The 1,153,433-nt window shown below is 39.3% G+C and overlaps 23 protein-coding genes, 4 long non-coding RNA genes and 5 pseudogenes across 65 annotated transcripts; 18 read left to right on the forward strand and 14 right to left on the reverse strand.

Moving 5' to 3' along the window:
* The first annotated feature begins 44,911 nt into the window (after positions 1 to 44,911).
* Positions 44,912 to 170,822, forward strand: GOLM2 (golgi membrane protein 2). Of its 2 annotated transcripts, XM_079127790.1 has the most exons (10): positions 44,912 to 45,546; positions 76,248 to 76,302; positions 81,835 to 81,937; positions 84,246 to 84,336; positions 93,697 to 93,841; positions 94,155 to 94,235; positions 116,361 to 116,459; positions 122,295 to 122,465; positions 161,562 to 161,729; positions 169,386 to 170,822. In XM_079127790.1, exons 1-10 carry the CDS (start codon positions 45,220 to 45,222, stop codon positions 169,454 to 169,456), a joined length of 1,311 nt encoding a protein of 436 aa, XP_078983916.1. In that variant the 5' UTR covers positions 44,912 to 45,219; the 3' UTR covers positions 169,457 to 170,822. The 2 variants fall into 2 exon arrangements, with proteins under 2 accessions (XP_078983916.1, XP_078983917.1); XM_079127791.1 differs by lacking the exon at positions 161,562 to 161,729.
* An 11,502-nt stretch (positions 170,823 to 182,324) lies between these two features.
* On the forward strand, positions 182,325 to 208,921 carry LOC306654185. 2 transcript variants are annotated; one of them, XR_013761900.1, is made up of 3 exons: positions 182,325 to 183,703; positions 190,258 to 190,348; positions 208,253 to 208,921. It is a non-coding gene; the product is annotated as an uncharacterized lncRNA (long non-coding RNA). The 2 variants fall into 2 exon arrangements; XR_013761901.1 differs by lacking the exon at positions 208,253 to 208,921 and adding an exon at positions 192,867 to 197,108 and having other exon boundaries at positions 190,258 to 190,856.
* A 2,762-nt stretch (positions 208,922 to 211,683) lies between these two features.
* Positions 211,684 to 262,002, forward strand: CTDSPL2 (CTD small phosphatase like 2). Its single transcript, XM_079127815.1, is given in 13 exon segments — positions 211,684 to 212,449; positions 226,330 to 226,468; positions 228,939 to 229,088; positions 231,683 to 231,898; positions 235,646 to 235,724; positions 236,500 to 236,597; positions 236,600 to 236,610; positions 239,270 to 239,359; positions 250,532 to 250,594; positions 250,697 to 250,776; positions 253,767 to 253,893; positions 255,519 to 255,614; positions 257,755 to 262,002. Coding segments are annotated over 13 exon segments (1,401 nt in total). The 5' UTR covers positions 211,684 to 212,263; the 3' UTR covers positions 257,821 to 262,002.
* LOC306654354 lies at positions 229,096 to 273,881 on the reverse strand. Of its 3 annotated transcripts, none has more exons than XR_013761939.1 (4): positions 273,692 to 273,881; positions 237,184 to 237,265; positions 232,772 to 232,915; positions 229,096 to 231,721 (listed from the first exon to the last, which is right to left on the reverse strand). It is a non-coding gene; the product is annotated as an uncharacterized lncRNA (long non-coding RNA). The 3 variants fall into 3 exon arrangements; XR_013761941.1 differs by lacking the exon at positions 273,692 to 273,881 and adding an exon at positions 232,296 to 232,351 and having other exon boundaries at positions 237,184 to 239,337; XR_013761940.1 differs by lacking the exon at positions 273,692 to 273,881 and having other exon boundaries at positions 237,184 to 239,337.
* A 189-nt stretch (positions 273,882 to 274,070) lies between these two features.
* On the forward strand, positions 274,071 to 296,037 carry EIF3J (eukaryotic translation initiation factor 3 subunit J). 2 transcript variants are annotated; one of them, XM_079127811.1, is made up of 8 exons: positions 274,071 to 274,253; positions 274,339 to 274,442; positions 284,702 to 284,756; positions 285,394 to 285,485; positions 289,910 to 290,024; positions 292,324 to 292,485; positions 293,765 to 293,838; positions 294,308 to 296,037. In XM_079127811.1, the coding sequence occupies exons 1-8, from the start codon at positions 274,196 to 274,198 to the stop codon at positions 294,437 to 294,439; spliced, it is 792 nt and encodes a 263-aa protein (XP_078983937.1). In that variant the 5' UTR covers positions 274,071 to 274,195; the 3' UTR covers positions 294,440 to 296,037. The 2 variants fall into 2 exon arrangements, with proteins under 2 accessions (XP_078983937.1, XP_078983938.1); XM_079127812.1 differs by lacking the exon at positions 292,324 to 292,485 and having other exon boundaries at positions 274,074 to 274,253.
* Positions 286,687 to 376,584, reverse strand: SPG11 (SPG11 vesicle trafficking associated, spatacsin). 11 transcript variants are annotated; one of them, XM_079127728.1, is made up of 41 exons: positions 376,303 to 376,583; positions 373,220 to 373,398; positions 371,954 to 372,178; positions 370,953 to 371,154; positions 366,098 to 366,235; positions 365,373 to 365,821; positions 363,832 to 363,977; positions 352,055 to 352,187; positions 349,165 to 349,320; positions 348,412 to 348,587; positions 346,857 to 347,033; positions 344,379 to 344,450; positions 343,774 to 343,901; positions 343,332 to 343,507; positions 341,837 to 342,029; positions 340,706 to 340,909; positions 338,944 to 339,050; positions 338,011 to 338,156; positions 336,527 to 336,688; positions 332,411 to 332,477; positions 322,634 to 322,799; positions 320,705 to 320,910; positions 319,994 to 320,102; positions 319,389 to 319,548; positions 318,753 to 319,025; positions 318,020 to 318,220; positions 316,978 to 317,085; positions 313,734 to 313,893; positions 310,982 to 311,196; positions 309,803 to 310,550; positions 305,998 to 306,137; positions 304,782 to 304,980; positions 304,271 to 304,408; positions 301,922 to 302,055; positions 300,727 to 300,834; positions 298,871 to 299,039; positions 298,311 to 298,399; positions 297,940 to 298,095; positions 297,073 to 297,224; positions 296,338 to 296,513; positions 286,688 to 289,046 (listed from the first exon to the last, which is right to left on the reverse strand). In XM_079127728.1, the coding sequence occupies exons 1-41, from the start codon at positions 376,557 to 376,559 to the stop codon at positions 288,934 to 288,936; spliced, it is 7,413 nt and encodes a 2,470-aa protein (XP_078983854.1). In that variant the 5' UTR covers positions 376,560 to 376,583; the 3' UTR covers positions 286,688 to 288,933. The 11 variants fall into 11 exon arrangements, with proteins under 11 accessions (XP_078983857.1, XP_078983856.1, XP_078983859.1 ...); XM_079127725.1 differs by having other exon boundaries at positions 286,689 to 289,046; positions 373,214 to 373,398; XM_079127729.1 differs by lacking the exon at positions 286,688 to 289,046 and adding an exon at positions 289,640 to 290,802 and having other exon boundaries at positions 373,214 to 373,398.
* Positions 322,957 to 324,099, reverse strand: LOC306654350 (large ribosomal subunit protein eL43-like). Its single transcript, XM_079127814.1, has one exon. The coding sequence runs from the start codon at positions 323,312 to 323,314 to the stop codon at positions 323,036 to 323,038; it is 279 nt and encodes a 92-aa protein (XP_078983940.1). The 5' UTR covers positions 323,315 to 324,099; the 3' UTR covers positions 322,957 to 323,035.
* Positions 376,585 to 376,698: 114 nt separating the features above from the next.
* PATL2 (PAT1 homolog 2) lies at positions 376,699 to 384,270 on the reverse strand. Of its 3 annotated transcripts, XM_079127796.1 has the most exons (10): positions 383,934 to 384,270; positions 382,546 to 382,666; positions 382,363 to 382,460; positions 382,104 to 382,157; positions 381,874 to 382,007; positions 381,558 to 381,717; positions 380,938 to 381,078; positions 379,612 to 379,709; positions 378,926 to 379,075; positions 376,699 to 378,332 (listed from the first exon to the last, which is right to left on the reverse strand). In XM_079127796.1, exons 1-10 carry the CDS (start codon positions 384,021 to 384,023, stop codon positions 378,314 to 378,316), a joined length of 1,065 nt encoding a protein of 354 aa, XP_078983922.1. In that variant the 5' UTR covers positions 384,024 to 384,270; the 3' UTR covers positions 376,699 to 378,313. The 3 variants fall into 3 exon arrangements, with proteins under 3 accessions (XP_078983922.1, XP_078983923.1, XP_078983921.1); XM_079127797.1 differs by having other exon boundaries at positions 376,699 to 379,075; XM_079127795.1 differs by having other exon boundaries at positions 378,905 to 379,075; positions 381,874 to 382,157.
* Positions 384,271 to 408,013: 23,743 nt separating this feature from the next.
* B2M (beta-2-microglobulin) lies at positions 408,014 to 415,984 on the forward strand. The gene is made up of 4 exons (XM_079126768.1): positions 408,014 to 408,171; positions 413,044 to 413,322; positions 413,830 to 413,875; positions 414,985 to 415,984. Exons 1-3 carry the CDS (start codon positions 408,105 to 408,107, stop codon positions 413,841 to 413,843), a joined length of 360 nt encoding a protein of 119 aa, XP_078982894.1. The 5' UTR covers positions 408,014 to 408,104; the 3' UTR covers positions 413,844 to 413,875; positions 414,985 to 415,984.
* Positions 415,046 to 418,386, reverse strand: LOC306653786. Its single transcript, XR_013761793.1, has 2 exons — positions 416,416 to 418,386; positions 415,046 to 416,299 (listed from the first exon to the last, which is right to left on the reverse strand). It is a non-coding gene; the product is annotated as an uncharacterized lncRNA (long non-coding RNA).
* Positions 418,387 to 427,392: 9,006 nt separating this feature from the next.
* Positions 427,393 to 458,395, forward strand: TRIM69 (tripartite motif containing 69). Its single transcript, XM_079126769.1, has 7 exons — positions 427,393 to 427,705; positions 442,106 to 442,582; positions 443,711 to 443,806; positions 446,221 to 446,499; positions 447,293 to 447,315; positions 447,400 to 447,524; positions 457,486 to 458,395. The coding sequence occupies exons 1-7, from the start codon at positions 427,700 to 427,702 to the stop codon at positions 458,028 to 458,030; spliced, it is 1,551 nt and encodes a 516-aa protein (XP_078982895.1). The 5' UTR covers positions 427,393 to 427,699; the 3' UTR covers positions 458,031 to 458,395.
* LOC306655574 (myelin-associated neurite-outgrowth inhibitor-like) lies at positions 437,840 to 438,562 on the reverse strand (annotated as a pseudogene). The gene has a single exon. The product of its transcript is annotated as a myelin-associated neurite-outgrowth inhibitor-like (transcript).
* Positions 458,396 to 465,488: 7,093 nt separating the features above from the next.
* TERB2 (telomere repeat binding bouquet formation protein 2) lies at positions 465,489 to 480,730 on the forward strand. The gene is made up of 7 exons (XM_079129654.1): positions 465,489 to 465,557; positions 465,669 to 465,750; positions 466,895 to 467,034; positions 469,447 to 469,508; positions 473,442 to 473,515; positions 478,505 to 478,593; positions 480,377 to 480,730. Exons 1-7 carry the CDS (start codon positions 465,494 to 465,496, stop codon positions 480,517 to 480,519), a joined length of 654 nt encoding a protein of 217 aa, XP_078985780.1. The 5' UTR covers positions 465,489 to 465,493; the 3' UTR covers positions 480,520 to 480,730.
* A 12,167-nt stretch (positions 480,731 to 492,897) lies between these two features.
* LOC306655258 (small ribosomal subunit protein uS2-like) lies at positions 492,898 to 493,761 on the reverse strand (annotated as a pseudogene). Its single transcript has one exon. The product of its transcript is annotated as a small ribosomal subunit protein uS2-like (transcript).
* A 13,110-nt stretch (positions 493,762 to 506,871) lies between these two features.
* LOC306649653 (glycine cleavage system H protein, mitochondrial-like) lies at positions 506,872 to 507,901 on the reverse strand (the record flags this gene model as incomplete). Its single annotated transcript, XM_079120794.1, is given in 2 exon segments — positions 506,872 to 507,879; positions 507,881 to 507,901. Coding segments are annotated over 2 exon segments (528 nt in total). The 3' UTR covers positions 506,872 to 507,372.
* Positions 507,902 to 510,381: 2,480 nt separating this feature from the next.
* Positions 510,382 to 541,075, forward strand: SORD (sorbitol dehydrogenase). The gene is made up of 9 exons (XM_079127798.1): positions 510,382 to 510,553; positions 521,255 to 521,288; positions 525,398 to 525,562; positions 528,338 to 528,497; positions 532,599 to 532,717; positions 533,898 to 533,963; positions 535,357 to 535,532; positions 538,578 to 538,699; positions 539,592 to 541,075. The coding sequence occupies exons 1-9, from the start codon at positions 510,488 to 510,490 to the stop codon at positions 539,755 to 539,757; spliced, it is 1,074 nt and encodes a 357-aa protein (XP_078983924.1). The 5' UTR covers positions 510,382 to 510,487; the 3' UTR covers positions 539,758 to 541,075.
* Positions 541,076 to 555,134: 14,059 nt separating this feature from the next.
* On the reverse strand, positions 555,135 to 575,621 carry DUOX2 (dual oxidase 2). Of its 2 annotated transcripts, XM_079128076.1 has the most exons (33): positions 575,542 to 575,621; positions 575,182 to 575,271; positions 574,775 to 574,939; positions 574,003 to 574,190; positions 573,670 to 573,871; positions 573,352 to 573,518; positions 572,888 to 572,948; positions 572,671 to 572,767; positions 572,138 to 572,228; positions 571,566 to 571,668; positions 570,871 to 571,034; positions 570,137 to 570,312; positions 569,819 to 569,937; positions 569,350 to 569,487; positions 569,027 to 569,140; positions 568,652 to 568,854; positions 568,167 to 568,352; positions 566,989 to 567,214; positions 566,810 to 566,903; positions 565,011 to 565,198; positions 564,407 to 564,476; positions 563,963 to 564,046; positions 563,306 to 563,484; positions 562,894 to 563,124; positions 562,619 to 562,718; positions 561,862 to 561,911; positions 561,462 to 561,589; positions 561,077 to 561,230; positions 559,746 to 559,978; positions 559,352 to 559,510; positions 558,875 to 559,030; positions 558,639 to 558,767; positions 555,135 to 558,363 (listed from the first exon to the last, which is right to left on the reverse strand). In XM_079128076.1, the coding sequence occupies exons 1-33, from the start codon at positions 575,609 to 575,611 to the stop codon at positions 558,241 to 558,243; spliced, it is 4,638 nt and encodes a 1,545-aa protein (XP_078984202.1). In that variant the 5' UTR covers positions 575,612 to 575,621; the 3' UTR covers positions 555,135 to 558,240. The 2 variants fall into 2 exon arrangements, with proteins under 2 accessions (XP_078984202.1, XP_078984201.1); XM_079128075.1 differs by lacking the exon at positions 575,542 to 575,621 and having other exon boundaries at positions 575,182 to 575,525.
* Positions 575,622 to 576,042: 421 nt separating this feature from the next.
* Positions 576,043 to 579,868, forward strand: DUOXA2 (dual oxidase maturation factor 2). Its single transcript, XM_079128079.1, has 5 exons — positions 576,043 to 576,787; positions 577,802 to 577,859; positions 578,108 to 578,714; positions 579,037 to 579,251; positions 579,651 to 579,868. Exons 1-5 carry the CDS (start codon positions 576,641 to 576,643, stop codon positions 579,842 to 579,844), a joined length of 1,221 nt encoding a protein of 406 aa, XP_078984205.1. The 5' UTR covers positions 576,043 to 576,640; the 3' UTR covers positions 579,845 to 579,868.
* A 168-nt stretch (positions 579,869 to 580,036) lies between these two features.
* DUOXA1 (dual oxidase maturation factor 1) lies at positions 580,037 to 590,858 on the reverse strand. Of its 2 annotated transcripts, none has more exons than XM_079128078.1 (7): positions 590,796 to 590,858; positions 584,061 to 584,236; positions 583,778 to 583,835; positions 582,992 to 583,126; positions 582,510 to 582,723; positions 582,021 to 582,238; positions 580,037 to 581,273 (listed from the first exon to the last, which is right to left on the reverse strand). In XM_079128078.1, the coding sequence occupies exons 2-7, from the start codon at positions 584,205 to 584,207 to the stop codon at positions 581,017 to 581,019; spliced, it is 1,029 nt and encodes a 342-aa protein (XP_078984204.1). In that variant the 5' UTR covers positions 584,208 to 584,236; positions 590,796 to 590,858; the 3' UTR covers positions 580,037 to 581,016. The 2 variants fall into 2 exon arrangements, with proteins under 2 accessions (XP_078984204.1, XP_078984203.1); XM_079128077.1 differs by lacking the exon at positions 590,796 to 590,858 and adding an exon at positions 590,022 to 590,263.
* A 72-nt stretch (positions 590,859 to 590,930) lies between these two features.
* DUOX1 (dual oxidase 1) lies at positions 590,931 to 624,977 on the forward strand. Of its 3 annotated transcripts, XM_079126770.1 has the most exons (34): positions 590,932 to 591,035; positions 592,800 to 592,909; positions 595,186 to 595,269; positions 595,451 to 595,615; positions 596,468 to 596,655; positions 596,787 to 596,988; positions 597,140 to 597,306; positions 597,710 to 597,770; positions 598,019 to 598,115; positions 599,530 to 599,620; positions 600,676 to 600,778; positions 601,035 to 601,207; positions 602,330 to 602,505; positions 602,702 to 602,820; positions 603,437 to 603,574; positions 604,236 to 604,349; positions 605,059 to 605,258; positions 605,876 to 606,061; positions 608,303 to 608,528; positions 608,784 to 608,877; positions 609,131 to 609,306; positions 611,185 to 611,254; positions 611,679 to 611,804; positions 612,396 to 612,574; positions 612,816 to 613,046; positions 613,575 to 613,674; positions 613,921 to 613,970; positions 615,443 to 615,570; positions 619,480 to 619,633; positions 620,003 to 620,235; positions 620,450 to 620,608; positions 621,765 to 621,920; positions 622,028 to 622,156; positions 622,848 to 624,977. In XM_079126770.1, exons 2-34 carry the CDS (start codon positions 592,852 to 592,854, stop codon positions 622,968 to 622,970), a joined length of 4,656 nt encoding a protein of 1,551 aa, XP_078982896.1. In that variant the 5' UTR covers positions 590,932 to 591,035; positions 592,800 to 592,851; the 3' UTR covers positions 622,971 to 624,977. The 3 variants fall into 3 exon arrangements, with proteins under 3 accessions (XP_078982897.1, XP_078982896.1, XP_078982898.1); XM_079126771.1 differs by lacking the exon at positions 592,800 to 592,909 and having other exon boundaries at positions 590,931 to 591,035; XM_079126772.1 differs by lacking the exons at positions 620,450 to 620,608; positions 621,765 to 621,920; positions 622,028 to 622,156; positions 622,848 to 624,977 and having other exon boundaries at positions 619,480 to 619,572; positions 620,003 to 620,138.
* A 182-nt stretch (positions 624,978 to 625,159) lies between these two features.
* On the reverse strand, positions 625,160 to 644,979 carry SHF (Src homology 2 domain containing F). 4 transcript variants are annotated; one of them, XM_079126773.1, is made up of 7 exons: positions 644,439 to 644,975; positions 635,376 to 635,517; positions 632,685 to 632,891; positions 631,076 to 631,216; positions 629,701 to 629,872; positions 629,437 to 629,556; positions 625,160 to 625,937 (listed from the first exon to the last, which is right to left on the reverse strand). In XM_079126773.1, the coding sequence occupies exons 1-7, from the start codon at positions 644,934 to 644,936 to the stop codon at positions 625,751 to 625,753; spliced, it is 1,467 nt and encodes a 488-aa protein (XP_078982899.1). In that variant the 5' UTR covers positions 644,937 to 644,975; the 3' UTR covers positions 625,160 to 625,750. The 4 variants fall into 4 exon arrangements, with proteins under 4 accessions (XP_078982899.1, XP_078982902.1, XP_078982900.1 ...); XM_079126776.1 differs by lacking the exon at positions 644,439 to 644,975 and adding an exon at positions 636,017 to 636,911; XM_079126774.1 differs by lacking the exon at positions 631,076 to 631,216.
* A 39,173-nt stretch (positions 644,980 to 684,152) lies between these two features.
* On the forward strand, positions 684,153 to 720,501 carry SLC28A2 (solute carrier family 28 member 2). Of its 3 annotated transcripts, none has more exons than XM_079129330.1 (18): positions 684,153 to 684,226; positions 685,093 to 685,186; positions 685,315 to 685,400; positions 701,406 to 701,497; positions 702,795 to 702,978; positions 704,496 to 704,637; positions 705,231 to 705,344; positions 705,677 to 705,754; positions 706,166 to 706,246; positions 707,019 to 707,099; positions 708,361 to 708,486; positions 708,569 to 708,699; positions 709,102 to 709,270; positions 709,461 to 709,658; positions 710,284 to 710,365; positions 711,652 to 711,750; positions 711,955 to 712,066; positions 714,373 to 715,077. In XM_079129330.1, exons 2-18 carry the CDS (start codon positions 685,106 to 685,108, stop codon positions 714,488 to 714,490), a joined length of 1,974 nt encoding a protein of 657 aa, XP_078985456.1. In that variant the 5' UTR covers positions 684,153 to 684,226; positions 685,093 to 685,105; the 3' UTR covers positions 714,491 to 715,077. The 3 variants fall into 3 exon arrangements, with proteins under 3 accessions (XP_078985456.1, XP_078985457.1, XP_078985458.1); XM_079129331.1 differs by having other exon boundaries at positions 684,159 to 684,226; positions 685,081 to 685,186; XM_079129332.1 differs by lacking the exon at positions 684,153 to 684,226 and adding an exon at positions 720,309 to 720,501 and having other exon boundaries at positions 684,237 to 685,186; positions 714,373 to 714,495.
* A 49,309-nt stretch (positions 720,502 to 769,810) lies between these two features.
* Positions 769,811 to 785,665, reverse strand: GATM (glycine amidinotransferase). Its single transcript, XM_079130212.1, has 9 exons — positions 785,504 to 785,665; positions 783,792 to 784,010; positions 777,343 to 777,538; positions 776,385 to 776,575; positions 774,949 to 775,086; positions 774,644 to 774,808; positions 773,416 to 773,479; positions 772,854 to 772,970; positions 769,811 to 770,860 (listed from the first exon to the last, which is right to left on the reverse strand). Exons 1-9 carry the CDS (start codon positions 785,570 to 785,572, stop codon positions 770,748 to 770,750), a joined length of 1,272 nt encoding a protein of 423 aa, XP_078986338.1. The 5' UTR covers positions 785,573 to 785,665; the 3' UTR covers positions 769,811 to 770,747.
* Positions 785,666 to 809,561: 23,896 nt separating this feature from the next.
* On the forward strand, positions 809,562 to 827,658 carry AFG2B (AFG2 AAA ATPase homolog B). 3 transcript variants are annotated; one of them, XM_079129336.1, is made up of 8 exons: positions 809,563 to 810,907; positions 813,073 to 813,258; positions 816,663 to 816,821; positions 820,122 to 820,331; positions 820,921 to 821,144; positions 822,107 to 822,242; positions 823,826 to 823,951; positions 826,673 to 827,658. In XM_079129336.1, the coding sequence occupies exons 1-8, from the start codon at positions 809,813 to 809,815 to the stop codon at positions 826,838 to 826,840; spliced, it is 2,304 nt and encodes a 767-aa protein (XP_078985462.1). In that variant the 5' UTR covers positions 809,563 to 809,812; the 3' UTR covers positions 826,841 to 827,658. The 3 variants fall into 3 exon arrangements, 2 of the variants coding, with proteins under 2 accessions (XP_078985462.1, XP_078985461.1); XM_079129335.1 differs by having other exon boundaries at positions 809,566 to 810,907; positions 820,921 to 821,113; positions 822,112 to 822,242; positions 826,673 to 827,656; XR_013762194.1 differs by lacking the exon at positions 826,673 to 827,658 and having other exon boundaries at positions 809,562 to 810,907; positions 822,112 to 822,242.
* LOC306653686 (large ribosomal subunit protein eL21-like) lies at positions 822,345 to 823,720 on the forward strand (annotated as a pseudogene). Its single transcript has 2 exons — positions 822,345 to 822,348; positions 823,216 to 823,720. The product of its transcript is annotated as a large ribosomal subunit protein eL21-like (transcript).
* A 4,497-nt stretch (positions 827,659 to 832,155) lies between the features above and the next one.
* On the forward strand, positions 832,156 to 835,313 carry LOC306653532 (normal mucosa of esophagus-specific gene 1 protein). Its single transcript, XM_079126545.1, has 5 exons — positions 832,156 to 832,221; positions 832,375 to 832,436; positions 832,596 to 832,681; positions 833,657 to 833,717; positions 834,874 to 835,313. Exons 2-5 carry the CDS (start codon positions 832,401 to 832,403, stop codon positions 834,940 to 834,942), a joined length of 252 nt encoding a protein of 83 aa, XP_078982671.1. The 5' UTR covers positions 832,156 to 832,221; positions 832,375 to 832,400; the 3' UTR covers positions 834,943 to 835,313.
* Positions 835,314 to 859,271: 23,958 nt separating this feature from the next.
* On the forward strand, positions 859,272 to 865,575 carry LOC306654190. The gene is made up of 2 exons (XR_013761903.1): positions 859,272 to 859,479; positions 861,197 to 865,575. It is a non-coding gene; the product is annotated as an uncharacterized lncRNA (long non-coding RNA).
* A 321-nt stretch (positions 865,576 to 865,896) lies between these two features.
* SLC30A4 (solute carrier family 30 member 4) lies at positions 865,897 to 897,038 on the reverse strand. Of its 3 annotated transcripts, XM_079127491.1 has the most exons (8): positions 896,250 to 896,619; positions 895,624 to 896,117; positions 888,783 to 888,929; positions 873,490 to 873,643; positions 872,205 to 872,403; positions 870,980 to 871,085; positions 869,614 to 869,748; positions 865,897 to 869,009 (listed from the first exon to the last, which is right to left on the reverse strand). In XM_079127491.1, exons 2-8 carry the CDS (start codon positions 896,012 to 896,014, stop codon positions 868,855 to 868,857), a joined length of 1,287 nt encoding a protein of 428 aa, XP_078983617.1. In that variant the 5' UTR covers positions 896,015 to 896,117; positions 896,250 to 896,619; the 3' UTR covers positions 865,897 to 868,854. The 3 variants fall into 3 exon arrangements, 2 of the variants coding, with proteins under 2 accessions (XP_078983617.1, XP_078983618.1); XR_013761902.1 differs by lacking the exons at positions 865,897 to 869,009; positions 869,614 to 869,748 and having other exon boundaries at positions 872,205 to 872,326; positions 896,250 to 896,657; XM_079127492.1 differs by lacking the exons at positions 865,897 to 869,009; positions 869,614 to 869,748; positions 870,980 to 871,085; positions 872,205 to 872,403; positions 873,490 to 873,643 and adding an exon at positions 881,164 to 882,062 and having other exon boundaries at positions 896,250 to 897,038.
* On the forward strand, positions 876,359 to 878,176 carry LOC306654189 (thymosin beta-15C-like; annotated as a pseudogene). Its single transcript has one exon. The product of its transcript is annotated as a thymosin beta-15C-like (transcript).
* A 53,773-nt stretch (positions 897,039 to 950,811) lies between the features above and the next one.
* BLOC1S6 (biogenesis of lysosomal organelles complex 1 subunit 6) lies at positions 950,812 to 966,830 on the forward strand. 2 transcript variants are annotated; one of them, XM_079127493.1, is made up of 5 exons: positions 950,812 to 950,992; positions 953,979 to 954,120; positions 959,075 to 959,162; positions 964,456 to 964,542; positions 964,937 to 966,830. In XM_079127493.1, the coding sequence occupies exons 1-5, from the start codon at positions 950,911 to 950,913 to the stop codon at positions 965,054 to 965,056; spliced, it is 519 nt and encodes a 172-aa protein (XP_078983619.1). In that variant the 5' UTR covers positions 950,812 to 950,910; the 3' UTR covers positions 965,057 to 966,830. The 2 variants fall into 2 exon arrangements, with proteins under 2 accessions (XP_078983619.1, XP_078983620.1); XM_079127494.1 differs by lacking the exon at positions 950,812 to 950,992 and adding an exon at positions 951,015 to 951,166.
* A 20,785-nt stretch (positions 966,831 to 987,615) lies between these two features.
* On the forward strand, positions 987,616 to 1,035,980 carry SQOR (sulfide quinone oxidoreductase). Of its 3 annotated transcripts, XM_079125204.1 has the most exons (11): positions 988,065 to 988,156; positions 994,364 to 994,440; positions 1,009,437 to 1,009,687; positions 1,012,071 to 1,012,241; positions 1,017,576 to 1,017,629; positions 1,020,746 to 1,020,940; positions 1,022,554 to 1,022,763; positions 1,029,227 to 1,029,410; positions 1,033,899 to 1,033,966; positions 1,034,264 to 1,034,442; positions 1,035,695 to 1,035,980. In XM_079125204.1, the coding sequence occupies exons 3-11, from the start codon at positions 1,009,451 to 1,009,453 to the stop codon at positions 1,035,750 to 1,035,752; spliced, it is 1,356 nt and encodes a 451-aa protein (XP_078981330.1). In that variant the 5' UTR covers positions 988,065 to 988,156; positions 994,364 to 994,440; positions 1,009,437 to 1,009,450; the 3' UTR covers positions 1,035,753 to 1,035,980. The 3 variants fall into 3 exon arrangements, with proteins under 3 accessions (XP_078981331.1, XP_078981329.1, XP_078981330.1); XM_079125205.1 differs by lacking the exons at positions 988,065 to 988,156; positions 994,364 to 994,440 and adding an exon at positions 987,616 to 987,675; XM_079125203.1 differs by lacking the exon at positions 994,364 to 994,440 and having other exon boundaries at positions 987,787 to 988,156.
* A 104,124-nt stretch (positions 1,035,981 to 1,140,104) lies between these two features.
* On the reverse strand, positions 1,140,105 to 1,144,985 carry LOC306655320 (serine/threonine-protein phosphatase 2A regulatory subunit B'' subunit gamma-like; annotated as a pseudogene). Its single transcript has 2 exons — positions 1,144,926 to 1,144,985; positions 1,140,105 to 1,141,370 (listed from the first exon to the last, which is right to left on the reverse strand). The product of its transcript is annotated as a serine/threonine-protein phosphatase 2A regulatory subunit B'' subunit gamma-like (transcript).
* Between the last annotated feature and the right edge of the window lie 8,448 nt (positions 1,144,986 to 1,153,433).

Genomic DNA, 1,153,433 nt, shown 5'->3' on the forward strand with positions numbered 1-1,153,433 from the left:
AGTGTTCTAATCTAGAATGAAGTTTTGATTCAGTGTATAAAAAAGTGTAGTTTTGTGTGGAAATCAAACATATCATTTAAAAATAGCCAAAGGGCATTAAAAGAAATAATGCTTATGGAAAGTAAGCATTTTAGTTTAAATTGACGAAATGACTCAAAGTACTTAAAATGACGCCTCTCTTGATTCTTGCAATTAGACACAGCAACTCCCTTGATTACCAAGACAAAACTACCAAATTGGCCTAAGTGCTTAGAAGTTTTAGAAAGCCTTTTGATTGGGGACGGGAATTGGAGTCTTAGTCTTGTGCTCAACCTTCAGAATGGAAGAATAAACCCTTTACTCCAAAGACTCCTGAATTGTAGACCACATTCCAATGGATTGATGGTTGTTCCATCTTCCTCTTGGAAATTCCATAATGTTTCCCATGTATTTTTAACACTGTGCTTTGTCTGTTCATCTTGAGGACAGAGCTTCACTCTTAATAATTGACCCTCCCATAAACCCTTTTCTCTTACAGTTCATTCCTGTGCCTGCTGCAACAATCTCAACACTTTGAAGAGATTAAAAAGAAATTTTCTTCCTAGGATTCCATCACTTAGTACTTTCTTCAGTTCTGCCCCTCCTAAGTATGGGAAAGCCTATTCGTGAATGTCACACAGAAGGGTCATTCTCTTAGGATCCTAAAGGTGTCAGCAGTGACAAACTTTTCTTAGTAGATATGTGATAACAAAGTCTAAACATCTTTCTCCTCACACCATATGTCTCTAGAATTTAATGGTGAAAACAGGAACATGTGTACATGTGGGCTCTTTATCATCTGTTTCAACTGGAGATCTAAATGATAGGGGGAGCCCAAACATGAGCTCCCCAACTCTTTTTGGTGAAGGGTGCTATCTAAAGATCCGAGCCTGGGGCTGCATTGTAAGCTCAGTGGTAGAGTATGTACTCAGTACGTGCAAGGCCTGGGTTCAATTCCTTTCTCTAGTGGCCTTTCTCTAGTGGCCCATTCCTGGAGTCATCAGGAACACCATCGAAGCCCTTGTGACAGGGTCCAATTTGTTGTGAAGATTTTACCATATGACAGAATTGGATGCACATGTTCACAAAACTGGATCTCAGCTTTCACAGTAACTCTATGGAGAGAGGAAATTGATAGGTTTCCAAGTAGCATGCTGCTCTAGGCTTCCCTCTTTCTCAATCCCTGAACTCTTTCCTGCTGTTTGTCTTTATAGTTACAGTTCTGTCTGATGTAGTTCTTTCTCAATTTTTCCCCCCCTCATGAATTAGGAATCTGGCTTTGACCTGACATACCAGGGATTGGTTATGTCACTAGGATGACAACTAGAATCTTCACAACCTACCCTGAACAATCAGGGAAATATTGGTCCTTAGAGAAAAGACTGTTGAAGAGTAAGCAATACTGCCGCCTTGTGGAAGACAATAATTATATACTTTTTGTGGCAGAAATGGCTAAGAAAAAAAATAAGTAACCTCTGAAAGTATAATTACAATGGGGCCAGAAATTCACTTTTCATTTTATACCTTATATTTATATTGTTTGAATTTGTTATTTGCATTAGCGAATCTTGTTTTAAAATGTAGCCTACTAGTAAATTTCAAAAAGTTAAAAAAAATCCACTTAGGATATTTTAAAATACCCTCTTATTTAAATTATTTAATTTTTGTCCTGGCTCCACCTCTAACTATATAATTTTAATCACTTAAGTTTTATTCCTTGTTAGTAAAATGTAGGATCTAATGACATTTAAAGTATAGTTATTGCTCTATTATCTTTCCATTAAAATTTTCCCAACCTTCTTTTTCCAGAAATAGAAATTACTGTATATATAACTCACATAACAGAAAAAATGGAATTTCAATGGTGAAATATCAGTCAAGACAGGGTCATTCTAACCTGGGCTTGGTGTTGCACTCCTGTATTCCCAACTATTTTGGAGGTTGAAGCAGAAGGATCACAAGTTTGAGACCAGGCTCAATAAATTAGTGAGACTGACTATTTCTCTCTCTCTCTCTCTCTCTCTCTCTCTCTCTCTCTCTCTCTCTCTCTCTCTCTTTCCCACACCCCCCACCCCTCTCTCTCTCTCACACACACACACACACACACACACACACCCCTCTCTTTCTCTCTCTCTCTCTCTCTCTCTCTCACACACACACACACACACACAAACCCAAAGACGGTCTTTCTCATCCAATGGTTCTCTAACTGTGCATTAGAATCCACCTGGGGAGCTTTAAGAATTCCAATTCCTGGGCCTGACCCCAGCACAATTATATTAGAATCTTCAAGGGTGAAGGAGAGGTACATCCCAGTCATAGACACCTTTTAAAACCTTCTCAAATGATTTCAGTATGCAGCTAAGATTAAGAACTACTGCTAGTTAAATTGTTGCCTGGCTTAAAAAGCATCTCCTTCATAGAGCTTAAAATTCTACTACCAAAATCATTGTCATGGGCTGGGGATGAAGCTCAAGGGTGGAAGAACTTGCCTATTATGCACCTGGCCCTCGGTTCCAACCCGAGCACTGAAAAACAAAGCAAAACAAAATCATTCTCACTTGGGTTAATGACTGTCTTCTTTTCAAAAATAAATACACTCAGAACCAAATTATTTTATTGAAATTAGTTTAGTAAGAGCATTTCCTTTCTTACATCTAGCTAAGGTCAACCCCCCACCTCCAGAAGAGGCTTACAGTTTGAATAGGATTAGAGAGAAAGACAACTTACTTTGTTGTACATCATGAAATTTTGGAAGAGTTTAGATCTGAAGAGGCTGCAGAAAGGGAAGTAATGAGCCACCAGAACTATCTGGACACCAGGAATGTAAATATGGAAGAAGATAAGCCAGAACTGAAAAGGTAAGCCAAAGGCTAACTGCAGCTATACTTCAAAATTTGTCTAAAAATTTTCTTCCTCCAATCCATAATGTACTCATTCTTAATAAGATTGAAACTCTCAGAGGAAGAGACTAGATATGCAGAGCATCTGATTGTGATTTCTGTGTATTATTTTACTAATTAAAATTTCCTGTACTTATTTATTTTATGTAATATTGTTTTATTTAATCCTTATCACTTCATGAAGTAGATATTATTTTCTCCATTTTACAGGTAAGAAAAATTCCTTGGTTTGAAGGAAGTAGGATCAACTCTCTTTTGGCTTTGTCACAAAAGTAATTTAATCAAAAGGTATTTATATTTTAATGAATCTATAAAAGATATATATTTATATATCTATATATTTTTTTAGATATCAGATACCTTTACACACACACACACACACACACACACACACACACACACACACACACATACACATATATATATCTCAGCTTCCTGAATAATTATGCCTCAGATAACTAACTATCATCCTAGGATATCTGCTCATTTCTTTTCTTCTTTGTAAAAAATATTTTAATATTATTTTCTAATATGTTATAGTTACATTCATTTTAAGGTGAAAACATGACAAAGAAGAATGTGGTCTCTTCTTTTTTAATGATGCTTATGCATACCCACAAACACTTCCCTTTTTATGATAAATGGTTATCTTGACATTTTAAAAACTACTGAGCATAAAAAAAAATGGTCTGACACAGATTACCAAATATGACACCTGGATTGAGTTTCTAACCCTCACAAAAAATTAAAAGCACAAGCTGTTGTTTTTATGCAGTAAGCTAAGAGAGAGATATTATTCGCATATTTTGAAATATTAGCAGCTAAAGCAGAACTCAACTAATGAAAAAGAATGAGCTTCCTCCCTGGAAGCTTAAAGGAATGTCATTTCCACCAATGTTTAAACAAGTGACCTTTACACAGAGGTTTCCCATAAAATGAGGCTGGCAATGGTTTGTTATAGCACTTTCTTCCTGAAACAAAATCTTTTTCTTTTTAAATTTTTTTTGATTATAGATGGACACAACACCTTTATTTTACTTATTTCTTTTTATGTGGTGTTGAGGATTGAACCCACTGCCTCACTCATGCTAGGCAAGTGCTTTACCACTGGGCTACAATTACAGCCCCATGATACAAAATCTTTGTGGGGACCACCAGAGATGGAATGGTTTGTTTTGGACTAAGTGAAACCTAGTTTCAGGTTATAGGAACTCACCTTGAGAAGGGTGCCTAAGTGATCATAATGCTTTGTTAGGTTTTTTTTTTTTTTTTTTTTGTAGTACTGGGGATTTATCCCAGGACCTCTCACATGCTAAGCAAGTGGTCTATCACTGAACTAAGTTGTGGTGTCTTGAAGTTTATACATGATAAGCTAATTAAGTTACTTCAGTTCAAAGAATATTTATTAATGATACTGGAAGCAAACACTAGTACTCAACCTTGTGGGGAATGTAGAGGTCTAAACATCTAAATCATCATTGTCTCTTGCCTGAATGATTGCAAAAAACAAATAAAACCACCCCCTACAAAACAAACAAATACACAAATAAAGCTGGCCTCATATCTGCTCATGTCTCCAATCTATTCATATTGTAGCCACTGTGCACTTCTTTTTTTTGTTGTTGTTGTTTTGTTTTTCAGTGCTGAAGATTAAACCTAGGATCTCACACGATAGGCAAGTGCTCTACCAGTAAGCTACATCCCAGCCCTTTTTAGTTTTATTTGGAGGGAGGGTCTTGCTAAATTGTTCATGCTGGTCTCAAAATTGTGATACTCCTGCCTCAGCCTCCCAAGTAGCTAAGATTACAGGCATGCACTACTACACCCAGCTACCAATGTGTACTTTAAAAAATATATTTCTGGTGTCCTCATTCCTCTTATTAGAACTTCCAAATGCTTCCAACTGTCCTTAGGATAAAAATCATAAACTATGTACATTTGTAATCCCAGTTACTTAGGAGACTGAGGAGGATTACAAATTCAAGGTCAGACTTGGCTATTTAGTGAGACCACCTGTCTTGAAATAGAAAATAAAAATGGCTGGCAATGAAGGTCAATGGTAGAGTGCCTCTGGATTCAATCCTTAGTACTGAAAAAAAAAAAAAAATCACTGACTCAGGACTGTGAGATTCAAATTCTCATTGCTTCTGTAGGCTAACATGATGCCACACATACTCTGATTCATTGATTTCCCAAGCTCTAACTTTTTCCACTACTGAGAATTGTAAAGAGACAAAATTTAACAAATTTAAAGACTTAATTGGCTTTGTGTGTATGTGGTACCAGGGATTGAACTCAGGGCCCCTATCCCCTAATTGACTTTTATTATGATTCATAAATGTATATTCATAAATATACAAAACAGAAAAGGCTTTTTGAGCTGAGTAGAGGAGGTGGGCTTTATAAGCAGAAAAAGTAGAAAAAGAACAAAAAGCATATTGGTCATTTCAAAGTTGTTTTCCTCATGGGGTTAAAGCAGAGGGGACCTCCTTATATGCCAGCTCAGATTGACTGGTCCTCTTCTGATTAGTTGATATGAATCTTTGGTGTTATGGAAGACTGGCCCATTTTATTTTTTATTTTTTTATTGTTTGTTCTATTTAGTTATACATGACAGCAAAATGCATTTTGATTCATTGTACACAAATGGAGTACAACTTTTCATTTCTCTGTACACGATGTAGAGTCGCACCATTCATGTAATCATACATGTGCTTAGGGTAATGAAATCTGTCTCATTCCACCAAATTTCCTTCCCCCTTCTCCTTCCTCTCCCCTCATTTCCCTCTATACGATCCAAAGTTCCTCCATTCTTCCCTTACCTTCTGCCCACCCCACCCCCCCTTTAGGTATCAGCATCCACTTATCCGAGAAAAAATTTGGCCTTTGGTTTTTTGAGATTGGCTTATCTCACTTAGTATGATTTAAAAAGTTTAGTTCGATTTCATGACACCTGGATGAGTGACTCCATTGTGTGTTGTTCTGGTCTCTTGGGACCCAGTACAAAAACGCTTTCCAAAATAACATCCTCTCATAAATATCATTTAACCAAACACATTGTTATTGAGTTACTTTATCACTAAATTACATCCTCAGCCCTTTATTTTTTCTGAGGTCTGAGATTTCTTAGATATCATTCCCATTTTCTTTCAGTTCCCTTCCCATTTTTACCTGTCTACTTCCAACTATCCTTTAGAATTCAATTTAGATATTACTTCTTCCAGGAAGTTTTCTCCAATTTACCTGATTAAATTTTGTTCTCTTTCTGTTCCTGTTAAGACTTGCCTTTCTGTATCATAATATTCAACACCCTTTAATAATTTGTTAATGTCTGACTTCCCTGACTTATTAGAAGTTTCAATTAGTATATTAAGACAGTGGTTATCCCCATTCATTACAGAATGAATAAAGTTAATAAAAATTTTGGTGACTGCCCTCAAGAGTCCATAGACTAGTAGGACAAGGATGCACACAAATAACTCTTAATTTTAATACAAGATGAACCAATTAAGTAGTGACACAATATGAAATGAGAGTAACAGGAAAATAAGGAAGAAAGACACTAACTTTCATAAGGAGATGTAAAATAGCGCTCTTTAACCTGGGCCATGCAGAATGGGAAGGACTTCAACAGGCAGAGCTTGTGGGAAAGGATTTCATGAGGAGGAACTAGCATAAGTGTGGAGATAAAGGCTACAGACAGGTTGGGGCAAAGGCAAATACTCCAACATGGTTGAGGTATAGAACATGTGAAGGTGTGTGGTACAAGATAAAGGCAGAAAAGTTGACTGGCGTGATTAAACCGAATTTTCAGCCTGAGAAGTTTATGTGTTATTCTGCAGGCAATGGGATCAGATCTGGCTTTCGAATGAACACTCTGGGATATATACAATTAAATAAAGGAGAAGGGGCAGAGAGATCATTTAGGGACTGTTTTGAAAAGAAGATCTATTTATAGAAAACAGTTTTTCTGCTCTTTAAATATGTCTGTAAACATTTAAAACACACAAGGGAGCTGGGGATGTAGCTCAGTAGTAGAGGGCTTGCCTCCTATAAATGAGGTGCTGAATTTGATCCCTAGAGCCACAGGAAAAAAACAAACAAAATAAAATAAAATAAAGAAATCTCTATCCTACTACACATTCCACCTCCAGAGGAATGTATGTTAACCTACAGACATTCCTGATGCAGAATCCACACAAAGAAAGTATTCACTAGCTTTCTTTATGCCAAGAGGTGTGTGCAGGTTCCAAAGTTAAGAGTGATTTTTTTTTTTTTTTTTTTTTTTTTTTTTTTTTTGTGCTGGGGATTGAACCCAGGGCCTTGTGCATGTGAGGCAAGCACTCTACCAACTGAGCTATTTCCCCAGGCCAAGAGTGATTTTTGTTTTTAGTGGTTTTTTTTTTTTTTTTTTTTTTTTTTTTTTTTTGATACTGAGAATTGAACCCAGGATATCCCCAGCCCTTTATTTTTTTGTTTCAAGAAAGGGTCTCGTTAAGTTGCTTAGAACCTCACTAAGTTGCTGAGGCTGACTTTGAACTTGAAATCCTCCTACTCTTGCCTCCTGAGTTGCTGGGATTACAGACTAGAATGGTTTTCTTTCTGAAACAGACTTTTATTTTAATCAGGGCTAAGAAACTACTATTGCTCTAACACTAGTACTGATAATTTCTCTTAAAGAACAAAATGCTTCAATTATGTGAAGAAGCTGATCTGCACACTCTACTGTCATGTATACCTAAAAAGAACAAATAAATAAGGAAAAATAAATTTTAAAAATGAAGTTCATATGGCCTTTGAAGACAAAAAGAATAGTTAAGAATCATAATATTGGTGATTCCTCCCCTATTTCAGGAAAATGAATTCTCATACACAGCTGGTGTGATCACAATCTACTTAAAAGACCAATTCAGCAATTAGTTTCCTACAAGCAAAATACAGTTGATTTCACTTTCTGTGGTACAATGTTTTAATGACAGTCTTGTATGATGCATGTATCCATAACACAAACCTATCCTGACTTTGAAATTTTTTGTACCAAGTGATACTTCTTGTATCAATTATTCTGAAATGTAACCATTTTTTTTTTTTTATTGCTTTCAAGTAAGTTGTTTGGTGTGTAATAGGTATTCCTTTTACTTGCATATCAGTAACAGAATGTAACAGTTTCATATACTTGTGGCTATCTTCCTTTCCCAGGTCTTTAATAACATTTTTTGCAAGAAGCTTGGTGTGGTGGTACGTGACTGTAGTCCCAGCTACTATGGAGGCTGAGGTAGGAGAATCGCTGGAGGCCAGGAGATTGAGAACAGCCTAGGCAGCATAGTAAGACTCCATCTAAAACACAAAACTGGGTCGGGATTGTGGCTCAGTGGCAGGGTGTTTGCCTAACACGTGTGAGGCACTGGTTTCAAATCTAAGCACCACATAAAAATAAAGAAATGAAGTAAAGGCATTTTCTCCTGCTACAACTACAAAAAATACATGTTTTTTTTTTTTTTTAAAAACCCACAAAACCGAAGTATATGCAAAAAAAACAAACAAACAAACAAACAAAAAAAAACTATGGAATTTTGGTCCTTTCTCCAAAATGAGTGTTCCATTTATATCAAAGTTATGGTTTATCACTCTTTCTAAGCTTTTCTGAACACAGAATAAGCTTTTTATTTGAATTCTGAATCAGATGCAATCATGATTAGATTCAAATGGCAATTAAACTTAATACCAGTATTTAAAACAATACTTATAACTTAATTAAAGCAACAGCAATATGAACAATATGAGTCCTGTCATATACACATGCACAAGCATTGTCAACTATGATATGGCTACTCCTTGGCTGAGGACAATTTTGTGACACAATACCCTGACTTCAGAGAGTTAAAATATGGGAAAATGGAAGTACATCACAGAGCCATGAAATATGGTTAGTCCTGCCTCTCTAACTAGATAATAAGTCTTTGAAAGTTGGAACCTGCCTCCAGTAGGATGTTGACAGTAAATAACATACATAAGAAAGTGTATTGGTTCATAAAACCAAAAAACCAGAGTGATATGGGTAAAATTCAGTTTTGGTTAATTCAGTGGAAAAATGATGTGATTAAGAACTCAGATTTTGATCCAGCAATCTTACTTCTAGGTATTTACTAAAAAGATTTGAAATCAGTTTGTCAAAGAGCTATCTGTGCTCCCATGTTCATTGTTGCCAAGTTCACAATAACTAAGCTATGGAATTAACCTGAGCATCTGTCAATAGATAAATGGAAAAAGAAAATATGGTACATATACACAAGGGAACACAATTCAGCCTTTAAAAAGAAGGAAATTCTGAGTGCTTGCCTCACAAAGGTCTGGGTTCAATCCCCAGCACTGCAAAAAAAAAAAAAAAGGAAGGGAATTTTGTCATTTGTGGCAACATGGATGGAATTGGAGAATGTTTTGCTATGTGAAATATACTCCAGGTATAGAAAGACAAATACTGCAAGTTCTCAATTATGTGAGGATTCTGTATCAACTGAACTTATAGAAGCAGAGCAGAGAGTAAAATGGTGACTACAAAGGCTAGGGAGTGAAGCAATGGGAAAACGCTGGTCAAAGGACATAAAATCTCAGAAGAGGAAATATCTTATTTTTTATTTTTGAGGCCTATTGTACAATGCAGTTAAAATAATTAATAATTATATGTTCTACATTTCAAAATTTCTAAGGAGGTTCATTTCAAATGTTCTCCACAAAAATAGTAAGTATTTGAGGTGATGAACTTGTTAATTGACTCTATTTAATTATTCCACATTGTCTTTATTAATCACAACATCACTTTGTACCCTGTAAATATATTCCTATAAATTGTCAGTAATTTTTTTTTTTTTTTGTAACTGGGATTAAAAACAGGGGCACTTAAGCACTGAGCCACATCCCCAGTTCTTTTTTTATATATTAGTCAGCCATAGGTCTCATTGAGTTGCTTAGGGCCTCACTAAGTTGCTGAGGCTGACTCTGAACTTGCAATCCTCCTGCCTCAGCCTCCCAAATCGCTGGGATTACAGATGTGTGCCACCACACCTAGCCTGCTATGGGCCAGGCTAGATGGGCAATGACCAAACAGACTTCATTCTACCCTGAGACTCCATGTCATGTAAGAATGCTTCTCCCATGGGAAAACCCCTGCCTCTGTACCCATCAACAGTTGCTTAGCATATCGTATTTGGCAACACAAAATGGTAAGTCTTATACAATGTAAAATTGTTCTTTTTTTGGTTCCCATTTTTCTTGTGCAACCTACCCTAACTGCATAGAATGTTAACGTTTGTCTAGACATTAGTAACCATTCTTTAAATTGTACTCAACTAGTGTCGTTTTGACCCACTTTCCCTTCTGCTTATGATATTAGATCTCATGTTTTTTGTTTATGGTTTTGGATCATAGTAACAGCCACTATGATTAATGTACAGACATGCTTTAAAATGTGTGCTCTAACCTCTGACTTGGGTGGAGGAGTGTAGACTTGCAGCCTTCTCCTCCCACCAGCTGATGCCCCACCAGATGGTAAATAAAGATAGTTCCATCTTCAGCTTTAAGATCCACTAGGTGATTTATTGCAACCTTGCCATTACAAGCCTATATTTTACAGATTTTTCCGTTTCTCTGCCTACTTTCCATAAGATAAGCTTCATTCTAGGGCCATCTACTTCCTCTGCTATTATCCTGAGATGGTTGTCGGTAGCTATTAAGGTTATGTTCTAACTCTTAAAGTTCAGCAAGGTCAATGGACTTCCTTTCCAGAATCAAGCCTCTCCTTATGACTTCTTGGTCAGAATTGATTCATATGCTTCTTCTTAAGGCAATTACATGACAACGAGGAAGGGTTATTAAGACTGACTTAGATTAATTACATCTTCAGAGGCATAGAATTGAATCAGTTTCATTTGAGTCATATGATTTGTTCAATAGAAGAGTGAATTCCTGGTCAAAATCAGAGTTCTGATAGTAAGAAAGAGTAAGATAATAATTTGTCTACTCCAGAACAACTGTCTCTTGATTACTTCTTTTACATTAGTACTTGTAACCTAGCACTTAACACACTAAATAATAATTCCTTTAAGGCCAATGACTATACCTTACATATTTTTTTGGTTTTCTTTCATTTTATTCACATAATTGATGCTCAATAAATATCTGCTAACTCTTAATAGTAGACATTATTGTTTTTAACATTGGTTGTATTACTTGACAAGCAAATTTAAAAATACCTAGTTTCCTTTTCTTTTTTAGACCCTGAACCAATGTAAAGAACACAAAGATTTTGCTTGAAAAATCTAGCCCAGTTGCATTCTTGGGTTAAATTCTTGACATTCTAAAGAATTTCATAGGCATGGCAACTTATCCATGAAAGTAAAGTTTGAAGGTATTATACAACAGCTAGGTAGTAAACCATTATCATTAAAAGATATATTAACTGAGGGTTGGGATTGTGGCTCAGTGGTAGAGCACTTGCCTAACACGGGTGAGGCACTGGGTTCAATTCTCAGCACCACATTATAAATAAAGAAAATAAAGATCCATCAACAACTAAGACATATATTTTAAAAAATGTATATTAACTGAAACTGTTTACCAAGAACTTTAGAAAAGGTTCAGAGACAGGAAGAAGTAACCCTATATCTATATCAAAAGATTTCTTTTGTAGAATCTAAGGAAGACAGAAACAGTAGGAGTTCTAATTTTTTATTTTCTCCTTATTCTTATTATTTTTCAGTGAGTTGTTCCTTGTTTTCAACCATTCTGTTTCCTATTATTTGATCCCAAAAGTCAGAAAACTTAAGATAGGCAAGTAGATGACTGGTGAAAACCATTACCTTCTAACTCTGCTGACTTGTTTTCCTTCAGTTTGCTTTAGACTTACAAGTCAGGGTTGTTTCGGAACTGGGGATTGAATCCAGGACCACTCTATCACTGACCTACATTCTCAGCCCTCTTTATTTTTTATTTTGAGACAGGGTCTCACAAAGTTGTGGAAGCTGGCCTCCAACTTGTGATCCTCCTATCTCAAATTTCTCAGATGCTGGAATTATAGGCGTGCACCACTGTACCCAGCAAAGTTTTTGTTTTTGACACTGCATATGCATTATATTTGTTAGGTTCTAAATAGGCCAATGGCCTCCATTAATTTTATTAGTGTGAATAAATAGCGCACCATAAAAGGGAACACAGATGCATTGAAAGGCCTTTTTTTTTTTTTTTTTTTTTAATTATCCTTAACCCTTTTATGTGGGTTATTAGAATAAAAGTGAAAACTAACAATATTATGTTTTACAGATTTGAAAGCACAGGCATTTGACAGTCTTTGATGGCATAAGTATTCCTCTGTTTTTGCAATTCTTCCTCATTTCCTCATTTTTTTTTTAGATGACTCAATCCCACTTTCTCCCACTAGTGTATCCCACAATACTACATATATTCCACTAGGATGCAAGGAATAATTTTAGGTGATATACACAAGTGAAATTAATTAACTTGAACAATAAGAAAATTATTTTCCTTTCAATTATTTTTTAATAGCATGGACTATGACAAGAAGAAAGTTTCACTTTAATGCTAATATGTCTTAATACTCTTTAACATCTATAATTTTCTTTATAACAAAGAGTGAGTCAAGCTTTGGGCTCAGAATCTAAGAGTGTCTAGATAGAATTTGATGAAAATGCTTTATATTCTTATGGTTGTATTCTGCTTCTGATAACAGAAGCTGATTTCTTATTTATGGGAGTGATATAAACATATATTCTTTTTAAGTAAATATATGTAAATAAGAATATCTAAGGGAAATATTTGGCATATGTTACTGAAGCATAGAAACTCATATCGAGGCTATTTTTCACTTACTGAGGTGGAATAGAGAATAGCCTAGAAGAGAATTTTTAAGTCTTCTCTGTTCCCAAACACATACATGCAACTATTTCCCTGAAAAGTAAAAGATGTAATAAACTATGTCAAATCACCCAACCTCGGCTGTGGTTGTGGCTCAGTGGTAGAGCACTCACCTAGCATGGGTTCTATTCTCAACACCACATATAAATTAATGGATTAAATAAAGGTCCATTGACAGCCAAAAAGAAAAAAAAAAAAAAAAAAAAAAAAAACACCCAATCTTAAATTCATAAGATAAATGATATTTTTTCAGTACTGGGAATTGAAACCAGGGCCTTACATAAGCTCTGCAAGCACTCTACCACTGAGGTACATCCCTTGCCCCTGACCTTAAATTTTGTTAGAAATTTAAAAGAAAATAGTCTCTGTCCTTCTCTCATGACACACTACCCTTCCTAACATTCAATAACTACCACCATCTTGTTTTATTTTTGTAATATTTCATTCCTTTTATGAAACTGTTTTTAGGCATCAAATTTAGATTAAAAAGACAAATCTAGGAGAGTGCTTTCATCAATAGCAACCTTTTTGTTTTTATTAAAATAAATGGTATGCTTAACATTTTATCTTCTAGTCAATATAAGACAGATAGTGTGGTGTAGTATTCAATCAAATTATTTGGAAACATCATAGAGCTTATCTTGGATCAATATTTGAGAAATCACTGTTTCCTAAAACATCAACTGTATCAGATTACCTTCCACAATATCACTCAATTATTGTTGAGCTTCTACTATGTACTCAGTTCACTTAGATACTGAACAGCACGAAGAATTAAAACTCATGGACTGTCCTCCTAGTTTGTGATATGAGAGAGAAAGAGAGAGAGAGAAAGAGAGAGAGAGAGAGAGAGAGAGAGAGAGAGAGAGAGAGAGAGAGATACTACACTAATGAACCCACATGAAATAATCAGACACAATAACTGAAGTAAATACCTACATACTAAAAAAATGGTAAAGATTCCATATGCAAAGGAAGTTATATAAAGATTTGAAAGAAGATAGCTGAAGGTTACAACAGTCTAAGAAGTCTTCATGGTGGGATTCTATATTATTCTTCGACAGATGGGTTAACTCTGAAGTAAAATAAAGAAGATAAGGGAACTTCATGATTTAGACCAGGATTTAGTAAGATTTGAGATGAGGTCAGAAATGGGTTAAAAGAAAATGTGTAGGACAGTTTGAGTGGAATGTGGAGTATGTGAAGAATACTGGTGACAGGAAATTCTGGATAGGCAGAGACCAAACTGAAAGATCTTGAAAAGTAGCCTCAGGTTCTGTATCAATAGAGAGATTGTCTCATAGACTTATTGTAAGGTTTAAACAAGTTAATGTATGTGAATAGAAATGGTATTTTTGGAAATATATGTCTAACAGTAATAGGCAAGATAGATTAAAATAAAAAAGACATTAGGGAGCCTAACAGATAACTATTTCAATATTGTAAACAAGAGCCAATGAGGGTCTGGGCTAGTATGGTGGCATCAGGGATAAAGAAAAGAGGCAAGCCAGGCACAGTGGCACATGCCTTTAATTCCAGTAACTCAGGAGGCTGAGGCAGTGGTATTGCAAGTTCAAGATCAGCCTTAGCAATTTAGCAAGGCCCGAAGAAACTTAGTGAGAGCCTGTGTCAAAATAAAAAGTAAAAAGAGACGGGGATGTGGCTCAATTGTAAGACACCCCTGGGTTCAATCCCTAGTACCAAAAATAAATAAATAAATAGATAGATAAATGCAAATCTGAAACATTTTATTTAAAAACATTTTTTTCTGGTAATGTTGATTGAACCCAGGGGTGCCTTACAACTGAGCTATAGCTATATCCCTATTTCTTTTCAGATGTATTTTTATCAGGATCTCACTAAGTTGCTTTAGGGCCTTGCTTATTTGCTGAGGCTGTCCTTGAACTTGTGATCCTCCTGCCTCAGCCTCCTGAGTCACTAAGATTACAGGTAGGTGCCACTATGCCTGGATGAAACATTTTAAGATAAGAATTGGACTGGAGCTAGTTCAGTGGTAGAGCTCTTGCCTCGCCTATATAAGGCCCTAGATTGGATCCTCAGTATCACAAAAATAAATTTAGAAAAGATAAATAAATAATCTAATTTTGTATGTGTGTGATGTTGTGAATTGAACCCATGGCCACATATATGCTAAGCACATGCCCTATGCACTGAGTTACAACCTCAGTCCATCATTCATTTTGATTCATTCATCATTTAATATTTATTGAGCAATAATTGTTATAAGATAAGTACTGAGCCACGGCCATGCAGAATTGCTAGAACTCAGTGAGACTGTACGTAAGAAATTCATGAAAAGTCAGTCATGGTGGCACATGCTGGTAATCCCAGCAGCAGAGGAGGCTGAGACAGGAGGATTGAGAGTTCAAAGCCATCCTCAGCAAAAGTGAGACATTAAGCAACTCAGTGAGACCCTATCTCTAAATAATATACAAAAAAAGAGCTAGGGATGTGGCTCAGTGGTCGAGTGCCCCTGTGTTCAATCCCCAGTAACACCACCCCCCAAAAAAAGAAATTCATGAAAAAATATTCAAAGAATTTTGAACCAGGAGGTTAGAAATAAATGTAGTATCCTTCAAAGACAGAGTCAGGGGTGTTGAGGAATGTACTTTGTGGGAAAATTTAATCAACTCTAACTTAGACATAGGAAGTTTAAGAAGATGGATTGTCTACTACCATTTATTTATCAAACACCCAGTCGCATACTAAGGCTACAAGGAGGTGTAAGAAAGGGTCCCTACCATTAAAGAATTTAGTGACATATGGGAAATTATAATACTCAGTGACATGTTAACTGTCAAGTGAGTGGTACAAATGTAACAAGTGCTACAGAAGTTCGGAAGAGGATAGGGACATATAGTAGGAGAAGTCCAGGAGTTTGTATAAAAGATGTAGTGCTCTTCTGAATATAAAAGACTAGGAGTAGCAGCAGTGGAAAAATTACTATTTGTTAACTGTTTGCCATATGTTTATCATCTCATCTCATTAGCATAGGTTACCTCCTTTAATCTTCACAAAAATTCTAGGATATAAACACAGAAGAGATAAAGGCTAGCCAGAACAGTGATTCATACTTGTAATCGCAGCGGCTTGGGGAGACTGAGGCAGGAGGAGTATGAGTTCAAAGCCAGTCTCAGCAACTCAGCCAGGTCCTAAACAAGTCAGTGAGACCCTATCTCTAAATAAAATATTTTTTAAAAAGGGCTGGGAATGTGACTCAGTAGTTAAGTGCTCCTCAGTCAATCCCTGGTACAAAAAGAAAAAAAAAGAGAGAGAGAGAGAGAGAGAGATGAAGTATGTTATATAAAATTATGTGGTTGTGTTAGTCAGCTTTTCATCGCTGTGATAAAATATTTGAGAAAAACAACTTAAAAGGAGGAAAGATTTATTTTACCTTATAGTTTTAGAGGTTTCAGACCAAGGTTACTTGGTTCTGTTGATTCTGGGCTTGTGGTGAAGCAGAACATTATGGTGGAAAGGATATGACAGAGCAATCTGCTCACCTTATGGTGGCCAGGACTCAGAGAAAGAGAGGAAGGGGCTAGGGACAAGATTTGGTCCCCAGGGGTATTCCCCCAAGGACCCACCCCCTTCAGCTAGACCCCCCCACCTCCTACAGTTTTCCTCACCTCCCAATCGTCCATTCAGCTATGTATCCATCAATGGATCCATTGATGAGGTTAGGGCCCTCACAAGTTAATCACTTTTCAAAAGCCCCAACTCTCAATATTGCTGTATTGGGGACCAAACCTTCAACATATGATGGGTGATATTCCAGATCCAAACCATAATAGGATGATAAGAAATAGAACTGAAATATCAATCCAGATTTCACTCTAAAGACTTTTTCCCCCCTGATGTGTGGATCAAACCCAGGGCCCTGTAAACTCTAGGTAAGTGTTCTACCACTGAGCTACATACACCTCTAATCCCAAAAGACCATATTTTTAATTACTTTTCTAGAGGGAGGAGAAAGAAGTTATGGGAATTGAAAGTAAAGGATGGGGCTGGGGAGATAGTTCAGTTGGTAGAGTGATTGGCTTACAGGCACCAGGCCCTGGGTTCAATCCCCAGCACTGCAAAATAAAAAGAAAGAAAAAGATGAATTCAAGGGGCATGCAAGTGGAGATGCACTAAGAGCAGATTAAAAATATTAATCTTTTTTTTTTTTTTTTTTTTCCTTTCCTGTAATTGCCAAGGACCTGGAACAGCCGCTCGCTAGCTCTCCTGGGAGAGCAGAGCCATGGCAGCCACACATGATAAAGGTTAGGAACGAGCGTTAGACCAAGTAGGCCAGCCAGTCAGGAGAGCCGCAGGCCACAGACATCCCAGAGCTGTCCTGGGAACTGGGGCCTAATTGGCTGGAACAGGCTGGGGCCAGGCAATCACTCATAATGCATTTATTAAGCACCAATGGCATACAGAGCATTGCCTTAGGCAAGGTGAGGGAAAGTATTGAGGTGCCAAACATGGTCCTAGCCCTCTGGGCATGCCTCGTATGGAGGGGGCTCACCAGGGCCTCAGGACACGGGTGTTACTTAGCTGTATCTTTAAAGGTGCCATCAAAGCCCGAGGGGTGGGCAGGTGGAAGGCCTGTGCAGAGGAGGCAGGTGAAGTCTGGGGCGAGTGCGGGCACCTGTGCCCGCCTGAGATAAAAAAATTAATCTAAACAGGGCATTATGGCACACACCTGTAATCCCAACTCCTCAGGAGCCTGAGGCAGGAGAATAACAAGTTTGAGGCCACCTTGTTTCAAAATAAAAATAAAAAGGAATGGGGATGTAACTTGCTAGTAGACCATTTGCCTAGCATGCGTGAAGCTCTGGGTTCAATTCTCAGGACTGAAAAAAAATTAAGTAATCTAGCATAATAATACTATTAGTAATTACATAAATCTACATGATTCCCCCAAAATCCAACCAATCCAAGTATTATTATCCTTCCTTTTATAGATGGGAAAATTAAGTGACACTGTTAGGAAATGGCAGAGTGGAGATTTGAATTCCATTTTGACACCACAGTCCATGCTCTTAACTTGCACAATATCTTGCCTTTTGAGTTAAGCACAAGTTAAAGGTTAAGTGGGAATATGGAAGGAATATGTAAAGAGAAATGAGAGGGCATGAAAATGAACAAGAAAATGAGACAAAGCTAAGCCAAGGATTCACTTTATTGATATACACAATTAAGACAAAAGAGGGAAGAAATGTTGACAAAGGATATAGAGGGGTTGTCTGGTCCACAGCCCTATTGTCCCAGGGCAGCAGGATAGGTTGCCGAGAGACCAAGAAGAAAACTCCTCGAGACAGTGTGTAGATGTAGGGTTTATTTAAAAATGCTTTACAGGGAAGATCCAGTGGTGCTGGGCTGGACAGATGCACCTACATTTCATGTTTCCTCCAGAACTTCACCAGAAAGTCCAGTGGCAATGGGCTAGGCTGTGCCTCCAAACTTCGCCAGAAAATAGCACCTCCTATCCTTCTCAATACTTTGTCTAGGGGCATTTGCCATCTGGTTGAGCACCTCCCTCTCCATGGTGCTCTGATCCACATCAGTTACCAAAGAGAGATTTTATAAGTTAGGATACAGAAGCAGTGACATCATTAATGTGCTTAGTTTGATTCGTTCCTTGTGTGTTCAGTATCCCAAAGAGAAGATATCCTGGCGGGCATGTAAGAAATCTGCTTTCTATAGATAATACTAACTTGTCCTAGTTCCCAGCATACATGAGAAAAAGTCGGTGTCCTTCTAGATAATATTTATCTAGGCATTCCAGCCTGGGCCAGCTCTCATAGTTCCCTGGACTTGGCTAGGTCCTTATAAACTAAAAGAGGTATTTCAGGGACATGATGTTACTTTCCTCCTTTTCTTTAAAGATGAGAGAGTGGTAAACCACCAAAAGACACTAATGAGAGGTTCTTCCATCAGTGAGAGTGATCAGCATAATAAATGTTGTGAAGCAGATAATATGAATTAAATAAAACTGGCTGAAAAGAGAATATTGGTTATCTTACAGAAGATAGCCTAAGGGATGGAAGTCAAAGTTCAAGAAATAGAGAGCGAGGGATCTCTTTCTTGCAACCCCTTGGGGATAAATCTGTCTTCTACTATTCCATCTAGTCCTAATATATTGTTGCCTGTTGTAGCTTATCAGTAGACATTACTGCAAGTAGGAGGTTTCATGCTGCAGCATTTCCACTTGGTTGTCTCTTCCTGTTCTCCAATGTTCGATTCAATGCCACCTCCTTTTGAGGCTTTCTTTGACCCCACTTTGAGTGACAGTCTCTATTCTGTCACAGAACCCCATTCAGACTCTATCTTAGCACCTGCTGCACTCTCCCATGACTGATTGCATCCTGACTGTTCTCACATAAACCACATTCTCTTGTGGGAAGAGTGGGACTTTTATTTATTTAGGTACTGGGGATTTAACCCAGGGTTAAATCACCCAGCTACATTACCAGTCCTTTCCATTTTTTATTTGAGACAGGGTTTTGCTAAGTTGCAAAACTTAGTGAGGCTCTCACTAAGTTGCTGAGAGTGGCCTCAAAATCTGTGATTCTCCTGTCTCAGCCTCCTGAGTCACTGGGATTACAGACATGCAACACCACACCTGGCCGAGAGAGGGGCTTTCACTGCTGGCTTCCCAATGTTAAACACAGCACTTGAAAATGGTTAATGAATAAAGGAGTAAATAAAGGTAAGCAATTATAATCCATTTGAGAAATTGAAGTTCAAATCCCATAGTTCTTATGGTGAGAAAAAAACCAGGGGAAGAACCATGAGCCAGGGAGAAGAAAAGTTCTGGCCCCTATGTAGTAAATCAGTTTGGGTTCCTGGTCCATGTTCTTTGCTTTCTAGATAATGTTGCAGATTCTTTTTAAATCAAGTTTCCTGATAGCACTCTAGATTGCATGGAGGAGGGAAGACCTACAGTGGGGCTAGAATCAGAAGTTGGGGTTTTAGGTAACATGATTGTATTGGTCCAAATTTTGAGTTTACTATATACAAAAAAATTAATGATAAATTACTGGGTTAGTTTAGATTTGCCAAACCATAGAAGGGGGCCTGTAAATCTCTGATAAACATTTTTTAAATTATTTAAAAGAAAGGTATATATTGCATAAAGTTTAAATCAGGTTAGATAAATCTTCTCAAACATTTATCATTCTTATGGTGAAAACATTCAAATTCCTTTCTTCTAGCCTTATAAAATGCGTACATGCTATCACCGTGCAAGAGCACACTAGAGTTTTTTTACTTCTATCTGTAACTTAGTACCCATTGATCAACCTTCCCCCATTCCTCTCCCCAGCCTCTGGTAACCACCATTCTACTGTCAACTTCTATGAAATCAATTTTTTTTTAGTGTCCACATAGGAGAGAGATAACATGATACGTTTCTTTCTGTGCTCAGCTTATTTCACTTAGCATAATGATCTCCAGTCCCATTCATGTTGTTGCAAATGACAGGATTTCATTCTTTTTTATGACTGAATAGTATTCTATCATATGCACATACCACTTTTCCTTTATTCATTCATCAGTTGATAAACATTTAGTTATTTCCCTCTTTTCTATTATGATTACTGCTACATTGAACATGGTAGTGTAGATGTCTCTTCAACATACTGATTTGATTTCTTTTGAAGGTGTAATCAGTAGTAAGATTACTAGATTATATGGCAGTTCTATGTTATTTTTAACTTTTTAACTTTTTATTTTTATTTATTTTTTAAATTTTTTGCAGTGCCGAGGAGTCAACACAGGGCCTCACATGTGCTAGGCAAGTGCTCTATCACTAAGCTACACTCCCCAGTCCATTAGTTCTATTTTTAATTTTTTAAAGAACCTTCATACTGTTTTCCATAGTGGTTGTTCTAGTTTACATTTCTCACCTTTTTCCCCTGCATCCTCATCAATACTCGTTATCTTTTGTCTCTTATTATACCATTCTTTAGCCATAAAAAGGGATTAATGATCTTCCATATAAAATTTATTTCAAACATTGCACTCTAAAACACATATTTGGTCTCCTCTGCCAGTCTCTGTCCATCAAGAATTGGATCAAGCTGGGCATAGATGCCTACACCAGTGACTCGGGAAGCTGAAGCAGGAGAATGGAAAGTTCCAGAAAACCTTAGCAAATTAGCCTGGTCACTTAGCAAGACCCTGTCTCCAGATAAAAAATAAAAAGACCTGGGGATGTAGCTCAGTGGTAAAGCACTCCTGGGTTCAGTCTCTAGTATCAAAGCCAAAACAAAACAAAACAAAAAACAAATTGGATCAAGTCAAATACTGAACTTTGACGTGGACAAATATTAGAGAGAGAGAGAGGGAGAAGGAAATGACATTTAAAAAAGAAGAAAGAGAAAGCAAATCACTTCTCTGTTATCTTGGTTAACAGATAACAGTGTTTGCACTTTGTCCTTTCCTGGCTCCTACGTACATTCATTTCTCTGTAGTAACATTTAATGTTTTCACTTAAACTTTAAGATTACAACTTAAGAAATTCATTCAAAACCTATTTCTTTGTTTAGCTCTGGGTTTCTGAAATGATAGGCTAGGTTTCATACTGCTCAAGGGCAGGTATCAGGTACTAAGTCTGCTACTTCCGGGGTGTTGCCTGACACATTTACTTCTTGTCTGTAATGAATACGTCATTAATCTCACTGACGAACAAGGTAAATAACCCCTGTGAACAAACCACCCCCTTTCCCAGCTTAAATTATTGCCATGTAATAATTCATATTGGTTTAGGAAACACATTATGTGGTTTTGGAGAAAAAAATAATTTGATCCTGCCACATTTTAATATTAAAAGAGACAAAGCTTTCATTTTATGTCAGAATGAGGGGTCATCCTTATTACCAACATAATCTGTGGGTTTTTCTGAATGAACAGTTATAGAAATAAGATTGTGTCTGAGTAAATACATTAATCTTGTTCTAGGCTCAGTTTTTTGGCTAGTATGATTTCAACTGTTCACTCTTCTTCCTTGAATAGTTTTCTCTGTGTAGTCATAAAAACATTTTTGTAGCAGTTATTACCAAATAAAAGGACAGGATACTGTGCTTTTGTGTAACGATGCAGATAACACTATTACACTCACATAAAAATTATTAACAAGTGCCTTTTTATCATGACACATAACTCATCTAATCTTTATGACTACATGAGGTAAATATTATTACTATTATTACCATTTTCAGATGAGTAAAATGAGATTTAGAGAGGTCGAGAAACTTACCCAAAACCATAAATAAAAGAAGGAGCTGGAAAACAAGCTCTATTCACTCTCTTTCCCTTCTCTGTGTATTTGTCATGCTTAAATCTTTTGGTGTTATTTGGGACAATCATAATGTTTGAGTAATAAGAATAAGGAAAGAAAAAAAGTTAAAATGTCAACTGAAGAAGAAAATAACATTTAACTAACAGTCTCTTTGATGATAGAAGCTATGTCATATAAAAATTATATGAGCAGTGTCAAAAACTAAGAAAGTACTAAAAAAAAAATGAGGGAAACAGAACATCACCTTCACAGCACCACAGTAACAATTGCTGCAGGCAAGACCAACCAGATATTCAAATGAGTTGGTGCAGTGAAATCCAAATATAGAGTTTAGTTAACAGTAATATATCGATGTTGTAACAAATGTACATGCAAGACATTAATAGTAGGGGGAAATGGGAAGGCATATGGGATTTCCCTGTACTCTCTTTGCACCTTTCTGTAAATCTAAAACTATTCTAAAGATAAAAGTTTATTTAAAAATAAAAAATTAGTGGGTGAAGTTTTAAGGAGAAACCAGAGGGGTTGGAGGTGTAGCTTAGTAGTAGAACACATGTCTAGCATGCTCGAGGTCGTAGGTTTGCATTTTTTTTTTTTTTGGTATATATATATATATATATATATATATATATATATATATATATACCCACACACATATACATACATACACACATGCATAGCTTCAGAATATATTTGTTGATGAGAAAAACAACAATCTTACAGTGGAGAAACTCAACACATACCACCTCAATCAAATGATCAATGTTAATAACCACCAGAAATTAAACATGTCAATATCATGTATTCCTGACAGGATGCAGCAAGGAGGACACATTGTCACTGTAACACTTTTACCCCAAATCTACAACATTCATAATGAAAGCATCAGACGAAACCAAATTGAGGGACTTTCTATCAAATCCTGATCAGTACAGTTCAAAAGTGTCAAGGTCACAAAAGACAAGAAAAGATGGAGGAACTCTCAGAGATTGGAGAAGGCCAAGAAGAAATGACAACTGAATGAATTCTGGGATCCTAGCTCAGATCCTGCAACATGAAAAGGCTACAGTGACAACTGATGTTACCCAAATTAAGTCTGTGTTTTAGTAATACTATTTTACCAATGTTAATTTCCTAGGTTTAATACATTTTTTTTTTCAATGTTAACATTGGAGGAAACTGGGTGAAGGGTATATTGAAACTCTCTGGTGTTTTTTTCTTTTTTCCTGTGTGGGGGATTGAACCCAGGGCCTCATGCTTGCAAGGCAAGCACTCTACCAACTGAGCTATATTCCCAACCCTCTTTGTATTATCTTTGTAACCTTTCTCTAAGTCTAAAATTATTTCAAAAATTTTTAATTAATTAAAATTCCATGTAAATAATACAAAAACCTGTTCTCTTCTGCTTCCTATGGCTGAACTATGCTTTCTGGAAAGTCCTATTGGGCTTTAATATTCTAGGTAGTATAACTTAACAAATATGGTCCCTATGTATAAAATTGTCACTTCAGAAAGACAAATACCAGTCAGGTTTATTGGAAGGTTAAGGCAGGAGGATCTTAAGTTTGAGGTCAGCCTGGTCAACTTAGTGAAACCATGTTTCAAAATAAAATTTTAAAAAGGGCTGGATTGTGGCTCAGTGGTAAAAGTACTTGCTTCACACATATGAGGAACTGGGTTTGATCTTCAGTACCACATAAATATGAATAAATAAAATAAAGGTATTGTCTCCATCTACAACTAAAAATATTTTTTAAAAACCCAATACTACAAAAAAAAAAAAAAAAAAAAAAAAAAGACAAACACCATTAGACTGCAAGCTCCTTGACAGCAGAATTCGTATCTTATTCATCTTTGTGTCCTTGACGCAGGGCACATCAATATCTAACAATTGCCTATTTAACTAAACTATGCTAACAGATACATATTATGCATACACATATGTACATAAATACATGGGCATTTATGGGAGGGAACAAAAGATTACAATCATAAAGACAAAAGTGTTCCTAAAACTGAAGAACTAAATACAAAAATGAAATGTCTCATGAATTAAACGAGCATGTTTTATAAGCTCAGATACTATGAACCCTTCAATCTTTTCCTCTCTGATGAGCTTCCAGGCCATTTGACAGAGCACATTTGCCTTTGCCACCTGGTGACAGGATTGCAGTAATAGCAGTAGCTGATAGACTATTCCTGTGAGGAACCTTCCACAAAGTGTTCAATCATAGTTCTCCACATATCTATAAAAGAGCATCTCTGTGATGGCTTGTGTGAACTGACAGCAGCCATGGAACCACTAAAAAGGGAAATCATGCAGCAGGAAATAGCAGACTGGCTTTTTGCACACCCACTTTGTCTCCAACCCAGCATGAATAAGGGAATAGGAAGAGAAATGAATATAAGAGAGAACATTTTGCCCAAATTTGCAGAGTGATGGATAGGACAGTACAAATCAAGATGAATCAGATGGGACCTGTTTTTATCTTTTCTTTTTTTACATACTTTTTGTTATGTGTATGTCTGAATATGTATGTATGTGAGAGAAAGAAAGAGATACAGGGGAGAAAGAGACTAAAATTCATTTCTGAATGTGTGTAAGAGGCCATATGCAGTCACAGTTACACACAGACACTTAGAGGTGTAGCTAGAATTGGAGACAAAACTTCCCTGCTTGCCAATTTTTCTAAATAAATATGTTCACAGATTTCATAGCATTAATGAGCTGCAAAATAACCACATATTGAAGCTAGAAGCAGTTGTCTATACTAAGGATATTTTAAGTGAATATTAAACAAATAATTTAAATTAGACCAAATTTTTAAATATGAAGCCAGTGTGAAAAGAGGAGGAGCACATGATTTGGACATCAGATGTTAAATTCATGGATATTTATTATAATATATAATATATATATGGTGAGTTTAAAAATATATGTTCCAGGGTGGGTGTGTACCTCAATGGTAAAGTATTTACTTATCATGTAAGTGAGCTCCAAAAAGAAAAAAAAAATCTAAATTTTTCATACTAACTTTATGCCATACTTCCAGATTCTTGTTCCATTTGTTGTTCTTTTTCTCTTTCTCTCTTTCTTTCTTTCTTTTCTTTTTTTTTTTTTTTTTTTTTTTGGTGGTGCTAGGGATTGAACCCAGGACTTTGCAGGTAAGACTAGTGCTCTACCATTGAACTACCCCATCTCTGGAAAATATTCTAAATTGGTTTATAGGCAAGTACAAATCTTTAAAATTGAAAAGATGAGGCACAAGTTGTAGTTATGATAAGTGGGCGATGACTCTCAGAGCTGACTGATACTTTGTCTGCTTCATGTCATGATAACTTTGACACATTTCTATAGTGGACCAAAAACTATTTATCATGATGCCAACACACATGTGTAGCGCTGAATTTGAACGGTCTAGGCACAGTCTGATTTTTATTGCCTTGAGCATTATAAAAATAAAACCGATACACTTGGTATGATTTATAACGAATATTAGAGCAGAAAGAGAAAAATTATGGCATGAAATTAAAAGTGTACATCATAATTTATAAAACATTCACAAGGAGTATATCTATATACTGGGGCTGGAGATGTGTGGCTCAGTGATAGAGCACTTATCTAGCACAAGTAAGACACTGGGTTCGATTCTCAGCACCACACAAAAATGAATAAATAAAACAAAGGTATTGTGTCCATCTGCAACTAAAAAAATAAAATTAAAAAAGGTATATCTACATACTAATTTTTACACAAACCTCTAACTTCTGCCAGGTTAAATAACATGAACTTCTGGAAGTCAAGCTTTTATTATGCAAAATCTTCTAGCATCTTTGACCTGCCATTGCTCCCAGTTAGTTGAGAAAGGTATGGTGAACAAGTCAAGAGAAAATAGGCGTAGGTGTATGGATTACCATTAAATTTCTTCTTTCCTTCCCTTTCTCCCTCCTTCTCCCTCCCTTTCTCTCTTTCCTTCTTTCTTCTTTTTGTTCTTTTTTTGTTTTTTTTTTATTACTGGGGATTGAACCCAGGGGTGCTCTCTACTATTGAGTCACAAGTCCAACTTTTGTAAAATGTGTTTACTTTGAGACAGTCTCACTAAGTTGCCCAGACCAGTCTAGAACTTGCCATTCTGCTGCTTCACCTTCCTGAGTCATTGGGATTAGGGACTTGAGCCACTGTTCCCAGCTGCATTAAGTTTCTTTTCTATACTAAGGACTTTTGTTGTTGTTGTTGCAGTGCTGGGGATTGAACCCAGGGCCTTGTGCTTGCAAGGCAAGCATTCTACCAACTGAGCTATCTCCTCAGCTCTTATACTAAGGACATTTATACAATTTATTCCTCATAAAGAAGATATTTTAATCCCCATTTTACAACTGATGAACTTGAATTTAGCTAAGTTAATTAATTTGTGTTTATAGTCTCAATGAGAAGGATGAGGTCTCATATTTGCAATAACAAAGTTATTTCTCTTCAGTAATTTTAGAAATAAATATGTTTTGTTATTTTGGCCTAAATATAACATCTGGTTGATCAAAATGGATAAAAACAAGGCTGAACCCTTCTCAGGGCCTACGTTAATAGAGTGGTGGCAGGGATAAATTCAAATTCAAGTATGACATCAACAACCCATGATTTTTATCCACAATATCACGTGTTTTCAAAGCGCTATTGCCATTCAAGTTCTAAGTAAACATGATCCAATAGAAACAGATTCTGACAGTCAGCCCTAGGAGAGAAAATCAAAGAGCCACTTGACACTAATTTTAAGTTATATAGAAATCAAGTAGCAAAACAGCCAAGACTCTTTTGAAGAACAGGCAGGGTGAACTTGTTCTCCAGGACATAAAGACATAGTATAAAGGTATAGGAATTAAGTCAGCGTGATACTGGCACAAGGGTAGACAAAAAGAATTTTGGAATAGAAAGCTCATGCATTAATCAACATTGGATTTTTAGCAAAGACGGTACTGCAGAACAGTGGAGAGAAAGACAGTCTTTTCCACAAATGATGTTAGGATATTTTAACAAGAAATTTGGAGAGAAAAAACAAAAACAATTCTTAACTCACACAACAATCTGAGGTGGATTGTAGATTTATATTTGAAAAGTAAAATTAATAAGGTTTTTAGAGGTTAATATAGAATATCTTCATGATCTTAGTGTAGAAAAAGAGTTCTAAAACAGGACACATATATTAAAAAGTTGATAAATTTGACTCTAATTAAGAATATCTTTTCTTTGAAAGACCACAATGTATTTAAAGAGAATGAAAAGGAAAGCCACAAAAAGGAGAAGAAATTTACAACATATGTACTAAATAACAGAAAGAGCTTGTATCCAGAGTATGGCAATAACTACTAGATATCAACAAGGAAAAGATGAACAACTCAGCTGACAGGTAGGCAAGAAATGTGAACATGCATTTCACAAAAGGGTATACCAAATATCTAATAAACATGTAAAAATTGCTCAGTGTCTTTAGTAATCAGGAAAGTGAAAATTAAAACCACAATTGCAACCAGGCATGGTGGGCATGCCTATAATCCCAGCGACTCGAGAGGTTGAAGCAGGATGATAAAAAGTTCAGAGCCAGCCTCAGTAACATAGCAAGACCCTAAGTAAATTAGCAAGACCCTGTCTCAAAAAATTAGAAAGACTGGGGAGAAAGTACAGTGCTTAAGCATCCCTGGGTTCAATCCCCAGTACCACAACAAAGAGACAAACAAACAAAAAAACCCAAACAACCCCCTCCCCCAATTCCATAATACTATATATATCCATCAGAAGAGCTAAAATTAAACAGACTGACAATAACAACAGTTGCCACTGGGAACTCATGTACACCACTGGCAAGAATGATACAACAATAGTTTAGCTTTCTTTATTTAAAATTGAAGATTTACATACCTGATGATCCAACAATTCCACGTCAGTTATAGAAACGTATGCATGAATTTATCAAGAGACACATACATGAATGTTCAAGAAAGTATTACATGTGATCTCTCCAAACTTGAAAAAAACTCAATTATGGCATCAGTAGTGGAAGGAGTAAATATGTAGTGTGATGTATTCATACAACAGAATGATATACAGAAAGAATAATTAACAAACTACATCTGCATACAACATTGCGAATGAATCTCATAAACATAATTCTGAATAAAAGAAGTTATGTACAAAATGATACCTAATGTGTTATTTAAATAACAGAAAATTTTAAGAAACGGGCAAGACCAATCTACAGTGTAGAAGAATAAGTGCTTAGAAAAGTCAAGAGAATAGCTATCTAAGAAGAAACAAAAAGGATAGTGATCAAGAGAGATTTGCTGGTTCTTTTTGTGTGTGTGTGGTACTGGGGATTGGACCCAGGGGCGCTTACCGCTGAACTATATCCCCAGACCTTTTCTTATTTTTTATTTTAAAACGGGGTCTATCTCTATGTTACCCAGTCTGGCCTAGATCTTGTGATCCTCCTGTCCCAGTCTCCCAAGGAGCTGGGATTACAGGCATGTAACGTCACATGAGGCTAGGAATTTCTTTTTTTTTATTGTACACAAATGGGATACGTGTTGTTTCTCTGTTTGTACATGGAGTGAAGGCATACCATTTGTGTAATCATAAATTTACATAGGGTAATGTTTGATTCATTCTGTTATTTTTTTCCCTTCCCCCCACCCCTCCCACCCCTCTTTTCTCTATATACAGTCCTTCCTTCCTCCATTCTTGCCTCCCTCCCTAACCCTAACTCTAACCCTAACACTAACCCCAACTCTAACCCTAACTCTAACCCTAACACTAACCCCTCTCACCCCCCATTATGTGTCATCATCCACTTATCAGCGAGATCATTTGTCTTTTGGTTTTTTGAGATTGGCTTATCTCACATAGCATGATATTCTCCAATTTCATCCATTTGCCTGCAAATGCCATAATTTTATCATTCTTTATGGCTGAGTAATATTCCATTGTATAGATATACCACAGTTTCTTTATCCATTCATCAATTGAAGGACATCTAGGTTGGTTCCACAATCTGGCTATTGTGAATTGAGCAGCTATGAACATTGATGTGGCTGTATCTCTGTAGTATGCTGATTTTAAGTCCTTTGGGTATAGGCCAAGGAGTGGGATAGCTGGGTCAAATGGTGGGTCCATTCCAAGTTTTCTAAGGAATCTCCACACTGCTTTCCAGAGTGCCTGCACTAATTTGCAACCCCACCAGCAATGTATGAGTGTACCTTTCTCCCCACATCCTTGCCAACACCTGTTGTTGCTCGTATTCTTGATAATCGCCATTCTAATTGGGGTGAGATGGAATCTTAGGGTGGTTTTGATTTGCATTTCTCTTATTACTAGAGATTTTGAACATCTTTCCATATGTTTGTTGATTGCTTGTAGATCTTCTTCTAGGCTAGGAGTTTTTTGTTTGGTTTGGTTTGTTTTTTTTTTGAGATGAGTGATAGTTACAGGGATATTTGTTTTGTGATAGTTCATTAGGCTATACATTTTTCCAATTGGAAGTTATATTTCATAACAAAAGAGATTTTAAAAATAAAAAATTCAGAATTTAAAAATTCCTATTCAGTATTACCCAGGTGGGAAAAAAGTATTCAGCGCTAATGTGTTTGGGTTGGTATTCACTTTCTGAAGCCAAGGAGAATGTGGGATACGAAGATAAAGGTCATGGTTCCTGCCCTCAAGAAGCTTACCATTTTGGGATAGGGATGTAGCTCAGTGGTAGAGTGCTTGCCTAGTCCGTATGAGAACCTGGGTTTGATTACCAGAGCCACTGAGGAGCGGGGGGGAGCTGGGCTCAGTAGTGCTTGCTTGTAATCCCAGCAGTTCAGGAGGCTGAGGCTGGAGAATCAAGAGTTCAAAGTCAGTCTCAGCAAAAGTGAGGCTCTAAACAACTCAGTGAGACCCTGTCTCTAAATAAAATACAAAATAGCGCTGAGGATGTGGTTCAGTTGGCTGAGTACTCCTGAGTTCATTCCCTGGTACCCTCCCCCTCAAAGAAAAGAAAGAAAAGGTTGCCTCTTATGGCAATGAATGATACATAAAGTATTACTATTACAAGATAGAATTTAATAAGTGGCAAGTAAAGATACTATTTGGCTATTTGTAGTATTTGGGTTCCTATAAAATATCACATTATTAAAACAATTGGTTTTAAAAGTGATGGTATCAATAGGAAGAACTAAGGTATAACAAAGAAAAATATTAGAGTTTTTTTCCTCAATAATTTCAGGAAAAAAGATATTTTTGTTATTGTGTCCTGAATACAACAGACTGGCTGATCAAAACAGACCAGGAAAAAAAAAAAAAGTCCAAGCTAAGTCCTTGTCACGACCCTTTAACTTCATACTCTGGAGCTTTTCTATTACTGTTTTCATCTTTGGCCTCAAATTTTCCCATAAACTTTTGTTCCAGTAAGATAATTTTTAAAATCTTATTAACATTGACTCTAATGATATAAAATCTAACAGCTCTAATGATATTGCATGTCTTTTTGAAGAATGTATTACTATTGCCTTTTACATAAGTCATGGGCTTTATTTTCCTAGCTCTACTCAGTACTGTCATTAAACACTACATATGCTATCATCACTTTTATTACTCATTTTAATAGTCAATATCACACAGAAGTGATACCTGAGCAAAACAAACCCCAGTCCATTTTGTAAATACCAAGCATGAAGAAAAAGCCAATTGAGCTCCCAGTCACTCACTCAGGCAACAGCAGTTCCAAATCATGGTCATAATATAGAATCTGTGGCCATTCAACGCCCCACATATTATTTGATTATACTTAGCTTGCAATATGAAAATCTGTAGGTAAAATGTCTGTACATGTAAGTTGCTATGGAAACAGTAAAAGAAATGTTTAATTCCTTCTTTGAGGTATAAGGGGGTTGAAGTGCAAGGAAGGTTTCACATTCAATCTGAGTTTTGAGTAAGGATATGAATTCTGCAGGTGTAAAAGAAAGGGAAGGCAACTCCAGGTGAGGACTTTGAGAACAAAGACAGGAAACAAACTGAACTGTCATGGCGCAACAAGGTTTTTGAAAGCTAACTTTTAAAACTCATTTAAAATAATGAATCTGTATACCCATTTCATTGTGTAGAACTAGTATATCTTATTTCCTGAGAATAGGTGCTACTCCTTGGTCACCTCTCAGTGACATATTTATTTAGATGATTTCAGTCCTATTAATCTGCATTTATTTCCTTCCCATTTGCCATTTTTTCCTTTATAATAATGACTGTAATTCATACAAGGTATTGGCAGTTACTGCTAAAGATGAATGTTTATGAAGAGGCATTAGTGTGGTTTGGCAGCATGAATACAACCCCAAGCAGAATATCTGTGTGCTTATCCTGGCACATCTGTCAAGAAACTCTATGACCCAGGTGCAGTGGTCCACAGCTTTAATCTCAGTGACTCTGGAGGCTGAAGCAGGGAGATCACAAAGTTCAAAACCAGTCTTAGCAACTTAGGGAGGCCCTAAGCAATTTAGTGAGACCCTGTCTCAAAATAAAAAATATAAAAAGGACTGGAGATGTGGCTCAGAGGATAAACACACCTGGTTTCAATCCCTAGTACAAAAAATAAAAAAAGAAAAAGAAGAAATGCCATGAACCTGAGTAAGTGACTCAACCTTTTTTGACCTCAACTTTTAAAATTTGTAAAACAAGATGATCCCCAAGATCCTTTCTAATAAAATGGTCCTTTCAGATGGTCAACAGTGAGCTAATGAGTAGCTTAAGGTCCTGTCTGGCAAGAATATTTGCCTCATCTACTTGGAACAAAACAGAAATGAAAAATATTTACACCCTAAGATGAGGGCTCATAAGTAAAGATCCCCTAGACAATGATGAAGCAAGGGGAAGAATCTCAAACTAGGGATGTGATAGATATTACTAGTGACAATAATTGACCATCAAAATTTAGTTAAATTAGAATTAGGAAATCTATATACTTGAACGATGCTATATCTTTTTAAAAATTGTAGCAAAATATATATAACATTAGCTTTAGCCTTTTAATCATTTGTAAATGTATGATTTGGTGGCATTATGAACATTCATGATGTTGAGAAATTCTCAACTATACCCATAAATATTATGCTTTCATGTTTTGCTTTTTTCTACTTAGTTTCCTTAGAAAATACTATTTTTAACAAATTGTTTCCTCTCTAAGCTGAATGAAAAGAAAAAGGATTTTTTATACCTCTAAAAGAGTTGTTCTCAACCTGGGGACATTCCTTGCTCAGGGATATATGGGAATGCCCAGCAACTATTGACAGATAGTGAATATATGCTAGGAATGCTGCTAAACATCCATGATGCACAGGACAGTCTCCCCATACCCTAACAAAAAATTATGCTACTTTTATATGACCTGTTTTTGGAATTCACATCACTGTTCTTGCTTTGAAAAGATCTATTCTACAAGAAACCAATCTGTGGATTTTGGAGCTTTACTTTGGTCACCATAACTGCTTTGTCTATATTTTCATGTAAGATTGATTTGTTAGATCGGTTGTTATATTTCAGGACATTGTCTACTTATTTAAGGATTGTAGAGCTTTCGACTCCAGGCCTACACTGGAAATAAAATGAACCAAGCCCCAAATGTGGGAAAATGACTGGTTATTAGATTTTTGCTTTTGATATTTTATGAAATTTTAAATAATTATTGTCAAAAGAAGATCACAATTCTTCGCTGGCACAGAAATAATATGGTAACTAGCTGGGCACAGTCACACATGTCTATAATCCCAGCAACTCAGAAAACTGAGGCAGGAGGAGGGCAAGTTTCAAGCCAGCTTTGGAAACTTAACGAGAACTTGTCTTGAAATAAAAAATAAAAAAATAAAAAGGGCTGGGGATGAGGCTCAATGGTAGAGTGTCCAATATGGGGGAGGGGGGAGGAAAAGAAAAGAAAAAGAAAAAGAGATAACTAAAGCAGTCTTTCCCAGGGTATGCTCTGTGAGACATGAATGACAAGGAATTCAATAAGTATTAAGGAAAAAATTTTTTTTTAATTTTAGGAAGGAGTAGTTTAAAAACCAGGACCTGAATTAATTAGTTTACCTAGTGAAAATATCAGTGCTCTAAGAGGCAGAATTAAATTAGAATTTTTTAAACATTGTTTCCTTATTTTTTACCTAAGATAACATTAATTACTTGGTATTACCTGCACTGGTTTATCAACCATCTGCTCCTGATGATATTGCTTCCAAAATTTTATCAAAGTTCCAAGCAGAACTGGATTAAGCATGCCCTTCTCCATAAGACATGACTTGGTTACTCCTCCCTGCTCCCCACGTGAACTGTTGCTTACTCTTTTAATAAAGAAGATTGATATGAAGATATTAAATCATAACTCTTTCCTTCTCATTTGAAGCACAAAAAGGTAGATATCTCTACTAGAAATATTATAAAGTAGTAAGCATATAAACATTTTTTTGTAGGATTTTTATAAACATTTTTAAATACTCCTTCATTTTCTTTGATTTAATCTATATGCACCATTTTGTATAAGAACAAGCTAAACCTTAAATCTCAAACAGTATTTTCCTAGTCAGCTTAACTCTTCAAGTGACATTGTATGGTATACACATATTCACAGGCATGCCACAGTCTCAGTCTGCTATTCAACACACACAAAATTAACAAGTTTCTTTGTAGGTAAATGCTCATGGCAACATTATTCATAATAGTAAAAAAAGTGGAAATAAACTAAATGTCCATCAACTAATAACCTAAACAAAATGTGATCCAACCATACATTGGAATATTATTCAGCAATTAGAGTAATAAAGTGCTGATACATACAACAAACATTGATGAAGCTCAAACACAGTATACTTAAGCAAATCAGAAAAGACCACATGTTGTATGATAACTATTTATATAAAATGTTCAGAATGAGTAAATCCATGGAGATCAAAAGAAGATCTAGGGACTGGAGTTGTGGCTCACTGGTAGAGCACTTACCTGGCATGTGTGAGGCCCTGGGTTCCAAACTCAACACCACATATAAATAAATAAATAAATAATAAATAATAACTAAAGGCCCATTGACAACTAAAAAATATTTTTAAATTTTTATTTAAATTTTCATTTTTACAGACTGCATTTTGATTCACTGTACACAAATAGGGTACAACTTTCCATTTCTATGGTTGTACACAATGTAGATTCACAGCATTCATGTAATCATATATCTACATAGGGCAATACTGTCTGTCTCGTTCTACTATCTTTCCTTCTCCCACCCTCTCCTGCCCCATTTTCCTCTACACCATCCAAAGTTCCTTCATTCTTATCTTCTCCCCCCCCCCCCCCCCCCCCCCCCTTATAATGTATCATCATCCACTTAGCAGAGAAAACGTTTGGTCTTTGGTTTTTTGGGCTTGTCCTATTTCACTTAGCATTTTTTCCAACCAGCAAATGCATAATTTTATTCTTTTTTATGGCTGAGCCCATTGTGTATATATACCACAGTTTCTTTATCCATTCATCAACTGAAGGGCATCTTGGTTGGTTCCACAATCTAGCTATTGTGAATTGAGCAGCTATGAACATTGATGTGGCTGCATCACTGTAATATGCTGATTTTAAGTCCTTTGCGTATAAACCAAGCAGTGGGATAGCTGGGTCAAATGGTGGGTCCATTCTAAGTTTTCTGAGGAATCTCCATACTGCTTTCCAGAGTGGCTGCACTGCTTTCCAGAGTGGTTGCACTAATTTTCAACTCCACTAGGTATGTATGAGTGTGCCTTTTTCCCCACATTCATGCCAACACTTATTATTGTTTGTGTTCTTGATAATAGTCATTCTAATTGGAGTTAGATGAAATCTTAGGGTGGTTTTAATTTGCCTTTCTCTAATTATTAGAGATGATGAGCACTTTTTCATCTATTTGTTGATCACCTGTATATCTTCTTCTGTGAAGTGTCTGCCTATTTCCTTAGCCCATTTATTGATTGGGTCCTTTGTATTTTTGGTGTAAAGTTTTTTAAGTTCTTTATAAATTTATTAGCTAAATAATACTATAGCTAAGGCATTTTTATCCCCAAGTAGAAGAGGAAAAGAAGGAAAGGCAGTGGAGAACGGTCTTCTTCTCCAAGCACACTCAGGAGAGTTGGCCATGAGTCTTACTAGCCATGTGTCCTTCTTGGGGAACAAAACACAAGTTCCGAATGGGGGATTAGGAATACCAGGTATAATGAATCTTTCCAGGACCCGCCTGCTATTCTACTGCTAGATCAAGAGAATTATCTGTGTCTTGTTACAAACCTAACTGATTAAATACCAAGACTATTTCCTTTACCTATGGAATACGTCTTTCTGAAGCATCAGTCAACAAATTAGAAGTGAGAAACAGTCTGGATAGAAGACTGTTCCTCCAAAACAACTTCCCAGAGAAGAAGGAGTAAGAAGAGGAACAGCAGGAAGAGGAGGAACAAGGAAGAAAGAAGAAAAAGGCACAGGGAAGTATCACACTCTGTGAATTGATTATCAAAAGAACATTTTAGAAAAAAATAGTTCTTATTTAGCTCTCATCGTACTTTAGAAGGAGGAGGTGAAAGGCATGACATGGTATTCCACTAAGAAAATGTATTTCATTATGATGGGATAAAGCTACAGGAGTAATGCATGACATTAAGGCTCAAGACAATTACACCCCCACAGAACTCTTGCATAGCACTTGAGAGAGTGGAAAGATTTGAGGTTGTCAGGTGAAGAATTCATGAAGAAACTTGCAATTTTCCTCTAAAAGCAGAAAAGCTTCTGCAGTTATAGAAACAAATGTAAATTCATTGGCAAAGAAACTTCTGATCAGTTCTCCAGAGTTCCTGATTTTAGTGAATAGTTCTAGCATTGATAGAGTTGTCCAAGTTAAAAACTGCTTCCCTGACTTCTTGACTCTCTGATTTCTCCCCTGAATTGAAATTCTCCTGACTAAACTTCCTGTCATCCTCTCTGCAGGTACAATTTTGCAGGTACAATCACATTTAGCCAGAATAACCTTTCTAAAGCATAAATCTGACTATATTATTCTCTTCTTAAAATCTTATAGTGACTTCCTATTTCTTACTCTGGGATAAAAATCCAGACTATTTAATATGATATGAACCTCACCATCATCTGGGCCTCACTTTTCATCCTTGTTTCTTTCTGTTTTTTTTTTTTTTTTTTTTTTTTTTTTTGGTTTGGTTTTTTGTACTGGGGACTGAATGCAGAGGTGCTTTACCACTCAGCTATATCCCCAGTCCTTTTTTATTTTTTATTTTGAGACAGGGTCTCACTAAATTGCTGAAGTTGATCTTGAACTTGTGATCCTTCTGCCTTAGCCTCCCAACCTGCTAGTATAACAGTTGTGTGCCACCATACCTGGCTTTGTATAAGATCTTAAAAGACTTAGAGAATGAATATGGAATACATTCTAAAGAAGAGAAGTAGCCTACCAAGGCATGGAGGTATTGAGATATCATACTATGTATACAGTGTGATCTAGTCATACTTTTTTTTCACAGAAGTTACTTTGCTTGGAAATTAATAGATTTTTTTAAACAATACTTTAAAAATAGATTTTAATTAATCCTAATATTGTCCAGATGCCAAAAGAAAGAACATTGTGCACAACAACATAATTTTAGTAAGGATCAATATTTCAAAGTTACTGAACCACCCTGTTACAAAATCTCTGGCTTCTGGTCTGTCTTAGGATGCAACATGCTGCTTTTCTAGGGTACTGACAAAATCAAAACATAGCACCTGAACAGAAGTAGTGAAGTGGGTTCAATCCATCATCATGTTTACTTGATATCATGGAATTGTACTACTGAAAACAACACAAAGGACATGCTGAGATCAACAAATTTAGCGAAAAACTATGTAGATTTTAAAAAAGCGTTAGCTTCTACTTACAGCTCAGACAACAGATACACAAGGATCTGCTTAAAGGGCAGATCCTTACATATTACACATGATTAACTCTGCTCACAGCTGTGTCTTATGCTTGAAAGTCAGTGTAGGAGGATTTATTGTGATGCCGTGCTAGCATCTGCAATAGGTAACTTACCAGGAAATGAAGGAAAAAAGTAAATAAGTAAGGTTTGAAAAATGATAGCATAATCATTTGAAACCAGCTCCTCATAGAGTCTCACTGCATTAAATGGGGCCATCTTTAATTGGGTCACTTTACTGAACAATGTCAAGCAGAGAAAGCTACCATGAGAAGATTATATGAACTGCAGTGCAAAGAACAAAAAATAGGGCAGAAACTTTGGGTTTTCTGCCAAGTTCAGAAAAAAATACATTGCAGCAGACTGTGCATGACTATCTTTTCATTAGTTGCCAAGAATCTAAGTCTGGTTTTTAAAAATTGTAAAGGAAATAGAAGCAAAATGTTAAGAAATAAGAAACTATTATGTTTAAAAGATAGATGAGTAGTACTAATCAGTCAAAAATATATATTGAATCCCTATAATGTGCCCAATACATATATATATATGTATATGTATATATATATATATATATATATTTAATATAGCTGGCTTCTGTGCTACTTGCTAAGAGGTGAAGAAATCTCTGCTTTCTGGGGTTAACAAGACACCAATGTGAAAGAGTTGAGTAACAAAATAAGGTAGTACCATGTGATTATTGCCCAAATGATGCTGTTTGTAGGCAGTAAATGCAACATTCAGAAGAGAAAAGTACAAGCTGAGCTAGAACTTAGAGGAAGTTCCCAGAGAAGCTTCTTGAAGAATCTTGGATTCTAACACTGTGCCTGCTTTTGACTGGTAAAATAATTTTGAACAAGTTATATTACTTCTCTGGATCTTCATCTTCATCTACAAAATGGAAGTTTTCGAGTAAGTCATCTTTAAATTCCCTTCTTGTTCAAAAATTCCATAATTCAAGGACATGAGAAGTAATTTGAATGAAATGGAAGAAGAGCATTTAAAAAATATTTCAGATAAATCCAAAGAACATGGAGAGAAGTGAGCTGTCCCTGGAGAAGGAGAAGGCCTAATGGTGTGAGTCAAAACAAAATCACAGCCTACATCATAATATGTGGTAATGTGGTTCTGCAGAAAACATCTGTGAAAAGTCTAGTAGGTGTCTAATGTCACGAGAAAATAAATTCCTATGATAGAAACCAAGAGGACATCATGGAGGCACAGTAAGATAGAGGTCACTTCCATTTGAGAGTAGCATGGGTGAGAGGTGTCAAAAATGTTTTTGAGGAAGGAAAATGCTTCCCAGGTTGGTTGACAGTGAAGAAGGGAGATGGTGCACACGTGTAATCCCAGCAACTTGGGAGACTGAGGCAGGAGAATTGAGAGTTCAAAGCCAGCCTCAATAACTTAGCAAGACCCTTAGCAACTCAGCGAGACCCTGTCTCTAATAAAATATTAAAAAGGACCGGGGATGTGGCTCAATGGTTAAGCACCCCTGGGTTCAATCCCTGGTACCAAAACAAATAAATAAATAAATACATACATAGAAGGAAGAGATTGGCAGCCTCAGTAGAACTTTTCTGTCTCTGCTGTTTTCTTAACATCTCCCTCCATCTACAGTACTGTCTGGCACATATCAGGCACTCAATGGACATTTGTTCAATTAATTCATTTGTTAATTAATTAACACTCCATGATATAAAGCCTGGCATAAAATAGGTTTCCAATAAAAATGACGTAATTTTAAAATTTTTCATTTAAAAGCATTACTCAATTCATAAAAACTCATTCAATTAAATATTTTTCAGTACTATATTAACATTATAATGGCCATTGCATGGGTATGTGAAAAATTTGTATCATCATTAAGAATGAAAAAATTGGGGCTGGGGAGATAGCTCAGTCGGTAGAGTGCTTGCCTTGTAAGCACAAGGTCCTGTGCTTTGGGTTCGGTCCCCAGCACCCAAAAAAAAAAAAAAAAAAAAAAAGAATGAAAAAATTCAGGGGCTGGTGTTGTAGCTCAGTTTGCCTAGCATGCGTGAGACACTGGATTCAATGTTCAGCACCACATATAAATGAATAAAGTAAAGGTCCATTGATAACTAAAAAAAAAAAAAAGAAAAAATTCATAAAATGGTAGTGAAAGAAAGAAGTTCAGGAGGCATTCCAATATGATGGAATAGCCAAACAAAGGTCAGAGACATAATAGTCTAGGAAATAAGAATCCTTAGAGCAAGGGTTGTAGGGACATGAAGAAAAACAGGGCTGTGCATTTCAGTAGAGACAGGGAATAGTTCTGTCAAATATGTGGTCTTTGCCAGGTGTGGTGGCACACACCTGTAATCCCAGTAATACTGGAGTCTGAAGCAAGTTCAAGACTAGCTTCAGGAAATTAGTGAGTCCTTAAGCAACTGTTTCAACAACAACAAAAAAAAAGTGTGGGGGGTGCTGCTGGGGATGTAACTCAGTAATAAAGCACCCCTAGGTTCAATTTGAAGTATCCACCCCCTCAAAAAATGTGGTCATATAGGCCAGAGATCACTAATTTTTTTTTTTTCTGGGATTGAACCTAGGGACCCTTTACCACTGAATATCTCCATTCCTTTTTATTTATTATTTTGAGACAGGGTGTCCCTAAGTTGCCAAGTCTGACCTCAAACTTGGGATTCTTCTCATCCTCCTGAGTTGCTGGAATGACAGGCATACTCCACATGCCAAGTTTAAAAACCTTATTTTTAAATGTCAAACTGGACAGATGTTCATATGATAGTCATATTTTATATAATCCTATTTTTAGTATCTGTTGACTTACATTATATAATGAAAAACTTTATGATGAATTTACCAGTCATTTCAATTTTTTATTTTATTCATTATAAATTTTGGACATTTTTTAAAGTAGTGAGATATTATAGACATTATTTTTCTATATGTGTTTTATTGCTGGGCTACACCCTGAACCCTGCTCTTAGTTTTATGTGACAGAAAAGAAAATTCTATCTTATACCCATTACTTTTATTTTTTCCCATTATATGGAGTCAAAATTAAACCCAATATGCCATTTTGAAAATGAGAAAACTGGGATACTAAGATTCAATACTTTGATGTTACGAAATTTAAAAAGGGGGTCTGGAGATATGGCTCAGTTGGTAGAGTGTTTGCCTTGCATGCACAAGGCCCTGGGTTCAATCCCCAGCACCCCCCGCAAAATTAAAAAGAGGCAGAGATGAGTTTTTGTTCACACATTCTTACTCTAGAGTCCACCTTACTCTTAGAGCTTCTTGCTTCTTGCTACATAGCTGTGGAAAATGGGTCTGACACAGGGAACTTAACAAATGTGTGTTCTATTGACTAGTATTGCATATGACTAGTCATATAGTATTGACTAGTATTGCATGAGCTGCCTTCATGAAGTAGCCCTCTTAAGCTGAGGCAATTCTGAAGGTGACTGATCACTGAGAGTTGTCCACCCGCAGCAATCCCAGAAGCTGGCAGAGGTGTAAGGAATACGTCCTTCATTTGTGAAGGGGATCTAGGTGGCACAGCATAACAACCACTATCTGTGCATGGCATTATATTCCCTTCCTGTGCCTGTTGCCAAGTTACTAATTGATCATAGCTTTTTTTCTCATTTAGCCCTGATGCACCTTCCTAATCTTTTTTAATCCAGCAATTCAGGCATGTTACTATAGCCTATAGTCTATAGTATATAGTCTATAGTATAGAGCATATAGTCTATTTGCTCTTATCCCCCTAGTTATTCTAATCAGGTCAATGTGGGGATATAGAAGCCTGAGTCCCTCCAAAGCAGGACAATTCTGAAGGATCATTCTGGCTTCAGAGCTCTACAAGGAGTTTGCTAAAACTCATTGACACTGCAGAGCATCCGGACTTCTCTCTCTGCCCATCCTGTTTTCTTCCCTTCCCTTTTCTTCTTCAGGTGATGATCCCAAGAACATGCTCTAAAAATCTTGCTTTTACTAATCTCCATTTTAGAGTCTGTTTCCTGGGGGACCCAACCTATGACACCACAGAATCATTGGATCATTAACTGTTCCTAATCAGAAGAGAGGTAATTAATATATCTGAAGAAAAAATTCAGTTATTGTTTTTGTCTACCCCATACTCTGTTTCTTGGTAACGGATTGCCCATGGACTACATAGGAGTGTCATATACTGGACCAATCATAATATCTCGTCCCTGGCCATAGTGATGGTGTACAATGAAGGGTTCGCAATCAGACTTGGACAATCAGGATCCTTCTTTGGTAATTTTTGTACTGAGAGCTGAGAGACAACCTCCCTTGTCTCTCAAATCATAAAAAGTCAGGAATGCTATGGCCTTATTTCCTGTCTACAAGGAAAAGGATCATCTGAATTAGGAGAGAATTAAGTCAAGTAGAAGGAAGAAAGAAAAACTGAGAGAACTGGAAGCATCAAATCTCTGGTAGGTCCCTGGTTCCTGATGCTCTTCCAATAGTATTGTGAATTATCCTAGTATCGTAAAAATATCTTTATTTTTTAATCTAGTGCAGGTTTAGGGTATTTTCATTTATACTAGAAAGAACCTTGTATAATACATGTGTATTTGGTATTTCTGTGAATTGCCACATTCTCTAACCTAGTCCTAAATATTGAGGAATAATCTAGAAAGTAATTCACTCCTCTGCCCAGCTCCATGATATCAAACTTTTCACAAATCAAATACATTGGAGATAATATATGCCAAATAGTGTTTCTGACTGGAGAAAGGATGAGAAAGATTACAGAAAAGAAACAAATGACATGATTTTTGCCTTTAAAAAAGACTCCACCCAAATACAAGTTTCCCACATTTCAAACTCACTTGCTACTCTATAATAGATTCTTAGCCTCTAATTAAATCTTAAAACTTTATCTATGGTTATACTGCCTTTCCAGTTAATTATATTAACATCTATACTTGGTATCTTAAAAGATAGGAATTAACTTTTAAAAATGGTTTCAAATTGTTTAAAATTTTAGGATAATTATAGATCTACAGAAAAATTATGAAAATGACACACAGAATTTCTTTATACCTCACCTGCAATTTCCCTCTTTATTAACTTTCTATATTACTGTGGTACATTTGTGACAATGAACTAATACTGATATATTAAAGTATATATTTTATTCAAACTATTTTAGTTTTTATCTAATGTCCTTATTGTGTTCCAGGATCTCACCCAGAATACAATATTGCATTTAGTCATGTCTCTTGAGGCTTCTTTTGGTTTGTCACAGTTTTTCAGATTTTCTTTGTTTTTGATGATCTTGACAGTTTTTGCTTTTTGGTTTGTTTTGCTGGGCTGGGAATTAAACTCAGGGCCTTATGCATGCTAAACAAATGCTCCAACACTGAGCTACATCTCCAGCCCACCTTAACAATTTTGAGGAGTATTGGTCAGGTACTTTGTACAATATCCCTCAAGTTGAATTTGTTTGATGATTTTCTCATGATCAGACTGGGGCTTATGAGGTTTTGAGAGGAAGACCACAGAGTGTTATCATCATCATGTCATATCAGGGATATACTGTCAATGAGATATATCACTATTAATTTTGATTACCTGGCTTAAGGAATTGACTTTTACCTTAATTTATTTAATACCTAATCCATAACTGCTTATATGAAAACACTTATATACTGTCTTGGTGATATTTGGATTGGACTCATTACTAGGGGGAAAAAGTTGGTGAGGTAACCATCAAAAAAGGGAAAAAAAAAAAAAAGCTGGACACCAGGCGATGTATGCCAGGTATTCAGGAAACTGAGGCAAGATGATCGCTAGTTTGTGGCCTGGGCAACTTAGGGAAACATTGCCTCAAAATTAAAAAAAACTAAAAGGGCTGGGGATGTAGCTCAGGGGTAAAGCACCCTTGGGTTCAATCCCTAATACCTACCAAAAAACAAACAAAAAATCTTTCTGGAAGAGTGAAAAGAGGATTGACTTTTAAACTTTGGCTTTGCCATTTATTAGATGTATAACATTGGACAAATTATTTCTGCATCTGTAAATAGAATAATAGTACCAAATAGTGCTTTTAAATACCTGTCGAAGAAATGTTTGAACATATGTTTTGTAAAATATACTTTTAGTACTGTTAGGATCCCACATTAAAAAAAATTCTTGGGGGCTGGGGATGTGGTTCAGTGGTAGAGTGCTTGCCTAGCATGTGTGAGGCACTGGGTTTGAGTCTCAGCACCACATATAAATAAATGAATAAAATAAAGTTCCGTCAACATCTAAAAAATATTTTAAAAAAATTCTTGGAGTTAACATTTAAAAAAGTTAACATTACTTAATGGATTAATTTTCAACTCTTAGATGAGCAAAGTAAGGTCAATGTGAGTTGAGAAAAGTATGGGTGAGAGGGTTTCTGAGTTCCCACTTTTGCCTTGCTTCTTTTTGCCAGTCTGCTTGCTTTCTCATAGTGGAGAGGATTCTTTAGATATTAGGAAGCCAGAGCAAAAAGCTCAACTTTGACATGAATTAACTATTAATAATTTTGATGTTACTTATTTTTCTCTACAGTATTTGAGAGAAAGCATTCCTCTTTCAAGGTTCAATAATTTTTGTAAGCTGCAAGACAAGTAACTATTTTAGCAATGAACTGGAAGCACAGAAGAATTATTCAAAGATAAAAAGTCTTTTTGCTTCAGAATTGTGCCACTTGATTTGAATGAAAATACCAGTTTTTGTGTTCTTGAGGTTTTATGCTGGTGGCAGTTACTGATAAAGCAACTCCATCCTCTTTTTAAAACAGGCGAGAGCCAGCAACTTTTAATTTTTAATACACATACAAAGGAAATATGCAGGGCTTTCTCTGCATCAATGAAATTAACACTGCACATATAACAACAGCTAGCCTGATATAATGCAGAGTCTAGTGATATGAATTCAAGACTAACTTTCAAACAAGATATAGGACTTTTGAGAAAGTTTTTGAACGTCTTCGTTTTTTTGGATTTCTGAGCTGCAAAACTGTGTTGTTGAGAGGGTGAGACGAGGCGTGCAGAAACATCTCGTAAGACAGCTATTGTTCGTAACCCAGAACGTGTTCCCTGTCATTAACGGTGCATTAGTTACTATTCATTGAGGGCAGCTTTTGGACTGTGTATTTGGAAACCCTGTTGAGGCAAAAAAAAAAAAAAAAAAAAAAAAAAAAAAAAAAGTAGTGCGTTTAAAAATAGGATCTCACTACTCTTAAATTTTTTCGGATCATGAAAGCTGTAACCTTGGAAACCAGACTGGCACCACCTTTCAATCCTAAAGCTTATGATCTCCTGCTTTTCCCCGTAATGTCTTCGGGGCATCGTATTTTATAGTCCTTCCTCTGCAACAAAACCCTTCTAGTCACCTGTTTCTGGCTGCAGCTCACCTACTGCTTTACCTACTTCGCGGTCGCACCCCTAGATGTCCTCAAAGACAAAAACCCTCACGAGGACCAGTCGAAGTCAGGAATTCCCTAGACACTGGAACAAGGAAATCGAGCAGGGAACTGCACTCGACACTCCCACCCAGGTACAAGACGGCCCCCAGATCGCCAAATTTAACATCGCACGTTATCTACCAGAGATAACCCTCGCGAGATAAAACTGCAAGGGGGACGAGAGGAAGCCCACTTTCTCGCGAGAAGAGGGGGCGTCGGCGGAAACTAGCAAATGGCCCCCTAGGCGACCCAGCCCCAGTCGGTGGGCGGGGCCAGAGTACATCCGCCTCCTTCCGGCTCTTTCCCCCGCCCCCCAATCCTGAGGTGTTGGGCCCGGGCGCGGGCATTTGGGTCCTCCTGGTTTCCTGCGACTGGTGCTGGGTTGGGTTCAAAACCTCCGGCACGCGCTTTGGCCTGCTTTGAGGAGGGGGGGCGGGGAAGGGACCTGCAGCTTGCGGCCCCGCCCCCTTCTCCAGCTAGCCCGCGAGCGGATCAGACCGCCTCCTGCTTCTGCCGGCCCTGGGGCCGCGTCCGGGGTGCAACCCCGTAGCCAAGGCCTGAGCTTTTGCTCGCAGGTGCGGGTGGCGAGTCCCCCAGGCAGAGCCCTGTTCGGCCTCATGGTGGGCTTTGGGGCCAACCGGCGGGCTGGCCGCCTGCCCTCCTTCGTGCTGGTGGTGCTGCTAGTAGTGATCATCGTCCTCGCCTTCAATTACTGGAGCATCTCCTCCCGCCACGTACTGCTTCAGGAGGAGGTGGCCGAGCTGCAGGGCCAGGTCCAGCGCACTGAGGTGGCCCGCGGGCGTCTGGAGAAGCGCAATTCGGACCTCTTGCTCTTAGTGGACACACACAAGAAACAGATTGACCAGAAGGAGGCCGACTACGGCCGTCTCAGTAGCCGGCTGCAGGCCAAGGAGGGCCTGGGTAAGAGATGTGAGGATGACAAGGTAAGGACGAGCTTTTTCCCCTCAATCCCCATCGTTTTTCTTTCAGTTCCTGTGGGGGTTTAAGCCCACCAGCGGTAACCTTATCACTTCTAGGACTGCAGCCCTGGAAAGCTCCTTTTGCCTCGCAAACCCTGCTTCTGTCAGACCTATCCTGGTTTATTAATGCCACAGTCTCTAGTCCCTGCCAGAGACTGACTGTAGGTTCTGGTTCTCAAAAAACAGAACTTGACCTGTGTATGGTTGCCGCCTTTTCTCCAGGCTCAACTGCTGAGCTGGCAATGGTAATCATCTGGCCTGTGTGGCCGCCTTATGTTCACAGACACACATCTGGAGACTGCCAGGTTTGGTGGGTATTGTTGTCTCATCCTTATTCTGTGCACACAGATCAATAATAATTTCTTATTTTAAGAAAGGTGCCTCCTTTTACTCCTTACTGTGTGTGAGACACACACACGCACACACACAAATTTTTTTAAGCAACATGACTTCTTAATTCTCTATAGGTTTGTGTATCAACGAAAGAATCAGCTATTACTGCCTTTTTGTGATCACAATTTTTTTGATAAATGGGTCCTGGAGCCATGTCTGAGCCACATTTGTGACTTAGACTTGGTTAATCTGTTATTATATACTCAATTTGAATTGTTAACGAAATTAGCCAAAATGGTAAAATCTAAAACTAAGTCCTAAGCAACATAATCTCATGTCTGTTTCCTCATTGTTCTTGAAATAAAATAAAAAGAAATTGTGTATGCTTCAGAATTGTAATTGGTGTTTATGTAGAATACCAAAAAACTTTGTATTAAAACAAGTTTTAAGTTTAAAAAGTTTAAAACTGGACTTACCATGCCTGCTACTAAATAAATAGTCTTTGTCTTTGTCATCATTATATTACTAGATGTACTAAGAATTTGTGATTTACACAACTTCTTTTGGTATAGCAGAGTTGTGCATATTTCTGATGGGATAGTAGATACCTCTTTTTCTGAACTCTTTAGTAATCTTCCCCTTTTTTGTTTCCATTATACATTTTTACTTTGTGTATCAAAATCTTTCATAGTAAATCAGTAAAAATCTCTGTGAGTTCCCAACTTTCCTCTTGTCATTGGTCTCTACCTCCTCTTTATTTAATAAGCTTGATGCCCTTGGGTGTTTCCCTATTTCTCCCTCCTCTTCACTATAAGATAAGATATCCTCTGAAAACGACAAAGGATCAGCAAATGTATGTACTTATTACACTTCAAATTCTAAAGACTGAATAACTGTCTTGGGTAGAGAAGGCAGAAAACTGTGCAGTTTCAGAGCATTAAATGAGGTCTTCAGACTTGGAATGTTTAAGCATTATTTAAATTCTTATCTCTAAACTTGGGGAAAGATGAGTTTTTTTTTTTTTTTTTTTTTTTCCTTCCTAGTATATACCCTGGATTCCATTTCTTTTATCTATTAGACTGTTGCAGTCTCTTTCAGTCGATTTTCATGTTTTACCTTCAACCAGGTGCAGGTGTCCCCATTTCTAAATTTTAAAATTTCTATATATACTCCCTTTTCTCTAACAACTAATTTCTTTTTTTTACCTTAACTACTTACTCAAGTTATTGGTGGTCTATTTGTGTACTTCTTCCTCTTTTTTCATCTCCATCCTACTCTTTTAAAATATTATTTGCCACTTCTTTTTTTCCCTTTTCTGAAGCTATTCATGGAAGGTCACAAGTGACAGTAATCCTTGTCAAAGTCAAAGAATATTATGATTCTCAGTTTATTTACTATTTTGTTTGGTCCTCTTATTGTTAGCTTTTTGAAAACTCTCTTCTCTTGCTTCTGTAATATTGCTGTCTTCAGATTCTCTTCCTGTTTTTTTCTTCACTGTATTCTTTGCTGTTTTTTTGTATTTTTTTTCTTTTTCCCCAACCACTCCAATCTTGGACCGTTGTTTTCCCCTTACAGCAGTATTTCCCAAAGTGGTATTAAACAGAATACTGTTCTTGGAATTGTTTCTGGGTGGTCAAGAGAAAAAAGGAAAACATTTTTGGAAATCCTAAGTAGTGTATCTACCTCTTAAAGTTCATAATGCTTGTAGATTATAAAGGCTCTGAGAAATCTACTAGTAAAGAAGTCTATTTAATTTTGTTTAGCCCAGTCTTTCTTAGTTTATTTGAGCACAGTTTACTATTTTCGTGGCCTACTATAACCATGATATAGAATAATGTAGCAAAGCACACTAATATGGGGAATGTTGCCCTAGGTATCTTAACTACTTTTAAGGTTTGGCCAATATTCTATGCAGTTGGAGCACAAACCTCTTATCTCCTGCTGATAGGCCAATTACATATTTTGAGCTAACTATGACATTTTTGTTGGAGTGCTTATGAATGTTCTTGGGGAGGCTATGAGCTACCCCAAAAAGAATAGTCTTGGTCTGTTTTTTTTTTTTTTTTTTTTTTTTTAATAAAAGTTTTAGATCTAGAAAATTGTGAAGATAGCACAAGGTATTTCCTTATTTTCCATACCCAGTTTCCCTTATTGTTATTATTAATATCTTACATTAGAGTGGCACATTTGTTAAAATTAATAGACCAGTATTGGTATGTTGTGACTAACTCAGGACTATTACTTTATCCAGATTTCATGTCCTTTTTCTGTTCTAGGATCCCAATCATGGTACCTATTACTTTTAGTCATCCTGACTTCTTAAGTTGCTTTTAGTTGTGACTCTTTTCCAGATTTTCTTTGTTTTTAATGACCTTGACAGTTTTGAGGATTACCGATCAGGTATTTTGTACAATTTCCCTCAACTGGAATTTGTCTGATTCTTTTCTCAGGTTTAGACTCAAGTTATGATTTTTGGAAAAAAAGACCGTAAAGTATCAATCTTATCACATTATATCACAGTTACATCTTTCATGACTTATATCACAATTGATATTAACCATTATCACCTGGCTTGAGGTAGTGCTTATCAGCCTTCTTCATTGTGAAGTTACTTTTTTTCCTCCCTTCCCTGTCTTTATACTTTAGAAGAAATTCATTATGTCCAGCCACACTTAATGATTAAAGAATAGTGAGTTATGTTTGTATTTAAGGGCAGGATATCTACATAAACTATTTGGAATTCTCCCCTAGAGATTTGTCTCTTCTCTTTGACATGTTAATTTATTCATTCATTTATTTGTATCACTGTGGACTTGTGGATATTTATTTTATACTTTGGACTATAATCCAGTGCTACTTTATTTTTTTGTTGTTGCCCACATTGTTCCAGCTCTGACTGTAGAAGAGCTCCTTCAGTTGGCTCCTATTTCCTTTCCTTACTTTTATATGCCAGAAAGTAGAGTTTGCACACACACCATACCCAGTTGCCTTGTCACATACCCCTTCCCTACTTTTTGACACTCTAACATTCTCTAGGTTCATCTGGTATACTTTCTACTTTATTCCTAGGTCAGCCATTTCTCCAGGGAGTTCTAGGTCCCTTTACTGGAGAATGGCATTAGAAACTCAGATCTGGGTGCTAGATATCCCCACTGCTACTGTCACGCTATCTTTGGAAATCTAGGAATCCCTGCTCCACAGGAAGCAGAAAGATATTTGTTTCTTCCAATTTATTATGTTATACTGCCGTTTTCAATCTGTTACTAGTCTACTAAACACAGAATAAGGGAGCTTGAAATTGTTTCTATTGTTGTCCAGGAAAGTAAGAAACAAAATCCATTTCTCTGGGTTCCTTCAAATTTTTTATTTGCCTTTCCTATAAAGGGTTTCAGCATGTAGGGGCATAGAAGTTTGCTAGGGCTGCCATTACAAAATACCACAGACTAGTTGCCTAAACAACAGAACTTGGTTTTCTCATAGTTGTGGAGGTTAGGTGCTGGCAAAGTTGGTTTCCTCTGAGATCTCTCTCCTTGGCTTGCAGATGGCTGCCTTTTTGCTACTTTGTCCTTATAGAGTGCTCCCTCTGTGCATTTACATCCCTGGTGTCTCTTTGTCTTCTTAGACAGGGGTCTAAAGGTCCTATACTAATGGCCTCATTTTAATTTGATTACCTCTTTAAAGATCTTGTCTCTAATATGGTTACATTCTGAAGTTCTGGGCTTTGGGACTTCAACATGTGAAATTGGGGCAACTCAGTTTAGCTTAAAAGAAAAAAAAAAAGTCCTATGGGAAACAAACACACATATGAAAGTTAAGTTTTGATGTCTGAAGCTGATAACAATAAATGACCTCTTTTCTCTTTAACTACCACAATTCTCCTTGAGTTAGAGTATACCTTTAGTTGAGTGGAGAAAAGGTCATGTCCCAGAAAAGAGAATAAGAAGCATATTACATTTTTTCCCCAAAAAGTCTTTATTGTGTGTGTGTGTGGGTGTGTGTATACATGTGTACAACACTTATTCACATGCCAAATATGTATGTGTAAAAATCCTCGCATATAGTAGATACTCACCTAGGTTCAAATCCTGACTGCTATTTAATGTATGTATGACCTCTGGCACATTACTTCTCAGTGCCTCAGTATCCTCATCTCTAGAATGAGATAATAATAATAACCTTTCCCATTCTCGTGAAGTTTAAATGAGTAAATTAATTAGAATTCTTAAAATAGTACCTACTGCATAGTGAATAAAAAAGGTTCAGTAAATACTGTAAGTTATTATATTATTCTACAGATACTTCCTTATTTCTGTCCTGCCTTCTTTCCAGGATGGGGCTCTGTATTCTTGCCCAAGATCTGGTTCCAGCTCTAGTACCTGCGTCACCCTTTGCTCTTGGCATCTGACTCCCACCCCCAAGCCCCATTTCCGGGTCCATTTTTAGACAGGCTTAGTTGGCTTCACCCCTGGTTGTTTTAGCTAACTCCCTGGAACCTACCAGTTCCTCTGTACTGTAATTTGAGGATCAGGTATCACAGTTCTTTGAATATGTCACACGTAATGGTTTGAACCTTTACCTCTACCTCACCAGACATAATCTGGTCCAGTTCTAGGTGTAATTTAATTGCTACTTCACGTTATTCATAAATCATACTTAACTGATACCTTCCTTCTTCCCAAACTCCTTTTCCTGCCTTCTTGGTTTCTTTTTTTTTTTTTTTTTTTGCGATGCTGGGGATTGAACCCAGGGCCTTATGCTTGCAAGGCAAGCACTCTACCCACTGAGCTATATCCCCATCCCCCCTTCTTGGTTTCTATAAGTGGTATTTATGCTGCAACCATTATTAAGATTGAGGTTAGAAATTTTGGTATTATTTTTGGTTTCTTCACCATGTCATATCAAATGATTATTTTTTAAAAAAATAGTTTTTAAATTGTAAATGGACACAATGCCTATATTTTATTTATTTATTTTTATGTGGTGCTAAGTGCCTTACATGTGCTAAGCAAGCATTCTGCCACTGAGCTACAACCTCAGCCCTTGGTCTCCATTTCTTGGAGCTAACCTGCAGGAAAATCGGATTTTAAGCAAACCTGATTTTCCTCAAATCTTACTTTCAGAGAGACTGTATCAGAGGCTGGGAATATAGCTTAGTGGTAGAGCACTTGTCTAGTTTGTCCAAGGCTCTGGGTTTAATCCCCAGTACCCTGCCACTCCCACCAAAAGAAGATAAGGGTTTTATGTAGATAGAGTGGCTGCATCGTCAAAGTTCTGCTATGTAATCTTTGATATCTTCCATAGAATGACTTCAGCTAGTGTTGTCTTCTATTAGCTCCTGACCTAGACTGTTCCAGACAAGTTGCTTTGCTTGCTTTTGTCTCCCCTCCTGTCTTTTCGTGTCATATTATTTTGTGTTTTTGTGCCTTTGTTTCTGCCTCTTGCCTCTTTTTTATGTATCTATTCTATTAATGTTTTATCTATCCTCTGATCCATGTATATATGCCACAAAGCCCCTGGGACTTCTGACCCAGAGCATACTTTTCCTTCTTTTTCTTTCTTTTGGTACTGGGGATTGAACCCAGAGGTACTATACAACTGAGCTACATCCCCAGTCCTTTTTATTTTTCATTTTCAGTAAGAGTAAGTTCCCGAGGCTACTCTCAAACTTGAAGTCTACCTGCTTTGACCTACAAAGCACCTGGGATTACAGGCATGCACACATGCCTGTCAGCTTTTCCTGCTTTATATACAATTTAAGTTTATTGTTTGAACTGTCTAATATGTTTTGTTCATTTTTTTAATAACAGTTTCTTGTGTGTTGACCTTGTCCTAACAAAATTTCAAGTTTCTTGAGGAACTTTAAATGCTTTAAATTTTTTCCTTTGTGTTTCTGATAGTTCTTAGTCCTAAGGCAAAATGTCATGAGTTGATTTGTGTCTTTCCCAAAAATTATGTTGAAGTCCTATTCCCTGATACCTGTGAATGTTAACTTATTTGGAAATAGGTCTTTGCACTTTTAATCAAGTTAAAATGGGGTTATGTTGAGTCAGGGTAGGAACCAATCCAATATGACTGGTGTCCGTATAAGAAGATAAAACAATTTGAGAGGAGAATGTCAGGTAAAGACACAGAGACACGCAGACATGTCACGGAAGATGGAAGCAGAGATTGAAATTGTTGCCAAGGAATGCCCTGGACTGGAAGAATCCTTTTTACTAGAGTCCACAGTGAGAGCAAAGCTCTTGTCAATACCTTGATTTTAGACTTTCAGCTTCCAGATCTGTGAGATAATTTCTGTTGTTCTCAGCTATCCAGTTTATGATGCTTTATGACAGCATTCATAGGAAATGAAAACATATAATGAATACTCAAGTTTTTTGATTTGTTGGTTAGGTAACTTCTCTAATAGGATAATATACTGTGTGGCAATATAATTTAGTGGAAAGAGCAAGATCTTCTAGATTTAAATAGAACTGAGTTAACAATTGTGCCATTGTATTATCTCTTTTAAACCTGTTTCTTCACTCATGAGGATTTGTGGAATAAAATATATAGAGAACTGTCTGCTACAAACTTGACATTTAATAATGTTAGTTTCTTTCTCTTCTGTATACACTGTTATAGTTAATCTTGACCATATTTCATCTGTACTGTTCTCAGGAAACCCAAATATTATTAATTCAGTTGACAAAATATATTGAGCTTGCTCTTTACTAAAATAATCTAAAAACATGTCCCTGCTGTTGTTTTTCTCTCCCATTCTTATTTTCATATTGTCTCTTTTCTCTTGCTTCCATGATAAGGGATTGGAGGTTCTATGGATAATCTCAGGAGGTTCTATGGAGCTCATAAAACAAACTGCTTCTCCAAAAACAGTGACTGAGGGCTGGGGTTGTAGAACAGTGGTAGAGCACTTGCCTAGCATGTGTGAGGCACTAGGTTCAAGCCTCAGCACCACATAAAAATTTTAAAAAATAAATAAAGGTTAAAGAAAAAAACAACAATGACTAGGATGTAGTTATGCAGAGAAAAGGTAAAAAGATATTCAAGGAGCTCCCTTCCACCTATTCCATAGAGGAAATGAAATATAGTGTGACATGTGACCTTTGTCCACTAAAGTGATAAGAGAGTGATAAGAGAATACTTTTTGAAATATGACTTCATTAAGCAGGAAAAACCATTCCTTATAATTTTTGAATGAAGATTTAAGATTCTACCATTTTAGTTTCTTCCTCAAAAGAGTTAAAAGTTTCCTTGGATTAAAAGTCTAGGTTTCCTATTAGGTTCAGTCTGGGTATGTGTTAATTTTAGTTTCTCACAATGCTTCAAGTCTCTTTCTTATTTCTAACTGACATTACTTAACTTTCTTACACTGTTTCTGGCTAGGTAGATCCTTCTTCGAACAGTGCTGTCTCAGAGCTTTTGCTTACTTGCCTTCCTTATCTGATTCTTCCTCTCTGCTAAACTAGATCGTTTTCTAAAAATGACTTCAAAACTTACTTCCATAAGTTTAACATTAGAAACAGAATATTTTTACTATCCCCCAAAGTTCCTTCTTGTTCAGTTTGTCTTTCTTCACTCTGCCTCTGGCCTCAGGCAACAGCTCTTCTGCTTTCTACCATATAGATTAGTTGTCTTTCTCTACAATATTTTGTAAGTGGAATCATAAGATATATACCTATTTAACATAAAATGATTTATTTTCCCCTTACAATTTCAGTTCTTTATATCTAAATTTATCTTTTCTCATTTGATGATTAAGCAAAGATCTGATAGACTGACATTTTCACCATTAAACTTGAATTTTCTAGCATTTTGTATTGCTCATCTCTCCTGAAAACTTTTGTCCCTTAACTTCAATTACACCTATTATCTTGAATATTCAATCCCTCTCCCACTCAATGTTGATATGTCTTGTGCTTTCATTTTTAATCCTATTTTCATGTCTTTCTTTTTTAAAAAAGTTTTAGTCATAGATGGACATAGTATCTTTATTTATTTTTATGTGGTCTGAGGATCGAACCTAGTGCCCCATGTGCGAGGGGGCAGAACCATGTGTGAGGCAATTGCTCTACCACTGAGCCCCAGCCCCACCTACTCTCCTTTCTTTATTTATCATATATATTCAAGTTTCTGTTGTAGGTCAGTTTCTGTGCTGTGTGCAGTGGATACTGCAGTGAATGACAGCATCATGTCACTGTTTATCATTAGGGTACTTACACTTGAGCAGGGGATACAGGAGGGTCTAACTAATTTATGGTTTCGGAGAAGACAAAGAATTTAATTGAGTCCTAAAAAAGTTTAGTCTTTAATGAGGTGAAGCATGAGAAGCTTGTGAGAGAGGAGAAAAGCATTCCAAATGTAGGGTGTTAAATGTTCCAAAGAACAGTATAGGGGAAAGTGTGGAGTTTTTGAATATCTAAAAGTTTAGCATGTAGAGTGTGGGAGCTAGAATAAAATTGATAGCTGGGCGTGGTGGTGCACACCTTAATCCCAGCAGTTTAGGAGGCTGAGGCAGGAGGATCATGAGTTCAAAGCCAGCCTCAGCAACTTATTGAGGCTCTAAACAACTTAGAAGATCCTGTCTCTAAATAAAATACAAAAAGGGCTGGCGATACGGCTTAGTAGTTAAGTGTTCCTGAGTTCAATCCTCTGTACTCTCTACCAGGAAAAAAAAAAAAAATTGATGCTAGACTGGAAGACTGGAGTCAGATTATCAAAAGGGATTTGTGAACTACATTAAGGGCAATAGGAGGTAAGTAGCTAGGATTGCAGGTGTATGCTACTATGCCTGGCTTGTTATTTATTTAACCTATTTATTTATTTATTGTGGTGCTGGGGATTGAACCCAGGGCCTGTACATGTCTTCTAGTTATTTTGAAATATATAATAAGTTGTCGTAGACCATAGTTATCTTAATGTGCTATGGGACACTACAATTAATTCCTAATATTTAACTGTATTTTGGTATCTGTCATCCAGCATCCCTTTATCCTTCCTGCCTTATTACCCTTCCTAACTTCTAGTGACCACTATTCTACTATACCTCTATGAGGTGCATTCCCTGCATTTTTAATATTTGATCATCTTTCGATGTATCTGTTTTGTGCTTTCATGCCTCTACCTCAGTCACTTTCCCTCTTTTCCTTATTGTTCACTTGGCAAACTCTTAGTTATCTTTTAAAATTCTGTTAGAACAGTACCTCCTGTATATGCCCTTGCTGACCTCCCCAGGCTTCTTCTGTATTTATCTTGGATCTTGTACATTTTTAAAGCACTTACCATATTGCTGTAATTATTTATTTATAATTACTTCTCCATAACTAGATTGTAAGCGAGGCAGGACTATGTTTTATTTATCTTTGTAATTTGACAATACTTGAAATAACATTAGTTAATAAATAAATATATCTCCCCCCCCCAATGCAGGGATTGAACCAAGGCCCTTGTGGATGATAAACCACTAAGTTGCAACTCCAGCCCTTTAAGATTCTTGAGGATAGAGTCCATATCTCTTAATATACATATGTATTGAGTACCCAGTTCATACAGAGTTAATAACAGTAGTTCCCCCTTATTCACAGGGGATATTTTTCAAGAACTCAATGTATGCCTGAGACTACGGACAGCTAGTACAAAATTCTCTATATACTATGTTTTCTTCCTGTAAATGCCTGTGATAGAATTTTATTTATGAATTAGACATGGTCAGAGATTAACAATAATAACTACTAATAAAATAGAATATTTATAATATAAAAGTTGTGGGGTTTTATTTTCTGTGCTGGGATACAACCAGGACCATGCATTCTAGGCAAGTACTCTGCCATCAATCCATTCCACCATCCAAATAATGAAAATTAGGTGAATGTGGTTTCTCTCTCTCTCTCTCTCTGTCCGCCTCCTCATCCTCCCTTCCTCACTCTTAAAATATCTTATTATACCTTACCATTCTTGGGATGATATGATACAGTGCTTTTGTGATGAGATGAAACAAGACAAATGACATAGGCATTGTGACATAATGTTAGGATACTCTGTAAGGGTTACTTGAATACAAGCACTGCAGTACTATGACAGTCAATCTGATAACTCAGATAGCTACTGAGTAGTGACTAGGTAGTATGTATAGCATGGATACACTGGATTCATGTCCTAGGTGGCATGGAGTGGGACCTTGTGAAATTTCATCATACTACTCAGAATGACTTACAGTTTAAAACTTATGAACTAGTTTTCTAGAATTTTTCATTTAATATTTTTGGATTAAGGTGGACTGTTGGTAATTGAAACTATGCAAAGTGAAACCCTGAGTAAAGGAGGAGTACTATAAATAATTGTTGAGCAGGTGACCATAGCTGTATATTATATTGGACCTACTTTTTTCTTGTCTTCCAAATATACATTGTGAATCTTTTGCATATAAAAATCTAGTGTAGAGGAGCTGGGGGTAAAGCTCAGTGGTACAGTGCTTACCTGGACTTCTTGAGGCCTGGGTTTTGATCCTCAACACTGCTGGAGGGAAAAAATCTAGCCTAGAGAGTAAGAGGAGATTAGGAGTGGTTGGTCAACAGATACAAAGTTACAGTTGGATATAAGGAATAAATTTTGACATTCTATTGCATAGAACAATGATTGTAGTTAATAATAATGTACTGTATATATTTTTGGTACTGGTGATTGAACTCAGGGGCACTTTACCACTGAGCTACATGCTTAGCCCTTTAAAAAAATTTTTTTTGAGACAGGGTCTCACTGAGTTGCCCAGATTGGCCTCCAACTTGCAATTTTCCTGCTTCAACCTCCTGAGTTACTGGGATTATAGACATATACCATGGTGCCCAGCTGTACTATATATTTTTAGGTAGCTAAAGAGAGGATTTTTAATGTCTCCCCACCTAAAATGTTAGATGTGCTGATTACTCTGAATTGATCATTACACAGTGTATATATGTATCAAACATGACATTGTACTTCATAAATTTGTACAACTATTATCTATCAATTAAAATAAAACTTTAAAAATCTTGTCTAAATGTTGTAAAAACTTATGTATTTGGCATTATCCGATAGGTGTGGACTTAGTAAATTTTTATTTGGCTGTTTGCATTGGTTCTTGGAACAAAGCCTGCAGAAATATGTGCTGAGGCTACTGCAGGTATTATCTACATATCTGATTATGCTACCTTTTCTGGAAGACATGATCAAAATATTCTGGTGTAAAAGCCATCCATAATCAAGTCATTATCTTTCTATCATATGTAGAATTCCTTCCTTCCTTCTAATGGGGTTTGTAATGTTTCCAAGTCTGGCCTTGCTGGGACTGCTGGCATGTTCCACCATGCCTGGCTTTAGATTATATCATTTCCTTGAAACATGTCATGTTAGATCTAGAATGATATTTTGTTCATTTAAGATCTCAAAAATGCTTTTCTGCTTTGATTTAGCATTTAAATGAAGAGAATAATTTAGGCCCTCTTCATGGGCCTAAATTTAAAACAAGAAAAATAAAGAGTAGACTTGAAGGTTGGTTAATTTGATATGTATAATTGAATTGTTCCATAAATAGACTTGCAATTCCAATTTTATAGACAAGAAGACAAAAACTTTTAAAAGTGATTCGCATTCAGGTATGGTGGTATACACCTTTAATTCCAGCTACCCTGAAGGCTGAAGCAGGAAGATCCCAAATTCAAGGCCAGCCTGGGCAACTTAATGAGACCTTGTCTCAAAATAAAAAAGGGCTGGGATTGTAGCTCAGTGATAGAGTGCTTGCCTAGCATAGACAAGGCCCTGGGTTCAATCCCCAGTACTGGAGGAAAATAAATTTGCCTTTAGTATCATGACTAGTCAGAATTTGCCTTTGAAAGTAAAACCTAAGTCTTGATTTCTAATCCTGCATTTTTTTCCAGCATATCATAATTCATGATTACTTTTTCAGGTGGAGAATTATAGATAGTGGAAAATAGAGGGATCAGTCAATATATTTTTTTAACCATCCCTGTTTTATTCATTCATTTATTTATTTATTTATTTATTTATTTATTTTTATTGTAAATAAATGGGATACATGTTGTTTCTCTGTACATGGCATAAAGGCATACCATTTGTGTAATCATAAATTTATTTAGGGTAATATTGTTTGATTCATTCTGTTATTTTTTTCCCCTTCCCCCGGACCCCTTCCACCCCTCTTTTCCCTCTATACAGTCCTTTCTTCCTCCATTCTTACCACCCTCCTTATCCCTAACCCTAAACCTAACCCTAACCCTAACGCTAACCCCTCCCACCCCCCCATTGTATGTCCTCATCCACTTATCAGCGAGATCATTCGTCCTTTAGTTTTTTGAGATTGGCTTATCTCGCTTAGCATGATATTCTCCAATTTCATCCATTTGCCTGCAAATGCCATAATTTTATCATTCTTCATAGCGGAGTAATATTCCATTGTATATATATGCCATAGTTTCTTTATCCATTCATCAACTGAAGGGCATCTAGGTTGGTTCCACAATCTGGCTATGGTGAATTGAGCAGCTGTGAACATTGATGTGGCTGTATCTCTGTAGTATGCTGATTTTAAGTCCTTTGGGTATAGGCCAAGGAGTGGGATAGCTGGGTCAAATGGTGGTTCCATTCCAAGCTTTCTGAGGAATCTCCACACTGCTTTCCAGAGTGGCTGCACTAATTTGCAACCCCACCAGCAGTGTATGAGTGTACCTTTTTCCCCACATCCTCACCAACACCTATTGTTGCTTGTGTTCTTGATAATCACCATTCTAATTGGGGTGAGATGGAATCTTAGGGTAGTTTTGATTTGCATTTCTCTTATTACTAGAGATGTTGAACATTTTTTCATATATCTGTTGATTGCTTGTAGATCTTCTTCTGTGAAGTGTCTGTTCATTTCCTTAGCCCATTCGTTCATTGGATTATTTGTATTCTTGGTGTAGAGTTTTTGAGTTCTTTATAGATTCTGGAAATTAGCACTCTATCTGAAGTATGAGTGGCAAAGATATTCTCCCACTCTGTAGGCTCTCTCTTCACATTACTGATAGTTTCCTTTGCTGAGAGAAAGCTTTTTAGTTTGAATCTATCCCAGTTGTTCATTCTTGCTTTTATTTCTTGTGCTATGGGAGTCCTGTTAAGGAAGTCTGGTCCTAAGCCAACAAGTTGAAGATTTGGACCTACTTTTTCTTCTATAAGATGCAGGGTCTCTGGTCTGATTCCGAGGTCCTTGATCCATTTTGAGTTGAGTTTTGTGCAGGGTGAGAGATAGGGGTTTAATTTCATTCTGTTGCATATGGTTTTCCAGTTTTCCCAGCACCATTTGTTGAAGAGGCTATCTTTTCTCCATTGCATATTTTTGGCCCCTTTCTCTAGTATGAGAAAATTGTATTTATTTGGGTTTGTGTCCATGTCCTCTATTCTGTACCACTGATCTACCTTTCTATTTTGGTACCAATACCATGCCGTTTTTGTTACTATTGCTTTGTAGTAGAGTTGAAGATCTGGCATTGCGATACCCCCTGCTTCACTCTTTCTACTGAGGATTGCTTTAGCTATTTTGAGTTTTTTATTCTTCCAGATGAATTTCATAATTGCTTGCTCTATTTCTGTAAGGTACATCATTGGGATTTTAATTTTAATTGCATTGAATCTGTATAGCACTTTAGGTAGTGTGGCCATTTTGACAATATTAATTCTGCCTATCCAAGAACATGGGAGATCTTTCCATCTTCTAAGGTTTTCTTTAATTTTTTTCTTTAGTGTTCTGTAGTTCTCATTGCAGAGTTCTTTCACCTCTTTTGTGAGATTAATTCCCAAGTATTTTATTTTTTTTGAGGCTATTGTGAATGGGGTAGTTTTCCTAATTTCTCTTTCTGAGGATTCATCACTTATGTATAAAAGTGCATTGGATTTATGAGCATTGATCTTGTAACCTGCAACTTTACTGAATTCACTTATGAGTTCTGAAAGTTTTCTGGTGGAATTTCCAGGTTCCTCTAAATATATAATCATGTCATCAGCGAACAGGGATAGTTTGAGTTCTTCTTTTCCAATTCGTATCCCTTTAATTTCTTTGGCTTGTCTAATTGCTTTGGCTAGAGTTTCAAGGACGATGTTGAATAGCAGTGGTGAAAGAGGGCATCCCTGCCTTGTTCCAGTTTTTAGGGGGAATGCTTTCAGTTTTTCACCATTTAGAATGATATTGGCCATGGGCTTAGCATAGGTAGCCTTTACAATGTTAAGAAATGTTCCTACTACCCCAATTTTTTCTAGTGTTTTGAGCATGAAGGGATGCTGTATTTTATCAAATGCTTTTTCTGCATCTATCGAAATAATCATGTGATTCTTAACTTTAAGTCTGTTGATATGGTGAATTACGTTTATTGATTTCCAGATGTTGAACCAACCTTGCATCCCTGGGATAAAACCCACCTGATCGTGGTGCACTATCTTTTTCATATATTTTTGTATGCGATTTGCTAAAATTTTGTTGAGAATTTTTGCGTCGATGTTCATTAAGGATATTGGTCTGAAATTTTCTTTCCTCGATGTGTCTCTGTCTGGTTTAGGTATCAGGGTGTTATTGGCTTCATAGAATGAGTTTGGGAGGGTTCCCTCCTCTTCTATTTCATGGAATACTTTGGGGAGTATTGGAATGAGCTCTTCTTTAAAGGTTTTGTAGAACTCAGCTGAGAACCCATCTGGTCCCGGACTTTTCTTTGTTGGTAGGCTTTTGATGACCTCTTCTATTTCATTGCTTGAAATTGATTTATTTAAGTTATGTATGTCCTCCTCGTTCAGTTTAGGTAATTCGTATGTCTCTAGAAACTTGTTGATGTCTTCGAGGTTTTCTGTTTTGTTGGAGTATAGATTTTCAAAATAGCTTCTAATTATGTTTTGTATTTCACTCGTGTCTGTTGTGATATTTCCTTGTTCATTCCAAATTTTAGTAATTTGAGTGTTCTCCCTCTTTCTCTTTGTTAGTGTGGCTAAGTATTTATCAATTTTGTTTATTTTTTCAAAGAACCAACTATTTATTTTGTTAATTTTTCTGATTGTTTCTTTTGTTTCAATTTCGTTGATTTCCGCTCTGATTTTAACTATTTCCTGTCTTCTACTACTTTTGGTGTTGGTCTGCTCTTCTTTTTCTAGGGCTTTGAGCTGTAGTGTTAAGTCGTTTATTTGTTGATTTCTACTTCTTTTGTTGAATGTGCCCCATGAAATTAATCTTCCTCTAAGTACTGCTTTCATAGTGTCCCAGAGATTTTGATATGATGTGTCTTTGTTCTTGTTTACTTCTAAGAATTTTTTTTGTTTCCCTCCTGATGTCTTATGTTATCCATTCATCATATAATAGTGTATTATTTAATCTCCAGGTATTGGAGAAGTTTCTGTTTTTTATTCTGTCATTTATTTCTAATTTCAATCCATTATGATCTGATAGAGTACAAGGTAGTATCTCTATCTTCTTGTATTTGCTAACAGTAGCTTTGTGGCATAAAACATGGTCTATTTTAGAGAAGGATCCATGTGCTGCTGAGAAGAAAGTGTATTCGTTCTTTGTTGGATGGTATATTCTATATAAGTCGGTTAAGTCTAAATTGTTGATTGTGTTATTGAGATCTGTGGTTTCTTTATTAAATTTTTGTTTGGAAGATCTATCCAGTGGTGAGAGAGGTGTGTTAAAATCGCCTAGTATTATTGTATTGTGGTCTATTTGATTTCTGGAATTGAGAAGGATTTGTTTGATGTACATGGATGAGCCAATGTTCGGGGCATAGATATTTATGACTGTTATGTCTTGCTGATTTATGCTTCCCTTAAGCAGTATGTAATGTCCTTCTTTATCCCTTCTGACTAGTTTTGGCTTGAAGTCCACATTATCTGAAATGAGGATGGATACTCCAGCTTTTTTGCTGTGTCCATGTGCATGGTATGTTTTTTCCCATCCTTTTACCTTTAGTCTATGGGTGTCTCTTTCTATGAGATGAGTCTCTTGCAGGCAGCATATTGTTGGATTTTTTCTTTTTAATCCATTCGGCCAGTCTATGTCTTTTGATTGATGAGTTCAGGCCATTAACATTCAGGGTTATTATTGTGATATGATTAGTATTCCCAGTCATTTGACTCATTTTTGTTTTTTGATGTGACTTGGTTTCTCCTTTATTTGGCTATTCCTTTAGGCTAGTTCCTCCCATTGCTGATTTGCATCGTTGTTTTTCATCTCTTCCTCATGGAATATTTTGCTGAGAATGTTCTGTAATGCTGGCTTTTTGTAAATTCCTTTAGCTTTTTTTTATCATGGATGGATCTTATTTCATCGTCAAATCTGAAAGTAAGTTTTGCTGGGTATAAGATTCTTGGTTGGCATCTGTTTTCTTTCAGGACTTGGTAAATGTTGTTTCAGGCCCTTCTAGCTTTTAGGGTCTGGATTGAAAAATCTGCTGATATTCTTATTGGTTTCCCCGAGTGTAATTTGATTCTTTTCTCTCACGGCCTTTAAAATTCTGTATTTTTTTTGTATGTTAGGTTTGATTTTCCATTTCATTCTTCAGATTTGGGAAATTTTCTGATATTATTTCATTGAATAGATTGTTCATTCCTTTGGTTTGTTTCTCTAAGCCTTCCTCAATCCCAATAATTCTTAAATTTGGCCTTTTCATGATATCCCATAATTCTTGTAGAGTCTGTTCATGCTTTCTTACCATCTTCTCTGTTTGGTCATCTTTGTTTTCAAGATTAAATATTTTGTCTTCAATGTCTGAGGTTCTGTCTTCCAGGTGTTCTATCCTATTGGTTATGCTTTCTATGGAGTTTTTAACTTGGTTTATTGTTTCCTTCATTTCAAGGATTTCTGGTTTTTTTTTTTTTTTTTTTTTCAGTATCTCTAACTCTTTATTGAAATGATCTCTTGCTTCATGTATTTGGTCTTTTAACTGTTGATTGGTGCGATCATTTAATGCCTGCATTTGCTCTTTCATCTCCTCCTTCAATTCCTGTATTTCATCTGTCATCTCCCGTTTGCTTCCCTGATTATTTTAATTATGTACATTCTGAACTCCCTTTCTGACATTTCTTCTGCTGTGCTGTCATTGGGTTTTATTGATATAGTATCTAAGTTTGTTTGGGACATTTTCTTCCCTTGTTTTCTCATATTGGTCAGATGTCAGTGGGACTCTGAGATACTGCAGATTTCCTCTATTGGCTTATAGTGCCCCTGTAGATTTCCAGTGTATCACCTCCCAGCCTTCAGTAGCCTGAAATCTTGGAGGAACTTGATAATGCAGTGCTTCCAAAGAAAGCTGCCCCTAGCCCGCTACTGGTGCCAGGGCTTGGAGCTGGCTCCGTATAGAAAGGCTGGCTGTCACTGGGCTGTCTGCTCCGAGAAGCTGACCGTGAAAGGAGCCTGCCGCTAGAGTGAGCAGGGCTGCTTGGGCAAGTCCCTGGCCGCCCTGTCCTGGTTCCTGAAGCTGCCTGCAGGCCAGAGCTCGCTGCTGGCTCCAGAACTTGGAGCTGGTTCTGTGCAGAAAGGCTCCGAGAAGCTGGCTGTGTGTGAGGAGTCCACCGCCAGAGTGAGTAGGGCTACCTGGGGAAGACTCTAGCTGCCCTGCCCTGCTCTGATGAGCCACCCGTATCCGGGCCTGCCGCCCAGGCCAAGCTTCACCCGGTGGGGGAGACTCACTCCGTGGCTCTATTTTAGTCCGAGTCTATCAGTGCCTCCCCTTCTTGAATCCTGGGTTCTGGAGCAACTGGAGATGCAGTCACCCTCTAGCCTGCCATCTTGGATCGCATCCATATTTAATATTTTTATGAATGATTTAGAAAGTTTATAACTGTTTTTTTTCTTTGTACCAGGAATTGAACGGGGGTGGCCGGGGGCATTCAACCACTGATCCATCTCCTCAGCCATTTTTTATTTATTTAGACACAGGGTCTCACTGAGTTGCTTAGAGCCTCACTGAGTTGCTGAGACTGGCTTTGAAGTTTGCAATTCTCCTGCCTCAGCATCCTGAGCTGCTGGGATTACAGATGTGTGCCACCATGCCTGGCACAAATAAATAACATTCTTGAAGGAGATAAACCACAGGAAAATCATAACTATGTGTTGGGGAAATTGAAGTTTTAATGGAAGCATTTAGGAGAAAATAATTCAAACTGTACTAACAGTATAATTGCTACCAAAAAGGAATTGGGAGCCAACCAAGAAATATATTAGAGCTAATTAAACAAAGTCAGTACATTTGCAGAATATAAAACCAAGACACAAAAATCATTTGTTTCTGTTCACAAGCAATGAATTATTAGAAAAAAAATCAAGAAAACACTTCCATGGGCTGAGGTTGTAGCTCAGTGGCAGAGTTCTTGCCTAGCATGTGTGAGGCACTGGGTTCCATTCTCAGCACCACATATAAATAAATAAAACACAGGTTCATCAACAAGTAAAAAAATATTAAAAAGAAAAGAAGAAGAAAAACTTCCATTCACAATAATAACAAAAAGTAAAATAGTTGGGAATATATATAACCAAAAAGCTAAAAATATCTTTTACACTGAAAATTATAAAACACTGATGAGGGAAATTAAAGAAGACATAGATAATCCATGTTCATGGATTGGAATAGTTAATATTATTCAAATGTTCATACTTCCCAATATAGTCTACAGATTCAGGACAATTTTTATCAAAAATCCAAATGACATCCTTTACAGACATAGAAAAAAACTTTTAAAATTCATTTGGAAACAAACAAGAAAAAAAACAGTAAGCAAAGAAATCTTGAAAAAGAAGAAGGGTGGACTATTTACACTTCCTGATTTTAAAACTTAACCACAAAGCTACAGTAGTACAACTGTAGTCAAGCTCCTCCAATCTGCTTGCTGTACTCTACTGTGGATCTAATGTGTTCTTAGCTACACGCATGCATGTACACACACACACACACACACACACACACTCACACACTTACACAAAGTGGTAACCCTCTGCGGCAATTATTTCACAGTGAATTTTTATATCAAATTGTCAAATCATGTACCTTAAATATATATGACCTTTAATTGTCAGATATACCTCAATTTTAAAAGAAAGTAATAGAAATAAAGTACTACATTAGGAAATTCTGTGAGATTCCCTATGCATTACTTTCACCAAAAAAGCTAAATTTTAGAGACTGCCATGCTAAGTATTGGAAACAGGAAAAAACATTCTATCCTTTTTACATAACAATAAAAATAGTTAACATTTATTGAGCACTTACTATGTGCTGGCCAGTGTTATAAACACTTGGTTTATATCAGAAGTAATCCCTTGAACAGCCAATCCTAAGGCACAATTTCTTCATCTGTGAAATGGAGAAATAACTGTGCCTACCTTGTAGGATGGTGGTATGATTGAAATAAGGTAAGACTTATAAAGCACTTGGCACAGGATCTGACACAGAACAAGCACTCAGTATTCATTAGTTATGCTATAGTGTGGATCTTGAATGTTCCCTAAAAACCCATGTGTTGAAGGCTTGATCCCCAGCCCATGGGAGGTAGTAGAATCTTTAGAAGGTAGGGCCTATTGGAAGGAAGTTAGTTCATTGAAAGCATGCCCTTGAATGGATTTTTGGGACCCCAACCCCTCCTCATCTCTCTTTTCTTACCAGCCATCATGAGATAAACAGGCCACATGTTCCCTTCCGTGTTGCATGCCTTACCACAGGCTCAAAGGCAAAGAGGCCAAGCAACCATGGACTGAAACCTCTGAAATCATGAGCCAAAGAAGACTTTTTCTCCATAAAAGTTGATAATTCCAGGTATTTTATCACAGTAACAGTAAACTAACAACTATTAATGGTGCTCCATTTTTATTCAGTTGTTATAGGTTTTAGTCAAAAATATACTATAAATCATTGCTACATCTGCCTATTTATCAGAATCATTTGTACTTTTTTAAAAACAAGATTCCTGTGCCATATCCATGTTTATTGCAGCTCAGTTTACAATAGCAAAACTATGGAACCTACCTAGGTACCCTTCAACAGATGAATGGATAAAGAAATGTGGTATATGTACACAATGGAATATTACCCAGCCATAAAGAAAAATGAAATTATGGCATTTGCTGGTAAATGGGTGGATCTGGAGACTATCGTGCTAAATGAAATAAGCCAATCCCCCCAAAACTGAAGGCTGAACGTTCTCTCTGATATGTGATGCTAACACATAATAGGGATGGGGAGGGAAGAATAGCAGTTCATTGGATTAGACAAAGGGAAATGAAGGGAAGGAAAAAGGGATGGGAACAAAACAGTAGAATTAATTGGATATGACTTTCCTATGTTTATGAATACATGACTGCTGAAAATCCATGTCATGTACAACCACAAGAATGGGCTTCTCATAAGTTATACTCCATGTATATATATTATGTCAAAATATACTCTGTTGTCATGTATATCTAAAAAGAATAAATAAAAAATTTGCATTTAAAAAAATTAAAAAGATTCTTGTACCATCCCCAGACTACTAAATCACATTGGAGGGTGAGGAAAAAAGAATATGTATTTTTAAAAGCTCCCCAGGTGATTTCTGAGTGTCAGCTAAGTTTGGTGGTTATGTTAATGAAGATAGAGTTGTCTCTAGAAACCATCTGAACATGAGACAGTCAATAAAAATGTTTCTAGTGTGGAGAGAAAGGAGAGAAATGATATCTTATAAAAAGCCAAGTATATACAACTTTTGGAATGAATGGTCATAGTTGTGCTGATTGCCTCAAAACAGGCCATGATGAAAGTGAGGCAGACAAAGCTGAGCCATCTTCAAGGACGCCCACTGAAAAAAGAACAACAATGTGAGCTGGTTATAGATGCCAGAATCAGAGAAGCCACATGTGATCCAAAAGGCATTAAAAGAACTTCAGAAAAAGCTGGTGAAAATATAAAAATTTTAGTTATTGGAGAATGAAAGATTAGACGGAAATGGATGGAGTAGCTGAAGATGAACAAGAAGTGATATAGGATAGTATCTGAAGAAGGGAAGACAATTCTTGCTGGGAAAAAGAGACAAAGAACTTACCCTCAAAAACAAAAAGAAAGAAAGGAAACTTCAGGAGAAAGAAGTAGAGAAGTCTCAGGAAGGATAGTAAATGCATTTTAATCCATTAACATAGAAAAGACTAAACAGCAAGCAGAACAAGGATAATTGGCCTATGGTACTCCAAAGCTCAGAAAAAGAAGTACTACAGAAAGGGAGAGGTGAAACAACCCAAGGCAGTTACGTCGATGACAAGGCGAAATAAATGAGGGAGTTCAAAAGACAACTTGAAGGATAATTAGAATTATACAAATACAGGTGAAGTTTAACTTAAGGTAGGGGAGAATATGTAGTACAAAGAGCAAGGGATGGGAAAGTCTAGGGAGTCACTCAGCAAACATTTACCTCAACATTATAAAGGCTATATGTGATAAACCCAAAGTCAATACCATGTTGAATAGAGAACAACTGGAAGCATTTCCTTTAAAATCAGGAACAAGACAAGACTGTCTACTCTCACCACTTCTATTCAATATAGTGCTTGAAACTAGCTAGAGCAATCAGGCAGGAGAATGAAATTAGGGATACAAATAGGAAAAGAAGTCAAATCATCTGTCTGCTGATGTCATGATTCTGTATCTAGAAGACCCAACAAATTCCACTAGAAGACTTTTACAGCTGATAAATGAGTTGAACAAAGTAGCAGGATACGAGATCAACATTCATAAATCAATAGCTTTCCTATACTCCAGCGGTGATTCTGCTGAGAAAGAAATGAGGAAGCTGAAGAAAGAAATTGAAGAAGACCTTAAAAGATGGAAAGACTTCAAAAGATGGAAAGACCTCCCATGTTCTTGGATAGGCAGAGTTAATATTGTCAAAATGACCCTACTAGGGTTGGGGTTGTAGCTCAGTGGTAGATCACTTGCCTAGCATGTGTGAGGCACTGGGCTTGATTCTCAGCATCACATATAAATAAATAAAGGTCCTTCAGCAACTAAAAAAAATCTTTTTTTAAATGACCATACTACCAAAAGTAACATATAGTTTTGATACAATTCCTATCAAAATACCAAAAATTCCAAAATTCCAAAAATTCCAAAATTCTTCCCAGAATTAGAAAAAAAAAAAAAAAGTCCTAAAATTCATTTGGAAGAGATACAAAATAGCCAAATAATCCTGAGCAAGAAGAGTGATGCAGGAGGCATCATAATACCTGATCTCATAGAGTAGAATAACAAAAATAGGATGGAATTGGCATCAAAATAGAAATGAGGGGCTGGGGTTGTGGCTCAGTGGTACTGCGCTTGCCTAGCATGTGTGAGGCACTGGGTTTGATCCTCAGCACCACATAAAAATAAATAAATAAAGGCATTGTGTTCATCTATAACTAAAAAATAGTTAAAAAAATAGACATGGAGATCAATGAAATAGAAGACACAAGAGACAAACCCACATAATTAAAATCATCTGATATTTGACAAAGGTTCCAAAAAATATGTTGGAGATAGCCTTTTAAACAAATGGTGCTGGGAAAACTAGATCTCTCCCTCTTTCCCTGCACAAAAGGTCAAAGACTTAGAAATTAGACCAGAGGCCTGGGGGTGTGGTTCAGCAGTAGAGCCTTGGCTAGCATATGAGGTCCCTGGATTCTATCCCCAGCACTGAAAGAAAACAAACAAACAAACAAACAAACAAAAAAAAGGAATTAGACCCAGAAACTCAGGGTCAACACTCCAGCATATTGGTACAGGCACCAACTCTATTAACAAGATCCCTAAAGCTCAAGAAATAAAACCAAAAATCAACAAGTGGGATGCCATCAAACTAAAAAGCTTCTGTGCAGCAAAGGAAGTGCTTTAAGCATGAAGAGAGAGCCTACAGAATGGGATAAAATCTTTGCCAGCTATTCCTCTGACAGGGGATTAATATCCAGCATATATAAAGAACTCAAAAAGCTTAACACCAAAAACCCAAATAGCTTAATCAATAAATGGGCAAAAGAACTAAACTGACACTTCTCAAAAGAAGAAACAGATGACCAACAAACATTTGAAAAAAATTTCAACATCTCTAGCAATCAGGGAAATGTAAATCAAAACTACACTAAGATTTCATCTCACTCTACTCAGAAATGGCAATTTTTAAGAATACAAACAAATGTTGGGGAGGATATTGGGGAAGAGGTATATTTGCACATTGTTGATGGGACTGTGACTAAGTATAACCACTTTGAAAAGCAGTTTGGAGATTGCTCAAGAAACTAAGGATGGAACCACTATATGACCCATCTATCCCACTCTTTGGTATTTTCCCAAAAGATCTAACATTGGCATATTTAAGTGATACAGCCACATCAGTGTTTATAGCAGCACAATTCACAATAGCCAAATTATGAAACCAGCCCAGATGCCCATCAATAGATGAATAATGGATTAAGAGAATGTGGTATTTATAGACAATGGAGTTTTACTCAGTCATAAAGAAGAATGACATTATGACATTTGCTGGTAAATGGATGGAAATGGAGAAAATCTTGCTAAATAAACCAGACTCAGAAAATCAAGGGTTGAATATTTTCTCTCATATGTCTAAGGTAGAGCAAAATAAGGGGAAAAGAGATTGGGTTGGAATATCATAAGATACGGGGAAGATCAGTGGAATAGAAGTTCAAGAGGAAGGGAAGAGGGACAGAAAAGGGGAGGAAATGTGGAATAAATTTAACAAAATCACACTATGTGCATATATAAATATGGAACAGTGAATTTCACCTTTATGTATATGTGGAAAGCACCAATGAAAAATAAATGAGGGATGGGTTGGAGTTTGGCTCAGTGGAAGCATGCTCACCTAGCATGTGTAAGGCCCTGGATTCAATCCTCAGCATCACATAAAAATAAAATAAAGGTATTGTGTCCACCTATAGCTAATAAATGTGTGTGTGTGTGTGTGTATGCACATATATATATGTATATATATAATTTAAAAATGAAGGGTTTAAAAATGAGTGAAAAGAAGATCAGTAGGGTTGAGGAAGAACAGGGAAAGAGGAGGGGAGAGAAAGCAGAGAAAGGGAACTGGGACTGACAATGGAGGAAATCAATTTCCATGCATGTATGGATTTGTCAAAACGAACCCAACTACTACGTATAACTAATGCTCTAATTTAAAAAAAAAGAATGTATGTGATTTAAAAAATTACATTTTTTAAAAGAACTAATTATGGAGTTCTTCGTAGTAGATTTGGGCTAGGCAAGGTGTTTTGAACATTGAAAATTATTTTTCCTTAAGGGATCTCACTGTGTTTCCCAGAGTGTCCTTGAACTTTTGGAATGAAGTGACACTCCTCCTTTAACCTCCGGAGTAGAGGGCTGTGACTACAGGCATATTGAAATTTGGATTATAGTCTGTCTGGCCATAGATGAAAATTAGGCAAGGGGTGGTTTGTGAATGTCTATTTGTCTATCTAGCCAACCATCCATTATCCATGTCTGTCTCTCATCTGCAAGTAAATTTGAAAGAAAAAAATTATTTGGTATCATTCTTTCATATTGTGAGTAAAAAATCTGAAGATAATAATTTTTGAAAAACCCAATGAATCCAGATAATTAGCATTCTTTCATAAAATGAGGATTAAATTATACTTTTTAGAGTTTATGTGTTATTACCTGTCTGGAATGTATTTAGGAAAAAAAAGAAAGTATTCCTATAGTATTGTCAGTTCAACCAAAGAATATGTGTGGCAAAGTGAAAATAATTTCTTTTTCAATCAGGCAATAGTAAGAACTCATATTAATTTCTCAACAGCTGGGAAGTTTTGGCAGACTCAGAAGATAAGCAAATTACTTTTGGGACATAAGGAAACTCAAACTAATAGGAGGAATAATTAGAAGAGAAGTTAAGCTTTCTTTTGGAAGTGATGGAATGGTGCAGGTATCAGAAGTGAAGGCTCTGAGAAAGGGGTAAAGCCAAAGGAGTTAAAGAGATAAACAGCCTTTTCAGTATGCAGAAATGATTAATGAGAAGCATAAAAGGAAAAAGAGTTAAAGAAATTGGAACAAATATTAAAAATCAAAAACCAAATGGGAGAAGTCTTTATAAACAGACTTAAGATGAGATTAAGCATAAGTTTAAAGCCAAAATTTAAGTCATTGATTCCCAATTCTTAGATTTTGCAAGATTTGGTAGGTGAAAACATTTAGATTACCTTAAGTCAATAATAAATGAGGAATTCTTCAACTTGTTTGGGCAAGATAAGAATTTGAGGGGTGGGGATTTTAGGTGAAGAAATGGGGGCTCAGATGACTGTAATGTGTCAAAAAGAGGAGCAAATAATACAACAATAGACACCTAGGTTCTGTAAGTGAGCAAAATAATAAAATTACTGAAGAGGGAAGGAAACTTCTGGGTTTAATGGTGAGGGCAGCTGGAGTCTGTATTAATCATTGAGCACATTTTTAGCAGCTCTTTGGAAAGACGAGATGATAAGCACAATGAAACTGGTATTAATAAGAGGTAGGAGAAACTGGGAACTATTACCTGCTATAAATATTAAACACTGAATATAAGATTTTTTAAAAATCTTGCTGGAAAGATTGACAGAAATAATAGATAAAATGAGATGCTGAGGGAACAATTTGCCACAAATGAGATGTGAAGAAGCTAACTGAAAAAAAAAAAAAAAAAATCACTGTATATGGTGAAGGAATGAGGTGGGAAATAAATTTATTATGCTTAGATTAAGAAAAGATTTTATTATGACAAGCTGTGATTTTCTCTTTAATATCATGCAAAATACATTGTTCCAGAGCAGTTTTTAAAATGTGAGAACTTTCTATATGATCCATTGAGATCAACATCTCCATATATATATATAAATAAATATATATATAAATAAAATATATATATAAATAAAATATATATATATTTATATATATATAAATATATATATATATGTATATATATTTTTTTTTTTTGCAGTGCTGGGGATTTGAAGCCTGGGCCTTGTGCTTGTGAGACAAGCACTCTACCAACTGAGCTATATCCCCAGCCCTAACATCTCCATTTTTTTGGTGGGGGGTAATGGGAATTGAACTCAGGGGCACTCAACCACTGAGCCACATCACCAGTCGTATTGTGTATTTTATTTACAGACAGGGTCTCACTGCGTTGCTTGGTGCCTCACTTTTGCTGAGGCTGGCTTTGAATTCATTATCCTCCAGCCTCAGCCTCCCAAGCTGCTGGGATTACAGACATGAGCCACCACACCCAGCTAACATCTCTATTCTTAATAAGGAATTTTGAAGAGAAAATTGAAATGATAACAATAAAGCAATATTGCCCATATTATAATCTACTATTTTTGTAGTTTATAGATTGACTTTTTTCTCCTTTATTAAATTTTATTTAAGTGTATAAGGGAGTAAAGGAGATAGTCCAGGGAAGCTAAGGCTATTCATAACCTCTATTAAAAAAATATTTTTATTTGTTCTTTATAGTTATACTTTTTTTTTTTTTTGGTGGTGCTGGGGTTTGAACCCAGGGCCGTGTGCTTGCTAGGCAAGCACTCTACCAATTGATCTATATCCCCAACCCCACTAGAATGTATTTTGACATTTCATACGTATATGGAGTATAACTTCCCATTTTTGTGGTTATACGTGATGTGGAGTTACACTGGTTATGTATTCATACATGAATGTATGAAAGTTATGTCCAATTCATTTTACTGCCTTCCCTATTCTACTCTCCTCCCACCTCAAATCTGGTGCATTCGTAGCCTCTTATTCAAGAATAGCATCCCTCTAGCAATTTCAAAAGCAGATTTAAAGTAGAGTACTGAGAAGCTGACATAATATTATAAATTATGTTAAAAAACAAGTAATGCATACTGCTTGAAAACAAGACTACACAATGGTTATATTCTTTGGAGGGGCAACAAATACAAAAAGAAATTGAATCATGAGTACAAAGAGAGCGAGCAGTAAAGACTGAACAGTCTAATTGAGAGTTAATAGACAATAGTTCTTAATGATAAAGTGATCAGATAGTTTTTTCTGCTGCCCATGCAGTTTTCCCTTACTGATCTCATTCCAATGGCTTTGATTATCTTTCGCATGCTCATATCTCTGCAGTTATCCCCAAGTTCCAGACCCATGTACACAACTGTGTACTGAAGATCTCTTCTTGGGTTATGTCAAAAATTCCTAAAATTCAATAGGTCCAGACCTGAAAAAATAATTTCCCTGCTTCATTCCTCCACCCCAAGTCTGTTTCTTTTTCCATTTTACAGAGATTATTATTCTGACTCATCTCATCTTTCTATTTTTTTCTTCTTCCCAGTACTAAGCTATATATCCATTCATTTTTATTTTTCGTTCTGAGTCATGGTTTCTCTTAAGTTGCCCAGGCTGGCCTCCAACTTGCAATCCTTCTGTCTTAGCCTCCTGGTAGTTGGGATTTCAGACCTGTGCCACCACATCTGGCTAGAAATCTTAACATAATCCTTGATGTTTCTTTTGTTGAATCTCTTTCTTTGCTGATCTAATTAATCTGCAGGATGATTCATTGTTCCCCTTTAATGTCTCTCACTTATTTATCTCTTTTTATTCTATTAGCTTAGACCAGGGGTTGGCAGACTTTTTCTATAAAAGTACAGATATTATATACTTTAGGTTGGGGCTGGGGATATAGCTCAGTTCATAGAGTGCTTGCCTGTCAAGCACAAGGCCCTGGGTTCAATCCCCAGCACCACAAAAAGAACTTTACACTTTGCAGACCATATAGTCTGCCCCAACCAGTATGTCTGGAAAAGTAGCCATAGACAATATGTAAATGATTGTTGTGATTAAAATTTCCTATGAAATCTTCATTGAAATTTGAATTTCATTTATATATTTACATATATCACGAAGTCTTTTCCCCCTTACACATTTAAAAATTAACAACTGGGCCAAAGGTGGTTGGTGGCACGTGCCAGTGATCCCAGCTATTTGGGAGGCTAATGCTGGCAAGTTTTAAGGCCAACCTGGGCAACTTAATTAAAATAAAAAAGGACTGGCAATACAGGTCACTGGTAGAGAATTTTCCTAGCGTGCAAGATGCCCTGGGTTCAATTGTCAATACTACAAAACAAAAACCCACACAAAACAAAACTATAAACAACTGGGGTTGGGGTATAGCACAGTAGCAGAGCACCTAAGGTCCTGGCTTTTCTGTCTCCAGCTCTAAAACAACAACAGCAATACACTAAACCAGGCATGGTGGCACATGCCTGTAATCCCAGCTGCTCAAGAGCCCGAAACAGGAGGATCTCAAGTTTGAGGCCAGCTTGAATAGTTTAGCAAGACCCTGTCTTAAAAACTAAAAAGAGCTGGGAATGTAGCTTGGTTATAAAGCACCTTGGATTTAGTCCTTAGTAATGCAAAAACAAACAAACAAACAAAAAAACAACAAAAACTGTAACAACCATCCTTAGTTTGTTATCCTTACATAAAGGGTTCACAGGCCATAGTTTGCACACCCTTGGCTTAACCAACATTTTCTTACACCTCTACTGTGGCCATGGTCTCTGTCCTGGTCTTCCTCTAATCTTGCTCCCTCTGGTCTTCTCTTCAGACTGGAGCAAGACTGACGTCAGAATTGCAAATTGGATTTCACTTCCTTGTTTAAAAGGACTTAAAAGGTTGACCAAGTTCTATGGGATGTATCCACATTCTTTATCAGATCCTTTATAATATGAACCTTGCTTACCTTTCTATATGTCTTACCATATTCCCCTAAATTTTCTGTTCCAGATACTTGGAACTGTTTGTAGTTCCTAGAATATTCAGTGTTTTTTGCTTCAGGTTTTGACATGCTTTGAATATCTTTCCTTCTTACTTCTCCTGCTTCCATTTGTCTAATCACTGTTCTTTCGACAGGAATCAGTCTTTTCAGCCATGGTTATCATCTCCAAGATATCTCCTCTTTTCTCCCAAGATTAAAGTGCTTCCCCAACTTAAGTTCTCCTATCATTCCGTAGAACCCAATGATATACTTTATTTTTCTACATTGTAATAACCCATTTACCTAACTTCCTCTCCAAAATAATGAGAGTACATAGAGTTTGTTCCTTCAGTACATAGAGTTTGTTCATTATTTTATCCCATTTCCTGTTTGGTCCCCCATAGTACATTCAGTGGCATTTTCTTTCATTCTTTTCTTTTTTTTCTTCATTAAAAAAATTGAGATACAACTCATACCATAAAATTTAACCCTTTAAAGTGTAATTCATAATGTGTAGTCATCACTACTGTCTAATTGTAGAGCATTTTCATCCCCACAAAACAAATCCTATACCCATTAAGAAGTCACTCCTTAGGGCACAGCATATAGCTCAGTAGCATAGAATGTATCCTTACTATGCACAAGACCCTGGGTTTGATTCCTAGCTCTGCAAAATTAAAAAAAAAAAAAAAAAAAAAAAAAAAAAAGACATTCCTCATTCCTTCCTACCCCCAGGCCTTAGCAACCATTAATCTACTTTCTGTCTTCATGGATTTGTCTATTCTGTATAATTCATATAGATGGAATCAGGGAGTATTTGTCCTTTGTGACTCACTTCTTTCACTCTGCATATATGATGTTTTCAAATGTTGTATCATGTTCTAAGACTTCATTTTATATGACCGTATATCAACATTTTATTTTAAACTTCATTCTTCAAATCCCTTAAGACTCTAGGGTGGGAAAATGGGACTCCTGGAGTCCGACACTTGCTTCAACTAGAACAGTTCTGCTCTCTCTGTTGTTTGTTTATGGATAAACTTTCATTTTGAATTTGAAAATCACTAGCTCTCAGACTGAAGAATAGGCTCTACCTCATTCTAAAGGGGATGCTTTGCCACTGAGCCACATCTCCAGTCCTTTTTGGGTTTTATTTTAATTTTTTTGAGACAGTTTTTTTACTAAGCTACTTAGGACCTTGCTAAGTTGCTGAGGCTGGCCTCAAGTTGCCATCCTTCTGCCTCAGCCTCCCAAATTGCTGGGATTATACTCATGTGTCATATAGTACCTGGTATACTCTAGAACTTTTGAAAGTTATTATACTGTATATCAAGCAAAGTGAATATTTTCATACAAATTTAAAATAAGCATTATAAAATCAGAATTTCTATAAATTCTTTTTGAAAAGAGGTAGGGTATAAATAATCAGTTTTTGTGTGCATTTATGATCAAGCTCAAATGAATATGATGAGCAAAAGAAGATATATATGAAGAAAATTGCATATTTAGTAAAATTAAAACTTAATTTTTTTCAGGTTAAACTACAGAACAACATATCATATCAGATGGCAGACATACATCATTTAAAGGGTAAGAAAGTTATATATTAAAGATAGAGGTTATTAAAAATCTATTTAAGAATTAAGAAATAGTAGTTAGGTAAATGAGAGGATTTTCAGAACAAAACTCTAATGACAAAACATTTATCCCTTTGTCTTAAGATATAATAAAAAATTATTTAATGTTGCTTTTTATGTTGTAAATGTAAGTTAAAATTTAAAATCTGTTTCTTAATCTTATATGTAGACAGAGTTCATGCAATAAAATGTTATTATAAGAATCCTGAAAGAAAATTGAACTGTAGCTTTAGGGATCATCAAATTTCTGTAGAAATGATAAGGAGGGTTTTCTCTGCATTGTGTCTAATCTGATAAAATAACCCATTCAGATTTAGGGATATTTTGGACAGGTCCTCCAAGCTTAATGTTTTGGGTACCCTGGGACCAGAAAAAAACCTTGGTGATAGATAAATAAATAAAAATACTAATTTTAGCAATACCCACTCATATATATTTTCTCTTATGTGAAGTAATAGGAAGTGACATAAGTTTTTATGAGAAAAATACATAAGGTAAAGAAGCACTACACTTTGCTTCTGTTGTTTCATATCATCTGCCAGCCTTTCAGAGTTTGGGGTCTGAGGACCAACTCAACCCTTCGGTTAATAGAGCTGTGTATTTTAAAACCTTGTAAACATTGGCTCAAAGTATATGTTTGTGGGTAGTATATGCTCTCTAATTTTGTAAATATCCCCTTTTTCTTTTATCATTTTGAACCTCTTTTAGGTAGAATTAATGATCTACTTTTATTCTCTTTAAAGTAACCACTGTGGGCTGACTTTGTAATGTAGTAAAGTTCTCCTCATCTACCAAAACCATTAGGAAGTGTTATTTGTGTGTTGTAACCCTAATATAAATATCATTTTTTTTTTTGCTATCTATGATTTAGAACAACTTTGACTTTGTATCAGAAATGTTTCTTACTTGTTACATTTGTTTGTCATATTCATGTCTTTGTTCTCTTTTTGACTTCAAGAGTAAGTAGTGGGGCTGGGGAGATAGCTCAGTCAGTAGAGTGCTTGCCTTGCAAGCACAAGGTCCTGTGTTAGATCCCCAGCCCCCCCCCCCCCAAAAAAAAAAAAAGTACATTAGTATGACAAGAAGATGTGTCACTGTCAGTGCTGCTTGCAGTTTGCAGTTTTCACAAATGAGTCCACTTGTCATCAAAGTATATTTCTTGTGCTGGGCTTGGTGGCACATGCCTTTAATCTCATCTGCTCTGGAGGGCCAGACAAGAGGATTGTGAGTTCAAAGACAGTTTCAGTAATTTAGCAAGGCCCTAAGCAACTCAGCGATACCCTGTCTCTAAAGAAAATATTTTAAGAAAGGCGCCTGGGGATATGGCTCTGTGATTAACCACCCCTGGGTTTAATCCCCAGTACAAAAAATATATATATATTTCTTATTAAATAGTAATAAGTCAGTTCTCTAAGAAGTCCTGTGGCTTCTGTTGATGTATGGGAAGGAAAGTGACAACCTATATATTGAGTAAAAATCTTTATGGTACTGAATGTGTTGAGGTAGATCTTAAAATATTTTAAAAAGACTGATTTGAATGTAAGCCTGTATGACTTTTGATTTTAGTGCACTTACTGAAGCTTAGACTTTTTTTTTGTTTTCTTTTTTTTTAGCAATGGGGATTGAACCTCCAGGGCCTTGCATATACCAGGCAAGCACTTTTCCGTTGAAGTGCATTCTCAGCACCCCCGCCCCCCCGCCTTTCTTTTAATATCTTTAAAATTTAATTTAACTTATTTATTTTGTGGTTCTGGGGATTGAACCCCGGGACATTGTGCCACTGAGCTACATCCCTGGCTCTTTTTATTTTGTATTTTGAGGCAAGTTCTCACTGTTGCCCGGTTGGCCTCAAATTTATAATCCTTTTGCCTCAGTCTCTCTAATTGCTGGGGTTATAGACATGTGCTGTCATACCTGACATGAAACTTGGATTTGTAAGATTGAATTTCATTAGTGTGACTTTTACAACTTGAATGGTTTCTACTGAAACAAACTTCTTGACAAGTTGATTATAAGATCCAGACTTTTTTTTTAAATTAATAATTGGTATATTGGAATTAATAGATACTGAGACCCTTAAAAAACTTATGGTGATAAATATTTCTTGAAAATGAAAGGAATGAGAATTATTTTTTAAATTCTTGAAATAATACATTAACTAGTTTACATGAATTAGTATGCATTTATTTATTTTTGAATGCTTCACCTTCTTTTTGTGCCTGTTATGGAAAGAAAATTGGAAGTCAAAATTTTCCAGAAGTAAATATCTTTTTTGCTTTAAAAATTCCCAGTCTTAAGGGCTGGGAATATAGCTCAGTGGTAGAATATTTGTCTAGCATATAAGGGGTCCTGGATTCAATCCCTAGTATGACAAGGGGGGGGGGTAGTCCTAAATAACCCCTTTCATACCTACCCCTCATTAGACATTAAATTAAGGAAGTATAGCCAAGCTTTTCTATTACATACTCTGATGTTACTTTCAGAGATAAAATGTCCTGCACCATCAGCTGTGGACCTATTTATAGTCAAATCTTCCCAGAGAATCTTGACCAGGAGCAGCCACAATAGACACAATAGTATGTCGGGTTATATAAAGAAAACATGTACCAATTAGTTGGAAGTAAAATTATGGTAAAGAAAAATTTTGTCTTTACTTTCTGGTCTCCTTATTTTTTCTGTTTCAAGTCTTTGTTTTGACCTATTTAAAGCAGCAGTTGAATCCCTGCTTTTGTTTGTGGTGCTAGGGACTGAACTAAGGCCATGTACATTCTAGGCAAACAATATTACTGAGCCACATCCCCATCTTTAAATTCCTGCTTTATAATCCTTTTCCTGTATCCAAACAGGAAAGAATCTGATGTTTTACATGGACTAAAACTCATTCATATTGTTTGATTTTTCTTTGTCAATTGTATTTTAGGCTTTTTCTCTTAAATTATAAATGAAAATTTTGTTTCCTGATAAGGAATTTCAATAGTAGGAAGTTTTATGGGGAGAAAGAGAAGCCACTCTATCCCTTGAAATGATACTGAGCCTCAGGTTCATCCTGAAACTGCCTCAGGTTCATTCTGAAGCTACTTCAGGTATCTTACAGACTAGGAAAAGAAAGCCTAAATTTTTTCTTAGAAGTCTTTACCCTAAAGATCACCAATTTTAGTTCATTCTTCATGGTTACTGGTTTTTTTTTTTTTTTTTTTTTTTCTCTCTTTTTTAAATTGCAGTAGCCTTAAGTTATAGAACCTATCTAGCCTGAACACAGGTTTAATGAACTGGCTAGCTACAAGGCTTTTAGTCTCTGCTTTCTGCAGGACTCTCCTTGTTTCTCTAGAATCAATATTCATAGCTGGGGCCAGGCAAAGTTTCTTGTACTTCTAGCCTGCTAAATCTTAGGAAGTGGGAATAGAGATCAGGTAACAAACTGAATATATTATTTCTGGTTACCTGGTCACAGATTAATCACATTTGTTTGAGGTTCGGGTAGATCAACCATGTTTACATATTGGAGAATAGAATAAAAGAGAAATTTTAAAATGGCCTAAATATGTAAAGATTATTAACTACAAACATTTTGTGCAAATATATATATATATATATATATATATATATATATATATATATATATATTTCTTTTGCTGTGTTTGTTAGCCTTGGACTTCACTATGCAAGTGCTGTACAACTGAGCTACCTCCCCAACCCGGCACAAGTCATTGCTTTTTCATATCATTTATATACAGCAGCAAATGTTCATGTGACTTAAAGTTTTATTTATTTTTATTGCCACAGGTTTAATGCCACCAGACATAATCACTGATCACTTTGATGTATTTTTATTCTTTTTTTTAACATGGATGCATTTATATGTTTACATCTGTGTGTTTTTTTGGGGGGGGGGGTGCTGAGGATTGAAACTAGGACCTTACACATGCTAAGCAACTTGCTCTGCCATTAATCTAGCTATCCATAGCCCCTACATCTGTTTTTTAATACTACACACCCTGCTAGGTGCATAGGATGCAAATCTGAGGCCAACCTAGGCAATTTGGTGAGACTCTGTCTCAAAATAAAAATTTTAAAAGGGCTGGGAATTCAGTAAGCATGTGTGAGGCCCTGGGTTCCTTCTCCAGTACTGGGGGAGGGGGGAGTGTATGTTTGTGTGCATGTGTGCACACATACATGCACCCACACACACACCCTGAGTGTTTTTAGAGAACCTTAAGAGTAATAAGACTGGGCTGGGGTTGTAGCTCAGTGGTAGAGCGCTTGCCTAGCATGCATGAGGCACTGGGTTTGATTCTCAGCACCACATACAAATAAAATAAAGATCCATTGACACATTGACAACTAAAAAAAAAATTTTAAAAAAAGAGTAATAAGACTAATTTTATAAGCCTTCCATGAAAAACAGGTGTTGTATAGTTCATAGTATTGCTACAGTAATAGCTATTTTAATATAATATAGACCTTTATTCCCACTTTATTAATTTGGTTTAACTGCTAAGGTTAACTAATTTTTTAATCATCTATCCAAGAAATCAACATTTACTCTTCTTTTCCTGACTTTTTCCCTCTGGAGACTCATATGATAAAGGAATGAAATCTAGAAAATTTGTGGCCAGTGGTTATGAATTAAATGTTTACAAAAGATTATCTGGGGGCTGGGGATATGGCTCAGTTGGTAGAGTGCTTGCCTTATTTTAATTTGTTACTGAGCTTGGAGTTTCATGTTATTCATTAGAGTTAAGAATGTTAAGCCCTGCTGGGCGTGGTGGCACATGCCTATAATACCAGCAACTTGGGAGGCTTAGGCAGGAGAATTGCAAGTTCTAGGCCAACCTCAGCAATTTAGCAAGACCTTGACTCAAAATAAAAAAGAAAAAGGACTGGGGATGTGGCTCAGTGGTAAAGCACCTTGGGCTCAATCCCCAGTACCAAAAACCAAAATAAAACAAACAATATAAAAATGTTAAGCCCTAGATCAGAAATAATGAGCTTTAAAAGTGAAATTTTGAGTAAGTGGAGTAGTAGAATTAGAAACGAGATTTAAAGTGATTGGTACCTAAATTGGTAGACAGGTGTGATTTAGAATTAAAAAGAAGGCTTGAATTCTGTATCCATGGTGGTCATATCCATATGGTTTTTTTTTTCCCCTACTTCTTTTAAAACAGATAGGTTTAGAGAAAGAGGTGGTATTTTTGGTACTGTTACCACAGCATAGTGTTCATCTATATAATATGCAAAGGTATATAATTTTACAAATATTTCAGATTGAAATATTTGAAAGAAGTTGAAGTTCTATTATTTTAAAAATAAATCTTCCCATATGTATGTTATAAAAGATAATTAAATATGCTATAATTTAATTTCCTGAGAATATGAATAAAGAAATAGAGAAGTGTATATAATTTGAAAACATTCCATAGTTTCTCAGTAGGAAACATTACAATCAGTAAACTTAATTCCTTTGGTTCTTACCTTGTGTGGATAGAACAACTTGCTGAACTTCGTCAGGAATTTCTTCGACAAGAAGATCAGCTTCAGGACTATAGGAAGAATAATACTTACCTTGTGAAGAGGTTAGAATATGAAAGGTAAGATGATTCATGCAACAGATAATTATGAAACTGAAATATTGTTCAACTTTGGACTTAATTCATTTCTTCCTTTGTAGATTGTTTTTCTTGTTTTATATTCTTAGTTCTTTTAAATTTGTTTTATTTTGTCTTTTGATGGCTCTTTTCTTTTGATATGCTAAACACCACGAAAATATCTCTTACAGGACAAGTTGAATTTGTCTGTTTTGTAGTGTTCATTGTGAGATATAATATCTTAAATCTCTGAGTTTTATCAAATTGGATATAGCCAAGACTGAATGAAAATTCTGTGATTCTTTTTAAGGGGCATCCTAAAGATGAAGCTGTCACTGGGAGATGGCCCAAGAATAGCTGAGGGACTAAGAGTGCTGGCTGCTTCTCTTGCTCTGCACTTCAGTCCCCTTTCTTACACTTCTACACTTGGTGATGAGGATGGGAAACCTTTTAGAGACTTTTCTAGCAATCATTCTTTAAAAACTTTTATGATATTTTTGATCAATTTTATGGTAAAAGTTAATTTTTAGATATATACTATAAAAATTAGAAGGACTTGCCATATTTTAAAAGCTTATCCATTTCTAACTTCTTACAGCTATAGATTATCAGTATGCATCTGCACTTACATACATGTATTTTAACCTAATAGTATTTAGTACTTTTCTGTATAGCTATAGGTTAAAGATTTAACATATTAAATCTTTAATATGGGTATGATAGTATGTGCCTATAATCCCAGCTACTCAGGATACTGAGGCAGGAGGATTGCAAGTATGAGGCCCACCTAGGCAACTTAGTGAGACCTGTCTTAAAAAAAAAAAAAAAAAAAAAAAAAGGTTAACTAAGAATTGTAGCTCTTAGAGAACCAGAACCAGAGTGTTCAATCCCCAGTACCACAAAAAGAAAAAAGGAAAAAAAGAAAAAAATTTAACATATTGAGGGGCAATATATTATTCAGCATATTAGTATACCAAAACTTGTTTCATTTCCCAGTTGTGGGAACACTATAGTAATTTCCCTTTTCTCCCTATTAGGACTATTATAGCTTTAAAAATTTTTATGCAAAAAAGATTTCTCTCCTTATTTTACCAGTGTGTCTTCTCAAATGTAGAATTCCTGGGAAAGAATGTTTTACCAATTTTGTAGCTCTTTTAGCATAGATGAAAGATTGCTTTCTAAAATGATTATACTAGCCAGGCACAGTGGCACACTTCTGTAATGCAGGCAACTCAAGAGACTGAGGCAGGAAGATTGTATGTTTGAGGCCTGCCTGGGCAACTTAGACCCTGTCTCAAATATACAAAAAAGACTGGGAATGTAATCCAAGGTGAAACACCCCTGGATTCTATCCCTAGTACTGCAAAAAAACAAAAACAAAAACAAAAAAACAAAAAAAAAAGATTGTTCTAATTTTCTAATTTGTAATATCAATATTTACCCTAATATAAGAATAAGGTACTACCATATATGCATATAGAAAGTTTAATTTGCATTTTATAATTATGAAAGTTAACATTTTTCTGTGTACTTACTAACTACATATTTTTGCATGAATGATATATGTATTCTTTGACTATTTGTCCAGCAGAAAGTTACCATCTTTATCTGTTTTGATTTCCTTCATTTTTTCTTGATGATACACTCATCATTTTATTGGTTTCTTCCATTCCCCTTATCCTGTGGTTTAAAATTTTAGTGTTGTGTTTAAAGTACTATTGGACAAAACAATAGCTGCCATTCTTTATCCACTCTAATCATTCTAGTCTTTCTTATCTATTACTATAAATTGGTCTCACAGTTTTCTAAGTATTTTTCTCTTCTGTGATTGAAGTTGACTTTGACAATTGTCTCTTTATAAATGCAGTATAAAATAATACAGTCAGATTTGTTTTCTTTTTCCTTTTTTAGTACCAGGAATTAAACCCAGGGGCATTTAACCACTGAGCCACTTCCCCAGCTCTTTTTTATATTTTATTGAGAGACAGGGTCTCGCTGAGTTGCTTAGGGCCTTGCTAAGTTGTCGAGGCAGGCTTTGAACTCATGATCCTCCTGCCTCAGCCTCCCAAGCCGCTGAGAGTTTTCATCTTTTTCATGTCTATTTTTTTCAATTAACTTCATTGGTATTTCATATTCCCTATTAATAGTTCAAATACTTAAAATTTTTTTACTGTGTTGTCTGTTATTTGTTATTTTCTGTTCATTCTTCTGCTGACTGAATGTTTAGTCTTTCTGAATGTGTCAACTTCTAGACAACTTTGAGAATTCAACCCAACATTATATAATCTAAAAGAATACTTTTGTAATTTAGTTTTCAGTGTGGACAGCAGATCAAGGAATTAAGAGCACAGCATGAAGAAAATATTAGAAAGTTAGCAGACCAGTTTTTGCAGGAACAAAAGGTAAACTTTAAAAAATATTTAAATCAAAATGTTTTTGTTATAAATCATGTAATTTAGGAATTAAAATTCTACTTTTGTCATAAAACATTGTACTTTTGTGGTTGGGGTTGTGACTCAGTGGTAGAGCACTTGCCTGGCATGTGTGATACCCTGGGTTTGATCCTCAGCACCGCATATAAATAAATAAAATAAAAGTCCATTCATAACTAAAAAAGATTAAAAAAAACAAACAAACATTATACTTTGGGGTATTCTAGTCTGCCTAATTAAAAAAAAAATGACTTTACTGCTAAGTTAGACATTTGCAAAAAATATCATCTTAACTTTCTTTATTTTTGCAGTGCTGGGGATAGAACCCATGACTTTGTACATACTAGGCAAGGCCTTTATCACTGACCTGCAGCCTCAGAACAATCTTAACTCTTAAAACTAATTTTTAGCTAAAACATCTTGTATCTTACTTTTTTTAAAAATTAGAGCTTTATAGTTATATGTAGTAGGTGGGTTCATCCTGACAAACACACATGCATGGAACTCAATTTCAGTTCATGATCCTGCTTTTTCTCTCCCTTTTTTCCCTCCAGTCCTCCCTCCCCTCTCCCATTCTCCTTCCTCTACTCTACTAGACTTCCTTTCTCTTATCAATTAATTTATATTTGATTGATTCTTCATGTTATCCTATCCTTCCTTCCCAGTTTCCTTAACTTCTGCATAGGAGAAAGAACATTCGACCCTTGAGTTTGAGTTTAGCTTATTTCACTTAGTATGATATTCTTCATTTCCATCCATTTACTGACAAATGCCATAATCGAATTCTTTTTTATGACTGAGAACTCCCATTGTGTGTATGTGTGTGTGTTTATTTCTTAATCCATTCTTCTATTGACAGGCATCTGGTTTGATTTCATAACTTAATTATTTGAACTATGCTGCTATAAACATTGAGGTGGCTGTATCATTATAATATGCTGATTTTAGATCTTTTACGAAAATACTAAGTAATGAGATGACTGGGTCATGTGGTGGTTCTGTCCCTAGTTTTTTTTGGGAATCTCCATACTGCTTTTCAGAGTGGTTGTACTCATCTGTAGTCCCACCAACAATGCACCAATGTACCTTTTTCCCCTCAACCATGCAGCATTTATTGTCATTCATATTCTTGATTGCTGTCATTCCGACTGGAGTGAAATGAAATCTTAGTATGGTTTTCATTTGCATTTCCCTTATTGCTAGAGATGTTGAACATTTTTTCATTTATTTGTTGGCAATTTGTGTTTCTTTTGAGAAGATTCTGTTTCGGTCTTTTGCCCATTTATTGATTGGGTATTTGTCTTTTTGGTGTTGTTTTTTGAGTTCTTTATATATTCTGGATATTAGCTCCCTATTGGAGGAGTAACTAGCCAAGATTTTCTCCCATTCTGTAGGCTCTCTTTTCATGCTCTTAATCACTGCCTGTGCAAAAGCTTAAGTTGATGGCATCCCACTTATTGATTTTTGATTTTATTTCTTATGCTGTGGGGAGTCTTGTTAAGGAGGTCAGTGCCAGGACCTATATGATGGAGTGTTGACCCTATGTTTTCTTTTAGCAGTTGTTAAGTTTCTGGTCTAATTTCTACATCTTTGATCCATTTCAATTTGAGTTTGGGGTAGGGTGAAAGAAAGGGGTCTAGTTTGATTTTTCTATATATAGCTATCCAATTTTCCCAGCACCATTTGTTAAAAATACTGTCTTTAATCCAAAATATATTTTTGGCACTTTTGTCAAATATCAGATGACTGTAGATATGTGGATTTGTCTCTGTGTCTTCTATTCTGTTCCATTGGTCTTCATGTCTGTTTTGATGCTAGCACCATGCTGTTTCTGTATAATTTCAGATCAAGTATTGTGATGCCTCCTGCTTTGCTTGCTTGGTATTGCTTTGCCTATTCTGGGTCTCTCGTTCTTCCAAATGCATTTAAGATTTTTTTTTCTAATTCTATGGAGAATGTCATTGATATTTTGGTAGGAATTGCATTGAATTCGTATGTTACTTTTGGTAGTATGGCCATTTTGACAATATTGATTCTGACTATTCAAGAAAATTGAACATCTTTCCATCTTCTCAGTTCTTCTTCAGTCTCTTTCTTCAGTGTTCTATAACTCTTTTATAGAGCTCTTTGACCTTCTTCATTAGATTAATTCACAAGTATTTTATTTTATTTATTTGAGGTTATCGTGAATGGGATGTTTTTCCTGATTTCTTCCTCAGCTGAATCACTGTTGGAGTGTAGGAAAGTAATTGATTTATGGGTGTTGATTTTGTATCCTGCTGCTTTGCTAAACTCCTTTGTAAGCTCTAGAAGTCTTCTGCTGGAATTTTCTGAGTTCTTCTAGATATAGGATTATATTGTCAGCAAACAGTTTGACTTCTTTTCCTATTTTTATCCCTTTGATTTCCTTTTCTTGCCTGATTGTTCTGACTAATGTTTTGAGAACTCTATTGAATAGGAATAGTTAGAGTGGACAGCCTTGTCTTGTTCCTGAATTTAAAGGAAATGCTCTTAGTTTTTCTCCGTTTAGTACAATTTTGTTTCTGGCTTTGTCATAAATGGCCTTCATGATGTTCAGGTAAGTTTCTTAGATCCCTATCTTCCCCAGTGTTTGTAAAATGAATGATCATTAGATTTTATCAAAGGCCTTTTCTGCATCTATTGAGATGATCGTGTGATTTTTGTTCTTAATTCTGTTTCAGTGGTGAATTACATTTGTTGATTTGCATAAGTCAAACCAGTCTTGCATTCCTGGAATGAAACCTACTCGATCTTGGTTTATTACCTTTTTGATGTGTGTTTGAATGCAGTTTGCTAATATTTTATTTAAATAAAATTTTTGCATCTGTGTTCATCAGGAATGTAGATGTAGTTTTCTTTCCTTATGCATCTTTGTCTGATTTTTGATATCAGGGTTATACTGGATTTATAAAATGTATTTGGAAGTGTTTCCTACCTTTCAATTTCATGGAACAATTTGAGAAATACTGGTGTTAGTTCTTCAGTAAAGGTCTGGTAAAACTCACCTGAGAATCTGTCAGGTCCAGGGCTTTTCTTTTTGGAAGATTTTTAATTGCTGTTTCAGTTTCATTACTTGATATTGATCTGTTTAGATTTTCTATATCTTTCTGATTTAATTTGGGCAGGACATGTGTCTAGACATTTTTCAGTGTGTTCCAGATTTTCCAGTTTATTGGAGTGTGAATTTTCAAAATTGGTTTTGATAATCCTCTGGATTTTAGAAGGCTCTGTGATGATATCTCCTTTTTCACATCTGATCTTGTTGATTTGTGTCTTCTCACTCCTTCTTTTGATTAGTTTGGCTAAAGTTTTCCTCAATCTTATTTATCTTTGCAAAGTTGTATCTGACATTTAAAAATAAATTTTTCCTGCTACAGTCATGCATCCCTATAGTCACACCTACTTGGGAGACTGAGATAGAAGGATCACTTGAACCCAGGAGTTCAGAATCAACCTGGGCAACATAGCAAGATCTAGTCTTCAAAAAGATCTAGTCATGATGATGATGATGATGATAATTTTTTATTTTTTTAGTTGTCAATGGACCTTTATTTTATTTATTTATATGTGGTGCTGAGAATTGAATCCAGTGCCTCACACATGCTAGGCAGGTAGGTACTCTACCACTGAGCTAAAACCCCAGCTCAATAATAATTTTTGTTGTTAATATATTTCTCAGATTTAAAATGGATGACATTTTATTGAGGTTTATCGATTCCTTCCATTTAAAGAAAAAAAATTTAAGAGAATTTTTTAAATCAATCTTTGCTATTTGATACTGTTTCTTTTTTTTAATATTTTTATTAGTTGTTGATGGACCTTTATTTCATTTACTTATTTATATGTGGTGCTGAGAATTGAACCCAAAGCCTCACCCATGCTAGGCAAGTGCTCTACCACTGAGCCACAAACCCAACCCTTGATACTGTTTCTTAAAACACAAAAATGAAACACTAGTCACTATAACCAATTTTGATTTATACTTTTTTTTTTCCTTGGGGTGCTGGCGGTTAAACCTAGGGCCTTATGCATGCTGAACACATGGTGTATCACTGAACTATGCCCCCAGCCCTGATTTATACTTTTAAGAAAATGTGTTTTTAGTTGTAGATGGACAAAATACCTTTATTTTATTTATTCATTTTTATATGGTGCAGAGGATTGAACCCAGTGCTTCACACATGCTAATTAGAACTGCTGAACTACAACCCCAGCCCCAATTTATACTTTTTTTAACTTTATTTTATTTTTTATGTAGTTCTTTTTAAGATAGCAAATTCTTTTATTAATTTATCTACTTCATAAAGGTTTTTTAGAAGTAGAGGGGATTTTTCTGAAGATTACTAGCCATCACAACCTGAGTCATTTTTATGACTCACTTCTAATCTCACCTGATGAGGCTTGGTTTTTGTAAAGTCTTATGATTTAAAGTGAAGAGAGATTTAATAGTGAAATAATTTGTTTTATTCTTTGGTAATGTCTCACCTAAAGGACTAGAAGGTAAGAACATAGGGTTTTGTTTTTTTTTTTTTTTTTTTTTTTTTTTTTTTTTGGTACCAGGGATTGAACCCAATGGTGCTTAACCACAGAACCACATCCCAGCCCCTTTTATGTTTTATTTCAAGATGGGGTCTCACTAGGTTGCTTAGGTCCTCACTAAATTGCTGAGGTTATCTTCAAACCTGTGATCCTCCTGCCTTAGCCTCCCCAGCTGCCGAATTATAGGAGTGCCCCACCACACCCAGTTTACAGCAGGATAGTGAGGGTGTCATTTCTCTTTCATTTTCTGAATCTACCAAGTGGAATAGCTGCTGCCTATGTGCAGTTTACTCTGAAGAGACATGAGGATGGATTGGTGGTGGAGGAAGGCAGACCTGAGTAAGTGACCGTGGTAGAGGCATTGAGGGCAGCTAGAAGGTAGTACTGAGACTGGGAAGGTTGAAGAACATGGCAGAATACGTCAGGAAGGGGAAAAGAGGCTTGCTGTGCAATCATGCCCTTCTAAGCCTAGTATATAATTAATGGGGTAGATTTGCTCTCTTCTTTTCTCCCAAGGAGGACAGATAAGAGCGTCCCCCCCGCCTTTTTTTAACAAGTGTACTTCTCCTTCTGCATTTTTTTTTCTTTTCTAGTTCTTTTGGGGTGTGTGTGTATGGTACTGGGACTTGAACACAAGAATGCTTTGCCACTGAGCTATCTGTCTATTCCCCCTCCTTTTTTTTTTTTTTTTTTTTTAATTAAGACTGGGTCTCTCTAAGTTGTCCAGGCTGGCCTCAAACTTGTAATCATCATGCCTCAACCTCCCAAATCACTGGGATTACAGGTATGCACCGCCATGCCCTGCTCACTTTCTGGTCTTTTATACTAGACCATTTTAATAATTAATGGTTACCTCTTTAGTTCTTCCTTACCTGATCCTGCCCTAATTTGGACAAGGCAGGGTACAGATAAAGGTCCCTGGGAAACTTCTTTGTCAGGTAGCACACCAGTCCTTACACTCTTAAGTCAACTGACTAATTCTGTTCCCTACGCTTTACTTCCTGTTCCTCACGCTTTACTTCCTGTTCCTCAACTACATAACAAATTCGTTCTGTGAAATTTGAGTTATTTTTTCACAGGGACAAATTCAGTTTTCACCATATGAAACCAACATAAATTATATTCAAGGATCCATTTATTTATTTATTTATTAGCTAAGTTTCTGTTTATCTTAGAAATTACTCTAGGAAAGGAGTCAGTAAACTATGTGTAACCTTCAGGCCAAATCAACTTGCTGCCTGTTTTTGTACTGCTCACAAGCTAAAATTGTTGTTACATTTTTTGAATGGATAAAGAACTCAAAAAAATTTCGACAAGGAATATAAGGAGACAAGGGAATATTATGAGAAATACACATTTTAGTATCCATAAGTAAAACCGTTTACTGCTTCCATGCTACAAAATTAGAGGGACTGTTATAGACCAGAGGAAACTAAAGAGATTTGAGGATTCAGTGCAGTATAGTTGTCCTGAGACAGATCTTGAAACAAAGACCTAGTATAAAAATCATTGAAATCTAAATGAAGTCTGGGGTTTAGTTAATAAGAACTTACTGATATTGGTTTCTTAATTTTATAAAGGTATCATGGTAATGTAAGCTGTTAATTAGGGGAAACTAGGTAAGGAGTAATTATTTTTTGTAAATCTAAAACTATTTCAGAATAAAAAGTTTATTAAAAAAATTAGATGGAATTAGAGAATATCATGCTAAGTGAAATAAGCCAAACCCAAAAAACCAAAGACTGAATGTTTCTCTGATATATGGATGCTAATTCACAGTAAGGGGTGGGGGAGGGAAGAATAGAATTACTTTATATTAGGTAGAGAGGAGTGAAAGGAGGGGAAGGGGTATGGGGAAAGGAATGATAGTAGAATGAAACAGACATTATTATGTCTTTTGCATTTTGACTGTATGCCTGATGTGATCCTGTAATATGTATAATCAGAAGAATGGGAGATTACACTCTATGTATGATCTGTCAAAATTTACAAATGCATTCTACTATCATACAACTAATTAAAACAAATAAAATAAGATAAATTTTTTAAACATTAGAAGGTTCCTTCACCAAGTCATAAACATTGCATTTAGAAAGCCATCTTGTTTTATTAAGAAAAAATTTTTTTTAAATTTTTTTTTTTTTTACGGTGCTGGGGATGGAACCCAGGGCTTTGTGCTTGCGAGGCAAGCACTCTACCAACTGAGCTATCTCCCCAGCCCATGGAAATTTATCTATTTACATATAGGTAATATCATTAATAACCTTAAAAGGACATCTCTGTTAACTGTTTTCATGAAAATGTATTTTTGAATGGTAGCTTGTTGACTTTCAATTTTTTTTTTTTTAATTTAAACAAGTGGGATACATGTTGTTTCTCTATTTGTACATGGAGTCAAGGCATACCATTTGTGTAATCATAAATTTACATAGGGTAATGTTGTTTGATTCATTCTGTTATTTTTTCCTTCCCCCCCACCCCTTCCACCCCTCTTTTCCCTCTATACAGTCCTTTCTTCCTCCATTCTTACCACCCTCCTTATCCCTAACCCTAAACCTAACCCTAACCCTAACGCTAACCCCTCCCACCCCCCCATTGTATGTCCTCATCCACTTATCAGCGAGATCATTCGTCCTTTAGTTTTTTGAGATTGGCTTATCTCGCTTAGCATGATATTCTCCAATTTCATCCATTTGCCTGCAAATGCCATAATTTTATCATTCTTCATAGCGGAGTAATATTCCATTGTATATATATGCCATAGTTTCTTTATCCATTCATCAACTGAAGGGCATCTAGGTTGGTTCCACAATCTGGCTATGGTGAATTGAGCAGCTATGAACATTGATGTGGCTGTATCTCTGTAGTATGCTGATTTTAAGTCCTTTGGGTATAGGCCAAGGAGTGGGATAGCTGGGTCAAATGGTGGTTCCATTCCAAGCTTTCTGAGGAATCTCCACACTGCTTTCCAGAGTGGCTGCACTAATTTGCAACCCCACCAGCACTTTCAGTTTTTAATATTGTTTGTTTTATCCACACCTGCACAACAGTGAGGGTACTGAATAGCCTTAGAATTTGCCATTGTGATAAAAATGCACAGAGATGTGGAATGGCTGTTCAGGTTGTGTTTCATGGTTTTTCTCACTCTTGGCTTTCAAATTGATGTATTCGAGAATTTCATTCTGTTCTTTCACTAATCAGTGATTAAGCTCTTAAAGTTGGATTTAGGGTTATAACTTACCAAGTTGCCAGAATACGTGGAATTTGTAGTCAGAAAGACTGTTTGAATATTTTCTCCACAATTCTCTAGCTGAATGACGTAGAATAAGCTACTTAACTTTTCCAAGTCTTAGTCTTATATTATTTTGCTTTTTTCCAAACTATATATCTCTTTTAGAGGGTTGATATGAACACAGTTTATAAACTATGAAATAACACCTAGCAAATGTTTGTTGTTGATTTTATCTGACAGGACACTGGAATACTGCACCCAATTATCAAAGCACCCTTTCTTCCTATTTATTTGTTTATTTATTTATTTGGAACTGGGGATTGAACCCAGGGGCACCTTACCATTGAATTACATCCCCAGTTCTTTTCATTTTTTATTTTGAGACAGTGTTTCACTATATTGCCAAGGGTCTCTCTAGATTGCTGGGTTGAGCCTTGAACTTACCATCCTCCTGCTTCAGCCTCCTGAATTGCTGGGATTATAGGTTGTACCCACCATGGCTGACCCTTTTCTTTATTATGACACAGTCATAACATTTGGCTTTTGTTTTTCTAGATTTTTTTTTTTTTTTTTTTTTTCCAGTACTGGGATTCCTTGATCCTTGCACATGCCAGGCAGGCATTCTACTACTAAGCCACATCCCCAGCCCAGTACTTCTTTTTTTGTTCTACTGGTACTTGAACTCAGAGCATATGCTAGGCATGTGATCTACCACATGGCTACACCCCAAACCCCCCTTAGTAATGTTTTCTTCTGGGATTACCAGAATTAGATTGTATAATGCTTTAGGGTTTACAGAACATTTATATATGTATTAAATATTAACTAGAGGGTTCTACCTATATGGCAACCCAAGCATATGTACTTTATTCCTTGCTTTTAGAATTTCCCACTGAGGCATTTCAAACCTGGCCCATCAGTAGAAATGAATGAGTTCTACCATATACCTGAAGATTTAAGTTTCCAAGAAGATGATATGGTTAGGAACAGATTGGAGGGAGCACTGACTTGTGTGTCCTAACTTACTTGCTGTCCTTGTGTGGCTAGTGCATCACGTAGTTTGCCTGCGTTGCTATTTCCATGTGGGGAAAAGCATGACAATCTCAATTGCCATCTGTCATACTTGCTGGGGCACCCATGTGCCAACCTCCTCCTGTTCTACCCTGTTTGATTCTTGTATATGCCAACAGAGAACCCACTCTGCCCATAGTACTCATGACAATTCCCAACTATAGGCCACCACAGCCTACTATTCAGGAGGCTGTTTTGGAGAATTCCTCCCTAAGCATAACTGAAGAGAATTCCCTCTGCTTAATGTTTTAAGCCATTTACTATAAAGAGAAACTTTAAAAAGTGTTAGTCATTTGATTTCACATCAACTATAAAATTTTAACAGAAAATAATAGCATATCCCACATCTCTAATTTGGATTGTATATGTTTTAAAAGATGAACTGTTTCAGAACATTCAGTTAATAGTTGTACCAATGGTTCAAAAATTTGAGAAATATTTATTGTAACCAAATCTTTATCTAACAGCAAGAGGCCCACAAAATTCAATCAAATGATGGAAAAGAATTGGGTATCAATGATCATGTAGTACCTAAAAATATTCCAAAAGTAGCTGAGAATGCTGCAGAGAAGAATGAAGAACCCTCCAGCAATCATATTCCTCATGGAAAAGGTATTATTATCTTGTTTTGTGTTAATAGGATGTTGACATTTTCATCCCATGTCTAAGTAAATGTTTTTAATCACAAAGAAAATTGTTTGATTTTAGTTCATATATAATTAGGTGTTTTTGTTATTTAAAATTTGGATCCTTTGATAAAAAAGTAAAAGTTATTTTAGAGTTGAAACAGTGTCCAAAGCAAGAAGTAAGACATTCAATCAATGTAGCCTATTACTTCAAGAACTAATTATACTTTCCTTCAAAACCCTTTCAATTTCTATAAGAAAAAGGTACAAAAATCATATCTTTTTTGTTACTTGGGCAGAACAAATTAAACGAAGTGGTGATGCAGGGATGCCTGGAATAGAAGAGAATGACCTAGCAAAAGTTGATGATCTTCCCACTGGTAAGTAAAAGTTATTAGAGAATTCAACTAAGGTTTTTATTTTTCATGTTACTATATTCTCTTTTAGGGTAAAACATGGAAAACTACACTTATCTACATGATTGTTATTTCAGATAATTATCCATTAATTATCCAGACTTTTTTTAATATATAAAATTTATTAAATTTTTTTGCTCAATATATAAAATCCTTGTTTTGCTATTATCATCCAGTTTTTAACCTTTTCCTGGTGACTTCATGTTATTGTTCATGAAAGTTATGCTATGTTGGAGTCTCATATTGTTTACTAAAAGTATATCAGGCTCTTTTCTTTCATACTCAGTGGTCCCAGATTGCTGTGTTGGTGTGCTAATGTGGAATAGTAATACCCTTACATGAGTTATTTACATTTTAGGGCTTGTCTTGTCTTTTCATTGACTTTATCCAACACATTTTTGGGGGGAATTGTGTAGTGGATTAAACCCAGGGCTACTCTACTGTTGTGCTACATAGCCTTTTTTATTTTTTATTTCGAGATAAGGTCTTGCTAAGTTGCTGAGGGTCTACCCTTCCACTTTGCTTTCTCTACACTTTTTATTCACTTTTTTTTCCTTTTTCTTCCTTTATGGCTACTTCTTTTTAGTGTATATTTCTTCATTAAAGTGTTTGCTTCTTATCCATTTTCATAGGAAATCCTAATCCCACTTGCTGTCTTTTTTTTTTTTTTTTTTTGGTGGGGGTGTACTGGGGTTTGAACTCAGGGCACTGGACCACTGAGTCACATCCCCAGCCTTATTTTGTATTTTATTTAGATTCAGGGTCTCACTGAGTTGCTTAGGGCCTTGCTATTGCTGAGGCTGGCTTTGAACTCTCCATCCTCCTACCTCAGGCTCCTGAGCCTCTGGGATTACAGGTATGTGCTGCTACACCCTGTACTTGCCGTCATCTTAATCCCATTCATTTTTTTTTTCCCCCTTTCATGTCTCATTGTTTTTATATCCTTCTCTCTGTTTCTTGGCTTAATTATAGATAACTTCTCTGCCAACTTCAATTTATTATGGTGGAAAATCAGAAGTAACAGCACGTTTTTGCCACTTCTTAGCTGTTTTTATTCCTTCTCAGTTTCAGCAGTTATTTCTGTGATTATGGCTAAAATTACTGAGTACATGTCTGAAATTACTGTGTCTGAGACCCAAATGAATGAAGTGTTGTTCTTTTATTTGTATAGTTTTGTTATCTTCTAAAATTTTTTCATGTCTAATTCATATTATATTCCCCTAAAATTAAGGAAGGACAAAAGTAATAACATGAATTTGAAAATACTAAGTTAGCCTCAAGGTCCTGGGTTTTATCTTCAGTGTGACAAAAGAAAGAAAAAACAGTCATGGTGGTGCATGTCTTATAATTCCAGGAAGCAGATGCAGGAGCATAAAAAATTTGAGGACAGCCCTGGCAACTTAGTGAGACCCTGTCTCAAAAATAAACTTTTTACTGGGTTGGGGATATAGCTCAGTTAGTAGAGTGCTTGCCTTGCAAGCACAAGGCCCTGGGTTCAATCCCCAGTGCTGCAAAAAATTCAAAAAGAAAGAAAGAAAAATAAACTTTTTATTTAAAAAAAGTGAGGGATATAGCTTGATAGTAGAGCACATAACTAGCATGCATGAAGCCCTGTGTTCAATCCATAGTACTGCCATCCCCCCACAAAAAAAAAAAAAAGAAAAAAGAAGAAAATACTGAGTTAGAATGAGCAAGATCTTGTTGTAAGGCAATGAAGTAATTAAATGATTCGTAATGTGACATCTCTGGACCAATGGTATCACCAATATTCAGGGACTTTACTAGAAATGCAGATTCTTAGGTGTGCTCCATCTGTTTTAACAAGCTCCCTGAGTGATTTTCATCTATGTTAAAGTTTGAGAAATACTGACTTAACATTAATTTTAAAAAGTACTGAGAGCAGAAACCATGTATTTTTCTTTTCTTTTTCTTTTTTTGGTACTAGGGTTAAATCCAGGGGCACTCTACCACTGGGTTACATTCCTAGTCCTTTTTTATTTTTATTTCAAGATAGGGTCTCACTCAATTAAAGACTGGTCTTGAATTTGCCATCCTCCTGCTTTAGTCTTCTAGTTGCTGGGATTACAGGTGTATACCCATGTGCCCATCTACCATGTATTTTTCTTCTGAACTTTTGTAGCACTACTATAACCCAAAATTCAAGTGAGTTTTAGGTTGGTCAATCTCTTTTACCTTGCCTATTTTATTTTTCAAGCTATTTCCAAAGTTTTGCCAGAGATAAATTGGCCTATGAAATGTCCTATTCAGATATAGGAGCAAGGACTGGTTATCTGCTTATATGCATTTATTTCTCATGTCATATGTCTATAACATGGCACAGTGGCACACACCTGTAATTCCAACTACTTAGGAGTCTGAGGCAGAAGGATTGCACATTTGAGGCCAGTCTGGGCAACTTGGTGAGACCCCTTTATGAGAATGAACACTGTTTAAAAAAGCTTAGGATCTACCTCAGTGGGAGAACATTAATATTCATGAGGCCCTGGGTTCAATCCCCCAAAACAAAAACAAAAAAGGCAAATGCTACAACCATTTTATTAGAAATAATAGGAATGAATGCTACTGATGAGATACCAACAAATTTATATTTGCTTTTTTTTAATATGAGCTTGTCCTGTTAACTCACACAGTGGTTGTAGCACTATAACTTGGACCTGGAAATAACACCAAAAATGTATATATATTTTCTATAAATTTAGCATTCATACACAAAACATCTGTACATGTAGTCACTCTCAACATTTTTGTGGCGTATTAGGGGACTTCCTTCATATTAATTTTTGTGTATGTCTTTTTGTGTGTATGAGAGTTTCTAGATGCTTCTGATAATTGATTAGGATGTTGAGATTTAAAAATTTAAAAGTAAAAAAGAGGCTGCTGTTGACTGGAGGACAGACTTAGGTCTCTAAGTATGTGAGGTCCTATTGAAAGCTAAAGAAATAAAAGCTCAGCACATTGGTAACCCATAAACAATTCCCATTACAATGTTGTGAAGCTATATACAAGGATGTGAAATTAAAAGTACAATACTGAATATAGAATATCTTCAGCATCACTATTTGTATTAGTTTACACTTCCACTAGTAATATATGACATTTTTTTGTTTATCTACATCCTCACCAAAATTTGAGTTTGCCAGAGTTAATTTTTTGCCAATCTGATGGTTATGAATGGATGCTTTTAATTCAGAAACTGGACAAGGGCAGTGGGAGATGAAGAAAAGACAAACCGACACACATAGAGAAAAAGCTTGGACCAAGTGGGCAGACAAACCCACTGACACAGAGCTTCACTGACACAGAGCTAGGGTAGCATGTTTATTATGTAGGTTTTCTCATCAAAAGATTATTTATGAGAAAGTTAAAAAAAAAAAAAAAACAGACAAACTTGAAGGTTGCAGTGAAACTTGATGAGACATCAAGATCATCTTGTTATGCCTAAAATTCTCTATTCCTGGTAGTTGGTGACTCAGCTCAAGGTTCCCACTGATAAAGCTGCACACCTTGGCATGTAGCCTCCTCTGGCCAGGTGTCACCATAGCAACTGGGCCATCTTGATCTGCACCTTGCACAGGCAGTTCCCAGCACAAATGCAGCCATAAGGGAATCAGAAAGACCATGATCCAAATCACCACTCTCCACAAATGGGTATCTTCCTTGATACTAAGTGACATTAAGCATCTCTTCTTATGTTTATTGGCCAATCATTTTTGCCTATTTTTCTATCTGATTGTTAGTACTTTTCTTTCTTTTTTTTTTTTTTTTTTTTTTTAGTACTTTTCTTTCTGAATTTAGGAATCTTCTTAAAATAATATGTAATACAAATATCTTTTTATACTGTGCATATAAACAAAGAGGAAAATCTTATTGCATACTTGGAAACTCCTTTCTAGTTTTCAGGTCCAGTCAATCTCACAGTAAAAATTACCCCTAATAGAAGGTGGGGGGGACTCATTTCTCCCTTTCTTTGTGTTTGTCTGCAGGAACTGATTCAGGATTTTTTTTGTTTTGTAATTTTTGTTTTAATTGTAAACAGATAATCTTTTATAAGCAGTAAATAGAAGCATTATTTGTCCCGACCCGCAGGACTTCAGCGGGAACCTGGAGGGGGGAGCAGGGATTGGGAGAGACAAGAGACACGAGAAATGGAGACAAGACAAAAGCCTGATCAAGTCTCATTTATTAGGGGAATAAACACAGTAATATAAAGTACAAAAACCAATCAGGGGAAAGCGCGTGAAGGCAAGACTAGTCCGCGCGCCAGAACTCGAATAAGGAAGTGTAGTTGGCCAGTCGTGAAGCACCACGCAATCTAGTCTGACGCACCTGGTATAGTCTGACAGTTGTGTGTGCAGGTAGAGGCACGCCCTGCCAGCATCCGGCAGGCGCCATCTTAGCTCAGCATGAGGCGAGGCAGGGGGCATGACCATGAGACAAGGTAGGGCGCGTGACCTGCCAGCTCCGGACAGGTCCCCTATTTTTATTTTATAGAGCTGGAGTGACAATCCCTCGGGAACTGCGCCTGTCTTAGGTTGTCCGTGCCAGAGCAACATCCTTACCCGTCATTGGATAATGAGGCTCTAGCCCTCATTTCCTGTCTTAGGTTGGTATGCGCTCCCATGAATCTTATCTGTCACTGGCTGACCAGTTCAGCACACAGGGGTGATGGTCTATTACGATCTAATATTGATCAAATGTTGCACCATCACAATCCATCATCTCCAGCCGATGGTAATGAACCTGAATAGGTTTTGCCTGTATAGCCTCAATTTGAGCTTTGATGAACGCCATAATCTTGTTGAATATCAAAGGACCTATAGATACAACTAGCAGCAAGCAAAGGAGGGAACCTAAGAAAGGAAGGAGATAGGGAAGGAGTCCACTGAATCCAGTCCATAGTGGATTATCAGCCAGTGCTCGTCGGCGTTTTTCTAGGTCTTCTTGCAGCTGTTTGATCTTGTCCTTAACGATTCCTGACTTGTTGGCATAGAAACAGCACTTCTTGAGCCTTAGCAGGGTCCTCAAACCCTGCATGGCTGTAGGAGATCAGTGAACAGGCAGCCATCATCCAGAGAAGCAATGTTTTGTTCATTCCTGTGGAAGGAAAAGAAAAGACTCTCAGGGATGATTTTTATTCCTGGAGGAGGTAACTTCATTAACTTGGCGCACAAGGCGCTCTGGCAGCCACCTGGCTGCATCAGCTTTTTGAGAGAAGATGCAGACTGAACCTCGACCCCAGATCAAGACTGGGTCTGGACCATGCCATGAACCATCCAATGGATCTTTCCATTTTACCATGGCAAAATGCTTTTGAGATTCCGCGTGCCAGAAACGATCAGCGGCAGATTTCCCATGATCATCCATTTTTTAAAAATTGAGAATGAGTAAAGCATGATTGAGTATATTACGGGGAGAACCCTTGATTGGGTACCATTCCCCCTTTTTTATTTTATCAATAGTAGTTTTAAGAGAGAGATGTGCCCTCTCAACCATCCCTTGGCCTTGAGGATTATAAGGAATTCCGGTGACATGTTGAATTTGTAAATTTTCACAAAATTTTTGGAGGGTTTTTGCTGTATATCCAGGGCCGTTATCTGTTTTAATTTGTTTAGGTATGCCCAAGACTGAGAAACAATGTAATAGATGGGCAATTACGTGTTTCGTTGCTTCTCCAGCCTGAAGTGTAGCCATTATAAATCCACTAAATGTATCTATGCAAACATGAATATATTTTAGATTACCAAACTCTAAAAAATGGGTAACGTCCATTTGCCACACCATGTTAGGAACAAGGCCTTTTGGATTAACTCCTAGATGTGGAACTGGTAGATGAGTAGCACATGTGGTACAGCCTTTTACTATTTGCCTTGCTTGTTCCCTAGTGATTTTATAGAGTAACCTAAGAGAGCGGGCATTTAAATGATGTAGGTTATGAGTGTCTTGAGCTTGCTTAATATTATCTGAAAAAGCTACTGCAACCATTTTGGTAGCTGTGTCAGCAATTCTGTTGCCCTTAACTAATGGCCCCAGAAGGCCAGAGTGAGCTCTGATGTGTCCAATAAACAAAGGCTCCCCTCTATTATGGATGAATGTCTGACATTGAAGGGACAGTGATGCTGTTTTAGAAACATGTCTGATCTGAGAGACAGTTTCGAGGAGTGGCACCGAGTGCGCTAAGTAGGCACTGTCCGTGTAGATATTAAGGGGTTGATTGGGAAAGGCAGATAAAACTGCAATAAGAGCCTGTAATTCAACAAGTTGGGCAGATGTACATTTTGTGTGGAAAGTGACAGTTCTATCAAGGAAGGTGTAAGCAGCTGTTCCTGTGGATGACCCATCAGTAAAGCCAACAAGAGCGTTGTGTAAGGGCTCCCTTCTAATAATACGAGGGAACACAAAAGGATGTAGTTTGCAAAACTGAACCAATTTATTTGGTGGATAATGATTATCTATATCACCTGTGAATGAGGCACAAGCTATAGGCCAGGTGTTAGTATTTTGTAACAGCCAATTGACCTGAGATCGGGTGTAGGGTTGAACAATCTTATATGGTTCTATTCCAAAATATTTTCTAGAATCTTCTCTCCCCATGATAATCAGATCAGCTACTGCATCATAATAAGGCAATAGCACTTTTTTGGGTGAGGAAGGAAGATGAATCCACATAATAGGATTATCTTGCCAGAAAAGACCCCTTGGAGTGATGGAAGTATTAAATATAATGAGTGTTAAGGGACGAGAATAATCAATATTGGTAACAAATTGACCTGCAATAGCATCCTCCACCTTTTTAAGAGCAGCTAATGCGTCAGGAGATATAGTCCTGGATGATTGTGGATTAGGGTCTCCTTTTAATATTTCAAACAATGGTTTTAACTCCCCTGTGGTTAATTTAAGATATGGTCGAAGCCAATTTATATCACCTAGAAGCTTCTGGAAGTCATTAAGTGTATTTAAATGATCTCTTCTGATTGTTGCCTTTTGATTAATAATCGTAGGCCCATTGAGCAGGAAACCTAGGTAAGTATAAGGGTCTTGTAACTGAACTTTTTCTGGAGCAATTTGTAATCCTACTGCAGTCAGCTGCTGTTTAAGCTGTGTGAGACATAGTAATACTTGTTCTCCTGATTGTCCTGCTATGAGTATATCATCCATATAATGAATAATATACTTTTGTTTCCAAGAATCTCTAATAGGCTGTAAGGCACGAGCGACAAATTTTTGGCATAAGGTTGGAGTATTAACCATTCCTTGTGGCAATACTTTCCACTGATATCTTTTCATAGGTTCTCTAAAATTTATTGATGGTAGACTGAAAGCAAATCTTTTTTGATCATCTACATGTAGAGGGATAGTAAAAAAACAGTTTTTGAGGTCAATAATTACCTTAAAATATCCTTGAGGGATGGCTACAGGAGATGGCAGCCCTGGTTGTAGGGCTCCCATGAGCACCACAGTGACATTGACAGCCCTTAAGTCCTGTAGTAATCTCCATTTACCAGATTTTTTCTTAATTACAAATATAGGAGTATTCCAAGGAGAATTACTCTCTATGATATGTCCGGCTGTTAGCTGTTCCTTCTCTAACATTCAAGCAGCTTCAAGTTTTTCAGAAGTTAGAGGCCATTGATCAACCCAAACTGTTTCATCTGATTTCCAAGTTATTGGATCTGCACACAGTTGGGGTGCAGGCTCCGGACAATTATTGGGTGCCTTTGTTTGTAAACCAAAAAGTAATAAATGATTCCCTCTATTTCCAAAAAAAAAAAAAAAAATTACCCCTAATAGTTTACTTTGGGTAAAACTTTGTAAGGATGCATTCATCAGCTTCCCAACACTATAACAAAATGCCTGAGATAATTAACTTAAAGGTTTATTCTGAATCATGGTTTTAGAGATTCCAGTCCATGAGCAGATGAACTCATTGCTTCAGGACTTTGGTGGGATTGCTAGGTGGCAATGCTAGATGACATTTTTACCTCATAGCAAGAAGTGAAAGAGGAAGGGACTGGGGTTACAGTACCTCTTAGTAAGTGCCACCCTGGGGGCCATCTCACACCTGGGTCTTTGGGGGGCATTCATCATCCAAACTAAGGCAAAGGGTAAAAAAATAATAATGTACCTAAACAACTTAAAGTTCTTTTCGAATTAGAAATGTAGAGAAAATTACTGCTTTGGATTTTTTAGTATTAGGTAGATCTAACATATATAAAATAATTAACTTTCTATAACAGATTTCAACCTTGTTTGCCTAATTTTTTATATTTCTTTTTTAAAAATTCTTTAGTTGTAGGTGGACATAATACTTTATTTTTATGTGGTGCTGAGGATCGAACCCAGTGCCTCACATGTGCTAGGCAAGTGTTCTAACACTGAGCTACAACCCCAGGCCCCTTGTTTGCCTATTGGAATCATGGGTGAGCTTAAAAAATATGTTAACACTGGGTCCCACTCTAGATATTTTGGTATATTTGGTCAGGGGTACAACTTGGACATTGAATGATTGAATTCAGTATATAAGGTAGAAAGACACTACTCTAGGAAGATCTCAAAATCTTCACTAATAGAGTCTTTAGTTACACATAGCTAAATTTAAAGTCATTACATTTAAATAAAATTAAAAATTCAGTTCTTCAGTCAGACTAGCCCTGCTTCAGTGCTTAATGGTCACCTGCAGCTAGTGGCTACTATGTTGGGTGGCATAGATATAGAATGTTTCCATAATTGCAGAAGGTTAATTGGATAGTACTTCTCTAGATTGAAACTGGTAACAGTGGTCTTCTAGGAATGAAGACTGGGGACAGGGATGAAAATGTTACTTACTTTCACTATACAACCTTCTGAACCTTTTAAATTTTATATAATATTTGTAAATTACATATTCAAAAAGATATATTAATGAGATGAAAATGCCATTAATCAACTAGACATAACCAATATCTATCAACTGCTTATCCAACTACAGTAAAACATACATTTTTTTCAACCTCACATGGAACACTCATCAAATATGCCACATCTTTGATCATAAAACACATCTCAAGCAATTTCAGAGTAGAAATCATTCATCTGTTCTCAGATCTTAGTAGAATTAATCTACACACAGCAATCAAAAAATAACTGGAAAATTCCAAAATATGTGGAGTTTAAATAACACACTTATAGATAACACATGGGACGAAAAGGAAATATCAAGAGAAATTTAAAAAATATTTTGAACTAAATGAAAACAAAAACACAACTTATAAAACTTTGTGGGATGCAACAAAAGCTATGCTTAGAGGGAAATTTATAGCATTAGATGCACATATTGGAAAAGAAGAAAGGTCTAACATTAGAAATTTCCCATCTTGAGAATCTAGAAAAAGAAGAGTGGACTAAATCCCAAGTAAACAGAAGAAAAGGTATTATAAAAATTAGAGACGAAATTGAAAGCAGAAAAAAAAATCAATGAAACCGAAAGTTGGTTCTTTGGGGAAAAAAATCAATAAAATTAGTAACTCTCTAAGGTTAAGGTAAGAATAGAGGGTATAAATTACTGCTATAGAAATGAGAGAAGGGGGGTGTGGCCCCACAGGCTGGTTTTTTGGGGGTCTAGGTTGCACCCTGGAGCAGAGTTGAGGCAGGCCAGGCAGAGTGGGTATGGAGGTTCTGCTGGTCTGGCCTCTGTACACTCCTGGGGCACCAGTGCTTCTGCTGTTCTGTGTGTAGTGAGTCTGGCCAAACCAGTGGTATAGCAGGCTGTGTCAAGGTCCTGTACCTACCAGGGTGTACCATGCCTCACATTCAGACTGCCTTCCCTTCCTTGGAACCTTCTCGGGCCAAGGAGGTGAGTGGGAAACTGAGAACGTGGTACTGACTCTGCCACCTGCACAACCGAAAGCCAGGTCTCACCCGCTGAATCTTGCCATCTTGCATGTCTCTGTGCTTCCAGCTGCCCAGGACTGCCCCAGTCCCTGCTGGCCCACGTTCCCTGCCATCACTGCTCGCCTTGCTGAGGCTGGAGTGGCTCTGGAACCCAAATTCACTGGTTAGCACCAGATACTCTGGAAATCAGGCTGTGCCCTGTTCTGAGTTACTTCATATGGTGAGGACTTGAGACTGACACTTTGAAACTGCCTGCCTTCCATATCTATGCCTAGAGTAAGTCCTGACCGCTCTGGCCCATGACAGATCTGACCACCTGCAGTGATGCTTTTGCATTTGCATCTGTTCTCTGCCCATTTGCTCAGTGCAGCCTCCTGAAACTCGGTAGCTGCCTTAATCTTAGTCTTTCTATATTTGTTTAAAGTGTGATGTGTGACTTGTGCCTTATAGATACTAAGAATTAAGATTGGAATAAAATAACCTGTGATCACCTGGCTCATGACTAAAACAAAAACAAAAAAGAAATGAAAGAAGGGTATCACTACAGATCTCAAGGACATTATGGTAGAGGAATACTGTGAACAACTTATACCCTCAAATTTGATAGCCTAGATGAAATGTACTAATTCCTTCAAAGAGACAGTTTGCCAGACTCCACAAAAAGAAGTAGACAGTCTGAGTAGATTTACTTGTGAAAGAAATTGGATCAATAATTAATAACCTTCCAAACACAGAAGTACCAAATCCAGTTGGGTTCACAGGTGAACCAAACATTGAAGGAAAAAATTATACCAATTCTCTATAATTTCCAGGACAGAGGGAGTGCTTTCTGACTTATTTTTTGATGCCATTAATACCTTATACAAAAACCAAAGATATTATAAGCAAACTATAGACCAGTATCTCATATGAACATATGTGGGAGGTTTCCACATCCTTTGTGGATGAGGGACAGTTTCTGTTGGAGGATGGTGCAGTCTATAAATCAGTTACTAATAAACTTATCTTATGAATAAACACAAGAGCCAATACTCTTTTCAAATGGAAAGGGTGTGTGGTGGTCCATCCATACCAGATCTGGCCTCCAACAACATGGAGGACCCCATCTTCACCTTTACTTATAGTCGCATTGGTAAAGGGGCCCTGACTGGGAGGGGCTTCTTCTGTAAGGAACAGGATGGGGTGGAGTTAAGGAAGCCATTTGCTTAGGGAATCAGCATGTCCTCAGATGGTGAGCCACTCTATACAGGGCTACTTACTCCCCAGAGGTCTGAAACAGTCTCCCATGACTGCCAGTTCCTGGGAGTCAGATCTCTGTATCGCATGGCCCAGCCAAGTCTGATTCTGCTAGACATGGATGGCTCCCCACAAACATAGATGTAAAAACCCTCAACACAGTATTAGCAAATTGAATCTAATAATGTATAAAAAGAATTACACAGATGAACCAAGTGAGAATTTATCCCAGGTATGCAAGACTTGTTCAACATGAAAAAATGTTAGTCTATCGTATCAATAGACGAATGAAGAAAAATTCACATGAATAGGTCAGTATCTACACTGACACTTCACAAGTCCAATTGCTGTTCATAATAAAAACTCTTAAGTAAATTAAGAATAGAGGAAAATTTCCTTGTCTTGATACAGAATATTTAGAAAAAAATCTAGAGCTAACGTCATACTTAATGGTGAGAAAATAGAAGCTTTCCCACTAAACAAAGCAAGGATGTGGCTTATCACTTCTTTTCAACATTGCACTACAAGCCTTAGCTAACGTAATAAGAGGAAGTAAAGGTTATACAGATTGGGAAAGAATAAATAAAATTATCTTATTTGGTAGATGGTATGATCTTCTCCTTAGAAAATCCAAAAGAACCAAAAACAGCTCCTGGCCAGGTGTGGTGGTACACACCTGTAATCCCAGCAGCTCAGGAGGCTGAGGCAGGAGGATCTCAAGTCCAAAGCCAGCCTCAGCAATGTAGTAAGGCCCTAAGCAATTTAGCAAGACCCTGTCTGGAAAAAAAAAAAGAAAAAAAAAGAAAGTCTAGGAATGTGACTCAGTGGTTGAGTGCCCCTGGGTTCAGTCCCCAGTATCATAAAACAAACAAACAAACAAAACCCTCCTGTAACTAATAAACAATTATGAAAATGTTGCAAGATACAAGGTTAAGGTACAAAGGTTAATTGCTTTCCTATATACTAGCAACAAAAAGGTGGATTTGAAATTTAAAACATGATACATTTACATTAGTACCCCCCCCCAAAAAATGAAATACTTAGGTATAAATTTAACAAAATATATACAAATCTCTGTGAGTAAACCTACAAAACTTAGATGAAAACAATCAAAAGATAATGAAATAAATGGAGAGATATTCCAGGTTTGTGGATAGGAATTGTCAAGATGTCTGTTCTTCATCTTGATTATCTCAATGCAATCCCAATCAAAATCCCAACAGGGATTATATGGATACTGACAGACTGATTCTAAAGTTTATGGAGAGAATCATTAGACCCAGAATGGTCAATATAATATGAAAGGAGAAAAACAAAGTTGGAGAACTGGCACTACTTAACTTCAAAACTTACTATAAAGCCACAGTAATCTAGACACTGTGGTGTTGGCAGAAGAATAGACATTGACATCAATAGAATAGAACAGAAAGCTCAGAGACAGATCCACAAAAATATAGTAAATTGATCTTTGACAAAGAAGCAAAGTCAATACAATGAAACACATAGTCTTCAAGAAATGGTACTGAAATAGTGAGGCATGGTGGTACCTGCCCATAATCCCAATAATTCCTGAGGCTGAGGCAGGAAGATTGCAAGTTTGAGGACAACCTCAGCAACATAGAGACCCTTGCACAAAATAAAAAAAAAAAGGAGTGGACTCAGTGAGAAATCACCCCTGGGTTCAATTCCCAGTACCAACAAAAAAAGAAAAGAATAGAAAAAAAAAAAATCTAGATACAGATCTTCATTAAAATTAATTGAGTTGGATGTGGTGGTATATACACCAGAAGTTTGGGAGCATAAGGCTGCAGGATTGTTGGAGGCCAGCCTGGGCATCTTAGTGAGCCCCTATCTCAAAATTAAAAAAAAAAAAAAAAAAAAGGACTGGGAATGTGACTCAATGATAGAGCACCCCTGGGTTCAGTCTCCATTATTGAAAAAAAAAAAAAAAAAAAAATTGAAATGAATTACAGCCCTAAATGTAAAAAGTATAGAGTTAGGAGAGAAAACCAAGATAACTTTAGATGTTGTGATGACTTTTTAAATACCACACCAAAATCATGATTCATATAAGAAATGATGAAATGATTGGTATGTTGTACTTCATTAGTATTTTATGAGGCTACTGCAACCATGGTCCCAGGAAGCTTTGCTGCTGCTCAAGATGGTGGCAGACCTTGTCATCAACCACATGATACTGGTTCTGTAGGATTGCAAAATTCTGGAGTTAGTGGATCATGGAGTCTTCCTCTGAGATTTCAAAAGGAAATCCTGGGAGACCAAGCAAAGTTTTAGTAGAGTCAGAGTCCCTGCATGTTTCACCTAAGAGGGGATGCAAGAAGATGTGAGAAGGAAGTTGAAGCTACAGTAGAGATCCCTGAAATTAAGAGATGCCAGTAACATTGGGTGTCTACCAAGGAAAGCTTCAGGAATCTAGCAGAAATAAGACAAGAGAAGCCATGTGGGCTGCATCCAAGGCCAGAGAGGCAGAGCTAAACAAGCCCTTTGGAGAGAACATCATGATGCCATGTGCCTCTGATGCTGGACATGGATCTATAGAACTTGTTTGCCCAGCTGGATTTTGGTCTTGCTTTGGTCCCATCTTTTTTTCTATGTCCCTGTATCTCCCTTGTGGAATGGAAATGTTTATTCTGTGCCATTATATTGGATATATATAACTTGCTTTTGATCTTTACCCTCACCACTAAGAGTTTGCCTTGAATCTGAGATGAAATTTTGGTCTTAGACTCTTGGACAGTGCTAAAACTGTTAATACTAAGGAAACTCTTGAAATGGACTAAATGTATTTTGCATTGTGAGATCAGTATGAGCTTTTGTAGGCCAGAGAAAGAATGTTATGGTTTAGATATGAGGTATCCCCCAAAAGCTCATGTGTGAGACAATGTAAGACCTTTTTGAGGTGGACTGATTAGATTATAAAAGTTGTTGCCTAATCTGTGGATTAATCCACTTATATGGATTAACTCGGTGATAATTATAGGAAGGTAGGGTGTAGCTAGAGGAGATAGGTCACTGGGGTTTATATTTGGGGTTTATATTTATTTTTTCCTGGTGAAGGAAGCACTCTCTCTCTCTCTGCTTCCTTGTTGCCATGTCTTGAGCTGCTTTTCTCTACAAAGTCTTCCTGCCATAATGTTTCTGCATCATCTTGGGTCCGGAGCTATAGGTTTGGTCCACCATGCCCTGAACCTCTGTAACTGTGAGCCAACACAAACTTTTCTTCCTTTTTCTTGTCAGGTCTTTTGTTCACAGTGACTCAAAAGCTGACTCAAACAACTTTGTTGATACTTTTTTTCTCCCCCTGCTGGGGATTGAACCTAGGGCCTCATGCATGCTAGGCAAGTGCTTTACCACTGTGCTAATTCTCCAGCCCTGTTCATAGTTGTTTTTAAGGAACTTTGTAAGTTAGGGATTGAATGAATTCACTTTTCAATATTTCTTTTTTGATTAACTTTCTTCCATTACATGTAAAGAAATTTTTATTCAGCAGTAAGAAAAGGGCTACCATTTAAAAAAAAAAAAAGATTTAAAAACATCTGAATATAATGGCAAGGAGTGAGAACACAAGTCAGACTAGGAAAAAATATTTACAAAAGCACATGTGATAAAGGTCTCTTATCTATAATGATAAACCTGATTTAAAAATAGGCCAAATACCTGAACAGGTACCTCACCAAAGAAAATATACAGATGCAAATAAAATATGAAAAGGTGCTCCATATCATGTGTTATCAGAGATACAAAGTAAAGCAACAGCAAAATAACTCTTAGAATAAGACTTACAGTATGCATCCTTTAATAATCATGCTCTATTTAAAAATAATATTGTACCACTTTATGTAAAATGTTATATCTTTACATAAATATAATTCCATTTGCTTTGCCTCATCCTTCATGCTGCTGTCATTTTATTTCTATGTTTATGTTAAAACACCCAGCATTTTCATTGTTATTGATTTTCCTTTAAATTATCTAAAAAAAAAAAAATGGGTAGAAAAAAATGTTTAATGTTTCTGATTGTCTTCAAGTTCATTGACCCCTTTTTTGTAGTGTTTAGTCTGCTGTTAAGCCCATCTAGTGTAAACCTCATGTATTTTTGTTTGTGTTTTGTTTCTTTGTGTGTGTTTGTGTGTGTGTGTGTGTGTGTGTGTGTAATTGTAGTACTGGGATTGAACCCAGGGGTGTTCTACCACTGAGTTACATCCCCAGCGCTTTTTATTTTTATTTCAAGACAGGGTCTTGCTGAGTTGCTGAGGCTGGCCTTGAACTTGCTGTCCTCCTGTCTCAGGCTCTTGAGTTGCAGGGATTATAGATGTGTGCCACCATGCCTGACTTAATTCTTATCTTTAATATTGTATTTTTAGTCTTAGGATTTCTATATGGTTCTTCTTTTAGTTTCCATTTCTTTATTAGTTGTTCCTTTCTTTTCCTTTAAATCCTTGAAAACACACACATCAGTTGTTTATAAATCCATCTGGTAATTTTAACAAATATATCATATATATTTTTGTTGACTATTTTTTCTAGATTATGGATCATATTTGTATATTCCTTGTATATTCTTATATTCAGACACAGTCTTTGTCATAATTTTATTGTATGCTGGATGAATGATAAATTAAGGAAATTTAATTTTGTTACCTTTTTTTTTAAATGGGGTTTCACTTGCCCAGGCTAGCTGTGAACTCTTGATCCTCTTGTTTAAGCCTCCTTTATGGGCTTATTCCACCACATCCAGGCTGTTGTCTTCTTTCAAAAGGGGTCTAATTTTTTTCTGCAGGCATTTAAATTACTAGAGGATCTCTTAATTCTTTCAGACTTATTTATGCTTTGTTTTTTTGTTATTGTTTTTTATTTTATTTATTTATTTATTTATTTTGCTTTGTTATTTTGTTTTTAGTTTTAGGGCATGGTTTTTAACTCTAGAGTGTGGTCCCTATACTTAAAAATATTGATTTGTAACATCTCATGTGAATACTCAGATACTCAGTGAAGCTTCCCTAGTGTGGCTAGGCAGAGATCCAGTGTCTCCTAGTGCTGCATGACCCATGATTTTAGTTCAGCTCTCAGTCCTACAGCAGGTACAGGGTGTTCTTTGTTATACAGACTGAACCTTGGCCAAAGACCTGAGGGGAAATCCCCCTGCAAGTTTCTGTCCCCATTTCCCCCTACATACCTCCTCCTTCTGTGATATTCTGTCTTACAATTTTAGTCACCTTAGCAGCCCAAACTTTGATGATTTTTGCCTCTCTGCTCACCAAGATTGTCCATTCATGTATACCCCTTCTTTAAAAAATTATAGTCTTGGGCTGGCGTTGTGGCTCAGTGGTAGCGTGCTCACCTAGTACACGTGAGGCCCTGAGTTTGATCCTCAGCACCACGTAAAAATAAAATTAAGCTATTGTGTCCATCTACAACTTAAAAAAAAATTGTGTGTGTGTGTGTGTGTGTGTGTGTGTAGAGAAAGAGAACTAAAAAACATCATAGTCTTGTACTGCTACTTGTCCAGTGCTTATAAACTGTTGCCTCATATAATTTGTCCATATTTATAATTGCTTAAAGGGAGTAACTTCAATACTCATTATTATGTTATTGCTAGCAGAAGTCCATGTAATTTTAAAATTATTATTAAATAATTGGATCTCTTAGTTCAGAGATCCTCACTTCATGGACTAGGTCTCAGAAGCCATACAAGAATATTGTTTTAATAGTCTCTGTAAGCCAGGCATGATGGAGCATGCCTGTAATTCCAGCTGCTCTGGAGGCTGAGACAGGAGGATTGTAAGCTTGAGTCCAGCCTCAGCAACTTAGTGAGACTCTAAGCAACTTAACAAGACACTATGTCTCGAAATAAAAAATAAAAAGGACTAGAACTGTAGCTCAATGGTAAAGTGCCCTTGAGTTAAATCCCCAGTACCAGAAAAATAATACGTCTCTGTAGACACATACCAATGTTTCTTAGCTGAAATGGTCCCACCAACCAATATTTAAACAATTGCAAGCACTTTATATCTATTCATCTTCACAGAGCAAAGAAATAAGAATGTTGCATCATTGTTTTGTATTGAATGTTCAGACTTCAGGATGATTGTTAATACTATTTCATCTCTTGTTGGTTATTTCCACAATCCCACAGTGCTGGGGACGCGAACCCAGGCCTCGAGCTTGCAAGGCAGGCACTCTACGAGATGAGCTATATGGCCTGCACCCTATTTCATCTCTTTCTGGGAGATTTTTATTTTATGGTCAACTGTTGATCAGAGTTTCATGAACTTCTCAAAACTTTACTATAAATAGTCATCAGGACTTCCACATGTGAGTCAACTATGTAATCCATAGGCTCAATTAATTTGATGAAGGCCAGGTGTTTTGTATCTAAATGCTTTTGTTTCCTTAACCTGAATCTTGTATTCTTTTTTCATTCTAATGATAAATACCTAACTTTGACAACTCTAACTATTGCAGCATATATTGAGCACTTTCTATTTGCTAGGCTTGTGTCATAGGCAAGTATTCTCACGTAGTATGTGTCATTTCTACTGTTGGAGCTTCAGTTTCCTCATCTGTGAAAAAGAGGTAGCTATCTCAGATGTCAAGGTAACATGAAATTAGTGCCTAGTTATTGCCTCCTTAAGGATGAAACAGATGCATTACCAACTCCCAGTACCCTAACCACTGTACTATTGATTTCTAACATTTTTCACTATTATGTCTCTAACATGGTCCATTCTTTCTTCTCTGACCTCATTTCCAACACTCTCTTCTTTTTTAAAAAAAAAATTTTAGGTGTTGATAGACCTTTATTTTATTCTTTATTTATATGCAGTGCTAAAAATCGAATACAGTGCCTCACACATGCTAGGCAAGTGCTATACCACTGAGCCCCAACCCCAGCCCCTCTCCTTTCTTTACTGATCCTCAAATATTCTGTGCATGCTTCTGTCCCAAGTCCTTTATGTTTGCTATCCTCTGCCTGAATAGTCTTCCCTCAGGTTTTATTCACATCTCAGCTCAAAAGTATCCTCTTCAAAAAGGCCTTTCCAGAACTGTCTTCCACTCTCTGTCACATATCCTTATTTTAATTTATACATAGCACTTTTCACTTTGATATCCATATTGTACCATTTACTTTTCTTGTTTACTTATTTTCTATCTAACAAAAATATAAACTTCACAGAGTAATAACCAGGTCTGTTTTGTTCACTGATAATTCTTCACCTTTTTAGAACCGTGTATAGCGTATATAAGATACTGAGTAAATGTTGTTGAATAATTGAGTTTCTACACCAATAACTTTCTTTTATAAAGAATATAAAAACTGGGCTGGGGAGATAACTCAGTCAGTAGAGTGCTTGCCTTGCAAGCACAGAGCCCTGGGTTCAATCCCCAGCACCGCAAAACAAACAAACAAACAAACAAAAAACAAAAAAACAATGATAGGATAAAAACTATACACTTGGGGTTGGGGATATAATTCAGTTGGTAGAATGCTTGCCTTGTAAGCACAAGGCCCTGGATTCAATCCCCAGCACTGGGGGCAGGGGGAAATACACACACACACATTTGGATCCAGGCACGAGGGCACATACCTATAATCCCTACTACTTGGGGGACTGAGACAGGAAGTTCACAAGTTCAAGGCCATCCTTGGCAACTTAGCAAGACCCTGCCTCAAAATCAAAAATAAAGAGGGCTACTATATGTAGCTTGGTAGCTTGCCTCTACAAGCATGTGTGAGACACTAGGTTCAATCCCCAGCACCACAAAAATGACAAAATCAAAAATGTGGATGCCCTAGTAGTTTTTATATATTGTGTTTTATTCTTGTGATAGATATGTTTTATTATTTTATCTTTGGTACTTTTCCTTAATAATGACTTTATCAATGATAATAAGTCAGCAACTTAGTTATTAATCATATTTTCTGATAGTAGCATGCTGTTCTCATTGACTTGTATATTTTTCCTGGCTCAATGATTCCCAACAAAGAGGGCAAGGATAAAATAAAAAGAGATAGAACTGCTTCAATATCATAAATCATGTGATTTTTTTTGCAGTCTCTTCAATATCTAATTTTCCCCCACACTTTTATTATCTTTGATCTTACATTTATTCCTGGGTTTCTCTTAATTTGTTTGAGAAGTATCCATAGCCATTGACTTTCTATCTGTCTTAGAATTTACCCAGTTATATTCATGTACAGAAATGCTCATCAGAAACCTGACCCAGTGGCACATGCCTGTAATCCCAGCAGCTCAGGAGACTGAGGCAAGAATACTACAAGTTCAAAGCCAGCCTCAGCAACTTAGGGAGGCCCTGTGTCAAAATAAAAAAATTAAAAGGACTGGGGATGTGGCTTATTGTTTAAGTGCCCTTGGTTGAATCTCTGATACCAAAAAAATTAAAATTAAAAAAAAGAAAAAAAGGAAAAAGGAAAAAGTACTTGGGATGTAGCTCAGTGAAAGAGTACTACTGGGTTCAATCCCCTGTGTCACAAAAAGGAAAAAAAAATGCACATCATAAAATTGTTTATAATGACAAATTAAAAACCACATAAATATACAGGAAGTTTTGTTACATCCAAAAATGTGATATTTTTTCATTAAAAATGGTGATGTTGAAGCTGAGTAATGTGGCACACACCGATGATCCCAGCAACCTGGAAGGCTGAGGCTGATCATGAGTTAGAGAGCAGCCTCAACAATTTAGCCAGACCCTGTCTTAAAATAAAATCAAAAGGGCTGGTGTTGCGACTCAATGGTGGAGGTCTTTTGGGTTCAACCCCCAGTACCACCCCTAAGGGAAAAAAAGGTGATGTTGAGCCATATTTTTTGGCATACAAAGATAGTTCTGATTTTTTAAAAATATTTTTTAGTTGTAGGTGAACACAATACCTTTATTTTATTTATTTTTATGTGGTACTGAGGATCGAACCCAGTGCCTCACATGTACTAAGTAAGTGCTCTACCACTGAGCCACAACCCCAGCCCTAGTTCTGATTTTTGAAATGAAAAAGCAAGTTTCAAGAGAACGAGTATAATATAATCTCATTTTTATGGCAGAAAAATTACGTATTTGCATATACATAGAAAAAAGTCAGACAACCCTTATATAAAATTGGAGTGATAAGGTTAGCACTCTTAGTTGTCTCCAAATCCACTATCATTTTTCTACATCTTCATTTATTTTTGTACCATTAACTATTACTATTACTTCTGGCTACTGGGAAATCTATCCTATTCTAGGTATAAATAACCTCTTTAGTTCAACAAAAACAAATCCAGAGGTTTTTAAAAGGGACTTTTAAAGGAAACTGAAAAGGAAAGCAAACAAAAAGCAAAGTAAAAACATAGAAATAAAGTTTTTACAGGACACAAATTACATTTACATTTTCCTAGAAGAATAAGTCTATTGGCCAACTGACTTAACTGATGCAGTTAATGAGGCCATAAAGTCCTTGTGGTAGCCTCTCTAATCAGTCCTATAAAAGTGGGATTTTTTGATTCAGCACTAACATTTGGGAATATTTAGAAGAAGTGGAAGGACATGGAAAGTACATATAAAATGAGAATTTAAAATAAGATTACAAAACAGTAATATATACAACTGGGTGTGGTGGCACATGCCCATAATTTCAGCTGCTCAGGAGAGTGAAGCAGGAGGATCACAATTGCAAGACCAGCCTGGGCAACATGATAAGACCCTGTCTCAAAAAGAAAACCACCAAGTAATATAGAGAAGATCCTAATTTTCTTTAAGGTATAGGATAGTATAAAGTATAGAAAACAGAAAAAAACACACCAGGGAGACACACTCCAAATGATAGTAGTGATTATTTAAACAGAGGAATTACAGTTACATTTCTTTGCAGAGCTAGGTATATATCTCTGTGGTAGGATACTTGCCCAGCATATGCAAGGTCCTGGGTTACATTCTTAGCACTGCCCAAAAAAAAAAAAAAAAAAAAAAAAAAAAAAAAAAAAAATCATTTGTGCTTATCTACATTTCTAAATTTTCTATAGGAACATTTACAAATTCAAATCATTTTGACATAGGGCTTCTCAAACTTGCTGAGACTGGCTTTGAACTTGTAATCCTTCTGCCTCTGCCTCCCAAATAGCTAGGATGAGAGGCGTGTATTATCTACACCCAGCAAGTTTTATTTAAAATCTTAGCAACTGCAGATAGCATGTTCTTAATGTTTTGCCTAATCTATAAATCCTTATTTTATTTGTACCACCTATATTAAAGTTCTCACTGTTGAAATTCCCTATATCTGAGGAGATTTATGTATTTATTCATTCAAATCTTCATTGAGTTTCTGTTATGTCCCAGACACTATTTAAATAGTTGGGATATAGTAATCAACAAGACAGAGTTTATACTCTTAGGAGTTTATATTCTGGTCATATTTGTTAATCATCAAAATTCTATTGTGGGTGGTATAATGTATCAATTAGTAACCATAAATGATTTAGTATACCAGCTATAAGGATTAAAAAATTAGAATAAGCATCATAAGATTAGTGTAGTATACATGGTGGTTGGGGTTTTTGTTTGTTTCTTTGTTTTTTCTTATTGGTTATTGAATACCTGGGGGTGCTTTACCACTGAGCTATATCCCCATCCCTTTTTTATTTTTTGTTTTGAGATAGGGTCTCCTTAGGTTGTCAAGGCTAGCCTCAGACTTGTAATCTTCCTGAACCACTGGGATTCCAGCTCCCCAGCCTTTTATATTTTTTTATTTTGAGATAAGGTCTGGCTAAGTTGCTGAGGGTTCTCCTAAATTGTTGAGGTTGGCCTCAAACTTGTGATACTCCTGTCTCAAGCTCCCGAGTCACTGGGATTATAGGGATTTACCACCATGCCCAGCTGTAGTAGTTGGTTTATTTAGAAAACATGTCAGTTAGGAATAATGTGGATTTTTTTTTTTTTTTTTTTTAGTTTTAAAGAAGCCTCCTGTTTTAGTTTCTCAGCATGAAAGTCATCAAGCAATCTCCCATCTTCCAACTGGACAACCTCTCTCCCAAAATATGGCTCCAGGTATGAAGTTTTATTTTTGGCATTCCATTTAAAAACTATTTTATTGGTCAGGTATTGTTATATAGTGAATGACTGGTAAAAGGTCAGGGAGAAATAATGATCTAAAACTGCACTTTAATGAATCATTAGAGTCTTTTTTTTTTTTTTGGTGGTGCTGGGGATTGAACCCAGGGCCTTGTGCTTGTAAGATAAGCACTCTATCAACTCAGCTATATCCTCAGCCCTAGAGTCTTTTCTTAAGAGCAGAAGAATTATTTGTTGTTCCACTCAGAACTGCATTCCCTTTCATCTCTTTCCAGGCTATGTAGTTTTCTTTTTATTTTGTTTTGTTTTACAGACAGGGTCTTGCTGTGTTGCCTATGTTGCTCAGGCTGGCCTTAAATTCTCAATTCCCCTGCCTTAGCCTCCTGAATAGTTGGGACTTCAGGCGGGCAACACCACGCCTGACCTTCAGGCTGTATAAATTTACCTTCCTTCAGAATGTGTTCATAGAGCTAGTTGTGTTGCTCAGTTGTAAAAACTGTATTCATAGTTATCTTACAGAGGCCTTCTACAAATTATTACTGTGTAGAAGGCCTTACTGTATACTTATGAATATGTTTGTTTTCTGTTGAACACCTATTTGATTTTATAGAAGTGTTCTAAAATGAGAATGATTGAAAGGAGGTACTTTGGGGAGATCGTGGAAAGGAAAGATATAGACATCAGTGGCACAGAAGGTTTATGATTCCAAAATTAATAGTAATACAGATCTAATCACACTTTGATAAGGGGAAAAAATTAGAGGTTATCTCAAGGAGATACTGGTAAGAAAAAAATCAAGTGTTAATTGTGAGTCATTGTATAGATGAAGGCAATAAACTAGAAATTTCAAAAACCTTACTGGATTTTAGAGAATTCTGACAGCAATATGGAATTTGGAGGGAAGAAAAGAAATGGATATCATTGCTATATTAATCTTTGGAATTTTACTGTGTATATATCCCTTTGGTGAATAGGTTTATAATTGGTAATGAACATACTCATTTGAGAATGATTGGCAAACTTCCCATAGCTTAAACCACATTGGTAATTAAAGTAGAGCTTAAAAAACAAACAACAAAAAAAAACTTAAATGAATAACATGAAAAGACCAAATTTAAGATTTACTGGGATAGATGAAGGCATGAAGACAAAGGAATACACAATCTTTTCAATGACATAATATCAGAAAATTTCCCAGATCTAAAGAATAAAATGGAAAATCAACTATAAGAGGCTAACAGGACTCCAAATGTATAAAATTACAGCGGACCCACACCAACGCACATTATAATGAGAATGACTAACATACAGAATAAAGATAGAATTTTAAAGACTATGAGATAAAAATATCAAATTCCATATAGGGGGAAACCAATTTAGATCTCAGCTGATTTCTCAACCCAGATCCTCAATGCCAGGAGGTCCTAGAATAATACATATCAAGCTCTGAAGGAAAATGGATGTCAACCAAGATTTTATATTTACCAAAACTAAACTTCAGATTTGAAGATGAAATAAAAACCTTCCATGATAAACAAAAGTTAAAAGAATTCACACCTAGAAAGCCTGCACTACAGAACATTCTTAGCAAAATATTCCATGAGGAAGAAATGAAAAAACAGCAAAGGGAGAAACTACACTAAAGGAAAAGTCAATCAAAGAAGAAATTAAGTTAAATTAAAAACCAAAAATAAAATGACCAGAAATACAAATCATGTCTCAATAATAATCCTGAACATTAATGATCTAAACTTATCAATCAAAAGACATAGACCGGCAGATTGGATAAGAAAACAAGATCCAACAATGCACTGTTTTCAAGAGATTCACCTCCTCGGAAAAGACATCCACAAACTGAAGGTGAAATGTTGGGAAAAAACATATAACTCACATGGACTGCATAAACAAGCAGGGGTTTCCATCCTCATATGAAATACAGTGAACTTCAAGCCAGAGTTAGAAGAGATAAAGAAGGACGTTTTATACTGCATAAGGGAATCGTACATCAATAAGACCTTACGATCATAAATATTTATGCCCCAAACAACTGAGCATCTATGTACATCAAACAAACCCCTCTCAATTTCAAAAATGAAATAGACCGCAACACAATAATACTAGATGACTTTAACACACCTTGCTCACCATTGGATGTATCTACCAAATAAAAACTAAACAAACAAACTATAGAACTAAATAACACAATCAATACTTTAGACTTAATGGACCTAGAGTGTTTCATCTATCAACAAGCAAATAAGCTTTCTTCTCAGCATCACATGAATCCTTCTCTAAAATAGATTATATGGTATGCACAAAGCAACTCTTAGCAAATAGAAATACTACCCTACATTCTATCAGATCATAATGGAATGAACCTGGAAATCAATGATGAAATAAAAAATAGAAGCTACTACAACACCTGGAATCTAAATAATACAGTATTGAATGATGAATGGGTAGCAGAAGAAATCAAGGAGGAAATAAAAAAATTACTTAGAGGTAAATGAGAACACCAATACAACATACCAAAATTTTTGTGACACTATGAAGGCAGTGCTAAAAGGAAAGTTCATTGCATTGAACTTGTTCATTAAAAGAATAAAAAGTCAACAAATAAATGGCCTAACATTCCATCTCAAAGCCCTAGAAAAAGAAGAAGAAATCAACACCAAAAGCAATAGAAGACAGGAAATAATTAAATTCAGAGCTGAAATCAATGAAATTTAAACAAAAGAAACAATTCAAAAAAATTGACAAAATGAAAAGTTGGTTCTTTGTGAAAAATAAATTGATAAATGCATAGCTACGCTAATGAAGAGAATGAGAGAGAAAACTCAAATTACTAAAATTTGTGATGACAAAGGAAATAGCATGACGGATACTACTGAAATACAGAAGATAATCAAACTATTTTGAAAATTTATACTCCAATAAAATAGAAAATCTCAAAGACATCAACAAATTTCTAGAGACATATGATCTACCCAAACTGAATCAGGAGGACATACACAATTTAAACAGATCAATTTCAAGCAATAAAGTAGAAGACGCCATCAAAAGCCTACCAACCAAAAAGCTCAGGACTGGACAGATTCTCAGCCGAGTTCTACAAGACCTTCAAAGAAGAATTAACATTCATACTCCTCAAATTATTCCATGAAATAAAAAAGGAGAGAACCCTTCCAAACCCTTATACCAGAACCAGACAAGGACTGCATCAAGGAAGGAAAACTTCAGACCAATATCCCTCATGAACATAGATGCAAAAATTCTCAATAAAATTCTGGCAAATCACATACAAAAACATATTAAAAAGATAGTGCACCATGATCAAGTAGTGTTTATCCCAGGGATGCAAGGTTGGTTTAACATATGAAAATCAATAAACATAATTCATCACATCCATAGACTTAAAGACAAGAATCATGATTATCTCAATCGATGCAGAAAAAACATTTGACAAAATATAGCACCCCTTCATGTTTAAAACACTAGGAAAACTAGGGATAGTAGAAACATACCTCAACATTGTAAAAGCTACATATGCTAAACCCAAGACGAACATCATTCTAAATGGAGAAAAACTGAACGCATTCCTTCTAAAAACTGAAACAAGACAGGGATGCCCTCTTTTACCACTTGTTTAACATAGTCCTTGAAACTCTAGCTAGAGCAATTAGATGAAAGAAATTCAAGAGAGATGAATAGGAAAAGAAGAACTCAAACTATCACTGTTTGCCAAAAACATGATTCTATTTTGAGAAGATCCAAAATATTCCACCAGAAAACTTCTAGAACTAATAAATGAATTCAGCAAAGTAGCAGGATATAAAATCAATAACCATAAATCAAAAGCATTTCTATATATCAGTGATGAATCCACTGAAAGAGAAATTAGGAAAACCACTCCTTTCACAATAGCCTCAAAAAAAAAAAAAAAAATCAATCTAACAGAAGAGGCATAAGACCTTTACAATGAAAACTACAGAACACTAAAGAAAGAAATTGAAGAAGACCTAAGAAGATGGAAAGATCTCCCGTGTTCTTAGACAGAATTAATATTGTCAAAATGACCATACTACTGAAAGCATTTACAGATTTAATGAAATTCCTATTAAAATCCCAATAACATTCTTCATAGAACTAGAAAAAGCAATCATGAAATCCATTTGTAAAAATAAGAGACCTAGAATAGCTGAAGCAATCCTTAGCAAGCAGAAGGCATCACAATACCAGACCTTAAACTATTCTACAGAACAATAGTAACAAAAATGGCATGGTATTGGCACAAAAATAGACATGTAGACCAGTGGTGCAGAATAGAAGACACAGAGACAAACCCACATAAATATGGTTATCTCATACTAGACAAAGGCCAAAAACATACATTGGGGAAAAGATAGCCTCTTCAACAAATGGTGCAAGGAAAACTAAAAATTCATACATAGCAAAATGAAATTAAATCTCTCACCCTTCACAGAACCCAATTCAAAGTGAACCAAAGACTTAGGCACTAGAACAGACCCTGTGCCTAATAGAAGAAAAAGTAGGCCCAAGTCTTCATCATATCGACTTAAGACTTGACTTACTTAACAAGAAGACTCCTATAGCACAAGAAGTAAAATCAAGAATCAGTAAATGGAATGGATTCAAACTAAAAAGTTGCTTCTCAGCAAAGGAAACAATCAATAATGTGGAGAGAGAGCCTATAGAGTGGAAGAAAATCTTTACCACATGCACCTCAGAAAGAGCACTAATCTCCAGGATTTATAAAGAACTCAAAAAACTTAACACCAAAAAACAAGTAACCCTATCAATAAATGGGCTATGGAACTGAACAGATACTTCACAGAAGAAATTCGGTTGATCAACAAATAGATGAAAAAATGTTCAGCATCTCTAGCAATTAGAGAAATGCAAATCAAAACGACTCTTAAGATTTCATCTCTAGTAGAATGGCAATTATCAAGAATACAAACAATAATAAGTTTGGTGAGGATGTAGGTAAAAATGTACACTCATACATTGCTGGTGGGACTGAAAATTGGTGCAACCACTGTGGAAAGCAGTATGTAGAGTCCTTAGAAAACTTGAAATGGAACCACCATTTGACCCAGCTATCCCACTCCTCAGTTTAAAACCAAAGGACTTAAAATCAGCATACTACAGTAATGCAACCACATCAGTGTTCATAGCTGCTCAATTCACAATAGCTAGATTGTGGAACCAACTGAGATACCCTTCAGTTGATGAATGAATAAAGAAATTGTGGTATATATACACAGTGGAATATTACTTAGCCATAGAGAAGAATAAAATTATGGCATTTGCAGGTAAATGGATGGAACTGTAGAATATCATGTTAAGCAAAATAAGCCAAACCCCAAAATCCAAAGGCCTAATGTTTTCTCTGATATGTGGATGCTGATCCATAAGGGGGGGGAGGCGAAAATGGAGGAGCTTTGGATTAGGCAGAGGGGAGTGAGGAGAGGGGAGAGGGTGTGGGAGTGGGAAGGATGGTGGAATGAGACAGACATTCTTACCCTGTATACATAGATGATTGCACAACTGGTGTGCCTGTATCATGTACAGCCAAAGGAATGAGAAATTGTGCTCCATTTGTGTACATATGTCAAACTGCATTCTGCTGTCATGTATAAATAATTAGAACAAATTTAAAAAAGAAAAAAAGACTGACTACCCAATGTCAAATAGAAGGGTTTCTTAACTTTTCTAAAAGAGTGGGTCTGATGAAATTCTTCTGTAAAAGAATTAACACTTCTTTAATTTGATGTTTTTATCCCATAGGTTCCCGTGTAAACCACAATGGAAACCCTGGTACTTCAAAACAGAACCCCTCCAACCCTCTTCAGCGTTTAATTCCAGGCTCAAACTTGGAGAGTGAACACAAAATTCAAACAGATACATTAAAGCAGGCCACTAAGGATAGAGTCAATGATTTCCACAAATTGAAGCAAAGTAAGAATCAATTGATGAATAATACTATGTTAAAAAGACTTCTTTGAATATAATGTTTGTTTACAAGACTATATCAAGGTCTACATTATTATACTCTAATGATTGTGTAGTGAAGTTACATGTACATAAAACATAATAGTGTTAAAATTTAAAAGAAAAGCAGGGTTTTTTTGTTGAAAAGCAGGGTTTAAATAGATAGAAACTCAAAGAAAGTTTTTAAAGCTGTTCATATTTACTGTTAAATAATAAATTTCAGGTGAGTTGATTTTTTTAAAAATACTATTCTTAAGAATTTAAGCTTATTTAGAGAAATGAGAAAAGATATACTTTGTTAGGTTAATGAACAGAAACTTTAAGAGGGAGGGTAAACAGTTTTGAGAAATGGAACATTCTAGGGGAAACATACAGCTTGTGAAGAATTGCCATAGTGGAAGGTCAATACTACTTCCTCCTCTCCTTCCAATTGCAGTTTGCTTCATTTAGGTGTTAGGAGAGATGTGAAACAGATTGAGCAAATTCATAGCACTGTGTAGTAAAATATGACTGCTTAATTGTTTCAGAGGTATTGATTTTGATAAATGGACAATCCCTGTTAATCTATATAACTCTGTGTTTGGCGGATTCTCAGGAAATATAAGAAAAACTTATGGTAGCAGAGAAAATTTGAAGCAAGAGGGTATGGCTTTAGGTCAGCTCCCTTAAACTGTGCTTTTCATTCCTACTTTTCCTGTCTTCTTTCTACCTTCAGTTCCAAAAAGATGGAATATCTAAAAGGTCTAGTCTTTTGGTTTTTTTATTTGTTTGTTTGTTTTTTGGGGTACCAGGAATTGAACTCAGGGGCACTCGACCACTGAGCCACATCCCCAGCCCTATTTTATATTTTATTTAGAAGCAGGATCTCAGAGTTGTATAGTACCTCACTTTTTCTGAGGCTGGCTTTGAATTGGAGATCCTCCTGCCTCAGCCTCCCAAGTCACTGTGCCCTGCTGTTTTTTTGTTTGTTGTTTTGTTTTTCCTCATTTTTTTTTTAGCCGTTGAAGGGCCTTTATTTATTTATCTGTATGTGGTTTTGAGAATCGAACCCAAGTGCCTCACACATGCTAGGCAAGTGCTGTACCACTGAGCCACAACCCCAGCCCCTACTTTTCAGAGTAACATATAGGCAGTTATTTGTACATAGGTTGAAAACTGGACAGTGTTACTATTTTTGAATTTATTCAAGATATTTTTGTTGGTCTCTTTAACAGGTATTCATGTTTCTACATATATATATATATATATATGAATATATAGTTTGCATACATTGACTTACTTGGTGTGTATGTGTGTGTGTGTGTGTGTGTGTGTGTGTGTGAGAGAGAGAGAGAGAGAGAGAGAGAGAGATACTGGAAATTGAACTCAGGGGCACTCTATCAATGAGCCACATTCCTAACCCAGTTATTATTTTTATATTTTGAGAGAGGGTCTCACTAAGTTGCCCTTGCTGTTCCTCCAGCGTGTGTTCTCCTGCCTCAACCTTCCAAACTGCTGGGATTGAACGTGTGCACCATCGTGCCTGGCAAAACCTATTGACTTTTAAACTTTTAACCCCAAATTCTTTTCCATGAAGCATAATCAATGCACATACTATTTTTTATTTACTTTAATTGAAATTGTTTCTTATATGCTTTTTATCAAGTAGTTACATATTTGTCATCATGTGTGCACTGGGGTTGAATGCAGGGCCTCCAGTGTGCTAGCCAAGTTCTCTACTACAGAGCTCTATCCCTACCCATTTTACTTTATTTTGAGAAGCTGTCCTTGAACTTGTGTTCCTCTTGCCTCAGCCTAATAGCTATGATTACAAGCATGCAGCTTATGCGTGCGCACACATATATATTTACATTTATTCAGTTCTATTTAAGGAATGATAATAGTTCATAATAATAGTTCATTTAGTTCTACTCTCTGTTTCTTTTTTTTTTTTTTTGGTAGCACCCAGGGACACTTTAACACTGAGCTATATCCCCAGCCCTTTTTGTTTTTTAATTTTGAGACAGGGTCTTGCTAAGTTATTGAAGCTGGCCTTCAACTTGGAATCCTCCTGCCTCGGCCTCCTCAGAAGCTAGAAGAGGTTATACTGGTCTCTACTTTTACTGATTATTACTCTCTTGCTGATTATTTAGATTTCTTTGTGTTTTCTCATTTTAGCTTTCTCATTTTGTGACTTTTTTAAAAATTATTTTCTGTTTCTAGGTATATTTTGGGTATACCTTTAAAAGTACACTCCTTGGGGGCTGGGGATATAGCTCAGTTGGTAGCGTGCTTGCCTCATAAGCACAAGGCCCTGGGTTCAATCCCCAGCACCGCAAAAAAAAAAAAAAAAGTACACTCCTGGACTGGGGTTGTGGCTCAGTGGTAGAGCACTTGCCTAGCTTGTGTGAGGCACTAGGTTTGATTCTCAGCACTACATATAAATAAATTAATTAAATAAAGGCTTATCAACAACTAATAAAAATATTTTTAAAAAGTATAATCCTAAGAATGAAATTACTGGATCAAAGCACTTAACAAGCTTATAGCTCCTTTTACATATTATCAGATTATTATTATTTAAAAAAAATTTTTTCAGTAGTTGATGGACCTTTATTTTATTTATTTATATGCAGTACTGAGAATTGAACCCAGTGCCTCACACCTTCTTGGCAAGCACTCTACCACTGAGCTACAACCCCAGCCCCTATCAGATTATTTTTTAGAACATGTTATAGTGTCACTGGAGATACCTATCTGTTTCCTGTGGTCTATCCTGACCACATTGACTTTTTAAATCTCTTTTACAAGGTATTTAGAATATAATGAATCCAGATGTGGCATACATCTATAGGTACTAATGAGACTGACAGAGGATCTCTAGAGTATAGGAGCTCCAGGACAACCTGGGCAACATGGTGAGACACTGTTGGGGGAAAAAAAAAAAACAGAATATAATAATTTTCTTTATATACATATATATAGGTGGGGGGAGTAGATAGTTGTAGTTGCATGCTATCTTTATTTTATTTTTTTGTTTTTATGTAGTGTTGAGTATTGAACCCAGTGCCTCATTCGTGCTAGGCAAGTGTTCTACCACTGAGCCCCATGATTTTCTTAATGATATTTTAGTAGGCATATCCTTCCTGGTGTAGCCTGCTTATTTGATTATTTCATTTTATTTTAGTTTTAGAGGGATTTTTGTTTGTCTTTTTTGTTCATTTTGAGATAGCATCTTGCTTTGTTGCCTAGACTGACTTCGAAGTCCTGGACTTAAGTGATTCTCCCACCTCAGCCTCCTGAGTAGTAAGTGGGATTACAGACTTGAGTCTTCAGACCTATTTGGCATGTTTTTGTTTTCTTTTGTTTGTTTTTGTTGCTGAGGTTTGAACCCAGGACCTCACATGTGCTACAACCCCAATTGGCATTTTTTTTTTTTCAATTAAAAAAAATTTTTTTTAGTTGTAGATGGATACAGTACCTTTATTTTGTTTATTTCTATGTGGTCCTGAGGATCAAATTCAGTGCCTCACACGTGCCAGGCCAGTGTTCTACAACCCGAGCCTGACATGTATTTTTATGTGAGGAGTCTTCTTGGAATTATTTCCTCGTATATAATGTGTATATCAGGTTTGACCACTTGGCTTAAGAATTTTGTAGGTTAGTACTATATATTTGTATAAAATCTTTTTAAATAAGATACTAATCTTTTATATGTTACTTTAAAAACAGTTTTCTTTTTCGTCTGTTGACTTCCTGACACAAGACTTATTTTTATGCTTTACCATGTAAAAGGGTTTTGTTTTATTTTGTTTTTCCAATATTGGGGATGGAACCTAGGGCCTCTTGTATGTTAGCAAGCATTCTATCACTTGGCTACATTCCCAGTCTTTTTGAGACATGGTGGCTACATTCCCAGTCTTTTTGAGACATGGTCATCCCCCACTGTCCATAATGACCTTGAACTTTTGATCCTCCTGCTTCAGCCTCCCCAGCAGCTAGGATTACAGTTGTGTATTGTCACTCCTGGCCAGTGTTTTTTTGTTTTGTTTTGGTTTTTAATTTAAAATAATTTTTGTTGTGATAATAAAATTTACCAAATACATTTCAGTGGCATGCGATGCATTTGCAGTATTGTCAATCATCATCATTATCTAGTTCCAAAACATTTTTATCACCCCAAAAGAAAAGTCATACTCATTAAATAGTCACTCCCTGGTCTCTCATGCCCACAGTCCCTGGCAGCCATTAACATGCTTTCTGTCTCTGTGGATTCATGTATTGTGGATTGTTTATATAAACATAATCATAAAATAGGTGACCTTTAGTGTCTGGCTTCATTGATTTAGCTTAATGTCTTTAAAATGCAACCATGATTGTTTAGCATGTGTCAGTGCTTTATTCCTTTTTTTATAACTGGATAATATTCCCTTGTATGCATACATTTGTTTATCCATTAATCTGTTGATGGACATTTGGATTTTTTCTACTCTCCCGCTATTAAAAGTATCACTTTTTTGATGGTGTACACATATACTTGCTTCTGTGCAGTGCTGTATGTGTGTGCATGTGGAAATGTGTGATGCACACATCTGTTTGGCAGGGTTAAAGTGGCTTTTAATTACTGCGTGGGCATTGTTGGACACATCTCTTTTAAAAAGTCTGATACTTAACCATGCCACACTTGATTAACTGTTTTGAGCATTAAATTTTTTCTATTATTGATTTAGACTATCAGAATTCTATATCATCACTGACTTAAGAAAGATTCACTTATGCTGCTGAAAGATGTCTTTTCTTGGCTGATTTTCCTTTGAAATGAATGTGTGAAATTGAAAATATACCCCAGTTGTAAATTAATAAATGTGGAAAGAGCATTGTTTCTAAAACAATTTCAAGTACATAAAACTTTCAGGATCTTCAGGACTTTTTAAAGCATATATGCATTTATTTTAGTAAGAATTTCTTTCTATTAGTACATGTTAAATCCTGGTTTTTAATTAAACACAAAGCTTAGATTTCAGAAAGATGGAGGGATACTGGCTGGTGGTCCTAGAGTGTGCTGCTGTTGGTTAATTAACAAAGGGGAAAATGTATATAAACAGATATAAAAGTCACCATAAATTCCGTGAACTTAAATCTGTGATTCGTTGCCTTAAAACTTTCTTTTAGAATTTCCATACTGCATGCCAAACCAGTAAAATGGCTTTTAAAGATGTGTAATAAACCAATGTCCATTTGTATAAATGTGAAAATATTTATTACATGCATTGGGGAAAAAAAAATTATTTACCTGGGGCTGGGGTTGTGGCTCAGAGGTAGAGCACTTGCCTATTACACCTAGTATGCATAGCACGTGTGAGGCACTGGTTTGATCCTGTGCACCACATTAAATGAATGAATGAATGAATGAATGAATGAAAGAGGTTGTGTCCATTCACATCTTTAAAAAAAACAATCATTTACCTATTGAATGTTACCAGTTTATGAAGAGCTCTTTAGATGTAATAAAAGAAAAGCCTTCAGTTAAAAAAAAGAGTAGCACTGCTATGAAGATACCCATACAAGTTTTTATTGATTCCTGTTTTTAATGCTTTTGGGTATATACCTAGATGTAGAATTACTGAGTCATATGGTAATTCTGAGTTTAGCTTTTTGAGGAATTGCCAAACTCTTCTATAATAGCTGTACAATTTCACATTCCCACCAGCAATATACAGGAGTTACAATTTCTCCACCTCATCAACACTTAATATTTTCTTTTCCCTCTCCTTCCCTCTTTCCTTCTTCTCTCCCTGTTCCTGCTTTCCTCTCTTTCTGTTGCCATCCTAGTAGATGTGAAGTGGTTATTCATTGTTTTGTTTTGTTTTGTTTTTTGTTTGTTTGCTTATTTTGCGGTGCTGGGGACTTAACCCAGGGCGTAGAGCATCCTGGGCAGGCTCATTGTGGTTTTGATTTACATAGCCATAATGACTAATGATGGTGAACATCTTTTCATGTACTTCTTGGCCATTTGTTTATCCTCTTTGGAGAAATGTCTGCTACCATTTGCCCTTTTTTAAAATTGTATTGTTTAGCTGAGCATTATGGTGTAGGCCTGTAATCCCAGTGGCTCAAGAGACTGTCTCAGAATAAAAAATATAAAGCGCTGGGGAATGTGGCTTAGTGGTTCACTACCCTTGAGTTCAATCTCTGGTACCAAAAAAATAAAATAAAATGGATTGTTTGTCTTTATTGTTGAGCTGTAAGAATTCTTTATATACTGTGGATATTAAACCTTCATTGTATACATGGTTCACAAATATATTTGTCTATTTTATGAGTCGTCTTTTCACTTTCTTGATAGTGGCCTTTGATGCACAAAAGTTTTTAATTTTGATGAAGTATCATTTAATTAATCTGTTTTTTCTTTCGTTGCTCATGGCTAGGATATCATATCTAAGAGACTTCTAACAAAATCACAGATATGAAGATTTACCCCTTTGTTTTCTTTCTTCTAAGAATTTTAGAGGTTTAGCTCTTTATAGTTAGATCTTTGACCCATTTTAAATTAATTTTTGTATATGGTAGGAAAGAGTAACTTCATTTTATATGTGAATAGCCATTTTTTCTAGCACCATTTATTTAGAAGAGTCTTCTTTCCCCATTGCACAGTTTTTTAAAAAATTAATTGACCACAAGAGCCAGGGTGGTGCATGCTTGTAATGCCAGCAACTTAGGAGGCTGAGGCAGGATTACAAGTTCAAAGCCAGCCACCACACCTGGCATATTTAGGCTATCTTTAATTTCTTTTTATTATTTTTTTCAGGTTTGTTTCTTTTGGGTGGTACTGTGGAACCCATCCTTTTTAGTTTTTATTTTGAGACAGGGTCTTGCCAAGTTGCTCAGAGTCTCTTTAAGTTGCTGAAGCTTGTGATCTTCCTGCCTCAGACCCCCTAGTCTCTGGTATTATAGTTGTTCATCATCCTACCTGACTAGGTTATCTTTAATTTCTTTCAGCAATATTTTATAGTTTTCAGAGTATGATTCTTGGATTGACTTGATTAAATTTATTCCTAAACATATTATCCTTTTTTAAACTATATATATTTTTTAGTTGTTGATGGACCTTTATTTTATTTATTTATTTATATGTGTACTGAGGACCAAATCCAGGGCATCACACATACCAGGCAAGTGCTTTACCACTGAGCCACAACCCCAGCCCCCATTTTATTCTTTTGATGTTATTATAAATCAAATTGTTTTTATAATTTCTTTTTATGTTATACATTATTTGCACACAAGAATTAGACTGATTTTTGTATATCTATCTTGTACGTTGATGCAAAAGCTTTATATTTGTTGGTAGTCAAACATATCACTCTTGGGTTGTGGTTGTAGCTCAGTGGCAGAGCACTTGCCTAGCATGTGTGAAACACTGGGTTTGATCCTCAGCACCACATAAAAATAAATAAAATAAAGGTATTAAAAATTATAAAAGAAAAAACATTGATTCATCTGATAGTATTTCTTTCACAGGCATAAATATCTTGTATAATTTTCTTTGATGGTTTTTTCTAATTGATTATTTAACTTGCCATGAATTTATACTGATCTAAATTAACTTCTTTCTATACTAATGCTGTTTTGTTTCAGGATTCTCATTAATTTGTTATTTTCCCTTTAGGGCTATTACTTCTGGTTTATTTTACAAAAATTAAGTTATTTTATTATAAGTTTTTAACCTACCTCCAGAGTATATATTTTTTGACAATTTTTGTTTTTATCATCAGCATGTGGGTTTTTTGTTTTTGTATCAGGGATTGAACCCAGGGGCATTCAACCACTGGGCCACATCCCCAGCCTGTTATTTATTTATTTTTTAATTTTGAGATAGGGTCTTGATAAATTGCTTAGGGCCTCACTAAGTTGCTGAGCCTGATCCCTTTCCTCAACACCACTGGTCTCTCTTCTATTTTCACAAGACCCCCTGCTCCCCACTTTCGTTTCCTTTTTCCTCTGTAGTTTCCATATATGAGAGAAAACATATGATCCTTACCTTTCTGAGTTTGCCTTATTTCATTTAAAATAATATTCTCTAGTTTCATACATTTTCCTGCAAATGACATAATTTCTTTCATTAAAGATGGACACCTAAGAGGCTGGGGAGATAGCTCAGTTGGTAGAGTGCTTGCCTCGCAAGCACAAGGCCCTGGGTTCAATCCCCAGCACTGCAAAAAAAAAAAGATGGACACCTAGGCTGGTTTGGCTATTGGAAATTGTGCTGTTATAATCATGGGTAGGCATATATCACTATAGTATGCTGACTTTAATTCTGGAGAATAAATACCAAGGTGTGATGTAGCTGAGTCATATGGTGATTCCATTGGTAGTCTTTTGAAGAACCTCCATACTGATTTCCAGAGTGATTGTTCTAATTACAGTCACATTAACAGTGCAGAAATGTTCTTTTTTCCCCCTACATTCTCCATTATTTATTATTATTTGTATTCTTGATGACTAGCATTCTTGCTGGAATAATATGAAATCTCAGTGTAGTTTTGATTTGCATTTTCCTAATTGCTAAAGATGTTGAACATTTTTCATATATTTGTTGGCCATTTGTGTTTCTTCTTTTGAAAAGTTCTATTTAGGTCATTTGTCCACTTATTAATTGGGTTGTTTGTCTTTTTGGTGATAATTTTTTTCAGTTTTTTAAAAATATTTTAGATATTAATCCTCTGTCAGAAGATTAGCTAGCAAAGATTTTCCTCCCATTGTGTAGATTCTTAATTGTTTTGCTGTGCAGAAGATTTTTAGTTTGATACCATTCCATTTATTAATCCTTGGTATTCTTTTCCAAGCTTTAGGGGTCTTCTTGAGAAAGTGATTGCCTATGCCTGTGTGCTGCATTTTCTTCTAGTAGTTGTACAGTTTCTGGTCTGTTCCTAGGTTTTTGATCCATTTTGAAATGACTTTTATGAAGGGTGAGAGATAAGGATCTAATCTTATTCTTCTACATGTGAATAACTAGTTTTCCCAGCATTATTTATTCAAAAGGCTATCTTTTGTCTGACTTGTTTTTGGCACCTTTGTCAAGGATCAGATGACTGTATCTGTGTGGGGTTATCTCTGTGTCTTCTATTTTGTTCCTTTGGTCTATGTGTCTGTTTTTATGCTAGTGCCCTGAAGTTTTTGTTCCTATATCTCTGTAGTATAACGTGAAGTCAGGTATTGTGATGCCTCCAGTAGATTTTTTGGCTAAGAATTGCGTTTGCTATTATGGGTCTTTTGTTCTTCCATATAAATTTTAGGACTATTTTCTGGTTCTATGAAGCATGTTATTTGATGGGGGTTACATTGAATCTGTTTATTGCTTTTGGTAAGATGGCCATTTTAATAATATTCTACCTTATCCATGAACATGGGAGGTCTTTCCATCTCATGTCTTCACTTTCTTTCTCAATGTTATATAGTTTTCATTGTTGAGGTCTTTCACCTCCTTGGTCAGATTTATTCCTAAGTTTTTGTTTTTGTGTTTGTTTTTGTTGAGGCTATTGTGAATGGGATTGGTTTCCTGATTTCTTTCTCAACAGATTCATTTTTGGTGTGTAGGAATGCTATTAATTTTGTGTGCTAATTTCATATCTTGCTACTGTGCTGAATTTGTTAGTTCTAGCAGTCTTCTGGTGAAGCTTTTTGGATCTTTTTATTATAGAATCATATCATTTGCAAACAGTGATAGTTTGACTTCTTTACTACTTTTATCCCTTTTATTTCCTTCTCTTGCCTAATTGCTCTGGCTGGAATTTCTAGTATTCTATTGAATAGGATTGGTGAGAGTGTACAACCTTGTCTTGTTCCAGATTTTAAAAGGATTGGCTTTTAAATCATTCATTATGATGTTGGTTTTGGGTTTGTGGTATACAGCCTTTATGATGTTGATGTAAGTTCCTTCTGTCCCTAGTTTCTTTAGTGTTTTTATAAATGGGTGCTGAATTTTTCAAAGACTTTCTCTGCATCTATTGAGATGACTGTGAGTTTTGTCCTTAATTCTTTTGATGTGGTGAATTACATTTATTGATTTGCCTATGTTAAACTGAATTTGATATTATATTTTATTTATCTAGATTTTCTTCTCTTTTTTAATATATATTTTTTAGTTGTAGATGGACACAATACCTTTGTTTTATTTATTTATTTTTATGTGGTGCTGAGGTTCGAACCCAGTGCCCCACATGTGCTAGGCAAGCACTTTATTTACCATGGAGCTACAACTCCAGCCCTAGATTTTTTTCTTTTTTTTAGCTTTGAATGTGTGGTTTTTAAAAAAATTTTTTTATTAAACTTTTTATATTTATAGACTACATTTTGATCCATTGTACACAAATGGCGTACAACTTTTCATTTCTATGGTTGTACACAATGTAGAGTCATACCATTCATGTAATCATACATATACATAGGGTAGTACTGTCTGTTTCATACTACTATCTTTCTGTCCCCCACCCCCTCCCACCCCATTTTCCTCTACACCATCCACAGTTCTTTCATTCTTCTCTTCCCCCTGCCACCCCCTCTCCCTTTGGGATTTTCTTTTTTGGAACTGGGGATGGAACCCAGAGCTTCATGTATGCAAGGCAAGCACTTTGCCACTGAGCTACTTCCCAGTCCTTATTTATCTAGATTTTTATATTGGTGCATAACAATTATGCAGAATAGTGGGTTTCATTGTGTCATATTTGCACATGTACATAACATACTTTGATCAATTTCATTCCCCAGTGTCTCCCCTCTTCTCTGCCTTCTGCCTGATTTCTTTACCCTGCTGGTCTCCCTTCTGTTGTCATGAGTCTTTCACCTTTTTTTTTTTTTTTTTCTTTTTCTTTTTTTTTTCTTTCTAGCTTCCACATATGAGGGAAAACATTTAACCCTTAACTTTCTGAACCTGGCTTATTTTGCTTAACATGATGTTCTTCAGTTCTATCCATTATCCTGCAAATGACAAAATTTTATTCTTCTTTATAGCTGAATCAAACTCTAATGTGTGTAGATATGCTACATTTTTCTTTAGCCACTCAATTGTTGACAGATACCTAGACTAGTTTCATAACTTGACTATTGTGAATTGCACTGCTGTTATGTTGAGTGGCATTTTTGGATCATATGGTAGTTCCATTCCTAGTCTTTTGAGGAACCTCCATTGTGATTTCCATAGTGGCTATAATAATTTACACTTCCACCAACAGGGTATGATTCCTCTCCTTGCCATATTCTCACAACATTTATTATTCTTCGTATTCTTGATAATGGCCATTCTAATTGGAATGAGATGAAATCTCAGTGTAGTTTTGATTTGCATTTCTCTGATGGCTATAAATGTTGAACATTTTTTCATGTAATTTTTGGCCATTTGTACTGTGTGTTTGTTCATTAGCCCACTTATTGAATGGGTTAGTTGGGGGTTTGGTGATAATTTTTTGAGTTCTTTATTCTAGATATTAATTCTTTATGGAAGAGATTAATTCTTATGGAAAAGGTTTTCTCCCATTCTGTGAGATTTTCTCCCATTCTGTGTGTTCTCTCTTAATGCTATTGTTTCCTTTGCTGTATAGAAGCTTTTTAGTTTATGTCTTCTCATTATTGATTCTTGGTATTGTTTCCTGAGCTAAAGGAATTCTGCTGAGAAAATTGCCTACAACGATATGTTGGAGTTGTTGACTCTACATTGTCTTCTAGGAGTTGCATAGTTCCTGGTCTGATTTCAAGGCCTTCGATCCATTTTGAGTTGACTTTTGTGTAGGGTGAAAATAGGGATCTGTTTTTAATCTTTTAAGTATGGATGTCTCGTTTTCCCAGCACCATTTGTTAAAGAAGCTGTCTTTTTCAACAAAAATTTTTGGCACCTTTGTTAAGAATCAGATGACTATATGTATGTGGGTTTGCTCTATGTTTTCTGTTATATTAGTCTATTTGTCTATTTTTATGTCAAAACCAAGCTGTTTTGTTAATATGGCTTTGTAGTATAATTTAAAGCTGGATATTGTTATACCTCCAGCTTTATACTTTGCTCAGAATTGCTTTAGGTATTTGGTTCTTCCATTGAAATTTTAGGATTGCTTTTTTTCCCCTTATTTTTTAAATTATTTTTAGATACACATGACAGTCGAGTGTATTTTGACATCATACATACATGGAGTATAACTTTATTCTAATTCTAGTTCTGAGAAGAACATCATTGGTATTTTGATGGAATTACATTGAAGCTATAGTTAACTTTTGATATTAATTCTGGGGGTGGGGGTGTGACTCAATAATAGAGTGTTCCTGGGTTCAATCCTCAGTACTGCAAAAAAAAAAATAAATAAAAGGCTATTGATATGTGTATGTTGATTTTGTATCTTGCTACTTTGCTGAATTTATCAACTCTAGAAATCTTCTGGTGGAGATTTTAGGATTTGCTAAGTATGGGATCATATCATCTGCATACGGGGACAATTGAGTATGATGTTGGCTATGGGTTTATCATCTGTAGTTTTTATGATGTTAAAGTAAGTTCATACTATCCTTATTTTCTTCAGAGATTTTTATCATGAATTATTGAATTTTGTTGAAGGCTTCTTTATTTATTGAGAAGATTATGTGATTTTTGTCCTAGATTCTATTTAAGGTGGTATATTGGATTAATTGATTTGGATATGTAGAGCCATCCTTGCATCCCTGGAACAAACTGAATTTATCATGATGTACAGTCTTCTTTTTTTGTACGGGGGATTGAACCCAGGGACACTTTACCACTGAACTACATCCTTAGCCACCACCTGCCTGTGTTGTTTTGTTTTGTTTTGAGACAGGTTCTAAGTTGCTTAGAGCCTTGCTAATTACTGAGGTTAGTGTCAAACTTGTGATCCTCCTGTTTCAGCTTCCCAACATGCTGGGATTACAGGTATGTGCCATTGCTCCTTGTTATACAGTGTTTTTAATGTGGTATTGCATACAATTTGGTAGTATCTTATTAAGCATTTTTTTTGTTTTTGTTTTTGTTTTTGTGGTGCTGGGGATTGAATCCAGGGCCTTGTGCTTGTGAGGCAGGCACTCTACCAACTGAGCTACATCCCCAGCCCCAAGCATTTTTACATCTATGTTTATCAAGGATGTTGGCCTCTAGTTTCCTTTCCTTAAAGTGTCCTTTTCTGATTTTGTTATCAGGGTTATACTGGCTTCATAGAATAAATTTGGAAGTGTTCCTCCATATTTCCTGAAATAATTTATGGAACATTGGTATAAGTGTTGTTGTTTTTTGTTGTTGTTTTTAATTAGGGATTGAACCCAGAGTGTTCTATCACTGAGTTACATCTCCAGCCCTTATTATTTTTTTACTTTTTAGTAATATCTTACTAAGTTGCTGAGGCTGTCCTTGAATTTGCAATTCTCCCGCCTCAACCTCCCAAGTCTCTGGGATTGCAGGCACATGCCACTTTGCCAACAGCATTAGTTCTTTTTTAAAGGTCTGATAGAATTCAGCTGTGAATCTGTCTGGTCCTGGTCTTTTCTTTTCTGGGTGGCTTTTTATTACTGCTTCAAATCTCATTGCTTGTATTGGTCTGTTTAGGTTGTTTATATCCTTCTTAGTTTAATCTTGGTAGGTCATATATGGCTTGAAATTGATCCATTTTTTTCTAGATTTTTCCAATTTATTGGAATATTCGTTTTTGCAACATTCCCTAATGAAAGTGGGCATGATGGCTCATGCTGGTAATCCCAGTAATTTGGGAGGCTGAAGCAGGAGAATTTTAAGTTTGAAGCTTGCTTGAGCAATTTGGTGAGGTACCGTCTCAAAATAAAAAATAAAGCTGTGCGCCACTGCCTGTAATCCCAGCAGCTTGGGAGGCTGAGGTAGGAGGATTGTGAATTCAAAGCCAGCCTCAGCAACTCAGCAAGACCCTGTCTCTAAATAAAATAAAAAAAGTGGGTTGGGGAATGTGGCTCAAAGGTTAAGCACCTATAAAGAATAATAAAATTATGGCATTTGCAGGCACATGGATGAAATTGGAGAATATCATGCTAAGTGAGATAAGCCAATCTCAAAAAAGAAAAGGACGAATGATCTCACTGATAAGTGGATGACGACACCTAATAGGGGGATGGGAGGGGGGCAAGAATGGAGGAAGGAGGGACTGTATAGAGGGAAAAGGGGTGGGAGGGGTGGGGGGAAGGAAAAAATAACAGAATGAATCAAACATCATTACCCTATGTAAATGTATGATTACGCAAATGGTGTACTGTTACTCCATGTATAAACAGAAACAACATGTGTCCCATTTGTTTACAATAAAAAGAAATTAAAAAAAAAAAAGTTAAGCACCTCTGGGTTTAGCCCCTGGTACCCAAAAATAAATAAATAGATAAATAGGGCTAGGGATGTAGCTCAGTGGTAAAGTGACGCTGGGTTCAACACCCAATACCAAAAAACAAAAACAAAAATAAAAAACCAAAAGAAACTCTTTCTTGATCCTTTTTGTTGTTCTCTTAGTATCTATTTTGTTAATTTCAGCTCTGATCTTTATTTTTTTCTTTCCTTTTGCTGGTTTTGAGAATGGTTTGTAATTATGGGCTTTTTTTTTTTGACAATTTTTTTAGATGTTGATAGACCTTTTAGTTTATTCATTTATTTATATGTGGTGCTGAGAATTGAACCTGGTGCCTCACACATGCCAGGCAAGCTTCACTGATCTACAACCCCAGCCCTTGTTTATGTTCTTGAGATGCATCATTAAGTTATTTATTTGGGATCTTTCTGATTTGGGGAGGGGGGTTAGGTACGTAGGCACTCACAGCTACAATCTTTCCTTTTAGAACTGCCTTCACTATGTCCCAGAGATTTTGGTATGTTCTATTTCTATTCTTGTTTGATTTTAAGAACCTTTTAAAATTTCTTCTCTGATTTCTTTGATGACCCACTCATCATTCAAAAGTATATTGTTCAGTCTGCATGTATATAGTTTCTATAGTTTTATTTGTTGATTTATAATTCCATTCCATTATTATATGATAAAATGCAGGGAATTATTTCAACTTTTTTCTATTTGCTAAGACTTGCTTTATGGTGTAAACTATGATCTATTTTGGAGAAAGTTCTATGAATAATTGAAAAGAAAGTCTGTTCATCTGCCTTTGAATGAAATATTTTGTAGTGTAAGTTCATTTGTTTTATAGTCTGAATTAGTTCTGTCATATCTTTGATGGTTTTATTTGAATGACATATCTATTAGTGAGAGAGAGGTACTGAATTCACCTCATATTATTGTATTGGGGCCGATCTGACCCTTTATATTGAGGAGGGTTTTTTGTTGTTCTTGTTGTTTTTGTTGTTGTTTAACGTAGTTAGGTACACCAACATTTGAGGACTCCCTTTTTATTTTATTTTGAGAAGGGTCTCATTAAATTGCTGAGACTGGTCTCAAACTTGTAGTCCTCTTGCCTTAGCCTCCTTAGTTCCTGGGATTACAGGTGTGCATCACTAGTCCTGGGTGACTTTTTGAATTCCTGTCTGGGATTTCATCCACTTCAAAAATCTGCAGATTCAGTTATTGTGAAAGTATAAACTTTTGGAGGTATCTGTTAGCTTGTTTCTTCATGTTTTCAAAGGTTCTGTTTCCTGTATTGTCACAGATTCTTGTTTTTCTGTTGTGTGAGAATACTTTATTGAGTGCTTTTCTCTTTACAATCTACCCTGACCTGGGATATATCTTAACATCAAAACATCCAATCAGGGCTGGGGATATAGCTCATTTGGTAGAGTGTGTGCCTCACATGCACAAGGCCCTGGGTTCAATCCCCAGCACCACAAAAAAAAAAAAAAAAAAAAAAAAAAAAGGACCATCATTGTAATCAAGATTCAAAGTTTAACTACCTGTACTGCTTTGAGAGGAGAGTGTTTCACTGTCAATAACAGTTATAACTTAATAGCAAAGCATATAACAACCTATATTTAAAAATTACTAATGATCTCTACAGTTCTATTAACCAATGAGAAAAGTGATGAGAAATAATATAGATGAGGCTCAAATGTTAAACATTAACAATAGTATACTTGATACCAAATTGTATTGAAAAAGGGTCAGAGAGAAAAGGAAGACAGAAGAGAAAATGAGGAGAGAAGGAAGGATGAAGGAGAATGGAAAGGCATAGAGATGAGAAAGAAGAAAATAGGTACAGAGGCAAAAATCCAAGTAATTGAAAAATACATAAAGTTAGAATCTCAATAAAACAAATAATGAGGAAAGACAGTATAAAACACTGTACACAAAACAGCTAATACAACAACAATCCTAGAATGATTTTATTTTCTCCTTGCTGAGATTTTAAAAATGAAGACAATGCCTCCCTGGGATTCCATTTTGGAGTCCCCCAGCTATGAGAATATTTGTGAGACACATTTATTTTACTATTTGTTGGTTCTGTCTCTGACCCCCAAACTGGCCAAACTTGTTAGGGAAGTCTGGATATACCCACTTCTTGCCTGCCATCGTGTATCGGGGTAGTTTATCCACTTCAAAGCAGAATTCACACTCAATATGGTGTATCTGGGGATGGGAGTGCAACCCTAGCCAGCCCTCTCATCTGGAGAACCTATCGGTCAATCTAGATTATGCCTTAACACTTGTTCAGAAAGCCTCACTCCAAGTGCTGGGGGGAGGTATATGGGACATGCCCAAGTCAAGTCAGTAGCTCTTCCAGACACTTCTGAGTGTGGGCGATGTAGTGGAGTCCTTTGGGTAGTAGCTTTCTACCCAGTCCTGTTCTACCCAGTTCTGGTCTCTGTGGGCCTTGCTCCTTATCACATAGTTCAGACCACCAGTTTTAAATGAAAATGTCCTTCCCTCTTCTCCACTGTGCAGACCTGGACTGTTAGCCTTGATTCCATTTGCTACCCAGAGGTTTTCCTAAATCCATGTTACACTCTTGCTCCTGAGCCCAGATTAACTCATGGTTTGGGTGCCCACTAGTCTGGTGAAAAGTAAAGCATAAATTGCTGTTGGGTCTGGGGTACACAAAAAAGAAAGTCAACTAAGAATAAGAGAAACAAAAATTTTTAAAATACAAAAAAAAAAGGGGGGGGGCTGGGGATACAGCTCAGTTGGTAGAGTATGTGCCTCATATGTACAAGGCCCTGGGGTTCACTCCCCAGCAACACACACACACACACACACACACACACACACACACACACACACACACAAAGAAAAACTTCAAGGATTTCTAACTTCCTGCTTAGAAAGTCCAGTCTTTTAAGTTGGCTCTACTTTCCCACTTTCACTAAATCCCACTTTTACTAAATCCCACTTTCACTAAGTATCAGGACTCTTTCCTGTTCCAGCTTACTTCACAGAATCTGAGTATTTTTCCTACTCAGATTGTGAATTTTTTGGACAGTGGAGCCTGCTTTTCTTACTGAGAAACTTACTTTCAGGTTGTTGGAGAGGAGCTTGGCCTCTCACAGTGAGTCACTACTTGCTTGGACTGCTACAATGTATTCCTTTTATTCTATTCTAACAACCAATATTTCTTGGACTGGGGTTGTAGCTTAGTGGTAAAACGCTTGCCTAGCATACATGAGGCACTGGGTTCAATTATCAGTACCACATACAAACAAATAAAATAAAGATCCATTGACAACTAAAAAATAAATAAATAAATACATGCATACCAATATTTCTGGGTTTTGCCTGGGTGCTAACTCTTTGAGTTTCTTTCCCACAACTTTTCTCCCTTATCATGCTGCCACAGAACTGTAGTTTTGATTCAGTCATGGAGAATAGCTTCTATATAGTGGGTTCCTCTAGTCTGCCATTTTTCAGCTGTGACCTTTTTCATTTTATTTTCAAGATGTATATCATTTTGATATAGATCATAATTCAATTTTTCTCATTTCTTACAACTTTGTACTACTTGTTCACATAGCCAGTACATCTTTTTTCCCCGGATTTGTCAAGGTATTCCATTTTGTCAATTGTAGAAGTGACTCTGTAGAATTTTTTTCATAATATTTAATTCAAATTACTCTCACCAGCATTTTTAGAAGTGTTTAAAATTTTATGTTCCAGTGCTTTCCCATGAAGCATAAAATTGACTGCTGATATTAAGTGTGTATTCCTTTTCTTTAAAAGGTATTTATGTAGGCTGAATATGGTGGTGCACACCTGTAATTCCAGCTACTTGGGAGACTGACACAGGAGGACCACAAGCTCCAGGCGAGTCTGGGCGACATAGGGAAAACCCTTTCTCAAAAAAAAAAAAAAAAAAAAAAAAATTAAGAAAATAAGGACTAGAGAATAGGGTCCTAGGTTCAATACCAGGACTGCCAAAAATAAAAAAAATAAATAAAAATGAAGGATTCATGTCAAAGTATTCTAAGGTTTAAATAGGAAAATATGTTCAATGTTATTAAAGGCCCTTTAAGAAACTATGGATCCATAATTTTTACTGTCATTCCTATTAATATGCAAGAATACAAAAAATCTTCAATGTACTGTGTTTATTCAGTCCTCCTTTCCAGAGGGTAAATATTATTTAGTTACAACTAAAATTTATTTTTAAAAAGTTTTGCCTCATAATTTTTACCCTTTTGCCTTATAATTTTCTTTTTTTGGTTTTATCATTGTTAAATTTTTCTATCAAAATTATTTGCCTCAAAAAATTCAATATAACAGAATTATTTGAAATGAACTTTTGATATAAAAAGAACCCTAAGGGATATGTAATTCCCTGTTACTACTGAGAGAATAAGTTAGTGGACCAGTAGCATCTCTATCTTCTGTAATGAGATTTCAGGCCCTGGGGGCTGGAGTTGTGGCTCAGTGGTATAGGATTTTCCTGGCACATGTGAGACACTGGGTTCAATTTGCAGTACCACATAAAAAAATGAATAGAGGCATTATGTCCATCTCCAACTAAAAATATTAAAAAACAAAACAAAATGATTTCAGGCCCTGCCTTGACTTTATTTACATGTACATTGAAATTTGAGACTGTAATAGGGACCTCTCATTTTACAGTCAAGGGAATGAGATCCACAGAGATTAATTAGCTTGAAGTAAATCATAGAACAATGTTATCTGGGTCCCTTGTTTTCTAAATCACTGTTTTTGTTAATTGTCACACTACCTCTTCAATTCTTGAAAGTTTTAGGGGAAATTCTTTAATATAACCTTGTTCCATTTATAGCAAACTCCTAATTATATTTTCAAAAAAATTTTTTTTAGTTGTAGATGGTCATTTATTTATATGTGGTGCTAAGGATTGAACCCAGTGCCTCACACACGCCAGGCAAGTGCTCTACTGCTGAGTCACAACTGCAGCCCCTCCTAATTATATTTTAAAACACTGCTCTGCTATTATTTATTTGATAAAGCTCTTCCTCTTATCCATACTATCCCTCTTATGCTACTTCAGTCCATACAACTGGCTTTCATTAGAGTATACAGTATTCACACTGTTCTGTAATTAGCTGTTATGTATGTCTTGTCTGTTAAAGTAGTAACTTCAGGAGGGTGGGAATGATGTCTTACTCTTTTTCCCCCCAGCCTCGTATGTACATGGTAAGCAGTTGTTTAATATTAAACTTATTCGATCAGTTTAGACATTTTGAATTTCTTTTGTTAGTCTAGTAATCAAATTGTTTAATTGGTCACTAATTATTACTAACATAATTATTATGAGACTTTTTCAATTTTAGATTTCTTCATTTTAAAATTGTTAGTACTGAAACTTTTATAATCTTTTTTGAAATTGTAGTTAATCAGTTTGAAGTTTGTACTTTTCAAAAACCCAGTTTTACTAATTTTGCTACTTTTTAAATTCCAGTGTGTCTTATCCTTTTAAAATTTTTTTCTATTTGTGAATTGTTACTTTATTCCCTTTTTAAGTTTTTAGGTAGATCCTTAATTCATGACATTTTTCTTTTTTACTAACATATTCATCTAAAAGAACTTTTTTTTTCTAGGCAAGACATTGTGCATTTATAAACAACAGTTTTTCCTTTGTCATTTGTTAGTATGCCTAATTTGTGTGTGTGTGTGTGTGTGTGTGTGTGTGTGTGTGTGTGTGTGTGTATGTTCCTGGGGATTGAAACCAGGGCCTTGTGTATGTGAGGCAAGCACCCTACCAACTGAGTTATATCCCCAGACCTGCCTTATGTTTTTATATATGTCTTTTTTTTTTTTAATTGTAAACAAATGGGATACATGTTTTTTTTTTTTTGTTTTTTTGTTTTTAACCAGGAATTGAACCCAGGGTGCTTAACCACTGAGCCATATCCTCAGCACCCCTCCCCCACCATTTTAAAATTTTTTTATTTTGAGACAGGGTCTCGCTGTGTTGCTTAGAGCCTTGTTAAGTTGCTGAAGCTGATCTGAATTTGCAATCTTCTTGCCTCACCCTCCGGAGTTGATGGGATTAGAGGCATATGCCACCATGCATGGCTATGTATGTCTTTTAAAAATATCTTGGGACTGTGATATAGCTCAGTGATACAGGGCTTACCTAGAATGTGCAAGGCCCTAGGGTTTGATCCAAAAAAAATTTGTCCATTTTGTTCTTCATTGGAAGCATTAATGACATTTTTTCTATGATTTTAATTTTTAATTTTATTTCTGTATAATCAAAATAGGTAAAAGAGAATATTTGGAATAGAAGGTAAAGGATAAGTCTCCTTCACTAGGGAGATTAAGATTTATAGGAATGGTCAGTCTTTTGTTGAATTTGAAAATGTGTACTTTTGTTAAGCTAGAATTGTATATTTCTAAAACTTTGTTAAATAACACAAATAATATTTTAAAGAGGTAGAAAACTGATGATCCATGGCCATGTTCATGTAGCATGAATTTTGGGGGTCTAAACAGTGATTTTTTTAAAAAAAGCAAAATAACTTTTGGTATCTAAAAATCAAGAGATTTGGGCTGGGGAGATAGCTCAGTTGGTAGAGTGCTTGCCTTGCAAGCACAAGGCACTGGGTTCAATCCCCGGTACTGCAAAAAAAAAAAAAAAAAAAAAAAAAAAATCAAGAGATTTCACATAAACATCTTAATATCTGAATTCTGTTAAACCAGAATATTTGACACAGTCCACTGAAACTGACTCTTCCCTTTAGAATGAGACATGGTTCCTTGTCTAGTTTCTTATAAACTTATTCTGTAGCACATCCATGTATTTGTCTGATTCCTGTAAACATTAGAGTTTGTGATCCCTTTCTACACCATGAGAATATAAAAAAAAAATATTGGGCTGGTGTTGCAGCTCAGTGGCAAAGCTCTTGCCTAGCACATGTGAGGCACTGGGTTTGATCCTCAGCACCATATAAAAATAAAATAATAAAGGTATTGTGTCCATTTATAACTAAAAATAAAAAGAAAGAAGAAGAAGAAATCTTAAGAGTTGATCAAGGCAGGGGCTTAGCTCTTTGGAACCCATAGCAGTATAGAAAGGTAGGAGATTAGACCAAACTTGAGAGGCAATCATCAACTGAAATTTATCATAATAAGAAATGACACTGAGAAATGGTAAATGAAGAGACTGTGATCTTGAGAGAAGATACTACATTGAAAATGTCAAAAACAGAATAGTGTTGTCATAATGACACCTTGTTGAAGAATATGAAGTGGGAATGGGAAGAAAGAGTCTGATTCTGATTGTGTAAAGAACTCTCTTGTCCTATCCTCCTTGACTGTTTTTATATCATGGGGAACAGGATATATATATATAATCTCAGTTTAGACCTTTGTCTGACTACTTCTAGATTCTAAAGGTAATATGGCAAGAGATCAACAAATGCAAATTAGAAGTTTAAAGTTTATAACTTATAAAAGCACTTAAATCTAAGTACAAAGTGACATGCAATTAGAACCAGTTGAATATTTTATTGAAAACACACCATTAGACAGAGTATGGCTTAGTTATGTAATGATAACCACAATATTTTTGGCAATTTTAAATTTAGTGTTTTTGTTTTATAGTCTAATATATCATATTTACATTGATATATTTATAAAGTTGTGCATATATTTATAAATTTAATTTGTATAACCACATCATGCAAAATGACTGGAATGTTTTTGGTGTGTTTTACCATATTGGGAAGATATAGTTGGATTGGTTTAATTTAAAATGAAGAGGGCTAGGGATATAGTTCAGTGATAGAATGCCTGTCTAGTGTGCTTAAGGCCCTGGGTTCAATCCCCAACACTACAAAAATACAAAAATAAATAAATAAATAAAGTGGGAAATGTAGTCTGTATAGCAACACAAAATACCGTTTCGGGAATACTTCAAATACATAGTCATTCTCCAAAACAACTGAGACTCCAATGGGAGGCCACATATTTGCCAGTTAGGAGGAATATACCATATGTATTTAGATGTTCAGAACTGAGAAAAGTTTGCTTCAGATATCAGTCCCATACTGAAAGTCACAAGGGTAGTTACTCCAAACAATAGGTAATGAGTTTTGGTTAATTAAGCCACATCTCATTGGGGCTTTTCTGTAGAGCAGTCAGGATTCACTTAATTGGTAATGGCTAACAATTTTTTTAAAGCATTTTTCATCCTGTGGTCCAGGCTTAATGAGTTTGACATATCCACTCTGCTCATACAGGTAACACTAGACAATATATATAGGTTGAGGCTATATCTCAGTGGTAGAGAGCCCTTGCCTAGCATGTATAAGACTCAACACTGCAAAATAGAAAACTAAAAATATTGATAGGCTTTAAAACATCGTAAACATTTCTGTAGAAGAAGACCAGGTAGATAGCTCAGTGGAAGACCACTTGGCCTAGAATGGACAAGGCACTGGGGCATGCCAATAATTCCATCTACTCAGGAGGCAAAGGCAGGAGGATTACAAGTTTCAGGCAAGCCTCACAACTTAGCAAGACCCTGTCTCAAAATAAAATAAAAGGGCTAGGAATGGATCTCAGTGGCAAGAGCACCCCTGAGTTCAATTGTCAATATCTTCCCTGCAACAAAAAAGAAGAAAGAAAACAAAAATGCCAAATGAGCAAAGGGACTAAACAATTGTTGATGTGTTGGATTCCAGATCTGAAAATGCAGGTTTCCAGGAATTTGACTCTTAAAAACAAAAATAAAATGGTACCACTTAAAATGAGAGCCCAAATTGGGAGCTGTGGTATACAACTGTAATCCCATTGACTCAGGAGGTTGAAACAGGAGGATCACAAGTTCTGTGGCAATTTAGTGAGACCCTACCTCAAAATAAAAAGGACTGTGGATGTGACTCAGTGGAAAAGAAACTCTGGTTTCAATCCCCAGTACTGCAAAATAATTTAAAAAAAATAAAATGAGAACCAGGCTTATTGGTCACAGCTGAGATCTAATTATTGTCTCATCTTTCTTGGCAAAGGAAGCAGAAAATAAAATTGTTGATGACTACCATCAAAGACTATATAGCCTTTAGCAACCTGAAGCCTGTGGAAATAGAAGGTTGTAGACACAGCCTTGTGACCATTAATTAAAAAATATCATCATTGGTTCTGTACCCGTCTTTGCTGTCCTTAGTAGCACCATAGAGTGGAAGCTCTAAAATGCAATTATAAAATTTAATACTAGACTGAGGAACTGGAGAAAGCAACTTGAAAAATTATTAGGTGATACAAGCAATCAAAAAGGGTAAAAAGAGGAAAAACCCATGAATAGCCCCCACACACCCCACAATGAGAATTAGTAAATTATGCTGGACTTGGTAGTATGCACCTATAGTCCTGTAGTTCCAACTACTCAGGAGGCTGAGGTGAGAGGATTGCTTTAGCCCATGAGTCTGAGACCATTCTGGGCAAAATAGCAAGACCCCAGCTCAAAACAATAACAAAAAAAGCAGGGGGAGTGGAGAAGAAGAAAATTTGTAAAGCAAAATTCTAAAAACATGAAAAAGTTAATAAGAGAGGCACTTGAGTAATTGGAATATAAAAATGATTTTATGTAACAGTCAGCTAAAGACTTAGAGTTTTGGGGTTTTTTATTTGTTTTGTTTTGGATTTTTGGTGTGTTTTTTGGTACTGGGGATTAAACCCAGGGACACTTAACTACTGAACCATATCCCCAGCCAGTTCAAAGGCTGGCTTTGAACTTGTGATCCTCCTACCTCAGCTTTTGGAGCCACTGGAATTATAGGTGTGTGCCATCACACCCAGCCAAGACTTAAAGCATTTTTAAGGGTTCTCAAAGAGATAAATGAGGGAATAACTTAGAAATTAAGAAACAGACAGAAATCAAAATAGATGTATATGTAACATGATTATTTAGAAAATAATCATTAAACTAAAAACTCAATGTATGAGAAAGTAGATCATGGAAATAGTTGACCAAAAGAAATTATTCTGAAGTTTGTACCAAGATATTCACCCAGAATGCAGCAGAGTGGCAAAGAGATAGTTAGACATTATAAATACAAATATTTTATGTGTCATGTATATGACAGAAAAATTAAAGAGAGACAAATTATGTACAATAGAAGCTTTGAGAGGAGAGTGGAAGAAAAGGCAGGTAATTTGTACCTGAAAGCAACTTGGGAGACTGAAACAGGAGGATCACAAGTTCCAGGCCAGACTCAGCAACTTAGCAAGACAGTGTCTCAAAATTAAAAAAATAAAATAAAATAAAAAGAACTGGAAATATAACTCAGTGTTATAACACCACTGGTTTCAGTCCCTAGTACAAAAGCAAACAACATTAAATACATATATACATACCAAAAAATCTAGGGGCCTGGAGAAAAAAAATGCAGCCATCTATGATTTATAACTCGATGTCAAATACACACACATAAAATGTGAACATAAAAGGACTATAAAAGATAATCCTTCTGAGCCTGGTGGCCTGTAATCCCAGCTCCTCAGGAAACTCAGGCAGGAGGATTGCAAATTCAAATCCAGCATTGACAATTTATAAGACCTTGTCTTAAAACAAAAAATAAGAAGGATTAGGGATGTGATAACAGAAAAACAACCCTGGGTTCAGTCTCCAGTACACACACACACAAAGATATTCCTCACTTCTTGGTATACACTTAAGAATCAAAAGCAGGGACTTGACCTGATATTTGTACATCTATGTTCATAGCAACATAAGTTGCAATACCCCAAAAGTAGAAGCAACCTAAATGCTGATTGATAAATGGATAAACAAAATATGATGTATACCTTCAGCCTTAAAAGGGAAGAAAATTCTGACAAATGCCACAATGTTGATGAGCCTTGAAGATATTCTGCTAAGTGTGAAGGACAAGTCCGTATGATTCCACTTATATGAAGTACCTATAGTAGTCAAATTCATAGAAACAGTTGAATGATGGTTGCCAGGATCCAAGATGGGGAGAAGAACTTACTGCCTAATGGATAGAGAGTTCCAATTTTGAAAGTTAAATTTTGTCTGGACATGGACAGTAGTGATGGTTACACAATCATGTGAATGTCTTTAATGCCACTGAACTATGTACTTTAAAATGGTTGAGATCGTTGGGCACAGTAGTACACTCATAATCCCAGTGACTCTAGAGCTAGAGGCAGGAGGATTGTGGTTTGAGGCCAGGCTGGGAAATTCAGTGAGACTTCAAGATTTAAAAAAAAAAAAAAAAAAAAAAAAAAAAAAGTTTGGGAATATAGCTTGTAATAGAGTACCTCTAGGTTCAATCCCCAGTGTCAGGACTAGGGGATTTTGAGGTGAAAATTAAGATAGAAAATTCTGTGTAATGTACATTTTACCATAAATTAAAAGAAAAATATTCCTTTGTAGAAACTAAAAGAAAGGTGATGTACACTATTAAAAATGACAAATTAGGAATCAATATTATAGTATTAAAAAGCTATTTTTAGAAATTAAAAAAAAGCAATTCTAAATGACCTATGTGGGTCTTTTTTTTTTTTTTTATTGTAAACAAATGGGATACATGTTGTTTCTCTGTTTGTACATGGCGTAAGGCATACCATTTGTGTAATCCTAAATTTACATAGGGTAATGTTGTTTGATTCATTCTGGTTTTTTTCCCCTTCCTCCCACCCCTCCCACCTCTCTTTTCCCTCTATACAGTCCTTCTTTCCTTCATTCTTGCTGCCCTCCCTAACCCTAACTCTAACCCTAACACTAACCCCTCCCTCCCCCCATTATGTGTCATCATCATCCACTTATTAGTGATATCATTCGTCCTTTGGTTTTTTGAGATTGGCTTATCTCACTTAGCATGATATTCTCCAGTTTCATCCATTTGCCTGCAAATGCCATAATTTTATCATTCTTTATGGCTGAATAATATTCCATTGTATAGATATACCACAGTTTCTTTATCCATTCATCAACTGAAGGGCATCTAGGTTGGTTCCACAATCTGGCTATTGTGAATTGAGCAGCTACGAACATTGATGTGGCTGTATCTCTGTAGTATGCTGATTTATGCTGGTATAGGCCAAGGAGTGTGATAGCTGGGTCAAATGGTGGGTCCATTCCAAGTTTTCTAAGGAATCTCCACACTGCTTTCCAGAGTGGCTGCACTAATTTGCAGCCCCACCAGCAATGTATGAGTGTACCTTTCTCCCCACATCCTCGCCAACACCTGTTGTTGCTTGTATTCTTGATAATCGCCATTCTAATTGGGGTGAGATGGAATCTTAGGGTGGTTTTGATTTGCATTTCTCTTATTACTAGAGACGTTGAACATTTTTCCATATGGTTGTTGATTGCTTGTAGATCTTCTTCTGTGAAGTGTCTATTCATTTCCTTAGCCCATTCGTTCATTGGATTATTTGTATTCTTGGTGTAGAGTTTTTGAGTTCTTTATAGATTCTGGAAATTAGCACTCTATCTGAAGTATGAGTGGCAAAGATATTCTCCCACTCTGTAGGCTCTTTCTTCGCATTGCTGATAGTTTCCTTTGCTGAGGGAAAGCTTTTTAGTTTGAATCTATCCCAGTGGTTGATTCTTGCTTTTATTTCTTGTGCTATGGGAGTCCTGTTAAGGAAGTCTGATCCTAGACCAACAAGGTGAAGATTTGGACCTACTTTTTCTTCTATAATCTGCAGGGTGTCTGGTCTGATTCCGAGGTCCTTAATCCATTTTGAGTTTAGTTTCGTGCATGGTGAGAGATATGGGTTTAGTTTCATTCTGTTGCATATGGATTTCCAATTCTCCCAGCACCATTTGTTGAAGAGGCTATCTTTTCTCCATTGCATATTTTTGGCACCTTTGTCTAGTATGAGAAAATTGTATTTATTTGGGGTTATGTCCGTGTCCTCTATTCTGTACCATTGATCTACCTTTCTATTTTGGTACCAATACCATGCCGTTTTTGTTACTATTGCTTTGTAGTAGAGTTGAAGATCTGGTATTGCGATACCCCCTGTTTCACTCTTCCTGCTAAGGATTGCTTTAGCTATTCTGGGTTTCTTATTCTTCCAGATGAATTTCATAATTGCCTGCTCTATTTCTGTAAGGTACGTCATTGGGATTTTAATTGGAATTGCATTGAATTTGTATAGCACTTTAGGTAGTATGGCCATTTTGACAATATTAATTCTTCCTATCCAAGAACATGGAAGATCTTTCCATCTTCTAAGGTGTTCTTTAATTTCTTTCTTTAGTGTTCTGTAGTTCTCATTGTAGAGGTCTTTCACCTCTTTTGTGAGATTGATTCCCAAGTATTTTATTTTTTTCAAGGCTATTTTGAATGGGGTAGTTTTCCTAATTTCTCTTTCTGAAGATTTATCACTTATGTATAAAAATGCGTTGGATTTATGGGCATTGATCTTGTAACCTGCTACTTTACTGAATTCACTTATGAGTTCTAAGAGTTTTCTGGTGGAATTTCCAGGTTCCTCTAAATATATAATCATGTCATCAGCGAACAGGGATAGTTTGAGTTCTTCTTTTCCAATTCGTATCCCTTTAATTTCTTTGGTTTGTCTAATTGCTCTGGCCAGAGTCTCAAGAACGATGTTGAATAGAAGTGGTGAAAGAGGGCATCCCTGCCTTGTTCCAGTTTTTAGGGGGAATGCTTTCAGTTTTTCACCATTTAGAATGATATTAGCCATGGGCTTAGCATAAATGGCCTTTACAATGTTAAGGAATGTTCCCACTATCCCTATTTTTTCTAGTGTTTTGAGCATGAAGGGGTGCTGTATTTTATCAAATGCTTTTTCTGCATCTATTGAAATAATCATGTGATTCTTGACTTTAAGTCTATTAATATGGTGAATTACGTTTATTGATTTCCTGATGTTGAACCAACCTTGCATCCCTGGGATGAAACCCACTTGATCATGGTGCACTATCTTTTTAATATGTTTTTTGTATGCGATTTGCTAAAATTTTGTTGAGAATTTTTGCATCGATGTTCATTAAGGATATTGGTCTGAAATTTTCTTTCCTTGATGAGTCTCTGTCTGGTTTAGGTATCAGTGTGATATTGGCTTCATAGAATGAGTTTGGGAGGGTTCCCTCCTCTTCTATTTTATGGAATACTTTGAGAAGTATTGGAATGAGCTCTTTAAAGGTTTTGTAGAACTCGGCTGAGAACCCATCTGGTCCTGGACTTTTCTTTGTTGGTAGGCTTTTGATGACTTCTTCTATTTCAGTACTTGAAATTGGTCTATTTAAATTGTTTATGTCCTCCTCGTTCAGTTTAGGCAATTCATATGTCTCTAGAAACCTGTTGATGTCTTCGAAATTTTCTATTTTGTTGGAGTATAGATTTTCAAAATAGCTTCTAATTATGTTGTGTATTTCAATTGTGTCTGTTGTGATACTTCCTGTTCATTTCGAATTTTAGTGATTTGGGTTTTCTCTCGTCTTCTCTTTGTTAGTGTGGCTAAAGGTTTATCAATTTTGTTTATTTTTTCGAAGAACCAACTATTTATTTTGTCAATTTTTTGTATTGTTTCTTTTGTTTCAATTTCATTGATTTCAGCTCTGAGTTTAACTATTTCCTGTCTTCTACTACTTTTGGTGCTGTTCTGTTCTTCTTTTTCTAGGGCTTTGAGCTGTAGTGTTAGGTCGTTTATTTGTTGAGTTTTACTTCTTTTATTAAATGCGCTCCATGAAATAAATTTCCCTCTAAGTACTGCTTTCATAGTGTCCCAGAGATTTTGATATGATGTTTCTTTGTTCTCATTTACCTCTAAGAATTTTTTTATTTCCTTCCTATTATCTTCTGTTATCCATTCATCATATAATAGCATATTGTTTAATCTCCAGATGTTGGAATAGTTTCTGTGTTTTACTCTTTCATTTATTTCTATCTTCAATCCATTATGATCTGATAGAATACATGGTAGTGTCTCTACTTGTATTTGCTAACATTAGCTTTGTGGCATAATATATGGTCTATTTTAGAGAAGGATCTATGTGCTGCTGAGAAGAAAGTGTATTCGCTCTTGGTTGGATGGTATATTCTATAAATGTCCGTTAAGTCTAAATTATTGATTGTGTTATTGAGATCTATGGTTTCTTTGTTCAATTTTTGTCTGGAAGATCTGTCCAGTGGTGAGAGAGGCGTGTTAAAATCACCTAGTATTATTGTGTTATGGTCTATTTGGTTTCTGAAATTGAGAAGGATTTGTTTGACATACATGGATGAGCCACTGTTTGGGGCATAGATGTTTATGATTGTTATATCTTGCTGATTTATGCTTCCCTTAAGCAGTATGAAATATCCTTCTTTATCCCTTCTGACTAACTTTGGCTTGAAGTCCACATTATCGGAAATGAGGATGGATACTCCAGCTTTTTTGCTGAGTCCATGTGCATGGTATGTTTTTCCCCATCCTTTCACCTTTAGTCTATGGGTATCTTTTTCTATGAGGTGAGTCTCTTGCAGGCAACATATTGTTGGATCTTTCTTTTTAATCCAGTCGGCCAGTCTATGTCTTTTGATTGATGAATTCAGGCCGTTAACATTCAGGGTTATTATAGAGAAATGATTTGGTTTCCCGGTCATTTGGTTCATTTTTAAAATTTTATTTATTTGTTTGACACAACTTGTTTCCTCCTTTATTTGACAATTCCTTTAGGATAATTCCTCCCTTTGCTGATTTGCTTCTTTGTTTTTCATCTCTTCCTCATGGAATATTTTGCTGAGAATGTTCTGTAATGCTGGCTTTCTTCTTGTAAATTCTTTTAGCTTTTGTTTATCATGGAAGGATTTTATTTCATCGTCAAATTTGAAGGTAAGTTTTGCTGGGTATAAGATTCTCGGTTGGCATCCATTTTCTTTCAGGGCTTGAAAAATGTTGTTCCAGGCCCTTCTAGCTTTTAGGGTCTGGATTGAAAAATCTGCTGATATGCGTATTGGTTTCCCCCTGAATGTAATTTGGTTCTTTTCTCTCACAGCCCTTAAAATTCTGTCTTTATTTTGTATGTTAGGTATTTTCATTATAATGTGCCTTGGTGTGGGTCTGTTGTAATTTTGTGTATTTGGAGTCCTATAAGCCTCTTGAACTTGATTTTCCATTTCATTCTTCAGATTTGGGAAATTTTCTGATATTATTTCATTGAATAGGTTGTTCATTCCTTTGGCTTGTTTCTCTAGGCCTTCCTCAATCCCAATAATTCTTAAATTTGGCCTTTTCATGATATCCCATAGTTCTGGTAGATTCTGTTCATGATTTCTTACCATCTTCTCTGTTTGTTCAACTTTGTTTTCAAGGTTAAATATTTTGTCTTCAATGTCTGAGGTTCTGTCTTCCAGGTGTTCTATCCTATTGGATATGCTTTCTATGGAGTTCTTAATTTGGTTTATTGTTTCCTTCATGTCAAGGATTTCTGTTTGGTTTTTTTTCAATATCTCTAACTCTTTATTGAAATGATCTTTTGCTTCCTATATTTGCTCTTTTAACTGTCGATTGGTGCAATCATTCAATGCTTACATTTGCTCTTTCATCTCATCATTTGCTTCTCTGATCATTTTAATTATGTACATTCTGAACTCCTTTTCTGTCATTTCTTCTGCCATGCTGTCATTGGGTTTTATTGATGTAACATCTAGATTTGTTTGCAGCATTTTCTTTCCTTGTTTTCTCATATTGTTCAGGTATCAGTGGACCGCTGAGATATTGCAGATTTCCTCTATTGACTTACAATGTCCCTGAAGATTTCTATATATATCCCCCCTTAGCCTTCAGTAGGCTGAAGTCTTGGAGGAAGTTGATAATGCGGTGCTCCACAAGGAAGCTGCCTCTCTAGGAGTGGTGGCCTTCAGGTGGGGTATAATCCCTGCTAGTGGGCAGAGGTGCCTCCACTTGTTGACCAATGGTCATCCAAAGGGGACCTAGGCTGCGGGCTGAGGCAAGGCCTGTTTGGGCCTGAGTCTCTGGTTTTACCGTCCTTGTGGGGAAACCTCACCCAGCAGGGAAGACTCACCCAGTGGGGAGGTCTCGCTGGTCAGTTTCCTCCTAGAGGTTCCCCTCAATTTACACTACCGCCTGGGCTGGGCTGCCTTCCTCTGCAAAGTTCCCAGGGGCCCGGCCCTACCTCCTGGGCCTGGGAGCCTCACCCTTCGCAGAAGAATCTCCTTAGGCTGCCCCTCCTCATAGAATCTGCCCGCAGGCCTGGAACCTTCGCTCGGCCCTAAGCCTGTCTCTGTGCGGCTCTTCCACCCAGAAGCCTCCTAGATCCTGGGACCCTGCTCTGCACCTAATCGCCTGGCTATGCGGGCCCTCCTCTGTGCAGCCACCTGGGGCCCCGAACAATCGCTCTGAGTCCCAGAGACCCGCCACAGGCCTCTTCCTCCAGACAGCCGCCCAGTATTCCGGTGCGGTCACTAGGAGTCCAAGAAACTCACTTCGTGCCTCCTCCTCCCACCAACCACCGGTAGCCCTGGGCAATCAATCACTCCAAGTCGAAGTGACCCTCCCCGTTCCTCCTACTTCTCCAGATAACCCCCCGGGTATTCAGGAGCGGTCGCTCTGAGTGGCTCTGAATCCACTTGACCCGCTGCACGGGTCCTCTGGGCAACCGCCCGGAGCTCTGGTGCGGCCACTCAAGACCAAGCGACCCACCACACTTCTCCAGGCAGCCCCCCTGTGTTCAGGAGCTGTCACTTTAAGTCCAAACAACTCACCACTCGCCTTCTCCTCTGAGCAGCCGCCTGGAGTGCTCATGCAGTCACTGCGAGTCCAAACAACCCGCCGCGCTCCTCCTCCTCCTCCTCCTACTCCTCCGGGCAGGCCCCGGTGTTCAGAAGTGGTCTGAGTCCAAACAGCTCGCCACGCAGCCCCTCCTCTGGCAACCGCCTGTAGCTCTGGTGTAGTCACCCCGAATCCAAGCGGCCACGGTCCTCTTCCTCCTCCTCGTCCTCAGGGCAGGCTCCGGTGTTCAGAAGCAGTCGCCCTGAGTCCAAACAGCTCGCCGCGGAGCTTCTCCTCTGGCAACCGCCTGTAGCTCTGGTGCAGTCACTCTGAATCCACGCGGCCATGCTCCTCCTCCTCCTCCTCAGGGCAGGCCCCAGTGTTCTGAGTCCACACAGCTCTCCTCGCCACTCCTCCCCTGGGCAGCCGCGGGAGCCCCAGTGGTTGCTCCGAGTCCCAGCGCTGTGCCGACTGGCCTCCTTTACGGTGCTCCCAGTTGTCCGAGTTCACTGCTCCAGCGGGGGGAGGGGTATCTCGCCGGCAGCTCTACTTCACAAAGTTTCCTGCGTTTCGGGACCACCGGGCCATCCGGGATGCCTTCCCAACGGGTGAGAGTCACCCGGCTGCTTTGAGTTGGTCCCAAGTGTCTCAATATCTCCTCTTTTGAATCCTGAGTCCTAGAGCAACATGAAATGCAGCCACCCTCTAGGCCGCCATCTTGAAACCCCCACTTTAATGTATTAACTGCCAAATGAATAAATGAGTAAAATGAAAATACACTACCCATAGATGAAGACTATAAAAAGAGGTTGCTTCCTAAGAATACACATTGCCAATAAAAAAAAAAAATAAAAAAAAACAAACAAACAAAAAAAAAAAACAAAGAATACACATTGCTTTTTTTCTTTCTTACTAGACTTATAACCAACTCACCTCAATTCATTTTGCTTATAATAATGGTAATATATTTCAAAATGACATGAAAAGTATAAACTTTTTAATAGAGTAGCTGAGAAATTAAAGCCCATAAATGAACCTTGAACTAATGAAGTAAAGCCATTATTTATCTTGGTGTTTCATTTGATTTATAGTACAAACTTAAAAAAAAAAACAGTTTTGCTTTCCCTTATTCTAATTTATTTTATTTATTTATTTATTTGCTTGTTTGTTTGTTTATTTATTTATTTATTTATTTATTTTTGTGGTACTGAGGATTACACTCACATCCAAAGGCAAGTGCTGTACCACTGAGCTACATCTCTAGCTCTATAGTTTCTCTTGATTAAAATGTTCTTTTGCAATTGAAGAATGTTATTGTTACTATATAATCCTTTGATTTTCTTTTTTTTATTAAAGTGTGTCGTCTGATATTTGGGTTGTTTTAAAGAATATCATTCCATATGAAGTTCTATTGTATTGCTTAAGACAAGCTGAAAAAAATGTGTTAGCTTAATACTTTAGATGATGTAGAATATATGAATTTAGTTTACATGGTATAAAAATTAAAAGAAGATATATGAAAAAGTATTTCAAACATGCCATGTGTTTATTTAGTAAACTTCTTTTACTAGTTTGACTCAAAAAGGAATTTAAATATTGAAAACAAATCTCTTTATTGTTATATCATGTACATGTACAAATATGTAATGATGAACCCTACCATTATGTATAATTATAATGCACCAATAAAAATATAGAAGAAAAAATAAGTATATAAAAAGGAAAACAATCTCTTAGTGGTTAGTTTTTCAAACTTGGTGTTGCTTTCCCCTGCCCCCAGTACTGGGGATAGAATTCAGGGGTGATCCATCCCTAAGCTGTATATCTCAACCCTTTTTATTTTATATTTGAGACAGAGTTTGCTGAGTTGCTCAAAGACTGAATAACTAGTGAGCATGTTGCTTCTTTCTTTGTGTTCTCATGTTTAAACTGTTGGGATGAAGCTGTTTTGTGGCTAATATACTTGAAGGTAATCATTTTTAGCCAGGTAATCATTTCAAGTGTTCAGCTGAATTTTGCCACAATATAAGGAAATTTGGGTATCTAAACTAAAATATAATTATGGTTATTATTCTGCTTGGTGGGCACAGCTTTAACAAACATTGTGGTCACTGAGGGACAGTACTGAATTAAAGGTCATGAAATAGATGAAAAGCTTCAGAGATGAAGTCTAATACTTAATTCCAAACAAAGTACATCATAGACATATGCCATCATGTGATAAATTTGCCCTTGTTACTTCGTATTACCCTTCTTAAGTATAGTTATTCCCCAAAATTGCTCCTCTGACTTAGCCATTCTTTTAAATATTTATTTGCTAAGATAAATTATCTTCTCATAGCTTAATATCTTGAAATTTATCAGTCTTAAAACTATGTAATCCTAACCATTATTTTGCATCTAGATTCTGGATTCATATTTCCATGTGTCTATAAAACATTTTTATTTGGATATCTTACTGTAACCTTAGCTCGGTATATCTAAAGCAACATTTACTTTCCTATACATTCCCAATTATTCCACTTGGGGTGTAGGTACCAAAATTTTTACTTTCCATCCTAGGATTGTGGAATCATCCTTTGACTCTTTCCACTCCATTATGCAATATATTCAGTTTGTCATTTTCAAAGGAATTTGATTTACTTGGTTCTAACATTTCTTCTATTTTATAGTCCAGTGTTCTCAAAGCTTCTCACTTGAGTGAATTCTATTAGGTATAAGGCAGATTAGATTCCTGTTCTCAGGATGCTTAAAAGAAATAATGATAGCTATTACTCCTACATAAAGTTCAGATTCATGCTATCATATGGAAACCAACTGTAGTAACTGTCTTTATCGTTATATGACACTTTCTAGGTCATCTAGCACACGTGGCATCACTAATTATTTGTTTATGATCTGTTTCCCTTACCACATACACTGAGTTATTGGTAACAGAAATGGTTACTTCATTTTTGTATCACAGTGCTCAGTAGAGTACCTTTCACATATATGACTGAATCTTCGTTGGATGGATGGAGGAAAGAATATTATAGATACTTTGTCATTTGCTTCAAATAGTGAAATGAAAGACCTTTTAAAATCTCTTAGTTTGAAGATCTTCCGTAATTATCCCTAATTTGCTTGTCCAAATATCCTCTTTCTTATAGTCAAATAAATATTTTCACTATCTCCTAAATACTCCATCTTCACTCTCACCTGTTTGAATGCTGCTGCCGCTGCTGCCACTGCCACCTTCTCCACCTTCTCCACCTGCCCCCTATTGAGGGTCTCACTGAGTTGCCCTACTTGAATTCCTGGGCTTCAGTGATCCTCCCACCTCAGTCTCCCAAGTAGCTGGGACTATATATAAGTGCTTGCCACCACACCTGGCTAGACACTTCCTTTCTTTTCTTGTGTCGTAGTCTAATATATTTGCCTTTTTGGGAGCTGGGGGGTTTGTTTCTTTGTTTTGATGCTGGGTTTCTTTGTTTTGAATCCAGGGCCTTGTGGTACTACCATTGACACCCTAGCCCATATTTATCTTTTTGAAACCTTCCCTTCTAACTCTAACCCACATTGATATGTTGCCTGGCAACTGTATAATATAGCAGTCTGTGGTATTGATCAGTATTTTATGTATTTTTCATCTGTACTATCAAACTTCATTGTTTCATATGAAGTTTGTCAGATATCTCCTACTTGACTAACAACTGTGTAGTTGGCTCTGTTCTTTCATCTATGTTAGAAATCCAATATTAGAGGCTAGGTCTCCAAACATGACAGTTCTATATAGGAAATAACACAGATTACTGTTTAATAGAGGGTAGTCGTGTGGTCATTTCTTTTTGTCATTGATTTTAAAAGCTTATCTCTGAGTGTCAGCATAATTACATTATATTAAAATTTTATGACCGAATTTAGGCTAGTCAGATAATTAGCATACTCTTTAAAAAAAAAAATAAAAACTTTAGCCTGGCATGGTGGGACATGCCTGTAATCTCAGTGGCTCAGGAGGCTGAGGCAGAAGGATCACAAGTTCAAAGCCAGCTTCAGCAACTTAGTGAGGCACTAAACACCTTAGTGAGACACTGTCTCAAAATAAAAAAAAAAAAAAAGAACTGGTAATGTGGCTTGGTGGTTAAGTACTCCTTGATTCAGTCCCTAGTATCAAATAAAACAGCAAATAGTTGTTCTGTTGGAAAATTATAATAAATACAGATGGGCCATTTCTGTAATTAAATTTTCCATGTCTGATGATATTAGTAAATTAAGTATTTTTCAGTAATTTCTCTTATACTAATTTCTTTAGTCTTCTATATTTCCTATCTGATAAAAATGAAGATGTTTTATTTGAGAAAATAGCATACTTTGAAAAAGTACTCACTAGTGACTACCATATTTAAGTGTTCATAATTTTTTAATGCAGTACTGCAAATCGAACCCAGCGGTGCTCTACCACTGAGCTCTAACCACAAAATCTTTGGCCCTTGTTATTTTTCATTTGAGACAAGGTTTTACTAAGCTGCCAATGTTGCTTGAGTTTGCCATCCTCCTAAGTAGCTGGGATTAATAGGCAAGTGCCAAGTGTTTGTATGTTTAAAACAGCAGTTTATACTGCATAAAGATGTTTTAACTTCAGCAACTGTTTTGTCCATAAGTAAATATTACATATTGAAGAAAAGAACATACAGATTTCTATAAATCTCCCCTTTTCCTGTTTATGTTGGCATCATGTATTTTTGTCACTAAGGAAAGAGATAATTTAAAAAGCTACCCAAAGTGTGTGTTTATTTGGTACCAGGGATTGGTACCCCGCCCCGCCCCACCTTTTTAAATTTAAATTTTTTATTTTGAGACAAGGTCTTTCTAAGTTGCTCAGGGTCTTGCTAGTTTGCTGAGGATGGCTTTGAACCTGAGATCCTCTTGCCTCAGCATCCAGAGTTGCTGGGGTTGTAGGCAGACATTACCACACCCAGCCCAAAGTGTTTATTTTATATTACTATAGTTAGGAAATGGTGTTCTTCTAACAAATAACCTGTCTTTTCTTCTCTTTTTACTGTTTCTCCTTTTTAACTCTTGTACATCCATTTCTTTTATGTAATTCTTTTTTTCTTTTTTAAATATTTCTTTAGATGTTGATAGACCTTTATTTTATTCATTTATTTGTATGCGGTGCTGAGAATTAAACCCAGTGCCTCATATATGCTAGGCAAGTGCTCTACTACTGAGCCACAACTCCAGCCCCATAATTCTTTTTCTCCCCCTTACCCCTGTGATATATCCAAGGCTTTGTACATGCCAACCAAACGCTGAACTACATTCTCAACCCTTTTTCAGTTTTATTTTGAAATAGGGTCTTACTAAATCACCGAGGCTGGCCCTGAATTTGTGATCTTCCTGCCTCAGCTTCCAAAATAGCTGGGATTTCAGGCATGTGCCTCTGCATCCACCTGTAACTTTTATTTGGTCAACTTTTCCATTTATTTATTACTTATTTACATACCCTTATTTTATTCTAGAATAGATTTAATATAAATTCACACTTTTTAATGACTCCATTTACTTCAATCTCATCCCCACACATTTCCCCTTTCACCCATGTAAGTGGGATTTATTCTTTAACTGTTTTCCTGATTAGCTATTTACCCTGCAAGTAGAAAGGTTTTGGCTTCATGATGTGGTAAGTCCTTTATAGAGCTGACCAATACTTTCATAGTTCTTTGTAAGCAAAGGAAGTTAAGTTGTTAACTTTTTTCTTGAGTTTTACATTGCAATGTAAATTTTTGAAATACATTAGACTTATTAGAGAAAGTTGTTGAATTTTTAAGCCTTCAATTCCTACAACTTTTTAAAGTTACATTTATTCATATTTTAGGGATTAGAATAACATTTACTTTTATGCTAGTTAAATGTACTGTCAGAGTAGAGTTTTATTCACATTTGTGAGTTAGAACTTAGTGTGCTTAACATTTTTATTTAATTTTATTTCTTTAAATTTTATTTATGTGGTTTTTTTGTTTTAGGGTGTTTTTTTTTTGGCGGGGGGGGCGGCAGTTCTGGGGATTGATCCTAGGAGTGGTCTACCACAAGCTACATTACCAACCCTTTTTTTGAAACAGGGTCTAGCCAAGTTATTGAGGCTGGGCCCAAACTTGGGATCCTCTTACCTCAGCCTCTCAAGTTGCTGGGATTATAGGCAGGTGCCAACAGGCCTGGCTGATATTTTTAATGTCTAGTGTTGAACAGCTTCCTACAGTAGGTGTTAATTGCTCTTCTTGATTTCTGATTATCATAAATGTATACAATATAATGACCTCATGTAGGTCAACTTTCTTAAACTTTCACTGACTTTTTTATTTAATCTGCTTTAGGTAAAGTGGAAGAGATAAGTCAGAATGACTTGGGATGCTTTTTCAAAGCATGTACCACTAGGAATTCTGATTCTCATTCTGTGCCATCCTTCTTTGGAAGTCTATGATTATAGTGTATCAATATTACTAAAGGAATTGTGTGTGCCCTCAAATGTGTTTGTCTTTGTATACAAAAAGAACTTAGCCTGTATCATTCTTATTTATTTTTTAAAGTTTTCAAAATTATTCGTGGAAAATATTTCATAAAACAGTAAATGACTGCAGATTTCAAATATGTATTGCATCTAGTAATAAAATGATTTATTTTTCTCCTAAAGCATAAAACAAATATTTATATTAGGAAAAAAATGGTTGTTAGCAAAATAGTCCTGAAACTGGTGCCCTTTTAAGACAACATTCAGACCTTAAGTAGCAAGTACTAAACACTCAAAAGAATTCTTTTTAAGTTATTTTCAGTCTTCACTCCTATTTGTCTTGGATAATCAGATCAAATGTATTCTTTTTATAGCTACTACTCTGAAAGTTGCAAGGTTTCACTTGTCTGCTTTCTGATCTGCCTTCAGTATAGGTCCCTTCTTTTCTTCTCTCTGTACTCTTGAATTAATCTTCTACCTACTTCACAGGCCGATTCTTTGATGAGAATGAATCCCCTGTTGATCCGCAGCATGGCTCTAAACTGGCGGATTATAATGGGGATGATGGTAACGTAGGTGAGTATGAGGCAGACAAGCAGGCTGAACTGGCTTACAATGAGGAAGAAGATGGTGATGGTGGAGAGGAAGACGTCCAAGGTGAGCGTGGGCCTGGCCTCCATGCTGTGACCGTGAAACCCACCTCTAAGTTTTTTGGTTGAATTTGTGTAAATTTCCCCCATTTATTAGCAGCAAAGTCTTAAAATTAATTCAAAGAGGTTCTGGGAAGTTTTTCAGTTTTACTTTTAAAAGTATCTTATGATAGAAGTTGTAGATTTGTCAATAATTTTAATTTTTTCAGTTTTAGTTATTCTATGTATTATTGACAGTTACAATTTGAAACTCAAAATTCTCAAATTATGGAATTAAATTGTTAAAATGACTCTAGACTTTGCATAATTCTTGCTTTCAGAAAAAATTATTATTTTCCATTATCTCATCTGAAAACATTTCAATTTTCTAGGCAAGTATTGCCCAGGCAGCCTTTTTGTTATAAGGGAACTACGAAGGGAACAGTCTTCTTCATATTGAAATAAAAAATTATTTCATCACTGATAAAGCATAGGAAAATTATTTTTAATTTTTTTATGAGAGGCTTATGAAGGTTTATCTTATGTTCAATACACAGATTCAACATATTTTTGTTAACTGTGTTACTTCTGAACTTTTAACTTAGTAAAGTTCAGAATCTACCTGTGTGCATGCAGCCCTACCCATGCATGCATATCAGAGTACATTGTTGTATTGTAAGTTTTTAGGCTTATTTTTTGCCTGCTTATATTGTTTAGTACAATTTGTGGAGTTTTAAAATCTTCTATAAAAGTCAATTATGACCCTTATGATGTGATATATAAGATTTCCATAAGATGATGCATGAAATATTTTTCACTGTAACGTGTTTTGATTTCTTCCATAGCTCTTTGTACAGTAAATAAATTTTTACTGAGGTTCATGACAAGAATTATTTTTAAAAACTCAGAAGAAAATATAATTATCATAGGATACTGTGTAGTTAGTATTAAAAGAAAAAAAAACTAGAGATTCTGACTTTTGTGTAGGTATCATTTTGGTAGTACATTTTAGTTTTGGAAAAACATGTTTATAGAAATAGAAGCGAGATTAGTGTTAGAAGTTGTTTAAGGATATATTAATGAGAATTTCTCATTTTTGGTTATATAAAATTTTACTCGGTTTTTCCATAATTTCATCCCCTTTTCATAAATTTTACTTTCTTTTCTCATTGTTTTTGTGGTTTGTTTGGATTAGTCTTACTTTCAATTACATACAACACTTTAAGGCTTTTCATCACATGTATATCTTATTACCAATTAGATTGTAAGGTCTTGGAGAGCAGGAATTTTCATTTTATTTTTCCTTCTATTTTGTTTGTGTCCTTTTCTGCCTTCATACACTTTCTTACAGGGCCCTCAATAAATGTCATTAACTGATAAAAATTTATTCTTTTCATATTGAGCTTTTATTCTTATAACCATGACTAGGGTAATGACCTTCAACTTCTGAACTTATGAGTTTGCTTGGTTTGTACTTTAAATATTCTCTTCAGTTTTTTTTGTTTGTTTGTTTTGTTTGTTTTTTCTTAAGTGTTTTTCTATCATCTCATGGATGATTTTGAGGTTTTTATTAGAGCAGTTAATTTCAACCATTATTGACAATCATTTCGTGTGTGTGTGTGTGTGTGTGTGTGTATGTAATTGGTTTTTGCTCTTTTAAAGACAATGAGTTTTATCAAAAAATTTCAGTTTAGTTTTTTTATGGGTTTTCTCCACAGTAGGTAAATTTATTTTCATTGCCTTCTTTTTCCCTTATTTGTACCCTTTTCCCTTCCCACTCCTATTTCTCATTGCCGCTTCAGGTCCCCAGTACTTATATGCTGCCCTTCTTTTCCTTTCACAAGAAAATAAATTCATTGAATTCTAATTAATATAAAGAAATAGCCTAATAAACCTGGCATGGTGGTGCACGCCTGTAATCCCAGAGACTTGGGAAGCTGAGGCAGGAGGATTGCAAGTTCCAAGCCAGCCTCAGCAAGTTAGCAAGGTCCTAAGCAACCAGCAAGACCCTGTGTCTAAATAAAATAAAAGGACAGTAAAAGGACTGGGATATGGCTCAGTGGTTAGGTGCCCCTGGGTTCAATCCCTGGTACCTGGAAAAAAAAAAAAAAAAGAAATAGACTAATACAATATCTTTGATGAAATAGGTCAGAGGTTGTTAAGTTTTTTCATTTACTTATTTGCAAGTGAGTCTTACTTGAGCCAAGGGCTGCCATTTAATATTTCTTATTTCATTATAGAATTCTAGGTAATAGTGGCAGGAAGATAGGGCAGCTACATAAAGGGAACTTCCTTATCACAGAGAACAGAAAAATGCAAGAACATCAACTCAAGCAAATAAAGAAGATAAATTCTGGTAAACTAACTAAAAAGGATTACTTAAGAGACCTAAAGCTGCGTGCTGTGGCACTCCTCTGTAATCCCAGTAGCTCTGGAGGCTGAGGCAAGAGGATCTCGAGTTAAAAGCCAACCTTAACAACTTAGTGAGACCCTAAGCAACTCAGTGAGACCCTGTCTCCATATAAAATATAAAAAAGGGCGGGGATGTGGCTTAGTGGTTGAGCACCTCTAGGTTCAATCCCCGGTACCAAAAATAAAAATCAAAAAACTAAAATTAAATAAATTTAAATATATTTTCAGAGATTCTTCAGGGATTTCATTCTTTAGGTGTAGCATTAACTGTTCAAAAAGTAAGGAGGGGGATTATGGCTGTTCCCTAACTTATTAAGTTGGTTTTCAACTGTAATAAGTCAGAATATGTAGAATTTAAAAACATTTCTTCTTTGTGTCAACATAGATATAATGTTTGAATTCCCAGTACAGTTTGCTCTTGTAAACAAAACAGGCAATAGAATAGAAAAAGCCACTGAGCTGAAAGTTGAGAGACAGGCTGTGTATTGCTTTTCAAGTCACTTAAACTCTCTGGACCATGATTTCTTCATCTATATTTGAGAGCATTGGACTAGAATAGATTGTCCTTCTGAGTTCTAAAATTCTGTGCCCACGTTTACAGTGGAATTACTGTATATAACACAAATATTATGGGAAAATGTGTTTCAGATTGCAGGATGTTTGAAACACATCTAGTCCCAAACTTAGAAAAGAAAGTAAAAACTTAACTGCTACCATTGAAACTTGGAAGCCAAAGATGCCAAAAATTGAAGCATTATTGATCTGAGTAGGTGCTCTTCTCTGTTTTCTCTGATAGTGGAAGGAGGTTTTACTCACTGTGTGAAGTCTATAGCACTAGAAATTCCAGCTGCAGGTTAAGATTCTTTGGCTTTGGTCTCCAAAATTCTGGACTATGAAATTGAGGCTTTGACAGCATTTCTGCCAGTAGGAAACTAAAGGATTCCAGCCTTACCTCTGATACCTGTTCATATACATTCATTATTGGGGTGAATACTACCTGCAGAATATTTTCTTGCAGATTAAGTCAGGCCTGTTTTTCCTGTGTTTACAATCAGCTTTTTTAATTCCAATTCCTGAAACATTCTAATGGGAATTATTTATGTTGCTATAAATTTTTTGAAAAGAATAAATTTGGGAATACTACACATCTGATGTATCTTTTAGTTCATTCTTTACTGTTATAAGAAATGGTACAAATTTCCTGTTACTCTTTAATCCCATAAAAGTTGTTAATTTGTTTCATAAAATATGAAACACATGAATTTTACCTGTCTGGGGTTGTAGCTCAGTGCTAGAGTGCTTATGTAGCATGCAAGAGGTCCTGGGTTTTGCAGTGGAAAAAAAAAAAAAGTATTATGTAGTATATCTGTAGAAAGAAGCTTAAGCCTGTGCTTAACTGCCTACATTCTGGAGCTTGACTGCGTGGATTTGAATCCATTACTACCTTTGTGAGCCTGTGAAATACTAGCCCCTATGCTTTAATTTTTTTCAACTGTAAAATAGAAATATAGTTACTTAATAGTTGTTTTATGGATTAAATGATTTAATATTTGTTCAGCACTTAAAACAGTCTTTTACACTGTAAGTAATGTTTAAGTGTTCACTGAATACAATCATTTTTGAAAGTAAAAGCAGCCAGGCATGGTAGTGCATGCCTGTAATCCTAGCAGCTCAGGAGACTGAGGTAAGAGGAGTTCGAGTTCAAAACCAGCCTCAGCAACTTAGTGAGGCCTAAGCAACTCAGCAAGGCCCTGTCTTTAAATGAAATATAAAAAAGGATGGGGATGTGACTCAGTGGTTAAGTGCCCCTGGGTTCAATACCTGGTACAAAAAAAAAAAAAGTAAAAGTAAATCTAAAATTTTTTCTCTGGATTGCCTGCTTTAGAGAATAATTGCACTTTGGCCTATAGACTAGTACTTTTTTTATGGAGCCTCACTAGCTTAAGTTCTTGCTTGGTATAACTTTATTTTTTAAAAATATTTTTTTGTTGTAGATGGACACAATACCTTTATTTTATTCATTTATTTTTATGTGGTGCTGAGAATCGAACCCAGTGCCTCACACTAGGCAAACCATCTACCCTGAGCCTCAATACCAGCCCTTTTGTATAACTTTCTTTATGGAAATAGTCCTTTCTCAACTTCAAAACTTAGGAATTATGTAACAAATTATGAATGTCTTTATAATTATATTTCCTTTAACAGTCATTTTTCCTTGACTAGCTATTATAGATTTTGCCACTTTCTTAAATTGACAATTTTAGTCTGTATAGTTATTTAGTGTTTATCTGTTATATCAGATTTGGTCAGGTAATTTCATAATACTTTACAGATAAATGCAAACAGGTTGTTGATAGAAACTTGACATCTGGATAGAATAGCTATACTGATAAAGGACTCTAGTTAAAGGTAAATGATAGAAAGTACAATGCAGTATTCCAAAAGTCCTATGGAATTCTGAAAAAGTGTGAAAGATCATATTAAAATTTAGCTAGAAAGAGCATAAATTAATTTTTAAACTCCTTATATATAGAGAGGATGCTGCAAGTAAAGACTGCCTTTATGTATTTTTAATTTATTTTTTAATTTTTTAAATCAATTAATTAATTATCTTTGGTACTAAGAATTAAATCCAAGGGGCACTTTACTACTGAGCTACATCTCCAAGTCCTTTTTATTTTTATTTTGAGCAGGGCATCACTTAGTTGCTCAGGGCCTCACTAAATTGTTGTGACTGGCCTTGAACTTATAATCTTTCTTCCTCAGCCTCCCAAGACACTGGGATTACAGGCATGTACCACCATGCTGGGCTACCTTCTTTTATTTTGAGGTAGGAAGAACAGTTATCCTGTTCTACTAAAAAGATAATTAGAGGTCCAAAGAAGTTCAGGGACTAGGTCACGTTTGCTAAGTAGCTGAGTCAAGGGACTGGGGATGTAGCTCAATGGTAGAGCACTTGCCTAGCACATGTGAGGCACTGAGTTCCATCCTCAACCCCCCATAAAAATAAATAAATAAAATGAAGGTATTGTGTCTATCTACAACTAAAAAATATATTTTAAAAAAAGTATCTGAGTCAAGAGCAGATTTAAGTTTTTCTATTCCTATACCTTTGCTCTAAGACCTCATTTTCCCTTTACATTTATTCATTTAAAAAGCCAAAAATTAGTTAATTTTTTTCCTTCAGTGACTTTTCTGTTAAATCTAGGAATTTTCCACTGCTCCAAGGTGATTAAGTCTTCATTTAATTACTAATGTCTTGAAAGATGTATATATATATAGTCATAGGTAAGGTCCCATAACATGAATTCTGAAGAGAACTTTCTGGAAATGGGCCAGTGCTTATTTTACCTTTTAAAACCACTTTTTTTTTTTTTTTTTTTTTTAAGTACAGAGTTTTTTGACAAGAAATTGATCAGCGTGTTTACAAAATACAAATGTAAATATAAATTTAATTTCAGCCACTGCACATGTTAAAACATATTTGGGGTTATCATGCCTAGTGGATTATACTGTTAATGTGCATGATAAGTTTAAGAATGTGGTACAAAATTTTTCTTGCAGTTTCAAATGAGAATTTCTGTAAGTTTAACAGGAAAGTTGTGGAAAAGAAAAGAAAATTGGATTGTTTGCCATTTGTGGAAGAACAAAATTTTAGAGTAAAAAAATCTATCAAGGGGGCTGGGATTGTGACTTAGTGGTGGAGCACTTGCCTGGCATCTGTGGGGCCCTGGGTTTGATTCTCAGCACCACATAAAGATAAATAAATAGATAAATAAATGAATTAATTAATTAAATAAAATAAAGATACTCTGTCCATCTACAACAACAACAAAACACTTATCAAGGCTGGGCTCAGTGGTGCAGGCCCGTAAATCCCAGTGATTTAGGAGATTGAGGCAAGAGGTTTGCAAGTTTGACATCAACCTGGGTGAATTAGCAAGACTCTATCTCAAAATAAAAAGGACAGGGGATATAGCTAAGAGGTAGAGTGCAAGTCTCCGAGTTCAATCCCCCAAAACAAAAAACAAAACCAAAAAACTGTCATACCTAATATAAGGATGTCATAAAAAGCCATGTTCTAAATGGAGATTCTTAGGTTCATTCTAACATAATACTAATTTTTTCTTGAGCAGTCTTATTTAGAATCTATAGTCTGCAGCAAAAATTAGAAAAGAAACAGTGGCACACATCTGTAATCCCAGCAATGCAGGAGGCAAAAGGATAACAAGTTGGAGGCCAGCCCCAGCAATTTAGTGAGACCCTACCTCAAAATAAAAAATAAAAAGAAATGGGAATGTAACTCAGTGGTTAAGTGCCCCTGGGTTCAATCCACAGTCAAACAGCAACAAAGTTAGAAAAGAAGCATTGTTTTTGTCAGTTAAACTAACAACAGTGCTGTGACAGTTAATAGCCAAGAAGGAAGCAGGAAAACCTGTCAATAGCCAAATCAATCAAACTCCAAAGCACCATTTGAAGTAATTCAATAGCTACTCAAAGAGGCTTTGAGGATCTTACTAACAATATAACATATATTTTTTTTTCTTTTTGGTACATAAAAAGTTAATTTGTTCAATATATTCCATACAGGACTTTAAGGGTAAGCTATTCCCAAATAAGTAGAGAAATTCACTAGAAAGTTAAATATTGGGATCAAAAGTGACTTTTATTTTTCTCATTTATTTTCTAATTTTTATATTACCAGCATGAATTACTTTTATAATTAGACAAGATTTTGGTTTTTTAAAGGCAATAAAATATACAGAGAAATGTTTCTACCAGAGCTTTAATTTTAACCTTCACCTATATAGTAGAAATAATATATGTATAAAAAAGAACTGAATCCTCAATATTGAGGGTTCCTAAAGTTTTGTTAGCTATATTTATCGAACTCTACATCTATCTTCAAAGTGCTTTAGAAATAATCTAAAGAATGAGAAGTCTGTTTTGGAAGATTATTTCACTTTTCACTCTTTAGCTAAGCCAATAGGAAATAGAGTACTGTATGCATTAGGTGAGAAATAACAAGAGAAAATGACCTTAAGACTGAAGAAAAAAAATTGAGACAGGTTTTTAAATTTTTTTTTTTAATTAGTTGTAGATGGACACAATATCTTGTTTATGTGGTGCTGAGGATCGAACCCAGTGCCCCTTGCATGCAAGGCAAGTGCTCTGCCACTGAGCCACAACCCCAGCCTGAGACAGTTTTAAATTGGGTTTCTACTATGATTTTTAAGAAACTATTCTTAATATATAATTATTTTACTTACAGATGATGAAGAAAGAGAGCTTCAAATGGATCCTGCAGACTATGGAAAGCAACGTTTCAATGATGTTCTTTAACTCCTAAAAGAAAACGTCAGAAAGCCTAAAGTGCTGTAAAATGGAATCATTTCTACTTTGTCATTTTTGACTTCTGTTGTAAAGATCAGTTGTATCAGTTGTAAAGATACATTGAGATAGATTTAAGGAAAAACTTTAATGAAGGAATGTACCCATGTACATATGTGAACTTTGTCATATTATATTATCAAAGCAGACTTTTGGTTATGATACAGTTGAGCCAAAAACCGATAATCTTTGCATTTAAAGCAAACTAATGTATATTTCACATTTTATTGAGCCTAATTATTTTCCACAAATAGACAAATGGGAGAAAATGGTTGTATAGGTTTTATGTTGCACATCGCATAACCACAGTGAGAACAGTTATTCAACTGAGAATTTTTTATACACTAATATCTTCTTGTTAGCCGAACAGGTGTTCTGTTCTATCAGCCCCTCATTTCATGCTCTTCAGGAGTTATGGCTAGAATAGTTATGTAAAAGAGGGGAAACTTGATGCCAAACACTAAGTAATGTGTACAGAAATCACCTTCCTACTCAAGTGCTGATGTGTTTTGGCATATTAACTTTCAGCTGAGGCCTGATGGAATTTGAGATAAGCTTCAAAGACATAACAATATATATGAGTTATTCTTTACTTTAGTTCTTGAAATTGTGGAATGCATGATGGATGATATATTTTTGATTTTTACTTTCTCAAGTAATACCAGTACTGTTTAGCTATAATCAGCACTGGCTAAAAAAAAAATTGTTTTCACAGTTCAGGTCAGTGAAGATGATTTAAATGCCAGATCCTGGAAGGCGCTAAATCTACTTTGAAATGAATCTACAATCAACATTTCAAAGCTTTTTTGGTAATTTTAATTATCTTATTTGACTAGACTTTTTCAGAACTACTAAATAAGAAATTTTAACGGGTTTTTATTAATGCACAGAAAAATAGATATGCAGTGAGGTCTACAGCTGTTTTATTAAAATAGCTTAAAAGTTTGTAATAAAAATGACTCTTTGTAATTACTTAATGTTAGTTGAGAACCCAACAACTTCATATTTGCTAGACTTACAAAATTGTTTTAAATGCATTTTGTCTTTTTTTACACTATTCAGTCAAGTGTGTAAGCTAGCTAACCCTTATTTTCTGATACAAAGCACTTTTAAATATTATCTTTCTTCCCCCAAAACAAAAGATTTTGATCATACCAAGATGTTTAAGGTTGTTAACCCTGTTTTTCAAAAGGGCTACCATTAATTCCATATAAACATGAAATATTGGGCTGGGGATATAACTTAGTGATGGAGTGCTTGTCTAGTATGTGTTAAGTTCTGGGTTTGCTCCCCAGTACCACAAAACAAAAAATAAAAATATAACCACTCCCCCATATTAGTTCCCTGTCATAATTCAAACTTATAGAAGTAAAGAAATATATTAGTCACTTGTTGAAGTGCAAAAATTCTTAGCTTTCAGTTAGAAATTATTTAATGACCAGGAAAAGATGCAGTAATTTACTAAAATAGTTTTTTCTACCATATCAAAGTAAATAGTGTTCAAGCCTTTGTTAACAGTAGGGTCAGGCCTACAGTGAATAGGTGTGATGGTTCACAGAATTTTTAAAGGAGAGTTAAAGGGAAGTGATATACATCCTTTGGGCATTAATATGGAGAGGTAAATCTAAAAATATTCCTAGTAACATTTTATGTTTAATATTATAAAATCTTTACAAATGAAATTACCTGTCTTAGTTCCTTTGTCATAAGAATGATCATTTGGTTATATGGTAGCTATTACATACATAACAAAATTTCCTCAATTGGCAGCCTAGACATTTTGTAAACTAAGAAATCTTGGACCAGTTGATAATATTTCTGACTGTATTAACATTTTGCTGTTATAAAATACTATGTAGATGTCTTAAAATTCTGACATTCTACAGTCTATATTAGATATTCTATTTCTATGTTTTATTTCTGCCTTAAAATTTAGGTTTTTTAAATGTATTTTTGCCCTGAATTGTTAATTTGATGAAAGTTCTGCTTTTAAAATCATCACTTACTGGGTTCTAATAAATAAAAAATTAAACTTGTTTCACTGTTCTGCTGTTTCTAACACCTTAAATACTTGACAATCACATGATAAAGTCACATTTTAACACAGATTTGAGTAAATTGTTGCTTATTTAAGTTAAGCTAAACTAAAAGTAGAAATATTTATAGGAAGACTATTACAGGGCTAGTTTATCCATAAACATTCAGTATCTTTTTAAAAATTTTTTTTTAGTTGTCAGTGGACCTTTATTTATATGTGGTGCTGAGAATCAAACCTGGTGCCTCACACATACTAGACAAGTGCTCTACACTGAGCTACAACCCTAGCCCTTGAATATCTTTGTGTGCCATGTTGTTCTAGGTAGTAAGATGAATGGATAAGATAGACAAAGTTTGTTCTGGAACTTACATGCAGGTGGGACAGACAATACAAGTAAACAAATGAACCAGATAACTTTAGTGAAAAAGAACTGTTCAAAATAAAGTTTTGAGGCCTCCAGAGTTCCAAATAATCATGGTTTTATTCAATAGAAACATTTTAGTTGTGTAGCTGGAAGATAAATGAGCAAGGAGAAGAGAAAGGAAGCTGAACAGATAGAGGTGACAAGACTGGGAAAGCTATTAAGTTCAGGTCACTGCTACTGACTCAAAAAGGGGCTGGGGATGTAGCTCAATTGGTAGAGTGCTTGCCTTCACATGCACAAGGCCCTGGGTTCAATACCCAGCACCATGGGAGGGCTGGGGGATAAAAATGTACAGAGTATAAAATATGCATGGTGGGGCTGGGGTGTAGCTGAGATAGAGCACTTTCCTTGCATGCCTGAGGCATTGATTTTGATCCCCAGTAACGCCTACTCGGAAAAAAAAAAAAAGGAATGATGATTGCAAGGAAAATATGAGTGTCTTCAAAATCATTTCTAAAATGTCACTAGTTTAAAAAATGTGTATCTTTTATTTGTATAATCATGTAACAAGAAAATTTGCTCGAGTATGAAGTCAGAGAATCTGTTTATAAAAGAAATTGTGAGGGCTGGGCACAGTAGCACATGCATGTAATCACATGTGACTCAGGAGGCTGAAGTAGGAGGACGGCAAGTTTGAAGCCAGCCTCAGCAACTTAGCGAGACCCTGTCTCGAAAAATTAAAAGGCCTGGGGATATGACCCAATGGAAAAGCATCCCTGGGTTCAATTCCCAGGAAACAACAACAAAACAAAATAATTGTGAGGAAGTCATTTCCATAATGGCTGACCCTGGAAATTTCTATTCCCTTATGTCTAACACTATGGCTCCAATCAGACAAACAGTATGATATTAATATATATCCAAGTCTAGCTTATTATTTATACCACATGTGGACCATTGACATTCAGTTCTAATTAGGCCACAACAAGCCTAATCCAGTTCCATTTTAGATTCTCTTCTCTATGGATTTCAAATGAAAATTCATCCAAGTAACCAAGGTAATTGGAAATGTAATGGTCCATGTAAGAAAACTGTATCAAGAGCAGAAGTCTCCTGGACTTGAAGACAATTCAAACAAGAACTTGAATGCTACCAGGACTTTGTTTCACCAAACTCCCATTTCTGCTTTTCTCTATTACCTTCATTTTCTCAGACCAGTTCTCTCTTCAAAGCTTTATGACATCTTTTATTTATTTATTTTTGTGTGGTGCTGAGGATAGAACCCAGTGCCTCACACATGCTAGGCAAGCACTCTACCACTGAACCCCAGCCCCAGGCCCTAACTATGACATCTACAAGATTTCTTAATTTATCTACCTAATGGACTACTCTTCCCTTAGTTTTACTTTAAAAATCTGAGGGAAGAGAGACTTATGCTTCTGACTATAATGGAGTAACTTAACTAGCCTTCTTGGATTAGTGGCAACTATAGGACAAGATATATTAGGCAGCTGTTTTCAGATAGTACAAGTCTATCATCTTTGAGAGAAGGGAAATTTAGGCAGTGAGTTCCACAATCACCAAGCTTCCTGTGGTATATAAAAGGACATGTCTGAGCAGAGTCTGGTTCTGCTGAGCTGAAGAGATGGAGAACATAGTTGGAGATAACTCAAACAGTTGGGATCTAGTGAGTGGGACACCGGAGAATCCAGAAATACACATAGGGATCCCCATAAGTACATGGCTGAGGTTTGGGCTATTCCTGCTCAGATCAAGACTACCTGATGTGTAGTAGAGTATTTGCCTAGCATGTGTGAAGCTGGGGGTCAATCTCCAACACAAAAAAAGGGAAGAAGTGAAGAACTGCCCTAACAAATCTAACATTAAGCCCTGAAAAGATTGATAGAGGAAACAATATGGAAATTTAATTCTGCCAAGTTAGAACTTGAAAACTTCATGAGCTTTCTACAATATAAGCTAACAAAGTAAGAAATAAGTATATTTAAGTTTAGGAAATCACTCAGTAACTGGAATATCTGCTAAAACAAGAATCAGCAAGTTTCAGAGAAGATAACAGAATCCAGTTGGGCCCACACCTGTAATCCCAATGACTTGGGAGACTGAGGCAGAAGAATCCAGCTTTAAGGACAGCCTTGGCAATTTAGTGAGACCTGTCTCAAAATAAAATGGAAAGAGATTGTGGTAGAGCACCCCTCTGTTTGGTCCCCAGTATTGGGGGAAAAAAAAAAAAAAATGGATGTGGTAGTGCATGCCTGGAATCCCAACGGCTTGGGAGGCTGAGGTGCAATAAGCAACTCAGTGAGACCTTGTCTCTAAATAAAATACAAAATAGGACTGGGGATGTGGCTCAGTGGTTGAGTGCCCCTGAGTTCAATCCCTGGTACACTCCCCCCAATAAAAAGAAAAGAAAGAAAAGAAAATAATAGAATCCAGAGTTTCTACAAGGTATTACATTTATCCAGTGTTCAATGGAAAATGACTAGATAAACATACAAAGAAACAAAATTCAATCCATGGTTTAATAAAAATGATGGCCCACAACTCTAATCCCCCAACTACTTGGGAGGATAGGCAAGGAGAATCATGAATCTGAGATCAGTTTGGGCAACAAAGTGAGACCCTGTTTCAAAAAAGTAAGATAAAAATAAAAATCAATTGATGGCCTTTGTAATTTATTTGTTATATTGTTTGTCATTATTCCCATTTCTGCTTTTCTCTATTACCTTCATTTTCTCAGACCAGTTCTCTCTTCAAAGCTTTATGACATCTTTTATTTATTTATTTTTATGTGGTGCTGAGGATAGAACCCAGTGCCTCACACATGCTAGGCAAGCACTCTACCACTGAACCCCAGCCCCAGGCCCTAACTATGACATCTACAAGATTTCTTAATTTATCTACCTAATGGGCTACTCTTCCCTTAGTTTTACTTTAAAAATCTGAGGGAAGAGAGACTTATGCTTCTGACTATAATGGAGTAACTTAACTAGCCTTCTTGGATTAGTAGCAACTATAGGACAAGATATATTGTCCTAGCAGCTATTATTAAATATTTTCAAAGAATTAAATGGGACTGGGAGGAGTTGCACAAGGCCCTGGCTTCAATCCCCCTCTCCCCAGGACCAAACAAAGGATAATTAAATGAAAATATGTTATTTTTTATTTCCTCTCTTGTAAATACCTTTATTTATTTATTTTTAATGTGGTGCTGAGAATAGAACCCAGTGCAAGGCAAGTGCTCTGCTACTGAGCCACAACCCCAACCCTGAAAATTTGTTCTTAATGAGGTAGTGAACAGAGGGAATCTCTGCACAGATATGGAGTTATAGAGATCTAATGGAAACTCTAGAACTGCAAAGTATAATAAATGAAAAATTCATTGGGCTTAACAACATATCGTAGATGGCAGGAGATGAACTTGAATACATACAAATGCAACTGTGTAAGTATTTGAAAATACAGGGTGGACAATCCCCAGTACTAAAAACAAAGGAAAAGAAAATATAGGGTGGACCTAGAAATGTGAATTTGGGATTTTTTCATCAAAATTAATGGACATAGGCCTGAAGAAACTCAGTGGTAGAGGTTCAGCCTTCAGTGCCCGCCACCCGATTAACTACTTATCTAATATGTGTAGAAAACTGTTCAGAGTACTGGAGATACTGCAGTGGAAAAATTCCTGCTTCGTGAAATTTATATGCTGGAGAAAGAGGTAAAACATTATTTTCTATATTTATTCTATGCCAGACAGTGGTAAATGTTGAGAAAAAATAGAATATTGATGCAGTGGTGCTGTTTAGTTCTTTTTCATATTTTTTTTCTTCGAAGTACTAGGGATTAGACCCAGAGCCTTGCATATGCTAGGTAAATGTTTTATACTGAGCTACATCCCCCATCCATTTTAAAATTTTTGAGACAGGGTCTCGCTATGTTGCCCAGGCAGGTCTTGAACTTGTGATCCTCCTGCTTCAATCTCCCAAGTTGCTTGAATTATAGGTATGTGAACTGTGTCATTTTATTTTTGTTTTTTGCAATGCTTGCGTTCACACCCAGGGCCTCACTTCTGCTAGGCAAGCATTCCACATTGAGCTACATCCTCAGCCCTGGAATGGTATTTTAGATAGGACAATCAGGGAAGGCTTTTCTGAAGTAGTGTGAAAATATGTAATATGAATATCCTGTGCAGCACTAGCCAATAGAAATATGATGCAACACCTATGTAGTTTTAAATTTTCTAGTAGTCACATTTCAAAAATAGGTGAAATTTTGATATTTTATTTAACTAGTATATCCAAAATGTTATCATTTGAATAGTATATGACTGGGCTGGAGTTGTGGCTCCTTGGTAGAGTGCTTGCCTAGCATGTGTAAGGCACTGGGTTTGATTCTCAGCACTGAATATAAATAAATAAAAGAAAGGTTCATCAACAACTAAAATGACATTTTTAAAAAAATAGTATATGACTGAGATACTTCATATTATTTTCTTTTGTACTAAATCTGACATTTAGTATATATATTTACATTTATAGCACATTTCAAGTTGAACACTAAGTTGTCACTGGAAATATAGACATTTAGAATTCATAAGTTTATAATTGAATAGAGTACATTATTTATATTCCAAGCACACTTAAAGTTTTTCCAGTAACTTATCAAGTACTAATTTTTTGCTTTACTTTTTAGGGCAGTTTAAGGTTCATGGGAAATTCAGTCAAAAGTACAGGTGTGCAGTGGCACACACGTGTAATCCCATTGGCTCAGGAGTCTGAGACAGGAGGATGGCAAGTTCAAAGCCAGCTTCAGCAACAGTGAGATACTAAGCAACTCAGCAAGACCCTGTCTCTAAATAAAATACAAAACAGGGCTGGGAATGTGGCTCAGTGGTTAAATGCCTCTGAGTTCAATCCCTGGTATTAAAAAAAAAAAAAAAAAATGTACAGAGTTCCCATATATCCCCTTCCTATACACACACATAAAATCTTCCTCACCATCAATATTCTGCACCAGTATAGAATGTTTGTTGCAATCAATGAATCAACACTGAAACATTCTCAAAAGTTTTTGTGTTGGACACTCCTTGGGTTTGGACAAATATATCAAGTTATATACACAGGGTGTTTCGCTTCCATAAAAATCCCTGTGCTTCACCTGTTCTCCCTTCCTTATCCCTAAACTCTTGGCAACTGCTTGCTTTTTTATTTTCTTCAAGTTTTGCACAAGAAGTAGCCTTTTTAGATTGGCTTCTTTCACTTAGTTATAGGCATTCAACATTTTCCCATGTCTTTTTTCATTTCCTGATAACTCTTTTTTAAAATTTTAATTTAATTTTTTTTTCTTTTAAATACCTTTTTTATTCTGGTCTCTGAGTGTACCTGTGGAAGAGGCAACCTGACAAAAATTTGTTACAGAGAAGGAAGGATATGAGCTAGACACATATTCAACAAATATCAATTCTTCAATTTGTCTATATAATGAAGTAATTTTACATAGGATTAAAGAATAATAATTTCATGCAAATATTTTACTATGGAAGTCTTTGTTTTTTGTTTTTTGCTTTTTTAAACTTATTTATTATTGTAAACAAATGGGATATATGTTTCTCTATTTGTACATGGAGTCAAGGCATACCATTTGTGTAATCATAAATTTACATAGGGTAATGTTGTTTGATTCATTCTGTTATTTTTTCCCTTCCCCCACCCCTCCCACCCCTCTTTTCCCTCTATTCAGACCTTCCTTCCTCCATTCTTACCACCCTCCTTATCCCTAACCCTAAACCTAACCCTAACCCTAATGCTAACCCATCCCACCCCCCATTATATGTCCTCATCCGCTTATCAGCGAGATCATTCGCCCTTTGGTTTTTTGAGATTGGCTTATCTCACTAGCATGATATTCTCCAATTTTATCCATTTGCCTGCAAATGCCATAATTTTATCATTCTTCATGGCGGAGTAATATTCCATTGTATATATATATGCCACAATTTCTTTATCCATTCATCAACTGAAGGGCATCTAGGTTGGTTCCACAATCTGGCTATGGTGAATTGGGCAGCTATGAACATTGATGTGGCTGTATCTCTGTAGTATGCTGATTTTAAGTCCTTTGGGTATAGGCCAAGGAGTGGGGTAGCTGGGTCAAATGGTGGTTCCATTTCAAGCTTTCTGAGGAATCTCCACACTGTTTTCCAGAGTGGCTGCACTAATTTGCAACCCCACCAGCAATGTATGAATGTACCTTTTGCCTGATAACTCTTATTTTTAGCTAAACGACATTCCATTACATGCATCATTCAAGGCCATCTTCATTGTTCAAAGTTTTGGTGATCATGAACAAAACTGCCATAAATATTCATGTGTAGTTTTTTGTGTGGACATAAATTTTCAGCTCATTTGGATAAATACGAAGGAGAAATATATTAATGCAGTAAAATATACATAAAAATTTCCATTGTACATTTACTAACAAAACATACAATTATGTGAAGTTTTTGAGATAGGGTCTCACTGTCACCATGGCTGGCCTTAAATTCCTGGACTCAAGTGATCTTCTCACCTCAGCCTCCCAAGTGTTTTGAAGTACAGGTTATGCACCAGCATATCCCATGCTTTCCAGTATACTTTTAGTCATCTCTAGACTATCTATAATACTTGATACACTATAAATGATGCTATATAAATAGTTGATATGCTGTATCATTTCGGGGACAATGACAAAAAGCCTGTACATGTTCAGTATGGGCATTTTTTTAATAAATTGTTGAATCCATTGGACATGGGTTATGTACATATGGAGCGCTAAGTGTATTTTGAAAGTTGTTTACTATATTTTATAATGGATTATACATGGTTATGAAAAGGAAAGAAACTGCATTTATTTATTTAGTTCAGTAATAGGGATTCAACCCATGGGTGATGTATCACCAAGTTACATCCCCTTTTCCTCTTTTATTTTGAGAGGGTCTAGGTAAGGTGCTGAGGCTGGCCTTGAACTTGAGGTCTGGTCCTCCTGCCTTACATCCTGAGTCACTGGGTTTACAGGTGCACACTACCACACCTGGCAAAACTGCATTTTAAGGTGGGAAATACAAAGGGAGAAGCAAGTTTAAGGGAAAGTTAAGAGTTTATGAAATTTCATACTTTTATTGTCCTAATAGTTTTTATGATCCTTCACTCATTTGACCTTTAGCTTTCTTTACAAGTATAATAGTTTTCAAATATATGCAATATACATATGTTCTTTATTTACTTTACTTATTATTTTTATGATATTGGGGTTTGAACCTAGGGTTTTTTCCCACCAAATCATATTCCCAGCCTTTTCTTTTTTTATTTTGAGACAATGTCTCGCTAAATTGTCCAGACTGGACTTGAACTGGTGCTCCTCCTGCCTCAGCTTTCTGAGTGGCTGGGATTATAAATGTGTTTCTCTGCACTTGACCACATATGCTCTTTAAGCAAGTTATCTTTTATACTTTTATTATGTGTCAGATGATGTAGATTTTAAGGTGAAAACATGGTTTTAAAAAAGTAGTGGGCTGGGGAGCTAGCTCAGCTGGTAGAGTGCTTGCCTTGCAAGCACAAGGCCCTGAGTTCGATCCCCAGTGCTGCAAAAAAAAAAAGTATTTATGAAATTTCAGATGGCCACTGCTATCAAATAATTAAATTAAAGCAAAATAACAGTTTTGATATTTTTATATTTAATATATTTTCCTTAGTTGAATAAAAGCATACATAATAAAGAGAATATTTTTGAATTATGATGTATGTATTCCTTGTATTTCAAATAAAAGATTAATATATTCTAGTATTAGGATTCTCTAGAGGAACATAACCAACAGGATATACATGATTATAAAAGGGGATTTATTAGATTGGTTTACAGGATCAGACGCTGGACAGGCCCACAATGGCCCTCTGTATACCAGCGTGTCAGCATAAGTCAGCATAATCAGTTGCTCAGTCCTAGAAGATGATGGTTTAGGAAATAATGGCAAACAAGAGGGATGAATGACACAACCCCAGTCTAAGTCTGAAGGTCTGGAAGCCTCTGGAGAATCACTAGTCACAGTACATGTTGGAAGAGTGAAGAAGCTGGAGTCTGATGTGCTCAATGGCCATAGTAATCAGGGTACCTGATGGAAACTACAGTTCACACATGCAGGGCTTCTTCCCCCTTCTGTCTTTGGTTCCATATGGGCCCCCAGTCATTTGGACAGTGCTGCCCATGTTCTGGGGAGGGTGTCTCAACCTTCCCTCTCTATTTGTGGTCTCACATGACAATTATCTCTGGCAACACCCTCATGGATTCACTCAGAAGCCTCTCAATCCTAGGCAAATCTTAATTCAATCAGGTTGATAATGAAGGTTAATCATCACACATATACAGGTGAAATACCTGGGACCAAAAGTGTGTTGGATTTCACATTTGGGGGGGTTCTGGAATACTTGCATATATACAGTTGAGATGTGTCTTGGAGATGGGACCCAAGTCTAAACACAACTTTGTTTTCCACATTTTTATTGGTGCATAACTATACATAATGGTGGGATTTGTTACGTATTTGTACATGTACACGATATAACAATGTAATTTGACCAATATCATTCCCTAGTGATTCCCATTTTCCTCCCTGTCTCCACCCCACTGATCCCTTTCTTCTTCTAAGTTGTCAAGGTTGCCCTTGAACTGTGATACTCCTGCCTCAGCCTCTGGAGTTGCTGGTATTATAGGAATGTGCCACTGTATCTGGCCTTCATATACCTCTTATACACATATTCTGTAGGTAATTTAATACAATATCTTTACCATGCCTGCAATTTGTGATGCCTGTATTTTGACTGTGTCCCATTATATGAGATCAGATGTGGAATTTTCCATTTTTGGTGTCATGTGGCACTCAAAAGCTTTTGGATTTTGGAGCATTTCTTATTTTGGATTAGGGATGCTCAAGTTGTATCCTGGAATAAAGGACCTACCGAAAAACAAAGACCTGAGATAATTGTAGTACATTACTTTGTGAATATCCTATTTTCACACAATAGTAGTTTTGAATAGTTTAAAAAGCTGCATGCTAGTTTTTTTTTCATTACATTTTTTCCTCTTGTCACTGTTTTGAATCTAAATAAACTCATACTTTAAAAACTCGAATTTTTTAAACTATTAGTCTAAATTCTTGGACAGTTATTATCAACAACTACCATTTAAGAATCAAGGAAAGAAACTTGCTAAGTGTTATTTATTTATTTTTGTGGCGCTGGGGATTGAAGCAGGGTCTTGTACATGGCAAGGCAAGCACTCTACCAACTGAGCTATATCCCCAGCCTGCTAAGTGTTTTTATAATCTCATTTGAGTTTCACAACAATGCACTTACATTTTGGAGGAAAAAGACTACTAGAGACCAATGAAGTAAATGACAGCTAAGATGAAAAACAGAAATAATGGAGTTATTATTTGGGAAAATGGGTTTAAAATGTTAAGCAAGCTGGGTACCATGGGGGCAAGCATGTAATCCCAGACTTGGGAGGTTAAGGAAGGAGGACTGCAAATTCAAAGTCAGCCTGGACATCTTACTTAGCAAGACTGGATCTCAAAATAAAAAAAGAAAAAGGCTAGGGGTATGGCTCAGTGGTAGAGGGCTAAGAACCACAATAAACAAATTAACTGCCTTAACAAACCTAATAATGGTAACAACATTGTCAGAGGTGGTGTAAAGAGCAGAATGGGGATTTGAGTCCCAGTTATCTTTCTTACTAGTTGGTAGTGATTGTCTTTGGATGAGGTATGCTTCTCTCTCTCCCTTCATTTCTCTTTCCTTTCAGTGTCTTCAATTGAAAGGAAGACAAATAGCACCTATTCCACCTATCTCACATAGTTTTAGGGAAGAATAAAATGCATATAAAAGTGTTTTGTTAATGGTATATTCTATTTAAGTTTTAGGAGTGTGAAGATTTGAAATACTGCTTCTTGGAGACACCCCCCAAATTTTTAATTTTTACTTCATTTAAAAATAACTTAAGTAATCAATGGGGGTGATTGTTTAATTTCCATACTATTGCCTTCCAGGATACACACTGGATAGCCAGTCATTATTTGATTTTAGGTATCAATTACTTTGTGGAGTTTTACTAGTTCTATGAGCAGTATATCATTAGCTCTCAATCAAGGTACATTCAAAACATTTTTGTACTGGCAATATTTAGGGGGCAAATGGACTCTGAACTGACAGGATCTGTAGTATATAAGGTTTTCAAAAGACAACCATCTACCTCAATTCACATTTTGAAATAAAAGCAATCATTTTAACAAGGGTATGCTAAGCTTATCTCTGTCTCCTCTGCTGTTACCATCTCCCCCCACCGCCTGCCCGAATCCTCTTTTCTAGGAGCACAACTACTTCCCCAATTGCTCTATACAATCTCTTTGGACTTTTCCGTCAGTTGTTTTCTTGCAACACGAACTTTTCCTTTATGTATTACTCAGATGTCATCCTACAAAAGCCCTTACAGACCCCCTCCTGGACTCCCTAAGGTGCCCCTACAAGCCTGGCATTGCAGTCCTTGTAGTTACTTTATCACACTTTCTAAATTGTCTTCTTCAATAGACTGTTAATTCTGGAAAGGCAGTGTCCATGTTTGCCTTGCTCCCTGTTTTATCCCTCGTACCGAGTATTTTTTCAATAAATATTTCTTGACTGAATAATGAGTGTAGTTTGGAGTTTTAGACCGAAGATAGTGCTCTCCAGGCAATAGGCTTCGTTTTCTGATATTCCACTATGATTGGATACTCCAGACTGGTACCTTTTCACTTTTTTGGAGCAACCCAGGGTTGCAAGTGGAAGCCCATTTGTCTGAAGGATTCGAGTTCTCGGCCTGCAGAACTACCGCCCACAATGTATGGAATCGAAGGACATGAACTTAATGACTGATCCAGAAGCAACTGTTATGCCCTCTAGGCAGTGAGCTGGAAAGGACGGTCAGGAGTCACCAAGATCCCAGGAAAGGAATAATACTAGCTTTCTCCTGGCCTCGCGGAGAGCTCCTAACAAACTACCTCCTCTAGCGCGCCAAGCCGTTAGTCCCGGCCGGTCCAACTCCGCTCCACCCATCTGACGCCCCCACCGTTACTAAACCCTAGCCGCCAGAGTGCGCGACGCGTTCCTAAGCCCCGCCTCCTGGGCGAGGGCGCGTTCCCCCTCCCAGTTCGGCCCTAAGCAGTTCCGTTAGCAGCGGGAGGAAAAACCGTCCTTCGCGTCCCCGCCTCTCCGCTCCTAACGCTTTACTCCCTACTCCCCCTGCGACCACTACATAGCCGGCTACGGAGGCCCCTAAAGTACAAATATCCCCCTGACCCTGGCGTATCCTCATAGGTTTTGTCCTTTCTTATTCCATTCGGTCCTAAGGTACTGTATTCATTTTTTGTCAAGAATCCAGACTCACGAGTTTCTTCTGGTGTCAAGAACTTAACCTCTTCACGGAACTAAAAGTCGAACCCCCCAACCCCCTCAGCTGTGCCCGCCTGCATTCCTTCCCTCCCACCTCGCGGAATTGTGGCGGGAGGGGGAGGAGGAAGTCAAAGCGCCTGCGCGGGGAGGCCGCTTTTCATCCGGGTCCCCGTCCGTGCGGTGCAGCAGGTCGGTAGGCGGGAAATGGCGACTGGCTGAAGGAGCTGGTTCTGTTGCTGCTGTGGGCTAAGCGGGAAAGACACCGCACACTGCGCATTCGGGACCATCGCCGGAGCCTGAGGACACTTCTCTGTCGTCACAGTTAGGTAATCCCCTTCGTCCAGACGTTGCCGCTGCTCCCATTAGTCCTCCTCTTCCAGGGCCGTCTGCCGGGATCTCCTCCCCTTCTCAATCCGGTCCTTCAGTGGTTCTAGCGCGTTGGTATGCATGCACTATTGGCGCCTCGTACGTCCACTGTGTGGAACCGCTCTTCCCTGGACTTTCCCCTGGGAACGGGAAGGGAGCTCACTTCCCGCCAGCTTCAGCTCTTAGGCTGCGGCCTGTGTTGTGATTTCTGGGGTTAGATTTCACTTCGTTACCCACCCCCACCCCGATCTCACGTTCCTAGCCTCCAACCCTGTGGTTCCTTTGAGTAATTAAGTTCGAAGATCACCTTTTCTAATCTTCCTGGTCCACCTTATGTTTTCGGTATTTAATTGTTTAGTAGGGTGCTTTTAGGGGGGCGTTGCTCTATCTCACTTCTTATAAACATCATTTGAGAATCTGGAAGAAGGGATTTCATTAAGTTCTGTTTATCTTGTGTACTGTTAAAATGTTGACATTCTTTTTCATATCGAGTGGTAGTAAATAACAGCTCATGTGGGAGGCCTCTGGTTTTCATAGTGTCAGTTAAGGGCGAATCTTACTATACTTGATATTTTGTTTTCTTTGGGTATTAAATACCTTTTTGAGTGTTTGCTTTTGCATCTTGAACAGAATTCTGTGGTAAATAATTGCATAAGTAAATCGTGTTTATTTACTTCTCATCCTAGTGGTAGCTGGATGTGTGAATGATGTTAAGCACTTTAGAGTACCTTAGGGAATCCTGAAGAGATACTGCTCATAAACTTCCCTAAGATCCTGAAATGAAATGTATTTAGTAGATATTCCTCCAAGGCAGGGATTTATCTTTATAGTACTAGTAAAGCAATACCAAGATTACTGCTCTACGTGTGTATACAAATTAGTGACTTCAAATGATAGATTTATCTGCATAATTTTCAGATTGTAGATTGCTTAATATTCCAACTCACCCTTCTTTGCCAAGTTTTACATATTCATCTGTAGTCCAGCTGTTATCTTTATAAAACCAGGGAAATGGCAAGTTAATGATAGTTTTATCCATCCTTTCTTCTTTTTTTAATGTACGGGAACTCTTTTTTTAAATCATGTTGAATCTGGGGCGTTTGTAGGTTTTTATTCCATGAATCAAACTAAGATTAAGAATAGCTCATATTATGGGCTGGGGTTGTGGCTCCGTGGTAAAGTGCTTGCCTAGCATGTGTGAGGCACTGGGTTCGATTTTTAGTGCCACATATAAATAAATGAATAAAATAAAGTCTATCAACATCTTTACAAAAGTTGATAAATGGAAAGGAGGACATCAGGACTTAAAAAAAAAAAGAATAACTCATATTTCATATTGGTTGACATTTACAACTCAAAAAGCTCTCAGCTCCCTAGGTTCCACTTAAAGAACTTCATTACAGTTAGCATGATGTTAGGATTAAAAGTCAGTAACAAGCAGGAATATACAAACATCATTATAGCCTTCATTTGGTAGACTTTGCCCAAGGTCAGAAAGAAAGTCAAGGAAAAAATGCAGCTTTTTTATGAGTGAAGCAGTCTTTTACAACATTGAGTAGAACCTCTTAACTTTTCTAGGATCAGCTGAATAGAAGGTGGGAAGTGGAGGTGCAGGCTTGTTGAATACTTGTCAGATCAATTTGTTTAAAAAAAAAAATGGAGCCAAATATGTGAATTAAAAGGATCTAAAATAAGGTACTGGTCTAGTGTTGGCTTTGTGTGTATTTTAATGACCTTTTGGATTAGTTTTCAATAAAATTTTTTTACAGATAGTATAGTGAGCGTTACACACTATGCCTTCAAGAATTTTTCCAAATTGTTGAGTACTACATTCGTTCAGTACTTATACCTTTTTTTGTTTGTGTGGTGCCAAGGATGAAACTTGTCCTCTTGCATGCTAGGCAGTGCTCTGCCTCTGACCTACACTCCCCAGCTTTTTTGTGTGTGTGTGTGGGGGGGGGGATAACCAGGAATTGAGCTTAAGAGACACATTCCCAGCCCTATTTTGTATTTTATTTAGAGACCGGGTCTCACTAAGTTCCTTGGTGTCCTGCTTTTGCTGAGACTGGCTTTGAACCTGTGATCCTCCTGCCTTAGCCTCCCATGCTGCTGGGAGAACAGGTGTGCGCCACTGTGCCCTGCTGCCCAGCCCTTTTAAAATTTTTATTTTGAGACAGTCACCCTAAATTGGCCACCCTGACCTTGATTTTGTAACTTTGCCTCAGCTTCCCAAGTGGCTGCAATAACAGGCATACATGCTTCTATGCTCTTTTTAAAAAAAAATTTTTTTTTAGTCGTAGATGGACACAATACTTCCAATTTATTTGTTTATTTTTTTGTGGTGCTGAGACTTAAACCCAGTGCCTCATGCATGCTAGGCAAGCACTCAGCCACTGAGCTACAACCCCAGTGTCCCTTCTATGCTCTTTTAATACTTTTTTTCAGCATGAATTGAAAGAATATAAAAGTTAAATGGTATAGCCCTTAACCTTTATGGACTTGTAGCTATACACAAATTCCAAATAGCATTGATACGTTTTACAATACTTCATTCTGCTCAGCATCTCTTGGACATTTTATTTCAGCTAGTAATGTTATTTTAAGAAATAAAAAATTAAGACTGGGTGGGATGGTGTGTGACTAATTCCAGCAATTTGGGAGACTGAGGCATGAGGATCACAGGTTGGAGTCCAGCCTTAGCAACTTATCAAAGCCCTAAGCAATCTCAAAATAAAAAAGGACTAGGGATGTGGGTCAATGATAGAGCACTCCTGGGTTCAATTCCCAGTACTAAATAAATAATAATGGTGAAGTTTTATCTTTTCCCCGTTAATCTAGCTGATTCCAAGTTTGTGATTTTGGTCAAATGACTTCTTCATGAGAAATTGATACATATAATCCATCTAATTCTTGTTAAAGAAACTTGGACCTATCTGGGGTTGGTGGTGCATAACTGTATTCCCAGGAACAAGTGGGAGGCTGAGGCAGAAGGATCACAAGTTCAGGGCCGGGTTCAGCAATTTAGTGAGGCCCTAAGCAACTTTGCAATCCTGTCTCTAAATAAAAAATAAAAAGAACTGGAATGTGGCTCAGTAGTAAAATACCCAGTACAAAAAAAAAAAAGGGAATAAAAAGAAACTTGGACCTGTTGTTCAAGAAAGGATATACTGCTGGGGATCTGTCTTAGTTGGTAGAGTGCCTCACATGCCTAAGGCCCTGGGTTCAATCCCCAGCACGCAAAAAAAAAGAAAAAAAGAAAGAAAGGATATACTACACTGGAAGGAAACTCATAAATATAGAATTAATTGCTGGATGAATAAAATCACATTGAATTATCTTAGTCATAGGAGACTGCTTTGGATTCATGCAATAAAGAATAAAGTGATTTGCCAGAATTTGAAAAAAGCAATATCTAATTCTATAGGTAATTTACCAAGTTTTTTTGAAAGCATAAATTAGTAAAGACTACTTTAAGTCATGTATATCAAAAATGCTGAGAGAACCTTGTATATGGTGTGCCTTTGTATAATTTGTCTAAGCAGTTTAAAAAGTTACCTAACCATTTTAAACTGGATTGGCTCTGGGGGATCGATCATATGCTCTACTTTGAGGACAAGGGTATTTAATAAGTATGAAACCTATTTTAAAACCAGACAATTGCAATTTTAGTTTTCACTTACCTGACACTTGCCCTGGGGCATATTTCTAAGCCAGGACATAAATTTGCTACTAGCTATATAACTACATTAACTTTTAATTTAAACTCTACTAAATTATAATTGGAACGACATTACAAATAAGTAGACTAACTGGTTGAGGCATGGTATAACTTGGAAATTGCCAGTGCCCAATTTTTTTTTTTTTTTATCTTATCTAGTGTCTATTAGAATTCTTTCAAAAATGCCCTGTTCAAAATAAAAAAAAATTGCAGGAAAAATTTTGTTTCAGTAATCTTATGGCCTATCATAAAATGCCTTTTTTTTTTTTGGTGGTACTGGGTATTAACCCAGGGGCATTTTACTACCAAGCTATATCCTAGCCCTTTTTATTTTTAATTTCCAGGCAGGGTCTTGCTAAGTTGCTGCAGCTGGTCTGAACTTGTGATCCTCCTGCCTCAGCCTCTATGGTCACTGGGATTACAGGTGTGTGCCACTGCCTAGCACTTATATAAACTTGATGTCACACACAGGTGAGGGTTCAGAGACAATAGAACATAGTTAAATTAATGTACTGGCTGTGACTAGGAGAGTTGTGGAATATAGCAGTGTTTTCTAGGAAAGACAGACGTGATGGGGGTAGAATCACAGTGAGAAACTTGGGCCTCTTGGTGTCCTTTGGGAATTTTGTAAATCTGGCAGTAAGGAATAGTGTAACTTAGTGTGGCCCCTATGTGAATCACAAGACATTACAAACATATATAATTTTTTTTTTTTTTGGTACTGGGGATTGAACCCAGAAGTGTTTAACTGCTGAGCCACATCCCCAGTCCGTTTTTTATTTTTAATTTTAAGACAGTGTCTCACTAAGTTGCTTAGGGCTGCAACCTCCTGAGCTGCTGGGATTACAGGCATGCACCATCCCCCCGGCACAAACATATAAATTTTTTTTTTTTTTTTTTTTTTTTTTTTTTTGCGGTGCTGGGGATTGAACCTAGGGCCTCGTGCTTGCAAGGCAAGCACTCTACCAACTGAGCTATATCCCCAGCCTACAAACATATAGTTTTAATATAAGGTCACAGTAAATCATTTGACTCTGTTAGGGACCTCATGTGTTAAGGTATTCTGTTTTATAGAGATTGAAGAAAAGGAATTGTGTCTAGATTAAACATCAGTCATGCTTTGACATGGAGTCCTAGCAGTCAGGCTTTCATAATAGTTATCATATTTTTAGGACAAGGAAATGTGTTTATTGCTTTGGTTAAAGAAATGTAAAACACTATACTAGTAAAAAGTCATTTGACTACTTCAGAAATAATTGGGATTAAAGTTTTTTAACAGCAGTTTGTATAGTTTAGGAAATTTTCTTCCTTAAGATGAAAACAATGTATTAAGAAATTGGGAAACAAAAAAAGCAGATAAGTTGTTAAAAATAAATCTCAAGACCCAAGGGCTGTGGTTATAGCTCAGTAGTAGTGTTTGCCTAGCTTGTGTGAGGCACTGGGTTCGATTCTCAGCACCACCTTTAAAAAAATAAAGATCCAAAAAATATAATAATATTAAGTTTTTAAAAAAAGAGACCCTGCTAGCAGCATAACCTGATACTTTAAGTTTCTCATGTTGACCAGTGAATGTAATCTTTTGGTAGGAATTTGAAGTATGTTTTATTAAAAGAGAATATACTACTTGTTAAATATCCAGGACACATAAAAAAATGTTTTTAGTTAAGAGGTAAATGTGATTATTTGCTATAATAATAATTTTATTCCTGGTTATTCCCAAATATGTGTGATTAACCTATTGAATTAAGTTAACTACCTCTTATTGACCTTATAAATACCTACTTTGGTGTATTTTGTTAAATTAAAATAATTATCCTTTGATTTTTAAAATTTTTTTCTCTTTTCTTTTGTTCTTTCTTTTTTTTGGTATTGGGGATTGAAACCAGGGCACTTATATTTTGAGACAGGGCCTCACTAAGTTGACTGACCTTGAACTTGCCATCCTTGTGCTTCAGCATTCTGAGCTTCTGGGATTACAGGCGTTTGCCACTGGGCCCAGAAATCCTTCAGTTTGCTGATGTGCAGATAAAATTACTTTTAAACTATTTACAAGCACATTTCAAATAGATGATAGCCCCTCCCCGTTCCACACCACCATCAGGGATATGCTTTTTAATTTTCTCATACATTTTCTTTTTGTGGAGAGGTGTCATACTGGGGATTGAATATAGAGCTTCACATGTGCTGGGCAAGTGCTCTGCCATTGAGCTACATCCCCAGCCCCTTATTTTTCCTTTAGTAATAGTAAACGAGAGATCTTCTGTTACAGGATTATGATTATATTAAATCTTAGATAGTAATTCAAGTGAAAATTCACTCTTTATAAACGTTGTCTTCCTTTATCTTGTCCTGGTACTCCCCTTTTTCTCAAGCCAGTACTGGCGATTGAGCCCAGTGGTACTCTACCACTGAGCTACATCCCCAGCCCTTTTATTTATTTTGAGACAGGGTCTTGCTATGTTGCTCAGGCTGGCTCCCCTTGCCCAATTTTAGTGAGAATTACTTAAGTAAAAAACATTAGGAAAATTCTGTCAAAATTAAGTTTGATTTTTTTTTTTTTTTTTTTTGTCAATACATCCAGTAAGTATATTGAAACTTGTATGTATATTGGTGAGCCCAGTTAAGAAAAAATAGTTGGCACATTCTGTAGAAAAGATAATAATATAGTTAGGAATGATAACCTGTGTCAAGTTGCTGTCATCTTATTGAGAAAAAGAATGAACTGTAGTACTCAGTTCTTATGAATTATGACCTATAGTCTTGCTAAAATAATGTTTTTCTTTTTTCTTTTTTGAGATGGGGTCTTGCTCTGTTGCCCAGGCTGGCCTTGAACTCCTGAGCTCAAGCGATTCTCCTGCCTGAGCCTATTGAGTAACTGGGATCACAGGTGGGATTGTACCTGGCTAACATTTTATTTTGTTTTGTTTATTTTTTGCAGTATTGGGGATTGAACCCAGAGACACTCTACCACTGATCTGCACTCTCAGCCCTTATCGTTTATTTTGAGACAGGGTCTCCTTATATTACCCAGGCTAAGCATGTACTTGAAATCCTCTGGCTTCAGCCTCCTGAGTAGTCCTATACTACTGTGCCAGGCCTATAATTTTGTTTTAAAATTTTATTGGAATGAATTTTCTTACATGTGACAGTTCTTTTTTGTAAAATGTTATGTTTGTTTTTATAAAATTATGTTCAGTGGAGATAATTAAAAGTCTCCAAATTATTGCTCTACTAAAACTTAGGTTAAAGAAATACAAATATCTCTTTCTGTCCATAATAAATACTTTTTCCCAGATGGTATTTTTGATAAGGACATATATGATTTTAAATTGGGGTGCTACTAGTAGTACTTAAAAACAGGGACTGGGTCTGTTGCTCAGTGGTAGAGCACTCGTGTAGCATGCAAAAGGTCCTGATTTTTGATCCCTAGTATTGCAAAAAAGAAGAAAAGAAAAACCTATCTGAATGACTACCTTAACAAGTATTTTTGGTGATCAGACTGAATAATGTAATCTTTTAATAAAAACATCATATTTACATTGAGTTTTTTAGTCATCAGCAATCTAATAGCCCACATATTGTTTTTCTAGAGAAAATGGATTGATCATGGTTTTAGAAAAAGCATTCTTTTTGTTCTTTATTGAAAAAAACTTTGAGGGGAAACCCTCTCATAATGTTTTCAGCCTAACTTACCAGCTTTTTATTCATGGTATAGTTTCTACATTTTGCCAAATGTTTTTGATTTATTTAGTAGTTTCTGAAGAATTCTATAATACTAACTGATAAGATAAACAAAATCATAGAAAAAAAAAGATCCACCTGCCTACTCAGGTGACTAAGGCAGGAGGATCAGAATTTCAAGGTCAGCCTGGGCAATTTACTGAGACCCTGTCTCAAAATGAAATTTTAAAAAAAGGATGGGAATGTAGGTCAGTGGTGGAGCAGCACTTGCCTAAAGTGTGGCTGGGGAAAAAAAAAATACAAAAAGTCTACCTATCTTTATCACATATTATATTGTGAAGGAAAGGAAAAGACACTCCTTTCTAGGAGTTGGTACTCTATATATATGTTACTGTACTTATTCCTTTTGCCCTAATTCATTTGGTTTTTATTGGGTGACAGAAATTTCTTCCTTCTCAGAATCCATTTAGTGACTTAGGGAAGTAATGAACAATAAAAACGAACAACGCTCGATAACTGACTGTTGATTTTTTTTTTAGCATAGAAACACAGACTTAAGTGGAAATAGTTGCTACCACTTTTAAAAATATCATTTTGTGATGAGTTTGAGCTTTTTCTCTTGAATGTCAGTGTTAATATGAATTTAGGGGTGATACCTTTTTTTTTTTTTTGTACTGGGGATTGAATCGAGGGGCAGATAACCATTGAGCCACATTCTCACCTCTCTCTTTTTTTTTTTTAATATATTTTATTTACAGACAGGGTCTTGCTGAGTTGCTTAGGGCCTTGCTGAGTTGCCAAGGCTGGCTTTGAACTCACCATCCTCCTACCTCAGCCTCCTGAGCCACTGGGAGTACAGGCATGTGCTACCATGCCTGGCTAGGAGTCATACCATTTTTAAAGATAAAGTGTAAGTTTATGGACCCTTAGAATTTAAGAGCTAGTAAAGACCAGAGTTGTCACCTAGTCCAGTAACACCTGTGTTTTAATTTTAGGAGATAGTGGAGACCAGAGGGTTATTTAGTCCAATAACCTGTTTTATTAGTGCTGAACTATTCTGAAGGCTTTGTGTGTGTGTGGCCATGGGGATTGAGCCCAGGGCCTTACATGCTATACAGACATACTACCACTGAGCTCCATCCCCACCCCTTTTTATTTTGAGGGTCTTGCACAGCTCTGCCCAGACTGGTATCCAGCACTGATTTCTTCTTCCTCAGTCTCCCAAGTAGCTGGGATTACTGGTGTATGCCACCACACCTAGCTATTCTGAAGATTTTTTAACATGGTAACATTTATCTTTTTTTTTCTTGATGCTGGTGATGGAACTCTGGTCCTTGTCCATGCCAGGCAGGTCCTCTACCATTGAATCACAGCCCCAACTCCATATGTGTTTATCTTTACTAAGGTGTTGCATATGTGTGTTGTACATGATAAAAGGATGAAAACTAATACCTGTTTTTTTGTTCAAAAATGTATGCTGATCAAGCACTCTACCACTGAATTACATCCCCAGCACTTTTTAAATTTTTTAAAAATTTTGGAATAGGTTCTCATTTATTTGCCCCAGCTTGCCTCAAAGTTGTGAACCTCTTGTGTCAGCCTTCTGAGTAGCTAGAATTACATGTGTGTACTAATGTCCAGTAGCTTCTGCTTGAGGAAAGGAAGTGCTAAAATGATTGAAATATTTAATCAGTATCACACAACTAATTAATGATAGATTCAAGACTAAAATCTGTGTTCCCACCTCTTATCTGGAGGTCATTCTTCTAGTAACTCCCATCACCAGCTTGATCTAGAATCTTGTATACATGTATTATTCTTATATAGACAGCCGTAATTTGTGTATACCTAAGTTGTATGGCAAACCTTGACTCTTGCCTTTAACGTTTGATGTGTTTTTTAGTTTGTTTTTGGATATTGGGGTTGAACCCAGTACCAATTGGCAATTTATCATTGAGCTACGTCCCCAGCCCTTTTTAATTTTATTTTTGTTTTGAGAATCTCACTGTGTTGCTTAGGGCTTCATTGAGATGCTGAGACTGAACTTGTGATCCTCCTGCTTCAGCCTCCCAAGCCACTGTGATTACAGGCGTATGCCACCACTCCCAGCCTAACATTTGATTTGTAATCTTTTTATAATTTTCATATTTTCTTATTTCCCTTTTAATGTGTGATATATAAGTATACTGTTACTATCCTTTATTCAGCAAATATACTTGTTTGAAAGATGGCATATTAGTTAGTCCTAGGTAATTTGTTAAGAATATTTAGTACGCGGTGTACTGTTTTCTCTTCGTGTTGTTTAGGAACAAATTTGTGCACTCAAGATCTCAGTAGCAACCTCAGTAGCAACTGAGTTTATCATTATTGTAATCTTGTTAACACAAGACAAATTGAAACCATAATTTTCTGCCTCAAAGATGGTTTAGTATCAGAAATTTTGTGAAGAGGAAGGAAATCTTATGAGGAAGAACATTTAAAAAAATTTTTTTAAAAATTTTTTTGTAGTTGTAGATGGAGAGCATGCCTTTATTTTATGTTAGTTTTTATGTGGTGCTAAGGATTGAACCCAGTGCCTCACATATGCTAGGCAAGCGCTCTGCCACTGAGCTAAGGACCCAGCCCCACATTTTTAGTTTTATTTATATTCTCATTCCCTTTTTTGTGAGCAAGAATTGATTAGTGAGGATTGTTTGTTTCAGTGATACAGTTTTCTTCCCATTCTCCCCACTACCTTTTTTTTGGGGGGCGGGGTGGTGGTACTGGTGATTGAACCCAGGGGTACTGTACCACTGAGCTACATCTCCAGCTCTTTTTATTTTCTATTTTGAAAAAGGGGCTTGTTGCCAGGCACTATGGCCCACTCCTGTAATCCCAGCAGCTCACAAGGCTGAGGAGGAGTATCACGGAGTTCAAAGCTAGCCTCAGCAATTTAGTGAGGTCCTAAGCAGCTTAGTGAGACCCTGTCTCTAAATAAAAAAATAAAAAAGGCTCGGGATATGGTTATCTGTCCCTGGGTTCAATGCCTGGTACAAAAAACAAACAAAAGCTCTAATAACAAGATTAGGAACTTGTTAAATTACCAGAGTTGTCCTCAAACTTGTGATCCTCCTGCCTCAGCTTTCTGAGTAGTTGGAATTACAAGTGTATGCCACCAGGCCCAGCCATTTTCTGGTCTTTTTGAGAAAAAAGGAAAAAAAAATTTTTTTGATTCAGTTCAACCAAGATTAAGTTTTATGTTTGTCAGGCGATTGGAGTTATAGATCAGCTCTCTGCCTTCAAGACTGTTTCAATCTAGTACAATTAAATATATAAAAAGATTATTTCAATAGAAACATATTATTTCAATGTGATTTATTGAAACGTTAAAGTAGAGATAATTACAGGGTTTATATTATGAATTTGGGGATGTGGAGTTTGTTATTGGTATAATGATACTTGGACTGAATTTTATTTATTTATTTATTTTTTTGCAGTACTGGGGATCAAACCCAGGGCCTTGTGCTTGCAAGGCAAGCACTCTACCAACTGAGCTATCTCCCCAGCCCTGGACTGAATTTTAAATAATGAAGATAAGAATTAGTTGAAAGAATGAAGAGTAGAAGCATGTAGAGTGGATAGGAAACTATTATTATTGCAGCCTAAAGAATGAGACAACTGCTGACCGTGGTGTCGCACGCCTGTAACCCCAGGGATTCACAAGACTGAGGCAGGATCATAACTTTGAGACCAGCCTCGCAATTTAGCAAGGTCCTAAGCAACCTAATGAGACCCTGTCTCAAAATAAAAAATAAAAAGACTGGGGATGTGTCTCAGTGATAAAGCACCCCTGGGTTCAATACCTGGTACCTAAATAAAGAAAGAAAGAATGAATGAGGCAGCTAATAGAAATGTAAAAAATAAAATCTGTAAAGTAGATCTTGTAAGGTTATATAAACCCATAGAGTTTAGTTTTTTATTTGGAAGGCAGTTTGATGGGAAATCTGGTGATAGAACTAGGCAAATTTGTGTAGTGTGGAGGATGGATTTAAAGGGCCAAGACAAAAAAATTTTTGGAGTTAAAATCATCAGAATTTGATGATTGACTATAGGGAGTAAGAAAGGAGTAGTAACTAGAATGTCTAGGATGACAAGTGACTGACTTGGTTCATAGCATTAGTTGTGATGAAGAATATAATGGGGGGGATAGGGGGAAGCTGTAGGCCACTGTTCTGAACAATAAGTCACTGGAGATGACCTCAAATGCACAGGCAACAAAAGTAAAAATAGGGAAATGGTATTAAATGCCATACTAGAATCTTCTTCAAGACAAAGGAAACAATTCATAGAGAGAAGGGATCACCTATAGAGGGGGAAAAATACTTGCAAACTATACATTTGATAGGGAATTAACATCAAATATATGTAAGGAACACAAACAACTCAGAATAAAAAGAAAAAAATGGACAAATGCTCTGTATCGTAATCTTGAAATACAAATGATGGACAAGTATATGAAATACCCTCAACAGATTATGATTATGAAAATGGACAGCACAGTACCATGTTGCCCCAGTAAAAATGGCTATAATTAAAAAACAAAACTTCATTAGTGTTGACAAGGATAGAGAGAAGCCCTTTCACTCTACTGAAGGCAATGTATGTTAGTACAGCCACTAAAAAAAAAGTATAGAGAGAGATTCCTCAAAATATCAAAAATGAACTGTGTCTTGATCCATCAATCTCACTTCTGGGTTCAGATATTTAAAATAAATCAGTATATCCAGAGACACTGATACCGCCATGTTTGTTGCAGCCTTATTCCCATTAGCCAAGATGTAGAATCACCTTCCCTGTCCATCAGTGAAGGCATGTCTGGAGAGAATGTGTCATACACACAAGGACAGCATTGATCTATAGTATAACAAGCCCACCAGTGGCCTCGGCATGAATGAATCAGGAGCTATTATGCTGAATGAAATATATAAGAAGCAGAAAGAAAGATACTTCGTGATCTCACATATATGCAGCATCCAAACAGTTGATATCATAGATGTAAAGAGTAAACTGGTAATAAACAGTGGTTAGGATATTTTGGGGTGAGAGCAGTAGAGATTTTGGTCAGAGGCTACAGAATTTCACATTGACAAGAGGGAAGAAAATAAAAAGAATATAATAGGTAAAATACAGTAGAAGAATAGATTTTGGTATAGAGTGGAATGGGAAAAGTGAATTCACTTTTGAGTGCCAAGTCAAAGTATTGAGGACGTACTTGGATATGAGTCTGAAATTTCAGGTGGTGGTTAAAGAACTAACAGAATCAATGTTGTAGTTTAAAATGAACATTTGGAAGTCCAACTCCCATCCCTTACCTTTAATCTTTTTGCCTGAGTTGCAGATAAATTTAAAGCAAGCTTCATGTCTAGTTTTAGATTGTTGGGCAGTCACCTTTTTATAATCCTAAAATGAGAATGTTCTACATTATATATACTTTTTCCCAGTGTCTTGATTCCTTAAGTTTGAAATATTGTTCCCATTGCTGTTTATTTTGTGATGTCTAAAATTGTATCATTTTCATTCAGTAGTAGATTTATTTCCTAGACATACTCATTTCCCAATCTTTACTTGTTTATTCTGTTTTTTACTCATAGTAGAACTTACCTAGTAATAGAGTTCTAAAGAACTGAGGTGTGTTAAATTCTAACATAAATAGGATTATATACATGTTCAAACTTTTCCCATTATATTTTAAGTATATGTAATAAAGTTAGCTTATAGTAGATGTTGGATAGGTAATCTCTAGCTTCTAATGACTAAACTGATATATATTATGTCTGTGTTTATGTTGGTATCAGGGTAATCTAGCCTTGTAAAATGAGTTGGGAAATGTTTCTTCCATTTTCTTTAAGAGTTTGTATAGATTTGGTTTTCTGTTTATATTTTGGTTTGTTTAGTACCAGGGATTGAACCTAGGGGTGCTGGGGTGCTTAACCCACTGAGTTAGGTTGGGAGCAGCATTCTTTCCAGCTTTTTATAACCTAAGTATAATCCAATTAATTTATAACAATAACAATAGATCTTTAGGCAAAATTCCAGTTGGTCATAGCAGTCCCTTTTCTGGGACTGTGCCTGATCATCCCATGACTTTACCTTCAGGTTGTCTTGTCTTCGGCAAGAGACCAAAGGAAAGGGTTCAAATTGGTTATATATGTAGTGGAGAAAGAGAATTGTTCCTCACTTGGCCCTAGATTGTCTTGTCCTCTTCCTTAAACACTGTGGTTCCCCAAAACCTGTGTTGTGGTCAGCTTCTGCTCTACACTCTTTGTATCTTCCCAGTCCTTCTCCCAACCTTCTTATCTTTCCATTCTGTTACCTGTTGTGAAATTCCTAGAAAAATCAGGTTGTAGATTTTAAAATCCAGAATCAAGATGAAATATTATAATAGTTTGTATGCCTGATAATTTGTGGGGTTTTTTTTTTTTTTGGTCTGCAGTTTGTTTGTTTACTTATGGCACTAGAGATTGAAACCAGGGGCTCTGTACTGAGCTTTGTTATACCCAGCTCTTTTTAATTCTGAGACAAAGACTTATTGAGTTGCTGAGACTGATTTTGAACTTGAAATTCTCCTATCTGATTCAGTAGCTGGGATTATAGGCTTTTTTTTTTTTTTTTAAGGAAGTAAATATTAGCCGGATGTGGTGGCCCACACCTATAATCCCAGGGGCTTGGGAGGCTGAGGCAGGAGGATCATGAGTTCAGAATCAGTCACAGCAAAAGCGAGGGGCTAATCAACTCAGTGAGACCCTGTCTCTAAATAAAATACAAAACAGGGCTGGAGATGTGGCTAAGTGGTCAAGTGCCTCTGAGTGGTCAATCCCTAGTGGCCCCCCCCCCCCCCCCAATTTAAACCAGGAGGACAAATATTCCTTGGTCTCTTTTCCTTTTTTTCCCTGTTTCCTGGTCTCATTATGTCTTACCCCTTGCTCATAATTGTTTTAAATATAATGACCATTGAAGATTTGTTTTCTCCACTCCGATTACTCTCTTGGAAAGCTTTACTTATAGTACCATCAGTGGCTTGGAAAAAGGGATTAGATAAAGATCTATGGGTTTGTTAAAAATGTGATAAAAACAGATATAACAAAATTTACTATTTTAGTCATTTTAAAGTATATAGTTGTATCTTTAAGTACCTTGTATAAACATTCCTACCATCCATCTCCAGAACTTTTTTCATCTTCTCTAACAAACTGCAGTCATTAAACAGTCTTCAGGGTTCATCTGTATTGTAGTATGTATCAGAATTTCCTTCCTTTTAAAAACTGAATACTATTTTTAATTGTATGTGCCACGTTTTGTTTATGTACTCATCCATTTATGGACACTTGAGCTGTTTTTACTTTTAGGCTATTGTGGATAATGTCGCTTTGAATATGATAATGCTGCTGTCAAAATTCCTGCTTTGGATTCTTTTGGGTGTATAGCTAGAAGTAGAATCATATGGCAGTTTTTGTAAATACTTTTTGAGGAACCACCATACTGTTTTCCACAGCAGCTGTACCATTTTAAATTTTCACCATCATTGCAAAAGGATTCCATTTTCTCAACATCTTTGTTAACACTTCTTGTTTCTTGTTTTTAAATAATATATGTTTATAAGTATTTTCTCCCATTCTGTAGGTTGCCTTTTCACTCTGTTGGTTCCTTTGATACACAAGTGTTTTAATTTTTTTTTTAGTTTTCAATGGACATTTATTTATTTACTTATATGTGGTGCTGAGAATCAAACCCAGTGCCTCACACATGCTAGGCAAGTGTTCTGCCACTGAGCCACAAGCCCAGCCCCACAAGTGTTTTTAATTTTGATGTAGTCCCATTTATCTGTTTTTTTTTTCTTTTATTTCTGTGCTTTTGAGGTCATAATCCAATAAACCATTGCACAAGTGTCTTGAGCCCCCCCCACCCCTATAAGGGTTTTGTAGCTTTAATTCTTATATTTAGGCCTTTGATCCATTTCGATATTATTTTGTGTATGGTGTAAGTTAAGTGTCCAAACCTTTTCATTTTATGTCCTGTTTTACCATATTAAAATTATAGTTTTAATATGAGTGCAGAGAGGCCTGGTATTGAGATATAGAATATAGCTTTTCACATTATTTGTATAATGAATTAGATTCTGGGTTTTTCTATTCAGTTATATCATGGGTTAACTGTGCCTATAAATGCTGCCCATTTGTAACATTGTTTCTATAAGAAATTTAAGTTTGGCCAGTTATGGTGGCACATGACTAAGACTGTAATCCAGTGACTGGTGGCTGAGGCAGGAGGATTACAAGTTAGAGGCTAGCCTTGGCGATTTAAATATAATAAAGGGACAGGGGGCTGGGGATGGGAATTAGTGGTAGAATACCCCTTGGTTCAGTTTCTGGTGAAAAAAAAAAATTAATAAGCTTAATTTTGAGCTCCTAGCAGCCTATTTGTAAACAAATCTTTCACAAGTTAACTTTCACAAGTTTTCGCACAACCAGGGGTTCCACAGAAAAATTACCCATTCCAACAAATTATTTAGACAAAAAATAGACTTTAGAGAATAATAGAAAATTGGAATTTTTGGTAACTTTTTAATTTGTTAAAAAAATAGTTTTGGTGAGGAATATACTTAATTTCACATTGCAGGTTATTTCTGTTGAAATTATTCAGAAATTGTTGCTTAAAACACTTCTGCCATCTTCACCTCCATTTTCTTTTATAAAATGGAAATAATGGGGCTGGGGAGATAGCTCAGCTGGTAGAGTGCTTGCCTTGCAAGCACAAGGCCCTGAGTTCGATCCCCAGTACTGCAAAAAAATAAAATAAATAAATAAATAAATAAATAAAATGGAAATAATGTACATTTTGTGATTGAGAAGATTAAATGAAATAATGTATGGTATTACAAAGCATGTAGGGGACTGGGGATATAGCTCAGGTTTAAAGCACTTGCCTAGTGTATGCAGGCCTTAGATTCCATCCTTGGCAACACCAAAAAAAAAAAAAAGATGTGGGAAAGCATTTAAGACCAGGTTTTGCATATAGCACTTAATAAATGACAACAATGTTAATATCATCTTTAACCTTTTCTATATTCAGATAAATGTAGTTAAAATAGCTACTTTTAGTTTTTTCAAAAGACAAGGTTTATAGGGACTGGGAATATAGCTCAGTTGGTAGAGTGCTTACCTTAGAAACACAAGGCCCTGGGTTTAATCCCCAGTACCACAAAAAAAAAAAAAAAAAAAAAGACAAGGTTTCGTTTTTTTGAAGTCGACAGATAGTTAACAACTGTGTTAGAAAACCATCACAGTACTTTTTACTCAGTGCTTTGGTATTGTGATTCGATTATGTTCCAGTAGTCAAGTAAACGTGAACATTTAACCCTTTATTTTAGGATTTTAGTAATTTTCAAGAAAAGCCAACAACTTAGACCCTGTCTAAAAATAGAACAAATTAAAAAATGGGCTGGAGATGTAGTTCAGTGTTGAGTGCCCCTAGGTTGTATCCAAAGTGTCGATAAATAAATAAATACGTAAATATTTTAGGCTAGGATTTATTTTTCTTCATTTTAAATGTTCACATTATAAAGTAGTGAACTGCTTCTCTCCTTACGCATTCAAGCAGATTCTAGGGTGCTTGAATGTGTAAGAAAAGCTGGGGTATTTCTACTTTGGTTGGGGAGGATAGTTTTTTATCCTTGGTATTTTAGGGGTTTAAAAATTTTTTTTTTTGGTAGATGGACAGAATACTTTTATTTATTTATTTTTCTGTGGTGCTGAGGTTCAAACCCAGTGCCTCACCCGTGCTTGGCAAGCGCTCTACCACTGAGCTACACCTCCAGCTCAGTATTTTAGAGTTTTACAAAAGATGGGAAAATGGCATGCCTAGACCCTTTTTAAAAAAATTCTTTAGTTGTAGGTGGACACAATACCTTTATTTTTATGTGGTGCTGAGGCTTGAACCAGGGCCTCGCGCATGCTAGGCGAGCGTGCTACCTGAGTCAGAACCCCAGCCCAACATAGACCCTTAATCAACATGGAAACTAGAAATTAGCTTATAAATTATAATTGCAATATAGTTTCACTGGTTATCAAAATTTATAATTTAAAATAATTTTTATCTTCAGTTAGCAAAATATTTAAAAAATAATAGTACAATCTCATTTGTAAGATTCAGTCACATAGGAACTCCTGTACACAACTGATTGAAATGACTTTTCAGAGTTACTACCAAATGTTAACAATCTGACCTAATAAATTCTCTTCTAAGAAACTACTTTTTCTTCTTCTCTCTTTTTTTTTTTTAAATTTTATATTTATTATTATACATAACAGTTGGGTTCACCCAACAAACTCATACATGCATGGAATTTGATTTCGGTTCATAAATCCCTCTTTTTCCCTCCCTTGCTCCCTCCCGTCCCCCAGTCTCCTTCCTCTACTCTACTAGACTTCCTTTGGCTCATCTATTTATTTACATTTGATTGGTTCTTTTTACTTCTAGGTGAAACTTCCTGGGGTATATTTATATATGGAAATAACATGGTTCTTAAAAGAATTTATTCTGCATTGCCTTCCCTTTATCATCTCTCCACTCTGTCTCAGTCTCCTTCTACATTAATATACTATCCTTCCCTCCCTTTCCTGTCTTTCACTCTAGCTTATGCATATGAGAGAAAACATTTGACCTTGGAGTTTCTGAGTTTGACTTATTTCACTCAGCATGATATCTTCCATTTCTATCCATTTACTGGTAAATGCCATAACTTCATTCTTCTTTATGTCTGAGATAGAATTTCATTGTGTATAGATACCACAATTTCTTAATCCATTCATCTATTGATGGTTACCTGGGTTGCTTCCATAATTTAACTATCATAAATTGTGTTGTTATAAACATCGAGGTGACTGTATTGCTGTAGTATGCCGCTTTTAGATCTTTTGGGAAAATACCAAGGAGTGGAATATCTGGGTCATATGGTGGTTTTGTCCCTATTTTATTTAAATAAATATTTTTTATGTGGGGTTGAGGATCAAACCCATCGCCTCACACATGTGAGACAAGTGCTCTACCACTGAGCTACAGCCCCATCCCCATCCCTAGTTTTTTGAGGAATCTTCATACTGCTTTTCAGAGTGATTGTACTTAGTTGAAGTTCCACTAACGATGTGCAGGTGTACCTTTTCCCCAACATTTTTATTTTTGATCACCAGCATTTTTATTCTTGATCATTGCCATTCTGATTAGAGTGAGATGAAATCTTAGTGTGGTTTTGATTTGCATTTTCCTGATTGCTAGAGATGTTGAACTTTTTTTCTTCGTATAATTAATGGTCATTTGTGTTTCTTTTTTTAAAATATTTTTAGCTGTAGATGGATACAGTACCTTTATTTTGTTTATTTAGTTTTTTTTATGTGGTGCTGGGAATCAAACCCACTGCCTCACTAGGCAAGTGCTCTACCACTGAGTCAAAACCCCAACCCCATTTGTATTTCTTCTTGTAAGAAGTTTCTGTTTAGTTCTTTTGCCCATGTATTGGTGCTGGTTTTTTTTTTGTTTGTTTGTTTGGTTGGTTTTTGGTGTGTGTGTGTGTGTGTGTGTTGCATTCTTTATATCTTCTGTGTATTCATCCCCTAGAAACTTTTCCTTTCCTTTCCTTTCTCTCCCTCCTTCCTTTCCTCATTACCTTCCTTTGAAAGAATGGACATTTTTTTTAAGCTGTCTGTTTTATCTCAACTCCCTAAGGTCTCCCTCCCAGTAATGGGAACAAAGCCCTTAAAGCTGTTCCAGGAAACAGCCCCAAACAGAGAGTAAAAGAGTAAATTGAGCCTGATAGCCAGATAGCCAGATAGTGCTCAAACAGTAGGATTACCAGAAACTATTGACCAGAATCTACACCCTGTTGTAAAACATTGTGAAACATGTTGTCAGCAAACCCAGACCCCCTTTGAAATTTCCTGGCAGCTTTGTTCCCCATTTTTCCTTTTTTTTTTTTCCCCCCCCTTTTCCCCCTTTCATGTGCGACCCCTCCCGACGTGTGGTTTCTGCCTTTATAAACCTACAAGATTTTCTGCTAGGGACTCACTCCTCGAGTTGGGTCCCAGCGCGCTGGAATAAACGCCTCTTGCAGTTTGCATCAAGTGACGCCTCCTGTGGTTGATTGGGGTTGCCGTCGATCCATGGGACAGAGTTGGGGTTTCCTTTTTGGGGGCCTTACACTTTTTCCTTTTCCCTTTCCCCTTCTCCCTTTTCTTCTTCTTCCCCTCCCCTCCCTGGAGTCTGTATTGCCGAGACTGACCTTGAATTACTTAGCTCCCAACAATCCTGCTTTAGATAATGTGCTATTTCACCTGGTTTAAGAAATTAGGAGACTGTTAAGAATCAGAAATGTATGTAGCTGCTCCATTTGAGGTGATATTAGTAGTTATGAACAATTTAATTTCTCTACAAGTCAATGTTCAAATAAATTATGGAGTTGGTACCAGCAGTCCGGGAGGCTGAGGCAGAAGGATCATGAGTTCAAACCCAGCCTCAACATCTTAGGCCCTAAGCAATTTAGGGAGACCATCTCTAAATAAAGTATAAGAGAAGGCAGGGGATGTGACTCTGGTTAGCACGTGTGTGGCACTGGGTTCGATCCTTAGCACCACATATAAATAAATAAAATAAAGATATTGTACACATCTACAGCAAAACAAAACAAAACCCTCAAAATTTTACCATATGTAGAAAGGGGAAAACAGATAATACATGTAGTATAAATCTAATTATTGAGTATAGTACTTACACATATTAAAATAAACTGATATACTCAGTTTATTCATGTCTGGGTTGAGGAATTATGTAATCTTTTTGTTTTAATGCGCTATTAAAGTTTTTAAACACAATTTTTTATAATCAGAGGAAGGGTTCCAGTAAGTCCATCTAAAATAAGAAATTCCCAGATTCTTAGGGGATCAAGAGTGAATTTTGTCTTATGCAGACTAAATAGTTATATATGTGTGTCTTAGTGGATTCTTGTAAGCCTGACACGTCATTGACACATATTCATTGCATTTTTTTCCTCTTGACTTTGGATCAGGCTTGCCCTGTTCTATTATGCCTCATCTTTTTTGTTGAAAACTGTTTTAGATAATGTATTGTTGTCACTCTAGATTTACAGTTTTATCCTCTGCTGAAGGTTGTTTGTAACTTCTGTAGGCATAATGTGTGAAATCTCCCTGTACTGATGTTTCTACTTAATTATTATTATTATTTTTTAAAGCTCTTCCTTTGATTTTTAAGTCTGACTTACTATGGAATACCTGTATATCTACCTTGCCCAGTGGTTATCAAATGATTAGGTTGCACACAAATATCTTGAGTTGTAAAATTTTAACAAATAGACTTCACTACCCCTATATAGCACTTCCTTTCTCCAAGGCAACTTCTATTCTGATTTTTGGTCTGATAAAATTTTTTAATAGTGTCATCAAATATGTATTCTTTTGTATCTACTATTGGTCATCATTATGTTTGTGAGATTCTTTCTTGTTATGATGATACTAGTAATTGTTCCTTTCTGATGCAGATTAGTATTCCATTCTATGAAAACACCACAATATCCATCTTTCTGTTGAGCTTTTTTTTTTCCCCTTCTCAAAGCACAGAGGTTTTTTTTTTTTTTTAAGGAAAGTAGATACTTATTCAAGGGGGAATGGAGCAGAGACGTAGGGAGAGAGAAAGAGGTACCTTTGGTGGTAAAGCAAGGAATATGCATGCATTCAAAAGAGAACACTGAGTGGAGTGTTTATTGCTAGAGGGAGAAACAGCAATCTCTTGGTTGGGAGAGGAATGGTTGCTAAGAGATTGGACTAGAGGTGGGGTCAGGGTGGAGTTATGCAATTTTGCACCAGTTTTCCTTGTGCTCTTTTGTCTTCAAGTTACATTTTTTACTGGCAAGGGCATGGGTCAAGGGAGCATGCCAAAGGGCAGGCTGAGTTTCTCAGGATTTGCTACTGTTGTTGTGAGCTTTTTGCTTTTCAGTGATTCATGGGTGTTTACTGTATTTCTGTGGTTCAGGGATACTTCCTTTGAGACTCAGTAGATGTCTCCCTTTTCTGTATCCAAATTCCTGTTTCACACCCGCCACACACCAGACTTTGATGCCTTAATCTTAAAGTTTAGTGAGAGGTGAAGCTCCATCTTCTATGGTTGCTTTAGGCTGGCAAGGGGCAATGACCCTGCTTACTTAGGGATCTAAAGTCTCACCCTGACTGACCGAAAGAAGATAGACACCGGTCTCATCTGTGAGGATAGGTTGGAATTCTTGTGTTGCCAGCGTCTTAACATGGAATTGTAATCAAAGAGAGAAGAGAGATCTCCAGAGAAGGTTCCAAGGAATTCCCAGAGAGAAGGGCGAATTTGACTCAGTACCAGCAGAGTTCTTGATATACATCATGGAAAAGAATTTTAGCGTACTAGTTGTTATAGTGAGCTTTTTTGTTGCTGTGACTCAAAGGATCTGACTAGCACAATTATAGAGGAGGAAAGGTTTATTTGTGGGCTCACAATTTCAGAGGTCTTAGTCCATAGAAGACCAGCTCCATTCCTCAGGACTTGAGGTGAGGCTAAACATCTTTGCGGAGAAGGTGGCAGAGGAAAGCAGCTCACATCATGGTGATCAGGAAGCAAAGAGAGACACCACTCTCCAGATACAAAATATGTACCCCATAGCCACGCCCCAATTCCTACCTTTCGACATCCACACCCTACCCACTTCAATTAATCCTTTTAGGGATTAATTCACTGATTAAGACTCTTACAACCCAATCATTTCTCTTCCTGAACCTTCCGGCATTGTCTCACATGTGAGCTTTTAGGGGACATCTCACATCCAAACCCTAACACCAGTCAAAGGCTTAAACATAGATTTATTTAGGAAAGTAGATACATATTCAAGGAGAATGGGTGTAGTCTCCAGAGAGAGGCCTGTGGGGATTAAGGGAGGAACATGCATTTAAGGGAAAATATAGGTTAGGGCAACCTCTTGAGAACATTTTTGTAGTTTCCAGTTTAGAAGTAAAAAGAGCCTTATTCTGAATAAGTGAGTGAGTGAGTGTGTGTGTGTGTGTGTGTGTGTGTGTGTGTGTGTGTGTGTAGACATGTTTATATTTTTCTTGGATAAAAACTTAGAAGTGAGGTAAGCACAATGGTTCACAACTGTAAACTTTCAGCTACCTGGAAGGTTCAGGCAGGAGAATCACAAATTCAAGACCAGCTGGGCAACATAGAGAGATCCTGTCTCAAAATAAATTTTTTAAAAAGAGTTTGGGATGTAGTTCAATGATAGAGTACTTTTTCTACCATACACAAGACCCTGGATTCAATCCCCACTATGGTAAATTAAACAAGAACTCTCAAACACCTTAGAAGTGAGATTACTGCATCAAAAGAGTTAGATGTGTATATATTAGAAATAACTGAACTTTGCCAATAATTTTATATTCCTACTAGCAGAATATGAGAGATTTCACTGTTCCATATCCTTTACCACTTTTGTCAGTTTTTTAAATTTTTGCCATTCTAGATGTGAATTTGTATGCCTTTGTGATTTTAATTTATACTTTTTATGAAATATTTAATGAGTACATTTTCCTATGTTTTTACCAATTATCTAGGGATGTGTATGTGTGTGTGTGTGTGTGTGTGTGTGTGTGTTACTAGGGATTGAACCCAGGGCCTTATGCATGCTAGGCAAGCACTCAACCAGTGAGCTGTATCCCCCAACCCCATCTTTCTCCCACCCCCCAATACTCTGAATTAAACACCGGGATGTTTTACAACTGAGCTATATCCCCAGCCCTTTTTATTTATTTACCTTTTCCTGTTTTGGTACTGAGGATTGAACCCAAAGATGCTTTATCACTGAGTCATATTTCTAACTCCTTTTATTGAGTCAGGGTCTCATTAAGTTGCTTAAAGCCTTGCTGGTTTCCCAGGCTGGCCTTGAACAAGTGATGTTCCTGCTTCAGCTTCCCAAGTAGCTGGGATTACAGGTGTATGCCACCATGCGCAGCTCAGTCATCTAGTTTTTTTTGAGTGCCTTCTCAAAGCTTTTGCCCCTTCCCCCCACCCCCAGTTGACTTTTTTGTCTTGTGTATTGTATTTTAGGATGTCTCTATGTTCTAGATAGAATTTCTTTGTGAAACATGTATTTGGTGAATATTCTGCCAGTTTGCCTTTTGATATTCCTAATGGTGTCTTTTGGGGGACATAAAATTTTTCATTTTTACTAGTAGTTTATTCATTTTTTCCTTGTTATTCTTCGTACAAGATCATGTCATCTGTAAAGAAAGAATTTTTGTTCTTTCTAACATAAATTTCGTGTGTATGTGTGTGTATGCATGTGCACCTGCTAAACGTCCAGTAAGATGTTGAGTAGAAGTGTGGATGTCTTTTATCTTGTGGGGAGTTCATTGAGTCTTGGACCATGTGTGATGTGCTGTGTATTTTTCACAGTTGATTTTTGTCAGGTTGAGGAAGTTCTATTTTATTCCTTATTTTTTGAAATTGTTTTTATCACAAAAGGATTTAATCAAATACTTTATCTGCTTCAGTAGAGATGATATGTGGATATTTTTCTTTATTCACTTAATATCATGTGTGATATTGATTGACGTTTGTGTGTGTGTGTGTGGTACATGGGATTGAATCCATGAGCATTCTGCCTCTGAGCTGAATTTTGAGCATTTTTGTTTGTTTGTTTTTGTTTTTGTTTGTTTTTATAGAGATAAGGTCTAAGTTGCTGAGGCTAGCTTCAGATTTGCAATCCTATTATCTCAGCCTCCTGAGTTGCTGGGATTATAGATATGTACTACAAGACCTTTTTATTTTGAGACAGTGTCTTGCTAAGTAACTTAGGTTGGCTTTGAATTTTATGATTTTTCCTGCCTCCTGATTTGCTGAGATTACAGGGGTACACCACCAGATTTGGCTATATATTTTAAAATTTCCAAGTATTTGATATTTTCAGGGTTGTTGTTGTTATTGATTTGTAATTTGATTTATGATTGTTGTCAGATAACTTTTTTTTTTTTTTTTTTTTTTGCTGTGCTAGGGATTGAACCCAGGCTCTTGTACATGCTAGGCAAGCCAAACACTCTGCCACTGAGCCACATCCCCAGCCCTCCAGAGAACATTTTTACAAGCGTTTAGACTTGATAAGTTTCAAGACTCAGCATATTGTCTATCATGGTAAGGATTCCATGTGCCATTGAAAAATATTTTCTTAGCTGAATGTAGTGGCATGGACCTGTAATCCCAGTTATTTAGAAGACTGAGGCAGAAGGATAGCAAGTTCATTACCAGTTTCAAAAGAAGACCTGTTTGTTTTTAGACTGTTTAAAAAAAGAGGGGCTGGTGATGTAGCCCAGTGGTATGGTGTCCCTGTATCCCCTACCCCTATACACACAGAATGAAGCCAGCCTGGGCAGTTTATAAAGAGCCACTCTCGAAATAAAATTTAAAATAGGGTGTTGATGTAGTTCACTAGTAGAGCTGTTGCCTAGTATGTTTTAAGGCTCTGGGAGAAATTCTCAGTCTCTTGTTTAAAAAAAAAAAAAAAAAAGTGGTTAGTTTTGAAAATTCCTAATGGTTTGACTGCTCCAACCCTTTCCAACCTATTTAACACTGTTTACAACCTGCAGTCCATACTTCAGCTTCCTTTTTTAAGTGTTCTTGTCTTTCATTCTGGTGAATACGTGTTCAGTTGTTTTTTTTGTTTTTTGTTTTTGTGGTGCTGGGGATCCAACCCGGGGCCTTGTGCATGCAAGGCAAGCACTCTACCAACTGAGCTATCTCCCCAGCCCCAGTATTTTTTTTAAAGGATCTTTTTCTTAAAATTTCACAGAATCCTCTTTACTTTTATCAAATTACATGATTTTGTATTTTATAGATATAAAAATATATTCTATACTTAAAACTTGCTAAACTTTTTGCTTCTCTGCTAAACTTTTTGCTTCTCATGCGCAGAGATTATCATCTCATCCTTTCATTTGCATTCTGGAGACAGGTATTTAAATTTTAATGAGTTGAACTCCTTAAGACTGGATTCCTTTATGTCATGTCTTTTTAGACCACTTTACATCAATATATTGTTTTATGGTTTTTTGTAATTTCCACCTAATGATTCTGGGCTTGAAATAGATTTACTCTTAGGTATTTTGGGAAAGAATATTTATTTATTTAATATTTTTTTTAATTGTCAATGGACCTTTATTTTATTTGTTTATATATGGTGCTGAGAATCTAACCCAGTGCCTCACATATGCTAGGCAAGTGTTCTACCACTGAGCTACAACCCAGCCCTGGAAAAAATATTAAAATTTAAAAATTTTCCTATGAATTTGCTATTTAAACATTTTTCTTTTCTAGGGAATTCTGTACTGAACAACAGGAATTTAGATCAAATTTGTGTACTATAGACAGGTTAAGTAAATAACAGATATCTTTGATAATCTTTTTATAAATTGACACTGACTCCTTAGGAAAAGGGGCAAATAAAATAAGGCAATTTAAAGCTAAGTGTCATTTGGTTATGGAAAAACATTATTTGGAAAAAAAAAATTTTGGGGGGCGGTGCTGGGGATTGAACCCAGGGCCTTGTGCTTGCAAGGCAAGCATTCCACCAACTGTGCTATATCCCCAGCCCTGGAAAGATGTTTTGAAACTTCTGTGGTAAGTCTTTTGAGTTTAGAGGTATCTTAGTCTTTTCCAGCTGCCATAAGAAAAATACAAACAACTGGGTAGTGGCTGAAGAACAAAAATTTATTTCTCACAGTTCTGTAGACTCAGAAGTTCAAAACCGTATTTCCCTCCCTCCCTCCCTCCCTCCCTCCCTCCCTCCCTCCCTCCCTCCCTCCCTCCCTCACTCCCTCCTTATTTTATTTATTTATTTTTGTACTTGTAGATGAACAAAATGCCTTTATTTTATTTATTTATTTATTTCTCTCTCTCTCTCTTTTTTTTTTTTTTTTTTTTTTGCGGTGCTGGGGATTTGAACCCAGGACCATGTGCTTGCAAGGCAAGCACTCTACCATCTGAGCTATATCCCCAGCCCTATTTTATTTATTTTTATGTGGTGCTAAGGATCGAACCCTTGGCCGTGCATGTGCTAGGCCAAGTGCTCTGCCACTGAGCTACGACCCCAGCCCAAGATCACATTTCTTAATCCTTGTTTTAGTCTTTGTATTCTGTTTCACAGATTGTAATTCAGGGGTGTGTTTTTAACTATTTTTCTAAGTGTCATGACTGTTTTGCTGATCACTGATTTTCTCATCTGTAAAATGAGATTAAATAGAAAGCCTCATGTGTCCTCTTCCTCTGCCTCTTCTGCTGCTTCTTTCTTTGTAAAAGGGTAGAATTTATTCAAGTAAGAAGAAAAGAGACAGAACTTCTGCAGGGTGAGAGGGGACCTGACCTGATAGGGGTTGCCACTTAAATGTACTGGTCTTAGGGCTCATACAGCTACTGGGTGGAGACATATCTGTGCCAATTAGGTATTGGGACAGTGTGAAGGCTATTGATTTAGCCTGCAAAATTCTGATTGGTTAGCCCTCTAGTCTGTAGTCTTCATTCAAGTTTGTCTTGCCTTCCTTTTCCCATTGCCCTGGGACAGAGGAGTTGGCTGGAATATTGGGAATATTTCTACAAGTTAATCTCATGGAGTGGCCTTTACATCTCCAGAAGCCATTATGGGGTCTTCTATTTCCTTTACTGTCTCTTTCATTATATCTATCCTGTCCTATTCTTTTCCCCCTCTCTGAAGAAGGACCCCTAACTTCCCTTAAGGGAAAGGGGCAATGATTGTTCTGGCTTCTTCAAACTGAAAAGGGGAGGTGAAAGGGGACAGCAGTCAGGGTCCTAGAGAGGCCTAGGTTCCCCAGTAGACGGGGATTTCATTTTGAATTCTGTTTGCATGGCTATTTGTAGCTTGGGTGTCTTGTGCATGAGAGTAGTTCAGAGGTCCCTTGTAGCAGTTGGTGGGGGAATACACAAGGTGTTAATAAGGGCTGGACAAATGCCCAAAATGAAACCAGATTTTTAGCCTCTGCTGCTGTAGTTTTGCAGCAGACCCCAGTTGCCTGCCAATGCCTCCTTTCCAGGTTCTTATCTTGTGAATTTGAAGAATGAAATCGATGGGGGAGAGCGCGTAAGCATAAAAGGGTGTAGTATTTATTCAATGAGAAGAAGAGAGACAGAGCTCCTGCAGGGTGAGAAGAGACTTGATGCCCTTCTTTTTTTAGTGTGAGTGGGTTAGGGGTGGTACTGGGGATTGAACCCAGGGACGCTTAACCATTGAGCTGTTACATCCCCAACTCTTTTTATTTATTTATTTATTTTTAAAACAGGTTCTTACCAAATTGCTCAGGCTAGCCTTGAACTTGGGATTTTCCCAATTTGCTGGTATTAGATTTTTTTGTTGTTGTGTTAGGGTCTCATTTAGTGCTAGGCAAGTGCTCTGCAACCGAGCCACACCCCTAGCTCAGGACCACAGTTTTTAAAGTATTGTTATATATGTTAAGACTAGAATCTTAAAACGATCCAACTGCTCCTATTACATTTGTATGATTGTTGATTATTAGAATTGTGTTCATGGAATTAACTCATTCATTGAATAATGGTTTTCCCACCACCTTGTAAGTTAAGGGCAAAACCCTACTTTGTCTTGTTTACTATTTTATCAGTGTTTACCTAGCCCAGTGCCTCAAGTGTGTTTAAGTGCTCAATAAACATTTGTAGAATAAATGAATGATTAAACAAATGACAATGTTGGCATGAGCAGACGTAGCACAGTGTTGTAGAAAGAACATGCACACTCTTTGATGTTACTCATGTTAGCTCATAGGATATAGAGGTTGTAGAGAAGGTTACTTGATATATATAAAGTATAAGCCCATTGCCTTTCACTTAAAATGTTGACTTTTTATTAAATCTGCTTAGAGAACTGGACTTTTTTTAAATCAAGAGATTTATATTATGTAAGTTGGGCATATTTGCGTACACTAGGTTGAATTTTAATAACCTTTGTTATTTTTTTCTTATAGTTTATATGTGGCACCCATAAAAGATGAGGCTGAGAACACGGAAAGCTTCTCAGCAGTCAAATCAAATCCAAACACAACGCACTGCCAGAGCAAAAAGGAAATATTCAGAGGTTGATGATGGGCTGCCATCAGGAGGAGAAAAACCACCGAAGAATGAAACTGGCCTATTGTCTTCTATTAAAAAATTCATTAAAGGAAGCACACCCAAGGTAATGGTTTTGCCTCATACTTACATTTAAGAAAAGGTAATGTTCAGGTTGTTTCTTCTTAGCATGTATAGATGAGAAATTGGTACTAATTGAGTCCGTTTTAAGGGGATGTCTACATTTTGGTGTTATTTTACTTTTAGGATTATCCCATACAGAATATTTAATGGAAGTTCAAGGTGGACATTATTTATTCCATTTATCTAGTCATCCACTTTGCCTTTGACATTATGGAAAGCAAAAAGAAATTTTTCCTTATTCTTTTACTCCCTCCCTCCCTCCCTCTTTCCTTCCTTTTTCTTTACTTTTTCTCTCTCTCCTCCCTCTCTACCCCTCTCAGTTAGAGATTGAATCCGGGGGTGCTCTACCACTGAGCTACATCCCCAACCCTTATTTTTCAATGTTGAGGCAGGGTCTGGCTAAGTTGGCCAGGGTGACCTTTGAATTTATAATCTTCCTGCCTTAGCCTCCCCAGTAGCTGAGATTACAAACCTATGTCATGAGGCCTGGCTTAAATTATTTCCTTTACTTCTGTTGTCTTTCATTTCAGAGAAAAGTTAGTTTCTTGTTAATATTATTCACTAACTAGGAAGTTGATTTATCTACCTGAATTCTAACATTTGCACTATGTTGATGACAAAATAAAATTATTTTTAAAAGGAATGGTACCAACCAGAGATCATGCTCCAGATTCATACTGTGAGCCAATTCGAGTGACCTAAGCAGAGTAATTTTTCCTTCTGGGCTTCAGGAAGATAGTCAAATGGGAATAACATTAACTACTTTATTTTAGAAGTATTTTAGGTTAGTTGGGTGCAGTGGCACACACCAGTAAATTCCAGTGACTCAGGAGACTGAAGTAGGAGGATTGCAAGTCCAAGGCCAGCCTCAGCAGTTTAGTGAGACCCTATCTCAAAAAGCAAAAGAGGGGACTCAATGAGAGAGCACTGAGTTCAATCTCCGATATCACAATCAGTCAATCGATGAGTCAGTCACTATTATTTTCAGGTTAGATTTTACAAGGCAGAAAAGCAGTTTGACAGACTTTAATGTACAATAAAGGTACAGTGTTATCATTCATTATATGTAGATTACGTGCTACTTTTGTGTTCTTTCTTGGTACAGTTATTTGTATGATAAGATGTTTTATTATGAACTGGTCATGGGTGGCACACATTTGTAATCCCAGTAACTCCGGGGGCTGAGGCAGGATTGCAAGTTTGAGGCCAACTATTTATCAATGCCCTAAGCCTTAGCGAGACCCTGTCTCAAAATAAAAAATAAAATGGGTTGGGAAGGTGGCTCAGTGGTTAAGTACCCCTGGGTTCAATCCCTGACCCCCCCCCCCACCAAAAAGGTTTTATTATAATGTAAGATGCTTATTTTGAGCAGTAGAAAATGAATCACTGTGTTGACTTATTCATAGTGGTAGATTTTGTTGTAATAGAATTAATAAAGCTTAATAACTGAACCATTGGTTAAGATTTATAAATATTCTATATTCGTATAAGATTTTCATTTTTGTTGTAAAAGTTTTGTCTTTCTAAGACTATAAATTCTTTTGTTAGTTTCAAGTAATGGTGTTACTTAGCTTTAGGTGGCAATGCTGGAAACTAATTAGCTCTGTTTCAGAGCCTGTATTCTTTAAGCATTATGCATTACTGCACCTCCAGTTAAGTAACTACTAGTATTTTATTTGTTTGTTTGCTTATTTCCAGTTACCTTTAATGACCCAGGTCTGAACAAAAGCATGCATAGCTTTCCCAAACCCCTGCCATGCACACACAGCTCTCCAACCCAGGAAGGCATGAATCCACTGTGGATTTAGAGAAGCCTGTGGGAGGCTCCCAGTGTTTTCTACCCCTACCACTACCAACACCCTTGCCCCCTGTAGAAATTTATAACCTTATGGCTTAGGAAGATCTTTATACAATTATAATTTAATTGAGCACCTGCTGTGTACCTAGCTCTTGATAGGCAATTCACATTTGTTAGGAAGAAGGGACAAGTGCCACAGGGCTCTGGGTAGGAACCTCCCTTACAAATTCTGACCCCGGTTACTGTCAGGGAAGACATTGGAGAGATCATTCAGAGACCCAGGGTCTGTTTAACAAGTATGTTAGAAGAGAATGCATAATGTAGGAGAAATGAAGGTATGGTCTTAAAAACTCAGGACCTCCACTTTAGGTTGCCAGGATAAGGAGCTAAGAGACATCAAAGGCAAAGGGGTCCTTCCTTCGGTAGCCTGCATTCTTGCACAGGGTTCAGATTGCCCCTAGGTGGGTAAAAATTGATTCTTGGCAGTAGAGGAAACTTAAGATATTACAATTGTTTGTGGTGCTGTAAAGAGCCTACCATATTTAAACAACATGGTATATCCATTGCACTCAAATTTCATGAGGGAGCTGGGCGTAGTGGAGTGTTCCTATAATCCCAGCAATTCTGCAGTCTGAGGCAGGAGGATCCCAAGTTCAAGGCCAACCTGGGCAACTCAGAGAGACCCTGTCCCAAATTTAAGAAATTAAAGCTAGGGGTAGTGGTACACACCTAAAATCCCAATAACTTGGAAGACTGAGGCAGGAAGATCTTGTGTTCAAGGCCAGTCTCAGCATCTTAGTGAGACCTTTTTTCAAAATAAAAAATAAAAAGGATTGGGGGTATAGCTCAGTGGCAAAACATACCTGTGTTCAATCCCCTTGTACTAGTATTTTAAATACAGATGATATTTGATTCTACCTGTACTTTTTTTTTTTAACCATTCTGTCTGAAAATAGCTAGATATTGTATTTATGGCACAAAACCTAATTTATGAAAGGACAGTAAATGTCTAGTGTGAAAATTATTCTTGGTGAGTGTAAATAAGAGTTGGGTCTTATGCTGCCCACTTTGTCATTTATTTATATTGTTATCAGCTCAACGCTTGAATCTTGTTCTTTTCATAGGAAATTTTTCCTGCAATGTTTTGTACATATATCACCATTTACCAGCCCCTTAATCTTTTTCAGTAAATGATGGACTACTGCTCTTATTTCTACAAGTGTCCCTTTCAAACCCAAAGTGAGACAGTTTCCTATGCTGCCACTTTTGTTTTCTTGGTACCTTTCCTTTTCCTTTCTTTTTTTCTTTCTTTTTTTGTTCCTTTGTTTCTCGATACTGGGAATTGAACCCAGGGGCACATAACCACTGAGCCACATCCCTAGCCCCTTTTTATTTTATTTTTATTTTGAGACAGGGTCTTGCTAAATTTCTTAGGACCTTGCTAAGCTGCTGAGGCTAGTCTCAAACTTGAACTACTCCTATCTCAGCCTCCTGAGTTGCTGGAATTACAACTGTGGGCCATTGTTTTCTTTGCTTTTGGACTTTCACAACAATGTGAGTAGACTTAAGATTTAGATAAACTTCTTTGCTTTCTCTTTTGAGCTGTGGTCCTTTCTGAGATATTTTACTTGCTTTCATGCCTCTCATAAATCTGATGTTTAGAAACTTGCTTATCTATGTTAGTAGCCTATGTTGTTATTCTTTACTGTTATGATTTCTAGAATCACATGGCTATTGGTATACTTGTTCTTTTCCTGTTTTTATATTATCAACCAGTTTATATCTGTACTCTAGTCCTAACTTGGCCATAAATTAGCTATGAGAGTATTCAGGTAATCTGAACATGAGGTGTTATTTTTTTTTAATTTAATTTAATTTTTTTTTTTTTTTTTTTTTTTTTTTTTTTTGCGGTACTGGGGATCGAACTCAGGGCCTTGTGCTTGCAAGGCAAGCACTCTACCAGCTGAGCTATCTCCCCAGCCTGAGGTGTTGTTTATTTATGAATATGAGGAGAATATATTAGTTTGCATCACTGCAATAACAAAATATCACACACTATATGTAACTTAAAGAACAGAAGTGTAAGACAGGGCATGGTGGTGCATCCTGTAATACCAGCATCTTTGGAGGCTAAGGCAGGAGGATCACAAGTTCAAAGCTAGCCTTAGTAATTTAGTGGGCCCCCACCCCAAAATAAAAAAGAAAAAGGGCTGGGGATATGACTTAGTTGTTAAGCACCCCTGGTTTCAGTCCCTGGTGCCAAAAAAAAAAAAAAAAGCATTTGCTTTTCTGGCACAAAGAAGTCCAAGATCAAGGTGTTGGCAAGTTTGGTTTTTTTCTTTCCCTGGGATCTCTTTCCTTGACTGGCAGATAGCCATTTTTTCTGTGTCTTCACATAGTCACCCATTGTCTGTGTCCTAATCTTCTTTTCTTAATAAGGACACCAGTCACATTGCTTTAGGGACCAACCTAACAAACCCCTTTTAACTTAATTACCTTTTTAAAGTCTCTGTCTTCAAATATAATCACATTCTAAGACAGTCAGGCTTATTTAAGGCCTCATCATATCAATATAACAGAATTGGAATACAATCTGGTCTTTAAGAGCCTGAAGGAAATCTTTGGTCTCTATCAAAGATTTTGATTCAAAGACTTAACTGCTTATCTGACTTCAGAATTTGTCAGCAACAAAGCTCAGGAATTATTTACAATATAGCCTTTCTGGTTTTAGCACAGTGAGATACCTGCTCCCTCATCTCCTCAGTACTGAGGTTGAATTCAGGATCTTGCACATACTAGGCAAGTACTGTACCACTGAGCTACCTTCTCAGCTCATTTTATTTTGAGACAAGGTATCTGTAAATTGCTCAGACAGGCCACAAATAGACCTTTCTCTTGCCTCAGACTCTCCAGTAGCTGAGATTAGAGGTGCATACCACCAAGCCTAGCAGCACAAAGATATTTCTAATATATATTTGAAATTAAAGACTCACAACTAAAATAGTTGTTTTCTATCAATATTCTCTATATTCTACCAATATTTATTTCTTAACAGGTGGTTTCTAGAGTTCTTCATATCAAAACCACTTTTTGTTCTATTTTTCCTCTATTCTAAGTCTTACCAAAATACTGCTAAGCTCTCACAGTTAAGGATCATTAATTTCTATATGGGTGTAATTCTAATGAAATAGTGACATATTCTTACCACTTACATTAAATTTATATTTTTAGATCTTTTTAACTAATGATGTACAGAAAGTAATGCAACTTATACTTCATTTTACATATGAAACACTTCTATTTTTTTTTTTTTTATTTTCAAAGTAATCATAAGCTTAGTGTGGTGGCTATACCTGTAATCCCAGCTATTGGGGAGGCTGAGGCAAGAGAATCACAAGTTGAATTCAGTGAGACTGAGTCTTCAAATAAAAATTAAAAAAGGTTTGGGGCAAGTGTGGAAGCCCAGGTCTACAATCCCAGTGACTTGGGAGCCTAAGGCAGGAGGATCAAAAGTTTGAGACCCACCTGGGCAATTTAATGAGACTCTGTGTCAAAATTAAACAAACAAAATACCACACAAAACAAAATGCTCTGGTAGAATGCTTGCCTAGCATATGTTTAAGGCCCTGGGTTCTATTTCCAGGATGGGATATGGGGAGGTAAGGGATGTGGTGTCATCATAATACTTTAAATTGGAAATTGGTTTCATGATCCACTAATAGATTGTGTTCCTCATTTTGAGAAACATGATTAGGTGAAAACTTTCGTTCTACTCTTTAACCTGTATGTTGCCAAACATGATAGTTTCATTTTTTTTTTCTCAGTACCAAAGATAAATTCCACTTGTTCTTTTAAGCAATTCTCTCTTTTTAAAAACTGATGAATTTTTTCCCCTTTATCAGAGATTGATAAGTGCCAGGGGCACTTAACTACTGAGCCACATCCCCAGCCCCCTTTAAAAAAAAAAAAATTATTTAGAGAAAGAATCTCACTGAGTTGCTAAGTGCCTCACTAAGTTGCCGAGGCTGGCTTTGAACTTGCTATCTCCTGCCTTAGCCTCCTGAGCTGCTGGGATTACAGGCATGCGATACTGTACCCAGCAATAGATGGATTTTTTTAAATAACTGAATTAGTGAAGTAATTAACTACTATGGAATGAAGAAAAGTAAGCTCAGACTGACTAATTTATTAATGGAAGAAACATTTTTATTTTAGAATTCATTCTTATTATTCTCCCCCATACACAAACACCCCTGAATTGTATGCATCTAGCACCTTGTTTTTGGTTTCTACTACATTAAAAAGAATTAAGGTTTTAGAGACTGGGGTTGTCCCTCAGTAGTAGATGCTTTGCCTGGCATGTGTGAGGCACTGGGTATGATTCTCAGCACTGCATATAAATAAAGGAATGAAATAAAGGTCCATCAGCAACTAAAAAAAAAAAAAAAAAAATACTTAAAGAACTAAGGTTTCAGCCTTTTTTAAAAAATATTTTTTTTAGTTGTAGATGAACACAATACCTTTATTTACCGTTATTTATTTCTTATTTTTATGTAGCGCTGAAGATCAAACCCAGTGCCTCACAAGTGCTAGACAAGCACTACCACTGAGCTATAGGTTTCAGGCTTCTTGAAGAAAGGTCTCATTCTAGGACTTGGGTAGTATCCCAATGAAATAACCCACAGGACTGTTATACATCATAGATAAGTAAGTTAATAAATGGAGAAGGAAATGTAGATTTATAATTAGTGAAACAATATTTATTGAAGAGACTTGCCTTTCCACATTAGATCGATACCTTTTTAATTTTTTTTTTTTTTTAGTTGTCAATGGACCTTTATTTTATTTATTTATGTGCCATGTTAAGAATCGAACCCAGTGTCTCACCCATGCTAGGCAAGCACTCTACCACTGACCCACAACTCCAGCCCAGATTGATACCTTTCTTGAAAGTTAAAAGCTATATATGTAGATCTCTTTCTGAAATGTATTCTTAACTATATCCATCTTTATACCTATATTACTGTTTTGTTTTGTTTTTTTTTTTCTTTTTCTGGTACCCAGTGGCTTCAGTCCCTACTTTGCTACACTACCTATCAATTTACCACTGAGCTACATCCCAAGCCCTTTTCATTTTTAAATTTTGAATGGAGTCTAAGTTGCCATGACAGGTTGTACATTTGTGATTGTCCTGTCTTAGTCCCCTGTGTAGCTGGCAATACAGGCATACACCACCATACCCAGTTTACACTTGTTTTTTTTTGTACCAAGGATTGAACCCAGTGGTGCTTAACCACAGAGCCACATCTCCAGCCCTTTTCATTTTTCTTACTTTGAGATACAGTCTTCCTAAGTTGCTAAGGGTCTTTCTAAGTTGCTGAGGCTAGCTTTGAACTTGTGATCCTCCTGCCACAGCCTCCTGAGTTGCTGGGACTATAGATATGTGCCTCCATGCCCAGCTGTGAGGAGTTTTTATCATATTTTGTCATAGCCTTTTAAGACTTTTCCTCCTTCATTTTTTTAATTTTGAGTAGTACATTAAGTTTTTTTTGAACAGAAATCATAGCTTGTATTGTTGGTATTGATTCAGTGGGATTCCTCGCTCCCCTGGATTTTTATGTCTGTGTTCAAGGGGATTTTGATCTGTAATCATCTTGATTTGTAATATTTTTAGTTTGCGGGATCAGGATTATGTTGCTTATAAAAAAGTTGAACACTGTTTGAGGTAGGGTCTCACTGTGTTGCCCAGGCTAGCCTCAAACACCTGAACTTCACCCCACTCCCAAGTAGTCTTCAGTGTCACCATGCCAGCTCACGACCTGTTTTTGCATGTTAATAATAATGCCTTTATGTTTACAAATCATTTTTGCCTAAGAAAAAATCCTTGGCTCACATTTTATTCTCTTATTTTAAATTCCATTCCATTTTCTTCTGATGTGAAAAGCATTTTTTTCATTTTTGATAATTGAATTTTTCCCCTTTATAAGTGTTGAATTTATGTTTTTCTTTAAATTCTGTTAATTCTAGATTTTTTTTGTAAATAGTGTGTTCTTTCAATGTGTATTTTTAAATCTTTTTATTTGTGGTTTTGGTCAAAGAATGCAAACACATTCAGTAGTAAAAAAATAGACAAAGAACAGAAATCTCTGAAGGTGTGCAAATGGCTAACTAGTGTATGTAAAGATGTATGATGTCATATTATTTGGGAAACGTATATCGAAACTACAGTGAAGCCAGATTGGGGAAACTTAGTGAAGCCATCTCAAAACACACAAATGGCTGAGGGTAGAGCTTAGTGGCATAGTACTCCTGGTTTCAGTCCCCAGTATCTCACACACACACACACACACACACACACACACACAGCCCCAAACCAAAAACCCTACAAGGAGACACATCTTCATATACACCAGATGGCTTATAAACAGTCTTTTAGTTAGCTAGAAGGAATAGTAATTTCAAGACCTCTCTTGTCTAGCATAATGATCATAGTTAGTAACAATGTAAATAAGCACCCCCCCCCCCCCCCCCCCCCAGTACTGGGCATAGGCACTTCATCCCTGAGCTACATTCCCAGCCCTTATTATTTATTTTGAGATGGTCTCACTAAGTTGTTGAAGCTGGTCTCAAATTTGGGATCTTCCTGCCTCAGCTCTCAAGTTGCTTGGATTATAGACTTGTTCCACTGTGCCTGGCATTGTATTGTATTCTTGAAAATTGCAGTGTAGATTTTAAGTGTTCTCACCACCACAGGGGAAAAAAGAAAAAGGTATGTGAGGTACAGCATAAGTAAGTTAATTTGATTTAATCATTTCACAGTGTATACATATTTCAAACATGTTGTGCATGTTACTTTTTTGTCAAAAACTTAAGTGAAAAATTTTGAATTACAAAATCTTTTTTGTTTGAATAAAAAATCTTTTTATTTCCCTGCTTTTGCTTTGGTTCCCTGCTTTAGGAACTGCTATTTTCTGTCTGTTGTATATTTTTTGTATTTTCTCCCACTTTACCTTCTGTTTTTTTCTTCAAGGAGTAATATTTATTCACTCTTGTGCCCCTTCTAGTTTATTCTTTATATCCACAGTGGTTTTTGTCTTACTTCTAATTTTGTTTTGGTTGGTGCTGCTGCTTTGGTTCTGTTTTCCTGATTATGTTTCAAATTATTTACTTAATGTCTTTTCTGTTGCTTTGAAAAAGGTTATATTTTAGTTTTTAATTTTTATTTTTAGTACTGGGGATTGAATCCAGGGGCCTTCAGACAAGGTCTTGCTAAGTTGCTGAGTCTGACCTCAAAATTGTAATCTTCCTGACTCAGTCTCCCAAATCGCTGGAATTAGAGGCATGTTCCTTTGTGCCTGACTTGAAATGGGTTATAATTTTTTGTTGTTTTTTGGTACTGGGTATTGAACACAGGAGTACTTTACCACTGAGTGACACATTTTTTATTGTTTTGAAACAGTTGTCTCAGTAAGTTGTTAAACTGGTCTTAAACTTAGAATACTCCTGTCACAGTTTCCCTAGTCTTTGGGATTACAGGCATACACCACTGCATCTGGCTAGGTTATAATTTTGATATACTGTGTATGTTTTTCTGACATGCTTTCTTTATGTGTAGAGGTACTTCTCTGCTCCATGTGTGTTTCATTATAATAGTTTGAACAAATGAAACACACAGTCATATACACACAGTTTTGTGTGGGATTTGACATGCTTTTTTGTTATTTATTTAATTTTGTCTTATTTTTTTTTGAGGTACTGGTGATTGAACCAAGGTACATTTACCAATGAGATACATTCTCCAATCCCTTATTTTTTTCATTTTTGAGACAGGGACTGGTTAACTTGTCTAGGCAGGCCTCAAACTTGTGATCCTTCTGTTTCAGCCTGTGGAGTAGTTGTAATGTTGCATCAGGATTTGTTGTTCATTTTTATGCAAAATTAGTTTTCCTGAGTTTTTAAAAGGTCATATAGTTTGGATATCTTTTTGAACTAGTTTTGTTGTTTTTAATGTAGTGTTAAAAAGAAACACTTATGATTATTTTTGAGTTTTTCTGTCACTTTGTTCCTACGCTTATCTCTGTTGTACCTGCCCTACTCAAATTTTTATTCCACTTCTTGTACTTTCCCCTCAGTGTGGAGTTCTGTTCTAGAAGGAAGCCATAGTCAGTCATTGTCAAGAGTTCACAGGAGCAAAACTTTCTGTCATTTCGTTTCTAATAATGGAACTCCTTTGCTATTGAATTGGGCAGCAGTTCCTTTTCCCTGGTTTCATTTGTTATTTTTAAATTGGCTAGCCATGCTTTCCAATGAATATTCATCTACCATGAGGCTTCTCCTCATGAAGAGGCTTCTCCTCTTCTGAGATGTGCACCCACCTTATTTCATTCCTCTGCTTTCTCCTGCATTGGTATTTATAAGCATTCAGGTATCGTTGCTGTTGGTTTGTCCTCACCTGCTAATGTCAGTTCCTTCCTCAGACTTAGAATTGAACCCAGGGCCTCATGCATGTTAGCAAGCACTCTACCACTAAGTTATATCCCCAGGCCTTTTTAAAAATTTTGAAACAGGATCTCACTAAGTTGGGCCCAGCCTTGGGAGTCACTGGGATTATAGGAATGTGCCACCATGGGAAACCAGGATTTTCCTTTTTAACAGTTTGTCTTAGAAACAAGTTTGAAGAATGTGAAATTCTTAAATTTAGCTTTAAAATCTACAGAGTAATATAGAAATCTCCTCTTGGGAATATGTCCCCTAATTATATACAGGCACTTGTTGAGTTTTTAGAAGGTTGTGTAGTTGTAAAAATTGTATTGTGAACCAGGTTTTCATGTGAACATCAAGAGTACACTTATACAACTCTACATAAACACTTGTCACTTGACATGTCTTCTTGATGTAGTCAAGAGATATGGTAAGGAACTGGGAGGGTGTAGATCAGTGATTAGAATGCTTGCCTATTACCCAGCACTGCAAAAAAAAAAAAAAAAGAGAGAGAGAGAGAGAGAGAGAGAGATACATGAGCCAGCTGCTGGTGCAGTAGGGCATATTATTTTATAGTAATCTTTGTGTGTGTGTGTGTGTGTGTGTGTGTGTGCGCGCGCGTGGGTTTCAGGGAATTGAGCCCAGGGCCTTGTGCTTGCAAGGCAAGCACCCTACCAACTGAGCTACATCCCCAGCCCACAGTAATCCTTTTTATAAGTAGAAGGAGTATACTCTAAAATGATATAAAATATAGCATAATAAATAAGGAAACCAACAGTTATTTATTGTCCTTAACAAGTATTACACACTTACATACAATTGTATGTCCTGTACTATTATGAGTGGCAGTTCTGTGGTTTCATATAATGGCGTCAGCATAAATGTGTGAGTAAAGGGTTGGACTACTACATCAATAGGCAATAGGAAATTTTCATCCGTTATAATCTTCTGGAACCACTGTCATATATGCAGTTTATCACTGACTCAAATGCAATCTATGACTAGTTGAATGTTTTTAAAAAGGCTAGATTTGGCTGAGAAATGATCTTTCAGAATTGTATAATCAGACATTGTTATGAAGAGTAGGACTATCAGACTATAGAACTTTAGTCTTAACTTTCTGCTTCTTTTTAGACGTGTAAGCTGAAGTATTCAAATGTGTTCTCAGTTGATTTCAGTGGAGTCTCTTCTTCTATAATATGTGGAACCTCCACAACATCAGTTAGCTTATACAGTATTATTAAATAGAACTCTGTCAAGACTATGTTGGTTTACACACACAATTCTCCTTTAAACTAGACAAAGGGTTCTAAATAATGATAATTTTATAATTCATCAGGAAATAAGAAACTTTCAGTTCAGCTACTGCATAAGCAAATACCCTTTTACCATTTTTTTTTTTTTTGCTTTGCTTTATTAAAATTAAAACAATAACCTACAATTGGGTGCTCCCTCCCCAGAAGTGTACAAGAACTCTTCCAAAATGGCAATTTGTATTTCCCTTTGTGCCCATCCTAATAGTAGCCCATTTGACTTAAAGCTTTACTTTTCAGGTCCCATAAGCTTTTGTTTCCACTTCATAATTTTTTAATTTATACCCTGAGGTTACATTCCAACTACTCTTAGCTACCTGAAGAGGTGCACAGTGTCCAGGTTATCTCTAGAGGTCCCAATCATTGTTTTTGTTAGTATTGTGGTTACAAATGTACAGGAGCATTAAGTCTGCCCCAAAATACTCTATCCCCTGCAGGACCCATTTTTTCCACAAGTCTTGTTATTTTTAGCGTTGTAGAATGCAGGATTTTCAAGAGTATGTGTAACACTCGTGTTATAGCAGCTGTAGTGAGAAACTACTTCATGGGGAAGTTAGAACTGAGTGTAATTTAAACTTTAGTACATTATTTCTGTTCTTAAAGGACTTTATAAAGAGAACCCTTATATTTTTTGGTAATGGAAATCCCATGTTTGAGATATAAGATTTCTTGTTCATAAATTTTAAATACAGTGAAAGAACAAATTGTAAAAAACAGAAAATTTTGTTGTGGATAACTAAGACTACCTTTTTTTGGGGGGGAGAGGAGTAATGCCATATTATTTTGATTGAGTGACCCAAAATTAAGATAAATTGCTGAGTAAAAGAACAATTCTAGGGGTGGGAGGGGTGGGGGGAAGGGAAAAAATAACAGAATGAATCAAACAACATTACTCTATGTAAATTTATGATTACACAAATGGTATGCCTTTGTGCCATGTACAAACAGAGAAACAACATGTATCCCATTTGTTTACAATAAAAAAATAAATTAATTAAAAAAAAAAAAAAAAAAGAACAATTCTATATTGAATGATATTTGCCATAATATCTTTTTTCAATTTTGATCCCAAAAGGAAATTGTAATTTTTGCAATTAACAATACCAAGCTTATTTCAAAAATAATTCAACAATATTCAGCCTTTAGAAAAAGCATAATAGGCTGGGCTTGGTGGCACACATCTGTGATCCTAGTGACTTGGGAGCCAGAGGCAAGAGAATGACAAGTTGAAGGCCAGCCTCAGCAATTTATTGAGACCTTATCTTAGGATATATCTCAGTAACAGAGGGTCTCTGGGATCAATCTCCAGTACTGCAAAAAGAAAAGAAAATGCGTAGTAGTGTATTTTATTAGTTGCTGTGGTATAAAACAAGTAGAGAAGTTCCTCCAGTTAAGAATGTTGATATGTACAAATTATATAGAGTGTGTAAATTTGAAATAATCCTCATCAAATGACTTTAGGTAGTTAACTAAGTCAACATATTACAATAAAATGGGCAATATTACAATAAAATGATTTGTTTAGTAGATTACTAGAAAAATTCACAACAGAAAAAGATGTATAAATGGAGAAAAATAGGAATGGGGTGTGATTTAGCTGTAGATGCTTGTTTAGCAAGTGTGCAACCCTGGGTTTGATCCCTAGTATGGCAAAACTAATAAATGGAGAAAAATAAACCAGGCTAATGCTCAGAAGTATATTATTTGAGTCCATCATACTGCAAGGATAGTATAAATTGGTCACGTGGGCTTGCCCTAAATAAAGCAACTGACATAGAGTTTGCTAAGAAGTAGACTCCTTGGTGTTAATTTGTCCATTTAAATAATTGAGGTTAGCTGTGGGAATGTGACAGTGACAAGCCCTGTGCTTTGGTGTTACTGAGTGCCAGCAAGTTCAGTGAGGCTCCCTCTCCTATCCTCCTATCCTTTGTGAGTGCTTAAGGAAATGATCCATGTTCTTTTAAACAGTTCTAAAAATAAGGGGAAATTGGCTGAAAATTCAGAGCACATTGTACCAACAGTTCAGTATTTCCTTAGCATGGAAAATTTAGGGGAAACCTAAGAATAAGAAAGATTTTTATGTTTGTATACTCTGACTGCATTAATATTCTTAAAACACACAAACTTTTCCTGTTTTTTAATATTCTGCTATTAATTGCATTTTGTTCTCCAGGATAAAGTATATTAAACCATATTTTATCATTTTATAAATATAACCTATGAGACAGAATAATTGTGCTCAGTGCATATTTTTTCCTCTTATGTCTTAAGGAAGAGAGAGAAAATCCTTCGAAGAGGAGTAGAATTGAACGTGATATAGATAATAATTTGATCACATCATCACCAAGAACAGGAGAAAAGCCTAACAAACAGATATCTCGAGTAAGACGGAAAAGTCAAGTAAATGGAGGTTTGTTAATATTTAGATACTGTTTAATTTAGGCATAAGCAGAGATCTTATTTGACATGTTGTCTTTTTAAAAATCTACTTCGAGTAAATTTTTCCTTATTTTTGTAATCTTTTGTATTAAATGTTAACATGAAGTGAAATGAAAATGTATCTTCCCAAAATATTTTACTTTGATGAATTAAATAACGGCAGGGTAATCAGCTTTATACTATTTAGCATAACAAATGTATATGGATTGGAATTGGGAATGTATCTTAGTGCTGGAGTGCTTGCCTACCATGTGAGAGGCCCTGGGTTCAAGTCCCTGCATTGAAAAAAAAAAAAAAAAGTGTGTAAGAATCAACTTTTTTTTTTTATTTCTAATAAGCTAATTTCTTAAAGCAGTAATAATTGTGACTTAATTAAACTGAAATGTATATAAAACATTTGTTTCTGGATCATGCTGCTTACAAGCTCAGAGGATACTTAGATCATTCAGACCAGTATTTCTCAACTAAGGTTGGTTTTGCTCCTATGGGGCATTTGTCACCATCTGGAGTCCTTTATAATTGTCACAAAATGTGGAGGGGTTGCAACCATCATTAGCAGGTAGATGTCAGATATGTTACTAAACATTCTACAGTGTAGTAAAGCCCTTCACAATAAAGAATTATCAGGCCCAAATGTCAGTAATACAGCTGTTGATAAATCCTGTCAGTACTTTATTGTATAACTGAGAAGTTCTTCACAGTCAAAAAGGAAGAGAAAAATAATAAGGACAAGCAGAGAAAGCTATCAAGAACGGTATTTTAGAGCAAGAGTTACTCTTTAAAGCTTTCTTGTTCCCTAGTACTGGGAACTGAATCTAGGGGTGCCTTACCACTGAGCTACATCCCCAGTCCTTTGCATTTTTTATTTCGAAATAGAGTCCCTCTAAATTGCTGAGGCTGTCCTTGAATGTATGATCCTCCTGCCTCAGAACTTCCTCGCTGCCAGTACCTGGGTTACAGGCACCCATCACCACATCATGCTAACTAAAACTATCTTACAAGAGCAATAACAATTCTTTCCTCATTCCTTCAGTGTAGTAATGTGCCTTTATTGTTTAAAGTTGACCAATATGGAGAAAAGGACACTTCAGAGGGAAGAAAAGAGAGGAATAAACAAGTTAAGCTGGGTGTGGTGGTGTACACATGTAATCCCAGTGACTTGGGAGACAGAAGCAGGAGGGCCACAAATTCAAGACCAACCTGAGCAACAGAGCAAGACCTCCATTTTTAATAGAAAAAAATTAGAAAGGAGTAGTGATGTAACTCAGTATTAGAGCGCCACTGGGTTCAATCCTTAGTACTAATGAATGAATGAACGGGAGTGTAGCTCAGTATTAGATTACCCCTGGATTAAATCCCCAGTACCACCTAAATGAATATGTACATACATACATAAAATTTTTTAAAAAAATAATGAATGAAATACGCCAGGCACAGTGGCAGGTGCCTATAATCCCCACAGCTTGGGAGGCTGATGTAGGAGGATCATGAGTTCAAAGTCAACCTCAGCACGAGCAAGGCGCTAAGCAACTCAGTGAGACCCTGTCTCTAAATTAAAAAAATACAAAATAGGGCTAGGAATGTGACTCAGTGGTCGAGTGCCCCTGAGTTCAATCTCTGGTACCCCTGCCTCCCAAATAATAATGATGAATTGAAGGGAGAAACAAGGTTTTTTGTTTTGTTTTTAAAGCTGTATCAAAAAGGGAAGAAATGTGGTAAATCAAAGCTAAAACATTTCATTTTAATTTTGCTTTATATTTAAAAAAAAAAAAAACAGTGAAAATTTTTACTTATCAGAAACTTGAAAACAATTTATTATTCTTCCTAACCACCCTGAAATGTCTCAGTATTCACGTTTTGTTTTTCTTTTTCCTATTGGGAATTGAACCCCAAGGCCTTGTACTTGCTAGGCTAGTGCTTTACTACCACTGAACTACCTCTCCAGCCCTAATAAGTAACTTTTGACACCTACTGTATTTGGTCTTCTGCTTCAGTAGGGTTATGTTGCTTCTACTCTTCTTAAATGCCTTTCATTAGAAAGATATGAAGTAAGAGTTTATGAAGTAGGCAGCATTCCCAAATGTAAACAAAAACAGAATCTTGTCTTTGTACTTTTGATACTGGTAACTTGTTTACTTTCTTACAAAGAATTTCCTTCATTTTCTGTTACACTATATTGATTTGAAGCCTTTTGATCAGTATAATTTTGCATTTAAATTTACTTTGAAAAAATTCAGTAAATGTTAACAGTTATAATGTATTATATGTTGTGATTATTTGATTTGTGAATGATTTATCTCAGTATTTCTTTAGGAAGCACTCCTGAACATTAACATTAATTTGTTTTCACAAGTATTTTGAGGGGAAAAAAGTTATCTTTAAAATGATTTATTTATAACTTCCAAATAACTTTATAACTTTTTTTCCTATTTCTTTCTTAGAAGCTGGTAGTTATGAAATGACAAATCAACATGTAAAACAAAATGGGAAATTAGAAGAGAATCCTTCCTCTGGCAGTCCTCCAAGGACTACATTGTTGGGGACCATATTTTCTCCTGTCTTCAACTTTTTTTCACCAGCAAATAAAAATGGTATGTATAAACCATTTTCATATGGTTAAGTATTAATGTTAATTTGAGTTTAAAAATTCATAGTTTTTAAAAAGATGTTTCTAATTTTGCTGTCATATTTGTCAGCATCTTATATTTGTTTTATGAACTTATTAAAAATATACAGTTCCTTGAAAACATCTGTAATTTACTGAAATAAGCAGTATGTTTGATTCTGTGCTTTCATTATCTGAAAATCTGGATGATAAGATTTTGGGCTAGGGGGAAAACTTTTATTTTTACTATTGTTGAAATGACTTCTAAATTCTTAAAGAATGTGGAGGAGAGAATCCAGAAACATTTTCAGTATTCTATGACATTAATTACATATTTATTAAATACCTTTAAATTGAAACTATATAATTTTTTATAATGCAGTTTATTTTAATTATCTTTTTTTTCCTTCTAGGGATTTTCAACCTAGGTAAATAGTAATTTGTTTTATTTGAATTAGGGTAGTAAGTAGTAAAACTAATTCAAATGAATTAAAGGTTTTATTTTATGATGTCTTTGCAAAAGAATCAAATTTGCTTCTTTCCCCTTTTGGGGATGGGGATACTGGAGATTTAACCCAGGGTCTCATTCCTCATTTATTTTATTTGAGACAGTCTCTCTAAATTACCCAGGCTGGCCTCAAATTTGAGATTCTCAGGCCACAGCCTGCTGAGTAGCTGGGATTACACACTTGAACCACCCTACTTAGCCCCTTCATTTTTTTTTTTTTTTTTTTTAACAGCTTGTCTAGTACACTGTGTTTTCATTCATGATAGTTTAGTCTCTAGGTTAGTTGAGGGCAAGAGATAATGTCTTTATTTTTGCCTCTACCATAGTGTTTGATAGGTTTGATACAGTATTATGCAAATGGAAGATGTATGTTGCCTAATTACTTAAATTCTAGTCTTAATTATTTTGCTGGGTAATTGTTTGTGTGTGTGTGTGTTTTATTTTCCTGGTGGTTCTGGTGATTTAACCCAAAGTCTCACACATGCTAGGCAATTGCTTTACCTTTGAGTTACAACCCAGCCCTTTTAATTTTGTTTGAGGCAGAATCTCACACTATATCACCCCTGTTGACCTTATGTCTTGTCCTCAGTGTCCTTAATAGCTGAAAGAAATAGAGTGGGATCCGTTCATAGTGGAAGAAAAATTGGATGATTTTGTTATTGAGATGGAACTTTGTTGGGCAATTTTTTTGTGTCTTAATAAAAAAGTTCTATGGTTAGAGGAACATTTAGCTTATTCTTGGATAAGTACCAGGGGTTGAGAAATTACAGTTCCCTATAATGGCTAAGATGCTTAGTATTTGAATTAGAAGAATTTGGAGCTGTTTGGGAATAATGAACATATATTAAATGCCTGTCATAGTTATGTTCTTAAGAAATGACATATGCTTTAATGAGAAGTTTTAAATTGTGGCTGTTACTCAGGTATAAATAGGTGTTTCTAAACTATTTGAAACTTTAAAAAATGTGTTCATTGGGTGTGGTGCACATGTCTATAATCTCAATGACTTTGGAGGCTGAGGCAAGAGGATCACAAGTTACAGTCCAGCCTAAGCAACTTATCAATGCACTGTCTCAAAGTTAAAAGGGCTGGGGATGTGGCTTAGTGGTTAAGCACACTTGGGTTCAATTCCCACCACCCTCTCCCACCAATTTTTTTTCTTTTTAATTTTTTTAAATTAGGGCATTATAATTATATATACTGTTTGGGTTCATTTTGACAAAATCACATATGCAAGGAATTTTATTTCAATCACCTTTCCCCAACTTCCTTCTCTCCTCCCTGTTCTTCCTCCTCTCCTCCCTGTTCTTCCTCCTCTATTCTACTGATCTTCCTTTTGTTCCATTATTTATTTGTTTTTGATTGGTACTTTATACATGTACATAAAGGTGAGATTCCCTTTAGCACATTTATATGTGCTGAATTTGTTAAAATCATTCCTTATTTCTTTCCTTTTCCTTTCCCTCCTCCCGCCTTCTCATTCTTCTACTACTTCACTGAGCTTTCCTGTATATTTATTATATCCAACACCCCCTCACCCTCCAACTGCCTTCTTTCCCTTATTTTGCTCTAGCTTCCATATATGAGAGAAAACATCCAACCCTTTATTTTCTGGGTTATTTCACTTGGCATGATTTTCTCCATTTTCATCCATTTACCAGCAAATGCCATTATTTCATTCTTCTTTATGACTGAGTAAAACTCCATTGTTGTATAGACCACATATTCTTGATCCATTCATCTATTGACAAGCATCTGAGTTGATTCCATAATTTGGCTATTTTGAATTGTGCTGTTATAAACATTGAAGTAACTATTGCTAAAGTATGCTGGTTTTAGTTCTTTTGGATAAATAGCAGGGAATGGGATAGCTGGGTTATATGGTAGTTCATAAACATTCTTGAGCCTCATTTTTTGAAAAGTCTATAGAAGACTCACTGAAGGCTGTATCTTCAGCTTTGTTCCTGTATAAAGTATTAGTTCAGACAAATAAAATTTAATGATAATTGTGTTTAGTTTTTCTAAATATTTGAGTTCTTCTATGATGAAAGTCCACTGAATCTTGATTGCAGGAACATCAGGATCAGATTCCCCAGGACAGGCTGTGGAAGCTGAAGAGATAGTAAAGCAACTTGATATGGAACAGGTGGATGAGATCACTACCAGTACTACTACATCAACTAATGGAGCAGCTTATTCAAATCAAGCAGTACAAGTGAGGCCATCGATAAATAATGGTTTAGAAGAAGCAGAAGAAACAGTTAATCGTGATATCCCACCCCTTACAGGTGAAGAGAATTCCTTTTTTTAATGTGTCTTCATGAATAGTTTTTAGAAATATAGTATTTAATATTTTTTCTTAAATGAGCAGATTAAATGCATAAATACTTCTTCCTTGAAGTTTAAAAAAAAAAAATTAAAACTGGAAACAAAATTTTATCCCAGAAATCCAAAGTCATTATTTGCACTAGTCTTAGACCCTTAGGTCTGCAGTCCCTGCCACCATCGGCAATCTCATAAATTTAGATTTGTTGCATACATAAATGATGCACCCCATCCCCAAGGGGATGTTTCTATATCTCTCCCTATACCCAAATTTTGCTGTCTTACTGATCTTTACAAACTTCATTAACATTATTGTTTTGTTTCTCAGCCAATATCCATTGAAATGCAGAAACTTATTACCTCTGAGAGGTAGAGTAGATATTCCTAGTATAAGATGAAATTGTGTTCCACCATTCCTGAAAGTGGAGTAAAATTGAGGATGGTCTTCTTCCCTCTGGGGTAGAGATTTTATCTTAGATTTATTTTCTGTTCCTTATGGTGCCAGATATTTGAAAGATCCAGTAAATGGATATTGGTTAAGAATGGTTTGGCAATAAGGAAGCAAATAATGTACTTATCTCATATATAAAGTAGAAACTTTAAAAAATAAAAAAACAAAAAAACGTGGTAAAACAGCAGAAAACATTTTTTAAAAATGGATAGAATTGTGAAACTTCTGTATAGTAAAACTCATTAATTCTAATGTAAAGAGAAAAGCACCAAAGTAGACACAAGGTTTAATTTCATCAAACCAAAGATTTATATTTATAATGTTAAGCCCAAAACTTAAGAAGGATAATAAATCTAATAAGCAGATCAACAAGAGATTAACTTACCTTTAACCAGTATTTTCATGCTGATTACGTTTCCCAGGGTTATAAATCTAATGAATAGTAAAGGATAAAGTCCAGGCCTCTTGGCATTTATTTTTTATGACCACTGTGAAGGTGGATAAAGGATTTCTGCAATCTTAGTGGTTTCTAGATGGGAAAAATAAGACTTGTTACAGTTGTCACCTTCATTATATCCCTCACATTTGTGAGCATCTATTTTTTGTGATGGGAACTATTGATAAATAAGATTCACTTCTTGACCCTGAGGAGTTCATGATCAAATTGAAGAGCCAGATACACAGAAAAATTACTGTACCATGTAGTGAGTGCTATTATAAATTAGTAAACAAAATGACATGGTGACACATTGCAGTTACTCCTGGATGATGTTGATAAGAGAATAGAGCCAAAGAAGACAAGACGGTAGCATATTACCATTTTGAAGCTAACGTCTTAATATGTGGTTAGTAACAAATTTCAAAGCAAACTTAACATACAGATCTAACTCTACATTCAAAGGGGAAGAGTTACTGCAGCTAAATGGAGCCCAAAGTCTCCTGAGACAGTTTGAAACACAGTTTTCTTAGCTTTAAAATAATAGAGTATGTGTGTAGCACCTCCCTTATACTCTGGAGGCTAACGTGGGAGGATCACTTAAGCCCTGGAATTCTGAACCAACTTAGGCCACATAGACTTCATCTCAAAAATAAATATATAAATGATAATACAAGATTTTAAAGGCTAAATGGGAGTGAAATGAAAAATAAACAATATGTTGGAACTCAGTATATGTTCTGTACTTTCTCTGAGGTCAATAGGAATTTGAAATAGTGAAGTAGTTGGAAGACATATTTTCATTATCCCCTTGTGTTTGTGAACTATTATAGGCATAAATTGTCCAGATAATAAAAATTCTGCTTTACATCTGATGTCATTTAATATACACATCATGGTGACCTTGTCAAAGAAAGTGTAAATACATAATTATAAAAAGGTTAGTTTTTGTCCTGAAACTCAACCACCACTGTTCCATTTTTAAGGATTACAGCCATTTTTATTGGGTTCCAGCTAAAATTTTTGCCTTTGAGACATTACTTATTTAACTGTAAGGAGCAGTCTTACTTTCTTTCAGTGTTAATAATTATTGTCTTTGAAAATTCCTCAGCATAATGTTTCTGTATCATAGTCTTTCTTAGTTGATATAGTCTTAGTTCAAACAGAATGAATTATGGGCATAGAATATAATTATTCCTTGATTACTATTAAGTTGTAAGTTAGAAATAAATATGAAGCTGTTTTCTACATAGAGGAACATTTCTTAACTTTATTTATTTATTTTTTTTCCCCAGTATTTGGGATTGAATCCATGACTTTACACATGCTAGGCATGCACTCCACCACTGACCTACATTCCCAACCTCATCACTTACAGCTTTTTTTTTTTCTTTTTTCTTTTTTTTTTTTTTTATTGTAACAAATGGGATACATGTTGTTTCTCTGTTTGTACATGGCGTAAAGGCATACCATTTGTGTAATCATAAGTTTACATAGAGTAATGTTGTTTGATTCATTCTGTCACTTATAGCTTTTTAAGATCATAGATACAGCCTTGAGATTCCTGGAAAAGTGTACATACTTTTTTTCATTAAGTCTTCATGGAGTTCACAGGCTTTTTAAAAAAATGATTTTTGAGGGCTGGGGTTGTGGTTCAGTGATAGAGCACTTGCCTAGCATGTGTAAGGCACTGGGTTCAATCTTTAGTGCCACATAAAAAGTAAATAAAATAAAGGTATTGCATCTGTCTACAACTAAAAAATATATTAGAAAAATTATTTTGACACATGAAAATTGTAAAAACTGATGCAGTACTATGTAATGTTTCAATACATGTATATATCATGTATACATGCTCGAAAACATTTATTATTTCTTGATGGTAAAAACATTCAAAATCCTTTTTTCTAGCTTTTGGAAATTGACAGTACTTATTGCTATCTATAGTAACCCTACTGTGCAGTAGCACACCAGAACCTCTCACTCTTCTCTAACTATAACTTAGTACTCATTGATCAACTTCTGCCCAACCCCTGTATACACTGGTCTCTGGTAACCACCATTCTACTATCAACTTCTATGAGGTCAACTTTTTTAGATTACACATATGAATGAGATCATGTGTTACTTTCTGTACCTGCCTTATTTCAGTTAATGATCTGCAGTTCCATTCATGTTGTCATAAATAAATGAACTTCTTAAAGACTGTTCATGGATCTCAAGATTTTAAAAGTGTGTTTGGGGCTGGGGGTGTAGCTCAGCATTTGCCTAGCATGCATGAGGTCCTAGGTTAAATCCCCACTGTCACCAAAAATAAAAGTAAATTGAAACAAGTGGAAAATTCTGAATACAATTAGATAACGTCTATCACCTGAAACTTAAAAATAAAATAAAAACTATGTTTAGGTCTGTTGTCAGCATCTATTTATTGACTGCCTATGTACAAGGCACTTTGTGATGTATTATTGCTACAAGAACACCATAAAAACTTGATGGTTATCACATGTAATCACTATTCAGTTAGAAACTGAATTTTTGTGGTGTATTATTTTTTAACAAGTAGTAAATTTTCTCTTAGCCAATAGGAATCTTTTTCAACTAGTCATGATATTTGTTATTTTGTCTGTAGTGATAAGTTTTCCCCTTTGGATGTAGTTAGATCTGTGTTACTAAGTTTGCTTTTAAATGCTAGTTACAAGTTACTTTTGTTTTTGACCTTGTATACTCAGGGCCTCAGGAAGATCTTATATAGGAATAATAAAAATACATACTTAAAGGAACCATGGAGTGAGTAAAAGTAGTGTTTTCTTTTTTATTAAATAGCACCAGTAACTCCAGAGAGTGGTTATTCATCAGCCCATGCCGAGGCCACCTATGAAGAAGACTGGGAAGTATTTGACCCGTGAGTTATCTGGTTTAAAAATTTTTTTTCCTCTTTACCTAATAATTTTTCAAGTTTATGATGGTACACAAAAAAGTGGCACATTCAGTCGAAACCTTAATTTGAATTTTGATTTTATCCTGGGCTAGTTATTAATACATTATATGATACTCTCTCGTGATGCTGGGCAGCAAACTGTAGCTCCCAATCAGCCATGCGATCATGAGAGTAAATAACCAGTATTCTGTATTGTACTTTGTTGCTAAACATTGATATTTGGTAGTTTAGCTATAGTAAATTATTTTCAACTTAAGGTAGATTTATTGGGATGGGTATAATGGCACTCTCCTGTAATCCGGGCTATGTAGGAAGCCAAGACAGGAGGATGGCAAGTTCAAGGTCAACCTGGACAACTGAGACCCTTTATCCAAATAAAAGATTTTTTTTAAAAAGCTGGGAATGTAGCTCAGTGGTAGAGGACTTGGCCTAGTATGCTCAAGGTCCTGGGTTCAACCCCCAGTACCAATATACACAATGGGTTGTGGGGAGGGAATTCAATAGTAAGCAAGGAGCATCTGTTTTAGGAAGAACACGTGACCTCTAGGTATTAATAACCTTTACTGAGACATGGAGATACTAATTTGTAAATTTTCACTTTTCTTAACATGTTTTATAAAGTTTGGTTCACTGGATTAGATGTGCATTATTAAAGATTTTTAAAAGGACTGAATTTAGTAATATGCTTTATTTTTATAAAAGTAGAGCTATTGAAATTTTCTTAAACTTTGATTTATAGCTATTATTTCATCAAACATGTTCCACCACTGACAGAAGAACAACTAAATAGGAAACCTGCTCTTCCATTGAAAACAAGAAGCACACCAGAATTCTCCTTAGTTTAGACCTGGTAAGTGTATTTGTAGAGGTAGAAAGAATAAAGGAGTTAAATTCTTTTTTAAACTAAAAACACTGAAAAGAATACCAACGAATAACATTAAGTAGCCATCACACTTAAAATAAGGATGTCCTGGGTGTTCTTATATTTTAAGTATACTCTAATGCAGTTTGGTTGGGATCATGTATCCTTTGAGAATAAATTAGATTTTAAATGTTTGTATTTAAACGAGTTTCTCCCCCATATTCCTGAGACCCTTGTGATTTGTTATTTGTTTTTCTGGTGCTGGGGAATGGAACCCAGGGCCAGCCTCAGTTGTACTAGGAAAGTACGTTACCACTGAGCTACATACTCAGACCCATGATTTGTTTTTCTATCTTTCAAGAAGTTCTAATTTCATTTTATTAGAATTGCGCCTAGATTTAGATTCCCTCTTTCTTGTCAGCCTCTCAAGTTTCCCCAAATGACCAGAAATAATTTACATCTCATTGAGTTAATGGCAACACCATATTCCTTTTCCTGTTTTTGTTTTTGCATATTATATGATACCATTAAACTTTTCACCATGGGATTGGTGGCACATACCTGTGATCCCAGAAACTCAGAAGACTATGGCAAGAGGATCACAAGTTCAAGACCAGCCTTCGCAACCTTAGCAAGATCCTGTCTTTAAATAAAAATTTTTTAAAGGGATGGGGATGTGACTCAGTGGTTAAAAAAAAAAAGTTCTCATAAATAGTGTCAAAAGCATAATCTCTTAATGCTGATTATTAAAGCCTTAATATGTTCTAAATATGATTTAAAATTTGTATTTTAAGAGCCAGGCATGGGTTGTGGTCTCAGGTACTAGGGAGGCTGAGTCAGGAGGATCACTTTAGCTTAGGAGTTTCAGGCTAGCCTGGGCAACAGAACAAGACCACTGTCTAAAAAACAAAAACAAACAAATGAACCAAAAAAACCCAAAACCTATCTATTTTAGAGTACTAGAGGAGCTTTAAAATAGAATAGTTCATTTATTTTGCTAATACAGTTTAATATGTAGCCATCACATTTAACCATCTGCTTATATACAGTTTCATGATAGTAGATGATTAACAGAGAAAGATATTTTGAACTATCATTAGTTAGATTTGATATGCAATTAGAGGTGAAAAATGAAAAAGATTTTACTATTAGGAACATTAATGTAGTTATGATATTATGTTTTGCCACATTATTTGACTCCAGTGTAAAAGATAGATTGAGCATAAATAATCTTAGAGAACTAGGTGGAGATGATAGATTTTAATAGGCTATAGTTGAAGTAGTAAAATTAGTTAGGATTCATTTGTAGGAAAGAGAATACATTTTCTTAAGATGCTAGCAGAATACCTTGAAATGAGTAGTATGATAAGCATATACTGTTTGCCGCCTCATTGTTAACTTAAGGTTAAAAGAAACACACAAGTTAATAAGATGTGGAATCACAAAATTTTGATTATTGGTGTTTAATTTTAATTGATGTTAACCCGTTTTGGCCTTTGGCCCAGGTATGGAACACCTATAAAAACTTAAATTGAGCAACAAATATATCACTTGTGGTAACTTTGAAATAATATTTAAATATTTGTTATGTTCTCAGAAATGAAAACCTGGGACTTGATGGGTTAATAAAACATATTGAAAATTTGGAGGATGGTAGTCACTAGCAGCTTTAAAAAAAAAAAAATGTTGTCATTAATACTAATGGAAGGCTTGGGGTTTTTTGTTTGTTTTAAGCATTCATATTTAAGGATAGAAACATTTGCACCTATCTTACATTGAACAATCCTTACTTTCTTATTCTTTTAATGAGAAACAGGATTTGGGAATAAAAGATGACAAGTTTTCATTGCCTGCTATTTAGTTACATAATGTGGATGAAATGTATTCCTAATAAAAACATCTATTCCTGAAGTAAGATTCTTTATAAAGTTTGAAGATAAGGAGCTGTATGAGATATATATGTATTTATATATATATATGTGTGTATGTAGAGAGATCTCTATATAGATACATGTATGGATATGAATATACACGCATATTTAATAGGTTCTAAACTTGCATTTGCTAATGGTAAAAAAAAAAAAAAAAGCATGTATTTCTAACAGTTGGCAGCTACAGAACTCAGAGCAGTGGTTCTGAAACTTAAGCTACATCAGAATCCCCCAAATAGCTGTTTTTATTTGTTTGTTTTAATATACTTTAGTTGTAGGTGGACACCATTATTTTATTTTTATGTGGTACTGAAGATTGAACCAGGGCCTCACACATGCTAGTAGGCAAGTGCTCTACCACTGAGCCACAACTCCAGCCCCCGAATAGCTTTTTAAAACAAAGATTACTGGAGTCCCCCTCCCATCCCCCATTTATGAACCTTTAGTAGTAGAGCTGGAGAATTTTGTTTCCTTTTGTTACTGGTTTCCAGATGTTGCTGATGCTGTTTATTGGCCTGGGAACTGCACTCGAAAACCATTGACTTTAGAAAATCTTTAAATTGCTATGCCACATATAATAATATACAGAAAATTCCACATACAAATGGATACTTTAATAAATGTTTTTGGTGATCATGACTACATAAAATTGTCATTTGAAGTGTTTTAAAAAAAAAATCTTGTTTCATTCATTCAACGTGTTTTTTTATTTTAAGGATGAAACACTAGTGCATTGTAGCCTAAATGAGCTAGAAGATGCAGCACTTACTTTTCCAGGTCCTTTTCCAGAGATGTCATTTATACAGGTAATTTTTAAAAATTTTAACTTGATTTTTTGGTCTGTTAGGGTAACATTGTGAGTAAAAAACAAAACAAAACAAAAAAATTTGTGTGTGTGTGGTGTGATGTTCAACATGTTTTTCTATAGACTTCCTAATTGATGTTCATCAATATTTAGTGGCCTGTTAACACAAAGTAGCATCATGTCAGATAGTTACATAAAACAACATTAATTTGTTACAAAAAAATTACTAACTTTTCTTACCCAGTGATAATCTGCTAGTTTGTATTTATTTGCCAGCAGGTGGAGGCAGGAGCACTGACATAGTTCCCCAAGAGGACTTTGCTAGGTTAACACCTGGTGTTTTTTCAAAAATTCAATTAATAAAAAGAAAACTCATTCCTTGTTGGTCGTTTTTATTTCCTATAGTAATGTGTGCAAAATAGTAGTTTGATAGATCTGCTTTATATTAATCAGAATTTTAGGACACTTTTCTAGTATGGGTATAAACATCTCTTTCATCTGAGCTGATGGACAAGTAACAGTGCAAAGTATATGTATCATTAAGATTTCACCATGGATTATGTGTGTTGGCAGAGCTTTTTTAAGATTCTCCCTATTTTGAGCATGAATTAATAAGCAAATAACACTTGGAAAACTACAAAGTGCCTTTTTATGTTGGCAGTTGTATTATTAATTAGCATTAACTTCATATATATGATATGTTGAAAGATTGGGAAAGTATCAGAGTTTGTAGTCTTTCAAGAGGAAGCTAACCTGGATTAACTAAATTCACAGATCATTTACCATGCGGATAATTAAAAAGGTCTTTATGGTTGTTTATGTGCTCTAATATAGGCAGTTATATGTGGTTATAGTTTTCTTGGCAGATTTTAGTTGCTATCTCATAGGAATCCTGAAATTTCACAGCTGTATAGGAGTTTGTGCTTCAGGGCTACTTTGCCAAATCATCTAGTAATGATTCGGCATAAGAGGATTTTTTTGCAGTAATTGTCAGTTCTAATTTAACCTAGAGAGGTGTTACAGGTATGATAATACCTGAATACCATATTAACCTTCCTTTTATGTAAACTGATGTTAGTCCTGGTACATAAGCAGATGATGAGCAAAATATGCTTAAAAATGGATTTTTAAGATTTTTCTATTCCTTTTGAATTGGTTATTAGTTGGTTTCAGGCAAATCTTTTTCTTAAGACATTATACATTGCTTTTGTGTAGTGGACTTCAAGGACAGTAGTCACGTTGCAAATGTAAATATTATAGTACAACTTGGTTTCTCTTCTTAGCTTAATACTTTGTTGGTGTTTTGTTGTTTTGTTATTTTTGGGTAGATTGCATTTGAAAACAGTGGCTTTAGTGCTTTGAGTCTGAAAGGAAAGTGATTTGAAAATATAATAATGATTTTGAGATGACTTATTACACTTCCAGATTTGAAATTTATTTCGTACAGAAAGATGGCTTTTGGTCTGTTTCGGTAGTTTTTGATAGTGAAATAAGAAACCTGGAAAGGAGATAAATTTGGTTCTTTTCAGAATGACCATAAAATTGAATTTTTCTTATTTCCATCATTTCTGCTTTACCTCTTCTTTTTAAAAGTTCTTATTTCATGTGGGTCTGGATAGTTGGTCTTAGTTTGAATAGAAGGCTTATAGCAGTACATATGACTAGTACTTATAAAAATTATATATGTACTGAATGTTCCTTTGTGGAATTCTGAGAAATCTTTTTCGATACATATTTTGAGTTATATCTTCTGAAATTGAAAAATAAACACTAAATAGCAATGAGCAGGAAATTTGAATCTTAGAAGTTATAGAGAAAATTGCATTTTAATATTACAACTAATTTACTACATCAAGGACAGGGTTTAGTTCCCCTTTAGTAAATTTTTGAGGATGTCCATAGTTAAAATTGGGTACATTCCTTTGGATTTCTGGTGTTGGTATAGCCATTCTGTCTGCTTTTAACAATTAACTGAAGAAATCTTTGGGTTAGAGTTTCCCCCAGTTTTTTCAGACCAGCAAGCTCCCTTTAAACAGGGAATGATGTCTTTTAAACTTTCAGTGGTGTTGTCTCCATCTACTGGCAAAGAAGAAATATACACAAGGGTCTGAGATGATCTAAGAGATTTTGGAGAAACCACATTATTAGGTAAGATGTAACTTACATATTTAACCACTATACTGTAATGTGGCCCACTTAAAGGTAGAAACCTGTAAAGTACTGTATATACTCTTATTTAAAGAATACCTTATCGAGGTGAAATTTACACGACATAAAATTAATCATTTTTAGGTGAATATTTACATGCATGACATCTGTATCCTCTTTAATATGTCAGTTCCATAGCATTTACACCCACACACAGGCACATGCACATACACACACTGAAACATACACTCTGAGTTAAAATAGGATCAATTTATTTTATCTGAATCTAGGCCAGATAAAGTGTCCTCTTCAGACTTTTATTTTCTTTTGTGGTAAGTTTGTTATGGTTACCTATATCTATTTTAATTCTACATTTCCTCTTTTATTTCAAAACAAGTTCAATTATATTAAATATCTTATTAATTGTCGATATCAGGAGTTGGCAAAACTTTCTATAAGGGCAGTTATAAATAGTTTAGGTTTCGTGTGTCTGTTTATAGCTACTGTTGCTGCCATTACAACAGGAAAGCAGCCAGAATAAAAAGTAGGGCTGTATCCAGTAAAACTTTTTTATAAAAACAAGTGGTGGACTGGATTGGCCAGTTGGCCATTATGCTGACCCACGGTATAGATAATTATGAGAGTATATACAGTAAATTTACATATTGAGATTCTGAGTGAAGCAAGTAATCAAATGTTCAGTAAATTTCTTGTTACAGAGTATGTAAAAAATTTTAAATAGATCCACAGAAATCTGGTTGTGGGCTTTTCTAGTTGGATTTTCTTTTCAGATCTGAGCTTGAGGGAAGTTTTGAGGTGTCACTACTCAACATTTAAAGATTTCCTGACTCATGATACTTTTCTTTTGATTGATAAGTTTATTCACCTTGATTAATGCAAGTCTTAGAATTTTTAAAGCAGGTAATTATTTAGTATTAATTTTATTCCATTTATCAGGGATAAAAATATAAAAGATCCATCTCAAAGTAAAAGTTGATATGTGTTTACTACTGACACTATACAAAGTAGACAGATTATAGTTTTGTATACATGGAGAAAAATTCACTTGAAAGAACTGACTTTTTTGAAATGAGGACATGGGACTCACAAAGGCAAAGTGTACAGAATTTTGTTTGAATTGGTATTTTTTAAAATCTTTTTCCTGAAAATTTGTTTTATAATTATTGGAAAACATTTATTCATAAAATGGTTCAAATACATTTGATATCTGGAAAAACAAGTGCCTAATCACTTCCAGTGCACATGTTTAGTCTTTATATTTTGTTTATATTGACACATTGTCAGAAATCCATCTCTGTGTTACTTAGTTAGAGGTCTCCACTGTATTTAGTTTCTGTTCCTGCAGATCCACCATTCAAGACTCTAGGTCATCTCACTCCCTCTTCCATCCAGAAGATGACTTCTATCCACAAGCAGGACTGAATCAAAAGACATTTTTCACTTAGCTCTTGAGCTGAACACCTCCTCAATGACCTTCCCTCTGTCTCCATCAAGACTGGAGCTCAGTTTTTTGAAGATCTAATAGAGCTACTCAGCCCCAAACGTGGCTGATTGAAGACAAAAAGAAGATACAGCATATGTTTCACCACAGTGCAGACAAACGTAACTGTGTTTCCAACTTCTCTTTGTGTAAAGTATGGCAGGGGCATCTTGATTTTTGACTCTCTGTTCCCCAGTATGACTTTAGCCGTCAGTGGCTTTCTGAAGATCAGTAAAATCACCAAAACTTTGGGTCAGCTGTCCAGAAATCCGATTGTGTAAGCACCAAGGAGAGATAGAGGGCCCCTGTAGGAGCTTACTTATAAAGGATGGCTTTGTTTTAATGGTAGAGGTGTGCGTTTTAAGGGAAAAAGTATGGTGGGGGGACAGGTGGGGTGGGGAACCTCTTAATTAGCAAAGCTTAGCCTTTTTCTTATTAGTTTCTTGGAATGTTAGAGTTTAGGGTGATTTTATTACCACAGAACAAGAGAATTAGAGCTTCAGTGGCTTCTGTCTCATCTCTACAGCCTTTCCTAGAAAAGTAAGATTTGTTTTGCTCACACAAAGGAAAAAAAAAAAATCATTTAAATTGAAGAACTTTGGAGTACTTAGTTTGAATTTTTCCTTCTTCTAATTTGACTTGAGGCATTTTGTTGTTGAGTTTAATAAAGCATAATTTTGTTAAATATAGTAGTATATCACTGGGCACAATGGTGCATGCCTTAATCCCAGTAACTCAGGAGGTTGAGGCATGATTACAAATTGTGAGGCTAGCCTTGGCAATTTAGTGAGACTCCACCTCAAAATGAAATAAAAGGGGCTGAGGATATATCAAGTTCAACCTCGCTTGTTGAAACATCAAAAGTGTACATGTATTTGTGCTTTAAATAAACTTCTGGAGCCATGGACACTTATTATTTGAGTATAATATTTTAGCTGATGAGGCACAGTATTTCAGTAATCAATTACAAATAAATATTAGAAATACTACTTTCAGAATAATTTTAAAGCAACTTTCCCATCCTTATTAGTATGGTTAAGCATTTGGTACTAATTTTTCTATCCTAATTATTATTAATTTACAGGTATAAAAAAGATACAGATAAAACTTCAGTTTTCCTACTTTCTTGGTTTTGTTTTTGTGTCCCATCTCCCCCCAACAATGCTGAGGATTGAACTCAGTGTGCTGTTCTACTGAGCTACATTCCCAGCCCTTTATTTGAGACAGGGTCTTACTAAGTAGCCATGGTTGGCCTAAACTTGGGAGTCCTTCTGCATCAGACTCCTGAATTGCTGGAATTATCATGACCTGCTTGGACAGTTCTTGTTGAATAGCTGAAAAACGTCTAAAAATTTAGAAGTGATGACAGTTGAATACTAAGCATATTAAATTAGAGGCTTCATTCCCTATCAATTTAGAGTTCAATTTTTTTTTTTTTTTTTTTTTTTTTGGGTGCTGGGGACGAACCAGGCCTTGTGCTTATAAGGCAAGCATTCTACCGACTGAGCTATCTCCCCAGCCCCTAGAGTTCAAATTTTTTTGAGTAAATGTTTTTTGTTTTAAAATACTAATCTTAAACACATGAAAAATTTCTATATGCGGATACATATTTAAATGTATAGAAATAAAAATGGCCAAGTTTTTACTTGAGCATGCTTCATTAAAGTTTCAGTATTTACCTGTTCATTCGTAGAGTCACCCAGCTACACATTTGCCCCATGTATCCATTTACCTCTTATTTTTGGAACTTTGTGAAGCAAAAGATGACTAAACTAACTCAGTGGTTATGAAGTTGAGGTCTCCACAGGACCTACCTGAGCAACATTTGCTTGGAGAAGGTGTGAGGTTTTATCTCTATGCTCTGATTTGATGCTAAGAAAATGTTAACTAAGTTAAATAGGTAAATTGTCAACTCACAGTCATTACTTCCCTCTTCCACAAGTACAGATTACAGTTGTAGGGCTTTCTCTTTGAAATTGCAGGTTGTCCAGTTCTGCCCATAAAATCACATCATTCCAGCTATTTTAGTGACTGATGACTTAAATAATGAGTAGATAATATTAATAACTAATAGCTGTTGGCACTTTAAATATTCTGAGCAGTATTCCAATGCTTTACATTATTACATTTATTTTCCTAATCCTAATTTAAAATATTTCTTATTTAATATGAGGTAGGTACTGTTACTGTATGCGTTTCATATGAGTAAACAGGTGTATTGATGGGTAAAAATTGGCGAGCCATATGTTTCTCTGTGTATTCTACTACTTTTCAGTTAATTATAACATTTCATTCTAAATAATACCCACATTATGCCATTCTGCTTTAATGCTTCCTTATTTATTTTAGTCATAGATGGCACAATACACTTAGTTACTTTATTTATGTGGTGCTAGGGAGCAAACCCAGTGCCTCACACGATAGGCAAGTGCTCTAACACTGATCCTCACCACAGCCCTTCTGCTTTAATTCTTAGTGCTGATTAAATACACTCATTGAGTGCCTCTTTTAAAGGAGAACAGATGCCATTTTTTTTTTTTTTGGTGTGCTGGGAATTGACCCAGGGCCTTCAAGGCAAGCACGCACCAATTGAGCTATATCCCCATCCCCAGATGCCATATTTTTAAGTGGATGAATTCTACCAAATTTTCTTTTTGGTGCTAGGGATAGAACCCAGGGCCTGTGCATGCTAAACACCACACTCTATCCAGAGCTATAATCGTCAGCCCCTGAATTTACTGTTTTTTAAACCTGTTGCTATAAGCAGCAAATAAGTTCAAAGTATATCATGGGAAAAGGTATCATAGAATTTCCTTTTAGATATTGGGTCATATTGTCCAGGCTTCAGTGTCGTTAGAAAATATTTTCCTAAAGGACCCACACACAAAAATATTTTAAACCATTTTGCTAACAGTTTTGAAATTGCTTATGTTTGGGTAGGGTTTTTTTGGTTTTGCTTTTTGATCATACTATTATGATAAAAGATTATAGTTTGACAAAATCATAGAAATAACTTGACTGAATTTTAGCATTTTACCACACAATACTTATAACCAATTATTTATTTAGCATTTCTGACATTTCTTTAAAATATAATTAAATATATAGCTATATCACAATAAAGGACTAAAAATTATAAATTAACATTTGGGGTTATTTTTATCCATTTTAAAACAACTTAGCAGATTTCTTGAGGTTTAATTTATAAACCATTGGGTTTCTATTTAAATGACTGCTTTTTATTAAATCTAGCTCTGTTAACCTAATGTTTAGTACTGTATACTTGGGAAATTCTCATTGTCTTACTACCAAGTAAAGTGCAGGGCTGTGAAGTATTGTTCATAGCAAGTAGTGTTAATGAACTGTTAATGTAATGTTCTTTTTTATATATTCATTGCTTTTAAAGTTCTGACATTAAAAAAAATCTTGGTATGTGAGAAAGATTTAAACTATTCATAGTAAAGATAGAATACTGAACTGTAGTCTTTGAAGAACATGTACACTACATTGAAATGATCTTTTGATCTTTGGGAGACTACATAGTTAAGAATCAACAAGTTTGAAGAAAGATGGTTTGGTGGAAAATGGGAATGGATAGCTCGGGACAGGAATCTTTGTATGAGAGTAAAGTTAGAAGAAAAATAGATCTAAAGGCACTTGTGGAATAGATATTGAAGCATTTAGAAGCATTTGCTTATGTGTGTGTATATATATATATATATGTTTGTGTATCTCTGTGACCTGACACACTTAGTAATTATATTCTGAAGAATTAAACTCTTTTGCTGGGTGCCTGGTGCAGGCCTGTAATCCCACAGCTTGGGAGGCTGAGGCAGGAGGATCGAAAAGTCAAGAGCTATCTTAGCGACTTAGCAAGGCCCTAAGCAACTTAGTGAGATCCTGTCTTAAAAATAAACAAAGGGGACTGGGGATATAGCTCAGTTGGTAGAGTGCTTGCAAGGCCTTGGGTTCAAATCCCAGAGCACTGCAAACAAATAAATAAATAAAAATAAATAAACAAAAGGCCTAGGGATGTGGCTCAGTGGTAAAGTGCTTCTGGGTTCAGTTCCAGGTACCCAAAAAAACAAAACAAATCAAATTAATCTCTTTATATTATACATACTGCTTCAACTGGACAATACTTTGTGCTTCTTGTATGTATTTCTGCTCACATTTATCTTTTTGTTCAGATGTTGATAGACCTTTATTTTATTCTTTATGTTATATGCGGTGCTTAGAATCGAACCCAGTGCCTCACACGTGCTAAGCACGCACTCTACCACTGAGCCACAACCCCAGCCGTCATATTTATCTTTAATATATTCAAAAGATGTAGGCCCTGCTGGTCTTGTATCTTTATCTCTACTTCAGTTTTTGAGATTTCACCTTTGTATCACATGGCCCTAACTTCAGACCTACTCATTGTTATTTTGACCTTTCTACATTCTTTTTTCATTACCCACTCAGTCTTTCCTGAACACCTTTCTGTTCAAATGGTGAATCTGTTTGTGATAGGAACTTTAATAGTCAACAGTTACTCTTCTCATGTTAAAGAAACACTCTAGCAATTTGTTCCTCTATGTTTAGTGCTTCCTTTCATTCCAGTAAACAAACACATTTGAAAGCAATGTTAAATTTACTTATTTTGCAATCCTGGAGTACTCTACTACTGGGTTATATCTTCAACTTCCCTTCCACCCTCCTAGGACACAGGGTCTCTCTAAGTTGCTAAGGCTGGACTTGAACTTGCCATCCTCCTACCTTAGCCTCCTGAGTCACTGGGATTAGAGATGTGTGGCTGCTCAGCAAGCACTGTGAAATTTTAAGTTGTATGTTGGGCTGGAGGTGCATTCATGGCCGGTATGCATGAATCCCTGGGTTCTCTCCACAGCACCACAGAAGGGTGTTTTTTTAAAAAAAAAAAAAAAAAGTGTGTTTTATATATAAATATAGTGAAAGTAGTAGGATGCATAATGAAGAATGAGTTCTTGAGCTAATCATTAAGTTGTTGGAATTTGGAAATATCACTTAATTTGGTTTGTTTTGGTTTGGAGGGAGTCGGGGGAGTTTTTCTCTGCAACGGAAGTGTGTTGTGTATAGAGGAAACAAATCCCAAATGTCAGAGCCCTGGTTTTCTTACTTTACTATATAGAGCAAGTGATAATGAGGATGTTAGATAAATGAAACATTCTATGTACAAATGAAATCCTTTTGACTTTTGCAAATCAATTTGAAAAGACCCATAGTTATAAAAAAAAAAAAATTGCCAGTAAAATGTAATTTTGTGCCTTAATTAAAACAAGTAAGATTATTTGATTTTCAATCCACACTCCAAACCTGGATATTCAGAATATACCAAATAATTTTGAAATGTTAATATTGTTTAGAAAGCAAGTGTATCCAGGCAGTGGTGCATGCCTCCTAATCCAGCAACTTAGGAGGCAGGATGATTGCAAGTTCAAAGTCAGCCATAGCAACTCAGTGAGCACCTTAAGCAACTTGGTGAGACACTGTCTCAAAATAAAAAGGGGTGGGGACGTGGCTCAGTGGCTAAGTGCCTCTGGGTTCAATCCCTGGTATCAAAAAAGAAAGGAGGAGCAAGTACAGTTAACTTTTTTTAAAATGCCTTATCACAAATAAGTAATTGGATACTGAGAATTTGGTTATTTTTATTTGCTTGCAGAAGGGGGCAGTATATGGCTTACTTTGGTTTGATTAATCTTGAAATTTAGATAACATGCCTAACTAGCAGGATTAAAAATAAATATTTCATTCTGGAGATTAGGACAGTGATACTGGTATATAATAACATTCAGAATTTTCTTTCTACAAAGAGTTAAGGAAATTCAATAGTATAGTCATGTAGGCTTGCTTCTATTTGTCTATAAATAGTTGCATTTCACTTGATTTTTGTCATGTGCCTACTATATATTTCACATTGTTTTATGCCCTTTTGACTTTATAAATTACAAAGATTGGTAGCCCAGAGCAGTGGTACATGATTGTAATACCAGAGACTCAGAAGATTGAGACAGGAGGATCACAAGTTGAGGCCAGCCTCAGATATTTAGCAAGCCTCTAAGCAACTTAATAGCAAGACTCTGTTTCTATAATTAAGAATAAAAAGGGCTAAGAATGTGACTCACTAGTTAAGCATCTCTGAGTTCAATCCCTGGTACAGAGATTGGTAAAACATCATCCCTACCTTTGAGAGTCCTTTGCATGCTTCCTATTTCCAGAACTGGGATATTTGTTGTCTGGGAGCATTTTTTGTGTCGATGCCAGAACTAAACTCCACTAAACCTAAATTTGATTTGTAGCCATGATAGGCCTTTTTAAGGGGTAAAAAAAAAAATCTGAATGCATTGAATCTGGTTCAATAAATATTCATCATTTATGGTATATGAAGTTAATGGCACCTTTCAGGAGAGTACAAAATTTTTCTTTTATAAACATCACAAAATGAATACAATTTAGAGAAAATCAGTCTTTTGTAAGTAGTTTTTAGTGGTTGTTCATATCTTTATATTTTTTTACTTTTTAAGTATTGAAGAATGTTACAAGAGCCACGTTAAAGTTAGTCAAGAAGCCAGACACAGAAATAAGAAAATAGCTGGGTTTGGTGGTGCACACCTGTAATCCCAACAGCTCAGGAGCCTGAGGCAGGAGGATCATGAGTTCAGTTAGCCTCAGCAGCTTAATGAGCCCTAAGCAACTCAGCAAGACTGTGTCTCTAAATAAAATATTCAAAAGGCTGGGGTTATGGTTCAGTGGTTAAAGCCCCTGGGTTCATCCCAGTACAAAAAAAAAAAAAAAAAAAAAAAAGAAAGAGGAGAAAATAATACATATAAGGTAGCTATTTGGGTACTATAGTCTTTTCTGATAGTGAGCAGTAGGTTTTGAAAATTGGTGTTTTTATCTTAAATAGCCAGTCCAGTGGTGCTAATTTAGATGATACATCTGAATCATTAAATGTAGAAAAGCAATTTTGATTTCCAAAAAAAAAAAAAATGATTATTTAAGCCCACCGTCAGATAGTTCCTTCTTGAATATTATTTACCTTAATAAAAATTTAAATAGGGTATTTTAACAGGTGATTGTTGAGAAGAAATTCTGAATAATTATTGAGGAAGGTCATTGAGACAGGTCAGCTAGAGATGGACACACATTGGATGGATGCTACCTGGCTGGAAGATGGAGCGGATTGGTGGATCAATCTCAGAGGGGAGCCCTCGACTTTTAGTTTAAATGTTGTTAAAATTATATTCTGATGAAGTACTATTCATTGTATGCTTTTATGTAACTATCAAAAATGAATGATCACCATTTATTATTATCCCACTAAAAGATAAAGTGATTTCTTATACATGAAATACATTTGGTTTGAGTGGTACTTAGTAAATATTTCTACTTCAAATATGAAACATATATAAAATTACATTAAAGTTAGAACACAAACATATATTAAAATAAGTGGTTTTTATTTTGTTTATTTGCTGAAAACTTATCTTTGCATTTCTTTAGGTTTATGTGAGATTAAGACCATTCTTCAGGGAATTCCTGGAACGAATGTCTCAGATGTATGAGGTAAATGTGCTTAGGCTAATACATATGTATTTTCATTTATTCAATATAATACCCATATTTAGATCATGTATAATGATTACTTCTTTTCCCCTGAATTTGTAGATCATTCTTTTTACTGCTTCTAAGAAGGTGTATGCAGACAAGTTACTGAACATACTAGACCCTAAAAAGCAACTGGTCAGGTAAATTTAATTAAGAAATAGTGGAAATGTCTGTCACACTGATCTATGAAATTATGATGATTCTATTTAAATTTTAATAGCCATTTTCAGTTGGCTACATAGAGATTTACTATGTTGAATGGCAAAAAGAAATGAATTTTTCTTAAGCCCAGAAAAACTCTTTACAGAGTTCCTAACCATAAACTCCAGACAGACGTTCTTTTTAAAGAATATGAAGACCCAAATGTATTTATTCAATGTGACATCTATATCCTCATTTCTTTTGGATGCGGGGGAGATGGGAGGTTGTGTTGAATTTTCCACTGTGCGCATGATGTTTGACTTTATTTTTCTGAGATAATGCATGTTTCTATTCCTTTTTTAATGGCATAGAGAAACAAGTTAACTTTGACAGAAAGGATCAAATTGAACTCTTGCTTTTTTTAAGAGCAAATTTATCTTCCATGAAAGAAATGATACATAAATTTAATTGGAAATGAAATTGGTTTAGTCAGGGCTGGGGATGTGGCTCCTGCAATCTAACAAACAAAAAAATTGATTAAGTCACTCAGATTTAGGAAAACCTTGATTAGTTCCTTATTTGTGCCCTGAACCAGCAGATGGCATGTGTTCCTGGTTAGGCCAGGGGAATGTTGGGTGATTTTAAAGCATTTTTGAAAATCAGTTTATTTCTGTCATCTGAAGTGAGACTTTAGTTAAGACTGCAACAATCTTGTTGCATCCTCAAGACATAGGAGTAAGTCTTTTGAGTTTTTTACAGAGCAGAGATATGACACAAAAGGCTCATCAAATCTTTAATAGCCAAGTATTATAATTCATGAACACTTTGTCCCATATTTTTTCATGAAAAAACCTAACTTAATTTCTGCTGTTAATGATACCTTTATTATTGAGCAGTTACAACTATACAGAAAGGTTTTTCTAATGTCCCCATTTCAGGTTTTTTCTTCTAAATAAAATTGTTATCTCTTTTATTTTTTAATCTAAAGGATCAGCTACAGACAATACATGAGAAATGTATTTTCTATTCACAAAAGTATACTGTAATTTATGCTCATTTTACCTGATTTTAATAAATGTATAAAAATTATTTTGTTTTGATGACTTCATTCATTCTAAAGATTTCTGTTTAGCACCTACTGTTCTAGGGTACAATAGTGAGCAACATAAACCCTTGGAGCTTTCATTATGCTATTAAATGTGTTACAAATTATCATCCTTTTTAAAAAATTAGCTTTAAAAAATCTACACATTAGGGAGTATAAATTTGTTTCCTCTCATTGTAATTCTGACAGATTTGAAACAAAACTTTTTGAATATAGATTTGTTTTGATTTTGTTAGAGTGCTGTAGGGACTCTTTAGAGACAGGGTAGACTGAAAAATTCCTGTAAATTCTGAGTCATGAATTCAAATGCAGATTTGTTGACATGGAAGATCTTCTATTAGATGAATGGCACAAGTAGATTTTTTTTTAAACTGGAAATTCCTACTCTTGGCCCTCAGATTCCTGAATAACTGTAGAGTTTTTAGTGTAATTTAATTAAATTAACTATAGTGTCCATATACATATTAGTCTTTTGTATTAGTGCATTGCCACTCTTGGTATAAGAGGCATCAATAGTGACTTGTGATTATGGGTTGTGCCTGACCTCTCTAATTTCTGCTATTTGAATGTTTATAGAAGTCATTTTTCTGAAGTAGAACTGTCTTTAAACCTTTTAGAGACAAATGAAGATTTGAGTAAAAGTATTCTTTATAACAAAGGAAGAAAAATCTTTATACATTCTGTTTGTAAAAAGTCTTCCCTCTTTGCCATCACCACTGGTATTGATATTTTTAAGGTGTGGTGTGTGTGTGTAAGTTTTGAATTTTTAATTCAATTTTATTTTTGTTAAGCTATGGCAGATTTTGTGGGTAAAAGATACTTTTTTTTTTAAATCGCATAATTAAAAACACAGGTATGAATAGTCCCTATTTCCTGAGAAATTGTTTACAGGGGTTAAGAAACAAGAAAAGACAAACTATCAGTTATTAAGGTATATACGATGGAGTATTTCATGGTGAACAAGTCAATATCTGTATTGATTATACTAATAATCTTAACAGACGTATTTTGAAGGTTAATGAGATTGCATAATTAGTATATAAATATTATTGTAAAACCTTTACTAGCTTGTTAAAATATGGCATTAAAGTATCTAAAATTGGTGAAACATCAATTTATAATACTTAAATCTGAACCTGTCATTTAATTCAGTCCCCTATTAAATAACCATGCATACACTCACACTAAAAGAAATAGGTTTGTTTAGGAAAAGCTGAAATGATGGAATGTTTTGGCCTCAACAGCACCTTTTCTCAGAACTATAAGGAAACTAAAAAACATTTTTTAAAATGCCAACACAAAAACATTCCTTCTTATATTTTCTATTCTGGCATGTACAGGGATAGGGAGGCTGTGTGGTCTACTGGTTAGAGCAGAGGACTGGGAGCCAGGAGGATCCTGGGTTCCAATGCGGGGCTAACCACTGACTTACTGTGTGACCTTGGGCAAGTCACTTGACCTCCTTGTGCCTCAGTCAACCATCTGGAAAATTGGTTAAAAAGCAGGACCTCGCTGACAACCAGATGCTGCATCTGAACTGAGCTTTCCTGGGTAAATAAATTACAAAACATTTAGAATTTTAATTCCCCTTTTAATTTAATATAATGTTGGACAACCCAAAGTTCTTTAAGGCATGGTATTATTTGGTTGTAGGGTTTCAATAATTGGAAAGATTTTTTTTTTTTTGGCTAAGAATTTTTTTAGTAAAACTAGCCCAAAGTGTAGCCCCCGATATTTATATTTGAATTTCCTTAGTGAAAGAAAATAATAAGGTTTATTCTGTAAGCCTATGGTATATGTATGTGTACATGTTTCAATACATGCACTGCTTTTAGAGGTTTTTTTTGTTTTTGTTTTTTAATTCGTTTTTATTTTTATGTCTAGGCACCGGCTTTTCCGTGAACATTGTGTTTGTGTACAAGGAAACTATATAAATGACTTAAATATCCTTGGAAGGGATCTTTCTAAAACTATAATAATTGACAACTCACCACAAGCCTTTGCATATCAGGTAGGAAGAGGATTGCTAAACAAACTTAGGTTGGAAAAAATAAATGAAGAAAAATTGCTGCCAAAAAGAATATGATGGGGGGGGACAATTTTCACTGGTACAGTTTTCCTATTCAGTGTCATCTTTAGAATTATGAAAAATTTGAGTAGTAAATCTGAATAAGGAAGTGCTATAAGATATTACATCATTTAATAACACTTAACAGTAATTAAATCAATAATTATAAGTATACTGAGAATTATAATTGGCCTAACAACCTTGCTCTTATAGACTACTTGATTTAACATTCTGAACTATTTTCTTAAGACTATTTTGTCAATGTAATTGTATCCTTTGTTAATGTTTCTTAGAAATGTAACCACAAGTAAACATGAATCATCCTTGCAAGATATATTTTATACTATGGATGTGTCCATGTGATGTGATTTCTGAGGTTCAATTGCATTATAAATCAGTGCAGAATACCAATCAGGTGTAGTTGGAACAAGATTGTCCTTTAATTTCTATTTCACAATGTCCGTGATAAGAAAAGGGGGCAAATTATATGGCATTGAAATGTCTTCATTTTTGGTCCCTGTCTTTTTGGGGTGGGGGGTGCACAAGCTCAGCACAAACCACTGAGTTGCATCTCAAGCCCTAGGTCCCTACCTTTTTACTTGCTTATATTTTAACATATGTCTTTAAACTGGGCTTTGTGGTACATGCCTATAATCCCAGCAGCTTGGGAGGCTAGGCAGGATGATTGCAACTTCCAGCCCAATCTGGGTAAACTTAAGCACTGTCTCAAAATTTAAAAAAAAAAAAAAGCAAGGGTAGGAAGGACTGGGGTGTATCTTAGTGGAAAAGCACCCCTGGGTTCAATCTCAAGTACCACAGAAAGATAAATTCTTAAGAATTTCAGCCAAGTGCAGTAGTACATACCTGTAGTCCCAGCTAATCAGGTGCCTGAGGTGGGAGGATTGCTTGAACCCAGTAGTTTGAAAACAGCCTGAGCAACAGAGCAAGACATCATCTCAACAAAATGAGCTAAAGATGTAGCTCTAATAGCTCCCTGATAGAACTTACGTGGAGAATAATAGAAAAATAGTACCCAGGCATGATGGCATGTGCCTATAGTCACAGCTACTCAGTAGGCTGAGACGTGACTCTGAAAAGAATAGAAAATGAATGGGACATATTCTCTTGTCAAAAAAAAAAAAAAAAAAAAAAAAAAGTGTACACACACATGAACACACTCTTTTGGATAATGTTCTCTTTTTAGATTGGCATTATACCTTTATCACAATGCCTACCACTACTGATAAACTTTGCTTAAATGAATAAAGGAATGTTTTTACTTATGTTAATAGTCTTTTAAAAACTTGATTTAATGGAACTTGTTTAGATACATATTCACTGAGAAAAAAAAATTCTGAAAAACTTAAGGCTTCAGTTTATTCCTTTTATCTCTTGCACTATTGATTTGTCAAAGAAAACTCTGGTAGCATTCCTTTCAAAAGAAAAGGAATTTAAATTGCTGTTTACTTCAACCTGTTATTTCTTCTTAAAAAAACAAACAAACAAAACTTCCAAACTAGGCAAAATATAAGTAAAAAGAGGATTTACTTACTTATTTATCATTTTAGCTTTCTAATGGAATCCCTATAGAAAGCTGGTTTATGGATAAAAATGACAATGAACTCCTAAAATTGATTCCATTTCTGGAGAAGCTTGTAGAACTGGTAAGTATAATTTATTGTGCTTTGTCAACTATATGGAATTCTCTGCTTTGTGTGTACTGGTTTTTTAAAAGTTAACTGGTGAGAGGTTAGGAGAAAGGTTAAAAAGATTGAGGATTTTTAAATGTTTTCTAATAAAACTTAAAAACATTGCAGAGGGCCTGGGTTGTGGCTCAGTGGTAGAGCACTTTCCTAGCGTGTGTGAGGCACTGGCTTGATTCTCAGCACTGCATATAAATAAATGAATAAAATATAGATCCATCAACATCTAAAAATTATTTTAAAAAATCTACAGCAGAAATCAGATAGGCTAATTATAAGCAAACAAAAGACACTATATTACCTAGCATGCACAAGGCCCTGGCCCTAAAAAACAAACCACACACCATATTCTATATTACAGTTTACATTTGCATACTGAAGAGGTAAAGTGTCTATGTGGCACTTTTTACTCCTTTCTAATAAGTGTACAAAAACAAACAGATACCAAGAATACTGTTCAGAGGTCTTGATGACAAAAAAGAACAGAATTGACTTTGGTCTGTGAATCAGGACTCCAGGCTACAGGTAATCAAGTAGATCAGGATTAGCCTCAGAGAGATCAAAATATGGTTTTGATTTATCCTCAAATCTGTTGATGTTAAGAGTAGCAGGTATGGGCATCAGAACCTCCCCAAAACCTATTTTGTTTCCCAGAGTTGGAGGCGCTTTCACTGGAGAAATGAGGACAGAGGGGACACCTTTGGAGTGGGTTAGTGGCTTGAGAGTCACAGGGTAAACACATGTTGACAGATCCCAGAGGCTAATTGTGAGTCAGGGAAGAGGTCTTACATTCTATCACCACCTGTAACAGTCAGGGTTCTGCTTCATGGCAAATGTATGATAGCTCAACAGGGATGGGTGAAGAAAGTCCCCTCTGGACACAATTGGTATTCAAGGAAAATTAATCAGTGACCAATAAATTGGTCTAAAGGATTCGGGGAAGATCTTTAATGGAAGGAAAGAGAGAAGTGATATATCAGAAAAACAAATGAGGGCTGGTGTTCTGGCTCGGTGGTGGAGTGCTTGCCTAGCATGTGTGAGGCACTGGGTTCAATTCTCAGCACCACATAAAAATAAATGAATAAAATAAAGATCCATCAACAAATAAAACTATATATAAAAATAATTTTTAAAAAAGAAAGAAAAACAAATGAAAAATCCCAGAGCACTGAGGAGATCAATGTCAGGGAGAGGGCTCTCCTCCTCAGAAAGTTTTGGCAAAGAATTGTGGGCCTGGAGTCAGAGATGCCCTTCAGCTATAAAAATTAATGTGTCTTCTCTGGGGAAAGGAAGGAGGCAGAATGCAGTGATGTAGAGTCTCACCTGGAGTTCTCAACCCATCTTCACTGCACCATTGGTCTCTATGAGCATTTTCCCCCGCCCCAGCAGTGGGGGGATTGAACCCAGGGGAATTCTGCCACTGGGCTATACTGCCAATCCTTTTGAGACAGTCTTATTGAGTTGCCCAGCTGGCCTCTAGCCTCTAATCCTCCTCCTCAGCCTCCCAAGTTCTACGTCAAGTCAATTTTAAGACAAAAGTAAAATTTAGTGGCTTAACCCTCTCATTTATCTTACAAGTTAATTTGTCTATTATAGTAATCCCTTGATATCCATCCTGAATTCCAGGATGCCCTGTTGATACCAAAATCTGCAGATGTTCAAGTAGTAGTTGCATGTAATCTGTATACATGCTCCAATAAACTTTATCTCTTGGGCTTGGGATATAGCTGAGTTGGTAGAGTGCTTGCAAGGCAAACACAAGGCCCTGGGTTCTAATCCTCAGCACCACCAAAAAAAAAAACTGTCTCTTGATTACTTAAAAGACTTAATACAATATAAATATTTGTTATACTTTATTATTTAGTGATTAATACAAGGAAAAAAGTCTATAAATCTCAGCACACATGTATTTTTTTTCCTGATGGTTGAGTCTACGGCTGTGGAACCAGTGGCTATAGAAGGCTGTATTTGGCAAGCAAAATGATATAAATCATAAAATAGTATATTTTCTCTGTAGAGTAAAATGGTTTTAATGGTATAAGGATCATATCTATGAAATTATGTAGCTTTTTAAAAAAGTTGTCCTTTTTTCCCCATACAGAATGAAGATGTCCGACCTCACATCAGAGACAGATTTCGCTTGCATGATTTGCTGCCCCCAGATTAAGTACAAAGACTTGTCAAATCATTGAAGGGGGAGAGAATGCAGGACCCTTTTGGACTAAAACAAAAACATTGCCATTACTGTTGAAATTTTGCATTTTTGTACCCCGTCTTGCTTTTCTTATCTTTGGTGCCCAATAATAATCAAGGGTTACAGAAAGAGACTATCTATCTCAGATTGAATACATACAGTAGGTAGGCTAAAACAGAAGAGTCTTTAGAACTAGTGCAACTCCAGTGAAATTTTTTTATGTACAGGACATCTGCAGTTTATAAAGAATTCTGTTTCTGCCACCAGCAGTTTGACCTGTAGTTACACAGGATTTTATGATAATAACAGAGATGAAAATGGACTTTTATTTTCTCTCTGTTTGGTGCTCTAAGTGGGTTTGTAGCCACTTTTCTGTTACTTTATGATTCTCATTTCAACAGGAATGGCCAGTAAAAGTTGTTTTTATTTTTCCTGTTAAGGTTTATAACCTTTTTACATTTTTGACCTGTATTAGATTAGAATTTCATTATGCATTCCTTTTAGTTGAGGCGCTTCATAGTTTTCTGGAAATAGTCAATTTTTAGTTTTTTATGATACATTTGAATGGCCGTTTTCCTGCTTTGTCTGCCTGCATATTGTATATTTGTTTAAAAATATTCTCTACTTTTAGTCTATGTAAGTTTCATTTAAAAAGACATGCATTTATATTTTGTTTCTGTAATATTCTACTGTAGGTGAAATCTTTTCTAAAATCAAAAGACTGGGTAGATAAGAATATATGATGACTAATAATTCAAAAGATTTAAACCATTGTGATGGCGTGTATTCCCAAATGGTAATATCTTGCAGCGGCACACAGATTTAGTGGATAAAGGTATACCTCAGACTTCACTGTGCTCACCAATCTTTGAGGAGAACGAATTCAGTCACCTGTTGGGCTTGATTTAGTTACTGCTGCCTTTGGTTTTCTCCAGGAATGAAGTATTCAGCACAGTGACTCAGTATTTTTAGTTACTTTGCATGGGCTGGTAGTAGTACCTCTGTTATGCTCTCAGTTACAATCAATTTAAAACTCTTGTGTAACAGTCTTGGTACCTAACAGTAGCTATGCATAATCCTGTGGCACAGTATACTCCCAAGCCACCAATGCAGTTAATAGGCTCTCATAGTGGTTTTCTATGCTATATGAAAATAGTCTTCAAGCCTTGGTTCTCTAATGCAGCTACCACAAGAGGTTGATATTTTTATAGTGGTGTGTAATCTCCTTTTCGGGAGGCTTTTTATGGAAGGTAGAATTTGTAAAAGTTAGTATGCTTTGCCTCTCAACTGCATTAACATGCCACAGGCTCAGACTGTTTTTGTGTAAAGGATGTCAAAGAACGGCACTTTTTCTAAAGAGAAGTTTGATATTTTGTATGCTTGTTAAGAAAGTACAGTATTGGAAATTAAAGGTGGACAACTGATAATTGAGGAGTATGTCAGTTAATTTTTTATGTATATTACCTGTTTACTTGTACAACTTATTGTACAAATTACATGCAGCTTCATTTTCAAATGAATCCTTAAAATAAGGAAATCTTTTTAGGAAAACATTTAATTTTTTGTATTTTTGATTTTAAAAGGCATGAGTTATGTCAGTTTTCAGTGTATTAATGAAGATTTTAACTTTTCATCAGGTTGAGTGTTTTTCTTACTATATTATCTGTTGTGGATGTAGTTAGCATATTGTGTCACTGAACTGTTTAAAAATCTAGCATGTAGAGCAAGCCTGTTTTGTGGAAAATCCTTATTCATTAAAAAAAATAATCATGGCAGATTTTCTGCAAAAAAAAAAAAACAAAAGCATTTGCAATTCAGAATACTGATTTTTTTTTTAATTTAAAGAAAGGTATTTTGCTTGTAGGAAAAAATACTACAGATTCATTTTAATGAGAATCTTTGAAATGTATTATCTTTAGGGCATCTGGGCATCTTTATGCTGTTTGTCTTATGTCTTTCTTGAAATAAAATGTACATACGTTACCTTTACATATGCTCTTGCTCAAAATTGTGAACCTAGTTACATTTCTCCCTGCTCCCCTCTTTTTTATGATCAAACAGCAAAACCCAAAACATAAAATAAGATACAAACTTTCAGCCTACATCATATTTGCTGAAAGATGTTCTGATTAAATACAGTCCCAAAGGGCCTTCCCATAACTGAAAGGGAAATGTAAGCACCTATACCACTGTGCCTCTGTGCACTTTAAAAACAAAAAGCAACTTTTAAATTATCTTTTATTAATGGTAAAGTCATTTTCAATCCCATGCTAGGAATGTTCTTTTAAATCAGTTGATAAACAAATCAAGCATAACAAGCTTCTGTAAAGATAAATAAGGAAAATTTTATGTGGCCAGAGAACATTTCTTTAGATCAAATTAATATATTATTTCTTCATCACTTTATTTGGGTAAATTTAAAGTTGTGAGTACAAAATTTGAAATATATTGAAATAACTTACCCAGATTCCTTTCATCTTAATTTTTTTTTTAATCTCCCCAGTCCCCCTTTTACCTGTTAATAGATATTGAACACTTCCATTTAGTTAATTGGAGGTGTGTATTTTTTTAATAGAGATGTGCCAGCCCATCAGCTCACACAGAAAACATTAAGTCTTAAAAAACTAATTGTGGTGAATGCAGGAGAGAGATGGGTCCATGACGACACACAGCAAAAGTGACCTGTGCACACATTACAACTCTGAAGTACATATTAAAATTGTGCTATTTTCAGTGATAAATATCTGACTTTTAAGACATTCTTTTAAATATTTGTTGTAATTGTTAGGCTGTTTTAATCAATTGTTTTTAAAATTCCATGTAATATATGTATCCCAATCAGATTTATCACCGAATTTCTCCTTGGATCCTAAAAGAGAACTAATGACAATTCGTAACCATAAATTGTTTTATATTAGCTAGTCTGAATATTTATTTACCCAGTGGCTTTATCTGCTTCCCAAAATTGGTTTGGGATTTGTTGGAAGCATTGTATAACTTCTATAAACAGCTATTTTCTTGTAACTGTTGGTGAAATGGATGTGTACATTGTTTATACATATATATATATCGTTTATACATAAACGATATATATAAATATATTTCTCTGGTTTTCTTTTTTTTAAAAAAAAATAGGATTAACAGAATTTTTTTTTTTTTAAGTTATCTTTGGTCAATGACTTTTTCAGTTAGATATTACTTCCATTCAACCTTCTAAACTAAAGAAGTTTGTTACTCATTGTTTTGTCATTTTGCCTGAAAAACAGAAGACTTCATCTCATCAGTGAAGAAAACATTTCACTATGCCTACAACTCTTTCCAGCGGGCACAGAATTCTTCATAAGGACCAGATCTCTTCCACATCTGTGTCAGTCACACAAAATCTGAAATGTAAAGGACACTGAAGCCTTCATTTACTTGTACTAATATGATGGTGTTATATACTACATCGTTAGCTAGTTAAGGTTTTCCAGCCTGACTTCGCTTTGTCTTCCTAGATATTTATTTGTTATCTTTTAATCTTGTGTGTCTAAATTAACTTAGTTAATAGTTACCACCGAATAACTATGCCAAGCAACTAGGAAAGAATGTTTATTTTATTTCCCCTTATAGGGGAAGAGTGGACTGGGAACAAAAATGTATGGGCCAAAAGGCCTTAGGTTGTCATTCATTTACTTTCTTATTCCTCTCATGAGTTATATTTGAGTATAGTATGGTTTTAGTGCTGATATACTTGATTGTGTCATTTTCCGTGTCTTCCTATGAGTTGAAAGCCTGCTTGGAATTTGTATAAAATACACTTAAAAATTTCAGAGTAAGAACCACAAAACTCAGTATGTCATATTCAAATGCTACTTAAATTATTGTTGGAATCCAAATATCACTGATTAGGATACATTTTTATAAAATGTTTCTCTGTATCTTGAATTGAAATTACTTGCCAAGAGGCAAAAGTTCTGAGGCTAAAGTGATTTGAGATATTTTTTAAAAGGATAAGAACAAAACAGGTTTATACAAATTTATGGTTTTGAGATACTAGTATTTTAAGATACATTGGTGATTCCCAAACCTCACATTTCATTAGCATTACCCTAAGAAAGGAGCTGGGTCCTGTAATCCCACAACTCTAGAGGCTGAGGTAGAAAGATCAAAGTTCACTTGAGGCAACATGGTAAGACTGTGCCTCAAATTAAAAAAAAATAATAATTAAAAAGGCTGGGGATACAGGTCAATGTAGAGTACCCCTGGGGTCAATCTCCTGTGCTGCCCTCCCCCACCACAAAGAAGTTGTTTTGAGGAGCTTTTCAAATAGATTTTCAAAGCCTATCTCCAGAAAACTGTCTCACTGTCTAAAATGGGGCCAGAGAGGTTTTTTCCCCCCACTGTAGAGTTGTATGTAATGATGGGATCTGTTGTTACAGATTCATACATGTACACACTATAATTTGGAGAGTTTGGAGTTTTTGCTTGTTTATTTTTTTTGCAGAGGTAGGGGGTACTGGGGTACTTGATCACTGAGCCACATCCCCAGCCCTGTTTTGTATTTTAATTAGAGATAGGGTCTGAGTTGCTTAGTGCCTCACTGTTGTGGAGGCTGGCTTCTAACTTGCAATACTCCTGCCTCAGCTTCCCAAGCTGCTGGGATTACAGGTGTGCACCATTGCGCCTGGTGAGAGTTTGGTATTTTTAAAAGCTCTTCCTGGCGATTCTAAAAGCCAGGTTTGGGAAATCCCTGTTTTAAATGATGAGACAGTGATTTCAGAGTAGGCAACAAAATGAAAGTTTATCAGAAATATCTGTGGAAGTTAAAAAAATTTTAAATTTTTCCCTTTTTAAAAACTAGGACCAGATTTCACAGAACTTATTCAAGATACATGGAGGAATAATAAAGATTGAGGCTATTGCTCATTATCATTTTTGTCTTTCATACTTTTTTAAGAGTTTGCATTTCTAGGACTTGGAATAGTTGATCCTATACACAGCTGAAGGACGTGTCCCTGAATGAGACCATTATATATATATATATATATATATATATAAAAACTGTAAAATATTTCACTATTTTTTTATTTTATAAATCTTTGTAGAAATAAGCAATGAAATACTTTCATCTTTTGAATGGGATTTTTCAAGGCAGTGTCCTTTTGGCATTAAGGTAGGGGGGAGTTAATATTCTCTCTACCTGTTTCCACATAAATCAGTATAAAGTCATGGACATTTAAAAATCTTAATTTCTACTTAATTACTATGCAGTATAGCCGTGAAAAGTAATGTAGATTTAGTTTTCTCATCTTCAAATGCCCTGATCACCCTACCTCACAGGGTTGTTGTGGGGATAAATAAAACTTTTATGGAAACACTTTTCTCTGATGAGTTTTATCAGCTCTCAGAAACAATATAATTTCTAACAACTTATATTGGTATAGTGCTTTTTTTGTTGTTGTTGTTCACAAATACAGTATTTTTCACCTTTCTTTCCCTTCTGATACTGATCTTCAGGACAAACCTGTAAGAACCACAAGGGGTTGTGGATCAGGAAAAAGCAATAAAGTAAACAGGCTCAGTGAGGGCTGTGACCAAAGACCATGAAGTTACTCTGAGACTTGAATTCAGTTATCACTATAACATAGTATATCCCATACCTTGTATTGTTGTGTGATCATGCTTATATGTGAATACAAAGCTTCTTCAAGTTTCTAGATCAATATAGCCAACAAATGGTTGTTAAAAGGGCTGGTGATGTATTTCAGTAGTGACTGCCTGGCATGCATGAGTTTAATCCCCAGTAAACCCCCTCCCCCACAAAAGTTGTTATAAAAGACAATGAATATAGAATGGTACAAATTAGGCCTAAGAGAACAATCTTAAACGAAGTAAATTCTACCTTCTAAATATACATGTAAAGGAAGTGGGTCTAGAAAAAATATGTTCTCACAATCACAGCTGGGACTAAAATCCAGATCTCTCAATTACCATTATTCAAAGTAATGGTTGTAGAAGGGTGGACAATCTTAGTTTCTAGAACTACAATTGAAATAAAACACTTGAGGCCAACCTGAACATAGAATGAGTTGGTTTGAGAAAGATAAGATAGTAAAGAATCAAATTATAAGATGAATTCATGTTCATGTATAGACTAATAAGCCAATATCACCATAAAGTAGCACTCTGTTCCTATCCCAACCTTTGTGATGAGACTTGTGATAACTTTTCTCTATACTTTGAAGGAATTTGATGCAGATAGGTTTGGAAGTCACCAGCCCTTTAGAAATAAATGTTTGTACTTTGGGCAAATAGTTGACTTGGGACCATGGTTGATGAAGTAGCATAAATCAAACAAATTTGCATCTCCTAAAAAATCCATTTAGTAAGTAAGGCAATTGTTACTTAAGTCTTAGTTCATCTGTAAAATGTGTGCACTAAAACCTACCATTTAGAATTTTATGAAAGAAGAAACATCAGTATCTTATAAACTAAAGCAACATACAGATAACTTACCAGTATGGAGATGTTTACTGTGCAAGGAAAATGACAGCTGTACACATGGGTTTTGGGAGATGCCTGTCTGTGGTCAGAGGCAGAGTGTACAGTAGGCTAAGGGCATTACAATACCACAGAAGTTAAAGAGTTAAGAAAGACCTGAGCAATGGGGTACATTTGAGCAAATGAAAATGCCAAGTGATAAGGAAGCCATCCATGACAAACATTCAGTGAAAATACGTTGATTATTGAGGAAAAAATGGATGAGTAACTGAAAAGTAGTGATGGCTTAAGAAGTTTAGTAAGACCAGGCACAGTGGTGACAGTGGTGCACACCTGTAATCCCAGCAACAGGAGGCTGAGGGATGCAAGTTTTAGGCCAGGTTCAGCAACTTGGGAGGCTCTAAGCAACGTAGACCCTAACTCAAAATCTTAAAAAGGGGGGCTGTTGGGGATGTGGCTCAGTGGTAAAGCACAGAAAAAACCCCAACAACAAAAAGTCAGTCTAGTAAGTAGTTGGGGTAGCAAGCTTATATAAAGGATTTGCTAAATTGGAAGTACTTTAGTATCAGATAAATAAACCAGAACTTTTAGTGGTATAAGTTTTTAATGTGTTGATACTTGACTTATTTCTTGAAGATAACTATCAGTAGCCTTCCTAATGAGATATACTTTTAAAAATACTGCCTAGATGGGCTGGGGATATAGCTCAGTTGGTAGAGTGCTTGCCTTGCAAGCATAAGGCCCTGGATTCAATCCCCAGCATTGCAAAAAAAAAAAAAAAAGAAAAAAGAAAATACTGCCTAGAGCTGGGTGTGGTGATGCACCCCTGTAATCTCAGCAACTTGGGAGGTGGAGGCAGAAGGATTCAAGTTCAAGGTTAGCCTCAGCAACTTAGTGAGCCTGTCTCAAAAAACAAAGGACTAGGGATGAACTCAGTGGGAAAAGCACCTTGGGTTCAATCTACAGTGACACGCCCCCCCCCCAAAAAAAAAAAAGAAGCTGTGGGTGCTGGGGATATAGATTAGTGGTATACTCTTGCCTAGAATGCACAAAGTCCTAGGTTCAAACTCCAATAATGGGGGTAGGGTGGGTAACTACCTGGGCTGGGGATGCCAGTAGAACACTGGCCTGGCATGTGTGAGGCTGTGTTCAATCCCCGACACCACACCAGAGAAAACCCCCCAAAATGACCTTAATATGTGTTAGGCACTACTAGCTGGGCACAATGGCACCTGTAATCCCAAGCAACTTGGGAGGCTGAGGCAGGAGATTCCAAGTTTGAGATCAGCCTTAGCAATTTAGCAAGGCATGCCCCTAAGCGACTTAGTGAGAGCCTGTTTCAAAAAATTATTTGAAAGGGCGGCTGGGAATTAGCTCAGTAGTAAAGTGCCCCTGGATTCAATCCCCAGTACCCAAACAATATGTGGTACTACTAAACAAGGCTCTCTGAAAGGCAGAAGAAAGCAAAACTCAACTGCCCTCAAGCTTACAATCTAGAAGTAGAGATTGACATTGCTGGGATAAGGGTCATGAAGAATGGTTTGAGAGTTTTAGTAACAATTAAAATGAGAGCCTTAGAATATTAAAGGACTAAAGACAGGCTTGGTTGGGCAGGGAGGTTCAAGCAGAGGAATAAGTCATCATATTGTCTTAAAAAGATCACTTTGGTGGTTATAGAAGGAATAGCAGGGTGGGGTTGGGGGGGCTCTTAGAGGTTCTGTAACTCTCCACATAAAAGTATTTCCTTTCTCTAAGACAACAAATGGTTAATGCATTGAGTGCTAGTGTCACAGTAGACAGATTGGTAAGATTCTGGGGAGAACATGGTTTTTAAGTACTGAGAGTTTACTAACTGGATTTTGGAGTCTCCCTGAACAAAGACATATTTTTTTCCACTGGCCAAATGGGAATGGGAAAGTAGTCTTGGATTTTATGGCACTCTATAAAATTAAGTTTGGAAAGATGTATGGTAGACAGATCTGTCATTTTTGTGTTTTGTTTTTGGTACTCAGGATTGAACCCAGGGTTGTGAACCGAGACACATCCCCAGCCCTTTTTATTTTTTGAGACAGGGTCTCACTAAATTGTTTAATGCTTAAATTGCTAATGCTGGCCTCGAACTTGCAAATCCTTGTACCTCAGTTTCCCAAGTCACTGGGATTACAGGCTGTACTCCCATGCCCACACAGATGTTTCAATTTTATGTCAAGATTCTTGGGTAAGTTTTTTGTTTGGGTTTAAAAAGGGAAAAGTGGTTCAACTAGCTATTGTATCAGATCACATAATTTTTTAAAAATGTGATGATTCATTAATTTTAGAAGTTTTTAAATCCCCTCCTCCCCCCAGACAGGGTCTTGGCTATGTTGCTCAGGCTGGACCCAAACTCCTAGGTTTAAGCAATTCTTCTGCTTTGGCTTCTCAAATAGCTGGGTCTACAAGTGTGCCCAGCAAATGGATCATGCTGTCACACATAAAAAAAAATCATGAATTTATATACACACACATACATATGTATAAATACATATGATACACTGTGTATCACACACACACACACTTTTTTTTTTTTTTTTTTTTTCTTTTTTTGCAGTTGGCACTGGGATCAAACCCAGGGCCTTGCACATGCTAGGAAAGTACTATACCACTGAGCTACATCCCCAGTGTGAGATTTTTTTTTGGGGGGGTAGGGGAGTACTGGGAATTAAACCTAGGTGTGCTTAACCACTGATCCACATCACCAGTTCCATTTATTTTGTTCTTGTTGATTTGGGGCTTTTTTTTTTTTTTTTTTTTTTTTTTTTGAGACAGGGTCTCACTAAGTTGCTGAGGCAGGCTTGGAACTTGTGATCCTCCTGCCTCAGGCTCTCCAATAGCTGGGATTATAGGAGTGCACCACCATGCATGATGAGGCCAGAAGTTTTGATGTTAATTTTTTTCAACAAACGTATTGATATATTCTACTAATCTGTAAAATAGGGATACATTGACTTTCTATATCTGTGGGTTTTGCATCTGTAGATTCAACCACCTGGGCATTAAAAATATTTAAAAAGTTCTGCATCAGAACTGAAGATGTACAGACATTTCCTTGTCTTTATTCTACATAACTACTTAAAATATTAGGTAGTATAAGTAATCTAAATATGATTTAAAATATATTGGAGGATATGTGTAGGTTATATGCAAATTCTATGCCATTTGATATAAGGGACTTAGCATCTGCAGATTTTGGTATCCATGGAGTGTGTGTCCCAGACCAATCCTCCACTGGCACAAATGGAGGACTGTATTTCATGACAATTCCACTAAGATGTTTAAAATAACTTACTGTGATTTTTAAGGTTCCCCTAGAGACTAAAATGAGTAATAGATTAGTCTTAAGAACTAAATGAAGTTATTACATGGTTCTAGATATTTGTTTCCCTGCTTCCTCATTTGATAAAGCAGAATAATACGATGAATTATCAATTTCTGCATCAAAATCTTTATCCATCCTGCATACACTTGGTGCATATATTTTTTCCATAGTACCTTAAACCCCCACATTTTTTGTTGTGTGTGGTTCAACACCTTGACATTAATATCCTCAGAATCCAGAATATTACTTGTTGCAGCATAGGCACTAAAGTATTTATTTGATAAATAAAGGAATGAAATGAACCCACATTTCAAAGTTTGGACTTCTAACTCCAGAAAGTTGACTTGGTGCATGGAGAATTGCTGAAACTTGGTAATTGGTTCACATTAAACAAAGTCATAAAACACTGATATATTTTTTTCCCTAGCACTGGATATTGAACCCAGAGGTGCTCTACCACTGAGCAACATCCCCAGACCTTTTATTTTTGAGACTGGACCTCCTGAAGTTGCCCAGTCTGCTTTTTTTGTTTTTTTGGTGGTGCTGGGGATTGAACCCAGGACCTTGTGCTTGCTAGGCAAGCACTCTACCAACTGAGCTATCTCCCCAGCCCCCCTAGTCTGCTTTTGAACTTGTGATCCTCCTGCCTCAGCCTCTTGAGTCACTGAGATTATAGGCATATTTAGCACAAAACACTAATTTTTAGGTCAGATTTCAATTTTATTTGTCACCAATTTTTTTCTTTAAGAAACTAAATCACAATCAGAAGCCTGCTTAGTATGAGTAGAACCAGAGTTAAGTCTAATGAAAGAATGTTAATGGCAAATATTAGATTGACAGGATACTTTCATTCGTACATGTTAAAAGTGTATACAGATCTGGGGTTAGGGAAATAGTTCAGTAGTAGGGTACTTGCCTAGCGTGCACGAGGTTTTAGGCTCAATTTTCAGGACCAAAGGAAGGGGTGGGGGAAAGTCTATAGGTCAGTTTTTTCCTCTGGAGACAAAATTTTGTTCTTTGATTTTACCTTTCCTGTATTTCACCTTCTTTCTGTCGACATATTCACATGATACATCTTCTTAAAACATTCAGCTGGATGTAGCACATGCCTATTAGCTACTCAGGAGGCCGAGACAGGAGGATTGGAAGTTTGAGAACAGCCTCTGCAAATTAGTAGCAAGACTCTGAGCAACTCAGCAAGACACTGCCCAAAATAATGTGGTAAAGCAAAACTGAGCTCAATCCTCAGTATTTAAAAAAAAAAAAAAAAAAAAGGCTTGCTGTTCTAGGATCCAAGAATATTAATTTTCCTTTGAGACTACATTTCATCAAGAGAAAGCCTGGTGGACACATTTTCTTGGAAAAGAACCCAGTTCTGCACAAAGTTATTCATGCAGTTACTAAGTGACTATATCCAAACACAGACTTTAGTAAAGCATTAGCCTCTCAAGATTTTTTTACTGCAATTACACTGTACTATGATGTTGATATTTTTAACTGTGGTCAGGAACGGAACTGACTGGAAAGATACTGGGGTACCTCACAGCATTTAAGGCATGCAAAACAGAACCTTAGGGAAGGCAGCAAAGTAAGGTGGCTTGGAAAATTACCCCTTCAGCAGGATTTTCAGTCCTACCTGCAGGAGATTGTCATCCGCCACTAACTCCCAGGCTCTAGGAGTCTCAAGTTCCAAATTCTAATGGTCTGAGAGAAAGAATCTTTCAGTTATCTATTACTTCATAACAATTCCACATAGGTGTTTTTTGTTTGTTTTTGGGTACTGGGGATTTAATCCAGGAGCAATTTACCACTGAGCTACATCTCTAATCCTTTTTATTATTATTTTTTGAGACAGGGTCCTGCTAAATTGCTGAGGCTGACCTCAAACTCATGATTCTCCTGCCTTAGCCTCCAGAGCTGCTGGAATTGTAGGCATGCTCCACCACACTTCAGCCCCAGTCCCCCACCTTTTTTTGGCACTAGGGATTGAACCCATGGGTTCTTTGCCCCTGAGCTAAGTTCCCAGATCTTTTATTTTTTTACAATGAGACAGGGTCTCATCAGGTTGCTTAGGGCCTCACTAAATTGCTGAGATTGGTCTTGAATTTGTGATCCTTCTGCCTTAGGCTTCCAAATTGTTGGGATTACAGGCCTAAGCCACCATGCCTGGCTTTATTTCTTTCTTTTTTTTTTTTGCGGTACTGGGGATCGAACTCAGGGCCTTGTGCTTGCGCAGGAACCACTCTACCAGCTGAGCTATCTCCCCAGCCCTTTTATTTCTTATTTTGAATCAGGGTCTTACTAAGTTGTCAAGGCTGGCCTTGACCGTACAATCCTCCTGCTGGGATTACAGCACCTGGCTAGACACCTCAAAACTTAATGATACTTAAAAAAATTAATGATTCTAGTGTCCCATGTAGGGACATACCCAGATTATATAACTTGAAGCACATACAATTTGGAGGGCTTTCTTTGAAAATAATAATGGGCCACACAATGAGAGGTCCTGAAACTAAATGTTCATTAGCTTAATAGTTAATCTGCTTCTCACCCCTCTAGATCAGCTGTGGTAAGTCACTATGGTAAGTCACCAGACATGGCTTTGGAGAGCACACCCGCTCTTGTATACTAGTGCAATTCCAGAAAAAGAGGAAAAGATTGTTAAGCCCCTCCCCACCACACACATGCTAGAAGTGTCCAGTGTTCAGCTCAATAAACTCTTATCATTTGAATGACTAGAACCAGATCTTCTGACTTCCATACAGTGAATTTTTAAATATACCATGTTCCACGGTATTTTAAAATGCACATACGCACATTTTACACACATAATACACATGATGGTATCAGAAGAATACAAGAATATTTTTAAAATATTTACAGTCCTATTTCTTTTTCTTCTGTTCATTAAATTCTTTTTAACTTATAACTCTTATTTATTCATTTTTTAAAGTGGTGCTGAGGATCAAACCCAGTGTCTCACACATGCTAGGCAAGCGCTCTACCACTGAGCCACAACCCCAGGCCCTGTTCCTTAAATGTTGATGTCCTTCAAGGTTTTTTCTCATTCTATGCCATATTTAGATAACCTCTATTTTCACATTATTTCAGCCACCACCATAACCATATGACTCCAAATTCTGTGTCTGTGGTCCAGCTCTCTTGAGCTCCAAAGTGTATCCAACATTTTCATTTGGATGTCCTACAGGACTATCAAGATCTGTGTGGTCAAAATTAATCCTGTATTCCTTACTATGAAGGGAGGTACTATTCATCCATTTTCAAAAAAATTTATCAATACTTAACTATGTGCCAAGCACTGGTAATTACAGTAGTTAAAAAATACAGCCAAGGTACCTGTGCTCCAAACAGATATTGAATAAACAAGATCTTTACAAATTAGGATAAGTGCTATAATAAAAACAGTGATGAGTTAGAGAATAACTGGGGAGGTCCTTTAAAGGAGGGAAAAAGGAACAGCTTTCTGAAAAGGTCTTTTCTGTAAAGAGACCCCCTGCAAAGCATGGGGGAAAAAAAAAAAAACTGTAAGCAGAAAGAACAGTATGTATAAAGCCCTTAAGCTGGAAAAAGCTTAGCAGCATTTAAATGAAATTAATGAAAGAGAATGGCAGTGGTGGGTGTGTAGTGGTTGGGGAATTGTAGGAAACGGGTTGGCAAAACGTGGAAGTCAGTCTATGTAGGGTCTTCAAAAGAAGTTGGACTTTAGGGCTGGGGATATAGCTGGGTTGGTAGAGTGCTTGCCTTGCAAGTATGAGGCCCTGGGTTCAATCCCCAGCCCTGCAGGGGGGAAAAAAAAAAAAATCAAAGAAAGAAAAAAAAGCTGGACTGTAAAGTAGGAGAAATCATTAAAGGGATATCAGTTAGAGGGAAGTGGTGCTGTTTGATTTACATTTTAAATAAACTGCCTGGAGTGTAGGGAATGGATTGTGGAGGGTAAAGAGTGAAAACAGGATGACCAAACTTTGGAGTAAGGCAGTAGCAAGAGACATGGGGATGAATACTTCCAAGATTAATATTGGAAACAGATTCAGACTTGATGATGAATGGAATTTAGGGATGAGAGAGGGGAAGAAATCAAGAATAGCTCTCAGGTTTCTGACTTGAGCAACTAGACGACTGTCCCCATCATTTAATTTTCAAATTCATTTAATTTTCCTTCTCTCTCTCACTCCTCCATATTCAGTTAGTCACTATATTAGTCAGGGTTCTCCAGAGAAACAAATCAATAGGATGTGCATAGGTATTGGTTCACATGGTTGTGGGTGCTAGCAATTTAATTTGGAATGATTGGATGGACCCATATTTGCTTTACTCAAAGTCTACTGATTTAAATATTAATCACATCTAACAGATACTTTCATAACAACCAGTGTTTGACTAAAGACTGGGTAACATATGTATCATGGCCTAGTCAAGTAGAAACATAAAAATAACCATTACAGTCACTAAGTTCTCTTGACTCTTTTAAATATTTCTGATTGGTTTCTTTTTTCCATTGCCACTGTCTTAATTTAGGCTTACAATCTTCTCATTTAATTCATTCAGGCTGGGGTGTAGCTCAGGAGTAGAGCCACTGCCTAGCACACTGGAGACCGTGGGTTTGATCCTGAGAAGCAAAAGCAAGGGAGGTACACACACACACATTCATTCAGAAAATATTTTTATGTTAGGCACTATGCCAAAAGTTGAAGATAAAATTGTGAATAGACTGTGCCCTCAGATTTACATTTAGCATATTCATGCTTTCAGTCTTGCCTCCTTTCAATTCACCTTTACAAATGGATGCATAATAAACAGGTAATTGCCTCTTGTACTTTAACTGGGCAATAGTAAATCTCTTGAAAGACCATCTTCATAAGGTGCTTATTTGAAGACTGGAAAAACAAGAAATGGGGTACAGTTTGCCACTAGAAGAATACAGTGGCTGATCGCTATGTCTACTTTTTTGAAATTTGAATGTATGTATTACATATCCAAACACAAAAAAAAAATCTTTTTTTTTTTTTTTTTTTGATGCTGGGGATCGAACCCAGGGCTCTGTACTTGTAAGGCAAGCACTTTACCAACTGAGCTATATCCCCAGCCCCCAAAAAATCAAAATAGATAAAGCAGCTGTTTGCCTCTTAAAACCCTACAGGGAGCCAGGTGAAGTGGTAGGCTTGTAATCCCAGCGGCTCCAGAGAATAAGGGAAGAGGATCACAAGTTGGAAGCTAGCCCGGGCAATTTATGGAGACACTGAAATTTTAAAAAAGGGCGGGGGATGTAGCTCAGGGTAGAGAACCCCCGAGTTCAATCCCCAGTACCAAACCCCACGACAACAACAACAACAAAACCCCCTAAAAACAAAACAAAAAAAAGTCAAACTTGCAGGGAAGCTCAATGGCTCAAAGGGACAGGGAGTTTGGCTCATCTTATGTTCTTCATGATGAGTTTACCTGTTCAGTTTACCTCCAATTATGCTATTCAGTCAGGTGAGCGACTGACTACACGCATTCTTTCTACTGGAAATGCACTCTGGCACCTTTCATTTAGTCTCTCAAACTCCAGTTTCGCCAGCTCTTACCTCAGAAGGCTTTTCCTACAACCTCCCTCGTAATTAATGTTACCCTTTTGCATTTAACCTCATAATGCTTCTTTTTGTTGCAGTCATCACACTGTGTCGAAATTTGTTTACATGTCTTATCTTTGCTACTTGGTGGATAAAGCTGGAGTTTACCCCTAGCACAGACCGAGAATTTCCGAAATTGTTGTGCCAAAGAATGTGCTGGCTTCTAAGGACTCAGAGGAAGGGGAAAGCTTCGAGGCTGGGGATGTTTTCGATCCCTTCGTGACTAAATCCACTCAAATGAGCCCCGAGTGGGCTCCACGCACCTGGCTGGAAGGTTGCCAGGAATTCGCCCCTCGCCACTCGCTCTTTCTCCGGTACCCTACGCACGCCGGTTCCCAAGGGCCCACTTCCCCCACTAGCCCGCGACCGCGCTCACCCGGAGCCGAGGAAGTCAGGCGACCACCCACAAAGGCGAGAGTGGAGTTTAGAGCCCTTTCCAGGCGTAGTACGGAGAGGATAGGGAGCAGCCCCAGCCGCCAGGAGCCAAGACCAGAGCGCACCCTTGGGGCGGGGCTGGGGTTGGCGGAAGAAGCGCGAGGGCCAAGCGCCAGACAAGGGACCGCCCTACTAACCTTCCCGCTCTTACTTCTCCCCGCGACCCAGGATGGTGATGCCGTCGCCCTGCCCCACTAGTGTCCAGTACTGCCCCTCGCCGCAAGAAACAGCGCACACAGCCCCACCCTGCACCGCGACCCACGCCCACTCCCTGCCGCGCGCGTCGCCGGCGCTGCCAAAGGGGGCGGGGCCTCGGCCCGGCGCACAGTCAGCCACGGTCCCAGCTTGCCCCGCGCGGGCCAACGAGAGCAAGCCCAGTGACTCACCTCCGCCGCGCTAACTCTTCGCAGCTCTCTCCCTCACACACGCTCACACCCGGTTCGAGATGGCGGCAGCGGCAGCGGCAGCGGCAGCGGCAGCGGCGGGGGACTCCGATTCTTGGGGTAAGCAGAAGTTCCCCAGGCAGGGCCCGGGCCGGTGCCGGCACACGCCGAGGCAGGCACTAACGCGGTTCGCTCTTCTCCGTAGACGCGGACACATTCTCCGTGGAAGACCCGGTGCGGAAGGTGGGGGGCGGCGGCACTGCCGGCGGGGACCGCTGGGAAGGCGAGGACGAGGACGAGGACGTCAAGGTGGGTGCGGGCTGGGGCTCCGGGCAGCATTGGAGAGGACTGGCGCTGCCGCGAGTGGAGTTGCTGCCGGCGGGCGGGCAGGCGGGCCGACTCCCGGCCCAGGGCCGCCGCCCGGGCCTGCGGGCCGTGTGTCCGGGCGCGAGCGTAGGGCCAGGCAGTGATCTCTTCCCCTTCGCATGCCGGCCATGTGGGCTGTAGACGGCAGCGTGTCCTCCCGGACTCACTCGTCGAGGGCTGTGGCGGCCTGCGCGCCAGCCCTCCTTTGGGGGTCCGCGCACCGGCCTGGGTCCCACCCGCCAACTGGCGACGAGAGGTGACAGCACCAGTCGGATCGGCCCACGTGCAAACTTCGCAATCCACAACCGGAATGGGACTAGCAAATTGGGGATTTTGAACTCCAAGCCTTATTCCATATGGAAAGTATTGAAACCCTTCTTTCTGCCTTTTCAAGCTCACGTCTCCCCAGGGTCAGCAACTCACTTATGATCTTAATGGCCCAATATACAGTTTGTTCAAGCGATTAGATGAGTGAAATATTATGGTTTAATTTCAGCTTTTCTTTCTACAGCAGACAAATAGAAACAGTGAAGTAAAATAACTTTTAGCTCTCCCTTCCCCCACCCTGTGGTAAAAAGGATGAACTGAGCCCAGAGATAGCAGCATTTGGTGGACAGAAACCTAGGTAGTCCCTCCAGCAACATGAGTAATGGAGAGTTGACAGATATTCTTTCATCTACATATGAACGAGGCCTAGGGAAATATTGAAGATTTGGTGGTTGTAGTAGAACAGGGACCAGCGTTTATTTTTTTCCTATGCCTTGTAAATCTATACCATATTCATTATGGTTTGTATGAAAACTTCCAGGGGATTATCATATGGGTTTAGATCATACTGTCTTATGCACTTCTCTAATTTTTAAATTTTTTTAAGTAGCAGTGAGTCTCAAGTTCAGAATCCTTTTTTTTTTTTTTTTTTTTTTTTTTTTTTGAGACAAGGTCTTGCTAAGTTTTTGAGGGTGGTCTCAAACTTGTGATCCTCCTGCCTCAATCTCCCCAGTTGCTAGGATTACAGGCCTGCACCATTGTGCTGGACAAGTTCAGAATTTTAAGATTATTGTTAACTTCAAAAATCATTTGTGCGGATAAAGTTTTGTGTGAAAGGGAAAATGATTTTTTTGTTTTGATTAATCTAGTGAATGTTTTACTCTCCTAATGCTCTTTTGTCATAAACTGAGAGCCCTATAAAATCCTTCTGCTTGTGTTGGACATTTTAAGCCAGATAAATCACTGTGAACTTGATAGAGAGCTGTTTGGATTTTTTCCTTTTCTTCTGACTCTTTTGGGATAGATGACCTATTTATCAAACAGTCTGACTTTCAGGTATGATGTGAGCTATGTGCACAAATGAGTTAGTAAATGAATAGTAGTTTTTTGTTGTTGTTGTTTTTTTGATACCAGAATTGAACCAGGGGCACTTAATCACTGTACCAGTACCACATCCCAACCCGTTTTCTATTTTTCATTTGAGAGAGGGTCTTGCCAAGTTGCTTAGGACCTCACTGAATTCCTGAGGCTGGCTTTGATTCTTCTTCCTCAGCCTCCTGAACTGCTGGAATTACAGGTGTATGCCACTATGCTCAGCAAATAGTACTGTTTTTGACTTAGGATACTTAAATGTGTCCTTTACATGTTGTATAGACATGAAACTGGATTGTGTTTTCAGCTTTATTACAGGATACTAGTTACTTCATTGTAGCAGATTTTCTGTTTTCAGTCTTGAGGTCAGATTTGACCTTTCACTTTTTCTGTGTGGAAGTAGTAGTTAATACATCTGCTGTGAAAATTGGGAGTAAGTTAATAAATGCAAAGAAAAAAAATGAGCAAAATTGGGAAAGGAGATCCAGAAAATTAAATTTGAATGGAGTGGTCTGGACTGATAGCTTTAAATATTCTTCCTGGGGTTATGGAATCTAAGTGTTGGCAATCTTGATGAATATAATTTTGATGACAGTTTTGGAGATTTACAAGTTGTAAGCGTCCAGTTTTTCAGTCCAGAATCTCTTTTATATAAATGACCTTTTTTTAAAAAGAAACAAACAAACAAAAAAAACTCCAAAGTTTGAAATTGATCTTGGAAGTTGAAAACTGAATTTATTTATTATATTCCTACACTGAAATGTTGGTTTAAATTTGCTCTCATTTCATGTTGTGGTCTTAATTTTTCCCCCCTTTCACATTACTGGGGATTGAACCCAGGGACACTTGACCACTGAGCCACATCCCTAGCCCTTTGGCAGGGTCTTGCCAAATTGCCAAGGTTAGCCTCAAACTTGTGATTCTCTTGCGTCATTCTCCCGAGATGGTGGGATTGCAGTTGTGTGCCATGGCACCTGGCTTATAGTTTGTCGTTTAATTTTTTTTGGCTAATGGAAAATGTGTTTAGACTGTTAAGCTCTAGTATCTGGGGTTTATTTTTTGCCACATTTTATGATTTGCTAAGGAAAGAGCAATTATGTATTCTCCATAGTGTCTTAACTATGAATTTTATGTTTTAAATGAAAGAACATAGTTATCAAGCATGTTTTTGCTTGCTCAGAGGTTATTGGTCTAGAATTGAATTTTTTCACTTTGGATAGTAGTAACATCACCAGATTTTTGAATTCTCATGTTTTAGTTCGTAAGGTTTAGTTTATATAAGGTTGAATAATTATAGACCTTAAACAGCATCTAAATTTTTTAAAATGTCCTCAAAAGAAAAGTACATAGAAACAGTTAATTCTTCAGATGATGTCAGCCTCTAGTGCTTGACCTTTATAATGTCATTTGTAATATCCTGGAAAATTAAAGGAAAACCAAGGTCTTCATTATAATAATTTGCTAGTAATTTACTGTCTTTCAGTAGACTTAGTATTTTATTCTCTGACTTTTCAAATCCTTCTGTAGTTGGCAGAAATGAACTTATAGGTGAAACTGCAGAACTGTTAGTATGTATTGAGGAAATGGGCTGTGGTTTTTCTCCAGTTAAAAAGTTAGGAACTAGATGGGCATGGTGGCACATGCCTGTAATCCCTTGCAACTCAGGAGGCTGAGACAGGAGGATCATAAGTTCAAGGCCAGCGTTGGCAATTTAGCAAGGCCCTGTTCCAAAATTAAAAAAAAAAAAAAAAAAAAAAAAAAAAAAAAAAGACTGGGGATGTAGCTAAGTGGTAATTAAGCAAGACCCTCAGCAATTAAACAGAACCCTTCTCAAAAAATAAAAAGGACCGGGGGTCTAGCTCAGTGGTAAATTATCCTTGGATTTAATACCTAGTAACCCCTTACCCACAGAAGAGAGAGATCCTTAAGAACTGACTCAGTTCACAACTGCCTGTCTTACTTGTTCACCTTCTGTTAGGATCCCTTCTGGGTTGATAATTTACACCTACCAGAGTAAGGACATTTTTTTCTTGCATTGGAAACAGCATTTCTGAAGAATGGGATCTGTATTTTAGAGAAATGTACGATTGTTGGGAAAAACTCAAAAGTGTCTGTCAGAAAATTCATATCTTAAAGAGAGGGTGTGTTTAATGTGTGTGACTTTTTTTTTCCTGTCGTGGGGATTGAACCCAGGGACACTTAACCACTGAGCCACATTCCCAGCCCTTTTTATTTTTTATTTTGAGACGGGTTTCACTCAGTTGCTGAGGGTAACCTTAAACTTGAGGTCCTCCTGCCACAGTCTCCCAAATTCCTGGGATTATAAAATGTGCCAGAACATCCACCCTGCAGGAAAGATTTTTTTATTGAAAAATATTTACTTGTTGTATATGTCATGCTGGACCATTGAAAATAAATAAGCAATTTGTTTAATGTTTAGTGTCTTAATCTTGATTTTGCTTAGCCAGGAATTTAAAGTAGAATTAATCGATAAACCACTCTGAATGTGAGACAGGTAGACATTGAAATGGGACATAGCTGAGTACTGATCCAAGTTTAATGAATTGAATTAAATGAAGTAAGAGTTTACTAAGGCAGATACCGTGGCTTGAGAGACCAGCATAGTTCTGAGATGTTGGAAGAGGATGTGACCTTTTTTAAAAAACTGAACTTTGCTGGAATGTTTAGCCTTGCCAGACTCCCACTACAGAGTTTTGAGGTTTCTCAGAGCAGAATCCATAAGGCTTACAGAACACCAAGAAAAGGACTTTTTCTTCTTTTTTTAACCCCCAACAAGATATTATGCCATACCTATAACAGTTATTTAAAGAAAAAAGGAAGAGTATGTTACCTCCTGGGCTGTTGCTGTGAGGCAAACAATTTTACTACTCTTTTAAAGCTACTCTTATTTGACAATCTATAAATATATCTTGCTTAAGTTGGAAAACATTTTCAGTCCTAAATGTGTTCTCTCATTGCATGTGACATTCTGTAGTTGCATATTATAAAAATGGCAGAACCAGCAGCTGTTGGCTGCATTGTTAGAAATAAAAAGAAAGCAGTGTTTAATATTTTCCTGTTTTGTTTTTAATAGTCATGTTCAATTGGAAGAAGATTTTAAACTTGAAAAGCAGCCATTTCTGTTGGAGAAAAAGTCCAAATGATGTTAGGTATCTATCTGCAGGGCAAGAGTATAGATAAGCAAGTAATTTATAAACAGCCTCTATTCTAAAGAAGCTAACCATTTTAGGAGAGCAGCCTAGATGACTCCCCTGCCCCAGTACTGGGGATTGAACCAGGGATGCTCTAATCCCGAACTACATCCCCAGCCCGTTTTAAATTTTTTAAAAATTTACTTATGTTTTGGTGCTAGAAATGCTTTATCACTGAACTACACCACCAGTCCTTTTGCTTTCTTTTCTGTTCTTTTTATTTTTCGGTACTGGGGATTGAACCCAGGGGCACTTAATCACTGAGCCACATCCCCAGCTCTTTTTCTTTTTTATTTTGAGACAGGTTCTCATCAAGTTGCTTAGGGCGTTGCTAAGTTACTGAGGCTGGGTTTGAACTTGTGATCCTTCTGCCTCAGACTCCCAAGCTGCTGGGATTATAGGTGTGCACCACCACATCTGGTTCCCCATCCTTTTTATTTTGAGACAAGTTCTCACTAAGGTACTAACACTGACCTCAAACTTGTCATTCTTCTGCCTCAACTTCCATAGTCACTGTGATTATAAACGGGTACCACCACACCACTCTCTGGATAATTCTTTTGAAAATAAATTGGATATCATAGATGGGAAATATGTTGTTTACCAAAAATATTTGGAAAGAGACTTCTTTTTTTTTTTTTGTGGTATTCAGAATTGAATCTAGGGCCTAACTAGGATAAGTGTTCTACTACCAAGCTACATCCCTAGCCCAGGGAAGAGATTTTTACCAGATAACCATTTAGGGCTCTTTTGAGGTGAGTTGTAGAGTTACTCCCAATTTTAAGTGTTAATTTCAGGTCTTGCTCTAGGAACCCTTTTTTGCATTGTATTTTTTTTTTTTTTTTTTTTTTTTTCTTTTTTGCCAGCATTTACAGGGTTCTGATAGTCACAGAAAATTGGGCAGAATTTTCTGAAGCATTGAGGCAAACATTCTGCCATAAGTTTTTAGGTACTTGCTAATGTTGTAATTAAGGAAATAAAACTTTTAAGTTCTTGGGGAACTTAACCTGAATCTTCTTTTATGATTACAACTATTTGCAGGTTTGTAACCTGTCTCTTTTTGCTGAGATTACTGTGCTCCCTTCTTTAGATACTTGGTGCTCATTTGGTAGTAATTTTAGGGCAGACTTGTTGCAAGGACTTTGGGGTGAGGGTGACACTCGAGGCTTGATTTTCCTGGTCTTTTAAAGAACTTGAGGAGCAGTTGTCATGACTTCCCAGGATTTGTGATAGGACTTACTCTTTTTGCTACTAAAATCCATTCTGTGATGGAATGAGGAGTTTCCAGGTAGCCTCATTATGTCTACATTGATGAGTGTCTAGGGTAGGGTTTATGCTTTGATGGGGAAACCAGGGGTATGATAGAGATGGGACATAGAGTTAGTAGGAATGAGAACTGAGGAGCAGTGATAGGAATGGGCTAGGAGTGATGTTTTGCTGGGAAGGGGAACTGAGGAGCATCAGCATTGAACAGAAAAGTTCCTCTGTTGGATTATTTATCTGTGTTGAAGTGTTGAAGGTATTGTGATGGAACCCCTTATTTTCACATGTACTTCTCCCTTTGGCTTCTTCCTACCAGAAGCTTCTAGAGCAGTTTCTTAAAATTCACAGAAAAACACTTTGAGGTTTGAAGGTTGGTAATTGATATAGCTGTAACTTAGTATGAATTGTAATGCTCCTTTTTGGGGGTAGGGGGTACTGGAGATTTAACCAAGGGGGTTATTTACCACTGAGCTTATCTCTAACACCCCCCCCCCCTTTTTTTTTTATTTCAAGACAGGGTCTCACTAAGTTGCTTGGGACCTTGCTAAGTTGTAAGTTGCTGAGGCTGGTCTTAAACTTGTGATCCTCCTGGGTCAGCCTTCCAAGCTGCTGAGGATAATAGGTGTGTACCACCATGCCTGACTATGACCTCCAGCCCTTTTTTTAAAAAATGAGATTCACTGTGATTCCATGGGAGTTCATTCTAGAACTAATTGAAGGAAATGGATTTTGGTGGGGAGGGACTTAATTCCCAGATTGGCATTTTGTATTTCACGACTCAAAGAAGCAATTATGTTTACTGTGATACTTAAGGGAACTTTGGTCCATTCAGAACAGGTCCCTTCATTGCTTTTCACTGAGACTGGGATGGCTGTACCTGGGCCTCAGTTTATTAATCTGCCAAATGGAGATGATGCCACTTTGCTTTCAAAATGTTGAGGATTAACCATGTTACTGCATATAAAGCTCTGTGTCCAGGGTCTGATGCAAAGTGAGCACTCATAAATGCTTTCTTTTATTATTATCACTATTATTAGAAAGTTGTAAATATGCACTCCCTGGAAGTGAACTTACGGTCCTTTTGTCTGAAGCACTGCCTAAGCAGCATATCACAGATTCAGTCTCTCTTCTGTGAAGATTAAACCAACAACAAAAACACCTGATAGTTAACTTCTAGCTCATAGGTTCCTTTTACATTGCAGTGTTTTTTGATATAGGTAATTAAGCAAACCAGCAGGTAACACAGACATTTGATCTCTAATTTCGAACTCTAGTATCTTCCTTATCCAAATAATAACTAGTTGGTTTGTTTTCAGTCTGTTAAAACTGCAAACTGTTCTTTAAATTACCAAGGTAAGGTGACTATAAAAATTTTGCTTTATATAAGATTATTCCCACTCAGCTTGTACCCCCTCATGACAGTCTTACCAGGATGTTGGATTTTTTATTTCTTTGTTGGACTTACAGAATGTTATTAAAAATTAAGATTCAGTTTGTCAATATACCTGGACTGATAAAGATTTATGATCTGTCTTGCTTATAAAACCAGAAGCTTGGTGGCATAGTTGTTGCACATTAGTCAGCCTTTGCATCTTCTGGTAGCATCAGGGCCTCCTGCTTTGCATCTGCTGTCCTGTAGCTCAGCTTCAAATGACATTTCATTGTGCCTTGATAGTTGCTGGGAGTGTCTAGGTTACATATAGATTAAAGCCCTTTTTAAAGACGGGGCTGTGTCTATTTTAAATTAGAATCATCTAAATTCTGTGGCACCTTTAGAAAATTGTGGGTCCTTTTTTTTTTTTTTGCAGTTGTGGGGATTGACCCCTGCCTCTCCACAAGAGATTCATACTTGTTAGGCAAGTGCTCTACCACTGAGCTGTATATCCCCAGCCCAGAAAAATATATTTGATAATTTGTTTCTGTTTAACTGAGTGATTGAATTAGGCATAGAGAAGACAGAATATAGATCTATCTCAGAGTGCCCTGCCCAAGTTTGGGAGTAGAATACATAAATGTTTAAACTGCTTATAACTCTTTGTTAAACCCAGGCAAGAAGTATCAAGTTCTTTCAAACTTCTATTTAAGTCATATCACTTTTTTTTTTTTTTTTTGGATACTGGGGGTTGAACCCAGGGTTGCTCTACCACTGAGCCACATTCAAGCCCTTTATGTCTTTGTTTTATATTTTTGAGACAGGGTCTTGCTGTTACTGAAGTCTTGTTAAATGACTAAGGCTGGCCTTGAACTTGTGATCCTCCTGCCTCAGCTTCCTGAGTCTCTGAGAGTTGCTGTGATTACAGGCACATACCACCGTGCCTGGTGCAAGTCACTTTTTAAAGCTATTAGTTTTGGTTTGTTTGTCTTATATTTTAATTACTAGCGAAGAAGCTTTTTATATGGAGTTAGATAAATAGATATAAAGGTCCATATGAAAAACAAACATGCAAGAATCGTCAGGAAAGCATTAAAAACCTAAAAACCTACAAGGGAGAACTAGCACTAGAGGATATTAAAGCATACCATAAAGTCTCTAATTTAAAACAACGTGCTGATATATGAAGGGACTATAACAGTAGCATAAGATAGAAAGCCCAGAAGTATTTCAAGTACACAAGGAAATTTAGTATATGATAAATCATGGGGCAAAGAAGGACTTTTTAGTAAATGATGCTGTAACAACTGACTAGCTGTTTGGAGAAAAATAAAATTAGATCTATGTTTTATATCAGACACAAATAAAAAACTCCAAATGGATCAGAATCTTAAGTGAAAAACTAATGAAACCCTATATATTTAGAAGAAAATGAGTGAATTCTTCAGTATAAGACTTCTTAGCAGTCCGAAATTCAGAGACAATAAGTAAAATGAATGATAAACTTACTGTGTAAACTTGGTGGGATGTATAGCATAGGGCTTCATGGGGAAACACTATAGAGACAGTTTTATTAAGAGGGGAAAGAGAAGGTGGCAAGAATTCTCATCTATACAGCATTGTATTTAGATGTTTAGCTGTTACCATTAGATAAATCAATTGTGGAGGTTGAAGAATTGGTATAAAAAGTAGTACAGATGTCTTGTTTATAGATGATATGGTTGTACAGGTTGGGTATCCTTACCTGAAATACTTGGGACCAAAAGTGTTTTGGTTTTTGGATTTATTTCAGATTTTGAAATCTTTGCATATATATAATGAGTTTAACATGAAATTCTTTTATGTTTTATGTATACCTTTTACACATAGCCTGACGTTAATTTTATACAATAGTTTTAGTGTGCCTGTTTTGATGTGATCCATCAGTGAGGATAGATGTGAATTTCTACTTGTGGCATCATGTGAACACATGAAAAAGTTTTGAATTTTGGAGCATTGCAGATTTCAGATATTCAGAGTGCTCAACCTATCTCAGAAAAACCTTAAGAACCTACTATAAATCTAACTTTTTTTTTTTTTTAATAGTAATTGGTTTCCATCCCAGAGCCACATGCTACACAAGGACTTTACTACTGAGCTATATCCCCAGCCCTTATTTCATTTTGAGATAGGATCTAGCTACATTGCTGAAGCTAGCCTTGAACTTGGAATTGTCCTGCTTCAGCCTCACAAGTAGCTGGTATTATAGGTGTGTGCTACCACACCTATTATCTTGGCCCTTTTTAAAAATTTTATTTCAAGACACAGTTTTGCTAAATTGCCCAGGCTGGCCTTGAATTTAGATCCTCCTGCCGTAGCCTCCAAAGTTAATTTTAAAACTAATGTAGAAAGTAAAATTTAGAACCTCCTGAGTAGCTAGAATTACAGGAGTGTGTCACCCAGTGATAAATATAATTTAAGTGATAAATGAATTCAGTAAGATAATAAGATATAAAATTAACATAAAAATCAATAGCTTTGTTTTTAAAAATACATGCATTTTTTTTTTTTTAGTTGTAGGTGGATACAATACCTTTATTTTAAGTGGTGCTGAAGATCGAACCCAGGGCCTCACACATGCTAGGTGGGCATTCTACCACTGAGCTTTTCTATATACAAATAACAAGTTAGAGGTTATGACAGGAGGAAATAACTATTTATAAAAGCAGTTTAGGACCTTATGAAATACTTAGGAAAAACCTACAGAGAGATATAAAAAACCTCTTAGAGGGAAACTTTCCAACACTCCTGAAAAATAAAAAAATGGACTCATACAAATGAAAAGAGCCCTTTAAGGGACTCAGGTATTTAAAGGTGTCAATTCTTCCTACATTAATTTATTATTTAATGCATTAACAAAACACTATAAGCTTGACTGCATAGAGTAAGGCAAGTTGATAAAAGGTCACATGGAAAAGCAAACATGCAAGAATGACTAATGACATCCTTTTCTTTAGGATAACTGGGATGATGATGATGATGAAAAGAAAGAGGAAGCAGAAGTAAAACCAGGTGAGCCACTGATGCTCTTCCATGTTTGGTTTTATATCTTGGTAGGTATTTAATGCTTAAGTTAAATAATAAAATGCTCACAAAATTGAAAATGTTGGTATTTTGAAACAGCATTCTTCCATTTCCTCTTTATTGTCTTTTTCTTGCATCTCTTCTTTATTTAAAAATGTAATCAGACATCTGCTTTTTTTGAGTGCTGGGCTAGGAGGAGAGAGCAGAGGATGCTACATTATAGTTATTTGAATGATGTTGGTCTTCTTTAAAGGATGGTGGGACTATATGAAGAGAGATGTCTGGATCTTTTTTAAAAAATATTTTTAGTTGTAAATGGACACAATACCTTTATTTTTATTTATTTATATGTGTGCTGAGGATCAAACCCAGTGCCTCACACATGCTAGGCAAGTGCTCTACCACTGAGCTACAGTTCCAGCCCAGATGTTTGGATCTTATGGGTCAGATTAGAGAGGAAAAGCAAAGAGTTCTGGAGCTTTACCATTTTAATTTTCTAGAATATTATCATATGAATCTGAAAGCTTGGAAAAGTTTGGTTTCTTAAAGTATTTAAATATCACATCTGTCTCATCCATGAACTGCAAAGAACTTAATTATGAATAAAATATTTCTTTACTTTCAGAAATAAAAATTTCAGAAAAGAAAAAAATAGCAGAGAAGATAAAAGAGAAAGAACGGCAACAAAAGAAAAGGCAAGAAGAAATTAAAAAGAGGGTTAGTACTGTTCATTTTCTAAAATGCATGCACAATTCTTACATCAGTAGTGGTACAATGTTTAACAGACAATTTGATTTGAAGGGCCCTGTGAAGGATGTAAATAAATGGATATTATAAGCTAGATAAATCCCAAAACAATTTGATTTGTGGTTTTTGCAAAAACAGAATCCAGACACTATATGTATTAGAAAACTTTTTTAACATTCAGGAATAGTCACAATTGCATAGTAACCACATACAGTGATTTTTGCCAGTGCCTGCAGTTTTTTCTAGTCATGATTATTTGTGGTATACATTCTGAGTGAGATAGAGAAAGTGTTCATTTCTGTGTCATATACTACATAAATATTTTTGTTCTTTTTTAAAAAGTATTTTTTAGTTGTAGATGGTCTTTTTTTTAAATTTATTTTTACGTGGTGCTGAGGATTGAATCCAGTGCCTCACACATGCTAGGCAAGTACTCTGCCACTGAGTGCTGCAGCCCCAGCCCATATTTTTTGTTCTTGATTATTTGGAGCAGGATCAATAATATTGTATTAATTTGCTTTTGAACAGAAAGCACATTTACAGAATTCAAAAATCAAAAGTATTAAAAAGCATTCTCTACCCTTTACTCATTTATACTGTATCTTCCTCTATCCTGAAGTAAGGCTTTTTTATCTCTTCAAGGTGTCTTTATGTACTTTATGGGTCTGGATATAACTACTTTTTTTTTTTACACTGGGGATGGAACCCAGTAGCACATAACCACTGAGCCACTTTTTTCTTTCTTTCTCCACTCCCCTCTACTGGTGATTGAGCCCAGGGGTGCTCTACCACTGAGCTACATCCCCAGTTCTATTTTGTATTTTATTTAGAGACAGAGGGTCTCACCAAGTTGCTTAGCACCTTGCTTTTGCTGAGTCTGGCTTTGAACTCTCTATCTTCCTGTCTCAGCCTCATAAGCTACTGGGATTATAGGCATGTACCACTGTGCCCAGCCCCTACCCCCATTTTTATTTTTTTGTTTTGAGACAGGGTCTCACTAAGTTGCTGAGGCTGCACTCGAACTTGTAGTCCTCCTGCTCAGTGCCCGCCTCCCACCTCCACTGGAGTTGCTGGGAGTACAAGTGTGTACTGCCATGTCCAGACACGTTTTTATTTAATATACCATAGAGATCTTTCATACAGGTCACAGTAAACTTTATTTTTCTTCTTGACCTTTTTATTAAGAATATTTTCAAACATAAAAGTAAATAGAATAATGAATAATACATAGCATCTGAATTTGTTATTACATTGTCAAGTTTGCTTCAATTATTTTTGTTTTGCTGAAATACAATAATAAACTATGTATTTTATCTCAGTTCAGTATGCATTTCTGAAAAAGGATATTTCCTCACATGATTACAATAATACCTCACTAAGAAATGAACAATAATTTTTAAACATAATCTAGTATTCTATTTACATACAAATTTCTGGTTATCACAAGATGTCTTTTAGGTGTAGTCTGCTCAAACAAGGACCATGCATTACATTTGGTTGTTAATGTATCATAAATCTCCTGGAGTATCTCTTTTTTTCTGTCCCTCTCCCTCCTCCACTTCCTTTCTCTTTCTCTTCATTGATGTGTCGAAGAGACCAAGCTAATTGTCTTATTGAACATCCCACCTTCTGTATTTTTCTGATTACTTTCTCATTATTGGAGTTTCTTTTAACTTGGTAGTTAAGTATAAATTTTTGGTTAGATTTAGGTTTGACATTTTAAGCTGGAATAATTTGGAAATAATGCTGTGTGTTTCATACTATATCACATCAGGAATCATGTGGCATCTCCTGTTGTTACTGTTGCTAAAATTGGCACTGGGTTAAAATGCTGATATCCTGATTCTTCTATTATAAAATCACATCTTTCCTTTTACAAGCAATCCAAAATCACATCAACCTCTCACCCAGTTATAATATCTTTGATGATCGTTGCGTAATTATTTTATTAGGGATTGCAGAATGATGCTTCTCATGATGATGATTTTTCTGTTTATTAGCTGGCTCTTTTTTCTTGTTATTTGGCTACTTTGAATATGGTTTGTATTAGAAAGGCAGGGTAAAATTTTAATCCTTTAATTATGGGTTTTCAGAGTAAGGAGAGGGTGTAATGACAGTGAAAGATGAGAGGCAGTAACAAGTTTTTGTAAACTCATTTGTAGTTCATTGTGTTTTAATCAAATACAGTGACATGACCCCTTATCTCCCCATTACTGGGAACCAAACCCTAGGGTCACCAACCACTGGGATACAACTCTAGTAGCCCTTTTTATTTTTTGTTTTGAGACAGTCTCAAACGGCTGAGGAGTAGCTGGGATTAGGGCCATGTGCTACTGGGTCCCACTTTTCTCTTTTGTGTTTAACTTTTCTTAACATGAAAAGTGTTCAGAAATTAAAGCTATACAAAAAAATGGCATACTTAAGAAACATTTCAAATTGATGAAAGTAGATCTTAATTTTTTTAATTAATTAATTTTTTGTAGTACTGGGGATTGAATTCAGGGCCTCATGCATGGTGCTACCACTACTGAGCTACATCCCTAGCCCTTGAAATGTTTTCATCGTACAAAAATATTAGTATGTAAAGTGACAAATATACTGACCAACTTGATCTATTCATTTCACAATGTATATATCAGGTCATATAATGACAATATATACAGTGGAGGAAGGTCTCAAACATCCATTCCTCCCTTCTCCCTGTTCCCTAGAACTGCCTGTGAAAACTGTTTTCATTAATTTTTGGTTTATTATAAATCACTTTTTTGGTAGCTATATAACATTCTATTGCCTAGATGTACAATAATTTATTTCACTAGTTTCCGATTGATGGTCAGTTAGATTTTTCAGTCCTATGATAAATAATACTTTAGTGAATAACCATATACGTTTTTTTCTAATAGGTGTATCCTTGTTTGTAGAATAAATTTCCAAAGATGGGAATGCTGAGTAAAGGGCACATTTATTCTTACAAATATTCCTAAGTTGCCTCCCATGTAGGGTTGTATAACTTTTTATTTTTGGTGGTGCTGGGAATTAAACTCTGGGCCCTGTACCTGCTAGCCTAGTACAATATGACCGAGCTACATCCCCAACCCAGAGTGTATGAATTTGTATTTGCCTGAGAAATAAGAGCTGCCCTTCTCCTTCCATACTGAGAACATTTTAGATACTTTTTAATAATTTGTATATTTAAAAATACCTGTATATGTTTCTCTGATTAGTATAAGCAATAGAATTTTATAACTCAGTCTAAGAAGATGTGATTGGATCTTTTCTGGTCATCTAAGTTAGGATGAAACTGAGTTATATTTTTATATTATTCTCCAATATGAAGAAACTTTAAAACAATGTGTGCATGATACTTGAAATTGAACCCAAGGATGCTCTACCACTGAGCTATATCCCCAACCCTTTTTTATTTTTCATTTTCAGACAATCTTGCCAAATTGTCAAGGCTGGCTTCAAACTTGAGATCTTCCTGCCTCAGCCTTCTTGAGTTGCTGGGATTACAGGCATATGCCACTACACCTGGCAAAAAGAATGTTTTCTGATGAGTCAAAGAAAATGTGTTCTTAATGTCTACTAGTATTGTTGTTGGACATTTAGGTTGTCTCTAAATTGACTTGTAATTATAAATAATAATTCCAGTGGACATCCTGTGCTTAAATATATATGTGCAGCTTATCTAAGGGGTCTATAGCAATCTCAAGTGTGGCTAAGATAATCTTAAGATAATCAAATACCTGGAAGTGGAACTACTTGATTAAAGCGTATTAAAGAATTTTAAGACATGATAAATATTTCCAAGTTGCCCTTGAAAAGTTGTTCTAATATAGTCTTAGTAGTAGCAGTATGTGAGAGTGCATTTTTCTCTTACCTACAATTTTAATTGCTTATTTTTACAAGAGTCTGTAGAAATAATCCAATCTTCCTGAGTTTTTAAGACTTTTTTTTGGAGGGGTGGGGTACCAGGGATTGAACTCAGGGGCACTTAGCCACATTCCCAGCCCTATTTTTATTTTTGTTTAGAGTTGCTTAGTGCCTCACTTTTGCTGAAGCTGGCTTTGAACTCCTAAACCACTAGGATTATAGGCATGCACCATCGACCTCGGCTTCCTGGGTTCAAATCTCACCTTGGTTACATTACTAGCTGTGTTACCATCTGTTACTTTGAGCAAGTTGTTTATCTCTGTGCTTTTGTTTTTTTTTTCCTTCCCTATGTAACTGGGATAGTAATATCTAAAGTGTTTGGAAGAATGCCTGAAATACAGTAATCATTTTATAAATGTTTGCTTATTTATAATCATATGTGCTTATAAAAAATTCATACAGTATAGAATTGTACTGGGTCTGTCATAATCACAGCCCTTTTAAAACTTGTTTCATTTTAGTTAGAAGAACCTGAAGAACCTAAAGTGCTAACGCCAGAAGAACAATTAGCAGATAAACTGCGGCTTAAGAAATTACAGGAAGAGTCAGACCTTGAATTAGCAAAAGAAACTTTTGGTAAGATGGGTGTGTGATTGCAGTGCAGTATTGAACTATTGTAGCTTAAAACTCTAGGAGTCTTTTAAGTTGTGAAGGTTTTTTTGTTTTTGTGGTGTTGGAGATCAAACCCAGGGCCTTGTACATGCTAGGGAAAGCCCCACAGCTGAGCTATCTTCAGAAAACTTTTTTTGCAGCGGGTACTGGGGATTAAACCCAGGGGCACTTAACCACTGACCCACATCCCCAGCCCTTTTTTATTTTGAGACACAGTCTTCCTAAGTTGCTGAGGCTGGTTTGAATGTTCTCTTCTCCTACAGCCTCCTGAGCTGTTGGGATTACAGGTGTGTGCCACTATTCCTAGCAAACATTGTTTTTCAAGTCTTCAGAAAACTTCTTTTTGGAAACATAATCCTTTCAAATTTAGATATTTGAAAGCAGTTTTGAGATTTCATTACTTGAAGGTAAACATGAAGTACATGTTCAGATTTTTGAGTAACTGCAGTATTAAAAGATGATTAAAATAAGTCACTGGATCCAAATAAAGTAACATCATTGACTAGCATGTATTTGTTAGCTGGATGAAACTTGAGTGAAGTCTGAGGTCTGTAACTCTGTAATTTAAATACTAAACTTACTCTATAGTGCTCTCCTGGGCCATCTAAGTCAAGACTTGTTAGGCAGTAGGATGACAGTCCAGGTTGCATTCATCTTTCTGCCTTCTTGTACTGAGTTATTTCTCCTTGGCCTTCACCATGCCGTTTCTTTCAAGGGCCATTTCTGTGTGCCATGCCTGCATCTGTGGTTAGTGGATGAAATAATTGTGCAAAGATACATTTGGTGTGTTTCAGGGGAGAGTCACATGAAAGAGGGTACAGCAAGAGACATGGCAGAGAATTAAAGCCTTTATTTCATTAAACCAAGTTTGTTGTTAGGTATTGAGTACTTTTTAGACTGGAAGATCATGTTAAATCAGTTAAATAACTTTGAAACTGAAATCTATAACCAAGAAGGCTCTAGATATCTGGATTTTTGCCAACCCTTCCTTTTTTCTAACGTGCATCGGGACTGATTATAGTGATCATTCCCTTTAGCAAGAAGTATGACCTCATTTCTCAGTGGGTCTATAGCAATCTCAAGTGTGGCTATAGGCTGGGCTAGGCTGGGGACATAGCTCAGTGGTAGAGTACTTGCCTAGTGTGTGAAAGAAAGGCCCTTAGTTTTATCCCCAGCATCACCCCCGCCCCCCAAAAAAAAAAAAAAAAAAAAAAAAAAAAAAGTGGCTGCAGATGCTTCTGTGTTTGGCAAGTCCTAAAAGTACTCATCTAATTACAGAGGGCACTGGGCCCTTATTTCATGTATTCATAGGATGGTAAAAGCTCCCCATGTGCTTATTAAAGAGGTGGGTTTATGCATTATGCTCTTATGAAGCCCGGTATTGGATATCAGTTGCAGATTGAAACATAAAATTATATGCATCCATACAGCCATTGTTTAATTAATAGAATTTTACTGTTGTGTTTCTCATACTAAAATATTCAATACATGATTTTAACAACTGATTTACTTTTGCCCTTGAGAAGAATACAGAAGCATGCTGTCATTTAGCCTATAATTCTTTTAGGCCAAAATAATTTTTCTGTTGGGATTTAATACATGGCATACCTCTGCTTAGCTTCTGGATTTGCTTGGATATTTTTATGGGATCCATCTTTGTTTTTTATGCCCCCCCCCCCCCCACTTTGCTGTGGCTGTACTTTAAGAACAGCACAGAATCATATATTTTTATAATTATTATAGAATCATATATATTTTATAAGACTTTTTTTTATTATTACTACTACTACTCAGTATATCCTCCTCGGCCCCCCCCCACCGCCCCGTACTGGGGATTGAACCTAGGGCCTCATGCCTGTTAGGCCTTCTACCACTGAGTTGCACTCCCAGTCCATATATGCTTTTTTTACTAATGTATTAAATAAGATCCAGTGGCAAGTCTAATAAAAAAAGGTTTTTTGAAAGTAATGACTGTACAATATTGCAAGATATCTGCAACAACTATAATGTGACATGAAAGTATCTATGATCTCTATTAGAATTTGCTAATGCCATTATGATTTTTGCCTTGTAATAAAACTGAATGAAATGCTAAATAAGAGATTAGCAAAAACCAAGATGTATTTTTTTCAAAATAATAGGGCATGTCCCCCACTCCCCAGCCCCAGATTCTGTCCAAGGACTCCAATGTGTCTTGATTAGGAATCCATTTTAGAATGAAACAAAACTTTCTAATATTCTCAGTGTTTCTTCTGTTCTACAGGTGTTAACAATACAGTTTATGGAATAGATGCTATGAATCCATCTTCAAGAGATGATTTCACAGAGTTTGGAAAGTTACTAAAAGATAAAATTACACAATATGAAAAGTCACTATATTATGCCAGTTTTTTGGAAGCCTTAGTTCGAGATGTGTGTATTTCATGTAAGTAATTCTCATCTCTAGCCCATGTGGATAGATTTTAGTGACATTATACTCAGGGGAATGGAGGGTTTTGAGGACTTTTTCTTCTTTTTCTTTAATGCTGTAATAGAGACTCAGGATTTGCTCCTTAGCAGTTACCTTGGGAATGTGTTCTACATGTACAGTTAGTGTGAGTGTTGCATTTTTGGGCGTTGGGGGGCAGGATTCCTCATTTTACAGTGGTGTCCAAAGAGACATCTGGGCTTGTCAGCAAAGCAACTGATAATTAGAGTAAAAGTCAGTGTTTTATCTCTTGAAAGGGAGGTATCTTTGGGGGAAAATGGTCTCTGGGCTTGCAGGATTTTTGAGTGGGTGAGACTTCCAATGATTGGAGGCTTAAGACAAAGTACTCAAAAGAACTAGCACCCATCCTCTGGGGTACAGCTGTGGTGCCACACCCCAAGGAGTCATACCTTTCAGGGTGTATCAGAGTGACAGCTGTGGGTGGGGCAGCACTAATGTGGAAGGGACTGGTTTTGCTAGTACTTGCTGTTTGAGAGAAAGGAGTCCTACATAATGAATTATAAATTGGGATTTCTTTGAGAAATGATCACTAAGCTGGGGCTTCTAAAATTAATCAGTAATATAACCAGAATTGGTATTTCATTCTGCTGTACTAATTTTCCTATTTAGAGAGGTGCTATATCCCAAACTGAACATTTTCTGATTGCTAAAAGCTAGATATCGTTCTAGCTTCATGTTTTTATAAGGATGGGAAGATATGTTCTCCACTAAACAGGCCTGTCACCTTGTAGCACAGAGATAAAAAAGTTTTCATTCTAGTTCTGATAGAAAATGGAGTCAGCAGGGGGTAGGGTGTTTCCTTTTTCAGGTTTAAGAAATGTAACTGCTCATTGAGCATCAAGGATGTGTTAGGGAAGAGCATGGTTATTCTCCTGTCTGTTCAGACTGAAGAAAGATAGGGAGTCCTGTGTACTATTAAGTCACTTTCAATTTCTGTATGATTGAGCTAAATAGTGTGTTGTTGTAAGTCATTATAAAGTTGAATTTTTATTCCTAAGTTTACCATTTTAAATAAAATAGTTCTACTTTTGAGCCTAGCCATAGACTCTTGATTCCTTACCACCTTATGTTTTAAGAAGTTCAGTCATTTCAAGATAACTTGATGGACAAATTACGCTTCTCAAAACATTTTTGGAAGGATATCTATTTTTTATTTTTCAAAATGCTTAAAACTTGAAGTTTAGTGGCTTTTTTTGTTTTGTTTTGTTTTAAATAGTGGAAATTGATGACTTGAAAAAGATTACCAATTCATTGACTGTGCTTTGCAGTGAAAAACAGAAGCAAGAAAAGGTAAGAGCAAGCTGTGTGGGAAAATAAGTATTAATATTAGGATGGGGTTGTGAGCAGAATGTTCTTAAACGTAAAAAGTCAAGCACTACCAATACCATTTAAGTTGGAACAGGAATGTAGGTGCCATTACTGTCCTTTTGTTTACATACGTGCTTGCATTTCTCTTTTCTATGTTAATAGAAATTGCTATAGATTAGGCTCGAGTTCTCCCTTAAAGTAGTAAGGTTTCAGGCTGGGGATGTGGCTCAGTGGTAAGAGTGCTGAGGCATTGGGTTCAAGCCTCAGCACCACATAAAGATTGGTATTGTGGTATTGTGTTCATCTACAACTAAAATAATAATAATAATAATAAAAAGAATTAAGGTTTCTTCTGGGACCAGATGCTTTGGTATTTCTATGAGGGTTGCTATATCAGATAAAGTGCCCGTAGCACATAAAGTCTCTTGAAATAACTCTCTCTCATCTTTAGCAAAGCAAAGCCAAAAAGAAGAAGAAAGGCGTGGTTCCTGGAGGGGGATTAAAGGCCACCATGAAAGATGATCTGGCAGATTATGGTGGTTATGATGGAGGCTATGTACAAGACTATGAAGACTTCATGTGACATTTTATCTTCTCCTGGTGTCTTCTTTCTGTTGCCCACAATCCCTTCAACATGTAGCACAACTTCCTTTCCTTTCAGTTCTGCCAAATGCTACAATCAGAAGTGCAGTATCTTTTGTGCTGGTTATTTTACCCCTTGACACTTAGGTGCTAATGTGCAAATGAGGGAACCTGGATCTTGCTGCCAAGGGGTTAAAATTGGGGAACCTCAATTGCTACTAAATCATAGTTTAAAAAAACAAACCTAATAATGTTGTCATTGTTGCTATTTGATTCCATAGCAGCAGTCACTAAATTGGAAACAAAGGTTGCAACATGACAAAAAATTATGTAGTATTTACCAGCACCATTCAGTAATACAGCCTTAACCATACCTCCTTGAACTACTTCATAACTTGTCAAGAAAAGCAGTTTGCAGCAAGGGCATGTGGTGTGCACCTAGTATTAAAATTGCTTTGTCTTAAAATTGAGCGTGAGGATGTTAAAAATACATTGTGAAGAAGACTGCTTATCTCAGACTGAAGATACTGCAGCTGAAAAGTACTAGTGTGATACTTAAAAATTAAATGACCAAAACCCTCCAACTTTGAAGCTGAAGAAGGTAAACTACTCCATTTTTGCAGTACAAGTTGTGGAATCTCTTATTTATCAGACTATTTCTACTGATGAAGTACTTCAGATTGGGGAGGGAAACTTTTATTTGCCTGATTCAGGTGTCTGAGAAACAGATCTCTTTGTTCTCCTTGGCTGCAGTGGAACAACTTTAACAGGGTTTTGGCATTTCCTTTCCTTTATAAAACATGCTCAGCAAACTGCACCAGTTAACTACAGTTTGGTAAATTGTTATGTTAACAATTATGACATCTGCAATGTTTTATAAAGCAACTAATTTAATAAAAATCACTATTGTGAGGACTATAAATTTTGTGTTACCTCCCAAGAGATATTTTTGGAGAGTACAGAACGCACCTCTTGGGACTAGAGTTCTTTATATACTTAATAAAGCTTAATCAGTGCTTGATGTAGTTAACAGCTTTATAACAGTGATTTACCAGGTCTTTAATAGTGTCACCTTAGAGCAACAAAGGTGTAGGGGCTGTCTTCCTCTTACTTGGGAAGTTATTTTGTTTAGATACTAAAGCCTAATGAAGTACCTAGAACAACTATTTATTTGGAATTATAGAGTCTACAACTCAGGATATGGCTATAAGCATAAATTGAGGGATCTTGTTTATTATATTTTAAGTGATTTGACCAAATTTGTGGTTTGAGTCTTTTTTTATTTCCCTAATTGTCATAACCAAAATAAGAAATATTCCTCATTTCCATAGGAAATACAAACCTCAAAGCTCTGTAGACTACTAAGTGGAAAACATGACCATATAAATGACTTAATAGAAGGCCATGCTTACACAGCAATAATTGTAGTAAATGTTGTTTTAAGGCAGACAAGGGCTAAGATTTCCTTAGCATAATAATGACATACACTGAATTTTAAATCTATTTTATTATAGAAAGATCAGTTTCTAACAAATGAAAATGTATCACCTGTTCCTTAATTGTGTAAATAATATTAAATATCTTTGAAACTGGAATCTACAGGCATAGGTATTCTTTAATCATTACTGTATCACCTCCTAATACAGAAGCCATCCTGAGGAAGAGGAATACCAGTATCCATATAAAACGGGATAGATGAACAGTCACTTCAAAGTAGAAATTTTCCTGGTGAAGTCTCGCCTTCATTACCTACTACCTACAAAGAGTGATATGGTACAGTCCTGAGCTTTTTCAATTCAGACAACAAAGATCCCCAGTGCATTTTTCTACTCTGATCATGAACATCTGTCAGAACCTCACAACAGTACAAGAAAACAGGCACCTTTGAGATCATCTAACCTGAAAGCATATCCTTTAGACAGCAACTTGTTTGAGGGTCCTTCAGAAGTACATTTATAATTTCATAAAATTTGTGTTCATATGCCAACTTGTAATACAGGTAGATATCTTCACAATATGAAAGTAACTTCTTCAAGTTTTCTGTGACCACACTGGTAGGCTGATGTTGTTTATATCTAGACAAAAGAAACAAGAATGTAAAGGGTAAGACACTATCTTAAGGGCCGTCAGCTCTGAGTACCACTACTTATAAGAGACAGTGCTGTAGCCTTGGAAATTATCAAACACCCCCTGATATGAGTTTGAGATAAATTATTTTATTAAAGTATGTATGTTAATGCTTACCTTAATAATTAGAGTAAGTTTAGTACTCCAAAAAGCATCTCAGGCAAGCTGAATAGCTATCCTCCCATTTTAAGTACAAAACACCATAAGCAAACATCTCATTCATCCATCTTCTAAATGATCACTTCTGGAAATTGACATTTTGCCATTTTAAGCTGAAGGGGAGCTAAAGGGATGTTGTACCTAGCTATAAATTTTTTACTCTCATTTCACTTCAGAGCTGAGGAAATGATTATCGTCAAAAACACCCCCCAATAGACAGGGTCTCAACTTGTTTTCCATGCTTGTCTTGGCTTCAGTGATCTTCCTGCCTTAAGCCTCCTGAGTAGCTCTAGCTGAGACTATAGGCTCGTGCCACAGCACTTAGCACAGAAAACTTTTAATACTTACTTTTTTGAAATTTCTTCAATTATACTAGGTCTTAATAACCTTTGTTGCTTAAATTCTTCCAAGTAAGTAAAATCTCCTTTAAGAATTACTTGTTGGTATAGAATTTCAGCCCAATCTGGAATGAAGTCATAGGCCTCAGCCACAATAGAAGCCTTTTTTGAAAGAACAGAAGCGAATACCATTAGAGCCAATTTGATGTTAAAGTTTAAGGCAAACTGTTATAGAAAACAACAGTGAATTATCATTTCTCAATTATGTTAAAAGGATCTATGTATCAGAGTCAATGAAAAGTCATATGTTAATCTGGCATTTCCTCTCCCATAAACACCCCAAATATCTTTTTTTCACTTTTTTCTTTTTGAAGGGGGGGTGGTTGCCAGGGATTGAACTCGGGGGCACTCAACTACTGAGCCACATCCTCAGCCCTATTTTTTAATATTTTATTTAGAGAAAGGGTCTCAATGAGTTGCTTAGCACCTCCCTGTTGCTGAGGCTGGCTTTGAACTCATGATCCTCCTGGCTCAGTGTGTTTAGTGCTCCACAAAATGGACTAATAAAACTGAGAAAGAATACCATATTCCCACTAACTCAACTGTATAAGTAACAATGAAAGGGCTGATTCCCTGACATCAAACCCTGTTCATTAAAGGGTTACACCCAATCTCCTGGCAGTCCTAGATTTCTGATGCTGACCTGGGGTTCGCTGCACTGTAAATGTTGGGGTAAGATTATCTGACAGCTAAACCAGGCTGGGCTGCTGTAGTTCTGTTCCTGGTACTGAGACCTCTGGCAATTCATTCAACCTCTGGTCCCACAAGTGGTATAATAAAAGGGATGCTGACAGTTCTGGCTAGTTTTCTTGTTCACCTGGTAGAACCGAGGTAGGGCCATGATACAGTCCATCAGCTTCTGGTGGCTCAAATTGATGAGCATCGTGTTCTGGCCAGTGTTCAGAAAGTGAATCTGTAGTGTTATTAACCTGGTGAGCCGGTGACAGTGCAGAGCCTGTCGCACACAGGAGTCCTGAGAGATGAGGACAGAGGGAGGCATAGGCAGAGATGTTTGACTAACATCTTTTATGTGAACCCTCCAACTGTAGTCACCCATTATACTCTTGCTTAATTAAACCCATGACACCCTCTCCACTTCACTTGGAAAATCCCAGCACTAAAAAAGAAAAAATTATACTACAAACACCAATTCCCAAGGCCAATCTGGAGTTACTACTTTGTAGCTACCTTGGCATAACTCTCTGCTGCATCCAACATCAGGGTCAGGGCCTTCAGCAATAGCTGCTTCAGCTGGTGTCCATCCTTGAGGTTGTCCTCTGCAGAGGGATAAAAGACAATTGCTGAGTCTGACTTACTCTAAGGCAGGCTATTCTTGCCCACCCACAGTGATGATGGGGACTAGAAAAGAAACATCCCAGCTGTGTTCATAGGGAGGCAAGTGTATCTCATTCAGGTAAAGGGTATTGGGCCAAAAGTATATATATTCTGACTACAACTTCACTCTGGAGGATTTAGTGCCCCTGTAGTTCTTCACTTCTTTCTGGAACATCCAGGTAGGCTTATGTGGCATCACCATGCACAGTAGTTCCTGATGGATGCTACCTGGGTCCCAAGAGTGCACAGGCCTTGAACGTGCCCCTCTACCTCTTATCTGCCCGACTGGGTCCCCATAGTGACAAATACCCACTGCAATTTCTAACAGCCAGTCTCACGAGCTCTTGCCCTTGGCCCTAAAAACTCCCTGGTTAGTAGCTTTGCTTTGGGGAGTGCTCTGTGACCTTGCTCACCCCAAGGCTGAGACTCAATCAATTTCAGTTGAATGCAGGCAGCTGCTTCATGGTTCTCCCCAATCTCTCGGCACATACTGAAGCACAGGGCAATCATGTTGTGCTTTTCACTGTCCCCAGGGCGGCAGCGTTTGATGTAATCCAGCAGGGCTGTCTTCAGGGTACCACTCTGCCCAAGGGAGGAAAAGGGAATACCAAGGTCTCAACAAGAGAGTACAAGGCAGGCAGAAATGGCTGAATCCCTTGGTTCCTAAAGTTCCTTAAAAACCTCGGAGGAGGAGGAGAGAGAGGAGAGGTACTGGGGGATGATATTGACCTAAATTACATTATTATATTGTGTGTATGTACAAATATGTAACACTGAATTCCACTTCTATGTATAATTACAATGCACCAATAAAAATAAGGGAAAAAACTCCCAAGAAAATAAGATTTTAAAAAAATGAATACAAAAGTTTAAACTATTCTCAGTGTAAGGAAACAGCATGCACATGTTGCTCCTGGGAATGTAGCACTAAAACCTTTAAGAAGGGAAAAGCCTTAAAATTTAAAATATATGCATTCAAATACTGATAATTTGATTTCTAGACATCTATCCTAAAGAAATAAGCAGAGGAAAAGTGCTAAAATGAATGTAATGAAGATACTTCATAGCAATTAATTAGAACTACTCCAAATACCCAAAATAAGGGCTAAGAGAATACCTTGTAATCATTAAAAAGTGATATCGAAGATTATCTGCTGATTTGGAAGACAGTCGTGGTTATGCTTAGTGTTAGGGGGAAAGCAGGCTGTTTCATATCTTTAAGCTTGATATGTTTTTTTTAAAATATGTACATATGTTTTGGGGTACATGTCCAAACAAAGGGCATATACCAAATTGTCAACAGTGGCTGTCTGCAGATAGTAGGTAGACACCGAGGACTTTTTCCCTGTTGTCATTTTTCAAGTGTCTTACGTGGAGTATGCATTACTTTTGTAATCAGAAAAAAGTTATTAAAAGAATATTTAAATACAGAAACTGCTTCAAAAACCATTTTAAAAAATCCTCTGGGGGAATCCTGAAGATGTACCTGTGTCTACTAGTACTTGTTCCTCTCCTGATGGCTGAACTGGTCTGTTGGTCTGTCCTGAAACTGGCCCAATATTGGATTTTTTTTTTTTTTTTTTTTTTTGTCTCTTAATCTTATTTGGCTGGTCTAGGTTCCCAGCAGCCAAAAGTATACTCTTTTGGGTTTTAACTCTTTAGAGGTGTAATAAGCAGAGGCAATGTATCAGCCAAATGTATGATTTGCAGAGGCTGTGTGAGTACTATACCAGGTGTAACAGCATGCTGGCAACAGACAGGTTCCTAAGCCCAAAGACAACACCTGACTCAGGTCTTTACTTCCAAGCCTCCCTTTTCTGGTAGTTATAAATGGCTTCGCAGCTATTCTGGCCCAGGCCTTTGTATTCACTTCCTCCTTTGACTCTCAGCAACATACTTTTTCATGATCCCCTGAAAATCCTCCACGTAAAAACTTCAGACATAGCCTGAGAGCTGGACACTCCACTTTTAGCATGGTTCTCAGAAAGGATTTTTTTCCCTGCCAGGGTAGGCACTTTTATTTAAACGTAGAGGCAGGTGACAGAGGCAGGCGGAGAACAAACTTTTTCTTCAGTATTTGGTATAAGCATTATCACTACCTCGTCCAAACTATTTTAAGCCACTGGTTATAGTGAATGTCCAAGTGAAGTCCCTGATCCCAACCCCTGCATATTCTAGGGTCAATGCTGATTGGGATTATTCCAGAGAAAACCTGACTCCTGAATGTTGGCGGTACATGTCATCCTGGAGCTCATGACTTCACATTTACCGGATCCAGCTTCTTCCTCATCAGCACTTCGAAGTAGTGCTTTTCATGCAGCAAATCAAATATGTATGTCATCTCATTGTACCTTCCAATGCCAGTGAGGAGACGTACCTGAGAGGGAGGCGCTTGTATCAGCATCACCTGGAGTTTTTTTTTTTTTTTTTTTTTGTACCAGGGATTGAACCCAGAGACCCTACATTTCAAGTCCTTTTCATTTTTTGAGACAAAAATTGCTTAGGGTCTCGCTGAGTTGCCAAGGCTGGCTTTGAACTTCAAATTCTCCTGCTTCAAACTCCAAATCACTGGGATTACAGGTGTGTGCCACCGAACCCAGCTCACCTGGAGTTCTGAGCCAGACCACTACCCCCATCTGTTTGGCTTCTTTCTTTAAGGGGACAAGTTCCATAGCAAGAAGGGTTCTAACAGCCAGGCTGCCATGCCTAGCTCCCTCCCATGCACCCAACAAGGGTCTTCTCTGTTGTCTCTGATTATGATTAATCCTTTATGTCCCACCACTGTATGTAGAGTACACCTATAAAAACTTAAATTGAGCAATTTTATAGGTGTCCTATAAAATTTTATAGGTTTTCAAGCACATGCCTATAATCCCAGCTACTCAGGAAGCTAAAGTAGGAGGACTGCAAGTTTAAGGTCTGCCTCAGCAACTTAGACTCTGTCTCAAAATAAGAGCTGGGGATATAGCTCTGTGGTAGAGCACCTAAGATTTCAATTCCCAGTACCACTTTTTTAAATATTAAGGGTTTTTTATCAGTAGAACGTAAGTTAAATGCTGTGGTACTATTCTCCTGGGCAGGTTCTTCCTGTTCACTCTTCATCACAGTGGCCTACAGGCTTCCTCAGTTACCTGGGTCAGATAATTACATGAAGCTGAAACTGTTAACTCATTTCAATTCATAGATAAGAGAAGGTCTAAACCTTGTTTTGGGGGAGAAATGCTGCTGTTAGACCTCTAGAAAAGTTAACTGCCCTAAGTGTTCATGCAGCAGCTCTGGAACATGGCAGGGATCCTCACTTTGCTTCTCCAGAGCAATCTGATTTTGGCAGAAATCAACCTGGGTTAGAGGGTGGGGCTGAGTTAGTAGGCAGTAGGATCCAGAGAGGATCCTCAGCCCATTTCAGCTCTGAGCTGGCCCCTAGTTGCCTCAAGACTGAGGATGAGATTGAGGGTGCCACTCACCACCAGTCCATACTCTTCACTGGGAGCCAAGTGGTTATCTGTGAGCATCCGGGCAGCCTGAAGGACTCGGATAATGCCCTCCATGTGGCATGTCAGGGTGAAGCAGTGGTGGGCCAGGATCAGGAGCTCTGTGGCTGGGTGAGTGAGACAATGCCAAGACTAAGACATGATTATGAGCCCTGACAACCCACTGTTGACCTCTGCCTGGTGTGACTGAAAGGACCTGGTAGACAAGAGGCCTGTTACTAGTCTTGTGAGGGCCCCGACCTCACCAGCTATAGCTCTGGAAGAACCCTCTGATACCTAGATTTTATTCTCAGTAATAGCACAGGGATTACCCCTATCTTCAAGGTAGTCACATAGTGGCCATATCTCCAAAGGCACAACACGTGAGAAAAATGGACCCTCACCTTCTAAAGACTGAGAGACTCTGCAGACAAACTGATGGAGTTTCTGCCATCATAAATCCAAGGGCATTCTCTGTATCTCAGGTATCCTAGCTTTCTAGATTAGTGAAAGTCTGTGAGCACAATTAAAAGGCAAAATGGGGAAATATTTGCAATGTTGAGGATTCCCAGCCTTAATACATTCTGTGCATTCTGGATTTCTGTATCTACAGAACCTTTCCAAAACCTATCGACTGCTGGGCACCTCTGATAGCTCAGCCTTGACCCCACAAATTCCAGAGATGAACCTGCTCACCATATCCCAGGTCCTTCCAGTACCTGGCATACAGTTGGTACTTAGTAAGTAGTCCTGGACTGGCTGAGAAGAATGATAGGAGGCTATTTTCCAAAAAGTGAAACTGTGCAACCTTTGATAAATCTCCTGTATTTCAGAAGCCTTAAAATAGTTTGAATCAAGCTGGGCACAGTGCACACCTATAATCCCAGTGACTTGGGAGATTGTGGTAGGAGGAATGAAAGTTTAAGACCAATCTCTGCAACTTAGGCCCTAAGGACTTAGTGAGACCCTATCTCAAAATAAAACAAAAAAAAAAGGGCTGGGGATGTGACTCAGTGGTTAAGCAGCCCTGGGTTCAAATCCCAGTTCAAAAAAAAAAAAAAAAAAAATTTGAATCAGGATCTTAGGGAAATAATCATATATATGCACAGAAATATGCCGCCTATAAGAATGTTCATGAGAATGTTTAAAATAACAAACACTGGATGTAATCTAAAGGTCTCCTAAAATATAAAAAATCTAGTTACATGAGCTGTATTGTATAAATATTAAAAATTGTATAGACTTTTCAATATCATGAAGAATGTTAATGATAGCATATGCATAAAGTAAAAAAAAAAAATTATAACCATTATACACAGTACAAGGCCATTTTTTAATTTTTGGTACCAGGGTTTGAACCAAAGGGCATTTAACTGAGCTACATTCCCAGCCCTTTTTATTTTTTAAAATTTTTTAAATTAAAAAAAAATTTTTTTAGTTGATGAACCTTTATTCATTTATTTATATGTGGTGCTGAGAATTGAACCCAGTACCTCACACATGGTAGGCAGTACTCTACCAGTGAGCCACAACCCCAGCCCCCGTTTTGTTTTATTTTGAGATGGTCTCACTAACTTGCTCAGGCTGGCTTTGAACTCATGATCCTCTTGCCTCAGCCTCCCAAGTTCCAGAGATTATAGGCATGCACCACCATGCCCAGCCAGTGTAAGGCCATTAAAAATAAATAAATAGGGCTGGGGAGATAGCTCAGCTGGTAGAGTGCTTGCCTCGCAAGCACAAGGCCTTGAGTTCGATCCCCAGTACCGCAAAAAAAAAAAAAAAAAAAAAAAAAAAGGAAAAAATAAATAAAACATCTAGTCTTACATAGAAAAAGATCAAAGAGACCATATTACTCAGTTATATAATGAACTAGACACATAATGAGCTAGACATTGTTGAAACCATATTACTCAGTTATATAATGAACTAGACACATAATGAGCTAGACATTGTTGAAAATGAGCAGACTTTGGAATCATAAACGATTCATATAGCAGCTCTGCCACTTAGCTATAAATTAATCAGAAAATTTCTCTAAGCTTCAGTTTCCTCCCTTCTAAAGTGGGGACAATAACATCCACTATGCAGGGTAATAATAGAAGTGATTAAAGGTTACCTTTTTGTGTGTGATTATTTTAAATTTTAGAGTACTCTTCTGTATCTTCTAAATTTTCTTCAATGAACCTATGATTTTCTACCAAGAATTTTTGCTGATGCATCAGGTACTAGGTATCCAGAACAGGAACAAGGACCCAAATCAAGTTTTGGAGAGACTGACCCTGGGAGGACTTTTAGAAACCTGTTTAGGACCTGAAACATGAAAGAAAAAGGCCAGGAACTTACTGCAGGACAGTTTCCCATGGGGAACAGAGGAAATCTTATCCAACAACTTCATGCCTAATAAGGTGCGGTCTTGACACAACATGGTCAGCTGAAGAAATGTCTGGCTTTCCTCTGCTGGGCTGAACACCTGCTTATGTCCTGCATGGAAAGATAGACAGGCACTGGGTTGGGAGAGGAACAAGAGTGTAGCCCCCGAAGACCCACACTGTCCAGGCCTAGGCACCAGGAGGTTAATCCGGACATGGCTCCCTGGGTAGTTTTCCCACTGCTGGGCTCAAAAACCTTTACCTAGTGGTCGTTTTACAGGACAGAAGGAGTACGTTAGTTCAGAAGAGGCAGAGCTACGCTAAATGTCATCAGAAAACAACACAAAGCATAATTTATTCTCCTACAAGTATAATTTAGAAACTTGAGAGATAACATATAGGATGTATATGAGCATAGCATCTAAATCCTTAATGCTGGGAACCTCAGAATGCTAAGAGGCTGGGAGGCCTGAAAGGCAGGGCACCTGTTCCCTCTGATGGTGTCAGCAGCTCCCGTGTCACCTCTTCAGCCACAAGTTCAGCCACAGTGTCTGGCTTGAGGCCTTGGGTGCTGATGAAGGCCTGGGCTCGTTTACACCGGTCAGGCTGCTGAGAGGTCAAGATTGCCTGGAGAACAGCCTCACCATCTTGGGCAGCAACATCTGTGTAGGAACAGCCCAACTCCTGAGAGGAAGGCAAAGCTGAAGTCACTTTTAGGAGCCAGGAAAAGATAACTTCTTATGTAATATGATGTAGATAGTCTCCATTATTTTCCTGAGCTTAAAAATCCCTCACTATGAACAAGAATCTTAGAAGAAACAAGTACTGTTTTCTAATCCTATCTTTTTACCAAAGCAAAAAAAGGTTTATCATCAGAAAGTGTTCTGGTTGAACACTGATCTTTTCAAACATTATGACATGAACTGTGTGTTGTGATACATGCCTGTAATCCCAGCTACTTGGGAGGCCAAGGCAGGACGATCCAAGTTCAAGGCCAGCCTCAGCAATTTAGCAAGACCCTATCTCAAAATTAACAGGGGCTGGGGATGGAACTTGTTGGTAGAGCACCCCTGGGTTAAATCCCCAGTATTGCAAAACAAAACAAAACAAAATTATGAAAGTGTAATAAAATGCAAGAGCACCTTTCTTGTTCCCACAGCAGCAGCAAAGCCACAATTTCCAAAGAAGTCTCAGTCTTCTTTGAGGCAAAGGGTTTTAATGCTCAGCTTTATTTCTCTCATGCTCTTCTACTTTCTATTTTTTTCCTCAAACCAACACAGAGCCAGACAATTCCTGGCCACTCTGGCTCCTGTCTTTATAGTTCTTTATACTACATATGGAATGCTTCAAACAGTTATGAAGCAAAACCAAAGACATGAGGTCTAGAAGGGACACTTCATGTTCAAATGATATTTATAGATGAAAAGCAAGAAACTCATACGAGTAAAATGCCTTGCCCTAGCTTTCTGGTTGGCTGAGTCAGCTAGGACTCAAATTGCCCTGGCACCTGGCCTGATGTCTTTCCCATTACAACCCAACAATGGGCTCACAGGGGTCAACAGCTGACAAGGGCTCTACTCCAAGTTATGATAATCATCTGAAGGGCTGATGTGGCAATGTCCAAAAATCTACCTACTACTTCCCACTTCTCTTCCTCTTAGAGGGTTTCCTATGCCCTTCCCACCCGTCTTTGGCACATACCTTGGCAAGTTCATACAGACAGAGGACCTGCCGACAGTAGTTCTTCCCATAGAGGCATTTGCTTGTCAAAGTTTCCAGATTTGTCACCACTTCATCACTTGAAGGCACCATCACAAATGACTGACTATCCAAACTTGAAGCTGGAAGCAAATACAAGATGGAGGGGGCTCTCGCCTGGTGGGTCAAGGCCTCTCCCAGCTCCCTATGACTGCCTGTGTGTGTGCAGATCTCTGCACTGCACTATGACTCTCCTCAGTCTGGGACCACTTCTGACAGGGCCCCACTTAAACTTATCATTGCTGCCTTCTAGAAAATGCTAGCCCGGGTTACTCCAAAGACTTTATGCTACAAGACTCAAAGCCACCTATAGAATGGTCCAGAGATCAGCACCAAGATGCCTATCAGACTCCTCTACACTTATTCCCAATTTCCCCTCATGTCAAATAGGTCACCAGGCCCCCTGACTACCTTTAAAACATCACTCCAGTCACTGCCTAGTTCCTACCTTTATCACCCTGCATCTGAAAGACTGTTACCTTCCTTCTGCTGCCAGCCACCCTTCTCCCACATCAATCTTCCACATATTCATTTCTAAAAGGCAATGATATTTTAAAAGTATAATAAAATTAAAATCCATTTCTGATGGGGGAAAAAAAAATCCTGGTACTGGGGGTGTGACTCAATGCCCAGCACTTCAGGGGGAAAAAAAAAATGCTTAGCTTAAAATAGAACTTTCTTAATTTGGTAAAAGATATCTATTAGGAAAAAAAAAAGAATATTTATGCAATTTTCAAATGACAAAAACAAACAAAAATATAAATGTATAATAAAGCAAGCACTGTTAAATAAATCATGGTAAATCCATATAGTAGAATACTCTGCAGTCATTAGGAAGGGGTCAGTCCATATGTACTGACAGAAAAACAGGCAGATTAATGACATAATTTCATTTTTGTAAAAAATAAGTATTGTATGTGCACTTGGTACTTGCACACTAAGCAAGTAAAAATTGTTATTCTGGGGAATTAAATGGGCATGGCTTCGAATCCACTTTTTACTTTATATACTTTATATTATTTGTTACACTAAGCATGTTAAACTTTTGCATTTAAAATATTAAGCATTATAAGAATAGGCTTTGAAGACAAATAAAATGCAACTCAGACAGTATTATTGCTATTCATCCTTCACTGCAGGGTCCAGTTCTAGGCAAGAAGGAATAATTGTTCACCCTGTCTCTCCTACTGAATTAAATAAAAAAACCTGGACACAATCAATGCATGCAGTGGCTATATGAGAACCCTGAAAGTAAAATGTAACAAATCAAAGACAACCAGAATTAACATCTTCCCCTCTAGTAGCCTCAATGCAGAGCAGCCTGATACCTAGAACTAACCACCTGAGGTAGAAGGACAGAGGAATGGGGAGAGAAAGAGCCAATGCACAAGTGCACTCAATCTCTAGAAAAAGTCCTTTAGCACCAGCCACAGGTCCAAGGGACAGAAAAAGGAACTCCTCATTTCCATCTTTCCTTACCCTGGGCCTCCCAAGCAACCTCTTGGCAGTGGTGACAGAGGCTACAGTGGTAGCTGAAATAAACCAAAACTCAGAGAGAGGAGGACCTTCTTTTCTAAGCAGAGGTGCCCTGGACTCAAGAGGGTAGAGAAAACTGTTGTTTTTGCATTACCCTTCTGTCACTTGGCTCTGAATTCAGAGAAGTCAGGAAGTGCATGATAGAATAGGGCAACTACACATTCAGTTTTTGATCACAAACCTGAAAAAGAGAGGCCTCAAGGAACAAGAAAATATCTGGGCGAAGCCCAGGAAAGGAACTCATCATGTTTTATAAATGATAGGGTTCACTCCTAGCCTGTATGTGTATGCTTCTGATCCCAACTAACATACCAAAGCCACTGAGAGTTAATTTGCATATCACCACCCAGGTCCCACACTACCCACTGGGTGGCATGCACACACAGGATGGATCTGAAGAGCACTGCTAAGGATACAGATCTGATGTTGGAACTGCAGCCCTCAGAACTCAGCCTTAATCTAACCAGGTCTGCAAAAATATATGGACATTGTTGATAGGATCTGTACAAAACCCAACATCTTAAACAGTATGTATATCTGAATAATAAACTAGTCAAAATGTCTAGGATACAACCCCCAAAATTGCTCAAGTATTTAAAAAACAGGAAAATCTCAATTTACATGAAAAAAGACAAGAAATACCAGCTAGCATTAAAATGACACACACTGAAATTATCTGACAAAGACTTCAAAACAGCTATTACATGAATATTCCAATAAGCAACCAATTATATATGCTTGAGACAAAATGAAATACTGAATTCTCAAAAAAGAAATAGAAAATATAAAGAACAGAAATTTTAGAACTGAAAAACAATTGAAATTTTAAAACCACAGAAGAATAGACAACTCAATTACAGAATGGAAATGACAGAGGAAAGGGTTAGTGAAATGCAAGACAGAAGTGAGGTATGGTGGCACATGCCTACAACCCCACGTACTCAGGAGGCTGAGGTAGGGACTGCAAGTTTGAGGCCAGCCTGGGTGATTTTGAGAGATCCTGTCTCAAAATAAAATAAAAATGGCTGGAGGTATAGCTCAGAGGTAGAGCACATTTGAGTTCCCCTTTCTGGGAAAGGAAAAAAAAAAAAAGGGCAGGGGGATACTTTATACCTCATGAAATCAGCATTATCCCAATACAAAAAAAGGACAAAAATATTATAAAGAAAATTACAGATCAATATTCTTCATGAACATAGATGCAAAGAGCCTCAATAAATCAGCAAACCAATCCCAACAATATATCATAAAAGATCACACACCAGGCAGGACCACATGGGGTTTATCCTGAAAATGCAAGACTGATTCAACAATCAAAATCATTTAATGTATTCCACCATATTAATAGTCTAATAAAAACTCCACATGATCAGATCAACAGATGCAGAAGAAAAAAGACAAAATTCAACACTGACTCATGACAAAAACTCTTACCAAACTAGGAAAAGAAAGGCTTTTAACATAAAGCATATCTTAGATATGCTTTCTTCCTAAGACAAGAGAAGGCAAGAATGTTCACTCTTACCCTTCTTATCCACTTACTTTATTGCACTGAAAGGCCTATCAAGTGCAATAAAGCAAAAATAAGAATCCAAAGGCATAGAGACTAGAAAAGAAGAAATAAAACTGTCTCTACGTGCAGATGACATGATTATGTAGAAAATTCCAGGAAAGCTATAAGAAAATTCCTAGAAAAAGCAACTTTAACAAGGTCATATCATACACGTTAACCTGAGAAATCTACCCTTTTCTATATACTATCAATGTACAATTAAAATATATTTATTTGTATAGAATAAATTTCAGTGAATTGTAAGTCAGATGAATTCCAATGCTGACATATAGCTAGTTAAAAGATAGGTGTTTCTATTTTATTGAGTTGTTAATTACCTAGTTTATATATACATATATATTTATATACAGTTAAAATATTTTTAGTTGTAGATGGACATAATACCTTCATTTATTTTATTTTGTTTATTTAGTTTTTTTTATGTGGTGCTGGGGTTGAACCCAGTACCTCACATATGCTAGCCAAGTGCTCTACCACTGAGCCACAACCCCAACCCTACCTAGTTTATATATTAACTGGAAAAAACCTCCTGTCCCCTTAACTTAGTGTAACTATTGTGTCACAGGGGTCCCTTCCTTCTTGGAGAGAGTGTCAGCAGCATCACTGAGAATTCAGGTAAGTTTGATCTCCTGTACTTACTGCTTTGGACTTTCCTTAAAGGAATGCAAGGCTCCTCTTCTTCCTTGGGCAGCTCAGCACCTTGTAGGAAAGCATAGATCTCAGGGTGCAGGTCATCCATGCCGGCTTCCCCTGAGGCCAGGGCTCTGCAGTGCAATACCAAGGCAACATCTTGGTTATAGAAATGAAAATATCGGCATACTCTACTTGCTTCATGCACACAGCCATCATCCAGGAGGTGCCCGATCAATAAGTTTAGTGACTCCTGCTCCTTCCAACCAAGTCTAGTCTCACATGTCTCTCTGGATGGAAGGCCATGAAGTTCTAAGTACTTTGATGTGTTCAGAGCAGCCAACCTGGAAAAGGAAAACTCACTGGCTAAGCTATCAAAGGAAAGTTCACCACTAGATGAGATCTGTCGAGAAAATCTGGGCTCTATTTCCTCCTGATTCCCTGTGAGGGTGTGCCGGGTAATGCGGCAGATCCAGATCTGCTTCTCCAGTTCCTCCAGCTTGTCCAAGGGCACCGGCTCCTCCTGGGCCAGCCAGTGCCCTGCCAGGGTGAGCAGCAAATGACGTTCCTCAACACTGCTTTGTCCAACTGGATGCTCGCAGGCCACAAGGGCCTGGTCAGAGAAAAAGGAAGCAGCTGCTTTATTTGAAATGGAATTTTTCTTAAAATTCTCATGGCATTTTTTCCAGAAATCAATTCTTGCTTGTTTCAGGGACCATTGTTCAATGTGTTTTAGGGTCTGCATTTCTTGTGTGATCTGTAAAATTTCAAAAGTAAATTTTAGCCTTTCCTGAATAAAGATGCTTCATAAACATTAGTGCTCCCTAAATATACCATACTTGCTAAACTCAAATCAAATCAGAGAAAATAGAACTTTATTACAGACGACCCTGGAGGTGTTATCTTGAAAGTTGATATGAAAAACAATTGTCAACTTATGTAACCAAATGAACTTCAAGAAGCTATCTTACATTTTATTCTATTCAAAGGAAAATAGTTGCAGTGTATCAGGCCTCACATTTTAAAGCATACTTTCTTCAGTAATGGACATCCCAGGCTAATCCATTTCTGAAAGTTATGTTTGTGTCATGAAGGCCCCACCACCTATAAGCTGCCATTGCTTTTGGTCCTCTGTTTAACACTGGTTTAAAAAGCTAATATCTGAATAACTTAAAGGACTAGTGATACCTCTTTAATAACCAAGTTGTCCACAGGTAATTCAGCTAATTCTGCTACCCTTCTGGCCAAAGCAAACTGTCCATCCATCTGCAGTCTTTCCAAAATAGATCTACATTCATGCTGAAAATTATCAGTGCTGTAGCTGGTAATAATTATATGATTAATGGCTATGGATGTATCCTTCAAAATTTGGCTAAGGACACACAGCTTCTTCATATCTGGACCTGTGCCAAAGAGAAGAAGATACAATTACTTGAAATGCTGCTATGGCATTTCAAAAGTTATGAAAAATCAGAAAATATATATTTAAAGGAAAAGTTAAAATATATTTTTTACTCCGGTTATAAGGTAGTTCCTAGATGCCAAAAAAAAAAAAAAACTGGGCCTGCAAAATTTAAATAGTAAAGTCTGGCTTAAATTGCTTGCTCACAGTAAGAACCTTAAAGATTGGTATATGAACTCAAATCTATACATCTGGCTTTATATACTGGGCAGAGGCAGGGGATCTTGGATGTAGTAGCAATGCAGTAACCTTGAAAATATTTTAGCCATTCACTTAGGGTAGTCCCATCTCTGAATTTTTCTCTTACCGTGATCAAATTTGTTTGATCAATCATTTTTAAAATTCACTTGATCATGGGGATCAAGACAAAGAATGTGTAGAACAGTGAAAATTGCAGCTGACCAGGAGCCCAGGTTTGAATTTGGCACACTGTGTTCAGAATAGAACATCATTTGCTCCTCCTGACATCTGTCTACTTAACAAGGGAGACCCAGCTGAGCTCTTCCTGATCTCCCTGGAAATTATTATCCTAGTAAAACCAAGATGTCTCTGAAGGGCCAGGGGTGTAACTTAGTGGAAGAACACTTGCCTGGTATATATGAGGCCCTGAGTTTGATCCCCAGAGATTCAAAAACAACCCAACAATCAATTCTCTGCCAATAATTTATGTGAGGGCTGGGGATATAGCTCAATTGGTAGAGTGCTTGCCTAGCAAGCACAAGGCCCTGGGTTCAATCCCCAGCACCACCAAAAAAAAAAAAAAAAAAAAAAAAAAAAAAAAATTATGTGGCTGGGTTTGTTTTCACTCCCAGATACTCTCTGTTGTGCTTAATTGTGTCCTAACATAGAGAGGGGAATGAGAAACATGCCATGTAGGCTATGCCAGTTGCTGGCAGTGGTCTGACATAGTTGCAGGGACAGTGAGTCACCCTACACAATAAACAAATGTACAGTATGGGCTTGCTGGCTTTCTTTGCTGCCATCATGTAATACACAGGCTTTCAAAGAACATATTTCTTTCTTTCTTTCTTTTTTTTTTTTTTTCGTTTTGCGGTGCTGGGGAGGATCAAACCCAGGGCCTTGTGCTTGCAAGGCAAGCACTCTACTGACTGAGCTATCTCCCCAGCCCAAAAGAACATATTTCTATTCTCTTAAGCACATTCACATTACATATATATATATATATATACACACACACACCCCTACATATACATATATACACATATACACGACAAAAATATTCTATAAAAATAGAATATGAATAAAAGTATAGTAATGGTTAACAATGTAGTCAATTCTTATAATTATTAAAAGAAATTAATCATCACAAATAACAAAATTCATTTCTGAAAAAAATTAAAATCACTACAGATCAATGAACACCTATCTGTTCATCTGGTCTGAACAGTACTTACAAGTACTATTTTGTATGTACTGCATTTTGGAAACACCCCTTTCAGTCATCAAACCAGCAGCCTACATACAACACTTGGCACTGAGCCCAGCATTCTGTCAGTGTTCTGTACTGATTTTAGCTTTTCAGCCAAACATCCACGAGTTTAAATGTGAAAATATAATGCTAGTAGTGAAACATTAGAATCTAGTGTAAAAGAGTAATATCATTAAGCAAAAATTCGAAATAAACAAGTTGCAGAGAGAGTAAGGTCACATTTGTTTAGTCAGCAACAAAAGTGCAAAATCTGGAGGAATTTGCAATAAAAATAAACATAATGTGTCTTTGCAGTGTTAAAAATGAACTCCTAGCCTCCATACTGAGGATTAAACCTAAGGGTGCTCTACCACTGAGCTATATCCCCAGTTCCTTTTATGTTTTATTTTGAGATAGGGTCTCACTAAGTTACCCAGGATGGCCTCAAACTTGCCTTAGCCTCCTGAGTTGCTAGGACTACCAGTGGGCACCACCATGTGTGACCTTCAAAATGAATTATGCATTCCTGAAATAGTGTTTGTAACCTTGAGCAATGATGACATGTTAAGGTTACTTGCCAGAGAGAAGGGCACTGACACTTTGGTGTAAAGGTATACCAGGGGAATATGTGGCTATTTGACGACAGCTTAGAATAAGATGATTGGTTATATTATTTACTTTAGATGACACTGTACTGAAACTTGAAGTTACCTGTAACCTGTTCATACTCAGTTATGAATTGTAAATATAATGTTATACATTTTCATTTCCTGATTACCCTCCTAAAATAACTTCAAGATTAAGGAAAATAACTTTTTTCCTTTTTATTTATTTACTTATTTTTAGTTTTTTAAAAATTTTTTAAAATTTTGATTCATTATACACAAATGGGGTACGACTCTCATTTCTCTGGTTGTATACGAAGTAGTCACACCATCTGCATAATCATATATGTACACAGGGTAATGGTTTTTGTCTCATTCTATTATGTTTCCTTCCCCCAACCCCCAAAATAACTTCTTAACAGCAACTTCAGGGTAAGGACTTACCATCAGAGAAGAGATGCTCTACTCCAACCAACAGTTCTAAGAGCTTCCCCAACTCATACTGCGTCTTACACTGCTGTGGCATAAGCTTCAAAAGGAAACATACCTGATCCTTCAGCCATGTGGCAGGAATGATAGCAGGGACCCTGGCTGTCGTATGAAGCTATGGGGAAAAAAGGAGAGGAGGGCTCAGGGAGACTGGTTCACAGGAATAACAAATCAAATCCTCCAAATTTGGAAACAAGAAAGCCAAGACACCCTTAAAAGTGACTTTCTATCACAATGGGAGATACTTGCACCAGGTTTTTCCAAATGGCAGGAATTGGTAATGGGGCTCAGAGGACAGGCAAAAACAAGCCCTCCTCAGCAGCTCTGCACTTTCCTGTGTAGAGTTGTGTATATGAAAGTCAAGAGTCATACAGTCGTACTTACTATGGGGTTCAGTCCTGGAAGTTTCCCCCCGTTAGTGATTGCCCTGTGAGTTGCTATAACCAGACATGTTTCCCTTGGCAGCTTCTTTAGAAAAGGATCTAGGCTTGCCCTTAATAAGTTCAAAAGATTTTGAATTCATATAATGAAGACCTCTTAGACTTGCTAACCATTGTTGAGCTGGTTCTACTACATATTTTGCCAGTAGATTACATTCTTATTAAAGAATTTCAGTTAAGATACCTGGTTTTATATTATTTCAATCACATGGTAAAAATATTAATAAGTCCAAGTAGTAGGCTGCATTTGTACAAGAAAGTGTGGCAAAGATATCTAAGAAAGTGCACCTGAGATTAAGTGGAGTGGTACTTTCCCATATAAAGTTTCTTTTGTCATTTCATTCCTGATATTCATTTGGCTCCTTGGTTTGTATTATTTCTGGAAGACTAATATTTAATCCTTAGTCTAGCATCATAATTCATTCTAGATTTCATACAACATAATCAAAAAATCCTGGAACTTTTGTATAGTAAAAACTTAATTCTCTGGTTCCAAAAAATATATAGTATATGTAGATAAGCACCAAAACTTATAATTCATTAGCTCTGGGTTAGGCCCTATTCTTGGTTGGAGACTTCCGCATACCTCTGATCAGACTATAAGTCACTCTAAAACATGCAGAGACAGATCATTTTTGGTTATGCTGTAGAAGCATGTTATTCCCCTCAATGGAATGTCAAAGAATGCTAAGATCTTAAGGAATGACATAAAATCCTATATCTCATTACTGCTATCCGCTACTTAGAATTTTCTTCTCCACTAGTAGGTATCCCTATGTCCTATGTGGTCTTATCTATTTCTCATTCTCCTTTCTTTAAAAAAAAAAAAAAACAAAAAAAAAACATTTTTTTTGGTGCAGTTTGGTACCAGGGATTGAACCCAGGAGCACTTACCACTGAGCCACATCCCCTGCTCTATTTATGTTTTCTTTTGAGACAAAGTCTCCCTAAGTTGCTTAGGGCCTTGCTAAGTTGCTGAAGCTATCTTTAAACTTGTGATCCTCCTGCTTCAGCCTCCCAAGCCACTGGGATAACAAATGTGTGCCATCATGCCCAACTCTTCCTCTCTTAAATTTTAATAGCACTTATATCCTTTATTACTTTTTGGGAGATAGGGTTTTGCCCAGGTGGGCTTCAAATGGTCCTCCTGCCTCACTCTCACAAGTAGCTGGGACTATAGGTTACACTACTGAGCTTGGCTTACCTTCTACCTTTAAGTAAGATCATTCTACTCCTCGAGTCTCTCCTTCACTGCAAACTGAGATGACTATGAGATGACAGAACACTGGAGTTGGCTCATTATTAGCTACTATTCCTGCTTAGATATTTTTAATGCGTGTTTTCTACAACCCTTCTGATGGGACTTTGATTCTTAGAAGAATCAAGTTATATGACACAAATATTCTCGATTATCCTCTTGAGTGTCCTTATTTTTCTAGATTTTGTTTAGTTTTGGGTATGAGGGATTGAACTCAGGGGCACTCAACCACTGAGCCACATCCCCAACCCTATTTTGTATTTTATTTAGAGATAGGGTCTCACTGAGTTGCTTAGGGCCTTGCTAAGTTGCCGAGGCTGGTTTTGAACTTGCAATCATCCTGCCTCAGTCTCCCAAGCTGCTGGTATTACAGGCATGCGCCACCGTGCCCGTTTGAGTGTCCTTATTAAAATCAGTTGGGATTAGGGCAGTAGTCCTTAACCTTTACTTAATTACTTGTTTACCTAACTCTGTTGCAGACAGAATTGTTTGAAGGAAAAAATTAATGGAAGGAAAGGGCTGAGGCAAAGATGGGAGCATTATACTGCTTCTCCAGAGGATGCAGGAGTAGGGGTAGTTAGGTGAGAACAGAAGATAACTAAGAGGACCCTGGCCACAGAGAGTAATAGGTTGAGGAAATTCACATGTCTATTTCCTCTGATCTAAGAGCTCTAACCTTAGTCAAATAACTGATTCAGTATTTTCAAATATATAACCTTTATATTTTCATTAGTTTAAGACCAATGTGACTCAGAAGAAAAACCTGTAGTGAGGTTCTACCTGATATATTTGTTGAGTAGAAGAGATATATACTTTTGTCTCATTTATCATAGAGCTCTTTTGAGTATAAAAGGCAAAAGTGCTGAAAGTCTCCAACTAGGACTAAGACATATTCCCTCTCCTTTCTTTTAATTTTACAAGGTTAATAAGCTTGGCATGATAAACAGGCCCAAGGGCTGGGGAGATGGCTCAGTTGGTAGAGTGCTTGCCTTGCAAGCACAAGGCCCTGGGTTCAATACCCAGCACCGCAAAAAAAAAAAAAAAAAAAAGATAAACAGGCCCAAGACAAGCATCTGAAGAGGTAAATCCTGAAACTGACCAAATGGTTCAGAATCATTTAGATAGTGACTTCCAGGAGTACTGGAAAAAACATTTTCTGTCACAGTGAATAAAGCAGTATTGAGTACTCAACACTCAATACTCAATACTCTGGAGCAAAAGGCAGCCCACATATCTTTTGTGTACAGAGACCATTAATCCTTTTCCCATTGTGCTTGGATCACAGTAGTGCATTACATGAAACCTCCCTTTATGTCTTGTAAGAGAGGACACTACAACTCCTGCCCTGGTTTCCCCATCTCTGGAATAGTGCACACGATATAATTTGAATTACACTACATAACCACTATCATCCTGCCACTCCATCACAACTACCAGTAGACAACAGGTTATGCCAACCAGTTTCAGATCAGTGAGAAAAAGCACTATAATTCCAACTTACAGTTTCAAGGCTCTTCTGGAACTCCAGAAGTTTGGCTTTGGCTTCCTTATAATTCTTGAAGAATAAACATAGTTCATACATCTCCATCATCAGTAGTAATGGGGAATCCTTTGAGGAAGAGTTTGAAATTATAAAATCCTGAACTTGATATTTTCTCAATGAATAATGCTAAGAAGATGTTATGTGCTATTAGTAATAGCTTCATAGTAGAATTAAGTCATGGGTGTGTGGGTGTAGGGGTGTGTGTGTGTATTTTTTTCCCCCACCAGGGACTGAATCCAGGGGCACTTAATCAATGAGACACACCCCCAGCCTTTTAAAATATTTTATTTTGAGACAGGATCTAAGTTACTTAGGGCCTTGCTAAGTTGCTAAGGCTGGCCTCAAACTTGTGATCCTCCTGCTTCAGCCCCCCTCTAAACTGCTGGGATTACAGGTACGCACCACCATGCCCAGCAAGTCATATATGTGAAGAAGGGAAGTTAATTTCCTTTTCCTTTTGGATAACAGATTTTAAGTGTGGGCACAATTACTTAACAAATCCATTTTCTGTCTATTCTATACTTGAACCAAAGCACATGGCAGCAGACACTCTACTAGGTGATGCCACAGTGTCTCTAACACACACTCCTCGATGAAAGGCTCCAGGACCTGCCCCCCTCCTGACTCCATCACTTTCAACGAGAGTTGATGGGTCAGAGGACAGGAGTTTGGGTGGGATTAGAAAGTATGAGTTTGAACTATATATATATGCCACATAAAGTACTATAAGTTTTTGGGTAGGTTACTTAAGTTCTATGAGCATTAATTTATTAGTTTATAAAATGAGGACAATACTGCTTCATAATATCCTCACATTTTATCTTTATATCAGAAGGTATAGAATTTACTAAGATAATGTATACAAAGTACTCTGCTAAATAAATGTTAGGGCAGGGGGTGCACATCAGTGATAGAGGGCTTGTCTACCATATGCGCGGTCCTGGGTTCAATCCCCAATTCCACAAAAAAAGTAATGAAACAATAAAGTAACTCTTACTACCTTAAAGAAAAGCTGGAAAGCTCTGATGAGAATTTTGCTCTTCTGCCTTGTTAATAATGTTCTCCATATGAGAGAAAGGTCCTCAAGGTCCCAGGTATGGTCCTCTATTGAGCCCTGAATGTGTCCTACTACTTCCGCTGCAACACTGTCCTCCACAGAAGTAATGATCCAAACACAGAGACAAGGAATAGCATTGGCATCCTGCCATTGGGAAGAAATTTTCAAAATAAAATAACTGGGCCTGCGTTATCTAACAAATGTACAAATGTTACAGATGGATGTTTCCTATTTGGCAAAAGTCACCTAATTAGCTTGAAAAGTTTACAAATGTAACAAACTCTAATGAATAACCAAGGGACTATTATAAAATATCATGCAAAGTGAAGACAGTCAAAAGGCCAAGAAGACAGAAAAGGATCTATGTGGAAGAGAACTGTAATGCCCTTCACTGATATGCCAATAACTATGAGCCATGTCCTCCGTCACTGCTATAGGTGCTAAAGAAGCAACTTCCAACCAGGAATCAAGGCTGGCAGTTCACTGAATGTTGAGGTACAAGGAAGTGAACAAATGGCACAGAGCCCCAGCTGCAGAAGCACAAAAAGTCTCAGTGACCTTGGAAGTATACCAGAGACTGTCATCATCATCCTACATTGATTACCAGCCTTCCCTGTCCCTCATTGCTTTTTCTATTGTTCTCTAGGTCTTAATTTAAGCTTCTCATGATCTTCACCTGAATACATGAAGCCAGGACACTGAGGATAGGGGCCTGCTGTTTCACTGCCTCAGCTAAGAGCCAGCACCAGGAGTCTGGCTCCTCTGAGCACTGGAGCAGAGTTTCAAAGAAATCAGTCATCTCTTCTTTATTTCTCTGGAGTTCCTGGAGGGACTCAGTGCAGATGTGATCACTGTCCACTATAGAGTTGGACACTGAGGGCAAGTTCTCAAAAGCCAACTTTAAGTGGTCCTGAAGAATTGGGCTGAAGTACTGGAGAAGGGATTTCACCTGGAAAGCATATTAGATGATTAAAATAAGAAAACCAACCTTCAGTTTCAGCTGGAGCTGAACACCTTATAGAAAAGCATAGGAAAAATTATTCTTTCTCAGTTTCTTAAACTGTGTCAGAGGTAATCATATAATTTTACAAAGCCGTCTGTTGCCTTTTGAGTAAAATTCCATATTCGATCTGGAGTCAAACACTCTTCAGCATTAATAACTAATCCACTCTCTGACACCAACCCACTGAACTCTTAAGAAAAACAAGTGTCATATCAAACAAAAGTCAATGTCTACACAATACAAAGAATACTATCTTCTAAAAAATGTTCCAATTTCCTCTTGAGTTAATGGCCAACAATCAAGACTCACCTCCTCTGGGTGGTAGTTATGGAGTTGGCTGTGAGTAATGAATTGCAGCCAATCATTTGCTTGGGCACATTCTCGAAGGTAAGATGTGCTCAGTTTCATATTGTGGAGCCTGCAGAACTGTACTACTAATGCCCACTGACTGCTAGATTCACTGGATAACCTATAATCAGAATGAGGAATGGGATGGTAGAGGGAAAAAAAATCTTATTAAAATATATCATTAGTTTGAAACTGGAAAATTAGTAAAAATTAAATAAATGCAACCACAGTGTACTGTCTAAAAAGTTTTTCAATAGGGAGTGGAGATGTAACCTAGTGGAAGAGTTCATGTTTAGCATGTGTGCATCCCTGGGTTCAATCCCTAAGGCCACAAAAAAAGAAATACCCAATATTTTTTGGGTATAAAGCTCCTCTTCATCTCTAAAGAGGAAATCAACATTACTAAGTTAAAACCACTTTCCATTTAGTGTATGCTATATGCTGAATGAGTAAGAAGATCAGGTATAAGGGGATTTAGTGAAAATACCAGACGTACTGAATGATTAGGTCAACAAAGGTTGGTGCAGTAAGTTTACTAGAAAAGAGGCTGGGATTGCAACACATACCTCTTTATTTCCTGCTGCTGAATGCTATTCCATGTACCTTCTTCTAAGAGAACAAGCAATTCTTCTATGGTGGCCTTTTCATCATCTGCCAGTTTAGATAGCTTTTCAGCTATAAGAAATATACAACAAAAAGTTTGAGCTAGGCGTGGTAGCATATGCCTGTAGTCCCTACTGCTCAGGAGGCTGAAGTAAGAGGATCACTTGAGCCCAGAAGTTTCAGACCAGCCTGGACAACATAGTGAGACCCTGTCTCAAAAAAAAAAAAAAAAAAAAAAAAGGAAAAAAAATACACACACACATGTACATATACTGTACAGATTTCTGTTTGAATAATATGGCCCAGGGCCATTTCAGAACCCAATTAAAGTGCCAAAGAAATTAAAATAAGAAAGAACACACCCTCTTTAGGAAATAAGAAAATAACTGTTTCTTCCTCAACTGTTCACAATTCAATGCTTTAGATCTGTTTGCCCCTTCTCTAAACAAGCTACACTGCTGGGCATGCTGGCACATGCATATAATTCCATGGGAAGGCTGAGACAGGAGGATCAAAAGTTCAAGGCCAGCCTTAGCCATCTGGCTTAGTGAGACCCTGTCTCCAAAACAAAAAAAAAAAAAACAGCTGGGGATATGTCTCAGTGGTAAAACACCCCTGGTATGAATAAACAAACAAATAAATAAAACAAGCCACATAAAGAAAAAGTGCTATACCTAGAGACTCTCTGATAAAGCGGTACTGAGCATCTTCATTTCTACACTTGTAGCTTAAAATTATATTGGCCACTTTCATATCAACTCTGAGCTTGAGGCTGTCAAGGCCAAGCAATTCTAAGAAACACACACAGGCAGCTCCTATTGAAGGTATGTGGAAGGATGAGAGCCCTAAGACATAGGCCTCCTTGCCTACTTGCTGGATCCTGAAAAAGAAAGGAATCAAAATCACGTAAGTACAAAAAAACTGTATCTCACCAGGAAAAGCAAATGCAATTACATTGGTGACACATGGAGTGCCAGACATGTGATTTTTTGCTTCCTCCCCTTTCTCTTTTTATACCCCTTGCACACATTCATTTGGATATTGGGTAGCTTTTTAGTTGTCTTCTTGCTTCATAGCCCCCCACATCCTTAGATTTATCTTTTCCAAAAGCACCTACTCAGTTCACATAACTTGTGTCCAACTTCATCCAGTAAACAGCAGAACTTCAAAAAACTACCAACGTGCGATCTTACTGATGTAAGAGCATATAACCAAACTACCAAAATTAATACCACTTGAAGTTTGACATCCTGAAGCATCTTTCAGAAGACTCAAATACATATACTATGTGTACAGAAAATGTTCTGGAAAGATGCACATTATCCACCATGTTTACTCATGGAATGGGAGACTTGAGGGACTTTCATCTTTCATTTTCACTTTTCTGAATTACTTAACTTGCCATAAAAAATGCATTCCTTTGTTAAGCATAAAACAAACCAGAAAAATAATCTGTATTTAGCTGATTATAACATTGAATACATCACCCAATTCTGTACTTAATAAAATGAATTATACAAGATCTTAAGATATAAACTTCATCTCATTACAGAATTCTTCTAGAATAACTGCTAACATTTGACAAGCTCACATATAATTTTAAAATAAATCTATCCTTTAAGATATATTTTTATCATTTTCCCCATTAACAAAAATCATAGACACTAAATGCCAAAAACTTGGGACACCAAGAAAAGCAGTGAGTCAGGTACAATGCTGTAAACCTGTAATCCCAGCTACTCAGGAAGTTGAGGCAGGAGGAGCACAAGTTCAAGGCCCATCTCAGCAATATGAGACCTTGTATCAAAATTAAAATTCTTAAAAAATAATAAAAAAGGGCTGGCAATGTAGCTTGGTGGTAAAGCATCACCCCTCGGGGTCAATCACCAGTAATGCAAACAAACAGACAAACAAAAAAACACAACAAACCAAATCACCATCCAAAAATAGTCACTGTTGCTAGGTGCAATGGCACATGCCTGTAATCCTAGTAACTTGGGAGAGTGAGATAGGAGGACTACAAGTTTGAGACCAGCCTCAGCAACTTAGTGAGACTGTGTATCAAAATAAAAAATAAAAAGGGGGGGATGTGGTTCAGTGGTTAAGCACCCCTAGGTCTAATCACTGGTACCAAAACAAAAAAATAATCATTGTTAACTGTAGTATATGTTTCTAGTATTTTAAAAAATCTACCCATAAAATACATATATATGCCTCTTTTTTTTTGTTTTACAGTATTGGGGATAGAAACCAGGGCTGTTCAACCATGAAGCCACATCCCAGTCCTTTTTTGTTTTTTTAACTTTAAAAAAAAATATTTTAGTTGTAGATCGACACAATACCTTTATTTTATTAATTTTATTTATTATGTGGTGCTGGATCAAACCCAGTGCCCCACACATGTGAGGCAAGTACTCTACCACTGAGCCACAATCCCAGCCCCCCAAGTCCTTTTATGAGATAGGATCTCAGTAGGTAGACCAGGCTGGCCTCGAACTTGATGATCTTCTTGCCTCAGCCTCCTGAATCACTGGGATTATAGGCATGGGCTGCTACAATCCAGATATGCCTTTTAGAGTACAAATTAAGTTTTAAATACTCACAGCTGCTTGGGAGTCTTGCTCTTGATTAACTCCTGGACCAGAAAGGTACCAAATGCAAAAGATGGGCGTCCATTAAGTAAATAATAAGTAAAATTCAGATGTTCCACTACGGCATATTTATTCACCAGGTCAGGGCTAGAAAAATGTGGGAGATGACTTGATGCATCTAGGGGAGAAAGTGAAACAATATTAATTCTTTGTATCTCATCATGATTAATTTCAAATTTGCATGGAAAGCTTAATTCTTTTTCTTTTTTGCAGGTCCTAGGAATTGAACCCACATGCTACACAAGTGATCGACCACTGAGCAACATCCCAGTTCAGTTTATCTGTTTGTTTGTTTGTTTTTACATAAATTATCCCATTTATTATAGGCTAGGGATGTCTCAAATGGTAGAGCTTTTACTGGTCTTTCAACTCCTTAAGCCTTCTGATGGCAGACTTGACTGTGATTGTAGAAGTAGTGTTGTAGATCCAGGCACCAACATTCACTGTTTCCGTGCAGGAATCATAGTACCAGAACCCCACGGTCTGTCTTTTCGTCTTGGTTTTGACACAGAAGGAACAAGTGTACTTCAAGCGCTGGCTGATTTCAGTTTTCACCATTATTTTCCAGAGGAGGGCACCATAGCGAATCCTATACTTACCAATGATTCCAACCTTCTTGGTGCATTTAGTCATGTTGCTGTGACTTAAGTCAAGTGCAGAGAGCCCAGTTCCTTTTGAGACAGGGTCTTGCTAAGTTACCCAGGTGGGTCTTAAACCTGGGATCCTCCTGCCTCAACCTCTGGAGTAGCTGGAGTTATAGACACACACCACCAAGCCTGGTTTTGACAGCTTACCTCTTCAACAATAAAAGAAAAATGATTGCTATAATCACTGTGCCACTGTATACTTCATATCACTTTGTTTGCTATTTCCGCAATCCCACAGTGCTGGGGACTTGAACCCAGGCCTTGGGTATGGGAGGCAGGCATTCTACATGACAGGCTATATCGTCAGCCTTCATATCACTTTGAATCCACCAAAATACAGTAGTTTTATTTTATCTCAATGTACAAAACCATCATTTTATACAAAGATATTTACCTGAGAAACTGCATCAAAACTGTCCAACCTGAACTTCTACTCCCCTTAAGTAAAATGAGCAGCTTTGCTTAGATGACCTCTGAGGTCCATGCAGCTGAGGTGCTTCATGATTTATTGTTAAAGGACTATTCCTTTCATAGTTGTGGTTACTATCTACAACCTTGGCCATGGCCTGGGAAGTCCTGGCTGCCAGTGGAATGAGGTTCAATAACTACTGAGCATTTACAGGAAATTCTGGACCTCATGGCTGCACATGGTCACAGGTATTGTTCCAGCTATTCATGTATGATTGTGAGGAAAATTCCTGGTGTCTGGAATATCCCTAAACCAACTAAGGAGCACTTACTGGAGACAGGAGAATCCATGAATGACTCTTTAGAAGGGCCTTAAGATCATAAAAGCCTGGCCTAGATTCTTGCCCTTCATTCCACTAGCTGTATGACTTTAAACAACTTAACTTTTTAAAAAAAAACTATAGATGTTTAAGGTATACAACATTCTGATACACTTGACACATAACAAAGTAAAGTGATTACTACAAACAAGCAAGCCCAACACCTCATATTTATCTTTCTCCTCCTGTGCCTGCCTGTTTCAGGCAGATCTAAAAATCTATTCTTTTGGCAGACAACCAGTATACAACTTAATTATTTTTATTTATTTATTATTTTAGTTGTAGATGGACACAATACATTTATTTATCTAAATATGGTGCTGAGACTTGAACCCAGTGCCTCACATATACTAGGCAAGTGCTCTGCCACTGAGCTACACCACCAGCCCTATATAATTATTATCCTCATGTTATACATTATTTCTCTACACTTACTCATCCTATAAGACTGCAACTGAGTACCTTTTGACCTATATCTTTCCATTCCCCATTCCCAGTAACCAACATTTTACTGTTTTTATATATTTGGTGTTTTTGTTGTTGACTTTTTTTCCCCTGGGTTTTTAATATTTTTTTCCTTCAGATGCTACATATAAGTGAGATCATGCAGTATTTATCTTTCTGTGTCTGGTTTATTTCACTTAGCATAATGTCCTCTAGGTTCACCCATGTTGTTGGAAATGACAGGATCTCTTTTTTTAGGACCAAATAGTGTGTGTGTGCGTGTGTATACACTGCAATTTATTCATTCATCTACCAATGGATATTTCAGTTTTGTTTCCATAACTAGGATGTACTGAATAACACTGCATTGAAAACAGGAATGCATATGTCTTTATGAAGTGGTGATTACATTTCTTTTGGGTACATACCCAGAAGCAGGATTACTAGGTCATATGAAGTTTTAACTTCTTTAACAACCTCAAAACTGTGGCCCACACAACTCAGGAGGTTGAGGAATGAGGGTTACAGCTTCAAGGCCAGCATCAAGCAATTCAACCATACCTTCAGTAACTTAGTGAGACCCTATCTCAAAATATAAAAAGGGCTGGGGATATAACAGTGGTAAAGCATCCCAGGTTCAATTCCTACTACCAAAACAAAACAAAAAAAAAAAAAAAAAAAAACAAGCAAAAACAAACAAAAAATCCCCCTCCAGGGCTGGGGATATAGCTCAGTTGGAAGAGTGCTTGCCTTGCAAGCACAAGGCCCTGGGTTCAATCCCTAGCACCGCAAAAAAAAAATCCCCCTCCAAACTGTTTTCCACAGTGGATGCCATCAATCCATAGCCCCACCAACAATGGACAAGGGTTCTCTTTTCTCTGTACCACTGCTAATACTTGTAATCTCTCACCTTTTTGATTAAAAAAAAAAAAAAAAAAAAAATCCTGGGCTCGGGTCATAGTGCAGTGGTAGAGCACTTGCCTAGCATGTCTCAGCACCACATATAAATGAAAAAAAAAAAAAAAAAAAAGTCTATTGACAACTAAAAAAAAATTAAAAAAAAAAATCCTAACAGGTGTGGTATGGTATCTCATTGTAGGTTAGATTTGCATTTCCCTCATGATTAGTGATAGTGAGAACATTTTCATGTACATTTGGCCCTTTATGTTTTCTTCAAAACAATGTTCTCATCCTTTGCCCATGTATTAACTGATTTATGGTTTTGCTATGGGGTTGTGTGAGCTCCTTATCTCTTTTGGATATTAACCCCTTATCAGATATATGAGGACTGGAAGCAAATATTTTCTTCCAAGCTGCAGAATGACATTTCATTTTACTGATTGTTTCCTTGGCTGTGCAGAAGCTTTTTTTTTTCTTGTACCAGCAATTGAACTCAGGGGCACATAAACATTGATGTGCATTCCCAGTCCTTTTCACTATTTATTTCGAGACAAAGTATTGCTAATTTCCTGAGAGTGGCTTTGAACTTGCAATTCTCCCGCCTCAGCCTCCTGAGCCACTGGGATTATAGGTGTGTGCCACAGTACCCAACTTAGTTTCAGGTCTTAATACGTAGACCTTTAATCCATTTTGAATTTATTTTTGTATATGCTTGAAGATAAAGGTCCAATTTCATTCCTTTGCACATGAATATTCAGCATTTCCAACACCATTTTTTGAAAAGACAATCCTTTCCTGAGGATGTTAACCATATAGCCTTATTTCTGGGCTTTCTATTCTGTCCCATTTTCCTATGTGTCTGTTTTTAATGCCAGTAGTATAATGTTTTGATTACTATAACTCTGCACATTTTGAGATCAAGTATTGTGATAATTCAGCTCTGTTCTTTTTGCTTAAGCTTGCTATGGCTCTTCAGAGGTCTTTTGAGATTCTATATGAATCATAGATTGTGAAAAATGTCAGTGGAATTTGAGTAGGAATTTCAGTGAATTTACAGATTGCTTTGGGTAATGTGAACATTTTAACAATATTTTTTCAATCCATGAACACAGGATACCTCCACTTACTTGAATCTTCAATTTCTTTCACCAGTGTTATAGTCTAACATGTACAGATCTTCCACTTCTTTGGTTGAGCTTAGTCCCAACTTGGTGCTGTTTTTAATGCTATCATTAATGGAACTCTTGCATTTCTTTTTCAGATACTTTGTCATTAGTATATCAAAATATTACTGATTTCTGTACACTGATTTTGTACTCTGCACCTTTAATGGATTTATTAGTTCTAACATTTTTGGTGGAGTATTTAGGGTTTTCTATATACAAAAGCATGTCATATACAAACACTGACAATTTAATTTCTTCTTTTTGAGTGGTACTAGTGATTAAACCCAAGGACACTCTACCATTGAGCTATACTCCAGCCCTTTTTTATTGAGACAGGGTCTTACTTAGTTACCAAGGCTGGCCTCAAATTTGAAATCCTCTTGCCTACACCTCCCAAGTTGCTGGGATTACAGGTGTGTACCACTGCACCTGGCCTAAATACTTCTTTTCTGTTTTGGGTACCTCTTGTTTTTCTTTGCTCTAGATAGGATTTCTAGCACTATGCTGAACAGAGATGGTGAGAGAAAGCATCCTTGTTCTCTTCATGATCTTAGATGGAAAACTTCCAACTGTTTCTGTTGATGTTGGCTGTGTGCTTATCATACATGGCCTTTATTATATCATATAGGGCCTCTTTCTATGCTTAATTTGATGAGAGTTGTATCATGAAAAGATGTTGAATCTTATCAAATGCTTTTTCTGCATTATTGATAATCATATAATTTTTATTCTTCATATAAATTTTATTCTATTAATGTGGTCTATCACATTTATTGATTTGTAGATGTTAAACCATCCTTGTAGATGCTTTCTGATCCTTTAGTTTCACGATGGCAATTCCTTTATCTCCTCTGTTCTGCTCTAGTACTGAGTAGAATATATCAATATCCCAGAGGAGATTAAGATACCAGCTAAGTGATAGAGTTAGCGTCATTATAATAGGACAGGGGATTCTATCTATTCTCTAGAAAATTAAGGTACTTTTATTTCATAACAGTAATTGCTACTTTCTTCAGCATTCAACGAATGCTGCTTATCAAGCATCTATTGTAGGCTTGGCACTGCAGTAGACTCTGGGTACAGGTAAATTAAATATATCAAGATTTGAATTTATACCTTATAAATTCTGATACGTGTCAAATATTTATGAGGTGCTTCCATGTGCAGAGCACTAATCTAACATTAGAGTAATACAGAGGCATCACATATTAAAAGTTAACCCTAAATGCAAAAGTAAAAGAAATAGAAAAAACTGAGTTTAAGAACAGCACAAAACTCAAATTCTCATGGTTTACAGAGGATGGCAATGTGATGCAACTGGTACTTACTATGTGAGATCTTTATAAATGCTTTGTTTCCCTTGATTCTGACAGTAACATGAGGTAGGCACTGGTATTTTATATGGAACTAAAGAAAGGTTAAATCATTTGCTTAAGGTCATATAGCTATTACAGAGCTAGAATTTACTAACTGCCAGAACCGAGGCTACTTAGGTTTATGATACTATATTGCAAACAAGAAGGAGTTTTTGGAAGTGGATAAATATATACAAATAGGTACATATTACATTTCCCAACAAATACACTGCTAGTTGCCTAATAAACTGACTTTCAACTCACAATATATTATTATTATTTATTTATTTATTTTTTTTTGCAGTGCTGGGGATCGAACCCCGGGCCTTGTGCTTGTAAGGGAAGTACTCTACCGACTGAGCTATCTCCCCAGCCTGCAATATATTATTAATTAGTCTCCTGGAAAGTGTTTTCCATTGAAATGTGCCTTTTTTTTTTTTTTTTCTTCTTTTTGGTGCTGGGGTTTAAACCCATGGCCTTGCGCATACAAGGCAAGTACTCTACCAACTGAGCTATATCCCCAGCCCTATGCCTTTGTTTTTTGTTTTTTTGGTAGTGCTGGGGATTGAACCCAGGGCCTTGTGCATGCAAGGCAGGCGCTCTTATCAACTGAGTTATATCCCCAGTACTACAACACTTGTGTGTGTGTGTGTTGCTGGGGATTGAACCCAGGGCCTCATGCATGCGAGGCAAGCACTCTACCAACTGAGCTATATCACCAGCTCCACTAAAAGGATTCTGATTCTGCACTACCTCTATATTCCCATGAGACCCACTCAAAAATTAGTGTTTTCTGGCTGAAGTAACTTCATGGAGAACTACAAAAGCACATGACAGTCCAGAAAGTATCATTCCCAAGGTGAAGCACTGTAAGTACCAACTGCTGAGTGATTTTTTTCCTGTATGTGGGCTGCCAGGTTTAACAACCATTTCTTAAGGGAAGGCTATCAGACACTATACTAAATATACAGATATTTAGCAACCTTGTCTCTTCAATAGCTGCATCCTATTAGGTCTCAATAATCTAATTTCTTTTTCTTTCTCTCTCTCTCTTTTTTTTTTTTTTTTTTTTGTGGTGCTGCGGATTAAACCCAGGGCCTTGTGCTTGCAAGGCAGGCACTCTACCAACTGAGCTATATCCCCAGCCCTCTTTTTTTTTTTTTTTTTTTTTTTTTAAACTGGGGATTGAAACCAGGGACACTCTACCACTAAACTACATCCCTGGTCTTTTTTGAGATAGGGTCTTGCTAAGTTGCTTGACTGGTCTCGAACTTGTAATCTTCCTGCTTCAGTCTTCTAAGCTGCTGGACTTCGAGGCATGTGCCACCATGTGGCTCAATAGTATAATTTCTTAAATTCAGAATAATCAACAAAACTTGGAGAAACCATTAATAACACTAGGTATCATTTATTGAAAGGTACAGCCTGTTGTCTGAGGTAACAGACTAGGTGGGGTTCTATTATCAATTCAACTTTCACGTGAGGGAAAAGGAAATTTATACAAGGGACATGACTTGCCAGAGTTCTCTGGGATCTTTCACTTGAACCCCAAAGCAATTATTTATTGGTAAGTAGATAAGATGCAGGGCTTCCCCATTCACACAATGGCAAAGTGAAGAGAGCCTGAGAATGCGAGGCTGCCCTTGTAGCTAGAGTTCAATTATAACCAAGTTTTTCTTTATTAAGAGCTGAGCGTCAGGCACGATACGAAAACGTAACATAAAACATTCTTTGTGAAACAATGACTACATTTTACAGAGAAGGAAAATGAGGATCAAAGAGGTGAGTGGGCTCTCTACATAAAGTCACAGAGCAAGCGAATAGGATTCGAAGGCCAATTTAGGTGACCCTGAGGCCCGGCATGTTTCCTTAATACCAACCATCACATTTTTCACGCAGAATTAGTCCCTTTATAAAAGTCAATCGCCTCAATAATGAGAAATAGAAAGAGCCGTGAGAAAAAAAACAAAACAACACCCTGGAGCCCCCAAACCAGCCCGAAGAACAGCCCCTCTGACCTGTCCGAGCACAGACTTGGCCCCAGAACACCTCCCCCAAAGTCCCGGGCCCCACCGTCCAGAGAAACAACGACCCTGGTCCTACTCGCTACCCGCAGGTCGTAGACCTTTATCCGCTCGAGGCCCAAGTGCTCTGAGTGCTGGCCACAGCTGCTGCTGCCTCAACCCAACACCCCAGAGTTCTGCCGGACCCTGATGCCTTTGTTTTTAAAACAAAGTAGTACAGCATTTTTATACGCAAGCAACGAAACAGCTGAAAGGGAAATGAGGAAAACAACTCCATTTGCAATAGCCTCAAAAAAAATAAAATACTTGGGCATCAATCTAACCAAAGAGGTAAAAGATTTCTACAAGGAAAACTACAAAACATTGAAGAAAGAAATTAAAGAAGACCTTAGAAGATGGAAAGATCTCCCATGTTCTTGGATAGGCAGAATTAATATTGTCAAAATGGCCATACTACCAAAAGTGCTATACAGATTCAATGCAATTCCAATTAAAATCCCAATGATGTACCTCACAGAAATAGAGCAAGCAATCATGAACTTCATCTGGAAGAATAAGAAACCCAGAATAGCTACAGCAATCCTTAGCAGGAAGAATGAAACAGGGGGTATCGCAATACCAGAACTTCAACTATACTACAAAGCAATAGTAACAAAAACAGCATGGTATTGGCACCAAAATAGACAGGTAGATCAATGGTACAGAATAGAGGACACGGACACAATCCCAAATAAATACAATTTTCTCATACTAGACAAAGGTGCCAAAAATATGCAATGGAGAAAAGATAGCCTCTTCAACAAATGGTGCTGGGAAAACTGGAAATCCATATGCAACAGAATGAAACTAAACCCCTATCTCTCACCCTGCACAAAACTCAACTCACAATGGATCAAGGACTTTGAAATCAGACCAGAGACCCTGCATCTTATAGAAGAAAAAATAGGTCCAAATCTTCACCTGTTGGCTTAGGATCAGACTTCCTTAACAGGACTCCCATAGCACAAGAAATAAAAGCAAGAATCAATAACTGGGATAGATTCAAACTAAATAGCTTTCTCTCAGCAAACTATCAGCAATGCGAAGAGAGAGCCTACAGAGTGGGAGAATATCTTTGCCTCTCATACTTCAGATAGAGCGCTAATTTCCAGAATATATAAAGAACTCAAAAAACTCTACACCAAGAATACAAATAACCCAATCAACAAATGGGCTAAGGAAATGAACAGACACTTCACAGAAGAAGATCTACAAGCAATCAACAGATATATGAAAAAATGTTCAACATCTTTAGTAATAAGAGAAATGCAAATCAAAACTACACTAAGATTCCATCTCACCCCAATTAGAATGGCGATTATCAAGAACACAAGCAACAATAGGTGTTGGAGAGGATGTGGGGAAAAAGGTACACTCATACATTGCTGGTGGGACTGCAAACTAGTGCAGCCACTCTGGAAAGCAGTGTGGAGATTCCTCAGAAAACTTGGAATGGACCTACCATTTGACCCAGCTATCCCACTCCTCGGCCTATACCCAAAGGACTTAAAATCAGCATACTACAGAGATACAGCCACATCAATGTTCATAGCTGCTCAATTCACAATAGCCAGACTATGGAACTAACCTAGATGCCCTTCAATTGATGAATGGATAAAGAAATTGTGGTATATATATATATATATATATATATATATATATATATATATATATACACAATGGAATATTACTCAGCTATAAAGAATGATAAAATTATGGCATTTGCAGGCAAATGGATGAAATTGGAGAATATCATGTTAAGTGAGATAAGCCAATCTCAAAAATCCAAAAGAGGAATGATTTCACTGATAAGCGGATGATGACACTTAATGGGGGGTGGGAGTGGAACAAGAATGGAGGAAGGAGGGACTGTATAGAGGGAAAAGAGAGGTGGGAGGGGTTGGGGGGAAGAAAAAAAAAACGGAATGAATCAAACATCATTACTCTATGTAAATATATGAATATGCAAATGTATGTTGTTACTCCATGTACAAACTGAAACAACATGTATCCCATGTTTACAATAAAAATAAAATAAAAAAAAGAAATATTATCCAGTAATCTTTCAAAGAATACTGAATGATGCATATCTTCCGAGCACACATTTTACTTAACAACAAAACACAGAAACAAATTTGTTATTATCACCATCAATCTTATCAGAAAGTCCCAAGAAGTTGCCAAGTTCACAGTGGTAGATGTAAGTTTTCCAAAATGTGATATTTGCTTCAAAAAATAAACTTTGTCTTGGCAAAAAAAAAAAAAAAAAAAAGTAGTACAGAAATGGTTTGGTCTTACATATATTAACTTCTACCAACGACACTGTTAAAATGCTTCTAAAGGAAGAAGTATTCATAATGACTTACCTCCTATGGCTAGTGTGTTGGCTGACTGCCAGCCAAACAATCTGCTAGGATCAAAGGGTGACAATGACTGAAAAAGAAGAAAAATAATTCAAATTAAAAGTACACTGATTCTGAAATAAGTAAGCAAGCTAGGTATGATCGCACACACCTATAATCCCAGCAATTCAAGAGGCTCAGACAGGAATATTGCAAGTTCGAGACTTGCCTCAGCAACTTAGCAAGATCCTGTCTCAAAATAAAAAGTGCAGCAAATGTAGCTCTGTGTAAAGCATCCCTGGGTTCAATCCCCAATACCAAAAAGTAAGTAAATAAAATTAAGTAAGCATAATGATATATGCAAGGCTTTCAGAGGTAATCTGCTTCCTTTCTCCAGGGAAATTTAAAAACTTATAACTCAACGGTAAAGCACTTGCCCTGGGTTTGATCCCTAGTACCAACGGACAAAGAAACAAACAAACAACAAAAAACTATCTCTCTGAACGGAATTTAAATTGTCTGGAAATGGCTAAAAAGAATATGAGACAGTTTTCTATTTTAACAAAAATACTAGCTATGCTCCTTTTAAAAGATTCCTCTTGGTTGAAGACACATTTCCAAAATCTACTCTCTTGGCAGAAGCGGCTTCAATTATAATGTAATATGGATTTTAGAAATGTTTTTGGAATCAAAAGGCAAAAGGCGGGGCTTGGTGGTTCAGGAGGCTGAGACAGGAGGATCTGCATTCCAGGTCAGTCTCAGCAACTTGGCAAGACCCTGTCTCAAAATAAAAAGGACTGGAAATGTAGCTCAATAGTAAAGCACCCATAAGTTAAATCCTCAAAAAAAGGCAAGAGGACTTCAGGCTAGAAAATGTTACCATATAAACATGATGAGATACATTAAGGATAGGGAAGGAAAGAAGGAAGTAAGATGACCAGTGTGGCTGGTTCTTTGTGGTTCCAAAATCCGTGGATATTTGTCACCGCCTGCAGCAACAACTTGCACGGATCTTATGGGTGGTGGAGTGGAATCTGAGGCACTTCTATCTTTCTCTTTAGTGCACTGCCTTCTTGCTCGTTTATAGAGGATAGAGGAAATGAGGTTTACTTGCTTTGAGAGGAGAGAGACTTTGCTTAAGAGAGACTTTGAGAAGGACAGACTTTGCTTAGAGGAAGACAGACTTGCTACGCCTTGCTTAAGGTCTACTGCTCACTGGTGCGTCCTGCATCCTGTGAACTAAGGGTGTGTCTACCTAAGGTGCCCTAGTGATGCGTCTCAGTTCTCTGTTCTGCGATCTGCCTTCTGCCGCTTCCCCTACTCGCTGCTGCCGCGCGTGTCTAGCTGCTTCCGTGTGTTTTCTTCTAGCTGCTGCGTGTGTCTTCTTCTCTGGCTACTGCCGCGCCTGTGTCTTCTGCTACTGCTTTTCTGCTAATGGCTGCTGTGTTCTTTCTTCTGGCTTTTCTGCTAATGGCTGCTGTCGCTGTCTCTGTCTCGCTCCGCCTATGCTTATATCACCTCCAGGAGGCGGAGAGCAGGTCCACGCCTCTTACGCAAAGATTAGGTGAGACGCTCAGAGCAGGCAATTAGTGCTTGAGAACACATGTGCATACATTGTGTGCGTGGACGAGAAAATCACCTGAGTGTGCTTATGTCAATTAACCTCCTCGCTGCCGACGTGATCAGGCGCCATCCCGGCGCCGCCAACATGGCACAGCCCCCAACAGACCAGATCAATGGTTGAAGGAATATGAAGACCAACATCATCAACAAAGAAAAAGTGATAGACTAAGGTCAAGAAAAGGAATGGCAAAAAGAGACTAATGGGTGGAACCTGTCAGGTCAAAGATTTAGTAGTTTATGAACAGATGGTGGGAAGGATATAGAAAAACTAAGCTAACGAATCAGGATTTGATGGCTAAGGAAAGCGCAACTTAGGAAGGAATATTACACTCTTCTAATCCTGTACCACCTCAAGTGACCTAGATGAATTTTTACCCACTCTAATCTTGTTATCTGCAAGGATAGAATGGCCTAAGTTCCTTTTCAAGTGAGCCAGATAAAACTGGATGGATCTAAGATGGCTGCCAGACAACCTCTGACTTCATTATAATCCCATCTGCATACTCAGTAACACATTCCCCCAGTACTATGACAGTTGACAATTATGATAACCAAAAAGAATTCTAAAGGAAGTGAAAGAGGAAAATTTTCACCCATTTCCCTTTATTAGCCTATCCCTCCTCCTCATTTCTTTTATCCCATATCTATAATCTTCAGATGCCCAATGAGTTGAGAAGCTGATCTGTGGGCCTCTCTGCTCCTCCTATTATTGGTCAAGAATAAATCTTTCTTTACTGCTCAGTAGCATTCAGTCTTATTATTGATTACACAATTCCAAGAAGGGAAAAAGGACCTAGTTTGGGGTCAAAATTGGTAACCATAATTTTTCTAAAATAGTACTAAAGAATTACCTCAGTCTACCCAGGAATGGTAGCATATGCTTGTTATCCCAGCAGCTCAGAAGATGGAAGCGGAAGGATTGCAAGTTCAAAGTCAGCATCAGCAATTTAGTGAGGCCCTAAGCAACTTAGTGAGACCCTGTCTCAAAAAAAAAAAAAAAAAGAAAAAAAGAGCTGGGGATGTGGTTCTGATTAAGCAGCCCTGAGTTCAATTCCTGGTACCTGCCTCCGCCTCCACTCTCCGCAAAAAAGAAAGCTTAATTTGACAACAAAGAACCACGTGAAGCCATTTATGTTTGAAACTGATTCAAACCACTATAGGTAGTGAAACTATGCTTTTATATAATTCACTTATAGTTTATAATCAGTGCTATTCAAAAGTGCTGGACTGCTATAAAACCCTTGCACCAGAATGTAAATCCAGCATACCGCTTCTTTCTTCAGGGAAGTCTTGTCACAGCCTATTGAACTAGACATTGTGTAGATAGTGTTGGTGACATAATAGACTTATGTTCTGGCACAAGATCCAACTTTCGTCACACTCCAACAAAAAGCAAATCTCTTGAACTAACTCCAGTCTATGAACACACTTTTGACCAGCACCAGTTCATCTCCTGAGAATTCTTCGCATTACAGTAACAGATATTTTGTACCTTTATAGAAGTATAAAGCTTATGTTGGATTGAAGACCAACATAATTGAGAATATGAGTATCAGAGAAAAAAAAAGGAAAAGCTTTTTAAACTGAGAAATGAGCAAAAGATGTTCTTAACTGAGATTCCAGTATGTGAATCCCTTATATAAACTAAATTATGTCTTATGTTTAATTTTTCTGGGTATAGGTGTCACAACTCTTTCACATTCTGAAAAAGCTTAAGAAGTTCAAAGAGCCCTGATTCATTGGGAAGAAAATAGATAGTTAACACTGGTAGAATGGAGTGGTCCCACCCATCTGGTACTGGGAATTGAACCCAGGGGCAACCTACCACTTAACTGCACCCCCAACCCTCTTACGTTTGTGAGACAGGATCTCAATTACTAAAGCTGGCCTCAGATTTGTGAATTTCCTACTTCAGGTTTCCAAGTAGCTTGGGATTACAAGCTTGAGCCACCATGGCAGGCTAATGGAGCAGCTTTTGATGAAAGCAGTGGTGGGTATGATAGTCAGTTGTTTGCTCTCTGATCCATTTCCATGGCTCTCCTGCTCTGCTTTGTATTGCAAGAAACTGCATTTCCCAAGCATTACCATTTGGCTACCAGGGTAAGTATAACCAGAAGAGATACTGTGGGAGACTGAAGGTAGGATGAGGGAAGAAACCAAGATGTTTTCACCCTGCTTTGTTTTCTATCAGCATCTCCAAGTTTCTAGTTTTACCCTCTATGTTCCCAGCTCCCATTAGCAATCTAGTTGTGAGTTTAGATCTCAGAGATGACTTCAGATTCTGAGTTTTGACAAAACCACTTTCTTGCACTGTTCTATCAGTCTTCGAGATGCTGGTTGCTTCCTCACTTGCTGATTTTTGAGTTGTCTTAACTATTACATTTGGTTTCTCCCTCCTGCTTCAACATGTTAAGTTTGTTCTTAGTCTGAATGCCCTACACCTGAAAGTAGTGTTTTCTCTTTTCCTGGCTGAACTATGACTGATGCACGTAAACAAGGGTTCCCTAAATATCATACCTGAATGAGGTGATAGAGTGTAATATCAGGTGGCAGGAGACTAGGAGAAGTGCATTGTGGGAAAAGAGCAGTTTTTAGCTTGGGATAAGGAGTTAAGGCCATCTTTAGTAGCTGGGGATCCACTTTCTTCAAACTGTTTTCATTTTCTTCATTCTGAACAACCTAAATAAAAAGATAGCAGTTACATTCCTTTCTCAAAACTTTAGTCCCTTTTTCATAAGAACCCTATAAAACAAAACCAGCTTAAGAAGATATGTAGTAGTGAAAAATAACTTTGGTAAACAAGTCATAGGTTAACAGTTCTAATTCTGGTTCCAAGACAAACTAGCTATGTGATGTTGAAATAGATATTTAATATCAGGTGTCAGTTTCCTCATCAGCAAAATTATGAAGCTGAGCTAAATTAGTTATTTTCAAACTATATGTTGTGTAAAATATTTAAATTCAGCCAAGTATGGAGATGTACACTGGTAATCCCAGCAATGAAGGAGCTGGGGGTAGGAGGATTGCCAAATTCAATGCCAGTCTGAGCAACTTAGTGAGATCCTGTCTTAAAATAAAAAACAAAAAGAGCTGGCAGTGTAGCTTAGGGGTAGAGTACTCTTGGGCTTAATCTTCAGTACAACACACACAAAAATTAAATATTTAAATTCATTATTAAGTAGTAAACATTTTTAAAGTCTTAAAGACTATTAGAGTAGATGATTCCCAGGTCTTTCCTCCTCAGCTCTGAAGTTATTTACGACTAGTGTTTGACAGGTAATTAAAAATAGGCATAAATAACTTAGCCATATAAGTTGAGTATATTACCATAATCTAAGAGAGGTGGTATTAAATTAAACCATTATCAGTAAGAAACTCCTAAAGATCAGATGTTTAATAGCGTTCTTAAGTTCCCCCTAACTAGGTACACTTTAATGTCAAAAAGCAAAAGATGAGCAAATTTCTTCTGTGTACTCTAAAAAATTTTATATGGGTAACTAAGGATTATAATTTTTCTACTTTGCTAAGAGGGCAAATAGAGAATAATTTCCAAGCCACAAATCTAAAATATACTTATTCTTAGAAGCAATCAGACCCTGATTCTATTCTGAAAATAAACCTGGAGTTATACAAAACATATTAAATGGAGGCTAGAGATGTAGCTCAGTCATAGAGCACTTGCTTAGCATATGCAAGACCCTAGGTTCAATCCCTGGTATCACCAAAACAAAAAAAAAAACCAAAAAAAACAACAACAAAAAACCACTAAAGGAAAAAAAAAAAAAAAAAAAAAAAAACAATCTCTACAACACATTAGTTCCAAGGTATTTTAAGCTATTATATAAAAATTTTTAAATTTACCCATTTTATGTTCTTTAATGTAACACCTGAAAGTGGTTGTATTTCAGTATCAACTGAGATCAAGACAATTCACAGATATTTCTGAATTTAAAATCAGTACAATTTTTGTCATAAACAGGAAAACAATAGGCTGTCCATACCTGGCTGACGCCCCCAGGAGCATACATCATAGTAGCAAGGGCCAGGAGAGTATGTCCTTCCAATAGCATACTGCTTACACCAGCCCGATTGGTGGGAATCAAAATTTGAGCATTTGCAAGGCTAGCCTGGAAGATCAGTTTGGGATCTGAAAAATAAAAGGGTTTCTTGTTGTATCCCTAATATTACCATAAAGTTAGGAGCTCAACAAATATTTCTTGGATGAATGAAATACAATCTAGACTAGGTATGAAAAAAAGTGCAAACAAAACAACTGGAATAAAATACATTAAAACACTATCAGTGCTTATCTATGTGTGGTTACCTTTCTATGTACCTAGGCCACCTACTTATGGAAGAGATGTTACCTTCTTGAAAGCTGTCTTACAACTTATTTATTTACTTATTCATTTATTTTGGTACTTGGAATTAAACCCAGGGTGCTTAACCACTGAGCCACATCCCCAACCCTTTTTATTTTTTGAGACAGGATCTTGCTAAATTGCTAAGGCTGACTTTGAACTTGTGGTCCTCTTGCCTCAGCCTCCAGAGAGGCTGGTATTATTATAGGCAAGCACCACCACGCCTGGCTTTTTATTTTTTAATTTTACAACGAACATATATATTACTTTATAAATCTGCACCAAAACCCAAAATCAAAAATCTACAATAGAGTTAGGGTTAGGGAGGGGGGCAAGAATGGAGGAAGGAAGGACTGTATAGAGGGAAAAGAGGGGTGGGAGGGGTGGGGGGAATGGAAAAAACAGAATGAATCAAACGACATTACCCTATGTAAATTTATGATTACACAAATGGTATGCCTTTACGCCATGTACAAACAGAGAAACAACATGTATCCCATTTGTTTACAATAAAAAAAAAATCTACAATAGACCAGTTATTTATCTAAAGAAAATAATACAATATATACACACCTGTTAAATTACTGGAAACTTGTCGACACTGAACTAAAAATTCAAACCAAGGGTGCGCTTCATATAATTCTTTCTTTTCCAAAAAAGAACAATTTTCAGGACTAAGTCTGTATTAAGGGGGGAAAAAAAAATCAACTCTGATTATCATGCAGCCTAAGACAGTTATAACACTGTTTGCTCAGAAGATAACTAGTATTAGAAAAGAGAATCCTGGAATTACAAAGTAAGAATTAACAAAGTAAACTACAAAATAAATACTTCCACTGTTACATCATATTTTATGTATTTTTTATGATCTGAAAGTAGAAAATATTTTAGAGATAATATTTACTACCATAATCAAATTTTACCAACTCTGCAAAAAATTAAAAATAAAAAACAAAAACAAAAAACCTGGAGACCTTTACTTTAAAATACTTAATATTCTACTGGTTTTTACTTAAAAAAAAAAACACTTTAAAAAACTTTTCAGTTTTTTTTTTCTCCCTCCCACCCCCAAAATGGGGATGAAATCCAGGGACACTACCTCTAAACCACATCCCCAGTCCATTTTATTTATTTAAAATTTTGAGGCAGGGTCTCATGAAGTTTCCAAGGCTGGCCTCGAACTTTGCCTTCTGGGTACAAAGTTGCATGCCTATAATCCTCCTGCTTCATCCTCCCAAGGTGCTGGGATTATAGGCATGCACAACTGTGTTCAGCCTTTTCTGCATTTTTAAAACTTAAGAGGTTTTTAAAATCTTTACACAAGTATAGAGATGCTAAAACTGAGGAGTTAAGAATAGGTATTTTGAAAACATAGCCCTTGGCAAAGCACAGAGGCACTTGCCTGTAATCTCAGTGATTCAGGAGGTTGAGGCCAGCCTCAGCAATTTGGCAAGACCCTGTCTCAAAATAAAAAAATAAAAAGCACTGAGGATGTGGCCCAATGTTGTGGAGCACCCCTGAGAACAATTCCCAGGATGAAAAAAAGCAAGAAAATATGGCTTTCAAATATGTTCTTTTGTCGTAGCAGTTTTGGAGGAACACTTCAGTGTTGAGGAAGCCTCAATGATATCAACCTGGAGTACATTCTTTGCTCAAACTTCTAGTCTTTTCTACACACACAAAAACAAAAACAAAACAATTAGAGTAGAAGTGTGAACTCTAGAATCAAAAGTAAGCAGAATTAAATCTGGGTCTGCCACTTACTAGTTGTGTGCCTTAGGTAAAATACTTAGTTTCAAAGCCCCCATTTCCTTAGGTAAAATGGAGATGGGGGTAACTACCTCAGAGTTTTTGTGAAGATGAAATGACTTAAACCACGTAAAGCACTTAGCCTAGTGCCAAGAACATTGTAAGCAATCGTATTACAATCAACTTTTATTGCTGTTGTTCTTACCGACCTTAAAACACTAGCCACAGACATGATTTTGCAGGTTGAACTTAGGTAGATATATACTGATGGGCATCTATCTATATAAATGTAAGTTTTAGAGTTTATCTAATATACTTTGCAGAGGCTACAAAATCAAAGTTGCTTAGCATTCTTCTGGCAATGAAAGTATCAAAGAATTAGAAGTGAAACTTTAGAATCTTCCTCCGTTTTCAAAACACGTATCTAGTGGAATGTGGCACTGAACTAAAATATGTAACAAGTGTTGGCGTGCAAGAAACTACTTCAAACAGATCAGTATCCCTCATGTAAATGCTTACAGTTTTCCTAAAAGTTCAGAAGTAGTATGTAAAGAGGAAATGTGAAAAGTCAATTCTCAGTACTCACTTGTAATAGTCAAGATAGACATAAAGAAGATACTGTAGACCATGTTCCAAACAGTAGAGAATGAAGTGAGAATGAAAATCCCAACCTTCTTTGGTCCTATAGTTTTGAACAGGGAGAGTATCTTGCATCACACCCCCAATACGGCTCAGCCTTAGAAGGAAGAGTTCAAAATCTTCTAGTTCAGATCCAAGAAAAATTCCATTCCTATGGGGCAGGTTTAAGGGATAAGAAAGTGAAAAGATGATAGGTTCAGAGCAGACTGAATCACCTCCATTGGTTAAGTCTCAACTACTTGAAACAATAAGCATTTACAATATAAGAGTGCCAATTCCTACTCTATAAATATATTCTAAGGCATACATTTTGCTTGTTTCCTATGTAGGTTCTGTAATATTACAGTATTTAAAGGTACTAATTAAAGTCTCAAGTTATCTTTGGGCCTGGGGCTGTAGCTCAGTGGCAGAGCACTCACCTAGCATGTGCGAGACCCTGGGTTTGATCCTCAGCACCACATGAAAATAAATAAAATAAAGGCATACTGTCCACCTACAACTATAAAAAGAAGTTTTTGTTTTGTTTTGTTTTAAGTCTAACTAATCTATCTCTCCATTTTTAAAATTTTTGGTTGGAACTACACAACCCAATGCAATAACAGTGGCTAGCTCTTGAAGTAGATGCTCTGTGCACTAAGAAAAATACCTCACTAAGAAGCTAAAACAATAAATAAGACTACTAAACCAGAGAAACTTACCTTTGGATATTACTTTTAACAAATTTACTGTTAAACACATTATATCTACCATACAAAGGAGTACAGAAAAATATACATGGAGTTTAAAGACACACCATGTAACTACCACCCAGATTATACAACATTGTATTGTGGGACTGTTGGTATATTCCTAATACATGCTCTTTGCCATCTCCATAGCTATTTCCTCAGCCCTTTTTACTTTTTATTTTGAGACAGGGTCATGCCAAGCTGCTGAGGGCCTTGAACTTGTGATCCTCCTGCCTCAGCCTCCCTAACTGCTGGGATTTACAGGTATGCACCACTATGCTTGGTCCTCACCATTTTTCTTATTGCTCTTTTATTTTGCCTAATGGGGATTAATTCAACAGTTATAATACCTGGCCAATTTATCTAAAACTTCATTCCTCATGTAGTTGTTGCAACAAGTATTCCGATCAATAACATCAACAGTCAGAGAGGGCCATTTGCTCTGCTGGGTCTGAAACTCTCCAATCCACAAGATAATGTTTAACCAATCATGGTGAGCTGTAAGGTATCTCCACAGGGCTTCTGGGGAATATGATTTATATTCTACACAAAGAACAAAACACATTTTAAAGTACAATGAATTATGATGATTAACAGGTAACTCAATACTGAATTAAATATTTAGTAAATATAATCTGGACATGAATATTCATATAATATATGAATTATTCAGGTCATCTGCTTCTTTTAACTTTTCCTCTTGTATTGTTCATTTTACAATCAATAACATCTGACAGAAGAGTTAAATGTTTCTTGTTACTAGTGGCTAAAATGAAATGGGTATTTTAAGCTGCACATTTAACTCAACTGTTCAACCCTCTTTTTTCTGTAGTACTAAGACTTGAAACCAGTAATGCTCTACCACTGAGCTACACTCCCAATCCCCTTTTTAATTTTATTTTGAGACAAGGTCTCACTAAATTGCTGAGGCTGGCTCAACCTTACAATCCTCCTGCCTCCAGTGTCCAGAGTCACCAGGATTTCAGGTGTGTACAACAAACAATTCCTGGCCTCTTTCCATTACTATAAAAAAACTCTGCCAGTTGCAGTGGTGCCTGTCATCCCAGCAACTCAGGAGAATGAGGAGGATCACAAGTTCAAAGCCAGTCTCAGCAACTTAGCAAGGCCCTAAGCAACTTAGTGAGACCCTGTTTCAAAATAAACAAAAAGGGCTGGGAATGTGGCTCAGTGGTAGTTAAATCCCTGGTACCAAAAACAAATGAAACTTTGGGTAATAGTAAAAATACATTTTATTCCCTGATATACCACTTTTCATCACTATTAATCCTCTAGAGTCCTCAAAAACTATTTGGAAAAGCAAAAAATGTCACTCTGAAGCTGGAATGAAAACTTGGTCTTTTCTATTTTTCCCAATGGGGATTAATTCGACAGTTATAGTACAAGGCCAACTTATCTAAAACTTCATTCCACATGACACTTTTTTTTCTGCTTATCACATTGTAAATTCATCACAAAAACACTGGGATAAACAAAAGGTCTTAAGGTCTTAACACATTTTGTCCCATTGTTCCAGACATGGAACATCTATAAAAATTTAAATATAGTACATAATTGGAATATAACAATTATAATATCATAATATATAAGCTCTAGATTACGATTTCCAACCTATTATAATGCACCTGTGTCAATTGTGTTGAAATATTCACAGAAGAGAAAACTTGGGACTCAATGGATTAAGGCAAGGTCTTGCATTTTAGAGAAACTGACTATTTCCCCTCTCACAAGAGAATTCTATAATGGAGACACCAAAGAAATTAAAATGCCAGTACTTAATTTAATCCTCATTTAATATGCATATATTTAGTGCAATCTCACACTTGCCTTCTGGACTTATCCTGGGGAGAAGGACATATTCTTGTGTTGGTTGATCCCACCACTGAGCCCAATTTAATGCAATCATGTGGTCCAGTTTGTTAAATTCATCTTTACAATCATATTGGAGGAGTGAGTCCAAAACAGATTTGTGCTTGAAAAAATCTTGTTCTTTTATCCAATACCTAAAAAGAGGGGCTTATCATTATTTTTTACTTTGGAAGAAAAAACATCCTTTTTATCTACTCAAGAACTTCTACTCTTTGGGGAGTTCATAATTCTGACTATGCAAATAATGAAATGATAGGAAATTCCTTCTACACAATACAAATATTATCTTTCTGGGAAGGTTGACTCAGTTTCATGTTAAGAAACTTGTGTTCATAATTATTACAAACTAAACACTATCTACAATATTCTTCCAATACCAAAAGGAGACTGATGAAACTACCTGGGAAAGGAACTTATCTGCATATTTCCTTGGAGATGTCCCGAATAAAACTTCTCAACTTGATGTACGACATCTATAGTTCTTTTTTCTTTTTCAGAAAAATAATTTTTTTCTTTTAAAATTTCAACCTTGAATAAAAGGTAATTAAAACATTGACCTCACAAAAATCAAGCACAAATGCAAAACAAAAATTATGAGATTAAATGCCATTTAAAAAACGTACTCTTAATTCTTGAATTAATGTATGTTCACACAAATTTTTCTTGGCCACAAATGTGAAATAATCATTTAAAAAGAACTGTCACATATTTACTTATTAGCTATTAGCTGAATATTAAATTTATATTTTAAAGTTTTTCTTCCAAGTTTTTCACCAAGGTTTTCTTAAAAAAAAAAAAAAAATGTAAACTACACAGTCTCATCTTTAGATGAGACAGAATAATTAAAAGGCAGGGCTATCATACATCTAAGAAAGACTATACAACAACCTGCCATGATGATGCACTCGAAAACAAAGGTCAATGTAAACAATTACACTCTGAAGCTGGGTTTTCTATGGAAAAAAAAAAAAAAAAATTGTAAACTACAGTCTCATCTTTACCTACCAAAAAGTCTCGTATGTTTCTTTCAGTTGTATAGAAGCATATCTTGAGCAACTGGTCCTTTACATCAAAGCCCTATAATAAACACAGAATATCAAAAAAACCTTATATTTTGTAACGGAATTGTTTTGAACGTAAACATATTAGATGCAGAAGTATTCTATTATAGACATGTATTCTATTAGAATACCACATCTTTTCTTCTCTTGCAAATATTCATTTTTCTAATATGTATTTACTGCTTATTCCTAAAGTCCTTAAGCATTTTGTCAGAGCAAAGACAACATACAGAATAATTTAAAGTAAGGTCAGGTTACCATACATCTAAGACTGACCATACAACAACCTGAAGATGATTCACTTGAAAACAAAAGGTCAATGTAAACAATTAACCCTTACATAGTTTCACTCCTCTACACTTCCAGGAAGTTACCATGGGCAAGACCCCACCAATGCAGATTAGGGCCAGATCTCAGTTTAGTTTGGGAACACTACTTCTAGGATTTTCCTTCTCAGATGAAGTAAAATCATGGAACACAAAGCCCTTAAGCAAAGGCACTACAAAGTGCAAAAAAAAGATGTAAGGGGTCACATGAACAATATGGAAGATCCTCCAACAAATCATTAGTCCGACCAAAAGGGAGATGATGGAAACTCTATTTTATTTATTAATTTTTGAGACCAGAATTGAACTCAGGAGCACTTAACGACTGAATTATACCCCTAGCCCTTTTTATTTTAAGACAGGGTCCCACTAAATTGGTTAGGGCCTCATTAAGTTGCTGAGGCCAGCTTTGAACTTGAGATCCTCCTACCTCATTCTCCTAAGTCACTGGGATCATAGGCATGTGCCGCTGTGCCCCGCAGGAACTACATTTAAAAATAATCTTCAAACTTGGTGCAGTGATTCACACCTTTAATCCCAATGACTCAGGAGGCTGAAGCAGGAGGACTGCAAATCTCAGCATCTTAGAGAGATGCTGTTTACAAATAAAATATAGAGAGACCGTGTTTACAAATAAAATAGAGACCCTGTTTACAAATAAAATATTTAAAAAAGTCTGGGGATGTGGCCTGGTGGTTAAGCACCCCTGGGTTCAATTCCCAGTACCAAAATAAATACACACACCTTCAAGAAACCACTGTAATCCCAGTGGCTTGGAGGGCTGAGGCAGGAGGATCAGAAGCTCAAAACCAGCCTCAGCAACTTAGTGAGTCCCTAAGGAACTTAGCAAGAACCTGTCTCTAAATATTTTAAAAGGATTGGGGCAATCCTAAAGAACCAAAGGCTGAATGTTTTCTCTGATATGCAGATGTTAACTCACAATTGGGGGTGAATAGAGGTACTTTGGGTTAGACTGAAGGGAGGGGAAGGGGCAAAGGGCGAGGAATGATAGAAGAATGAATAGGACATTATTTTCCTATGTGCATATGTGATCATACAACCTGTGTAACTCTACATCATGTATAACCAGAAGAATGAGATATTATACTCCACTTATGTATGATGTGTCAAAATGCATTCTACTATCATATATAACTAATTAGAACAAATTTTAAAATTAAAAAAAAAGTAAATAAATACAAAGGGCTGGGGATGTGGCTCAGTGGTTAAGTGCCCTGCATTCAATTCCCAGTACCAGAAAAATCCAGTAGATATATTTACATATACGTGGTGTTTGTGTGTGTGAGATATATATTTACATATACATATATATATATATATATCTTCAAGAGATGTGGTGATAACTTATGTCCATTAATAGCTGTATAGATAAAGAAAATGTGATGTGTATACATTCAATGGAATATTATTCTGACCAAGAAAGAAGGCAACTCTGCCATTTACAAGCCAGTCACAGAAAGAGAAATGCTACATGATTTCATCTACATGTGAAATCTTAAAAAAAAATTTAATTTGTATTATCAGAGTAGAATGGAAGTCACCAGTGGGCAGCAAGTATGGAAAAGGAGGAGACTGGCTAAAGGATACAAACTTTCAATTATAAGACAAATTAAGTTCTGGAGATTTATATATAGCATAAGCTAAAAACTATATGGTATACTCGATATTTGCTAGGAGAATAATAATATATTGTAGACTTGAAATTTCTTAAGAGTTCAAGTATTCTCACCATACACATACAACTATGTAAGGTAACATTAATGTGGTAATCTTTTTCACACTGTATACACACAAAGCATCACATTGTACACCTTAAATATATGTTTTTTTCATTAATCATACTTCAATAAATCTTGGGGGGGGGGGGTCTCTTCTGGAAAGTTCTCAGTACCAAAAAACATTTCTCAGTGTAATTAATGTGATCTTTTTTTCTAGTAAGGACTGTATCAATTTCTTCATTTATGATGCAACTATGAAACTCAGTTTTTATAGTAACCAGAAATTATATTAAGTGACTAGAGATCTTCTCTTACATCAGGGACTTTAAGACCTGACGAATGGATAATACCACTCACCATGTTCTTCAGAAGTTCAGAGGCTTCCTTTATATTGTTCTTTCTTAAACTGTCAAAGGCCAAACTTAGGCCTATCCTAATAAGTTCCTCAAGTTTTTGAGCAAAATGACTGTTACTCCTAAAGAAGGTTTGTGCCTCTGGTATTTTGTTGTTTAAAATGGCATTGGCAATAACTTCCTAGGAAAAGGAAGAAAAACATTTACTTTTTAAGTTCTTTTTAATTTTCTTATTATAATTATCAACATGGGATTTATACATTTACTGAACACCTACTAAGGGACTTCATGAAAATCTACTACTACATCTGGATCTAGGCATAGGAGATATGAAGCTGACTAATATAGACCCTGCTCTCCAAGAAATCAGTGTCTAGAGAAAGACACACAAATAAAGCACTTATTATGGTGCTGTGATAAAAAGTATCCCAGGATGTTACAAACAAGGGGTCAGAACAGGTGTACCTAAATAAGAAGAGTATCAAATAAAACCCAAAAAATGCAGGGGCTTCTTAGTTGAGGTAACTGATGAGATAAAAAATTAAAGACCAATGACATGTTCCACCCATATATTGAGAAAAGAAGATAGGTATTCCAGGAAGAGAGATTATCAAGTGTAGAGGCAAAAGGAAAAATTGCATCAAGCCTTTAGGGACTTGATAGTCCTTCAATCCCAGTAGTGCCACGAAAAAAAAAGTTTCAGAACCTGGCAGCATCTCAACCTTATACTTTCATTCCCCACCAATTTTTTTTTGGTAGTACTAGGGGTTGAACCCAGGGCCTTGCATGTGCTAGGCAAGCTCTCGACCACTAAGCTACGCCTACCAGCTTTTTATTTTTTATTTTGAAACAAGGTCTCCCTAAGTTATTCAGGCTGGCCTCAAACTTGGGATCCTCCTGCCTCAGTCTCCCAAACAGCTGGGATTATAGGCAGATACCACTATGCCTGGTCCTACTGATTCTCATCATCTGTGTTAAATCATTCTGGCTCTTGTCTTTCTAATACCAGGACTCTTCATGTGGGTGGAGGGATTCTTCCAGTCTCTTAAGTCATACAGAGGGCAGCACATTTTGGCTGCATTCACATCTACTGTATAAAGAAAGGCAAACAGATGGATACAAGAAATTTAACTGATAAAATGTAGAATCAGAATTGCAGACATGACTCAAATTGACTATATTCCAAATAATGATGCCATAAAGTAAAATTTTCCTAGATCTAATTACCAGTAGATCTAATAACTCAATTTATTCAGAGGACAAGCAGAATGCATAAGTCTAAAGTGCTAGGCCCAAGACAGTGAGGAGTATTATTAGTAGAGGGCTACTTCAGATGGGCTTGGGGTCAGGTGTGTGTTTGTTATTGGATCCAAGTGGGCAAGCTTGGCATTAAGAGGGAGCCTGTGTTCTGAATTAAATAAACAAGTCTCTTGTAGACATAAATTTAAAATCATGTCCAGAGATCCCAAAACCTATGAAACCTAAAACCCTTGCCAAAGATTCTGAATCACATGGGTATAGATGCAAATAAAAGAAATACAATAATTGTTCATATTTACCTCAAAGCTGAGTTTGTCCCATATATCACTCTCCTTTACTGTAATGACACTTTTACTGACATCACATTCATCTATAGTATCTGTTAGCTTCCAAGGAAACTTTATCATGAAAGTTCTAAGTTCATTAATGTAGCTGGTCAAAATATCCACTCCTTTCTGTAGATGTTCATCTATTTCTGTGGAAAATACCAATGTGCCAATTCATATTGAGAGTGGGAGGGAGAGGGGACATATCATGACTAGTTAGAAAGAATTCTAGAGAATGCCAAAATTGAAAACTGGTATCTTCAAATTTTAAAAGAATATGTTTGAATAACAGGGTGGGGCAAGGGAAGAATGGAGGAATGTTGGATTTGTGTAGAGGGAAATGAGGGGGGAATGGTGGAACAAGACAAACATCATTACCCTATGTACGTGCATGATTACTCGAATGGTGTGACTCTACATTTGTACAAAGAAAAGCTGTACTCCATTTGTGTACAATGATTTGAAATGCATTCTGCTGTCATGTATAACTAAATAGAGCAAACAATAAAATATATATATATATATATATATTTGAGACCTTTTTCTATATACAAGTACTGTGCTTTAATGTAGTCCTTTTTACACTCTTCGCAATGATTAGTGCAAGGTCTTTTTGCCAACTTTCCCAGTATCAAAACTCATTTCACTCAACTACATGTCAACTTTATTCAACTTTAGCAAATAGCACACAAGGAATGCTGCCCGCTTCTTTGCTGTTATTTTTACCTTCAGTGTGAATAAAAAGTTCCTTTATCTGTTTGTTAAGGAAAGACAATGTAAGACTAAGCAACTGCTCTGAAAAGTGTTTGCTTTGGGTTTCAGAATCACTTTCTCTAATTGCTGAGCAAAGTAAGTCCAATGCTGGTGTCAGTTCTTCGACATCTGAGAAAGAAGCAAACAAACTGGTTAGAAGAAAATAAGACTACTCCCCACAAAATTAACATATCCAAAAATACCATGTTGTAATATTTAAAATACAAACAAGGACCAATGTCCTATTTTCACAAAACTTTTCTGAAGGCTAATAATCTAACTTTAATGATTCTCATTACTAATAATTATTATTTACTGGTATTAACTACCATCTTGCTGACTACCTACATCTTAAGTACTAGACTTAGTAAATTCTTTCTCATTTATTCCAGTAGCCTAAGAGGTAGATGTTACCCTTTCCATGATGAGAAAACAGGTTCAGAAAGGATAAGTAATTTGCCCAAGCTAAGCTGGAAAGTAGCACAGGCAAAATTTGAACCTAAGCCTGTGTGATGCCAAAGCTACTTTCTCTAACATACAGGAATGTAAGCCGCTGAATTCTCTACTTGCTGTTGAAGGCCCTAATGAAGTGACTCCTGTTTACCTACCTTTATGACTGTATCATGTGAGAATTATGGGAAACACGGGCTTTTCTCCCAGGAAATAGATAAAACATTCCTATGCTTTTTCTTCTTTTTCTCTTTTTTGGGGGGGGGGGGTGGTTAGGGGGAGTGGTACTGGGAATTGAACCCAGGTTCTTAATGCAAGTGTTCTTTTGCCCAAATGTTCTTCTATGGAGCTATATTCTAGCCCTTTCCATGCTTCTTATTCCACACCTACTGCTGCCCTTTAGAGCAGAGAAGTACAAGTAAGAGCAGAAGATAAATCATTGACCACCAAATAGGAGAAATGAACAATGACTATATAATTCATTATATAGTCATATTATATATTCATGGAGCATCACTCAATATCACAAACCAGGCTTTTGTCTATAAATTCAAGTGGATTAAAAACAAAAGGTGGGGGGAGTATAAAAAAGAGTCAGCAATTCAGGAGGGAGGAGACCAAACTCTGCAATCAAAATGAAAGAGAGCTGGGAATATAAGCTCAGTGGTATGCTTGCCTAGCAAGTCCAAGGCCTATAGGTTTAATGCCCAGCACCAAAAAAACAATGCCCCCAACCCTTTTTTAAAAAGAAAAGTTCTAATTCATATTCTCAGTGAGAACTAACACTGGGCAGATTGTCATTTTCTCTAAGAAACTAGGGTAGAAATTGACAGAAGTTCTTTGAAGGACAATTTATCAAGTCAATTAAGAATGCACATTATGGCCAGGTGTGGTAGTGCACACCTGTAAGCACAGCAGTTCAGGAGGCTAAGGCAGGAGGATGGAAAGTGCTAAGCAACTCAGTGAGTCCCTGTCTCTAAATGAAATACAAAAAAAAAAAGGGCAGGGGATGTGGTTCAGTGGTTAAGTGCCCCTGAGTTCAATCCCCAGTACACCAAAATAAATAAATAAATAAATAAATAAGTGCATTATGTACACTGAAAATTTCACATCTAGAGTTTATCCCAAGTAAACTAATTATACATACATGAAATTTCACACACACAGCATTTATGGTATACTGCCAATAGTTAAAAACTGGAATCAATCTAAATGTCTACTAGAAGTTTGGATGGGTAAATTATGGCATAGTCCATACAATGAAATTCATGCCATCATAATTAGTGTCATATATAGAAATATGTTTACAAATAATATATTATCAAGTATGGACAAAAAAGCAGATTATAATACCACATCTATGAGGTAGTCAGGGACCACCATGGGGACATTAAAAATATGGTGTGTATTCTTTCCCACCCTCCTCACTCTTTCAATTCATCTTATCAACCACAAAAACCAGGTGCATCATAAAGCTAGGATGCCTTCAACATAATATCTCCAAGTATAAACCAGATGAGAGAATGAGACTGTCAGGAACCACCACAAAATTTGTGCAGGATGGTGATACTGATTAAAAAATACAGGACTTGAGTACAGCACCCCCACCCCCAATAAAAATAAAAATAAAAGTATACATCTCCCTTTGCTCAGGGTGCAGCCTGGTCCACTTCTCCATCAGTGCTCTCTCTCTGCAGGAGAAGTCCCAATTAAAACCCTGCCTATGGCTGGGGAGATAGCTCAGTCCGTAGAGTGCTTGCCTTGCAAGCACAAAGCCATGGGTTCCCCAGCACCAAAAAAAAAAAAAAAAAAAAAAAAAACCCAAAACCTTGCCTATATGTTAATGCTCACTTGATTCAATTTAATTTCTACTGTCACCAAGTCAGAGCTTTCATCTCAGGTTTTACCTGTCCCTATAAACAGAGGATCTACATGGCTATCTGATCCAAGAATAAAAAGTTTACGCTTCTTATTTTTTAAGGAAGGAAAGTCAAAATTTAAGAATTAATAAAGTAGAAAAAAGTAAATCTGTAAAAATTCTTATAACAAATTCCAATCCTAAACTCCACAACTCAGAAAGCAAGCAGTATTGTTCATATACATCTCAGACAGTTGCAAGTATCAGCAATTTTCCGAATGAATTTTATTCTTTCTTCTACAAAATTCTCTTGAATTTGAAAGATCATCTACTCCTTGCATATTAAAAATATCAAGCACAGCATCAAATATGAACAATATCCCACTTAGAATGACAACATCTACGGAGTCTGAAAACTCAAGTTTCCACAATGTATATACATCCTGTACATGAGTTCTGGCAAGTAGAGAAGTCAAAAAGTCATCAGAATACACAATAATTTCTAAGTAATTTAAAATGATCAGTACAAATGGAAAAGTCTTTATTTTTACTTACTTCTTAAATATAAATGGGATGAAAAGTGATCAAGTTGATCAGGTACAGAAGATTTTGATGATAGGGTAAAAAGATTTTCCTTGCTCTTCAAGAAGAAATCCACTGTGTCCAGCTGACGATTTTCTATTCCAGCCTAAAATGGAGGGGGGAGAAATAATCAGAAGGGAAAAAAAAAAAATCAGTAGGGGGAAAAAAAAAAAATCAGGATGCAGATTTTTTTAAACTTTAGAGCTTAATGTGCCAAGACTAATGGAGATGTTACTGGGTGGCTCTAATAACCACCTGGAAGGAAAAAGATTAGACCATAACGCTCACTGCTCCAGAAATATTCAGAGTCAAACTTGTAGGAAAATAGGTTTTATCAGCCTGGAAGGGAGATAAAACTTTTGAAATAAGATAAAGATGCCCACCCTTACTTCTGGATATTTTACTAGAGGTTCTAATAAAAAATAGGACCAGAAGTTTAAAAGCAGAAGTATTTGAAGGGAAGAAACAAAGTTCTATTATTTTGATGTTAAATGCAGATTAACTATATAACAACTACTATAGAACAGATCAATTATTAGAATGAATTAACAAATCTGCTAAATACAAAAAATCAAGATATAAAAATTTAATTGTATTTCTTTATACCGAAAGGAATGATGTAATTTTAAAAATGTACTGTTTAGAACAAATAGGTAAAACAAGATTGACAATGGAGTAAGACCTTCTAGAAATGATTGTCTTTTCACAGAAGTATCAATTTGAGCAGCTATTAATGCATAAAATTAGCTTCAAAAGAAATAAGAAACCAGGTGAGAGATCACAGTATCTAGTTTTGACACAAATATAAAAAAACGATTGCAGAAGGCAGAAAAGAGTTACCCAGGTCACCTCTCATCCAACTCAAAGCAAACAATGTGGAGAGAGATGCCTTCTTGCTTGGAGGAAAGAGAGGGAATTCGATCCAGGTCTTAGACTTGGAACTGAGTACTAGGTCTACCACAGTGAAACCCAGTGCTACCAACAGACTATCTCCACCACCCCTCCCTTTTACCACATTGTGGAGAAAGATTCCATTTGCTAGAGGTAGGTAAGCCCAAGAACTGCTAAAAATCTATGACTGGTGTGCTGTCATCAATTTCAGCGCTGAAGGGCAGAAAAATCCTCTGCTGGGCCAGTAAAACCTAACCCTGAGCAGCTTCTAATGGCTTCTGTTCTTGGGCTGGTGCCCCTAGACAAAGCCTCTGGACCTGCCCTTTGCCAGACAAAAACCCAAGGCACTGGTTGGACACACTTGTATTTCAGTGAGCATCACATCTAGCTAGCTGTACATGAGTACAACACAGCAGCGGAAAAGCCACAGCAGCATGAACCTTGACCCCGCCCATGCTGTGCTGATTTGAGCAGGCTGTGGGTTCCAGGTGTAACCCAGCATTGAAGCATCAGTGGTCGTAAGACTGCCCACTCTATCCTAACCCAAACCCCAAGCAACACAGCACAAAACGTCGTTATCCACTTGGGAAAAGAGTGAGGAAAGTGTGAAGTCACTGCTTAGGATCCTAGGGCCACTTTCACAGTAAGGCCCTGTGACAGGCAGAAACCTGAAGCAACCATACACAGTGACTATAGAAGAGGTGTCTGGGCCCAGCCTGGCCCTAGGCAGAGACTTCCAAAGACTGATTACATTTTTTAAGCACTTCCCCAATCCATCCTGAAGAACTGACCATTGTGAATTTGTGACAAATTTGGGATTGGGGGGCCCTCTCATACTGAAACAGTGACAACACATCAATCATGGACTTGAAAATCTGGGATTGGGATACCATTCAGTCTGAATATCAGCAGAGACAACAGGCTCAGAGAAAATAAGCAGCCTGCTTAGAATTTCTGCAAGGACAGGTACAAACAAAGCCAGATTATGAAGAATGGAATAAATACCCAATCCTCAAGGTGGAAATGCTCTCATATACCAACAAGCATCAAGAACTTCCAAGAAACCTCGACTTCACCTCATATATAAAACAAGACACCAGAAATGGATCATAAAGCAACTAACGTGAATGAGTTCTCAATTTTTATTTTATTTTTTTGGTGCCAGGGATTGAACCCAAGGGCACTTAACCACTGAGCTGCATGCCCAGCAAAACTCTGTCCCCCTTTTTTTTTTTAAATTTAGAGAGAGGATCTCACTGAGTTGCTTAGGACCTCGCTAAGGCTGGCTTCAAATTCACCATCCTCCTGCCTCAGCCTCCTGAGTTGCTGGGATTACAGGTGTGTACCACCATGCCCAGTTCAAAGAATTTAAAATGGGTATTTAAAGGAAACTTAATATCTCTTACCCAGTATTGTCTACAGAGTTGGAAGCCATTTTCTATTCAGTGAATCTTAATCATTGGCCATTCATACGTCTACATTTTACCTATTCCTACTGTCTCCTGGCATTAGGATTGCCTTCAGACCTCTTGTGAAAACCAATATCAAAAAGAAGAAAGCTGGCTAGGCGCGATGGCATATACCTGTAATCCCAGCAGCTTGGAAGGCAAAGGCAGAAGGACTGTGACTTCAAAGCCAGTATCAGGAACTTAGCAAGGGCCTAAGCAACTCAGTAAGATCCTGTTTCTAAATAAAATACAAAAAAGGGCTAGGGATGTGGCTCAATGGTTGAATGCCCCTGGGTTCAATACCCAGTACAAAAAAAAAAAAAAAAAATGATGAAGAAATCATCCAGTAACAGGCAGACTGATATGCCAGAATTAAGATAAGTGGCAGGGACCCAAATATTCTGACAATAAGGTGTGGAGAAAATTCAAGGGTTGATCTTGATGCCCAACATTAAGTTACAGGAGCAAAAAAAAAAAAAAAAAAAAAAAAAAAAAACAAAACCAAAAAAAAACAAAGAACATGCTGCCCAATGGCTTCTAGAGGTCCTGGTCCACAATGTTAAAGATCAGGAAGTCCTCCTGATGTGCAACTTTTTTTTTTTTTTTTTTTTTTAAATACTGGGGATTGAACCCAGGGGGTGCTAAGCCACATGCTCAGCCCCCCCCCCCTTTTTTTTCTCATCTTGAAATAGTGTCTCACTGAGTTACTTAGGGCCTTGCTAAATTGCTGAAGCTGGCCTCAAACTTGTGATCCTCCCGAGTCATGGTTAGTGTTAGGGTTAGGGTTGGGATTGGGATTGGGGTTGGAGTTAGGGCATGTGCCAACACACCAGCTCAACAAATCTTGTGCAGAGACTGATCACAATGTTTCCCCCAAGAACTGGAAAGTCATGCTGGAAAGAGTGGCTCAGCTGGCTATCACTGTCACCAATTCCAATGCCAGGCTGTATAGCAAAGAAAAGAGTTGGTTTGTGCACATTTTATTTGTGCTGAAATAGAACCATAAAAGCTCCAAAAATGTAACCACTAAAGCTCAGGAAATAACGCCACATTAATAATGTCATGGCATCAAATTAAAAAGATTCTATACAACAAAGGAAACAATTAGGAATGTGAAAACAATCTCTAGAATGGGATAAAATCTTTGTTTTCTACTCTTCTGACAGAGAACTAATTTCTAGAATATATAAAGAACTAAAAAAAACCACAAAACCTAATTATTAAATTAAACAGACACTTCTCAAAAGAAGAAATACAAATGGTCACAAATATATGGAAAAATTTTCAACATGATTAGCAATTAGAGAAATGCAAATCAAAACCACATTGAGATTTCATCTCACACCAGTCAGAACAGCAGTCATCAAGAATACAAACAATAATAAATGCTGGAATGTGGAGAAAAAGGAAGACTTTTCCATTGTTGGCAGGATTATAAATTACTATAACCACTATGGAAATCAGTATGGAGGTTCCTCAAAAGATTAAGCATGAGCCAGGTGTGGTGGCCCACACCTGTAATTCCAGCAGCTCAAGAGGCTGAGGCTGGAGGATTTCGAGTTCAAAACCAGCCTCAGTAATTTAGCAAGGCCTTAAGCAACTCAGTGAGGCCCTGTCTCTAAATATAACATAAAGAAGAGCTGAGAATGTGGCTCAGTGGTTAAGTGCTCCTGGGTTCAATCTCTGGTATTAAAAAAAAAAAAAAAAAGACTGGGCATGGAACTGCTATATAACCTAGCTATACCACTTCTTGGTATTTTTCCTAAAGAATTAAAGTCATCATTCTATAGTGATACATGTACACAACAACCAAACTATGGAACCAGTCAAGGTGCCAATGAAGGATAAAGAAAATGTGGTATATACAGACAATGACAATTTATTCAGCCATAAAGAAAAATGAAATTATGTCATTTGCTGGGAAATGGATGGAACTTGAGTCCATTATGTTTAAGGGAAATAAGACAAACTTAGAAGGTCAAGGGTAGTATGTTTTCTGTCATGTGGAGGCTAAAAAGGAAAAAGGAAAAGAAGGCAGGGTGAGCTAATGAATAACAAAGGGAGATCAGTGGAAGAAAGGGGTGAGTGTGGGAGAAGGAAAGGGAGGGCTGAAATGTTGGGGAGTGACACTGGACAAATTATATTGTTACATTGTGTGCATGTATGAATATGTACATCATTATATACTACTATAAGGTACCAATAAAAAATGTAGAAAAAAACTGCCAAAAATTTTTTTTTAAAAAAGGAAACTCAAATCGGATCCAAGATGGCGGACTAGAGGGAGGCTGCGTTCCTTGTCGCTCGGTAACTCTGGTTTCAAGCAGAGGATATCTGTTTCTTGGTGAGGCAGTTTTTACTGCTTATCGATTCTCTGGTGTTTACCCCATTTGTCTGCTGTGATGACCTGCAGTCTGCCAGCATATCAACACCTTTTTTGAGTGCAGATTGCTCACTGTCAGGCGCCTATCATCCACCATTTGCCTGTCTCTGGCCGGTCCATCACCTGCCTTACACCTATCCATCACCCAACGCATGAGTTTCACCTCCTGATTGTCCGACAACAGTCAGCAAACTGATTGCGGACCACCAGTGAAGCACCAGCTGCCTGCTGTTGCCTGGAAGTTCTCTGTCACAGTACCTGCCGCCATTTTGAGACAACAGCCAGGCCCTGTAGGACCCCTGGCCGGACTGACTGAGCCCCATCTCCAGGATCCCTCAGCCTGACCGACCACTCCCTGCCTCTGGGGCCCTCACATCAACTGACTGCTCCCTGCTGCCAGGACTCCCAGACCAACTGACTGAGCCCTATCACAGGGAACCCAGACCAACTGATTGCACCCGGCCTCCAGGATCCCACAACCACACCAAACACACCTGACCTCCAGGACCCCTGCCTGACCAAACCTGGCATCCCGCCTCCAGGACCTCCAGCTGACCACGTCCACACCCTGAGCTGCAGCTCCCCATTTGCTAACCATTTCGAAGCCAGAGCAGCCATCTTAGATAATCCTGGAAGCCGTAGCTCCGATATTTAGGTGGGGCAAATCCCATCCTGAGACGTCTGTTGGAGGCTTGAAGCTCATTGTCAGGTACCTCTCATGCATCAGGCTACTGAACACTGGGAGGTTTCATTACTAAATGACTGTTATACTGTAGATTTTCTTTTTTCTCCTTATTGAAAAAATTTAAGTTTTTATTTACTTTTCTTGCTCTCTTTTCCTTTTGTTTACCTGTTCCCTCAGAGTCTCTTTCTCTCTTTTTTGCATGCTAACATCCAATTTCTTTTGATTACACTCTCATCCTTTCTATTATCTAGAACTTCTGTACATTCTTTTCTTATCCCATTAACAGCCACATTCTACATCCCTCTGCATCCTCTTTGTCCTCCATTAAAAAAGGAAACTCAAGAAACTTTAAGGAAACAAATAATTCATTACTTTATCAGAGAAACTTAAAAGATTGAATTAAAAAAAAAAAAAACAGAAATCCTTAAACTAAAAAGTATACTAAATGAAATGAAATGCAACAGAAGGCATCAATATAGGATGGATTAAACAGAAGAATCAGTGAGCTTAAAAACAAGGCATTTGAAAATACACAGAAAGGAGAAAAAAAAGAGAAGGAATAAAACAAAGCTCTCAGGAACTTTGGGTCAGCTTTAAGAGAGCAAATAATATTTGGGGTTTAAGAGGGACTTGACCACACACACACACACACAAAGAGGGACTTAAGAATAAAGCTTATACAAAGGAATAATATGGAAAACTTCTTAAACCTAGAGAAGAAAACGAATATCCTAGTATAGGAAAGTCAAAGGTGACCCATCAGATTCAACTCAACAAAATCTATTCTAAGACTAAAATCAAAATCTCAAAGGTTAAAGACAAAGAGAAGAGTCTCACAGCAGCAAAAGAAACAGCAGACCTCTCAGCAAAACCTTTATAGGTCAGAGGGAGGAAGATTCATAGCACTGAAGGAAAAGAACTGGCAACCAAGAAAACTGTACCAAAGTTAGTTTTTAGAAATGAAGGAGACAAAAGATAATCCCCACAAAAGCACAGAGACTTTATTACCACCAGATGTGTCCTAGAAGAAATTCTAAGAGAAGTTATTCAAACTAAAAGAAAGAGATGCTAACAAGTAAGAAGAAAACATTGGAAGGTATAAAACTCACTGGGAAGAGTATTCAAATACAGAATGCTTTAATTTTGTAAACATGGTTTTGTGAACCACTTATGTCTTTGGTTTTAGAACAAAAAAATACAAAAATAATGACTACATTAATATGTTAAGAGACAGACAATATAAAAAGGTGGAAGATGGGACATCAAAAATTCAAAATGGGAGGAGGAATAGAGTTTAAGTGCAGAGTTTTTTAAATTAGTATTTTTCCCTTTCTTTTCTATATTTATAATTATTAAGTTACTATCATTTCAAAAGTGTATTATAATCAAAAGAAGTTTTTTTGTAAACCTCAAGGCAGCAAAACAAAAACCTATAATATGCCAAAAATAATAAGGAATAAAAATACACTGCAAGATAAAAATCACTTAACCACCAAGGAAGAACATAAGAGAGAAATAAAGAAACTAAAAATAAATAAGTAACAACAACAACAAACCTAGAAGTTGTGCATCGTGGTGTACTCCTATAATCCCAGCTATTAGGAAGGCTGAGGCAGAAGGATCACATGTTCAAGAATAGTCATGAAAAAAAATAAAAAGTAAAAAATAAAATAAAATATAAAAAATAAAAAGGACTGAGGATATAGCTCAGTGGTAGAGCACCTTTAGGTTCAATCCCCAGTACTGAAAAAGGTAAAAAAAATAAATAATTAACAAAATGATGGTAAGACTTTATCTATTGATAATTAACTTAAATGTGAATGGATTTAATCCACCCATTAAGAGACAGTGACTGAATGGATAAAAAAGAAGACTCAACTACATGCTGCTTACAAGAAAATTCAGTCAGGAGTGGTGTAATCCATGCCTGTAATCCCAGTAACTCAGAGGCTGAGGCAGGAAGATCACAAGCTCAAGGCCATCCTCAAAAAGTAAAAAGAAGTGAGAATGAACACCCCTGGGTTCAATTTCCAGTAGAGGGGTTAAAAAAAAAAAAAAAAAAAAAAAATCACTTAACATCTAGGAACATGCACAGATTGAAAAATGAAAGTCTGGATAAAAGATATTCTATGTAAGTGGAATCCAAAAGAAAGGAGAAACCATACCTTTATCAGATAAAGTAGACATTAAATCAAAGCATTAAAAAGAAACAAAGAAGATCATTATATAATGATAAAAGGATCAATTCAGCAAGAGGAAATAACCTGTGTAAATATATGTGCATTGAATATTGGACCACTGAAATACATAAAGCAAAAAACCCAGGTCCTCATGCATGCTAGAGAAGTGTTATGCCACTGAACGATATCCCCAGTCCATTTTTTTGTTTTGTTTTAAGAAAGGGTATCACTAAGTTGCCCAGGCTGGCCTCAAACTTGGGGGCCTCTGACTTCAATCTCTCAAGTAACTGGGATTCTAAGCATGCACCAGTGTCCATAAAGCAAATATACAGAGACTTAAAAGGAGAGATAACTACATATTAATGTAGTCATTATTTTTCATTTATTTTTAGTTTTCATACCAAAGATATAAATGATTTATATGCCATGTTTACAATATGAGAACATTCTGAATTTGTAAAATTAATCTTACCAGGGAGTTTTATACTTTCTGATTTTTTACTTATTAGCCTCTTTCTTTCTAATAAAATAATAGGGGACTTTCATACTTTTATCAACAGATCATCCAGACAGAAAAACACACATACACACACATAAAATAGAATTAAACTGAACCCTAGGACCAAATGAACCTATCAGATTTCTACAGGACTTTCCATCCAATAGCTGCAGAATATACATTCTTCTTAACAGCATATGAAGACGTCATATGGTAGGTACAAAACAAATCTCAATGCCCAGAAAACTGTAATTGGGTCAAGTATCTTTTACATCTACAAAGCAATAAAGTAAAAATCAATAACAAAAATACTTCAGAAACTATATAAACACATGGAAATTAAACATCCTTCTGAACAATTTATGGATTAAGGAAGAAATTAAGAAATTTTAGACAGGCATACTGCCGCATGCTAGTAATCACAGATATTTGGCAGGATGAGTCTGAAGGGTTGTGATTTCAAGGCTAGCCTACACAACATAATGAGACCATGTTTCAAAATAAAAAAAAGCAGGGGGCAGGGTGAAGAAAGATCTCAAACTATAATTTTGCTTCAAGGAATCAGAAAAATAAGAACAAACCAAATCCCAAATCAGTAGAAGAAATAATAAACATCAGAAGTAAATGAAGTTAAGTATGGCGGCACATGCCTGTAATCCCAGAGGCTCAGGAGGCTGAGGCAGGAGGATCCAGAGTTCAAAGCCAGTCTCAGCAACTTAATGAGAAGCTAAGCAACTCAGTGAGACCCTGTCTCTAAATAAAATAGAAAAAAGGGTGGGGATGTGGCTCCATGGTTAAGTGCCCATGAGTTCAATCCCTGGGGGGGTGGGGGGAAGGGAGTAAATGAAATAGAAACAATATAAAAGATGAAGGAAATGAAGAGGTGATTTTTCAAATGGGTAAACAAAACTGATAAACTCTCAGCTACAGCATGTTTCTTCATCTATAACACAAAGAATAAAAACTACCATCCATCCATCTCATGTGATTGTTATAGGACAAAATTAAATAATGCATATAAAAGATTAGGTGAACTGTAAAATGCTCTATAAATTCAAGATGTAGCCCCTAAAAGCTGGATAGGAAGGGTAGAAAGTATAAAGTAGAAATGAAGACCATTCCTGTTCAGGTTTACCATAGCTTGCTTCCACTTCATTTAGTCTTTCTTCTTTTTCAGTATTGGGGATTGAACCCAAGGGAGTTTTACCACTGAGCTCTATTCCCAGTCCTTTTTACATTTTGAGACAGGGCCTTGCTAAGTTGCTGAGGCTGGACTCCAACTTGCAATCTTCCTGCTCAACCTCCTGAGTTTCTGGGAGCATGCACTACCATGCCCAGTTCATTTAGTCTTCCTGCTTACTGTGGTCTCCATTTCCTATAACACTGTCTTTCTTAAACAATGTTTATTGTAATCTCAAAGCCAAAAAGGGGTAAACTGCTAAACAGAGTTAGGGCAAATTGCTAAACAGTTAGGGCAATGAAAGAGACCTGAGTAAATAAATGCATAAAGACTATATAGTTCTAGGCTGGGGAGATAGCTCAGTTGGTAGAGTGCTTGCCTTGCAAGCACAAGGCCCTGGGTTCAATTCCCAGCACCACAAAAAAAAAAAAAAAAAAAAAAAAAGACTATAGTTCTTTTTGCTTCTAAGTTGAATGAATTCTCAGGTTTCAAACAGAGGATATCTGTTTCTTGGTGAGGCAGTTTTTCTGCTTATCGATCCCATGCTGTTTACCCCATTTGTCTACTGCGATCACCTGCAGTCTGCCAGCATATCGACTACTTTTTGAGTGCAGATTGCTCACTGTCTGGTACCTACCATCTGCCATTTGCCTGCCTCTTGCCTGTCCATTGCCTGCCTTTCACCTACCCATCACCCACTGCCCGAGGTTCACCTGCTGATCGTCGGACAGCAACCAGCAGACTGACTGCAGGCTGCCAGTGGAGCGTCAGCTGCCTGCTGTTGCCTGGAAGTTCACTGTCACAATACCCGCAGGTTTGATTACATATGGCTGCCGCCATTTTGAGAAAACAGCCAGGACCTATAGGACCCCTGGCCGGATTGACTAAGCCCCATCTCCAGGACCCCTCAGCCCGACTGACCACTCCCTGCCTCTGGGGCCCTCAGCCCGACTGACCACTCCCTGCCTCTGGGGCCCTCAGACCGACTGACTGCTCCCCACCACCAGTACCCCCAGACCAACTGACTGCACCCTACCCTCAGGATCCCACAACCAGATCAACTACACCCCACCTCCAGGACTTGCAGCAGACTACACCCACACCTCTGCTGCAGCTCCCCATTCGCCAACACATTTGGAAGCCACAGCGGCCAACTTGGATAATCCTGGAAGGCATATCTCCCATCTTTAGGTGGGGCAGATCTCATCCTGAGACGCCTGCTGGAGACTGGAAGCTTATTTTCGGTACCTCTCATACTTCAGGCTACTGAAGACTGGGAGGTTTGAATATCATATAACTGTTATAGGTGTAGATCTTTTTTTCCTCCTTATTGAAAAATTTTAAGTTTTTATTTCTTTACTTTTATCGCTCCATTTTCCTTTTGTTTACCTGTTCCCTCAGAGTCTCTTTCTCCCTTTTCACATGCTAACAACCAACTTCTTTTGATTATACTTTCATTCTTTCTATGATCTAGAACTTCTATATATTCTTTTCTTATCCCATTAACAGGTATATCCTACACCCCTTCCCATCCTCTTTGTCCTTCATTAGAAACTACAGACCTTATTGCAAATCTATTTGTTACACTGTAGATAATAACTAAACTCATTCTGTTTATTATGACAATACTATTAACGTCCTCATAGGGGCTACTTGGTTTAGGACTGCATATTGTCTGTACTGGGCACTGCTAATATTGATCTCCCCCTAAAGAAAAGAATTTGGAAACCTATAGGGTCACTATAAGCCTATAAGGGGGGGGAACTGTAATACCTCAGATCTGTACTGCTAGAGGGGAAGATACATGAACAACATGAAAAAACAAGGGAAGAAAGTGATCCAAACAAACCTAGATTCTATATTAATAAAATCCAGTGACAGTACGGTAGAAGAAATGTCAGAAAAGAAGTTCAGAATATACGTAATTAAAATGATTCATGAAGCAAAGAATGAGATAAGAGAACAAATGCAGACAATGAATGATCACACCAATAAGCAGTTGAAAGAGCAACTGCAGGAACCAAAAGATCATTTCAACAGAGAGATTCTCAAAAAAAAAAAACAAACAAACAAACAAACCAGAAATCCTTGAAATGAAGGAAACAATAAACCAAATAAAAAACTCAATGGAAAGCATCACCAACAGACTAGACCACTTGGAAGACAGTACCTCAGTCAATGAAGACAAAAGAGTATGACAGTACCTGGCATGGTGGCACACACTTGTAATCCCAGTGTCTTGGAAGGCTGAGGCAGGAGTACTGCAACTGCAAGACCAGCCTCAGCAAATCAGTGAGGCCCTAAGGACTTAGTGAGACCATGTCTCAAAAAAAAAAAAAAAGGGCTGGGGATATGGTTCACTGGGTAAGCAGCCCTGGGTTCACTCCTCAGTACCAAAAAAAAAAAAAAAAAAAAAAAAAAAAAAAAAAGGTCATGTAACAGCAAAACAGCAAGTAAAGTTTTACAGATGTTTAATTCTCTTACTTCCAGTGCATGTATGGGAATTGAGCACCTTCCCCAACCATTGAGATGACAAAGCGAGTCCACAGTGCTGGCACTTCCATGGATCATTAGTCTGTTTAAAAACTCCTCTTGAGTCAACCCGAAAAAAATCAGAGAAAGTCCATTTTCTATAGGAAAATAAAAGTTTTAATAAATTACTGAGACTTAGATCTTAATTAATTTATAATTACCCAATACTTCAGTACCATAATTACAAATATTTATTGGATGCCATCTATTGCTTCCACTTCATTTCTATTCTGACCTTAATACCCCATGGTTTTTCTATTTTTTAAAAGTTTTATTTTTAAAATATTGCCCACAAGGCAAATTCTTTTTTTTAAACATTTTTAAAGATGTTATTAGACTTTTACTGTATTCATTTATTTATATGTGGTGCTGAGAATCAAACCCAGTGTCTCACAAATACTAGGCAAGTGCTCTACCACTGAGCTACAACCCTAGCCCCTGCCCACAAGGCAAATTCTGAGGAGAACAATACACTGGGACTAAGATGTAGGTCAGTGGCAAAGAGCCTGCCTCCAAGGTGTGAAACCCTAGGTTCAATTCCCAGCACCACACAAAAAAAAAAAAAAAAAAAAAAAAAAAAAAGATACAACCTATTAAATAGCACTACACTTCTCATTTCTAGTCCTACTATTATATTACACAATCAAAAATTAGAACATGACAGGCATGGTGGCTTGTGCCTACATTCCCAGCACTTGGAAGGTTCACTCAAGACCAAGAGTTCAAGATCAGCCCAGGCACCACAGCAAAACTCCATCTCAAAATAAAACAAATACAAGAACAATGGATTTAAAAACAAACAAACAAAACCCCCAGAAGTCAGGTGTGGCAGCTGGAGAAGCAGAGGCAAGAGGATCACAAGTTTAAAGCCAGCTTCAGCAACTTAGCAATGTCCTAAGAAACTTAGACACTGCCTCAAAGTAAAAAAAAGGCTGGGGATGTTGCTCAGTGGTTAAGTGCTCCTGGGTTCAATCCCAGTAAAAAAAAGAAAAGAAATGGCCCTTCTGAGAACAATCGAAACTTGGTTCCAACCCTCAGGTTAGTATGCATGAATGCAGGTCCAGCACTGCTAGATTGGAAACAGCTAGAAATCCAGATGTTGTGTAAAATCCACTAATTTTTCATGTTTATAATAGATGTCTTTCTCCTATTATTTTAGAATTTAGCTAAACAGAAATGATGTTAATTAAAAATCAAATAAGGTTGTGGCTCAGTGGCAGAGCACTTGCCTAGCATGTGCGAGGCACTGGGTTTGATTCCCGGCACCGCATACAAAAAAGTGAATAAAATAAAGGTCCATTACCAACTAAAAGAAAATTTAAAAAAAAATCAAATACATGAGACCAATGTTACCAAGAGCAATACCAAATTTCTTCTGTGAATAGTTACCATTACAAGGAGAGCAAGCACACATAGACATAAAGGCAACAGAAGTAAAATACATCAAGAAAGCATATATCTTAGCAATGTCTTTCAGTCTAAGACCTTCTCACCTGTCAAAAGAAGGCACAGTTGCTGGTCTCCATTACTCTCTACAGGAATACATTTCTCGCCAAGGGAAAAACGCTGCATGCCCTGGGTCTCCAAATCCCAGAGGACAATGGTGCATCCCATCATTCCCACTACCCATGTAAACAGTGCAGAGAATCCTGTCACAGATATACATGTGAGTTCTACTGGTTCCTCTTGTTCACTGAGGTACATTAACTTCCATGCTCTTCCTGTATCATTGGTCTGGATATAAGCTTTCTGTGGAAAATTATACTGGTCACACATTACGTCCTGTGGAAGGAAAGCCCAGCTTGGCACATTGGTACTATGGTTACCAGATTCAGGGAACTCCAAATGTAAAATATCCTGGAACCATGGAGTACAACAGGAAACCTCCAGTTTAGAGCTCTTTACTGTTTCATTCAATGATGACAGTTGGGCATTCCAAGACCTAGAAGACAGGGTGGCACTTATACCAGTTATAGTGAAAGGCACTAAGTGAAACACTAAACCAGAACAAAGATGCTCTTAAAAAATAAGTATCTAGGGGCTGGGGATATGGCTCAGTTGGTAGAGTGCTTGCCTAGCAAGCACTAAGGCCCTGGGTTCAATTCCCAGCACCCAAAAAAAAAAAAAAAGTATCTACCAAGTAAAGACCTTTAGTTAAAAGTCAGTCAACATGACAAAAAAAGGAAATGAACAAAATCCTAAAAAGAAGTTTCTGTACCTATCAACCTGGAAGGAAAACTTGGTCAGTTTCATGTTGTGGACAGAGTTAACAGGATCATCTTCATCTATCCCCTTAGGTCCTTGAATAGGAAGGTCTTCTAGTGTTCTTTCACATAGTAGGTGTCCTGGGTATTGCCTATATTTAAAAATAATGATAGCCAGAGTAAAAAATAATGACCAAACCCAAATTTCTGTTATAATTGCTCCTGTAAAAGTGAGGGGGTCACAGAGAAGGAAAAATAAACTTCCTTGAATGAAACTCCTTATCCCCTTGCCTTGCAACACAGTGATAACTTCAAGAATTTGATTTGTGGCTGGGCATAGTGAAGTATGCCTGTAATCCCAGCAGCTCAACAGGCTAAGACAGGAGGATGGCAAGTTGAAGAACAGCCTCAGCAATTTAGCTAGGCCCTAAGCAACCAAGCGAAATCCTGTCTCAAAAAAAAAAAAAAAAAGGCGGGGGGTGGGGGCGGGAATGTGGCTCAGAGGTTAAGCACTCCTGGGTTAAATTCCCAGTACCAAAAAAACAAAATAAAGCAGTAAGAGCATTTTTCGTCTACTGTATTGCAGATGTTGTACTCAATACTTATGTAAACTCTTGAGTCTTTAAACAACCTTATTAAAATAAATAGTCCTACTTTATGGATATGAAAACTAAGGTTCAGAGAAACTTTGAACCAAGTTAAATTAAGGTCCAGAGTTTTAATCACTCACTGTACTTCCATCACAAAGTAAGATTTAGGCTGAGACCAGGCAAATGCATACAAACTAGAAGGCAAAGTATTATGTTTAAATATAGGCAGGAGAGTATATATGGAAAGAGGGCTGTCACACTGAAAAAACAAAAGGATATTGGTGGTTAAAGAACAGTAAATAAGAAGAAGGTGGAGTGAAATAAAGCTGGAAAGGTTGGCAAAGGACAGATGGCTCAGGGCCATGTGAGCTATTAAGGATTTTTAACTTTTATTTGGGGTGGGGAGAGGTAACGAACAATTTTCAAGCAGAAATGAGATATGATCAGATGCAGAAGAGAGCTAGGGTAAGGGAAAGCAAGAGCACTTGGTTAAATAAGTACTAATCCTTTCAATGATTTAAAGGTAATATATTCGTATAATACACGATGAAAAGAGGATAGGATGAAATGAAAACAAAGGATTATGAAAAAGTAGTTCCTTAAAAAGAAAAGATAGATATTCTGCCCTGAGACGGTGTTAATACCTGGCTATAACTCTGATAAATTCATTTTTAACAATGTCACTGTACAAAGGATGGATGTGAGGAGTAAGAGCAAACATGAGTCTAAGTGGTTGTTCAGGTAGTTCAGATAAAAGAAGCTAGTGACATGGATTAGGAGTTAAGAAGTAGACAGATTCAAGAAACATTCAGGAATAAAATAGAACTGGTGATTAACTTGATGTGGATCTAATACTGAAGAAAGACTGGAGACAGAAAAAATGGAAAAAGATCCCTGAGAAGGAGGGAAGGGGTGGGCCTACACAGGAGGAAAGAAACTACTAAGAAACTGCGGGAGTCCAGGAAATGGGTTTCAATTCCTTTAAAAGGAGGAGACAAGGTCAGCCAAAAAAAAGTTGGATGTAGAGATATGTGGGTTTGAAAAAAATAGAGGTTTAAAAACAATGTTGACTTATTTAACTTAGAGAATATCATGCTAAGTGAACCTAAGCCAAGCCCAAAAAACCAAAGGCTGAATGTTTTCTCTGATAAGTGGATGATGATACATAATGGGGGAGGTGGGGAGAAGAATGGAGGAACCTTGAATGGTGTAGAAGAAAATGGGGTAGGAGGGGGTGGGGGAAGGAACGATAGTACACTGAGACAGACAGTATTATCCTATGTATATGTATGATTACATGAATGGTGTGAATCTACACTGTGTACAACCATAAGAATGAAAAAGTTGTAACCCATTTGTGTATAATGAATCAAAATGTAGTCTGTAAAAATAAAAATTAAAAAAACAACATTGTAAAGAATGAGTTCACGAAAAAAAAAAAACTGTAAAATTCCCATGCAATACTATGAAACCAACTGAAAATGGTGAATTCGAACTTAAGAGTGGCATTAAATTTTCCTCTATTGATTTCTCACAAGTTCAACTGCTTGAGTGTAGGCACTAAAAGGGCAGAATAAAGGTTTCACTTAGGATAGACATTTTCCAGACCAAATGTTATCACAGGCAGGAGCAAGAGTTTAGAGAGTAAGCAAGAAAGTCACTAAAATGACAATTCACAAAATCTACACTGGAAAGGAAGGGAAGTGAAGACAGGAGGGGAATAAAAAGTAGAAGGTCAATGAATTGGAAATTCCAATGAAGTCAGATGACTGATGAGGTGGGAGTACTTGAGAAAGTTAGCCAGAAAATTTGTGAAGTTGTGGTCAGAGTGAAGTTATGTAGAGAAGTGATCTAGAAGAGAAGTAATTTCAAATATTGACAAAACTCAGGATGTGAATATGAGATTAAGACAGCTAAAGTGGATTAGAAGAGGAAGACAATGAAGTAAAAGAACAAACCCCAGCTACTGAGGAGACTGAGGCAGGAGGTTCACTTGAGCCCAAAAGCTCAAAACCAGCTCGTGCTGGGTTGGGGTTGTGGCTCAGTGGTAGAGCACTTGCCTAGCACATGTGAGGTACTGAGTTCAATCCTCAGCACCACATAAATAAAGCTATCGTGACTGTCTACAACTAAAAAAAAAAAAAAAATATGAAGGAATAAACCTGAGTTTGGGTTCTCAAGGAGGTTACATGAACTCTGGGGGGGGGGGGGGGGGGGGGATGGAACAATTTGGGAAATACTGTACTACACAATTAAATACTAAACTCTGGATCAAAGTAGAAGGGCCACAAAAGTTCAAAGAGGAGAAAAATCAGTTTTAGTAAGTAAAAGGCTTCAAGAAAGGTAGATTTCAATTAGGTCTCAAAAGAGGAGCAGGACTTATCAAATCGAAAAGGAAGCCTAATATTCTATATCAGGGAAAGAGGAGCTATTATAAGGAAGGAAAAATGACAAAAACAACTTGAGACTTCAGAGCCTGCTCAGAAAATAAAATAAGGAATCAACTCCAGAGAAATTACACTATTAGCTGGGTATAATGGCACATAGCTATAGTCCTAGCTACTCAGGAGGCTGAGGCAGCACGATGACTTGAGCTTAAGAATTTAAGGTCAGTCTAGATAACAGAGTGAGAGCCTGTCCCAAAAATAAATAAATACTAAAGGGTATGTAAGTAATAAACACAGAATACTCGTTTAATTTGACAGGATAGATCCTTAAATTTGCTGAGCAACTCTTCCTCCTTTTTAAATAAATTATTTTCCAAATATATGATCAGATGATAATTCTACATATACAGGAAGGTTGTGGTTAATCAGTAAAAATAGCCTTCTGATAAATACAAGAAAACAATCTGAGAATGTATTAATCATCCCTGCTCAAAGATTAAAATAAATAAAAAGCTATTTAAAACAAATAAGGGGTTGAGAATGTAGCTCTGTGGCCCAACACTACAAAAAAAAAAAAAAATTTTTTTTTTTTTCACAGTTGTTAAGACATCTGGTAGATAGGTAAAGATGAATTTATCCTTTCTTGTGATCCAAACAATTAGCAATAAAACTTATCAAAAAGCATTACCATTCAAGGATTTCTCTCATTCATATTAGGATAGAACCAAGGTCCTAATGGTTTTGAATGGCCCTAAATATTGGAAGTGATAAATGTTGATGGGCCTATTTTAAGATAAGCAAGCTACAATAAATAGGCTGTTGTATTGACATACACATACTCTCAAACATCAAAGTTAGAAGCAACTAGAATACCTAAAAGAACAGCACGAACAAGCACTCGGTTATTATTAATACATTTAGACAGTACAAGTTTAGGTCCTCCAAGGTAAACACTTTAGGGAATCCTCAGCTAGAAAAAACAAGAGGATTACATCTTGTCAAAGTCCTTTAAGAGGAACAAGAACCCCAAGGTAGTCAGAACCACAAAACCACAAAAGTAATTCTAACACAATAAGATAAATCCCGTTTCTCTTCTGTTCTAATGTGGGACAAGAGGTGAGCGGACAATATATAATAAGCAGGAGCTTTTAAAATTGTGTAATCTTGGGCGGGGGAGATAGCTCAGTTGGTAAAGTGCTTGCCTTACAAGCACAGGGCCCTGGGTTCGATCCCTAGCACCGCGGAAAAAAAAAAAAAATTGTGTAATCTTGATTGTTTTAAAATTCATGATGTAATCCGTACACAGTAACACCACATGTCAAAATCAAAACTGATGTGCACACAAAAATCAAATATACAAAGGAGGCCAGTAGTCATTTGTACAAGCTAACTATACACTAAAAACTTTTCTGTTTAGTAGCTAGAACTTAACCTAACTGCAGAGAAAAAGAAAATTGGTTTAAAAAAAACTAATGAGTACATTTTGTTGTTGGTGGTGTGGTGTGGTACTGGGGATTGAACCCAGGGGTGCTCTACCCCTGAGCTATATCTCCAGTCCTTTTTTTTTAAGTTGCAGATGGACACGATACATTTTATGTATTCATTTTATGTATTTATTTTTATGTGGTACTGAGGATTGAACCCAGTGCATTCTAGGCAGGTGCTCTACCACTGAGCTACAACCCTAGCCCTCTCCAGTCCTTTTTTTTATTTTGAGACAGGATCTTGCTAAGTTGCCCAGGCTGGCCTTGAATTTGTCATTCTCCTGCCTCAGCCTCCTACACTGCTGGGATTTTAAGTGCATGCCATCATGCCCACCTAAAAAATACATTTTTAACCTTTTATTGGTTCTGATAATTTACCTCAAAATAGAAATTGCAATATCTGCATACCTGAAATACAAATTTAAGTTAAGAGCAATTGCAGAGTTGGAGGAAGTGACAATCACTACAACATCTAGATCCTGAGATACTTTCAGTGAAGTAAAAGAAGAAATCTTGGCTGGTCCCTGTTGCTGCTTTTTGTATACATCTTCTTGGTAAAGTTCTAATTCCACATGAGCTACATTGCTGCCATTCAAAGTATCAAAAATATCTGAGTTAGAGTTAAAGGAAACATCAGTTTATAAGTACACCATGCCATTTAAAACACTGGATGGTATAGAGCTAAAGATTTCTTTGCTGCAAACTTGCAGGTATTGCAACAGAAGACTGGAAACCAAGGCAGACCCTATGATAGTAACCAAGGAACTATGAAGTTGGTGGCACAACATAGAGCCTGATACAAGATTTATTCAATAGTGCTCACTGAATAACCTCTCTGAGCCAGGCCCTGAGATACTGCTAATGTTTTCCACTAGGGTTCTATAATAGTGTTATACAAGAGATCAGGTGAAACTCATTTTAACATTTTACTTAAGCCAACTGATCCAAAATATCATTTGGACATGTAACCAATATTAAAAATTGAAATGTTTTATATTCTTTTTCTTGGTAGAATGCTTGCCCAGCATGCATGAAGCCCTGGGTTCAATCCCAGCATGCATACGTGCACAAAGAATTCAGAACCCAAATTATGCCACCAATTCTGAATGCTCAGTAGCCACAAATACCCAGTGCCTGTGTTAAGTAACATAGTTCTATAACCCAAAAACAAAAATTAAGTTAAATCTAACACTTTATCACATTTTTGCACTTCATAAAAAATTATCTAAATCCTTCCTGGAACAAGCACATAATAGGTGCTCAAGAAGTATATTTTGAGTAAATAGGTAATGTAGAACACATACAATTTTAAAAGAACACAAATATGGATAATTATGACTAAAAAATACTAAAAGCCTAGATAGTCTCCTTCCCTGTATATGAATTAACACCTTTACTGCCAAGGATACAGATCCAGCCTAAACTACTCAAAACAAAAAGAATTCCTCTGCAGAGCTGTGTGTCAATAATCGTGTCTACAGTCTGTGCAGGCAAGGATAGTGTGAAGCAGCCGAGTACTCTGATTTCAGCATCTCTTTCAGGAAACATGATATGTAGGATGATACATTTGTTGATGAACAATAATGATCTATTATTGTGAAATGAGAGAATCCTCAAAGACAGTAAGGAAATACCTATGAAATAAAAGAATGTTATTTCAAACTCATTGCTCACAATTTTACAATTGATAAATTAGATCTTATAAACAAAAACAGGTAAAACAAAAAAACTACACTTACTCCAACTCAAAATAGTTATTGTTCATACTCACCAAAGCAAGTAGTCATTGGGAGGTGGGGAAAAGAATAAATAAAGATGGCCTACAATGTCCCTCGTTTCTTCTGTTTATGGCCAGAGTCTCACAGCACAACAAAGGGAAGATTTTAAAAAAGTCAATTTACCCACTGAACCACACAGATCAAAAAAGCTTTTTAAGGAAAAAAAATATGAAACCTTACAATCAAGGGCAGAGAGTATGTTACTGCTCTAAAAATAGAAACCTGAGTGATTTAACTTCTGCTTCTGTAGTCATCAGGACAAGACATAGTCGATAGCGCCATAAGCAGTCTAGATCAGCACCATCCAATAAAAATATGTGAGTCACAATGTATGAGACATAGCCACATTGAAAAGAGATGAAATTCATCTTAATATGCATTATTTAGCCCATTATATCCAAAATTATCATTTCAACAGGTACTTAAAAAGTAAAATATTAGCCAGGCACAGTGGCACACACCTGTAATCCCAGCAGTTTGGGAAGCAGAGAAAGGAGGAATACAAATTCAAAGCCAGTCTCAGCAATTTAGCGACATCCTGTCTCAAAATAAAAATTTAAAAGGGCTGGAGATTGACTCAGTAATTAAGTGCCCCTGGGTACAATCCCAAGTACCAAAAAAAAAAAAAAAAAAAAAAGAGGAGAACATTAAACAATTTTTGTAGTAAGTACTAAATCTTCAAAATATGGTACATAAATGACATTTAAAGTACACCTTTATTTTTATTAACCACATTTCAGAGCTCAATACCCAAGTGGTTAGTGGTTACTATAGTACACAATGTAGACCTCCCTCCCTGATTTCACCTGAGACATTTTCATGAAATATCTAAGAGTACGAGGTTAACATCACAAATTTAAACATGCTGGAAGACCACGTATATGTACTTACTGATACCTTGCTCTTCAATAAGCTTTTTCAGTGTCTTCCCACTACAGCTGTACAATATGGTTGCATCACATCTTCCATCTTTCAAATTAAATTCATAGATGAATAGTTCATAATTTTCACAAACAGCAAGCAGTTTGGGTTTGTCTGTTGATGTGCTATTGTTATGAGTGTCTTCCCATACAAAGCTAAGGAAAAAGTTTAGATTACACTCTATATCCAATTATATTCATCCTCAATAGTAGGGACAGAACAGCAGAATGAGAATAGTTAGTTCACTTGGTAGCATCAACTCTAAATTCAAACTTAGAGAATATAAATTATTCCAGGATTTCCCACCCTAGCTCCCTCCTTTCACTTCTCTACTCCTTCATACTAATACAAGAATATGGGACTGGGTGATAAAAAGTGGACATGGAGCAAGAAATGCTGCCTCATTTTATTCCTTCATCTTAAATCCTGATGTTTAAAGAAACTGTTATGATCAAGGATAAGTATCAGTAATCAAGTATGTGTATTATTTATGAGGTGTTGCTTAATAGACTTTGGCTGGGTTAAATGTTTTTTGGGTTTTTGTTTTTTTGGGTACTGGGGATTGAACCCAGGAGGCACTTTACCACTGAGCCATATCCAAGTTCTTTTTGACATAGGGTCTTGCTAAATTGCTGAGGCTAGCCTTGAATTTATGATCCTCCTGCCTGCCTCCCAAGTCACAGGGATTACAGGTATGCACCACTACACCCAGCAGGTTAAACGTTTTTTAAAGATGTTAAAAATAAGGGTGATTTTTTATATCCACAGACTTTAACAACTCCAAAATGGTATATAACTGTTCAATACAATTTTCTGTGAAAATGGAATATAAATTGCTGCCCAAGATAGTACTCAGCAATGACTACAGATCACTTGAAATGTGGGTAGTGCAACTGAGGAACTGAATTTTTAACAGCCCCATGTAGCTAATGACTACCATACTAGGCAGCAGTTATAGAATTCTTAAAGTACTGTGACATGAAAATATCAACATGGTTAACAAGGTTAGAAACTAATGATGCTACATCATCAAATATTAAATTACATTTAAAAAGTAAAAATAAAAGGGCCCAAGCTACCTGCAGTGATGTGCACCTATAATCCTAGCTACTCAGAAGGCTGATGGAGGAGGGTTTTCTGAGCTCAAGAGGTGGAGGCCAGTCTGGGCAACAAAGCAAGACCCTATCTCAAAAAGACAGGAGCACCCAACACAATGCAATAGAAAATAAGGCTACCATGCTAATTTTTTTTTTTTTTTTTTTTTTTTTTTTTTGGTGGTGCTGGGGATTGAACCCAAGGCCTTGTGCATGCTAGGCAAGCACTCTACCAACTGAGCTATATCCCCAGCCCCCTACTTTCACCTTTGCTTCCTTTTTCTATAAAAGTTTTATATTAAGTAGGGGTGGTGCTATTATGTCTTTATTAAAGAAAATTAACAATGTTTCCATTTGTCTTTATAACCAAACTGATGGGTTTTTTTGTGAATACTCAGTTTACTTACACTGAAAATTTGGAAAATATCAGTGGAAAAGGTTAATCAATTTCATATTTTAAACAGACAATACTGTAACATTAAAATTATTAGCACAGGGGCTGACTATGTGGAGAAAGGAAATTTTTGATGAAGACATAATTTCAACAATACAAAAAAAATCTACATATTTAAAGTAGGAAGTAAACACTACAAACCTGATTTTATTGTTTTTGTTTTTACCCTATAAAATATTTTAACTGAATTAAAATTCAATTCAAATAAACTTGAAAAGCAGTCCTTCTTGGTCCTCCTCACCTCTCAATTTCATGAGCTGGTATATGAATACCCACATTATTATTTATGTCTTATTCCTCTCATAGGCTCTCATAACACCTATAGAGTTCTGCTTTTCTCTCCACCCACTTTTCTTACTCTGCTTCATTCACAGGTACTTGATACTGTTGAATAAACTATCTTTCCCTATGGAGATTCTTCTTCCTTGCAACCAGAGGCAGAATAAGGCAGGCAGACAGAACAGGTTAAAGCATTTACTGATTTCACAAACTGCTCTCTAAGTGTCAGGTGTTGTTAGAGGATCTGGAGTTTTCAAGATGAGACATCCCTTTGCTACTCTAGGTCTTAAAGACTTATTTATTTTTTTTTTTCCTTTTTGGTACTGGGGATTTAACCCAGGGGCAATGTTACCACTAAGCTACATCCCTAGTCCTTTTTAGTTAGACCCTTTACTTAGGGTCTAAATTGCTGAGGCTGGCCTTGAACTTGCGATGCTCCTGTCTCAGCCTCCCTAGCCACTGGGATTACAGGCGTGTGCCACCGCAGCCAGCATCAGAGATCACTTCTAAAATATTTTCCGTTATTAAAAAGTGCAAATACTCAAAGCACACTCTCAAACTTTATGATGTAAACTGTATAATCCTGGACCAAAAAGAAGTGGAAAGAATCCATTTTTTTCATGTGTCTTCCCAAGTCACAGGGGCACCTCAAAAGTAAGAATTGTGTCTTATTCAAATTTATAGGAACTGTTTTTGGTAGCTACATAACTATTAAATTAGTAAGTGAATGGACAAAGTGGGTTCTCCCTGAAAGTGTGTGTGTGTGTGATGGTAGGGCGGAGGGGGTATCTGTGAAGGAAACTGCAGCTTCAGTGACAAAAAAATTATGATTTAAATCAGAGATGATCCCTGACTAGAATCTTTAACGGAAGGAAATTTGGCTTAATACCTGGCATTGTGACAAATAATTAACTTGTGTTGAATCAATGAAAGTAATCAGCGCCTAAACCAGGACCCATTCCGGGTTCCAGAGTTAGCAGAGGAGTTGGATACCCTCTCCGCCCACCCAGAACCGGAAAGCCAGGCGGGGAGATGCAATAAGGTGAGGACTTCGCCTCAGGTCGGTAATGTTCCTAAAAGGAACAGAGCTCGCCTAAGGCGTTTACCCCAACTATCACGTCTCTTCCACCACCCCCATCCTAAGAGAGGACCTCGCAGTAACCCCGCGGCGTGCGACCACTGGAGTTAAGGCTTCGGTTTCCCACCCTGCCCCGCTGTGCCGCAGCACTTACTGGCCGAAAGGGCCCTGGAGGCAGCAGCCACCCCCACCCTGACCGCCGGGTGCCAAGGAAAGCACTTGGAGGCTGCCCGTGGCCGTCAAGCTCCCTAGAACCTCCTGCTCTCTGTGCATCTGCGCTCGGGATCCCAGCCGCGCCGTCGCCTCGGAGCAGACTGGCACCAATAGCATAGGTAAGACTGGCTCCATGGACTCGGCGCGGCAGCTACTGCCAGCGAAAGCAGCACTTCCGGCCTCTTCCCTCGCAGCCATCTTTGTCAGGCCGTTCCTTCCGGTCACCTGTGCCAGACCTTCCCGGAACCTAACTGCGTCTCAGGCATGCGCAGTGTTCCTCGCCGCTCACGCGCTGCCTCTTGACACCCTCCAGAATTGCTGGGCTGTCTCCAGTTTACTGTCCTTGCTTCTTGGAGGCGGTACCCATCTCCGGCGAGATTACAGCTGCCTTTCACTTACTCTAATTACTCAAATGCACGAAAAGCCTGCTTCAGCAGTTTAAGGCAGGCTATTACAGCTGTTCTTACTGTAGCATTACTCTTCGCTACTTGTCTAGCTGCCTCCCCCTTCTGCAGTCCTTTCTCTTAGGCCAATATTTGTTTACAGGCTCCGGGGTGGTGCCATTTTCTTGGTAGCAAAAACCGAGTCTTAAAGTCCAGATCCATCATGAAGGTGTAGACCTGAATGTTCAGGTCAAATAACCATTGTAACTGGCAGAGAAACAAGGTGGGTAAAGGGTAGAGGTGGTGGAACTCCTGTTTCATTATTTCTGCTTTTCTCAGGAAGAATGATCCAAGATCGTCGGAAGGAGGAGGAGTTGAGGACTTTAAGAAGGCATTTGGGGCCAGGTGGAATGACACACGCCTGTAATCGTAGCGGCTTGGGAGGCTGAGGCAGGAGGATTTCTTGTTCAAAGCCAGCCTCAGCCAAAGCGAGGTGCTAAGCAACTCAGTGAGACCCTGTCTGTAAATAAAATATAAAATAGGACTGGGGATGTGGCTCAATGGTTGAGTGCCCCAGAGTTCAGTCCCCAGCACCCAAAAAACAAAAACAAAAAAAGGCGTTTGCGGATGGTCTCTTACTTGCAGTACTTTCAACACAATCTTTTCCATATTCAGAACATTTAACTATAAACTTATATTGAGGGACCTTTCTGGACCATTCAACCTAAAGACCCCTCCATTCCACTTACTTTCTAATCACCCAATTTTATTTCCTCATGATATTTATCACTATTTGATATTTTTCATCAGTTCTTATCCAACCAATATGTAAACGTCAAAAGAGCAGAAACGCTGTATTGCTCATTCTGGTACCCTCCTGCCTAAAATCGTGCCTGGTTCATAAAAGGCACTCCAGTGTTTGTTGATGAATGCATAATTTTGTCAAAATGAAACCAGTGTGGGGTAGGGGAGATTGAACTCAGGGCTGCTTAACCACTGAGCCACATCCCCAACCCTTTTTGCGAGAGGGTCCCGCTAAGTTGTTTAGGGCCTCACTAAGTAGCTGAGGCTGGTAGATGGCTTTGAACTTGCAGTCCTCCTGCCTCAGCCTCCCAGAGTGCTGAGATTAGAGCCGTGGGCCACTGCACTGGACTATGAAATAAAACATTTCTTATCCAAAAGGAAGATGCTTATATCTAATCCTTTTAGCTCAGTTTGGGTCATTTTCTTCAAATAAAAATGGGCAACATTGAAGCAACTTCGAGATTATACCTTTGTTAGCTATAGCAAGGACTTACCCCTTATAGTCAGAACTTTCTTGGAACATTCATACATAAGATGCCCTTCATCATAGCTCCTAAAGTAGAAACAATTAACACATCATTCAATTACCTCTTTAATTATATCTTAAGCCATGCCTTATTTTTAGGTACATCATTTAGATTCTAAGAAAGGATATGAAAATATTTGGGGCAGGGTCCTCCAGTACACGAATGCATAAGAAATGTCTTCAGACTCTGGGTCACTGTATGATTAAATTTCCCACAGAAGTAGTCCAGAACAAACAGATCAGTAGATGCAGGCAAGCCTACAAAGAGAACAGATGTTAACCATAAGCATAATTCCATTTTACAATTATTTGTGTGATTTAATTAATTCCTGACTTTCTAACAAATGGCCATTTTGAGGGCAAAGATGACCTCTATATATTTCATGCTTTTATCCTGGAATAGTTATCCATTTCTTTTTTTAATCTTTAAATATTTTTAGTTGTAGATGGACAATACCTTCATTTTTTTTTTTTTTACTTATTTTTATGTGGTGGTGAGGATCAAACCCAGTGCTTTACATGTGCTAGACAAGTGCTCTACCACTGAGCTACAAACCCAGCTCCCCTCTTTTCTTGAATGAATTGATAATTCATTTTTCAAATCATTCTTGCCCCTAAATAACACTATAATGACCAAAAACCTAGAAATAAATTATAAAGTTTGACTGACAACAAACCATCGGGCCCAAACTTGGGCCAGACTATTTACCCAGTAAATGCCAGAATACCTGAAACTACTTCTAAAGCACTTTATCTTCCATGCTCCTAGTTTATAAGATAGTAGGGAGGTGAAAGAGAATATAGATTGGGCTTGAGCAAAGAACTGAAACCTTGTTTCTGCTATCACTTACTCCATCCTGGCCTCTAGCTGGTGAACTAGTTTTTTATCCACATGGTGACAGAACAGAGGAAGTAGATTGCTGGGGAAGGCCAGGGGTTCTGCTAGAGAGGCTGTAGGCATTTGGGCTATCTCCCAGGCAATCAGAACCACCATATCTGTCCTGGAACACAACAGAAATAATCAGAGTCTATATTTATGCAGGAAATAGACTCTAGAACAAGGTTTATCCTCCTTCCACCAGTACTATCACTATCCTTGCCCCCAGATAGCAATTTGGTACATGGTATGCGAAACTTAAGCCTTACAAATCTTTCTTCCTATTTAATCTTAATAACTCTAAAAGGTTAGAATCATTATCCTTCATTTATAGGTGAAGGTACAGACTAAGAAGTGAAATAACTTTCCCCACAGTGAAAATTACTGACAGATGACACAGCCATGAGTCAAACCTGGGTTTGACTTTAAAGCTTGTTCCCTTAATTACTACATTACATTGCCTTCCATGGAAAACCAACACTCTAGGGCATTATAAGAAAGGGGCGGGGGGAGCACAACAACTATAACCCTGCTATTTCTCCTATCTCTGACCAGTCTCCTTTTTAATATTTGAATATGCCACTCAGGAAATCTCTTACCTGGCTCAGCCTACACATCCTTAGGGTACTGAAATAACATCGATGTGCCTTTAGATCTTACCAGGCTGTATGATCACTGTTGCATTCCTCTAGGGAAGAGTCCAGAGATACCAACTGTTCCCCATGACTCAGCAGGGCATAGAGCAAAGATATTCCAAACTGCAAGTGAGTACACACAGTTGAGGGCAAAATGAGTTCATGGTAGGCATTTAGTGCTTCTTTAGCTCTGCTTTCTTCCCAACTAAAGGGTAGGTTCGCACTTCCAGGTAGAGACCAATATCCACAAGATATACTGGTTAGCCAAGGATCTTTGACTCTCCCAATGAATCTGAACTGCTCTAAATTTCAACAAGCCTCTCTTTAAGAGCTAACTAAACGCACCCTCCTAATCGCCAACCCAGGAATTAGTCTACAGATCAGGAATGGATTCAGAAATCTGATACAGGTGGTCTGTGAACTCCACTTCAAGAAGAATTACTTTACGCAAAGGTCTTTAGAGGGGAGTACACAAAATAATCCACTGGTGTGTTGGAAGACAGTATCAGAACTTTCACATCTAAAGTCTCATCCTTTAAAACTTTCCATCTTATATTTCTTATTTACCTAATATTATAGTGTTACGTGTGATTTATAAACACATGTATAAATGGCTTAGAAGTTCTTACTAAATGTCACACAAGGCTGGGTGTGGTGGTCCACGCCTGTAATCCCAGCAACTTGGGAGGCTGAGGCAAGAGGATGGCAAGTCCAAAGCCAGCCTCACCAACTTAGGAAGGCCGTGAGCAACTTAACTAGACCCTGTCTTGAAATAAAAGAAAAAGGGCTGGGAATGTGGCTCAGTGGTTAAGCACCCCTGGGTCCAATCTCTGGTACCAAAATAATAAACACACATGAGTTTAGAGACTTGCTATAGAAACTCACACCAGCAGTAACAGAGGGATCTTGTTAGAGAAACAGATGTTTACCCATCCATTCATCTCCAACCTTCTGATTGACCTTTGTGTGGTGGAGCCAAGGAGCTGGTATTTTAGTAAGCTCCCCAGGTTACTCTGTGCTCAACAGAAGTTAAGAAGTGCTGCAGAAGATAAGACTTATGGAGAGAGAGGAAAACATTCCCTCATTTATTCCTTACCAGTGATACTACTTGGAAGGTTTTTTTGTTGTTTGTTTTGGGGTTATTTGTTTGGTTTTTGGTACCAGGGGTGCTTACCTACTGAGTCACAACCCCAGTCCTTTTTTGTTTTGAGATAGGGCCTTGCTAAGTTGTCCAGGCTGGCTTTGAACTTGTCGGTCCTCCTGCTTCAGCCACCCTAGATGCTAGGACTACAGGTGTGCTTTACCAAACCCAGGTAGAAACTGTTCATGGAAAGACACCCAGATGTGTTACCTGGTTCTGAAGCACTGCAGTGATGGGCCGTTCCGAGGAGCCAGGTGGTAGCAATGTTAGCCCCTGAAGTCCTTGGAGGAGCTCAGGGAAAGTCAAGTGACTGATACATTTGCCCAGAGGCTTGAATAACATTTGTAGGGCCTGCAAGAAGTTCATTAAGCACCTCTCTCAAACTTTAGTACAACTTCAACCTGGTCTTATCTTGCCTCTGGCACCTCTCCCTTGCTGGCCTGCTCTAGGTACCTTCCTGGCTAGGTTACTTACTAACCCTGTCACCTTTTATGCATCTCCATCCCTAACACTGTGTCCTGCAGTACCACCTGTTCCCTAATGGAAGAAAATATGGAGCTTGACATTTATCAGGGGCCCTTCTTTCAAAACACCACAGCACACATCTGGAACCATATACCTATTTTCTTATGCACATTGTACCAGAAAGATGATCTGCAGTTCTTATAGTAGTTCATACTGTCACCTGAGAGTAATGGGGACAGCCCCCACCCCCACCCCTTCACTGCCCAGCACCTTGCTGGCATCCCTGGGGGCTGGGGCAGGAATGGAGGAATGGATCCCTAAATCATTCAGGAAATCATCCTATTCTCCACTGAATGCCTTAGTACCTGGTCAGTCACATCCCTCCGGACAAGGAGGGGCAGATTGTGGGTGATGGTCAGAAGAAGGGTAAAGGCCTGATTATGGGGCAGGAAGGGGAGCAGCCGGGCTACCAAGGTTTTCCCCTTCCTCACGGAGAGCACCTGCAGGAAGCTATCAGCTACCTCCCTGCGGGGAAAGGAAAGCATTTTCAGAGCTCAGCTCAGCACAAAAAAAGGAACTACATGCCAGGAAGGAGGGGCAGCAGCAAACCCGATGTCTTTGCTGCTCCAAGAAGGAAAGTATTTTCCTTCTTGGGCTGAGGTGGGGCCCTCCCACACTCACTCTAGATTGTTCTGCTCCTGGGTCTTCAAGGCTTGGAAGAGCTTCTCAACCTGGTTCCTCTGTTGCCCAGAGTAACAGGACGGTGGAAGCCCATCCTTATGGCCTTCCTCTATTTCTAGTAACTGAAGGAACATCTGGGAATTTGTGGGTGAGGAAAGAGGAAGTAACTGAGAAATATCCTGTTCTTGAAGGTAAGTAAGGAGCTCCTCCCCAAGGAACTGCTGTCTCACCTTCTCAATCCGGGATAATACCCGAAGCCTCTGACTGCTTGTATCTCCTGTATCCTAGAAAGGAGTCCCTGGCAATCAACCACACACCACAACAGCAACCCAGGCCTCCGATTAGCTAGAAACTGAACTGGAAAGGCTGGACACAAAGTCTGAGCACACTGCTTTCTCACTCTTAGGTCACAATCGGAATTCAAACATGAGGGTGTCCTAGACCTTTTAATTGGAGATGAAAAAGGCTCTGGGAAGATGATGCTCCTACCTGTTCTTGAGTTCCATGAGATACAGCATCGATAGCTCGACGAGGGGTAAAACATGTCGATACAGCTACCTGACCCAGAGAACCCTCAATTCGAACCACTGTAAGAAAGGAGTTATGAGAGGTACATCCCACCCTCCTCCATTCAGATATCCAGTCCAAGCCAGCAGGTCAACCTGGTCTTACCTGACTCATAAGCCTCTGCTTTCTGAATGTAAGGCGTCATCAACTTAAGAGACTCGACCTTTTTCCTTTGTCCAAGTAGCTCTTCATCTGCCTGCTTCTTTTCTAGCTTCTGATAATATTCCTGAGTGTCCAGGGAATAGGAAAAACAACAACAAAAAAAAACTCATTCATCTATCTTTTCAACTCCTCTTTTACAGCAATCCCTCTTCTATAGCTTTTTTTTTTTTTCCTCCCTGAAATGATTCTGGCACCTAGCAGTTTTCTGTTTTGTTTTGAGGTGGGGTCTTGCTAAGTTTTCAAGGCAGGCGTCAAACTTGTGATCCTTCTGCCTCAGCCTCCCCAGTAGCTGCAAAAATAGGTTTGTGCCACCATGCCCACATTTCCTAGCAGTTATTCTCAAGTGCCTTAAGCCCCATGTCACCTGTCTTGCCAAACACTTAACAAACTAGGTAAGGCTACCAGATCTCAAGACAGGGTAGAGAGCAAAGAGGAGGTAGAAAGCAGAACTGTTTCAGCATCTGCCGAATTCATACATTCTTCAATACAAGTACCTGCATCACCTGTCCTCCCCCTCATTTTAATCTTGTGATCCCACTTGCGTTTTCCTAAATCAGAGTTATCTGATGGTATGAAGTCCAGAACTGGCACTAGGGATGTATTTGTTGGCCTCTGGAACAGTTTTATACACCTGTGGTTTTCTAATCAGCTCTCACATCTTCTTAAAAGTGAGAAATCCTAAACTAAAAGCCACTAACTGGGGTTTGAATAAGGATTTTTCATTTAGGAGCAATGCCAAAAAAGGACCGTTTTTGAAGCTCAATAAAAAAAGGAAGAAACTTAAACTAATATAAATGAAAAGGAAGTGGAGGTGGGAATATTGGTAGGGAGCTCATGGATGTTGAGAAAGTAAAAACAACCTAGATAGTCCCAAAACCTGTGAACAATGTGCACAAAGATTTGCAGCACAAATAGAGGGGGGGTAGGAAGGAGGAAATAAAGTGTCCACAAGCATTTGTTCAATTCAACAAACTGAATTGCACTATCGACAAGATTTTGCGTTTTAAACCTAAAAAGTATATGTTTATAACAAGATTCACATAAGGATGCAAAAGGTAGGAAAGTGCATGTTTTCAGGGCAAAAAGGGAAAATTCTCAGCAAAATATGGAGACAAAACCTGAGTGTGTTTGGGAAATTGTAAATAATCCCATTTGGCTGAAGTGTGGATCAGAAGGGAAAGAACTACATGTGTCAACATAAAATAGGACTTCTGCCCTGAAGTGATCATCTCTCCCATCCCAATTGCATGGCTATGAGCTAAAGAGAGGAGTGAAGTCCTGGCTCCTTTGGGTCCAAAGTCAAAAGCTAGGGCCTATGCCCTGGGACTCACCTGGTAGTAATAATCATCCAGGCGGGGGTTGTCACTCTGCAGTTGAACCATCTGTACTTTTATCACCCAGTCCTTCTCTTTTCTGCTCATGAGGTTAGCATAGGGGTCTGGCTGCTGAGACCAAGGCTTCTTGACTGGGGGACTTCAAGCCAGGAGAAATAACTCTTCAGGCCTACCCACCCTTGCCACAGTGAACTTCCCATAGCATTCCACTGCCTGCTCACCACTCTTTGAAAAGGATGGGACAGGGTGCAGTGGTGGGCAATAATTCAAGAGTCCCAACTGTGCAGGGACTTTGGGGGAAATACTTGACCACAAGGGAATACCCAGCATGCAGATAGGCTTCCCTCAACCTTATTTCTCATCTAGGTTTTACCTTGGTGTTTGACGCTGCTGCTGCTGCTGCTGCAAGATTCGTTGATGCTGAGGGTGGAGTTGGGTCAGATGACTGTGGAGACTTAAAATGAAACTTGAGCTGGGTGGAAGTAAAGTCTTTTTTCCCCTACCCCTTCCATTCACTTAGCCCAGGGCAAGTTCAGATGAACATCAAAGGGAACCCTATTTATTCATGTACCTTCCCCAAATAAGCCAACAAGAAACATCACAATCCTCACACCCCCAAGATATATTTTCCTGCAATTTAGGTGCAGAAAATCTTAGCACAGTAGGAAATCTTTTGCCCTGGTGGTCAGACTTGTTCTAGTCTTAGTTCTGTCATACTAGGTGACCTCAAATTTTTTACCTCATTGGAGGTCCATTTCCTCATCTGTGGGGAGGAGATTCGAACTTTATTTCCTCTTTCCTACCTCCCCTATTTGTGCTTCAAACTTGTAATTAAATTTGTGAGTACTTTTTGTGTGGCAACTGATAGAGTGGCACCCACCCCTCCTCAGCCACCATCTCCAGAGATTTCTAGGAGGAACTCTGCTTGTCCTGACACTGGGGGCCTGGGCACCATGAACCAGTACCTGAGCCTAGGAGGGCATGAAGTCAGTGGGCTGCAGAAGAGAGGTGGATCTGGTGAGGGCTGTTGAGGTCCGAAGGGCCGGGCTGGAGAGCTTGTGCTGGGAAATGTAGGCTGGAAAGGAATAGGCAGCAGATGATCTGGCCACCAAGAGGAATTAGGAGGTCTGGGAGAGGGACCTCTCCACTGAGACAATGCTTCTCAGCTCCAGTTCCTTTTCCACCTCACCTGCCTTTTTCCCCCCTTGAGAATTTCACCTGACATTTTGCTGTGTTGAGGATCCCTCAAGCCAAACTGGATCCTGCCCTAGTTTCAAAAGAGTTCATTACCTCCTAGGAAGCTTTCAGCCCCTGACAATGTGAGGGGCATGTGCCTTTCAGTGCCTCACATTCTCTGTAGTAGTCCTCTTTCAGGTTGTTTTCAGTGAGTGGGGCAAAGCTTATCTTTTTTTTTTTTTTTTGTGTGTGTGTGTGTGTGGTGCTGGGGATCGAACCCAGGGCCTTGTGCTTACAAGGCAAGCACTCTACCAACTGAGCTATCTCCCCAGCCGCTTATCTGTCTTTTTTGACAACCTCATGAGAGCTGTAATTCCATTCTAGATCTCCCTGAAGGATATCCTGATCTTTAGATTCCTCCCTCCCAAGCCATGTTCCCATTGTGCAGTTAATTGAGGCAGGACTCTTTCCAGCCCTAAGCTCAGTGCTGCTTATCTGATAAGATGTTTCATAATGTAGAAGTGGAGATCTAGTTTGTTCTTATTTGAATGCCTGGTTCAGCTGTGCCCCCGACTGGGCATACCTTGTCATTTACCATGGCATCCTACATGGAGCTGCTCCTATGTTTCCATATGTACATCACTTGGGGTTTTTTTTTTTCTTAATATATTTTTTAGTTGCCAATGGACCTTTATTTTATTCATTTATTTATATGTGGTGCTGAGAATCGAACCCAGTGCCTCATACATGTCAGGTAAGCACTCTACCACTGAGCCACAACCCTAGCCCATCACTTGGGGTTTTTATCTTGAGATAGAGAAAGGTAGAGTGAACATAATAAATGTAACAGCATGCAGGCTGGGAATATAGCTCAGTTGGTAGAGTGCTTACCTTGCAAGCACAAGGCCCTGGGTTCAATCCCTAGCACCACAGGGAAAAAAAAAAAAAAAAAAGTAACAGTATGCAGTGGTGGACAAGTCCACCACTGTGCAGGGGGACTCTCAACACACTCCGGGACGAAATACCCCTCGCTACCCAGTCACCACCTCGTGGGGTGAAGACTGGAGGAGACACCTTCCACAGAAAGTGCAAGGAACTGGGTGACATCCCCAAGGCCTTGACTCCAGGGGAGCTGATCAAACCTCTCTGGGACAAGGAGGAAAACTTGGATTCAGAAGGACATTTGTGGTGTCATGTCTTCAACATTCACTTGTGTCCATAGAGATGTGAGAGGGGACAGCAAAGCCAGCCATCTCAACACCCAGGACAGTGATAACCTAGTCATCCTTCATATTTGAATTCAACTGTGCCAAGATCCCTCTTTTGGGACTGGGGTTGTGGTTCAGTGGTAGAGTGCTTGTCTAGCACACATGAGGCACTGGGTTTGATTCTCAGTTACCACATTAAAAAAAAAAAAAAAAAAAAGAAAAAAAAAAAAAGGATATTGTGCCCATCTACAACTTAAAAAAAGATCCTTCTTTCCACTAAAAAGGAAGAGTGTTAGGAGTGAGTTGGAGGAGGGTCTGAATTACCTCATTTTTACATGAGAGTCCTTGTCAGTCTTCCCCGATTGTGGGAACAAATATTAGGAATGGACTATTAAGACAAAGGGACTCAGGTAAAGGTGACTCATCAGTAGCAGGGGCACCACCTATGGTGATGCACAGCCCTGGTAGGACCTGGTTTTAAGTTTGAGGACAGATCAGAAACTTCAGTAGCAGACAGAAAGAAAGAGGAAAGGAGAGAGTCCCTAACTCAGGTTCAAGGTTGAAATAAAAAATGTTAATTCCGGATTTGTCTTAGGAATGGAGAAGAGGAGAGGTATGTTTAATCACAGTCTGAACTGCACACTATTCAGGGCAACCCTTTCCCCTCCTCTTACTGCCATGGTACCTGGGTATTGTGGACGGCACTGAGTACAGCTGGATCCCGAAGGTTATTTTCTTCCTCCTCTGGGTCTGGGGCCAGATCTGGATCTGGATCCAGACCCCCCTCCTCCTCATTTCCCTCCTCTTCTTCAGGAGCCAAGGGGTCACAGAACTTGCCAGGCCCTTGGGATAAGTGTGAGTCTGTGGAAGATGGGGCCTCAGGTGTGAGGAGTCTTATTTAAGGGGCTGCTACTCAATAGCACTTCTGTTCATAAGCCATTTCCCGAATTACCTTCAACCAACACCTCTATTCTATGGGTTCTCAGCCTCTCTACCCCAGAGTGCCTCAAATGTTCCCCCACTAAAGCAAACAGAACTTGGCAGGTGCCAGACACCTTCACTTCCCACAGCCCATCTTCAATGGCCTCACTGAGTACCTCCACAGGCTTCTTTCTCCACCTGTTCTCCCCCACCTAACAGCTCCTTCTGTTGCCTCTTTAACTGAAGTGCCAGCTGCCCTAACTCCCTGTAATTTAACCCTGTCTGCCAGATATTTTACACGTATATGTTCTTACGAGTCTGTCAATGGATCTGTTGATAAATTTACTATGTAGATGAGGAAAATAAGACCCAGAAAAGTTATCGTAGACCCAGTGAGATGTCACTAGCATGTGGAAGAGTTTGGAATCACTACCAGTCGTTCTGGATGCCCAAACCCGTAGGGAGCAGATCAGCAAGCCTCTGCACCCTCGGAATTTTTATGTAGATACCATAGTCCACTTGGTGATACCTTCAAGGCATTTCATCTTGGCAGGCTGGGAGGCTTCCTCTATGACTGTGTCGTCCACTGAGAGAGCATCGTCAGCCTCTAGAAGGTAAACCTGGGACAAGGAAGAGACCCGAGACACCCTCCTCCCCTGGTCAGTAAGGATGGCATGGTTCTCTAAAACAGCCAGAGTCTACTCGCAGCAAGGTGGTCAGAGAATTATTGGCCTCAGGTCTCAAGGGGTGAGACTCTGGGTTCTCAGACTGCCATAAGCCCCCACCCTTAAATATCACCATCCCAGCTCTGCAAAGGGAGATAAATAAGGAAAAGGGCCAGGAGTTGGGAAAAAAAAGCAGTTCCCACTTGACCACCACTGGCTACCACGTGTATAAGATGACACCTTGCTGCTGACACTCACCACCTGACTGTCGCTGTCCTTTCTGCTTAGGTTAGCCATGGCAGTCTGGGCCAGAACCTGCTTGCTGCTCTTGGCTTTAAGAGCCCCAGCCCCTCCCCTGCTCACCTGTTAAAGGGCCAACATTCCCCAATCCTGGGACTTGGAAGAAGGTTGAGAACATAAACTAATAACAGAAAACTCTGGATCAGGAAAGAGAAGTAAATTGCCCTTTTACCCATCCAAGTAGTTTATTGGAATCTGGGGGCAGATATTTACTTTGTTCAGGTTTCCCACATCCTTCATTGAACTTTGGGAGATTGCATTCCATTTAATCCCACCCAGGTTTAGCTCCTAGAAAATTGGATAGACTAGCTCCGAGTGCACCCTGAGGAAGTTTCTTGACAACTAAATTTGCAGAGCTTCAGGGCAGTGCACTTGAGGCTCTCTCAAGGCCACCTGGGGATGCTTGCCTTTCCCTGGGTCACATGAGTTTAAGTCTGCTACCCAGCTGAAACTAATGAAAAGACGCCTGTGAATTTAGAAGCCAGATCTTTTAAGATAAAAACACTTTTGCATAAGACACCACAATCTTATATCTTCTTGACTGTTCTATGAAAAAGTGATCCAGAAACTCAGGAGAAAAAAACAAATCATCAACGACAAAAAGTATGCCACTATTGCTTGGAGGCAAAACTTAAGACACATCTAAGCCTCATCTAACCTCTTAGTGTTCCTGGGGTCTGCGCCCACATCCTGTGTTCAGCTGAAACCCACATGACTTTATAGAATTTCTGAATAAAATAAAAACAAAGCTAATTTCTCTATACCAGAAATGTGAGTTATAGCCCTATTATCATGGTTAGAAGACCCCGAATTATTGATGCTTTTGAAGGAAAATATTTGTTTCAGAAGTTCTACAGCAGGTCAGAACTGTATGGATGGAGGAACACATATAAGTAGCTTGATAATTGATGAAAAATGTTTCAGATATCTGAATTGGGTTCAGGCCATTTTGGAAATGTTATTCAGTTGCTTATCCCCAAAATTTTCTAATACTTTCTAATTTTCTAATACTTTGGCTTTATTAACAAAAGGATCAAAGGGTGAATTTCAGTGATTCAGAAATAATTTATTTAGGCTGTTTGAGAGACAAAGTCATAGGGAGAAACATTTTCTGCAAGCAGATTTTTCATTCAAAGTGTCTTCCTATACCTGCTAATAACAAAGAAAATTGACTAGTGCAAGTTTAATTTATGCCAGGACTGTGCTAGGCTTGGGACAATAGTGAATGAAATAGATGCTTCCTGCGGCCTCTTAGAGCTTCCCATAGAATAAGAAGTACCAACCAGGAGTGGTGTTGGAAGTCTCACTGAGGTGGGAAGATCCCTTGAGCCCATGAGTTCAAAAACAAAGGAAAAGGGCTGGGTTTGTGGCTCCGTGGTAGAGCGCTGGCATGTGTGAGGCCCTGGGTTCGATCACCAGCACTGCATATAAATAAATAAAATCAAGATCCATTAACAACTAAAATGGAAAAAAAAAAAAAAAAAAGAAATATAGGCAGGCAGACATGATTGTTGAATCTGATTTTTTAAAAATACATTCAAAATGCTAAGAACTGTCCCACTTTTATGAAGAGAACTTTATTCCATTGTTTCAATTTCTTTAATGGTTGTAGATCTATTCTGGTTTTTAATTTCTTTCTGAAGCATTTTGTGTATGTGCTGGGAATTGAATCTAAGGTCTTACACATGCTAAGTATGAGAAGTACTACTGAACCCTCCTCTTTTTAATAAAGTTACACTTGATCAAAGGACAAAAATTGCAACAATTTAAAGCTCTTAACTGGCTTTATTTTATACTCCAGCTTTGGACAACACTTTTTTAGTAAAGAATAAACATCCCATTAAGCCAAGCAGAGGAAACTGATTTTACAGACAGAGAAAGGCTCAGCAACAAAAGACTGGCACCCGTTTCTCCTCAGGAACTTCTCAGTTACCAGTGATTTCTTAACCATAATTGCAAGGGAGTGGTTTTAGTCTTGGATTTAGCTAACTCTCTATGCCTTTCAATGTTGTTGATGCACCCTCCTTGAACCTTTTTTTTTTTTTTTTTTTTTTTTGTGGTGCTGGGGGTTTGAACTCAGGGTCTTGTGCTTGCGAGGCAAGTACTCTAACCAACCAAGCTATGTCCCCAGCCCCCTCCTTGAATCTTTACTCTCCCATATCTTCCTGACAGTTTAGGCTCAGGTCTCTTTTTTTCTGGAAATACTGGGAATTGAACCCAGGGTTTCTATCACTGAGTTACATCCCAGCCCTTATTATTTTATTTTTAGGTAGTAAGGATTGAACCTAGGGGTGCTTAACCACTGAGCCACACCCTTAGTCCTTTTCCTCAGCCTTCCAAACCTCTGGGATTAAAGGCATGCACCACCATGCCCAGTCCTTTTTATTTTTTGAGACAGCATCTCACTAAACTGCTGAGGCTGGCCTTGAATTTGGCAGTCCTCCTGCCTCAGCCTCCTGAGTCACTCTGGGAGTACAGGTGAGTGCCACTGGCGCTCAGTTCATTTTGTATCTCTTGGGTCATCTTTGTTTCACTCCTTACCTACTGTTGTTATCCTCTCTTCTAATCCCTTTAAAATCTTCTTCCTCAGGTTATTTCTCTTTCCCCTCTATATCTAAGATTCCTAATCTGAGGATATCCTGAAAATTGTGTGCATGTTTTTGTGATTTTTAACATCCATTGTTCTGGAGAGTTATACCTTTCATCACATTCTCAAAGAGATCACAGATCCCTAAAAGGTTAAATCCTCGGCAGCCTATGATCCCTGGGCAATCTCATCCACTCACATGTTTTACTGCTCACATGCAGATGATTCAAGTCCTCTTGTCAAATCAGCTATTTCCCAACTTAAAGTATCTCATGGTTTCTCATTTGCTGTCCTTTATGTGAGGCATAGGGCACTTTAAGATCTGACCTTGACTGCCTCTTCAAACTCTTGTCTTAAACTTCCCTATTAGTTTGGGTTTCAGAAATAGCTATTTTTAGCCTTGTGGAGAGTTTGGGGGTTCACAGGAGCTGTCTCTTTTCGTCATTCTGCACTACAGTGCTTATTCCCTGGGGACCATTCCCTTGGTCTAGGAGATTGTTAATTAAAGCAGATTTCCATCCCATTCTTTCTTTCCTTCCCTGTCCCTTTCTTCCTTCCTTCTTTCCTGTTACAGGGCTGGGGACTTCCAGAAAACTCAGGCAATGTGAAGGTCTCCCTTCAAACCCATATTCTTGCAATCAAGTCGGAAAGATTCCGGACATGTCACTCAGAGTAAAAGGCATGAGTTTATTAGAAGGGATAGGAGTCAGACATGATGGTGCAGGAGAAGTACAAGTTCTTTGAAGAACCAGTACCAGTCTTTGCAACTTAGTGAAGCCCTGAGCAACTGAGTGGAAACCTGTCTCAAAATAAAAAAATTGAAAGGCCTGGGGGTGTGGCCCAGTGGTTAAGTGCTCCTAGGTTAATTCCCAGTACGGACTTAAAAAAAAAAAAAAAAAAATAGGAAGGGAAAAGGGGGGACTCTCAAGGGAGAAAGTGGGTCTTCTCAGAGAAGAGAGAGAGGCATGCCTCTCCTGCTCTCTAACTTTACTGGACCTCCCAGGGAAGTTTCCAGAGAGTCCTGCCCAGGTTCATTTCTTGACTTTTGACTAACAGTAGTTCGACATCAGACTTTCAAGTCTCCACTACCATAACAACTCTAGATCACTTTGGCCCGTGCTGACTAGTTTAATTAGAACCTTTTCTTACAGATTTTCTGGTTAGGGGAAATTATCCTTATTTCCCTGAGTCCTGGGATCTGATCTGTGTAAGGGTCACAAAAGTCCACCCCCAACCCCTTCAGGGTAACTTGTGTTCTTATCAGCATTTCAGGGCCTGCATTTCTCCAGGTAGTTTGCTGAGGAATTTAACATATTCAACTTAAATCAGGCAGGGATGCAGGTAAATTGCTTTTTAAAAGATAAACCATGTGGAGGTCAGCACAGTGGACCCATTTTATAGAATTATCCCCTTAAACTCATGTTTCCACCACTCACATTTCTCTGTCCCCTATCACTTTCTTCCTTCCATCTTCCCTTCCTTCTTTCCTTCCCTCCTTCCCTTCCTTTTTTTCCCAGTGAGGTCTGGACACGTTGCCCAGGCTAATTCAAGAGGCCTTCTAGGCTCAAGTGATCCTCCTGCCTTAGCCTCCTGAGTGCTGGGACTAGGAACGAGCAACTGATACTGACTTTTCTTTCTTTTCAATGATATTTAAAGTATTTTAGTTGACTGGGTAGAGTGACACATCTGCCTATAATCCTAGCTACTTAGGAGTCTGAGGCAAAAGGGTTGCAAGTTCAAGGCCAGCCTGGGCCACTTAGTGAGACCCTGTCTCAATATAAAATTTTTTGAAAAGGGCTGGGACCAGGTGTGATGGCACATGCCTGTGATCCCAGCAGCTCAGAGACTGAGGCAGGAGGATCCCGAGATCAAAACTAGCGCCAGCAACTTAGTAAGACCCTAGGTAACTTAGCAAGACCTTGTATCTAAATAAAATTATAAAAAAGGACTGGGGATGTGGCTTAGTGGTTAAGTGCCCCTGGGTTCAATCCATAGTACCAAAATAAGTAAACAAATAAATAGATAATGATAATAAAAATAATAATGAAGGACTAGGGATGTAGACCCAGTAGTAGAGTGCTTGCCTAGCATGCTTGAGACTTTGGGTTTAATCTCTGAAACAAAAAAAAAAAAAAAAAGGGGGGGGGCATTTTAGCAGATAATATGCTGTTCATTGTGTCAACAGGCAAAGCTAAGTTACAAAGGAAGAGTGGTTTTTAATTGGAAGGTGATTTCAGATGCTTTGCTGAATTATTTTATTCTAATATCATAATTATTCAAATGGGAAAATAAACTCAGCTGAAGCTTCACTTCTTCTAGGAAGCTTTTTTGGATACTCTCCTCCCTTCCAGCTAGAGTAGGTACCCTTCTTATGTGAGCTCAGCTCATTGGTCCTACACCTTTTTCTTATTGTGCCCCCAACGTTGAGCTATAACTGAGCTGTAATTTCTTCTTTTTTTTTTTTTTTTTCTTTTTTTTGGTAGTGCTGGGGATGGAGCCCAGGGCCTTACACATGTGAGGTAAGGTAAGCTCTCTACCACAGAGTCACACTTCTCATCCTAAGTAGTAATTGTTTCTGTATTTGTCACCTCCACAGGGAAATAGCAAGTATCTTCTTCATCTTTGTGCCTCTATCACTTACCATAGTATCTGGAACAGAGCAGTTTCTCAATAAATGTTGATTGAGCCAAACTGGAATAAAAAATAGTAGTGCTTCCTCTCAAAGACTTCTTCAGAGGAGGTTTCTTGCCAGTGCAAAAGTTATCAGAATCAAAATGGAATCACAAATAATGACAATAAAACTGGGAGGTTCAAAAGGAGGGGATCTCATACCCCATAACAAGAACTATCATGAAGACTGCCAGATCCACAACATTGCACAAAGGCCACCACAGCCTTACACAGAAAATACTTCTGCAAGGATGTCTGTCCAACAGTTACCTATCTAACCTTGGACTGGTGCCATGCTTGTTATTGATCCTTGTAGAAGAATATAATTTCACAATCAGTAAGTAATCCTTTTCGTTTTACCTTCCCCTTGCCTCAACCTCCTTGAATACGCACATAGTTTATTATGGCATGCATATTCTCATTGCAACCTACTCCCGAATGAATTCATTATCTTTGGAGAATCTCTCTTTGTTTTCTAGGTTAACACCTGTCACCTGTGTATGTCCTACTTGCCCACTCTCCACATTGTTTCCAAGGACATTTCTAAGAAAACAAACTTCATGATACCTTAGGAGGAATCATAAAAAGAAAAAAAAAAGTAAGATTTTATTTTAAAAAGCAAAACTACATTGAAGCCATTCATGCTGAAGTAAAGTATAGATAAATCAAAGATTTAAACAATTAAAATAAATGAAACCTCAAAATACTTAAAAAAATAGGTGTGAAAATTCTTTTATTGTGTTTGAAGATTTGGGGAGCTCAGAGAAGGAGACATGTTAAGTGCAGATCCTTTTAATGTGTTCTTTATAACTGCTAGTATATATTACTATATATTACCCAGTAGCCATGTCAACAACACTGTTGATAGGCACTACAAAAATAGGATCACTATTTTCTCTCACATTTACTTCAAAATCCTGTAAAAAATAAACAATAAAAAAAAAAGAGGTTTGAAAAATACTATGCTTTTTTTTTCTTTTTCTCCTTTTGGTACCAGGAACTGAACCCAGGGGCATTTAACCACTGAGCCACATCCCCAGCCCTTTTTATATATTTTATGTAGAGACAGGATCTTGCTGAATTGCTTAGGGCTTCATTAAATTGCTGAGGCTGGCTTTGAACTTGCAATCCTCCTGCCTCAGCCTCCAGAGCCACTGGGATTACAGGATGTCACAAGCAGTGAGTAAGAGAAGAATCAAGTTTGGTTCCAACAGGTGGATTTTATTCATGCAATGCACACTCAACTTTTCTAATAATAGCAAGTCACAAATACATTGAAGATTCACTCCTTTATTCACCTAGAGTCCAATCCCCATGGACCTACTCAATGCAACGTCTCTTAGCCAAGAAGTCAGTCAGCAAGACTGAGGGGATTCTTCTCAGCCGTAGCTTCTCTCAGCTCCTTGGATGTCTTTGGATGTCCTCAGGTGTCTGATAAGCTGGAGACTGGATGGCAGTCATCATCTTGTGAGAGGTGCTCAGTCGTCTGGACTCGGTGACAATGGTGGATCGGCAATCAGGGATAGTGTGGACAGCAGCTGGGGAAGTCAAGAGAGAGAGACATGGAGTCCTGTGGTTATGGTGCTGCTGACAGTTTGCTCCAAAAGTCCAGGGGTTTAAGTAGTGATTTTCAGCCCAGTCATGCTCTGGTCTTCATTGATAAAGACCAGAACACGACTATACTAGGAGCCACCACTCAAATCATAGATAAAGGTTCATATTGGCATTGTTCAGGAATGTTATCCTGCTGCACAGCAAGTTTGTCACCAGGCTTACACGTCCAGGCAAATACCAAATACAGTTTATTATTAGTACATAACACACAACTATAACAATTCCTGTTATTTCCGTATCTCATTACACAGGAGCCTGCCACTATGCCTGGCAGAAGCTATAGTCTTTTCCCATGAAATCTATAGCTAAAGCTGATTTCAAGATTTCTGTGATAAAAATAATATTGAAAAAATTGTTCCTTCAAAAAACTCAAGACTATCAGTTTCGGTGTAACACACACACACACACACACATACATACACACACACACACATATATATGTACATATATATTTTAACAAAATAAGTTACAATATTTGTTGATGAATGGCCACTCCCCAAGAAATGATTCTTAGAAATTGTTTTAAAAAATCAAAGTTGGTTACAAAATTCTATTTGGGGATGAGGAAAGCAACTTGTTCCATGTCAAGTAGAGTATCAAAGCACTTCAATATCAATTTGCTTCAAAAGCCAATCATCAGCCAGGTGGGGTGGTACAGGCCTATAATCCCAGCAGCTCCGGAGGTTGAGGCAGGAGGATTGCAAGTTCAAAGCCAGCTTCAGCAATTTAGCAAGACCCTAAGCAACTCAGCAAGATCCTGTCTTTAAATAAAATATATAAAAAGGGCTAGGGATGTGACTCAGTGGTTAAGTGTCCCTGGCTAAAAAAAAAAAAAAAAAAAAAAAGCCAATCACATAGCAATAATCTACTCTATGGGGGCATTCCACCATATCATGGTTACATATTGACCATAGTGTGCAGCTGAAGGTTGAAGGAATCAGTGGCAATACTGTTGCCAATTTTTTTAAAATATATTTTTTATTTGTAAGTGGACACAATACCTTCATTCTATTTTCATGTGGTGCTGAGGATCAAACCCAGAGCCTCACAAGTGCTAGGTAAGCATGCTACCACTGAGCCACAACTCCAGCACTACTGTTGCCAACTTTAAAAGACAAAGGTTGGGGCTAGGGTTGGGGCTCACTGATAGAGTGCTTGCCTGGAACATGTGAGGCTCTGGGTTCGATCCTTGGCACCACATAAAAATAAAATAAATGTATTGTGTCCACCTACAACTAAAAAAAAAAAAAAAAAAAAAATACATAAGGCTTGTTGAAAAAGCTTACAGGGGAGGTCCAGGTACAACAAACTGGACAAATAGTTCTTCAAAGTGCTTTGCCAGAAAATAGTGCCTCTTGGGGGCTGTGGATATAGCTCAGTTGGTAGAGTGCTTGCTTTGTATGCAAAAGGTCTTGGGTTCAATTCCCATGCACCCCTTAAAAAAAAAGAAAAAAAAGAGGGGTGAGGGGGAAAGGGAAAAAAATAACAGAATGAATCAAACATTACCCTATGAGGGCTGGGGAGTTGGCTCAGTTGGTAGAGTGCTCGCCTCGCAAGCACAAGGCCCTGGGTTCAATCCCCAGCACTGCAAAAAAAAAAAAAAAATTACCCTATGAAAATGTATGATTACACAAATGGTATGCCTTTACTCCATGGACAGAGAAACAACATGTATCCCATTTGTTTATAATAAAAATAAATTTAAAAAAATAGTGCCTCCACCCCTAATGGTGACTTTCTTGTCCAGTGGCAGCTAGCTGGATGAGTAGCACTTATTCTGCCACAGTGTCCTCAATTCCTTACCAGTTACCACAGAGAAAGGAGTTTTAAAAGGTAGGCTACACAAGCAGTGACATCCTAGTTTGCATAGTTTGCTTTGTTCCTTGTATGACCAACATTCCAAAGTGCAGCTGTCCTGGCAAGCCAGCAAAAAAAAAATGATTCCCTACTGGTTGACTTTAGTTGCAATATACATGAGAAAGAAAGAGCCAAGGTCTTTCAGTAGAGTATTTATCTGGACATTCCACTCTAGACCCACACTTATTGTTCCCTTAACATGATGAGGCTTTTGGGAATGGAAAGGGGTATTTCAAGGATTTACTGTCCTTTTCTTCAAGGATGTACATATGTTTTATCGCCTTTCTCCTTCTCTTTTTTTTCCATGTGAAATAGATCTATTTTTAAACATATTTTTTCTACTTATCCTCAAATGAATGGTTTAGCATAAAACATGGACACCATAACCATGACCATGAATTTTTTTTTTTTTTTTTTTTTTTTTTTTAGTACCAGGGATGCACTCAACCACTGAGCCACATCCCCAGTGTAAGGAAATCCCACGAAACCACGCCGGACACGGGAAATCACATAAGGGAATTTATTAAGCAAACAGAGTGTCTCCCTGCAGGGTAAGAGAGAAAATGAGAGGAAAATGGAAAGGAAAAGAAAGGGCGCACGCTAGAGAGAGTGGAAAGCCAGGAGGATAGAGAAAAGTGAGTAGGACAGACAGAAGAAGAATGGGAAAAGATGGTGGGGAAGCTATAGTAAAACAGTTGAATTCCGCCGGGCTAACGGGGACCACTATCGGAGAAGGATACTTGCAAGCTGACTGATGAACCAATAGCTAGCCAGGATGTTCACAGATTGACAAGTGGTTGGGAGGCGGGCAAAATGGCTGTACCTGATGGGCGGGGGAGCAGCTTTATACATTACACCCAGCCCTTTTTTATAATTTTATTTAGAGACAAGATCTCACTGAATTGCTTAGTACCCTGCTGTTCCTGAGACTAGCTTTGAACTCACAGTCCTCCTGTCTTAGCCTCCAGAGCCACCATGAAATTTTTCATGGTCCAGAAATGGATTCTATCAAAGTTGTTTAATTAAGTATTTTGATCATGAGCTTCAAATGCTCTAAGCAGAGTTTGAATATGACTACATTTGCTTAATGGGGATTTGATGCTGATGATGGATTCCAAGATATCTTCCAGCCAAATATCCAATACAACTGTACCTGCAATATATTCCTTTCTATTCTTGCTCTTTTTTTCTCCCCTATTATCCAGGATAAATCCAAGGAAAGTCATCTTTCAGAAGCAATACTGAATTTATTATCAAAGCAGAACATACAGTCACCAATTTCAGACTCCTGAGTGTATTCCTCTTGATTTCCTGTTTAAAAACTGAGGTTTTTCCAGCTAAGGTTAATGTTTTCAAGTTAACTATTCTTCCATCTTATCAAGACCTCCAATCCATTAACCTCTGGTAAATTAAAGGTGGCCATGAAACTTTTGCTTTCTACCTATTGAAAGGTGAGGCCTAATCCTTCCTTTCCTTTATCAATGCTGGCCTTAGTTCAATGCTGAACTGGGTGTTCTGGTATTTCTAAGACTTTGATCACAAGAAGGCTTGTAGCTTCTATTCCAGCTTTTTGAAACACACTCTTGTAATCTATCTGCAATGCCATGAGGAAGCCTAAGCAGATCTGTGGACAGACCCATGTGGAAGAAACCAAGGTCCCCCTTACCAGTAGCTCCAACTGAAAGTTTGTAGCAAATTGCCAAGGTTTGAAGAAGTGGAGTCAGTATAGAAAGTCTGCCAGTGGGTGAGTGGACTGTAACACAAAGGTATTTTGTCAACTATGTGAATGAGTCATCTTGGACATAGATCTTCCAAGCTACTGTCAAGTCACCCCAGTTAATGTCAGTGGAGCAGAGGTGTGGAGCAGAGTAGAGCCATCCAGCTGGGTCCCTCACAAATTTCTGACCTGCAAAATGATGAATTAAAAAAAAATCTTTAAAGCCTTTTTAAAATTGACAGAGAAATTTGTTTTCATTGTGTACAACGTTTTATAATACATATATATTCACATATATATATGAGTATATATATTTATGAAAGAAAACAAACAAAAAACTCTGAGGTTTTGCTTTCTGGGGAGGCAAGATAGCCTGGTCTATCTCAAACTTGGTAGCCTATCTCCAGTGAGGCTATCAGGGACTAGGCTGGTGGAAGTCACTGTCCAGGAGCACCACAGTGGGTAAACTGGTAGTACTGCAGATCCAGGGACAGTTTGGTCCCAGGCAGCATTGGCAATCGTCTTCAGAGCTGAAATCATGGTCCTCAGAAAGAAGACATTTAGACCTTCCTCAGTCTCTGCCCCTTCAGGGCCCTCTTCCTCCTAATGTTTTATTTTGAAAACAAAAACAGCAAAAAATTTCAATCCTACAGAAAAATTGAAAGAATGATCAAATAAATCTCTCTCTATATATATATATATTTAAATTTTTCTAGTTGCAGATGGACACCATACCTTTATTTATTTATTTTTAGGTGGTGCTGAGGATTGAACCCAGTGCTTCACTTGTGCAAGGAAAGAGCTCTCTACCACTGAGCCCCAGCCCCAGCCCAATTTTTAACCTAGCAACTGAGTATTGGTTCTTAGAATTAGTAACTGATTTTGATTCTAACAGCTAATAAATACTTTTTAAGTAAACAGCTATTTTTCTACATCAGGCAGTGTCTGCTCATAGTGACCAAAGACTGACCAATAGTAACATAAATAGGGCATTCACAGGAGAAGAAACAAAAATAGCAAAAATGAAAAACTGCTCAAACTATTTGCCTTTTAAAAATACAAAGTAAAACAAGGAAATACAATTTTGCAATGATAATAACCAGCTTAGGGAAGGGTATGGGAAGATGAGTAGGTCTCTTATTTTACAGTGGAAAAGTGACTTCGTGAAAAAACTCTAGAGGGCAGTTTCATGCTATGTAGGATAGATTATAAAACAAAACAAAACAAAAATCTAGAAAAATCCCAAATTCAGGATTGGGTGCAAAAGTATGGTATATCCATGAAATGAAATACTATGAAATCATGAAAAAACAGTATAGATCTCTGTTGTTACAGAAATAGATACATTGTCCATGATATGTGGTTAAATAAAAAGCAGTTTGCAAAGAAACATATGCAAGAAGATTGTATCTTTGTGTGTGTGTGTGTGTGTGTGTGTGTGTATAAACAAATATAGATAGATCTCCACATTCACATCTGTATATAAATAGACAAAGTCTGGGTATAAACATACCAATGCACTAGCAGTTGTTATCTGTTATCTGGGTGGGTAGAATAACAGATAATCATAATTCTCATATTTATTCTTTTCTAAATCATCTGAAGTTTGCATAATGGCCATGAATTTTATAATTAGAAAAAGGCAAAGCTATGTAGAAAAGCTTTTTAAAATGTTCAACAAAAAGAAAAGCCCAAAGGGGCCAGGGGTGTAGTCAGTAGCAGAGTGCTTGCCTAGCATGCACAAGGGCCTGTGTTCAATCACCAAAACAAAACAAAACAAAACAAAACAAAAAACACCAAAGAGCACACAGCTTTGTTGGCACTGCATCACAGTATAATGGACAAAGTTCACATTCTTTCCCTTGGTGCCAAAGTCCACTACTGGCTCCTCTTTAATGCCTTAATAGCATTACTCAAAGTTCTGGTATCATCATCTATTTACTGGTCTATAAACTACAGACTTTGAGTTCCTCAGGGGAGGGACTTCCCTATGCCATCCCAGTGCCTAGCAGCTAGTAGGTATTCAGTAACAAATTGTCAAATGATTGAATGATCATTGTGAACTCTGAGACCAGATGAACACTTTGGGGACCAGATTGTGGAAGCATTTAGGCCAGGCTAAGAATGAAGCCATAGCTTTGGGGCGCCTTTATTCTGGGCCCCTCTTGTTAGTCTAACTTCCTTTTTGACACTGGCAACAGCAGGTAGGGAACTAGTGGTCTGACCTGTTTGGAGTGTATTATCTGTAAAATAGCCCAGATACAGCAATGCCAGCAGGGCTGAGGTCTACTATTCTTACATGAAATGGTGGATCCACATCACCAGGGTTGAACCAGCTCCATTGCGGGCAGTGAGAGGAAGTGAGGACTTGACTCCTGACTAAGCCAAACTTCTGCAAAATTCCAACTCTTCTCAGCTACACAGTAGAGGATATGCTGCCTGCATATGTGTGTGCCCAGATTCTTTGTGAGGCCAGAGTTTGGTTAACTGAAAGATAAACTCAATTTTAGAAAGGCAAATATTTATACTAAACTAAGCTTTTGGCAACCAAACCAAATGTGCATAGTTCTGGAAAAAGGGTTTTCTATTGGTTCTTTATTGTTGCTATAACAGTTCTCCACAAACGCAGTGGCTTAAAACCACATAATTTTGTCATCTTATATTTCTGTAGATTTGAAGTCCAAGTTTCATGGAGCTAAAGTCAAGGAATTGGCAGAATGACCTTCCTTTTGGAGATTCTAGAGGGATCTGTCCTCGCTTTTTTCAGCTTTTAGAGGCCAGCCTCATTCCTTGATTCATGGCCTCTTCCTACCTCTTCATATAGTGCATTGCATCACTCTGACCATTCTTCTGTAACCATATTTCCCTCTGACCACAATCATAAAAAGTCCCCTGCTCTTCAGGACCCAGATAATTACATAAGATTTACTTGAATAATCCCTGGTAATCTCCTCTCAAAGTCCTTAAGCTTAATTAAGCAATCCCTTATGTCATGAAAGGTAATTAATTTATAGGTTTTAAGGATGAGGACCTGGACATCTTTGAAGGCGGGGCCATTATTCTGTCTATTGCCAAGGTATGATACAGAGAAAAATCTAAAAATGTTAATAATTAGAAGCCAGTTCTAAATATGACATAGAAATATCGATATTTTATTAAATGAAGATAACCAAACTCAATGCACATCCCAATGTTGTGGAACCTTCTGTTCCCCCTACTAGTCTCTGAGTACATGGTCACTAAGTCCACTTTCCAACTGCCATGGCCTGGCTTCTGAGGACAGATGGTGGAAGTTACCTCACCCACACTTGCAGAGCATTGAATGAGCAGAATGTGCAGTCCCATCTCAGGTTTTACTGTCATTGGTCATTAGAATAATAGATTTTTGGCTAATTTGACTTATAATAAATTATCTTTCAGAAGACTCATTTGTGGCAAGTTGGTCTATAAACAGTAGTAGTACTGAAGATAATAATAAATAATGAAATAAAGAACAATTATTACAGACCCACCAACTTTATGTTTACTGGCTACCTCCTTGGTACCTTGACTGGTCCTTCTGAGTGTATGAGTGGATTTTGTGGACATCCCTTGATTTTGTGCTGTTTATTTTGTTTTAAATTTCTGATTATTTACTAAATAATTATCCCTGATTTCTTCATAGACCTCTTTTAAAGGAAAAGTTTAGAGCTGGGTAGAGTGTTGCATGTCTGCAAACTCAGTGACTCAGGAGACTGAGGAAGGAGAATAGCAAGTTTGAGGCCAGCCTTGCAACTCAAAATAAAAATAAAAAAGACTGTGGATATAGCTCAGTAGCAAAGCACTCCTGGGTTCAATTCTCAGTACCAAAAAAAATTTTTTTTAAATGAAAAAGACATTCGTTTGGAGGAGAGTTATCTTTGTGTGTGTGGTACTGGGGGTTGAACCCAGGGCCCTATGCATTCTAGGGAAGGGCTCTACCACTGAACTACATCCCAGACCTTTTTATCTTGAGACAGAGTCTCAATAAGTTGCCCAGGTTGACCTTGAACTTCCATTCCTCTTGCCTTAGCCTCCTGAGTTCCTGGAATTACCTGTGTGCCATGGCACCCAGTTGTAAGTCTTGATTTTTATTAGCTCTACACAGAATCCAAAGCAAGCTAGAAAATATCCAAGTTTGAATTTCACCATTTTAGGTAGGAACTGAGATGAAGACCCAAGTACAAGAGAGAGGCTTTGCCAACAATTTATAAACTGGGTAAGATTTCCCCAGGGACTATGCCCAATTCTTGGCATCTGGGCTGTCCTGTTGCCTCCATGCAGTTAAGGGGGATTGGCTCTGGCATTTATTCAATTCCTCTCTCCATGCAAGGTGACAACTGATGTGTTCAGTTTTGTGTTTTTAGTGGGTGTTGTGTCATAAACAAACTATAATAATAATCTTTGCAATTATAAATTTAAAATTCTAGGACTGAAGGCATAGTTTACTAGTTAGAATGCCTGCTTAGCATTGATGAGGCTCTGGGTTATCTCCACCCTCATCAAAAATAAAAATAAAATTCCTCATCTTCCATATTATATACACTATACATTCATGGATGGGTATGGGAGGAGCTGAGGGCAAATTTCACTTTTACTGGGTAGACCTCTAATAGTATGCATTTTTACAATGGTAAAATACACTCATGAATCAGGCTTGTAATTAAAAATGAAAAATAATTTAAAAACTGTGGTTATTACTGAGAGAATATGGGAGAAATAAGGATTTTATACTTTTGTATTGCTAAATATACATATTTCAACCAGGGATTGAATCCAGGGGCACTTAACCACTGAACCATATCCCCAGCCCTTTTTTTATATTTTTTTTAGAGACAGGGTCTTGCTGAGTTGCTTAGGACCTTGCTAAATTGCTGAGGCTGTTTTGGAATTTACGATCCTCCTTCCTCAGCTTCCTGAGTTGCTGGGAATACAGGCATGGCAGCACCTGGCAATTTTTTTTTTTTTTTTAACAGCAAGTTTGTATGATTTTTCTAGTGAAAAATATGAAACTTTGTAATCAGATGGACCAGTGTTTCAATCCCCAGCTCAGTGCCAGTTTGGGCAAGTATCTTATCTACCTGAGTTTTCATCTTATCTGTAAATGTAAATGTAGAAATGTAGGTTGTTGTGTAGTTTGGGTTAGCAGCTTCCTACACTTTAGTGTGTATATGAATCACCAGGGATGTTGTTAAAAGGTGATTCTGATTAAGTGGGTCTGGGATGGGCCCAAGATTCTGCATTTCTAGGAGATCCTAGGTGTTACTGATGTTGTTGATACTTGGATCACACTTTGAATAGCCAGACTTTAACAACATAAAATTTGAAAGAGCCCACCATAAATGTCCTATGAATACTTGTACTTCTTGTCTTAGGAGGCCTGCTTTTCTGACTGTTTAGATGAATCTGTCTTAGAAAACTGCTGATAGAGCTGGATGTGGTAGCACATGCCTGTAATCCCAGTGGCTTGGGTGACTGAGGTAGGAGGATCACAAATTTCAAAGCCAGCCTCAGAAACTTAGTGAGACCCTGTCTCAAAATAAACATTTGCAAAAGAACTGGGGATGTGACTCAGTGGTAAGTGCCTCTGGGTTCAATCCCCAGTACCCAAAACAACAACACCTGCTGACAGAGATCCACCCAGGACCTTTTTTTTTTTTTTAAATCTAACAAAATATAGGTAACTGTGCTTTCAGGGTTTGTCCTTTTTTTGGAGGGAAGTGGGGGTGGGTACTGGGGATTGAACCCAGAAACACTTTACCACTGAGATATAGCCCCGCCCCTTTTAATTTTTTATTTTGAGACAGGGTCTTGCTAAGTTGCTATGGCTGGTCTTGGACTGAACTTGAAATCCTCCTCTCTCAGCCTCCTGAGTTGATATTACAGATGTGTGCCACGGTACCCAGCAGGGTTTAACACTTTAAACAGTTATATTTGACATACAATAAAATATAAAATGAGTAGGGTACAGTGGTGCATGTGTTTAATCCCAGCTACTCTTGAGACTGAGGCAGAAGGATTGCAAGTTTGAGACTATCCTGGGCAACTTAGTGAGACCCTGTCTCAAAAACAAACAAACAAACAATAAACAAACAACAAACAAAAATGGCTCTGTGGTAGCGCACTTGTCTACTGTAAGGTCCTATATTCAATTCCCAACACTGCAAAAAAAAAAAAAAAAAGAGTATACAATAAATTACAACATATATGCACGCTTCTGAAACCATTATCAAACACCACATAATGAATAAATCCATCATCCCCAAAGTCTCTTCGTGCTTTTGCTGCTTTTGGTGCTCCCCTCCTGCCCACTGGAAACCACTCAGCTGCTTTCTCTCACTATAGATTGGCTGGCTTATATTTTCTAGAGTTTCATTTAAACAGAATCATACAGTATGACTCGTCTGTTTCTTTTACTCGGCATCATTTCATTTGTGTTGTTGTCTCAATGGTTCATTCCTCGTTTATTGCTGGTAGTATTCCATTATATACATCTACACTACAATGTGTTTATCCATTCACCTGTTGATACATGTTTGGATTACTTCTAGTTTATGGCTATTAAAAATAAAGCTACTGTGAACATGCATGTGCAAGTCATTGTATGGACATATGCTTTCATTTTCTGTTTGGCAGATACCTTAAACAGAGGGACAGGGTCTAAAGTGTACATTTAACTTTTTAAAAAACTATCAAACTGCTTTCCAAGTGTTTATACCATTCTACTTCCTACTAGGAGTGCATGAAAATTCTGATTCTTCTGCATTATTGCCAACACTTAACTATTTTGCATAAATGTTCACTGCAAAAAATTTTAAAGAAAGTCATATAGGCAAAAATTTAAAAACAAACAAACAAAAAAGCCATCTGTTAGTCTTCCAGGCAATAACACTATTAAGTTGTCATGTTTGTAGATTTCCAAAGTTTGCTTCCCACCAGGCAAACAGTACTCTTGTTTTTTAAAAATAGTTTTATTCTCTATTCAAAGAATGTCATAAATAAAAATCCAAGAAAAATACAGTTTCATAAAACACACAGAAAAATACACATTCATAAAATTGAAAAACAAACTTTTCTCTGTCTTCCCTGTGGCTCTTAGTTTTTGTTTTAAGATAGGGTCTCACTGTGTTGCCCAGGCTGGCTTTAAACTCTGGGGCTCAAGTGACCTCAGCCTCCCGAGTAGCTGTGACTATAGTCATGTTCCATAGCACCAGTCTTTTTTGAAGTTTTTTTTTTTTTAATTGACTTTTAAATTGGCTTCCTAAGTGAATAGGACAGAATCTACCTTTAATGAATTTCAAGTTTAGTATTTTTCTGTGATATAGTAAACAGAAACTGGAGGCAAAAACCCAAACAAACAAACCCTGTCTTTTTCTATAGTCCTAAAGCACTTTATAGTACAATTCAACACTAACATTTCAGTTTTTAAGCATGTTAAATGAGTTTTTTAAAGGGTGGTGAGGGGAAATATCTGAACTCATAACTTTATACATAACAATTATTCTTATATTACAAGGTCACAAAAAGGACTGAGAGGGAAACTAGCAAAATAACATTAGCAATTATAGTACTTATTAAACATTATCCAACACTACTATGTGCTAGGCCACTGTTAAGAGGCTTTCTCTGTGCATTATCTCATTACATTAAGTCTGGAGAATATTCCACTTTCTCTAGTTTAGACATAACCGCTACAAGAGGGATTATTTAAAGTTAAAGAATATATAAAAGAAATCCAGAAGTTATTTGTTGTGCTCCTTGGGGAAGCCCGTGCACTCCCTTCAAACTGAAACTATGGGAATTTCCAAGACATGGGCCACTCCTGGTGCCCACCATCCATTTCCTCTTCTCAGTGTTCCACTCTGTAAACACTAGTAGACTTGGCCCCTGTGTAGTGGCATGGCCTTATTTATTTTATTTCATTTTATTTTTTTGGTACTGGGAGTTGAACCCAGGGGTGCTTAACCACTGAGTCACATCCCCATATTTTAAAATTTTTTTATTTTGAGACAGGTTCTCACCAAGTTGCTGGGGGCCTCGCTAAATTGCTGAGGCCGGCCTTGAATTTGCAATCCTCCTGCCTGAGCTTCCTGAGTCACTGAGATTACAGGTATGTGACACTACTCCTTGCTCGCCTTATTTATACTCTAGTAGAGTGTAGGTTTTCTTAGTTTGCCCATCATTGTCATGCTCTTACCATCAGGGGTTTAACTTTCTTACCGGGGCCATGGCAGATGCAATTCAAACGCACTAAAATTGCCCAGGCTCCTGTCTTCTAAGTTTATAAAATATGAAGCCAAGGGAATCTGAATATCCTCTTAGTTTTTATTTTCCCTGTCCATAAAATGAGTAGGGATAATTCTACCTCCTAGAGTTTATTCATGGATTCAGTTTACAGAATTCCTACTATGGCCCTAGCACTGTTCTAGGGTGGTAATGCCAAGGGAATAAAATACCTGAAGAAGTCTGGAAACTACAGCTCTAAGCAATTATTACTTTTACTCTCCGTGGTCACAGCCCCCAACCCCCATACACACAAATCAATGGAACAAAGAAAGTTACCTAAACAGTAGTGGAGATACAAGGAGGAAAGTCTTAGCACAAAACTTTTCAAAACCAAACTTTTCCCAGGTGGGGAGCACGTGGTGCGGCAATAAGAAGGCTGAGGTAGAAGGACCTCAAATTCAATGCCAGTCTTAGCAGTTTAGCGAGGCCCAAAACCCTGTCTCAATTTAAAAAATAAAAAGGGCTGGGGATGTAACTCAGTGGTAAAGATCCCCAGGGTTCAATCCCCAGTAAAACAAACAAACAAACAAAACCTTTTCCCTACATGGATGCAAGAAGTAAGAAAGGTCCTAGCTCTGGGCCATTTCTCCACCTTCTGAGCAACTTTAGGTTCCTGGATCCCGCCCTCACGTCCGTGAGCAGAGGATCCTGAAACCTTCCAGCGTATTCCAGGGCTGTAGTTATCCACCAAAATTTGAGTTCTGCCGGTCACTGTTTAGCGCTCTTAATCTTTCTGGGTTTCATTTTTCAAGAATGAAAACAGCAGGTTCTAGGTTTTTCACTGACTGGGGCAGTTAGTCAACCATTTAGCATCTCGGGCTAATTCACAAAGGGAGGGCACTGGATAAAGGTCTTCCAGTCAGAATCAAGGATGGGTGTGACCCGGCGCCCCAAACTCTGGCGCGTACCCCAGATCAGAAGACGTCTACGTACAGTCCAACCCCTTGACATTCTAAACATCACGAGATTTTATGAGAAATTGAAACTGAAAACGGGAAAGTCCCTCTCTCTAACCTAGACCAGCGTTGCGAGCTAGGAGACTGGTGACGGCCCCCGCGGGCCTGGTCCTGATTGGCTGTGTGCTCTTCGTATTTAAGAGGAAGCGCCCGGCGGGGCTGGCATTTTGAGTTTGACTTTGCTCGAGTCGCAATGTCTCGCTCAGTGGCTGTGGCCTTCCTCGCGCTACTCACTCTGACCGGCCTGGACGCGGTCCCGCGTAAGTGTCTCTTCCTAATCCCACCCTCTTTGACCCGTTTGGTACTCTCTTAACTCTGTGACCTCCTTCCCCAAGTTCTTCCCGGAGTGGGGACTAGCCCAGGGCTGGGTCTCGCCGTAAATCGTGGGATGGTCTGGATTAGGAAGGGAGTGAAATCCCAGAACGCACACTTCTTGTTCCTTTGCGTGAAGAGCGGGAGAGACCTCTGCTGCGGGGCAAGGTGGATTTGACAGAGTTTGCGGGTGTTGGTAAATTTCAGAGCGGCGGAGGTGGAGGTTTTCCCTCCACTCCTTGCCCCGCCTCTGGCTCCGGGAGCGCAGCGGTAGGACGGAGCGGGTAGGCTAGTACGCGGAGTTGGGGGCTGTGAATGAGTGGAAACAGGTGTTTGGGGTACGGGGAAGACACTACCCACGGGAAGTCAAACCGCGACAGCTCTGCTTCCTTGGGACTGGGAGCGCGCCGGCTAGGTACAGTTTCTTCTCCTGATCCAGTGGCACCAAACCCAGGCGCGCAAACACTGTTCTCATTCCTCGTTGCTTTATTAATAATCCTAAAAGCTACCCGTTATTACAGCTGACTGTGACGAGGACGGTAAATACTTTATATCAGTTTTTATGGTTGTTGTTGCTGCTGTAGTTTTGTTTTTTTACGGTGCTCGAAGCGCTCAACCACGGAGTCACACTCCCAACCAAGTGTCTTTATTTGGAAAATGGATGTAAATACTATGATTACCCGAATCTCGCAGATGAGGAAACTGGGCACCAAGATTTATTTATTTAAAACTGGAGATTGAAAGTAGGAGCACTTTACCACTGATCTTACTTCCCCGGGCCTTTGTTATTATTTTAATTTAGAGACAGGGTCTCCCTAAATTGCTTAGGGTATCACTAAGTTGCTGGGGCACCGAGATTTTAAACAACAATCACACAGGTGATAAATAATAATCAGGATTGAAATTGAGCCTGACCAGTGGTAGATAGGTAGGCATTTTGATTGTAACTCCATCTTTTTCTTCTTCTCTTTCTCCTCCTTCTTCTCTGGGGATTGAACCCAGGGGCGCTTTACAACACTGAGCTACGTACCCTGCCCTTTTTATTTTGTATTTTAAGACAGAGTCTGGCTAAATTGTTTAGAGTGTCACCAAATGCTGAGGCTGGTTTCCATTTTGTGATCCTCCTCCTTCAACCTCCCCAGTGACTGGGATTACAGACATGCACCCGTGTGGGTTTGGGTGTGACCTTTTTTTTTTTTCTTTCAGAAACTTGCTTCCTCATCTTCCTGTGTTGTTCTCTGAAGCAAGGTGGGAGACCATGGGCCCTCCTTGCCTTTTCTTCATACAGGGCTTCCTCTTTGGCACATCGCCTGGTTCTTTCCAAGATATCTGAAGCCTCTACTTTCAGTTTTGAAAAAGTGACAATTTGTCAAAGTCCAGAACATTGCAAAACAGCGATAAGGATAATCCAAAATGGTTACCAAGACCCCTGAGGACACCCAGGATCTTGGGTGCTTTTTAAATACCCCGCATCTCAACTCTTTCCTTTGAAAACCCTCTGTGAAACAGTGTTTTGATCATAAGAAAATGGTATTTAATTTGAATAAAATTTATTTGCAAAATAAAGAATAATGTATCTAGCGATGATAGACCTCATTTAAAAAATTAGCAACCTGACATTTAAAAAATTATTTTGAATATATAAAGGAACTCAAAAAACTTTAACGCCAAAAGATCAAAACACAAACTAATAACCCAATTAATAAATGGGTAAAGAACCTACATAGATGTTTCTCAAAAGAATACAAATGGCTAACAAATATATGAAAAATTGTTCAACATACTTAGCAATTAGGGAAATACAAATCAAAAGTACACCAAGAGTTCATTTCATCCCAGTTAGAATGGCAATCACCAAGAATACACAGAACAGCTGGGTATGGTGGGCCAGTGACTCAGGAGGCTAAAGCAGGAGAATCAGAAATTTAAGGCCAGGCCCAGCAATTTTCCAAGGCTCTCAGCAACTTAAAAAGAGCTGGGATGTAATTCATTGGTAAAGTGCCCCTGGGTTCTATCTCCAGTACCAAAAAATTTAAAAAGAAACAAAAATTGCTGGTGATGTGGAGGAAAATACACAATTAAACATTGTTGGTGGGAATGCAAATTAGTACATCCACTTTAGAAAGCAGTGTGGAGATTTCTTGAAAAACTAGGAATGAAAAAAAAAAAAAAGACTAGGAATGGGGCAGGGCAGGTGGTGCATACCTGTAATCCTAGTGACTCTGGAGGCTGAGGCAGGAGGACCACAAGTTCAAAGCCAGCCTCAACAATTTAGCAAGACCCTGAGCAACTTAGTGAGACCCTGTCTCAAAAAGAAAAAAGAAACACACACACACACACACACACACACACACAGAGCACAATTTCTGGTATACCATACATACATACATACATACATACACACACAATAGAGACATAAGGAAGAATGAAATTGTTATTTGTGGGAAAATGGATGGAATTTGGAGAACATCATGCTAACTAAAATAAGCCTGACTCAGAAAAGTTAAGGGTCAAATCTTTTCTCTCATATGTAGAAGAGAGAAAGAGAGAAATATGGAATCTCGTGAAAATAGAAGGAAGAATGCCAGGCGGGGTGGCACATGCCTGTAATCCCACTACCTTAAGAATCTGAGGCAAGAGGATCAAGAGTTCAAAGCCAGCCTCAGCAATTTAGTGAGGCCCTAAGCAACTTAGTGAGACCCCGTCTCTAAAAAAAATTATATATATATATGTATATAAATATATATGTATATATATGAAGGGGACTCGGAGGGAAAAGGGGAAGTTACTGGGGAATGAGATGGATCAAAAAAAGAATTTTTTTTTGAGTGTTGAAGAGTAGGATTTATTCAAATGAGAAGAAAAGAGACATGAGAGGGGACCTGATAAGGGTTGCCTCTTAAGTGTACTAGTCAAGGGGTAGAGGCAATGATCAATATCTATCTCTGTGGGTAGGGGCACTGATTTAATATCTATGCTAATCAGGTATTGGAAAAGTGCTAAGGCTATTGGTTAGCCCTTGAGTCTTTGGCCTTCACTCAGGTCTGTTCCATCTCCCTTTTCCCACTGCCCTGGAACAAAGGAGTTGGCTGAAATGCTTGGAATTTTCCCATAGGTTAATTCCATGGAGTTGCCTGTTCATTTAGAGAAACCTCTTTCTCAGGGGCCCATTTCCTTAATTGTGTGCCTGTTTTTCTATGTATGTATGTATCTATCTATCTATCCATTCATTCTATCTATCCATTCTATCTTATTCATTTTTCCTTCTGAAAAAGTGCCCCTGCTATTAGGAAAAGGGGTGATGACCACTCTGGTTACTTTCTACAGAAGCCCCTGGTTAGATGGAGATTTCATTTTGGATTCCATCTGTACAGCCATTTGTAGCTTGGTATCTTGTGTATCAAGGCAGTCCAGAGGTCCAGGGTGGCATTGGTGGGTGACTGAATAGGTATACATTAGGCAAGGATCATGCCTTCCAAAGGATCCTGGACAAACCCACAAAAGATGAAATCAGATTTTCAGCCTCTGCTGCTGTAGTGTTGCTGCAGATCCCAGCTCCTGGCCAGTGACTTCTTTCTAGGTTCTTGTCTCATGATTTTGAGGAATGAAATCCATAGACCAGGAAGAATGAATGTAAAAGAGTAGGATTTATTCAAATGTGAAGAAGAGAGACAGACAGCTCACGTAAGGTGTGAGGGAACCCAATAGGGATTGCCCAAGATTGATCGAATTATGTTATGTGCATGTACCAATATAGCATAATGAATCTCTGTTATGTATAATTATAAAGTACCAATAAACTTTCATCTTCTTTTGGTTGTAATGGAGAATATGTTCTCTTCCATTTGTCACAATCCACTCCTTTCCTTGATGTAATTTATCCAGCCCAATTATTTTAGGTATTTTCCAACTCCTGTAGGCATTTAATTTTTTTAAAAAACTGGAAATTAAACCCAGGAGCACTTTACCACTAAGCTACATCACCAGTCCTTCGTATTTTTAAATTTTGAAGAAAGGTCTTGCTAAATTTCTTAGGGACTTAGGTATTTAAAGTTTTGTTTCTTTGCTTTCTATTTCATTAAATCAGATAGAGATTTGGCATATAGACTCTGAGAAGGAATAAACAGGTTGTGTTTGTTCGGAACATACCTTGGGTTGACTTGCATAGGAACCTGAGCAAGGAGGTAATGATAATAACTTCTGTCATTTACAGAGCAATTGCTATGTGCTAGACACTGTGTTAGACCCTTAGTATACTTAGGAAGTCAGATGGGTATAGATGTAGGCAGAAACAGGAACCAAAAAGGAAATGGGTGTACATAAGAAAGAAAATGGAAGCAGTTGAAGTAGTATACAGCAACATGAACAATTTGATATAGCTACTACGGAGGATGTGTTAAATGAGAAATGATGTTTGAAAAGTAGTTTGGGACCCTTGAGTGATGTATTAAGAAATTCAATAGGTGCTGAGAAGACATTAAAGATTCTTGAGACCTGCCAAACAAAGTTTCTGTAAAATTCAGCAGTTTCCAGTAACTGAAAATACTGATAGAAATCAGCTAGAAAATAAAACAAAAACAAACCAACAAACCAAAACCCAAAAGGCATGTAGAGAACAATTATGTGGAAAACATACTAAGTCATGGTTTATTTCATGAAATAGAGTAGCCTATTGGAGAGTAGAAATTCATTTGACCAGAGTGGAAATGGAATCTGGACAAATAGGTCAAAGTTAACCCTTGGTGCCTAACTTGAGACCAAGTTAGCTCCAAGTAAAATACCCTGACAAATTTCTTTTGTCTTTTCCTGATGTTTCTCAGGTTCTCCGAAAGTCCAAGTGTATACGCGGCACCCAGCAGAGAATGGAAAACCAAACTTTCTGAATTGCTACGTATCTGGCTTTCATCCACCACAGATTCAAATAGATCTATTGAAGAATGGACAGAAAATAGAAAAAGTAGAGCAATCAGACCTGTCTTTCAGCAAAGACTGGTCCTTCTATCTTTTGGTCCACACGGAATTCACCCCCAATGATAAAGATCAATATGCCTGCAGAGTTATACATGAAACTCTGAAGGAGCCCAAGATAGTCAAGTGGGGTAAGTTTTCAAGTGTTTTCCTTGGCTGTTGAAAGTTGTATCTAAGTAAAGTCACAGCTAAGAGCTGTTTCAATATTTTAAAAATTTGTATGCTGGGGTTGTCAGGGAATGTTCCTACAGCACCGATGAGTGGCACCTTCTGAGAGACCTCTGCATAGCATGCTCCCTGAGCCAGTGGGGTCCTTGCAGAGAGCAGGAAGGGCAGCAGAACTCCCACAGTGCACACGCTCTCCCAGTACTGACTACTACTGGCTTCCTCCAGCTTTCCTGGCAGCCTCATGGACACTTAGCACCAAGAAACATATCCGGGAGGCACAGGTCTTTGCCTGTAAGTCCCACTGTCCTGACACCTAGAAACCTGGACTCCTTTACCCTTTGGCTAGGTTTGACTCTGAGGCCAGTAGGCAGGATTGAGTCTACAAGTGTTCAAGGCTACACGGTTTTGAACATTTGTTAGTACATAGTATCTTAAGTACATCTTAATGTTTCCCATTTTCTTTTTCATAGATCGAGACAACTAACCAGCATCATGGGACTAACCAGCATCATGGAGGTGGGTTTTTGACTCTAAGAAATGTTTTTGTTTATTATTCTAGGGACTATTTAGAGACAACTCTAACATGATAATTCTCACTGTATGGAGGACATTAATTAAAGTAGCATGTCAGCAGGTAAAGAATTTTTTGAGTCACATTCCTTTCTCCTGTGGAACAACATGAGGAAGGCATGTGGTTCCAGGTGTCCCTCTGCCAGCATCACTGACCCTGTAACAGGAAGACAGGGGAGCTGCCAGTGAGGTGGCAGGATAGAGGCAGCTGATTACCCACATCACCTGCAAGGGTTTGATCTTTCTTCTTTCATTTCCACATTGGGTATTTCCGCATAGAGAAACACCTAAAAAATGAATTATTCTCACACCAGGCATGGTGGTGTATGCCTATAAAACTCAGCTACTCAGGAGGCTAAGATAAGAAGATTGCAAGTTTGAGGCCAGCCTCAGCAACTTAATGAACGACCCTGTCGCAAAAGAAAAAAACAAAACACATAGCAGTTGTTTTGTTCTTCATCCAGAAGACAGGGGTGACACAGTTGTGCAGACGACCTATTCTTTTAGTCTCTTGTTCAGTCTCAGTGTGTGGGTACTCTGCGTTCTAGAAGCTCCCAGGTCACTTGAGGGAAGAAATGGAAACAGACTGTTTTAACTGTATGTAAAGATCTGTAATAGATGTAATTACAAGGAGCTCTAGAAGCATGAAAGAGAGGGGAACTTGAACTTCTTGGTACCCTCAGCTGCAGTCCAGCTTTTCAATGAAACTTTACTGCCCAGGGAACCTTGATGCTGAAAACCCATTCAAATCTGCTACATTTAGAACACAGCAATTAATTTGAGAGAACATCAGAGAGGTTGGATTATCTGCAGTCATATGGTTTTTAAGTGCCAGGACCCAAACTCTAATATCAGAATTCTTTCCTCCAAGGTTTTGGGAGCACCAATGGGATAAACTACTGGGATATGTTCTTTGTAGTGGGTTTTGAAAATTGTAGCCACTTCTTCGAAAAAGGTGATGTACATAGCGGAAGTTAGATAAATTTGGTAGTGAGATCTATAATCCAAATAAAGTAAATGCATTCACAAATTTTTTCCTTTTTTTTTTCTTTCAGGGTTGAAGATGCTTTATTTGTACTGGACTAATTTCTAATTGTTTTCTCTTTTTCAAAATGATATGCTTGTATACTTTATGCACTTAGGAAGTTACAATAATGTAAATCATATACTTTGGGCACTATTTGCATATTTTTTCCCCTGGTGTCTAGAAAAAATTTCAGAAATTGTAGACTAACACTTGGGATCTACATATCTTAAAAGAAATAATAAAGTATCTATGAGTACTTGATTTGGAAACCTTATGTATAGAAGCTATTTTGATATTTTTGAGTGCCAAAAAAAGGGTCAGTAGAAAAAAACAAACTAGTAAATATAATTAAAAGTAAGAGTTGATCATCAAGTCCTAATCCTGTAGTAAACTCTATACATCTCTCATTAGCTGGATGTAGTTATTCACCTTTCGTCCTCCACAATATAGATGATTAAAAAGACCTAAGAAACTGAGGTGATAGTTATATCTTATTGGTAAGCACACAGGCACAATTGAAGCGTGTACATCACTGTCGTAGGCTTCATTCATGGACTACTTCCTCTTTTTATTGTTTTCACTCTAGAAAAAAACAAAAGACATGCCACACAATGCCATAGTGTTATTCGAAGTGGTTTTCTAGGTATCCTTATCTATCTGCAAGTATCCAGGACATTTTCATGATCCAAAGAATGAGTGAGTGTCTTAGGTCAAATTCTTCCAGAAGCAGGACCTGAGCCACAGATCTGGATGCCAGTGACTTAATAAGAAGGGCTTTTATGGGAGAAGAAAAACAATAATGTAGTGGATAATCAAGGACAGGGAATGGGAAGAAGCCAAGTGAGGGTATGATATCAGAAGTTCCTACACAGTCTTTTCCCACAGGGACCTCTATAACAACACACCTTAGTGTTTGTCCTGCCTCAAAGCAAAGGATCTTGCTTTTGGTAATTCACAACAGTCTATCTTTGGCTATTTAAGGCTGTGGTTTTCTTACCTGTAAATAAAAATAAAGGATTCTTACTGGTGATGGTGCAGTAGTCACTTGTGTAATAGAGTCTTATTGCTATATTTCTAGGATAGAGACTTAGTACCTAAGCTCAAGTTCAGCAGAACGAGGTGGGCATAGTCTCAGGACCCCAGTGTACACTAGAGTTTTCAACTCAATCAGACCCAACCCTCCCCCCTTTTAAGTTTCAATTAATAATTAATTTTGAGACATGGTCTCGCTATTTTGCCCAGGTGGGTTTAAATTTGAGCTCCTCATGTCTTAGCTTCTCAAGTAGCTGAATTACAGACATGCACCACGACACCCAGTTTCCTCCCCTCCCCCTTTTCAAACCCTTCTTTTTATTTATTTTTTTTTATTTTTATTTTTTCGGTGCTAGGGATCGAACTCACGGCCTTGTGCTTGCAAGGAAAGCACTCTACCAGCTGAGCTATCTCCGCAACCCCAAACCCTTCTTTTTAAAGTAAAAAGTGTTTTGTGTTGACTCTTTTACTAATATGAATGTAAAATCATGTAATTTAGCATATGACTGCTCTTGCCTGGCTGCAGTGGCTGTCAAGAAGTGTTAGACCCTTGTAACTGGCCCAGGCTCTCTGTGAACAGTGGCATTTAAGAATGGAAGGTAGACTGTATTGGTGGTACCAGAGCAGAAAAGGGAGTGATCTCTTTGCTGCACATCATAAAGATTCATGGATGACACCTTTACAGCAAAAGTCAAGTTAATAAGAGAAAAGCATAACAAATTTATTATGGGAGCTATACAAAATATGAAAACTCGTAAGAAAAGCTAGATGGTTGAGGTTTAATTGCCTTCTTCATAGCGGAGAGGGAAATGGAGGGTGATGTAGGCAATTCAGAATAGTAGATGATTTTAAGACGAACAGATCCAAAAGAAAAGACAAGGAGGCCTGGGACAAAATCTTTGGGGCTCTAGGTTTAGTGTTTCATTTTTAATCTTTTCCTCTGTGAAATGAGTTTAGTCTTCTTTGATTAGTGAAGTTTTAGTAAAAAGATTGAAAACAATCATGCTCCTCTTTGGTGGTTTTAGGTGAATAAGGGAACTTCAGGGAAACATTTTCCTTTTCTTTGAGAAGAAAGATCAAGAGAAGGGAAAGGAGAAAGTTTGAGAGACCTTGAAGCTACTTCCTTTCTTCAGAATGTCAAAGCCCCAACAGTGCTTCAGATTCACAAATGGTATTGATGGTTCTGGCATAATTCTCTGAAGTGGTGAGACTTTTTAGGTAAAATTCCCCAAACAAACCCAAAATAATGTCTTTTGAGTCGCCTGGTAGTTACATTCCTGAAAAAACTCCGTGTACGTGAGCCAGGAGTGAGGGATGGTCAGTGTATGTTCAAGAAATAAAAACAAAAATAAAACACATTTTTTACATGTGATTTTGAGCCCACATTATAAACAGATTTTTAATGTATGTGCACTTGCGCGCGCACACACACGTAGGCTGGAACTTCTGGCTCTCAGCCCCTAAATACTCTTCATAATTGGAATAACCAAATATTGCCCTATTAATTTCCAAAATGCCCTATACGTATTGCCCCCTAGAGAGTGGGAAGTTTCTGAGGTAATCACGCGGGAAGGGCAGCAGGCGGTACCAATCCCTCCCTTCCCTTCATTTTTCTCGGAAAGCCTAGCCTTTGGAGAAAAAGGAAACTAAGTGTGGGGAAGTCCCGTTCTCTAATCTGAAGCAGCTCTTTTTGCCCAGAGGTTGATGACGAGACACCCTGGCCTGTGTTTCGATTGGTCAATAGAGAAACAATGAAAGATTAAAAGTGGGGGAGGGCAATGCTTTTCGCCATCCAGTTGTTGCACCACACCGCCTGCTTGGTGACTGGCTCTGCTCATTGGACTCGTCCACCGACAGTATGCTGTCCCGGGCCGCACCCTTCCTTTCCCTCTCTTAGCTATTCAACGGTTCCCCCTGGCCTATGGCCCCAACAACCCAGCACCGTCCCCTTTCCCAGCCTATTGTAGCCTGGCACCCAGGTTCTAAGAAGTAGCCGAGAGCCGGCGAAGTAGTGCGCTGCTGCTGGAGCGCACGATTTTTTGTTCTCTTATCGCTGAATTGCTGCCTGGATAAGTCTGGGCAGGACTAGGCTGGGCAGGGCAAAATGTCTAGGTCATTGATGGACCGCCGGGTGCACGGAAGGGAAGAGTAGGAAGAAGGAGGATGGGTTGGGCGATCACGAAACATATTTGAGGGTGTTGATCCATTCCGAGGCAGGTAACTCAGGATATACGTTGTATTTCCTCCGTAAATAGGTTGGTGCTTACGATGGAGCTCAGGGTGCTGCACCTACCTCTGGTTTGAGCTCAATCCATTTTTCTCTTGGGTTTTCACTTCCCCATTAGGTTCTAGGGCTTTCTCTAAATCCAGATCATGTCAGGGTATTGTGTAACATTTCTGTCAATTTGCACTTCTGTTTGGTATTTGCACAATCACACAGGGCTGGGGACTCGAACCTGGGTCTCTAGCATGAGAGTCAGGCCCTCTGCGAGAGGAGCTACACGGCCAGCCAATTTGCACTTCTGTACGTGCAATTAACACATTTAAAGTATACGTATAATTCAGTCTGGCAGCAGGCCTCATGCCTGTGATCCCAGCTACTCCAGAGGTTGAGGCAGGAGGATCTCAAATTCTAGGCCAGTATGGATAATTTAGCAAGACCCTGTCTCGAAATAAATTTTAATAGGCTGGTGCCATGGTACACGTCTCTTAATTCTAACCTTAATCCCAGTCTGTAATTCCTATTTGGGATGCTGAGGCAGGATTGGAAGTTAGAAGCCAGCCTTAGCAATTTAATGAGACAATTCCTCAAAATAAAAATTTAAAAAGGCTGGGAGTGTAGCTTAATAGTTGAGTGCCCCTGGGTTAAATTCCTAGTACCCCCACCCCCCAAAGTATTTATGCTCTGGTAACATGGTGAATCCCAGACAAGCCTGAGAATTCCTTACATCTGAAGGAGGCTACACTGAACTGAGGCAGGAGGACCAGAAGTTCAAGACCAGCCTCAGCAACTTAGTGAGATCCTGTCTTAAAATGAAAAATAAAATGACTGGGGACTCCCCTAGGTTCAATTCCCCACTACAAACAAAACAAAACAAAAACAAAAACAAACCAAAAAAAAAAGAGGTAACTTCTGTCTTGGATGCAAACCCTTGGATGCAGCATTAATAATAGAACTTGGGGAAAGTGAAGTAGTTGACCTCACCTGTGAACCTCTAGAACCTGTAGTGATTGAACTAATACCGTGACTTTGTTGTGATTATTGAATAAAAGGGAAGCGTCAAGTCCAAACTGGCAGCTTATGTGTTGAGCAGTGAGGAGTGCCAGAGATGTGTATGTAACTAACAGTGCCCATCATAGATCCTTGGGAGAAGTCACATAGTACCTGGTTATATCCAGTGCTGAATTTGCATGAATGGCTACTCAGAGATTGAACTGAGCAGACATCACTGTGAATGTGGTCATAGGATTGAGGGATGTAACTCAGTGCTAGAGCACTTGCCAGCATTGGTCAAGATTTGGGTTTGATTTTCAGCACAAACAACAACAGCAACAACAAAACAACCACATCAATTTCTGTGTATGTCCCTTCAATATACTAAAATTTGCCCAGTGTGTTTAAAAAAATTATCCCCCATCATTAACACTTTATTTATATATGGTATGTGCCTTGTTGCTCAGGACAGACCCTCTGACTGGATTTCAATGTCACTGTGCAGAAACTATAGGTTGTTAGCATCCATGCTATTTTATTTTAATGTTTTAGTTGTAGATGGACACAATACCTTTATTTTATTTATTTTATGTGGTGCTGAGGATTGAATCCAGTGCCTCACCCGTGCTAGGCAAGTGCTCTACTACTGAGCCACAATCACAGCCCCCATGCTATTTTAGTTACTAATTGGAACTGGGGATTGAACTCAGGGGTGTTTTATGACTGAGCTATAGCCTCAGCCTTTTTATTTTTTATTTTGAGACAGAGGCTCACTGAATTGCTTAGGTCCTTGCTAAATTGCTGAGGCTGGCCTTGAACTTTCAATCCTCCTGCCTCAGCCTCCTGAGTCACTGGTATTACAGGTGTACACCACAGTGCCTGGTTCTATTTTAGCAATTTAACAAATTACGATCTGGAGTATATAAAACACCTCTGATTTCTTATATGCTCTGAGACTTTTTCTTTCCTTTGGTTTTATACTTCACAACTGGACTTTTGTTGTCATAGTGGGCCAGATGCTGATAGTTATCCTCAATGCAGTGTTGCCTTGTGTGTCCCCCAAGGCTTCACATCGTGAAATTTAATCCCCACTATGAGGTATTAAGAGGATGAAAATTTAATCCAACAACTATGGTTTTTGGACGTAGGGCCTTTGAAAAGTGATTAGGATTAGATAAAGTCATTAGGATTAGACAAGGCCATGATTGAATCCTGATGACTTTACCAGAGGAAGAAAAACTGGCCACACACACATATACACATGCGTGCATGCTCCCTGTCTCTTGCTATGTGAAGCCCTGTACTACGTTGGGACTCTGGCAGTAAGATGATCATTATCAGATGTGGCCCCCTTCACCTGGCACTTCCAGAACTGTCATCTGTGAGTCAAAATAAACTTTTATTTTTCTTTTTTTGGTATTGGGGATTGAACCCAAGGCCTTGAGCATGCTAAGGACACATAGTACCACTGAGCTATACACCCAACCCTAAACCTTTTTTTCTTTATAATGTAGCCACTCTGTGATATTGTGTTATTAGTAACAGAAAATGGACTAGTACCCCTTGTTTTCTCATAATTATCAATTTTTAATTGACCATATGGGGGCATATGGTGCCACATGAATGCAACATCCTAGAGACGGTGGAACAAGTAGACAAGAAAGAATTTGGGAGACCAACCACATTGCAAACCAGAGACACAAAACGGTTTTGGTGTCACATCTATTTCCTACCACTCCGACACTTGACAGGGTTCTGTTGATCATCCTCCCTCTTGGGGCCATAGGCATGGCATGTCTCCATGTGTAGTTGCTTTTTAATATTAATGATCAATACATCATTAGAAACTTATTGGAAAAACATTGGGAAGGTTTTACTGTATTGGGACACAAAATAGTACACAATAAAAATTTAGTAGTAATGCATATATAAAATATATAAAAATAAACAATTGTAGCTATGCTCGAGTTAAAAGGAGCCTGTGATTGCTTTAGTATAATAATTTCTAAATATAGATGGATAAAGAGGCATTCCTCTGAGCTTGGATGTGCTGTTTAGCCTTTGTTGCTTTCCTAGTTTTAACAGTTGATTCTAGAGATTCTTAATAAAAATATTTAGGTTAGTCATAAATATAATTTGTGTTTTTCCTATGTTTAGTCTAATTCTTTGAGAATCAAAATAAGATTGTAGTCTGCCATTATGTGAAATAGAATAGACTAAATATTAACTATAAGTTGATTTCTTTGCCCTTTGTTAATAATAGTAAAAGCTTTTCACGGTTAAACACTGGAGTTCATGGTGCAGGTGGTTTCTCAGAAAATCTAGTGACGTGTTTGTTCTGGAGGTTGAAGGTCAGCAGATCATGGTGCCCTCAGTTTAGCTGGAGACAAGGTTGTTTTAATTTAGGTGGGGGACAAAGTTGTTTTAATCTAGCTGGGAAATAAGGTTGTTTTGGTCTGGGCTGTCATACAGAGGGAATGTGTACTTTGAGAAGACGCAGAGATTGTACTTTTTAAGGTTTTTCTTATTTTAAACTAATCACAAAATGATATAATCATTACTAAAGAAAAATATGTATTAAAAGGCTGGCAGAGGCTGGGGAGCTAGCTCAGTCGGTAGAGTGCTTGCCTTGCAAGCACAAGGCCCTGGGTTCCATCCCCAGCACTGCAAAAAAAAAAAAAAAAAAAAAAAAAAAGGCTGGCAGAAAAATAAAGATAGAGATTCAGCCTCAGAACACTTGGTGTCTCTGTCTGCTGTTTCTCCACTGCACCGACACCGCCTATCCACGTAGGACCCCCAACCACTGCTAGGGCTGGACCCCAGCATTTTGGGTTTTTGCTTAAGAGAGAAATAAATTTCACTGTTGCTTAAGCAACCATTATACTGGGTTTATTAGGTTGACACATAAAATTAAGCATCATACTGGCTCTCATTTAGAACAATGGAATCTTTTAGTTGATAGACTGGGGTGCTACCCTTGGGTTTCCTGATTCCATTGGTATAGAAAGAAGTCAGTTCTTTCTGATCACCTCTCCTTATCAGTACATTTAAGGGAATATGCAGACATGCACCATGTCAAATGACCTGCAAGTCCAGACTATTAGAACCTAGAATTGTGGTTCTGTGCTCTCTGACCTGCTGGGGCAGAGGGGCTACCTCTTTCACCTTGGCAGGCATGCTTGTCTTCCAACACATTTTTCAGTTAATCAAATTGGCATGCTTCTCTGTGAACAAAACATCCTCCTCCCTGGGTCACAGGCCTTGGAAAGCACTCTGATCATTTTTCTTTTGCAGAGAATCTCATAGAACTCACATATCAGTCTGCATTTTATAATGGGAGAGGATATAACTTAAAATGCTTTCCCCCTCTGCCTGAGAATGACACGTACAGCAAAACTTGTTCCTTTCTTTCAGTGATTGCAGGGGTGTTATCTACCCTGTGGAGACACAGTTGTACCTGAAGCAGCACCCATCCCTGCATCATGTCTGTCTATCCACTGTATTCTTTGGAATATTGTCCATACCCTGGACATTGGTTGCTTGACTTTGTACAGGATACACAATATAAATATGGCATACATATTTACTTATTAATTGGCACTGGGAATTGGGAAACCAGAGCTTTACACAGGCTACCCAAGTGCTCTACCACTGACCTCTATTCCCAGCTTGAGTGGTTTGAAAATGAAATGAGAAAGAAAAAGAATATGAGAATTTAAAAAAACCCAAAACATTTCTAAATATTATTTTCTCACATTTAATATTCATCTTGTGCATGCCACTTTGGAGACTATTATTTGCTGACATAATGCAGTGTGTCATAAATTTGAATACTGATCAAAACACCTGAGGTGTCTATTAAATATAGGTTTTATTTTTGCATGTATTATCCATGTGATTTTTTTTTCAGTACTGAGGATTGAACATTTTACCACTAAGCAACACCCCAAGTCCTTTTTAAAAAAAATATTTTTTATTTTGAAACAGTGTCTTGCTAGGTTGTTTGGACTGGCCTCAAACTTGCAATCTTCCTGCCTCAACCTCTGGAGTTGCTGGGATTATAGGCATGCACCAGTAGACCCATCATTCATATCATCATGATGAAGATACTCTCTCCAGTTTTCTGGCAACTCTTAGTCCTCCCTATTATATGCTACTCACACATTTAACTTACCTGCCGAGCTCCTATAAACATTTGAGTTTTTGGTCTCTGCTTTACGGGAAAAAATAAAGGGGATTCTGACTTTTTAAAAATCCAAGGTAAACTTTTACAGACAAAGAAATGCACTGATCTTAAGTGTATAATTAGATCAATCTGGGCAAATGACCAACATCCCAATCAAAATATACAATTCCTTCACCCTAAAGAATTCCTTTATACTCCCATCATTCCCCATAGACAAACATTATTCTGATTACTATCACTATAGATTTGTTTGGAGACACTGGATTTGGTTACTTCATTGTCTTGTGCAGTTCATCAGGAAGGAAATTTGGTAGGAACTTGAGTATAAACATTAGGCAGGAATCAAGGGTTTGTTTTAGTGAGAACATGATTACATTGCCCCTCTTAAGAATTGAGGCAAGATGTTTTTAATACCTGCTCTTTATTAAGTGACAACTCTGTTCCAGACACACTGCTGGGCACTTCATACATCACGGGCAGTTAAGGTAAACACCTAGACAAGAGCAGGATCCCAGTAGACTGTAAGAACTGGGCACATTAACATGAATAATTCGGTGTGACTATTTTATGTGACTCTGTGAAGAAATAAGAACTAAAGATAGAAGAGTAAATTAGTACTATATCATGAGTAGAGCATGGCACATTGTTATGGAGCTTAGTCTTATTCTACAGATGCTAAGGAGCCATAAAAGATTCTGGTGAGAGCCTGTAGGGAAAGATTCTCAAGGATTCAGCATGATCTTCATGAAGGCTGAAGAAACTATTTGAAAATTGTGTTGGGATGTAACATGGAGGTGGAATTAGGAAAGATTCAGGTGTTGATTTTCCTCTCAGAATAGATGTGTATTTTATGAAGTGTATTAAACAGGATTAACCTCCATCTGAGGAATTTGGTACCACACTGGTGGTCTCTTGTCATTTTGATGGATGTTTAACAGTTTCATTTCAGCACATCTGAAAACCTTTTAAGCTGTGGCAACTTTTGGGAAATGGTTTTGGTGTGAAGTGGCAACAGTATAAATCCAGAAAGGCAGCTGGGGCAGTTATAAGTTCGCTTTTAGATACTTTTCTTGGAAAAGTGGAAGCTTATCTGGCCAGAATGAAAATGGGATTATCAACTTGACACCTGATCTAGCTTTAGACTGTGTAAGTCACACTGTGAAATAATCTGGTAGTTTTTGTTTGTCTTTTCATAATGTTCACTGGGGCTGCACAGCAGAGAATAAGTCAAAAATCTCAAGCTGCAACAAGTCTGGATTCTATCTAGTTCAAGAATGGAGATAAGAGAGAGTGGAGGAATTGTACCCATCTTTCAGCAAAGACTGATCTTTCTATTGCTTGTTCCACACTGAATTCATTTCTACTGCAAATTTTGAGAAACAGCTTATTCTCCAAGAACCTAAAATTGTTAAGCAGGATAATCTTTTGGGGTCTTGCTTACTACATCAATTAGTTCTCATTATTAAAGTATGCCTACTGGAAGAAGTCAATGAGTGTTAATAAAGTAGATGGGGTTTGGATGACATTATCAGCCGCCTAGCTGTCTCTAACTACTGCAGTAGTTTCCCTGCAGTGTGAGCAGGCAGAAGCAGTGGCACTCCCACAGGGCGCATGCACCTCCAGTCCTTCTTACCTACTGACTTCCTCCAGCTTTCTTGGCAGCCTCATGGATACTTAGCAGTAAGACATGTCTTCAGGTGGCATAGGCCTTTGCCTTTGAGTCCTGTCACCTTACAAACCTAGGCTCCTCTAGTACTCTCTGGCTGCCTTTGGCTTAGACTAGTAGGCAGGGTTGGGTCCTACAGGACAGTATTCAAGTTAGGAAAACAGCCTATTCTGCCAGGCTTATTGTTAACAGTTTTGTACATTTGTTAGTACATAACTTATTTCAGAAGTAAAACTTGCGCTTTCTTTTTCTTTCTTCTTCAGTTTCACGGTTCAGTTTCATATCATCATGCAGGTAGATTCTCGACTTTGAGAAAATCTTTTTTTGTTTTGTTCAGGGGCTATGTACAGATAGCTCTGATGGGTTAGCTCTCATTTTATGGGGCCATTAATCAGGGTGGCATTTGAGATGAGTCCTTCTGTTCCCTGTTAGCTTTCAGCAGGCAAAATAAATCCTATGGCTTATATTCCCTTCTGTGGAATGGTATGATGAAGGCCTGGAGCCAGCATCACCGACCCTCTAAAATGAAGGCAAGGGGCTGTCATTGTGGTGTGACAGGACAGAAATAACCAATTATCCACACCATTTGGGTTGTCTTCCTTTCTTTTGGAGAAGCACAAGCCACAGAAACAGTAGTTATTCTATTTTCCAAGCTCAAAAGAAGGCTGGGGATGTAGCTCAGTAGTAGAGCACTTGCTGAGTATGTGCAAGGCCCTGGGTTCAATCCCTAGCACTGAAAGAAAGAAAGAAAAAAAAAAAAGGTGCCAGGTGCTGCCCTTCATTAATTCACTCATTCATTTAGCTAACATTTATTAAGTTTTTATAGTGCGCTAGGCCTCTTTTAGCTAAGATTAATAAAATCGTCCTTTTCTCCAAGAAGTGCATAGTTTCTTGGAGAAGAGATAGGAAAACAAATAGTTCTAATGAAAGAAATAATGCAGTGTAATAAAAGTTATGATAGAAATATCTTCAAGGTGTTGCCAAAGCATAAAAGAGGAAATAATTCTGACTTCTTAAGAACTTTCTTGGATGAAGGAAAGCCCCCTGGAAGAAGGGACAGCATGTGCAAAACCATAGGAGTATATCATATTTGGACAATCCCAAACTCCAGGGCAAGAGTTGTGGATGTTAAGGCTGGACGGATGGACAGGAGATAGACATTTAAGAAAATACTGACTTAGAGAAATTACTTTAAAAAAGCTTGTTAGCTCTGTGAATACTCCTTATAGGTCAACCAGCTCACAGTCAAGGTATGAATCTCTGTGAGCTAAAACTGCTAAAAAAAGCTGTATGAAATGTTTTTCATCCTGCTTCCTTGACCTTTGCTACTTTCCCAGGGCTGTTTCAGTGGAATGGCAGAGGTGAAAACTCCTAGTTAAAGCCTTTTGGTTGGTGCCTTGATGCTGTCTGTGATGGGATCACTTCAAATCACAATCACAAAAAGAAAGAAAGAAAGAAAGAGAGAGAGAAAGAAAGGAAGAAAGAAAGGAAGGAAGAAAAAGAAAGAAAGAGAAAGAAAGAAAGAAAGAAAGAAAGAAAGAAAGAAAAAGAAAGAAAGGAAGGAAGGAAGGAAGAAAGAGAAAGAAAGAAAGAAAAAGAAAGAAAGAAAAAGAGAAAGAAAGAAAGGAGGGAAGGAAGGAAGGAAGAGAAAGAAAGAAAGAGAGAAAGAAAGAAAGAAAGAAAAAGAAAGAAAGAAAAAGAGAAAGAAAGAAAGGAGGGAAGGAAGGAAGGAAGAGAAAGAAAGAAAGAGAGAAAGAAAGAAAGAAAGAAAAAGAAAGAAAGAAAAAGAGAAAGAAAGAAAGAAAGGAGGGAAGGAAGGAAGGAAGAGAAAGAAAGAAAGAAAAAGAAAGAGAAAGAAAGAAAGAGAAAGAAAGAAAAAAGAGAAAGAAAGAGAAAGAAAGAAAGAAAGGAAGGAAGGAAGGAAGAGAAAGAAAGAAAGAGAAAGAGAGAAAGAAAGAGAAAGAAAGAAAGAAAGGAAGGAAGGAAGGAAGGAAGGAAGGAAGGAAGGAAGAGAAAGAAAGAAAGAGAAAGAGAAAGAAAGAAAGGAAGGAAGGAAGGAAGAGAAAGAAAGAAAGAAAGAAAGAAAGAAAGAAAGAAAGAAAGAAAGAGAAAGAAAGAAAGAGAAAGAGGAAGAAAGAGAAAGAAAAAAAGAAAGAAGGAAAGAAAGAAAGAAGGAAGGAAAGAAAGAAAGAAAGAAAGGAAGGAAGGAAGGAAGAGAAAGAAAGAAAAAGAGAAAGAAAGAGAAAGAGAAAGAAAGAAAGGGAAAGAAGGAAAGAAAGAAAGAAGGAAGGAAAGAAAGAAAGAAAGAAAGAAAGAAAGAAAGAAAGAAAGAAAGGAGGGAAGGAAGGAAGGAAGAGAAAGAAAGAAAGAAAAAAAGGTGGGTTGGTAGGTCATTCCAATCAGGGTTTCTCTTTCTTTTAAGCAGATGATGATCAAAGCAACTGACAAACTGTCACGGAATCTGCCAGACCTCACACTGGCCTGTGCCTTCTCTCTAGCTCTTGAACTTTTCCTCTTCCCTTCATGGGCTCTGAGCCTATTCCTAGTAAACAGGTCCCAGTCTTCTGGTCTGCAGCCATCCTGGTCCTGCTGAGCTGATCCAAGTGTCCTGCTTCTGCTCCCTGGTGACCTGATAATCCAGCTTCATGGAGGTGAGTTATTCTTCCAACACAGCTGGTTTTCTGGGTATTACGTGGAAAACAAGATCATGGAATGGGATATGGATTTTAGACCATGATAGAAAATATAGGGAAATATTTAACTTACGGCAGCTTGTAGTTTCTATATTCTCTGAAGTCCTTGGAAAAACTGAGAATTTAGATTAAAGAGGCTGGTAAGAAAGTAGTGAAATCCACCACAGCTTTTTGAGAAAAATTAAAGTGCTATACAAAACTACTCCCTTACTAATGTAATCACCTTATTAATTTTTGATTAAAATTATTAAATATGTTTTTATTGTTATACTATCATATTTGACATTTTGTATTTAAAACAGAGCTGACTCTTGCAGGAGTTAAACATTTTTTAATTGAATTTCTTGTTTTAAGATTCCTTCAGAAGAATTAAGGTCATCATACTACAGTGATACATGCATACTCATATTTATAGCAGCACAATTTACATTAACCAAACTATGGAACCAGCCTAGGTGTCCCTCAGTGGATGAAGGATAAAGAAAATGTGATATATATATATATATATATATATATATATATATGCACATACACACAATGGAGTTTTATTCAGTCATAAATAAAAATGAAATTATGTCTTTTGCAGAAAAATGGATGAACTAGAGACCATCATGTTAAGAGAAGTGTCAAACTCAGAAGGTCAAGGGTCATAGGTTTTCTCTCATATGTGGAAGCTAGAGAGAAAAATGAAAAAGACGGTGGGGGTGGCTCTCAAGAAAATCTAAGGGAAATGAGTAGAGGAAAGGGACAAGGGGTGGGAGGTGGGAAGGAATGGGGAAATGCTGGGGAGTGATATTGGTCAAATTATATTGTTATATTTTATGAATGTATGAATATGTGACAACAAATCCCATTATCATGTACAATTATAATGCACCAATAAAAATGTGGGAAATAATCCCTTCAGAGCTAAAATAAGGAAGTTATATTCTTCTGAACTTAGTGTTTTTTTCATTGTTAGACAAAAGGGAAAGTTTATTTACCACAAGAAAGCTGAGGGGCTGGGAATATAGCTCAGTTGGTAGAGTGCTTGCCTTGCAAGCATAAGGTCCTGGGTTCGATCCTCAGTACCGCCAAAAAAAAAAAAAAAAAAAAAAAAAAAAAAAAAAAACCCACCCTTGTAGTTGACCAATTTCCTTGTCTTCTGATTTGGGCTGGGGAGATAGCTCAGCTGGTAGGGTGCTTGCCTCCCAAGCACAAGGCCCTGAGTTCGATCCCCAGTACCAAAAAAAAAAAAAAAAAAAAAAAGAAAGCTGAAAAAACTCACTAAAATTGATAAGAAATCTTAACACATGAGTTATCATTTCCACCAGTTTCCTCTTCTTATGATGTTGAATTTCATTATATATACATTAATTATTAAGATAAGGTTCTTTCTGGTGCAGTGGCATACTCCTGTAATCCCAGCAACTTGGGAGACTGAGGCAGAAGGATCACAAATTCAAGTCCAGCCTTGCAGTTTAGTGAGACCCTCAGCAACTTAAAGAGACTTTTAATGAGACCCTGTCTTGAAATAAAAAAATAAAGAGGACTGGGAATGTAGCTTAGTGGTAAAGCACCCTTGAGTTTGATCCCCAGTAAAAAAAATCAGGTTCTAATTTTCTCTATCACAGGAACTTTAGGTTTGTTTTTACTCTACTTAGTTCTTAGATGTTGAAGGAAACAGGGCTATCAGCATTTTGTTTATAATTTCTAAAGGAAAAAAATTAAACACTATTGCCTCTACTTTTTATACTCTCATCCCTTTAAGGCCAAGTCAGCAAAAATAGATACTTTTCTCTAACAGTAAGAAAATTTGGTCCTGTGATAGTGTTTGGTTTCAAATGTTCAGAGGCTGAAAGTTGTGAACTAAATGACCTAACATCTTTTTAAACTCTCAGAAACTGAAAAATCAACACGTTCAGAATCTTTCTTTCCTTCTTATGTGAAAAAGGCAAAACTCATGAAACAAGGGTGTGTCTTGCTCTTGAGTGGGAGTTGGTTGTGCCATAGAGCTTACCTCTAGATGAATTGTATTTCTCTGCTCTTAGGTTAATTCTTCAGAAATTTGCCCGTTAAAATTTTAAAAAATTACTTTGGAGGAATCAAGGCTGAAAAGTAAATAAAGAATGCTCCTTAAATATTTTATTAACCTTAATTTCAAAAATTCGCAATCCAAAAACTTCTCAGGAAAACAAAATCTTTGGGAAAAAATTGTTCTTGGAAATTTCTTCTTTTTTTAAAAAATATTTGTTCTTTTTAGTTATACATGACAGTAGAATGTATTTTGACATATCATACATACATGGAGTATAACTTCCCATTCATGTGGTTGTACATGACAAGGAGTTACACTGGTCATGTATTCATATATGAACATAGGAAAAGTTATGATTGATTCATTCTACTGTCTTTCCCATTTCTATCCTCCCTCCCTTCCCCTGGTCTTTGGTTTTTTGGGATTGACTTATTTCACTTAGCATGATAGCCTCCAATTCCATCCATTTGCCAGCAAATGCCATTAATTTCATTTTTCTTTATGGCTGAGTAATATTCCATGGTGTATATGTACCACATTTTCTTTATTCATTCATCTGTTAAAGAGCATCTAGGTTGGTTCCATAGTTTAGCTATTGTGAACTGAGTTACTATAAACATTGATGTGACTGCGGTGTCACTGTAGTATGCTGATTTTAAGTCCTTTGGAATAAACTGAGGAGTGGGATAGCTAGGTCAAATGGTGGTTCCATTCCAACTTTTCTGAGGAATCTCCATACTGCTTTCCTGAGTGGTTGCACCAATTTTAGCCTACTGGCAACGCATGAATGTACCTTTTCCCCCACATCCTCACCAACATTTATTGTTGCTTGTATTCTTGATAATTGCCATTCTGATTGGAGTGAGATAAAATATCAGTTTAGTTTTAATTTACATTTCTCTAATTGCTAGTGATGTTGAACATTTTTTTCATATATTTGTTGACCATTTGTATTTCTTCTGTGAAGTGTCTGTTCAGTTCTTTTGCCCATTTATTGATTGGGTTATTTGGTTTTTTTGGTGTTAAATTTTTTGGGTTCTTTATATATCCTGGAAATTAATGCTCTATCTGAGATTCTTCTGCAAATTTCTAATGACATCATAGTTCTCTATTCCTTGTTTTTTCTCTGTTCTGAGAATGTGTGCAGTAAATGGATGCGCTTTCTTAGGAAATGATTCCTGCCAGCCAGAGATTTATAAAGATGAGAATTGTTCCCTGACTTTAGTTTCTCTCCTTCTGACTTAAGGTTATACTTCCCTAAAGGGAGGTCTGGCAGGGAATGTGATTTCCTAAGAGATTTCCAGATACTCAAATTTCAGAATCTCTTTTGGTTCCATTTTTTTTTTTTTTACCTCCCTTTAGTGCAGTAGAAAGTTGTTCCAAGTATTTTGCCTCACTTATTTTGATCTACTTAATAAATTCAGTTTCATAAAGTATATTGATTGACCTTCTACTGACTTAGTGATTAAGATAAAAGGTTTTGGGGGCAGATAAGGAATTCAAATATGGGTTCCACCACTTAATGACTGTGATTTTGGCAAATTACTTAAACTCTTTAAGCTTTAGTTTCCTTAAAAGTGGGGCAATAATACGTATCTCATAGGGCTTTTATAAAGATTAAATGAGATAATGTCCATAAATAATTTTGCACAGTGAATGCTCACTAAATATTATATGATCGTATATTCATCTGTTAAAGAGTATCTAGGTTGGTTCCATAGTTTAGAGGATGTGGGTTTTTCCTTTTTTTTTTTTTTTTTTTGGTGGGGGCTACCAAGGATTGAACCCAGGGAAACCATTGAGTCACATCTCCAGCCCTTTTTAGTTTTTTTTTTTTTTTTTTTTTTTAAATTTTGAGATAGGTCTTGCTAAGTTGATTAGGATCTTGCTAAGTTGCTAAGGCTGACTTTGAACTTGAGATATTTTGCCTTAGCCTCCCTAGTTGCTGGGATTATAGGTATGTGCCATCACACCCAGCTAGAGGATGTATTCTTTTTTTTTTTTTTTTTTTTTTTTTTTTTTAGTATTTTTAGTTGTAGATGGACACAATATATTTTATTTTCAAGTAGTTCTGAGAATCTAACCCAGTGCCTCATGTGTGCTAGGAAAGCACTCTACCACTGAGCCACAACCCCAGCCTGAGGATGTATTCTTGAGAGACAAGTTAACTGGAGAAACCTCCACTGGCAAGATGAATTAACCATAAAACCCCCAACCAATCATATTGTATCAACAACTGATAGCATTAAATATATTTTTTATATCATAATTTCATTCTTTTAAAATGTACAATTCAGTAGTTCTTGGCATATTCTCAAAATTATATAACCATCGCCACTATCTAATTCCAAAACATTTTCACAATCCCCAAAAGAAATCCCAAGCCCCTTACCATCACTCCCCAATCCCCTTTGACCCAGCCTTGGCCACTATTATCTACTTCAAATATATTTTAAAAACACATTGAATAAAATTCCTAAACTGTATTCACCTTCAAAGAAAGCTAAGGGGCTGGGGTTGTGACTCAGTGGTAGAGCACTTGCCTAGCACATGTGAGATACTGGGTTAGATCCTAGCACCACATAAAAATAAATAAATAAAACAAAGGTATTGTGTCCATCTACAACTAAAAATATGAAGAAGAAGAAGAAGAAGAAGAAGAAGAAGAAGAAGAAGAAGAAGAAGAAGAAGAAGCAGCAGCAGCAGCAGCAGCAGCTGGATTTACCAGCACAAACCAGTTCTGGTAGGTACCCTTTCTTCTAGATCATTCCCAACTGTGTATGTTCTCCCACAAGTTTTATATTATTCAGAATACATCTATTTTTAAAGTTTTCAAGACAGCTCTGGCTGGCTTAAAATGCATATTTTTTTTTTTTTCTGTAATGGAAATTCTACCCAGGGCCTTGTGTGTGCTAGACAAGTGCTTTGTTGCTAAGCTACATCCCCATCTCTTTTTAAATTTTTGAGACAGCTTCTAAGTTGCTCAGGCTGATCCTGAACTTGTGATCCTCCTACCTTAGCCTCCCAAGTAAAAATGCAATTTTTTTGGACTTGCATGTTCTCCAATGGGCATATTTTGTCCTGGGTTTGGTCTTTTGACACATTTTGAGAGGATGAAGAATAAACAGATTTTGTTCTCTTCACTTTCACACAATTTCTCACTCAGCCTGGAACAAAAAATGAAGTACTGTTTTTGAATATTTTGTTACATTTGGTTAATGAAATTTAAATGAATTATTTATATGTAAAAGGGCAGTAAGTGAAAAATTTTCAATATATAATAGAACCATGGAAAATAAGACTAGAAATATGAATTTTCGATATATTGAAGAGAATTCTGAATTCTGGGGTCTTTAAAAAAAAACTCACAAAAACTTATTTCGGTAGGCTACAAAGAACAACAAGATTTTGGAGGGTTAGTAATCATTATTAACTAGAACTTGCAACTGATTAGATGACAGGGCAGGAAGAAGATAATAAAAAGAGATTATTCAGATTTCGAAACTGGAAGACTTGTGCAATTAATAGATATAGGGAAGTCAAAAGAAGGAAGAGAGCTGGGTGTGGTGGCACAAGCCCAACTACTTTGGGAGTCTGGGACTAGAGGATCACTTGAGCCCACACATTTAAGACCAGCATGGGCAACATATTGAGACAATGTTTAAAAAAGAAAGCTAAGAAAGAATAAAAAGAAAAGCAACAGAAGGAACTGATTTGGGGGAAAATATGATTTCTGTTTCAGTAATGTTGGTTTTGAAGGACCCAAACATGGGCTCCGAGATTTGGATTTGATAGTTATTTACATAGAGGTTGTATATGAAATCATGTAATGAATGGCTAATTTGGTAAGAAGAAAGTGGAGAGCTAGAAGAGGGCTGAAGATAGACCATGGCCATCATTCATACTTAGAATGAGAAGAGAAAGGGAAACTAGCCAAGGCAGAAGAGTGGTGAAAGGACGGAGAACAGGACAGTATCACATCATAAAGGGCCAAAGGATAGACTAAATAAGTCAAGAAAGATGAAGATGAGAGTTTCATTAAATGAGTGTTTAGCATGGTCTATTAAAAGGGCAGAGATTTAGACAAGCTACCTTAAGCAAAGAGAAAACCTCACTTACGAGTGTTAGCACAAAAGGACTGAGCTGAGTGCAAATCATGGATCAGCGCAGCCTTTATTCAGCAATGAAATCACACATCTAATGGACCGACTTTCCTGGTGGAAAATGAGCCCCTGGTCAAAGGAGGAATCTGTGCTTATATAGGTTACACTGAGAGGTGACTTAATTAATAAATAAGTCAGGATGGGCAGTCAGGAGTTTGAGATCTGTCTTTACTGGGTCAGATGGAGGGTCTGGGGTCAACGGTCAGTATCTGGCAAAGGAACTGTTTTGGGAAGGATCAATGCTTTGGCCTCCTCCCAGAGACTGTCACTCTAGGCTTGAGGGATAACTCCTCCCGGGGGCTTGTGTCACCACTGGGAAAGAATGTATTGGGAAAGGATCAATGTTTTCAGTGTGCTGCCTTCTCCCTCACTCCCTTTTCCCAGGTCACACTATTTTGGGGTTTGTCATTTTCCATATCTAACAAAGAGAATAAATGTTTATTCTTCCAACACATGTTTTGAGCCCCTACAATGACAAGGAATCTTGCTAGGCATAGGAATCCTGGAGGAATCAAAGGACAGTGCAGTGGTTAATGTAACAGCCACTCCCCACATAATTCTTGTCTCTACCTACTAGCTGACTTTACCCTGCATCTCTGCATAAGTAGAGGCAAATGTAAACTCCATCTGGGAATGTAGAGTCAGGAATGAGGAGTAGAGTAGTTTTGGTTAAATTTTCAAGGAGATGTATAGCAGATGGGGATAGCTCTGACCTTCAGGCTAGAATTTCTTGAATTCCCTTGGTTCTACCACTGAATTGAGTGTCAGAGCTAGTTCATCCTTCTATGAGCTCCAGTTTCTCCTAAGAGAAACTTAGGAGAAACTGGAGCTCAAAGGAGTAACCCATAGACCAATCCTCAAGGATTTTGCCCCAGAATAAATTTTCTGTCAGTACTTAAGTTTTTCATCCCTTTATACAGAGAAGATATACAAATTGAAAATTAGTATATGTACATTTAACATTTATTTTTTTCCCCTGTATAAATCTTCCTTGCTTTTGCCTGCCCAAGATTTGATCTTCAAGTCCCCTTTTAGTTCTCCCTTCTAGATGTTTCTCTTGACCATATCCCCTGGTCAAGAGTTGGGAACCCAACTATTATGGAACCTACTAATCTACATCATAAAAATTATTCTCTTACGTTGAGAAAGCCTAATCTCAGCATTTTAGATCACAGCCTGTCACCTTTAGCATTTAGTAAAAGTTAAGAGCAGTGAATTCTGGCATTTGAAAATCTTAGGATGGAAAGGGTCATTCCAGGAATTGTGGCAGAGAACTTAGTAAGAAGCAGAGCCTAGAATCATAGAATTTGGGTAGTCAGTGGTGACAACAATTTCTTCCATACAGCTAAGCCAGGATCCCTGAGATGCCAGGAATTCAGGAATTCAATTCTGGTAAAGGGGTAGTCCATGAGATAAAACAGACTTGATTTCAGGCCATTCTCTCCCTGGTGGTTCCAGAAGAGAGACAGACTCAACCTGTCCTAGATAGGTTAGGATAAGGGTGAGTGGGATGGGACAGAGGCTAGTACCACCCTGAGAACTGGGAAGTGACCCACCCTTCCCTGGACACAGGCTTTGAGGCTTCCACTCAGGTTCTCCTTCAGCTATGTTTCTATGATTTTCTAGATCATACTCCAGGTATCTAGCACCTTATAATATTCTGCCCAAAAGATTTTTAGCCTGATGCTAGGGCCTCCATCGCTCTTCTCCCAGTACTAGTCACCACCCCCTAGGTCATGTAACTTCCAGTAGGTACACCTGCTAAGACCCAAGGATGTGTGTGTGTGTGTGTGTGTGTGTGTGTATACATAAAGCTTGGTTGTGTGGGCTGGGTTTTCTACACATAAGCTTATGCAGTACAGGGCAGGGTGACAGAATAGGGAAGTGAAAAGGACAGAGCACTAGGGGCCTCTAGTTATGTTTTGCTCTGACACACAAAAGTAGTGAAGGTCTCACAGGCAGAGCTCTGATGCTCTTCATTTCTGTGCCCCAGAAAGTATGGGCACTAGAACAGAGCTGGCATCTCTGAATGTCTACTTATATCATCAGATCCCTAGATATTGAGATCGAAACCATTTCTGGAGCATAGTCATCAAATAGTAACATGTCCTGGAAGGCTCTATAAGAGCATTCTGTAAAGCAGAATATTGTTCAGAATAACATTCTGGCTCTGAATTAAATGGCTTCAATTTTTAAAAATTATTTTATTTTATTTGTTCTAATTAGTTGTACATGACAGTAGAATGCATTTATACATTTTTATAGATCATACATAAATAGAGTGTAATCTCTCATTTTTCTGATTATACATATTGCAGGATCACAGCGGTCATGCAGTCATACATGTACATGAGGTAATGATGTCTGTTTCACTCTACTATCATTCCTTCCCCCATACACCTTCCCTCCCTTCACTCCCCTCTACCTAACATAAAGTAACTCTATTCTTCCCTATCCCCCAACCCCCTTATTGTGAATTAGTTTCTGCATATCAGCCTTTGGTTTGGGGGTTCGGCTTACTTCACTTAGCATGGTATTCTCTAACTCCATTCATTTACCAGCAAATCAAATGGCTTCAATTTTTTTAAAACTATGATAACATTCATACAGCATAAAATCAATAATTTTATAGTATATAATTCAGTGGAATTTAGTAAATTCCTAGTGCTGTACAACTATCATCTCTATCTAGTTTCAAAATATATTTGTCACCCTATATCCATTAAGTAGTCACTCCTCATTTCACCTTCCCCACAGTGGAAAGCAAACACTAAGTTTTCTGTCTATGGATTTACCTATGCTGAATATTTCATATAAATGGAATCATACCACACGACCTTTTATGTCTGGCTTCTTCCATTTAGCATAGTGGTTTCGATGTTCATCAGTGTTGAGATACTTCATTCCTTTTTATGATGGAATAATCATCCATTGAATGGATATGCCACATTTTAATATTTTTTTGTTTCATTCATCAGTTGATAGACATTGTATTGCTTCTACTTGTGGCTCTTGTAACCAGTGATATTAACATTTGTATAGAGGTTTTTGTTTGAATGCCTGTTTTCAACTCTTTGGGGTATATACCTAGGAGTGGAACTGTTAGGTCGTATGGCAATTCTATGTTTAACTTTTTGAAGAACCTCCAAACTTTCCCACAGTAGCGACACCATTTTACACTCTCATTAGCAATGTATGAGAGTTCCAATTTCTTCATACCCTGGTTATTTTCTAATTTTTAAAAATTGTAACAGTCTTAGAGTGAATTTATATGTCATTGTGGCTTTGATTTGGATTTTCCTAATGACTAAGGATATTGAGCATATTTTCAATATATGCTTACCATCTGTCTTATCTTCTTTGGACAAAATATATATTGAAGTACTTTGTTCATTTTTCAGAATTGTTATCCCATTTCTTTTATGACTCTCTTAAGAGAGAAAATTCATATCTTAATAATGAAGAGGCTTCTTGCTTACAGCACTTTCCAGAGTATTCAAATACATTTATTTGAAATAGTTTTATTCTAGTCCATTTGTATTTTTTATTATTTTTATTTTGGGGGCAAAGGGGATTTCACTCAAGGGCAATTTACCATTGAGCTATATCCCCAGCCTTTTTTCTTTTCTTTTTTATTTTACTTTGCATACAACAGTGCATTAGTGATACAGTTGTAAAATACCTTTCCATTCCTTTGGGTTTTGCATAAGATGGTTTTGCATCATGTAGATTGAGCAAGCTTTGTTTTTTTGTGTGTGTTTTTTAAACATGCATTCAACTACATATGATTCAGAATAGATACTCCTTTATGTCATTACAGTTAGCTGAAAAATTGCCAGGCAGTCCACAAAACAGAATTTGCTTTAAGAGCAACCCATGGAATTGCCTGGAGATTAACAGCACCAAGACCTGCTGGGTGGGGACAGTCCTGTTTAGCTAAGTGTGGAAGGCTTTCAGAAGAAAGTCCTGGTTGGAGGCACAAGACCTGCAGCACCAGCTGTGGAACCTCAATGATGTGACTGCACAGCTCCATCCACAAACATTTACTTGCAGAGTGATCACTATTGAGGGGGTACATGGCTGTAGGTGGGTGTTCCTGGGGCCTGGTATGTGGGCACAGTGACTGGGTAAGGGGCAACATGAGTTGGGGAGTGGGCAATCAGCAGGGTACCTGCTGACATGGCCATCGTGATCCCAGCAACCATGCCCATGGTGACCCCCCTGCCTTTAGGAGAAGGAATGGGAGCAGGGTGCACTGTTGCTGGCATGCTGTTGGGCTGCACCACTGGGGTGTGATGGATGACTTGAGAAGGTGCTGCACACAGTGGCTGTGTGTAGCACGTGCCTTGCTGTGCGTAAGGGTTCTGCTGGGCGTAGGCACTTCTCACAGGGCACACAGCAGTCTGGTAGGGGTCAGAGGAAGAAGAGTATGGCATGGCCCCGCTGGTGGGGGAACATGACACTTTGTAAGGTGTGCCAGGAGTGTAACTTGTTTGGAAGGAAGGATTCCCTCGAAGGTAGAGAACAGGCAGGAGCTGCAGCTGCATAGCCCATGGGGAAATCAGCTGGATAACCAATTTCTTTGGCATTTGCATAAGGAACCCCAGAAGATCCAGGGCTATAAATAGGATTCATGATTTCAAGAACTCTTAGAGCCGTACCCCTTGTTTCTCCTTTTCCGGATTCAGCCCCTGCCCCTAGTGGCTGCCACCCTGCCCCTTCTTCCATCCCCAGCCCTTTTTATTAATTGAGACAAGATCTCACTAAATTGTTTGGGTCCCCACTAAGCTGCTGAGGCTGGCCTTGAACTTGCAGTCCTCCTGCCTCACCCTCTGGAGTCATTGGGATTATAGGTGTGTGCCACCATGCCTGGTCATTTGTGTTTTTTAAAAATTTGAGATGGGGATCTTGCTGTGTTGCCCAGGCTGGCCTCAAACTTGTGACCCTCTGAACTGTATTCCCTTCTCTATCTCTAATCCAATCTCACGGCATATAATCTTCTCTGTGCCTACTGCAATGGCATTCCACTGGGGCCACACTGGGCTACCAGGTACACACCAGCAGGGACAGTATGGCAATATTTGCAACAATGTCCAGAATTCCCAAGGCAACAAACTCAGGCATGACTTAACAAAATGACTCCCTACTACAACTCTCTGTTTATAGATTGAGAAATGCAAAGCACTTCTCAAGCAACAGTCTGCTGTGCTGCTCCTGGAGCATGAAGTTCCAGGAGACTGAAGGAACCTTTCTGTTCTGCAGCTGTTTCCATGCTAAATTTGTTCACCATGGTCTCTTTCCCTTTGTGTTACCTCTCCCTTCTGTTACCACCACCACAGATTCAGCACTGCTCCAAAGACAGAATTTCTGGGTCTCTCCAAGTCTCTGATTATCTAATAATAAGCTTCAGTGAAAAAAAAAAAAAAAAAAAAAAAAAGCTTCAGTGAATCTGCTCAGTCATCCACCTCACTGAGTAGCTGTTCTCCAGTTTCTTTGATTCTGAGCAACTTCATCATTAAAATTTTTTTCTTCTTCTTTCCGTCTTCCTTTCCTCTTTCCCTCTCTCTCTCTCTCTCTCTCTCTCTCTTTCCCTCTTTTTCCCTCTTTCCCTCCGTCTCTCTCTCTCTCTCTCTCTCTCTCTCTCTCTGTGTGTGTGTGTGTGTGTGTGTGTGTGTGGTAGGGTGTACATTTTCCAGGTTGGGCTTGAACTCTCTCTTTCCTTCCTCCTTGGCCGAGTAGCTGGGTTAAAAATGTGAGCCACCTTGCCTGGTTCTGTATTTTTGAACTCTTAATATATTCTGGATACTAGATCTTTATCAGGTATAGGATTTACAAAAAAAAAAAAAAATTATCTCATTCTATGAGTTATCTGTTCACACTTTTGTGAAAAGAAAACTAGTTTGTCATCTTGTGGTGAAAATTATCTAGCTTTAGTATCAGGATAATGCTAGTCTCATAGAACAAGTTGGGAAGTATTCCCTCCTATTTTTTAGAAGAGTCTGAAATGGATCAGTATTAAATTATTAAATGTTTAGTAGGATTTATCAGTGAAGCCATTCTGATCCTGGACTACTTTTGTTGTTGGAAGATTTTTTTTTTTTTTTTTTAATTACTGATCCAATCTCTTTACTTCTAGTCTGTTGAGATTTTCTTTCTTATTGAGTCAGTCCTGGTAGTTGCTGTGTTTCCAGAAACTTTTCCATTTCATCTAGATTATTTAACTTGTTGGTATACAACGGTTCATAATAACTCTAATAATCCTTTTTTATTTCTGTAAGATTTGTAAGCAAAATCATTTTAGATTTTAGTGATTGGATTCTTCTCTTTTTTTCTTCGTCAGTCTAGTTCCTTAATTTTGTGGAGCCCTCTACCACTGAGCTACATTCCTAGACCTTTTTATTTTGAGACAGGGTCTTGCTAAATTGTGTATGGCCTTCTAAATTGCTCAGGCTGGCCTTGAACTCGTAATCCTCCTGCCTCAACCTCCTGAGTTGCTGGGATTATAGGCATACACCATCATGCTTGGCTACTAGTCAGCAAGATTCTTTCTCCTTTCATATTTTCTATTAATAGTTCAATAAGTTATGTATATCTTTTATATTGCTTTCTGTAATTGTGTTACACTTAAAAAATAAAGTTTTAGAAGAATTAAGAACTTTGTTCAATAAAAGGTATAAATAACAAAGCAAAAAAGCAACTCAGAGTGGAAATAGATATCTGCATTTCATGCATTTGAGAAAGAATTCAAATCTAGAACTGTGAAGACTTTCTGTGAATAAATAAAAAGATAGCTTGACAATAAAATAGGTCCTTTAACAGGTACTTCATAAAAAGAGCAGAATTCAAATGGACAATAAACACAGGAAAATAGACTCAACATACAGTTATCAGCAAAGAGAGTAAAGTAACATTCATAGCTAAAATGAATATCATCTATAACAGTTTCAATATTTACTAAGCTGAACATATGCCAATCCTATAAATTACTCCCAGGAATACACTCAAGAGAAATATATACAGATATTCATCAAAGTGCATGAACAAGATTGTTATTAAGAACACTTTTTATATTAGCCCAAACTGGTAACTACTCCAAGTCTCATCAACAACAGAATGGAGAAGTAAATTATGGCATATTCATTACAGTGGAATACTATACAGCAATGAGAATGAGTTAAAATTATATATAATGGGGATAAATCTCACAAATGTAATGCTGAGCAAAAGAATCCAGAAACAAAAAAGTATGTAATCTGTAGTTGCATTTAGGTCAAGTACAAGGCAAAATTAATGGGTAACATTGGAAGTCTGGAAAGGTGTTAACCTTGGTGAGGAGGAGAAGGTGAATAGGAGAGTATATAGGAGCTCTTGTGATACTGATAATGTTCTATTTCTTAATCTATATAATGGTTACAGAGACGTGTTCATTTTGTGAAAAGTCAATAATCTATACATTTATGGGTTTGCATTTTTCTGTACTTATATTTATGTATTGTGTTTTAAAAAAGGAGTGTGGGAGGGCCTGGATTGTTGATGATATCATGCCATTGACTGAGGAATCAAATTGACCTTCCAATTCTTTCTATGTGATTTCTAGAAAACAAAACCAAGGGGAATAACTAATAGAAGTTGACAGAGGGATGTATAATGAAATACAAGAGAATGTATAAGGAAACACATTTCTTTAATTGAGTACTCTTTCTTCCTCTCTCTTGTTTCTCTATTAAAACTTAATTAAGTCCCAAGTAAATATTTCAACAAAATTGACACAGGTGCATTAAAATACATTGGAAATCACAATCTAGAGCTTATACATGTTATAATATTAATATTATTTTATTGTAATAATTATAATTGTATTCTTATTGTAATGATCATATTGTATATTATTTACTATATTTAAGTTATATGTTATATAATTATATTGTGTATTACACTATACTTAAGTTTTCGTAGGTGTTCCATATCTGGGGATGATGGGACAAAATGGGTTAAACAGTGCTATAAAATATGTTAGAAAACATTGAGTTTGTTAGATAATTTTTCAAAGGACAGATTGTGGTGCTTTTACTCTAGTTGTAACAATTCTTAGCTCCTTTTGGAATGGAGCCCACCATCCTGGAGTGCTGAAGTGAGCAACAAGAAAGAGAAACTAATTTAAACTGTTCTTTTCCAAAGGTATCCTCCAGACCTTCTTCTAACATTGATCCAGGCAACTATGTTGAAGTGCATGATTCAATCACCCACCTACCCTCTAAAGTGGTGATACAAGACATTACGATGGAGCTACACTGTCCACTGTGTAACGATTGGTTCCGTGATCCATTGATGCTAAGCTGTGGCCACAACTTCTGCCAAGTCTGTATCCAAAACTTTTGGAAGCTGCAAGCAAAGGAAACATTCTGTCCTGAGTGTAAGATGCTATGTCAATATAGCAACTGTACATTTAACCTTGTGCTGGAGAAGTTGGTAGAAAAGATTAAGAAGCTTCCACTACTCAAGGGCCATCCACAGTGCCCAGAGCATGGAGAGAACCTGAAGCTGTTCAGTAAGCCAGATGGGAAATTGATCTGCTTTCAATGCAAGGATGCACGGTTGTCTCCGGAGCAGTCTAAGGAGTTCCTACAAATCTCTGATGCTGTCCGTTACTTTACGGTGTGTGAGCCTGGGCCTTGACCAATCTCTTAGAAAAAGCTAGGAAAAATCTTTTGTAGGGCTGCTGCTCTCTTCCAACTTCATCTCTTTATTTAAATAATAATGAGAACTTTTCATGTCTTGAAAAGTTCTTTCTGTAAAATTACTGCTTTTATAGGAAAGGAACAGTGGAGGACTTCTGACTGACTGCCTCAGTCACATACTGTATAGAATGTGTATATATCAGGTACTACTCTTATAGAAGGCTTGAAATTTGGTCAATTTCAAAATGAATATAACAAACATGGTCCACGATTGAGGTTAAATTTTGTCACATTTGTAATTCTTTTTTTTTTTTTTTTTTTTCCTTTGGAGGTGCTGGGGATTGAACTCAGGGCCTCATACATGCTAGACAAGTGTTTTATCACTAAGCCACATCACCAGCCCCATCCCCAGCTCCACATTTGTAATTCTTAAGTGTTTAGAATTTCTGAAAGAATTATAGAAAGTTGAAATAGGGGATGTACTGTGAAATAAAAGGATAGGACTTGTTGCATTTTGTACCTGATGAGAGAATCAAATAAACCCCTTAAAAAAAAAAAAAAAAAAAAAAAAAAAAAGGATAGGACTTGAATTGGGAAATAATTTGGTTTTGGATGGGCAGAAGGAATAAACAAGTGTTCTAACAATGTAAGTAAAAATATAGATGGTGAGAACAGTGTAAATGAAAAATGTAGAGTTCTATTACCTACTTCAAACCCCCATGACTAGCTAAACTAAGGTTTTCTGTTACTTGGAATTTTATCCACAATTCTTGAAAGAGACAGGAACTATAATACAGGTGAATGGAAAGAGATTTGCAGCAAGAGGTTGCTTTTCCTCAGCACCGTGAGGCTTTGGCAATGTTCTTATGGCCTTTCTTTCTTTCTTTCTTTCTTTCTTTCTTTTTTAGAATAGACAATTGTGAAATAGCCTTCTAAAGTCTGCCCAAAATACAGAACGCTTCACAAATTTGTGTGTCATCCTTGCACAAGGGCCATGATAATCTCTGTTTTGTTCCAATTTTAGTATATGTGCTGCTGAAGTGAGCACTCTTATGGCCTTTCATCTCTCAAGCTGGTATAAGTTAATTCTGTTTGGTGTTCCTAGGATGAGCTTGCCATCCATCAAGGTCAACTGGAAACAACCCTGAAGGAGCTTCAGTCTATGAAGGCCATGCAGAAGGATGCTATTGCTGCTTACAAGGTGAGGAGCAGGGTAGAGGGTTATGAGAGATCTGGAATATACCCTGGTAACTTCAGCTACATAAGTGCAAAGGTGCACTTATCAATACACTAAATGGCACCTGGGGTATAAAGTTGGAAAACTGACACTGTGGGGTGGAAAGAAATACATTAACTGAATGGTTTTCCAATAGTCGATCAACAGAGCAGATTGACTTTTCCCCTAATATGCTGATCCTTTTGATGTTTTGGTAACAAGGTGATTATTGTGGGGTTGAGCTCTGCGTGGTCTGTCTCTTCAATCTATGGTAAAATAAGGCATTTACTAGGAAAATCCACTGAAAATTGTTATATCAAAAGAAAACCTTTTATTTCCTCTGGGTTTATAACCAGGAACTTCTGAGCCAATTTCTTTCATGTCTCATGTTTCCCATCTGATTTGGTCTTCTTGGCTGTCCCCCAACTAAAGTTATTGCCTTTGCTTTCAACTTCACAGGAGTTCTAGGATGACATTAATGGTTGGAGATTTGGCAAATTCTTCCCTTGGTTAGGGGGCTAAGTTGGGAATTCTGCTTCTTCGTTAATTATTCTATGAGGGGAGCCTTCTCTGACACTTGGTGTCTGAAAGAAGAAGGTTCTAGGAAGAGGAAAGAATGTATGGAATATTCCTGATATGGGAAGGTAGTTGCTATGTTAAATGGAATAAAACTGGAACATCCTAGGGCTGGGGCTATAGTTCAGCAGTACAGCACTTGCTTAGCATATGTGAGGCTGGGTTCAATCCCCAGCTCTGGGGTATAAAAAAAATACTAAGCAAGATGATATTTGAAGAGGCAGATATGGACCCAATCATGTAGGTCTTTGTGTAGATAATGTTAAGCATTTTGAACTTCATCTTGTGAATAATTAGAGAACATTAAAGGCTTTTAAACAGGACATGGTTCCATCTTATTTTGAAACATCTCTGAGAGCTGCATGGAGAATGGATTGGAAAGGGGAAGTGGCAAAGACAATGGCTAGAAGAAGGCCGTGGTCCCAGAGAATGATGGAAGTGGCTTGGACTACAAAGGCGGTGCAGATGCAGAGAAACAAACAGCTTGAGTATGTTTATTTGGGGACAGAAGTACCTATGGTGATTGATTAGATGTGAGGGTGAATGGAGATATCAAATAGGCAGTTGGATATAGGAATATAGAGCTCAGAAGTTGGTTTGTGGTGGGGATAAGATGTCAGCATTAGATATCAGCATTTAAGGCCATGGATGGGAAAGTAGATTGCCTAGAAAGGAAGTGTAGAATGGGAAGGTGAATGAACCATGGACAAAATATCACGTAATTCTAATATTTAGACTTGGTTAGAGGAAGTGGAATCAATAAGTAAGACTGAAAAAGGTGATGAGAAAGGTAAAAGGGAAACTTGGAAAAGTATGAGCTAAAAGAGAAAGGGAGTTAAGACTATTTTAAGAGTGCAATAATGATAGCCAGATGCAGTGGCATGCTCCTCTAATCCCAATTAATCAGGAGGTTGAGGCAGGATTCCAAGTTTAAGGCTAGTCTCAGCAACTTAGTAAGACTTGTCTCAAATATATTAAAAAGGGTTGGGGACATAGCTTGGTGGTAGAGTACACTTGGGTTCAATCCCAGTGCCACAAAAAAGAGTGCAATAATGGTAGATCAGAGAGTCTAAGTTGGATAAGAAGGCACAAGAGGATAGAAGTTTATGAATAGTAATGGAGGTGTTGATGAATACAAAGTTTTAATGAGATCCATTAACTGTTGCAATAGGGATATCTGAATAAGTGAATTTGGAGTATAAAAAGTTATTTTGGAGACAGTACAATTTCTGGGGATAAAAAAATTCTAGGTGTGACTATGGGAATAAGTGGATAAAGCTGTAAATCATTAGAAATGAGGAGGGTGAGGAACTGAGAAACCAGTATGTCAGATGGTTGTCATCTGTGAAGATGTTGCGATCACCCAACAAAAGAAGTACAAGTGTAGTGGTTATTAATTTCAGTGCTTCAGACACTGCTTATATCCTGTTTCTTCTATATTGTCTTGGCAGCAGGAGTGGCATCTCCCCAGTTCTGGTTTCTAGATGAGGACAGTTCTTACAGGCTTCTTATGGGTCCCAGTCTAACAGTACTACTTGGTAGATATTGGTTTACCAATATAGGAGGTATTCTTATTCATTCTATAATGTTTGATTAATTCCGAAATATTCATCATCCCCATCACCGCAACAAGAACCTAGAGACCACTTTTGGTTATTTCATCCTGAGCTATTAAATTAGCTGGGAAAAAAAGGAGTAAGTCTCCTAAAAGGCTCCTTTTAGTAGGGCTGAACTGTTGATTCTCAGCAGTCATTTATGTGCATTTTCCTGCAGTGGTATTTCCCAAGTTGTGCTAGTGTTAGCGAGGGTCCCCATCCCCAAGTGCTAGTCTCAGTAATAACCGTGGTGATGATAATGGAGGTTTCCAGGAAAACAAGATACATCTGCAGCAACATGTGTCCTTGGAGTTTCTAAAGCTGCATCAGTTCCTGCACAGCAAAGAAAAGGACATCCTAAGTGACCTCCGAGAAGAGGGGAAAGCCTTGAGTGAGGAAATGGAGTTGAATCTGAACCAGCTTCAGGAGCAATGTCTCCTTGCCAAAGATATGTTGGTGAGCATTCAGACACGGATGGAACAGCGGAACTCCTTCGATTTCCTTAAAGTGAGACTCCATACCAACCTGATTATGGGCACATTTAAGAGGGTGGAAGACGTTGTGAAGGATGTAGTGGTGGCTTTTCACAATCAAGGGAAAACAAAACAAAACAAAATAAAACAAAACGGACTGCTGTAGTGCTTTTAAGATTCTCTGGGAGAAAAGCAGGAGGCTACTTTTGCTTTATGCTCAGCAGAAAGTTTTACTTTCATGCTCCAAAACAAGGTAACAAAATCCAATTAATAACCCTTCATGTTGATATTTCCATAAAGAATTTTGATACTTTATTTCTCAAAAAATAAGAATGTTGTAGCCTCTGTTCAATCTTTGACTCTGAGCCACAATAAACTGACCTATCCAAAAAGTTATTTACCAAACCTTGCTACCTGCAGTTATACCTCTAAAATGATATGGGTCATCACCTCAGTACTCAAAAGCTTAATTAGTCAGAGTAAGGAAAAGTGTCTTTGGGACTGGAATATCTACTGTGCTTTTTTTTCTGAGACTATTTGGAAGTATCAGCAAAAAATACCCTATCCTTAATTATTGTGCTATGGTTCCTTTCTTGTTCCCCACAAAAGGGAATTCTAGAAAATTAGAGCAAGGAAAGGGCAGTTCATCCTGGGTCAAATTGGGAATGCAGATCAGAAAAAGCATTGGAGGATGAAAGAAATTGTTGGAGATGAGTTGGGGAATCCCCATATTGATGATCAAATTTTGGTGGTAGTCAGAATCATTAGAGAAATTTTTGAAGGTGATGAACAAGCATTTGACTTCTCTTTATCCTTTCTTCTTTTAGGACATCACGAATCTCTTGGATAGGTGAGTGTTTCCCTATGGTACTCTTTCTACCTTTCTTTAGTCTTTAGAGAGTGTCTAAGAACAAATTATTTATATCCTTTGCAGTTTGGAGCAAGGAACGAGGGCGTTGGCACCAAGAGAACTTATCTCCAGAAAGCTGAACCCAGGCCATTTCAAAGGTCCTCTCCAGTATATGATGTGGAAGGAAATGCAGTCCACTATTTCTCCAGGTATCAGTGGATAGGAACCATTGGTTCCTAGGGTTCCTAATCTACATTTCAACTGTGGAATCTCTTTGGCTGTAATTAGTTCTTTAATCTGAGACAGAAGGAAGTGTGGAATTTAGCCAAAAGGAGGCTAGCAGGTATTGACTGAATTTCTTCTGTTGCTATGATATAAAAATATATGATTTTGAACTGGTAAATAGATGAGAGGTCTATCAAATGTGGCAAGAGACAAAATTTTATCCTGTTTTGCTAAATCAGGGTTTCTTTGCTCTAAAGGAGGATGTTTCTTTACATATTTGTTGTATATACATAGGGTCTTTACAAGTCCTCTTGTGTTTGATGTTCATAATATAGAGTATAACATTTTAGAAGATTGTATAGAGATCTTCAGTGCTTCAGAAGAAAGCAAATAATTTTAATAAATGTGTCTGAGGACATTAGGTTTTTTTTTCCTGAAGATATCAAAGGATTGAGTAGGATAAAAATAAACAAATGGCACTTCAAGCACATTAAATAATGTTCCAAATAAAAATCTTTATAGAAATGAAGTTTTAAATGTTTTAAATAGAATTAATATAGAGTCTTCATTATTATTGTTTTTAGTTACTGATTTCATTAAAATCACAAATCTATCCCTGTCATTTCTTTCCAGGTAATTGACATTGAAAAAAAAAAAAAACTCTATTGCAGTAAAATTAACATGGAGAAAGTTCACCAATTCTACTTATATTACACCTAGAGTACAATTTGATGAGTTTTGACAAACATATGCACTTATGTAAATATCGCCATAATCAAAATATATAAAATTTCTCTCACCCCCCAAAAAGTTTCCACACGCTATTTTGCAATCAATTTCTTCCTTACACCATCAACCCCAACACTCACCTGCTTTATTTACCTAAAATATATCTTTTCTAAATTTTCATGTAAGTGAAATCACTTTTGTATCTGATTTTTTGCACTTAGCATAATGCTTTCTGACATTTACTTATGTTCTTACATGTGTCAATAATTGTGTTTTATGGATACATCACAATTTGCTTATTTATTCATTAACTGATAGACATTTGAGTAGTTTCTAGTTTGGGGTTACTATGAATAAATGTGTGAATATATGTTTACAAATCTTTGTATTTTAATTTATTTAGGGTAAATACCTTGTTGTGAGATTGCTGGGTGTGTGTTAGGTGTATGTTTAATTTTATAAGAAGCTATTAAAATTTTTTTCTAAAATGAGAGCATCATTTCATATTACCACTTGCAGTAGATGACAGTTCCAGTTTCTCTACATCCTTGCCGAAACTTGATATTGTCAATCTTTTCATTTTAAATATTTTATTGGAAGTACAGTAGTATTTCTTTGTGTTTTAAATGTGTATATCTCTAATGAGCAATCCTATTTAGCATGTTTTCATGTGCTTCTTTGTCATTCCTGTGTCTTTTTGGTTAAGTATGTTCCAGCATATATATATATATATATATATGTATGCACTTAACCAGGGGTGTTTAACCCCAGCCCTTTTTTTATTTAGATTTATTTATTTTATTTCTTTTTCCATCCTTACATTTAACTTATTTTTTTACATTCTTAATTATGTTTTATGTAGCTGCCTGTAGTTAAATTTGCTTTTTAAATTCAATTTGACAATCTCTCTTTTAATTAAAGTGTTTTGACTATTTACATTTGATGTCATCAATATAATTTTGGATGGAATCTATCATCTTGATGTTTGTTTTTTATTCATATCACCTATCTTTGTTCTTTTCTTCTCTAGGCCTGCCTTCTTTGGGATGGAGTGCCTTTTATTTTTCCTTTTCATCACCTTATTGATTTATTATTTGTACTTCTTTGTTTTTAAATATACTTTAAATCTCTTTAGAATTTTTACATCTTTAACTTATTCCATTATATCTTTGAATAATACATTCACATATAGTATACAAATTTAACAACATTCTTTTGCATGCATTGCATTCTACTTCTATATTCTTCATCCTTTCCGCTATTATTTTCATGTATTTTCTTTCTATATGTTCCAGATTCCACCTACATTGACATTGTTTTTTAACTAAACAGTCAACTATTTTTTTTTTTTTTTTCTTTTTTGTAGCACTGGGGATCAAACTCAGAACTTTGGGCATGCTAGGGAAGTACTTTAACTGGGCTATACCTTCAGCCCCAATTATATTTTAAAAAGATAAACAAATGAAGAAATGTCTTTATATTTACATATTTATAATTTCTGATACTCTTCATTTCTTTGTGTAGAGACAAATTTATATCTGATACATTTTTATTTCTGCTTGAAGACATTCAAGCATTAAAAAAATTAATAATTTTTATACTGCAAGTATGCTGCACTGTAAAGTTGAATTATCTCAGCTTGTCTGAAAAAGTTCTTATTTTACTGTGTTTATAAAAATATTTTACCTGAAATGAATTTGATGATTATTTTTCAATACTTTAAAGATGTCACTCTGTTTTTGTCTAGTTGTCATTCTTATCTTCATTTTTTGGTATGTACTGTGTCTTTTTTTTTCTACTTTTATGATTTTCTTTTTGTCTCCTGCTTCCACCAATTTGATTATTCAAGGTGTGATTTCCTTTGTATTTATTCTGCTTGTGGTTCATTGAACTTCTTGGAACTATGTGTTTATAGTTTTCATCAAATTTGAATAATGTCCACTATTATTTTTTTCTCTTCCTCCTCCTTTTTTGAAATGGGGCTTCACTATGTTGCCCCAGCTGGCCTCAAACCCTTTGGGATCAAATGATTCTCCTGGCTCAGCCTTCCAAATAGCTGGGAATATAGGTGCACACCATGCCCAGCTTCTTCAGATATTTTTTTTACCACACCGCTTTTCTCCTAATGAGATTATAATTTTACCTATATTAGAAATTTAATATTGTCAAGTTGTCTCATGTCATCAATGCTCATTATTTTTTAGGCCTTTTTCTTCTTATACTTCATTTTGAATGGTTTTATTCCTATTCAAGTTCTTTTGTCCTTTCTTCTGCATGTCTAATTAGTTTATACTGAAAAGGATATTTCCATTTTATATATATTTCATGTAATTGCTAGAAATTTCATTTGGGTCTTTCAATTCCTCCTTTTTTCTCTCCTCACCATGTTCATGCTTTCCTCTACATTCTCAAGCAAATGGAGTGCTGGGCATATAGCCCGTCTCATAGAGTGCCTGACTCTCATGCCGGAGGCCCGGGTTCGCGTCAGCAGCACTCTGGCATTGTGGAAATAACAAAAGAACGAACCCAACCCTCCCTTGTCTCAAGCAAATGGAAGATATTTATAACATTTTAATGTCCTTGTCTACTAATTCTATCATTGTCAACAATTCTGGGCCTGTTTTAATTGCTTGATTTTTCTCCTGACTGCGGGTGATATTTTCCTGTGGCTTTGCATGGCCACTAATTATTTTTCTTTTTAATGGGGTTTAGTTTTAGAACACTTTTAGATTTATAAATTTTACAGAAAAAAATTGAGAGGATAGTAGAGTTCTCACATATTCCTTCCCTCTTTCCTGTATTATTAACCCCTTACATTTAATGATATGTATTTTATAACTAATGAACCAAAATCAATACATTATTACTAATTAAAATCCGTAATTCCTTTAGATTTCCTTAGTTTTTACCTAATGTCATTTTTGTTTCAAGTTCTCATCTAAGATGCTACATTATACTTAGGTATTTTGTTTCTTTAGGCTTCTCTTGGCAGTGACGGTTTCTCAGACTTTGTTTCTGTTGACTTTGACAGTTTTGAGGAGTACTGGATTATATTTTGTAGGATGCCACACTGTTGCATTTGTGTGATAGTCTTTTCCTCATGAAAAATCAGACAGGTTCTGAGTTATTGAGAAAAAGACAACAACAGTAAAAGTGTCATTTTTCTCACTTCATATCTAGCCTGCGCACTGTCAACATGATTTATAACTGTACATGACTGAGTGAGTGTTTGCCAGATTTCTTCACTGTAAAGTTACTTTTTCCCCCTTTCCATACTGTATACAATGGAAGGCAGTCACCATGTGTAGCCCACACTTAAGGAGTGAAAAGTTAGGCTTTCCCCTCCTTGAGAGTGAAGCATCTACATAAATTATTTGGAATTATGCTGAATGGAAGTCTTATCTCTTCTGGATGCTTTGGATTCCAAATATTATGAATTTTATATAAGTTTTTAAAGTTATATTGGGTTTAATTCTGGCATGCAGTCAAGTTACATGAAATCATTTTGTTCCTTTTAAGGCTTTATTTAAACTTGGTTAGAATGGTTCAAGAACAGCCTTTAATCTAGGGCTAATGTAGCTCATTTTCTAAGGTAATTCTCCTCTGAGTACTCTGTCTGCTCTTCACATAACATTTTCCCATTCTGGCTTGCAAGATTGAAAACCATTCTCAGTCTTGTGGAGCTTTAGAAATTGTTCAGTCTACTGATTTTGAGAGGTTCTTTCTCTGACCCTAATGAATTATATACCCCATGCATGTGCAGACCAGTACTCAGTTGTATCTTTGAGGGATGTTCAAAAGTCTGTGCAGTTCCCTCTTCTATGTTACTCTGTCTAGTAAATTCTAGCTGCCTTGATATCACAGTGAGTTCTTCTTGTATGCTTTGCCCTGTGAAGTCAAACCTCACTTTTAGCAATCTTTTAAAGTGAAAACTGATTTTTATTTTTTCATCTAAGAAAATAAAATGGGATTTATTTAAAGCATGACTATTTCTTTATTTATTTCTAGGGAACTCAGAGCCTCGCCCTTTTAAATTTTATTTTGAGACAGGAACTTGCCAAATTGCTGAGACTGGCTTCAAACTTGGGATTCTCCTTCCTCAGCCTACCAAGTGACTGGGATTACAAGCATGGGTCATCATGCCCAGCTTATTAGAATTTTGTTAATAATGTTTTATTCATTTATATAGTCTTCCTCTATAGAGAGTGGGAAATATTTTCCCTCTGGTAACTGTGGTCAGGCCTTGGTAAAATATACTTTATACAAGGAAAGCAAGAATATATAGTCAAGAATGGACTTTGTAGAAAACAGTAACAAATAAAGGGCAATGAAATCCCTCAAAGACACTGAGGAATTCTAGCAGGAGAAATAAGAGGAAAATCAGGAAACAAAGTTAACATGAAATCTATGGAAAGAGTGTTAAGGAGAAGTGAGTGGTCATTCCTGTCAAATTCAGAGAAGATAATTAAGAAAGTAATTAGAAAATAGATGTTTCAATCAACTATTGGTGACTTGGATATGGATAATTTCAAGAGTGGAAATGGGTAGAAATTATGTTATTAAGTATTAAGTAGTGATTTGGAAACAAACAGTAGTGAATTGAATAGATCACTCATGAGAAGTTTGATTAAGGGAAGGTGAGTATAGCAGTGTCAAAGAGTTTGTGTGTGTATGTGTGTGTGTGTGTGGTGTGTATAGGGGCATGCTTGGGATTGATCCCAGGGTATCACACATGCTTTATTTTAATTTTTTTTTGTGTGTGTGGTGCTGGGGATTGAACCCAGGGCCTTGTGCATGAGAGACAAGCACTCTACCAACTGAGCTATATCCCCAGCCCTCACATGCTTTAGAAACATTCTATCACTGAGCTACCTCCCCAGCTCCAAAGAGTATTTTAAAAACATGTTGAGGGGAAGTATCCTTGTAGAAAGGCAGAAATCAAGGCTATAAGAAAGGACATAATTGATGGAAATAAGGAATATTGAGTGAGAGTTAAGGCAGGGAGAGGTATTGACTTTCCTCAGTTTCCTTTGGGATAGGAGAAGAGATGAAGATGGTAGAGGCAGACAATTTTGTCAAAGGGACTTTTCAGTCTGAGTGGGAAAGACAGAGGAATTTCTATTAAGATATACTTTATTTCCTCTGTGAAACAGAAGATGAAGACTGTGCCTGGAAGTGAGGGGATAAATGGCAGAATAGAAGGTTCGAGGATGGAGTTAAAGATTTGAAATTGCTTTTGTAAAGAATCAGAGAGGATTTGATTTGAGAAATAAAGGATTTCTAGGCAGTACTGATGGTCAAACTTGGAGTTAAAATAATGAATCTGTAGTAGTTTCTGTATGCACACTTTTGTGATTTTTCTCCTGCAGTAGTCAGAGCTGGAATGTGAATTTAATGGCATGATAGATACAGGGTTGGAGAGTTGAAGATGATAAAAGTATTAAGGTTATAGACAACAAAGGATCTAAAGCTGAACTGTTGAAAGAGGATTTTATGCCAGAAAGCATAGTTTAGGATGCTAAGGAGAAAGCAGGAACTAGAGTTGTTCATGAATTAAGTGATGGTTGTAGGGAGAGATGAGAGTGAGAATCTCAAGAAATAAAATAATAGAATATCTGAGTTTAAGATTTAGAAAGGAACTGATTTCAATGACTACACAATATGGAATCTGATCAATGACATGGGAAGCTGATGTGAAATGGAGTGAGTCATTAGCAGTTAAGTCAAGGACTTTTAAATATGGAAGAGTGGTGGCTATATCCAAGAGAAATAGGTTGGATTTGGGGTAGAGAAGTCAAGTTAACCCAAAGTTCAGTGGGTTCCAGGAAGCTTGTTTATAATAGCATCAAACAGAGGGTTGTAAAAATAGACAATGAAGAGTGATTTTTACATGAGGATGAACAGTAAAGTAGTGGTCTAGAAGTGGCCATGGTGGCTACTGGATCTGTGGCACCTGATTTAGAGAATGAGTAGTGCTTTAGAAGCTGTATTTTTTGGGGGGAAGAACCATCAAGTTTCTGTTAAAGCAAGGAGATAATGAGAGAATTCTATAAATCGAGTTTATAAGAGAGTTAGTTAAGGAAAGGGTTCCAAAAGACAGAGTAGAAAGGGTTGGGTGAGAGCAGGGAGAAGAGTAGTGAGTGTGTGAAGGGAGGGGAAGCAAAGAACTGCATAACGGGAGAAGAGACAGGAGAAGATAAATCATCAGAGGCAGGTTTACATTCTGGATGTTAGATGACTATACTATAAAGACATGGTAGAATCATTTGGTTTCAAGGTTCCAAATGGAATTTTGATCAAAGTTTATTTATTCATTTGACGAATAGTTACTTGAACACCTAAGAACAGTGCAAAATTTAAAGGTAAATGAAGAAGTAGAACAGATGAAGTCTCTGCCTTCCCAGAGATTAAATTCTAGTGAAAGAGATGGACAATGAGTAAGTAAATAATTTCACACAGTAATAACCATCGTGAAGAAAATAAACCAGGGTACACTCAATAAATAACTTCTTCATGAGAAAATATAAAGCAGGATAAGCGCACAAACAATAATGGATAGATGAATGCCCCGTTTTAGAATGGCCAGAGAAAACATTTCTGGGAAGGTGGTTCCCTTCTCCCTACATTTTTTGTTTTTAGTTGTAGGTGGACACAATACTTTTATTTTTATGCGCTGGTAAGGATCAAACCCAGGGCCTCACGCATGCTAGGTGAATGCTCTACTACTGAGCCACAACCCCAGCCCCTTCTCCCTACATTTTACTGTGAACATTTCCAAATGTACAGAAAATTTTATTCAGATTTATAAGGAACACCCCTATCTCTACCATAACACCTATGATAGATTATCATCAATGTTTTATTGACTTTTTGTGAACAGAGGGCTGAATAATGTGAAGTGAATCACTCAGGGACAAAGTATACTGGGACAAAGGAAGGAGGTGTAAAGACCCTAAAGTAGAAATGAATTTGAAACATTCAAGAACAGTCAAAAGGCAAGGGTGGTAGGATCATAGTAAACGAGAGGGAACATGGTGGAGATGAAGACGGAGATGTGGGTAAATCATGTGGCTTTTGTCCTCTTTGTAAGGACTATGGATTTCATCTCGGGTATGACAGGAAGCCTAGGAGTATGTTAAATATAACAGCATTCATGTTGTGAGCAACATAAGTTGCAGATGGGCAAGAATGGAACCAGAAGAGTAAAAAGCTATTGAAGTAGTTCTAGGTTAGTGTGTTTATGGAAGTAGTTAGAAGTGTTTAGGCTCAAAATATATTTTGAAGGTGGAGCTGACAGAACTTGCTATTAGACTGAATATGGCATGAGAAAGAAAGAGGACACTGAGCTGACTCCCAGCAGTCTTCAGAGTCAGTGCAGGCTGAGCTAGCAGGAAGTGTCAGAGGCTTAGTGATGAGCAGGTAGGGATTTTTAAAGTTTGGTAAGAGGTCTTTCTGGTAACTTCCAAAGAAATTCTAGTCCTCTATTAGAAAGATTAATAACCCAAAGTGCTTGGGAATGTGTGAAGGGAAGGGGAATAAGCCTGTATGGAAAAATTCAGGATTCTTAATCCTTTTTTTCTTTTCTTTTTTTTAATCTTTATTATTTTTATGTGGTGCTGAGGATCGAACCCACTGCCTCACATGTGCCAGGCAAGCGCTCCACCACTGAGCCAGGACCCCAGCCCTCTTAACTCTTTTTAAAGTCTCTTATCCGAGAGAGAAGTCCTTGAGATAATGGAAAAGACTCAGGGTATTTTCAGTAAGGGAGGGTTGCACTTCACTGACTCACTTCTAAGGACAAACAAATCCAATAACAACAAATATGTACGTAATATATCTATGTCTATTATGTTTTTTTTTTATCAAATTTCATGCCAAAGTCCAATTGTCACACACCTAGAATTCTTGTCACTTTCTTACTGGTCTGTTTCCAATCCCTCTTCATTTAGAAATTCTTTTTTATAAAAACTGCTGTCCTGTGATTTGTCTAAACCAATGCTTGTTAAGCCATCAGTGATGAAAAGCTAGCTTTTAAAAATTATTTTAAAAAATTTAATTGACATTTAATTTTAATTGTACATATATAGGAGGTACAGTATGATAATTCAATACATGTATACAATGTTTATGATCAAATCAGGGTAATTAGCATTTCTATCTCCTCAGACATTTACAATTTCTGTGTAGTAACCTTCAAACTCTTCTAGTTATTTTGAAATATATAATAAATTGTTGTAGATTATAGTTACTCTACCATGCTGTGGAACAGTAGGATGAATTCCTCCTCTCTAATGGTACTTTGGTACTTGTTATCCAGCCTTACTCTACCTAGTCTCTAGTGACCATTATTCAACACTACTATGAGATTAACTTTTTTACCTTTCATACATTTAAAAAATCTCAATCTCTCATGGAGTGATATTTATATAGGATACAATATAAATTAACTACTTAAAATAGTGAAATTAAAAAAGTAGAAGTAGAAGATCAATTTTGTAATAACTAGCTTCAGCTGACATAAAATTACTGTCAGCTTGCTAATGAAAGTTTCTAAAAACTCACTCTCAATATATTTATTACTTTGTCTCAGACTGGTAACCACACAATTTGTGGCCCACATTCTGAGTAGCAGTGGCATAAACCATTCCAGATATCAGATGTTTCATTATATGTTAAGTCAAATATAAATTTTCCACCATTGACCTCTAAACTCGTTGACAACTCAGTTTTACCTATCTCTCACTTACGGGTAAGTTCTTACCTTCTCTGTCCCATGAACAACTGTATTTAACCCCCTTTTTTTCTGCCTTTGCTTACTCAAAATGTCCTACATACATTTCATGTACATTGTATCAGAATTGAAATACTTATTCTCCTTACAAAGCTTTCCTACTGACAACTGTATCAAAATTTTACCCACTTGACATTTGAAGTTTTTGCATTTATTAGTACAGATTTACATTATTTGTATTGTTTTCTATAGTAAAGCATAAATTACTTCAGAGTAAAGCTTGATTTTTACCCTAAATATAAAAATGTATACAAATAGCAATATGATACCCAAACAATAAGGAGTATGGAAAAATTTCCTGCCTAGGAGTTTACAGATATGGGGAAATAAGATTCTGGTGTCTATGTAAACACTGTCTTTTACTATGGGAATTTGCATTCACTCCCTTTTTCCCCATACCCTGCTTTGTCTTATTTTCTTACTAGGCCTATCTCCATTAACTCTGGACCCTAAAACAGCTCACCCAAATCTGGTGCTATCCAAAAACAGGACCAGTGTGTGGCATGGTGACATTAAGCAGGTAATGCCTGATGATCCAGAGAGATTTGACTCAAGTGTGGCTGTACTTGGCTCAAAAGGCTTTACAACTGGAAAATGGTACTGGGAAGTAGAAGTGGCAAAGAAGACAAAATGGACAGTTGGAGTCGCAAGAGAATCCATCATTCGGAAGGGCAGCTGTCCTCTAACTCCTGAGCAAGGATTCTGGCTTTTGAGACTAAGGAATCAAACTGATCTAAAGGCTTTGGATTTGCCTTCTTGCAGTCTGAAACTTACTGACAATCTCAACAAGGTGGGCATTTATCTAGATTACGAGGGAGGGCAGGTGTCCTTCTACAATGCTAAGACCTCGACCCATATTTACACCTTCAGTAGCATTTTCACAGAGAAACTTTATCCCTACTTTTGCCCCTGTCTTAATGATGGTGGAGAGAATAAAGAACCATTGCATATCTTACATCCACAGAATTAGTCATACTATTGTATAAATTCAGAGCATATTAAAGAAGTATTGAAATAGTTAACCAGTCTCACTGGATTCTCTTCCCAATTTATGGGGAACTCTGTAATAATGAAAAGTAGGGTTCACAAACTGAATTCCATTCTCAGTGTCCTAAATGGATTTTACCAGAGTCTTTCAAGATGACCTTCTACTTTACTGGAATCTTCTACAATACAAAAGTCACTCTCTTCTAGTGATCACCATGCTATTGGTACTGGAGCAAAATGCAACTTGAGTTTGTGATGCTTAGTAACCCTTTTCAAATATGCCCAGAAATTCTATCATGCTATCATTATTTTCCAGCATAATGACTCTAAGTAGATTAATTTTCACAATGTGCCTCTTATTCTTCTAATTATCTTTTAATAAAAATTTTTCATTTCATTTCCTTTCTAGAAAATTTTCTGTAATCTTAAAAACTTGCTCCAGAGACTTAAAGAAAAAAGAAGGAAATGATCTGAGATGATCTGAGTTTATGAACTTTATTAAAGTCTCTCAACATAGTTTTTAGTCTAGTAAATTTGATTTGTTTCCTTCCTTTCAGTCCCTTTTCCTGTTTTATGTATGTATGAGAGACACTTGTTTTTCTGTGTTGAAATATATTTCAGTATTTCCATCTGCTTTTGACTACATCATTTTTCATCAGTCTTGCCTATAATTTTAATACCAGTACTTTTTATCTTGGTCTCCAATATACTCATCCTTCAAATTTGTTCCTTCCAAGTCTAAAGTTCTTAGTATCATTGATCTCAGTAGTACTCTTAATGAAATGTCCTTATTTTTCTTTCCTTAGAAATCCCCATCTAAATTTGTTTTATCCTCTACTGCTGAAAGTTTTGGGGAGACTTCTCAGGACCTGTATCATCATCCCTCTAAAATTACAATGAGATTTTTTTTTTCCCTTGGGGGCAAGGCAAAAGCTGGCAGTTCCATTTGTCTAATGGGAAAAATAATATTATAGATAATATTTATAAAGCATTGTTATATATAACATGCATACATTAAAAAAAAATTTTTTTTTTTTGCTAGTGTGGATTGATTGAACCCAGGGGAGATTTACCACTGAGCCATATCCCCAGCCTGAGACTGAGTCTAGCTAAATTGCTAAAGTTGGCTTTGAACTTGCAATCCTCCTGTCGTAGCCTCCCAAGTCACTGGGATTATAGGCATGTGCCACCACACCCAGTGAGGCAGTTATAGTTTCTAAAAGCTCCCAGGTGATTCTAATGTGTGGCTAGGGAAGAAAACCACTGAACTAAAATAATATGCTTTATTTTAAAAATCTTTTTATTTTAAAAATAATTCAAATTTAGGACTGGGGATATACCTTAGTGATAGAGCACTTACCTAACATGTGTGAGGCCTTGGTTTTAATTTCTAGCACACACCACACACACACACACACATTCAAACCTAAAAGAAAGTTGCAAATGTGAATAATATATTCCCATATATTTTCCATCTAGACTCATCAATTATTAAGATTTTGCCACAGTTTCTTGCTTTCTCTCCTCTACACCCATCCCATATGATTTTGTGCAAGTATATATGTAATTATTATTCATATTCTTTTTACTGAAGCACTTTAGATTAAATTGCAGATACTGTAATTCTTATTCCTAAATACACCAGCGAGTATCTCCTAAGAACCAGGTATTCTCTTATATAATCACAGTACTAAATTATCAAATTCAGAAAATTGAACATTGACCCAATACTAGTAACTAACATATAGTCCATATTGAATAAGTATTTTTAATGGCAGAATTTTAGGCTCTTGGTAAAGAACTTCAAGTACCATGACAAAGAGTTTGGGGGACATAGAGGGTCTAGTGCTACTTCTTAGAATTCTAAATAATGGATATCTAAAGTCTGTTTTGAAGACAGACAAGTGCTACAGAGTTTAGAGAAAAATATACCACAGTGACTCTTACCATTATGTACATCTATGAGACATTAAATAAAAAAAAAAAAAACTATAAGTAAATAGCAGAAAAGATCAGTAGAGGGAAGAGAATGGGGTAGGAGGGAGGGGAAGGGGAAACATGGGGACTGAATTACACTCATAATTTTTATAATTATGTCATAATTATATAGAATAGAAAAAAATTCCATGGAAAAGTTGAGTAAGTTGGAGATAGTAAAGGATGAATAAAATTTGGAAAATAACTTCTGAGAAATGAATATTTATATGATAATGGTTGCATAATGATATTAACCAGAAATTAACAAACATACTTACAATGAGAAAATTTTATGATAGGAATTATACCACAATAAAACTTATTTAAAAAAATTTTTTTTTAGTTGTCAAAGAATACTTATTTATTTATATGTGGTGCTGAGGATAGAACCCAGGGTCTTACACATGCCAGGCAAGCGTTCTACCACTGAGCCACAACAACCCTGGTACCCTGGTTTGTTTTAAAGAAAAAAAAAGAATTTTTTTTTTTTTTCTCAAATGACTAGGGGAATAATGACAGACTGTAGGCAAACATATATTTTCCACTATTTGTAGGTATTTACCTCAATATTTTCTCTGACATACAGCCTCAGCTCTCTAGCATTTGTCTTAATATAGATGACCCAAATTTATTTTCCCACAGTTTTCTACATGATTGGTTATTCTGTACTGAATAATTTGAACAATCCCTTTACAAAGAACCCAGAATATAACTAAAGGCATAAAACACCAATATGGGACTTCCTTGCTGGAAATAGACCCTGTTTTACTTTTGATAGTACTCACAAGAAGCATAACCAAGGCTATGTTATATATTGTATCTCAGACTACAAGAGATGAGGCTGAGCGCAATGATAACTTCAAAAGAGAATGGCATGGGCCTATGGTTGTGGCTCAGTGGTAGTTCGATTTCCTACCATGTGTGAGGCTCTAGGTTGGATTCTCAGCACCCCGTAAAAAGAAAAAAATAAACAACAATAAAATAAAAATTAAAAAAAAAAAAAAAAAGAGGGGCTGGGGAGATAGCTCAGTTGGTAAAGTGCTTGCCTTACAAGCACAGGTCCTGGGTTTGATCCCCAGCACGGCAAAAAAAAAAAAAAAAAAAAAAAGAGAGAGAGAATGCTTCACACTTTTCTTGAAATAACTGGGCTTTTAGGAAAATAGTAATGATGTACAGTTGCATAACATAGTTGAGATACAGAAGAAGAAAAAGCCAATGAAAGTGCATTACTAGATAATTCCAGGGAAAGAGAGGCTCTGAATAAATTAATTTTCAAAATAGGTAATAATGGTTTATTTAAGGTCAAATATTTAACCACTTTAGATAAAATCCTCCAAAGTTGCTGTGTTTTCTTATCTTAAAAAATTACAATTTAAAATACATACTGAAGAGTGCAGGTGATGTAAATGTATAGCTTTTAGAAATTAATACAAATATATTCAATAACTGATGATGGAAAAAGAACAGTAACAAAACCTTTGAAGGCCCCTTTATGTGTTTTTTAGCCCTGAGGTATCCACTGTTTTGTGTCAGGTTTTTTTTGTTTTTTGTTTTTTTTGTTTTTAAAAACAAGTTTATTATAATCTCAAAGGAGAGAGAAAAAAAAAAAAACCTAGTAAAAAAAGCAAAACCAACAAAAAAAATCTTATTCAGGGCATTCTAGTAAATTTTTTGTGTGTATGTACTTTAGCTGTTACTCTAAGTAGTTGGTTTGTACAAGATGGTTAAAAAGGCCAACAACGAAAAGGTTTCTGTTTTTTCCCTTTTTTTGTCTATGAAGTTGCTGTTTATTCTTTTCCTGTTTGATGTGTGTGTGAAACAATGTTGTCCAACAATAAACCAGAATTTTATTTTGCTGAGTTGTTCTAACAAAACAAAAACAAAAACAAAACAAAACAATTCATAGAACGTAGCTCAGTGGCAGAACACCTGCTTAGCATGTCCAAGGCCCTTTCAATCCCCAGCACCACAAAAAATAAATAAAAATAATTTGCAGGTATATTTTTATCTAACAACTACACTATTGAATTTTTTCTATACTTAATGTGCAGATAGCCTTTAAAATATTGTTTCATTTCGCTTCTTTTTTGAACTTGAAAATGAATGGAATCAAGCTGTATGTCTTCCTTGACTTTTATGAAACTTGAAATTATGTTGCATAATTTCAACATAATTTCATTCTCACCTCTCATTCGTGGTTTCACGTCCCATGGTTTTAGTTACCCGTGATCAACTGTGGTCTGAAAATATTAAAGAAAAATAGCAGACATATGCAATACTTTTTAATTTTTATTTGTTTTTTTAAAGCTATACAAATGGTAGAGTGTATTCTGACATATTATACATGCATGGAGTACAACCCATTCCAATTAGGATCCCATTCTTATGGTTGTACATAATGTGAAGTTACACTGGTTGTGTATTCATTTATGAGCATAGGAAAGTTATGTCTGATTCATTCTACTATTTTTCCTATTCCCATCCCTCCTTCCTTCCATTCATTACCCTTTGTCTAATCCAATAAACTTTCCCCCCTTCCTATCCTCCTTTGTTGTGAGTTAGCATCAACATATCAGAACATTCGACCTAAATTCATTCTTCTTAATGGCTGGGTAATATTCCATTGTGTGCATATTCCACATGTTCTTTATCCATTGTCTGTTGAAGGGCACCTAGGTTGGTTTCATAGCTTGGCTATTGTGAATTGAGGTGCTATAAACATTGATGTGGCTACATAGCAATTCTTAAGTATAAAATTGCAGCTGAATAGTGATGAATCTTGTGTCCTCCTTTTCTGTCAGAGCAGCATATCCATACTGTATATACTTACCCACCCCATACCAGTTCATATGATTTAATTACAGTATGTTTTTATAATTATTCTATTTTATTATTGGTTGTTGTTAATCACTTACCTTGCCTAATTTGTAAATTAAACAATACCACAGGCATGTATGTATAGAAAAAACAGTATACATAGGGTTCAGTACTATCTATGATTTTCTGGTATCCAATGATGATGTTGGAAAGTATCTCCTTGTTGATAAGGGGGGATTACTCTATTTCACTGTATGAAAATGCAGCAATTTAAATATCTAATCTACTGTTGATGGATAAGTAGTTGTTTCCATTTTTTCCTTTTGTTACAGTTGCCATAAATATTCTGGTATAAGAGTACTGGTATATATGAGCATTAGTGCAAGAGTTTCTCTAGGTATATATCTGATGAAGGCTGGATCATAGGGTGAATATATCAGTAATGCTGAATTGTTAAAGTGCTTGTGCTGATTTACATTTTCACTAGCAGTGGGAATTTCTATGAATCTATGTCTTTGCCAATTCAGTTTTACTAAAAAGGTGGGTAATTATCTCATCGTGGTTATAGAACACACTTCCCTAAATAGCATTGTGGTTTGAGCATTTTTTCAGGTGTTTGCCCATTTTTCTACTGGGTTGTTAATCTTTCTTTTTGAATATCATAGTTTTTTACATATTCCGGATACTAATTCTTTGCACTGCAGGTATCTTCCCCCATTTATTCTGTTATATATTCATTAATTATGATGACTTCATTATGTATCTTTATGTAATTATGGTGACTTCCATTATGCATCTTTTCTCTTATGGTTAATACTTTTTGCGTCTTGTTTTAAAAATTCTCCTCTAACCTGGGGCCAGAAAGATCTCCCCTATTCCATTCTACATGTTTTAAAGTGTGCCCTTCACATTTAAGTGCTTAATTGTTCAACACATTAAAAAATAATAAGTATATATTTGCATGTACCTAACAACATAACTTCAAAATACATAAGGCAAAAATTTACAGACAGTACAAGAAGAAATTGATAAATCCACACTAAAGTACAAGATTTTTGCATGGATTTCTCAGTAATTAACAAAAAATCAGACAATAAAATTAACAAACTTGATCCAACAGGTATACATAGAACATTATAATCAATACTCTAGAACATCTGACAACTTCAGAAGGTTCTTTCTAAACATACACAGGACACTGATCATATAATTATAAAGAAAATGTAAACAAATTTCAAAGGATTAATTCACACAGAACCAAACCTGGCACTGAAGCACACACCTGTAATTCCAGCTACTTGGGAGGATGAAGCAGGATTGTAAATTTGAGGGAAGTTTGGGTAACTTAGTGAGATCCTGCCTCAAAACAAAAAATAAAAAGAGCTGCAGATGTAGCTCAGTTTGCTTATCATATTTGAAGCCCTGGGTACAAATCCCCAGTACTGAAAAACAACATCAAACAAAACAATAACCCACCATACACAGACCATATTTTTTTATTTTAATGCATTTAAGTCATAAATCAACAACAATATAACTAGAAAATGAATTTGGAAATTTTAAAATATTTCAAATAATCCGTGAGTCAAAAAAATTTCATAATGGAAATCTGAAAATACTTTGAACTGAGCAAAACAAGAGATGACACCTCAAAAATGTGTGGCTCACGTTTATAGTTTAAAAGGAAATTTGTAGTCTTACATGCACATATTAGAAAAACGAAGGATAAAAACCAACCATCTATTTCAAGAAATTGGAAAAAGAACAGCAATTTAAAATCAAGGAAAGTAAATAATTATATAGAACTGAAATTGATATAGAAATGAAATATGTAAGAAGTGTCAATCAAACCAGAAGTTTGTTCTTAGAAAAAACTAATAAAATTGACAAACCTTTGATGTGACTTGGAAATAAAATGAAGACGCAACTAATATAAAAAAAGAACAAAAAATCATGCCTACAGAACCTGCAGCCATTAAAAAAGATGAAAAGAGGTTTCAGGATAATTTTATATGAACGATTTTGAAAATTTTTTTATTAAAGGGACTCAACATCAGAAAACCGAAACTGACATAACGGGTGGTGGGAGAACTAACTGTAAGTGGAAAAACACCAAATTTTCAGAAGCCTGGAAATTTGAACACTGGAGCTATTTGACTATATTAAAGAATTTTTTTTTTTTTTTTTTTTTTTTAAGTAGTGGTGGGGTTGGGGATTTAGCTCAGGGGCAGAGCGCATGCCTAGCACGCACAAGGCCCTGAGTTCGGTCCTCAGCCCTGAAAATAAAAGTAGTGGTTATAGTATTATGGCTTTTTTTTTTTTTTTTTTTAAGTCTTCATCTTTTAGAGATTCAAAGTGAAACAATTATAGATCAGATGATACAGTTTTGTTTCAAAATAATAATGAATGCTTCAGAACTTGAGCCTGTGCTTGTACGAATACTTGGTCAACATTTAGTGTTTAAAACTCACCAGGGTCAGCTACGTTCCTCCTCCTCCAGTATCTCAGCTGTAGGGTACTGACTGCGCTCACCTCAGGCCTGTCCCGCCCTTTGTTCTTGGGAACCAATCATCGAGCTCGGCTTCGAACCTGGGACCAATCAGCGATCTCAGCTCCCCCGTCCCCCACGGTCCTCGAGGGTGAGGCGGCGCCATGTTTCAAGGGCAGCGCGGTTGGTTCAGCGGTAGCGTCAGCCGAGAGCTGAGGCAGTTCTGGGGTAGGAAGATGGGCACAAGAGGTGCATGAGGCAGGGAGAGGAGTACCTCTCTTTCTGATGCCTCGGTCCTAGCGTGCCTGCTGGGCTCACCCTGTGCTCTTGCCTCCACAGTGGCCGAAGGGGGGACAGTCAGCGACTCGCAGGCCGCCGATTTCTTGTTCAGCTGTGACGCCTCGCACCCAGACACGCTGAGGTACCTGAGAGCCACCTGGCGGTGCCTCGTGTGTCATGACGAGCCTGGAGTCGGGGATCTAAGTTGCAACCCACTAATCAATATTGATGATAGAGGGAGACTGGAAACATTTTTAGTTCTAGATGTCGGGGGTCGGGGTAGTCTTTCTTCAGTCCTTTTCACCACAGTGTGAACCTAATACAGGTCCTCGAATCTTCCCGAATTCCAGTCGTGTGTTTCCAGCCGTCTCTTCTCCCACAACTCGTGCCACCTTGAACACTCCACTCCCTGTATTTAATAAGTCCAAACCAAATCTGATTACCCCCAACCTGTATTCTCCAGACCTGAAACTCATGCAAACCCTTTTGAATAACCAGTAGATTGCTCAGTGGCCAAATACCACGCATCCCATCCGGCAATTGTTTTTTCATCCTCAAGGCCATTATCTTTGGAGCTCCTCGATTACCTGATCCATTTGCCTGGACCTTCACAGTAGCTTTCCAAGAGCTTACTCTGCTTGGGATCTGGCCTCCAAGATCTTTCACGTTGCTGCCACGTTATTTTTGTGAAGCAGAGATATGCTCGCGGGTCTCCCCACCTCTATTCCCCTTCTACCCTCCTGATTACCTACAGATTTAGATTTTGGCTAGAGCCCACCTCGTTTATTTTCCCCTTTTTCTCATACCCTTCCATAAATCCAATCTGAACTGTCATTGTGCCTTGTGTATGTCTTTTTTTTTTTTTTTTTTTCCTTTAATGCCCTTCCTCTTATCTCCACCTTTTTACAGACTTAGGAAGGATGTTGCTTTCTATATGTGAAGCCTCCCCTGCTCCCCTGACTGCATGCCCACACCCTACCTCGGAATTAATTAATCTCTTAACAACAAAGGCTATGGTTAAAATTTGTAGGCTGCTGAGTTTCCATCCACTGTTGATGTCCAGTTAAACAGTATCGTTTTAGTTCAAGTTTCTAAATTCATATTATCATTTATCTCGTCTAAAGCTGAGATTTGCCTAGATGTAGACCCCCAAATAAGTAATATGATATGTTTTTCTTCCTTGTCAGGAGAAAAATATGTCAGTCTCCTGTTTTATTCTTTCTTTTGAAAGGTTGAATACATTCTTGTTTATTTCATAACCTAAATGATTTCCTTTTTTCTCTTAGAATATATGAAAGCCTTGATTACATAGAAGATAATGCTACAGTTTTTCATGCCTACTATCTCTCTGCAGTAGCCAATGCTGAAATTAAAAACTCGGTGGCTTTAGGTCATTTCATTCTTCCTCCTGCATGCCTGCAAAAAGGTCAGCAATGATTATTTAACCTATCTCTGTTGGCCACATCCAGCTAATTCCTACTGGACAGCCAAATCCAACATATCTTTGTTCTCAGTCAGACATTTTTCTTTTGTATCACTTAATATAAATGGGAAAACCATGGATTTCAGATGAGATTGCCTTAAGTATCTTTCCTGGCTTCATTTATTTTCATACATTCATTGATCATCTCCTATATGCCAGGTTCTAATGCAGGAAGGAACAAGGGATTCAGTGGTGAATAAGACAGATATAGGTCTTGTTCTCAAAGTTCTCATTGACTAGAATCCAATGTTTACTAGTTTTGTGATCCTTAGCAAGTTATTAAATTTTTCCCAAGTTGTTTTGAGGATAAAATGAGATAATATATTAAGGTATATGATGTGGTAAGCATTTGATAATGTGTTCTTTGATAGTTTTGAATCTTTTCATTATGTTTCTGAATTTTTAAAAGATTGGTTATGATAATAAACTCATATTTGTATTTTTCTTTATACTTTTTTGGAAATACTTTCACATCAATTGTTTCAATACCCTATGGAGTAGGAAGGGCAAATAAATAATGTACTTCTGAAATTGGTTCTTTCAGGTTTTCCTGCTCAGAACACCCTTTTTAATTTTTTTTCAGCTATCTTTAATATCCCATTTTTTGTAGGTCTTAAATTATCACCAACTCTTGACCTGTATATTACCCAGTAGATATGTGTCCATCACCAGAAAGATAAATTGAAAACTGGGTGCAAATTTCCAATGAGGACAGTATTAAAACAAAAGGAAGGACGGGGTTGTGGCTTGGTGGAACAGTGCTTGTCTAATACGTGTGAGGTGCTGGGTTCGATCCTCAGTACCACATTTAAAAAGTAATAAATAAAGTTATTATGTCCATCTACAACTAAAATATTAAAAAGCAAAAAACAAAAGCAAAGCAAATCAAAAAAGTTGATGAGACATCTGCTTAGAACAGCATTTAGAAATTCCAAAGATTGATTTCTCCTATACTTGGTGTCCTGTTTAGACCTAATTATAACTATAAATGGTTATGCAAATAATGACTCAATAGACTTATTCAAAAACTATTTGTGCCAATTAGTGAATGCCCACCTTCAAAGAATTTATATTGTAGAATGACTGTCTAATTTGATATAAACTATTCTGTTTATATTCTCTTTGAGATTAGTATCTTATATTAACATGTTTTTAAATTAAAAAATATTTTCAGTTGTAGACGGACTCGATTTATTTATTTATTTATTTATTTATTTATTTATTTATTTATTTATTTATTTATGTGGTGTTGATAATCAAACCCAGTGTCTCACACATGCTAGGCAAGTGCTCTACCACTGAGCCACAACCCCAGTGACAAAATTTTTAAAAATCTGTTTAAAAAAAAAGTTCCACTTTAAAAAAATTAAAAGTATACATATTTATCTACTTAGTAGAGTATGGTCTAGTAGAAGTGTGAGATGTGAATGTGAACCATGTATAAATTTTAAGTTTTCTAGTAGCCACATTTAAAAGAATAAAAATAAATAGGTGAAATTAATTTTAAGAATATATTTTGGGCTGGGGAGATAGCTCAACTGGTAGAGTGCTTGCCTCCTTGCAAGCGCAAAGCCCTGAGTTTGATCCCCAGTACCGCAAAAAAAAAAAAAAAAAAAAAAAAAAAAAAAGAATATATTTTATTTAACCTAATATATCCAAAATGATGTTGTCTCAATATATAATCAATATAAAATTATTGACAATTTATTCTTTTTTGATATTTCAGAAATTTAATCTTCAAAATCCAGTGTTACTTTATACTTACAGCACATCTCAATTTGTTCTAGTCACATAAATTTAAGTACTCATTTCCTATATTTAGCAAGTTGATACCATACCGGACAACAAAGGTCTACCTTTTTCAGTTCTCCAGTGGGCTACCGTGGAAGCTTTTGAGATCAGAGTTAGGATGATGACAGGGTCCTTTGACATATTGAGTACTGTAAATTTCTGCCTATTAGATATATTTTTATCTTTTCCTTTAATAAATTAATTCTTGGAATCTCTGTTCTAAAAACTCAGCAATTTTATACTTTTAATTTTGACTAGACAATTATCCTCTTTAATAATGTTTGACCTGATAGAGATGCTAACATCTAATGAAGAAATATATTCTAGTAGAAAAAAAATCTACAACAATGATTCTCAAAATGTATTGAAATCATTTGGGGAGTTTGTTAGAAATGCACATTTCTGAGCTGCTCCTTAATGATCTGATTCAATATGAATCACAATAGAAGTATTTTAGGTGAGTTTGATTCCAATGAAATAAGTCTGACCTAAAAATTTCAGACTTCATGCAAAATTCAGAAGTTATTTGAAAAAATAGTATTGGACTTGTTTTTCTCACCACAGAAATAAGAAGAAAAATTGGTAGTTTTATTTGGGAACAAGACCAGCATTTTCTGATAGAAAAGGTAAGATATATTAAAGTAGTCGATTAGAATCTGCATATCAAAAATTTCTGAAAGCAATGTAATCTTAAAAATGTTTACTTGTGATGTGTTAGCACTAATGAGCCAGATTAGGGAATTAAAAGGTTTGATTAAATATTATGTGGTTTGACTTTTTTTTATTATAGCACATTGTTAAACTTAAGGTATTTTGTAGAAATTAAACTATTCACATAAGAAGTTTGAAATTTTTCTTCAATTAGTAATATCAAGAGAATAGTACGTGTATAGTATTTACCAGTTATTTACTACTAGTATTGATTCTGATTAATTGCTGTGTTATATCATTTATTAAATGTTTTGAGTACTGCTCTTAAATAAATGGGCACGATCCTGCTTTTTAATTTTTGCCATCCTGCCCTAAATTGACCTGTGCTTTTGACTTCAAAATCTTTATGCAGTTGCTAAATTTGGATAATCTGAGTATCAAAAAGAATAATGACAATAATAGATTATGATACATTGTTAAAAAAGAATCCATTAGTCCATAATGATACTCCAAAAGCAGAAAGAGAAAAAGAAAAGGATAAAAGGAAGGGAAGGGAGGAAAAAGGAAAGAAAGAAAGGATAGGATAAGGAAAATTTCCATTACAGAATAATAATAGCTAATAAATACAGGAGGGATGACAGAATGGAAAAATCTTCATTTTACAGCCCCAACCTGCAAGGGTCATTAAATGATGTTAAAACCATGTTCTCAAATTGTCATCCACAGATTACCTATTAATTACAAAGGCAAGTGATGAATCTTTTCAATGGACAGATCTGGAAGATAACACCTTAAGTGATCAAATTTAGCATCATCAATATTGGAATTACTTCTCATTGTGTTCAGTCTAGCGTAATATAAATATACAACATTAGCTATGTAGCATTCTTTTTCAAAGTGTTTAAACTGAATTTAATTCAGGGTTAATCAGAGAAATCCAGAATATAGACTGTACCACGAGTCAATGAATTGTCCTGGACACTCTACATAGTCATGAAAAACAAAAAAGACAAGAAGACTGTTGTAGATTGACCTAACAACCAAATGTGATACATAAACCTTGATTGGATTTTGTATTTTAAAAAACAACAGAAAAGTTGTAAAAGGCATCTTGAGAAAAATTGGAAAAATTTATTGATGGGCTAAATAATAAGTGATATTGAATTAATATTAATTTTCTTAAGTATGATAATATTACAAAAATAAAATAATGCATTTTAAAAGAAAATTAATTTTAGGTCCTAAGGAATGTAAATGTCATGATATCTACCAATGGTTTCAAATGGTCCAGCTAAAATATAAAAAAGAGGGTACTCAGTGTGGCAAAAATGTAAATCTAAATGAAAGGTATGTTTTATTTATTATACTATTTTTTAAAGTTTTTGGTAAGTTTAAATTTTTTTACAATAAAATGTTAGGAATAAATCTTTACAATATGTCCAAAGTCAAGCAGTTGACATATATTTTGTATTCCTTTTATTAATTTGTTTTTGTCTCAAAGTGTCATCATCTGAAAATAATAGTTCTTTCAGTCTCCTTGGCTAGGAAGTAAATAGTATGTTGTACGAAAGATGAAAATGCCTACTCTTTGACTTGTCACAGTGTTTCCAAGGAGATGAGTGAGGACGGAATGGTTATTAGTTGACAAATTATTGCACAACAGACCCAGAAAGCTTAAAATGAACTTAAAGATCATTAATTTAATTGTTTAGTTTTACAAATAAGAAAACTAAGGTAAACAGAAGAAAAAGACCTGTTTTAGTTCACATAACCATATGTTAGCAAAGTGGAACCAAATTTTCTTAGCTCCAACCCAATCCAATGTTTTTATTGCTAAAAACATAACATGCTTGCATTGACTATTGACTGGAAATTATTATAGAGGATTTTGTCAATTCTTTGAAAATATTGATCAATATTGCTAATTAAAATGATGTAATCAGAGAACATGTAAGTAAAAGGTATTTTATCAAATAGAAACAACAAGGATAAATCTGGAAAGTAATTTGGGGAGTAGTATTATTGTTTGGATTAGATTTATGACCTAAATATAGAAATTTCCTAATGACATATTAGGTAAATATGTTATATAATAGATATCAGTGTCTGAGTCACTTTCACACAATCTTTTGGAAAACCTTTTATAACACACACATATATATATCTCATATATATATATAATTTTAGTTCTTTTACAACTTCAAAACTGAATACTTTACTGTCACTTTGAAGTGAAACATAATTTGTTCAGCATTCTTCTTTTGGTTTATAGCTCACAGGAAGTCTAGGATTAAGTCAAGATTTTAAGAAAAATTAGTAACACTTTTATTTCCTTATTTTTAAAATTTCTTTTTTAGATGTTGATAGACCTTTATTTTATTTATTTATATGTGGTGCTGATAATGGAACCCAGTGCTTCATACATGCTAGGCAAGCCCTCTACCACTGAGCCACAACCCCAGCCCCTATTTCCTTATTTTTATGACTAAAAACTAATAAGACCATATTAGAGAAAATTTCAAAAATTAAAAAGAAAATAAAAAGTTTTACTCATTTAAAAAACTACAGCTAGCATTTTAAAAATTCTGGTTTTCTTGTATCTCTAAATATATAGTTGTATACATGTGTGTACAAAATTTTGTTAAATTTCCCTGCCAAACTAGATTGAATGGACCTAAAAGTATATTTTATGACTCTTGAAATATATATCTGGTGGACTGCAGAAATGTGGCCAAATGTTGTAAAAATAGGAGGATACAGAATAGAGGAATTGGTAAGCGATACAGGATAGGGCCGCATCTTCACTATCCCCCAGAGTTCACACGAGTCTCCTCCATTAACTTGGTGAGAATTTGCCAGCACCATCAGTGGGAGAAGCCTCCTCATCTTCTTCCTGTTTTTGGGTCTCTGTTGAGGCCTTGACCAATCTCTCCGGGACCCAAATCGGCGATTGTGCGTCCTGTGGGAAAACACAAACAGACCCTCGGGTCCAGATTAATACCAGATCTGGGCCTTTCCATTGTCCTGATAGAATGTCCTTCCAGAGCACTTGAGGTAGTAGATGCTTTTTATTAGGCTCTGAATGACAGTCAGCAGCTGATCAGCCCTCAGAATCAAAAAAATTAAAATGAACAAGATTTAAAAAAAATTAAAATGAACAAGACAACAGACAATTTGTCTTTTGGGAATCTGTATGATACCCCTATTCCCCCTTTTTGTTTATAAAGCATGTTTTTAAGCGTTAAATGGGCACACTCAATAATGCTTTGTCCAGTAGGATTATAGGGAATTCCTGTGATGTGTTGAATACCAAAGGTGGAACAAAATTGTTTAAAGGCCTGGGACGTATATCCAGGACCATTATCTGTTTTAATTTGTTTGGGAACTCCTAGGATGGAGAAAGAGTGTAAACAGTGTGTTATTACATCTTTGTTTTTTTCTCCAGTAAGAGCAGAGGCCATAATAAATCCTGAAAATGTATCAATAGACACATGAATGAATTGTAGTTTTCCAAATTCTGAATGATGAGTTACAGCCATTTGCCAAATATGATTGGGCTGAAGCCCTTTTGGATTTACTCCTAACGAGGGGTTAGGAATAAGTGTAACACATTTAGCACAAGACTTGAGTATGTACCGAGCTGTTGCCTTAGTAATTTTATAGCCTGTGCGTAGAGTGGAAGCATTTATGTGAAATTTGGAATTAAAAGTTTTTGTATTTTCAAAAAAAAAAAAAGAAATATATATCTGTGTGTGTGTGTATTCAAGAGTATATATAGCTGTATGTGTGTATATATATGTACATAAATATATATATATAATTGATTTTTTCCCCATTTTTTAAAAAAAGAATTGGTTGGATCATTGGTGTGCTGAATTTTAAAAATATGATTTCTTTGCTATCCACAGCCTGATGATATAGCATCAAATAAAATAAAAAGCAGTGAACTAGCAATAGAGCACAAAAAAGAATTATCCAAAAGGTATTGAATTTATGTACTTCAACTCCGTTCAGTCTTTAAGCACTAATTGTGTACCTATTTTATTTAATTTTTATAGTCTTCCTATGAGATTGATATTATTACCAACATTCCCATTTACAAAAAAGAGATTTAGGATTAAAAAGATTAGGTAATTTGCCCCAAAGTATACAAACTTTTATTAAGTGGGGTAGAAGTAGGATTTGCACTGGGTCAGTCTGATTCCACAACCCCTGAATTTAAGTACTCTTTTATACTATTCTTGCAGAAAGGAAACAAGGATTTTATGGAAGTTATTATAAGTTACATTAATATTATTTTTGAGGTACTAGGACTGGAACCCTGGGCATCATGTATGCTATGCAGTTGATGTAAGCTACTTCCCCAGCAATTTTTATATTTTCTATTGAGATAGGGTCTTCCTAAATTGCTCAGGTTGGCCTTGAACTCACAGTTCTCCCACCTTAGCTGCCTCAGCCTTCCTATTTTAGCTGGGATTATGTATACACCACCATGTCCGGCAGTTACATTATTATTTAAATGAAAATACACTAAACATTAGCAGCACTTTGAAAGTTGTGAGTGATTCCCCACCCCTTTCCAAATTGTTTATAAAGTGGTGACTTTGGCTTAAGAAATCAAATTTAAGGGGCTGGGGATATAGCTCAGTTGGTAGAGTGCTTGCAAGCACAAGGCCCTGGGTTCAATCCCCAGCACTGGAAAAAAAAAAAAAAAAATTAGAAAAACAATCAAACACACATTAAGACAATCAATCTAGGACAAATCTGAGAGACCCCATCAATGCACTTATTCATGATCTAGTCCTAATTCAATGTTTTCCAATTCTGTGGTTTTTCAAATATTCATGGGGAATATTACTTATTCAAAAATCTGATATCTTCTGAAATAAAAATGATCAAATAGTAGCTTCTTTACGTGCAACTTAATGGCTTAATTTATATATTTTTTTCAATTTTAAGTTTTTTCCCATTAGGGTTAATTTCCTTAATATGCAGAGAGGTCTTATAAATCTGGGAAAAATATGTCCAATTCAATAACAAAAACGAAGAAAGGACATGAATGTATCTTAGGTGTCTGCCTAGAGCCTTTTCTTTGTGGAACCACCAGAGGGTGCAGTATGAACATAAATAAAATATACCCTGTTCCTACTGTGAAGCATTTATTTTATTGGAAAACTATTAGTAATATTGAACACTTACTATAATAAATGATAAACTCTTATTTAACATTTGCTAAGTACAAGGTACTGGTGAGCTATGCAGATCACAGAATTTTGATTCTCACAACTTTATGAGTGACATAAATACTATTAGCCCCATTTTACAATTGAGGAAATGCATTGAGCTTATTGTTCCTATTTTATTCAAGGAATGCAACTGAAAGGGAGACCAAGCCTAGCTGATCCAGAGTCCGTACTCTTAACCACAATGCTGTTTTCCCTTCCCAAAATGTTTCCCAAATCTGAAAATTGCATGAGCTTTTATTTACTGTTTTTTTTAGTTGTTTTGTTATTATAAATGTAATGCATATAATTTGTCAAAATAGGAAATATGGAAAAAAATAGAGAAAAGTTGAATTACAAACAATGCCACCATTCATTAGTACCTTTCTTGCCAATTTTAGACAAATATACACAGTTAACAGAGTTGAAGTCATTCTGGGTGCATATGTAGCTTGTCTCTTGACTTTACATTTAATATTCTATAGGCAGTTCCCATGTTGAATATCCTTATTTGATATTATGATTTTGTTGTGGCTGCATATGGTATTTCATATTGTTTAACCATCTTTTTGTTATTTACTTTAATTATTCACAATGTCTTTTATGACTTCACAAACATCTTTTGAAAAATAAATCTTGCTTTGTCAATTTGTATACCACAAATATATATATTTATTTTTTAATTTAAATAAGGCTATAATAAGTTTTGCTTTACTTTTTAGATAATTTTATTCTTGTAAATTCTTACATATGAAATATATGATATAGAGATATGAATATTTTTATTTTTAATTTTTATGGTTTTTTTGGTACTGGGGATTTAACCCAGGAGTGCTGTACCACTGAGCCACATCCCTATCCCTTTTTATTTTTTATTTTGAGACAGGGTCTGAGGCTGGCCTTAAACTTGTGATCTTCTTGCCTCATCCTCCCAAGTTGCTCGGAATATAAGCATGCACCACTATGCCTGCCTGAGATATAATTATTTTTAAAGGCCATGATGAATATTGCCAGTTGCTTCCACAAAAGTACAATTTAAACTATCACCATTGTTGGTCTAACCACATCTTTATCAGTATTGAGTGTCAATAAGAAGCCTTGAGCTAATTTAACAAAAGAAAAATGACATCTTGTTTTAATTCACATCTTTCTTTGATTACTTACTAATTAGTTTGAACCTCTTTGTAATTTGTTTTTTAGCATTTTGTATTTCCTTTTGTGTGGCTTATTTTTATTCTTTCTCCATTTTTCTATTGAGGATATTATTGTTTTTCTTATCAACTTGTCTTACATTATTTATTTATTTGGTACTGAGGATTGAACTCTGGGGCACTCAACCACTGAGCCACATATCCAGTCCCATTTTGTATTTTATTTAGAGACAGGTTTTCAATGAGTTGCATAGTGCCTCACTTTTGCTGAGGCTGGCTGGCTTTGAACTCTCAATCCTCCTGCCTCAGCCTCCTGAGCCGCTGGGATTATAGGAATGTGCCACCGTTCCCAGCTTACATCTTTTATAATAGCTATATTATTCTTTTGCCAACTGGACAAATTGTATCTTCGGTTTATTGTCTGACTTGTACTTTTTTGGAGATGCTCATTTTTAGTTTTTATATCATTAATTACTTTTCCTATCTTCTGTTGCTACTATATTCAGAAAAGCCTTTTCAAGTCAGAGATTGAATAGGTTTTAATGTCTGCAGATATTTATTTTGGTTTATAGTATGAGATGAAGATCAAATTTTATGTTTGTTTTGCAAATAAATTTTTCTCCAATTGTGATCTTCCTGTCTCAGCTATCACCTGAGTAGCTGGGATTACAGGCATGAGCTACCAGGTCTGGCCTCCTCTAGTTTTTTTTTTTTTTTTTTTTAATCTATTTCCTACTTAAGTATGATTTCCTTTTGTCTTTTTTTTTTTTTTTAATATGAAGATCTAATTTATTTATTTATTTTTTGTGGTGTTGGGAATTAAACCCAGGGACTTACATAAGCTAGGCAAGTGCTCTACCATTGAGCTATACCCAGAGGCATGAAGATCTATATTTAGACTGTTTCATTCCATTAATACAATATGTGCTAAATTAGATAACTTCATTTTTGTATTTTGATACTTGATGAAGCAAAACTAAGACTCATTATTCCTTTTAAAAATAATTTCCTTAGCTATGTATATCTACTTATTAATATTCTTTTTCCTTTTTTAGTGGGTAATATATTTACATGGTTTGAAATCCAAGATCATGTAAAAAGGGATACTAGGGAAGAATACTGGCTTCTAGAGAAGCAATCAATGTTAGATACACACACACACAACAAATTCATCTAAATTTTTCTTTTTTTCTCTGTAAACACTGTTTTGCACCTACATTTTTTCATTCAATAATGTACATTGGATATGATTCCATATTACAGCATAAAATTTTTTTTCACTTTGTACAGTGTAATAATTCATTATATGATTTCACTATACTTCAACTAGTCTTCTATTTTAATAACTTCTAGGTAAGTTCTAATCTGCTATTAAAAACAGTGCTTTGGCAAATTATCTTATAAAGTCATTATGCATGTGTGCAAGTATCTATAGGATAATTTCTTAGAAGGGAAATTACTAGGTCAAAAGACATGTACATTTGTGTTTTTGATAGTTCTTACCAAATTGCCTTCAATAGAGGTTAAACCCAATTTACATTTCTACTTTTGTATACATGGAGGTTTAGTCTCAGACTTTTCTGAGAACACAATTTTGCTTTATTTGCAGGATCTCATCTAAGTGATGCATAGTTTCTATTGGAAGAATTTAAGTGTAATCTATATTTAAAAAAAGTGAAAACAATGCCTTTACTATTACTTAATATAATTTTAGATTTTGTGGAAATTAATTAGTAAATTTAGGGCTAGCTCCATTTATTAATTATCCTTAATTATTGAGGTTTTAATTTTCATTAAAACAAAACCTCAACTTCATTTCATTTGTTATCGATTGGATATATAGAGTCTAAGTATGATAAATGCTGTTATTTGTACAGTTAGGAAATAGCATATTTGCTGGTGTGTACCAGTAGTCCTAGAGGCTTAGAAGGCTCAGGCAGGAGGATTACTTGATCCTAAAAGTTTGAGGTTAGACTAGCTAAGATAGCCAGACCTTATCTCCAAAAAAAGAAAAAAAAAAGATATTTTAATTGAAAACATTTTAGCTTTTAAAAAATTAAAATTAATTATACAACACAACCACTCTAAACATGGCTTAATTTTTTTTTTTTGTTTTGGTACTGGAAATTGAACCCAGGGGCATTTAATCACTGAGCCACATCCCCAGCCCTCTTCCCTTTTTCTTTGTATTTTATTTAGAGACAGGGTCTTGCTAGTTGCTTAGGTTTTGCTAATTTGCTGAGGCTGGCTTTGAACAACTGAAATCTCCTGCATCAGGCTCCTGAGCCAGATTTAATTTTTTTAAACTGAAATATCATTTGAAGCATTTTATTGTACCTCATGATCTTCCCATTTTTTTAAATTTGGTATTTTGAAGTATGAAAGTACTAGTGAATAGAGTCTAGATTACTTGAATGCTAAATAACAAAAGTGCTGTAATAATTTAAAATAGAGTCTACCATGTTTTCTTTTGGTATATTTAAGATTGCATAGCTATACATGTATTTTATTTAATTATAGAGAATTGTTGAATGATTGTGCTTTCAGGGATGTTTTAAAAAGTCATATATATGACTTTCTGTATGTTTCATTTTACAGCACAGAAAAAATTTTTATAAGGACTCCAGTTGTAGAAAAGCAAATGTACTTCCCTCTTCAGAATTATCCAGTGAACAACATGGTAACAGGTGACTTAAAACTTAGAGTAAACCAAGCTAGGAAAGAAACAAGGAAATAGTGTTTAGAATAAAACTGCTGTTGTACTTCAAATGCCTAGTAAGTAGAGCTCCATATTGTATGTGGTAATGGAAGAGACATCGTTTACATACTAAATAAATTAATCTGCAAAATTAACCCACAGCTAGGCCTAACATTTTCTGTGCTAAAATAGTGATCTATAGGCAGGGTGAATACAGTCCCAACTTATGCCTGTTTTCAGGAATCAGGGTTTTTTTTGTTTGTTTGGTTTGGTTTTTGTTTTGTTTTATTTGCAGTCTGGTGATCTGTGCCTGCCTGGTGTCAGTTTGCACTCTCGAGTGTTCCAATTTGGAATTATGTAGACAACCCCTATAATAATTTTCTTTCAGGATCTGATGAAACATAGGCTCCTTTCTTTAGCAAGAACACACAAGCGCATACACACACACACACACACACACCACAAACTTTACACAAAATTTAAAGAGACTCACAGATGCCCAGAATTATATTCATGGGTCTCCTTCCTGAGTGTTACACATGAAGAAAAGACAGCTAATACATTGAACTTGAGAAGGTGGATGAGAGGATAGAACTAAGGAAACCAGTTGAAAAGTGACCACTGGTATGTGGATGGTTTTGAGTGAGGTGGATATTTTTTTCTACATTTTTAATTGGTGCATTAGAGGTAGATATTTGTATGCTTTTATCTGGGTAGAATTCAATGAGGTTGTTAACAATTTAAAAAAATAGAAAATTTTTTAAAAATTATTTTAAAGCAACAATTTCATATGGTTGTTATTAAAAACAATTGAAAAAATATATAAATATCCTATTGATCTGAATTGTAATGGTTTTCTAAATTCAATCATATCAGAATTTTTTTCACTTTTTAAAGTGTTTACTTTTAAGTTAGATTTTGATTTTAGTATAAATTACAAAATTTGCATCATACATAATCATTCAAATAGCAATTGCTATCAAGTTTTGTTTAAAATCATTGAGTCCTTAAGCTCTCTTTGTTTGGGCAGGATTTATTTGTTGATTTTGATACTCATATGTTTTTCAGATTATGACATCAAATTGCTCACACCCGTAACTTTTGTTGGCTGAGCAATAATATCAATTTTCCCATTAAATTTTCATTGAAGAATGTTGTCCCAATATTAGCAGTGCAGGAAAAGTTGCCTGCTCTAACAGGGAAGATGTGCTGCTTGTGCTGTTGGTAGATAATCACTTAGAAAGTGATTATCCTCTAACTCAGTTATTCCCAGCTATTTTGGTGTAGGTGCTTTTATGGTCCAGTTCCAATCTGTACATGATACTGTGAGTAGTCAAAGTGACTTATCAAGTATCTATGTTTTAAAAGATGGTAGGAGAGCTGGGCTCCATGGTGTAAACCTATAATCCCAGTGGCTCAGTAGGTGAGACAGGAGTTCAAAGCCAGCCTCAGCAAAAGTGAAGTACAAAGCAATTCATTGAGACCCTGTCTCTGAATAAAATATAAATTGGGGCTGGGTATGTGACTCAGTGGTCGAGTGCTCCTGAGTTCAATTCCTGGTACTACCCCTCCAAGATGGTAGGAAGTTGGGGTGGGGGTAATATTTCTGATAATGATAAGATTTTGTGGAGAATCTTCTCACTGGCATTATTTCTTCCTTTTAGTTCTTTCCTCAAGTCACTTTTTAAAAATTTTAATTTTAATAAAGACAGTGAAAAGCAGATAATATAAGATTTCAAATACACGTATGTATGTATTTTCTTATTTTGTAGGTTATATATCAATTGATGCCATGAAGAAATTCCTTGGGGAGTTACATGACTTCATTCCTGGAAGCTCAGGATATTTGGCATATCATGTTCAAAATGAAATTAACATGTCTGCTATAAAAAACAAATTGAAAAGGAAAATTTGAGTTAAAATTTCCCTTGTAAACTGGGTATTTATTTTCTATAAAATATTACCAAAGATGTGCATAATTTAAATATTCCCCTTTGGGTCTGAGGGATAGGGAAATGGCAATAGTTCATCTTTTCCACGACATGTGTCTTTAGGAAATCCAGAATCCTTTTGATGCTGTGTTTTGACATTTGGGTTGAATTTTTCCCCCTTATATATGTTCACATATTAAGTTCACAGGTTGTTATGGAGTGATTGTCATTAAAACAAACTTCTTCATAAGAAGCTTCTCTCTCTCAAATGTCCTTTTGATTTTCACATTTTAATTTTTTTTTCTAGGTTCAATACTGTGAATGCTAAGTTTTATGATTCTGATTCTGATTATGAAGCCAGAATTGAGGACAGGCAGTTAATATAGAATAAGAAATCTGGTCGAATTGAGGAATGAAGGACTGGGAAGTTGGTGACCACCCCTGGGAGACTGGAATGTCAGTGTCTCCAGTTTTGATCACCAAGGTTACCTGCCTAACTACCCCTTCCCAAAAAAGCTGCAGGCAAGAAATTTCTAATTAATGTCCCTTGGATCCTTACATGCCTGAATCCTCCCTGTGACCCTTCCCCCTGCCATCTGCTTCTCACCTTTTTTGCATCTCCTGGCATGTCCAGGCATCTCCTGGGCCTAGTCACTTGGGCAGGAAGGAATAATATGCGGGGAGAGAACAAAAGAGACCCTAATCTACAAAAGATGCAGGACGCACTCACTTCTTGGGATTCTAGAACATCAGTCATGGCCGGCCTCCTTCTCCCTCTTGGAAGAAATCTGTATTTACTATTTTCAAATAAAATCTGCTTTATATATGCTTGCCTTGGCGTGCTTCTCTGATGTTATACTTCAACATCTGAGGAAGCAAGATTCATCACCGATAAACAGTGGTATCAGATTATACTGATTTTTTTTTGATACATTGATTAAAAAAATCAGACTGCTATAGTTGAGTTCTGAATTTGTTTTTCACTTGAAACATATGGAATAAAACATTTTAATGCATTCTTATGTGTGAATGTCTTCTGATAATAAATGCATCAGAATTTATTAATATAGGCCATGAGATGAGCCTTCACAGTCACTTAAAACCACTGTTATGGAAAGGACGTTAGAAAATATCAGATCTAACTCCTTTTTATGAGATCCATTTTTAGGAGAAAATGAAGACCTTGAAAGCATATCTTGCCAGGGTGACTAAATGGGGGCGGGGGGGCTCACCCAAAATGGAACATGACTTTCTTGATTTTCCAGGCTAGTGCTTCCCAGTCTTCCACATGGCACATGCTGTAGCCTCTGCGTTAGTTATTTCTGTGTCTTTTTTGAGACACAGTTTCACTGTATTGCCCAGGATAGCCTGGAACTTCTGGGCTCAAGCAATCCTTCTGACTCAGTCTTCCAAGTAACTGAGATTATAGGGGTGTGCTACCACGTCTAGCTTGTCTTTGTCTTTTAAATAAGTATTGAAATGTAATAATTTCAAGAAGGCAACTTCTCTTTACTCACAGGATCATGCTAAATAGAATCTGGTGGGATTATTACATTTTGGAAACAACATTATTTTTGAAAACTTTTCATTTTGTTAGCACTGTTCGTCCTGGAGATGCATGTTATCTAAAGAAAATGTACCCTTTTTAAAGTACTTGGATCATTTGTGTAAACTCATGGCCCAAAAATGATGGAGGCAGGAGATGGGAAGCAAACCTCGAGTCAGCAAGCTTTCCTTTATTCTGCAGGGAGACCCATCCATCACTCAAAGGAGGGCCCATTTTCTGGGTATGGAGATGGCCCCCAGTTACGGAAGTGTTAGGGGTAGTTGTGGTTCCTCGATAGCTCCCAGAAAAACGCTCCGCAGACACGAGATCTCACACAAGGGACTTTATTTTATGTGGACGATTTATTTATGCCGCTCGGGGGAAAAAGAAAAAAAAGAACATGGTGCATGGCTTCTCCCAGATATTGGAATTTTGCGGGCTGGGAGGAACCAATTGCGGAGGAGAATTCTTGCAGACTGACTGATGGACCGATAACATGTTAGAACATAACCTGGGAGGCAGGAGGATGTCGGCAGCGTAAGCCGGAAATTCCTGTAATTTAAGAGCTGGGAAGAACGCAGACTGACAGGTGATGGGGAGGCCGGAAATTCCTATAACGGAGGAGGCGGGCAGAAGGCAGATTGACAGGTGGTTGGGAGGCGGGAAATTCCTGCAATGGGAGAGAAAGGTGGCTTTATACCTTACAAGAAGGAGTCTGGGTTTTACAGTTTCATTGTAGACTGTGGATGTGCACTTTGGACAGTCAGGGGCTAGTTGTGCAGGTTAAAACTTTAATTTAAGAAGGTAGCTATAAGAAGGTTGAAACATTGTTATCTGGAGAGATACAGGAGTCCAGATGCCAAGGGATGAGTATTCAAATCTTGTCCATTGCTTTTCTTTCTCTGGGATCCATTGTTTCTCAGAGTTTGCATATTTACTGAGCCTCCAATTAGGACTAATTTGCAATGGGGAAAGGTCAAAATCCAGAGTACAGCATTCAGTATCCGCCCCTTTCCTTCAAGATTCACTGGGGTTGGGATGGGGTAAATGTTCGCTTCCTGGGAATTGAACCCAGCAAGGAATGAAACTTTGCTTTTTCTCCTTAAGGCCCATTGTTCTTGGGAAAGGCTGTATTGGGAGAGGTTTAATGTTTGGCTAATTTCCCTCCCTCCTCCCCAGGCCACACTGTCCCTCTGTATTTCTTGGGGAGCTGTCTTGTAGGAATATTATTTTCCATAACCCTTCAACTTGGATGTATGTGGGCCCTAGCCCTGGCTTTCACCCATGTTTCAAATTTCATAATACAAAATTCTAACACTACTGTTGGCATCAAATTTGATAACTTTGATAACTTTTCCATTTGATAACTTTTCCTCATTTGTATTCATATCTATGGTTAAGTCCTTCTGAACTTGTAAATTTAAAACACCACTAAATCCTATCTTTATCTTTTCCTGAAACATACTAAACATTATCTCTCCTGAACAATCTTAGTCACATTCTGTCTAATAAGCTTAGACACAAGAGTCTAAGCTTGTGTCTAGATTTTAAATTAATTATTGAGAAGATTACATAAATTTACCCCAAGTTGTGTGCATTGGGATTTCTTGGAAGAGAGTACTAAGCATTTTTTTTAATATATGCATGTGTTAAATAAAAACCTGGGGATGGGGCTGGGGTTGTGGCTCAGTGGTAGAGTACTCACCTGCCAGGTGAGGCACTGGATTCTCGGCACCATATAAAAATAAAGTTATTGTATCCATCTACAACTAAAAAAAATTAAAAAAATAAAAACCTATAACAAAACAGAAGTGTTTCCCAAATAAAAGTGATTATATTTTTAGAGGTACATAGAAAAGTCAAATACAATATATATTCTTGAAATACTGACAGAAGAATAAAATTAGTTGATATGCCTTTCAGGAATTGGAAGCACATGAAGAAATAAGACAGGTGAAGATAAACTATTTTCTTTGTTAAAAGTTTTTTGTCTTAATGAGAAGTGAAAAAGCAGTATGATTTTAGTTGTTGCTCATGTAAACTATTTCTCCTAGTATATCTGATGGATATTGTCTCTGACTCCTATCTTATAAAAAAATGACCTTCCACTTCTTTTTCAGAACTTAGGGTTATTTTGCCAGTCGTACATATGTGTCTCCTCTATGCTTTCAAGTGTTATTCATGGTCATTTCTTATACTGTTTAACTTACCATGTAGTTCTCATTTCATCTTATTTCTTTGATCCTTTGTGATCAGATTTTCCTTCTATCTTTCGGAAGGGTTTTATGCAGTTAGGTATGAGTGATTGGCGTAGTCTGCGAGTTATTTCTGAATGTGTGTTTTCCTTTTTCCCATGATGCTAGAACCCCTCACTTCTACCTGATCACATAGTACCTAGAATAAAGACCATATTCTCGATCTTGAAATTAAGTATGGCTGTAGCAACATATTTTGGCCAATGGATATACAGTAGAAATGACATTTGGGAACTTAAGAATAGTTGGCACCTACATTTTGTACCCCTTTCTTTCCACTCCCACTCTTTCTGTCTTCTTGCAGCCTATTGCCTGTAATGAGGTTACAATAGTTACCACTTTGAACCATAAGAACAACAACTATTCTGTAGGTTTGGTAAAGCAGTGACTGAAAAGGAGTCTGAAGTCCCAAGGACATTCTGGAGAAATCTGCCATCCCAGCCCTGAGTCACCTGCCTTTAGAATTTGATGTGAATATATTTTGGGTCAATTACTGCCAAACTATTCATTATAGAGGTGTAAAAGCAGGCTATTGATGCTGTTTAATTGGAGAGAAAAATTGTGTGGAAGATTCCAGTTATTTACATCTGTAAAGTATTGATCAGTTTATGACCTTAAAGTTATGTATGTTACCTTAGTGACATCACGTCTTTGTTGGTTTATAGCAGCTTTAGTAAAACATAGTTCTTTGAAATGGACTGCTTGGTCATGGGGGATCTTCTTAGCATTCTGTAATCAAAAGGATTAGAGATGGGAGGAAAGCTTTAGAAGAGGTAATTTGCTATTCTTTTCACAGTATGACTACAGAGGACAAGAAACAAATTCTGTATTTGATGGAGAGAAACAACTATTTAGTCAAACAATCTCACAGTCCACTTTGCCCACCAGGAACTTGAAATTGACCTGTTTCCTCCCTAACATGATATTCTACTCCACATACCTGTGTCCTCAGTGAAAGTGGTGATGTATAGAGCAAGGGTCCACCATGGAGCCAAGGCAGCTGCAAAGGTTCTCCGTTACCCATTCTTGCAATTAAGCTGGAAAGATTTTAGACATGTTGCTCGGAGTAGAAGGCATGAATTTAAGGATAGGAAAAAAGAAATAGGGGGATGCTCTTGAGGAAGAGAGAGTGTCCTCTCAGAGAGGGAAAGGATTGTGGACTCCTCCTTCCCTCCAGTTTTATTGGGGCCCCAGAGAAATTTTCAGGGTCCTTTCCAGGACCTCTTGACTTTTGACTGACAGCAGTATTGCATCAGACTTCCAACTACCCACTGCACATGGTAAAGGTCTAAGGCAACTCTGGGTCACTTTGACCCACACTGACCAGTTCTAACTGGAACTTGTCCTTATAGATTTTTTTGGTTAGGGGGAATTATCTGTAGCCACCTGAGTTCTGGAATCTGGTCTGTGTAAGGGTCACAAAAACCCTCTACTTTAGGGTAACTTGGCAGGGAGGACCCTTTCAGGTCTGCGTTTCTCCAACAGATAACAGATTGTTTGCTGAGGAATGTAGCATATGATATTGATTTAAGCCAGACAGGACTCAGATAAATTGCTTTTCAAAAGAAAACATGTTGGGGTTGCACAGTAGGACCAGTTTATAGAATTATTCCCTTAACCTCATGTTCCCACCACTCACTCACATCTTTCTCCTACCTATCATTGATAGTCCTTACTTTTTTTTTTTTTTTTTTTTTTGGTACTGGAGACTTAACTGAAGGACACTTAGCCATTGATTCACATCTCCAGCCCTTTTTTTTTTTTTAGACAAAGTCTTGCTAAGTTGCTTAGGGCCTAGTTAAGTTGCTGAGGCTGGTCTCGAATTTTTTTTTTTTTAATAATTAAAACAAAAATTTTATAAGATATTTACCCTAAGTGTGTTGCTCATGTACATTTTCCATTCTACCCTCTTTTATCTCATTTTTTTAAATTTTTATTTTTACAGACTGCATTTTGATTCGTTGTACACAAATGGGGTACAACTTTTATTTCTATGGTTGTACATTCTGTAGATTCACACCATTTGTGTAATCATACATGTACATAGGGTAATGATGTCTGTCTCAGTCCACTATCTGTTGGGGGCTGTGCCATGCGGACGGTGCCTGATCACATTGGCAGCGAGGAGGTTAATTGACATAAGCACACTCAGGTGATTTATCGTCCATGCACACAATGCATGCACATGTGTTCTCGACCACGTGCCTGCTCAGACATATAGCGTCTTGCCTAATCTTTGCATAAGAGGCGTGGCCCTACCCTCTGCTTCCTGGAGGGAATATAAGCGGGCAGTAGGCGACAGCAAAGAGCAGCAGCTAGCAGCAAGAGGCGGAGAGAAGCCACTAGCAGAAAGGAAGAAGAAAAGGCAGCAAGCAGATAGAAGCAGCTAGCAGAGAGAAGCAGCAGGCAGCGGTGGAAGGCAGATCACAGAGCGGAGAACTGAGAACACACCTCTAGATCATGGATAGGCAGATCGTGGTACGCGGGATGAATCACTAAGAAGCACCTCAGATAGACACACCCTTGGTTCGCAGGATGCAGGACACACCTTTAAGAAGCAGCAGAATTGGGAAGATATAGTTCTCTGAAAGTGTAGTCTCTCTCAAGCAAAGCCTCTCTCTCTCTCTCCTCTCAAAGCAAGTAAGCCTCATTTTCTCTATCCTCTACAAGCAAGCAAGTAAGGAAGCAGCACAGAAATGGAAGTAGCTCAGTTTCCAGTCCACCACCCATAGAGACCCGCGCAAATTGTTGCTGCAGGCGGTGACAAATATCCGCGGATTTGGTACCGCAAAGAGCCAGCAAAAACTATCTTTCCTTCCCCCACCCACTCCCGCCTCATTTCCCCTCTACACAATCCAGTTTCTTCATTATTCTCTTAATAACCCACCCTCCACACCCCGTGTATCGTCCACTTGGTCTCCAACTTTCTGTCCTACTGTTTCAGCCTCCCGAGTTGCTGGGATTACAGGCATGCCCCACAATGCCAGTTGATAGTCCTTACTTCTAGAAGTAAGGACTTCTTGTAAGTGAACTGTAGTTTGATCACCTTGAGCCAACATCCCTGTGATAATGTGGAGACTGCTTGCTTCCTTGGCTGCCATGTCTCACTGGAGGTGAGTAGCTCATTTGATAAACAGGAAGAAATTTTGTTACCAAGAGGCTACCTGATCAGCCAGGGCTGTACTGGGTGGCTTACTCTGGCTTTCACAATAGCAAAGACTTTGCCTGAGACTCGTGAATTTTAGCATCATTAAAGTATTTGAATCCCTGAGTGGGAGCTGGAGGAGGGCAAATGCCAACCAGGGGATCTGAGAGTAGAAAGGGAATGCTCAGGAGAATAGTCCTGCCCCAGGCTCAAGAGAGTCCACTACTCAAATGAATCTCCAAGGAGGTAAGATGTGGTAAACAGAGTAGTGACCCTGGAGTTGGGAGATGGTGTTCTGTTCCTGGGATCCATTAGCTATGCATCACTAGTGAATCATCTAACCAAGCTAGCCTCACTCATAAAATGAGGGTAGTGAACTCTTGGAAGTAGCCAAGATGGCAAGCTAATGTGTAACGGTAGAATATCTTATAACTTAAATGCCTATAGCAAGTTTATTCAGAACATTATTTAGTGTAGCCAGTGCTTAATGTTTAACCCCTCTGGCCTCATTTCATTTAACAAGAGTTTATATAACACCTACTGATACTGCTGTTTACTGTGACGAGTTCTGCTTCCTCAGGTATTAAAGTATAACATCAGAAAAGCATGCCAAGGCAGGCATATATTAAGCAGATTTTATTTAAAAGTAGTAATAATACAGACTTCTCCTGGGAGGGAGAAGGGACCATACTTGATGTTCTAGAATTCCTGAGAAGTAAGCACGCTGTACATCTTTTATAGGCTAGGGTCTCTTTTGTTCTCCAGAGTTCCCCCCTCTTCTCTCTCTTCTTCCTGCCTACAGTGACTAGGCCCCCAGGAAATGCTGGTGACATAGCAAAGAAGGTGAGAAGCAGATGGCAGGGTGAGGGCCAAAGTGACTCAGGCAGTAAGGGTCCAAGGGGTATTAATTAGCAGCTCCCTGCCTGTAGTCCTTGACAAAGGGAAGGTAAATTTGGTAATCAATGGACTTCAGAGATCCTTGATATTCCATTCTACCACTGAGCTACACTCCCAGCTCTAACTTCCAGATGCAGATGGCCTTCATGGCCTCCATTTCCTCAATTTGACCCCGATCCCCTATTTCTACACTAACTGCCTGTTCCCAATTCTGGCTTCACTACTACTTACAAACATATGTTAGAGTTTGCAAATGATAAAAAGTTGGAAGGAACACGGTCTTTCAGGTCCCAGGAAGAAGAGATACCTTTCACACAAAGCAGAAAGTAATGAGAATAGAACACAAGTAAAAAAGAAGAAAAGGCCAGAGCTGGGGGTGTAGCTCAGTGGTAGAATGCTTGCCTACCATGCTGGAGGCTTTATGTTTGATCAGCATAAATAAATAAATAAATAAATAAATAAATAAATAAATAAATAAATAAAATGAAGTGTGCTTGGTTATTTAGCAGAATAAAAAATTGAAATCAAAATGCAGTCTGTAAAAATAAAAAAGATTTTAATAAAAAAAATTGAAAATAACCTCAATGTTTAATAATGAATGGAGAGACTGAGGTTGTAGCTCAGTGGCTGAGCACTTGCCTAACACATGTGAGGCACTGGGTTTGATATTTAGCACCACATAAAAATGAACAAAATAAAGGCATGCTGCCCATCTACAACTACAAGAAAGAAAATTTTTAAAATGGAGTGACACCTTAAATTATATTGCATCAATTTAATGGAATAACTTTATTATGATATAATTTACATACCATATAATTCACCCATATAAACTATACAATTCAATGGTTTTTAGTATATTGACAATTATACAACCATCAACATCACTATATAATTTTATGTTTGTTTTTGATGTCGAGGATTGAAGGGCCTTGCATATGCCACAATATAATTTTAGAACATTTTCATCATCCCCCAAAAGAAACCCCTTGTCTATTAGCAGTCATTCTCGGTACTCCAACACACATCTACATCTCCAGCTCTATACAACTACTTTCTGTTTCTTTAGATTTCCTATTCTACACATTTTATACAAATTGAAAAAAATATGCTCTTTTGTATCTGGCTTCTTTCACTTAGCATAATGTATCCAAGATTCATCTATATTATAGCATGTATCAATACTTCATTTCTTTTTATGGTCAAGTAATACACCATTGGTATGGATATACCACTTTTTTTTGTTCTTTTTAGTTGTACATGACAGTTGAATGTATTTTGACATATCATATATACATGGAGTATGGATATACACTTTTTATTAATCTCTTCATCAATTGATGGACATGGAGTTGTTTCTACTCTAGCTATTATGATAATGCTGGTATAATCATTTCTTGTACAAAAGTTCGTGTAGATTTATACTTTGGGTTTTTTAAAGTTTATATCTAAGAGTGAAATTGCTTGGTCATATAATGATTATGTTTAACCTTTTGAGGAACTGCTAAACTGTTTTCCAAATAAGCTGCGTCATTTTTAGACCTACCAGCAATATACAAAGGGTTTCCATAAACTTCTCTTAAATATAGCCTGTATAAACCCTATATAGTAGGTTTGAAGTGATATCTCTTTTTTTTTTTTTGATAGTGCTGAGGATTGAACCCAGGGCCTTGTGCTTTTGAGGAAAGTATTCTACCAACTGAGCTATATCCCCAGGCCCCTATCTCATGGTTTTGGCCTGCATTTTCCTAATGGTTAATGATATTGAACACTTTTTACATCCTTATTGGCTAATTTTTCATCTTTTTTCAATTTTAGTCTGTGCAAGTTTTGCCCATTTTTAATATGGGTTATTTGTCTTTATTATTGAATGTTAAGTGTTCTTTATATACTCTAGTTACAAGTCCCTTGTTGTATATATACTTTGCAAATACTTTCTTCTATAGGTTGTTTTTCCCTTTCTTGATTATATTTTTTGAACCACAAAGTTTTTTAATTCAAATATACACATATTGCTGCTTGTACTTTTGGCTTTGTATATAAGAAAACTGCCTAACCCAACATCATTTAGATTTATTCCTACATTTTCTCCTAAGAGTTTTCTAGTTTTAATACTTACATTTAGGTGTTTGGTTCATTTTGAGTTAATTTTTGTATATAGTATGAAGTAGGAGTCAAAATTCATTCTTTGGCATGCGGATACTCAGTTTTCCAGCACCATTAATTGACAAGACTATTATTTCCCCTATTTAAAGGTCTTATCAGTAATAATAATTTTAAAATTTATTGTTTTGGGGCCTGGAGGTACAACTCAGTGGTAAAGTGTGTGTTCAGCATGTGCAAGGCCCTGGGTTCAATCCCCAACAACCACAGAAATGTATTTTTCTTTGTATGGCATGTTCTTATAAAAAATTAAGCATCATATACATATTAAAATAAAAAGGTATCAGATTCTTAGACTGTTCCTGCAAAGATAATTGCTAATACTATAAATGACCTCTGAGGGAACTTCTAGGCTTATGAATGTATAAAATTTTACTAGGGAAAAATAATTCCCAGAAATGTTATTGAGCATAAAATCCCATTTAGTGTGATTCTCTGAAGTACTGGAATGAAAGACCTTGAGGCCCAGTGATAGATCTATTGCTATTGCATAGTAGGAAAAAATACCTGAAACTATTAATAATTTTATTTAAATCTACAGATCTTTCTTGGAATACCTATCTGGCTTTTTTTGTTTATTTGTTTGCTTTGCATTCTGTATTATGCCTAATCGAGCATGCTCATAAATGACATTGAATTTATACACTTTGCATCAGAGAGAGCATTACATTTCAGTGGCAGTGTAAGGGAGTAATTAAGAGAAAGGAGACAGACTATCTTGGTTTAAATTCCTACTATAGCACTTATCTAGTTGTGACCTTGTACCAGTTACTTAATCTATCTGTGGCTCAGGTTTTTGGTAAATGGGAGCCATAATAGGCAATTATAGATAAATTATGAGAATTTAGTGAGGTGTTACATGTGTAAGTCTTCGAACAATAACTAGCACTAGCACTCAGTAGGTGCTCAATGAAAAAACTATAGAGTTTCATTACCATTATTACTAGCATGTTCTGGTTTCTGTCATAAAGTGGGTGATGAATGATATCAAGCTAGTTCTTTTTAAACTCATATTGAGATTACTGGGTTTGGGGCAATGAGAGTTAGGGAACTTCGTACTCCGTAAGACACGAGGAGTTCACGACAGCTCTATTTTTTCCCTGCAGTGTTGCAAGAGACAGGAGTTATTGGTAGTCAAAGATAAAAGAATGTATTTTCCAAGACAATTACATAATTGAAACTTGGAATAAAAGCTTTTAAAAGCTTGATTAACTGAAAAATTATTTGGAGTAGTTTTTTCAGTGAACAGCATTAACATAATATCCCTCATTTCTTTTTAGGGAAAATACTTTACCTCGTTAGGGAAAAATCTGTAGTAGAAATGTTAAGTTTTTAGCCTAACTGCATATTTTTTTTTTTTTGTGGTACCAGGATTGAACTCAGGGGCACTTGACCACTGAGCCCTATTTTGTATTTTTCTTAGAGACAGGGTCTCAATGAATTGTTTAGAACCTCAATTCCTGCCCTGCCCCTGCCCTCCACCTCCAGCCCACCAAGTTTGAACTCCTGATCCTCGTGCCTCAGCCTCCCAAGCTGCTGGGATTACAGGAGTATGCCACAGTGCCTGGCTTCTCTTAATTACATTTATCCTAGTACAAATAATTATCTTAAAGGTAAGTGCACTAAACAATTTAATTAAAAGACTGCAAATGACTGTATGAATTTTAAAAATAATCACATGCTGTTTATAAACTAGAAGGAGGTAGAAATATTGAATGTAAAAGAATGGAAAATGATATGCCATGTAAAAACTTACCAAAATAAAGCTGACTTTGCTGTATTAATATCAGACAAAGTAAACTGTAAGACAATAAAGAATTACTAATGGCCATGTGTAGTGGCTCATGCCTGTAAACTCAGCAGACTGGGAGGCTGAGGGAGGAGTATTGAAAGTTCAAAGCCAGTCTCAGCAATTTAGGGAGGCCCTGAGTGACTTAGTGAGACCCTGTCTCAAAATAAAAAATAAAAAGGACTGGGGATGTGGCTCAGTAGTTAAGCACCCTTGGGTACAAAAAAAAAAAAAAAAAAAAAAAGGATTATTAGTGATAAGGAAGAATACTTGACAATGAGAAAAGGTTGTGCTTATCAGGTAGATGTACAAGTAAGTTTGTCTTCACCTAATATCATAGCCTCAAAATATGTAAAACAAAAAAATTACAGATCAGGACCTGGGGGTGTAGCTCAGTGGTTGAATGCTTGCTCAGCATGTAAGAGACCATGGGTTTGAGCCCCAGCACAGGGAAAAGGGGAACATGCAAAGCAAATCCAGAATCATATGAGAGATTCATTTTTTTTTTTAAAGAAACTGGTGTTTGTTTTCTGTAATCTTATTTCCATTTTACTTAATAAGTGTAGAACAGCTCAAGACTACTCAGTGGTTGTTCCTACCCACTCAGTAGCCTGAGCAGTGGGAGCTGCAGACCAGTCTTCAGTGGCCAGCTGGGCACTCCAGTCTTCAGTAGGGAACTGCTGGATAGGCACAGAGGGCACCTGCACACCTTCAGACCAGTCTGCAACCTCAGGTTGAGCAGCAGTGAACTCAGGAGCTGGAGCAGTCCATTCACCCTGAAATTCCTCCTTGGTCACAGCTTTTTCAGCAGCAGCCTGCTCTGCCTTTTCAATCTCTTCTGGATTTCTGTAGAAGTAGAGATCAGGCATGACCTCTCACTGGTGTTCACGGGAAATGGTGCCATACACGCACAGAACTTCTTGGCCAGCATCCACATCAGACCCACAGAATGAGCTCCCTTATTGTTGCATGGAATGGCGATGTCCACATAGCACAGAGGAGAGTGTGTTAGTTACACAGAGCAATGGTGGGCAGATTGACATAATATACTTCTGTAAGAGGCGGGTGGTCAGCCCTGGGATCAGTAATCACCAGAAGACGTGGCTCCCAGAAGGCTGTCTGGATCTGGTTAGTGAAGGTTCCAGGAGTGAAGCAGCCAGCAATAGGAGTGGCTCTGGTGGTAGCAGCAAACTTCACAGGCCATTGGCCAGTATTCCTAGAGGATATGACACTGACATTGGCAGGGTTTTCGATGGCAACAATGGCATGAACTGCCAGCAGAAGCTCCTCCCAGGTTCTCTTCAGATTTATGATGTATATGCCATCACTTTTCCTTTTGTAGATATATTGTTCCATCTGGAAATCAAGGTTGGTGCCACCTAACTGGGTTCCGGCTGCAAGGAATTTGAGGACATCCTCTTCCTTCATTTGCAGGATGTTAAGACTCCAGACATTGTGATCGTTTCCCTTTAAGTTATGACAGAAACAAAGAACAACGCCATATGGACCCCTCTGTGGGTAGCATGGAAAGCTCATATGAGAGATTCTTAACACACCTCTCAGTAATTCATGAACACAAACCAAGTCATTAAGGATGTAGATTAGGATACACAAACTAAAAAACTTGACTTACTTGACACATATAGAACATCACTCTCAACAATTATAGTTAATTTTTAAAAAATATGCATAGAACATTTACATAAATTTATCATGTTCTGGATAACTATTAATGCATTACAAATTATCCTATTTAAGGATAATTTGTAGTGTTCGAAATAGCAATTTATTACTATTTCTTAGGGTTCTATGGGTTGCCTGGGCTCATGGGTGGTTCTTACTTGGGGTCTCAAGTGTGAGCTCAAACAGTAACACCTGGGACTAGAGTCATTTGAAGGCTTGAGTGAACTAAATGTCAAAGGTGGTTCCTTCAGTCACATGTCCTGGCACAGTGGTGCTCACTGGCTTCTCTTTCTTAAGTATTTCATTCTTCAGGGTTTTTCCACCTGGCTTAAGTCTCATGGCATGGTGATTTCAGGGTAGTCACATTTCTTCCATGGTGGTCATTTTCTAAGAAGCTGGGAACAATAACTACGAGGCTAGCTATTTTACTCTGGGTCAGTTACAGGACGTGTTTTCTCTCAGTCAGTAAAGTGGCAAGTAATGTTGCAGAAGAACATGTGACATGGGTATTGTTAATGGCCATACAGACAGCATGCTGGGCCATAAAGCAGCTCCCAGCAAATTTAATTTCCTTTATTTTATTTATTTATTTTTATGTGGCGCTGAGCATCAAACCCAGTGCCTCACATGTGCAAGGCAAGTGCTCTACCACTGAACCACAGCCCTACCCCAAAACAAAATTCAAAGAATTGAAATCATTCAAAGTATTTTTCCTGATTTCAGTGCAATTAAGCAAGAAATCATTTAAAAACAACTAGAAAAATGATCATATTTAAATATTAAAAAATACTTCTATATAACCCATGCATCAAAAAAGAAATCACAATGAAAATTATAAAATATTTAAAACTAAATGATGATACAATACAAAAGTTGTGGAATGCAGATAAAGCCACACTTTAGGAAATTTTGTAGTCTTAGATACATAGTTTATTTATTTATTTATTCATTTATGGTTCTGGGGATTAAACCCAGGGGTGCTTAACCACTGAGCCATATCCCCAGTTCTTTATATTATTGAAGACAGGGTCTCCTTAAGTTGCTCAGGGCCTCACCAAGTTGCTGAGACTGACTTTGAACTTGTGATCCTCCTGCCTCAGCCTCCTGTGGTGCTCCACCACACCTGGCTAGAGATATAGTATAGACATGAATACAGGCTAAAAATCAGTGAGCTAAAAATTCACCTCAAGGGCTGGGGAGATAGCTCAGTTGGTAGAGTGCCTGCCTTGCAAGCACAAGACCATGGTTTCAATCTCAACACCGCAAAAAAAAAAAAAAAAAAAAAAAAAAAAAAAAAAAAAAAATTCACCTCAAGAAATTAGAAAAAAGTCACAAACTAACCAGCCTACCAAACAAACAAAAAATCCAAAGAAAATAAAAGGAAGGAAATAACAGATAAGAGAATAAATTAATGAAATAGGAAACAAACTTTTAATATATAGGATTATCAAACCAAGAAGTTATTTCTTTAGAAAGACTAATAAAAATTGATATATCCCTGACAAGACTAGGAAAAAAATGAAAAAGACTGGAAGAAAAAAGGTAAGAAAAAGGACATTACAAATAATTGATTTCAGGAGTGAAAATGGGAATAGGTCTCAGTCATAGATATTTAAAAAATTAGAAAAGGAAGTTATGATCAAATTTATGCCATTTTTTTTTCAGTACTAAGTATTGAACCAGGGCCTTATGCATGCTAGGCAAGTGATACATATACCATATTAAACTCCGACCTCAACATTTACTGTCTGTTTTCCTTCCATCTTCTCAGTCTGAGTGGATTTCCCAGCTGGTGTTTCATTTCCTGTTCTGGCTGCTGCTTTGATCTCTGAAGCACACTGTACTTACAAGCCAGAACACTGCCCACATCTCCTGTGTCACATAAAATTCTTTTCAGCATATCTGATCTTTTCTTATGTTTTCTCTTTTACACTAGGGTTTTGTTCAAATCTGATGTGGTACATGCTTTAGGAGATTCCCCTCCCCCCCTTTTTTCCCCCCTTCAAGAATTTAGCCTTTACTTTATTTGTTTTTATGTGGTGCTGAGGATTGAACCCAGGGCCTCACCCACGCTAGGCAAGCGCTTCACCACTGAGCTACAACCCCAGCCCAATTGCCCCTTTCTTGATCAGGATGTTCATTTCTCCAGTCCTTACTTCTGTCGCCATGAGCCTGTGACTTGGGGCTATCTCACCTCCTTCTTGATTCCCAAATTCAAGAGCTCTTCTTGGAGGTGTTGCTGAGTACAAGGGTGTCTGCCAGCTATGGAACTCTCACCTCTGTTAATGGGGTTTGCTCCCCTTTCCCTCTTGTGATTTCTTCCAGTCTGTTCTTTAGAGTTGAATTCATTTCCTTGTTATCTCACCACACCTATTCTGTATTGTTTCCTCCTCATTTGTCAGATTCTTAAAAGCTGTTTATTTTTCTCCCTCAATTTCTACTTACATAAATCCTGTTCCTCCTTCAGGTATCATCTCAAAGGATACCCCTGATTAAAGCCTCTTCTGCACCCCCTCTTCTTGTTCCTCTCCCTAAAGAACTCTTTATTTCCCTTACAACACTTAGGTTATGCAACCTAAAATTATAATTGTTTGCATATACTCATCAAAGACTCTCTCCTGCATTGTTTGGGACTTGGGGATAAGAATTACTTATAACTCATTCTGAAACTCCCACAGCACCCAACATAGTCCTGGGAGCTTGAGAATTGAATTCATGAACATGAGGACCCAGAGGATGAAGACAAGTATTTCTTTCAGTTTCCAGGATGGATTCCAACAGTTCCTTGACTGACTTCACTGTTTATTAGGAAGCAGCTTGTATACACCTGTAGGTACTAGATGAAGAAAAATTCTCCACAATACATACTTATCATCCTTGTAAGGAGGGGAGTCTTATTCATTTACTCATTCATTTGACATACACTCATTGATGACTAAGTGGTAATCCCTCAGCTTTCTATTTTTTCCTATAAAGAAAGATGACAGGGAGTGGGACTCTGCCATTAAGGCATTTATGTTTGGGGAGTCTGAAACATAAACAAGTGACTGTAGACAAAGTGAAGTAGGTGCTATAATAAAGTGTAAGTCAAATTCCCTGGGAGCACTTGTTATTGATTTCAAGAGAGAGAGAAGAACGATAATAGAATAAAGATGTTTCAGAAGAAAACAATTTGCTTTTACCAGTGGACTCATAATATCATCATGACAAAAACAAAGCTCTCCAATTTTTCTGGCCCACCCCTCAAATCCCTGGCATCGTCTCTATGCCTAATGGGAGTGACAGGTAGATTGGGAAGGAGAAGGTAAATCAAGTTATTCTAGAAGTGCACTATTTATTATAATAGCCAGATGTAGCTATTGGGCACTTGAAATGTGGCTTATATATAAGTATAAATTGGGCATGGGGCATACACCTATAATCCCAGCTACTTGGGAGGCTGAGTCACAGGGATCACAAATTCAAGGCCACCTGGAAAACTTAAGACTGTTGAAAAAAAAAAAAAAAGGATGTCTATACATATAAAATACACACTGGATCGCACTGGATTGTGAAGAAAGTACAAAAAACAATTAGTATAATAATTTTATATTGATCACATACTAAGACAATATTTTGTTGGATATATTAGGTTAAATAAAAAAGATACTGTTGAAATTAATTTCACCTGTTTCTTGTTTCAGTTTTTTTTTTTTTTTTTTTTTTTTTCCTCTTCTCTTCTCTTCTTTCTGGTACCAGGGATTGAACCCAAGGGCACGAACCCACTGAGCCACATCACCAGCCCTTTTTATTTTTTATTTTGGGCCAGGGTCTTGTTAAGTTGCTTAGGACTTTGCTAAATTATTGAGACTGGCTTTGAACTTGCCTCAGCCTCCTGAGATGCTGGAATTGCAGGCATGTGCCACTGCCTTGGGTTACCTATTTCTTCTTACCTTTTTAATGAGGATATTTAAAAAATCATGATTAGGTTTGGGACTCATGTTTTATTTCTGTTACCCAGTGCTGTTCTAAAGGCTATTCCACAGGGTCAGGCAGCGCAGAATATTTGGCAAACTCTTGAGGCAAACAGACAGATCTTGATTCTGACTCAGGACCCAGACCCAGTCCTGACCTGAACCCAAATGGCATGGACTTCAGAAGTGCTGTAAACCACCATTTGGGTCTGAGTTGGGGCAGAGTCAGGTCAGAGACAGAAAACTTGATTTTCTTCCTTCTGCATTTCCCTGTGACTCTGACCACAGGAATAAATATGACAGAATTTCGATTTGCTATTTATTTCTTTTAAGCAGCTTCCTTAGAGAAACAATAGTTTCTGAATGCAGCTGTAGAGCCGATCTGGTGAAATCTTCAACGACAGCAAGTAGGCTTTTGATTTGTTTTGTTGTTGCTTTTTTTGCATTGCTGAGAGTAGAACCCAGGGCAAGTGCCCCATCACTTAACTACATCTCCAAACCCCTGCAACAAGACTTTTGATCAATAATCAGCTAGTATATTGCTTGCCTGGGTGACATTTTTATCAAGCTGTTGGCTGATCTTTATTTTATTTTCTGAGTGTTTATTACAAATACTTTATTGTATTTATTTTTTATTTGTTCTTTTAAGATATACATAACAGTAGAATGTATTTTGACATATTATACACACATGGAGTACAACTTATTCCAATTAGGATCCCATTCTTGTGGATGAACATGACATGGAGTTACACTGGTCGTGTATTCATATATGAACACAGTAAAGTTATGTCCAATTCATTCTACTGTCTTTCTTATTCCTGTCCCCACTTCCTTCCCTTCATTCCCCTTTGTCTAATCCAATGAACTTCTATCCTCCCCACCCACGACCCTTATTGTGTGTTAGAATCTGCATATCAGTGAGAACATCCGGCCTTTAGATTGGCTTATTTTTGCTTAGCATGATATTTTCCAGTTCCATCCTTACCAGAAAATGCCATAATTCCATTCTTCTTTATGGCTGAGTAACAGCCATATACACATTCCATTGTGTATATATACATTATCTTTATCCATTCATCTATTGAAAGACACCTAGGTTGGTTCCATAGCTTAGCTATTGTGAATTGAGCTGCTATAAACATTGATGTGACTGCATCACTGTAGTATGCTGATTTTAAGTGTCGACTGATCTTTAAGAGAAATTATGTATTACTAGAATACAACCTTGAGGTGTGAGAATATCAGTCTTGGTGGAGAAGTTCAAGCCCTTGATTACTCATTAAAGGTGCCCCATCTTTGGGTATCCATATTCCTCATTGGCTCTACTCCATTGCGCTTCCTCTTTGGCTCTGGTCTCTCACAACCTTATGACTAATGCTCTCAGATTCTACCCACCCACTTGATACCCTAACCCCTCCCACCTCTAAGCCTTAACTCCTAATATCCCCCTTGCTAGGAATATTCCTCTGCTTCCCTTATGCCACATTGTTTCATGATCCTGTTTAACAATGTGTCTTAATTAAGTTCTTTTGTAAGAATGAAGATTTAACAGACTACTTTTAAACAATGGGTGGGTATTTTAAGACAGCATTGGCCATTAGGGGTATAGGCAAACCATCCAAATATAGGAATTGGAACTCTTCTGGATCTAAGGTGGCTCTGAGTTGCAGTGGCACAAGTTCATGGATCTTCACTATACTGTTCTGCCATTTATATGCCTCAACTACTTAGACTGGGATTTTGAGGGGAGTTCCTCACCTTTCCTGGCTTTCTCAACATCTATATTTTTTCTTATCCTCACCACTTCAGCTTATTCATAGCTTTTCCTTCCTCATAATTTAGCCCTACTCAGTAATGACAACTTGCTTTTGGTCCCACCTCTTCCTCTCTTTTTACATCATTTTTAGCATCAGCTTATACTCTTAATTGCCCAATTCCCTCCTTATTTTCCATTTCATATTCTAGAGAGTAGTATATTGCTACCTTACTTTTTATGTAGAACTTTCTCCAATAAGCTGCATCATTATTTATTGATCAGCTTATGGATTGAGTGACTTTGGGGTATCAGGTACCCATATATGGTTCAATCAACTGTGAACCAACATGGTGCCCAAGCTCCCTCTAAGAAGGGGTTGTGGACATGCTTTGTATATGAAGTCATGTGCACATTCATTTAAATTATCACAACAATCCTGATAGCAGTTATCATCCTATTTTCTACAGATGAAGAAACTGGGGAAAAGAGGGACTACTTAGTATACAATTCCAAATCTGCCATCAAAAATCACTATGGATGACTGGGGACACAACTCAGTGGTAGAACCCTTGCCTATCATATATGAGGTCCTGGGTTTAGTCCCCAGTACCACAAGAAGGAAAAAAAGAAAAAAAAAAGAAAAAAAAATCCCTATACAGCAGCCTGGATAGTACTTAGATGGGAGAAATCATCATGCAGGCACTTCTGTGAAGCATTTTAAGTGAATTCTTTTGAAAAAAAAAATTATGAGGCATAGAACTGTCAAGAAAGGAGAGCACTAATGCTGCCAATATTCCTTTCCCAACTGCATACAAGATAGGTAGGTGTTCCTAGGAGAGCTTACTCTTGTTGATGAAGGTGTGTACATGTTACTGTCCCATGGGTTCATATTATTTACAATAGAGTCTGATGGATCAAATCTAGTACAGGTGCATCTTTTACCATGACCACCTTAAGGTAAATATAGGTGCATCATCCTAACCTAATGTAAAAATTCAGATTTACAAAACAAGTCAATGGAAAGAAAAAATTTTCCCCATTGCAACTTCTTTCACCTTAGACCCTAGGCTATAAAATTGGTGGGACTATAGTTTTACAAAAAAACATGGCTTAGGGCTCTTCAGATTCTTTCCTGGGCCAGAAAAGTAGTTTCCACATGTGGGTACAGGCACATGAGGTGGGGGCCAACCAAGGATGATAAATTAATAAGTATGATCCATGAATACACCTCACAATCAATGAGAAGACAGGAAAAGGTGAGAGATGAAATAATAGGAAGGAAGCCTTTAAAATAGTGCCTACCTGTATTAGTTTCCTCTGGCTGTTGTAACAAATTACCAAAGCCCTGATGGCTTAAAACAATACACATTGATTCTCTTGTAGTTCTGGAGGTCAGAAGTCTGAAATTAGTTTCACTGGGCCAAAATCAAATTGTCTGTAAGACTGAACTCACTCAGTGGATTCAGGGAATATTTCTTTTTCTTTTCCAGCATCTTGAGTTGCATTCTTAGGTGGAATTATCTTCCATCTTGAATACCAGTGGCATAGCATCTTGTTCCTCTTGTCACATTGCTGTCTTTTATAGTAATATCTTCCTCTACCTCCCTCTTCAAAGAACACTTGTGATTACTATTAGTGTCTACCCAGATAATCCAGGATAATCTCCCTATCTCAAGATCCTTAACTTAATCACACCTAAAAAAGACCCTTTTTCCATATAAGGGAACATTTCCAGGTTCCAGAGATTAGTATCTGTATATTTTTGGGACTGTTATTCAGTCAGCCTTACTGGCATAAAATAAATGCTCAAGAAATGCTAGCTATTATTATTAATGTTCTAGGCACTTTATGCTGCTGTTTAATTCCCACTACAGTCCTATAAAGTTGAGGCTACCTCACAGAGGTAGAGGTAGCCATCCCTATATTACAGAGAAGAGGCTTAGAGAGGTTAAGCAGTTACCTCAAATCAGTTGGTAGGTGGACTTCCAACACAGGAGACTAACTCCAGAGCTCACACTCTCAGTCTCTATCACAGGATGACTTTGGGGAGCATGATTATGACTACACTTGCAGTAAAGATGACACTCATCCTACTTTTCTATTTGAGTCATTTGGGTTGCTATATGAATTCTTGGAGGGAGGGGAGGTCCTTCCCCAGAGAGTGTCATCTCTTTCAGTACTATCAGCCAAACCTCAGATCTTACTCAGGTTTTACCAGTTACCTTAATGATATTTTTTATAGCAAAAGAATCCAATTCAGAATCATGTGTTGCATTTAGTTGTCATTCTTTTTAGTTTCCTTCAATCTGAAACAGTTCCTCAGGATATCTTGCACTTACATTTAAAGATTACAGACCAATAATTGTGGGAGATTCTTTAATTTGAACTTATTTAATGTTTTCTCACCATTAGATTCATTTATGCATGTTTGGCATGAATATCACTGTAGTTATGCTGTTTTCTTCTCAGTGCATCCTGGAAAGTAGTACATAATTTCAATTTGATCACAGTGATTAACTCTGATCACTTAATTAAGGAGGTGTATGCCAGACACCCCCACTATAAAGTTACTCTTTTCCCTGTATAATAGTACATATTTTGTGGTTAGGTGCTTTTAGTTTATATAATATCCATTCTTTGTGGAACTTTCAATTTACTAAGTAAATTGCTTTTATCAGTATGGATTTGTGTTATCTATTTTATTCAATAGATTATGATCTCTGACAATCATTTAAAAACATTTTTTAAACATTTTTTTTTCTGTGCTGAAGATCAAACCCAGGCCCTCTCACATGCTAAGCAAGTGCTCTACTGCTGAGCTATATCTCTAGCCCCACTATCATTATTTTTATGCTCTAATTTCTCTGATTTGGCCAGTACTCTTCAAACTGTTTCCTGTGTCCTTTAATATGTCCCATAATTCTTGATATATTTCCTTACTTTCTTATACGAAGTGTTCTTGATTCATCTTGTACTAGCTTCAGTCATTTTTTCAAGGAGACCTGTTCCTTTTAGTAGAGAATGCTATTTGGCATTAAACTAAGATCTGGTTCTAGATGTGCTGTTTGCTCTCAGAGTCACTGTTCCCAAGCTTATTAGGTAGACAGAATTATGGAGAGGGAGAGGGAAAGAGAGAGTTTTCAGGCTGCTTTTACAAGTATTTATTTCTCTGGGAAGTCCAAGATCAAGGCATTGGCTGATGTGGGCCAGTTCCTCATAGGTAGTGGTTTCTCCCTGCATTCTTACATGGCAGAAAGAGCAAACAAGCTCCTTAGGCCTCTTTTTGTAAGGGTATTAATCTTATTTATGAGGGTTCTGCCATCAAGATCTCATACTCTTCCAAAAGTCTCACTTCCAAATACTATCACCTTGGGGGTTAATATTTTAGCACATGAATTTTTCAGGGACACAAACATTCAGACTACAATGGTTTGTGTACACGTGTGTATCTGTGTGTGTGTGTGCGTGCGTGTGTACACATAAGGATGTTTAGTTCAATGTCTACTTATCTAAAATGAAAACCGCATGTTCACACTATACAGGGTTCATTCTGTTTTCTCTTTCCATATTCATTTCTCCCTTCTTTGACAATGAGAAACTTTACTCCCATTATTCTGGATATATTTACTTGTTAGGTCCCCTGTATGTGCCAATTTCTCCTCTCTGTGGCTGCCTCCCCACCTGAGAAAACAACAACAAACCTACTTAGACTCTGATACTCTACACTGGTAACCCCTATAGTCATCCTCTTCACACTTAGCATCCTTCACCCCACACTGAACTATGACTCACCTCAGTGTGGACTCCTCATTCTTCTAAGCTTTGACATGCTGTGTTGTAACCAGTCCCCTGTAAGGATGACCTTCTGATCCTACTCAGGCTTTTACACCTGTGTTGTCCCACCTTTACTGTCACTTAGACTCCCTTACTGGACTTCCTCCAAACTTGTATGCTCACTTCAGTTTTATGGCAAACTATTCCATCACAAAAAAATTTTTTTTTGACAGAATGTCCTTTGTTTGCATTTCCTTTTCCTCTTCCTTTGTACCCCCTGTAGCATGTTTATAGTCGCTATTCTTGTTCTTTACTAATTTTTGAATGGGTGTCATGGTTTGGATATGAGGGTCTAAGTTAATGCAGGAATGTTCGAAGGCGAAATGACTGAATTGTGAGAGTAACCTAATCAATCCATTCTGGTTCGAATGAACTAACTGGATAATAACATTATGCAGGTGGGTTGTAGCTGGAAAAGGTGGGTCACTGAGGGAGTGCCCTGGAAGGGTTCATCTTCCTGAGGCCTCTTCTCTCTTTGTTTCCAGGCTGCCATATATGAAGCAGCGCTCTTCCACTATACCCTCCCACCACGCTGTTCTACCTTACTTTAGGCCCAGAGCAATGGAGTTGGTTCACCATGAACTGAATCTCTAAAACTGTGGGTCCAAATAAACTTTCCCTTCCAAGCTATCCTTGTCAATATTTTGGTCACAGCAAATGAAAGCTGACTAATACAATAGGGTTAGTTATTTCTGAAATAGCTATTTGCAGAGATGGAAAGGAAGGGAAGAGGACAAGTCTTAGTTCTAACTAAAAGGAATTGCCTCTGTGACCCAAGATTTTTTATAAAAGATCTTTTAGTTTATGTTTCTCCTACCCACAAAGATAGCAAGCTCTAGGGCTGTTTATAGCATAGCCCACAGGTATCTCTTCATTAAACAGATCATCACAGAAGATAATCAATTCTGTAATAATTTGCTTAATGGCTTCCACTCTCTGAAGTGGGGATTGTATCTGTCTTATTCACTCTGTTCCCTGCACCTTGTATCTGGCATTTCATGAATTGAATACTTATTACTTACATGCTGAGTGAATGGATGATCCCATTCCAATATGGCTCCCACTCCATCTTTCCACCAAACTCTTTGTCCATGATCACCAATTACCTCCTTGTATTAGTCATATCTATGTCACTGTAAGGGAATATCTGAAGCAATTAACTTATAAAAAGAGAAACTTTATTTTAGCTCCTGGTTCTCAGGGTTCTAGTCCAAGATTGGGTGGTCCCATTGCTGTGAGTCACTGGCAAGAGCAGCACGTCATGGCAGCACTCTGTGGCAGAGCAAACTGCTTACCTAATGAGTCAGAAAGCAGAGAAAGATGTCAGGGTCTGACATAATCCCCTTCAGGGGCACATTCCTAGTGACCCAAGGACCTCCCACCAGTCCCCATCTTTCCAAAATACACAGCACTTCCCATTAGCTCCACCCTGGGGACCAAGCCTCTAGCACATGAACCCTCAAGGGATACTACCCACATCTAAACAATAGCACTTCTTGTGCTAAATCCCTTTGATACTTTTTGGTTTTTATCTTGACTTCTTGTCAGGATTAAAAAGTTGGCCATTTTCTTCTTAAAACACTGACTTTTCTTATTATGGCTTCATGTATCCTCAGGATCCTTTCCTGGTCCATCTTCAGTTACCTAGTCTCTCGATGTTGGATATTCAGTGGTTGGACCTGAGCTGTCTTCTTTTTTCATTCTACACTCTCTCCCTAGATTGTCTCATTCTCTCTTACTGCTTCATGAAGACTACACACCAATGACTCAAATTTAGTCTAGACCTTTCAAGCCTACACTTTCCAAGACTCTTATCAAATATCCCCTTAAATTACCAGGTCATTTCACCTGGACCTCTCTCTCATAGGCATCTCAAATTTGGCCTATTCAAAATAACATGCATCATTTCCCGCTCCGATCTATTTTTCTTTTTCCTGTATTGCCTATATCAGATATTAGTATCTTCAACTATCCTGTTAGTAATGTCAGCAAGCTAGGAGTCACCCTTTCTACTACCTTCTCCTCATTTCCCATAAGTGAATGCCTTACTAAGTCCCATGGAACCTATTTTAAAAATAAATCTTGTATTTGTCTACTTCACTCCATCTCTGTTTCTATGACTTATGCAAGTTCAAGTTGCTATACTTATCTGGTCTCTTTGCTTGCATTTTTCCTGTGCCACCAGCATTGCCCCACTACCACCAAGCACCTCTCTCCCCTGGATGTTTCTAGACCAAATTCCTGCTCTCTTATTCTTTTTTCCCATTTAAAATTTTTGTTTTAATTAGCTATACATGACAGTAGAATGCATTTTGACACATCTTACATAAATGGAGTATAACTTCTCATTCTTCTGGTTGTACATGATGTACAGTTACATCGGTTGTGTAATCATATATACACATAGGGTAATATTGTCCAATTCATTCTACTATCATTCCTACCCCTAAAACCCCTCCCCTTTGTCCAATCCAAAGTATCTCTATTCTTACTTAGTCCTCTCCTCCCCTTATTGTCGATTAGTGTCAGCGTATCAGAGAAAACATTTGGCCTTTGGTTCTTTGGGACTGGCTTATTTCCCTTCCTGCTCTCTTATTCTATTTTCCTAACTTTTTCTAAGGGTTTCTTTAGATTTGTTAATGAAAGATATGTTAATAATTCCTCAGGATGACCTCTGTTAATCTTATTCCATCGCATAGAGATTTTTACTAATTTAACTTTCATTGATAACTTTATTTTCAAGTTCTGCAAGAAACCTCCTGGGTTTCTGTTGTCACTTTTGTTGCTTCTTTCATTCTATTGTAAATAACTGGGTTTCAGTAATTACACAGTTGATGACCCTATGGAAAAAGCCAGAAATTAAGATTTTACAACTGGTCTTTCTCACAAATCTGATCCTTTTACCTCAGTCTTGCCCACATCAGATAATAGCATCTTTATCCATCCTGTTAGTCATCTCAGAAATCTGGGAGTCAACCTTGCTACTTTGGAATACCTAGGATCTGGTTTTTCTTGTTAGTACACTATGTAATCCAGACGTATAATAGCCCAGTATTTGTGGTGGCAAGTTAGTCTCCCTTCTTCTTGATATGTGGCCCCAGAGAATAGAATCATATGATTTAATTTTTGCATTCCAAATAAGATTTCACAGCAGAAATTTATGGACAACTTGTTAAAGCTGTATTTAGTAGAAAGTGTTTCAAAGTACTGTGATGTTTGGGAAAGTGAAGTAGGGGTCCAGAAAAGCTGTCCAAGCAGGCTACCAACAAAGGCAAAGACAGCATTCTTTTTTTTTTTTTTTTTTTTGTTAACGAAGTTGAATATTTTATTACTTTGTTGCAAGGTGTTGTTTCCACGTATAAAAATACCACCAGCAAATGCGGTATATTATAAAATTAAGACAGTATTGTTCTGCTGTCACCATACAACACACACTTTCCTCTGTGCCCAGTTTTTTCCAATGAAAGATCATTAAGTATATGATCCATCCCAAATGCAGGGATGGATATAAGCAAGTTACAATATTATATTAGGCTCATAACAAGATTACCCTTGAATTACATATTTTTATAAGTAGTTTTTACCAGACATAATTTCATGAATTCTGATATCAGAGCCTAAAGCCTACTCTAAAAATTGTAAAAAAAAAAAAAAAAAAAAAAATGATGTATATTGTGTTTATCTGCAGTCATTGGGAAATTAAGGGATATCTTCTAGTAGCGGTGTTGAAAGTAATTTTGTAAGTCTTCTGTCCACCACTAATTTAAGACAACTGCTGTGTTATTCCATACTAGTTTATTTAGGGTGCCGTTTTCACTCCTCAATAGATTTTACATATTTCTCATATGCTTCTTCACTCATTAGGTCATCTAGTTCTGAAGGGTCACTCAGTGTCATCTTTACCAGCCAACCGTCTTCATAACAAGATTTGTTCACAAGCCCTGGGTTTTCTGCAAGTGCCTCATTAATTTCAGTTACTTCTCCTGATAAAGGAGAATAGAGTTCACTGGCAGCTTTCACACTTTCCAAAGCACCAAACTCATCTTGTTTTTTCAATTTTGTCCTAACTTCTGGCAGACTACAGTAAACAACATCTCCCAGAGCTTCCTGTGCAAAATTGCTGATTCCCACTGTTCCAATACCATTTTCTGTAGTTATCCATTCATGTTTCTCTGTGAATTTACGCACGGAGAGCAGAGCGGGTCCGGTGCGCAGCGCCCGAACGGCGCCCGCCCTCACCCGCCAGGGCCACGGCCGCGGCGGGCAGGGCACAGCGAGCACCGGGGTTGCACGTAGGCTGCAGGCCGCGGCTAACACGCTCCCGCGCCATTCGCAGCGCCATGTTCTCAAGGTACTCAGGGTCTCTCAAAGACAGCATTTTAAGGCTTATTTAGTAAAATGCCTAGAAAGGTCTATTCCTCAGCACTATCAATACAGTCCTCTGATAAGAAAATGTCATAAGTTGTTTAAATACTATGACAACTTGCTTTTTTATTTTAAAAATATCAGATTCTTAAATTCACTTAGAATGAAATATTCCTTTTTTTTTTTTTTTGTACCAGGGATTGAACCCAGAGGCACTTTACCCCTTACCACTGAGCAACATCCCCAGCCCCTTTTATTTTTTATTTTGGGACAGGGTCTTACTAAGTTACTTAGAGCCTTGATAAATTGCTGACGCTGACCTTGAACTTGCAATCCTCCTGCCTCAGCCTCCCACATTACTGGGATTATAGGTGTGCACCACTGCTCCTGACCTTTATTATTATTTTTTTAAAGAAAGGGTGGCATTCTTATGACTTCTTTAAATGCCCTTAGATATTCCCAGAGGTTTCTTTCTTTCTTTTTCTTTGCTTTTCTCATTTGAGTCTTAGCACCCACTTAAGTTATGCTTCTAACCTTGTATGATATGTAAGTTTGCCTAGAATTAAGATCACCACTGAACTACCACAAAAGTAATAGTGCCGTTTATTGGTGATGAGTTCTGCTTCCTCAGATGTTGAAGTATAAAGTCAGAGAAGCAACTGGGTACATTTTTGTCTTTTTCTTGCAATTGGTATATATAACTTTTAGAGCTCTTACACTTGTAAGGCTTGAAGGGTTCAGACTTTGAAACAGTATCTTGGCTTCAATGTTTTTGTTTTAAACTAACACTATGTAAAGTTTGTGGGTTGAATAAATTTCTAAATTTAAAAGTGAAAAAAAGTCAGTTTCTTAATCCTTATCAATTCACCCTTGTACCTTTCTTATAAAGAGCTCTAGTCATATAATATTTGTCTCTTGGCCCTCCAAATCTCTTACTCCAGTAGGGCACAAAACTTTAAGACAGTTTCAAAGTGTTACTGCTCAGGAGAAAACAAACACTACTCTAAGTATGGCATTGTGTTCTTATTCTAGAGAACATTGCTTTGATTCTGGTTGTTTTGTTTTATAATTTAATTCAAGAAATGTCTACTTCAAGTGGCCCTGAGTTCTTAAGTCATTCCTGGGGCCTTCTCCTTTAGTTTCACCCATCAGAAGACATGCTTGGGAGATTGCAAGGGAACCCTACAAGGCAAGTAGGGGAAGCTGGGTTTTGAATTCAGTGAAGGAATGAAGGCATGCACCTCATCTCTCCAAGCAAGACCTGTTTAGTTGCTAAGTGCAAGAGTTGCTGGCGGCCCCAGTCAAGCACAGTTAAGGAGGTGTCTCAAATCAAGGAACCTGACTGACTCTGTAAGTAGTTCCCTGCAAACCAAACAAAATAAAACTGCCATGTTAAACCTTGTAACACTCTCTATCCTGCATCCTCTCCCCTGAGCCCCACATTTCCCTTTTCTTCATTATTGGAGCTCTAGAACTTGATCTATTATCATCATCATCATCAAATACTTTTTAAATACTTTTCTGCACAGTACAGAACAATTTCCTAGGTCCTGGTTAAGAAATGAAGTCTTGCCCTCAGTGAACTTTCAGTGCATCTGGGGAAGGGTTGATAACCAGTAAAAGTACAAGCTGCATCCCACAGGCTGGGCATGCAGTCAGTGCCACAGGGAGACCGCTTCAAAGGTTGCAGGTCTGGGGAAAGTCCTTTGGAGGAGATAAGAAACTTAGCAGCATGGCTGAAAGGGGGAATGGCTGTAGGGAATGAAATCCTGTCACTGCCCTCAAAGGAGGGAGGAGTCTTTTACAGACGCCTGCCAGGAAGGCAGCTCCCTTCCCGAGAGTAAGCTCTTTTTCCCTGAGAGGGGAGAGCTTGAAGGAGCTTCAGTTTGTGCCTAAACTCTTCTTCAAATAGAAGCAGCAGAGCCGTTAAAAAGAAACGTTCTCACAATTTCTACTTCACACCTTCTTTATACCGATGTATCAGGTCCCTGGAACCTGATAAATCAGTCCATGGAATGATGCAAGAATTCGTTCGCTAATGCCTACTGGTGATAGACTCTGTGCTGGGCACCGAGGACAAGGCGCCAAACATGGATACTGCCATCAGTGTAGCGCCTGTTTCTCTAGACTTACTGTATCAGAATCTCGGTACTGGTTCAGAGAATCTGCATTCTCAACAGCTCCCTAAATTCCTGGTGCCCATTTTTTCGCAGCTCGAGTTTGAGCACAACAGTTTGCTGGCATTGTCTCCGCAGGTCGCTTTCGGGGCAGTAAAGTCTGCGCCAAGCAGAGGAACAGCGCAGACCGGAGGCGTGGGGCCTCGCGGATCTCCAGCTGGTGGTTCAGAGAGAGCCCGCAGCTCCGCCCCTGCACGCCAGCCCCGCCCCGGCTGTCAAGGACGAGAAGGCCCCGCCCCCGGCCGGCGCGCGCCGCCGAGCCCAGGCCCCGCCTCCCACTCCTAACCCCGGACCCTCGGCCGGGCAAAGACCAGAGCCATCCACACGACCCGCACCGCCACAAGGCTCCGCAGACTCCAGTATCCAACCGGGAGCTAGAGACCGACATGGCGACGGAGGCCAAGCCCGAGAACCTCTCCCTGGTCGTGCACGGACCTGGGGACATTCGCTTGGTAAAAGAGGAAGGAGGGTGGGGCGCCTACCCGACCCTGCCTCATTCCCCTCAGAGCCCAGCAACGGTCCCACCTACCCAGTTCCAACCCAGCAAGGGTCCCGCACCTTGCGCGTCTGTCGTACTGCTTACCACAGGAGTGGGGGTGGGGGTGGGGGTGAGGGTGGGGGTGGGGTGCAGGTAGCGATTAGTGGTTAACGGTTATCGATTATCATTAAGGGAGGAATCTTGTCGTGTGCCTCTCTGAACTCAGGCCCATAACTGGCACGTGACCTATATCCAGGACTGTTGCAAACGAATTGAAGCCTTTTTCCTCTTGCCAGCTGCAGATTCATAGTCCAGCCTCTTGTCATTGCACTTTTCAGAAGAGATACAAGAAAGCTGCCTGGATTAGGACTTGCCCTGAACTCCTCTGGGCAGAGTACAGGGCAGAAAGAGAGGATAAACAACACTTCAAAGGAGTGAAACTTCTATTTACTCTCCTTTGCATGGGACTGATAAAAAGCTCCCATGCAAGATTATTATGATCTTGAGAGTAATCAGCACTTACTAGTGTTCAGAAAGTGATAGCTTTGGCTGGCATGTAGATAATCACCCTTAGTTTGCTTTCCAGTCATTTGCCCCTCTGATCTGGTTCCCTTGAACCTTTAGGGACTTTCTGTATATGTCTCTGCCTTACACCCTGACTTCTGTCCCCTGCCTAAGGGTACCAAAGTTCAGGGAGCTGCTGAATCAGCCCTATGGTCATACCATAGTTCCCTTGACAAAGTCCATCTCAAATGAGACTAGGATGGCAATGGTATGTAGGACAGGTACCAGCCATCTTTACTGCTCCTAAGCACCTCCTTCCCCCTCAAAGAACATGCACCAGGATCTAAATGGAGAGACTCAGAAGATTATCCATATTAACAGTTATTGACAGTTTAAGAATCTGTGATGGTCTCTCTCTCTCTATAGAATGCAAACAGACTGAGTTTGGCAACAATATTATTCAGGACTCCCTTTCATCCCCTGTGTATCTCCCTTCTATCTGTCTAAGAACCCTTACCTGAAGCCAACTTTCCATTCTCTCAGTTGAAGAAAGTGCCATCCCCAAGATGATAGGCTTGATCAGTTAATAGAGCCAAGACAAGAACTCAGAAGGTCAAAATCCCATTCTAGTGCTGTTTCCTCTCATTTTGGAGCCTCCATCCAAGGTCCTGAATCAAAGTGACACTGTTACTGTTTATTGCACTAAATGCCTGATGGTATTATGAGGAAAGGAAAGTGGTACTACTTTATTTAGCTTACAGAGTGATATCAAACTCAGTCCTTCATTCCACAAACATTGACAAGATGAGAGGTTACCTTTCATGTGCTGGCACTGGACCAGGGGCCCAGAGGAAAAGGGAAGTTCCCAAGCTTCCTGAGGGAGACAGACCAATGAAGTAAACAATTGTAGCAATGTGAGGGGCTTTGATGGAGGCCACAGAGAGTAAAGATCTCACTGGGAGTGGCTTTTGGCCCTCTATCTGTTCAGAGCCTGCTTGAGGCTATGCTCCTAATAAGTAGAAGCCCTAGAATTACAACCCCAGGTTCTGCTTTGCCTTCACTCCTAAGCTCATGCTCTTCTACTGCTCAGACAGACTACCTCTCTTTACGGGGGAGCTCACCTTAAGTTTCCTCCATTGGTTTTGCATTAGGACTCACTCTGATTGGATCAGGGATTGGGTTGAGGTGACTGTCCTACAGGCTCTAAAAAACACGAGAATTTTATGTGCAGTTGTGGAGCTGGTACACAGAAAAAGTGTTCAGGGGCATGACCAGAAGAACTCCCAGCTTTAGTTTAAGACTTGGAGGTGGGTGAGTCATTTGCTAGACAGAAGAATAGATTAAAATGATGAGATTAGCTTGGAAAATTTGAGCTTAAGATGTTTCTGTGACAGGATATGGGTAACTTATGGGTAACTGTGACAGGATATGAGTGATTCCCTTGGTACAGGAATGCTTGTTGGGCTAGTGATGTAGACTTAGAAGTTATTTGTTTCTCTACTAAGCACTACTGCACCCATTCCCCAGGGGACATTTGGAAATGTAGGGGGACGGGTGTTTGGTTGTCACAGTGACTGAGGACAACAGCTGATAGACTTTATTGGATTCACAGCACTGTCCTACACAACAAAGAACTGTCTTGTTCTAAATAGTACTCTATTGGGAAATAGTGGATAACGGAACTTGCCTATGTTGAGCAGAACATGTAGAGGGAGAAGTAAAGAATCAGAAGAGAAATATGCAACGCTGAAGGGAAAGGTGCCTAAGAGCTGTCAGCAGAGACTGAACAGAGGCCCCTGCCTCCTCAGGGGTGTCTGCAACCCAGCACAGACCTTCTGAGCCCTTGTACTCCTCCCCAGGCATGGTTTCCCCCATTACCTCCATAAGGCTTCTTCCCCCCAGTACAGTATTTCTGCCTACCCACCCTCTTTCTTGAGGTAGGCTCAATGATTTGGAATTGAGTTGGTGGTGTCAGTAATGAACCAGAGATAGCAACAGAAAGGAACATCTTGGGGAAGCTTTAAGAGCAAGAGACCTGTTCTACCTATAGGAGAACTGAAATGAAATTCAGGTTTCCTGAGCCTAATGGAGTAAGTCATTAGTGGCGTTTGAAAAGCCATAGGCTAGGTTGGATATGAATTACAAAAGTGAAGACTGGGAAGGGGGAAGAATTGGAATGTCCCCCAACCCCAGCCCTCCACCCCCAGTACTGGGGATTAAACTCAGGGCCACTGCATGTGTACTAGGGCAGCTGAGTTACATCCCCAACCCCTTTTTAAAAAAATATATACTTTGAGAGAAATTCTGAGTTGCCCAAGCCAGTCTTGAATTTGGGATGATTCAGAAAGTATCCCAAAAGTCTTCTCAGTAACTGGGATAATAGGTATGCACCAACATGCCCAGCTGTTTTGCCCTTTTGATTTAAGACCACCAGACTACAGATTTAAAACTCTTGCACTCTGGGGGAATTGAGGCCCAGTGCCCATTTGGGTGATCAGGGATAATAATGATAAAAATGATCTATGCCTCAAGAACTCATGTGAAGGGAGTTGTTTGGGGAAATGTCCATTCCTAAAATCTGAAACAGGATTCTGCAGGATTCTGAAGCAGGAAGGAGGGCTCAGCTCTTGCCAGTGCTGCTTTCCTGCTTCATTTAAAACCAGGAACCTGCCACGTGTCTAGGCAGTGATTCTGTGGGAAGTGTAACCTGGGCCATTTCACTCTATCTAGCAGAAACAAAACCTTAACCCAGCATTCCTCTTGCCTGTGGAGAAGACATGATTCCCTTTTCTTTCTTGATGCAGTCAATAGCTGCAGGAAACAAAAATTAAATTCCCCTGTTAGGTGGTTATTTGTCACAGCAAGGAGGGAGCATTGTAAGTTGGGTGATAAATCAGAGATGGCAGTGGCACATAAACATACTGAGAGAATGGCCATAATCTTTCATAATGTGGAAAACAAAACAAAAATCTGAGATTTGAAAACTTCTGCTCCCCCTCCCCATTTTAAATAGAGAAAGTTTGGGGCTTCCAAAGAGTAAGAGGGAGACATGTGGAAACTGATGCATAAAGAAGCAAATAGCCAATCAGCAAACAGTATCAGTTTTCTGAGGTCTTTAAATAGAAACAGTAGTGAGGTCAAAGGCAAGTTGAGGGGCCAGAGTGGGGTTTAGTTCCAGCTCTACTGGGACTAAAGTTGTGTTTGGACAAATTATTTTCTGCTTCAATTTCCTCATCTTGAAAAGGGGATAATAGTAGTATTCATCTTTTGTTTGTGTGAGAATTCAGTGGCATCCTGCATGTAAAAGGCCTAGCACAGCATCTAGCACACTGTCAAGGGTATGTGCTAACTGTGGAGTTAGGCAGCAGGCTACGGATGAATAAAGACCCAGACATTCAAACACAGATAATTTTTAACCAAATTATTTTAATGTGGGACAGGCAATTACTTTGTATTCAACTGCTAATAGTTTATGATTCTTCAGTCAGTCTAGAGAGATTCAGAAATTGCTTTTTGCCGGCAATGGTGGCCAGTAATCCCAGCCACTTAGGAGGCTGAGGCAGGAAGATCAAGAGTTCAAAGCCAGCCTCAGCAAAAATGAGGTGAAACCCTCTCTCTAAATAAAATGCAAAATAGAACTGGGGATATGGCTCAGTGGTTGAGTGTTCCTGAGTTCAATCCCTGCCCCTGCCACCCCCACAAAAAGAAATTGTTTTTTATTGGGAAGCAAATTACTGATTCATGAAGATGGGATATAACAGTCAAATTAGTTATTCTGTGCAGAAGCTTTGGTGGTGTAGGTGGGGAATGGCTATTTTTGTTTGTTTGCTTTTGGTATTGGGGATTGAACCCAAAGATGCTTTTGAGTCAAGGTCAAACTGAGTTGCTGAGGCTGGCCTCAAATTTGTAATCCTTCCATTTCAGCCTCTCAAGTTGCTGGGATTACCGTGTGTGCCACCATGCCCATCAGTGGGTTGTACTTTTAATTCGCTATAATGTAAGGAAACTAACAAAGAAAATTAACATGTTGAGTGCCTACTACATTCCATGCATGTGCTGGGACTTTAATACAATTCTTCATAAATTTCTGTGATGAAAGACCAGAATCTATTTATATTTCCAGTTGACCATGGACTGATGCATGCATTGTCTGCACTTGGATGTAGTGCAATGTCAGACTGCTATAACCATTTTTAAATGTATCTCTCCATTTTTAAATGTATCTGTGCATAAATAAATGACAGTTCATCATAAGTAACAGTTCATGGACCACTTCTGAGTGTGTGTTATGTCCTTTCTTCCTGAAAATCAGCTTTTCCCCCATTTCAGGCATGAATATCTTGACAGGGAGAAAAATGGGAATAAAATAGCTTCCCCATTCCAGGGATCTGAGCACCCTGGAGAGGAAATAGTCTGACTTTTGTTTTATGATTATTTATGTGAGTAGACAGCAGAGTAAAGGAAAAATGGTGATTTTAGAATTATGAGCTGATATTGTTTAATTATAAAGGACAGAGAAAATAATGCATCAACATCAAGTTTAAACATTAGTCAGAGTTTTGGGAAGATATTTCTTGAGATTTTGCTCTTTGAGGAATTGTAATATACTCCATGTCAAAAGAATTGCTTTGATAATGATATTTTTAAAAAACAAGACAATTGTATATCTAATATAACACATTTAAAGTGTCCTGTCCTTGGCACTTATGCTTTACTGTTAAGATTTTTGGATGAGGAGAGGGGAATTGTATAATGAGGTGTCATGAACCCAGCAGCTCAAATGGTCCTAGGCATCATGCATCATGTGTCTTTTTTTTTTTTTTTTTCCCTTGCCGTGCTGAGGATCAAACACAGGCCCTTCATACATGCGAGGCAAGTGCTCTACCACTGAGCTATGTCCCTGATCGCCACATCACGTTCTCCTTTCCTGATTAGTTTTGCAGCTAATTGACAGAGCCAGCTGTCAATTATATGAACAGATTAAGGGGCACTGATAGTCATTAATAAGCAGCTGGATTAAAGGGCACTGATATTCTTAATGAGCAGCTGAGAGATCACCTGGAAAGAGAAGAAGCAGGCTGAACTAGTCTTATCAGTTAGAGGTAACTTCCAGCGAAAACATAATCCCAAACTCCTTCAGAAAAAAGGGAGTTAAATAGTACCAAATAGCTCAAAGAAATCTCTCCCCTCTCTTTATCTAAATTGTTCCAACAATAAGACAAAACCCAAACTAGATAAACCACTTCAAATTCAAAACAGAAAATTAAGTCCAGCAAATTGCCATCTCTGCCAGCTGCTCTGAAAAGGCAATGCCTCTTTGTCTGTGAAAGGCCAAGAGGCACAAAGCTAACATTTTCCCCTCAAAGCAGAAGGAACAATAGACAAAATCATCAATAGGATTTTAACATTCTGTAAAAGTAGCTCTATTCTGAGGGGAGAAACTAGAATTCTGGGTGTAGGGGAGGTTTCTAAAATTGTGTGACAGAAATTAAGAAGGAGAAATAGGTACACATATATAGTGTTGGCATCCAGTTTAGAAGTCTCTGAGCACGGATATTAAAGCTTTTCCCCAAATCAGATTTACACTAAGAGCATTAATTACTGGGGAAAAGATGTTCAAATTTTGCAAAGTGATATTCATCTCAACAACTTAAAAAACATGTAAATATTTGATTACAAAGACCTGAGCACCGTGAGTACTTAATAAATATTTTTAATAGACTAGAGCATCCAACAGAACTCAGAGACTTCATATCTTTGCTTAATATAAAGATTCTCCTGATAAATTAATGGTTATGTTCTTATATTTGTAGTTAGGAGGAAATTTTTATGTATTTATCTTTGCTGAGAAGTAAATAGTTCCTTAACTATCCTGTGTGGATTCAGTGCTAGGTGGCAGGAAATTTCAAGAAGTAGTCACCTTACCAGTCTGGTCATGACAGGGAAGGTTTCTTGCAGGAGATGATGACTGAGCACCAGTTCTAGGAATATAACTGCCTATTGGACAGATTCATTTGGATGTCCCTAGACTTCTCATTTCAACACATACAAACCTAAGTCTCCCTGAGTTCCCAAAAGAATTAGGATGCCTCACTTCCAGTTGCTTCACTTCCCATGTCTTGTGAGATCTTGAAGGAGAGGGAGAAAAGGCCCCCTGTGAGGGTGAACAAGTGCAGGGTGTTTGGCAGGACTGGAGGTGAGGTGGAGACATAGTGGCTGCCATGTGAGGGGTATAGGGCCACTGGGGACTGCAAGCAGATTTGCATTTTATAAAGATTGTGATCAGCAGAACAAACACTGTATGGAACTGGGAGAGCCTGGGCAGGGAACCAGCTCAGTGGACTTTGGAGAGTGTCCAACCTGCTATTTTGACCTCGAGTCTGCCAGGACCAGCGGCTAGAACAAAACCTCTTAGGACAAAATGACCAATTGGGAAATCTTTGGATTTTCCTCCCACCCTCAAAACACCCTTCAATTACTCACGGAAAAGGGAATATGGAGGGAGAAGGGAAGCAAAAACAGGTCTCCTGTTTCCTGTTAGCATGCAGAGCAGCCCCCACAAGGCTCACAGGAAGCCTGGCCTATGGAAGCAGGTGTCAGAGATGCTGCTGAGGACCTGGGACCAGGCTGCTGTCTTCCTCACACACTGTCCTGCCATTTGTCCCTCAGTGGGAGGTGGCTTTATCCTTTCTACAACTGTCAGAAGAAAGACTGAAAATACTGCGGGCATGTTAACTTCTTTTTCTTTCTTTTTCTTCTTTCTTTTTCTTCTTTCTTTTTCTTCTTTCTTTCTTTCTTTCTTTCTTTCTTTCTTTCTTTCTTTCTTTCTTCTTTTCTTCCTTTCTTCCTTTCTTCCTCTCTTTTTCTCTTCCTCTCTTTCTTGGATTGAACCCAGGGCTTAGTGCATGCTACCCAAGCGCTCTGCCACGTATTACTTTTGCAATAAGAGCAAACTTATGTACTAAGAGTTGGCTCTTCTTTTTATGGTCATCCTTGTTATACAGAAGAGTAAATTGAGGGCACAACAAGGTTACATAACTGCAAAAGGAACAAGCAGGTGGCAGGGAGCCTGCATTGCACGTGAACAGATGATTCCAGAGTCTGATTCTTCATGGTACTACTCAGGTTGACTGAAGTAGGGAAAAGGCATCTTCCCCTGATTTCTCCTGGTATTGAGGCAGTGGCTGCAACCCACACAAGACTTTGAGAGCAAAAATGCAGGTGTGCAGGAAGAAGTGGAAAAATTGGGACCAATGAGGATACATTTAGGATCATTTGCAAACATGAATTTAGGGAAGGCAAGATAACATTTAGGATGAGAGGAGCACCTGGTGTGATTCCATGTACCCAGAGAATTCTTTCTGGAGTTTTTCCATGAGTTGCTGGGTAATGTGGGGGATGAATGACCTTAAGGGGAAGAACAGAAGGGAGAATATGTATATGATTCAGACAGGATTTTTTTTGTTGTTTCTTTGTCCTGGAAATTGAACCTAGGGGCACTTATCACTGAGCTACATACCTAGTCTTTTTTTTAGGTTGCTTAAGGCCTCACTAAGATGCTGGGGCTGTTTTCAAACTTGCAATCTTCCTGTGTCAGTCTCCAGGTCACTCCAATTATACGCAAGTCCTACCATGTCTGGCTTCAGATAGGTATTTCTAAGTTGAATGGAAAAGTGCGGAATGGATGTAGCTCAGTGGTAAAGTGTTTGCCTCATATGTACAAAGTCATGGGTTTGATCCCCAGCTCCAAAAAAGAAAAGACAAAAAGAAAGAAAAAGAAGTGTCGCAACACTGACATAACTACAGTAGTTACTCGGTTCCTTTTCGCCTTCTCATTTCTGTCATTCACAGAAAGGTAAGAAATCCCATTTAGGAAACCTTGAATGTGTCTGATACTACAAAATGTTTTTTTCTTGCAGTGCTGGGGTTTATACCCAGGCCTTGTACATGCTGGGCAAGCACTCTACCACTGAGTCACGCCCTTAAGAATCCTTGGGAGACAAGAAATTGGGTAAATGAAAGCGTGTCACCTCTGAAATGTAAAACTGAAAAGGAGAGTAAGTAAATAGAAATTTAGCCAATTATCATGCCAAGGAACCACAATCAAAAAGCAAGGATTTTTAGAAACCATGTTTTGACAACAGTGGGCTCCACAGTGGTGCTTAGGACAATATTTACACGTTTATGGGCTGATCTTAACATGGACTTGTGCTCAGGTAGCATGTCTCTTGAGGATGGGAGGCAGGAACCAAGCCTGAATTGTAAAGGTGAATAGAGTTAGCAAGAAAGAAAACGGAAAAGAAAGGGTGGCAGTGCAGGGAAAGGTATTTGAAGTTCTCCATGTGTTTCTGCTACCAAGGAAAAACCCAGATTGGGACAGCACCATCTAGTGTCTGGAAAAGTTACTGCAGGTTTGTCAGTGTGGTAAGAGCAAAGGACTTTTTGAGAAAGTAGTGGTCATCTCCAGTGACCCAGGGCTTACTTGGTGTACCCAACTGCTTCTCTGAGTTTGAATCTCACATTTCCCCACCCCCAAATTGGGTATTCAGACTTAATACAGCTAGAGGCAAGGATATGAAGAACAGGCTATGGAATAATCAATTGTCTCACAGTTTTGCCTAATAATACCATTGCAGAAAGGGGGAATACTGTTCCATGTTTGAAATAAAAGGCTTTGTTTTTAGTTTAGAAATTTAACTTGTAGTTTAAAATTTCACCCAATATATCAGAAACATAACTTTACACAATAGTCCCTAATATATAATGTCAGATATGAAGTGGGTGTGGTGGCACAAGCCTGTGATCTCAGCAATTTTGGGGAGGCTGAAGTGAGAGGATCATAAGTTCAAGGTCAGCCTCAGAAACTTAGTGAGACCCTGTCTCAAAATAAAAAATAAAAAGGGCTGGAGATATAGTTCAGTGGTAGAGTGTCCCTGGGTTCAATCTCCAGTATCACAAGAAAAAAATTAAGATTTGAGATCATCGACTTCATTGGGGAAGGTTTAGGTGACAGCCCTCCTAAAATGACCATTTCTAGAGTCCTTTCTTGCCTGCCTGCCTTCTTTCCTTCCCTTCTTCTGTCTCTTCCTCTCTCTTTCCTCCTTCCCTTACCTCCTTTAAATTGAGATAAAAACAAAGGAAACAACCAAAACCTGCAGTACCCACTTCCCCCCTACATCAGACTATATTTTGTTTGTTTTTTGGTGGTGCTGGAGATTGAACCCAGGGATGCTCTACCACTGAACTACAGTGGATTCCTTTTAAAAATTTTTAAATTTTGAGACAGGATCTTGCTAAATTGCTCAGGTTGGCATGAATTTGTCAATCCTCCTACCTCAACCTCCTGAATAGCTGGGATTATAGGTATAATCCCACTTCTAGTTCAGATTACATTTTGAACCTGTGAGTTCCCAAGAGGCCTCTAAAACTCTACCTGGGATGTTTGGAAGAGAAAGGACCAGATATCAGTCTGTGTGCTGATATAAAGGGAAAGGGATGGCAGCACAGACACTCTCCCACCTGTCTTGAGATGACAGTCCTCATATGCACCTGCCAAAAAATGCCCTCATCCTTTCCTGGTAGGAGTTTGCTAGAAACGAATCTGTATCTTGTGTTTTTCCAGGATAGAAGATTCTGTTATGGAAGGCAGATCTAGAGACCCAGAAGCAGCCCAGATTTTGTTTCTGCCTGCGGGCGCATCTAGCAGACTTTTTTCTTAGTCTTGGGAAAGTTGCCCCAGTGGGTGGACGAGGTCAGCAATTAAAGTCAGCTCTTCCTGGGCCTGAAGTTCTGACTAGGATTGGGCCTTTGGCTTTAGGGCAGTTGGCAGTTTCCCTGGGAGGGAGCCCAGCATCAGAACATTATCCCATTCTGTGACATGACAGTGTGGTTCTCTGTAAGGTTGTGAGCATGTTGTGTATGACCTTGTTTGGATCATTTGCTCTGTTAGAAAAGTGGTGAAGAGCTGGATAGGCTTTTCTAGCATGCCATTCGATGAGCCCCTTCAGCATACCCCCACAGCCTGGCAGCAGTATGGTCTGAACTTACGTTAGTTCTAAAAGACATACTTAAATGAAATTCCACCTTAACTTTTTAAAAATGGAAAATGTTTGTAAGGCAAAGTTATTATTCATGCTAAATGACTTTTTTTTTTTTTTTTTTTTTTTTTTAGGAGAACTATCCTATTCCTGAACCAGGCCCGAATGGTAGGTCCTTGCAGAACTGAACTGGTATTTTTTTTATTCTATTGTTTACCTTGGAGACATGTGCCTTATTCTCCTGCCTCCCTTTTTCCTACCATTTATTACTTTTGCCTTCATTAAAAACAAACAAATAGGGCTGGGAATGTAGCTCAGTTGATAGAGTGCCTGCCTCGCAAGCACAAGGCCCTGGATTCAATCCTCAGTACCGCAAAACAAACAAACAAACAAACAAACAAAAGACTATGCTTTTGTTAGACTGAGAACCTAGTCTGTTCTCCACAACATGACTAGGTGGGTAGGTTTATCTTGACTGCTACATTAAATAAAAGAAAATTGCTGGGCATGGTGGCACACACCTGTAGTCCCTGCAACTTGGGAGGCTGAGACAGAAGAATCACAAGTTCCAGGCCAGCCTCATCAACCTAGGGAGGCCTCCAGGCCAGCCTCATCAACCTAAGGGGGCCCTGAGCAATTTAGCAAGACCTTGTCTCAAAATAAAAAATAAAAAGATCTAGGGATGTAACTTGGTGGTAAAGTGCCCCTGGGTTCAATCCCCAGTATCAAAAACTAAATAAAGGGCTGGGGAGATAGCTCAGTTGGTAGAGTGCTTGCCTTACAAGCACAAGGCCCTGGGTTTAATCCCAGCACTGGAAAAAACAAACAAAACTAAACTAAATAAAGAAAGAAAAGAAAAAAATTTACTGTCAGACTACTGGCTTGTCTCAGAGTTTTTGATGCAAAGTGCATAAGACCAAGGCAGAATTGTTCCTCTTTTGAGGAATGACCACGTACCCTATCTACCACATTGAGATTGCCAAATCATGTCCTAACCCTAACCCAAACATTGAAAAGGAGTCCCCAGAACTTAATCTTTTAATTAGCAAAGGGAGCATCTCGCTAGCACTCCCATGAAGGCCAGTAGAACAGCCCAGGCCTTTCTCTCCAGTGGGTAGGAAGTGTTGCAGGGAGCCCTGCCCCCTGCCTAAATCAACCAAGTACAGAAAGTGAGCACACTGGGACAGGGCTCCTGCACCTTTGCTCCACTCCTTGCAGGCTTCTCATTGGGCGAGCCTGCAGGGTGAGCTGACATGTTTCCTGGTGTGGCATCTACCTGGGTGGTCATGCCACCCTGTTGCTTAGGGATTTTCCCTAATAGTTAATAGTTAATAGTTTCCCTAATAGTTAATAGTTTTCTAATCTCTCCCATCCCCAGAATCCCACTTCTTCATAATCCTCAGGACCCTGAAGTGAGGCTGGGAGGAGTGGGCTAGAGTATCTATAGATGGCCCCTTTCTGTGATGTGTTGGATTGTCCCCCCGCCCTCACCACACCTCATCCCAGAACCACAGCCTCTGTGGTTTGAAGATTGAAGGCAGATTTCCTCATGGCTCTGGAGGTTTACCATTCAAAGGTTGGTTGAGCTTATTGACTTTTAGTGATAAGATATAGACAACAGTTCTTTCTGTCAGTGTTTAGCAAGTGATATATATTTAGGGTTTAAAGAGTCATACCAAGATATCATGTTCAGAGAAGTGAAGGAGTCACCTCACTGTGTCCTGATATGTTGGTATTGGTTCCAGAGGTGGCCAAACAAGGGCCGCGTTACATTCAGAAGGATCCCAGTATAGCTTCTCTCTGAATCTCCTCATTTTCTTATCTCTTGTTATGCTTAACTTGGAAGGGGGAAAGGGGGAAAGAATATTTCAGCGAGGCCCCTAGCAAATCAGATCTTGCTTGAAGTCTTAGTGACTTCAAGTGAGAAAACTCCAAGATTGTTATTTTAATTCAAATACTTCCCTTTTTTTTTTTTTTTTGGTATTGGGGATTGAATCAAGAGACTCTTAACCACTGAGACACATTCCTAGTCCTTCCTTCCTTCCTTCCTTCCTTCCTTCCTTCCTTCCTTCCTTCCTTCCTTCCTTCCTTCCTTCCTTCCTTCCTTCCTTCCTTCCTTCCTTCTTTCTTTGTTTTGTACCAGGATTGAACCCAGGGGTACTTAACCACTGAGCCATATCCTCAGCCCCTTTTTTATGTTTTATTTTGAGACAGGGTCTTGCTAAATTGCTCAGGGCCTCTCTAAGTTGCTGAGGCTGGCTTTGAACTTGTGATCCTTCCAAGCTGCTGGGATCACAGGCATGCACCACCATACCCAGCTCATTTTTAAAATTTTGAGATTAGGGTTTTGCTAAGTTGCTCAGGGCCTCTCTAAATTGCTGAGGGTGGCTTTGAATTTATGATCCTTCTGCCTCAGCTGGGATTACAGGTGTGCACCACCACATCTGGTTTCCCTACCTTTGATCTCAGAATTTACCCTGCTGTTTCTTTCTCTGTTCATCAAAACTACAGACAAAGAATGTTTTTGAACCACATCTGCTGGATTTTGCCAGTGGTTTATGGCAAAGGCAATGTGCAAAATGTCTGAAAGTATGGTAGAAGTTTTGGGTCTCTGTCTTTCTAAGGTGGAATTTTCTCTCAGGGAGATTTTTGTAATGTAGTCAGCTCATTCAGACTAAGTCTGTAATCCTTCAGTGCTTATTTCAGCAGAGAGGCTCAGTAGTATCATTATTTTAAACTTGGAAAACTGATAACAACAATATCACCAAATCCCACTTTATTCAACCCTTGGAGAGGAAATGCCACTTGAAATCTTTGGATAATTTAAGTAAAGTTGCACCTTTTTAGAAAGCAAGGAGGACGAAGAACTCAGCCGAGTAGCTCACCATGGATTGCCAAGCTGAAATTCTGTCAGGCTTGTTCTTTTGGACAAATAAGAATCAGGTACAGTGTAGTAATTGTCTAGAAACAGTTACCTCCTGAAAAACAGTTTGTTCTTTTAAGCAGTTGATACATTTCTTCCTCCTAATAATATCTTATTTACACTGTGATTGGTTGGAATTCTCCTGACAAACAGAACAAATGAGATATGTATTTATGTATAGAGCTGGGGGAGAGGGAGTAGAAGAGGGAAATTTATTTTAAAAGAACTGGCTCATGTGATTGTGGAGGTGTGGGGACTGGCAAGTTTGAAGTTGGCAGGGTAGGGCAGCAGACTACAAATTCACGCAGATTTCTTCTTCCTCTTCCCCTTTTTCCTCCTCTTCCTTCTTCTTCTCTTCCTCCCCCTTATCCTTCTCCTCCCACTTATCCTCCTCCTCCCCCTTATCCTCCTCTTCTTCTTCCTCCTACCCTCCTCTCTCCTCCTCCCTCCTCCTTCCTTCTGTCTTCTTCCTTTGCAGTACTGGAGGCTGCTCTCAAGGCCTTGCACATGTAAGGGAAGTGCTCTACCATGAGCTATAGTCCTATCTCTTCTATTTTTGAGACAGAGTCCTACTAAGTTGTCCAGGCTGCCCAGCTCGGGCAGGTTCCTGTGTTCAGGAGAATTCTTTCTCCTTTAAGAAATAAAGGCTCAGTGGTAGAGTGCTCACCTAGCATGTGTGAGGCCCTGGGTTCAATCCTCAGCATCACATAAAAATAAAATAAAGGTTTTGTGTCCACCTACAACTAAAACAAAATATTAAGAAAAAAAAGAGAAATGAATAGTATATAAAGGAAACATAAAATAAATAAATAAATAAATAAATAAATAAAAACCCCAGTCTTTATTCTTTTTTTTCTTAATTGTAGATGGACACAATGCCTTTATTTTATTTATTTTTATGTGGTGCTGAGGATCAAACCCAGTGCCTCACATGTGCTAGGCAGGTGCTCCACCACTGAACCCCAGCCCTGAATCTTTATGCCTGAGTGAATGAGGCCCACCCACATTGTGGGGGACAATCTGGTCTTCTCAAAGTCTACTGATGTTAAGTAAACCTAAAAAATACTTCACAGCAACATCTGGATTCGAGTTTGACCAAACAACTGGGCACCATACCCTAGCCAAGTTGATACATAAAATCACCCATTACCAACAGTATATTTGCTCAGTGGAAACTTTTCTGCCTTGCTGGACTTAATCAGTCTTGTTGTTCAACTTGTTTTCCTCTGTGATCTAAATTTTGTACCTGAACCCAGCCTGTCTTTTATCCAGAGAGAAGTCACTAGGGCTCTTCAAAATGATAGAGGGGTTATTTTTTTCCCTCACTTTTTCTCTTTCACCTTTCTCTTGTCAGAGGCATTGTTGAAGATGCATTCTGTGGGAATCTGCGGCTCAGATGTCCACTACTGGCAGCATGGTCGAATTGGGGATTTTATTGTGAAAAAGCCAATGGTGCTGGGGCATGAAGCTTCAGGAACGGTCGTAAAAGTGGGATCATTGGTAAAGCATCTAAAACCAGGTCAGCAAAGTCATTAAGCTAACTAGTACATGTATTCATCCCACAGAATATTTGTGTGTGCTTTCTCTGGACAGGTTCTTTGTTAAGCACTGGGCACAGCAGTGAACAAGACAGTGTTGGTCTCTACACATATGAACCTTATCTTCCACAGCAGGAGACATACTTGGACAGACAAACAGGTCCTTTGTGGCAGTTTGTTCAGGGCAGTGGAAGAGAATGCAGGGTGTGATCAGCTTATTTTACCTAGACTTCTGGCTCCTTTGAAAAAGAGTCAATTTACCCAATACCTGAAGCTAAGTGAGAAATAAGTCATGTAAAGGGGTAGAGAAAATTTTCCAGGCATAGAAGCCACAAACTACCTCCATATGCTGAGAACCAAGGCTTTATATGGAATCTTCACTTTTTATTGGTTGGTTGGGAAATCACCAATATTTTCCCTAGATTTGCTTAATTCATTCTGCCCGAGGGGAGGAATTCTTAGCTGTGGCAGACTATGTTGTTCCCTTACCAATGATTTAAACCCAAACTCTCTTGGCATACCTAGCTGTTAGCTTTAACTTTCCTTTGCTAACGATGTCATTGCATGGCCTGGAGATGATTTCAGATCACTTGGAGGAAAGCAGCGGTTAGCAGTAGGTGCCATCTTGTATTAGTCATAAGTGCCTCTGAGCCTGGCCACATGGAGAGGGTTTGGTAACATCAAAAAAATTATGCATGTGTCTCATTTAGCATTCTTAAGTCAGGGCCTCCCTTTATCATTAGTGAAAACCGAGAAAGCTCCTGTGGTGTTACAGGGTTTTCTCAGTTGAAAGTTCATAGCTTCCAACAACCACTGATGACTGATTCTTATGGGACCAGGTTTCTAAATGTAAGTTACAGCATGGAATGTGGTTCATAATATAAGTTCTAAAAAGTGTTTAGTCCATGTCTGTTACAGGTCCAGTCTTGTGCCAGGTGCTTTGAGAGAGATAAGAAAAGAAAATATATGATCCCTGGATGCTTAGATCTAGTTAGGGAGACCAGACCTTGGAACTTATACCAATACCAACAAATAGAAAACAAGACTGGTGCTAGGAAGTCAAAGGCATTTGCCATGAGCAGAGGAGGCTGAAGAAGGTGCATGGAGAAGATAGGTCTTGTAGCTAGACATGTGATAGTAATAATAAGAAGGTGGTCAGTATTTGTTGGTTTGCTATTCATTAGTCTCCATGTTAAACATTAACATATAATTATTTATTTTATTCTTGAAACAAGTCTGCGAGGTAGGCATTATTATCCTCATTAGTATATTAAGAAATTGGAGCTTGGTTTTTATCTCAGGATCACACACTGGTTAGTGTCAGAACTGGAATGCCCATCCTGTTCTTTTTGACCCTTGACATGAGATGTTGTTCCTTGACATGAGATTAGCTAAGCTGTCTGTGTATATTCATTTAATGGAATGCCATTCAGCCACAAAATGGATCAAACTATTGACAGCACAACAACATAGATCATTCTGAAAAGTGAAAAAAGCCAGATGCAAAAAGTACATTCTGACATTTTTATGATATTCTAGATAGGCAATACTAATCTATGGTAAACAAAATCAAAACTTTGGTTGCTTTTGGGGGTAGTATGGAGATTGACTGGGAAGGAATCAAACTTCTAAAGTAGTGGCAATATTTTGTATCTTGATGGTGGGGTTTTCATTACATAGGTGAATGTATTTATCAAAATTCATCTCATGGTCCACTTGTGCATCTCATTATATCTCAATTTTAATTTACAAAAGATCTATATGCAAATATTGGGCTTGTAAATGATATTCAAGCTGAAGTTCTCAGAGTGAACTGTACTGACCTCTGCAGCTTACTTTGAAATGCATTCAGAAGGAAGATTGGCTGGAGAAGAGATGGATAGATGCTATGGAAGGGTGAATGGACAGATACATGACAAAGTGAACATAGCTAAATGCTTCTTGAAGAACCTAGGTGGAAGGTATCTGGGTATTCACTTGTGCAATTCTTTGAACTTTGTTGTATGTATGAAAATGTTCATAATCAAAAGATACGGAAGAAAAACAATTGAAGAGCAGTTCTTGGGCTGGGTTTCCAAGCAGGGTAATGAGACATATGAATATGATAGACCAGCTATTCACAAGCCTTGAATGTATTACCCTATTGTAACAGAGTCTGGGGCCTCCACAGGTCCTTGGCCTTCCCAGTTCTGCCAAGCAGGAATCAGTTGACTCCTACTTATTGTCTAAACACAACCAAACTAAACATAAAACAGGCTATAATTATAACTCTTGTCTTTGTAGAGGTCTTGTCCTGTGTTTTCAAAACAGGTGAAGAAAAAATGTCTGCATGCTCCATGCACTAGCTGCCCCTTTCACAGTGATTTGAGGTGGAAGCCAGACCTGGTTTGCCTTAGACATAGGACTGGTTCTGTGTTTCCCAAGCTGGGAAGTGGCTTATGGAGCTGCAGGTTGATTTATCAGAAGGCAGGCCAAACCAGTCTGTGGAAAAGTGGGCTGACCTTTTTCTCCCAGAATCTGAGCCTTTGCTGCATCCTGTGTTCCTTTTGAAAATACTAGCAGGCTGGGCCTGTCTAGGACACCCTGGGTCCCCAGGGAGGAGGATACCTTCTTAGGCTGATTCTTGCATCTGGCATCAGCCCAGGAGCTGATATGCCTTCACAGTATCTCTGCCCCTGTTCTTGTTTTCAAAGATTGGAAAACAAGAGGCCAAGGAGGGGTCAGGTGACATTTTGCCACCATTTTTTCCTCTCCAGGTGATCGTGTTGCTATTGAGCCTGGTGCTCCCCGAGAAAATGATGAGTTCTGCAAGATTGGCCGATACAATCTGTCACCATCCATCTTTTTCTGTGCCACACCCCCTGATGATGGGAACCTCTGCCGGTTCTACAAGCACAATGCTGACTTCTGCTACAAGTTAGTGCTCACCATCCTGCTGTGCCATTTGGAACCTCTTTCCCTCTGTTTTTTAGTGATCTTTCTTCTAGTTTCCTTTGCTGATTTCAGCTCATAATTCTAAACATGAGGCATTTCCCTTGCAGGCATGCCCTTCTTGGTGGCATTGAGGAAGGATAACTTCCCTGGAATGGAAATTGACTCACAGTAATTGGTTTATCATATTTTAGTTTAGAGCAACAGTAGAAAATTGCAACTCAAATCACTTGAGCCCTATAAGCATCTTGGAGAGAACATGTCATCATTCATCCTTCATTTTGGTTTCCACTGCAACCCCAGAAAGGGAAATTATGACAGTGACCTTGACATAAACAGCAAACAGTGACAGCAACTGAGGCTTACTGAGGAGGCTTGAGTCTTGGCATCCTGGATTTAGTCCCTCCTTGTGAGTGACTTTGGGGAGATGCTTTAATCTTCCCCTGCTTCACTTTTTAATCATCAGAAGACTAAATAGGATAATGCATTTAAAGCCACAGTTGCTATTACCACATACCTACCCTTGTGCTAATAAGTGCTTTATATGCCATATCTTATTTAACCTTCCAGAGAATAATGGTGAGGTGGGCACTTTTTTATGCAAGGGTTTATGAGGCTGAAGAAGGCTAATGGACTCAGATACAGAGCAGAGCCAGAAGGCAGACTGCCCCTGCCCTGTGTCTACTGCCCTACTACAACTCATGCTTGAATGGTCTTGAGTTAAGAAGCTGTGTTGGAGAGAAACAAGGTGTTGCAAAGCCTGCGTGGGTTTCTGCTATGGAGTTCTGGGGTGCTGATGGCCTCCTCTTCTTTGACCCAACCTAAATGTGTTTTCCTTCTATCCCGGCCTGGCCCCAGTGGTGACTGTCAGCTAGTTTAGAGCTTATCCAATGGAGACTGGGTGCCAGTCCCAGGGCTAGTCTGAAAGATCTGAGTTTTTTAGTGTCCACTGGGAACTTGAGAAGAGTCGTAGGCCAGAGACCTTGTGATGAGTTTAAGTCAACACCTGACCTACTCCAGAGGATAACAGGTTGTGTGGGCTGAGTTTACCTATCAGCAAGTGGTTCCTGAATCAGCCTGTCTTTTCCTGGGCCCTTTCCAAATCAAGGTGCACACAATGTTTTCATGGAAGGAGGAAGAACATAGTGGTAACGCTCAAGACTAACCACTGGTCTCTGCCATTTATTCACTGTGTGACCTTGAGAAGGTTCCTTAAATTTCATAACCTCAATATCTTTGGTGTAAATTAGACTTAATAGTATCTCTCTCACAGAACAGTTGATGAGAGTCAATGAGAAAGAAATATGAGATACACAGCACAAATCTGGTGCTCAATAAATGATAGCAGGGTACGTCTTAGCCATGGTCTTGTGGTCTGGGGGATAGATGTCTAGGATTAGGCCTGAGAAGGGAGGTTGTGCTGGGGATGAGGTGGTGGTAGTTGGTAGGGAATAGGTGTGGGGGTCGGGGGTTTCTGAGTAGTAGTGGCAGTAGGTGGGTTGAGAAAGGTCTCTGGGTGTCATGTACAGCTCACTTCCCTCCTCTGTCCCCAGCATAGCCCTGGGCCCTAGCCCTCCTCTCTGCTTTCTGTTTGTGAGGATTCTTACACTACCACCACCTCTTTATTTTCCTACCTCCTATCTTCTTTCTGTCTCCTGCTTCCTCTTGGCTTCTTGATCATCCTTTACCCACTTTTGTCTTTTCCCCAAACACTATTTTAAAATCAACAAGTTGCCTTGCTGTTCTCTGGTATTTATAAAGTCCAAATAAGTTAGGGCTAGAAAGAAACTTGGAGTCCTCTTATTCCCATTCCCTGCCAATTCCCAGTGGACAATGTTGGGGAGGGAGAACCTGGTGACCTTCCCATGGTCAGTGGTAGAGGGGCTAGCCCCAGGACTCCTCATGCCTTCTGTGTTTTTGCCTCCATGCTAAGAGTTGTTCTCACACAGTTGGCTGTGTTGGATGCAGGTGTGTGAGGAGGCAGCATCTGTCTAATAGGTAGAACTCTCAACCAGGTGACAGCCCATCTTACCCCCATTCCCATACATACCCCCATCCACTTTTCTTTGGTGGTTTTTTTTTTTTGTTGTTGTTTGTTTGTTTTTGTTATTGGTTCCCCCATCCCTTGCTGTAGTACTGGGGATTGAATCCACTGAGCTACATCCCCAGCCCTTTTTATTTTATTTTCTTGAGACAGGGTCTTGCTAAGTTGCTGAGGTTGGCCTTGAACTTCCATCTTCCTGCCTCAGCCTCCTGAGTAGCTGGGCTTATAGGCATGTGCCACCACCACACCCTGCTCCTTGGTGTTCTTAATCCAAGGAGAAGTCAGAGACAGGGTACCAGGAGCACTCAGTTTAGAGCCATTCTGAGCTCTGTGGGAAGCCCAGCTGTGAAGAGGCAGTCTGTTGTGCCTGAGAATGTGGGGTGGGATTCCTTAAGAGGGGTTAGGAATCTTTATTATTTCATTGTAAACCTTTTCCCTCTATATGGAATCAACCCCTGTAGAGTAAGTAGGGTTTGAACAGCAATCAGAAAAGGAAAATGGGTTGGAGTGGGGCAAATTTTGTGAGAGAAGCAGAGAGGAGGGAAGGAGGAGAAGCCAGCTGAATGTAGGCCTCGTGATTTATTCTGTCAAGGGTTGGAAACGATGACAGGAAGACTGTGGAGATGAACACAATGTTTGGCTGCCATGTTGATTTTCTGTTTAGAAGTTGAAGTTTTTCATCTTTCTGTGTGTGGAGATTTTGAGGGCATTAGGTAAATAGTGGACAATGAGGAACTAGCAAAAATTAGATATTAGCCATAGAGCTGCTTGTATCGAGAAGAAGCTGATGTGGGTCAGGCAGAAGATGTGGAATCAGGTTCAAGTCTTTATTGGAACCAACCTTGTAACCTTGGACAAGTTTTTTAATGTCATTGAACTTCAGTTTCCTCTTCTGTAAAATAAGAATAAAAAATAAAGCCTGTCCTTCCTGCCTGACAGGGTTTCCTGTGGATTAGATGAGATAATGGATGAGAAAGCTGTCTAATCTGAAAAGCCTTATGCAAATGTTTGCTGTCTACATCAGTGGGATTGTTGATGGGGTCAGTGCCAGTGAATTCAGAAGTGAAAACCAAGAACCCAGTGGTGAAAGTGATACAGCATTTAATCAGCTATGTGGAAGAGTCCTGTTCCCTTCTTAACCAGTCCTGGGACAGCCAGGCAGCTGTTGTCACCAGATGTGGTTCTTTTGGAATGGGGAAAAGTAGCAGAATGATACCTGCTGCTAAGTTACTGGTCTTCAAAGCTGCTGATAGTTGAGATTGTTTGCTAAAGTGAAACAAATGTGGAAAGTTTGAAAAGATGATGAGATGCTAGAATGTGGCTATGTTAACCCTTATTAAGTGAACTTTTGTTAATGACAACCACTCCATACCTTAGCACATTACAAAAAAATGTTGGAGTTGGGTGCAGTGGTTCATGCCAATAATCCCAGCTTCTCAAATGTCTGAGGTGGGAGGATCACAATTTCAAGGCCAGGGCTGGGAATGTATCCCAGTGGTACAGTGCTACTGAGTTCAATCCTCAGTACTGCAAAAACAAACAAATAAGTGAACGAAACCATAATGTGGACTGGGGGTATAGCTAAGTGGTAGAGTACTTGCCTAGCATGCACAAAGCCCTAAGTTCAATTCCCAGCACCACAAAAAGCAAACAAATTAAAGCATGATGTGTTCACATTCACTGAAATGATTTCTCAGAAAATCATTTTTATAGGGGCAATATAGAATGGGTTCTGGAATCTGACATTTCTGACTTCTAATTGGAACCCTGTGACCTCATTAGCTTTGGACCTTTGGGGCAAGTCATTTAACCCTCTAAACTCAGTTTCCTGAAAATGGAAATAATAGTACCCACTACAGAACTGTTCTGAGATTGACGTGAATGAATGTGAAGTCCTTAGCACATTGCTCTGCACGTTAATAAATGCTCAATGTTGGCTATTTTTATTGTTATAGTGGCATTGGGCATATAGAATATAATATTATTGTTGCTATTATACTTAAGCCAGATGATCTAACTGTGCATGTTGAATGACTCCTCAGGCTTCCTGACAGTGTCACCTTTGAGGAAGGGGCCCTGATTGAGCCACTGTCTGTGGGAATTTATGCCTGTCGGCGAGGTGGAGTCTCCTTGGGGAACAAAGTCTTTGTGTGTGGAGCTGGTAAGAAACAGATGACACCTAGTTATGGATTCAGTGACTAAGGATATGGGGACCCTTGCCCATCTCATTCCCCTTCCAAAGGCTGGGATTTGTTCCATAGTCTTCCTGAGTAGGGTAGGATTACAGTGTCTCATTCCTTCAGTGACCACCAGCATTTTGTTGAACAAACAAAATGTCTGCAAGCCATTCTTTTTAAGAATGAATTCTGTGGGGCTGCAATTATGGCTCAGTGGTAGAGCACTTGCCTACCATATGTGAGGCACTGGGTTTGATCCTCAGCACCACATAAACATAAATAAAAAATAAAGGTATACATCCATCTACAACTAAAAAAAATTTTAAATTACTGCATATTATAAAAAAAAGAATGAATTCTGTGACTATTTTTGAACCCTTGACAAAAGCTTGTGAAATGCTTTGAGACTAAAGGAAAAGATAACTTTTGGAACTTTGGAGTCACACCAGAAAAGTGATAGCCAAACCCCATCCATGAACTGTTTGTGAATGCAGAAGTGAGTGAATGTATTTTCCAGTGTTTTGTCTTCTGGGGAAACTCATAAAGTTGTTTTCAAGGGGTGTGTACAAAATAAGAACCCAAAAGATATTCTTTGTTGCTCCATTTTGTAGTTCTGGATTTTATATTAAAGCCGCAGTATCATCTAATATGCAGATTCTGTAGGGGAAACAGGTGATTTTGGGCTAGTTCTTGGACACCTGATTATCCTGGAGCTGGGTCAACCTAGGGAGCCACTTGACTTAAGAATTCCCTCCAGAGGATCCCTGGAGGACACCCAGAAAGGGTATTTCTTATGGGGATACTTGATGATTTCTTATGAAGGTTGGGGTAGGAAAACATTCAGACCTTCTGATTCTTATTTGCTGAAAAAGTATGAATCTTCTGGGTCTTTGAATTCATCTTCAAGCAGTGCCCAAGAATAAGTGGAAGATTTCTAGCACTGAGTTGTAGAACCTAGTGCTAGGAGCATGTTTCATGCAGAGAACAATTTGTAATGCATTCATTACGTCTCATTCACAAATAGTTGTTAAGGTCTTAATATGTGCCAGGTACTGGGATAAATGCTAGCAACACAAAAGATGTAATTCTTGGTCATGATCTGGACAAGGGGAAGAGCTGATATTTAATAATACACAAATGTTTCCCATTTTTTGTTTTGCTTAGGGCCAATTGGGCTGGTCACTTTGCTTGTGGCCAAGGCAATGGGAGCAGCTCAAGTTATAGTGACTGGTAAGGTTTTCTTATTTTAAAATCTCCTTGAGAGGGAAACAACTGGGCCTACAGTTTAGGGCAGGAGCATAAGATGCCTTACCTTCCTGTGTTAGTCTATTTTCTGTTTCTGTTTAAAAAAAAACCCAAAAAACAAAACAAAACAAAACAAAACAAAAAAAAAAAAAAAAAAAAAAAACTGGAGGCTGGGTACTTTTAAAGAAGAGGTTTATTTAGCTCACCATTTTGAAGGCTGAAAGTTCAAGATTGGGACTCCCCATTAGTTTGGCCTCTGGTGAGGGCCTCTTGGCTGATAGCATCACAGTGGCAGGAGCCTGTGTGGAAGAGATCATATGATGAGACAGGAGACCAGAGAGATTCAGAGGTCAGACTCACCACCTTCAGAATTAACTCACTTTGCAAGACCAGCATTAGTCCATTCCATTTCAGCACCCCCCAGGACCTAATTACCTTGTACTAAGTCCCACCTCAAAACCACCATGCGGGCCCTGGTCTGAGTTCAACTGAACTGGTCAGGGTCTTATATTCATCTCTGACCAGTCCAACTTCAGGGAATAGAAGTGAGCACAGGGCAACTCCACAGAGGAAGCCCAAGCTGCTGGTTCAGACAAATGGAAATGAAAAAAAAAAAAAAAAAAAAAACCCATACAAACAAACAAACAAACAAACAAACAAAAAAACACCCTACCATGCGGGTTACCAAGCCTCTAGCACATGAACCTTTCAGGGACAAACTACATCCAAACCATGGATCCTGTTTCTAAAGGGGCTTCTTCTTTCTCCTGGGTTCCAGGGTTGAAAAGCCCACACAGGGATGACCATCTCAGGATGGGGCCTTTTGTGAAAGGAGGGAGTGGCTACTCTGGAGAAGAAGTTGTGGCTCTTTCTGTGGGGACCTCCTACTTCCTCCTTAGTCCTAAAAGGAAACTTAGCCCTTGGTCTGTTTGGCCAAACTTAGGAGACTGAGAGGATGTATTTGTATATGTGGAGTTGGTGGTGTGCATCATATATATATCCATCCATACATTCATGCATACATAAAGTTATGTACGTATGTGTGTGTGCACTGTGTGGTATATGTGGGAGTATGTGGGATGTAGAAGGGTGTGTTTTTGAGTGTGTAAAAAGCATGGAAATGTGTGTGTGGTGTGTGAGGGGCTTTGTGGAGATGTAGAAGGGTGTTGATTATGTGTCTTGTGTGAGGAGGAGGGATTTTTATGAATGTGTGTGTGTGTGTGTGTGTGTGTGTGTGTGTGTATGTGTGTATTCTGTGCAGCAGCATGTGAGGGTCAGAAGCACCATCTACTGCACTGGAGCTTGCATTTCTATTTTATTTTCTTCCTCATCAGTCATTTGGTATCTCAATTTGAAAGAAACTTTTGCTCATCTTTAGATCTGTCTGCCTCTCGGCTGTCCAAAGCCAAGGAAGTTGGGGCTGATTTCACTCTTCAGATCTCCAAGGAGAGCCCTCAGGAAATTGCCAGTAAAGTGGAAGATCTGCTGGGGTGCAAGCCAGCTGTCACCATTGAGTGCACTGGGGCTGAACCCTCCATCCAGACGGGCATCTATGTGAGTGGACTGTGGGTGGCAAGCTGGCGGCCAGCTTTGGGGAATAAGCGTAGTGCAGTGAAGGGAGCAGAAGTGAGGAGTCCTGCTGTCAGGATTCTCCATCCACTGGCTGTTTGATCCCCAAGCAGAATGGTTAATCTCTCAGCATTTTGTTTTCTTGTCTCTAATATAAAGAGAGTAACTCTTGTCATGGAGTCACAGGGTGCCAAACACAATGACAGACACACATGGGTATTGAGTAGCTTGCAGCTTTAGAATGGGGTTACCTTCAAGGTCATTTCTGTGATCATAAAAGTAGTGCTCTTGGTAAAACCATCAACAGGAAGACCAGGGAGTCATGCCTTAGTTGAGTAGCAAATCCCTATCTTGTTTTATTGAGGAAAACTGTACTTTTGAGTCATTGATACAAAGTGACAGCCATTAATTCAGTTAGTCACAAAGGTGAGGTGAATTTTCAGGGTCCAGTTCTGTGCTGTCTCCAAGAACTAGAATAATATAAGCTGCCTGTGTCTGATTTGTGCCTCGAGGACCCCCCAATGGCAATTTATAGAAACTGCCAGGAGTCGTGGGTGAGGGGAGGGAGGTGCAATGACAGATCAAAGTATGAGGATAAGAGGGGGAAGTTAATAACTCCTAGATTCCAAGCCCTACTGTATGCCAGCTCCTCTGCTATGTACTTTGTAGACATGATGCCTAATCTGTGCAATAGCTCTGAAAACCACTTATCATTTTATGTGGAGAGGGTCCTGTTGACTTTTCTTTAAGACTATGACTGTAAGTGGCTGAGTCAGGTTCAAGCCTATCCTGCCTGACCCCATTGCCTGGGCTTTCCCTACTCTGCCCTCCTGCTTAGGAGAGGAAGGGAAAGAATAGATACGCAAATATGCTAGGATGGGAGGGGCCAGGCTGGAGAGGGCAGCAGGCCAGGGACCCCTGTCCCCAACTACCAGACTGCTTCCTCACAACAGTGTGGGCTTCCATCTTCTTTCTGAGTCACAGCTGGTTCATATACAAGGTTACTGTGTAACATGTGAGATATTCTTGTAAGCTGACCCTTCCAACTGTGGCACACCCTCAGGCCCAGCACTCTGGAAGAGCTACCTAGCTCTCTTCCTACCAAGATGCCCAGTGGCATTGGGGGCTGAGGACATAGTAGGGGGAAGGAACAGGTACCATGTTACCCTGTCCTGAGTTTCAGCTAGAGTCAGCTAGCCCTCTGCTCACTGGCATAAATGGGTTGCCATGTGGGAAAGGTCAAAGAGAAACCAAAACTCAGAGAGATGATGGGATGTATGTCATCTCCAGTTGTTGCCAGTGGGACCCTGTCTGTCAGGCTACCTGAGGTTGGCATGAAGGTAAATGTGACCCTATGGCCTCACCAGGCCAGAAGTGATGTCTTTCCTGATCTGGGGAGTAGCATCAGATCAGGAGAGACATTAGAATACTAAGGCCACCCTGCCAATAGGCAGATTAAATAGCAGCACCAAATATAGACATACCCGAGTATCACTTTCCTGCCAGGTGGTAACTGGATGGTGTTTGTGAGAAGATGTAGCAGTATGCCTTGGGGTAGAATTGATGTCACCTTGGTCCAGAGATCACACCCACACACAGTGATCAGGTAGTCTGAGCATTCCTTGGCCTATGAGCAGCAATTCTGGACCCTGGCAGCCTGGGGTGGCCAGTTGGTGGTATTCCTCCCCATCACCAGGAAGAGGAATTGCTGATGGGGAAGAGGTTTTCTTGGAAAATTTCTCAATCAAGAGCTTTTGTGGCTTATGCACAACTTTGACCCCTTTCTCCCATTTTCCAGTGTGAACAGCAGCATCTTCCTTTTGCATATATGTTCCCAGGTGACTTGTAAGTAACCCTGTGCATCAATAAAAACATAAAATAGCTAAGTGTTGAGCCCATACTAGTGCCAAGCACCATGGCTGTTATATACAAGGGACTGACTGAGAGGACATGTCCAATTCAGAAACTGCAGCCCACATGGCTGCAACCCAGAGCCCTGCTTTTGCCCCTGGCACTGCAAGCCTCTCTTCATGGTGTATCCTTCCCCTCCAGGAGTGGACTGGGTCATGTGCCTTTTTGTAGCTCTGTTGTTTAGCACTTAGAATAGTCCTGGTAAGTGCTTGCTGCTGCTTCTGACTATCATGAAAACTTACCACTGTGTATTTTTCTGTCTCTCACAACATAGAGCACAGAGGTCCCCATAAAGCTCTGGAGCAGGCACAATACTCACATGGAGTTTCATGAAAATTGTTAGAAGAAATTCTTCCACCTCTGACCCTCCTTAGAGTGTGTCACTGGAACCTGTAACTCTACGCCCTTAGCAGAGCACTGGTTTTCCAGAGAAATATTCAGGGAAGACCAAATCCATTATGACTGAGGCTATTGGGATAGATGCCTCTGAAACAAAAATATTTCTGCCAGCCTGCTTGAAGGAAGTCATTTTTTAAACCCCAGAATTCCAAAAGCCCATTTACACAGTAGTTGGTAGTTTTTCACTGTTGGTGGGTTAGAGGACGGTTCCATAGAGGTCTGACGAAAGGCCTATCTTGTGGAGAGGTGATCTGGAGGAGGAGCAAGTGTCAAGACATGGAAGTGGCTGATGCCAGAATTTGGTGCTGAATTTGTAAAGCTTTGGAAGATGTTCTATTTGTCAAGTGTATTATTTCAGGGTATTTGAAGAAGGTGTTTGTTCTGGTGCTCTGTTGAGTGTTTGACATGCTAAAGAGTTCTGCAGCATAGCAGGAAAACCATATTCTCTGGAATTTTTGGATGCTCACCTGATGCAGTCAGAGACATTTTTGTAATGGCAGTGCGTTGATGTAAATTGGATAGCCACATTCTCTTACCTTCTTCAAAAAAACAAAAAAAAACAAAAAAAACAAATGGACACAGTACTTTTATTTTATTTATTTATGTGGGGCTGAGGATCGAACCCAGTGCCTCATGCATGCAAGGCAAGCGCTGTATCACTGGGCTACAACCCCAGCCTTCTCTTACCTTCTGAGTTTTCTTGGTTTTACTTCCTCTCAGGCCACTCGTTCTGGTGGGACTCTGGTGCTTGTGGGGATGGGCTCTGAGATGACCACTGTACCCCTAGTGCACGCAGCCATCCGAGAGGTGGATATCAAGGGTGTATTTCGATACTGCAACACGTGAGTATGCTGTAGGTAAACCAGGGTGGCCTGCTGCCAGCAAGACTAGGGCAGGCTCCACACGGTCACTGGGACCTGTTTATTCATGAGGGGCACTCCCTGGCCACACTGACGACCATGTGATATGATAGAGATCTAAAGAGAGAACATGTCCTTTTCAGACAGAGGGAGGGACACACAGGGAGGAGGATTTTGAAGCATGCGCTTATTAGGTGTCTGCCACTCATCACCCAGTCCTCTCTTTTCTATTTCCTTATGAGGCCAGACCTCTATTTTCCCTCTTTATTGGGAAGAAGGAGAGAAAGGAATACACAAGTAAGAAATCAAGTCCCCTTTCTCCCATTTCTGGGCTCCAGGGCCCATCCTGGAAAACTAGAGGGTCTTAATTCACCCCACCCACGTTCCTTAGCTCCAGCCTCTCCTCTGTGAGGGTCTGCTGTCTGGAACATCCTTCTCTAGCAATGTTCCTTACTCCCAGCTTAAGAATCTATATCTCCATATCCTTAGCAAAGTGCCATTTTTCCAATAAGCTCTGCCAAGCTGAACTGTCAGTGGGTGTGACTGGATTATCCTGAACTGCCTCCCTCAAGCCTGCTGCCTTTTTGCAGTGGCCTCCATAGTCTTTCTCATACCTTCATGCCTAAGGAATGCCTAGGTTTCATGGCAGACATTGCAAAATGATGGAATAGGAGTGAGGAAGCAATTGGAACAGTCTTTATACCTGCAAATTGCAAATCATAAGGTCATTTCCTCTGTTTTTGGTCTGTAAAATTGGCCTTGCTAAAGCACAGTGCTAGAAAGAAATATGGCTAGACTGTTCTTGTTCTTGGTAACTTTGGGGACCTGGCTTTTTCTTTCTAAAGGTTGAATGTAATGCTTGTATCTTTTACAGGTGGCCAATGGCGATTTCTATGCTTGCGTCCAAGTCTGTGAATGTAAAGCCTTTAGTCACTCATAGGTTTCCTCTGGAGAAAGCTGTGGAAGCCTTTGAAACATCCAAAAAGGGATTGGGGCTAAAAGTCATGCTCAAGTGTGACCCCAATGACCAGAATCCCTGATGTGAATTAAGCTGTGTCCTCATCCCCCTCTCAGTGTCTCAGGGCTAAATGACTGGGGAGGGATCTACTTTGAATGCAGAACTTTGTTTAAAATGGTGAGAATAATTAATATAATTCATTATAAAGAGACAGTCTTATAGAGGAGTTTGTGTGCCTTAAGGACACAAATAACAATAGTTTTGGGAAACTTGTAGCCAGAATGACCTACTCAATCTCTAGGAGAGATTGGCAAGCAGTGCTGGGAACTCCCCTTCTGCCTGTATACCTTCTTTGGGTAAGGAGACAAATATGGCCCTTAGGTTCCTGGTTCCACTATGACTGGCTTGGGGACGGGGGCTGAGTTATGAAGAGACAACTTTATCAAGACCCAGCCCCGGGCTGGGGATATAGCTCAGTTGGTAGAGTGCTTGCCTTGCAAGCACAAGGCCCTGGGTTCAATCCCCAGCACCACAAAAAAAAAAAAAAAAAAAAAAAAGACCCAGCCCCAAGGCTGATTTTCGGGGTCTGGGTTGAGAGTTATCAATAGTTGTAGTTCAGAGCACAGTACTCTGTGGTTTGACAATAAAAGGAGAATAAGAGAAGAGACTATAACTTCCTGGGTCTAGCATAATTTTTAAACCAATCACAGGAATAAAATCAAAATCTCACGTGAAGTCAAACCAGCTTGCATTCCCCAAATATGGAACTAGTGAGAACAGTTCTCAACTCTGTTTGAAGATTGCCCCTTCAACTCCTGAGAATTCTCTCATTTCATTTGCAAGGTGAAGAATCATCTTCCCAACTCTCTCCACCTTCAACCTGAGGTGTGGTCCCAGTCACTAGGGAACCAGAAAGCTCCCACCAAAATACAGTGGCAGAAATACCTTAAATTATGCTTTGGACGAACCCAGAGAGTTTGGCCAACACACCCAATTGCCTGATTTTCCCTCTCCATAGGCTCAACCTCCTCTCCTAGGCTCACTCAATGATGATTATTAGACAATTCCATTAATTGTTTGTTGTTGACAGAAACTTACCCCTTTTCATAGCCAGTTAAGGCTCTTGTCTCTTCCCATCTATTGGAAGGATATCTCTGAGTTTGTCTTATTTTAATCATGATTTTTTTCTGAATCCAAATCACAACATGTTCCTTGTGATTTTGAGATGATTGAAAGTCTGGCCATAGTAGCTATGACAACTATAGCCTTTTATCCCTCATTTCAGAGGTGGGTGGAGGGTGAGTCTGAAGATGCTTGAGTTTTCTTATATCCAGGGAAGGTCGTGGCCAGTGCCTGGAATTCAAACTGGTTCAGGTAATAAATTCTGTTGTAATATGTGATTCCAGCTGCCATTTATGCCTCTTTAAGGAAGAGTGGACTTAGATTGCCTGTTGAATAGAAGGAAGAATTCCACAAATTTTCCAGAGGATCTATTTTCTGCACTAAATATAATTGAAAATAGCAATTCAGAGGATTATCCCCATTTGCAAGTTCCTCCGCAGCTCTCAAACTATTGTTTCTCGTGAACATCAAGAGGCAGAGAGTGGAAGCAACAGAGGAAGTGTGGGGGGACTAAGGCCTGACTGCTCTGTGGGCCAACAGCATGATGAGAGCACTACAGAGCTGGTGTTGGGGTTCCCTCTCTGCATCCTTGTTCAGATAGCTGCTGGAAGCCCGGGGAATTAATTTCTTAATTAATTTCTTAGAAATTAATTTCTTAGTACCACCTCCACAAAGTGCTCCATAAACATTGATTGACTCAGTGAATCAGTCCCGGAACTCAGAAGAATATGAATTTCCCACAAGTTCCCCAGCCTCAGGAGGCCTGGTGGCCTCTGTGTGCTCTGTCACCAGTGCCCGGCACCAGTTCACTTTCAGTCAACACTGAGGACCCCACCCAGCAGGCACTCCCAGTACTTGAGTGGAGTAGGGTGTAAGAGTGCAGAACTGGGAAGAAGGACCCTAGAGGCGAGCTTAGGGGTGGAAGAGAGACTGCCCTGTGGATCCCCAAGGAGGAAGGGGGTTATAGGCTCCAGCAATTCCCTTTTGTGGTGTACTTTTGGCCACTGCACATGGTTTCTGGGCATCTCCTCCCAGTCTCTTGTGTAGCACAGTCCTGTCTTTTCTCTCCTGGTTCCTATTTTGCAGGCTCTTGCCTACTTCAGTGGAACCAGAAGATCAGGATCAGGAGAAACGGGATGTATTGTATATTTTTCTTTCCCCAGAACTGTCCCCTGCTCATGATATCAGTCTAGACTTGGGGTACAGAGGCCAGGTGACAAGGAAGAAATGCCTGTCTAGTGATGGGCAAATAGTTAGGACAGAGGCTGCATCTGGCTACAGATAGCAAGGCCTGGTCAAGGCCCACATCCTTGGGTGGCAGACAGGTCTCTACCATCCCCATTTCCCTTTACACATGGAATTCTTCAAGGGCTCAGGGAGGAGCAGGAAAGAGAAGAGGTGGCAGTCTAGTGGCTTAGTGATGAGTTTGTGGCCTATGAGAAGTGCTTTCAAGATGTCAGTAGATGTTCTCTGGCATGGCTGCTGCCATGTTGACACTGCCCAGCAGCATTCCCACAGCCTTGGCCCCTCCCAGCTTTCCTCTTCTCTCAAAGCCCTGGCTGAGTCAGATACTGAGTTCCTCTCTGGGGTACCTGAAAGTGGCTCAGGTAGTAAGCTACAAGATATTGCTCAGTGCGGAGATACTTGGTAGGAGTTGGGGTGGCTGAACAACCTTTGTCCTCTGAGAGGCAGCATGTTGTAAAACATTTGATATGGATTCTTGGAATTTGTCTAATCCTGGACCAGTCATTAATTCATTGAAATTTATCAAGTCCCTTCCCCAATCAGCCTGTTTCCTTGCCTTATTCTCCTTGACCATAGCATCCCTGGTATGGTCCTAAGAGGTCTGCAGAGCCTAGCAATGGGTGCAGGCAGGTCCAGCTTATCATTGACTTTGCTCATCACTGACTGACTTTGCTATACTCCACATTAGGTGAGAGGCAGAGGCACAGTCTGACTGGGTGGATTCCATTCATAGAGAGGGAGGAAGGAGCTGCGGGGAGAAGGTGGGCCTTCAAGTGGGATGAGCCTGTTCTGGGCCCAACACCACTGAGAGGCATGTGGTGACAGTCAGGGGCATGAGAAACAACTCAGAGAGAAAACCTCTGAAGAAAAATAAGACAGTATGGCTAACTTTCAGTCTTACAGGGTTAACAGTCACACTAGAAAATTAGGAGATAAAAGTGCACTAGTCTTTCAAGGCTGTGGGAGTGAGGTCCCAGGCGATGGGAGGCTGGGACAGTCAGCTCATTCTTCTGAGAGCATGTGGTCAGTAGAAATGCACTATTCAGAAAAAAATATTAGAGATTTTCCAAGCAAATAGGACAATTTCAGTGGCAAGGGGCAAACACATGCACAAAGTGACACACAGTTACCTTTCCTTATTAGCATAGTAAAATGTACACCCCTGGTGGACACTTAGGATGGTAATGAGACATGAGATGTATGAAGAATGTTGACAGGGAGTGCAGGCACAGCTAAAGCCCCAAATCCACATGTGATGACATCAGGAGATGGAGTTCCTGCTACCCTGTAGATGTCATAAAAGCTATTCCCCCTTTGTTCTTTGCTTCAGATCAGCCTGGGATCTCTGTCCCCCATCTGCTGTCTCCATTTTGTTTCAGGCAGAAGACTTTCCTTTTCTTTGCTGGAGGCAGTCTGGGGTCTCTGTTCCCCAAAGCTGTGTCCCTTCTGACTCAAAGTCCTTAATAAAGGCTTGCCTGTGCCTAAATTCATTCTGGATCCATTGTTCATTTCTACACCTCTGGATCCCCAAACCCAAGTTGGTTAATAGTATGGGTGCAGCTTCCTAGGGCCAGCCCAGGCTTCAGGTGGGTGGTGCTGAAGCTCCATGGGTTCTGCCCTGACCTCACAGACTCATGAACATGGGACTATGGGCTACCAGCCCTCTTGGGCCTGTCAGTAGACCTTCCTCACAGCTCCTCCCTGGTGGGAATTGGGAATCCCAAGAGGCTCTTCAAATTAGCTGTTTGCTATGCTCTGGTCACTGGGAGATAACCATATTCCCTATCACATAAGCTTGTACCTTATAAGAAAATTAACAAAGGCAGATAAGTAAAAGAAAATAATAAAGAAAAGAAAGCATTATCTATTTCTCCATTCCTCAATGAGCTTGAGGTATTTCCAGTTCTTCCCTAGGCATTTCTATATGTATAAAACATGTACATGTATTTATGGATATAATGAAATGTTCTTTATTATTTTCATTTCACCCATAATAGATAAGGACTTTAAAAAATAATCACAATTATTAAATAATTCCCATTATTATACCCAATAAAATTAAGAGTCCTTCATATCTCATATGCAATCAATTTTCCCTGATTAAAACAAAAGGTTACTTTTTAATACTTGGTTTTGTTGGAATCTAAACAAATGCCTTGCTGGTGGTTGATATGTTCCTTTAATCTACGATCATTTTCCATTTTGGTTTAAATGCCATGTTGAAGAAACAGGGTCTTTTTTTTCTCTAGATACTATTTTCTTTATTAATAAATTGCTAAATTTCTATGTCAACAATTATCATCATGTAAGTTGGATGTTTAAATCACATCATTTTAAGTCACCATATCCCATTGTATGGGTGTACTATTATTATATTATGCACAATATTTTGGGCATTTGGATAGTTTGTAGAGTTTTGATCTTATAAAGTTGTGATGATGATCTTTGTGGTGCATACCATGCTTTTAATTTATTTCACAAAGTTATATTTTAGGATGAAGAGAGCTAGGTTGGAGGGTACACACTTTAAAAAAAATTGTAGATGGACAGAATACCTTTATTTTATTTTATTTTTAGGTGGTATTAAGGATTGAACTCAGTGCCTCACACATGCTAGAGAAGTGCTCTGAGTTACAGTTCCAACCCTGACAACTTTTTTTTTTTTTTTTTTTTTTTGTCAATGCTGGGTACCAAACCCACAACTTCACACATGCTAGGCAATCATTCTACCTTTGAGTTGCTTCTACAACTCTGGATAATATACACTTTAAAGGTAAGCTGGGTAGACAAGAAAACAAAGTATTGATATTGAGACTAAGAAAATTTCTGGGGGTGCCACCAGCTATTGTGGGAGGACTCTGGGGTCTGAGGGAGCTCCCAAGGGTTGCTAAGGAGGGGGCCATGGAGCTCTCTGACTTCAGGTCAACTAGAGAAAAGCTGGGCTTGGGCTTCATCATCCAAAACTTAGACAGGTCACTATGTCTTCAGGCCTTTTTTTATTGGTAGTATCAGTAGTCCCTTTGGGTTTTAGGACTACTGCCAAGATAGGACAATAAATAGCTCCTGTAAAGGAGTATTCATAGTAATCTGTGGGTTAGTTACTGTGGAGAAGTGGACCACTATGAACTTGTACTGGAAGCCTCCCCACAAACCCACCTCAGTGCCAGGAAACACTTGGTACCATTTATCAAACTTTCGTAAGTCATCTTAAGGCTGTTGTATGTAGAATATTCCTTTTCAGTTCTCGGCTCTCCAAAGTAGGTGCAAATTCATGTAGCAGAGAATGAATTGGACTAGATATTAGGCTGCAAATTTTGGATTCTCAGGCCCTGAGAGGCTTGGCAATTTATAGAACCCTTAAGAAACTTTTATCTTCTGAGTGATTCAAATGTAATTGTTCCATTGCTATTTTATTCTCTTGCTACATTATGTATATTTAATGCCTATATAGCTTAACAATACAGATTTCCAAGTGTGCTTACATATTTATGCTGCTTTCAGAAACATTAAATTGACACATCTCTTGTCACTCATCAAGTGGGATGGGTTGGGGCTGCCAAAATGGGGGGTATTGAGGGTTGATGATTCCGAAGAACTTCTTGAAAAGACTATTAACAGTAAGTAGGAAGCCAGCCCATGATCTGAGAGAAAGTGAATGAGGAAAAAGCTGAGAGGCAAAGAACTATTAATCCAGGGCAGAGTGAAGAACATGACTCAGCGGTGGCCTTTGAGGGCTGGGTTCTAGGAAGCACCAGGGCTTTCAGGACAACACAGGGACAGACAGGCTCCAGCTGGAGCTCCCTGGGCCAACCCCAGCTTGACTTTCCCTGTACCACAGACTGAATCCCACAAGTTACTGCACATCCAACTCAACAAGGTCCCCAGGAAGTCCTTGATTGCCTTCACCATGCTGCCTTCAGAATGGGAATCCAGAGGGATTGATGCTTGCAAGGGGAAGAAAGACATTGCTAGGTAATGAGCCAGAAACACATGTCATCCAGTTTGTCTTGTGGGCATGAAGCTGAGTGGAGAAAAAGCTCCTGTGCACTTGGAAGAGGTGGTAAAGGAAGAGGCCAGTAGATGTTTGCATATCTTGGGCTCCCCAGAGTAAGAAAGAGGTGGGTACACATTAGGCCTTATGACCTTGAGAGACTCACTTGACTTAAGACTCAGTTTTCTCATCCTTTATATGGGGGAAATAATACCTACCTCAGGGTTGTCATAGGGACAAATGAACCCATTTTAAAGTTCTTAGCATGGTGAGTGGCACTCTGATTGTGCTTATTAAGTGTTCATGCCCCTGTTCTCCCTTCACCAAACCTTATCTCTTCACCTATTAAATGGGCAGGGTGGATGATTCCCAAGCTTTTCCAGCTCTGATCCTGAGTCTGCAAAGGTGCAAAGGTGTTTGTGAGAGGTTACCAGGGTGGCAGAAAAGGCCTCTGCCTGAACATCACCTGGCATCCTCAGCTCTTCCACAAATGTGCCAGGGCAAGAGAGTTGGCATCAGATCTGGAATCCTGGTAGTATGGAAGAGAGGGACCAAATAACCACGCCCAAGATCTGCCCCTTACCTGCTTGCCCTGCTCTGCCCTTTGGGACTAACTGGAAGAACCCCTGGTCCCAGGAAGCCTGAATGGCTGGCCCCCACTAGACTCCCAGAAGCCATGGCCAAGTCTTATACTGCTTTATGGAGAAATCCCTTGCAGACTGGCATAGTGTCTGGTCCACATGGCAGGTGTTCTGGAAATTTCTGTAGCCTCATAAACAGTCAGTTCTCATGCTTAGCTCCTAGCCATGCTCCTCCTGCCCACCAACCTGACCCGACCCAGAGCAGCAGGGTGTCCTTCAGATACAGTTTCAGTATCTGGTGAATTGCAGAGAAAGGAAGTCAAACTCTGAGGGCTAAAGACCACAGCAAGAGGAGAGCTTACCTGGGCTAGCAACCCCTGCTCTGAAGACCCATCAGAAGTAGCCTAGGGTCCAAATAAGATCTCACTGAAGGACAAGGAGTGGGATCAGCTGCTCTCTTTAGCCTCTTTGGTTTTAAGGGGAACTGTAGGAACTCTAGAATAACACTGGACCAGAAGCAGATTTCTGATTTCTGGGCCTAACCTCTCCAAATTCAGAAGAGCCATTTAATTTATGTTTTTGTTGTTATTGTTTTGATGTTGCTGGGCAACACATACTAGGCAAGTGCTTTGCAGCCCCGGCCCTTTTTTTTGAGACATGGTTTCATTAAGTTGCTGAGACTGAAATTGAACTTGCAATCTTCCTGCCTCAGCCTCCCAAGCAGGGATTGCAGGCCTTTATCACCAAGCCGAGCCTGTGTATTTTCTTGAGCATCTGCAATGGAAGTCATTGGAACTTCTCTTGGTATTATTGCCATCTATCAATAAAAGACTAAACTGCTAAGAGAAAGAAGAAAGGAGTAATCACAACAGTTATTAACAGTCTGGCCTGCTGAGAGTGCTAGATATCTTAACTCATTTAACCTTCACTATAACCCTATTAGATTGATATCATTCCCCTTATTTTATGTTTGAGAAAACGAGGAATGGTGAGATTGAATAACTAGCTCCAGGTCCCATCCCTCCACCCCTGCACACATGCGTATGTTTGAACATGTGTGGAAAATGATGTTTACTGTAATGGATAGCAAACCAAGTTGTTAACTCTGGAGGAGAGGATTTTGTGTTATTGGAGGGCAGGAGAGCAGGAAGACTTTCATTTTTCATGTTTGGATTCCTCTATTATTTGAAAACAAACTTTTGTTGTCATGATCATACATCACTTGTGTAAATTAAGAATGTTAATAAGGATGTCAGAGTTCCTTGTGGCTTTCAGGCTCAAATACAGAAAAGTAGAACTCCCAGGACAAAGGACCATTTTTTGTGTTCCCAGAAAGTCTTTGGTTGCATTCCCCGCCCCTAGCAACTGAGAGAGGAAGGGTACCAGCCTTTCACGTTTCAACCCCAGTAGACCTTGGGCAGCCAGCTGGTTCAGGGCCATCTGCTATGTCATGGAGCCCACAGGTCAGTTGTGAGGCCTCAACAGCAATGGATGTTTGGTAAAAAGACCCTGCAAATACTGGCTGAAAAGGGTCAGGAAGTTTGCAGCTTCCACTATTTCTTGGTTTTTTAAACTAATCTACTTTATTTGCTGACCAGCTGAGTAACTGCTCACGGCAGGGCAGTCCTTGGCACCTCCCTTTAGGTTAGTGTGTCTGTGTTTCTGGTCTTAGCCAAGTTTTGTGGATTGTGTCACTAAGCTTTGTTTTTGAACCAAGTCAATGATCCTTTTATTTTCAGAGGAATTTGTTTATGGCTGCGATTATGGTGTTTGTGCTTCCATTGCCTTTGTTGCTTCCTTCTTTTGCTTTCCTTTCCCCTGTGTAGGGGACTTCGTTTGCTGGGTCCTTTAAAAGAGATCAGAAGAAAACTTTATCTCATATTTTTAGTTTTTTTTTTTATTGTTTAAATAAAAAAAATGTTTTAAACTGTTATTTACCATTAAAATTTTGAAAAGGTTTTAAAAAATCTTTCTGACTATTAATTTTTTTTTCAGTGTTGAGTATTGGACCCAGCCTAAGCACACCATTGAATCTCCCTGTTTACTCCCCCATGGTCCTTACAATATCATTTCTGACACACCATTTCATTAGCTCTCATGCCATTAGACCTTCACAGTGAGATTTTCAGGTATCTTTTCTGTATTCATGTCCCCACTTTTCCTAGTGATGACTTCTGCAGTTGTAGACCCCTGTCAATGAATTCTTCCCACCCCTGATCCAACCCCACCCTATCATGGGAATTGAACCCAGGGACCCTCTACCACTGAGCTACATTTCCCAGACCTTTTAATTTTATTTATTTATTTTTCTTTTATTTTGAAACAGGGTTTCACTAAGTTGCTTAGGCAACTTGTTAAGTTCCTGAGGCTGGCCTTGAACTTGTGATTCTTTTGCCTCAGCCTCCCGAGATGATGGGATTACAAGCATGCACCACCACACCTGGTCCTGTCAACAATTATTTTAAGGTTTTCATTTCTTGACATATTCTTCCAAAGGGGGAAAAGTCAACTGGTATTCTTACTTCATGTTGCTAATTCCTTTTCCTTCATATTGTGGAACCTTTCTTTCTCTTTTTCCAAGATTTGAGAAGTGATACCCAGAGATGTTTTATTCTAGCCTCTTAAAAAATCTTTTTCTAGTAAACATCACCCACACTTCCTGTAATCACTCACCAAGTACCACACCCATGTTTGTGATCCTATTTGATGGCATCTCTGAATTCATTGGCTAATAGGTATGTAGGGAAATGTCATAGAGGATCATATTGCTATCTGAGCTTTACAAAAATATCATCTTACTCTCACATTCGGCAGGAAATTGAGGCTCAGAACAGTAATGGAACCTGAATAAAGACAACTGGCATAGCAGGATTTGAGGTCCAAGCTGATGACTCCAAAGGCCATTCCCTCAATCACATTGATGCTGTACTTTTTTCATAATAGTCTTGGTTATTCTGTTGCCCTTATACCTTGTTATTCTCTTTGACTAGTTGTTAGATGAATTGGATTTTTTGTTTTTGTTTTGTTTTTTTGCATTATGAGCAAATCTTTGTTTAAGTTAGCTCTGTTTAGACTTTCTATGCTAGTATTCTTGGCACTGCTAATTATTTGCTCTTCTCCATAATGAAACTTTAACTCAGTTGAAAAAAGTCCCTACCTTAACCTCAATCCCCTTTACCTAGAGGCCTCCACTGATAACTGTTATGTATGTATACATAACACTACACTGTGCATGCATACATACGTATATGCATAGATTTAATTTTATAAAATAGGATCATATCCTAGTTATATATATTTTCATGTCAGTACATATAGATGACATTTATTCTTTTTAATAATATATTATCACAACATCTATTGAATGGATACACATAAAATATAACATGCATTGCACACAACATCCATGCACTGTCTATCATCATGCATCTATGCTGAAAGCTATTAACACAATTATCAAACACTACCCAGAACTCCCTTGGGGTATAGGAATTCTTTTATTTTATTCTTTCTTTCAGGGTAAATGCTATCACATCAGCTGGATCAGCTGGATATGTGTTTGCAAGTCTTCAAGATTTCCCCTATTGTATTTTCCTTTTTCAGTTTCCTTTTAATCGCCTTTCCATTTTGGTGATGAAACACTGATTTTTAAAATTTCATTTTGACCCAGTCAGTCAAAATTAAAAAGCAATAAAAATTTAAATTTGACAAGAATCATTACCATAACACATCAACTTTGGATTTCTCTGTGTTGGCCTTTGTACATGTATGATTATGATTATAATTTTATAACATTTCTATTTTAATCTATGGCTATGAAAACAATATATACTTATTTTTTAAAGATAAGAGATGTGTGTAACATAGATAACTAAAGTTACTCTTAGTTCTACTCCACCTCGAGATAAATACTGTTCACAATTTACAAATAATTTCATAGTCATAATCAAAACACAGCTAAGATTTATTTTCACTTAATTATAAATCTTTTTTGTTTTTCAGTACTGGGAATTTTTTTAAATTAAAATTTTTTTTTTATTTTTACAGACACATTTTGATTCATTGTACACAAATGGGATACAACTTTTCATTTCTATCATTGTACACAATGTATATTCACACCATTCATGTAATCATACATATAAATAGGATAATACTGTCTGTATCATTCTACTATTTTTCCATCCCACTGTTTTTCCATCCCCACCTCCTCCCACCCCTTTTTCCTCTACACCATCCAAAGTTCCTTCATTCTTCTCTTCCCCCCATCACCCCGCCTTGTTGTGTATTGTCATGCACATCACAGAAAACATTTGGTCTTTGGTTTTTTGGGCTTGGCCTATTTCACTCTCTTTTTGCTCTCTTTTCACATTATTGATTGTTTGCTGTGCTGAGAAAAAGCTTTTTAGTTTGAATCTATCCCATTTATTGATTCTTGCTTTTATTTCTTTCACTATAGGGGTCTTGTTAAGGAAGTTTGGTCCTAAGCCAACGTGATGGAGATTCAGGCCTACTTTTTCTTCTATTTGGTGAAGGGTCTCAGGTCTAATTCCTAGATCCTTAATCCATTTTGAGTTGAGTTTTGCAGTACTGGGGATTGAACCAGGGCCTTGTTGAACTACAGCCCTCATTCCCATAACAATAAATCTTAACCATTTTTATATGCTTACAGAATCTCTCTGTGTCTCTATAGTTTCTCCAAAAAGACTTTATTTGTACTGGAATCCATTTTCAATGTTTGTTTCTCACCTTTTACTATGAATATTTTATCTTTTTGAACACTTCAAATATATTAAGAGGAAAATAAAATCAACCTCATTGTCACCTAGAAGTAATCAATATTACCTTTTTTTGGTGCATTTTAATCTATAAATACAAGTATTTGTCTAAATTTCTGATTATTTTCTTATGACAGTTTCCTACAAGAGGAATTAGCAATAAACAAACAAACAAACCAACAAATAAATAAACAAAAGGGCGAAAACATTTTAAGACTCTTAAGGTATTTTGCCAAATTTCCTGAATGAGATTGCCCACCTAATAGTTTCCACTGTAAATGGTTACATAACCTTTCATTCGGTTGTGTACTTTACTTAACTATTCTCTTACTGTTGGACACCCAGGTGATCATGGCTGCCATATAAGATTGCTAAGAGAACTAAATCAGAGAGAATAATAGGAAACCCTACTTTGGGTTTGACTCAGAAGGGATCTCCTTTGCTATTCTCTTGCTTACCCCCTCCTTCAACCACTTCAGGTAGTGAGATTACTGTCCTCCAGAAAACTCAAGCCTAATGGCCGCTTACCATCTTGGGCCACTGTAGGACATCCCCCCAAGCCCATGCCTTCCAAAGGTGTCAACCTCTTTTGAACCCTGACCAGTCGACACTTTTTTCCCAGCACTGGGGATTGAACCCAGAAATGCTCTATCATTGACCGACATCCCCAGCCCTTTTTAAAATTTTTCATTTTGATACATGGTCTCACAAAATTGCTAAGACTGACCTCAAACTTACAATCCTTCTTCCTCAGCTTTTCGATTTATAGGCATGTGCCACTGCACCAGGCCAGGTGAGACTCTTATTTCCAGAAAGTGGTGTACTGAAGGGGCAACCCTTCATCAGGGTTACAACACAGAGGAAGCAGATGCTTCACGTTGGCTATTGATAGATCCAGAGTTAATAGGAATCCAGAGGTGTTCTTTCCTTCTGAATATGCCATCTTTAGAAAAATCTGGCAGTGGAGGGAGAACATAGCTCAAGTCTGGACCAGTATAATATGGACTGTAATCCAGAAATGAGTTTGTACAATGGACCTTCTTTATCCCTCAAGGTTAAGTTCAAAATTTCCCATCTCCAGGGATCTTTTATGAATTTCTCCAGCCTCTACAGGTCTCCCACTCATTTTGGCATTTAATCAGTTGCTTATTACATAATATAGTTTATTTACCAAATAGCTCATGAGAATCTTCTTGTGCCTAGCATTATACTAATAAGTGCAGAAGGAACAGTATACAGCAAAGGCACAGGTCCTACGCTCCAGGGCCTAGCAGCAGAGTTGGAAAGAGGGCCACAGAGCAAGTACTGTGCTGGCCAGTCAATGCACGTTCTCCCCCAGATATGGCTCCTGGAGAACTGGGAATGTGTCTTGCTCCTCCTTGGGGCCTTTTAGGACCTAACATAATCTATGTTCACAATAGTTATTCAATGAATAGCATCAGAACAATTAACAATAGAAAACAAGTTATGAAAATGTTTAATTTCTTCTTGTTTTCCTTCTGATTCTGCATTTTTAGAGGTGTAAGATTGGAAAGAGCAAAGACTGAGATGTCACAGTGCCTGGGTTCAAATCTTGATTTTACCTGTTAGTAGCTGGTTGCCAGTGAGTGACTACTCTCTGAGCCTCATGAATTTCCTTGACCAAATGGGGGCAATGATACTTTCTTTGAAGAGTTATTTTAAGGATTAAATGAGGCAATTTTTGTCAATATATTATAGAATCTAACAAAAGATAAACCTTTAAAAGTTAGTTTCCTTCTTACAGACTGTTTAACTTTGGATAAAAGGTAGTGCAAACTATTTTCCAAAAATAGAACTTCTGTTCATTTGAGACAATGGGTACAGAAGGAAAGTATGAAATTTTAGGTTTAGAAGGGGTCTTAGCCCAAATTATTTATTTTATTGGGTTTTTAAAATTGTAAACAAATGGGGTACAACTTGTTTCTCTGGTTGTACTTGAAGGAGAGGCGTACCATTTGTGTAATCATACATTTACATAGGGTAATGAAGTTTGATTCATTCTGTTATTTTTCCTTCCCCCCACCCCTCCCACCCTTCTTTTCCCTCCATAAAGTCCCTCCTTCCTCCATTCTTGCCTCCCTCCCTCCCTCCCCCCATTAGGTATCATCATCCACTTATCAGCAAGCTCATTCATCCTTTAGTTTTTTGGGATTGGCTTATCTCATTTAGCATGCATTTTATATATATTTATATATATTCTCCAACTTCATCCATTTGCCTGCAAATGCCATAATTTTATTCTTCTTTATGGCTGAGCAATATTCCATTGTGTGTATATATACATATATTAATATATATATAAATATATATATATACACAATATATATGTGATATATATATATCACAATTTCTTTATCCATTCATCAATTGAAGGGTATCTAGGTTGGTTCCACAATCTGGCTATTGTGAATTGAGCAGCTATGAACATTGATGTGGCTGTATCTCTATAGTATGCTGATATTAAGTCCTTTGGGTATAGGCCAAGGAGTGGGATAGCTGGGTCAAATGGTGGGTCCATTCCAAGTTTTCTAAGGAATTTCCACACTGCTTTCCAGAGTGGCTGCACTAATTTGCAACCCCCCCAGCAGTGTATGAGTGTACCTTTTCCCCCACATCCTCACCAACACCTATTGTTGCTTGTATGGAAATTGAGGCCCAGAGAACTTGGGTGACTTCCTCACACAGTGGTTTTAGTAGCTGGGTACCCAGAGTCCAACATTCAGTGCCTGGTGGGCAGCCTTCCCTAGAATGCCCTGCTAGGCTCTCAATCACAGAGAAGGGAGAACCTTCATTTTAGAGTGCATGAGGTCCCCGTCTAAGAAGAGTGAGCCTTCCTCTAGGGTCAACTGGAGAGGTTCCCAGACCCTTTACAGCTTCCTGAGAACTAGGCAGACTGCTCACCCTGTCACCTTCCATTCTAGACCAGTCCAGGCCAGGATGGAGTGAGTGACTTTCAGATGATGGATGGGAATGCTGTCCCTGCAGGTACAGCAGACCTCTTCCTCTGCCTCCACGGAGCCAGCCCCTGGTGGGACACAGAGGGAGTAAGAACCTGGGGAGATGAGATGGTCAGAAAGGGGATAGGCCTGGTCAGGGTCACTTAACATCACTCAACACCCCCACCTCCAAACTCCCAGAGTACGGAGCTCTGCCTTCTCTTACTCATAGTAAAATACTAATGACAATATTCCAGACACAATTAAGGACTGCCCATGCGTTATCTTTGCCTGAACACTTGAAACCTGCTTTTGACAAATGGGATAAAGTGGTAGTTAAGGGTATGGTCTCTGGGTAAGCTTTGCAGGTTCAAATCTGTCCTCTCACTTTTTGGGTAATTTTGAGCAAACCGTTTAAGCTTCTTTGTCCTTTGGTTTTCTTATCTGAAAAATGAGAATAATGGTAGTAACTACCTCATAGCTTGTTGTAAGGACTAAGTGAGCTAATACACTCCAAGCACTTATAAGAGATTGGGTGCACAGCGCCCAGCGTGTTGTATAGATTGCTATAATCTTATTGCATCTTCTTAGGAGTCTTCTCTGAATCATTTTATCTTAAGGGTCCCTCTTGGATTGGGGATGTGGCTCAGTGGTAGAGCACTTGCCTACTATGTATGAGGCCCTGGGCTTGATTGGAAAATAAAAGGTCCATCTTAGTCACTCACTATCATTACATTATTTTCAAAGTACTTCTAACTTGTTTATCATTTGTTTGCTTCCATTAACATTTAAGTTTCATAAAAGCCGGGCCTGTGCCTGGCACATAAGAGATGTTCAGCCATCCGTTGAACTGAATTGAATTATTTCATTGAATCTTCCCAAATCCTATGGATCAGATACTCAGGTTATCATTTTATGGAGGCACCAAGAGTCTCCTTTGTTTGCTCAAGGTCAAGATTTGATTCAAGAGCCCTCACTCTTAAGTACTATGGTGGATTGTCTCTTCTATTCAAAAGTTCTTAGCAAGTTAAGTGAGAAGAATGCCCGTCTTGTCAAATTTCTCCTCTGTGGGTTGGGGCACAAGTTGGGGATAGAGAGTTGGAAAACAAATGTTGGGGTGTCCGTTCCTCTCCACAGAGTGCAGCGGGTCCTCGTGCTCTCCTTTCCCACCTGGCCTCAAAGCCTTGCCATCCACTTATCCTAACCCTCCTCCTCATCTTCTCCATCCCCAGTCCTACCACTGTGCCATTTCTTCTCCAGCTCACTCTCATCCCTACCCCTGTGAGGCAGGGCTTGGGTTGGGCTTCATCCCAGGGCCTGAGACCAGCATCTGCAACTCAGAGTAGAGATTTGCTTCTTTTACACTGTTAATATTTTCTGTGAGTCCTCCTCCCCGAGGCTTCTTTCTCTGGACATTTTTGCAGACTGCCTTGTTTACGTATTTTCCAGAGTGTAACTTCTTCTCCCCACACACTTATGCAGTTGGTGACTTTGTTTCTCAGCCTAAGTGTGCATTGCCTGATGGCTACCTGATCCTGCCCTCCTGATGGACCAAGGAGAATCTGTCCCAGGCTCCAGAAAGGATAGGACCTGTTTAGGATTCTGACAAGTGACCTGACTGAAGAGACTTCTATCATCTCTGTAAGGCCTTGACTTTAATCCTGCTCATTCAGTGGCTCTCTGGGAATCGGCATGGTTACACAGGGCAACCAGGTTGTGAATAGACACTTAGGGCTAACATCTAAAGCCAGGCTGGGCATGGGGCCAGGACTGAAGTCAGGCAGGCCAAGTGCCACCTGAGGTTATTCAAGATCATGGTGGCATGTCCCTCTGTCCAGTAGGACATACAGTTGACATGGCCTAGAGGCAGGGCAAAAGTTGACTGGAGAGTCATCATCAGTGATCAAAGAGTTGCCAGAAGAACTTCACTTCTCCTAACATGGAAGGGAGGACAGGGCTGAGGAGGGAGTTGTTATGGATCATCATGTTAACATCACTCTCCAGTCTAGTAAGGACAAGTGAATTAGGATGGGGCAGATACATATTTAGAACAGATTTTAGGAAGGAATAGGGTCAGCTCTGGGAATAAAGTTAAGATTGAGAGACTTAAGGGACTGGATGGAGTTCAGGATAAATTACTGATGTGCACTTGGTGAGGGTCAGGAAGTCTTGAGTCTGAGAAGCATGATGCTTTTCATAAATAGATGAAGTAATAATCATCATATACTGCAATTATATACTTAAATATTTTCTCATCTGTATGATTGTCTGGGACAATCTGACTCCCCAGTACCCTCAAAGACATTTGAATAAATGAAAAAACAGGCTCAGGGAAATGAAGGGATCTTCTTCTGAAACACTTAAGAGATAAAATTGGCAATAGAATCCTAGGTCTCTTGGGTTGTGATCTATTGTTTATTCAGCTTCATCAGAGAGATACTTTCAATATAGAGGGATAGGAATCAGAGATATTTGACCTCTAAATAAATCCAATGAGGTAAGGAGTCTTGTGTAGGCTTGTGGAGATGGCCTGAAATTTCCCCCACTACAAATTCTACCAGCTAGAGAACTCCATGACCCAGCAATTCTACTTCTAGATATATAACCAAGAAAAATGAGTGCATTATGTCCACCAAAAGACAGGTACAAGAACATTCATAGTAGCTTTATTTATAATCACCAAAATCCAGAAACAGTTCAGCGTCTATCATTAGAACAATGGATAAACAAACTGTGGTACATCTCTATAATGGAATACTACACAGCAATCAAAAGGAACAACTATTGACACAGCAGCATGAATGAATCACATAGGCATTATGGTGGGTGGAAAAGAACAGTCTAAAAAGAGTACATTCAGTATGACCCAAACAAAGTGACAGAAATCACATTAATAATTACTTCCAGGAGTTGGGAGGGGGAGTGATTGGAAGTAGGTAGAAGGGAAGTTTCTGGGATTATAGAAATGTTTTATACCTTGACCTGGGCACTGGTATAACATCTACATGATTAATTTAAGATCTGTACATTTTACTGTATGCAAATACACCTCTATTTTAAAAATATTTTTTAGGGAAGAGTCAGATGAAGAAGGAAAAGAAAAAGACTTAATAAATGCAGAGGTACCATCCCAGGTTGGCTCCTGTGTGAGGGGACCTGCTGACCTGCTCTGCCTGGGAATGAGAAATTTCCAGGGACAAGAGACCAAACTGGGGGATTCCTGGGCAAACAGGGACAGCTGGTCACTAACTCCTCTGGAAGTGGGGAAATGAGAGAAAGTCTTACATATCTGGCAGAGAGGCTAGACTCCCTTGGTCCCAGAGCCCAGGAATCACTCCCATGAGCTCAGAGGGGCCTGCCAAGGGGTCAGGGCAACCAGCATCACTGACACTGCAAACATCAGGGTTGGTGAGGCGCCTTGTTCCCTGGTGTTCTGAAGGCTCCCTCTGGGAGCAGGAAGGGGTGGGGGAGGGGCTGCTCTTTGGTGGTAGAGGAAAGACCCACACTGAGTTGAAGCTCTAAAGCATCACAGCTTCTGAGTTGAGCTCTAGGGAGATTGTCACTCAGAGGTATACCCACCTTCTCTTTCCTTGAAATGACTTGGCGAAGAAAATACCAAAGCAATAGAGGAATGGGATCTATCAGAGGTAAATGATACTGTTGTCACAGCAGAGATTATCCCCTTCTAACTTTGCTTTCACACACTCCCATGGCTTGAGCTGGAGGTGCGGGGGCAAGGGGGCTTCTCTGTCTTCTCAGAACATGGGACAGATGGGGCAATGAGGGAGGGATTCGTCTAGATCTCTGGGTAAGGACTGAGGTGGATTCTGCCAGAGAAATTGCCACAGAGGGAGAGCAGGATACCAGAAGCAGGAGCCAGGGAGGGCAGGCTTAGAAGTTCTCATAGTGGTGCATGAAGTGGGCTTGGTCCTGCCTGTTGACCAGCTGGCAGGCCTTCTCTACATTCTTGGTCATGCCAGGAGGGCCACAGCTAAACACCCCAATCTTGCGCACCTGTCAGGTGATTGGAGAGAGAAGGGAAGGCCTGGAGCCTTGAGATGTTCACTGCTTGGGGAAGAAGCTTCTCCAGCTTAGCTGGAATGACTGGAGTTCTACCCCAGGCCCTGAGGAGGAAACTTTAGCTGGGGGGGAGTCCTCCTCTAATACTGCACCCCATCCTGGAGTCAGGGCGAGATTCTCTGTTCAGGATAGAGCTTCAGGGTGCTTCAGAGCCAAGATGTCCTGGCAGGGGAAGACCAGAGTCCAAGGGTAGGAGGGGTTGGACCAACCTGTGGGTGGACCTCCTGCAGGGAGTTGAAGAAGAGCTCAAAGGGGGGGCGCCCAAAGTGGGTGACAGAGCGCAGGCCTGTGAACAGACTCCGGTTCAGCACCTTCTGGAAGTGCCGCTCACAGATGTACTGGGGAGGGAAGAAGGGAGGGAGGAAGGTCACAGCCAGGCACACCAGGGTCAACTCCTAGCCCAAATGGTGGCTCACCTGGCCTGCCTGGCTGGCCCTGACCTTACCAACATGGTGGTCCTGAGGTCAAACTTCTCAGCCAGCTGGGTGATGTAGATGTGCACAGACACCAGGTCCTGGCAGTCGTTCTCTTCCACCTCCCTGATGATGTCAGCCAACCACTCGAACTGCCGTTGGGTCCGTGTCACCCAGATGAAGTAGATCTGAGGACACAAGCCAGAGCTCAGGACCAGCTCAGCTCAGGCTCCCTACATCCCAGGGACCTTCACCTGAGAGGCTGGGAAGCCTCAGTCTGCCCGCATATAAGAAAGCTCTGATCCCAGGCTTCCAATGGACAGATCCCTGCAGACGCCCTTCTGGCCATCCCCCTACCTTTCCTCATTTTGGCATCTGGAAAACTGGGTATGAATGGTCCCTGCAGACTTGCACCTGAAAGCCAGGACCTTTTCATGCTCCTCTGCTGTGTCACTAGGACACAATCGGGATGCCTGTTCCCCATTGAAGAATGTGGGAGGGACATTCACCTTTTTACAGAGCATTTGGTTGCCCAAGGATGATTTAAAGATCAGGTCTTTGAGGATGGAGGCAAAGGGGGTGACTCCAATGCCTCCTCCCACAAGCACTGACACCTCAAACTTATGCCACTCCTGGTGGCCCTCTCCAAATGGTCCATCCAGGTACAGCTGTCAAGAGAAAGGGAAGATGAGATTAGCCTAGCCACTCCTCAGCTCTGAGGCCAGAAACAGAGGGTGAGGGAAGCCGAAGGATGGAGACAGAGCCTGCTAGTCTCTTTGGGGACACCCCAGCCCCCTCCTAACCCAACCTTGGGGTGACTAGAACATCTGTTCTCAGGGAAGGGGAGGCAAGAACCTTCTACTAATGCTGAAGGTCCCAAAGTGGGGTTCCCAGTGATGGTACCTTTGGGTATCTGGCACAGCCTTGGCCTGTCAGGGGTGAGTAGATCTCCCTGAGGCGAGTGGTCCAAGGTCCCACAGCCCGAATGTGCAGGCTGAGTGTGTCCTCATGGGGTGCAGAGGTCAGCGTGAAGGGGTGGTATTCATTGGTCCCCAGAGCCAGGCAGGCAATCCGTACCCACTGCCCTGACTTGTACTCAAAGTCCTGGGGCCGCTCAAACTGCAAATGGGTCACTCCTGGGGATCATGGGCAGGAAAAGGCATAGATCAGAAGGCCTGCTCCTATTACCTGAGGACTGACAGGTATCTCTCCATGCCCCTGAGGCCCAGGGAGTGTTACATGATCACATTATCTGAGCAAATGAGTTCCTGAGTCTGGGAGTAGGAGGGTCCCTTTCTCTGTTTCCTGGGCAATACAAGAGTTGGGTTACTCTTCTCCCTTGTTTCAGCCCCTCTTTTCCTCTCACCTCCCTCTTTCCACAAAAGGCCCAGGCCTTAAATCCTAGCTGGTGGAGTGGAGGTACCTCAGGCTCCCCAGGGACCATCTCAATGTTTATCATACCTCCTCCATTTGAGGGTGACCGTTGTGATGAGTCATATCTGAGTGTCTGCTACATATCATTTATTTAGCGTCTTTCTTTAAATTGATTTACTTTTTCAATCCAATTTATCTTGACAAGAAACTTTATCACTGAGGTAAGGTGTGAGTGGAAAGCCACATGTTTTGTTTCCAAATCTTAGCTGGGTAATGTTTGTTGCCTGACTACAGATGAGTACCAGGCCTGATAAATCTTTATTGAAAAAGGAGGCAAGCAAGTCCTGGAGCATATCAAAGGCATACCTACAGCACTCTGAGACTTGATCCTTAAATAATCTTGACAGAAATGAGATTAATTTTACAGTGTAAGTCCTGAAGGTTAGAAAGTCTTGGGAGACCTAATATCGTCTACCAACCTCCACAGAAATATGAATTTTCACTTAGGCCAACCTTGATCCTCACAACAGGCTGGCAATCGGGGACATATGCCTGTCCCTGAAGGCACTGTTCTGAGAGGACACATGGTTCCCTGCCCTGTACTTCTGCACCCCAGCCACACATGTGGGGGTCATTCTCATTCTTAAACCCCTCTGCTTCACTTTCAGTCATCTTTTCCCATAGTCACTTCTCATTGTCTGCAAGTCTCTCCTGGAGATAAGTATAGCCCTTTCTGAGGTTGCATTTCCATCCAGAAAGCTTCAGGAATCCCCAAGAGGCTATCAGAAGTGGCGATGGGGATCAGGAGGACTAGTGAGCTTCTCCTATGTGGAGGAGCTGGTGTCAAGCCAGGCTGGTACCTGAAGGCAGCAGCTCCACCTTCACCACACTGATCTCCACTTTCTTCCGACTCAGGCTCACCAGCTTGTCTCCCCCATAGATAATTGCTGGGACCAGGAAGTAGATGTGGAAACTGGGCAGCTGGATCAGAGCATAGCTGCCATGGATGATGAGCTGTAGACAGGGCCAGTTAGTATAGCTCAGGAATAGCCAGGTCTCCACCCTGTATTCCCCTTCTTGCCCCATTACTTCCTCCAGTCACCAGGGTAGGTGGGGTCTGGGTCTCAGATCTCAGGGTCTCAATCTGAGATCTTGGATCTAATCTCCCAGCTCCTTCCTTTACCAGCACTCCCATCCAGGGAGTACTCTCCTCCTTGCCTGGTGCTGCCCAGAGAAGTCCCTCACCAGGGCATAAAGCAGGACATAGAGATGGTGGGTCAGCCAGAAGCCCCGGAAACTGTGGCGTCGGAAGCGGTAGGAGGCGAAGACATACATGATGGCCAGGATCAGGAGCAGAAGAACCCCTGTCATACCTGGGAGTAGGAAGACAGGTCGGTGAGTAGTCTCAGAATCTCAGCCTGGGCTGAAAATACATGCAGAGCATCCCCCATTCTGCCCTCCTTCCTCTCTCATCCCTCTTGGGCTCCTGAATAGCCTGCACGGAAAGGCTACAGCTGGAGCTTGTGCAGCAGGCTAGAAATTGAACCAGTGGCCAATAAAGACCAGTGTGTATTCAAGGAGATGGAGGCAAAAGTACAGCCCTCAGACAGAATCCCCAGATCCCACAAAGAACCCCAGCCCCTACCTGGAACTGTCTCAAAGAACCACCAGTAGAACTTCTGAGGAAGCTTAGATCTGTGGGGCAAAGACACATTGAGCCTCTGGGCCACACTGAGGCAGGAGGGGCTCTGCCACTGTCATACACAGTCTCACTGTTCCTGCTGGCCCTGAAAGCTGAGGTTACTAGTCTTCCACCCAGATGACCAAGGGATTCTTCCAAGGAACAGGGCACCCAGCCTCCCCCAGTTCTGCCCTTCACACTCAAATTTTCCTCCCATGTTATTTTCAATTCTCTTACTGCAGTTGACCCTTGCTTCCTTGAGTGCTTGGTTCATTATTTTGTAAGCTCCATGAAGATAGAGATTTGTGTTTTGTTCACTGCTCTATTCCTAGGCTGACAGCTATGTCAGGCACACAGTAAATTCTCAGTAAGCATCTGTTGAATGAGTGCTTGTATCTTAACATCCCTACCCTTTGGCACCTGGCTGGATACCCAGGACCATAGTCCATAAATGTTTGCCCAATTAATAGATGGTAAGCTGAGATGGCAAGCTGTGTGTCAGGTACATATGCAAAAAATCTCTAATCATCTCCTAAACACCTTTCCTGGACAATCATAGTTGGCTTCCTTAGCGCAAGGAGATTACCATTCAGTTTCCCTCAGGGGATAGCTTTGCACGTTCACTCAGTGAGAAGCTGAGGGCTTTCGGCTATCTATTTCTTTTCTATTACACCCTAAAGCCCATCCACAAGACCCAGGGAGTATCTTCCCCAGAACTGACCCATCATTCACAAAGACGTTGGGGAATACACAGGCCATCAGGCTGAGAGGGCTGATTGAGAAGATGTAGATATTGACTGCATGGCCAGCACTGTGCAAAACTGAAAGAGACCATATCAGAGATGCCAGTGAGGGCTGACTTTACCTGTGGCCCAGAGCAAGAGAGGAGGCACCAGAGGAGAGAAGGAGGTATAAGGAGCTCCAGCCTTCTCACTGTTTCCCCCATAACTAGACCTAGGGGGCTGAAGCAAAGGGGAGAATGCAGGAACCACATACTGGCCAGGATAATAGCACCCATGGCAATCCAGCGATGGAAGTCCACAGCAGCATCAAAGGGCACGTAGCGGTTGAGGAAGGTCTCCCGCAGGAAGGTGATGAGGTTGCGGCACATGGTGAGCAGGATGTAGGAGTACATGAAGGAGATGCTGGCTGCCGTGCCCCGCGACAGGATGATGCCCACGTAAGTGGTCTCTTCAATGTCCGTGGGTGGTGAGGCAAAGGCATAGTCTGGGGTCAGAGATGGGTAGATCAGCATGGCCCAACAGGCATGGTCCTGAGCCTGAGTCAGAACAAATGGCCTCTCCCATCCAGGCACCGAGGACCAAGAGGAGCAACCAGAGGGCTCTCTAGTCCTCCCTGAGAGTCAGGACCTGCTCCCTGCCCATGACCCACAGCCTGGAGCTCTTACAGTAGGCACGCTCTGCAAACAGGCCCACACAAATGGCTGAGAAGATTGTGATGCACACAATATGGCGCCGATAGTTTTCCACAAAGCGCTTGAACTGCTGCAGCTTCTGGGCCATGAGGCTTCGTGGCATCTTCTCCTGTAGTGCCTCTGTGTACAGCCGGGGAGAGGGCCCCGCCACCCTGTACCTATGGGATGCAGGAGCTGGTGAGAGAGGAATATCCTGGCCTTCCCTCAGTGCCAGTGAAATTCAGGGTCAGGATGGACAAAGGAAGACAGGCAGCCTCCCACTGCCCCAACTCTACCTCCATCTTCACTTGCTGCATCTATCCCCTCTTCTATTTCTCCATGACTCTATCTCTTCCTCCTCCTCCTCTTTCTTCTGTCCTTCCCCTGTCCTGCTTCCTTCACAGGCCCACCACTGTGCCTGAGGCAGCAGGAGCCAGGTGACCCTTACTACTATCTTGGTGTTGCTTCTGAGTCAGGCCCCTTGTCTGAAGAATGGGTATAGAGATTAATACACTAGCCCCAGTTGTCGGTGGGAGAAATGGAATGAGACTCAGAATGATCCCGTTTAGTCAAGGAGGGGTAGGCAGGGCCCAGAGGCCCTGCAACTTCTCTTCATGTCTCTTTGACCCCAGAAATCTGGAAGACACTCACTTTTTGCCAAACCTCTTCTTTAGCCCAGAGCTTCCCAACTCTGGGGTTTCTGAAGCAGGGAGCCCTGGTTCTCGGGGACAGGAGCTGAAAAAGAAAATGGAGCCTGTGTCTTAACACCCAGGAGAACTGTCAGTTTAAAGCTTGGGGTGGAGGTAGAGGGTGGATTCTCTGACTAAGCAGGGGACGACAGGAGAACGACTATGATCTGCTCATCCGTTCTGTAGGATGAATCCAGCCTGGAGTGGCAGGGAGAGAGACAAGCTCCTGAGTAGTATGGGGTGTGGGAGGCAGCTGGAATTTGGGTTAGAACTGACCATGTTGATAAGAACTACTTTCAGAGGACAAATATCTGATCCTGGGAATTGATGGGCCAGCCCTACTTCCCTCATTTCTCTTCTGGGGACCTAGTTAAGGAGATCGTTCCTGTTCCCTATTCCTGCTTACCGTTCCCCAGGAGTCCGAGTGATGAATGAGACCCTACAGCTGATGTTTTGTTTAAAGATGTCTCCAACACCTGGAAAGGAGAACAAGGCTGGACTGGGTTTCCCATGAGGGCAGTGGAGTGGTGGTGGTGGGGGAGACTGATCTCTCCTCCCATCCCTTTGCAAAGGCTGCCCAGGTACTTGCTGGTGACCTGATTATGTCTGGCCCTGCTCTGCTCTCTTTCCACACTGAGCACCCACAGTACCTGGGGAAGACAATGTGGCAACTTTGTGCTATCAGAAAAAGAGGTATCCCCTGGGCAGATGCAATCCTGCATATCCTTTGTGTAAAGAAAACAGTGCTTGCTCCACTGGCCAGATACACCCCAGGCATTGGCCTGTGGCTTTTAGCAGTGTGTTGCTAGATTTCAGCTTGCTCCTTGCCTTGATCTAGGTAAGCCTCTTTTTGCAGTATACAACTTGCCTATCTGTATATGATGCCCTGAATACACGTACCTGGCTCAGTAGGCACCAAGGACTCAGAAGACCTAGATACTGCCCACCACGAACTCTCATTTTGAAGACTGCCTCTCCCCAACTCCAACAATTCTTACACACCCACATACCTCCACCTCTACCTTTGACGCAGAGCTGTGTGAAGCGGAGCTCATTGTCATGATCCCGAAGCATGAAGTGAAAGTCTTCCCATGTCAGCTCCTCCTTGTCCTGAAAACCTGACTCCTGAAACATGGACTCTACCACCTCAGCCAGCTGTGCCTTGGACAGGCAGTTGTTGGAGATCTCAATGAAGGACCTGGGGAGGATCAGGGACAGAGCAGCCTGTCATCCAGTGAGGTCAGGTTTGGGCAGGTGCAGGGTGAGGCAGCTCTGGATTATCTAATGTGTGCTGTAAGTGACCTGGGAAATGGCACTGAGAAGGTGCTCATCTGGCCTGAAGTTGACACTAATGTGGGTGGCGTGCTCAAAACACAGAGCAGAATTGAAAGTGACCTTGACTAGTTAGAAAAAGCAGCCTTCAAACCAGGGGGTATCTACCAGTGGGAATGAATATCCACGTAGTGCATGGACACATCCAGGGTGTGCCGCAGCCCTCCACCATGATGGGCTTTCTGCCGACTTCCCATACCACCCCTGGGCTCCCACTTTGACATTCCAGTGTGGGCACCAGACAGTAGGGTGTGGAGATGGAGCTGTGATGGCTACTGCTTCCTTGTGCCAACACCCTGGGGCACAGGCAGGAGTGTCTGTCTCCACACCTAATCTGACAGCACCCACAGTGGTAGCTACAGTAGCCAAACTCTTTCCTCAGGTTGTGCTTTGGGACAAAAATAAACAAACCATGTGATAATGTGCAAATCCACTAGAAAAAGACTTGGGCCATCACATTAAAGAACTGCCATCACATTAAAAAACATCATCTCACTGAGGTTCAGCAAGACGCACACTGAGTTACAGGGCAAGAAAATGGGAACTCAGTCCTCGGTGATCAGGACCTTCTCCTGGATTCCTTAGAGTCCCACCCAGGGGCGGGCTGGCAATGACACACAAGTGAGGTTCAGACTGCAATCAGCTTTGCCCTTTGAGAAACCTATGTCTAGTTGGGGGTATCTGGACCTTGGCAGGTAAGGGGCATGCTTAAAGCAAGGGAAAGGTGAAAAAGAATAGAATTATTACAAGAATCTAGGCTGCTGTATTCATGCTATTTACTTGTTTGTTCATTTCACTCTGTCTTATTCAGTTAATGATGTATGGAATGCTTGCTATGTGTCCGTCTCTTTGTGGAGGAAGTCGATTCAATAAGGAATACATAGAGATATGAGTCCTGCCCCATGATTGAAGGGGAATGCGCTACTGAGGTATTGCCTTCAGAAATGAGAAGTTGATGATACTCAAAGCTGGTCTTCATCAACACACCAAAACCAGAAATGGCTTAAGAAACAGGAAGAAAGAAGGGTTTGAAATCAGAAGAACTTCCCATGTTTCTTCTCCTGTCATGGTGATTGATATTACAAGAGTGACCAAGGTCATCTATGCATTATTTCATTGTGTAAAGCAGTTTTGGGCATGTGGTAAAAGAGTTTACAAAGATACAAAGGCATCTGAAGGGGTTAAATAGACTTTTGTTGTTCATATTGGTATTAGGTTTTTTATTTTGGCTTGTTTATTTGCTTGTCTTTTTAAATTAGGGAGACCTTCCTGGCTGGTGTTGAGAATGCAGATATAGATCCTGCTTAAGGCAGATAAAACTTTGAAGCTGGGTGTTCTAACAGTCTAGCATTCAGTATCCAGGTCACCTTTGAACATAGATGACCAACCAGTTGCCTTACCTGCCCTCCTCTGACCTGACATGTTTTCCTGTTTAAAACATCAGGATGTCTCAGGATTGGAAGGGCCCACCTCGTACCGCATCATGGTGAAGAATTCATCCTTGGAGAGAAAGCCATTCCCATCCAGATCATACATGGTGAACATCAGGTGGGATTTATCTTCTGGGGAGCCTGGGGGAGAGAGGGAGATGCAGACCACCTCCCCGTCTAAAGACTTTTGGTAACTCAGATGGCCTGCTGTCCCCTGGCTCCATACCTTTCATGAAGACCACTAGGATGTCCAGGAACTCCCGGAAGGACAGGTAGCCATTGCCATCCTTGTCGGCCAATGAGAACATGGACTCCACAAACATATCTTGGGGCTTGAGGCCCAGGGACTCGGCAAATTCAGCCCTGCTCAGCTCACAGGCCAGGGCCTCCTGCACCTTCTGGGATGAGTCCAGAGGCAGCATCCCTGCATCTGCCTGGTTGATGTCTAGCACCTACACTTGGGCAGCAACAGAGGAAGGGAGAGAAGGGCATAAGGCCTGGGCTGAAAGCAGTTCAGTGACTGTTCACATCTCCCCAGAGTACATTTCAGAAAGACTGAGCCTAAATGCTTAGATATGTTATTTGGTCCTCTGCTCTCCTATAGAGCGGGTGAATTGAATCTTTAGCAGCCTGCCCACTTCTCCCTGGAACCAAGCACCATACAATGGGGGTGGTGCTGATAGAGAAGGAAAGTGGAGAGCAGGGTGGGTGGCAAAGTTGGGAAATGGAAACTGAAAGAGCCTATGCTGGGGACAGATGTTGATCACAGACATGGTGAACAGGCAGGAAGAGACTGGCTATGCTTTCATGCCAGTTCAGATAGGGCTGCCATGTGCCTATGGTTCGGCCTATGTGCAAAGAGTTTAAAAGTTACACGTAACTTCCATTTGTTAAATGCCTGTGATATATTCCGCATGTGGGCTAATAAGCACTACATACAGAAGAGCGTTTTTCAAACTTGAGCCAGCCTAGGATCAGGAAGGCTTATTAAAACAGATTGCAGGGGCCCACTCCCAGAGTTCTTCATTCAATCTTTTTGGGGAGGGGCCTGAGAATTTTCATTTCTAACAAGTTCCCAGATGAGGCTGGTGCTGCTGGTCCAGGGGGCAACCTGTAAGAAGATGCCACGTAAACTATTTCATTGGATCCTCACAACACCCTAGAGTGGGATGGATACAATTTTAATCACTGTTTCATAGTGAAGAAATGGAGATACAGAGCTAAAATAATATGATTTGTTAGTGTTCATGTACCTGGTAAGCAGCACAGTCAGGATCCAAATAAGTATGTCAGTCTCCAGCCCACAGAGTGGAAGCTTAGTTCACTCACATGGGGTCCTGTCCAGCCTAGATTGGTTCCATCCCCTGTGCTGGGCCCATCTCTAAAAGGCACAAGTCATGGTACCTGAGCAAAAAGGTGTCTGAAGAAGATCTCCAGGATATATCCACGCTGCTGCTTGGTCACAGCCTTCCTGAATAGCTCCCTCTCGCCCATCTCAGTCACATGGAGGCCCAGAGCCCAATACACACAGAGGTCCTGCAGTTGCTGCACAAAGGCACCTCGCTCCTCTTCAGAGGTAAACAGCAGCACCTGGATGAAAGAAAGATCCTGCTGCACTTGGGGGCTCGAGCTTCCCGTCCAGCCTCTCCTTGAAGGCCCCTTGGTTGAAGGAAGGAGAGAAAAGCTCCTCTCTGTCCATGTCAGCTGGACCATGTGAATGGCCTAAGGGGTCAGGTTGAGTCTTGAGCCTCTGAAAGAAGACCCTTTCCTCAGCATTGGCCTTCCCAGGTGAACTCTGTGCCTGAGGATGGGGTGGCCTGAGAGGACTCACGAATGAGAAGAGAGATGTGTAAAAGCAGCCTAGGTAGGGGAGGAGGGACAAGATATACCAGGTCATACTCCTTGGGGATCTTGAGCAGCAGAGTGCGGCACCCATGGTTGCTGGACAGGATGAGATTGACCTGCTGTGGGGGCTTCAGCTGGATGGTGCGGAGCACAGTGAGATGTCTGTTCAGGACCTGCAGGCACCTGTCTGGAAGCAGCTGGATGGTGATGGGACAGCTCTTCTCCTTGGGGCCTGGCCACTCCATTGCTAGGGAAGGGATGATTTGGCAGTGATTCAACAGACATCCTTAGGCCCATACTGCTCTACAACTCTGAGCAGGTACCCTAAAACCAGGTTTTTGCCCCACTTTGTAACTTGGTTCTTTGTCTCAGACCCCCCATGCCCCTATCCTCCTTTACTTCCCTCTGTCTCATCTCACCTGTTACTCCATCTTGAACTGCTTCCATCTCCACATTCTCTTTGCCTTTCTTTTGTAGTTTCTTGCGCTCTTGGTTCCGGAAATGAGCCACCATCCCAGAGATAACCAAACTCACTGAAGGAAATCAGAAGGGGTTAGTGTGGAGGAGAACCCTTCATCAACAGCTTCAGTGGGTAAAGTGTCTGTTGCCCCTCCCTTCCCAAGGGTCCCTGAACATGGCCTCAAACTGTGCCCAAGAGCTATCCCTGTAGGAGAACAGGTGATGAGGGGATGGGGAGGAGGAGGTCAGAAGAAGAGAAATAGGGAGAGGGCAAAGAACTCACCTAATGGAAAGCAGCAGAGAGCCACGATGATGAGACCATAACCAGGACCACTGCCCTTGAAGTACTCAAACACAGTAAGGGGTGCACAGTGGGGTAAGCCCTCAGTTGTGAGCTGCTGGGGCTGTGGGCAAGGTGACCCTGAGGAAGAGGGTACAGAAGACCTCAAAGTCCAAGGGTCATACTCTTTAGGCAGGCCTCCTCCTCTTGGGAAGGACCAAGGTGTCCTCCACTCTCCCCAGGCCTACCTCCCTAAAACTTATTTCCCTCCAAAAGTTCCCTCCCATCTTCCATTTCTCAACAGTCACCCAGCTTGTCTGCAGGGTGTACTCCCCTTACCAGTCCAGTCTACTCTGTGGGAACCAGCCTAATGCAGACCTCCCAGTTCAACCTTGGACACCATGAGTGATTCTCCTCCACAACATGGATTCTTCTCTGGCTACTTTCACTTGTGTTCTCCAGGGTCACTCACCTTTATGCCAGACAAAGACATTGGGCTGCAGGACACTGGGGTCCACATTGGTGACAGCTACCAGCACGTCCCTCAGGGTGGTGTTTCTGATGTCTTCAATCTCCTCCTTGGAGAACAATCTGGGTTGGGGAAAGATGGAGTTGTTGGGTAGGAAGGGAATGCAAGCCTCCAACAACCCAGGCTCAAGGACCCCGATGAGAAAAGAGACCAAAAGGGAATGGAAAGGGTGTGGTGGGCCAACTGGGAATCAAGGGCCTATGGGCACAGGCTAAGGTCAGGCCAATATGGAGTCTGAGATGGGCCCCAGGCAGGCTTTACCCATTCCTAGTGTTCTCAAACCAGTAGCGGTCACCGTCCCGTAGCCGCACAAACTGGTTGAGAACGATGTTACTGAACAGAGGTCCAGGGTCCCCATGACTCTCTAGGAGCCCACCTAGGAGTAGCTCTAGTCGAGACAGGTCCTGGTTGTACAGGACAGCTGTGGCCTCCAGTACCTGGGAATAATGTGTGTGTGTGTTTATATGTGTATGTGTATATTGTATATTGGAAAAGGCAACCACTCTTGCTCCATCCCTCAAACACAGAACCCCAGAACTGCCAGCTTGCTGCTCAAGCTGGGAAAGAGGCTCCTATTTCTAGGCAGCCCCCATTAGTTGATCACATTCTGACGGGAGGACCAATGTATCCCCAGCCATGGTACAACCCTTGCCAGGTGCCTGAGAACCATACTGTTAACTACTCAGACCGCCTGATCACCATAATTAGCAGTTTCAGGGCCACCAACCTGATGAGGTGGTACCCTGAAGGAAAAGGACAATGGTACCCACCCAGGGGCCATTCTTCCCCAAAGGTACAGTGTAGTAGTAAGGACCATACTCTGGAGTCAAATGGCTGAATTTAAAACATGCCTCTAGGACTCACCAATAAAATGGAAACACTGATAGTATCCACCTTAAAATATTCCTATGTAGATCAAATGATCTTATGTAAAGGATTTGGAACAGTATTGCCACAAGAAAGCTTTAGCTGCCATTATTATTACTACTCCTGACCTGAGGGTCCACACTGGGGTTGAGATCACTCCAATTCTTTGGGACCTCCAATCCCAAGGCCAACAGGGCCTGAGTATAGCTGGGCATTCCCATGTCACGGCCACGTTGGATGCTGCTGGCCACATAGTCTGTTCGGGAGAATTTGCCAGGGCCAGGCCAATAATCTGAGAAGAGACAAGACCATGCACTCAATCCTCCCAATCCTTCCTTTCCCTGCATCCTACATCTGGCTGTTGAACACTCTCCCCCAACCCAGGCTCCAGCAGTCTACTATATGAAGGTCTGTGTCCATACTGACCTTGACTTGGTATAGGGCCAATGTCACCATGTTTGATCAGAGGCAATTTTTCTGGTAAGATCCTTCTTCTAAGACTCAAGATGGTTCTGGACACTAAGTAGAAAATTCCCTGCCCTATTCCTCCCTAACTTCAAGACAGGGCTGGATGAAAACTTTTAGAGACCTAACTAAGCACCAAAATGATTGTGGTACCATCCCCATCCCCATACTCAGATATAGTTAATTTAAAATAAAAGCAACACAAAACTAAGAAAAAATGCTCAAAGTTAATTTTCTTCTAATGACTGCTTGAAGTCTGCATGTGTATCTGTTTCTGTACTATGGCTAATCTAGGTCCACCTGTTGAGCCCCAGTCTCCCTGACCTCTGGCCTCCATCCCTTCTGGTTCTGAGCTTACCCCTTAGGTCTTCAACTACTATCCTGTCCTCCAGCTCTGAAATCTGGGATGCCATTCCCAGCAACAGCTGATTCACCTCCTGGACACTGTTCAGGTTGGGGTTCTGGAAGTAAAAAATACACTCAAGATAGGTTGCAGAGCCTCCCCCCAAAACTTTCACCCTGAATTACTACAGCACTTTAGGACAAAGGGCCCTTGGTCAGTTGCAGTCAGAGTCAGTCTCTCTCCCTCTCCTCCCTCAATTTCTCTCTCTCTCTCTCTCTCTCTTTCTCTCTCTCTCTCTCTCTCTTTCTGATAGGGTCTTAATCTGTTGCCCAGAATGGCCTTGCACTCCTGGACTCAAGGTGTTCCTCCTGCCTCAGCCTCCAAATAGCTGGGACTACAGGCACATGCTACTCTGCTCAGTATTCCCAGATTCTCTTGAGCAGTAGTCCAAAAATAATTTTTCTCTGCCCTTCATCTCCCACCAACCTGGAGTAGAAACACCCAAGAACTGAAATTGTTGCTTTCCCAAACTCATGAAGACTGACATGGACCCACCATACTGTTCCTGATCCTGACCCCAAGCTGACCTCACGAGTCCAGTAACTGTTGCAGACCCTGAGTGCTGGAGAGCTGCCAGAATCACTGTTCAGGACCTTCTGGAAATGACAACTGGAATTTCTGAAATGGGGAATCAAGGGCAGGTTAAGGAAATTCAGGTCAGAAGTTAAGATGGGGTTGAGTGAGGCAAGAGGACTCAGTGGGCGTGGACCAATATGGAAGGGTGGCCCATGAACTTCATTGAGCATAGAAAGAATTTGGCAATGTATTTTTATGGAAGACAGAATGAGTTCTGTCTGCACAAGATGGGGAGAAGGGAGGGTGATCCACCTGCTGAACAAATCCTACACTTGGCAATCTAAATTCCGCCATTAGGAAAGCTGGAGATTTCCATAAGACCAAACCTGCCACACCAGGGTCCTGTTCCAGTCCCCCAACTTCTGCTTCTGTTCCCCAATGAAAAGTAGAGGTGTGTGTGTGAAAGGCCCCAAGTCCAGAAGTCTCCTCTTTTAGCACCTCTGTCAGGGAACTGTGCCACTCCCAATGCCCCTGCTCCCCTCACCTCATGTAAACACCAGGGGGCACCATGGTGGAGAAGAACTGCTCAGAGGCCACCACGAACTCCGGAGAGATGCTGGGGTCCGTGAAAGGACTGTATCCTGAAGGAAACCGGTCACAAAGGAAGAAGGCGTCTTACTCCCACATCCTCCAATCACATGCCCGTACCATTTTCTTTTCCCCATGGATCTTCAGCCCAGGTATCCCCCCAGTTCCTTCACCTGCATACTCCGGGGGCGTTTTCTGCAGGAAACTGGGCAGCCACTCATACAGAGCGATGTTCTGAGGGTCAGAAAGAGGAGAGAGGAGAGGCGAGTGTTGAACCTGGACCGGCCACCAGAGAGCTGAGCCCAGGGAAGACAGGTGCAGAGCCGAAGACCCGGCAGGAGCAGTCCCTGGACACGCAACTCAAACAGGAGCGGTGCCCCACAAGGAACAAGGAGAATGGGAGTGCGAGAATCGGTAAAAACAATCACGAGCAAATCTCTCCTGTAAGTAGCCTCCTTATCATTGATAGGGGCTTTTCCTAGACACTAGCTTCCTGGGAAGGAGAGCCCTCCAGGAAAGAGGCATTTCAGAGTGGGGGCGGACCCAGGACGAAAAGCCCCTATTCTGCTCTGCGGGGAAGCAGACTCTCCAGTGCACGCGCACGCGGGTGGGCAGCGGGGTGGGCGGGTCGGCTGACCTGGTAGGTGGCGATGACCTTCTTGCGCGCGTGCTGGAACAGCTCCTCGTCCCCCCAGTGCGGGTGCTCCCGCGCCAGCCTCTGCGCGCACAGATTGTGGTAGCGGAACCAGAGCAGGCCCAGCGCCTGCAGGAAGGGCTCTCGGTTCCCCCGCTCGGCCCCGAAGGCTGCGTCCAGGTGGGATGCACAGCAGGAGATGAGGCCCTGCGTGACCTCGGGGAACCCAAACTCACAAACCCCGGCCCGCCCTCGCTCCCACCCGCAGCCAACGCCCTGACGCCTCCAGCTCGCGCCCCTGTGCGGCCCCCGCAGCCTCACCGTACAGTCCCTGGGGTCCGCGCTGCCCCGTAGCGGGGTCTGGCGCGGTCCACATGAGCAGCGGGTCCTGGGAGTCCCGGGGGAAGGCGGGGTCGCGCCCCGACGCCAGCTGTCCTCCAGAGAAGCTCCGCAGAGCGTCGCTCCAGGAGTGAGAGGAGCCATAGATGGCGCTGCCGTCCAGCCAGCCGGTCACCTGGTTGGTCTGCGGGGGGCACGGGGTGGGCGTGCAGGGCTCAGAGAGCAGAGGCGGCTAAGAAGAGGTCTGCGGGTGGGCCCTGGGAGCCTCCCCTGCCCCAGGTCCAGCCCTGCAGCTGGCAGCCTGGCTGGCCTCACCAGGTCCCGGGGGTTGCTGGGGCTCTGTCCGGTCTCCGGGTCCCAGCGGCTCCTCTGGAAGGGTAGCACCACGTCCCCGCGCTGGTCGGGGTCGAACACGGGGTCTCCGGGCGGGATGTGGATATTGAGGAATTCGGCGGGACAGCCGGGCGTTTCCACACTCACCAAGTCTGACAGCACATGGTAACCTGAGGCGTGGGAGCCAAACAAGTGAGTTAAACTGTCCTATCCTGTCCTACCCGCCATCAGGAAGGCCGCTAAGGGTTCTCAGGAGTTAAAAGAAAAGAAGTCAGAAGTCCGAGAGCAAGCTCCACGTCAATTTTGAGGTTTAGCCCTAGGGAGCCCCGATTTTCTAATATGTAAACGGAAAATACAGTATCCTTTCCCAATGCTGTTGCGCGAATCAAATGATCTGATTAGTGTAAATGATTCCCCAAGTCAGTCCCCACCTTCTAAGTGGCAAAGTGGTTATCATCACCTAGGGAGAAAAGCGGTAGCGAGGGACTCAGTTCTTAGAACTATAATGGGAGTCCAGTGGCGCTACCGTGTTTAGGGTAGGATTAAGAGAAAGATCAGGGAAACAAATATCCCTGCATCGACGCCCCAAATATTTCCAAGATGAAGGCAGACTCCGCGGGTGGGGCGGGGTGGGGTGGGAGAGAGTGGGAATTGTCTTCTTTCGACTTGTACTGAAGGGAAATCCAGGGACCTTCTCCCCTGGCTACGCAGAGCTCCTGGTCAACTCCAGAGGATTTTTGTTGTTTGTACTCACCAAAGAAGACCCCCAGCACCGTGCGGTTGCGGAGCGAGGCCAGGCCGGCTCTGCCCTGTGTGGCTGCGTCGCTTAGCCGGCGCGGGTTGGGCAACAGCGGCTCTTCCAGGGCCTGATATACGCCGTCAGCGTAATTGGCTGGTACTAGGCGCTGCAGCCTCGACCCTGTAAAACTCAGGGAACCGGGCTCTGTCAGAACACTCAGACCCCCTTCAACTCCTTCCATTTTTTTTTTCCTTTCGCCTCCCTCAAACCTCCAACTTTTTGACAGGCTCCCATCTCCCCAGGATCTCCTGATCCCAGCAGTACATAGGAGTGGCGCGTGTCCCACCTCTCACACTCCACAGCTTTTTCTCACAGTGGCTGCAGCGCCCCTGCGCCCCGCCCACCTAGGCCCCAGGACTTACCAGCAGCGCCACGCTGGTGGTGCCTCAGATTGTTGAACCAACCATCAAAGCGCTGCACTTCCCAGGGCAGTGAGTGTGCGTCCTGGCCACCTGTGGGCACAGAGAACTTTCTCAGCATTGGCTTTCCAGTGACCTCTCCAGGACCCGACAAACTTGGCGACCTTCCCCAGGTCGACAGCGCCCCAACAAGATTCAAGTGACAATACGTGCGATGTCTACACCTTCCTGGATATCCCATCCTGCTGACCTGTGCAGAGATCTGACTTCATCTTCCATCTACTGGAAGCCGCTTTGTCTGCACTTCTTCCTTCTCACAGCCCCCTGGGTAACATCTCCCAGCTAGAGACACCTGATACTTACCGGCTGGATCCAGGGGTCCAGTCAGCAGAGCTCCTAGGAGCACCAGTGCCTCTGGTCTTGCTTGGAACATACTGCCTTTGCAGCCTGAGAATTGGGAAGTGGTATGTAAGGGACACTCACGCTCCTATAGCTGATACTGTAGGAACTCCAGCAGTTTCTGCGTCTGGAGCAAAACTGCTAGAAGCATCAGCTTTACAGGATAACTTGCAATTATGAAGGCATTGAGTCTGTTCTCCACCTGTCACCTCATCGAAGAGCTAACTTCGACCACTGAACCATCTGGGCATGAGTTCTCTGGGCATGTTAATTACAGGCAGAACAACCCAACTGCATAGAGCTCTGAGTCAAAGACTGAAATCCCCCACTCCCAATCTCCCCATACTGCTTCCCCAGGAGGTGGTAGGGAAGGGAAAGAGACTAATGAGCTGGGAGCCTGGGAACAATAGCCCAACCACTCCCTTCGAAAGGAAGGATGATAGCTAGAGGGGGTCCAACCTCTAGTTTAGGGCCCCGGTCGGTCGGGTGTAGACGTTTTCTTTCTTCTTGGAATCTTTATTTCTCCACTCTGCTTCCAGGCTTTAGTCCATTCCCCCAGCTTTCCCGATCTTCAGCCTTTCCCGCTGTGCTCTTCACCCTTCTTCTGAGTCCTCAGTCTCACCTCTGCACGAGTGTCAGCTCAGGACAGACCAGTGAAAGGTGTGAGTATCTGGACCTGGAGCTTGACCGCCAGTTGTAGAGGCGGGGCTCGCATCATTTGCATAATGACCTCCACCCCTCATTTTCATGAATTCTTCCCGCTCTGCTCTGGACCCTACTGTCTGGCTGGAACACCTACACTGCATCCTGCCCACGTCCCTATAAAAGGGGCCTAGGTCCTGCTCGACTTCCAAGCACAGCGCGAACATTGCAGAGCCAGGAAAATAACTTGCCTGTCGGAAATAATTCCGCTCGCGGCTAGTCCACGAACGCTTCAAGACAGCCTGCCTTTGTACTTCCTTAGACCGGGAGCGAGGAGTTCAGACCTGACCCTCCTACTCGTCCTGGTAGCCCTAGCTCGCCTGCCCACTTGCAGGCGTGAAGCGCTGGACCTGCAAGCAAGATGACTTTGTGGAACGGTGTACTGCCTTTTTACCCCCAGCCGAGGCATGCCGCTGGCTTCAGTGTCCCGCTGCTCATAGTCATTCTGGTATTCTTGGTCTTGGCCGCCAGCTTCCTGCTCATCTTGCCTGGGATCCGTGGCCACTCGGTAAATGGGTGCAGGAAGCTCGGGTCAGCAGTTGAGGTGGGGGTCTGTCGTGGGCATCATGTCTCTTGGTGGCACAGGATAGGTAGGATTGTGAAAGGGTTTCTAGGAATGGTCACGCTGAGGGTCAAGTGGAGCAAATTCCGAATATGGTGCAGCAAGCACCCCTTTCTCAAGAAAGGGAGAGCTCCCTGTCCAAGACACCCTGGAAAAAGATTCCAGCAAGGTCATTTGGAAAGGTGCTGCAGCGAGTGGGCATCCAGTCTAGTAATCCTGGAGTTGATTGTAGGCTTCACATGCTCCCAGAACCTCCTAACTTTTCCTGGACTGAGCTGCACTCCTATCCTGTCCTCTGGGTGATGACCTTTGGGCCAAAAGGACAAACACTAGCAGCCCACACTGTTGTTTCTTCTTTGTGTTGGGTTAGGATGTATGTGCATGGGTGTCTCATCCTAAGGACTCAGAGGATCCTACATAGGATCCCAATTTGTAGCATTCTGGGGGCATTTCCTTAGACTCCGCCCTCCCCCAGAACTCAGGTTGTGTGTAAGGTCCCAGTCTTTCTTCGCCTGGATTTTTGTTGGTTTCCCAGAGAACTGACAGACCTAGGAATATCTGCATTTCCACCTCCTCTACTTGCCCATCATGCTCTGGGGCCTCCCTCTTCTGGGAGAGGTGACCCCTGCCTACCTAGCACTTGTGGACTCACTGAGCCTCACCAAGCAATGACTGGACTAGAGGTGGGCGGGGACCAGGCACCAGACAGTTAGGGGAGTGAAGGTGGCTAAAGAGTGCCAGGCAGGTTGGACCCAGAAATGCAGCTGGGGAGGTGGAAGCACATGGACAAAATACATCAGAAGAATCAGTGGCCCAGAGGGACTTGCAGAAAAGGCATGTCTGACATCAGCCTCAAAAGGTCAAGAATGTAATTAAGATTGAAGTGGAATGAGGTCAAGGGAGGTCTTGGGGACTGGTAAGGCAGTGCCCCAGGCCTGACCTGAGTGTCTGTTCCTGCAGCGCTGGTTCTGGTTGGTGAGAGTTCTTCTCAGTCTGTTCATAGGTGCAGAAATTGTGGGTGAGTGTGTGGTGCAGCCCATGAGGGGAGAAATTGGTATAAGGAAGGAGGTGGGGGCAATGGGGAATGGATCAATTTTCTGCTCCCTCTTCCCATTTTTCAGCTCTTTCTAATGCCCACTCTTTTGCCCTTACCATGCAACTACACTGGGCCACTGGACTCCCACATCTGCAGAGTCCTACCTCCCATCACCCCTCTCCTATTTCCATCTTTTCAGCTTTTCCCTCCCCTACCGTGTTTTCCCACAGCTGTGCACTTCAGCGGAGAATGGTTCGTGGGTAGAGTGTGGACCAACACATCCTACAAGGCCTTCAGTGTGGCCCGTGTTCAAGCCCACGTTGGTCTGCATGTGGGCCTCGTGGGCATTAATATTACTCTCACAGGTGAAGAGTTGGGGCAAAGTGAACTGCTGGGGCTGGGAGATAACCAAGGTTGGGGGCGTGTGCCAGGGGTAGATGGAAGACCCTCTCACATCCCTCAGGCTCGGAAAGCAATTGGTTTTCATGGGGTTGAGTTTTATCAACCACCACTAAACCCATTTCTACCCACCACAGGCACCCCACCCCTACTTCCCTATCTGAATCTTCTTAATTCCGGGTTCCCGGTTTCGCACGGTCCCATAACCCTGCTGCTCCCCACAGGGACCCCAGTGCAGCAGCTAAATGAGACCATTGACTACAATGAGCAGTTCACCTGGCGTCTGGACGAAGACTACACCAAGGAGTACGTGCACGCGCTGGAGAGGGGGCTGCCAGACCCAGTGCTATATCTGGCGGAGAAGTTTACACCAAGCAGCCCTTGCGGGCTGTACCACCAGTACCACTTGGCCGGACACTACGCCACGGCTACACTCTGGTGAGCGCTGGAGCTTAAGTTGTGAGTGGGGTGCGGTGGAGTGGGGTGGGTGCGTGAGAACCGGAGAATGGAGGCGTCCGAGGCACGTCTGGGGCTGGAGATACAGCCTCGCCGATCAGAAAGTCTCGAGGTCCTCACGAACCGTGAGAATGTGTAGAGCCTCAGCCAAGGCTCAGAGCCCGGGAACCCGCCCAACCCAGGGGATTCCCCTGCTACTCTGACATCCAGGGCCAGGGGTTTCACTCGGGCGCAGGGGCACAAGGGATTCCTGGCGCGCTTGGGAAAATCCCGCTCACTGCCTAGCCTCCGTGCCCCCCTATAGGGTAGCGTTCTGCTTCTGGATCCTCTCCAACGTGCTGCTTTCCATGCCTGCTCCACTCTACGGAGGCGTGGCGCTCCTGACCACCAGCGCCTTCATGCTCTTCGCTATCTTCGCCTTCGCCTCGGTCTCCAGCGTGGGACTCTGCCCGTTCCGCTTGGGTTCCTCTACGCTTACGCCTCACTATGGCGCTGCCTTTTGGGTCACACTGGCAACCGGTGAGGATTTAGGGGATGGCGCGCGGGCAACTGGGAATTGGGACGAAAGATGCTGGGTGGGTGCTTTCCAGTTTACAAAATGAGTTCACATGTATTATCTAATTTGCTCCTCTCAGTAGTTCGCAGAGCCAGGCACTGATATGCCTATTTTACAGATGAGAGTAGGGGATCTGAAGGGGTCAATATCTTGCTCCAGCTGGCTTGAGAACCCGTATATTGTGTAATCCGTAGTAGGGGGTCTTCCTGCGGTTGTTTGTGTCTGTGTGTGCGCGCATGCGTTTGTGTTTGACACTCGAAGGGTGGGCCCCAAAAGATGGACTGGGGCAGACCAGTTCTGGCCTGGAGCCCTGACCACCCATCCCCACCCACACCACTTTCTTTCCTGATCGCATCTTTCAGGCATCCTATGCCTCCTTCTCGGAGGGGCGGTGGTGATTCTCCACTACGCTGAGCCCAACGCTCTTCGCATCTTTCTGGATCAAAGCGTCAGGGACTGCAGTAGCCAGGAAGAAGGGGGCTCGTCTCTCGTCCTCAGCAATCCGCTGCGCAAGCAGTTCGCGGCCCCAGACTTAAATATTACTACTAACCTATGAAAGGAACTCAACTCCAGGCTCCTAACCCACCTTGGCACCTTGCGGAGAGGTAGTGCCCCACCGGGTGGGGGCTGTGAGTTGTGATGCGTAGAGAAAGGAAGGCGCATGCACTAGGAAAGACATCTCCAAATGAGTGATAAATAAACTTATTTTTTAGTTTTTTTTTTAACCTCTTTCTTCATTAATATGCATGGTTTCTCTATGGTCTTGGAGGACAAGCCCTCGGAAGGCTTTGTTGGGCTGGAGACTATTTAGTATTGTGCACTCTGCGTTGCTGCGAAAGCGGATTCTCCCCGGCTGGAGAAACTAGAGTAACCTACGATAGGTTTTGGGAGAGGGGCGCCCTCTAGTGAAGCCGAAAGGGAACTGACCCGCACCGGCGTCTTCCTGAGCCGCCCAAGGTGGGCTGTAGGTCTCAGTAACCAGGTAAGTCACACTCCCACCTGGATTACCCTTTGCGTCCCATCTGGACTGGGAAGGAATAGGAGTTTGGAGTTTCTTCACTGACTCTTACAATTGGTTTCTTTTGGGTGGTATCTAAGGGTCAAAGTAAATGCCAGCAAAGCATTAAAAATATATATCCTGGGACTGTTTTTGTTTAAGCTCCTTGGTAAACCCTTAGCATATTTGAGAACCGAAGTTCAAAAAGAATGTGGCACAACTGGTTAATGTAAGAAGTGGGATAAGATGTTTGGCCTCTTCTTTCCAATGCAGATCAAGAGGCCACACAAGCCAGGAAAGTAAAAGAAGAACAAAAGGGACCCAGAAAACAAGGAGAAAGGAAAAATAAAAGAGGTGCTGAGAGTGAGGGGGTTCCTAGGAGAATGACACTATAACTCCCGTCCCTCCCCACATGTTCCTTGTGAATGAAGTTGGGTTGCAATTAATGGCACCTTGAAGAGGCAAAGCATCTAGGAAAGGCTGTGCAAAAATAGAGGCTGCCCTGATTGGTCTCACCATGGCAACAGCAACATTGTTCATCATCTTAGGACTTTTTGTTTCATTTTTTTTAAAACATCCATAGATAGAGGCTTCTTTTCCCACTCCACCTGCAGATGATTACTTAGAGATCTAACACAACCCACCCTGAGAGCAGTTTTGTGATTTTGTGGGGCACCAATGATGTCTGGAGTCAGGATGGAAATCCAGGTAGCTGCCTGGAGAGAGGAGCATTATAAGGCACAGTTGGTATCTCCAGGGTGCTCCTCTTTACAGCATGCATCAGAGACTTCCTCTGACAGAGGAATGCCCTGGGGCTCTGGACTCTCTGCCGTGGACCTGTAGCGGGGACTCAGGAGCCCTCCTTCCTCAGGACTCCACTCCAGCTTGGGGTCCTCCTCTGCACTCTGGTTGAAGAAAACCTTCAGCCTGTGGGGCTGCATCCTGTGGGCCACTGCCATGACCAGGCCTAGCAGCACACATAGCAGTCCTGAGGGTGAGGGCAACAGGTGTCTTGCCTTAGGGCTAGTAACAACCTCCCCAAGGACATCTTCTCCCAGGAATATCAGAACAACTCTAAGGGAGGCCTGGGGCCCTCCTTCAGGGCAATTTGGGCTCAGAGGGGTTACATGGCTTAGGGTGTTATGGATATTGTGTCTGTTGTCTTGAGTTTACAGATTCCTAGTCCTGTGCTCTTTTAGTTGTATCCCAGAAGAGAGGGAGAGGGAGAGAGAGAGAGAGAGAGAGAGAGAGAGAGAGAGAGAGAGAGAGAGAAAAGAGAGAGAGAGAGAGAGACTGACTCTGAAAAAGGAGGCATGGGAAGGACATGAGGGGGTAGATGCAGTGGGATAGGAGGGAATAAAACTGCATGAAAGGACAATTTAGGGTCGTGTGAAGCAGGGACATACAAGGTTCTAAGGATTAAGGACACAGAGAAGCGTGTTTGGGGGAAGTGGAAGGAGACATGGAGTTGGAAGATTTGGGAAAGAGTTGGGTAATGAGAGAGGGGATAAGGGACATGACAGACAGAAGACACAGGTGGGGGAGCACATATGAGGGGGGAGAGGAAGTGGCACTGGAGAAAGAAACCCAGGGGATGAGGGATATAAGAGGGATACAAATTAAAGAGGGCAAGAGCATCTTAGGCCCTAGAAAAGAACTCTAAAACCCATCAATATTATGGTCCCTGACTCCCTTCTGAGCCCTCCACTACCTGTCTTTAGGGGGTAGGTCTCACCTGTGGTCAGTGTGATCCAGAATGCAGGCCCGTGGTGAGTATGCAGTACAGCAGTGCCCAGGCGCAAGGGACAGGGTGGGGTGAGTGATGTGGCCGTAGAGAAGAAGAGCAGGGCCAACAGCTGGAAGATGCCTGTGGCCAGCAGCATGTGCCCACCATAGACCAGGACAGGCATGGACAGCATCACATTGGCCAGTAGCCAGCAAAGGAATGCCACCCTGGAGAGCCAGGACCCAGTGAGGACTGGCCCACCCACCTCCACCTGGTGGCAAGGCTGGAGGGGACAAGGTTGAGGCCCAGGGACCCAAAGATGCCCCAAATATGTGAAGCAGGAATTCCTGCCCATGGGTTTCCCAACCAGGTACCATGGTGACTGAAGTCAGCCCATCCCACATTGGATATCCACATGAGTGGAGAAGAGATGGGTAGAAACCTTATTTCTGGGTCTAGGCCAGTAGGAACCCTGTCCCATCCCCTTCCCATGCTTACCACAGCATGGCTGAGGCATAGTGTCCTGCCAGGCGGTACTGGTGGTACAGGCCACATGGGCTGCGAGGGGTGAACTTCTCAGCAAGGTAGAGCACAGGATCTGGCAGCCCCTTCTCCAGTGCCTTTGCATACTCCTCAGCATAGTTCTCACCCAGGCGCCAGGTGAACTTCTCATTGTAATTAATGGTCTCATTTAGCTGTTGCACCGGGATCCCTATGGAATAGGGCAGCTGTGCTCAGAAGGGACCCAAGATCTAAAGTAGGGTACTTGCCTGAGTAGCAGCTCACCCTCATTGGGCAGAAGGCCAGGAGCTGATCTCAACTGAGAGAAGACAGTTCTGAATCCAGCATGCCCCAGAACCCAATACCCTCCTAACCCAATGCCAGGCATGGTATAGTCTTTGACCATATCAAAATAGATCCATATCAAAGGTACAGAGCAGATCCTTCCCCCTCCTTCACAGGTAAGAGCCCTCCCTCACCTGTGAGTGTGATGTTGACTCCTCCTAGCCCGACCTGCAGCCCAATGTCGGCGCTGATCCACTCTGGACTGAAGGCTTTGTATGTTGTGTTGGTGCTGACCTGGCCCACAGACCACTCAGAACTGAAATTCACAGCTGGGGTTGGGGAGTTGGATATATGAAAACTCAGGGAGGTCTGGGCATTGTGGGTTAGTCAAAAGGAGAGCTACAGGGGTCCATGTGTCTATTGGTCACAACTGTGTACCCATTAACTAGCCTGAGATCTGGCTCATAGTTAGCCAGCCATTGATGTAGGAGGAATAAATGGATCAGAATCTAAGACTTCCCATGCTCACATTCTGCTTCTTCCCACCCACATTTAAAGGCAGTTAGTAAGGCATCTGAGGAAGGAAGCATTAACCTAAACCATGACAGGCAGACACAGCTTACTCGAACATAGGGGACTTCTACCTCTTCTTTTAGCCTAATCTTAACCAAAAATTAAGCAAGCAGCCCTCCCCTGTTTTCTTTGCTCTTGTCCCCAGAGGACTTCTGCCCATGTTCATTATAACTGGAAAAAAAAAAAAAAAAAAGAAGATTGAGGGGACACATCTAGAAGGGTTACCTGGCTAGCACCTTAGTGGGCAAGGGTAAGGGTAAGATTAAGAGGATGAGGCCATGGTGAGAGAGGGGTTGTGGGAAGGGTCAATAGGCCTCTGTGGAGAAATGGGGAGAGGGGAAGCAGGCTGCTGAGGTAACTTCTCAGGACGGAGGCGGCTACCCAAGTCAGCGGTGCTTGGCACTCACCCAGGATCACAGCCCCGATGAATAAGCTGGTCACCACCCGCAGCAGCCAGAACAGCCTCTGAGTCACAGGGTGGGTGAGTTTAGTAAGCAGTGCCCTCCTTCCAAGTCCACCCTTTCTCCTTGCACACTTGGGGAGGGCAGGGATTCTGAGCCACTTGGTCAATTGAGATCAGAGTGTCTGACATATAATAGGTCTGAGCCTGGGTATAGAACATCTGGATCCCTTATTCTGAGGATGAGGTCTCTCTGGGGCAGGGTGTCCAGGGCTGTGTTTATTTCTTACCGTCTTGCCCCGAATGCCAGGCAGGATGATGATAAAGGTGACCAGTGCAGTCAGAAAGATAGTAATGATGACAGCCAGGGTGGTGTCCATTGGGAAGGTTGGCTTGGGGCCAGCATAGAAAGGAAATGTATGTCCAAAAGCAGCCATTGTGGTGGGGGTTAGCAGAGGAGCCAATGCTGTACAAAAACAGTAGACATTTACTGAGTGCTCTCTATGCACCAGCACTATTCTTAATGCTGGAGACGCATCAAGGAATAAACCAGATCAGATCCCTCTTCTCTCAAGCTTACCTCTTAGTGCCTTAGCAGACTCCACCACTACTGCCATTCTATTGCCCCTCAGCCTTCCATCACTCCATTTTTTGGCTGTGACAGAATTAGGGCACTGGCAATCAGTCTCTGCTGCCCCCACGGTCCCTTCCTAATCCCCTGGTTCCCTAAATCAATGCCACCATTACCCTTGAGGCTTCTATTTCTTCTGGGGCTGTCTTAAGAAATATAATTCTCCTTTATCTCCCTTAGGCCTCTAGCACAAGCATAAAGATCAAAGAGAACAAAAGAGCTATATTTACTATCAAATGAAGGCATAAAGGTAAAAGATAGTACAGATTACAAAAAAAAAAAAGAAAGAAAAAAAAAAGATTGACTTCTTCAGAAACTGAAGAAAAAAGGTCAAATAGCTGTGCTACATGTATAGCAAAGGACTAATCCTCAGACCTTGCACTGTCCACATCATTCTGTCTAGCTTTCTCAAGCACCCTGGTTCCTGTTCTGGTTCCTGTTCTGAGCTTGAGTTCACCTGAATAAGCACCAATAGGGCACTGCCAGGCACAGTGCTGGGCCCAGAGATTCTTCTATTCCATTCATCATCAGCATTGAGCCTTCTCTTCAATTCAAATTCCTGGGCCATTTCACCTTAAGATCTGGCTTTGAGCTTGTCTGTTTCCTGATCTCAGAGCTTGTTTAACTCCAATTTGTCTCTTTAAAGATATTGGGGAAATGGCACCTGAACCTAATGTGTTTAGTTAGATCTCAGACAGAACTAGTTGGAAGACACGTTATTAGTTTACATACCACAGAGAAAGGAAAAGAAAGTACTGTCAATTAAACCATGGTAGCCCTGATTGGTAAGACACCCCAATTTCAGAGATGTCAAAATGTGTGTGTGGGGCTGGGGTTATAGCTCAGTTGGTAGAGTGCTTGTCTCACAAGCATAAGGCCCTGGATTCAATCCCCAGCAACACACACACACACACACACACACACACACACACACACACACACACACACACACACAGTGTGTGTGTGAAGCATCTTGGAATTATAAATCCAAGTTCTGCTCACTTTGCTGCGATGTGTACTGGGGTCTCAGTTTGCTCAGGAGGCTTTGTAACCTAGTCTGCCATGCAATGACTTGTTTAGTGATATGGTGAAAAGAATAAGTTTGGAGTCAAGCAGCTTCAGGCAGTTTGAATTTTGCCTCTACATCTTGCAACTTACTTGACCTCCACAGAGACCTGGTTTTGCTGAAAAATGGAGATAGTGATACCTACTTCACAGGGTCATTATGAGAATGAGATTGAGATTAGTGTTGAGAACAAACAAGCTACTGGTTTGTGAAGAAGGGAACATTTTATTACTCCCTTTATCACTTTTGCCAATTTTTCTTGGAAAGAATCATGGACTGGAATCAGTTCAGGGTCTAGTTCTCCACTGACTAATAGCATAACAGTAGGCAGGGGATGAGCTCTCTGGTCTGAAATTTCCTCATCTGCAACTGGATAGGATGAACTCCAGATTCCTTCTAGTTCTAATGCTGGAATTCTTACAATAAATACAACCCTGCTCCCAACCTGCCCCTCTCTTAAGCTGGTTACCTCCTCATGCAGTCTGAGGGGATCATATACTGTCAGACAAATCTTTTAAGTTATAGATGGACACAATATCTGAATTTTATTTATTTTTATGTGGTGCTGAGGATCAAACCCAGGGCTTCACATATGCTAGGCAAGCGCTCTACCACTGAGCTACAACCCTAGCCCTGGCTTTAACTTTTAATCCTGTCTTTTGAGCAACTCACACAACCTCTGAGTCTCAGTCTTAACATGAAGTTTTTGCTTTGTTCTTAAGTGTTCAACTCTCCCATTTCACAGGAGTAGGTGTTATTCTTCTCTCCAGTTCTGCAAATCCATTCTCTTGGGCTCTCTCCACTTCTGCTTGCTTTCTCCACCACCTTGATCATCAATTATTCCTTTTCCCCTTTATAACTTTCCAGGTTTTCTTTCTGTCAGTTCCTTCTCCCAAAGATATATTCATATTTCTTTCATTTTAAGAAAACAAAGAAAAGAAGCCTTCTTTCTTGGTCTTCTGGTTCCCTCTAGCTACCATGTTATTCCTTTCATAGCAGGTTTTTTGAAAGAATGGTGTATGTTGGTGTCTCCACTGCCTTAGTTCTTAGTTCTTCAACATATTGCAATCTTTTCCTCATCCTTGCTTTTTAGGTTACTAAGTGATAAATCAAAGGGAAATTCTCACTTTGCATCCTTCTTGAACTTTCTGTGGTATTTCTTGAACTTTCTGCAAAACACACCCTCTCTCTTCAATACTTTTACTCCTTGGACCTCTATGATGCCATGTTCTCCTCGGCCTCCTGTCTTTGGCCATCCCTCTCTTGGTTCCTCTGCTAGTTCTTCTTCCTCCCTATTAAATGTTATGCTCCCCAGGACTCTGCCTTGGTCCTTTTCTTTTAGCACTATTGAAGATTCCCTGGGCAATCTCACCCATTCCCATGGCTGATAGTTCTCAAATGTCTCTCCTCCATACTGAGAAGGGCCAACTATTTCATGGATATTTTCAGTTGGATGTTTCTTTGCTGCCTCAAATTTATCAGGTCCCAAACAGAATACACCATCCCTACCTGGGTGTTTACTCTATTTTCTTTGTTTTTTTTTTGGCAGCGTCACCATTCATTAACCAAATAAGCAGAACCAAGACCACCTTACTTTCTAAGTAGTTCTTGAAATACTCATGCATTTCCTTCCCTACCGCCTCTGCCCTAATTTAGTCATGCCCTCTGCCTGGTACCAGGATAATTTTTCTATTAAGTAAATATAATCAGTTTTCTTCTCTGCTCTGGAAAAAAATCTAATCTTCTCACTATTACATAAAAAGTGCTCTGTGATCTGGTCGTCACCCCCCCCACGCACACACACACATACCCACCATCTCTCCAACTTCAGCCTTTGCCGTGCTGAACTATTTGCCTCTCCCTGAATCCGATGTGCTCTTTCAAGCCTTCCTGCTTTGTATATGCTGTTTCCTCTGCCCGAAATGCTTTCACTACCTTTCATGTCAAGTCTCAGCTTGTATGAACTCCTCTGTGAAGTTTCCTCTGATGCCACTGGGCCTATGTGGATGTTCCCTAGTCTAACATTCTGAGTGCATTTTAAGCATATCTCCATGATCACAATAATTACAGTGTACCCTAATTATTTGAACAATCTCTCCCCATTAGACTCTAATTTCCTTGAGGGCAGGGACTTAATCTTTCCATCTTTGCCTCTCCTGCATGTAACATATACTGATCAGGCTCTGAATCAAAAGAATGAATACGAATGAGTTCTTCTCACAGCCTTCTTCTGATTTCTCACACAAGAGGGAGCTATGCTCCGTCATTACACTATACTATACTTTCAGACCACATTAACTATAAGACCCAAGCATAAATGTTCATGTTGAATTGAATCGGAAACATACTCTTCAACTCTAGTTAAAAATGAGTACTTAAGAATTTGTGAATTGAATTGTGTTGTAAAATATGTGATAGGACCTTTATTTTGAAGCAGATGTTTATGGGTTTAAAAAAAATTCTTTTATTTAGAACACCTAGATGGAAGCCATCATATTTTTTGTGAAAGGTTATAGGAGGAAGGGCTATAAAATGTAGAATATTATGGTTAATAAGATAGGAAGATAAGGCAAGGTTGTTGATGGCAAGGTCAAAAACAAATATTTGCAATATAAGCAAATAATAAATAATGTAATGCATTTTGGCCAGGGTTGCTTATTAGTATTATTCCTGCATTTATTTTAATGAGATGTTATAAATGTTTTACAAGAATGGCTCATCTCTCTTAGCATGATGCTTCAAAGAAACAGTAACAAAAGGTTTTCTATACCTAAAGTACAGAAGGACATTGTTAACTTATTTCCAGTTCCCCAAAATACCTATTAAAGATGACTAAAGCAAAAAGACAGTTGGTGAATAAAATTTGTTTTGCTTAATCTCTTCTGGTTGTGGTCTTCCTTAATTTAGATAGCTCAATTTAAAGTTAATATTTCATGACCCCAATCCTAATCGGAGCTATTTTATTAAGTTAATAGGGCTACTACATGAAGAGGTAGGACTGAAATAAGTAGTCTCTACACCCAGAAATCCTACTTTTCTTACAGAGTTTGAGATTCCCTTGGGACCATCTTTCTCCCTGACTGACAAGTAGGGTCTGACAGTAGAATTGATTCTAATATGGCAAAATCTCATGTCAATATTAACTTGACCCACTTCTCCCCTAGCTTACCATGATGACTGCTATATATCCATAGTACATATTGATATAAATAGACACAAGACACAATCATACACACACCTACACCTTTACTTAAACAGAGACACAGACACAAGAAGGAGGCACCCAGACACTGACATGCTCAGTAACACAGACATCTATGTTATTCCACTAGTGGTCCCTGTGATAAAATTAGGAAACTTGTTCAGCTTTGAATGGGCCAATTATGCACTTCAGGGAAGAGGAGAGGTACCATTCTTCTTGCCTGTACTCCCCTTAGGTATTAAAGTCTTTTCTCATGCTCAGCTGTATTTCAGAAGCAGTTATCCAGTCCTTACCTACCACAGGATGAAGTGGGGTTTTGGTGTGTGTATAAGGGTGAGTGTGAGATAAAGTTACAGTCATGAAGAAAATCAGTCTAGTATGCTCCTTTTCATCAAAGTCATGTGCTTTGTTACTGCTCTGTGATCTTTCTTAGAGTTTGATGGAACTTCTTCCATCAAGCTCTAAGAAAAGTCTTCCCCCTGCCCACCTGCTGGAATCCATAGAGTAAGAGCTACTAATTCCCTAAAAAGGAGGAGTGAATGACCGAAGTTGCCAAGAGATCTGATTGGTGATGCATAGCTACTGGAATGTGATGGTTTGTGTCTCTGGTTGGGATGGAATGTGTAACTCTGGCTAGCTAAGGGGACCTGTCAGGAATTCCTATCCTGTCTTTTCTCTTCAGTAAGGTGTGTGTGTGTGCATGTGTGTATGTGTTGTTGTTGTTATTGTAGCACTAAAGTAGGCATTAGGTGGAGAAAGAGAACAAGATCTGAAAAGTGGATTGGGAAGATTCCCCAGAAAAGGCTGATGTGGTAAGAAACTCAGGGGTGGGGAATCATGTAACCCAACCTATCCAGACTTCAGTTTAGAGAGGATAGGGAGTCAGTGTTTGTAAACCTTGTGACTTTCGTGGTTCTGTGGGATTTTCCTTGCCTTAATTTCTTACCAGTCTTTCTCCTTCAGGAACTCCTACTTGAGGCTTTGGGTTGTGGCTCAGTATTAGAGCACTTGACTAGCACGTGTGAGGCACTGGGTTCTATCCTCAGCACCACAAAACAAACAAACAAACAAACAAACAAAGCACACACAAAAAAACAAAAACCAAACAACCAAATAAAGTAAAATAAAATAAAATAAACAAAAAAACCCTCCCACTTGATCTGAATTTGGTTTGGGTGGACTCAGGAAGTGCGCCCCTAGGGGCGGGTGCGGGAGCAGCACCTCAAGACCTCTAAATCCACCCGGACCACCCAGACCCTAGCTGCCACATACTTCCCCATCCACTCCCAGACCATGGTTCCCTGCCTTCTGCTCTTCCAAATAGTGCATGCGTGGCAATTCGCGTCGCTCACCTCTTCCCGTGGAACCTCACACGCAGTGCTCCCGGGAGTAAGAGTAGGGAGGAACCTGATCCAGACGTTCTGTCACCAAAAGCGCCTTTCTCCCGGGGTGGCTCCCTTCCAGCCCCCACTCCTCTCCTAACTCAATTAAAGACCAAGTTGTGGCCGGATAAACCACTGGATGTTTCCCCGCCCCCAACTTCAATCATTCCCAAACTTCTCAGACCGCGCCCGAGGCTTTGCATTGTTGCCTCCCACCCGGCCTCGCAGGGGAGGGACCAGCGCGCTAGGACTGTGCTATCCCTGTGTCTGTCCCCTCCGCAGCCATCCCTAAAACCCCTCCTTCTCTGCCATTTCCCTGTCCCCATGCCCAGCACCCAGGGCAGCTCCAGCGCAAACCTAGTGATTCAGTTCCGGCTCTGATGTGGTGCGGATCGCGGGGCAGTGAGACCCCCAGGAAATCACACCCCATACTGCGGGGCAAGGAGTAATCGCAGACTCTCAGAGAGTTTTAGCCCAGGTCATGCTTTCTTTTGAACGCCTAGCCTGATCTGTGGGTGGGCGTTGGCTGATATTCTTGGTCTTACAGCCCAGACCCGAAGGTGTGGAGACAATTTGGGGAGAGTTCGCCCGCCCCGCACTCTCCTGGTCTTCTACCCTCCTCCTCAGCCTCATCGGACTCGTAGAGGCAGTCTTGCCCTTTTCCGCTCACATGGCCACACTAGTCGAGCCCTGGACACCGACGGGACAGCCCCACCTGAGCCCAGCGAACCCACGCAGTCTCACCTTGAGCGCCCGTGTCCCTGCAGAGCACTTTGGCGGGTCCCGGCGCGCGGGCTTCTATCCCGCCCCACTCCGCCCCGCCCCGCCCCAGCGCCGGGACGCGTCCCCTCTTCACCCCCCAGCCCCGCCTGTCCCGGCTCAGAACTGGAGAGGCAGCCAGTCGAGTGCGGTCTTCGCGGGTCCAGCTGGGAGCCAGGACAGAGTCAATCCACAGTCCAAGCATCGGGGGACGACACGGCCAAGGTCAGATCCAGGAGGACTTCTCCAGCCCGCGGGCCTGGTGGCTCCGGGGGAGGGAAGGGAACTCCAAGGGCAGGGCGGCGAGGGAGGGAGCCCCATCTCGGCCATGTTTTTGAGGGAAGGGGAATTCTTGCCCCACTGCACTTTCCAATCTTATCCTAAGGCTAAAATGGACCCTGCTCTGACTTGTCCTCTGCCCCACCAAAGTTTTAAGAGACTGGGTTCTTCCGGATCTGGGAATGTTGGGTGACCTAGTTTACTTGGGCTTTGAGATTCTCCTCCTGGCACCAGCGCATCATGCCAAGGAGGAAACTTTGGGCTCTTAGGGTCCAAGCTTTCCCCCTTGTCCCTCTCGTGGGACCAGTTTGGAGTTCATATAACCTTAGCTCATCTTCCTCTCACCCAGGGCCTCCACTCTAGGACAAGTGGCCATGTGGGGTAAGAACCGGCAGGCTGGTGTTCTCCCCCTGATTCTGCCACTGCCTGAGGCTTCATAGCCCTGACGCACTGCTGGGAAGATACTGCACGCACGTTACTGTGTACAAGGAATGGTATTTAAGCTTGCCCACCTTCCTCTCTAGGATGTCCACACACCCTGTCCTGAAAACCTACTGCATGCCCTGTGGGATTGAGTGGTACATTAGTGTTTGGGGCCCAGGAGCCTGAAAACATGATGGTAGAGGGTAAGGGGTAGGACAATTTGTATTAGGGAAGGACCACTGTGGCCACCCCAGCATATCTAGTCATACAGTTCCACCTATCCAGAGCCCAGCTTTTTGTACATTATCCAGGGCCACCCTCTGGAATACTCTGCAGGATGAAATGAATGAACACAGAGCTTTTACTTTGTGGCAGGGCCTAGGTTTTATCATTTGTTTGTAGGAGAAGGGGAATGGGGATGAGGTTACTTCCTGGGTTCTTTCTTCTGACTAGATGACCTGTCCCAAGGCTACTAAGGTTTGGTTGTAGAAGGGGCTTTCCCTAAGTCCCTACCTCCTCCCCTCAGTCTCCAGGTTGCCTTAGGAGGTCTTAGGCATTCCTTGGGTCACTCAGGAGTCCCTGCTTGAGTTCCCTGCTACCTCTGTTTCCCTGTTGTCCCTGGGTGGTTTGTTGGCCTGCAGGAGGACAGCGGGAAGCCAGTCCTAAAACATGAGCACCTGGCACTGCACGCCTCTTTAGTCTTCCTAGAGGAGCCAAGATCCAGCCTACTCTATATCACATTTGCATAACACCTGTCACTTTCCTTGCTTTGAATTCTACCTTAATCTCACATCTGATTTTGGCAACCATGCTGGGAAGTAAATAGTTCAGGTATATTTATTCCCATAACTGGAAGAAAACAAGTATCCAATCAGATAAGTGGCTTGTTCAACAGCCCACAGTGGACTGGCAGCAGCACTGAGACCTCAGCTCAGTCTCTCAGCCCCCAAGCAAAGCTCTGTCCAAGGAACACACTCTTCAGTCAGCTGGGTCAAAGCAAGGCTTTCCAACTAAGCAGAAGAAGTTAAAGTCCATGAAGGCAGGGTTTTGTTTTGTTCTTCACTTACTCTCCTGTGTCTAGGTCAGTTTCTGGTATATAGTGGATGCTCATTAAGTATTTGTTGAATCAATGAAAGAATCTTGGGAGCAAATTAGTCTCTTGCTCTTTATGATCTGTTCTAGCCTTGCCCTGGTCCCTGGTCTTGATTCACAGGGGCCTGCAAAAACCTTGGCCTGATTCTTCTGAACAGCGGGGGCTCATTCTCTTTGTCCTCTCTTTTTCCCTAGGGTCTCCATTTTGAGGTATTCTAACAGCCGAGTTTCTATTATCATTTTTATCATGGGTTTCTACCTGGCTCTTGCATGGACACTTCTGGTTGGGCCATGGACCCCCATGGGTAAGTACAGATTAGAGGAGAATCAAGGCTATGAGCAGAGGAACCCAGCATCCTCTCCCCCAAGAATAGCAGCTATCTCATATTTGTCTCTATATCCTTAGGCCCTCATTGATACAATGTCCTGCACACGGTAGATGTGTGTTTCTAGCTGTTGAATAAATTGATGGGTAATGGAATGAAAATTATTCCCAAATATACAGAAATTAGGGAGCTGGTGTGTCAGCACTTTCTACGTCATTCCTTCCAGTTTGGGGTCCTTTTCTCTCTCCTCTGTCTTCTCTCTTTTTTCATAAACTAAGGGGCCCCTGATTCAAAATAGGAAAAGATTGGACTGGTCGCGGTGCCACATGCCTGTAATCCCAGCAGCTTGGGAGGCTGAGGCAGGAGGATTGTGGGTTCAAAGCTAGCCTTAGCAACTTAGCAAGACCCTAAGCAACTTAATGAGACTAGTGAGACTTTGTCTATAAAAAAAATATTTAAAAAGGGGTGGGGATGTAGCTCAGTGGTTAAGCACCCCTGGGTTCAATTCCCAGTACCAAAAAAAAAAAAAAAAAGGGAAAGGATTGATAAGACACACAAGATACTAAAGGGTCTTGGAGTCAGATTGGACCCTAAATTGAAGGGCAGTCACCAATGTTTTAAAACGATATTTAAAACCCCAACCAATATGATCCATTAGAGTTATATCTTGTTATCTTCAGCTTTGGATAGTCTCTTACTACAGTCTGAGGTGTCTGAGGAGGGAAGTGGGTTTATAGTGCCACAGAATAAAAAGAGCAAGTCTGATCATTAGGGATGGGAGATACAAAAACAGGAATTGGAGAAAATTTATGGAATGTTCTGTCCTGACTGGAAGTGACAAGATGGTGACATGTTCCCTGAAGTTTTTTCCTTACCAGAGCTACTCACATTCATCTTCCTTCCAGGCTTCTCCTTTTCTTGACCTTGGGGTTTCCTTTTCTCACCATCTCTTGCCTCTTATCTCTAACAAACACTCATCCAGTATGCTCCCCTGAAGGATCCCTCCTTGTTCTGCCACCAGTTCATCTTATTTTAGAGATCACATGTGTATGGCTGTCCTCGTCCCTGCCCCGAGTCCTTTGCTCAAACACCAGAGCCTCAGTCATTTTCCTTCCCTGATCCTCTGGTGAGTGAATGAGTGTGCGGTGGTGGGTGGCGGGGGTGGGGGAGAGGCACACATGTAGGCAGCAGGGTAGCTTAGAGATCCTATCCTTGGTCAGAGCATGATCTGAGGAATTTGTCTCCTCTGGCTGATAAGAGGCCTTTCCTCTGTTCTTTGAGGTGAGAACAATCTTTGGTAGAAAACAATTTGCCTGGTCATCATCTGATCTACTGACCAGAAAGATCCCCATCCCACACCTGATTCTGGACCCTCCCTTTTCTGCCCTTCCCTTTGCTTTGCCCCCCCCTCCCCCCGTAACTGAGTGTTCCCTCCTATACCCTACTTTCTGGAAAGTATAATAACATCAAGAACAGAAATTTTATGGGGAACAAGATGTCCCAGAGGGGGAAAGGGCAAGGTCATCTGCATGACCAGTCCAGTCCCAGGTCCCACCCAAGAAACTGGGAAAAAGACCAGAATAGCAGTACTGCACCCCTGCCTTGGGCTCTGCTGAACTGAAAGGGCCAGGCTCCTCTCTAGACTGCTCCTGCTCAGGGATGGGTCATAGAATGACTTGTCCTTCCCAGGTATGGGGTGTGACTGCTCCCTATTGGGCTGATGGGGTTGGGTGGGTAGGGATGGGAGTAGATAGAGGCTGGAGCATGGAAATAATCTAGTAGGGACTCTTCATGGAATTCTTTTGTTCCAGTGGCTCCTAGAACAAGCTGAAGGAACTGATTTTAACAGAGGGGGCTCTAAGGAAGTCAAAATGTGGGTATTTTTGTCTGTACGGTGTCTCCCAGCCTAAGAATGTTCTTTGTCCTGCTATCTGAAGCATGAAGAGAATGGGAGACCCTGCATTCTCTTCCACATGGCCACTGTTCTTCCTTTTGGAGGCCACCTGTCAGCAGGCATTGCTTCCAGCTACTTTGTTTTAGTGGTAGTGTCTTCCCCACTGAACAGCTTAAAGATAGGGCTTGAGTGTGGACCTGACTTTGCCCTTGTCTCTCCCTCTGTGCCACCTCCCACATCTGGGGTAGGTCTACCTTCCGCTGCTCTGAGTGCCAGATTCACAGGACCCATTCCCTTCAGGCCTGCCTGGCCTCTCACAAGGACTTGCCCAGCCACTCCCTTCCTTCCATTTCTCACACAGGAGCTCAGAAACCCATTTCATGGGAGGTGCAGCGATTTGACGGGTGGTACAACAACCTTATGGAACACAGATGGGGCAGCAAAGGTAGGTGAGAGCCAGTGCCAGGGCCAGGCTGGTACTCACTAGTATGGGGTGAGAGCTGGCAAGTATCAGCAAAGGCCATCCATTTCCAAGGTTTTAGTTCCATGGTATGGAGGGAAGCTTAGGAGAGATGTCAAGAATGCTCCCTGAGGATTTATCCTTATCCTTATCTCTCTTCTACCAGGCTCTCGGCTGCAGCGTCTGGTCCCAGCTACCTATGCAGATGGCGTGTACCAGCCCTTGGGAGAACCACACCTGCCTAACCCCCGAGACCTTAGTAACACTGCCATGAGGGGCCCTGCAGGGCAAGCCTCTCTGCGAAACCGCACTGTACTGGGCCTCTTTTTTGGTGAGGACCTCAGCCTATCAGGAGGGAGGCCAATGGGGGTTAGCTGGACACCTCTGTGTCTGAAGAGGGGTCAGGGGATGGGGACAGAAGTGATGGAGGGTCTGAGAAGTGAGGGTGAGAGATGGAGGAAGAGTCAATGGAGTAGAGTAGGGATGGAAGTAGAGGGAGGGAAGATCCATATGAGGTGAAGTCCAATGGGGGGAGGCATAAATCTGTCCCATGTAGGGAGAGGAGAGGTGGGCAGAAGGAAAGGAGCATCCCTCCCATATTTGGCTGATAGGAGTGAGAGTAGAGGAGCATGAAAATAATTTGGTAGGGACTCTTCATGGAACCCTGTTGCCCCAGTGGCTCACAGGACAGGTTCAGGGAAGTGTTCCCATTGTAATAGAGAGGGTTAAGAGGATGTCTAAATAAGGGTATTAGCAAATGGACCTTAGAGATGTGGGGGAAGGGTCAGGTGGCAGGCCCACCTCCTGCTGACCATCCATATTGTTCATACTAGCTACCCCATCTGACTTACCCCTAAAGCTGGCAGGCCCTCCAGGGAGGCTCCCAGCTGCGCATGTTGGAGCTGGTGCTGACACCTTTTTGCCTAGACACAGGCACTGAGCACCTCCCAGTTACCAAGGAGAAGGCCAAACTGACAAAGACAACATCTTAGATCAGGTGTAGGCACAGACAGGTCCGGAGAGACAAAGGATTAAAAGGGAATTCTGGAGGTCAAGGCTTGGACTTGCCCATAAAGGCTACTACTGACTCTTGAAGCTTCAAGAGAGAGAAGGACTAGACTCCTGAGGCAAGAAAGAAGTGGCCCTCAGCTGACTCTAGCACTGCCTCCTGCACTCTGGGTAGGCTACCACGTGCTGTCAGACTTGGTGAGTGTGGAAACGCCCGGCTGTCCCGCCGAATTCCTCAATATCCACATCCCGCCCGGAGACCCCGTGTTCGACCCCGACCAGCGCGGGGACGTGGTGCTACCCTTCCAGAGGAGCCGCTGGGACCCGGAGACCGGACAGAGCCCCAGCAACCCCCGGGACCTGGTGAGGCCAGCCAGGCTGCCAGCTGCAGGGCTGGACCTGGGGCAGGGGAGGCTCCCAGGGCCCACCCGCAGACCTCTTCTTAGCCGCCTCTGCTCTCTGAGCCCTGCACGCCCACCCCGTGCCCCCCGCAGACCAACCAGGTGACCGGCTGGCTGGACGGCAGCGCCATCTATGGCTCCTCTCACTCCTGGAGCGACGCTCTGCGGAGCTTCTCTGGAGGACAGCTGGCGTCGGGGCGCGACCCCGCCTTCCCCCGGGACTCCCAGGACCCGCTGCTCATGTGGACCGCGCCAGACCCCGCTACGGGGCAGCGCGGACCCCAGGGACTGTACGGTGAGGCTGCGGGGGCCGCACAGGGGCGCGAGCTGGAGGCGTCAGGGCGTTGGCTGCGGGTGGGAGCGAGGGCGGGCCGGGGTTTGTGAGTTTGGGTTCCCCGAGGTCACGCAGGGCCTCATCTCCTGCTGTGCATCCCACCTGGACGCAGCCTTCGGGGCCGAGCGGGGGAACCGAGAGCCCTTCCTGCAGGCGCTGGGCCTGCTCTGGTTCCGCTACCACAATCTGTGCGCGCAGAGGCTGGCGCGGGAGCACCCGCACTGGGGGGACGAGGAGCTGTTCCAGCACGCGCGCAAGAAGGTCATCGCCACCTACCAGGTCAGCCGACCCGCCCACCCCGCTGCCCACCCGCGTGCGCGTGCACTGGAGAGTCTGCTTCCCCGCAGAGCAGAATAGGGGCTTTTCGTCCTGGGTCCGCCCCCACTCTGAAATGCCTCTTTCCTGGAGGGCTCTCCTTCCCAGGAAGCTAGTGTCTAGGAAAAGCCCCTATCAATGATAAGGAGGCTACTTACAGGAGAGATTTGCTCGTGATTGTTTTTACCGATTCTCGCACTCCCATTCTCCTTGTTCCTTGTGGGGCACCGCTCCTGTTTGAGTTGCGTGTCCAGGGACTGCTCCTGCCGGGTCTTCGGCTCTGCACCTGTCTTCCCTGGGCTCAGCTCTCTGGTGGCCGGTCCAGGTTCAACACTCGCCTCTCCTCTCTCCTCTTTCTGACCCTCAGAACATCGCTCTGTATGAGTGGCTGCCCAGTTTCCTGCAGAAAACGCCCCCGGAGTATGCAGGTGAGGGGATGCAGAGGGAGGATGATGATTATACATGATTATATACATGATGATTTGTGTATTTACATATATGATATATATTTATATATTTTATTATAATATATACTATGTATCACATATATATTTTATTATATATTATTATTTTAATATATTTTTATTGTATACATATTTTGCGGGCTGGAATAGTGAGTAGAATGGGTCGTTTAAAAACCGAATTCCAGTGTCCCCTCTTCTTCCCTTACCTTCAGGATACCGCTCCTTTCTGGACCCCAGCATCTCTCCGGAGTTTGTCGCGGCTTCTGAGCAGTTCTTTTCCACCATGGTGCCCCCTGGCGTCTACATGAGGTGAGGGAGTGGGTTCAAATGTGTTTTGGGAGGGGTGAGGTTATGGAGAAAAATTTGCCCCTAGTAGTCCTCAAGACGGTCTGAAGTGTGCCGGTTGCTCCAGGCAATAGTGAATATAAAGCGGAAAGAACATAATTTTAAATAACATATATCAGGCTGAGGTTTTGGCTCAGTGGTAGAGTGCTTGCCTAGCAGGTGTGGGGAACTGGGTTTGATCCTCAGCACCACATAAAAATAAATGAAATAAAGGTATTGTGTCCATCTACAACTCCTTAAGAAATTTTAAAAAATCATGGAGGTTTTTAAGCACATTCACATACATACTCCTGCAATTGGTGTAGACATTTGTCTTTCAATTAAAATGAGTTAACTGAGGTTCAAAGGGTGTCTTAATGCCCACCAGTCTGAACCTGAGATCTTGGCACTACACTGAGGGCATTTTTAGCTATAAGCCCAGAACATGGAATTTATAAGCTTTTGGAAGGAGTTTTAAAAATGTGTGCAATCTGAAGAAAAATATTGGTTCCAAAATAAATGCAAAGGGAAATTTAAAATATATATTAAAGCAAATGTGTATTAAAATGAAGCATTTTAACTTTTTATACTTTTTATAACTTAAAACAATTGATAGATTATATTTTCTTACTCTAGAACAATATCTGGGTATGCCCGATGAAAACCGAGAAATCATAGACAATTGAATTATCCATAGACAAATAGTTTCAAAAGAACAATTTTAAAATATTTTTTAAAAGTATATTTAGGGCTGAGGATGTAGCTCAGTGATCAAGCACTTGCGTAGCATGCAAGAAGGTCTGGGTTCAATCCCCAGCATCAGGTGTGAAAATAGAAATAGAAATTCTTATATATAACTGGGTACAGTGACTTGTGCCTATGTTCACATTTACTAGAGAGGTTGAAGCAGGAGGATCACTTGAACTCAGGAGTTTGAGACTCTGGCAACATAAGGAGATCTCATCTTAAAAACAATCACACACACACACACACACACACACACACACACACACACAGTGTAAGCCCTCCAAACGGGCAGGCTCCCCATCCAAGGAATCAGTCTTTAAAAAGATGCTTCTGTACTGAAAGTGTACAACCAGACTGCATTTCTTTCCCTCCCTCCTTTCCTTCCTTCCTTTCTTTCTGTCTGTCTTTCATGGATAATGCTTCAACAAATCAACATACAGACTTTCTATGACTTAAGTTTTAGATTTTTGGTCTAATATGAGGGGAGAGAACTTCTGAAATTCAGATTGTTTATGACCTTTCAAGGTCTGGTGGCCACATACCACCTGGGGGTGGCCTGGGTCCCCTGGCTACAGTATTAGAGACCAGAGCTGATGTCTGACATTGGGATCCTATAGCCCAAGTCAGCACTCCTTTGCTCATTGCATTTTAGAAATGCCAGCTGCTATTTCCAGAGGATTGTCAATCAGAACGCAAGTTTCTCCAGAGCTCTCCGTGTCTGCAACAGCTACTGGAGTCGAGAGGTCAGGGCTGGGGGTGAATATGTGGGTGGGTATATATGTGTGAATGTTGTGTGTGTTTCTGTCTGCGAGTGTGTGGGTAAGGTGGGCAAGAGGGCTGGAGTAGGCAGCAGGGGTGGGCTGGGGTGATGGAGGCAGTCTGGGGGACGTGATCAAAAGTTCATCCTTAACCCTCAGCTTGGGACTAAGAGACTGTGGGACGCATGCAGTGCAGGCGTGATTCTACATTCATTGCTCCCTTCTAGGTTTTTTCCTCTTCCTTGAAAAATCTGGGTCCCCAAAAATACCCCAACCATCCCAGCCCACCAAGAAAATTTCCCATTTGGACACACTTAGGGCAGTGTGTGAATGTGTGTGTATGTGTGGGTGGTGAGGAAGAAGGGATTCTGAGTTTATGGGGGGGAAGTCTGTCCATCCGAACCAGGCCAATGGGTAAAGAGCTTTGACCATTAATTTAAAGCAAAATCGGATAATTTGTGTGAGTGTTTACAAAGGCAGGAAGGAAGGTTAGAGCCAAGGAGAGAAGAGGAAGGCGTAGAATCAGTCCTGCAGCTAAATTGAAAGAAGCCTCAGTGTCTTCCTAATCTGAGACCCCTGCCCCCACTTTTGTGTGTGTGGTGCTGAGGATAAAAGCTAGAGTCTTGGGTATTTGGACATCCTATGCAAGCACCCTTCACTCAAGTCTCTTTTATTAAGGGGAGGACACTGAGTTTGGAGAGATCCTGTGACTTTCCCAAAGCCACATGGCTGGTTAGTAACAGAACAAGAATGAAGACCTAGATGTTCTAGAGCCTTTGCAAACCATAGTTAAGTCTGAGATAGAAGTAGAGTTTTATGATCCCTTTTGCTTGTAGAGACCTGTCTCCAGCAGCATGAGCTTTGGATGGGAACATCACTCACTCTGAGCAGGGAATTGCCCTGCAGGAGAGGGATGTCCCACCAGGAGTTAATGACAGACCTGGATGGGCCCAAGGATGTGAAAGGTGTGGTGGAGGGAGCCTGGCTGTTTAACATCTGACTCCATTAGCCACTTCCCGATTCTCCTCCCATCCCCAAAGAACCCAAACCTAAAAAGTGCTGAAGATGTGGATGCCCTGCTGCTGGGTATGGCCTCCCAAATTGCTGAGAAAGAGGACCATGTGGTGGTTGAGGATGTGCGAGGTGAGCTGATGCTTTCCCTATAGGCTGTGGACCTCTGGTCCCTGGGAGAAGGTTCAGCTGGATCTCCAGAGCCTAGAAGGGAGGGATCCCGGGCTGGGAACCTGCACTGCAGTCACTACTGAGAGAGCTTCTGACTGACCAACTATGGCTCCCTCTACTTGGTTCAAGTGCCCCTGGGGCTGGTTGGAGTCACCTGGGTTGGAGGCCACATTGGTGGCCCTGAGCTCCCTCTGACCCTCTGGTTTTTCATTCCCAGATTTCTGGCCTGGGCCACTGAAGTTTTCCCGCACAGACTACCTGGCCAGCTGCCTGCAGCGGGGCCGGGATCTGGGCCTGCCCTCTTACACCAAGGCCAGGGCAACACTGGGCCTGCCTCCCATTTCCCACTGGCAGGACATCAACCCCGCACTCTCCCGGAGCAATGGCACTGTGAGGAAGGTCAAGACCCAGAGGGTGGGATGGGAGGACCAGGGCACATTATTCCCAGATGTGAGATGGGCAGTGAGAGAAGGGTACCAGAGACAAGTACCTGTTGAGAGGGCACAGGGCTTTCCCAGGTCACTTTTTCCAATCTCACAAGCCAGGATGGAGATTATCAGACCAGCAGGATTTGGCTTTTACTCAGTATGCTCAGCTCCAGCAAATGTTTATTGAGCATCTATTGCATGCCAGTCACTTAGTAGACATTACCTCCTTTTCTCTTCCTAGCAACCCCCAAGTGGGAATAGTAAGTCCTTTACTTAGGAACAAGCTGTGCTTTTCTGTACTGATACCCTGCTGCCTTTCAGAAGTCAGCTCTCACTCCCTGAGCTATCACCTGGGTATGGTGTTGCCTGCTGGCCAACCTACCAGTTTTGGCTGCCTTACTATCTGGGCACAGCAGTGTTTCTACAGTAATGTGCCTCGTTTACTGCATTTTACCCTTACTAATTTATAAAGTTGTTGGAAAGGAGAGAATCGAAAGGCCTATAAAGAACCGATGTGCACATGGGGCCCACAAACTTTGTAATATCTATGGAATGCCCAAAGCAGCAAACCTTTGGATCCCACTGGCCTCCTTAGAACTAATCTGGCCAGGTACTTATTTACCTTGTGAAGAACTAAAGGAAAAATCAGGTAGAAAATGTTGATGATATATTATTGAAAACTGTCTCTGAAAAGCAATGCACAGTTAGGGATTTAATTTTTTTACACTTATTTTTTAGCTCCAAAGAATAGAAAGCTTTTATGTTATCATTCTGCCATTCACCTTTGTACATTCTAGTTTTGCCTTTTCAAGTTTCATACCTTTTCAAGAACAAATTATGTAGGGGGTGGACTATCTGTTTTATTCTGATTTCCTACAACAGGCAGTTGTGTTTCCCATAAATGAGTTAACTTATGCAAAGCACTCAGAGCAGTGCCTGGAGCATAATAAGCACTCTGGAGGAGTGAGTTATTGTTACTGTCATTTATTATTGCTATTCCTGAGGCTAATCCCTGGGAGCCACCCCTTTGCCCAAGGCTGAGTACTGGGTCCTCTCACAGACTCCTGCCCCTATTTGGTTCCAGGTGCTGGAGGCCACAGCTGCCCTGTACAACCAGGACCTGTCTCGGCTGGAGCTGCTCCCAGGGGGGCTCCTGGAGAGTCATGGGGACCCTGGACCCCTCTTCAGCACCATTATCCTTGACCAGTTTGTGCGGCTACGGGATGGTGACCGCTACTGGTTTGAGAATACCAGGAATGGGTAAGGCCCGCACCTCAGACTTATCTTACACTGAGCTCCAGACCCTCTGCCTGGCCTTAGGCAACCCGCACTGATTGCAGACCCTCTTACTACCCCATCCCTAGCCACTCTGTGTCTCTTTTCTCATCAGGGTCCCTGGGCTTGGGACCTGCATCTCTCTCCCACTTCTACAGCTATCCACATCTCCCACCCTCAGGCTGTTTTCTGAGGAAGAGATTGCAGAGATCAGAAACACTTCCCTACGGGATGTCCTAGTGGCCATCACCAACGTGGACCCTAGTGCCCTGCAGCCCAATGTCTTTTACTGGCTTGCAGGTGAGTGCCCATGGGATAACTGGAGGGCTGCTGGGTCTGGAGCCTTATCTCTCTCCGTTGAAGGCTTGGCTCAGTGTGGCTGTGCAGCAGCTCCAAGCAGATAGTGACCTATATAGTTCTGCCCTTGGGAACTTTGGTTCTGGGTGCCAGGGCTGTCGTGTATGGCTGTGTGGATTCCCCATGTACAACTTCAGGAGAGTATCTGAATGAGGGGGAACTGAGCACCCCAGAGACCTGGTGAGGAGGCTCACATTCAGTTGGGAAGGGGCTGGGGCCGAAGGTAGCATTAGGAGGGCCAAGTGTGGTGAGGATTTCCTGCCCATGACAGTGATGAGGGAAGTGTGTGTGTGTGTGTGTGTGTGTGTGTAGGAGAGAGAGGAGAAAGAGTGAGCAAGCATGTGAAGAAGAGACAGCGGCTGAGGTTCACTTTTTACCCCATTTGTTACTCAGGTAGGCACATTTGAAGATCTTGCTGTCATGGTAAGGTTAAGCAGCCCATTTCTCTCTGCTACCCAGCACATCCCCACCTCCTTTCTGCTGCCCTTCCTTTCTCAGTGATCCTGTGCCGAAGCCTGTGGCCCAGCATTCAGCACTCTGTCTCCCTCTGCCTCCCCAGGAGACCCCTGTCCACAGCCAAGACAGCTCAGCACTGAGGGCCTGCCAGCTTGCATCCCCCTCATCATTCGGGACTATTTCGAGGGCAGTGGATTTGGCTTTGGGCTCACCATTGGGACCCTCTGCTGCTTCCCCTTAGGTAAAAGTGATGAGTGGGCAGTTTGGGTCAGAGATGCAAGCTGGGAGTGATTTGGGGTGGTTCCATCTGTGACAACATACCCATACAGAGTCCCCCTGGGCAGGTGAAGGAAATATTAGGGGAAGGGACACAAGAAGTGTCTAAGCTGCAGATTAGTTGACTCCAGGGAGATTTGCCTCTTGCCTCCCTTTCTTGTGGGATTCCCCACCCCCATCATCTCACCAGGGCCCAACTTGGTCAGGAACCTGGGGAAGTTCACAGCCCTCAGTTGTTTGCAGAAGTTTAGGCCTGGGGAACTGTCAGAGGTAAACTTCACTTGAGAACCAGAGCTAGGCAGATGGAGTTGCTGGGCAAGGGCTTGGGACTTGGTCTTTGGCAAGGCTATGTCTGGATGGACCAGCAGCCTGTCATGGTTAATCTAACCTGTAGCTTGAGGATTCAACTTTATCACTGACTGGGAAGGGACCTGAGTGGAGGAAGCTCACCATGGGATGCAAAGCAGCTCCTCCCACAGAACTTCACTATTTGGAACAAATGATCAGTAGACTCAGGAGTGGGGAAAGCAAGGGCTTTTGCCAAAGAAGAAGATGGAAAGGGAGCCACTTCCATCTGCCCAGACCCTCACCATCTTCTGAGCATCTTATTACTTCCACCTTCCCAGTGAGTCTGCTCAGTGCCTGGATTGTTGCCCGACTCCGGATGAGGAATTTCAAGAGGCTCCAGGGCCAGGACCGCCAGAGCATCATGTCAGAGAAGCTTGTGGGAGGTGTGGAAGGTAGGCCTGGGGCTGGCCAGGACTCAGGACTACAGCCTCCACCTCTATCCCAGGAAAAGGCTGTAGGCAGGGCCAGGTCAGGTGGAGAAAACCACAGTGGCATTAGGTGAAATGACCTGCAGTCCTCCAACCTCCATAGCTCCTCCCAGTGATCCCAGTTCAGAGAATGTGATAGACTCAAGGAAGAGTCATAGGACCCTCCTAGATTTCACAGGGTTATTATGACTCACAAATCCTGAGAACTGCTGCTTTGTGGCATCTCATACTGGAATTACAGGCAACAGAACAGTGATTAACAAAGGTTCGGAGTCAGACTGGGAATGGAATCTTGGTTCCGCCACTACAGACTGGTTATTGGACCTTAGGCAGATGTTTTAATGCCTCTAAGCCTATTTTTTCTTAAAAATAGAAATAAAAATAATAACACCTACCTCAAAGATGAGGTAAATCATGTGATGAAATGAAATAGTTCATGTAAAGTACTGTGCCGAACAAATAGTAAACACTCGGGAAATGGTAGTCATTATTTTTCTCATGGGCGAGAGGCTATTGGGGAGGAGATGACCCTCAGTGCCCAGAAAGGAGGCAGGAAGCTGTGGGGGTCTGGTTCTAACTATCCCTGAGTTGACTTTCTTCCTCCCAACGTGCTTCTGGTCAACAGCTGACCTAGCCCCAGCCGACCCAGCCCCATCTCTCTCTTTCTCCCCAGCTTTGGAATGGCAGGGCCACAAGGAGCCCTGCCGGCCTGTGCTTGTGCACCTACAGCCGGGACAGATTCGTGTAGTAGATGGCAGGCTCACTGTGCTCCGCACAGTCCAGCTGCGGCCCCCACAGCAGGTCAACCTCATCCTGTCCAGCAACCGTGGTCGCCGTGCCCTGCTGCTTAAGATCCCCAAGGAGTATGACCTGGTATGGCCCAGCTGGCCCCTGGCTGCTTGTCCAGAGCCATAGCCAAGGAGGCAGTCAGGTGGAGGGGAAGAAGCAGTGGGCCAGGAGGCAGGGCTGCTAACCTCTGGTCCCAGTCTGTAGTACCTGACAGGTAAACTTGAACACATTTATCCTGTTTTAGGCCTGCTGAATGGTAGGATTTACCCTTCTTCTTGCAACCACAGTTAGCCTCCTCCTTTTCTAATGAAGCCCTTACAGATCTTAGCTGGGAGTCCTTGAAAGAAGCGGGGCCTTCTTCCAGGATCCAGTGAACTTGTAGATATTTTGGAGGGAAGCTAAATTGGAGGCTGAACATGGGCTGTGACTGCCTGGCTCATGGTCCCCTCCATCCTCTGGTCTCCCTGCCTTCTCCTCACTTCTTCAGTATGGAATTGAGGGAATAATGGCTTTGGGCAGTTGCTTTTGAACACTAACTCTGCACCTGTAAGCAAGCCCCTTAAGCCCATATTCTCCTCTGTAAAAGCAGATACGACATCTCTTTTGCAAGGATACACCAGTAGACCCTCTGATATAATCCATGTAAAATGTCTGCTTCAAGAGGCCTTGACAAATGGTTTCTCTCATCTGTGGCCCCATAGGTGCTGCTGTTTAACCTAGAGGAAGAGCGGCAGGCACTGGTAGAAAACCTCCGTGCAGCTCTGAAGGAGAATGGGCTGAGCTTCCAGGAGTGGGAGCTTCGGGAGCAGGAGCTGATGAGGGCAGCTGTGACACGGGAGCAGCGGAGCCATCTCCTGGAGACCTTTTTCAGGCACCTTTTCTCCCAGGTGTGTACAGGGGATCAGGTCCATGTGGTAGCATCTTTACCTGCATGAGGTCATGGGGTAGCTCCAGGGGAAGTCAGCAGCTCTGAGTTCTCAATTGACAATCAACTGTTAAAATTTGGGGTAAGTCACCAGACTTTACTGTAAGGAGGTGTCCCTGCCACCATTGGAATCCTGTCCCCAGCTGTAAGACTCCAGGGAGGCAATGCCCAGGAATGAGGCAGAGCAAGATAGGCTGTGTGGGTCCTTGAGAGTCATGATTCACCCATCCTTGAGAAGCACAGCTGTCAAGGCCCTCTAAGGAGTATTAATGTCCACCTTTCAGACTTCTGAGAGATAGTTGGAGAATCAGAGAAAGAAGATAGGAAGAAAAATTCACAGACTGGAGTCTACATCTGGTACCTAAAATAAAATAAAGTCAGCTTTGGATCAGAGAATGGAGTAGAGAAACATGGGAGATATAAGAAATTCAGCATGGTTCCCTCATTAAGGTTTATCATTCCACTGGAAAGATGAGAAATGCATAGAAAGGAAAGTAAATGGTAAAGGATGAAGGCTTCAAGCGGGCTGGGGAGATAGCTCAGTTGGTAGAGTGCTTGCCTTGCAAGCACAAGGCCCTGGGTTCAATCCCCAGCACCGCAAAAAAAAAAAAAAAAAAAAAAAAGGTGGATGAAGGCTTCAAAAGTGATCCAGGAACCATTTGTAGTGATATACACCTGTAATCCTAGCTACTCAGGAGGCCGAGGCAGTAGGATCGTAAGTTTGACGTCAGCCTGAGCAACTTAGCAAGACCCTGTCTCAAAAAAAAAAAAAAAAAGTTCTGGAGTGTAACTCAGTGGTAGAGCTCTTCTGGGTTCAATTCCCAGTTCAAAAAAAAAGTGATCCAATAAATACATGGTATAGGAATTCGGAAAAGATAGCATCTTCAGGCTGGTATAAGGTCATGATGGAAGTGAGATTTAGCAAGAACTCAAAGATGGAAAAGTTCTGGCTCAGAAGAAAGGAACCAGAAGGTATGTGCGAAGGTACTCCACAGAAGGAAAAAAAATTAATATTTGAGAGAAATCTAACAGTTTGCCTGGGGAGAGGATTCATGTGGGAAGCTACCATTCAATGAGCATTTACTCTATGACAGATTTAACCCTCAAACAAGTTAAACACTGAGTATGCACAAGAACTGAGGGACCCTCAGCTAGGGGGTCCTTGTTAGGGTCCAGGTGGGACCTAGGCACCTCACTCAGTCCAGGATCCATCAGGGCTATGGGAACCCCTTGTGGTGGGAGGTGGGAAGGCTGCTGTCTCCCAGGAGGTGGCTGATAATCGCTGATAGCTGCGCAGAGCTTTCGGTTTTCAAAATAATTTCCACACAACCTCTCCTGTTGATTCTCATGATAACCCTGTGAGATAAGTAGGGCAGGTGAGGAAATGAATCTGACAACTGAAGAGACTTGCCTGAGGTCATGCTGCAAGCAGGTGGCAGTTAGGACATGAACCCAGGTCTCTTGCCTCCAGCTCTGGGCTGCTTCCACTGAAGTTTCTTGTTTGAAGTTGCAATGTTTGCCGCACAGAACCACAACCAGACTTGCTCTAAGCAGCCCAGTTGTTAGGCAGGAAAGACAGGTAATGTGGCCTGTGACATGTCTGCTTCCCTTACTGTCTGTTTTCCTACTGCTGGGGTAATCCCTGGGTGGGCTGGAGATGGCATGTAATAAGAATTCCCCTTTCCCAAACCCAGGTGAACCCTTGTCCTAGTTACAATTCTTTTAGATGTAAGTAAGAGAAATCCATGTAAAGGAACAATTGTCCCTGAGGATCCAGGTTGTCTCGGGAATTCAACCTGGCTTGGTAAGGCCTGGGAAAGAGAAAGCTGTCAAAAACAAAGTCACTCCTCTCTCAGGCTGCCTCAGTTTTCTCTGTGCCTCTACTTTACCCTGTTTCAGAGCACTGGGAGAAGAAAGGTAGCCACATCTTCTGAACTTTCTTGTGCTCAGGTCAAGACATATCTGGGACCTCTTAATTCCAATGCCAGGTGGCCAGCTTGGGTCAAGTGTGTAATCATCAAAAGCAGAGGTCCAGGACTCCATAGTACAAACATGGCCCCAGGGATCACCCACAGGGCTGCTTATGGAAGCAAGTTGGACAAATGCCTCAGAAGGTAGCTCCTCCAAGGTTCCACTGACCTTCAGGTAAAGGAAGCCTTATCTCCTTCTCTCCCTCCCCCACTTTGCTGCTGCTCAAGTGTAGGTGCTGGACATTGACCAGGCAGATGCAGGGACCCTGCCCCTGGACTCATCCCAGAAGGTGCGGGAGGCCCTGACCTGTGAGCTGAGCAGGGCTGAATTTGCCGAGTCCCTGGGCCTCAAGCCCCAAGACATGTTTGTAGAGTCCATGTTCTCTTTGGCTGACAAGGATGGCAATGGCTACCTGTCCTTCCGGGAGTTCCTGGACATCCTGGTGGTCTTCATGAAAGGTGAGGGAGGAAGAAATAACTGTCTAGATAGGAGAGAATGGACGGAGGAGTGTGACTGACCTGTTCAAGGTGGAGAGCACTGGAGCCAGGTCTCCAGCCATGGCAGACTCCTAGGAATGCCCAAATGCCACTTAGGAAACAGAATGACCATTTCTGTGTCCATCAGTGGATCATCACACTGGTGTGTGGCCTAATACCTGGCCTGGGGGTTTAGGCTGATGGGCCACAGCCTTCCTTACAAAATCCTTCTCCCAGGCTCCCCTGAGGAGAAGTCTCGCCTTATGTTCCGCATGTATGACTTTGATGGGAATGGCCTCATTTCCAAGGAGGAGTTCATCAGGATGCTGAGGTTGGTCCTCTGGGACAGTGGGTAGAGTAAACCAGGGCAGGACTGCCAGGGGAAGGAGGGGACATGAAAGGGAGAGCAAAAAGGTAAAGGGTAAGTAGGACCTCCTGCTTATCTTTGAAACCAGAGTGTTACAATTAGTAGGGCACTTGGGGTTCAGCCAGTTGGGGCCCTGACATATAGGTATTGAAGGCCTGGTGGGATAGTCAGTGGGCCCCTGTGTTGGGGCCTAATCATGCCCTTCCCCCAACTCCAGGTCCTTTATCGAGATCTCCAATAACTGCTTGTCTAAGGCCCAGCTGGCTGAGGTGGTAGAGTCCATGTTCCGAGAATCAGGCTTCCAGGACAAAGAGGAGCTGACGTGGGAAGACTTCCACTTCATGCTGCGGGACCATGACAGCGAACTCCGCTTCACACAGCTCTGCGTCAAAGGTGGGGCTGCCTGGCAGGCAGGGCTGACTTATCTCTTAGGCACAATGTCCACATACTTTTAGAAGTCCATGAAATTGCTTTAATTTCTTCTAAAAATCAGAAGAAATAATGGATATATTACAATGTGTCCAACCTGGTTATATTTTTTTTACCAACACAATTATAAAATTTACTATTTGTTTTTATGTAGAAAGTGGCCTAAGAAGGCGAAAGTGCCTGGGAACCATAGAAGTCACAATGCAGCCTTGCTGGTGGGGTGGGTTGGGTCAGGACAGGGTGGGAGATGGCTGGAACTCTGCTTCTCCTGGCTCGCTGCCAAAGCCCCCTGAGCCTGGTCTCCAGGCCAGGGAAGAGACACTATCTCCTTGTTATGGCCCTACCTGGGCCAGGACATGTTCCCCTCAACTAAGGTGTCTGGTTGTTGGGGTAGGGAGGTGTTTCTTGTTTTTTTTTTTTTTTTCCCACTATGTCCTCTAGTTAAGTGCTCAGTAAATGTTTGCTGAGTGCATCAACACCCAGTTCTATTGTCCTTCCCCCTAATTCCTTCCCCACTACTGTCTGACTCAAATAGGCTGAGGCTAGAGTCTGAGTACGAAGGGGCAGGTAGCAGGCAAAGGGTCTTCTGTGGCCTGCTCTTAGCGGTTATGGTGTCTTCTTAGCTTGATATTTTCACTGGGGCACATTCATACCAAACCCAGCTCATCCTGGAACTATGAAAAGAGGGCAGGGCAGCCTCCATGGGGGACTTAGAGCAAGTTAGACAAGGTACAGATGAACCTCTGGGTAGGGCTTCCCTGGTCCTAGGGTAAGGAGAGTTGATAAAGAGGAGATCCAACACTCCTGACCTTCAACTTTCTGCCTTTCCCAGGCAGCTAGGGCAGCGGGTACCTGGGCATGAGGGCAGAGACAAGGGAGGTGCCTGAAACTGAACCAAGCCACAGATTACCAGGGACATCCAGCCCTGGTAGAACTAGGCTTGGGGGCTGATGAGGCTTAAGCAGAATGCTAACATTGTGTATTGTATTGTCTTGTTTTGTTTTTAATCATTGTTATGCTTTGTTGTTTCCTCCACATTTTATTTTGAAAGATTTTAAACTACAGAAAGTTTAAATTATAGAAAGGAACAAGAGTAGTACAGCCAGCTCTTCACGTTTCACCTACATTTGTCATTGCTTTCTGTTTGCCACATCAACTGTTTGCTGAACTGTTTGAGAGTATAGATAGCTAAACTTTGTTGTAAACACTCAGATTTCATTTAGATCAGCTTTCTCACTTTTGGCCTCAGCTACAAATATGAGTCATCTTCAAGGTTGGTTCAGCACTTGAAAGTAAACTGGAGGCTCCAGGACTCCCCTAAGAACCTGGATTTGCAGCTCATTCTTGCTTTACTGTCAGTGCTCAACCCAGACAGAAACAATGGGTGGCCCCTGGGAGGACCCCCCCACAATATTTTATTTTGAACATTTTCAAAGAGAAAAGTAGAAAGAATTTTAAAGTAAATTTCCATGTACCTATCACTTAGATTCCATATTAAACTCTTGGAAGATTTTAAGCAGTTTTTATGACAGAATGGTCTTAGCAGGCAGGTTACATACAGTTCCTGAACTCTACTTCCATGTCTGATATGGGGTGACCCCTTCTCAGGGAAGCCTGCTCAGCCAATTTAGTTTCAGGCTTTCCTTCTTTCTTTCCACCTGTGGTTGGATCCAGCTCCCACTGGAGACAAAAGCTAAATCTGGGGCACTGGAGGCAGGACCTCCACTGGAAAGGGATGCTCTACAGTGTCAGAACATGGGAAGGTGGGGTTGCTGTGCATTGAGCCAGGCCCTCTTGGGCTCTGGGCTCTGAGCTGCTCACTGGCCTGCCTGTACATTGTAGGTGTGGAGGTGCCTGAAGTTATCAAGGACCTCTGCCGGCGAGCCTCCTACATCAGCCAAGAGAAGATTTGGTAAGCTTCCATCTGGGAATGTTGAAGGGAAGTGTTGGGGAGTTGTCATTTAACTCCCCAGAATGGCTGGAATTGGAGCCACCACTATCTCATGTATCATCTTCATACAAACTAGAAAAAGGCACCTCTTACTCTAGGTGGACACAGTCTTGCACCAGGGCAAGCAGAGAGCCTACTGATTTCAGCACTCCCTCACTGCCTGGGTCAGACACCCTTGTGCAGGGCATAGGCATATGCAGAGTTCTCAGCTGGGACCCCCAGGATCTGACTCATTCTATCTCTGGGTCTCCATGGGAATCCCGTTGCCTTTTCACTGAGTACTCTGATCCTTCCTGGACAAATTGGATTTGGAGGCAGGTCAGGGGCTTCAGAGAATCAAGTGGTTGTGGTGGCCAAAGCCCTAGTACTTGCCTTTCCTTCCTAGTCCCTCTCCCAGAGTGAGTGCTCGCTGTTCCCGCAACAACATGGAAACTGAGTTGACACCACAGAGACTGCAGTGCCCCATGGACACAGACCCTCCCCAGGAGATTCGTCGGAGGTTTGGCAAGAAGTATGACTGCTCTTCCTCTTAAGCCCAGGAAATTCTTCTATCCTTCAACATATGTTACATACGTACAACACCTATTACTTGGTACCAGGCACTGTGCTCAGTGCTGGGGGTGCAAGCAGTGAATAGTTCCTGTCCAAGAATGTCACAGCCTGACAAGATAATTGGATCCACTGGTAATTACAGTGTCCTGCTGAATAGTATAATGGTGGTAAGAACAAGGGACTTCAGAGGTCAAGGAAGATCTCACCTCTACTTGGGAGATCAGAGAAGCCTTCATGGAGGAAGTGCCTGGAAGCTCCAGTAAAGGTTGACTGTGGGGCCCCTGTAGGAGTTGGAGCCATAGACTGGGGAAGGAGCTGTCTGAATGTGAGGGGACACTGGGGAAGATGAAATTCCCTGGCCCTCCACTGACACACACAGTACGCTAGAACCTTTGGGGTCTTATGTCTGCTTCTGTGTGTCACTGGACACCTCTTCCTCGGAAGTGGGAGCAGAGCTGCCCCTCGCGGCTTGGCGGCTCCCCTCGGGGAAGTAGGCCTCCACTAGCATTCAGTAGATGGGGACCGAGGACTAAAACTCCGTGTCTTCCAGGGTAACGTCATTCCAGCCCTTGCTCTTCACCGAGGCTCACCGAGAGAAATTTCAACGCAGCCGTCGCCACCAGACTGTGCAACAGTTCAAGCGCTTCATCGAGAACTACCGACGCCACATCGGCTGCGTGGCGGTGTTCTACGCCGTCGCCTGGGCGCTTTTCCTGGAGAGGGCCTACTGTGAGTGATGGCAAGCCTAGGAAACAGGGCTGGTGATAAATGATCGCCCTGAAGGTGGAGCCTATTGTGAGTGACGGACAGCCCCTGGGGCGGGGCCTATGATAAGTGACAGCCTTGGGGTGGGGCCTGCCGTGGGCAAACGCAACCAGTTGGGTGCGGGTTGCAGGAAAGAGACTGCTGGGCTGCCTGTGGTTGACTGCCTCCCCAACCAGCTGTCCTCTGCACTCTTCCCCCTCCGCAGACTACGGCTTTGCAGCACACCACATGGGTATCGCGGACACCACCCGTGTGGGCATCATCCTGTCGCGGGGCACGGCAGCCAGCATCTCCTTCATGTACTCCTACATCCTGCTCACCATGTGCCGCAACCTCATCACCTTCCTGCGGGAGACCTTCCTCAACCGCTACGTGCCCTTCGACGCCGCTGTGGACTTTCATCGCCTCATTGCCTCCACGGCCATTGTCCTCACAGGCAGGACCGCGGTGTTCTAGGGATTCTCTACGTGCCCTTCCGCCCCCTGCTGGCTTCCCCTCCTCTCTAAGACCCTCCTTTCTACCAGCACTTAACTAATGTAAATTTTGGATAGCCTCCGTAAGGGTGGAGTTGATCCTGGCTGTGGCGTGAAGTAATCCCAGGAGCTCCACACTGCCCTGAATGCCTTTTCCCGTGCAGTTGAGGGCACCTCACCAGCCTCCAGCTGACAAGTTACACTCCAGAATGAGTGTACATAACATATCTCTCTCAGTTTTTGTGTTTCAAAACTTCACTCTGTTAGAGAAACCAAAAGAATGAACTTCTAATGGTGTACTTTTGGCCTCATGTGGCTGTGTTCATCGGGGTCTTGGGAAGGACCACAAGGTTGATTGCCGGTTAGATAACCAGACCTCTAGAGGCTTTTAGGCCCCCAGCTCTAGTGGGTTTTACCATCTTGGGCTGAAAGTGTGGGTATCCCCACTCGATTCACCCTGGGCTCACCACCCTTTGTCTGGTCTATTTTAGTCTTACACAGTGCAGGCCACGTGGTGAATGTGTACCTGTTCTCCATCAGCCCACTTAGTGTCCTCTCATGCCTCTTTCCTGGCCTCTTCCATGATGATGGGTGAGTGAGTATGTGTGTGTGTGTGTGTTGGGGGGGTAGTCCTTGCTGGTGAAAAGAATCAAATCCTCTTGGCCTGGAGGAGAGTGTTGCCTTCCAGATTCCAGAGCAGACAATGCCCAGCCTGAGCCCTCAATCCCAGCAGAAGGGTAGACTGGTGGCTGAGTTGGGTGCTTCCTCTGGAAGGTTCCTTTTGGAAGTCCCAGAGCACTCTTCTCAGGGTTCTTTTTTGCTGTCCCTTCCACACAGGTCTGAGTTCCCCCAGAAGTATTACTGGTGGTTCTTCCAGACTGTACCAGGTGAGAGCCCTCCCTGCTCTGTGAATTTCTGACCTTGGCTCTGAGCTCCAGGTTCTGGGTTCCATCTGCCACAGGGCAGCCCAGACTCACTCAGCTCTAAAGGTGAGCCAGGCTCTGCCCTCTGGCCTTGTGGACCCTCCTGGGCAGTAGGAGACTTAGTTGACTCTGCATTGCATTCCTCCTTGACATGAGACTAGTTCCTCCCTTAGTAAAGGCTAACTAGCCCCCACTGTGGACTAGTTCTCAGTGGAATGGGAATGGACACCTCCCTCCAACACATACCCCTACTGTGACAGCAGCTTTGAGGACTGCTGCACCCCAGGTGCATAGGGGAGGAATCAGGCTCTTTGTAAAGCCAGACAGAAGCCTACCTCTCCTTGTAAAATGTCTTCACAAGAGCTGTTTGGGGGCATATTCCTAACTCCCTTAATCACCCATTTTAGAGCTATTAGCTGTGAATCTATTCAAACTCTTCTCGAATCTATTTGTATTTCCAACCGATTCCTTCCTTGGGGTAACACATTTTCTATACTGGCTCTACTCTGTGAAACACAGCATGGATTTTTTTTTTTTTTTTTTAATCCTAAAATGCTCTGCTTTGAACTTCAGAGGGGTGCTGGCTAATTCCTGCAAACTGGGATTTGGTGGATAAGGCTGTGTTTATGCTCTCTTCGCCAATCAGGACTTTACAGGCTTTGGTTAGATCCCTTCTTAACCTTTGCCTTTTCATACTGCAGGACTCTAATCTTCCTAATTTCTGCCTATCTCTCCCTTGATCACCTGAGGGACCATTCTCTGTTCTCCCACACCTACCCTGGCTCCAGCACTATCCTCCCATGTACTGTGGCCTAGCCTTTCATTCTTCATGAAAGAAGAGGCTTCTTACCAACTTGGAGCTAAACCCAAGGGCTCTGGTGATGAGCAGAGACAGTTTGGTCCCATCAGAACGCTGATGGTGCCAGTGCTTATGCTGTGTGCTGTCGCAGCCACATGGAGTGATGCAGGGCTGAAGAACAAGACTTGACTTCAAGAGGGCAGGGCCTGAAATTTCCAGAGTCTGGCCCAGAGAGCCCAGAGTAGCCCGGGCATCCATTCATTCAGCACACAATTATTCAATGCCTATGGTGTGGCTGGCCCTGCAGTAGGCGCTAGTTTCAGTGGTGAACTAGCCTAGCCATACCCTCTTCTTGTGGACCTGAGAATTAGCTAAGTGATAGAGATTAAAAAAAAAAAAAAGTTATGACACAGGTGGAAAATGGCCATGGTGACAAGGGTTTTGGAGGATAAAGAGGGTTGAAATGAAAGATTTTTGTGATCATTAATGTGGAGGGAGAACAGAGTAAGCTGCTGTGGCTTTCCCATCCTCATTTTTGGTAATGAAATAGAGAGGAGACCCTGATCCTGGATGCCTCAGAACCACTTCTCTGCAAGGTGCCGCTCCTCTGCCATTCACACTCCTATTCATTTTGCAGGCCTCACGGGGGTCATGCTGCTCCTGGTCCTGGCCATTATGTATGTCTTCGCCTCCCACCACTTCCGCCGCCGCAGCTTCCGGGGCTTCTGGCTGACCCACCACCTCTACGTCCTATTCTACATCCTGGTGAGAGCTTTTGGCTGTGAGCCAGGTCATCAGGGTATGGGCAGGATGTTCCCACGGAGGCAATGAGGGCTGGGACATAGTTCTCCAGTATGGGAATCACCCATTTTAGAGCTATTAGCTGTTATTTCCAGTATCCTCCTCACTTCTCCACACACGTCTTTGAAGATGGAGATTACAGCATGGGGATCCCCAGTAGGCTGACCCCGTTTGTTAGGCTTGGAAGCTCTTCCCGGCATGGATTTTGCAGTAGTGGCCCCGCCCGGCTGGTTTACACTCCTTGTAAATACCCTCACATCACTTCTGCCCAGATGGTATTTCCTGCCTTTGGGTTACTGGTTTGGGCTCCTGGGTGGACTGCCTGTACTTTAGAGAGCTTCACCATTTCAGTGAAACTTAAATTAGTTCTGCTACTTTTGTTTTGACTCTGTTTGGGGGCATAGCCATACCACCCAGATAATTGCCACCCATAAAGCTTCCCCCAAACACCTTTAGTTGAACTGCTGATAAGACAGGTTCTTAAAACACCACCTATCCCCTCTCCTTAACCTGGGCCTCATACCTCACTTCATTCCCATTCCCTCCCTACTCTTGTTCCCTTCACCCTCCCCTGGGCTTGTCACTGACTGCTTCACCTGGTTAGTTCCTGAGCTGACTCTGACCTGGGTCCCTTATTGTGGCTCTGCCTCCCTCCCTTCCTCAGGGATACAGGTAGTTCCCCAAGAGGCACCCTTAGGGCCTCACTGAGAAGTTAAACCAAGTCCAAGTCCCAGTTGTTGCCATCAGTTGATGATTTGGCTAGCAGCATTCAAGGGGCCCAGATCCCCTATGACTACCCTCTTTATCTCTAGGCAGAACTGCACACAGGGGTCTCCTTTGTTCTGAGACAAAGAGAGTGCACCATTGCCTGGGTCAGGCTGGCTCCTGTTGTCTGACCTGCCTCCTCCCAGGCGCAGTTCTGTTCTCACTGATAGCTGGGAGGAGGGTCTGTTTCCATCTTGCTTGTGGCTCAGCACTTCATGGTTCTGAGGTAACTACCCAACCTTGGCTTAGGGTATGTCTTAGAATTGATGATGCTTGTTTCCAAAGAAATCTCTCCCTTCTTTGGAAGCTGTAGCTCATTTATTCCTCTATCCCACCTTCCAATAATGAGTGGAATCCTAGCATCCCAGACTACTGCTTCTTAGGGGTGGAGATAACGTTTTTGTTCCTGGTGATAAAGCAATTTCTTTGAACTAGTGGGGAGACACAGAAGAGTGACCAGACTGGCTCCCTAAGACCAAGACCCCCTTCTGATTTATTCCTGGGTTGTGAGCATCACTGGGGTTCAGAACCACCCTTCCTACCAGCAGGAAAATCAGGGGCTCAGAAAGGCACAGACCCCTCTGCTGAACAGTCCCAGCTAGGCAGAGTGTTGTACCTAGGGGGAGTCATGGGCAAAACACCATCTTGCTTTCCACTTACTCCAGGGTTGGCCACTTGACTTTGGGCAGATAAGGAAGTTAAGGAAGTAAAGGACTCCAATGTAGATTAGACCCTGAGGAAGGGTGTCTGGGCTCCTAATCTGGGGTGAAGAGGGTGCGGCTAGCATGTAGAGTAGAGGTACTCCATCTACCACCAAGGCCCATTGGCTGGCCAGGAGTCTGCAGCACTTTGTGGCTTAAACACAAAATAGGGTGTATAAACAGGAGGATGAAGTCACCCTACCATTGTACTGAGCCTGGTTGGTTGCTTTGGAGCCTTGGGGCTGGGTGTGTGCTCCACAGTGAAAAAGGAACTTGGAGAAAGCTGAGCTGATTCATAGAGCTCAGAGAGGGTTAAGTTAGTCTTATTGGGGAAGGTTCAAGAATTTGGGAGCACTCAGCTGGGAGAAGGGATTCCTGAGTGAGAGACCAGAGTTCAGTTGAACAGATACTTGTGGGAGGCCCAGCAGAGGAGGAAACTCTAGCCCCTATTCTTTGGAACTTAGGATTTCCTGCAGAGGTAAGTGCCACACGCTTGAAAGGATCAGAGAGAACACACAGCAGAGGATTAATTGCTGAGCCAAGTGTTCCCAACAGTTAGGTATGGGAACTCAGGGAGGAGAGTTTCACTTGGGCTAAACAGGTTAGGGAAGACTTGGGGGAGAAGATGGGACTTGGGCCAAGGCTTTTAAATGGTGATAGGGCTGAGTGGAAACTCAAGAGGAGCCCAGGCAGAAGGAAGGGCACCAGCACAGGTGTGGGGGTGGGACTGGTGACTGGGTATTCAAAAGGCAGAGGAGACAGGTCTGGCCGCGGATAACTATAGAGCATTAGGTGGTAGCAGGATATGCTGGTGATGTGTGGGGGCTGCAGCTGAGAGGTCATGACGCATGGTAGAGCACAGAAAGAAAACAGCAGAGGATGAAGAAACCAGGCTTGGGCAACATCCATGACTGGGGTGGCAGAAGGAATGGAGCCAGTGGAGGAGCTGAAAAGTGAGTGACCTGAGAGGCAAAGAGGGAGAACCAGTAGAGCATTGTCGCAGAAGTGGTGGGGGATGGGGGGATGAGTGGGTGTGGTGGACATTAGTGCCACAGGCTGCCAAGATTGGGAGCAGACATGACCCGAAAGGAGGCCTTGGGGTTTGGCCATTTGTGGGGCTGGTGAGCCCTCATTGAGCAGGTCTTAAGGACAAGGCGAGGTGGAGTCACACTGACCCAGCCAGATTTAGGAGCAAGTGAGTGGGAAGAAGGGGGCACTTAGTGTCTGACTATATTAGACAAATTTACTAGGGAAAGGACCAGAGCTGGACGATAACTGCCAGTCATTTCATGGAAAGTGGAGGACTAGTTAGTGTTCAAAAGGGGATTGGTAGCCAGGCATGGTGTTGCATGCCTGTCATCCTGGCTACTCTAGAAGCTGAGTCAGGAAGATGGCAAGTTCGAGGTCGGTTGGGGCAACATAGTAAAACCCTCAACAACTTAGTGAGACCCTCTGTCAAAATAAAAAATAAAAAGGACAGAATGTAACTCAGTGATAAAACTCCCTTGGATTCAATCCCCAGTGCCACCAAAAAAAAAAAAAAAAAAATTTAAAAAAAGGACTTGGGGGTGCAACTCAATGGTAAAGCTCCCCTGGGTTCAATCCCCAGTGCCAAAAGGGGTGGGTAAAGTCTTTCCTCCAACAGTTATTGAGTGCCTACCATGTGCCAACCAGAAACTGCTAGGAACTGAGTGTATACTGGCAAATAGTCACTACCCTTCCGTCCAAGGGGAAAACAATAGTAAACCTGTATGTGATTGGACAAAAATGACTGTGGATGATGACAAATGCTCTAAAGGAGATGACAGGGAAATGTGATGGTGAGGACCGAGGGAAGGCCCAAGAAGGTGGCATTCGTGTTGAGATTTGAAAAGACAGATGGAGGTAGGCATGGGCTAGGGGGAGGGTAGCCCAAGCAACAGCACAGCTGGTGTGAAGGTCCTGAAGCAGAAAGGACTTGCTGTGTTCGAGGAATGGGGAGGGGGAACTGAGTGTAAAACCCTGCAAGACCTCAGAGTATAGTGGAAGTTCACTCAAGCTTTCTAAACTGAGAGGGACATGATAAAATGCATTTCAAAAGTCACACTGGCTGCCTTCAAGAGAGTGGTTTAAAGTGGGGTGAGACCAGTTAGGAGGCTACTAGGTGAGTCCAGGTGGGAGCTGAAAGGGCTTGGTCTAGGGTGGTATCAGGGACATGGAAATAGTTTCATTCCTCTGGAATGCTTTGCAGGATGGAATTGGTAGTGGTTAGTTTTAGGAACTGGAAGGAATGTGGTATGGTGAAGTGGGGATTGGATGTACCAGTATTGGATGTACCAGGAAGGGATGTGGAGTCTAAGGCCTGAGCTGGCCCTGTACCCTCTTATGGATGTCGCTGAGTCTGAACTGTGCTTTTTGCTCTCTCCAGCTCATCATCCATGGCAGCTTTGCTCTGATCCAGCTGCCCCGTTTCCACATCTTCTTTCTGGTCCCTGCACTTATCTATGTGGGAGACAAGCTGGTGAGCCTGAGCCGGAAGAAGGTGGAGATCAGTGTGGTGAAGGCAGAGCTGCTGCCTTCAGGTACCGGCCTGGAAGCTGTAAGGGGACCAGATTGGTGACACTGAGGCGGCCAACAGGGCAGGGGTAGAGCCTGAACCACACGGTCTCCTGGCCTGGACCAGTGGAGGAGGCAGGGGACAGGGGTGGCAGTAGGAAATATCTCTCTGCCAGGGGACCTGAGCCTCTCTCACTACAGACTGGATGAGCCCAGGTCAGGCTGCCCCTTGCCCTGCTGACAACCCCCTCCTCTTCAGAGTGACCTTCTGATGAGGGGAGGCCTCCTTGTCATATTCCAGAAGCAGAACTGAGACAGTGGTTGGGGGAACTCTCTGGAGGCCACATTGTTGCTGGGCTCAGGGCAGCAGCCTCCCACTTCCCATCCCTCCCCAGGAGTGACCCACCTGCGATTCCAGCGACCTCAGGGCTTTGAATACAAGTCAGGGCAGTGGGTGCGGATCGCCTGCCTGGCTCTGGGGACAACTGAGTACCACCCCTTCACACTGACCTCTGCACCCCATGAGGACACACTCAGCCTGCACATCCGGGTGGCCGGGCCCTGGACCACTCGCCTCAGGGAGATCTACTCACCCCCAACGGGTGACAGCTGTGCCAGATACCCAAAGGTGCTCAGACCTGGGCCAGATGTGCCACATGTTCTCATATCCTCTTAGGTCCTACACCACCAGACTCCCCTCTGTGTTCTTCCTTTTCCCTGGATAATGCCACACCCCACACCCCACCACCATCCTTCCCTTCACTCTATACACAATATGCCTTTCCTTGCTTACCATTTCTGGCTTTAAAATTATGGTTTTGAACCTACTATCCTCCCTACAGCTGTACCTGGATGGACCATTTGGAGAAGGCCACCAGGAATGGCATAAATTTGAGGTGTCAGTGCTTGTGGGAGGAGGCATTGGGGTCACCCCCTTTGCCTCCATCCTCAAAGACCTAGTCTTCAAGTCATCAGTCAGCTGCCAAGTGTTCTGTAAGAAGGTGAGTGCCCCTTTCCCACAGCCATGACCTGCTCCATCATTGGGCCCATCTGTGCTTCTCTCTCCTGCCTCCATTCTTGGCCACCTTGATCTTGGTACTCAATGGGCAAGGGCAAGTTGGTCTGAACCCTGGAGTTGATGGTAGGTGGGGAGGTGTCAGGGTATCCCCAGACCCTGAAGGACAGAATTGGTTTGCTGATGCATACAAGATCTTGCTTGGTTTCCAAGGACTCCTTCTTTCAGTTAAGGGGTGCTCCACATAGGATTTGCTTCTGGGAGTTTGTTCAAGAAGGACTGGAAGGGGTTAAACAAATTCATTCCTTCTTACAAAGGAGGCCAGCCTTTGGAGCATTGTTGGCTGGGAGAGGGAAGGACACTTGGGGTAGGGCATAAGTGAAACTGACTCAGCTCTCAAAAGGAAGAGGAGGGGAGTGGCCCCAGAAACCCAGCCCAAGCCCTAAGGCCCCCTCTACACAGGGCCTCTTCACTCCAGCCTGGACCCAGTGGCAGGCTCCTGCTTGTCTCTCTGGGCCTGGCAGGTGAGTCAGGGGTGCTGGAATGTGGAGGGCAGAGACCCAGCCCATATGCCGTCAGCACTCAGAGAGTGACAGCTCCCTTCCTCTCTGGTCAGTGCCAGCTCTGCCTCTGCTCCTTAACCCATACCTCTTAGCCCATCTTCTCCCCCTCAGAAGCTGGACTGGGCTCCCCCTCTGGTATCTCTGAGCTCATTCCTATTCCTTTTAGGCAGGTGGGTCTTCCCAGAGGCAGCACTATGAAATGACCCTCAGCTAGAAGGTCTCCCTCAGGGAAAACTCTGGTGGGCAGCCTCTGGCCTAAGCAGGGCTCACTGGAGGGAGTGGTAGGACAAGCTCAGCCTGAGATTGCAGCTTTTCACCTAAAAGACTTTCAGCTCTCAATTGCAGAGAGTCTTTTTGTCTAACTCCAGGCTACCTCTCACTTCTACCTCTCCATCCCTTGGGGGCAACTCCACCTCTGACCTTCAGAACCTGTCCCTGAGACCCCTATATTCCATCTCCCAGACTGTTTGGGAAGAGGCATAAGCTGACGGAGGCTGAAAGAGTTCTTTCTGTGAGGAGACCCCTGGGATGTAGGGAGCCTGAGCTGAGCTGGTCCTGAGCTCTGGCTTGTGTCCTCAGATCTACTTCATCTGGGTGACACGGACCCAACGGCAGTTCGAGTGGCTGGCTGACATCATCAGGGAGGTGGAGGAGAACGACTGCCAGGACCTGGTGTCTGTGCACATCTACATCACCCAGCTGGCTGAGAAGTTTGACCTCAGGACCACCATGTTGGTAAGGTCAGGGCCAGCCAGGCAGGCCAGGTGAGCCACCATTTAAGCTAGGAGTTGACCCTGGTGTGCCTGGCTGTGACCTTCCTCCCTCTCTCCTTCCCTCCCCAGTACATCTGTGAGCGGCACTTCCAGAAGGTGCTGAACCGGAGTCTGTTCACAGGCCTGCGCTCTGTCACCCACTTTGGGCGCCCCCCCTTTGAGCCCTTCTTCAACTCCCTGCAGGAGGTCCACCCACAGGTTGGTCCACCTCATAACCAGATTTTCACCTTTATTGTCCAGGGCCTGAGCAAAGCTCTCAAACCCCTACCCTATCTGGGTGAGAGTTAGCTATGGATGAGAATCTATTCCCTGGGAGACTGATGGGGTAGTGAAATGGAAAAGGACAGGTGGGGGTGGTCACCCTGAGATGCTAAGGGAAGATGCTGGCAACAGGAACTTACCAACTCTGAAGCCATGATTTACTGTCCCAAAGAAAGAGCTCAATAATCAAGCTAGACCTTGGCATGACCTTAGGGATACTTTCTCCATTAATACTGAACCAGCCCTCATCCTGGGCACAGCTGATCTTCATCATGAACACTGGGCTAGCTACTGCTCTCATAAATACTGGGCTAGACCTCAATGAGACACTGAGTACCCCTCAAGTTGAACACTGATTAATCCGACCCTTCTTAGAAACACTGATCTGGCACTTAATGAAATCAAGCTGGATTTACAAACACTTCATCATGCACGGTACAAAGCAAACCTTCATCAGGAACACTCCATGGGCTCTTGCTGGTCTTTAACCAAAAAACAGGGAACTAGCTTGCACCATGAAAGTGAACCTAGCCCTCCCTCTGAGCACTGATCTGGCCTTCCTTGTGAGCACTGAGCTAGCTTTGCCTTTGAACAATGTGCTAGTCTTCACTTCTTCCTCCTGAAACAGGTTCGAAAGATTGGAGTATTTAGCTGCGGTCCCCCTGGCATGACCAAGAATGTGGAAAAGGCCTGTCAGCTCATCAACAGGCAGGATCGAACTCATTTCTCCCACCATTATGAGAACTTCTAGGACTACCTACCCTGGGGCTCTGCCCACTGCCCAGCAGAGCAGAGGTCTGGGCCTACACCTCACCTCTGTCCTGCTTCTGGATGTTTCAACCCTCTCCCCATTCTCACCTCCCAACTCAGTCCAGATGGCTCAGTCATCATCACATGTGTGCTGTTTCCTAGGTTCAAGAGGTATCTCAGCCTGGAGAACTGGGGATGCTATCTAGGAATTAGAGTTTGGGAAGTAGGGGAGCTACTGGTTTGGGGCAAAGTGAAGCCTCTTCTTCCAGGCTAAGTTAAACAAAACAAAACAAAACAAAACAAAACCCAAAACTACAACTTGGAAGACAGGCTTACAAGGCGGGGGAGGGAGGGGTGGGGGAGAGAATGTGTGTGTGTGTGTGTGTGTGTGTGTGTGACTAAGGATGAAATGGGTACACAGATGCTGGCATCTTAGAATCCTCCCCACTCCTGACTTCCCCCTCTTCTGGGCTCTCCAATTTCAAAAGGGCTGGCAAATGCCTTGGAGAAGGTAGAGGCTGGACACATATAGAGAATTTACAGAAACTTTCCCTCAGCATCCCAGTCTAACAGCACAACTGTGACCTTCTCTCCCAAGTTTTAAAATATGTAGTGTAGTCAGACCCAGGCCTAATACCTATCCATGCAGTGCTCTTCAGCCCTCTTCTCTCAGCTCCAGCAGTCTCTTTTACAAATAAATCACTTTTCCACCTTTAGGGTTTCTTTATTCTGCTCCAGAATAAGGTGAGGCACAGGCAGCGGATACTCACCCAGCCAGCTCACCAGGTTGGTTCAGACACCTCTCAAGAGTTTGCCAGTATCTACTGAATAAAGGAACAACCTAAGGCAGCTGGAGACTCCCATCTCAGCCCAGGGATGCCCTTCTAGATGGAGGGCTCTCAGGGTGACTGCTGTGAGGTTTCTGAAGCCTGATCAGGAGGAGCAGAGAAAGGCTGTGGAGTTTCTGGAGGAGGCGGGCTTGGCAGAGAGGGAACGGGGGATGGGCCATAGTCTGACACTATAGGAAGCCAGAGTTGATCTGGCTTGCTCTAGAACCTCTTTGGGCAATGGGAATTTGGCACCTGTGCCTCCATGGATCTTCCAGGCAGCAAGATGACAGCTGGGAGGCAGATGAACCCATCACCTAAATTCTTCAGGACTGTGTTTTCATATGCAAAATGACAGATGCTCTCCAGTCTACCTCAAGATAGGGCAGCTTTCTATGAGGGAATTTCTGAAACAATGCCCAATTTCAAGTGATTTTTTGTCTCCAAGGATTTCCTACGTTTGTCAGATCAAAAAAATTAGAAACTCCCAACTACTGTGATTCACAACACACTTGGGAGTTGGGGTTGTGGAAGAGATCCTCAAATTGCCTTCCCAGGGAGCCATTTCCTTAGGGTGTTTGTCGAGCGCGGCCGGGGAACTTCTGTTCAACTGGACTGAGGAAGCTGCGGGCGGATCTGGAGCGGCGGGCCAGCAGCTCTGCTCTGCCCCGCGGCCCGGTGGGTATTCCTAGGGTCCAGGCCCACAGGTGCGGCATGCCAGCACGGACAGGGGCGTTGGTGGGGCAACTTGTGGGTGTGGGTGGCCCCACGGCCCTGGCGGATGGTTTGAGGCGCGACCACCAGGGGGCGCACACGGCCAACCCCGCGACCAGAGCCACGGCTGGGAGCTTCGGCCGAGGCCCACAGGCTGCCAGGCACTGATCTGTCAATCAGGGGCTAAGGGAGGTGCGGCCAGACCCGGAATACAGTGGAAAGAAATGCTAGGCGGGACCCCCGCAGTCCACCCGCCGCCTTCCCGCCTCCGCTGGCGTGCGTCTTCCGCGTGGCAGGGCCGCCCCGCTCCCTCCCGCCTGGCGCGCTGCCTCTTTGTCTCTGCGCGGCTCCCCTCCTCCCAGACAAATGGCTGTTGGCAGGAAATTGGACGCGCTCTTGGGGAGCCGCTCTGGGCAGTGCGGCGAGGAGGGGGCGCCGTGTGGCAGCGGGCCCCGAGAGCCCCAGCCCCGGTAGGGGCGGCGGGGGATGTTTTGACATCTCGTCAAAGGAAGGAACTTGATGCTTCGAAAGTGCTTTTCACAGCCGGCCTGTGTCGGCTCCAGAGCTGATTTATAAACATAATCTGTGCTCTCCCCCGGTTCCCTCCCCTGTCAACCCGGGGGCGGCGCCGGAGGCGCGGACGCGGCTGTGCCTGGCAGGATCGGGTTTATTTATTGCCTCTGGCCGAGAGCCGGGGCGGCCCGGGGACTGCACAGTTCCCTCCGGCCCTGGCCCTAACCCTTCCCCTCATCTCCCCACCCCTCAATGCCGTCTCCAGCCCAGGCGTCTGCCCTCCCCAAGCCCGGCACCAGACTCTGGGCGGAGCCCTCGGGTGGCTTGGGGTGGGGGAAAATGGAGGCAGAGAGGGTTGGCGTCCCGCGACCTGTTTCAACCCTCACTGGCCCAATAGAAAGAGGGTGGTGAGGGAGGTGGCCACCTCTTTCCTAGGGTTGGAAAGGGGCCGGAGCTGCCAATATTAAACTCCGCATGAGACCAGCAGCTCTGGAGCCCCATTCCTCCAGGGGTTATCCTTTCTCTCCAGGGTTTGCTCCAGTTCCAGACAACCTCTTACCCAAAGGCCCCAGTAGCCTTTCCCCTTTCGAATAAATTAAGGAACCTCCAGCATCTACTAGATCCCAGGGCAAGGGGAAGAAAGGTTTCATGTCCCTGGGAAGAGCCACTGCTTTCATCCAGGTGACAGGGCTGGGTCCAGGTCCATCACAGTGCCCTGGCCTCACATCTACAGAGTCCGGATGGCCACAGGGTAGAGCAGGGACATGTGTTCGGCCCCCTTAATGGGCAGCTTGCGGCTGGCATAGTGATGCACGATTTCAGGGACACTGCTGAAGGGTGGGCTGTTCTGGCCCAGCACATACTTGTGTTCCTTGGTCCGGGAGAGCTTCATGTGCATGAAGCCCTGACTGCTCCTGGGAAGAGGAAGACACCCTGGTGAGTGGGGGCTCTCCTCAGTCCCCACCCAGCCATCCAATAACCCTTCCCACTCCCACAGCAAGCCAGCTGAAGGTGGGAGATGAACAGGATGGTAGTCATTCTAGAAGGCAGGAATGTGGATCCAGGGTTTCTCGCTGGTGTGGTAAGCAGCATTAGGCACTGGATGGTGGTAAGGACACTGGGTGTGCCAACACTGTGTATAAAGTGAGTGTACAGCAGGGTGTGTGCAGGTGCAAAGTGGAGTGACCAGTAACCCCAGCCCTGGAATCCAAGCACCCCTGCCCTTTAGACTTTAGGACCAGGGTCACTTTAGCCTCATCCTTCCTGAGCTACATGTAGGACACTTGTGGGGGCTCCTGATGATTCATGTGGAGCCACAGATGCCCTTGGCAGGAGGGTGGGTGGATAGATGTGATAACCAAATCTTGGTTGGAGCTCTCCCTTGCAAAGACTGGGGGAGGGAGCAAGCTGATCTGGAAGTCCCCCCAAAATGTGGAAATGCTCAGCTGCCTCCTCCTGGGGACATCCCTTCCCCCTCTGGCTATCTGGGCCTTAGGCCAAGCCCTCAACTCATCCATCTAGCCCTTGCGCCTGAAATGACATCACCTCGTGGCTGCAGCTCTGTTCCCTTTCTTAGAGAGGAGGGGCTCCATCGCCTCTCCCACCTCCCTGCATCACCCTGGAAACCAGCATTAGTGCTGGCCCTACCCTCTAGACAGGGATGACACTGTCCAGAACTCTAGCCAGCTGTACATGTCCAGGTGGGCACTCTGAGTTTCAGAGAGAGGGGATGGCAAAACCACACCAGCAAAAATGTTTGTTCAAACTACCACAGGCTTGGTCTGCTAGGCTCCAGGTCTGAAACTCACCCACAGGCAATGGAATGTTTGAATGGAATTGTCTGAAGCTTGACTTGGCTGCTTCTGCCTACTTAAAGACCACTTGGGAAAAAGGACAGAGCTAAGAGACCAGTGTAGGAAGCACAGTCATTGAGGGGTTGTGACCTCCATTCCTGAGGCCATCTTGAGGAGGGGACTGAAAAGCATATCACTTGCCTCCTCTGCCTGGACCCTTTTCACTAGGCCCACAAGTGAGCAATCAGGGAGAATGGGGAGACTGCAGAGAGGAAAGGGATGGAGAAAAATGGGCCCCTAGCTGCATCCCTGCCTCCCAGCAGCGTACAGTACCTGAAGCCTTAGAAGCCTAGCAGCCTGCTGGGAGAAGGATGGGGGCCTCAGGGTGTGTCAGGGTATGAGGTCATCTGTGGAACTGAGATAATGCCTGGGGTTGACAGTGACTGCACAGGCCCTGGAAGGAAGGAGCCAAGGTCCTGAGGCTAGTACAGCCCCTGTGAGCAGTGGAGAGGAAAGGCAGGGAGCAGTCACTCTCTCCTGGGTGCTCCATGCCAAGACCCAGGTCTTCCCTCACCTTCTCCCAGTTTGGAAACGACCCCTTCTCCCAGTCTACTTGGGGGCCTCTCCCCAAAACTGTACATTATATTTTCTCCTCAAGGGACTGATATGCCAAGAAGGGCAACAAGTGGCCAGAGATCCCAGCTCCACCTGCATAATGGACCTCACTGCGAGAGGGGTGACTATGCTTTTCAACCTTCCGGGACAAGTCCCAAGAGTCCATTAGGACACAGCAAGGCCCTTGCCAGATCCTTGGGGATGAGGGTGGGGTGGGGCCAGCTGAGCCACAGGACCAAGGCTTTTTGAGGAAGCTGTTTAATTACCAGTGAAAGCCCTTCCATTAGGGAGAAAAGAGAAACCATAATTGTATTTCAGAGAAACCATTTATATGCAAACGAGGCTCTGGCAGACAGATGCTGGGGAGGCCTGACCAGCCAGGGCTGGAGCAGGAGTCCAGGAGGGGCTCCCCTTTTCACTCCCCAGTAGTAAAAGGCAGCCCTCCATTCCTGGTTTAGCCCTACTCCTTAGTTCCCCCCCAGGGAGCCAGACACTGGACAGTACCAGACTCCAGGCATTTGGCACTTGATGAGGGGTGGAGCCAGTCATCCCAACTGTGTTCTTAAGAGTCAGACACAGCTGGGTTCAAATTCCAATGTGGGGACTTTATTTGTATTTATTTATTTTTTATTTTATTTTGAGACATGGTCTATGTTGCCTTGAACCCCGGGGCTGAGGTGATCCTCCTGCCTCAAGTCTCCCTCCTGAGTAGATGGGTCTATAGGTGGGCACAACCATGCCCTGTTAGGGACCTTGACCAAGTCACAAACCTCTTGAATGTGTATAAAGGAGATCTATCTGGCAGGATGGTAGTTGGTTTGGAGATGGTATACATGCTGCTTGGGTATGCTCCATTAATTTTAACTATAATTTTTAAAGTAATATACCCACCTAAAATTATATAAATCAAAATTTTGACAAATGAATTTTTCCAAAGTGCTCCTTTGGTTTTGTAATCTGCAAACCCCTAGAATATGAAAGCTGGAAGAAATCTAAGAGTGTTCTAAAAGATTTGCAAATGGAGAAACCAAGGCCAGAGAGGTTAAGGAGTTTGTCTAAGGTCACACAGTTTTATCAAACTCAAGAAGAGAACTCAAGTTACCTAACCATGGTTTGGTACTTTTTCCACAATCTTTTAGTAAAGTTGAATAATCATCCCCTAAAGGTATCAGGTTCAGTAATCCCACATTTCCACAGATTGGATTTGCTTAAATAAGGGGGGGACGTATGTACCTGTATCTAATGCCCTCAGAGAATGCAGTACAAAGTGGTGTAGGTAGGTGTCTGCTGGTAAAGTGGGGAAGTAAAATGGTTGCCTCAGGTGGTCTGCAGAGCTCCTGGTCACCAAAAGGCAGACTGGCTGGTCCCCCAGGGAACCTAGAAGGCTGAGGCTGGACTGTGCATATTTGTTCCTAGGGAGCAGGGCTAACAGAAAGGGAGGGCCCAGCCTCTGCCACCTCTTCCAGGACTCTGCTCCAAACATATACTTCCTCAGAGTAAACAGGAGTAGCTCTGTGTCTACTGCCCTGTCCTCCTCCCAAGTCCAAGCCTCCCATCTTATCCTTTAGACTCCCTCAGCCAAAGCTCCTCTATCTCCTTGTCTGCACTTCTGGAACATCTTGTACTTCCATTAACAATGGTGATGGTGATAATTTATTGAGCACCATGCTAAGTGCATCTCATATATTATTTCATTCAATCCTTCCCTATGGTGAATATTACCATTCCATTTTATTATAAGGCAACTGAGGCCTACAGAGGATAAGGGGGCCCCAGATCACACAGCTAGTGAGTGACAGAATCCTTCTCAATTGGATGCTGCAGCTTGTTGGTTTCCTCCTACAGAGCAGGGGCTGTCTCTCAGATATGTCAGGACGCCTGGCACGGAGTCAGCAGTTTTTCATTGGGGATGGGAACCTCCCCAGCTTGGCCCGGCATGGGGAGAATACTGGAGTCCCCTCCTGCCCTACTGGTTGTGCCCCCACCTGCAGCCTCCCCAACTCACTTGAGGGAGAGAGAGAAGTCATTCTTGCTGGTCTCACTGTTGCGCACCAGGTAGCTGGCCTCTTTGCACAGCCGGAGCAGGTTCTCGGCGTCTGTTCGGCTGATGGCCCCATGGTACCAGCTGAGGATGAGAGAGAGGAAGGGGGGCATCCCTGCTGGGTCCCTCGCTGTCCAGGCCCACCCATTGTGGGTGTCCCCTGCAGGGAAGCCAGTGCCAGGAAGGGAGGAGAGGCGAGGGAGTTCCCAGCTGGACACAGACACTCACACCTGGTTTTCCAGAGGCAGTGCTGGGTCTGTCCACTCCCCCAGGGGGCTGCTGGGCTCTGGGCCTAGAGGCTTGGCTGACTTAGGGTTCCCTGCAGAGAGTCGGGGAGGTAGCCGCCCTTTCTCCTCCCGGACAGGTGACAGGCAGCTCTTCTCTGGTCCTTCAAACTGGGCTGTAGGGAACACAGGGATCATGGCCTCCGAAGACCCCAGATGTAGTGCCCTACTGAATAGCCAGTACCCTGCCCCATTTCCCCCACCCCTCTAAGGGACCAAGTGCATGTTCTGGAAGGGTGGTACACACTCACAGTCCTGACCAGTTTTAGGGACATCATCCTGGGCCCATTCTGGGTGGGTGGAGGAAGGGCGTAGCCTCTAGAGCCACGTGGGGATGTGACAGAGGGGAGTAACACCAGAAACCACTCGCTTCTCCCTCAGGAGCCACTGACTGCCTTCCCCTCTTCCATCCCCCTCAGGGTGGCTTCAGCGCTGATAATATTGTTTCTTTCTTCTCCTCAGAGTTCATTACCGTTCTCCAAATCACCCTGCCAAGCCATTCTGTAGAAATGACTTATCGATCTGAGAACAATTATCCGATTCCCCTTGGTGCCATCCTGACAGGCTAATCCTGCCCAAAGCCACCAGACAGCCTGCCCTCCCCGCCCCAAGGTCGCTGCCCACTGGCTCCCCTCCCCCATCCATGGAGACCCAGGGAGGTGACTCTGCAGCCTGACAGCTGAGCCTACACAGGAGAGGGCCCACCCTAGTGGGTAACATGGCTACAGGAACACATGCACCTCCATTTACAAAAGACCTACAACTCTCAGGCACAAAGGTACAAACAGGTGCTCACGCCTGTGCTCACACACATTATGTCCATACCCACTTTTGGGTGCCCATTCCGGACAAAATGAAACACAAAAGATGAATTCAGTGCCTTCTTTCCCCATATTTAGGCTCTTTCTCCTTGTAGCATTTTCAAGCCTTTCCTGTCCTCAGTCACCAGGTGCAAGGAACAGCTCCTCTGCTTGATTTATTCAGTTAGAGCTTCCTGTGCCAGCACCTCCCCAGGCCTCTGAAGGGTCTGCACTGTCAGGCAAAGCTCTAACCAAAGAAGCTGACTAAGAAAAGTGGATTTTTGTGGCACAGTTGGAAACTTATTAGAAAGGGGTCTCCCTAAGGAGACACTTCGCCACAGATCCCTGAGGGAGGAGGGAGGAATGTGCATTTTATCTCTTCCCTCTCCCTCCAGGGCAAGAGGGATTCTTCCTGGGTTCTCCACACCCTGCCCCACTTCTCAGCTCCTCCAACCCAAACCCACAGGGTCTGAGAGGTGAGGACATGTCACCCTGACCAGAAGCCCCCACAGGACCCACCGCTGCTGTCCTCCAGGCTGGGCTCAGGGTGGGGTGAGGCTGGACCGGAGATGTCCCTGTCCCCGTCAGGCAGGGAGGGGCTGCTGTCCAGCTGTCCCACGGGCGGAGGCCAAGGTAGGTCTTTGATGACCTTTATGTCAACTGGAGCCAGTAGCAGAAGGCAGAAGAGAGACAGACAGTGACAGAGACAGAGACAGAAAGAGGCAGAGATTGAGACCAAAACCCAGAGCTAGGATACAGGACAGCCTAGAAAGGAGAAGGGGGAGAGCAGAGGCAAAGGAGACTTCTGGGGAGGGAAGAGGACTCTCACTCAGGAGCTGGAGAGAACCACCACTGACCACACACGAGGCTGGCCTGGTCAAAGCTAGGAGGCATGATGGCAAGCAGCAGGACATAAGAGTATTTCTTTACCAGCCCCATGGGTCCCATTCATCTGACCTATCATAAGTCTCCACGTCCCAAAGGGACTAGAAGAGGAGAAAAAGTGGGCTTAGGAGCTACCCACACCTCCTGGTACCACACCCTGGCTCCCACAGCCTCCTGGCATTCCCAATCTTGCCTCCCTTCTTCTTTTACCCCCAGCCTGAGAATTCTTGGGCTGTGAGAATGTGACAGCTTTGCCTCAGATTGTCAGAAATACTCAGACTTGGGGGCAGATTTTTTTTGAAATGTAATGCCGCTCCCAACCTCAAGAAAAGTGACGCCACCTTCGGCTGCAGGATTGCTAACGAGGTTTCCTAATGACCAGCATAGATTTTCCCATTAAGCAATCCAAACAGTATTGATTCTCCAAGGAGACTTCTGGAGATAAATGGCCCATCCTCAATGGTGTGCGCTTTACAGGAAGCAAATTAGAAAACTGAGGCTTCCCAGTCTGGCTGCCAGGATGGAGAGGGCAGAGTGGAGGGCTGGGTCCAGCTCCAGGATGAGCCCCCTGTCCAAGGAGGGGTGAGGGGACATGAGAACAAGAATGAAGTCTAATGGCATTTAAGCACTCAAGGATTTAGGAATGAAATCCCTCTCCCTACTCCCAGATCTTGTTCCGCCCACCTTGGACTGCCAACCTGCACTTTTCCATGGTAGACTCTGGCTGGGAACAGACAGTGGTATGGTTAGGACAGGAGAAACCTGATCTTCATTCAGCAATCAGGGGATTTCTCAGAGACTTCCTCTGCAGCTCAGAAATCCCCCTGGGGCTGGGAGATACAGTCCTAGAATTCAGGTCAAGCCCACAGCTATTTCATTGTTTGAAGTATTAAATGCCCTCTTTTGTTAAATGTATTTAACATACCCCACAAGCTTCATAATTTTGTATTGGAACTTCTTTATTTTTAAGTATACCCAGTCCCTAAAAGATGGCCTTGGCCTCTGAGAGATGGTGATGCAGCGAAATTATGCCTTCTTCCTTTCCCCGTTCCAGTCCCTGACCCTGTGCTCAGTGTGTGTCTACACTGCCCAAGTCCCCATCTTTGGTACAGAACTCTCTTTCTCTGCCCTGAAGACCCACTCCTTTACCTCCCTGGGTTCCTGGTATCTACTACTTTCATTCTCCTGAGCCTGAGAAGCTGCTCAAAAACCCTAGCAGAACGGCCTTCCCATTAAGACTTACCTGCAAAGGCTTTGGAAATCCGCTCCTTCTTCCACTCCCAGGGCTGGTCATACTCCTCTGGGGGCCTCTCATCATCCTCAGGCAGGCGGGACTCCCGGGGCCAAGTGGCTCCCTCACCTTCTGGGGTGACCCCCTCCTCCTCTGGCTCATAGGGTGTGTCATACAGAGGCAAGGGCTGAGTTGCCGTCTCCTTGGAGCCCCGGATCTCTGCCAGGGCAAGGAGGGGAGAGATGCGAGCTCAGCCTAGTGACCAGGGCACCTCCTCCAGCAATGCTCCTCACCACGAGCCAGGTCTCTTTCTGGGGGAACTCAGGAGTCACACAGCCTGGGCCCTCATCCTCAAAACACCTCTGGAATGCATGAGGCCTTGGGCTAAACCCTAGCACCTAGAAAAAAGTTGGGGAACCCCCCAAACCAAACAGTTTGCTCTACAAGCACTGGGTCCAAGAGAGGCAGAGGCACATAGGTATCAGACTGAAAGACATAAAAAGGATCCCATGACAGCCAGTGAGACTGGGCAGATGAAGTTGACATATTTAGGAAACTGAGTCATGGTCCTCCCCAGCCCACCTTCTCCTCATTGCCCAGCTCCATTCATTTTCTCCTGTTCCAAGTGACATCATTTCACAAAAATCAGGAAATGCTTCTTTGTTACTCAGGCACTGCTGACCACCCCTACTGTGAAACTTTCCTCTTTGATAAATCAATTTCATGGATTGTTTTTTTCTCTAATCGCCCCCACTTGGACTCTCTTCCTGGATCCTCTCTTGGCCTCTATTTTCCAAGATCAAGTCTTATTCATTTCACCCAATCCTAACTTTTGAACTACTTGTCCCAAGGCACCCACTGCATCTGTATTCTAGTCATATTCCCATGGCCAGAAAGATGTTTCACTTTGATGTCATATCATTTCAAATTCACCACCTTCCCCCAAACTGGTGATTCTCTTTTCAGGATCACTGACCCCACTAAAAATCTGATTTTAAAAGCTATGAAGCTACTATCAAAAAATATATGCACTCAAATTTTTACATATATTCCAGGGCATTAATGGTCCATACCCCTCTGACCTCAACAAGGTATCCATCTTTCACTTTATCCATTTCTGTCCTCCTTAAACCTGACCCTGCTTCATTATCTAAATCCCATCAGTTCATTGCCGATACCTGATGACTTTCACCCCCATCTTTCCATATCTAGATTACTGCCAAGGTGAATCTCCACTTCACAGGCTTGTGTTTTCAGGGTTCCTGGGAACAATATTCCTGGGACAACACTCCAAAGGTTCTCTCCTCCTCACCTACCTCTCCTGAGGGAGAGCAGTTTATCTGATTGGCCAGCAAATGCTCATTCTCTTACTCAGATCTGCCTTCTGCTTCTTTCTCCTTGCAGTGAGTGGCCTGCCCCCCTATAGAGGCCTATGGCTGCCCTGTGTTGCCCAAGCCTGAGTGGGCAAGTTTAATTCTGTGGCAGAGTATTAAGAAGCCCATTGTGATGACACAGGTAGGTAATGTTCTCCAATCAACTTTATCTGTAGTAGACATTTTAATCTCCATCTGTTTCCTTAATCTTACTCCTCAGTTATTAGTTATTCCTAAGCCCAGAAAAGGAAGAAAGAGGTCTTAAGTTATTGGCTCCTTAAAACTCCAGGAATTTCCACAACAGTCTGCTAATTCGACTTTCTGATGTCCAGTTCTTCCAGTCCATTCTTCACACCAAGGCCTCAGTAATTCCACTCTACTCCAATGTCTTTTTTTTTTTTTTTGCAGTACTGGGAATTGAACCCAAGTGTTCTATCACTGAGCTATATCCCCAGCCCTTTTTAAAATTTTATTTTTTAGTTTTCATTCTGAGATAGGACTGGCCTCAAATTTGCAATCCTCCTGCCTCAGCCTCCTGAGGTGGTAGAATTATAGGCATACACAACTGCGCCCTGGTTCATCCCATTCCTTTCTTGCTCAAGAATTCATAATGACTCTATTCCCCCTTATGAACCAAATCCAAGAACTTCATTTCAACTTTGAAGTGCTTCACTGTCCCTTTGGTTTCTTATCTTAGTTTCTAGTATGCCCAAGCACTACCAGTATTTATCCCTAAACCAATATTCCTCTCACCCTGGCTTGGGTCTTGGTTTAGACTGACCCACACTTGTTTTTCTCTCTGATCACCCCCATTTGGACTCCCTCTCCAGATTCTCTCTTGGCTTCTGTTCCCCAAAACAAGGTCTTGCTCATTTCTCTCCACCCTAACCCTTTGCCCGGCCTCATGGCACCTATACTACCTATATTTCTAGTCATGTTTCCAATGCCATAAAGATGTTTCACTTTGATATAATATTTTTCAAACTCATTGCCCTTCTCAAAGCTAGTGATTCTCTTTTTTGAATTCTTTTATATTCCTTTTTTGGATCCTTGACCTCCCACCGCTATCTCGCTGGCCCTTCCTATCTCAAATGCTTCTATCTGAACTTTGGTTGCATGGCCTCCTCTATGGCCTCAGGTTTCACAAGTTATAGCTCCTCTTCCAAAAAGACTACCTTCAAGGTAGTGGCCATACCCTCAAAGATCTGGCAAAGGCTTTCTCCATATTTTCTAGGGACCAAGGAGTCAGTCCTTCGACTTGTGGGTGCTAGAGCATGTTTTACAGAGCCCAGGCTTCAGGGAGCGCCTCCCCTGTTCCCCTGTTACTTACCAGCCATCATCTTTTGGGCCTCATAGGGCTCCATGTAGCCATCATTTTCAGGGATCTTCTCTGGGGCTACTGAAGATCCTGCAGCACCTTCACCAGTTTCCTGAACATCAAAGGGGTCTGCATAGTCTTCTAGGATTGCCAGCTGTGGGAGAAGGGCAAAGACAGGGGCTTCAGACAACTGAGGCAAATCTGCTTCTCCCTACACTCATCCATTTATGCTAGAGTCCTGGGTAGGCTGCCTCAAACCCAGAGCCCCAGATACCCAAGGGCAGTCTCTGAGCTCAGATAGGGACCAGCTATGGCTTTTCCTTTGCAGGGTCCCCAACTAGGCTACGATGGTGATAATCTTTCTTTTCTGCTGATTTTGTGCCTCTGGGTCATGTCCTAGCCTAAATGGCGAGGATGAGGTTATTGTGCCATGCCTTAGGGTCCAAGCTGGACCAGAACCTACACTAAGTGGTTCAACAGAGAGAATGAATTCAGAGAACTGGTTACAATGGTATTGGAAGAGTTTGAAAAGCAAGCAGGGGATAGTGAGGCAACTCAGAGATTAGCATGTTCCATGCCCACCACTGCACTTCCAGATGCTGAACAAATATAAACAGATGCCAACCCTCAAGGAAGGAAAGCTGAATACTCACTTTGCCACAGTTCTGTAGATGATCCTCACAATGTCCCTGTCATATGGGTAGCATTATCATTATCACTGGAGGCCCAGGGCAGTTAGGGAGCAACATGCCCAAGACCATTCTGCATTAGTGGGGGAACCAGGATTGGAACCCATGCCCTTTGTGCAAAGGGTCACCAACCTGCCATCAGTGGGCAGCTCAGCTGACCTGGAAGAGAGATGGCTTTGGGAAGCCCTGAGGCTCTGCTGAAATTCCCTTGGCTCCTGGAGGACAGGGACAAGAAAGGCCTCACCTTAGCCCTCAGCCCTCTACTTCCCATGCTGCCCCTCTATCCCATACAAGTGGCTCATGGCCACATTTCTGTCCCCATATCCAGTCCAGGCAGAGCAAACCATAAGCCACACGCCCTGCAGAGGTGCCCAAAGTGCTCAGGGCGGGGCACAGCTGAGGACAATAGAGTCTTTCTCCAAGCTAGATATGGGCTTTTCCTGGTGGGCCAGCAGAGGTGGAGACAGCACAGCCCACCCGGGGCTGTCAGCACCCTAAAGGTACCATACCACTGGATTATAGGCGATGACTTAAGGTGATTCTGGGGCCTTTGCTATGAAGAAGGGCCACCCCTACCTTTCCCAAAGCACAGTGTTGTTTAGTTCTGAGCTGGATCAGGGCTGTGGGAGCTAGCTGAGCTGGGAGTCCCTCCAGGTGACCACCCTGGCCTGGACGAGAGGATATTAGAATGGGGACCCCTAACAAGGCAGAAATGGAGAAAGGAAACTCCCAGAGACCCCTATGGCATGCTCCTTCAACCTGATAGCCCCTCTAAAGGATTCTAAAGTTCCCAAAGGCTGCTAACATGTCATCCCCTAAGGTCTTCCACTCTCACCTTGTTCCAGTCAAACCCTTGGCTCCTTCGCCTCCCTTGCATCTCTGCCTGCTTCTGGAATGACCACCATCTCATACCTTCCCCCACAACCCCCCAGATCATCCACCAGCCTGGAGCTCTGTCATTTTTGTCTCTTCAGCTCCAATAAGCACCTGGCACACAGTAAGCACTGGGAAAAATGCTTCTACTCTGTCACCTCCTATTTTCCCTTGGAGCTCTTCACCCCTAGTCCTCTTTCTCTAGAAAGGAGAGACAAGAAATCCACTCCCCCATCACCCGCACCCTGTTGCTTGCTTTTTCCCAGGCCAATGGCACCCACAACCCCACCCCTGACCAAGGGTGCTCTAGAGTCAGTCCGCTGTTAGTGATTCTGCCAGTCAGCACCCAGCCTCACACATCTGTGGCAGCTACTCAACAGTATCTGAATCATCTGACACCTTACAATAGCTCTCTTGCTTTAAGAAAAACCCAAAGTTAAAAGAGATCTAAGATTCCACTTTTCTCTTTGGTTTCTCTCCACCAAACCTGGATCACTCCCTCAAAGCTATGCTCTTTTCTACCTTAATGGTCTTCCTTTCGCCTAGATCACTTTTCTTTCCTTCTGGCCTGACCAACCCTTACTCATTATTTTCTTTCTTTAGAAAACTCTTCCATGCTCACCCAAGCCTGCCTTCCAGCTGCCTCTGTGCTGGGCTATTGTCACACTGTGATAAATGTTTGTTTTATTAGATGTCTTCCTGAAGACTGTGGGCTTCCTGAGGGCAGGGCCCAAGTTTATTGCTAAATACCCAGTGCCTGAAAGCTCTCAGTAATTATCTGTTACATCCGTTCACATAAAACAGGAAGAAGGGACAATGAAACACTTTTCTTTGTTCATTCAGAAGAGAGAGGAAACACAAATCTGGGTGGAGTCATAAAGGAGGACTGAGTCTTTCCAAGTGAAACTGCACCTTTAGTGAGCAGAAGATCCTAGTGCAAGCCCCTTTTACCCCACCACCCCCGCAGAGCCCCTTTACCGTGTCCCTTACCACACATGGTCAGAGTTGCAGTAGCCAGCTTCCTACTAGAGTCCTGGGCTAGTGCCTGGAGCTGTGACCTCTCCCAGGCTGGTGTGGGCCTCCGGAGCGCTAGGCCACAGTGCCTGTGGGCAACCAGGTGGCAGCTCTGCAGGCAGCTCAATGGCTCCTCTGTTCCACTGCTGGCTCCACACCCTGCTCCAGGAAGCCCTGGCCCCCCGCCCTGGGCTGGAGTGCCCAGAAGAGCCACCCACAGGGCTCAGAATGGGAGCAGCAGCAGAGATGCCAGCTGGGAAGGCTGGCAGAATGGGGCACCCACAAGGGCACTTATGAAACCCATCAGAGGCCAGGCTGCTGCCATAGTGTTTCTAGGTCTGTGAGGGTGATCTGCTCAGTGGGGGAACCTACCCCCATAGACTTCTGACACTTGTGACCTACCGCACTTTGTTAGTTTGTTTGTGGCCCCTGGGCCTCCTCTGATGTTCCCACTGCTGTATCCTACATCCAACCAACCCAGGGCCCTTCACACAGAGTACATTCAAGACATAATTACTGGCTGCATAGAAGGCCTCCTTTTCCTCAGGCTCCATCCTCTAGGGTGACACCAACTTCCAGATCCCCATTCACTCTGACCTCTGACTGACCAGTAATGGCTGCACCACTAAGCTCTCAGGAGAACTGGATCAAAGCCTCTGGCTCAAGGGCAGAAGAGAGGAACAGTCAGTCAAGGGTCTTTAGGAAAGGCATACAACACCAGGACTGATATTTAGCTATATCCTCTGGTATAGCCAGAATGTTATAGAAATGCTAAAAGTATTTTCAAACTAGTGGGTAAAGCAGCTCCTATCCAGAGGGCCCCATGTCCCCCTCCCTCCTGCACTCAGCAGGCTGTCTCCAGGACCCTGCTGCTCTTCTGTTCAAATGGGCAATGCCCTTCCCAGAGCAGCTGTCTACTTTGCATCTCTTTCCTGCCCACGCCTCTTCGAGGTAGCCAGCAGGCCCACCATCTGGTTCTGTCTTCTACTCTGCAGTTGGGATGGGAACATGTCCCTACCCATGGGGGTCCAGGGGATACAAATCCAAGGCAGAGCAAGGAGCACATGTTTCAAGATGTTGGCTTTGTACAGTCCCCAAACTACCTGCTCTGCATTTCTTCCATTTTTTTAGTTTACATTTAATATCTGGAAACCTATCTTTTTCAGCTGTTGAATAAGCATGGCAATAGTACTTATCTCAGAGAGAAGAGAAGAGGGAAATAAATTTGTAACAGTTCATAGTCCACAGGCTGGCAGAAGGTGAGCTCTGATGATCATCTTTTACATTCAGGTATTAAGGCCTCACAATTTAGGTGCTTGTCCAGGGTACATAGCTTGTCAGCAGTAGAGACAAGACTGTAACCCAGGTCTCCTCTCAGTGCCTCGTCACAGATTTTCTAAAACTTTGAAAAATGCAACATCTTCTCTGCTTGTAGATTTAAATTTAAATTTAGAATTTAGGGGCTGGGGATACTGCTCAGAAGTAAAGTACTTCCTAACATTGCAAGGCTGCAGGTTCAATCCCCAGCACAGAAAAAAACAGAACAAAAACCAAAAACCTTTACCTCTGAGAAGTTCTGCCACAAAGAAATCAATACAATTTTTGTTTAATTTAGTATTTCCCCTAAATATTTAACCACGGAAACTCTTCCTTACTGAAAACCTATAACCAATCTATTTGATTACTTTTCCCAAGATCAAACTTTTTGTAGCTGATATTCCTACTTCTTGGAATGCCCACTCCTATTTTATCTCTCTGGGAAACTCCTTCAATATGAAAAAGATTTGTTATTTTCCTTTTCTAATTATAAGAGCAATGCCATGCTTACAAGACATTCAAACATCACAGACATGACTAATGCCACCAACTCTTTTAAGACCCTTGGGACCATCTCAGGCTTGGTGATCTCCAGGATTCAGGATATGGTGAATTCATCACAGAAAATGCCCCTCATTCCTTCTCTAAGGATCCTTCTCCTCTTGCTCATTAGCAAATGCTTCATGAACACCCCTTCTCTGTGACATAGCTCATGGTCAGTGCTGAGGGCCTAGGCATGATGCTTAGCTTGGAGTCAGTTCACTTGGCTGTGAAGCCTCGTTTTCTACCTGCTAGCTGAGAAATCATACATTCAACATTCCTTTGGTTCAGTTCCTCTATATATAACCCAGGGAGAGTAACAGAATCTTCTTTACTGGGTTGTTTAACCACTAAGTCACATGCCCAACCCTTTTTTTATTTTGAGACAGGGTCTTGCTAAGTTGCTTATAGCCTCACTAAACTGCTGAGACTAGCTTTGAACTTGTGATCCTCCTGCCTCAGCCTCCCAAGCCACTGGGATTATAGGTATGCCAAAGTGCCCTGCCTTACAGGGTTGTTGGAAGAATCAGTCTAACATACATCAGCTGCTTCAAAATGGTACAACACAAGGTCAGTGCTCAGTAAATGTCAGTGACTATATCATTAAAGAGTAAAGACCATATTTTGGGATCCTCTAGGAGCTCATGCTGACAGACACAAAACAAGCTCCAAGAGACTGAAGTGCTTCAAGGTGCTCTAAGTCCACAGCATGCAGGATTTGGGACCCACCTTTGCTCTCACATAATATCTTGCTGGTTCTGGGGAGAGGACAACTGGAGAACGCAGTAGGTATCCCTCCAAGTCATGGACCCTAGCCAGGACTTGCTCAGACCAGACAGCAATGGCCATCCATGGTCCTGAGGGTCCCAGCTGTTCCTAGCTCCCAACAGGCAGAGTGCCAGGGCTGAGGCATGACTGAGTCACTTATTGGCCAAGTGAACCAGTATAGATGTCTTCCAGACAGAATAAGTGCCAAAGTGTGATGCAGTGGTACTGGGTAGAGTGGAAGGGCCAGATACAATCCCTCAAGTGTCCACAGGTCTCAGTCATCCTTAAAGCACCAATAGTAGCAGAGATGGCCAGCCCAGGCTATAGAGGGCTGTCTAACCAGTTCTCAAAGGTCCCTCTACCGGGACCCCTATGTTTCCTCCCTCCCCTTCCCACAACTTTCTTCCTTCCTCTATTTCAATCACAGAATACATGCAAGATAAATAGAGCACACATCTAGACTATGTGGAGGCCATAAGGCGGCAAATGAAAGCAAACTACAAAAAGGCAACGACCAAGTCTTCTAGGTATCCCTTTAAGCGCCTAGGCCAGTGTTACCTAATGACATGTATACCCAATGAACACTGGATAAGGGATGGTTCTATACTCTAGTCACCCTCCTAACCTAGGGCAGGACTTCAGACACTCCAATGGCCTCTCTCATTTTTCTTTTCCTACCTGTCTGCTCACTTCTTTCCAAACTGGGGCCCTGAGGATCTAAGTCCATGTAGATATCATTTATAAGGTATATCTGTTTTTAAAAGTTCTTAAGACTGTATTTTGGGGGCTATAAACCCCTAATCTGATTGCTGTCTTTCCCCAGAAAAATGGGAGCTACTTACACAGTTTCTGGAGTGTCATGATCCCTAGGACCTTTGCCATGAGCTAAGAATAAGAGCCCTTGTTTCAATATGGGGTTGCATGACAATCTTATTGTCATGTCACTCCCTGTCCCCCAACCCATTTATCTTTGCAAGACAGAGGCAAGGGACACACTATGCAGATGGTCATAGGCAGCTCAGAGCTTCAATCATTCCATATCCACCCCCTTTCCTAATTAGACCATGTTTTTCCTACTGAAGTTCAGAGAAAAGTGAGCAAGTCAAAAGAAGGCCCAGCTTTCTGGCCCCTCTACCACAGTACCTCCTGGAGGCAGGACAAGGGCCCAGCTCCAGAGGGAAAGTACTTCCTGTGGCCAGATGGCAAGCCCTGCTTGCCCCTTGCAGGGTGCCACTCCTGCTGCTCCCACACCTGCCCTGCCAGGCTTGCCCAGATGGTCACCCTTGCACACCTGCCAATTACAGCAGTGGATTTCAGGGTGGGCTGGGAGCCATAACCCTGCATGGGAAGAAGGCTAATGGTCCTGAGCTCCCTGGATTTCTCAAGGTCCTGTCCAGGTCCCTGTTCTCTCCTGCTCCCACATGCACAAGGCTCCTTTACCCTCAGTCTCATCACAGAAGTACCTCCACTCACTTCATCAAACCTCATGACCAACCCCTCTCAGAGTGTTGATCCCTCCCATCCTCCAGCAGTAACCACTGGACTTCAAGAGAAGGACAGAAGCAGGCCAGTCCAAGGCACATCCAGGTCCCCAGTCCCTATCTCACCTAAGGATAAGACCTCAAAGCAACAAAACAAAGGGCTCTGCAGAACTAAGAGGAGGGAGAAAGCAGCCACACACCACAGAAACACTAGCTCATTAGGGGCAGGGGTGGCTCACTAAACAGGGGAAACAACTTGTGTAAGATCTGCAGGTCATGTGTCACTCAATAGGCCTAAGGGTTGCTTAGACAGCTGGGGTTAGTCCTTGTTTGGGTTCTTCCTAGGGAAAAATTCTGGAATCCCCCAAACTCTTCTTCTTAAAGTGGTGGGAATTCCTAGGGCAGGGCCCACTGAGGCTGTGTCCTTGCCCTTGGGACAGTTCAGATGGCATCCTGGGTCCTTTTCATCACACCCACTAAAGAAACAACAGATTGTGTGTGGCTCCTGGGAGAGCCTGCTGGATTTCATTCCTGTTCCTGTGGTTGACAAAATAGTTAGACATCACTTGGCGCCCCCAGTTCTGAACAACCCACAGATCACAGAGCTGACCCAAGCAGAGAAATGAAGAAACCATGGGTCTGTTTGCATGGCTGAATGGGTGCAGTCCCTTACTTAGGGATTTGTAGGAAAATGTGCAAGGGTTGCTACTAGGGAGACCCTGACCCTCCGGTCACCCTGGTAGTGTATACTTACCATTCAGGACATATTTATGCAATCCTCTTTATGCCAAGCATTGTGTCAGACAGATCTACAGATATTAGGAGAACATAGTCCTTGTCCTGGAGGAACCACAGCTTGGTGGGCAGCCTGTTAGGCCATTCTAAGCCACTGCAGAGAGGAGAAGGGCTAAGGAGAGCTTAGGCCCACATGCCAACAGGCAGTGCTCAGAGAGGAGGAGACTGACTGATCCGTGGTAAAAATAAGGCCTAGTACTCTGGTCTGCCTCACTGCCACCATCACATCACACAACGGCAGGGACAATTAGGAAGGAAACAGCACAGCCTGGGAAAAGTGCCCTTAAATCTTCCTCTGCAGACTAAGGATCCTGGCCCATGATTGGCAGCCATGCCCCATGGCAGGAACTACAGAAAAAATTATTCACATTCTTGAGGCTTCTGTTCTGACCCTGACACATCTCTCTCATCCAGGAAATCAGGCAGAAAGGCGCTTTCTCGGCTGAAAGTCTCAATCCTGGAGCCAGTGGATTTAGACAACAACTTTGCTCTCCAATCAAATAAAAATAAAAATGTTCTCCTCTGCTGAGAAGAGGGGACCAAGCCCCAGGACTGAGTTCCTAGGGTGGAACAAAGAAGGAAAAGAGGGCCAGGGTGGCACACAGAGTCATCCTCCTAGAATTTAGGGCTACAGAGACCTGGGCATGGCTTTCAACTGTTCCCCTGCCAGGGAGGGCTAAGGCCAACTGTGACTGGGCAAAAGGGCTCTAAGACACTGTAGATGTTCTGGGGAACAGTGGCTGCCCTGCTCTCTTTCCTACCCTAGTGCCTGCAGATCCATAAAACCTCTCTAGTCTCTCTCAGAATGACTTGGATCGAAGGAGGGCAAGAGAAGAGAAAGCATGGACTCAGTTATTTGGCCCCATCTGGGCAACAGGTCCTGAGGAGGGGCTGCCCTTGTGTAACAAGGGAAGGAGTGGGACTGGATCCCAGTGGTCAGCATTATTGGCAAAAGATGCACAGTACCCATCCTGGCCTCCAGAGAACGCAGTCCATTCAGTTCCAATCCCACTGGGTAAGGCAAAGGGTAACTCTTACTATGTCCTCAAGGAGAAACCCCAGCCTTCCCCTCTGGTCTGGGTTTTCATCACCTGCAAGGATGCTTGGACTCTAGCGGGAGGAAGGAGAGAAGAAGGAAGCAGAGGAGAAGGAGAAGCAGGAGGAGAAAGCTTTGTACAGATTTTGCCCAGGGGAAGGGTCAGAGATCAAAGGGCAGTGGGCTTCTACTCCGAAGGGCAGAAAAGCCATAAACCAGCAAGCAGGGAGGTGTGCTTCTCAATTCCCTTTAGGAAAAATGCTCAAGGATCAGGCTTCCTGGGGGCTGCGAAACCGAGTAGAACCCAAGAGGGGGAGGGTCACTAGTCCTGAGGTCGCATCACGGCATAGGGGCAGAGTTCGGGGCTCCCATCTCGGATTAGCTGGTCGAGAATCTGAACAAAGGTGGGTTAAGACTCAGAGCCCCAGGGTCAGGGACTAAGCTTGTGTCCGCCAGGAGCCGTGACAGCGAGAGACCTGGCCAGGCCACCTTTGTCCCTCTCACAACCTCCAGACCTCCAACCACTCCCCTCCTGGCCACCCACTCCCGGCGCGGCACTCACCCTATCGCTGCTGCATTGGGGTCCAGAGATCCGCTCATCGGGAGGGGGAGCTGGGGGCCCAGGGGTCTCGACCCGAATAAGGCGGTGCGGGGGCGAACCGTGGCGCGGGGGCGGCGTGGGGCCGGGGGCTACGGGGGTGGCGAGGGCTACGGAGCCGGACGATCCCCCGGAGTAGGGGTCTTCGAAGTCGCGCTCTCGCTGCAGCCTGTAGGCGGCCAGGATATCGGGGGGCGGCGCAGGGGGCGCGGCCGGGGAAGGCGCAGGGGGACGGTAGTCGGGCTCTGGGGGCGCCGGCTTGCCCCCACCTCCTCCGCCGCTCCCCCCGCGGAACCCCAGATGCTCCCGGAGCCACTTCGCTACTCCGCCGCTGCCGCCCCCTCCTGGGCCTGCTCCAGCACCGCCAGCGCCCCGGCGGGACCCCCCCGGGCCGCCTCCAGCGCTTCCCTGAGCCCGCGGGCCCGGGCCAGAGCCCGCGGGAGGAGCTCCGCTCAGTAACATGGGGCCAGCCAGACTGAGCAAGGGGAGCGCGGTAGCCTGGCGGGGGGCGGGGGCGGGGGCGGGCGGCAGGCAGCAGGGAGAAGGCGGAGCTGCGCCGGGCGGCGGGAGGGGGCGGGGCTCGTCAGTAACAAGGGAGGGGCGGGGCTCCGCTGTCTAACGGAGTCGACCTCCCTCTGCGCGGGAGGAGGTGGGGAGGGCGGGAACCGGAGGCTGCCGGCTCCTAGCCTGTGTGGAAGCCAGAGAAGTGAAGTGGGCGACCGCAGGGCTGGGGATGCGACTCTTGGACTGAGGGTGAATCCTCCACTTGTCACCACGCGTGACTTGTGGGGCGCGCACCCATACCTATCCGTACCCCTCCTCCTGCTTCCAGCTGGTGCAAGAGACAGAAAGGGTAGCCCCTGGCCCTCGGACCCCTTCTGCTCCTCTTCTTCCTTCCCTCAAGGCCTCGCAATCTGAGAACACCCTTCTAGAAGGGAACATCTAGCGAGGACAAGAGAAGGGGCTGTTCCATAAGATGTATCTATAACTGCTCCCCCACTCCTCGGGAGCCACATGTACCTCCTATCCCATCGCTTGAATTGCATATACCCGAATCAACGTTGTTTTCCAATTCAGGCAGACACACATCACAATCAACTCCTTAGAGAAACACACTTCTTTCGTGTGGTTTCCACATATGCCCTGCTCAACAATCCTCCCACAAACAACCCTCGCTTACGGGCGCACCTGCCCCAAGCAGGCCCACCCAGCCCCTGACGGCAGCATGCGCACTCGCAGAAATCCCTTCAAGCCACATTCTGGGTTTCATTGTCAATCAGATTAGTGACAGAATGGAAACAGACAAGTCAATAAATCAAGTCTAGAAACAGTTCCAATGTTGTCTATCACAAACCCCTTATCCTCTCGAGACTCCGATGTTCAAGTGCTAGGCATTTTTATCTTAGGAATAAAGGCAATTTCTCATCAGAAGTGTTGTGCCCTGAAGCCAACACCAATATTTGCCTTCGGAAGATTATCTGCCTCATCTTACCATAACCCACGCTTTGTACTCTTTCAGTGTCTTTCCTCTCTTAGGCTCATATCTGCCTTTTTGATGGAGCAAAGAACCAGGTGAGGTCCCAAAGGGAAGGAATTCGAAGCTGGGGGAGAAGGATGTGAGAGGAAAACTGCAAATCTCCTAGGATTCCTTGGGCTACAGTTCTCAAAATATTTGTCAAATTCTAGGGCATGTTGTGTATATATGCTTCTCAATCTTTAATGTGAACACGAGTCTCCTGGGGATCTTGTTAAATTGAAGAGTCTGATTCTGTAGGTCTAGCTTGGGTGTAGTCCCAGACTTTGTATTTCTGACAGGCTCCCAAGTAGTACAAATGCTGTTGGCTCCAGAGCAAGAACACTTTAAGTACAGGACTGCAGAGAGATAATGAAAAATCTAGTTTTGTGCTTGATTTCGTGAAGTACAATAGAAAATATAACATGTACAAGTTTCTTAAATGTGCATTTTAAAATATTAACTAATGATGCAAAGCTGTACAGACATGATACCAGAATAGTCTTCTGGTATCATCCATATGTGAGGGTCTCCACAGTTACCAGGTGGGAAGGTACAGAAAGGTCACTGATAAGGAGTGAATGGTTGTGACAGATATTTGGGCAAGGTACTCAATGCCACAGATCCTTTTCTGGAAAGAGCGATGTGTGAAGATCAAGGGAGATGATGGATATGAACTAGCTTATAGAACTGTAAAATATTTACAATGGAGGTTGGAGCTGTGGCTCAGTGGTAGAGCGCTTACCTGGTATGTTCGAGGCCCTGGGTTCCATACTCAGCACCACATATAAATAAATAAAAGATCCATCGATAACTAAAAAATATGAAAAAAATATTTACAATGGAAGGTGTCACATGAGGCCACATGTTTAAGAGGTAGTACAGAGTCAGGTGCAGTGGTGTTTGTAGATAATTCCAGCAGCTCTGGAGGCTGAGGCAGGAGGATTGTGAATTCAAAGCCAACTTCAGTAATTTTGCAAGACCCTGTCTCTTAAAAAAAAAAAAAATCCTGTGGGGATGTTGTGGCTCAGTAGTTAAGTGCCCCTGGGTTCAATCCCTGGTAAAATAAATAAATAAATAAATAAATAAAGTACACAGTCAGGTTGATGAGAGCTCAAAGGAATGGAATCAATCAAGTCTGCAGACTTCCTGCAGGAGGTAGACCTGCATTGTGTAGGATTTAGACAGAGGAACCAAAGGGGTGTAAAGTCATTTCAAGCCAGACTTTGAGCTGAGCAAAGGCACAGAGGTGGGGACCAGCACACTGTAAGGAAGTGGAGTATCCCTGGTGGGGGAAAACAGGAGCAAAGTTAAATTATTTAGGAGGGAAGGAGTATGTTCCTAATGATAGGGTGTAAATGGTTATTTAAAAATTACAATGTCTTGGGTGAATTATACACTTACACTTGTTTGAATTATTAACAAAAATTTCTCCCCTGAAGAGTGTGAACTCCTGGAAGTTGGTAGTGTTGAGCACCTCAGGGGGGCCAGGCACTTCGATGGGAACCAAGAAATAGGAGAAGCCAACACAGCAAGTCTCCTCTGAAATCCAAACACTTAGGTAGTGTTTCAGCATGGAGTTGGACTCTGTTGGGCAGCAGGAGTAGTTCCCACCACCTAGTGCACAACCTATCACATGGTCCTGTCTTAACAAATATTAAAATAAACAAATGTAATTTCTCTTATTCTTAGTTTTATATAGTTGTAATTGTGGTATGCACACAATTTTATGTCCTTCCCCCCCTTAACATTGTGTTATGATTTCCCCGTGTTTGTTATATAGCCTTTATTTTCTTCCATTTCTTTTGGAAAATTATTTTATTTTATTTTTTTGGGTGGGGAATTTTAAACCTACAGAAAAATTCACAAAAAGTACAGTGAAAAAAAAAAAGAAAAAAAAAAAAAAAAAAAAAAAAAGAAAAAAAAAAGAAAAAAAAGAAAAAAAAAGAAAAAAAAAGAGAAAAAAAAAAAAAAAAGTACAGTGAAACCGGGTATGATGATGGACACCTGTAATCCCAGTGATTTAGGAGGCTGAGGCCAGCCTCAGGAAAAAGGTCTGGGGATGCAGTTCAGTGGTAAGCGCCCCTGGGTTCAATCCCTGGTGTATACACACACACCAAAATAAATAAATAAGTAAATAAATAAATAAATAAATAATCGAAACCAAACAACAAAAACCTCACAGTGGAAACCTATACCCCCTTCTCCAAGACTCATTGAATTTAGACATTTGCCATATTTATTGTATTCTTTTTTTTTTCTTTCTTTTCTTTGTATGTGTGTGTGTATGTGTGTGTGTGTGTGTGTGTGTGTGTAGCTGTATTTCCTAAAACTAAGGAATTCTATAGGGTCACAAGACCTTTATCACACTTAGGAAGTTTAACATTTATTTAATAGTATTGTCCATTATAAGGTTTATATTAAAATTTCCCATTTTTCTCATGTGTCTTCTATAGGTTTTTTTTTTTATTCCAGATCAATCAGAGTATCCCATTGCATTTGTTTGTTAAGTTCCTTTATTTTGATCTTAAGTAGTCCCCCTTTCTTTTGTTGCTTTTCATGACATTTATGGTTTTAAAGTGTCCAGGCTAATTGTCACGTAGAATGTCCCACATTCTGGGTTTTCCCACAGTTTGATCATGATTTAATTCAGACTAAACATTTCTGAAAAGACCACTACATAGGAGATGTTGCGGACTTCCCAGGAGTCACATTAGCAGTCCTTTAATGCCCATTTGTCCCTTTAGTGGTGATGCTAGTTCACCTGGTTAAGCTGAAGTCTGCCAGATCACTCCAATTGACTTTATTTCAAGTGAGCTATGAGGTGATGTACTGAGGCCTTTTGGCTATTTGCTTCCAACAACATTTTATCCAATATTTTAAGCTTGCCCTGATGATCTGTTTATATTTGCTATTACATGGGGGACTGCAAAATAGTGACTCTAGTTTGTCATTCCTTATTAGCTGGCATTCTGGTATTTCTCTGTAAAGAATATCTTTCTCACCCCTGCCCCTGCCAACTCTCTTTCTCTTATCCCCATAAGTTGAAAAGTTGATTTTGTAAAAAATTTATTCAACATGATATAGTACATTGCTATCATGATATCATTATCTTATTTATTTAAGTACTGGGGATTGAACCCAGGGACACTTTACCACTGAGCTACAACACTAGTACTTTTTTTTTGGATACAGGGTCTTGTTAAGTTGCTGTCCTCCTGCCTCAGCCTCCCAAATCCCTGGGATTATAGGCATGCACCACTGTTCATTATTCTTATTCTTATTCTTATTATTACCCAGTTCATTATTCTTTCTGATGCTCAAATTGTCCCATATTTGGCCTATGGGATCCTTTTTAAGAGGTTCCTGTGTGTGTGCTTTTTGTTTGTTTGTTCATTTGGTACTAGGGATTGAACTCAGTGGCACTTGACCACTGAGCCACATCCCCAGTCCTATTTTGTATTTTTATTTAGAGACAGGATCTCACTGGGTTGCTTAGTGCCTCCCTTTTGCTGAGGCTGGCTTTGAACTCTTAATTCTCCTGCCTCAGCTTCCTGAACTGCTGGGATTACAGGAGTGTGCCACCCAAGTCTGGCTTCCTGTGTCCTTTTGACTTGGTGTCATCAATCTTTAAGAACTTTCTTTCTTTCTCACACAAAATGTTCTAGACTCACTTCATACCTCTTCTGTTTCAGACCTGCGATCAGACATTTCTTTAAGGGAATCTTACTCCTTTCAGTTGGAAAGGCATTTAAAAATTGCCTTTATACTTTTAAAATGACTATTTAATATATTGCCTAATGAATATGCTTTGGTTTAGTACAACATCACATTATTATTATTATTAAACACGTTATTTCCATTCTCCTTCTTTCTAAATAACTCTGTAATGAGCATCTTTATGCACATAGCACTTCTTAGTTTAAGATTTATTCATTTAATGGGATTCTCAAAAGTAGAATTATTGAGGCAAAAAAATGTAAACTTTTTTTTTTTACTCTTACTACATATACCTAGTTGTTCTCACAAAAGATTTTAGAGTTAGCGAATGTGCCAGGCATGGTGGTACACACATAATTCTAGCTACTCAGGAGTCTGAGTTCGGAGGATTACAAGTTTCAGGTCAGCCTGGGCAACTTAGTGAGACCTTGTCTCAGAATAAAGTATTTAAAAGAAAAAGAAAAAGTCAGCAATGTCTTGTAAGTGTGGAACTCAATAATTTTCTCATTTGATTTTCTCCTTGACATCTTTGTAGCACCTGAATCTGATCTCCCTTCTTCATGAAAATTTCTTCACCCAAGATTTCTTTAGAATGATACTCTTTTGATTTTCTCTCATTTTCTTCCTTAACCTCCTGAAGTTGTATACTTCTCAAGGTCCAGTCCCAAGTCCTCACTTTTCTCACTGGGCACTGAGTGAGTGAAGTGTCCTTACTCCTGTTTCCAAACTTTGGATACCCAGACTGGTCCTAAGCTCTTATCCCTCCTGAGTTTTGTCTTTTTCTAAGTCTGGTCCTTTAGTTTCAAGCCTTGTCTTGTGTTCATTTCTGTTCATCTCCTTGAGAGGACAACCACATCCACTCTGACATGTGTACTCTGTTTTTTGAGATTCTGGATGTGGAGTTGGAGTTTCATTTGTGCCAAATTTTGTTTGGCCTACATAGTTTCGGTCAAACTAATTTTTAAAAAATTAATCAAATAAATTGCCAATATTTAAAAATTTGAGAGATCACACATAACACTCAAGATTGCTGGTTTCTCCGGAAACATCAGAAGATCTGATGCATACAGCTCATATTTCCATCAAGCACAACTGGCAGAAGATGGGTAGCCTGGGTCCCTTCAGATGAGGCTATATCTCCAAAGATCATCCTAGGCCCTAGGATTTTATTGAAGCTCCAGGTTAGTTGCTTTTACCACCAACTGTCACTTTTTTTCCTTACTATAATGTTAAGAGGAAAGTAAAATATTTCTCCAGGCCATGTCCCTGTCAAAGGTAGAAAAAAGAAAAAAAACAAAACTAAGGAAGGTAGGAAAGAATGAAGGAAAACACCTAGAAGGCTACATGTCACTAGAAAAATGGGAGAGCACATTTTTCTTAGTGGAATTACTGTTCCTATTTAATATGAAAATAACATGGTTCTGTATTGAAAGAACACAACTCAATATGAAATCATAAAGCAAACCTAGTTGGGCATGATAGCACATGCCTGTAATTCCAGCAACTGGAGAGGCTGAGGCAGGAGGATTCCAAGTTTGAAGCCAGTCTGGGCTGCTTAGTGAGACACTGTTTAAAAAGAAAAAAAGTAGGAAGGGCTGGGAATGTAACTCAGTGATAGAGCACCCCCGTTACCCCAGCTCCTCCAAAAAAAAAAAAAAAAAAAAAAAGCAAACCTGGTCACTTTATATACGTCATTTAAAAAACTGTCCAAATATTTGTGGAGAGACTGGGTGCTTAGGACACAAACATGTGCAAGACTTACTCAGTTCTGTGTTCAATGCACTGGAATATCATAACTGTATTTTATTTTCTACTCCCACCCCCACCCGCAGACTGGGTATTGAATTCAGGGCTTGGTGTATGCTAGGCAAGTGTTCTACCTCTAGGCTAGGCTAAATTTCATAATTTTAGTATTCTGTGACTCAAGTTGGGTCAGGGAGTGGAGGGTCTTCAGAAAGACTGTCAAGTCAATTGCCTCTTCCATACTCTAAACTCAGACTGCTTCTTTGTCCTTCCAGCTTGAAATCAAAATAGTGCTGCTTCCCAGGGCCAAGGCTCCCATCCAAAGGTTTTTATGGATACAGCAAAGAATCCCTTTCTTCCATTTTACCAACCCAAACTGTCCCCACTCTCCCAGTTAGGAGTTGGGGCCTGGGAAGGAAAAGGACAAGACCCAAGATGGAAGGAGATTCCCTTGCAATAAACAAAGAGGAATATATTTACACACACACACACACACACACACACACATATATATATATATGAATTGTCATAGAAAGATACTGAAAAGTGGCAATAATTGGTGGGTGACCAGAAGTATGAGGAGCTTTACTTCTCGCTAGGCTTGTGTATATGTATTCTCTATTAAAAAATGAATGACCCAGGTTTTAAAAATGCATAAAGGAGGATGGGGATCACAAGGTCATGGGGACGCTATTTTGTCAGTGTCGAATAATTTGGACTCCAATTTTCCGGAGCGAAGAGATTATAACTTTGATTCAAAGCCGTATTCAGAGCATTAAATAGTTACTTGGGGTAACTTCGAAGAAGCTCGATTTACAAACTGAGGGAAGCAGCGTTTCGTTCAAGGAAATGAATTATGTTTTATAAAAGATCAGAAAAAAAAAAAAAAACCGCCGTATGCGAGAAAAAAAGAAGCGAGCCCCTTGCCGTGCCATTGTTCCCACAATGCCGTGACTCGGATTCGAACCGAGGTTGCTGCGGCCACAACGCAGAGTACTAACCACTATACGATCACGGCGAGCTACCGGGGACCTGTAAGACGGGCTTTCTGATTGTCCTCTTCAACAGTCATAGGCCCTCCCAGTCCGTGCGTCACTAAGTGACCCTCCTATGGGGCGGGGCTCCAGCCCGCCGCTGTGTCAGAATGCGCAGGCGCCACCGCACTGTCTCCAGTCGCTTAGGTTCTGTGTCCGGTTTTGGTCCAAGGGCCAGAAGCCGTGGTGATAAGCTTCTGATGGTGGACTACTTGTGAGTGGGGTGGGGAGTTGAAAGAGACCACTTGTGCATCCAGGGACTGGACTGTCAAGAACTCAGACTGTCCATGTGAGAAGTCCATCTTCTGTACCTTGGAAACCCTATCGGGCTTCCCGAGCTTGTAGATGCTCGTTCTTCCAGGGTGTTCCTCGCTGTTTGATTCCCGCAGCAGTGATCTGACACAGCCTTTGCGAAGAGCGAGGACGCCCCCAGAACTGTGTTGGTTGCGTAGCCTGAACTCAACGAACGCATCTCACCCTTAGTTCTCTTGAGCCCAACATCCACTTCCTTACAGCCCCTCCAACAGTTCCCGGACTCTGACTCCTTCCTCCTCAATGCTCTTGCAGCGCCAGTCACCCACATTATGTTGTGTCCTTGGGTGGCAGTAGGGACCAAGTCCGGTTTTTATTCTTGTCCGTCAGTGCTGGCGCCCTAACGGAGCCTTAATCGAGCCGGATACAGACTGGGCAGTGGCTATTCGCTAAAGAGAATGTGCCAGTGGTTTCCTGACAAGTGAATTCATAGTGACCATCCTCCTCTCCAGTGTTATTCGTATCAGCAGAGAGATCTTGCTGAACACAGATTGAATCCTTTCACCACCCTCACCCTCGAAACAGTAGTAAATTCGTCTGCTTTTCCAGCTTATCACTTGGCTTTCAGTGTCATTTCCCACTCCTTAATTATTTGCACTCATTCACTCAACAGGTGCTTGAGAAGCGCCTACTGTCAGACCACGGCCTGAATGCGTTGTGGGGGTGGGGACTTTATAAAGAGGACTTAGGGAGAACACTTATGAGAGGAATTATGATAGCGCCTTTTCAAGACTTCGTTTTAGTCTTTGCGCATTAAATTATTCTGACTGCTTGACGAATTTCCATTCTACTTTTAAGAGCTGCCTCAAAGGTTTCTTCCTTTGAGGAGCCTTCTCTTTCAATCCCTTGGAGCCCATTCCATTCTGGAAATTTGCACAGATGCTTATTACACTTCGTAGCCTGGCGAGTGCTCTGTGCTGTCTCCAAAAATGCGCTCAACCGCATAGTAACCGAAAGCCCATGTGCTGCGGCATTCCAATTTAGCCAGAGCAGGTGTAAACGTCGTTCTCAGCTGTCTCAAGGGAACTGGAATGTATTTTCCAGAACTCAGGGTAAAAATGGAAGAGGGCGATAAAACGTAACCCCCTTGCGGTGCCATTGTCCTCACAATGCCATGAACTCGGATTCGAACCGAGGTTGCTGCGGTCACAACGCAGGGCACTAACCACTGTAGGATCACCGCGAGCTGCTGAGGACCAGCACAGACTTTTCTTTTTTTCAACATTTCTGTTGAAAGCCCCGCCCCTTTTACGTCATTAATTTGTCATTGCATGTTCCCGCCTATCTTCAATCGCGCCACTCCGTGGCCGCGCATGCGCTCTAGTTTTCTCTGCTCCCTGCGGAGCCAAGGATCGGGTACCCGGGCCACGCCACCGTGTGGGCTGCGCTCGGAGTCCCTTTCTCCCGCTTTCAAGAAAGTTGTGGGGGTGGATCAGAATTCCTTCTTGTAGAATTTAAGAGTCCCTTCAGAAAGCGTGTCAGTCGGGGCATGGTGAGCGCGAGAGGGACCCCGGGCCACTGTTCGGGTGACCTCGGGTTTTACATTTAATAGAGACTTGGCGTCATAAAAATCCTTTAGTTTGCCAAGCATTTTCAAGTCCTTTCTCTTGCGATCCTTACAGACCGTCAAGCAGAGCCTTCGGGCTGCGAAGTTCGTAGCGTTCGAACTCCTCTTCGGGATCAGTGTGAAGGTCGGGTGTTTGGGAGAGCTAATTTATGACGGGAAGCTTAAGAAAGCCAGGACAGTCGCCATCTAGACGAGAAGAGCCACACTCAGTCACCCGCACACTGTGGCGTCCTGGTAGCTCGCCGTGATCGTATAGTGGTTAGTACTCTGCGTTGTGGCCGCAGCAACCTCGGTTCGAATCCGAGTCACGGCATTGTGGGAACAATGGCACGGCAAGGGGCGCCTTTTTAGATTTACCAAGTCACGTTCTCCGTGTTTAAATCATATTCTCGTATGTCTCCAGCCGATACTATAATAACGGGACAATCGTGCATATACAGAAAGTATATGGGGCTTTCCTTTCTTTTAAATTCATCTGCTAATGAACTAGCCACCCCCATCTTTCCCAGTATGTGATTGTCTTGGTTTTGGATGTGTTCCGTGTGGTACCCTTTTTTTCTTTACTCATCTGACCCCTGGCAATGGTGGAGTCATATATTGGGTCCTTAAAAAAAAAAAAAAAAAATCACACCTGCTAAAACGTCAGCACTTGGGGGTGTAGACTTTATAGGAATATGTAAGCATTAAGGGCTAGAAGAAAGTCCAACACTCAGCCATTTTTGGTTCAGATCCTGTGACAAGTGAAAAATATGACCACGCTGGAGGTGCTAGTTCTTAAAGTCACTATGGGGGGTGCTAATGAGAGGTCTGTGACCTCAGTCTCCATAGACTCATAGGTGACCGGGTGTTTTCTCTTGAACCCACCATTCCCACTGTACCTCAGGTTTAAGGCAAATTGTATTTGTTGGTTTGTTTTATGTGCACTTAAAAAGATCCAACTCAACAAATTCAGGTCTGTCATTTGGCATTAGGTAAAATAGAAGTGAGTTTTGAATTTGGCTTTCGGGCTGTTAGTGGCAGCTGTATCATTGTCAAGGAGGGAATGAGAGAGACCTGAATGAAGAATAAGCCTTTCCAGCTCTTCCTAAAGAGGTTGTTGTTGGTTTTGACAGCAAAGCAGTCAGGGAGCATTCCTGGGAGAAATGGACATTGTGATGGGATTGCACCCCTTTTACCCATGCTCCATCAGCACAGATTTACTGAACAGTGCAAAAAGCCAAGACTCTGCAGTAGGCTGTAATTTCCCTGAGTCTCCCAGGTCCCAATTCCTAGATTTGGTAAGTTTAAAATCACAACAGGACAACTCAGACCATGAGAGTGTTCTGAGCAGTACAGAATGACGAAGGGTGAGCCTGAGCCTGAGAATTTGCCAGAGTTTGGATGACTGATTTAAGAATTATATATTCAGAAAATCAACGTCACTGACCAAAAAAACCAAAACAAAACAAAACAAGAAAACACAAAAAACAAACCCCAAACTCAAACCAAAAAACCTATTCAACAGGATTGGGACAACTCTATTCCTTATACCCTTCAACAAATAACTATACTGAAAGTTTTTATTCAATGGACTGGAATAAGGCATCAGGGTGGGAAGAAAGGAGATCTGTCTTTCCTCTAATGGCCTTGCTCCCAGTCCCTCATTGCTCTATGCAGGTACTTCTGTACTCTTGAGTTATGAGTTGCTTCCAGAACTTGGGGAGAAAATCAGGAGTAGTCACTCTTTGAGTATTACAAATAAAAACAACTAAGAAAACAAACCTCACAAACATCCACCATGTGAGGTACTGCATGAACCATCCACATCTGAGGTGAAAGTGTAGGAGGGAAGGGTACTCTTCTGTTTGGCGGGTATATAGGCATCCTGGAAGTGGGTGCACACAGCTACCAAAATTTCATAACACTGTGCTTTGAGATCACTCTGTCAAATCCCCTTACTCTGATTTCAGGTCCATGAAATAGACTTGATAATGATTTGAATGTCCATTAGACTTTCTATTAGACTTTCCTAAAGGGAAGAACATTGCTCTGTACTAGCTTCTGATCTGTTGGCACTTGTTCTCCTTACTGTGGTATTTTGGCTTAGTCTCTTAAGAATCTACTTTGTATGATTGATTTTCCTTGAGCCTGCTTATCTCTGGGTGCACTGACACAATGAAGTGAGAGCCTGGGAAGACATCACCAAGACTCTGCTGTCCTGGGAGCTCCTTTTGGCCTCTTGGTTTTGAAACCATTTTGTGATTTCTGATTCTGGGAATGTGGTTCTCACTGTCCCTCAGCTTGAAGCCTGACCTCTTCCTTAGGACTGAGAGCCAGGAAAGAGGCAGGCTGTGTAAAAGCCCTCTGGGCACCAATTCCAGCTCCAGTATTAGTTTCTGCAGGTTTCCTGTCTTGACTCTAAGCCGGCTTTGATTTTTTTTTTTTTTTTTTTTTTTTTTTTTGGTACTGGGAATTGAACCCAGGGCAATCTACTCTTGAGCTAGATCCTGAGTGGTGGTGATGGGGATTGAACCCAGGGCCTTATGTGTGCTAGGCAAGCACTCTACCAACTGAGCTATGTCCCCAGCCCCTTCCCAGCTCTTTTTATCTTTTATTTTGAGACAGGGTCTCACGGAGGCTGACCTCAAACTTGTGCTCCTCCTGCCTCAGCCTCTCAAGTCGTTGGGATTACAGGTGTGTGCCACTATAACCAACTAACTTTGACTTTCTTTTCCCTTTCATCTGATAGACCCTAGGTATAGTAGCTGATACCCTTCCTTTAGGCTACTCCTAACTCATTAAAAGGTAGCACAGATTAGTAATGAAGTCTCTGGCACCTGGAAGTACGCTGCCTAGGATTTGAGTCCTGACTCATCCATTTACTAGCTGGTCAACCTTGTGCAAGCAACATAATATCTCTGTGCCTCAGTTTTCTTATTTGTAATCTGGGAGTGGGGAAGCAGACTTGTTATGAGGATAAAATAAGTAAATATTTGTAAAGCAACGGTGCCTAGCACTTATTAAGCCTTATTCAAATTTTACCTAAATAAAATAGTAGGTGGGAATATGACAAGGAAACCAACTCCTTAAAAATGAGCACAGTGGAACTTAAGTATCTTAACTTGCATTGTTTCAAAGTCAGCATTCCACTCTCTACAATAAGCTGCCCCAAATACTTTTTGAACTCTTGTTTGGGGATTATCTTCAGGGTTGACTTATAAGCCATATGAGTAAATCCACCTCGATATAATCACATTCTTTTGAAAGAATTTTTGACTGCTTTTAAATCTGCCTTCAAAGAAAAAGACATCACCCCTTAGTCTTTTAAGGTGCAACAAGTTTCAACAATTCTAAAAATGTTTTAAGTAACATTCCAGCAAAATATGTTTTTGGCATAAATGTGTAGACTGAAAGAGGCAACAACAGTATTTTTTAAGCTTTGGATTGTTTGCTTAAACAACTACACTATGGCTTCTTTGTTACTCCTAGCATACCTGGGTTTGCTGCTGTTGCAATTGCCAGCCACCAGATGCAGACTGAACCAGGAACCTTCATATCACCTGGAAACTTGTTCAATAATTCAGAATCTTGGTCTCCATGTACCCAGAATTACTGAATCAGAATTACATTTTAACAAGATCTCACCACTTGACTCATCAGCACACAAGAATTTGCTATATTTTAGAGCTCTAATGGAGCTCTTCACTGGTTACCATGTGAAGTCTTTGGTTACTATAAGAAGCTGAGTCTACTGAACCTCGCCAATGGGGGTGACATTGAGATTTTGTTGTTGTTTTGTAGTGGGGATTGAACCCAGGACCTCATATAGGCTAAGTATGCTCTTTACCACTGAATTCCACCTCCAGCATTGACATTAAAGTTTTGAGAGAAGATGGTGATCTGGGAGGGACATTTAGGGAAGAGGCAGCAGACTGGATTTCCACTAGAAGGCGCCACACCCCAAGAAGTAGGTGTGGAAAACTGAGGCTGGACAAGTTTCATTTCATATGGAAGACACCACTTCTGATTTAACTGAACCCAGAGGACTTTATTCCTGGGTTATCTTGGTAAATTTTCCGAGGGCACTTGAAAAGAATATGTAGTCTGCCTTTAATGGGTGGAATGCCTATAAGTGTCAATCAGATCAAATTGTTTTAAAGTTTTTAGAAAAGTTTTAAAATCCTCCATGGTTTCCTTTCTACTTGATTTATCAACGATTGAGAAGGGATGTTGAAAAATCCCATTGTAAATTTGTCTATTTCTTGATTTTTGTTTTTGTTTCATGCATATTGGATTGTCATGTCATCTAAATGAATTGATCTCTTTATTATTAAGAAATTATTTTTTTTTTTTTTTTTTTTTTTTTTTTTTTTTTTCCATTCTTCATGGCTCCAGTCCTATTTATTTTATTTATTTATTTATTTTTTTTTTTTTACCATATGCTAGACAATGCTTATATTTATTTTTTTTTCTTTTTTTTTTTTTTTATTGTAAACAAATGGGATACATGTTGTTTCTCTGATTGTACATGGCGTAAAGGCATACCATTTGTGTAATCATAAATTTACATAGAGCATTGTTGTTTGATTCATTCTGTTATTTTTTTCCCTTCCCCCCACCCCTCCCACCCCTCTTTACCCTCTATACAGTAGTTCCTTCCTCCATACTTGCCCCCCTCCCTAACCCTAACTCTAACCCTTCCCTCCCCCCCATTATGTGTCAACCTCCACTTATTAGCGATATCATTCGTCCTTTGGCTTTTTGAGATTGGCTTATCTCACTTAGCATGATATTCTCCAATTTCATCCATTTGCCTGCAAATGTCATAATTTTATCATTCTTTATGGCTGAGTAATATTCCATAGTATATATATACCACAGTTTCTTTATCCACTCATCAATTGAAGGGCATCTAGGTTGGTTCCACAGTCTGGCTATTGTGAATTGAGCAGCTATGAACATTGATGAAGAAATTATTCTTTTTATCCCTGGAAATATCCCTTGCCTTGAAATCTAATTGTCTGATTATTTATATAGCCATGCCACCATTTTTTCAGCATTGGAAATCAAACCCAGGGTCTTGTGCATTCGGAATATTCTACCACTGAGCTGCACCCCCAGCCCCAATTTTCCTTTGATTAATGTTATTATGGTATATCTTTTCCTATCCTTTTTCCTTTAATCTTTCTGTGTCTTTAAAGTGTGTTTCTTGTAGAAGAAATTCATTGACTTCTGTTTTATTTTTATTACATCAACCTTTATATTGGTTAGTTTTGACCTTTCCATTTAATGTGATTCTACAACTGGGTGCAGTGGTGCACACCTGTAATCCCAGCAGCAAGGAGGATCACAAGTTCAAAGCCATCCTCAGCAATTTAGTCCCTGTTTCAAAATAAAAAATAAGAGGGGCTGGGGATGTGGCTCAGTGGTTAAGCACCCCTGGGTTCAAGCACCCCCAAAAGTGAATGTATCTATATAATTAAACGTATAATAATATATACATATATATGTGGGTCGAATCCTATGTTGTTATTTTGTTTCTATTTGTCCATTTGTTTCTCCTTTCTCACTTTCTGTCTTCTTTTTGACTAGTTGAGCATTTCTTTTTTAAATATTTTTTTTAATTTGTTGATGACATTTATTTATTTATTTATTTATATGTGGTACTGAGAATCAAACTCAGTGCCTCACACATACTAGGCAAGCACTCTACCACTGAGTCACAAACCAGCCCCTAATTGAGCATTTCTTAAATGATTTTATTTCTTTTTTTTTTTTTGACCACTCCCATTCTCTGTTTTTATGAAGTATTACTATAGAGTTTACAGTATACATCTTCAACTTATCACTATCTACTATTAAATAACATTGTACCCGTTAATATTAGAACTAAATAACAATATAATTTATCCTGACCTTATTTGTTACTGTTGTCAAATGTTTAGTTTTTTAGGTGTGTTGTAAGCCCCGCAATACTTTGTTATTTTCATTTTACTTATTTTTTGTACTGGGGATTGAACCCAGGGGCACATCACACTGAACTATATCCTCTGCCTCTTTATTTTTTTAGTTTGAGACAGGGTCTCACTAAGTTGCAGTCTTCCCAAAGTTGCTGAGGCTAGACTTGAACTAGTGATCTTCTTGCCTCAGCTTCTTAAATTGTTGGGATTACAGATATATGCCACTGAATCTGCTTGTTATTTTCATATGTTAAAAATAATGTCATTATGTTTTTTTATACCTTTATTTTATTTATTTATTTTTATGTGGTGCTGAGGATTGAACTCAGTTCCTCACACATACTAGGCAAGCACTCTACCACCGAGCCACAACCCCAGCCCCTTGCTTGTTATTTTTGTTTGAATCAATTATCTTTTAAAGAGAATTTTAAAATAAAGAATATGTCTTTTATAATTATTCTTTTGACTCTTTTGTATAGAATCTATCTTTTTCTGATATCGTTTTTCTTCTGCTGAAGGTCTTTTAACTTTTCTTGTACTACTTATCTACTGTTGATAAATTCCCTCATGCGTTGGATGTCTGAAAATGTCTATTTTGCCCTCAGTTTTGAAAAATATTTTCCCTGTATAATACTATTATGGATTGACAGCTTTTTCTTGTAATATTTTAAAGATGTTGCTCTGATGTCTTCTGCTTGCATTGCTTCCAGTGAATCTGTATCTTTGTTCCTTTGTGTGTAATATGTCTTTTTTCCTGGCTGCTTTGAAACTTTTCTCTTAAGATGTGTACAGTAAAGCATACCTGTAATCTCAGCTACTCAGGAGGCTGAAGCAGGAGGATTATAAGTTCAAGGCCCGTCTCAGCAACTTGTGAGGCACTAAGCAACTTCAGAGACCTTGTCTCAAAAAGTAAAAAGGGCTGGGGATATAGCTCAGTGACTAAGCATCCCTGGGTTCAATCTCTGGTATCAAAAAAGAAAACGAAAACTTTCTCTTTATCACTTGTTTACTGCAATTTGATTCTGATGTACCTTTGTGTGTGTTCATTATGTTTATTCTGCTTGGGATTAGTTGATATATATATATATCTATATATATATATATTAGTTATAGTTGTATGTATGTATTAGTTGTAGGTGAACACAAAATCTTTATTTTATTTTTATGTGGTGCTAAGGATTGAACCCAGGGCCTCACACATGGTAGGTGAGGACTCTACCACTGAACCACAATCCTAGCCCCAAGAGATTCTTGAATTGTTTTGTCCAATTAAATTTGGAGAGTTATACACTTATTTGTTGAAACTTTTTTCTTGTCCGCCTTATCCCTCCTTTTCTTCTAGACTTTACTATGAATTACATGAGTTTGATTCATTGTTGTCTTTTCCCCCTATGCTTCATTTTATTATATTGCCATGTCTTTGAGTTCACTGATATTTTATTTGTAATTGATCGATTTGTTTGTTGTTAACCCAAAACAGTCCATTTTTCATACCAGATGTTATATTTTTAATCTGTAGAAGTTCCATTTGTCTTTTGTGTTGTCTTCCTTTTTATGTTCATGTATTCCTTTACTTTTTTTTTTTTTTGCTGTTCTGGGGATTGAACCCAGGGCCTTGTGCTTGCAAGGCAAGCACTTTACCCATTGAGCTATATCCCCAGTCCTGCTTTACATTTTTTGAGAAAATTTATACTAGTTGTCTTAAGGTTTCGTTTGGTAATTCCATCTTTTTATTGTTTTTTAGATCTGTTTCTATTAATAGATTTTTTTTTTTTTTTAACAAGGGATTGATCTCAGGGGCACTTAACCACTGAGCCACATCCCCCAGTCTTTTTTATTTTTAAAATTTTGAGACATCTTGCTAAGTTGCTTAGGGTCTTGCTAAATTGCTGAGGCTGGTTTTGAATTTGTGATCCTCCTGCCTCAGTTTCCTGAGTTGCTGGGATTATAGGCATGTGCCACTGTGCCTGGCTCTATTGATTGATTTTTATTCTGGTTATGGTTTATATTTTTCCACTTCTTTATCTTTCTGATAATTTTTTTATTGGATGCCAGACCCTAGATTTTATATCATTAGGTATAGATTTTTTTTTTTTTTTGCATTTGAAGGGTGTTCACATTATTCTGGCCTGCTGTTAAATTACTTGGTTCAGGTTGATACTTTCGAGGATGGGTTGCTTTTCAGTTTCATTAGGTCAAGTCTAGAGAAGCATTTACTCTAGGACTTCTCTACCCCTGTCACTGAGGCAGTTCTTTCTGGTCAGTAATAGCACAAACTATTTTCAGCTCTGTGTGAGCTACTGAAATTAGTTGTCTTACTATATTCTAATGGTTTTGGTCTTTCACCCAGTATGTGCATAGCTTATTACTCAACTAAGGACTCAGAAGTAGTTCTGTGTGGTTTTCTGATGTTCTCTCTCTGTGTAGACTGGGCAACCACAAGACTCAACTTGTTTATTCTCTTTCTCCCAGAGATCATAGTTGTATATTGCCTGTTGTCCACTGTTTGAAAACCACATTTCATATATTTTATCTAGTTTTCAAATTTCCTTGGAGAGACATTATCATAACAGTTAATTTTTCACAGTTAGAAAGAGAAGTCTGTGGGGAGATTTTTCATGACCCTTTCAACTTAACTTAGCAAAAGTACTTAAACTTTTTGTTTCTTCTTGAGCCAGCTTTGGTGAGTTTTATTTTCCTAGAAAATTATCCTTTTCTTCAAATTTTAGAATGCTGCTGATGTACTTATCTATTAACTTTGAAATCTCTGCTTTTATCTGTGGCTGCGCTAATTTCATTCATATCTGCCGAAGCCCATCTATACCTGCCCACTGCCATTCTTCAAATGTCAGGCAAGCCATTCAATTTGTCATTTATGGAATATCATATGGAAAATGTCTGGAAACAGACTTTAAGAAATGCTTTCCAGACTCCATAAGTCTTGGGGAAATTCAGAAGAGGGAACCTAAGTTGCCAGGAAACAGTCTGATATGGCTTATTGCATCAGGTACTCAGTCTCCAGACACGCAATTTACCTACATTTAATTTCTAAAAAATATAATATTTTGTCTAATTCTCTGTGACTGTGTTAGCTACAAATAAAGACACTCTTAGCATCTTAGAAGGGGGGACCCAAAGTTCCATTGGTCATTTTTCTTCTTTATGATTATCATTCATTTTTGGTCATGATCTCCTTTTAATATCCTGTAACCTAGAAGTTAGATTATAAGGTTAAGTATCATCAACTCACTCAATATGAATGAGTAGAGGACAGAGAGGGAGAAGAAAGAAAGTCACCAACAAACAGAAACATGTATGTAATAAATTAAGAAAAAAATATACCTCGCTTCTAAGAAGCTCATTTCTTTTTTTTTTTAAGTTGGTGTCTATTTTTTTAATTTTTATTTTTATAGATTGCATTTTGATTCATTGTACACAAATGGGGTGTAACTTTTCATTTCTATGGTTGTACACAATGTAGATTCACACCATTCATGTAATCATGCATACACATAGGGTAATGCTGTCTGTTTCAGTCTACTATCTTTCCTTTCCCACACCCTTCCACCCCATTTTCCTCTGCACTATCCAAAGTTCCTCCATTAGAAGCTCATTTCTTTGTTCTAGAGTCAGTAGTTGGTGTTTATAATTTCCTCCTTTCCCTTCTCTTTCCCTGTGCCCTCAAGAACTTCAGCTATTTATGTTCTTTACCTGATTATGCCACTTGAACTTTCACTCTTAAGCATGGAAACTGTCAATGGTCTTGACTGAACTGTATTGCTGTAGTCTTCATTTCCCCTCTCTTTTTTATCCCTCGAATACTGGAAATTGAACCCAGTGCTCTACCACTGAGCTAAGTCCTGGGTAACTTTTATATTTAATTTGAAACAGGGTCTCACTAAGTTGCTGAGTCTGGCCTAGAACTTGTGATTCTCTTGCCTCAGCCTCCAGGGATGCTGGGATTATAGGCCTGGACCACTATGCCCAGTCGAGGCACCATTGTTTTGATTCTAGGGAGACCATGAACAATTAGCCATTGACAAGGATGCTTGTAGCTCAAACCATTCTGATTACCACACAGACCTTGTGTCATTTCCATAGCCATGAGCATACTGTGTGGCATTTATATATGGCTATTTAACTGCTGCCACTCTGAGATCCCATTATCTCCCTGAGATAAAAGATCCTAGAACAATACTTGGCATATAGTGTGTGCTCAGTAAATCTTGTTGACTCTATAAACACCTTGTGAGTTAGATACTATTTTCTATTTTCTGCATATTTGTTGGCGTCAACAGGCTTATCTTTGGGCTACGTTTTATCAGTTCTCTCTTTCAGATTTTAGAATGATCCCTAATGCTTAATATCATAGTCAGATCTATTGCTCCCAAGCGCAGAAATCTTAGTTGTCGGACCGACTAAACATCAGCTCAGGGAAGCCAAAACATCTGCAAGGCTCTTCATTGCCTCCTCAGAAGTTGTGTTCTTAGCAGGGAGGCATGTTAATGCTTTTATGTCTATGACAAGCTGAGAACTCAGAAGATGTGACCAGGTGGCAGGGAAACAAACTCAGGACTGAGGAAGTTCAGAGACTTGGGCTTCAGCCAGTTCTGCTCTTTCGGCCCTGTATTAGTTTCTGAGGGCTGCTATAACAAATTACCACAAACGGAGAGCATAAAACAACAGAAATTTGTCTTCTCACCACTTGGGAGGCTGGAAGTTTGCAATCAAGGTGTTGGTAGAGTTATGCTTCCTCCAAAGACTCTAGTCTTTTTTTTTTGCCTCTTTCAGCTTTTGGTGGCTCTGGACATCCCCAATTCCATTTCCAACTCTTTCTTCCCATACTTTGTTTCTTCTCTGTCTCTGCATCTCCCATCTCCTTCTGCCTTTCTCTTACAAGGACACCTGCCTTCAGACTTAGTGCCTACACTAAATCCAGGATGATCCATTCTTGAGACCAAACTTAATTACATCTGCGTAGACCCTTTTTCCAAATAAGATCATGATCAGGGTTTTAAGGACTAGGACTTACGCAATGTTTTTGGGGACCACTATTCAATTTTTTACAGGCACATCATATCACATCCTCATTTGGGCCTTAGTTTCCCCATTTGTAAAATAAAGAGGTTGAACTAGATGACTCTTAAACATTTTATAGTTTTCTTAACCTTTACTTCATCTAATCAGGGTTATGTAAATAATGTCACCATAAACAAAGTGGTCATAGGAGACAACTGACCACTGCCTAGTCCCCCGTGGCACACCACCTTGACTTGGTCAGGAGGTCCTGTATCTGACTTGTATATTGTGTTTTTAAACCAGGCTCCATGCTCAGGAAACCAAATGCCTGTCACTTAACAGGCATTTCATTTCTGCTTCAGCAACTCACAACTACATGCCCCTTCCTCCAAAAATAGGGATTTCTGATTCTTTAGTAATGGCTTCTATAAATCTCTGTCCTCTTCTATATTTCCAGTGCCATCACTTTTAACTTATTTGGGTCTCAAAAGGTCAGTGTTTTCATGACTCTTGAAGAGGAAATTTATTGGAATGCTTTATTTATATGTAAACCATATTTATAAATTATTCAGTTACATATGAATGGCTATTTTGGCAGGGGAAACATCAGCAATTTTCAATGGGTTCTAAATAAGTTGAGTCTGTGCTAAGTAATTTAGGGGCCTACTTTCCTGGAATCAGCAAGGCAAAGAAGGCTTAGTTACCAGGAAGGACAGAATCATTTGGTAATTCTACAGAATATAATAGAGGGTGGTGTTCCCTAAAATATTTCCAGAGGCCCAACATTTTAATGAGGCAGGAGGTTAAGATTAGGCACTATATCTGATAATAAGCAGTTTCAAAGAAAAACCCTTGTTTCCAATGATCTCTTTTCTAATTCCTCTCCCAACAGTTTGTTGTATACTTGTTTGGAAAGGGCAAGAGGTTTTATGATTAATGTCTAGCACCAAGACCACCCCAAGGCATGACACTGATAAATGAACAGTTGTCAATCAACTAAGTCTGTAGCTTCCTATGCCTGGACACTCATTGCTCCTCTACCCCTCACCCTCTTATTCCCAGACAATTCTAACAGGGTTTCTTCCAGCTACAGCTTCTCTAATCTGCTACTTCCCACCATGACCCCACCTCAGGCATGTGTAACTTATCTGATCAGGTCCCTGACCCCTGGATCCCTGTTCCTTAGTTTGAAAGATAATCAGTTAATCATTGAACATTTTATCTTACTTTATAATTGCTTATTAACCTTTGCTAAAGTTTATGCTGTGTCAGCATCAAGTATTTTATTGTAGTTTTCTATCTTTGGGAGATATGGGGGAAACTGTCTAGTCAGCAAATCTGGTTTGCTGATTTTGGTTTCACATTATAGAGACCAGCCCTGGTCCCTAAGCTTCCCTCCTTCCCCAGGGATCTTAAACCTTCTTTCTCCCTATTAAATATACCTCTTTATCCAATTCCCTTGCTAACCTGCTCATTTGTTAAAAGGTATTAAAATATTGTCTTCCTACCTAAAAGTAACATATCAGGTTCATGAAGATCCTCAAGACAACCTCCTTTAGAGTGAGAACCCGAGACCAAGACAGATCAAAACAGAGAAGCTCTTTTTTGGTGATGTGGAGTAGAGGATATTCGGCTTGAGCAGGAGTGGGCCTAGATGGTATATCTACTTATCAGAACCTCTCTTGACTATAAATCTTGAAGCATCAAAGAGGAGACAGGTGTCTTAGTCTGCTTGGGTTAAAATAACTAAATACCACAGCCTGGGTGGTTTAAAAAACAGAATTTATTTCCTGACTGCACTGGAGGTAGAAAGTTTCAGATCAAGGTGCTGACCTGTTCAGTTTCTGCTGCTCAGCTCTCTACCTTCCTCATGTTCTGTCACCTTCTCACAGTGTCTTCACATGGCAGAGAGGCCTAGAATGATCGAGCCCTCTGGTGTATCCTCTTATAAGGACATCAGTCCTATCAGATTAGGGTCCTACTCTTATAACTTCATTTAATTAAAAAAAATTTTTTTTTAGATGTTGATGGATCTTTATTTTATTCATTTATTTGTAAGTGGTGCTGAGAATTGAACTCAGTGCCTCACATATGCCAGGCAAGCACTCTACCTCTGAGCCACAACCCCAGCCCCTCATTTATTTTGAACTACTTCCTTATTCCAAATACAGTGACACTGGGGGTTAGGGCTTTAATGTATGCCTTTTGGGGAAACACAATTCAGTCTACAGCAGCAGGGAAGGCTTAATTTAGATCACTTGCTCAGTGGCCCAGCAAGGTGGGAAGCACATCTTCTGATGCCAGAGCCAGCATCTTATTATTTTGGAACCTGGGTTGGATGTAAAGCTTATAAATCACTGGTAAGACCTGCAAGGGCACACATCTGGGGCATGTAGTGATATAGTGTTTAGTGTTAGCTTTACATATTTTTCTGCCTAGGGCTCATGCAGGCCTTAAGTCTTTCAGCACATGAAGTCCCTTTGCTCAAAATCTCTGTCCAACACCTTGTGACTTATCCGTCCATAGGCCAGCCCAATAGATGATGTAATTATGGAGACCTAAGAAGGACTTATTAACCTCCAAAATTTATTTATTCTAAAAATTTTAAGGAGTCAGGTATTGGGGAAATAATCCTGAAGAAGCCAAAATCTACTTCCTCACTGGCTCACTAATTGGGGTGTGTGTGTGTGTGTGTGTGTGTGTGCGCGCGCGCGTGAGTGGTGCTGGGAATGGAACACAGGCCTCACCCATGCTAGGCAAGTGTTCTACCATTGAGCTGAATCCCCAGCCCTTTTAAGAAATTTTAATTAGTTTTTAAAATTTTGAGATAGGATCTTGCTAAGTCACCCTGACTGGCCTTGAACTTGTGATCCTCCTACTTCAGCCTCCCTGAGTTGCTGGTATTACAGGCAGGTACTGTCACACCTGACTGCTCACTGATTCTTAAACACCTTTAAAAGGATACAGAAAATACATGTGCTACTTTTAGACTTTAGTTTCCAGCGAGGCAGTTAATTTCAGATCATTTCTTAAAGATGGGTTTTGATTAGGCCAGAAACAGGAAGACAGAGGATGGGCAAAAAGGCAAAAGGAGAGGAGGTTTGTGCTCTGAGGACACTCTGCTGACTTCCCATTTATCTGTGCTGTTCAACTTCAGTACATTTTCTGCCTTGGCCATGGTCCTTTCTATCCACTCCCCCATTGGACCCATTGCCCTCTAGTTCTCAAAAAGTGTGGATGGTGACTTCCTGTGGTGAGGTGTGGGGCAGGGAAGCAAGGAGATGGCAGCAACCATTCCAATCCAGCTTTCTTACAGGCAGCTTTCTAGTCTTGAATGCCAGAGCCAGCAGATTTTCCAACTGGAAAAGCTCTGGAGAACCCAGCCTGTGGATTATAGTATGTTAGTCAGTTTTCCTCACTGTGACTAAAACGCCTGGAAAAAAAAAAAAAAAAACAAAAAAACAAAAACAACTTAAAGGAGGAAAGGTTTATTTTGGCTCATGGTTTCAAAGGTTTCATTCCATGGTCAGCCAACTAGTGCTCTGGGCTGATCAGCTCTTTGTAGCCATGGAGAAGAGAGGGAGAGGGGAGGGTGGAGAGAGGAGCGGGGAGAGAGGAGAGGCCAGAGACAAGATAAAATCCCTAAGGGTGCACCTCAGTGACTTACTTCTTCTAACCAGGCCCTACCTGCCTGTAGTTTCCACCTTCTCTCAGTAGTCCATTCGGATAATTAATTCCTTAAATGGATTTAGTCCATGGATGAGGTTGAGGGCCTTCATGATTCAATCTCTTCCCAAGTTCCAACTCTAGACATTGCTGCATTGGGGACCAAACCTTCAACACAGAAGCCATTGGGGAACATTCTAGATCCAAACCATAACAGTCAGTGTTTGCAGATTTCAAAGCTTGTGCCAGCCTGGTGGCCCTTTCCTACTACTAGAGTTTTCTCCATTCATTTCAGAAGAACTTCAAATTACATCTGTTGGTTGCAGGGTTGCTTAGAGAAGGCTTTTGAAAGAATTGGAGCAACTTCTTATGATGTGACGTGAGCAGCTGAATTGGGGACCGATGTTCAGTGTTCCCTGTCAGTGTCCTCTGGGACTTCAGAGGTTCCAGGAGGCAAATTTGGAACCAAACTACTTAGACTTGGAAAATACTCAAATGTCTGGATTCATATCTAAGATTTCCACTCAATAGCGCTTGGGCAAGTGGCTTCACCTCTCTAAGCCCCATTTTTGTAAACAGGGATTTGAAAAAGCAGTAACTGCTTCACTGAGAAGATTTGGTAAAATGATGTACAAAAAGGCCCTTGCCCCAGAGCATGGTCTCTAGTAAGCTCTCAAAAAAGTTTAGTTATTATTATTATTGTTAGTAATTTGAATGTTTTTGGAAGTCACGTTAAGACATGGTTTCTGTTTTTCCTCCCTTCCCCTTTAGGCCTTTGTCAAATTGCACTGAGGTTAGTCATTGTTCTGACACAGGGCTTGACATTTTACTGGTGTCCCAGTGCTTTTGGCTGGGCCCCGCCACACATGGGGTCAGCTCAGGCACAGGGCCTTCCGGGCAGGCAGCATTCAGTTCACCAGGGCAGGGAGTATTTTTATTTTACAAAAATATGACTCTTCAGAATGCTATTTATTGTCTGGCATTTTCTTCTTATATGTTGCAGTGTTCCTAAAAGATAATAATAATAATATTATTAATAATATCTAACACTTATGAATGGTTACTGTGTGCTTAATAAGGGATACTTTTAAAGGCAAGGGATATTTGGAAGAATTTTTTAAAAATCCTAGTGGTTTCCTTAATGAGAAGAAAGTAGCATTTACTTTATTATTATTATTATTATTATTATTATTATTATTTGGTACCATGGATTGAACCTGGGGTTCAACCACTGAACCACATCCTCAGCCCTCTTTTGTATTCTGTTTAGAGACAGTGAGTTGCTTAAGGCCTCCCTAGGTAGCTGAGGCAAACTTTGAACTCAAGATCCTCCTGCCTCAGTCTCCCAAGCCACTGGGATTATAGGCATGCACCACTGTACCTGGCTTACTTTGACTATAATTATTTTTTATTTTTTTTTTTTTTTACGGCACCATTTTATGTATTTATTGCCATTTATATGTCAGTAAAAACTACCACAAGCTGACAGGCACTTTGAAACCCCTACACAATCAATCATATTAAGTTTTCTTCCATGCTAATCTTCTCTGTATCGTTCCAATTTTAGTATATGTGCTGCCGAAGCGAGCACCTTTGACTATAATTATTAAGGAATAAATTGATGTTAGCTTTTTTTGGTCTGAACTTTACAGTTATGAGGCAAAAGGATTATTTGCATACTTATGATCAATGTATTTCCACAATTAAATTTGCTCATTAATATTTTATAGAATGTATAACTTATTCTATGGAGTATACATGTAATATATTATGCACAATGGATCTAAACAACCATTTTCCCTGGGAAATGTGCTGAATTGTCCTGTGGGTTTTTTTAATCACAAACAGATACCCTTCTTTTGATAAAGAATTCAAATCTAAAGCTTGTTACTTGGAAAGAGGAGTGCCCCGTAATTTCTCTTTATAGGACAGCCAGTATCTCTGACTCGATGTTCATTTCCCTTGAGGAGATAACAGCTCTTCACAAGAAATGAAAAGAACTTGCAAAAGAACTTGCTGCTCCAAATTTGTTAAAAACAAACAAACAAACAAACAAACAAAAAAGACAATATTTTGTTTCAATTCTTACATCCAATATATGGGAGGATACTTACAGTTTCAAAGGATGAAAATAATCTAAAATCCTCAGAAGGCTGAGGCAGGAGGATTGCAAAGGCCAAGCAGGGCAATTTAGCAAAAAGCCTGTCTCAAAATAAAATGAGAGTGGAAAAAAGGGCTGAATATGTAGCTCAGTGGTAAAGTGCTTGCCTAGCATGTGCAAGGCCCTGGGTGTACAACATGCACACGCATGTTTAAAGATCTTAATTGGCTGTATTATTTTTGATTCTAGAATCAGGCAACACTTCTTTTTTTATAAAATGGAATAAGAGTTCCAATGAGCCAAACAGAGGTAGTTGGTTTTTTAGACCGAAAAGGACTGAAGAAAGCAGAAACAAAATAAAGGAGAATGACCATTTCAAAGTTACTATCCTGAAGAGACAACTGGAGGAAGGGGAGAAAAAGAGTTGCAAGTCATACATCAAATAAGGGGTTGATATCCTTATCCTCTTTATTTAAGGAGCTCAAATAGCTTGATACCAAGAAAACAAAGACCCAAATAAAAACAATGGGCAAAAGACCTGAACAGACATTTCTTCAGCAACAACAACAACAACAACAACAACAACACACAAGTAGCCCACCAATAAAGGAAAAAAATTCTTAGAATCACTAATCATCAGGGAATTGCAAATTAAAACTATAATTTAGCTATTAACTCTATAATTTTCTTCTTCTTTTCCTCTTCTGCCTCCTTGGTGGTAGTACTGGAGATAGAATCCAGGGCCTCACACATGCTGGGCAAGGGCTCTAGCACTGAGCACATCCCCAGTCCTTCTTATTTTTACTTTTTTATTTTGAGACAGGGTTTTGCTAGGTCCTCACACTGGCCTCAAGCTTGTGATCCTCCTGCTTCAGCTTCCTGAGTAGCTGGGATTATAGGTTTTGGCCACAGTGCCCCGTTTAATCCTGATTTCTTAGAAATAATCCTGAGTTCTTTAAATAAGCAGTTTAGTTTCAGCTTGCTGGCATGGAACTTTAGTGTGAGTGACTCCATTTTGATTTTTTATCTGGTCTGCGAAGGAACTTAGTCGACAACACTGGCCTCTTGTAATTTTAATTTAGCATAGTATTTGCGTTGACACTGATGATTTGGGTGCCCTGTGTTCCTAGTTCTGAAGTCACGTTTTGGACCTGAGAGCGCATTTGACTCCACCTGTTTGGACTGTTGTCCTTGTAACTTAAACATGGCCTATGGTTTTCTGTTTAACCCAACCCTGGTCCCACCCTGCTGTGTTTGCCTCTCGCCTTAAATGAAGGGGTCAGATGATCAAATATGTGTCAGGAACTCAGCGGGTACAAAACAAACAAAACAAGGAGCTCAGCATAATAGGATAATCATTGAGTCTGAATTTAGGGATAGAGTAAGAAGAGAGCCATGCAGGAAAAGAGAAAAGAGGAAGAATATTTATTAAACATCTGTCTCAGACAATATATCAAAGACTTTTATTTGTTTCATTTAATTAAATGAATTTATTTGTTTCATTTAATTCTATAGCCCTGTTAAGATGCCATTGTTATCTCCCTTTTAAATGTTAAACTAGCTTGTCCAAAGGTTTTGGCCTAGGTGGTAAATGTGAGATGCTTTGGAGAAAGACAAATACTTCTCTGGAGCTATGTAGGACATGGGTTGTTGAGTGAGTGTGACTTTAGATGGTAAGAGAGAAAACGGCATGGAGAGTTAGATTTCACCATGATGAAGAGCCTCCTGCATTCAGTTTTTTTCCAGTAGCCCAGGCCGGCTTGACTCATCATTAGCTCTGTAATGAGGGCACAACTCTGAGCTGCATTGTTGCATCTTGAAAATGGGGGCTCAGACAATTAAAGAGGACAGTGAATTCAAGTTGTGAAGGTACTGAACTGGAGTCCAAAGGCTTTCGGGAAAAGGGAGGGTCTGAATTGGATCTTAAAAGATAAGCAGAATGCAGCCAGGAGTGGCGGCACAAGTCTGTAATTCTGTTGACTCAGGAGGGAGGCTGAGGCTGGTACTGATCTCAAGTTTGAGACCAGCCTGGGCAACTTAGACCCTGTCTCAAAATAAAACTTTAAAGAGCAGAGGGTTGGGGTGGGCTGGGGCTAGGGATGTAACTCAGTGGTAAGGTGCCCTTGGGTTCAACCGCTAGTATGGTTGGGGGGGAGGATGAGTGAGAGAAGAGGAAGGCATGGAGGCTGCTGGGGCATGACAAGCAATGGAGGGTCCTGGTTAACAGCAAAGGCACTGAGCTCAGGCTCAACTCTGTCATTTGCTCACTTGGTGATTTTGGCAATGACTTCATCTTGCTAGGCCTGAGTTTCCTCATTTGGAAAACTGGGGTAGCAATAGAATCTTCCTCAAAAGTTTGTGGTCAAGATAAAATGAGAAAATTCAGGTAAAATTTTTAGAGTAGTACCTGAAACATAAGAGAACAATCTAAGCTTGGTGGGAGGGAGAGAACCTCTATTAGCATCTTTACACTTAGTTGTTAAAGTAATGTTTTGGAGCACCTTCCACATTTATACAAATGTTTCCTGCCCCCTCACTTTTGATGTAATTTAATGTTGCCACTAATCTCATAGGCAGACATGATCATCATCACCCCCATTTTGCAAAAGTGGAAATCAAGGCTTATGGAAATTCAACTTTCCCCAAAACATTAGGTCACATTGCCCACAGTCTCTGACTGCAAATCTTTCCATTCCTCCCTTAATACTAAAAAACGTAACGAAACAAAACAAAACAAAAAAGTCCACAAAATAAAATGAACAAATAAAAATCCCAAGGGGGATTAAACTCTGAATTGCTTAGTGATAAATAGTTTGGCCAAGGATGACTTCCTTATAACTTGTTTTCCAGACTGGAGTAGACTTTCACCAGCTGGATATAGTTAGAGCATGTAGGGAAGGTCTGGAGAGGGAATCAAAAGGAAACTTCTTAGACTTTGTTCCCCTCACACTTGGGCCATGAAAATAATCAGCCAACTATAAATGAATAAGGAATACCGTAGGTCAGCCTTTTACAATCAGGAACCAACCCCAAAGTCTCTTTGACAGAGAGTAAAGATACTAATCTACAGTTCAGTAGGACTGTGATTACCGGAGGTTGTTGGTATCAGATATCTAGAACCCATGCCTGTTCCCACACATCCTCCTGGGACTCTCCATTCCCATCACAAAGCTAGGACTGCCTGTCCACCCACTTCCTCACATGCACATGACCAGTGCTCGCCTCCCTTGGTGTTGTCTGCCAAGGTCGTCAGCTCAGCTCTGCAAGGACTGAGGTGGCCCCCATAGGACTTGGAGGTGCTCTCTTCTCAAGCTCTCTGTAGCACAGCTTCCAGCAGAGCCCTCCAAATTTTAAGAAGGAGAGATGGGAACTAGAGAGGAGGGACTGTGAGAGAAAGACAGAGAGGAGAGAGGGAAGGAGGTGGAGAGAAGGAAAGAATCAGAAAAGGAAAGAAAAGGAGAGAAATTAGAAATAAGCAGAAGATAGGGAAAAAGAATCTCTAATACCAGGGCAAAGAGGTTGTAATTCCTTAGGATTTGCCATATTCTCATTCTTTTTTCCAAGATCAGATAATACTTAGTTGGTTTTTCAATTAGGTGTTTCTAGAAACTTTACACTAGAAAAGCAAGCTATTCAGCATCTGATCATGAAATTGGCCAAGACTGGTGCTGCAAGGTGAAGGGGTATCTACTATCTCCCTCCTCTATTTCCATATCCTTTATACATACACTGTCTCACCACTCCAAAAATAAACTACCCTGTGGGACAAATCTGGTGAAAAACAGACCTGATGCTTCTCACAGGCAAAAATTCAAGAAGCATAGAGTTCCATGAGAAATTGAAAGCATTTCAAAAGATAAACTATAATTGTATATATAAGAAATTATAGCTGAGTGTGGTGGCAGACATCTATAATCCCAATGGCTCAGGAGGTTGGGGCAGTAGGATTGTAAATTTGAGGCCAACCTCAGCAACCTAGCGAGGCCCTATCTCAAAATAAAAAATAAAAAGGACCAGCGATGTGGTTCAATGGTTCAATTGCACCCTGGGTGCAATCCCTGGTATGAAAAAAATAAAATAATAGAAAGGGCTGGGGATGTAGCTCAATGGCTATTCGTACCTGAGTCTTCTTCTGGTAATTCAAATGGCCTGGTATTCAGGGAAAACCATGTCCAAAATTGTGAAGCTGGAGAAATGTGTCTTAAAATGCTTCACTCTTTTTCTCTTTCACCAGCTCTTTCCTAAAGGAATTCCCCCGGGTTAGAGGACACAAAGGCCCAAACCTTAGCTGTACCACAAGATCAGATAGGGAACATCTGCCTGAAGGTCAAGGGAGGGGATTTGAGCTGAAGTGACCTCTGAGAAGGTAGCAGAAAGGTTTTTGTTTGTTCGCTTGCTTTTTGTTTTGGGGTGTGCTGTTTTTGTGAGAAAGGGTCTTGGAGCCTCATCATGTTGCCCAGACTGACTTCAAACTCATGAACTTAAGCAAGCCTCCTACCTCTGCCTCCTGAGTAGCTGTGACTCTAGGTGCCCGCCACTGGGTCCAGCAACAGTAGTTTGTTGTTTAGAACATATTGACTCTGGGATACAAATGGATCATGTAGGTGGAAATGACCTTTAGGTTTTTGCAAAAACAAAGAAGAGGGTGGAAGGTCAGGGTTGGAGAGAGGGACTGGATGCCATGTCCATGAAGTGGGAGTCATGCGATAGGTTTTTGAGGGCCTGTGTGTAGGACCAGCACAGAATACCTGTGACATGTCCACCAGGCACCTGTCTGGGACTTGACCCACAGCCAGTGGAGTCAACAGAGAATATTTGAAGGTCCATTTTGCTCTAAGAATCTGTGTTCCACACCCACAGATGACTGCTATTTTATGATACTGGCTGGGGCCAAGGGCAGTGGAATTGAGCAAGGAAGGGACAGACTGGGCCTCCAAAGGACTCCTCCTTGGTACTTTGATTTTTTTGGTCATCCTTTGTGAAGCAGGATGATTTTCAAATCTGTTCTACTCCTTAGCTGATAACAAGTTAATACGGTATAATACCACCACTTAACATTAGTTCAGCCATTAAGAGTGTTGGAATTTTTGGTTGATTGAGTCTTTCCATTTATTTTAAATACTTCTATTCTCAATAATTTTCTGGGATTTCATCCAAGACTGCTAAATGGCATTATCAGCACTGCATTAGCATTAGAAGACCCTAACTTAGGTCCAAAGAAGGGGTCATCCATGTGGAGACTTTGGGAGGGTCAGGAAGGTCCTGATGTCTAAAGCTACCTAGCTCCTTTTCTTTAGGTTACAGCATGATTTCTTCTGTCTTCAGTGTTCCTTATTCAACAAATATTAACTAATTCCCCTCTTTGCAACAGCTCCAGGAAGCATGCATTTGAGCTGTTGACTGGTTTTTTTGACTGGTTGGTTTGTGTTTTAACTGGGTTACTTGGGCTGCTATCTAGGCTTCCTGTTTTTCTAACAATTGACTGAGGGCATACAGAGAAGATAGGAACTTCACTGTGAGTGAGATGAGGCAGGAACAACTTCATGGGCTTGTGACCTGGGCTGTCACATGGAACCCACTCTTTTTTTTGGTACTGGAGATATAACCAGGGGCACTTAACCACTGAGTCATATCTTCAGTCATTTTTATCTTTTATTTTGAGACAGGGTCTCACTAAGTTGCTGAGGTTGGTCTTGAACTTTGGATCCTCCTGTCTCAGCCTTCCAAGTTGCTGGGATCATAGGCATGTGACACAGTGCCTGGCAGGACCCACTCTTATAAGGGCCCTGTGCTTGGTTTAATGCTCTACTGATGCTGTCTTGAAATTTCTAATACAATTTTGGTGCAGAAGGTCCACATTTCATTTTCCACTGGGCCTGGCAAATTATGTAGCTACTCCTGAACAGAAAGAATTCTTTTGGAGAGACTTCTGAACCTGAGGGTTGAAGACAATAGCAGTAATAACAAACAAACAAACAAACAAAAAAAAAAAAAAAAAAAAGAAAAAGAAAAAGAAAAAAGGAAAAAAAAAGAAAGAAACAAAAAATAGGAATAATAATAGAAATTATATAAGAATGAATAGAATAGAAAGGCATCAAACAACTACCCTGAGATGTGGGTGAGTATGTAAGATTTTGTTGAAACAAAATGAAGGGAAAAGCAGTCCACACTGAACATTGAACTAAATACTACATATGAATTAACTCAACATTTTATTTTCTTAGTAGGGACCTTAGTTACCCAAATTAGCTTTTTTTTTTTGTTTGTTTTTGTTTTTGAGATTGGGCTCACTATGTTGCCTAGGCTGGCCTTGAATTCCTGGGCTCAAGTGATCATCCCACCTCAGGTTCCCTAGTAGCTGGGACTGTAGCCATGCTCAAATTGGTTTTTAAACTAATGCAGTTTTGTTGTTGTTGTTTTGCTAGCCAAATAGCCATTCTATTTACAAAGTGGTAGGCAGTATTTTGTAGGTTTTCCCACATTACACCACCCTCCCCTCCTGTGCAACTGTTTGAGACTACTGTTTTAGATCTAGCAGTTCCCTTTCAAGTGAAAATGAAAATTTTGTAATGTGGCCATCCTACACTATCAGACCCAATACTTGTCTTCAGAGGCTTTTATTTATTTGTTTTAAATTTTTTGTGGTACTAGGGATTGAACCATGGCCTCATGCATGCTAGACAAGTGCTCTACCACTGAGTTACATCCTCAGTCTTTTTAATTTTATTTTTACAGAGGGTTTTATTAAATTGCCCAGGTTGGCCTTAAACCAGTGATCTTCCTGCTTCAGCCTCTCGAATAGCTGGGATTACAGATGTGTGTCACTGCCTTCAGTACAGATGTGTGTTACAGACCAGACTTCCTTAACGTGACTCCCAAAGCACAAGAAATAAAAGGAAGAATCAATAACTAGGAAAGATTCAAACTAAAAAGTTTTTTCTCAGCAAAGGAAACAATCAACAATGTGAAGAGAGAGCCTACAGAGTAGGAGAAAATCTTTGCCATACACACTTCAGATAGAGCACTAATCTCCAGAATCTATAAAGAACAAAAAACTTTACACCGAGAATATAAATAACGCAACCAATAAATGGGCTAAGGAAATGAGCAGACACTTCACAGAAGATCTACAAACAATCAACAAATATATGAAGAAATGTTCAACATCTCTAGTAATAAAATAAATGCAAATCAAAACGACCCTAAGATTTCATCTCATCCTAATTAGAATGACTATTATCAAGAATACAAGCAACAATAGGTGTTGTCGAGGATGTGGGGGAAAAGGTACACTCATACATTGCTGGTTGGGTTGCAAATTGGTTCAGCCACTCTGGAAAGCAGTATGGAGATTCCTTAGAAAACTTGGCTTGGAACCACCATTTGACCCAGCTATCCCACTCCTTGGCCTATACCCAAAGGACTTAAAATCAGCATACTACAGTGACACAGCTACATCAATGTTTATAGCAGCTCAATTCACAATAGCTAGATTGTGGAACCAAGCTAGATGCCCTTCAATAGATGAATGGATAAAGAAACTGTGGTATACATACAGAATGGAATATTATTCAGCCATAAAGAAGAGTAAAATTATGGTATTTGCAGGTAAATGGATGGAGTTGGAGAACATCATCCTAAGTGAAATAAGTCAATCCCAAAAAACCAAAGGCCAAATGATTTCTCTGATAAGTGAATGATAATACTAACGGGGGCAGGGGAGGAAGTAAGGGAAGAATGGAGGAAGGATGGATTGTGTAGAGGTGGGGAGGGGGCGGGGGGAAGGAAAGATAATAGAATGAGACAAACATCATTACCCTGTGTATATGTATGATTACACAAATGGTGTGACTCTACTTCATGTACACCCAGAGAAACGAAAGTCATACCCCATTTGTGTATAATGAATTAAAAAAAAAAAAAAAAAAAAAAAAAAAAAACACTAAAAAAAAAAAAAAAAAAAAGAGAGAGAGAGAACACTATTAGAGATTCTAGAATGTCATTGGGTGTATGTGTAATTTGAATCCCAGAAAAAGAGGTTAGAGAGAGCTGGGCACTGTGGCACTTCCCTGTAATCCCAGTGGCTCAGGAGGCTGAGGCAGGAGAATTGCAAATTCAAAGCCAGCCTTAGCAACTTAGCAAGGCCCCAAGCAACTCAGTGAGACTCTATCTCTAAATAAAATATAAAAGAGGGCTGGGGATGTGGCTCAGTGGTTAAGTGCCCCTGGGTTCAATCCCTGGTACCAACAAAAGAGAGTTTAAGGGGGAAGAAAAAAAATTGAAGATGCACTATTTAAAAAATTTTAAAGTACATTTCCTTGAATTTCATTTTGGGTACAAATATAGTTAATTTTTTTGGTTGTTTTGTTTTTATACTCTTTTGGCAACCATTCCCAGGAGTGGACACAGTTCTAGTTGCCCAGAAAACACACCAGCAATTGGTTGTTTCTTTCTCTCCTCTCTCCCTTCCTTCCTCTCCTCTCTCCCTTCCTTCCTCTCTTGCTTTCTTTTAGGTTAGTCAGTTTTTGAATGGATATGTAATGGTACTCCATTGTGGTTTTGATTTGCCTTTGCCTAATGAGTAATTATATAGCATCCCTTTTTAAAAATTTTGTCATTTGTTAATTTCTTTGGCAAAGTCTGTTCAAGTGTTTTGTTCATTTATTTATCCAGTTGCTTGGTTGCTTACTTTCTTTATATTGAGTTTTCAGAGCTTAAAATTACATTTTAGATAGAAGTACTTGATCAGATATGTAATGTGTAAATATGTTTTATTTATGGTGTTTCTTTTCATTCTCTTTCTGGTGCCTTTTGAAGGGACTTTTATTTTGATGAAACCCTATTTATTAATTCCCGTATGAATTATGCTGTTTGTGCCATTTTTAAAACTTAATCAAACACAATTTTTACTGTTTATCAAGGACATTCTGATGTGAAACAGACTTTTGTAAACTCCAATGTGAGGTAGTGAAGAACATATATATATATATTTACACATATATATTTGAATATATATATTATATATAATATATCACCCTCCCCCCCCCCCCCCCCCAGTATTGGGGATTGAACCCAGGGGTACTTTACCACTGAGCTGAATCCCAAGGCTTTCTTCTTACTATTTTTTAAAAATTTCAAATAGGATCTCACTGTGTTGCCCTGGCTAGCCTTGAACTTGTGGTTCTCCTGCCTCAGGGTTCCAAGTAGCTATGTTTCCTTTTTTTCTTAGTTTGCTAAAAGTTTTTATAGTAAACAAATGTAGAACTTTTAAAAGTATTTTTCTGTATATATGGGTTAATAATAGAATTTTTCCTTTGAAGTTTGTGATGTAAACTGCATTGACTTTCTTTTTTAAAATATTTTTTAGATGTTGATAGACCTTTATTTTATTCATTTATTTATATGTGGTACTAAGAATAGAACCCAGTGCCTCACATATGCTAGGCAAGTGTTCTACCACTGAGCCACAAACCCAGGCCATGCTTTGACTTTCAAATGTTGAACAACCTGTCATTTCTGGTATACGTCCTACTTGGTTATGATATACTTTTATGTATTACTGGGTTTGATTTGCTAGTATTTTGTTGAGAATTTTTTCATTTATGTTCATGTGGGATGTTGGTCTATAGCTTTCTTTTCTTATATGTTACTATCTGGTTTCCCTATTGGGGTAATGCTGGCTTCCTAAATGAGGCATTGGTAATGTTACCTTCTTTTCTATATTTTGGAAGAGTTTATGAAAATTGGTTTCACTTCTTCCTTAACTATTTAGTAGAATTTGAACATTTGAAGCCATCTGGGTATGCGTCTGTTGTAAGTTTTTTGTCGTCATTATTGTTGTTGATGGACCTTTATTTTATTCCTTTCTTTATATGTGGTGCTGAGAATCGAATCCAGTGCCTCATACATGAGAGGCAAGCCCTTCTACCACTGAGCCACCACCCCAGCCCTCTGTCGTAACGTTTTTAAGTATAAATTCCAATTCTTAAATAGATATGGAACTCCAGTGGTTATCCATTTCATGTTCAGTAATGTTGAGTCCCCAGTACCAAAGAAAGAGGGGGAGGGGGGAGGGAGAGAGAGAGAAAGAGAGAGAGAAATGAGAACAACTCTGATGTTTCCTGACAGGCCTTCAGGTGTCGCCTCCACTGCTTGCTCTGCAGTACCATGATGCTGATATTTTATCTAACTTTTTTGTTGTTTTCAGCTATTCTGTTAAGACCACAATTAGTTCTCTCTGCTTGTTTCTATGATCGATCAAAGGAGAGGGAAGAGAAGGAAGGATAAAATAATCTATCATTCATGGCCTAGTTATTTTCCAGATGAGTTTGTGGCAGGTCACCTAGTTTTCCAGGAGTAACCTCTAGTCTTCAGACAGTTATAAGTTCCAGCTCCCATGGAAATGAGCAGAGCTGTCCTTTCATCTTGGCTTTGCCCTAACTAGCTGTATAACTTTAAACAAATTGCTTTTCTTTTTCTTTACCTAAAATAGAATTAGCAGCTAATTTGCTTGCCTTACAGAAATATTATGAGGATGAATAGTGGAAATATAGGAAAATCTTTTGAAAGACTATGAAATGCTGCAGAAACAGAGATATCTCTTATTAACTTTTAACCCTATAGTCCAAAAACAGCCCCAGAACTGGGAATGAGTGTCTCAGGATATGGAATTGGTTGAGCCACAAACTAGCTGTTGATTTGGGGTAAGTCAGTTCTTCCTGATCCATAATTTGAAAGCATTTATCAATCAAATTATATGTGATACCACAAAAGATAAATAAATAAATAATTGAGTCCAAGTCAGTTAATTGAGGGAAAGAACCTGCCAAGTTAATTCTTGGCAGATTGGGAATCAGGATCTCTTGGAAAAATGAGAGAAGTGCTGTGGCCCACTTAGATGATGAAGATGTGCATTCTTACATCTTCTCCAGGGAAGGGAAGAGGGAGGAGGGAGAGACAGAGAAGAGGGAGATGTAGTCATTGGCATCATTTCACTACAAAGAACACTAGCGTCTATGCCTATCGTTATGCCTGGACCTAATTCCAGAACTGGCAATTACCTAAGGTAAAAATGAAAGGGGGTGCTGGGGTTGAGGCTCAATGGTAGAGCACTCACTTAGCATGTGTGAGGCACTGGGATCGATCCTCAGCACCACATAAAAATAAATAAAAATAAAGGTCCATCGACAAGTAAAAAACATTTTTTTTAAATGAAAGGGGGCAGGGATTGAGTGAGAGAGTGTGAGACAGGATGAATAAGGGACACTACATAGTTCACTTGAGATTCAGATATCAGCTTGGAGATATCTGTCAGTGGGCTTACTTACAACACCGTTGCCTTGTTTTCCTGAATATCTGACAGTAAGACTCTACAATTGCTAGAGCTGCCCAAATACTTTCTTCTACTTAAGCTATTTAATTTTCATCACAAACTTATGAGATATTAGTAGGCAGGGCAGGAAAGGCAGAGGGACCCTGAGAGGTGATACGAGTTGCCCTAGTCCCACAATACAACATACATTTACTCTACAGGGGATTGCGTGTGTGTGTGTGTGTGTGTGTGTGTGTGTGTGCACGTGCGCACATGCACACTCGTGCACAGAAATTGGGAAAGATAAATATTATTATTTCTTTTTTGGTACTGGAATTGGACCAAGTGTCTCAGGCATGGTAGGCATGTGCTCTAGCACTGAGCTCCATCCCCAGCCTCTGAACAATTTTGAAGAACTATCTTCCCTCTTTTTCACTCATTCTTTCCATATCTGACCAATCTCCAAGTCCTATAGATTTGTCTCTTTTTAGTCATCCTCTTCTATTGCTTTAATTAGAGCCTCAGTCCAACCTGGTTTTGCCTCCTGACTAGACTCCCTGTCCCCACTGTACACCTTTCAATTCACCCTCTTCCAGCATCCCTGTTTTGCTCAGCATCAGCCTACACCTTCAGCCTAGCCTACAGAGCCTCCCTCTAGCTGGTATTTGACTACATCTCCAGACCTATGCCTTATAGGCCATCCCAATCCATTCACATTTCCCCTCTCCATTTCTTAGCCAGTTTCTTTCTTTGTTTTATCCTTCCTTAATTAATCAACATTTTCCCTCTATTCTTAAATTCTGTAGCTGCTTTCACTTGTCAGGGAAGGTCTCACCTCTGTGCCGTGGTCAGAGCTTCTCCCCGACATGGTGTACATTTCCCTTTCCTTCTCCATCAGTGATCCACTACTAAATTTTTTTTGTTTTCCCCAGGCTGGCCTCCAACTCCTGGGCTCAAGTGATTTTCCTGCCTCATTCTCACGAGTGCTGGGAATACAGGAGCACCTCTCAGGGCTCCAGACTCAAGACTAGTGTTATCAGCTCTGAGAAGCCTTTCTTGACACACCTGTCTTTCCTCAGTGATGCCTAAGTCCTCTGATGGCAGAGACATTGTCTCATGCATCTTTGTGTCCTCAGCTCCCTAAACGGTTGCCTGTGGGATAGTGGGTACTTAATAAATAAATATTTGATGAATGGGTTAATAAAATAATTCCTTGCCACCTTTGGCACTGAATCATGTGCAGCCCTGATTTCTATTGTTTTCTAGGAAATGTTTTTCCAGTACAAAATGATGTATGTACATTTCTGAGTGCAGAGACTTTTATACCTTTCTTTTACCTAATGTCCAATGTCTTGTCCAGTGCTGAAAGATGTGCCTGTTAGAAGATACTTCAGCAAAGTCGTCTTCAAAATCTATAAATATTGCTGGATGTGTGGTGCAGATCTTTGATTCCACCTACTGGGGAGTCTGAGGCAGAAGGATGGCAAGTTTTTCAGGTCAGCCTGGGTAGCTCAGTTATACCCTGTCTCAAAATAAAATAAAATAAAAAAGATTGGGGATGGGGCTCAGTGGTAGCACATCCCTGGATTCAATCCCCACCCCCCCCCCACATACAGAAAAAAAAAAAAAAGAAAGAAAGAAAGAAAGAAAAAGAAAAAGAAAAAACCCTACAAATATTTAACTTGAGATTTGCAAGTGAGTGAGGGCCTGAGACATGCAAAGAAGGAGGGGCGTCAAACCGACCAATGGCAGGAACTTCCCCTCATTCTAGCTGAGTTTTCCTTTTATTGCTTCACTGAGGAGCCATAAGGAATCCTACAAGCTGGGGTAAGCAAGGGTCTTGGGGGAGGACAGGAGCCTGGTTTGCCAAATTTCATTAATAGTTCATATTTAACACAAAATTTAGGTGCTCCTGTGCCTATACAGGAAGGTCATAATTTACACAATGAAAGGTGATCATAGGTGTTTAATGGAATTGTATTTTACATGCTTGAAGAGTTCACATTTTAAAAAGCAATTCCATGAGGAAGGAAATTTTCTGTAAAGCAAAGACTTATCTCAAAGTGAACCTATATTATATATGTGAATGTTCGTGTATTTGGTTTGCTTATGCTGAGGCTCAAATGTTTAAGTTTCTTGATTCTTTCATTTTGTTTTCAAATTTAATTGGGATCATTGACATTCATGCTGATCATTCTAAATGTGGGCTTCTTTTATTTAACTTGAAGTCTTGTTTAGCTCCTTTTTTCCTCCCCAGCAATATTTGGGATCTGGGATTTTCCAGATCTTTTCTTTCCTCTTTCCTTCTTATACATACAGCTCAGTGGGGCCTCCCCCAGGCAAAAAGGAGGAGTTACCCATGACCCTTTAAGGGACTACGCAGGGTCCTTTCTAGCCCAGGTCCTGTTTTTCTGGGTGACTCACAGATTCATTCCAATCCCCTCTGCCCTTCTTTTTTCTCTTCTTCTGTTTTATTGACCTTTCCTTAGCAAGTCACAAGAAATAGAACTTTATCTTTCATTATTTACTTTAAATTCTGCACCAATCTTCCCAGTTCTCATTCTTAAAGAAATCAACTAACTCTCTAAAGGATTTTAGTTTTGTGTTTCCTGTAACTGGCCTTAGAAATTCTCATCAGCCTCTCATGAGAGAATAACTAATCTTTTAGCTGTGGATCTGAGTTTGCTTTTCAGTTGAGAACAGGAGATGGAGAAAACAAGTGGAAGACAATCCATTGCTCTGTCCACAGTGGAGAATGGCATAGAGAACCCAGGGCTGGAGTTCACGGTAATTCACTAGTTTCTCTTCTGCCGGGTGCTGTGGGCTGCTTTATGACCGCCTTTAGGGGCTACTCTCAATCTCCATTGCCTTTGGCAGGGCTCTGTGACTAACCCCAGTTCTTTTGGTGCTTACAGGAAGGAGTAAGTTCGAAGGCAACCAAAAGGACTGAAGTGCAAGGACACAGCATTGGAGACAGTCTGGAGTCTCCCTCTCACCCAAGGTACAGATATTTTAGAATCTAATTCAGTTACACATATTTGTATTTTACATAATTGTTACATAAACCTGTGCCATAAATAAGTTCATCAGTGTTGGCCGGACTGACAGAAAAAAATAACAGCAATTAGGATATAATAATGGTTAACATGTATTGAGTACTTACTATTCTACAGAGTACCTTACACAATTAATTTTCACAATGGAGGTACTATTTTAATATTTTTCTTTGAATTAGAAAATTGAGGCTTAGAAATTAACTTACCCATATTAATTAAAAACAAAAAGTTTTTCTGGAGTACTTAGATTTACGGATGGGGAGAAAGGGAAACAGGGGAATCCGGGGCAAAACAACTTACTACAAAGGATGATAAAGAAAGACGGAATACAGAGTCTTGGAAGTCCAGAGAAGGAACTAAAGAATGAAGGTACAGTAGGGGGAAAGGAAAAAATAACAGAATGAATCAAACACCATTACCCTATGTAAATGTATGATTACACAAATGGTATGCTTCTACTTCATGTACAAACAGAGAAACAAGATGTATCCCATTTTTACAATAAAATAAATTAAAAAAAAACTAGATCACATAAAAGTGGAATTCACTGTGGTATAGTCATATATGATATCTATCTATCTATCTATTTATCTATAAAGTACCAATTAAAATGAAACAAATAAAAGGAATACCAGTAGAGTAGAGGAAGGGGAACATGGGGAGGGAGGGAAGAAGAGAAAGAGGATGTATTCGAGACTGAAATGAATCAAATCATGGTCCATGCATGTATGATTATGTCAAAATGGACCCCAGTATTATGTATAGCTATAATACACTAATGAAAACATTTAAAAAAATCTGGATTTTTTTAAAAAAAGAATGAAGGTACAATCCAAAGTGTTATGTGAACAGGGTCAAGAAAGGAGAAGTGAGAAAAATCTTTGAATTTGATAATGGATCTGTATTACAAGTAATGTTTTGGAAAGTTGTTTGGGTAAGATGGGTTAGTGGGAAGCCATGTACCATGGCTTGGGAAAGGGTTTGGGTATTATAAACAGTGCAGAAGTCATACCTGGAAAAGGGGAAAGGAGATATGGGATAGTTTGTAAAGAGAATGTATGGCTATTATCCATGGATGCTCCCAAAACAAAAGGTTGTTTTTGTTATTTTTCCCCTTTATTTTTAAGAATTAACTTGGTGACTTCTTCAATCTTTTAATTGTTTTCTTCTCTACAGTTTGCTTAACAATTTAACTTATGTTTATATTTCTTATATCAACTTTACACAATTAATGATTTTTTTTATATCAACATGGACATTACCATTGTTTTTCCCATTTATTTTATGTCTCACCTATCTATGAGTTGATGATAAGCTCCTTGTATATTTTTGTACTTACATAATAGTTCATATTTTGCTTATCAGTATAGTAGTTAGTAATGGGAATTCTAGAGTCAGACAACTTGGAACTATATCCGAACTCTATCCAGTGGTGTGCTGATATACGTTCAAGAATTTGCTCTCTGAGTGTAGTTTTCCCATGAATGTTGATTGATATTTTTGCTGACCTTAATGAGTAAGACCAGGTGTTGGTAAAACCAGGCATTGGTTTCTGTGAAGGAAAAGATAGTAAATATTTTAGGTTTTGTGGGCCATGAGGTCTCTGATGCCTTTATTCAATTCTATCATTTTAGGGGGAAAGAAGCCACGGATGGTGCTGAGCAAATGGGTGTGGCTGTGTTCTAACAAAACTTTATAAAAAGAAGGTAGATGAATTTGGCCTACTGACTACAGTTTGGTGATCCTTAGTCTAGATGAAATAATGAATCATGCCCTAATTTGTAGTATTTTCCAGTAGTGTAAATTATTCCCAACATGGCTGATTCTGAGATACCAAAGGGATATCACTGGACAAGGAGTTGGAAGAGATCCATAATTGCACATCATTATATGAGATTTCCATCATACAACAGATATTAATGACTTCAAGAGTTTAGATGTTAGTAAAATGTGGTAAAAAAATAGGAAATTATGAGTTCTGAATAGTTATTATCTTTGTTGTTTAAGGTCATTTAACTGTAAGTTTATGTGATTTAGTTTTTAGTAAAAACTTTAAAATCCCTAAAAAATTAATAGTCATCTCTCTTGAGTCAGTACAAGCCAACTTACTTTGCACCACTTACCAGATACCAGGTAGGCAAGCTACCTATCTTCTCCAAACCTCAGTTTTTGCCCTGTAAAGCAAGAATGATATTAGCACTTAGCTGGGTCTCTGATGCCTGTTTTTTTTTTTTTTTTTTCCAGATTGTTGTTGGCATCTTAAATTGCTCTAAGATATAATTATTTCCAATTCCTCTCATATCTTGTCAACTTTACATTTCTCATATAAATATGTTAACTAGCTATGTAGTTATGAAATCATGCCTTGAAGTTAAAACTTGCATTTCTTAAATTCTAGTAAAGCTACATGTTTCTCCCATTCTGCATTTCTGTATGTGACTTGACTTTTCTTCATTGACTACAGTAGATGTTGGATTTTGAAACTTATTGTCTCTTTCCTTAATTATTCAAATAGCACCCATACAGATTTTCTTGTTTCCAATTTTCTCCACCTCTTGCCAACCTATCCTATATAGCTTCCACCAGAACTGCCTAAGTCATAACTCTGAACTCCCTTGTACAAAATTTCTGTGGTAGGGCTGGGGATTTAGCTTGGGGTAGAGTGTTTGCCTAGCATGTGTGAAGTTCTGGCTTAAATACCCAGTACTGAAGAAAAAAAAAATCAATCTAACAAAAGAGGTGAAAGACCTTTACAATGAAAATTACAGACCACTAAAGAAAGAAATTGAAGAAGACCTTAGAAGATGGAAAGATCTCCATATTCTTGGATAGGCAGAATTAATATTGTCAAAATGGTCATACTACCAAAAGCACTACACAGAATTAATGCAATTCCTATTAAAATTCCAATGACATTCTTCACAGAAATAGAAAAGCAGTCATGAAATTAATTTGGAAAAATAAGAGGCCCAAAATAGCTAAAGCAGTTCTAATCGAAGAAAAGTCCTTATCCAGACCTTAAATTATACTACAGAGCCATAGTAACAAAAACAGCATGGTATTGGCACAAAAACAGACATGAAGACCAATGAAACAGAATAAAAAACACAGAGACAAACCCGCATAAATACAGTTATCTCATTCTAGACAAAGGCATCATAAACATACATTGGAGAAAAGATAGCCTCTTCAACAAATGGTGCTGGGAAAATTGGAAATCCAGATGTAAAAAAATGAAATTAGATTCCTATCTCTCACCCTGCACAAAACTCAACTCAAAGTGGATCAAGGACCTAGGCATCAGATCAGAGACCCTATGCCTACTATAATAAATTTATTTTTCTTTTGCTTGATTTTTTTTTTTTTCTTTTGCTTGATTAGCTCTGATGATTTGGGATTTTTTTGTGGGATGCAGTACAAAGTGTGCCTTTAAGCTTTTGCTTTTCCACACTGACATCCAGTTAGCTGCTCAGCGATAGGAAGTTGTGAGTTCTTCTATTCTGACATTTCCTCAACTTTGGAATTCATTAAGTTAATATGATAGTTTGAATTTTTATTTTTAGTTTTTAGCTGTTCTGGGGATCAAACTCAGGATCTTGGGCATGCTAAGGCAAACACCACTGAACTACACCCCCAGCTTTTAATCTATATTTGAGCATTTTTTCATTATCATAATTGTTTACAATGCACTTTAAAATTTGGCAGGCCAAATATTTGCATTAGTTTTCCCTTTTAAAAAATATTTCTTGGAGCCAGGTGTGGTGGTGCATACCTATAATCCCAGCAATTCAGGGGAGGAGGATCCCAAGTTTGAGGCCAGCTTCAGCAAGTTAGTGAGACCTCAGCAAGTTAGTGAGATCCTGTCTCAAAATAAAAATAAAAAGAACTGGGAATGTACCTGAGAGGTAAAGCACCCCTGAGTTTAATCCCCAATACCACCCCCCAAAAAAATTCCTTGGAATTCGTTTTTGTTTATTTTTCAAATAATTTGTCTCCTCAAACTGCCAAATTCTAAAAATATTCCCAGGTAGGGGGTATAGCTCATTGGTAGAACATGTATGCTTAGTATGCAGGGGGTCATGGGTGCAATCCCTAACATAAACAAACAAACAAACAAATAAATAATATATCCCTGAGGAGGTAGTAGAATTGTTATTACATTGTATATTAATTTAGATGCTGGGTGTGGTGGCATATGCTGTAATCCCAACATCTCAGGAGGCTGAAGAAGGAGGATCTCAAGTTTAAGGCCAGCCTCAGCAATTTAAGGAGACCCTCAGCAATTTAGTGAGACTCTGTCTCAAAAAAAATAAAAAGGTATTATTAGTTTAGAGATTGTTGTCATCTTTATTCTTTTTGGTCTTCCAAATCAGGACAATAGTTTAACCCTGTTTACTCATTATCATTTCTCCTTTGCCCTCTCCCTCCTCCTCTCCCCTCCCCCTTCTTCTTCTTCTTCCTCTTCCTCCTCCTCCTTCTCCTTCTACTATTCCTCCTCCTTCTCCTTTCTACTCCTTCTTCCCCTTCTCCTTCTTTTTTATTTTATTTATTTATTTATTTTTTTGTTCTAGGAATTGAAACCAAGGGTGATTTACCACTGAACTACATCCCTAGTCCTTTTTCTTTTTTCTTTTGAGACAGAGTCTGGCTAAGTTGTTGAGTCTGACCTGGAACTTGCAATCCTCCTGCCCCAGCCTCACTGGGATTACATTCCCAGTCTACTTGTCTTCTTTATAGCCGCCACTTAAGTTATAATTTTATAAAGCGAATTTCTTTATTTTGATTTATAACATACTTCATTCACTCTAGGTGTATTTTCACATTTTTGTTTGCAAGTGAAATTTGGATATGTATTGTAATTGATTTCATGTCATAGTTTAATTGGCATCATTTGTTGCCTTTTTAGTGTGATTTTTAATAAGGCATAGCATATATACAGAAAAATAAACATAATCATGCACCTTCATGGATTTTCACGAAGTGAATACACCCATATGATCAACACCCAGATAAAGAACTAAAGCACTACCAGTACCTAGGAATCATTTACATCTCCTTTCATTTGATGTCTCTTCCCTAAGGGTAATCACTTTCCTGACTTTTAGTATCATGTATTAATTTTGCCTGTTTTATTCAGAAATTCAAATCTATGTTTTTAATGGAAATATACTATGTTTTCCTTTTATGTCTGATTTCTTTTGTTCAACATCGCATCTAGGAGTGCTTCCATATTGTTGCATGTGTTTTAGTTTGAATCTTCTTTATTACTGTATAGAACCTACCATAATGTACTTGTCCATTTTATCATGGTTGGGGATTTGAGTCATTTCCCTACTTCTGCTATTATGAATAGTGCTACTATGAACATTTTTGTGCATGTCTCTTAGTAAAGAAAGCACCCCTTCCTATTGAGTATGGAATCGTTGTTCCATAGGGTATATATACATTCAGATAGCTTTAGCCCATGCTAAACAAGGTTGTACCAGGATTAGATATTAGAAGGTCTTTTTTTTTTCCTTCATTTTTTCTATTGTATGTGTGTAGTGTTATCACACTATAGTTCTGCTCTGCAATGGAGGCTTCACCTGGGAGGTGACATTTGATTGGATCTTGGGGCATGAATAGGAGGTTATCAGATGGTAATAGAACTTACAAGGCATGGTGTTGTGAAAGATTTTATGTGTCCTGTGAGGGTAAGATAGTTGGTGTGGTGAAACACTTGGTTGTATACAGGGAAAGAGGTAAGCAGTGAGACTGTGAAATGGGAATGTCAGTTGGGGACATGATATAAAGTCCCAAGGAGTCCGATTTTATTCTGGGGAGCTAAAGAGGTTTTAAAGTGGAGAAGGAAAAGAAGGAACCATATTGTTTCTTAGGAAAATAACTCTGACAGCAATATGGAGAAGTATTAGAGTAGGGAAAGAGTGGTAGCAGGAAGCTAGTTAAAAGACTCTTATAGGGCTGGGGATATGGCTCAGTTCAGTCCCCAGCACCGAGAAAATAAATAAATAAATAAGACTCTTGTAGCTGATTCACAAGAAGAGGGGGGGATAGGGAAGAATAGAGTTACTTTTATATTAGGTAGAGGGGAGTGAAGGGAGGGAAGGGGTATGGTGGAAGGAATGATATCAGAGCGAAACAGACATCATTTCCTCATGTACATGTATGGCTGCATGACCGCTGTGATCCTGCAATATGTATAATCAGAAAAATGAGAGATCATACACTCTATTCATGTGTGATCTACCAAAATGTATAAATGCATTCTGCTGTCATGTACAACTAATTAGAACAAATAAAATTTTAAAAAATTTAAAAAAGACTCTTATAACTGGGTGTGGTGGTGCACTCCTGTAATCACAGTGACTCAAGAGGCTGAGGTAGGAGGATTGCAAGTTGGAGGCCAGCCTCAGCAATTTAGCAAGACTGTCTCAAAATAAAAAAGAAAAAGGACTGTGGGTGTAGCACAGTGGTTCAATCCCCAGTACCGAGACACACACACACACACACACACACACATACAGAGAGAGAGAGAGAGAGAGAGAGAGAGAGAGGAGACTCTTGTAATTGTGTTAAGTAAGAAATGAAGAGGGCCTGGGCTAAGGCAGAGTGAGTGGGGATAGGTTACAGAAGTTACATCCTAGAGACACTTTGAATTGACCAGAGTGAATGGTGGAATAAAGGCCAGTTCTCAGATCCTTGCCTTTATGAAGCGCTCTTATTCAGTTGCTCAGGACATCCTAAATCCGGTCCAAAGCAAAATGATTTTATCTTCTTTCTTTTTGTTACTTTTTCTAAACTGACCCATTTCTCTAAAGCAATCTAATAAACATTTTAAGGCAGATTCCTTGTTGTTAGAATTAAAAAAAATTTTGGTGGCAGGAAGGGCTGTTGTTTTTAAGGTGTAGTGAACTGAAGTACATCTGATGATTGAAAGGAGTCAGGAGAGGCAGGGGAAGGGAAGGGGTGGGTGGGAGAAGATGGAAAGAGTGAGTAATGAAATCACTGTGAGAACAAAGCCCTGAGAATTTGTGGGAGGTGGAGCTGAGGTTACAGTTGGAGGATTTGCCTTGGTAATTGAGAAGATCAGTTTTTCCTAAGATGTTAGAGAGAAGCTGTTGGCCAGAGATCCACTGAGGTGAAAATAAAAGAAATCAAGGGAGGTAGGCCAGAGGGGCTGGATTTCTGTAAAGCCATGGGTGTATCTGCTGAAGTAAAAAGCCACAGCTGCTCTTCCTGTCACCCTGTCCTCAGTAATCAGACTGGGTGGTGTCAGAGCCCTGGGGCCGGTTCGACAAGGAAGCCTCCTGTCCTAAATTTTGAGTGTGACTGGGGAAGGGGTAGCAGGGTTGAGAGCTCTGGAAGAAAGTGACACAATTTTTCCTAACTTGTCTTCTAAATCCCACTCCTTCCAGGTTTTTTCTTTCTTTCTTTTTTCTTTCTTTTTTTTTTTTTGTAGTTGGAGGTGGACAGAATGCCTTTATTTTATTTTTTTTATCTTTATGTGATGCTAAGGATTGAACCCAGTGCCTCACACATGTCAGGCAAGCCCTCTGCCACTGAGCTACAGCCCCAGCCCCTCCTTCCAACTTTTGACTTCAGAAATGAAGAGATGTCATGTTAGAATTTTTGTTTACCAGAATTCTTTACCATACAAGCTCATTACCAAGAAAGAGGAACGTGATCCTATACCAGATTAACTCTGTTTTAAACCTTTTTGAATTTCAGCTCCAAGCTCTTTTCAGGTAAGCCTAAACATCCAAACAAGCATAACTCAAAACAATGAAGTGGGACCCTGACCCCAGACTGGATTGCTTGAGCCTTTTTCCCAGGTTAGCACTTGACTTCATCCCTGTGAACTCACCTGTTTATTTCTCTTTAGCAGTTGTCTTAAAACTAATATTCTTTTTCAATTCCTAGCATTGCAAAACGTTAAAATAAAGGCCTGGCATGGTGGCAAATGCTTGTAATCCCAGTGGCTCAGGAGGCTGAGGCTAGAGGATTGCAAATTCAAAGCCAGCCTTAGCAATTTAGCAAGGCCCCAAGCAACTCAGTGAGACTTTGTCTCTGAATAAAATATAAAAAAGGGCTGGGGATGTGACTCAGAGGTCTAGTACTCCTGGGTGAAATTCCTGGTACAAAAAACAAATAAATAAATAAATGCAACAAAACTAATATTCTCAAATTCCTAATTCCACTTAATCTACCAATTTTACTATTTCCACCTATCTCCACTGCTAATTGGTATATTATTATTTCTTTCCAAGAAGATAAAGTATTTTTTGTTAGTAATTTCCTCAATGGCAATACCACCCATAATATTACATTATAATTCACTTTGTCCTATTATTGTTTCTTTCTTTTCTCTGCAAGAGAAAGAATGTTCTCTTTCTTGTGCCAGGTGCAATGGTGTACTCCTGTAATTTCAGTGACTCTGGAGGCTGAGGCAGGAGGATCACAAGTTTGAGGCCAGCCTCGGCAACTTAGTGAGGCCCTAAGCAATTTAGAAAGGCTGTCTTTAAACAAACAAACAAACAAATAAATAAAGAGCTGGGGATGTTACTCAGTGGTCCAGTGCCCTTGAGTTCAATCTCCAGTACAAAAAAAAAAAAAAAAAAAAAAAAAATTGTCTCTTGCCATTTTAAGTCAACCTGCCAGCCAATCTTGCTTTTTAATTTGATTGTTTAGGCTGTTTTGCATTTAATGGATTAGTCCTGTCATCTTGCTATTTTTTTCTATTTGTCTCACACGTTCCTCTTTTTATGCCTTCTTTCAGATTAGCCAAATACTTTAATATGACTTCATTTTAATCTCCTTTGTTGGCCATTGGCTATAATTTTTGCTTCATTGGTGATTGCTTTAGGGTGTATAGTGTACTTATTCAATTTACCACACCTACCTTCGAGTGATATTATACCCGTTTTCATTTAGTATAAGACCCTTGTGGTGGTAACTTCTAGCTCTCCTCTCCCAGCCTTGGTACTGTTGTGGTACATTTCCCTTCTTCTTTCCCTTCCCTTCTTTTCTTCTTTTGGTGCTAGGGATTGGATCCAGGGTCACTCTACCACAGAACCACATCCCCAGTACTTTTCCTTTTTTCTTTTGAGACAGGGTCTTTCTTAGTTGCCAAACCTGGCCTTGAACTTGTGATCCTCCTGCCTCTCGAATTGCTGGGACCATACAAGGAAGTGTCTATATATATATGCCACATTGCATTGTTATTATTTTGTCTAAACAGTATATTATCTTCCCATAAGCTCCAACTTAAAGGTACCTGCACAAACATTCATCTTTTCCCCTCCTTTATGAGAAGACCCACCCTGCCTGAATCTGAAGCAAATCTCTTTACCCATTTTCTTAATGCCATCCATCTCCAACCCCTTCCACAAAGCCCTTCCCCTCACCCCACATCTTCAATCTCTCCTTCTTAGATCATTCTCCAGTCTATAAGCATACGCAAACTTCTTTCTTTTGTAATAAACAAAGGAAATCAACCTTACCTTGTGAAACCTTTTTCTTTCATAGTCAAGTTTTATGTTAATTATAATTTACTTGCTGCTTCTGTTTTGTCATTTGCCATTCACTTTTCAGCCCAGTGCATTTAGTTTTCAGCCCTATTACTGAAATGTTCTCAGTAGGTGACCAATGAAACTTATTTATTATGTTCAGTGTACACCACCTTTCACTGGGTGTCTCTGTCTCTCTGTCTTCTAACCTTTTTTTTTTTTTTTTTCTTTTCTGGTGGTACTGGGGATTGAACCCAGGATTCCACACATGCTAGGCAAGCACTCGACCACTGGTCTACTTCCCCAATCCCTCATTTGCTGACTTTAATGATACACATACCTCTCCTGATGCTCTTTGTCTGTTGGCTTCCAGGAATCTTTCCACAGCCTCCTCTTCATACACCTTCACTTAATTCTTGAAGGCCGTATCTGGAGTCATGACCTTTGTTCTAGGCCTCAACCCATATATATATATAATGATTCACTAATCCATACCTAGGTGCCACATACATACTTCAAGTTACGCATGTCCCAAGCCGATCTGTCAGCATGGGTTGCTGCTTTCCCATTCTGCCGGGCTCGGGCGAGGCTCCAGGCACTCAGAGATGAACACACACTTGTCGCCTCCCCAGACTGGCTCCTCTATTTTGGTAAATGTCGTCAACCCTACCTAGTCACTCACGGAAGGAACATCGTTGGCAGGCAGCCCAAGTTTTCACATCTCTTTTCCCTCCCCTTGCTATGAATCTGTCCTAGACTCCATTCCCCAATCAGCCCTCCCTTGGACCATCACAATTACTTCTTCTTTTTTTTTTTTTTTTTCTTTTGCGGTGCTGGGAATTGAACCCAGGGCCTTGTGCTCACAAGGCGAGCACTCTACCAACTGAGCTATATCCCCAGCCCCACAATTACTTCTTAATTGGCCTCCAGCATACCTCCCACCTGACTGCTACTTGGATGGTTCCCTGTTTTTTGGAGGCCAGGAAACATTTCATTTTATTGTGGTGGTAGGGATTGAACTCAGAGCTTGGTGCGTGGTAAGCCAGTGCTCTACCACTGAGCTAGCCCCAGGAAATATTTTGTTGACAAGGGACATAGCCATAAGAAAGGGAAGCACAGGATTGGAAACTAAAATCCAATGAGCCCTTTGGGTCAGAAACACTGCATCCTGGGGTCCTCACATTGTCCCTCTAGTAGACATGCAAGACTGGGCATCCAGGGGAGTGGGGGGTGTCTCTGGTGTTCCAGAGTAGGACATAAATAACTATGTCTGTCTGTCTGTCTATCTATCTATCTAGATATCTATGTATATATATATATATATATCACTGATTATGAGTGATGGGACAAGGGGGTGAAATGGAGGGAAGACCATCACTGCTTAAGACCATCTCCTCCTCTCAGAGCCAACACCAGGATCCTGAACTCAGATGCTGCCTTCTCACCCTTCATCTGTTTATGACTGTAGATGAGCACTCTTGTTGGGAATTCCCTCTTTCCCCTCCACCCACTATTGATTTGCTCCACCTTGCCTGTGGGTTCAATATGAATTTCTAAACAACTTCTTCACTTAGCATCTTCACCCCAGTTTTGGGCTGCTTGTAAACAGATTACTGCTTCTGCCACTGCAGTTGCTTCCAAGCACTCGGAGTGTGGGAGTCATTTCCTGCTTCTGGGTGCAGGGCCATCTTTCTAGAACATATGCCTGTTCCTGTTATTACCTTGCTGAGATTCTCCAATGGTTTTCTGCTTCCTGCAGTCTAAATTCCCAAGTAGGGCCCATTATGCTTGTGACCTGGTTTCTGACCTTCTTTCCAGGCTTTCTTCCCATCATCCATTCACATGCTCCCCGCTTCCCAGTGCCAGCAAATCCTACTGCTCTTTATAAAATGCTTAGCTCACGCAAGCATGCTTTTCGTGTTCTAGAGGTACTCCAACCTTATCTCTTCATATTCCCTGTAATATATCCACTTGGCAAACATCTCCCCACTTCCTTTTAGATCAGTTCACCTGCCCTTCTTGACATTGACAGACATAGTTATCTGCGTCCTCTTCTCTACCCTCTTAGCAGTCGTAACTTTGGAATTCTGTAGTGGTCCCTCTGGAATTTAGTCCTGCATCTGAACTTTGAAGCAGCTTGGAGTAATGGGCAGATCTGGGTTTTAAATCCTAACTCTGCCACCTGCTGGCATTTCCTTTGCTTATAAACTTTTAATAACCCTGTCGTGTTTTGGAGAGAGAGCTGGTGAGGTTTTGCAATCCCTGCTGAAATAGTATCTGGTTCTTTTTCTGTTCACAGGAAGACTTTGTGAGGTTGTCCATAGGTGCTCCTTCACCTCTTTCCCTCAGTCATTCTCCTGGAAAATAGCTCTCATGAGTAGACCAGTGACCTTCATTGCTAGATCCAGCATCTTCTCATTTGTCCTGCTATCTGATATTCAACATCGTTGAATACCACAAACCTCCCCTCCTTCTTAAAGATCATTTCTCCTTTTGGCCTCGTCCCTAGCTCTTTAGCTGCTCCTATTAAGTCTACTGTTCTGCCTTCCTGGTTGAAAGGCAGTAAGCCTGGCAAGGAGAAATGGGCAAGAGAGGTCAGTGGGTGTAAGATGTTTAAGTTACTGGATGAGAGATCTGGAAGTCTGTCCAGGGTATGGCTATATTGCATATCAATGCAAGTTTCCAAGTAAGGCATTCTTGGCAGCTCATCCTTGTTGGGAGAACTCTGCCCAGTAGCATCACTTTTTTTCATTAGAGTCTGAACTTGCCATTAGCAGTTAAAGGAGCTAGAGTTCATTAATCTTTAAATTCTAAGTGAAATCATTAAAAAATGTGTAATTAGGATCAAATGGCATCTTTACAGGGAGCCTACAATGAGCATTAATTATAAATTGGAAACTTGGAGAAATTTTTGTTGTAGCAGGACTAACCTAAAGGACCTGGCCTGAAAAGGCCATTGGAAGTAATGAGAGAGAGCACCTCATCTGGGAAGTCTTCTGCCTCTCAGGACAACTTCTACCTCTAATTTAGAGAGAGAAGAGTTCTGGAAGGAAGAGTTGAAGGACCAGTAGGAAAGGCCACCATGCAGGTGCTTTCTGTATTTGTGGACCTTTGGCATTGTGTCTCCACATGAGTGTGGGGAAGATCTGATGTCCACTGTCATCTGAAAGGGGCAGAGGCTGGGTGCTGTGTGGAGGGGGAGTTCTTTTCCAAGGCAACTTCTATGCCCAACTCAACAGTGGAGCACTTGGCTGAGTTATGGTTTAGGGTCCACTCTTACTCTACTTGGGATGTGGACTCTCAGAATTGACTGTCCCCAGCTGCACAGAGGTTCTGTCTCCAGTTTAACTCTGCTGGTTTCCATCTGGTGTCCCTTTTCTTCCTTTCCACCCCCTATTTTTCTTTCCATCTTGGCTAGTAAACATCTCTCTGCTAAGACTCAGCTGCCATTCTCTCCTGGATACTTTTGACAATTGCTCTCTAGTCTCTGTACATGGCCCTAGCTGTTCTCTAATTCAAAACCAGTTGTATATATACCTTTGAATCTGGCCAAGTGGTACTCAGCACAATACCTAATGACCAATTCAGATCAGCATCAAAATTAAACCTTTGACCCTTCAAAAAAAATTCTGGTCACTTCTGCCTGGAGGTCCTTCTCCCTTACTCATACCACCATTTGGTTCTGGGCTGACTCATTTCCTTTCTTTTAGTTCTTAATTCAAGATAGAGAAGCAAATAGCCAGGGCCACACTGTCAACAGTCACAGGAGCTGAATTCTCTGAAGGCTGTCCCAAGCTTTCCACTCTAACTGGAAAAAGGAAAGCACCACAAATCCTTGCAGCTCCCATAATTTTGTCTCCCTTAGTTTGGAGAGTTTCCATGGCTTGTGAACTGGATCACTGAGAAAATGCACAAACACCCTTGTTCTAGGCCTGACCCATGGTACCCACCAAAGCCATGTGTAGCTAGCTAGTGCTTCCCATCAAGTTTATCTACTCTGTTTTACATTGTCACTTGGGGCTGCAGGCAGTAAACATTTACCTGAGAGGGTTATCAATAAGTCTGTACGTGGAAAGTCTCCCACATACACCTGCAAAACGTATCAGTAGGTGTGTACTTTATAGCAGGTTAGGTGCCAGATATCAAGTTTTGCCTTCTCTCAAATTTCTTCTCAATTCAGTTTCCTGATATAGCACAGATATTAATGCAGTACCATTATGTAAAGTAAAAAGCTTGGTGGCATTAGCAAGAGCCTGGGCCACTTGGGATACCAGGAGGATGGATACCTGCTCATGTGCCTGTATGCACTGCTTCTCAATTGGCTTAAAGGGGGTGAGAAAACTTGCTTTTTCTTTTTCCTTTCAAGTACCTCTCATTTATGGCTTTTCTTTTTTACACCAGAGACCCAGTTCCAACCTGATATTTTAGGATCATGTTAATGAGTTTTGCACAGATAAGTATTCCTAATTGATTTCTTGAAATACCTACTGAATTCTGGTTCCCAGGAAATAGTGGGTTTGTGGTCAGGAGGTGATGGCAGAAATCTTTTCTAATCCTGTGATTCATATCTCTTCTTGGTCTAGTGCATGCTCCTTCTTTTTCTGCAGTAACCTCATTCAGCTGGCATTTATTGGGTACAATTTTAAGCCAGCTTCACCTGGTGTTTCAGTTTGGTTCCCAACAGGAAACAGATGGCATACTCAAATTAGGATAATAAGAGGATTCACAAAGAGGCTGTAACAATGATGTATGTGAGCAGTAGTGGATCCACAAAAACAGTGTAAGGACCTAAAGTTTGAAGCAGTGAACAGTCACTATTCCTATGCCTGACGTGACAAGATGCAAGAGACTGGCAGAAGAGTCAGATTACAATACTCTGGTCTCCATCTTTGCCTACTCTGTTTTCCTCTGGGGTCCCACTGGCTGAACCCATCTTGGTAAGCCAGAGGGGATGGGAGTCTTTTGGTACAGTCTACATGGGTCTGACTCCCAGGGTAAAAAGCAGGGTGCAGCATGGATCTAGAGGGGCAAACCAAAGACCTGGCACACATGGGAAATCTGGGGTTGCAATTAAACTCATTGCTTGGTGTGCTTTGTGAATGATGTTTCAAAGAAAATGCTGTCCTCAGGGACACTGATTTATCTAAGCAAATCTTTTAACTCACTACTTTCTCTACTAGGCATAGAAAAGTAGCAGAGTTCTTGAGATCCTAAATATCCTCCTGAATTGGTCAGATGGTGATAAAGATAAGTTTTCCTCCTTCCTCAGCTTCCCTGTATCTGATAATCCACACTCTGCCCAGCAGACAGGGTTGGGTTCTCTGCAGAAAGGAGACATAAGGAGTATGTGGAGAGAGGAATGAAAAGGAAGGTTCTAGGGCTGGGGATGTGGGTGTGGCAGGTTCAATCCCTCAAAAGAAGATTGTACATGGGGAACAGAGAGTCTGTTAATGGATGAGGCAACAGTAGCGAAAGCCATGGAACTCTGTGGGCCCAGACCCCAGGGCATTAGGGGTTGGTGGTTAGTCCCAGCCCTGCTAAGCTCTCCTGCTTCAACATGATGGCCAGACTGGGACCTTCTTGATGGACTCTCCTTCTTTGGAGCTTCCAAGAGTTTGGAAATCAGATCTTTTTGCTCACATGGTTGTATGTGCTGAGGATACTTATGAGTGGCAGATAGGTGAGCCTGGGATCTACGTAGCATAGGCATTGGATGATGGTTAGGAGCTCAGATTCAGAAGGCAGGCTGCCAGAGTTTATATTATATCTCTGTTTCTTACAACCTTTGTGACTTTGGGAAAGTTATTTAATGTCTCTGGTTTTCAGTTTCCACATCTTTAAAAACGGAATAATAATTATAATTACCTCCAGGGTTCTTAGGAGAAGGTAATTAATTAGTGTTTGCAAAGTTCTTAGAGCCCAAGCTTATGGAAAGTACTGTACAAATGCTGGTTAAATCCAACTTGAATAGCCCTACTTCCTGGGCATCCCTCAGGCCTGCCTGTGCAGATTCTAGAGGTTGGTATTTTCCTTCCTGTCTGTCAATGCACACCTGACTGACTATTAAAGTTCATGGGTTTGTGTGGCTTTTAGAGAGGGATAGTCAAATTGCCTCCAGAAAGAACAGGCCCTGTTCAGAATATAGAAGCTGAGCAGTACCTGCCTTTTGGGAACAAAGGAGAGAGTTGATCTGATATGACCACTATCCACATATGTGGTAAGGAACTATTTAAGGACATTGCTCGTCCAGGCTGACCTGCCATGCACTGGAAAGATTTCATCTGGCTTTTGGGCATGACTGGGACACTCACTTCCTCCTAGCAGAATCAACTTTCTTCATTGACTAAGAGCAAATTATGCCTTGCACCAGGTAGTCTGAATTCTGAAAATCAGCATAAATGGGCTGGAATAATTCTTGTGTCTTAACTTTTGTGTTCTCATCAGGAAGAATCTACAGACTTTCATCAAAGCGAGAAGTTTCTGCAAAAGACATGCCAGCTTGTTCAAGAAGATCCTGTTGGGCCTGTTGTGTTTGGGTGAGATAATGAGAATTTATGGAAGCGAGAAATACAGTCATTTGAAGAATGTTACCTGTGTCAAGATGATTACTAGGTGGAAAGCAATTTGACTCACAAACTGACCTAAAGGCTCTTTGATGTATAGCTCTTAACTACTTGTAGCTGAACCATAATTTATTGAATTGCACCTACAGGAAAAAGTAAAATCTGAGAATAACTTATTTTCAAAACTGTATTATTTGACAGACTTAAAACATTTCAGAGAATATGGGCTTATCTCTTTTTTTTAATGTCTTTATTTGTTGGAAAGCACAATTTCTTTTCGTCGTTGCAAGAGAAACCTGCACTAGACATTACTTATTTGCTGGTTTACAAGTAAAATCAATGATATAAAATGTTTTTAAAAGCCAGTAAACCTCTGTTTAAAATATACTGTCAGTGATCTGTGGGGCTTTGATGTCAAAGGCAGCTGGGATAGTGAAAACAAAAGTTTATATTTTGAGGTGAGTCAGGGATCCATGGGGTGAGGGCCATATGGTTGAATTTCCTAGTGGTAGCTTTGTTTATACATTTAAAGAATTTATTCATTCATTTATTTTTTTGCAATACTGGGGATCAAGCTCAGGGTCTACTGCATGGCTAGGCAAGTGCTCTACCACTGAGCTACGTTCCCAGCCCCATGTTTACATGGTTTTGCTCAAGAGGAAAGTTTAACCTTTAAACATTTTAGTACAACAAAGGTAGTAAGGTTTCAAGAAGAGTGGGTATGGTGGTGCACGCCTGTAATCCCAGGCCCTTGGGAGGCTGAGGTAGGAGGATTACAAGTTTAAGATCAGCCTCAGCAACTTAGCGAGGCACTAAGAAACTGAGTGAGACTGTCTCAAAGCAAAAAATAAGAGGACTGAGGATTTTTCTCAGTGGTTAGGCACCTCTGTAAACCACCATCCCCACCCACCAATGAAAAAGAAAAGAGACAACTGACTTGAAGAGTCTAATGGTGGATGCTGATGAAATATACTCCAAGGGAATATGGGGAGAGGTTAACAGATAAAATAGAGGGGAGTGAGGTTTCATCTGGGACAAGCAAAAATAGGTGATCTTCAAATAAACTGGATTGTTCTTGGGAATTCCAAGAAGAAAGCAGTTAGCCTCTACCCAGCCTTGAAGGGTGGAGTGCAGTCTTATGGTAGGGCTGGGTGGTAAGGTCTCTGGAGGGGCTTTCTTGCTCTAAGTCCCAGGCACTTGTGACTGGAGATTCTTTTACCCCATGGAAGCTCTGTTTCACTGACTTTTACTCTGTGCTTTCTCTTTTTAGCTTACACTGCCTACTTCCTAGCAGCTTGCATCCTGGATTTCCAGAGGGCACTGGCTTTGTTTGTCCTCACCTGTTTAGTGATCTTCGTCCTGGCTCACCACTTTCTGAAAAAATTATTTGGTAAAAAATTAACAAGATGTCTGAAACCCTTTAAAAACTCACGCCTGAGACTTTGGTCAAAATGGTAAGATGAGAATCTCAATATCCTTGGCCCCACATCTTACCACAAGTGCAAGTCTCCTTCTCCTCCTCCTTTTCCTTCTCCCTCCCCTTCCCTTTCCCTTTCTCCTCTTCCTCCTCCTCCTCCTTCTCTTTCTGCTCCTCTTCCTTCTTTCCCTCCCCTGACAGTCCCTGAGTGGTGTCTCAGATTCTTTTCTATACTATACAAAAATAAAGTGCAGAGGACATATAGCAACAGGCCTTTGAGTGCTGAACTCTAATCTGGTTTCTTGTACCCTTGGGTCTCAATATTGCTAGGCACAGGAGGGGTTCAGTTCCAGAGAAGATTTTCAGTCTGTTTCTCATTAGGCCCATGTCAGAAATGAAAACCATGTTCCTCTTCCATGAAGTAATCAGAACAAAGAGGCTTGCAGCTTCAGGAAACTATCCAGTTGAGTTTGTGGTCATCTCCCTTAGTTCCCTGTTACTTTAAAGACTTTCTTCTCTGATCTTTCAGATTTTTTTCACACTGGTGTCTTTTACAACTCCATATAGTTTAAGGAACAAGCGTATTGTTTGGGTATACTGAACTGGATTCCACAGCAGATGCAACTCATCTAGCTATGACATGCATATGTCCTGTGATTACAGGTCAGGAGTGAGACAATAACTTTTGGATCTTCTATAAAGTTCCTCTTTATTTCCATTTTCCAATGGATGCACAGAAAATAGGTGTTAAGCTTGTTTGCAACAGTCATGATTTGGAGAAACCACAACAGACTACCACCTAAATTTTAAATCATTTATTTCACACCGAAAGGATAGAGCTAAAATGACTTTATTTATTAGCAAGATGGATTTTGGAAGCCAGATTTTATTCCCTTGAAGTGAGATGAGTCTACAGTGAGAAGAGATCTGAATTTCAACCCTAATTGTAATGTCTTTTGTTCTTTTGCTCCAGAGGTATCTCAATTGAACAATCTGCTCTTTTTCTTCTATTTTCATCTATGATCTTCCTTCTAATCCTTTTCCTTTGAACTTGAAGGTTTCTAACACTTAGACATGAGGTAACCAGTCTGTGTATTAATCAAATTTGTTTGGTACATGAAAGACCATAAGTAGTTGATTTTTGACTAAGCCTTTACTCTTTCCCTTGGATTGGTTAGAAATTGAGTGGAGACCCATGGTGGAGGTCAATACATACTTTTTCTCCTTTGGTTTTTAGTATTGGGGTAATTCATTAGAACAATATTTAAGAATGAATCTTTGTATCATATGTCATTGATATGGAAACTTGAGGAAAGGGAAGTCGTATGATTTATGTCCTCTAGTTAGAAACTTCATTCTGTAAGTTGTGGGGAAAAGGTGGAAACTAGCGAACTACCAGATGAATGATTCTCCTGATACGTCTCTGTGGCTGGTCAACAATGAACTATTGAGTTATTTCATTTATCCTTGTGGTGAACTTCTATTTTTCAAAGGTAAAGTCAATTGTTATTCATTCACGCAGTGGATGACACAGTTTTGGTGTTCCTTCTTCAGGGTGTTCACAGGAGCCTGTGTGGTTGGACTTATCCTGTGGGTGGCTCTAGACACAGCCCAAAGGCCAGAGCAGCTGATCTCCTTTGCAGGAATCTGCATGTTCATCCTCATCCTCTTTGTCTGCTCCAAACATCACAGTGCAGTGAGTTTGGGGTATTCAGGTTGGACTACCCGCACAGAACTAGGGCCAACTACTAATTACAGAGAACCTGTGTCAAGTGTTCATTACAATGGCATAGAACTAAGTTTGTAACAACCTATAGAATTTCCCTCTTTGACAGTTTTATTCTAAAGAGAAGTTTTAAAGATCTCAAAGGCCCTAGACCACTTATTTTCAAACTGTATGTTGTGATGGTTTCGTGAGTCTTGTACATTTTGTGGGTCTAGGCCAGCATTAAATTAAGAATAAAAGAAAAAAATAAAGGAAGAAAAAAAAAAGAATATAATGGAGAATTGTGCTGAAGTATTGGTTTATAAAAATAATTAGAATGTATGTATGTATTGTAAGTGTCATCTAACTTCTAGACACTCTTTTGAAAACCATATGGAGACATGTGGCTCTTAACATCACTGCCCTATTTCCCCTTACCATCCTCCCTCCTCCCTGTGCCATCTCACTCCAGATTTACTATTAACATCCTAGGTTAGTTCTACCTGGAGTTCATGTGTCCATTTTAAAACTGCAACCAGCAGGCTCTGGAACTCACATTGGAATAATTTTCTTATTAATTCCAGGTGTCTTGGAGGACAGTGTTTTGGGGCCTGGGTCTTCAGTTTGTTTTTGGGGTCATAGTCATCAGAACTGATCCTGGATTTATTGTATTTCAATGGCTGGGGGATCAAATACAGGTATGGGAAATTAGACATAGGGGCTATGTTCTTTTAGAATCCTAGAGAAAGGAGATTTGAGGGAAGTATGGGAAGATTGGGCTGTGTCTAGTTAATGATGGTGGTGGGAGATCTGACTGGGGTACAGCTAAAATGTGAATGATGAGAATCGACCTGCTGAGTCCTCCATCTTTCAGTGAGCAGCTCATGGGGACATAGCCGGCTCACAGGCCATCAAAGAGAGGCAAGGCTCAGTAGCAGCAGTAGGTCCTAAGCATCCATGAGGTGGATTCTAGTTCTGCCTGTGTCCTGCCTGGATTCACTCTTGTTCTTGCATTTTTCTCCCTTTTCAGATTTTCCTGGAATACACTGTGGCTGGCTCCAGTTTTGTCTTTGGAGATACACTGATCCAAAGTGTCTTTGCTTTTCAGGTTGGATCTGTTTTGTGGGCAGGAATGATAGTCAGTGGAGGGGTGGGGGAGTAAAGCAGAGGATGAAAATGAATGTCCAAGAGATCAGCCAGGCTGCGCACCGATTTGACCCTAAGAAGGTGGTTTAATCCCCTCAAAAGGAAACAGCATCCATTTATTGCCCTTTGATCATTACCATCCTGAAAGTAGATGAATTGGGGTAGGGGGCAATTTAGAAAACATCTCCTTTTGCTAGAGTACAGATGGGCTAGTAGATTTGCAATATATTTTGAATTTATTCCTAAATTACACTGTATCAGATTTCCTTGGAATTCAAGAGCTTAATTTAGAGGCCTGAAACACAGTTTATTTATGGTATACATAACACATACAATGTAATATCTTACCAGCTGCCCACCACTCTCATTACAGTCCTTACCAGTCATCCTTTTCTTTGGCTGTGTTACGTCTATTCTCTACTATCTGGGCCTTGTGCAATGGGTAGTTCAGAAGGTGAGTTGTTTTTCTCCACTAGTTGGGAGATGGGTCTTCATGAACCGTCAAGGCCATGAAGATGACACTTTGGAAAAATGTTTATATGTAGGATATAGCATGTTAGAACCAATGTGCAAAGGCAAACTATCCCAAGCATGGTTGATATCAAATGGTGTGTTAGATTTACATCACTGTGACAAAATACCTGAGAAAATCAACTTAAAAAAAGCAAGGTTATTTTGGTTCACAGTTTCAGATGTTTCAGTCCATGGTCTTTTGACTCCATTGTTTTTGGCCTGCGGGAAGGCAGAACCTTATGTCAAGGAGCATTTGGTGAAGCAAAGTTGCTCATCTCATGGTGACCAAAGAGCAAAGAGAAAAAGAGGAAGGAGCCAGAGTTCCAATATCCCTTTCAAGGGCACATCCCCAGTGTTTAATTTCTTCCCACTAGGACCCACTTCTTAAAGATTCCACTATTTCTGGTAGTACCACTGGCTGGTGACCAAGCCTTTAACACATGGACCCTTGGGGAATACTCTAGATGTAAACTGTAGTAGGCCCCATGTCATCTGGGGGGCAGAGCAGGGAGAGAAGATGGGCTGGACCACTCTTCTATACCAAGTTTTAATGTACTTGTTCTTGAGGCCAAAAGTCCTGAGTTCTGGTCTAGGCTGTTTGTAACTTCTCTAGGCCTCAGTTGCCTTATCAGTAGAGTGGAGAAGGAGGGGTTTTGCTGGTCATTCTCCAAGATTCCTGCTAATGCTGATGGTTTAGGTCTCTATGCTTTTAGATCGCCTGGTTTTTGCAGATCACCATGGGAACCACCCCCACAGAGACCCTGGTTGTGGCAGGAAACATCTTTGTGGGGATGGTAAGTACCCTGAGGTCTTCTGGTCTTCTTTTCTCTGGAGAACTGAGAACTTGGGAGAAAACAGGTTCATCAAAGTATTCTTTCCTTATGAAAAGTCAAATGAATGAAGATTGTGGGAGCACCCAATCCCTGATGAAAGAAATCTCAGAAACTAAAAGAGGACTCAGCTCAATGTTTTCACCCTTCAACATCTACTAATAGTTACCTGGGCACACTGAGTCTGAGTGATCCAACTTTTTACACAGGAATTTAGAGGAATGTCATAATCCACATCTTATCCCCCTTCCGGAGCTATGAAGGGTATTTGATCTATATTTTGGTTTCTACCTGTCACTCCCTATGACCTTTATTTTCTGGGTCTCTGTGGAGACAAACGCTTGTCTTACCCAGGGCTAACACCAATCCCCTTCCTTATAATGCTTGCTTAGTACATTTATCTGTGTGGAGTATACGCTCAATATATGTTATTGCCTGTTAGCTCAAAGTTAAGGACAATGGCTTGTCAAATTGACAAGGAATTAGAATTGAGGTCTTTCACTCCAAATGCTTAGGCTGATTACCTGCTTCAGATATGTTCTCAGAGTACTTCTGGATACTTCCACCATAGTCCTCCATGTTTTGTTAAAAGTATCCACAATCAGCTTAGTTTTTCTGTTCTAGACTGTACGAGTAGGAACTTTGCCTTATTCATATTAATATCCTTAGCATCCTAGTACAGCACTAGTTACATGGTTGGTACTCATTAAATTAAGGTTGATGCTAGCTTTAGTTTGCATAATTGGACCTTTGTGTTTCATAAACATCATTTCTTTTGACTCTTTCAGAAAGAGTTGGCTTAGATCTTTTACTTGCAATTTCATTTTATGAATACTTTGTCAGCATCTAATATCAAGACTCAGAAAGTGCTCAGTATTCCACAAGTTCATTCAGGAAGTTCATGGCTTTAGAAATTGAGAACATAACAAAGGAAATATGCCATTTCTTGTCTACAACATATTAAAATGTGAATAGATGAGACACACATGTATGGAAATGGGTAAGAACAATGCTAGTCAGGACCCAATTAGGTGCTAGGGGAGTGAGGCAGATGCTGGGAGGGCCTGAGGCAGAGCTCAGGGATCCCCCTCAGAGGGACCATGTCTCACTGAACAGCTCTCACACTGAGGGGTGTGTGTCTAATGGGTCCAGTCCCTGTACTGGGATGGGCACTCTAGCGGAGTCACAACCTCTTAGCATCTGACTGTCTTCTCCTTGTTTATAGACAGAGGCACCTCTGCTCATCCGTCCCTACCTCGCAGACATGACCCTCTCTGAAATACATGCAGTGATGACTGGAGGGTTTGCCACCATTTCAGGCACGGTGTTGGGAGCCTTCATATCCTTTGGGGTAGGCATGGTCCAGGGGATCACTCCTGGTTGAGCCTGAACTGGGTTCTGCTGAGCCCCTGATTCTGGGTCTGAATTTACAGATTGACGCATCATCCTTGATTTCCGCCTCTGTGATGGCCGCCCCTTGTGCTCTTGCCTTGTCTAAGCTGGTATATCCAGAAGTGGAAGAGTCTAAGTTCAAGAATAATGAGGGGATGAAACTGTCCCGTGGGTGAGTCCAAGGAGGCACATAATTTGGGAGATGGTGAGGTACACACAGAGTCAAGAGAGTCCCTGTGGTGGCAGAGACTTCAAGTCTTCCTGAGGGGAAGGATGTAATTCCATTCCAGCTCTTTCCTATCTCTGCCTTCAGCTAATCATGTTGATTTTCTTCTTTGGTTTAACCCTTCTGCATGCCACTAGTTTTTGCATGCCAGTGTACTGTTTGCCCTCCACTTCAATGTAATTTCATGGCCATTATATCAGATACTGCTTCAGAGTAATTTCCACCTCACCTTTCTCACACTGGCCTTGTCCCCACATCCTGCACTGTAGGGACAGTGGGATTTCTCTTCTCTGAGGGGCTGAGACTGCTCTAGATACCATGTTTTTCCCGTATGTCCAATAAGCACAGGAAGGAGAGGAATATTCTGGAAGCTGCCAGCAATGGAGCCACAGATGCCATAGGCCTTGTTGCTAATGTAGCAGCCAACCTGATTGCCTTTTTGGCAGTGTTGGCCTTCATCAATGCTGTCCTCTCCTGGCTGGGGGAATTGGTGGACATTCATGGGCTCACTTTCCAGGTAAAAGATTATTCTTGTTGAGCTGTCTCTCTGTATTAAATAGTGCTCGAACTGGGCATGTAATTCTGGCCCACAGTAAGCTAAGAGAAAGCATGAATGGGGTGGGGGGTGGGCCAAGGCTTCCGAGAAGGCCCTTGGTGTCTGACCTTTGTTATTTGTTCTTTTCCTGGGGTGTCTCTCTTTCATTCAGGTCATCTGCTCCTATGTCCTGAGGCCCATGGTTTTCATGATGGGTGTAGAGTGGGCAGACTGTCCAATAGTGGCTGAGATAGTTGGAATCAAGTTTTTCACAAATGAGTTTGTGGCCTATCAGCAACTGTCTCAATACAAGAACAAACGTCTCTCTGGAGTGGAAGAATGGATCCAGGGTGAGAAACAGTGGATTTCTGTAAGTGACAATCCAGAAAAGCATAAATAGTGTGAGGTTTCAGCCATGGCTATCTTAGGGTAGACAGAAAGCACTACAAAAAAGTTTACTGCAGACAAACATGTCTTTCTACTGTCACAGGCCTACCTACAAAGCAAGCAGAATCTCTGCTTATCAGCCTCATCTTCAGTACCTGAACTACTTATTATGAGATTGGTGTGCTATTTCTCTCCCCCACACTCTGATCCAACTTCTCTGTGTAATGTAGTTGCTGGGTTTTTACAGTGGGGATAGTCCAGGGAAGACAATTTTATTTTATTGGTACTAGGGATTCACCTCAGGGCCACACACACTGAGCTATATCCCCAGTCCTTTTTGTTTTGAAACAGGGTCTCACTGAGTTGCCTGAGTTGGCCTCAATCTTGTAATCCTCCTGCCTTAGCCTTCCAAATAACTGGGATCATAGATATGTACCACCATACCTGGCAAAAGGAACAGTGGTTTTCTGAGCATCCTTTGTATACCCCTTAGAATAGTATGGGAAAGACTATAGTCTCTAAGTCCCCTGGAACCTCCATCATGATTGTAAGAATGCACATGTGGGACTGAACTTATCTACTTACTTTCTTACTTTTGTTTTTCCTAGGTGAGAGGTGAAATCATTACAACATTTTCACTCTGTGGATTTGCCAATCTTAGTTCCATAGGAATCACACTGGGAGGCTTAAGTGAGTTGTTACTTTTTCCCCAGCACTCCAACAAGCCAGTCAGATCCCAGCTTTTGTAGTGGGTAGTTCCTGGTACTAGTATAAGTTGAGTCTAGATGGAGAAGCTGATGCAAAATGATCCATCTTGGGCTGAAGTTAACTTAGAGCTAAATCAATCATCTACCTGACTATGCATAGGTTCTTTTAAAATCTCAGCTTTCATTGCTTTTTCCCTATCAAGGGCCCCAGAAGTGGATTTTATTTTTATGTTCCTTATGGGGAGAAAATATTACAATGACGTTATTTCTGTTTTGCTCTTAAATGGGCACAGTGCATATGTAAGTGAAGATACTATGTTTTTAAGTCAATAGTGAAGGTACTTTCTGAATTAGGGTGTTCACTAGTTGTCTTCACAAAAGCAGGATTTGCACAAGGAATCAAAAAGACAAATATTAGATACCTAAGGCATGTAGATAGTAAGAGCAAGTGTTGTAAAGTGTTGGATTAAAGGGTGAAAGTCACCAGGTGTGGAAGGAATGAGTATTTGAAGCAGAAACAGATCTATTGAGGTTGCTGGAGATATTGCTGGATGTGGGTGATGGCTGGAGGGACAGCATAAAGAAGGGGGAATGGTCTGGAGGGAAGGGGAATGATTAGCAGATCCTGAGAGTTTGGGAAAGTTCAAGTTAGAAAAGGATCTTAGAAGAAATGGAGTATAAGAAGAAAACAGCTCTGTGTGTCCATTTTTTTTTTTATGGCAAATATATTCTGGCAATCATTTTATTTATTTATTTGGTAGCTGATTGAACATTAGAAGTGAAATAATTTTTCACTTTGACCCTTCTGTTAAACACCTGTCTATATCATTATTATGATGCCTGATTACTATTTGATTATGAGAAGGACATCTAGTAGTGTGATATGTGTGGCTTAGACTTGAGTGAATGTTATCCTCCTTAGTTCTCTGGCTCAAAATGGTCCTTCTAATTCTGGTGCAGGCTTAAGAGTGCAGATCTCAACTGGGAAGCACCAGGCATTTGCACCCGTCTGAAATAATCCAAAGCATTTCTTGATCCAGATATATCTTGGTGTGTTCACAGAACCATTGAAGTCAGTATCAGAACCACAATTCTTAGTTCTAAGTCTGAATTAGGGATTCCATAGGATAGTGTATATATACACTTTGCTGGTCAGCCATAGGTGGTTGGTGGTAAGGGAGCTATTCATCTGCTGTGTTTTGCTCTTCTGCATTCTTCTCAATAGGGGCTCCTGGCATGTAGCTGATTACTATGTTGTTTTGTCTGCAGCATCAATTATACCCCAACGGAAGAGTGACCTGTCCAAGGTTGTGATCAGTGCCCTCTTCACAGGGGCCTGTGTATCCTTTATCAGTGCCTGTGTGGCAGGTAAGCCTCAGTCTGGGCTCTTGGAAGAAATCACTTCTAGATCAAGACAAGATATTTCTCAGAATATTGATCTAACCATTCATCCCACAGATGCATAGACAAGGCATCTAATGTATAGGGTTCCCAGTTTATGACCAAAGAATAAAAGGCATGGAGGAACATGTGTCAAATATTTGCCTTAGTATCTCTGTTTCCTTTACCCAGGAATCCTCTATGTCCCTAGGGGAGCTGAAGCTGACTGTGTTTCCTTCCTAAACACAAGTTTCACCAACAGAACCTATGAGACCTATGTGTGCTGCAGAGAGCTCTTTCAGAGGTGAGCATCAGGACCCCTGCTCACTGAAGGCATTCTCTGAGGGTGGGAGCAAGGTCTTGAGGGCATATCCTAGGGAGCTTGAATACAGTGAATGAGAGGAGACATGGGCATTGGTGATGGACTAGATTTGTGCTTTTTTTCTCTTAAGTGCAGCTTTGGTATTGGCCCTACTATGCCCAGGTGACAGGTTCTATCTATATTAGTGGATACTGAGGGTAGAGGGGTAGGGCAATAAGTAAAGAAGGGTGGTTTCTCTGGTAAGTTACTATATTTATTGTGGTTGGAATATAGATATGTTATAGGTGAAGACTTAACTGTGGTCCTAAGTGGCTAAAAGATTGTGAGCTTCTTTTTTATTTTTTAAAATAGTTTCATTAGTTGTTGATGGACCTTTATTTTATTTACTTATTTATATGCAGTGCTGAGAATTGAACTCAGTGCCTCAAACATGCTAGGCAAGTGCTCTACCACTGAGCCCAACCCTAGCCCTAAGATCATAGGCTTCTTCAGATAGAAATGAGACAACTGAGAGAGGACAAAGTTGAATTTATAAGTCATTATGTGTTCATATAGTATAAAAATGCACTTATTTACCAAATTCTAGAAAATGAAGAGAATATATCATTAAGGTAAAATAATTAATTTTGAGACACACAAAAGGAAGGGTTTATAATTAATATTCTTTAATATTTTACAGCAGTACTTTTTTTTTGTAATGTGAGACTAGATTTTTTTCTTTTGTTCAGATTGGGATGTTTCTGCAGATCTTGTGATATTTGTCTCTCTAGTGTGATATATAAAAGTTTAGTTAAAAGGAAGGATTTGAGGAACTAGAATGTTGGGTATTGTCAAAGCAAAACGTGTATGTATCAGAGGTGACTTCTGGGTGAGTGAGGAGGGTTCTGGGAGCTAAAGCTAAATGATGGCCTTGGATTAAACGCTGGCTTCAATGCCTGTAATCCCACCAGTTTGGGAGGCTGAGGCAGAGGATCACAAGTTCAAAGCCAGCCTCAGCAACTTATTGAGGCTCTAAGCAACTCAGTGAGACCCTGTCTCTAAATAGAATGCAAAAAAGGCTGTGGCTCAGTGGTTAAGTACCCTGAGTTTAATCCCCAGTACCAAACAAACAAACAAACAAACAAACAACAACAACAACAAATGCTAAGGAATTTAGTTTTTGATCTGAAGAATTCTAAACACTGACATGTTCAGGTATGCTTTTCAAAAGATCTTTCTAGTAGACATTTGAGTATCAGGGAAATCAATAAGCACACTGCTGTAATAGACCTAGTAAGAGATGATAAGAACTAATCCTATGTGGTTTTAAGAATGGAGAGGCACTAGACCAAGTGGAATGAACAGGATTGGTCATCAACTAGATAGGAGGAAGAGGTAAGGTAAGGAATACAAAGGACTATAGCTTCTCTGATGTGGAAAAGGAGACCCAAGTGCCAATCATTCACTGAGAGGAAGGGGACCAGTTTCAGATGGGACCTCTTTCCATTTTGGTTGTGTTAACTTGGAAGTACCTGTGTGATCACCATGTAAAACTACTCATAAGCCAAATGGGACTGGGGTTCAGGAGGGAAATCAGAGCTGGAGATGCTTGGAAATTATCATTAAATGTCTTTCATTATCATTAAATTCAGGTAGATATTCGGGTGCTAGCTGCTTAACAAGTTAGTAGACCAAGTTAATGAATGTTGCTCTGCCTATTTGGAGGTTATCATCAGAGAAGGCAACCAATGTCCTCAAAAAAAAAAAATGCCAACCCTTTTGATGAGTATTAATGATCAATTATAAACTGGATAGATTATTGGTCTGACATAATTTTGTTTATCCCTGTGTTCTTATGACAGTGGATTTCCTAGTCACATAGTCACCTAGTCCTGAGGGTCATTAGCAGCTAGAATCTGAAAGAGATGATGTTTCTGTCCAATTAATTTATACTTAGTTAGTCTGAGCTATTTTCCTTTTTAAAGAGGAAAATGTCCTTCGGAAACCACCTTACTTTTTAGATAAATTCAATTCTAGATCATTACTAGGCATAAATTTTAGGAAATTTCTAAATGGACTATGGTTAGGAATTGGACACAGGAGCAGAGACATTGTACAGGGTTCCTTGCTGGTATTCTCTCGAGTACTAATGAGAAAACAAATTTTTTGGATCTAATTTATTTAGTCATGGCTGATGGATACATGTGTAGTTTCTGCTTTTATAACATTTGGGGTAACATTTTGAGCTGCTTGTAAAACTTGACACCTTTTGTTGCCTTGTTTTTATCTCTCTGGCTTTTCATTTTTAGTACTTCTCTGAATGGCACCAACCCACCTTCTTTTTCCGGTTCCTGGGAAGACAAGGAGTTCAGTGCCTCAGCCCTTGCTAACTGCTGTGAACTCTACACCAATGCCATCTGTGCCTAAGGCTGGTTGGTCCATTTCCATAACAGTTCTGATCTTAACAGATGGCAGAGGCTTATACTCAGGTTTCCCATTCTATAAAGAACTCATTAAGATCTATAATAGTAAGGGTAGAAGATTCATTTTGGTTCACTATATCTCAATAATGAAATTAGCGTTCATTTTCTATTATTTAGATGAACCAAATGGGAAATTACTCCTGGGCTCTCTTAAACTTTTATTTCAAAAAATAAATATTTTCATATCAAAAACTTCCTGAAAATCGTGCTCCTTGTCATCTTAAAAATTGTACATTGCCATGTGCTATAAAAATGATTTAGTATGTAATGTGTCCTAGGGCATGGAGTTCTGTGGATCAGTATATTATTAAACTTATATATGAAAGGTACAAGAATATTTAATGATAAGATTTTTCTGGTTGTCACATATTTGTAAACCTGCAAATCATTACATAGTAAACGAAAAATAATTCCTATACACAAACTTCTAAGGAATATTCATTTCCTAAAGGGCCTTAACTTTTAGCGTTCTGCCTTAGTGCCAGCCACATTTGCTTCACGTTAATGGAATCTTTTAGAACAGTGGTTTCCACCAGGCCTCTTTTTCTTCCCAGGGGACATTTGGCGATGTCTCCAGACATCATTGGAGGTTACAAATAGGAGGATGCTACTGACATCTACTGGGTAGAGACCAGGATTGCTGCTAAAATTCCTACAGTGCCGCCTCTTACAACAAAGAATTCTCTAACCCCAAATGTCAACAGTGCTAAGGCTGAAAAAAGAATTCACAATATTTAATATATTTATATAATATCATTTATAATATTAATAATATTATAGCCTTAAGGAAGAGTTTCAAAAGGATATAGGAGTTCCTGAAAAAGTTAAACATGAAATTATCATATGGCCCATTCCACTCCTATCTCTCCCTCTCTCTCAATATATATATGTATATATGTTTATATATAAATTATATGTATTATTTAAATATATATTTAATTTGAAAGAATTAAAAACAGGTATTCAAGAGATGAAAAGCTGACTAAAACAGGCACTCAAACAAGTACATGTACATGAATGTTGTCAGCAGCACTATTTACAATATAAAAATAGAAACGTGCTACTCGTGGTAGTGAGCATCTGTAATCCCAATGACTTGGGAGGCTGAGGCAGAAGGATCATAAGTTTGAGACTAACCTCACTAATGTAGCAAGGCCCTAAAGCAACTTAGTGAGACCCTGTCTTTTTTTTTTTTTAATACCTTGATTTTACTTATTTATTTTTATGTGGTGTTAAGAATTGAACCCAATGCCTCACACATGCTAGGCAAGTGCTCTGCCCCTGAACCACAACCCCAGCCCTGAGACCCTGTCTTAAAATAAAAAATAAAATAAATAAAATAAAATAACTCAGTGGAAAAGCATCGCTATATTCAATCTCCAGTAACTGCCCCCCAAATGAAACAGTCCAAATGTTCATCAACAGATGATTGGATTAAAAAATTGTGGTATATACATGCAATGGCATTTTTTTTCTTTTTTTATTTATTGTAAACAAATGGGATACACGTTGTTTGTTTGTACATGGGTTAAAGGCATACCATTTGTATAATCATAAATTTACATATGGTAATGTTGTTTGATTCATTCTATTATTTTTTCCCTTCCCCCCACCCCTCCCACCCTTCTTTTCCCTCTAAACAGTCCTTTCTTCCTCCATTCTTGTCCCCCTCCCTAACTCTAACCCTAACCCTAACCCTAACACTAACTCCCCCCACCCTCCCCCTTATGTGTCATTATCCACTTATCAGCGAGATCATTCGTCCTTTAATTTTTTAAGATTGGCTTATCTCACTTAGCATGATGGTCTACAATTTCATCCATTTGCCTGTAAAAGCCATAATTTTATCGTTCTTTATGGTAGAGTAATATTCCATTGTATATATATACCACAGTTTCTTTATCCACTCATCAATTGAAGGACATCTAGGTTGGTTCCACAATCTGGCTATTGTGAATTGAGCAGCTATGAACATTGATGTGGCTGTATCTCTGTACTATGCTGATTTTAAGTCCTTGGGGTATAGGCCAAGGAGTGGGATAGCTGGGTCAAATGGTGGTTCCATGCAATGGCATTTTAACCATTAAAAAGATAAAGTGCTGGGCTTGGGCTATAGCTCAGTGGCAGAGCACTTGCCTAGCATGTGTGAGGCACTGGATTTGGTCCTTAGCACCAACTACAAAATACATGAATAAAATCCATCTACAACTACAAAAAAAAAAAAAAAAAAAAAAAAAAGAAGTGCTGATATAAGATGTGTAGGGGAACCTTGAAAACATTATGCTAAATGAAAAAAGTCATACATGAAAGGCTAGCTATAGTATGATTCCATTTATATGAAATACCCAGAATAGATAGAGCCATAGAGACAGGACACAGATTGATGGTTGCCAGGGCCTGGGCGGTGGAGTGTGACTGATTGATTACTACATGGGTGATGGGAATGTTTTGGCACTAGTTAGAGGTGGTGGTTGTGCCACATTGAGAATGTACTAAATGTCACTGAATTGTTTGCTTTAAAAAGGTTGACTTTGTGTTATGTGGATATCACCAAAATTTAAAAAAAATTTTGAAGGATTTAGTTACTTGCATGTTCCCTTAGCTAATCTACCTCCTCCAACTTCCCAATTCTCTGAGCAACTCACTCCCATGTTTTCCAAATTTGACATAAAAGAATAAAGAAAGGGTTTCTTCAACTGTAAAATGAGAATAGTGAGACTAACACAGGTAAAGATGGGAGGTTGTTGTAAAGGGATCAAAACAGCGACTACTCACCATCAGTCCCAGATGAAAAACAATGCTGTCCTTTCCTGGCTGGGGGAGTTGGTGGACATTCATGGGCTCACTTTCCAGGTAAATGATTATCCTTGTTGAACTGTCCCTCTGTCATTAAATAGTGCTTGAACTGGGTCTCACTCCAAAGGCCTTGCTCTTAACCCTGTGTGCAATCTCATGCTGTCTTCTCTTGCTTGCTCCAATCCAGTGTTTCAAGGTCCACTAGTTTAACCCAGGTGATCTCATCAGTTTCTAAACTCAAAGTGTTTTATACTTTCTGTCCTTCCCATGTGCCAATCACGTTATGCTGTGTGACTTCTTTTGTATTTTTGTCTTATGTTGTTATCTGTTCTCTTCTATTGCACGAGTTTAGAAATGGTTGCTATAAAAACTGGCAATGCTCCCAAAGATACAATTATTTTATTTGGCAAGTTACTTTGATCAGCTCTTCAAATATGGAGATGCATAAGGGCAGAGACCTGTTTTGTTGCCAAAGCTTTAGGAGCTAGTGCCCTGCAAAAATAAAAGTAAAATTGTCGAGTGAATAAAAAGATGAAGTTTCAATTGCTTGGGCCTGAAATACCTGGAGCAAAACAAAGGGAGAGAAAATGTCTACTAAATGAAAGAACATACATAAAGCATTTATACTACCTGTTACAGAGTGAACATTTAATCTATGTTTATTATTATTGGTACATAAGTATAATAGGAATTGGGGAGGGGGCTTATGGGTAGCAGGTGGAAAGGGGGAAGGCAAAAGAAAAAAATGGATCACAATAGTCCTGGGATAGGGCTATTTGTGAAGAGTGGCCAATGAGGACTTTTCTGAGGCAGAAATGGGCAAGAGGCATTTAAGAACAGGATACCTCATACTTGTTATAAACCTCACCATCCTTGGTCTCAGATCTTCAGTAAAAGTCTACTGTACTTATGGTCTGGTGCAAGTGCTATTCAGGAGAATTAAAGAATCTAGGAGCTGTCCAGTGTAGGTGGTGTGGCATAGGCCATCAATAAGCAGGGCTCGCATTTGGCAGAGGGAGTTACCTGAAGCCACAGGTTATCAGAAGAGAGGTAGGATGTCCAGGAATATTGGAAACAATGCTGGTTTTTCTCATTATACATAGGATGGGAGCTCAAGACCATTTTTATTAAATCTCAAAGGACAAGAGATTCTCCAGTAGGGTGGAGACTTTATGACGCCATCCAGCGGAGTCAATTTGGCGCGAGAGACAAACCAATAGTGAGGCTCTTGAATTCGGAACGGTTTATTGTTGACTCAGGAAACCCGGGATATAAGTGCTGGAGGACAGCCGGCTTATATCCCCTCCAGGAGGTGAAGGGTAGGGCTGACGCCAATTATGCGAAGATTAGGCGAGGAGCTAGCTGTCCAATCACGGTAAAGGTCAAAAAACGAGCAGGTACGATCAGGAGTACTCGGGAACACCTGTGCACGTGTTGTGTGCGTGGACTTAATTGAATACGGCCAATGATAAATCACCTGAGTGTGCTTATGTTAATCAACCTCCTCACCACCCATGTGATCAAAACAACCTCTGGCTGGCTGCCAGGCGCCATCTTGGCGTAGTCCGCATGGCATGGCCCCCAACAACTTTAGGCACATCAAGATGGTTAAACCTGTGCTATGCTTGTGTGGTTATTGAGTGTAAATCATGTTTATATTGTGTCCTCCCATCTGGATTGTAAATTTTTGGAACTAGAAACTATGACAAGTGAATTCGATTTGTATAGCATTTTTCTATGTATGAATTTCTTTACATTAACTTTTTGGAACCATCAAAACTTTTTGTGGTAAGTATGACAGGCATCACTCCCTCTCTCCCTGTTCTAAAGACAAGGTCCTGCAGAGAGGGGCTGAGTACACTTGCCCTTGGTTATGGAGCTAACAAGGACCTAAACCGAACTCAGAATTATAAGGCTTTTCACCATCTGGGTGAAGTCTAGTGTTCCAATCACTTTCTTGCCATAGTCCTAAGCCACCTGTCCATGTACACACTCACCACACACAATACTGAGTTTCCCTAAGAAATCTACACTTGCCTTTTAAGTGACTTTAACAAAGGTACCCAACCTCTGAGCACCTCTGTTCTCATACTCTTAGCTATACAAATGAGACAATGGCTTCATGAAAGGGTGGTTGTGGGAGATTAACTTAACTTCCAAGCCCTTGGTACACAGAGATGCTTAATGAATGTTCTCTTCTCTTTCTAATCTTCTGACTCAAGTTCAGTACTGCTAGGGTCTGAATGCTTATGTCCACCCCAAAATTCATATGTTGAAATCCTATCCCCCAAGGTAGTACTATTAGGAGGTGAGAACTTTAGAAGGAATTGGGTCATGGGGATGGGACCTTCATGAACAGAATTAGTGCCCTTATAGGAGGCATGGGAACCCCTGATCCTTCGGTCATGTGAGGTTACAGTGAGATGATGGCTGTATATAAGGAAGCATATGCTCACCAAACACCAAATCTATTGGTGCCTTGATCTGGGACTTCCCAGCATCTAGAAATGTGAGAAAAACATTTCTGTTGTTTAAAAATCACTTGGTATAAAGTATTTTGTTAGAATAGCCCAATGGACTGAGACAAATACTTTCTGTATAACTCTACTATAAATTTTTTTTCCCCCATTTTCATGCAGTATTTCAAACATAAAAATAAAGTCAAAGAACAAGTACCTCATGATCTAAATGAACAAATATTACTATCTTATTCAATTCAGGTTTTTAAAAGAACAAAAACATTTCAAGAGTAGTTAAAAGGTTTTGTAGTTCTCCTTGGTCTCACCAAAAATCTCTGCCGACCCTTCCCATCACCAACCAATTACTATTCTGAATCCTTCCCATTCCATTTTTAAAAACTTTTACCACATAAATGTGGATCTGTATAGTTATCAAATGCACATTTGTTTTTAGGATGTACAGTATTTTAGTGTTTTATTTACTTAATTAATTAATTTATTTTGCAGGGTACCTGGACTGAACTCAGGGTCACTCGGTCACTGAGCCATATCCCCAGCCCCATTTTGTATTTTATTTAGAGACAGGGTCTCACTGAGTTGCTTAGTGCCTCGCTTTTGCTGAGATTGGCTTTGAACTTGAGATCCTGCCTCAGCCTCCAGAGCCACTGGGATTACAGGTGTGTGCCACGGTGCCCAGCTTAGTGTTTTATTTTTATATTTTTATTGGTGCCTTATAGTTGTACATAATGATGGGATTTGCTACATATTAGTTGGTGCACATAATATAACAATATAATTTGGCCAATATCACTCCCTAGAACTTTCCCTCTCCCTCCCTACCTCCTACCCCTCGGTCTTGATCTTTTTCCTCTACTCTTCTCCCTTAGATTTTCATGAGACCTGCTCCCACTTCTCTTTTCCTTTTTCCTCTCTAGCTTTTGCATATGATAGAAAACATGTGACCCTTAACCTTCTGAGTTTGACTTATTTTACTTAACATGACAGTCTCTAGTTCCATCTATTTTCCTGTGAATGACATAATTAAATTTTTTTTATGGCTGAACAAAACACTTATCTGTTGATGGATGCCAACATCCAACTATGTCTGGTTCCATAGTTTGGCTATTTTGGATTGTGTTGTTATAAACATAGGTATGCTTGTATCACTGTAGTCCAATGACTAATTGTTTAGGATAAATACTGAGGAGTGGTCCAGCAGTGTAATGATGGTACATGCCTAATTTTTTTTTTTTTTAGTTATAGATAGACACAATACCTTTATTTTTTTAATTTTTATGTGGTGCTGAGGATCAAACCCAGTGCTTCACACATGCTAAGCAAGTGCTCTGCACTGTGCTATAACCCCAGCCCAATGCCTAGTCTTTTGAGAAATCCCCATACTGATTTCCTTAGTAGTTGTACTAATTTACAATCTCACTACCAGTCCTAAAATGTTCCTTTTTCTTCACATCTTCTCCAGCATTTATTATTATTATTATTATTATTATTATTTTTTTTTTTTTACCAGGGAATGGACCTGGGGACACTTAACCACCAAGCCACATCCCCAGTTCAGTCTTTTTTATTTTTTATTTTGAAACAGGGTCTCATTAAGTTGCTGAGGGCCTTGCTAAGTTGCTGAGGCAGGCTGTGAACTTGCCATCCTCTTGCCTCAGCCTTCTGAGCCCCTGGGATTACAGGAGTATACCACTGTGCCTGGTTTATTTGTATTCTTGATGACTGCCATTCTGACTGGGGTGAGCTAAAATCTCAGTGTAGTTTTGATTTGCATTTTCCTAATTATTAATGATGCTGAACGTTTTCCATATATTTCTTGGCTATTTGTATTTCTTTTGAGAACTATATGTTCAATTCATTTGCCCATTTATTAATTGGGTTAATTGATGTTTTGAGTGTAAAGTTTTTTGAGCTCTTTATATATTCTAGATTTTTAAAAAATTCTAGATATTAATCCTTGGTCAGCGGGTAGCTAGCAAAGATTGTCTCCTATTCTGTGGGTTCTCTTTTCATATTCCTAATTGTTTACTGTGCAATTTGATGCCATCCCACTTATTAACTCTTGGCATTATTTCCTGAGCTTCAGGGGTCCTATTGAGAATGTCATTGCCTGTGCCTGTATGCTGGAGTGTTGACTTTATATATATATTTTTTGAGTCTATAGTTTCTTGTAGGAGTTGCTGGTCTAATTTTGAGATCTTTGATTCATTTTGAATTGATTTTTGTGCAGGGTGAGAGATAAGGGTCTAGTTTCATTCTTCTACATATGGATGACCAGTTTTCCCAGCACCATTTGTTACAAAAACTGTCTTATCTCCAATGTATGTTTTTGGCATCTTTGTCAAGGATCAGATGACTGTAGATGTGTGGGTTCATCTCTGTGTCTTCTATTCTGTTCCACTGGTCTATGTATCTGCTTTCATGTCAGTATCATGCCGTGTTTGTTGCTATATTTCTGTAGTATAATTTGAAGTCAGGTATTGTACTGACTGCTCCCATATTGCCTTTGGTTTAAAATTGCTTTGGCTATTCTGGGTCTTTTATTCTTCCAAATGAATTTTAGGACTGTTTTTTCTAGTTCTGTAAGGAAGGTCATTGGTATTTTGGTGGGACATAAATTCCTTAAATTTCTCTTCAGGGCATTTGGTTCCATGCCCTGTGCATGTTTAACTCCTTTCTGAGGGGCCAGAGGTAGGTGAGAATCATGGGATTGGAGGCTAGGTTAGATCCAGCTTGTGTTTGCTGAGGGTGGCCTGAGGGATCCAGATAGAAACCCCCGTGGTATGTTTAAGGTACAGGTCCAAAGATCAGAATTGATGGAGCTAAATCTGCTCTTTGGTAATAAAGGTGTTATAGATCCAGAAACAGGAACAACCCAGTCATTAAATGGCTTCAGTACAAATATGAGTGCTTCAGAAAAACTCAGTCCTTGTGCATGAGAATCAGCTTCCAAAGGTGGAAGGTGCTGAAAGACTGAAGGAAGAAGCAGAAGATCCAGGATTGCACAAAGTGCAATTTATTAGGGCCAGAAGCATGTCTTGGGTGGCAGCAAGACATGGGAATCCTACACCTCAAGGCAGTGGAAGGGGGATTTATATGTTAAGCTAGAAAAAGGTGGGCCTCAGCCCACCAGAATGTACCTGGTCTTTCTCAAAACTACTAACATGTCTAGTGTCAGTTAAGAAACTGTCTGAGCATCAGTGACTGACATAATACACTGGACTGTCTTAACAACTCTGACCTGTAGGGTTTAGGATTTGAGGTAGTATCACCTTGTTGACCTGAGGTAGGGTCAGCTGTTAGGCCAAGATGGCTATAGTCATGTCCAGCTGAATTCCTACAACCAGACACTCATGATAAATTTTTGTTATCAAGAAGAAAATATAGTTAAATAAATTTATTAGGAGACTTTTATTATAGCTTCTATTTTCATTATACCAAATAACTTGGATTCATTTTTATTTTTAAAATCTCAACTCTTGCTTCCAGAAAAGTGAAAGGTATATTTTTTTTAAAGCTTAAAATTCGTTTTGCCACTGTCTCAAGGTTCATGTCTATCACAGTCCTCAGTAGATTTCCCTTGACTATGAAAATTCTTTACCATATATTTGAAGCAGGAAATAAAACAGAATATTGAAGCAGTTTTAACAAATACAGAGTAATTTTTTCCCCCTGAAATCATATTTCCACTTGTCAAGAGCTGTCATTCCCTCAAGGGAGGTAAACATTATGTCTGTGGCATTGAGTGCCTCAAAAGAGAAATTGGAGGCGAAAGCTCTCTTTTCCATGATGACAAGACTCAGATTTGAATTATTCATCAAATGAAGGATATTTCTTCATGGTTTACCAAACTCCAAGGATATTTTAGCAAATTTCCCAAAGAAAATATTATTCTTCATCTATTTGACATTTGAGGGCTCCTGTATTCATGATTTCAAAAGTAAATCTATGGCTCAGTGAATGGGCAGACTATCCTTCAGCTACGTAGCTATAATTTATAGAACAAAAACGAATATCAATATATTTCCTTAGTGGGTTTCAGAGACAAGTCAAATATTTAAAAGAAGGCTTTAAGGTAGCTAGACAATGAAAGGCATTATCATTAGTCATATTTCATAAAAAGTAAAACACTTGACTCCACTGCATAGTTATGGATTATGGTCACCACTATCCTGGATTTGCTGCAAAACCTTTAGGCTGCCTGGCTGCCCCACGCTGCAGTGGACCACTGCCCATGGCATTGTTCAACACTCAGATTTGGCTGGTTTTGCATCAGAGTACTGACTGAGCACAGTGGTGCTTAACAAAGGCTTAGAAAGGATGGGGGGAAGTGCTCCAATCAGTCATGTAACAATCACACACACAAAAATTCACTTACTAGTTAATTTACTAAGTGCTTAATAAATGTCATCACTGGATATTACTTGACTATATCCTCACAAAAAACCCTATAGTGTGTCTTACAGTCATAAAGTCATAGCCACAAACCCCTGCTCATCTAGTCCCCCAAAAACTAAGGGGCCCTCACATATAGTACTGACCAGCAGGAAAGACTGAACCACCTGCTTATTGGCTAGAGTGGCCTGTAGAGGCTCTGGTTTCCTAAGAAGTTACCTGAAGGGGCTGCATTAGTGTCTGGAGTGTAGTGAAGCTCAACCATTGAGAGATGAGACAGAAAGAAACTGGTTCTGCTCACCCTTCTTCCTGTGTGATGGATGTTCTGAGAGGCAATAGCTTCTCTGAGAGATACCCTGAAAGATGGAGCAACCAGCCCTGTTTGCAACAAAGCTATGGCCATCTGGGTAGCACATTGTGCTTGTTTCCACTTGTTCCATACCCCATTTTCCTTTTTCCCCTCACACTTTCTTCCCTGGAATTTCACCAATCAATAAATCAATGATAACAAAAAGTGCATACTTTCCAAACTTTGTTTTCTTGGGACCCTAACATAAAAAAATGATGGTACTGGGAGTGGTCTTTATGAGCAGTACCTCAAAATGGGATTTTGGAGTTGACAAGCTCAATCCCTCCAAAGGCAATAGGAACTGTTTTCTTATTGATAAGTGGAGTAGTAAAAATCCCTGTGTTATGGTTTGGATGTGAGGTGTCCCCCAAAAGCTTACGTGTGAGAAAATGCAAGAAGGTTTGGAGGAGAAACGATTGGGTTATAGCCTTAACATAATCAATGAATTAATCCCCTGATAGGAATTAACTGAGTGGTAACTGAAGTGGTAGGGTGTGGTTGGAGGAGTTGGGAATTGGGGCCTGACTTTGGGTATATATTTGTATCTTGCCAGTGGAGTCTGATTTCTGATCATCATGTGACCTGCTTCCCTCTGCCACACTCTTCTGCCATGATGTTCAGCCCCACCTCAAGCTCTGTGGAATGGAGCCAGCCTTCTATGGACTAAGACCTCTGAAACCATTATCCCTTAAGTGAACTTTCCCTCCTCTATAATTGCGCTGGTCAGGTCCTTTAGTCACAGCAGTGAAAAAGCTGACTAAAACATCCTGCCATGCAGGGATGTGTGTATCACAATTAATACAGTTTTTACCTACAGCTGATTGAAATGATGAGCAGGTGGAAGATAAGGTGTTGGGAAGCCAGGCAGGTGTTGTAGTAGATGGCAGGGGAACAATGATAACTATAAAGATTGGAGAAAAGACTAGATGCTTTTGAAAGCATTGGAAGCCTTGCAAAAAGAAATGATAGTTCAAAACAGCTAATTGCCAATTTAGGAACACTATGAAAAGCTCAAGGGATTCTATATCATCCATAAAGGAGTTGCTCATCTCTTGCAGCAGTAGGCTAGACACTGTTGAATATTCAGTTCAGGATCCAGGAGGCAGAACTGAAAAGAAGATTGACTGCAGAGCTTCAACAGGTCTCCCATGTCAAAGACTATTTATGGCCAGAAATAAATGAGTCCTTAAGACCTGTACAAAAAAAATTGTGGTGGATAGATCTCAGAATTTTGAGCTCCCCAAATCTTCCTGGCTAGCAGAAGCAGCTCTTATTCCCTTGACAGAGGAAAACAGCTTCCCCTGGAATAGGGTCATTGCAAGATGACCCCTGTTTTTCTTAAGATATGTCTCCATTACCTTTTTTTTTTTTTTTTTTTTTTTTTTTTTAATGCCTCCAGTTTGATCGCCAATATCAGAGATCAGTACAGCCTGAGCAGGGAAGTACAGTTTCTGGTCCAGAAGAGATAGCCTTTGTTTCAAGGGATTATAGGACCTGGAGAATATGTGGGAATCAGGAAAATACAGGCGGAGACAGATCTTGAAGACTGGGGAAAGGGCTGTGCCTAATCTAAGGCTTCATAGGAGAGAATTCAAGAGATGAGTTCTTATTCATCTCAAATTCTCAATAAAAATTTTCATGAATTCTTATTCAATGTTCTGGTGAATGGTAAATGTGAGGTCATTTTAATTAGTTTGTTGTGATGGTTCCTTGAAGCTTGGATAGAAGGTTGAAATACCCAGAGACATTTTGACATTTATCAAGGAAGAGATAAAAATGAGAATATTACAGAAGTGAGAATATTAGGAAGGACTTACTAGGTAAGGCCTGACAACCTATCTCCTGACTATATACTCCAGGAGACCCAAAGAACTTCCTTTTACCAAGGAATAAAGAATATGTTGATGAATGGAGTCTTGGCATCTTTTTCTTCTAGAAGTCAGGACCAACAGTGAAGGATGCTGCCATGGAACTGAGATCCCTAATATCAAGGGGGATTATGAGACTCCTGAAGAGCAGAGGGCAAGTCACGGCATGTGATTAACAAAGCAAAGGTACATGTAATTGTAATAGTAGGTATAGCAAGGCCAGAGTGACAAAATGACTTGATCTGCAAGGATTTTTACAATGGTTGATAGATTGGGATACTCCTAGGGTTTATATAGATAGGCAGGCATTTGCAGCATTTCTTGAGTTGAAAATAAACAACTGCAAGCATTGGTAAGAGCAAGGCTGACATCAACTACAGTGTAACATTGTTCTCTCTCACATAGTTTCCAAGTTGAGGTCAATTCGAAAAAATCAGAGCCTGCTAACAGAAGGGGAGGCTGTCTCCCCTTGAGAAGGAAACTCCAACACTACCATAGGATATCTACTGAATATTCCTGTAATCCCTCCCTAAAAAGACTACTGACTTTTCCCAAGATAACTGTGCTGTGTAAAGAAAAATACCTAGATGTTTTGAGAACAAAATTAGGAACCCTGAAATGTCATTATATCTTGCATATTGGGTGTTTACAGAGTCCAAGTGATGGAAGATCACTTGGTGGAAGATTACAACACAATGTGTCCATGGTTGTGCAAACTCTCACCCCTGAGTTTATTCTTCTGGTCCCTGAAGATATAGTGGGGGCGGATATCCTTAAGGTTGGAAAAATCCTCACTTTTGTTTTCTGACCATTAAATATACTTCCTTATGGCAGGAAAAACCAAATAGATGCCTGCAAGCCACCCCACTCCTGGCCTATCTAATAAATCAGAAGTATTACCAAGAGGAATGTATTACTAAGAGGAATTGCCGAAAATAGCATCAACATCAAAGAAAGTGTCTAGGGCTGGATCTATCATATTTCCATTCAATTTGCTTACTTAAACAGACAAAATAAAATAAAAACATACAAATCAATAGTGGAAAACTACCAAAAACCCATCCTTTTGACATATTTGCTTCTGAGGCCTTGCTTCTTCTTTTTGGTTTTAATTGCTAAAAACTACAGTTTTGTAATGACAGACATAGAAATTGGAATCCACGGTTTTTACAGTCAATTACTGCTGTAGTTCTCTGTAACTTTATGTCTTAGCCAGAATTATTTAGAAAACAAAGTCTGAGGCAAATGTTTATGTAGTAATGGCAGAGCCTTGCTAGGGAAGCAAGGGAAAAACAGGCATGGCTGGAGGGAAAGCAAACAAAACCAAGGAGTGCTGGACCCCGTGTATGTGCACTTATCAGTCTTTATTTCATCTGATGACTCTGCAGCATGACCCTTCTTCACACAACCCGTTCCTTCCTGAAATTCATTTCTATATTTCCATTACCCCAGTCTATCTTTTTTCTCTCACCTCTCTGGCTGCCTGTTTTCTGCTCACTTCAGTAGTTTTTCTTTCTCCACTTGCCCCTTGTATGCTGAGTATTTTCAAGGATTTTGTTCATGGCCTGTCTCACTCCCTTATTTATGTCTTGATTCACAAAGTGACTCTACAGGCTCATATTGTTCTCCTAGCTTCAGATTGCCAACATTTCCACCTACATGTTTCAGTGATATCTCAAACTGATTTTTGTGTCCCAAATCAAACTCAGATTGATATATCTTTGTCTGCTTTGTCAGCTCTTAGTTATGTTCTGGGTATAGAAAGACAAATAACTTCATGCTTCCTCCCCAGACATGTTCCTCCTCCTGCATTTCCTATGTTCTATAAATATTGTCAGTACTCCTAGTCACCCTGGAAAAATCCTTTTGGTTGTTCCACATTTCTGTTTTCTCCCCATTCCATTGATTCCTTCCTCCTCTCCTTATCTTTTCTCCCTTGCTTCCTAACTGGCATCTCTAACACTACTGCAACAAGCAGGATCCTTCTGAAAACAAACCTGGTTATGTCGATGCCTTGCTTTAAAGTTTTCAGTAACTCCCCATCTCCCACAGGATAACTGATCTCCTGACCTTGGCAGATAAGGCTCATTATGACATGGCATTTGTATATCTTTCCAGGATTTCCTTTTACCATCTTCATGTTCACCCTGCTTTCTAAAAACATCACATGAAGACTTGGTGTTCAAAACGCTAGTCTCTCAAGCTTCAAAGTCCGCAGCTTTCTTCCATTCTCCTCCTATGTGTCTTCTTAGCAGACTTTTCCTCCTTTTTGACCCCTGCTTCTCAACCTGAAGCAATCACAGCTTCAGACATAACTTACTTGGAGTTCTGGTTCTATTTCTTTAATCCAGGGCAGTGTGGGGTAGCAGCAAGTGGCCCACATTTTAGTCAGAGGCCTGAGATTTTAAATTCCAACTCTGCCACCTGCTGGTGGTATTGTTTTCCTCAATTAGAAAAGAGCATTAATAACACCTGCCTGGCAGGGTGTCTGTGAGGATGAGTAATATCCCACCCATGCAGCACCTGGTAGAAGGTGCAAAAGAAAGGGTAACTTGTTTTGCCTGTTATGAAATTCATTTAGACATGCAAACATCATCTCAAAGTCAATTTTTCTTTTCCTAAAGCAATTCTTCCTCTTGACATCTCTCTTTCCATTAGTACCTGTCATTCTCTCAGTCATCTGACCTGAAAATCTGTCATATTGGATTCTTCCTGGTTCCTTATATTCCCATATTACATCAGCTGCTAGATCGTGTCCTTTTTCTTTCCTTCTGTCACCAGCTTTGTCTTATATTTCAGAATTTCCTTTCTGGATAGCTGCCATTGTCTTTTTGGCTGATCTCAAATACCACTTTACCAGTGTTACTCCTTTGTGCCAAAATCCTGCATGGGTCTATATTAACCATGGAATAAAGTCTCAATTACTTAGCATACATTAAAACTCTCCACAATCTGGCCCTACAGTTGTGGATTTAACAAATAAAAAACATAGTATGCCCAGTTAATTTTGAATTTTAAGTGAACAAATTTTTTTGTTTAATATAAGTATGTTGCATGCAGTATTTGGGACATTAAAATGATAAATTATTTGCTGTTTATCTGAAATTTAAATTTAACTGGGCAAACATACCTATTTCATCTGGCAAACCCATTTGGCCTTGACTTCTCTCTGATCCTATAACTCCACACTCTATGAGTTTTGGCTGTTCATGGTCTATCCTCAAGTCTTATGTTGCTCATTGTTCATATTTTAGCCTCAGGTGCCCAAGAAGAAAAATGTAGCTTTTGGAATGAGAAAGAAGTGAGTTTGAACCTCAGTTCTCTTGCTTACCACTTTACGATGTGGGCAAACAACGTGACTCCTGTAACTTCAGTTTTCTTCTCTATATATGTAAAATAAAAGAGACAGGGCTGGGGGATATAGCTCAGTTGCTAGAGTGCTTGCCTCACAAGCACAAGGACCTGGGTTCAATCCCCAGCACCACACACACAAAAAAAGAGACATATGAAAGTGATTGTGAGAATCAAATGTGTTATGCAAAACCTAGGACAATGGAGATCTATTCAGCTGGGAGTTTACTGTTGTTACTGCTAGGATTTCTGTAAAAGCAGGCCTGTGTCCATCAACTCTTCGGACTCTCCAATGTGCTGTTGATCATGATTTGCCAAGAGACAACGTGAAAGTCAGAGAGACTGGGGTAGAGTCATGGGGCAGTGATCTCTCCTTTGCCTTCCCAGGTCAGGTTTCTAGTTCCTTCTGGCAGCAGGAATGAAACAAGTTCCTGGGGAGAATCCAAGGACACGGGCCCAGGGAGTTTGCCTGTACTGGTCCAGGTTTCCTCTACCCACAAACACCTCTCTCTTTACCTTACTCACTCTGAAGCAGTATACCATTACTCTCCTTATTTGTTTATGGTCAAACATCTTCCAAAGTGGTCACACTTGCTGCTTTCGTGTCTGCATGTGAAGCTCAGTTTATACCCTAGGAACTCTTTCAAACAGTGCTTTCAACCCTCTTTAGTAACCTCCTGTAGTGAGGTACATATTGGGGAAGGGACATTGAGCCCTGCAGATACCGGGAATGCCTCTACTCCAGTGTCATCTGTTACTGAAACCAAATGTGTGGCTCTTACCATGGGTGTCCATGTTCTTGCTGCTAATGCTGCTTCTCTATGCCTGCATATGCTGACAGGTCTCAGGCAAAAAGCTGTATGCCAGTTCCAGGACAGAAGCCCCAGGTGCTTGTCTCCCCAACCCAATTCCCACTATAAGAAGGCCTACTTCTTTCCTACTTCACAGCTCACATGGGAAGCCTCTTCCAGGATATTAATCTGGTTAGGCAATACTGAACCTTGAACTATCTGCTCCTAGGTCATTTTTGGATGTTTCAGTCTGATGAGGGAGTCACTTCCATCCTCAGATGCTGGGCAGCCACCAGCTAGGAGGGAGCCCTCTCAGTCCCCAGTCAACATCCCCCTTCCTTGAAACTGATCTTCTTCCCCTTCCTGTGAGCACATTTGGATTAGGTCTTATTTTTTCTTTTTAAAAATTGTGAGGAAAGTGATACCCAGAGATGTTAAGACAATTACTTATGATTGCCCTGCTAAGATGTGGTGCCGTCAGAACTTAAACACTCTCTGGCTCCACAGCTTGTGCCCTGTATCTCAATCAGGGAAGCATCCGAGGCTCCATACTGGGTGGTAGTTTCCACTCTCTTCTCCTACTAGGCCCCTGTGTCCTCCTCATGGCTGGTTGGTGCTCTGACCCCTGGTGCTTTCATTCTTCTATCCTTGTCCATGCTACTTCCTCTGTCTGGAAAAACCCTTTCCTAGTCCCCATCAGTAGAAATCTTACTTAGCCCAAATGTAAATGATTACATTAGTTAGAACTGTAGAAGACTCAGGAGGGACCATGTTGAAACTAATAGTGTGGAATTGGGTTGGGGGAGACAAGCACCTGTGAGTTTGCACAGAGTAATCATGGACCTACTCGCCAGATTCTATAATGTTAAAACAAGGGTGTATATATGCTGCAACCAGCATGGCTGCTAATTCAGAAACTGGCAAGTGGTGAACGGGGATGAAGAAAAGATAAACAGACACATACAGAGAGAAAAAGCTGGGGCCAGGTGGGTAGTCAAACTCTGATGTTTGATTGACCCAGAGCTAGCTCAGCACATTTATCATGTAGGTCTCGACAAGTGGGACCAAACTTTTGGATCCGGCAAGGGGCGAAGGGGAATTGGAAAATAAAGATTGAAGATTTTGAAGATTAAGCTGGGATCAGGTGGAGCCTCCTCTCTGATGGGGATGCAGGTCTTAAGAATTATGCCAGCAATCTTTATTTATATATGTCTCATTATCAGGTTAAAGACTATGCAATCATTATTCTTTGTGTTCAGAAAAGTTACAGAAACTAGGACATTCTATGTAGCTTTCTACAGTTATAATCCATAGTTGCAAATTGCAATGTTAGGAACTTTGTGTAGCTCTCAAGAAAGTCCATTGTTTAAAGTTACTGTAAGGTGGGCAGGAATGGGAGAAGCGGAGCTGGTGAAATATTGTGATTGTCTAGCACAAGAATTTTTTCCTTCCCAGGAGCTGTGTGCCTGAGATCAAGGTTAGAACTGATAGGGCTCTTGCACAGAGCCTCCTCATGCAGGGCCACAGGAGCTAGGCATCCTGTGCCCTTGCTGAGAAACATTCCCAGGAACTGGGCATGCTACAGCCATGAGGGCATCAGAGACCCCCGATCTCAGTAACTGCTCCCCCATCCTCCGTCACTGCTCTCTACAGGCTTTATCATCAAAAGGTTATTTGTGAGAAAGTTTCAGAAAAGCAGACAGACTTGAAGGTCACAGTGAAACTTGCAAGACATTGAGATCAACTTGTTATGCCCAGAATTCTCCATCCGGGGAGTTGGTGTCTGAGCTCAAGGTTCTGACTTATATAGCTGTGTGCCTTTGCATATATCCTCCTCTGACTGGGCATCACCATAGCAACTGGGCCATCTTGACCTGCACCTTTGTACAGGATGTTCCCAGCACAAGCACAGCCATGAGGTAATCAGAAACCATGGTTCAAATCTCCATATATATACTCACACACATACACACACATACATACACACATGTATGTATACACACATGTATGTATATTACACACACATGTGTGTGTATACATATGTGTGTATATACATGGGTCATCCAGAGACAATTTTGGGGCACTTATAGAAGGATTACATAAAACTCTGATAAACTATTAGAACTTGCTACTAGAAGATTAATGACTAACATTATTGAACACTTACTGATACCAAACCAATCCTGGGGCATAAAATGAGGAGTCTAATTGGAATGATAAGTGATTGAGTATTACAACACATGAACTGGACTTTGGTACTATGAGAGTGCTGACATGGGTCTGGCTGAAGACATCTGGGAATGAGTTATAGGTGACACTTGCTCCTCTGTTGAAGAAAGAAGAGGTATTTCTCAGGAGGGGTAGTGAGAAAGTTTTCTAGGCAGATAGAGCAGCAGTGTAAAGGCATGTGCAACATGGTATGGAGTGTTTGAACTTGTTCTTGCTAGAGTAACAGTGGGTGTGCATGTGTGCAAGTTGTATGTATCTGTGTGTGTGTGTGTGTGTGTGTGTGTGTGTGAATGATACTCATGAAGTGCAGGTGGATGCAAAATATACTAGGAAATACAGCTGAAAGGTCACTGAAGGTCATATCATGAGGTTTTGATGTGACTTGTTAAAGAGTTTAACTTTTATCTTCTGTAATTTTGAGTAACTGCATCATCAAATTTCCTTTTTTTGCCAAGATAACTTTGGTTGCAACATGGAGGGCGAATTAGAAATGCTCAAGTCTAGAGGTTGAGATTCTATCGAGAAGGCTGCTGCAGCAGTTCAGGGGAGAAACGATAAGTTTAGTAGGTGCTGTGGTGCCCTGCCCAGATCTCCTTCTACCTCCCTGGAGCCCCCTTGAGCTCTCCTTTATGGGCTGCCTGGTACCATCTCATCTGACACATCCACCTACACCAACTCCGTGGAGACAGTTGACACTGGTTTATCTGCTACCTTTCTGATGGATTTCCTTCCCTTACTTTCACCCCAGACTACTCATCCCACTTCCATTTAAGAAGCATATCTGTAGACAAGAATGGTAAAGCAAAAATGGGGTTTTGGTGATTCGAGACCCCTCACTTTCAGATTGGAAAACTAAGGCTCAGAAAGTGACATGTTGAGACCTCAGGAAGCACCAGATTCTGTGCATATCTTACACACACAATGATCTTCAAAAACCTAAGCTGCAGGTACTATTCCTATCTCCTTTTTACAATGAGGAGGCAGGCTAAGGGCAATAAACATGCTAAGGATTGGTGGAGCTAGGATTTGATCCCAGGAGGTGTGACTTCAAAACTTACCCACTTAAACCAATTGAGTAAAAAAAAATTACTAGACAGATTCAGGGTAACTTTTTTTTCTTCTTCTTTAAACACACAGTTCCCATTTCTCAAGTCTTAGGCTCTATATTTTTTGGGAAATGCAGTTCTATACCATATATAAATGGCACACATATTTACTTCTCTGTCTCCAACTTATTCCTTCTATTTGATCCTATAGAGCACTTTAATTTAAAAAAATTATATTTGGACATCTCTGTTAAATTAGGAAGGAGTTAGGAATGCTGCTTTCATAGCTCCAACTGTACCAGTAGGTTGTCAAATTGGCATTAGGCAAGGGTGGGAAGAATTTGGGCATAAAGCTGGAAATGACTAGCATAGCAATTACTGGCACATTTGGATTTAATCTGCTGTATTTCCTTCTACTCAAGGACCCCCAAACATTAGGAGTGATGTAGACAACCTTTAAAACCACAAAGAATCATCTTATACTATAGGTACTAACTTCTACTTAAAGTATCTTTTATTCCTTATTTTTTTAAATTTATTTTTATTGTAAACAAATGGGATACATGTTGTTTCTGTTTGTAGATGGAGTAACAGCATACCATTTGCATAATCATACATTTACATAGGGTAATGATGTTTGATTCATTCTGTTATTTTTCCTCCCCCTCACCCCTCCAACCCCTCTTTCCCTCTATACAGTCCCTCCTTCCTCCATTCTTGCCTCCCTCCCACCCCCCATTTTGTGTCATCATCCGCTTATCAGTGAGATCATTCGTCTTTTGGATTTTTGAGATTGGCTTATCTCACTTAACATGATATTCTCCAATTTCATCCATTTGCCTGCAAATGCCATAATTTTATTATTCTTTATAGCGGATTAATATTCCATTGTATATAGATACCACAGTTTCTTTATCCACTCATCAATTGAAGGGCATCTAGGTTGGTTCCACAGTCTGGCTATTGTGAATTGAGCAGCTATGAACATTGATGTGGCTGTATCTCTGTAGTATGCTGATTTTAAGTCCTTTGGGAATAGGCCAAGGAGTGGGACAGCTGGGTCAAATGGTGGGTCCATTCCATGTTTTCTAAGGAATCTCCACACTGCTTTCCAGAGTGGCTGCACTAATTTGCAACCCCACCAGCAATGTATGAGTGTACCTTTTCCCCCACATCCTCTCCAACACCTATTGTTGCTTGTGTTCTTGATAATCGCCATTCTAATTGGGGTGAGATGGAATCTTAGTGTAGTTTTGATTTGCATTTCTCTTATTACTAAAGATGGTGAACATTTTTTCATATGTTCGTAGATCTTCTTTTGTGAAGCGTCTGTTCATATCCTTAGCCCATTTGTTGATTGGGTTATTTGTATTCTTGGTGTAGAGTTTTTTGAGTTCTTTATATATTCTGGAAATTAGTGCTCTATCTGAAGTATGAGTGGCAAAGGTATTCTCCCACTCTGTAGGCTCTCTCTTCACATTGCTGATAGTTTCCTTTGCTGAGAGAAAGCTATTTAGTTTGAATTTATCCCAGTTATTGATTCTTGCTTTTATTTCTTGTGCTATGGGAGTCCTGTTAAGGAAGTCTGATCCTAAGCCAACAAGTTGAAGATTTGGACCTACTTTTTCTTCTATAAGATGCAGGGTCTCTGGTCTGATTTCAAGGTCCTTGATCCATTGTGAGTTGATTTTTGTGCAGGGTGAGATAGGGGTTTAGTTTCATTCTGTTGCATATGGATTTCCAGTTTTCCCAGCACCATTTGTTGAACAGGCTGTCTTTTCTCCATTGCGTATTTTTGGCACCTTTGTCTAGTATGAGAAAATTGTATTTATTTGGGTTTGTGTCCATGTCCTCTGCTCTGTACCATTGATTTACCTGTCTATCTTGGTGCCAATACCATGCCATTTTTGTTACTATTGCTTTGTAGTAGTGGAAGTTCTGGTATTGCGATACCCCCTGTTTCATTCTTCCTGCTAAGGATTGCTTTAGCTATTCTGGGTTTCTTATTCTTCCAGTTTTCCTTATTTTTTATTGGTGCATTATAGTTATACATAATTGTGAGATTTGTTGTCACAAATTTGTACATGCACAAAATTAACAATATAATTTGGTCAATATCACTCTCCAGATCTCCCTCCCACTTTCCCCCTTCTTTATTCTACTGATCTCTTTTCGATTTTCATAGATTTCCCCCAATCTCTAGCTTCCTCATGAAAGAAAACATACCAGCCTTTACCTTCTGAGTTTGACTTATTTTGCTTAATATGATGTTCTCAAATTTCATTCATTTTCCTAAAAATAACATAATTTTATTTTTCTTTATGGCTAAATAAAACTTCATTCTTTATCCATTTATCCACGGATGGACACCTAGATTGGTTCCATAGTTTGGCTATTGTGAATTGTGCTGTTATAAACATGGGTATGCATGTATCACTGTATGATGGTTTTAATTCTTCAGGATAAATACCAAGGAGAGGTGATTCCATGCCTGGTCTTTTGAGGAGCCTCTATGCTGATTTCCACAGTGGTTGTACTAAATTACAATCCCACCAGCAGTGTAAAAGTTCCTTTTTCTCTGCATTCTCCAGCACTTATTATTGTTTGCATTCTTGATGACTGCCATTCTGACTGGAGATGAAATCTCAGTGTTGTATTGATTTGCATTTCCCTAATTGCTCATAATGTTGAACATTTTTTCCCATATAGTTTGTTGGACACTTGTGTTTCTTCTTCTGAGGATTGTAGAGTGAATTTCTTGAACATGGAGTTGTCCATCTTCCATTACATTTTTTAGGCAAGTTCACTTGCTGTTGCAATGAGTGGTGTCATAATTTTTAGCACTTCATGAAAACTTGTAATAACCTGAGGCTCCTATTATATAAAATCTGTCCGTTTTATATTATTTATTGGCTTTTTATAATTTCAAGTTTTCTATGTGTGATTGGACAGTTTAGCTTTCCAAGAGCAACCCTAATCATGAAGCAGTCATTTAACATTTTAATTCCCTAAAGCCGGAACAAAAACTTGATGCATGCATAGGTGGTATTCTCATTCCAAAGTTGATCTCTGGTTAATTTTTCTAAAATAATATATTATTTGTTGTTTTAAATTATATAATCCATGATAAAAAAATTCAAACAAGAGAAGTATACTGGGTTCTTAAAAAATTCTTTTACCTTTACTCTTTCCTGAAATAATTATTAGGAATATTTTGTTATTTTAAAAAAATTTTTTTTAGATGTTGACAGTCCTTTATTTTATTCATTTATTTATATGTGGTGGTGAGAATGGAACCCAGTGCCTCACACATGCTAGGCAAGCTCTCTACCACTGAGCCACAACCCCAGTCCCTAATTTTGTTATATTCCAATTGTGTATACATTCACACAGGTGCAATGGATATATGTCTGGGTCTTTATCTATCTACACTTTTTTTAAAAAAATGCGTGAGATATTTTATCAGCTAGAGTCCTAATTAGGAGACAGAAGCCACACATTAAACAGGGAAATAAAGAATTAATCTATGGCAAGAGGAATGAACTATTAGGTATAAAGAGAATTCTGAGAATACAGAAATAGCTGAAGTAGGGGCAGCCACTACCTCTGGGGCTGAGGCAGAGTATGCAGGAAAGGACACATTTTGAAGAGCCTTCCTACCACAGATAATTAGATATTACAGGAGACCTTGTGACTGACTGTTGATTGATGAAGTTTGTCAATTGCTTCCCAAAGGGCTGGTGAGCAAGAAACTGCAGGCTGAGGAGCTGGGAAGAAAGACACAGAGTACCAACAAAACTCAAGTGGAAGACCCACACCCTGCCCTGCCCTGCCTTGGGGTGTTGTTGAGACTGGGGAGATGCCCAGTGGGATGTTGTTGAAGCTTGATGATAGGAGGCAAGTACCAGCGAGTAATTACCTCTTTTTTTTTTTTTTTTTTTTTTTTTTTTTTTTTTTTTTTTGTGGTGCTAGGGATTAAACCCAGGGCCTGGTGCTTGCAAGGCAAGCACTCTACCAACTGAGCTATCTCCCCAGTCCCTACCTCTCCTTTCCTATCTTATTTGCATGAGATTCTCAAGTTGCAAAGTCTCCAATATCATATCCAATTATGTACCCACTCTTGCCTTAATTAAGACACATTTAAAATCATAGAATCAGAAGTTGGAGGGACCTTAGTAATACAATACAAACTCCTAGTTAAATGTGGTTGAATGAGTACATTTATTTATCTCTGCTGCCTATCCAAAGTCCTCAAAGATGATAATATGTTCAAAATGCACAAACCCACAAGAACAAAAGACACTGGATAGGATGATGACAGTGACCACATTTGCAAGTTGCAAAGCAGATGGAAGAGTGAAAACTGACTTGGCAGAGTGGTAACCGCTAAACTGTTAGTGAGGGGAGGGCAGAGCAAACCAGTTCCCAGAACCCCATAAAAACTTAGGTGGGAGGTCCTAGGTGTCTCTGAGAGGGGAAAGTGACTGAGACAAAGAAAGTGAGGCATAGCTAAGCCCCGGGTACTGTACTGAAAGTGGGAGTTGAGTGGAAGTCAGTGTTAGATGTGATATCCCAGCTCTCTTCTCCAGCTCAGCTCTGAGAATGTTGGCAAGCAGGCCTACCCTTCTCAACCACAGGCGGCTGGAGTGGCCCTCTTGTGAAAACTTACCAGCTCAAGAGGGGAAAAATTCCAATCTTAATAAGATCAACCCAGCCTCCTACACTGCTTACCCCAGGAATCTGTCTCATTGTTCTTTTTTCTGAATTTTTTTTTTATCGTGATAAAAACACAATGAAATCTACCCTCTTAACAAATTAAGCGTATAATACATTTTTTGTCACCTATAGGTACAATGTTGTACAGAAGATTTCTAGAACTTATGCATCTTGTTTAACTGACGCTTTATACCTGTTGATTAGTCTTTGCTCTTAAATGTATGGCTCAAGGTCACCTTCAGACTACTGAGGAGAAAGACAGAATGGACACAATGGACTAATTCAGAGGAAATTCAGGCAATGAAGTTGGGAGGAAAACATGTTTTTAAGAAATCCTATGATCTATTCTTGTCCCTAAGAAAAGGTACACTATTTCCCTACCCCTAAAAGAAAGGAGACTTTAAAAGGAACATTCAAAATAAAAGATTCTGCTGGAAAAAGGAAAATACTATAGTAGAAATTAAAATTTAAGGGACAGGGGCAGGAGTGTAACTCAATGGTAAAGTGCATGCATGAGGTTCAGTCCGTGGCACCAAAAAACCCTAAACCCACCCCAATGAAGAAAAAAAAAAAAACAAAAACAAAACACGCCCCCCCACCCCACCAAAACCAAAACCAAAAGGAAAGTAAGACAAGGAAACCTCTGAAAACTGAAACTATCCACAGCCTTACTGTTTATAAGACTTTATTTCTTTCAAGTTTCATCACTGATATAACTGATCGGTCACAGAGGACCCATAGAGCAATAAAGGACGTAAATAGCTTTCTTTATTCTTGGAAGTACTCCCCTCCCCGCAAAAAAAAAAAAAAATCCCATTAATGTGAACACCAAAATGTCCAATTTACCACCAAGCCACAGTTTACTCCCCCAGACCTTTTGGATCCCTTCCCTCGAAATCTTTGCTTAATGAGTCCACCAACCCCAAACTATGATCCTTGTCCAATCCTGATCGAGTCCTCTTATGGGAAGACCTGCCTTAAACCAGACTGTGAAATGTCATAAATATCTCAGTTTCTCCCCTCCTAGGAGACTACCAAGATGATTATTAGTTCTTCCTTATTTTAGTAAGAATGTTAGTTTTGTTTAATCAACAGGTGGTTTTGGTGATGTTTTAGTGAAGCCCAAATCATTACCTTTCAAAAAATAAGACAAAAAAATAGGGATAAGTGGGAGGGGGAAAAAAACTACAAGAAAGTAATAGATCAATGCAGATCAACATTTAAGTAATAGAAATTCAAACAAGAGAAAATGTGTAGGAGAAAAACATTGAAGAATTCCAGAAAAATTTTCTAAGAATAGAAGGCATGATGGATCAAAGAAAATCCACACCAAGATTAAAATCACTGCCATATTTCAGAAAAATTGAGACCTACAGAAGGATGAGGGGAGTTCTTGGTTTTCTGCAAGTAGGCTTATTGCCACCAGATGGCAGGAATGCTCAGACTCTTTAAAAATTAAACAAGTTAATTCAGCACCCCTATGGGGCAAAGAAAAAAGCTTACATTTGCAGTATCCCTTCTGAGGTGGGTACTTAAGAGTGAAAGATGACAAACCAGAGCATCTTCTACCTTTGTTTTCATAGTCGCTATTTGTCTATACTGTATTCATAAGGCGCAGTCTTGAAGCTTCCGGAAATTGCAAGACCAGTTGTTTTGATTGTTCTTTCTGCATAATAATTAAGGGGGAAATCCCGAGTGTCATTCTGAAATGGCAGAGATGAAAACTTCTGAAGATAGAGATAATATTTTAATATTTATTTAATATTTGCTGAATTTATTCAATATGAAGCTGCTCCATCCGGGGTTTTTTTGTTTTTTGTTTTTCCTAGTTCCTACACTTGATTGAACTCTCCGTATGACTTACTTCCCAAAGAGCTGCTAGGTATAGGCTGAGCACTGGGAGATGCCTCTCCAGATTCATTGGGACTTAGGATCTCATCACTGGGTGGGTTAGGGAAAGACGCTTCTCCTTCCTTTGTCATAAACTCCCTTCTGCAGGGTTATTTTGCCATCATCAACACAGTGTTCAGGCAGAATTTAAAAATCAACTTGACCCTCAACCTCAGAGATTTCATTTGTGACATAGGGTTGAGTAGTTTATTGGAGATTGAACCCAGGGCCTTGTGCATGCTAGGCAAGCACTGAATTACATTTCCAGCCCTTTTTGCTTTTAGACAGGGTCTTGCTAAGTTGCTGAGTGGCTTAGGACTTAGTTGGATTTTTAAAAAAAAAAATTTTATGCAATTTATTTTTCATTTATTTCCAATAAAATTGTATATTTGAAGTTGTACAATATGATGTTTTGCTATACAAAGTGAAATGATTATTACTGTCGAACAAGTTGCTATATCCATCTCTTCACAGTTACTGTATGTGTGTGCATGTGGGAGAAAGGGAGAGAGAAAGAAAGAGGGAGAGAATACCTGATTCTTAACTCTTAAACAGTTCAGAATGGTGCTTTATAGCATTGGTAATAGGAAGAAGTGGCCTGGGAGAGCTTAAGCTCCCTCACCAATTGTCATAAATCCATAATACCCCTCCAGAATAATAATGTATAAATGCAAAAAGCTTATAAATGATAAATAAAAGCAGATTTAGAGAAGGTGTTATTTTTGTTGTTGTGTAACTGTAATCTAAGGAAAAAGTGTGCTTATTATGCAGAAATAGCATTGAGAGAAGTCTCTAGCTCCCCACTCCCACCAGATGGCCACCATTCAGCTTGTCCCAGGTAGTGAGCCTTCTCACTGCTCAGGAGACCTGAACATACTGTTGAAGAACAGGAGCCCCCACCTGAAGAGGCTGCGGAGTTCCTCTGGAAGCTGAGTCCCTAACTCCTTGTCTTTTACTTCTCCTCTGCTAAGGTTGTGTTGTTTTTGTGCTGGTGGCCTATAGTCTGGATTTTCAGAGGACTCTGTCCTTTTTATTAATCTTTATACATATGATTATTATTTTCCTGACCTGAAGTTTATTATTTAGTAAACTCCTTGGGAAAATAGGTCCAAAGTCCTGTGAAAAGTCCCCCTTGAACTTTTGCCTGAGGTGGTAAGAAAAAAGTTGGGCTGCACCTGGAATCTGGACTCTTGTAAATTCTTTCAAGGCAAGGCAGATATGGGGTATTTAAACAAATTACATTTCTGGGAAGCTTTTTAAGTAAACAGTTTCGGTTCAAAGCTTTTGGGAAGGGTAGTTTGAAAATATTACACCACATGTAATGCGTAGAATATTTTCTCTGTTATTTTCCTCTAAATCAAAAGACTTTGTCCTAGTCCCAAGATTTTCTAATAAAAGTTATAACTGCTTGAGAGCATAATCAGTCAAAAGAACAAATAAGAGGTTTAAATATTGAAAAAGGAATGGCAAAATTGTCCTTACTTAAAGGTGACATTATCATAGAGTTGGGAAACCTAAGTGAATCAGCTTAAAGTTGTTAGAAATAATAGTAGTGTTTACCAAGACAGTCAATACAAAACAAATATGTAAAGACTAATAGCATTCATATATTCCAACCAAAACCTGTTAAAAAATATAATAGGTAAAATTATTATAATCACAAATCAAAACAACAGTAACCACAAACCTTAACAGGAAGTATGCAGGACCTAGATGAGTAAAAATTTAAAACAAAAGAGGACACAAAAAGACTTAATCAAAAGATTCCATTCCTTACCCATTTTTTTTTTAATGTTCATCTATGGATTCAAAGAAATTGCAACAAAAACTATATTATTTTCTTTTGTAATATGACCTGATTTTTAGTTTAAGTGGAAGCACAATTAAGTGAAACTGATCAGCAAAAAATTTTCAAAATAGTTGTAAATGAGAACCTGACTCTTCCAGTGCCTGCAGGACAGCTGGTGATGATCTCTGCTGTCTGCTTTCACTCCCTTGTGTGGCCCCTTCCCACACTGTACCAGGATGGGTCTGCCCGATAAAATATAGAATGCCCAATTAAATTTGAATTTCAGATGAATAATGCATAGGTTTTTTTTAGCATAAGTATGTCTCAACTATTGCACAGCATATACTTACACTAAAAAATAAATCATTGTTTATTTGAAAATCAAATTTAACTGTGAATAATATGTTTTTATCACATCTGTCAACATTATTAAGCCAAGTTTGGTCTGTGTAGTTAATGGCATATTATGAAAGTAATGATGTGTTGCTTCTGAGATTTAGGTTGTGAAATTGAAATTGTCTAGATTCTGTCTTGGGCATCTGCTTTCCTTCTTTCTTTCGTCTCTCACTCCGGGGAAGCAAACTGCCATGTTGTGAGCAGCCCTATGGAGAGACACACATGGCAAGGACCCGAAACTTCCAGCCAACATCTGAGTAACTGCCAACAATAAGTGAGTTTAGAAGTGGAATTCTTCAGCCCTTGTCAAGGCTTGAGATGACTGCAGCCCAGCCACCTGCTTAACTGCTGTCTCTGAGAGGCCGATCCAGGACCACTCAGTTAAGCTGCTCCTAGATTTGTGGACCTCAGAAATTGTGTAAGATAATAAATGTTGTTTTAAGTCACTAAATTTTGGAGTAATTCATTATTCAGCAATAGATAACCAATACAATGACCATTTAAACTTTGCCCAAGGAACTGGGATTGTAGCTCAGTGCTAGAGCATTTGCCTAGCATGTGTGAGGCCCTGGGTGTGAGCCTCAACACCACATAAAATAAAATAAAATAAAGGTATTGTGTCCACCTACAACTAAAAATAGCAAAAAAGGAAAAAAGAAAGAAAGAAAGAAAGAAAAAAACCTTGCCCAAAATAAGGAGAGCCTCCTGTCTCTGGACTAGGCTTTTAAATGAAACAAAATGGAAATTTTAGGATATGAAAAAGCAAAAACCTTTTGAATGATTTTTATTGTTCCTTTTTTTTTTTTGGCAGGTGCAGGGGGTACCACAGGTTGAACCCAGAGGCACTTAACCACTGAACCACATCCTTAGCCAATTTTTTAATTTTTTATTTTGAAACAGGGTCTCACTAAGCTGCTTAGGGCCTCACTATATTGCTGAGACTGGCTTTGAACTCACGATCCTCCTGCCTCAGCCTCCCAAACTGCTGGGATTACAGTCATGCACCCCCTGTTCCTTTATTTCCTAAAAGCAGCAATATTTATATATTACCTATGTTAGGGCTCAGAAAATGATACTTCAAAGTGAAGGCCTCAGATGCAACCTTACAAACTGTTTCTCTCTGATCTTCTTCTGTCCCATCTCTCACCCCTCATTTTCTCTAAAGAAAAGCCCAAAACAAACAAACAAAACCTAGAATTCTTCTTTCCCAAAGTAGGCCATAGAAACCACAACCCATCTTCCCTCAAACTAGACATAAAAACCTAAAAATAATATTCTAACTTCCCTCCATCATTCTGTGTAGAGTTGGCCATAAAGAAATTCTGTCACCATCTTGTATTTTTCTTTCTTATTTTTATTTTTGGCAGTACTGGTGATTAAACCCAGAGAGGCTCTATCACTGAGCTACTTCCCCAGCCCTTTTGATTATTTTGTTTTGAGGCAGAATGTCACTAAATTGCTCAGGCTGACCTCAAACTTGCAATCCTCCTGCCTCAGACTCCTGAATAGCTGGGATTATAGGCACATGCCACCGTGCCCCATTCACCTACCTTGTTTCATTATAGCTCATAAGAACCACATTTCAGAAAGGGTCTTGCTCCACACCTGGAAAAGAAGAAATGCTACATGAGAGGTCAACAAGGATCCAGACAGGCCTTTCTGGCCCCCCTCAGTCTTATTACTAGTAACTCACACCCTTTGTAGTCTTCTACATGGTGCCCATGCCTCATGGAACCTAAGTATAAAAATGGATAGCTCACCTGGGTCTTTAGCAGGTGTCCATGTCATGTTAAACTATGATCAAATAAACTGGTTATACTTTTCTCTTGTTAACTTATCTTTTGCTACAGGGATGTTGGGCCATCCCTATGACAGGCAGAAAAGGGATTACTCCCATTTTTGTCCCTACCCTGGCATTGCTGCCTTTTACCTATCTAGGGTGAAAATATCTCAATATTTGTGCAGTCCCAGGCGGATGCAGCTTACATGGTCTTAGAGTTGGACAGAGTCTGCGCACAACCTATGGCCAAATTTCCCGGGCATTACTGACTGACTGCTTCAAGGAAGCAGGGCATGGGTTCTGATCTCTTTTAATATCTTCAATAGGCAAATATTGTGGGTACTTGTTCATAGGGCATCAAAATTCTCTGGAATTGCAAGTTTGAGGTAGTCTTGAACTTGGTAAGACCTATCTCAAAAAAAACCCAAAAACAACAACAACAACAACAACAACAAAAAAAAAAAAAAAAAAAAAAAAAGAGGGGGGAGGCTGGAGATGTAGCTCAGAGGTAAAACACTCCTGGGTTCAAATCCTAGTACCAAAAAAAACAAAACACAAAACTGAAATAAAAACCCTCCCCCTCAAAAAAATTACTAAAGGGCAAGTACATCTCAATTTTCTGGTGGAAACACTAAATGGTAATTACCTGAAGATGATCTGATAATGACAAGCTACATAATAATTTTTAAACAATATTTTTATTGGTTATTGATGAACCTTTATTTATTTATTTGTATGTGGTCTGAGAATTAAAACCCAGTGCTTCACACATGCTAGGCAAGTGCTCTACCACTGAGCCACAATCCCATTTCACACTAAATGATAATTTCAGTTTTAAATTTTTCAGATTTTCAGAAGGCAATTAGAAAGTTCATTGATTGCTCTTTCTGATTTGACAGATTCTTATTTTAGTTCTTTTTATAAACTTATATAAGTGGTTTCCTTATCTGTAAAGCAAAGGAGTGGGCTCTTGCCTATAACTTTAATGCTGTAGAAGCCCTCATTACATATGAAATAACAGACTCCACCACATGCTTGCCTTTAATGGGCAGAGCTTATTTGATAATCAGTAGACTCTAACCTCTAAAGATCCTAGTCTCAGACCTCCAATGACTAAGATTCCAGGTACTTTCCCTCTGCTGGCTTTTCCCATTTGAAATAGGAAGAACTTGTCTCAGTTATTCATGAGGGTAATAGGAATTGTAAATATGTAATTTATTCAGAAGTTACTAAGTATCTTATATGCATCATATACAGTCAACTTTTCTTAAATTCCTATGTGGAAAATAAGAATTACCAAATTGCAAAATTTCTCTTTTGTAGTAGGCTATAAAGAGCTATCATTTGTTCAGGGTCTGCTTAACTTCAACAAAGCATCACATTCACAATAGAAGTGTAGGGGAAGAAAAATGCTTCTTTCTACCTTCCAAATTCTGCAGCTGTGTAAGAATTAAATTGATGTAAGACAGATTAACAGGTGAAAAATAATTTTAATTATGTACATATACATGGAAGTTTCAAAAAAAATATGAGACTCAAGGAAGCAGCCAGAAGATTGAGCTTTATTTATCATCTTGAGCTACAGAGAAGGATCGGGGGACTGGGGAGATAGCTCAGTTGGTAGAATGCTTGACTCGCAAGCACAAGGCCCTGGGTTCAATCCCCAGCACCAGGGGAAAAATAAAAAAAAAAAAAAGACAGAGAAGGATAGGGGTTGGAGACTTCTGAGGGACTGGGAGAGGGAGGCAGAGTGTAGGGAGGGGAGGGGAGGCAATGTTGGGTGAATAAAAGTTGCCTTATTATGCAGGTAGGAATCTTTCAGGTGACACTAATTGTCTGAAAGTGGCTCTCTTTCTGGTACAGGCACATTTACTAGTGGAAATTTCCTTTATAGATGTAAATTTCCTTTACAAAAGGGGAAACTCATGTTTCAAACGGTTGAAGGGGAGGCAAAGGGTTGCCTTTAGCTCCAAATAATCACTATGTCACTCTGAACTCTTCTTCACTCCCATATCAAGTGCGACTGAGATGACATGAAGGTTGGGTGCTGTGGGGCTGTGGACCTGAGAACCTACACGCGACTTTCCTCTGTGGCTTGAGTGTCCCACAGAATGGTGGTCCAAGTTCCAAGAGGGAGTTTCCTGAGAGTGTATATTACAAGAGAACCAGGCAGAAATTGTGTGACCATACGACCAAGTCTCAGAAGTCACATAACAGTACATCTTCCATATTCTATTTCAGAGCCAGTAAACTGTGGTCCAATGACAAACCTAACCTGTCATTTGTTTATATGTTTATTTTTGCAGTACTGAGGTTGAACCCAGGGCCTCACACATGCTGGGCTCTTAAGTGCTCTAACACTGAGCTACATTGGCAGCCCTTTTTGTTTTATTTTGAGACAGGCTCCCTAAGTTGCCAAGGCTGGCCTCAAATATGCAATCCTCCTGCCTCAGCCTTCAGAGTCTCTGGGATGACAGGTGTGTGCACCAACCCTGCCAACTTGCCATGTGTTTTTCTAAGTAAAATTTTATTGAAACATCCTTGTCCATTTTTTTAATGGGCATTACTGTCCGTGACTGCTTTCACTCTACAATAGTAGTTATGATACAGATCACATAGTATGCAAAGCCTAAAATATTTATTATATTACCCTTTACAGAAATAGTTTACTGAAACCTGTATGTTAGTTAAAGCAATCAGAAACCTGCCCAGTGCCAAGGGGAGGAAGAGACTTCTTAGTGGAAGATGTGTCAAAGAAGTTGTGGCCATTTAAAAAATATCATTATACCCCCTGTTTCCTCTTCAGATTTTGAACCTTCATTGGTTTTAAATTTTATAAGCTACTTGAGATAGCTCTTTCAACTGTTTGAGTGTGTACTAAAGTTGCTTCTGTTAGAGAAGTTGAAAAAACTGGAAGTTGTCCTTATTATTGTAAGTTATATTCCTTTGAAACTTTCCTGCCTCAGGTCCTGTGGCCACACAGTTAGGTGATAATTTTTCCAAAGAAGGTTAACTTATGTTCACAGAATTAATATTAAGGACAAAGAAGATCTTTAGTTCCTAAAAAAAAAAAAAAAAAAGTAAATGCTAAACAGTGGTTGAAATAGTAGAGTTTCACTTGGTCAGCAAATTTCGGGTTAAATAAATCATTATGTACTAATGAAATTTTTAATTTAAATATGCAATATTAGTCCCATTTTTAGCCAGGTATGGTGGTGTATGCTTATAATTCCAACTACTTAGGAGGCTGAGACAGAAGGATCAAAGTTTGAGGCCAGTGTCAGCAACTTAATGAGATCTCAAAATAAAAAATAAAAAGGGTTGGGGGTAAGAAACACTCAATATGGAGTGTTTCCTAGCATGTGCAAGGTCCCGAGTTCAGTCTTTGGTACTGCCCACTGTAAAGTACCATTTTTAGCCACCCAAATTCCTTATCTGTAGAATGAGGGGGATTGTTAGTCAGTGTTTCTCAATCCTGGCTGCATATTAAAATTGTGAAGAGCCCAGACCCTTCTCCAGGTAATGAAATCAGAATCTCTGAAGACGGTTTTTAAAACCCTCAAATGATTTTAATTATAGCCAGGGCAGAGAAATATGTGATTTGGTGATTGTAAGTTTTTTGCAGGTAAAATTCTGTTGCCTTGTGACTATAAGAGGGATATGAAAATAGGAAGTTTTCCTGTATTTGCTGTTTATGCCACTAAGAAAATTATTTGGAATGAAAGTTTGTCTGTTTTAATGTGATAGTTCACATGGCTTCAACATTTCATGCTTATATGACCTAGCTGATTTAGGCAAAAGCAAAGTCAAGTGTTTTGATTTTCACATGTCTTTGACCCACTGATTATTATAGTCATTCCACACCATACATCTTTTTGAAGCAGATCTCGTGTTTGTTTGTTTGTTAAGGAACATGCCAGTGTGAAACTCTTCTCTGTATGATATTGACCCATGTCTGCAGATATGTACTAATGTGGTGTTTCTCAAACTTAAGTGTGCACATGAATCACTTGCGAAATCATGTCAAAGTGCAGGTTCTTATTCAATAGGTCTGGGGTGAGACTCTGGTCTAAGAATCTGTGTTTCTAACAAGCTCTTGAATGATGCTCCCGCTATTCATCTATTCACCCATCATCAGTGAACTGTACTTTGAATATCAAGGCATTAACATGTGTACAGAGTGATTTTCAGTACTGATTGGGAAAGATAATTAAATCATAGGAAAAAGAAAAGAGATATTGAGAGATATTAAAATTTATTATGCTAGGCATAATGGTATCTCTTTTTTAATTTTTTAAAGAAATGATCCACCGAGGAAACCATAGGACTTTGTTGCTGGTTCTTCCCACAGCTGCACCCATTATTCTTTTCCCCGGCTGTGTGATATCTGTTGTCTTTAGACTTTATGCAGTGACTAATCCTGAAGGTTAGGTTATCAGCTGAGAATTCATTTCATTAGAGACATATGGTATTTCGCTCATATGGTGTAGTGGGAAAATGTACAGGACTGGAGGGGTAGAAGCCCTAGATTCTCATCTTTATCATCTTTTGACTATGTGAACTTTAGCAGGTTACGTAATCTCATTGAGTCTTAGTCTTGTGTTCAAATCTCTGCTGTGCAGACTACTAAGAGTAGCAAATAAGATGGTTGTGAAAGTACTCTATAAATTACAAAGTAAATTATACATCTAAGTTATTATCATTATTTTTCACGGATATTGACTATAGGCCTACATCCAAAACCACATTGACTTTTGATGCTGTTAACCTTCAACTCTGTTTACCAGCAGAAGCGACAGTAAGAATTAGATGATGCATAAATCACCTGGCATTTCTATCTTTGAAGGTCCTGAAGATGGAGTCTTGAGAGTACCAGGGAAGAAAGACTGAAGAAAGAATCTTCAGGAGAAATGATTATGTATTATCCTAGATACTTGACTACCTCCTTCCCTGTTCCTAATCTGGCACCGTGGAGCATTGGTAATGTCAATGTGAAGACCCACCAACTGATCATGAATAAAAGTTAATTTTGATTTAAAAATAGAAAAAAAAAAAAAAAAAGAAATGGGTTTCTCTGATCCTTTGTAGAGCTCAGTTCAGAGTACCAGGTCTTTCCTTCACTCTCCAGAATACTTGCTACAGACTGATAATCTATTATTAGCTATAAAGCACATAAAAGGGCTTGGCTTTCATTACAATAGGGGGAAAAAAACAATAACTTAGAAAAAGCAACTTCAGCTTGTGTGGTTGGATAAAAAGTTTATGCCATAGGATAGATAGTCTATAATGGACCTCAGGTGATCATCTGCAATTGGAAAATTTGAGTTACTTCCATATGTTAAAAGCAGTGAAGCAGTCAATACCCCTGGAATTTACTTTTATGAAGTTCCTTTCCCAGTCCTTCCTACACTGCCCTGGAACAGAGGTGGCTATTTGAATGAAATGCCATCTTTAACCTAAAATGAGTTCATAAATACATTTCAGAGTCCCCAAAGCTCTGCTCTGTGCAGGTATAGACATCTTTTCAATAATTTACTTATAATAACTTTCCTCAGTGGTAGAAACTCATTCCTGCTATTTGAGTCATTTGAGGCTTTTCTGGTCGTTGACACCCTGATTTTCCAGATTTAGACTTCCCTCCAATAACTTGTTCCTTTGTTTTGGTGTCAATTCATGAGCAGAGTAGCCAGGGTTCTTTAATTTGTGGCTACTCACTACCTCTCCTGATTCTGTCTCTCACTGCAGAAGGGGGCACCTTTCCTGACTGTCCACACGTTATGGATTGATACTCCTAAAATCCTGCCTAATGGTTAGTGACTTGGCTTCTGTGTGGGAAGTGTGATGGGTGCTATGTATCTCTTGGGATAAGAATTACTCATTGACCTACTTGTTGAGTTTGAGCAAAAGTCAGAGCACCAGGTGTTGATCCGCTAACAAAACAGAAACCTCTCCTACCTGTTATAACACATTAGGCATGTGCAATGGTTTTTACCTGTTCCTTCCTAAGCAATGAATCTGGAATGTATATGTAGGTATTTCCTTCCTGGTTTTAGTTTTATTAATTGAAACTTTGGTTCTTTGGAGGAGACCAAGGTCTAGAAGTGTGAGAACCCCAGGGAATTTCCCCCTGAATTTCTAGAACACAAGTTTCCTAATTGTGGTATCTTTTTGGTCCAAATTCATCCCTGGGAATATTGTCTTAGTATCAGTGACTATTCTCAAAAAAGTTCAACTTTCTAGGACAGTATAAGCCAGAAGCCACAGTCATAAGGATGTTAAGGAGTTCCTTCAATATCTTTGGTCTACCTTCTAGTCCTTGGGGTATCTTAGTGTTGGGACTAATGACACGTTAACTAACTCAGGCTGACTCCTTACTCTCTGGAGAGTGAGCAAGATCAATGCCTCAAAGGCAGTTTCAAAGGTTAATGACAATAAATCGGACCACCGTCAGGGATTGGTTAACAATAGTTCCACGAACGTGATCAGCTCGTGCTTACCATATAGTCCTATGGGACTCTTGCCTGTGTGAACCCCCCATGCCTTGCTGACCTTTAAGCTGATTGATTCCCGCCTAGCCCCGACCCTACATAAAAGCTGTGTGATTTCCTCAATAAATGAGTCCCTGCTGTGACTAGGCTCCATGATGCATCTGATTGTCCTTCACCCGGAGGGCTGGGAGCGGGGGTGGGGGGGTGGGGGGGTGGGGTGTCAGTCTGCCCTACCTATCCCGGTCTGACCTTGTTGGGGAGTGTTCCCTTCCCTTGTCACTGGTTGAGAAGAGCAAGGGGGCTTAAGACTCTGACATCTTAGGGAGTGCTAGTCTGTCCACAAGCTTTAGGGTGGCCTAGGATCTCTTATACTTTGAGGAAGACCTAGAAGATCAGCCTTTGGGTGGGAGGTTCTCTTTGGTCTTATATTAGCTACAGAGGAGAATTCCAGCAAGGCAGTATTACTCTAGATCACTTGAGCATTTATTTTTCCTTTAAATAATCCCAGAGCATTCAGTTTGGCTCAGAATATTTACAGTTTAATTGGTGCAAAGTAGACCTTCCCTGGGTAGCTGCAGGCTGGAATAGTCACTCCATCTTCACCCCTGTCATTGTGGAGTCTCCCAAAGTGTCTCTGAGGTTAAAACATGGATTACTCAAGGACCTACGTAGTCCTCAAGGCTGCCAAAAGACACAAATCCTGTTACAGAAGTGCTTATATGAGACAAAAATAGTTATTTCTTTAATTCTACCTCTGTTAAATTTTATTCTATCAAAATGAAGAGAATAACAAGCATCTCTAGATACCATTATTGAAACCAATATTCCCATTGTCTATAATGAAATTTCATCTTGCTTGATCTGCCAATGCTAGGAATGATATGACAAGACTTAGATGTGGTTGTAGGGAACTTCAAGAAAATAGAGTGGAATAATATCATTTGCAGTTTATAAAATAAAATATAATTTATCAACTTTTTTCTTCTCTCATATTTATTGGCCTCAGTCCCAATTTATTTTCAGAAGGCATCCCAGATATAACAGTGGGTGGCAAAGCATTCCCACTAATAGGAATGTTAGCATAATAAACCAAGCGCTGTCCCACAGATGACCCCTCACTCCTGACTGCTGCCTTTAAATTGGCGACAGTGTAGCCCTAATCAAAACTGATCTACCCACAAGTGGTAGAGGACAAATTCAGGTTAAAAGTTAAGCAAACAAGCAGGGCACAATGGCACAGGTCTGTAATTCCAGAGACTGGGGAGGTTGAGGCAGGAGGATCGTGAGTTCAAAGTTGGCCTCAGCAATTTAGCGAGGTCCTAAGCAATTCAGTGAGACCCTGTCTTTAAATAAAATCCAAAAAAGGGTTGGGGATGTGGCTCAGTGATTAAGAACCCCTGAGTTCAATCCCCAGTACCAAAAAACAAAACAAAACAAAACAAGTTAAGCAAACGGCGAAGGAATAGCGTAGCCTCCAGGTTCCACTTTACATTTATATACCTTTGTAATAAAAGTTTCTTTTTATGTTTTTTGTTTTTGTTTTTCCTTTGAGACAGGATTTCTCTTTATTTTCCAGGCTGGCCTTGAATTCCTGGGCTCAAGTGATCCTCCCTGTTTTAGTCAGCTCTTTCACTGTTGCAACCTAAAGACTGAACAAGAACGATGAGGAGGAAAAGTTTATTTTGGAGCTCATGGTTCCAGAGGTCTTTGTCCTTAGATGGCCAACTCCATTCCTGGGGGCCAAGGTGAAGCAGAACATCATGGCAGAAGTGTGTGGAGGAGGGAAGCGGCTCAGGACAAGATGATCATGAAGCAGAGAAAGAGAGAGAGAGCTCTGCTCAACAATAGAAACCCCAAAGTTACCCCACTGCCAAGGACCCACCTCTTCCAGCCACACCCTACCTGCCTATAGTTATCAAGTTAATACCTATCAGGGGATTAATGCACTGATTAGGTTAATGTCTCATAACACAGTCATTTCATCTCTAAACCTTTTTGCGTTGATCACACGTGAGCTTTTGGAGGACACCACATCTAAACCGTAACACTCCTGCCTCAGTTTCCTGAGTAGTTAGGAGTACAGCTGTAGACCACCATACCTAGCAAAAATGTTCTTTCTTGACATAGCCCCTGTGACATTTTACCATACTCATCTTCGGAAGGAGTTCTCTTTCTCTTTTTCATCATTCCTAGAATGATTTTTCTTATCATATACTATGGACAGACACTTGACCCTGAATTCTATAGTTTTTCCCCAACTGACCTTTTTTGAAATATTGCAGGTTTTTCTGACTCATTTATAAACCCATAGAATGTTAGGAATTATCAGAATACATGTAACAAATATAATTTCTGATACTAACAACAGGAAGACACAGAAAGTCTTGAAAACTGCTACCAGTGAAGCATCAGCCCAGTCCCATAGCAGCTAAGATGTTAGTGATTGCATTTCTCTGAATTTTGTGGTCTATTAGCAGCAATGTCAATATAAGAATAAATATCTCTCTGAAACAGAAGAATGAGCGGGAAATGAGTACAGTTTGTTTCAGCCTCTCCTGGAAGTGCTAATCAGCACTAAAATTTCTACAAGTCATAGAAGGCAAAGAGAAGGAGAAACAGGAAGAGCCACAGACTTGGTAGCCAGCCCTGTAGGATTGGCAAGACATTCTTTTCCTAGTCAATCCATCTACCCCCCAGAGAATAAAGGATATTATTGACTCTGAACATGACGCCTAATCATTTTCAAATCCAAAGTGTAGAGAGGCCAGTTTCACTCTCCTGCCAATAAATGATGCTTTGCTTCTCTGCAACAGTTTCCCATCCCTCACTCTGTGTTTTCCACATATAATTAGGGTGAGAAAAAACTTTGATTAGAGGAACAAAACTTCTCATGTGTAGTTTTTCATTCTTGGGTAAGGACAGAAGTAATCACAGTTGTTCTTAGTGGATTTGCCATTCTGGGTTTCCCTGGGATCATTTTCAAGACCAAAAGAACACAGTGTAGACTCCCTACTTCCCTTTTTTCATTAAACTCCAGTAGAATTACAGACAATCTTATAAATGCTATATTTAGTGTAGTGAAGACCTTGGTTGGAGGTTCATTTTTAAAGAATAAAGAGCATGAATAACAAAAATTATCAGGAACCAGGGGAATAGAAAGAGTAATGGTACCAATTCCCTATACACTTGACAAGTAGATGAATATAGGGGTTGTAAAAGGATTTTCCTTAAGAAGACAGTGTTATTCCTCATTGAAACTTTGAAAATGTATAGGAGAGTGACAGTCAGAAGAGAAACAAGCAAGGAAGAGATGGGAGATGGGTGTTTTGAGGGAACACTTTCAGACAACAGGTTTGGACTTTAGCTCTCCCAGGATGGCTTAGATTTGCAAAGGCAGCATTCCAGGGGTTCTTCATTTCTACGGGGTATTAATTAATGATCACCAGGCGCTATTGTCACAGACAGTGGTTAACTGGGTCAAAGACTGACATGGTTTTGATTTTTTAAAAAATAGCACTCTGCTAAAGGATCTAAGCATAAATAATTCTTAGAATAATCCCAAAGTTGAGAAAGTTATACACAATTAGAAGAGGTTTCAAAGAATAAACACCTAGGTATAATTCAGTATATCCCATACTTTCCTGAAATATTACAGATGATTACTTTTTTTGTTTTATCATGCTTTCATCATTAAGGTCCATTCCATACCTTAAGAGGAATGAGCTTTTTAAATCCACCCAGGACTTGGTCTTCTGAGGACTAGTCACAGTTCTGGGACCTTCAGCAGTGTTGTCAGGTATCAAAATCATGTCTCTTCCACTGAGGCCTTAACAGCATTAGGCTTGTATCTGCTCATCTTCAATAGGCTTTAGGCAACTTTTCCCAGGGCGCCTGACTGTGTCCCTGAGTCTCAGAATTGTCCTCCTTCCTCAGCCAACAAAGACATACAGGAACAACACTCCTAATTGGCTACCTTTGTGATGGTTAATTTTTTGTATCAATTTGGCTAGGCTATCGTGCACAGTTGTTTGGTCAAACACCAGTCTAGATGTGACTGAGAAAGTTTTTGTTTGTTTGTTTGTTTGAGTAGACCTTACCTGCTACAATGTCGTTCAGCCTCATGCAACCAGTTGAAGGCCTTGAGAGCAAAGATTGAGATTTCCTGAAGAAGGAATTCTCCTTAAGACTGCACCCCAGAAACCTGCCTGCGTTTGCAGTCTGTCGCCCTGCCCTGAGGATTTTGGACTCAAGACTGCAAAGTCAGCTCTTACCTGGATTTCTAGCCTGCCAGCCTGTCCTACAAATTTTAGATTTGGCAGCCCCCCAAATTGCCTGAGCCAATTTCATAAAATCTCTCTGATTTGTTTCTCCAGAGAACCATCACAAATACAAACTTTCTAATAAAAAAGTAATTCCTCTATTTCTACTTTTAGCATTTTTTTTCCTTTGAAACTAGAATTTGAGTTTCTAATTTGCATCAAATACTTGTATTTATTTGTGAGCATTTCTTCATGGGTACATGAGTTTCCTCAACTCTAACAGATTTCTATTGTGTTTTTTAAAAAGACCTTTATCATTCATTTATCTTTTCTAGGAAAAAATTTCAAAATTACATTTAATGGAGAGTAGTGTTAAAACATAAACACAAAGTGATTTCTCAGTACTTTGTCACATGTTTTCTTCAGGTGGAGCGCTTAAAAACCTTTTAAGTCCTTGAGTCTATTAGATAATACCCATTTCCATTTTATAGAATATAGTTAATGGTATTTGAGGACTATGAATGGGGAAGAAAGTGGTTATTTGAGTGAATTTAAGACACAAAAGACTAAGATTGATAATAATAATGATAAAGAATTCAAATGCCAATTTGCAAAGGAGACAATAGAGATGCTGCTGGTGATACATTAAGTATCCTTTTAGAGTTTCTCCTAGTAAGCTGGTGGCAGGTAGAACAGATAACTACCCTAGTTCCTTTCTCCTAAGCTCACTGTTGCCTGTGGTCTCAGGGACTTCCTCAAGTCGGCCATGGGTGCCTCTTGCACTGGAGCTTGTACATCTCTTATGAATACCTATGGGGTGTGTGGATGGTTGTGTGGCAGGTACATGCATCTTTGAGTGTTGGTGACAGAGACACATAGAAATATGATTTAGTCCTTAAGGAAAAAAGAACCCACTCATCCCTAAGGGGGAGGGAAATTTCAGAATTATCAGTAATGTGTATGAAAGGAAATGCAATGTCCAACTTTGTGTGTTTCCTTCCTTCTTCCTATTGGAACCAGTGTGAATATTTATTACCCAATCAGTAAGGAAGATTGGTGGTCTGAGTAGAAGTTTCTACCACTGGGGTGATTATAACTGGAAGATTGGCATTTCTAGAGAGGAAGAAAAAGTGCCAACTTTTTTGCAATTTTTAGATAGCAGTGAGAATTCTGGCTCTTAGGCATTACATTAATTAGACTTTGTCTTTTTTCTTTAAGTGTTTTATTCAACATTACTAACCTTTTTTCCTTCTTTGGTCCCTGGGGAAATATGGACTTCTGTACAAAAGCTGTGGCATCTTCCCTCACAGTTCCCACTCACCAAAAGAAGGTCAAGTCCTTGAGTTATGAGCCCAAGTTGGTTTATTTTCTATGGTAACACAGATAAGACACCTTTATCCTGCCTCCTGCTTGCTCTGCATTGCCATTTTGATACACCCTATAAGAATGACTCAACCTCTTTCTCCTGAAGTACCTGGTCTTTGAATACCTTTCCTAACTGAAAAGTGAGCATGTGAAGACAGTGCCTCTGATTAAATCTTCAAGTGAAACAAAGGCCCTGATGGAGATTACTGATGCTGGTATACTTTGGATGGATGAGTCTGGGGAATAGATAAAACTATATGAAGATTAGATGTCTTCAGTAGGAGACATCTAGTAACTGGAAATGGAACTTAAAATTGTATGTATGGGCTCAGAGAAAGTAACATGTACCCAGATATAGGAGAAACTTCAGAGTCTTACTGACCTTTGGTCATATGTACAAACACATTTTCTATCTTATAAGAGTCCCTTTGAGGGCTGGGATTGTGGCTCACTGGTAGAGCACTTGACTAGCATGTGTGAGGCACTGGGTTCAATTCTCAGCACCACATATAAAGAAATGAATTAAATAAAGGTCTATTAACATTTAAAATATTTTTTAAAAAGAACCCTTTTGAAATCCTAGCTACATCTCACTCGTGCAACTGAAAACCCAAAATAAATTTTCCTCAGTCATTTCCTGTTAGGATGGTGTTTCTAGTGGTGGTGAGGTGGTGGGTGAAAATTGCATTTTTAAATATAGTAGTCTCCCCTTACCTGCCATTTCACTTTCTGTAGTTTTAGTCACTTGATGTTAACTGTTGTACGCAAATATTAAATGGAAAATTCTATAAATACACAATCATAAGTTTAAAATTGTATATAATTTTCTGAGCAATATGATGAAATCTCAAGCCATTCTGCTACATCCTGCCTGGGACATGAATCATTCCTTTGTCCAGAGTATCCATGCGGTATATACTACCTGTCCACTAGCCACTCAGTTACCATCCTGGTTATTAGATGAACTGTCATGTTATCAGAGTGCTTGTGTTCAAGTAACGCTATTTTACTTAAAAATGGCCCCAAAGTGCAAAAGTAATGATGTTTGTATTTGGATATGCCAAAGAGAAGCTGTAAAGTGCTTTCTTTCAGTGAAAAGGTGAAAGTTTTCCTCTTAAAAAAGGAAAGAAAACAATTCATACCCAAAGAAAACAAACCTATGCTGAGGTTGCTAAGATCAATTGAAGTAATAAAACAGTATATATAGGGTTTGGTGCTATCCAAGTTTTCAGCCTCTTACTGGGTGTTGGAATGTCTTCCCCAAGAATAAAGGGGGACTGCTATAATATGCTTAAGGAAGGACTCACGTTCAAGCAAAGAACTCCATCAAGGGAAAATCCATGGGGATACTGGGACACTTCTTCCAGAAGAGGAAAAGCAAGAACAAAAGTCCTATAGGGAAAATATGTCTGGCATGTTCTGGGCTCAGTGAGGTGGCCAGTGTGGCTTGAGTGAAGTAAGGAAGGGAAAATGGGAGGAGATGAGAAGCAAGAATGGCAGTGGCGTTCAGTTGAGTAGGACTTTGTAAGAACATTGACTTCCCCTGAGCAAGTTTGGAGTTAGAGGAGTGACATGAGCTGACTTTTGTTTTAACAGGATCATCCTAGCTGCTGAGTCGAGAGTAGACTAAAAGGGGACAAGGGCAGAGGCAGAGAGACCTAGAAAATTTTTCAATAACCCAGGTGAGGCATGACTGTGGCTCAGACCAGGATGGTAGCAGAGAAGGTTTCAAGATTGTTAGCCTGTGCCTTCGGAAGGATGGAATTCCCTTAACGAAACAGAGGAAGAGTCTGGGAGAGATGGGTTTTTGGGGGAAGATCAGAAGTTCACTTTGGGACATGCCTATTAGACATACAAGTAGAAACATTGAGTAGGCAGTTGAATACATGAGTGTAGACAAGTCAGGGCTGAAGATACAAGTTTGGGAGTCACACACATAACAAAGAAAGACACAAGACTGGGTGAGAGTCCTAAGGGAGAAAATGTAGACAGAGTCTAAAGAAAACCTGAGCCTCGGTCTGAACCCTGGAGCACTCCTTTGATTAAGTCAGAGGGCAGGAGGATGCTGCTGGTGGGTCACGTGGGAAAGAAGAAGCATCTGTGCCTTAAATTTTGCAATAAGGAAAACTCTAGTAACCCTAACAGAGGCACTTTATGTGGAGAAGTGGGTGTGGAAGCCTGAGCGAGTGGGCTCAGAAGAGGGTAGGAGGGAGGAATTGCAGCAGGACTGAAGGGTTTTTGAGGAACTTTTCTGCAGAGAGAGCAGAAATAGAGTAGTAGGGGTGCAAGTGAGATCAAGAGAGCACTTTTTTTTTTCCTTTTCTCATTTAAGTGGGAGAAATAATACCATGCGATTGTCTAGTAGACAATATACTAATAGGAATGATTAACAGAAAGAAATGTTCATGCATCAGAGAGGGGAGAATTGCTGGAGCACTTCTTTTCCTAGACTGTCTCACAGAACTGAAGACATTTTAACCTGTGCCAAATGTCTTCCATCCTATGTGAAATGAAATGCCCGTGATTCTGGTTATGGAAATAGTTTCTTTTTTTCTTTTTCTTTTTTACAGACTGCATTTTGATTCATCATACACAAATGGTGTACAGCATTTCGTTTCTATGGTTGTGCATGATGTAGATTTAGAGACAGAAATGGGAAGAGTTTTTGAGATCCTTTTGAAAGCCATAATCCCTGTGTTTTGGAGCCTTACGTTGGGTGTATGACAACCTCAGTGTCTCAGCTTTGACCTGAGGATATATTTTTCTGGGTATCCATACAAACCCCAACCCAAAAAACTTTATGTACAATATAATATATAATAATACCTTGTTAAAACAGATTCTACCATTTGTGATTATTGGAATAGATGAAATGGAAGTTTCCCTTTTACCTCAGAGATAATTGTCATCACAGAAAATTAAGACCTTACAAAATTGCATAGCAAATTTTACATAGTTTTTGAAAAGTTTGGGGCATTATCTTCAGTGCATATGCTAATAATAAATTCCAATTCAAGTAGAGATGAATGATAAGACTATGCTTATTTTCTTTCTTTTTTAGTACCAGGAATTGAACCCAAGGGCACTTAACCACTGAATCACATCCCTGGCCCTTTTTATTTTTTATTTTGAGGTAGGGTCTTGCTAGGTTGCTTAGAGCCTCACTAAGTTGCTAAAGTTGGCTTTGAACTTATGATCCTCCTGCCTCAGTCTTCTCAAGTCACAGGAATTACAGGCATGTGCCATCATGTTCTACAGCCCATGCTTCCTTATACCAAATCAAAAAAGTTTTCTCATGCAGTCAGATAGCATGACCGATGTGATCCTACAATACGTACAATCAGAAAAATAAGAAATTACACTCCATTTATGTATGATCTATCAAAATGTATAAATGCATTCTACTGTCATGTACAACTAATTAGAACAAATTAAAAATTAATTTAAGAAAGCAAAGACTAAAAAAAAGTTTTCTGCATTTCACTGAGGTTATGCATTAAGCAATGCTTTCTTATCCAATTTGGAGTGACTACTGCCTTTTATGTAAAAATAGTCTATCAATCTGATTTTAAATAACTGGGAAAAATTTCTAGGTCTGGATTACAGAAGTTTTAAATAACTGGTACCTTCCTAAGCATTCTTTAAAAACAGAAAACCAATTCAATCAGAACTTTTCAATATTTTCCACTAAATTACCCCTGAGCACATAGAAGAACAGATGCATATTCTTAAGAGAATGGGGTTATGGCCAAGTAGGTGATGAAATAATATAATTTCTTTGAAGTCTCCATTTTAAATATTAAAATGCATATGAAATTTTCATTTTATACCATAATAATGCCATGTTTAAAAAATATTACAATGTGCTTATTTACTTACTTATTATTTATTTATTTTTGCATTGCTGGGGATTGAATTCAAGTCCTCCCACCTGCTTAGCATGCTATCTCTGAGCTACATCCCAGCCAATTAAAATGTTTTAAATTATCATTTTTTTGGGAAAAGATATTTTACTTGTCTCATCAATTTAATAAAGAAGCTGCTTCTTGTGGATTCTATCCATGCTAGAAAACTGGGCTGAGCCAAAGGCAACTGACTCCAGATTCATCATTGAGGCAACCTCTCTTCTCCATTTTGGAGAAGTTTTAAACTCAGTGTCTCCAGACACAGACCCACAAATACTAATGAGGTGCCAGCAGGTTTTTGAAGATTTAGTTATAAAATGGTAACTGAGGAAATTATTCTTAGAGTGCTGGTAGGGTGGATGGCACAATATTTTTGGGTTCCTGTGATAGAGAAATTTGATAGTTGTATCCTTCTGGGTACAGACTATGTGATGGTCAGCTTCTTAAACAATTCCATGAAAATTTGTACCAGTTGGAGTGTGTTATGTTCTTTGTTAATACTGTTTTTTTCAAATTATCTGAGACCACCACCACCACCACTAAATTAGAACCTCTGGTTGTCGGGCTTAAGGATCCTCATTTTAGCAAGACTTCCAAGTATTTCTGATGCACATAAAGTGGTTTATATGTTCAAACATTTTCTGGGGGAACACAAAATAAAGAGGTCAATTTCAGTGTAAAGAAACTCAAACAGTAGAGAAGAAAATTAGACCTTTTTTTAAAAGAAAAGAAAAGAAAAGAAAAAACCCTTGCTCTCACTTACTATGACTATCTTGCTGAGGGCTACAGTGGATAAACTGATTCCCTTCCCAGCATCCAACTCCTCTTCTTCCTTCCAACAGAATCTAATTTTCTTCATCCCTCTTTCATGCCCATTAGTGGAGATAATCCCTGTTCTGGTCACCTGGATCCCATCCTAATTACCATTGACTGGTCTGAAATGGGCAGATGAACCAGCAGCCAATGAGACATGCCAGGAGTTATGCTAAGGGGATTCTGGGGAAAGTGTCTGTTCTACAAAAGAGCTTTGCAGAAAAGAAGTGACACTATAATGTGACAGCAGGAAGAGCTGCTTTCATCTTGCTGCCATCCTTTAGGATATACCAACAAGGAAGGGGATAGAATGGAAAGATGAAGAAAAAAACCTTGGTTCTTAATAATGTAGTTGAGTTTCCCTGTCTCTAAATTTTGTATTGTGGGAAATAAGTTTTCCTCTTGATTAAGTTACTTTAGGTTGGCTTTCCATTATGTATAGCCAATAGGAACCTAAATGATCCAGGGTGATCCAGGGTTGATGTTCTCAGAATGTGAATTTGCACATGATATGGTAAAGTGAGTGTGACCACAGGAGGAAAATAGAATGAGACCTAGAAAGAAGTGTTTTATACTCAAAGTTCCAAAGAAGGGACATTGCGTACCATAGAGGGCCATAGGGGAGTCAGATTTGGTGGCAGAAAGGATCATGAGCCTTTTCTGGAGTTTCCTTGGGAAAGGCCTGGCCAGGCAGAGCAAACAGTTCAAAATCGACTAGTTTAAACAATTACAATGAGCTTTTCACTAAATGAGTTTCAGTTGCCTAGTACCTGGCACTGGGTTGTTTTAGAGCAAGGAAATATTGGTGCAATGTCTGAGTTAGATCAGGAATTACTGGGCTGTAGGCTCAGGATTGGTTGGTTTGTTTATGTGAAAAACTTGCTCTTTGCCAAGTCCTTTGCTGACTCTAAAAATTGGCCAGCCCTGGAAAGGGAAGGCTTTCTTTGGCCAGAAAACTTTCTAAGATGTCCAAACATAAAACTCAGAAAATAAAAAACATGATTAACACAATGGGGAATTTTCAAAATAAGGAGTCAAAAGATTCCAGAGTATTAACAAGCACCATTCAACCGTATGGAGAGTCCATTTGAACCAGAGGAGTAGAGTTCTGGGGAGACACTGCTGTCTGAGAAGCACATCTATTAGAGTCAGCTCAGAAAAAGAGGGGGATGAGAGATGGGGGTAGGAAAGGGGAGAGATATTGACAAAAAAAAAAAAAAAAAAAAGCTCAAATCCCTGTGGCAGAAGAGAATGTTGCTCTAGAACAGCAGGAGTGGAGGTAGACTGGCGTAAGATAGGCTGGAGGTAGGCAGGGGCAAGCTCCCGCAGGGTCTTGCCATCCATTTTAAGGATTGGAGACTTCATTTCAGGGGAAAGGAGAATTCCACTGAAAGGCTTTATGAGAATGGGGAGAAGAGGGGGTTGGTGATCTGATCTGACTTCCATATTAAGAGGTCGGTCTGATAGCTGACTATTTGGGAAGCACTGCAGTGTATGGCTCCAGTGAGAGAATGGTAGTGTGGGCTAGGGCAGAGCCAGTGAGCATGAAGGAAATAAGTGGGTTGGTCATGATTGGTTCTAAGCCGAAGATACACATTTGGAAGATTTCCAATAAATGATACTAAAATCATGAAGTATGAAACAGGGGAGGGATCTAATAAAGAGTAAGGAGAATGGGAAATCTTGCATAATTTTTGAAAAGATTGAAGTTATTATATTCAAGGAATGTGAAAATAGTAAAACAGAAAACAAATTTCTATAAAGCCTTTTATTGAAAAAATTCAAAACAACAATTGAGGATGACTTTTTTTGCAATATAAGTCTACTAGTGAGAAAAAAATGAAACTGTCTTTGGAAGATAATATTTTGCTTGATTGGTGTTAAAGTTAGTGTTCCCGATCATCAAGATAAATTGCAAATATTCATCTATAAATGTTGACCTGTAGTGAGGTTTTACATATTTCTATATTTGCTTTTCACACAAATAGGAACTGCCAAATACTGATATCAGTTCGTGAACATATGATTTAAACTGAGCATATTCATTGCTTGGAAAGACATTTGTAGAATTCTTTTAGATCCTTCTTTCAATAGTTGATTTTTTGTTAATCATTACATTGCAAATCATTTCAATTGAGGGTAGATAGGAACTCCCAAATTAAACAGTTAAATGGATTTTGAAATATGGAAATTTCCTTTGTACTTGTGTTTTGGTCAGAAAAACTACTGACACTGTCATTTGAGTTCAGAAACTATATCTGTTGTAAATGGAGATTGGAGATCTTACTTTATGTTTTAACTTGACAGTGTGGGAAGTGCTTGAAGCAACTTGGTATTACCTGTCACTTAAATGACTTTACCATATTATAACTTTTGCATATAAGCACGGTTTTGCCTCATAATCTTAGATTGAATTAAGACACATTATTGACAGGCATGGTGTTGCATCCCTGTAATCCTAGCAGCTTGGGAGGCTGAGGAAGGAGGATGGCAAGTTCAAAGCCAGCCTCAGCAACTTAATGAGGCCCTAAGCATCTTTTTGCCTCATAATCTTAGGCCGAATTAAGAGACAATCTTAAATTGAATTATAGACCCTGTCTATAAATAAAATATAAAAACAGGCTGGGAATGTGGCTCAGTGGTTAAGTGTCCCTGGGTTCAATCCCTGGTACCAAAAAAAAAAAAAAAAAAAAAAAAAAAAGACATTATCAAATCTACCCCAAATATTAATTTCTGCAATTGTTAATAGTGGTTGAGAGCAGTTCTTATCTTTCAGAAAAATCCCAATTTTACTCCTGAGCTCAGAAAATTGCAAGAAAACATAACCATTTCTAAGCCATTAGATGCTGTGTGGGAGGGGAAGTCAATACATTCATACAATTCTCCCATCACTTTAGACTCAGTACTGACTCCTTTAATAATCAACAACTGAGCAGTATTGGTAATATCTGTTGATTTATCAAGGAAAGCCATTCAAATTCATGTGTTAATTGATTGTTGATGTGCTTGCATCATCTCAACTCTTAGAGGAACTCAACACACCGAAAGGCTAATAGCTTTCTAAAAAGTTCGTCTTTTCTGGACACTTTTTAGCTGCTGCAATTGAAGATGATTTAAGAAGCTGGGGTGTAGCTCAGTGGCAGAGCACTTGCATAGAATGTGTAAAGCCCTGGGTTGACCCTTAGCAATGCAAGAGAAGAAAAAAAGAAGCGACTTAATTTCCTCTTAGCAAATGACTTCCCCTGTGGGGCTCACAGACAAGCCAGTAGGATATTTATTGTGGTTGAAGTCTTATTTTCAGTCTTTAAAATTTTTGTGAAGACTTTTTGCTATAATGAGATTGTCCGTTTTAAATTTTCTATATTTTTCTGAGCATTGCTTTCCTGTGAGTTGGGCCGTTGTGGTGACTGCTTCAGGTAACATCAATATGTATTCTATAACATCATTGTACAAGAAAAATAATACTTTGCCATGTAATTTAATCAAAATAATTCACACTCCACTGTGCCTTAGAAGCATGACACTTGATGTTTTGACATATTTTTCTTGTTTTGACATTATAGGTATGGATTGGACATATAAAATAAACTCTCATGAGACTCTTGAAACACTTTCAAGTTAGAACTGTGTCACTGAGATTGTGGTACACCAAGGAACATTGGGAAGCAGTAACAGAACCATATAAAGTCTCTGTCATGTGGGCTGGGAGTGTAATTCAGTGTTAGAGTTCTTACTTAGCATGCATAAGGAGTTGGATTCAATCTCCAGCATAACAAAACATTTTTAGAAAATGAAGTCAACATCTCTGTTGCAACTACTTAACTCTTTCATTGTAGCACAAAAAGCAATCACAGATGTGAAAACATGATTGAACTTCAGTAAAACATTATTATTTTTTTAAAGTCACTTCTCTTATACATCACTTTTTTTTTAGTTGTAGGCAGACATAATGCCTTTATTTTGTTTATTTATTTTTATGTGGTGCTGAGGGTCAAACCCAGTGCCTCACATATGCTAGGCAAGTGCTCTACCACTGACACAGCCACAGCCCAGTAAAACATTATTTATGAACAACGAAATTTGAATTTTGTGTCACAAAATACTATTTTTGGTTTAATTTTTTCATCCATTAAAGAATGAAGTATGATTTTTTTTAATTATTAAAGAACTAGCTCAAAGGATCTGTTAAGAATCGGCAGCAGGCCAGAATTTGCTGAACCTGACTCTAGAGAATGAAGAGTGTTTCAAGATAAAATCTAGAAAGTGGTCATTGGGTTGCTCAGTTCTTCCTTGAATTCAGAGAAAGCAGTTTTTGATGATGTTGGGGGGCAAACTGCAGATGTGAGTGGATTGAACAGTGAGTGGAAGGTAAGGAAATGGATATGGGCAGTACCAGCAACCTTTTCATGAAAATTGGCTCTAAAAAGGAGAAAAAAAAAAAAAAAAAAAAAAAAAAAGATGTGATGTAAGTGAGGATTTGGGGGTCAAAAAGCGAGACACGAACATTAGCACTTAATCTTTATTCCCTTTCTTTTTTAATAAGGAAACTAATATCATCTTGATGTTTCTTAGATGAAATGAGATAAAGTATGTATTGTACCCAGAATGATGCCCAGCATATAGTAGATTCTCTATAACAGGAATTGATTAATGTTCATGTATACCAATTCAGAATCCCTTATCTGAAGTGCCTGGGATAGAGTGTTTGGGATTTCAGATTCTTTAGAGTTTTGTGATATTTGCCTGTACATAATAAGAAATCTTCGGGATGGGACTCCAGTCTAAACATGAAACTCATTTATGTCTTATATATAGGTCCACCTGGTACACATGGCCTGAAGATAATTTTATACAAAATTTAAATAACTTTATATATGAAACACAGTTGGTGTATTGCCACTGAAGGGTCTGGAAAGGTCTGTTTTCCTTGAGGATATTGAACAACCTGTGTGGTGTGCATCTACCTTTTGACTGGGACCCGTCATGGAGGCCAATTTTCTGCTCGTAGTATCAATCAGCACTTGAATGTTTCACACTCTGGAACACTTCTGATTTTGAATTTTTAGATTAGAAGTACTTCACCTGTACTTAGTGCCATCTTTGCTTTGTAAAACAAAACAAAACAAGACAAAAATAGAGTTTATTTGTTCCTGTGTAAATTTGTTATTGGTTCCTGAAGTATCTTCTTTAACATCAATATTGCATCCCCTTATTCTTCTTGAGGTGTTTTGAATGCTGTTAAATAACTTAAAAATTAACCAATTGGCCAAGATATCTTAATTTTGATCATTTTGATTTTGCAACTTCCTCAGCTTTCTTCTAGGTTGAGTTCTAATATCATTAGTCTATCTTCATATAGAAACCATTTTTTATTTTACTCTGAGATCCTTTTCATCGTCTTTTTACAGTCATACTACAACCACATGAATAACTATGAAAACGAGTCATACTGCTCATACCCAGATTTGGTATGTTACCCAGTACTGGAAGCTGAGATCTCATGCCCTAAGAGATAGATAGTAAGCATTGAGCCTGTTCATTCCAGAGAATCCCACAGAAAATGTGTTATTGTCACCAGGGAGAGATAACAATTGGTATTTAGATGGCCTATAATGTACATTATGTGGTCTATAATGTACATTTACAACAACACCTCAAAGATAATTGAACTTTCTAACGTATTGCCACAAAGTGGTCAGGTAAGACCTAGATCAAATACATAATGCACTGTTGATGACATGATTATCTCAAAAACTGAGGCTTAAGCTAAAAGTGACCATTCTAAGCTCATAAATCAGATAATTTGGGATGATTGATTAATTCCTTCCCCCAAAATTCAGGGCCCACAAAGACTGTGAAATTTTGGGGGGTCCTATGAACTGGAGCAACCCATGGCATATTACAGATAACTGGGGACAAATTCTTGCTGCTTTTCACCTTTCAAAACTAAATTAGGGGCTCAACACCCAGTGGGCCTGTTTGGCTCTTAGAGAAATAATATCCTTCTCATAGGTATACTGTTAGCTCCATTCCATAAAGTTACCCAGAAAAAATTAAAAATTATATTTGATTGAAGATCTGAACAGCAAGTTTTCTTAGAATTGCAGAAGGCGGTAGCTTGTCATTTCATTAGGACTATATAATCCCAATGATGGAGTAAAATTAAAATGTCAGCCAGTTGCACTCTTGCCAACAGGAGTTTCTGGCATAAGCCCACAGCCACTGCTTAATAGTGACCTCTGAGATTTGAACTTAGAGAAGTACAAAATTCTACTATTATATTCCTTTTGAAAGACACTTAACATTCTTGCTATTGAGCATTTATGAAGCAACCTCAATAACCAAAGACATTAAGATCTGAAATATTCAGCATAAGATGTGTGATATCAGAGAAGAATCTCAATAATGTGGGCAATGTCCAAAGAATTTCAATTCCAAAATGAAAATGGTATCTACTAAGAGTTTCCAAGGGAGGAATTTACTGTACTTATAAGCAAATGGCCTCTTTTCTCCTAGGACTGACTACAGAGCCTTACCAGGAAGACTTGCCTGCTGTTATCATTGGTGGTTCCCTCCTTCCCACCAATTACTCAAAGATGACTGAAAATCAGCTTGGTTCACAGATTGTGTGGTTCCAGAGTTAAGGATCATGGCTCAGTCTGGAAACAGCTGCCCTAACCTAGCATGTGGCAAAAATCCTCATGGAAGAAGATAGGAATAAGTCAGACTGATGGACTGAATTACCAGCTGTGTTCCTGGCAATGATAAAATTGAACACAAATTAAAACCTGCATGGCATATAATTGGGTATATAATGATTCTAAGGCCACTGACAGTGAAGTTGCTCTAGCAAATGTGCAATAGAAAACTGAACAATAGAAGGGACCTCTTCTGTCCATGTGAAGGGTACTGCTTTTGGAAATAGCTATGGGAATTCTGAAGGTAACTCAAAGCAAGGCATGATGATACTTATGGAATGAACACTATGCTAGGGTCAGAGGTGACTGGAGTCAGCAAGTTGATGTCCTCGCTTGATCTTCATTCTTGAAATGAGTGGACACGGGAAACTCAAGTCATGCAATAATGAACTGACATGTCACTGGCCCCTGCCTATGCTGAAGCTCATAATAAAAACCAACTGATTTACCAATAGAAAGGTAGCATTTGCAGTTATCTTGGAGAAGCATTCCCAGGGGGAAATTTCCATCATATACCTGGCAAGTAAATGACATTGTCCCTTCACTATTTTTGGGGGGGACTTGAATACTGTCAGGACATAATCTAGGTTTGGCTTCATACTCAATGGCTGAAACCAATGTTTCTAATACTTTCAAAGGACTGCAACAATGCTAAGCACAGTGGTTCCTTTCTGTAATTCAGGGTGAGGCGAGAGGATCACAAGTTCAAGGCCAGTTAAGCAATTTAGCAAGACCTCAGCAACTTAGGCCCTGTCTCAAAAAAAAAAAAAATTTTTTTTTTTTTTTAAAGGGTTGGGTGTGTAGTTCAGTGATAGAGCCCCTGGGTTCAAACACCTCCCAACAACATCCTATGTGGTGAAAGTGTGGGCCAGGGCGTGTAAAACTTGGGGATAGTATTTGGGACTAGGATACAAAGTCAGATACAAAGTCAGACACCATGAGTTTGAACACGACTACTACAAGGAGCTATCATATTTTAATGGTCAGATCTCACTCATCCTCACCCTTCTTGTTCCACCAACATTTGCCAAAGTAAAACAGAATGGGGTAAAGGATGCTCTCCCACTCTACCTCTTTGGTAAATGTGCCAAGTACTAAAATGATTGCAGGTATGTTTTAATTTTAGAAATAAATTCACAACCTAAAGTTAAATTGTTTACATAATCAGGTCTTCATTTTTCTGGTCATGGGTTCAATAATAGCATGTATTTCTGAGGCACTGGATTGGAAACTAATGTGATGAGTAATGTGACCTCTGCCTTCATGTTGCTTAGGATTTAGTTTGAAAGATGAAAAAAAAGAAAGAAAGAAAAACCACTACCAGAACAACTAAAAAAGGAAAGAAAAAGAAAAAAAAAAAGACAACGATTTTGAAGGTACTTAGGGGAATGCAGAGGATGTGTCGCAGAACTACCAAGAACAACTTGGGCCTGGGGACGTAGACCCTAAATGTGCCAATCCACACAACTGCACAGATTTCTCAAGAGTGATTCATTCCGTGTGTAGGACTAATGTGTTTCTGTGATGGATAAAAAAGGATATCAGGATTACCAAGGAATTAAAGGAGTCAGCAAGGGAATGATTGAAATACGTGACTCCAACTACACATTCTATGCAGATTTTCATTGAGCAACTCTAAACCAGAGACTGTTTTTCCTTTCTGGGGCCTAGGATTAGTCCTGTTTGCTCACCAGATATTTTTGAATGAGTGAAATAATAAATACACTATATAATTTGATCTTCTTAAACATGTTTGAATACAAGTATTAGGTTTAAGTTGGGGATGAATGTGTTGATTACTTCAGAGCTACATTCCTATAATTTACTTCATTAAAATAATTAGACTGATGCCAAACTAATAAATCCAATCAGGAACACAAAAGTTTATTAGAATAAAAATACGCTTACAGTATCCAACATTAAAATTATTTCACAAGACATGTAGGTTCTTACCTCCATTAGTTTTTTTTTAAATGCCTTTATACTCTATGCTTTAAATAATTTGCATATCTGTAAACAAACCTTAAGATTACCAAAGATGCAATGTATCTAAGAGATATTAAACACTGAAACTGAGGGAAGGGAAATGATAGTTATATCCTATTGCACTAAATATCTCTGTAAATTTTTGGAAAGAAAAGGAAAAGATTAAAATAATTCACTTGAAATGAGGTAAGTTGTATGACAAGGATTTTAGTAGCACTTATCACAGATGTTGAGATGAGAATATTAAAAAATTCATGGAAAATTCACTTTGATGTCTGCATAGTCTAAGTTATTTTTTTAAAGCAAAAATTTTAAAACTGCTCAAATTTCTTATAGAAAAGAAATAATTATCTGGTTCCACTTAGGATCTGGGTATGTTCTAAGTCTTTCATTTAGAAAAAAGAAGTGATACAAACATTCACAAGTCTACCAAAAAGGAAATAAAAATATTTAAGATTAGGACCAACATTTCAAGCTGCCTTTTGGAAAGAAAATTAAAAACAGAGGTAGATGGTTAAATATTAGTGGCCAAGTTACTCAAGTGACTAGTTTTTGTCTTGGTATACATTCACCAAAGTTTTACACTTGAAGCCAAACAGTAAATAACTTTAGGAGAAGAAAGCAATACCTAGCAGAAGTTATCTTCCTTATGTCAAAGAAAAGAAATAAAAGTAAACCAGGCTTGAGACCCCCTGTTAAGGATATGATTGTTTAAAGCACTACGGTTCATGCATTCTGTAAAGCGGGAAAAGAACCTTGCCCCTAAGCTTCTTAGGTGGATCTGAGGCCACACCAAATGCCCCATCAGGTCTGCTCAGTCGAAGTAGGACTGCAGAGTGCCCCGGCGCCGGACATCGCAGGTCCAGCAGTGGAAGCCTCCTCCCAGGGAGTTGGCGTGACGAATGTTGACCTTGATGGTACTGATACCTGCATGGAAGAGAGATGAGGTCAGTTAGATGCGCTCACATGATTCTCTTACAGAAAGCCAGCCTGAAATCTGGTAGGAATCCTGTGGCTCTAATCCTTCAGGCTGGCCCAACCTAGAATGATCTTTTCTCTTTCAATTTTAAGTTCACCAGCTATATTTCATCTCCTCTATTCCACTGCTAATATAAAATCTCCATAAAAAGGTCATCATAGAAGTTTTGCTTTATTGACTGTTCACAAGACAACAGACTGTATAAGCTGACATACCCGCCAAATGTTCAAAAATTATCAAGTACCAAAATTTCAAGTCCTTTTAGGAATATACTTCACTTTGTCAGATTATTTCTAATTGGGTCATGTTAACTTAGTAGGAAAAGCATAATTTAGCGAACCTGAAAAGTTGACTAAAGTCACATCTGAGGAGTTTATCTGATACAGTTTAACTTTGCCAGGTCACCTTAAGGAAATAATAAAATAGAGCTGGTATTTTAATGTCTGAGTTTATTGGCTATAGAGATACGAAACCTAATCAGACTACTGGTTTAATCTGGTGTCACCTGTAATGACATGGATACAGTGTGCACAGTGTACTTAAACAACTGTATTTAGGAAGAATCTGTTAGGTTAGACATAGTAGGGTTTTTAAAAGACTGCCTATTTTCTTCCCTCATTATTTTAAAGGGGCAGATAAGTCACAGAGTCATTACAGGGTCCACTGGTATAATCAGGGAAAGAAAGGACGCTCGGGTTGTCCAGACCATTCTGAGAAAATGAGACTGCACAGGGCTTTGATGAATACGAACAAGATTTGGGTAGGGGTAAGAAATGGATGTGGGATAAAAAGTGAGCTTTTAACCATGAGCAAGTTTCCTGATAGGATGACCTGTCTATCTTATTCATATGGCTATAGCCATGCTCATCCTGAATTAGAAGGAATTCAGTTGATTGAGAGAAGTTTGCATTAACAAGTTCCCTGTGTTTAAATAGACTATTTATTTTCTAAACAGAATTTAACTACTAAAAGTAAAATTATAAATCAGATATTTGGTCCTTTATACTATTTAAAAAAAAAACCCTGAAACTGAGCAATTTTTTATTTAACAAAAATTAGAAAAAAAATAGTTTTAGGGGTCAAATTATTAGATTCTGCTTAATCTACAGCTGATAGGAAAATCTTTTAAAATGGATGCTAACTATATTAAGAAGGGATGTGTTAAAGGGGCAAATAATTTCTTCTAAGTAGTATACTTCAAATGTAAGACAAAAAATTTTTTTAAGACAAAATTTTTAAATGACAATTTCAACAAGTAAACTGCTTGGCTATTATTTGACATGCAGGCTATATCAAGTATGATAAGAGTGATAAACACACATCTGTACTTTATATAATAGTTCATATGAAGATCCTTTTCCTTAATATTTTTCTCAATAGTTTTAGAATCATTGGTCTAAATTTAGAATATCAGGATTATCAAACTCCCCCTCAAATAAAACCTAACCTTGCTCTTTAGCTCAAAGCTGATCTACAGACACTTTCTGCTGCATTTCAACACTTTGTTAACTGTCTTGCAGAACACATAAGTCACTTTCTATATGTGTACCCTTAAAAGTCCTTTAAAGTATGTGATGACAATTAAATTACTTTTAAAGTCCTCAAAATTTCTTATTTGGGGAAGTGCTGATGGATCCATATGCTCATCTGCAAAGCTGGTACCTGGTTCTCCACACAGGGGCACCCTGATACTGGTTGAGTCATAGAAGATTGGTAAACTTACTGCTAAGCGGGTGTTTCAGGAGATCAGGAAACATCTCCAACCTTTTGAGAGTATGCTTATTAAAAACAAAAATACTCGCTTTTACAAAATAATAACTTGGTATTTCTAAAAGGACCACAATTGAATTAGATAAGCCATGCATTAGACCTTGCAGGTCATTTCTTCAGTTCTTGTTGAATGCTTTCATGTATGACAGCATGTTGTATGCTTGTACCTACCCAGCTTCTCAAACATCTTTTGAATCGGGACTTCATTGGCATCCACCATAACACGTTTCTCATCTAGCATTAAGACATTCATGGAAAGCCATTTGGATGACATCCAGAGTGGGTGATCTGAAAGGGGTAAATAAATTAAAAAATGTCATTTTTGTTTAAAGTAAGGATTTACAAGTGAAGGATATTAGAGTGACAGCTAAATGCTTTTGGTTATTTGCTTTTCATGTGAAAACTTATTTTAATCATCTTAAAATAATTTATCTATAAACCTTATGAATTAATCCATACTTATCACACATTTGGACTTCATCCTGTTTTCTTTAAGAAGTCATACCTTGCTTTACATGTTGTTTTATTTTGTCCTCTCACTTTCACTCTCTGTGGAAGGAAAACCTGCAAACAGGAGTCCCAGCCTGATTCTAGCACTGGCAGTCACCACGTCACTCCTTACTGGGGAAACATTTTCTCTAATTGGCTAAAATTTGGGCTGCTCTCTATAGGTGAATGATTTTTGTCACTGAAGCAATCATTTTAGTTTCCAAGTATATAAAAGTAAACGTACCATCTGGGATGACCGGTATTGGAGGAGTAACTATGGTCCATCCTGCTTTCTTGAAAAGATCAATCTGTAAGATCAAAATAATCCAAAGAGGCTTAAGCCCATGTTTATCATTCTTATTCTTGCTCTCTGATAGTCCTTATCATTAATAATTATTTTTGGCTAGTTGTCTTCTCAACTGCCAAGATAAGGAAATAAAACTTTTAAAATATTTGTATGACTATTTAAATCAATTTTAATTTAAAATGTGTAACCCCCCACCAAATTAAAATTTAAAAGTCACAGCTTTTAAAAAGCTCTTAAAGCTTTTTAGGTTTCAGAGACTTAAAATACCAAAGATAATTTCCTACAGATACTCTCATTAAAGAAAATTAAATGTTTTTAACTGCTTAGTTAAAAGAAAACAGAAATATGACTATGCTGAACCCATAGTCCATCCACTTCACAGTTCATCACTTTGTAGCTGCAGTATAAAGACAAATGTTATGGATATGTTCTCAGAGAAAACTGTAATTGTCACTAGTTTTCTATCACAAGTCAGTCATCTCTATGTTCACAAGACATACCCACTTAATACATAAATCAATTATATTACAATGAAATGAGTAGGTAATTTTGGTCACTGGGTTTGAAAATAAGGGATAGAAATGAACAATAACATGGTGTAAAAGTGCTTTTAAAAAGTTGTATTGCATCCTTGCAGATAACACAGAATCACTCTGCCCAAATGTAATCAGGGAGCGGGTAGGAAGTACGAGGCTGTGGTGTGGGGAGAGACCAGATGCAGTACAGTGGTTCCACTCCTCCCTGCAGAGGGAGCCTGACCCACTGGAAAGGGAAGATGCCCATAATCCAGTGTTGTTGTCCTGGCCACGCAGGTGTCATCTTGTTTTCAATTCTGCTGCTATGAAATTGCTATTGTAAATGAGATAATAGCACTCTTTTCAATAAAAACACATGAACACACACAAATAACACCTTGATAATATAGGCAGTAAAGTCAAAGTCTGATACTAATACCAATTATCACAGCAATTATGTGTATTTCTGATCATTGGACATCTTGTAATAAACACACCATCAACAATCCAATGTTTGATCATAATATGGCTTAATGTTGCTGAATTTGTCATTTAGAACCATTAGAAACCTTGGAAGTGCTTAAAATAAGTGGCAATTACTTTGGTTGCCAGGCTCTATTGATTTTCCAGCGTTGTAAGAACTCTCTTACCTGGTGACAGGGTCGGTCAGGGTTGGAAAGCACAAGACCAGGTCCAATGATATTGAAGGTGGCATCAATATGCATTGGATTGGGGTCTTTAAAGGAGATGATATGTACTCTGTATTCTGGGGCAAGATGCCTACGCATCCATTCAATGCCCAAGTAGTTTGTAACCTGAAAATAAAAGGAAAACATATAATCTATAAAGATTTAGTTCTATGTTTAGAAACTAAAAATATGTAAGAAGAAAATATTTTAGTTTAGAAAAAACACTAATAACAAAGTATGAAATTTCAGAGGCAGCTTTTATCAACCTGGCTTCTCTGTGCAAAAATATCTCTTCCAGCTCGAATGAAGTCAGCAGCATCAAAGCACGGCTCAAACTCAGTCGTCACAAATTTTCCCTGAGCAGCCAATTTGTGTCTGTCTTCCACAGAATGGATGGGATAATCCTAATAGGAATAAGAATGAACACACATAATACATTGGTTTCATAAGGAACTTACTTACAAGGATACATATTACTAAAAAAATTAATTCAACATCATCCTTTCTCAAAGAACTACTCCTCAGTTCCAAACTAACACATGCAAAGGAAAGATGAAGGTCCATGATAAACACCAAAACAACAAATCCACCACCACCACCACCACCACGACAACAAAAACCCCTAGGCAGTACAGTAATAACCTGATACTTAGAAATGAGTGGTTCAGGGTAGTAATTGATTATGAAAATATTTCATGACCCATACTGCATTTACATAGCTATCTGCAGTACTGCAAGTCACCAGGATGAAGTCATTCTGCTTTTCTTAGAAAAGGAATTTGGTCCTGAGCCTAACTTGTACCATAAAATGAGATATTGTGCTTCCCCTGCCAAATTTGAGTATGGTGGAATTAGTTTATTATTTCTGTTTTTAAACCCCTGGAAGAAATTTTGATTTTTAAAGATTTCCTATAATGATCAAATAGTAAGAGGTTAAATAAGACACAGCTCTCAATATCTATGGGGGGACTGCTTCCAGGACTGCCCCCCACAGATACCAAAATCTGTGGATGCTCAAGTCCCTTATATAAAATGGTAGTTATTCGAATTTACCTATGAACATCCTCCTATATACTTTAAATCATCTATAGATTACTTATAATACCTAATGTAATATAAATGCTATGTAAATAGTTGTGCTAGTCCCTTGTTTAGGGAATAATGTCAAGAAAAAATATATACATGTTCATTTTAGGCACAATTTTTAAAAAAAATGGTTGATCTGCAGTTAGTTGAATCCACAGATATAGAATTTTCAGATAGGAAAGGCTAACTGTGTATTTCATTTTATTGTGAATCTGGCTTGTGTAGACCAAGTTCTCTTTCTAGAAGAAAAGAGACTTCAGCTGAGTGATTTCTGGTCCAACCAATTAATAGCAGTATACCCTCAGGCTGTTTTCCTCCCTGTAATGAAATGATACTACTTTCTCCTACAGTGGTTGTGAAGAATAAACATGATTGAGGAAGTCAATGAAGGGCTAAGCCCAGAACCCAACACAAGATGAACAAAAAATAAATGTTAGCTATTATTATCAGAAGATTACTTACTCGTATTTTCATCTTCAATCATTTTTTTTAAAATTAGGCAAAAATTAGGTTCTCAGTTTCTGAAATGCATAATAGATATCAGAGAACCTCTATCTTATTCTTTGTGGATTATTTAGAAGAGCTATTAAGAAAATGGGCTATAAATAGGACTCACCTGGTCATAAAGCTCATCAGCCATTGTGGGCTTAGGAGCCGTTGTCCACTTGGCACCCCGATGGAAGTAGTCTTTGATAATCGACCTGTATGCTCGATATTCAAAGAAGCGAGCACGCCATGCCATGGGAGCCTCTATAATCTCATTTCCCACCACTATTAGGATGTCTCGAGGCATCGCACTGTATAAACCTATCAGACCAAAAAGTTCCATAAAAAAAAAAATAAAAGTTCTGTATGACTGCCTCAGTGATACACATTTCCAAGACAAAAAGTCTACATAATATGATGCAATCCTTTTTGGTAAAGAAATTATTAAAACCCTTGTACATGTGTATATGCAAGTAATTATATAAAATGGAGAAAAATGAAATAATACATAATAGAATTCTAACACATATTCCAACTAGGGGCAAGGAAGTTAAGCAAAAAAGGAAAAGAAAAAAAAATGAAGCAATAAAGTAGTTGTTCAAAGAGATCTTGAACTACCAAGCATACTCTATTTGTAGGTTCCTTTCTTGCTATACAAAAACAGAGTTCTTAAAGGATTATCAGTAACATGAATATAGACTGGGCCAAGGATCATTCTGGAACTATAAATTATAGTACTCAAGCACAAGAACACTTGTACAGCAAAGTCAATTAAAAGGGAAAAAGGGAATGTTTCTATTACCTTTTTAATTTCTATTATTAAGGAAAACTAAACGGAATTCACTGTTCTTATGTAAGGAGATGACTATAAAGTTTAGGAGAAACCACTTCTTTCAAGGAGACGCCAACAGATTTACAATGGAGTTTAGCATGTGTACATCTTAATCATAACTAACTGAACAAAACTGTTCCTAAATATCTTTAAAGTTTCTGAGGGGTCGACAGAACAAAGAAGTCTCCAAGAAATTCTCAGAGCTTTTTCCTCACATATTTAAGAAAGAAATAAAACATCAAGGAGCTGCACTTACCTGTAGACTCAAAATCAGGAGTTTTATACTTAAACGACCAGTCAATGGGGTCAGGCCTTCTCACTGTCACTCCTTCCATTTTTAAAATATTGCACATTTCTTCAATTTCAGCAACAGCCTTTTTCAAATGATCTTTGGGAAAACAATGGCCTCCATACTTCTGGTAAAATGGCCAGTACTTTTCATATGTGTTGGCCTAGAAGCAGAAGAAAGAAAATGAAATAATTACAGGCAGAAAACACTCTTCGTGGTAGGTTAATGGTGCTGAACAACTCTGTAAAATGTGATCAAATTAAGACTAGAACCACATTTTATACACTGTTGATCCCCAGCACAGAGCCCACTGGCCCTCTGGGCAGACACTCAATATTTGTTGAATGAAGAGTTCTAAAGTATCTTGATATTTGAGGCCTTTTGATCCTTCTGCCTCAGATCTCATGCCCAACCATTCACAGCATGTCTGCCCCCAGACAGGCTTGGAATCTTCTTGGCCATACTTCACAGACAAAGTAGGACTTAGGCACTCCTGTTAGCCTCAAAGAAAATCAACCAGAGAACAACTAAATAAGCATAAGGAAAAAAAAAAAAAACACAACAACAACAAAAAAAACAAAAACAAAAAACAACCTATGGCTATCTACCTATTTCGGAATTCTCTGTGGAAGATAGCACCTCAAGATAAAGGAAAAAAGGATATTTTGCCACTGTTAAAATGAGGGACATACTTTCAAATGCTTTGTTTCTCTTAAAAACATAATATTGACTTTCCTATTCAATCGAATTTGTACTAGGCAAAGTTGTTAGGCAGTGTAAGTCTGGCTTTGGTACTTCCTTGTCAATGTGTCTCATACTAACCACACTCTCCTCTCCCCAATCCATCCAAGTTATCACATCGCTTTGGGTCCTTTTGTCACAGAAGAAAGCAATCTGATAGATGAATTCACAAGTTTTTTTTTTTTTTTTTTTTTTTTTTTTTTGTACCAGTGATTGAACCAGGGGCACTTAACCACTGAGCCACATCCCCAGACCTTTTTATTTTGCATTTTGAGACAGGTCTTGCTAAGTTGCTTGGGGCCTTGCTAAGTTGCTGAGGCTGGCTTTGAATTTGTAATCCTTCTGCCTCAGCCTCCAGAGCCACTGGGATTATAGGCATATACCACTGCATCTGGCAGAATTCACAAGTTTTTAACATGTAGAAAGTTTCCAGAGGTTCTATGCAAAAAAATACGAGTCTAGAAATATTCTGCATTTAGACTGTTTTGCATATCCAAGTTCTCAATTTTAAGAAAAATGTTGGGATATGCACATGATACATCTTATAATTTATCAAGATAGATGAAGCAGGTCTCTAATCAGAGAATTCAGTCTCTAGGAAAAAAATTCAGGTCCTCATTAAAAGATGGGTAAAAACCACATAAATCTACATATCTATATTATCAATTAACTACCCAACTACCAGTTCTGATCATGACCGCTATGAGGTTTCCATCATAAATCTAAATCTGACACTTGTAGATAGTAGTACTAGAAAGAAGAGGCAAAACTGGAAAACTGGATAATGAGTGACAGAGTGTGTCTAGTCTAAGTAGAGAGGCTCTTTTTTTTTTTTTTTGGTACCAGGGATTGAATTCAGGGACACTCAACCACTGAGCCATATCCCCAGCCCTATTTTGCATTTTATTTAGAGATAGGATCTCACTGAGTTCCTTAGTGCCTCAGCAACGATGGCTTTGAACTCACAATCCTCCTGACCCAGCCTCCCAAGCTGCTGGCATTATAGGTGTGCACCACCATGCCCAGCCTATACAGGTTCTCAACTAATACTCCTGACACCCTTACCCAAGAGTCAGAACAGATACACATATGTTCATTTCACATGCAAGGGAAGTGGCTCAGGCAGGTCACCTGCTTGCTTACTACCTGAACAAGCAGGCATAAAATTCCAGTGTTGACTCTTACAGTATTCTGGACATAGTAAGTGGCTTGGCTATGTTCTATTGGTTTGAACATTTTTAACTTGATGTATAAAAACTTTTGGGGTGGGGTGTTACTAGGGATTGAAGCCAGAGATGTTTGGGGACAAGTTACCTCCTCAGTCCTTTTTTTTTTTTATTTTGAGATATGGTCTCATTAAGTTGCTTGGGCCTTGTTAAATTGTTGAGACTGGTCTTGAACTTGCAATTCTCCTGCATCAGCCTCCTGAGAAGTGTACTAAAACTTTTAAAACTGAAATTGCTTATGACAGTTCATAGCATTCCCAGTGGTTTTTACCCATCAAGACTTGACTAAGGGACTGGGGTTTGGCTCAATGGTAGAGCACTTGCCTAGTACGTGTGGGGCATTGGGTTTGATCCTCAGCACCACATATAAATGAATAAAATAAAGGTATTGTGTCCATCTACACCTGAAAATATTTTTTAAAAAAGACTCAACTAAATTTCTACATGTCTGACTTTTTAATGTCAAAGACATTATATTTCTAGGTTTGTATCTATACTTCCATTTTTACCTATCTTTGATAAATATCAAATATATGAATGCAGACTTGCCACTCTATAGTTCAATATTTAGGGTCACATCAGTTAGTCTGGAACCTAGCCTGGAGGAAAAGGAATAAGCTGAAAAACAGATCTTTAGAAAATATTAAGGATACTAGTAAAGGTTAAAAAGGAGGTTGGTAAACTAAGGTCCATAGGCCAAATCTGGCCCACTGCTTGTTTTTATAAATAAAGTTTTATGAGAACACAGGTATATTCATTTGTTTGCAAACTGCCTATTGCTGTTTTTGCATTACAGTAAGAGTGGAAAGTTGAGTGTTTGTAACACAGGCCTATGTTCTGCAAAGACCAATTTATTATCTGGCCCTATTCATAAAAAGTTTGCTGACCCCTGTTCAGAATCATTAACTAGTTCTTTTACTGTGGGACAGCTATAGTCAAATAGCAGGTTCAATTTCTGACCCATGGAAACTATTATCTCAACTATTAAACATTTGGATATTATTAAGGTCAAACCACTGTTTGAAAAAACAAAATAAGCAAAACAAAAGCATTCCAGTGTTTTACCCCTAGGAATTTTTGCAGCAACAACCAGAAAGAGAGGATAATGACTCTTTTTATATTCCTAGTACTACTCATCCATTCGCCATTTCCTCCTTCTCATGCCAGGCACATCTCCTACAATTCACTAAGGCACAAGAAGCCTTTGAAAATTTAACACTTAGTTACAGCAGGCACATAGTTATGTTGTCTTGCCAGACTCATTCCACAGTATCTTGTGTGACTATTTCTGCAGAGTGAAGCTTGCCTTGATAAATATTTAAACTTTCCTGGGAGAAAAAAGTTATTTAAACAAGTGTGAGTCTGTATAGGTTATAATCTGGCAAAGGTTGAACAAAGTGCAAATGATCAGGGCAAATTACATTTTCCAAAAGATAGTTGGAAATTGCTTACACTTGCTTTATAACCCTGCTAAATGAGTTAGCAATCATTTATCAAGTGTCTGCAAGATAATGAACACTCTATTAGATGCACAGCATATGATGTTTTCAACAATCTTTTGCAGGGAGGTGGCTGCATTCCTGGAAACTTTATAGCCCTCCAGAGCCTAAAATTCTTTTTATGGGAGTTTGCCAAATGATTTTTTAAAATACTGTCTTTGGAAAGCTAAGAAATATCAATAGGAACTTACTTTTTATTCACCCAGCAAAAACTCATATTACATTAAACTTAATTAATCTTATAGTTTATAAAAGGTCCTCTATCAAGGGATTTTTTAAAAAATAAAATAGACAAAAGCAAAACAAAAAGCAAGTTTTTACTAAGTTTTGCAGAATAAAAAAACAACTTAGCTTTCAAAAAGTGGCTTCCTGACAATTATGTTCCTGACTGCTTTCCTTAAAACTTCTCTAGAATGTATAACTTCCAACATATCTCGTGCTCTAATTGCCTCTTTTATTTTACTACATTATTGTATCTTATTGTTCTCTAACTGATTAAGGTAACTATGTCATCTTTTCCTACCTTCCAGGGGCCATGAATATCTTTGATTTACTTTCTTCTCTTTCAATACCTAGCTTAGCTTGTCATATTAAATAAAAACAACCAGAAAAATGAATGAAATCAATACTACTCATGCTACTACCATGTACAACCATTCCACTCCTGATGTACTTTTGTAATGTAATTGGCAAATTGGATCCATACAACTATAATGAGTTGTAGTTTTGACCTTTAAAATACTCAACACATACCCTTTTACCTTCAAATTTAATCCTGTTAGGGCAATTAGCAAACCTCTTAATGTGTTCATTAAGTAGGTGCTCAGAATCTTGTGAAATCCTGCACAAGGTCAAATAGTTGATTAACCAAAACTAGTTATCAAGCTTTTATCAAATACCTAATTCAAGCCCAGTCTTCTGACTTTAGCATGGTATACTTTCCACAAACCCATGAAGCTACAAAGTCTAAAGTCATAAATCAAGTGACGATTCAAAATAATGTCTAAGAATTTTAATTCCATAAGATCACATGATATAGAAGTCAATAATTTTAGCCAGGTGCAGTGATGCACAACACTGTCTCAAAATGAAAAAAAAGTAAAAAGGGCTGAGGACTTAGCTCAGTAGTAAAGTGCTCCTGGGTTCAATCACGAGTACAAAAACAAAAATTTTTAAGACAAGTAAAAAGATAAACTATTGTATGAATTTGAACTTTAATTTCACCCAATTAAAATTGTTAGGGGATGAGACAACTTCTTTTCAAGAAAAGACTTCAAAAGACCGTGCTTTTTAGAATATGTAAATTGATATGTTCACTAAATTTCAAAATATCAGATAATCAGAAGAAAGTATTACTTTTTTTTATTGCCCTGACTTCTAGATTTAACTCAAAAGTCACTCCCAGAAGACTTCCAACCATCCAGCACTTGGTCATGTCTTTTCCTTTACTCTCCTGGCACCACCCTGCCAGCAGTGGGCACAAGATACTTAGTGTTTGTTTCTATGTGAACATCTTATTTCGCCAAGTAGTAAGGCAGTTCTGTGTTAATTCCTCTGGAACCCTCTTACATGGTAGACAATATTTCTGATGATGACAATACTGCTTCAGAACTTTTTTCCTCAATATACATTATAGATGTAAAATATGCAGGAAGAACATAAGTACATTGAGGACATATTTGTATCCCATTAATCATGGGACCTTAGGCTTTTCCCACAATGTGGAAGGTACTCCCTGAGATATGGGACCCTTATGCAGTGTATCATCTGAACATGAGCTGTTGGGGTCCCTGGTCATAAGAATATCACAGATAATGAATACTAGGAGTTTTTAAAAAGGGAGATATGCCTTGTTGCCAGGGAAATGCTGGAAGACTTTGGGAAAGGTATCACTGGAGTTAGGAAGTGGAAGGTTTAAATTACATACAAGAGGGTGCAGGACAATAAGTGGGAAAGTTGGGTGGGAAAAAAAGGCATTTTTTCCTTGTTAGGGCTTATATATTTGTTCTAAAAATCTGCTGAAAACCAGGGTGGAATATTAGAAGAGAAAACAACTTATACAGGAAGGAATATCTGCTAAGCTGCCATACTAACACATCTCTCCATGAGGCAGTGATTGAAATGTGGAGTTCTGGAAATGCAGACCTGAGCCAGTCTGAGAAGAGTCCTGAATACATTGAGGACAGTATCTTAAACAATGGAGGACGAGCGAGTCAAGGGAGCAGAATGAGTAATGTGATCAAATTTGGGTTTTTAAAAATCACTATGATAGTAGCTGGAATATGGTCTGGAGAGTAGAGTGAGTGGCAGAGGCAAGTCAGGGATTAACTCTAATTGTTTAGGAGCAGATGAGCTCCTGACTTAAGACAGAGGCAGGGAGATGGAGACAAGATTCATTTTTGACCAAAGACTTGTTAGATCTTGGAGAATGCATGCAAACGATGTGATGGAAGGAGAAACCAAAGATGGTCACTTGGTGTTTTAACTTGATGGAACAGAAATGCCTAAAATTAAAAGCAACGAATGAAGCAGGGTGACTGGTAACTGAACACTGAATGTGCCATTTGAGGTCCTGTGACAGTATCCACTAGGTTTAAAGTATTGATCTAGACAGAGAGCAGGAGTAAAATCTGGACCACAGTACAGGAAGGTCCTGCAGCTGTGAGAATAGCTAAGAGAAGGGGACCAAAAGTTCAATATTATAGACTGTGAAGAGCTCAGAATCAGTGAAAGAATTTATATTCCCAGAAAAGTCTCTCAGGATCATAGGAATGTTTCAAGGAGGAAAGAATTTGTATAAATAGTGTAAAATACCACAGAAGTGTCAAGCAAGATCACTTAAAATGATCACTCCTGCTAAAGTGAAAGCAATTACAGTGGATAGCCAGAGCCTAGGCAGCAGCAGGTGAGGAAAGAACCCACTTTCAAACACACAAAAGTTTCTGTTTACCTTCACCTCCACTGTAAATGGTGGGACACAGGCATTTTCTGCTCTGCCCACTATCACTTCCTCTAAAGGGTCCCATTCGTTGTAAGAGGAGACAGGGCAGTCCTTGGGCAGAGGATCTGTGGCCTTGTCATCAGCTGCACAGGAGTTCCGGGAGGAAGCTGTAGCTGCCTGGGTGCTCTGGAAAGTTCGCTGCACCCATCCTGTGAAGGTTCTTCCAAGCTTCCAAAAACAACAACAAAAAGATTATCACATAGCCCCATTCCATATTTGGAGGTAGGAGGAAGTGGAAATGGGGTGAAGAGTGAAAACCCAGCATAACACAGCCAGACATTTAAAATCCTATAGGACAGCATAAACCAGATGTTAATAGTGTGCAGGTGTGGCAGGATTACAGGTTATTTTTCACCTTCTAGTTTATCCATATATCCTCTTATCTATTATGTTAACTGCTGTAACTTTTAAAAATCCCTCAGATTTTGTCCTCAGTGACCATACTCCCCCATTTAGTCCAGAACAGGTTTCACAATCAATCTTAACCAGCTTTCAGCAGCTCTTCTGCAGGTGATGGGTCACCTTCTTCCCAAAAAGTTGTCCCATAGCTCCCTGCTGGGTTCAGCTGGAGGAGAAAGCCTCCTCCCCTCCCCCAATATCAAAGGTTACCAATATTAGGCTTATTTCCTTTTTTTCCCCAAATAACAATGTGCAAGCATTTGTAAAGACCCTATCTTTCAAAAAAATCAGCTTCAAATCATTTTTTTTTTCATCTCTGACATGCAATTCACATTCTTCAGCACTTCAATTTTGAGAGTGACCAGCTGCCATCTGCACCATTCTACAGATGGTCCCCAGTACCCTAGCCAAGATAAGGGTTAACCCAGGCACAAACTTAAACTAGAAATATCTAAGAATTAAAAACAAAAGAAAACAAAAACAAAAACAAATCTTTTACAAATGAAGGGCCTATAAAATCTAAAGCAGGAAGAGTCCCTCATCCACTGGGCAAACCCCAGGACCCCAAATTTCTCTCCTCCTGTTAAAAAGGAAGAGGGGCAGGAGGGGCCCAGAGGTGGAGACCAAAGCAAGACTGAGAGTGTCAGCTGTTTCCAGTTGCTAGAGGGTGGCTAGTAGCCAGGAGGGACCGCCCGAGCTATTCCTGTCTGAGAGGCAAAGGAGAGTGTGCAGGCTATCGGAGGACTGGGACCGGGTAGAAAGTCTGGGGACTGGATGAACTCATTCCAACTCCTCTGAAGACTCAGGACTCCACGTTACACCTGCAGTGAGCTGTTCGCTTGTTCTCCGCCCTGATACCCACTTGGCCTCTTCTCCCCATCCATCCACCTCATAGCACTTTCCTGACACTCCCCAACTCTATGCCTATGCAAGGTTCTGGACCCCAATAATGCCACCCTTTAACTAAGGAGTCCCTAGTCCCCACCTCTCGCCCCGGGCTGGAAACTCTGCGGAGCAAACTAAGGTCTGTCGGAAGAGGGTGGTGCCTCCTGAGCTGCGGCACAGCCTGCAAAGGCTCCTGAAGCTGAGCTTCCAAGAAGGAACAGGAGGGGCGTTGGCATGCAATTCAGGGTGGGGAAAGCGAGGGAAAGTGGAGGCTCCGGGAGGGAGCTGGGGCTCCGGGAGCGAGTTGGGGCTCCGCTCCCCGCGTCGAACTTAGGGGGAGACACGCGGCCGCCAGGCCAGGCGAGGGGCGCACGCACCCGAGACCCGATGTAGTGCACCGCTTCGGCTCCGCGGCTCCCGCCGCGCAGACACCGCACCCGCAGCATCGCCCCGGCCCTGCTGGTCCACGAGCGGAATGTTCCCGGTGCTCCGCAGCCTTCGCCCGAGCCTTCGGAGAGCACGCCTGGAGCGGGGTGTGAGGCCGCAGGCGGCCGCTCCTTTTGTAGCCGCGCCCCGCCCAGGCCACCCCCAAGGCCCCATTGGCTGTGCGGAACAGGTGGCTGGGGTGGCGGAGCCCGGCGGTGGCCCTGGGCCGCCCCGAATTAGGAGATTTCAGGAACTACCGCTGGCCGGGGTCAAGTCCCCGGGCTTGCCCTTTTTTAGCTTGTGGTCCCATGACGGGCTTCTGCTGCAAGCCGCGGGGCCGCGGCAGGAAGCCCGCTAGTGTGTGGGAAGAAGGGTGGACGCAACTTCCGACCAAGTAAAATGAATGGTATCTACGTCTGTTGTTTGAAATGTACTATAAAAATTTAAGAGGCTGCGGTTGTAGCTCAGCGGTAGAGCGCTTGCCTAGCACACGTGAGACCCTGGGTTCGATCCTCAGTATCACACAGACAAAAGTAAATAAATAAATAAATAAATAAATAAATAAATAAATAAATAAATAAATAAATATAAAGGTATTGTGTCCATCTACAACTAAAAGTAAATATAAAAAAGATATAAATATGCGGAGCTTGAGTACAGTCTTACGTCTAAATTCACATATGGGCACTGACACAGTCCCCTGATTTTACAATGAGCAGAGCCACCTAAAGATTAGACTTCTAGGGATCACTACTGGGTTTGAGTTGGGTGGAAACTAGGTGTGGAATTCAGGTCATCCGCTGCCTGGGTGCTGCACTCTCCACCCACTAGCCTGTTGAGTGTTCTTTGAAAGTCTTATGGTTTCAAATGGTCTTGGCCATGTGCCCCTGGCTTGAGAAACTAAATCGTGAAAATAAAGACAAATGTGAGTCAGAAATAGGGAAGGCTACAGATAGCTTCTTCCCTTCAACTTCATGTGATTCAACTTGATTAGGATGCTATTGTGAAAAAAAAAAAAAAAAAAGAAGTTCCCTCACAGAGCAAAATCTTAATGCTGAATTCATATCAGAGAATGATATTTAACATTTAAGTTCCTAGCAGGAGAAGGGACAAGAGATTAAAACATTTCATTTTCCTACTTATAAATGTATAACTATTCATTTTCAACCACCTGTATTATTAATTCTGGAGTTTCGAACTTGTTTTCCACTGTTCATTGATGGAAGGCACCAAACAAAATGGCATGGTGGGAAGAGCCTTGGAGAAGAAATTGGGAGAACTGGGTTCTAGTCTTGGCTGTCATAGACTCCTGTGTGTCTTCTTGAGTTGTGGTCTTGTTATCTGCAAAATGAGAACAATTGCATTTATTGTCCTAGTACATGGGGTTGTTGGAGGGCCTAAATGAGAGATTGTACATGCAGAAGCTGGTATGGCACTAAGAGTTATGTAAATATGAGGTAATATGTTACCACTCTAACAAATGTCATAATACAATGAAAGGAGCCTGTAAGTCTAGGTTTATACCTTAACTCTGCTACTAATGCTTTGTGAACTAGAACCGAATTTCTAAACATTTCTAATGAAGGCCTTTTAGTGAGGGCTTTGGGAAATCTCTAACATTTCTCAAAATTTAAAAAGTACCTTCTCCCAACAGTGAAATGCAGCCACGTCTGAGGTGTACTTCTCTCAGTGTATTTAGGGTAGCCAGAAATGTGCTTCTCCTCAATGAATGAATTTAAGAGGATGGTAAATATACAGAACAAGGCCTTGACTTCCCCTGTACCATATCTGTCTGAGATGGGAGAAATCCTCATGTCACCCATTAAAGACACTATTTTAATTTTGCAAATATAAGAAATGGGAATACCAGCTAAAAATGAGGCTAGGGTGTTATTAGATTTACATAAAGAAAAACTTTTATAATGGCCACACAGCCACTCTTACTTCTTGGAATCCAGCAGGAAATGTGTGGATAGAGCCACCCAATCAGTCCTACTGTTATAAAAACAACTCAAAGCATTCTCCTTATCCTTTCCCTTTCTCTTATTTTTTTTGTTCTTAAAAGAAATCTGTAACAATTTTCAGAATGACTTCATCAATTGAAAGGTCAAGTTTTCCATATTGAGTAGTTTATCTGATCCTGGGCCAACTTTGCACAGTATCTATAGTGATACTTGACAATAACTTGTTCTTTAGTTGCTGCCTTATTTAAAGAAATGGATGAGTGTGAACTCTTTCCTTCCCCCAATAAAATTGAACTGATAATTTTAGGATCTTGGTGGCCTCATACTTGATTTTTATGCAAGTCAAATAGTAGTGTATCCTTGTAGGTTAATTTAAAGGTATAATTTAGGGTAGTGTGGGATAAGTGAGGATAAAAGGACAAGAAAGAGAAAACACAGCAGAAACATGGGGAAAGATTGTTTTCAATTTTTCTGTCATCACTGTTGCTTAAAATATATGCCCAACTCTACCTGATTCCAACAAAATACAGTTTATGAAATGTGTGCTGAGATTAAAATAATAGAAAAACTAATAGTCATAGGGTCAGCAAAATGAACAATGAAAGAGACTGTTGTAAGATTTTATTTCATTTTATTTCACTATCATGGTTGACATCAGAACCTGTACATAGGGAACAAATGTACAGTGTTAAGTGTTTCTAGAGCTTAGAGATACAGATACTGTGAAACTGTTATATACACACACTCAATGGATGAGATAAGTCATGTGCAGAAGTCAGGAGACAGGATACGCCCAAATTAAACAAGAGAACTAAAATACATCCTCACAACTAGAATATAAATTTTAAAAGATGCACTTTTAAAAAAATATTATTTGGACTGCATTAATAAAATATCTCTGGAAGGATACACAAAATACTAATAACATAGGTTTTCCTGGGGAAGGGACCTGACTGGCTGGGGGACAGGGGTGAAATCTTTTACTGTAAACCTTATTGTACCTTTGACTTTTGAACATTTAAATGATTTGCCTAATAAATAAACAAAATATATTTAATAGACTGCATTATCAGATGTGTGACTATCAATATGGAGAATTTAAAAAGGAAGCCTGAGTGCCCAATCTATCAGTTTATTAATTCAACTCTAAATAAGGCATCAGAATATTCTGGTCCCACGAAAAGTAAAACCCGAGGACAAAAATAATTTCATGGAATTTGATAAAATCTCCCTCAAAATGATTCATTCATCTCCTCCAAATTTTGAGCTCACTATGTAACCTTATTCCTGGGAACCTTGGCATGGGGAAGGATTTATCATGCAGGTCAGATCATAAGTGATCTGGTGGCTGGAAAGATAGGGTCCTCAATTGACAATCAAGTCAGTATTCTAGCTTCTGTCTTAGAATCTGAGGAGTTTGGCAAATGTAGCTCAGTCCTTGCTGTCAAGTATATTTTTCTGTCATCACTGTTGCTTAAAATATATGCCCAACTCTACCTGATTCCAACAAAATACAGAGTTTATGAAATGTGTGCTGAGAGTAAAATAGAAGAAAAACTAATAGTCATAGGGTCAGCAAAATGAACAATGAAAGAGACTGTTGTAAGATTTTATTTCACTATCATGTTTGACATCAGAACCTGTACATAGGGAGCAAATATACAGTGTTAAGTGTACATTAACTTAATGTTCTCTCTTTACTGCCTGCCCAGTCAATTCTGAGTAAATGATAAAATTCACTTTCTGGACCTGAAATGCTGCGGGACTGGTCTGTTCCCACAATACCCTTGTGTTCTAGCTCATAGCACTTATTATACTTTCCTGGAATTGCCTGCTGTTTGTTTGTCTCTCACTAATAGCTAGTCTCTCACTAGGATGTTGGCTCCTTAAGGACCACTCTACCCCTGGCATAGTGCCTGACACAGCAGAGGCCTCAATCAGTCCTTGAGTGCTGCTCTGTAAGCCCAGACCTCCTCTGATATCTTGCTGTCTTTGATTTCAAATGAGTTATAAAATCTTGAGCAGGTGGCCACAGAACTGTCTCCTTACAAATACTTTTAGGATTTTTATTAGCTATGAACAGCTGTGTTTTTACTGACCCAAATTTCCTAACAAGGTAGAGTCTTTCGTCAGAAGACAACGGCAAAAACAGAACCGCTAACTAAATTATTGCACAGTTTTCTCTAGTATTTAAAATAATTTCAGTTTAACTCAGCACTTAAACTGATCTGACTTCAAGAAAACAGGAAGAAACATCTGGAGCCTGCTCCAACAGACCATCTTTCACTTCAGTCTTCATACACCCGTCTGGAATTCAAAAGCAGTAAATATTTTTCTCCTTTTTTAGGTTCTAATTAAACTAAAAGGCCAAGGTCAACTCATCTGATATTGTCTTGATATCAAAGTACATGGCAGGCAATTTTGGTTAATGGAAAAGCAACTATATTTGTTTCAGCCTCACTTCAGTCTTTTTACAAAATCCAGTTTTATTGAGATATAATTCACATAGCATGAAGTTTCCCCTTAAGAATACACAATTCAGTGAGTTTTAGTATATTCACAGAGTTGTGCAGCTAATTTCAGAACATTTTCATTATTTCCCCCAAAGAAACATCATACCTATTAGCAGATTCTCCCCCACCATCCCCTGGCAACCACTAATCAACTTTTTATCAATTAATTTACCTTTTCTGAGCATTTCACATAAATGAAACCATGCAATATGTGGCCTTTTGTGTCTGGCATTTAACTACTGAACCACATCCCTAGTTCTTTTAAAAAATATTTTATTTAGAGACAGGTCTCACTAAGTTTCTTAGGACCTTGCTAAGTTGCTGAGTCTGGCTTTGAACTCGCCATCCTCCTACCTCAGCCTGCCAAACCTTAAGTCACAGCTCCTGGCCTAAAGATTTTTATTTCTCTTGGAGCTTTACCTAGGAAGGGAGTTGCTGTGTCATATTCCATTCCATTTTTGACATTCTGAGGAATTTCTTCACACTGATTTTCAAGGTGGCTTCTCTATTTTTACATGTCTACCAGTGATGTCTTAGGATTCCAATTTTTCTACATCCTAGCATATATTTGTTATTGCCTGTCTTTTTGATTATAATGATTACAGTTATTCTAGTAGATGTATAGTAGTACCTCATATGGTTTTGATTTGCATTTCACTAATGATTAACAATGTTGATAATTTTTTCTGTGCTTATTGGCTATTTGTATGTATTCCTTGGGTTACCTCAATCTTAGGAGAGGGAAAAACTGAAAGATTTTATTTAGGGAGGAACTATTGAATATTTTCAGGAACTAACATCCTTCATTCAAATAAGGCAAAATTAATATTTCTTTCGAAATACAAAAGGAGAATACTCCTTTAAATACATTGCATGGGACACTGGGATTAAATACTGTTTTATTTTAAAAAATTATGAAATGTATCATCAGACCTAAGTGACTGAAGGGAAATTTTTCTTTTAGAATAGATAAAAATGAAGTAAATTAATTCACTCTAAAAGCAACAATGGGCTTGTAAAAGACATTATCACCAATATTCCTGTATTTTGGAGGAGGTTTTGAGACTTGCTTAGAAATCAATCAATAATGTAATAAATCTAAACCACCCTTCTGAAAAAGGTAATATTATCATTTTAATGTAAATTAACCTAAACACAGCATCTCAGTTTACATAAACTTTGAATGTGTGTGTGTGTGGGGGGAGGGGGTGTGGGTATGCGTGCGTGTGCTTGTGCTCGTGCATGAGCAGGGGGTGTTACCACACAGCCCTGCTCCATAATAGTGCTCAATATTTGTTGACCATAATTTTAAATTCACTTCCACCGTACTTAACAATAGACAATCACTGACTGTTAGTGGTTCAATGTACAAATTTTGGACTTTTTAACGGTGTGAGAACAATAGGCACACCCATAGAAACTGTACTTCAGATTTCGAATCGATCTTTTCCTTCTCTAGTGAAATATAGTCTGATACTCTTGGGTGTGCTGGGCAGTGGCAGCAAGCCACACTCCCAGCCACCCATCAGATCCACAGGGGAAACCACTGATACTTGACGGGATACTATAGATATGCTATGATACTTGGTAGGTTAGATGTATTACATGCATTTTTGACTTTCAGCACTTTCAACTTATGGTGGGTTTATCAGAATGTAACCCCATCACAAATGAAAGTGTCTGCACTTGCTATTGTTTACTGGGCACTTTTTATGTGCAGATAAGGACTTCTGTTATGGCTGGCATCTGGAATGACCTTCAAAGGATCATTTCTTGAAGGTTTGCTCGCCAATCAATGTTCAGAGAACATTGGGAAGTGATTGGATCATGGGGACTCTAACTTCATCCAGGGGCTGATCCTTTGATAGTTGAATGGACTACCAGGAGGTGGGTCATGTTTGGGGGAAGTTGGTTACCATATGCCCTGTAGTTATTTCTTGTCCTCTGCCCTACCCCTATTTCTGCTTGCCTGTTGCCATGAGCTGAGCAGTTTTCCTCTGCCACATCCTTCTGCCATTATGTTCTCTTACCTCAAGTCCAAAGCAATGGAGCCAACTGACCATGGACTGAACCTCTGAAACCATAAACTAAAATAAATCTTTATTACTTTTTGGTTGTTTTTCTCAGGCATTTGTCACAGCGATGAAAAGCTGACTAATGTAGCTTCCCAAATGTTAATGCATTTATTCATCTTTGATGTATTCTTATTTAGATGAAGAAACTGCCTTCACAGATTAAATAAATTGTTAAAACTAAACATCTGCTAAGTGGCTGTTAGAGCCCAAATCCAAAAAGCCTGTGCCCTTAACTTCTATGCCACTTGATTCTCCCACAAATTTCTTGAGGAATACCTATTGTGTAATGCACAGTATGTGTTTGTGTGCGTGTGTGTGTATATGTATATATATATATATATAAACATATATGTAGTCCAGCTACTTCCAGTATTAGATACTTTACTGTAAGCTTCATGTTGTATCATATGCTATTGTTTATCTTACAGGATCCCGCTGAGTTTTTCTTCCAGGAGCTATTCATTAAATAATTGTCTTTCTTAGGATAATACTGTACTCATATTATTATTGCATAATAATATCTTTGATAAACTGAACTTATGTAGGTCAGTTATAACTGAATACTAAAGATAGAGAAAGAACAGAACATAGTGTGAAGCCTCTAAGCAAACTCAGGAATGGCCTGGATGCTCTATTGAAATCTCCATGAAGTTAAGAGAAGGTATTTAAGCACAGGTAGTCAAATGACTGCACTGCAGTCAAATAAGGGGGAAAGAAGGATGTTCCAGAAGGGTCTATTCCATTGGGATAGTTCTGAAAATATACTACATATTCACCCCACTTGAGTTCAACCTTAAGACTTTAAGCAGGAGCTAAAATAGCTCCATCTGCCCTGATGAAGACGCTGTGCCCCACATCTCTCCCTAAGTTGGCACACTTCCCTTTCTTAACCCAATACCCTGGCACGGGTAGTGCTGGTCAGGGAAGGTGGGTCAGGTCTAGAGAGCACTTAAGAGTGAGGAAGGTGTATTGTACAATTCCAGAAACATATGGAAATTAGAGAATCACTACCATTATGTCACATACTATCAATGCCACAAAGATGTCTCTACCCACAAACAATTCCTGAATTTGCAGGAAATATTCTTTGGACACCTCAGTGGTGGGAGGACAACTGTCCCTGGACTTTCTCCCTCATTTCATTCGCAAAGCCCAAACTTCTCCCCTAGAATTTTTCAGCCACTTATTTCAAGATAACTTCCTATTTTCACATCTGGTCTAGATCTTTAAAAAAATGCTATAAAATAAGAAACAGATTGATTGACCAATCACAGACAATGGTTAAGGTAATTACAACACATTCAGCATTTGAGAAAGTTCTTGGCTCTTAAATGAATAAATGAATTTTTCTTAATATTTCTCAAGTGAGTGAAAATTTAGGATTTAGGATTTTGAATATGTAAATTTCATCATAGGATGGAACACACAGCTGCTAAAAAGAACATTTACAAAGAATTTTTTAAAATAACCTAGGAAAATTCTTATTGTATTAGGAGAAAAAGAATAGCATGAGAAATTGTATATGTAGTGGTCTCTCAGTCATGTCAAATATACAAGCAAATAAAATTCTGGGAAGAAATTCACCAAAATTTCAATAACAGTGCCTATCTTTGGGTAGGGATGTAATGGGTAATCTTTATGTTCCTTCTTATTTTTCTGAAGCTTGTATACTTTTCTGTATAGACATTATTACATTTGTAATCAGAAAGAAAAAATTACTAAATGCTAACTTTGGTAGCAAAGGGTCTTGTGTCTGCTTAGAAAGAACTTTTGTTGTCACAGATATTTTCCCTTGCAACTCTGCCCCAAGAAAACTGTTGACACTGCTCTGGGAGAAAACCTCCCACAGCCACCTGGCTCCTCTTATGTCCACACAGTGATCTGGCCAGAAAAGGGAGATTAGTGTGGGAAGGCACTTTTGTCTGTGTCTCTGTTGTACACTTTGCCCAGCCTGCTTAGATCTGTGCTTGCTATTTTCCTCTTGTCTATCTCACTTGTTGCTGATGAGGAATTTTTCAGAATTTCCCAACAAAAGGCACTTCTCTTGTTGGGTCCTGGGAAACGGAGAAGCAACATTTGCTAGCAATCAACACCCTCTTTAATAGACCTACTTGTCTTGGGCAACATTCCAACAGAAAGTATTCATCCCCTGCATCCACGATCACTTAAGTGGCAAATTTTTACCACAGTAATGTTCTCCCTGTTAAAGAAAGTCTTGACCAAATAGAATTACTCAGAATTTGTAAGCTTAGGGCCAGAAGAGGAGAAAATTTTAAACTTCTGCTTAGGAGCCCTAAATTTCTATTACTACCATGTTATTCAAAATTTAAAAGCAAAACAAATACCAAGAAGGCATATTGTACAGTCTGGACCAGAAATATCATAAGATGTAAATGGAATAGTTTGAGAAGTGTGAGGGTGTTTTTTTTTTTTTTTTTTTTTTTTTTTAAATGAAGGCCTGATTTAGAAATCACAGCCTACGACAGCCAACACACTGCCTTTTCTAGAAAGCTATGTTGTTCATGTGTCAGCAATTAACTCACCTCGGGGGACAGATTTCATGCCTATCAACATTCTCATAAGAGTATGTCTGCAACCTGAGACACTATGCTTTTCTGGCCCAGTTTGGTAGCAACCAAGTTTCTGACTCAGTCACCAATTCATTGCTGGAAAAATCCAATAGTTACCAAATTTTCATACATGGGCAATTAAGAAATATTTACTACTGTGGAACTGATTCCCCACTGACTCTGGTAGTACTATTTCACATATTTCTAGTTTCTTCAGTTCAAAGCTTCCCTAACCTCTACCTCCTTGTGCACCTGTGCACCTCGTTAATGGCTCTTTTATAGCACTTGGCACATAACCTAACTGCTTGTTTATGGATGTGTCTCTTTCACCAAGCTGAGACTTCTGGAGAGCAAGAGGTATCACCCCTGTTCCTAGTACAGGGATTGTTGCTTTATATGTGTTTGTGGAACTAATCACCTAATCAAATTTTTATTTTTCCTTAGAATTGATATCAGGCTTTAAAACAATATTTAAAATATGTGAGAGAGGTATCGTTTTATAATTTTAGAACTTGAAGGGACCTTGTTTTGTAGATGGAATAACCATGGCCCAGGAAGGCTAAATGACCCATTCAAATTCATCAAACTAATGAGATTAATTTTCAGTGCAGTTCTTCTTTCAAGAGTTACGTGAACTTTGGAAAAATGGACTTTGATTTTACACTCTGAGAATTCAAATCTGAAAACCTTCAACTTCCAGACTTAGCAAAATGGTATTACAGGCCCCCAAGGACTGTTTTAAGTGTGAAAGTCTTACGTAGGCATTTTGCACAAATCTGCCTTCTAAACTTGTGAAAGACAAGATGATGATGATGATGATGATGATGATGGTGATAAACTTGTGGAAACCTATCTGTACTTTAATATTTTCATGAGTATGTGAGAAAATTTATTTTCTACTCAAGTTTTTGGATTTACAGAAATGTTAAAAAGATAGAGCAGAGAGTTCCTCTATACTTGTCAACCTGTTTCAGTTTCCTTTAATGTTATCATCTTACATGACCATGGTAAATTTGTCAAAACTAAGGAAACAGCATTTTAAATTATTATTAACTAAACTCTAAACTTTACTTAATTTTACTAGTCTTTCCACCAATGTTCCTTTTCTATTCTGGGATCCAATCCAGGATTCCACATTACATTTGGTTGTAATGTCTTCTCTCATCATCTCTGTGATAATCTCTTAGTCTTTCTTTGTTTTTCAAGACCTTGACAGTTTTAAGGAGTATTAGTCACATATTTTGCACTGTCCTTCAAACTGGATTTGTTTATGTTATTCTCATAATTAGACTGGCATTGTAGTTTTTTGAAAAGAATATTGCAGAAATAAAGCACCCAGTTAATCACATCATATCAAGAGTGTATAATATCTTGCATTACTAATGACAGTAACCCTGATCATTTGGTTAAGGTAGTGCTTGACACTCTACTGTAAAGTTCTCTAATGTAAAGTTCATTAAGACCAACCTGAAGGAGGAAAGGGTGGGATTCTTTTGTCAGGGAGATTTATCTCTTCTTCCCCATTTATTAATGGCAATTTTAGTTTAATAAATAAGAGTAATGTTTGAGTTTGTGGAAAGTTACACTAAAATTATTATAGCATGAAACAGCAACTTTTGGCAGATATAAAGCATGTGGTGTGGGAATATGAGTTTAAGATAAAAACCTCTCCAGGGTATGCCATCCATCATGGCTCAGATATTTCATATCAATACACTTTCACAATAACTGAACTTATTTAACTACTGAAATTTTTTAAAAATATGTGAACTGCACAGTGGTGCACACCTGTAATCCCAGTGACTCGGGAGTCAGAGGCAGGAGGATTGCAAGTTTGAGGGCAGTCTCAGCAACTTAGCAAGACCCTGCCTCAAAATAAAAAAAAACAAAAATTACTTGGGATGAGGCTCAGTGGTAAAATGCCTCTGGGTTCAATCCTCAGTACCAAAACTAACAAATTTATTCAATTTTTATGCCTGCCTTTCTGAGATGAATCAAATGCTTTTACTTTCTTGAACAGAATATTCTGAACACAATTTTACCTTTTTTAGAGAAAATTTGACCATTTTATTAAAATTCATAGCAGTGATGATGGTTCAATTTGATGACCTCTAACCTTTCTTCCAATTCAAGTTTCTGTGCTTAATAAGTATCAAACAAAATTAATCAAGTGATTTCCCCATGTAATCTAAAACTTCTTGTTCCTAACTTGAGGTATTTACATGGGGTGAGGTGCCACAGTTAGTCCTTCTAGACTATGGAGAAGGTGCTCACACAAAGACATCCAGGATGGCACACATGAATTTGATCTAAATAGGTGAATAGGTGAATAGGGGAGCTTGTTGGGAGGCAGATTCTGATCCAGGTCCAAGAGTCTGCATTTCTAATAGCTGTCCAGGCAATGCCAATGCTGCAAAGTTGCAATTACCCAGGGAACCCAACATACCAAACATTATAGGGTTGGGCTGCTAATAGGTCCAGTGAGTTCCTGAGCAGTGCAGAGCTTTTTTCGTTGGCTGTAAAGTGTTTTGAATAGACATGGATCACTTGGTAATGAACTTAGAAAAAAAAATCTAGGTGACACAAATAAAGAACATATTACTCTAAAAGAAACTAGTGAAAGAAAGCAGAATTATTTTCCTTAAGAGAACTACTATTTAAGGCAAAAATTTCCTTGACTCCATGGTTCCTCTGATGCTAAAATACTTTGATGGTAAAATACTTTATAGACCATATTAAAAAGGTAATAAGCTACTTTTATCATCACTTTGGTGGAGAGAAGGCTCACTTCCAGAAGTCAAAGCTAAATCCTAAAATAACAATTGAGGATTTTAGGACAGCATCAATGAACATTTTATAAGATTGCTTCTGTTACTATTTTCACACACATAGAAGGTGGGTTTGTCAGTCCTTCAGGATTGAAATCACAGCAGCCAAACCCTTAGAGCTGTTTTCAAATTAAGCTAGTATGATGTATACAATCTACATATTTAGATATAAAATGAAGCATATGATTCCTGAGAGAATGGTAGGGCCTTTATTAGGGCAGCTAATGCAAGGTCTTGCAACTGGAAGGAGTCTCACATCACTGTCTCACATCATCATGGCAGCAATCTCTGTGGTAGTTCCGATAGGACAAGCCATGCTGAGGGAAGTGCATCGTGCATGCTGATCTGAATGCCTGAATTCTAGACACTACTTGACCTTAGCTACTTGGATAACCTAGGACAAGTCATGTAACCTCCCAAGCCTAGCTGCATAAATTAGTTCAATCTTACAGTTTCTTTCAGGTCCTAGTTTTTCACCATTCCATTCTGATGCTTTATAAAAGTATTTTTGAGACATTTGAAAATCTCTTTTTATAATGCCATTACTAAGGCTGATTTTGCCAACTTTGTGCCTTACCCTTCAGCAAGTAGCAGCTTGAATGTTATCTTATTACCAAATAACTGGCAGAAGAAAAACAGCTGAGATTTTGACCTCATTTCTTGAATAGATATGTTTGTGGTTGCAAGATATCTAGTGGTTTAGTTAATATTGTGCAGAGTTGTTGCTAAATTATTATTTTGCTCAGATAATTACTAAAAATAAAGTTTCATAGTAAGAATTATACCAGTTGGTAAGATTCGCTGTTTCTCATAACCGATTAACATATATTACATTTTATATTGAAGTTGGTTTTATAAAAAAATATGACTCTGGCTTCAATAATTAAATTGTAAAGGGTAAAGAGGAAAACTGCTGACTGCTGTCTGAAAGGTTTTAGCAAGGAAAATGTGTACTTAAGACCATGGCAGGCTTTGCAGCAGAGTGAAACAGTCCAGTTGAGTAGCCCTGAAGCTAGACTTCTTAGATATGATACCTGACCCTAAAATTTACTAGGTGTATGACCTTGTTTAAGTTATTTAAACCTCAGCTTCCTCAATGTCATAGGAATGAAAATAGTATGTAACTCATAGAGTTGTTTTATTTCTTTGTTACTGGGGATTGAACGCAAGGTTTCTTTACCACTGAGCTACATCCCTAGCATCCCCAACTCTTTTTATTTTTTTCTTTTGAGACAGGGTTTTGCTAAGTTGCTCAGGGCTTTGCTAAATTGCTGAGACTGACCATGAACTTGTAATTCTCCTCTCTCAGCCCTCCAAAGCGCTGGGATTAGAGGCATGCTCCACCATGCCCAATTTACTCAGAGAGTTATGATGAACAAATGAATTGTTACATGTAAAGTGCTTAAAATATCACTCACTACATGTTAGCCATGATTATTATTCTTATTAGGACCTGAAAGGGGGAGACGAGGAACTGGGCAGAACAGGAAGTTACATTAAGAAAAAAAGATGCAGAGTAACTTCAGAAATGGGGAAGAAAGCATTTTCCACATCTGGTTCCTACATTGAGCATTCTCTGTGCATGATGATAATACTCTTGTATGAACCTCTTCATTGTGTGTATGTGTGCATGCTTGTGTATAATGTTTCAAAATAATTTCATATATATCATCTCATTTGATTTTAAGCAATCTAGAAAGGTAAAGTCTCTTATGAGACCTACGAAACACTTTTGACTCTCACAGAATGGGGTTTAAATCAAGCTCATACTCCAAGAGTGCCATAGGCCAGCACAGAAGAGCATCACAGGCCATCCATTTCTCTATGGATTAGGAGATGTGTGATTGCTGGGCTCTTTAATATGCTATAGAAAAGTAATGCGGGGCCCATTTTTGTTTCCTAAGATAACTTTACCAGACAGTTCCTGAAAGCATGATACTTGATCACCTTTGTATCTTCACTTCTACCATATTTGCTTTGAGCTTCTTGGTAGGAAGCATGTTTCACATGACTGGCCTGGTACTTTATACATATAACTATTATTATTTGGTAGTATCTTACATTACATGCCAATTGAGCTTCTACTTTTCAAAATAAATTTCCATAAATTATTTCATAATATCCTTACAAGGTAGGTGATAATTATAATTAATATAAAGTATGTTAACTTATTCTCATAATAATCCATTATTACGGATTATAAGAATCAGGCTCAGAAAGAGTTAAATGAACTGCCCAAGAACACAGAGCAAACCTGTAGCAATGCTATCTCTGGTTGGAAAAAGGTAGAACAAGACATGAGAGATGACTAATATAACTCTTTAAATCAGGAGGGAGTCAAGCCATGACTGATAGGAAAACAACTAACTCAATCAAGGCAGAAGGAAGCCAAGTGCTAAAAGGGGTGTGGGTTACACGCTGAGGAAAACCAGTGGAAGAATTGATGAATTCCATCTGGAGGTGGGATGTTTGCCAAGACTCCAAAACAAAGCAAATCAGACACTAATTCATGGTTCTTGAATATACTGAGTTTACTTGAAGTTATGAAAGCTTGAAGGCCTGGGAGTAGCAACACAGAAAGTGGGACAAAGGAAATTTTTAAAAATGCCTGGGCATTCATAGTCACTCCTACACATTTTTGGGTGTGGGAGAGAAACAGTGACCTTCATTACACGGACAAATGGAGCATTCAGTACCAAGGATAATATGAACAATGTGATTATTCTAAAGAAAGTTTCCTATCTGCTCAGTTTGAGAGGATTCAGAACATGAATCTTCCTCCCCTCATTTTTAGTTTTGCTACTTTGGAAACCATGGGTCAGCTTCTTCTGGAGGTAGCTCTCCCATTTTAAGGCCCAAAGGTCTCCTCCCCCTCCTCTCCCCTTTCCTCATTCTCCCTCTCTCCTCAGGACTGTTCCAGTGAGATCTTGTTAATTGGTGAAATATAATGGTACATCAAAGACTTAATTGTCTCTCCTCTGCTTGATCCTGGTGCTTTAGATTTAGTAGATTTTAAAGATTTCATCCCATTTTTGAGTGGGGTGTAGCAAAGCACTCAAGGAAATTCTGATGAAGTACATATCTGTACATCACTGTGATGCATCAGTCTCTTTCCTTTCTCTAGGCTGACCTTGACTCCAGCTTAGTCTACAAGATCAGACCTTACATAATATTGGGCCAACGACTCCACAAGCCTGAGTTCAAAAGCTCTAGGAGTCATTATAATTGACTAAAATTCTCAACTCTAATTTACCTAGGTATAATATCCAAATCATATTTTCTGAAATTCTTTAAGTTCATCCTCCTAAGTTCAAATAAAACCTAAGCAAATCTCTAGTAATTGAGGAAACAAAGAGATTTAATTATTAAACACTGAGCATTTTGTTCAATGTTGGGGTGGGAAACAAAAATTGTACATTATTAGAAAGGAGGGGTACATTCCCAAATCACTTAAGCTCTCACTGGGGAGAGAATGCAAAGCTACTTTAAATAATCGCCTAATAATATAAACTGAATGTATTTAGATGCATAACTGTTTGGATAGTACTACAGGACCTTGGATTAAGTTAAGAGAAATTTAAACCAAAGATCTGAAGGAAATCTATCTGGAGGAAATTAGATTTGTATTGAGGCTTTGTCAATGAATGGACTACAGTAAAGGTTTTTTTGTTTTGTTTTGTTTTGGTTTGGTTTGGTTTAGTTTTTTGAGTAAATGCTATTAACTCTATCCTCTCAGCCACTTTAGTGCTCTGGATGTCATTTCCTCCCATTTCTCAGCACGTTGCCTGGCATACAGAATGAACAGAATGAAATGGCCCTGAAGCCTTTCCATGACAATCCAGCCTCACCGATATTCACTTATTCACTCAACCGATTTTTATTTTACACCTAACTGCTTTAGGTTCTGTGACAGGTATGGAATATCCAAACAAGAGCAAGACACATTTTCTATCCTTAAGGAGTTTAGATAATAAAGGACATAACAACTATGATACAGTATCAAAATTGCTCTGAGAAGTATGCAGAGTACTGAAGAAATGTAGAGCAGGAACTCTCATCTTGGAGCAAGGAATGGGATCAAGGAAAGTTATTAAACATTTTTTTCAGAACTTAAATAATATTGGATGAACACTTATTATAAGTTTGAGAGTTTGAAATCTCTAGGGTTCTTTAAGATAGAGGGGATGTAGCTCAGTGGTGGAGTAATTGCCGGCCATGTGTGAAGCTCTGGGTTTAATCCCCAGTACTGGAAAAGAAAAAGTACATTTAGAAAGATAGACTACATTTTCACATCTAATATACCTCAGCTATAATCCACAAGTCAGTCAGAGTACAGTAGTTTTCTTGGCTGGATTAATACAGAGGCAATATAAGGAGAGACTGGGGAATGGAGTTTATTTAGGAGGTTTTGCAATAAATAATTCAATTAAAGTGATAAAGATTCCTATTGATAATAAGATTGGAAAAGGCAGATGGATATTTAGATAAGCTGGTAACACATAAGTTTCCAAGTGCATGTCATATTCAACCTTGAACACTAGCAATAATTATGGAGGCGATTCTGAATTTTAACAGACTCCTATGATTGATTTAACCCAAAACTTAACATATACAAAAGAAGAAGGAACAGATGACCAAAGTGGCAGGAGAGATGGGCTGTCAGAATTTTCCTTGAAAATCAACTTTGATGATCAATTCAGTCTACCATGAACAGAGTTTAATGTATCTTGATGAAACAAGATTTAATTCACATGGCATGAGTCACCAGACTCAGTTCCCTGCATTCAATCAAATTTGATTCAACAAGTATTTATTAAGCATCAAATATATTCCAGAATACTACTATATTCATGTAAAGTATGCCATATATATTATAAACATAATGCATATGTATTTATATGTAATATATAAAATTTTAAATATATTTAAAGTTAGTTTCTACCCTTAAACAACTTACTATCTAATCCAAGTAATGATATAGCCATCTCTACGTAACAAAATTGGAAAATATTATTATCAAATAAATGGCCAAAGATGGGTAAAGAAAAAAACTGGCCTCTTTGTATTTCTTTCTGTTTTTGTTGGTGGTGGTTTGTTTTGAGATGGTCTTGTTATGTTGCCCAGGTTGACCTCAAGTGGTCCTCCTGTCTCGGCCTCCTGGGAAGCTGGGACTACAGGTTCATGCCACCGTGCCTAGCTTTTTAAATTTCTTAAGCACACAAAGCATATTACAATCTCAGGGAATTGGCTCAGGATTTTCCCTCTTTCTGTTACACTCTTCTCCCTCAGTCCCTCTGCCTGACTCCTACTCATCCATTTAGATACAGCTGGAATGCCACTTCCTCAGAGAGGACTTCCCTCCTTCCCTGTGGTGAAATAATAAGGAATATACATATCGATTTCTTTCTGTCCCCAGTTCCTGTCACAGAGCTCCTAAATGACTTGAGATTTCTTGGGTCATAGGTAACTTTTCTAATGAGGTGACTCGTGCTGAACTCCTGGATGGGGGCTAATTACCATGATTATAAGCTTGGAGCTTTCAGTTCCTACCCATCATCTAGAGGGGAGGGCTGCAAATGGAGTTAATAATCTGTCGTGCCTATATGATGTAGCCTCCATAAATATCCCTGAACTTGGAGAGCTTTGGGGTTTCGTGAATATATCCACAAGCTCAACTTTGTGAAACGAAGTTACCTGTGCTCAGGACCATTCTAAACCTCATTCTTTTTACTTCTCCATCTGGCTCTTCATCTGCGTCCTTCATTATGTTCTTTGTTACTGAGCTGGTAAATGTAAATAAAGTTTTCCCCCAAGTTCATGAGCTTTCCCAGCAAATTAATAAAACTGGAGAAGAGGGAGGTAGGATATCCAATTTACAGTTGGTGGGTGAGAAGCACAGTTTGCAACCTGGGACTTGTGATTGGCATCTGAAATGGGGGGTAATCTTGAGGGACTGAGCCACTTAATCTGTTGGGTCTAATGCTATCTGCATGTGGACAGTGTCAGAACTGAATTGAATTGGAGGACACCCAGCTGCTTATTGGAGAATTATTTGGTGTGTGAGGAAAACTCCCAGACATCTGGTGTTAGAAGTGTTGTGCTGAGTGAATCAATAGCCTATGAAAGTAGGAAAAACAGTTCATTTTCCCCTCCCAGCCTTAATAACTGTCTAAATTAACACTTTTCTGTTTCCTTCAGAGAATTTTTCATCACGTTTTAATTATCCAGTTTATTTACTTGTTTACTGCTTTTTTATTGTAAACAAATGGGATACATGTTGTTTCTCTGTTTGTACGTGGAGTCAAGGCATACCATTTGTGTAATCATAAATTTACATAGGGTAATGTTGTTTGATTCATTCTGTTATTTTTTCCCTTCCCCCCACCCCTCCCACCCCTCTTTTCCCTCTATACAGTCCTTCCTTCCTCCATTCTTACCACCCTCCTTAACCCTAACCCTAAACCTAACCCTAACCCTAACGCTAACCCCTCCCACCCCCCATTATATGTCCTCATCCGCTTATCAGCGAGATCATTCGTCCTTTAGTTTTTTGAGATTGGCTTATCTCACTTAGCATGATATTCTCCAATTTCATCCATTTGCCTGCAAATGCCATAATTTTATCATTCTTCATGGCAGAGTAATATTCCATTGTGTGTATATATATATATATATATATATATATATATATATATATATATATATGCCACAGTTTCTTTATCAAATCTTCATTTTGTTGGCTTAGGATCAGACTTCCTTAACAGGACTCCCATAGCATAAGAAATAAAAGCAAGAATCAATAACTGGGATAGATTCAAACTAAATAGCTTTCTCTCAGCAAAGGAAACTATCAGTAATGTGAAGAGAGAGTCTACAGAGTGGGAGAATATCTTTGCCACTCATACTTCAGATAGAGTGCTAATTTCCAGAATATATAAAGAACTCAAAAAACTCTACACCAAGAATACAAATAATCCAATCAACAAATGGGCTAAGGAAATGAACAGACACTTCACAGAAGAAGATGTACAAGCAATCAACAGATATATGAAAAAATGTTCAACATCTTTAGTAATAAGAGAAATGCAAATCAAAACTACATTAAGATTCCATCTCACCCCAATTAGAATGGCGATTATCAAGAACACAAGCAACAATAGGTGTTGGCGAGGATGTGGGGCGAAAGGTACACTCATACATTGCTGGTGGGGTTGCAAATTAGTGCAGCCACTCTGGAAAGCAGTATGGAGATTCCTCAGAAAGCTTGGAATGTACCCACCATTTGACCCAGCTGTCCCACTCCTTGGCCTATACCCAAAGGACTTAAAATCAGCATACTACAGCGATACAGCCACATCAATGTTCATTGCTGCTCAATTCACCATAGCCAGATTGTGGAACCAACCTAGATGTTTACTGCTTTTTAATGCTTGACTTCCACATAGACTGTAAGCTGAAGAAGATAAGAACATGTCTTTGCTTTCTGACCATCATATAGTCAGCCTCTGGTACAGAATCTGAAGTAAATGTTCAATAAACATTTAATAAATACACAAATATCATTAGTTGAAAAGTGTGAACCAACATCATAGAAAGAAAACTATCTTAAAATTAACTTTTAGGGTTAGGGATGTGACTCAGTGGTAGAGCACTTGCTTAGCATGCATGAGGCCCTGGGTTTGATCCCTAGCACTGGCAAAAACAAAAGAAAACAAAACAAAGCAAAACAAAAACCTAAAAAAGGATGAAACAAGTAATTTCCTGAAAACTTAAAAGAAATACTTTCTGAATTAGTTCTATCAACTAGAACCTCCAAATCTTTTTTTTTTTTTGGGTGCTGGGGATTGAACCCAGGGCCTTGTGCTTACAAGGCAAGCACTCTACCGACTGAGCTCCCCAAATCTTTTGTAGTACTGCAAATATTTTCATGCCCCATTTCCCCAAATCTATATTCTCTTATGAATATATCTTATATGTTCATATATCTTAGCCTGAATATATGAGAAAGAATAAAGACAGAAAACTCTAAAGAAAATTTAATCATGTTACATGTTGGGGGGTTCATTACATATCTTAAGGACATGCCAAAGAGATGTTGTATAGTAAATCCACATCTGTTTGAACCAGGAACAGTTGCATGTGTCTGTTATCAAAGTTACTTAGGAGACTGAGGCAAGGGGATCAAATTCGAGGCTAGCCTTGGCAATTTAGCAAGATCCTGTCTTGAAATAAGTATTTTAAAAAGGCTGGGGTTATAGCTTAGTGGTAGAGTGCCACTGGGTTTAATCCCCAGTACTTGGGGGGTGGGAAGGAATATCTGTCTGGCATATGAGGCAACTTGGTAAATCATCACAAACATGTTGAGACTGAAGCATTTGCAAATCATGCTTTTTCCAGTGTGCTTAAATGAATCTCTGTATTCATCTATTACAATTTATAATCATTGCTAATGTTCAAGTATATTAGGATTAAATATAACATAATGGAAAAACAGAAAAGATTAGTATTCATTGTTCTACAGATGACTCATGCTAATGGCTTATCTATTTTATTTTTTTCAAAAAGATGTTTCATGTAGTGAAATATATTTAATATGTAATATTATTGATGCTGAAGGAAAAAATTCATGTATAATCATATCCTAAAAGGAAATAAGTTCCATTTTTTTCTGAATTCTAGACATATAATTTAGAATTTTTACCAATTAAATTTATATTACAAAGTTTAGCTTTGGTGTGTGCTTTTTTTAAAAAAGTTAATTTTTTTGGTATAAGAGATCAAACTCAGGAGTGCTTTGCCACTGAACTACATCTCCAGCCCCCCCCCCCCCTTTTTTTTTTAATTTTGAGGCAAGGTCTAACTAAGTGCTCAGGTTAGCCTCAAACTTGTGATTCTCCTGCCTTAGCCTCTGGGATTACTGGTATTGACCACCACCATGGGCTGACAATTGAAACTTTGAATGTAGCAACTGAAGTCAAGAGAAACTATTTCTTACATGTATCTCTTTTGAAAAATCTCAGGAAATATTTTAACAAAGCCATTTGAAACTATTTAAACCTATAGATGTTTCTAGACTATAGCAAGATAAGCTCAGTTTGTCTGGATTTTTATCTGCCACTAAATTTTAGATCTGAGGAGCGTCTCATTTTTATATTTAAAAATATATTTATATTGTTTTAACTTGGAAACTGGGATCTCCATGGGCTGAGACATGCAGAAATTATATGTCAGTTACAGCTGTAATCTGAATGTTTGGACCCACCACACAATTCTAATGTTGCAATTCTCACTATCAAGATGATGGTATTAGGAGGTGGGCCTTTGCAGGTGTTTAGGCCATGAGGGTAGAACCCTCATGAATGAGGTTAGTGCTCTTAAAGATGAGGTTGGAGAACCAGCTATTCCTTTCGACCATGTGAAGATACAGCAACGAGGTGTTGTCTTTGAAATAGACAGTGGATGCTCACTAGACACAGAATTTGCCAGTACATTGATCTTTGACTTCCTAATCTCCCAGAACTGTAAAGAATAAACTGCTGTTGTTTATAACCTACCCAGTTTATGGTATTTTGTTATAGCAGCCAGGACAGACTAAGACACAGAGACAATAGGTTGTTTCTTACACCTGGGAATTCTGGGCAAAAAACCTAGTGGAATTCACAGCTGAGAACATTTTTCCAATCTCCAATCCTGCAGCCTTCAGATTTATTTGGTTCTGGACTCCCTCTAGTGGCTCAACCTTTTTGTGCTTTAACTGATGCTCTTCAAGTCATAGTATTACATATTTAGCGTGATACTGAAAACAAATAAGCAAAAGAACCACTCAACTCCTATTAGAATGGTTTTCCACATGAAGACTATATCGCTGAATGGTATTATAAATGTGGATATATAGACGGTTGAAATAATAGTGTGTTGGAAAAAGGTCTGACCCAAGGGAACAGAAAGAATTTTATTGGTTGACTGAGAAAGCAAGTACAGTTCTGCTGAGGATGAGTGGATAAGAGTGGAAGGCCCAGGAACAGGATCCCTTGTTGATTTTGTTTGAGGCCTAAAGTGAGGACTGGACCTTTTCGGGGAGGGCAAAGTGAATATTTCCTATGAGTCCTGCAAAGTCAGAGAATTCTAGTTTGACTTGTATAAAAACCAATCTATAGACTAACCCAAAAAACGTGCAGTTTCCTCCAATGATATGTCTAATTTCAGAATACTTTAAGGTTGACTTAACTTTATTTACCACCTTACGTTTGTGTCCCTAAATTGGCTTTGGTCATGTCTCTTAACTATCTTCCATGTGTCCATCCTCAAAATACAAGTAGAAAAGATCTTAAAGTTCATGCCACTGAACTTTCATTTCCCGGCTTCTTGTATACTACAAATATTCATAAATATATTGACTCTTTTACATGGCAGCCCTTTACATACTTAAGACAGTATCATGTCCTTATTAAATCTTCATTCCCTTTCCTAGATCCTCACAGTTTCTTGGAACTGGAATTAAAGAATATTCATTGAGGTACAGGCATCATGATGAATAACTTAAGGGCATTTTATTCACACCTGTAGGGGCCGGGGAAAAAGGCTTTTTTGAAAATATGCATGACAGTTATTGAAAAGTCTGGAAGTAGTTGGGCACTGTGGAGCACAAATGTAATCCCAGCAACTAAGGAGGCTGAGGGAGAAGGATCGTAGCTAGTTCCAGGCTAGCCTCAGAAGCTTGGCAAGACTCTGTCCCAAAATAAAAAATGAAAAGGACAGGGGTCAGTGGTACAGCATCCTTGGGTTCAATCCCCAGTGGGGAGGGTGGGTGGAATCTGAAGGCCATAGAGAATAGAGGCCAATGAAATTAAGGGAATATAAGATTTACCCATTTCTGGACCTCCTCCCTGGATGCCTTTTAAGTTGTTTCAGTACTGGCTCTGGGAAAGTACAAAAGAGATAAGTTACAGTGGAGTCTAGAAGTCTTTCATACAGTCTGCCATTAAGTTTAGATAGAATGAGACAAGGAATTAGCATTGGTCCCGTATCCAAGAGTACTTTCTATTGATTTGATAATATATAATCTGGTATTACTTGCACATAGAAACAATAACAACATTCCATAAATGTAGGCACTCTATTTGCAATCAATTTTGTTGTTTCACAAATTTGGGTTGCAGTGAAGGTGGGAAAAATAAGAGGTAGGAAGATGTGAATAGTACTAAAAAAAAGGTATCCTGCCAGGCATGGTGGCACACTCCTGTAATCCCAGCAGCTTGAGACTGAGGCAGGAGGATTACAAGTTCAAAGCCAGTCTCAGCAATTTAGTGAGGCCCTAAGCAACTAAGTAAGACCATGTTTAAGGGCGGGGTGTGGCTTAGTGGTTAAGCGCCCTGGGTTCAATCCCTGGTTGGGAAAAAAAAGGGCATATTTTCTTGACTTTGAATATCTATCATCTTTTTAAATGAGAATTAAAAGGGATAGAAAATGAATATCAAGGATAGAAAATTAAGAGTAATTCCTTGGGAAAAGGCAGAAACCAGGTGGAAAAAGAACAGCAAGCAGTTGTCTCAATAATGTGGGCAGGTATCCTGTACAAGACTTAGTACTACTATGTCCCAAATAGACTTTTGATGAATAAATCAGGAATAAGAACGAAGTTATTGGTATGCTACAGATATATTGGATAGCCTAGCTTTCCTTCTTTACCCTCTCCAAGGGATTTTAAATGCTGCACTGTGCTCTTATCCTGCTATGTTGGTGTTCTTCTGTAGAAAGTTTGTGCGAGGACCGCCCCAAAAGGTTAGAATTTCGGTTATGGAAGGCGCTAAGGCTGTTATTTCAGTTATTTCAAGTCACCCAAGACATAATCACTATGATAGCCCCGAAATACTGTGCTCATGGGGGAACAACTGGAGCTTCTTCACAAAACACCAAGTCTTAGGCTGACAATCCAACAGCGGCAGTAGTAACGCCGCAGTCCGAGGGCCAAGAAAGAGTATGCAGTGCTGGAGACTCCCAACGTACCAAGGCCATACTTAATGGCCTCATGAAGTTAGCTTACGCTGCCTCCCAGACACCTGTAAACACCATCTCCATAAAGCTCTGGGATGCTAAACTTCATCAAAGCGGACCAAATCTTCCCGAGAGCCCAGTCGTAATCTCACTTTCCAATTGGTCCTTTCCCTTTTCACTCAACTGCTAGCAACCCAGCATCATTCCTAGCGCATGCGCGCAGCCTGTTTCCGGCGCGGGAGCGCTGTGTGTCCGGCCTTCCAGGTCCGTGTGGAATTCCTGCCCCAGTTTCCTAGGACTGGTTCTTCCAAGTGCTATGGCCCCGGACTCAGGTCCTTTCTCTGAAGGGCCCCTCTTAAAGCTGCTACCAGTAGATGCCAGGGACCGGGGCACCCAGCGCTGTCGCCTGGGCCCGGCCGCCCTCCGCACGTTGGGTGCGCATTTGGGCTCAGCGGTGAGGATCTCGCTGCCCGATGGCAGTTCCTGCCTCTGCACAGCCTGGCCGCGGCGGGATGGAGCCAATGGTTTTGTGCAGCTGGACCCGCAGTGCGCAAGTCCCGGGGCGGCGGTGGGGAAGCAGGGGTCCCCGGGGACCCTCAGCCTGAGCCGCTTCAGCCTCGTACCCTGCCCACCCCTGCGGCGCCTCTCAGTGTGGCCAGTGTTGCGAGAACCAGCAGGTAGGCCGGGTGCCCCGAGTCCAGCTGCGGTGCTGGAGGCCGCGCAGGAGCTGCTGAGGAACCGACCGGTCTCCCAGGGCCACGTGGTGGCTGCTCCGCCCGGCGACCCAGGCCCAGTGACCGCCCTGCACATCATTGGCGGGGCACCCAACCCGGATCCAGCCGGGCTGGTCACCCCTCGAACCTGCATTGCCCTCAGCCGTGAGCCTCCGTCAGCAGCGGAGCCGCAGGCCGAAGTGCTCCTGGGGGGCCTTTCGGAAGCGGCGGACTCGCTGCGGGAGCTCCTCCGCCTGCCGCTCCGCTACCCCAGCGCCCTGGCCGCGCTGGGGCTGGCTGTGCCCCGTGGGGTGCTCCTGGTGGGTCCTCCCGGAGTGGGCAAGACCCAGCTGGTGCGAGCCGTGGCCCGGGAGGCGGGCGCAGAGCTGCTGGCGGTGAGCGCCCCGGAGCTGCAGGGCTCCCGGCCTGGGGAGACCGAGGAGAACGTGCGCCGGGTATTTCAGTGCGCCCGGGAGCTGGCCAGCCGCGGGCCTAGCCTGCTTTTCCTGGACGAGGTGGACGTCTTGTGTCCGCGCAGGGGCGGCCCACACCGGGCCCCCGAGAGCCGCGTGGTGGCCCAGGTGTTGACACTCTTGGACGGCGTCAGCGGAGACCGCGAGGTGGTGGTTGTGGGAGCCACCAACCGACCAGACGCGCTAGACCCGGCACTTCGCAGACCCGGGAGATTTGACCGAGAGGTGAGCAGGCCGGCCAGGTTAGCTCCTTGTCTCTGGAACCCTGGCCTCTTTTTACCCTGGTTGGCTGCTTCGAGGCATTTGCCTCTTAGGTTTGCGAGTCGGAGGCTCGACTGGGGCATCTTGTAATGAGCCCTGAAGTGATCTGTGAGCCAGGACCTGTTTTTTCCAGAATTAAATCGTTCTGGAAAGCAAGGCCCATTAGCGTTTAGTTTTGCTGCACAACTCCTGATGATCCGTACTGTAATCGGTAATGTTAATTCTTTAAGGGAACTAGGTCTGCTACAAGAGTATAAACGCTAGAACATTTGGAATGACAACCTAAAGGCAGGATAGCCTCAAAAAGTGTGTTGAAATAAAAAGGGCGAAGGCAAAGAAGACCTAAAACAAAGCAGGCATTAACTCGGTAAGGATTTATTCATTCCTTGTAGGACATCAGTATCCTAGCCTACATTTGCTCCCAAAGTTGCCACAAAAGATTGAATATCTAGAGCTGTCCATCTAACAAGCTTTGGTCCTAAGTTGATTTAAAAAAAAAAAAAAAAAAAAAAAAAAAAAATATATATATATATATATATATATATATATATATATATATATATATATATATATTGTACCTGTAGATGGATGTTGGGGGCTGTGCCATGCCTATGGTGCCAGAACAGCACCTGATCACATTGGCAGCGATGAGGTTAATTGACATAAGCACACTTAGGTGATTTATTGTGCACGCACACAGTGTATGCGCATGTGTTCTCAAGCACTCCTAACTGCCTGCTTGGACATCTAGCGTCTGGCCGTAAGAGGCGTGACCCTGCTCTACACCTCCTGGAGGTGATATAAGGGTAGGCTGAGTGAGACAGCACAACACACAGCAGCAGCTAGCAGCGCAGCAGCTAGTAGAAAGAAGAAACACAGCAGCTAGCAGAAAGAAGCGCAGAGAAGCCGTTAGCAGAAAGGAAGTAGAAGCAGCAGCTAGTAGAAAGATAGGGAAGCAGCAGCTAGTAGAAAGAAGCACAACAGCAGCTAGCAGAAAGCGGCAGAAGGCAGATCGCAGAGCAGAGAACTGAGACGCATCACTAAAGCACCTTAGGTAGATGCACCCTTAGTTCACAGGATGCAGGACGCACCAGTAAGAAGCAGCAGAAAACTAAGAAGACAGATATCTCTGAGCAAAGTCTCTCTCTCTCTCTCTCTCTCTCTCTCTCTCTCTCTCTCTCTCTCTCTCTCTCTTTCCTTTCAAAGCAAGTAAACCTCATTTCCTCTATCCTCTATAAACAAGCAAGCAAGGAAGCAGCCCAGAGATAGAAGTAGCTCAGTTTCCAGTCCACCACCCATAAGACCCGTGCAAATTGTTGCTGCAGGCGGTGACAAATATCCGGGGATTTGGTACCGCAAAGAGCCAGCGACAGATGGACAGAATGACTTTATTTTATTTTTAAGTGGTGCTAAGGATCAAACCCAGTGCCTCACACTTGCCAGGCGTGCTGTGCCACTGAGCTACAGCCCCAGCCCTAGTTGATTTTTGGTTTCTAAAAATAGTTTGAGTGGGGTACAGTGGCACTTTCCTGTAATTCCAGCTATTTGGAGGCTGAGACAGGAGGATTGTAGGTTCAAGGCCAGACTCAGCAATTAGTGAGACCTTGTCTCAAAATAAAAAATGAAAAGGGCTGGGGAATGTAGTTCAGCAGTAAGCACCCCTGGGTTCAATCCCTGGGACACTACCAAAGAATTTTGAAGCTTAGGAATTAAGTAGTATTTCAGTGCTGTAGTAGGATTCTAAAGAGGAATAGTAACACTTTTAGCTTAATCTGTTCAGTACCTGAGTGCATTTCTTCCTTGTACTATCTATTAGACATCTCCTAAATAAATACCAGAAGGTCAGGGACCTAGACTGTTTGGATTTCTATTTCATGCCTCACTCCTAGAACTTGGTAGCTTCACTAAAATAACAAAAACTTCTTAAATGACATATATGATTTTCACTGTGTGGCTTTTCAGCTGTTGTACACTGGAAAATTGGGATTTTCATATATTCAGAATCCAAGATATGCTTAAAAGTTCATAGTACTAGTTTGAAAATTGTTCATTAATTATTGTATAAGTTGGTGAAGATAAAAAAATTTGAAGCTGTAAACATAATTTTTTTGTTTTTGTATTGTCTGTAGGTTATCATTGGGACTCCCACACTTAAACAAAGAAGGGAAATTCTGCAAGTGATTACCTCAAAGATGCCCATCTCCAGTCATATTGATTTGGGTCTCCTTGCAGAAATGACAGTTGGCTATGTTGGTGCTGACCTGACAGCACTCTGTAGGGAGGCAGCCATGCATGCTCTCCTTCACAGTGAGAAGGTAAGAAGTATTGCTTACCCTCTACATTTATCTTTTTATATGTTATTAATTTTGGAGTTTAAAAAAAAAAAAAGTGGTGTGTTTTCTAACCTCTTCAGGAAAAAAATGATTTCAGCAGGCTGAAGATTCCTAGAGTTTTCAACTTCAATTGTAACATCAAGATTGTCCTTTGATCTTAAACTATGTAAGGATGATTTAGCATCCTGAATTTTGAGAAACCTTTTTATCTAAATAGTTTGTACCCTTTCTTAATTCCTTTTCCTTTATTTTTACTCTTGTACCAAAAGTGGGAAGAAGTTATGTGAACTTATAGGTTTGTAACCAAAACTACTTGAAGTTTTAATAAATCCCATGTGTAAAGGTGTGAGACTATAAGTCCTTTGAGAGACAGATGACAGTACCAGGGTATGGGAATGGAGATTTACCTTTCAGATTCCCTCTACTTTTAACCCAATTTCTTTGATATAGAAAGAACTCTTTCTTAGAAATCAATAAGCTAAGACCAACAATCCAAGAGGAAATGGGTAATAAGATAGGTAACTGACAATAAAAGGAATACCAATTAACACGAAAAGTCTTCACTCTTAATCTCTGAGTATGTGTGTGTGTATGCGTGCGCACGTGCACACATGCATGTGTCTGTGCACATTTGACCTTAAGCACCTCTGGCATAGGTGGACCAGTCAGCTGCTGTCGTTCTAGGGTGGAGCCCACTGCTACTTCAGGAGGGGCCTATCTAAGCATAGTTACTACAGGTGACGGCTGAGTTCAGAAACAACCCAGGGGAAGTGGAAGGAAGAAAGTCGAAAGGAAGAAGGGACAGAGACATCTGGGAAGGTACTGGCTCCATCTTTTTCTTCTTTCCCCCACTAGGCAGATGAGGGGCTATTAGTGTCTCTGTCTGTGCCAGGGCAGACGAGAGATCTGTTAAACGTGGTTAAAGTTTTGTGGAGTATTTCTATTAAAGGACTAGAAATGTTAAATACAAACTCAGGGAAAAGAAATTATATGCCTGAAAAGGTTATGAAAATCACATGAAATAATACACAAGTGTTCTGAAACTATAAATGAGATTTGCAGATGTTAGTTGGTATTACCTAAAAATTAATTGGTATTCAGGTACCCAACATCTAACACTGCCTTACAGTTAAAAAAAGTATAGTCATGTGCTACAAAGCAATGTTTTGGTCAACAACAGGCTAAGAGTATGTACAATATGTACCATAGATATCATATAGCCTAGGTATGTAGTAGGCTCTACCATCCAGGTTTGTGTAAATATACTCCATGTTGTTCATGTGTTTGTGTAAGTAAACACTATGATATTTGTATAGTGACAAAATTAACTAATGATAATGTTTCTCAAAATATATCCCTATTGTTAAGCAAGGCATAATTGTATTTTTAAAAATTATATAATAGTGTTCTTTATGAGAAATTAAACAAGGTTGAAGATTATAAAGAAGGTAAAAATTACCTGAAACCTCACCTCCTGCAGATTAGAATTGTTAACATTTTTGGATAATACTATTCAGAATAGCTCTATATATGTGTATGGATTCATATAATCTCCAAATGATATAAAATTGTTCTTGAAAAATGGGAATTTGTGAACAATGAAATTTTAGAATTTGATTATGAGGGCAAATTATTTAACAAATATAGATAAAACAAAATAAGGAGTTTTAACAATACAAAATTTATTTCACTAGAATGATCAAGGAAGACTCCAAGCACAATATAAAACCTAACACCTTAAAAGGGATGTTTTGCTAACATGGAAATGGCAAAACATTACTGTAAACACAGTCAAGACTAGGAAAAATACTTTTAACCCAATTTCCTTGATATAGAAAGAACTCTTAGAAATCAATAAACTAAGACCAACAATCCAAGAGAATATGGGTAATAAGAAAAACAGAAAAATAAGAAACTGTTGACAATAAAAGGAATACCAATAAACATGAAATGTCTTCACTTTTAATCTCAGAGAGAGAGAGAGAGAGAGAGAGAGAGTGTGTGTGTGTGTGTGTGTGTGTGTGTGTGTGTGTGTGCACGCATGCTCATATGCATGTGTCTGTGCATCTATTTTTTTTAATTTAGGTGAACCATTTGAGAATGGATTGCATATATCATGACCTTTAATTCCTTAACACGTTACTGTTTCCTTAAGAATAAGAATGTTGCCATACATGATCACAGTATAGTTATATATAGTTAATATTCTCAGGAAGTTTAACATTGATATAAATATTATCAGATTTTTGTCTCATTTGGATAATTCTCCCAATCTTTTTAGCATTTTTTTCCCTCTGAAACAGGATATTTTTTGTATTATTGTATTTTTTTTAGTTTTTTTAAAATCACAGCAGTTTTTTTGTGTGAGACATTTAACATTGACATAAGTGATTCAGGTCCATTATTTTACTGAATAATCAGAATCTGAGTATACTTACCTGTTATCAGCACTACTTAAGCAATGTTGTGTCTTTAAAGTACACGGTGGCCCATGTGTCCATTGGTTCCTCATTGGTGATATTAACTTTGATTAATGGTCAGGGTGGTTCCTAAGTTTCTCCATTGTGTAGCCACCAAGAAATTTGGGGGAGATATTTCAACACATGCAAATATCCTCTCTCTGTCAGACTTTCACATCCCTAGATATAGTATCTTGTTCTTGCCAAAAGAGCCTTTACAATGAAAGTTGCAAAAAAGGTGACTAATTTCATCATTCCCTTACACAGTGTTGAAAGGTAGCAGGAGAGCAATAGCTTCCTATTATTTAAGGAGAATAAATTGATGCATTTTCTTTTGAGAACAGTTTGGTAATAACTATCAAAATTGTACGTGTACATACTCAAACTCAGTAATTCCACTTTGAGGGAATTATTAAATAAAATACTTGAACATGAGCATAAAGATTTTCAGTTGCAACTTTCTTTTTTTTTTTCTTTTTAAATAACAAGTCTAGGAGTGAGCTAATGTTTATCAGAAGAATGATTATGGTGTGTTTATTCAATAGTGTATTATGTGGTTGTCAAAAAGAGTAACAGAACTATATTAGTTGACATGAGAAGATTTCTAAGAAGGGAAAAAGTGCAGATAATATGTTTATGGTATGGTTCAGTTTGCTTATCTGTATAAAAGGATATACATATGCTTATTGTCATAAAACATACTAGAAAAATAAGAAACTGTTGACATTCTCTGGGGATGAATACTAGTGGGAATTGGGGAGACATTCAGTTTTTTGAATTATGTATATAAATTTCTTTCATAATGATAACAAAATAGATTTACATATTCCATAGAGTATTTTTAAAAAAAGAATTGTACTTATCTACCACAAAAAAAGATCACCTAATTTTTAGTTTGATTTTGCTTTTTTGGGTATGTTTCTTCAGAACCAAGACAATCCTTTGATTGATGAAACAGACTTCCTTGAAGCTTTTAAGAAGATTCAACCTTCATCATTTCGAAGTGTCATTGGATTGATGGACATCAAGCCTATTGACTGGGAGCAAATTGGTGGCCTTGAAGATGTAAAACGGAAGTTAAAACAGGTAACAATCTGCTTAAGCTAGTAGAATATTAGAGATTAATATTCTGTGTTTTTACAATGAAAAAAAGACTGCACTGAAACTGTTCTTGCTGTGATCACTAATATGATCCTGACACCTAAATCCAGTGATCACTTTTCAGTCTTTGTTTAACTGGACTTCTATAAACATCAATATAACTTTTTGCTTTCCCACCTCAACCCTCTTTTCATTGTTTTTTACTTTAAAGAGTTTATAATCTATGCATAGGGGAGTGAGGGGAGTTGGTGGGGCAGAGGGGATGGGAAGGACAGTAGAATTAGATACAATATTACCCTATATACATGTGTGAAAATAAAAATTTAAAGTTTATAATCTAGCTGGGTGTGGTGGCTCAGGAGGCTGAGGCTGGATGGGATCACATGTTCAAGGCCAACCCTAGCAATTGAGTAAGGCCCTAAGCAATTTAGCTAGACCCTGTCTCAAAATAAAAAATAAAAAGGACTGGGGATGTGGCTCAGTGGTAGAGTACTCTGAGTTCAATCCTCAGTATCTGCAAAAGCCTTCCCCCAATTTAAAATCTAAAACAGAAGTCAATAGATTTTCTGTAAAAAGCCAGATAGCAAATGTTTTAAGGTTAGTGAGCCAGTCTCTGTCACAATAATTCAATTTCACCATTGTAGTGCAAAAGCAGCCATAGACAATACATAAATGAGTACAGTCAGCCCTCTGTATCCACAGGTTCTGAACCTGTGGATTCAACTACACCACATTAAAAATATTCTGGGGAGGAAGGAATTGTGTCTGTGTTGGACACATATGAACTTTTTCCTTGTCATCATTCCCTAAACAATAAAATATAACAACTATTTACATAGCATTTACATTGTATTAGACATTATAAATAATCTAGAGATGATTTAAAGTACATGGAGGATGTGTGTAGGTTATATACAAATACTATGCTTTCTCTTTTTTGGTGCTGAAGATTGAGCGCAGAGTCTTGGAGTTCTAAGCACTGAACTATACACCCCAGCCAACATCATTTTATATGAGAGACTTGAGCATCCTTAGATTTTGGTATTCAGTCCTCTGCAGATACTATGATTGTATTCTGGTTAAATTTATTTGTGAACACTGAAGCCATAATTTTCACATGTCACAAAATATTATTTTGACTTCCTCAAGATTTATAAATGTAAAAACCATTTTTAGTTTGTGGGTTTTAAAAATACAGGCAGTGGGTATTACTGTCCTCTGACCTCTGATCTAGATGACTGTGAGACAGGAACTGGTAAACACAAAATGGCAATGAACAGTCAGTATGGCATAGATAGCTGCTTGTTACTGATTTTCACTTGTGGATGAAGGATACAACTCTCTAGGTCCTTTTGCGTGTATCAACTAAAGGAACTACTTTTCCCTAGCTACATACATGAAAGACTGACTTAAAAGTATCAGTTTTATTTTATTCATCTTAACTAGGAGATATGTCACCAGTGATTCCTGGAATCCTTGAGTCCATGAATGAGAGCATTTATAATATGCCTCAAGTTTTTCATACTCTTTGTTTCATTTAATCTTCATATGATGAATGAGATAAATTAGCCATATCTTCTTGGAAACTCTCTTCCCTTAGCTTGATTGTTAAACTTTCTGAGCACTCCTCTCCCCTACCTTAAATGATACTCCAAGAGGCTCCTGGGTACTTTCTTTTTGAAGTCTGTGAGTTCATGATCTTCTCAATGTCCAAGGTCTTGTCTATCCCTTGAAACCTGTTAACTTAAAAATCAATCTACCTTCCTTCCTTCCTTTCTTTCCTTCCTTCCTTTCCTTTCCCTCTCTCCTCCTCTCCTCTCCTTTCCTTTCCTTTCTTTTCCCCTCCCCTCTCCTCTCCTCTCCTCCCTTTCCTATCTTTTTTATTTTTCTTATCTTTTTGTCTTTCTAGAAGACATTTCTTCGGTAATCAGGACTATCAACTGACCTGCCTACTATATAACCCTATGACTCTCAAAATCAGTGTGTCCAAAATCCACTTAGTCAGCTCCACCTTGACACCTGAATTTCCTGTCTCAGTGAAAGTAGCCAGAACTAAATGTCAACCAAAAATATAGTTCCTTTTTGTTTTAAATATCCATCTCTTCCTTGCCATTTCTACTTTGATACTTCTAGCCTCGTGATTTTTATAGACAGAATCATTGCAGGATATTTCTAACTGGTCTCCCTGCCTATAACTTTATTTCCTTCCAGTGCTATTCCTTTCTTAGTGTAGACTTTAAACACAAGGACCATTGTGTTCTGACTCCTACCTCCACTTTAACTCCATTGCTCCCGCTTTCTTCCATCCCTGTTTGCTCCTTAGATGTTGGAATAAATTAGATGGTTTCATGCATATCTTTGTAGTAGTGTTCCTTCTCCTTGGAATGCCCTTTTCTGGTTGTTAGTTTATAATCCTGTTTCCCTAACCACAGAGTTCAGAGTTTAGGGGTCTTGTCTTTTTTTTTTTTTCTTTTTATTTGGTAGTGATTATATATTCATAATTAAGAAGGAGAGTGAGTGCTCTGGAGTTACATTCCTGGCATCAGTCTTGTTTCTGCCACATCACTAGCAATAAGAGGTGGGCAAGTTAACTTTTCAAAGCCCAAGTTTCTGCATCTGTAAAGTTATGATAATAAAACCATTTATCTTAGAGATAGTCAGGACTTATTCACTGTTTGGTTAACATTTATTTAGGGCTGGTGTCATTCTAGGTGTTAAGGATTTAGAGGTGAACATTCCAGTAAAAACAGCACAATGGACCCCACATGGAAAAAATAATATCAAATAAGTGTTCTAAAATAAATATGTGTAGCAGCATAGAGAGTAATGAGGAAGAGGTTCTGCTTTGGCTAGGGTGGTTAGAAAAGACCTCTCTGTGGGGAATGGATTTGAGCTGAGACCCAAATAGTAAGGAATGGCCGTACAGAAATCTTCTGGGAGGTTCAATAAGAGAGAATATCAAGTAAAGCCTCTGAGACAGGAGTCAGCCAGGTGTTTGGGAGATAGATTATGTAAGGCCTTCTAGCAGTGCCAAGTAGGGAGTTTGGACATGGATTATATTTCAGTTCTGTGGGAAGTCATTAAAGAGCTTTCAGCAGAAAGTGATGTGACCTGACTTAGTTTCTAAAATCCTTGGCTATTGTGTGGAGAATAGACTGTATTTCAGCTCATAATAAGTGCCTGAGAATTGCTGAGTGAACTGAATGAATTTATTGAAGTATTTGATGTTTTCATGTTATACTAAATTTTTGCATCTCTTTTTTTTTTTTTTTTGCATATTTACAGAGCATTGAGTGGCCTCTGAAATTCCCTCAGGAATTTGTTAGGATGGGCCTGACACAACCAAAGGGCCTTCTCCTCTATGGCCCCCCTGGATGTGCTAAAACTACCTTGGTGAGGGCCCTGGCCACAAGCTGTCACTGCTCTTTTGTTTCAGTGAGTGGAGCTGACCTCTTTTCACCTTTTGTTGGAGATTCAGAAAAAGTTTTGTCTCAGGTTTGTTACTTTTCCCATGTATTTAAGTTTACTTTTAATCTTTTATTTCATATCTCATTAGATAAACCCTTTTAAAAATATTAGTTTTCTTTACAATTATGAAATTTTACATGTTTATTTATAGAAAATTTAGAAAATTCAGAGCAGTTTAAGTAAGATACCTTCTATAATCCCTCTACTTCCTGTTAACATTTTGGTGACTTGCCTTGTCTTTTTTTTTTTTTTTTTAAAGCAAAATGGAAGTCAGGTCTTATCTTTCTATGGCTTTATTCTGCTTTTTTTAATTTAACATATCTCTTTTGAAATTTCATATTAAATATCCTTTCAAAATATGACTTTAAACTCCTATATAGTACTCCATTATTCCTTGATTCATTCATTCACAAATTCTTTGGCATTTAGAATCTTCCTTTTTGTACTTTAAGAATAGTGGGCTGAGGATGTAGCTCAGTGGTAGGATGCTTGCCTAACCTGCTCAAACTCCTGTGTTTAAAATAAAAATAAAAATTATACATAGTAATGCAGAGGATATACATCACATGAATAGTGTATAACATTAGCTTTTTAATATTTTTTTCTCTAACATTAGGTATTTCGACAAGCAAGAGCAAATACTCCAGCAATTGTGTTTTTGGATGAAATTGACTCAATACTGGGATCTCGCTCAGTCAGCAAAACAGGATGTGATGTTCAAGAGCGAGTTCTTTCTGTTCTCCTGAATGAGTTAGATGGTGTGGGATTTAAGACAATAGAAAGAAGAGGAAGTAAATCAAATCCACAGGGTAAATACCAGGAGCTGAAAAAAATGAAGAGGTATTTATTAGCCAGAGCACACCAAAAATCCAGACCAACACTAAATAGAATTCTTACATGCTCTCGCTTTTCCTGTGCTGATTTACTTAGAGGGATTTATGTAATTTCATTTCGACTCTTGGAATTTTTAAAAGGCTGTGGAAATTGTGATTTGGCCAGGAAAGCTGAAGTAAATTTTATAATTATCTTTGATGTGTATGAATATGAATTTTATTTTCCAAGTCTCTTTTCCAGCTACAGTTTGGTTTCTATTCATTATCCCTAGTAGATAATTTTCTAATTAGAAGACACCCATGAGGTTATCAAAATAAATCTTATAATGCAGGTATTCCTTAAATACCATTTGGCAGGTATTCACCCATCCTTTGTTACACTACTTGCAAATACATGGAACTCCTTACTTGGAGGGATTTATGTCACTGAAAAACTGTTCAGATTATTCAGTTCAACAAATGGTTTTGATTGCTTATTGAATATAAGACCTTGCTCTGTCCACTTTTAAACATTTCTTCATCAAGGATATGTTTGCAGCTTAGGTTATTTGTCATTATTTATCTCTCTTTGGGATAACCAAGACTTTTCAGAGCCTTACATTTCTACCTGCTGAGTCATTTGCTTCTGTCTTTTCAGGTAGTCCTTTTGAGTTGTAATTATTCATCGAGTGTTCAGGTACATCAGATCACTAGGTAGGACACTTTTTTGGTGCAGTGAGGCTTTTCATCAGTTCTCACATGGAGAAAAAATTCTCTCAGGACTATCTACTTCCTTCCTGCACACAAAGTAACTCTTTGATGAATGATTTGTTTCTGGAGTACCTTGATGTCAAGGTGGTCTAGATAGGAGGAGGTATAACATTCTGATCCAAAGAAATAGAAATCTCTATTTAAAAACAAATGGACTTTCTGATCCATAACTTGAAAAAAAAAATTTTTATTGATATTACTTTGTGTTATATGTTTTCCCTCAGAGTTTCAAGAAGTTTTTAATCAAAATGTCATGATTGTTGCGGCAACAAATAGACCTGATGTGTTAGATGATGCATTGTTACGACCTGGAAGATTGGATAAGATTATCTATATTCCCCCTCCAGATCAGAAGGTAATCACTGTAGACATTTACACTGTGAACATCTTAACACACATCAACATCTGCACTACAAAAGCTTGGCAGAATTAATTTCCAAACTGGACATAATTGAACATGGGTATCCTCACACTAGACTTCAAGTATTTCCCTTCCTGGTGGCCCTTCATAAAATCATAAACTTGATCTGCTCTCACTAGATACTTGACCCTGTTTTCAGAAAAACAAACCTGAAAGTAAGGTAGTTACCTGATGGCATTGTTGTGGCAGACTGCTGAGTCTCGAGTCTATTCAACATTATTTTGCAACTGCAATGGAGGAGTCCTAGAGAGTTAAAAGAAGATAAAAGGGTTTTGGAGATAATCTGGGTTAGCATCCTCATTTCACAGACGAGAGATTTGAGATTACAGAGATTATGCGTTGTATCTACAGTTAATCCTTTGCCCTTAACATCCAGAACCATTGACAGGGTGTGAGTCAAATGGATTTTTTCTTTCCTTGGGCTTTTGTCAAATTTTGAAGGAAATAAAGACAAAACTTAAATGTCTGTAATACTTTTAAATTTTATCTACTAATTGATGTATTTTCATGATAAATTATTCTAGTAGTACTCTTTGTACCCAAGAGAGATTTGTCTTGTGTCTTAAAGATATATGTCTACAGTAGACTACTTTAAAAATTCATTATAAAAGTATTAAAATTTTTTATGATGTCATTATTTTTACCATTGTCACATGGGTCATTGAAGACTTAATTTTTCTTACTCTTCAAAAGTAAAGATGTGACTTTGTTTTTTTACTGTTTGATTCTCAAATATATATATATATTTGAGTGTATATATATTATATATGCATATATATGTATATATATTATGTATACATGTGTTATATATACATATATATCTGTATATGATAGATAACTCAAACTTAAAATGTTTTAATATATCATCATGTCACTGGAACCGCCATCTTCCAGTAATTCACCACAGTGACGAACACAAAGGGAAAGAGGAGAGGAACCTGATATATGTTCTCTAGGCCTTTTAGAAAACATGGAGTTGTACCTTTGGCTACATATATGTGAATGTACAAAAAGGGTGATTTTGTAGACATTAAGGGAATGGGTACTGTTCAAAAAGGAATGCCCCACAAATGTTATCATGGCAAAACTGGGAGAGTCTATAATTTAGCTAGCATACTGCTGGCATTGTTGTAAATAAGCAAGTTAAGAGCAAGATTCTTGCCAGGAGAATTAATGTGCATATTGAGCATATTAAGCACTCTAAGAGCTGAGACAGCTTCCTGACACATGTGAAGGAAAATGATCAGAAAAAGAAGGAAGCCAGAGAGGAAGGTACCTGGGTTCAGCTGAAGCACCAGCCTGCTCCACCCAGAGAAGCACATTTTGTGAGAACAAATGGAAAGGAGCCTGAGCAACTAGAACCTGTTTCCTATGAATTCATGGCATAATAAATGTAAATGTAAAAAAATAAAAGCCTGTGAACTTAAAAAAAAAAAAAAAATATATATATATATATATATATATATATATAATTGTTTCAAACATAAATGTTAATAAGGTTTTTTATTTTGTTCCAGGGCAGGCTTTCTATTTTAAAAGTCTATACAAAAACCATGCCAATGGGGTCTGATGTTGCCTTAGAAAACCTCGCAGCAGAAACCAGTTTTTTCTCTGGAGCTGATCTTAGAAACCTCTGCAAAGAAGTAAGTTAATTAGCGAAGTAATCAATCTATGGTTCAAAACATTTCATCATTTAAATCTTCATTCACTCAAAAACATTAACTATAAGTCTTCTTTGTAACAAATACCATTCAATGGGACAGACAGGGATGGCCCCTTTCCTTACAGGGTAGATACAGATTAGTCAGGAGGGGGCAGAAACTGAAAATATGTAGAGTTGGGGCAGTCTAGGGTGCGATGGGAGCATGTAGGAAGGACTTTAGCCCAGACTTGGGACTTCAGGGAAGGCTTTTTGAGAGAAGATATGTAAATTGAGGTTGAAAAGCTAATCCAGGGAGCTAGCCAGCTAAGAGTGGAGGGGACTCTTTGAAGCAGTGGAAGTAAAATGTGAAGAGGATTAGAATAAAGAGATGACCTGACATTACTGAATCTTAGAGTGGAGAAAGACAAGAAATAAACCTGAAGAAATGGACCAAAATCAGAGCAGGTGGGCCCTTGTAAGTCTTTAAGGTCTTTAGGTTTCATTTTGAAGACAGAAGACATTGTGGGTTTTTCCTTTTCTGTCAGCTTTTACTAAATATAACATTCAGAAAGCACAGATCATAAAGATATGGTTTATGGAATTAATATAAAGTGGTCACAAGTTTTAACTACCATGCATGTCAAGAAATAGAATAATATCAGCACACCAGAATTTTTCTTTGGGCCCTTTCTACCTCTGTTCCCTGCCACCTCCCAAAAGGGAGCTATTTTCCTGACTTAAAACATTGGGAACTGGTTTGCCTGCTCTTGAACTTTATACAAGTGGAACCTTAACTTATATAGTGTTTTCTGTCTGCTTCTTTAACTCAAGATTGTGTTTGAAGCTCATCTGTAGTTTTGTGTGTAGCTATAATTTGTTTCTTTCCATTGCTTTATAATCTAGTGTATGAACAGTGTACATCTATTCATTCTTAAAATTTTGAACTTCTGGGTTTCTACTTGTTATTATAATTCTGCTGCTATGGATAGTCTTTATAAGTTTATTGGTGCATGTGTGTAGTTATGTCTTTCATGTATGTATATAGTTACAAGGAGAATTTCTGGGTCAGTCTGTATGCTTTTTTTTTGTATGCTTTATCTTTTATTAGCTAAAAGTCTTAAAACTTTCCTACTCCAAGGTTAAGAACTGTCTCATCTTTAAAAATATATATGGGCTCATTATGTATTATTCTACAGCTTGCTTTTTTTTTTTTTTTTTTTTTTCCTCACTAGAGGCTAGAGTTTTAATGTTGGAGAAATTCTGGTCTATTAAGTGGATGTTTTTTTTTTTTTTACAGACTGCATTTTGATTATTGTATACAAATGGGGTATATCATTTTGTTTCTATGTGGTTGTGCATGATGTAGATTCATACCATTCATGTAATCATACATGTACATAGGGTAATGATGTCTGTCTCATTCCACAATTTTTCATACCCCACTCCCTCTCATTTCCCTCTACGTAATGTAAAGTTCCTTTATTCTTCTCTTACCCCCCAACCCCCATCTCCCATTATATATCATTGTCCACTTATCAGGGAAAACATTCGGCCTTTGGTTTTTTGGGATTGGCTTATTTCATTCAGCATGATATTCTCCAATTCCATCCATTTATTTGCAAATGCCATAATATTATTATTATTTATGACAATAATATTCCATTGTTATATATACCACAGTTTCTTTATCCATTCATCTGTTGAAGGGCGTGTAGGTTGGTTCCACAATATAGCTATTGTGAATTGAGCAGCTGTGAACATTGATGTGGCTGCATTACTGTAGTATGCTAATTTTAAGTCCTTTGGGTATAAACTGAGTGGGATAGCTGGATCAAAAGGTGGGTCCATCCCAAGTTTTCTGAGGATTCTCCACACTGCTTTCTAGAGTGGCTGCACCAATTTGCAACTCCACCCACAATGTAAAAGTTTGCCTTTTCCTCCAAATTCATGCCAACATCTATTATTGTTTGTGTTCTTGATAATCGCCATTCTAATTGGAGTAAGATGAAATCTTAGAGTTGTTTTAATTTGCATTTCTCTAAGTACTAGAGATGTTGAACACTTTTTCATATATTTATTAATTGCCTGTGTTTCTTCTGTAAAGTGTCTGTCCAGTTCCTTGGCCCATTTATTGATCAGGTTCTCTGTATTTTTGGTGTAAAGTTTTATAAGTTCTTTATAAATTTTGGAGATAAGTGGTCTATCTGAAGTGGGTGTGGAAAAGATTTTCTCCCACTCTGTAGGCTCTCTTTTCACATTATTGATTGTATCCTTTGCTGAGAAAAAGCTTTTTAGTTTGAGTCCATCCCATTTATTGGTTCTTGCTTTGATTTCTTGTGCTTTGGGAGTCTTGTTGAGGAAGTCTGTTCCTAAGCCAATGTGATGAAGATTTGGGCCTACTTTGTCTTCTATTTGGTGCAGAATCTCTGGTCTAACTCCTAAGTCCTTGATCCATTTTAAGTTGAGTTTTGTTCAGGGTGAGAGAGAGAGGTTTAATTTCATTTTACTGCATATGGATTTCCAGTTTTTTTAAGTGCATTTTTAATCACCTTTAACTTTTTAGCTTAATTTTATAAAATGACATGAATGTTGGAATCCTATGAAGTGAGATGAGGTTTTACATTCAGATTTTAAAGTATCACTGAAGATCATTCATAAAACAACAACAACAACAAAAAGAAATAAAGCAAATTAACAGTTTCCTGTTGGTTGTCTTTTACAGGCTGCTTTGCTGGCTCTACAAGAAAATGGATTGGAAGCAACCTCAGTGAATCAAGAACACTTTCTAAGATCACTTAAGACTGTAAAACCATCCTTAAGTCATAAGGACTTGACTTTATATGAAAACTTATTTAAGAAAGAAGGATTTTCTAATGGGGAAGATATTTAAAAATTACATTATTATTCAGTTGTTCACATTTATAGAAATGTGAGCTTGCCTTTGGTTTCCAACTTCACACTTTGAGTCTGTGTGTATATTTTCTGTAAATAAATAAAAATATAGGTTTAGGGATGTATCTTGGTAATAGAGCTTTCCTAGCATGTGCAATGCCCTGGTTTCTGTCCCTAGCACTGCAAATACAAAATAAAAAATTTATACCTTATAAGCTAAGGCTCATCCTACTTCTAAAAGTTATATTAAAATCCTGTAATTTAGTAAGAAAGCATATGCTTATGTTTGTGTGTATGTTGACTTTGTAAGGGTAGTTATTTTTGGCTAATTGCTTTTTGGTAACTTTGAAATAATTTCATATTTACAAAAAAGTTGCAAGAACAATATAAAGAACTCATATACTCTGTACTCTTAATTTACATTCACCAAATTTTAACATTTTGCCACATTCTTCTCCCTAGTATTTTTCTGAACAATTTGAGAATAGAATATAGGCATGCATCACTTGATTATGGGGATATATACTGAGAAATGTATCATTAGAGGGCTGGGGTTGTAGCTCAGTGGTAGAGTGCTTGCCTAACGTGAGGTACTGGGTTCGATTCTCAACACTACATAAAAATAAACAATTAAAATAAAGGTATTGTATCCATCTACAATTAAAGTTTTTTTAAAATTAAAAAAATGCATCATTAGGCAATTTTGTTATTGTGTGTATCATGGAGTATACTTGCACTAAGATGGCTATAAGATCACCAGGCAATATAATCTAATGAAATTTCCATCATATGTGATCCATCATTGATTGAGAGCTTGCTATGTGATATATGACTATATATACATCATAACCCCTGAAAATATATTTAGATTGTAATTACATTAATTAAATTATAAAACTTTATATTACAATTATAATAAAACATTCCTTACTATTATTTGTAACTATAATTGAACTTTGGAAGTCTCCCAAGAACCTTGACCATGTATCTGCCCTTACTGAAATACCCAATAAATGACAGTCTAATAAGAATTTTTTTGATTCAGTTTTAATCAGATTTGAGGATGGCTCTGGGAAACTTCCAGAACTGTATTCTTAATCTGTGAGACAATGCTTCAGCTTTTAAGCACCTTTCTTCTGGTGAGGTGATGCAGGGCAGGCTGGGGTCCGTGTGTGTGTGTGCGTGTGCGTGTGTGTGTGTGTGTGTGTGTGTGTGTGTGTGAGAGAGAGAGAGAGAGATATCAAGGAGATGGGCTGGTTCCAAAGCCCTTCCCCATCTGCCTAAAGGGAACTGTTCCTCCCAAAATGTTGTCAATGAAGCACCTCCTGGATGGCTCTTTTCCTGCCTGTTGGGCACACATGGAGAGGCACCCCTGGAAGACTTCCTTCTTACTTTTTGGCTCATCTTTTGGGCACTGGTCACGTAGTAGGCAGGATGGGGAGAGGAGAGAAGCAAGATAAGGGGAGAAGGAGTGCATGAGAACAAAGGAACTCTAAAATGTATAAAAGGGACAGGACACCCCCACTTCCTCAGATACCAAGCTCTGGGACTCTTGTCTGTGGAGAAGTCTATCTCAGTTCTATCCTTTAAATAAAACTTGCTTTGTAGGCTTGCCTCAGTGTTTCTTGGGTGTTCAGTCTTGAACATCTGGGGAAACGGAACTCCTCATCACTGATATCACTGGTATGCTGGGAAGTGTGCAATTTTTTCCTATATACTGAGCTCAAACTGCTTTCTGACCACATTAATAGTCTGCCTTAAATAAAATATAGACCATCCCCCGAACACCCCCCTTTTTTCTTTCTTTTCCTTTTCTTCCTTCCTTCCTTCCTTCCTCCCTTTTCTTTTCTTTTTTCTTTTTTTTCCAGCAAATCCAGTATTATAAACCAAAACAGCCACTGAAGGATAGGTGTTCAGGATTAACGTAGTCCACTATCGGGTGGGCAGAAAGAATTTCAACATAAAATATCTTAATAATAGAATATATGCTTTTTATTTATAATAAGTCTGAGCTAGGCTGATTAAGTTCAGATTCTGTGGGAACCAAGCAACATGGCTTGATATGCCTCCACATCTGGGTGGTGGTGACTAGAGAAGGTTCTAGAAGTTTCTGGCAGTTGAGTGCGGGGAGGCAAAGCTCCCTAAGGAATTACAGGTCATTGGAGTAGTTACAAAGAGTGATGCTGGTTAGTATCCCAAATGGACCAAACCTAATTACATATTAGCCTTGAATTTCCCAAAAGTTTAATACACCTAGTCATTAATGGAAAAGGAGAAAAGTGTGGTTTTCTGCATTTAATTCTCATTGCTGCAAATAGAAATAAGCAGATCTTAAAGGTAATATGGGTACATATCTATAACTATTATGTAATTTTTTAAAGTTTTAAAATGTTTTATTCATAACATTTCCAAACATAAAAATGGAAAAGTCTTAGCAATCTCTTACATACCTACACATATACTGAATAATGATTAACATGTTACTGAATTTAGATTTTAGTGTAACTATTATTTTAAAGTAAATTCCAAACATCATGATGTTTCTTCTTTAAATATTTCCACATACAAGCTCTAAAAAGGAGGCAGGAGGCTTCTTAACATGACCACAATACCATTATCACACCTAACAATCCACAATACAGACAGTCCCTAACTTACAGCAGTTTGATCCATGATTTTTTATCTTTATGATGGTGCAAAAGTGATACATTCAGTTGAAATTACCTTGAACTTTGAATTTAGATCCTTTTCCAGAGAATTGATTGATACGTGGTATGATACTCATGCTGGGCAGCAGCTCCCGCCAGCAACCTCATCACCAGGGTGAACAACCCATCTCTACTTTGTATTGTATTGCTAAGCTGTGATATTCAGTAGGTTAGGTGTATTGAGTGCATATTTGACTTGTGGTTTATCCACATATAACCCCATTGTAAGTGAAGGAGCATCTGTATTCCTTTAATAGTATCTCCTGTCTGTGCTTTAAGTTTTCCCCCAAATGTCTTTTTGCAGTTGGTTTGTCTATTTATACTGTTGAAAAGTTTTCTTAGACTCCCCTTAGTCAGAATTAATCACCCGTCTTTGGCACAAAATCATGTCTGGGGTTAGAGTTATTTATAGAGATAGACTGTAAACACCTTGAGGTGCTTATTTTGAGCACCTTATATCTTGTTTTTTAAGTTTTATGGTGCCCATCCCCAAACTAATACCTAGACTGCTACAACACTGCACTACATTTTGAAAAGAAGTGACATTAGTAAAGTGGGGGTCTGAGTTTAAAATCGTCACTAGGCAAGGGCTACACATTTTAATTTTAATTTGGGAGTCATGATTCATTCCCATAAGATTTCTTCCTCTCTTTCCCTCCCTTCCTATGTCTCTATCTTCTCTCCTTCCTTTATTCCTTTCTCCCTCTCTCCCTTCTCTCTGCTTCCTCCCTATTCCTTTCTTCCTTGGAAAACTTCAACAAAACAAAGTTTTTTCTTCTTCTTCTTATGAACCTTCTGACGAAAAGTAGCCTTAGTAATCTTGCAGGAGCCCAGTGGTTGGGGAGTCTGAGGCAGGAGGATCACAAGTTCAAAGTCAGCCTCAGCAATGGCAAAGCACTAAGCAACTCAGTGAGACCCTCTCTCTCTAAATACAATACAAAATTGGGCTGAGGATGTGATTCAGTGGTTGAGTGCCCCTGAGTTCAATCCCTGTCCACCCCCCCCCGCAAAAAAAGGAAAGGAAAAACAAAAGAAATCTCACAGAAGAAGCATTAAAAGACTCCAATTCTATATAACAATACCAGGGAGCTCAACTTCTAATTTTAAGTCTATGGAGTGGATCTAACCAATCAGCAAATGACTATGGTTACAGATCTGGGATTACACAATGAGAAGCCTTGTCAAAGTACATGGTTGAAAAATCACGGCTATGATCTGTCCTATGCAAATCTTTGCAAACAATAAAAACTATTCATTGAACGACCACTACAGGCAGGCAGAATGACACAATCTTTACCAACATTCTAATATTTTTCTGCCACTCTCTCCTAAGTTTGTCCCCATTTTGCAGATACATAAATTGAGACTTATAAAAGTTAAGTAGTTTACTCAAAGTCAGTCGAGAGCTGTATATTCAGGTCTATTTTACTGCAAAGTCAGTATTTACAATCAAAATGAGATTGAAATATAGCTGAAATAGATTGAAATAGAACATTCCCAGGGAACATGAAGGCGTTTTCCTCTAACTTACAGATTTATTTCAAACTTTTTAAATAAACGAGCTTCTGCTCTTGACTTAATCGCTGTAGATAAGAGGGGTGCAGAAAGAGCTCAGGTGTGGGACACCAGATAGAACCACGTTCTGATTACAATTCCACCACGCACTAGCTGTGTAACTTGAACATCTCTGAGTCTTAAGTACCCACCTTGCAAAAATGTCAGAGGAGCAAGACTCAGTGTCTATCACACAGCTCTTGGCTCAGTGGAATCGGTATTATTTCCAAAGTAAATTGGGAGGCGAGGTTGCCATGTTAGTTAGGAAAGAGAGAGGGGCCCCAAAGACGAAGCCAGCTAATGGGTTTTTTTGCAGAAACAGATCGTCTTCGGTTGATTCTTTTTATCCTTCTCCCTTAACCCTGATTTATTTTTATGTTTTAGTTGTAGACAGACACAATACCTTTAATTAATTTATTTGTTATGTGTTTCTGAGGATCGAACCCAGGCCTCACACATACTGGACAAGCGCTCCACTACTACCCCAGCCTACCCTGATTTTCTTTTTTCTTTTTCTTTTTTAATGGAAAAAAACAGGACAACATGGGAATTATTCTGAAATGAACTTCAATTATCTCCATATGTGCGCTGCATCACATTTGGGAGCTTGATTGAATTAACTCTAATTCAATCACATTAAACATTCCCGCCTGCACGTGGGAATCACCCGTGGGACTCAGGGTGGGGAGACAACCCTGGGACACCCAGCTCTGCTCTGCTTTGTTTGGACACCATTTTAGAAGGGTTGGTTTGCTTTCACCCAGACCGTGGCCATCAGCGCCTCCCTTGCTCTCAGGTTCCCCCCTCCTACAGAGAATCACCCCTACCCCGTGCAGGCGCGGGTAGCGGGTGGTTGGCCAAGATCTATTGGCAACCTCAGTGGTGAGTCGCAGCCGCCCGGCACCTGCCTTCTACCCTACCGCATCTGCAGGGGGCGCCCGGGAGTCTAGCACCGAGCGCCCATAGCGGGTCAGCAAATTCCCCGCAGCTCGCGTGACCCGAAAGTCCTGGCCCCGCCCTTCGGAAGCGGTTGTGGTCAGTATATAAGGTGGGGAGACAGACAGCACCCGCTGGGTGCTGGGCGTTAGCATCTTCTGCGCGCGCCGTCCCGCCCTAGGTGAGTCTCCTTTCGGGGAAGGCGCTGCTGAGTCGGCCCTTGGTTGGCCTTTTGAGTGTGTTGGACAGAGTAGTGCTCACCTGCTTGGGTCCTAGTAGCTGAAGTTTTGATCGATAACTTGGATTTTTTTTTTTTTTCTTCTTCTTCTTCTAGATTTAGCATTCTACATTGAAGTCATCATGGGCGTTTTTCAAACCGTGATGAAAAAGAAGGAAGTAAGTTTTTAAAGCAATAGAAAAACGTGACTGAAAGTGGTAATTTTTAAAGATGAAAAGGTGGTGCAGATTTTGAAAAAGAAAAAAAGTGATTTGTAGCAATTTTGTTATATTTTAGAGTTTTCATATTGAATTTACCCCCAACCTGTTGTCTGTTAGCTCATTCCTTTGGTGCTGATCATGACTTTCGCAGCGGGAGGAGCCTCATCTTTTGCCTTATATTCCTTGCGAAAAACCGACGTGATGTAAGTAGGTCTTGTTTATAAAAACGTTTTTGGCAGTGTTTGGTTGACTTTTCATTTCTGAAATGCATGCCATCGGTTTCCCGTGTCCCTCCCACCCCCATGGATAAGAATGTCAAATTGTGGACTTGGGAGTCAGGGCTGAAAAGCATCCTAATATCGGAAGGCTGTTAAGTTATGACATTGGCATTCGTTCATTTATTCCTGTGTCTAAATGTCCTTTCATTCATTGACCCTACTCCAAATCCACTGTCCTGCAGAGAAGTAAAATTTGATTTTTTCAAACTTGAGTTTTTAAATTAAAGTTCTTACGTTATTTGGGGGATACTATATATATATATATATATATGTATATATATATATATTCAAATTTAATAATTTTAATTAAGTTTTTAAATTTCAACTTAGTCTTTCCATACATTCAGTTGTCTTCTATGAACTCTAAACCTCAATTTTTAATATAAGAAGGTTAAAAAAACAAAACAAAACCATGGAATATGAGAAAGAGATAAAGTAGGACCGGTGGTGTCCTCTGCAGGGCTGGAGAGGGCAGTAACTAAGTGCTACCAGGGAGTCCAGGAAGCCTGGAGTTACCACCCACAGAGTTCAAGCCCCGCCCCTCAGCCCCTCCCAGGAACCCCTCTCCAGGTCTCGCAAGAACCTTATGCTTGTCCTTAGTCTGGCAAGTCCACCCCTGTTATGTTGTTTGAGAACCTTCTGCTATCTAGACCAAAAAAGAATACAGACCTTCTACTCTGCAGAGGAATTGAGCTTTAATGTTTGAGCCAAACCATGCAACTCCCTTAATGAATCTCCCATCAATTTTAGTTACTACTGATGGTTTCTAGTAGTTAACTAAAGGATGAATGTCTAAGTATGGAGGTTGGGTCTGTCATCTAGCCTTATTTACACACCCAGTATAAATGTTGGTTTAGATTCACATACTTTGACATTGAATTAGCCTTCTTTTATTTTTAGTCTTGATCGAAAAAGAAATCCAGAACCATGGGAAGCTGTGGATCCTACTGAACCTCAAAAGGTATTGCTAAATTAAAAACAAGTGCTTTACATCTAGCCCAAACCTTCACACCTTTGCCAGCAAAATAGATTTCCTATCTGACAGAGTGCCATTTTATGTATTGTATGCTAAAACAAAAACTCTCCAGAATTCTAGAGATCAAGTTCAAATTCTTGGTCGATTATTCACTGTGATTTTAGACAGCTTGACCTCTGGAGGTTCAGAATCCATAAAATGAGCATGATAATAGTGCTGTACCTCAGAGTTAAGAGGATTAAAGAAAATAAAACACATAGAGCCTTTTACACAGTGTGTGGTCCATTGTAAGCACTCAAATAAAACTTATAATTGCAATACATTATCCCATTTTATCCATTACTCACCTCAAGTTAATATTAGGTCATTGTGATAAATCACAGTTGCTCCTGAAGGACAGGAGAGCATTCTTCTCAAGTGACATTAACTAATATCCACTCATTCTTTTAAGACTATGGCAGAGGTCTCCTAGGTTCTGGGGTAATGGAACACCAGTGAAGATAAATGGGAATGTCTGCATGTGAGGTTTTTGGAAATCAAGAACTGTCCACAGCTCTCTCCCATTTCCCTCGGGGTGTAACTTCTTAGATCACTGGTGCCTTCATTGAGCAATTGCAATGAGGAAATTTTATTCACCTACTGTGTGTTGAGCCCTGTGGGAGGAGCATTGTACATAACTCATGAGGAGCAGACACATTTTGAACTTTAAGTTCTCATACTACCTTGGCAAACTAAAAAATTTGAATGGTGCTAATGAAAGTTGGGCAAATGTGTATGACCTTTCTCTCTGGTCTCATAACACTTAGGTACTCAAGGGCTTTTTGGAGGGGTGGTGTGATAGAAATCAGCTTTGCTGGACTGGGGTTGTAGCTCAGCAGTAAAGCACTTGCCTAGCACATGTGAGGCACTGGGTTTGATTTCCTGTGCCACATAAAAAAAAAAAAAATAAGGTATTTAAAAAAAAAAAGAAAGAAATTGGCCATGTTACTATTTGGTGCATGTTTTAGAGACAGGAAGAGGTGGTTCTTTGACTACAAATGCTACGATGATGCTTTTCCTAAAAGGAGAGTGGACAAATCCCAAAAGGGGAGGAGAGGATGAAGGGCAGATATTTAAAACATTTTTATTTCCTTTGTTAAAGCTTCTAACAATCAACCAACAATGGAAGCCTATTGAAGAGTTGCAGAAGGTCCGAAGGGCAACCAAATGACCAGTCTGTGCTGCTTCTTCCCAAAGAGTACTCTATGAATCTAGTGGAAACATTTCTGCACAAACTAGATTATGGATTCCAGTGTGCGGAAATGCTTCTGCTACATTTTTAGGGTTTGCCTACTTTCTTTGGATTCTGGATAAGGAATTAAAGGTAGTGCAGTGATAACTACATAGTCCAAAAAATAAGTTTCTTGGTTTATTGTTGTAAATTTGAATATTACATATTGAATTTTTATGTTTGTGATGCTAGAATGTTTTCCTTGGCATGTATAGATTTGTAAATTAAATTATTGTAATAAAATATCATTTGTACAAGCTATCTCAAAAGTTAGATGTATATTTAAGTAGAAGAGAACATTTTTATGGGAGAAAACCACTCATACATATATACATATAATATATGCATATATCAGATATGTGTAAACATGTATATAATGTATATTATATGTGTATGTGTGTGTGTGTGTGTATATATTTATATATATATATATATATAAAAAATTTTGGGATATTGGGGATTGAACCCAGGGCCTTGCACATGCTAAGCATACACTGTACCATTGAACTACACCCCCCAGCCCCAGAAAAAACATTTTGAAGCACAAGATTTTATCTTTTAAATAACATACAATGTATATTTCTGTGTAAGCTTGTCTTCCAATTTCATTTGCTCCTCAGAAATTTATTGATAATCTACTGTTTACAGTAGAACAATGAGCAAAACCAAAATTTGGAGGGATATGAATAAGAGATGGTAAACACATGAGGAAAAGTAGTGGTGGTGGGGCATGAGACTCGCATGAGCATTGGCCTTGGAGGAAGTGCTGGATTCTGGCGGTGAACGGGAATGTGAGCATGCTGAGATGGGCCCCAAAGATGCCAATGCAAACTATGGTGCTCTGATGAAGACCAGGGAGGGGAGGCTGGGAGCTTCGCCACCACCCTGCAGAGTATGGACCAGTGGTGACTTGGAGACTGAAGGTACAGTTGAACCCAACATGCCCCTTCACTGTCCTTAAACATAAAGGGATCAAGTAGAAAGTTGCTTTTCATTAACATTTTTAAAAAAAATGAGATATGCTTTATATGTCAGTTTCCATCCATTTAAATTGCACAATTTAGTGGTTTTTATTATATTTACAAAGTTGCACAACCACTTCCACTATCTAATTCCAGAATATTTTCATTGTCCCCAAAAGAACCCTGTACCATGTGCAGTCATTCCTCTGTTCTTGACCCCTCAGCTTCCAGCCCAAGGCAAATACTAATAATAAACTTTGTCTCTATGGATTTGTGTACTTTGGCTAGTTCATATAAATGGAATCATGATAGGAGGCCATTGTGTCTGACTCTGCCTTAGCATAATATTTTCAAGAGTCATTCCTGTTGTGCTACATTATCAATATTCCACCCCTTTTTCTGAGGAATGCTATTCCATTGTATGGATATACCACATATTACTTACCCATTTGTGAGCTGAGGGACATTGGGGTAGCTCTTCCTTTTGGCTGTGGTGAATCTTGTACCAACAACCATGTACGAGCTTTTGTGTGGCCACATATTTCCATTTCTCTTGGTTATGTTCTTAGGTTCACTTACTCTTTTAGATGAAAATGATTAATGCTTCTTTCTTGATTTTCATATGAATGTAATGGGAAAATAAGAGGAGGGCTAAATTCCTGTCACCTTCATAGCAATAAAAAGTAACTAGCTCTTGTATGAGGCTTTGGCAATTCTGAAAGGATTAACCAGACACTACTTCTTCCAACCCTTGTTGCTTACTTATCACCTTGGAATTTCCCAGGTGAAAATCTCGAATGGTTGATCTCCAGGAATTACATGTAGCAATTGGGAGGCACATTTTTATTTGATTAAGTTTCTAAAGTAGAATATGATACCACTTGGATAAATAAAAATGAATAGCCTGGTGATGAATGGCCAACTAGGAGAGCATATTGTAAAGTGCTTTCTGAAGGAAAGCTGTGCCTTTCAATGTTAAAACACAAACCTGAATGGCGGGGAGTGGCTTTATGATGCGGAAATGGCAATGGAAGTTACTGTTTAGCAGGTTTGGGAGGAAGAGAGGTCATGTGCCAAGCTGATACCCTGGGGCAGGAAAGGGAATGATAATGATAATGACGTATTTTAATGCAACTTAAATAGTCAAGAAGTCATACTCTTCTTGAGCACTCACCACGAGCTGGACATTGTGCTGGCCCCACAGTTTGGACAGTGCAGGGAGGGAGACACTCTTATGGGCAAATCAATGCAATATCATGTCAGTGAAGCAAGGGTACAAATGAGTACGTGATACAGAGGAAAGCACCCCAAAGAAGGTGGATTCCTAAAAGACTAAGCAGACTAATTACTTGGAAAACCAAGAATTAGAAGTCAGCGAGGCAACTGAAGCAGAGGCACAGGTTTATCAAGGCAGAGAGGCCTAAAATAGCATGATGTCTTCATGCTTAGACTTAAAAGGCAGTTTAATGCATAGAATTTTGGAGCATGAGGTGGGAGAGGTGGCTGAAAAAAATACTAGGAGAAATGTGTAGGATCTTTTATGCTCTCATCCTACCACTACCAAGGATCCAGAACAGAGTTTTAAGATGGAAAAGGAGATGGTACAGTTTACTTAATGGAGATTTGGCTATAGTGAGGGAGGTGGGGGATTCCCACTGACAGAGATGCTGGTTGGATGCCAGAGACCATTTGCTGCCCATGGTCCAGGGGACGGGTGGTAAGGGCCATGACTAAGCAAAGCAATATCCAGGGGATGCAGTTGAAAGTGATTGAGGAGAAATCAATGAGAAGGTCTCAAGGCTTACTGGATGTAGCTGGGGGATGTCCAAAATGACTCCCAGATTTTTCACCTGTGTAGCCTGGTGGGCAGTGATGCCAAGAGAGGGGTAAGGAGAAAAGAATGCAATGTGGGCGGTGGGGTGGACAAAGAAGAGAATGAGTTAGGACCAGTGTGCTCTGTAGGTAGCTACACTTGGAGACAGGATAAAGGGGTGGTAAGATCAGGGGCATGGATGAGATCACTTGCAGAGAGCTTCTGGAGTGAAATGAAGACTGAACCCAGAGCCACGTCATCATCTAGGATGCAGGCAAAGAGAATCCTGGGAATTGAGGTGAAATGGTTAGAGAAGGAGAAGGAGAACCAGGAGAGACGTGGTGGAGCCCAGAGAGGAAGAAGAACTCTCTCCTGTTGGGAGATTGGTATGGTTTGAAATTAAACCAAAGCCCAGAAACCTTTCAACTTTATGGCTTGAGCCTTAAGCAAACATGATCCCCAGCACCAGAAACAACAACAACAAAACAACCCCCCCACACCTATAATTCTCTTTTTACATACAAATAAAATGCAATTAAGTTTTCCTGATAAAAAAGTTAAGATCACATTCCCATATGACCAAAAACTGGAGTGAGGACCAATTTAATACTCATTTATCATTTTTTATTTTTTTGAAGAAATTCTCTCACATTGTTAATTTCATGGAGTTAAGTCTCCATGAAATTACAAGCTGTGAGTTCAGATTGCTCTACCATTTACAATGCTGGTTTAGAGAAGCCTCAGAGTTCTCCTCCATAAAATTGGGTTAATTAGTACCTCTCAGGTTTGTTATAAAAATTATATGAGATAATAACTGTAAAGTACCTAACATGGTATCTAACGTGCTAGTTGTTCATCATGTATTACCTTCTTTCTTAAATAAGAAAGGATGATTAGCACTATAAAGTAGAAAGCTCTAAAATGTATTTAAGATTATATTCTTGAGAGAGTGAGAGCATTGCTTGTTTGCAATCCACACACACCTACTGGTGGCTCCTGGCCCACCTTTGTTTTACAATGTCGCGATTATAAGCCTTTTAGAGAACATGTACACTGCTGTAGATAAATTCTCCTCACACTCACTCTTATCTACATAGTTACCTTGCAAAATATAAGAAACCCTGTGCATATGCACACATAGATGACCTCACCTGCAGAAGAGACAAAGTAATAAAACTACTATCTATGGATCTGTTTCTACATATATGTCCTTAGAAGCAAATGTCCATGTTTTAGTTATCACTCTACACTGTATTACTTAGCACATCACACATATTCTCAGAATCAATAGGGCTGGTATGTAGTATAAATAAGAAAGGAGAGTGAAATTAAGTGCATGTACTTAAGACAGCAATAAGAGTGGAATTAAAGGTTGGGGATGTGGCTCAGTGGTAGAGTGTTTGCCTGGCATGTACAAGGCCCTGGTTTTGTCCCCAGCACTGAAAAAAAAAATAATGGAGTTAATTTTCCAGTAATTGTCCCTTGTGATATCTTCCCATGCTTAGAGAATTGCCCCAGATAATTAGATATGATTTTTTCCCTATAACTAGGGCTGTTTTTATATTTTGGTAGTGTTTTTACATCATATGCCTATGTGCATACTTAGTTTTAAAATGAAAATTAGAATAAAATTAAGGGTAACCCCAAATTTTATGATAATTCTTATAGACATATTAAAACCAGCTTTCTCATTCACCTGGTATGATTAATACATATGTGTATATATATAGTATATTTTATATTTTATTAGTATATAATAAAATATTGCTCATTTGGAGAGTGGGTATACTCTTTAAAAATTTAAACTCCTCTTTTTGGCACTTACATCAAGTAACATGATTTTTCCTTATCAAGGTATGTAATCACGAAGTTGCTATTATTTCTTGGTGTTCAGTGGGGCAAGTCAACCTGGTGTGTTTTAAAATGCTTTTGCTTATCTGAAATCTCTTTATCAACAAAAAAAGAAATGGAAGAGCTGGGTGCAGTGGGGTAGGCCTGCGATACTAGCAACTGGGGAGGCTGAGGCAGGAGGATCACAAGTTCCAGGCCAGCTTCAACAATTCAGTGAGGCCTTAAGCAACTTAGACCCTGTCTCAAAAAATAAAAAGGACTGGGTATGTCGCTCAGTGGTTACGTGTCCCTGGGTTCAATCCCTGGTACCAAGAGAAAAAATAAATAAATAAAGAATCAGTACAAAATGTGACCTATGTGACAAATGTGACCTATTGTTTTCTTGTCATTTTGAAGACATTTTTGTTGAGTCAACCACTAACCATTTCTCAATTTGTTTCAAATTTCTTTTTAAATTATTGTTTTTAGGATTGAAATGTACTTCAGATACAATAAAATGAACAGATCTTAACGTTTTGGTTCAAAGAAGTGTTTTGATCATTGTGTGTACCCATGAAACCATCATGCAAAACAAATTGTCACAATGAGCATAAGGACTAAGGTAGAGTTTCTCTTGATAAATAATTAACAAATTAGAGAACGCCATCGAATTGCATAATTTAAAAGAGTGAATGTTATGGTCTGTGAATTATATTGCAAAAAAAATGGTACCCTTATTTGGTTGCTATCTTACTTTAAAATAAGTCTCTTATCATTTTCTCCACTATGTAAAGTAACCCCACCCCCTACTTATAATATTTGATTCATTTTTTTCCTCCAAAGCAGGAAATTTGAAAACACTGAACATCATAAGATACACACCAACAAGATCTGTTGAAACTGGTCTTGTCACTGCCAGTGTAGAGTGAATTGCAACAAATAGACTTCCTGAGGCTTTGGGGAGCAGAGTGCAGACACTGGTTTACCTTAAGTTTGAGTATGCAAACATTGCCACCACCAACAGAGGAAGAGCCTGACAGAGTACAAGGTGTACCCCAGCAATAAGACTATCCTGGCCTAAATCCTCTCCAGGGCAAGGCTGTCCCCAGGGGAGGCAGAGAGGTTACTGGTCAATTCTTGCAGAACAGCGATTCCCAGACTTTAACTGGGCTTCAGAATCTCCTGGAAGGCATTCTGGGCCTCAACCAACTTCAAAGTTTCTGTCTAAAGATGTCTGGGGTGGGACCCAGTTATCTGGGTTTCTAATAAGTACAGCTGATGCTGCTGTTTTGGGAGCCACACTTTGAGAATCACTGTTCTAACAGTCTTTTCCTTGTAACATCTGGTAATTAGTTAGGGATTCTCCACCAGTAGGTAATATACTAGCCCAGTCTTGGGCCATTGGTTGTGTTACCAATATCCAGGTCTTGAATCAAAAGTTGTAGGAATGAACACTTGACTTGGACAGAATTTAAGCAGAGCCAGGGCCATATTAATGGGGGCTTCTGCCTGAACCAGAAGGGGGACAGGGACCCCAGACTGACTTGAATAAAAAAAAGGGGGGGGGATAGCTTTAATGGCATCTAAAGGGTAACAGGACCTGGGTTTCTTGATGGCATCACATGTAGAGGTGGGACTTCAGTCATACCTGTGTTACTCTTTCTCATGCTTCTTTGTATGTCCTATGCCTCATTACCATCCTGATTCACCTAGGACTGTGCATTTTACTATGCAATAAGATAAAAGTAACCATGGGTCCCTTTGGTGACTATGCATGTGTTTGCCTCTCACTACCCGGAACTGCCCTTATCATCTGGGAAAGTCTCTGATATTTTCTGAATAGTGCAGACCCTGCTTTGACTGACATTTCTGCTGACCAGATGATCTCAGAAGGCTGAGCTGACTGTCCTAGCCTCCCATCTCCTGGGGTATTACCTCACTGCCCTAGACCTGAAAACTGGAGCACCTTTTAATTCTTAATTTTCTAGTATGGCTGTTAACCCCATAGAACTGAGAGCTAGCTTGGCTTTCTTTATGTCCCCTGAAAGGTGTTACCCCTTAGTCCTAGGGGGTTCTGTTTTTTTGTGGGGGTCCTTGACTATCAGTTATACTCTGGCTCTCTGGAGAGCAGGGTCAGGGCCAGGCATAGAACATCTCTCCTGGCCCTCACTGCCTGTACAGACACACTAATCCCAGCATTATAACCTGAAGGACAGTAGATTCATCAGGTGTGTGGACAGATGCATGTGTGTTGTGAACACTGTCCATTGTACTCAGAGGTGACACTACTGCCCGCCATGTCAGGACAGTGTGATGGTGGTTCTACCAGGGATGATCAAGTCTTATACAAATTCAACTTCACAGTAGTCTCTGTGGGTCAGAAGCAAGCAGTCAGATTTGCATGTGTATCCATATTCTACCAATTAAGAGCCATGTGACCTGGACAAGTTACCTACTTCCTTAGAGCTTTGCTTTTCAATTAAAAATTCATTTCAGGGGCAAACCTGTTGAATACAATGGATGAATGTTGTTATCTTGAGAGTGGGTCCTGGTAAAAGGATAGCTTTGGTCCCCATTCCCTACCACATCCCTGTGCTCTCTTGTTCTGTCTTCTGCTATGGAATGACAAGCAAGAAGAACCTTGACTTTGGACTTCCCAGAGTCAGAAATGTAAAAAGTAAATTTCTTCTCTTTTTTAAATTACAAGCCTCAGGTGTTTTGTTATAGCAACACAATGAATTAACTCAGTAGCAAAAGTCTGAGAAACTCTGGCTCAGAACAAAGAAGTTTTAATGCAGAGGCTTCAAAATCTACAGCTGAGACCACAGTCTGAAATCCAGTGAGGATCTGTTGTGTGCAGAATGTTGAAAGAGATGAGTTTTTGTTTGGAGGGCAGAGCTTGGGAAACTGAGCACTGAGTTTAGGCTGTTGTAGTGTAAGAAGAATTTGTAATGGTGTGATAACCATCTCTGTGCTTAAAAGGAAAAAACAGTTCGGTCAGTAGGGAGGAGAGGAGGAATGGATGGAATGAACAGAGGTGAGATTAGATCTTTGAGGACTTGTAGTGCTTTTACAGTCCCCTTTTCTTTGTCGTTGTCATCTTCTTGTTTTTTCTTTTCTTCTTCTTCTTCTTCTTCTCCTTTTCCTTCTCCTTCTCCTTCTTCTTCCTTTTTTTTTTTTTTTTTTAAAGTGTTGGAGATTGAACCCGGGGCCTGGTGCATGCTAAGTAAGTGCTCTACTACTGAGTCACACCCACAGAGTTTAAATCTCTTTCTCAAAGACCTCATCAGGCCCTCACTTGAGAAGGTTTACTAAGTGAATCAGTCTCTCTCAATAGCTTGAAGTAAGAGACAGACAAGAGGCACATTCAGAGGTTGTGTTTGTCAGCTTTACCTTACTATAACAAGTACCTGTAATAATCAACTTAAAAAGAGAAAAGGTTTATTTTGGTTTACAGTTTTAGAGGTTGTAGTTCATGATCAATTGGCCCCATTACTTGGATGAGGTAGCACATCATGGCAGGAGGGAATGATGGAGCAAAACTGCTCACCTTGCAGCCAGGAACCAAAAAAGAAAAAGGAAGCAGCTAGGATCCTACCATCCCCTACAAGGGCATGCCCTCGATGATCTGAAGACCTCCCTTCTACCCCACATCTTAAAGGTTCTCCCACCTCCCAATAGTGTCATGGGTTGAGGACCATGCCTTCTAGCACATGGGTCTTGGGCCACAGTTATCTAAACTACAGCAGAGGCGACACCTGAGAAGAAAAGGAAGGACTGAGATATTGTCAGAGGGTCATTTGGCATCCCCAAGTTATTGAGGGGGTAAAGTTGGAAAGGAAGCTAGTTGTCAAAGAAAAGGGGAACTGGGAAGAAAACCAGAAAGAAGATGAGGTGAGACAGCACATGTCGGGCCAGTAGGATGAATATTGTGAGCTACGAGCCCTGAAAAGTAGTGAGGTCAGCTCCAGAGACAGAGCACTAGACGGGCCAGAGTCATCACCTTTGTCTCTACTGGTGATAGTTTGGTCCATGTGCCTCATCTGGTCTGTCCTCAGGGTCCTATGGCCTGCTTATGACCTCACCCGGCACTGGCCCTGGGGAGGTTTTGTCTGGGTTTGTCCCCTGGTGACCTTTGGCAATTGAGGAGCTGGTCCTGAGGAGGGGATCCCCTCAGGGTCCCATGACTGAGTAAGGAGCCTGGGAGGCACCTGGTTCCACTGCCCTGCCACGGTTGGGCAACTGGGTGTGTCCCCATGGCTCCCAGAGAATTGGCTCATTGTTTCCCTCCTCCCTGAAAATAGACTCAGACACCCATGGCGAGGTCAGTTTCAGTTGAATACATGTTGCATTACAAAAAAACAAAACAAAACTCCTTCCTCTTGGCCTAAATGCTTTTTGAGTGTGGCATCAAGGACGAGGCAGTCAGAAGTCGTGAGTTTCCTCTTGTCCTTCAGGACCAAAGGGAAATCACTTGAACAGCTAATGTGTCAGGCACTCACTGCATGCCAAGCACCCTCCTGGAACAAATATTTCACGGACATCTCACCCCAGCCCTAGCGGGAGCTGTGTTCTTCCCCAGCTTTTAGATGCTGAGACGTAATCATCCTGCAATCGTGAGAGCTGGGGTCGTGCCTGGGCTCAGGGTGGTCTGAAGTGTTGGGGCAGCTCTGAGCTCTCCCCTAGCGCCCAAACTTCCTGCTTCTAGTTCTGAGTCATGGACCATCTGACTGTGGGAGATCATCACTTAGACCGGCCACACCTGTTCTAATCTTGGGGGTGAGGACGTCCCCATGTCTTCATTCCACTGTGACATGGTGAAAACAGCTTCGCATGCCTCCTGCAACTTCCTTAGCAGGAAGAGTGAGGTAAGATGCATGGCAGAAGCATGGGTCTCATCACCAGCCTGGACTTATTCCCCCTGTGGCAGAGACCCTATTTTTAGTTTTTATTACTGCCCCCCTCATATTACAGAGAACAAGGGACATGTTAGATTCTCCTTAGGTGTTTTCTAATTAAACCCAGTGATGAATACTTTTGCAAAGATTCATACCATAGTCAGGTTCTGGCATTTGTAATCACAGTTTTATTTTTGTGTCATACTCAGGATCAAACCCAGGCCCTTGCACATGCTAAGCAAGTGCTTTACTACTGAGCTACATGCCTAGCCCACAAAAAATTTTAATATCCATTTTTCAACAAATATTTGAATGCTTACTACATACCAGGAACATAAGTGATAACGATTCAGGAGTGAGCAAAAATAACTTTATGGGGCTGCAGTCTTGGGGGGAAGAAAATATTAATTAATTTCTCAAATGCACATTAAATGTCTGCTGTGATAAGGTTATTGAAGGAAAAGAGCATGGATACAGGCCGGAGGACCCACTAGGGTCCAGGGCAGGATTCTCCCATCCACCCACCATCCTCTATGAACCATTTTCTGTAGGGAACTCCTTTTCCACTGGGCAACTGGAACCTCTATTCAATGGTAAGAATTAAATATCAACTCAAACTAGTTTGGGGCTACACAACACACCCATTGGTTATCAAAAGCAAAAATATAAAAATTCTACCATTGATAAAGCTGTAGGTAAATAGGTACAAGTGATATCTTTCTAGCAACACTGTTAGTTCATCTTTTCTGGGGAATAGCCTGGCAGCAGGTATCCAGAGATTCAGATGCTTTACCCAAGAAAGCCCACTCTGGTGAATATTCCAAAAGAAACACAGAGGTGTGTATAACAGGGACGTGTTTTATAAAGGAAACAAGCTATTGTTCAATAAAAAGAGTACATTAGTATAAGAAAGACAATAATACATAAATATATGAAATGCAGTGTAGCCATTAAAAATGTAAAATATCTGAAGGGCCCCGATGTGTCTAAGTGTGTATATAAAAGAAAGCAAAATGCAATAGAGAAAATGCTTGGGAAATATGCCTATCTAAAATTGATTGACTTATATTATGAAAACCTAAAGTTTAAAGAGATATAAAAAGGTAGAGATTTTGTCATTTAAGTATACTTTTGTTTTTAGCTTGTAAACTTTTTTGAAAGAATTTTAAATAGAAAAGTTACAAAGTAGTTTAAAGACTTCTGCATCCCTTGCTCAGATTTCCAACTGTAAAATTTTTATCTTATATCTGTCATCTATGTACCTACCTGTTATCTATCCATCCATTCACCCATCATCCATTCATCCATACAAACACATATTGCTAGGTTATCTTGTCTGTCTTATCATCTATTATCTATCCATCAATCTGATCATTTTTTATTTTTTTCCCAAGCCAATTGACACTAGGTGGAAGCCATGATGATGCCTCATTATCCTTAAGTCCATCAGGGTATATGCCCTAAAAGCCAGAAAAAAATTTTCAATTAAGATTCATTTTTCTCTATCTCTAAGGGTGGAATAATGTGTTTTTCCATCCAAGAGTAGGTGCATCTAGTACCGGGAGGTGTTGATCTCTTCCTTCTCCACCATCTCCAGAAGGCAGAAGACTCTAGGCCATAGGCTAGAGTGTGGACTCTAGGCCATAGAGTGTGAGAGGGACTCAGGTTAATTGAAAGGAAGACCTCCCAAGGGAAAAGGTAATGCTGGAACAGCTTAGCCAGTGGGAAAGCAACTGACCTTGACAATGTGGTACACCCGTCTCTGGTTAGCATATCACTGGCGATGGGTGATCCATCCCCGTGGAAAGAGATTCCTTGTCTAAGGGGAGTCTCCTGCCTCCTTTCCTCAGTGCCTAGATCCTCTCTAGAGTCATAGGAGTAGGGCACCTGACTGAGCTGGCCATGACAGCAGGTGCTAAGGGTTCATGTTCATCTGCCTTCCCTGTTTGTGTACATTACCCTTTTTGAGGTTCACAACACTTCTGTGAGGAACAGGAGGCTTGGGCACCCTGTCAATGAGGGCAAGTATCGTGTGTGGCCTACACGACCCTATGCTGCCAACCTTTGTCCTCTGGGCCCCCAGCTCTGCTCCTGAGAGGGCCTTGGACATGTCATGCTCCCCAGTGGGCCAAGGAGTTGAGGTCACTGTCTGCTTTCGATACCCGTCCCTGAGTTCCTGCCAGGGCCTGAAAAGGGGAAACCCAGTCCCTGTAGACAGTAGCCAGACAGTAGTCTGGCTCTACTGACCCTGTGCGTGGAGCCTACCTCCTGGGATCTCTGGGGGTGTGGTGTTTTTCCAGTCCCTTCCCCTCTGCATCAGGTCTGCAGCCCACAAAGTAACCCACTCATGGTCTTCTGACTTCACTATGGCCCTCAGCTCTTGGCTCCTGTGTGCTGAAAGCTGGGTGGTGCTCCGGAGAACCCACGCCCCCTTACACGGAAACCAAGGAATTTCCCCAGTAAGGAGTCTTTGGCAACTCCAGGCCACAGGAAGTTACAGCTAGTGAGACACAGAAAGAATGAGAGGGAGGAAGCATCAGACCTACCCATACTTTGGAGAGCCTCTCCCAAGAGGCAAGATTGCCCACAAACAGGACCCAGCAGCATGTGGGGAGCACCTTGGCTGCAGAGGGGTTCTGCCTTCCATGCTTTATGCTAGGCCCCCTCCTCCTTTCACTTAAAGCAGTGGATCTTAATCCTGGCTGCACACCAGGACCCTTGATCCCAAGCTACACCCTGGAGCTTACATGGGAATCTCTGGGTAGGACCTGGAGGGCACCAGTAGTTTCTTAAGTTTTGAGTCAAGTATTTGCAGTGGGCAAACAAGGTTGAGGTTTACTAATTAAAAAAATAAAATTCTTAAACCACATCTTCTGTAGTCAAGATTTGCTTATTTGTATAGAAAGCCTTGTCCATCAAGGCACATCTCAGATGTCCCTTCTTCAGTGAAGCCTTCCTTGACACACCTGTTTCCCAAGACAAAGTTAACTGCTCCCTACCCATCATTGATTCTATGAGGTATTGTGCTTGGGCATGTGGGGTCTTGGGGCCACCTGTATTCAAGTCCTGCCTCTCTACTTACTAGTATTCTGAAAGCCTCAATTATCTCATCTGTAATATGAGAAAAATAATAAGACTCCTATTTAAAGGTTTAATGCACAATTAAATGTGACAATCTGCTTATAACAGAGTAGTTAGCAAGTACTAGCCTTTTCCTTATAGCTTGTATTATTTTCTGCCTCACCTGGACCTTCGGAATGTAAACTTGAGGGCAGAGCCCGTGTCTGTCCCGGCTTTGTGTTCCTAGGATGCATGGAGCTTTTTGCATATAGCAACACTCAGTAAATATTTGGTGACTAAATGGCTCAGAAAGGAATCATTGTGTAACATTAAGGCTTGAATCTTAATTTAGCACTAGAACAACTTAGTGCTGGAATAAATAGAATCTGTACACTGATTTGTTTAGCATTTTTTCTTTTTTACTGAGTGTCCCCTATGTGCTGGGTTCTTTAGATTTGAAGATAAAGATACAGTTGCTGTCACTAAGGAGTCGACAGTCTGGTGGGGGACGCAAGTTCATGGCCTTGTTATTTTCTTTATTGTTCTGTGGCTGGTGCACTCCAAGGAGGAGGAGGAGGGAGGAAGGGGGAGGAGAAGTCGTGGCCATCGGCCATCGGCCATCGACACAGAGGGAGTCCTTGAGTAACAGTAAGACTTGCTTCCTAAGTTAGTGCTGGAAGAAGTAGAATCCATATGCTGATTTTTTTAGCAATTTTTTTTCTTTATGGAGTGTCTAAGCTCCTGTGACAGGAGCTTGCCAGGTGGAGAAGCAGGGAAGGGCATTGGAGGCTGAGGGAGCTGCCTCCAATGTGTGGTGAAATCTGAGGTTGGGTGGAAGGGAGGAAGCAGCGCAGGGTCTGGGGCTGTGGGAATAGGAATGGGAAGGCATGGCTGCAGGGCTGGACCCGGAGGGAGGGACCCTGTGAGCTGAGGCTGTAAACAGAGCGCACCTGCACCGGTTTTCTTTAAGCCATCCTGGTGGCCACTCCTTGCCTCGGTGAGTCCTGACTCAGAGACACTGTGCCGTCCTGTGCTGTCTGGGAGAGGTCTGTCCCCAAACTTGATCCAGATGAATGAGCGCGAGTGTGAAAGAGGCAGTATGTGGGAGCAGAGATGGCCTCAGTGAGTTTCATAGGTTGAAAGTGTAACTTTGGGGCTGGAACCAGCTGGAGAAGTTGAGGTAGTCTGTGAGACACGGGGTGTCAGGGTACAGACAAGGGCCCTCTGCTGCCTGACAGGTAGATCTACCATTTGTTTGTTTGTATTAAATCTCAGATCTGCCCTTACTGGTCGTGATGTCGTGGGTCCTTAATCCCTCACAGTTTCGCTTGTAGAATGCAAGGGTGGACCAGGTGATCTTCCAGCTCTGCAATTCCAAGGAAGGAGGAAGTTCAAGGGGCAGCGTGGGACTTCATAGATAAGCTTCCAGGGTGGGGATTCCCAAACAGGACAAAGTCTCTCCTAGAAGGGACTGCAGCCTTTTCAGAACTGAGAATATACAGGAAAAACAAACTCGTTTGCTCATACTAAGCACATAGACCGTTTCTGTGATCCTAAAATGTGCAGGGATTTCTCCCCACCAGCAAGCAAGCCATTCCCCAGTGGACATCAGCTGGGTGTCCTCTAACTTAATTCAGTTCTGACACTATATACTAGAGGTAGTATCAGTTCCCACAAATAGAGGGGATCAAGGGTCCAGTCTCCAAGACTGCCCCTCAGTTCAGACCCAGACCCAAGTCCAGGTCTCTGGAACTTCTGACCAACCAGTTACCAATAGGGGTTCCCACAAACCCCTCTTCAGTCCTGATTGCTAGGATGACTCATAGAATTCAGGGAAACACATTTACCAGTATTATAAAGAATCGTTGACAGAATACAAGGAAGCAGCCAGATGAAGATACCAAGGGCAAGGTTGGGAAGGGTCCTGAGTGCAGGAGCCTCTGACCCCGTGGTGTTGGGGTCTCAAGACACAGATGAGTCTTGTCTACCTTCCTGTGAGCCTCCATGTGTTCAGTTGTCCAGAATCTCCTCCAACCCTGTCCTTGTGAGGTTTTATGGAGTCCTCATCGTGTAGATGCAACTGAAGCACGGACAGCTGTAGAAATGCAATTGAACCAGAGAGGTGCGAGCTCCTGCCGAAGGACCAGATGGGGACAGAGCAAGGCCTGTCTCTCCTGATGCTTCCCAGCCTCTTTGTGCAGCACGTTTACTTGAGAGTATGGGTAGGACCCCTTCTTAAATGGGGGTCTTGTGATCTCTCAGACAAAGTAGGGTTGTGGGTAACAGTGGGAGGTCAGCCAGGGTTCTGGGACCAGAGAAAAGATGGCACCTCGAGGTTGGGCAGTAGGGTCCATGTGGTCCCCTTGGCAACAGCCAACCCTGTGCTGGCCTGGGTGTCCTAGAGACCCACTCTCCTCCACACACCCTTGGTTTCACAAGCACTCTTGTTTTAAGAAATATTTCTCTATACCTTCATTAGCACCCAGCAACAATCTTTTCTGAATGTGTGAAAAAAGAGAGTTTTATAATGAATGAAGACAACGATAAAGGCTCACACATGGACTAAGAGGACCTAGTTGTCCTTCTCACGGCAAACATTTACTGAGCATGGACTGCACCAAACCCTGTGCTGGGCACAGGAGGACCCAGGACCTGGGCGGGAGCAGATCCCCTGAACCACCCAGCAGATTTGGGGAAGACTCCCAGGGGGAGAGAGCCTAGAGCCCTGTGGAGCTGGGGCATCTCAAGCACAGGGAGTAGCTGTGGCTGAAGCAGGGAGCTGACGGGCAATGTTCCTTCTGCACTCATCACAGTTCTAATTCTCTGTATAAGTATTTATTTGATGTCTGTGTACCCTGTTAGACCACAGCCTCCAAGAGGGGAAATGGTGGGCATTATGTTCACAACAGGATCCTGGTACCCAGCACAGCACAGAGTACACAGTAAACATTAGGTTACATTGGCACAGCATGAACAAATAAATGAGAAACAGTTTTGATAAAGTGGGTTAGATCAGAAGGGGTGTGAAGTCATACTAAAGATTTTGAACATCATTTCATTGGCAACAGGGAGCTGCTGAAGGTCTTAAACAAGGAAATAACAGGTACAATAGGCTTTGTGCCCTAAGAATCCCTCTTTTGGATTTGGTTTGGAGAAAGATTGGAGGGAAGAACTTTATTGGAATCCCAGAACCACAGGATTATGTTGTGTTATGGCTCATGTTCCTTTTGTGGTCACAAGAATGCAGATTTCTGAGTCTGTCCCTCTGAGTCTCCACAAGGCCAGCCTCCGGGAAGGCCAGTTTCATTTCTTTAAACTAACCTTGTTACTTTCCTCATAACCTGGAATTTCCCCCTTCACTCCCCCAGATTGGTCCTGCCACCCAAGTGAGCCAGTTCTTCCTGGCTATACCAGTTGTTTCCTGGTTTCTTGGGCATGCCACATTGGCCCAGAGCTGGTGGCAGTGGGTGGAGAACCTGCTGAGAGTCCTTAGCATCCCATCTGGAGTCAGACCCAGGAATTGCAGAGCCTGGATCAGATCCCCTGCCCCCAGCAGACATACCCTTTCCTGGCCTGGACATGTGGGCCCTGTGCCTAACCCTGCCTGGGCCTCTGGACATCTACCCTGGTTGCCCTAGAGCCAGGAAGTTTTCCTGGTGCAATGTCCTTCCCCTTGAGGGTGTGAAATCCTGTAAGGGCTGGAATGTCCACATTGCTGTGATTGCTTAATTATCACCCATGAAGTAAATAAAGGAAGCCAATGCCTCCAAGGGCTGCAAGGGATGGTGCTGGTCTGAATGGAGGTGGACAGAAGAGAACTCTGGGGTGCAGCATGACCCACAGTTGTTTCTGAATGGTGAGAATGATAAGTAGCAATGAATTCTTTCACCAAATTCTAAATGTGCCTTGGGGACATCAGGGGTGGTGAGCCACAGCCGTGAAAACCCTGTCTTGGCTGCTGCAGGAAATGAGTCAAATCTCTGGCTCGTTGCCCCTGTGTTCATTGATGAACCATTTGCTCATGTCCAACACAGTGGTTCCTCCTCAAGGATTGGGAAGTTTGGAGAAAAGGGGTCACCTTATTACCATACCCCAAATATGCCTGGAATCCTGGCTTTTGTCCCTCAGCTAAAGATGACCTCCTTTCCATCATAAGCATGAGCCACCCAGCCCTCTGGGCACTTCCCCAGTCCCACTTGGAAGAGCCTCCTCTGCCTGCAGGGCTCCCCTCTGGAGTCTCTCTTTGAGTGTTGGGTATATGTGCTCTGGTTCCTAAACTCAAGAAGCCTAGGGCCTTGTCATTCATTCATTAGGGCAGGGTGGGTGAGGGGGTGCTGAAGAGGAGAAGGGCGAATGAAAGGAATGTCCAAGCCAAAGTTGGGGGCAGCTTGAGCCAGGCAAGCCTCTGCCCTGCGTGGAGGCAGGAGAGTCAGAGGTAAACCTCAGGATTCAAACATCTTCCTCTACAAGTACCATTTATGGTTTCTCATCAGGTTTCTGAGGCATGCCAAGTCAGTTTTAAGTAATCACAAAGCACGGATGAAAAAAAAAACCAAAAAAGAGGAATAAGCTGGGAAGGAGGTGGAAAACACTTTAAACTTTCTGACCAAGTTCCTAATGGCCCCTGTGCTTGTAGATTTTGCTAAATTGCTGAGACTGGCCTTGAATTTGTGATCCTCCTGCCTCAGCCTCCCAATCTCTGGGATTACAGTCATGGAGCACCACGCCCCGTTCAGAGGGTGTTTCTAGGACTCCTACTCTGCCAGTTTCAGGGCAGCCTCACTCCACCTTTAGGCCAGGTGGTAAAGACCTTTCTATTCCTTTGAGTAGTCACACCCACCCCGGTACAATAATATATTGTTCCATTTCGGAGACGTCCAATTCATCTGTTTTTCATCTCTTTATAATAGTTAAAAGTTTTATCTCTCTTTAGTATTGGTTTACTTGCAAAATATTCTGGGAGGTTAGCTGAAATTCAGGCACCGCGGGTTGAAGGCTCAGGCTCAAGGCTAGGGCGCCATCTACTGGTCTATTCTGAATATGGTAGACTCGAACTTGGCGCCTCCAGTTCACGCAGGTAAAAATTAGCTGATTTAAAAGTTAAGGTCTATGAAGGCCAGCCTCAGCATATCAGTGAGACATGTTTCAAAAATAAAAGAATAAAAAGGACTGGATATGTTCCACAGTGTTAAAGCGCTCCTGGGTTCAATCTCCAGTACAAAAATGGTCAATCTATAACAAGCTCTTACCAGTTGGTATTAAAAAAATTCAGTAAAAAATGAGCAAGAGGGTTAAAGGAGCAACTTACAAAAGAGTATAGCTGAATAAATTTATGAGAGATGGTCAGCATTTTACTTTTAGAGGACCTTGGGGATAAGAGATGGAAGAAAGCAGAGGGAATCTATATACTCTGCAGGGTGGCTACTTAGATGGGCTGAAAAAAATGTCCCTGGTAATTCAGTTCTACCCACTAGGGGGCGTATCTTCACTGCTGTTTTTTTTCCTCATGCTGAGCAGGATTACCATGGCAACATGTCATCCGTAGGGTAAAACAAAACTACAACAGTACATTAGTAGATAAACCCAGTTCATGTTCCCTATTAGTGGGTGAACAATGATATGAAGAACCTACCTTGATGATCAAAAAACAAAGTTGCTATGCATCCTGACTGCCACAAGCCAGTTCTCTCACTTTTCCGATACCTCCTGCTTAAAACCCCAAAGACCAGAAGGCTCATGATGCCACACTTTCATGGTCTCCATTTGTGCTGAAAATCAAAATCAAGGGAGTTTTGCCCTTCTGCTCCATGGGAGGTTTCTGTCCTCTCTGAGTTTGCCTTAGGACACTTATGTTGTCCTTTAACAGGTGTACTTCTCCAAACTCCCCATCTGGCACTATTCCTCGCCAACTTTACTTTTTAATCTGCACTAGATAAATGCAAATCAGAGCCACAATGAGATACCACTGCAGCCCTCCAGAATGGTTAAAATTAAGATTGATCATGGTAAGGTGGTAAAAATGTGGAGCAGCGGATATCTTGTACACTGCTGGAGGGAGTGCAGATTGGTACAACTCTGAAAAATTGTTCTACATTTTCTAAAACAGGTTAAACAGGCATAATCTATGACACAGTGGCTTTGTTCCTTGATATATACCCAACAAAAATGTGTGCACATAAACACCAAGAGGCATATGAAATTGCTTACAACAGCCTTATTGGGAATGGTCAACAAATGGAAATGATTTAATGTCCATGAAGAATAGGCAGCAAAAATAAATTGCAGCACATTGATGCAATGTAAGACCTAACAGAACAAACAAGCAAGTGAAAAACTGCAGCGCTGCTATACGCAGCAACAATGTGGATAAATCCACAAACATGTTTATCAAATGAAGTTGGACATAGAATAAGGCACACTGTATGAAAATTATATAAAGCTCAAAATTAGGCAAAACACTTTATAGTGCTGGATGTCAGAATAACAGTGTTATTAGGCCTGGAAGATGGTGATTCAGATTTCCCCACTAGAGGGTGTGCTTCCCTTTCCCCGCCCTGAGAATGTTTGCCCATGCAAACATTTTGTTTTGACATGTATTTTTTCCTCCTTTGAATTATTTCTATGGGGAAAATTTCCATGAGGGGGAATAATTTGGTCAAGGAATTCAGCTATTTTATGTCCCATTTTCTGAAGTCTGTCAGAAAGTGTACCAATTGATAGCAACCCATGAATGCCCAGAAGTTAACCTCTCAGCGCCTCCCAACACCGACTTTCAACACAGGATTTTAAGAGTTGGTTAATTTAACATTTGCAAAACAACACATAAGTGTATTAACTTACAGTTCTCTAATGAGTAGTGAAAGTAACCATTTTCCTTTAAAGTGCTTGGCAGTAATTTCCCTTTGTATACACACCACCTGCTCAATGTGGCCTTTGCCTATTTGTCCTGTGAGAATTCTGTTCACTTTATGAATCTGCATTTGATCTTTATATAGTTTATCCGTTGGTTTTCACCTGTCACTGTAGTCAAGTTTTCTCTCATTCTGATTGTTATGTTATTTCTAATCTTAATTTTTTTTTTTTTCCATGCTGGAGATTGAACCCAGGGCCTTGTGCTTGCAAGGCGAGCACGCTACCAACTGAGCTATCTCCCCAGCCCTCTAATCTTAATTTTTACTATTTTCTTTTGAAACATATCTGAATGTTCCTGTTGTCACACTTTTCCACAAAGTAGAATCTATGTATGTATATACACACACATACAAAGTTGAGATGAATATGTTTTCACCTAAACAGTGTTTGCCACAACTAGAGTCCTCCTATTTGGGTGTTAAGAATTTTCTGAAGGGGTTGCATGGTTAAGAAGTTGGGGGAAATGTATTAGACAAAGCTAAGTGACATTCTTTATATAGTATTTATCAGACTTTAAATGTGTTAATTTTTTCATTGAACAAAATGTTTATTGAGCACCCAGTATGAGGCACTCTCAGGGCCGAGAATATAGCAGTGAACAAAAGAGACAAATGACTGTTGTGTATTTCCTGGAGAGGGACGTGATATATAGAGCAAAACACTTCTTTGAGCATTATGTATTTAATCTTCTACACTGTGATACGGAATATCTTACTTTAGAATTTGTTGCAGCATGAAGTGAAAGATATAAATTAACTTTCATTATTCCTCATCAATTCATTCACGTTTTTAGGAGAATTTATTAAGTATGATTGTTCTTTGTGTGGTTTTGTTGCCTTCTATTCATTGAACAGAACTTTTGCTAGAATTTGGGGATTTCCAGTATTATTATTTGGTTTTACTGGTTTATATTTCTGAGCTGAATCTTTAAAATGGGTGAACTGTGCTTCCTTCTGCAACAGGAACAAGAACCTCTCACTTTCCCCATGACTCACAGTTGCTTTGACGAAGTAGTGCCCTGGAGCATCAGTTATCCTGTCACCTGCCAGCAAGAGGCGCAAGCTTGAGGGAAAAAATGTGTGAGGTCACCAGAAACACTGGGCCTCCATCACAACCCAAGCCATAGTTGGGGGAGTAGTATTTGGGAGTTGGGGAGGGTGAGGAGTGGGAGGGAGACTGGTGGTTATTGAGAACTTGCTAGGTACCAGTCACGTGGTTTATTACGTTGGACAATAGTCAGAAGCCTGATGTGCAAATGTGGAAACTGAGGTAGTTAGCCCAAGTTAGCACAGAGGCCATGCCACATCCAGCCAGGTCACAGCTGCTGCTGTTGCCCTACACTCCCTGTGTCACCATTTTCACCGTCCTCCTCTACTGCTACCACCACCATCGCCATTGACACCACCCATGTCTGTGGCTGTTTCTCTTTCCTGTACTGTGACTCTTTTGCTTACAGTTAATTGCTGTCATAGTTCGTACTAGCAAAAAAGCAAGGTCTCTGCTTCCCCAAACACAGGGGACATATGAACACCTAACAACACTCATAAAAAAGAGGAGGTGTGAGCTTGTGCTGTGGTTCTCCCTTCTCGGTTCCTTCTTCTCGGTTCTCTCTCTGGTGGCTGCAAAAATGACCACAGCGGCAAGTGTGAAGGTAGATGGCTCAACGTCAACTCATAGCAGCTTGTACTTGATGGGGACTGCCTCACTTCTGCTCTTCTTCTTAAGAACTTCCTCTGGGACTGTCTGAGCTTTCCCAAACTGAGCATGGGGCATGGGAGAAAAGGACAGGACTCTGAAGGGCTCCAATATTTTAGGAACAAGAGGAGGTGTGGGAGCCAGAGGGAGTGGTCAAGAGGAGAACCAGGAGAAGCACAGACATGGAACCAGGAAGGGGAATCTCTAAGAGGCATTGGGCAACTGCAAAACTGGCAGATCTCCAAAAACTCAGGAGACAGAAGCCCAAGGAGGCTTTGCAAGTCTCAATGTGGAAGTTTCCAAGACAACGTTCTAGGGTGGACAGAGCCATACACCTGGGCAGGCGGTGTGTGTATTGCTTATTTGTGCACGTCTATTGCTTCTTTGTGTTTGTGTGTGTGTGTGTGTTGGGGGGGAGGTGGAGACAGGGCAGATAAACTCTGGAAGAAGACATCCAAGAAGCTAATACACATGCTTACTTATTGGGGACAGACAGTGGGGCAGTTGGAGCAGTCTTGCTGAATTTTTATATTGCTTTGATTCTTGAACCATATGAAGGTTTATCTATTGTAGAAACATCTAGTAACTTAATAGGATTGAAAATATAGAAATATCTAGTAACTAAAAAGACGGAAACATATGTAATTGCTTTGTCATTTATAATGGAGTACTGATGACATAAAGATATTTTGGTCAAGTGGAAGCAGTGAAATCCAAAGTGTGATAAATTTAGAGGTGAAAGGGACTTTGCCCATGAAGGGAAGGATGGAAGAAGGGCAGTAGTCAGAGGTAAATTCAGGGGCAGAGTGACTTAGTTTGCTATTCTGTTAGCATGGGTGAGACTTAAGGTATTTAGATGTGAAAAGGAAGGAATTACAGAGGAGAGAAGGTGGATTACAGAGGAGGATTGTGGATGAGTTCAGAGGGTAGAACCTCAGGGCCAGGTAGCCAGGTGAGCCCCTTATGCTGTGGTTCTTGTGCAGATGCATGGTCACAACTTGGGATTTGGGGAGATTTATGTTTGGGAGGAGGATTGTGCAGATAGTTTCTGAGGTCCCTGTGGCTCTGATTTTCTGTCAAACAGAACTTTCTATAGTGATGTTAATGTTCTGTATCCCTGTTGTCCAATATGGTAGCCATCAGTCACATGTGGCTCTTGAGTGTTTGGAATGTGACTAGGGGAAAAACTGAATTTTTAAAATTTATTGGATGTTTTGCTCGGGTTTTTGATTGACACATGAGACCCTACAGATAGTTAAAGGGCAGAACTTGATAAATCTTGGAATATACATATGTAACTGTGAAACTACCACTGTAATCAAGACAATTAACATATTCATGACCCTCAAAAGTAGTTTGCTCCTGCTTTGTAATCCCTGCCTCCATCCATCCTCAGACAACTGCAGACCTACTTTCAGATATAATAGATAAGATTGCATTTCAGCAATTTTATATAAGTGAAAACAGACAGTATTCATTCTTTTTGGCCTGCCATTTTTGCCCAGCACAATCATTTAGGATTCATCCATGTTGTATCAATAGTTAATCCGTTGGTTTTTGCCCTGTAGTATTCCATTTTCTGGAAATACCATTGTTTATCCATTCATTTGTGGATAAACACACTTTTTCTATGGAGGCAACCTCAGAAATGAGTACCAGGTCCAGGGATGGGGTGATAGGTTTAGAGGATGGGATGTAGTGGTTGGTGAATTCAGTGTAGGTGGTGGGGGTGGGGGTGGAATTTACTGTGAAAGGGAGAGGAGGGCAAGAACATGTACTATGCACTATGCTAGTACTAGTTGTGCCTGTCCTGGAGACATGGTGGGGGCACAAAGGGTTAGATTCAACTCATTGGAACTTGCAGCAATTGGAGTTCTCATTCTGTCATGGTGACATGACATAGACACATCTCTAGTTATCTCTCTCTCTAGAGAAAAACTATTTTTAGGCCATGACTTATGGGTGTGGGTGGATTGAACCAAGAGGGTTCCTAAGATTTTAGGTTCTTGCCCTGGTGACAGATTGAATTCTGCTTGGGGACACATTCCCCAGAGGTAGCCCCAGTCAGTCACAGGTTTTAGGTGGGAGGACAAGGAAGGGGCTGTGATGGTATATCACTCCAGGGCTGATGGCATGTTCTGTGCTGGAATGGTTATGAATAACGCTTTGTGGAACAGATCCTGTATCCTACTTGTATATTCAAGTTTGTGACTCTGAACCTGTTTGTAGGCTATCTGGAAAGCTTCTGGTGAGGCCAGTAAAGCTCAGGAAACCAAAATGAGAATGACAGCTGCGACCACCATTTTTTGAACACCTAGTGTATGCTACGCATTCTGCATGCTTCATCTCATTCCATTCTCATAAATGGGTGAGGTCAGGCAATATCACAACCCCCACTTAACCAGTGAAAAAACTGAACCCCAAGAGGTTGAGTAACTTACCCAAGGTCACACTCATCAAACTTGGATGCAAACCCAGGGCCAGTTTTTCTCCACCTAGGAGAAACTGGTAAGTATGAAATGACGCATGATACCAGTTGTTTATTTCCTTCCTTAAATTAATGCCTGATGAGGGAAACTACCTGAATTAGATTAAGTTAACTAGATGTGTCTAATAGGGACACTCACAATTTCTCAATCATGATGTAGAGTAGAGGAAAGAGATAATTTATTGAATATCAAACACTGTTAAATGTTTTATGCTTGTTATTTTAGTGAATTTCTAAAGCAATCTGTGAGGTGCAGGGTTCTGTTCTCTTGCACAGTTCAAGAAAAGGACTTAGAGAAGTTTAGAATCCTTGCTAACCTTGCAAGATCACACTGCTCTTAAGAAAGCAGAGATGAAATTGAACCCCCTGCATGCTGGATTCAAACCTTCTCCTTTGCATTGCACCAGGTCTTTCTCTCCTGATTGTCTCACCAAAAAAGTGTTCAGAAGAAGAGGTAGTGAGAACATAATTCCCTCCGGGTCTTTGTTTGAAAAGAAAAGAAAAAAAAGTCATGAAGGCTCTGGCAGTTCTAGTACATCCAGTGGTGCAGTCATTGGTAAAGCAGGTACATTCCTGCCATGCCCCTCCTCCCTCTCATCTGTCCCCACCCACACAGCTGCCCAGGCAGGCAACTTCTTACTGAGACCTGGAGCGGCCTCCAGCATGCCAGTGGCCCTCTGAGAACCTCATGCAACACTGCACTAGATAATTGATAAGGTCAGTCCTGGCTCTAATCTGGTCATAAAGGCAGAGTGTGGATGCTGAAGTCAGACCTTTTGGAATGGAATCCCAGTTCTGCTACTTATTAGCTAACATTGGGTGAGTTAGTTAACCTTTCTCTGCCTCTGTTCCCTCATCTGTATAACTGGGGTAATAATAACTCATAGGACTGTTAGGTAGGAGTCACTGAGTTAATACCCAAAAAGGTTTTAAAACACTGCTCAGCATGTGCAACAAGCCCAATGTTAATGTTGTTGCTATACAGACAGACTATGGCCCTGCAAAGCAGTGTAACTTGTCCAATGAGACACACCTAGTGAAACTGGGACCTGAACCAGTCCTACCTCTTAAACTTCAATATGTTTGTATACACTGGGTTTAAAGTTTCAACAACGAGAATGAAGATTTGTGATTATAAAGTCCATCAATACTTTGAAAATAGTATGAATTGTTTTTCAATTTTGAGCTAAAAATAGTCACTTAAATAGTTTATCTTTTAAAAAGAGTCTTTTATAAAAACAAAAATACTACCACCAGCAAGCTTAAAATTGTCAAGTACCAGCTCAGTGCTACCACTGGGCTCAGAAAGAGGTGATCACTTTGTTTAAGTGATAACTGCCGGGCATTAATACCAATTTAGTTGTAATTCATCATGTAATTGTCTGGGTATTTCAACCAACTATTTAATTTTTGTTGTAGTCTTAAAAAACAAGGAGAAAAAGAGAACAACCATAAAGCTCTAGTACAACTACATATAACCTAAGGACAAAACCCAGTTCTTTGTAATTGGGAAATGGCCAACCTAGAATGTTTTCACAGGAGTGTAGCTATATAATAGGATTTCAGCTACATGATGGGAAAGAGGTCAGGGCATTGACTGTGGTGAACTCACAGGACTCTTTAAAGCAATTCCTGTGTATAGATATTTAATGAATGTATAGTCTTCTACTGTGAGAACATTCACCCATCCATCCTGTTTCTCCCACACTGGAGATTCTAAGACAAGACCAAGGCCCTGCCCCAGGAGGCTTGTTGGGTAATCAGATAGTGGTGGCACTCCATGGTGATCAACTAATAGAGGTGGGCATTGAGCAGGGTTTCCTGATTCACATAAGGAGGGCAAGAAAGCTTTCTTTGAGATGGTGCTTTTGAGTTGAGTCCTTAAGAAGGAGTTGCTTTTAGTGAGCTAAAGAATATGGCGGGGGAAGTGGGGAGTGGATCTTACAGGTAAAGAGTGGGAAAAGAAACAGGATAAAAAGTTTGCGTTGTTCTGGGAGCTGCAAGACTAGCAATGCTCAAATAGTCAAGTAAAAAGTAGTGAGTGCTTTTCAGAAAAAATTAACTTGTAGTAATAATAATGACATTTGAATTTTGTGTATTCTCTGCACTTTATAAATTTTAATCCTTATAAAAGTTATACTAGGTAGGGGCAATTATTGTTTCCATTTTTGGGTGGAGAAATTGAAGCACAGGGAAGTTCAGTAACTTTTCTAAAGTCTTACTGGGGAGGGAGTATCAGGGTGGAGCCCAGGCTTATTCCAAGTCTGTGCCCTTGTGTGCTGTCTCATAAGGAAAACATCCATGTGGTTTGGAGCTATCTCATAACTAACGCAGATATCAACTGGATCTTACCCACTCTCCAACCAAGATGACATCAACTTTAACCTCTAATTCTGTGACTTGTGGGAAGTTTGATACCTTCCCGGATATTTCTGTGAATCACCAGAGGCTTATGTTTTTTTGCTTTGTTTCCTATGGGTTCACATTTTCTATGTAGCATTTATGAGTTGTTTCTTTTTGTCTCTACCCCGTTTAGGTGATGGCCCACTTTTAGGTACAGCCCTATCTTCTTGATATCCTCCCTTCCCTTTACTGAAACTATGTGTGCATTGATTGAAGATTTGGGGAACTGCTACAACCAGTGAGTGCATGGAATGCTGACTGTAATCAAACTGCTCCTCCTCATCACAGACAAGATGAGTGTGGCTGCAACATTCGGGCAGCTTGCAGTGGGCAGCTAAAGAGGAAAGGCTGGGAGGAGCTCAACTCCTGTACTCTGGCTGTGAGGGCTGAATGAAGGGAGGAAAGGATACTAGGACCTGATTTGATACTATTCTGGTGACCCCTCCCTCCACCCAAGACTCAAGAAACTAAACTTTTGGTTCCTTCTTCCGTCTTTTTTTTTTTTCTTCCCAAGCATGCATGTAATTCTGTAATGTTTATTGCATCTAAATCATTACCTTCCATTACTTTTATAAAACTTGGTTCTGATTTTAATTAACTACATGAGTCTATACTGGGCCCCTTTTAAATTACATTACTAATTGTATTTAAGAGTTGTATGTGACCTTCTGTTCCTGCACTACAATTCTATTTATATGACTTTGGCAAGTTACCTAACCTCTCCTGGTGAGGATTATAATGTTCTTTGCAGTACTGTCATCAGAGTTAAATAAAAAAAAGATAAAGTACCCAGCACAGTGTCTAGAATGCAGAAAAGGCTTAGTAAATGCTAACAATTATTTATTTTCAAAAGCTGATTAGAGTTTGGCATGGATGACACATGGGAGGCAGGCTATTGTGGTGGAGGGAATGTAGCTGCCAGGTGGCAGGGTAAGCAGTGACTAGATTAGGACTTTGTACATCATTACCAAGAGAATGGACTTTATCCTACAGGTTAAAGTTCCTGAAGCCAACCCCAATGGGAGAGAATGTGATCTTTTTTATCTATAGGATATGGCCTAGGATGCCCTCCAAAGACATTGTATTATTTCCTGTTTAATTTAAAAAACCCACGCTATTTTGTATTCTATCTCATAGTATGTTCAGGGGCAGGGAGGGAGGTGGCCTTCAAAGGTCAAGTCTTAGTTGAATGATTGTAAAATGGATGACATCTGGAAGTAGTCCCCATCCACTTTAGAAAATAACATTTCCAACAAAGTGAACCTGCTTTTGTGAGATATTCCAATTTCACATGGTAGATAATTTCCAATTATCATGGTAGAGAAATGATTCTAGAACCAAGTATATATCAATGGTCAAGACACTCACTGTATGTTATATAACATTTTGTTTTGGGGTTTTAAAAAAATGTCCTGAGTTTTGGAAATATAAAGAAGCAAAGGGAGGATGAAATGGGCTTGTGTTCTGATAATACTGAAATTCAATTCAAGTCATAAACCAAGTAAGGACTTGTTGGAACTAGGGCTGCAGCCTTCATAGGTGAACACCATAGATAAGTGGATGGGGGGTGGGGCAATGTAGCTTACCTTCACCCAGGCCTTTCTTCATGCCCTGAAGCCAAACATTTACTCTGTTACTGTTCAGAGCCTAGTATCCCTGTCATCATTTAAGCTGTCAGCAGGTTTCTTCTGGAAAGAAAATATGGGAAAGATGACAGAATAGGCAGGGGTCAGATCTGCAAATTCTAGGGAAGTCTAGAGAGCAGAGGCGGTCTGCCTTTCTCTAGGCTAGCCTTGCTTTCAAGAGGTCTCTAAAAATCTTCTACTTAAAAAAAAAAAATTATACTATGTTACCAAGAAATAGCTCAATATATGTTGGGAAAAAAAAAAAAAAAAAAAAACACCCAATGTGTAGAATCTGGCAAGTGAAACGTGGATAATAGGAATTTCAAAATCAAACCAGAATTAATGTTTGAAAAATCTAGGACAGGAGACAGGGAAGCTATTTGGTTACTAAAGTATCATCTTTGTGTTTATTGAGTGATACCCATGGGCCAAACTCTGCAGTTTATAATGTTCTGTAAAAGTCACATGAATCTGTTCGTTAAGCCAGAATGTTGATTGCAAATTATGTCTTTGGTGATATTTCACTGAGGCTGGATTTTTAAACCTCCTAATCTTAAAACATATAGCTCATGTAGAGATTATATTTAGTCACAAGGCTTCAACACTTCCTATTTATGCTTAGTCTCATTTCATAATGTGTAACGATTATAATGCATATATAGTTAAGTTCAAATGATCCCTATATGGTCTGTTAGTATATTAAAGCTGAAAGTCTAGCATGAATAAGAACTTGTAAAACTGTTACCCCAAATTAGAATTTGACACCTGATACAGATCAAAAACCGATACATCAAAATTGAAATAGAACTAGGTAGATAATCAAATAATTTGTAATATGTCAGCATTTACCAGTACAACTTAACTACAATTATATTTTATTATTCTTTTTCAAATATAGTTGACCTTTTTCCTAGGTAACTTGATAACTTGAAATAATACATTAAAAGTCTGACAAGCAATTTAAATCTAATTAAGCATATGGTAGTTTTCATTTGTGAGCTCCAAACTGGCACAAAATATGTAAGATACTCTATATACATTGTTTCCTTTACTTTTTTGTTATAATGTGTGAAAACCTTAAAAATCAAATGATTAACTTTTATGTTGAAAAGTATATTTAGATGATCCTAGTGAGGTGTTCTGAGAAGAAAACTGGTAGTGGATGTTAGAGCACACAGCACATGGACAGTTATTAGTCTTGCTACATTTTTTCTTATATTTCTGCCCCAAACCCAATGGGAGATAAGAAAGAAAATCAGTCAAGGAAAGAAAAAACCTCTGGTGACTCAAATGGCCTCAGATTCACCAGTCTCAGAAAATTCCAAGTGGATTCTAGAATAGTTTGATGCATTCATAAATAATGTTCAAACATTATTAAAATGGTACAACAGTCTACACAGGGGCTAGCATACTTTCCCTATAAAGTTCCAAATAGTAAGTATTTTATATTTGTTACAACTGCTCAACTGAGCCATAGTCACTGAAAGCTGCCATGGACTATATGTAATTGGACAAGTATGCTGTATCCCAATGACACTTTATTACTTAAAGTCAGTTATTTAAAGTTCACATAATTTTCACATCATATTACTCCACATTTAAAAAAAAATTAAAAATATAAAAACCATTTTTAGCTTTTGGGTCACAGGCTGCATGTGAGCCTGTGAATACAAGACTTGGCTTCTGAGGAAGTTTGCTCACCCCTGGACCACACTGTTGGCATCGTTAGGCTTCTCTGCTCAGACTTCTCAAAGGCCCTCACCAATCTGATTTTCACAGTGGCTTTTGTTCTTCCTTTCTGCCAAAGTTTCTGGGATTGGAAGGGCGTTATGAGTGACTAACACCAAGCAAAAGGTTCTTTTAATGTCCATTTTATCCTCTGGAAGATTTTTTTGGGGGTTTATTTCTTAAACATTTAAGAGGGCACTACACTCTGAGATTATAAAATTAGATAAAATATAATCTATTTTCCAATGCTTTTGCTTTGAAGAATATGTTTTAAAGTCTACAAATATTACTTAATCAATGAAAAGAACAAAAATTTAAGGGACTGGATATTTTCAGTTTTTAATAAACCACATGGCAAAACAACACTTTATTTAATAAATGTATAGGAAATTCCAATTTGAAAATTGCAAATACAGTACATATACATATACTTTGATCTTAATTACATGAATAAACCCCAGCTTCAAAATCTTTCTAAAATCAATCATATGCAAAATACCTGGTTTCTGAAGGGGCATATGGAAAAGTATATACAATTTCTTAAAATGTGATATGGCTTATTAAATAACATTTATTTGAGAAGCATAAACTTTCTAAATGTACAGTATCTTTCAGGTGGAAAGCTGACATACTGGCACATTTCAATTTTGTGTTGTATTTCAGAATATTCTGAATTGCACTATTTAAATGGACACTGTCATAGACTGGGAAAGTCTCCATAAATGTATTGCAATCTTAAAAAAAATTAGAAAATGTTTGTTGGTCCTCACAATGTGATTGGAAGAGCAGTTAAAATGTAGGTAGGTGAGAATTCAATGGCTGGCTGGCCTAAGTGCACTCACATAATTCAACACTGAAAAACCCCCATATAATTTCTTCTAATTTTCATGCTCCCACTAACAACAAAAAATATACCTGATTGGCAATCTATAAATCAAATCTGATGCTCTGGCTTGACAGAATTCACATGGTAAATCTGGAGTTAGGGTCTGAAGACAGTATTTTGGCTATAGTGAGATTAAGCTTCATCAGTTATCATGTTCCCTTCATGCAGCACATAATGAGCTGTCACTATTCATTTATGACTATGTTTAGTTCAAAAACAAACTGAACCAAATGAGCTAATCTTATACCTAGGGACACATCCTATAACTTTAAAGTTTACTATGTATAAGGTAGTCAAGAGCAAATTGCCTAAAATGTTATTTCAAAGGGGTTCAATTCTGTAAGAACATCTCATTCATTATGATGAACTAACATAAATGCATACAAAGAAAACAAGTTTAGCTGAATTGTGCTTGTTTCAGAATCAAATGATTATCTCTGAAAATTTTAAGTGGGTGGTTGAGAAACACAACCCAGAGTCTTGTTGGCAATTATCTTCACAGGTGATTGCATGGTGTAGTCTGTCCACTAACACTTACTCAGTAAAAATCGGCTACTAACAAAAGATTCTTTCTCACCTGGAAACACACATTTCTAAGTAGTCCCTCGTCTCTGAAAAAAGTTTTTCCTCACATTATAATGAGAGAGAAGATCAAGTATCAGATCTTGACCATATCTGAGAAGATTCTAATAAAGACAAATACTGTCACCTGCGACACCTGGGTTCAAGAGACAGAACACTGAGACTCATCAGAGTGGGAAACTCAGTTGTGGAGAATGGAAATAAAGCACCCAAAGTTGAAATCAGTAAAATAAGAAATCCAGTGATTTGGCAAACAATACTGACAGGAGCTATAGTTATGAAAAATCTGTGCTCACATTATATAAGGTATAGCTATTGGAAATACATGTAGGAATTAAAACAGCTTCTAGTTCTGCATATCAAAGTCCTCTGAAATATGACTTCTTCAACTGCACTCCCATTATATTTCTTAAAGCAGCAAAATCAGTAGAGAAACAAAAGGTCCTTTCCCAAAATCAAAGGGCTGCATCTGGCCAGAGTTGTGAAATAGATGTTAACATACACAAGTTAACTCAAATTATTTGCAAATATTAATTAGAACATGTAACTCTGAAGAACTGCCAAGTTGTTATGTCGTGATTGTTGTCCCATTGTTATCTATTTTCCCAGTGCAAAATTCCTAATCCTACATGTCTGTTCAACTCAGCCCGTGTTTCAGCTGAGAAGCATAGCTACCCTGTGGCTGTAGCCCAACAGGTGAAGGAGAGGCCAAAACCAAAGCTCTTTGTTAGAAGCTGTGCAGTCCCTGGTCGCAACAACTAAGTTAATATCTTTTTCTGTGGGTGTTGTCAGCTTACAAAATTGAAATCTATCAATTCTCAAATCTTGTAGACCCAGTAAAGTACAAATACAAAGTCTGTAGTTCTTGCTACAAAGACAAAGCACAGGAAACCTTATGTGTACCTTACTTTAAGCAAAACACAGTAATTAAAACTTACAAAAGTTTACAGTGTTTTTGCACTTTACTAAAGGATCCTTTTTCAGTCCTCAAATGGATTTTTTAGACTGTTTTATAAAATAATGTTTTAAGGAACAGACTGATATGAAAAGCCATATAAGATAAAGGAATATTTACAAAAAGCAAGCTCAGTAGATTTGGGAAAATTATTAACATATAATGTGTATTTTTTTTCTTCTAGATACCCAAAGCCCATAAATACCTAGGTGTCCCTGAAATGCCTCTCATTTATTCTTATTTCTATATATGAGAGTATTTTGATTTACAGTTTATATTCTTCTGAAATTTTTGAAGCTCAAATAATTTTAGTAAATGGGTTCACAATAAGAATTCAATTCAACAAGACCTACTGAGTTTTATTAGGTATCATCAACCCTTTTATGATACCATCAATTCCCAACAAACTTTTAGGTAAATACAGGTTTTTTTATTTTAGGTTTACATACAGGTAAGGTACTTGATATGAAGATGAAACTATTTCCTGTTCTTCATTTATATTATGTCACTTGTATACCTATTTAAAATTTCACTTCACAACTTGCTTAGTATGTTGCTACTTTACTTTGATTTTCTGGGAAGCCAAGAACCACAATCATTCTTAATATAAGAAAGTGTCCCTGTTGAAAAATGACTCCCTAATGTGCATAATCTCAAAGCCAATGGCTACAAAATGAAACATGAATATTCACAGTTGCCACTTTAATACATCTGTTGCCAATTACATTGCCTTCAGTTTGGAAACGTTTATGCAGTCTCCTTACAACACAAATTCAGTGTCCATCCCTAACCCAGTGCTTTAACAAACACAGACACACATAAGGTTTTCTTAAAGTAGTATTTCCTCCCAAACCCTCTGGACCTTTCTAGTATGGTATTATTAGAAAACCTCAAAATTATATCTTGGAATTTCTGGATTCCATGGAGAATCTTTAATCTCTGTCATAAACCAGATAGTCTCTCTGGAGTAGTAGTTAATTTACACTGTGGGTATCACAAACTGAATGTTAGCCCTCTAGAGCTACCCTGAAAGGACAGTACATATAACCTGGATTGCGGGCAGGAACCAAGCTACCAAGAAAACTGTACAAAAATGTTGGCAGTCCTTAAAGAGGCAGAGAATCATTACTTAGATTTTGCAGTCTCTTGCTGTTCTTAAGTCAAGTCTATAAACAATAAAAGTGATTTGGGAAGACATAAATCTGAAACTCCACACCCCATCTTTGCTTCTTTGTTTTAAATAATCATATGGTAATCTGAGTTTAAGACTAATTTCAGTCATTCAGAATTCTATTGAAAACATTTCCTAAATAATTTAATGACAGTGATCACAATATGTAAAGATTTGGTTCTAATAAGATTACAAATAATCAAAAACGTTAACTTTGAGATTCAAAACCTGGTAATATCTGGAAAAAGTTGTTTATAAAGTATAACAATAACATTAAGACTTATTTGTGAAATAAAACATTTCTGAAACACTTAGGAATACATGCTTATTCCATTCTGGACAATTATTAGTACTTTCTGAAATCTGTTGAGAAATAATTTCTGTAAAAACAGAGCAGCAATTCTAGAAGCTGGATGTCAAGATTACATAATAAAAAACAAAACAAAACAACAACTTAAGTTTGCTAGCACTGGTTTGATATAAAGTGGCCTTTAAAAAGTATTTTTAAATGCAAATACTGATTTTGAAGGTTCCTTTAAGACATGTACTCTGTCAAATTAATGAAGTATGGTCTTGGATTGTCTTCTATGAGGTATCTGTAGAGTTACATCTCATTCTGTAAACAGTATATTGGAAACATCTTCATCCTAAAATCATGATGAAGTCTCACTGTACCATTAAACAGAGACTCGTATTGTCAGGCTGGAGTGATTATTTTGAGAGACTGGTGCTTGATAGGGACACAGCTGTCAGGGATTCCATTTTCTCATTTAGGTTTGCATTTATTGCTCTCAAGTCTGTGACTGCAGGATAAATAAGGCAGTAAACCTCAAAACACATAAAATCAGGGACTGGAATTCTGACAATCTGCACAAGTTCTGTTCATTTCTTGTCTGTAACTCTGAAGCTGAATAGTACATTTATACATGCCAAATGTGTTCAATAATAAATGCTTTGCTTTGGATTGTACTTCCTCCCATTTAGATGAACTTCCAGGAACTGCAATGTCAAGAAGATATCATTACTATTCATTGTACACAGTTACACATTAGTGAATAAGATACAGGGAAAAAAACAACATTAACATATTTTTACTAGTTTGATTTTTACCCTCTCTAAAGTATTCTGTTAAAGACGTCAGTCAGTTTATATATCCTGAATGGTTTCCAATCTCTCTAGTCCATTCTCAGGTGGAGAAAGAATATCAGACATCAGTTATAAGCTTGACATTAAAAGGTACTTTAAAAAATAAACCACATGCATGTATTATTTTGATATAAAATTAAAGGCATCAATTGTGAAAAGACACATAAAAACCACAGGAACCTAGCTTTTCTGATGTAGAAAGAAAAAGCACGGTAAATATATTTAACACCTATGATCTGAAGGTAATGATCAATAATATGATGTCCTATTCTAAAAAGAGAAAAGAATTCTTGTTCTGCTGTCAATATTGACCTGAAACTTAACCATTTGAAGAGCCTCAACCCTCCCTTCAATCTTTTCACCCCAAAAGTCATCTTAATTTTAAGCTCAGATGTTTAGTTCCAAAGATAGAAGTCCAGTAACCCCAAGCAGGCCCATATTTACATCAACAACATACTTAGCTGCATGTGAACTATGGCAGTGGATTTTCCTGAAGTCAGAGACCAGATATTCAAATCTTCCACAGAATATACATCTTCTATTTTCATCAAGGCTTCTTTGATATAATCTACGTTCAAATGGCTTGGTACCCCTATAAATTCAGAATATATAATTTAATAGTAAAATTAACTTTGGAAGGAAAAAAATCAACTTTCACATTATATTAAAAAATGGCAGTATGAATCTACATCGTGTACAACCATAGAAACAAAATAATGTCCGCCATTTGTATACACTGAATCAAAATGCAGTTTGTTAAAAAAAAAAAAAAAGGCTTGCTAAATCCATGTGTAAACAAATACTTTTTTTTTTTTTTTGGTACTGGGGATTGAACTCAGGAGTACTTAACTACTGAGCCACATTCCCAGCCCTTGTTTGTGTTTTATTTAAAGACAGGGTTTCACTGAGTTGCTTAGGACCTTGCTAAATTGCTGAGGCTGACTTTGAACTTGCAATCCTCCTGCCTCAGCCTCCAGAGCCTCTGGGATTATAGGCCTGTGTGACCACACCCAGCTAAACAAATGCTATTTTAAAGTATTAAAATACATTTTGTTAATGCTTTCAGATAGACTATACACACATTTTTACAAAAGATAAAGGAAATATACACAAGAAGTTAATAATACTTTAAAAATGTTTGTTCCCCCTAAAAAAGAATGCCAATCAAACTAGAATACTTAGTTTAAATAGATAAGCTAGGAGAGACAAAACAAGAAAAATAAAAAAGGAAAGGGAGGTTGAATACCTGATAATGATAAGCTTACTGATGAGAACTTTTAGTTTCAGGATTATATATTATCAGTAAGGCAAGAATATCATAAACAGATGAGATCGGGCGCAATCATGGTGGTATGGCCCTATGTAAATTTATGATTTTTAATTAAAATAAATAAATAAAAAAAAGAATATCATAAACACAACAAAGTCAGTCATGAATTAAATGGGAATTAAGGAATTAAATAAATCACTATCCACAATCACATTATGAATCAAAAGTTACATTCTTGTTCTAATCTACAGTTTATTAGTAGCACATTAAGTTATTTCTCTAAACCTCAATTTTCTTGTTTTCAGATGGGGATAATTTACTCCACTGTATGCCTTACCTACTTTGCTTTGATATTATAAGAGTAAAATGGGTAACAGATGGGAGAATGCATTGATCCTTATATGCTGTATACACATAAGTTGATGTATATAGTCTAATAAGTATTGGTAAAGTGCTACCCAGAAATATGACTGATTCTCAATTTGATTCCCTCTGATTCCCAATCTGTAAGGGAAGGAATAAATCCACAGTGGAGGTTTTAGTAAGACCTTACCTTCCAGTATTATAACTACTGTGTCCCAGATGATTCGAAATGTTGTGAAAGCCACAAGTAATGAAAATACATATGTACAGATGGGATCAGCAATCTTGTATTCTGGCTAAAAGGTAAAAGATCAGAGTTATATTATTAAATATGGAAAGACATAAAACACTGTAAAGAAAAAATAAGGTGTATGTCCCCTATTCTTTGGCTTTCTTTAAGAGGACTGGAGAATACCATTTTGTTTGTTTGTTAACTGGGGATTTGAACCCAGGAGCACTCCATTAGTACTTCGTATTTTTTATTTTGAGATAGGGTCTTACTCAGTTGCCAAGGTTGGTCTCCAATTAGTGATCCTCCTACCTCAGTCTCCCAAGTTACTGGAATTACAGGGGTGTACCACCATGCCTGGCTAGAGAATACCTTAAAACTTATATATTGTTAAGTGAGAAACATCTTCACTCTTTCTTAGATTGTTTAAATAATGTTCCTCATAGGAACTATTTCCAGAAGTTTAATAGCTTGTTCTATTATTCTCCTCTGTGCCTTCTCTAAATCTTCTACCCAGAATCATAAAATAGTGAAGCTGGTGAGGTGGCAACACTGTGTTTACTGCTAATAAAAAGACATATACTACATCATGCTAAGTGAAATAAGCCAGACTCAGAAAGTCAAGGGTCAAATGTTTTCTCTCATATGCAGAAGAGAGGGGAAAAAAAAGGAATAAAAAGGGATCTCATGATAATGGAAAGGAGAGTAATAGAGCAAAGGGAGCAATAAGAAGGAAACTGAGAATAAGGTTTAGGGGAAAGGCATGGGGAAGTAATGAAGAACAAAATCAACTAAATTATGCTATATCTATGTATGAACATACCACAATGAATCCCACTTTTATATATAATTATAATGTAGTAATTAAAAAATAATTATAGAAGGGAGACCAATAGAGTAGACCGAGGGAATCAGAGGGAGGGAGGGTAAGGGGAATTACTGAGGAATGAGATTGATCAAATTGTTATGTGCACATATGAATATGGCATAAAGAATCCTACTTCTGTGTAAAACTATAATGCATCAATTAAAAAGAGGAAGCTAATGTTAGCCCATTAAACTTACACCAATACAAAATAAATAGAACTGGCACTTGGGTCCAGCATGCTGGTAAAAGAAAATCATCTTTAGTTTTAATGCTGAAATTAAATACATTTCAAAATAGGAAAATCAGCAATCATATTACCTTGAATCGTATGATGTATGCAGCTATTAGCACACCAACACTCTGTACCAAATCCCCCAAGGCATGTACAAATGCAGCTCTCACTGCCAGGCTATCCTGCCCATGGCTATGTCCTCCAGAACCTGTGGTAGGAGAATTTGAAGGCAGGGAGTGGGAATGGGAGTGATGGTGACCAGACTGGTTCAACAGAAACCCCATTCTGTTAAAAATAAAAGAAAATGTTATTATTTTTTCCTACAATTATTGAAAAAATATTTGTTACTAGTCAGATACAGATGAGGCAACATGGAACTCATTAATTTAATAAATATTTGAGAACCTATTATTACTGTTCTAAGTGCTGAGGTCAAAACAGTGAATTAACATATCCATGCCCACATGGAGCATGCTCTAGTAAAGAAGCACTGAAGCAAGCAAACACATAATGTACAGCCTGGTGATATGAACTGCCTTAAAGAAATATGAAGCACTGTAAGGGGATGGAAAATGAGTGGGGGAAGTGGTCAGAGAAGGCCTCTTTCAGATTTAATTTGAGTAGAAACCAGAAGGAAGTTAGGGAGTAAATGGTTGAAAAGTGCTCTAGCTGGAAGAATAGTGGGCAAAGATCCTAACATGAAAATGTGCTCCATATACTCAAAGAAAGCACTGTGGCCAGAATAAAGTGAAATAAATGTGCTAGGAGATGAGCTGGATAGTTACACAGGGCAGGGTCTTTTGATTTTATTCTAAGTATGCCGAGAAGCCAGTAGGCAGGCTCTGGTAAACTATGATTAGTAGACCATCTTGTCTGTTTTTGTAAATAATGTTTTATGGGATCACAGCCATGTTCATTTGTTTACACAATCAGTGTGACTACTATTGTTCTGAAACAACAGGGTTGAACAGTTTCTAAAGAGACTGTATAGCTCTCAAAATTTAAAATATTTACTGTCTCACTTTTGTAAAGAAAATTTGCTGACCTCTGGTCTAAATGATTAAGTATATAACTTATAATCTATGGCTTACAGGGGAAAAAGCTGGCAGTCAAGAAAAAAACTAGTTTAACAACTAAGTGTTCTAGAAGTTAAATAATAAAATACTTTGCCCTACTTAAACTCCAGTATACCTGAGCAAGCCAGAGGAATTTGTAATGTTCAAAGTTTTTAAATTAACATTCATAAGAAAAATTAATACACTATATAATTTTAAATATGTGAAAATATCACTTCACAATCTGAATGCACATTTAATAGCCTCTAAGTTCATAGTACTTGAAAATATTAATGTGAACAAAAACCAAGCTTACATTATATTAATTGCAACTCCAACAGCAGCAGTAATGAGCATTATATCTCCATTTATTTCATAGTTCATATGGATAGTTCTTTGCACAGCTTCATATAAGAGGAATCCCATAAGTACATATACCAACAGCACACTAATCATAGCTGACAAAACCTCTAGAAGGAAAAATACATAAAACAAATATATTCTCAGCATTTATTACACTTCAACTAACTAAGTATTATACATTTTAATGTTTTCTTTTCTCTAGGGAGGTAAGAGCACTTTGTAATATCTGTCATAAAATTTTTCTTTTTTAAAAACATTTAGCATTTGAATGATCTGATCCTCCACTAATTCACCCCCAACTTCCCACCCTCTACTCATTATCTCTTTAGTGTCAAATTACGCATATTTACAGAGTGTATGCAAGGTAAAAAAAAAATGACAAAGTGGAAAAAGTATTTGTAACCACAGATTAATTCCCTAACACTAAAAAAAATGCCCAAAAATGAAACCAGAAAACCAGTAAGGAATACAAACAGTAAATCACAGCAAATAGAAATGGCCAAATTCTCAAAATCAGTCATAAAAAAAGAAATTAAAATAAGTACAAGATCTCCTCCCCCCACCCAACTTAATTGGCAAATATCGAAAAGCTTGATAATATCCAGAGTTAGCAAAGCTATAGGGAAGGAAATATTGTGTGGTTTTACCTTTTTTGAAAGCACAACTAATTAAAATTTAAAGTGCATATATATTCCTTGATTTGGCAATTCTACTTCTAGGAATCTACTAGTATACTAGCATATTTTGTACACGTCAATTTGTACAAAAATATCTACAGAGTTTTTGACTGTAGCATTGTCTGTAGTATAAAAAAAATTGGATATGTTAAATGTCCATCAGAGGAATTTAATGAATAAATTTTGATACATTCACAGACAGTGGGGATACCAGAGAGTCATTTGTTTAAGAAAAAAAGGATCAAACAAAAATCAGGAAAATTGATAATCATAAGACAGACAAGAAAGTATTGCATATAGGAAATGGATCTAGAAGCTTAGGGGATTTACTTCATATTTTATTCTTTTTTGATAGTGTTTGAAATGTTTTAAATATTTACCACAAACATATGTTAACAGACTAAAGAAAAACAGAATTTTTAAGTATGCTGTATTCAGTGTACCTTGATTCAGGCCTTTTCTTCTAGAATGATATACACATGCCAACTGAGTTGTACATGTGCAAAATAAGGTATGCTCTGAGTCTATTCATCAAACATTGTATATAATAGCAAATGATCAGTAGGCCTTGTAACACAATACTACGTAGTTGTGGAAATAAGAAAGCAGGTTGGAGATGTAACTCAGTGGTAGAGCATTTGCCTATTGTATGCAAGGCCCTAAGTCTCATCCCCAGCACAGCAAAGGAAAAAAAAAAAAAAATAAGAGTAAGAAAGCTTATTCTGATGTCCAAGGCACAGTGTTATATGAAAAAAAGTAAAGTACACAACACTGTGTATAATATGTTACCATTTGTATAACAGAAAATATAATCATCTAAAAATGCAATCTCTGTAAGGATTATACAAAATACTGGGTTCCTTGGGTGAGGAGAATTGTTGGCTGGGAGACACGGATGACTTTATACTATATATGCTTTTGTACCATTTGAATTTTATTCCATGTCAATGTAAAGTAAATAATCCGTATCTTTTCAAAATAACAAAGTATGGTAATGCAGAGTACATTTTAAAATAATTAATATTATATAAATTAAGTGCTGAATGCAAAACAATAAAGCAGGAAAATATTTTTAACTTTTCCTTTTTTGGGTACTGGGGATTGAACCCAAGGGCTTCTACCACTGAGCTATATCTCCAGACATTTTTATTTATTTTGAGATGGGGTGTTGCTAAATTGCTGAGTTGGCCTCAAACTTCCCATCCTCCTGCCTCAGCCTCCTAGGTGGCAGGGATTACAGGTGTGCACCACCACACCTGGCTAGGAAAATACTTTTTTGGGGTATAGTGGTAAGAGGGATTGAACTCAGGAGTGCTTAACTACTGAGTCACATTGCCAGCCCTTTTTATTTTCAGACAGGGTCTTGCTAAATTGCTTAGGGCCTCGCTGAGGATGGCTTTGAACTTGTGATCATCCTGACTCAGCCTCCTGAACTGCAGGGATTACCGGCTTATGCCTCCATGTCTGGTTTCCATTTCTCTCTCTGTTTCTTTCTTTTTTTATTTTGCGCCTGGCCAAGAAAATTCTTTCCCCCATATTTTTTATTGGTACATTATACTGTACATATTGGTGGAATTTATTGTTACATATTCATACACTCACATAATATAACAATATAATTTGGCCAATATCACTCCCCAGGACATTCCCCCTCCCTACCCAACTCCCACCCCTTGGTCACTTTTCTCTGCTGATTTCCCTTCGATTTTTAGGAGATTCACCCCACCTTTCTTTTCCTTTTTCCTCTCTAGCTTCCACATGAGAGAAAACAGATAGCCCTTGACCTTCTGAGTTTGACTTATTTCACTTAACATGATGGTTTCTAATTTCATCCATTTCAGGAAAATACTTTTAAAGAAAAATTTTCCTGCAAAGAAAATAGGACATTAATCCTATTAAGTGTTAAAAAATAAAACAATATAAAAAACTGTTATCTGAGATGACTCATTGTTCAAAGGTTCCAGGTAGTTCAAGTATTTTGGACTTTGATACACTTTCATTCCAATTCATAATTTATAATGCTGGGAAAATTAGCATTACAGACTTTTCCCCAAAGACAAATAATTAATTAGTAGCCAAAACTTCTATAAAATCCTGTGTATCAACAGAACAGATGTTGCAATAAGACAAAAAAAAACAAAAAACAAAAAACAAAAAACAAAAAACAAAACCCGTACAAACCCTATTCAAAATCATGGTACACCTATTCCTGATCTTCATACTGATCTTCATACTTTGAATGGGATATAAGAGCTGTAGAAGACAGGAAAAAGTCAACTGAAATATAGAGCTAGTGCAGTGCACTCCTGTAATCCAGTGGCTTGGGAGACTGAGGCAGGAGGACTGCAAGTTAGAGGCCAGCCTCAGCAAGTTAGCAAGGTCCTAAGCAACTTAGGGAGGCCATGCCTTAAAATAAAACTAAAAAATACTAAAGGTCTGGGATGTAACTAAGTGGTCTCTGGATGTAGCTTTGTCTCTGGGTTCAATCCCCAGTAACAGCCTCCCTCACCAAAATATATAAAACTGTGAAGAGACTTCCATATTAAGCACAGGCATAAACTCTTTGAGGATACAGATGAAGTCTTATTAAAGTCATATTTACTATAGTACTTAGCAGAGAGATTTGTATGTAGCAGGTACTCAAATGTTTATGGATGAATTTGTAGAATGAAGGTAGTCAAAGGCTGAGCAAGGGCAGATGATAAAAGGCTATCCAATTTACAAGGTTAAGCTAAATATGAATAATAGGTTATATACTAAATCCTTCCAAACAAAGAGTAAACAGGTTAAAAGAAGTTTTAAGCCAAATAAAAGGTAGAAAACACATGGACTTTCTTGTCAAGTTATAACTGCTTATGGTAAAGTACATCTATATAAATAATATGAAGAATGAAGACAATTTTAAAAACCTAAACAGTAAAATTCCACACACTAGTGATAGGGGATTCCCTACCAGCAGGAGAACCTCAGTCAGGTAGCAAGGCTGAAGTTAGCAATTAGGCTACACAGTTTTTAAGGAAGACAGTGGATACAGTCCTGCAGGGCTAAAATGGAGGGAAGGGTGGGAGGCCAGCTTGGATTCCTCATCTAATCAGAGTGGGGCTAGGGCAGAATCAGGGATGGGGGCCTACTATAGAACTTATGAGTGCCTGGTTCTGAGTAGAAAGGCCAGTCTGGTCCAGAGTGAGAGCTGCAGCAGCTCAGAGACCACCTTACTCTAGATTTAAAGTTTTTACATCTTTTTTTTTAAATTTATTTTTATTGTAAACAAATGGGATACATCTTGTTTGCCTGTACATGAAGTAGAGGCGTACCATTTGTGTAATCATACATTTACATAAGGTAATGGTGTTTGATTCATTCTGTTACTTTTTCCTTCCCCCACCCCTCCCACCCCTCTTTTCCCTCTCTACAGTCCCTCCTTCCTCCATTCTTGCCTCCCTCCCACCCTAGATCTTTCTTTTAGTCAAGATGAGTGATAAGCCAGACTTGTCTGAAAGGAAGAAGTTGGACAAATCAAAACTGAAGAAAACTAATACTGAAGAAAACAAAAAACAAAACAAAATAACAAAACCCAAAAACTCTTCCCTCAAAGGAAACTATCCAGCAGGAGAAAAGTGTGTCCAAATATCATAAAATGGGGATCTCCTCCCAAGACCAAATTTCTTCAGCCATGCATGAATCTTGGTTTTAGGATTTTTTTGTAAACCTGGGTAAAGAAATTTCAGGCACTGTATGGCTTCTCAGCTGTACTCCCAGGCTAAGTGGTCAATAGTAGTCAATGTTCCCTTAAATTTATTTTTAAATTTCCCACTGGTACACAAATAAGTTGCCAATGGAAGATGCTAAGATGCTATCAATAATCTCACCATTGATGACTTTTGTCTGTGTAGTTCTTGCCCACCTCCCACCCCTAAAGGCAAGCCAATTTTAACTAAGAATGGGTGCATCCACCGTATCTATCTTTTTTTTTTTTATACTGGAGATTGAACCCAAGAGTGCTTAACCACTACTGAGTCACATCCCCAGCCCTTTTTTTAGACATTTTTTAATTTTTATTGTAAACAAATGGGTACATCTTGTTTCTCTGTACATGAAGTAGAGGCATACTATTTGTGTAATCATACATTTACATAGGCTAATGGTGTTTGTTTCATTCTGTTATTTTTTCCTTCCCCCACCTCTCCCACCCCTCTTTTCCCTCTTTACAGTCCCTCCTTCCTCCATTCTTGCCCCTCTCCCAGCCCTCATTATGTAGCATCATCTACTTATCAGCGAGATCATTTGTCCTTTAGTTTTTTGAGATTGGCTTATCTCACTTAGCATGATGTTCTCCAATTTCATCAATTTGCCTGCAAATGCCATAATTTTATTATTCTTTATGGTTGAGTAATATTCCATTTTGTGTGTGTGTATGTGTATATGTATATATATATATATCACAGTTTCTTTTTTTTATTGTAAACAAATGGGATACATGTTGTTCCTCTGTACATGGCGTAAAGGCATACCATTTGTGTAATCATAAATTTACATAGAGTAATGTTGTTTGATTCATTCTGTTATTTTTTCCCTTCCCCCCTCAATCACAGTTTCTTTATCCATTCATCAATTGAAGGGCATCTAGGTTGGTTCCACAATCTGGTTATTGTGAATTGAGCAGCTATGAACATTGATGTGGCTGCATCACTGCAGCTGATTTTAAGTCCTTTGGGTATAGGCCAAGGAGTGGGATAGCTGGGTCAAATGGTGATTCCATTCCAAGTTTTCTAAGGAATCTCTATTAGTGCTTTCCAGAATGGCTGTACTAATTTTCAACTCCACCAGCAATGTATGACTGTACCTTTCATTTAGAGACAGGGTCTTGCTGAGTTGCTTAGTCCTCACTAAGATGCTGCTGCTGGCTTTGAACTTGTGATCCTTCTGCCTCAGCCTCCCAATTATAAGCAAGCACCACTGCACCTGGCAACTCCACCTCCACTGCTTTTTTTTTTTTTTTTTTGGTACCGGGGATTGAACTCAGGGGCACTCAACCACTGAGTCACATTCCCAGCCCTATTTTGTATTTTATTTAGTGACAGGGTCTAACTGAGTTGCTTAGTGCCTTCCTGCTGCTGAGGTTGGTGTTGAACTTATGATATTCCTGCCTTAGCCTCCTGAGCCACTCCACTGCTTCTTAAACTTCATGAAGTTGCATGCCTTTGCAGATTCTCAGTTTATTTTCATTTCTAATGTATCAATAATTTTTTTAAAAAGCATAAACAGAGTTCCCTGGCAGAAGGATGTCCACTTTCATAAGACCCACTTTACCTCTGCTGCTGAGAATTCAGCTCTCCACATCAGTTTCCACCAATGTGAGTTGCATAAAAAGGATCTTGATACCTGGCCAAAGTTAACATTATGGAATTCGGCAGATCCCTAGAAGTTTCCAAAATGGCCTATTAGGGTATGCGATCAATGGTATCACCTTTCCAGTAATTAATAAGGAATGTGCCTCATAGTCTATGTTCCTCAGTGAAAAGCAAAGACATTTATTTGCTATATTTTATTCTAATCACCTGTCAAAATATCTTCTAGGCAGAATACTGGTAAAAGAAAAAAAATTAAATAGACTTTTAGGTTTGAGATTTATAACTGAGAAGTGTAGTGTTCTAGCTAAAAATGCTAATAGTAGTAATGTGATCATTCATTCTGCTAAAACAGACAAAAAGCTCTTTCACTATGAATATATTAAACTTTGGTGAAATACCATGAACAGGACTAATTAGTGTTTCATAGTATATTTAATGTGATAGAATGCAGATAAGGATAGGCAGGTTCCCTTTCCCCAGCAACATTTAAGAGAAGGAAACTTTCAATCAACAACCAAATTATGACCTGTTTCAATTTTCTCATTCTTGTTCTAGGTTGGTCCCCAGACACATAACTTAAAGCTTTCCAAGACAAAAGGAGTGCCTGTCAGATGGATTTTTTTGTTTTCTTAAATGAAACCTAAGAAATCTCACAACTGAATTCTAGATTTTGTAGTTATTACCCCATTACCTTTAGATAAATTTGAAAGGTCATATTTCAATCTAACTGGAAATTTAACATAAGTTTAAAACAATGGAAAGAGATTTTTATTGAAATGCTATTACAGTAGTTATATTTGCCACTTTATACATATGTAATTAAAGATCACTACATCTGGCTGAACTGTGGCATTAGCGAAGGAAGTAGGATGAGCAAATGTGTTTGTGCTACAAGATCACTTGGATCTTTTCAATCGGCTGAAATGTACACAAATATTTATGGCCAAAGATCTAATAAAGACTATTTCATTCTGAATTTCACATACAGAGGATAAATAGTTTTGGTTTTAAGGGCTAACAAATACTAAAAGAAAAATATTAAACGGAAGAAGACAAAATGATTGTCAAGTTTTGATAGTATTAAAACACATGAAAACTGTTTACATTTAAAAACAATAGTAAAATGCCAAAGCTAGAGGTTTTCAAGGTTCATATGAAAACTACTGGAGTCCTTCTTTAATATTTTCCATAGTAGTACATTATTCTTTCCATAACATTTCCTATAATTTGTGATTATATTTGTGTTTATGTACATTCATTACTTTTTGTCTCCCCATCCAATTATTCATTCATTCAACAGGAACTGTTAGGCAATAATTCAGTGAATGAATAATAATTTGCCTCAACTATGTACACTGCATACAACTGAAGCATGTTTTCATGGGTGTTGCATAAATGTACTGGACTATCACAACTATTAGTTTTGCTAATGCTACGATGCCAATAACAAGTATATTTCACTTAAATTACATTAACACTTGTCTTTCTATTGCGTCAAAGAACTATATACACTATTGCAAACATATAAAGTTGTGTTTCAGAGGTCTATAAAAATGAATAGAGAATAGAGATGCATCCTCTCTTCCATTTCCTTTTATGGTATTTCTATTCTCTACCTTCCAATGGAAGACAGGAAGAAAACAAGGAAAAAGAGTGGGTTCTACTGGATTTGCCTAAGACTTCCAAACTAGCATTTGCATTTCAACTTAGTCACAGAGGTCTCTCCTGCCCTTAGACTGACGACATGCCCTTAGACTGACGACATACAGGATTTTTGGTGGTCCACTGTCACTACCAAAGGGCCAAGCTAAACACCAGAGTCTGTCTTTGGATCCTCTCACTTTTTATTCTAAATAGTATCTTCTACTCCTGCCTTCTTACCATTCTCCCTACACCACACCCATGGTGCCAAGTATCCTCAAGTTGATGATGGCTAGTCGATGTTGACCAATTCAGTTATGTCTTCCTTCTGCTTCAATAAAAACTCCCATTTCTAGGAAGATCTAGAACTATTCTTTTCTTATAAAAGTTCATATGATGTGGTTAAAGTTCCAATAAGATATGAATAATTAGTAGACATAACTCTTCTCATGGGTAGGAGGAAGCTGTTAAAATGAATCACGACTAGGAAGAAGAGATTATGAGTTTTTTTTTTTTTTTTTTTTTTTTTGGCTGTGGGTATGAGGGAAGTTTTTTAGCTGAATATTTTCTGCTCCTTTAACATTAGGGGATAAAATAACAAATTGTGTGGGACTAGCAATGCAACCTTATACCTGCTCTGAGATGACACGTTATCTAGCCAGATCTGTCCAAGGTCTTTGGCTCAGTACACACTGCTATAAAAGACTTCTATACTGTCACTGCCATTAACCTAGGTTGATGAGCTCCATTACCATAGCACAGATATTGCATTTTATTCCAAATATAAAACAACTCTGCTTACTACAGTCCTCACATGATCACAATCTTTAATCAGTGCAATATCTTCAGCCCAAGATCTGGAAGAAAAGTCACATAAATTAAGTCAAATTACTTTCATAATCCACAAAGGACAGAAGCAGAAAGCAAGAAAGCAAGCAAAGGAAAGGGGCTGTTCTCTTCAGAATGCTATTTCTCCTATTCCTATTTCTATTCCTCCTGAAGATTTATGAGATTCCTCCTATTGTGATTTCATTAAGTTCTAAGTTTTATTAGCTCCCAAAAAAAGATGGCATAAAATAAATTGGATCAAATAAATCCAGACACTTAGAAATAACTCATATTTGGCTCCTATCCTGGCTCCTATCCTATAAAAACTGCTATTACAGTTCATTGAAAAGAAATAAAAAAGAATTTTACATCATCTGTGATTCACATGAAGAAAAAAAGAGAAGCAATGAAATAAAACTGACTCCTAGAGCAGCCTACAAATCTAAAAATATCTCTCCACCTTGAATGAATGATTTTTGTTAAAATAAATTTTGTTACATTGCCAAAAAGTTCAAAGATGTAAGAGTAAAAAAAAACACATCTTTAAAACTGTTATTTAATCGTCAGGGTGAATCATCTTACTTCTCTCCTACAACCTTGCTGAGATAATTATGTGGAGACAGTAAGCACTCTGATAAGAGGGAGAAGGGAGGGGAGGCCATTTTGGAACAGGACATTTTGAGATATGAAAAACCTAGCAGGTAAAAGTGGGAAGGAAACGTAGAAGACTAGAACTTTTACTGGGAATTTAGTGCCACATTAGCTGCTTTATAAACCTTACCACTCATTTATTATTCATAATTCTGCAATATGGGCATTATCAACCCTATTTTACAGAGTAAACTCCTACTTAGATAACTCACTCTCCAAAAGGACATATAGATTTCAGATATTAACCAAAGTCGTGACTACAAAGTTCAAAAGTGATAAGTACCAAATGAACAAATAGGACTAGCATCTCACTGAGATAAGACAAAAATTCCCTTCTGATTAAATCCTTCCTGTACCCAAAAGGACCTACAAGTCAGGTTGTACCATCTAGCTATTGTATGCCAACAATTAAAAGTTTATAATTAGTCTGTGAACATGGCCAGTTTTAGAATTAGAGATTTAATTTACATCAACACAAATTACTTTTGAGGATCGGAAACTATTTGTTCCATAGCTTTCATGGTCTTATTTACTCAGCTTGAATATGCAATGATTTGATTAATAATCTCCTATAAAGAACTTATTATTACCAGACTCACAGTGTTATTACCTCTTCCTGTCCCTGCTTAACTTGTGGTCTAGAAGGAGACATATTTTCATAAAAAGAGAAAAGAAATAAGAAATGCTGTCAGGGCTGGGTGCAGTGGTGCACACCTGTAATCCCAGTGGTTCGGCAGGCTGAGATAGGAGGATCCTAAGTTCAAAGCCAGCCTAAGCAATGGTGAGGCACTAAGCAAATCAGTGGGACCCTGTCTCTAAGTAAAATAAAAAAAAAAAAAAAATAGGGCTGAGGATGTGGCTCAATAGTTGAGTGACCCTGAGTTCAATCTGTGGCACCCTGCCTACCCCCCCACCAAAAAGAAATGCTGTTAGGCATGTATGAACTGTTATAACACAAAAAGGAAACAAACTAAGAGATTGATATTACCATATCTATCATTCACAGACCCAAACTCTTCTTTGTATAAATCCAAAATCAGTAAATAAAATAGGGGCAATTTCATTATAAAACCAATTCTTCATTACATATTATATATTACTTGCTTTACAAGACTTCATTCATTGATAATTTATACATTAATTTCAGGAAATATATCTATATGTCTATCACAGCTTCTATATACCTTTACATGTATACTATGCTTTTAATAAATATCACTAGCTAGTCTGAATTAGATGTATCAGTTGTAATTTGACAGTATTATAAGTGAATATTAAAAACTCTTAGCTGGGCACGGTGATGCATCTCTGTAATCCCAAGGACTTGGGAGGCTGAGACAGGAGGAGTGCAAGTTCAAAGTCAGCCTCAGCAACACAGTAAGCCCTAACGAAGCAACTTAGTGAGAACCTGTCTTAAAATAAAAAAAATAAAAAGGGCTTAGAATGTAACTCAGTGGTAAAGTACTTCTGGGTTAATCCAAACAGACCAACCCTCCCTTTATTACAGAAGGAGAACTGATGTCATGGTAAAACTAGTTACTCTATATCAACTAAACAAAAGAAGACCAGAAACTGAATCTCCAGTTCCTCATTTTAGTATTTTATGTAATAAAAGCTATCTTTGGGTTACTAAAGAAACAAATTTTTTTCTTCCTCACTCCAGACCATTTGAAGGAGCTGGAAGTCTACTGTAAGCAGTACTTAATCCTATGAAGCTAATTCTCTGTAAAGAAAATTCCAGATTCAGTTTCTAAACTGCACAAGGAACTGATGCAGAAGAGAGAAAACAAATGTAACAACATGTGTCACTGTCACTGTTTTACTATCAAGTAAAACAGTACTACCAAGAACTGTCTCTTCAATTTCCTTCATTTCTACCTTCATAAGAAACATTCTAATCATTCTTATGTGGGCGAGAACCCATTATCTTTTTACTTAAAAACTATTCACAGGCATAAATCAGTAGCAGAATGTTTAGGAACTTAAAAGAAACCAAAGTTAAGAGTAGAGGCCAACAGGAAGTTCTCTTGCTTGCTTCCATTGGGCTCACAGCATTTCTGTTCTCAACCTATTTTGTCCCATCATCCCAGATGTGGAACACCTATAAAAAACTTAAATTGAGCAACAGATATACCACTTAAGGTAATTTGGAAATGATTATTGTTTTTAGAAATCTACTCTTGAGAAAAGTAACAGGTGAATGATTAGAAAAAAATAAATTTCATATATATGAAAAATATTTACATATGACATATAAATGTTAAGGATATATAAATATATATAAAGGATATAAACTTTACATTTTGATTCCAACCTATTTTAATGCACTTGTGTCAATTTTTTTGAATTAGTCACAAAATTAAAAACTTGGGATCTAATGAATTAATAAAAAACATAAACTCCATCTTATCTCTAGCACCTAAAATCATGAATGTGATTTGTAACCATATTATGATGAAATTTAACCCAAAATTTAAAGATTGGATAATCTATAGTTTATAATAGCCTTTCTATACATATATATATTTCTTGTAAGTCTTGAATTCACTTTATTTTCTTCCAGAGAAGAATAAATGAAGCTGATTAAAGAATAAATGAAGGTTGCTTTTGAAGTGCTAGGCACTATTCTAAGTGCTTTACAAATATCAACTCATTTAATAACTTAATAACTCTATGAGATAGGCACTATTATTACTCTCCTCTTATAAATAGGAAATAGAGACACAAAGATGTTAGGTAACTAGCCCAAAGTTACACTGGTAGAAAGCAAGGGAGCCAAGACTTGAGTCAAACCAGTGGTCTCTTTGTTGCCTTTTATGGGTACTTGTAACTGATTGTAACGATACAATCAGTTGGGTACAATGGTGTTTGCCTGCATGTAATCCCAGTAATTCAGGAGGCTGAAGCAGGAGGACTGTAAATCTAAGCCAGCCTCTGTAACTTAGTGAGACCCTCTCTCAAAATGAAAAATAAAAAAGGCTGGAATTTAGTTTAGTGAAAGAGCCTCTGGGTTTAACTACTAATACTGGGACATAAGTATAATCCAATCAAAAGCCTGCAAGAGAAAGTGATCTTTTAAAGTGAAAAATATACCCATATAACAGAACTAAAATGATAATTACAATTAAACTATGCCTTGATAATTACTAATGTATAATGTCAAGAGTGAATTTGGTTCTTCGATACAGAAATAACTTTCTAAAAAATCTAGTTTAATTTTCTGCTTCCTCATGTAGAATCCCAAGGTAATATATTGTATGTGATTATTAGTCAAAAGAAGCAAAAGAATTCTAATTTTATCTGAATAATTAAGTGGTCATTCTTTCTATAAGTTCTGAACTTTTAAGTCAGAAGTTTCTATGCACTTCTGAGTATAAAGTGATCTTCAGGAGGTAGAGCTCTAAAGATATATTGCCTCCAGGTCTGAAACTGGGGATACAGCATGTTCCTTTTTTCATAAGAAGGAGCACTGAGGAGCAGAATATGAACACATAAAATTATATGCTTATATTTTCCAAAGGAAATGTTGAAAGGACAGGCCAAAAATGAATCCAAATGGCTTACTAACATGGAGTGGGGCAGGAGGATAGGGTGGAAGGGACAGAATGATACTGTCTTCCCTTAGTAAATTTTGTATGGTTTACATATTTAACAAGAATAATTTAACAACAAAAAAATCCCAACCTCTTTTCAACCCTTCATGTCATTCAAAACAAAAAACAATTCAGTCACAATAACAACAAATCAGGAGTTTCTCAGGGGTACTTTCTGCAGTGTTCTTCTGGACCTAAATCTCAAAGCACTGGAATTAGAGGTCACAAGAGCTGCACTGTTTAACTGTGTGCAATGTAAGCATACTCCCCTTCCCAGAGCTTCAAATTATTAATGACATAACTGTGTTTTGTGAAACTCAGAACACCAACTGCTTTTTTTAAATAATGATTTTTTAGTTGTAGGTGGATACAATATTTTTATTTTATTTATTTATTTTTATGTGGTGCTGAGGATCAAGCCCAGTGCTTCATACATGCGAGGCAAAAGCTCTACCACTGAGCTACCACCCCAGTCCATACGCCAATTGCTTTTGTTTATATCTTTGTTCATCAAATTCTATATATCTCTGTGTCTTCTGAGTCCCCCCACCACAATCAACATACTTATTTTCTTCCATTATTTCCACCATTACTTTATAGAACAGAATAAGTGAAATAAGGTCTATATCTAGATATAGACTCATAAGCATTTGTAATACAAAAAGAAGACCCCAAAAGTGCTCTTTTAGTGTGAAGCTTGAGTACCTTCCTACCTCTGGAAAATACTTACCTATCTATATCTTTCATAATTCTTTAATTATTTTTAGATGATTTTGAAAAATTGAGATAAAATTCATAAAGCATAAAATTCACTATTTTAAATATTTAAACTATTTCAATAGTTTTAAATACCTGTATGAGGTTATGTAACATCACCATTATCTAATTCTAAAACATGCTCATCACCCCTATAAGAAATCCCATCCCACAGTTACTCCCTTTTATTTATTTATGTAGTTTTTTTTCTGAGCTGGGGACTGAATCCAGGGCCCCACACATACTAGTGCTCTATCACTGAGAAACATTCCCAGTCCTTTCTATTTTTTATTTTGAGATAGGGTTTCACTAAGTTGTCTGGGCTAGCCTTGAATTTGTAATCCTCCTGTCTTAGCTTCCAGAGTAGCTGAGATTACAGGTGTGCATCACAGTGACTGGCTCCCTTTTATTTTTGAATATGTATTTTCTGAGATTCTTAATAGCAGGCTGGCTTGTGGACCTTGCACACTCTTATAGTTTTAAATGTTCTTCTTCTATTTCCATCCTTTCTATATTCTGGAGACTTTCTTGACTTTATTTTCTGTCTTACTACTGAAAAACATTCTGAGTATGTTAATAAGATAATTTTGTACAGTAGCTGACAGTGCTGAGGGTGGGATGCCAGGTAACTTCCCAACCTGAAGACCTAGATAGCTTCTTGAATATCATTATTCAGGTACAGTATCAAGTTTTGCACTAGAAGACAGAATGACTAAATAAGAACTAGATACTGAGTGAAGATTAGGCTAAAAAGCAACAAAGATGATGATGGACTGATTGATCTATTAACCAAGAGTATAGGGGTCCCTACAAAATAAAACTACCAGATATTAACTCTGGTTCTTTAAGACAGTTTTTGCTGAATATAAAGTTAATGGCAACTTTTGAATTCTATGCAAATGATATCTGTATATAATAGTTCAGGCAATAATTTTATACATATGTTCAAAATAAGTAAAAAATGGTAAAAAGGCAGAGCTGTATAGATAACAATGTATGATACTGAGTCCTCTTAAACATTAATATCTATTCAAATTGGCAATAAAAATGAGTACATTTTCAGGATTATGTTGACACATGGCTGAAACAAAGGTCAGAAACAGTGTATATTGTACTTATTATAATAATGCTCAAAATCTAGGCTTCAGTAGCTTTGGCTGAAATTCCTAAAGTGAAAGGGAAAAGCTAATGCTCATTAGTGAGTTAAACTTATATCGTTATTTATTTTTTTTAACCCATATGGCTTTTCTTGGCTCAATAAAATAAAAGTGAATTTTTTTTCAACATCTTCAAGACAGAGGGAACAACATTTGAAAATTAACGATCACCCTATAATTTTAAATGTGTGTAGCTGACTGGGATAAATATACTTTGGAAAATAAGGTTTTTTTGTTGTTCCATTTTTTTGGGGGATGGGTACTGGGGATTGAACTCAGGGGCACTTGACCACTGAACCACATCCCAGCCTTATTTTGTATTTTATTTAGATACAGGGTCTCACTGAGTTGCTTAGCTCTTCGCTTTTGCTGAGGCTGGCTTTGAACTCGTGCTCCTACTGTCTCAGTCTCCTGAGCTGCTGGGATTATAGGAGTGCACCAGGAAGATAAGTTTTTGAATAAGTATCACTGATCTATTTTCATTTGCTTTGTTCAAACAATATATCACTGTAAAGATTTTGATTAAGCAGGGTTACAGTTTGTTGTGGTTTTACCATAAAATCTTATACCAAAAGAAACACCAGTTACCTACCTAAGCGATGAAACCCAAAGGTGAATCTTCTGGTTGGTGACTTTGAAGAGAGCCACAAAGCAAGCAGGGTAAGTATGATGGCACTTAGATCAGTTAACATATGTAGCGCATCTGTCATAATTGCTAGGCTATTTGCAATGTATCCACCTTAGAATAAAGGAGAAATGAAGAAACAAGTTAATTAAAAAATGTAAGTAAAACTGAATTATTTAACATCCTACAATACAAACTGTGAACTAAAATCTTTATCCTGTACAATTAAATCAATGTATCCTGAATTTTATACAAAACATTAAATACATATACAGTTGTTCTTTGGTATCATGGAGGACTGGTTTCAGTACCCCTTGTTTATAAAATCTGTGCATGTTTAAGTCCCTTATATAAAATGATGTAGCATTTGCATATAACTTACACATATTCTCCTGTATGCTTTAAATCATCTCTAAATTATTTATAACACCTAATACAATGTAAAAGCTATGTACATAATTACACTGTAGTTGGGTATGGTGGCCCACACCTGCAAATCCAGCAACTTGGGAGGCCAAGGTAGGAGGATCACAAGTTTGAGGTCAGCCTCAGCAATTTAGTGAAGTCCTGAGCAACTTAGTAAGACTGTTTTAAAATTTTAAAAAACTGAAAGGTCTTGGGGATGCAGCTCAGTGGTAAAGTGCCTTTAGGTTCAATCCCAGTACCAAAGACAAGAGAAAAAAAAATTAGTTATATTGTATTGTTTACAAAGTAATGACAAGGAAAAAAGTCTGTATTCAGTAGAGATACAACTAAAAAATTACGTTAAATTCACAGTTGGTTGGATGGGAACCCATGGATACAGAGGCCCCCTATACAGATTTCTATTGATAAAGTTCAGTTGTATTAACAGATTCTCCAAGGAGTCCATGACATTAAAAAAGTTAAGAACCACTAAATTGGCAGCAAACATATAAGGAAAAAGTCTTTTAGCAACGCAGCTTTTGCTCATTCTACTAATTCTACTATTAGTGAATTAATAACTGTAATGTATAAATATCACAATAAAGCTGAAGAAAAGGTATCATGTTACTTTGTTCAGGAAGTTGAACATTAAATGAAACTGAAGAAACCCACAAAATATACAACACAAAAGATAAAAATTAACTGATTCCTGTCAGGCATGGTGGCACATGCCTATAACCCAAGCAACTTGAGAGGCTGCAGTAGGAAGATCTCAAGTTTGAGGTAAGCTACCTCAACAACTTAGCAACATCCTGTCTCAAAAAATAAAATAAAATAAATTTTAAAAAAGGGCTAGCATATAGCCCAGTGGTTAAGTGCCATTCGATTAAACCCCTAGAACCACCCTCCCAAATGAACTGATTCCCTTGAATATGGATAGAAATGTCTCAAAACAGAGGAAGAAAAGGTAGTATTTAGAAAACATATTCTAATTGATGGAATGTACAGGCAAAACATTGTTTCCATGTACGGTTTGAATATCCCCACCAAAGCTTATGTTGAAATTTATTCCCCATTGGGAGGTATTAAGAGGTGGGGAACTTAACTTGACCTTTGGGAGGTTGTTATGGTTAAATGAATACAGAAATGGGTCCCTATTTCAAAATGAGTATGGATTTTATAAGAGGAAAAATCTGAGGACTCTATGTCTCACCAAGTGATACCTGGCACTGCTCTATGACTTTGAAAAGAAGGACATTATCAGATGTGGCCAACTGGTCTTGAATTTCCCAGTCTTCAACATATGAACCTTTATTCTTTAGAAATTTGCCTGTGGTTTCAGTGATAGCAACAGAAAATGAATTAAAATCCTAATAGATAATAGGTTTGGTACTATCTGAAGTTTCAGACAGCATACAACCCTCTTGGATAAGGGGAGATTACTATATTTGAGTTTTACTGTATTTTAATCTTTTTTTTTTTTAACTTTTCTCTCCTATTATCCATCATTTTTACCTTACTCTGACAGAGTACCTTAATTCATCTCCTATGAAGTTTATAAAGTTCTATTATATTTTTATTGCTCAAAACCTCTTTTCCTTATCCTCAATTTCTTCATTAAAGCAGCCTGTTCTTGTTTCTTGGACACATGTGCTTCTGATATCTTTGAGGATACTAATTATATAATTATACAACTATAACTGAATGGTTCTTGAACAGGTTTTAACTGGCTTTCCTTATTTTAGCCACCTTGACACACACTTCCAGATATCTAGTACAACCAATTCTGGGCCTACTTAGGTTTCTCTAGCATAGTAGTTCTCAAATGTGGTCTTTCAAATGTGGGTAGGAAAAGCATTCCCTGGGATTTGATAGAAATTCAAATGCTCCCAGGCCCCTCTGAGGATGGGGCCCAGTATTGTATACCCCAAGTTCTTTGTGTGATTCTGATGTACAGTAAAGCTTGAGAAACCATTAACCCAAGAGTAAACTGGGCTGGTTCTCAGCCTTCCCCACTGCAGGCTTTCTTGGGTCTCTTATGTCAGTTACCTTTTTATGTGTTTCCTTCCCAGGTTCCAAAATTTTTGTTGCCATTTTCTCCTTTCCAGTATTCGCCCTCTGTGTGGATTTATACTTTTTTTTTTTTTTTCCAAATCCCTTTATTGCAGTTTAAGAGAGGCTTTGGGATGGAGCAAAATTAAAAGAATGAGTTCAATTTGCTATCTTTATCTGGGAGTTTATTTGTGTTCACTATGGTGTTTTCATTTTTAATAAAAATTCTGTTGTAAAAATAACAACTCTCTTACCAAATCCTGTAGATATCTTAGTCCTCATCTAATTAGACAATTTCAATCTATTTATTTTCTCTATGATTTATGGCAATCCACTCTTATCCTCTCAAGGGATATATTCCAAGATTCCCAGTGGATGCCTGAAACCTTGGATAGTGCCAAATCCTACATACACTGGTTTTTAAATACATATGCATAATAAAGCTTATAATTTAGAAAAAAAAGATGAGCAATAACTCATAATAAAATAGAACAATAACAATGTAGTATAATAAAAAGTTACATGTGGATACACTAGACAAAGGGATGATTCACATTCTGGGCAGGACAGAGCAACACTGCATGAGATTTCATCACAATACCCAGAACAGTGAGCAATTTAAAACTTATGAATTGTTTATTTCTGGAATTTTCCATGTAAATATTTTTGGACTGTGGTTGTAGTTAATTAAAATCATGGAAAGCAAAACCACAGAAAGTGAAACTGAGGACAAGGGGTGACTACAGTGTTCTCTTCTTGTGGATTTTGGGATACTTCTTTGCCTCTATCTCACTTCTAAGTTAGAGTATCCTCAAGATTTGGACTCTCTAGGTAACTTTACTCATTTCTGTGGCATCATATACTGCATCTCTCTCTACTTTGACCTCTCTTCTGAACCAGACTCATATTCAATAGCCCACTAGACATCTCCACTTGGCTATTCCAATACATATGAAGATGAACGTATCTAAAACAAACCTTGAGCCCATGCCCAAATCCTGCTCTGCATTTTATTCCTGTTTCGTAAATGATGCCTTTCCATACACTGAACTGCTTAGGTGAGAAACTTCAGAATCACTTTCTGACACTTCTTTCTCTTTAACCCCCACATCAAATCATCAGCCAGTTCTGTCAATGTTCCCTCTGGACTGTTTCTCAATCAGTACATTTTTTCTATATGTACTCTAGTCTAAACTGCTTATCTGGACCTCTGATAACAGTTTACTTACACCCATTCTTGTACCCTCCAATCCATTCTCCACATAACAGAGTAATCTTTTGAAAAAGTAAATACCATCATGTTGCTCTCCCACTCAAGCCCTTCACTGGCTTCCCATTGCATTTAGAATAAGAGCTATACTCATCTCATTCAAGGTGGCCTATCAGGACCTGCTTATCTGGTCCTGCTGCCTCTTTCCCACATGCTCACTACATTCCAGCCATACTGGCTCTCTTTTTAAGTTTCCCCTAAAGAAGTGAAGACTTTAGGACCTTTGTACATGCTGTTCTCTTTGCCTGGATAACTCCTACTATTCTTTTTTGGTTTAAATGTTACTTGGCTCATGCATAAACTATGTCCCACTGGTTACTATGTCTTATAGTACGTTGTTCTTTTTCTCCAGAGCACTTAAGACAATTTAATTTAAAATTTAGTCATGTTTATTCATTTAATGCTTCTCTTCTTCATTACATTAAATGCTTTAGATAGCAGAAGTTCTGATAGGTTTTCTGTCCATTATATATCTAGAACATGTAGCAGTGCCTGGTGTATAGTATATATTTAAAAAATACTTGCTGAATGAAGAAAGAATGGATGTTGCCCAGTGGCTTAGAGCAAGCTAGTAGCAAAGCCAAGATTCAAAATCAAGTCACCTCTTTCAGATCTTCAAATTACTTCATTTTTCATTATCACATACTTCCTACATGAGATGCTTTATTTCTAAGTTCTTTGAACACACTTTAATAAATTCCCTATTATAAAAACTTCTAAACAATATTCTGAATAGTTAATGTCTATCTTAAATATTATCATCGTTATTATTTAATAAGAGTCTCATATTTGAAAATCAAATCAGTATTTAAAAGGAAATACTGTGGCTTTCACTAAATTATAATTACCAAATTAGAGAGTTTCAAAATGGGAAGTCAGGCCAATTATATCTTAATGACTTTCACTTAGGTGAAATAAACTCTAAATTAATTTAAGGGGGGAAATTGTGGTTAATTATTTTAACTTCAAACATTAAATATTAACTTCAAAAATCACAAAGTTTGACTGTTTCAATATTCTTGTGTGAATTTGGGCAAATTACCAAATCTTAGTCTTTTGAGACTATGCCCCATCTGGCCACAGTTTCCCCTTATTTTTGAATTTCTTTTATAGCTTAAGCATTTATAATTATCTAACAGAGGAAAATTAATTCAACAAAAATTTAATTATTGAATGTCTGTGCCCATCACTGTTCTAGGTTCTGGGAATTCAGCCTGTATTTTAGTGTAGGTAGAGATATACTAAACAAGTAAATACACAAGATAATCTCAGATGCTGAGGGCTTGGAAGGCTGGAGATGATGAAGAAGACAAAGAATGATTTCCTTTAGTTTGTCAGAAAAAAGTCTCTCAGATGTTTTCTGAGATGAGTCAAGAATAATAAGAAATTAGTCAAGAAAAGATCTGGGAAAAGGAAATCCATATAAAGTTCTGATCTATTAATGGACCATGAAATTAGTTTAGCCTGCTGGGGCATAACTGAACAAATATTAGGACACATCACCTAAAATAAAATTTTTGTTTCAATTATACAAGTGTTTATATGCATGTGTATGTGTACATGTACATACGTACATATGTATGCATGCATGCCTCCACAAATCACAATGTTAAGTGGATTTCTTACTATTGAGAGGTCAGGAAAAAAGTCACTGAGGTATAGGATCCAACCAGTGTGAAGGCATTAAGGGTAGGGAAGAGCTATGTGAGTTCTGAGAAAAAAAAGATCAGTATGCCTGACGTTAACACTTTGGAGGAGTGGAATACAATGAGGTAGGAAATATATACAATTTTTCTATGTAGAGCTTTCAGCCAAGTGTTTTAAATCTGGACTACTAATTCTGTTCTCATCATGGTTCATCATAGGAGATAACATGAGAAGATCAGTTCCTTGCTTTAATGTCATTTTGTAAAAACTGTCACTAGGAGAAGTTGGCAATTACAGTTGGCCCTTCCTATCTGTAGGTTCTGTATCCTTAGATTCAACCAACAATGGATGGAAAGTATCTGAAAAAAAACAAAAGCAAACCTAACACTGCATCTGTACTCAACATGCACAGACTTTTTTCTTTTTTGTTAAGTATTCCATAAACAATATAGTATAACGTATATTTATATAGTATTTACATTGTACTTGGTACTATAAGTAAATTAGAGATGATTTAAAGTGTATGGGAGAATGTATGTAGGTTATATGCAAATAACTGCATCTTTTTATATAAGGGACTTGAGCATCTTCAGATTTAGGTGTTCAAGAGCAGTCCTGGAACCAATCTCCCTTGGAAATGGAGGGATGGCTATACACTACCCTGACAGTGAAAATAATCTCTTAAAAATTTATCTTATAGTGAAAATGTATTATTTGCAGTAATTAAACAAAAGAAGAAGAAAATCAAATTCATAGAATTGGTGGAGCACTCTGGTTCATTTCAGAGTATCCTTATAATGAAAAACTTTGTTAGTTGGTAATACTGAATTTTACAAATCCATTGGCTATAAATTAAAAAAGAAATGGTATAAAGAGACTGAGTAAGTCAAATGTGAAGAAAAAAAATCAAAAGTCTGGGATTGTGGATGCGGCTCTTCCATTAGCTACCAAAGTAGCCTCACAATTTATTCAATCCCTCTAGGCTTTCAGAATTTGTATGTGTGATTAAAAAGCTACAGCAGGTGTTCAATAACGTCCCTTAACACTGTAAAATTCTATGATCTTAAACATTTTATGATTCATTTGCTACTTTTAACGGTGCAAAAATTAACCTGGTGTTTTATCATTTTTTTTTTTTTTAAAGAGGAAGTTACACGATATACAATGAAGATAATGTCAACTTTACAGTAAATGGCATGGTGTCTGAAGAACTGGAAGATAAAGGCACAGTTAATTTGGGAGGTTTATGTTCTACTTAAGGCTGAACTGCCCTTTGGAATCCTGCCGCCTTTTCACATCATAAGATCAGTATCTTGATACATAGGAAACTTCCTGAAAAGAAAGTTTAAACCTCAGATCATGTGTAACCACCTACAGCCTGATAAAGACTCTCGAGGCAAAGTAAACAGAAAGTGAGTTGGCAACACAACTCACCTACAAGTTCTCCAATCATGAAAAGCAAGTAAAGGACGGCGGCAATGGTCAACCTGATTTTCACCTTTCTCTGCTTCAGTAACTCTCTCCGTTTGCTGCAGTTGTCACAGGGGTCCACCTTCAAACTCAGCTGACTGTTGGTCAAAGGTAAGTCCTGGTCCAATAAGGAATCATCGTCGGCCTGGAGGGCCGGGTGCGCCCCATTGATAGGCCTTTCTGGGGCTTCGGAGTCATCGTCGGCCACCACCACGCGAAGTTTATTAAACCGAGAAAGCCCCTGGTCGCCCACCTCGTCCGAGAAGTCAAAGGCGCTGGTGTCATTTAAGAACAGCGGCGCGTCGTCCTTCCTCAGCAGAGATTTGAGGCGCTTCCACGCGCCGGAGCCGGCCATGGCAGAGGCTGAGCGGAACGGCTGGGTGCAGGCGGCCGGCCGGCAGCCCCTACTTCACGGGCGCGCCGGTTCCCGAGGGCAGTGCCGCGCGTACCTCCCCATCCTGTGGAAAACGAAACACGTTACCAATTAAAGGCGCCCCAACACTGCCCACAAGTTCCGAAGCCGCGGACGACGGGGCGCAGGGCCGGTCCCCAGGCGCGGCCGGGGATCCGCGAGGGGGCGGCGCACCTACCTGGGGCGCCGCCGCGGGGCCGCTGCTCATCTCCCCGCCCCCGGCCGGCTCCGCGGGGCCGGCTCGCTCGGTTCCGAGCGGAGCCGTGCTCGCGCCTGCCGCGCCAGCCGCTCGAGACCAGCTCCCGGGTCCGACAGGCTCGGGGCCCGGCGCCGCGGCCGCCGCCTCTCTCCGCCCTGCGCGAGGCCGCGCGCGTGCGCCGGGAGAGGCGCGCGAGGGAGGGGTCGGCGCGAGGACACGCAGGCCCGCCGTGCAGCGCGGGGCGCCCGCGGGGGCGGGGCGGGACCCGCGCGCTCCGTGGCCCCTGCGCCTAGCGGCTCGCGCTGACAGGCTCCTGGTCTTTTGCGCTGCCTGAGCCCGGGCGGCAGTTCCCTGAGAGACCGCACTCTGGCCGCCCTTCCACTCCTGGAGGCTTGTGCGCACGGAGCTGGGGTCCGCAGGCCAAGAGGGTGGGTTCGAAAGATCCTGCCCGGAGCTGGGCGTTCCTACCTAGGGGTTCCACCCAAAATGTGTCTCAGGAGTCTCTGCTCCGATCTTGTCGTGGATGCTCCCCAGAAAACAAATTTAGTGCTCTCTTATTGGGTGGGAAGCCAAGCAGCTTTCCTCTCCTCGAGTTGTTTCCTTTCTGGCAAATTGACAAAATTTGCTGCACGGCCAGGTCAACTAGGCAAGCCTATATGGTCAACAGTTCTGTGCCCTGCCCTATGTTTACTATTATTTTTTTTTTTCCAGCAAATATGTGTTGTTCTCTTGTGTAATCTCTGCCACGTTCCTTTTGCCATTCAGATATTACAATATGTACAAAACCCAAGCCCAGATCTAGTAGCTGTTTGGCTTTTGGTTCTGTTTAACGAATAAAATAATAAATTCTGAGTAGTAGTTTCTGATTTAAACCTCACTTTTAAGGGCAAAATGGAAGGACAGTGATCTCCTCTTTCCCCCACAAAGTCTTGAAGATTCATAATCTAGGTTTTCTGTGTGGATTCTAGGGGGTTCAGTAGATCTTTAAAAGCTAAAATTTTTGAGTGTATTTTCCTTAGGGTTTTTTTTTTTTTTTAGGGAGGGCACTGGGGATTGAAGCCAGCGGTGCTTAACCACTGAGCCACACCACCAGCCCTTTTAATATTTCATCTGGAGTCAGGTTCTCGCTGAGTTGCTTAGGGCCTGGCTAAATTGGTAAGCCTGGCTTTGAACTCTGATCGTTCTTTCTCCGCCTCCAGAGCTGCTAGGATTATAGGCATGTGCTACCAGTGCCCTGCTTTTCCTTAGCTTTAATCATATTCTCAAGTAGACCTAAGACTTAAGTTTAAAACACTGCCAGGAGAATTCATTTTTTAGGTCAAGTTTCTAGCTTCTACTTGGAGTGGAATTGTAAGACCAACAACTCCTGTGTTTATGAATGTTGTGTTTTTACGATTGTCTATGTGTCTTTCCAAATTACAAGTCAGAAAAAATAAAGTCATATGAAACATTTTCCTCTGAAGGGTCAGTCAGATGACACCTTAGAATCTTCTGTGGCTCAAGAGCATGAGCACCAACTGCTTCTAAACTCCAGAGCAATCTCTCACTTTTTGAATGCTCAGTATATTCCCACAGAGCTATGATTATGGACTTAAGTCCATATGAAACCTGGACAGACACTCCATGATTCCAAAATCAGGAAGGAAAGAGTATTGCCAGAAATTTCACTAACCAGGATACTCTGATCTTAATCAGCTGAAGGAGGAGAGCTTTTTGGGGATGCTTTCCTAGCCCCAAATATCTTAATCCACCCAATTTTGGGAATAGGATTTTTAAAAAGAATTTCACTTTGTTTTTACTGTCTGAAATAGAGATGAATAAAGTAAAGATTTCAGGAGTGTTCTCATATTCTTTTCAGTATAACTTCTTCAAATGAGATTTCATTTAAGGGGATGGATGATTTCAAGAAAAGTTGAGGCAAGAGCATAAGTTGTTTTGTGTATTTAGTAAGTTTATTGAGGAGGGCTGCAGTTCTATATCCCACTGGGTTTTTACTATTTTGTCCACTGGGTCCTGGAGAGAGGGCTGGGAGGACAACAAAACTGTATGTGGTGATCCACAAATTCTGTGATAGCTCTACACCTCAACAAATGAAGCTTAATTCCTTTCATCTTGTTTGTGTGCTTCACTTAATAATAGTATATGACTTATAATGAATAGAATATGGCAAAAGTGACGGAGACTTACAAGACTAGGTCATAAAAGACATTGCAACTGCCTCCTTCTTCTCATTCTTGGATCACTTAAACTGGAAGAACTGGCTACCATATCTTAAGGAACTCAAACGGTACCATGAAAAAGCCCAGGTAAGGGGGAGCTGAGGCCTCCTACCAAGAGCCATATGAGTGAACCATATTGGAGGTGGACCCTTCAGCCCCAGCAAGGTTTTCAGAAAACTTGATTCACCCTGGGCAATGTTGACTGAAACCTCATGTGAGATCCTAGGCCAGAACCACCTGGTTATACTACTCTCAGATGACCCAAAGAAACTGCCTGATATAATAAAATGTTTATTGTTTTAAAATGATAAGTTCTGTAGTAATTTGATATACAGAAGTAGATAACTAATACACTATATATCAATCTTCCTCTACACTAGAAAAGACACTTATTATTTAATAACATGGGCTCTTGTTTCTAGTCCCACCCTGAGACTAATGACATGATTTTTATCCTTGAGCTTTAAAATAGGCTAAACAGACTCCTGTGAATAGACTTGGAAGGTAACCACCATTTGCAACCTTATTTCTATATATTTAGAGTTTGTCACAATAGACAAATGAATTTCTGAAACATGACCCCCACGTAATTTCAGTACTGACTGCAATTTAGCTAGCTATTACTCAGTATGCATTTTTATGGGAGACTCCATACTTCTTCAGTTTGAAGAACTTTTTGCATGGAAGATAAAAAAATTGACCAACCATTTAGTGCATCTCTTAACCAGGTGACCCATAATCTTCAGATTGCTTAAGTAATAGAGGCCTCTGAGTGCAGTTGAAAGATATTCCTTGGGGCAGTTAACTGGGATAGACATAAAATATTCTATGTCAAAATCCATTTTCTGGCCCAGATATCTCTTGTTAAAAAGCAGACAACACTAAACACAATACCACAGCTAACATTTACTTAAGGCTTGTTTATGTACCAGGCACCATGCAGGGAACCTGACTTATGTGAGCTCATTTAGTTCTTACAACATCTCTAGGAAGAAGTTAGCACTTGAAGTTCTTGGAGTCAGACTGCTTGTGTTTGAATTCTGGCTTCACCCTTCACTGTCATATGATCTCTGGCAAACAAATCTCTTTGTGCTTCAGTTTTTTTTAAGTCTCAAATGGGAATGATAATAGTATCCACTTTATAGTGCTGTGAAAAAGACTAAATAAGATAACACATGTAAAGCATGTAAGTAGGACACAGTTCCTAGCACAAAGTAAGTGCTCAGTCAACGCAGACTATTACTGTTACATAGATGAAGATAGTCTCAGGGAGGACAGAGCAGGAACTCAATTCCAAATGAGTTTAGTTTTAGAGTTTGAGCTCTAAATACTTTTCTACACTGTTTCCTTCTCTTTCTTTTTTGCACATAAATGCAAAAAATCATCTAGATTTCTGAAAGCAAACAAGCATACTAGGAGAAATCCCTGTTTCATATATGAAGAATTTGCCAGCAATTGGAGACCTCAGTGTCATTCTATGAAACCCTCCTTAGAAATGAGTGAAAAAAAGTAAAAGAAAAAATTTTTTAAATTGAAATATGGGAAAAGGTGCCTCTTGGTTGACAAATTCAAGTGTTGCATGTTCTGTAGCCCGAGAATGTCTTTCTCTATTGAAGTATGTGGCTGTGGGAAGATCCATAGGATGCTTTGGACTATGTCTTCCTATCTTTTCCAGGAGGGGATGGAAACTGCTGGACATATATGAACAAGGGTTAGTGATGTGATACCAAACTATGGTGAGTGTATCTGTGGGTTACTTACTGTTAACGGAATGGCTGGAGTTTCAATTTAACCCATCCTTCAAGTGAGGAGCCAGCAGAGCCCCAGAAAAGATTAAAAAAAAAAAAAAATTGCCCAAGGACAGAAAGCCCCTGTCCAAGACAGGTAGGAGACAAAGGAGAGAGTACTTGGCCCAAGGGCCCATCAAACTTGTCAAGCAAACCAATATGTAAGCCAAAACTCTCAATAAAGTTCATTGCTTTCATACTTTTGCATTTTCCCACCTTAGTTTTAAAAGTAAACATTCCTATGATTTTTTTCTAACCAAGTCTGGCTGAAATTAGATGGAACAGAGGTCCCAGAGGTGATGGGAGCTTAGGGAGTAAACAAAAACCCCTGGAGTCTGGAGGTGGTGGCTGGGCTGGGGAGCTTGAAGATGAGGATGGAAGACAGAGTTTGGACTGCTTTGCTATAGATAAAAGCATCACACAAGAACTTGGAGAACCTGGAAGCTTCTAATTTTGTCATCCATTTGCTATGATCTATAGCAACATAATATTACTGAGCTCATTTTCTTGTTTGTAAAAGTGGAAAATTATATTTGTCCTACCTGTTTCACAGGGACACTGTAATAATCAAATAAGATTTTTTACGTGAATGCATTCCTTGCCAACTTTATTATAGAAGAGTTATTAGAGATCATGCCACCTGAACTAAACTACAAAGCAGGGAAGGTTTAGGGCGATGCTAGCTGTCAAGAATCCTCCACTTAAGACTGTGAACCTCAGTCCTTGGTTTATTAATGACACATTCTGACTCCTTTAGATGGTCACCACATATTACTGTTACCAATACCTCATTTCTATTCTGAGTTGTTTTTGTATCCGTAGCACCTAATATCATACTCTTAGCAGAAGTATTGCAAATGCTCATAGATTAATATATGAAATATTTTGACCTCAGAACTTTCATTCATAACTTTAAATTTCTTTCTAACATAAAAGCTTCTTTTTTTTTAAAAAAAGTTTGTATGTAAAGGTCATTTCTAACAATTTTTTTGTGGTGAGATCAATGTGTGTCATAATGATTGGTAATTATGAATTTGTTAGTAGTTTATATTTATACCTGATCTGTTTCAAAGAACATTATATCATTTGTGAATTAAGCTTAGACAAAGAAGCAACTGCAGACAAAGTGACTCTTTTGTGGCTTCTAACAACTGGTGGTTTTAAACAATGAAGGCCATTGTGTTAATTCACTCATGAGGTTTTTGTAAGGATTAATTAGATTAAAATCTGCAAAGTGCTTTGAGATTTTCCCAGAATTCTTTTATAAATAAAGGTGGCATTAATTTTTTTTCAAACAAGTATCTTTATGTTGATCCTCTCAGAATCAAATGTAACAAGTTCAGCAGCTGCCTGTGTTCCCTAAAGCAAAAACAAAAGTAACCTAAGCTGAAACCTAACCTAAGTTACCTTTAATGGTTTTAAGATGACTACAGGTGCACACATGACTGAGCAGAATTTACTACCTTAATCACAGAGATCTTAACGTATGATTTACAATACACAGTAATGCCTCATAATCACTTTGCCAGGTGGTAATTAGATATAAATTCCTGTAATTATTACAACCATTTTAAACAAAACAAAGTTTTGTTTTCCTCTGTTATTTATAGTTTACCAATTTACAATCTGTTCACTTACAAATAGGTTTTATGGCAGCCTTTCCTTTAGTAGTTTTCCCTATCTCTATTCAGTGAAAATACTGAAAATTTTTCCTCGTACCAGGTACTGTGTAATCCTTGATGTATGCACAGAAACACATGCAGACACCAGATTAAAGATGGAAGGTAGAGTTAAGATCCAACAGCTGAGGTTCCTTGGGACTACTTCCTTAAGTCTAATGCTCTCCTCTAATCTTCATCCTGTCCCCAGTGACCTACCCAACCCATGGTGTCCCTTCTTCCCTTCACTCAGAAGAAGCAGCTCTGAATATTCTGAGTAGTAGGCTTGAGGCAGCAGAAACTCTGGAGCAGGCCAAGGAGAGGCCTGGGGAACAGTAGGATAAGAGGTCCATTGTCTATACAATGGAACCTATCTGGCAGGTGGCCAACCAGGTTTGCTTGGGGCTGACAGGGTTCCTGGGACTTGTGATTTTCAATTTATTGAGATGAGTTTACCTGGCAATAAGAATAGATTCTGGAACCCTGACATTGGCTGAGTTTTTGCTAGGTGGGGAGAAAATTTACCTGGGAAAGACAACTTGTTCCTTTTGAACCCTGTAGCACTGGGCTGGATGTCCTCAGGACATGAATTCTGTTACATTGAATGGAAGAGATTACAGGTGTCTAAGAAAGAGGCCAGCCCTGCTCAGGTAGCATGCGCATGGCACATGGGTCCTGATAGAGCCTTCAAGGTTCCCAGTCAGTTTTGCAACTTTGCAGGAATGTTATCAGCACTTGTGGACAGACTGGGAAAACCAATTCACACTAAACAGTAAACTGCTATTATAGCTGGTATCTTATTTGTCCTGGGGGATATAATTTTCCTGTTGCCCTGGAAGCTGCCTTCAAGGAACAAGTGATATGCGAAGCCAAATTACCTTAGAGATAGAACAAAGGTGACCAGGAGTTTTAAAGGACATTCCTATTGTGCCATATCCCTGTAGGCACACTCAGCATCGCCCTCTGCATCTGGCCAGTTCCTGTTCAACCTTCAAGTCTTAACCCCAACACCTGTGGATTCTGCTCAGTCCCTCTCTTCTCTCCCTGTCTTCCCTCCCTCATTCCGTCTTTCCTTCTCCTTTCCTCCTCCCTTCCTTCTCTCCTTCTCCCTTCCTCTCTTCTTTTCTTCAAACAATATTATTTTAATGCCTCACATACATGTGGAGAGCAAGCTGTGCCCTGCTCTGAGTCAGTCCATGTTGTATAGAGCAGCAACTTTCAAGCTTGAGCAGCCCTGAGATCCTCCATTTTATAAAGCTGCAGTTTTCCTAGAATTTCATTGTAAGTACTAAGGAGAATGAATTGATAAAGTGTCTGGGTGATAGATAACCAACAGATGTTTGACAAATAGAGTTTATCAAAAAGAATAACCTTCAGCTTCAAGGCACAATCATAAGGCACAAACTGATAAATAATTGTGCTAATAATAAATGACCACCTGTGAACTTAAATCAGAAGCTCATGAATTCAAGGGCATATCAAAACCACATCAGGGAAACTGAGGCTAGCATAACTTTCAGATACGCTAGACCTCTAAATCATGCAACCCCTCATCTGAAATGTAAAAAGAAAGATACCCAAGATGGTGGTACAGCAACACACATGAACCTATCCTTTTACAGACCATCTGGTGAATCTGTAACAAACACCAAACTCTGTACTTCAGTTTAGCTCAATCCTCCCACTTTGAAACTATCTGCTGTCTGGACCCTTGCTTAGAACAAGTTCTAACCCTGAACAGCTCTGTGCTCTGAACAGGTTCTTCAAGTCTGGTTCATAATCTCATCTGATCACTTGCAGTGACACTTTTGCATTTATATCTGCTTTCTGCCTTTGTACTGAGTGCAGCCTCTGGAAACCCTGTGATCACTGTTAACCCTTTCTTAGCCATTCTATCACCTCTGTGTCATTGTGTAAAGTATGATGTGTGACTTGAGTGTTATAGGTATAAGTAATTAAGATTGGAATAGGATAAAGGAACTGTGATTGTCTTGGTCACGACAACAAGTAAGCCATTGAATATTGAAGTGAACTAAAACTGATGAAAGGAATATAACTTGTTAATTTATAAGTATTAAACAAATCTGACCTTTTGCAAAGACCTGAATGGAGCTTGTACACAATACTCTGTCAGTCATTAAAACTATCACTGAATCTATAGAGAATAAGGGAAAGCTTGATGACATTTTACCCCTCAGTGACTCTGCATATACATCACAAATTCTAAATTTTATTATGAAATTTTTCCTAGACTAAATGTAGACTGTTGTTATCTACATGTAATTTTTTTTTTTTTGAGATGGGTTCTCACAATGTTCCCCAGGCTGCCCTTGAACTCCTGGACTAAAGAGAACTTCCTACTTCAGGCTCCCCAATAGCTGGGACTTTAGGTGCTTTCCATTGCCTGACAATCTATATGTAATTTTAAAAGTGAAAGTAGAAAATAATGTATCCTTTATTCTCAGTTGACTTTGTCTAGTCTTCCCAGAAAATTACTTCCAATACCCCATTAGATGACATCTGCAGATAACCATCCCCATCCATTGTATTCCAGTTGTTATAATCTAGGGCAGCAAATTCACTTAATACTGCTTTAATGGCCTTTAGTCCTGCAGTCATGTTTAGTCCTGAATTGTGACCTCACAGCTCACAGTTCTATCTTCAATTTATAAATAGTTCAGATATTTTTGTCCAAAAGTGCATTACTTGGCACTGGTTCCCATGAAAGCTCATTTGTCAGCTATTGGATCACACAGTCAGATCTCTAGGCTCTTTTGATTATCTAAGGATTGGCAAACTTTTTCTGTAAAATGATGACAGATAATGAATAATTTCGGTTTTGTGACAGTACCTTCTGTTGGTGATAGTTTCTCTGCCATTGTAGTATGAAAGCAGCCATTGGAGATAGTAAACCGATGGGGAACCCTTAGTTCCAAATAAAACCTTCTTCATAGAAACTAAAGTGTAATTTTCACTTTTTTCATAAACTATTATTTTGCCTTCTAATTTTCCCCAACCATTTAAAAACATAAAAACCATTCATAGTTTTCAGGGTGTATAAAACAGGCAGAGGCTGTATTTGGCTCCAGTATAGTTTGCTGACCCTGATTGAGACTTGTCACTATTTAGAAGTGTCAGTAGAAATCTTACTGCTACTCTCTCCTCCAGATCATTTACACCTGTGTCAGTGAGCCCCTTCCTACACAGACCTCTGAAGATTCAGGCTTTTTATTTGGTTCCATTAATTCAGACTTCCCAAAATACTATGAAGGCAGCAGTGTTTAGACTGCCAATGTCACTTGGGTGGCATAGTAGATGGGGTCCCACAACCCACCAGAATGCCTGAGCTCTGAGTGCCTCCTGTTAAATACGTTGGATCTTTCAAAATGGAGAAGGTTGTGTCTCCCTCCTCCCCTGCCCTCCACTCCTCCTCAGGCATCATCCTCTGCCCTGTGAGTTTTAGACACACTGAACTTGGGACCCTTACTGTAGCCTTCTTCATGTGCAGCTTATTTATTTGGAATGCTCCTCTTTACATTATCTGTTTAACTAGGTACATTCTAGAGCCTCTCTTCCCCTACGGCATTCTTTACACCCCATATCTAACTGAACCCCTTGGTTACATGCACTCATGTCTCACTTTGTAATTTTATCTTCATTAGTGGCATTGTTTGACTAATGGCTGCCTCTAACTCCCTGGTTGGTCTCTAAGCTCCATGGGGGTAGGGGACTGTTCATCTTTGCTTGCTACTCTATCTCCTACATCTGGCATTGTGCTTGGCACATGGCAGGTGCTCAAGAAGCAGCCAGCAGGTCTCAGCCTATTGGCTGCGGCATTGTTGCTCATGACAGACAGTCTCTTACCTTACTAGCACAATGAACGAGGGTGAATTATAAGATCTCTTCAAGTCTCAGTTTCTTTCTATGTAAAATGGAGGTAATGACCAATGTCATTAGGTTATGGTGATTTAAATGAGGTGACATGCCTGACACATGGCTTGGTCAGACACTACTGCACTGATGTTAGTCCCCTTTCTTACACTTCCTGTCATGGATGCCAAATTCATGGTTTCTTGATGACTAAGTACAAATTGCTCAGATTCCCCAGCGCACAGGACTCCACCTTCCTGATGAGAACTGCACTGTTTCCACTCAGAAATGCAGAAATAGAAATGTGACTACCATACTCTTATACGTCTGCTGCCTTCCAAAGAGCAGTCACTTGTGTCCTCTAGAACTCTGGCACCACTGTAATCAGTAGATACCACTCATTGTTTTTGCTTCTGAGTTAGTTCCTTATTGCCTCACAAAACACCCCAATCTCATGCAGCTTTTTAATTGTCAGCCTCTCCTTCGGAAACCTGCCAAAGGCTTTCTTGAGATCTCTAGGAGAATAATGTTAAGCACATCTTTATTTACATATTCTTTACTTCTTAAAAATTAATTTAATTTGTTGAATTTACCCCTTAACAATATCATGGCGGGGGCGGCAGTAAGGGAAGAATGGAGGAACTTTGGATTGTGCAGAGGGAGATGAGGGGAGGGGAAAGATGGTGGAATGAGACAGACATCACTACTCTATGTACATGTATGATTACACAAATGGTGTGACTACATCATGTACAACCAGAGAAATAAACAGTTGGTTTATTTGTACTCCATTGGTGTACAATGAGTCAAAATGCATTCTGCTGTCATGTATAACTAAAGAGAAAAAAACGATCAAAAAAGATTCAGTTTTTCTCAGTAATAGCTTTTGTTAGATTTATACCAGGTATTTGATGACCTCCTTTTTTTTTTTTGTTATTTTAGGTGATATTTAAAAAATTCTTTTTCTTTTAATTTTCTTTAAATGATATATTAAAAAATTTTACAATTATAGCTGGTAAACAGAAACAATATATTTCTATATTTTTAAAAAGATATTATTCCTTTCTGATGTTAATTTTATTTAAAAGGTTATGCTTATTTCATAAGTGAACTGTAACTTCCCAGGTTCCCTTTAGTTTTAAAAATAACTATAAAAATTGTCATGTAATAATTTGTACTCACTATGCTAAGAATTTTGCATACATTATGTAAGTTAAACCTTATAAAAATCCGCAGAATAGACACTATTATTGAAATTTTGTACATGGGACAAATAAAATTAAAAAAAATTTGTTTCAAGTCATGCAATTAGAAAATATTTGCATCAAGATTTACAAGTTCATCTATCAAGTGCCCATTGTCTTTCCACTTGTCCTTTCTTAGGCTTGATGGTGGGGAGAATATGCATGTCATCTTTTCTTTCATAATCTGGACAAGCAGTCAGTTGCTATAACTGGTTACCCATTTTGGCCAATGGCCTCTCAATATCTTGTTGGACTTCCAAAAAAAACAAAAAAAAAAAAAAAACCAAAAAAAAAAAAAACCGCAGGTGTTATCCTTGCCTATAAACCAATCATCATCCATTTATCCTTCCATCCATCCATCCATCCAGTATTCCTAAAGAGTCTTTATTCAAAACATTGTGCTGAACATGCTTGAGGCCAAAGAAATATGTTCCCAGTTTTTGAAAATAAGACATGAGGGAGTTAGTGGGGAGGGGAGTAGGATAGGGAAGATGGAAATAAAAGGAGAGAAGAGGAAAGACTTCCTATGAAGAGTTGCCCTGGGACCATGGGTATCATGGAGAAAGATTACAGAGATTCTTATACACTAAAAAGTGAGAAATAGGTGAAACTAGCAGAATTTTGCCCTGGCAGGAAATACTCTCTTTTTGGTACCTTGTGACTTTTAATTCCCTTTCTAACAACAGGTACTTTCGTAGTTCTCTATTGTTCTCATTTACTTTTTTCAAAGTCAATTTTTGAAAATTTCCAGCATAGCTGTTACCTGTGTTTTCTGTTTTAAGTAGCATCCCCACTTATCTAAATAGTCTACCAGGATTGCTACAGTAGATTCAAACTATACTTTTTAAAGAAATGGACTGTTTTGCTTTTAGAATGTGTTTACCTCATTTTCTCCCTTAGCTTTGAATGTGCATGTGTTGGTGTGTGCTTATACACAAAGTGTGTGTAGACTTGTATATGTGAGGAGAACAGGAACCTGATTATTGTTGGTCAATCATTTAAACATGTTCAAATAGAGGAATCCTGTTGACTAGAAAAGTCCTCACAAAGTGGCCTTTACCTTGGCAAGTTCATTGAGCATCAGAGTCAGATATGTGATTTTATTGATACCCCAAGAATGTATTCATCTCCCATTAACCTAGTTTACAAAAACTAATAAATACAAAGCAGAATATTGTGGTATGTAAGGAAATATCCATGTTTAAGAGATCAATACTAGAGTAAATGAATGTCTTGGGCAGTGCTGGTTGCTACTTCAAAATATCATAGATTTGGTGACTTACAAACAACAGAAATTTATTTCTGACAGCTCTGGAGGCTAGGAAATCCAAGATCAAGGTGTTGGCATATTCCGTGACTGGTGAGGACCCACTTCCTGGTTCATACATGGTCATCTTCTTGCTGTCTACCCTCTTCACATGGTAGAAGAGGCCAGGGAGATCTCTGGGATCTCTTTTGTAAGGGCACAAATTCCATGAGGACTGTTCTGACTGCACACTGTCTGAACCTCTTTTATAAAGGCTTTATTCCCATGCATGAAGGAGGAGCCCTTATGGTCTAGTCTCCTCTTAAAGGCCTCACCTCTTAATACTATCCCATTGGCAACCTGAATTTTGGACATATTCAAAGCACAGTACCTTCTTACCATACAAAACGACTTACCCATTCAATTTTTCCCAAATTTTCATCTTTCACTATTTCATCATTTTTCATCTTTCACCAAAAATAATTTATTTGATCTCTGTTTACTAAATTACAACTTAAAATACAGTTCTCCCTCTCCAAGAATACTTCTAGAGTGCTCCCCCAATTCCTCAATTCTTCATTTATAGCTTCTTAGTGCACTCCAACAAATGGCTGATTCCCTTTTATATTTAACTCTTGTAGCATAACTCTGAGAGGTGGCTTATTCTCTCATCTTCAGATCTGAAGGGGTACCTCATATTTGTTTATTCCCCACCCCAAACATGTGTCAGATAGCACTATATATTGTCTAGCACACAGCACAGTGGAAACCAAATCGGCCCAAGACACCACCAACAAGTTTGTAGTCTGACAGACTGACTAGCAGCAAGGGGATATATTCCAGGACTGTAAAAGTCTGCCCTTAATAAGAGCGCTCTACCAACTGTGTTCTCAAGGTAATGTTTAGATTACTTAGGGAGCAAATTTTCCTTGGGTGTCTAGGAATTAGATTTTTTTTTTTTAACAGAATAAAAGCTAGATTCAAGAGTGGAGAGAGGGCCCAGAGACTTGGGTCTGAGCCCTCCCACAGGACTCCTGCACTCTGGACTATGGTGGCTATCCAGGGGTATTACATTCCCAGCTGCAGCCAGAAGGACTCCTCTCTCCCCTTCTGCTCATCTTCTGTCCCAGGATCTTGTTCTAGGAACTGCCACACAAAACTTAGGTATATCTGATACCCACACACATAGGCTTCTCCCATCACATTCTCTGGCCCACGCCAGGCAATTACATCCTGCTGCAGGCCAAGTGAGTGGTGCTTCTATTGCTTCCACCAATGGAAGCAGGCATCCATTCTTCCTGCTTCCAACTTCTGCTTTTGCTTTAGGGACTCTCATTCTTGGGATACATGAGAAAGCCTGTGAACCCTACTGCTGGTTCAGTTTCTGCTCCTGCTGACCTCTCCATTCCAGCAGATCTCTTAGGGGCTGAAACCTGAGAAAAAGTAGAGCCCTGTGGGGATTCCTGAGCTAGTGGCCCAAACTTTTTGCCCTGTTCGACCAGTACCAGCCTCCTGGAATGACAGATGGTTGAAGTAAAACCACCTCCATGGTTTGCAAATAATTTTCAAAGGCATTATTTAATATGATCCACTTTCAGATCTGTGAGTTATTTCTGTTTGAAGAGATAATAAGCCAGGGCACAGAGAGCTTAAGTGGTGTTCAGAGTCATGGTTGGCAGCAGGGCCTCAATGTGAATTGAAGTATTCCATCTCCTGGAGGAGTCCATTTGCAACTAAATTCAATTTATCACTAAACAACTATATTTGTATAATTAAAATATTATTTTTAGCAACCATGTTGTGTTATCACAACCAATGACTCACAATTAAAACAGGAGAAAGCAAGAAAAAGTTATATACACAGATTTAATGGTAATCAACAGTAGAACTTGAAAACAGAAACTATTACTATAACCTAGGTAGGCTGGGCACAGTGGCCATATGTAATCCCAACAGCTCAGAAGGCTGAGGCAGGAGGATGGCAAGTTTAAAGCCAGCCTCAGCAACTTAGCGACATCTTGTCTGAAAATAAAAAATAAAATGGGTTGGGGATGTGACTCAGTGGTTAAGTGACATTGGGTTCAGTCCATGGTACAAATAAATCAAACCTGGACAGGCCTAGAGATGTAGCTCAGTGTTATTGTATTTGCCTTGCATGAGCAAGGCCCTGGGTACAATACAAAATAAAACAACACAACAAACTTCTGGGTAATAAATGTGGAAGTGGTGAAGGTAGTGGAGATGGGTGATGAAAGATTTTTGTATTTCATTTAGATATGCTGTACAGTCTTAATTTTTAAAACATGTGCAAGTATTACTTATAAAAATTGAATATAGAAAAAAGAAATGTCATGAAATAAATGTCTCACCAATGAATGATTGCTCAGTCATATTTAAGAACAGCAAATTGTGGAATGATATTGTTAGGAAAATACTATTTATTTTAATGGGTGTGTGTGTGTGTGTGTGTGTGTGTGTGTGTGTGTGAATAGGTATACTTGTACACCAGTCTGGAAGGATATATACCAAAGTTTAGGGATGAGAGGTGAGAAAGACTTTACTTACTTTCTACACCTCTGTATATTACTTGATTTTTAAGAGGCATGCATTGAATGTATAAATATGGAATGTTCTGTGTGCTCAAAGTTAAAACTATTCTGAATGTTTCCTTTTGTTTTTAGCCATGAAGGAGCTGTATTGTCTCTATTGTCTTATGTATGAGTCAGGATCTTACACCAACTTGTAGTAAGGAAATGGTTCTCTGCCCCATGGTATTGTTGCAGAAAGGAAGTTGGTAAATGGAATCACTCTGCTCACGTGACTTAATGTGACCACAGAGCTGGCCAAAAGTGATTCATGTTTCTTTTTTTTATTGTTAGATTTCCTTTCTCTGCTTGGTTTGAGCATATTTCATCAAAAGTAGAGAGGATTTAAATCCACAAATTCAGTATTTGATGATTGTAATAATATTTGTCCCAACTTTGGAGTTTTGGACTTCGTTTTGCACTTTACCACTGAGCTACATCCTCAGATGTTTTTATTTTTTTATTTTTTATTTATTTATTTATTTATTTTTTGGCGGTACTGGGGATCGAACTCGGGGCCTTGCGCTTGCACAGCAAGCACTCTACCAGCGGAGTTATCTCCCCAGCCCAGATGTTTTTAATTTTGAGACAGGGTCTCACCAAGTTGCTGAGACTGACCTTGAACTTGTGATTCTCTAGCCTCAGCCTCTTGAGTTACTGGGATTACAGGTGTGTAGATTTAGGATCCTGATTAACTCAATACTTTTTTAGAATCTCTTTTGTAACCTTGGTAATTAAGTTATTAATTGTGAGGCTGGATATATTCACTTGAGTGGTAGGGATGCTCATAATTTTCCCATGGGGTTATTATCAAGATCAAATGAGATAATCTACATGAAAGCTTTTTGAAATTATAAGCACTATACAAATAAATAAAGATTACTATTTTATCAGCCCCAGTAACAAAAACACACTTAATTCCCACTGACTACAAAGGGTTAGTTAGGATTAGAAAATAGAGACTCCCTGCCTTACTTCCTGCATACAAAGGGTTAGAGTTAGGGTTAAAAAAAATGCACTCTCTGCCTTACTTCCTCTTTCCATCCTTTGCAAGCCATTACTATCCCCCTTCAAAAAAAATTTCCTTGGCAGGACATTTTTGATTGTTGTGTTTTCAGAATGGTGTACTAGGATTCACAGGCAAGTCTAGGAACTTGTAGCAAAAATATTTCCTTTTTCTACCTCCAGCCCAGATTTGATCCCAGCAGCATCAGTTCATTTGTACCCTTTCTTCCTTTTATTCAGGTTCCAACTACAGCTAGGGCCCACTGACCGTACAGTGTTTATTAAAGGATCTTCCAAAAGGATTATAGAGATTTAAAAAGATTATAACAAATAATTTGACATTCTTCTCATGAGAGTTGGATCTATATTTCTTCCTTTTTAATTTGGGGTGCATTCTTGATTGCTTTGACCAACAGAATAGGGCAAAATTCTTGCTGTGTGAAATTCAAGGGTAGGTCACGGAAGACTGTGCAGCCTCTGGTCTGTTCCCTAAGACATAGGCTCATGTAGCCCTATTACCATAGAGAAGACAAGATATCTTGAGTTACTATGCTAGGGAGGCTGGGTGTAGATGCTCTATTCAACAGTCACTGTTCAGCCTAGTCTTCTAGCCAAGAAATCTGAGGGAAGCTGTTTTGTACCATCTATATCACCTTACCTTCCAGATGAATGTGAGTTGTCTTTCACCAACACCTCATGGAACAGAATTATACAGCCAAGCCCTGCTTAAATACATGACCCACAGATTTGTTTTTTAGGGTAGTTAGTTGCACAGCAATTGCTAACCAGAACAGAAACTTCTGTTACCACCATTTCAACTCAACATTTGGGCCGATTTAGCATAATTATGGGGTCAATTTATCTTCTTTTTTTCTTTTCACATATAGATTATCTCATTTGATCTTGATCATGGGATCAAGAAAACCCCATGGGAAAATTATGAGCATCCCTACCACACAAGTGAATATATCCAGCCTCACAGTCAATAACTTAATTACCAAGGTTACAAAAGAGATTCTAAAAAAAGTATTGTTAATCAAATATAAAAAGAATTCTAGTTCTTTTAATTACACACACATTTTAATCTAATATTACTTCATTTATACCTATTATTTTCTTCTCCTTTGTAATTTAATTTTTATTATAACAATAATTATCCAGACTGTTTTAAACAGCTATACTGTATTCTAGATGTCATAGTAGGCTTCTTTCTTTGGACTTTAACATTCCCCCTCCCCCATTTAGGGATGTGGCTGCTCATTCTTGTTGATATCCATGTTCTCCTCCTTGGGACCTTCTTCCTGCAGTTAGTACGGTTTTTTGGCTGAGTTCTGCCAACGAAACAAGCAATGTGATATGTGCCACTTTTTTTTTTTTTTTTAAATGAGGCCTGGCCCATTGAGAAGTATGAATAATCTTCTTTTTCTTTCGAGTCCACCTGGTAAATGGAAAGAACGCTGAAGATCCAGAGGAAGGCACACTGATACAACAGAAGGATCCTGGGTCCCTGAATGTGGAGCAGTGTCCAGATCTTGCTGATCTACGTGGGAAAGTATGGTGAAAGATAAATAAGCATTTATATGGTAAACCTTAGAGATGGTAGAGTACATCTTCTCCACCAGCATCTGTTATCTACCAAAACTAACACAGATTATTTTGAATGCTTCTGCTACCATCATGTGAATTTACCCAGATGAAAGAATCAGGCAGTAATTACTACTGGCACCTCTAGTAATTACTACATTTTTGTTTGCTTTTGTTTTCAGTAAATTAACTTTAGGGATCCTTCAAGCATTTAAGAATTTTGAAAAAAAAAATCCACTAGCTTTTAAAACTAAATCTTTATAGGTATCTATAAAACCAAACCTTGATTTATAAATTTGTATCTTAGAAATAGGAGTATTAGTTAAACTTAGTATAGAATATTGTTGTGATATCCTCTGAGGCTGGATGGTCAAGTCTTTCTACTAAGTCAAGTATTACTACTAAGTATTCATTAGTTCATTCACTCATTTATGCATTCCACATATGCTAGACATTGAAAATCAAAAGATAAATGAGGCAGATTCATTTCTTTGAATCATAATATGTACAGTCATGTATTACCTGACTGACCATGAGAGAATTGCTAACCTCTGTGAAATTTAGTAACTCCATCTGTAAAATGAGGATAATGTTATGTTGTATTCACTTCTAGGGTTCTGGTATGTTTTATTTATTTTTTTATTTTTTATTGTAAACAAATGGGATACATGTTGTTTCTCTGTTTGTACATGGCGTAAAGGCATACCATTTGTGTAATCATAAATTTACATACAGTGATGTTGTTTGATTCATTCTGTTATTTTTTCCCTTCCCCCACCCCTCCCACCCCTCTTTACCCTCTATACAGTACTTTCTTCCTCCACACTTGCCCCCCTCCCTAACCCTAACTCTAACCCTAACATTAACCCTTCCCTCCCGCCCTTTATGTGTCATCCTCCACTTATTAGTGATATCATTCGTCCTTTGGCTTTTTGAGATTGGCTTATCTCACTTAGCATGATATTCTCCAATTTCATCCATTTGCCTGCAAATGCCATAATTTTGTCATTCTTTATGGCTGAGTAATATTCCATTGTGTATATATACCACAGTTTCTTTATCCACTCATCAATTGAAGGGCATCTAGGTTGGTTCCATAGTCTGGCTATTGTGAATTGAGCAGCTATGAACATTGATGCTGTATCTCTGTAGTATGCTGATTTTAAGTCCTTTGGGTATAGGCCAAGGAGTGGGATAGCTGGGTCAAATGGAGGGTCCATTCCAAGTTTTCTAAGGAATCTCCACACTGCTTTCCAGAGTGGCTGCACTAATTTGCAGCCCCACCAGCAATGTATGAGTGTACCTTTCTCTCCACATCCTCGCCAACACCTGTTGCTTGTATTTTTGATAATCGCCATTCTAATTGGGGTGAGATGGAATCTTAGGGTGGTTTTGATTTGCATTTCTCTTATTACTAGAGATGTTGAACATTTTTTCATATGTTTATTGATTGCTTGTACATCTTCTTCTGTGAAGTGTCTGTTCATTTCCTTAGCCCATTTGTCGATTGGATTATTTGTATTGTTGGTGTAGAGTTTTTTGAGTTCTTTATAGATTCTGGAGATTTGTGCTGTATCTGAAGTATGATTGGCAAAGATATTCTCCCACTTTGTAGGCTCTTTCTTCACATTACTGATAGTTTCCTTTGCTGAGAGAAAGCTTTTTAGTTTGAATCTATCCCAGTTATTGATTCTTGCTTTTATTTCTTGTGCTATGGGAGTCCTGTTGAGGAAGTCTGGTCCTAGCCCGACATGTTGAAGATCGGGACCTACTTTTTCTTCTATAATCTGCAGAGTCTCTGGTCTGATTCCAAGGTCCTTAATCCATTTTGAGTTGAGTTTTGTGCAGGGTGAGAGATATGGGTTTAGTTTCATTCTGTTGCATATGGATTTCCAATTCTCCCAGCACCATTTGTTGAAGAGGCTATCTTTTCTCCATTGCATATTTTTGGCGCCTTTGTCTAGTATTAGAAAGTTGTATTTATTTGGGTTTGTGTCCGTGTCCTCTATTCTGTACCATTGATCTACCTGTCTATTTTGGTACCAGTACCATGCCGTCTTTGTTACTATTGCTTTGTAATAAAGTTGAAGTTCGGGTATTGCGATACCCCCTGCTTCATTTTTCCTGCGAAGGATTGCTTTAGCTATTCTGGGTTTCTTATTCTTCCAGATGAATTTCATGATTGCTTGCTCTATTTCTGTAAGGTACGTCATTGGGATTTTAATTGGGATTGCATTGAATCTGTATAGCACTTTTGGTAGTATGGCCATTTTGACAATATTAATTCGGCCTATCCAAGAACATGGGAGATCTTTCCATCTTCTAAGGTTTTCTTTAATATCTTTCTTTAGTGTTCTGTAGTTCTCATTGTAGAGGTCTTTCACCTCTTTTGTGAGATTGATTCCCAAGTATTTTATTTTTTTCGATGCTATGGTGAATGGGGTAGTTTTCATAATTTCTCTTTCTGAGGATTCATCACTTATGTATAAAAATGCATTGGATTTATGAGTATTGATCTTGTAACCTGCCACTTTACTGAATTCACTTATGAGTTCTAACAGTTTTCTGGTGGAATTTCCTGGTTCCTCTAAGTATATAATCATATCATCCGCAAATAGGGATAGTTTGAGTTCTTCTTTTCCTATTCGTATTCCTTTAATTTCCTTGGTCTGTCTAATTGCTCTGGCTAGAGTCTCAAGAACAATATTGAATAGGAGTGGTGAAAGAGGGCATCCCTGTCTTGTTCCAGTTTTTAGGGGGAATGCTTTCAGTTTTTCACCGTTTAGAATGATATTAGCCATGGGCTTAGCATAGATGGCCTTTACAATGTTAAGGAATGTTCCCACTATCCCTATTTTTTCTAGTGTTTTGAGCATGAAGGGGTGTTGTATTTTATCAAACGCTTTTTCTGCATCTATTGAAATAATCATGTGATTCTTGACTTTAAGTCTATTGATATGGTGAATTACATTTATTGATTTCCGGATGTTGAACCAACCTTGCATCCCTGGGATAAAACCCACTTGATCGTGGTGCACTATCTTTTTAATATATTTTTGTATGCGATTTGCTAAAATTTTATTGAGAATTTTTGCGTGAATGTTCATTAATGATATCGGTCTGAAATTTTCTTTCCTCGATTTGTCTCTGTCTGGCTTGGGTATCAGGGTAATATTGGTTTCATAGAATGAGTTTGGGAGGGTACCCTCCTCTTCTATTTCATGGAATACTTTGAGAAGTATTGGAATGAGCTCTTCTTTAAAGGTTTTGTAGGACTCGGCTGAGAACCCATCTGGTCCTGGACTTTTCTTTGTTGGTAGGCTTTTGATGACCTCTTCTACTTCATTACTTGAAATTGTTCTATTTAAATTGTGTATGTCCTCCTCGTTCAATTTAGGCAATTCATATGTCTCTAGAAACCTGTTGATGTCTTCGAAATTTTCTATTTGGTTAGAATAAAGATTTTCAAAATAGTTTCTAATTATGTTTTGTATTTCAATTGTGTCTGTTGTGATATTTCCTTGTTCATTCCGAATTTTGGTGATTTGGGTTTTCTCTCATCTTCTCTTTGTTAGAGTGGCTAAGGGTTTATCAATTTTGTTTATTTTTTCAAAGAACCAACTATTTATTTTGTCAATTTTTTGTATAGTTTCTTTTGTTTCAATTTCGTTGATTTCAGCTCTGAGTTTAACTATTTCCTGTCTTCTACTACTTTTGGTGTTGGTCTTTCTTCTTTTTCTAGGGCTTTGAGCTGTAGTGTTAGGTTGTTTATTTGTTGATTTTTACTTCTTTTATTGAATGCGCTCCATGAAATAAATTTTCCTCTAAGTACTGCTTTCATAGTGTCCCAAAGATTTTGATATGATGTTTCTTTGTTCTCATTTACCTCTAAGAATTTTTTAATTTCCTTCCTAATATCTTCTATTATCCATTCATCATGTAATAGCATATTGTTTAATCTCCAGGTGTTGGAGTAGCTTTTGTTTTTTACTCTTTCATTTATTTCTAACTTCAATCCATTATGATCTGATAGAATACAAGGTAGTGTCTCTATCTTCTTGTATTTGCTAACATTAGCTTTGTGGCATAATATATGGTCTATTTTAGAGAAGGATCCATGTGCTGCTGAGAAGAAAGTGTATTCGCTCTTGGTTGGATGGTATATTCTATAAATGTCCGTTAAGTCTAAATTATTGATTGTGTTATTGAGATCTATGGTTTCTTTGTTCAATTTTTGTTTGGAAGATCTGTCCAGTGGTGAGAGAGGCGTGTTAAAATCACCTAGTATTATTGTGTTATGGTCTATTTGGTTTCTGAAATTGAGAAGGATTTGTTTGACATACATGGATGAGCCACTGTTTGGGGCATAGATGTTTATGATTGTTATGTCTTGCTGATTTATGGTTCCCTTAAGCAGTATGTAATGTCCTTCTTTATCCCTTCTGACTAGTTTTGACTTGAAGTCCACCTTATCTGTAATGAGGATGGATACCCCAGCTTTTTTGCTGAGTCCATGTGCATGGTATGTTTTCCCCCATCCTTTCACCTTTAGTCTGTGGGTATCTCTTTCTACGAGGTGAATCTCTTGCAGGCAACATATTGTTGGATCTTTCTTTTTGATCCAATCTGCCAGTCTATGTCTTTTGATTGATGAGTTCAGGCCATTAATATTCAGGGTTATTATTGAGATATGATTAGTATTCCCGGTCATTTGGTTCATTTTATTTATTTATTTATTTATTTATTTTGAGACGACTTGGTTCTTCCTTTATTTGACAATTCCTTTAGGATAGTTCCTCCCATTGCTGATTTGTTTGTTTTTCATCTCTTCCTCGTGGAATATTTTGCTGAGAATGTTCTGTAATGCTGGCTTTCTTTTTGTAAATTCTTTTAGCTTTTGTTTATCATGGAAGGATTTTATTTCATCATCAAATTTGAAGGTAAGTTTTGCTGGGTATAAGATTCTTGGTTGGCATCCATTTTCTTTCAGGGCTTGAAAAATGTTGTTCCAGGCCCTTCTAGCTTTTAGGATCTGGATTGAAAAATCTGCTGATATCCGTATTGGTTTCCCCCTGAATGTAATTTGATTCCTCTCTCTTGCGGCCTTTAAAATTCTGTCTTTATTTTGTATGTTGGGCATTTTCATTATAATGTGCCTTGGTGTGGGTCTGTTGTAATTTTGTATATTTGGAGTCCTATAAGCCTCTTGTACTTGGTCTTCCATTTCATTCTTCAGATTTGGGAAATTTTCTGATAGTATTTCATTGGAGAGATTGTTCATTCCTTTGGTCTGTTTCTCTAAGCCTTCCTCAATTCCAATAATTCTTAAATTTGGCCTCTTCATGATATCCCATAGTTCTTGGAGATTCTGTTCATGATTTCTTACCATCTTCTCTGTTTGTTCAACTTTGTTTTCAAGGTTAAATATTTTATCTTCAATGTCTGATGTTCTGTCTTCCAGGTGTTCTATTCTATTGGTTATGCTTTCTATGGAGTTCTTAATTTGGTTTATTGTTTCCTTCATTTCAAGGATTTCTGTTTGGTTTTTTTTCAATATCTAACTCTTTATTGAAATGATCTTTTGCTTCCTGTATTTGCTCTTTTAACTGTCGATTGGTGCGATCATTCAGTGCCTGCATTTGCTCTTTCATCTCGTCATTTGCTTCCCTGAGCATTTTAATTATGTACATTCTGAACTCCCTTTCTGTCATTTCTTCTGCCATGCTGTCGTTGGGTTTCATTGATGTAACATCTAGATTTGTTTGCAGCATTTTCTTTCCTTGTTTTCTCATATTGTTCAGGTATCAGTTGACCGCTGTGATATTGCCGATTTCCTCTATTGTCTTATAATATCCCTGAAAATTTCTATTATATCCCCTCTTAGTCTTCAGTAGCCTGAAGTCTTGGAGGAAGTTGATAATGCAGTACTCCACAAGGGAGCTGACTCCCTAGGGGTGGTGGCCTTCCGGTGGGGTATATTCCCTGCTAGTGGGCAGAGGTACCTTCACTTGATGATGAATGGTCATCCAAAAGGGAAGTAGGATGTGGGCTGATGCAAGACCAGTTTGGGCCTGTGTCTCTGATTTTACAATCCTTTTGGGAGAACCTCACCCGACAGGGAGGAGTCACCCGGTGGGGAGGTCTCGCTGGTCGGTTTTCCTCCCAGAGGTTCCGTTCAATTCACAACTACCGCCTGGGCTGGGCAGCCGCCTTCTGCAATGTTCCCAGGGACCTGGACCTACCTCCTGGGCCTGGAAGCCTCACCCTTCGCAAACGAATCTCCTTAGGCTGCCTCTCCTCAGAGAAGCTGCCTGCAGTCCTGGAGCCTTCGCTCCGCCCCTCAGTTTGTCTGTGGGGCTCTTCCACCAAGAAGCCGTCTAGGACCCTGCTCTGCACTTTTCGCCTGGCTATGCGGCCCCTCCTCTGAGCAGCCACCTGGAGCCCCTTACAATCCCTCCGAGTCCCAGTGACCCGCCACACGCCTTTTCCTCCGGTAGCCACCTGTTGTTCCGTGCAGTCGCTCTAAATCCAAGTGACCCACCACGCACCTCTTTCTCCACCAGGCAGTCACCCAGAGATCTGGTGCGTCACGAGTCCCAAGAACTCACTGTGCACCTTCTTGTCCCGACTGCCACCCGTAGCCCTGGTGCAGTCACTTCGAGCCCAAGCACCCTGCCGCGCTCCTCCTCCTTCTCCAGACAACCCCCCTGTGTTCAGGAGCGGATGCTCTGGGACCAAACCACTCACCACGCTGTTCCACTGGATAGCCGCCCAGAGCCCTGGCGCAGCTGCTCCAATTCCAAGCGACGTGCCGAGCCCGTATTTCTCCTTCTCCTCTGGGCAGCCCCCCGGCTGCTTTGAGTTGGTCCCAAGTCTCTCAATATCTCCTCTTCTTGAGTCCTGAGTCCACGCTGCTCCTCCGGATACCCGGAGCCCTGGCGCAGCTGCTCCAAGTCCAAGCGACGTGCCGAGCCCGTATTTCTCCTTCTCCTCTGGGCAGCCCCCTGTGTTCAGGGGTGGTCGCTTTCAGTCCAAACAGCTCACCAAGCACCTACTCCTTTGGGCAGCCTCCCAGAGCCCGGGTGGGTTGCGCCGAGTCCAAACGCTGTGGTGAACAGCCACCTCTCCAATGCTCACAGTTGTCTGCGATCACTGCTCCGGTGGGGGGAGGGGCGCCTCGCCGGCAGCTCTACTTCGCAAAGATTCCTGCTTTCGGGGCTACCGCCCCGTCCGGGACGCCTGCCCAGTGGGAGACGCTCCCCCGGCTGCTTTGAGTTGGTCCCAAGACTCTCTATATCTCCTCTTCTTGAGTCCTGTGTCCTGGAGCAACACGAAACGCAGCCACCCTCTAGTCCGCCATCTTGTATCCCCCCTCTCTGGTATGTTTTAAATGAGATTAACCATGTAACACAATGCCTGTCATATACTAAGTATCAATAAATATGTTTCCATTTAAAAATCTTTTACTTCTCATTCTTGGTAGCTGGGTTAAAGATAAAAATTTCCCAAGACAAAATCTAAGTTTTAACTCTGCCCCCAAATAGGAAGCATCAGAATTTCTATGCTGTCATCTTGCCTGAGGAATTTCCTTGTACTGGGGCTACTGAGTCAATGTGATGGTTTAGATATTAGGTATCCCCCAAAAGCTCATGTGTGGGACAATGGAAGAAGGTTCAGACATGAAATGATTAGATGATGAGAGTTGTAACCCAACCAGTAGATTGATTCCCTGATAGGGATTAACTGGGTGTAACTGAAGGCAGGTAGTGTGGCTGGAGGAGGTGTGTGACTTCAGGGTTTATATTTTGTCCCTGGCGAGCAGAGCTCACTCTCTGTGCTTCCTGATCTCCATGTTCTGAGCTGTTTTCCTTCTCCACACTGGTCTGCTATGATGTTCTGCCTCACCTCAGGCCTCGAGCAGTAGAGTCGGCTGTCTATGGATAGAGACCTCAAATTGTGAGCCCCAAATAAATATTTCCCTTTCTAAAATTGTTCTCATCAGTCTTTTGGTCAGAGTGGTGAAAAATCTGACTAAAGCAGTCAACAATATTCTTTGAAACAAGAAGTTTATGAGACTATCCATAGGTATTTGACATTCCTCTTAGGTAAATACCTAGGAGTGGAATTGCTGGGTTATAGAACAGATATGTGTTTAACTTGTTAAGAAACTGCCAGTTTTCCAAGTGCTTTTGCAATTTTACATCTCCATTAGGAAATTATGTGAGATCACCCCTCATTTCATCAACATTTGGTATTTTATTAGTTTGTTTTCTGTTTCTGTATCAAAATTCTTGAGGTTGGGTACTTTTACAGAAAAGAAGATTTTTTTCAAAATGAACCCAACTACTCTGTATAACTATAATGCTCTCATTATAAAAGAAAAGAGTTTTATTTAGCTCACAGTTTTGGAAACTGAAAGTCCAAGATGGGGAGGCTCTATCAATTTGGTTCTGGTGAGGGTCTTCTGGCTGATGGCATCATAATGGTGGGAGTACTTATAAAAGAGATTACATTGCAAGACAAGAAGCCAGAGAGAGCCAAGGACTAGGCTTGCTAGTTTTTTTTTTTTTTTTTTTTTTTTTTTTTAGTAACAAACCCCTCTCTCTTGGATCCCATGAGTGCTGAATTAATCCCTTCCAAGGGCAGTGACTTCAGTGTCCTAATTACCTTCCACTAGATTCTACCTCTTAAGTTCACCATCTCAACACTGCCATACTGGAGACTAAACTTCCAGCCCATGAATCTTTGTGGGGGATACACTCAAGCCATAACCAAACCATACCACAAATGGTCAGATATTTTTTCATTTAATTTTGATGAAGTCCAGTTTATCTATTTTTTTTCTTCTGTTGCTTGTGTTTTTGGTATGCATCTTAAAAAATCATTGCTTAGTCCAACCCATATTTAGGACTATGATCCCCTTTTAGTTAATTATTGTATATGGAATGAGGTAATAGTCCAAACCAATTCTTTTGCATATTGATTGATATCCAGAGATCTGAGCACCGTTTGTTGAAAAGATTATTCTTTCCTCATTGGATTGTTGTGTCCCTTTTGTAGAAAATCAATTGACCCAAAATGAATGCATATATTTTTAGATTCTCAAATCCTATTGATCTATATAGCTGTCCTTGTGCATAGTTTTCACTGCAACAATTCATTATGGTTTGAATTGTTCTTTCCCTGATGACTAATGATTGCCCTGGTATTCCAGTCACTCTCTCCCTACCCATGTTTCAATGAGTTTCCATTATAGATTAGCTTTACCTTCTCTAGAACTTTATTTAAAGGAAATCACAAGATTCACTTTTTTGTGTAGTTTTCTTTAACTTGGAATAATGTTTCTGAGATTCATCTGTGCATAGTGGATCAACTATAGTGTTTCATTATAGTTTATTTATCTGTGTATCATAGCTTCTCCTTTCAGAAGAAATTTTTACCAAGACTTCCAACTTATTTCAACTTACTTATTTTTCATGTAATTACTATGTGGAAAATTCTAGTCTATTGTACATTTATCATCCAGTTGCTGATTAATTTTTGTATGGTTTTAGATCTGTACAGTTTAGGATATTAAACTTTTTACTTAGTCCTGATTTTTATTGTGCCTATGTAGTTTCTTCTTATAGTCTCTTGAAGACTGTACCAGAATCAAAGATCCTTTTCTTCTTTGTAAGTGCTGCATGGTAACTGATGGCAACACTGGAGCTCTAGCTTCTTTCATTCTATGCTCATATACATTGCAATCTTTTTTTTTATTCTCAAAAACACTTAATTTTTAATTTTTTTAAATTGTAAACATGTTTCTGTTTGTACATGGAGTAACGGCATACCATTTGCGTAATCATACATTTACATAGGGTAATGGTGTTTGATTCATTCTGTTATTTTTTCCTTCCCCCCCTCCCACCCCTCTTTTCCTTCTATACAGTCCCTCCTTCCTCCATTCTTGCCCCCCTCCCACCACCCCCATTATGTAGCATCATCCGCTTGTCAGCGAGATCATTCATCCTTTGGTTTTTTGAGATGGCTTATCTCACTTAGCATGATAGTCTTCAATTTCATCCATTTGCCTGCAAATGCCATAATTTTATTATTCTTTATAGCTGAGTAATATTCCATTGTGTGTGTGTGTGTATGTGTGTGTATATATATATATATATATATATATATATATATATATATATATCACAGTTTCTTTATCCATTCATCAATTGAAGGACATCTAGGTTGGTTCCACAACCTGGCTATTGTGAATTGAGCAGCTATGAACATTGATGTGGCTGTCTCTCTGTAGTATGCTGATTTTAAGTCCTTTGGGTATAGGCCAAGGTGTGGGATAGCTGGGTCAAATGGTGGGTCCATTCCATGTTTTCTGAGGAATCTCCACACTGCTTTCCAGAGTGGCTGCACTAATTTGCAGCCCCACCAGCAACGTATGAGTGTACCTTTTCCCCCACATCCTCTCCAACACCTATTGTTGCTTGTATTCTTGATAATCACCATTCTAATTGAGGTGAGATGGAATTTTAGGGTAGTTTTGATTTGCATTTCTCTTATTACTAAAGATGGTGAACATTTTTTCATATGTTTGTTGATTGCTTGTAGATCTTCTGTGAAGTGTCTATTCATATCCTTAGCCCATTTGTTGATTGGGTTATTTGTATTCTTTGTGTAGAGTTTTTTGAGTTCTTTATAGATTCTGGAAATTAGTGCTGTATCTGAAGTATGAGTGGCAAAGATATTCTCCCACTCTGTAGGCTCTCTTTGCATTGCTGATAGTTTTCTTCGCTGAGAGAAAGCTATTTAGTTTGAATCTGTCCCAGTTATTGATTCTTGCTTTTATTTCTTGTGCTATGGGAGTCCTGTTAAGGAAGTCTGATCCTAAGCCAACAAGTTGAAGATCTGGACCTACTTTTTCTTCTATAAGATGCAGGGTCCCTGGGTCTGAGTTCAAGGTCCTTGATCCATTGTGAGTTGATTTTTGTGCAGGGAGAGAGATAGGGGTTTAGTTTCACTCTGTTGCATATGGATTTCCAGTTTTCCCAGCACCATTTGTTGAAGAGGATATCTTTTCTCCATTGCATATTTTTGGCACCTTTGTCTAGGTCATTTTGTTTTCTGGGTTTGTGTCCATGTCCTCTATTCTGTACTATTGATCTTCCTGTCTATTTTGGTGCCAATACCATGCCGTTTTTGTTACTATTGCTTTGTAGTATAGTTAAAGTTCTGGTATTGCAATACCCCCTATTTCATTCTTCCTGCTAAGAATTGCTTTAGCTATTCTGGGTTTCTTATTCTTCCAGATGAATTTCATGATTGCTTGCTCTATTTCTGTAAGGTACATCATTGGGATTTTAATTGGAATTGCATTGAATCTGTATAGCACTTTTGGTAGTATGGTCATTTTGACAATGTTAATTCTGCCTATCCAAGAACATGGGAGATCTTTCCATCTTCTAAGGTCTTCCTCAGTTTCTTTCTTCAATGTTTTGTAGTTTTCATTGTAGAGATCTTTTACGTGTTTGGTTAGATTGATTCACAAGTATTTTATTTTTTTTGAGGCTATTGTGAATGGAGTTGTTTTCCTCATTTCCCTTTCAGATGTTTCATCATTGTGTATAAAAATGCTTTAGATTTATGCATGTTGATTTTATATCCTGCTAGTCTGCTGAATTCATTGATGAGGTCTAGAAGTTTTCTCGAGGAGTTTTTTGGATCCTCTAAATAGAGAATCATGTCATCAGCAAATAGTGACAGCTTGAGTTCCTCTTTTCCTATTTGTATCCCTTTAATTTCTTTAGTCTGTCTAAGTGCTCTGGCTAGAGTTTTGAGGACAATGTTGAATAGAAGTGGTGAAAGAGAGGACATCCCTGTCTTATTTTTAAAGGTTATGCTTTCTAAAGGGTTTTTAAAGGGAATGCTTTCAGTTTTTCTCCATTAAGAATGATGTTGGCCAAGGGCTTAGCATAAATAGCCTTTACAATGTTCAGGTATGTTCCTACTATCCCTATTTTTTCTAGTGTTTTGAGCATGAAGGAGTGTTTTATTTTGTTGAATGCTTTTTCTGCATCAATTGAAATAACCATATGATTCTTATCCTTAAGTCTATTGACATGATGGATTACGTTTATTGATTTACGGATGTTAAACCATCCTTGTATTCCAGGGATGAACCCCTCTTGATTGTGGTGCACAATTTTCTTAATATGTTTTTGAATACGGTTTGCCAATATTTTGTTAAGGATCTTTGCATCTATATTCATCAAGGATATTGGTCTAAAATTTTCTTTCCTTGATGTGTCTTTGCCTGGTTTGGGTATGAGCATGATATTAGCTTCATAGAATGAGTTTGGTAGGGTACCCTCCTTTTCTATTTCCTGGAATACTTTGAGAAGTATTGGAATGAGTTCTTCTTCAAAGGTCTTGTAGAACTCAGCTGAGAATCCATCTGGTCCTGGGCTTTTCTTGGATGGTAGGTTTTTAATGGCTTCTTCTATTTCATTGCTTGATATTGATCTGTTTAAATTGGTTCAGTCTTCCTGGTTCAGTTTGGGAGGATCATAGGTCTCTAGAAATTTGTCAATGTCTTTGGTATTTTCTATTTGGTTGGAATATAGATTTTCAAAGTAGCTTCTCATTATTTTATGTATTTCAGTGGTGTCTGTTGTGATATTTCCTTTTTCATCACGAATTTTAGTAATTTGAGTTTTCTCTCTTCTTCTCTTAGTGTGGCTAAGGGTTTGTCTATTTTGTTTACTCTTTCAAAGAACTGACTTTTTATTTTGTCAATTTTTTGAATTGTTTCTTTTGTTTCAATTTCACTGATTTCAGCTCTGATTTTAATTATTTCCTATCTTCTACTTTTGGTGTTGTTCTGTTCTTCTTTTTCTAGGGCTTTGAGCTGTAATGTTAGGTCATTTAGTTGTTGACTTTTTATTCTTTTCTTGAATGTGCTCCATTCAATGAATTTTCCTCTTAGTACTGCTTTCACAGTGTCCCAGAGATTTTGATATGTTGTATCGTCATTCTCATTGACCTCGAAGAATTTTTTTTATCTCCTCCCTGATGTTTTCTGTTATCCATGCTTCATTCAATAGCATATTAGTTAGTCTCCAGGTGTTGGAGTAATTTCTGTTTTTTATTTTGTCATTGATTTCTAATTTCATTCCATTATGATCTGATAGAACACAAGGTATTTTTTTGCATTTACTAAGGGCTGCTTTGTGGCATAGCATATGGTCTATTTTTGAGAAGTTTCCATGTGCTGCTGAGAAGAAAGTGAATTCACTCATTGATGGATGGAATATTCTATATATTTCTATTAAGTCTAAGTTATTGATTGTGTTATTGAGTTCTATGGTTTCTTTGGTTGGATTTGTTTGGAAGATCTATCTAGTGGTGACAGTGGTGTGTTAAAGTCACCCAGAATTATTGTGTTGTGATTCTTTTGATTCCTGAAATTGAGAAGGATTTGTTTCATGTACAGGGATGCACCATTGTTTGGGGCATAAATATTTGCGATTGTATTTCTTCCTGATTTATGGTTCCCTTAAGAAGTATGAAATGTCCTTCTTTATCCCTTCTGACTAACTTTAGCTTGAAGTCCTCTTTATCTGATATAAGGATGGAAACCTCCACTTTTTTACTGAGTCCATGTATGTGGTAGATTTTTTCCCATCCTTTCACCTTTAGTCTGTGGATGTCTTTTTCTATGAGATGAGTCTCTTGCAGGCAGCATATTGTTGGTTCTTTCTTTTTAATCCATTCTGCCAGTCTATGTCTTTTTTTTTTTTTTTGTGGTACTGGGGATCGAACTCAGGGCCTTGTGGTTGTGAGGCAAGCACTCTACCAGCTAAGCTATCTCCCCAGCCCAGTCTATGTCTTTTGATTGATGAGTTTAGACCATTAACATTCAGGGTTATTATTGAGATGTGATTTATATTCCCAGTCATTTGGCTTATTTTTGGTTTTTAACTTGGCTTGGCTTCTCCTTTGAGTGGTTTTTCTCTAAGGTAGTTCCTCCCTTTGCTGATCTACATTGTTGTTTTTCATTTCCTCCTCATGGAATATTTTGTTGAGAACATTTTGTTGTGCAGGCTTTCTATTTGTAAATTCTTTTAACTTTTGTTTAACATGGAAGGATTTTATTTCATCTTCAAATCTGAAGGTTAGTTTTGTTGGGTATAGGATTCTTGGTCGGCAACCATGTTCTTTCAGAGCTTGAAATACATTGTTCCATGCCCTTCTAACTTTTAGAGTCTAGTTTGAGAAGTCTGCTGCTATCTGTATTGTTTTCTCCCATATGTAATCTGATGCTTTTTTCCTTGGCCTTCAAAATCCTATCTTTATTTTGAATGTTAGGCATTTTCATTATAATGTGCCTTGGTGTGGATCTGTTGTGATTTTGTGCATTTGGTGTTCTGTAGGCCTCTTGTATTTGATTTTCCATTTCATTCTTCAGGTTTGGGAAATTTTCTGCTATTAGTTCATTGAATAGGTTGTTCATTCCTTTGGTATGTATCTCTGTGCCTTCCTTAATCCTAATAATTCTTAACTTTGGTCTTTTCATGATGTCCCATAGTTCTTGGAGGTTCTGTTCATGATTTCTTACCATCTTCTCTGTTTGGGCAACTTTATTTTCAAGATTAAATATTTTGTCTCCATTGAGGTTCTGTCTTCCAAGTGGTCTAGTCTGTTGGTGATGATTTCCATTGAGTTTTTTATTTGGTTTATTGTTTCCTTCATTTCAAGGATTTCCATTTTTTTTTGAGATTATCTCTTTGTTGAAATGATTTTTGCTTCCTGCAGTTGCTCTTTCAACTGCTTATTGGTATTATCATTCATTGCCTGCATTTGCTCTCTTAACTCATCCTTTGCTTCATGAATCATTTTAATTATGTATAATCTGAACTCCTTTTCTGACATTTCTTCTACCACACTGTCACTAGATTCTATTAATATAGAATCTAGGTTTGTTTGGATCATTTTCTTTCCTTGTTTTTTCATGTTGTTCATGTATCTTCTGCTCTAGCAGTGCAGATCTGGGGTACTGCAGTTTCCCCACTGTAGCCTTATAGTGACCCTATAGGTTTCCAACATCTTTTATTTAGTGGGGAGATCAATATTAGCAGTGCCCAGTTCAGACAATATGACCCTAACCCAAATAGCCCCTATGAGGACGTTAACAATATTGTCATAATAAACAGAATTAGTTTAATTATTATCTTCAGTATAACAAATAGATTTGCAATAAGGTCTGCAGTTTCTAATGGAGGACAAAAAGAATGGGGAGGGGTGTAGGATGTAGCTGTTAATGGGATAAGAAAAGATTATATAGAAGTTCTAGATCATAGAAAGAGTGAGAGCATAATTAAAAGAAGTTGGTTGTTAACATGAGAACAGGGAGAAAGGGACTCTGAGGAAGCAGATTAACAAAAGGAAAAGAGAGTGAGAAAAGTAAAGAAATAAGAACTTAAAATTTTTCAATAAGGAGAAAAAAAAATCTGCACTATAACAGTCATATAGTATTCAAATCTCCCAGTCTTCAGTAGCCTGATGTATGAGAGGTACCTGACAATGAGATTCCAGTCTCCAGCAGGTGTCTTAGGATGAGATTTGCCCCACGTAAAGATGGGAGATTTGGTTTCCAGTATTATCCAAGATGGCCACTCTGGCTTCCAAATGTTTTGGCAAATGAGGAGCTGCAGCACAGGGTGTGGGCATGGTCAGCTGGAGGTCCTGATGGTAGGGTGCAGTCAGTTGATCTGAGGGCCCTTGAGGCAGGGAGTGGTCAGTCAGGCTGAGGGGTTCTGTAGATGGGGCTCAGTCAGTCTGGCCAGGGGTCCTACAGGTCCTGGATGTTGTCTCAAAATGGTGGCAGTTACATGTAACCAAACCTGCAGGTACTGTGACAGTGAACTTCCAGGCAACAGCAGGCAGCTGGCGCTCCACTGGCAGTCTGCAGTCATTGTGCTCGTTGCTGTCAGACAATTGGCAGGTGTACCTCGGGCGGTGGGTGATGGGTAGGTGAAAGGCAGGCGATGGACAGGCAAGAGGCAGGCAAATGGCAAATGGTAGGTGCCAGACAGTGAGCAATCTGCATTCAAAAAGTAGTTGATATGCTGGCAGACTGCAGGTGATCGCAGTAGATAAATGGAGTAAATAGCAGGGATTGATAAGCAGCAAAAACTGCCTCATCAAGAAACAGATATCCTCTGCCTGAAACCCGAGTTATGGAGCGACAAGGAATGCAGCCTACCTCTAGTCTGCCATCTTGGATCTCCTGTTGTTTGTCTTCCTGATAATTGCCATTCTGACTGGGATGACATGGAATCTTAGTTTTGATTTGCATTTCGATAATTGTTAAAGATGTTGAATATTTTTTCTTCTATTTGTTGATTGATTGTATATCTTCTTCTGTGAAGTATCTGTTTAGTTCCTTAGTCCATTTATTGATTGGGTTATTTGTTTTTTTGGTGTAAGTTCTTTGAGTTCTTAATCTTTGAGTAATTAATCTGGAGATTAATGCTCTACCTGGGGTGAATGTGGTAAAGATTTTCTCCCATGCTGCAGGCTCTTTCTTTACAGTATTGATTGTTTCCTTTGCTGAGAAGTTTTTTAGTTTGAATCATTTTTGTTACTATGGCTCGGTAGTATAGTTTAAGGTCTGGTATTGTGAAGGCTTCCTGCTTTACTCTTCTTTCTAAGGATTGCTTTGGTTATTCTGGGTCTCTCATTTTTCCAAATGACTTTCCTGATTGCTTTTTCTATTTCTATGAAGAATGTCATTGGCATTTTAATTGGAATTGTATTGAATCTGTATAGTTTTTGGTAGTATGGCCATTTTGACAATAGTAGTTCTGCCTGTCCAGGAACATGTGAGATCTTTCCATCTTCCAAGGTCTTCTTCAATTTATTTCTCTAGTGTTCTGTAGTGTTCATTGTAGAGGTCTTTCACCTCTTTTGTTAGATTGATTCCCAAGTATTTCATTCTTTTGGAGGCTGCTGTGAATGGAATAGCTTTCCTAATTTCTTTCAGTATATTCATCACTGATGTAGAGGAGCATGCTTGCTTTATGGGTGTTGATTTTATATCCTGCTACTTTGCTGAGTTAATTTATTAGTTCTAGAAGTTTTTTGGTGGAATTTTTTTGGATCCTTTAAATATAGAATCATGTTATTGGGGAATAGTGATAGTTTGAGTTCTTTTCCTATTTGTATCATTTTAATTTCTTTGGACTGTCTAATTGCTCTGGCTAGAGTTTGAAGGACAATGTTGAATAAAAGAGGTGAAAATGGGCATCCCGGTCTTATTCCAGTTTTTAGAGGGAATGCTTTCAGTTTTTCTCCATTTAGAATGATGTTGAGCTTGGGTTTAGCATATATTAGCTTTTATGATGTTGAGGTTTGTTCCTACTATCCCTGGTATTTTGAACATGAAAGGGTGCTGAATTTTGTCAAATGCTTTTCTGCATCTATTGAGATGATCATATGATTCTTGTTTTTAAGTCTATTGATGTGATGAATTATGTTTATTGATTTCTGTATGTTGAACCAACCTTGCACCCCTGGGATGAACCCTACTTGATCTTGGTGCACTATCTTTTAAATATGTTTTTATATGTGATTTGCCAGAATTTTACTGAGAATTTTTGAGTCTATGTTCATCAGGGATATTGACGTTTTCTTTCTTTGATGTGCCCTTGTCTGGTTTTGGTATCAGGGTGATATTAGCCTCATAGAATGAGTTTGGAAGGGTTCCCTCCTTTTCTATTTCATGGAATACTTTGAGGAGTATTGGTGTTAATTCTTCTTGGAAGGTCTTGTAGAACTCAGCTGAGAATCCCTCTGGTTCTGGACTTTTCTTAGTTGATAGGCTTTTGATGGCATTTTCTATTTCATTCCTTGAAACTGGTCTGTTTAAATTGTGTACATCCTCCTGATTCAGTTTGGGTGGATCATATGTCTCTAGAAATTTGTCGATGTCTTCAAGATTTCCTATTTTATTGGAGCATAAATTTTCAAAATAGTTTCTAATTATCTTCTGTACTTAAGTCATGTCTGTTGTAATATTCTCTTTTTTCATCATGTATTTTAGTAATCTGAGTTTTCTCTTTTTTTCTTCATTAGCATGGCTAGGGGTTTATCAATTTTATTTCTTTTTCAAAGAACCAACTTTTTGTTTTGTCAATTTTTTGAATTGTTTCTTTTGTTTCAATTTCATTGATTTCAGCTCTGATTTTAATTTTTTCCTGTCTTCTACTGTTTTTGCTGTTTATTTGTTCTTTTTCTAGGGCCTTGAGATTTAAAGTTAGGCCATTTATTTGTTGACTTTTTATTCTTTTATTGAATGAGCTCAGTGCAACGAATCTTCCTCAGTATTGCTTTCATAGCACCCCAGAGATTTTGATATGTTGGTTATACTTTCTATTGAATTCACAATTTGGCTTATTGATTCCTTCATTTCAAGGATTTCTGCTTGTTTTTTTTTTTTCATAGTATCTCTTTATTGCAGTGATCTTTCACTTCATGTATTTTCTCCTTTATTTCACTCTTTATACTATCCTTTATTTTGCAGATCAGTTTAACTGTGTACATCCTAAACTCATTTTCTGACATTTCTTCTACTGTGTTGTCAGTGGATTCTGTAATTGAAGCATCTTGGTTTGCCTGAGGCACTTTAATTCCCTTGTTTTTTCATGTTGTTTGTGTGTTTTCCCATCTAGCAGTGTGAATCTGAGGCAGCACAGATTCTATACTGCAGACTTATAGTGTCCCTGAAGGATTCCAGTACCTCACTTTTAAAGGGGAAGACCAATATCAACAGCATCCAATGCAAACAAGATACAGTCACAAACCCAGTAGATCCTATTAAGACTTCCACTGTTTTCTAGTAATAAACAGAAATGATGAGTGCAGTATATATAACTTAATTGCTAAAAGGATTTACAATTTCAAATGTTGGACAAAGAATAGAAATGGTATAGTACATGATGTTCATGACGGAGGCTGAGAGGAGCCAGAAGTAAAATTCTATATGAGGAGTGGAAGAGAAATTGATAGAGATTGGCTGTTGGTGGGAGAAAAGATAGAAAATCCAGAAAAACAGATAAATGAGAGGAAAAATATATACAATAAAAATTAAAAATATAAGAATACACAATAAAACTGCAAAATACTATTCATATATCACAGTCTTCAATAAACTGACACATGAAAAATACCTGGTTTCAAATATGGTAGAAGTGGTAGAGAAGAAAAAGACATTGAAAAAAAGAACAAATTAGCAAACAAAAAAACAAAAAACTCAATGAGAAATTGAACAACTGTTTACGTTGGCATTCAAAGGTTTGTCAGTCCTGTCTCTGACTTTTTATGGGATTGCCATGCCCAGACTGGCCCCCGCAGACCCCGTCACTATCCCACAGATCTGGTTTCAGATACCCTAGGCTTGGCCACATTGTAGTCCCAAGATCTCAATGCTATTCCAATTTGCAGAGAGACCACTAGGGATGTGCTCACAAAGAGGAGCAACCCTGAGAAGAAGCTGCAAAATGGTAGTCACCAGTATGCCCAACAGGAAGACTCCAGGCAAGCCATCCCAGCAGGCACCCCAACACTGGACTCTAGGTACTGGCTGGTATCCCCAGACAGAGGCAGCTGTGCCCTGCCTCCCCAGGCACTGACAAGTGGCCCAAGATGGAGGTGGCTGCGTGCAACCGAACCTGCAGGTACTCTGGCAATGGACCTTGGCAGCAGCAGTGGCAGTGGTGCAGGGTCAGAAGCAGTGGCGGTCAGTGGGTTGCAGGCAGCAGCGCTTGGAGAAAAGACCCCCAGGCAATGGCAGTGGCGTCTGATGTTTGTTTTTAAGGGTAAATTTTTTTAAAGCAAGAAGCCATGCATCCTGTGGTAAGACTGGTAGCTGCTTTCCAACATCCTTTCTTCCCTTCCTCATAGTGTTTTGCCTGTGCACATGGCTGTCAGTGAATGACAGCATCTCCTAACCTCTCCTGCAGCTAAGGGATGCCTGTGTGGTGTTTGACTAAGTTTGAGTCAGTGGAATTTGAGTGGAAGTGATATGTACGATTCCAAGTCATGGCATGGAGACATGATCTGTTAATATGCTGGTGCATCTGGTTTCTACACAGATGAGGCCAACACCCAAGGAATAACAAAGCTAAAAACAACAAGGAACTTGGGTCTGTGTAGAAAGATAGATTTCTTTTTTGTTTGAGCCACTATTACCTTGGTCTTTGTTTCAGCAACTAAATATATACCCTATCTAATATAAATCCTACCATGGTTGGATTTACCGTGTCTAAATATGAATGGAACAGCTTAGTGCAAGTCCTAAGAGAATTCACGACTTAGTGGGAGAGATTAATGCAAACTCAGTAACTATAACACAGAGTATACTATGGTAAATGTTTTATTTGAGATTTAAATCTTGGAAAGATTTTTTGAAAGAGATTAAAGTTGATTAAGATACTAGAAGGACTTCTGAAATAAAGTGATATATGACTTGAGGTTTAAACAATGAATTGAATTCTGATAGGAAGAGGAGGGTAAATAGGGCATTCCAGGCAGAAGGAACAGAATGTGTTCAAAGGTACAAAGGCACAGAAGTACACAGTGTATCCAGAGAATAACCAGAAGACAGAATGCCAGTGAATTTAAAGGCATAGTCTACTAAGGTGGGTACCCAATTGTAATGGACCCTGCATGTTGTATCAAGGAATTTGGTTTTGGGCAAGTTAAATCTGAGGTGTTTATGGAAGAGATCATTAGCAGGTGGCAGGAATTTAGATTCTGGAGCTCAGAAGTGAGGAGCTTAGAAGTGAGTTGAGAGCTGGAAATGTAGGCTTGTACATCATTTGCATTTAAGAAACAAAGTGAAATAGACAAGAAAGTGCAGAGTGAGAAGAGCGATGGGGAGGAAACAGGCCACCTGTTCAGGTGGGTGGGAAGGGGAAGATAACAGAAAAGGAGTCTGAAGGAAATCAGTAGTCTCTATTTGAGACAACTTGAAGGGTCTTTGCAGCTCCAAAACTTTTCACAGGATAGCTAGGGTCTCCAATGCAACTCCTAATGGTTAACTCTTCTATTACCCTGTCCTACTTCTTTCACTTCCTTATAGGTGTTGTTCCTGAAGTAACCTTAATAAATCTTCTGCATGCAAATCCCTGCCTCAGAATTGGTTTCCTGGGAAATTCTATCTAGGACAGTTGGTCTCATGCTGTGCTAGCAATGACAGTCCTCTGGCTGGCTAGCAATAGAGATTCCATCACTGGTAGGAGGTAGAATACTAATAGTGCCTCCAATTCTACAGTTGTGTAATTATTAATACATTCACTGGCAGTAAACTGGGATAGGGCACCAGTGGAAGGGAATGGTACAATAACTCAGGTGTTTGAGATGTTTGAAGAAGGTAGTAATTAAAAGGATCATGGAATTCAATGTTCTTGCTATATACTATTGAGGTGTCTGAGAAAAAATAATGAAAGACAGAGAGTGATTAATGTCCAATTCAAGATGAAATGTGAAAGCCAGACAGCCTTCTTGGCAGCATGTAAGTGGATTCTCAATTCTTACAGCCAGATGGCAAAAAAATGTTGATGATCAGACCCAGGGTTATAATAGTAACAAAGCTCCACAGAATAGTGAATTCTCAGCCATTCAAGGACTGTGGGTTACACTAAAATCAAGTTCTTCCCTGGGGCAGAGTGGTAGCCTGAAACTTTAAGTGGGGAAAACTGGGTTGGTAAATTTGAAATTCTTGAATCCTCAGATTCCCTTGGACCCTCTGGACTTGAAAAAGCATACAAGTACTTCCTGTAAAAGCCCAAAGATCCCATTTTACTTGAAGTTGATGTAGAGCCTTTATCTTAGAAGATACATGTACCATTTCCCTCATCAAACCTCATCTCCCTACCTGGCCACCAGACTAATTACTAAGATCAGGTAACAGTGTAACCCAGCACTTCCTTTAGTTATTAAGGGAGGAAATGAGCCACAGGCCAAAGGAGTTGCAGGATCTAGCCATTATGTATTGGCAGGAGCTGGGAGAATATAAGTAGGACTGAATTCTAAAGATGCTGGATCAATGTGGATGAAATATAAGGTTGGATAAAGAAGAATTTATGAATAAGGGAGCATTCTATAACACAGGATTTAACACATTGGGAATTTGAGTTAACTTCCTGCAGGGATGGGTTAAAGAAAATTTAAAAGAGCACAATAGAACATCAGACTGTTTTGGAAGATAGTAAAGGATTAAAAGACTCAAATATGTGCTTTATAAAGTGAATGTGGAGAAGGATCCAGATGATACTATATTTATTAAACTGATAAGGAATGTGCTGGTAAAAGGGAAGCCAAATCACTGAGAAATCAGTGGTGACTATCTTCTGTAGGCCAGGGTTACAGAAGTAAGATATGCTGTTATAAACTGGGCTCCCTCATGGTCAGGATCCTAAAGTAACAGAAGTCAAATAGTAGCACATAAGCCATCAAAAGAAAAGTGTGTGCAATTATCATAATAGGCATTAAGGATGGAGTCTGACACATAAAGAGCTGCTCAAGAGAACATAGATCTAGGGGGAAGATGGAGGGACAACGAGTGTTCTGATGATTGCTTATGTTGGAAAATAAGAGATAAATCATAAATGAATGATCAGGAGACTGAGGGCAGCTGCACAGTAAGAAAGTCATGGGTTCTTGTTCAGCTTCTGTATCTGTCAGTTCTCAGATCCACAGTCCAGTGGATGAAGTCTGCTACACCAGATGCAATCTTACCAGAGAAGTTTAGCATGGTCACATGTACAGAATGATAAATCTATTCTTTCCCATACTTGTAAAGAATAAGAATCAGTTTGCATTCATGTGGTAATGGACACAGTAAGTATAAATGTATGTTTCTGCTCTAAGGCTATATTAACTTTTCCAGATCCTTTCATATAATATAATAGAAAGGGGTTTGATCACCAGATGTGGAATATCACCTTGGTTTATTATAAGTATGATTTCAAATAGACTGAACAAGTGAAGTCTGCAGTATGTTAGTGCCTTACAACACCTATGCTTTAGAGGGTGGGAAATAAACCCTATGAAGACTCAGTGTTCTACAACATCTGTAAAGTTTTTAGAGGTTTAGAAGTCTGGGCACGTCAGGACATTCTCTTTAAAAGAAAGGATGAATAATTGTGTCTGTACCTTCCACTGAGAAGGAAGCACAATACCAGGAAGATCTCTTTGGGTCATGGAAGCAGCATATGTCACACTCAGCCCATTTACTGAGTAATTACAGAAAGTTTCCCAGACCTGGACATGGCTCTGTGGCAGGTCCAGTCCATGGTGCAAGCAGCACTGTTGCTTGGGCCTTCACACCTGGAAGACCCTATGGTGTTGGAAGGTATTGGTGGTAGGAATAGAAGCCTTGAGCAAATTATGGCAAGCCCCTACAGGAGAATCACCACATAGACCTTAAAATTTGGAACAATCTGCCCCAAACTTACAAACCTGCAAATCAGTTCCTGGTATGCTACTGTGCCTTGCTAGAAAAAGAGCAGCTATTATGTGACATCACATATCCTTGTGGCCAACACTGCTTATTAGGGGCTCTTTTCTGAATTCTGTAAGACCCACCAAGTCATAAGATCAGGCAGGTCTAACAGCAACTCACAAGTGGTACATCTGGATTGGGTATAAACAGGGGCAGAGGACCTAAGCAAGTAGTTCAGACCCTCATTACATTTACAAACATTGCCACTTTTATGGTTTTAACCCATGTTGCTTGGGTATAAAGATACCAGCAAAACTTTGTGTTAGTAATGGTTTAATTAGAAAGACAGAAATAATTCTCAGTGTTTTAAAGAACGAATTTATTATTGGGAATTGTTAAACATAGATGATGAAAGAATCAATAAATCAACAGGGGTGGGTGCAGTGGTGCACGCCTGTAATCCCAGCAGCTCAGGAGGCTGAGGCAGGAGGACTGCGAGTTCAAAGCCAGCCTCAAAAGTGAGGCACTGAGCAATTCATTGAGACCCTGTCTCTAAATAAAATACAAAAATAGGGCTGGGATATGGCTCAGTGGTTGAGTGCTCCTGAGTTTAATCCCTGGTACCTTCTCTCCCCCTCAAAAATCAACAAGGACTGGTGAGGCAACCCAGGGGTTAGTGATGACAGGCAGTCTTCCCCTTGGCTGGAACCTAGGGGCTAAGGTTACCTGGTGTGCCAGCTGTCAGTATATTGCTTCTCCATGCCCCATTCATTCTTTATCGTCAGTAGGTATGATTCTCTCCTCTGGAATTCATGTCTTGTGCAGTCCCTTTCTCTTGAAAGTAGGTAGAACTGTGAAGCTGACATATTTTGCTCCTGTGATGGAGAAGATATCCCAAGTCAGCTGACTCTGAGCTAATCATAAGGGTGATTTCCCTGGATGGGTCTGCCTGAAGCAGGTGCTTGCTTAAATTAAGAGAGGAGATTCAGAATTTAAGAGGGCCCGTGGAAGGGGCCACATGGCAGAGTGACCTGTAGTTGAGCATGGTTCCAAGTCAGAAATTATCAAGAAAATGGGGACTTCAGTCCTATGCTTGAAGGAACAGAATTCTGCTATCGACCAGAATGAGCTTGGAAGAGAATCATTTCCTAGTTGAACCTCCAGATGAGGATGTATCCAGCTGATACCTTGATTTCAGCCTTATGAGACTTCCACAGAGGACCAAGACAAAATATTCCAGATTTCCAAGCCACAGAATCTGCGAAATAATAAATTTGTGTTTTTTAAACCATTAAGTTAGTGGTAATATGTTACACAGCAATAGAAAACATAGTCCCTGTTAATATTTGTCGGTTGGCAAGATGTTAAACTTTGTCACTAGAGGGCGCTGAAGAAACACTGTGGGAGGAAGGATTTTGTTACCATTCTTTTCCTCATTTGGATGTGTTCCTCTCAACAATGCTCCTGCAGTAGCATCTGCAGCACTCTGGCTCCTGCAACACTCATGACTTCTGCAGTGCCCAAGCTCTGAAGTACATGTGGCATCTGTAGAATTCCCTAGCCCATGGCACACAGTACCTCCCTATGGGCAGCTTCCCTGAGCAACCCTTAGGGTAACTTAACTGTGAGTCAATTTGAGGCATGGCATCATCCTGTAGATGGCTTTCCTCAGTACCTAGCAAGGCATGGCATTTCAGAAAACTTCTCCACTTTCCAGAGAACCATGGCTATTCCATCTCCAACAAGATTAGGATCTTGGTCTTGGTGGGATTGGAGAGGATCTTACTTGGATGCTCTATCTCAGTCCCAGTATTGTGACTGCTCCTCATATCTGCGATTCTGTAGAGTTCTCTTTATTTCTTACTGGCCATTCTGCATTACTCCACTGTCTGTTATAGTAAATAATTATTTATATTAAACTCTCCCTGTTCAAATCATTGTGAGGGTTTTCTTTCCTGGTTGGACCCTGGCTTATACATGACAAAGCTGGAATCATAATGAGACTTTCAGTAAGGAGCTGGGAACTGGCAGGAGACAGTCATGGCTTCAGTTGCCTCATGAGGCAAAAACAAAGACCTTGATTTCTCCTTTATGCTCTGCTTGCAACCTCCTAGCCTCCAGTCTCTACCAATGTTTCCATTGACCTAAGCTAGTTGGAGGCTAGTTGGCAAAGGGAATGGGGAATAATGGCCCTTGTGATGGACAGTGGTGCAGGGGAGGATTCGAGAATGGGACTGAGGGCAACCAGGACTGACAAAATCCTGCAGCAGTTATTGACATTAAGTAATTAATTTTATTGAGATTATGATGAAAAGCAGGTAGACTGTATTTATCTATTTAGTAAATTAAAAGTCTATTCTTTTCTTTGGGCACACATTATAGAGACTTTCTTGGCTGAAACTTTTCTTAGAAGGAAAAAATGGCATTCTGAAATCATTAACTGTTTACAGAAATTAATGCTTATAAATATGCCCTTTCATCTAGTAAATTAAATAAGTAGTTTAGGAAACAGGTTTTAAAATGAAGGTAAGTGACCAATTTTAAAGATAGAACTTTCATAGAGTAATTCAAAACATGTTGACAAGAAATTTATAGGAAGGCCAAAGACTGGGGCAATAATTTAGAAATTACTTGATCCACTGGCATTTTTAAATTAAAAAAGAAATTGGAGACTCTGAACTCTTATCTTTATTGACCTCATTATGTTATAAAGAAATTGAATTTTTATATATCATCTTAAAGCTGATGAATGGGTTAACTTGCTCCTGGAACCAGTGAGTCTGTTTTTCACTGTTTCCTCTCACTTCCTTATGCCTCACTCTCAAATAATTAACCAGGAAAGCCAGCCTTGCCTGAAAGGAAGAATAAGGGAAAACATCAAAGAACAATACCAGTCATATGACCTCTTTAGGTTTACAGGGACCTGGAATGCCTGAAACACCTGGTGACCTGTTGACAACATCAAAACTGTGTCAGAAGAGTTGATTACATCAAGAACAAATGACCATTCCAGTGTTCCCTGGCATTGGTTAAAATTAGATCCCCAGAAGCCCTATATAAGCTTTAGGGTCTATGACCCATGGAAAGATGGAATTTGGGTAAAAGTCCTCCATCTTCCAGCTGCCAGTTTAATCCCAATAGCTCGCTCTTCTGTCACTGTCTTTCAAGTCACTGACCTCATGGGACAGTAGAACTGGTCTTTTCAGTTACAAACGTGGCTGACTTGCCTCAGATTGGGGAATATTGGGGTAAATCCCTGTGGGCACTGGGAAATTTTGGCGGGAGGATGGTTCCTTATTTTTCCCACCCTGATCCTGGTTATGTCTCATGCCATTCGTGATAGGGTGAAGAAATGGCTCCTGGATAGGTCGACAGATTGTCTCCGGAGTAGGGTTAGTTGTCTCAAGGTGCATGCTGAAGAGTTCTAATCCCCTCCATCTGGCATTCTTTCTCCTTTCCCAGCAGGAGAGGAGTGAGGGTAATTGAAGAGAGTGCTCCTCAAGAGGGGGAATAATTATGGGACTTTATCCACAATCTGTTTGTGGTTTGGATTTCTGGTTTTGTTTGTTTGCTCTGTGTATCTGTTTCTGCTCTGTCATTGCCTCTATGTTGCTACACTATGGGAAATGTTCCCTCAGTTCCTAAAAAAGCCACTCTGGGTTTAATTTTGAATAAATGGTTGACTACAGCTATAGTACCATGACAAAGAAAGCGATTTTTTACTGCAATACTACGTGGCTTCAATATGCATTGGGGTCAGAGGAGGAATGACTGATAAATGGCTCCCTTAACTATTATACCACTTTTGCTGTTAGACATTCTGCAAAAAGGAAGGAAAGAAATATGAGGTCCTTTATGTGCAGGCTTTCATCTTTTTATCAGGATAAGAGAGGAGGTAAGCAGGATTTTGTTTTGGTTCAAAGAACAGAGCAGGAAAAACTGTTATTACCTGATAGTAAAACAGATAATGAGGAAAAAGATTCAGTACTGGTTCAGTCCTTAAGCTCCTGCCCATTGGGAGCCCTTTGTCCTAACCACCCCACAGCACCTCCACAGGTTATGGGGGTCATTAGCTCAGTTTCCCACAGGACAAAACATACAACCCTCATATGGAACAGGATCTGAAATGTACTCTGTGGTTGTTGGAACACCAGACGGGATTTCTCCCTAATGGACCAGACAAGGAACACGGTTCAGAAAGGGAATTATACCTAAAACTGAGCAATTTCCATTATTCCAGTGTCCTATAGGATCTGTGCCCCTATAGGAGCAACCAGCTGGGTATATTTGAATGCATACTGTTTTCTATTTCTAACATTCTTATTTGGAAAAAAGTAATACTCAATATCAAAAAGATCCCTCATGGATGACTGAACTCTTTTGTCCATTTTTCCTATGTATCACCCACCCTGGGGCGATTTCCATACCTGATGAATGTTATGCTTATAGGGGATGAAAAGAGGATGGTAATAAACACACAGAGAGAAGGCTCAAAAATTTTATATGGAGGCCCCTGATATGACTTTAGTAACTAAGGAGATTGTCCCCCACCACCAAGCCTGCTTGGAACCCCAGTGATGAAGATCCAACAGCATTTTCTACAGAGAATATAACATGCCTACAGGTGCTATACAAATGCAGACCCTGAAGACTGAAAATTTATGTTGGTCAATTTAACGTTCAAAGGACAAAGCGCTCTGGACATTCAAAAAGAATTACAAAACATGGAAGGGGCTCGGGGTGTGAATCAGTTTGCAGATAATTACTTTTACTAGCAGGAACAACACATGAAACAAGAAGATGCCAGACAAAACTTTGCTTTTTCTGGTAGTAGCCCTGGGCGGTAGAGCAGGGCCCATCAGGAGAAGGGGACAATCTGTAAGAGGTAAGCACCCCTTAAGGAAAAATCAGTGTACCTATTATAAGGAGGAAGATTATTGGAAAAAATAAATGTCCAAACAAAGCAAAAAACCACAAACAAACAAACAAACAAACTAAAAACCAAGAACAAGACAAGGATATGAGGAAATCAGCTCTCCAGATGGTGAGGAGGGATGGATGTTCTATTGAGGACTGAAGGGGCCTGGTGGCTCCCATGGATCTTATACACTCAATCTGCATTTTCCCACAGGAGTTCCCAATACAACTGATAGTGGGTAATTTGCTTCTTAACTTCCATGTGAACTCACTTTATGAGGCTGCCTAATATGTGCTAAAAACAAAATAAATACCACCGATGATGGGAACTCAATACTAAGGAGAATTCCCTAGTGAGGACTGGCAGATAGAATTTACACAAATGCCCTGTGAGCCTCAGTTAACTTTTATTACTTATTGTTTTTGGTAGATACTTTATCTGGGTGGGTGGAGGCCAGAAATGCAAAGGGAAGAGAGGTGGCCCAGATTTTGCTAAAAACGTAACACCAAAATATGAATTGCCAAAAAGCATAGAGTGACAATGTGTGTAGTTTTGTTTCACAAGTCATAGCAGGTGTCCAAGGAAATTTCATTTATTCTGGAGGCTATAATCAACTGAAAAAAAACCATACTTAAAAAAAGACTGTTGCTAACGTCTATCAAGAAACACATATGACATAGGATAAAGTTTGGCCAATTGCCCCACTGCACAAAGATGTGGCTTCTTGAAGTCAAGTCAAATTATGAACTTCCAAAATTTTGTATGGTAGACTATTTCAAGCCTCATCTATGGGACACAAGTCAGATTTATGCTTTAAAAAAATAATTTATTAAAGCCAATATCCAATCTTTGGTTGTCACACTAACCTCTATGCACAATTTTGTTTCTCATAGGTTGCCAGACCCATGAGATATCTCACCCTCCAGATTCTACCCTGGAGACCAAGTGCTTCTGAAGACTTAGACCCTGAATAATCTGATCTCTATCAACAGAGCCTTATGATATTCTACTGTTAATGCATCTGTTAAATGGACAGGTGTCAAGTCTTGGATACATCACAGGAAGATCAAAGCAGCAAGTGACAAGGTCCTCCAAGAACTTGGCTCCTCTGACCATGATTCAAAGTAAAGCGAGCCTTAGAAAAGAAGTCAATCACAAACAACTCTCAATATTCCCATGAACTGATCATGGGCCTAAGCTGCTATTCAAAAAGAAAAAAGTAATTCTCAAATGCTAAGTAGATTTCTTTCAAACAATGAACCTACTTGGATTAGCATTTCTTATTATTACAATGGGAGACCTGATGCAGGGAGAAGTAAATTTGATTTCAGATTGGGCCCAACAGTATGCCAGCAGCTTACCAAAGAATGTTGGATGTGTGAGTTACTACCATTTTCCAGCACCATGCATTTGTTAGAAAATACCTCTCATGCTGATATTACTCAATGGCCCATAAGTGAAACTCTGAAACAAGCTGGTCACAGAAAAATATTTCTCCTTAGAACAGACCAACTCCAAGGCTTAGTCTATTGATAAACCCCAATTAGATTATTTCACGCCAAGTCTCCCTACAGTCCTAGCAAACAACCATAAATACAAAGAAAGGTATTTCCAAATCTGGGATGAATTTATCTGGCTTACACCTACCGCAGGATATTGAAACCAGAAAGCCCCTATCTGTTGGGACAATGTAACCACTCATACAATAAATGGCCCAATTCCACATGGGAGTTAGGATGGATCCCTGATTATCAAAGGCATCGTGTTGTGATTTTACAGGCCCATGACTGGCATATGATTGATCAGGTACTCAGGCCAGGAGTTAGATGATGGGCACCCAATGGCACTCAATTGGCTACTTGTGACAGATTTATGGCCCTGATGTTCTCCAGGTTGTTTGGGGAGATGTAACATAGGATATCCTTGGATGCAAGGGATATGGGTAAAGGAAACAGATCAACATGCAAATCTTCCCAACCTCTTATATGGATAGACTTCACCTGTTTTTCACTGGTATGATTATCTGGCATCAATACCTGTCCTTCAGATTTGGCTGGAAGATGTAATGTGGCACATGGAAGCACTAACTAATTTCATCCAGAGAGCCCTAAATGATACTACTAGAGGGATCTCTTTACTCAGTCAGAAGGATCTCTAATGAGAATAGCTGTTCTATAAAATTGAATAGCATTAGATATTTTAACCACAGCTCAGGAGAAGGGGGAACACACACCATTATAAAAGTTGAATGTTGTTTGTATACTCCAGCTAACTCAAGAATTGTCTCTTTGGCTCTGCAAGACATGCATACCCAAAGTAAGGCTATCACTGATGACTCAGCTTTTAATCTAAGTGGATGGTTTGCACCATGGTTCTGGAGAAGCTCTTGGTGGCAAAAACTCTTAATAGGTTTGGAAGGAATCATTTGTATAGGACTGATGTAGTACTGTGGGATGACGTCCCACCTATAGGACAAAATTATACAAAGGGCTATACCAGGGTCCAATGTCAGGAGATATTAGAATAGGAAGCTTCATCCCCTAATTAGGGACCAAAACAGGGAACTAAAATTTTTTTGCTGTCACCCTTACTATGGCCCTGTCCAGCAGGAAGTAGCCAGATCAAGTTGACACCCTCATCTCTCACATCACATAGGATTATGTGATGGAACAAACTGACAGTGGGGAACTGAGGCTAATGAACTGGTTAACTTGCTCCTGGAACCAGTGAGTCTGTTTTTCACTGTTTTCCCCCACTCCTTTATGCCTCACTCTCAAATAATTAACCAGGGAAGCCAGCCTTACTTGAAAGGAAGAATAAGGGAAAATATTAAAGAACAATACCAGTCATATGACCTCTTTATCAGTAATCTTTCTTTAGGTTCACAGGGACCTGGAATGCCTGAAACACCTGGTGACCTGCTGACAACATCAAAACTGTGTCAAAAGAGTTGATTACAGCAAGAACAAATGACCATTCCAGTGTTGCCTGGCATTGGTTAAAAATTTGACTCCTAGAAATCCCATGTAAGCTTTAAGGTCTGTGACGGATGGCAAGATGGAATCTGGGTGAAAGCCCTCTATTTTCCACATGCTCCCTTGTGGCCGGCAAAGCTCACTCTTCTCCCTCCACTCTGTGTCTCAAGTTGTTTGCTTTACTGGTCAGCAGTAGAACCAGACTTTTCACAATTACAGTCTCATCCTTTGGTCTGAGGATATTTGGAAATTATTCCTAGGCAGCAACTGAAAGCCTTCAAAGAGGACATTTCAAGTAAGAAATAAGGACTATTTGGCAAAGCTAATGCAAATGCCAATTTTAGCTCTTTTAAATAAAGCACAATTAATATATGCTAGCTAATTTAAATAAATTTATCTTAAAAGGAAAGCTGAGTACTGAAATAATGTTTGATACCTATTGTTATTAAAAATTATGCCTTCTGAATAATAGAGGAAAAAGCAAAAATAACGGTGGCTACTTTGATATATATATGTAAGATTAACAAATGAGTCCTGTGAAAGACTCCAAAGTGAAAGAATCACCATCTTTTGAACAATATAAACAGGTGAAAAGAGAATTTTAAGACTAAGCTCTCTGAATGAGTAAACATTTGCCACTGGTTTTACTAGTAGTCCCAAAATGTAGGTGATATTTCAAATGATTATCACTCAGTTGTATGGATATAAATTTACTGTTGGACATGATAATATTAAAAATAAGAAAAAGGGCAAATGAGACACTCTGTTTTCCCCTCCTCCCATAGAAGCTATGCAGTGAAGGTGGACCTGATGGTGAGGAGGACCACCGTGTCAGTGTTGTTCTTCTAACTCTGCAAGTCTGGAATCCTCAGTTCCTGGCTTAGTCAGTGGAGATTTACACTCCTAAACTAGTTTACTGTATGAGATCAATCTGAACAAGAGAAGTGAATATATAGAAAAACATAATTTCCTGGTCCTCTGATATTCATTTAAATCATTTAGACTTTAAAAAAAAAATTTCAATAGGAAAATCTACTTAAAAAATCCAAATTAAATTGAGAGGTTACTTAAGAAATCTAGACTCTATATAGGAAATCACATTGTTTGGTAAATATATGTCACCATAGTACAAGAAGAGTTTTTTTCTTCTGATGCATAATAAGTGATCCTTTAGGGGCTGCTATTATTGCAGTAGTGCTTTACGATCTCACAAGAACGATGGCAAGTAATGAGTCTGATGTTAGCATTATCATGCTCTTTTACTGATCAAAAAACAGAGACTCAGAGAGTAAGTGACTTGACTAAAATCTCATAACTAATATAGTGGATATCTGTGGTTTTGGTTGGGCAATTTTCTTCCTCCTTTTAGTAACAGGACTCATCTTTTCCTTTAAGAAATTAACATTGTTCCCCTCCCCATCCCCACCTTTCCATAACTCCTAGCAGGACTTTCAATCATGGAGTTCTGCTTCTTTCTGTTATATGAGGCCCATACTTGCCCACCACGGTCTTTTATATTCCTCCTCCAGATGTAGAGATTGGTATATGGGTGAATATGTGATTCAAGTAATTTTAAAAAATTGAATGCTAGGAGGGAATTGGTCTCATTGGGAGTCAAAAGCACCATGAAATCCAGGGGCTATTCTCCCAACACACTGAGAGAGCTGCTGGAGTGAAGCCTATAGATAGGAAATCAGATAGATAATTAAAGAAAGAGATAGCAAGAGATTTCTGGTTTTGTTTGAGAGAATGCATACAGCAATCCCTGAAGCCAGATCAATCCCTCAATTGATCTGACTCTCAATTTCAGTGAATCAATAAATCCCTTTTTTTGCTTAGGCACATTTGAACTTCTCTACTGCAACCAAAAAATCCTAATTAATATAGTTAATAATGATCTTAACTGGGCTTGAGACAGATTTTTTTGACATAACACCCTTTGCTATTTCCACCACTACATACTGCAAATATGAGCTAACTATAAATGTCCAAACTGATCAACTGCTCTTATGGGAGATTTGAGAATGTGCCTTCTTTTCATGGAGATAAAGTCCTAAGTTCCCTTCACATTTGCATTTAAAAAATTCAGTCAACAGAATGAGAAGGCAGGCCCTAAACAAGAAGAAAATGTTTGCAAAAGACATGTCTAGTAAAGGGCTATTATTCTAAAAGCTCAACAACAAAACCAATCTGATTAAAAAAATAGGCAAAAGATCTAAACTGATACCTCATCAAAATAGATGAAAAGATGCTCATCATCATGTCATTATGGTACCACAAATTAAAACAATGAAGTAACATTACACAACACAAAATGGGCAAAATCCAAAATTCTGATGACACCACATGCTAGGGAGGATGTAGGGCAACAGGAACCCTTATTCATCACAGATGGTAATGCAAAATGGCACCATCACTTTGGAAGATGGTTTGGCAGCTTCTTAGGAAACTTTATGTGCTCTTATCCTACAATGCAGAAACCTCATGTCTTTGTACTTACCCAACTGATTTGAAAACTTATGTTTATACCAAAACCTGCACACAAGCGTTTATAGCAGCTTTATTCATAATTGCCAAAACTTGGAAGCAATAAAGTTGTCAATAAGTAAATGTGTAAACCGGTCATTCATATAATTCATTAGCACTAAAAATGTATGAGCTATCAAGTCATGATAAGATATGAGGGAAAACTAAATGCATATGCTCCATGGAAGTAGCCAGTATGAAAAGACAATGTACTGTATGACTCCAACTATATGGCATTCTGGAAAAGGCAAAACTATGGAGACAGTGAAAAGATCCTGGTCAAGCTGGGCAAGGTGGTGCATGCCTGTAATCCCAGTAACTCAGGAGGCTGAGGCAGGACGATTGCAAGTTCAAAGTCAGCCTCAGCAAATTAGCTAGGCCCTAGGAAATTTAGGAGGATGCTGTCTCAAAAAATAAAGAGGGTTGGGGATATGGCTCAGAGGTTATGTGCCCCTTGGTTCAATCCCTGTTACCAAAGTAGATAGATGGATAGATAAATAAATAAATGAGAAAAGATCCCTGGTTGCCAGAGTTTAGCAGGGAGAGATGGATATAAAGGAGAAGCAGAGAAGAATTTTAGAGCAGCAAAACTATTCTGAATGATAACATAACGAAGGATTCATGCAATTATACATTTGTCAAAACCCATAGAAAATATAAGAAAGAACCTAAAGTTAACAACAGACTTTGGTTGCTAATGGTGAATAATGTCAGTTCATTGATTCTAACAAATATATCACGGTGGGGAGGAAAGTTGATAGTGAGGGAAGTGTGTGTGTGGCAGGGTAGGGGAACTATATGGAACTTTGTACTTCCTGTTCAATTTATTGTGAATTTAGAACTGCCCTTAAATTATACCATAGTGCCCCTTATTCCCCCACAGATTGTCTCCAGAATTTGTTCTAATCACTGGCACCTGTGATAGTCATCAGTGTTCTCCCATTCTGGTTTTCCTCCTTTCTAAACTCATGGTAGGATTATACTTCCTGAATGCCATGTTGGGTGTGGCCATGTGACTGGTGTGAACAATGAAATTTGACACCTCACCCCTCACCCTGGGTTGAAGTCTTCAAGAATTAGTGTGGGATTTGCCATGTTTCTTCCCATAACAATGACCAAGGTTGTTCTTTAAGGTGGAGGTTGTGAGATGGGTCTCTGAGTGAAGTGTTTGTGCAGCAGAACTCTTCATAAAATGAACACATGTGTTAAGATTCTGACATGTGACAGTTTTTACTGCAGTATACTCTAGCCTGCCCTGACTGACACAGCACCTGATATGGTACCTGTAGTGACCTTTAAGTAACATAAAAAAGGTAAAGGAAGTTGAATTTCAATAAACTACATTATTTAAAAATTGAAGTTTGAATAATACTTAACATATTTTCATATGTAAAATGTTTCTAGTTATTGTGTTCAATTTCTAAAAATTTCAAAAGCCACTGCTTTTGATTTCTTCAGGTATTTTACAAAACTTTTTGGTGGCAGAGTTAGGAGAAGGTATTAGTGTAACAATCCACGGAAACTATGTTTGTTACATAATGCAAGGAAGAGATGATGGAAAGTGCAGCAGGGTTGCAGTGGTGGAAGTATTTTAGCACTTTGCTAATGTCAAAGAATAGTTCTCTTGTAGGGAAATATTGCTTGAGAAAATATCTTTTCAGATTGTTTAACCAGAGACAATGGCAAACTGTTTTTTTTTCTTTTAGTGCCCAATCTCTTTGATTTTCTACCTATTCCTTCTTTTCTGTTTATTATTTTGAAAGGGCATCACCCTGTATGTGTTCATATTTTCAACACTTTAATCCCCTGGAAGCATTAAAGGCATGGGCTGCAACATATTTTGCCTGTATATCTTCCCCACTTCCCATCTCTTTTCTCTGCAGTTCTAGTCCTTAGGTCTCACTCAAATCTTTTGCCTCTGCCCACATTCTTTCGTCAGTTTTTGGGAAAAGAAGGGGAGGGTGGAGAAGTACGTCAGAATAGGAGATTTAGAAATAGAAAATATTAACATATTAATGTTTCTTTATTTAAATCTCCTACCTGCCTTCTCCCTTTAGGTTACTAGAAATAATACAGGAAAATGTAAAGAAAACAGCAATGCTAAAAGGTGGATAAAAAATTTCAATGCATTTATTGTATTACATTTGCTCTTCCTTACTTGAATTTCAACGTCCTTAAAATTCAATGGCCTTAATTTTGCTATGAATAGTCTTCAACTATTCCATCGTTTCTTTGAACTTATTTAGAGCTATATGACATTTAGTGCTATCTTTTGTCCTTTTATTTTGGTTTCACAGACTATATATCATGATCCTCTATTTTATCTGTGTTGCTTTTACCTTCCCCAAAAGTCAGTGCCCCAGACCCTTGAACTTAACTACACTTAGTGTTTCCAACCCCCAACACTTTAACTTTTCCTCTGCAGACTACTTTTTTATAAAACATAATTTTAGATGTTGATGGGCCTTTTTTAAAAAAAATCCATTTATTTATATGTGGTGCTGAAAATTGAATCCAGTGCCTCACACATGCTAGGCAAGGGTCTACCACTGACCCATAACCCCAGCCTTGCAGATTACTTTCCACCGGCTCTTCAAGGCCTTCCCCCTTTACATTTTTCTCTAGTTCCCCCTCTCCCCCAATTGTGTACTACACGAAAATGCATCTATGATAGGCTGAATAATGCCCTCACCTCAAGATGTCCGTTTTTGCTATAATTTGGCTCTTAAATGTCCCCCTGAGGCTCATATGTTGAAGGTTTGGTCTTCAGCTTGGTGCCCTGGGAGGTGGCAGAAACTTTAAAAAGTGGAGCCTTGTGGGTCTCATGGAAGACTGGGCCCAAATAGCTTAGCACTTTAATGTCATGTTCATCTACATGAATAAATGGTAGACTATAAATTCTTGGTAAAATGCAACAAGGACTTTTTTTTTTTTTAAACTCTCCATAGTGCCTAGTTCACTCTTAGGCATTCAGACGTCTGGGGTGAATTATAACATAATTATAGCTGAAAACCAGGAACCGATTTTTTTTTTTTTTTTGATGGTCCAAACCGCAGGAAATACACGCAGTCCCTATTTTTAACGTTCTTCCTTAATGTATGCACAACGCTGAAATACCTTCAGCGAAGGGCGAAGTACCTTCTACCAAACCTCAGTGAACAAAGCCCGACTGTTCTCTTGCGTCTAACAAGGGCAAAGCTCTTCCGGTCTTCGTGATCTACCCAGGAAAAATCCCAGATCCGCCACTGCCTTCCCAAGTCCCCCACCAATAGCACCGCGTGACCTCGTAGCCCTAACCTTGCGTCTACAGCTCCGCGTCCTGGGCCGGAGTGCTACGTCAATGCCAACATGGGGTGGGGGCGTGGAAGCCGCGGTCACATGTCGGACACCACCGTCTTCCACTTCCGTCACTTCCGTGTGCGACTGCCGGTTCTGTCCGCTCGGTGCTAGAGTTGCTGGGTTCCTACTTGTATCTGATCGTCCACTCGACTGCCCCTTCCCTTTTCCCAGCGGGAGGGACATGAGTGTCCCTGGGCCACCGCCCCCTGAAGGGGTACTGACCGGGCCCCCTGACATCTTGAAGTCCGGCGAACCGACGCCGGGTACGTGCTATCAGCTGGACTAGCTGCTCCAGTGAGTCCGAGGAGCCGGGACCCAAGTGGGTGGGACTCCGGAGCCTCTCGGAGGGCATCTACTGCTGTCGGCATTTGCGGGCGGGAGGGATCTGGCCCGGCAGCCTGGCGGAATGGGCGGAACCGAAATCTGGAGCGGAAGCTGTATGTTGGGGTGCAGCTGATGGGTGGTTGATGGCGAAATCATTCAGTTTGTGTTGACTCCAGCACATATTGGTTATTCGTCGTAAGGCTAGTGTTTAGGAGTGAGTTTGTCACAAAGGTGATCGATTTATTATTATTCAATATTGGCCGCTTATGAATACTCCGCCTTGCTTGGTGACGTTATTTATCTCCATTCCTCCAGCAGCCTTTTTAACCGGAGGTCCAGGAGAGAGTTAAGCATAAATACCCGAAGGTAAACTTTGAATAAAATAAACTTGCTGTGCATCCAGACTGGTGCTATTTATGTATCGTCATCCTTGGGAGAATTGAGAAAATAGTCACTCAAAGCACTTTGTGTTCTTTGGTTCATATGAGAAACCCTAGATGAGAAAGGTGTAAGGGGTTTGGATCTACCTTTGAAAAATAACCTCTTGTTCCAGAAATGAGGGAATTGCCCCAAGGTAGTGATCTTGGCACTTTCCTGTTTAGACATTTCCTCAGTGATATACTACTCTTCACACCTTCATAAGTTACTTCTATAAATAGGATTTTTGTAGTATATGTTTGCACCTTGGGCCTCTTTCCTAACTCGCTTTTCTCTGTGCTGAATATTTTGATATGTTTGTTTTACACTGATCTCACATATAACATATGTATAAACAATGTGCATGTTACATGTCTGATCCTGTTAGTGGTGCCAGGTTACTATCGCTTGAAATTTTGAAATGGCCCTCAACTCTTTGCTTTCTTGTCCGCCCCCCACTCCTTAATATAGGGGATTCTACTATACAATTTCCATTTCCTCTGTATTTTCATTTTTATTCAGTAGTTGTAAGGCTAGTCATTACGATTTCAACCTGTATTCCCCAGTACTGTTGCATCACTGCCCCAAGATAAAGCTCCAATCATGTCATTCCCATGCTCAGAATCTTTTTTTTTAAATATTTTTTAGTTGTCAAGGGATCTTTTAATTTTATTTATTTATTTATATGTGGTGCTGAGCATCAAACCCAGAGCCTCACATATGCCAGGTAAGTGCTCTACCACTGAGCGACAACTCCTTCACCACTTATTAAACAAGAAGTCCAGACATTTACTTGGCATTTAAGGACCCTCACAGGCTGGCCACACTGAGAGCTGACCTAAGCTGTGTAGATCTCTTTTCTTGACACCTCACACTATCTCCCTTTTCCAGAGCAATCCTTTATTCCCACCTTTCCTTTACCCATATTGCATTCCTTCTAACTGTTATAGAATTCTTACCATTTAGAAATAGTTCACCAATAGATTAATTGTTGGTGGGAGTGTAAATTAATGTCATCTCCGAGGACGGGTTTTACATTGGTTGTTTCAAGAGTGCATAAATCTTTGTTTCAACTGTCTGCTTCTAAAAATTTATCCTACAGAAACTATGACACAATTATGCAGATTAGCTGGAAGCTCACTGCAGTAGTTGTTTGAAACAGCAAAAAAGTAAAAAATAACCTAAATAATCCATCTATAAAGAACTGGTTAAACAAACTATGGAAGAATTCTGTTCTGTTAAAAGGAATATGTTGCTATAGAAAGATACCTAAGATATATATATTAAGAGAAAAGTAGAACAGTTTGAGTTGTATTTTGTTCATGATAGAAAGACTAATATGCATGCTAAGTAAGAAACTTTGGAGTGATATCCATTCTTTAAGCCTCAGATCAATTGCCCATACTTCCTTTAGGAATCATTCCCAGCTTCTCTAATGGCACTAATCATATGCTATGATTTCCCTGTATTATGCCCTTTCAGGAAAGGGGAATTATCTTATTTGTTGTTGTAATCTCAGAAGGTAGTACATGGCATAGACATTCAGCAAATATTTCTTGTATAAATAGGTAAGGACCCTTTCTTTAATTTCTCAAAATAAAATACCTAGAACTTAGTGGCTAAATATGTATAAAAACACGAATAACAGATTCATCCATAAGTAATCAGAAGATTGGGGTGTAGTAGTAGGCCTATGAGTTAATGTGTAAATTGTAAGGGAAGTGAATTAGTTCTTATGCCTTAAACTTGAAACATCTTTATTTGAATGTTTTTGTCTGTTCATCTGTAATATTGATATTTCAGTATTTACTGAAAGAAAGTTACTGTTTGTTCTGTTATTGTCATCAAACCTTAAGCAGTGTAACTATTTTCTGGATATAATTGATTCATTTTTGCATCCAAAGGTACATAAGTGGTACTATATGCCTAAGTGTTCCTCTTTTCCCACTAGATGTATATATATAGATAAATGTGTGTTTTTCAACTTCAATTTAGTTCTTTCTGTTATTTTCTTGCAGTATTGAGAATTCTAAAATTTGTTCATGTGTTTCTTAGGATTAAAGTAAAAACCATACAAATTTATTTTGATTTTCTAAAAGCTTATTTCGACTATGACAGTATGTGGTTTTCCTTTGTCTTGCCAACATTCCAATCTGGTAAAAACTATACCTAGAAATATGCAACAAGCAACATGTTATAATAAATGTATTCTAGATCTATTACTGATTGTTTATAGACTGTTATTGAAGAAAGATGTTTTAGCGTTTAATATTAATTTATAAATGCTTTTAGAGTACAGTTTGAATGAAGTGGTCCTTTTACTTTTTCTCCTCATCCTAAACCAATGATTTCTAAGAGGAAAGCAGAACATCTTGTGTTAAGGAGAATGGGTATGTGCTCTCAGCTCCACAGTAGGCCTCTTTCCCTCCTTAATCTGTGATACTTCAACCTCTTTTAGAACTGTGGCAATTTAAAAGTTTCCTAAGTTTGAATTTTGCTTGGGCACAGGTTTAAGTGACACTTCTCCAGATGAAGGGTTAATAGAGGACTTGACTGTGGAAGACAAAGCAGTGGAACAACTGGCAGAAGGATTGCTTTCTCACTACTTGCCAGATCTGCAGAGATCAAAACAAGCTCTCCAGGAACTCACGTAAGCTAATGGGAAACCAGATATGCACCTATTTCCTCTCTGGCATAGGCATAATTTATATTTGCATACTGTATTAAGGTCTAATGTTTTGTAAAATTTAATAATAATTGAGTATTTCTGTATCTTTCAAATAGAGGTAGAGGAGTACATAGTAATCTGAATGTAAAAAGTGAAATGAATACTCTGAGAATGTTTCATTTCCTCTAAGAAGTACTCCTAAATCTTATCTAACCTCTGATTAGTTTTGGTGTAAAGTATTGCCTAATGGGGATTGTTGTGGGGTGGGTATACACCAGTTTCTGAGTACAGTAGAAAAATTGTGTCCACAAAAGTCCTAATTTTGTCATTCTGATATTTTCAGTTGCTGGTTTGAATGAGTTTTCAGAGATCCTTAAATATCTTTTCTGAGATGACCTGTTTTATTCCTAGTAAATTACTCTATAAATAAAGGATTGCAGTATATGCTAAAGAAGATCAGAATAATGTAGAATAGAACCCATAGAGTGCAATTAGTATACAAAAATATACACTCTTGACTTTATCTACTCTCACCCAGAAATGACAAACTTAACTAGCCTCATCCTGGGTCAGAATCTCTCTGGATTGACTGGGCTGGCTTGTCTGTCATTTTTTTCTTTGGTGGTTAACTTTAAGTTCACTATGAACTGCTTATGCTGTAAGACCTACCCTTTTTTTTGAGGGGATGGTGGTGCTGGGGATTGAACCCAGGGCCTTGTGCTTACAAGGTAAGCACTCTACCAACTGAGCTATCCCCAGCCTAAGACCTACTGACCTACCCTTTTAAAAATTATTTCAGAGGACTTTATTTTGGCAGAAGAAGAGGAATAATCAACTCTGCCTGTTTTATAATTTTTAATAAATAATGTTGATTCATGACTTTATGGTGGTAAATGGATATAAAAGTGTGTTCTATGACATGTAGCATGCTGCTATAGTTAGGAAGTTGGCAATATTCTCAGTTTTCTGCTAATCTCAAGGGAAATTTTTTATCCCTTGTGCATGGTATGCTTTGTATTTTGATGCCAGTCAAGCCTTATTTTAAACAGTCATAAATTGTATAAATTGTGATGAATTGAAGGGAAGATTAGGATACTGTGCAAGCAAAATATGTCTAGATAACATTTTACTTACAGGAAGCTGGTATGAAGGTTTAATTGCAGAGTTTAATTGATAACATTGACTAAAGTACAGTGTTTAGAATAACCCCACTTATGTTCATAGCCACCCAGAAGATGATGATGATGATGATGAAAATCAGCTACTCTATTACTACTGTATGTGTTCTATACGCCCAGCACTTGTTTTTTACCATGTCTTAATTCTCACATCAACTTTATGAAGTATTTAATATTATCCCCACTTAGGATTGAGGAATCTGAGGCTCAGAAAGGTTAAATAACTTGAAAAAGATTACACAGATAGTGGTAGAGTTAACTATTGAATATGATGAGTTAGTAGTTGTTAAACTCATTGAGTATTACAGAATGGTAAGCAAATTTAAGAGAAAAGGAAAAGAGAAATGTTTTCTAGTAATTGCTTCTTTCTCCTACATCTTCTTAAGTAGTGAAATTTGTACCATCAGACCTTTGCTAAGCCATGTCACCATAGAAAGAGAAGCCCAGAGAGGTGAGGGAGAAGGTAGTAGTTGATAAGAATTTATTTTGTAGCTAAAAACCATAGTACAATTTTGAGTGGCCTTTGGAGAGCTTCATTTGAGATAATGCATGCTTGGACCTTCAATAAAAATAGGTTTTCTCTCAAAGAATTCTTCCTTAGACACTGCATCAAGGCATCACAGTCATTTCCAGCATATTTACCAGATTGTACAAAGCTTCAAAGGAATGGAAGTTCAGTCATCTTTTCTGCCCTATTGTATTTCAGCTAAACACTCTCTGGAACCACCACTTCCTCCTTTTTTTCCCCTTTTATTGGTGTATTATAGTTATATATAATAGCTGGGTTAATTTTGACATGATTATACATGCATGTAGTTTAATTTACTCCATTTGAGTCCCTGATGCCCCCACCCCTTCCTCCTCTTTTCCTCCTTTCTCTTCCTCTACTGTGACACCTCTTTGAGTGCTTTGATTTGTGGATCCAGAAAGCACTGTACTTACTGTTACAGTATTATCATAAAGGATGCAGATCAGGGAGATGCATAGGGCCAGGTCTGGGTAGGATCCAAACACAACTTCTGTGCCTTTTCCCAGTGAAATTAGGGCATTTCAAGAACTGCCCCCACCATGGCCACCCAAGGCACATCTGTGTTCACTAACTAGGAATCTCTATTGAGCCTTACTGTTATAAGTTTTTTTTTTTTTTTTTTTTTTTACGTAGGCATGATTGACTGAATCATTGACAACTTAAACTCATCTCCAGTTTCCTCCCTTCTTTGGGCTGATATCACATGGCTCAAAGCTCCAACCCTCTAATCGCATGGTTGGTCTTTCCATCATGTCCAGCCCCCATCCTGAAGCTCTAGAGGTCCACCATAAAGCCACCTACCTCATTGGCATAAAATGAGGTATGATTCAAGGAACTCATGGATAACAAAGATATTGTTATCGCTTGGGGAATTTCAAGGATTTTAGAAACTGTGCTCAGAACTTGGGACAAAGGTCAGACAAATTCTTATTATACAACAGTTGTCTCTATATCTTTGTTAAAAATTTTTCTTTCTTATTGTTGAGTTTTTAGTTCTTTGTTTATTTTTGATACCAGTTCTTTATGTTTCAAATAGTTTCTTCAAGTGCATGGTTCATCTTTTTGTTTTCTTAACAGTTTCTTTGGCAGAGCAGAATTTTTAAATTTGAATAAAGTCTGACATCAGTTTTTCCTTTCATGGATCATGCTTTTGGTATTATATTTAAAAACTTATCACTGGACCTCTGTTTTCTTCTAGAAGTTTTAGTTTTGCATTTTACATTTAGATCTGTGATCCATTTTGAGTTAATTTTTGTGAAGGGTTTAAAATCTGTGACCAGATTCATTTCTTTACATGTGATCATTCTATTGATCCAGCAACATTTATTGAAAAGACCATATTCTTTCTTCATTGTATTATAATTGTTCATTTGTCAAAGAGCAGTTGATTATATTTATTTGGGTCAATATAAGAGCTTTTTATTCTGATCCATCTGTCAGTAGTCTGTTGTTTGCAATACCATGCTGTCTTGATTTCTGTAGCTCTATAGTAAATCTTGAGATTGAATAGGGTAAATCTTCCAACTTTTTTTTTTCAATATTGTGCTATTCTTTGCCTTTCCATGTGAAATGTAGAATTGGTTGCTACCTCCTAAATAACTTTGTTTGGGATTTTATTGACTCTCTAGATCAACTTGGGAAGAATTGACATCTTAAAAATAATTTGTTTAATCTGTGTACTTGGAATATTTCTCCATTATTTGAATATTTTGTTTTTATCAAGAGAGTTTTATGCTTTTTTTGCATCCTCTACATGTTTTTTAAGATTTATACCTAAGTATTTCACTGTGGAGAGAGGATATTTTATAAGTGGTATAGCTTTTTAAGTTTCTCAAATTCATTGCTGGTACCTAGGCAAGCAACTGACTTTGTGTATTAGCCTCATGTCCTGAAATCTTACTTTAATTGTTTGGTAGAAATCACCAATGAATCTGTCTGGTCTTGGTACTTTTATTTTATTTTTTTTGGAGTCAGTATTGATTTGGCTTGTCTAATAAATACAGACCGATTTAGATTTTCTGTTTCTACTGATGTGAGTTTTGGTAGTTTATGTCTTTGAAAGACTTGGTCTACACCATCCATGTTATTAAATTTGTGGGCACAGCATTGTTGGAAGTATTCCTTCATTATCCTTTTAATGTCATGGGATTACCAGTGACCCTTTTATGAATGATATCAGTAATTTCTGTCTTTTTTCCTGGTTGATCTGGCTAGAGGCTTATCAGTTTTATTGCTACGGAAGCTTTTGGTTATGTTGATTTTTCCTTTATTGTTTTTCAGTTGTTACATCCTGTTTTTGCTGTTCTACTTATCTAATATGATTGACTTACTGAGTTTTCCTGTCCTGTGTTCTGTATTTCATCTTCTGCGACCTCTGGCCTGAACTGTAGGGAGAAACTTGTGACCTGTGCAGTGTCCAAACTCAGTGCTAAATGATGGACATGTTGTAATTATCCTTCTCATAGCTATATCTCTTTTTCATTACTGCTATTCAGCACAGTTTTGCAGGCAAATCATATTTCTTTTTAAAATATCATTTAATGTCACTTATTCCTGTGACTCTTCCATAGACCAATTTGGAGAAGAATATCAGAGAAGTTGGCTGCTCTTCCTCAACAGGATTTGAATCAGAATTTTAATGAGGAACCTTAGAAGTCACCTGGTCTGACCTCTCTTTAGAAATGAGATGTTTTAGGTTCAGAGAAATAAACTGATTCCCCAAAGCCACACAACTAGCGTTGGTAGGGGGAAGGTTGTGATTCCTAGTTCTATTTTTTTTTTTTTTAACTTGCTGCTTATTTATCGTCTTGAACTTACTATCCCTTGATACTGCATCCTTCCCAATTCTAATCAGAAAGTCAGTGCTCATCATTTCCTTTATAGGAAGATTGCTGTTTTAAAGTATATAAGACATTGAGTTTTTAGGGAAAATATTGTACAAAGCTTTTTTTGGGGATAATACGTAGAATTGAAAATACTTTTAATTGATTTGATTATTTTAGTTGTTAGAGTCTGAAGTTGAAGCAAGAATGTAAGACACGTTAGTTATCAGTGTGCCTTTATAGTATTATTTTGAAAAAGATTATGCTAAACTAAATAAACCTTGGAGGAAATACATTTCCAACTCAATTTCTAATCTTTAGCATTAGCCAATATGAATGTGATTCCTTTTGAAGAACTACCACTTAAAATATGTAAAGTTTCTTTTGGCTATGTGCTTTTGTTTCAGACAGAACCAAGTTGTGTTATTAGATACACTGGAACAAGAGATTTCAAAATTTAGAGAATGTCATTCTATGTTGGATATTAATGCTTTGGTAAGTATGATTTCATTGATATAACTCAATGATACATTGTTTTAGAAATAGCTAGGGCCCTTGCAGCGGTGCAAACCTGTGGAGTAATATATCCCCATTGGTGCAAAATACAAAACCCTCAAATGATTGGTGGTTCTAGGAGACTAAATGATTGGTGGTTTCGAGTGGTGTGATGTGCTGATTGACGCACTGATTGGATAGGAACCAAACAAAAGAGTGTGCTGTTTCCGTAATAAAGGAGTCAGCAGCTACAAGCTTGCCTGCTCTTACGGGGCTCCCAGTGTCTATGTGGTTATTGACACTGCACCCTTCACCCCCCATTACACAAGCCGCCATGATAAACAATATACACCTGTGCATGACTATAATCTCAGTGACTTGGGGGACTGAGGCAGGAGGATTGCAAATTCAAAGGCAGCCTCATCAACTTAGTAAGGCCACTTACTGAGACTGTCTCAAAAAAAAAAAAAACAAAAAAAAAAAACACAAAAACTAAGTTTATCCTCTCAGCTATGTACTTAGAATGTCACTTATATATGTTTAGGATATTAACATCTGCATTTTTAAAATTTATAATTTGGGCTTCGTAGCTTATCTGGTTGAAGCACCTATACAGTAGAGTTTAGAATTTAAAAAAAAATTTTTTATGTGTTCTTTTTTAGTTATACATAACAATAGAATGTATTTTGACATATCATATATACATGGAGTATAACTTCCCATTTTTGTGGTTGTACATGATGTGGAGTTACCCTGGTCACGTATTCACATATGAACATAGGAAAGTTATGTCTGATTAGTGTCTTTCCCATTCACATCCCTCTCCCTTCTCTGCACTCTACCCTGTCTAATCCAGTGAACTCCCCCACCCACCACATCTATGGTGAGTCAGCATCCACACATCAGAGAGAACATTTGGCCTTTGGTTTTTTAGGATCAGCTTATTTCACTTAACATGATAGTCTCTAGTTTCATCCATTTACCAGCAAGTGCCATAATTTCATTCTTCTTTATGACTGAGTAATATTCCATTGTATATATGTACCACATTTTCTTTATCATTTATCTAACTGAAGAGCTGCTATAAACATTAATGTGTCCACATTACTATAGTATGCTGATTTTAAGTCCTTTGGGTATATAGCAAGGAGTGGGATAATTGGGTCAAATGGTGTTTCCATTCCAAGTTTTCTGAGGAATCTCCAGAGTGGTTGCACCAATTTGCAGTCCCACCAAATGAATGTACCTTTTCCCACATCCTCGCCCACATTTATTGTTACTTGTATTATTTATAATTGCCATTCTGACTGGAGTGAGATGAAATGTGGTTTTAATTTGCATTTCTCTAACTGCTAGTGATGTTGAATATTTTTTCATATATCTGTTGATAAATTATATTCTTCTGTGAAGTATCTGTTCAGTTCCTTAGCCCATTTATTGATTGGGTTATTTGTTTTTTTGGTGTTAAGTTTTTTGAATTCTTTATATATCCTGGAGATTAATGCTCTATCTGAGGTGCGTGTTGTAAAGATTTTATCCCATTCTGTAGCCTCTCTGTTCACATTATTGAGTGTTTCCTTTGCTGTGAAGAAACTTTTTAGTTTGATACCATTCCATTTATTGATTCTTGATTTTACTTCTTGTGGTTTAGGATTCTTGTTGAAGAATTCAGTTCCTAAGGTGACATATTAGAGATTTTGGCCTACTTTTTCTTCTGTTCGGCACAGGATCTCTGATCTAATTCCTAGGTCCTTGTTCCACCTTGAGTTGATTTTTGTGCAGGGTGAGAGATAGGGGTCTAAATTCATTTTGCTACATACGGATTTCCAGTTTTCACAGTACCATTTATTGAAGAGGCTATCTTTTTTCCAAAGTATGTTTTTGATGCCTTTGTTATGAGATAACTGTATTTATGTGCATTTGTCTCCTTTTTTCTATTCTGCACCATTGGTCTATGTATCTGTCTTGGTGCCAGTACCATGTTATTTTTGTTACCATGGCTCTGTAGTATAATTTAAGGTCTGGTATTGTGATGCCTCCTGCTTCACTTTTCTTGCTAAGGATTCCTTTAGCTATTCTGGGTCTCTTATTTTTCCAAATGAATTTCATGATTGCTTTTTCTAGTTCTGTGAAGAATGTTATCAGAACTTTTAATAGGAATTGCTTTAAATCTGTGTAGTGCGTTTGGTATTATGGCCAGTTTGACATTGTTAATTCTGCCTATCCAAGAACGTGGGAGATCTTTCCATCTTCTAAGGTATTTTTCAGTTTCTTTCTTTAGTGTTCTCTAGTTTTTATTGTAGAGGTCTCTTCTTTTGTTAGATTGATTCCCAAATATTTTATTTTTTTCTGAAGCTATTGTCTTTGGGATAGTTTTCCTAATTTCTCTTTCAGTGGATTCATAACTTATGAATAGAAATGCATTAGATTTATGCATATTGGTTTTATATCCTGCTACATTGCTGAATTTATTTACAAGTTCTAGAAGTTTTCTAGTGGAGTTTTTTGGGTCTTCTAAATATAGAATCATGTCATCAGCAAATAGGATAAGATAGGGCCTCCTTGTCTTATTCTGGTTTTTAAAGGGAATGCTTTCAATTTTTCTCCATTTGAAATGATGTTGGCCTTGGGTTTAGCATATATAGCTTTTGTGATGTTGAGGTATGTTTCTACTATCTCTAGTTTTTCTAGTGCTTTGAACGTGAATGGATGTATTTTGTCAAATGCTTTATCTGCATCTATTGAAATAATCTTGTGCTTCTTGTCTTTTTCTAGTGATGTGATGAATTACATTTATTGATTTCCAAATGTTGAACCAAACCTTGCATCCCTGGGATGAACCCCATTTTATCATGGAGCACTATCTTTTTAATATGTTTTTTGTATGTAATTCACCAGTGTTAAAATTTTTTCCTTTTATGTTCATCAGGGATATTAGTCTGAAATTTTCTTTCCTTGATGTATCTTTAGAATTTTTCTTTTTAACAGGAAACTTTAATATGCTCTGCTGGAATTTTCATGCCTCATTATCTTTTGTATGTTGAACTTGTGAAATTGAACTTATTTTTAAGTCGTAATTATATCTGCTCATTGTTGTGATCGGCACGACAGTTTATTCAAGCTAACTGAACAGTGGATGAGGGAATGGAGAAAAGACAAACACACAAATAGAGAAAAATCCAGGGTCCTGATGAAGACTGACCATGAGCAAGCTTGGCATATTTATTACATAGGTTTAAATATCCAAAGGATTTATTGTAGCCAGGTGTGGTGACTCATGCTGTAATCCCAGTGGCTTGGGAGGCTGAGGCAGGAGGATCACAAGTTCAAAGCCAGCCTCAGCAAAAGTGAGGCACTAAGCAACTCAGTGAGACCCTGTCTCTAAATAACATACAAAATAGGGCTGGGGATGTGACTCAGTGGTCAAGTGTCCCTAAGTCTTAATCCCTGGTACAAAAAAAAAAAAAAAAAAAAAAAAAAGAAAGAATTTCTTGTGAGAAAATTTCTTTAAGATAAACAGAACTGAAGTTGAAGGTATAAACAGCCCAATTAAAACTTATCAGCTTGTGCCCATAATTCTCTAATCCCAGGCAGCTGGCATTTGAACCCACGGTTAAGAATGAGAAATTGTGTGGCTGGCACAGAATCTTCCTTTGACAGTTCATAACCATAGCAGCTGGACAATCTTAATTCAACACCTTGGTGCTGAGTTCTCCAGAGAGGGATCGCCTCTATCACAGGACAGTTCAAACCGATGATTCAGTCACCACTCCTGACAGCTCATAATTGAAGACTTAGAAAATTCAAAGTAAGGAACTGTTAGGGTACTCTTTTTCCCATTAAGGAAAGTACAGTCTCTATCAATGACTTGGTTTCTTAAATTAGCATTTGTTTAATTATATGGCATATGTATAATGCTATAATAAATTAATGCTATGGCTGAAATGAACACTTTGAGAATGATCTGTTAGATCTTTCAAATAGTTCAGTAATTGAATTTCATCAGCAACTCTAGTTTTTTGATAAGGAGAACTGATATTCTTTTTTTAAGAAAAGATAGTTAGCAAAAACAAGAAACTACCTTTCTTTTCCCCTTGAACATTAGTAATAGCTTGGTTTGCATGTTTTATATTTGTGGTAGGGATCCATACATACCTCAAAAAGTCGACTTTTCTTTGTGAAGATGAAGTTTACTAATGTTTTCCTTACAGAACAATCAAAAACAGAGTCCATATTCTCTAACCTGGGACAGAGAGAGACTCGTATTAAATATAACGTCTTCTGTTCAGTAGTTCCTGATGTCTTGTGAAGGGGTGAGACAGGTTACACTGATCAACTTTTGTGTTCTTCACTGAGTTCATGTTGTAGTAGAGTATTTGTTGCACTAATGAACTAAGCAGATGCAATACCATTACCTCAATCTGAAGAGATAGAAACTGAGTTTTCTTCTTTTTTCCTCTCTCATCCAAGAGTAGTTCTGATTATCATCTAGAAATTGAAAAGAGGAAGGAACTGAGAGAGGTTGGTCTGGAAGCTGTAGATCTTGTCAGATTATGACTTTTATTTGCAGCTACATTAAAGTTGCAAATTTCTCTATGGATGCTTTTCTCTTCTGGTTCTGTTGCATTACCTGAGAATAAGGTGTTCTCCCTTCCCCTTTTCTCCCACCTATGTAGGCCTACATCATCCTCTTACTCCTGTCATAAGACTTAGCTTAGGCTCTGCAGGCTGGCTGAGATGTAAAGCATGTGCTTATAACTCCTGGGGAAGCACAGTATCCTTGTAGAGGCTCTTCTGCTTGGTTTGACCTCAAAAGCCCAAGGAACATGACCAAACTTGTCCACAGTTCTCCCAGTGATCTCTGGTCACAGCTTGGGTTTTCCTGATGAGCAGTGCATCAATTAAACTGCCCTGTATATCCTGGTTTGCTCCCTCTTTTTTTTTTTTTTTTTTTTTTTTTTAAATAAAGAATGTTTACATTTCTTAAACTGATAGCTTTTGGATAGTCTACTTAAATAAAAGAATTATTTAATGCTTTCAAAGCAAAATGCTAGCTGTACACAGTTAAATATAAAGGTCTTTTTTTTGTCACTCTGAACTGAATCAAGTATTTTTCAAATCCAGCTAATGTTTTAAATAAAATTCGTGTTTTGGAACTCGAAATGTGGACATAATTAAGACTCTAAAAAACTGACCTATTTAGGAAGAATGAACTATGGTTTGGGCATTGCTATATTTATCCATTTTGATATTTTACTGTGTTTTAACTTTTCATTTACTTTTCCATGTTAAGTTCACTGAAGCTAAACACTATCATGCCAAATTGGTGAACATAAGGAAAGAGATGCTGATGCTTCATGAAAAGACATCAAAGTTAAAGGTGAGTTGAAAAATTCTTTATACAAGTTGAAGTTTATTTTTCTTCGGTATTCATGTTTTGACTTTTTATTGCTCCATGTACAGTAATACACTTAAATCACAGTACATTGTTTTCTTTTAATACTTGTCATTTTTTAAATCCCTCCCTGAGCTTCTTTACTAATAACTTGGAAGATAGGTTCATATTCTTGAATATGCAGCTGCAATTATCATTTAATAAGAACTTGTAGTAACTTTTTTATTTTTAGTTCAGAGGACCTTGAATACCCAGAATAAATTTTAAAGTTAAATTTGAAATGTATTAGTATGTATTGATTATGTCAAATTATAGTTTCATTATTTTTGAATTAGACCATAACCTATAACCCTTGATTGTTCTCTTTTCTCTGACATAGAAAAGGGCACTTAAACTGCAGCAGAAGAGGCAGAAAGAAGAGTTGGAAAGGGAGCAGCAACGAGAAAAAGAATTTGAAAGAGAAAAGCAGTTAACAGCCAAACCAGCTAAAAGGGCATGAAAAGTTGTTTTTGTGTGTTTTCTTCATGTGTCCTATACTCTTTGGATTTAAGATGACCTAAGTGTGAAGTGAGGTTCAGATAGTGCCTTATACTTTTGTGTTATGTTTTGAAATCTTCATCCCAGGATTGCCCTGTCTTCATATCTTACTTAAGCCATTTAAGAAGCCTTTCTTTTTTAGTAGTAGACATAATGTCACTTGGTTTTGATATTTATGTGTAAGTTTTTCAACTTTTGTTTCACTAATTTTATGATTCACTACTTTTGACTTCCTGTCATTTGTAAACTGAAAAATGCTTTGATTATTATGAGAGTCTAGACTCTTCAGTAGTTCAAAATTAGTATGAATTTTTAAGTTTATTGATTGTAGATTTAAAAGTTACAGTTGCTTATTTTATGAGATGACTTGCCTTTCTGGCATTGAAATACTGATTTTGATAATTGCCTTTTCATTGCTTAGTTAAGAAAAATTGCCAGTTTTTTAATCACATACGCCCCTGGAAAAGAGATAGCGTAAGCCTTTCTGAAGAACATAATGGGAAAGTATATACACCGGAAATAACAGCACCTTCAGCATAGATTAGGTGAGCAAGATGCCAGATAGATTCTTCTAACCATATATTCTTGCTTCTTATTTTTGTTACTTATGTACCTTTGGGGTTCAAAGTAGATGACATCATTCCTTAAGTTTGACAGGGGTGATGGAGCTATCATATACTCAAATGCCCCTATGGATTTATACTTAGTCATTAGGCAGTGAGATACAGTTTCTGTGCTTTTAAATCTCAAAGTATAAAGAAAAGTACCAACTACCTACTTTATAGATAATGATAAGATTGGTGGAAAAATTGGTAAATAGCTTCAAAAAAGAGGCAACATGATGCCTTTAGTGTTCTCTAGAATTTTTTTTTCTGATATTATATGTAGGAACTTATGTGAGGGAAATAATATGAAGTTTCATTGTTTGAAATTGAAATTGTATTATACCTTTATTTTAGTATTATTTAACATTCAACTGGTCTCCAATCAAAGAATGTGTATCTTTTATAATCCACATTACATTTTTGGTAAGCTGGAACCACTACCTCTGATCACATATTAGGCTAATGATATAGAAAGCAATAGATTTAAGTTAGGTGCTAAGAACTGGTGTTTAGAGGTTTAAGTAATTTGTTTGAAGGAGCCTTCTTTAATGAATGAATTATAGTCTCACAATTCACTTGACTTTAACTTAAGAATATAAATATATTTGAAAAGGCTAAGTGTTGCCATCCATCACTTGCAAAATTGCCTATGGAATTATTCACTAGGGCTTGGAGGACAATGTCACCTAAATTGCTGAATGTACTCTTTTATAATACGATATCTGATAAAGACTGTGCATTGTTTTTCAGAGTGGTTTTGACCAGTTGTAATGGTGGTTTAAAATGCTGGTTCCTGGTCACCACTCAATCTACTGAAGCAAATCTATTTGTTTGGTTTGTTTGTTTTACTTTATTTTTAAAGTTTTCCCCAGTGATTCTCCTACATCTTGAAAGATAAGAATCACAGTTGTAGTGGCTAAGGTCATGGTTTCCCATACTAAGCTGCGTATTGTTTTTGCCTGGGAACTTAAAAAATACATTTTGAGTTCTTACAGATTAGTTTTGATAAGAGCCAATGTATTTTTAGGGCACTCCTCAGATAATTATGATGCAAGGAACCACTGGTATAGACTATCTAGTGATTTATGTTTATAAGCAGTGAAATAGTTTAAAAGCTCTCTAGTGAATTTTGCGGTGCTGGGGATTGAACTCAGGACCTTCTGCTTGCAAGGCAAGCACTTTACCAACTGAGCTATATCCCCAGCCCTGAATTGTTGTTTTTAATATATAGTCAGATTTAAAACTGAACCGTAGAAGACAGGAAATAAATACAGAATTCTAGTTAATTAATTGAATTTCTGTGTTAAATCATGTTTATTGAATGAATGTTAAGGCACATAAGCTTCTTTTAGAATTGTACTATTAAGTTTTGAAGACTTTTAAACATAGCAAAACAAATATATATCAGCATCCTTTATTTGAGGTAAATGGTAAATCAAAAGTACTGTTATCTTGGTAATTAAAATCTAAAATAATTGTACTTCAATAACAAATATATCTTGCTAACTAAACATATAAACCTTATAATTAATCTTGCTGTATTTTTCACAAAATGGGGTTGGTTGAAAAAAGTTACCTTTGTTTTGAACTATCAAATATGTACTGAACTGAAAGATGCAAATTCATTGTGTTTACTCTGCGATAAGTATCATGTAAATATGCAGTTGCTGAATGTAATATAGATGTGCCCACAGTGAGTGTTTGGGTGGATAGTGTATAAGTTATAAGTGTACTAATTATATGCCCTCATACATTTGTCTAATTTTGAACTTGTAAACTTGTAAAGTGAGGATTTTTATGCATTTAATTAAAAAATCTCTAAATTATCCACTGTTCATCTGTAATACTTACATTTTCTGTATTTACTTAAAGATAGTTGCTGTTTATGCAGTTATTGTAATCAGTGATTTTTAATCATTAAAGCTCCTAACATCATTGCTCATACTTAACAAGTTAGTTTCTAGATGTTTCTTTGGAGAAGATAGTTCCTATATAAACATATATTTAAGATTTCTGTTGCTCACTTATTCATGTTGTTTTAGATGAGTGAGATGAGTTGTTAGGTGGGTGAGACCAGGTTTATTTTCAAATTCAATAAGAGAAGCTGGTAGTCAGAAGAGACATTTCTAATGACTTTAATTTGAAAAGCACTTAAGCAAAAATTCCTTAGTAGAAACAGTGTAAAGGAAGAGTAATCAAAGAAAGTTGGGTACAATTTGGAGCATGGTGGGGATGGTAATCTAGGAGAAAGGGGAAGACCAAGACCAAAGTGAAAGGTTAAAGTATTCTATCTTTAACCTGTGTTTCCTGAATAAGGAGGCTTATGTGCATATAGAGAAGAATTAATAAAATTCACCTATTTTAGGATAAAAGTAGTAAAATGTTGCCCCCTACTGTCTCTTCATTGCAAACTGAGGAAAATCTTGTAGCTGTTCATTCTGGTTTTGACCATAAACATATCCCTAATGCATTCCAGGAAATCTGTGATGCTTAAATCTGAATAAGGATGGGACTAACAAATCACTCTGAGAATGTGTGGATGCTGAACACTCTTAATTTTTAGGTTTGGATTTAATTATTGCATTAGAAAAGACAGTTAAGTGCAGGGAATACTAAGCAATATGTGTATAGATCTAGATTCCTGCTTTGATTATAATATTTAAAATTTTAAAACATATAGGAACTAAGTAGTTTAGTGGACTCCTGAAGTCAGATTGTCTTGGTTCATATTCCTGCTTGACTTGGGGTGTTGGACAACTTGCTTAAACTCTGTACCTCAGGGTCTCTGTCAGTGTGGGATAATCAGAGTTTCTAGCTTCATTAGGGTCCAGAGTTTTACATTTATATAAAAGCCCTTAACAAAATAGTAAAAGTCCAAATGTTGGATGTCATATACACTTGAAGTCACATATACACTTGGAGGAACTTACTTTGCTCCTTTTTGCACATCTAGTTTTTTTGTGAGGTATAGGGCATTGAACCCAGGAGTGCTTTACCACTGAGCTACATCCCTAACCCTTTTCATTTTGTGACAGTTTCTCCCTAATTTTCTTAGAGCCTCTCTAAGCTGCTGAGGCTGACTTTGAACTTGCGATCCTCCTGCCTCAGCTTTCCAAGTTGGTGTGTATCACTGTGCCCAGCTTACACATCTATTTTTGTTTGAGTTCCCATTGCCTAGAATCCTTCACTGTAATGTCTGCCTGTTGGATCCCTATTCATTCTTTATAACTCAAATGCCACTTCTTTCTGGTTTTTCTCCCCACCTCCCAAAGAATTTAATACTTTCATAATACATTTGCCTCAGTGCTTACAGTATTGGTTATCCATTCATGTGTTTCTCAAAATCAAAGATATTTATTAATCATCTTTTTTATTCTATCCTATAGTTGGTGTGTTAGTATTCTCCAGAGAAACACAGAACCAATATATGTTTACATATTTATACATTGTAGAGATGTGCATGCATAATACATATGTATGTAGAAGAGAGAGAAAATTCCAGGAATTGGTTTATTGGATTGTGGAGGTGCTGACAGATCTGAAATTTGCAGGACTGGCTGGCAGGCTGGAGACCCTGGGGAGGAATTGATGTTGCAGTGTGAGTCCAAAGGTTGGCAGAATTCCTTCTTCCTTGGGGTTCTCAGTCTTTTTCAAGAGAATAAGACCTTCTGCTGAGTGGGTAAGTCCTCTACCAGCTGCTTCTACTTTATGAACTGATTTGCTGATTCAGGGAATCTGGTAACATCTGAACCAGGGCAGGAAAGTCTCTAGTGATCCCTGAGAAGTTCCAGCACATTTTGTGTGTACTCACCTTCGATGGGTGGCAAAAAATAGCCTTTGTCATTACTACCATTAAGGGTGTGGGTTCATGTGATATTGAAGAATACAGACACTGACTTTTTAGCTAGAGGGCAGGAGAAATTAGTGATGCAGTGGAATGTGTGATCACATTATGCAGAATCCATACCAGTGCAAGATCTCAGGTTTTTCTTGTTGTTCTGGTGATCAAACCCAGGGTCTCACTCGTGCTGAGCATGTGCTTTATCACTGAGCTACAGCCCCAACCCATCAGAATGGTTCTTGAACAGACAGAGGGATATAAAGATTGGAAAATACATCCAGGTTCTGTCCAATGATTTGTATAACAAGCTCCCCAATGAAGACTTAGAGCAACTGAGGAAGATTGTGTCCACAGAGAGCTGTGCCACTTCTGGGGCCTTTGTGTCTGAAGCCAGCACACTAAAACCACTAGCCACCGAGTCTGCCGTGTGGATATATCCAGGAAGAAATGTATCTGTAGGCTTTTTTGGGTTAACATTTATACCCAAAAAAGGTACTGCTTTAAATTTAATCTCATTTTAAAAATATCTTCACAGCCCCATATAGACTGCTGTTTGACCAAATATCTAGATACCATAGCTTAGTCAGGTTGCTATGTAAAATTAACTACCACAGTTGGTTTTCAATATATATTTTGGGACTGAATTGAATCTAGTAGGAGAGAGATGCACACATTAAAGAAGGCTATAATAAAAACTGGATTATGTAAATGCAAGTAAAGAACATTATAACAAAAGAGCCAATTCCCACAATTCAGATATGACCAGGGAGCTTGTAGTGCTTGGATAATTCAAGTCACTGCTTCCATACCAAATTACATATTAGATTAAAAATAATAATAGTTCTCAACATCTTGGGAATGATATGAACTCAGAGATAATAAGTGGACTGGAGGGAATAAAAATAAATGTGACATTTACTGTTTAAATTTATAACTTCCCTATGAAGTAGGGGCTGCTCAGTTCTCTTTAAAAATAACTGCAGGGAGGAGGTGGGCAGTTAGTGCAAGCTCTGTAGATGAGCCACTTTCAACCAGAGAAAACTCAGATGGGATAATGCTGCCATCTTGTGGTGCTATTGCCTCCCCAAATTTTAGTGGTGTATTTTCTGAATTGGTTTCATGAAGTTTGGCCTAAGCCCTTTAAACTATGATTTTTAAATGGCCTTTATTTAAGCAGTGAGATATTTGAAAACCATCTATATGAAACACTTAAAAGATTTAAAATCACATTTTTAAAAATTTTTTGAGTCTTCTAGTTTGATATTGGTCTTGAGGGGTTTTGCCCCCCACCTTTTCTTCCAGTCGTGGTCAATTAATTTATTATCACCTATGTGTTGTCAAACATGCTCAGAATCCTCTCTGAAGAAAAACATCTCAAAATCTTGCTGTGGGTCAAGGTCCTGGGATTTCCCTGTTTTTTATTTTATTTATTTTATTTTTTATTTTTCTACTGATTTGATCTGGGGTGGGCACCTGACTAGTCAGTGATGAACTGACTTGACAGGAGAAACTGCCTAGCTGGGGATTATAACAAATATCACTCATTTAGTCAATTACCATTTGGGGAATATGTACTAAAACCCACCCAGAGAATCAGTCTTTAGTAATGGAAGGAAAAGTGAGTGGACACACAGAAGCAGAGAATAGCTGAGTGTTACATGGCAAGGAGTCAGGATCCATAAACTTCTACTTCTGAAGGGGGACAAAATAATCAGATCCCTCAAAAGTGACTTGGATCCTGAGAAATTTTCCTGGAGGAGGCTTCATGAGACCTGGGTGCTAGACCGATCTTAGAACTCTGTGGGAGTCAATTACTGGGCTAAGTTTCCTCTTTGCAATATTTCCACAAATAGTTGTCCACTGCTTCTCTTATTTATGAGATGATCTTAACAAATCTCTATTATACTACAATAATCTAATATTTTCATTGTAATTTTAGGTTGATATAGCATATTATATTTTTCAAAGTGTTTTACTATGCACTATTTAACTACTAACAAGAGTGCCCCCCAGGGACTTATCCTTCTTGCTAATCCAGTAATTCAGAGAAGTAGAGATCAACATGCTGCATCCAGGTTCTATCCTGCTGTCGGTCACACACCTGTCTTCATTATTGGCTGGGTGTTTTTCTTATTTTGTCCACTTCTTATTCTCACCTCTGGCTGAATTTCTAATCTAAGCACTACTTCCAGTTCATTTCCAAACTTAAGATTCTGAGCCTGGCTCTGTTGAGCATATGTTATATGCCAAGTGCCATACAAGTATTACCTTCTAACAGTGACTTTAGGAGGTTATCACCATTTTACAGACGAGGAAGCTGAGATACATTGAGTAACTGTTCAAGATCAGATGTAAATGGTGGGTCTAGGATTTGATTCTCAAAAAAACCTCAAGCTACCACACAACAGGGGGGTATTCTTAAGCTGGTAACCCTGGGAGCTGAACCTAAGAGCAGAGACAGAGGTCGACCTCAGGAGTTTTACTTTAAATCTCTCGATAAATTGTACCCATGATGGGAAATTATAGGGATATGCCATTGCATCTGATAATTCTCTGAATATAATGTGATAATATTTAAGAACAGAAGAGGAAGGCATGAGCTTCCCTTTGAGGATGAACCTTGTAGAAGAGGACACAGCATTCCCTCTGATTTTCCTGCAAGGCTGCTTTAATTCTCGACAGAACCCAAAGCTCCATGCCTCCCAGGGTATAAGCAAACAACAGTGAGACTGGTTCTTTGGGTGAGATGTGGCTCAAGAGCCTTCCCTTGAGATGATATCATGACTGGACCAGGCCTGTTTTGTCCTCCGTTTTGCCCACAGTGTGGTAAGTCAATGACAAAAACGTTTTGCAAAAGAAAGAGTTGATTCACAAGGTGACCATGTGTGGATATGGAAGAGCAGTCTCAAATACTTCTCCCTGAGGATAGGGTTCGAGGATATTTATGGGTGTAGGTGTGGGGAAAGGTGATTGGAGGTTAACTAAGAGTAGATGAAGTGGGTCAAGTCTAGAAGTTTATTCAGAAACTAAGAGAAATGAGTATCATTAAATCCACACATCAGAAGTGTTATATCTATAGTAAAATGAAAGCAAGTTACCAGTGAAGTCTGGAGAGTTTACTCAGGGACTAAGAGCACGTGGTTTATTTAGGTTTTCCCTTGGTTTCAACAGTGGTAATGGAACAGATAGAAAGATGATACTGCTAGAGAAATAAAGCAATTGCAGAATGGTGGGGACATTTCATCAAGGCAAGGACATTGGGGGACATTTAATCACCCCAAGAAAGCCATTTTTGATGATGCTTCCTGGGCCTGCATTTCTGGGTCTGCTGCCCGTCGCTCAACTCCATCTCTTTTGCACCTTTGTACTCTTTGGGCAGAGCATAGCTTGGACTAGACACCAGGTTTTTATAGCTGGAGCAAGTTAGTTTCTCTCAAGGATAAATGTGCAGGGAGGAGTTGATCCCTAAGACTCTTCCAAGCATTCATGTTCTGAGATGCCTTGGATCCCATGCTCTCAAGGAGATCTGGGTGATGGGCTATCTTCACTCAATAGGAGCATCAAGACATCCTCTGGGTGTTCTGGCAGCATCCATGCAAAAGTGTTCATCTCAGAAGGATTGTTCTGGCTCTTAAACCACCCTGTAGCTTGGGGCCTGCAATGATGAATCCTGAGGTCCACAATTTCATTCTCTAAAAAAGGAGGAAAAACAAAGAGATTACTTTAGAGTGAAGGCAAGTATTCCTTTCCTGTTTTGATAGAAAGTGTAATAGTAAGGATGTAAGAGGTGAGGCACCCATGAGTCACTTTGCCTCTGTAGTCCTCTTCAGAAGCCCTTCTCCAACTGATCTGCCCTTCCCTCTGCAAAGAGAGGTGTCATCCTCAGCAACAGTGTGTAGCTATTATTAAAGCTATAGACAGGCATTTAAGGCAAGCTTGTTACACCCATCCTAATTTTAGTTCCCTCCAGCTAGAGGGAATATAACTTCCCAAGGCAATGCTGTGTGCAGAGAATTATCTGTAAGGGACATTTTCTGCAGGCTGCTCCCAGCAAAGGGTTGAATATGGCATGGATGCTAGGGCAGGTCTGCTGCTGGGGCACATGGGACTTCTGTGATGATCGACTCTGAATTTCCCACTGACTTTGCTGAAACTCTGGTTGGCATTTCAGGATGTTGTCCTCAACCTTCCTTCTCTTTTTCACTCAGGCAGACAGTAGAGGAAAGAATTAAGAGATTGAAGGAAGTGAGCATGTTGGAAGGCCTGTATTATATACAGACAAAAGACTCACCAAAAGATATGTCCCAGAGAAGGCACATGGGTCACCATTCACTGAGCTATTGAAATGTACTTGTAAGGAGGGTACCAACATCACTAATAAGTTCTGTAGGTAGAGCTTGTCAGCATCCATGGGCATGATAGAGACCAGGAGGCTTTAATTACCTTACCCACCAAAAGTCAGGGTTTGAAGGGCAGTCAGTGGGCTTTATTTGCAGGGGACTGGGGAAGTGGTTAGTGGAGCATGGTGTCTGTTTTTTGCATTTTGTGGTAAAATAGGTAAACAGTCATAAAGAGTGCTGTTCAGCAATAAAAGGGATTAGCAAGCTTTTAGGTAAAGGGCTCTGGCCTACATAGTTTAGGATTTGTAGAGCATATAATCACTGTTATGCTTCTCAACTCAACTATAGAAAATTTGAAAATAAGTGAGTGGAGCTGTGTTTCAGTAAAACTTAATTTTTTAAATAGATGTTAAATAAATAATTATTATATTAAATAAACATTTTAATAAATGTTGCAGTCCCTGCTCTTTTTCTTTTTAGTAAAACTTATTTATAATAACAGTAGTTATTACAAATATAATGTGGTTGACTGGATTTGGCTCATGGCTCCATTCCCAATTTTGAGTTAGTTTTCAGATCTAGAACTCACTGAGTGAAGAGGTGGCTGAAAGAAGAACCCTCAAACACTATGGCAAGTACATACTATGATTTTCCCCCCCAGTGCTTCCCCCAAAGGACCTGTGGTCATTTCCTTGGGTGTCTGTACCCAAGGAAAGGGGGAATAATCAATTTCTAGGACTTCTGGATCAAGGGTCTGAGTTGGCATTAACACTGAGAGATTCGAAGTAGCACCAGGGCCCTCCTCTTAGAGGGGAGGCACATCTAGACCAAGTAAGAAATTAGGTATGGGTAAAGCCCAGTTCACCACGGGCCCCTGGGCCTGCAGATCCATCCAGGGGTTATGCCACATCTTTTTGTACTCCTGACATCTCCAGCTCCACAGGGGCTGACTGCACCTTGGCTTGGACCTGATGCAATACCCTTTCCTGTTCTTGCCCCACTTAAAGCTCCTATATCATCCAATAAATGGGCAAAAAAAATATATATCTATATCTATATCTATATCTATCTATATATATATATCAAGAGTGGAAGGTGTCACCTCCAGGATATAAAGAGGCCTACAAAGGATCATATTCCTTCTTTGTGACATGGTTAGAAGATGTGGCAATTTCCCCTTTACTTTAAGGAGATATCCCAGAATACCTCGACCATTGGACCTCTATAGTGTCACTGAAATAGCCTGTTCTAGAAGTTCTATAGGGTTTACTCCCAGCCTCGGAAGTGTATGCATCGGATCAAGGCATACTAGCCCTCTGGTTTGTCCTGTCCAATAAGCTTGATGTTATGTGAGCATAAAGGATCAGTATATTTTGGATGTTTAAGAGGTCCTGATCTCTCAGACTATATTATGATAGAAGGTAGAAGAGTTAAAATAACATTAAGTCAAACAATAAATAAATATTGTCTGTTTTTCCTGCCCACAGATTCTTTTTTTTGAATTATATGTTTTTAAAAAATATTTGTTCTAATTAGTCATACATGACACAAGAATGCATCTTGACATCTTACATAAATGGAGTATAACTTCTCATTCTTCTGATTGTACATGATGTAGAGTTATACGGGTAATGTAATCATATATGCACATAGTATAATAATATCTGATTCATTCTACTATCATTCTACCTTTATACCCCCTCCAATCCCTTCTCTCCCCTCTACCTAATCTAAAGTAACTCTATTCTTTCCCAGGCTCGCCTCTTGTTGTAAATTAGCATCTGCATATCAGAGAAAACATTTGACCTTTGGTTCTTTGGGATTGACTTATTTCTCTTATCATGATATTCTCTAGTTCCATTTGCCGACAAATGCTATATTTTCATTCTTCTTTAAGGCTGAGTAATATCCCATTGTGTATATATACCAAATTTCTTTATCCATTCATTTGTTGAAGGGCACCTAGAATGGTTCCATAGTTTAACTATTGTGAGTTGAGCTGCTATAAACATTGATGTGGCTGGGTCATTGTAGTATTTTGATGTTAGGTCCTTTCGGTATAAACCAAGGAGTGGTTTATAATTGGATCAAATGGTGGTTCCAGCTGGGCATGGTGGTGCATGGCTGTAATCCTAGTGGCTTGGGAGGCTCAGGCAGGAGGATCTCGAGTTCAAAGCCAACTTAAACAAAAGTGAGGTACTAAACAATTCAGTGAGACCCTGCCTCTAAATAAAATACAAAATAGGGCTGGGAATGTGGCTCAGTGACCAAGTGTCCCTGTACCCACTCTCCAAAATATGGTGGTTCCATTCCAAGTTTCCTGAGGAATCTTCATACTGCTTTCCAAAGTGGTTGTACCAATTTGTATTTCCCATCATGCATGTCTGAGTGTACCTTTTCTCCCACATCCTCACCGACATTTCTTGTTGCTTATATTCTTGATAATTGCCATTCTGACTGGAGTGAGATGGAATCTCAGTGAAGTTTTGATTGCATTTCTCTAATTGCTAAAGAGGTTGAACATTTTTCATGTATTTGTTGATAAATTGTGTTTATTCTGTGAAGTATCTGTTCAGTTCCTTAACCCATTTATTGATTTGGGCTATTTGATTTTTGGGGGTTAAGTTTTTTGAATTCTTTATATATCCTGGAAATTAATGCTCTGAGGTGCATGTGGTAAAGATTTTCTCCTATTCTGTAGGCTCTCTGTTCACATTATTGATTGTTTCCTTTTCTATGAAGAAGCTTTTTAGTTTGAATCCATCCCATTTATTGATTTTAAATTTTACTTCTTGTGCTTTAGGAGTCTTGTTGAGGAATTCAGCTTCTAAAGCGATATGTTGGAGATTTGGGCCTAGGTTTTTTTCTATTAGGCACAGGGTCTCTGATCTAATGCCTAGGTTCTTGAACCACTTTGAGTTGATTTTTGTGCAGGGTGAGAGGGGTTTAATGGTTCTGCTTGGGAAATATGGGGCTTCTCTAGTGGGTGGCTATAGCTCAAGGACTCTTTGATGGTTTTGCTAAACCTTCCTTGAACTACACAGCCATCTAGAAACTTCCACTCAACCTTCCTTTCTTGTCTTCTTCCTTGGGATCAAGCTTGCACGGTAGTCTGATGACCATCCCAAACTTCTTGGTCTCTTTCATTTTCTCTCCCAAGAGTTTGCTCATAAAATCCTTGCACATTTAGTTCGGCCTTGCTGTATGCTTCTCAGAGAAGCAGATGAACATGGCCCCTTAATCCTGTTATTCTATCACATGCATATGTAACAAATGCTACAACATGCCTTTGAGTTTCTTCTTCCCAATGACAAAAACAATTTAGGCTGCCTATCACCCGAGTCTTGCCTGAATCCTGCTTATTGATAAAATGATTTAATCTGTATGTAGGCTCCTCAAAAGACTAGGCATAGAACCACCACACAACTATACTACTTCTTAGTATTTATCCTGAAGAATTAAAGTCAGCATACTATAGTGATACAAGCATACCCATGTTTATAGCAGCACAATTCACAATAGTCAAACTATAGAATTAGTGTAGGTGTCCATCAGTAAATGAATGGGTAAAAAAATGTGGTTTGTATATACAATGGAGTTTTATTTAGCTATAAAGAAAAGAGAAATTAGGTCATTTGCAGGAAAGTGGATGGTGATAGAGACCATCATGTTAAGTCAAATTCAGAAGATCAAGGGTTGTATGTTTCTCTCATATGCAGAAGTTATAGGTGAAAAAGGAAAAGAAAAGGTAGGGGTGGATGAGATGAAAATCAAAGGGAGAGGAAAGGGACCAGGGGAGTGAGGTGGAGGGTGGGGGAAAGTCCTGGGGAGTGGTATTGGTCCAAATATATTGCTAATTGTGTACATATACAAATATGTAACTACAAATCCCATCAGTATGTACAAATAGAATGTACCAATAAAAAATGTGTGTGTCGGGGGAGAATCTCAAACGGGGGGAAAATGACCTGATTTAAAATGTACAGTGCTGGTCACAAGGAGATTAAACTTCTTTTATAATTACATTTTTATCATCACTTCTCCCTTGGCAAGGCTGACTGTATTTGGGGCATGCGATTGTAGTAGAGTGTCCTGGGAGAAGAAGAAACATCTGGGAACAAAGTGAGAAATCACTGAGAGGAAAGGTAACAGAAATAAGAAAAAGGGAAAAGTAAAGGGTAAAAGGAAGGATGAGAGGAAACAAAGAAGCCTAAAGTGGCATTTCTTAAAGGCCTTGGACCTTTCTAAACCTTGAAGTGGGCAGTCCCAGGGCAAATGCCATTGACTGGCAGATTTTGACTAATTGTGTCTACTCACTTGTTACTTTTTTTTGGCTTCCAGTAAGTGTTTCAGAGTTTGCCCATTGCCCAAGTACAATAGAGTTATCAAGACCAGGTCCAAGTTCCTCCAATTCTTAATGCTCCACTCGGAGCTAAGGGAGTCCCTGGGCCCTCCAGAGCAATGATCACTGCTCAGAACCTTGACCATGGACGCACAGCCACCTAGAGTTCCCTTCCAGACTGACTTTCCCTGCCTTCAAAACATGCATAGAAAAGGAATAGATGAACTACTAGGAGAATCGCTGCCTCCTCCAGGGGTCAGGAAGGTCTTACATCCTCTTACTTGACCCCACTGCAGAATTTTTCATTGACTACTCACCCTCCAGGTGCCTGTCAAATATGAGTTATAAATTTACTGGATTTTTAATAGTCTGCTGAGGCAGACTATTTTAGCTTCCTTTTAGTCCTTTACTCCTACCTCAGGACTGTTCTGTGAACTCAAAACACTTTTATCAGTGTCAAGTCCTTGGGGCCAAGGATAAAGAAAACACAGTTCCTGCTGTTGATGGCTTTAGATTTTTCTTGGAGAGACAGAATTTATCATTATCATGCATAACTTTATTAAAGGACATAATGAGTAACCATAATATGAAGAACCAAGAGAACTGAGACTGGGAATTTTCTAAGATTCACTGCTGGAATTGAAACAGGTTTGGGAAGAAAGAAGTACCTTGAAGGAACTGACACAGATAAAGTCAAACATCAGCTTCAAAGGAACCCCGCCTACTCACTACCTCTTGCTCTTGAAGAAGAGGGAATGCCCACTTGTGTTATTTGCCTGAAGGAGTCTGAAGGGTAGATTGAGGCCTCCTCCACTTTTTGCTTCATCCCTTATATTGCCCCCACTCTTAGATTTGCTCCCCCCCCCATGGTACTGGGATGCTCTACCACTGAGCTACATCCCCAACCTTTCTCATTTTTATTTTAAGACAGAGTCTCACTAAATTGCCAAGGCTGACCTCCAACTTAACAATCTTCTTGCCTCAACCTCCCAAGTTGCTGGAATTACTGGTGTGCACCACCACCACTGGTCAATTTTTTTGACCTTTATTTTTATTTTGGTAAAATACACATAACTTAAAATTTACAACCTTAACCATTTTTAAGTGTACAAAATGATATTAAATATATTCATTATCTTGTACAACCATCACTCTCATCTACATCCAAAACTATTTTTGTTTTGTAAAACTAAAATTCTTATGACCATTGAACAATAATTCCTTATTACCTTATCCCCAAAGCTCCTGGAAACTACCACTATTTCTCCAAATTTGTTTACTTTGACCACCTTATGTAATGGAATTGCATAGTATTTGTATTTTTGTAAGTGGCTTATTTCACTTAACACAATGTACTCAAGGTTCATCCATGTTGTTGCATATGTCAGAATTTCCTTCCCTTTTAAGGTTGAATAATATTCCATTGTATGGATGTATCATAATTTGCTTATCCATTTATCCCTCCATAAGCTCTTGGGTTGCTTCCACAGTTAAGCTACTGTGAACAATGCTACTATAAATATGGATATACAAATATCTTTTTTGAGATCCTGGAAAGGGTTCCTTCCTGTTTAGGTTTCTGGAAAAATTTGAGAAAAAGTGGAATTAGTTATTTACATATTCAGTAGAAATCATCTGGAAAGCCATCAGGTCAAGGGATTTTCTTTACTGGGAGATTTTTGATAACTGATTCAGTCTTCTTACTTGTTATTAGTCAATTCATATTTTCTATATCTTCATGATTTAGTGTTGGTAGGTTTCATGTTTCTAGGAATTTGTCCACTTCATCTAGTGAATTTATTGGCATACTATTATTCATAGTACTTTGTATTTCTGTAGAATTGGTAGTAATGTTCCCATTTTCATTCCTTTTTTTTTTTTTTAGCAATTTTAGTGTTTTCTTTTTCATAGTCTATCTAGCTAAAGGTTTGTCAATTTTGTTGATCTTTTCAAAAAGACAACTTTTGATTTAATTCATTTTCTCTATCATTTTCCTGTTTTTATTCTATTCATCTCTGATTTAGTCTTTATTATTTCTTTCCTTCTGCTAGCTTCAGACTTAGCTTGTTATTTTTTTCTAGGTCTTAAGTTGTAAAGTTAGGTTGTTGATTTCAGATCTTTCTTGTTTTTTTCCCCCTTCATGAAGTCTTTAATTTTTAATGATTATCAGTACACCAATTAATAACATGTACCCAATTCTTGAATTCTATCATTTAGTAATTTTTATTAAGAGAAATAAACTAAAGTCCAAACAACTATACTAGTATTCATTGTCTAAGCCTTAGTCACAATGAATTACTTTAAAGTTGGCTTCTGCTTCACACTCATTACAAATAACTACTTACTACTTTGAGTTAAGCTTCTTGTATGTTTATGTTCATGTCTTTCATCATATTTGTGAAGATTTTTTTAGCCATTATGTCTTTAAATGTTTTCTCTCTTTTGCTTCTGAAACCCCCATAATAAATATATTGGCTTGCCTGATGGTATCCCACAAGTTTCTCAGGATTTGTTAACTTTTCTTTGTCATTTTTCTTTCTGTTCCTCAAATTTGATAATTTCCATTGTCCTATTTTTCAAGTTCACTGATTCTTTTGTCTGCTCAAATCTGCCTTTGAATTTTTCTTTTCAGTTATTATACTTTTGAGCTCAGAATTTCCCTCTGGATTCATTTTAGGTTTTCTAACTTTTATTGATTTTCCCTTTTTGTCCATATATTGATGACTTTCTCTGCATCTTCCTTTGGTTTTGCTGAATATATTTAAGATAGTTGTATTACTATTCTCGTCCAGTAGGTCTTCCATCAGGTCATTTTCAGGTTGATTTTTTTTCTCCTTCGAATGATCCACACTTTACTGTTTCTTTGTATAACTTATTTTTGTTGAAAACTGGACATTTGAATCTAATAATTTGAATCTAATAATAACTCTAGAAGTCAGATTATATCTCCCTTCTCCAGGCTTTGTTGTTTTTTTATTATTATTTTTGTTCATTACTTTTTTTTTTTTTTTTGGTACTGGGGATTGAACTCAGGGATACTTAACCACTGAGCCACATCCCCAACCCTTTTGGTATATATTTTTTAAAATTTAGAGACAGGATCACACTGAGTTGCTTGGAAAGGCAAAAAGGAAAAAAAATAAGGGGAGGGTAGTATTGGTCCTTTAAATCATGTGGCAGTCACTTTAGCTGGAGGAAGGTGTGTGCTTGCAACAAAGGGAAGTCCAACCATGGCCATTTGTCATTTCATCCACACCTTTATGATCAGAAGCATCAATTTGGTGACCAGAACACATATCCCTAATATTTGGACAGTGACCTTTCTGCCCGCCCTGTTTCCCACAAACTATGCAAATTGCTCCTGGACCATATGTGTAGCTTCTCATGGTGGGGTTGATAGGCGAGGGCTGGGTAGCTGGAATTGACCAAAATTAACCACGAATTATGGTCCAAGACTTCCCCTGAGTTGCAGGCTTTTAGTAGATTCCAGAATTCCAAAATGGTCATATCAGACAGATTTGGCCAATGGAATTGTCTTCTTAAAGAGACAGATTCCTACACTTTGCCTTCTCATAATTCTATTCTTAGTTCAATTTTACTAAAATTGTTAAATGGGTACTTTGCAACAGAGTATACCTGTCTATACAATATGAAGTTATCTTTCCCACATCTTAATCCCCTTTTTGAGAATTTGGACCCAATGCTCATATACAGCCCAGAGGTTCATACTATTCCTTTTGTCTCAAGGCAGGGAGGTTAATCTTCTTTCTTTTTTCTCTAGTAAAAATACCTACTGGAACATTTGATAACTGCAACTTCAATTGTTTTTTTTGATTACCCTAACAATACCTAAGTCTGGGTAATTTATAATGAACAGAAATTTTTTAAAGTGTAGTTCCTAAGGTTGGAAAGTACATTATCAAGGTGCTGGTACCTGGTGAGGGCCTTCTTGATGTGTCACCACATAGTAGAATGTAGGAGGGCAAGAGAGGACAAGAAGAGCTAAACTTGTGCTTTTATAATAGTGTAAATCTCACCCATGAGGCTGGAACCCTTATGGTCTAATCACCTCCCAAAGGCCCCACATCCTAATACTGTTGCAATGGCAATGGAGTTTCAACATGAGTTTTGGAGGGGACAAGTGTTCAATAAAAATAACATAATAAGTACAGTACTAGCACCTACCACTGAGTGAATACTTATTCTAAAGGTGATAGTTCCAATCACCTTTATGTCTTAAATCATTTCAGTTTTACAAGGATCCTATGAAATAGATATTTTTAAAATTACCCATGTATTGATGCAGTTAAGTGAGGTAAATTAGTATATTATCATTGAGAGTGGTGGTGTGCAAACACAAAAATTAACTTTGAACTTCATAGTCTCATAAACTCTGTGGTATTTATGGCACAAGAGAGAGTGTTTATTCTTCTAGCATATCCTTGAGGTAAGAAGACCAATTTTATCTCTATTTTATAGATGAGAAAATTCAGGTGAAAAGAATTGCCCCAAACTGAGTTTGAGGCTAAATTTCTGATAAAGACTTGGTTCCAGATCCAGTATTCTTCTGACACCTATGAGATCCCTCTGGATGGAGTGTCTAAAGAAGCCTGAGTTATACTCCTGCTCTATAGCACTCTAAAATATTTGTATTTAATTGAACACTTTGGGTTCTAGGACTGAAGATTTTCATCCTTATACCACCTTGCTTATACATGCAGAAGATGATATATGGTAATGTGATCTTGCATTTATGGAGCCCATAGTAGACATCTTGCACCCTCATTGCCAAGCATTCAACTCCCTCCCCCATTCTGGAGGAGCACCCATCACAGTAGTCCTGGAGGAAGTCAGAGGGGCCAGGTGTGCTGTCTCCCTGCTCTGACAGCTATGATGCTGGCTTGTGACATGCAGTTGGTCAATTGGACACTCCCACTGAGGACTTGAATTCTCACTCCCTTAGTATATCTGTCACTCACTCTAGAGTCATTTGTGATGGCGGAGTGTGATGTGGAGTGTCTTATGAGTAGTGAGTCTGTACCTGCTAAAAGGTGGTATTATGCTTTCTACTTTTTGATTCTCCAGAGCTTTCCTAATTCCTATCCACTTTTCCTGCCACCATTACTTGATGGTTCTGTGAATCCAGGAGTCATTTAATATCCCTTTTGTACTTAAGGTCAAAAAGCTGGTTTCTTGCTTGCAACCAAGAATATCAATTGATATAGAGTGCTTTGTATCTGTGAAACACCTCCATGTGTATTGGTAATTCTGGTCTAAAAAACAACTTGATCTTCTATGACATAGATGAGGAAACTCTAACCTGTAGGCTGATAGCAATTTTAGTTATTTGATAAGCAGATTAGTTCTGAGGAAAATAGCACTTTGGGAGGCACCGGAGCTGCCTTTTAAAAGGTAGACATAAAATACAATCATTATCTTCGGTACCACTGCCCATTTTCTCCTTGTTCTTATACACTTTATCCTGGTACAGAGCAGAAGCCCATCCCTTACTTCCATACAGCTGTCATTGTAGCTCATCAGAAGCTGTCACAGTCCATTGCTGTGACAAAATAACTGAGCTAATCAACTTATAAGGAGGAAACATTTATTTTGGTCTATGGTTTCTTGGTGCTGGCTTTGGGCCTGGGATGGCACAGTACATCATGGCAACAGCACATAGTAAAAGAGGCCTGTTTACCTCATGGCAGCCAGGAAGCAAAGGAAGCAGCCAGTGGGGTGGGAGGAAGGGGCTGGGGGTTTCGTATCCCTTTCAAGTACACAGCTCCAATGACCTAACTTCTTTCCCCTAGGCCCTACCTCCTAATGGTGCCACAGACTGTTGATCAAGCCTTTAGCAAGTGGACCTTTGGGGGACATTTAAGATCCAAACTACAGAGCTAGGCATGGTGGCGTATGCCAGTAATCCCAGTGACTCCAGAGGCTGAGGCAGGAGGATTGCAAATTTGAGGCTAGCCTCAGCAACTTAGCAAGGCCTTAAGTAACTTAGTGGGACCCTGTCTCAAAATAAAACATAAAAAGGACTGGAGATGTGGCTTAGTGGTTAAGGCCCCTTAGGTTTAATCCCTGGTACAAAAAAAAAAAAAAAAAAATTCAAACTATGACACTGTGTTGCCTTGGCTGGGTTTCTGTCCCAGATAGGGAGGGTTTGCTGGGGTCAGGGTAAAGCCGCTTATTTAGCTACTCACTCATCCAAGGAAGCATTTGCTGCAGGGAAGGGATAAGAGTGAGGCTTGCTGAATGTGCAGCAGACAGGTACTATTTAAAGCTACATGCTGGTAGAATCAGCCTCTTTGTAGGATCAGCCTCTCTGCCTTGCTCTTTCTTGCATGACTCCCCTTTCTTGTGATACTGAGGCTTCCTTTCTTGGTTCCATTTTTTATTCCTGCCTGTTCCTGTTGCCAGCCTTTTCTACCCTGAACCTGAATGTCTTCCCAGAGCCCTGTTGGTTTGCTTTTCCTTCTCCTGTATGTTCTTCAATTAGAATGTGTTCCTCTTGCTGGAAAAACTGTAAATCCACATGTAGTAGAATAAAATAGAACTTCTATCTCTCGCCCTGCACAAAACTCAACTCAAAATGGATAAAGGACCTAGGCATTAGACCAGAGATCCTACACCTACTAGAAGAAAAGTAAGCTCAATTCCCCATCATGTCAGTTTAGGAACTGACTTCCTCAATAAGACTACTAAAGTTCAAGAAGTAAAAATCAAGAATCAATAAATGGAATGGTATCAAACTAAAAAGCTTCTTCACAGCAAAGGAAACAATCAAGAATGTGAACAGAGAGCCTACAGAATGGGAGAAAATTTTTACCTCCTGTAACTCAGATAGAGCATTGATCTCTAGGATATACAAAGAACTCAAAAAACTTAACATAAAAAAAAAATCACTCAATTGATAAATGGGCAAAGGAACAAAACAGGCACTTCACAGAAGAAGAAATATGAATGGTCAAAAAATATATGTAAAGGTTCAACATCACTAGCAATTAGAGAAATGCAAATTAAAATTATGAGATTCCATCTCACTGCAGTCAGAATGGCAATTATGAAAAATATAAGTAACAATAAATATTGGTAAGGACGTGAGGAAAAAGGTACAATCATACATTGCTCGTGGGACTACAAATTGGTGTAACCACTGTGGAAAGTGGTATGGAGATTCTGTAGAAAACTTGGAATGGAACCACCATTTGACCCAGTTATCCTACCCTTGTTTTATACCCAAAGGACTTAAAATCAGTGTACTATAGTGACATAGCTACGTCAATGTTTATAGCAGCTCAATTTACAACAGCTAAGCTATGGAACCAACCTAGGTGCACTTCAACAGATGAATGGATAAAGAAAATGTGGTACACATACACAATGGAATATTACTCAGTCATAAAGATGAATAAAATTATGGCATTTGCCATAAATGGATAGAACTGGAGAATATCATGCTAAATGAAATAAGCTGGCCCCCAAAACCCAAAGGCTCAATGGTCTCTCTGATATGTGGATGCTAACCCACAGCAAGGGAGGGTGGGGAGGGGGAGAATAGAAGTCCATTGGATTAGACAAAGGAAAATGAAGGGGAGGAGTGGGGGAATGGAAGTAGGAAAGACAGTAGAATAAATTGGATATAACTTTCCTATCCTTATGTATGAATACATGACCAGTGTAACATCACATTATGTACAACGAGAATGGGATTCTAATGAGAAGAATTTATACTCCATGTATGTATAATATGCCAAAGTATACTCTACTATCATATATATCTAAAAAGAACAAATAATAATAAAAAAAAAAAGAATGTGTTCCTCTTAGTGCTCCCCCTCCTGTCATGTCCACTTCCTACCCTTTAATGGTGCTTCTATTAGTTTCTCACCTCCCTAAGGGCACTTTCACTACTCTGCAAACTTCACGTGGATAGGAATCAAGTCTTACTTTTTCAAGGGTATGTCCAGATAGCAGGCACAGGGCTTGCTTGATCCAGAGCAAGAAAGGACTCAGAGAGTATCCATCAAATGAAAGAATAACTACCTGGTGAGTACATTCTCAATTTTCTTCCTCACTGTCTAATGAGCAAGTTACAGCCTCTGTTCTCTTTTGAAGTATTGTCTTTTGTAGAAGAAGGAGGTGCCTTGGGTAAGATGATAGAATGAATAAATGTGAAACCCCTATGTAGTGGGATCTGCTCTGGACACATTCTTAACTCTGCATTTGATTCCACAGTCAGATCTGAAATTACCCAGCAAGCATACATTTCCTGTGATTCCTTTCTACCTGCATCCTGCTGATTCCACCCAGAACTTTGTAACTCAGATGGGGAGGATGGTGGAGCTGGGAGGTAGGATAAAGCATTTTAGAAATGTAAGAAGGGGCATTTTCATTTGGCAACAAATTGGGACACAATTTATTGACATTTAGAGGGTGGGAAGCAAGGAGATCAACTGTTTGTGCTATGTAGACAATGCCATACAAAAATGAACTGTTCTAAGTCCTGCACAATTTTTGGTGCCCCATCCCTTGCCCCAACATTCAAGTATGCAAAAAATGCTTTTGTTTGTAAAAATAAATTCAGTTTTAGTTCAAGTAAGTACAAACACTAAGTATTTGTGTGTGGTTTTAATATATTGAAATTTCCAGGAATGGATTTCCTAGAAAACTCCAGAGCTCCTTTACCAGAGTGGCTCAGCATTGCATAAAGTCATGTCACCCAAGTGATGCTTTCTGCAGGTGGACTTGTGTTGCTAGTAAGAGTCTACAGTCTACATTTGTAGCTGTGGTGGTCATGGTGATTTTACCATGGATGCAATCGGTCCTTCTGACTGAAGATAGAAAATTGTTGATTGAAATAAAATGTTTAAAAATTATTAAAATTCATAAAACTAAATAAGTGTACAAGAAACGTAAGTAAAATTTCAAGAGATTTAATAAAAGAGTTTAGCATTTGGCATTTCTGAAGTTATTAAAATTTAAAATTGCAGTAAGACTTTTGGGAAACTATCATAAAAAGTGTTCATTGGATATGATATAGTGGAGAACCACTCATCTACACTTTGCTTTCACCTAGAAAGAATAGCTCATTGAAAATGTCCAGGCGAGCCAGCGTGGTGGTGTACACCTGCAATCCCAGCGACTCCAGAGGTCGAGGCAGGAGGATTCCAAGTTGGAGAGGAGCTTTGGCAAAAAAATAAAAAGTGTTGGGGATGTAGCTCAGTGGTAGATCGCTCGTGGGTTCAAACCACATGAAACAACAACAAATCACAAAACCGAAACAACAACAAAATAGAACAAAGCAAAATGAAAATGTCTAGTCAAGAAAATGGAACGGAACAGGATGCAGTGGCCAGTGGCTGGAAGCCAGCTGACCCCGGCCTGCACCCTCAGACCAAAAGTCGCTGAGCTGGAAAAGCTGTCTCTCTGGGTTGTGGTGAGAACCAGGTGAGAAATCAGCGCACACCGAATGATCCCACGCAAACTGCCAAGGCCTCTATCCACAGTGCCCCGCCTCCGCCTTTGCCAGTCACAACTGGGTTGGCACCCAGGAGGGTCAGGTGGCCTTGGTATTCTCCGCTGCCAAACGCAGATGGGACTGCACTCCTGGGCACTCTGGGGGACAGGGGCGAGTCTGCCCTTGGGGCCGCCCAGCGGGCAGCGCCCGGGTGGACTAGATCCCCTGGTGGCTCTGTCCTCGGTTCTTGCTCAAAGCCCAGTTTGGTCTGCCCCAGTCGCGGTGACCCGGCTGCGGCTCCAGGCGTGGTCTGGGAGAGACCTTTCTTTTCCTGGGGGGAGGCTCTCTCTCCCCGCCCCCGGGCGGCCGGGCGGGGCCCCAGCTCAGCCCCAGCTCAGCCCCAGCAGGGAGCGGCAGTTTTTGCTGCGCCAACGCTGTGGCCCCAGGCTTCGAGGCTTCGCTCACCCTTGGGTAAGAGGCATCCGGTGGCCTTTGGATCTCCCGCCCTCGGCCAGGGGAGGGGTGCGGGAGGGGACAGAAGTCACTCCTGGAGCTGGTGTTGGCCTTACTTTGCCCCATCAGCTGGGAGTTCGCAAAGCCGGTGCCCCGCACTCCGAACGGCTTCTCTTCCCCTCCCCATCCCCCGACACTCGCTGCGTTTGTCTGGAACTTAGCTCCTGGGACTCTGGTTTCTTTCCTACAGTGTCGGAATCTCCGGGTCGCGGGAGAGGCTGACCTGCGAGGGGTAGTTTAAAACCGAGGTGTAGCTCTTAGCTGAACCCGCACCCCCACACTCCGAGGTATCTCCGAGGTGTTCTTGGTGCGTGGGAATTTCTGGTGCCTTCCACTTGTTGACTCAGCACCATCCCGGGTCGGGAGTTGGTGCTCAGCCTCGGATGGTCACGGATCCATCGATGCCCGCAGGTCTGACGCATTTCTGACACTGCCAGCGGGACAGAGGGCGCTCAAGGGGCGGCTGCCTGCGACCGGCAGAGGAGGGAATTTAGGTCACGAGCTGAACAGGAAATTGATGGAAAGGGGGCAAAGGGTCTTCTGGTAGAATTGGGGCTCCTTCTTTTCCTCTTCATTTTCTTTTAATTAGCAAAATTCTAACCTTCTTTCTTAAAGACACAATGAGCAGAAAGCCTCTGGATATGCCAATTTCTATAATGCTGGGTTCTGATCCATTTTGTGTCACTAGTCCTTGGATAGTTCTGGGAAGAATAAGGATCTTTTCTCAGAACAATACTTTTAAAGATATAAAATAAAGGCAGAGTATTATAAAAGAAACCAGTTGCAATACCCTTGTCAAACTATTAAAAGAATTTATGATAAAATATATGCTTTAAAATTAATGCATTATTAAATAATAAGGTAAGTTTTGGGTCTAATAGTTTGTAAAGAATGTGAACAATATTCCAGAATACAGGCAACATCTGTAATAAAAGAAAATATCAAATTTCTGTTGGTGACAAAGTTATAGATACTGCTATTACTGCTGTGGCTTGCCTTGCATACATAATTGAAAAAATGTTAAATTTCAATTAGGTATTAGTGAAAATGCAGGCGTATTTTTTTTTTTTTTTTCTATTCAGTTAATAGGTCCCAGGTTGAGATCCCCTGGTAGTAGAAAGGGCATTACCCCAAAAGTTAGGTAACTTGGCTTCTGGCCTTGACACCTCCATTAACCAGCATCTTGATCTTAGTTTTGAACTTCTTTGAGCCTTAGCTCCTTCACTGTACAAAAGAAATTATAACACTGAGCACTACCTGTCACAGAGGTGTGAACTAAGTCTAGTTTTTAGAATCTGTCTCCTTCCCAACTTTGACCATCACCATTGTATCTCCAAACCTGGTACTTGGAAGATACTCAATAAATATTTATTAAATGTGTTGCTTGTGACTACAGCTAAAAAGAAAATTCATCAAGGAGACAGCTGGTGGTTGGGGAATTGACCCTGTTTAAACTGCAAGATTCTGCTTCTTTAATTTGTTGAATAAATATTTACATAAACACACCTGGAACTGGAGTGCTTGAAATGTCAACCAGAGCCCATGGGTCTTTGTGTGGATCTGTGTGGCTGGTGTTCTGCCAGAGAAAATGAAATTGAGTGTTGATTGAAACCAGGATTCTTTTGCAGAAGTTTCTTCTCCATCTTGATTGCATCTAGGCTTGTTAATCTGATGTGTTGTAATACAGGAAATGTCTTACAAGAAATGGAAACAGACCCATGAAGAGATGTTTCTGGACCTAATTAATTTTTCTTTCCTCTGTTCTTTTTCACCTTTCTCTACTCAATACCCACCACAAAATTCCTCTCTGATTCTGGAGAGTTGGTAAATAGGAACAGGTTGGGTACCTTGCTAAAAGCTGTCTAGGCTAGGCCTAAAGCCAATTAGTTGTTCTTTTTTTTTTTTTTTTTAATTTTGGTTGTGGTTGTATTAGAATTTGAACCCAGGGGCACTCTACCACAGAGCTACATCCCCAAACTTTTGTACTTTTAATTTTGAGACAGGGTCTGGCTAAGTTGCTGAGGCTGGGCTTCAACATGTGATCCTCCTGCCTCAGCTATCCCAGGCAGTGGGATCACAGGTATGTGATACCACAACTGGCCCAAGTAGTTGCTTCTTAATTCCTAACCTTTAAAGTGTATATAACCCAATAAATATAGATGGTATTAAAACTACAGAAAAGTGGACCCAGCCACATCTCTGTGATTTACTCTGTGAAAGTACTAAATTGGAGTAGAAGGTGGGGAGAAAACTTTGTGAAGAATAGGAAATTTAGAACACATTGGGGCTAGGTATGCCTATAACTTTGTGAAGGGCAAATGGTGATGTTATGTACTGAATTGTGTCCCTCCTCCAAATTTATATGTTGATAATCCTAACCCCTAGTATTTAAGAATGTGACTGTATTTGGATAGGGCCTTGTTTAGGGCCTATAGAGAGGTAAGTAGGCTAAATGAGGTCATTAGGGTGGGGTCCTAATCCAATATGAATGGTGTTCATGTAAGAAGAAGAGACATCAGGAGCATGTGTGTACTAATATAAAGGGGACACAGGAAGGTGGCAAGTCAAGAAGAGGGGCCTCAGGAGAAACTTGTCCTGTAGGTACCTTGATCTTGGACTTTTGGTCTCTAGAACTCTGAGAGTTTGAACCACCCAGTCTGGGGTATTTTGTTATGGATTCCTAGCAAATGAATACAAGTCACTGGTCACCCTCTCTTCTGAGTTATGACCCTGACACCTCTGTCACTTGTTCTAGGCTGCCTTATCTACTAACTCAGAAGAGTCTAGTACAACTGACTCTCTGTAGTTGCAGGTTCCACATCCATGCATCAACCAAACAAACATAGGTTGAAAATATTCAGAAAAAAAATTGTGTGTGTAATAAATACATACAGACTTCTCCCCTTGTCATTATTCCTTCAATAGTACAGGATAATAACCATCTACATAAACATATTATATTAGTTATTATAAGTAAATCCAGAGATGATTGAATATATGGAAAGTAGTGTGTAGGTTATATGTAAATTCCATGCCATTTTATATAAAGGACTTGAACATTAACTGATTTTTCTATCAGTGGGTGTTTCCTGGAACCAGTCCCAGGACACAAAGGGATGACTTTACTCTCTACAGACACTTTGTATGGTCCCTTAGATCCTGTCTGGTATCATTAAAGCCTTATTCACCTTCATGATTCTGTTAGGAAAAGAACTTGGCACCTTCAGTGAATGACTCAAGCTAGCTGTTGTGCTCTGTACATAATAGGTGCTTTATAAATGCATGGTGGGTTCTGGGGTGATGGTGTTAATGACCATTCTTAACTACCAGAAGGAAACTCCCTCCTACTCATAATGAATTTCCAAGCCTAGTTCAGCCCTCAGGGAGCTTTCATTTGGTCTATATGGGAACCAGCAGCCCCAGCTCTATCTACATCAATGGAGAGGAAATACCTGTGTCATCATCCTGGGAGCAACCCCTGCCCTCTGGAAGGGAGGCCTCCAACATGGGGCCTGTGGTGGTTGCATTCTATGATACTTTCTAGTTTCCTTGACTCTTTGTTCCAAGGTGGCTCCTGGTGTCTCCATAGGAAAACAATGTGTCTTAATAACCACTATGTGTAGAGTTTGGATTCCAAGTGTGCCCCAAGGAAGCACTATGATCTTGTTTGTGCTTCTGTGAGTGCCTTCTGATGCTTCAGATGCACAAGAGGCCATCTCATTTTCTGGCCATCTGTTTTGTATGATAATCATGGGACTTTCAAGGTCTAGGTGATCAAATCTAAGCTTGTTTTGAATCACAGAGCAAGAAGGGCCTTTAAAATCAAGTAGACACATCCACTTATTTTATACTCAAGGAAATGAACTCAGTGTGGTTAAGTGATTGCTTATGATCTCACAACCTCCCTTTCCTCACTTATAAAATGGTGATAATAGCTGGGTGTGGTGGCACACACCTGTAATCCCAGGACCTTGGAAGGCTGAGGCAGGAGGATTGTAAGTTCAAGGCCAGCCTGGCCAATTTAGGGAGACCATTTCAAAAAATAAAAACATATAAAGGGCTAAGGATGTAGCTTAGTGATAGAGTACCCCTGGGTTCATGCCTAGTACCACCACCACCAAAAAAAAAAAAAAGGTTGTTGTGAGAAATTATGTTAAGTGCGCAGTAAAATGCCAGTCATGTAGCAAAGCTTCCACAGATGATTTTTTCCTGTTGTTTTGATTATGCCTGGGATCAAATACCTATCTATAGCAGCTTCCCAGTGAATCATAGTGGATCATGGGGCAGGTGTGGAACTTGGGCAAAGAGACTAGGAGGTATGGTTCCCATTCTGATTATGTTGCAGGCTTCATAACCCCTGACATTCTTTGCCATAAAAATTCACAGCTCTAATGAATATAAGGAGTTACTAGAACAAATATATTTGTTACTAGTATTTGAATACCTGCCTATGAACCTCCATTTCCCTTTTCTCCTCCTTGAGAGGCACACAAGTTTTAGAGGAGGGAACTTTCAAAGTCACCCAGCTCAATTCTTTCTCCCATTGATAAAGATAGCATGGCCCAGAATGGCGAAGGATGAGCCCTGCCCGGAACTACCCGGAGTGTAACTTGGGTCTCCTGACTCCTGACACACCCTCAGACAAAGCTGCACCACAAACAGAAAACCGTGTCATCTAGTTGGACATAGGAAAGGTGTGAGTTGTTAGGGAACCTGACACACCTGTTGCCTGTGTACATCTCACTCTGTCCAAACCAGTAAAGGATTGAACTTAGCGTCTCTCCAACTATGTTCAAACAACAAATGTATAATTTGTAATTAAAGAGTCTTTTCTCATTGTGGTAAGACCTCACACACTGCATTCAAGGGAATGATATGCTTGAGGACTTGTCCTGTTCCTGTTTACAATGACTCCACCCTTCAAAGCGTCCTTATGTGTGAGACTCTGAGCGGGAATTCTAATGCTCCTCAGGCCGATGAATAATTTTACTGTGATCATTTAACAGATTGAGAAAACCAAGGCATAAGCTGATCCTTGCGGTGTGACTGGGAGCAAATTAATTTCACAACAGGCCTCTCTGGCAAGTCTGCACATGGGCACACATAGGCTTTTACAGAGCTTGCAAAGAAACCGGAAATACACTTGCCTAGAAGCCAGCTGTGCATGACAGAGCTGAAAGGGACCCAAGGTGTACTTATTCACACACTAGAACATGAGAAGTCAAGCTCCCACAGCAAACAGAAAACAGGCTTTCTTTCTCTATTTAATTCCGTCAAAACCCTTAACTTTCAAATAAAATAATCCAATTCACTAACTTATTTTTTCCTTTTTGGGAGTCTTGAATTTGAGCTTTCCTTATGAAAATATAATTTTTGTTTTCTGCTTAGCAATTGTATCTTGGTTGGGTGAAATTGTCAGTCCTCCCATTATGATGCTTTATCTGATTATAAAATGGCATAAGTATAGTCTAAGGAAACTGGCAGGAAATTTCTCAGCAGCAAAGGGAGTCACTGCTTCATTGCAAAGTCCTCATTAGTAATTCTTAATCAGTAATTCTTTGAAGAAAATTCTTAGTTTGTCCCTAAAGAGTTAGGAAACTAAAGAAGCCCAATGTAGCTCCAAGCCTTTAATCATCAGAGAGCTGTGTACAATTGTTTCTCTTTCCTAGGTGATTTAGTCCTGGTCAACCACTCTTCACAGCTTAATATTTAAACAAATGTTTGGATTGGTAACAGCTCTAGAGGAAGAGCTCCATAGTGGCATTGAAGGACTAAGTGAAGATTGCTTCATTTTCTTTATTTGCTAACAATATAGTAATCCAGTTCCTGAACTCACAGGCAAGAACAGCACTGTGGTGCTCAAGGGGAGGTGAGCCAAGAGGAAGGATGCAACTTGCATAATACTTTCAAGATTTTCAGGGTGGGTCCTTTCCTTCTCTCTCACCATACTTTGGACCTTTACTGCACTTTGAGTAATCCAGTATTACTGCCTCCTATACTCATTGTATCCACCTGAACAGGTAGGTATAGTGTCATAGTTCACATTCTTTCTTCTTTTTTATTTTTTGCAGTACTGGAGTTTGAACCTGAGGCCTCAAGCATGCTGGGCAAACGCTCTACCTCTGAGCTACATCTCCAGCCCCCCCCCCTTTTTTTTTGAGACAGGATCTTGCTGAATTGCCCAGTCTGGCCTCAAACTTGAGATCCTCATTCCTCAGCCTCCCAAGTAGCTGGGATTACAGGTGTGTGTCACCGCACTGGGCTTTCTTCCTTCTTCTTTATTCCCAATAACTTGCAAATTTTCTTCAACATGTGTCTCATATTTATTTTCATTTCTGTTCCCATTGCCTAGACCCAGTCTTCACTGGTGCCTGCATTTCTGAAACAGCCACTTAACAGATCTTCATATTCTTTTAGATTGTTTCTTTTAGACAGACTCTTCTTTATTTTTGGGTGTCAGGGATGGAACCCTGGGGCACTTAACCACTGAGCTCTATCCAGCCCTTTAAAATTTTTTAAAATTTTGAGACAGGGTCTCACTAAGTTGCTTAGGGTATTGCTAAGTTGCTGAGGCTGGCTTTAATTTGTAATTCTCCTGCCTCAGCCTCCCGAGTTGCTGGGATTACAGGCATGTACCATTACATCTGGAAGATCTACTTTTCTTACCACTGACTCTACAGTGCCTAGCATAATGCCCGGCATATGATAAACATGCAAAATGCTGAACTCAATCAAATCGTTCCAAGTCATTCCTTGATTTTTCCAAGGGTATCTTTCTAAATTAATTTCATTAAGAAATTACAAGAATTTTCACTGCCATTAGAGGTACCACAGGCTCAAATCCACACCAGGGCTAAGCAGGAAATTTCCATGAGTCATTTAGGTTGTGTGGGGCTGGTGTGAACGGGAACCTTGGGCAGGGTAAAGATGGCTAGTGACTACTTAGCTCCAGCCAAGTGTTTCCATGTGCAAATGTGGGACTATTGTTGTCAAAGAGGTCAAAAAATGTGAAAATTTGGGGATAATAGCTCCCAATTTTTTAATCCTAGCAGCTAATTCAAGATTTAAGAAAACACTGTGGGCCAAACAAAACACAACTTGGTGTGCAGGTTTGGCCTGGAGGTTGCTGCTCTGTGAGCCCTATGTGGGAATATGATTGTGTAGTAGTGAGCTCTCAAGTCTAACTTTAAAAAAAATATATACTTATTTTTTTATTTTTTACAGACTGCATTTTGATTCATTGTACACAAATGGGGTACATCATTTCATTTCTATGGTTGTACACGATGTGAATTCATACCTTTCGTGTAACCATACATGTACATAGGGTAATGATGTCTGTCTTATTCCACCACTTGTCATACCCCCTCCCTCTCATTTCCTTCTAGTAACATGTGTCTATCCAAACTTACTTCTCCCTCTTCCCAGTATGCACCTGCCCTAGGATGTCCTCCTCCTCCTCGTTCACAGGCAATTTCCATGCCAATGGATTCTGCTTCCTAAATCTTTAAGTCAGTGGTGTAAAACGGCCTAAGGCAGGCCCTTGCCTTAATGCCCCTATCTCTGCTCACATAATTCTCTTCTCTTCAGCTGCCTGTTTATCTCCCAGAGGCCCTTCCCACTTCTTACCAATCATTTTCCAAGTCTTTTTTGTCTGCTCCTTCACCTGCATTTCTAATGCTGGCACACACTTATCACTCATGTTCACCATTGCAATAGACTCTTAACTGATTTACAGAACTAGTTAACTGGTTTTGTTTCTCCTCCTAAATAATTTTGCTCTGAGATCAGATTTGTCTTCTCTAAGCTGCCTTCTGTTCTATCACTTCTAAGAATTTTGTCTTTTCCATGTGAGGTCTCAGTTCCCTAGCACATCCCTTTATAATCTGGTTAAGATATTTCTCTCTTGTCTAGTCATCTCAGTGTCACTCAAATCTGGTTGGCCTGCCATTGCTCAAACACATTCTGGCCCTTCCCACTGTATCAGTCAAGGTCTCTGGGAAACAGCTGGCACACTCGGTATTTAATGAAATAACTATTTACGAAGGTGCGAGCAGGCTCAAGGGAAACCACCAAGAGCGGAGAAGCAGTTATATTGGTTTGGGACCTGAAGATACAAGTAGAGGGAGCAGCTAAAAGTTAGAGCTGCAGCTGAGGAGAAGTCCGCCCTACTGGAGCCCAGGCCTTCAGCTGAAGAATATATTCATTGCCCAGGCTTGGGGGAAGCTTGGCAGGGAGAGGCCTAGGAAATAAGTATCTTGACCTCACTCCTTTTCTATCCTCTAATCTTCTGCTGGTGATTTCCACTGGATGAACCCAACGGAAAGCCAGAAGATGAGGGAGACCAGTCAATGCATACCTTTCAGATCTGCCTTCAGTGCTCAGAGAGCAGACAGAAGAGGGTGGAGAGAGATCTGGAAGGCAGGTACTCTCTCCTTGATTCTTTTAGTTATGCTATTCCCTTCTCTAGGTGTACCCTCCCATAGCATTTCCACTTACTGAATGCTTCCAGTCTTTTCCTTTCTGCTCAGATTTTACCATCTTTGTCAAGCTTTCATTGATTACTCTTTTTCTCATCATGAGCATTTGGCTCATATTGATTACATGGCACTTTGCTTCTGGCACTGGGTAGTTAGATGTGTGCACATTTTCTCTAACTTGAGTGGGGATGTGTCCTAGTGCTTGGTGTTTTCCTCTGCACTTAGTATTTTTTGGAATGAAGTTCCACCTTCATTCAGTGTGTAGACAGCTGATATATAAAAGTATTGAATAAATTAACCCATCATTTCATTTTTGCCTTTTGGCAAAAATGACTGAGCTCCTTCATTGTATCAGGTGCTGTGCTAGGTACAGGGAATAAAATAGCAAATGTGTCTCATCAGGCCCTCACATCACCAGAGCTTGCATCCTAGTGGAAAGGAGTACATGTTGGTTCCCCTCCCTCTACAGTTATACCCTCCAGAAATGTCCTTTGCTATTTCCTCATTTTAACTATGACCCAAATCTCAGCCTGGTTCCAGCTTTTCTAGTTCCCCCCAGCTCACATTGATGCTGTCAGGCTTATTAGCTATTTGTTCCTCTTGGGACTTCCTTGTGGTCTCTAAGTTATTTGTTGACATTTTGATGCGTCTACTTCCCCACGGAGATGGAAACATCATCATGGTTTCAGACTCTAGTTCTAGACACTCTGGTCTCTTCTATTACCATGGACACTCGTGGGTATCGGGCCCTTTTTGTCACTCCTGGGGTAGTCTGGACTGTTGGTGGTATAGGCAGAAAACCTCTGTAGTCTACCAAGAGTATAACAAGAGCTTTTTGGTCATCTCTTCAGGAATGGTTGCCCAAAATTTATGAACTTTATTAAAACTTACTTTAATAAATATTATTACAATTACATTGATTATTATTTTCCAACACCTACATAATCTTTAGTGAAGAGTATTAGGCTTGGCTTCCATAAATATAGATTTATATTCCAGCTCTTAGATTTAGCTAGCGTGCCATTTAACTCTCTGAACCTCATTCTTGATATCTTTTAATGGAAGTAGCAGTACCTAACTCATAAAATCATTGTGAAAATTAAGATGATGTATATTTCCTATTGCTGTTGTAACAAATTACCACAAATCTTATGGCTCAACAAAACTTTTTTGCTGTGTGTGTTTGGTGCTGGCAATTGAACCCAGGGCCTTGTGCCTGCTAAGCAAGCTCTCCACCACTGAACGCCCCAGCTCCAACAATACAAATTATTATCTTTTAGTACTATATCAGAAGTTCAGCACAGGTCTCACTAGGCTAAAATCAAGGTGCTGGTAGAGCCATGTACCTTCTGGAAGTTCTGTAGAGTTCTAAAGTTCTAAAGAATCTGTTTCATTGCTTCTAGAAGCCTTTCCATCTTCTAGAAGCTGCCTGCATCTTTGGTTTACTATCCTCTTCCTCCATCTTCAAAGCCAGAAAGTCATCTTTCTGACCGTCATCCCATGGTCACATCTTCCTCTGCCTTCAGCTGGAAAAACTTCTCCATTTTTAAGGATCTAGGTGATGAGATTGGGCTCACTTGGGTAATTCAGGATACTCTCTGCATCTTAAGGCCCTTAACCACATCTATAAAGTTGCTTTTGCCATGTGAAGTAACATGTTTACAGGTTTTGGGGATTAGGATATATTTGGGGGGGATAATTATTTGACCTATAATAGTATATATACGGTTCCCAAAGAGTCATATCCATTCCACATGCAAAATTTATTCACTCCAGTCCAAGTTGTTCCAAAGACTCAATTCATTACAGCATTCAAATTATAATCTAAATCTCATTAGCTCAAAAGTCTCAATTTCATCATCTAAGTAATCTAAACTATGTATGGGTGAGGTTCTGGATATGGTCTCTTCTGGGATATAATTCCTGTCCCTCTGTGGACCTGTGAAACTGAGGAAACAGGTTATCTGCTTTCAGAGAACAATGGTAGGTTAGGTATAGGATAAAAGTTATAGATGTTCTGGTTAAAAAGGGGAGAAAATGGGAGGAAAAAGAAGTCACCTGTCCCAAGAAGTTTCAAAATCTAGGTGGACAAGTTCTATTAGGTTTCAAGGCCTGGGAATGATTAATTCTCTGTGGCTTTAAACTCTGCCCCGGGGACACCAGTCCTTTTTCATGAAATGTAGTATGTGTGTGCAACAGAGTAGTCCTTGTTCATTTTTGTTTAGCATATATTCCCTCAGTTTATCTCTTTTTTTCCTCACATTTTCTAAAAGCAGCAGGAAGAAATCAAGCTGCATCTTCAATACTTAGATCATAAATCTCCTGAGCTAAATGTTCAATGACATCTTTTATAAATTCTACTTTTTACAGAACTGCAATTCTGTTAATCTTTCTGCCACTTATAACAAGGGTCCCTTTACTCCAGTGTCCAATAGCATTTTATTATTTTATTCTGAGCCTTCATCAAAAAGTAATGTCCATCCATATTTCTACTAGTAGTCTGTTCATGTTGATTTAGGTATTCTCCAAGGTGAATTTTGTTTTGTCTACCTCTTTCTCAATCTTCACTAACATAGTCATTAACATTCATATTTTTACAGTATGTTCAAACAATTTATACCTTTTCAAAGTTGTACTTCTCAATGTTCCCTGGTCTATGAGGATGTGGGCTGGATGTAGGATGAGTGGGAAATGGAGAATAGCAAAAAAGTTAAAAATATGTTAAATATTCTAGTCATTGATCTTTTCCTTTCTAATTTATACCTTTAATGTTATGCTAAGAAAATTTTTATCTTACTCAGAGATGACATAAATGTCTACTTAAATTTTCTTCTAGCATTTTTATGGCCTATTTTTAACACTCAAAAATTTAAATTAGACCCTCTAACATTAAAAAAAGAAAACCTTTCCCTTGACATTTGGCTTATGTTATCAGCAGTTGGCAAGCTCTACTACTCTTCCCTTAGAACCTAAAGCTAAGAGATTGGGAGTGAGACCAGGACTGGGGTGAGGAAATTTCTCTCCATTGGCATAGGTCCTTAGTAGGTGCTCAATGAATACTTTGGAAATATAATTGTGACCATACATATTTCATGTATTATATTCCTTTTTTTTTTGTACTGGGGTGTAGACCCAGGGGTGTTTAACCACTGAGCCACATCCCTTTTTTATTTTGTATTTTGAGACAGGGTCTCACCAAGTTGTTTAGGGCCTCACTAAGTTGCTGAGCCTGGCCTTGAACCTGTGATCCTCTTGAGTACCTGAGATTACAGCATATTCCACTGAGCCTGGCTTATTCTTTCATAAAGATACTCTTATACACTGGCATAGATAAATGTTATTTAATTTGTACACTTTAGTTCAGGAAATAAATTCTTTAAGTAAAAATATAGTTTATGTTTCCTGATTTTCAGTTCTGAAATTTTAGCCATTGCTTAAGTTTAGTATGTGTAAAAAAGATCAATTTGCCCATATACGTATATTTGCAGAAAACTCATTCCTTAAACACCCTTCTGAGCACTTCTGCTGATGCCACTTCTTTATCAAGGCTAAGTGGATAAGAGAGATGTGAAGATTTTCACTGTTGGGGAAGATAGTTCAAGTTTCCATAGGGCAGATCTTAGGGTGTGACAAAGGCAAGGAAGGCCAGGTGCCACATTCTTCCAGAGTGATTACTGAATTAAAAAAAATCAAAGTATAGCTATGTTATTTATTTGCAAAAACTTGGCCCAATCACCCACAGAATTACAACATTCTTCAGTAGCATGCAATTAAATTGCTTTCTAAATGCCACCTGACAGTTCAGCAGATATGTAAAGAGAAGGAGCAGAGCAGAAATTTGTTAAACATGTAAAATCTTCCATCTGACTGAACAGTTGGCACATGCATTTTAATGTAGGTGTATTAAAATGCACCCTGGATTTGTTTTAATCGGGTATGGCAAGGCCCACAGATCAGGAGATGACTGTCATGAAAGAACAAATAGAAGGCCCAACATGCCATGTAGGGCCATATGGGGAAGCACCTGAATAGGTCAGGAGGCAGGAAAAGTGAAGGGGAAGTGTGGGCAAAAGCCTATGTCATGGCTTTTGTGAGGCAGGGGGAAAAGGCTGACCAGATTTGGAATTGGCTGGTTGGAATAATTAGTAGACTCTTAAGTACAGGGGCTCCCCCTAATTGTTTGATGTCTGGCCCTGTGTTGATTAGGGTTGAGGAATATTGCCTTCTGCGGTATAAGAGGCAGGTAAAGGAGGTAGATCCCAGTATGGGTTCTGGATTGACTGGTTTACATATCAAAGGTGTGCTGCAGGCAAGTCTTTACTGTCTCCAGGAGTTAGCTAGGTCTGGGAGGGACGCTCTCTCTGGAATTATTAGCAAGGTCCCAAAATATCAAACCATCATACATGCAGAAAAATATAAACCATACATCTGATTGTTAATACCAGAACTCAAAATATCTCCAGGAAAAGCACGCACCAGCTGTCTTCCTGGTTTCAATGCAGTGCCCTTGACAAGTGCCATGAGCAGTTCTGCACAAGCTATCTGCAAGTGCATCAGATTGAGGTGAAATCATGTGAAGGAACTATAGCCTTCGTAGGATAATGTTTGACATTTTCTTGGCACTTGAAGTAATAATAAACCAGTGACAGTAACAATTTCCTTCTTGAGATTTTTCTGGATTTAGATCTGCCCTTCTATAAATAAGGGGGTGTGATTATGTGTCAATTCAAGTGGGCCATAGAGTGCTCAGACATTTGGTTTAACAGTGTCTGGGTTAGTCTATGAGGGTGTTTCTAGATGACATGAACATTTTAATTCATAGACTGGATAAAGCACATTGTCCTTCCTATTGTGAGTGGGGCTTGTCCAATCCATTGAACAAAGTAGAAGAAAAAGGTTAACCCTCCCATGAATGAGAGAGAATCCTTCCTGCCAGAGTGTCTTGAGCGAGAACATTGCTCTCCTGCCTTGGGACTCAGTTGGAACATTGACTTCTCCTGCCCTGAGCTGGCCTTTGGACTGGAACTATACCACAGGCTTTCCTGGACTCTGGCTTGTTGATTGTAAATCTTGTTGGCCTCTATAATCACGTGAGCCAATTCCCCGAAGTGTCCTCCATATATTAGTTAAGGTGATAATGTTTATTTTGGTTCCTCCTCTCATTCCTTTTGACTTTCTTCAATAGAATCTTGGTTTTAATTTCCATTGACTATGTGGCCTGGAGGATATAACTGGTTTTCTTCAGCCTCACTTTTCCAGGTGTAAATTGGGAATAATATCTACTGTGAATTGCTTGCTAGCTGCTGCTAATGTCTACACTGCTGCTGCAAAGGGCATTCAGAAAAATATGCTTTGTATGAAAAAAGCTCATCTTTCAGAGCTCTGGCTGCTGATATCATGTGTCTTCAAAGATCATCTTGTGCTCTGAGCTTCAGTTTCTAAGTGTTTATCAAGAACTTCAGTGTTGGTCAGGGGTGGGCCCTGTGCAATTTAAATCTCTCTGCATATACATAGGAAAGGTGATTTTTAAGTTGGGTTGCTATTCTTTGTGTTGCTCTTATCTTATAATCACTTGAAGTATTTCCAGAACATTTCAGTGACTGAAAAGCAAAGCTAATGTCCACTCTGTTATTAGGTTTCTTGTTTTTTGCTTTTTCATCATTCATTTTAGTTTTTTGCGAAAACTTTGAAATATATACAAAAATTGACTACCACAAGGAACACCCATTTATCTCCACCAGTTGGCTTCAAATTATTATTAACTCATGACCCATTTTGTTTCATCTTCACCTCTACCAATTTCCAAATACTGTAATATTTTTGAGCAAACTTCAAATTATTTTGGCCATAAGAATCTCAGTATTTATTTCTAAAAGGTAAGTACTCTTAAAAATTGTATCAATAGCTGGGCATGGTGGTGCATGCCTGTAACCCCAGTGGCTCAGGAGGCTGAGGAAGGAGGATGGCTAGTTCAAAGCCAGCCTCAGCAATTCAGTGAGGCCCTAAGTAACTCAGTGAGACTCTGTCTCAAAATAAAATATGAAAAGGGCTGAGGATGTGGCTCAGTGGTTGAGCGCCCCTGGGTTCAATCCCTGGTACCAAAAAAAAAAAAAAAAAAAAAAAAATATATATATCTATATCTATATATATATATATATATCTCAATACTATTATTGCATTTCACATCATCCTCTTAAAAAACTTAATTTTCTTTGATTTCACATCATCCTCTTAAAAAACTTAATTTTCTTTGATTTATTTAGTAAGCTAAAATCTTAGACCATTTATTCCCCTTTCACCTCATTCCTTGGGGTACAAATAAGCTATTTTAAGTTTGAATGAAAATGAAATTCTACCAGTGGGCATTTTTCTGAATTGTTGAAGAGTCAGTTAGAATTAAACTCTGTCAATTAGTGATGCAATTGTCTTAGTTTGTATTGTACTGCTGTAGCAGAATACCTAAGACTGGGTAATTTATAGAGAACAGAGATTAAGGTGTAGGGTCCTATGTCTGATGAGGATCTTCTTACTGCATGACATCATAGTAGGAAGCATCACATGGCAAGAAAGAGTAAAATAAGGTCAAATTCACTTTAATAACAAATCTACTTCATGATAATGACATGAATCCATTCATGACCTAATCACCTCTTAAAGATCTTACCTTTCAACACTGTTGCATTGGGGATTAAGTTTCTAATACTTGAATAATGGAGAACATATTTATATCATAATGGTGACCTTAAGCAAGTTCTCTCATCCTACTCTGTCTCAGTTTTTCATCCATACAATGGGGATACCATTTATAGAGTTGTGAGGAGTCTCTGAGGTAGTATAAATACACCTAATAATCAGTGTGAGCTACTATTATTATTATGAGAGTTTTGCCCCACTTTTTCCTATCAAATCCTGTTTTGTGGAAAAACTTTGAGAGATATGACTAATGACAGCCTTAGGACTGACTAAATTAAATGGGCTGGAAGGCCCATATGTGAAGGACTAGTCCTGGAAGAGCAGTTTTCCAGAGTCTCTCCATCTGGGCAACTGGGCAAGATAAAGCTCACTTGTGCCTAGACACTGGAGCCCACAGGGATCAGGACCATTGGAACTCAACTAGCAGCTCAGTGCCCAGGTCTGGTAAGATGACAGGGTGAGTGGCGAGAGCTGGAGGCTATTCGTCATCTGTTTTACTCTTTGGTTTTGGAAGTGATCTACAAAGTGATCTGTTAAAGGTTGGCCTTGAACCAGGTATACGGTGGTGTATGCCTGTAGTTTCAGCTACTCAGGAGACTACAGGCACCCAAGTGATGATCACTTTGAGTGATCAGTTTGAGACCAGCCCATGCAACACAGTGAGACCCTGTTCCCCCCTAAAACAAACAAACAAACAAACACCCAACCCAAACCAAAACAACACAACACAACTAAAGAGTTGGCCCTGTGGTTACTGAAACTAAAGCAGAGTGGGGCCTAGACATTTGAGATAAAACAGTAGGCTTGAGATAAAACAGATCTATAATGGACCACACACTCTCATCAAAAACAAAATAGCAAAAGAATTGGCTACAAGATTTCTGATTGGTGGATCTTTCATTAAGAAAGATGCTCTGAATAACCCTTGCTTAGATGCCAGCTCTATTGGAATTCAGCCTGATGTCCTGGCTGCTCACAACGCAGTGAGTGGCATATCACATGACACAAGATTAGGGCGCTTTTGACACAGGCTGTTCATATTGTTTATTCAGGAAGGGCCTACTGTGGACTGTGCAGACCAGACCCTGGAGCCAGCCAATAAGTGATATAAATGGGAAGGACCCAGGCGGCTGCCTAACCTTTCCGTCAGTAGGAGTCTTCCTTCACTTATGATGTAGATATAGCAAAGCATTTACTTTGCTTCTTTAAGGGAGGCACTAAAATGATTTAGGATTATCTGAAAGATTTTTATCTAACTTAAAAGCATTACATTACTTAATTTTAAAATATATTGCATGCACCACTTGTTAAATGAGAGTTAAATTTGGCTTATGTAATAATGTTTTAAAGTGTGTGTTTCACATTTTAAAAATATAGGGATAAAGTGACTGGAACTTTCTATTCTTTATCTTATTTATTTATTTATATTTATTTTTTAATCTTTTTATTGATTTATTTTTTTTACCCAGGCTAGTTTGAACTAGTGGGCTGAAGTGATCCCCCTGCCTCAGCCTCGGGAGTAGTTGCGACTGCAGGCATGCACCACCATGACTGGTCTTATTTCTTAAACAAAAATATAGGTTCCTGGGGTGAGTGAGAAGTCATATTGGATTCATGCTTCTTCCTTGTTTTTGTTGACAGAGGGTTTCTATTTCTTCTCTGCTGATTTCAGGGTCAGGTTTGGCCTTCTTCTTTCTTTTGGTTAAGATTGTGTGGCTGTCACTTCCATAAATGTCTGTTTTTTGGGTTGTTGCTGTAGACTTGCTTTAGGTTAATGTCAGAAATTCTTGTTGGTTCCTGAGTGATGCTTTCTGACACTTCTAACAGAAAATGTCCGTTTTGTTTCCCTAACACCTACCATTTCCCCAGTACCAACTAGGTGCCCAACAGTTCAATTCAATTTTGACATTAACTCCAGGAGTTAGTATAGATCCCATATGTTCAAAACTTAGTCCCACAAGACTGCCCCCTGCTTCAGGCACTTTCCACAAATGAGGCCCCAGGCAACCACACTTGGGTCTGATCAACACAAATTCAGGGTTTCCTATGATCCCCTTCAGGTTGATAATTAGCTAAATAACTCCCAGAACACAGGAAAACACTTACGTTTCCTGGTTTATGATAAAGGGTACAACTCAGGAACGGCCAAATGGGAGGAATACAAGGGGCACAGAGCTTCTCTACCCTCCCTGAGCACCCCACTCTCTTAGTATCTTCGTGTGTTCACCAACCTGGAAGCTCACAGAATCTCATTCATTGTTCAAGAGTTTTAGTAGAACTGAGACCGCAGTGCCCCTTCCTGCTGAGGGTCAAGGGCAGGCTCAAACTTCCAACCTTCTAATCACAACCACAAGTCTGATTTTTCTGACCACCATCCCCATCCTAAAGTTATCTAGGGGTCCTACCGTGAGTCACCTAAATAGCATAAAGTTTCAAGGGTTTTAGGAGTTTCATATTATGAATGGTGAATGACTACCAAATTTGTTTTTATTATACCACTGTTCCAAAATGGGATATTAAAATATGATTATAGGCATTTTTGCCCTGGATTATTCTTTGTCTTTGATGTTGTATCATGCTTTGTCTTCTCCACAAATTTTACTAGATTATGGAACCTGGGTTTTCTGATCTGGATTTTTAGATAATGTTATGTTGTTAGTTGAGATTTAGGGGTGTTTTGAAACTTGAAGTGTTTTTCTAAAGCATTTGTGATTTTGAGGTTGTTTATAGTGAAAAAGTGAAATCTGACCGCAAAGACTAGGGCCCTCTGCTTGATGGCTGATATTAATGAAGCTGATAAAATAGGTACCAAGTACTTTGTGTTTACACTGAAAGAATAGGCTGAAAGAACAAGCCTTCTTGACTTAGTGAGGGAAATGTCTATGTAAATTTCAAGAGAAGACTGAGGTCAAACAACCTCAGCTGGAGTAGCTGGAAACCAGAAACTCAGCCAGGCCTCCTCCTACACTGAATTTTATTATTATTATTGTTATTATTTGAACAAAACAGAATAACAACAACAAAAACAAAAACAAAAAACTCCTTCCATAGGGCTAAGTAATGTCAGGATCATGGAAAAATGTTTTCCTTTTTCTGAGAAGTGAGGAGTTTTGCTGTGATTCTGTCATTCTGTGAGCGTGCAGAGAGAAAGGCAGTAATTGCTGACTGTGTATTTACCATGAAATACCTTCTTCGTTCCCTGCCAAATAGCAATATCCTATTTGGTGATTCCCTCCATTCTTCAATCTAAAAGAAAAAAAAAAAAACTATTTGAATAATTTTCAAAATTTACGATGTGGGGTTCATTAAAGAAAACTTGAAAAGTACACACCAAGAAGAGGATAAAGGTCCTTTGTAGTTATACGAAACCATTGCTAACATTTCAGCATCAGTGTCATGAAAACTGGTTACTCTTTTCTGGAAAGTTGTGGCTAATATCTTAATAGCATCACTTAATAGCATCACACAAGCATTGCTTTGTTGTTGTTTGTGTTAGCTCACTTTCCGTCATTATGAAAATATCTGAGATAATCAATTTGAAGGAGGCAAGATTTATTTTGACTCATGCTTTCAGTTCATGGTTGTTGACCTTTTTTCTTTGAGCCTATGGTGAGCAGCACATCACAGTGGGAGCAGGTAGAGAAGGTCTATTCCCCTCATGGCAGCCAGGAAGCAAAGGGAGAATGGAAGGCTGTGAGGTTCCACCACCCCCTTCAATATCCCCAATAACCTAATCCTTCCCTTAGGTCCCACTTCCTATATGTTTTACCACCTCCCAACAGTGCCACAGGCTGGGGACCAACCCTTCAATACATGGGCCTTTGGGAGACATTTAAGATCCAGACGGTAACATTGTTGATGTATAATTTCCTGGAGATCACAGAAGCAGTATAGCATGGTAGTTTAAAGTAGAGCTTCGGATACCAAAGTGCCTGGACTTGACCTTGAGAGAGTTACTTAAGTGCTGCCTGCCTCAGTTTTACATCTGTGAAATGAGATGATAATGGCAACACACTCCCAAGTAAAAAGCTATGTAAAGGACTTACATGTTACTTATTATCATTGAAATAAATATTTCATTATCATAAATATACTTACAAAGTTGAAAGTCATAACATACAGAAAAGTGGGAGAAATAAAAATCACTTATTATTGTAAAATTCAGAGAGAAACACTGTTAAAGTTTTGGAGTTTGTTTTTTTACAATGTATTTCCTTTTAGAGAGTTGAGATAATATTGTATTTCCATTTGTATCCTGAGCATAAGTGTTTTATATACTCTGTAAACATAATTTTAAAAGATTACATGAATCATCTCATATAATCATACTTTACTTGAACTTTCCCCAGTATTTTGACATTTAGATGACTTTTTGTTCCCATGTTAAATTGACATAATCAGAGATAACCTCAGTTAAAACAGTCAGAGACCAGAATGGAGACTGCAGTTGTTGTTTTAGTTCCAAGATGTATCCAGGACTAATCCACAAACCAGTTAACAGAAGGGTGACCATATTATGAATAAGTGTGTGAGAAATATTTTTATAACAGTTTTTTTTAATTCATTAGTATTAGAGGTTATTTCCTTAGACTAGATCCCCAGGATCAGAAATGCGGGGTCAAAGGATGATAAATGTTATTCTCTGGAAGGTTGTATTGATGTTAGATATACAGCAACAGTGTCTAATCCTGCCCCACTCTCTGTGGACCTCCAAAGCTCCTCCCTTCACACCTTCCTGCCCCAGCTCTGGGTCACTTCTCAGATCTGAAATATTGAGGAATAGTTGGCATCAGGGATGCCAAAACTCTGAACTTGAGTTAATTCTAATTTAAATTAGCACCCTTGACTCCTCCTCACCTCTCCCCCTCCTGGACCCTTTCTTCTCCCTTTCATTACCCTTTCCCCTCTCAGCTTTCTCTAATCCCCTTGTGCAGCCTTCCTTTTCTCCAATCATGGAGGATATGATGGAATTAAGTTGTCCCCATTAAGAAGTTAGTGACCTTAGTAGCTAGAATCCTTGTTCCTCAGTGGGGTATTTGCATTTTAATAAAGGGTTCATGGAGTAGTGTTGAACTCAAATGACTGAACATAATGGTGACATCTGGGCACTATAGTACCCAGAGAGGGTGATGTCTTGGGTTATACAAATTGTACAAGTCTGTGGTGTCCTAGATATAAGGTCCTAGATGTAAGGCCAGTGCCATGGATGGGGTGAAGCGAAGGCCAGTCTCTGAGAAGCCTCAATTTCCTCTTTGCCAAAGCACTAACTTCAGAATAGAAATATGTTTTCCTAAAGGTAAAATGGGTCTCTCAGAGGAACTATTAAGGAGAAATTGTTTACTGAATTGGAAATAATAAAAGACTGGTCAGCAGCATGTGCAGACTCTTTACATAAAATATAACTTTATGATACCAGGCAGGGCTCCTTTTATGGCTTTTTTTTTTTTATCATCTGGTTGAAATTGCTAAAGGCGTGGAGGGCTTTTGCTTATGCATCTGTAGCCAGTGATTTGATTAAATTGCATGTCCCTGGGAAAGCAGAGCCAGGAGGTCTCTGCATGGGACTGAGACCCTGATTAGCATGCTCAGACCTCAAAGTGGCAGAAGGTGGGTTACTTGATGGACTATTTCTCTTTCAGGAAGGTCACAGGTACCTTTTAAGGCAGGGAGTGCTCTAGGTCGCTATTTGTGGACTTGCACATTTGTTTTAATGGGTTGAAAAGTCAAAGAGTGTGCGAGAGGAGAATGGACACAATCAGATAAACTCCAGGTTTTACAGATGGACTGGGATGGGTAGAGACAAGTTCTTAGAAGATATTAAATGGTAGGTTATACCTCATGCAAACACAGCCCTAGTTGGCTTGAAAGTAGGAGGAAGGGAAAGTAGTGAATTGTCAGTTTTTAATCGTGTGAGCTCTCGAGGCTTTAGAACCCCAGCTAGAGGGGAGAGTGGTCTTGAGAGGCGATGGGGGGTACCTGCAGAGGCTGGCCAGACATCAACCTTCCTTGATCTGTGCCAGAGTGGTCTTTCTTTGGCTCTCACTGCCTCGTCTCTTCCTTTCTAGCCTGATCCAGCCGGATGATGGCCCCACTGGTCACGGTGGTGTCCAGCCCCCGTGCCCGGCTCTTTGCCTGCTTCCTCAGGCTGGGCGCTCAGCAGACTGGCTCTCTCCAGCTGCATGTGGGGGCCAACTGTGCAGCCAAGAACCACTATGAGGTGCTGGTCCTAGGTGGGGGCAGTGGTGGGATCACCATGGCCGCCCGCATGAAGAGGAAAGTGGGTGCAGAGAATGTGGCCATCGTTGAGCCCAGCGAGGTAAGTCGCCCCTTTTGAGTACACTGTGTGTGTCTGTGTGTGTGTGCACGTTAGGGGTACGGGTGAGACTTTCAGGCACAGGCCTGCATGTCTTCATGTTAGTGTTTCTTCTCCTGGTTATAAAACGCAGCCTTTCTGAAAGGATTGGGAGAAAGTGGAGGAAGGGAGAGAGTGAGGACAGATCTCCTGGTTTTTTGTGTTCTCTTCTGTCGTAGTTCCTTAGGGCTGCCATAACAAATGACTACAAACCAGGTGGCTCAGGCAGCAGATATGTATTCTCTCACAGCTCTCAGAAGTACCAGACCAAACTATTGACAGGGTCACACTCCCTTTGAAGGCTGGGTGGGAAAGCTGGGCAGGGGAATTTATCCCACGCTTTCCTCCTAGCTTCTGGTGGTTGGTGGCAGTTCTTACCACTCTTGTTGCTTATAGATGCACCACTCCATTCTCTTGCTCACCTTCACACAAAGTTCTCTGTGTCTCTATGTCTTCTCAGAATAAGGAATCCAGTTATTGATTCAGGGTGCAGTCTATCCAAGTCTGGCTTTTATGTGATTACAGCTGTGAAAACTCTTTCCAAATAAGGTCATGTTCACTGGAACTGGGGTTAGGACTCTAACATACCTTTTTGGGAGACACGCTTCAACCCATGGTACCCTCCCACCCCAACCTCCTGTTCAGAGGAAAATCAATTGCCATTGTACTTTACTATCTCTGTTGCTGTCTGGAGAAGGGAGGGTGGGGAGGCCTCTGGAAAGCTGTCAATGAGTTTGAGAAATTTAAGTGTAAGTGGATTATAAACGGATTATAAGGGAGAGAAGGAAGTTGCTATTAGGAAGGAAGATCAAGTGAGGCAATGTTCCATGAAAAACATTTTAAGATTGTACAAAAGTTTCAGAAAAATATTTAAGTATTTTGGCTGTTTGCACAACGTTTCCCAAGGAACTGGGTGTGCACCAGTCGGGATCTCTGTTCTTGGGAAAAAGCAGAATGGGTCCACAACCTGCTCTGAGGGGAAGGGTAGGATGGAAAGACATAGTTCTTCTTCAGATGTATCCCCAACCAGGAATAAGGCTATCCAGACCCATGATGGGAGAGAAGACTAGGGGCTGCTGTCAGTTACTTTCATTTTTAAAGTCACTTCAGTTCAGGGACACCACTTTAAGTAACAGTAGTCTGGGAGCTGTATCAGGTGACTGTTCTCTGCTGCATGCCGTCTTGTAGCTAATCCCTGCCTGGTCTCCCAGTGGTTCTCTTTGTAATTAGTCTGGCTCCCCTGGGGACTGGATACACTCAGCAGCCAGAATCATGTCTGTCTTGCCTCTCAAGGAAGTACAGTGCAGGAGCCCTTGAAGCTGCCAGTGGTTTAGGCTTTTAGCATCCTCCCTTCTGTGTCTGGTTGAGTGATTGCTAGAACTGATGTTTGTGGTCTAAAAAAAATCTGAGCTTGTATTTTTGTTACTCTTCTTGTTCATGATGGACTTGAAATTGATGTGTTCTTAAAATTGGATACCTCTGTCATCCTTCTCCTTGATCACACTCATTATTGATTGTAGGGAGATTGTAATCATTCTGTGTTCTCTTCACCTCCCTGTGGGTGTTGGCTGCTCTGGCCAGCCAGTCTGAAGCATTTTAGCAATATTAAAAACTCTTTGTCACCTGGTCCACCCCATGAATATGAATCCTTGGAGGCCATTAAATCAATCTGCCCTTTGCCCCTGAATCTAGAGCTTTCACAACTAACTTAGACCAAGATTGGACCCTCTGAAACAAGAGGACTCCAGAAAATATTGAAAATTTGGGCTTGCGTTGCACTGTGGGACAGCATCTATTGACTTGGAGTGTAAAACCTCTGAGAAAGGAGGACAGGGGCTAATCTGAAGTGTCTGCAGTGCTCCATGGGCTTGGGGAACACAGTTTGAAGTTAGTGAAGTTTCAAGGCTCCCCAGAAGTGGCCCAGACTTCACATTATCTCCACATACTTTTCAGGAAGCGTGTGTAGGCTTCTGGCTTAATTTTCTATATATTTGTGCACATAAATGTATTCATAATGTGTGTTCATTTGTGTATGTGTGTGTGTACATATTAAACACCAAGTCATACCTTAGCAATGAATAATACAGTGGTCATTAAAGATAGCTTATGCCTTTTTCATGATCTCGAATGAATTTTTGTGTTGGGTGACTATCCTTCAGAGTTTAACAAAATAGAATATAGAAACAGGGCAGAACTAACATTCTGGACTAAGAAACTGACTTTTCTAATACAATGATCTAAAGATCAGGAGGGAGTAATTGAGAGAGTCTTGCTCCAAAACCTTTAAACAAAGACCCTTTAGGTCAGGCTCATATTGAAATAACTGTCCAAATGCTTTATTTCTCAGAGACATTTCTACCAGCCAATTTGGACACTGGTGGGTGCTGGTGCCAAACAGTTGTCCTCCTCTGGTCGACCCACAGCGAATGTGATCCCATCTGGTGTAGAGTGGATCAAAGCTAGAGTGGTTGAGCTAAACCCAGACAAGAACTGCGTCCACACCGACAACGGCGAGGAGGTAACCTTCAGGGACCTTTGGATTTTGTTTTTGTTAATCTGAGGTCTTATATGAATGCACAACCATTTTCAAACTGGACAGTTTCCTGGTGAAAGAGTGACATACGTGTACATGTTTGCATGTATGTGTGGGTTCCGAACACTGCACAAGGTGGTAAGATGTGTGGCAAATGGAGAAGAGATGGAGGGACTGAGTGATGTTAAATTAATAAATAAACTACTAAGACGAGTATTTGTTGAACATCTGCTGTATAGCCTATTGATTAGTATAGTATCTTGCATCTGAGTGCTTATTGAACAAATGCTATGGCTATATGTTAAAAGAGCAGACCCCTCCTTCCTTCTCTTTCTTTTGAAGTAGTTGACTTTTCTACTTGACACCTGGCCTGCCAGAGGAAAGGGATGTTGGGAAATACTTGTTCCGTGTCCACTAGGGGGCACGTTTCCAGGGGAGTCCTATCTGTGACTCAGGTTTATGCCAGGACTGAGAATCGTTGCTGCCAGAACTTGAGGCTCACAATCACTATTTAGGAATCTCCTCCTTCCCACACCTCCCAAGAATCAAAACTTCTCAGCAACTGCTGCTCTGATTGAGGAGGGTGGTGAGACTATAGGCGACAAATCCATCTGCAACTTCGTGTCCGCCTTCTGCGGCTGAGCCCAGAATAGCTGCAGGCAGCCAGCCAGGATGCTCTGTTTCAGTCTCCTGTGGTCCTTGGGCTCCTAGGGTGTTATTGACCTTTATATCTGTACCTTCTCCCTTTAAATTGGGGCCTGGCATTTTCAGAGTTGTAGAATCTAAAAGCTGGTGAGAATCAAAGGTTTTGAATCCAACCCTTCCCTCTTAGCAAGGATTCGTTTGCTCCATGCATTCTTAAGCTTTCCTTGGGTCATGCATGAATCTTTAGGAGTACCTGTAAAAGCCCTCCGTAGAAAAACACACGTGTAACCAATTTGCATTTAATTTCAACAAGTTCAGAGATTCTCTGGAGCCTTCCCTAAACCTTGATTAGGAGGAGTAGCTGCCTTATGGCATTCATGATCCAAGGCTCTCTGGCTTCCATTCATCATTCCACAAATATTTATTAAATATCTATAACAAGCTAGGCACAGTTTTAAGCATTGGGAATACATGAGTTGAACAAAAAAGAACAAAAAGACAAAAATCCTGACTATCCTGAAATTTTTTATCTGAGTGTGAGGAGGACATAATAAATAAGTATAATGAATAATAGACAAAATAAATAAATTATGTACTATGTTAGAATGTGTTGAGAATTATTGAAAAAAAAATGGAGCTGAGTTATTGGATTGGAGCCCATGGGTGTGGGGGTTGAATTTAAAACAAATTTTAACCCTCTTCATGTTTTCAGACAGGTAGATTATGTGAAGTTCTTCTGCCTTTGCCAGGTCAACATGTACCTTCCTGTGATTTTTTTTCCCTTGTTCTTTCTTGGACCCCTGGGGTATTATTGTCCTTAATATCTTGCTACCTTTATAATACCTTTCTTACTCCTTGGTCTGTAGTGTGTGAGAAAAAGCCTTTCTTTTCTGTGCAGAAACCCTTCAACTCTGTGAAGATGGCTGTTACATTCTGTGTGAGTTTTCTCTGCAGGTAGACTTCTCCCCTGTCCCGTGTCCCTTGGCTTTTCCTTACCTTTCATGGTTTCTAGTCCCCTCGGTCCCCTCTTTACCCTGCCAGGGATATCATCTGGCTTGTTAATGACCCTGTGAACCAGTAGCCTAGAAGAGAAGGAAACTCCACAGAAGAGCCCAGAATGGAGCAGGATTGTTCTCTCCCACAATCAGGTGCTGCCTAAGCTGCCTTTGCCCTTTCAGTGACAAAGACCATAGTGCTGATTCATGCTGAGCTTGAGGCCAGTTCACATCTCTGGGTCCTTTCCACATGACCCACTATGAAGTCAGGCCTCTCCCATCCTAGAAGAGTGCAGTTGTCATTGATTTTACCTAAAAGCAGGCAGGTACATATACACATATAAGAAATATATATATGTGTATGTAGTTATTTTAGTTAAAAATTTAAATTTATAAAAAAACTTTAAATGTACAAAAACATTTTCATGTGTCAGTGGTTCAGGACTTCTTTATTTTCTTGTCTCCAGGAGGTCAGATGGAATTACCCAAGATTCTCAGTGCCAGTCTCCTGTTCACAGGATGCTTCTCTTGTGTAACTCATATCGCCCTTGGTTCAGCAGAACCTGCCTCATTGAATAGACCCCTCTGCATCCTCTGTGGTTTGGCTCACGTTCCTCTTAGGACTGTGGATTTGTCTCATCTCTTGAGACTGAGAGCACATGTTAGTGTTCTCACAGCTGTGCCCTACTTGTTACTCCCAAGATTCAGACACCTCGTCAAGTTGTAAGGTCTTATTTTAAGGTGGGGGAAGAAGATGGTTCAATGTGGGGAAATTTTCTTCCAGGATTTTATTAAGCAAAACTATTTCATAGGCAGACAGTCTCAGAAAAAGACAAAGACAAGGCATCTCCTATGAGATATCATCTTCTTATTTGAGTTCATCCTGCCAACCTGTTGAGATCTTTTGGATTTATGATTCTGTCACCCAATTAGCAAATTTTCCTAGCTGTTACCCACAGATGGCTTTATTTGAAGTTTTAATTTGATAATACGTCCCTAGAGAACTTATTCTAGATTGCATAAATTAATCAACATTCTTTAGCAAATATTATTCAATTTACCAGTCATTCCATTCTTAGTTTACACTTTTCTTATCTTATCCACTAGGTGAAAGACTGAATTGAAAGAACCATGGAAACCCAGACTCTGTGTCTCTGACTCTTCCCCGACCCAGTGATCTGTTTGGAACAGGTCTTACAGGCGCTGTGTAGACTTGCTCCTTCTCTGGACTCTACCTGGTTTTATTCTCTTCATTGTTCCTGCTGCATTGGCCTCTCATTTCCTTAATTGCCTCTGCCTCCTTCTTACCCCAGGACATTGAGCTTCCCCCTCCACCCCTAGCTAACACCTAGTCAGATTTAGCTTAGAAATGACCTCTTGGGCCTTCCTTGACCTATTAGAATAGATCAAGGTCCCCCTTATTATTTGATCATAGCATTCTGTGATTTATTAATTATCTGATAATCTTCTCTTTCCCACTAGACTTCTCTTTCTCTGGAGAGCAGATACTGTGTCAGTCTTATTCATTCATCATTGTACACTCAGTACCTAGCACACTATTTGGCACATGGAAGGTGCTCAGTTAATATTTGTGAGCAAACAGTGTTTCTGTTTCTTCATTTGTAAAATGGAAATAGTAATATCTACCTTACTGGCTTATTTTCAGTCTTAAATGGATAGAAACATGGAAAGCACTTAGAACAGTACCGTGCACAGGGTGAATGCTCAAGGAGTTTTATTACTTTAAAAAGAATGCAAGAAAACTGAAAGAGGAAATATTTCCTGAGTGTGTACTGTATGCCAGCACAGTCTTGATTGCTCACTGAAAGCAGGCGGATCATCTCTGAGCACTTGTTGGTATTCTTCTTTCTAAATTACTGTGAGGCATCTATTTAGTAGACAAACTTGGAATTTTGCAAAGGATTAGCAGTTTATTTACTGAATTCTTGGTGTCAGGATTGACCTCCCCCAGCCTGAATGAGGTGAGGAAACTTGCCCATATTCAGCTTTCTAGTGAGGTCCAAACTGTTCTCTGTAATTGCTCCAAAGTTTTGACCGCAAGCTTTTGCAATTCCTTAGGGTTTAGGTCATCTGGCCCAGAAACTTGAACTCATTCATAAGCCTTGAAGCTTTTTTTTGTTGTTGTTGTTGTTATGGTTCTCTTACTGTCGAGGGCTTGTTCTCCATTAATGATTCCATGTCTCCCCATTTCTCCATAATCTTAAAGTTGTCTGTTCCTAGTCCTTGGAAATAATCACTGTTACACTCTAATAAATTTATCAAGGTATACACAATTAACAGTGTTCCTATATTTCATCTCTAAATTATCACCCCCAGATCCCAGGCCTCCTCTCACCTCACATGCCCTGCTGACTTCACACAGTTCAGTCAGCTGTTCGATGGGCCTACTTCAGTACTAAGGATTTCAAGGCACCAGTTGTCTATGGATAGGAAGAGCATATGGATGAAGGTGCTTGTATCACCTGTCTATTCTGATAAATTGTCATTTGTGCAAGTGACTTAAATCATCCATCCATCTATCTGTTCATCTAATAAACATTCCTGAGTTCCTCACTTTAATTTAGTGACTGTTTGATTCTAGCAATATATGGAATAGAAGTAAAGCTTTTCCTCTAGTAACATTCTATGTAGTGGGAAGGATTGGACTCCTGTGTTTCATTATGAGTACTATAACATCATGCATGCTGCACTAAGGGAACTCCAGGAGGGGTCAGTGGCAAGGGTTACTAAGTCATAGGAAAGCTTGGTGACCTCAGAGCTGAATCTCCTGAATTCTAGGGCAGGATTTCTTCAACCACTTTTTCCCTTTGGCTTCCCACATGAACCTGAGTATTCTTGGGCCTTGGAGCCTCTTTCTTTATCCAGGCATTTGCTCAGCCTGCTGACTTTGCTTTTCCACTTGGTACAAGATCATGATAGTCACCACCTATTTCTCCTTGCCGGGCTTCCAAGCCCCATTGTAATCATTCTCCAGCTCTAGTTTTTTAGGCATGTTCTTATGCTTTTCATCCTTCTTACATACTTTCTGGTCTCAACCTGTTTTCTCCCTGATCCTAAACCTGCATTTTCATCATAATGTTTATGTATATTATTATCTTCCTAATGAATAATCACAACACCTTTATTTGAAGAGGGGACTTTTTCATATATAGATCATTAAGTAAGAACAAGAACACTGTATCACAACCTTTTCAATGATTCTCAAAATAGCAGTTTACCTTTTATGATATTGGTCCAATTCATATGACAGCTCAGATTCACACATTATCTTTAGATTTAAATAAAGTTGATTGCCTTTTAAGATCAGGAAGTCATTCTCCCACCCCTAAATATAAAAAAAGTATTAATACAAGCATTACACAAATAAGTGTAACCTCTATTATTTTTCAGTTTTGTAAAACTTAGGTGGGATTTCCAGGGTTAGGCAGGTGACACAGTATTTGTGAAGCAGTGAGGTTTGAGGTCACAGATGAGGGGCAGGATGGCCAGCCAGAGTGAGCATCCCTCCCTGCCAACCCTGAGCACCACCATCTGCCCCAAGACATTCACAGTGACAAATGGAAACATGGTGCTGACCACACACATCTGGGGCCAGAGTCATTCCTGGAGCTGCTGCCTTTTGAGACCTGGTCTAAAAGAACATCTTTTTGTGTTGCAGATATTCTACAAGTATCTTATTATTGCTCTTGGAATCCAGCTGGACTATGAGAAGGTACTGTTTGAAATTGTTGCTGTGTTACAGTGGCCTACTTATGCCAAGATCAAACACTGTATTGGGTTGCTTTGTATTCATTTTTAACAAGAAAGAAGTTCTAAGGAAGCCTCTCCTAGTTTTATTTCTCAGTGGTGCTTTTATGGCGTAAAAAGTCTTCTCTAAGATTTTGTCAATGATAACAATGTGCTTTGTGATTGCCCTGTTGCCAAATAGCAGCCATGTCCACACTTGTGGGACTGAGTTTGCTGTATTAAAGATTAAATTGTACATTGAAAGTAAGAGTTAGATTATGAATTCTTAAGCAGACTTTAAGGGCAAAACACCAGCAGTTAGTTTGTCAGCTGCTGGAAGGATCTGGGTTTTGTTTCACAGAGGCTGGATATTTTTTTATATGAAACCACAACATAGTATAAACACTACCCTAGAAGGTCCTTAGGTCTCTACTCTGTGAGCTTGGGAACCAGATGCCAAGAGTTGTGAGATTCAAATTTATTTTTCCAAGATGTTATGTAGTAAGTCAGCAATTGCTATGATTTCCAGAGATTGTTGGGACTGTGGGTAAATAGTTGAAACACATAAGCATCGGTCATAAGGTGTGGGAATGAGATACCACAAGGGTCTCATCTGAGGTGGCTCATGAAGGGTCTCTGAAGTAAAAACCTGAATCATTCCATGTGCAGGATGGGGGTGGTGAAAATGTCCTGGGGCATGTCATGCAAAGGTTTGGAGTAACCAATGGTGAGAATGTTGCAGGTCATGGTGCCATGGATCATGTGTCTCATATAATGACAGATAATCTATGGAGTAGACTGTGTGGAGAAAAGTGTCAATTACAACTACTTTTGGGAGGTTCATGCCTCCCCCAAAGCCCTATAGTATTAACTTAGCAAAGCACATCTCTATGGTACTGGTTCCCTACTGGCTCCCGGTGCCTTGTGAGGAGAACTGAAGAGACTGGTGCTGAGAGTTCTTAGCTATTTTGAAGCAGCCATTATTGTGGAATCTCTACAATGTGCCAGGAACCATGATAGAAGTCTGATGCTGACTCTTTACAACTTTGTGTGAAGGAAATATTCTTATCTTTACGTAAAAGATGAGGAAGCTGGGGGAAAGAGAATGCAAGTAACTTAGCCATGCTGGCTTGCTGCTTGGCACTCTTTGATGGCAGTAGAAAAGTACTCAGTTAGTGTAAGCCAGAAAGGAAGGGGGAGTTGTTTGATAAAAATATCGAGATATCTATGGAACTCCAGGACAGGAATGTGGTGGGCCTTCTGATCAGGGTTGAATCTTCAGTCTGGGTTCTCTTGGGCCTAGACAACCTCTCTCTGTGCATCAGTCTCTGCCTCTTTCTCATGCCAGCTTCACTGGGTGTCTATTGCAGGAAGTCTTGCTTTCTGGTCTGCTCTGTGTGACAGGACAGTCCTCAGCTTCCCAGGGCACAGACTGTTCAGCCAGAGGGCAGTCCCATCTTATCTCTCTGCTGACTTTTACTCCTTCCATCTCCTCCCTGCCTGGCATCTCTCTGCTTCAGAGTTTCCAGGAAGCAACTCTGATGGATGAGGGGTCATAAACCACCATTTATGACATGGTCTTCCTGAAAGGAATTTGGTTACAACTTTATAACATCTTTTCCCTTAATAACAGCTTCATATCAGAGAAAAATAATGAAGGTGATAAGAGTTTGGTTGTATAATTATCTTTTGGATAGTGGGTTTTGCTTTGGATTCAGGAGGTGTGGCAGTCTGGTGGGAAGACCCCTTGGTGGGTGGTCAGAGATCTTACTGTCTAGTTTCTAAGATTCTGGGTATGTCTCTCAGCCTTGCTCTGCTTCAGTTTTCTCATCTGTTCTTTGGGATGTTTTCTACCTCCCTCAGAGGTATAGTGTTTGGTGAATATCCAGTGTTAGCATAGATATGATACTTTGTAAGCATTAAAACATGAGATGATTTCATAATCATTATAGTTGTTACTGTTATTGAGACTGCTAATGCTATTATCATCTAAACTGTAACAGGAATGATCAGTAACAAAGGAATAGTTACTCTTGACATTGAACGTGGATAAGTAAAGAATGCAGGCCACGGATGAAGGACACTGTTTCCTTGAGATCCAAGGGTATATGGAATGACCAGTCCATTTTGATGACTGTTTCTTGATGGTTGAGGTTGAATCTGCCCTTGCTGAGAATGAGTGTTTAAGTCTGTCTAACTCAATCTGTGACATCTTCATGGCAGTCTATGAACCCTGTAACATTCAGGATAAGTATCTAGTTAATCTTATTGGCAGTAATAAACTTAACATTTATGCACTGACCACTTGTGTGTCATTTTCCTAAGCCCTTTGCAAATACATAGTCTCATATACTCTTACCAGCAACCCTTTGGAGCAGGTATTTTTATCCCCATTTTATAGATGTTAATTGTAAGCTTGTCAAACTTCATTGTGTCTCAGAATCACCTGGAAGGTCTAGGGTGGGACCTGATAATCTACATGTCTAGCAAGTTCCCAGGTGGTGCTGGTGCTGTTGGTCTTTGAGTCCGATTGGCTTAGAAATATTAGATAATTTATTCAGGGGAATAATACTAGTAATTGGAAATCTAGGATTCAGATCAGGTCTGTAAGATTCCAAAGTCCATGCTTTATAAGTCAGTTACCTGACTTTATTGCCTTTACCTTTACCAAGTATTTGATCTGATACAACCTGAGGGAGGGTAATTTAAGTTTGGTCTTATAGACAATGTAAGTGAATGGCTCTTGGTCCTGCCTGTCCTCCTTCTTCCCAGTAAGGTAACTGGTTCTTTTTAAAGGAAGTATGACTGTTATCCTGCCTTCATTCTGAAGGCGGAAGAGTTGTATTCAAATCAAATCACCATCCCAAGGCCGGGGAGGTAGAGGTTTCCTGCAGACTGGACCCATTCTGCAGTTCAACAGGTGACTTTAGGTACCAAGATTCTGGTCTGAGAACTCTCATTTACCTGCCTGCTCCACCTGTGTGAGTACTGGGGGTTAATAATAATAGAATATTTGAACATTTGTAGAAATGGCAGAGAACAAGGACTCGAAAGGTATTTGTATTCTGTTTAAAAATAGTTTTTCTATGTGATTGGTTGCAGATTAAAGGCCTACCTGAAGGTTTTGCTCACCCCAAAATAGGGTCCAATTATTCAGTTAAGACTGTAGAGAAGACATGGAAAGCTCTGCAGGACTTCACGGAGGGCAATGCCATCTTTACCTTCCCAAATACTCCAGTGAAGTGTGCTGGAGCCCCTCAGAAGATCATGTATTTATCAGAAGCCTACTTCAGAAAGGTATGCTTCCTCTTCAGTACAGAGGGGAGGGACAGACAGTGCAAACACAGTGACCACCAGAAGTCTGTTTTTTTGTCCCTATCATAGAACCTTTTTTATGTCTAAATTTTTATTACATATGTAGAGAATTGTATAATTTTAAGTTTACAAGAAAAAAGGGAATAGTCACTCATAATCCATTTGCTGTAATAAAGCTCCTGTCATCAATTTGACATGTCCTTCCAGAGGTTCTAACAACAGGCTTTTAAAGAATATTATTACCATCATACGGTACCCACCAATTCATTTGTATCACATACTATTAATTTTTATGACATAGTTTTTAATATGTGTATAAAAGTCCACTGAGGAACTATATTAGAGATTGTTTAAACACTTCCATATCTGTAATTAGACAATTAATTGTAAATTATTCATTTTTCTATATCATACTATCCTCAAATGCTTCCAAGTCAGGTTCAAGGTTTTGAATTTTTCTTGCTCTTGATATGCATTTTTGCAAATGTAATAGGCAAATGTCAATTTTAAAGGCAAACAAATGTTCAAATGGAACTTTGAACTTTTGTGGAAATAGATTTTGGGTGGAGGAGGCTTTCTCAGAATTCTCCGAACACCCTTTGTGTAAGGTCAGGTCTGCAGCTCAAGTATATCTGGCATGAGATTGTGAGGACAGCTGTTCTCACCCACTGTGCCCATGTCCGCGACAGGACATTTGGGTCACCAAAGTGTGGCTTGAACGAAGACACTGGTAGGACTCAAAGCAGCCTGTGGTTCTATAAAGGGACCCATGTGGAGAAGGGGTACGGAATCTGGGACTGAAGATTTGTTGAATATGCACTTGGGACTTGGCACTGGTCAGGACTCACCTGAGTTCTGTAAACTGCCAACAACCCTGTAGGTTGGGGAATTAAGAGATAGCTCCAGTTATCATTTCTGACTCTAAGAAAGTTTATTCTGGACCATAAGGGGTTGACACAACCTTTTGAGGTTCTTACCCATTTATCTTCTTCATATGGTGAGATCCAGGTAAGCAAGTTCTAAAAGGAGTGAAATAAATGAAAGGGCAGGACACCAGCTATTTTTTCCATCCTGGGAGTTCCCTTTGCAAAACTCTTTTCTCCCAAGTCTTGGATGTCCTGGGAGGAAGGTTCTCTCTCAGGTGCCATGAGACCTTAGCATTTGTGAGAATACTAGCCTCTTCAGAACACCAAGGCCATAGAAACTGTTTTGGTCACTGTTATTCCCTCAGCACCTATAGCAGTACCCGGCTAATTGTAGGACTTCAGTAAATACTTATTGAATGATGGAATATGTGAATATATGAATAAGCAGTTCAGCTCTAACCTTTCTTTACCTGGACTTGACCTTTACCTCTAGCCTTTGCTAGAACAAACCTTTAACTCATGAATGTATTTAGTTGTTATGTCATGGACAGAAAATAAAAAGAAGGTATTGGATCAACCCTCACCTCACCCTACCAGAGAATAGAGATATAAAGATGCAAAAAAGCTGACAAAATTTCTTTTGAGGGTTTTAATTCTTGTCTGGGTTAAAAAATATATGGCTAAAATATGCTCTGGTATTGGTTGTTTTTCTTCTTTCATTTTTCTTAGACTGGAAAGCGACCCAAGGCCAATATAATTTTTAACACTTCTCTTGGAGCAATTTTTGGGGTTAAGAAGTATGCAGATGCCCTGCAGGAGATTATTCAGGAGAGGAACCTCACTGTTAACTACAAGCAAAACCTCATTGAAGTCCGAGCTGATAAACAAGAGGCTGTTTTTGAGAACCTGGATAAACCTGGAGAGACCCAAGTGCTTTCAGTGAGTGTCAAGGCCAAGCTACTGCCTTTCATCTTGTCTGCTGACCTGAGGGTGGACACAGACTCCCATGTCCCTGTCCACTATCATCATGTGCCAGGGAAGGCTGGTTAAAATGAGCATCTGAGGGTATTGATTGGATGAGAGTTGGGAAGAACAAGTTGGAAGAGGCTGTGTCAGTGGGAGGCAAAGAGGGTTTATCTACTGGTGGCAAGTGATCTTTTGTCCCATTCCTTTGACCCTACTTTTTCTGGTACCACATCACTGGAAGCAGCCAAAAATATTTCAGCTTTCCAGTTATTGACTAGAGAGTTGAGGGAGGGTTTCCTGAAATGCAGGACATGGTGATTGTCTCAACTTGCTGCCTGTGAGAAGTAGCCCTTCTTGTGAGCAGGAAGCAACACTGTGGGTAGTTCAAGAATAATAGGGGTGTCTTTCCCCTATGGAAGGGGATGTTTGTTAATATCTTCCACTTATGCATAAAAGTCAGCACTTAGTCATTCTTGAAGTATCTGGCAGAGCTATCACCTTTTCTGGAAAGATCTAGTTTTTGTTGTAAGGGTTTGGCCTTTATGTGTCTCGGTTTCTTCTGTGAAGTGTTGATAGTACTTTATAGAGGCATTACAAGGATTAAGAACATGATGCAAGGGAACCTGGAAGAGAATATTTGTTTATACCATTCTGGCAAGAGCTGTTAGCAGTAAGGAAACATAACAGTTTTATGTTATTCATTCAGTGTTTAAGGAATAAAGGGTTCCATAAAAAGGAATTTTGAGATGAACCAAAGATTAGTCTTCAAAACATGAAAACTTCAAATTTTAAGCATTTTAGCTGAAAATCTTTTTAAAATCAATTGCACATATCTTCCCTTTCTTAAATGAAGTGCACTCAATATCATTAAAAATGTTACTGATGACTCAGGGTCATAACTTCAAAAATCTTATATTTGGAAATAATCTCAAATTTAGAGAAGTTTCAAAAAATAAAAAGAGCATAAAGAAAATTGTAAAAGTATTTACCTAGATTCATTTATAGTATTTTATGCCATTTGCTTTAGTTATATCATTTGAGCTCTCTGTATCTATCTATACATCTCTACCAATTTCCCAAAGATAAGTTACATACATATATAAAATATTTTTAGATCCTCCTTACCCCTAAATACCTTAGTATAAATTTCCTAAGTTAGGGGAATTTTCTTACATAAACACAGAAGTTACCAACTTGGTAAATTTGGCACAGATACTTATTTTTTTCTTTTTTTGGTACTGGGACTCAAACCTGTGGGTTTTTTTTTTTCTTTTGTTTTTAATTTCAAGACAGGGTTTTGCTAAGTTGCCGAGGCTGGCCTAGAATTTATAATTTATACTCTTCCTGCCTCAGTTTCCCAAGTCACTGGCATCACAGGTGCATACCACCACACCTTGCACAGATATAACATTTTAATCTACTATTTGTATGCATTTTTGTCAACTGATGCAACAGCATTGACAGTATTTTTCTCTCCAGAACAGGACCTTACTGACCTCTAATATGTAGTCAAATATTACATTTAATTATGAGGTCTCTTTAGCCTCTTTTAACCTGGAACATTTGTCTTCTATGGCATTGACCTTTTGGAAAAATACAGCCCTCCTTCTACCATTTTTTAAAAAAAATACAGCCTTTCACATTTGGGGTTTGACTGTATTTTCTTGTGATTAGTTTTAGGTGATGCTTTCTATACTGGACCATTGCATAAGCAATGTTGTGTCCTTCTAGGGAACCTCATTTGCATGTGCACAATGTTCATTGGCCCTTTACTGATGATGTTTATTTTGATCATTGGTCAAGATATAATCCAACTTTTCCACTATATAATTACTATTCTTTTTCTCCCCTGCTAATATGAAAATCTGTGGGGGAATACTATAAGACCATTTAAACACCCTACTCATTAAATTCTCTCTGTAGACTTAGCATCCATTAATGACACTTGCCTAGTCTAGTCTTTACTATGGTGGTTAGAAAATCAGAATTCCATCTCCTCTACCGGTAGGTTTTTGGCATTCTGTCACTAAGAGCCTTTCCTTCTCTCTTAATCAATTACTGGTATGGACTCATGAATTGTTATTGCCCCTAATAGTTTATCATTCATTAACATCTCTAATTATGTTGGTGCCCCAGTTGTCCCAGATTTGGTCAGTAGGACCCTTCCTACCATCTCCTGGGTCACCATGTTTTTCAGCACTTTTTTCACAGGATGTCCCTGGTCATCTGGTTCTACCAGTTCAGGGTTATCATTTTGAAGAACTCTCATATATGATGTTCACAGGGCCAACTGAAATAAGTAGGGCTAGTTACCATTTTACAAAAGGGTCTCTGTTTTTTGTGTTCATCTGTATCATTTTTTGTAGTTTTTCTGGCTTTCTGAAAATTGTGATTTTGAAAGATTAATTCCCCTATCTTCAGCTCTTTTAAATATTATTGACTGGAAAGTGAAAGAGCCAAACTTGTTAAATTTTACATAAATTAAAGGTGAATGGAATACAGAAAAAAGGATTATAATACCTGAATAGTTGCCTGGCTATAGTAGCGGATTGATAAATGTTGAATAAATACAACTTCCATTCATCCATCAAGGCTCATCTGAAAGATTCCCCAAACTGGGATCAGTGTCTCTTTGGATTCCCATAACACTCTCCTTACCTATTCTCTTGCAATACAATGTAATATGAGACAGTACAAGACAATACAGATTATCTTGTCTGTTTCTCCAGCTGGGTCCTGTCCTCAAGAAGGCAGGAGTGATGGGCCTTTTAATTAGGTATCCTCATTACCCAGAGTAGTATCTGGCAATGAGTAGGTATTAGAGAAATGTTTCTTGAGTGTACAGGCAGATGAATGTGTGGAGGGATAAATAAAAGGAGTAAAGAATGGAAATAAAAAGTGAATGGACCATGAGTGAGGGCCCAAAGCACAGTTCCATGAGCACAGTGTATGTATTTGGGTGAAGGAACTAACCTTTTACTTTGGTTCAACTATGCTCTGGATAGTTGGGGTTGCAGGCAGGGACTTAGATAAGTGAATGGTTATTGTTCTTCTAGGAAATTTGTAAAGAATGAAGATATTTATGTCTCCTTTGATTATAGGATTTCAGGTCAGCTATTCTTTCCTTTCCTAACATCTGAATTTTTAAAAAATCCACCAGAAGTCTCATAAGCAGTGGTTCTCAATGCTGGCTGCAAGGGAATCACCAGGGAAGCTTTTGAAATGTGCTGACACCTGGGTCTCCAGCAGAGATTTTGATTAATTGATCTGGAGTGCAGACTGAGGCTGGGGAGTTCAAAAATTCCCTAATGATTCTAATGTTTAACCAGGATGGAGAACAAGCACATAAAAAATTAAATATATAGCCTAATAATAGCCTAATAATCTTGGAACCTCAACAGAGAGCTTATGAGCTGATCTAGGTTTTCTAAGGTTTTAAGCATATAAACCTACTTTATATCACAGAGTCCTAGAATTGGAAGGGATTTTGGAGATTATCTACTCTAATGAATTTCTTTATGGATAAGCAAACTAATGACCTTATAGGCAAAGTGACTTATTCAAGTAACAGCATTCTTTTTTTTTTTTTTTTTTTTTTCTATCCCAAGACCCCCCTCCCCACAAACCCTAAAGAGCTGAGTTTTGTGATTTAAGGAACTGAGGTCATGGGACCTGCACCGCCAGTGCAGAGGGGTCAGACGCTGCTGCCCTGTTCTGCACACACCCGTCTCGGAGCTACTTCCTTTAGATGGCTGTTAGGACGGAAAGTACTGAGCCTCCATCGCAGCTGCTGGCCTTATGGGGGATGTTGTGTCTCCCCTCCTGGTCTGGCAGGAACTGGGTCTCAGTCTTGCTGAGGAACGTATGGGACACATAGTAAGGATTAAGTAAAGACCTGATTAACTCAATCCAGTAGGCCATGGTCCTGAGGAGCCTCCAGCCTGTGGGGAGAAAGGGCCTTTCCCAGATAGAGCCTTGGATCTGACAGGGGAGGCGGACCCCAGTCTCAAAAGGGATAAGAGGACTCCACTCACAGAAGCCCCAATCTGAGTGCAAAAGAAGTCACAGCCTCTGTCCAGTGGGAGCTGTGGTCATCTGGGGGTGGGCACAGTTCTCCACCAGGAACCCTGATCAGGTGGGGAGGATTTAGATCCAGCCCCTCACCACAGTGGATTGACAGCCAGGGGAAATTTGACATTTGAGCAGAGGAAGTTATGACTCTCCAGGGGTGTTGATGGCATCCTCCACCTGTAGCTAAGAGCTACTGAAGTCTGTAGGTCCCAGCACAACATCTTCCCAGGGACATGGGGACAGGTGAAGGGAAGTGAGAAGCCTGAGGCCTCTCTTCTGTCCCCTGCAGGGTGAGCTTTCATCCTTCTTGTGAGAACAGGTCGGGATGCAGGGCTGGGGAGGGAGAGGGAGCAGGGCCAGGGCTGCCAGGTCACAGGGGTGAGTGCCTCCAGATGCCATGCTCCAGCCTCCCCGGGCTCCTGCGTGGGAGGCCCTGGGATCTGAATAGGAACACCGATCTGTAGCAGGTACTAGGAGGAAAAGAAGGGGAACTGCATATTGTTATTAATCTAATTAGGGAAAAATCCCAGGGATGGCAGGTTTGCGTGACTCCCTGGCTCAGCCGCCCTGTTCCTGGGCTTCCTGCTCTGCTCCCTCTGTTGAGTGAGGGAATAACGCCCAGGGAGAGGGAGCAGCTGGGTGGCTGATGGGTGAGCCGGGGAAGGACAGTGGGATGAATGGAAGGTGGCCTGGACTTCACTTTTTGCCACTCATCCCCAGCACTGAACAATGGGTGTATAGATCTCCGCCAAAAAGACAGAATTTGGCAGAGTTTTCTACACCTTTAAGGTTGGCCTGGCTTTTTGTTTTCTGGTTACCCATTTCCCCTCTTCCACCTCCTCCTTTTCTTCCTCTTCTTCATTCTCTAGGACCTTTGAGGGTGACAAAGCTGGGAGGGTCCTTGTCAGCCAGGGATTTAGCAAGAGTAAAATCAAGAAGGGGGAAGGCACGGGACTGGGGTGTCGTGAGCTGCAGGGACTCTGAATGGAGATCACTCATGGGAAGCAGGAGGGACTGTGAGGGACCGTGAGTGTCAGATCCAGAGGTCCCTGAAGCTGGGTCATGTCTGATTCACTGTGGCGTCTTCGGTACCCAGCACAGTATCCAGCGTGCAGTACGGGTACGACAAATGTTTGTTGAGAAAATGAGTGGCATTATCTCAAAGACAAAGCCCAACCTGGGCTTCAGCCGACAGAAGATGGTTGAGGGGTCGAGTGATGTGATCAGAAGCTTTACCCCCAGGGCATAGGTTCTGCATGGGGGAGGGACCTCAGAGGAGCTAGTGGGGGCTAGTGCCTCAGAGGAGGGCACGGTCCAGCTGGAGAGAGAGCCAGCAGGACCGACTCTAAGGCCATGAAAGTGAGCGATTGCAGGTTTGCCGAGGTGCTCCAGAGCAGGAGCGCACAGTAGGAGGAGAGTCTTAGAGGAAGCTGTGCTCTGATTTGGGTTGGTGAGGGCAGCTGGGAGGGCGTGTCTGGAAGGAGCAACAGCAGGAGCAGGGGCAACTGATGCTCGTTGGAGGGGCACAGTGAGGAGGTTGTTCCACCGTGTTTAATAGGATCCTAGAACTGCAAGATCCTTCATTTCTTTTTCCAGATTGCCAAAGTAAGGCTCAGAAGGAGAAATCAGAAACCCAAGGTTACAAAGCAAATGCTAAGAGGACCAGAACCTTCCTGATCTCTGTCTAGTACTTCTCCCTGTACACCATATCACCAGCTACCCTTGCATATGGAGCATGGAGTGGACATTTAACCAGCTTAGTCACAACGTGTCAAGGGCAGAGAGGGAATCCTTTGCCCTTCCGTAGAACTGGATAATTTTCTTATCACCCCTTTTTATCTTAAATAGGTGATTTGACACTTTCCTCTATGTGTTTTGCTAGTTGACCCAATTTCCCAGCTTCTAACATGGCCTTTGCCAGTTTCAGGGACTCTGAGTACCTCTTCTAGAATAAAATTGAAGGGCTGGATGTTATAAGTTGACAGCTAAGGGTCAGAGAGAGAGGAACCAAAATCCACCACCACCTTGATTTTAGTAGTAATAGAAGCATCAATAGATTCTTTCAGAATATTAGTGAGTACTACTCCAATACCTTATATTCCCCCATGTCTTCTGCTGAAGGGAGCATGTGGGCTCAGTATGGAGAACTCATGTCAACCAAGAGCACAGCTCTTTAGTTTATCACCATCCTCCATGGAACATGTATGATCTTGGAGACTGTGTGGATTGGTTTAAGCACTCATTGTACAGTACTCCATGCAGCCATGCTGCAGTGTAAGGAGTAAGGAAGATGTATGGAGGGACAGTTTGTAGGGCTCTAGAGTGATTGAAAAGATGCAAATTTGGATATTCTTCTTCTGTATAGTATGAAATGCTGCATGTCACACCGCCGATGAGCTCACCAGACGTCCTCAAGGCAAGTCCTGTGGCTGATGCTGCTGGCTGGGTGGATGTGGATAAAGAAACTCTGCAGCACAAGAAATACCCAAATGTGTTTGGGATTGGGGACTGCACCAACCTTCCCACATCAAAGACTGCTGCAGCAGTAGGTAGGATAACCAGCTCTGTTTCTCCTCTCAAACTGATGTCTCTTCAGGTCTCCATTGTAACAAAAATAAGAGTTTGGCACAAACAACATTACACTAATAATGGAAGAAATTCTTGTGGCCTAAAAATGACTTTGATCTTCCTAAGGCAGTAAGAAGTTGTCAATGAACCTAGTGTTGTATGAAAAAGAAGCTTTTTAATGTTTTCCCTACCCCGTTTGTCTGCTTTTTCTTTGTTTTTTGTCTTTTTTAAAACTTTTATTTTTGCCTACAGGGGTGTTCTACCACTGAGCTTCATCCTTTGCCCTTTTTATATTATTCTGAGATAAGATCTCACTAAGTTGCTGAGGCTACCCTTGAACTTGTGATCTTCCTGTCTCAGCCTCCGGAGTTGTTGGGGTTATAGGTGTGCCCCACAGTACCCTGCTTTATCTGCCTTTTCTAGGTCAGAGGGGTTGTTTTTAGGGAAAGAAGCCTGAATTTTCCAGTTCTCTAGAATTCTGTTATTTCTCATACTGCCATACTCAAATCCTGGGCCTTCTGGGCCCCTGACACCAGATAGGTTGGCTATTATTCTCTTGCCTGAAACACCATAAAGCTAGAGAAGCATTTGTTTCCCTAGAAAACACATGCAAGTCAATGAAAGCTTGCAGACCAGAAAATTGTTCTGTTAAGACAAACACAGCGGAGCATGCCCTGATTGGTACACGATTAAGGCCTTAGCCTGGAAAACTAAATTCTTCACCTCCATGTTCTGCTCTAGCAGTGATGGGGAGAATTGCCTTTTAGATTGTGTCCTCTACGGACAGGAACTGTCTTCTCTGGATGTTATAAAACATGGACCTCCCTGCTGATGTGTACGGTAGTGTTTGTGTGAATTACATACCTGTGGAACATACTGTGCTACTTTCACTACTTCAACATTAACTCATTTTGTCCCAATGTCCCAGATGTGGAACACCTATAAAAACTTAAATATCTTTTATAAAATGTATATATAAGCACACAATCATAATATAATTATAATATTATACTATTAATTGATATAATTATAGATAAGTGCCAGATTTCCAATCTACTTTAATGCACCTGTGTCAACTGCATTGAAATATTCACAGAATTTAAAACTTGGGATGTAATGGGTTAAGACAGACTTTATAGGAAACTCACTGAGTGACTTTTTCATCATTATAGGTAATTCGATGGTCTGAGATTTTTAATTTCAGAAATCTCAAACCAATGAAAAATTAGAAGGAAAGTACAATGAATACTCACATGCCTTTTAAGTATTAACCAGTTACTAATGTTTTGTGACATTTGCTTTGTCACCCTTGGTACTTTTTGCTGAATCATTTGAAAGCAAGTTTGACATGGTGATACTTTACTTTAAATACTTTCATTCTTCATCTCCTAGGAGAAAGGACATTTTCCTCCACATCTATATAAGACCATCATCATGTCCAAGAAATTTAATATTACTTAATGAAATCATCTTATATATTATCTACTTTGAATTTTTCCAGTTTTCCTAAAAATGTCCTTTGTAACCCTCCCATCCCCTTAAAATCCTGTCAAGGACCACATACTGCACTGGTTGTCACAGTCTCTCTGGTTTCCTTTCATCTAAAACAGGCCTTCTGACATTTGTAGTTTTGCTTTTATGACATGGGCAATTTTGAAGGGTCTACACATCTAGACTGGTCATCTCGTAGAATATCCTAAATTTAGAAATTGTCTAGTTTTTTTTTTTTTTTTTTTTAAATTTTGCCCTGCTAAGCAGTTGCTCTTACCACTGACTCACATCCCTAGCACTGTCTAGTTGTTTTATTATGGTTAGATCCAGGTCAAATGTTTTGGCAGGAATCTATACATGAAGTTTTTTATCTCCTACTGTGGCACTTCAGGAGCCATTTTGTTAATTTTGTCTTGTTTTTGGTGAAGCTCAATTTCATTACTTGGTTAATTAAAGAACATCCATTTTTTTCCTCCATTGCCCAAACACCTTTTTTTCTTTGTAATTTATATGTAGTCTGAGGGGCAATACTTTGAATTACATTCATTTAATGCAAGCCTGCAGCATTTATATGGTAGAAATACTGTGATGGGAGGCCCAGACTATGTAACTTTTGACTTACTTCTTACTTAAGCATTTAATTCAATATTTCAAATAGATAATATTAAATTCAATCAAACAAAAAGTAACATGCAGAGCCTTGCTCCCAGTCCTGCCTTCCATTGGCTCAGCTTCTATGTTCCCCCAGCCACGAAGAGAGCGTCCCTGTTGTTTTTATATCTGTTTTCTGTGAGTCTATATTCCCTTATATGTTTTCCAGAACTATTGTACAGATCCACCCTTGATTTATATTTGTGTTCTTTTCAACCCATTTCATATCAAACAGTACTGCAGTGAATGCTCTTCTTTGTCATTGCACATCTGTGACTGTCTGCTTGCTTGTGTCTTTAATGTCTAAATAACAATAGTCCCAGCTTTCTCCAAGTAGGTCTGGATTTCTCATTAGGTTCCCCTCTGCCAGTCCTTTGAGTGTCTGGAGGCAATGTTCACACTCACTCTGCAGTCACTCCTTTGCTCTGTTTGCCTCCCAGACTCTCCAGACCATTATGCTATTGTGAGCAAAACCTTGTCTTGCTGTGTTGAATATGGCTTTCTTGGGGCTCCTGCCTTCCTCTGCTTCTCTCTGCCCTAGGAATCTCCCTTAATTACCCACAGCTCAGCACAATCAAGACCCAGATGTGGCATTTAACAAAGATTAACTGAAGGCTTCAGTGTAACAGAAGGAGGTGGTAATACAGGGAAGAGCACAACTCAGGTTTGCCTGTGCACTTGAACACTGAAGTGTGGCTGTTTGCTGGGGCCTAACCTCTCTGCAGTGGCACCAACTGGCTGGCTTCTCTCCTTTTCCACTGGCCTTGTTGCCCTGCAGCAGGGGCCTCCTCAGGTCTTCTCAGTGCAGATTCCAGACTCCTTATGGACTTAAAGACAAAGTTTTCCAAAAGGGAAATTTTATCTTTAGAAATAATGCTTTGCCCACAGCGAATAGTGGGCAATTTAATAGCTTTAAGCAGAGTTGTTTCCTCCTCTTTTTTTTTTTTTTTAACCTCTTTATTCTAGGGGAAAAAGAATATCCTTATTGCTTTTTTAAATTTGAGCATAAGCAAACTACACTTTGCAGGCCAAACACAGCCTGCTGCCTATTTTTGTACAGCTGGCTAAGAATAGTTTCTATGAGGGAACATTTATAATCAATTTAGTGATAGGGAACAATAACTTTCTTTACTTATTCTAAACAAAATTCCATTATTCTACTAATTAGTATTAGTAGACCTAGATTATAAAGTTTTATTATTTTTTGAATTTCATTAACAAGACTTTTTGTGGAAGGTTGTTTTTCTTTTTATTATCTAAATCTTTGCTTTTGGTGTCTTGACCCACAAGATTTAAATATTTTCTGTACAGAAAATAATTTCTGATCCCTGATTTCCCAATTACACTTTAATGAAGCACTTTACGATACAAAAGCAATGTATCTTTTTGTGAAAGCAAACCGAGTGTTTTACCTCTAGACATAAAGTAAACCCAATGTTTTATTTCTGAATTCTGCTCATTTCTTTGGAAGGGTAGTCTTAATTATCCAAAATTCAATCCTCAATGGGGGTTATATAATATTAAGTAATTATTGCTCATATTTTTGGATATAAGAATGCTATTGTTTTTGAATTAAAGTCACCCTCCTATCAGAGATACACAGAAATATTTAGTGAGTAGGTATGACGTCTGTCTGCTCTAAAAATATTACTTGTGTCACACACACATATCTCACACACACACACACGCACACACACAGAGCATGTGTGAGGGGATAGATGAAATAAGAATGGCAGAGTTTGAACATTTTAATAATTAAAAAGTCAGCTTCTCCACTGTTGCCATTGTAAAACAAAGACACACATATGTAGGTATGCTGAAAGAGAGAGGTCAATGTAGATAGATGCATGTAGACAGATCTACATCTATGTCCCTCTGGTCTAGCCTCACCCAGGCAATCCTGCAGAGTGGAAGGCATGATATTTTTCAAGTTGGATATGCTTGGGGCTGCCAATATAGGCTTTCTGTGAATAGATACATAGGGGTGTCCTGGATGGCCATGGGACACAGCACACAGACCAAGCTGACAGCCATCAGCCCCCAGGAGGAGGGGGAGCAGGGTTGGAGTAGGACCATCATTAAAATCCTGTTGAGGAGAGATGGCTCTTTAATTTCTAAACAATAGAGACTTCTCTGTGGGCTTCAGATGACTGAAGGAGCCCCCTACTCTGGTAATAGAACTTCAAATCCTAAGGTGGGTCTTGTTCCACTCATAAGGTGATGGGAAATGGAATCTTAACTTGTCTACATTAAAGTTGTTTGCAAATTAGTTTTCATGGAAAACCTAGATACTTATATTTTTTCTGACTTTTCCTCTTCTCTTATAGCTGCCCAGTCAGGAATACTTGATAGAACAATTTCTCTGATTATGAAGAATCAAACACCAATAAAGAAGGTTTGTATGCCTTGTGATAATCAGTTTTAATTATCACCTTCTGTTCTGTGTGAAGGTGGTGTTTTCCCACAATCTCGCCACTTTATTAATTAGTTTCTTCAATACAGGCACTTTAGTTTTTGCCTTCAGTACTGTTTTTTGGTGACACAACATATTTTTAATTATACAAAAAATTAGAATGTACAAAAAACAAAAGAAAAACATTGTAACCACTCAGAGCAAATAATAAATTCTATAGTTTGTATACAGTCCCATAAGGAAGCTACTTCCCAGTTGAGTCTTATTTTACAATTTTAGTATGATGGCTACACATCCTGTCCTCTGGTGACTGGCTACAGTCGTGTGATTCTTGCGGAGTTTGACTACAAAGCTGAGCCACTGGAAACCTTCCCCTTTGATCAGAGCAAAGAGCGACTTTCGATGTATCTCATGAAAGCAGACCTGATGCCTTTCCTGTATTGGAATGCCATGCTAAGGTAGGTGCATCACCTGGTCCTGGTGTGGAGAGCACCCCTTTTAGCAACAGCACCACCTTGTGAAGCGTCATGAGTTCAAAGGGGCATTGCAGCTTCCACTTAAAATGGGGCTTGCTAGTGGAATGCCCATCCCTCCACCGCCAGGCTGTGACATTTCTTATCAGTGATGGCAGCATTTTGAAGGATTCAGAGCCTCAGCCCCACTAGGGAGGACCCTCACCCCTTGGGTGAAGAAAAGGGGTTCACTCTATCACCACAGGGAATGCTGCCTCTTTTCTTCATTATGGCAGTGGCTAAGTCTTCTGTCTTCCATGTTTTGGCCCTTTTTTGCTGGTGGATGAATAAATAATAACAGTAAATCATTTTCACATATCACATACTTTCTCATCTGCTACCCTACTTTTGTTTTTGTTATGTTTGGGGAAAAATAAAAATGATTAGGAGCACACACTTTGGAGCCCTGCCTGGGTTTGAATCATGCATCTGCCATTTACTAATTTTATGTCCTGGGTAAGTTGCTTAAACTCTGTATTTAAGTTCCTTTATCTGCAAAAAAATTGCCTATCATAAGATGGAGATTAATGTGACAATATAAGAAAAAGCCAGGTAAAAGTAGTCATGTGATAGTGGAGTAATGCAAATTAATAATTCCTCTCTTTGTTCCAAAAATTGATGATCTCATTTGACTTTTCCAAACTCAGATGAGATTGGTAAGTCAGGATATCTATATTAGTGGTCTTCAACCAAGAAGAATTTTGCCTTCCAAGGGACTTGTGGCAATTATCTGGAGACATTGCTGGTTGCTAACAACTAGAGGGATACTAATAGCATATAGGGGGCAAAGGCCAGGTTACTAGTAAGCATCCTAAAATGCATAGGATAATCCCTGTAATAAGTAATTATCTGGTCAAAATTTCAATATGGCTAAGGTTGAGAAATCCTGACCATTTAATTCATGAGCAAGTGAAAGCAGAGAAGATAGAAGTTTGCATGTAACAGAGGCTTCATACAGGTTTGCTGAATTGAATTGGCATGTTCAGGCTCATGCTACAAGTCAATGTCAAAGCTAGGACTTGAAGTAGATTGTCTTCTTCTAGTCATGGAATCTTTCTCCCTTGGTAGACAAATTTTACTTTGTGTGCTGATAAGCATGCTCTGTGATCATCCTGGCCTCTACTTTCAACATCCTGCTGGCTGGTGTCACCCCTTCTCTTTTGCCTCAATTAATTTCTGTGTTTTTTTTTTTTTTTAGGGGTTACTGGGGAGGACCAGCCTTTCTTCGGAAGTTGTTTCATCTGGGTATGAGTTAAGGATGGCTCAACCTTGCTCTCCTTGGATGGCTTCTATACCACAAATGCAGTTACTGATTGACCCAGAATGGCATGAAGGACTAACCCTGTAAAGAGTTTCTTCAGTATCTCAGAATAGCCACCAAGTGGGCTGCCCAGGGTGGGCTTGGTTGTTTGGAAATATTCAAATGAAAGAATAATAGACTTCTATTTTCTAAATAAAAGTTTGTAATTGATTGAGTTTTCTGAGATATTTCTCTCTTGACTGGTAGGAATGAAAAATTATAGCATTTGGGAGAGAAAACAACTGGTGTTAGTGGAATAATTTATTGGATATCTACCATGAATATTCAACTTCTGTTATTCAGAGTCACAGAAAAGTCATTTTTAGGGGACAACATTGACCCCTTGACTCTTTCTGCTTTAGGACTCAGCAGGTGGACCTGCAGCCCAGCTGCTGCCCTTCTGGTCCTTTGTGCTGTTGGTGCTTTCTCCAGCCAGTGACTGAACACCATGTGTGGGCATGAAGACCAACCCATTCCTTGGGATATGGGACTCCTAACTGAGAGGTTTATGCTCTAGGAGTCTCCATCAGCTTGACTGAGACTTTCTTAGAACTGCGCTGAATCTGAGGTTTCCTGCTCAGTTCTCCTTCCTTCCCGCTCTCCTTTATCAGGGTTTCAATCTGCATCATGGTCTGAAAGCACATCCCATCTTCTCCCATTCTTTCTCTTTTCTCCTCTACAGCCATTTCTCCCACAAATCTTTGGCAACTCTGATTCTCCCATGGCACCCATTTCTCAGAGATGTCCACACAGTGAGGGTGGGTTAGAGGAATCTTGATGTGTGTGGCAAGCCTTTGCTCAAGTCATCTCCAAATTTGGTGAAAAAAGTTTCAAATGAGTTTGCCCTGGAAATATTGGAGGAAATATTCCAGTTTATTTGAAGTGCAGCAGTAGCTTCAAAATAATTTGCTCCCAATTCATTTATTGTAGAAGTTTAGTTTTAGTTCAATATGGCTTTTCGAAGCCACATGCATTTCATATTTATAAATGCTCCTAAGAGGAAAAGGCATAACAGTCTCTACAATGCCTTAGGTTCTTAAAACACTGGTTTTTGCAGTTTCAGAGAATGGGACTGCGATTCCTGGGAATGACTGAAGCTCTGGGTGGAGTAACTTTGAAATTCTTACAGAGTTAACTCAAGCCTCCTGGGTCTGTTTGTGACAAATGTATAAAACTTTCAAGCATCAGGGAATTGCTTCAGGATGCACATTATGCCATCCAGAATTGATTGCTAAGGCTGGAGGGAGCAGTGATCACTGTTGGCCAGCACATTGGTCTCCAGCTCTCACTTCTCTGAGCTAGGAAAGATAGAAATTGTGCTGAATTCCAGAAAAAACTTGGTCTTTGAAATCTTATTACCTTATCCACACATGTGGGCCTGGCCGAGGGAGAGGTCTTTCCTTGAGACTGCCTCTAAAATTGGGAGCAGGTAGCAGGAAGAAGGGTGGGAATAGGGTTGGGTTAAGGGTAGGGGTTTCTCTGAGGGTTGTGCCTCAGAGTAGGGGTGAGATTGAAGTTGTCACTGTCAGACAGATGTCTTCAGAGTCCAGAGTGACGTACTGAGTCAAGTGCTGACTCAAGGAATTCCCTTTAAATTCTCACCACTATCTCCTTTGTCACTCATTCTTTTTGGAAAAATTTTATTAATGCATTAAAGTTATACATAATAGCAGGTTTCATTGTGACATAATCATACATATATGGAATATAATTGTCTTCATTTCAGTGCCCGGTTCTTCCTCTTTCCCTCCCCTCATTTCTCCACCTGTTTCCCTTCCTCTACTCTGTCAGTCTTTCTTTTATTTATTTATTTATTTTAAATTGGTGCTTCATAAGAGTGGAATTCACTGTGGTATATTCCTATGTGTACATAGTATAATTTTGTTAGTTCCCTTCTCCCTTTTCCTGTCCCTCCTCTCTCCCCCTCAATTCCCTTCCTTCACTCCACTGATCTTTCCTCTGTCTTTGTGGGATCCACCCTTTTTCCCCCTTTGCTTTATTCTTAATTCCTGCTTTGATGTCAGCCCTGGGTGAGCTGTGGTGTAATAACAGACCTGAGGTTGAAATTCAGGAACTGCCAGAGTATGGGAAAGGAAGCTAGACTTCAGTCCCCTGGGAGAACACAGGGTTTAAGATGTAGAACTTTTTTGGAATTAACGTTTGAAATTTTATTTTTCTCATGTCTAAATTTTGTAGGAAATTTAAAGAACAGGGATAAACAAAAGGAATAAAAATGCCTCCCAAATCTACCATCTTGTTATGACAACTAATAACATGTGGGCATCTTTTTCTTTTTCAATATAATATTGTTGCATATAAAGTTTTTTGAAAAAAAATTGGATCATATTGTAAGTATTGCTTTGTGATCCATATTTTACACTAATAAACACTAAGAACTAGTGGTTTGTTGTAGAGAGGAGGTGATCAGTGTACAAATACTCGAGGAGCACAGAGCATGTGTGCCAGCTGAGAACGCCTAATTAATGAACCCAAGAAATGTAGGTACCTAGTAGGGTATTGATACACAGCTGGCACTAGGTAATTTTCACATGTAATTCTTGTAACAACCCTGTGAGTGAAATTATTAAAGACGTGGCATATTATTATTTTTGAGGAAGATTAATTTTGTAATACAGAGCTTAAAAGTAGCTCAGTTGATTAAAAAATTGCATTGGATAACTGGTCTGATTCTAAAAGAAATTCCCCCCCTTCATGCTATAAGACCACAGAGCTTTCATTCAGGACAAAAGTATTTTGATCATCTTAGGGAGGGGAGAAACAAAAAAAAATTCTTTGGGTAAATGAGGCATTCTGAACAAATTAATAAAAACTAGGTCTGTCGAGTTTTTTAAACTGCTAAGTAGCTAAGGAAATTGTATGCTGGAAGAAGTCAAGTTTAATACTTGGCAATAGATATGCAGAAAGGTCCCAAGATGCAGTTGAGAAAAAGATGGATAGTGAGATAATTTTCTACCCCAATATTGAGTTTTAAAAAGTAACTTCCCTGGTGTATAATATGCCACAGATGACCTTGAATTAGTATAACTTTCCATATTTGCATGTAGTAGGACTCATAAGATTACATCCCTCAGGTACAATTTGGACCACCCCCAGGCCTGCAGTGGGACAGAGGTGGAAGAAGGGCAGGGGCACTGGTGGTGTGCTAGGCATGAGCTGGGTTCAGGTCTTCTTGAGGGCCAACCCAAGGAACAGAATTTGGAGCTACAGAGCTGGATTTGGATCATGGCTTTCCACTGACTAGAGCCTGATGGTGTCCAGCTCAAGTGTATAAATCACCATTTCCTCACCTGAAGGGAGGGTCGTGACATCCTCTTTACAGAGTGGGTAAGAGGAATGAATAAATGGAGGTAAAGCTCTTTACCTCCAGTTTGGCACAGTCAGTAGCAACTCTGTTGTTGACTCTAGGAGTGTTATGAGGCTTCCTCCCAGACTAGAAATTCCTCTCCGTGTGGCAGAAGTGGAACCATGATAGGGCTGTCCGGCATTCTTATGCTAAATGAAGGGTGGGTGGATTTTCTTTTTTGCCACTACCTCACCTCTGCATTATTTCAACAGATTTTCAGACTTGAAAAATCACCAGTGTCACAGAGTAATTAGCCGGTGTTGGGGAGTGGCTGAGTGCAGGCCTGGATCCAGCCTTTCTGGGTCTGAATCACAGTTCTGCCTCTTACTAACTGTATGACCTAGAGAAAGTCATTTAAGCTCTCTGGGCCCCTGTTTTACTGGGTTATTGTGAAGATTAAATACAACAAACTCTTCTTATGTATAAGAAATGCCAAGTACTCAACAAATACCAAGGACTATTCCAGGTATAAGCTGTTATTAATTGCCTTACGTCAATCAAGAGATGAGCTATTACCATAGAAATGATGGGCTCCTTTTCTGGAGGAGTCCTGGGCAGCTGGTCTGGTGTCTGGACTCCTTGCAGATTAGCTTACAGAAGGTTCTTTGTATTCAGTCTCTCTTGATTTCAAATCACTCCATCTGTCTAGGGTGTATAACTACGTACCATAGAAATATACTGGATATAGAGGAGCAATGAGCAGAAAAATTCCTTATTAATTATTCCCATAAACATTTCACTTATTGAGTATCTAATATGTTTAAGAAGCTGGGGATTCATAGATGAAAGCCTTACCTTCAGTGAATTGTTTGATTATTTATGTGTCTGTCATCAGAATTGCCAAGATAGATGTCTCATCAGTGGGCTCTCATTGTATTCAGAGTATACCCCCTGACATATACCAAGTATTCAGGGGAAATGCCCAGAAGTATTAGTTATATGCTGAATTAGTCAGGACTCATTTGATTGCAAGAGACAGAAATTCAACCCAAATAATTTTAAACAAAAAGGGAACTTACTGGGCCATCTAATGCAAGGGTTGACTTAAGGCTTGGTTAGATCCAGGGGTCAAATAATATAGTCCGGTGCTCTCTCTTTTTATCTCTTAGTTCTTTTTTCCTCTGAGTCATTCTTCTACTATAGATAGGTATTCTCTTTGTGGCCAGGGAAGAGTTCTATGTACATGTCCCTTCACCTTCACCTCCTTTGTTTTCTAAATGTTCCTAGACTAATTCCAGGGGAGAATTATAGTTATCAATGAATGAATAAACAAATAAAGGCGTTTTCCCTACCTGAATGAGTGCAGGGATTTGCCTTCTTGTGTCTAGTTTTGTATTAGTAGGACCTAGAATAGTATGTAAGGCACAGAGTAAGTACTCAGTCAATATTTATTGAATAAATGATCTAACCAGCTAAATTTTGGTCATTGCTCACTCCATGTGTAGGGGAATAGGGCTCGCAACACAAAGAAGAAAATTGGTAGAAAAATGTTCTGAGCATTTGCAAATCATTATTATCTCTCTGGTCCTGAACAAGACTTAGGCAGAAGAGTGGAAGGTTCCCAGGTATGGGGTGGAGGTGAGAAGATATGGGTGCTATGGTTAATTTGGTATAGGTAGAATATTGGATCCCATGGAGATGGGGTGGGAAGTAGGCTGCTGGAGGCCTTCAGAATGTATCTTTTCTGTTGCTTTTATTTAACTCCACCCTCCACCTACTGCCCTCTGCCCTCTGATGGGTATGGATCCTCTACATCAATGATCTCTCCTGCTGCCTGGTTTCTGGGCTGACTATCAGGAGTGTGATAAGAGATGGGACAGAAGGAGGAGACTAAGGTTGACCTTTTTAATCTGTTGGTTCCCTCTCTGCAGGATTATCTTGGCTTCATAATGGGGTAAGACCAGTAATTTAAACTACAAGTTTACTGACTTTTGTAGAAATTTGATAGAAAATTTTAATCTGTTCAATCTGATACTTTAAGATATTGGTCTTGTATTTCAAAATATTTTTTTTTGTGGTGCTGAGGATTAAACCCAGCACTTTCAGTATGCTAAGCAAGGGCTTTATTTTATGCATGTTTTTGCATCATTTTTTAAAAGTATTTTTTAAAATTGTATTTGATAAAAGTACCAGTCTGAGAAGAATTAGATTCAAAAAACACAAGTAAAATGAAAATCGAAGTCCAAGGCCTATTTCTTCAGCACAGCTCACTGGAGAAGCCCTGCTCTACAGGACTCTTTGGGTTTTGGTAACTACTCTCTGTCTTATGATAGGCGTAGTATGGAAACAGCTCCACAGTACAAGCCCCAACCGACTGCGTGTTCCTGTGTTTCCCCTGAACCTGGACCCCACATTCATAAATAGGCCCATCTTGAGGTATCCTAATTTGACTGGATCATCTACTTCCTGTTGGAAACCCAACTGACCCAAAATAACCTAAAAATGATGTAATACCTTTGAGGGAGTTCACAGAGCAGTGAGCAGAGACTGAGAAGCAGGAGTAAAGTATGGGTGGGGGAGAAAACTCCAGATGGAGGTTCAGGGGCAGGGTCAACTAACTTCAAAATGAGAAGGTCTTGAACTAAGGCAGTGGCACAAAGGGAAGAGAGAAATTCATCCATAGTTAGGGTATTATATCAGTCAGGAAAACAGAAACCATTATATATTTTATTCAGAAATTAAATATTACAAATTTTGGTAAATTATGACTTCTAAGACAAATGCAGCCCACTTGCCTGTTTATATAAATAAAGTTGTATTGGAAAAGTCTTAGTCTTGGCTAATTGTTTATGTGATATTAAGGCAGAGTTGAACAGTTGGAAGGGAGACCAGTGTGGCCTGCTGAGCCTAAAATATTTGCTATCTGGCCCTTTACAGGAAAAGTTTTCTGACTTCTGGAATATTAGGAAGTAAGTGCTTACAAGACTCTAGAAACAAGACTCATGGAAAACTATCAGTTTTCAGGAGACCAGGGAGCTGCTGAAATTGCAGGATTGCTTGGTCTGCAGATATTGCAGGATCTTGGCTGTCAGTCACACCAAAGTAGGTGACTGCAGGAGACACTTAGAAATTTACCCAAGCTTCATGCCTTCTCATCTGGCAAGAATGCCCCTTATTTGCTGATTCTAAAAGTGGTTATATTTTTTCAGTTATTTTTGTTGATATGGAGGTGAATGCAGAAAGAACAGGGATAGGTAAGCCTAGAACTTCGGGGTGACTACCGAGGATAGGGATTTAGAGGCTGAGATGACTCCCAGGCATGGGTGACTGTGATGAATTGTGGGGCTACTCATGGAAGAAAAGAAGGTTCTGGATAAGAACAAAGGCTCTGTCAGCAGGTTAGATTTCCCTATCCCTGCCAATTGTGGAGTGGAGCCATGGCCATCTGCCCCATTGGGGTTTTACTCAGATTTATTCACAGAGTAAAACTATAAAGTAGTTTTGACATACAAAGAAATTGGTATTCCAAGCCTGGGATTAACGGATCTTGCTGTGGCTGATGAATATCCGACTTGCAGGCTAAAGCAGCTATAAATCTTCCTCTGGGCAGGTTTAAAGGAGTTCTTCCAGAAATTGGAAAACATTGGCAAACTCTTTGGCTTGGGGTCCCTGTTTGCAGGTATAGGCTCATGGATGCCAGAGAGGGGCCAGAAGCAAAGCAATGAACTGAAAAGAATAGACTGGAGGGGAGGTGGTAAGAGGCAGAGGGTGGAGAGGAGCGAGAAAGGGGTAGCCCTGGGGATGGGCCTCATTAAAAAGGTGAGAAATGAATTAATTCCTGTGTGGGACCACACCTGCTGACTGCCTTAGGCCTCTGTCCCCATGTTGCTTACTGTCAATCAGGGCTCCCCCTCCTTCCCAGGGTAGTCTCCCTACTGTTGACTGGCTACCATATCACAGTATTGTGACAGAAACTCTATACTGCCCCATAGCCCTAGCTGAGCAGAGATGCAAATACCTCAATTATAATCTTTTTCACTCTAGCAAAAATGATTTTATTGGCTTTACTTCCCCCATTTGGTAATACCTAACTCATACATCCACCTTTACATCCTACTATGACACTTAATAGCCTACTAATTAGTCATTGTCTTTAAATGAGGAATGCCTTCTATGGTTTTTATGTTAATATAATTTTGCAGGTGCTTAAACATCAATGACTTATAAAAACAACATAGCAATCACTATGAACTGAATGTGTTCTCCCAAATTCACAAGTTTAAGCCCCAAATGTGGGCATATTTAGAGAGAGGGCCATTACAAGGAATTATGGTTAAATGAGGTACAAGGGTAGGACCTTGGTCCAATGTCCTTATTACAAAAGACACCAGAGAGCACTCTCTCTCCACCATGAGGACAGAGAAGGCAGTAGCCTGCAAACCAGAGAGTCCTTACTTGGATCTGACAAAACTGGGACCCTAACTTTGGACTTTGAACTACAAGAACTATGAGAAAGTCAATTTCTGTTGTTTAAGAATATTAGTTTTCCATCACTGTGACAAAATATTGGAGCTAATCAACTTATATGGAGGAAAGGTTTATTTGGCTCATGGTTTCACAGGTTTCAGAACATGATTGATTGGCCCCATTACTTTGGTCCTTTGATGAGGCAGAACATCATGGAAGAAGCATGTGGTGGAACAAGCTGCTCAGGTCATGGCGGCCAGGAAATGAAGAGAGAAAGAAAGGGACTGAGGTCCCAATATACACTTAATGAACATGTTCCCAGTGACCTAACTTCCTTGTACTAGGACCTACCCCTAAAGGTTCTACCACTTTGCAATAGCACCAGGAACTGGGGATCAAGCTGCATCAATGGGCTTTTGGGGGACATTTCTACCTCATAGCCTTAAATCATCCAGACTATAGCATTTGGTTATAGTAGTGAGAATTGACTAAAACAGAAATGGAATGGTGTGCTTAAGATGAAACTTTTTTTGGGAAGAAATTTACAAATCTAGAAAAGGGCAATAGTCATTTATGACTAAAAACAATATATTCATTTCCAAAAGGCCTGCAGCATTTTCAGGTGAACATGGAAGATGAGGAACAGAACTGAGGTTTGAACTTTGGTCTGTCCTCACAGTGTCTTGGGAAAATTGCCCACGTCAGGATTGCTTTAAGTTTTCTTCCATTTCAGCACTGTCCTGTTTCAGCTGAAAGTGTAAAGAAAAGGAAAGACTGTATTTTTCTAAACTCCCTGTATTAGTTAGCTTTCTGTTATTGTAAAAAGTACCTGAGATGAATCCACTTAAAAAGAGGAAAAGTATATGTTGGCTCATAGTTTTGGAGATTTCAGTCCATGACTGATTGACCCCATTGCTTTGAGCCTGTGGTATATAGTACATCATGGTGGAGGGGTGTGGTGGCAGAAACCTGTTTACCTCATGGCTGAGAACTGAAAGAAGGAGAAAGGACTAGGGTTCCATAATCTGTTTTGACGACCTTCCCTCAATGACTCAAGAACTCTCTCTAGGCCTCACCTCTCAAATGTTCCATCACTTCCCAATAGTGCTATGGGCTGGGGACAAAGCTTTTAACATATGGCCTTTAGAGGACACTCCAGATCCAAACTATAGCATGCTCTTACTTGCCAAGTAGCAAAAAAGTAATTTATTGGCTTAAGTATTTAAGAAGTCTTAGAAGATCAGGCATGGCTGTATTGAGAAGCTCAATTTCTTACTTTCTTGATCTCTCAGTTCTTTATGTTGGTTCCTTTCTCAGATAGATTCACTTCACAGGTTGACAAAAATGGACCCTGACAGGGTTAGACTTCCATAGTTGCAGAGGCTGTGTCTTCTGTTACAGACTATCTAGTGAGAGCTTTGATGATCCAAGCTGTTGGTGGCCTTTCCTAGATCAATCACAGATCCGTCCTTGGGAGGGAGGATTAGTGTCTTAGTCCTGTGTGAACCTCATGGACTGAGACTTGGGGTAGTAGATCATCTCCAAGGAGACACCGAGGTTAAAAACTCATGCTCACAAGGATGAAAAGGTGAACACATCCTGTCTGCTCCATTATCAGTGCCATTCATTCATTTCTCAATTACAGATTGTATGGGAACTGGCTGGCTGCTGGGAGTCCTCAGCTAAATAAGATGGGTTTCATCCTTAGAGGAGCTTGTAAACTAAAGTAACTCAATTTCTTAAGGAGGGATCTCTCAGACCTCAACATAGCATCCTCCCAAGCAGGCAGGGGAACTATAGCTCCTCTAGGGAGGGTGGGCTCTGGCCTACTGACACCATGGCTCACGCCAGCACTGATTTACAATAGCCCTTTCAGGGCCTCTCTGAGGACTTTGTGACATAACCAAAGAAGTAATGGTATGCAAAGAAGGAGTGGCAAAGGGTACAGCCCTCCTGGCTTATTCCTGGAGCCTGGGCTATGAGTGCCAGTTCTAGAAAACTGGAGCACCTGCCTGCCATGGAAACCTGGTGGGTCTCTATCCTTCATTCCTGACCTTATTTTGTAAACTGTGCCTAAAGATGCTTGGTTTGACCGGTGAGAAGTCACGCCATGTTATGAGTGTTTACCTGTTCTACCCGGTTAACTGGCAGCACAGTGAACTCTGAGTAAAGGAACCAAACTCCCAGTCACAGGGAGCCCCTGGCCGTGTCTCCAGTCACCTTCTTCACAGCCTACAATGAACAAGGACGTAGAGGCTCTGGATGTGTCTGTCTTTCTTTCACCTTTGCACAACTTCCCCAGTGTTGGAATGCCCCTGCTTTTCAGTGCAGAGAGCTTATTCATTCTTCAAGACTCCTTCCAGCACTAACTACAGGCAAGAAAGATTTGCTCTTCTGCATCCTCAGGGCATTGTCTTTAAAGTCCAGCTCACTCTGCTGAGCTGATGTATCTCACTGGGTCCCAGCCTCAGAGAGCAGGGGCTTTGCTTCCCCCTCACCCCTGAAGGTGCTCAATAAATACTTCTTATATGAAGGAATGTATCAGTGAGACAATGGAAGGGGTAGTGCTTACTGATTTACAAATGCAGGATTTTATTATTTTACTTCAACTTCATATTAAATTATAAGGCATTTATAGGCAAAGTAGTCACAAGCTGACCCATTTAGTCCCATTTTCAATTCTGTGATTATTTCAATGAAATTGAGACAGGTGCATTGAAAAGGATGGGAGTTCAAAAATCTGGAGCTTATATATATTATATTAATATTATACTATAATTATGATGTTATCATTATATTCTTATTATATAGTTATATTATATATTATATACTATGTTTAAGTTTTTATGTGTTCCACATCTGGGACATTGGGACAAAATGGGTTAACATGGATTTCTAATTTCTCTTCTAGTGTGAGACATGATGCTTGGGAGACAAGTCAGTATTTTAAATAAGACATGGGCTTATGTTTTCAGTAGGTGAAATTTAGTGTACTTTATGGACAATAGTAGAGAACAAAACTAACTTGAGGTTAAATATGGTCATTTTGGTTAAATTCCATGGGTGCTAGGAGGAGGGGAATGCCATTTCCCTCTGCTGGGTCAAAATCATTATCACAATCAGGATCAAAATGATATTAGTAGCCAAAACTAATTAAGCACTTTAAGGCATACACTGGGTCAGGAGCTTTGTATTCGGTTTCTTATTTAATCTTCAGGACCTCCTTGAGGGAGGGCATTACCTCATGTCTCACAGAGAACTGAGACTTAAAGAGAAGTAACTTGCTGGGATTGTGCTAGGAAGCCACAGGACAGACCAGAGCCACAGAAGGGCAGCCTCCCTTTTCTCTATTGTCCTGTGGACCTTGCTTTTCCTCTGGGTCAACTTGGACAAATAAAGTGTAAAATTTGTGTAAACATTTGTTTTTCTCTTGCTCTCATGCTCTCTCCCCTGTCCCCACTCCGTTTCCTGCTTCCCTGGCTTCTTTGTTTATTTCAGGAGATGGGCAGCATTGGAAATATGGGTTGTAGGTAGGATAAGAACATTTCTAGAACTGGAATTTAGGGTACATCTGGTTTACTGTGAAGTAAAACTTTTGAATTTTGGAGTCTTATAAAATCTGAAGTGTTGGTCATCAATATTACACAGGAATGAAACTATAAAGCAATGAGAGGTTTTTGCGAGCTATATTTGGAGAACCACGCCGTGTGTTCACACATAAGCTTGCATGCTTATCCAGTGCTTTCCTTGGGCTACTCCTGGGTTCTCCTTTTCCCTGATTACACTTGGGCCTGAAGCCTCGTTCACCTCTGAGTATGTTCTCTGGCAATCCCTGGTGTTAACATCCCTAGCACTCTACATATTTAAGTTCTCCTTATTCTTTGAAAAAGAGTCTTGGCCTTTTCTGATGATCTCATCTGTGAGTGACCACTCTACTTTCTGTTTATCAATTGATTAAAAGTGGTAGCTTTCAAACCAGGCATTTTTGTATCCATTGATTCACCAGATTTTAGGCTTCTGTAGGGTGAAGACCCTGTTTACTGCATGCATTGAAGCCTTACTCTGTATCTGTACTGGGTCTGAATACTGGGTAACTAACTGCATATCTGTGGTTTCCAAACATCCCAATCAATTTGTTTCAAAATACATTTTCCCAGACCTTTACATGGATATTCTGTCTAGCTTGGTTTGGGTTGAAGCCTGTGTGTTATGTACAGGTGGCTCCCATCACTGTGTCATCTATCTCTGCTGCAGTGATGCCTCCCTCAACTCTATCATGGCCTCATGGGGGTGGGGTATGGGGTTCCACACAACACTTGGAGAAAATCTTGGATCTGTTGGTAGGGGCTTAAAATGGACTGTAGCCACACCACACACCTCAGTGGCCTGAAGTAGTTTAGCTGGACTCCCAGGAAGTGGCGAATGATTTGGCTGGGAATTGGAAAGAGCTGGAGTGGAAGATCTGAGACCAGGAGTCTGGGGACATGGATGAAGCTTCAGGAGTGGGTATAAAGCATACAGATCCTGTGTTGATCATCTACACTCAGCAGAGGGTAAGCACAGTGGAGTAACCAGGTAGACAAGATGCCTCATCTGGTAGATGGCTGTCAGCCTCTGTCATTGGTCACCAGTGCTCACTCAAGGTGTCCATGGAAGGAGGAGATAAATAAAGGTATGGAGGCTCTGCATGGGCCAGGTGAAGCAGAAGCTTGGACTGGGAGGGCATATGCATGTGTCACTAGACATCCTGGGTGGAGGTAATGTGGGAGCAAGAAGGGGAAGGAGGAGGTGGCAAACAACTCCCCCAAGCCCAGAAACTCAAGGGCCACTCTCTCCTCTGGTGGTTCTCACCAATGAGGAAGGACTTTGGAACCTGCATTTCTAAAAGCCCTTGAGGTAAAGCAGGGCTCTCTCAGTCTTGGGAATCACCTTGGGGCTTGAAAGGGAGTGTAACATGAACAGGGATGAGCCAGGTGTGAGTTCCTGCACCACCACCTCCGCAAGGTGACCTTCCTCCTACACCAGCTGGGGCAAGGCTCAGTTCCTGACTTATTTATTTATACAATTTTCTCAGTTATAAAACTGGGTTCAAGGTATCAAATGGGATAATAGTGTGTGAATCATTATAAAATGAATTAATATATGGAAGGCATGTAAATTAGTATCTGAATTGCACAAGAGCATCATGAAAGTATCAGCTATTTTTATGCAAATGGTTGTTATTTTTAACAAAGTTGGGGCATAAAAATGAAATTGATGAAGTTCAAAGATATATCTGAACTCTTCCTGTCCATTGGTCTTTCAAGAACTCAGCAGTGGGACAAGAACTGCCATTTCTTTCTACTTTTAATTTGGAAATAACCTTAAACTTAGAAAAGTTTGCAAACACCAAGTAATGCAATGAGCAATAAATGACCATTACTTAGTTTTACCTATTGGAAAATTGCATTATTGTATGTGTTCATCTTGCTTCCTAAGTCTCTACGTTTATAAAATATATGTAATATATTTATATACATATACATACATTTTATACATGCATACACATTTCACATGTACTATTTGTGTATACTTCATTTTGCTAAACACTAAACTACAATATGAGGTGTGCTAAATATTATAGTAGAGATAGTCTTACATAACCACAGCACAGTTGTGAACCTCACAAATTTACACTGATATATTTCATTTGATCAATTGTCTGTGTTCCATTTTTATCAGTTGATTTAAAGATGATCTTTACAGCAATTTCCCCCTTCAGAATCCCGTCTAGATTGCATTTAATTGTCCTGTCTCTTTAACTTCCTCTCATGTTCCTCTGGAACATTTCCATGGCCTTTCTTTGTCTTTTATAACATTGATACTTTTGAAGGACACATGGCCTCCCCCTGTTAAAAAAAAAAAAGGGGGGTCTTTCCTCATATTGTGGCATTTCCTTGTGATGTCTGTAGCTGTGTACTTGGTTATTTATAGCAAGACAGGAGTGCTGGCAGATGAGCCAGGGCTACTCTTGCTCAATTCCTGGCCAGATGTCAGTGGGGGAATCAGGGAAGCTAGAAGTGCAAACAATGCCATAGGCATCAGAAAATCTTGGGTGTCGCTCCATGTAAAACACACAACTGGACAAATGGCAAACTGGGCAGGTGGAAATGCAATTAGAAATTCGAGCCAATAAAATCAAGCAGAGCAATGTCATTCCAAGTTTAAAGCCAGCTGCACATTTCAATGGTGAAATGTCTGATTTGTGAACAATGATACTCACTGGTTGTAAAATAGATGGGGTTGGCTTTTGTATATGTTAGCCCGAAGTTGCTATCATTATACCCATTTTAGGAGTGAGGGAACTGAGACTTTGAGAGGCAACACTTGTGTAAGTTTCCAGCATCAGAGCTGGAATCAGGATCTATGCCTGTCTAAATGTCTGGAAACCTTGGGGTTCTCCACAGGAATAGTACTTTGCACAAAAAGTTCTACTCAAGTGTTAGTTTGAGGACAATGGGCTATACATAAATCAGCAAAGCCATGAATAAATACTGGTTGTCTACAGAGTTGCTAGCTCCTTTAGCTTCTTTCTTTAATCCTCTTTTCTGACAAACCACAGTAAAATGACTTGGTTTCAAAGAATTTGTTACTTCAGGAAGAATTGCTCAGACCAACTTAATTTTCTTCATAGAGGTATTTATGAACCTTCTGGTTGCCAAAGACATATTCTTCCAATCTCAGTTCAAGAACTAACATCCTGGAGCAAGTGTGCTGTTTTGGAGAGTCCCCGGAGAGGGATGGCGCATGCAAAGGTACAGAGGTAGAAACCAGAGAGACAAGAGCTCTACAGTGAAGTTCACAGAGCCCATTCCCAGAATGCAAAGGTCAGGCTGAGCCAGATTCATGTTGAGGCTGTGTGTCAATCCTAGCATTTTTCTTTGGACCTTAGAGATGCCTCTGGAGTCCAGAGAATACTAGGGTGTGTGGTTTTATGTGTTTGCACATGTTATGAGTCAAATTTTGCTTCTGTCTCTGAAAAGGTAGATCATCATTTTAATTATTATTTAGCCCTACTTTTAAGTGTCTTGATTGTCATTTCATCACTGTAATAATAACTGTAACAATAATATAAAAATACCAGCAACAAGAATCATAATTGCCTATCTCACTGGGTATTATGGGGATAAAATGAGATAATGAACTCAAAAGTGCTTTGCAATCCACAAAGAATTATCATTGTACTGGCATATTGCTAAATACATATCATTATCGCTGCTATCCAGGTGTTGGGGGTGGTCAATTGACTTGGTCATCATGTGAGTTTCACCGTCTTTTGTTGAAGAGAGTTTATGTGATGTCAGTCTTCATTTGGGACACTTCTTCCTCCTCTTCTGGGGAAGGCAACAAACTTGTAAAATGATTGACCATGTGCCAGGTGCTTTACATCTACCATCTTATTAATTAAAAATAAAGACCTTGTAATTATATATAGGCATTATTATTATTCTTTTTCAATGAACTATTTAAGGGCAAGTTGCAGGCACAATACTTTTAAATACATCAGTGGGTCTTTCCTGAAAAAGGCATTTTTCTAAGCAACTACTTTAACAATCCTCCAAATAAGAAAAATCAACATTGATTTCTGCTATAGACCCATAGACCCAACTGTTCCAACAATGTCATTTTTTGCCTTTCTGGTGTGGGATGCAGCCCAGAATCCCACCTTGTGTTTATTGTCATGTCTTTTTAGTCTCCTTTAATCTGGAATACATACTCAGCATTTAGTTGTCTGGCATGACCTGGAAAGGCTTAAGGGGTATAGACCTCTCTTTGGAGGCTGACTTGGATCTGCCTGATGTGTCCTCATGACCAAACTTGAGCCATGCATTCTTGGCAGGATTCTGCAGCAACGATGCTATGCTCTGTTTGGTCCTTCATTTCAGGAGGCACTAGACACTAACTTATTCCTCAATATTACCCTTGGCACTTTGTGAGGTTGGTTTCTGTCATATTTCTCCACCACAAGTTCACTTTTTTTTTTCCCACTGTGATAAGAACATATTTTGTGGGGAGAAATTCTGGTATTATATCAACATCCCATTCCTCATTGAACCTCTACTCACCAGTCTTTTTTATTAATTTTTAAAAAAATTTTTATTCTAAACAAATGGGATACATGTTGTTTCTCTGTTTGTACATGGAGTAAAGGCATACCATTTATGTAATCATAAATTTACATAGGGTAATGTTGTTTCATTGTTATTTCCCCCCCCCTTTTCCCTCTATACAGTCCTTCCTTCCTCCATTCTTGCCTCCCTCCCTAACCCTAACTCTAACCCTAACACTAACCCCTCCTACCCCCCATTATGTCATCATCCACTTATCAGCGAGATCATTCGTCCTTTGGTTTTTTGAGATTGGCTTATCTCACTTAGCATGATATTCTCCAATTTCATCCATTTACCTGCAAATGCCATAATTTTATCATTCTTTATGGCTGTCTACTCACCAGTCTTAGTCATCATGATGGCTTCCTGGTGGCTGCCATATGGTGATTTCCTATTTCTATCATTCCATCTGCATATATTGACTGGTATTCACTGGAAGGAAGAGCTTTCCCTCTTCTCCCACTTTATTTATATTATTAAGGTCTCATGGATTTTCATTTTATCCAATGAGTTGTAAACTGTTATCACTATCATTATTTACTTTAAAGTTCCAGTTTGGCTAGTAATAACTGTTTCAAATTGACTCCTTTTGTCACGTCTTCATTAGTTTCTGGGTACTTCTTTACTTCTGACACAAGACCTTTGAGACTCATTGTACTTGTACTTATTTATTTATTTTAATCTTTAAGGTCTGATAGATTCACATTGTATTCAGTAGTTGTAACCCATCATATCTTTATTTATCTTAAAGTAAATGCTTTTTTTGCCTCTAGTTTCCCTTTGCTCAAATTCGACCTATATTTCCACTAGGTTAATCTTCTAAAATCTTGGCATAATTACTGTCATTATCTTTTTACTAAACTGGCAGCTTTGAAGGAATAGAAAAAAATTCCAAGCTTTTCATCTAGTATTCAGGACTCCCCATTCCCCTTGGCCATCTAATTTCATAAGACTCACGTGTTTCTCAAATGAGTGTTCTGAGAACCTCCCATCATCCCATGCTCCCTTTCACTCTCCTTTCCTTCCATACTTATCTAGAAACTACAATGTGCCAGGCACTGAGAACACAGCAGTGAATGAAATGAAGTTCCTGTTGTCATGGAGGGAGGAAGTAATCCATTTATTATCCTCTGACTTATATTATTTGTGGAGTATTATAAGTCAGGGGATAATAAATGTTGTGAGAGTGAATAAAGTAGGGTAAGGGGATAAGGCAGAATGGTGTGTGATTGAGGATGTATCTGCCTCTCTGCCTGGTGTGTGTGTGTGTGTGTGTGTGTGTGTGTGTGTGTGCGCGTGCTATTTTACACAAGGCATATCTAGTACTTTTCTACCTCCATGCCTTTGTGCATATCATTCTTCTCTTAGCCATGTTGTTCCCTGTAAACATTTGAACTTAACTTGAAGAGACATTTCTCTCTTCTTATGTTATCCTCCATTGCCCCAGACTGAGTGATTCTTTCATTCTTGGAACAAATAATGTTCATAGATAACATGGGCTTGCATGTCAGAGCACATTTTATTGAAGTGATAAAATACAATGCTTGGCAGCATCAATGGCACAACTTTTTGAGGGCAGGAGCTAGATCCATTTTTGTGTTCTATCCCCTGGTTCTCTTCTGTTTCCCTGTACCTGCAGATACTTGATCACTTTGGCTTCACAGAAGTCTGTGAAGATGGGCTAGAGAGAGGGAGGAAGATGGTGGCCTTGGAGCCATTGAGACGACGGTAGAGCCCTTTCCAGAATGCTTATCTGTGATCACACCCTACTTCAGCTTCTTTAAGTTTGAGGATTGGCTCTAGGGCTTAGGGTTTTATTTTCTGATTTCAGAGATGGCAGATTATTGACTGTTTCACATCATATTTCAACATCAAATGCTTCTGATGGTTATTTTTGATTGATTTTACTCCCTGGTGACTTTCTGAAACAGGTCTTGGGATAAAAAAAGAAAATCACCATGTTAGAATTCAATGCTATTAGATTAAACAAGCAAGAAAAACAAAGCAGGCAGGCATATAACCAATCAGCGAAGCCTCTTCTATTATCACACTTTTCTGTTTTTTTTTTTCAATACCCAAATAAACATAACACCTAACAAGTTTAAATACGAGGTCAGAAAACAAAAACAAAAACAGACAAATGAACAAAAACCCAATTTCAGGTACGTTCTACACTGTCCAGGAAGCAGAAGTGCGATTCCCGCGCAGCCTTTGAGGTCTAGGATAAATTGCACCCATGGTGCTGCAGGTGGCGCTGTGTACTCGGGGCACGGGGAAAGATTTCCGTTCGGGAAGGAATGGAATCTGGCATCTTTTTAGTTAAACTTGATCTATCTGCTCAGCTTTTGTGGAGCAAGTCTGAGAAACAGATTAGCCGATTTCTGACCCTAAACGGAGGGTCAGCCGTTCTGTGCTCAAATGTAGCATTCACTGTAGGCTGGATCATGTCGGGCTGGGCTTTAGAATTATGCCCATAGGCTGTGAAAATGACCCCACGGTGTTTCTTCCGAGCCTTTACCTAGAAGTCTTTCCTGGGTTTTGTACCTGAAAGCAGAAGCTACAGTAGCGTCACATTCCAGGCCTGTGGAGGGTCCGGGAGGAGGGTTGTACATAACTCATCAGTTTTCCTAGTAAACGGCAAGCCTCCTTAGCGTTTTAGCTGACAAAGCTCCATTTTCAAATCCAATAATGTCCTTTAAAGTGGGCACCTACTTGAATGAGGTCTTTATTGCCCCCAGCCGGTCCCTGAGTCGTTGGAACTCTTTCTTTGTTAGAAACCATTATGACCATTCGCAAAAATGGGTCTTGCCACATTAGGGAGGCTCTGTGATTGAGTACCGCAGATCACCTGGGAACAGAGAATGGGGCGCTGAGTGTATCATTTGTCAGCCAAGCTGCAGTATCTCAAATTTCTCAATTAAACTTGCAGGTTTCAGGTTTCATAAAATGAATTCGTGTTTTATTTTTACAGAATTTGAACATGTAGGATCTAGAGAATTGAAAAGCCCTTAGAATGGCAGACTGGATGACCTCCCAGTACATTACATTCTAATTCCCTTAACACATTTTCTAAAGGCATGTCTCACTTTAAGTATTCCTTACATTTTCTTACATTGAAGGGAATGAGATGACACTTCCCATTGCATTTTTATAATGAAGTTATTAAAGTTGAATTTGATTTTATTTTTTCCTCTTTATTGTTTTCAGATGTCTTTCCATATTTACGACCAGTAGGTGGCTCTGTGGCTTTCCTTGAGTTGACACAAGTTTGGTGACTCTTAATGTATGAAGTTAATTCAATTTTGCCTTGGCCTGTGGGGAAGTTGTGAGCTGTTCCATTGAGTCCCCCCATATCATCACCATCCTTAACTTCTGCCTTAGGGCACTGAGAACTTAAGGTTGTATGGAATTGTGTGTGTGTCTGTGTGTCTGTGTGTTGCCCACTGAGTAGTCAGATAGTGATTAAGTCAAGGGCCCTCATAGGCATCAGTCCTTTAGGATGATCAGTGGGCAGTGCGTTGTCTACTGTTGGAAATAGATTCTCCCCAGATCCAGAGGGAAAGGCGACTAGCATGGTTGCTTAGTGCTGGTGGTGTAGAGTATCTGCTCCAATGGATTGGAATCTGGACCATCTGTAGCACTGACTCAGCTTCTACTGGTCTCTCTGGTGCTGGGGGTTGTTCCCTGAATGCCCACAGGGTGTGGGAGTCTATTTCCAGATGTTGCCTGCCTGTGCTTCTGTGCTTCTGTTCTCTTGGTCCTTCTAGATGAGGGCCCTTTGTCAATTTCCCTCATCACTTCCTTTTCTTCCTTCTTCCCTATCACTCACTCTTTTTTGGGGGCGGGGTACTGAGGATTGAACTCAGGGCACTTGACCACTGAACCTCATCTCCAGTCCTATGTTGTATTTTATTTAGAGAAAGGGTCTCAGTGAGTTGCTTAGCTCTTAGCTTTTGTTGAAGCTGGCATAGAATTCGAGATCCTCCTGCCTCAGCCTTCTGAGCTGCTGGAATTACAGGCATGGATCACTGTGCCGGGCGGGCCCTATCACTCACTCTTAAGGGTGGGGAAACCTGTGTGTTTCCAACTACATATTTTTCTAAATATTCTTGTCTTACCCTTTGAGGTTGAGATTGCTGGTACTCACCCATACTTGGTTCTCCTTTTCTTCCCAGTGTATGTAAAGATGAAGCTTTCTAGACCCTCTTTATAGCTGGGTGACTTGTTCTAACTAATACTATTTGAATGGGAATGGTACTTCTTGATTTCAGGTTGTTAAGGACTAAATTGTGTTCTCCCTCACCAATTTATATGTTAAATCCTTTGCCTTGATGTGACTATATTTGGAGACAAGGCCTTTAAAGAGGTAATTAAGGTTAAATGAGGTTATAATGATGGGACCCTAATACAATATGCCTGATGTTCTTATAAGAGGAAAAAGCACTAGGGATGTGCATGCACAGAGAAAAGGCCAACGAGGACCCAGCAAGAGGGTGGCCATCTGCAAACTAAGGAGAGAGGTTTCAGGAGAAACAAATCTACTCAGACCTTGAACTTCTAGTTTTCAGAACTGTGAGAAATCAATGTCTATAGTCTGAGTCATCCAGTCTACAGTATTTTGTTAGGGCAGTCCTATCTGATTCATATACAGATTGAGGAATTTAAAAGTGGTTGTGAGTATTCCATTCTCTCTCTTCTGCTTTACTGAGCAAGAAGGGGTCTGTTCCAGACAATGTTGCTAAAAGATGGAGTAGGGAGCCCCTACCCGAATAACTTTTCTTGTGCTAAGCCACTGACACTTCTGGTTCATTTTTGTTGAAGTATAGCCTGACATTAATCAGGCAGACTAATTCAACCTGGACCTTTCCTTTTGAAAGCATAAGTTAAGCATGTGATCATTTGAATCTGCATTTCCATGGGATAAATCCTCCTTTAGGCAATGAATGCCTCATGCCTAGATACATGAATTGGGTCAACTCATAGCATAACTGGGATCATTCAAGTGAAGAGAGTTGGTCAACTGATCTGAATTTTATATTGCTGCAATTGCATAGGGCCCCAAGGAATCTAGGAGGTTTCTTCGTATTGTTCAAGTTAAGCCCTCCAGATCTCAGAGATTGCTGAAACTTTGAGGTGGGGGTTGAAAGCAAGGTGGGCCTCTGGCTTTTATCTTTTTAATGAGAGTAGCTCTATTTTTATGTCTGTAGGGTTTTGTGTGAGATTTAATTTAAATGAAGAGTTCTGTTGCTAAAGAAAGTTTAAAAATCACATTGGTGGTTTCAGAAAGAAATACACATGTTATGAGAATATCAAACCCTTGGAGTTTGAAGTTCAGTTTGATTTGGTCAGATTTTTATATTGATGGGTTCAAGGTCATAAACCTCACGTTCAGCTCAGTTCCTCCATCTTCTGGATGACTTGAAAAAACATTTCTGATCATGGAACTAGATTTTCACAAAGGGTAAGAGTCATTTGTAGGTCTTCATACATTAATTTGTTTTAAAAGAGCATGTATGAGAAATACCAGTGGCACACAGTGATGTGGCAATGATACTAAAACCAGAGTCTGAAGTTTCAAATGCTGCTACTCTCCATCCTGTGTAGACATTGCTAATTGATTATAGAACTCAATCCTGCAGAGTCCTACAATTCTTCTCAATACAGTGTTATAGGCAGTCTCTTCTCATCAATTAGTATTAACACATGAAATTAGACCATTTTTATCCTCTTTATGCATGATCAACAATGATTTGGAGTTTATCTATGTCTGAATGCTGGGTTTTAGAGCTGTGGTCTAACTGAGTGATCAGTAATTTTTGAAGCTACAATGAATAAGTTGACCATATATTTCAAACTTCAATTGGAAAAGGGCTCCACATAAAGGTTCTGGTGAAGTTGAATGCTTGGACTAAGAATGTATCAGTTAGTACCCGGACTGGTGACAGCACATTCAAACTGATGAAGATGCAGTGAATTTACTGCAGGTGCTGCTGACAGAGGTCAGTGTGAGGTCAAGGGAGCCAAAGAGTTATGGTGAAGCATCCAGGTACTAGCAAAGTGAGAAGCCATTCTCACCCCCCAGCTGAACGAGGAAACAGAGAAACAGTGTTAGAGGATCCTGAAAGAACTGGAAACCTGGGAGAGGAGCCCCTCCATGGGAACCCTCGGTGGTCTCGGCTGAGGAGCACAACTACTGCCAGAACAGAGGCAGGGAGGAGACTGGGGGAATAAACTCCCTGATCTCTCTTCCTTTCTGCCTTTTGGTCTTCTGATGCCTAGAGAGAAATGGGATTTTTCTTCCCCTATTAGTTCCTTCACTCGCCACCCCATATTAGGGATTGAACCCAGGGCCTAGCACATGTTAAGCAAGTGCTCTACCACTAAGCTATACATAAGCTATACACCCAGCATTTTTTTTTTTTTTTTCTTTTTAATTTTGAGACAAGGTCTTACTAACTTTTCCAGGCTGACCTTGAACCTGTGATCCTCCTGCCTTGGTCTCCCAAGGATTGGGATTACAAATGTGTTTCACTGAGCCTGACTGCTTTTGATTTTTAAATCAAGTCATTAAAAAAATGTGGGAAAAGAAAGGAAGGAGAGCAAAATTAAATAAAATAACGAAAGCACAGAAAGCTAAGGGAATCTGAAAAATAAAATATTGAGAATTGGTAAAAGAAAGTTAAAAGAAAAAAAGAGATAAATATTGTAATGGGAGTAAAAGACCAATATATAAAAAAGGTTAAGGTGTAAAATAATAGTGAAAGTTAAAGTAAATAAGATTCAAAATGAAAGAAAAAAGTGGAATGATCAAAACAAAGTGGAAGGGGTAGAATAAAAGCTAAAATCAGATTAAAGTTAAAAAATAAAAACCAGGAAGCTATGAGTAAAGTTTAAAAGTAAAGCAAATTTGTAATGAAAAGTAATGACAAGATAATAAATAAGATTTAAGATGAAAGATAAAATGATATAAACTAACAAGGTAAAAGGTTAAATACATCAAAGTGAAAGAGGATAACAGATTAAAACTCATAGAAAAAATGTTGAAAACATAAAAGTAGATGAGTTTGAAGCTGAAGTACACGATTAAGGAATTAAGAATGCTCTTTTGAGTGTTAATACTTTGACAAAGAGGATTAAGAGAAACATACTTTAAAAATAAAAGAAGCTTGAATTTAGAGAAATATATAATAAAAAAAGGCAGAGTAAAGGAAAATTTAAATTAGCCCAAATCAAGATAACTAAATTCTCAACAAAAATGGTTAAATAAAAATCTATGTAGAAAACCTTGAATGTTTCCCTGATAAACAAATACTTAATAACCACAAAAACATTTCTCTGTTACAAATTCCTTATGTAGGTCTGGGCCTCTAATGGAGAGTGCACTGTCCTGGTAACCATAATACTACTACTCATGGTTGGGTGAAGAACAAGACCTGTTGTGATCTTCTTTTTACCTTTGGCCTGAAAGTATCCTTTCTCTGCTTCCAACACACTTGTTTGCAGTAATGAAGTGACAATTGTTCTATAACTCAACCAGCTGAGGTTGGAGTCGGGTGCAAGCAGTGGTCAGCCCAAACTATGCAAAAAATCTTAGGCAATTACACATGGGAATGTCATTTGTTCTCCAATGATGGAAGAGAAAGATGACCAGGAGGCTAAATCAAGGGTGCAGATAGAGAAGCTATGGTGGGGAGAAGGGGAGAAATTAAAAATAGCTCTTTTCAGTGAAATAGGAGTGGAGGTTATCTTCTGATGGTAGGCCTAAGGATGAACAGAATAAACAGGATCAGGTGCAGCTGAGGAATGAAGGAGTGTCCAAACTTTACACTTCACCACAGTTGTGGTTAGGCAGCCTGACTTTGCCTAATGTTGCCGGAAAACATTGAATTTCAAAATGCTGATTCTCTACAAAAGCAGGATCTCTGCAGGTGATGGTCAAGAGCAGTTTGAATCCTAAGAAATTAGCAGAAGCAGAGTTACCTGGTGATGGATCTTAAGTGATTGATCTTGGGGACTAGCCAGGTCAGAAAAGACTGGTTGAGTGCAGAATGGGATCGAGTATTTGTCCAAAGGCCGAGAGAAGGCTCATGAGAGAAGGCCTGGGACCCTGGAGGAAAGAGCAACAGTGTTTACGTTGGTGTATGGGACATAATGGGACACAATGGTGGAAAGTCCCTGAAGAAGGTAGGGGAGAGTTCTGAATATCTGTTTGTAGCAATGAAGGGAAAGGGAAGAGCAAAATTGATTCAAGGGGTTATGAATGGAGGTGGTGAACTGGGCTAAGGAAGTAGGAACATGTGACTCCTTCCTCTTTGGTTCCGGAATTGGAAAGAATAGAGGCAGTGGTCTTTCCTAGAGAGGGTGGTAAAGGGGGAAGTAGGTTTCAGTTAAGGAGAAGAAAGGGAAGGGGAGAAAGGTAGGGAAAGAAATGCAGATGGACTCAAAGAATCTTTCTTCTGATATGAGCATGGTGGAAGAGAAGAGCAGGTTTGATTGAGCCAGGGAAGGGGAAGACTAGAGAGGAACAGGGCAGAAAGGAGGCTGAAAAGGGAATGTGCAGTTTTTGAATTGAGGATAGTAATTGTGGACCCCTGGGACTAAGAAGCAGACCTGATAATGTGGGAAAAGGGATAAAAGTGTAGGAAGTGTTGAGAGGAGTCTCTTAATTTGTCATTTTCCGGGATGCAGCTTGCCATGACTACAGCCATCTTGGTTATAACTGCCATCTTGCCTGCCTGCTGACCCTGGCTCAAGTTCCAAAACCTAGAGGATAACAAAGTTAATAAGATAGTCAGCTGAGCATTTCATGCCAGCCTCTGAAGCCCAGATTATTTGTTAACTGATGTTTGATATGCTAATAATTTTTTTTAAAAAAGCCCAGGTACATTACTGTTGGCTATGGGTAACATTTGTCTACCTTAGCATATAAGCCCATTCCTCCTGCCTGGAGGTGTGGAGATTCTCCTGTCTTGCTGCCACTCGAGACTCATTTCTATTGGTAAGCCTCTAATAAATTGCACTTTGTGCAATCTTGGACTTTGGTCTCTTGGTACCTTCTGTCTTTGGCAGTCAGTTCTTGTGTACTGGGCTTTTCTAAAATATCTTTGGACAATTTAGTGTAACTTATCCCATTCCAAGGTTTTGATAGGACATGAAGGACTCTTCATATTCTGCATATACTTGTAATCTAAGGACAGGGCTTTTATCATGTGGTTTTTTTTGGGGGGGGGGTCGGGGAGGGGTGATGCCAGCAGAGGCTGGGAATTGGGCCATTTAATATCCACTCCCAAGTTCTGATAGCTTACAGATACAGTTGCAACTAAAGATGAATGGTGAAAATTGAGACTAAAGAGTAATTAGGAAGAGTACTGGTTTGAGTCTCAGGATACCAAATAGGTTATTATAGATGGTTGGATTGCTAATACTGCTGTCAAAGTACCACTGATTCCTGGCATATTAGACAATAGATATAAAATACTCCTGTGTATCTGAAAAAATGTTCTGGGGCAATAGCTGCTGGCAACTTTTCTGTAGGTAATTACAACACAAATTCTCACACATCTGCTTAGTGGATGGCTTATCAGTGATGCTTAACGATGATAATTTGTTTCTGGTTGGTTGTGTTAAATCGTCAGCTATCAAACATTTTATGTGTGAGACCATTGGGAGCGATGAGATTGCAAGAGTTTTTTTTTTTTTTTTCCCCTCCAAAACATGCCCTCCACAGGAATATTTGTGTCTTGTGCATCATCTAGTGACTGTTTCTGTGAGGAAGAATCTGAATTATCAATTTGAATACCAATTAAATGACTCAAAAATATACTAGTAAGTGCATTGATCCTGGATAATCTCGTCCCAACAAAAAGCCTTTGGCTACTTTGGGAATTTAAATGCAGTGATAGAGATGACAGGCTGGCCACGGTGCCAGGATGCTCTGGAGTTATGCAGAAAGTGAGCTCCTGGGACCATCTAAAGAACCAGTTGTGAGAACCCCTTCTCCTTGGGAAGGAGCTGAAGGAGGCCTTTGAGAGAGAGAGTTGGACTAGATTGTCCATTTTTCCTCAGGGTAGGTGAGGAAAGGTTAAGTAATATACCAAAGGTCATATAATTAGTTCCTGTTTTAGGCAACGCTTGCACATGTTTTCTCCCTTCATTTCTTTTTCCACTTTTGTGAGTCCCATTCTTTAGGGCTATTACATGCCTAGTCTGCATTCATAAGGATAAAAACAAAATTGTCATTTTGCTTTTGTGTCTGCTCACCCCAAATGTGTGTGTGTGTGTGTGTGTGTGTGTGTATGTGTATGTGTATGTGTGTGTATGTTTGTTTTTCTGTAGTTTTACTCTAGTAGGATGAAGCAGAGATTAATCTGGGGATACTGTAAAATAGATTCAATCCCACAGAAGCAACCCCCCCACCCCCGGAAAATGTCCTCTAAGTGTACTAATATATGATCTAGGACTGAGCAGGGAGTCACTGGTTTTGGAGAGAGAGTGGGAAGGGGTCATCACTAAGCCGGCCTTAATTCTTGTGTTGTATGAGGGCCAGGGACACTGTGGGAGGCACCTTCTAAGGTGCTTCCCAATCAGCTCCAACTCCTAGTATTAATCTTTTCCCCTGGAGTGTGGGCTAGATCTAGTGACTTGCTTCTGATTAATTGAATATGGAAGAGTGATGAAGTGTCACTTCTGGGATGAGGTTTCAGAAAGACTATGGCATCCTGTTCTGCTTGCCTTTTCTTGCCCTCTTTCTCCTTTACTCGGAGGGAAGTCAGTTGCATGGAGAAATGTGTAAGCAAGTAGCAGAGGGTGGGCTTGGGCCAAGAGTCTGTCAATAACTGATACCCTCAGAGCAACAACGCCCAAAGAACTGAATCCTGCCAACAACTATGTGAGTGAGCTTGGAAGTAGGTCTTCCTCCAGTTGAGCTTTGAGATGATGGCAGCCTTATGAGACCTGCAGTCAGAGCTTCCAGCTAATCTTGCTCCTATATTTTAGACACACTGAGACTGTGATAATAAGTGTGTGGTTTTCTTAAACTGCTAGGTTTTGCATTAATTAGTTATGCAGCAATATATAAACTAATACAGACCCTTACTTCAGTGAAGATCGGTTGTTGGAAGGCTTTAATAGAGTGGAATGTTCCCCTTTCCTCCCCATATTAGTGTTTCTATAATTATGAGTTACTGCCTAGCGTAAGGATATTCATCTTTGGGCAGCTTGTTTTGTATTCAGTACTCATGAGATTCTGGCAGCCAACAACCTTCACAGCATCAGCCATAGCCTTGTGTCATGCATCTGAAGCACATTAAGAATTTTATCCAAAACTACCAACATTAATAGATTACCTTCACCACCAAGCATAGCCTATTTATTTTGCAACTTATGGTTAAGATTTGGAGTACATGTAAATTCCATGTGATAGCTCTTGAATTTCTGCATGATCCTGGGCATTTTAGAGCACTTATTATCATCTTTGATTTGAGATCTATCCATTTAGACATTCTGAAGCAATCTATTGCGGGCTTTCCTCTGCTCAGTCATGTAAGGACAGCCTTAGACAGGAATGATGCATGGGGACAATCAGTTTTGGTGGTCAGGGTTATCATGGTAGTGTCCACATCCAAATATTGCTTCTGATGTTAGTTCTAAGGAAATGCACATACTGCAACCAGAACTTATTAATTGCTCCTAAGAGTTGGAAGTTGTGTAATGAAAGAGATGTCAAAGACTTGTCTTCTAAATAGACAAGAGACAACATGGGAAAGGGTAGTAGAAAAGCAAAACCTTGGGAGTTGGATTGACCTGAGTTCAAGTTTTGGCATCATCTCTTAACCAGCATGGGACCTGGAGCACCCCCTTGCTCTCCTGAACCTCTACTTCATTATGTATACGATGAGGAGCATGATATCTAACTCAAAGGATGGTTGTGATTTATTTAATCAGGTAAAATGTATAAAATACTCAGTTTGTGTATGCTACTCAAAAAAGAGGAAGTCCTGCTTTGAATTTCCTAAGGTCTAACATGGACTCTGACAAAGGCTGATAATGCAGAGCCCTGGCTCTTGAGTTATTAATTGGCCCACAGGGGAATAGATTAAACTACTGTGGCCCTTGGGTGATTTCTCTGGAGGAGGATGGGATTTTACATTGATTTCTTTGCCTTTACGGGAACTGAGGTGTGTAGGTGTACAAGGACAGATGGAAAAGCGGGAGAGGCAGGTGGATGAAGCTGGTTGTTACAGGAAAAGGAGGAAGAGTCCCAATTTAATAAAATGAACTGTGAGGCATTCTTGATGGCATGAATGGTGGTACAACTTCAGCATTTGGGGAGCACTGAAGGTTTTTAAGCAAGGGAATGATACAATCACATTGTATTTTACTGATACTCTGGAGGTAGAATAAAGCACGAATAGGAGGTAGAGAAGACCAAAGACAGGAGACCAGTTAGGACGATATGACAAGCCTCCAGGCTGGAGGTCCAATGCATAAAGTGAGAATTTATGAATAATAATATGCAATTATTAAAATAATTAAATAGTTTCAAGCATATAGAAAAGTTGCAACAATTCCATAAAGAACTATTTTTTTTAAAAATCTAAATTCACCAGTCTGTATTTTGCCACATGGACTTTAGCTCTTTTTCAATCTACCTATCTGCATAAAATTATTATTTTTTTCTGAATTGATTAATAGTAAGCTACAGACATGGTGCCCTTTACCACTAAATACTTCAGCATGGATTTCCTAAGCACAAGGACATTATTTCACATAACCACAGTTATAATCAAATTCACAAAATTTAATATTGAAATAATAGTGCTATTTAGTATGCTTCCCATATTCAAACTTTACCCATTGTATCAGTAATGTCTCTTACAGCCACTATTTTATCTGACCAAGGACTGATCTTGGATCATGCATTGCATTTGATTGTTATGTCTGATTCTTCAATCTGAGACAGTCTCTCAATCTTTCCTAGTCTTTTATGATACTGACATTTTTGAGGAGCTCAGGCCAGTTATTTCATGGAATGTCCCTCAATTTGAATTTGCCTGATATTTCTTCAAAGTTAGATTAAATTAGGCATTTTTGGGTGGCATATAATAAAAATGTATCATGGAAGGAGGTACTTGATGTTATATCTTCTCATTGGTTGTGATATTAATGTTGATTGTTCAGTTAGGGTGGCATATATCAGATTTTCTGATATGAGTTATTATTCTGTTCTTTGTAAGTAATGAGTAATTTTAGGAAGATACTTATTATTTTCTGAGCATTTACTAAGTCCTAGGCTATATTAGGTACTTCATATACTTTATCTCATTTAATCCTCATGATAAAGCATGAAGAAACTTTTATACTCCGTTTTTTTCCCTCCATATTATATAGAGAAGACTTAGGTTCAAGGTCACACAAGAGTTCTTATTTTCTTACTCATACAGCATCTCTTGGAAACAAGCATCCAGTGTTCTTAATGCCAGAGAACCTGTTGCTTCAGGTAAACCTGTGTCCATGGAAGACATGGAGGAACCTTAAATGCATATTTCTGGGCAGAAGAAGCCAATCTGAAAAGGGTCAGACAATATGAGTCCAAATATATGATTCTGCTAGTTAACTTTCTGATGCTGTTACAAGATGCCTGAGAAAAACAACTTAGTAGAGGAAAGATTTACTTTGCTTATGGTTTCAGAGGTTTAAGTCTTTGGTTTGTTGACTGGTTCCATTGTTCTGGATCTGTGATGAGGCAGAACATTGTGATGGAAGGGCATGGTAGAGTAAAACGGATCACCTCATGGCAGCTGGGAAGAAGAGAGAAGCAGCAAGAAAGGGGCTGAGGACAAGACCAAACATTTTCCTAGTGATCTACTTCTTCCAAGGATGCTCTACTTCCCAGTGTCTCCATTACTTTCTAATAGCACCATCAGCTAGAGGCCAACCTTCAACATATGATGGGGATATTCCAGATCCAAATTATAACAATGACATTATGGAAGAGGCAAGACTATGGAGACAGTAAGAAGGTTAGTATGGCTACCAGGAGCTAAAGGGGAGCAAGGGATGAATAGGTGGAGCACAGCCGTCATTTAGATTGCTTTGATTCTGTAGTGGTAGATACGCTTGTTCAAACCTACAGAATGTTCAACACCAGTGGTGAACCTTAATGCAAACTTGGCATTGTATGATTATGATGTGTCAGTGTAGGTTCATCAGTGGTAACAAATGTTCCACTCTGTGGGGACGTTGATGACGTGGGAGGCTATGCCTGTGTGCGGACTGGGAGTATATGGGAAATCTCTATACAGCCCACCCCGTTTTGCTTGGACTTGAAACTACTTTTAAAAATAAAGCAATTTAAATAAAGGAGTGGATATATGTGGAAACTAGAGAGAAAAAAGGAAAAGAAATGTGGGGGAATCTCATGAAAATTGAAGAGAGATCAGTTGAATAGGGGAAAGGGACCAGGGAGAGGGAGGAAGATAGGGAATGATTTTGGTCAAATTATATTGTTATGTAGTATGCATGCATAAATATGTAACAAAATCCACCATTATATACAACTATAATGCACCAATAAAAATGTGGAAAACAAGAAATAAAACTTACATGGTCTAAAAAAAAGAGGTGGATTTTGACAGAGGTTAAGTATTTTTTTATGTACACAATGGAGTTTTACTTAGCCATAAAGAAGAATGAAGTTATGTCATTTACTGGTAAATGAATGCAACTAGAGAGCACCATGCTAAGTGAAATAGGCCAGACTCAGAAAATCAAGGGTCAAATATTTTCTCTTAAATGCAGAAGATAGAGAGAAATAAGAAATTTTTAAAAAGGAGAGCTCATGAAAATAGAAGGCAACAGAGGACTAGGATGACTGGGGAGGGTGGGGATGGGAAAGGGGAGGAACTGCAGAATGAAATTGACAAAATTATGCAAAGTGCATGTATGAATATATCACAATGAATTTCACTTTTATGTATAACTATAAGATACCAATTTTTAAAAAAATTAAGAGGGAAGACCAATAGAATAGAGGAAGAGTCTATTCATTTCCTTAGCCCATTTGTTGATTGGATTATTTGTATTCTTGGTATAGAGTTTTTTGAGTGCTTTATAGATTCTGGAGATTAGTGCTCTATCTGAAGTATGAATGGCAAAGATTTTCTCCCACTCTGTAGGCTCTTTCTTCGCATTGCTGATAGTTTCCTTTGCTGAGAGGAAGCTTTTTAGTTTGAATCTATCCCAGTTATTGATTCTTGCTTTTATTTCTTGTGCTATGGGAGTCCTGTTGAGGAAGTCTGGTCCTAGCCAACATGTTGAAGATCTGGACCTACTTTTTCTTCTATAATCTGCAGGGTGTCTGGTCTGATTCCGAGGTCCTTAATCCATTTTGAGTTTAGTTTCGTGCATGGTGAGAGATATGGGTTTAGTTTCATTCTATTGCATATGAATTTCCAATTCTCCCTCTCTAGTAATAAGAGAAATGCAAATCAAAACCACCCTAAGATTCCATCTCACCCCAATTAGAATAGCGATTATCAAGAATACAAGCAACAATGGAATATTATTCAGCTATAAAGAATGATAAAATTGTGGCATTTGCAGGCAAATGGATGAAACTGGAGAATATCATGCTAAGTGAGATAAGCCAATCTCAAAAAGCCAAAGGACGAATGATATCACTAATAAGTGGATGATTATGACACATAATGGGGGGAGGAAGCGGTTAGTGTTAGGGTTAGAGTTAGGGTTAGGGAGGGTGGCAAGAATGAAGGAAGGAAGGACTGTATAGAGGGAAAAGAGGGGTGGGAGGGGTGGGGGGAAGGGAAAAAAACAGAATGAATCAAACAACATTACCCTATGTAAATTTATGATTACACAAATGGTATGCCTTTACGCCATGTACAAACAGAGAAACAACATGTATCCCATTTGTTTACAATAAAAAAAATTAAAAAAAAAGAATAGAGGAAGAAGATGGGGGAGGAAGGGAGGGAATGGGAGAGTACTGGAGATTGAATATATCAAAATAAGCCCCACAATTGGGCATAAGTATAATGCACTAATAACAAAAGCTTGTATATACTTCAGTTCCTTTAAAATCAGAGGTCATTCTAATGAAAGGAGGGAGATGGGGAGGAAAAGAAATAGAGGAGGTTGAAGAGATAAAATTTTAAAGAAAGAGTGTCTGACTTGTGTGTGTGTGTGTGTGTGTGTGTGTATGTGTGTGTGCATGTGTGTTTGTGAGTTAGGAAAAAAGAAGAGCAAGGAAAACAAATACCCTTCTTGAGGGATTTGCTGCTAACAATATTTTGCATTTTCAACTACAGACAAAAAGCACACGAGTGGCTCTTTGATTCTGCCCTAAGGGTAGTCCGGGCTGACTGTGGTTGCTCTGCCTTTGAGAGTGAAAGGCTCTTCTTGGCCCCATAAACTGCCAGTTGAGGATACAGCCTGCCCCGATGCTCACTCCTTGCCCTGTCTTCAATCTCCAGTCATATGCCACTGACTTCAGAGGTAGTTAGAGATCAGACCAAGCCCTGACAGTAACTTCTGGGTAAGGGCCAGGAGAGACAAGACCCTCATTGCTGTGGCTTTGTGGGATGGAGCAACTAGCCATATGCAAATGGTAGGTGAAGGTCTTGAGGAAAACTGCCTACCTTGTGAAAACACAGGTTTAGTCAGTAAGAAAGGGACAAGAGGAAACAGGAAAACCTATGGATAAATGGGATATCCTAGGTAGGCTGGAAGCCAATTATCCTAAAAAAAAAAAAAAAAAAAGAAAAAGAAGCTGAAATGATAGGTGCTGCAGGAAGGTTTTGTGCTGCATGGAGATGAACCTGAGGACAAGTCTGAGGAACAGGATTCCCTCTCCACATGGCAGACTCAGCACTTGCAGTCACTTGATAGGGGAATCAATCAGCTGAGGAATCAGACTGGTTCCTTGTAGAAATGCCCTTCTGGTGTGAGTCACTCAGAGAAGATGAAAGCTGAAGTGAAAAAGAGAAGGGAGGTAGGCAGGGGAAAAGGAAAACACCAAGAAAAAGTGAGAATACAGGGACAGGACAGAGATACACACTTTGCCACTGGTCTGCTTAAAGATCTTGAAGAGCTGGTTTGGCAATATACTCAGTGAAAAGACTTATGCTTTGATAGAAACATCTCTTCATAAACAAATAAGTGAATATCTCAATTGAGAAACAGGAAAAATTGAGAGTATTGCTGACAAATTTGATTTTGTGTTTTAATAACATACTCATTTATCAAAATATTTGTCATACCAGAGAATATCTCAGAGATGGAGCCAAGTCTACCATCCAGGTCACCTGTGTTTGCTCATTCACATCCTATCTCCCCACTTTTTATCTCCAAAGAACTCCCTGGTCAGCTTACGGCATGTGACGTGAGACAGTGGTAAACAAACATGAGAAATAATATGGTTTGGTTTGGATATGAAGTATCCCCAGCTTCTAGGAACAGGGGATGCAGGAATATTCAGCGGTGAAATGATTGGATTGCGAGAGCTGTAATCTAATCAAGTCTATCCTAGTTTGAATGAACTAAGTGACTGTTGACTGTAGGCTGGTGGGGTGTGACCGGAGGAGGTGTAATCATTGAGAGTGCACCTTGGAAGGATGCATCTTCCCTGTGGACCCTCCCCTTTGCTCTTTGTGTTCCTGGCCACCATGAGTGGCTCTTTCACACCCTTCTGCCATGATGTCCTGCCTCACTTTGGGCCCAGAGCAATGGGGTCTGGCCAACCATGCACAAAAATCTCTGAAACCATGAGTCTTAAACCTTCCCTCCTCTCAGTTATTCTTGTCAGGCATTCTGGTGAAGTGATGGAAAGCTGACCAACACAAATGTATTGCTCTAACCTTATTTTACAGCATAGGTGGAAGAATTAAACACAATTATTCTGCTCTCCTCAGAAAGAAAGTGAATTTCAGCACTCAAGAGACTCACCCAGTGCCAAATGTGAAGTGGAACAAAATGATGATCTTGGGTAGCCATGATGATTCCTTCCTCCATTCTTAGTTCTGCTTCTGAGCCCCAGATCAGCTTTTTATGTTATGGTCAGACTAATTGTCCCAGGATTCTGAGGTTGAGACCCCAGCATCAGTTTTTATTTAAAAGCTCCTCAGGTGGCTTTATAGGACTGAGATGGAGAATTGCTGATGTAAGTGGTTTTGAATAATTGGATTTTGGTTCCATCAAAGACAACCAGGTTATGTTTGAGGGTTTTTGAGGCTGTTTTCATGAGGCAGGGTTGACATGGTAACTGGCCTCAGTCAGCACTGCTTCTATGTCCTCCCACCTATCCAATCATCCAAAGAAATTTGATAGAAAATCAGGAACTACCAAGTGACAGGAGATTTGAGGGAAGAACTGAACCAATAGGAGCTTTAAATGACCAACAATTGCCCCTGCTGCTTGGACACTGGTAAAGAGAGGGCTGGTCGGGGAAGCAAAGCTGTGGAGTGAGGTTGGCCAGGTGTAGAATGCAGAACAGGGTGTTAAGAGGGTGAGCAGAAATACCTTGGGAAGTAGAGATGGAGAAGGTGGTGTGGGCCACAGGCTTCAATGACCTGAGGGTTAGGTCTCAGTGACCAAAATTAAGCCATAACAAAGTCAGTTTTGAAGGGACACAAGTACAGTCCATCAGGTCAGGCTAGATAACCTGGGGTAGAGGAGCCACAGCACTGAGGTCCCAGCAGGGAGGTGCAAACCCCAGCTTGGAGAAGCAGACTGCCTCTGGACTGCCCTCCTTCCACTCTGGGTTGCAAGAGGAGGCTACTCCCTGTTTGCTCAACTAGCCTGTTCCCAACTATATAATTTGTGATGTCTAGTTCAAAGTAAAATTCTGCACCCAGAATGCAGGAAAAAGGAATGTTCAAATTATTAAAATATAAAACATTTTCTCTTTCTTCCATTGTTTCTCTCACAAATTGTCATGATAATTTTATTTGCTGTTAATTGTTTCTAAGTAAAGGAAACATTTAATTAACCTGAGTTTTACTGTTCAACTTTATATTGTGCAATGCCAGCTTTAAATGCAAATGGAAGAGCATACAATTCATATGCAGAATCACTGAGATTTTACAATTCATATTTCATATACATGCATGCCTGTGTGTTTTATTCTTACCAAAGACAGTGGAAACACTGCACAAATGAGCTCAGGTCATGTGCAACATTCTGGGTACATTCTCTACATTTGCCTTACTGAGGGTAAGGAAAATTGGAAAAGAAAGCAAGCATGGGTTCCTCTGTATCTTCCTCTTTCATGTCACTGTGTTCAATTGAAATGCCTGGAAGTAACTGGCAGTAATACAGGGATATGATAAGGTTCCTTGGTTGTTTGTATTTCTTGGAATACCAACGCCTTCATTCTGTGTTCAAAGAAAATTTTGGTTTGAAAGGAAAGTGTGCCTTCTTAGGGCTGTTAGTCCCCTGCATGCTCATCTTGTCTTCATTTGGAGTCCTGCTGATGCTTCAAGGTCCACCAGAATTTTGTGTCAAGGGGTATCAAAAGTGATCTATATTAAGGGGGCACCAAGGAACTGAGGGGGATGTGCATGTTGAGTGTATTGCTTCTACCCATGTGCAAGCTACATTGTCCCATCTGACTTCTCTTATAAGACACAGTTCAAAGATACAATTAAAAATTTCTAGGCAGGAACAGCAGAGCATTAAAGAAGCTCAGGGCCCTTCCAAGGGCAGGGCCCTATGTGACTGTGCTCATTGTACATCCATGAAGCTGGTTCTGTTGAGATGACAAGAGTTGGGAACTAGGGTTGTGGTTTTTAAGCAAGGATAATTTCCTTCTGGTTTTATTTTAATTTAGATTTTTTTAAATTGAGAAGCTTATTTTTATTTAGAAATGTTATCACTTCTGTAATTAACCTCACATTACAAGCTGAATCAGCTCCTGCCTGGATTAATTTGAGCAGGGGAATAGAGAGCTGGGAGAGGAGCAGGATTAGCAGCTGGGGAAGTCAGAAATCCCTGAAAAGCTGTCAATCAGGCTTGTTGAATGGAGCTGAGGGAAAAGCCAACTGCCTAGTTATCAGATCAGGGATGCCAGTCCCGGATGCTGGGAGACCCAAACAGTAGGGCCAGTGAGATGGCCAGGGAATGCAACAGACAGGGGCAGGGAAGGTGAAAACCCTGCAGAATTTCAGCAGAGGCCACAGGCAGCTGTCCTGCTTGGTGAGACTGATGCCATGGGAGCCCAGGACCACCAAGGCAGACATCCAGTCTGGCCACATTACAGAGTCTGACCTCATTGTTGTCAGTGACTTTAAAACATAGGACATTAGATTCTAGGGAACTAGCATAGCAGGTCAGGCAAAAAATGATTCTAGCTCCAAGAAACTAGAGGACGCAAAGGCAAGGATTTGGAAGCTGAGGACAACATGGACACTGGTTTTGTCACAAGAAACAAAGCAAGAAGTTGTCCAGCACCATGTCTGGTATCCAAGGCTGGGGAAGAAGAACCCCAGGCGCTATAGATGTGAGTCCCTCAGATCCAGTCATCCTTCTATTTCTCTTGCCAGAAATCAGTCCCAGGGCCTGAGGGTGGGTGTAGGGACCAGGTGGCGGTTTGGAAAGACAGGAGTGGGAGCTAGTTTATATGCCCATTTCTTCTAAAATGCATTGATTTACTCTTGGATTTAAATTTTGGATATGAGGGGAAAAAAAATCACGTTGGCTTTTCTTTTCCCAATTAGGATGTGGCTGCAAATCCTGAAACATACATTTGTGTTAGCTTTCAAACAATTCTAGGGGTTCAAAATTCACCTAATTCTGCGGTATTTTTCTACCCTCAGGAGTCTTGGTGCAAACAAAAATTCACAACAAAACTTGTTTAAAATCAACCAACTGAAAATAACATACGTCTGTGTATTAGAACCAGTTGGTATTATGGCTTAGGTATGTGATGTACCCTAACTGCTCATGTGTGAGGCAACTCATCAGATGTGAAATGATTAGATTATGAGAATTGTAACTTAATCAGTGGATTAATCCACTGATATGGATTAACTAGGTGCTAACTGTAGGAAAGTAGGGTATGGTTGGAGGAAGTAGTTCACTAGAGGGTGTGACTTTGGGGTTTGTGTTTTGTTCCTGGTGAGTGGAGCTCTCTGCTTTCTGATTGCTATGTTCTGACCTGCTTTCCTCCACCATGCTCTTCCACCATGATGTTCTGTCTCACCTTGGGTCCAGAGCTATGGAGCTGGCCATCCATGAACTGAACCTCTAAAACTGTGAGCCAAAATAAACCTTTCTTCCTTTAAAGTTGTTCTTGTCAGGTCTTTTGGTCATGGTAGTGCAAAGTTAACTAAAATATTTGGTAAACATTACATAATGTTTGTGGTTTGGCAATCATTTCCAAACCACATTTTGTGACCAAGACTTGATGGACTCAATTCAATGGCAAGCCTATCAGCAGGCTGAATACAGGTAAGGTGACCTTTCACAACTTAGAGGTTCTGGAAGAAGCCACGCTGATGTGATTCCCATTGCCCATGATTAAGGTTACTTCAGGTTTCACAGAACCTCCAGAATGTTCCTAGCTGTTGAAGACTGTACTTCTTCTGAATCCAAAAGTATTTGGATTCAGGAATCCAAAGGTATTTCATCACAGGGCACATGACTGATATGTTTGGGTGTGTGTGACTGTATGGTTAGGGGACCTACATTTCTAAAAAATATTGCTTCACTTTTGACTGTAGTTCATGACTATACTACTTCTTAGTTATTAACATATTGCCCCTTAGTTTCCAAATCATGACTCTTGTACCTGTTTATTGCCTCTTCCTTTTCCTAATCCATAAGGTTTTGCAATTCTTTGGGAAGCCCAAACAATAGTGTTCTTTATTCTGCAAGGTGGAAGGGGAAGGTGGTTTGAATTTGTGGGCATTTCCCTGCAGGGGTCCCTAGATCTGATCTAGTGACTTAGTTCCACATGGATAATGAATCTGCAGAGTGTTCACAGCTCCTACTAAGTTGCCTGATTTACAATGTGAAGTTAGCAGATGTAGGGCTGGTATGTCAGCCAATCAGAATTTCTGAGGCACGACAACACAAGGTCACAAATGAAGATTGTGTCTTGACAGGCTTTGAAGGGAAGTGAAAATAATCAGGCTTTGATTTGCACCTATGGTCACTGCAGACTCAGGAAGATGTCATTTTTAGATACTTCCTGTGTTTTCCTTCAGAGTCACAATACGTCAGGCTCGGCTAAATGAAGAACTAAATTAAAACTGTCATTTCAGCTCATAAATAACAGATGTCTAATGCATTTAATTATTTATAGTCTTGAATCTTTCAAAAATGAAAATGACTATACACATTTTTAATGCGGTTCTTGGTAATTTGCCGCCTGACTGATAAGATTTGCCGATAATCCTGGCTTGCAAACATGAAAAATAAAACTGAGACTGACTCGTTTATTTCATGAGACTGCTTCTTTGCTCCCTATGGCTTTGACAAAATTTAAATTAAAGTGAAATCTAATCACAACAAAATGATGTTCATATACTCATGTTAATAATTGAGTTTTCCAAGATCATGCGGTAGGTACTTGAATGCCAGAGATTTTTGCACTGCCTGCAAAAATCAATGCTTTATCTTTATCCAAACCTTCTCCTTGTCAGGAGGTTGTGATTACACCCATCAGGATTTTAGAGAAAACACAAGCACATGGTCCCTGAGCATGCCTCCAAGAACATACTGGCAAGTCTGTTGGAGTGTGGTTAAAGAAGGCCATTGTGATGCTAGCCACACCAGGAAGTATCCTTCTTCCCCAGAGTATTAGCCACCCTTCATTTTGGTACACATCCTTCACATCTCCATTCAGGCTCCAAAATGATTTAAGTTCATACTAAAGTATAACTGGCCAGTGTCAGATTTTCAGAATCATTTTTTCTTTCAGAGAAGAGAGAATATAATTAAAATGTCTTGTTTAGTTTTGTAGTTACTTTCTTGGTGGGAAAAATAATCCTTGCTTTTGGTTAGTGGTATAACAAAAAGTGGATTGCTTTGGGAGTAGTTGTACAATCCTAGGTTTGAATCCTGGTTATGACAATTATAGAACTGTTATAAGCTAGTGTCCTTGAGTAAGTTACTTAAATCTCCAGGGCTCAGTTTCTTTATTTCTACAATGGATGTCATCATATCTGCTTCCCAGGGATGTTGTAGAGAGTAAAAGAATATCATGCTAAGTGAAATAAGTCAATCCCAAAAAACCAAAGGCTGAGTGTTTTTCCTGATAAGTTGATGATGATATACAATGGGGAAGTGGGGGTAAAAAAAAAAAAAAAGAAAAAAAGAGTAAATGAGGAAACATATGTAAACCATACTTATTAAGGATGGCAGGGGGAAAAGCAACATATTGTTCATTGAAAATAATTATATTAGTTATTCCCAAAGGTTCTTTTCAGCCAATGGTCCCTGCATCCTCTCCTCCCCAACCCTATTTCACTTCTGTGAAATCTTCATTGACTTCTTAGTTTTACCTAGTGCTTCCCTTTGCAATGTCTCTGGACCATTTCTCCAGTCATTACAGCTCAAATGTGTGCTTTGGGACAAGGCTGTTTGTCCCCACTGCAGAGAAATACCCTTTCCCCAGCCTTCCCACAGTTAGGTGTAACACCAATGGTCACCAGTCGCTGGCACATCTTGGAGTCCATGGCAAGTACCTCAGAGATTTTGATGTGATCAGTGCCAGCAAGGATGCTGTGAAGGTGTCAGGAGAATATAGTTACTGGGGAGACTTGTTGAAGTGAGAGGTCATGGCTAAGATGGTGCTACTGTTTGTTCTCAGTTCTAGATGATTGTTGCCATGCACAGGTGTGGGCCCAGGGTGGCCAGGCCTTTAGATTTTTCAAGAGAAGTCAGATAACAAACTATTTACATGAAAACTTTCAAGTTTTAATGGGTGGTAAGCTATTCATGTTAAACAAAACAAAGTCTGTGAGTACCAATGCTGTGCTGTCCAAGATAGCAGGCAAGTCTGTGGGTTTTTTGTTGTGACCTATGGGCTGAAGGTATTTTATTGGCCAGAACTCTTAGGTGCCATTTATCTCTCAGGGGTCTTAGACCTCCCAGGAGCAGCTATAATTTCTTCTTTAGTAGCTATAAAGATTTCCTTCCTTCTCTCATGGGGCTCATGACATTTTGATGTAGCCATTTGGTTGCTGTAGTGATATTCATATCTATTTTTGTGACCATAAAATAACTATTGAACTTAAAAAAAAGTCAAGTGATGCCCTTAACCTTCAGTCTATTACTGACTTTCAATCCCCATTATCCTCCTCTCCCTGAATCTCACCCTCTCCTCAAGGCTTCCCAGAAGTAAGAAGAGTTTAGAGATGAGGTAAGAATGTGTGTAGCGTATGAATCTAGGTGATTAAAAGGTTTGCATTTTAATGGTTTCAGTTTTAGGCTTTGTGAAACACATCAATGTTAAAATATACTGCTCAAGATCTTGAAGAAATGAATGTTCTTAGTCTTATGTCCTCCTGGCAGAGGTTGTCCCTCAAAGACTGGGATACTTTAGGGTTATAATGTCCTGTCCCAAACTTGGGTAAGTAGGATTCACAACTCAGGATTGTTTGAATTTTGGAAATGTAATATGTGTATTACAGGTCACCTCTACCGCACAGCCTGGGGCTGTACTTCACAACCATATATCCCCAAATTTCTGTAGTAGATTATGAATATTCATTCCAATTGAGATAAAGATTGTAAATAGCCACATGTAAGTTTGGGTCAGGTTTTGAGGCTAAACAAATGACAGAAAAGATTCTGGTTTTCAGAGGTTTTTGGATTTTGGATTTATGGATGAAAAATTATAAATCTACACCCAGATCAAAGTTCTGCTGCTATCCAGTGGCAATCTTCTCAGCATGGTTTCAATGGAAAAATACCATTTTGATCTTCTTTATACTAATCCATGCCTCTTTATCTGATTAAATCTATAGAGTTACAAAAGGCTAGTTTAATTTCCTCTACACCAAATTCTTACAGTAAATATATATTTTGTAACGGGAAAATATATTAATAACTTTGCTTGAAATTTTGTAAGATTAGGGCAGTAGGCTGTCTATATCTAGTGTATGGACATGTGACCTGCTGAAAACTTAACTTTGATGTTGCTTTTCTACCTACTGCAGGAAGAAGTTTTTTCTGTGGGTCCCTCCATGGGAAGGGGTGGAAGGAATTCACTCCTTGCCTACCATCCTCCTCTTTCTTTCCACCTCTGGACTTTCACAGGAGTACAGACCCCTGTGTTTCTAGACTCTTATCAAATGGTTATGGTAGAACACTTTGGTTTCAGGGGTAAAAAGACACCCCTGGGGGAGAGGAGGCATAGTTGTGAGTTCTGTAAGGATGGATGGATGGATGGATGGGAGGGCAGATGCTTTGACTCACACTGGCATAATGCCTCATAGGCACCAGGATGTCCGAGAATGGGTCTCTGAATCAGTTGATGACTGATTGCAGTGGTGTTTACAGGCCAGCGAGCTTATCCTGGAGGAAGTGGAGCTGGGAATCTGCATTGGCAAAGCTCCATGGACCAGTAGTGCCTGGAGAAGGCTCAGTATCACTGCTGGGAGGCAGAGGAGGAACAGGGCAGGGAAGGTAGCTGAAAAGATGCCAAGGCTGTTTCCTGTTCAGGAAGGAGGCCTAAAATACTTTCTTCCTGGATTTTATAAATTCCTGGAGACATTGAACCATTCAAGGGAGTTTTGGGAGATCCTAGATGGCAATACAGGACTTGGAGAAAAGCAAATGTGACATTCTTTGCATCTTAAGACTGGAGGTATATTTAGAATTATTACAACTGGAAAAAAGCATAGTGCAGAACACAATTAAATCCAGGTTTTAAGAATCTGAATGTCTCTTGTATTATTCTGTAGTATTATCTGACCTAAGTAACAATGCTATCAAAAAGGGAGAAGAATAAATTGATCAAAGTTCTGATTTAATGGGGATATACTAGTTAAAGGAGAGTTGGAAGGGAGATGACAGGAAAGAAAAAGGGCATAGAGATTGGGGATTAGTGGTAAACCCACTGTATAGGTTTACTAGAATACCAATCAGCTTCCAGACAAAATCATAGTTAATCAGTGGTTTCCAGACTTGGATTCTTTGACCCCAGAAGTCAATGCAAATGACCCTATGACTCCATGAACAATTTTCTGAATCTCTTAGGTTCAGGTGGAAATTGTGCATTTTCCTCTGAAATGGCTGTGTGGGCCAGTGAGAACATACTTTTCTGGTTCTTTGCTTCTGCCAGAGAGTCTGTTGCTTGATTGTGAGAACAGTGATTACCAACAGGAATCAGGTGCTGTTGTATGGTTCCATGGTGTATCAATGATTAATAGAAAAGTGGGGGAAAACAAGTAATCAATGGCCCAACAAATGTAGTTTGGTAGTCCAAAATGCTGCCAAAACATAGTATTCATTTGGGTAGAGGAAATTTATAGAGAAAAATCTTCAGGAAGAGACTGAGAACCCCCATGGATGTGATTTTGCCACCCACGTTCTATGAAATCAAGGAGCCAGTCATTCCCTGTGCATCACTCCACCAACTAAATGGCATCTGTCCCTACAGGCTGTACAGATGGGTGACAGCTAGCTGCCTCCCGATGGAGCTGTTCTTTAAGTCATTAAATCAAGAGGAATACTTTTGTTTTCAGAACAGTGGAGGATTTTAATTTTCCCTGTTGATGAACATTTAACCACTCAAGTTCTCATTAAATGAACTTGGACCAGCCCTCCTGTAGCTTTGTTGACACAGGACTCTTGGGGTCTCTGGTTTTTCTATCATCTTCATTTACCACCTGCTTCAATCTCCTGTCATCTCACTGTGGGTGCTCTGACTCTTTTACACACGCATTTCCATGACTCCTACTCCTGACCCTTTGCCTCCCAACCTTCCCCTCTAGCCCTGGTCTAGTAGTGCTTTTCCTTTACAATTGTTCTATGGCTAAAAAGCTCCTACTCTGTAGTAGGCACTATGCTGGTTCACGTGCAAAATTCCTGGCAAGGACTAGTTGCTAAGTATATGCATATCACTTTCTACGTTCTACACTCATTGCTCATGCAGAATAAACCTCATAAATCTCATTTTACTCTTTCCATGTGAGATTGTGTCATTAGGGAATAGAAAATATTGTAGCTGACCTGGTATTCCACTGCAATGGGTGTTGTGTATGGGAGAATATGCACATATACTCTTTGCAGAACTGCCCTAAGCATCCTTGAAAGTGTCTGTGCGTGGAAGGGTACACAGGGCAATTGGGATTCTGCTGGCAGTCTAACTCTCATTTCGGTGCTGTGGAATTTCCTTCCAGGCACCTTGGTCTGATGCATTTAGGGAAGGACTCCTACTCTAGGCCAGTGATCTAGAAAATAGAAAAGGAAAGAAGAAATACTTTCAACCAAATCTGGGTTCACACTAAAACTCTCAGCATCCTATGAATACTGTCATGGCTGTTTAATTGCCATCCTCCTTTGGCTGAAAGATCAAGTTTTCTTCAGTCATGTCTGATTCTTTGTAGAGGGCTTGGGGTTTGCTAGTGGTCATCCCCCAACCTACTCTATGAGGTTGTGGACAGTCTGACTTGAAATGCTCCAAGTTTCCCCAGTTGGGGAGAAAATAAAAGCCTTAGTCCTTTAGATACAAAGCGGCTATAAAAACTGTGACTTAGAAGACGGAATGTGTTCTGCAGTTGAGGAGATCTAAAATCAGAAACCCAATTGTTTTTCCTGGAGGTTCAGAGGAAGAAACTCTGTTATAGCCTCCCATGGTTGCTGGCAATCCTCCACACTCTGTTTTGTAGATGTATCACTCCAATCCCTGCCTGTGTCTCCACATCACCTGTATGTCCTTTCTGTTTTTCATTTCCTTTCTTTCTTGTGCATGTCTTCCTCCCTCCCTCCCTCCCTCCCTCCCTCCCTCCCTCCCTCCCTCCCTCCCTCCCTTCCTTCCTTCCTTCCTTCCTTCCTTCCTTCCTTCCTTCCTTCCTTCCTTCCTTCCTTCCTTCCTTCCTTCCTTCCTTCCTTCCATTCCTCCTTTCTTTGGTACTAGGTATTTGTTATGCTTCAGATGTGGTGTCCCCCAAAAGTTCATGTGTGAGACAATGCAAAAAGGTTTGGAGGAGAAATGATTGGGTTATAGCCTTAATGTAATCAGTGGATTAATCCCTGATGGGATGAACTGAGTGGTAACTGGAGGCAGGTGGAGTGTGACTGGAGGAAGTGGTTTATTGGAGGTGTGGCTATGGGGTATATATTTTGTATCTGGAGAGTGGAGTCTCTCTCTCTGCTTTCTGATCATCATGTGAGCTGCTTCCCTCTGCCATATTTTCCACCATGATATTCAGCCTCACCTTGAGCTCTGAGGAATGGACCTGGCTACCTATGGCCTGAGACCTCTGAAACTGTAAGCCCCCAAACAAACTTTTCCTTCTCTACGATTGTGCTGGTCAGGTCTTTTAGTTACAGTGAGTGGTGAAAAAGCTGATTAAAACAGTATTGAACCCAGGGGCAACTGCTGAGCTATATCCCCAGACCTTTTTATTTTTAAATTTTGAGATGGGCTCTCACTAAATTGCCCAGGTTGGCTTTGCACTTGTGATCCTTCTTCCTCAGTCTACCAAGTAGCTGGAATTACAGGCCAGTACCACTGCCCAGTCCTTTTCTTTTTTAAAAAAAGAATTCTATATTATATTGGTTCTTTTTAGTTATATATAACAGTAGGATTCATTTTTGACATAATTATAAAAGCATGAAATATAATTTGTTCTAATTTGGTCCCTAGTACTTCTCTTTTCCTTGCCCTTCTCCCTCCTCCTGTTGCTTTCCCTCTATTCTACTAATCTTTCTGCTATTTACTTATAGATTTTTTTAAAATTAGCATCTTGTGGATGTATATGATGGTGAGATTCACTGTGGCACATTCACATATGTACACTGGAAAGTTAGGTCAGATGCATTCTACTGTCATTCCCTATCCCATCCTTCCTCCCTTCCCTTCATTTCCCTTTGTCTGCTCCACTGATTTTGCTTCTATTGTCCTTGCCACTTATTTTTGATTAGCTTCCACATATCAGATAAAATATACAAACTTTGATTTTTTTGGGACTGGCTTACTTCACTTAGCATGATAGTTTCCAGTTCTATTTACAAGCAAATGCCATAAAATCATTCTTTTTTTATGACTGAGTAATATACCACTGTATATGCATATTGCATTTTTTTTATCCATTCTTCTTTTGAAGGGCACAAAGTTTGGCTCCATAGCTTGGCTATTGTAAATTGTGGTACTATAAACATTGATATGGCTGCATTACTGTAGTATGCTGATTTAAAATCTTTTGGATATTTACTGAGGAATGGGACAGCAGGGTCACAGGGTGGTTCCATTCCTAGTATTTTAAAGAATCTCTATACTGCTTTCCAGAGTGGTTGTACTAATCTGCAGTCCCACCACAATGTATGAGTTTACTTTTCCCTCATCTCCTTGCTAACATTTATTGTTACTTGTATTCTTTTTTTGTGGGAGCGGATACTGGGGATTGAACACAGGGGCACTCAACCACTGAGCCACATCCCCAACCACTGAGCCACATCACAACCCTATTTTGTATTTTATTTAGAGATAGGGTCTCACTGAGTTGCTTAGCGCCTCACTTTTTCTGAGGCTGCTTTGATCTTGCACTCCTCTTGCCTCAGCCTCCCCAGCCACTGGGATTACAGCATGAGTCGCCAACACCCAGTTTGTTACTACTTTTGATAGTCCGGCTGGAGTGGGATGAAATCTAAATGTAGTTTTAATTAGCATTTCTTTAATTGCTAGAGATGTTAAACATTTTTTCATATATTTGTTGATCATTCATATTTCTTCTTTTGAGAAGCATCTGTTCAGATCCTTTGCCCATTTATTGATTGGGTTATTTGCTTTTTTGTGTTAAGGTTTTTTTTTTTTTGTTGTTGTTGTTCTTTGTATATCCTGGATATTAATGCCTATCTGAGGAGCAGGCAGCAAAGATTTTCTCCCATTCTGTTGACCCTCTCTTCATGCTCTTAATTGTTTCTTTTTCTCTGAAGAAGCTTTTTAACTTGATGCCATCCCACTCATTGATGTTTGATTTTTATTTCTTGGACTTTAGGAGTCTTATTGAGGAAGTTAGTTCCTAAGCTGACATAATGGAGTGTGGTACCTACATTTTCTTCTAGTAGATGCAGGGTTTCTGGTCTAATGCTTATGTCTTTGATCCGCTTTGAGTTGACTTTTGTGCAGGGTGAGAGATAGGGGTTAAACTTCATTCTACTGCACTTTGATTTCCAGTTTTCCCAGCACCATTTGTTAAGGAGAGATTATTTTTTCTCCAATGTATGTTTTTGGTAACTTTGTTTAGTATGAGATAACTCTATTTATGTGGATTTGTCTCTATGTCTTCTATTCCATAATACTTCTTGCGTGTTTTGGTTCCAGTATCATGCTGTTTTTATTACTATGGTTCTGTAGTATAATTCAAGGTCTGGTATTTTGATGCCTCCTGTTTCACTTTTATCCCTAAGGATTACTTTGGCTATTCTGGGCCTTGTATTTTTCTAAATGAATTTCATAAGTGCTTTCTCTAGTTCTGTGAAGGATGTCATTGGAATTTTGATTGGAATTACATTGAATCTGTAAAATGCTTTTGGTAGTTTTCCATTTTGATAATGTTAATTCTGCCTATCCAAGAACATGGGAGATCTTTCCATCTTATAAGGTCTTCAATTTCTTTCTTTAGTGTTCTATAATTTTTATTACAGAGGTACTTCATCTCTTTTGTTAGATTTATTCCCAAGAATTTCATTTTTTTGAGGCTATTGTGAATGGGATAGTTTTTCTGATTTATTTATTAGCAGGTTCATCATTGGAATAGGAAATAAATTGATTTATGAGTATTGATCTTGTATCCTGCTAGTTTGCTGAATTCATTTATGAGCTCTAGAAGTCTTCTGATGGAGTTATTTTGGTCTTCAAAATATAGGATCATGTCATCAGAAACAGATAATTTGAGCTGTTCTTTTCCTATTTATACTCTTTAATTTCTTTCTCTTGCCTAATTACTCTGGCTAGAGTTTCAAGGACTATGTTGAATAGAAGTGGTGAAAGTGGACATCCCTGTCTTGTCCTGTTTTTAGAGGAAGTGCTTTCAGATTTTTCCCATTCAGAAATAATGTTGGCCTTAGGTTTGTCATATGTAGCTTTTCCAATGTTGAGGTTAGTTTCTTCTATCTCTAATTTTTCTATTTTTTAAACATGAATGGGTGCTTCATCAAATGCTTTTTCTGTAGCTATTGAGATAAGCATGTGACTTTTGTCCTTGTCTATTTATTAGAATTACACTAATGATTTGCATATGTTAAACCAACCTTGCATCCCTGATACGAAACCCATTTGATCATAGTGCACTGTTTTTTTAATGTGTTTTTGTATGCAGTTTGCCAATATTATATTAAGAATTTTTTTTTAATCTATGTTCATCAAGAATATTTGTCTGAAGTTTTCCTTCGTTGATGTGTCTTTGGTTTTGGTATCAGAGTGATATTAGCTTTGGAGGATGTTTGGCAATGTTCTCTCCTTTCCTACTACATGGAATAATTTGAAAAGGATTAGTTGTTAGGGTGGTCTCAGGTAGCTAGATGGGGGGGCAGGGCAAAGAACAACTAATCAGCCACCAACAGATAAAACCTAGTGGTGTCTTCAACCGACCATCAATCAATGGAGTCCCCAGCCAATCCCAGAGGGACACAAGTCCCTACAGGATCTCCAGCCAACTGCAGGGGGACACTAAGCCCTCAAACCTTCCCCCACCTATCCTGGACTACAAAAACGCCACCCGGCTGGAGCTGTGGTGCGACTTCCCTGGGCCCTTTTCCTTGGTGGACTGGTGAATCTTGCCCAAGAGCTAATCTCAATAAAGCTTTGTTTAAATGCTCGTGGTCTGATCCCTTTTTGGCCAGCATTTGATCTTACATTTTGGTGCTGAAACCCAGGAGAGGGTCCTCAGGCCTCCCCTCATTAGGGTTGAGGTCTACCCTCTCCTTCAAATGAACCAGGAAATTCCTGTGCTACTTCCTTTCTCTTCACCTGGGGCGACAGAAGTGGGGTTAGTTCCTTGTTTTCCCTTGGCCTTTCGGTTGCACCTTCCATCACGAGGATCTGCCCATAAGTCGTGTGTGGACGCCAGACCCCCACCCATTCCATTCGGGCCCCGGTAGATTGTGGAGATGTCCCAGTCTCTGGCCAGCCCCCCACCATCCATTTTGTACCCCCAAAGGCTAAGGAGACGTCCTAGCCTTCGGCCCACCCGCCTCCGTTTCATGGGTGACCACGATCATTTGGGACACCTTTTTCTGTTCCTGTTTGCCCTCCAGGTAATACTGAATGGTCATGGAAAACTCCAAGTCTTCCTTAAACCCCAAAACTCCTTTAGGCTGTTTATATTTTAATTTTGCCAAATTAGCACTCACCCAAGACTTATGCCCTAAGTGGCTGGTCTTTTACTCAGCTGAGGCCTGGCCTCAGTATGTCTTGGACAATGACTCAAAATGGCCACCAGAGGGAACTTTTGACTTTTAATCCTCACTGATTTGGACAATTACTGTCGCTGGACAGAGAAATGGTCAGAATTGCCTTACATTCAAGCTTTTTGAGATTTATGTGCTCGCCCCTCCCTTTGTTCTACCTGCTCCACTGTCCAAGTTTTTCTCGCCAAAGATGGTCCCAAGCCTCTTCCCCATTGTTCTTCTGCATCTTCTTCCTTGTTTTCAGACCCACCAGAACTACTTCCAGACCCCCGTCTTGCCCCACTCTCCCCCTCCTTACTCAGGTCAAACTTCCTCCTCTTCTTTTCCTCAGGCTCCTCCTTTACCACCTGTGCAGGTCCCAGACCTGCCTGCTTCCGCTCCTCTTCCTTCTCCTCCACCAGAAGAACCCTCCCCTTCTCTTCCTTCTTCTCCTCTTACAGGTCCCTCCTCCTCTTATCTCTCTTCTCCTCTTATAGCCACAGCTCCTCCTCCTTCTTCTCCACTGGCAGGTCCTTCCACCTCTTCCCCATCCCTCTCCTCTCCTGTTAGTGCTCACACCTAATCTCATCAAACCCTACCCAGACCTCCTTTGTCCTCTCCAGGAAGTGACTGGTAGAGAGGGCATTGTGTGAGTCCATGTCCCATTCTCACTCCAGGATCTTTCCCAGATTGAAAAGTGCTTGGGATCTTTCTCTGCTGACACTTCTACTTACATTAAGGAATTTAGATATCTTTCTCGGGCTTATGATCTCACCCGGCGTGATGTTTATGCCATTCTTTCTTCCACTTTCACCCCAGATGAGTGGGCTCGCATCCAGCAGGCAGCACAAGATCATGCTGACCAAGTCTACCTAATGGATATAACCCTACCCACAGGGGCAGCAGCATTTTCAACTGCTGAACCAAATTGGAACTACCAGGAAGACCTGCAGGATTGCTGCCACTGCTTGTGTAGTCATAGCAGGCATGCAAGCAGTCTCCAATAAAGTGGTAAACTTTGATAAACTGAGGGAAATTACCCAGAATCCAGAGAGAATCTAGCCTTGCAAAGGCCCTTACCAAATATACTGAACTGTACCCAGAGTCTCCCTCTGGGACTACAGTGCTAGCAACCCACTTCATTTCTCAATTGGCCCCTGATATTAGAAAAAAGGTTCAAATGAGCTCAGAAGGGCCCTAGACCCTTATCCAAGATTTGGTAAAAATGGTCTTCAAAGAATATAATGCCCGAGAGGAATCGGCTGAACTGACCAGGAAGGCTCATTTATAGTAAAAGGTAATGTTCCAATCCCAAGCCTTGGTAGTTGCCCTGCCACCTGCGACTCCAGAGAGAACTTCAAAGGGGGACCGGCAATTCTCTCTGCCAGGGGCTTGCTTCAAATGTGGACGCGAAGGTCACTGGGCCAATTGGCGCCCAAACCCATGGCCCCCTTCCAAGCCATGTCCCACCTACAAACAAGCAGGGCACTGGAAGAGCAACTGCCCTATGGCTGGCACCTCCCCAGTGCCTCCGCATGGGGGTGTGACTGGCCAAGCAGTCCCTTCTTTTGAACTGTTGGGATTTGCAGAAGACTCAAGGAACTGGGACTCAAGGACACCCATCACCCTTGCAGAGCCCAGGGTAATGCTCCAGGTAGCGGATAAGTCCATAACATTCCTCATGGATACAAGGGCTACCTATTCTGTCTTGCCTGCCCACTCTGGGCCTTTGTTTCCTTCCCGGAGTTCCATTGTGGGAATTGATGGGAAACCCTCCTTCCCAAACAGAACAGCTAAATTAGCCTGTGTCCTTGAGAGACATCCTTTTACACGCTTTTTCCTGGTCATTCCCTCCTTTCCCGTTCTCCTCCTAGGTAGAGATGTTCTTCACCTCCTGGGAGCTGCCCTACAACTTTTCCCCAGGGATGCTACTACTACTCACCTTCTTCTATCTCTGGTTCTTACACTTTCTAACACCTTTATACCACCTGCCCTACTGCTGCTTCTAGACCTGGTCAATCCCCATGTCTGTGACACCTTCAAGCCAGTCATAGCCTCCCACCACAAGCCAGTCCTTATCTGAGTGTCCTCAAACTGAATTTCCTTCAAGTCTTCAATTTCCTATTTCCTGCACCCACATGGAAGGACTTAAACCCATCATAGACCAATTGTTAACTCAGGGACTCCTCATCCCTACTGATTCTCCCTGTAACACCTTCATATTGCTAGTACACAAATCCTCAGGGGCTTACCACTTAGTCCAGGACCTCCACCTGATCAACAAGGCAGTTGTTACCATTCACTCAGTGGTTCCTAGCCCTTACACTCTTCTTTCTCACATTCCTCTCTCTACCACTCATTTCACAGTCCTGGATCTCAAAGATGCGTTCTTTACAGTTCTTCTCCACCCTGATTCCTATTAACTCTTTATGTTCACATGGGAGGATCCTATATCCCTTAGGTCTCAACAGTTAATATGGACAGTTTTACCCCAAGGATTCCAGGACAGCCCCTACCTCTTTTGGCAAGTCCTAACACAGAATTTGGCTATTTGTGATGTAGGAGATAGCACTCTCCTGCAGTATGTGAATGACCTTCTCCTATGTAGCCCATCCCTCAAAGCCTCTCAAACTCACACTGCTCAGCTCCTTTATTTTCTGGAATCTCAGAGCTACTGGGTCTCTCAAACCAAGGCCCAGCTCACCACCTCTTCTGTCACATATTTAGGCATACTCCTTACTCCTACCTCTAAGAGCCTCACAACAGATAGAAACCAGGCCTTCTGCAACCTCTTGCTGCCTGAAACGGCAGATTGCATTCTCTCCTTCCTGGGTCTGGTTGGTTTCTTCAGGCACTTGGTCCCTAACTTTGCACTCCTCTCCAAACCCCTGTACCAAGCAGCAAAGCTGACCCCTCATGGACTCCTTACCTCCCCCAGTATGATAGTTAACTCTTTTTACAAGCTCAGGGATGCTCTCAAATCCTCCCCCCCCACTCTCTCCCCAATCCTAACCATCCTTTCCACCTCTTCACAGATGAAAGGAAAGGTGTCACCACTGGACTCCTTGCTCAACCATCTGGACCTTCCTATAGACTGGTGGCATATCTCTCCAAGCAGCTTGATTCTATGGTTCCTGGGTAACTACCATGCTTCTGGGCACTGGTGGCAGCAGCTGAACTAAGGAAGCACTAAAACTCACCTTGCTCGGGCCAATAACTGTGTTCTCCACCCATTGACTCCAGAACCTCTTAAGCCATAAATCCCTTCCCCTCCTGAGCCCATCGTGAATTCAAGAATTTATCTCCTCTTTATAGAAAACCCTGCCATCACTTTCTGCTCTTCCTCTTCTCTCAACCCTGCTACACTTCTTCCACTGTCCCCGCCTCCCTCAACCACCAGTCATTCCTGGCCACAGGTGCTGGAGGTCCTACACTCACCCCATGAGGACCTTTTTGATTACCCACTCTCCTCACCTGACTTAACCGTTTTTGTAGCTTGCAGTTGGGTGCTAGGTCCCGATGGATGCTGTAGAGCCGATTACACAGTAGTCACCACTGCTTCAGTTCTGGAAACCAGCTGCCTTCCAGAAGGGACCAACTCCCAGAAAGCCAAACTCTTTGCCCTTACTAGGGTCCTCATTCTTTCCAAAGGCAAATAAGTTAACATTTACACAGACTCCAAATATGCTTTCTTGATTGCTCACTCACATTCAGCTATTTGGAAGGAGAGTGGGTTTCTAACCACAAAGGGGTCTCCAGTGGTCAAAGCCTTCCTGATTTCCAAACTCTTGGAGGTACTTCAGCTGCTATCCCAAGTTGCCATCATACACTACTGAGGACATCAAAATTCCTCAGACCCTGTAGCCATGGGTAACAACAAGGCAGAATCTATAGTGCAAGGATTGACGACAAAGTCCTCAACAGCCCCCATCCTATTCTTATCCACTGCAATCAAACCTTAATATTCTCCACAGGAGCAGGAAGACCTAATAGCCCAGGATAGCCATCTTGGGGATGATGGCAGGATCTTCCTGGGGGACCAGGTTGCCCTTCCTAATCAGTAAGCTTACAACTTACTGATGGACATTCATAACTCTCTTCATAATGGCCCAAGGCCTCTTCTGCAGTTTCTCCAACCCCTCTTTTATTTTCCAGGAACGAGAACTATTCTCCAACAGATCCACTATGCTTGCCCTGTATGCTCCACAATATCCCCAAAAGGGAGCATCAAACCCAAACTCCCAATGCACCAGATGAGAGGCCATCAGCCAGGCAAAGATTGGCAGATCAACTTCACCCACATGCCTCGATACAAAAAGCTCCAATACTTACTTACTTTAGTTGATACTTTTTCAGGCTGGATAGAAGACTTCCCCACCTCCAGGGAAACTGCAGACACTGCGTCTTCATCCTCATCGATCAGATCATTCCCAGATTCAAACTTCCTGCATCTATCCAGTCAGACAATGGTCCTGCCTTCACCTCTCAGGTTGTTCAACTAGTCTCCAAAGGTCTCATCACCTGGAGCCTCTACAACCCCTACCAACCCCAATCCTTAGGTAAGGTTGAAAGGGCTAATGGCATCCTCAAGGATCATCTTACTAAATTTACTATTGAACTCAAACTCTCCTGACCCAATCTCCTTCCACTGGCCCTTACATGCTTTCAGGCAGCCCCCAGAGCCCCTTCAGGCCTTAGCCCTTTTGAGCTGCTCTATGTATGCCCTTTCCTAATCAACCAAAACTTCCCAGTCACCCGTCCCCCTTTGGCATCGTACTTACCCTATCTCACACTCTTGCAACAAGCTGTTAAGGGAGCATGCGGACCACTGTCTTCCTGTGCCATCCACAGTCTCATCTCCAACTGAACCACCAACCGAATCAACCATCGTTCCTCTGCAAACTGGGTGACACGGGTTTGCTCTGGGAATTGCATCCTCAGTTGCTGCAACCTCACTGGACTGGACCTCATATGGTTATACTTACCAGCCCATCTGTGGCCAAACTTCTAGGCCACTCCTCCTGGTACCATGTCTCCCACCTTAAAAAAGTACCCATCCCAGATACCTGGTCATGGGTCTCCACTATGCTGGGGCCCACCAAACTCAAAATTTCTCACCCATCTACTACTCCTACTACTCATTAATCTCTCTCAGTCCTCTATCCCAGCCTATAGGTGGCATTTCTATGTCCAGGAGATACGGTAGAAAGATGGGACCTCTACTCTCAGATCATAGTGGAGAAGGACTGTTCCCCCACAGGATGTGACTGGGAGATCACCTTCCATCTCATAGATTTTAACTCTATACAGGTCTCCTCTCACAGCCCCACTGCTATGACTTGCTTTCTATTTAACCAGATGGAAACATACTGCACCTATGGGGGGGGGGGTGCCCCTACCACCAGTATAAAAAGCACTTTGTTGGCCCTGTGAAGAACCCAGAGGGTAACTTATTGATTGGCCCAAATGGTGAGTGGAACTTTATAACCACCAATATCAAAGATCCCTGCGCCCCCATATGGGCCTCAGGGGTCAATGGCAAGCTCTACACATGGTATGGAGGCAAATTTCCCACAGCTTTGCTTAGACTATGCAGAGCTTATACTCAGGTGGTTCCTTCAGTTCACATAACCATCTAAGAGCAGGAAGAGGAGATCCAATGCCAATTCGATGAGGCCACTCATCTCAATGTTGACCCCTTCTCATGGCTTACCTTGATATGTCAAGGCCTTCAGTTTCTCAATTTGTCTAGGGTCAACAACATCATGGACTGCTTCCTCTGCTCAGGTTTGGAACGGACCCCCCCTAACAGCCGTCTCTATTAATTCCCCCCTTAACTCTCCCTCAGCACCTCACAGGAACCCCTCTCCACCTTTAGTGAGGGTTTCCCCTTTTTCACAACTCCTCAAAAAACTTTGCCTACTGTTACACTTCCTCTATCTTGGTACCTTGCATCCGAACTGTTCAGGTCTCTTCCTTGATATTTGCTCCTCCAGGATTCTTTTTCTGGTGCAATGGCACCCTAACAAAGAAATTAGATTACAATATGCCCTCGGCTTTCTGTTTGTCCTCTGCTTTAGTTCCTTAGTTAACACTATACAGTGAAGATGAATTAACCTGACTTATTCAGAATCCCATCCCTTGGTGAGATGGGCCATATTTCTACCAGTGGTGGTCAAATTCTCCCTAGCCTCCTCACTTGCAGACTCTGAATTGGGGGCAGGAGGACTTGGTTATGCAGTCACTGCCACACAAAAGCTAGAACAGCAACTCCAAGAGGCAGTAGAGGTCTCTGCTGCCTCCCTGGCATTATTACAAAGATAAATAACTTCTATTGCCCAAGTTTCCTTACAGATCCATTGAGCACTAGATCTCCTGATGGCAAACAAAGGAAGAACATGCCTTTTCCTAAGAGAAGAATGTTGTTACTACATCAATGAAACTAGGCTAGTTGAGAAAAACGTTGAGGCTCTCAGCTGTCTGAATGAAAGGCTGAAGCAACAACAATCAAATGGCCCCTGGTCAGGATGACTAGATTCCACTCTTGACACCTGGTTGACCCCTATCCTTACTCCCATATTAGTGATAGGACTCCTACTAATGATTGCTCCCTGTCTTCTCAGGTTCGTCCGGAGTCGCATGAGTGAGGTCACTAGAGTAACATACAACAAGATGCTCTTGTACCCTTACAGCCGTCTCTCTACTGAACCCATGTCTGAGCCTTCTCCCCATGATGCCCCCTAATAAGCAGGAAGTAGCCAGATGGACTCTGGTGCCCTATATTATCAAAAAGGCCAGAATATTAGGGCAGTCTGAGGCAGCTAGGTGGACTGGTGAATCTTGCCTGAGAGCTAATCCCAATAAAGCTTTGTTTAGATGCTCATGGTCTGATACCTTTTTGGCCACCATTTGATCTCATATTGGTATTAGTTCTTTTTAAAGGTCTGGTAGATCTTGGCTGAGAAAGAACCCATTCTAAGTCTTTTCTTTGTTAGAGGACCTTTGATAGCTGCTTCAATTTCATTACTTGAAATTGATCAGTTTACATTTTCTATATCCTCCAGGTTCAATTTGGATAGGTCAAACTAAAGAAATAGCTCGTGTTGGAGAGCGCTTGCCTAGCTATGCTCAAGGACCCTGGTTCGAATCCCCGGCCCCTCAGAGGGGAGGAAAAAAAAAACAATTTGGATAAGTCAATGTCTCTAGGAATTTGTCAATATCTTCAAAATTTTCAAAATAGACTGACAACTGTTGCCGCTGCCACTGCCATGGTCTGGAGGCCGTTTCTCCAAATTTGGCCACTGCCACAGTACCGAGGAGGCCTTTTCTTTGGACACTGCTGCCGCCAACTCACTCCCCCTATGCTGCTGCTGCTGCCACCCAGAAGTCTGTTGCCAGAGGGCTGCAGGTTTGGTTGCACAAAATTGCCTCCATTTTGGGCTGCTGACCAGCACCTGGGGGGTCAGGGGGTCAGTTGGTTGACTGCTACCACCATCTTGGGATGCAGTCACTTCTGCCTAGGGACACTGGTCAGGATCTGGAAGTCCAGTGTTGGGGTGCCTGCAGGTTAGGCTGTGCCTGGAGTCTTCCTGTTGGGAGTGCTGGTGATCGTTATATTGCTGCTTCTTCTCAGGGTCATTCCTCTATGTGAGTGCATCCATGGTGGTCTCTGCAAATTGGAACAGCATTGAGATCTTGGGACTGCAATGTGATTGAGCCCAGATCTGTGTGATAGTGACTGGGCCTTCATGGGCTGGTCTGGTCCTGACAATCCCATAAGAAATCGGAGACTGGGCTGAGAGACTTTTGAACTCCAATGAAGATGGTTGTTCAATTTTCCATTGAGATTTCTTTTTTCTTCTCTAACATCTCTGCCATATTTGAACCAGGTATTTTTTGTGCATAAATTTGTTGAGGGCTGTGATGTATGAATGGTGTTTTGCAGTTTTGATTCTTATATTTTAATGTTTCTTTGTATAGATTATTCCTCTCACTTCTCTGTTTTCCTGGGTTCTCTGAATGTTCTCCTGCTAATGGCCAATCTCTGTTGATTTCTCTTCCACCCTTCCTATAGATTTTTGCTCCTGGCTTCTCTCCTCCTTTCTCATAGACATCACATCTTATACAACTTCTCTTTGTCCAACATTTGAAATTGTAAGCCCTTTTAGCAAATTTACTGTATGTACTTTAGACAATAATTGAACTAATCATTTCTGTTCATTGAGAGAAAATTGTGGATCTTAATAGAAACTACTGAGTTTGGGAGTGTATATTGGTTGCATTAGGTGCTGTTCATATTAGTCTCCCCTTAAAGGCGAGGAACTGGAAACCTTCAGAGACATTATAAGTCTGCAGGTAGAATCAGATCCATACTGCTAGATGGAAAAATACATGAAAAACAAGGGAATAAAGCACCAAACAAACCAAGGTGCTCCAATAGCAGAATCCACTGACAATACAGTAGAAGAAATGTCAGTGAAGGAGTTTAGAATGTACATAGTTAAAATGATTTGCGAAATAAAGTATAAGGAGTGAAATCAAAGAGAAAATACAGGAAGTGAAAGACCACTTTAATAAAGAGTTAGAGATTGTGAAAAAAAATCAAGCAGTAATTCTCAAAATGAAGGAATCAATAAACCAAATTATAAATTCAATAAAAAGCATCACTAACAGACTAGATCACTTGGAAGACAGAACCTTAGGCAATGAAGACAAAATATATAATCCTGAAAATAAAGTTGACCAGGCACAGAAAATGGTAAGAAATCATGACCAAAACTTCCAAGAATTATGGGATAACATCAAAAGACCAAATTTAAGAGTTATCAGGATAGATGAAGAAGCAGAGATATGAATCAAAGGAATACACAATCTTTTCAATGATATAATATCAGAAGATTTCCCAAATCTAAAAAATGAAATAGAAATCAAATACAAGAGGCTTACAGATCCCAGTGTATGAAATTGTGGCAAACCCACATCAAGATATATATTATGTGTCTTGTGTTTATGTGTGTTTTATGTGTCTTGTGCTTATGCATGTTTTATCTGCCTTGTGTTATGTGTGTTTTATGACCAAAACACAGAATAAGGATAAAATCCTAAAGACCATGAGAGAAAAAAATCGAATTACGTTTGGGGGAAACCAATTTGGATCTCAACTGATTTTTCAACCCAGACCCTCAAAGCTAGGAGGTTCTGGAATCACATATTTCAAGCTCTGAAAGAAAATGTATGCTAGCCAAGAATTTTATTTTCAGCAAAATTAAGTTTCAGATTTGAAGATGAAATAAAAACCTCCCATGGTAAAGTTAAAAGAATTCACAACTAAAAAGTCTGCACTACAGAACATTCTTAGCAAAATATCCCATGAGGAGGAAATGAAAAACCAAAACCAAAACCAAAACCAAAAACAAAAGCAATGAAAACCAGCAGAGGGAGAACTACACTAAAGGAAAGATCAATCAAAGGAGAAACTAAGTCAAGTTAAAAAACAAAAATAAACCAAAATGACTGGGATTACAAATCATATCTCAGTAATAACCCTGAATATTAATGGCCTATTCTCATCAATCAAAAGACATAAACAGGCAGATTGGATTAAAAAACAAGACCCAACAATATGCTGTCCTCAAGACACTCATCTCACAGACAGAGACATACACAGACTGAAGGTGGAAGGATGAGGAAAACATATCACTCATGTGGATTGCATAAATAAGCAGGGGTTTCTATCCTCATATCAGATAAAGTGGACTTCAAGCCAAAGTTAATAGGACGGGCAAAGAAGCTTAAGGGAATTATACTGCTTAAGGGAATTATACATCAACAAGACATAACAATAATAAATATTCATGCCCCAAACAATGAAGGCTCTGTGTACATCAAACAAACCCTTCTCAACTTCAAGAATCAAATGGATGACAGCACAATAATACTGGGTGACTTCAACACACCTCTCACTATTGAACAGATCTTCAAAAAAAAAAAAAAAAAAAAAAACTAAAAAAACCATAGAACTAAAAAATACAACCACCAATAATTTAGACTTAACAGACATATATAGAATATTTGATCCATCAACAAGCTAATGCCCTTTCTTCTCAGCAGCACATGGATCCTTCTCTAAAACGGACCATCTCTTATGCCACAAATCAACTCTTAGTAAATACAAGCAAATGGAGATAATACCCTGAATTTTATCAGATCATAATGGAATGAAATTAGAAATCAATGATAGAATAAAAAATAGAAGATACTCTAAAACCTGGAGACTAAATAAGACACTATTGGACAATGAATGGATAGCAGAAGAAATCAAGGATGAAATAAAAAAAATACTTAGAGTTAAATGAGAATATCAGTACAACATAGCAAAATCCCTGGGACACTGTGAAGGTAGTACTAAGAAGAAAGTTCATTGCATTGAGCTTATTCATTAAAAAAAAAGTCAACAAATAAATGACCTAACATTACATCTCAAAGCCTGAGAAAAGAACAAATCAGTATCAAAAACAGTAGAGAGAAGAAAATAATTAAAATTAGAGCTGAAATCAATGAAATTGAAACCAAAGAAACAATTAAAAAAACTTGACAAAACAAAAAGTTGGTTCTTTGAAAAAATAAATAAAATTTATAAACCTGTAGCCATACTAATGAAGAGAAAAAGAGAGAAACTGAAATTACTAAAATACATGATAACCCTCATGGAAATAGTGAAAACAATCATGATATTCACTTGGAAAAGTAAGAGACCTGGAATAGCTAAAGGAATCCTTAGCAAGAAAAGTGAAGCAGGAGGCATCACATTACCAGACCTTAAACTATACTACAGAGCAATAGTAACAAAAATGGCATGGTATTGGCACCAAAACAGATACATAGACCAATGGTACAAAATGGTAGACACAGAGACATACCCACATAAATATAATTATCTCATACTAGACAAAGGTGCCAAAACCATACAATGGGGAAAAGGTAGCCTTTTCACAAATGGTACTGGGAAAACTGGAAATCCATATGCAGCAAAATATAATTAAACCCATATCCTTCACCCTGCACAACACTCAACTCAAAATGGATCAAGGACCTAGGATTTAGACCAGAGACCCTGCACCAAATAGAAAAAGTAGGCCCAAATCTTCACCATGTCAGCTTAGGACTAGACTTCCTAAACAAGACTCCTAAAGCCCAAGAAATAAAATCAAGAACCAGTAAATGGGTTAAATTCTAACTACAAAGCTTTTCCTCAGCAAAGGAAATAAGTGAAAATGTGAAGAGAGAGCCTACAGACTGAGAGAAAATCTTTACCACATGCACCTCAGTTAAAGCACTAATCTCCAGGATTTATAAAGAACTCAAAAAACTTAACATGAAAAAAACACATAACCCGATCAATAAATGGACTAAGAAACTGAACAGATGCTTCACAGAAGAAGATGTACAATTGATCAACAAACATATGAAAAAATGTTCAACATCTTTAGCAATTAAAGAAATGTAAATCAAAACTACTCTAAGATTTCATCTAACCCCAGTCAGAATGGTAATTCTCAAGAATACAAGTAACAATAAATGTTGGCGAGGATGTGGGGAAAAAGGTACATTCACACATTGCTAGTGGGACTGCAAATTGGTGCAACCATTATGGAAAGTGATGTGGAGATTCCTCAGAAAACTGGAATGGAACCACCATTTCAAGATATCTCACTCCTTGGTTCATACCTAAAGGACTTAAATTAGTATATTACATTCTTCATAAATTCTGGAAATTAGTGCTCTATCTGAAGTTTGTGTGGAAAAGATTTTCTCCCACTCTTCAGGCTCTCTTTTTACATTATTGATTGTTTTCTTTGCTAAGAAAAAGCCTTTTAGTTTGAATCCATCCCACTTATTGATTCTTGCTTTCACTTCTTGTGCTCTGAGGGTCTTGTTAAGGAAGTCTGGTCCTTAGCCAATGTGATGAAGATGGGGCCTACTTTTTCTTCTATTTAGTGCAGGGTCTCTGGTCTAAATCCTAGGTCCTTGATCCATTTTGAGTTGAGTTTTGTGCAGGGTGAAAGATAGGGGTTCAATTTCATTTTGTTACATGTGGATTTCCAGTTTTCCCAGCACCATTTGTTGAAGAGGCTATTTTTTACTCATTGTATGTTTTTGGCACCTTTGTCTAGTATGAGGTAACTTTACAACAAAAATACAAAGAAACTCAATCAATAAATGGGCTAAGGAACTGAACAGAGACTTCACAGAAGAAGATAGACAGGCAATCAACAAATATATGAAAAAGTGTTCAACACCTCCAATAATTAGAGAAATGCAAATGAAAACCACCCTAAGATTTCATCTCACCCCAATTAGAATGACTATTATTAAGAACACAAGCAACAACAGGTGTTGGCAAGGATGTGGGGAAAAGGCACACTCATACATTGCTGATGGAGTTGCAAATTGGTGCAACCACTCTGGAAAGTAGTATGGAGATTCCTCAGAAAACTTGGAATGGACCCACCATTTGACCCAGTTATCCCACTCCTCAGCTTATACCCAAAGGACTTAAAATAAGTATACTACAATAACACAGCCACATCAATGTTTATAGCTGCTCAATTCACAATAGCTGGATGGTGGAACCAAACTAGTTGCCCTTCAGTAGATGAATGGATAAATAAACTGTGGAATATATACACAATGGATTATTATTCAGCCATAAAGAGGAATAAAATTATGGCATTTGCAGGTAAATGGATGGAGTTGGAGAATATCATGCTAAGTGAAAAAAGCCAATCCCCAAAACCCAAAGGTCAAATGTTTTCTCTGATAAGTGGATGATGATACATAATGTGGGGGGTGGGGCAGAGGGGTAAGAGAAGAATGGAAGAACTTTTGGATTGTGTAGAGGGAAATGAGAGGGGGAAGGGGATGGGAGAAGGAAAGATAGTGGACTGAGACAGACATCATTGCCTTATGTACATGTATGATTACAAGAATGGTGTGACTCTACATTGTGTACAACCATAGAAATGAAAAGTTGTACCCCATTTGTGTACAATGACTCAAGATGCAATCTGTAAAACTAAAAAATAAAAAAAGTCAGAGTTCAGACAAATCTGAACTTTAAAATCCTTTTACATGCTGTCATTCAAATACTTCATTTTTTTTAAACAATGAATAAATTGTTTTCAAGGAAAAAAAAGCAAGCAAACAAGCAATGTAGTGGAATCAGCGAAAATTCAGAAAATGATATTTTTGTCCATCCCTTTTCCCTTTTGGGATGTGCGTTGGTGGAAGGGAGTCCATTTATTTCTTTTCTTTTACTTCTGGGTTTGACAATCACTTTCAGTTATTGTGAGAGGAGCCTACTAAGATTTGACCAAAAAAAAAAAAAAAAACAACAACAACAAAAAAAACCCAAAAAAACCCAAAAAACCCCAAAACAAAACAAAACAAAAGGCTGCAGAAAGCTTTCTTTTTTTTTTCCTCTTCCCTACCTCCCACAGAGAGGCTGCTTTCACACTGTCAGTCCTGTTCCATGCAGGAGAGGAGATGTGCCACTGTTCAGAAGACCAGGCTTGACTAGGGTTCCAGTACCATTCACCACCACATCTCCAAACCCCTCCAGGGAATTCAAAAGCCTGGCTCTGCACACCACCGCTGGAATGACAGCAGGCTTCCTAACACGTTGTCCCTTTTAGAGCAGTTTATTAATGGATAAATTGAAGCTTGTTGAAGTTGCCTTCTCTTAGGAAAATGAGAACTTTTCCAACACATTAGGCATACTTATTTAACATGCATAAGCAGACCATTTAAAAAGTGTGTACATGCAGGCATTCACACACACACACACACAAACACACACACAAACACACACACACACATCAGTATTTTGGAAAGAGCAGAATTGGAGTGGGAAATGCACATGCTGCAGCTGAACTGTGCCCTCCCTCCCTACAAATTCTTATGTTGTAGCCCCAACCCCCAGTATCTCAGAGTGTGATTGTGTTTGGTAAAAAGGCCTTTAAAGGGGTAATTAAGTTAAAATGAGTCATTAAGCAGGCTTTAATCCATTCTGACTGCTGTCCTTATATGAAGAGGAAATTTGGACCACAAATGAGACACCAGGGTACCTGTGCACAGAGACCATGTGAAGCTGCAGCAAGAGGCTGGCCCAGGAAAAAGGTTTTCAGGAGAAACCAACCCTGCTGACACCTCGCTCTTGAACTTCCGGTTTCCAGAAATATATTAAACATGAGGGGGTAAACATTGTTAGGTTGGAGCCCACAAAACTGCTTTTGACCAAAAGCATGGGGATGATAGATGGTAATGGTCATAGTATCAGGCCAAATCTACCTGCAAATCAAGGACTCTGTAAATGTTGGAGAACAAGTATCTGCTTCTGAGAGTCTCAGAGAGGCTGCACACTGCAGTTCTAGTGCAGTTTGTAGGAGTTCCTTGAGATCCTGCCTTCTTTGGAGCTGAATGCAGAAAAGACTTTAGGGAGAAAACAATCATTTCCTCTTGTCTTCCTAGCCTAATGGCTACCTCCCTTGTCCAGGGACATTTGGCATGCCTGGTGACATTTTTGATTGTTACAACTGAAGTGGCATCTAGTGGTTAGAGGTCAGGATGCAACTAAACATCCTACTACACCAAGGACAGCCCCACAACGAAAAATGGAGGGGCCTCACCTGTCAGTAGTGCTATGGTTGAGGAACCCTGCTATAGACCTTCCTGGGCAGTTCTTGCCAGTGAGCTCCAGCCACTGGCCTCCTTACCCTACCTTGGCTTTGATCTCCCCTATACCTGTTTTGGTCTCCAGGAAGCAATATCTATAGAAAGAATCAGGCTATTTCTGGGAGAGTTGATGGGAACTTGAAATTAAGAAATTCTGATGGAGGGTTGGAGAGGAAAGGGATGTCAGAGATATTTGATTTCCCTGCCATTAAGAAATGGGAAGTAGGGTTTAAAGAATGAAGAGGAACAAAGGGCACATATGCTAAGAGGATCACTTCAGGCAAATAAAATGCAGCCAGAGCCCAAAAGCAGGGAATTCAAACAGGCTGTAAATAAACGGCATCGGTTTTCAGATGAAAAGAGGACAGTGGGTCCCATCAGCCCCGAAAAGCATATTGACTTGGCAAACAGATTTCACGTTGACATTTCGCAGCTACCACAGGAACGACAAAGGCAGTAAAATACCAAAAAAACAATCTGATCCCAGTGGCAGTGCTGCCGCTTTAACGATGTTTCTGCACCGGCGTGGGGTTTCCGCGAGCAGCGTCGACGAGATCCTGCCCTTTCCAAACTTCCATGGAAATATTTTCCATCACGTTGACATTTCATTTAAAATGAAATATAGGAGATATTAAAAATTCATGTTCATGACAGGTATTATTTGTTTGACTTTGAAATATACAGTGAACACAGTGTTAATGAACAGTGAGCGAAGTGTCAGTGTTGTGTGCGTGCATATTCATGGGCGGCTTCCTGACTTCAGAAGGAAACAGTTGCAGAATCAAAGAGGGCTGACCTTTTATGGTTCTAAAATCCGTGAGTGTGTGGTTATGAATAATTGAATGCGAAATAATAAAAATGACCCCTTTTTGGGGTAGTTCAGGTAAAAGCAAAATGCCATGACTTTATCCTGGAAAAATGAACCTCAATTATTTTTGAATTTGCATGAATTACATGAATATCTCACTTGAAACATGACTGGGATGCAATCACATTAATTCACCCAACTGCCAGCATGCCATCTGTGTCTCTGCTGTCTGTCCTCCACCCAAGGACTGTGCAGTCTTTAGGTGTGGAGAGAAAGGCTTCCTTCCCTGGAATCCTCTATTCTCCTCTCATTTAGACTCCAGGGGAAAATTGTTTTATCTTGCATTGGGAGACACTTTTCCTGCATGGTGCTGGGTGAGAGAAAGGAAAAGGAATGTTTTGTGCCTGTTACTATTGGCATGAGAAAAGGGACGGGTGCCAGGCTGGGCCAATACATGGGAATAAGAAAAAAAGGGCAGGAAGGAGAACATACATATTTCCTACTTAGTAAGACCAGCAAGGATAGCTTTTCACTTTCTTTTACTCATAAAACATAATTGAATTTAGTGTTAATTTTAAAAACCAAAGTACAGAACTCCTGTGTTCTTAACCAATTTTCTGTCATGTAAAGTTCTGTGAAAGCATCTGGGTTTTCTCACTGATTGCTTTTATAAATTAAAAAAAGAGCTTCATTTATTCACAGATCTTTCTGGAAAGGCTGCCATGTTCTGGGCACAGGGGAGACATAGTTCTGGGCCTTGCAGACATTATGGACTAGACTAGTTGGGGAGGACAAATTAGGAACTAATAGTTATGAGTGATAAGCAATGTGGATGGGGAAGGAGGGTTACTGCAGGTGCTTGCCATGGGGAGCCAGCTGGGTATGGAAGTTTTGAGAAGTGTTTCCCTGCTGAGCTTGAAGGAAGTGTGGGATCTGGTCTAGTAGGGCAAACACCAGGTGTGGGGGCCCATGGAGAGAAATCTTTCTAAGATGATCTCAGATGCCACAAGGATAACAACAGGTAAACAAGGAGAGAAACTGGCTCTCAGGGATAAAACATGGCCAAATGAAGAAGGCCTGGGTTCTAGCATGGGTTCTACCATTTATTAAGGAACAGAGAGGTTGCAAGATTTATTCAAGGTCACACAGTCTATTGTTTCATTTGTAGTTTCTGTGTGAGGAGTGTGGTAGGGTAGGAGCTTGAGGAGTTTGGGGTTGGATTTAGTGATGTGAACTTTTACAATTTGAAAACTAAGCAATCTCTTATGTTTGTGCATGTATATAAAGGACATGATAATTCAATATTAATGCTACCCTGTAAGATTGTTTTTTTTTTTTTTAAATTAAACACCCTAGCACATTCAAAGTATATAATTTCAGGAAAGTTTAATAAAGAGACTATTAACAAAGGTTTGCAGGTAACTAGAAGAAATCATAAGAGATGCCAGAATCCTAGAGTTATTTTCTGTGGCTCTAGAATATAAGTTCTTTGAGAACAGAAACTTAGTCCTTGTTCACACTGCCTGGTAAAGTTAGGTACAGTGGATGTCTAATGGATAAAGTTGAGTGCATAATAAATGTCATTAAAAACCAACAATTTACCTCTGAATTAATGTCATAATGACGAAAACCCAGTGAGCAAAATTTTAGGGAGATGAACCTGGTCCCCAGTCAGGGGAACAGTGGGTTATGTGTCAACAAGTGGTGGTCCAAGTTTTCACTTTTCATCCATATGTTTTGACATTGAGTATGTTAATTCATCTTTTATGTCAGCAAGTTGAATATACATGAATTTTCAACAAAACAAATATTTTTGCCCAATGCAGATGTTATTAAAAAGACCAGAGAAACTGATCGCCGACTGCCAATGGAGCACCAGCTGTCTGCTGTTGCCTGGAAGTTCACTGCTACAGTATCTGTGAGTTTGATTACACGTGGCTGCCACCATTTTGAGACAACAGCCAGGCCCCGTAGGACCCCTGGCTGGACTGACTGAGCACCATCTCCAGGACCCCTCAGCCCGACTGATCACTCCCTGCCTCTGGGGCCCTCACATCGAATGACTGCTCCCTGTCGCCAGGACCCCCAGACCATCTGACTGCGCCCTATCACTGGGACCCCACACCAACTGATTGCACCAGCATCCAGGATCCCACAACCACACCAAACACACCGGACCTCCAGGATCTCTGCCAGACCAACCGCATCCCGCCTCCAGGACCTCCAGCTGACCATGTCCACCCCTGAGCTGCAGCTCCCTATTTGCCAACACATTTCGAAGCCAGAGTGGCCATCTTGGATAATCCTGGAAGCTGTAGCTCCGATCTTTGGGTGGGGCAAATCCCATCCTGAGACGCCTGCTGGAGGCTTGAAGCTCATTGTCAGGTACCTCTCATACATAAGGCTACTGAACACTGGGAGGTTTCATTAGTATATGAATGTTATACTGTAGATTTTCTTTTTTCTCCTTTTTAAAAATTTAAGTTTTTATTTCTTTACTTTTCTTGCTCTCTTTTTCTTTTGTTTACCTGTTCCCTCAGAGTCTCTTTCTCCCCTTTTTTTGCATGCTAATATCCAATTTCTTTTGATTACACTCTCACCCTTTCTATTTTCTAGAGCTTCTGTATATTCTTTTCTTATCCCATTAACAGCCACATTCTACATCACTCTAAATCCTCTTTGTCCTCTATTAGAAACTGCAGACCTTATTGCAAACCTGTTTGTTTTACCAAAGATAATATCTGAACTCATTCTGTTTACTATGACAATTTTGTTATTGTCCTCATAGGGGCTATTTGGTCTAGGATTGCATAGTGTCTGCTTTGGGCACTGCTAATATTGATCTCCCCTTAAAGAAAGGGTTTTGGAAACCTAAAGGGCCACTATAAGCCTATAGGGGGAAATCTGCAATACCCCAGATCTGCACTGCTAGAAGGGAAGATACATGAACAACATGAAAAAACAAGGGAAGAAAATGATCCAAACAAATCTGGATTCTATATTAATAGAATCCAATGACAGTAGGTTAGAAGAAATGTCAGAGAAGGACTTCAGATTATACATGATTAAGATGATCCGTGAAGCAAAGGATGAGATTAGAGAACAAATGCAGGCAATGAATGATAATACCAATAAGCTGAAAGAGCACCTGCATTTCAACAAAGAGATAGAGATTCTCAAACAAACAAACAAACAAACAAACAAAAACAAATGGAAATCCTTGAAATGAAGGAAACAATAAACCAAATAAAAAACTTTATGGAAAGCATCAGCAAAAGACTAGACCACTTGGAAGACAGAACCTCAGACAATGAAGACAAAATATTTAATCTTGAAAATAAAGTTGCCCAAACAGAGAAGATGGTAAGAAATCATGAACAGAATCTCCAAGAACTATGGGACATCGTAAAAAGACCAAATTTAAGAATTATTGGGACTGAGGAAGGCACAGAGAAACAAACCAAAGGAATGAACAACCTATTCAATGAAATAATATCAGAAAATTTCCCAAACCTGAAGAATGAAATGGAAAATCAAATACAAGAGGCTTACAGAACACCAAATGCACAAAATCACAACAGATCCACACCAAGGCACATTATAATGAAAATGTCTAACATTCAAAATAAAGATAGGATTTTGAAGGCTGCGAGAGAAAAGCATCAGATTACATATAGGGGGAGACAAATACGGATAGCAGCCAACTTCTCAACCCAGACTCTAAAAGCTAGAAGGGCCTGGACCAACATATTTCAAGCTCTGAAAGAACATGGTTGCCAACCAAGAATCCTATACCCAGCAAAACTAACCTTCATATTTGAAGATGAAATAAAATCCTTCCATGATAAATAAAAGTTAAAAGAATTTACAAATAGAAAGCCTGTGCTACAGAATGTTCTCAACAAAATATTCCATGAGGAGGAAATGAAAAACAACAATGTAGGTCAGCAAAGGGAGGAACTACCTTAGAGAAAAACCACTCATAGGAGAAACCAAGCCAACTTAAAAACCAAAAATAAGCCTAATGACTGGGAATACAAATCATTTCTCAATAATAACCCTGAACATTAATGGCCTAAACTCATCAATCAAAAGACATAGACTGGGCTGGGGAGATAGCTCAGCTGGTAGAGTGCTTGCCTCACAAGCACAAGGGCCTGAGTTCGATCCCCAGTACCACAAAAAAAAAAAAAAAAAAAAAAAAAAAAAGACATAGACTGGCAGAATGGATTAAAAAGAAAGAACCAACAATACGCTGCCTGCAAGAGACTTATCTCATAGAAAAAGACATCCACAGACTAAAGGTGAAAGGATGGGAAAAAACCTACCACGCACAGGGACTCAGTAAAAAAGCGGGGTTTCCATCCTTATATCAGATAAAGTGGACTTCAAGCTAAAGTTAGTCAGTAGGGATAAAGAAGGACATTTCATACTGCTTAAGGGAAGCATAAATCAGGAAGACATAACGATAGTAAATATTTATGCCCCAAACAATGGTGCATCCTCTTACATCAAACAAATCCTTCTCAATTTCAGGAATCACATAGACCACAACACAATAATTCTGGGTGACTTTAACGCACTGATGTCACCACTAGATAGATCTTCCAAACAAAATCCAACCAAAGAAACCATAGAACTCAACAACACAACCAATAACCTAGACTTAATAGACATATATAGAATATTCCATCCATCAACGAGCAATTTCACTTTCTTCTCAGCAGCGCATTGAACCTTCTCGAAAATAGACCACATGTTATGCCACAAAGCAGCCCTTAGTAAATGCAAAAACATAGAGATACTGCCTTGTGTTCTATCAGATCATAATGGACTGAGAGTAGAAATCAATGACAAAATAGAAAACAGAAATTACTCCAACACCTGGAGAATAAATTCAATATGCTATTGAATGAAACATGGATAACAAAAACGTCAGGGAGGAGATAAAAAATTCTTAGAGGTTAATGAGAATGATGATACCACATATCAAAATCTCTGGGACACTATGAAAGCAGTACTAAGAGGAAAATTCATTGCATGGAGCACATTCCAGAAAAGAATGAAAAGTCAACAACTAAACGACCTAACAATTACAGCTCAAAGCCCTAGAAAAAGAAGAACAGAATAACAGCAAAAGTAGTAGAAGACAGGAAATAATTAAAATCAGAGCTGAAATCAATGAAATTGAAACAAAAGAAACTATCCAAAAATTGACAAAACAAAAAGTTGGTTCTTTGAGAAAGTAAACAAAATAGATAAACCCTTAGCCACACTAACAAAGAGAAGGAGAGAGAAGACTCAAATTACTAAAATACAGGATGCAAAAGGAAATATCACGACAGACACCGTTGAGATACAGAACATAATGAGAAGCTACTTTGAAAATCTGTATTCCAACAAAATAGAAACTACTGAAGACATTAACAAATTTCTAGAGACATATGCTCCTCTCAAACTGAACCAGGAGAACATACACAATTTAAACAGATCAATATCAAGCAATGAAATAGAAGAAGCCATTTAAAATCTACCATCCAAGGAAAGCCCAGGACCAGATGGATTCTCAGTCAAGTTCTATAAGGCCTTCAAAGAAGAACTCATTCCAATACTTCTCAAAGTATTCCAGGAAATAGAAGAGGAGGGTACCCTACGGAACTCATTCTATGAAGCTAATATCACGCTCATACCCAAACCAGGCAAAGACACATCAAGGAAAGAAAATTTTAGACCAATATCCTTGATGAATATAGATGCAAAGATTTTTAACAAAATGTTGGCAAACCATATCCAAAAACATATTAAGATCGTGGTACACAAAAATTGTGTACCACGATCAAGTGGGGTTCATCCCTGCAATGCAAGGATGGTTCAACATCCGTAAATCAATAAACGTAATCTATCATGTCAATAGACTTAAGGATAAGAATCATATGGTTATTTCAATTGATGCAGAAAAAGCATTCAACAAAATACAACACCCCTTCATGCTCAAAACACTAGAAAAAATAGGGATAGTAGGAACATACCTGAACATTGTAAAGGCTATTTATGCTAAGCCCATGGCCAACATCATTCTTTTTTTTTTTTTTTTTTTTTTTTTTTTTTTTTTTTTTTTCCAACATCATTCTTAATGGAGAAAAACTGAAACCATTCCCTTTAAAAACAGGAACAAGACAGGGATGTCCTCTTTCACCACTTCTATTCAACATTGTCCTCGAAACTCTAGCCAGAGCAATTAGGCAGACCAAAGAAATTAAAGGGATATGAATAGGAAAAGAGGAACTTAAGCTGTCACTATTTTCTGATGACATGATTCTATATTTAGAGGATCCAAAAACCTCCAGAAAACTTCTAGACCTCATCAATGAACTCAGCAAAATAGCAGGCTATAAAATCAACACGCAGAAATCTAAAGCATTTTTATATGCAAGTGATGAAACAGCTGAAGGGGAAATGAGGAAAACAACGCCATTTGCAATAGCCTCAAAAAAAAAAAAAAAATACTTGGGAATCAATCTAACCAAACAGGTAAAAGATCTCTACAATGAAAACTACAAACCATTGAAGAAAGAAATTGAGGAAGACCTTAGAAGATGGAATGATCTCCCATGTTCTTGGATAGACAGAATTAATATTGTCAAAATGGCCATAATACCAAAAGTGCTATACAGATTCAATGCAATTCCAATTAAAATCTCAATGACGTACCTTACAGAAATTGAGCAAGCAATCATGAAATTCATCTGGAAGAATAAGAAACCCAGAATAGCTAAAGCAATCCTTAGCAGGAAGAATGAAACAGGGGGTATCACAATACCAGAACTTCAACTATACTACAAAGCAATAGTAACAAAAACAGCATGGTATTGGCACCAAAATAGAAAGGTAGATCAATGGTACAGAATAGAGGACATGGACACAAACTCAAATAAATACAATTTTCTCATACTAGACAAAGGTGCCAAAAATATGTAATGGAGAAAAGATAGTCTCTTCAACAAATGGTGCTGGGAAAACTGGAAATCCATATGCAACAGAATGAAATTAAATCCCTATCTCTCACCCTGCAGAAAAATCAACTCACAATGGATCAAGGATCTTGAAATCAGACCAGAGACCCTGCAGATTATAGAAGAAAAAGTAGGTCCAAATCTTCAACTTGTTGGCTTAGGATCAGACTTCCTTAACAGGACTCCCATAGCACAAGAAATAAAAGCAAGAATCAATAACTGGGATAGATTCAAACTAAATGGCTTTCTCTCAGCAAAGGAAACTATCAGCAATGTGAAGAGAGAGCCTACAGAATGGGAGAATATCTTTGCCACTCATACTTCAGATAGAGCACTAATTTCCAGAATATAAAGAACTCAAAAAACTCTACACCAAGAATACAAATAACCCAATCAACAAATGGGCTAAGGATATGAACAGACAGTTCACAGAAGATCTACAAGTAATCAACAAACATGAAAAAATGTTCACCATCTTTAGTAATAAGAGAAATGCAAATCAAAACTACACTAAGACTCCATCTCATCCCAATTAGAATGGCGATTATCAAGAATACAGGCAACAATAGGTGTTGGAGAGGATGTGGGGAAAAAGGTACACTCATACATTGCTGGTGGGGCTGCAAATTAGTGCAGCCACTCTGGAAAGTAGTGTGGAGATTCCTTAGAAAACTTGGAATGGACCCACCATTTGATCCAGCTATCCCACTCCATGGCCTATACCCAAAGGACTTAAAATCAGCATACTACAGAGATACAGCCACAACAATGTTCATAGCTGCTCAATGCACAATAGCCAGACTGTTGAACCAACCTAGATGCCCTTCAATTGATGAATGGATAAAGACACTGTGGTATCTATATACAATGGAATATTAATCAGCTATAAAGAATAATAAAATTATGGCATTTGCAGGCAAATGGATGAAATTGGAGAATATCATGTTAAGTGAGATAAGCCAATCTCAAAAATCCAAAAGACGAATGATCTCACTGATAAGCGGATGATGACACATAATGGGGAGTGGGAGGGGGGCAAGAATGGAGGAAGGAGGGACTGTGTAGAGGGAAGAGAGAGGTGGGAGGGGTGGAGGGGAAGGGAAAAATAACCGGATGAATCAAACATCATTACCCTATGTAAATGTATGGTTATGCAAATGGTATGCTGTTACTCCATGTACAAACAGAAATAACACGTATCCCATTTGTTTACAATAAAAATAAATTAAAAAAAAAAAAAAAGACCAGAACTCAGGAAGGTGGGTAGGATATCTGATTCACTGTAAGAACTAATACTACAAATGCTAGTAGTTCAGAGAAAGTTTAATTTCTGCTCTTTCCTTCTCGTCCCTCCTTTGTTTCTTTTTATATTGAATTTCTGCATCAGGTACTTCACTCGCTTCCATCCCTCCTCATACTAATAGCATTTGATTCATTTATGTTCTGCAATCCAATAAGGTTTCAAAAAGTTATCTTAAAATCCTGAGCAAAAAGAGTAAGGCAGGAGGATCATAATATCTGATTTCAAATTATACTACAGAGCTCTAGTAACAAAAACAGCATAGTATTGGCATCAACACAGACATGAAGACAAAATGGAATGAATTTTGTTGAGAAATAAAATCAAGAATTAAAAAGTGGGATGGCATCAAATTAATAATTTGATTAATTTCTGCAAATTTCTGCAAAGGAAATGAGAGTGTGAAGAGAGAGCCTACAGAATGGGAGGAAATCTTTGCCAGCTATTCCTCTAATATGATAAATATCCAGAATATATAAAGGACTCAAAAAACTTAATTAACACCATCCCCAGTGGGGAAAAAACCCAAATAACTCAATCAATAAATGGGCAAAAGAGCTAAACAAACATTTTTTAAAAGAAGAAATACAAATGGCCAACAAGTACATAAAAATTTTTTCAAGATCTCTAGTAATCAGGGAAATGAAAATCAAAGCCACGTTTCAGTCATAATGGCAATTATCAAGAATACAAATCATAAAAAATGCTTATGAGGATGTGGGGGAAAAGGTACACTCATACATTGTTGGTAGGGCTGTAAATTAGTATGACCACTCTGGAAAGCAGTATGGAGAGGTCTCAAAACACTAGGACTGGAACCACCATATGACCAAGATGTCCCACTCCTGGTGTTCATCCCAGAGAACTAAAATTAGCATATTATAGTGATATAGCCACATCGATATTTATAGTAGCACAATTCATAAGAACCAAATTAAGGAACCAGTTCAGATACCCATCAACAGATGAATGGATTAAGAAAATGTGGTATATATACACAGTAGAGTTTTACTCAGCCATAAAGAAGAATGAAATTATGGCAGTTGCTGGCAAATGGATGGAGCTGGAGAACATCATGCTAAGTGAAATAAAACAGACTCCAAAAGTTAAGGGTCAAATGTTTTCTCTCATACATAGAAGCTAGAGGAAAATAAGGGGAAAAAGTGTTGAAGGAGTCAAATATCATAAAGATATAGGGAAGATCACTGGAGTAGAAGAAGATCAAGAGGGAGGGAGGAAGGATGGGAAAGGGGAGGAAATGTGGATTGAATTTAACAAAATTATGCTACATGCATGTATAAATATACCACAGTGAATTCCACCTTCATGTATATGTAGAAAGCACTAATAAAAAATAAACAAGTGAAAGGAAGACCAGTATAGTAGAAGAAGGAGACTAGGAACAGGGAGAAGGGGAGATTAAGTGGGAGCACTGGGGACTGAAATGGAGTAAATCAAATTCTGTGCATATATGATTTTGTCAAAATGAATTCAACTATTACGTATAACCACAATGCCTTCATAAAAGTTTAAAAAATCAGCTTAATTTGACATAATGTCTTTATAATCTGCAGCAATTACCCCTTTCAAGGATGTTGGCATTAGGATTTTGAGAATAGAGAAAAATAGAACAAACAAAACTTCCCACTCTCCATAAAAGGGGAGATTTTTCTCTATTCTATAGATTGGGAAGATGATGCATGGTGAGAGGACTTTCTTAATGACACATAGTAGATTAGTCTGAATACACTCAAAGTTGGATAATTCAAGGACATTTTAATAAAGAGACTATTTACAAAGGTTTGCACATTATATTGGGGAAATCGTAAGAAATGATGTAGAATCCTAGAGCTATAACCAGTGGGGCAGTAACTGCTTTTAGAAATCAAGGCAAGAAGCAATCAGCAGAACCCAGATTTAGGGAGGGGTGTGTGGAATGGGCTTCCTGAAAGGAGCTTAGACTTTTTGGTGGAAGGACACAGCCATCTCTTTGTAACACCACAAGGAGAAAGCTGGGCAATGAATCTCTCCACTTCCTTCACTTCTGTTCTCTCTGACATATTTCCAGGGCTCCCTATCCTGCAGACTCAACTGGAAGCCAGAGGAAAGGGGGTCCTATCCAAGGACTGGTGGATCTCCTAGCACAAAGTGGGGTGGGCACATGTGGAGAGTGATCTCGGGAGCAAAGGAAGATATCTGCCACACTCATCATCTGAGGTTGGTTGGGATAGAGGTCATGTCTCTAGATTATACTTTCACAACTTGTCCCTGAGTCATGTCTTCCTCCAAAGGAGTGAATCTGAATTCAGATCACCTAACCCCAAGTCACCTTTGAGCTCTCTGCTATTTTATCTCTTGATCTCAAGGATATCTGACTAGAGAGCACAACTTTGGGTGGATATATCATTTATCTATTTGTCATCCCTGTACATCCTTAACATGGACCATGGAAAGTTGACAACTGTATATCTAATAATTGATTCTCCTGACCACTAAATATGAGAATTTGTTTCCTTGCTCCAACTGCAAGGTGATTTTTGATACAGAACAACTGATTATGTACTCTAGCTGCACACATCAGCATGCTGATTATGTGAAATCTCGTAAGGAATTATAGTCAATGCCAATCATTGTGTAAGCGAAGGTCAAATTTTACATCTTCCATTGGTGTCATCAGCATTTTTAGGATAAATCTTTGAAGCACACAAATTAATACTGGGATACATGTCAGTACTGAAGGGATCTGTAAGATATTAAATGCCTGTGGACTACATAAGAGAAAATGTGTGAGAGAGAAAAAGATACCAAAGTCCCCACACAAAAAAACTATTTAAACTACAAGGACTATGATCAGTGAACTTTTTAATAGTGCCAAATGCAGCTCAGATATTCCAGTTAGTCAGAAATACTTCTTCCAAATTTCAAATCTTCAGTAAGTGAACAGCTGTGGAGGAAGACTTGCATGCATCTGTGTGCACATGTCCACCTACATACATACATTGCTGGAGCTGCATTTAAAATTATAGCTGGAAGTGTATCTGTATAGGTAATAATATATAGAAAGTGGTAATTAAAACAATTCCTCTGGATCAAGACAGACTTGGGTTCAAGTCCTGGTTGCACCACTTATTAACTGAATGACTTTTCTAAGCCTCAGTTTTTTTTCCTATGTAAAAAAGGAGTCACAATAATACTATTTATCTCATAGGGTTTGTATCTAGGAGAGTGATCTAGGGGGCACTAAAAGTGTCTGTTTTTGCCATGACAGTACTGCATAATAACTACAAACTTTCAGTGGTTAAAACAATGAGCATTTATTGTTCATATGCCTGAGGTCACACAGATGTTGGCCAGGAAGCTCTGCACATTTGGACTGGGCTTGGTTAAGTGGCTATGGTTAATCTAGGGTGTCCTCATCTGGGATGACTCAGGTGACTGTTGTACTTCATGTGTCTTTCATTCTTCAGGAGGCTAGTCTAGGTATAGTCTCATGTGATGGCAGAGGGCAAGAATAGCAAGCAGAAGCAGAGAGACACTTTTTAAAAAAGAGTTAATTTTTAATTATTATTTTTATTTGTTATAATTAGTTATACATGACAGTAGAATGCACTTTGACACATCATACATAAATGGAGTATAACTTCTCATTCTTCTGGTTGTACATGATGTAGAATCACACCAGTCATGTAGTCATATATGTACATAGGGTGATAATGTCCAATTCATTCTATTATATTTCATACACCCATACCCCATCTCCTCTTTTCACTCCCTTCTGCCTAATACAAAGTAACTGCATTCTTCCCTAGCCAACCCCCTGCTTTATTGTGAATTAGCATCAGCATATCAGAGAAAACATTGGACCTTTGGTTTTTTGGGATTGCCTTATTTTGCTTAGCATAATATTCTCCAGCTTCATCCATTTACTGACAAATGCCATCATTTCATTCCTTTTTGTGGCTGAGTAGTATATATACCACATTTTCTTTATTCATTCATTTCTTGAAGGAAGGACACCTAGGTTGGTTTCATAGTTTAGCTATTGTGAGTAGAGCCACTATAAACACTGATGTGGCTGTGTCATTGTAATATGCTGATTTTAAGTCCTTTGGGCATAAACCAAGGAGTGGGATAGCTGGGTCAAATGATGGTTCCATTCAAAGTTTTCTGAGGAATCTCCATACCACTTTCCGTAATGGTTGCACCCAATTGCAGTCCCATGCGAATTGGTGCAACCATTATGGAAAGAGAAGCACTTTTCAAGCCTCTGATTGCCTTATGATTGTTAATACTCCATTGGCCAGGGTAAATAACATGGTTGAGCCTTAAATAAGAGCAAGAGGGAAACAGGTACATCTTTAGATGCAAAGAATGTGGATACAAGGAGAGATGAAGAATTGGGGCCATGAATGCTATTGATGTATTACAGGATACTGAAGTTCAAGTGAGGGAGTACTCAACCAGTACTTAGAACATGGTAGTGATTTAATAAATGATGGTACTTGTCATTTTTATTATTCCCTGTTTATACCACAATAAGCTTTATATCAAAGTTTTAATTTTTACAGATGGTCTTTGTGTACTATTTATGAGTTTTCAGAAATTCTTGCTTTAAAACAGAATAGGAGGTTTGAGTTCAAAGTCTGAATATGAACTCTTATTACACCCTCCCTGTGTTATATGGTGGAAAATTGTTTCCTGAGTAGCCAGACAGACCTGGTTAAATAGTGACTGTCTCCTTTCTGTTCTTTGATCTTGTATGCTTACGCCTCTTCAGTCTTCTTAGATGTAAAATGCAGATAACTGTACTTACCCTGTTGGTTTTTTTGTGATGATAAATTAGAAGAATGTGTTTTATATCTTTTTCAGTGTTTATCACACAGTTTTCAAGAAATAACTATTATTTATAACTTTAGTGATCTATGTTGAAAAATTAAAGCAATTACCAAGTTTCTACTACACAAATACAGTACCGTTAGCACATCAATTATTTTATAATTTTACATGCACATATTTCCAAAATTAGTATTAGTTTCTTATCTTATTATATGAACCATTTTTCTTACTTAATATAACATGACAGCAATTTCTGGTTAGGTAACATCTCATTATGGTTTAATTTGCGTTTCCCCGATGATTAGTAATGTCGAGAAACTTTTCATGTACTTTTTACCCAGTTTTATGTCTTCTTTGGAAAAACAGCTATTAAGATTCTTTGCCTATTTTAAAATTTGCTTTTTTTGTTTTGAGTGGGTAAGTTCCATATATATTTTGGGTATTAACCATTATCATATAAAAGTCTTGCAAATATTCTCTCCCATTCCATGGGTTGCATTTTCATCGTGTTGGTTGTTTCTTTTGCTGTGCAGAAGCCTTTTTGTTTAATATAGTCCCACTTGTATGTTTTTGCTTTTGTTTCTTGTACTTAAGGTGTCACTTCCAGAAAATCATTACCAATACCAGTGCTAAGGAGCTTTCCCCTGTTTTCTAAATTGTTGTTTACATATATATGATGGAATATTACTCAACCATAAAAGATGGAAATTCTGCCATTTGTGACAATGATCTTCAGGGCATTATGCTAAGTGAAATAAGCCAGACAGAGAAAGACAAATACTATAGAGTCTCACACATAGAATCTAAATATTGAACTCCCTGAAACAGAATGTAGGATGATGGTATCTTGGGGTTGGGGGAGAGGGGAATGTATAAGTCAGGGTTCTCAAGAGGAAAAAAATCAAGGAAGTATGATTATAAAAAGGAATTTATTAAATTGGCTTACATAACCAGAAGTTGGATAGTCTACAATGGCCATCTGCAGGCTAGACAGCTGGAAGAACCAGTAGTTGTGCAGTCCAAGAGGCTGAAGCCTCAGAACAATTGGAATCAGTGGTGCTACCCTAGTCCGAGATGGAAGGCTTCTGGAAACTCCCTGGAGAATCACTGGCAGAATCCACTTTGGAAGAGTGAAGGAATGAGAGTCCGATGTCCTCAGGCAATAGCAGTAGCAGTCAAGAACCTATTCAAGAAGACTGGAGCTTGTATCTGCTGCTGATTCCTTGTTCTTCCAACTTTTATTTCAGTCAAGCCACCATCCTATTGGGCAGTGCTGCCCACATTTAGGGACGGTCTCCACTTCAATTCACTATTCCACATGCCAATCATTCCTAGACATATCCTCATTAACGCACCCAGAAGCCTCATAATCTTCAGCATTTTTTGATCCAATCAAGTTGACAATTCAAATTAACCATTACAAGAGAAATGGAGAAATTTTGGTTAAAGGGTACAAACTTTAAAGTTGTAAGATGAATAAGTTCTGGGGATTTAATATACAGCGTATATAGCATATATAGCATAGTGACTATAGTTAATAATGTATTTTATACCTGAAATTTGCTAAGAGAGTAGATCTTTAATGTTCTCACCATGAAAAACAAAATAACCAACAGCAACAAGGTGAAGTGATAGATGTGTGAACTAATGATTATGGTAATCATGTAATGACATATTTGTATATGAAATCATCATGTTGTACATCTTCAACTTATGCAATTTTGCTAGTTAAATGCACCTCATAAAGCTGGGAAAAATAACATGACATTCTTCCACAAGAATAAATATAGGTAGGTCTATAGCAATAATTTTAATATATCAATCATCTCCAGTGTGATAAATTCTAATTTATTAAATCAGTATCCTATTGTTGAATCTTTAGATTATATCTAATATTTACTGTGGCAATAGTACTGCAATAAGTATCTTTTTAATATATTTATTCACTCAACTTGTTTCTTTAGGTTAAGTCCCTGTCATAAAATTGTTGAGTTAAATAAAGGCTAATCACTGAAAGAAAAGTTTATTGTCAAGTATGATGAACATATAGGAAAGTACACAAAATATAAATTAGAGATCAGCAAATCTTCACAAACACACTCCCATAATCACCACCTAGCACAAGAACCAAAACAGTACCAGGCCCCAGAAACCCTCCTCTGGTGTCCCCTCTTGGTCACCAACCCTGTCTACTCCCCAGAGGGAGCCACTATCCAGAACTGTTAACAGTATATTTAGATTTTCTACTTTTGAATTTAATATGAATGTGCTAGTTCTATATATGTTGTTTTGTTTCTGGTTACTTTCAATCAACATTCCAATTTTGTTTGTATTCACCCATATTGCTTAACATAGAAACCGTTCACTCATTTTCATTGTTGTATATTATTTCATTGTATAAAGAAGTAATTTATCTGTTGAACAAATTGGGTCATTATCATTTGGACTCTTAAGAGCAATGATTCTATTTTCATAAGTGTTTGTGTGAGTGCACATTTCTGTAGAGTATATACCAGTAGCAGAATTGTGGAATCATAGGTATGTATATGTTTATCTTTAGAGATAGTGTCAAACTCTTCCATGATGATTGTACTAATTGATGCTTCTACCTGTAGCATTTGAAATTTCCTGTTTGTTCCACATTCTCTTTAACACTTGACATTAAAAATGAGCTCTTCTGGAGGGAGCATTATGGTTTTACTTTGTATTTCTCTAATAACAATGTTGTTGTTTTGAATACCTTTTCATATATTTGAATCACTTAGATCTTCTTTCTTGAGAGGTGCTTGTTCAAATCTTGTCCATTTTTCTACTAGCTATCTGAAAGTTCTTTTATATTCTAGAGAACTTTTATTGTTAAAAATGTGTTGCAAATATATTTCAAACACTTCAGTTTGCTGTTATACTTTCTTCATGGTGTCTTTTAATGAACATAAGTACTTAACTTAAAGAAAGTTAAATATATCATTCCTACCTACTCTCCCCTTTACTACATTTTTTTAAAAAAAATATGCTCTATTGAAGAAAAGTTTCTACCAACTTGGATAATATTTTAGGAAGTTTTGGCTGCTAGAACAAAGTACCATAGACTGGGTGATTTATAACCAACAGAATTTGCTTATCATAGTTGTGGAGACTGGAAGTCTAAGATCAGGATGACGGCATGGTTGGTGTCTGGTGAGGGTCTTTTTCCAGACTGTGGACTGCCAACTTCTCTTTTTATCCTCCCATTGAGGAAAGAAGGTTAGAGAGCACATTGTAAGGGTACTAATCACATTCATGGAGGCTCCTCACTCATAGTCCAATTATCTCCCAAAGGCCCTGCCTCTTAATGGTGTCACATTGGGATTAGTATTTCAATATATGAGTTTTAGAGTTGAGGGGTCACAATAATTGCATAACAGATGACAGCAATATATTATCTTCTAAAAATGTTTTTGTCATTTTGGCTTTCGTATTTGCATTTCAATCTACTTAGAATTGAGTTTTGCAGAGAATAAAATCAGACCGAATTTTATTATTATTATATATGGATACCCTATTGTCCCAGCCACCTTTAGTAACAATATTATATTTTGCTCATTACTTTTTAGTCCCATTTTTATTTTACATGAATGTCCACATCTGTATGAAATGTTTTTGGGCTTTCTATTCTATTCCATTGATCTATTTGTCTAAACTTCAGTATTTGAACGGTACTATTTATTTACTCAATTCTTTTGGGGAGTAGTAGGGTTTGAATTCAGCTTAAGATTAATTTCTATTTCTTTTTGTACTGGAGGTTGAACCAAGGGGCACTTACTCTAAGCCATATCCCAAGCTCTTTTTTATATTTGTTTTAGAGACAGGGTCTCACTTAGTTGCTTAGGGCCTCACTGAACTTCTGAGGCTGGCTTTAAACTCATGATCCTCTTGCCTTAGCACCCTGAGCTGCTGAGAACACAGGCATGTGCCACCATGCTCAGCTAATATTAATTTTTTAAAAAGGCAAATATCATACATTTCAGAGGAAAAGGCTATTATTTTGCTATCTTTTTAAAAAAGGTAGTTTTCTTGAAGCTACTTTTCTTATAGAAAGTCAGCAGATGTAATGTCTCCTAGTTGTCCCAGCTATATGTGAAACTGCAGAAACAAAGTCAATCAGAGAATTCATATTTTCTCTTGGTTGATATTCTTTCATCTGTTGTTTTTGCAAACATTGATATTGTTTCTGGGAATTTACCAACTATTCTAGCTCTATATCCTCATCCTCTCAACCAGATGTCAGAAAACTGTGCAGACAAATAGGTGATTGTAAGCCAGCTCTTCTCAGAGACATTTGTATTCTAAAATAGTCATCTTAGAACAAAATGCCTCTAAAACCAATGGAATGGCTGTTACAATTATGTTTTATTTATTTATCTGTATTGTGATAAAGCAAGACTAGATGACACCTGATTCTGCAGCCAGAGAAGTAGCATAAGTCACTCAGACTCACCAACTTAATGTATGGGAAACAGGAGCAATGATCAGTATCAGAAGATATGTTTTTGAGATTTTTTAGAGATATCTTCTTAGTGACCTTAAAGTTTTACCTAATGAGTAGTGGTTTATTCATCTTCCTATAGAGGTTAATATTCTTCTTACTTAATTATTATGGAATTGAAAGATGAGATTGCAGCCCCTTGTTTAAAATTCTTTTAAACATAGGTGAAAAGACAGGAAAGCTTTAAGAAGGATCTTTCTTCTATTAAACACAACTTGCCTTCATCTTGTTCTTTTAGTGACATTTTATTGTACATGCTTCCTCCCAAATATGGTCCTTTAGTTTTTACGTCAGCAGTGCTTTTGCTACTTAGTTTTCTAAAAAGGACTCTTTTTTTCCCTCTATTTTTTTTTTTTTTTTTTTTGGTGAAGACCATGTACCCTTACTTTATCTTGGGTACCTCTCCTGACAGGGGTCAATTGACCCTGAAAGAAACACTTGTACTCCATTGCTATTCTCCTCTCTCTGGTTTCCATTCAGGTAAGTTAGATTAGACATGATTGAATTCATCCTCTTCAAGTAGTTTTTGAGTACCAACTACATGCTGAACACCAAGGTAGATACTAGCAATACAGAGATAAATTGATAGAGCAGGATTCCTGCTCTCATGGTGTTTATATTATAGTTGGGAGGCTGGACATCAAGTAAGAAATTACAATTGTGAAGGCAGTTTTGAATGATGCCAATTATAACTATGAAGGCAGTTTTGAATGACATCAAAGCTGCCCATTATGGTTTGGATCTGGAATGTTCCCCAAGGCCTATGTGTTGAAGGCTTGGTTACAAACTGGTAGTGCTATTGGGAGGTGGTAGAAACTCTAAGGAGTGAAGCCTGCTTGAGAAGTAGGTTACTGGGGGCATGTCTTTGAAGGACACATCTTATCCCCAGTCTCTTTCCCCCTGTAAGGGTTAATTTGAACTGTCAACTTGATTAGATTAAGATATGCCAATGATTAAGAGGCCTCTGGGTGTGTCAGTGAGGACGTGTCTAGGAATGATTAGAATGTGGGATAGTGAACTGAAGTGGAGACCCTCCCTAAGCGTGGGCAGCACTGCCCAATAGGATGGAATAGAAGCTGGAAGAACAAGGAGATGTAGATGTAAGCTCCACTCTTCTTGAACATGTTCTTGAATGCTGCTTTGATTGTTTTAGGATATCAGACTCTTGCTTCTTCACTCTTCCAAAGTGGACTCTGCCAGTGATTCTCCAGGTTGTTTCTAGAAACCTTGGTCTTGAACTAAGGTGGTACTGTTTATCTTCTTGTTCTGGGACTTCTGCATCTTGGACTGCACAGCTGCTGATTCTTCCAGCTCTCCAGCTGCAGATGGCCCTTGTGAACTATCCAGCTTCTGATTGTGTAAGCCGATCTAATAAATCCCCTTTTAATAATCATACTTCCTGTTGATTCTGTTCCTCTAGAGAACCCCAATATACCCCCACTTCCTGGCCACCATGAAGTGAACAGCTTTTCATTGCTGTGACCAAAATACTTAACAAGAACAACTGAGAGGAATAAAAGTTTATTTGGGGTTCATGATTTCAGAGGCTTTATTAGTCCATGGTCAGCTGACTCCATTGTTCTGGGCCTGAGGTGAGGCAGAACATCATGGTGGAAGGGCACGGTAGAAGAAAGCTGCTTAGTTTATGGCAACTGGGAAGGAGGTAGTGGGTAGGGAGAGAAAGAAACAGGCTAGGGACAAGATACAATTCTCAAGGACATGATCCCAGTGATCTACATTTTTCATCTATGCCCTACTTGCCTACAGTTAACACCCAATAGTCTATTCATGTTAGTAATCCACCAAATAGATTAATACACTAATGAGGTTACAGTTCATGTAACCATGTCACCTCCAAGCATTCCTGTATTAACATATGAGATTTTTGGGGGCTACACCTCATGTATAAACCATAACACATGCCCTTCCACCATGATGTCCTGCTTTACCATAGACTTGAAAATAAGGGAGCCAATCAACAATGCACTGAAACTTCTGAAACATGAGCCAAAATAAATCTTTGTTCATTAAGTTTTTTCTCAGATATTTTGCCATAAAGATGGAATATTGATTAATATTGCAGAATCACATCCAGGAGGGAAGACAGACATCAGTCCAGAGCTGTTACTTCGTTTTGGTCCAGATTCATAAAAATAAGACTACTGTGGCTTCCTCTTCCCTGCCTAATATTACTCCCTGTAATTAAATTGAAAAATAAATTCATTGAGCAACAAATAGGAGTCATTGTAGTGTATGTTGGGAGATCAGGGTTTGGGAGAAAGGAGAGGGACCAAAAGGTTGAGAAAGATATGATTCTTGACCTTAAATGGCATTGGACCTGGGGTTGGGCACAGGTCATAAGATAGAATCATAAAAGAAGAATGAACAATGTCCTCTGAGAATGGTGATGTGACAAATCAATGACTTTGATTTCAGGGAAAGAAGGTACAATTTATAGGGTCATTGTGAAAAGCTCTAGGAAAGAAGAGATATTTGTGGTAATCTTTATAGAATGGGCAGAGTTTTAATAAGGAAATATGAGGAAAGGCTTCTGGGTGTAAGGTCTAGAATGAGAAAAAACATAGAAGTGGGGACCAGTAAGCAGTTCCAATGACTGAAGCTGCAGGGAATGGTGGAAAGGAGCTGGAAAGGTAGATGGGAGGATCATGATATAGAGGACATTATGTCAAAAAAGGAGCAAATGTTTAATTGGGTTAGCAAATATTATTGGGGGAGAATTACAGGATCAGAGCTATGTCTCTTTGATTCAGCTTTTCTGACCATGGCAGGAGACAGAGTTGGTGGAAACAGGGAGAAAACAGGTGAGGAGGAGATTAAAATAGGTCTTAGCAAGGGCCTGTGAGTGTAAGAAGAGATTTGGGAGGTACATGATAGACCAATGGGCTAGAGGATGACTCTTCCTTCTCATTTTCCAAAATGATTCCAAGATTTTAAAAGTCTTGGTAATGGGGAAAAGATGATATCTATAGTGGGTAGTTACCATTTTGTTATTTTTTGACTTTCCTATATCTACTGTGTGAAAATGAAGAAAAGCAGGTTCCTGCCCTTCTGCGAAGAGGCTGGAAGGGGTCAACACTCTTATTAGCTCTGGCACCTAGGGTGTGGACACATGATACAGGTTTGGCCAATGCAAACTCCCACTGGGACATTGGGTCTGGAGGGGCACTATGGGGACACAAGGGCAGCAGTGGAGTTGAGTGAGGGTTTGGTGGCAGGGAACCAATAGAAGCTTCCTCACCTGACTTCCTAATTTCCATGGCTTTTGGTGAGTTCACCTTTTCCTGGACTCCCTTCGACCCTATTTCTAGGTCAGTTCTTCAGGCTTCTTATTAGTACTCTGAATTGCCCAATATTATTCTAATAACTTCCTTTTTAGATAGAGACAGTTTCTGTACTTTCAAACCCAGAACTGACTGATACATTGCAGTGAATAGATACAGGGAAATTTTGAGGAAGATTTGATTTGGAGAAGAGAATTAATTTGATTTTGGGTATGAAGGACTGGCAGGACATCCACTCATGCTTTCTATAAGGTTGAAATGAATAATGCATATTGAGAAAGAGGTTGAAGTTGAGTGATCCCTTTTAAAGATTTGGAGAGTATCAAACCCTGAAAGGAACTTGTTACCTCAGCTGTGGAACAAGCAGGTGGGATAGATACTTGACCCACTGATGAAAGTGATAATGAAGTCTACAACTTCATTAGTTGGGATGGCCATAGAAAACTAGGAAGAAAGGAGGCTGAAAGGACAGAGATTCAAGGCCCAGTTATGCATAGCAAGTGGGAGGGAGGACGAGAGACAGGCAGGGCAGAGCAATGGGAGACACTGTCAGTGTAGAAGCTAAAGAGAGTTTCAAGAAAATAAGACCTGGGCAACGAGGTTCAATGTTATATCAAAGTGAAAGAGCATAACTGTGGAGACTTTTATGTAAACGTTTTCTAAAGTGATGGTGGCAAGATTCAGGATGTCTGGAATCAAGGAGCTGGTAACTGTTGAGGAATCAGAGGCAGCTGGTTTAGACCATGTTAAAAGAATTTATGACAAAGGAAATGGAATGAGGAGAGTAGCTTGCATGAGTATTATCATTGAAGGCAAGTTCTCTGTGGGAATAAGGGAGCCCTGAACATGTCAAGAGAGCAGAAGAGGTGGAGAGGAAAGATTGCAAATGTTAAACTGCAAGAGAGACTACTGTTGGAACTGCTTTTTGAAGGTAGCAGAAAGAAGAATTAAAGCATGCAGGGATCCTGCTTGCTTTGGTGATAAAGGGCCTTTCAGAGGAAGGGAAAAGGAGCTGAGAAGGGGGAATTCTTGATCCAGCTTCATCTCTAGTCCATATGGGAGCTTCCTCTGAGATCTTTGGGTCCCCCGGTTTCCTCTTTTTCAATCCCATCTTAACCCCATATCTGAAGCTTTTCAAACTGTTCCTTTACTCCAGAAGCAGGAAAGGGACCTGGGGAAGGTCCCTTAGTTCTTTTTAACTCAACCCCTCCTTGCATTTCAGATACACTTCTGAAAAGCCTTCAGTTCCTTAATCCTGGCCTCTGCTCCCTGACTCCAATCCTTATTCAGAGGACTTGACTGTTAGGTTCTTATTTCCAAGTCACAGGGCCTCATTATCACATCTAATGCTCAGCAATTTGCAAAACTGAGCATACTGTAGTCTTTGATTTCACTCAGGTCAGGAGGATTATTTTTTTATTTTTTTTTTTTTTCTTTTTTTTTTATTGTAAACAAATGGGATACATGTTGTTTCTCTGTTTGTACATGGCGTAAAGGCATACCATTTGTGTAATCATAAATTTACATAGAGCAATGTTGTTTGATTCATTCTGTTATTTTTTTCCCTTCCCCCCACCCCTCCCACCCCTCTTTACCCTCTATACAGTAGTTCCTTCCTCCATACTTGCCCCCCTCCCTAACCCTAACTCTAACCCTTCCCTCCCCCCCATTATGTGTCAACCTCCACTTATTAGCGATATCATTCGTCCTTTGGCTTTTTGAGATTGGCTTATCTCACTTAGCATGATATTCTCCAATTTCATCCATTTGCCTGCAAATGTCATAATTTTATCATTCTTTATGGCTGAGTAATATTCCATAGTATATTTATACCACAGTTTCTTTATCCACTCATCAATTGAAGGGCATCTAGGTTGGTTCCACAGTCTGGCTATTGTGAATTGAGCAGCTATGAACATTGATGTGGCTGTATTTCTGTAGTATGCAGATTTTAAGTCCTTTGGGTATAGGCCAAGGAGTGGGATAGCTGGGTCAAATGGTGGTTCCATTCCAAGTTTTCTAAGGAATCTCCACACTGCTTTCCATAGCGGCTGCACTAATTTGCAGCCCCACCAGCAGTGTATGAGTGTACCTTTCTCCCCACATCCTCGCCAACACCTGTTGTTGCTCGTATTCTTGATAATCGCCATTCTAATTGGGGTGAGATGGAACCTTAGGGTGGTTTTGATTTGCATTTCTCTTATTACTAGAGATGTTGAACATTTTTCCATATGTTTGTTGATTGCTTGTAGATCTTCTTCTGTGAAGTGTCTATTCATTTCCTTAGCCCATTTGTTGACTGGACTGTTTGAATTCTTGGAGTAGAGTTTTTTGAGTTCTTTATAGATTCTGGAGATTAGTGCTCTATCTGAAGTATGATTGGCAAAGATATTCTCCCACTCTGTAGGCTCTTTCTTCGCATTGCTGATAGTTTCCTTTGCTGAGAGAAAGCTTTTTAGTTTGAATCTATCCCAGTGGTTGATTCTAGCTTTTATTTCTTGTGCTATGGGAGTCCTGTTAAGGAAGTCTGATCCTAGACCAACAAGATGAAGATTTGGACCTACTTTTTCTTCTATAATCTGCAGGGTCTCTGGTCTGATTCCGAGGTCCTTAATCCATTTTGAGTTTAGTTTCGTGCATGGTGAGAGATATGGGTTTAGTTTCATTCTGTTGCATATGGATTTCCAATTCTCCCAGCACCATTTGTTGAAGAGGCTATCTTTTCTCCATTGCATATTTTTGGCCCCTTTGTCTAGTATGAGAAAATTGTATTTATTTGGGTTTGTGTCCGTGTCCTCTATTCTGTACCATTGATCTACCTTTCTATTTTGGTACCAATACCATGCCGTTTTTGTTACTATTGCTTTGTAGTAGAGTTGAAGATCTGGTATTGCAATACCCCCTGTTTCACTCTTCCTGCTAAGGATTGCTTTAGCTATTCTGAGTTTCTTATTCTTCCAGATGAATTTCATAATTGCCTGCTCTATTTCTGTAAGGTACGTCATTGGGATTTTAATTGGAATTGCATTGAATTTGTATAGCACTTTAGGTAGTATGGCCATTTTGACAATATTAATTCTTCCTATCCAAGAACATGGAAGATCTTTCCATCTTCTAAGGTGTTCTTTAATTTCTTTCTTTAGTGTTGTATAGTTCTCATTGTAGAGGTCTTTCACCTCTTTTGTGAGATTGATTCCCAAGTATTTTATTTTTTTCGAGGCTATTGTGAATGGGGTAGTTTTCCTAATTTCTCTTTCTGAAGATTCATCACTTATGTATAAAAATGCGTTGGATTTATGGGCATTGATCTTGTAACCTGCTACTTTACTGAAATCACTTATGAGTTCTAAGAGTTTTCTGGTGGAATTTCCAGGTTCCTCTAAATATATAATCATGTCATCAGCGAACAGGGATAGTTTGAGTTCTTCTTTTCCAATTCGTATCCCTTTAATTTCTTTGGTTTGTCTAATTGCTCTGGCCAGAGTCTCAAGAACGATGTTGAATAGAAGTGGTGAAAGAGGGCATCCCTGCCTTGTTCCAGTTTTTAGGGGGAATGCTTTCAGTTTTTCACCATTTAGAATGATATTAGCCATGGGCTTAGCATAACTGGCCTTTACAATATTAAGGAATGTTCCCACTATCCCTATTTTTTCTAGTGTTTTGAGCATGAAGGGGTGCTGTATTTTATCAAATGCTTTTTCTGCATCTATTGAAATAATCATGTGATTCTTGACTTTAAGTCTATTAATATGGTGAATTACGTTTATTGATTTCCTGATGTTGAACCAACCTTGCATCCCTGGGATGAAACCCACTTGATCATGGTGCACTATCTTTTTAATATGTTTTTGTATGCGATTTGCTAAAATTTTGTTGAGAATTTTTGCGTCGATGTTCATTAAGGATATTGGTCTGAAATTTTCTTTCCTTGATGAGTCTCTGTCTGGTTTAGGTATCAGTGTGATATTGGCTTCATAGAATGAGTTTGGGAGGGTTCCCTCCTCTTCTATTTTATGGAATACTTTGAGAAGTATTGGAATGAGCTCTTCCTTAAAGGTTTTGTAGAACTCGGCTGAGAACCCATCTGGTCCCGGACTTTTCTTTGTTGGTAGGCTTTTGATGACTTCTTCTATTTCAGTACTTGAAATTGGTCTATTTAAATTGTTTATGTCCTCCTCATTCAGTTTAGGCAATTCATATGTCTCTAGAAACCTGTTGATGTCTTCGAAATTTTCTATTTTGTTGGAGTATAGATTTTCAAAATAGCTTCTAATTATGTTTTGTATTTCCATCCTGTCTGTAGTGATATTTCCTTGTTCATTCCGAATTTTAGTGATTTGGGTTTTCTCTCGTCTTCTCTTTGTTAGTGTGGCTAAAGGTTTATCAATTTTGTTTATTTTTTTGAAGAACCAACTATTTATTTTGTCAATTTTTTGTATTGTTTCTTTTGTTTCAATTTCATTGATTTCAGCTCTGAGTTTAACAATTTCCTGTCTTCTACTACTTTTGGTGCTGTTCTGTTCTTCTTTTTCTAAGGCTTTGAGCTGTAGTGTTAGGTTGTTTATTTGTTGAGTTTTACTTCTTTTATTAAATGCGCTCCATGAAATAAATTTCCCTCTAAGTACTGCTTTCATAGTGTCCCAGAGGTTTTGATATGATGTTTCTTTGTTCTCATTTACCTCTAAGAAATTTTTAATTTCCTTCCTAATATCTTCTGTTATCCATTCATCATATAATAGCATATTGTTTAATCTCCAGATGTTGGAATAGTTTCTGTGTTTTACTCTTTCATTTATTTCTAACTTCAATCCATTATGATCTGATAGAATACATGCTAGTGTCTCTATCTTCTTGTATTTGCTAACATTAGCTTTGTGGCATAATATATGGTCTATTTTAGAGAAGGATCCATGTGCTGCTGAGAAGAAAGTGTATTCACTCTTGGTTGGATGGAATATTCTATAAATGTCCGTTAAGTCTAAATTATTGATTGTGTTGTTGAGATCTATGGTTTCTTTGCTCAATTTTTGTCTGGAAGATCTGTCCAGTGGTGAGAGCGGCGTGTTAAAATCACCTAGTATTATTGTGTTGTGGTCTATTTGGTTTCTGAAATTGAGAAGGATTTGTTTGACATACATAGATGAGCCACTGTTTGGGGCATAGATGTTTATGATTGTTATATCTTGCTGATTTATGCTTCCCTTAAGCAGTATGAAATGACCTTCTTTATCCCTTCTGACTAACTTTGGCTTGAAGTCCACATTATCGGAAATGAGGATGGATACTCCAGCTTTTTTGCTGAGTCCATGTGCATGGTATGTTTTTCCCCATCCTTTCACCTTTAATCTATGGGTATCTTTTTCTATGAGGTGAGTCTCTTGCAGGCAACATATTGTTGGATCTTTCTTTTTAATCCAGTCTGCCAGTCTATGTCTTTTGATTGATGAATTCAGGCCATTAACGTTCAGGGTTATTATAGAGAAATGATTTGGTTTCCCGGTCATTTGGTTCATTTTTAAAATTTTGTTTATTTATTTGTTTGACACAACTTGTTTCCTCCTTTATTTGACAATTCCTTTAGGATAATTCCTCCCTTTGCTGATTTGCTTCTTTGTTTTTCATCTCTTCCTCATGGAATATTTTGTTGAGAATGTTCTGTAATGCTGGCTTTCTTTTTGTAAATTCTTTTAGCTTTTGTTTATCATGGAAGGATTTTATTTCATCGTCAAATTTGAAGGTAAGTTTTGCTGGGTATAAGATTCTTGGTTGGCATCCATTTTCTTTCAGGGCTTGAAAAATGTTGTTCCAGGACCTTCTAGCTTTTAGGGTCTGGATTGAAAAATCTGCTGATATGCGTATTGGTTTCCCCCTGAATGTAATTTGGTTCTTTTCTCTCACAGCCTTTAAAATTCTGTCTTTATTTTGTATGTTAGGTATTTTCATTATAATGTGCCTTGGTGTGGGTCTGTTGTAATTTTGTGTATTTGGAGTCCTGTAAGCCTCTTGAACTTGATTTTCCATTTCATTCTTCAGATTTGGGAAATTTTCTGATATTATTTCATTGAATAGGTTGTTCATTCCTTTGGCTTGTTTCTCTAGGCCTTCCTCAATCCCAATAATTCTTAAATTTGGCCTTTTCATGATATCCCATAGTTCTTGTAGATTCTGTTCATGATTTCTTACCATCTTCTCTGTTTGTTCAGCTTTGTTTTCAAGGTTAAATATTTTGTCTTCAATGTCTGAGGTTCTGTCTTCCAGGTGTTCTATCCTATTGGATATGCTTTGTATGGAGTTCTTAATTTGGTTTATTGTTTCCTTCATGTCAAGGATTTCTGTTTGGTTTTTTTTCAATATCTCTAACTCTTTATTGAAATGATCTTTTGCTTCCTGTATTTGCTCTTTTAACTGTCGATTGGTGCGATCAATCAATGCTTGCATTTGCTCTTTCATCTCATCATTCAATGCTTGCATTTGCTCTTTCATCTCCTCGTTTGCTTCTCTGATCATTTTAATTATGTACATTCTGAACTCCTTTTCTGTCATTTCTTCTGCCATGCTGTCATTGGGTTTTATTGATGTAACATCTAGATTTGTTTGCAGCATTTTCTTTCCTTGTTTTCTCATGTTGTTCAGATATCAGTGGACCGCTGAGATATTGCAGATTTCCTCTGTTGATTTACAATGACCCTGAAGATTTCTATATATATCCCCTCTTAGCCTTCAGTAGGCTGAAGTCTTGGAGGAGGTTGATAATGCGGTGCTCCACAAGGAAGCTGCCTCTCTAGGAGTGGTGGCCTTCAGGTGGGGTATATTCCCTGCTAGTGGGCAGAGGTGCCTCCACTTGTTGACCAATGGTCATCCAAAGGGGACCTAGGCTGCGGGTTGAGGCAAGGCCTGTTTGGGCCTGAGTCTCTGGTTTTACCGTCCTTGTGGGAAACCTCACCCAGCAGGGAAGACTCACCCGGTGGGGAGGTCTCGCTGGTCAGTTTTCTCCTAGAGGTTCCCCTCAATTTACAGCTACTGCCTGGGCTGGGCTGCCTTCCTCTGCAAAGTTTCCAGGGGCCCGGCCCTACCTCCTGGGCCTGGGAGCCTCACCCTTCGCAGATGAATCTCCTTAGGCTGCCCCTCCTCAGAGAATTTGCCCATAGGCCTGGAACCTTCGCTCCGCCCTTAGCCTGTCTCTGTGCGGCTCTTCCACCCAGAAGCCTCCTAGATCCTGGGACCCTGTTCTGCACCTAATCGCCTGGCTGCGTGGCCCCTCCTCTGAGGAGCCACCTGTGGCCCTGAACAATCGCTCTGAGTCCCAGAGACCCGCCACAGGCCTCTTCCTCCAGACAGCCGCCCAGTATGCCGGTGCGGTCACTAGGAGTCCAAGAAACTCACTTCGTGCCTCCTCCTCCCACCAACCACCCGTAGCCCGGGGCAATCAATCACTCCGAGTCGAAGTGACCCTGCCCGTTCCTCCTCCTTCTCCAGATAACCCCCCGGGTGTTCAGGAGCAGTCCCTCTGAGTGGCTCTGAATCCACGTGACCCGCTGCACGGGTCCTCTGGGCAACCGCCCGGAGCTCTGGTGTGGTCCCTCAAGACCAAGCGTCCCACCACGCTTCTCCTCCAGGCAGCCCCCTGTGTTCAGGAGCTGTCACTTTAAGACCAAACAACTCACCACTCGCCTTCTCCTCTGAGCAGCCGCCTGGAGCGCTAATGCAGTCACTGCGAGTCCAAAGGACCCGCCGCACTCCTCCTCCTCCTTCTCCTACTCCTCCGGGCAGGCCCCGGGGTTCAGAAGTGGTCAGGGTCCAAACAGCTCGCCACGCAGCACCTTCTCTGGCAACCGCCTGTAGTTCCCGTATAGTCACCCGAATCCAAGCGGCTGCTCCTCTTCCTCCTTGTCCTCAGGGCAGGCCCCGGTGTTCAGAAGCGTCGTTCTGATTCCAAACAGCTCGCCGCGCGGCTTCTCCTCTGGCAACCGCCTGCAGCTCTGGCGCAGTCTCTCCGAATCCAAGTGGCCACGCTCCTCTCCTCCTCCTCAGGGCAGGCCCCGGTGTCCTGAGTCCACACAGTTCTCCCCGCCACTCCTCCCCCGGGCAGCCGCCGGAGCCCCAGTGGCTGCTCCGAGTCCCAGCGCTGTGCCGAGCGGCCTCCTCTATGGCGCTCCAGCGGGGGGAGGGGCGTCTCGCCGGCAGTTCTACTTCACAAAGTTTCCTGCGTTCCGGGACCCCCGTCCCATCCGGGATGCCCCCCCAGGGGGTGAGAGTCACCCGGCTACTTTGAGTTGGTCCCAAGCGTCTCAATATCTCCTCTCTTGAATCCTGAGTTCTGGAGCAACACGTAATGCAGCCACCCTCTAGGCCGCCATCTTGAAAACCGAGCAGGAGGATTATTTTTAATTAACCATTTTAATATGTATAATTCAGTGGCATTTAATAATTCACATTTTGGTGCAACCATAACATTTATCTAGTTCCCAAACATTTTCATCACCTCAAAAGAAAATCCCATTGCCATTAAGCAATCACTCCCCATCACCACTTCTACTCCCCCTGGTCCCTGGCAGCCACTCACCCATATGCTCTCAGTCATTATGGCTATACCTACACTGCACGTTTCATGTAAGTGGGATCATTCAAAATTTATCTTCCATGTCTAGCTTCTTTCACTTAGTATGTCTTCAAGTTTCATCTATGTTGTAACCTGAATCAATACTTCTATTTATAGTTGAATAATGTTCCATTGTTTGTATATACCATACTTTGTTTATTCATTTGTCTGTTGAAGGACATTTAGGCTGAATCCACCTTTTGGCTATAGTGAGTTGTTTTAATATGAACATAGTGTACAAATATATTTTGAGTACATATTTCAATTCTTTTGAGTATATGACCAGAAGTGCAATTGCTGGATCATATGGTAACTCTGCATTTAACTTTTTGAAGAATTGCCAACATGGTTTCTCACAGTGGCAGTGCCATTTGACAGTCCCATCAGCAATTTAAAAAAGTCTCAATTTCTCCACATTCTCACTAACTTATTTTCCATTTAAAAATTTACTTTTTTATTATAGTTATCCTAATGGGTATGAAATATCTCACTGTTGTTTTGATTTGCATTTATAAAATAACTACTGATGCTGAATGTCTTTCTTGGACTTGCTGATAATTTGTATATCTTCTTGGAGGAATGTCTATTACCTTTTTACCTATTTTAAATTTTTCCTTTTTTTTTGCACTTTTTGTCATTAAGTAGAGTTCTTTATATATTCTGGAACATTATTTGCAAATATGTTCTCACATTTTATAGCTTTTTTCACTTTTAAAATTTATTTTGGTGTACAAAAATCTTTATTTTGATAAGTTCAGTTTATTTTTCATTTTGTTTATGGTATGTTTAGTATCATATTTAAGAATCTCTTTCCAAATATATTAACTTTTCTGATTTATACCTTCTGAGTCAGTCCCACTGTAGGGTGTTGAACAAAATACTGCCCCATAGTCTCCAGCAGCCCAGAGTGCCAGACCTGGTCTTCTCCAAATTTAATAGAATTCAGAGGCAAGGAATGGTGACTCAATATTTCATAGTATATTGATTAGCCACAAACCAGTTTTTAGGGAAACCACTAGTTGTTAACTTTTAGTTCTCTAGCTGCTGAATATATAAGTGACAACCTTGAGACAACATATACTTAAGTACACAGGGAGAAGTCTCTATTTGCGTAGCAATAAATTTCCTGTATAAAGAAATGTCCTGATATGAACTAGTTACTATATATAGACCATGTGTGCCTTATTTACATTACTGTCAGCCAGCAACCAAAAATATCATGGAAGGAAAAGGCTTGTGGAAAGAACATACTAGGAATTCAGGGATTAGGGTTCTAGTTCTGTTATTATCATCAAGTAGAGGTGTGATCATTGTGTTGATCTTCTTATTTATCTCTTCATTTATAAAAAAATTCTTTTGGCAGGCTTTAAAGCCACACTAGCTGTTTTTACATCCCAAATGTTTTCAGCTCTCCTTAGATACAATCTAACTGCATCCCACAGAGCTGTCTGCTGAGCTTCCTCACATTCACAGATATCTGCATTAAAATTGAGAATCCAACAGTTTTCTCTTTTCTTTTTGTAACTGTATCAAGGAAAGGATGCTTCATTTTAAAGTCAAAATATAAAAAACAGGACTAGAACAGAGTTAATTGGGATAAAGCCAATTTGGGGGCTGGACTGACTAGGGAAGATGAAGGATTGACGAAGAGGATTGATGAAGAGGATTGATGAAGGTGTGACTTCTTTTTTTAGAACTAGGAAAGCTATGATATGGCTGTATTTGTTTCAAAATTTGTAACTTTTCTAGAACTGAGGTGACCAAATGAATGATCTAGGAGAATAGTTAAGAATATAAATTCTAGGGGTCTTCTCTGTGAAGTTTAGATTGGGTCTTCTCTGTGAACTTTAGATTGGAACCAAGGCATCTATATATTCAAAATACAGCTTTGCACTAAATTTCAAATGCACAGCCAAGCTTGGAAATCTCTAAGTTCTAAAATTTATGTCCTATATCCTGTGAGATTATTGAAACCTATTTGACTGAACAATATTTATCCACATTGTTTGCTAACTATGTTCTCTGTGTATATCTTTTTCTTCTTTGAGCTTGAAAGAATAAGGGCAGTGGTTATTCTTTTTATCTTTACAACCTCAATAACAGTAGGTATTAAAAAGCTATCATTAAATTAAACCAGAAATATGCACATTTATTCAGCTCATAAGGAGGCATTGGTATGTCAGATTCTATACTAGGGTTTTATTGGGTATGTTCACTTATTTGTATTTATTTTTATGTAGGACTTTTTGCTCTTGCTTTTTCCTCTTAACACTTTTTGTTTGCTACCCCACATTGTATTTCTTGTATAAAATTGCACAACCATACAAGGACTCAGAAGAAAATCATGTTGATGTGATTGGTTGGTTGGTTATCTCAGCCAAAGAGGATTAGAAAACTTATGTGTCTGGACTCTCAGTCCTAAGTCCTTTTCACTAAACTGACAATTCTGTTTCTCTTCCATCCTGAGAATAAGAAAAAAGTTTTCTTTTGTCTCTTTCTCAAAAACACGGCCCTTTTGTAGCTCCCTCACTTCCCATGGAGATGGTCCATTTGAACCCTCCAGGTCTTGCATCCAGAATGGCTGCAGTTGCAGAGATAAAGGCAATGAAACAAATGCTATCAAGGCTTACTCTAAGCTCCTAGTACAGGGATTTACATGCAGCAGCTATGGAACAAACTGAAACAGTAATTGACCCCTGTGACCGTCTCTGATTATTCAAGGTGCAGTAATCTCAAGGGACCTCATTCATCTCTTTGCTGGAGTCTTAGCTGACTGAAGAATAATTACAGGGAATTCAAGTTAAGACTTAGAAAGATTTGTCACTGGCCGATGGGTACCACTGGCTTAATACAACTCAACACATTTATAATTAGTATAAGCCAGCTATAAGTAACCTTGTGTTAAAATGCAAATTATTAAAACATCTATTACCAAATAAGAAAAGTTTTAAAAATATTAGGGATTCCAAGCACAGGAATGTGTGGTGAACTTGAAAAGCTTGATGCTAATTATGTGCTTCACTGAATTAAAATGAATTGGTGTTATTAATAAAGACTCAAATGATCCACCCTGCCAGCCCAACCTTTTACCACCTTGAATTTCATTAGAAATGAACTTTTCAATTAAGATCTGTCTTCCCACACTCACCAAAAAGAGTTTTCCAGACTTATGATTCAGTTATAGAAGCTAAAGGAACATGGTAGGTGGGCATAGGGGTGGTAGGTCATGTCCAATTTGCCATGACAGCTTGCCAGTCTCTAATACAATATTTTAACTTCTTTCAGAGTAGTGTGGTACCTTGTCTAGGTCCCTGACATTGAATAATTTATTCAATAAAATGGTGCAGTTTAAGGGAAAATGAATGAAGATATTTACACGTGGTGGCAGCTCTCTAAAATAATATTTGCAGCCAAAAATTGGAATGAATCTGTCATCAACTATCTTGTAAGAAGAGAAGGAAATAGATAGGAATCAAAATGTTTGAAGATGTATTATTATTCTCAACTTAGATTATCCTAGGAAGAGCTTTTCCATGCAAATGAGAAAACATTCAATTTGAAATTCTTCTTGGAAACTAGATTGATTTGCAAATGTTTGACATATTAATAATTTCATAAGTAAATAGAGATAGAATTTAAGGCATGATTCAGCATTTCAAAAAAAAACAAAACAAAACAAAACAAAACAAAAAAGGATCAGGGGTATATTTCTCCTGATTTGGTGTTCTATTTTCACAGTGGTATAATTATTTTGTATGCTTTTCTTTACCTTTGATGCCTCTTTTCTTTAACTTGGATTCACCTATCTTGCCAGGTTACTCATAAATATAAAGAAATGTAGCAACAGAGCTAGTTATTTTCACCAGTTTATACACTTACCTCCTTCTCCCTGGACAATATCAGCTGGAAAAGCCTTTTTTGGCGGGGAGTTATTTGCACTTCTTCCCTTTAGATTGACTATGTGTGCTTTTCACTTCAGTAATAATTTCCCCATAAGATCTCCGTTTCTAGAAAATGACAGCTGGTATGGTTTCTGGTAAGTTCCTTGAGCACAGGGGCCTTTTAAAGACCGTGTTTGCTGCTGTCACCAGCGCTTGAGCCATGCCTGGTGCAGTGATGACATAATGGTCCGTCTTATCTCAGTCTTAGGTCTTCTTACCCACCAGTCCCCTGCACTCTGTCTCTTCAGTTCTCATCCCCAGCACACCCGACAATGATCCTCACTTAGGGGTTGTGCTCACACTGTCCTCTTCATGGAAACAGCTTCCCTCCTCTTCTCTGCCTAGTCATATCCCAGACATATTGTTTACTGAATGATGCTAGTCAACAAAGACTTGGTTTTTAATAGTCTGACTGTATCTCACTATCATTTGCTCTCACCAAATTTCACGAGAAACGGTTTGCCCTTATGGTATTTGGAGTAGGTGAGCAGCCTAGGTCCGATGCCTGACATTTTTATGTTGTGTTTTGTTTCTCAAGGATCCTACACTGTACAAGAATCTGCATGAGATGTCCAGTGGGTACTCAAACTGATTGACAGTTCTCTTCCCTCACTACTATAGTAAGTGATGGCTGTTTAGCTTTGATCCCTGCATCTGTTTTGGTCCTGACTTCAGGGAGACAGTTAGGTCAAAACATGGCAGACAGTTCCTCCCCCCTGTTTCCTTAAGCTGCCTCTCATCTTTCTGGATAGCTCAGCAACCTCTACAGAGAAGCTGTGTTCTTAATGTTTGGCTCTTTTCTGCTCTCTTGTGTCCCAATCCCAGCCCAGTTTCTCCTGTCTGCTTCTGGCTACTTTTGCCTTTGCCTTACTCTTTCCAGTAGTAACATATCATCGTCTTTTAAAGGTACACTTTTGGTTTGGTTATGACCCTTCTATACTTGAGAATTGTCACTCTCCATTTAAAAAACTCATTTCATAATTTGTACTTTTCACTGTCAGACTGACCTTCCCTTCACTTAGTTCAAATTACTGAGCTTTTAGTGTATTGAGCTACACTTTTCACCCTTAAATTTCAAAAATACCTTTTTCTGCCAAATCTTATTAAGGAGGGTTAACAGGAGACTATGACTATACATAGAATGTTGACACCCAAACAGGATCCTTGAAATAGATGACCTTGCATGTGGGCTCTTAGATAATTAGCAAAAGGGAATTGACAGAAACCAACTGCTTCCAAGATAGCACAGGGTCACAATCAAAAGAAAAGCATCAGGAATTGAATAGACAAACTGATCAAAGACTTATCAAGGAATCTGTGTCTTTAAAGAATATCATCAGGGCCCCTTTTATTCATTCTGTGGTACTTCTATGGCAGCATACTGAGCAGCGTCTGTATCATCTGCACAGTTCTAGGCACTCGGTGATACAGAGAAATGAGAGAGTTTTACTGACCTGCTCATAGTCCAGGGGTGTAGAAGCCAGGGTAGAGGCAACAGTGGAACATAAAATGTATTGTTTCTGGAATTTAAATGTGCTAAGTTTAGTTTTGGATCCATTGTATTCAAGGTATTTGGGACTATTCAGTAGGGCGTGATTTTCCCATTATAGACACTGAAGTTTTTATAAGTCACTTTTTATTATTGTGACCAAAAACCCTGACAAGAACAACTTAGAGGATGAAGGATTTATTTGGGCTCACAGTTTCAGAGGATCCTGTCCATGGCTGACTAGCTCCATTGCTTTGGACCTGAGGTCAAACAGAACATCATGGTAGAATGACCTGGTGGAGGAAAGCTGCTCAACTCATGAAAGAGAAAAGGAGGACCTGAGAGAAAGTGAATTCTTCCAGGGCACTCTCCCAGTGACCTACTTCCTCCAACTAGTGGTCCATTCAGCCATTAATGGATTAAGCTAGTACTAGATCCCTTGTGATCTAATCACTTCCCCAAAGCCCCACCTCTGAGAACATGAGATTTGGGGGAATATTTCAGACTGAAACCATAGCAAAGCTGATGTTACAAGGCCAGCTCCTGGTGATTTTGCAGAAGAGATGACCCCTGGGACTGAATGAGCTCACAGAGCCTTTGAACGGTACTGTATTTATTCCCACAATACTGTGTGATATCTTCTCTTCAGTACTGCTCATGGGAAAAGATGGGGGATTCTGTGAACATCTGAACCCTTGGCTCACCCTATGTGGAGAGCCATCCTTATCTAGCAGAATCAAACATGGTTGAGCCATGGGACACAGAGGTCTGACTCCTAGGAACTGGCAAGCCACCAAGGACTGTCCCAGATCGCCAGGGAGTATGTGGCGGTATGTGGGAGTGATTCCCTGTCTGGTTCTATGATAGTTTCCCTGAGCAAATTAACTTTTCTAACTCTACCCCATCCTGTTCATCACAGATGAAGCTCCTCCCGTCCAGGCCCCTTTACCTGTGTGGCTATAAATTAAAGAGAGTTGGGCTACTCCATGTTGTTAGAGGCCAGATCAGGTATGGCCCGATCTGTCATGCTCCCTCTCATTTAAAAAGAGTTTTGACTCTTGTGTGTTTATTGATTAGATAAGTTTATGGGTAATTGATTGATTTATAACCAACATTGTCCTCACACAGTTAACCCTTTTCTCATCCACACGGGATGTGGCAGAAATCCTCACAACCCTCCTTGAAACAGAAATCACAAAAGAGATGTCTGCATTCTATTCAGGTTATGAAGGCAATTAAATGTTTCATGATCTAGTTCTTGCCTTTCTCTACCATTTTTTAGGCTGACATCTGAAATGGCCTTCAACCTGATAGCCCTGTTCTAATCATCTAAAATTAAAGAAAGATGAAATGTTTGTATTTCTTAGGGAAAAAAAATGCATATCACTCCTTGCTGGGGCTTGGGAGGTAAAGCTCTCAGGGAAAACTGATTTACTACCTCAGTAAATTTAAAACAATAACTTTTTTCCTTGATACTAAAACACAAAGTCATTACAGAAAACTCCAGACAATATGGATAGGTAAATGACAATAAAAATCACCTGTGATTCCACCATCCTGATTCAGTGACTGCTAATAACACTTGGATCTTCCAATCTCTTTTCCCTATGAACATATTGAGACATATTTCATGATAGTTGGTTTATACTAAGCATCCTATTTCATAAACTACTCATTTCTGCTTGTAGTATGTATTGTTTTGCCAATTCACATTACTTTTAATATTCAAAACACAAGAATATCTCTTTTCCATTACTCTCATTTTTCTGTCTAGTTATCTATCTATCTAAGCTATCATTTCATAATTTTAATTTATACAGTGTTTTAAAAGCCCATAGGGATTTGCTTAACTCCAGGAATTAGTCATGGTCACTTTCTTGCTGTGGAAAAAAATCAGAAACAGCATGCAGGTTGCTGAACAGCCCCAATCTAGCTCTGGTTGCTCCTACTGCTGCATGCTGTTGCTCCAGTGTTATTACTTGGTGTTAGGGTTTTTATATTAGGTGTTCCCCAAAAGCTCATGTGTGAGACAATGCAAGAACATTCAGAGGATAAGTGATTGGATTATAAAAGCCTTAACCCAATCAGTGAATTTATCCCCTGATAGGATTAACTGAGTGGTAAATGTAGGCTGGTAGGGTGTGGTTGGAGGAAGTGGGTCCCTGGGGTCATGCCTTTGGGGTATACATTTGGTGAGCTGACCTTATTCTCTCTCTCTCTGTTCCTGATCATCATGTGAGCCATTTCTTGTCACCACACTCTTCTGCCATGCTGTTCTGTATCACCTCAAGACCAGAGGAATGGGGCCCACAGTCTATGAACTGAGACCTTTGAAAACCATGAGCCCCCAAATAAGCTTTTCTTCGTCTAAAATTGTTCTCCTCAGCTCTTTTATGTTCAGCAGTGGAAAAACCACTGAAACACCTAACCACACCAAAAGATTGGCAGTAATGGGGACATACTTGCCTTTGGCTCTGATGGTCCTGGAGCCTGAGATAGTTATTGACCACTAAAAAGAGCTTTTTCAGATTGATGCTTATGTTAACTCAGGAATAATTCCTCAGAGTACTGTTAGGGGTGGAGAGGAAAGTATATTTCTTGTATCATTACATTTATCTGGGTTGTACCATAGGCCCGGGCTCCCACACACATGCACGTGTGAGTGTGCACACACGTGCACAGAGTTGCAGTTGAATTCTTTAGAAACAGACACTAAGATGGAGATTGGGGTGTAAGATGTTTATTGGGGATTAGCAGCTGGAAAAGGAAGGAGTAAGGATTGGGCAGAGGGAAAAATTGAACCTATGCAGGCCTGGCAAAGCCTCAGCCAGCCTATTAGGAGCTCTGGAGCAAATATTTCCAATCAGAATCATCCTGTGTTGGGCCACAATGGCTGAGCCTTTACCCAGTCTCATTTAGTCACTGGATGTAGACTGCCTCAAGGAAGGACACAATCTTGGGCAGGGTATCTTCAGATTAGGTACACCCTAAAGGTGTCCCCACTCTCTCCAAATCTGGCAGCAAGTCTTTCCTTGCAGGGGAAGTCTGAGTGGTGGGCTCCTGGTCTACCACCATCCACAGCCTCCTTAGCTCCACTTCTTCATATGTTTTTTGAGAGCATCTCCTTTAGGATACCAGTGGCACTATGTTCCCAATGGAAAACTTAGAAGATGGAGATTAGTGGAATGGATGATAGGTCCTACTGCTGCAGTTGACATTCATTGTCCTTTTCTCCCACTGTTAATTTGACATTTTCTCATTTTCAGAGTCAGGGTCTACTAGCCCCAATGACTTAACTAGTGGTCACACACTAGACCATGGGGGTTAGGGAGACTTGATAACCATGCTCTTCTCAGGAAGGGGTTGTCGTCTTTACTCATATTGGGCAAGAGAGGACCAAAATTACTGGGTCACTCATATCCCTCCTTGCCATTGTGTAGCAAGATTCCTGCCTGATTCTCATGAATAAGAACAATTACTTGGCTAGTATGGTGACTGCTTTGATTTTGTTTGCTGGCCTTTGAATACAAGGAGCTTAAAGTGCTCAGGCAGCAGCTTATATGGTTCAAAGAGGTCTTTGCTAGTCCTCTGGCTGAAGTATTTCTTCTCTGAGAACTGAACCTCTGTCCCTGTAAAGCACAAAACTATGGAGACAGGAAACACAAATTTCCCAAGTGGTGGAGTGGGAATGATGGTGAGTGAAGTCATTCTATATTGAAACCCTTTGTTTCCTGGATCCATGCATTTTTTCAACTAGGAACACAGTGCCCCATAAGGTGTTTGATTCAATATCTATGCTGTGTCCTGTAGGATGGCATTTCATTCTCTCAGGGTATTGCTTCTAAGAGGACACTTCATGCCAAACTATCAGGCTTGCAGTTATAGGTGTCACAGTATAGGATCTAACCAGTAGAACCTGTGATTGCAGAAACACTCCTATATCTGGCACAGAAGGAATGTCTTACTATAAAACAACAAGTGTCCTTGCACCTGGATCTGCCCATCATGAGTTGTGTCCTATCACACAACTGGCATTTTGTGCTTCTTTAGTTTGCATCTCAGCTGGTCCCATCTCAGGAACACTCCCTTGGGCCTGTAGGGAAAGTCATTTCTATAGACTCAGAAAATTCAGGAACTCAGATCTGCAGGACATCCTCTTGGAGGTCTCCATTGCATATCGGGTCCTACCTAGGTTTTCCTAAGTAGGGCCTTGACCTTGGCATAACAGAACTGCTTTGTTGGCTCTTAACCTTTGATGTTCGGTCACTTAGACCACTAAATTCAAGGCTGGACCCTTATTTTTCTCTGTCTTTGCACTGTAGGAAATAACAATTTCATTCTGTTACCAAAGGGTTCCTCTAGTTTTTAAAAAAATATTTTTTTTAGTTGTCAGTGGATTTTTTATTTACTTATATGTGGTGCTGAGTATTGAACCCAGTGCCTCACATATGCCAGGCAAGCATTCTACTAAGCCACAACTCCAGTCCTCCTCTAGCTTTATAGTTAGTTTCCAATTACTTGTTAACTTTCTTGAGCATCTGGTTTATTTCTGAGGAGCACCAAAGTACCTTGGCCATAACCATCCAATCTCATTTTCCTTGTAGTTAATTTATTCTTCCATAACTTTCTTTCTTTCTTTCTTTCTTTTTATTTCTAGTTTGAATACTGTTGATTGACACATCCTATTGAAAGAAAGATCATGTCCAGATACTTCTAACCCAGAAATGAAATGGCTCCACTCTGGCAGATAAGTCATTTAACATCCTTGATATACATATACATACACACACACACACACACACACACACACACACACACACACACACATATATATGTTTTAGATGAAGAATGAAAGTTAAATGACCAATAATTTAAACAACCCCTCAAATTTCCTAATTCTGTATGAGAATTTCCTTTATCTCTAAAGATTATACAGATTTAAACTGAATATCTCTATACCTACAGCAAATCACACTTGCCATATCTGAGCTGAATGAAACCAGAACTTACCTCCTAAAAAGCAGTATTTGGTCCTTTTGCTTCCAAGCTATTATAACAAAATTCCAGGAACTGAAACATTTGCTGTGTTCTTTAGAGACATTCTTTTATTTAAACCTTTTCTAAAAGAATTCTGCTTCAAAGGTTTCACATGCAGCATTCAGGCATCTTAATGAAGACAGTCTAGCTTTTCAGAGATCATATATCATCATCTGCAGAGTTTTCATTGTCTTTGCAACAAGGGCTTCTCTGTTTTCCTAAGTCTAGAAGCCATTCAGATCAATTAGAATGGTCATGACTGTGTCTCCTTAATTACTGTTGATTAAACCCTGAAGAGATTTTTCCAAGGATCCTTTGATTTTATCATGTCAAAGATTTCATCCTTGACGTCTTGAAATGAAACAGGATCTTGTCCATGGATTTTCATCAGTTCTTGTATGACCCTAAAGAAATAATTAAGGGAAAAGACATCAAGATATCCCTTTTTCTCATTATCAAACAGTTTGAAAATACTTTTCAAAGTTGCAGGTTCCTTCCTGTTTTCTAATGCAAGAACAAAATCCAAGCAGGTCTTACAGCCCATTTCTCCATCATAAGTGAGACATTCCTGGAAAACATGATCTAAGATGTTGGTCATGGTTGCTGTTCCGTAGCAGGAGAGTTCTTTACTGAGCATACCATTGTGATCCTTATCAAGATTCAAATACTTAGGACAGAAGGAGGAGAAAATCAATTTGTTTCTTGACTCTTTTTGGATATTTCCTCATCCTTTAGCTCCAGTAAGTCCTCCAGGAAGCTGCATGCTAAAATATCTTGAATTTTAATTTTTCTTGTTCTTAGAGGTTCCTAAAAGAAGAAAAATTTCTAACTGCTGTACAAGCATAAAAGGAGTAAAAGGATTTTTCCAGTCCATTTAATTGTGGCAAAGTAGGGATAAGTTCCAATATGTAGTTTTCTGAATCAGATTCCGGAAGATACCCTTGCCCAGCAACATCATATGAACTGAGTCCTATTCTTGTTTGATGAAGTCAAACTTTTCTCATGACATAGGCAAAGAACTGCATGATGGAAATTCTTCCATACGAATCTGTATGAGGGAGTTTAGCAAAGACTTTTGCAGTGAAAAATTGCTGGTACTTTGGTACCAGCAACCTTCAAAACCTTCAAAAAATTTTCACCAACCTTCAAAAAATTTTCATAATTGATCATTGTTTCCTCTCCAATCACAGGTGATGTCTGGTTGTTTGTCTAACAGAAACCACAAGTTCTGTAATTCTTCATTATCTAAGAGTTCTCTGCTTTTCCTTTGTAGAAAAACAGCTCTGGATTCCTCCCTTAATTTATGTAGTAAGACTTCATCTTCAGCTGGCAGCCTATAATAAAACAGGGGAATGGTTTTATATAATTCATTTGTTTTTTCTACCACCTTCCCATTCTGAGTAGTATTTGGTAAATGAATCCATTTCTTTATCTTTTAATTCTTGTTTTCCGTTTTGATTGGATCGGTGTTGGGCATCGCTGCTAACCGCCTAGGAAGAATTTTTCAGTCGGTGGCAGAATCCTGCGCAGTAGCTCTGGCATTTGCTGTTTATCTCTAACGTTACTTTCAAATGCCTGATCCATTACCACCAATGAATGGTAAGAGGCAACTTGTACGTGGCCTTTATTTCTGATTAATAAGTATATTACATTAATATTATAATTACCTCTATGGCTTGGTCTCATGGTTCATGATTTCTCAAGGGCAAGGTAATGTCACATTAAGTTTTTTGTAAATTTTTTTGAATAAAGGTATGAGATATTTTATGGGAAGGTGGTTTTTGAGCGCTCTCAAATTGTTATCAGGGATTACTGTTTTTATTATTTAGGAGCAGAAGCAGTTTAAAATCCATTAAAAAAACAAACACACACTAACGATTCTCGCTGGCTCTTTGCGGTTCCAAAATCCATGGATATTTGTCACCGCCTGCAGTAACAACTTGCACGGGTCTTATGGGTGGTGGAGTGGAAACTGAGGCACTTCTATCTTTCTCTTTAGTGCACTGCTTTCTTGTTTATAGAGGATAGAGGAAATGAGGTTTACTTGCTTTGAGAGGAGAGAGAGAGAGACTTTGCTTAAGAGAGAAACTTTGAAAGACAGGCTTTGCTTAGAGCTTAGAGGAAGAGGCTTGCTACACCTTAAAGTCCTGCATCCTGTGAACTAAGGGTAGTCCACCCAAGGTGCCCTAGTGATGCTTCTCAGTTCTCCGTTCCCCGATCTGCCTTCTGCCGCTGCCTGCTAGCTGCTGTGTTCTTTCTTCTGGCTTTTCTGCTAATAGCTGCTGTTGTGTATGTCCCTACTAGCTACTGCCGCGTGTTTTTCCCTCTGGCTGCTGCCACGCGTGTGTCTTCTACTGCTTTTCTTCTGCTAATGGCTGCCGTTGTATGTCTTGCTCTGCTCACGCTTATATCACCTCCGGGACGCGGAGAGCAGGTCCACGCCTCTTACGCAAAGATTAGGCGAGATGCTCTGAGCAGGCAATTAGTGCTCGAGAACACATGCGCATACATTGTGTGCATGGACGAGAAAGTCACCTGAGTGTGCTTATGTCAATTAACCTCCTCGCTGCCTATGTGATCAGGCGCCACCCCGGCGCCACCAACATGGCACAGCCCCCAACAAACGATAAGAATTCTACCTTCATTGTTCTCAAATCAAATTAGATGTAGACCCACAATATTATCAGTTATTGGGTTCTTCATGATGATAAAAGCTGATCTCAACCTAGCTGAAAGTTGAAGTATTTAAGACATGCACTAATGATTTTTAATATAAAGCCTAAAATAGATTTTGAGATACTGATGCCATGTGATTTCTCTGGAGTCTGACTTTTAATTTTCAAAAACTACCTAATACATGCCAGCACTTCAGTGTGTTCATGCATTCGATCTTCATAATGACTCCATGAGGAGGTTCCTGTTGACATTTTCATTTTTTAGATGAGGAAACTGAGGCATAGAGAGGTCATAATTTCCCTAAATTCACAATACAACTCTTAAATGGACTATAGCTTCAGAGTTGTATCATGTCTATGCTATAGTTATAAATTATTCAACACTTAAAAATACACATATTTTTAAAATTCAGTCTACTAAGAAATATTTATCCACTCAGTTTTCAAAAAGTCTATGTAGTGAGATTTTTTTTTTTTTTTTTTTTTTTTTTGTTAATAGCAGAAATTCCAGATTGAAAGCAAACCCCCTACTCTGTAGAAGAGAAACCTGTGAATTGTTGTGTTCCGTGTACCGTATGGTTAAGGCACTATTTAAGTAGGATTTCAATTGAGGGCATATGCCTGGTACCATTGGTTTCTTACTTAAAGACTGAAAGTGGTATGCAGCACCCAGGAGGGGAGATGAGTGCAACCCTGTCCTTTCATTAATGTCAAACCTACCCTTAGTTCCTCTGGCCTTCCCTTCCCAGCCAGCTCTTTAACATAACCATGCATATCACTTGATCAGCTGGCTGCTCTGTGTCCTGCTAACTGGCATTTGAGGATGATAATGAGGACTTCCTGCACCGCCCTTATTCTAACAGGACTGACCCTGCTATGACATACCATAAATACAGCCCTGACAGAAGCCTGAAAATTGGTTCTGCTTGATTGTCTTTACATGGTCCTGTGACTCATTGCTTAATTTCTTCCTGATGCTTTTGCCATAAAAGTTCTGTAGCCTATAATTTTTGTAAAAAATATATCTAATTCCTGGTGTTAAAAATGTTTCAGGTAAGTAGTCACATTTATAGGACACCTAAATCCTAGGACAACATTTTACTTACTGCCTGTTTTTTAAAACAAGTGCAAAAGGCTATTGAACACCTATTATATGAGAAATATATAAATTTCACCCTGTCTGTCTCCTCCTTTTTTCTCCTAGGCACCATGTCCTCATTCTGTCAGAATCTCTGTTTTAAGATTGATCTCCTTGTTGATTGTCCTATGGTCAGATGTAACACTTTTGGTTTAGATCTCAGAACAAAAATAAAGCTGAAAACATTTCCAATCTTTTTTTTTTGCAACATGAGACAGAGTTTTAACACATACCCCACCCAGATGCTCTCAGCTTTTATCCACATCTGCGTGTGTGTCTCTGAGTTTTTGCATATCCTAAACATAGATAACTTGCACTGAGTACTGTTGCAAAAAACCATGTTCTAGCCACTGATGGTTCCCAGAGTGTCCAATCTACTCCGGGAAACCAAAGTTTCACACTGTCTTAGTGGAGGTTAGCGTCCCATGGACAAAGTATTCTATCATTATGTTCCCCAAGACCCGGAATGTGTCTGGCATGTGGCCAGTGGTCAATAATTGTTGAATCAATATGGCACATCCAAAGAAACATATGATTTAGTTTATTTCTCCTTTTTCTTAGGAGTCTTGCTTCTTATCATTGTAGGTTTACTAGCTGAAATATCTTTAGTTACATATATTTTTCTAATTATAAGAATAACATGATTACTTATAGATATTTTGGAAAACAAAAAAAACTAAAAAGGAATAAAGACAACCACATATTTACACAGTCTGTTTAATTTTCAAATTGCTTCCATCTCTGTTAAATTTCTCTGTTATACGATTGAATTGTTTCTCTGTGTTTTCTTGAAGCTCGCTGAATTTCCTTAAAACAGCTGTTTTAATTCTTCATCTGACTTTTATTCCATGCTGGTTACTAGGTGGTTGGTTTTAGCACCTAATTATGAATGTTAGGTAAGGTTGTGGTTTCCTGAAAGCTCTTGATTCTCTATGTATGTATTGGCATTGAAAGATTAGGTATTTATGTTAGTATTCATGGTGTGGCTTGCTTTGTACCTGTCTTTCCAGAAAGTCTAAGTAGCTCATTTATTTCTTCTGAGGCTGTCATCATTTCCATGACTGTAGCACTAGATGGTGCCCTAAGTCTAGGTTTGATAGGAGTTTGTTGGTGTGTTGTCACTGTTTCAGCACTAGAGGGCAATCTAACCCCAGGTCCCAAACTCACAGTAGGGGGGGGTGTTCAGAATAAAACAGGGAAGGACCTTTTGGGGCCAGAGTAGGTCCAGATACCTCATCCACAGCCACCAGCTTGAGGTTAGAAACTTGAGAATTCTGCTGAGTTCTAGGCATGTAGAACCCAATCCTGGGCTTCTACACCTTGCCTATGGCTGCCAACATCACAGTGCTGTGTCACACTGCTAGCCTTTAAAGACCAGTGCAGCACTTGGGTAGTGCCCAAAGCCCACACTACTGTGGAATACCTATTGCTGAGGTAGACTTGTGGCCCAAGACAACTATAGCCAGCCACAGGTGATGCTGCTGGAATAGAAGTTTGTTATGCTGTTGCTGTGTGTCTTCCCCTGGCATTGGAGCTATTTCAGAGGCTCCTTCCATAGACGGGCCTCGGAATGGGGACTGTTAGGATTTTCCCAGTGTGTTAGGTTTCAACAGTCCAGTACTAAGCTCAGGACAATGTCTTGTGCTTACTGTTATGGTTTGGATTTGAGGTGTCTTCCAAAAGCTCATGTGTGAGACAATGCAAGAAGGTTTAGAGGAAAAGTGATTGAATTATGAGAGCCTTAACCCAATCAGTGAATTAATACCCTGATGGGATTAATTGAGTGGTAACTGAAAGACTGCTAGGGTGTGGCTGGAGGAGGTGGGTCATTTGTGGCTTGCCTTTGGAGTATATATCTTGTATCTGGAGAGTGAAGTCTTTCTTTCTGATTTCTGATCATCATGTGAGCTGCTTCCCTACACCACACTCTTCTGCGGTGATGTTCAGCCTCTCCTCAACCCCTGAGGAATGGAGCTTGCTGGTTGTAGGCTGAGAAGTCTGAAACTGTGAGCCCTCAAACTTTTTCTCCTCTAAAATTGTTGTTGTCAGGTCTTTTAGTCACAGCAGCAAAAATGCTGACTAAAACATTTACTAGCCTGTCCTTCACCCAGCAAATGGGGTCTGCACACACTGTGTTGCCCAAGGTTTGTGTAGTGTTTGTGAAGGCAATCCCTTGTCCACCAAGACTGATGCTAAACAGGATAGCCCCTGAATCTCATAACTGGAAGGATCTGAGCAGTCCTGGGGTACACCCAAGTCTTTGCCACAGCTGCCAGTGATGAAGACTAAAATATGAATCTATTGAAGCAGAGTGCCTGTTCTTGGGACAGGTCTGGAGGCTCTGTCACTTGCACTGGCCTGAGGATGGCTAGGCTCCCAAGGTTGGGGATGAATGATGGAGACAGCCCCGCAGCTGCCAAGGTCAACTAAGTTGGGTCACACCTGAGTTTCACAGTACAGGTACAGTCTTTGGGGTGGGAGGTTTCCTGGGCATACTTTAAGGCTAGCAAATGTGTAGGCTGAAACTTGGATCTGTCCTGCTGGATCCCAGGTCTCTGTGGGAGCTGGAGCAGATCTAGACACTCTGTCTGTATTGACTTGGGTGTCATTGCCTTTGTTTTATGTATGATTGCTGGTTCTCACCATAGTGGTCTTGGCATTGGGCTCCAAGAGAAAGTCCTGTGCTAACTTTTGACCCTACCCCTCAGTGGATGGTTTGTTACCTGCACATGCTGCATGAGGTTGGGAGCAAGGTGGTAGAAACAGTCAACAGTATGGCTTACATATATATGTCCAACAACTAAGTTCATGGGTATTGGCCTGAGGTAGGGATCATTTGGCTCTGCCCAGCACTGGGTTTCATTTAGGCAGGGCTTGTACTTAGTTTTGAGTCTAAGTCCTGAATTTAATTTCCTTTTCCTCCCCCAAGTTTCTCCATACTGCTTGGAATTGGGGGATTGGTGCTTCAGGTAACTCCTTCTTGCCCTCTTTAAAGTTCTTTTTGTTATACTAAAATCAGGTACTGTGATCTCTTGTCAGACTTCCTTAACTCTTGTGTGAAGGTAGTTTGGTACATGAATAGCTGTTCCAACTGGTGTGACTGTGAGAGATCTTATTTTGCCACCATCTTGGTCCACTCTCCTATTTGTTGATTTTTGATTTGGTATCATAGTTTTTAGATGGTTTGGATCTTGTTTTCCCCTTGGAATTATATTTGGAATATTCTCCTCTATTTAAAAATATTCAAGACTATTTTTTAAAAGTCTACCTATAGAAGATTTCACCATATAGAATATCCTATCTTCCATTTCCCCTTTCAGATCCACTGTCTACCTTTCTGTGCCTTTGGAAGCTAATTTTACCAACCTGAAAAAGGGGTTCCTGTGCCTTTGGCTTCCTATTGGGTTTGATCAATAGAAAGTCCTGGGAGGAGATGGGAGAAAAGAGGGAGGAAATAAAAACATGTATATTGTTCCTTTGATGCTCTGTTATGGTTTAGATGTGAGGTACCCCCAAAGGTTCATGTGTTCATGTGTGAGACAATGCAAGAAGGTCTAGAGGTAAAATGATTGTTATGAGCACCTTAACCCAATCAGTGCATTTATCTCCAGATACGTATTAACTGGGTGGTAACTGAAGTCAGGAATGGTGTGACTGGAAAAGGTAGGACATTGGATACTTGCTTTTGGGGTACACATTTTATCCCTGGCAAGGGGAGTCTCTTCTTGGTGATCATGTTCTGACCTGGACCTGCTTTTCTTTGCCACATACTTCTACCACGGTATTCTTCTGCCTTGCCTTGAGCCCCAAGGATTGGAGCCACCTGTCTTTGTGTCTTTCCACCAAAGACCATATTTTAGTTAGCTTTTATGTCACAGTGACCCAAAGACCTAATAAGATCAATTTTAGAGGAGGAAAACTTTATTTTGGGGCTCATGGTTTCAGAGGTCTCAGTCCATAAGTATCCAGCTTCATTGCTGTGGATCAAAGGCAAGGTAGAATATTATGGCAGAAGGGCATGATAGAGGAAAGCAGCCAGGACATTGCATCAGGAAGACAGATTGAGAAGGGGTGTTGGGAGGGAAAGAAAGCTCCACTCTCCAGGGATGAAATATATACCCCAAAGGCACACCCCCTAGACCCACCTCCTTCAGTCACATACTACCTGCCTAGAGTTATCACTCAATTAATCCCCATCAGGGGATCAATGTACTGTAGGTTAAGCTCTCATAACCCAATCATTTCACCTCCAAACTTTCTTGCATAGTCTCACATATGAGCTTTTGGGGAACACCTCATATTTAAACCGTAACAGGTCAGTTCTATTGGGTTCTTTCCTTTTGAGATCTGGTAATTACTCCTCTCCTCATCCTTTTAGGCTAACATATTACAGCCAGCATTATTACACTGTCTGTTGTTTTCCTACACATATCTTTGTAAATAGTTACTTGAATATTCCATTTTGATTGTGTAATTTTTTCCTGTTGAAAACCTGATTGATATAATATAGACTTCCTGGGATTATATCATTACAAATGCTATTTTAGTTGTATCTACTTGTGCCTTAGATCCTGGTATCCATTCCTAATACTGTTTTTTAAAAGGATAACTTCTCAAAATAGAATTACTTGTTCAAAAATTAAAATAAAATGATATAAGACCATTTACATAGATAAATTGGTTTTCACTGGGAAATACCTCTTGAAGGGAGTCATTAGCTATTTGTTTTTGATAGGCCATTAACTGAATCTCATTCATCTTGTAGGTATCCCTAAAAGTATAAATCTTGGAGATGAGTAGGGCTCTGCCTCTCACTTTATTTTCATCTTTTATGGGTATTCTGAAATTTGTTCTTTTTCATGACATGTACATGACAGTAGAATGTATGTTTATTGTTGCTTTTTTATTAAATTCTTTTTATTTTTACAGACTGCATTTTGATTCATTGTATACAAATGGGGTACAACTTTTCATTTCTATGGTTGTACACAACGTAGATTCACACCATTCATGTAATCATACATATACATAGGGTAATACTGTCTGTTTCATTCTACTATCTTTCTGTCTCCCAGCCACTCCCACCCCATTTTACTCTATACCATCCAAAGTTCCTTCATTCTTCTCTTCCTCCCTGCCACCCCCCTTGTTGTACATCGTCATCCACTTATTAGAGAACGCATTTGGCCTTTGGTTTTTTTGAACTTGGCCTATTTCACTTAGCATAATATTTTCCAACTTCATCCATTTACCAGCAAATGCCATAATTCTTCTTTATGACTGAGTAATGTTACATTGTGTGTGTGTGTGTATATATATATATATATATATATATATATATATATATATATATATATATCACAGTTTCTTTATACATTCATCTACTGAAGGGCATCTAGTTTGGTTCCACAATCTAGATATTGTGAATTTAGCTGCTATGAACATTGATGTGGCTGCATCACTGTAGTATGCTGATTTTAAGTCCTTTGGAGATAAACCGAGGAGTGGGATAGCTGGGTCAAATGGTGGGTCCATTCCAAGTTTTCTGAGGAATTTCCATACTGCTTTCCAGAGTGGCTGCACCAATTTGCAACTCCACCAGCAATGTATGAGTGTGCCTTTTCCCCCACATCTATGCCAACACTTATTATTGCTTGTGTTCTTGATCATAGCCGTTCTAATTGGAGTTAGATGAAATCTTAGAGTGGTTTTAATTTGCATTTATCTAATTACTAGGGATGATGAGCACTTTTTCATATATTTGTTGATCACCTGTATTTTGACATATCATATATACATGGAGTATAATTTCTCATTCTTGTGGTTGTACGTGATATGGAGTTACATTGGTCATGTAATCATATATGAACATAGGAAAGTTACATCCATCAGATTCATTCTACTCTTTCCCATTCCCATCCCCCTCCCTTTCCCCTTTTCCCCCTTGTCCAATCTGGTAAATTCCCTACCCCGACCCATGCTCCCTATTGTGAGTTAGCATGCACATATCAGAGAGATCATTTGGCCTTTGGTTTTTTTGGGATTGGCTTATTTCACTTAGCATGATAACCTCCAGTTCCATCCATTTACCGGCAAATGCCATAATTTCATTCTTTATGGCTGTGCCTCTCACTTTAGAAATGAAGGAAGCAGTTATTTCCTCCTTCTACTCCTGCCCACTAAACTTGGGCATATGAAGCAGGTTCTGCCATGGTAGGCTTGCATCCTGGGCTTGAATCTGAGAGAGATATAAACCTGAAGACATAGGTGGCATTCGGAGATTGCACACAGTGGGAAGGGAAGGAGAGTGGCAGGTGCAGCAGCAATAATTATCTTGGGAACAGAAACCTCTGCATTGGTGAGTGCCCCATGCAGGTGGCCCCAGCTGTTGCCCTAGATAACTATGCCCTTGACTCTACCAAGGCACTCATCATTCCTGCTTGTGTTCTAAGTCTGGTTCTTTAGCCTCTTTTTCACTTTTTGGAAATTGATCCCTGAGTCATTATGAAATGTCCCTCTTTGTTTCTTAAAATATTCTTTGCTCTCAAGTTGACTTTATCAAATGTTGATATAGCCACTCTAGCATTTTTATGCTTAGTAAAAGCATAAAATGCTTTATGCATGGTACATTTTCCCCATCCTCTTACTTTTAACTTACCAATATCTTTATATTTAAAGTTCTTAAGATCTATTTTATTAGCAAATTTCGAGTACAATAGAGTAATGCTACCTATAATCATATTACTGTATGTTAGAACTCTAGAACTTATTCATCTTACATAACTGAAACTGTATGCTTTCAAAACATACACACAAATGCAAACTATGGGATGCATATGCTAATTACCTTTCTTGTGGTAATTATTTAACAATGCATGCTGGTAGGAAGATATTAAGTTGTATATCTTAAACACATACAATTTTTATTTGTACTCAAATAAAAGTATGTATCCATAAAGCTGGAAAAAATGGATTTCTTGTTACTCTACCATGCCTGAAAGCAAAATTGCCTCTCTGTCACTGTTATGACAGTTTTGCTCTTTCTTGGAAATTTCTTTTCTGTTTAATCAGTTCATTTCCATGATTTGCAATCATAAACCTCAATGGTGCAATACTAGAAATGGGGACAGAATGTAAGCCACAGATCCTCAGGAAAACTGAAGGAATGCAGGCTTGCTAGATAGAGCAAAGGGTGGTAAATTCCTTTGGATGACGGGAACAGTCTTTTGGCTGTTCGCTCATAGCGTGTGGTAGTGAAGCAACCCCTTGTGACCCACTGTAATGAAGAGCTCGATGAGTACAAAGTTTAGGGAAATCAAATGTCTCCTAGGATTGAAAAGTATAAGTGAGTGAAAATTGAAAATATGGCAGGATGGTCTGACACAGTCAGGATTCAGGGGACAGATGTAAGCTTCCTCTCTACTGTCTCTGACTGTCATGTTAGGGCTCTCGATTTAATTGATGTTATATTTGAGTACTTTTGGATTGGGTCATGGACATAATGAATTTCATGTTGTAGAGAATCTGGATTCTGATGATTTCTTTTGATGAGTCATGTTCCTTTCATTTTAGCACACATCCAACCAAGTTAACTGTGTGCTTCAAACTGCATTTTGTTGTTTGTTTTTTTCTTCTCCAATTCCAAACTCACTTCAGATCTTTTAACTTTTGCTCAGGTGCTTCCAGTTTTCTCTAGACATGCCTGATTTATGATGTGGGCAGAATTTGGGTATTCTCTTTCTGGCTCTTTTCCTTCCAAAATCTCCTTTCTTCAGTGACTACAGTTACTCTAGAATCAGTACTGATTCCCTCTGCCAGAAAAAAGTGCCTTTTTTTTGCACCTGCATCTGCTGCTTTGTGCATGTTTATTCAGGCTAGCAGCAATGGAATGAAAAACTCCACATAATGCTCTCCTTTGTTCATAGAATCTACTTTTCTTCACCCCCTTGTGCCTCAACATAGCTGCTTCTTGTGCTATGTCCATATTTCATAGTAGTTGTCTGGGAGGATCTTTACTTGGCCTCTATCAGAAGCTCAATCCTGGATTTAAAATATCTCTGCTTTTTCCTCTTCATGCTTCTGAGATGCTCCTTCCCAACAATTATGGCTGAAAATATGCCCCTCAAAATGCTCTCTAGCTTTGTTGCAAAATCTGAGTCCCTGAGAGTTACACGTTGAAGGGACATTAAAGATTGTTTAGAGGGAACTGTTTATTGCATGGTTCAGAAAACAAGGCCTTAATGGGGCAGGTCATTCACCCATAGTAAGGGGCAGTGTTGCTAGGGAAGGTGAATGAGAGGGGTCTGAGAGAGATACTGAAGTCTGTTGAGAAGAGATGCATCTTCTGAAGAGAGAGATGTAATTTGTGAAACCTGTTGGGAAGGAGCGTTGTCCTTGGTGCTTCTTTGCAGCAGTGATAAGGGTATTATAGATGTAGAAGCTTGAAATGAGGAAGAGAAAGGATTTCTTTGGAAATCTTGTCTGAAGCCACCATAAATTTTAGAAACATCCACTTGGAAAACACATCAAACATGTCCTCTCTGAAGCGAGTTGTCACATTTCATCACCATGGCTGTTTTCTATTTCAGTCTCTGTCTCCTAAAGCAGCTGTGTTCATGTTGGAGTGAGATTCAGAATGTGAGACAGAGCCTGACAGGTGTTGCCTCGAGTCAGAGGCCTTTATCAAAAAGCATAAAGGTCCCCTGCCTTTGTTTGCCCATCTGTGTAAATACAGACATATGCCATTCTCTCCAAGGCCCTCCGTCTCCATCTCCCACTGCTCCCCTGCTCCACGACTGACAGAATTTGAAAATGATGACCTCACGCTAGTCTCTTGCTAGTAGTCGTAGACATTCTTTATGCTAAAGCTGAATTTAGATCCCTCATTAATTCAGACACCTCAGTGGATTGGGTGGTAAAATGTCATAAATGAGTGTTTTCCGGATTATTTTGGTTATTGCTTATGTTCCAGAATCATAATAGCAAGTTAAAGGAACAAGAAAGAGAAGGAAGCTACGTCAAGCAGAAACCCAAGTGGAGGGGGTGAACATGCTATTAAACACAAATGCCTAGAAACAGAAGGGGAAGATATAAAACATAAAATAGTGCCTGAATGACCCAGACCTATTGTGATTTGTTGGAAATGGTGACTTGAAAGCACACATGGATTTCGAAAAGGTGACTTCATTGAAGTTTGGCACTGGAGTTACTTGCCCCATTGCATGGGCTAACCTATGAGGGATGAGACTCTGTCCTGCCAGCAGACCTGGGACTTGAGAGCCATTTGTTCACTTGAAGGACATGACTAAACACACACACACACACACACACACACACACACACACACACACACACACAAATAGAACAAAACCTCTCAGTTCTTTATTAAATGGGTAGAGGGAGTGGATTCCTGGACTGGGCAGGATGCTTTCCCTCACACGTAATCACCACAACATAAATATCTATGACATCTCTTCTAAGAAGATGAAGGTTCTCTTAGTAACATGGGTGGGCATTCTCAGGTTTGGTATTTTTGTGGAAAGCAGAAGGTTCAGAAGGTATTTATGGCAGGGGCTAGCACCTGGGAGCATTTACATGCACTGGGATAGATGAGTGATTGAGTGAATATATAACTCACTGTCAGCCTGTAATAGCATCTGGTGACTGCTCTCCTAGGGGTTCATTCAAATAACCCTACAGGTACAGGCTTTTATTTGGAGGTCAGGAAGTCAGAAAATGGC

This window comes from Sciurus vulgaris (genome assembly GCF_902686455.1).
Source record: "Sciurus vulgaris genome assembly, chromosome: 2".
Lineage (NCBI taxonomy): Eukaryota > Metazoa > Chordata > Mammalia > Rodentia > Sciuridae > Sciurus > Sciurus vulgaris.

Excerpts from the sequence above, each read along its gene's own strand:
- GOLM2 (XM_079127790.1), top strand. The coding sequence starts at position 45,220 with ATGGTGGGCTTTGGGGCCAACCGGCGGGCTGGCCGCCTGCCCTCCTTC. Across the intron at positions 76,303-81,834 it reads AGACATACATCATTTAAAGG|AACAACTTGCTGAACTTCGT; the intron begins GTAAGAAAGTTA and ends TTGTGTGGATAG. Across the intron at positions 161,730-169,385 it reads TGGAGAGGAAGACGTCCAAG|ATGATGAAGAAAGAGAGCTT; the intron begins GTGAGCGTGGGC and ends TTTTACTTACAG.
- EIF3J (XM_079127811.1), top strand. The coding sequence starts at position 274,196 with ATGGCGGCAGCGGCAGCGGCAGCGGCAGCGGCAGCGGCGGGGGACTCC. Across the intron at positions 290,025-292,323 it reads ATTAGCAAAAGAAACTTTTG|GTGTTAACAATACAGTTTAT; the intron begins GTAAGATGGGTG and ends TCTGTTCTACAG. Across the intron at positions 293,839-294,307 it reads AAAAACAGAAGCAAGAAAAG|CAAAGCAAAGCCAAAAAGAA; the intron begins GTAAGAGCAAGC and ends TCTCATCTTTAG.
- LOC306654350 (XM_079127814.1), bottom strand. The coding sequence starts at position 323,314 with ATGACTAAATGCACCAAGAAGGTTGGAATCATTGGTAAGTATAGGATT.
- SPG11 (XM_079127725.1), bottom strand. The coding sequence starts at position 376,559 with ATGGCTGCGAGGGAAGAGGCCGGAAGTGCTGCTTTCGCTGGCAGTAGC. Across the intron at positions 343,508-343,773 it reads CAGATAAGTTCCTTTCCCAG|GTATTGGATAAAAGAACAAG; the intron begins GTAGTTTCATCA and ends CCCTCTTTTTAG. Across the intron at positions 332,478-336,526 it reads CACTCTATCACCTCATTCAG|TCATTGTCACCCTTTGATCC; the intron begins GTATGATATTTA and ends CTTCTTTTTCAG.
- PATL2 (XM_079127795.1), bottom strand. The coding sequence starts at position 384,023 with ATGAGCAGAAAAGAGAAGGACTGGGTGATAAAAGTACAGATGGTTCAA. Across the intron at positions 382,667-383,933 it reads TGGATGATTATTACTACCAG|GAATATTATCAGAAGCTAGA; the intron begins GTGAGTCCCAGG and ends CTGGACACTCAG. Across the intron at positions 379,076-379,611 it reads AACAGTGATCATACAGCCTG|GACAGATATGGTGGTTCTGA; the intron begins GTAAGATCTAAA and ends GTTGTGTTCCAG.
- B2M (XM_079126768.1), top strand. The coding sequence starts at position 408,105 with ATGTCTCGCTCAGTGGCTGTGGCCTTCCTCGCGCTACTCACTCTGACC. Across the intron at positions 408,172-413,043 it reads CGGCCTGGACGCGGTCCCGC|GTTCTCCGAAAGTCCAAGTG; the intron begins GTAAGTGTCTCT and ends GATGTTTCTCAG.
- TRIM69 (XM_079126769.1), top strand. Across the intron at positions 446,500-447,292 it reads ACTCCTTCGATTTCCTTAAA|GACATCACGAATCTCTTGGA; the intron begins GTGAGACTCCAT and ends TTCTTCTTTTAG. Across the intron at positions 447,525-457,485 it reads GCAGTCCACTATTTCTCCAG|GCCTATCTCCATTAACTCTG; the intron begins GTATCAGTGGAT and ends TTTTCTTACTAG.
- TERB2 (XM_079129654.1), top strand. The coding sequence starts at position 465,494 with ATGTTTCAAGGGCAGCGCGGTTGGTTCAGCGGTAGCGTCAGCCGAGAG. Across the intron at positions 465,558-465,668 it reads AGAGCTGAGGCAGTTCTGGG|TGGCCGAAGGGGGGACAGTC; the intron begins GTAGGAAGATGG and ends TTGCCTCCACAG. Across the intron at positions 465,751-466,894 it reads TCGCACCCAGACACGCTGAG|AATATATGAAAGCCTTGATT; the intron begins GTACCTGAGAGC and ends TTTTTCTCTTAG.
- SORD (XM_079127798.1), top strand. The coding sequence starts at position 510,488 with ATGGCGACGGAGGCCAAGCCCGAGAACCTCTCCCTGGTCGTGCACGGA. Across the intron at positions 533,964-535,356 it reads AGCTCAAGTTATAGTGACTG|ATCTGTCTGCCTCTCGGCTG; the intron begins GTAAGGTTTTCT and ends GCTCATCTTTAG. Across the intron at positions 535,533-538,577 it reads CCATCCAGACGGGCATCTAT|GCCACTCGTTCTGGTGGGAC; the intron begins GTGAGTGGACTG and ends ACTTCCTCTCAG.
- DUOX2 (XM_079128075.1), bottom strand. The coding sequence starts at position 575,419 with ATGGGATATCCAGGAAGGTGTAGACATCGCACGTATTGTCACTTGAAT. Across the intron at positions 562,719-562,893 it reads GGGTGCTATTATCCTGGCCA|TTTTGCACAGTGCTGGCCAT; the intron begins GTATGTGGTTCC and ends GGTCTCTTTCAG. Across the intron at positions 558,768-558,874 it reads ACCTCAGGACCACCATGTTG|TACATCTGTGAGCGGCACTT; the intron begins GTAAGGTCAGGG and ends TTCCCTCCCCAG.
- DUOXA2 (XM_079128079.1), top strand. The coding sequence starts at position 576,641 with ATGACTTTGTGGAACGGTGTACTGCCTTTTTACCCCCAGCCGAGGCAT. Across the intron at positions 576,788-577,801 it reads CTGGGATCCGTGGCCACTCG|CGCTGGTTCTGGTTGGTGAG; the intron begins GTAAATGGGTGC and ends CTGTTCCTGCAG. Across the intron at positions 579,252-579,650 it reads TTGGGTCACACTGGCAACCG|GCATCCTATGCCTCCTTCTC; the intron begins GTGAGGATTTAG and ends CGCATCTTTCAG.
- DUOXA1 (XM_079128078.1), bottom strand. The coding sequence starts at position 584,207 with ATGGCTGCTTTTGGACATACATTTCCTTTCTATGCTGGCCCCAAGCCA. Across the intron at positions 583,836-584,060 it reads CTGGCATTCGGGGCAAGACG|AGGCTGTTCTGGCTGCTGCG; the intron begins GTAAGAAATAAA and ends CCTGTGACTCAG. Across the intron at positions 582,239-582,509 it reads TATGCCTCAGCCATGCTGTG|GGTGGCATTCCTTTGCTGGC; the intron begins GTAAGCATGGGA and ends CTGGCTCTCCAG.
- DUOX1 (XM_079126770.1), top strand. The coding sequence starts at position 592,852 with ATGGGTTTCTACCTGGCTCTTGCATGGACACTTCTGGTTGGGCCATGG. Across the intron at positions 595,616-596,467 it reads TGTACTGGGCCTCTTTTTTG|GCTACCACGTGCTGTCAGAC; the intron begins GTGAGGACCTCA and ends CACTCTGGGTAG. Across the intron at positions 598,116-599,529 it reads CCCCCTGGCGTCTACATGAG|AAATGCCAGCTGCTATTTCC; the intron begins GTGAGGGAGTGG and ends ATTGCATTTTAG.
- SHF (XM_079126773.1), bottom strand. The coding sequence starts at position 644,936 with ATGTTACTGAGCGGAGCTCCTCCCGCGGGCTCTGGCCCGGGCCCGCGG. Across the intron at positions 635,518-644,438 it reads CCCAATGCAGCAGCGATAGG|CTGGCAATCCTAGAAGACTA; the intron begins GTGAGTGCCGCG and ends CTTCTCCCACAG. Across the intron at positions 629,557-629,700 it reads CTGCCTCTGGAAAACCAGGT|CTGGTACCATGGGGCCATCA; the intron begins GTGAGTGTCTGT and ends TCTCATCCTCAG.
- SLC28A2 (XM_079129330.1), top strand. The coding sequence starts at position 685,106 with ATGGAGAAAACAAGTGGAAGACAATCCATTGCTCTGTCCACAGTGGAG. Across the intron at positions 702,979-704,495 it reads CTGAGACTTTGGTCAAAATG|GGTGTTCACAGGAGCCTGTG; the intron begins GTAAGATGAGAA and ends TTCCTTCTTCAG. Across the intron at positions 705,345-705,676 it reads GGCTGGGGGATCAAATACAG|ATTTTCCTGGAATACACTGT; the intron begins GTATGGGAAATT and ends CTCCCTTTTCAG.
- GATM (XM_079130212.1), bottom strand. The coding sequence starts at position 785,572 with ATGCTGCGGGTGCGGTGTCTGCGCGGCGGGAGCCGCGGAGCCGAAGCG. Across the intron at positions 784,011-785,503 it reads TGCACTACATCGGGTCTCGG|CTTGGAAGAACCTTCACAGG; the intron begins GTGCGTGCGCCC and ends TGTTTTTGGAAG. Across the intron at positions 772,971-773,415 it reads AATACCGGTCATCCCAGATG|ATCACCCACTCTGGATGTCA; the intron begins GTACGTTTACTT and ends TACCCCTTTCAG.
- AFG2B (XM_079129336.1), top strand. The coding sequence starts at position 809,813 with ATGGCCCCGGACTCAGGTCCTTTCTCTGAAGGGCCCCTCTTAAAGCTG. Across the intron at positions 810,908-813,072 it reads CCGGGAGATTTGACCGAGAG|GTTATCATTGGGACTCCCAC; the intron begins GTGAGCAGGCCG and ends TATTGTCTGTAG. Across the intron at positions 820,332-820,920 it reads CAGAAAAAGTTTTGTCTCAG|GTATTTCGACAAGCAAGAGC; the intron begins GTTTGTTACTTT and ends CTCTAACATTAG.
- LOC306653532 (XM_079126545.1), top strand. The coding sequence starts at position 832,401 with ATGGGCGTTTTTCAAACCGTGATGAAAAAGAAGGAA. Across the intron at positions 832,682-833,656 it reads TTGCGAAAAACCGACGTGAT|TCTTGATCGAAAAAGAAATC; the intron begins GTAAGTAGGTCT and ends TTTTATTTTTAG. Across the intron at positions 833,718-834,873 it reads ATCCTACTGAACCTCAAAAG|CTTCTAACAATCAACCAACA; the intron begins GTATTGCTAAAT and ends CCTTTGTTAAAG.
- SLC30A4 (XM_079127491.1), bottom strand. The coding sequence starts at position 896,014 with ATGGCCGGCTCCGGCGCGTGGAAGCGCCTCAAATCTCTGCTGAGGAAG. Across the intron at positions 873,644-888,782 it reads CTTTGGGTTTCATCGCTTAG|AGGTTTTGTCAGCTATGATT; the intron begins GTAGGTAACTGG and ends TTTTCCTTCTAG. Across the intron at positions 871,086-872,204 it reads CATACATCATACGATTCAAG|CCAGAATACAAGATTGCTGA; the intron begins GTAATATGATTG and ends TTTACCTTTTAG.
- BLOC1S6 (XM_079127493.1), top strand. The coding sequence starts at position 950,911 with ATGAGTGTCCCTGGGCCACCGCCCCCTGAAGGGGTACTGACCGGGCCC. Across the intron at positions 950,993-953,978 it reads GTCCGGCGAACCGACGCCGG|GTTTAAGTGACACTTCTCCA; the intron begins GTACGTGCTATC and ends GCTTGGGCACAG. Across the intron at positions 959,163-964,455 it reads TGTTGGATATTAATGCTTTG|TTCACTGAAGCTAAACACTA; the intron begins GTAAGTATGATT and ends TTCCATGTTAAG.
- SQOR (XM_079125205.1), top strand. The coding sequence starts at position 1,009,451 with ATGATGGCCCCACTGGTCACGGTGGTGTCCAGCCCCCGTGCCCGGCTC. Across the intron at positions 1,029,411-1,033,898 it reads AAAGACTGCTGCAGCAGTAG|CTGCCCAGTCAGGAATACTT; the intron begins GTAGGATAACCA and ends CTTCTCTTATAG. Across the intron at positions 1,034,443-1,035,694 it reads TATTGGAATGCCATGCTAAG|GGGTTACTGGGGAGGACCAG; the intron begins GTAGGTGCATCA and ends TTTTTTTTTTAG.